We start from the raw sequence: 1085211 nt of genomic DNA, 5'->3' as shown, positions 1-1085211 counted from the left end.
GGAGGATGATCAATTTACTTCAAACTACACCACTCGGAAGGACGATGGATGAAAACTATAAAGGGTTGATGCTTCTCTCGGCAACTGATATTTCATGACCAACAACATAAACAAACAACAACTTCTCGAAACCAATACTCTGAGCCAGATATCTCCTACCGTCAACATGAAGTTCTACACCGAGATCACCCTCATCGCTGCAACTGCGGCCACCCTTGCCCAAGCTGCCACGGTCAACGTCTGCAAGGGCCAGGGCAAGACTGAGTGCATCCCTGTTGACGCCCCGGCCTTTATCTGCACCAACCTGGTCTCTGCAGGTAAGAAAAAGCTCGCTAAGATGCATGCAACCTATAAGTTCTGACATAGATCGATAGATGGACGTCCTTTCATCTCTGGCTACTCTGATGGTGCTGTCTGCGACATCTACAGTTCGCCTAACTGCAACGGCATTGGAAACACTGTTGATGGTGCTGGATGGTCCAAGTTCCCCTTCAATGTTTGGTCTATCGAGTGTTAAGTGATTGTCCTCGAGAGACTACAAGTTGTTCAGTCTTTGAAGAGACTAGTCGTGTTGGAGTCGCAAGCTGTACTACCGTCGTTACTTCGAGTCTAAATGAAATTAAGAATACTTGAATGCATTGTTGAGGTCATGGAACCGGCTATTAAATAGGCTTCAGTGAATGAGCAATCTAGATATTTCATTCTGCCCCCTGGCTAATCCTCAGCTTCAAGTACAACATGGCCATATTCACAGAGAAGGGCACTAGGGTTCATAGCGACAGGTTTGAGATTAGGTATAATGATCTTATAATATACGTTATTGAAAGCTAATAAGCTATCTTGAGTTATTTAAGAAGGCTGACACTTGTTAACTAGGTCTGAGCTGGTTCAAAGATTTGCGAATAGTCCTCTTTATCTTATATTGGTAATGGATTAAGCCGAGACAAATGCGCAAAGATGAGAGCAAGTTCTTTAGAGCATAGTTTTTCTAGAACTAGGGAGATCAACGGAGAGTATGAAGCTTGGCCCCGGGTAGTGTCTGAGTTGCTTGCCGGTTCACTGCTGAGGACTCAAAGCTGAGGCTTCCTTTTTATGCCCAGAACAGCCAGACACTAGTGAGAAAACCCATGGAGCCTCTTTGACACCGCTAGGTACCCCTCCAAGGCTTTGAGAGTGAATTTACCATCTTCCAATGAACCCTACTTGCGTTCTTTGCTTCTGTGGCCGATTCTTTCACAGGGGAAGCGAACTGAACAACAATGAACCTGAAGGCTCATATTAAATCACGCCGTAAGTAGGGACTTGAATAATTTTAAGCCCTTAACATGCGCACTTCCATTTACGTTGACTTCGAATACCGGATGTGACCATGAGCTACCTACACAAGTCGTGCTCCCACTTGCCCCAGCCCCCTTAATGAGCACAAGTATACAACGCAAGCCACAGCATTGCTTCTGGCAATTGGAACCGAAACCCTTTACAAGAGTGACCATGACTATTCAATAAGGAAGAACGGAAGGGTGACTCCCCGACTAGAGAGAGATAGCCTATCGAAAGTCAAACCACCCATCCAAGAACGGATTTCCCTTCCCGGAAACCCCCAAAGATGAGGCCATCTCATGCGGAGTGACCCGTCACAGATGAAAACGGTATAATAATCTCCTCAAAACGTGGGGAAACATTGATATGAAAACGGTCGATTGCAGTGAGACATGCCGCTCGTGTCACGTCGGCAACAAGGAATGTGGATATCAGTGGCGACGGATGTTGCACATGTGCGGAACGGGGTCAACGAGAGCATCGGCAGAAAGGAATGGGGCTTTGAGAGAGAGTTATTGGGCAGCTGAAAAAAACACGAGAAAACTCAAAGAGAGGGGGTTGCGCATACCTCAGTCGAATGATTCTTGGCAGAGGGGAGGAAGTAAGGTTTGGTCAAGTCCGGCTAGCTCTACTTAAAGAGGCTTCATGCCAGTGTCGAACGTTTGGCATCTCCATCCACATTAATCTCAGTCGTTCAAGACATCCCCATATTCATAAAAATGCCATCGTTTACTCAGAATCTGATGGGCGGCTCTCTTGGGACCAAAGGCTCTGACCTCCCATCCGCAGAAGTCAAAGCTGCCATCGACGCATGTGCTTCAGACCTGAGACTCATCAGCAAGACCATCCATGACAACCCTGAGCTTGGCTACAAAGAGTTCACGGCCCACAAGGTCATCACAGACTTTCTCGAGAAGCAAGGCTTCGCCGTGACTCGACATGCCTACGGCCTCGAAACCTCCTTCGAGGCCGAGTACGGATCTGGCGGCCGTCTTGTCGTCTTTTGCGCCGAAATAGATGCTCTGCCCGAGATTGGCCATGCGTGCGGCCACAATCTTATCGCGACCTCATCCATTGCGGGATTCGTCGGTTTGGTCGGCGCAATCAAGGCATCTCCCATCAAAGGACGCGTCCGCATCCTCGGCACTCCGGCAGAAGAGGGTGGCGCAGGAAAAGTCAAGCTTTTGGAGGCCGGCGCCTTCAACAATGTCGACAGCGCCATCATGATGCATCCGACAGCTGATCATGCCTTTCCCGAAGGCATCAGAGCGCTGGCGGGCGTCAAGTTCATCGCCAGCTTAAAGCTCAAGGTTGAGTTCCGGGGTCACACGGCACACGCTGGTGGAGAGCCGTGGAAGGGACTCAATGCTCTGGATGCGGCTGTCTCGTCGTACACCAACATCTCCATGTTGAGACAACAGGTGCGGCCAGATGAGCGCATCCACGGAGTGATTGAGGACGGAGGCACGGTGCCGAATGTGATTCCCGAGTACTCGAGGGTGAACTACTACATCCGCAGTCCAACCATCAAGGGAGGAAGGGAGCTGCTGGGCCGAGTCAAGAATTGCTTTGAAGCAGCGGCCAAAGCGACAGGATGCGACCTGAACTACATCGAGTAAGATCTCATGTCTACCCTTGAAGAGTATTCTACTAACTTTGACAGGGCGCCTGCTTACACAGAGCTCCGCATCAACGACACTCTGAGCTACGAGTTTGCCAAGATCATGGGCACTCTCGGCGAAAAAGTGATCCCCAGAAGTGACGAACCCTTCACCTTTTCCACAGACATGGGCAACGTCTCGTTCGCAGTGCCCTCATTCCACGGAGCCTTCGGAATCCCCGCACCCAAGAACGCGATGCCTCACCAGGCCAAGTTTGCCCAAGCGTCTGGAACAGAGGTCGCTGTTGATATAGCCCTGTCTTGCGCCCACGGCATGGCTTTGCTGGGATGGAGGGTGTTGACCGACGATGAGTTCGTGGCGGGGGCTTGGAAGGACTTTAACACTCCGGATTACCCTGACCAGGAGATAATCACCCGGGCGGAGATGAGCGCCATGAGGGTCACGTAATGGATCTGAAAGAGCGAGCGCATGTTGGACATTTGGTCCAGACAGTATTACTGGCTTGGTACAAGGCGGGTCTGTAATTCGGGCATGGGATACACACGGAAGAATGCTTTGCAGACCATGGCTACCATCGATAGCAAATTGCTTGTCAAGTCTTGAATAAAGTATACATGTCGGCATCAAGAAGTCTCTTGGGTCGCGTATGTAGTACAGACTTGAACTTGCGAGCCACCCTTCATGGCCACTTCATCATCAAAAAAGCAGGCTCGCATCACTACTCGAGCTACCAGGGCATTGATTCGGGTACCATGCAGTTGAGAAACGACCATAAACTAGCTGTTAATTGGCCGTTTATCTTGCTCAGCAGGCTTGTTTTGCCTGGCAGCTGCGAACACCTGGTCGCCAGTGTTCACTCATGGGCGAGACTCTTTGCTCCACGCTCTCCTCTGCCTCAATCCAAAACTCTTCACCTTCTCATTAACCGACCTGCAATCCGGAGGTGCAACTTCAACCACCGCATCATCAATACATCCCTCCAAAACCTCCCAACGACGGTCAATATCCACGATGGCTTCCTTTCACCGCGGAAACACCCTGGCCGCCGAGGGTGATCGCCCCGCCGAGCAGCCAGAAGGCTCCTCGAAGAATGCGATCCAGAGTCCTACCGTTGATGCGGCCCAGAGAATGGAGCTGGTGCTTTTTAAGAAACCTATACTCGACCTCAGCCCGGTCGTCACTCGCAACACCCTGGAGGATGTAAGTTTCCATCGTCATTGCTTCAATCGCGCCTTGAACTCTACTAACCATGGTACCTAGTTCGCTGAGCTCATCCCGGGACTCGACCAGGTCTTTGTCGGCCATTCGAATGAGAGCGAGTTCGTCTTTAGCCTCCCACACACTCTCTAGTCTTCACATTCTCTGACAAGTTTCCAGGAATGCCCAGCCGGACAACCACATCCGCGAGACCGATGATGAATACCCTCACATGACTTGGGCAGACCTCTTCACCGGACCCCGTTCACCCTGGTATGACCCCTTCGCCGGTCCCGAATCACCCTGGTATCAGTTCCGTGAAGCGGGCTGCTTTGGCTACCCTCCTTATTATGGGACCTACCGAGGCCCGAGTAGCCGCGTTCGCGAGTACGAGGTTGAGTTCCTGGGCATCAAGGATCTGGAGGCGGCTGCGATATCTGTTCTGGTTAGAGTGGCGCCCCTGCTTCAAAAGATGGAGGCAACCACTAAGCTTGAGGAGGTCGATTGATCACTCACGAGGAGAGATGTGGACAAGGGCAGGAAACTAGAGATGTGAATTCGTCATTGGGATTCACTCTGAGGCCGGAATACTCGGGCTAGTAGTTAAACCCGCATGGCCATTACAGATTCATACAGGATATGTTCGTGATTGTTGTTCTTGGTGGTCTGTGAAGGCGATGGGAATGATGGCGAGGAAGGAACACCGCTGCTCGCGCTTTCCTTTCGCGTGATGCTCATCGCTGGGATTACCTGCCTCATGGAGCAACGGCGCAAAGACGGGGACTCACAGATCACCCCGTGTGACGGACCCAGATTGTTTTCTCTCCTCCATCTCGCTGGTTTTCTTTGAATCTCCATTCACAGCTGCATTCCGTGTGCACTCATAAGCACTACGTCGAACTCTCCGTGGCATCGAACTCGCTACAGTGGTTGCTCAACAGCCATCATCTTCCGTAGTATAGTGGTCAGTATGCAAGCTTGTCACGCTTGAGACCCGGGTTCAATTCCCGGCGGGAGAGATCGCCAGCGTCTTCAAGACGCGATTCCTTTTTTTTTTTTTTTGTGATTTTTTGCTCTTTGTTGGAGTTTGAAATGCTGGCTGAAGATCATTCTGGTAGTGTTTTTGCATGGGAGGTGGTTGTCTGAGCATCGCGGGGTTAGTGGGCGCTCCCCCGTATTTTGGAAGGTGAAGCCCGGCCGCTCACCCTCCAACTCCGCTACTTGCACGTCCCAGTTCCCGTTCATTGAATGTCCGAGATATCGGATAAGATGAAATGGGATGTAGTATCCGAGTGATGAGATAATGACTTCAATGCCGACCATCGTATAGTGGGCGTAGAATGGGCAAGGCCTCACGCAGGTTGGTCGCCAAACAGGCCGCCGAAGGTGGCAGTGAATCACCAACAAGCGAGTGCACCAACACCAACAACCTTTATCGAGTCTGCCTCGCCGGTTAAAGCAGTCCGGTTGCTCAGATCTGTCTCTAATGGCGTAAACGGCCTGAAAGAATGGCCAACCTCATACACAAGGCATGCGGGAGGCCGTACCGTATAGCTTACTCCCAAATACATGAACCCTCGTTCCCCTCGGCCAAGGCAACTTTGCAATCTGCCTACTTCCACCTCCATTTCTACCGCGATTCATTCATTTGAAAAATCAAGCGACGAACGAAGAGAAATTTCGCTCCTTTTGATCAACATGCACGCGATCGACTCCATCTTTTGTTGCCTCGCTGGCCGAAGCGCCTCCACGACCATCGAACCCACCGAGGCGATCACCAACGAAAAGGCAGTCATCACTCAACAACCGGTTCCCTACTCGGACGATGCGGCAGATCAATTCGTCAACATCCTCCAAACCCACAAGGGTTCTCGCGATGAGCTCCACCGACGACTGAACGAGGTCGTGTCTGCCAACGGGTGGACTGAGAGCCTCGCCGAAGCGATCCTACAGAAGATGGAGAAGCTAATCAAGGAGGGAGCAAAGATGGCCCAGCCTATGGCAGATGCGATCAAGAAAGCGACCGATACCGCTCTGGAGTTTGCAAAGGAGCACCCCGTCTATACTGCTCTCATCGCGGCGGGCACTATCGTCGCTATTGGCGTACTGGTCATCTTCGACCTGGCTTGGGTATTGAATGCCCTCGGTTTCGCGGCGAAGGGGCCCCGTCTCGGTATGTTAATCCGAAGCTTATATTTTATTCCCTTCTAACATTGTACGCAGGCAGCTTTGCGGCCCGTTGGATGAGCCAGATTGGCAATGTGTCCAAGGGCTCCATCTATGCCTTCCTCCAGAGACTGGGAATGGTGTTGAAGTAGACAGAGGTCTTGCTTGATTGGTGCTCGGCGATGACTACAGAGCTCCGAGGACGGACTATTCGACTCGGGGGGATGTGGGAAATCTGCATCCTTGATCTTGGTTGCATTTGGCGACGGCATGGTCTGATTGGCGCTCGGCTGCTATGAGGGAGCTCCGAGGCGAATTCCGGGCACGCGACAGGCATCTGCCTTAATGGCATTGTTCTGCAGGATATTGCTTGTCCTTTTGAGTGTCAGGTTTAGGCAATAAACACTGCCAAACCACATCACTGATCTGTATCTCAGCTTGATTGACCATGGCCGCATGAGAGAAGACGCATAGCGAGTTGATTAGACCACTACGATACAATTGAACTTTGTGAAGGTGTGACAAAAAGTTGCCGATCACGCATGTTCCACGGCACAGCATTTGCAATCATGGGCTCCGGCGATCGGCAAGTCAAAGTTGCAATCATCACGACATTGCCAACTTTACCCCGCCATCTCCCCCACGGTCTCCATCTCCAACAAGCAACGAATGATTCATTTCTCGGCCTTAATCCGATTGTCCGAGGTCCAGATCAGTTCGATCATTTAAATCTCGCCTAACATCTTGATTCTGCGTCTTCTCCATCCTCTGTCAACTCTTATTTGGTCCACCAGATCCAGTGTCATGCCTCTCCCCACAGCAACCATTTACGAGCCGGCGACGGCTGGCTTCACTGGCTATCCTTCACGGAGGAGCGTCGTTCACAGTACACAGGGTATTGTAGCAGCGCCTCAACCGCTGGCAGCCAACTGTGGTCTTGAGGTTCTGCGAGCCGGAGGAAATGCCGCTGTAAGTCGCCCATGCCATGTCTAACCCCGCAATCATGATGCTGATAAAGCCAGGATGCTGCTGTCGCAGTTGGTACGTTGAGAGCAATCACTACTCGATAATTACTAACATCTACAGCCGCGGGTCTCAATGTCACCGAGCCCGTCTCTACTGGCATCGGTGGTGACATGTTTCTCCTCTACTATGATGCCGCCACAAAGCAGGTCAAGGCGCTGAACGGTTCCGGCCGATCAGGAGCCAAATACACGCTCGAGACCATCCGAAAGGACCTCAAGATTGCCGACGGCACCATCGGCCAAATCCCTCTTCATGATGTGCTTGCCGCGACTGTTCCTGGCGCTGCGGCTGGATGGTACGACACGGTTGAGAGATTCGGAAGTGGAAAGCTCAATTTGAGCCAGATCCTTGATCCTGCTATTAGACTGGCTGAAAATGGATTTCCTGTGTCGGAGATTGCTTCGCATTCGGTGAGTTTGCTACCTCAATCAAGAACCTACTAACAGAAACAGTGGCGCTCTCAAGAGCAGCTGTTGCGGGATTCCTCGCCCAACTATGCAGAGATGCTGAAGAAGGATCCCAAGGCTGAGAATGGCGTGCGAGCACCTGGGCCCGGCGAAGTCTTCAAGAACCCAGCCCTTGCAAAGACGTTCAGAACTCTAGCTACAGAGGGCAAGAAGGGCTTCTATACCGGTCGCATCGCTGAAGAAATCGTAAAGGTCGTTCAAGACCTCGGCGGCCACCTGGAACTCGACGACTTGAAGCACCACCTCGAAACAGGCACTCAAAACACAGAGCCCATATCAGTCAAGTTTCGCGGCCAGGGCCTTGCAAGCAAAGATCCCAACGGAGGTGTCGAGCTCTGGGAGCATCCGCCAAACGGCCAGGGTATCGTTGCCCTCATGGCTCTGGGCATAATCGAGCAACTGGAGATGCAGGGCAAGATCCCCGTTTTCAAGCCTGAGGACTTTAATACGACACCATACCTGCACGCCATCATTGAGGCTCTCAGGCTTGGCTTCACGGACGCGAGCTGGTATGTCACAGATCCCGACGTGACAAAGGTGCCAACAGAGGGCTTGATCTCTCCTGAGTACCTCGCCGAACGCGCCAAGATCTTTGATCCTTCAAAAGCCCACGACGGTGTCCAGCCCGGAAACCCGTCATTCATCTCCCCCGCTCTACAAAGTTGTGATACCGTCTACTTTACAGTCACGGACTCTGCCGGCAACGCCGCCTCCTTCATCAACTCCAACTACGCCGGCTTCGGCACTGCCATCATCCCCAAGGGATGTGGTTTCACCCTACAGAACCGCGGAGCCAACTTCTCTCTTGACCCCAAGCATCCGAACAAGCTTGAGCCCCGAAAGCGACCTTACCATACCATCATCCCCGGCATGGCCACCAACCTTAACGACGGCTCTCTTCACTCTGCTTTCGGAGTCATGGGTGGCTTCAATCAGCCACAAGGCCAGTTGCAAGTGCTTCTAGGTCAGACGGTCGCTCAGTTGAACCCTCAACAAGCCCTGGACGCTCCCCGAATCTGCATCGGAGCCGGTATGCCAGATGAGGGCAACGTGCTAGACTGGACTGTCCACATCGAGGAAGGAATACCCGAGGAGACTATCGAAGGATTGAAGAAGCTGGGACACAACGTGGTTGTTCTCAAGAACTGGAAGAGAGCCATGTTTGGTCGTGGGCAGATCATCCGGTACACCGTAGATCCGGATGGAACACCAGTGTGGTCCGCCGGGAGCGACCCAAGAGCCGATGGAGGAGCATACCCCCAGTAGAAGGGTATGTATAACGACGTTAAAATAATACAAATCCTAAAACAATCCTTTAACGGTGAAAGTCTCAGGCGTGCACTGCTCGACTGCGTTTGGCGAACACCAATAGCTGGCATGACCTCCGCGACAAGATGGCAAAATCCAGATGCTAGCATACCCTCCCAAACACCGTCCTCCAACTCCATGCTTGTACCAGCAATTCACTATGTGTAATTTCATACCACCTGTTTAGGAGCTAGTCCAGGGATCCATCTAAAAGATGGAGATTGCTCTTGACTCCCCTTCAGCAAGCGCCCGCGATCTCTCAGGCAGGTCAAGGTATAACAAATCATCGAAGGAAACGCCGACCCGTTGAATGATCCGATAACCGTACGACTCACACTTTAGGATAAAAAGTAATTGATCAAGATACCAGAACTCAAGATCATCAAGAATAATTTCATATCGCCAACCGGGCTGGATGTACGCTCTATCCCGCTTGGTGACCACTCTGACAAATATACCCATCGCCACCATGACAGTGGCTGCTTGGAGAGTTTTGGGGTATGTGGTTTCCCTAAAAGACACAATTGCCTGATCCCTGTGAGGGGGAGTGGACTTGATTGCGTTGAGATGCTGACCTATGTCGAGAAGCTCGGGGATCCCTTGACTAGTCCAGTCCACTACCCATGATGGTAGCCCTGGCCTCCCCCAGGCGCATCGGGAAGCGCCCAGTACCGATAAGACATTAAGGCGATTCTCGAAGAGTATGATATTTTTGGTTGTCTCGGTGAGAACATGGCACAAGGTGTTGCTAGCTGAGTAGTCGGGGGTTATGGCGTACCCGGGGTGAGCAAGGCCAAGAAAGGCGTAAATTCGGTCCCGATCATCAGACGCCTTGGAACCTTGAGAGCGAGCAAGAAGAAACGGGAGGCTATATGTATCGTCCCATTCGGCTTTGGTCTTGAGCATGAACCTGACTACTCCTGCTCCCTCCGCGGCATCTCTAGAATGCGGCGTGGACTCTCGGCGTTTCAATATCGCGTTGAGACATTGAACTATACTGTTATCGTCCTCAGGGCCGAGATATCGCTTGAGTGCGAACTGGAACATCATCCAAGGGAGATGATAACGCCCAGAAAGAAAGGTTGCATGAGCCGACACCATAAACTCCTGAAAAACCCAAGCTCTGGTCCACCAAGGACTTTCAATAACCTCTTCCCAGAAGGTGGTCAGGTTGCCCCCGGGATTTGCGGTTGGCTTGCCCCGAGATTGCCTTCGTGGTCGCTTGCCGTCTCCGTAAAAGTTTTCAATATACCATTTCATGCCTTTGCCCTGAGAATTGGACGTTGACAGGCAAATGAGAGTCTGCTGTGCACTCTGATATATGTCCCTCATAAATCCAACTTGATGAGATCTCTCGGAAAGGTCAGCTTGGTTGATGCAGATCTGATCCGCCCACAGCAGAAAGTCTTCATCGCCGGGGTGCGTCGTCCAAAAGTGCCGAGCGCATGCCAACGCGTGGCAGAGGTTGGCAAATACGTTGCACTTGACACCATTGACGAGTATGATCTCTGTATTACGTGGATCGCCGGCGCAATAAGAGAGGGCCAAGTATTTGCCTCGCACTTCGGCAATACGTGCGCTGGGCAGTAACTCACACTCCACAAATCCACTGCCGGAGTCTAGAAGCACTTTAAGAAGACGAATCTCTCGTTGAGTGGGATCAAGTGCGCTGTACGGAGCTTCCGATAGGAAGTTGCTGTTCTCTGGAGTGCAAAAAATGTCGTGTCCAGGTAGGCTCTTGTCCTTCTGGCGAGGCCCCGGGGACTCGCCGCCTTCACCGTCCATAGCCGTCAAAGGACGACACGTTTCGGCAGCGGCGCCGTTAGATGATCAAGTTATAATATCGAGATCCGTGTTTCTGGTGCAGCGTTGGTAAGTTGGAAGGAGGAAAGATGGTTAGAGAAAGAGGGAGAGCGTTGCCAAGAGAGGGAGCCTTTCTCGAGGCTGACTTCACGTGCTCGTCCCAGTTGGTGTTTCGTGGCGCAGAACATGCTGTTCAACAGCAGGACAGCCTGGTGCCCAGAGCTTGGTGCCCCGAGATCCCAGAGAGCCATTTCCCACACAACCAGGCGAATAGATAAATAAACGGCGTTCTAATGAAGACGTATTCGCTTTGCTTCAATTCTAAACAAATACAGAATTATTTCGATAGCAACTTGCGCTTCGTGGGTTCCGTCATTGGCTCGCTGCCCCAAACATCAGCAGCGTCTGCTTTCGCGACTGGAAAGAGAGCGTCCGGCGGGGCATGTGTGCCTAGATACGCAATCTCTGTCAAGGCATCTGAGTCAATATATCAGCCCTCATGCGCGACTGCGGCACTGAATCTCTGACGTCGTGATGATCGGGGCGAAATGTAGGAGAAGGGCCTCCCATTTTGGCTCAGAGCAATCAACAAATCTCGTATCGAGGGAGCTGCCTAGCTGTCTGCCTAACAGCTGAGTCTTCGACCCAATCAGAGGCATTTCTGCGACGCAGCTGGGTGGCATCGACTCGGTCTGCAAGGCAGATTTGGCCAACAACGCTCCACTTACGGGCACATCTGGTCAATAGCAGAAGCAACAAAACCTGAAGACTGCACAACTGCCTATATGTCGCAAAATACATATAATTGCCACAGTTACCGTGTGGCTTGTAGCTAGTCATAAATGTAGTATTCACAACCCACTTCTCCATTCCGCCACAATGACCTCGGACAACTGTACCTGCCCGCTGGCAGACTATCAGATTATGGTCGCCGATAATGGGAAGCCTACTGACACCATGACTAACATAGCTAAAGCGCTGGGATATAGTATCCGAGGCCGCAAGAACGAGCCTGGGCTTGCTAAAATTGCCAGGGCATATCCGTCACGTTTCACGTCGAGGGCCGGCATCTCAGGACATCAACTCCTCAAGTGGAGAAGCAATCTTCACCAGCACGGTCTAGTTGAGATGACACACAAGTTTCTCTGCACGGATGGAAATGGACCTCGTTTTTGGCCTGATGGACATGACGATGATCGGCTAAGATATTCGGAGCATCGCGATGAGTCGGTCACCCCTTTGGCATCACATCTCCTTGCTGACACTTCAACTTAGAATCTTTGAAGAAATGTTCCGGTTGTTCTTCACGATCAATCAGTACCAGAAACCCAAGAAAACCTGCCTCAAGCGCTCGCGTAGGGACTTGGAGGACCATGAACAACTCCTCAATCCGGACTCAGTTCTGGGGCGGCCTCCTATTAGACAGGTGCCAATAAGAGGAGAAATGCCACAGCGTCCAACAAAGAGCCCAGATCACTTTGATGTACCTTCACATGCCACCGCACACCTCACTCTCTCAAAGCGCTTTTGCTAACTATCGTGCAGGCGATTTTCCGAAATCAGAGCAGACCCCTAAACAATCCTCGTCGTAGAGTCAACCAACATCGAGGTCCTCATAGCAACGTCGTGTTCAATGCGTTCCCCGCCGGTGGTCAGAGTCGGGCCTCTGCAGGTCCGTCTCGTAGGGAACAAGACACCACTCATGAGCGCGCCGAGAGACCTAGAGACCCAGAGAATGCCACCATGGCTGATGCGCCGACTCAGTCAAACGTAGAAATGGATAACACGACTCACAATGGAGCAGGTAACGGACCCCAACAGCCGGTGAACATAGACAAAGCATCAGAGGTGCCAAGAGAACCAGAAGACCAAGAGGGCGCGGGCTATGACAATAGAGCCTTCTGGCCATCGTCAGGACAATCGCGAGAAGTACCGCAGAGTCGCCAAGGACTGATGCGAGGCTCCCCCGAGCCAGATGCTCAGCCTGTCGAGGAACCAGCACCACCTAGGCCAGAGCCTAAGACCAATCCTCTCCAGGCGCCTGCAACACCTGCAGTTATTCACGGTGTCCACCTCATTATCAGTGTTCAGACCTTCCCATGGCTGAATGAGATATGGCATCCCGACAGATACTTTTTCCGTTACACGCTCAAGACCTTGATCGAGGAACTGCCCTGGCAGGGAGAGTTCTACAGGGTGATTATGCTGCTGGAGTTCCCAGGCGGTGTGATCATTGAAGACGTGCAAAGAGATGACGAGATGGCATTTAGGATCGCCTTGGCAAGATTTGAACAAAAGATTGAAACGTTGAGAATGTGCTATGCCGCCCTGGATAGAGATGTTGTTCTAGAGGTTTGCCTGGAGCCGATGAGCCGTTACCAGGAACCCAGCGAACGAGTACGGGCTTTGCTCAGGAGGCACATGCGGTAGGAAGAGTTGCTTTATTAGACAGCATAGACGCGATAGATATTTTTTCATAGATTTTATAGATTTCTATTTATCAGTTAGTCAATTAGCCTACTACATAAAGACATTGCCTAAGATCTGGTTTTGGTGAAAAGCGAGGCTCCAGCTACCCTTGAGCGAGTCGTGAGAAAACCGAGGATGGATCAATTGACGAGCTGCCATGTGAAGGGATCCTCTATCGCAAAGCCTGGTGATGGGACATAACTTTCTGAAAATTTGAATGAAATGTAGTGCCTCAAGACTTGAGGTCTTTGTGGTGGTGAAGCCGTCAATCAACGATTTTACCCACGCTCTTGTCTAGGGTTTCCAAACATCCCTGGTGCATGACTGATAGAAACAGAAGCCGATATCTTACGTACATATCGTTGACGTATGTAGCGATTTTCTTTTTTCTTTTTTGGATCTGCGCTCCGGGTCCTTAGCTTCATCATAGCCCGAGGACTCGATATCGCAGGTAAGTAGGTCAGTAACTGGGAGAAGTGTGTTGAGGAGATCTTAAGCCAGCATTTGTCAGCCATTGAACTCAGGAACACCAAATACCAACATCCAATCCCTTAATTGATGCAGAGATGAACCAGAAATAATCTATTCTTTTCGCTGTACTTTATTCATCGCCGTACAGAGGTATCTCATGCCCATGTATCTTATCCATTACATCTCGTAGGTATTTGTACACTCGGACCCGGTCTAGCTCGGATGCCATCTTTCGTTTACTCCTTCTTGTCACCCTCGCCGAGCTCTCCCTCGAGGATCACCTTCTTCTCCTCAAAGAGCTTGGCCAGGTCGCCGTTCTGGTGCATCGAGACGAGAATATCGCAGCCTCCCACAAAGTCCTTCTCAACGTAGAGCTGAGGGATCGTGGGCCAGTCCGAGTACTCCTTGATTCCCTCTCGGAGCTCTGGGTCCTCGAGGACGTTGAAGGCGGCAAACTTTTCGGGGTTGACGCCCTGAAGGCCGAGGATCTGGATCGCGGCGCGGGAGAAGCCGCACTGGGGCATCTCGGGGGTTCCCTTCATGAACAGCACCACCGGCGCCGAAGCGACCGCCTTGTCGATGGCTGCCCGGGTCTGGTCCGAGAGCAGGCGCGCCTGGAAGGGAGTGAGGGGGGAGATGGGGGCGCGGAAGAGGGAGGCCGAGGAGCGGACGGCAGCGGGCCGGGCGGCTTGCCGGAGGAGGGACTTGAGTAAAAGGTTAGTGAACCGGAGCGAGAGCGGGGCGAAGCCGGAGGGCACATACCGAGGCGACCGTTCGCGAGAACATGTTGGCAGCTGTGACGGGAAAGTGGTGAGAGGAGGAGGATTGGCGGCGCAAAAGTTGATTAGAGGCCGGATGGCGGAGGATCTGGATTAGGTCATGCAAAGAGGATGTTTCGGTGCCGTCCCCGGAGAACGGTGGCGATTCGCCAATCAGAGGGCACGCAATTGGTGATGCCTGTGGCTGATGAGGTGCTCAAGTGTGGCTGGTGCTGTGGCGATCTCGTTACTCCACCCGGCCCCGGTATCAGCTGCACTCCGGCAGAGTATCCGGTCGAGGCACGAGGTTCATGACCAGACACCAAACAAAGCTGAATCGGCTCATGTTATTCATGCTTTTACAAGAACCGGAAATCTCGAGCTGAAATCAGTCACGTTGTCAGGCCATCGGGAAGGCGGTCCCGGAGGGCCAAGTGCGAGAATCGGCGCTGCCCCCGTGATGCTGTAGAGTTCGTCGGATGACGCGGGGTGATGGCGGGGTTAGATAAAGGATGGCATCCTCTCTCGAGAAGCCTGAAATCCGTTCATAGCCAAGCTTTGGATTCAATTGAATTCTATCATATCATATTCTTTCTATACAATATAACCGAATTGCATCAAAAGAGCCGACGCAAGCCCTCGAGTTGAATGCACTCCACCACACTGCGGCTTTAACCCGTCACATCTCACATCTATCCGGATAGCTTCATAATCACATCACCACCTTAGCTGAATAATCGTCCGCCAAGAAATCTCATCGACCTCGGAAAAAAAATCTTGGATTTCCCCACGATGCTTCACATCATCCAAAAGGGCCACGACGCCCACCACGAGCACCTCATGCGTAATTCAACCGAAACCCTCGAAAAGGCCCGGAATGATGGCAAGCGCCATATCCTCCTCGCCGCCTCTGGCTCTGTCGCGACGATAAAGCTCGTCCAGATCATCAAGGGCCTCAAACCACAGACGAATATCTCCATCCGCATCATCCTCACGCAATCTGCGACCCAGTTTCTCTCTGGCCTGTCAGTTGAACAGCCCACGGTGGACGAGCTCGCTCACCTGCCCAACGTCGACGCCCTTTACACTGACGCCTCCGAGTGGGCTCAGCCGTGGAAGCGCAACGCCCCAATCTTGCACATTGAGCTGCGACGATGGGCAGACGTTCTCGTGATTGCACCACTGAGCGCAAACACCCTAGCCAAGGTCGTCAACGGCATGTGCGACAACCTTCTGACGAGTGTGATTCGCGCCTGGGACACCACAGGAGCCGTCGACGGCAAGAAGAAGAAGATCTTGGTGGCTCCGGCCATGAACACGTGCATGTGGAACCATCCCATCACGGCGACGCAGATCCGCGTGCTCGAGAAGGACTGGGGCGGCGAGAACGGTTGGTTCGAGGTGTTGCGTCCAGTGTCGAAGAATCTGGCGTGCGGCGATACTGGCAACGGAGCCATGATTCCTTTTGAGAATGTTGTTGAAGCGATTTCAGAGAAGATCAAGGCATAAGGATAAAAGGAAATGAAAAGGGTTAAATGAGGATTTGTACGAGAATTGATTCGGTTCAGGGTTGATTCATGTCCGATAGTTACTGGAGGCTGATTATGGCGTTTGAGGGACATGAAAATGGATATATTGGGTATGCTCGGTGGAAAAGGCCTGGTAGCATGCTGAAGGATTTAATACATGACCATGATTGGACTCATTACCCACTCACTCACTGAATTGAATGAATGGATGAATGAAACTGGTTTTCTATCAACAGAGATCCGCCGTGAATATTTGTCTTGTCGGGTTCAATGTGTGCTCATGGGTGGCACACGCCGCCAGTGGCGGGCAGGAGCCGCTCCTTCCCAACGAAGTTGCAACAGCACCTGCATCAACTTCACACGAGACAGATCCAAATCCTTTCATCGACATTTCCTCTTCACCCACCACGCTGCCCTTGCTTCATCGCCAGAATTCCTACCGACTTATCTCTCGCTGTCGCCCATCCTCTCTCGCCATTTCAGAAGGGCGACCATGGACTCATCGTCTCGCCTTCTTCTCAACTCAACCTCCAGTCTTTGGGGAGATGAGAATGCGTGCTCCTCCACCCTGCGCGCACGCCTTCGTGATGACCACACCCCAGCGACGAGCTCCTCCACGAAGCCGGCGCCGTACCAGGACGTCTACCAACAAGTCCAAGCATGCCTAGGGAATCATTTGCTGGCCCCAAAGCCCGACAAGAAGATTGCACAGACGTCTGACACGAAAGACCCAGCAATCCAACTCCGAGGCTAGTTGCAACTCCATATGTGGAAGAATGCACAGGCTGACATCAAGCAGAGGCGTTTGCTCGGATGGGCATGAACCTTCACGCATCTGCAATTGAGCATCTCGTGCAAGCGCATTCTGAAGTTCAGTCTAAGATCACCCGCTTCTCCAACGAAACCAGTGCAACTTTGTCAGAGTGCAATGATCTCTACTCCAACATTGCCTATCCCCTATCGGCGACTTTGTGCCATTCCGATAACCATCCTCGCGCGACAATTGCTACTCACTTGGCCAACCTGAAGAAAGACATCGCCGCGGCGAAAGAGGAGATACTTCGACTCAGCGACGAATAGGATGCTTGCTGTCGAAGTGAAGCGGAAGCTTGGAGCGCATTGGAGAAAGAGCTTGAAGACCAAGGCCTAGGGCTTACCGAACTCGATAAAGAGACTGCCAAGATGGCGTACGTGTTCAAGGCGGAAGCAGAAGAGATTGTGAAGATCAAATGTCGACTGTTGGGCGAGATTGAAAAGGTATGACTGCACTCTTCCCAAGGCATTGCGCTTGCTGATTTGCCCAGGAGTTTAAAGCTGATATACAGGCCGAGACGTTGAGAATGATGCAGAACTTCTTTGTTGACGAGTAGCATGGTTGTCATGTAATCCGAGCTGTTTTGATCTGCGTGGAGAACTTGGAAGAGATGTCACAGGCTCACGTATGTATTGCCATCACTCAGACAGTCGGCTGTGCTTATTTTATTTTATTTTATTTCTCATTACGGTCTGCAGCTATGCCGCCTCCGCCTCTTCGTGTCGCTGCAATATGCACAGGACCACCCTTGGTCCCTTTTGTATCAATAATATCCGCTAAACGCCGTCCCATGAACTATTCAATGCATATATCCCTTGCTCTACGCGAGCACTCGTTTTCTTGAAGCACACTTATTGCTTCTCGGGGATGACAACACCCCAGGGGTGCTGGGTACGGCCGTACATGATGTCACCCAGCCAGCCCTTGATCTTGCTGGTGACCTCTCCAGGCGCACCCTCAGCACCCATGGGGATGTTGATGTCCTTGCCACGGTGGTGGATCTGGGAGACGGGGCAGATGAAGTACTGAAAAGGATGTTAGCAATTGACTGGTAAATCATTCAATTGGGTTCAACTTACGGCAGTACCAGCAGCGAAAGCCTCAATGATGCGGCCTTCGGCGTCGGCCTCGATAACCTCGGCGATGTTGTACTTTCGCTCGGTAATCTCGAACTCGTCGCCCAATCGCTCGCGGGCCAGCTCGAGGCAGCTTCGTCGAGTAACACCGTCAAGGATCAGCTTATCGTCGAGAGGAGCAGTGATGATCTCCTTCTTGCCGTCCTTGCGCTTCCAGATGACGAAGAAGTTGCTGGCACCGGCCTCGGTACACTCGCCCTGAGCACCGTACAGCCAGAGAATCTGATGGTAGCCGCGAGTTCTGGCATCGGCGGTGGCCAGCAGGGAAGGACCATAGTTAGCGCCGACCTTGGCGTAGCCGAAGCCACCGACCCAGGCGCGGACCATGTCGTCGGGAGAGGTGTGAAGTCGCATTCCACCGGCGGGAGCATCCAGGCGGGGCATGAAGGTGACAATGATGTAGAGGAGGGCGGCCTTGGGAGCAGCAACACCGAGCTGAGGAGCGGTGCCAATGACGGTAGGTCGGATGTACAGGAAGTTTCCAGGCTGGTCCTTGGGGAGCCACTTGGGACCATCAACGGAAAGAAGGGCGATCATGAGCTTCTCGATCTCGGAGGGCTCGAAGATGGGGAGGGAGATTCGGCCGGCAGACATTCGGAGACGAGCAGCGTTGCGGTCAGGACGGAAGATGCGGAGCTTGCCATCGTAACCGCGGTAGACCTTGAGACCCTCGAAGCACTCGGTAGCGTAGTGCAGGACCGAGGCGGTGGGCATGAGGCTCAGAGGACCGTAGGGCTTGAGCTCGGGAGCAGCCCAGCCGGTGGACTGGTGCCAGGAAGCGAGGACCATGTGGTCGGTGGCGATGGTCTCGTCGCCGGCGTGGGCAGAGGCCTCATCGGGGACGGCGCGGGGGTTCTGGGTGTAGGTGTAGGTGAGCTTGGAGGCGTCGAGGGGCGCCTGGTTGGACTGGCCGTTGGCGATGGCAGGCTGAGCGGCCTCCTTCTTGTGGATGGCGGCGGCCGTCAGGTTGACGTCCTGGGTCTCGACAGCGGAGGGAGCCATGGTGATGATGGTCAATTGGGTGCAATTGGGTCGAGTCGAGGTGTTGTTGGGGTGAAGAAGAGATGATGTCGATGTGACTCAGTTTGATGTGACTCAAGTTTACAGCAACAAAGAGGAGGTGGGAGCTACAACAAGCACGTCAAGCAACACGCACTATTAACAATCAAAGCAACAGATGAGTCTGAAGAAGCAAGAAAGAAGAAAAGAAGCAGAGTCAAAACGGAAGTCTGCAGAGGCAAACTTTATAGAGGGGGCGTTTGCTCCCCTGGACTCATGACTGTGACTCTATTGTCTTCGCTCTCCACCAAAAACCCTTGACTAACGTTAGAGGGAGCGCCGAGAAGGGGGCCAGGTGACCTGTTGCAAAAAAAAGTCCGTCCCCGCCAGCCCGGATAGCCCGTCTCTGCCCGCACCGCTCTCGGCTCCGGCGTAGTGTTTTTTTCTTCTCGATAACACGGGAGTGGCCATGATGAGGTGGTACCTATCGCCTGCATATCGCATTGCGCGGCTGCCCATGTACCACCCTCCGGGCCAACGTGGGTCCCCGAGTGGGAGGGTGTGGTGAGAGAGCCGCCTTGTTGGGATGGGGTTAGATTGTTCGTTCGGAGGGGCGAATGAATTATGTTTCCAGACTTTTTCTGAGAGTCATTGGCTTGGAGTTTGACAGAAGTTTCTACTCAAAGGGCGATCTACGTGCCACAGGAGATTGAAAGCCATGGCATGGAAAATTCTTTCCCATTGAAGACCTTCTCTCTGTCTCACCTTACCCAGCAATGGTTACAATGTCACCCACGTTCATCTCGATTTCTACAGGGATTCCATGACCGAGGTCGGTTCGGCTCTTGGTGAAAGGGTGCGGAAACAAAAAGCAAGAAAAAGGCAATTGTCAATTCTACCCTTCCATGGGCGCGTCCCCACCGACAGGGCGCTTGCTGCAAAAACTCCACAGGAACTGATAACGAACAACTGACAAGCATAGGGTGAAAATGATCCGGATTGCGTGTTTCTCGCGAGACGGTCACCTGCTTCTTAATCCTGGCTTATCATTTCTGATATGGGGGTCTTGGTCTGACCTTCCTAATCATGGAATCTGATTGTTTATTTCGCATATTGTTGTTGTTTAGTGTGTGTCACCCCCTCTCGGCATTAAAACATTCTTTGTTCAAAAGTCGTAGATATCACGGGGGCGGAATTGGCGGCGCCCACCGCGTCTAACCGCCAATTGCCATTTTTTCCCACTGCGGCCCCCGCGCGCCGGTTATGATGAGGTCATTGGTGAGCCGCCCAGCAAGGGGAAAACAATGGACGAGCCCGGGTCACATTACATGAACCTGCAGCGGGCTTATCGACGATCGGGGCTGCCGACTAGAGCCGTGCTACTGACGAGTACGTACTCGGCTTTCTTGAGAGGAGGGGTTGGGTTGCATGGCAGACATGATCCATGTTCTTATCGTGAGTTGTCATGATGAAGGTGTCGCCGGCTAAATTACCTATGCAAAAGGTGTTTGTATTTACTAACTTGTTTTCTAGGTATCATGGTTAACTGATTACTTTCCCGTCTCTTAGCCTTACCGGGGGCCTGTTGAAGACCGATTTTATTCCATCGTCACCACACCCTTGTCTTCCATCTCGAGACAAGCCATGCGCAGACCGCCAGACCGCCACGTTCCCGCCACTGCACACCATCACGCCCTCTCGGCCTCCTTCTGACGCTGCTCCTCCTCGAGAATCTCACGCTCGCGTGCCGCCGCCTCGACTTCGGCCTTCATGCCCTTGGCCCTCTGTCGCGCCTCGTACATGTCGCGGCTCTTCATGATGCGCTGGACAATCTCGCCGGCGTTGACGTGCGCGAATGTGTGGTCGCCGACTTCGCGGTAGATGCCCATGGCCTTGGGCGCCGTGTAGGGGTCGTAGGTGAGAGGGATGAAGGCCGTGGGACCGTGGTACACGGCGTCTGGGAGGCCGCGCGGTAATGAGCAAAGGTAGCTCTTCGTGGGCGTAAACGGGGCGCCAAAGACGACGGCGTTGATGTACTGCGGTTGCTGTCAGCATGTGTAATTCTGCGCGGTAAGAAACCTTCAACTGACCTTGCACTGGAGAACACAGAGACCACGCTCGAAAATGTTCATGATGGGATAGTTGACTCCCTTCCACTGGTTGATGACCTCGTCATCATGAACACCCACAACGACATAGGCAGGAGGATAGTCTTCGCCCTTGCCCTTGCGCTCATTGACGGCCTGCTCCGAGTACCAACCCTCCTCTCGCGCAAGCTCCTCCTCCTGGAGAAGCACCTTTCGGAGAAACTCGATGTGCCCGCTGGAGAAGAGGTCGTATCCGCCATCGACGTAAACGACGCGCTGGCCGGGCTTGGGGCCAGGTCCCTCGATCAACTGGCTGAAGACGCCCTTTTCCTCCTCACCGTCCTCAGCCTTGGCTTCCCTGGAAGCCTTCCATTGCCAGACGTCAACGCCGGGGGCCTTGCCAGACTCGTCAGTGGCGTAGAGCTTCATGCGCTCCAGCATAGCCTTTCCTTCAGCGATACGTTCCTCTTCGGTGCCGTTGCCCTCTTCACCAGTGAGCTTCTTCTCGAGGGACTTGATGAAATGCGTCCTGGTGCACAGAAGCATGCGACCGACGAGGTCGGTGGTAGAGATGCCAGGAGAGCGCTTAACAACCTTGAACCGACCCGCCTCCTTGACGAAACGGTAGCAGTCGTTGCCATCGCTATCAGAAGTGATGTCGTCGCCGTGGACGACATACTTGCAGCCGTAATGAGTGATGTAGGGGAGTGAGGTGACGTAAGGCGCATGGCCAACAGAGCGGGTTACCCATCGGCAGGCGTCTGTAGCCGCAAGACTATGATGAGTTAGTAGACGTTGAGTGATGAGTCTGCCGCTCGACAGACCGATAGAGCGTGTAAAATCACCGTTCTTCGAGGGTCATGACAGTGGGACCCTTGTTGGCGAGGATGGCCTCATCCGAGTGGACGCCAGCGTAGAGCTCAGTACCAAGCTGACGAGCCTGTACGATGGCACCAGCATGGCCTATTCATGTCAGCTAAAGCCCATAACGCGACTGTAGATAGGACTTACCGTGGTGGAAAAAGTCAAAGCAGCCATCGACCCAGATTCGACCCTCAAGCAGCTCAGGCGCGGGGTCACCCTCAAGGTGAAGCTCATCGTTGGTGGGGTCAGTGGAGGCCATGACGATCTTAAGACTGTAGAGAGCTGATAGGGATACTGTGTAGGTTTCACGTGGGGTGAGACTTGAGAAAGGAAGATGAAAAGGGGAGGCGGTGATGAGAAAGGGTCCGTCCCCTTTGGAGGTGTGATTCCAAGAAGGACAAGGTACGTAGCCGTTGGGGCGAGAGCTTGGGGAGCTTAGGCGGGACTAACAATTTCGGGATGTGGGGAGGTTGGTGTCTGATTGGTTGGTGCCTGGCTGGTGCGTCTGCCACTTGAAGAGCTTCCCCAAGCTATTTTGCTGTCTACTCATGCACATTCAACGGTGCTTGTTTGTTTAGTTTGGTGTTTTTGTTATTTATGGACTGATTTATATGCTGGATTCATTTGAGATCAGAAATGGATCATCTGGAAGCAAACAAACGCGTTGAATCGCTCAAATCCTTCTATCACATGCTTTCATGACAGCCCCACCATCAGCCAACACGAGCTTGAGACATACGTACGCCATATCCCAATTCGACAAATCCACCAACGACCTCTCAGTCCAAGTCTTGTCGGCGCCGGCCATGATGTCGATTTCTGTCGTAGCCTCCGAGTACCATCTCCGTCGTCTTCGCCGTCTTCTCTCACCGAAGCCCCAAAGTTAACCACTGTCCCGGAGCTCAAGACCCTGGACAATCCCCACTTTGCCCGGCCCTTGCCCGCCACGTTGCCGATCGATTGGCTCCGCTTCTTGCTTCGGACGGAACGTCTTCGGGCCAAGATCCCCCGGGAGTAAACATTAACGGCGCCGGCCACGAGGTGAAGGAACACGAGGGGCATGGATTAACACGCGATGACACCTTGGGAAGATGATCCCGATGGGGTTGGAAATACTTAAGTCCAACGTCAGCACCTCAACGACGATGTTGGTCTTCAGTCTCTGCTACTCAGGACCATATCTCGTTTCAACTGAGCCCTCAAAATGAAGCTGTCCATCATTTCCACCCTCCTGGCCCTGACGCCTGCTACTCTGGCCGACTGGCACTTTGCCAAGAACAAGGAGATCAAGTACACGGCCGTCCCGGAATTCTTCATGCAGGATGACCCGGCCACTGACCCCAAGACGTTTGACTACGTATGTAAACCCTTGTTCGTGGTCTGAGTGACATACTGACGACTTTCAGGCTCAATGGAACTTTGGCCTCTTGAACCGCACCTATCCCACTGACCCCAAGAACCCTCGCAAGGGTTACAAGACTCAGTGGGAGCGTTTCGCTCAGTATGTCAAGCACCTCAACCGCAATGCTAGCCGTGACAGGGTCCGTTACAAGGTTCTTGTTATGGGTCGTCATGGTGAGGGTTGGCACAACGCCGCTGAGAGCTTCTATGGTACCCCTGCCTGGAACGTAAGTCATCTTACTGCAATTCTCACTAGATACTCAAGCTGATTGGGTATAGTGCTACTGGGGCGAGCAGTCGGGTAATGGCACTGCCGTCTGGGAAGACCCCCTTCTCACTCCCGCGGGTCTTAGCGAAGCCTACAAGGCCAATGCCTACTTCAAGACCCGATTCGAGCACGAGGGTATGCCCTACTTCGAGTCGTACTACACCTCTCCTCTGGCCCGCTGCGTCGTTACTGCCCACGAGACCTTCAAGGGCCTGAAGCTCCCCAAGTCCAATCGCTTTGAGCCCATCGTCAAGGAGTGGCTTCGTGAGGGTGTTAGCATCCGCACCTGCGATCACCGCTCCAGCAAGTCCTACATCAAGACCTTGACCCCCAAGATCAAGTTCGAGAAGGGCTTTTCTGAGAAGGACAAGCTTTGGACTGGCAAGAAGGGTGAGACTGGTGAGCATCAGCTGGCTCGCAGTAAGGAGGTTCTCGATGATATTTTCACCAGCGACAATGCCGTTTGGATCAGCATTTCCAGCCACTCTGGCGAGATTACCAAGCTTCTCCAGGCTCTTAACCACCAGCCCTTCCGTCTGGCTACTGGCCAGATCATCCCCGTCCTTGTCAAGGCCGAGGTTGTCTACGAGGAGCCTACTTCGACCTACGTCTCTTGGACTACTGAGGCTACATGCAATGCGCCCCCAGTCACGAGCATCGGAGGACAGGGCTGTGTCTGCTCCAGCACTGCCACTCTGGCTTCTACGCCTGCAAAGGCCACCAGCTAGATGGGGGCAGTAATGTTGATGGAAAAAGGAAATAAATCTTGATTATATAGCGAGTGCTGACTTGGGTACATAAGAAACAGTACGGATCGCTTGACTTGAGTACATAAGAAAACTTGGCAGAAAATGCCGTATGTCCCCGCGGCTTCTGTGACAATCTTGCCGCTCCCAATGTTTCCTCCTTTCTCTTATGACGCTGCACCAATACACCTGGCACCGTCTCCCGTCAACGCCAGGAGAGTTCCACCCTTGGGCAGAGCAACTGGATTGGTGTTGGGGCTGCGGATGTTGAACCTCCAGGTGGTCCCAAGAACAGTCTCTTGAGCGTACAGCATGCCGTCAGAAGTTCCCCATACAATATCCCAGATGAGACCGCCGCCTAGAACGCTGAGTATACCCCATGTTTTGTGGAGCTCCCATTTCATCGTATCGAGATTGAACTTTATGACATTGGTGGAAAGAATGCCGGTGAAGAGGAGCGAGAACTGCACCGAGTAGAGGTAGTTTCCGCTTCCCGGTACAAACGCCCAGTCGCCCACGCCGGACAAGATGCCCATGTTTGATAGACCAGACGTGATGGTGCTGCCAAAAGTTGGAGATGCGGGATTGACGTCGATCTGGAAATACTTTCTACCTCCCTCCGAGACCCAGAAGCGTCCGACGTCGTCGATGTCACCTAGGGTGATGCTCGTGCTGTCGATGCGATATGGGAGAACATCCCAATTTCCGTTCTTTGCAACACGCATGAGCCAAGAGCCAGGCTGGCCGCCAAGTAGACTGCCCAGAAGGATATCGAGGAGCGGGTCGGTGATGACGGCGTAGATGTAGTTGTCAAGCTTGTTGAAGCCGATAGCATTGATAAATCCGCCGTCCGTACCGATGTAACCAATCGAGCTTCTTGCTCCATTGGCGAAATTGACCATGACGAGTTGGCGGCCGTCGAGGGCGTAACCCATCTTGTCGCAGTCAAAAGTGGGCATGAGCTTGATGGATGAAGTAGTGGACGTGGTGGATGTGGAACTCCTGCTTGTGGTTGTGGGTGGTGCAGTGGTTGAGATACTTGTGCTGCTGGTGCTTGATGAGCTAGAGCTCGTAGTCGAAGAGGGCCTGGTGGATGAGCTGGAGGAGCTGCTTGATGAACTACTGCTAACCGAAGTGCTTGTGGCGCTGCTCGAGGTTGAGGTTGAGCTGCTAGTGGTTGCAACGGAGCTGCTCGAGGTGGAAGCAGCGGCGCTGCTAGACGAGCTTGTCGCAGCACTAGAGGAGGTGCTCGCGATGGAACTGCTGGAAGTTGAGCCAGGAGCCGAACTGCTAGAGGTTGAAGCTGTCACTGAGCTAGTGCTGCTAGATGAGCTGGCGGACGATGTGCTCGCGTAAGAGCTTGTTGAGGCACTGCTCGCGCTGACACCCGTAGAGGAGCTGCTGGCATGCGAAGAGTCTGAAGCGTGGCTAGATGTTGACTGAGCAGCAGAGGAGCTGGTGGATGCTCCGGAGTTTTCACTAGAAGTAGTTGACGAGCCAGCGGAGGAAGATGCAGAACCTGAATGGCTCGAGGATCCGGGCCCTGAGTCGGCGCCGGATGATGAACTCCTGGAGATGTTCTCGACATCGACAAGGACACCAGATGTGCTCGAAGCATCCCCTGAGTGTGAAGTTCCATGTGACGAGGTTTGAGATGTATCAGAATCGTCGCCTGAAGTTCCAGTATGGGATGTGGCACTGCCTGAATGTCCATCGCTGGCGCCGGTCTCTGAAGACAGGCCTGCAGAAGAGGCACCAGCCTGAGGTGTGAGAGAGGTCTGATCCCCAGAGTGACTGGTAACAGATGCTCCAGTGTGATGATCCCCAGTCGGGGTTTCAATGATGACAGTGCCATGCTCACCATCCGCAGTTGGGGGCTCATAGATGGTGTGTGAGGTTGAGCGAGTACCAGCCCTGAAGACGGTGACGTTGTGGCCCGGAGTATCCACTAGCGTCGTCTCTCCAGCAGAGTTGGTAGCAAGCACGGCAGTGGGGGTTTCGATGATGACTGTTCCTGGCTGGCCTGAAGCTGGAGGGATGTAGATGGTGTGCGTAGTTGTGAGAGAACCATCCCTGATGATTGTGACATCGTCGTCAGAAGGCGTGTAAGTGGGCTCACTGGGAGCATCCGTGATGCCAACGACTGGCAACTCGATAATAACAGTGCCGGGCTCATTCGAGGCAGCAGGGGGAATATAGACGGTATGAGTAGTTGAGAGAGTGCCGCCTCGGACAACAGTCACATTGGCGATGCCAGAAGGAGAGTCGGTCGTGGTCTCAGCAGGTCCATCAGTGATGTGAACAGTGGGAGTCTCAATGATGACGGTTCCAGGCTCATTGGATGCTGTAGCTGGGATGAAGATTGTATGCGTCGTTGAGTGAGGACCACCACGGATGATGGTCGAGTTTGCAATCTCGGGAGAGATGGTCTCACTAGCTGAATTGGTGACAGGAACCGTAGGTGTCTCGATGATGACGGTTCCTGGTTCGTTGGATCCAGTAGCGGGCTCGTAAACGGTATGTGAAGTTGAGCGAGTTCCGGCTCTGTAGATGGTGACATTGCCGCTTCCATGATCTGGCGCAACTGTGGTGTGTCCGGCTGTGTGGCTGCCTGTGTGAGTAATGCTTCCAGATTCTGTTTCCTCGGGGCCCGCGGTCGGGGTCTCGATAATGACGGTGCCGGATTCATCAGAGGCTGTAGCAGGCATGAAGATGGTTCTTGTAGTTGATCTAGTACCGGCTCTGTAGATGGTAACATTGCCGCCGGCAGAAGAGGGTGCGATTGTGGTTCCGTGGTGTGCACTGCCCGAAGAAGAGTGAGGCTCTCCTTGTGGTGTGACAACGAAAACGGTTCCTGGATCGTTGGACTCGCCAGGGACGTAGGTGGTATAACCAGCTGTGCCTGAGCCACCACTGAAGACGGTCACGGTAGGTCTATCAGAGGTGATGCCATCATCGAGGTCAGAGGTATCAGACTCAGGACCCGAGGTTGGTGTCACGATGATGACAGTTCCAGGTTCGTCGTCTTCACCAGGGATATAAGTCGTGTGAGCTACTGATCCAGGACCACCTGAAAAGATGGTGACGTTCGGACTGCCAGTCGGCTCGTCATCGAGACCATCAGAAGTCTCAGCGTTAGGACCCAAAGTAGGAGTGACGATGTAGAGTGTTCCAGGTTCGCCCGAAGCCCCTGTGACATATGTAGAATGAGTGGTAGAGCCTGGCCCTCCACTGAAGACAGTGACAGTAGGGCTTTCGTCATCACCTCCAGTGGGAGTGACAATGAAAACGGTTCCGGGTTCCCCTGAGTCGCCTGGCACGTATGTAGTGTGTCCAACTGTGCCTGGCCCACCACTATATACGGTTATAGTAGGGCTGTCTGAATCACCTCCTGTAGGCGTGACGATGAATAGAGTGCCTGGCTCATCATCTTCACCTGGAACATAGGTCGTATGGCCCGCAGTACCGGGGCCGCCGCTGTGGACAGTAACGGTGTGGCGACCCGAAGAGCTTGCAGCGGTAGGTGTGACGATAAAGAGAGTACCTGGCTCGTCGTCCTCACCAGGAACATAAGTAGTATACGCAGCGGTTCCGGGTCCGCCACTATGGACTGTGACGGTATGCCGGCCCGAGGAGCTTGCAGTTGGCGTGACAATGAACAGAGTTCCTGGTTCATCGAACTCACCTGGAACGTAGGTTGTGTGCGCAACGGTGCCAGGTCCGCCACTGTGGACAGTAACAGTATGGCGTTCTGCCGAGGTTCCTGTTCCTGAATGGCTTCCAGTGGGGGTAACGATGTAAAGAGTTCCTGGTTCATCGTCTTCACCTGACACGTACGTAGTGTATGCCTCAGAACCAGGCCCGCCGCTATGAACAGTGACAGTTTGACGTCCTGAGGAGATTCCAGTAGGCGTAACGATATACAAAGTGCCTGGTTCATCGTCTTCGCCGGGGGTATAAGTGGTATAGGCCACCGAGCCAGAGCCACCGCTGTGAATAGTAACGGTTTGGCGTCCTGAAGAGCTTCCAGTGGGTGTGACGATGTACAGAGTGCCGGGCTCATCATCTTCACCTGGCACATATGTGGTATGTGGTGTAGAAGCAGGCCCACCACTGTGGGTAGTAACAGTATGACGTCCCAAAACGCTTGCCGTTGGCGTAACGATAAAGACGGTGCCGAACTCGCCGTCAACTCCAGGCACGTATGTGGTGTAGGCAGCTGTGCCAGGTCCACCACTGTAGACAGTAGCGGTTTGGCCGTCTGAATCGCCCCCGGTTGGAGTGACGATATAAAGCGTGCCGGGTTCGCCAGAAGCACCAGGGACATACGTGGTGTGCCCAACCGAGCCAGGTCCTCCACTAAAGACGGTGACAGTCGGACTGTCATCGCCAGTGGTCTCGGCTTCAGGACCTGAAGTAGGCGTAACGATGTAAAGTGTGCCGGGCTCGCCGTCTTCGCCAGCAACATACGTACTGTGGGCAGTAGAGGCAGGGCCACCACTGTAGACAGTAACGGTAGGCCCGCCCACGGTGGGAGTCACGATGAAAAGAGTACCAGGCTCACCAGAGGCCCCTGGGACATACGTGGTGTGTGCAGTTGAAGCAGGGCCTCCGCTGAAGACGGTGACGGTGTGGTGGGTAGAGCTTGTGTGGTGACCAGAAGTCTCAGTTTCTGGGCCTGAAGTTGGCGTGACGATATAGAGGGTTCCTGGCTCATCATCCTCTCCAGGGATGTAGGTAGTGTGCGCAGTTGAGCCTGGGCCTCCGCTGTAGATAGTAACTGTGGGACTGCCAGGAGCGCCGGTCGGAGTGACGATATACAAGGTTCCGGGCTCATCATCTTCTCCTGGAACATACGTGGTATGCGCCGTTGACCCTGAGCCACCACTGTACACGGTAGCAGCAGGGCTTCGTGAAGAACCGGTAGGTGTAACTATGTAGAGAGTTCCTGGCGCATCGTCTTCGCCAGGAATGTACGTCGTGTGTGCGGTTGAACCTGAACCACCGCTATACACGGTAGCGGCAGGAACTTGTGATGCGCCAGTGGGTGTGACGATATACAATGTTCCGGGCTCGTCGTCCTCTCCTGGTACATATGTGGTGTGTGCAGTTGATCCCGATCCGCCGCTGTAGACCGTAGCGGCGGGGCTTCGAGAAGCGCCGGTCGGTGTGACGATGTAGAGAGTGCCTGGCTCGTCGTCCTCTCCCGGTACATATGTGGTATGGGCGGTAGAGCCTGGCCCGCCGCTATAAACGGTAGCCGTTGCTCTGCCCGCGCCTGTGGTAGGTGTGACAATGAAAACTGTTCCAGGTTCGCCATCTTCTCCTGCGACGTAGGTAATATGGGCAGTTGAGCCCGGTCCGCCGGTGTAAACCGTGGCAGTAGCACGACCCGGGTCTGAAGTGGGAGTGACGATGTAGAGAGTTCCTGGTTCATCATCTTCGCCTGGGACGTAAGTCGTGTGTGCAACTGAGCCGGGACCACCGTTATAGATAGTAGCGGCAGGGCCTCTAGTAGGCGTGACGATGAAGACGGTTCCAGGCTCACCTGAGTCACCGGGGACGTAGGTTGTGTGGGCCACTAAGCCTGAGCCGCCAGTGTAGACTGTGACAGTTGGCTGACCGTCGTCGTCGGCATCAGAGCTCTCGGATTGAGGGTTGGATGCGGGCGTGACAATGACCACCTTGCCGGGCTCGCCCGATGTTGGTGGGATGTATGTCGTATGTGCGGTTAATCCAGGTCCTTCGGTGAAGATGGTGATATTGTGGGCCCCTGTGTGAGTCGCCGATACCGAGTCGTCGACATCCTTAGAAGCTTCGGGACCTGAGGTTGGAGTGACAATGTAAAGGGTTCCTGGCTCACCATCTTCACCTGGCACATAGGTAGTATGTGCTGAAGAGCCGGGACCGCCACTGTGAATAGTAACGGTGTATCTTCCAGTATGGCTACCTGTCTCTGTGCCATGATGGGAAGTGTGAGAGCCGGATGTGGGTGTCACAATGATGAGAGTTCCGGGATCGCCAGACTCTGCTGGAGGGATGTAGGTCGAGTGAGCAGATGAACCAGAGCCACCAGTATAAACCGTAACGGTCTGGCCTCCAGTGTCGTGTCCGGTGTAAGTTGCAGTGTGGGTTCCAGTCACTCCATCATCATCATCTTCAACACCAGCAGTGGCGCCGGAGGTAGGGGTAACGATGATGAGAGTGCCTGGCTCGCCTGAAGCTTCTGGAGTGAGGTAAGTCGAGTGCGAAGTTGACCCAGGACCTCCACTGTAGATAGTAACAGTCTCGCCAGCTCCATGATGTTCAGAAGTGTGACTATGAGAGCCGGTAGTGGGAGTGACGATATAAAGGGTTCCTGGTTCCCCGGAGACCCCCGAAATATATGTGCTATGAGCCGTCGAGCCTGGACCTCCACTGTAAACAGTGACGGTTGGGCTTCCGGAATCATCATCATCATCCGTTGCAGAGGGGCCAGATGTGGGTGTGACAATGAAAAGGGTTCCAGGCTCATTGTTTTCTCCAGGGACATACGTGGTATGCCCAACTGTACCCGGCCCACCACTGAAGACAGTGATGGTGGGACTTCCTGAGCCACCATCGTCGTCCGTCTCAGAGGCGCCAGACGTCGGAGTGACGATGAACAGAGTCCCGGGTTGACCTGAGATGCCTGGGACATAGGTAGTGTGTCCAGATGAGCCTGAACCCCCACTAACCACGGTGACGGTTTCGGAATCATCGTCATCCGTAGCAGAGGGACCGGATGTAGGAGTAACGATGAAGAGGGTTCCGGGTTGCCCTGAAACGCCAGCCACATATGTAGTGTGCCCGACTGAGCCTGGCCCGCCACTGAAGACGGTGACTGTAGGGCTTCCTGAGCCATCATCATCTGTCTCTAAGGCACCAGAAGTAGGCGTGACGATATATAGAGTCCCTGGCTGACCATCCTCGCCTGCGACATAGATTGTGTGCGCGGTTGAGCCTGGTCCTCCGCTATAGACGGTAACCGTGGGGGCCCCGTCATCATCGTCGCCAGTTGCGGATGCTCCTCCCATGGGAGTGACGATAACGAGGGTTCCAGGCTCGCCTGATGCTGCTGGAGGCAGATAGGTCGTGTGTCCAGTTGAGCCTGGACCGCCAGTGTAAATGGTGACTGTAGGGCTCCCAGAGTCCTCGTCGTCCGTGACAGAGGCTCCAGAAGTAGGTGTAACAACGTAGAGGGTTCCTGGCTGGCCAGAAACACCAGCAACATAAGTGGAATGTGCCGTTGAACCTGGGCCTCCGCTGTAAACAGTAACGGTTGGAGTCCCTGAGTCGTCGTCATCGGTAGCTGCCGGGCCCGAGGTAGGAGTGATGATATAGAGGGTGCCTGGTTCATCGTCTTCACCTGGAACGTAGGTGCTATGCGCTGTCGAACCGGGTCCACCGCTATAGACGGTAACTGTAGGAGTATCTGAGTCCTCATCATCTGTGGCGGATGCACCTGTTGGGGTGACAATGTAGAGGGTCCCGGGCTGGTTGGAAATGCCTGGAACATAGGTACTGTGGGCAGTTGCACCAGGTCCTCCGCTGAAGACCGTGACAGTTGGAGTATCGTCATCATCGTCCGTTGCAGCGGCCCCGGAAGTCGGTGTGATGATGTAGAGTGTGCCCGGCTCATCGTCCTCACCAGGAACATAGGTCGTATGCGCCGTAGATCCAGGTCCTCCACTATACACGGTGACTGTAGGAGTTCCTGAGTCTTCGTCATCGGTCGCAGATGCCCCTGTAGGCGTGATAATGATGAGAGTGCCTGCCTGACCGGACTCGGCTGGTGCGAGGTAAGTGCTATGTCTAGTAGAACCAGGACCTCCGCTGAAAATAGTGACAGTCGGGGTGGCATCCTCATCATCATCGGTTGGGGAAGCTCCAGAAGTGGGCGTGACGATGTATAAGGTTCCGGGCTCTCCTGACAGACCTGGCACGTATGTAGTATGTCCAGTAGACCCTGGGCCTCCACTGAAGATAGTGACGGTAGGAGTTCCGGAGCCATCATCGGTTTCGGCAGCACCAGCAGTCGGGGTGATGATATACAGGGTGCCTGGCTCACCATCTTCGCCTGGAACATAGGTCGAGTGTGCTGTTGAACCAGGGCCGCCGTTGTAAACGGTGACAGTTGGGCTTCCTGAATCATCATCGGTAGCAGACGCGCGAGCAGTGGGTGTGATTATGACCAGAGTTCCCGGTTCTCCAGGAGCAGTCGGGGGGATGTAGTTAGTGTATCTGGTTGAATCAGGTCCACCCGCGAAGATAGTAACATTACCAGCTCCCGTTGGGCTGACCTCGCCTGCATCGTCGGTCTCAGTGACACCAGAAGTAGGCGTGACGATATAGAGAGTGCCGGGTTGGCCTGAAGCTCCTGGGACGAAAGTTGAGTGCGCAGTTGCGCCAGGTCCACCACTGTAAACGGTGACAGTAGGGCCATCAGTCTCACTGGAGTCATCGATATCTGTTCCAGTGACGCCAGCGGTAGGTGTAACTATGTAAAGAGTGCCAGGCTCACCCGAAACGCCCGGCACGTAAGTAGAGTGTGCCGTAGAACCAGGGCCGCCGCTGTAGATAGTCACGGTAGGCCTGCCAGTCTGAGTTTCGGAATCTTCATCATCATCTGCAGTTGTGCTGGCAGTGGGAGTGACGATGTAAAGTGTGCCAGGTTGGCCTGAGACTCCTGCCACATAAGTGGTGTGTCCAGTCGACCCGGGGCCGCCGCTGAAGATAGTAACAGTGGGCTGGCCATCAGAATTAGTCCCAGAATCGCCAGTTGGGGTGACGATGTAGAGCGTCCCCGGCTCATCATCGACACCGGGAACATAGGTGGTGTAGCCGCTTGAGCCTGAGCCACCACTGTAGACAGTGACTGTAGGGGTGTCATCATCTCCATCATCAGTCTCAGCCTCAGATCCAGAGGTTGGAGTAACAATATAAAGAGTTCCTGGCTCGCCTGAAACGCCCGGCACATACATTGTATGGCCAGTTGCCCCAGGGCCACCACTGTGTACAGTGACGGTATGGGCTCCGGCATGGCTGCTACCAGAGTGAGCATGGGTGCCAGCAGTCGGCGTAACAATGTAGAGTGTTCCGGGCTCGCCAGATTCTGCGGCCGGGACGTAGGTAGTATAGCCACTTGAGCCTGCGCCGCCGCTGTAGATGGTGACAGTCGGGCTGTCGTCTCCATCCCCAGTCTCGGCTTCAGGGTCAGATGTTGGAGTAACGATGTAAAGAGTTCCTGGCTCGCCCGAGACTCCGGGCACATAAGTCGTATGACCTGTTGATCCGGGGCCGCCACTGCGTATGGTGACGGTTTCGCCTGAACCGGCAGTTGGCGTAACGATATAGAGCGTTCCGGCTTCCCCAGACTCGGCCGCAGGGACGTAGGTGGTATAACCGCTCGAGCCAGCACCTCCACTATACACAGTGACAGTAGGGTTATTGCCTCCATCATTGGTCTCAGCTTCAGGGCCAGAAGTCGGGGTGACGATGTAAAGAGTGCCCGGTTCGCCCGATACGCCGGGAACAAAGGTAGTGTGGCCACTGGAACCAGGGCCACCACTGTACACGGTGACGGTTGGTTCATCATCTGCATCGTCAGTCTCGGCTTCTGGGCCAGATGTGGGAGTGATGATGTAGAGAGTTCCGTCTTCATCTGTGCCGGTTGGGGCAACATAGGTCGTGCGAGTAGTTGAACCAGAACCGCCACTGTAAATAGTGAGAGTAGGTCGATCAGTGTGGCTATCAGTATGCCCAGATGTATGACTGTGAGAGCCACCAGTAGGAGTGACGATGTAGAGGGTTCCAGCTTCACCCGAAGCACCGCGGACATAGGTGCTGTGAGCCGTTGAGCCGGGGCCACCGCTGTAAATAGTCACAGTTGGGGTGTCATCTCCGTCACCAGTCTCAGCTTCAGGACCCGAAGTTGGCGTGATGATATAGAGAGTACCGGCCTCGCCTGAGGCTGCGGGAGGGACGTAGGTGGTATGGCCTGTCGCGCCTGGACCTCCACTGTAGATGGTCACAGTAGGACTACCGGTCCTATCGTCGGTCTCAGTGGCATCGCCAGCTGGACGCACAATGATAACTGTGCCTGCTTCGTTGGAGGCAGTAGCTGGCAGGTAAGTCGTGTGACCAACAGATCCAGTGCCAGTGCTGTAGACGGTAACATTGGGCCTGATGCTGAAGGAGTTGCTTCCAGTCTCGCCGTCCTCAGGAGAGCCGTCGGTTCCAGTGGCTTCTGAATTATCATCATCATCGGTAGCTGTAGCGCCATCATCATCGTCACCAGGGTCTGCAGTCGGGGTGACAATGACAACTGTGCCCTGCTCATCTGAATTGGCTGGCGGATAGTAGGTCGTGTAAGCGACAGAGCCTGGGCCGCCGCTGATGATGGTAACGTGGTGCCTTGTGCTAGCAGACCCGGTGATATCTCCATCAGTCTCACCGTCGGGGTCTGAAGTGGGTGTCACGATAATGACGGTACCAGCCCCATCAGTACCAGTGGCAGGGACAAAGGTAGTATAAGCAACCGACCCAGATCCACCACTGTAGATGGTAACGTTGGGCTTCGCACCGTCAGAGGTAGAAGCACCGCCGCTGGCCAGAGGACCCACGGTCGGTGTCTCAATGATGATAGTACCTGGCTCGGTAGAAGTGGGTGCGATGTAGATGGTGTGGAAAGCAAGACGAGTACCAGGCCTGTAAATGGTGACGTTTCCACCGTTTGTCGCTGGGATGGTTGTAGCGCCATGATGAGCTCCGGTAGCTGCGGCTCCAGAAGTGAAGCTTGTGATGCCTGAACTGGCATCATCGTCATCTTCATCTTCGTCATCAGAGCCAGCTCCAGAAGAACTTGCTGTTGACCCAGAGTCTTCGGTTTCGCTTGCAGATCCGTCATCATCCCCAGTGCTAGTTCCTCCAGCAACTCCGTCCTCGGTAGCGGACTCGTCAGAGCCTCCATCATCCCGAGTTGCGGAGTCATCATCACCACCACCACCACCACCACCACCACCACCACCACCACCACCATCAGCGCTCGTCAAGAATTCACTGGATACTGGAACTTGGGGCGTGATGAAAGCAGTCTCATCATCAGTCACGGACCCGGCACCAGAATTATCTGTCTCGGTTTGGGCAGCTCCTGAATCATCGTCATCGCCATCGTCCGAGGGAACGCTAGTAGGAACTGGGACCTCAGGCGTGAGGAAAGCAGTGTCGTCGCCGGTTGCAGTTGCAGAACCGTCGCCATCGCCATCGCCAGCACCAGCACCAGCTGCGCCTGTGCCAGAAGCATGAGCAGCACCTGAACTGCCCGAATGAGAGGCTGCATGAGATCCTCCCGAGCCGGCTGTGGCAGTTCCATGAGCTGAGTGGATAGAACCTGAGCCTGTATGAGAAGCTTGGCTTCCATCTCCACCGTCATCATCACCACCATCTTCGTCGCCATCACCTTCACCGCCAGCACCGGTCGCAGAAGCGCCAGCGCCTGATGCGTGTGTTCCAGAAGCGTTGTTGACGTGAGCCGAAACAGTGTGAGATGCGCTATGAGCAGAGCCATGGACACCAGTTCCTGAAACATGAGCAGAACCAGAGCCACCCGAGCCGGGATCATTGTTCTCTTCCTCATCCTCGTTATCTCCAGGCTCTTGACCTTGGCCGTTGGAGGGAGACGCCGAGTTGCTACCAGTGTGTGTACTATGGCTGGATCCAGTGTGACTTGATCCAGAAGAGTGGTGAGCCGAGCCCGAGTGTCCTGCTGCGCTGGTAGAAGCAGCGTTGGATACGTTTCCTCCCTGCTGGCTTCCGTCGTCATCGCCTGAATCATCATCAGGATCAGAGACGCCACCAGATGGGGACGCTTGGCTACCGCCCTGAGCCGTGTTTGAAGAGCCATGGGTAGAACTAGAGTGGTGAGCCGAGTTGGAACCGCCTGTAGCTGAAGCGCCACCTGCGGATCCCGAGCTCACGGCACCTCCAGCTACTCCACCAGAGACAGCGGAACTGTGGGAGCCATGTGAGCTGGAGTGAGAGCCAGACGCTTGGCCTGCAGTGGACCCGGCAGTGTTTGAGGCATTGGACCCGCCTCCTGAGCCGTTGTTCTGGTTAGGCGTGCCTGTACCAGAAGATCCAGCTCCGGATCTGGATACCTGAACTCCACCACTTCCTTGGCCTGAAGAAGTAGCTGTAGAACCACTTGCAAGTCTGGTGTTAGCCGGAAGGGAAGATGAGAAGCCAGATCCATTGGCAGCTCCTCCATTGCCGGTTGAGGCGGAATTGGAGCCACCAGCTCCGCTGTTGCCGTTAGATGCCGCCGTGTTGGGTAAAGATCCAGAGCTAGAAGCATCTCGGGAGCCAGAGTTGGATGCAGCACCATTGTTGGCCGAGTTTACAGCGGAGTTGGAGGCTTGGTTAGTTCCACCAGCGGATGACCGACTGGCACTGGATCCAGATCTCGAGTTGGCTGAAGGCGACCCGCTTGAAACGGTAGTCACGGTAGGGGGAATGATCTGCTCAACAGGTGTCAAGGTGGCCGAAGGAGCCTGTCCGTTGCCGGGAGTAGACTCTTCATCATCATCAGAGCCGTTACCAGAACCGGATCCGCCGTTAGAACCTTGCGAAGGTCCTGGGGTTCCAGCGACAGAGGCAGCTGTATGAGGTCTGGAGGAATGGCTAGAAGCTGAGCCGTGATGCGATGATGAGGTGCCTCCACGAACTGACGCAGAACGATGACTGGATGTACCAGCTCCGTCGTCCGAGTCGCTAATTGTCTCGACGATGACCGAAGTACGCGTGACAACTTGACCACCTGACGTGACGGTGTAGCGGGAAGTTGTGGTCTGAAGATGAGGCTGAGGTCGGGTAGTGCCACCATTAGGGGCACGAGTCGAGCTCCTAGATGCTGAAGCGCCGTTGCCAGAGCCGGCCCCAGAACCATTACCTCCAGAAGATCCGTCTCCGTCGCCCCCAGAGTTTCCTCCAGAGCTGCCGTTACCACCAGAATTGTTGTTATTGCCTCCAGATCCGTTGTTTGAGCCATTTCCGCCAGAAGATCCATCGTCGTCACCTCCGGAGTTGCCCCCAGAGTTACCGTTTCCACCGGAGTTGTTATTGCCCGAGTTGCCGTTGCCTCCGGATGAGTTGCCTCCGGATCCGTTGCTTCCAGAGTTGTTACCACCGGAGTTATTGTTGTTGCCTGAATTGTTGCCTGACCCGTTGTTTGAGGGGACTCGAGTTGTAGGGGCAGCACCTCCAGAGCTATTATCGTCATCGGGGTTGAACTTGCCACCAGGGCTTGGAGATGCAGATACCGAGCGCGATGCATTACCAGACCCGGATCCGGATCCGTCACCCCCGGAGGACCCAGAGCCAGAGCCACCATTGTTGTTAGTGCCTCCGGACTGGTTGCCGTTGCCTCCGGATGAACCACTGCCATTGGATCCCGACCCTGAGTTGTTGCCACCAGAGGAGCTATTACCGTTTCCTCCGTTACCAGAAGATCCGTTGTTGCCAGATCCCGAGCCGTTGCCGTTGTTGGATCCGGATCCGCTTCCTCCGGAATTATTGCCGTTCCCTCCAGATGAGCCGTTGTTTCCGGATCCCGATCCACTACCTCCCGATGAACCACCGTTGTCGCTGCCATTGTTTGATCCGGACCCGGTGCCACCTGAAGAACCATTGTTTCCCGACCCTGATCCACTTCCTCCAGAGTTGTTATTGCCCCCGGAGGATCCAGATCCCGATCCGCTTCCCCCGGAGTTGTTACCTCCAGAAGACCCACTGCCGGACCCTGATCCAGATCCATTGCCGTCACCTCCAGAGGATCCATTGCCGTTATTATTGGACCCAGAGCCACTCCCGCCAGAGGAACCGTTTCCGTTTTCACCAGATCCAGACCCTGATGAGCCCGATCCAGACCCACCTTGCGAGCCACTGCCGCTGTTGTTGGATCCAGACCCACTGCCTCCTGAAGAGCCTGGGCTGGAGTTGTCTCCGCCCTGAGGAGTTCCCGATTGGCCACCACCTGAGGAACCGTTCCCACCGGAGGAGCCATTGTTTCCAGAGCCAGAGCCAGAGCCAGAGCCATTGCCGTTGTCGTTGGATCCAGATCCGTTTTCACCTGAAGATCCATTTCCTCCAGAGCCAGAGCCAGATCCACTGCCGCCGGAAGAGCCGCCATTGTTTCCACCGGTGCCACTTCCGTTGTTATTGGACCCCGAACCATTGCCTCCGGAGTTGTTGTTACCTCCTCCAGATCCGCTATTGCCCGATCCAGAACCAGAGCCACTGCCATCTGAAGATCCGGATCCAGATCCTGAGCCACCAGAAGAGTTATTACCTCCTGATGACCCGGATCCAGACCCAGACCCGTTGTTTCCGGAGCCGCTGCCTCCATTGTTATTGCCAGACCCTCCAGATCCTGAACTAGAATTGGTTTCTTCAGGCCCATTGGGGTTGTGTTTGCCACCTGGCCCGTCGTGACCATGGGTCGAAGAGGGCCTGTTTCCACTTGATCCGGATCCGTTGCCTCCAGAGTTAGAGTTTCCTCCTTGTCCAGAGCCAGAGTTGTTGCCTGAGCCCGAACCGGAGTTGTTGTCTCCGCTGCCAGAGTTTCCTGTGCCGCTGGTGTTTCCATTGGTGCCATCTCCGGAATCATTGTCGTTGGACCCTGAGCCGGAGCCACCGTTGTTGGAACCAGATCCACCACCCCCAGAGTTGTTGTTGTTTCCTGAGGACTGGCCACCAGAATTGCCTTGTCCAGAGCCACCGTTGTTGTTGTTGCCCCCTGAACCAGACCCTCCGGAACTATTGCCATTGTTGGAGTTGGAGCCGGACCCAGACCCGGAACTAGAACCAGAGTCGTCGTCGCCTCCAGAGCTGCCCCTTGAAGAGCCATCTCCAGAGTCATTACTCTCGACTTCGCCGGTGGAGGAGGAACCAGAGCCGCCTGAGTTATTCGAGGAGCCTCCGTCATTGCCCGAACCGCCAGACTGGTTGCCGCTGCCTGACTGACCATTTCCAGAGTTGGAGCCACCAGAAGAATTTCCAGATCCAGAAGAACCGTTGTTCCCAGAGCCACTGTTAGACCCCGAATTTCCGTTTCCAGAGTTGTTTTGACCGCTGTCGCCCCCAGAACCTCCGTTTCCTCCGGATCCCTGGCTACCTCCATCACTGGAGCTACCATCTCCAGATCCGCTTCCTCCAGAGTTATTATTTGAAGAGCCACCCCTCTGGCCATCGGAGTCGTCATAGTTTCCATTGTGCTTGCCGTGGCCATCGCGGAAGTTGGGATCGTCGGGATCATTGCTTCCAGAGCCGCTGCCTCCTTGGGCATCTCCTCCTGAGTTATCATCGCCTCCAGTTGAATCATTGTCTCCTGAGTCATTGCCTTGGCCTTGTCGACCAGAGCCGTTGCCAGAGTTCGATCCGGAACCTGAACCAGAGCCAGAAGATCCATCGCCATTGCCTCCGTCTGATCCATCAGCGCCTGCATTGGCACCAGGAGAATTTGAATCGCCAGACTGATCATCTGAATCTTCCTCGCCGTCATATTCTATTCTCCCAGACTCTGAATCTTCGTCATCAGAATTTCCACTAGCGGTGTCAGACTGCTGGGCATCTCCAGACAAGCTTTCCACGGCGTTGTCTTGGCCGTCTTGCCCAGTGGCAGAATCGCCTGAGCGTCCTGGCCTGAGAATGAGAACGGTTCCTGGGTTGCCGTTTTCGGGAGGAATCGTGACCGTTTGTCGTGGTCCGTTATCGTCGTTACTGTCGCCTCCAGCTGCAGCATCGCCGTTTCCGTCGTTGCCAGAGTTGTCGTCCGATCCATCATTTGAACCGTTACCAGACCCATCGCCTGAACCGCCATCACCAAGATCGAGGTCCGCGACAACCCGGGTGATGGTTGTATAAGAAACCGATCCATCAGAATCTGAGCCACCTGGTGGAGCCGTGGCACCTGGCGGTAGAGTAGCCTTTGGTCCTCCCTGATCGGCGTTGTTAACTCCAGGGGGTGTTTGAATCAAAACAGTGCCGAGCTTGGTGCCAGTCGGAGGAATAGTAATTCGAATAGGAGCTGTGGGGGTGACGTCGCCCTCAGCTGGTTCGATAATAGTGACATAACCAGTTGTATCCTCAGGCTGAAGAGTGATCGTCTTGCCCTCGATGCGTCCCAGAGCTTGGAGAGAAGCCAAAGCTGGTGTTTGAATAAGAACCGTACCGGGATTGTTGCCGCTCGGTTCGATAGTTACGCGGATGACTGTCGAAACTGTTTCATGCGCCTCGATGACGGTGACATAACCGCCGATCTTAGCAGGCTCGAGTGTCAGAGGCTCGAGCTTGCCTCTAGTGAGTGTGTTGGAAGGGACGTGGATAATTACTGAACCACGTTGTCCTCCACTGGGTGAGAGAGTAATCCATTGAATGGATGAGAGTTGTGTATTAGCAAGTGGCTGGAGAACTGTGACATATCCAGATGTGCCGTGAGGTTCGAGAGTAAGTGGTTGAAGGGTTTCGTAAGTGCCATCGCCTGGGGTCTCGATAATAACCTCTCCAGGGTTACCATCCGTTGGTGGAATAACCCTTGTGATTGCCGATGTAATCGGAACTGATCCCTTATGTGGGCGTAGTGTGATCACATAAGAGCCCCCATCTGATGCTGAAATGACTGTGTTCTCCGGTGATGAAGTACCACCCGGCTCCTGAACGATGACAATACCTGGTTCATCGCCCTGCGGAGGAACGGTTTGTAGAGTCTTGACTGAGCCCTTGTATGATCGTGTGACGGTGATGTAGTCGGGAATATCGGCAAGGACTGGATAGACGGATACATACGTATAACAAACACCTGAATACTCATTGTTAATACCAAGAACTAACCTATCATCTTGAACACCAAGGAAAGCGCGGGATGTCCCCGCGAGAGTCGCGAAGAGTAGGTGCCGTAGCACCGTCGTCAAAGAGGACCGCATTGTTGATGCGGCGCATGCACAACGTGCACACAAAAAGGAGGGATAGAAGATTAGACGCGCAAAAATGTAGTGAAGGAGCGATATGAGGCTTCAGAAACGAAGGAGATACCACCAAAGAATTATAAAGCCTGTCGATCCTTTCTCGACCCGCCTCATATCCGGACTCGGGCACCTCAGGGCCCGCAGCGTCAAGACCTGGGGAGGAAAGCTGTTCTCGACGATTGAGCAGTATGTGGAAACTCGGTACAAAGCCATTGTGCACAAAAAAGCACCTGGATTTGGGTTGCTAAGGAGGAAGCCATCATGCCAAAGCGGACGTACCCGCTGTGGATCGATGCCGTTTCCTCTCTGTAAGTGTTGTTTCCACGTTCCTGCATGGAATGAGACAAGTTAAACCCCAAAGCGTTTGGCACAAGGTTGGGGAGAGGCGGCCCGGCTGGCCTAGACTCTGGCGCTGGAATGTGGGAGCGCGGGAGAGCTGTCCGTTGACGCGACGACTTGTGCCTTGTTATTATGAATGCACACACAGCAAATGAAAGAGTATAGAGTAATAGAATCTGGAACAGACAGCACGAGGCTATTTCACGGCATGTGTGTGTGACAGGGCAACTGGACGGTACGCACACTTCGGATAGGGGGCTGCAAGGTCCCGTGGGTGCTTCTGCGTAGACGTTAGCAGTGATGTAGTTATGCAGATGATGTGCATAATGTGGCGAGGGCTTGACGGACATGGCAATCATGAACAACTACTGCAAGCCAAGCTTCTGGGGAGCAGCAGATTCTCCAATGGCGGAAATACAGCTCTGGATGCGGAACCAACGAGACGTCAGGGGTCTGGACATGTTTCTCCAATTATTTCCCTGGATACCGGGAATATTAACAGCCATGAAAGCCCAGTCGAGTCCATCAGCTTGGCCTGTCACTCCGGGCTAGCGGACAGGTCTCACTTGTTGTCTCGACCTGGTCATGAGTCCCTGGAGTACATAAAAACACCAGATAGTCTAACGTTACACTAGCGGGGATAGCGCACTCCGGACACCAACTCCTTCGTCTCGGGCACAACTGTCTAGCAGAAGCTTATCCCAGCTGGCAGGCGTTGCACTACTGGGTTAATACTAGGTTAATACTAGGTTAATACTGGGTTAATGTAGATCACATATCCTCTCGGACTTGTGATTGGCGCGGACGAGCTCCGTTCGGAGAATTCTTGATACTTTGGCAAGACATTCCGGTGTGTGATATCACACGGTCAGGTCCACTTACTGCTTCGCTAGATCAGGACCCTGCTGGATGTGATCTGGGGTTACACATGGCACACCTTCAGCTCCACTATGGTCCCCGACGAAGATCTGTATGGTCGGGGGCTCCGAAGACTTTGTGGTTGACTGCATTCGTCCGCTGGTTACGGTTTTGGCTGATGGAGAGTAAGAGATGGAGACGCTGACGTTGGTGGAGCTGGAGATCCGGCTATCGTATGGAAATATAGGATGATCGATATAAGCGTGGCATGATGGGCTGTATACGTTTTAATGACATCTTTGTGAAACTATCAGCGGAGCAAGGTAGTCATACTTTATCTCGTGGCAACAGCGCATGATCTGACCCCCTGAACGAGACGATGATCTCTGTGGCGACCAAAAACGGTCAAGATCACTCATGAACACCGGGTAGTTGTCTCTCGGCTCCGACGCCGACTGTCGAAATGACGGCTCAAGAGTGACCATCTCACCTGAGACCTGAGCCGTCCTAGTCTAAAAGTCTACCTCCGACGACTTCGAAAAGCAAAAGTGACCAGACCTGAGCCGTCCTCCCAAGAACTCTCTAAAAAAAGACCTGAGACTTGAAAAGCAAAAAAGATCCATTTCCCCTACCATTTGTGAAAACTGGATCTTCTTTCATCTCCTCCGGCAGGCAACCAAAACACTGCCAACCAACTCAATCACTGACGACATTTTGAAAAAAATGCAAGACATCTCATCCTCAACACAAGCCATTCGCCACCACAGAGTCATATTGATAAACAAGCACGTATCCCCTGTTTCAAGAATGCTTCCGGCGCATCACCAGCAACCAGGAGCGTCAGGAAGCCACAGTCTCATTCATCTCTGTGCAACGAGAGGCTTTTCGGGTCTCTTCGTACCCGACTGCTTTACCTTGTTTCATGAATCACTGGCGGTAGCCAGGTCTTCGCTTAATACCAAGGTCGAGACCGCATCTGACACTGGGAGCCAAGACAACTCCGCCACGATCGCTTTTGAGTTCTGAGACTACCGGATCGGCGCCACTCTTGCCGTATTTACAGTCTTCTTTTCTCAAAAAGGGTCAGATACGAGGTCGCCTTGTCTCACCACGCAGCTGCTCAAGGTTCCGCAGCAATGGCCGTTGGTAGGGCCTCTGTCAAATAGTTGAAGCTATCCTTGAGTAGAATAGCGCACTGAGGGCTGTAGAGACGTGACTTCAAAGCTTGTCCAGGAATGCTCACGTGCTATTATTGGTTACACAAAGCGGTCATGCTGATGGTGCAAGCAGGCAGCGATGGGGAATTGTACGCAAGCACTGAGCTGAAGACCAATCTGATGATTCCTTGCAAAGTTTTACCTCCGGATTGGCCCTTATACGAAAAAGGAAGCCAGGTTAAAAATCAATGACCATGAGGCGATCCGGGTACTTGACCTCGTATTTGAACATCAATGGTGTTCCTTGCCCCTTGTACCTGCATATGTCAGGGCACTCCAGATCTGGGCTGTGGACTGTCTCAGCCGCAGCAACAAGACAAATCGTTTGCACGGCGAAAACGGAGTTGACTAGACCTCGGCAATAAGCCCACCTTCATGACCGATCCACGAGGCGACTCTCTCGGTTCACGGGACCAATGGATAGGCAGACGTCGAAAAGAAAAGTAGGCCAAGGCGCAGTGGAATCTCACGCCATCCGCGCCACGACGCGACGTAGATCAAAGCGGCCAACAGGGCCCGAGATAAAGTTCTGCCACGCGCTTGGCCTTATATCGGATGAAGCGGATCAGGGGCGGGAAAGAAAGTTTGGACTAGGGTCTTGTCCCTGAGAGAAGTCATTGATACGCATGTGCCTGAGTGGTCAAGCAAGGGGAGGGCTCAACTCAATCTTGGGGAGGTCAGACTCAGGCTCCCCGGCTGGTAGTGACGCCGTTTAGTAGAAGTGGCTCTGGTTCAGGGTTAGATATTGGTGTGTGATGTTAGGATCCGCATAGGTGGTGGCTTTCGTGTGGTGATCCCATGATCGAATTACAAATCATGTCAACGTTTCCAGGTGACCGAGCTCCCGAAAAGATGGCTTGGGGAAGAATCCTTGTCTGCCATTTTGGGAAAATTTAGCCTTTGGCAATCGAACACGAGAATCTGTGCTGGTAGGTGGGTCAAGAACGGCATTTGATCCGTGACGGTGCAGGGTAGCTGGATGCTCCGAACTGATCAACGTAGGTACGAGGAAACGGCTATTTGTCGCTGAAAGGTCAGTTCGATGGTAAGTTGGGTCTTAGAGTTTTACATGATATCTCATATGCAGGGGTGCATATCTCAGAATGACTACTCAGGAACGAGAATCTGTATCATTGAATATTGGTTGTCCTCCCGATTATTCTGAAAGCCTCTAGGACACTGCAAAACTGAGAGGTCCTTAAAATGGCGAATCTTGTGAGTATGATGACTTTGACTCAGCCATATATAGTAATGATGAGATAAGATTATTAATTACTCATACTTCAAGTCATGATATCACATTGATTATCGTGGTGAGATCGAGGCATCACCGTAGCCCAGGCACATGGTGTCCAACTGCGACGCTTTCACTCAACCAATCAGAGCCACGCCCGGTTAGCTCAATCGGTAGAGCGTGAGACTCTTAGATACCCTCTGGGTGATGAGTACGCGATCTCAAGGTTGCGGGTTCGACCCCCGCATCGGGCTGTTCCTATAAAAACAATTGATTACGAGCATTGCATGGCTTCTCTTTTTGCCTCTTGGTTCATAGAGGGAGGGCCTGGTTTATTTTTTAGCTCCGATTTATCTCGCAGTAATCCGTTTGGTCTTCACTTGAAGAGCAGCTGTCACCAAGGAATGAAACGCCTTTTCAGTTCTGTCTAGTCGAATTCCTCGTATCTTATTATCACGCTGCCCTGGAAACAATCGCTCAACTTCACAAAGGACTGACCACAAAAACACGCCCGGCCCAACTCCTCGTTGCGCCTCCATAATCCCAATAAAGTAGAACGATGATGCCCTGTGACCAACTTGCGCTGATCATCAGATTCACGCCCCCAGCCTAGCCGTTTCCCCCGAGACTTTAGGAACCAGCAAGGTCGGACCAAAATCTTGTTCCAGGCCGGTATCGATATTCACGCCAAGCCGCTTCTTATCCACTTCCTCGCCCGAAGCCAACTGATACGAACGATGCTCTTGTAAAACTGCTGTTAGTGAGCATTTCTTGATTGCTTGATGGACTCGTACCGCAAACACTAAACCTGGGACCTTGAACCAAAAAAGCGACGAGGCCACGATGAGTGACCAGAAAAATGTTCTTGTATTTGCCAGACGAAGCAAGGGCACTCAGGCGCCGCCGAATTCTCTCAGCTCGAGCTGTCGCTCTTTCAGGGCTGTGCGCCGAGTAGTCCCATTGCCTACGACATGCTGAAAAGTCGAGATGAGGAAACTTGGCGGCAAGTTCTGCTCGCGATATTCCTTTGTTGCAGATTGCGTCATGCGCTTCACGCAACTCGGGCCAGACTTGAACCTCGACTTTCTTACTCCCAGAAGAGTCGTTGAAGAGGTGCCCAAACACGATATTCATAGTCTGAATGGTTCTGGTCATAGGAGATACTAGGATAAGGTCGGGCCTCACGGCCAAGGTTCGTCGCACGGCTTTGGCTTGTTCGCACCCAACCTCTGTCAAAGGAGGATCTCTGTATGGGTAGCCTCTCTGGACACTACGCAGATTAGCTGCCACGCTTGTTCATGACCGAAAACTGCAACATACTTGTGGCGGCCCTGCCCATGGCGTAGGATGTGAATCGTCGTCATCGCCTTGGTCGTGATGGTGTTGGCAGAAATGAACGCGGCGGCGGCCGAAGGTGTGCTACCTTTGTCTGACGCTCTCCAAGCACTGACACGTGACGGCGCTGCTTTGTACTACAGATAAACCTTTCGAGTTAGTAAGAAATGGCGCCTTCCTGAGATGGATTCGTGATTGAATTCAGCATCCATTATCGGCATTAGTTTCTAGGCGAGTTTCCATCATTGATCGCCATTGAAAAGTCCCTTAAATGCATCGTTGGTTCATGAATGCTTAATACTGTCGACTTAATAGAAAAACCTTACAACTCTTCCTTTGCTTGAATTCGATCTTGAATCACGAGGGTTGATGATGTTTAAACTAATGCTGCGATGCCACTTTTAATCCGAAGGCTGGAAATTGAACAAGACTGAAATGAACAAGGCATGGAAAAGCGGACTGGGCTGCGTTGGAGTTGGCCAGCAAAGCGCAATCTGCTTGAGATACATGTACCACCCGGTGATAAGCTAGAAGGCTCACGCCTAGCTTGAGTTTGAGCTGTCCGCACATGACCAAGCGGCAGATCCTCCTTCGGCACGATACGAGTCAATGATGCCCTGGATCGCGCCTTATGTGCCTGCTACCATGAGGAAGGTGCCCGAGACGATAACAAACACACTCCAGCCCACCATCAGACACCACAGAGTAGTAGGGTTCTGCTTGCCCTTACTCCAATTATCATAGAGCCACATGCATCCCATGGGCTGGAAGGAAAGGAGGGTACCGAAGAGGGCACCAGCCAGTGACACAATGCCACCGAATACGGGAATAGCACTAGCAAGAACATAGGCGATGAGACTGATTCCTACGGTACAGCCAAGCCACGAGGCCCAATGGATGGCTGAGTTGGATGCAAGGTGCTTGGTCCCTCGAAGTGCGCGAACGAAAATGTATTTTTGATGAGACTTGGTACGATCTAATAGTTAGTCAACAGCTCGACAGTTGAGTTTCAATTCAGTCGACGCATGACTTACGTGTGTCAGGAGACCACCGCTCACAAGCAGACCGGGTAGAGCGATACCATAAGCGACCTTCTTAATCACTGGCCCTGCAGAGCCAAGAGCTGGCGAGGCGATGTAGGATCCGCAATAATAGTAAACAATGACGGCCACCACTACATATACAATGGTGACAAGAGTCTGACAGACCATCAAGGCACGTGTGTACTTCCGTGGATCCTTCATCTCGGCGATGATGGGGAAAAAGGCACCGGTGCCGGCGTAGGCGAAGACCATGGCTGCAATAGCCGACACGGCTTCCAAAAGGGTTGGATCGCCGATGAGCTTGTAATCCGACTTCCACACGATGTCGGTTGGGGCATCAGGGGGCTGGCCCTGGACACTGACGCTGATGGTAACGATCAAGACTGAGGGAACCATGAGAAAAGAACGCTAGATATAGTTCTCAAGCTAAAGACTTATCGCCGGTTATGATGCTGAAAACACCAGTGATGGCTACCCAGGTGATATTGCCAAGCGTACGGAGGCTGGCGCAAGCGAGGACGAGGACGAAGGCGACGGTGACAAAGACGGCTGTGCAGGCACCGTGATTCGACAAGGCGTTAAATCCAATAGAGAGACTGAGCATGGCTGAGCCGGCAGCCATTACATATTCTGCAGCATTCATCAGTAAAAGTTCCTAGAAACCCAGACAAGTAGGGGGCATACGGCCCATGAAGGCGGCAGCAAACAGCTCCTTGCCGATCCGACCAAACAACAGCTGTCCAACATCGTCGACACCATAGACATCCGGATGATTGCGCTTAAACACCCCAACCATGTAGTCGGACCAAGTGGTGATGCCGGCAATGACACAGAGGATGATCACACCAGGGATCAAACCCAGCGTGTTAAGAACTGAAGGTAGAGACAAGACACCTAGACCGATCTGTGTCTTCATCATCAAGCCTACTGTGCCTATCCAACTGACCTATGACTTGTCAGACGATCAACAGCATAACGTGTGTGTTTTAAGAATGTGGCACACATTTCGATAATTTGGACCTTCATCAGTGATTTCGCCAAACACCGCATCGTGTTGGACGTTGTTGCTCACGTTGCCAACTTCATGGTCAACGGGCATCGGGGGTTTCTCCTTGGTTGCAGTTATATCGTCTGGAACAAACGTCATGATGGCTGGTTTCTAAGTGTGGTGAGATAGAATGAAATGGACTGAAGGGAGAAGAAGGCAAGGCATCCTATACTTTTATACTAATCTCTTTGAATCATACGTACCATCGTAGGTCTATCTAGCACGGCGAAGCCTTCCCCGTTAGTTGATGGCGAGACATACCCCAGCTCTAGTCCCTGGCCTCCGCTTATCGCTTCTGCAAGATCATCGTGACTACTTCTCCGCAAGACAGCATTTAACCCGCTGACCCTCTCAAACAAACGATAAGAGGTCTAGTATCACCCGATGTTAAGCGTAATCGGTTGCTGATAGGGGATCGAGAAAGGGATATGACCAAAAGGAGGTGGCGAGTCATGTTCGGGGCGCGATAAGCAGGGACGGAATTGGCTGCTTATTTAGGTTGACAACGACAGTTGGGGATAGTTAATCTGTTAACGGCGGAACTACCTTGCGCATTCGCATGCCACGGTTGATCAACGCGGAATTCATAGCCTGAATGCCTCCATCTCAACCACTGCCTCGCACTTTGAGTATGCGGCTTCCGTTCATGGCCTTCCGTTGAACCGGGACACGGTTCCGATGCGTCTGATCAACCCCCAATAAACTTGCAGGCAATCTTCTTGGCTTGGAATGTGAGTAATGGCCAATTCAACATCAACTGGGGTAGAACATCCGAGACCATGTGTACCATTTTCGTGTAGAATAGTAATATTGGTCCCTTGGAATTGCCTATTTCAAATGCCCTAACTGCTGCTTTCTTCCTCACGCCTACCACTACAACACACAGACTTGCCACTTGTGCTTCCTTCGTTGCCCAGCCATCTACCAGTCATGCGATCAGAAGCCGTCCCTCTCCGCCGTTTACAAGCCTTCTTGGACGAAAGCACCGTTCGGCCAGCCGCCGGTCGCTTCCTCGTGCCCGGAACGGCTGACGCGGACATCGTCTTCTCCGACACGCCCATCAGCTTCATGATGGGCGTCAATGCCGAGACGGGCGTTGTAATGGATGAGCACCATCCCCTCCTCGGCGTTCCTCTGCAGGGAAAGGCGTTTGCGCTACGCAAGGGTCGCGGATCTTGTGCTTCGAGTGCCGTAATTCTGGAGCTGCTTTACCTGGGAAAGGCCCCGAGTGCCTTGATCTTTCGCGAGATGGACCCTATTCTTGTTCTGGGTGTTTTGCTGGCGGGTGCTCTCTACTCCAAGTCCATTCCCGTGGTTCTGATCGAGGATGACGCTGCGTGGGCAAAAGTATTCAAGGCTGAATCTTGCAGAATCACATCCAAGGACCTGATGATTGGCGACGAGCTGGTGTCACTCGATCGGCCATACTCTCAGAGTGTGGAGACGACTCCCGAGGATGAGCGCATGCTTCGGGGCGAGGGCTACGACCCAGCGACGCAGATGGCCATGGAGTTGATAGTCGAGTTTGCGTCAATCCAGGGCGCAAAAGATCTCACCACTGTTTCCCAGGTCCATATCGACGCCTGCTGTCTCGTGGGCCAGACAAGCCTCCTAGTTCCGCAGCGCCTTCTCGAGCTTGGAGGTCGTGTTCGCGTGCCAGCAACGTGCAACTCCCTCGACGTCGACCGACAAAGATGGCGGGCCCTGGGTACCGACCCTGACATCTCCCAGTTTGCTTCCAAAATTGGTGATGCGTACCTGGCCATGGGCGCCACCATGAGCTTCACCTGCGCCCCGTACCTACTCGACAGCAAGCCGCAGCAGAGCGACCAGATCGCCTGGGGGAGTCCAACGCCGTCGCCTTTGCCAATAGCGTCCTCGGTGCCCGCACACAGAAATATCCCGACTACCTTGACGTTTTGATCGCCCTCACAGGACGGGCTCCTGTGATGGGTTGCCATCTCGACGAGGGCCGTCGACCCACTATGTCATTTCACATCAACACGGATGAGCTCACTGGCTTTGATGACTCGCCATTTCCTCTCCTCGGCTACCACATAGGGTCGCTGGTTGGCGGCGACATCCCCACCATCTCTGGCCTCGAGAGCAGCAATCCCGGTGTCCCAGACTTGAAGGCATTCAGTGCTGGGTTTGCCACAACGTCATCAGCGGCCATGTTCCATATCCGAGGCGTGACACCAGAGGCAGACACAGTGGTTGTACCAAAGGAAATTCCTGAGATGACTATAGGGAGGAGAGAGCTGGCCGAGACATGGCTACAGCTCCAATCAGCCAAAAACGACACGGTCGACATCATCTCATTGGGAAATCCCCATTTCGCGCTCGAGGAGTTCCCTCGCCTGATCCATCTCATCAAGAACAAAACAAAATCGCCCAAAGTGGCAATGGTTATCACCACGAGCCGCTTCGTCTACAAAAAAGCCAAAGAATCCGGTGACCGAGACGTGGTAGTAAAGTTTGGCGCGCAATTCATTACCGACACATGCTGGTGTATGCTGAAAGAGCCCGTAATCCCTCACAAAGCGCAGAACATCATGACCATTTCGGCAAAGTACGCTCATTATGGGCCGGGAGTGTCGGGAAGGGGTGTCGCTTTTGGTAGCTTGGCTGATGCGGTAGAGGCTGCTTGCACAGGGACACGCCCACTTGCTCCTACGTGGCTATTTGGGCTGCAAGAAGTAGATGCTTAGATAGAAACAAATAGAAGAGAGTATCAACATAGGACTGGCCATCGCCTTCTGTATCGACACGTCCAGTCATGTCAGTGGGTCGCTTGCCGATGCGGCACGTCTCTCCCAGAAGTTCACCATGCTTTTCTTTGTGGTCACATAACTTCCAAACCCAGTGGTGTCGATCCCGGCGTCAATTCATGCCATGATCTGACTCTGGTGCAACGGTGAATCTGATTGTGACCCGCAACGAAGGCGGGCCCGGCCGTCCCAGAGAGATCGAGACCCAGCTCGGTAATGGCGCGATCCAGGGGAGTTTCTATTATTGATCGACACCGAACAGCCCCTCGAAGGCAGCCTTGGCCCCTGCTTCATAGATCCGATCAACCCACAGAACATTCTCCAAGAATTCCTTCGCCTGAGTCCAGTCTCCAACGTCAAGTATCGATGCGGTCTTTATAAGGGCTATGCGATGCCATTCTTGGTCGAACGACTCAAAGATGGACAAACCTGAGATAAACAAGGCCCAAAATACAAAATGTGCATGCTCTTGAGGTGGCGGATACTGCTGGGCCTGTAGTGAAAGACTCAACCTATCCGACAGGCATCGCATGTTTCTGCCGATACCAGGTATTTGAAAGAGAAGACCCTTGATGTACGCCAGCATTGACAGCCTCATAAGTTCAGCTAGCGACGCGCTATCATACTCGAGGTGAAGTAACCGATTCGGAACAGAAGTGCTTAGCGATAAGAAGAGGTCTGGCTTTACCTCGAGCCCAGATTGAGCGCGGTTCGCTATTTTGGAGTAGCAATTCAAATCAGCCCAGACGGCGAGCAGTCTTGGATCAAGTGATGGTTGGATCGCCTCGAGTTCCTTGCACCATGTGGCACACCCTGCAGGGGCGATTTGCGGTTCCCAAGAGATTTCCTGGGGGAAGAGTCGCGGCTTGCGGTTGGTTCCCATGGCGAGGGCAAGGTCTAGTCTGCTACAAGTTAGTTGGAAGAACCAAGGGGTGATCAGCCATGGCTTGCCGCTGGGCCTTGTGTTGTACAAGGCTTCCACATTGAAGAGATTCCACTCCTCCTCGCAGCTCAAATATCCGGTACAGCCCATCCATGTGCTTCTTGACAGTCTGTAAATCTCCAAATACAGCAGCGGCTGACGCCAGCATTGCCACAATCGCGATGGTGGCCATTGCTACTGCGCCATGTCTGTCATTGAGGCTTTGCTGGAGATGATGAAGAGTCTTGCCAAGGTGAAACTGCGCAGTGTTGCCACAAGGTTGCCCCAGAGAAAGGTCCTGAAATGCTTGGGCCGTGAAGAGTATGGAATGAATTGTGGCTCGGTGGGTGTGGATATCAGATAGGTCAAAGACCTGGGTTTCAGTCTCGTTGACAAGCTTCATGTCGACAGCATAGACACAGGGTTTGGTAGTAATGAAGGCTTTGAAGAGTCAGGCTTGTCTGATACAGGATTACGAAAATGTAGCTCTTTATACCTTGATGCATGAGACTCAACATGTATGGTTTCATCTCGAATCCGTATCGGTCTAATGCAAGCTCGGGTGCAAGCTTTCGGGGAATATGGATCCGCTCTCCGTCTGGAATCACCCGTTGTTGGCAGGCCGATTCGACAGAAGCTAGAGCGGGTTTAGGCTGAGACCGGGCATCTGCCCTCGCACGTCTATCGGCACGCGTATTTCTACCGCGCATCACATGGCTCCTAATGTGTCTGCGCGTACGTGGATCTGGCTTGTCGAGAGAAGTGCTGATGATCCATGGACCGGGGTTTGGAGCTGGAACAAGGATCAGGTTGACTGACATGCTGAGAGGGGTTTGATACTGACTTGCTTGTGCCTCAACATTGGTAATACCAAGCATTTTGCATGCAATGAATCTCCGGAGATGCCAGCTTTCCGTCTTACTGTTTTCCAAAACGAGTTTGATCCAACTTGATGACGCCCTCTGGTTTTATAACGACAGCACCAACGTCAGCTCAGATCCGCGCCAAGACCGTACTGATTACTTTGATAGGAAATGATCGCCATTTGCCACTTACGCCTAGGAAATCCTGGACACAAATAAACAACTGGTCTTTTGCAATAATTGGTGTACTACCTGATGGTCTATTTTGTCAACGCCTCCCCTAATTCATGCTTTCTTGTCCGTCTGCCTGTACTGCCGCTGATCCAAGACAAAAATGGCAAATTGTAAGAAGCCGAAATCGAGGCCATGGTGAAGTTGGGCCGTAAGACGAGTTTACGAGCTTGAAGGCTCAGAACGAAAGAGCACACAGGTAAGAGGGAGGATCATGGCGACCGTTTGGTTGTTATAAGAACGGATTGCTCCTCGCCTGGATTTTCTACCATCTTCTCATTGCATCTATCAAGTCAACTCTGGTTTCCTCAGCCCTGCCACAATGTGTTTCACCAGAAGCTCCATATCATTCAACCCAGAAAAGGATATTCCATCACTCCACGGAAAAGTCATCCTAGTTACAGGAGGCAACACTGGTCTTGGGAAGCAGGCCATCCTCGAATTTGCTCGTCACAAACCTCTTCAGATCTGGCTCGCTACTCGTAACCTCCAGAAAGCTGAAGCTGCGGTCGCCGAGATCAAGCAGCAAGTTCCAGATGCGGCAATCAAGCTCCTAGAGCTGGATCTTGCCAGTTTCGAATCTATCCACCAAGCGGCACGTTCATTTCTTGAGAAATCGGAGCGTCTTGATATACTCATGCTCAATGCTGGTATCATGGCAGTTCCGCCTGAACTCACCAAGGACGGCTATGAGATTCAGTTTGGCACTAACCACATGGGGCACGCATACCTCACGAAGCTCCTACTACCGGTCTTGGAAAATACCTCTCAAGAACAAACAGAGACAGAGCCCCGAGTTGTCTGTCTCGCCTCTCACGGCCATGTCTACCTACGCAAGGGTGGTTTTGACTTTAGCACGCTTCACACGACGGGCGAGTCTACAGGTCCACTTCAATGCTACTACCAGAGCAAACTGGCAAACATTCTCTGGGTTCGACAGCTCGCCGAGCGGTACCCTCATCTCACCGTCTCTGCCATCGACCCTGGCCTTGTACAGACTGAGCTGGCGGTAAAGGCAACAGGCATCAGCTGGATCCTCCGGGGGATCATCAAGATAATGCTCTTGACGCCTGTTGAAAAAGGAGTCAAAAACCAGCTCTGGGCTTCAGTATCAAAGGGTGTCAAAAGCGGGGAGTACTATGAGCCCATTGGAAGAGGAGGCCTAGCAACGGATGATGGGAAGGATGATGAGCTGGCTGCAAAGTTTTGGACTTGGACTGAGAATGAGCTGGACAAGGTGGTGATGTGATCTGGATTCCGTGTACCTGGCTTGATACGGCGACCATGTCTGTATTGCGAATACTTCCATTTCCAAAGACGGTTGTCCATTAAAGGAGGCGCATCCCTAAAATTATTGGGTACTTGGTGATGGTATGACATTCACCGTGTTGAACAAATAGTTTAAAATCTCTTATTCTTCGTATCTCATTAGGCATTACTCTAATCCTGTCGTGATCTTATTACGTGGCAGATTCTCAAAAAAGAAAAAGTAGATAATTCAACGCAAATGACGGCAAATACAATCGTACATCTCAACAATAACATACTCGTACAGAACCCATAACAGAAAAACATGCTAAATCTTACCCTTGTGCTTTGCAGCTCTCCCTAACCTCTATGTTTGTGCCCTGTATCATTCTCTCGTCTAGTTCGCGGCGGGTGTGACACCAGCTTCAGGATCATCATTCTTCTTGCCTCTCCTAGAAAAGACACCCTTCACCTTGCTCCACTGTTCAAGCAAGAACCTGTAGACAAACACAAATGGTGTGCCAACGAAGCCAGCAACGGCAGCAAACCATTCATCAGGGAAAATTCGGATGAGAATAGCCCAGGGAAGACAGAACATGGCAGTGATGACGGAAACACCCCACTGTGTGGCATCAAGTCCATCCGGGATAATCTGGAAAGCCCTCGAGCCCTTGAAGATGATGATGACCTGGAGACCAATCATGAGGAGGGTGATGAGGACAAAGAATTGGTTGCGCTGGACGCCCTGGAAGATGTTGAACTTGTTGTCGAGGCGGCGGTTGTTGAACATGTTGAAGATTTGCATCCAGACAAAGGTGTTGAAGATGACGGTGTCGAGTTCCGTCTTTTGCCTCTCGATAGAGGTGTCGTAGCCGAGGATCTTGTCGCCGGCAAAGTAGAGGACAAAGGTGATGGCGAGCTGATAGATGGCCTGGCCGATGATCATCTTCCACATCTAGGCATTGCATGTTAGCATACTGGTACGAGATATCTAGAGGTGTGAACTTACAGTGACGGTGATCAATGGCTTGTCCTTGCCCTGAGGGGGACGATCAAGAATCTCTTCAGTGGGAGGGTCGGTGGCAAGGGCCAAGGCGGCAAAGGTATCCATAATGAGATTGACCCAGAGGAGCTGAACGGCCTTGAGAACAGACTCCATGTCGGGGTCATAAACGGCGGTGATAAACGCCAAGAGAACAGCGGTGATGTTGACGGTGATTTGGAACTGCTGATGTTAGTACGTGTTACTTTGTAGAATGAGAGTGACCTACTTGGAGGAACTTCTGGACAGCGTCGTTGACAGCTCGTCCCCACTTGAGGGCAGTGATGATTGACGTAAAATTATCATCCATGAGAATAATCGACGAAGCCTCCTTTGCAACTTCAGTGCCAGAAATACCCATAGAGAAACCGATGTCAGCAGCCTTGAGAGCAGGAGCGTCATTGGTGCCATCTCCAGTGACAGCCACGGTCTCACCAAGGTGCTTGAGTCTCATGACGAGAATCCTCTTATCTTCAGGCGAGGAACGAGCAAGGACTTGAAGTTGGGGCAAGATTTTATCCATCTCTTCCTCAGAGAGTCTCCGGAAGTCAGGGCCTTCAATTACCAGCCCGTCAGTGTAAATACCACACTCCTTGGCAATGGCCTTGGCAGTCGTGGCGTTGTCACCGGTGACCATGCGGACGGTGACTTTAGCAAGTTGAGCCTTGCGCACTGCTTCAGGCACACCGGGACGGACGGGATCTTGAATGCCAACAACACCGAGGAAGACAAGCTCGCTGAGAACAGACGCGAAGTCGACGTGGTTGTTGTCAGTGACTTCGGCATATGAAGGGGGCCAGCTGGGATAGTCCTTGTACACGAGACCAATTGTCCGGAGAGACCTCCTCGCATAGACGTCGATGGTATCATTCAAGGTCTGACGATCTTCATCGGTGAGAGGCTCCTCCCCGAGGGTGTCAATGTCGGCCTTGGCGGTGCAGTAGGCAAGAAGAATCTCGGAAGCACCCTTGACGAGAAGCCGATAACCTCCAGATCGAAGCTTGATAACAGCACCCATGCACTTCTTGCTCGAGTCAAAAGGCATCATCTGAACAACCTCCTCATTGGCTCGAACTTGGGCCAGAGACTCAAGACCGAGATGTTCCTTTGCAAGATCGAGAAGGGCAGTCTCCGTCTTGGATCCGAGGAAAACAGTCTGGCCATTCTCCTGACCTTCAAAGGCAGTGGAGTTGATGGCGACACTTTGGATGATGATGTCTTTGGCATCAGACGTGAGCATCTTGGCCCAGGTTGCGATTGGGGTGTCATGCTTCTCAGTGTTGGAGAAGTTGGCGTCACCAAATGTACCAGCGACAACCGTCATTCTGTTAGTTGTCTATAATAATGGTCAGCATCAATCCGTATGTCTGTGATTCCTTGAGTGCGACTTACCAGAGTACCCGTCTTGTCCGAACAGATAGCAGTCGCATTACCCATAGTCTCACACGCCCGAAGAACTCTCACGAGGTTATTCTCCTTCAACATCTTTGTCGTAGCAAACGCAAGAGCAAGCGTAACAGCAAGAGGCAAACCCTCCGGCACAGCAACAACAATGATGGTGACAGCAACGATGAGGATATCCATAAACGACGAAGCCTTGTCCGTTGCGGGGCGGTTATCGCCGGGGAGATTGGCAACGAAACGGAACAAGAGGACAAAGAAGAGAAGACCGGCTGCAGTACTTCCGAGGTATGCGATGGAGCTGGCGAGTTTGGAGAGCTTCTTCTGGAGAGGGGTTTCTTCTGTTTCGGTGCGGACGGACATCATGATCTTGCCGTAGCTGCTGTTGACGCCGACCGAGGTGCAAAGGAATGTGCCGACACCTGTATTACTGTTAGCAATGTATTGTGTAAGCTACGAGATTGAAACATACCTTCGAGAACCTTGGAACCAGAGATGATGAAAGGGTCAAGACCCTTTGAAGAGCGTCCAGCTTCCAATGCCTGCATAACAGCCACACCTCCAGTCTTTTTGATAGCATCCGACTCGCCAGTAGCAGAAGACTCATCACACTTCAGATCATGCCCATCAATAAAGACACCATCAACCGGCACAAGGTCACCAGGTTCAAGGTGAAGAATATCACCAACGAGCACATCGTGAACGTTGATCATAACCACCTTGCCCGAACGAGTAACCTTGACCTCTCTATCCTCCTTCTTGGCATTCAACTTGACAAAGGCTCGCTCCTTTTGCCAGTCATTGCCAGCGCTGACGAAGGAAACAACGATAATGGCAATGCAGATGGCCACACCCTCGACCCAATCAACCGGAGTAGGAGCACCGGGTTCATGCTTGACGCCAAATGTTTCGTAAAGTCCCAGCGCAAGAGAGATGACAGCCGCTGCCGTGAGGAGGATGAGAACCTTATCGTTGTATGCGTTCCATAATAACCTCCAAAACGGCGTAGCTTTCTTTGCTGGGAGTACGTTGCGATTGTAAACTCGTATACGGTCTCCGAAAGGCTCTTTCGTGGGCTCTTTTGCGGGTGTCGACGGGGATTGCTTCGTAGGGGTGGTTTCTGTGGTTGTTTGCCACCCGGTGGCCTCCTCGAAGGTAACATTCTTCCCCACTGCCGTTTCCTCCGCACTTAATCCAGAAGCAACATCCGTCTGCAGGCCATTGACTATGCCCCTCAAACCTCCTAACGCGCGAAAGGCATCAAGAGACTTTGGGTTCAGCAGCTTGTTGAGTTGACCAGGGGAAAAGGCAAAGGGGCTGTTGTCGACCGTAAAGTCATTTTCGGTTCCTGGATCCGGCCGTAGGGAAACTTCAAAGTGTTCTAGTTCCGCTGTAGAACCACCGGAAGACGACGCTGTAACAAATGGGTCGGAAAGGCTCGACTGGTCCCCTGAGCCTAACCGTGAACGTTTTGCGGTAAGACCAGGGGTGCAAGGTTGGATTTTGTCTGTTTGATGAGTCATGGTGATTAAATTTTCGACATGTAAATCGAGCAGAAAGACAGGAATAAGCTTAAAGGAGACAGAGCCAAGAAGGGGAATCTTGCTCGATTTTAAGCTTGGCGAGGTCTTGTGAGGCTTAGCCAGAGGCCGCGTGAGTAGTACAAAACGATTGGAATATACGAAACTCCCGAAGAATGAGGCTATGCTGAGAGGAAGTGTATCAAGTCAAACCCCAGCCTGCCTCGTAGGCAGAGGGACGCCTGGGTGTACTCCGTATTTCAAGGCTAACTACACGGACGAGGCAGTAATAGGCTCGGCGAGGTGCATGGTCTGGGGGTGTGTGGCAACCAATCCGCATGCGCCTCTGACAGTCACCTAGACTAGGCGTTTTGCTTGTCGCCCTGACAGGTGTCGATCCATTGCGGGATATAATACTCTTGGTCAAACTCGACTAGCAATGCCAAGATTCCTCCTACTTTAGTCTTGATTTTCTTGACCTGGTTCTGGTTAACTGCCGCGTCTTCTACTGCCCAAGACGAGATGCCTTGATCCCTCACTACCAAGCACAGACCTAGGCCAAACACAGGTGCCGTACAGCCAAAACGTCTTAAACGACCTTGTTTCTCAGTTAAGCTTCAACTGATGAATCATGCGAATATCGCGGCACAGCTCCGCGTTCCCCTGAAGGAGCCAACGCGAGCTCGTGAAGAGAAATTTGATGAGGTATTTGATCAGGTCCAACAATCAAAAATCAACTCAAATGCGACGCGTGCGTCGCGCCAAAGGGGGCAGTGCAACGCCCCTCCGACCCCTTTGAGCAAGTCCATCACCATCAAGTACAAGTACTCTACGAACCTCAAACACGTGAAAGGTCTCAGAAACACAGCCATCCCGCTAAACACATCTTTTCTACAACAGGATATCATCTCCGTATCTGCGGAGGCATCTAGATCTTGAAATCGCCGAGACGCGCACTCTTGGGATGCCTCCCCGCTGGAAAATTGCCTCCTTGAAGGCGTCACCTTCCTAGATGACGAAAGCCTCGAGGGGGCTGTGTATTTTCAGTAGTCGTGTCATCGACTCGATGGCCCAGCGGATGGCTTCGGCTTGGTGGAACTTGGGCAGGGGATAGCCCTTTCTAACCTTCGGGGGAGGCCGCTCGCGCGAGGCAGTGCAAAAGCAAAATCAAATGCCGGAGGGTTTTTGAGCCCAAGGACTGGCTCGGTTCTTCTAGTCAAATGTCCCAAGGCGGTGAGGCATCGAGATGATGCGCCGAGTTGACAAAAGTGCTAAGAAAGACATGTCAAGGAACGGACTTGACCTTTGATCCATGGACAAAACATCAAAAGATCCGTCGGAGTTCTCCTTGGAATCCGCTCGATGGAGTTTTCATCTCGGTATGACACTCGAATGATCAGATTGGTTGATCCAAGGCCAAGAACCAGGGAAGCTCATGTCGGATCAGTCTTGGCGACCCACCATGTAATTAAGCTTGTTGGGAATAAGCTTCGCCTTGGCTTTGGTGACGTGAGGTCATCGACGGTGAGGGTACAACATTCCATGTTTTTGTACTCGAGACAATTATCTACAAGTTCCTTGAGAATTGTGGCAGTGTTCATTTTAGTCGATGCTTCATTTCACCAACATGGAAGGTCGTGTTGCTTGGTGGAGTTGGGATTTCCTGCACCACAGCTGCTGTGCCGCCTCCAGCCACCCCGGGATGTCACTGTCTTTGAATTCCGTGGTGATATGCATTGGAAGTACCAATATGGGGAGTACCTTGTCGGAGACTTTTCGGAGTGTAGGTCATGACTAACCCATCTGCGCCGATGCACGCGGTCACATTCTTGGATCACGGAAGGTAGATCTCGGGGATGTTGGGAACTCCTTGACAGTCTCGGGTAGGACAAGTAGCAGGATTAATCTGCGATACGTCGGTATTCTCTGCATTCAAATCACCGAAAAAAATCCCAGATTTATTTGTCAGCCGGCATTGTAAAAATTGATCTCCGGCTATTCTAATGCACCATGCTACTTATTGTGACTGAATGGTCGCGCGATCAGTTGATTGTGGAATGCATTGGTCAAAACACCCCAAAAGATTGAACCCTGACTTAGAATCGACCAAGAAACTGGACAAGACCAAGTCCAAACTTGACATTTGATTCATTGTGAGCGGGACTTGTTAGCGGTTTAGAATTACCACTTCAGGTAGAGCAAGGTCGAGGTAACCAACAGTACATCGGTAAAAGAACGATAGAGGTTCGTCATATTCGTAAGTATAGGTTTTATCATAGAATTGGGGCACGTCATCGTTTTGAAGCTCAAATACATACCCTTAATATTTGTTCTTAACCCTCCCTACCGCTAAGGCCTTTATCCATAAACAATACTACTCAAGTATCAGTGTCTTTTTTACCTACAGTTCGGTATATTAAATTTATTCTCTCCCTACCCTGAGTACCTAGAACTAGACTTAATCACAGCTTATTACTCTTTAGTGGAATATAAAACCAGTGTATCTTTCATGACAGAGTTTCAAGCTTTAGTTGCAGAGATCCTTGTCCAAGTCCGAACCTAACTCGTGCTTATTGAGTCTAAAGAGGGTTAATCACCAGCATGTTAATCGACACATGGTGACACGTCGCAAAAACATATTCTGTAAAACGCTAAAAATTCATTTTGTGCGTCGTTGAACAAGTGCAGTCACCATGGAGGTGAGGCCTCATATGAGATTTATAGGGTGGCTTGCTGACTGCATCTGTTGCCCGCGACTGAGGTCTTGGCTCTCCAATAACATTGGTTATATTTGGGCCAGGCATGCACGGAGTTGATTGCCTTGATATGCATTGAAATTTGTCGGGAGCCTGATCCTTTCTCTTGTTGGGTGTCATGCTACGCCCCAGCCGAGATAGACAAGGCGGAATAGCCAGCATCTGTTCGGCAGATTCTGGCCCACACAAACCGTAGGAGATTGGATGTGATATAAATATCTCGCAAGAGTTTTGTAGCCAGTCAGAGTTGCAGGCATGTTTCCCATTAAAGTAACTTATTAAATTTCCACCGATCGTAGTAGTTCTCTCGACGAGCTGGAGACAGCCGCCTTAACTTCAACTTTTGGTCTTGTTCGGCGCTTAATCAAGGCCAATCAAGGTCGTCTAGCAGTCGGGAACAAAGCAAATGTTGGTCCAGCCCCTTGTCGCGGCCAGCTCTGCTATTGGCCGCTACAGCCAAGGCAGATTCACCCCCAAGTGGGTGTCCACATCGAATCTCACCTGTTCTTCGTGCCATCTTCTTTTTTTTTCGAGCCTGTGTTTTAGCGTGTTCAGTCAACCTTGTCAATCCTCTGGATATTCCGTTGAGCTCCTATGGTCCCAATCCTTTTCTGCACTGTAGGGAAGTCTCGGTAGGCAGCACGATGCGGCGAATGCTATGCTGCGGCATTTCTCGCTCAGGTGACCATGGTAATGATCAGCCTGGGCGACCGGTCGAAGCCAAACCGGCTGCCTCTCAACAACAATCAAATGGCAAGCCCGCTTGAGCATAAATCTGACTTTATATGCGCTCACACTTATTAATAGTGCCCAAACAAGTTGACCCCGCGGTGTTGGAGTCGAAAGAGAAGCCATCACCTTCTTCTTTTGAGACAAGTCCCACTACTGGGCCCCCAGAGAAGAGCCAAGTCAAGTCCAACTTATGGGATGAAGCGATGGGAAGGCTCTCGGAAGACGACAAGACGTGGATCAACGGCAACTCCCAGCAGTTTCTAGATTCATCTGGCCCCGGAATACGTAGCATCATTGCTTTGGTTGATGAAAAACGACAAGAATGCGAAGCCAAGAGATGGACAACCGTCAATGTATTCAGCACTACCATTAATCTCTCCGATCTGGCCAGTAACGCCATAACATGGCTCAACAAGTTCAAAGAGGTCGGCGACACGATTGTCCAGTACGACCCTGGACATGCAGCCCTGCCTTGGGCCGCGATGAGGTTTATCCTTCAATCCGCCATTTCATACGAAGAGCACATGGCGTTCTCGCTAATCAGCGTTGAGAAAACAACAAGGATTGTTCACAGATGCCAGATCTATGAGCTTCTCTACAACTGCGACACAATCAATGTTCGAGTTGCTAGCGGCCTCGAGAAGGCCTTGGTTGACCTATATGCCTCACTTCTACATATCCTCGCACGGGTGGGCAAATTCCTCTGCAGAGGCACCGCAAGTCGCTCCCTCTACGCCGTCTTCAGGCCAACCGAGGGGACAGACCTTCTATCGGAACTTGAAAAATTCGAGAACGAAGTCATCAAGGAAGCTTCCGTCTGCGAGAGCACGCGGAGTGCCGAGTCTGATGCCAAGTCTCGAGAGCAAGTGCAGAAGCTTCAATCTCTCCTAAAGCTTGAGGAGCCCGTTCTTCGGATTGACGAAAACGTCCAGAAAGTCCTCGAGAAGATGGAGGTGGAGGAGCTGATACGCGTTCTGAATTGGATCTCTCCGCTCGAGTACAATCAACCTCATGAGCGGATAAAGGAGGCGAGGACCAAGGGCACCTGTAACTGGATTGTTGAACAGTCAAAGTTCTACGAGTGGCAGAGCGAAACCTCTTCCATCACTTTCTGGCTCCAAGGGTTTGGTAAGTACCAAGCGCCCGATAGCATACGTCTCAAGCAAGCTGTTCTAACCCCTTTGCAGCAGGTACTGGGAAAACCTTTATCACTTCGAGAGTCATTGATCTGGTTGCAGAGACCCTTGGAAGCAAACCAAATCATGAAGGTTTCGCCTACTTCTACTGCAATCAAACTGAGCCAACTCGCCGACAGGCACTCTCAGTTCTCCGGAGCTTCATCAGACAGCTCTCATCACCCAGGTCCATGTCGGGACATCTCGACCCCAAGTTAAAGCAGTTATACGTTGAGTCTCGGCTGAACGGAGCTGGATGGACTCTCAATCTCTGCAAGGAATATTTGGTTCACCTATTTAACCTCTACCCTCACACCACCATCATACTGGATGCTCTAGATGAATGCGAGATCGAAGAGAGAAGGCTACTACTCGACATCTTTGACTACGCATTGAAGTCTTCATCCCGACCTGTCAAGATCTTTATCTCCAGCCGCCCAGAAGGCGACATTCGACAACGACTAATCCACCTACCCAACCTCGAGATCTCTGCCAGAAACAATGCCCACGACATTGCAAAGTTCATCAATCAGAGCACTGCTAGCGAAAGCCTGTGGAGCATAGCCCTGGCAGGGAACCCCGTTTTGAAGGAAGAGATTGTCCAGACACTGATCAAAAAGAGTGACGGCAAGTTTCAGTGGGCCAGGCTACAGGTTGACCAGCTCAGGGTCATTGATCACGTAAAGGATCTCCGAGCCAGACTAGGAAAGCTCCCCAAAGATCTCAAGTCATCCTACGACGAGATCTATCAGAGGATTCAAGATCGTCCCGAATACTCCAGAGTTCGGACACTCAGGGCTCTCAAATGGGTCATGGCCTCGCCCTTCCCTCTCTCTACCGAAGATCTTCTGGGTGCGATACGTGTGGACCCGGACGCCGAGGAGATTGATGGGCCTGGCGAAGTCACAGAAGAGCAGCTCCTCGGCTGGTGCGCAAACCTGCTTTTCCTAGACAAAACCCCGGATCCCCTTGTCTATGTTCCCGCCGTCTGGAGGCCTTGCCACCTGTCAGTGGTTGAATATCTTGACGAGCGCTTCACGACGTCAAGTGCGCATTTGTTCGTTACAATGGCCAACTTGTTTATTCTGCTTGTGAAACCAGATAAAGCAGCGCCGCAGGAACGATTTGATCAGCCCTTCCCTCCTCTACAAGATTACGCTCTGAGGTTATGGATGGTATATGTCCAAAAATACGACGATTCCAGTATTGACTTTAGCCTCGCCCCATACGACAATCTCACCGCCATGTTGAAGAGGTTTCTCGGCTCACCAACAAATAGCTCCGATGCCTACGACCGATGGGTCCGCCTTGTCGATTCCGTTGGGCTTCAGCGTGGGGTACTTGCGAACAAAGAATTCCTCGGGCAGTCCAGTCCTCTATTTGGGGTTTGCGTCTATCCAGTCTTCTACCCCCTGAGAGATTGGTGGGAGTCAGCCGACGTTGAATTCGACCCTTTTGCATTGAATCAAGCCGGAGAGAGTCTTTTAACCATGGCGGTCATGTCAGGTTACATGCCAATCTGTGAGAGCCTCATTAGACGAGGCACGCCGGTGAACCCTGAAAAACACGGGAATTGTTTTGGCAGTCCCCTTACTGCGGCAGCAGCCCGCGGACACACCCACATCGTTGAGTTTCTCCTCAAACGAGGTGCTCACGTGGACCTGCTTCTCCAGGGCGGCCGATTTGGAAGCGCCCTCGCTGCAGCACGGAGTGCAAGCATATGCCGACTATTGGTCGACCGGGGGGCAGACGTGAATCTTCTACTACATGTTGGAGCGTATGGAAGCGCCCTGGCCTCTGCGGCATCCTACGGGTCTCCAGACAAGGCTACACTCCTCATCAATAACGGGGCAGATGTAAATTTACCACTGCCACATGGACATTTCGGGAATGCTTTGATCGCTGCCGTACACAGTCGGAGCCTAGACATGGCCCGGCTTCTTGTCGAGCATGGAGCAGATGTCAACCAGCTCCCGCCGACTGGCATCTACGGAAGTGCTCTCATAGCTGCTTGCTTCAAGTTCGACCCTTCCCCAGCCATAGTCGAGTTTCTGATCGAGAATGGAGCAGAAGTGAATGCGATCCCCAAAGTCGGCCGGTGGGGAAGTGCTCTTGCTGCTGCTGTTCGAACTGACATCCTCAACACCAGCCGCATCCTGGAGATAGACATGTTGATAAAGTACGGGGCAGATGTGAACCTTCCCCTCCCTACTGGGCTATATGGAAGTGCTCTTATATCAGCAGCCTCTACCGATTTCGCCTCATGTAGGTACCTAGTCGAGAAGGGAGCAGATGTCCACCTTCATATTCCGCATGGGTGCTACGGAAGCCCTCTCATAGCAGCAATGCAGTCTCACTCAATGAAATTGGTCAGATTCTTGCTCGACCGGGGAGTGGAAGTAGACCAGATCCCCGACGGAGAAGAGGTCGTCTTTGGAACTGCCCTAATAGCAGGAGCCTACTGGGGATTCGCATCGGGCGTCCAGATATTGCTCGATGCTGGAGCCCAAGTGAACCTACGGACTGAGGTTGGGAGGTTTGGAAGTGCCCTCGCAGCTGCTAGGGCAGACTTGACAGATGAGGGTGGGGTTTTTGAGCACACTCCGTGGTATGAGGAGGAAGAACGGGATGAGTGGAAGCCCGAGGTAGAAGAGTTGCTGCTGAAGTATGGGGCAACAGAATGAAGCCACGACCACCAGCGCCAGCCATGCCCCTTTCTCAGCTCGCCGTTCAATCGGCCAGCCACTTGCATCTGCCTATACTAAAGGTTTGAAATACCCAAAACTGAAACGGCGGTAGATATTTAGGCAAAGACTGGCACATGTGAAGACCCGCGGGAAATCCCATTGCAGAAGGGTGACGTCCTATCACGCCTGTATAGGTATCATCATAACAGAGTCAGTGTACATGTTTCTCTACACAATCAAGGGGATGAAAGATGTCATTTTCCCAAGAAATGAAGTCTCTTTCGCCCTAGGTCTCGAGCATAGCGAGTGGAAAGTACTCTATCATCTCTTCAGTCGTCTAGTCTCGCCTGGGGCCTTCGCGGCCTGGGTTTGCCAGCCCGAGTAAGAAAGGGCCCCACCCCTCGTGTCTTAATGCTTAGGTAAATAAACTCTATCATTGTAATCTCCTATGATACATCAATTGCAGCTTGATGTTATCCGTGGCGTTCTTTGCTGGATGAAACGGGGAATTGACGCCAATTGGAAACGGTCGTGCTGCGTACAATCGGTGTTTAGTTCCGGGTGGAAGCCCTCGTTGACAGAATGGGTTGATGTCTAGTCTTATGATCTAATGATCAAATTTTCCACACATAATTCTTTCAAAAGTCGCTATACAATAGCCACAGTTCATCACAATGATACAGCCATGCGTTGAGAATTGTAATCCTGCATCTGCTTTGTGGCACCTCCTAACCTGTAGCTTAGTGTCTGCTACTGGAGGTGGGTATATCCAGTGGGACAAACAAGACCGAATGGGGTTTTGTGACAAGAACGCCAACAGGTAACAGCTCATGTATGACCGACGGGATGAAATATCGACATCGAATAGGATCAAAACACGAGTAATGACAACCTGGAGTTCATGTAGAATGCACATGTCGTCGAATGGCTTGCAGTAGCGTGGCCAAGTCCCCTAACCCATCATCCCTGTCTGCCCCTCGCCTCCACTCTGGATCTTCTATTTTTCCCTTCTTACCCCTTGCCGAATGCAATCACCGCTTTGATGTCCACTTTTTTGTCCAAACAGGGGGCGGCGGGCCTGAAGAAACATCAACAACTACCACCTAAAGAATACACTCACTCATCAGCGTCATTCATCACGATCGTCCCTCGAACCCGCCACCGATACAACCTCCCAGCCAGGGGCTCAAGCTGGGAAAGTCGCCAAACAGGCGCAATCCTCAGCGCCACTTCACCTACTCTCCCCTCCATACCACCCCCTCCACCCACCCCCTTGCTTGGCTGCAACGCTACCACCGTCTGCGGCTCTGACTCTTGCTCGAAAGCAGCTGCGCTGTCTCATCCTTTTACCTGCCGATCCTACCGACAGAGTGTGCCATCCCTTACGCGCGGCTGCCGCACAGCCTCTCAAACGACTCGCACACTACCTACCACACACTCCATAGTCTCTAATTAATAACCAACAAGCCCACCGCCAAAATGCCGCCCAAGACACCCAATTCCACCGGCACGCCCATCTTCTCGACCTCCATCTTCTCCTCCTCCTCCAACGCCGCCGCCTCCCGCCCTACGACCCGCGACGGCCACGGCGTCGACCCCCTCAACACCAACCACCCGAACCTCCTGATCAAGGACCGCAAGCCATCCTTCTCGCGCAAGTCCTCGTTGTCCGGATCGCGCCGCCGCGGGAGCTCATTCGGAAACGGTCCAAATGCCTACGTGACGGACGCAGCAGCGCCCCCCGCCCTCCCTGAATACGCGCTGGCTGCCGCTGCCAAAATATCACCCCGACCCGACCTCGCCGAGGGTCATCATCTACCGCAGGCTCCCGACTTGGGCATTCAGATGTTGAATCGAACTGCGACTGGATCAACAATTCATTTGGGCGGCGGTATGACGTCTCATGGGACTTCAAACGGTGCGCCTGGCACGACTGGTGTGTGGCAGCAGAGCGAGGCCAGCATTATGCACCATCATGTCACCGAGCTCGCCAACAAGCGCATTTCGACGCTTGACTATTTGCGCAAAGCGTGCGTTGTCCAACAGCATATTCCTATGATCGCACACTGACAGCATGCAGCCATGAAGGCCGTGTCCACTGGTTCAAGACCTACCTCTTCGAAAAGCAAGATCTCCACCGCATGCCCTCGTTCGACGCACGGAAGCTCGGTCGCAAAGCAACAAATCATCTCCTCCTGGGCCTCTCCCTCCCCACCGTCGTCGACCTCTACTCCTCCACTCCGATCGAGTTTCTCCGAAGTCTCAACACCCTCCTCTCCGAATACGACTCTTTCCAGCAACTCCACGGCGACTCCTCCACAGCCGCCTCCTTGACCCGCGCCCGACTTCCCAGCATGTTCCGCCGACCGGGCGGCAAGTCGCGACGATCAACATCTGCAGCTGATATGCATCCCATGGTGGACGAGATGGCTCCAGTGCCAGCAGCCGGTGGACCCGCGCCCGCAGTTATGAACTTTGCGGCATCAGAAACGGATCTGCTTCCTGGCGAAGAGTATACGCATCTCTTGACACCATCACTACCGTTCGACCCCGACTACTTTGAGACGTTTGCGACATTGTGCGACGTCTTGATCGATTGTTATACCCGATTTTTGGCTCTTGTGCCTTCACCCCGCGAATGCTCCGCTCCCGTCGCCGAGCTCTTCACCAAAGCCGACTCGCGAGTGCGAAAGATTATCGTGCAGGGTATTGTACGAGAATTTGAGGATCAAAGCCGACATCATATCAAGACGGAAGTAGCCAGCATTGGCAAAGTCGTCCTGGGAGGTCTCATGTAAGACGTTATTCAGGATTTGGGTTAATGAGTTTGACGGGGTTCTTGAACGTTGCATGGAGTTGATGGCTGGGAGCGCAAGACATGGATATCCTGGTTGTGATCTTGCCAGGAGTTTGGTGTCTTGAAAATGGGTATAATCTGGTGTTTAATTCAGTTGCATTCCGAGATGAAGACTATGAAAGGGTATCATGAGAGGATATGTCGTCTTCTATTCATGCCGTCAGCAGAGACCATCTCATCCATCTTACAGCAGGTCCTGTATAATACATCCAATACTATTCTACACTTTTATGCACTGGTCTCTATTTCTTGCTCTTGCTTTCCTTCTCTTTTGCTTCCTCTTCTGTGACAAGGAGCTCGATATCTCTACCAACGAGCCAATCCCTCGCACCATCCATGATCCTATCCAGCTTCTCTCCTCCCTCCAACACATTGGGCAAATCATGCACATCTATCCCCGCGCGATGGTCGGTACATCGATCCTGGTTATAGTTGTACGTCCTGATCTTGTCACCACGCGTGATCTGCGTCTTGGACAGTACACTGTTCCTCAACTTTGCAGCCTCCTCCTCCCTCGCCTCTCGTCTCTGATCTGCAATTCTCGCACGCATCATCTTCCAAGCCTCTTCCCTGTTCCTCTGCTGCGATCTATGATCCTGCATGGATACCGTCGTCCCCGTGGGCAAATGCGTCATTCGAATCGCCGACTCTGTCTTGTTAACGTGCTGTCCACCTGCACCTCGAGCACGCATTGTTTCAATCTTGACTTCCTGCGGGTTGACGTAAAAGTCGCTCTCCGGATCTTCAAAGTCGACGCTGCCAGTGCCATTCTCAGGAAACGAGGGGAGAACCCATACTGCGACGGCGCTCGTGTGAACGCGGCCTTTGCTCTCGGTGCTGGGGATGCGCTGGACTCTGTGCATACCTGCCTCGCTGCGGAAGAGGTCAAAGGCGCCTTGGTCTTGGATTTCGAGGACGGCTTCTTGGAGGGGGTTCTCGCCGGCTGAGGAGGATGAGTCGCCTGCCGTGTCTGCGAATTCGTACTTCATCACGCTGTGACGATAACCCTTTCGCATGCAGAGCGCCTTGTACATCTTGAAAAGCGTATCGGTAAAGTATCGGCCTTCGAGACCACCGGGACCGGGTCGGAATTCGATCATGCAGGGAAAATCGGCAAAAGGATGGCGGGGGGTGAGACTGGCAGAGAGGTTCCTGGCGAGGGACTCAAGCTTTCCCGTCTCGCCTTCTAGCTCATCGCGAGCAATAGAAACAAGGTCGGCGTCTTGTTCAGGGTCGTTGAGCATGGCTGTCAGCTCAGCGACAGAAGCCTGCGACTTTTCCCATGCTTTCAGAGCCTCGGCAACCCGAGAAAGCTCGCCGACGCGCTTAGCCTTTGTAGAATCGAAAGAAGCATTGAGAGTCTTTTGAAGTTCGTCGTATTCGGAGGTCATGGACTGTGCGCGGTGAAGAAGGGCGGGAGCAAGAAGCGACGAGGCATCTAGAGAGCAATCGTTAGCTAGAGCTTGCCTCAACGGGTGGCTTTGTACGAACCATTGGAGGCGAAGCGCACGAATTGGCGCACGTGAGAGCGAGCCAGCGCTCGAGTGCAGCTCCTGCATATCCATGGCGCCGGGGACATGGCTTGTGAGAGGAGATTGGGGGGTTGGACGTCAAAATTGTTGATGTTGGAGGGGGATCTGAGGTTGAATTTTTAGAAGCCTCATGTACCGCGAAAATCCGGGGATACAGTTGGCGCGGGGCCGAGATGCTCAGTCGAGTCTCACAGCAGCCAATTGCAACGCGAAAAGATGCTGTGAAATGTCGTATGTATGTAAGTATTCTATACAGTCTATGTCTATTCAATATTATATCCAATTCATGGCTTTTGTCTCTCCTCAACCTTTTTCGCCGCAAACAACAACGCCGCCCCGAGCATCATACTCGACCCTCCCCACATCTGCGCAGCCAGATAATCACCGCCCGTCATCTGCATAAACTTGCCAGCAAGCGGCGACCCTGTAAGGGCAGCAAAACTAATAATTGTGAAAATCATGCCGATTCTTGTTCCTGCTTTGCTCAGGTCCTTTGTTAAACTCGCGCACGTCGAGGGAAAGAGGCTTTGGATGCCGGCGCCAAAGTAGCCAAACACGGAAACCCAGACGAAGCCGCCAGGGAGGGTGTGGACTTGGGACCACATGTAGATGCAGATGCCGGCCGAAAGGATGGTCGGGATGAAGACATTGACGGCGCCAAAGTATCGGTCTGCAAGCCAGGCTGCAACCATCCGTCCCGGTATACCCACGGCATTAATGACAATGAGGATGGTGAAAGAGTCCGAAGCCGTTCCGTGCAGTTTGTCAGTCGCGTATTGACGAGCCTATTAAACGTGAGTAACCAGCCAAACAAAGAGTCTCATTAAGCGACCTTACATAGTTGTACGAGATCCATGTCGGCCAAAGAGTAAAGAACATGGCTACGGCAAACAACACGTAGCTCAGCTCCTTGAACGCCGCAAGTTCCACAAGCGGTCCAGCCTTTCTCGGAGGTAATCTCGTCCTCGCCAGGATCATGATGAGGATGGACGCCACGAGAACGACTAGGCCCATTACTCGGACTGTCCAGCGGAATCCGATCTTGGGCATGAGTTGTTGGGCGATCAGGGGGAACACCATGCCTCCGGTTGCTGCACCGCAGGCCCCAGCGGAAATGGCGATGGTCTTTTTCTTTGTAAAGTATGTCGACATGTTGGCTATTGTCGGAGCAAAGACGATACCGTTGCCAAGTCCTTGAGCTATGCCTTGAGCTAGCAAGACTTGCCAGTACTCCGACGCGATGCTGGTCATGAAGACGCCGAGGGTCTGAAGAAACAGGCCGATGAGGAGTGCAGTACGGTAGTAACCCGCATCAAAAGCGCGACCGGAAAAGGTCCCCACAAGAAAAATGAGGCAAACCTCTAAACTCCCAATCCAAGATATGGTCGACGGCGGGAGCTGGAACTTGTCCTCGTAGTAGGGCTGAAAGATGCCAAAGCTGATGAGGTAGCCCCAAGAGTTGAAGGCGACGAGATGACCAGTGACGACTTGTAGCCAGGCTCGTAGACCGCCATCGGGAGGCTCTCCAGGGTCAATTGGACATGTTTGGTCCGAATCGTCGCCATTGAGGGTTGAAGAGATGTCGTCATCAGAGCCATGATGCTTCTTCTCCAGTGAAGACTCTGGGTCAGTGTCGATGGGCGTAGGGCAGACACTGTCGTCCACAGCCGTCATCTCGGAAGCTGCCATTTCGAGTTCAAGGGTAACGAAGAGATACGGGACCAAAAACGCATTGCTGGAGAGAGAGGTACCTGGGGTTTATGTAAAAGTAATACTCGTCCGCATGTCCGGCGCGCCCTTGACGGAGCCCACCTTGACTTTTCGCGGGGTTCCGCCTCCGACCCCGGCATCGGTCATCCGGCCGAGAATCACGAAATATGCATTAAAAAAAACCCAGCAATTACGACGATCAAACTGTTCAATTGGCCAGAGTCGCCCTGCGCCGTGACGCTGGAGAGACGAAAGGGTTGAGCAGCAGTGGGGATGACAACCTTGAAGCTGGTCATTAGCACATTTTTAGGCGGTAGGGACGGGAAAAACGGGAATAACGGGAGTGAAGCTAGTTTTTGGGAGGCTGAGATGCCATCGTCAATGGGCGATTGAGTTCCTCGCGTCGCAGCCATAAAACGTGGGTGGGCTTGGGTCTCACCGTAAACTCAGCATGTGGAATTCCAACGGTAGAAAAGGCCAAGCGCTCCCTTAAAGCTACAACCCATAATTCTCAGGATTTGGAAGAACAATTCTGGTGTTGTAATTGTCAAAGTTGAGCCTGTATAAAATGACCATCTCCAGAGCCAAGATTTCCCCAGATTGCAAACCCACCACAACCCATGCTGCGGCGACGGTGCGGCAAGTTAGCGGCCAAAATGTCGGCATTTGCGGCTCACGGCCGAAAGGCATGTGACGGACACAACCAACTGCCACTTTCAATACCATGACTTCTTTTATTCTTTTTATTGTGTTAAGCTCGCTCATATCTCTCCCCAGAAATCACATGAATCGTACCCCCTCCATTCATCGCTGAAGAGCAAAGATTTGCATGCGCCAGTCTCTTCTAAGTCTCAACTACTTCTAGGATGTGCTTTTGAATCGCCTTAGACATGCATCTTTCAATGCTTTGAACCGCCCGCTAACAATATGGTATTATTTCGTTGAGTATATGTAGTTCATTCTAGCCAAATCAGTTGATTATCCCGCTGGTACATATCACGTAGGTACGTAGCGATAAGAAGAGGTCGCAACATAGGTCGTGGTGATTGTCTCTATGTACCCAGTGGTAGATCTCCGAACTGCCTGGACATAAGCTTGGGAAATGGCGGGTTGACTAATGGGATTAAGCGTCGACTATATTGAACGTTTCTGGGTCTTCTTCCTCAAGGGTGTGTGACCGTTCGAGTTCAACGCCGTAGTGCAAGAGGAGGTCATCATCAGGGAAGAATGTATCGCTGCTGACATTGATCGAGAGGGTGCCATCTTTACCCTTAGGTCGCTTTGCTGCAACATTTCGGGGGCGCAACCGAACAAGTTTGAGGTCAGTCAAGTGGATGAGGTTGAACTTGGCGGTCCAGATCTCATCCCAGTGCCACAACACCCAGGGTCAGTCTTGCAGGTACTTAGGTATTAACCCCAAGACGGGCTGGTGTAAGTTTTCTTACCCGATCCTAGCACTATATATGCTTACTGATACCCTCATGTTCGTGCTTCCGTTCAAAATAGTGAAGCCGGTTATGCCGACAGACGTGAACACGATGAAGACTTGCTAAGCCCTAGTAACTCCCATACAACGACGGACACGGTGATTGTTCGCTTTGAGAGTTATGCATGGAAACTTTTTTCTCTTCCATGTGTTGATGGAGTGAGTATTGTCTTCAAGAAATCACTAAGTGAAAGCGAGGCTTGGTAGCTGAACTACTTGATTCGCTGTTAGAGATGCTTGTTGGTTGGAACATGTTGGTCGCCCTGAGACACGGCTGGGGGCTGAATTGAGTGCAGGGGTTCTAGGCAGCTTAGCACAGGCCGCTCATCCTGTGGCACCGTGAGTTCCCCCTTTCATCTAGCATTCACCCTGACAATGCCTTCTTCCAAGGACAATCAAATGCCGCCCCGGTGGCACAAAATACATGATGAAGATGAATCTCAGCCGAAAGACTTTTTAGGTCGCAAGCTGCCGAAGATGAGAACAGTCGTATGTCGAAGTCCCCCCTGTTCATAGGAGTGACCAGCTCACTCGCTTAGTACTTTCGCTTTCCGTGCCTCAGATCACTGCCATCCCAATGTTCTACGCCTCCGAATCCACAAAACACTCCTCGGGCTCGCCATCCAAGTCTTGATCTCGCTTCTCCCCCTTGTGCTGACTTCTCGTGTACAAACCAAGTTCCCAGAATGGTTGCCAGAGAAAATCGTGCTCAAAGTCGAAAAAGATCACTGGGAGGAGGAATTCGAGACGGAAAAGACAGCCCACGATAAACTTGTATGCCTGCAGGGGGACGTCATTCCACGATGCTACGGTCAGATTGAGTACGATGGAAAACGGGCTCTGATACTTTCAGACATCGGGGGGGCTTGTCTCGCGACGCCAGATGGCGCAGTTCTTGACGAGAATGATCTTCGTCTCCTACTAGACAAGGCCCTCACCTCTCTCACCGACCATCAGGTCTCGCACGACGACACTAAGTTGGACAACTTTCACCTGGTCACCGAAAACGGGAAGGATAGGATTATAGTGATTGACTTGGAGATGGTGGATATGGACCTAACTGAAGACGACTATGCCTTCGCTGCCAAATCGAGTGCGAGTTTCCTGATACAGCAGTATCGGCTGCACTTGCACACGATGGAGTATGACGAGGTACTTCTTCCCAAGCGGCCACTAAAGGCGTAGCTATCTTCTCTTATGCCATAGGAGAAACAAATCACATTGTAATTCCATTTCGTTAAGATTAGCAAAATATTGCAAAATTCCATAATCTAGTTGAGATTCAGTTCTTGAAAGCCATGTCTTATTCTTTCCTGATGTGGGAACTTGAAGCTTGGCTGAGATGGTTGGGCAATCACAACTAACCAACCCCATAGAACGATCAATTGAGATTGACCAACCAGAAGAAAGCCGACGCGGCTCGGAGCTAATAATGTGATTGGTGTTTTTCGGCCGTCATGTGAGGTTGGTCCGAGCATCTTGCGTTTCACTTGTCGTCATCTTGAAACAAGTAACTCTCTCATGTCACCATTTCCTGGGAAGACGCCTAGATTTAAACCTGACTATACATCACTACGCCCTAGATCCAATTTCAAGTAGTCATGTCAACATCGTTATTCACTCCTCCTCCACCTGGTATCTACGAGTTCACCGAGGTTCTTACGTTTCACTTTTCAGATATCGCAGTTCCCCCAGCGCTTTCCGACGAGAATACGACTGTGGGAAAAGTATGGGCATCTACACTAAAGGCATATCTTGAGCTAGAGCAAACCGGTATAGTCTACTGGACTCTTGTCCACGGATGTCCCCAACGAGCCAAGTTATTCATCGGTACTTGAACTCCACCTTTTCCTTGGGTATTGGGTATTCTAACTTGCTGTCAAAGACTGGAAAACAAGCCTTGGGAGAGAACAGTTCGAGTCTAGTACTGAGTTGGAAAACCTTCGAGCGGCCTGGAACTCTGTCATATCTGTGCCCGTTCATTCAATCATTTACCGTCTTCCATGGGGCGGCCACAGAGGGCATCCGGGGTTGCACAGCTCATATGACACCGTGTCCACCTTCTTCACCTTCAACTTCTCCATTACCCTCACAGAAGAGGACAAAGGAAAATTGGGAAACCTTCTTTCACAATTTGCCAGATCTGTGCTGCAGAGTCCCGGCGGTGTGGTGTCCTCATACTGCACCACCGGATGGGATGTGAACAACACTTCGTGTTGCGGAATATTTCGCTATATCGGCATTCAAAAAATGCAATCTTTTCTTCAACAGAGCCAATTGTTTGAGGAACTGCGGTCACTTGCTACGAACGAGGTAGAGTTCATGGAGGTGCGATGTTATGATCATGGGTGGCAGGGCTCAGTCGATAAAACTTATCCTGAGAATCCAGGAACAGGTGCATTCTTTGCGAGCATTAGAGAACTGGGTCAAGCAATTGGACAACGCGAGCCAGGGCATCCAATGTTTGGCTAGGTCAGTATACCACTGAGTCGACAGTCACTGAAGGGCGTTATCAATATAATGGCATGTCACAGAAGGCTGAGCTATTAGAAGTCTCACGTATCCAATGAAGAGATCTGTTATTGAGTTCGTGTTGCCAGAATGCCTTGCTGACTATCGGCCCTGAGAAAGGCTTTCATAATGCATGCTATGCTGTCATTCAAGATGTCATCCTCTATAGTCGGAACTCCGGCCCAGTGGCTGCCAATCTTGATGTATTAAGGAAATCTAGGTAAATGAGCGGAAATTGTCGAATCAAAATATCTTGTCCTAGTCTCATTGACAGTTGATCTATAAGGTACCCAGTCTATAATAAAAAGTTGATGTTTTCCCTAAATGCTTCACCAAAAAGAAAAAGAAAAAATCCCGTGAGGAATCAACCCGGCCACAGCCTCTATGACTGCTTCTGCTTCTTCCCCTTGGGCATGCGGACGAGCCAGTACAGGGCCAGCGATGCCGCGATGTTGAAGACGATGTACACCATGCCGATACCCCAGTCTCTCCATCGGTTGTCGTAGCTGGAGCTCAGGGCCTTGAGGAAGACGTTGGTGTCCCTCATGGGGCAGTACTGGCAGTCAGAGGTGGCGCTCTCGTTGAGAACGTAGCCGCCAGCCGCACTGATGTAGTCCGCGAGGTAAGTAGCGCAGTCCTGGCCCTTGGGAGCGTCAAAGATGACGTATTCGTTGGCTGCGCAAGTGACCTCGGTGTTGGCCAGACCAGTCGCCATAATGGCTGAGACCAAGTACGTGAAGGGGGAGACACGATACATAAAGATCCAGAAGCCGGGCATCTGTTCAGGTGAGGCCAACACACCGCAGAAGAACAGGCAAAGCATGAACAGGACGTTGGCAAGGTTACCACCAGCCTCGGCAGTGTCAGTGATGGCGATACAGGCGTGAGCAAAGGTGCAGGTAAAGATGAGGAACTGCCAGAACAGAAGCCACATGAGAGCACCGCGCTCAGCAGTCTGACCAGCCGCGGCAGCGTTCTTGTCGAAGCCAACAGGGTAGTAGACGCAGACAAACATCAGGACCGACATGAGAGTGTTCCAGGGGATCTCGACAATGACCTGGGACAACATAAAGACCTTCCAGCTGTAAGCCTTGGATGGGCGCTCGCGAACCTCGTACAGGGACCGTTGGGTGACGAAGTGAGGCATCTGTTGCTGAACGAGCTGGCCAAAGATGGTCAAGATGTTGAAGACGGCGAACATTTGGTTCTGCAGGCCCTGCATGGTGAGGGGAGCGTTGAGGAAGACCAAACCGATGAAGAGAGCAACCAATATACACAGAGCAGCCTTGGAGTAGATGTACGAAGGAGTTCGCCAGTACTGCTCAAAGGCTCGCTGGGTGGCAATTTTAAGCTGCTCCCAGAAGGGGGCGGCAAACTCATTGTAGGCACCGTGGTCGTTGTCATGGGCAGCAGAGTTGGCAGGGCCTTCAGCCTTCAGACGGTGAAGCTCGGTCTGAACGGCCTGGTACTCGGGGCTGTCCTTCCAGGTCTGGTGCCAATCGATGTCGCTGTGAGAACCAGGGGCGGCGCCAATGACCTCGAGCATCCACTCGGCAGGGTTCTCACCCTTGGGGCAGGCGCTGGATCCGTTCTTCTCGAAATAAGAAGTCAGAGTCTCAGAGTTCTCACCGATATCGCCAAAGTAGATGGTGCGTCCACCCTTGGCGAGGAACAGAAGACGATCGAAGCGTTGGAAGAGCATAGCAGAGGGCTGATGGATGGTGCACAGGATAGACTGTCCGGCCTTGGAGAGCTTCTCGAGGAGATCAAGGATAGCCCAAGAGGTCTGCGAGTCAAGTCCAGAAGTAGGTTCATCAACAAACAGCAGCAGAGGAGGCTTAGCAGCGAGCTCAACACCAATGGTAAGACGCTTGCGCTGCTCAACGTTGAGACCTTCACCGAGGATACCGACGACGGCGTCAGCATACTCTTCCATGTCCAACAGCTTGATGACCTCATCAACGTAGGCAATCTTCTCAGCACGGGGAGTAGTGGCAGGCTGTCGAAGAAGGGCGCTGAAAGTCAGGGCCTCGCGAACGGTGCTGGTTTCCAAGTGAAGATCCTGTTGCTGCACATAACCGGTTTTACGCTGGAACGAAGAATCGCGGATCTTTCCATCGACAAGCATTTCACCAGTGATGACGCCCATGGAGATACGATCAGCGAGACAGTCGAGAAGAGTGGTTTTACCGGCACCAGACACACCCATAAGGGCAGTCAGAGTACCGGGCTTGACCCAACCGTCGACATGGTCCAGAATGCGTCGTGGTTCTCCCTTGATCTTGATGTCGTAGCAAACGTTGTTCCAGTGGAAGACGCTGGTGGAACCCTGAATGTTGGCGTCGTCGTTCTCGTTTCGGAGGTTGTCGGCAGCCTTGATAGGACCAGAAGAAGCAGCTTCGGCATCACCCTTGCCCTGAGAGACAGCAGGCATGTTTCCACGTCGGAAGACAAGGACCTCGCCCTTGGACTTCTTGGCCGCGATGAGCTCAGTGGCAGCGATGTAAGTGAGATGGAAGAAGAGGACGAAAGCGATGATGATGCCAACGTTGCGCCACTTGTGGCTGTGGTAGTACTTATACTTGGAGTTCATGAAGGCATCACCGTTGACATAGTCCTGACCGGGCAGAGCGCCCACAGCGGAACAAGCACGCATGGTGCCTGTGATGTCGGCGTACGCGGGGATAGCCGCGCTGGGGACGAACTGGTTGCACGTAAAGTTGCGGTTGTGGAATTCGTTAATCATGAGAGCCTCATAAGCGTAAGCGACAGGGTCGAGATAGTTGATCCAGCGGCACCAGCCAAGCATGTAGTCGACGGGAATGACGAAGCCGGCAAAGATGACGAGGGCGAGAATCAGGATCGAAGCCGGAACCATGGCCTGCGAGAGCGTTCGAGAGACGGAGGCACTGAAAGAGTCAGAGATTGATCGGTGCAGGATGATGTGTGACTTACATAGTACGGAAGATACCAGACATGGCCAGGACCATGAGGAAAGAGACGAAGAGGAAGAAGAAGAAAGCGCCAGGAGTGCGGTTCAGGTTGGTCATGAAGTACAGCGTGAGATTGTAAAAGATACTGTTGAGGATCTTGTACGGCATGTCGACCAAGATAGATGAGAAGGCTTCCGCAGAGGCATGGTAAAAAGCGTAACGAGTGTGTTTCTCAACAATGGGACGTTGAGCGTATTGGGTCAAAATTTCCAGAGCACTAGCAAACGCGTTGGCGAGGACACCGATGAACAGGACGATTCCTCTATTCTGGAAGGATCCTGTCGTCTCGGGGAGATTGTACAGTAGCGAGGAGGCGATGAGAGCGGTAGACGTGTTGGCGATGAGAGAGAAGATTGTGACCTCGGGTGAACCCTTGAGACGCTTGAATCCTCGCCACAGGCAGAGCTGGATCTGCTGCACGTAGGAGAGGGTGAAGGGGGACTTGAGGCGCTGGCCCTTGGCCTGGGTCTGCTGCTTGTTCTCTCGGAAGGCGTCGGCGCTGGAACCGTTGAGGGGGTACAGGCTCTTGTAGGTGTCGATCTCGTTCTGCAGAAGCTGATACTCTCGACTCTCCTTCCACCGGGCGGCGAATTCGTCGGGCGTGCGAGGAGCTCGGTTCTCCCAGCCGGGACGGACGATGCGTTCAGAGGGCGCAGTCATGGAAGTCAAGAAATCAGGGGTCGTCTGTCGGTCGGGGCACTCGAAGCCGAGGTTGATAAAGTAGGCCTTAGCGTCCTCAGCGCGACCAAAGAAGATCTGTCGGCCTTCGTAGAGGACTAGGGCCTTGTCGAACAGATCGTACGCGCTCTGGGGAGCCTGGTAGATAGAGACGGCGCAGGTCTGACCGAACAGCTCGGACTGCAGTCTCAACGTCTTGCAGAATTCGATGGCGTTGGCCGAGTCGAGACCACGGGTCGAGTTATCCCAGCATTGGAAGGGGGCGTTGGAAAGAGTGGCCTCGGCGATGGTGACACGCTTCCTCTCTCCGCCAGAAACACCTCGGATGTAGTTGTCGCCGACTCGGGTGTTGATGGTGTGGCTGATACCGTACATAGCCATGACAACGTCCCTGAAGTGGTCGCTGTACTGGTTGTGAGCGACGCCGGGGGGCAGGTTCTGAGGGCATCTCGCGCGGGAGGCAAAGGTGAGAGTGTCGCCGACTGAGAGCATGGGGAAGTGGACGTCGACCTCAGCGGTGTAGATAGCTTCTCCCGAGTGATGGTTGTGCATCTCATCGGCGGGAACACCCTGGTAGTTGAAGTAGGTCTTGTCGTCAACATAGATACCATTGGTCTCTCCAGAAATCGTCTTCAAGAAAGTCGAGCAACCCGAACCAGGAGGACCGAGAACGACAACCATCTCACCAGCCTTGACAACACCGTCAAAGCCTCGAAGAATGTCGATCCGTCGCTTGCCGCGGTTCGGAGAGGTGAGGTTGGTGATAGCGCTGGGAATGCCGAGCCAGACGTTGCCAACATCCTTCTGATAATCGGTCTCTGCGCCGTAGCCAAACACGTTCATGTCCTGGAAGCAGAGGCCGCTCTGACGGAAACCGCTGCCGTGCTCCGACATGGTCTTGGCGACGGCCTTGGCCCAGGCTCTGGCGTTGAACTTTTCGCTCTGAGGGTTCAGAGGAGAGTCCTTGTCGTCGGCAGCGAAGAGTGCAGCACCATCACCCTGAAAGTTCTGCATAGAAGTCTGGGTGTACTGCCTCGCGAGGTCGCGAACGATGGAGTGGCGACGCTCCATCTCGTTCATGCCCTCCTCATCCTCATCGTCGTCGCTGGAGCTGGAGCTGGACTTTTCGTTGGGGGACGCATTCTTGGGCTTCTCGGAGAAGTGGGCGGTAGAGGCGATGCCCTCCATGTCGACGACGGTCTCGTGGCTGCCGTGGATAGAGCCGGGAGCGCCCATGGGTGCCTCGCCCGGGGCAGGGCTGGGGTTTGGGGAGGCAGGCATGTTTTTGAGCAAGACAGATGCTGTCCAGTCAAGCGCTTGGTCGTGCCGTACCGGTGTCTGTGAGCGTTCTATCTGGCAATTGAGTCAGATTTGAGTGAAGGAAAGGGGGTGGTGGTGACTTACAAGCAAGTTCTAAGGAATTAAGAAAGCAACAAATATTAAGTATGTATGTAGTAAAATAAAACAAAAGGATAGATCTGAATTGTCCAAATTGACGCTGACCACAACGAGGCACCTCCCCAGGTCTAATAATGGCCCTCCCGCAAACTTGATCGAGCCCGTATCTTCCGAGATGCTGGTGGGTACCGACGCGGGATCCGCAGACGAGACGCACACGGGGACGGTCGACTCCCCGTCCCCGACAAGACCTTCGGGGCCCGTCTAGTGTCCGTCACCGACAAAGCGTCAAAGTGTGGGTGGCAATTATTAATGTGCAAATACACAGCCCTGGTTAACATGTACGAAGAGCACCAACACCCCTTGCAAAAAGAGCTGCATCTCGTTATCTGCCCGCAGCAAGAAATATCCTAGTTCGCCCGCCGGCTTGACTCTCTTACCGAACTCCAAAGAACGAAAAAAAGAAGTTTCTGCTGCTTGCTTACGTTTTACCTGTTCCTTCCCATATTGCCACATTCGGTCATTATACGACACCATGGCAGCCCTGCCTACAGAACAACCGCAAAGGCCAACAGAGTCCAAGAGAATCTTGGCCTGCGTACTTTGCCAGCAACGCAAGAAGAAGTGTGATCGCAAGAGTCCATGTTCCTTTTGCGTCAAGGTATGTTTTTACACATCTTCAACATACCAAGCAAGATATTAACCCGTGCTTGATAGGCCAAAGTCACTTGCATACCCAGTACACCAGCTCCCAAGCGTAAGCGACGGAAGCCCACAAAGGAGCTCCTCGAACGCTTGGAAAGATGCGAGCAGCTCCTCAAGAGATGCACATGCGTGCAAAAGTCTCAGATGTATGACTTGCCAGGACATTATAGCGAGTCCAGCAGTCCCACGGATAGCCATTCGAGTCCACCTCCAGAGTACGAAAAGGTGACGCCTTCGAGCTATGAGCAACACCAAACCTTTTCACCACAATAATCATTGCTTTTTGAAAGTACACAACTCTTCTCAGTCACTTGACTTTTTTTTTTTTTTTTTTTTTTTTTTTTTGGTATGGCGTTGATTTGGGGACACAGCTCGTAAAAGGTGGGAAAGAAGGGGCGTATACTCTATCTTGATGCCCGCAAGCATTTGAACGCGTTTTGTATACCTGGCTGGGGGTGTCTGGCGTTCAGGTAACAGCACAGAATCTTTGATGGTTAGCGAGCATTAGAGAGATAGAGGGCGGTATACTTGGGCAACACGGCAATGGGGGGCGTTGATACAGATACCATAATAAACTCGAAATTGTAAAGAATCCTGTAGTATATATTTTGATCAAATCAAGTCACGCCATACAAGTAACATGACGCTCAAAAGTGCTGGTCTCGTGGTGTGCTCAGTCTTGGTGGTGAGAGTCGAGAGGAACGGGGAACCATCGAATGTCGTTGAAAAAAACCTGGGGGGTAAGAGGTCTCGGTAAATTCTGAACCCCTGCTCCAAATGCCCTGTGGATCCTCCCCTGCCAGGATCATCCACTAGTCTCCGCCGTGCCAAGAGTTGTCGGACCCGACGAGGACCCCGGGATCGCGCTTGTTAGAGTTTGAGCGTTTATTCAGCTGGTGTCAGACTTGATGCCTCGGAATCTGACAGCTTGGCTTCATGGTAATGATTGGATCGAAGCCCCTGTTTGAGAAATCAAGATCCAAATCGACAAGGGCACCGGTGACACGGTATGACTCCAACATTCGTCACTCCTGAATCAACGCATTGAGAACCATAATGACGTCCATTTCTCGACGTGGGTCTACACGGATAAGATTCTGACTCTCTTGAACTCTACCCCGGGCTCCGTTACGGGGCCGTCTCCGGACACCGCCCGGACGAAAGCTGATAATCTCCATGGAGTTGGGGGCAAAAACGTGGCAATGCGTTCTTTTTTGCTCTCTTGAAACTCTATTTTCCCCTCATCAGGGGCGTTATCATCTAATCATCCCGAGAGCGAAAATGTCCTCCATCCCTGCGTGCCAAGTTGGTAGTTGTCAATGTCGTCATGGTTGAAAATTGTCAATATTTTGATTCATGCCTGTCACACACGAGCCCCCGGTAATGAAACGGGAGGAATCACGCCACGTTTTTCAAGTCCGTGACACCTTTCCTTTCGTGTTCTTTTTCTTTTCCCTTTAGATGGCGCTTGGACGTACTTGACGTGGCCATGTCCCCCTCCATGTTGCCGGGTTGCGATTGGAATTTGCATCATTCTTGGCCAACATTACCGGAAGCGCAGTCATTCCTAAACCCGACACATTCTATTGGAGAATGCTAGAAGTTTCCTTTACTTGTGATAACATGTTCCCGGGCCAACATGTGTGTGTCTCTTGATAATGCCCTGCCCAGTGGACAGGACGGGAGTTACCATCTGTCCGTCGTACTCGTATTCTTGTTGCGCAGCAGTATCACAACACACAAAGATAACAGTCTTCTAATCCGTAGAAAACATTACGGGTGACCACAGCGTTGTCTAGAATAATAAAAGCGAGACCGAGAAAAAGAAAAGACAAATGATCGAATAGGGGAGTTCAGAGACTCAACGTCCGCGCGATGCGCGGGCTCTACTACGGTACTACGGCCCCGTCACCATCAAGAAGTTAGATTGGTTTTGAGTGAGATTATCGATCCAGCGTATCCGCTTTCAGGGAGGGTAACTCAGAGTTGCATCAGGAGCAGCCCAGCCAATCTTCACCCGAGTTCAGGCACTCCACCAAAGTGTGTGATACACCTCCGTGAAGCGAGTGTGACGATCATGTTGGTTCCCAAGGGATGAACCTGTTAGAAAGTGCTAGACGTCATCTTAAACAATAAGGTACAAGTTACACCCGGTAATATGCTTGAGGGAATTAAGTGTAACTCAGCTGTATCGATAGCAAAAGTAGTTTCTACATAGAAAAGTGCAAATGAGCGTGTTCTGTAAACTACCAAGAGGTTTGTCCTTCAATTTAGGGTAGGACCAAAATAGGAGCATCAGCACTCTTGGTCCTACCCCGATCTGCAGGGGCTCTACCCGTCCGGCCTCTATCTCGGCACCTTGCTGGAGGCCGAGTGGCCCTTCACGTTCGCTATCGCCCCCAGCGGGCCGGGGCTCCCCATTCGTTGAGATTTGCAGAAAGTAAACCATTATTAGTCTAATCTCAGGGGAAAGGGAATGAGGACAAACGGGACAAGTGTACAAAACAACCGAGAGAGCCCAGTGGGCCAACGGAAGGGTGGTGAGGAGAAGACTAGGCCACCCTCGAGCCTCAGTGCCCAGAGGTGCCATTGGACGGGCGGGAGAGTGTGGATCCGGAGCGGCAAGAGCTTACCGGTATTGGTAATGATGCTAATCGTGGTAATGAGTATCGTTATTATCGTTGGCAACGGTGGTTTGTGGAGCTGCTGCAGCCGCATGGCCTTCTCCATTGATTCAATAGGGGAAGGTGAGTATCAATCGAAATCACAGATTCATGCTAGAAGGGTGTGAACGGACATTGGACAATGGATAGGGACGAATAGCAGGTGGCTATGGACGGATGTAGATGGGTGTTGCATATGGTAGGCTCATAGTTTCATCACCATGATCGATGAATACAAAAGACGAGAGAGAAGAGAAGCACAACAGGTCCAGTGTGAAAGTGAATACCCAGGTTCCTAGTTAAAGAAAGCGCTTGTTATCGCATCAAATGAATGAAGGGATAGTTCAGATGGGAACCATTATAATCCTTTAACGTATGATGGACCACTGCATTTACCCCATCAGTTCTTGGGTTATAGCTGTAGAGCTTGACCAATGGTACTCTCCAAAACCTTGCATCCCAGGCTCACTTTCTGTTATAGCAAGGTTGCATCCAAGAGAGTCTTGCTCCACACTATGCATCCGAAGATGCAGCCTGCCAAGGACTTCTCCGTGATTGGAGGTAGATAAAACTTAGAGATTCCTCTCTGTACAGGGTAGGCACGTGGAGAACGGGTTCGAGATGACGGACGAGGACGGCACGAATAGTGCAGGGGATGACAACACCACCACCGTAATGAACAAAAACATTTTCACCAACTGAATAGAAGGTGGTGGTCGGCGAAGTTTAGAAGCTTCCTCTCTTGGTTGCATGTAAGAGCTTCTGACCCCAAAAGGATTTGAGAAGTGGCTGCGTAGTTCTGTTGCCGCCCCTGAACCGTATTCTTCCAGCCATCAGTAATGTTACTGAGGACAATTCGCTCCGGTGCTTAAATCGGCCTTATAATCTGAGAGAAAACACACGACAAACTCAATCTATTGAAAAACAACGGGGGGCGGGAGCAAGAATGGGCCAAGTTGATCAAATGCTTGAATTTACAGTTCCAGGGCCTTGGCGTAGTGACAGGGTGTTCTGAAGCGCGTTGTCCCCTTGAAATTGAAAGCAACACATAACATATTGTGCTCAAAAACTTCCATGGCCCGTTTGATAATATCCATAGAAACAAGCTCCGGTTCTGTTTTGTAGGACGTGGTGTCGAGCAGGAACCCTCATGTCCACTGCTGGAGCAGTCCCTGCATGATCAGAATGGAGGGTTCTCAGGAGTGGTAATACTGGATGGAATCACTGAGGGAATAAGAATGAGCTTTTTTATATCCTGGGGCACGATGTGTTGTAGATGAGTCGCACCTGTAACTCAGTATTACCTGCAATGATGACAAGAAGCCATCAGCCACAACAGCAGAAGACAGAGTTTACCCGTAACTCATAGCTAGAATTTGATGTCTTGGATTAATTAATACTATTGTACTTTCTTCAGCCCAGGAATATAAGCGTTTTATTATCGCCCTTGCCTCTTATTTGATCATTTGGTTTAATCTTGTCGAGCCATAGGCAGTTCATCAAGGGACACCATCAACACAATGGTAACTTCACTTCTTGTTTTTTCAAACCCTTCTAAAACATCGATAATGATATGTGAGAAAAGTGCCTGACCGCAGCCAACATGCCGCCAACACTAACAAGAACAACAACAACAGCATTCCACCGCCACCATAACCCCCACTGGAATCTTGTTTTTTCGAATCTACACTTCTCCATTCGATTCAAGACGCCTCGAGGCTCCAAGGTGGTCAAGTCCCCTCTTCGCCACACCTTCATCGACCCATTGGGCTCTCCAGGCATTCTGCACTTTCGGCCCTTGCTGATTCCTGTACCCAGACTAACAAGGTGGTCTTCCCTACAGAGCTCAACGGTGGTAGTCTGGCCGCTACGGCTAGGATTGAACATCTGACTTGTTCAGTTGGTCAACGGCTAGGAAGAAGAACAAGGAGGAGGAGGAAGAGAGGGGAAAAGATACTAACAAATTAAAAAAAAAAGCGATTGATGTTTCCCCCTGTTCTTTTCGCTAATATTTTATCTACCGAGATTGCCACCGTTTTCGCAACCATGTGCAGCTGTAACTGGTCATGGGAGGACAGCATATGTGAGGCATTGCCAGGAGAAATAACACCTGAGGCGCATCTCGGCCCGCTTGTCGGTTAGGAATGCATCTATTGCCGAGCCTGATTTCATAAGGTGTCATGGGTCGTCAACCGCCAGCCTGATATGCATGTTATCACAGACAACTCCAATCAGATGCTAGATAGAGTAACACGGCAGTTAGCGAATGGTGCGCCACGATGGCACCTGAACATGAGGCTCAAATTACCCCTCTTTGTTCCCATTGTTCTGCTCATCTCTTGTCCCCACGCTTTCTGAAATCACAGGTCTTGCTCTTTCAGCCCCGTGAAATGACCAGGCCGCTTGACTGGGTGCAAGTAGCCAACATCACAACCAACTACAGGGCTCAACATCAAGAGAGCACTGTGAATCATTTTCTCTTGTGGGAGGCATCGCCTCTTTAAGGCTTTCCCCGCCTGGCTATCTGGATTATTACACATCCTCGTCCCGTCCCTGTTCCCGGGCGACACAGCCTCCATAACAGAGCTGGGAGCTGCGCCTCAATCATCTCAGCCATGGACATGGTCATCGACACGTTTCCCCAGTACCGACTGTGGAAAAGGAGCCTCCTTGACTACCTGAAACAACAGTTCCCTTCGTACAGCAATGACATCTCGGTCGAGGTGAGTCTTAATGACAAAAACATTTGTCAGGCGCACTGACAACGCTGTAGGAGCACGGCACTGTTTATCGCCTCACGATCCCCCAGAAGTTGACCTCGGTATGGATGTCACCCCGAACCCCTTTCTTGTCCTTATTGACACTAGCGTTTCCTAGGCGCAACGTAACCATATCTTGAAGTACGTGTGCTATCGCCCGGAGAGTGACGACGACTAGTCCATACTCCTTCGCATCTGTTCTGCTTCAGTATGTTTAGCTGGGCTATGGGTACGCGCATGGGTTTGCTAGGTAGTTCAATTATGACATTGTTTACGCCTTCTGTAACGGTACGCCTGTAAAATCTGAACACGACAAATACGTTTTGTCCCAGGGCATATTTGTTCCGTGTTGTTGTCTCTGTTACCGCCACTGCCAGCCCCATGAGCCACCAGGCAGACTCAGCCACAGCACGCGCCCTGAATGATTGACTGGGTGGTCGGCCGACCGTGGCACATGTGGTGGCAGTAAAGCAAGCCCACAGTCCGTCTTAAATTTGCAGTGAACCCGCAGCAGTCTGCCCTGCGCTCATTCGCGTTCGTTCCCGAGACGCGCCTCGGGAGGGGAAATGCCTCGGGGTGTTCAAAAAGGATCATGAGCCTCTGCTCATGTTGTTTATCCATCCTTCCGCCCTCGTCCTGAGGCATCCGTCATCATCTGGCGTACCTAAGTAAAATGACTGACAACCGCCATCTTGACGAGTTTGAGGAGTCGCTATCCAAGTTTTGCGACTATCCGCTCAATCTAACTCGAACGGCTGACTTCTCGTATACCCTCGAGGCATACAAATCGAAGCTAGTGCAAGGCGAGGAAGTATACTTTGATGACAGCCAACCCCGTATAAGAATCTGGGATCTTGCAAAGCCCCAAGATGGTCCGTATTTGGCAATAGTTATATGTGGAAGCGATTTGCTAATTCTTCTTGCAGGAAAGCACGTCAGCAGGTCTTCTGTCGACTTGGTTCAACTCCAAAACGCCCTGAGCGAAACCCCGACAGATCCCTGTCGGAGGTTCATGTGCGTGCAAAAGACATAATCTTGATTTGAAACTGACATGATATCACAGTTTCATCAAATCTGGAAGCCACAAGTCTCCTCTCGACTGCACACGAGAAATGATGGCGTATCTATTCACCCACCATCAGATAATGGCCCGTTTCCTAGACTTCTGGTGCTCCTTCATATACCGGGAGACACCTCACAGCTTCACCCACTTCCGGAACGAAGACTACCTCGGCTCACAGCATCACCAGCCTGGAATGAGTGCAATGGGTCGATCCGGCATCAGAATTCAGCACTGCTTCAACCTTCTTGGGATTGAGAGAAGCAGAAATAAAAAAGGATGGGAGCTTCGACAAACAGCAGCATATCACTCCTATGACCTTATTGAGGGCCGTACCTTGTGGGTCGTCCTCAAGGGCGATAACACCATGAGAAAGCGCCTCGAATCTACAACAGAAGAGTCTATAAAGAAAATGGACGCGCCTCTACACAGCGTGCATGCCTCATTCGCCCAAACACTAACGGATCATCTTCTGATCATGCAGTGGTGCGTCGAAAACTGGGAGTCTTATGCCGATGGCCTTGAACACAAGTACACAAGCCTCTCGGGGGTGGCAGACCATGCCCCTGTGGATGATTTGGCCGAAGATATCGCCATCATCAAGCAACGCGAAAAGATGGAAATTCACCCAGGTTCACCTGTCAGGCAGCAAACCGGTGGCCTTGCAAAGTCTCCTGAGTCACCAGGCTTTGTCCGAAGGCTATCCATGAAAGTCACCACTGGTTTCAGCACAGTGACTCAATTAGAGCCTCCCCCTCGGAAGGTAGAGCATCTCAGAATCGAAGATCTGGTGCAGTTTGACAAGCTCCAGTCACTGAGCAGTCTTGCCAAGAGCCTTGGGGAAGCGATATCAGCAATCACTCAAAACCGGAGAGTCTTGGCTCAAGTCAAGGAGTATTACCGGGAACTGGTCAATTCAGAGGGATTCAAACGCCATGTCCCCAAGTCTACAATGAAGCTTTGCAAGCAGGCCGCTTCAGAATTTGTTATGAAAATAGGGCGGCTGGAGGATGACCTCGCCAACTACGAGGGTAACCTCACGACTATCCTTCACGGGGTTGAGAGAACAGAGACAATGGTGAGTTTATTTTGATCTGAGAGTATTGATTACGACTGACGCGAGATTAGTACAACGGTATCCTTCAATACCAGAGTATGCGAACGGCAAAGTACTTTGCCGAGTCGTCTGAAAAGTCAACCGAGATCATGAAGGGCTGGACGCAAGAGATGCACGAAAAGACCATGTCGATGCATGTCATTACAGTCTTCACGCTCATATTTCTCCCAGGAACATTTGTAGCTGTAAGTCTGCCCTTTCGGTGAGCTACAGCCAACACTGACAACTTGTTAGACAATCTTCAGCAGTGGCATCATCTCGTTTGGACAGGATGGTGGTGCCGGTTTCGGCTCTGCAATGGGCGCCTGGAAAGTCCGGCTGGCCGCCTTGAAGTTGTTCGCTACCGTCTGCTTTCCATTGCTAACATTGACATTACTGGCATGGTGTTGCGCGTATTGGTCTGCAAGGCGTAAAAGAAACTCGAAGAACCAAGCCTATCACATGGTGTGACATGATAGATTTCCTACTTTTCCCCTTTCATCTCGTATCTAGGTATTGTACAATTCTAAGGGCCTTGGTTCCATTAGGGATAGACATAGAGATACATAGATGGCGTTCAATACTGCTGTGTACGGCAGAAACGTCATTGAAAAATAAGAGCAAGAATGGCGTTCAATACCAAGTGATCAAGAAACGGGCTTCCAATCTTGTTTCTGCAAGGGTCTAATGTGACTCAAAAGTGCGATGAGTGGATTGCATGGGACCTGCCGCTTGCCAGGCAGACATGGCCTCCATAGATGGCAGTTCCTCCCAAACATCGGCGTGATGGGCTGCCTTGCAGATGAGTGATATTGCAGATCGCCAGTGATTGGCTGAGCTTCAAGAGCTTCCATCTGGCGAACCTGGGGAATGATCCGTCATCCAGCGCCCGGCGTTCTAGCAGGCTGACCCCTGCAGCCGTAGCGGATTACAGTTCGCCCAGGTGGCATCAGGTCCTGACATGCAGGTGACATCGGGAGCCTAGCAGGGCTGACATGATGCGCTAACAGCGCGATTGGCCGCTCGAGCCTAAATCAACATGTGCATGCCTCCGGCGTTCAGTACACGCTGCCATTATCTGAGAGGAAAGGGGCGACGAAGCAGGCCATCAGCATCATTGTTGCGTTGCATCTGCATGTCACATCAGACAGCCAGAGCTGAAAATGAAGGCAGGGATTACCAACACCTCTCGGCTAAGCGCTGAGCGCCGTGTGGCTGGATATCAGAGGAGCAATTGGGTGACCCAACCTGTAAGGATGCAGTTGTCTCAGCCGAGTTGAAAATGGGCGACCTATGCAACCCACCCCTAAAGAAGGCGTCCACTTTGTTCTCAGCCTCGATAAGGCATTTGTTTGCCTTGGCGAGGGTGCCTTGTAGCCTGAAAGTTCACTTTCTTTCGTAAAGTGCCGTGCCGTGCGGTGCCTTCCATCGCGACCGCTCTCGCGCCGACCCCTACGTCCCTCCTCATCCCATCCACCCCGCCCCGATGCTCTTCCATCTCACAAACGTTGAGACCTGCTACAACAACAACAACGCCTTGTTTGCTGCAGAATTATCAGGCGCATCTAGTATTGCATCTATTGCCGCATCTAGATTCTTGCCGCAAGCACTTCCTACACTACCATCTTGTTTTAAGCCTTGCGCGCACTCCATCCGCCTCTCTTATTGAACAATCCCCTTCAGCCCACCCCACGAGTTTGCTCGACATCGTCCTCCTACGAAGCCGTTACATACAACCTAGACCCTCCCCCTGGCTCGCGACCGACGTTACAAGCTCTTGTCCAACGAGTGCCGATCCGACTCAGCCACTCCCTGCCCCAATCTCCCTCCCAGCGCATCGCGCCGTTCGATCAATGCCGTCTAGCATTGTCGCGACACGTGGGGAGCAGCTTGGGCGTTTGAAGTTGCAATTCAATGGTCAAGACGGAACTGGATGCGGGAGATCGCATTATATTCCTCGGCACTGCCTCGAGGAATTTTGGGAGGCCCACAGCATCAGCGCGATATTGCGGGCGTGCTCTATCAACAAATCCCAGAATGTCATTTTCCAGAGCTTCTTGTGCACCTTCTCCCTTCTCGTGTACATCAACAAGGTCGACTTCCTCGGGTGGCTCGTCGAACGCAACCTAAAGGACGCTACATTTCCCCTAGAAAGCCGTCCCTCATTCTGGCCTGATACGCCATCGTATGACAAGCTCTTCGAGGCTATCACCGAATGGCAGTGGATCTTCTTCCCCGTCACCTTGGAGCAGCACGAGCTTTACAATCAAGTCTTCAGCCCTCAGTATATCTTTCCCATTTGCACGGAGGAGCTCATTAAAGCTGGCGACACGATCCAAGTCCACAAGATTGAAACGAATCCGTCTTGCGCAGGCTCCGACCCGGTACGAAGCAACCTTGCGGGCGGCATATCTTTAGTTCACTGCTTACCCATGCCATGACAGGCCACTCGCGTCCGGAAGACCTACTATGAATCCGGTAAAGCCCAGTACGAAAGAGAAGTAAAAACTTTCACCAGTCTGCAAAGCCGTTCCTCTCCCTACATCATCAGCTATCATGGCTGCTACCAACAACAGCGCCTAGACGGCACCATCACATACAATCTGATATTGGGGTTTGTCGACGGCGGAAACTTGGAAGAATTTTATACCGATATGAACCCGCCGCGCTCACTACCCGACACTAACAAGATCTGGAATGCCTTCTGTGGTGTCTTGGAGGGATTGCACCATCTCAACTTTGCTGCCATCGACACCAACTTCCAGACGTAAGACAGACTTGACGCCACCTGACAATATCAGAGCTAACGGAGCACTACAGCATTCACCAGGACATCAAACCCGACAACCTTCTCGTCTCCAAATCCGCATCAAGCCAGCCCTACGATATTGAGCTTGTCATCACAGATTTCGGATACAGCCACACCAAAACTCTGACGACTGGCCAAGACACGTGGGGTATCGACTCACACGGAGGCCAGGTCTACGGTTAGCACCTTTTCCGCACATAGGTTGCCCTAAATGCTAATCTGATAAGGTGCCCCGGAATCTAGCCACCATGCAGATTACACCCGTCACGGACGAACTCACATCACCCCCAAAGTCGACATCTGGTCCCTCGGATGCGTCATGAGCGAGGCTGCGATTTGGATCAAGTGTGGTCGACAGGGTTTGGAAAACTATCGAAACAGACGCATCGCCGAAACGAGGTCACTGCCCAGGTTTGATCAAGCCGGTCACGGTGGATGTTTCCATGACGGTGCCCAGGCCCTGAGCACCGTGCGGACGACCCATGACTGGATTCGCAGCTACTTTCCAGAGGACACTGTTACCCTCCAGGTGCTCGATATGATCGAGACATCCATGCTGGTCCCACAAGGAGATCGACAAGACGCCCAAATGCTCTGCGAACGACTCGCCAAGATCACACAGGCCGCCTCCTCGGGTCATGGCACCAACTCACCGCCATCCAGCTCACCACCAGCCAGATCATCAACAGTAAGATCCTCAACAGTCAGATCACCGATAGCCAGATCACCACCGACTAGTTCGCCACCAGCCAGCTCACCGCCTCGTCCCGTTTCTCTTAGTTTTCCCTGGACACCTTCGACGAGCCGTCGATCCCAGACTACAACCACATATACGACCCCAGCCACTCCGCAATCCCCCATTTCTACTTCAATAATGGAATCACTGTCGCCTCTTTCACCTAGGCCTGAATTGCCTGGAAGTCAGCCCAACGGAGCGCCTCATCCTCCGTTCTTCAACTCTCCCACTCCAGCTCCACGGCCTGACTCACGACGCCTCCTACCATTGTCCCCTATGTTAACCTTTAATCAAGCCCAAGATTGGTATAATAATGCCAAGAGCGGCTGTCCCGTTGACCCCAGGGTTAAAGATGTCGTGGGGCAGCTTGGGAACAACGTCAAAGGTCGCGACCACATCTTTCTGGTGGATGCGTCGGAATCAATGGGTCTACATTTTCATGAAATCACGGAAAAATTCAAGATTCTTGCCTATCTGGCTAAGAAGTTCGATCCTGACGGTGTCGAAGTTTGCTTCTCATCTGAAGTGCCATTGACACACAAGGGAGACACTTCAAAACTTCTACGCCTATTCAACGAACAAAGTTGGGACCAGCTCTCCTTTGAAGACAGAATCGGAACTTTCATCGATCAGACAGTCATCCCAAGGCTATCGTCCTTGCGCCAGAAGTTTGGGCTGAAGAAACCCAAAAACCTGACCATCTTCGTCCTGACCGACGGCCGATGGGGCGAAGGCAAAGAAGGCGCCGCGGGCGTCGAGAACCCAATTAAAAGACTGATCAATGTGATTCTCAAAAAGGAGTTAAGTCGTACCCAGGTGGCGATTCAATTCCTGCGGTTTGGAGATGATTCAGATGGCAAACGATACTTGGCGTATCTTGACCGCTATGGCAAGCAATACGACTGGTGAGAGAAACACCACTATTGATTTGGCGAAGCGCCTATAACTGACTTTTAAACTTAGTGACTGTGTTGATACAAAACCCATCGACGGAAACATTTTTGACATGTTTATCGGGCCCATTAATGCTAATATCGATATGGCGGATGAGGATGAACTTTGAGGTCTTTGGTAGCGAGGTTTTTCTCATTGCCCACATACCTGAATTGCCTAATTCTGTTATAGGGTCCCTTGAATGGTATTTATAAAAGCGAGTATTATATATAGAAGCATTTCTCACATTATAGACGGCCTTAGCAGATGAGGCAAAAACGGGCGCGAATGGAAACGGTGCAAGTCGAGATTCGCATTGTGTATTGTCATGGTCTAGTGCCCTAGAGAGGGAAGTCAGTCAAAAGATCTTCCTCTTTTGTTTATAAGTTTATTCCATAGTTTCAGATCGGCAATTCACCATCAGGAAGCCCAAGGAGGCTAAGACTGACCTCTCTCGCATGGGCAACGACAAGTCAAGTCACCTTCTGCCGCGTGGCCTTGCGAGACAACTTTTCTCTCTCATCTCCCTGTTCACAGCGAGTTTCTGATCTCTAGTGCTGATATGACCGACAGCTGATCATGGCTGCTTCAGGATGCAGTTGTGTTTATGGAAGGTGTAAGACGGGTTAGCTGACAGCCATCAATCCCTCTCTTGTTACCCCTCAAGGCACAGATGACACTTTGAAGTTTGAGCTTGCTACCTCTCAATGATCCTGAGACTGCGAAGCTTGTGCTGTTGTTTCTTCACATATTCTTCTTGGTATCTGAGACTGAAATCGCCGACTCATCAGAGAAATGGATTCTTGACCCCTTTTCTAGACTTTTCCTACCGGCTCCTGCATCCAATCTCCTTATCGATCAACCTCCGTGCAGCGTCCTTGTTCTCAAATAAAAAGGTTCTTTGGAGCCCTCGCCTTGGAAGCCCGTCCTTAAATCGCTTGAAATAGCCACATGGACGGAACCCTGCAAGGCGGATCAGTTGGATGTGAGGACCAACTCCGTTTTCTTGGATCCACTTGCTAGGCTCTATCAATGCTACTGAAGTCTTGCAAGTATCTTTGATACATCAGTTGAAGGTGTGAAGGCCCCCAATCCGCGACACACGCCGCCAATATGTCAGCGGAGTCTTGCCGGATCATGGCTAGTGACATTGGTTGACACCAAGCTACGGAGCTGGAGAGCACGCATGAAGCCACAATTTAAGCACATGGCCCATTCTCTGCGGTCTTGGAAGCAGCCTCTGAACTGTTTGCTTGGCGATGGATCAGCGCCCTAATCACTAATGCACACAGGCTGCAGGCAGCGACCATGCTTCCTAGTCAGCCAACTAACTTGAGCATTCAGTAACTAGACGAAAGCCGAGATTCAACGGGAGGCGCCAAAGCATGGTCCTAAATAGACACAGCCAGGCGAAATTGGGTTCAGCCTTTCCCTGCGTCGCCCGCGCCAAACTCCTTGCTTGAATACGAGCCTCTCACGGACCTTTCCATGATCGCCTGCGGAACTTTGCGACATCTCGAAATAGAAGAGGCTGCTTGAGCTGAGAGGACAAGCTTATAAACTGAGAAGCGTTATTTTTTAGCCACTTGAGGTGAACGTCGTGTGCATTGTATTTTGTTGCGAAAGACGGGTTTGGTGGATGCAGTGGTCTTTGCGTCAAGGTTGGCTCTCTTCGTCCAGCCTCACACACGGTCAACGGCAGAGTTGCGGACTAGCCAACCAACACCGTGGATAAACAATTGAAGCACAAAAAGATACCCCCGACTATCATATAGAAGTATTTCGCATGTTTGGTGTTGATGATGGCTGGCAAGGATCCTGTCGATTGCTTCAAGACTACCCTAGACCTGCATCGAATTTCCTTTCAATCTCCGCTGACGATTGGTGGGACTCGGCGCCGGTGAAACGTGCTCGCCCTGCTCGTATTCCGGGGGCTTGCATAAGCGTGGAAGCGCGTTTCGATGGCCTAGCTGAAATTGCGTTCAAGCCCTGAAGCCCGCTTATGAGGCTGATGTGAGTGTTGTCCACCTATGCAGGGCTTGGCGGCGACAAGATAGAGTCGAGATCCTCAGCCTCCAATTGCCTCGGGGACAACAAGATCCGGGGTAGCAACGTAAGAACCACTAACCAATAAACAGGGTTGAACCAAAGTCCCTTTCCTCGAGGGTGGTTGCCACCAGCGGCGACTATGATGAGTCTAACTCCTACCTCGGGACAGCCCGTCTCCAATAGTCTGGTTGATTCCTCATACTGTGGAGGATGGACCCGTTGTCAAAGTCAGCTCGACGTTGCATCGGGCCCGTCCAATTGACGACATGGGTTCAGTCAGCCACATCTGAGCGCCACGACGTTTAGCTCTGAGTAAACGAAGTCGCCTCTGCGCTTTTTGAAGATGTTTCTCATGCTTATGGCGTTGAAAGGCTGGAGCTGAGTGTCGGCGGTGATGAGAGTCAAGTTGCTCCTTCTCCGTCTTCTCTCGCGCTTACTACGCATCCACCAACCTCGTCCATCGCCAACTCTGCTTCTCCCACCCAAATTGCACACGTCAAATTGATCTCTGGCTGCGTCAGCGGCGACCGATGGCAGTGTCCCGGCAGTGCAACCCTACGCTTACCGGCACCGGTAGTCGCAGCCTCTAGTCAGCGCCTGGTCAGCACTAACGAGCCCAGAATTGCATCTAGCGCTGACCTTCATCAAGGCTATAAACAACACTGTCGATCCCCTTTCTTGTTTCTCTCATCACTTTCTTTCTCCATCGCAAAATGTTTCCCCGTCCTGCGCTGTACGTGGCCCTCGGGCTCTTGATGGTCGTGTCCATCATCGAGTTGTCGTTTATTTCGGCCATGGTTGGATGGCTGCACGGTACTGCGAGCGGAACTTTTACTTTCAGATACAACGGCGCGGATCACGAGCTCAAGGGCGAACCCAAGAATCTCATTGTCGACCAGGGCCATACCAGCAATGGCGCAGCAGGGACGGCATTTATCCTCATCGGCTGCGGAGGATTCCTGATTCTCTGGTTGCGATCTCGACCGAACCCCAACAAATTCAGCATCGCTCTGTACTACGGCTGGCTTGTCACAAATGTCCTCAGTCTTCTCCTCGTCCTCAGCGCGCTCATCTACGTCTTCGTCGTGACAAACGATCACAACGGCCAGAGAATCGACCCCCACGTCGCTGCGGGCCTCGACGCCGGAGAGAAATACCCCCTTCAATCCTGGACACCTCAGAATTGGTATTCGGCAATGCTCAAGCTCGACCTGCCCGACCCGAGCCAAAGAGACGACATCGAAAGCCACCTGCGTATCATGCGAGGATGGCAATACAACCTCATCCCCTTCTTCATTGTCCACCTTATCGAGACGACACTTGCACTCTGGGACGGTGCGCAGCGACGGAAAGAGCATGCTTACAGCCCTCCCACTCACAAAAGCTCTGTTTAAACCAGCACAAGATTCAACATTTCGCGGATATCATCATGAGGAGTTTGGCACATACATTAGTGGTTCCAGCAAAAAAGGGCAACCATTAGATTAATTCTGCACCTATACATCATGTAATAACTACGTAGGACTTTTAATTCAATAGCCTTTTGTCCTACTCCAAGGTTGTGGCACCACAAACCCTCTTGATTACCAACGGAACAGACCGCCTGTCGAATAAAGGGCGTGTCGTGACTCACCAGTTCAGCGGGGTCGTCCATCGACGCTATAAAAACCATCCTCATCTTTCACCTCTGCCAAGACTTTGTTTATTCTTACAAATCAACGACAAAATTACCATGACTTATACACTCTTCATCGGAAATAAACGCTACTCCTCCTGGTCCATGCGACCCTGGGTCCTCCTCAAGGTCCTCGACATCCCCTTTGAGGAGAAGCTCCATCTTTTCAAGCCCGGTCCTCGACAACCTCACTTCATCGCCTTTTCTCCCACGGGCAAAGTGCCCTGTCTGCAGGACGGAGACACGTCGATCCTTGTCTGGGATTCTCTCGCCATCTGCGAGTACATTGCCGAAAAGTACCCCGCCGCGTGGCCTGCTGATGCTGCGGCTCGCGCGTTTGCGAGATCCGCTGCGGCAGAGATGCATTCTGGATTCAACGCCATACGAGACGAGTGCAGCATGAATGTTGGCCTGAGGATTGAATTGGGAACGCCGAGCGAGGCTCTACAGAGGGATATCAACCGTTTCAACGCCCTATTCAAGGAAGGAATCGAAAAGTTTGGAGGCCCGTGGTTGGCCGGGGACAAGTTTACCATCGTGGATGCCATGTATGCACCCATTGCGTCGCGCTGCAAGACATATGGCGTCGAGCTCGAGGGCGCGGCTCAGGAATATGTGGATCGATTGTTTGAGCATCCTGTAGTGCAAGAGTGGGTTCAGGATGGTATCAAGGAGACGGAGAGGGAACCAGACCATGAGGATGATTGTGTAAAAGGACGCAAGATTCTACAGGACCTGTCCCAGTAAAGACAGGCGAGCTTGGAGAATAATATGACGCTCGATATCTCGATAGTAGACGGGTCGCATTGTGTACTTGGTGACGCTTCCAAAAGGCTATCAGCCATAATAATCAATAACACGGTTATTGACACATGCCGAAAAGTACAATCAACCTAGAAGTAGACGAGGATCGCGTTGTAAAATAACGAATTATAATCAGCCGTAAAGATTGGTGTTGTAACAAGCTACTGGTTGAAAATATGCCGTTCTAGTCTCCAAACTGGGTATAGTAAAAACAAATATGCAAATATACCTTCCATGCCATCGAACCAGTTGTGTTTTGACCAATGAAAACCCCATCCGTCGTCGAAACTGCCGCTTGCCATCTCATGTTGAATGTCTTAGGACCTACTAACTCCCTCCCCTCATCTCTCCTCTAACGTGCCGCGCCCTAGCCTTTCTTTTCCGCCATCAGCTTCTTTGCATGCTCGACCTGCCGGTCCTTCCTCTCATTTAACCTCCTCCTAACCACGTCCCAGCGCCGCTCCTCTTCCGGCGTCGTGAAAACAGGGGGCGAGCCCGGATTTACCCAGTCCAGCGGCACAGCCTGACTCTCTATCGGTTGATAGAGCGGCTCAAACTTGATCCGCCTGTCCTCCGGTGCCTTGCCCATCTCCTCTGGTGTCCAGGGCAGCGCCTCCCACACCGCGTCCGAGGCGATTTCACCGTGCGTCACCGTCCTGGCCTGGATCGGCTCTGGGGGGTGCCTCTTGAGGTACGAGACTTTTCTATCCCTATTAGTCCGCCACAAACGGTAATGGAGCTCTGCCTCGGCGGCCTGCTCGAGTGTCAGGGTGAGCTCATAGTTTCTTTGTATCAGGGGCGGGCTGTGAGAGGTGGCATAGCCGCGTGACAAGGGCGTGGGATTGGCGTTGAGAAGTTTCCAGTGGTTATTCAGAGATACGACACGACGTTGCAGGTCAGGCGGTTCATATGGAGGTGGCTTTCGGAATTGAGAAATACCAAACATGGTGTCGAGGATGGACGTCTCTCTCAGTACCAAAGACGTCAGGTCGCGTCGTGTCTCCAGGCTCCGCAGCATTTTCTTACACAGCTCTAAGTTGTCGTCGGGCAGTGTTGTGGGGAGTAGGTAGTGTCTGAGGGTGCGGTGTATGTAGTGGACCTCGCACAGCGTGTTCTCCAGGTCTGGATCGCTGGGGAGGTCGGCGAAATGACTGCATGTCTCGCGGAAGGCCTTCGTGGTTGGGAACCATGGTAGGGGAGTCCCGAGGGCGCCGGTGAGGCCTCGAGGGGCGCTCCTTGTTGTAAAGACATCTGCGATGCCTTTGAGGACGTTCATGATTCCAACATGAGATTGAGAAAAGAAAGAAAAGGGGTGAGTAATTTGAAGAATCTGAGTGAGTGATGCTGTCTCCAAGAGCCAATCACTGGTTATCTGTCTGGTGTATTCCTTGCACAAAGTGGGGCCTTTTCCGGATAAATGGGTGCTTCCACGTCCCAGCCTTGGCGAGATGCGCCAGCGAGATCTTGATCACAAGTGCTGTGTGTTTGAATTTCAATAGAGAACTACTGTCTGCTCAATAGTTTGTGACCGGGCGAACGAGACAGAAGAAGGTGGATGACCGGAACATAAACAAATGACCCCAATTGCCCCAGCCTTTGTTGGTAAGCGACATCATGTACAAGGAACTCTTAACAACATCAACCCAAACGCGAAACCAATCCCCTCCCTGGTATCACAAGATTTGTACCCAGTCTGTAGAGCCAGGTGCCTCCAGATCTTGTCCAACTCCGAAAAAAACCGACAAAACGTCAATAACAAACGCCTGTCGACCCCAAAACTCACCAGCGAGCCCGGTTCTCGCGTTCATACTCATCCTCAGAGTACCCATCGAACTCATCCTTCATGCTGCGCGCATCAATTCTGCTCCTCGTCGGCTGGTCCGGAAATCGACGGCCTTGGAAGGAAAGAGACTGCGCGTCTAGGAACCCCTCGATCCGACCATCGCCCAGGAACTTGATCCAGCCGTTGTTTCGGTCGCCGTACATGATGGGTCCCTGGTCTTCACGTCCGCGCCACTTAAACCATACCTTTTCGTGGGATGGTCTCATCGGGCGGTCCTCAATGAAGAAGACGCCTTCGTAGATTCCAAAGTTAAAGCGTCCCCACAGAGAGGAGCCGGAAAGCGTGAGGGTCAGCCCAAAGTCGTCTGGGTGATAGTAGTCCCACTGGCTAGTGACGTCTTCTGAATCAACTTCATAGTCGCCGTTGAGAAGGCCAAGAGGCGCGAGACTGGCTTCGTCATCGTAGCCGTCATCATAGCCGTCGTTATCGTAGTTATCGCTGTGAGATTGATATCCGCCACGAGAAGAGTAGTCATCCGAACGGTAGCCGCCATCTTCTGGGTACTCCGAGTAGGGAGGAGGAGCGGCAAAGTCGTAGCCAGAAGGCCGGGGTGGGGGAGCCTCGATGCGTCTCCGTGCCATGAAGGCATTGCTGCGTCGGGCCGTCTGCTTTTTCCGAGGGGGGCTTTCTGGTGAATCCTGTCTTGATGCGCGGGTTGGTCCTTGGGAGATGCCACCTCGACGGGACATTTGCTCATGGGGTGCTGACGACTGGGAGGTGGCGGCTGTGCTTCGACCAGGTGTCGAGGAGGCACCACCTCGGCGGGCAGTCTGCTTCTTTGCAGGCGTGGCAGAAGTAGCCTTGGCAGCAGACGCCTTAGAAGTGGAAGCCTTGGAAGTAGACGCTTTGGAAGTGGAAGCTTTGGTGGTGGTCGTCTTCGTAGTTGTGGTCGTCTTGGTTGTGGTCGTGACCTTGGTGGTCGTGGTCTTTGCCTTCTTCGAGGGACCAGCGTCGTCGCCAGCCTTTCTCTTGGCACCCGCAGCCTTTGCCGGTGTTGAAGAAGCAGCCTTGGATGCTTTCTTAGCCTCCCGGTCATTCTTTGTCCACTCCTTCTTCAGCTTGCTCTCAATCTTGGTAACATCTGCCGGCACCTTGAGATTCCCCGCATTCATAACATCCAGCAGACGCATGCGGGCGACCGACTTTGTCTTTGACGGCGGGAGACCATAGTGAATGAGCTGCGCCTCGAACCAATGCGCAGGATGATCTTTGTCGTTACCAGACGTGAAGTGCGTCTTGAGCTCCTGGAGCGTTGCACGACGATGCCTGTTCTGGCCTGAGGCTTCGGCAAAGAAGTCGCCGTGGGCAAAGGCAAAGGCGCCTTCGGAGACGGGAGGCGCGCCGACCCACACGTTGGCGGCAGATGCCTTGGGTATTATGTCGTCGATATTGAAGACCGAAGTGCCAGAAAGGTCAAGATTGACGAGGAGAATTGAGGGGAAATGAGATGCAGTGGTTGTGCTTTGTTTGATGCATCATCAAACAAGCCACCTCCAGGTGTGGTTAAGGTGTGGCAGTGCCAGGTCGGTTGGGCAGCACTGCATCAAAATTATGAAAGAAAGTAGCATATATTTATGCAATGGTAATGCAAGTAGAACTTGGTTTGAAGCCCTGTTTGTTCTTTAGATAATGGACACAACATTGTTTATAAACTATCGGGGAACTACATGTCAAATGCTGATTCGCCATCCTCCACACTCGTTCTAAGATGGTCCTGAAAGAGAAAACGGACAAGCGAAGGGCGATGACCGTCGATATCCTGCCTCATATCTGGACCTAAACAAGGGACCCTTTCACACTCTAGCAGTTTATTAAAGTTCTAGACCTTATCTTTAATACGCAGTTCCTCAACAGTAATGACCCGTTCAGGGTCTGGTGCCAACCTGGACACTCTTCATTCCACTCAAACACAAGCCAGAGCCTCTTACCCTAGACCTATTCCGTCCTCAACGGGCGGATTAACTTACCAAACCGACTCTCCATCACGCGATTGGCCTCTAACCGCGGTATTTAGCCATGACCCCTTACATGGGTGTTCCCCGCTCCGAGCTCGAACTCCTCTCGCGATCCGTCCATCCCTCATCCTTAGCTCCATCACCACCATCTTAGCCTCCCTCTAATTTTGGTACCGACTGTCTCACTCACCATGTGCGGGTCCAATTCGCCGGCCGGGGTACCGACTTCCGCTTCTCCACCGAGATCGACTCCGTCTCCGATCGATTTAGTTCCTGCTGATCAAGGCGAAGTAAGACCTGAAAAATGCCTCTGTTTGGCCGAAAATCCGTAGCTGATGTTTGATCCTTAGGACGCCGATTCATCTATCGGTTCAGACGCGTGAGTGAACGACTTGGTCATGTGGTGCGACACAAAGTGCTAAATCGGCGTCTTAGAGAAAGTTCCACCGCTTCTGTCTCTGCCAGCATTCTCGAATATCGTCGTGTCCAGGGTCGCACATACCATGCCGACAAGTTTGTCAATGACTATGCTTTTCCCAATGACGACCAGCAGTTAGAGTCTATAGACATCTCGTACGGCCGTGTTTCTAGAGACTGACTGCACCACGCTAACTTTACGCTTAGCCATCACTCTCTCACCCTTCTCTTGGACGGTCAGCTATTTCTCGCACCTATCAAAGATAATGTTCAGGTGCGAACTTGCTCCAAGCATTGAACGGCGAAATTCCTTACGCTAATAACCATAATTTTCTCAGAAAGTACTCGATGTTGGTACAGGAAGCGGTACGTGAAACCCTCCACACACGCGGACATCGCTAACCATATGCAAGGCATTTGGGCAATGTACCACCGCCCTGCTATTCAGATATGAGTGGCCAGCTTATGCTTACACATTCTAGTGACTTTGCCGATCAGTACACAGGTGCCGAAGTGATCGGTACCGACCTCTCACCCTGCCAGCCAGAATGGGTTCCTCCGAATGTACAATTCGAGGTAGACGATGCGACCGAGAGATGGACCTGGGGAGATAATCACTTTGATTTTATCCATATTCGTTACCTCTTCGGCGCTATCGCTGACTGGCATGCCCTCTTTAAGGAGGCCTACCGCTGTTGCGCCCCTGGCGGCTGGGTAGAGTCAGTCGAGGCTGACGTCCGTCTGCTCAGCGATGATGGGACTGACGAACTAGAGCCTGTCTTGAAAGTCTGCGATAAGATGTACGAAGAAGGCGGCAAGGCCCTGGGCCGTCCGTTTTTTGTAGGCGAGCTACAGGTGGAAGGGCTTAAAGAGGCTGGGTTTGTCGACATAAAGACGGTGGATTACAAGGTGAGATTTGCACGGCACGTACACCCTCGTCAACATGTATCTAACTTGTGAATTATAGATGCCTATTGGTAGCTGGCCGAAAGACCCTAAAATGGCCCAGGTGGGCCGCTTCGTCCAGCTGACGTTGGAGAACGATCTCGAGGGTGAGCAAGCTCATTACCTAACCCAACACTGATATCCCTGACATATCGCCATAGGATACTCCCTCCTGCTGTGGAACCAGGTCCTGAAGTGGCCGGAAGATGAGTTCCAGGTATTTCTCATGCAGACGCGCAAGGCAATCCGCAACCGCAAGGTCCACAGTTACTTCAAGGTGCGGTACGTCTACGGTCGTAAGCCTGAGTAGGTTGGAAAGGCGCATCAGAGGTCAAGCGCACGGGATTGGCACTAGTCTTGTTGCAGAGCTCCAAGTAGACCACTATGGTGGTAGCATGAGCTGGTGCACAACCCTTATCTAGACTAGATAAGATTCTCCTTCACACTCTCCAAGGCCTGCTTAAAGTTCCGAACCTTGCCCTGGACACCTAGTCCCTCAAGACTGATGACCCGTTCAGGCTCCAACTTATGCCAGTTAGGAAACTCTTCACTCCACCGCAGCTGAGAGGCGATCTCCAGACCTCCGACACCCCAAATCTTCTCAGTCGTCTTATCCGAGACCTCGATGTACACGCCACGCTTTCCCGTGACACTCTCCCAGACCCTCACGACTTCCGACAGCTTGAGATAGTCGGTAATGACAATGGCGATCCTGCCAAACGACCTTGGTCCGTCTTCTAGGATACCTTTTACGACCACCCCGACGTTGTGTTGGGCGTCTCCTGCGATGGGGAGAACTGCATCTTCTTTGCTGGGTTGAATCCAAGCATAAACATCGGGGCCGGGCTATGTCGAAGAAAAGCAATTAGCAACGCGCTGCCTACCACTCAGACCATGGTACAAGGGTAAAGAGTTCCTAACTTGGCCTGACGTCTGCGATCAACTTACCAGATGGACAAATTTCATCATGGAGTTGAAAGCCATGTTTGATGGATACCAACCAAGCCAGACCCGGGTTGTCTTGGCTGCCAGTTCCGGCGCATGCTCCTCGATCCACTGAAAGGCCGCGTGCTTGTAGTCAAAGTGCGGAACCGGCAGCTTGCCGTTTGATGAGAGACTGGCGGCGGGTAGCGAGCTCATTATATAGTGTTTGAGGCCTGGAGTTTGAGCTGCCGCCTTGGCAATGTTGATCTGCTGCTGCTTTTCCACCTCGCCGGCTGCCTCGCGGCCCTTCTTCATCACAAGTCCCCTGAAATGAGCAGTAAGTATTATAACGAGCTAAATGGATGATACACGTACCAATCAAAGTTTGTAAGCGCAAAAACAGCCGTTGTACCCTATGCAAACCTTGATTAGTCTAGGTTCGAGATGGTTGGCGGTTTCCTCATCTTGTACCCTGAATGCCTCATGGAGGGAGGCTTCGTCATTGGCATCAGCGGCGACGACCTCGATGCCCTAGATGAATATGTCGTCAGTAAAAAATCTTGGAATATTTCCCGTATTTGGACCGAGCCACCTTCTCGAGGAGCTTTTGGAAGCGTTGCTAGCGGGGTTTCTGGTGACGGCGCGAACTTTCCAGTGCGGATTGCCCTGGAGAGCTCTGCACACGGAGCCGCCTTGGGATCCAGTGGCACCGAGAACCGTTATAATCGACATGCTGGCAGTAAAGTCGGGCTGAAGAATGAGTGCGAATTGAGATGTTGGCTTGGGAGGAATGTGATAAGGATGCTATCTTTGGGGAAATCTCTCGCTGTTTTATGTATCATGGATGGTATATGCACTATTAAAGAACAATGATGAGTAATGTCGTCATGAAGTTTTATTCAGCCACCCATGCCCTGATACACCGACCGCAGATATGTCCACTGTCCGTCCTCGGGATTTCTTCTTTCACCGAGGCGCCCCGATGCTGCCCGAGATAGGTAGACAGGCAAAACTCGCTGCATCGGCCTCAAGGTAGAGCCGACATGCGACAGCATGGCTTGAATTGGAAAGATTAACCACTTTACTGGGTATTTGATGCAGAAATGATTTGATGAGCGACCAGACACGAGCCGAGCCAAGACTCCTTGGTCTTCGCGTCTCGATTCTGGTCGGTCACGATTATTGCCAAGACCGACTTCGTCAAGGGGCCACAATGCGAGACTGCAGATGCATTGATCGTGGATTGGCAGTCTGACCATAGATATCCGGCTCTGGCTTCCTGATGCCGGCTATCACCCTGAACAGTGATAAGACGCCAATTGGAGACGCTCAATTCCATGGAGCTTGAGATCGAGGTGTGCCTGCGCCAACAGTCCACAGGCACACGCCTGGCCGAAGTGACTAGACTCCACAAATTGACCGAGGTGAAGAGATAGTCGAAGCAGTGGACACTGCCCAGGTGATTGAGTAAGCAAGCTTTCTAATGATGGAATTAAGAAAGAGAAAAAAGTTGAAGGAGCTGCTTATTCCTATTTTTTCAATGACATCTTGGCCGTACACAAGATCAAAGAACACACTGATAAAACATAGCAGCATTCAAACCCAATGCTGTGAAACACTGGAGGAGCTGCTTATCAAAATAAGGCATGAGGAAAACAGGAACGACGCAGCTCTGAGTGAGCATATCAGATCTGCAGACCGCTACCACCGATGCAGACTCTAGACTGGCGGAATTGAGAGTCAATGAGAGCGCAAGATATTGCGCTAGTTTATTGCGAAAGTTTTTGGAAACTAGTAGCTATGTCACTATGGTTGATAAAGTGAACATTTCTTTTACAACCGGGTGTGAGTTGCCGTGGCTCCAAAACGTCGTGTTAGTTGCACAGCATATCGATCCTCACGACCACCAAGTATATGCACTACATTGAGTAAACCCCTTCATGTCTTCAGGAGCTGCACCCAAGCGAAGAAGGCCAACCATGGACTCTCCAAACACCAAAGGGCCTTGAAAGGCACCATCCTTACTTTTGTTTCCCAGGTAGGCTTGTCTGTGTTTTGGAGTTTGGCCCCCTGTTGAATTGCATCGATCAGTTACTATTATGAACGCGTCCACCTGCTGTCTAACTTACAAAATATCCACTAGTTTGGATATCTCTTTTTCCATATTCTTCAGCCTCTCTTTACAACCTTGCTTCGTCCCTTGTGAAATGGCAAGTCGCTCAGGCAGTGTTGGTTCATCATGGATGAAAGCCAACAGAACGGATGGAGGTTCGACGACTTCATGGTATAGGTTCAGCTTGATATCACCTTAATGTAAAAGAGGGCATACCGGGGACCTGAATGTTTTGAGACATCCTCTCTGTGCCACCAACGATGTTGTGCTTGTGTGGCAATCGTCACAGAGATCGGAGAGGGTCGGTGTAATGAGGATTTGAAGAACTGTTATGCTTGGACTGGAAGTTAAGTCTGGGTTCTGTTCTACAATAAACCACGAATTTGGCAGGCTTTATACAGATTGCTGGTCACGTTTGTGCTTTCAACGCTGTTATGGTCACAGAGGTGACCCGAGGGGGCATTGCCCTTCCCAGACCATAACCAATACTCCTTTGGGGAGCATAATGAGCACAATGGTGACCACGAAATCAATGAATGCCCCGAGCTTCTCAAGAGCTGAGGGATGCTGGTACTTGGCTGCTTATGAGGGTTATGATTGGCCTACGGAGCGCAACGACTTGATTGGCTGCCGAGTTTGTCACATCTGTGATGGTGGACTGACCGATGTATTTACAGGCCATCCATTTTTCATGGAGGTTCAAAGCCCTTCCAACTCATCAGCACCACTTGAGATGTAAAAAAGCCCAAATCCACACCTTACAACTCTCGTAACTCCTATCTCTTGTGCGCAATCCATTCGACCAACAAACCGCCCATTCCTCTAGACACTCGCTTTGCCCCACAAGAACGAATACTTGCATCAGAAATCTACCTTGCGAAACACAAAAGAAGATTGATCATGCACGAGCCCGTACGTTCACACGGAACTGATTCCATGTGGGAATGTGTAAGTACCCATCCCAAGGCGACATCACAACTTCGAGTCGCTGATTGAAAACAGTGCTATTGTGGTAGTATTTGGAGCTGGGCCCTTCACGTTAGATGCCTTAATTGCGATCACTATCGATGCAACGACACATGTGTGGTCCATATCTCACGTGCGAACGAATCCGAGTACCTATCTTCATCAGCGATCACTCATCACCAGCATCAGGAAGCGATGGCGACGTGGCAAGGAACCCCAGTCCAAGGAGATGCCCTTGATCAAATGTCGGTGGCCTCGCCTCCACTGGACCCGGGTCGAGATATAAACGACTCTCACGTCTCTGATCTGAGAAGCGACAAGGTGGATATTGACAACCCAAGCTCTTCTGTTGAGGAAGCAGTCGAGAAGGAACATCCCGAAATGAATGAGAGACCCAATTTAGTGCTTGACTCTGGATGTCCTGCTCGGGTGCAAGTTGTCGAAGCCCAACCGTCTTTCTTGAGAGGTGAATCACAGAACTCTATGATGCCTACGGAATCATGGCAAGATACCACCGACAACACCCCCGAGGATCTCGGATTGAGAAAAGAGAAAAAGGAGAAGGAGAAGGAGAAGTTTCAAGATGACGCTACACACTCTGAGGCCTACGCCTCAACGGACTCAGAGAGCTCTTCATCGACGTTGGGTGATGAAGACAGCGACGCGGTAACCCAAGAAATACCGGATGAATGGGAGATTCAGGACACCGACGAGAGAGCCGCAAGAGATAACTAGGCGTCGTTTGCGATGACGCCGGGCGAGGATTTGCGCTTGTTTCCTCGACTTCTCTGGTATCTTCTGTGTATCTGGCGGTGGCTCCAGCAAGACTGGCAGGATTTCTGGACAGCGACTCATCAGTCCGGGGAGCAGTCAGCGACATCGGCTCCGTCAGGTCTAATAACACGAAAGAAACAAGGCTTTAGAGGTGGAAAAAGACGAAGAGAGCGAACAGATTCGGCAGACGAAGCGGAGCGGGAGAAACCATCAGCAGGCAAGTCGAAACGTGCCAGGCGGCCCAAGGAGCCAGGGCCCTCTCAGCCCCTAGCCTGTCCTTTTTGCAAAAAGGATCTCCAACAGTACCAAGCATGTGTCAAACTCAACCTGACCAAGGTGCGGTATGTCAAGCAACATCTTCACCGGAAGCACAGGGACGATATCGAAGACTGGGTCATGTCCCGCCTCAGACTGAGATCAGCGCCTGGAACTGAAGAGGAACAATGGTATAGGATATTTGACCTCTTGTTCCCTGGCCACTCGCCCCGACCTGCCACGCCGTACAACGATTTTACAGTTTCTGAACGGCCACAGCCGTCCCCTGACACCTCTTCAACGGAGGAGGTGCTCTACGTTCCGGGCATGTTTTTGACGAGAGAATTCGTGCAGACTCTCCAGCAGTCTCTTGTTCAAGACCCTGCGTTGGCGAGTGTTGCGGCGGATGACATCCGCAGAGCTTTGGACCGGAGCCTGTCTCGAGCCTACACGGAGCAAACGTCACATCAAAACCCATCTGGTGATAGCTCGCAGGCCAGGGACCAACAAAGCTCTGAGACAGACATTGAAGATTCTGAACAAAGTTCCAATAGCCGTGGATTCGTTCTGAGGCGAGAGGTCCCCGACTTCCACTCCAGCGACGACTCTGCAGATACGAACGAAAATCCAAGTTCCGCAACCGTCCAGTCGGATCCAACACTAGATCCGCAAAGATCTCACCGTAGAGTTGGCGAGATTACTGGAAGGGAAGAGCTGCTGCATAATTCAAGCCTGGCTACTGGAGGAGTATCTCAAGGCCAACAACTAAGCCACAATGGCCAGCCAGGGTTGAGGGATGGGCCGACTGTTGATCTGCTAGGGACAGGATCAGAGTGGGGCAACCTCTTTGATGCCGACCACCAGGACTTGTGGTTGGATGGATGGTCAGCCATTGATTCCGACCAGTCGCTTGGGGGGAATTCAGGGGTGCAGGCATAGGCAAAGCCGAAGATACCTCTGGCTTACGGTGTTTTACAGTGAGGTTTTGATGGTTTCATGCGTTGATAACTGTGCCGATGTCCGATGACCTCTTTTTCTCTCACAACTTTTTTTACCTCTTCTTTAGAGATGGCATAATCTCCAACACCACCACGTTAGAAGAGACGTAGATGGAACTGAACAATGAAATATTCAGTTGGCATAGGTCCTCAGATAAAAGAGACGTGGCGGACTGATCGAGCCTGTGGTGTCAAGGCGGTCTCGCTACAGTTGCGTTGCTACTCGACTGTTCTGACCAAGACAGAAGATAACCCCATTTTCTCAGGACTCCGTGATCCTCAACCATCCATACAACTTCTTGTCGAATTATGACAGCAAACTAGTCTATCAAGGCAATGATTGGCTCAGAGGGTGTAACTACTTTGTTCGGCTGTCGAGTTTGTCACATCGGTGATGATGATCAGGCTCATGGGAGAGAGCACAAAGCGATAGGAACTAGCAAGGTTATTGCCTCAGAGAGCTTGGGAGGCGGTAATAGAGGTTCGACTACCTTGCTGTCAATCTCCATTAATAGGAGCGGAAGAACCCACTTGGGCCGCTCTCTTGGCCTCATCGATGTCCCCCCTGGCTAGCTTGTGGCATGCCAAGTCTGTCATGGTTTACACTCTCAGCCAGTCAGCCACAGGAACATCTGTGATTGTCTATATTTTTTTGATCTCGCAACGCCGGGCGACACGACTTTGACATCAGCCAGGCCCCGATCGTAGACCCCATGGGGTTAATCTCGCCCAGATGATCTAGTTCCTGACAGCATAGAGCACGTACCTACTCTGGAGGCCTATTATATGATACTCTGGTTGTTGGGTAAATAAGTTTGGCATCAGGTTTTCTCAATGAAGATAATGTTCTATGTCCGGGCATTCTTCATCTACGGCGTAGATAATATTCCTTGAATTAACTCGGCCTTTACAAATCCTCTCATCGTATAGTTGCCCATATGGTGAGGTAGGGGCTTTGTTTCTAGTTGGTCTGACTAGGATTGGACAGAGGAATACCATGCAGGTTCGACACACTAGGCATGGAGGAGATTTGAGAGATAGATGAAAGGGACGGAGCAGCCGCAAGGGGAGAGGACCTCGGGGAGACCTCGATGTCATTCAAATCAAACAGCAAACGCAAACCCGCGTTGTCTTGCGGATTGAGGACAACTCTATCCTTGTCTGGTGATCGTGACTGCTCATTGACAACAACTTCCTTCTCGTCGGAATAGGGGTACAGCTCTTTTTGGTTGTCGACGGAGAACTTTTCGTGAACCTCGACGATCGATATGGACTTCTTATGCCTTTGCGTATTTGTCGGTGCTGGAGAAGAAAGATTCTGTACGTTGCTTGGGTCGGAAGTGGGCGCAGTGTTGATGGAGGGCGAGGGAAGTTGGGGAGATGAGACAGGGTCACACGTAGTCACTATTGACGGATTAACCATCAGCAAACCATCCTTGCTACCAGAGGAAAGAGTTGGAGGGGCTATCTTACGCGAAATATTGTCAAACACATCTCCCAGGAGGGCAATGTTGGAAAAGGTTGAGGATATCACGGCGGGCTCTGGACTCGTCTCCTCCACCTTTTGGTCCTCGATTGTCGGGGCCGCAAGGACTACTTGACGTACAAAATTCAACTCGGCCAATACGGCAGCATGGTGACAGTGAAGAAGCGGCTGTTGGCTCTCAAAGTCGATAGAATCGGCCAGAATCCACCTCATCTTGCTGCGAAGGGGCGTCTTTCCTCCGTACGCCTCGGGTCGGCACTTCTCCACGAGACTGTCGACGCGGTCATGGCACTGCTGCGCGGCCTCAATGATACCATCGATGCGTTCAATCGCCGCCGGTAGCAGCAAGGTGGCGTGCTGGTTTCGAAGTTGAACGAGGTGTTGGAGGTCGTAATGACATGTGCGGACAAGCTCGATGCATGAGCGGACCTGAGTTGACAGTGGATCTTGATCAGTCGCCAGGGTGACTATCTGGCGAAAACGGGTATTCAGGCCAGGCATCTTGAAGACACTGATGGAGAAAGGTAGAACTGGTTATGTCAAGGAGAGCCAATTTTACGATGCCGAGGTGCACCAGCATCCCACAAATGAGAACGAGGGTCGATTGGAAACGCCATCGACCTTTTAATGAGCGGGTGGAGCGGGGAACCAACTTGCAGCTGCACCAGACCTTTCTTGGATGTCTCATGTCTCATGTCTCATGTCTTGGTGTTGTTGGTTGTTGGTCGCTCACACAGCAGGGACCAGCCTCCAAGCAACTCCTTCGGCCGGCCCGGCCCGGAAGTACCTCCGTGATCGAATTAAGAAGGAGATTAGAAAGTTAAATGAACTTGTTGGCTCTTAGGTGGTCCTTTGTCAAGCCACTTGTAACCACTTGTTGGTTGCTCCCCTGCCGTTACAACCAACAGCTACAAAAAACTACGACGATAGGCCCAGGACAGGGCATTCTACTCCACCGCCAAACCTAGTTATGCACCAATGACTCCGACCTCGGGTTCCACTACCCGTCTTCCCCCCCTTGTCCAACCCAGGGCACACGACCACCGAGTTGCCCTTTTCAAACACGAAACGCCAATCCTGGGGCTGCGACAGGATCACGTAGCCGAGTTTGGTGCACTCGACGATGACGGCCTGCAGGTGATCTGTCTGCGCGCTGTGGCTGGTCCCGACGAAGTGGTGGAGGAAGCCATTGAGGCGGGTCGTCAATGCCAAGGCTTGGGAACTGAGAGCAGCTTCGGAAATTGGCAGAGGTGTTCGCTCGTAAGGGCTTGGGTGGAGTAGGAAAGCTGAAAGACGGCGCCATTCGGACAAGGCAGCCGATTGAGCTGGAAAATTGGCGTCAGTTGCGGAAAAAGAGGAGACGGATCCATGGCCTTACCTGTTGCGTTGTGAGAGGGAATAGAATCGAGAAAAGCGCTGAGAGGCGCCGGAAGCATGGAAAAGGGACTGTGGGAGTAGATGTCAAGGCTCTTGAAGACGACTTGCGAGATGACGTGCCGAAGACCAGTTTGGCGAGACATCGACTTTGCGCATACTCCTGCGATGGCTTCTGTGCCATGAGGGAAGTCTCCGAGCGGAGTAAGGTGGTCTGACAAGGTCGACACGTCGGTGATCGGGTCAAGATGATAGAACTTTTCGACGTGTTGATCGATAAGATGCCCCAAAGCCTGTAGTTCGGCCTCAATCTCTCTGTCGGGAGTCGCGTCGAGGAGGAGATGGTTCAACGGGGTCGAATCGTCGCTCACGACGGGTGACGGTTTTTCGACGGCTGCGAATGCTCGGGGATCTTCGTGGGGAACAGTCTTTCTGTTGTCTTGTCCTTCACGTCGTCGGCGGAGGAGGAGCCAAGCGGCCACAAGCCCGATCAGGATGCCGCCTATGGCACATCCCACCGCTGCCCCAGCGAGTGCTCCTGTAGAGTGGCCCGACGATCCATTGTCGCTGGAAGGAGCTGAGACACCCGTTGAGGAATGATTGGGACTGCTAGAGCTGGAGCTGGCGCTGGTGCCGGCGCTGGTGTCTCTGCTGGTGCTCGGGACGGCGGTGGTCGAGAGACTTGTACTGGCCGAGGAGCTCGTGGCATCGGCACTGGAGGGGGCAGTAGAAGTGACGGACGACTCAATAGATGTGATAAGCTCGCCTGGGCCTAGAAGTTGGCTTTGCGTATTATCTGGAAAGTATAACATACGCCATGCCGTTGTCCACGGCACGAGAGTTTCTACCCCGTTTATCCATGATTGGGACTGTCCTGAAAGGACCGTCGTATCAGTTGATGTAGCCGCCATTGGAGAGCGAAAGGATGGGGAGTTGACTGCGAACAGTGCTTTCACAGACGGGGGATGAGCCACTTATCAGTGGGCTGCTGCGAGTGCATCATTCCGTGGACAGAGATGGTCAAGGGTACCTGCGAGGAGGAAAGCTCCATCTTCTGTCCGCAGGCCTGGCTGGACAATCCCTGGGGCCAACATGAGTCCATTGACAAGGGTCCATTGACAAGGGTCCATCACCCTGGACATGGGTAGCTGCAGGTCATGCAGATTGGAAACCCCACCTCTGTCCGCCGATCAGAGAGAAGAGAGGAGATGAATCCATCCAAACTCAAGTGTCCATGAGCCACCCTCTTCGCGAGACTCTGGCCTCTTCTCTCACCCATCCACAACAGAAAAAATGAATAAACAATCGGACTTGTTAGTGTCGGTCGACCTGGGCACCACTTATACCGGTACATTCACACCCTCTGCAGTGAAAACAAAGTGCTGACAGAACCCGCAGGGGTCGCATGGATGACCCCAAGGACGCCGATCCAGGTGGTCAACGATTGGCCCGGCAGCGGTGACCGAGGAGAGCGCAAGGTGCCCACCAAGCTCGTGTACAATGACGACGGCACCCTCAGTTCTTGGGGCTTCATATGCGAAGATGACGATGACGGGCCGGGATCTGGAAAGACGAGGCGTGAGTTTTTCAAGATCTTTATTGACCAAGATACATTAGAGGCAGCACGACAACAAGGTCTCTCCAGTGCGCCTCAGGACACTGCGGAGGCGCGCAAGTATTTGACCGATTATCTGCGGCAGATATACGCTCATGTGGAAGAGACGGTTGAAACGCAGCTGGGGAGGCGCCACACAGGTGGTTGGAGAGGCATGGCCGTGACCTTTCTCTTCAGCGTGCCGACAACCTGGACCAACATCGCCATGGTCAACACGTTCAAAGGCGTCGTACGGGATGCCGGCTTTGGCACCGGGGGGCCCTCGCATGTAGCGCTCGTGGATCTCACCGAGGCAGAGGCTGCATCTGTCGCGACGCTTAAGACAAGCGCTGTCAGTTTCCAAAAGGGCCAAGTTTTCCTAACGGTCGACGCCGGTGGCGGTACGACGGATCTGGCTCTCATGCGCATCACATCGACTGACGCCGTCTCTCCCCAGATGGCGCAAGTCTCAGGTGTACGAGGCATCGGCATTGGGTCTACACTCATCGACCGGGCTTTCATCCGCCTCGTTGCCCAGAGACTGGCGGCGAACCCCGACGCGATTGAGAGGCTCCCTGATGACTTGGCGACGTCCATGGCGAGGAGCCACCATTTCAGGACTGTCAAGCACAAGTTTGGAGAGAAGGTGTACATGCAGCAGACCTTTAAGATACCCATGGAGGGCGTGGCTTTCGACTTTAACCACCCGGGCTTGCGGGTCGAAAGGGGTCGAATGCTGTTTACAAAGTGCGTAGCCCATCATGGCTTGAACGATTGCTGACCTAGAGCAGGGAAGAGATCCAGGCACTTTTTGACGTTCAGATTGAAGGCGTCATGGGCCGGATAAAGGAGCAGCTCGAGTGGATGAGGGAAAAGGGCATGAAAGACCAAGTGGTAAGACATCTTTTGTCCAATTTCCGCACATACATCTTCTGACACAAACGACACAAAACAGGAGTACATGGTTCTAGCTGGAGGCCTGGGAAGTTCAGCGTACGTGCGCGATGCAATACAACAACAGCTTGTTGGGTACCCGCACCCAAACGCGCGACATGTCATTGTCGTCCCGTGCCAAGAGCCTCAGCTCTGCGTCGTCCGCGGCCTCCTCCTCGACCAGCAGCAGAGATTCCAGACAGGAAGCCTACCGGTCCTGGCAACACGGGTCGCGCGTTCAAGCTACGGTATGGTCGTTATGGAGCCGTATGACCCAGCCATCCACTTTGACGAGGATGTCAAGACGGACAAGTATGATCCAAAGATCAAATGGGCTAGAAGCCAGATAGAGTGGCTAATACGCAAGGTACGAGTGCAAAACTTATCTTGAGTTTTCTTCTGACGACCCAGGGCGATGTCATTGATCCAAACTCGTCTCTCATCAAATCATTCAAGATCAAGCTGGATCCCGGAAGCACCACAAGGTCCTGGGACGCCATCATCGTCATATCCAACAACGAACCGCACCTTCTCCCCAGAAGCATGAAGCATGGTGCGTGCCATGGCCCAATGCTAATCCCATACAGTCACTGACAACTACAGCAGCGGGCGCAAAGAAGCTATGCGTAGTCAAAAGCAACCTCACAGGAGTCCAGCAGGACCAGATGGTACTGAACAAAAAATAGGCGATCCTGGTATCGCAAAGGGGTGCCCTTTTACCACCTGCAGTTTGAAGTGCACGTTATTGTTGCCCCCGCGGACCTTCGCTTCGAACTCTGGTTCAACGGGTACAGGTTCTCGGGTAACCACGAGCCCATTGCTGTGACCTGGGACTAGGGTGGGGGGGGGGCGAGAATCCGTGTCATTTTAATTTCGTATTCGAGCTAGATAACATTTGTCGGAGTGGGCTTCTCTCGATAGATTTTCTACCAGGCACTTTAATTCCACATAAAGATAATCATGTAGCCGGAACATTCACTTGGCGTGAGTCGTCTGATACGAAAGAGGTGGTGGAGAACTTGTACTGCCGAGGAAGGCTCATCAAAGTGGCTACTCGGCTTAGGCATTCAGCTCAGAAGAGGATTTCTTTTATTGGGACTCCATAACCTTAGACTATGTAAATATCGACTCAACTTCCTGTCGAATCGCAGCAGCCGATTACTCCTTGACCTCGTCTTCCTTAGCCTGAACAGCAGCCTCGGCATCAGCCCTCATCTGCATCTCGACATTCCAAAGCCTAGCACTACTAAAGTCGATACTCTTGAGTGTCACAAACTTTGTCTTGTGCGTAATCTTCCAGCCCACAGCCAAGATGATGAACACGAGGAGGATGACATAGTTCATGAAGAAAGCCTCGACGTCCCATGGTGCAAAAGAAGTCCAACCCTGGAAGAAAGCAAAGAAGAGGTTACCGCCAACGCCGAGATAGGCACAGAAGCGCCAGGCGGGGGCTTGGAAGGGGAGGACGTCGATGGGGATGTTTTGGGCCTTGAGAGCCATGCGGAAGCGGATGTGGTTGAGAGAGATTAAGCCCCCTAATATCGTTAGCCTGTTGTTGTAAAGATGCAAGAGACGTGATGGTAAACTTACAGGTAATGAACGTGGCTACACCTGTCATGGAAATGATCCAAGTGTAGACAACACCGGCCCCACTGGAAAGGTTAAGCAGGGACAGGAAACCGATCAGGTTCATGAGAACGAGGGAGTAGGCTGGGGACGCCCCTTGAGTTTGTCCAAGCAAAGATCTTGGGAGCCAAACCCTCGACAGCCAGACCGTAAAGAGTTCGCGAGCCGACGTACAGAGCACTGTTGATGGCAGAAAACATGGTGATGAGGATGACGGCGTTGATGGCATGTGCACCAGCTGTAGCTCCGACTCGAGTAAAGGCAATGACGAAAGGAGACCGGGCAGTCTTGCTCTTTGCCGAAAGCAGATCAGGGTCGTTGTAAGGAACTGTGAGAGTCAAGAAGAAAATACCAAGCAAAAAGATGCCGACAATTCTCCAAAGAACACTCTTGACGGCCTTGGGGACATCCTTGGCAGGGTTCTTGGACTCTCCAGCAGTCAGACCAATCATCTCGGTACCGCTGTACATAAGCGCAGCAAAGGTAAAGATCTTGAAAACGCCCTTGACACCGTCTGCAAAAGGACCCGGATCGTGGTAGAACTTGAAGCCCATCTTTTCGCCACCGATGGCGCCTGAGGTGATGAGGATGGCGCAGAGGAAGAAGGCGAGGATAGCGATGACCTTGATCAAGGCGAGCCAGAATTCAGCTTCGCCAAAGGACTGAATACCAAGGAAGGTGAACGCGAGGAAGATTCCCCTATATAGCGATTAGCATCTCGTCAACTCGGAGAGAGACAATTGTGCGAACCAGAAGATCATGATCCAGCCCCATCGTGGGATAGGAGTCTCCCAGTATGTCAAAACCAAGCCCAAGTTATCTATCGTTCGTCAGCGGACGTCGAAGTGCGTCGTGCAAAGTGCGTACTGTATTCTGCGATGATGATACCGGCCCAGAGGAGCCAATAGTTCCACCCAAGAGCGAATCCAAGGGCGGGGTCGAGAAACATGGACGTGTAATGAGTGAAAGAACCTGTTTAACCCCTTGTTAGAAACGCCAAGTAAAGGAATTTTAGACATGAAACTTACCAGACATTGGGATAAACGCTCCAAGCTCTCCCAGAGACTGCATCACCGCCCACAGCAGAATGCCCACGATGGCAAAGCACAGCAGCAGACCTGCAGGCCCGGCAGTTGAAAGACCAGTGCCCATGCCGACAAAGTAGCCGGGGCCAATGACGCCTCCAATTGCCAACATCATCTATAGGGAGAGCTGCGTCAACAAAGAAAGATAAGACAACATGGCCGAGTCAACTTACAAGATGGCGGCCCGCCAATCCGCGCTGAAGGCCTGCATCTTCAGCGTTGGCGTTTTCGACCTCGCCGTTTCCGTTCGAGACAGTGCGCTGCAAGCCCTCGTCCTTTAGAGAATTAGTCTTCATAATGATGATGTTGCTATTGTTGTCGAGTTTGATGTTTCTGATCCGAAGCCGTCTATCGTCTTCTTAAACAGAGAGTCAACACTATTGGCGCAAGGACCACCAACTTGGCCGAGTCATTGTTGTGTGTTCATATCTCATGACCCATTCAAATGGGCTCAGTTCGCAGAGAGTTTTGGGCCGAGTCAGATTGCACTAACTGGGTTTTTCCTTGGTCACCCTTCGGATTAACTTGCGGGGGAGGGTCGTCCTTGGCTTAAAACAGCTAGGGGGGCAAATAATCGATGGCCTGGAGCTCCTTATCATTTGCCATGGTCCTCATTCGTCTTGATTAGCATCAACGTGGCGACCCTGGACCTTGATCGGGTTGCCACATCATTATCGCGTCTTCGGCTGGGCCGTGTAACATGGCACGCGCGTCGGTGAGACCTATCGACTTGAACACGGCTCAGTCGGGCGAGTCAGGACTGTGAGAACAGATTCTTGGAAGGTAAAACATGGTATCTCGTGAAATTGAAACTCCTATCCTGAATTTGGTTGTCTAGTGGTACTGTTTTGTGTGTGCGATTGCATTGCCTCGGCCTCTGATTGTCGCTCGAGCTGCCGCCACGAGTCTTCGCCCGAATGATGGTGATAATGATGAAAGTGATGATGTATGTGGTGATGATGGTGATGGTGAACTGTTTGTTGTGTCGTCGTTGGTAATTGAAATGATTCGGCATAAGATTGAAGCATTGCATCGTCCCCTGGAATCCCCCAATTTTTGGGTACTGATGAAGCACCCGTTGATCCGAGCCACAAGCTTTGATCAGCTGGCGGCGAGGTGCCCGTGGCAACCATTGAGCTCATGGAGGACCAACTTGAAGGCGAAGGCATGAATGCTCCTGTGGTGCTATCTGACGGTGTCTTGTGTGTAATGGCCTGGGCTGTGTCCATTGCTTTGCGGTCTGTGTCTGATCCGAGAAGCTTGATGGGAGATCCCCAAGAAGGACGGACTCGGACGAGACACCAGTCCCGTTGGCCTTCTCGGCATTCTCACCGTCAGCATCATTGAGTGATGGCGGCGAGGGACCAGAAAAGGTTTCGTAAAAGGCCGAGTCGAGGAAACTGGGCCCTGTCTGTTCACCAGCCTCGGCCTCCATGGCGGAGAATGGCATAATCTGCTCGGCTGCGTTCCCGCTTCCAGATTCCATGTCGATAGTGAGATTCTGGGGTGCAGGTGATACTCCGCTATCCATGGGGGACATTTGCGACGTCGATGACGACGGTGTGTTGCCTTGGGATTTGGCGATGCGGGAATGAGATTGACGAGAGAGGGTGCGCCAGCGGTTGCGGCAGGTGAGAGGTGGACGGCCAGGTATCCGCGATGATATAGCTGCCCAGCGATGACCTAATGTAGCAACACCTTGGCGGAGTAGGTTGTCCTCTTGAGCTGTCCAATCGCTCAGGCGGTTTTGGGCGGATGGATTGAGAATGTCGTTGTACCTCTTTGAACATTGGTCGTCTTTCTGCCAGGAATGAGAAGGGCTAGGAGGTTTATGTTAGATTATAAGGCTGGGTGTGCTCTAGAGATAGATATGTACCAATATCATGCCAGGCCGGCCCAAGACGTGCGTACGCTGAAGGAGAAGCTCGTCCTCTTGGGCTGTCCATCTACCCTTGCGCAGCGACGGGTCAAGGGAGTGAAACCAGCGTTTGCGACAGTCCTGCAGGGTAATGTCAGCCTCGGTGCTTGCGTGCTGCACGCCTCGGATGTCGACCCGGGCCGTATATCAATCAAGATGGCGGCGTGGGGTCTGCGGTGTGCGTGCAGAGAGTCCGACGTACCTTGGCTGTCCGACCTTGGAGACCGGCAGCAATGTCCTTCCACCTGCCTTCGGGTCCTCTGCTGTCTCCAAAGTGAGCTACCAGCGTCCTCAAGGCCGAGTCCTCGGTGGATGTCCAAGGCCTTCGATGCTTGCCGGTGTTGGCGGGGGGAGACTGCGGGGAAGTCTCCTGGCCGGACATGGGTAAGCAGGCAGTCGAACGAGGGTAGAGACGCAGTAATATGGCGGTAGATGAAGTGTTGAGGTCAAGGATGCGTCATTAATTGATGCGACGACAGAGCAGAGCTGGCTGGCTGGCTGTGAGACAGGGCGAGGCAGGTCAATTGTCGAGATGATCCGCAGGCCGAGATAGTCATTTTTCCGTGGTTGCCCTCCGGAACTCGGAAGGCTGCAGCCGTTTCCCCTATCACAGAGCGAGGCCCCCACTATCCTTATCTGGCTGACCCAGTCTCGCGACGCCACTCGTCCCCCGCATTCTCATCCTTGCTCTCTTGCACATTAGCTTGACTCGGCCCTGCAGAGATTACCCTGCACCTCAGCCAGTTCTCGTACGAAATCTCTGTCTTATCCGACGACGATGCATTCTATCTCGCGATGTGATCCTTGTGGGGTAGCGCAAGGGCCCTGCCAGATTTTGCGGGGAAGGGCGTTGTTGATTTGACTCAGCCTCTGTCAATCTGGGTCCTGATATCGACAATCTGCAGCTTCAACTGGACGCGGGTTTGACTCGGCTGCAGGGTCTTCAACGCAAATAAAAAGCCTGCAAAATGATCTTCTTTCATTCTCTTCATCCAGCAAGACACTTCAATCTTCTTTTACTCAGTCATCCTTAGCCTGTATTTGCAATGTCTGCTGAATACCTTCACCCTCTTGACCCGGCCACGGCCGACGAGATTCAGCGGGCCACTGACCTTATCAAGAAGCTGTTCTCGCCTGTCGAGCTGCACTTCAAGGCCGCTGGTCTGGACGAGCCCCCCAAGAAGGAGTTGGTCCGATACCTTGATGCGGAGCACAAGGGCCTTCCCCTGCCCCTGCTTCCCCGATGCATCTTTGCCATCTGGTACATCAAGCGTACTCCTCGTCTGTTCGAGGCTGTGGTTGATGTCACCAATGGCAAGATTGTCCAGCATCAGGAACTCCCTCGGGACTTCCATGGCCCCGTTGACCGCACCGAGCTCACCGAGGCGGCCAACGTGGTCATGGCCCACCCCGACGTTGACAAGGAGTTTGCCCGTCTCGGTCTTGACAAGTCTCAGGTTGTCCTTGACCCTTGGGACTATGGTGTGGATGGAACTGATACTCAAGCTCGCATGACCCAGGTAAGTACTCTCAACACTTCAAATCTTAGCATCCTCTAACACACATCAAGGTCTTCCTTTACAAGAAGAATCCCAAGAACAACGATGTTGACTCCTCCCACTACTCTTTCCCCTTGGACTTCATGGTCACTGTCGACCTCTGTGCCATGAAGGTCAAGGAGATCGTTCGCCTTCCTCTCGGTTCCGATGAGACCGTCACCCAAGGAAACGTCCCCCAGCCGGACTCTGATCCCGCTGAGCCTGAGTATGACCACCGTCTTCAGAAGAATCCCCCTCGAACCACCATGAAGCCCTACAATGTCATCCAGCCTGAGGGTGCCTCATTCACCATGAAGGGTCATCTGATTGAGTGGGAGAAGTGGCGATTCCGAGTTGGTTTCAACTGGCGTGAGGGTATCACCATCCATGATGTCCACTTCATGGACCGAAGCGCCTTTTACCGCCTGTCTCTCTCTGAAATGTTTGTTCCCTACGGCGACCCTCGCAGCCCCATCTACCGAAAGGGTGCCTTTGATTTGGGCAACGTCGGTGCTGGTGTCACCGCCAACAACCTTCAACGTGAGTTTGCCTCCTAGTGTGTGAAACATATTAGCGGCTAACATTTCTACAGTTGGATGCGACTGCCTTGGTGTCATCAAGTACGTCGACGGCTGCGTTGTCGCTGCTGACGGAAGCCCTGCTCCTCGTCCCAACGCCATCTGCATCCACGAGGTCGACCAGGGCATCCAATGGAAGCACACTAACCACCGAACCGGCAAGGCGGTCGTCGTCCGCAAGCGACAGCTTGTTCTTCAGCAGATCATCACTGTTGCCAACTACGAGTACATCTTTGCCTGGATCTTCGACCAGAATGGAGAGATTTCTTTCGAGACCCGAGCTACTGGTATCCTTTCCACTCAGCCCATTGACAAGGAGTCCAAGGTTCCTTGGGGAACGCGCGTTGCCGATGGTGTCATGGCTCCCTACCATCAGCACTTGTTCAACGTCCGTATTGACCCTGCCGTCGACGGCCACCAGAACTCTTTCGTCTACTCTGATTCTGTTCAGATGCCTTGGGACGAGAAGCTGAACCCTCTGGGCACAGGCTACGTCAGTAAGGAGACCACAGTCAACCGAGCTGGTGCTGTCGAGGACAGCCTTGCCGACGGCCGTGTCTTCAAGATCGTCAACCCCAACGTGGAGAACAGGGTGTCCTTGACTCCCACTGGCTACAAGCTCGTGCCCATCCGCTCTCAGATGCTCCTCGCCCAGCCTGGCTCCTGGCACTGGCGACGATCCGAGTTCTGCGAGTCCCCTATCTGGGTCACCAAGTACAAGGACCGCCAACTCTTCCCTGCTGGTGACTACACCAACCAGTCCATCGGTGGTCAAGGTATCAAGACCTGGATCAAGGACCGAGACTATGTCGTCAACGATGACATTGTCATCTGGCACACCTTCGGATTCACCCACAACCCCCGAGTTGAGGACTTCCCCGTCATGCCCGCCGAGATTGCCGCCTTCCACTTGAAGCCGTACAACTTCTGCGAGTACAACCCCACCAACGATGTGCCACCCTCGAACCAGGAGTTCAACAAGAGCACCAGCTACGAGGATGCGAACAAGACCTCCTGCTGCACCACTAAGGGCCGATTGTAAAAGACAGATACAAAGCAGGTAGAAGCATTAGAAAGATTGCATAGCATTCATGTTCTTGTTTAAAAGAAATTGCCTTTTATGTCGTTTTCGTTTATTATAGTTGATTGCTTAGAAGCTGGGACATGCTCATGCATACTCGATCTGCAACAAAACAGAATAGCCTACAATAAGAACAATTTTCTCGATCAATTCCTAGCCTGTTCAACTATCGTCATGTCAGTCTATTACAAGCGCCTCTGCTTCTACTGCCGGTCTGTGTCGGCCATTGCAAACTGTTCCACCAGCTTGGTCAAACTGCTGGCCTCGAGGTCATCCGACTTGCTCATAATGTGGACGGGCCATCGACTATGGGCGGCCTGCATCGGGGTTCTCCTCCCCATGTCATTCACATCCTCAATGCTGGATATGCCCCTCATCAGCTCCAGCTCCTCTTGCCGCATCCGACCCTTGACAACCTGGAAGAGACTCTCGGCCACGTAGTGACTTCGCCCCTGATCCCGGAGGCCCTTCGCGGCGAGGAAGAGTGTTGATCGAGTAGCCTCGAGGTCAATACCACTCCTCTGCTTGTCGATGGCGTCTAGACAGATGAATGCCGCCAGGCTGAGCGGTTGGCAGATAAAGACGTCTGTTCCGTTGAACCCGTGCCGGAGATAGTAAATCCGGATGAGCGTTAGGAGATGCTTTGTTGCTAAGGACATGATCTCTCGGGGACTTGGGCTCTGGGCTATGGGCTGCGAGACAAATGGCTCGTAGAGCGTCATGATGAGGTTTTGGTGGTAGAAGCTGGGATGAGTTAAGCGGTGGGCGGTTTAGAAGAGGCTTGAATACTTGCTGCAGGTTCAAGTGGCCTGGATGCACAATGAACCTGGGCTTGAGGCAGTCTGGCAGACCATATTGCCAGGCCCTGAACCGGGAGTGGAAGACGTTGGCCTGGTCCAAAGTGACAACTGCGCCGTCTCGAAAGTACAACTGGCAGGTTTCGTTCATAATCTGCCGAAATTGACACCTTGCCTTGAAGAAATGGCCAAGGTGGACTGGAAACAGGGTCGCCTCAACGGGGTACTTGAGCCACACCTCGCCGTACCATCGGGAGTTCCTCAGCGGATCTGGCAGAGCCGCTCTGGGGCGACGCGTAAGTAGTGGAGGATGCATAAAGTGGTATGCAATGAGTCTGCCACTCGCTGGTTAGCAGCGACGAATAGTTGTTCGACACGGGCAAACTTGCGTTTCAAAGTTATGCATCATCCACGCCGTGAAAGCTCTCCCGTCCCTTGTCCGCTGGTCCTGAACCTCTTCAACGTCGTCAAACAGCCGCAGCTTGTGCGCGAGATTCACAGCCTGGATGCTGTAGGCCCTGCCAAACTTGTCCAGGCCGCACATGTTGTGCACCATGTTGAGTGCGAGACCGGCCTGGACCGTCGTGACACAGGGCGTGTCCGCCTCGAGCTCCCACAGGCGCTTCGCCTCAGCCAGGAACCGATACAAGAGCGTCTGAGGGTTCCAGTACTCGGCCCGGTCCCGAAACCTAGAGTAGCAGCTCTGTCGTCACTGTTAGTTCCGCTGCACCCAGAGAAGAGACTGGGGATCTCATATACGCATGAGTAAGCCAGAAGGGCGTTGACTAGGAGTGACGAGCAGAACGTGTCCCTCCCAGAGGCCATGTCCTCAAGAAAGTAGTCCTTGTGGAAAAGCGTATAGAAAAAGTATTCACAGCGTAGGTAGACATTGAGAAGCTCTCTCATTAGAGTGTCGTTGGCGCAAACAGTGGACCACGCCGAGGGTTTCGCGGACGAGAGTAGAGGGTCTATGACTTCTGCCGAGTGAAGTGGTTTGAGATATGGCCATTGGTATCCCGAGAGGCTGAGATTGTGCGGTCCTGGGTGACTGTTGTGGCTGGCAGGGCTCGAGTAGAGAGACGCAGCCTCATAGATGAGCGAATCGAGATATGGATTGTTAGAGAGGAGACCCTCGGGCATATCGGAGATGTAAGGAAACTCGTATCGGAACCTCGTCTCAGGAGCAAGAGCCATCTGTAGCAGTAAATCACCAGCCCTGATCTGGTTGAGAATGGTATCAACGTCAGCTCCAGATCTGATCCTCCGCAAAACACCCGGCGCCTCGTCGTCGGACAGCGTGGCGAGGAGCCCGTATAATTCGACGTACTGCGACGTCCTGTGCTGGGCCTGGTGGTACTTTCTCTTGAGGGCTTGCGAGTGCGTTTCTGCTGAGGCTGTGTTGTACACGCACTCAAGGCCCTTCTCCTGGCAACGTCTACAAATCGGCCGATCACTAGAACACTGCAAGCTTTGTCAGGAACTGCCAGGCAGGCTTGAGCTGGGACATAGAAACCCTTGATTTCCTCTTTCGGCAGGCTTCGCAAGCCGCTAACACTTTTGGCCTCGCGGGGGTGCTGAATGAAGGCTGTCTCGGTGGGGTCGGCCCCGACGGCCACGGCTGCAGAGTTCGCAAGCTTGACATGACTAGGGCTTGAAGCTGTATACGATTGGCAGGAACAGCGATGGACTAGACTTGACCGGACCCGTGCGGAGATGAAGGCGCTTGTTGGAGGTGGGATCATTTGGAGAGCTCGCGTTCCTCTGTTTGTTGTGGCGGCGGAGCTTGGTCTGATACAGGAATGACCATTCAGTAGCTGCATCTGTCTCTCCCTTGCATTCGCTTGTCCATCTGCCGCATCCGACTCGTACAACCTCGGCCAGGAGCCTTGTTGCCAATTGTGCTTCGCTCTCACGGCTGAGCTCACACTCTTGGCGCAGAAATCTGGGTCATACCCCCTCAGGATGAAGAACCACGATAGGAAGAGACAGAGCCAAGGATATCTTAATTACCCAGGGAGTGCCGTATTTACAGCCTGCTCGGGTCTGACACCCCCTTTATCCTCATTCTTGCGCGTACGAGAATGCGATCGCTGCAGATATTATCGGCAGTTAAGGGGGCGCATAAGTAGATATCAGCTACAAGCTATTTCAGACAGCATAAAGATTAGAAAGAGCCCATAACTTCTCGCTGGTGTTTAGTCTTGGCATCTCAACTTATGTCATTGAAGACGTATGTAATTCTACTTCCATGTTCCATCTGATCTCGATTGACTACGAGATAACATTTTGGCTCTTGGCAAAGTTTCATCGATCCCACTCGAATGATTCTTCAAGCAGAAGAACAGTTCAGCGTTGCTTGGCAAACGAGGGTCTGAAACTGACGTTGAAACTAACTTTGAAAGCCTAGTATTGCACCAATGAACAAGTCCGTAGCAGGCCTGGAATCCCACATTTGGCATTTTCGAGTTGGATACGGTAATTGTTTCTCTCTGCATGGCCTCATAGACAGTCCCTGAAACTCGGATAGGTTCCTGATGAGCATGATCAGATGAAGCCCATTTATATCTTGCCCACGGCCACCCTCAAACTCCCGGAGCACTCGTCCAGCATCATTCGTTTCATTCTTTTCGCACTTTTTCTTTCAATTCGTTCATTATGCCTTCTTTTAACCAAATCTTTGCCGCTCTTTTGCTTTGTGCTGTCCGGAACAGCACTGCGGCTCCTGCTTGCAAGCCGCGTCCTAAGGATGTCACGTCAGAGTCTGCTGGCTTCGGACCTGGCGAGTTCTTTGAGTGGCCTGTTGCTACCGCCGACCCCATCACGTTCATTAGAGAGCCGGTAGCTACTGCCAGCTTTGCTCAGGAGCCCGTGGCTACTACTGATGCCAGCACTTTTGTTCCCATTCCTGTGGTCTCCCCCGATAAAAGCACCTTGGCCCCGGAGCCTGTAGCCTCTGAGGCGCCAACCACTCCGTCCTCAAAGCCCGAGGCGACCGCGAATCCGAGTGTTTCTAGCACCAAGCCAGCTGCTACTGAAGGTTCGGGGGATAGCAACAACAGTTCGGAGCCAGCCACCTTCGAGGCCAACCCCAGCGTCGGAAATGGAGGGAGTGACTTCACGGACTCTGCTCGCTTCCGTGTCTATGGAGCAAGCTCTGCTGAAGCTGAGGAGGCCCTAGCCATGCTCGAGGGTGCTTACGACTGCTTCATCAGCAAGCTCGGCTGGAGATCATCCGGTCTGACTTTTTACGACAACGACGACACTTACTACAAAACAAACTTTTACGCCGTCGACTCTCTAGACGGCGGCGCCGCGGGTCTCCAGCACTCTGACATGGAAGCTGGATTTGGCTACGTCGAGGTCCTCCAAGAATATCTCACGAACCCCCAGATTACGGTTCACGAATACGGCCACGTCGTGCACTTTCACCAGCGAACCTGGGTGAACCAGGCCAACACGGGAGCTTGGTGGGAGACCGTCGCAAACTGGTTCTCAGACACGTACAAGACGTCCGACATCTGCGCTGAGGCCCGAGAGAAGCATGACCAATCCACTTCACCTACAGAAATCGACTTGCAAAAGGTCATTGGGGATTCGTTCCAGGTTATCGTCGATGGGTCCACGGATAGTGGGAACTATTACCAGGCCTGGCCGTTTCTGACGTACTTGACTTCTAACCCCGATAACTTTGCTGGTCTCGGGCAAGATGTGATTCGGCAGCTCATGGTTCAGTATTCAGAGGACAGCAACGAAACGCCGCTTCACACCCTATCTCGCGTATCCGAGAATGCGACTGTTGCTGAGATCGTTGGTCGTTATTGGGCACACATGGCTTACCTCGATATCGGCCACCCATCCGCAAAGGAATCCTTCCTCAATCAACGTGACACACTCAAATTTGATAACCTCGAATCCCAAGGGAGTGGTTCTTACAAGGTGAAGGCGGACCGTCAGCCGCGCTACATGGGGTCCAACATCACCCCCCTCACGACATCCGGGGATGGAAAGGTGGAAGTCAAGGTTGAGTGCGACGGTGCCTTTACTGGAGCTCTGGCTATCCACGAGGCTGCCTCTGGAAAGGTCCGCTACGTTTCACTTGTTGAAGGTGCGGCTTCCGCGTCGGTTGCTTCTGTTGAAGAGGCCAGTCTCGTAGTCGCCAACACTCCCGCTGAACTTATCAACTACGATGGATTCAAACTTTCTGACGAAGTGCAGAAGGGGCTGGACTATACCGTGACAGTCAGCGGTGCTACTGCTGGGGGAGCCTAGGTAAAAGAGAGGGCAGCTCTTTTAGGTTTTACACGACTAGTACTCTCTTCAGGGTTGTGTGCGAGAGCTTACTCGCTTTGGGATTTTTCACACCCCAAGCCGCGTATTTTTTATATAAATTTAGCTTGACCTATTCTTTTTCTTTGGACCATCTTCTGGCTCAGTTAACCCATCAAGGGCCGGGCTTCAACTATAATAAAGAACACTTATTGTTGAAATTACTGTTGAAATTACTGTCATTTGCACATTCACACGAGCCAAGATGTACGCATCATGCATTTGACCGGATGGGTTTGATCAATTGAACCTATAGACCTCCATCTGCCGCCGAGTCCGGCGCCGATACTTTTTAGGTTCGCAGAACTCCGACGCCGACTCTAGGAACCGATCCCTCCGAGTAAACCTATGACGCCGATAACCTCTATTTCCCAATATTGCGCCTGCAGCTACGTGGCTAGATCCTGGCTGGCCATAGTAAGACTTTCGATCTTCTTATTTGGCGTTGCGAAAGGTATTGACGCTGATGACGAGGGTCATAAGCCATGCTTTATACTGGTTGTTGTCTTATAAGTCCTCGAGGAATGCGGTGTCTCCGCCGATGGGATCTTCCCCTTCCTCTAGCTTCCTTTTAAGAGCCTCTAATAAGAAAAGCTCTTCTTTAATGAAGTTGAACCTTCTATTGGTATTATAACTAGGTAGAAAAAGGCTAGGAAAAAGAAGAAGGATATTATAATCGAAGATCGCGAGTTTAACCTGTGCTAATTGGCTGAGCTCTATGCTTAACTCAATGCTCCGAAGGGCTCCGTTTAATACCATTTTTCGTAGCCTATTGTGGGTGCTTTTAGCGCCCTTGCGAAGCTTGCGGACCGCCTCGGCAAGGTTATCTTAGTTATACTAGAAGTTATGCCGATAGGCATTAGCCGCGCTGCTTTGATCGTTTGGTTAAAGGTCTCTGCGGAAAGCAGCTATCGCGATCTCGTTATTGATGTATTATTAATTAGTTGGCCGGTCGTAGATTAGTTGACTAGTTAGTTATTGTTGGTTATGGTTGAACCTCCTCTGACGAGGATAATGGAAGTGTGATCCTTTAAGATTTTGGCCTCTTCGAGTGGTCGAGAATTGCAAGGATAATCGGAAGGTTGACGTTGGAGGGGAGAGCTGCTACGTGAAGGGGATTTTAACCTCTTCAGCTGGTCAAGATGCAACCTGTTCATTATGAATAGAGCTGGTTTCAGCGCGTCATTGAAGCTATCGATGATTGTGTGGATAAACCTTATTGATTTGAGCCTATCGAGACCTTAGGCTTTGGGCATAGAGCCTTTATTGTTGAAATTATTGAGATATTGACTGAGATACTTTGATCCCCATTTTGGGTGGAATAAAGTCTAAGAATAATAATAAAGAACACATTGTCAACACATCATAGCATCATATCCCAATGCTAACAAAGTGTAGTCTTTGAACTTCAGGCGATGCGCTGGCCACAACACGTCCAGACTAGAGACTTGTAGGCATGTCGCTGTTATCTATCTATAGGAAGATGCTGACAACGTGGAAGATGTGAAATAACATCAGGTTCAAATATGTACACTATAGAAGCATATAGAGTTATTGTACGTGACTAAATGAGTATTCCTCCCACTAAACATTATGGTTTAAAAGGTCAACATGAAAGCAAGTGAGAAGACCCCAAGAGCGATCCTCCATCCATCGACGCCGAGACGAAGGCCTCTTCCTTCTACGACTACCATAGTCGGAGCGGACGTGGGTGGCTCTGTCGCTGCATCCGACAGCGTCGTGATGCTCCTTGTCACTACTGGCGCTTGGTTACCTGCTTGGCCACTGCCATGGGCGTCACTGGAACCGCTTTGCTCTTCGTTCTCAACCTCGCGGCCACCTTCTGAATCCGCAGTCGAGGTTGGCACTTCCCGAACCTGGGTGGAAACCACGGAGGTGTCGACGTTCGAGGCAGCTGTAGATCCAAGCTGACTCTTTTCGTTGCCTCCAGCAGCTGGCTGAGACTGCCTGGGACCAGGGATGGTGACGGAGGATCCCTGATACTGAATCTGAGAGGCAGAATGCAGCGCATCGCCCTGGGTAAGAGGAACATCCGAGGTTGGGTACTGTGTGACCTGGACAGGCTGTGTATACGTGATCGTAACCGGATGTTCCGCGCACTTCTTGCAGACTGATGTGACAGTCGTGACGCTTTCAACGTCGCTCGTCACGCATGGGACAGTGTATGTCACCGTTACCGGGGCTGACCAACTGGGATCGGAGCAGACAGATGTAATCACCGTCGCAGCATGCGTCTCAGTGACGACACCGGGCCTGGGTGAGGTTGTATCCGGGCGAAGAGAGGTGTATCCTGGGGCTTGATAGTGTGTCTTTGAACTAGGAGAAGAGTCTGGTGTACCCTCTGAGCTCTGGCTCGGCAAGGAGGGCGTCGGATAGGTGTGCGCTGACTCAGTGGAAATGCCGGCGTAGGAGCTCCCGGGACTTGACACAGAGCTACTAATATCGGGAACAGATGTAATAGTAGTGGTATAGACGTGCGTTGGTTTGGAAGTGGAAACGTCAGATGGGGAGGTCTCAAGAGTTGACACAGGGTCAGTAGGAGTACTGCCCGGATCTGACTCGGTAGTCGTGGGATAAGCGTGCGTTGACTCGGAGACAGAGGGGGAAATGTCGGTTTGAGAGCGCTCGAGACTTGACGTAGAACCAGTACTATCCGTGGCTGACGTGGTAATTGTCTCGTTGACAGGGCGAACAGTAGAAGAGCCACTGGTCAACGTCAAGGTGGTGTCCAAGGATGTAACAGAGGATGCATCAGTAGTAGTGGGCAACGCCAAACTAGATGTCTCGGAAGCTGTCTCAGACCATGTCGAAAAGGTAGTGTTTGCAGCTCGAGTGGGTGTCTCGGAGGTTGCAAAGCTAGTAGTCGTTGCCTCCGTCGACACATGCGTCGTGGTGTTTCGGATCGGAGTGATAGTCGTGAGTGAGACGCTCTCCGTGGTGCTCACAACAGGTTCCGGCCGGTCGACCTCGCCCGAGAAGAAGTTGTCCGGCCTGCTTCTTGCATACAGGGCATACTGAAGAGTGCGAATGTCAAAACCGACCGTGGTGCCATTGGTGAGTTCTATCGCCAGACTATAGGACATGTCGATTGTCCAAGAACTCTTGAAGCCGAGCATGTTGGCGATCCTGAAGGCCAAGACTTCATCCTCGGCAACCTTGCCGGTGTACTTGGACCGGAACGTCTTGACTTGACAGCGCTGGACGGCCTCTGCAGTTATGTCCCGAGACTTGATGATCTTGTTCTCGTGGTCAAACTCGGTGCCAATGACAACAGAAGTTCCATCGCAGAGGAATCCATCATCTGTCGAAGCCTGGCTGGCAACTAGGGTGACCGAGTTCCATGGACCCACCTGGCCGGGGACCTCGATGTCGAACTGATAGATAGGTCGGTCATCGATAGTCTTCTCCAACTGGTGCTCATAGACCTTTGTCCTATCGACGGCACTGTAATAAACAGGGGGGTAGAACTTCTTGCCCACAGTCGCAATCTCAACAAAGTACGTTCCCGCCTGGAGGTCTGCCTGAAGCTCTTCGCTGAACCGACAATAGAGATAAAAGTCGCCGACGATATCTTTATGCCACTCCGCCCAGTCGTTCAAGGTAATCGAGTAAACGGAAGTGTCCTCATCAAAGCTGGAAGTTCCAACCAGGTTCGACGCTTGGTCCGTCACATACTCCTCCTCAGCAACGTCGACAATCTCAGCTGGGAGGGCAAAGCTGACGACCGTATCAGCGGGGACACGGTTGGGTACCCTGATCTGGACATGAAGCTCCATCCAGTCACCGGGGGCATTCATCGTGCGGGACTGGGTGCCTTGACGGGCAAGGGAGAGGTCGACAAAGGCATTTGCCAACCCGGTCGGGGTGGACTTTGCCCTGAGAGTTGTAGTGATGCCGGGGACTGAAGCGGTAGTCTCTGCCGCAACGTCAGACGTCGTGGTGCTGGGGGTAGTTGTTCCCGACAAGCTGGCGACAGTAGAAGTGGAAAGACTCTCCGTCGTCGCGGCTGTGCTTGTCTGACCGGGAATTGGATCATCACCGTGTTGAATACTGAACGCATCCGAGAGGAAGAGCTGCCAGTCCTTCGCATTGTTCGGATCTCCAAACATGCGAAGAGCCCTGCTGAGAATCTTGTACTTCCCTGAAGGAATCGCCGTCCCGTTGGAGAAGCTCTGGAACTTCGTGAAGCCAACACTGCTGAACCGCACAGGGAAGGTGATGGGAAAGTTAACATAGTTTCCAAACACATCTGGCTGGCTCCTCAGAGATCCGGACCATGCCTTTGACGATGCGCCAGCGACAAAGGGATATTCAAAGTCGTTGGCGGTCCAGTCTTCGCCAACAAGGTCAAGAGAGAACTCGTACGTGCCGTAGCGCAGGGCGTAGTATATCTCGGGCGAATCGAATTCATCGGGCTTATACGGTAGGTTCTTCCAGTTGATGGGGTAGAGGTAGCCGTCGTTTGAGTCATAGCGGAAGGGCATGGGGGCACCCTCGAGGGGCGTCCAGTTGTATGTTGACACTTCGACGCCCATGTACGGCACGGTGATGAACTCGTCGTTGGTTCCTTGGAAGACGATCTTGCCGCTCCATAGAGCACCGCTGTTGGACTCAACATCCGGGGGGCTGATGGTAACTTGAACGTCACGGGTTGAGCCCGCTGCGATGGTGATGCTTTCAGGTGCCTCGATGGACCCTTGGCCTTTAAGCAGAGGAGGGTAATAGACCATCGGATACCAGTACTCATCCCTAGACTGCACCGTAGCAGCCGCCACGTGAGACACCTTGTACGTGACCGCTTCTGAGCCGGTATTCTGCAGGGTGATGGTGTGTGTCTTGACCCGATTATCCGTATCGTTCAGTGAGATGAGCGGCTCCGACACAAGAACAGTCTCATAGTCCATCAGCTTGACAGCGTCGACCAGTCCAGCACCCTGCTGCGCCAAAGACGCAATCTCACTGACAACTTCTCCCATCGCCGCATCATAAGATGGAAGAAGAGCAGCAGTGGATGCAATCCTGCGGAAGAACTCCTCTCCATCCTTCTTCCGGCTGCTAAAGAACAGCGCCGCGATACCAGCCATATAAGGCGTCGAAAAGGATGTTCCCGAAGCAATAGCGTAATCGTTCTCCGGAAACGCGCCGTAGACAGCTCCTCCGGGCGCCGCGATGCTGGGGGAAAAGTCATTCTCAAAGGTCAACCCCCAAGAAGAGAAAGCAGAGACCTGTCCTGCGCTAGGATAGTCCTGCTCTGAAACCTCAGCATCTGCATCAGCCTCAACTTCAAGAGTCAGGTTCCGACCCGAAGCAACCTGCTTCTTTACCCATTCCCCGACAGAAGCATCCGTCGTGGCATAGAGGTGGACCTCAGGGCTGACTGTGATGTCTGAGTCGTAGAACACGCCTTGGTTGTATGAGTCAAAGATGAGAAAGTAGCCGAAGCCCATGCTTGACAGGAAGTTGTACGACTTTCCTGAGAAGCAGATGCCTCTCTTTATCACAACGGCTTCATCTTCATTGCCGTAGAGAGTCGGATCGCAGGAATCGCCCTCGTCGAACTGAAGCGGCACGCTCGTCGACTCGTTGAGCTTCTGCCCGTCTGGAGTCACGTACCGCAGCTCGAGGGTCTCACCAGACGAGGAGGCAAGGGTAGCAGGCCATCCGAGCACCTTCTTTGAGTTGACAGATGCAACAGAGACGACGCCCCGGCCGGAAGCAGGGGAGCTGGCGTAAAAGACGCCTTGTTCTCCAGAGTTGCCAGCCGCAATGAGCACCAGCCTTCTCTCAGCAATCTCACTCGCAACGCGAGACATGACCGAGCCAGAGTATCCGTTGTCCAACCCGAGAGACAGCGACACAATATCGCAGTCATCGGCGTCGGCTGCGAGCAGGCCCTTGAGAACAATGTCGTTGGGCGTGCTCCCTTCACAGCCAAACACCTTGTACATGTACACCTCTGCCTCAGGTGCGACACCGACGAAGTCCTTGCTCTGGCCGACGATGACGGACGAGACAAAGGTGCCGTGGCCGTTGCAGTCCTGAATATCGGTGCTATCATCAAGCATATTCTTCCCGCCGGCGATCCTGCCAGATAGGACAGGATGGGACGCATCTGCACCGCTGTCGACGACACAAACACGCTGACCCTTGCCCTTGAGACCTCGTTTGTGAAGCTCATCAACTCGAGTGACAGCATGAGGGTTCCACTTCGGACTGGCATTGTTGGTGTCAAATTCGACGTCCAGAGTGATGGCGTAGACAGGCCAGGCATCCACAACACCTGGGACATCCTTCAGTTGGCCGAGGGTCATGTTCCCATCGTTGTTGATCTCGACAGAAACCGCCTGGAAACCACCAGACGCCGAGGTCAAGTCCTCTGCCACGCTTGCATCGTAGCCAAGTGACTCGATCTCGCCGATGAGAGCAGAACCCCTGCGGCCAATGTCTCGGCTTTGAAGGGAAGTGCCGGGTTCGAGCTCGACAATGTATTTTCCGGGGATGATTGCCGGGCCGGATGCTTCGATGGGCTTTCGTGAGGCTTTGATGCTATCAGCATCCCAGGCAAGGGTCCCAGGTAGGCTGATAAGAGTCGCCAAGGCGGCTCCCCTCAACCAGAGTGAAACCATCCTGTCGGCTCAAGAGAGTGATCGACTTGGCCACTAGTTCAAAAGAGTGAAAAAGGGTAGGAGAGCAAACGAACGGCTAGGATGCTATATCACCTAAACTAAGACTGTCAAATTGTCTCGGCATTGAGCCGCCTTTATGAATCCCGGAACCTCTGGAATCCTACAAGCCAAGAAAGTGCTCAACCTCGTATTATCAATGCCGACTTCGGAATCACATCACGTCTTGTCTCCGCTTCGTTTATGATAGCGGCTCAATTGGTCATCGCCAAGAAACCTTTTCTTTGAGCCACCTGCCCTTCGTGATTGCAGTCACGGACATTACTAGCCGTACCTGGCTGCAGCCGTTCCTTGTTCGATGGGGCACCTAAGATGTTGGTCCCAAGGCTATCCCGGATTGGTGGAATCATTGGGTTTTCGGGCTATTGAAGACCGGCTCGACAGGGGCTCAGGAACGATTGCGCGAGCCAAGTTGTACTAGAAATGGGCCAGGCTTTGGACCACCCTTGGTTGATAGGCCAGGATATCCAGACCGGTCACATCTAATCTTATCTGATCATCTGATAACAGGCCCTGGTCCGCGCCGGCGCCGATACGACCAAGCACCGAGAACGTGTCAATACGCAATCTACAGGCATAGCGTGAGTATCCAGTGTTGTTTCTAGCTGCCTTCTTTGAATGGCTCTGAGTTCCAGATGACATCCAGCTTGGGCCCTATTCATAAGCTCTCACGTTTCGGACTTTTCATTTTCAAATTTCTTAGCTATGTACAAGCCAAGTGCTTGGGGCAGCGTCTCGTGCTTCAGTGAGAACTTGCAACGCCGGATACAAGTCCGCTGCGACGGCGTCATCGTTTTCCCAATCTGACAGCAAGTCCATCAGTCTGCTTAGAGCACTTGAGCCGTGGTAATGGGAACCGATTCCACGTCTTAGGAACTGGGTAGTAATGGAAACTAGCTCGGAACACAGTTGGGCAGTTTCAGACTGATCTGCCTCACTAGCGCCAGGCCAATACCGACCCTGTAGCTCCCTTTCCAGTCTCACCAAGCATAGGTCGAAGGCGGTGGCCCCAAAGGGAGGCTCGCCGGCACTCCACCAACCGAGGAGCAAGGCTCCCTTGGAGCCCATGTCGCTGATGGGAAGCTCGGGATTCGCACCACTATCGAGCAGAGCGCTCACGGCTTCCGCTCGGCCCTGATATGCTGCGACCATGAGAGGTGTAACGTGACCGCCAGCCGCCGCTCCAGGATCAGCCCCTCGACGCAAGAGATCTTGTATTATGACTGCGTCCTGGGCGAAGTGCAACGGCTGAGCTCCGAGATGATTCCCAACTCTTGGGTCCGCCCCATGTTCAAGGAGGATTTTTGTCAACCGCTGCTTACTTGTGCTCACAGCCAATATCAGAGGGGTCTCGCCAGCTGAATTCCTCAAGCATATGTTTGCGCCGTGCTGGATCAGGGCCTTCAAGGCTGCCTCTGAAAACTGTGATTTGGAATTAAACCGGCCTCTGCAGAGACGATGGCAAGCGGTGTCGCGCTTGAAACCATACCTCCCGTCACATGAGAACCCGCCTCGACGTAGTAGAGTAAAAAATAGTCCCCAGTTTGATTCGTCGATGGCGAGAAACAGGAGCGGTGACTCGTCATCAAAATTGAAGGTGATATCTGCTCCTAATTCGATCAGGTGCTCCGCTAGGCGCATGAATTTCCGATCAGCACAAAGTTGAAGGGGACTTGATTGTCCTAATCTCCGCCCATCGTTAGGATCTGCACCCTTGGAAAGCAATATATGAGCCAGAGCTACACACCCACGATCAATAGCGAGATGTAGGATTGTTGACTGATCTTCCAGAACGAGATTAGGATCTTTCAAGTAGTTGGCAAGAAAGAGAATATATGCCTTCATTTCTAGATCCTCGGAATATGTTTTCAGAGCAGTGACTAGGTGCGCTGTAGCGCTTGCCGCCAGGGCAAGTCCGGTGATGTTACGGCTAGGGAACTCCGCCAGGGCAGAATTGCATGGTTGGCAACCCAGCTCGATGAAGGCTTGCAAAATCTTCGCTTGATACTCTGGAAACACGAGGTAGAGAGGGCCTAGCCATCCCAAGCCTTTCCCCCTGAGGCGTATGTGTGATACACCGGTTCCAACAGCGTATGTCGCGGCCGAGAGAGCCGCGTGTGAATTATCTTGGTCCTCAGAGTGAAGATAGTGTTGGAACAGAGTTGCATGGTTGTTTTTAAGAGCCCAGGTTGCCGCCTGGACCACAGAATCCCAGGGCAACGAATCCGAGACAATTGGGCTAGTTATCAAGTTCCTCCACAGCGGAAGTATCCCATGTCGATCGTCAGTCCAGATGTGCCGGGTTGGTAAGAGCCACTGGTCCTTTGCGTAGTCGAGGAAGAGATGGACGTCGTCACGCACTCTCCACCTTTGATTCTGCAGTTCGTACGACAACCTTTCCAAATCCACTTTTGGGTCACGCTGACGCCTGTGCTTCGCTAGCAGACTGATACCTTTGCGAAATACTTCTGACGGCATGACCGACCTGGCCGTTGCTTGAGGTACCTGTCCAAAAGAGGCTTTCTGCGCTGTGGATATCCGATTCTCAAAAACACTGTAACTTAGATACGTTACGCACACGGCACCCAGCATCATTTCCGCTTCTGAGAGGTCAAAGTGAAAGATGCGAGTCTTCTCATCTGACGAAGGGGTCGTGAGGTGCAGGAGCACACTGTAGTGGATAAACCTGACGCGAAGATCTTCCTCGTCAATATCCAGCAGACTCCCCCATAAGCCGAAATAAGCGCTTTCCCAGTGCTGACAAGTGTTGAGTTGTCCCAAGCGGGGTTTCCTGGCTCAACGTTTGACGCTACGCGTAATTCATCCATGTTCATAGGCGGTTCGGCCGACGCGACCAACTTGAGGAGCTTACTGCCCTGTTTGCCATCGTCCATCCGGGAAAGCGCCTTGTCGAACGCTCCGGGCAGGTCTTTGGGTAGGTTTCCTAGTATATCCAGGATTTCCGCGTCTGATCGCAGTTCTTGGGTGTATCTGGGGCAGATGTCCTCAATCTGAAGAGAGAGCCATAGGAACATGCCCTGGCATCCCGCAAGGAGTTGTTCCTCCATCAACCTCTCTAGCTCTGTTGGCAAGGGTCTAATGGCATTCCATCTGGAGATTTCCGCTGCAAGGTATGCACGGATCTCTTTGGACCTGTCTGCAGTCTCCATGGAGAGAGTCCACACCTCATCGATGCTGGACTTGACAGTAGAGTAGCATGCCGACGTGGGCCGTGATGAGCATAGAATGTTTACCCATCGATGTTCTCCGAGCCGATGCAATTGGCCGAAAATGTCGTCAACTGCTTCTTCAGGCATTTCATCTAGCCCATCAAGCACAAAGATTCCTCTCCAATTGGAGGGTGTGGCTTTGATCAGGATGTCAATGCACTCCTCGGGCGTTGCGTGAGGAAACAGCATTGTTTCTGGCTGCTCAAGTAATGACATGAGGGAAGGCTCCAAAGCAGGATTCTGCAGCACTTGTCCAACAATGCTACCCAGCAAATTGGTGGCAGATAGGGTCTTTGGATTGTTGCTCTGGCAGAAGAAGTATGACACAGTGACAGCACCTAGGATCTTGATTAGCATCTATAAAATGACAGAAAAGGGTTGAACGAACCCTGCGGGTCCATGGACGGGGCAGCCAAAGTCAGGTGAGCAACGGCAGATGCCATCGTTACCGTCTTTCCTGACCCAAGGTTACCCTTGAGCCAAAGGACGGATTCGACCTTGGAGGATAGCCAGCTTTTGTATGCGTCTTGATCGTACATCCAGCTTGACGTGCCTCTCTTCCTTTCCCTCCGCCAGATTAGGTTGAACTCGCCCTGGTCTGGACACAGAGCGGCTAGCAGCCGATGCTTGCGTGCCTCCGTTTGTCGGTTTGCGGTTTCTGTTGACATCGTGATCTGCAAGCGGTTGAATCGATCTAAGACTGACGACTGACTTTGAAGTTCGGCTTTGGCAAGGAGAACTGTCGCGCGCTTCTCGATTAACATGGCCCAGGTTGTGAGGTCCGACTCCAGGGGCTTAAAAGTCGCGTCAAATGTCGATGTAAGCGAAGCTGCAAGCTGGGATAGGGCAGACTTAGCGCAATTGTGCACAATCTTAGCGCAGATGTTAACCATGACGATGGTGTACTCGCACATGTAGGATTGGAGTGTCGAACACTTGGGGAATAACATGGCGAAATCTTTGTGCAGGGACAAGGACCGTCCTAGTCTCATCATCATGTTCGTGACATTCTCAAAGTAGGAAAGGAAAGAGAGCGATGCCTGGCCTTAGTTAGCGAATGCGACGTTCGATGATATACACACACCGACCTCCAGAGACAAGCGAACTACGGCCCAGACACCGCAAGCGATAAGGTTCTGTGAGCCTCCTACCAGAACATCTCCAATGGGAGCAAATTGGCGCATGCGTTCCAGGATGGCTACAAGTCGAGTGCCATATGGCCTCCATGACCGGTGAGCTCTAGCACCATCCCGGTTGATCTCCTCAGTGAGCCTAATGATGTCGTCTGGGCTAGGAGGGCTCTGTGACTGTAAGTTCTTGAATCTCGCGCGCTGGTTCTTGTTGTTGAGAGAAGCGTTGAACTCCGAAATGGCCTGGGCGAGCCGAATTTCTGGCTTCAACTTTGCCGTGAAGCCGACGGCCGAGGATACGTGTTTCATGGTCTGATAGTACAGAGCTCCGCTTCTCTGTCCGTCACGCTAGATTCATATTTGATGCTTGATGCACTTGTTCTTGTAGTCCCAAATGACCCCAAGCAGAAAGGGGCCAAAAAAAGAAGTGTTAACAGAAAGAAGATGGGAGGGGATGGTCAGATTGAAATATTGGCTCAGTTGTGTGGGGTCTCATTGTGACCAGCCCAGTGGCTGAACATCGCAGAGACGTCATTGGCTTTGATTGCAGGGGCCGTGTGGACGAGGCAGAGTGGCATTTTTTCAGCCGACGAGGAAGTGAAGGGTGCAAAATTGAGGCTGTGTGTGTGGACGATAGGGGAGTGAAACCATGTAACTTTAACTTTGAGCTCAGATACCTAACTAGTTGAAGAGATAACGGTCTGTGAAAAACTGACTTTCACTTGCTCCTTCCAGCTACGCAACATGAGAAAAGCGGACAGGACTTGTGCCTTCCCTCACGAGGCTCGGTCTCTCGGAAGTCAACTTGTATGTACTTTCTTCACAACCCAACTAAAGGCAGAGTAGCGCTGGATCTACTCTTTTCGGGAACTGATGGCCTGTGTTTCGAGTTCCCTACTTGTTTCGAGACTTGCCTGTCATCTATCGGTAGAACCTCAGGCCCCAAACCAAATACTCAATCCGAGCCAACTTCTATGCTGGCTCTCATCCAAGAGAAAATTACCATCTTTGAAAGAGCCCCGTACCTTCTGATAACTGGCGACATTTCCAGCGTGGGAATGATACCCCGCATCCCTGCTCAGCTTCACTCAGCCCTTTCAGCCAAGACAACGCTTGTCGCCTCCCTATTGGTCCATAAATGAATCAGGCTCGGCACAAGGCATTTCCAGGTCCGTCGTGATCATGTCATCCGCGCCCCGCGGAACTGCAAGGCCGCCCACCATGGCAAACATGTCCTCTCTTCAATCTGCCATCCAGGCGTCAGGCCGCCTGCAAGCTGTTGCCGAAGATTTGTGCATCGACACGTCTTGCGTCCAGTTCTGCGCCACCCTCCAGGTGGTGCTGGCAGATATCGTCAAGTGGCTCCGGACATTGCCCGATGACCAAGACTCGGAGAGAGAGGCGACCGCACTCCTCGATCAATTAGAGGGCCTCTGCCAGGTGATCAAGACGCGCCATCATGCTTCATGTCTAGGGTATGGCTAACTATAGAAAACATGTAGCCGCAAGATGCAGCACATACTACAACCTTACCAGAGGGTGCTTACTCGTGCCTTGACCTGCTTATGGCTGACGTTGATGCTGTGACACCAACTATTCGCAACCTGGCCAGTTCCAAGGCATGTCAACGGCAACGGAGGACTGTTTTGGCTTGCCTCGAGTCATTTCTGCCTCAAATTTCCGAACAGAAGGTCGCCATCTCACCCTCCGATGCCGACCTCCGCGCTGCAAGCGATGATCCGCCAGAGTATGGCAGAGAGATAGTGTCTCTTCACCGGGCTCTCTTCACGCACTGTTGCTGCGCAAAGTCCGAAAAAGTGGTTGCTCATATCAGACTGCACAACAGTGTTCAAGATGATTCCAAGGTCACATTCGGGGTCATATTCAAGGCTCACCCGCACCATGATGGCTATGATTTAGACCCACCCTTGTGGCAAGATACACACATATCTGTGCAGCGATCTGTGTGAGTTCTAAAAATGTCTTCTTGATAGGTTTGGTATGTGCTGACATCGCGACAGAACGTTCGAAGACCACTCAACATGTCAATTTGAGCAAGTTGGACTTGATTCAGATCGTTCTTTCTGTGCATACATCTCAACGCAAGAGGAGCAAGGTCTAATGTTATTGTACTTTTTGGTCCTGGGTCAGAGGCTCTACTTTGAAACTCACGACGAGCCTCCGCGACTCTGGGAGCTTGGCAGACCCAGTGTATCCCTTGGTCGGCTTCTGGGGGAGGTTTGTGAGTCGGGTACTGACCTGACCGAGAAGATGAAGGAGGTCCTCTCATGGCTCTTGGTCAAAGCCGTGTGGCAGTATTACAGCTCTCCATTGATGCGTGAGCCATGGAACAAGGAGAGCGTGCATTTCCTTTTCGAAAGACGGAGAACCGATGAAGGTGAAGAGCTCACGGGCATATTTGTCAATGAGCCTCTTCTTTCCGTCTCTATCATTTCCAACCCTGAAGCCAACAACCTGGGTCATCAGATTGTACCAGGGGCCAAAAAGCAAGGCCGACCGCTCCTTTTTGGGAGACCCCTTCACCCAATACCCAAGATCCTTGCTCTCGGCGTCATGCTGATTGAGATCCAACTTGGGCGGCCGATAGAAAGCCTTTACGGTGAGGCTGAATGGTCTCAATATTGTCCCAAAGGCAAGGCGAACCCAAACACCAACTTCAAGATCTGCAGGGACCTGATCGCAAAGCCACATTTCTTTGCAGACATCTCAGATCCTCTGGAAAATCTCATCAAGAACTGTATTCAACCGAATAACCTTTTCGTGCCACCACATGTCAAGGACGAAGAAGGTATCCGAGAAGCATTGTACGGGTTGGTTAATCGGCTGGAGGTTTATCTATCCAAGAGGAAGCCGAATAGCGTGAAACCATTGAGCCTGCCACGAATTTCTACCTCGGGCAAGGCGTCAATGCCAAAGTTGGCTTCTCCACCAATGTCTGCACCGGCCAGGCCTTCGGTGTCTCGAGTGCTTGCTAGCAGCCAATATCGAGTAGGCCCTCCGAAGACAGAAACGCACCCCTTCATTCAGGCCTGATTAGCCCAGCATCTGTCACATTTGAACGGGACCTAGTAGTTGGACAGATAAATAGACTATACAGCAAATGTTATCATTTTCGTTCGCGACCTGCGGTCGTCCACGGCACCTTGAGATTATTTTCGCTCCTTCTCTCTGTCAGGTCACACACACACACCCAGGTAGGGAAGGGGCACAGGATCCTGCCATTGGTAGCCCAATTTTCGGGATGAGGTTTACTCCGACGCAAGCGCATGCAACCCCGCTCACCACCAACACGACAGCCTCAATCCAAATATCGCAATGGGTGTTTTCACGTCCGAGCGAACGTTTTGTTCGCCATGTCAACCACTCAGCGTCTAGTGGCTGCAGGCCGGCCTTTCGATGCAGAGTCCCAAGATGATCGGCCTCGAGACCTCAACGAACCCCAAGCCAACAGGGAAAAGGCCGAAGCCCAGATCGACGCTTATCTATCTGGCTCTGACAGTCGAGCGACGGACACTGCAGGCATCCAGCGTCGGACCCTAGAGTGCCAAGCCCTTTTCGAGTCATGTCAGGAACATTCTCATCTTTCCGGAGATGACTGGATCGACAAGATGTCAGCAGAGTTCAACTGGTGGTCTCTGGGTATTGGGGCAGCGAAAGGAGGACATTCCTCGTTGGATTATCGCGTGCAGACCCGGGACGACGTGCGTAATGTTTTAGTCAATCTTCTCGACAGTTTGACCACATCATTAGCGAAGTACATTGATGCAGGTTTGTCCATCTTTGCGTTTCTTGCATGTTTATCTCAACTGACGCGACAAGCATCCGAATCCTGCTCCACCTCCACCCTGACAGTCACTCCGGCACCAGACAACGATTTGCAGGGGTCAACAACACATGGCCCAGAGTCACAACCCTCCGAGGATGGTTCAATGATTGATGAGCAGAGATACTATATCGAAACGACAATCCGATTCCTATTACAGATTTCTATGGCCATCCGCAAGTCGGGGACCAAATTTAGACACCAGCGGGTCGATAAACTTCTCGCCGCCCGGGAACCAGAACTGAAGGAATTCAGGGACTATATGCGATACTTCCTTTTGATGAGCCCTACAAAGGTTCACACCTTGCATGGAATCTTGCATCAATACTCTCTGACCAGTGACCCAACCTGGAAGCTCCTATGGATCACTCTCAAGACCTACTTCACGGATATTCGAAGGCTGACTCCAGTGCAGAGTCGGCTCATACAGGCAAACTTGGTTAGACGCAATCGATTTGACCTATACCTTGCGCGATACCATCGAAAGATGCCAGTCCAGAAAGGGCCACAGTTGCCGCGGGTCCAAGCCGCGACAGTAACCATAATTCCGCCGAAAGAATCACCTGCGCCAGCTCCAAGCCAGAGCCAAGTCTCACAGACCTCATCAAAGCGAGACGAAAGGATACCCATTCAGCCTCTGGGGATCGAGGGCTCTCAGCGATCTTCGCAGTCGGCCACCAAGATCGGCAGTTTCGTCATGCCTCAGCGCCCTCAAGAACCGAAAGCTAGATCTGTCAGCACAAAGTTGTCTCAAGGAGTCCTCAAACAGGACTACCCAAAGTGCCCAGGAACTGAGGGTGAAAGCTTCTGGTGCCCGTACTGCGCCCAACTGCTGGATTCTTCGTATTCTGATTCGAAGAAGAACAAACGTTGGCGGTAAGTGTACCCAAAAAATCATCAGAAGCATCTAACTCCTCTAGCGGTCATGTAGTCGAAGATTTGAGCCCCTATGTGTGCGTGTATAAGGACTGTGACAGCCCTGACGCCATGTATGTCACAACGCTCGAATGGAAGAAGCACATCCGAGAAAGACACTCTCGAGCGCAGTGGATTTGCGACCCTTGCTGGCTAGATTCCGAGTGTCCTGAAGAATTTCAGTTCGATACTGAAGAGGAATGGCACAAGCATACTCTGACAGAACACGAGGATGAGGTGGAAGAGGACGACTTGCCGGACCTTGCTGAACTCAGCCAGCGCACAGGAGTCCCCCCTATCGCGTGTCCATTGTGTTACGAGGACGCGTCTCTTCGAAACCCTGAGACTGACAAACATTTGGCTGAGCATCTTCACTCTTTCGCTCTCCAAGCTCTACCGTGGGAGGTGACGGGATGTGATAACGAAACACAAGTCTCTATGGGATCAGATATCAGGAAGTCCCATGACTCGGGAGACATCGAAGAGTCAACACTCGACAAACATCAAGAAGCTGACGACGAGATGGCAGATTGTCAAACCCTCTTGACGACCATCATCAGTCGTTCCCGAGCAGGCATTTATATGAGCAGGGATAGTCTTTTAGACTTGCTGACAGAGATGGGAGACTGCCTTGAGGACCTATCCGCACGTTTGAGCGACTCCAATCCCTCGCTTAGGTTTGAGATCTCATCTTGTGTAGCACGCCTGGGAAGTATTTTACAAAGGAGCCAAGACAAATCCTTCGATTTCCTAAAATCATCCTCCATTGACCCCTTTGAGCAAGACCTTGCCGAAGGCTTCAGATCTCTACAACACTTGGCGGGGCTTTCACTAGTCGACTCTCTGGAGGCATACAACATTCATGGGCCGAGAATGATGGGCTACCTGGAAACTTCCGAAGCAATTGAAACGGCCAGATCTGGCAAAGCCCGAGATCCTGAGAATTGGGATATAGACAGCAGCGATGGTGTCCACGTTGATGCTCCCTCTGTCAAGCGCATCATTCCATACGAGCGGAACAGGGGATTCATTGCTCGACCAGAACTCTCCGAGAAGATTTTTGGCATCATTCCTACTTCATATCAGTTCCAGAGCGGGGCACTATGGGGAGTGGGTGGGAGCGGGTTAGTCTGCATGTTTGTTGTGTCTCAGACGCCAACTAACTTGACCACAGTAAAACCCAACTTGCCCTAGAATACGCATATGCCCGTTGCAAGGACCCAAACTGCTATGTTTTTTGGGTGCGTGCTGACAATGCGGCAACATTCACGGCAGATTACCGTCTAATCGCCAAAGAGCTTGGGGTTGAACAACACCTCAAAGGTGATGACCTGCTTGCTGCAGTCTGCAGCAGTATCGAGGCCCACCAGCCATGGGTACTCATTCTTGATGGCGCAGATGATTTGCTGCTGTTCAACAGGAAAGAAGATTCGGAGTACTTTAACAGCCTGTTTGATTTCGTCCCCAAAGGGCCGAGGGGGGCTGTTCTCTGGACGACCCGCGATTCGAACGTTTGGTGGTTGATCCCCAAACCCCTCCGCTGCCTCGAGATCACTAGTATGAAACATGCTGAAGCCAGGAAGCTCTTCGCGTCAACAAGGGGCCAGATGGCAAGGCACCAAGAGACCGCGGACATGAGAGTTGAAACAGATCGTTTATTGGACCAGTTGCAGGGTCGTCCACTCGCCATTGTACAGGCCGGATCATACATGCGGCATACCGATACATCTATCCACGACTATATGACTCTGCTTGTAGAGAACAAGCAGCGATCAGGATTTGTTATGCCTGCATGGAGCGTTGGCGTCGTTCTTTTTACTTCAGCCATCTCGCTTGATTGGATCCGCCAGCAGAACAGAGATGCACATGAGATGGTTCATACCCTTGCCTACCTAGACAACCGCAACATAACACTCGCCTTGTTGACGGAACTCATCAGGGATACGGAGGACGCTACCAACAGGGAAGACTCCCAGAGACTATCAAGAGCCATGGAGGAACTGGCAACATTGCATCTCATCTCACCAGCAGGCAGCGGACGTCAGGGTTTTGAAATGCATCTAACTGTGCAGGACGCTGTGCGAGACTGTCATGATGATACCAGACCGGCTTTCTGGTCCATCTTTCTCGCAAGAGCCCTGAGCCTGGCAATAAGACTTTTCTCCGTGAACCACGCTGTGAGTGTGTGCAAACGGGCAGCAGCAGGCGCAAGAGAAAGTGAAGCTACTGCTCTCCTTCGTCAAGTGTCGAGGCTTCTTGATGACGAAGAGCGGTGGCTCGAGAAAGAGTCCGTGGATAAGCGAGTCCTGGAGCTGCAAGAGAGGGTGCTTGGTAAATCACACCCTGAAACCATCAGCAGCTCCATGTCACTTGCGGCAACATTCTTTCAACAGGGCCGTTCCGACAAGGCCATGGAGCTAGCCATCAGAGCCCTGGAGATGCGACACAACATATGGGGGGAAGGAACCCATACACCATGAAGAGCAAGGTGGCGATCGGGATGATATTCCACCAACAGGGTCTATATCATGAAGCCGAGGCCACCTACTGTGAGGTGTTGAATCTCCAGATCCAGGGATCCGGGCTGGAAATGGAGACCCGGCCTTATGTTATTGACTGCCTCGCCTGGACCTACTACGTCCAAGGCCGTTACGAAGAATCCGAGGCCCACTTGGATAGTGCATGGTCCTTGCATCGGGAATTTCACGGCGACCAACATCCGGATACGCTACAGGCCCTTCACCAGCTTGCCGTTATTGTCCATATGAATGGCCATCCTGACAGGGGGGTCGAGTTGATGCAGACCTGCGTGGAATCAAGACGCGAGGTCCTAGGGTATGCTCACCCATTGACGAATGTATCTACGTTGCTTCTTGAAGAGTGGAAGGCAGGGGAGAAAAGTTCACAAGCTGTTGAATAGCTGTTCCAGGACTGATGTGTTCAGGTTTATACAGAAAGAAGGGGGGCTCTTGGAATATCTGAAAAGTTTTCAGTTACTATGCTATGTACACCTATCAACTACCGGCACGTTCACCATGCGATCTTGGCGACAATCGACCCAGGGAACTTTCTCACAATGAGCTTCCTAATCTCATCCACAAACAAAATACCAAGTCCAAGAGGAATAGGAATCAGCCAAAACTCAATCGGCACCGAAGCAGTGTCAAACAGATTTTGAATCCCTGGCACTTCAGTGACAAAGATGGCAATGACCAAACTGATGAGCATGCTGAGGATCAGCCAGGGATTGCGGTGGGCCTTGGTGATGGGATCCGCCTGGAAGATGCTCAGACGACGGTTTCGCACGGCGAGGATGTTGCCCCATTGGAGGAAGACGAGCGTCACGAAGTAGACGCACTGGCCGGTGTTGTTGAACTTGATGAGCTCTTCCTGAGTGTATCCGCGGTAGCCGGCCGTGTAACCCTCAAAGAGGAAGAAGAGTTCTGAAACAGGCATCTTGGCGTGTCGGTACATGTAGAGGAAGAACATGGAGTGCGCAGTGATGGTCTCCATGAAACCAGTGAAGAGGTAAGCCTGGGTGTAAATCTTGGCGTTGATAAGGTGATCGTGCTTGTGGTTGCGAGGCGGCAGGGACAACAGGTCGAATTCTTCCTTTTCCATGATGAGAGAGAGACTTAGGAAGAGATCGGTGAACACGCAGATGATGATCATGAGGAATGCGCTCAGCGGGAGGGGAACACCGAAGAAGACGTTGAGGATGACGGGCCAGATCTCGGACCAACTTCCGGCGGGGAGGAGGTAGGAGATGACCTTTTGAAGGTTCTGGAAGACGAGACGGCCGAGACGCATGGCATCGATGATGGAGTCGAAGCGATCGAGGAGAACAAGATCAGCAGCTTCAATGGCGACATCGCTGCCACTGACAATGGCAACACCAACGTCAGCGGCTCGAAGCGCGGGGGCATCGTTGACACCATCACCAGTTACAGCGACAACGTTGTCACGAGCACGAAGCTCAGTAACAATACGAAGCTTCTGCTCAGGAGTAGTTCGCGCAAAGACGACCTCCTCGTAGGCACACACAACGTCCCAATCCTGTTCGTTCAACCGGCTGAGATTGGAACCCTCGAGGAGCAAGCTTCGGTTAAGAATAGGCGCGCGTTCCTTCTTCTTGGACTTGCTCTTCTCCGAGATGGGTTCTCCAGTGGAGTGAAGCGTGTCGATGGTGTCGGGGTCGCTGGTGCCAGTGAAGATGCCAGTGTTGCGGGCAATGGCTGCGGCAGTCAAGGCGTAGTCACCAGTAACCATGAAGAAGCGAGTTCCAGCGCGGCGGCATTGCTCCACGGTAGCAGGGATCTCAGGGCGATGGGGATCAATGATACCGAGCATTCCAACAACAGTGAGGTCGTGAATCGCAGAGTGGGTGATCTCATCACTGAAAGCGTTGGTTCCAGCAACGGCGCGAGGAGTAATAAGCTTCTCACACAGGACAATGACTCGCTCAGCCCGACGAGAAGCTTCATCTTGAATCTCCTGGAACTTCTGGCGCGCTTCGCGGTTGAGAGTCTCAACAGAGTTGGTTTCCGAAGACCAGTACTTGGTGCAGCCAGCGAGAAGAATATCAGGAGCACCCTTGATGATAGCACGGTATTTTCCACGCTTGTCATCAGATTGGAAGAGGGCAAGCATCCACTTGTTCTTGGAGTTGAAGGGAACCTCAAAGACTCGTTGAGTTGTCTTCTTCAAGCCGTCACCAGCAGCTCCAGATGCAGCAAACCGGAAGACGGCAGTATCAGTGGCATTGCCTTGTATTTTTCGCTCGTGGATCGGAAGATGGATCGTGGTCGGGTCGAACGATGCGTCGTTGCAGAGAAGGGCAGCACGATGCATGGCCACAGCAGCCTGGCTAGGCTCGGTCGCTTCATGGAGAAGATGGAAGTCGTCGGCAGAGTCAAGCTTCTGATCGACAAAAGCCACAGAGTTGACAAACATTTGGTTCTGAGTTAAAGTACCAGTCTTGTCTGAGCAAATGACATTGACACAACCAAGAGTCTCAACAGTCGATAGACCCTTTGGTAAGACATTGACGGCCTTCATACGACGAGCGACCATCATCAACGTCAAGGCGACGGCGACAGGCATACCCTCGGGGATAAAGGCGACGACGCACGCCATGACGTTGACCAACATAGCTGGGACGCTGAGGAAGTCCGGGTGGTCCACACGGAGCCAGCCAGCCCAGGTGAGGAGGATAAGAAGAGCCAAGAAGATGGTCATCGCGACGATGATCTTGACGAAGCGGGTAATCTCTCGTTGGATCAGGGCAGCAGAGTCCTTGACACCGGCGGTAGAACTTGCGATGCGACCCATGACGGTTCGGGGGCCAGTGAGGATGACAACACCGACACCGTTGCCGTTCATGACTGTGGTACCCATGAAGGCAATGTTGCGACTCTCGAGAAAGTTGCGATCAGTCTGATCAACAGCACCCTCAATCTCATCCGACTCTCCAGTGAGGACCGATCGATCAAAGCGAATGTCTCCAGAGTGGCTGATGAGACGAAGGTCTGCTGGGACCTTGTCGCCGACCTGAAGGTGAACAACATCGCCGGCCACAAGACCAATGGTAGGCAAGCTCTTGAGATCACCATCTCTCTTGACCAGTGCAAAAGAAGGCAGCAGGTCCAGGATGGCGTTCATGGTCTTGGCAGTAGACCAGTCCTGGAAGGCGGAGAAGCCAGCCTGGAGAAAGATGACGATGATGATGAGGACAGCGAGAGACAGGTTTTGGTTCGAAGGCGGGTTGCTCAGGGGTTGCCAACAGAGAAAGAAGATGATGGCACCAACCCAGAGAACCGAACAGAAGCCTCCAAAGATGTACTTCAAGGTTCTCTTGATGTAGTTGGTCTTTGGATGAGGCAGAGAGTTGTTGCCATCACGCTCCAGACGGACTCCGGCAGCATGCTCTGAGAGACCTACACCAGGGCTAACGTTGAGTTGCTGGCACAGCTGCTCAACCTGCACCTCATGGTACTGGAGGCTCGCAAAGTAATCCTCATCCTCCTTGTTCTTGAGGGCCTTGGGATCCTTAGCATCCTCGAGCTCAGGGTCTTGTTGCTTCGCTTCGGTGACCTGTATAGACAAGGTACGGTATTCGATCTGAACGCCCGAGTACGGAGAGGATGCGGGCATCTGGCTGCGGGTGCTAGATCGCGAGCGGGAACGACGACGAGAAAGGGTACGAGTCAGACCGAGAGGTGCATCCTGCTCATCAGGTGCACCGTCCCGACCACGACCGTGACGGCTACCATCCTGGAAGGTGATTCTCGGGTTCTGTGCGGCCTCGAGATCGACCTCCTTTGTGGTCTGGATGTCTGGATCTGGCATCTTGACGGGCGGTGTATCTGCAGGAGAAGCAGGGGAGAAGAAAGAGGAGGGTAGCAGAGACAACAAGGGGTAGAGACACGATCGGTAATGGTAGAGTGAGAAGGATTGCAGTATGGATTGACAGCGAGATATAGGTACACTCTTCAAAATTCCTCCCTTTCTCAAGGAGGCCTCCCTGCCTCAAATACGCATTACGATGCAGCGCATAGCGAAAATCCCTCATACATATTCTACAATGGGTGAGTGGAAACCGTTATGAAATGGTGAGCAGAGGTTGGTGATGCTATACACGAGCGGTACACGCACCAACAGCAAGATGATCGTGTGGGTGATGGTCCCAACCTGTCTCACAGGACTAGCCACTACAAGGGACCTAATAATGTACATCGTAAAGTCCCAGCCCTCGTCTAGACCCTGCTGACGGGCGCTGGGTGTGGGAAATGACGACTCGGCCATGTCTAACCAGATGTGGGCGTCCGCGTTTCTGATATCTCTTTGACCTGGCTGAGGGCTCGGTTTGCCGAATCTGGGCCATGTACTGTATACTCCACGCGCCCGTCGCGCTCGGTTAACATGTAATTATCTCATAATATCACCCTGAGAAATTTTTCTTATGGGGGGAAAGGGTTTGACGCCTCTTACGAGGTTTGGGTCAAGCTCATCCGTTGGTGCGACCTGAGCGGGGAGGGACTTTTGCAGCGGTGACATGTGAAGGCGATGCAGTAAACACCTCTTGACAGTGAGTACAGGCCGTTTGAGAATAAAGACCATGTATAAAAGAAATACCATCTTTGAGCACTGTCTTTTTCTTCAAGACCCTACCCCTGATCAAGGTGACATCCCCAAGACCGAAAGAATTAAGGTATTCACATTAACGTGGGTGCAGCCGTCTTGGCATCATCATAGCGTGTGTAACCGAAGCTGCCAAATTCGGCAGTGGCAGTGCTCGGCGTAATTGGGCTCCGTCATTGGCTGCTCCATCCTCTAGCTCGAAGGGACAACACCCTCCGGGGCGAGAGCCTCCAGATCTGAAATGCCTCATACAAACCTGAGAAGGCGGTCGAGAAATCAGGTTTTCGTAAAAGAGGGGGTGGCTATGGAGCGTTTGCTGTTCTGCTAGACAGCTGTGAGCACCAGCACGCACCAGCACGCACCAACACGCACAGCCGCATGAGAAAACAAACCGCACAGCTGCATGAGAAAACAAACTCGTCACATCGCAAGCGGGGTGAGACAAGAGTCACTGCACGGCGGGTTTCCCAATCTTGCGTCTCCGCAGATGTCCATCTCTTGGCGCTCCAAGGATCACCACGACCCTTGTCCTCACCTCCTTCATCTCCAAGCCGCGACAGCCCTCAAAATTCAACCCCCCAGGTGGGTGAAACAAAACAGTGCCAGTCCTCGCGTGTCCCCCCTTTCCTCACCGCCACCGTGTCTCTGTGACTTCCGGGTAGCTGACCACTCCCTCGGTCATCATCCACGCCCAAACTCAACCAGTTGTGCTCGTGATTCTTGGCCCGTCAAGAGCCGCTTACCCGGATGACGACACACAAGAAAGTTGCCGATTGCCACAAGCTTTTTCGAGGCTGTATCATGTAAGACGACCAATCAAAAGTTAAGACAGCCAGTCAGAACTACGAGCGCCGTGCGTTCACGGCAGTTCCAGACCGAAGGCGACGCGACGCGCGTACAGGGTAAGAATAGAGATGGCATATAAATAGGGGTAATCGTGAAAAATATGGCTTTCCCGTATCCGTGCCGAAATGGAGATTTATTTTTGCTACAGTGAGGCTTCAAGGCTATGCGTCAGTGTCGATTGACGACCTATTCTTTACCATCCCCGTGTAAGGTCTCCTGGTTGCCCCCCTCCACACATGAACGCGTCTCACGGTTTGGTCTCGCATTCTCTCAGAATTGATGTTTTCCAAACAGCACAACCAATCCTGGGGGGTTTTTTTCTTCTTTTTCTTCTATTGGCAAATTTATGCATTTTCAACATCTACTCGTGCTAGTAACATTGTGAGCAATGGTGCCAAAATGAGCACCGGTTCCATCAATACCAGGCAAAGGAAACGACTCATGACCACAATAAAACATGTTAGAAAAGAACGACAGAAAAAAAGAGACAGAGAAAGAGAGACCATCCCAGCCCCATATGGCCAGTAGCTAAGTGATTATATTCTCATTTTTTCCCCCAAGTGGCCCACGCGCAAGCCTTTTGGCTATATGGTGGTCGACTCATTTCCCTTTTCATTGTGGTCATTCGCAGCGGTGCTTTGTGCCACCATTGTGTTGAAAATTGAGCTCTTCACTCCAATGACTGTTGCTCTCTTTGAGGATGAGAAGAGAGCTGTCGCAATCATCAAAATCCCGTCTTTTGAAGTCACGAGGTGAGAGCTCAGTTCTCAAAGATGCCCACCGCCGTTTGGGTTACTGGCTCTGTGAGACGCACGAAGCAACTTGCCTAGTCCGATACCTCGTCATGCTACGGCGTTGAGGGTGAGACTCATAGCCTATTTTTCGTTCATTGATGCTACACGAAGCAAGTAAGTCTGCTCGATCTGCACAGCAAACTGACCGACTCTTTGATTCGACAGCGGCCCGTCTTAACAGCATCGCCACCTCCAGGCAGTCACCACGCTACAACGTCACTCAATATCATTTCCATGGTGTTTCTGCGCTTGTGAGATAGACAAGGCTGAAAGTCGAAGGCAAAAGACTTCAAGAGACTATTGGCTTGGCCTACATCATTCTCATGCAGGGTCCATTCAGCTGTGTTGGAATCAGCCAGTGATGTCTTGAATAGCCCGCCACAATTGGGAGAGCGACTCCTGCCAAGACGTTGAGGCATTCATTTCCCTTTGTTTCAACCTCGACCTTTGGGCCCTTCAAATACTTAACCCTTGATAATTCCCTCCCGAGCGAGTCGAGCGTCGTCGTACTAATTCCTCCCTCGATCTTGTCCGCCGCTACACGATGACCACGATGCACAGCCTCTCTTTCTTCGTCGCGCAGCTCCTGGCGCTTACTACCGCCGTCCGCGCAAACCCAGGTCCAGCACCGACTCTCCCACCCGCAAATCTGGTCGAACGGGACGCGAGTTCGACACGAGTCAGCACGTCATACTACGCTCTCGCTACAACTCAGGTTCCGAGAGATGAATACTACGTCGGGATGGGCAAGAACGGGACCAGGGGAAACTACTGTCAGTAGTCATGTTTCCTCATGCATTTCCAGCTACTAAGGCTTCCCAGACTGGGTATCGTGCATCGACGAACCCTTCACGACGATCAGCAGCTATGGCGGATGCGGACGCGACGACGTGTATACTCGATGCTCGGGAAGAACAGCGCTGGGGATTGACGGTGGTGAGGTTCTATGGTAGGACCTGTTCAGCTTCCGGTCACTCTGCCTGGGTGCTGATGATTGTTGTAGTGATGTGGAATGCGTTACGCACAGGATCTATCAGGACCTTGATGTAACAACGTGGACGCCATTCCTCGGTTGCGGCAGAGGAACTAGCACAATGAACCTCCTAAGGACATCAACTCATTCAGGGGATCAAGGTTAGTTATCGGCGATTTAACAATCCGTGTTGGCAGCAACGTACTCACGCAAGTGTGCAGATGCAACCACAACAACAGGATCCCTCACAACGACGACGACAACTGATGAGCCCAATCTTGGTACCGAGTTACAACCCTACTTTGGGATGACCCGTCTGATAGCCCTCGTTTGTGCGATTGCACTGGTTCAGCTGTAATAGACCCCGATGGCGTAAATCGTTCTTCTTGGTGAGGTGGAGCGGCCTTCCCAGCTCTTGATGCAGCTGCGCAGAATCTCGCCTGCAGCTCTTAGGCTTGGCTCTTCTCTGAAACTCGACCTTGCAGGTCCTTCTCTTTATAGACGGACTTGCACACCGCTCCGCAATCATGGATGCTACCCTTTGGGCGTGCGAGTTGTTGAAGCGGAAGGGGAACAGCCGGGAGATGAGGTTGCTGTGAACTAGTTGAAGCCCGGCCCTTGATGGGTTAACTGAGCCAGAAGATCGGGCATCTTCTTCTATAATAGCCCTAGATTGATCATTACAGCAAGGCCTGTTTTCAATAGAATATCCAAGAAACCCCCACGTCGACTATACACTTGAAATGCGAAGCTACTACGCGACAATTTCACCTTTAAGCCTGTCCAGGTTGGCTGTCCGGACGAAGACATGAAAACGCAACAGACGTGCGACTTTATCTTGTACAAATTTACGTTCTAAAAGCCTAGCGTGTTCAAGTCACTACCAACAAACAAGTCTCTCCCGATGCCAAGATCACTCATTGCATGATACCCCACGGGGAAAACTCACCTTCCCCATATCTCGCCAAGCCTCCCCCTCCTGGGCGCCATGAGCTTTTCCTCGTGCCTCCAGTGGAGAGCGGGGAGGCAGGTGATATTGGATAAATGCTGGGCTGTCCTTGCTGCTATAGTACGGCCCTGACTCGGGCCCTCCAATTAAAGGGTAAAGTTCAAACAGAGTTGGATGAGCCACCCCTGTTGGAGTCGTATCTCTGCCCCCGGGACTGAGACCAACAACTCCGGTGGGGGTGGGGATCACATCCTCCTCCGGTGGGCGCCCAAGACATGAATGATGGCAGCTCAGCCCCGGCGGCGGAGATAAGGGAACACCGAAACATCCTGGACAACCTCTCTCTGGCGAAAAGCTTGCGCTGCCATAAGTTGGCTGAGAGAAGCTGCTGCATTAACCAACACTTCTGCCATTACCTTCGGTCTTCTGGCTCAGTTATCCCATCGAGGGCCGGGCTTCAACTATAACAAAGAACACATTATCAACTACCGTTACCCTCAAAGTAACCTGTCAAAAAAACCATGCTTCTTCGTCAAGAAAACACCCTCGTCTTCAGATATGACGCCGAAGAGCTCTGGGTGCAGCCGTGGGGCCCCAACGCTTTCCGCGTGCGGTCTACAAAGTCTAGCATGATGCCGACAGAGAACTGGGCCCTCCTCCCAGCCCAACCGATCGAACCCGAGATTCACATCTCGGACGACGGCGCCGTCATCACCAACGGAAGGGCCAAGGCCCATATCTCAAGTCTGGGCAAGCTCGTCCTCGGCAACGCCCGCGGCACCGTGTCGATCGAGGAGTACGTCCGCAACAGGCGCGATCTGCTCGACCCGAAGTGTAGCGCCATCGAGGTTGAGGCCCGCGAGTTCAAGGGTATCCCCGGCACCGATAACTTCCGCCTCACCATGCGGTGGGAGAGCCCCGACCCGGATGAAAAGATCTTTGGCATGGGTCAGTATCAGCAGCCCTGGCTCGACCTCAAGGGCCAGGATCTTGAGCTGGCCCATCGCAACTCGCAGGCCAGCGTCCCGTTCGCCCTCTCGTCGCTCGGATACGGCATCCTGTGGAATAATCCTTCCATCGGGCGTGCCGTGTTTGGAAAGAACATTACTACATTTGAGGCCTACTCAACAAAGGCCCTAGACTACTGGATCGTGTTTGGGGACTCGCCAGCCGAGATAGTCGAGAGTTATGCTGGTGCGACAGGCAAGGTTCCAATGATGCCTGAGTACGGGTTGGGATTCTGGCAATGCAAACTTCGTTATCAATCCCAGCAAGAGCTACTCGAAGTTGCACGGCAGCATAAGGCGCGCAAGATACCCCTCGATCTCATCGTTGTCGATTTCTTCCACTGGCCCAAGCAAGGAGAGTGGAAATTTGACCCTACATACTGGCCTGATCCCGGTAAGTTGCATTCTTTGCCTGTGAGGGACCGCTTCAGAGCGTCGTGGAAGAGGAGAGGAAATAGGCTGATCTTCGATAGACGCCATGGTTAGAGAGCTCAAGGACATGGGCGTTGAGCTAATGGTCTCGATATGGCCAACGGTCGACAAGAAGTCAGAGAACTACCACCATCTGCTTGAGTACGGGTATCTCATCCGTACGGACCGCGGTGTGCGCACCGGCCTCGATTTCGAGGGCGAGACGATTCATATCGACGTGACAAATCCCAGGGCACGGGAGTGGCTGTGGTCGATCATCAGGAAGAACTACTTCTCAAAGGGCATCAAGACCTTTTGGCTAGACGAGGCCGAGCCTGAGTACACGGTCTACGACTTTGATAACTACCGGTACTTCCTTGGATCCAACTCGACCATCGGCAATGTCTATCCCGTAGAGTATGCCAAAGCCTTTTACGAGGGACAACAGAGCGAAGGCCAAGCCGACATCGTCAACCTGGTCCGTTGCGCCTGGGCCGGCAGCCAGAGATACGGTGCCCTGGTCTGGAGTGGCGACATCGCCTCGTCGTGGGCCAGCTTCAGAAATCAGCTAGCAGCCGGTCTCAGCATGGCCATTGCCGGCATACCCTGGTGGACGACCGACATTGGGGGCTTCCACGGGGGTGACCCGGACGACCCCAAGTTCCGCGAGCTCTTTGTGCGATGGTTCCAATGGGGCGCCTTCTGTCCCGTCATGAGGCTCCACGGCGATCGGGAACCGCGACAGCCTCAGCAAGGCACCACAGGCGGCGCCACCTGCTGCAGCGGCGCAGCCAATGAGGTGTGGTCATACGGACCCGAGGTCTATGATATTTGCCGCAAGTATATTCAAGTCCGCGAGAGCTTGCGGGACTATACAAGACGGCTGATGAGGGAGGCCCACGAGAAAGGAAGCCCCATCATGAGGCCACTGTTTTACGAGTTTCCGGGGGATAAGAGGTCGTGGGAGACGTCGGCTCAGTACATGTACGGGGACAGGTACCTCGTCTGCCCAGTGCTGGACGCTGGCGTCCGCACTCTCGAGGTTTACCTTCCGCCTTTGGAAGACGAATCTAAGTGGACTCGCTTGAACGGCGGTGAGACTTACTCTGGAGGCCAAGTTGCCAAGGTTGCTTGCCCACTAGATGAGATGCCAGTATTTATGAGGTAATGGCCATTTGGTGGGACAATGACAGGATAACACGAGATAGGGGAAACTCCAGCCCCTGAGTACACAGGTACGCTATCAAGGTAGCTTCAAAGACTTTCTCAGACTTTGGAGAAACAGGGGAGTTTTCTCATCCATAGATAGACTCATTCAAACCATGTCCCATATCCTTCCTTCTCTCTCCTGATGAGGCGCGTTCTACAGGTGTGGCCTGGATTAGAGATTCCAGAATCGCGCCGAACGAGTTGCTTATACCCCACCGGTTTGCTGGGCTTTGTGCTAGTCTTGTTCGTCTGCCTTCTCCAGACAGCAGCCGCACGCCCTCTTGTAGAATCTTTCGGGGAGCTCCAACACTGCAGATGTTTCCCACCCTAAGCAGGTTTGCTGACATCTTGTGCCCCAGCCGTACATATGTTTGTACCATTTCATCGTCGCAGGGCCGATCAAGGTAGATAAAGTATAGTTCCGGCTCCTCATCCGACTCATCACCGGCCGTTGACATACCGTCTTCTGTGTGTGCGCCGGCTACTCTTTCGCTCGAGTTCGGGCCTTCATTTAATGGCTGGGCACTGGGAGCTTGCTGGCGCACCGTGAACACGCTGTACGCCCAGATACACAGGGTGGCGGCATATACCGCGAAAGGTTCCAGTAAGTCGTTGACACTGTATCGACGGACATACCACAGAACGGCCCCAGCGTGAACGAGTGCGAGCCTCGCCTTGAACTGATCGGCAATGGCCCATTTGCGTAGATGGCCACATGCCTCCTTATACTTGACCCTGTCACAGCTTTCACTGGAGCTTCCCACATCGGGCAACGCAGCCACGTATTGCATGTGTTTGATTGGCGTCAGAAGCAGCAGCCGCGAGAGATGGAGGTGCAAAATAGTAGGATGTTCCAAACCACCTGCCCTTGCCACAGTTCCATTTGCGTCCCAGTGAAGGGTATCGAGGCAGTCACATGCGCTGTTTCTCCATTTTGACATGATTGGCAGCGCTGGTGGCCAGGTTTCGGCAACAGACTGAAGACTTGAGCGGGACTCAACCCTAGCATTGGGTATCCAGTTCGATAGTCGAGCCTGGTACTGGGTCATGGCCTCACCCGTCCTCCTCAGAATTGCATAGATGAGTAGCAGGTAACCGAACTCGCCGAGATGTGGCGGTAATCGCTTCTCCATGTACAGAATTTCGATTGATTCGGGCATTGGAGCTGAGGTGAATGGTGTCAGCATGCTTGGTGCCATAGTGACTTGGATGGCCCTGACCAGGTTTGTTCTTACTGTTAATCTCCTCCAAAGTCGGGGCTTCCCAGAGCTCTTCAGTGCATGGCAAAGGCGACGAGACATCCGCAAGGTGCACGAGGGGTTGGCAGTTGAATTCGAAGACGAAAATACAGTCTAGAAGCTACGCGTCCGTCAGCAGCGTTGAGAAATCATCACTGTCAGTCCAACTACTAACCCACGTCATCATTCCTGTGCGAATCTTAGCCTGGAAGTCTGACCATCGCTCTACCAGAAGTTCCGATGGAGAAGTGTCAATTTTGAAGTCGGGCTCTCGCATAGATAAAAGGTGCATTGCCTTGCACTGCTCCACGATGTGATTTCGATCAGCCATGGCGCGGTGTATCAGATTTTTCCTGCCGCTTTGAACCATCCAGATGAGATTGAGGATACTAGCTTGAAGAGTTGACAGGCCGAAGCGAACAGGGGTAAACGTCTGTCCTGATGGTTGCCAAAGAAGCTCATGGTCATCTTGAGGGGGGAGGAAATGCAGTATTCCATATGTGCATTTACCATTTGGAGCATTGCGTCCCGCCACCCAAGGCTTCGAGTTTCCGGGCAGTACCAGGCACCGACAGCTGAGACGGCGAGAAGCAGAACCCAGTCATCTGGCTGTGGTAGTGGGCATCTGGGATTTCGAGCAAACCTGCTCTTCTGAACAAATGGGTAGGTGGGGTGAAATTTCTCAAAGTAAAGCTTGACGAAACGCCGAATGTGAGGCAACGGAGGGATTGTCGTCGGCACAAGGTTGAGAGCTTGAATATGAGAGGTTGACTGCACTTGTAGTATCAAGTCGTCGTAGATAGATTCAAGAACCAGATCCTCCCCGATTGTTGGCATACGTTCAGCCTCGAAGCTTGCGGAGAGAGGAGTGGATGTATGGTTGGGGTCGCCTGTACTTCTATCAGAAGGAGATATGTCCGTTGTTGCGTGTGTCTCGGTCAGACAGCCCCTGAATGGAGCTCTCGCGGCCGCGCCATCGACATAAAATCTTCCCTCGGTCGCCCTTGAATTTCTCGAAGACGTCGGACTTTTAGCAGACACTGAGCGGGGGTTGCCCACGGCCACAGGTTCCCCGTCTTGTTGCTCGAGCAAAATCCAAGGACCGTGTTCGACAAGGGGCCTCTGTATTTGACTAGAGTGCCCCTGCGGTGAAGTGTCTGGAGAAAGAGCGGCTCGGGAGAAACCGAGGGCATATTCGAAGTCACCCAATGCCATGCCGTTACCAGATGTTGGGATAAGCTGGCTATCCCACTCTGGCACCTCTTGATACTGAGGTGATAGCCAGTTTAGTGCAGACATGCCTAGCACAGGTTCGGGCAATCCTTGGCTCAGGGAAAAGTTGTTGGCGTCGACTGAACGAAAGGCCGCGCCAGGTGGCTCCTGTGGAAAGCTCGCGTCCCTCGTCAGGTTGATAGTCGGTGTCCAGATGACTTGGTCAATCGGAGGCACACTCGGGTCCATGGTCGAGTTCTCAGCATCATGTTCTCCGCTGGGTCTGGGTACTCTCAGGCGCGGTGCCGAATTTCCGAGGTCAATCGCGTCGGGACTTGGGGCATCACGGTGGTCTGTGGAAGCCTTGCGTTTTCGTTGTACGGGATAGGTGCACTCGAGGTCCTTCGCGTGACATCGCCTACAGGGTGACCCTTTAGAGCACCGGACCCGGCTGATAGCACACTCACGACAGGCTCTAGCAGAGGCGCCAGCCAGGTCGGAAGCGGTCTGCTCGTGGGATGAGATGTGGCGTTGGAGAACATCCAGACGAGAGAAGGACTTGCTGCACTGAAGACATCGGTAGGGCTTCTCACGGGTGTGGCTGCGAGTATGGCGCGTCAAGTGTTCCTGGCGCGCAAAGGTGCAATTGCAGATGTCGCACTTGATCTTAGCCTCGGCCATTACGTTGCGCGGCCGAGATGGACGTCGACCTACGAGGTTGCATAGCAATCAGAAGACAGGAGACATAGGATCGCGATAATCGGAGGTGGAGAGGTACTAGGGCAGGCTTGCCACGAGAGAAACGTATGTTTATGTCAGTGAATGTGATGAGACTACGTTGGTGGTTGTCGAGATGAAGTCGGCGAGAATTGGGTGAGTGGTGCACCTGCACCTGCACCATGACCGCGGGGAAGCCAACCCGGCAATTATTGGTGGGGTCGCACTTTCCCCTGGGAACATCCAGCCAATCCGGGGAAACTCAAGACACAACGTCGCCGTTAGGGAATAGTGTTTTTTAACAAGTTAATAGTTTTGATAAAATATTTCCTTACGTAGGCATGAAGAAATCAGAGTTGCTATCAACCTAATACTCTTTTCTTTCTTCACACTAGGCAGTCATCACTGTACAGCAACAGTACCGTGCCTGCCGTGCTGTGCGGGGCCCCCGCCGGAGACCCTCCATCAACGTCCGGTGGAGAGAGGCCGCTCCGGCGGGGGACCATACGAGCGGCCTCGACATGGAGCTCAACTGAGCCGGGTAAACAGGCCAAATGAGGATGACATGGCATGCACCATTAACCCATTCCATTTGAATCTCATCCCCGCAATGTCCAATGCGCGGAGAACTGGGGTTGTGGGGTGATCCGAATGCATGGCCAGTGAGCCTTTCCCAGAGGAGAGTAAACGCTGAGAACTAATTGCACGAGATACTTCACCCCTGGCATTCATGCCCACCGTTTAAATACAATCCTTTCTCCCTTCATGTGAATTGTTTCTATCACCACCATCCCCATAGTTCGCAGACATTGACCACCAGCTACCACAGGCATCCCGCGTATACGCTCCATCATGGCTATCAACGATGACAAGGTGACCAGGGTCAGCCAGGATGACCACCCTCACGACTACCACGGCACCAAGGACCTGGCCATCGCCAAGCAGGCAGCCGAGGAAGAGCACAGACTCACCTTTGTCGAAGCTATCCGGCGATACCCTCTGGCTGTCATGTGGTCTGTCCTGCTATCGACCTCCATCATCATGGAAGGATACGACATCGTCCTGATCTCCTCCTTCTTCGCCCAGCCCTCCTTCAGAAAGCACTACGGAGAGTACATCCCCGAGTCCGGCACGTACCAGATCACCGCCTCCTGGCAAAACGGCCTCAGCAATGCCGTTAGCGTGGGAACCATCATCGGCGCCTTTGCCAACGGTTTCTTCACTCACAAATTTGGCTACCGCAAGGTCCTCCTCGCCTCGCTCGTCACCATCTGCGGCTGCGTCTTCATCTCCTTCTTCTCTCCCAGCCTCCCCGTTCTACTGGTCGGACAATTCCTCTGCGGCATTCCTTGGGGAGTTTTTGCCACCATGGCCCCGGCTTACGCATCCGAGGTCTGCCCCATGGTCCTACGTGGCTATCTCACTGTCTATGTGAACCTCTGCTGGGCCCTTGGCCAGCTCATCTCGGCCGGCGTGCAGGCTGGGTTCTCTGACAGGGAAGGCCAATGGTCTTACCGCGTTCCATTCGCCATCCAGTGGGCTTGGCCTGTTCCCCTTTTCATCGTGCTCTGGTTTGCCCCTGAATCTCCTTGGTACTTTGTCCGCACCGGAAACTATGATGAGGCCGAAAAGTCTGTCGTTCGCCTTGGCTCTACGTCCAAAGGCGTCAACGCCAAGCAAACCGTCGCCATGATGATCCACACCAACGAGATTGAGAAGTCTATCGACCAAGGCACCTCCTATATCGATTGCTTCCGCGGGGTTGATCTCCGCCGAACTGAGATCGCCTGCATGGCATTTGCTGCTCAGCCCTTCTGCGGCTCGGCCATGGGCGGCACTCCTACATATTTCTTCGTCCAAGCCGGCCTTCCCGAGTCAATCTCATTCCGCATGTCCGTGGGTGGACTTGGAATTGCTTCTGTCGGCACCATTGTCTCCTGGTGGTTGCTTCACCCCTTTGGCCGCCGGACCCTGTACCTCTGGGGCCTCGGTCTCCTAACTGCCATCTTGCTGGCCGTCGGCTTCATCAGCGTCGGGGCTAGTAACTCAGAAGGTGGCAACTATGCGCAGGCCAGCATGATGCTTCTGTGGCTCGGCGTTTACTATTTAACTGTCGGTCCTGTCTGCTACGCCATCATCTCTGAAGTTTCCTCGACCCGCCTCCGGAACAAGAGCATCTGCCTCAGCCGTATTGTCTACTATGTCGCTCAGATCATTTGCAATGTCATCAACCCATACATGCTGAACCCCACTGCCGGTGACTGGCGTGGCAAAACTGGCTTCTTCTGGGCTGGGTGCGCCTTTGTCTTCTTTGTATGGACTTTTTTCCGTCTTCCAGAGACTAAGGATAAGACGTTTGAAGAACTTGATATTCTGTTTGCTCACGGCGTCAAGGCTCGTGAATTCGCCGACTACCGTGTCGACGCCTACGCCGAAGGCGGTGATGTTTTGACAAAGGGGGGCTAAACACTCAGGGCGGTTGTACTCGACGATTAAGCAGTTATTCGCAGGCCAATGACTACTGGTCATTTGTCAATATCCCTTCTGTACTACATCTCTATAGCTTCACGTTTTTGAATTTTTTCTTCGCCTCTCTTTTATTGATTAAGGACCTCTCCTGTCTAACATGGATCATCGAGACTGTAATGAATGATGGAAATCATCCCAATCCTAGACGTACTCAGGATCTGATTTTTAATTCCGGGAGTAACGAGGAGGAATCCATATAGACGCCCGACAGCTTTTAGACAACCGCAAGGAAACCCCCACGTCAACAATGCTAGCATGTTCAAGACGGAGCACTTTATCCGGGGGATAAAAAAAAGAACCCCTGCATCTGATCCCGAGCAACGCGAGAGGACCGAAAAGACCGAGCAAGCTTTGACACTCCCACAAAACCTCGACAAATAAGATGGGGAACCGAGGCTAAACGATCAGCCCACACCACCCTTGACCCTCTTGGCGTTTCGTCTCGCCTTGACGATCCGAGATTTGAGGTGACGCGGATTGCGATGCTTGTTTTTCTTTTGAGGACACGTTTGGATTCTCTGAAGGGTTTTCTTGATCTGCCTGAAGTTGCTCAATATGGACAAGAGTAAGATTTCCTCCTCACATGTCTCCCGCTTCAACCTCGACCATACAAATACAACACATGCTTCTCTCGTCTAGAAAGCCAAGACATCATCCGTGGATCTGATTTGCGCTCGTATATCAATAATCCTTGGCTCACCATCATTAATCCCTACCTCGCCTTACTGCGCCTCATCTCGCTACCCACAACCTTACTTGACCCATGCCATCATTCCTCGTCACCCCACAAGTCGCTCTTGGCGAGGTTTTAAGCCCGCTATCTCCTGGGACACGTCTTTTTTAAAGCTGAGCCTCCCCCAGAGAATCCAACCTCGAGCTTACGTCGTCATCGTTCCAACCGTTGTCTTCTGCAGACTGGCTCGCCATGTCAACAAACACCACGCTGCCGCCCGGCTACGAGCCCCCAAGCTACGCGACATGCCACAAAGTGACCGATCGCTGCCCTGTAGAGGCCTCCCTCTACGGCGACTACTTTAGCCTCGGAGGCTGCGTCTTCTTCGTTGTCGCATATGGAATCGCCCTCGTCGCTCAGATCTGGCTCGGAATCAAGGGCCGTACCTGGTCGTACTCCATCTGGCTCGCTATCGGCACACTCTTTGAGCTCATAGGCTACGCCGGTCGCGCCGTCATGAGTCAAAACCCCTGGGTATACAACGCCTTCGTCATTCAACTGGTCTTGCTTATCCTCGGTCCCACCCTCGTGGCAGCCGCCATCTCGGTCACGTTCAAGCACCTCGTTCTCTGGTACGGACGGCAATACAGTTTCATCAAGCCGGTCTTGTACCCCTGGGTTTTCGTCGGTAGTGATCTCTTCTCAATCGTCATCCAGGCTGCCGGTGGGGGTGTCTCCTCGGTTGCTACTGGAGGAGAAGAGACAAACCAGAGCTTGCTTGATGCAGGCTCGTCCATGCTCATCGCAGGTGTTGTCTTTCAAATGGCCAACATGATCTTTTGCGGTGGCCTCATGCTCTTGTACATCTGGAGAAGGCGTCGCGCCATCAAGAATGGTTCTGCGAGACTGCAATCATCCGCTGGCGAACTTGGACCCAGCGAGGATCCCACTGGCGCCATCCATACGAGGGCAAGCGACAAGAAGACGAAGACTTTCGTTTATGTCATCACTGTGGCGTACATTGCCATCATTATCCGTTGTATCTATCGGTAGGCCTTCCCTCGTGTTCATAATATTCACAGTTGACTGACAGGGCTACAGTATCCCCGAAATGGAGATGGGCTGGGGAAGCGACCTCATGCAGAACGAAACAACCTTTATGATCCTCGACGGCGCCATGATTCTCGCCTCAGTATGGCTCCTCACCATATTCCACCCACACTTCTACTTCCCTTTCTTGAGCAAAAAGTCCAAGAAGGAGATGCCCGTAGACAAGCCTCAGGAGGGGGTGGGAACGCCAGAATCGCACGAGATGGGGGCCGTACTGAACCGAGAGGACGACACAAAGAAGTGAGCAGCCAAGGCCGCGGAAGAATTAGGGTTTGAAGATGGAGGTTGAGTTGCGAAATCTGGTCAACTTCGTGAAGAGAATCTAGTTTCAGATCAGGTCGTTTAATAGGTAGACAGCACATACGCATGGTCTATCATGCTGAGGCTTTCCAAATAAAGCTTATAGAATAAAGGCGCAACATGTTCAGTTTGAATTCAATTTAAATTCCCTTAAATTCCATAGTTTCCAACTTCTACTGAGATTAGGTCCACATTGGCGGCCAATTTGTTCTAAAATCATACTCATTAGGTTGGGATGCAACCTTGGTGTCCACACCGTGCATTTCCTGGGGAAACTGGCAGTCTGAGCGAATATAAACTGGATAACGGCATGAGTGTCCGGCAATGCAATACGGGTCGTCGCACCTCAACCCATTACGGCAAGGTAACCCGCGGACGATGGAGCGAAGAACATCCTTCTGGTCGCTTGTCAACACCTTGTTGTGGTCGTGCTGGCATGTGACTAGGGCGGCGCATTTCCCAAGGAGATAGAAGTGGTTGCAGAGTTTCCAGCCTTTGACTTCCTGATATTTTTCGGGCGGAAAGACCGGAAGGGGTGAATCCACTCGTTCACCGTTTTTGTTCCGTAGGATGATGGGTAAGACCGCGACAGGGGATGTCGAACGGCGTCGTTTCAGAGGCCTGATGCCACTATCAGGGATAGTTGGTACCGAGACACGAGGGAAGGACAGTTTGTGAAGCGTTTGGCTTGAAAACACGTTGACAAAGGAGCAGGTTTCAAATTGGTCGGCAATTTCCTTAAGTTCTCGGGCAAAGCTGGGCCCTTCGACGGGGGCGATCCTTTCTTGAGAGGCTTTATCCGTTGTCGGCTGATGCTCCTAGAACAATTCTCCTGCAGTGGACATTATCAAAGTGATGTTGGAAGACAGCTAGGGAAAGTTAGTACTTCGTCGACGCAGACAGGGCTATGGCACCTACTTTTAATTTTATAATCTGCGCATTCCTTGCCGCTGCCAGCATCCAGGTAGTCGAACATCGGGTCGACCATATTGAACCCGGAGACAAACGCGTACCAGTCTGAAAGATTTGATACCACGCTGATGCCCTCGTATGTGGTTCCTAGACCTCTCATATTGACATATATATGGGTGATGATTTCTCGGCGAGAGTAGCCAGGCCACTGGGCCTTGATATCGTCCTTTCTTGAGTGCTTCTAGACATCAAACTTACGATTCTTTTAGAATCCATGCTCATCAAGGTTGTTCCCTGTTCGTGGAAGATTATAGTTTAATGACGAAGATATTTACATTGAAAGTCATTCTTATACATGCACTAAGCAAGCTCAATAGTCCTTACATCGTTAACCGCAGACCAATACTCATCAAATGAAAGACAAACAATCCCAAGCCGTTTGTACTCCTCAATCATACCAACAGGACGCCCAGTAGGCTCAAGTATGTATGTGACCCCCATCTTCATTTTCCCCCAAGGGTTCCATGTATGTACGTGTATCGTTCCGATCAAAAGACAAAGGCGAGGGCGATTGCTGATTGGTTCAACAGGCTTTGCACCATCCATGAATGCGACCCGATCATGCTGCACAACAAATTTCTTGGCGTCGTCTTCAGTATCACTTTCTTCCTTGTCGGTTGAATCATCCTCGGAAATGTCTTGCGGATTGTGAGGATATGTCAGCTTCAAATCAGATAGATTCACCACTCTGAAGAAGCCACAAATCCTCAGCCGTGCCTCCAGAACCTGACCTGAAGTGTCTGTCCCTCTTGTTTTGACTGTGATGTCCTTTACCTGTATCGTTGGGTTCCAAGGGCTATGACAGAAAAGAAACCATACAAATCCACAAATCCTTTATTGGATGCCCAAGACCAGGACGGTAGGTTTATTCCTGGTTGTTGGCTCTCCGGTTTGGTGCATGAGGATGGGTTGACAGGGCTCTGGGTATTGGTGTCGGACGTGCTGACCGCCATCCAAGTCAGCCCTTCTGGGATAGTGGACTCCCAAATGCCTGCGATGTATTTTTGCTGGCAAGGGATACTCTTACAGGGGGAGCACGAAACATGGGGCTCCGTCCCAGATCTGGGCCGCACCTCAGCCCCTCGCTCAGCCCTCACTCAGCCCACCTCAGCTCAAGGTCGAGAACCCTCAGCCCTCGCTCAGCGGCAGCTCAGCCTAAAACAGCAAGAACTCAGCTCTGGAAACAGAAATGGAATTTGGTGTGCTTGAGTTTCGTCTCCGAGTTATCTGGCATCTATCTTGGACAATTGCAGCGATGCCTGATAAAGCTGGTAGTCTATCCAAATCGAAGGAGAATTTCTTCAATGAATATTTACTAACAAATCGATACCAAAACTGCATGACGTCCTCTAGCTTAGAGGCATGCAGTTCTTTGATCATGAGAAAGTCTGTGGGTTCATGAATGGAATCCAAGCGGTCAGGATCGGTTTCAGTTGCGTAACCCTGGGTGCATTCCCAAAATATGAAATTTGCACCAAAGTGAAGGATTCTCCTGGATAAAAGTCTTTCTTGAGTCGTCCAACCCCTGGAAAGTAAGGCAGATATAAATATATCTGCCTTCCACGAAGGGGTAAGTGGTTGGATAGTAGACTCATAGAACCCACCCCAGAATGATCTCTGTTGAACGGTAACTGATCGCGGATTAAATTCTAGGGCTGGTCGTTCCAAAAGCAATCCCTTATCGGAAGAATCAGATCCCGTTGCAGCAAGTGTTAAGACTGCGTTCTGGTAATAATTGCCGAATCTGGCTGCTTCACGGGACCAATCCTCTGTGTGACTTGCATCACAAGGACCCTCGCTCTGCAAGATACATAAAGCATCTACCCATAGGTACCTGAGGCCGAGCCTGCGCGTAAAGATGATTGCGTCTTGTATTGTCTTTGCAAGCCTTTCCCAAGGCAGACCTCTTGTCATCTCATCTAGGTTAGATGCTGTTGTCTTCGCAGAGTTTTGATTTGAGCCCCATGCGTAACTCAGGGCAGCGTATTCTATGCCGTAGGTGAGTTGATCAGGAATATATATCCTTGGGAGTTGTTCATCGTCTTCAGAGCCAACGTCGATTATTCTTGTCAGGATGGTTTTGCACTCAGAGTGCGGAGATTGGTTGCATTTGATATGGGAGTTGCGACACTCAAGGATCCATTTTTTGGCCAAACTAACAGCTTGTCCAAAACCATTGGGTGAACGAATATCCATGATGGGATTATTTTCATGTGAGCAAGGCATATTGGCCGACCTTGATGCGCTCTCGTTCGTCACTACTGGTAGAGGATAGAGATAGCCCACCACATTTTCACCGACGGTAATGCCTAGCTCCAGCGGCCTGGGATATTGACAACCGAAAGGCAAATCGTCTTCAACGTCGCCGAATCGATTGTAAAATTTGTTGGCGTCTTCGCCGTTCGGATCGAAGCAGAGGCGCGGCGAGGCCGTGATTCGGATGGGATAAGTTTGTTTCTTCCATAAAACCTCGGCGTTATAGAGGCAAAAGTGGTAGATAACCTGACATAACGGACAACCATTCTGCGCCAAGACTCGGAGTGAGTGAATATCAGGGGCGACATCGAGAACAGAACACCAGTCGTCTTGTTCCACCTCTCCAAAATCCTTTGCAAAGCGTGAGCATGCAGGGCATAGTAGTTCTGTCATGTTGGATATGGAACGAGAGACCAAAGAAAAGTAAGTTGTTGTTTCGGTAAAGAGTAAACAGAGTAAATATTAATAGCTATGTTATAAGCTGGCGGGCTATGTTGAGGCCTCCAACTAGCATGACGTGTATAAACGCAGTACCGAATATCTTACCCAAGGCAAAAAGGGAACGTAGCCGCAACCAACATACATGAAATGCAGCGCAAGAATCCTAATCATCGAATCAAAACATCTTTATTACTGCAGCCAGCGTAGTAATATATGCGGGAGCGGGGACATGGTTATTTCGGCTTTCCTATCATAATTGACAGGTGGCAACCCACGCCCGGCTGTGTGTGGCCATCCTCGGAACTGAGCCCGTTCTCTTGCTGCCGTGATTCTACACCACCATTCCGCGAGAACCTTCTAATAAAAGAACAGGTCATCGGACTTGCAAAGCTGAAAATTGGCCACATCATCAGCACCCACGCAGGCCCCACTCACATGCTTATATCTAGGCCGTCCGTCTGGATGACAATAATAACCCCCCTAAAACCTATGTCAAATCCTCGAGGTGTCTGCCACTTTTTCAATTTTTCCAGTGATGACGGTGTAGCTATGCCCCAGGGGTTAACGCTGTCTCGCCCTGCCAGGAATCAAAAGGGGAGAAGGATCGGCTGCTTCCAGGATCCAGACGGCAAAGTGCAGGACGGGCTACATGTCATAAGGCTCAGGCGGTAGTTGCCTGATGACTTGGATCTTGGCGTTGGGTGTGAACATGCAGTGATTTCCATTTTCGTCTTACCTAGGTGCACCCAGATGGCCAATGACTGGAGTTTGATAAGGAATGGTGTAATTGCTCGGCTGCGAGTCTCGCCACGGCAGAGCGGAAACTGCGTCGGGATACAAGATTGGCTCGTGACATGATCCGTCTAGGCTGATTATGATGCTTGAGAAACTTGTAGTATAAACTGGTGAGGAAAACCATTCAGACAGAAGAAGTTCTCTCTTTTATACTCGAGGACGTGACATCACCGGCGTTTCACGGGGAGTCGGGTCCCTACACGCAACCGATCATCTTACCAGAACCCGGTACACGTAGCCTCAATACCAATTGCCCTACCCGTAAAACACCTGAAACCGTCTTCATCGGGCATTTACGAGCGGCCCGAGCCTCAGGACCATATGGGTAATTTGCCGGCATCAGCTACAGCAACTATGACTGTTTACCCACTTGATCAAGCGAAAGCGAACGTCCCCTACTAGCATCTTCAAACAGAGGTCCATATCAACCCTGACCGTAAGTAGACAAGCGTCGATCCCTCCTATATTAGCCTAGTTCGTCCCGGCACCCTTCTATTGACTGATTGGCTTCGGGACCTCACAGAACGCCGAGGAGCACTGCGATTTAAGGATATAGTGGTGTATGTCTGTATATCCCGTTCTCTCAAGGCTCGCCTTTTTGCCGCGTGCATGATTCTTTGAGACGGGTTAGGTTCGGTGTCGCAAACTAACTATGGGAACAAAAACTCTCGTAACTTATTCCGTGAGTTGAAAACGTAGGCTTGGCTTATCCTCCATTTACATTTCATCTGCATGTGCTTTATAAGCGGAACATGACAAGCTGCGAGTCAATTTGGAGACAGTCCTATTGTCAATGTAACTAATTGTATTGGGCCACAGCGCTCAATGATGAACGGCGGCCGATGACGCCATGGGTCAGACACAGCGATGTAAGCTGAGCAGAATGGTATCGTATGGGACTCAGTTATATCCTAAAGCCAGTTGAGATGCAAAGTAGTTTTACGAGAACTACTTGGTTATTGTCCTGTTCCATGACAAAATCAGAATCAGGCTCATAAATGCAGATACTTTCACTGTGGATGAGTTGTAGCTCGCTCCTTCACGAGCAAGCTGCTTTCACGGCGATGCTTCACACGGTTCTGATTCAACTTCGAACAAGCCTCCAGTGATGCGTTTAACAAGCCAAATGAGCAGTTCTTATCGAACTACAGTTGTTCAGACAGAGTCCTTTAGCCGCAAACGATTATAAAAATACCCTCTTTCCGAGTTTTTACTTCTCTCATAAATACGCATCACTTGCGCATACTCACAAGGCCAGTATAAATATCTCCCCTTGAGAACACTACCAAAATGTGCCTTACTCTTTCCTACGTCTTAGAATGCACTGAATGTGGCCACCGTCAGAGTCTCGGCACGTCCCTCCGTCAGGTATGCAGGGTTGCCGTTGAGGGGAAGCCCTGCATCCACCACGACTTGGAGCACCCAGACCAACACGTTTGCGGTTCATGTCTACTAGAGAAGGAAGAGGAGGAATCAAAATGGAGGCAGCAAAGACAGAAGAAAAGAAGAATCAGGGTAATCAAAAGTAAGAGCCGAGGTAGGCTCTTGGGGGTGCCGTCATTTTACGGCAGTCAAGAGATTTAGTTGTCGATAATTTTAAATCGATCGTCCGGTTTTTCTAACCCAGCTCTTCACCGCATTTACCAGTCTTTCGTTACCTGGTTACTCCAGGCGGTTTGAACTAAAATGCTTCTGGGTTTGTTACTTTCACAGAGATATTCATGAGCTGTCTGCCACTGCCACATGACATAACAACTCAGCAGAACGCTTCATTTTGCCTACTTAATAGGGCAAGTTTCAGTTTTCCAAATTCTACGATGATATGTTCTTGCACATGACTCTGGTCACGCCCTGTCCCCTGCAGTGGTTGTCAAAGCCCTAAACATATCAGTGTTGTTGCTTGATCACAACAGTGTGTGATTGCAAGACTTAATATGCTAGGTCGCAGTGCTTGATCACGGATAGCCTTAGACGTCGCTACTAGATATAGCGGCATTAACGCAAGAGTTACTTGGAAATTCTTTGTGATTCAGAGGCTAATTTATGTGTGAACCAGCATTACGAGAACTCGCCTCGTGCCGTACTACGACCTGTGGCTCTATGACACAATCAGGTGCATAAATGCGCCGGCTTTGATCGTATCTGAATTGCGTAACTTGTTTTCGCAGTGATGATGGATACTTTTCTGAAGGCATTCCACAAGTCTGAGTTTGACAGGCCAGCTACGTATTCAGCAGCAAATTTGACACTTGCTCGGTCGCAACGCAAACATGTATAATAACAAACCCTTTCATGGGTGCCCGCTCCCATCTTAAATACTCAACACCCGCACGCATATTTTCCAGAATTCAAGTACATACTCCCTCAAGAAGAATCCTTCAAGATGTGCTACACCGTTCAATTCGTCGTGGACTGTACCGAGTGCGGATACCGTCAGGGTCTCAGCGGGCCCATCCGTGTACCCTGCCCCCTTGCTATGCAGCATAAGCACTGTGGTCTACACGCAAACTATGAAAACCGAGATCAGCACGTCTGTGGGTCGTGTCTGCAAGCGCAAAGGGAGAAGGAGGAGAAGGAAAAGAAGGAGGCGGGGAGGAAGAAAATGGAGGAGGAAGCGGCGGCAGCGAAGAAGAAGGAGGATGAAATCCAAGTACAGAACATCATGGCACAGCTCGCTCGCTTTCGGCAGTGAAGCCATAGTGCACAAGATGAGGCGGGGACAAGAGGACCTTTGAGAATGTTGGATAATGCCATTTATGTAAATGACTTGACTCCCTTAGAGATACCTATTCCCCTATTCTACCTTCTCGTTTCTTCCTTCATCTTATGCATAACCTGACCAAAATAGCGGCAGTCCCGGTGAAAGGGGATACAGGATTAGACCTAGTCGACGGTAACAATACGGGGACGGTGCTTCTCGATAGCAAAGAGGAGATGGATAGAGAAGAAGCAGAAAGGAAAGAATGAGAGAAGTGAGACGGATTAGTATGGCTATACCAAAGAAGGGCAAAGAGAAAAAGTCAAAATGAGCTTTGGGAGTAGGATTAATCACGGACAGCTAGCCCAAAGTTTTAGTTATTAAAAGATGGGGGTTAATTGAAGTCTTCTTAGATGATGAAAAAGAAATAACCATCCCATGGCCTGGCTAATAAGCGTCGAGGAATCTTGTTTCTACCCTTGTGCCCAAATATATATCGGCAGGATTTGATGTAGGTATGTGATAGCCCGTCTGTACTAATGAAGTAGGACTGACATCTCTAGCGATTTCAATCTCTCAACACACACCTGTTTCAGAGTCCCTTGAAAACCTTTTCAACACTTCCGGTACTGTGCAGGTACTTCTTAACCGCCAGCCTGATCTTCCTAGGTATTGGTCATCATCTCTCACTGGCACCCAGGCCCCTGGCTGGATTTCTCTGCTGCTGATTGGCGTTTTCCGGTGCCAAGATGTTTCCCCTTGTTGTTTCCTCTTGTCTCCTGTCCTTTTCGCGCGCCAATACAGCCATTCAGCGATGAATAAAACAGCCATCAAGCATCGTGGCTGGGGCTGTGCTGGAAGTTGGGCCAAGGCTCCGTTATTACTGGTGCCAGCTGTTGGATGTCTCAACCATTTTCAACCATCCGAGCCTCCTTCTCGGTTCTCTAATCAAGACGGCACTCGTTGTCATCTTACTCCATCTTTCATCCTGTTTCACAGTCGCTCTTCCTAACTATCAAAACTATCTCTCTGGCTGATGAAGCCCAACGCTTGCCATGTCTGAATCTGACCCGCGGAAGTACACGGTCGGCTGGATTTGCGCCATCAAGACTGAGCTTGTCGCTGCCAAAGCCTTCTTTGACGAAGAGCATGACCAACTTGACAAAACCGACGACAATGACAACAATATTTACGCCCTGGGAAGAGTCGGAAAGCACAACGTTGTGGTTGCTTCCCTACCAAAATGGGAATACGGCCTAGTCACTGCCGCCACTGTGGCCAGAGACATGTTGCGCAGCTTTCCGAACGTCCGCTTCGGTTTGATGGTGGGCATTGCCGGCGGCGCCCCCAGCAAAGATCATGACATACGACTCGGCGATGTCGTGGTCAGCGGTCGTGACGCCGGGACTGGTGGTGTTCTCCAATACGACTATGGCAAGACGATCCAAAACCAGGCCTTCGAGCAGACTGGGTTCCTGAACCAGCCTCCACAACTACTTCTTGCAGCAATGGCCAGCCTCGAGGCAGATTACGATATGAAAGGGCATCAACTCAACGAAGCTATCGAAGGCGCCTTGAAGCGATTCCCCAAGATGCGGAAGAAGTACTCCCGCCCATCGGTGGAGAGTGACAGACTCTACCAATCCCACTTTGTCCACCCAGCATCGTCGTCAGGCGAATGCAGCCAAGTATGCAGCAACGATCCGAACTACTTGGTGCAGCGAACCGAAAGAGACGAAAATGAGGACGACCCCGTGATTCACTACGGTGTGATTGCCAGCGCAAACCAACTGATGAAGAACGCAAAATCCGCGACAAGATGGCGGCCAAGAGGGGCGTCCTCTGCTTCGAAATGGAGGCGGCTGGCTTGATGAACCACTTTCCATGCCTTGTCATCCGTGGAATATGTGACTACTCCGACACACACAAGAACATGGAGTGGCAGGGCTTTGCGGCCATGATGGCGGCGGGTTATGCGAAGGACCTTCTGCGCCAGATTCCACCTGGACGGGTTGAGGCCGAGAGGCCTATTCAAGACTTGCTCAGTTCTGGTTCGTATCCCCAGCACTCTAGGTTGGCATTGTGTTACCAAGATACTACCACGGGCACGGATATCGACATGTCCTCTCATCCTCACCGTGAAGAAGGGTCGGGTTCTTTCACGTACCATTAGCATCTTTGAGATCCAATACCAACATAGTTCGCAATTTATTTATGGCACGTGTTCTCTCTAACTTTGAACAGTAAAGGAACGGATAGATCGTCTGTTCTTAACAACGGATGAAACAAAGGAGGCGGTAGTATCCGTCAAATCTGACCACGACCTCGCCAAAATCGAGCGCTGGCTATCCCCGCCAGACTATTCAACCAACGCCAATTCAGCGAGAGCACGTCGGCACGCTGGCACCGGAACCTGGTTCCTTGAAAGCGACCCTTTCAAGGAATGGAAGTCTGGGTCAAGACGTCACCTATGGCTTTCCGGCCTAGCAGGAAGTGGGAAGACGGTTCTGACTACGACGATTCTTGACAATCTCTGGCAAAGAGACACACACACCACGCTTACGTTCTTCTTCGACTTTAATGATTCCAGGAAGCAGACTCTGAATAGCCTTCTAAAAGGCCTAGCCTTTCAGCTCCATCGGTTGGGTGGCGAATCCGCGAGCCAACTTGACGCTCTTTTCGCTTCGCATGACAATGGTCAGACTCAACCCGAGACAGGGGCTCTATCTGACTGTGTTGAAGCAATGATGCAGTCTGCCAGTAGAGTGGTAGTTGTCCTGGACGCTTTAGACGAATGTACGACAAGGAAAGAGCTTCTGTCGTGGTTACTCGGGGCAGCGACAGCCCCTGGGGGCGCTCAGCTATTGGTGACCAGCCGACCAGAGCCAGAGTTTCAAAGCAACATCCCTGATATCTTTAATGAAGCTAACTGGATCGTGCTCAATAAGAACGCTGTCAATCTCGACATACGAAACTATGTCACGATGAGGCTCCAACACGATAAAGCATTCGTGGAAAAGAACCTGTCTAATGATCTTCAACAGAGCATTCGAGACAAGGTCGGAAATGGAGCTGATGGAATGTGAGTCTTGGCTAAAGTCGTTTATATATAAGTTGAAACACCTGACATACTCCGTAGGTTCCGATGGGCAGCCTGCCAGCTGGATAGTCTTACCAGGCACCTGAAGCATAGCGCCATCAAGAGAGCGCTCGAGTCTTTACCCCGAGACCTGAATGAGACTTACGAACGCATGTTTCGAAGTATACCACCAGAGTCCGAGAAGGATGCGATTCGTCTGTTGCAGTTTCTCGTCTATACACAGCAACCCCTGTCTCTAGAGGAAGCCATCGAGGTGGTAGCAACCGAGATCGACCAAGGCCCTCGAAGCTTCGACACCGGGAACAGGATCAACCCACCAACCGAAATTCTACGAATCTGCCCCAGCTTCATAGTCCTTGTTGAAGTTGAACCAGGGATAACAGAAGTCCACCTTGCCCACTTCTCAGTCAAAGAGTATCTTCTTGGGAAAGAGCAATTCTCCTTGGAGAGTGCTAGCATTGCCATCACCGAGACCTGCTTGAGCTATCTAACAGACATTGAGGGCAGTGATGTCGAGCAAATTAAACGAAACTTTCCAATGGCGCTCTATGCCGCAAAGGCCTGGGGGTTCCACGCTTATTGGGCAAGAACCTCAAAAGACCTTATCCGAGCGATACTGTGCTTCTTTCAAGCAGAGAGAACATACGAGAGGTGGGATCAGATATATCGGACCCCAATGCCGGATGTTTTTATTCCTGTCCCAATGCGAATCCGCCCTAAGCGCTCCAAGCTATATTACGCTTGTGAATTTGGACTCCTGGGGGTTGCCCAAGGTCTTTTCGAGATGGGGGCTGATGCCAACGCTCCGGGCTTTGACGGCTATCCTCTCGAGACCGCTGTGGAGAACTGCCATTGGGACTGTGTCGATCTGCTGGTGGATAAGGAGCCGACGTGAGCAGGCTGCACATGGCTGAACGGCTTTTCCTGGCTTTTGTGATGGAAGTGTACTTGAACAAGGCTCAATTTCTGCAAGGAGGCGCCCGTACAGCCGACGGAAACGGCCCGGCTGGACGAGCGCCAACAACGGCGCGAAGTTGGTTTGACTTTTATCTGTATACCCGAACAGCCGTCAACATTTCATTACTCATTTGCGCAAAGAATAAGCCTGAGCCCAGTCATATCCAGCATTGCCATTCACACTCGTGGGGGGTTGCCAATATATCTATGAAAGCTCCCCTCAAGGCCTACAGCTAGGGCAGTGATTGAAACCCACGCACCCCATCAACCGCATTCAACTGAGATCAGACAAAAGTACAGCCGTCGACCGTATCGGGGGCATCGGTTAATTGACTTTCGGCGGATGGGAAGAGCTCCGTCTTGGCTGCTCAGTTTCCCTGAATCCGTGAAAGCTAGTTTCAGAGCGTTCCGCCTTCTCCACTTCCTTGACGGTAACAGAACGGCCAGAGATTTGGCTTTGCCGCCGCTGAGAACGGCGTGAATGGTAGACCTCCCCGAAAAGAGCTAACGGCCCGATTCCGCGCCATAGCAACCTGGAAGCGGATCACGAACGATTGAATTCCTTCCCGTGCGGGCCCAGCTGAAGTAAAACCTTACATCCCTTATTCGGTTATCTTCAAAGTATTCAGACCCTCCTTCATAGGAATAAAGGCCGTCTCCCCGGGGCCAAGAACTCAAGCATTTAAACTTCAAAGTCATCACCATCCTCTCTGCTCCTCATGATACCACTTTAAAGATTCGTCGTCTAGTGCCTTCAATAACGCTACTTTTAATGACTTGCCGCGTTGCATTCTAAACCACAAATATCCAAGCTCGACTTACAGCCAAGCTCCCCTGGGTCCCATAGCCATGACTGCGGTACACTGACCCTCTTGGATTCCCAGCCCCGGCGCAGCACTAACGGGACCTGCAGTTAAAACGATCCCGTGACGACTACCGAGAACGAGCATATATAGCCGCCTCCCGTCGCACCGACCGAAGCGCCAAGGCCCGCATGGAATCCGCTCTAATGGCAAGCGAGATTCATAAGAAGCGCACCGGGAAACGCTTACAAGTCACCGAGGATATTGTCATGAGCGATGCGCCATATGAGGAGGAGCAAGATTCGCCGCGCCTACAAACCTATCCAGTGGTTCCCAAACTGAGCATGAGCATGGGTGTGGAAGTGACATCGAAGGAATCACTCGCTTCTGCCGTACTTGCCAAAACCGAAGAGGAGTGGCGAGAGAACGAGATCAACAGACTATTTGCAGAGGCGTTCCCGAATTTCGGCAAGCAATCCCAACTGCTCGTTCCTACAATACCGAAAGAAGACAAACCATCCCAGGAACCTACGTCCCGGAACACGAAAGGGCCAGATCAGGAGCACCCGCACGAGCACCTACAGAATGTCAGTTCGCCGTCTAAACCCGGTGAGCCGGCTGGAGACACACCGTTAAGACCCAGGGAAGACTCGCTCCTGGGGGAAACTCCGTCGTTACTCGGCAGCGATGCAACGACCTTGACCTCTTGTTCACCGTCTTTCATGCCTGATCTCTCAAATGCGCCTGGGATGTTCTCCGAGTTCTTCGATCCAAACCTCACTGGAGGTCTGTGCACCAATGACTACAGCGCTATCGAGGAGGGATTCGGCTTCAAGACGGATGATTTCACCCATGACGGCGATGTCAATGAATGGTTGCAGCATGTTTGCGATAGTGGCGACATGCTGGAAATGGCAGGTTGGGATTCTCAGCCCTTTGACGGGACGATGGATGACTGGTGGCCGACGCTCATTGATGACAGCGCCCAGTTGGCAACATCTACCCTTTAGAGAGTTGGATTGAGCCGACATGATCGGTGAAGGCGTTTCTGGGGGTGGGTATTGAAAAGCGATAGGGTCTAGGCTTAGTATAGTTAATCATAATCACATTATTTTCCTTTTGCAAGTCTCTGAGAGGCTGCATTCTTTGGGGACCAATGGAGGATCATCAAAACATGTCAAGTAGTTGACTAGCTGCGACTATCATGAGTGGCCAGGGAGAGTTGAAGTTGAGAGGACCTCGGACTATGGACCAATGGCGACTCACAAACTAATCACACTAAAACTAGCAAATCAACGATCCTCAACCTCGATGCAACATCAATCTGTAAGTGCAGGGGGCATCGTGGGTCCCAGCGATCAATTGCCGGTTTCACAAATCCGTTCCCCGTGTCCGTGTCCGTGTCCGTCCCTCTACGCTCTCAAGCCCATCACCCGAAAACACGACATTTTCGTTTCTTCCACATACCTCTCATGTGCCTCTTCTGCCTCGCTTAGAGATAACAAATCATGGGGACTCCTGCAGTTTACTCGTCTCTCGAAAAAGAGGACCGGCCCGTGAATGCTGCTCGCCAAGACGCCAACCACCGTCCTCCTGCACCCACGGTCGAGAACGACGCCACAAAGGGCTTGTACAAGCTCGACAACTACTTGAAAGCCTACATCATCATCTTGGGTGTGTACCTCTCGGCGGCTCTGTTTTCTGTGGCGTGGTCCTACACCGGTGCCCTACTCGACAATGACGCCTCCAAAAGACGCGTGTTCCGCACGAGTGAGAAGCTCCCCGTCGACCAGCTATACTCCGGTTTGGCTCTCTCGGCACTCTTGGCCCCTGCTGGTGTGGTTGTCCAATGGGTTGTGCACGACTTTCGTCGTCTTCATCTTTTCGCGTTGACCACGCAGATGCCTGTTAGGATCAGAGACTTGGATGAGATTGGTGACAACTTTAGTGTCTGGACGTTGAGGACCGTGGCGAGATACTCTTGGTGGTATGGCTTGATGCAGACCGTCTTGATCTTGACGCGAACCCTCCTTGTACCCGTTGGTACCCTCAGCCTTACAGTTGGGCCGTACACCCATTACGAAGAGGGCACTGGTGTTATCGGTCTTCCCCTGGCACCAGCTGACGCGGCCATGAACAACATCACATCCCTTTCAACCGCCATGGGTACAAGCAACGAAACCGAGTTTCGACCTTCGCTTGCCAAGAATGACACCTTCCTTACTCAGGCAGTGTACACCTTCGTCGGTAACCTCGTTAGCCAAAGCGCTCTCGTCAATGTCGACTCGGGATACTCGGCCCAGTACCCACACACAACCTGACCTTCCAAGCCAACACTACATATGATGGACTTGTGTACTTTCACTGGGACGCTCACTGTGAGGCTGCTGATGAGGTGACGTATAAATCCCACCAGAGCGGCAGCAACACCACCTACAACTTTACTCTTCCAGATGGAAGCGTCGAGAGCATCGAGCTTCGGGGAAAGTCCCACGGTTCTCAGAGGCTGAGACTATGGAACAACGCCTCGACCGAGAGCACCAACAAGATCCCAACTGGCGGCTCTACATACTTCCTCTCGGCCACTCGAACAATCCCAACCATCAACGCCACCGCGCTACGAGCCAAGGGCTCTGACAACAGTCTTGTTCAGACCGACGATGGAGACTGGATATCTCGAACTAAATGCACACCTTCTCTCAAGTGGGCGATAGGATCCTGCCATTTCAACGGAACCATCATGACAGACTGCATGCCTTCCCCAAGATCCAACACCTCTGCTCTCGACACTGAAGCACTGGATGCCCTCGTTGTGTACATGACGGCTATCCCGTGGTACATCTTCGAGAACCAAATCGCCATCGTCGACGACACACTAGACGCCCTCTACTCGATCCCAACCTCGGAAGACCTTGGCCACTTCTTTGGCAACATGGCACACGCAATCGTCTCCATCAGTACCGCCGGCTACTTTGGTACTTCAGAAGTTCCCACCCTCTCCCGCGTTATCGAACAAGTCTACATCGTCCGATGCAGCGTCCTTATAGCTGTGACAGTCATGCTCGGCCTTTGCGTCACAGTCTCCGTCCTCGACATCATCCGCAACCAGACGCGAGGCCTCCCCTACCTACCCGCCGACTTCTTGGCGATCGCACACGCCGTCCGTGGACCGTGGTGGGACTACGAGCTGGGAGGATACAAGCCATGGGGCATCACAAAGTCACGGGATCCTAATTCCACTGTTATGTTTGGCATTGATAACTCCGATCCGAGGTACATCAGACTGGCACCATCCGTCGTGCCTATTCATCGATAAAATCCCTGATCCATTAGATCCACCATTTTCACTTCATCCCTTCCTTGCAAATTGTACCTCGATCAATGCCAAATCACCTTTTGTCCGCGGGTCGGACACATGTTCAGAACCAAATCGCTTTAGTCCTTGTTGGGGATCCACTGCTCGGTGCAGATGACCTTGTCGTTCTCGTCCTTCATGTAAGGGAGATCCTTGCCGGCGTGCTTGATGACGCGGTAGGTGTTGGGCTTCCAGATGGCGCGGCAGACGGGCGAGACCTTGACGACGACGGAAAGGAAACCCCACTCGTCGCGGACCATGTCGGAGGCGAAGTTCTGGTCGATCATGGTGTCGAAACCGCGGCCGCTGACAGCCTGGCGACCGATGTACTCGACGTTCTCGACCTCCTGGCGGGTGTAGTGCCAACCAACCATGCCGGCGAGGTTGAGGCGGATCATCCACTGGGTACTGATGAGATTGTGAGGTTGTGTTTCAGCAAATGGTGGCGGAGGGAAACTTACACAGCATCGCGGCAACCAAGGAGGCGTCCCTTGTGAAGGCGGAAGGTGAACTGAGTCAGAGTCTTGCGGTGGATGGCAGGGAATTCGCCAATGAGTCCCTGAAGAACGTTGATGACATCGATGGTGGTAACGTGCTCAGAAACAGGCCTGGTGGCGTTGACAAGAGGAAACTGGAAGCGAGCAAGAGGCTCGACAAAGTGACGGCCCTCAATGACGTAGCGAACGTGAAGCTCACCGTCGAAGTTGTCGCCAACATGCTTCATCCAGATGGCAAGACCCTTGATGTCAGCAACGTTGCCCTCAGAGTCACGGAAGCGGATCTTCTCATCGAGCTCGACCAGGACGTGGGAGCGGCTGCGGCGCTCGCCGGGGAGCAGGAAAAACTCGAGGCTGAAGCGGTTAATGGTGCCTCGAACAGTAATGTTCATGATGGGGTTACGAGCGCGACGAATCTGCTCCATGCTGAAGGTCTCAGCCTTGGCGAGCTCCGAATCGACGGGAGGAGCAGGGGCGGGAGGCGACTCCATCGTGGCGGTAGGGGTGGTCTCGTCCTTGGTAGGGGTCTCCATCTTGTCGGGGGTCGAGAAGAGTCGGAGCTTGGAGGGTTTCTTCGGGGTAGAGGGTCGAGGTTTCTTCGGGGACGAAGATCGAGGAGACTTGCGAAACATCGTGAAGGTTTCTTGGCGGTCGAAAATGCTCTTGTAGTCGCTGTCGTTGGCGTTGTCGTTTGCTTCGTTCGGTTTGTTTCGAAGGTGTCGAGGAGACAAACTGTTCGTTGATGGGATTTCATCTTCGCGTTTGGGTTCTTATGTATAAGTACGCTGTACAGAAAAGGAAAATAGATTTGAATGATCATCTTGTATTGTTGACAATTCTCTTTTTGCAGAGGCAGAATGAATGTGAGGCACAATGGTAAACATCCCGTTCTGGCACTGCCCGCAACTGTCAAGCCGGATCGATCCGTCAGGGCGAATTTGCGCAAATGACATTGAACGATATTACCGAATTGGATCTTTTTCCTATCTTAAATAATCTAATCGCCCTGTTTAGACGAAACCCCTCTGCTCTGTGAAGGAAGAGCGCGCATTATTGAGATGAATTTTCCCGACGCAGCAAAAGGCGACCCTTTCAGTCAATAGCATCCACAAGAAACCTCTCCTTTCATAAATTGATAGAGAGACGATCTTATTGCTATTCACCCTGTCCCGTTCGGGTGAGATACGGTTGAATCCCCCTCTCGAGATGGCCAGAGGCCGAAGACTCAAGCGAAGTATGGGTGTGAGCAGGCCCAGTACGTCACATTGACAACGACCTTTAGAGAGGCACTTCAAGTCCAATCCAACTCAGGGCACCCCAAAATCTGTTTCCGTTCCTGGAACCAAGCTCCTGTCTCTTTGATCCGAGTTGGTGCCAGGATTGAGCCGATGTGCCCGTGCAGGCATCCTCAATTATGAGCATTCCGTCAACGGTCAAGTCCAATGTGCCACCCTCGCCTCTGAGTCTCCAATATGCTGTCCAACGCAATCGCCAAAGGTCGTGGATGTTGCATCATGGGCCCAATCACCGCCTTCTTGACCTCATCCAGGCTCTAGAGTTCTCTCCTGGCTACACTATCTAGGTAACTAGATGTCTTATGGCTCAGGTCCCATCATGTTCTTTCTCTACCGTGAAAAGATGGTCATGAGGTGTCTCCTGCTGTTTGGTCTCGTCGTGTGTCGTCGTCTCTTCATGTTGTGGCTTGGTGGCCTTTGATTGGCTCGCTGAGGTTGGCACCGCCACGGCGATTCGCCACAAGCCGACGCCGCAAGTATACCCTAACAGGTCGTTTAGCGCATCAATCCCCTAAAGGTCTCACGAGCCACTGGGATTTAGTGGACAAGAGCTAACTCTTGGTGAATTATCCCACTATAATCTAGCGCCTCTTGGCTAAGGAAGCGGCGTCCTGTTAAGTGCCGGAGGTGCAGATACCTGGTCACCTTCAATCGAAGACTAAGACCAAACCGCCCTGCGCCCACTAAAACGAGGGGAGGACATCAAAACGGCAGTCCAGCCAAGGGGTTGTGAGTGGGTTATCTGTGCCCCTGCTTGTGACAAGATGCTCTGAGACGAATCAACCTAAGCGAATTTCAATACCTTCATAGTTGGCTGATCTGTGATACCACCTTTTCTCGGCAACATGTCATATCATTGGAGTTAGGAGGCCACAAAGGGCACAGTAATCAACATAAGTTGACATGGAAATCTAATGACGTACCTGCTAGGCTATAGTTTTACTATATGGTGATATATAAGATCATTAGTCAAGGGTAACATTGCCGGATTACATCAACCAACCTCCCTATGTGTCATCTCACACGATCCCCTTTGCAGCTGTCACTAATTGGGACGGCCGCTTTAAGGCCCGGCCTCAGGAGGCACAAAAGATATTGTCAAATTTGCTTCCAGTTACCAAAATATTTGACACTCACTTGGCAGGCTGGTTTGGCTTGGTCTCAGTTGGAGGACTCCTCATACGCCAGAATCACCACCTCCCCTCCTACATCTAGCTTGACAGCCTACCCGTCCATTACTGTTGCTGAACAGCAATCTCCCAGGAACCTGAATCTCCTAGGTTGGCTTGTGGTTTGGCCATCGATGACCTGTCTCATCACGAAAGGAGTCTTTGACCCAAACAAGAGCCAGACTTCATCCCCAACTCGCACCTTGGGATTACACAGGATTATCTTCCCACTCTCAGTCAGGCAACGACAGCGGCCGACGGTAGCCATGGCTACTGATGCAGTATATCTTGGACTTGGAGCCTTGCTGTCACCCCCAATAAACCATTGCCATACCTCCTCCTTTGGTAAGTCGGAATTGTCTGGTTGCAAGCGTCCCCATGCCTGTGGTTTTGATTGCAGAGGGCTCGGTACTTACTGGACCACATAGAGCCAAGGATAGTTTGTCGTACAAAGTCCTTGGATCGGCTGGGCTTCTATGAGCTACGTGGCATAATAGAAATGGGTGCAAAGGAGGGGTAAATGCAGTCTGCTAGCTGAGGTACTTCGTAACATCATCAGCACGGGCACTGGTATGGGTGGGAGGGAGGCCACCATCATTTTCATCACATAAATCTCACTTAATAACATATCCCTGACAAAGCCACTCAGTCTAAGCAAATCTGCCTTGTTTCCATAGTCAATAATTCTGCATAATACTATCTATCCTGAACTCGGATCTGCCGGATTATCTGGACCGTCTGGATCTTCCGGGTCTTCCGGGCCATCCGGGTTTTCAGGATCCCTAGGACCTTTCTGCCCTGGAAGGTCGTCAAGGTCGAATCTCAGATCATTACTATCGCCCAACAAACTAAGCAGAGTCTGGAAGAACTCGGCAACCAGCTGATTGGTCACATAAGGTCGATACTGCTCCAGCCCGGCACCAGACCAGTCTTGGACAAACCTTTGCGCATACCGGAGGGTTAGCTGCAACTCGTCCCGTATAAACTCGTCCCAGGCGTCGACGACGTGGTCACGGATGCCACTGTTCTGGTAATGTGCCGTCTCCAAGATGTAGAACTCACGCCTCAGGTTTTGGTTGATTCCCAGAAGCCTGCGCCAGACCTCGGGGTCTCTAATGTAGTTCATGGCTTGGTTCATCTGTGGGAGGGAATTACACATTAGCTTGATTGTCCTGATTGTCGATATCAGTCAGAAATGGGCTGGACTTACCTCGCGGAGGATTAGCAAAAAGTCCTGGTTGACGGGGAATTTTCCAGGTGGGTTAAGCTTGTCATTGAAAAATTGCATCATCATGTTTTTCATGTTGGCTGGGTATAAGTGACTGGCGTAACGAGTGACGCGTTGTGTCCAAGCCTGTTACGACGCGCACCACTGTTAGCAGGTACTGACAGCTCTCCTCTCATGATAACGCAGCAGCAGGCACAAGATAAAAGTACGAAAGGGGCAAGCTGATATGACTCACGACTGATTTGACTTGGTTCAACCCCGAGTTGAGCAAAACAAAGGGCGACGCATTGTTGACGCTACCAAGGGAAGTGAAAAGCCGCCTGAGTGGCTCGTTTGTGTTCCAGCCATTGTCAAATGCCTGCAACACCACGTTCTCGTGATACGGCGAGAGGAGGGTCTCACGCACTAGACTTGTGCTGATTGGACCGTTTCGATACCGGCGCCCTGAGGGCAATGTGCCGGCCATGGCAGACGTGAAGAACCTTGCGATGGTGTTCAACTCGATGATGTGTTCAACTATGGGGCGGTGTTAGAGACACATGGCAAAGATGAAGGCAACAAGAAGTAACTTGCTGTTTAGTCCGGTTACTCGGGCATCCGCGCTGACTCTGTCTGGCATCGCGGCGTTGCAGCCAGCATCGTTGTTTGGTATCCATGCCAATCTCCAGATGGGATGGTCGCGCGGCCAGGCATTCCCCTTCGGGTGATACTGTAGCCCCCGATATCAGTATCAAGATAGTTCACAGAATCTAAATCTGGGAAATAATCACTCACCTCCTCAGAATAAACCGTTATCCATGTCCCGTCTGGGAATGTGATGTTGTAAGGCCTGGATCCTCCGGGGGTAGGCCTATCGGCGCGCTCGTCCAAGTCGCTCAGATCAGCTTCGCCGTCCTCATCAATATAAAAGTCTTCCCAGGGCGTGAAGCTTCTCCGATCGAGGAAGAACTCAACCTCCTCACTTGCACATTCTTCGCCGCCACCTGGACAGCAGTACGCAGTGTCACAGGGGCATTGCTCCTCCTTGTCGTTCCCAACCCACCTGTTCCACTGCGAGAGATTGCAGACAATGAGGTCAGAGAGCTGGTTTACTCCCCATGTGGTCAACTTTTTTGTCTTTGTTATGTAGGCTCCCAGTTTGCTCCATACGAGGTTCGGATACTTCTTGCCGATGGTGTCGTCCCAGATGGCCTTTTGATTGCTGGTAGCTGTGGACTTGAGCAAGTCGCGCACGAGCTCTTTGATCATGTCGGTATCATACTGGAGATCTCTTCGTTGCAGTGTTCGCTTAGCGTGAGGGTGGTGGGCATGGCCGTGTTGATGCTCATGGTGGGAGCCGCTGTCGGAACGCTTCGATGCTCCGGTTCCAGCGGCACCGGCAGCGCCAGTGTCCATAAATCCACCGACAACATAGCAGAAGGGCGACTCGACGAAAGAATCGAGGACGTCCCGTAGCTCAGAATCCTCGGGGCGACTCTCGTTTGGTGAAGGTGGACGACTTGGGGATGCAGCACTGCGCCTTTGCTCCTCGCATGCAGGCAAGCCTCTTGTCCGGCCTGTTGGGGAGAGAATCCAGGGCAACTCGTACCCGATCACTCGGGCATCCACTGCGGCAGAAAGTCTCGTCGTCCGACGGGCCGGGGCCAAGGTTGTTGTATATCTGGCAGTCATCCCACTTGTGGTTTTCCTCCTGCTTACAGCAGTACTTGCGTTCCTGCCAGTCGAATTCCCCGTTCTGAACGCTAAGATGGCGAGCGGAGCACGCAGCGCCTCCACTGCCCATTGACGACAGGACCACTTTGTCCAGGCCAGAGGCACAATTGTAATCGTCACACTCGGGGCCGTCGGTCCAAGAGCATGGCTCATAGAGCTTGGTGTTGCTGCTGCCTTTGGTACAGCAAGCTGACTGGTAGTTACTCCTGCAGTACTTGTTGATAGATCCGATCTCAAAGGTTCCGTCGGGGCATGTATGATCGCATTTGCCGTTGTTGTGGGTGTACCAGCCGCAGGTGGGTAGGTCTCCCTCTGGGGGACAACAGAGCTCATGGACGCCGCCCTCGCAGCGACTCCCGTCAATCATTTGCTCATTCTTTCGAGCTCCACTATCTTTTCGCATCACGCGGATCCAGTTGGCCGGGCATGCTGTACTCGCTGTCAGTATCTGGTGAATCTGGGGAGGAAGGGTGCTTACATTGCCCACAGTCGGTCCATTTACATTGCGCGTGCTTCGTCTCGGTCTGATTCGAAGTCGAGCTGTCGATCTCGATCATAGTCATACCGCCTCGGATCGGAATAGATGTGAATTTGCGACCTGCTGCCTCTCCAATGGCCTTGGAGAACCGTCCATCCTCAACATCGTGAGACACAGCCCACACCATGAGGCCGCTCAGACACTGCTCCCTGGCAAAATCTGCCTTCATCTTGAGCGTCTCCTCATCGTCATATGCAACCCAGTTGTTGTTGTCAAACGTCAGGATCTTGACAGCAGCCTCCTTATCAAGCTTTGGAGAGGCGTTGGTTCGGTTGATGACTTCCATAATCTCCGAGTTCATCATGACGCTGATCTCGTTGCTGCACTTTTGTCTGGGTGCACCAGACTCGTAGGTGCACCCAGGCTTAAGACAATCTGGGCTTGTGGCCGTGAAGGCACGCCCGTAAAATCCAGTGCCCAGCACGACCTTGTCAGGGCTGACCTTGTTGCGCCAGAGCAGGTTCATGGCCTCCTTGATCTCGGTAAGATTGGTGTGTGCATTGAGATATGGCCCAACCCATTCGTTAGGCTTATCCCATGTTCCGTGGAGATCATAGCTCATGCTACAAGTATCGAGTTAGCACCGTACTGCCTCGTTTGGGAAATACATACATGTTGAAGAAGTCGACGTGCGGTTCTATTTTGCCGAGGTCAAAGTTCTGCAAGTACCCTGGATAATGTGGTTAGGCTGATGGGTCTACAGTAACAAGACAAACAACTCACAGTAAGATGCCGGTAAAGTAATTGAGAGCTCATCGCGACCCGTGGACTTGAGGGCTGACTTGATATTTGCGAGGAACTTGGGGAATGTTTCAAAGTCCTCGTCACGGCCACTTCGGTCCTTGGCCTTTGGGTATTCCCAGTCGAGATCAATGCCATCAAAGTTGTAGGTAGACAAGAAGCTGACCAAAGACTTGATGAAGGCCTTCTGGTTCGCCTCAGACCTTGCGATATCCGAAAACGTCGTTTCAGTCGGACCGGGATCGTTAAAGGTCCAGCCTCCAATGGCAATGAGAACCTTGAGATCCGGGTCCCGCTCTTTCAACATGGTAAGTCGTTCGTAAATGTCCTTTTCTGTTGAAGACGCCAAGCGAACTTGAAAGGTTTCCGGATCAATGGTGGCAAACGCATAGTTGAGATGGGTGTAGACTCCGAGTGGGATCTGCTCGGGCATAAACTTGTTGCAGATACGGTCCTTGGACCAGCCCTCGTAGTAGCCCACGACCCTCTGCAGACTGTGAGAGCTGCACTTGGGGGGGTCAATCTTGTTCTGACCACAAAACTCTTCCGTGTAGCCACAGAAGCCAGACTTGGAGCAGCAGACGTTCAGCGGGCATTTGTCTATCTGAACAAACTCGCGTCCGAAGCCGCCAGGATCACATTCTGCCTTTTGATCACAGTTGTTGACGCATACGTCCTTGGCACAGGCTTTGATAGAAACGTGTTAGAAACTATTTCGAGGAACAATGAGAAGATGTAGCTTACAGTCTTTGCCGTAACCACAGAACCCCCACTTGCTGCAGCAGCCTTTTGCACAAGGCTTGGTCGCGCTGCATTGAGGCTCATCCTGGGCTAGGGTGAAAACGAATTGAAGAAGAAAAAAGAGAAAGAATGCACCATTTCTGGCACTGAGGCGCGGGAAGCCCGCCATGATGGAGTGTCCAATACGAATACAATGAGTGGATGTGAAAGAAGTTCTTGAGTTTCTGAGAGTTTCGAGGGGAGACACAGAGCATTAATGAAAGCTGATCCCAATGTGATTCGAGGCCTGTTACTTCCCTGACTCTACCCGACATGGCAAGATTCCGTTCCGAACCGGCTTCGCTGCATGTGAGGGTATTTTCCTCCACACCCAAGTTGCCGATTACGTGAGGCCTTTCGTTCCTTTGCAATTATCCTCATACTGTGATCATGCAGTGATTTCATTCATCTGACCACTCACATCGTTGATGAACCTATGGCTAGTTTACGGCGTGGTTCTTCAGCCCATTAGCCCCATCATCTCCTGCTCGGTCTGGAAATACCATGCGCTTGTCATCACGGAAGATGAATTACAAAGTAGTCAAATGATACAGATGCAGGTGCTTGCATATGCAGGTCAGCATCGGGGCCATGAACATCAAACGGTCTTGTGCAGGGGTTTGCAGCAGCCCGATGCACGGGGGTTCTGCGGCTGAGATGGGGCCCAAAACTCCTGCATACAATAAGTCCTTTCTAGGAACGGGCCGACCCGCATCTGGACTATGTTCCGTAATCATGTTTTAGTTAGATATATAGCCGCCTGGGCCCTGTCCTGTCGGGTGGTATTGGCTGATCAGCTGGTAGCGTTGCAATTTTACTGCTTACTGGAGCGCAAAATCAGGCTGAATCGGGATATATATTGCAGACGATGATAATCGACCCCTGCTCGGTCCTCGCTTGTCGTTGAGAGCCTTTTGATATGAAGAGGTTGATTCTTTGAGACTTCCCTCTGAGCATCACAGACTACTCGTTTCAACTTCCCCTTCTTTCTGTCTTTCTAAACATCGTGCTACCCTGTCATCATGTATCGCCATACGGCGCCACCAAGAATACTTGGACTTGTCCTTCTTTTTCTCTTTTCCTATCTCTTTACCTACGCCGCCTCAGCCTCCACCGACAATACAGCCACTAGAAGTAACAGCAGTGAGCCTGTAGTTGACGGAGATGCCCAATCCATGGTAGATCAAGCCCTCAAGGTTCTTGCTGTTGTCAACAAGGACAGAGTCCAACATCCCGTCTTCAACAAGCAAGAGTTCCGACATGATGATGATGCTGGACAACCGGCGCCTTTCCTCCGTTACAAGGCTGATCCCAACACACTTTCTCGTCGAAAGGACTCAGACTCTGAGGGCAGTTCGAACGACGAGGCTGGTTACCGAATCCCAAAGGAGCTCTCTCAAGCAGCTCGAATGGTTGCCGAGTCCACTCCGCAGAAGCCCAAGGGAAATCATAGCCAGGTTGCGGAAGCCACTCGCAAGAAGTACTCTCGCAAGAGCCCTGCCGACACCAACACTCCAAAAGAGCAGCAGACTCCAGAAGGTTTACTTTCCAAGTTCTCTGATAGCTACCAGGGTACCAAGGACAAGCGTGCTTCTGGTTACTGGATGATTGACGACCAGGAACACCCTGGCCGTAGCCCCTTTGCACCATCTGACTACAAGGTCTGGCGAAACGTCAAGGAGTTTGGCGCAAAGGGAGACGGCAAGACGGATGACACAGCTGCCATCAACAAGGCCATTTCCGATGGGGCGCGTTGCGGAGAGACTTGCCACTCAAGCACTATCTCCCCAGCTGTCGTGTATTTCCCCCTGGAACCTATCTGGTCAGCGGCTCCATCATCCAGTACTACAACACCCAGTTTCTAGGTGATGTAAGTTGATCGCCCCGATTCGTGATTGTATGTGTCACTGACTAAATGGAATCAAGCCCACCAATGTCCCGACCATCCTGGCCGCCTCGAGTTTCGTGGGCCTAGGTGTCTTTACTTCCAACAAGTACGTTGAAGACAACGTAGGCTGGTGAGTATATACATGTTCTAAACTTCATTCTTGAGCTCATATAATAACCAATCAACAGGTACCTTAACACGGCCAACTTTCTGCGAAGCATTAAAAACTTCAAGATTGATATCCGCCTGACTGACCCTGGTGCCTATGTCTGTGCTATCCACTGGCAAGTCGCACAGGCATCGTCGCTTGAGAATATCGAGTTCTACATGCAGTACAACTCTGACATACCAGGCAACACCCAGCAGGGTATCTACATGGAGAACGGATCTGGTGGATTCCTTGCCGACCTCACCTTTGTTGGAGGCAACTTTGGAGCCTACTTTGGTAACCAACAGTTCACCACCAGCCATCTGGTATTCGTCAACTGCAAGACGGCTGTTCAAATTCACTGGGACTGGGCTTGGACCATGCAAGACTTCATTATCGAAGGGTGCGGATCGGGCCTTGTGGTGACTGGAGGTGCCGGTGGTGCGCACAGCACTGGACAGAGCGTAGGGTCTATTATCCTCATGGACTCCCTCATTGCCAACACCCAAAACGGCATCGTCACTTCACTGCACGCCGAAAACTCGACGTCCCTCCTTGTCCAGAACGTCGGATTCTTCAACGTCAAGACTGCCATCACCGATTCCTTCAAGGACCGGGTCCTCTTGGACGGTGGCAACGAAGTTCACGTGGACAGCTGGGGCTTTGGCAGAATCACCAATGCTGACGGTGTTGGCAAGTTTGTTAATGGCGACAGTATCCCAGTCATGAACCGAACTGCGGATCTTCTGGGATCGGCCTACGATAAGATGAAGCCAAATCTCTTTACTCGCAGACGGCCTAAGTACTACGATGTTCCCTCGAACAAGGTTATGAACGTCAGGGCTCTGGGTGCAAAGGGAGACGGCAAGACAGATGACACTGCTGTTCTCAACTCGATTCTAACCGGGGCCGCCAATACGTCCTCGATTGTCTATTTTCCTTTTGGTGTATATGTCATCAAAGATACTCTACGCATCCCTATGGGGTCCAGGGTCATAGGCCAGGCGTGGTCACAGATCATGGCCACTGGGTCTGCGTTCGAGGATGAGCAGAAGCCTCGGGTGGCTGTCCAGGTTGGACGACCAGGAGATTCTCCCGGCATCATCGAGATCCAAGACATGATGTTTACCGTCTCGGGGCCAACCTCCGGGGCTATCCTGGTTGAGTGGAACGCTCAAGAAGCCACCAAAGGATCAGTGGGAATGTGGGGTAAGTAGAACGCTCAACAACGAGGAGGAAGATGGGACTAACGACGTACAGATTCGCATTTCCGGGTGGGAGGCACCGTTGGGTCCAAGTTGCAAAAGTCCGACTGCCCCAAGAGCACTGGATCTGTCAATCCCAAGTGCAAGGCGGCATCCATGATGCTTCACCTGACGCGGGAATCAACAGCATACCTCGAGAATGTCTGGGCTTGGGTCGCTGACCATGACCTCGATGATCCAAAGGAGACCCAGATTGACATTTACGCGGCGAGAGGCATATTGATCGAGAGTCAGCGGGCATGGCTCTGGGGAACCGCTTCTGAACATAGCGTCTTTTATCAGTACCAGCTATCCGGAGCCAAGAATATCGTCATGGGCATGATTCAAACTGAATCTCCTTACTACCAGCCCGTGCCAAAAGCACCGACACCTTTCTCTCCCGGACTCTTCCGCGACGATCCGACGTTCCGGGATTGCAAGGCCGATGATGCTGGCTGCTACACTTCATGGGCTCTGCGTATCATTGATTCGTCCGCCGTCTATGTACTGGGTGCAGGGCTCTACTCGTGGTTCTTTGACTATAGCCAGAAGTGCCTTGAGACGGAGGACTGCCAGAGACGTGCGGTTGAAGTGCAGCAGAGCTTTGACCTGTGGGTTTACAACCTCTGTACCAAGGCCATGGTTGAGATGGTGACGCCGTACAAGGGCCTAGCCACGTTGGCCAAAGACAATGTCAATGGCTTCTTGTCGTCGATCCTCGCTTGGCTGCAAGGTTCCAAGGAAGTCTCGGGGCCTCGTCCATTCCCAGGTTTCCAGGTGTACACAGAAAATTCCCTGCGCAACGTTCGTGTCCCAGACTTGTGCAAGAAGGCCTTGAGCTCAAACATCTTCTGCAATGGGTATGTCGAATCGTTTCAGCAGCCGTCGTACCGAGGGTCAATTGGCAATGGCACTCTTGCCGCGTCCATCTGCGACGAGGGATGCGCTGACTCCCTGGCAACTTGGTTCACAAGTGTTGAGACACTGTGTCAGGGATACAACGTCTCGCAGCAGCTGCCCACTACGCCTGGAGGGCGCATTTGGGCTGGTGTCAACGAGACATGCGTCAAGGATTCCAAGACTGGAGATTACTGCAATGGTGAGCACTAAACACTTTTCCCGAAGCATTTACTAAACTGATCATGAAGATGTCATCGACAAGTTTAGCACGGTCTCCACGATCCAAGATATGCCTCTGTCAGAGATGTGCTCTGAGTGCTACATCAAGAGGCTTGCCATGATGCAGAGCACATCGTACTCGGTCTATGACGACTGGTACAAGGAAGACCTGGAGTTGGTGTACGAGCGATGCGGAAAAGAGGGACCGACAGAAATCCCGCCTTCTCTCGACCCTGTTTCGGAGAAAAATCCCATCTTCTGCGTGTCTGACAACACTATCGAGACCAGCAAAGGCAACAACACCTGCGAGGAGATTGCCCTCCACAACAACGTCTCTCCCGCCGCCTTGTACAGCCTTAACCCGGACATCCAGGACTGCAGTGGCATTCCAGACGGGACAAAACTCTGCCTCCCACTCGCATGTGCTAGTCTTGTGAAATACGCAAAGAACGACACTTGCGCCGGGCTGGAGAGGGAGGGGAAGCTGGGTTTTGGCGACCTGCGGCGGTTCAATCCCTGGATCAACTTCGAATGCAGCAACCTGGGCACTGGAGGCAAGGCATTTGGATGGCTTCTCTGTACAGAGCCTCAAAACGGCAGGTTTGACAACTGGGGCGCGGGAGGGAGTGGTGACACCGTCACTCCTCATCCTGGCAGCGACTACACTGCCTTCCCAGTTGACCCTCCCAACAACTCAACGGCAGCTGAAGACTCGACGGCCAAGTGTGGAAGATGGTACGTTGCCGAGAAGGGTGATAGCTGTTCCACCATCTGCATGGGTGCGGGCATCCACATCTCTCTGCTTCTAGCAGCCAACCCATCTCTTGGTAAGGACTTGGCAAAGTGCAGTGAGAATTTGGTGCCCGAGCGAGCCTACTGTACGGGGCCGACATACGAGTGGGCGGAATGAAAGTAGGTATATAGGAATATCTGTCTAACAGTCAAATGGATACATGCCATAGAGGTTGTGAATCCCATCCGTGGGATCAGGGTTGCCGAGTTCGCTAATGTCCATGTCTTCAGGCCACCCAAAGGCCAGACCGAACAAGTGACCCTTGATCCCGACCCTCAGCCAGAACCTCTCCCCTCCTTCTTCGTTCCAGTTGTCGGCCTCAGTGACGACCTTGACATAAGGGTTGAGCTGATCGCGATATGAACCCCGCGAGATCTCTCCGGTGCTCAGATCCAGCAGATGGTCGATTCCTTGCTGATCGAGCATGATGCAGAAGCAAAACCTTCCTATCTTCCGGCGGTTTTGCCCTTCTGGCTGTAGATGCTCCTGAACCCAGATATCGAAGCGTTTGGCCACGTCGTCGGGGCTTGCTCCATCGAGATTATTTGCATCTTCCACAATGTCGCAGTAGAATCGTCGAGCCAGCTCTTCGTTGGGAGCAGGATCAAGGGGGTCCTCGTTCAGAAATGGTTTGACCGAGAGTTCTTCCGTGGCGTAATCGTTGGCGAAATGATGCAGCGCCTCAACAGCCTTGGGAAAGGCCTCATCTGACTCAGGCGTATAAACCGTGCGGAAAATAGTGAAGCCCCATGAGTACTGGCGGTCGTGGAAGCTTGACCGCTCGTTGATGTCCTTCAGGGAATGCCTGACCCATCGATTGCCCTCCTCGGGAGGATAGCGGCTGCTCGGGAAGCGGAGCGGTTGGTTCAGCAGGTGCGGTGCGACGGGGCCGAAGGAAGTCATGGCAGCGCCGTGAGTGACCAAGGGTTGTAAGAGCAGGAATGATGTTAAGTCTGTGTTGGCCACTTCTGGGTGGGTGGGCACGGATGCTTATATACCTGCCCAGGCACAACCAGGCGCCCAGTTACAGCAGTTATGTAAGCATTCATCAGTAAGTAAGCAAGTAAGTAAGTGCATTTCCCGTCTGGGCAGGTCCGCTGTTCTCCCCGATGGTCCTAAGTATCAACCGATAGATATGAGGCAGATTACCAGGGAGGAATGAATTGGCCTCAAGTCAACGGTTCTAGACGTAAACGAGTTATAGTAGCACCTGTAATTATTATGTTTATTTCCACTGGGTTAACAAGGGGCTCAGGAGAAAGTTGTAATACCTGCTTTGAGGTTGCTTTTCTTCAATGACGTCTCCAGAGGAAGCCGTCGGCCACAATAACAAAGAACACATTTATCAACACATGACGGCATCAGAACCAAATGCCGCTTGAGGTTGCTTGATCTGACGTAGATAGAGTCAGCATTGGCAACGACATAACTCTGGCTTCTAAGACAGCTGGGACCACGTCTCCCTTTCTTACAGCAATGTTCAGCAGACTCTCTCCTGATCTATTTGTTGAGACTTCGTCGACGAGATTATTGGAAAAGAGATGTGTGATCAACGTGAGATGGCCCCCATGTTCTATCAAGTTACCCACGGTCAAGAATGGTGCTGTATATCCACCAACTTCCAACATGTAAGTCGACGTCAAGTCATGTCTCCCCTGAACTGCCCACTTAAAAGTCCAATGGGACAAGCGGGGTATGTCATCTAGGTAGTCGACCAACTCGGAAATAGATGGATCCGGAAGCGTAATGACCGATGATGGGAGAACTTTGCCGAAGAGTAGGAAACAGAGAGTATCGCGGCACACTCCATGTAGGGTCTTCTGGCAATCGGGACGAAACACTTCGGGGCTGGAGGATCTGATGAGATGCCCAGAAGAGCAAGAACCTTGTCTCGAGCTTCAGTACCTTGGCACGCGGCAAACTTCTTCAGCAGGAAGTGAAGGCCACGTCTGTCGGACCACCAAGACTGACTTCGCTGTCTCGTACTAACATACTTGAAGCAGCGGCACATCAATCTAGGCTCTCCTCTGGGGAACAACTGACTCCGGATTGCGAGCCGACTACTCCAGCAAGGTTTGCGCACTCCACTACACCAGGTTTGGCGCCGGCGGGATCTGACGCGGGTCAGGACCACTTATGCAGTGGCCTCAGGGGCGGCGTCGGTGGTAGCTAGAGGGTCCTGCCAGACGGAAGCGTTGATATCGAATTCGATGCAGGTTCCATCGTCCTGGACCACCAGAAGCTGACTACCGTACTTCTGGTCCGTAGTCTCCTGGTCGGAGTTATCCATAGCACTCTCGAACCCATCCGACGCAAGACGATACCCCGGGCCATGAAGCGGACCTTTTATCGCATCCTTTTCTTCTGCTGTATTAGCGTACTGTTAGTAGTTCCATATAACTCGAATAAGTTTACCTTTACAAGAAAGGAGAAGACTGACGTGTCTACCTCACCGTTTGTTATAGCGGCTAGGCTTGCACAAGTTAAGGTCATCCTTCATATAATCAACGCTTGTATTCTGATTTTTTTCTTTTCTGCTTCCAACTCTGATCTCTACATCGCTAGCCGGACACTCTACGGCCTATCCTCGGAGAGACTAGCCTCTACTATCTTCAAACGGACAAATGCACGAGGTGTTCCCGTCTATGTCTTGGGGTTCTGAAGGATACTTACTATAGTAATTACACAGAATGCACACTGTACAGCCACTAGCGAGAAAAAGAAATGAACGTACAAATAAGAATCATTCGATCGCATAAAAAAACGCACTAGTGAATCGCACGAAGAAGAAGTGTGGAAGAAGTTATTGTCAAAAGCTATCTGTAGAAAGCGGCTGCCGCTTTCATGTTGGATTCTACGGCAGCGATCCGAAGGGGCGCGTTGAAGCTGCCCTCGACCGAGCTATCAAACATGACTTTCCTGCCCACCGCTGGAATGTGTTCCCCAACACCTTAGCATAGAAGTGAGGTCGCACCCAGAAGACTACCTCCTGTTAGAGTACCAAGACCTGCACTAACCAAGGCTGTAACAATGTCGCATGAACTCTTCGTTTCCTTTTGCGTGAACGTGACCTTGTAGTTCGCAACAAAGGTATCCTCGTCTTTAGCCGTAGAGGAGCCGAGGAACGACGGGATCTGAACCTTGACTCTCTTGTTGGTGCTGCAAACGCCGTTAGGGGTGCAGTAATAGTCTTCGTACGCTTCTGTCTTGCATGATCCGGCAATGACACCCCTTAGTTGGTCGAGGTAACCCTTGAATTTGTCGTCCACACCCTGGTTCGTAGTGCCATCAATGGTCACACAAGTCTGGTCGTCACACGCCTTCTTGTTGACGTCGCACCCAATCGACAGGCAGGCTTCCTTGGCTGAGTCGAAGAGCTTCATATAGTCATCACAGGAGTACAGACCCTCCCCGACGTCAACCTCGTTGAGCTCGGCATGGAACTCGATGTCGGTTTTCAAGGCCTCGACTTCAAGGGGTTCAGCGTGCATCGAAAATTTCAGGCAAGTTCCATCTGGCCCAGTCCAAAGAGAATTGCCGCCCGAAATCTTGGATCCAACGGAACAAGCGTCGATAGATTTTTTGAACGAGTCTTTACACTCATTCTCTGGCATAGAGGCTGGTGCAGCGCAACCGTCGGCCGACGAAGAAATTGTCACCCAGAAATTGCCGGTGGACCAAGTCTCCTCCTCCCCAGGTTTATGAAGCCGGCAGTAGTTGGAGGTAAAGCCCGTGAACATATCTCTAACCGTGTCGGTAAATTCAACCTCGCCTGCAGAGCATAGGTCATCGGCTCGTGGAGCAAGCTCAAGGGGCTGCGAAGCCACCGTGCTTGTCTGGCCAACGGCCGCAACAAGTAAAGAGAGAAGGAAGAAGCCCATTTTTTTTTTTTTTGACTGGAAGTTGAGTCTGGTAGAGTTGGTCTGGTCTTTTGATCAAAGGAAAAGAGAGTGTGTTGATCTGAATCACGATAACTCAAGCGAACTTCTCTGCCTTAAAACTATACTTTATATTCTTATGAAATGATTATTTTAGGGGTATTTACTTAGGTCAAAATAGACAACGGCGAAGTAACTATCTGAAACAAGCTGAACATTCGATTTGAGCTACAAAAAGCCCCCATTATTCTATTAAAGCGGCTCATACAGCCCTTTAGCTACAGTCTCAGCCTCATTTAAAATGAAGCCGTTAGCCTAATAACCTTCAGAGCGCATCGTGTATCTTCTTCAGGTGACATGGGCTTATTCTCGGCATTTTCTTCAAGGCGTGTCGTGTCATCAGGTAGCGTAGGCTTGTTCTTGGCGTTTTGTTCAGAGCGCAGTAGATATCTTCTTTAAGCAATGTAATTTTATTCTTAGCGTTCTTTAAATGTAAGCCATAATCACTAAGCCGTCGTACACGTTCCAGAGGGTCACACTATCAACCAAATTGGCAGCATCTGCCGCTCGTGACCAAAGTACCCCCAGTACGTAATTGTATCACCATGTGCCCTGTGGCTCAGCCGCACGGCTTCCTATGAAATGTAGGCAGCTAGCAAACGCCTTGCCCACACAGCCCTGTGGGGAAGCGAGATGTAAGCAGCCCCCTGCGCGGCGTGCTACTGAAGGCGGACAAGCCATAGAGTTGAACATAGTAATAATACTTCGATTGGGTATTTTAATAGTTAAGATAGTAACTGCAATTAGTCGCTAGGATCTGCTATTTAGCTAGAGGAACAGAACACACCTAACCCAAGCCAGACGAGAACACTTTTCTATTCTTTCTGCAAGTTTTATAAAGGAAATTTAATATATTTCTTATGCAGTGAGTGCTTCTAATACTTCGCGCCAGCCAGACCTTCTAGACTTTAAGCTTCTTATCTACTATAATTACTAACTTCTCCTCTACTCCCAGTCTAGTATAAAGATTATACCACCTCCCTACCCTTTTAAATATATCTAGCCTAAATCTCCTTGCTATAGTACTATGCCCCTCACTAAGATAGGCCGGAGGTTCGTAATAGTCGATAGGCTCGCCATATTGATCGTGATGGGAATATCTTCCTTGTCGATAAACTCTCTGATAATTGGTGAGCCTACAGTAAGTGGAGATTTGTTTGCTCTATCCTGAAGGCATATGCAAGACCGAGTTGTCAGCCGAAACGCTCATGCACCTCCTTAAGCATCTCGATCTCGTCAACATAGAACCCATAGCCCGAGGATATTTGACGGGAGTATTCTCACGATGATCGTTGTCGACCAGGACCTATACTACCGCTCATTTCTCGAGCGTCCCCCAAATACTAGGGAAAAGGCCTACATAGAATTCGTCTCCTTGGCCAAGCCAGACAAGGACTTGCTCGGCGTTTCGTAGATATATCTCATCTGCCCAATCTGATCCCCCTTTTCGACGCCGTCGAGCTGGTTGATGCAGATCGCATCAGCCCAAAGAATCCTATCTTGATTCTCTCTTCTCAAGTACCGCAGAGCTGAATGTAGATTCGGCTTAATCTTCATTGTGGTTGGCCCACTTCGATTCTGGATGGTAATCTCTTCAAGCGTGATATCTCCTGCAGGTTTGGAATCTTTCGAGAGGGTGTCCTTTGACATGGAGTGTCGAAGTGCATCATCTTCAGGTGTACTAGTAGCGGGTGGTGTGCCCCAAGTGTAGGACAGTGCTTCATATGTGATGTCGTCCGGTTTCCAGGCCGCAACCTCGAAGAGTTCACAATGAACCCTTTCACATGGGAAACCTTGCAAAAGCCGGAGAAGTCGGATAACCCCCTTGTCATGGGGGATGGGGCTATACTGATACTCAGTCATTTGAACCCTCAGCAAAGATCAAGCGGGCGGGGTAGCTTGCAGAAGAATTGGGACAGCCTAGAAGGCACAACGTGTCAATTGAGGGTGGGGGATTTGAGTGGTGAGAAGTTTGATTTCTTCTATCTAGACGAGTGAGAAAATGATTTCTTATACCACTATAGATAGGGCTATGGAGGCCGTGAATGAGGCCGTCCTCGAGGCTTTCACGAAGGCGTTCGATAAGGCTTCGTAGAGGGCTGTGTGAGAGGCTGAGCCAGGGGCTATGTATCCCATTCCGTTCAGGCTTTTAATCAGGCTGCCTCCAAGGTGCAAGCCAACAGCTACAATATGGATGTCATAAATGTGTAGTTGGTGTGAAGGGGATGGACGACAGACATGGACTCCAGGCCGCCACAAGTGGGGGCCATAAGTATACTCTAGCAGGGGAGTTGACGCATCACTCCACTAAAAATCCCAGACGTCACTATAAGTTAGCGGCTAGGCCCTATATACCAGTGTGAATGTCCGCTATATCTTAGCGCTTCTCAACCCTCCTGTTAGGCCCTTTTAGTGTGGATACCTGACATTTTCAGGATTGTGGTGAGAAATGGACAGCCCTCAGGATGGTCCTGTGAACTCCGGAATAGTGCCCATGCTTAGTGACGACTTGCTCTGAGACAAATCAACCTACCTACACAAGCGACGTTCAATCTCGCCAATGTTGGCTGAAATGAATGTGATCCCACCTTTCCTTGGCAACCTAACCTCAATGCGTGACATGACTCCCCTAGACTGCCCGTAGAGAGACCAACTCAGGCTCATCGATTATCGAAGCGTATAGCAGGCAATGGAGTTGAGTCCAGATGAACTTGAACGATCTGGCACAAAAGCAAATAAAATCCCGAGATCCTCTCGTCTGCATGTTCGGCTGTTCATTGGAACGGGCCGTTGCCGTTGTTCGTGAGCCCACCCAACCTAGTGGCGCCACGTTGGCTTGACATGAAGCTAATTTAGACCCCGCGGAGAGCATCCGGTTCGCAACAAGAGCCGGATTCATCAACGTTTACGACTTAGCGGATCTTCATCCCGCAGCGGAAGCGAATATTATTGCAACCAAATAATCTTGCAGGTTATTAAATATTATTACACGCACACAATCAACAGAAGAAACGGGCCTGATGAATTTATACCATTTCTTGCATGACTTGCCTCGCAAGGGGTTTCCCTGTGGCCGCGTGGTGTTGAAAAAATAGCCAATGACCTACGTTACCAACCACGGCACGTCACATATCAGAAAACACTAGACTTCTGCTCAATCAATTAAAAAGGACAGGAAATGAGGGATTTTTGGGCTACTCGCTTGTGCGAGACACCTGACTTATAGGCCCTGTCCCCTACCCTGTCGCTATTCTGAGCTTTGTAAGGGCTGGGCTCGCCTCCATCGGTACCCCTCTTTCAATATTCTGATTTCCCTATTTTCACTTCACCAACCACCCACCCACCGTATCACCATCGTAACAACAACCGCCATCACTAGTCCAACATGGCAGGCAGCAGTCCCCCGAAGAGCAGCAGCCCAAAGAGCCGATCTCCCGCATCGCCGAGGTCGCCTCAATCGCCAGAGGCTGCCCAATCACCTGAGCAGGCCCAAGTGGGCGTGATCGAGGCAGATGAGGATGCTGGCGAGGAGGATCCAACCCTGGGATCCGACGCTGAGAGCTCTACCGCTTCCCTTTCGTCGAGTATTCTTGATTACCGCACCATCAACGGCAGGACATACCACAGCGAGAGGGGAAACGCCGCATACTGGTAATTCTCATCGCGCCTTGAGGTTGAGACGGTTATCTGATCTTCCGCCAGGGGCGCCAACGATGAACGTCAAAGCGAAGCTATGGATATTGGGTAAGGGCTTTTGCCTTGTAGTTTGAATATCAAATCGTGCCCAGCCCTGACGATTTCCCAGCCACCACATGTGGACCCTGTCCCAGGATGGAGCACTTCACTTGGCTCCTTTGAAGGATGATATCCAAGTACGTTCACGTGTCTTCAGCTACCCCTAGGTTTGTTTCTGACCCTGCCGTCATCTACTAGAAAGCTCTCGATATTGGAACAGGAACCGGTAAGTGCAGATATCTCATGGCGTGCCGGGTCGCTGTGATGTGATTCTAACCACTTTGCAGGTATATGGGCCATGTGAGTTTGGTTGCTGCTCAACGACTGATTTCGTCCTAACGATTTTGCGAATTAGCGACTTTGCCGACGAGTACCCCCAGTGTGAAGTCATCGGCACCGACGTCTCCCCTATCCAGCCTGGCTGGGTCCCGCCCAACTGCAAATTGTAAGATACCATACCCCTATTAAAATCCTTCATTTCTCATCTTGTCATTAGCGAGATCGAAGATTGCAACCAAGAGTGGACATTCGATTCAGACTCTTTTGACTACGTCCACTTCCGCTACCTGATCGGATGCATCCCTGACTGGCCAGCACTGTTCAAGCAGGCATATCGGGTCCTCAAGCCGGGTGGTTGGATCGAGAGTTTCGAAGTCTCGCCAACCGTCACAAGCGACGACAACACGGTTGCGCCGGATTCTGCCCTGGCCCAGTGGGATAAAATGTTTATCGAGGCTTCAAAGAAGATTGGAAATAGCTTCACCGTGGTTGCTGATCAAATCCAAAAGCCGGCTATGGAAGAGGCCGGATTTGTCAACATCAAGGAGTGGAACGGCAAAGTAAGCCAGTCATCCTATGACCCTGCGGTATTTAGCTAACAGTATCCCAAGTGTCCCCTGAGTCCTTGGCCCAAGGACCCCAAGCTGAAAGAGATAGGCCGCTTCGGCCAAGTCTTTGGCACCCAAGACCCTGAAGGCTTCGTAAACTTTGTCGCCACCTTTTTGGGCTGGTCGTCCGACGAGGTACACGTCTACCTCGCTCGTTTCAGAAGCGAGCTGCGAAACCTAAAGCATCACCCGTACGTCTTTCTTAAGACGGTTTGGGCGCAGAAGCCTCTGGACGCTGAGCCGCATACGACCGAGCAGCCCGCCTAGACGGGGAGACTGAGGAATTCACTGGCGAGCGGGCGTGTTTCTGTTTTTCTGAACAAGTGCCTCAATCTGGCATCCTGGAGAGGCAAAGTTTGCTTTTATGTCTTGCTATTCTCCGAGAGATCGATCCTGTAGCGAGACTTTTGAGAGTTTACTGCGTTTTGACTATTTTATACTTGTCTGCCTGTTTTCTGTCCCGCTTAGGTTGCTTCTCTTTATTGCTTGGTTTACACTCTTCCAGATCGTTTTACATTTCATCATCTCTTAGACAGCAGATTGTCACCTATACCCGTAGCAATCCGAACCACATCTATCTCATTTTTCAGTTTAGATTCGTCTTTGTTTCCTTCTTGGTCCATTATCTCGGCCCTGGGTCAGGGAGCGAGGCGGGCCTAGGTATAGTCCAGGCAGATGCAAAGGTCTCTCATGAAATAGGTTCATGCAAGCCAGATCTCCCCGTGTATGAAGGTCCAATCGGGACCAAAGACAGGGATCCAGTCCTAGGAAGGGCGGCGTGCTCGGGTACCTCAGCCCGACTCCACGTAGCCTTCGGGTCCCTCAACCCGATGTTAGCACTAACTCAGCTTGGAGCGGGAGGGGCTCAGCTACTGAAACGGCAATAGGTCTTTGTGTACTTGATTCTCGTCTCTTGACTGGTTGGTCATCAGATGATACCCTGGCCGTTCCATCCCGTACAGAGGCAAACTCTTTCAATCCCCAGGCCGCAAATCATCACTAGAAGTGGCGAGTAGTACTCCGTAATAACTAACAAATCTCACTAGATGCGTTGCAATATCGATACCTCATTTCTCACTACAGATAACCACCCCTGGCTCCTGTCCTCGGTTGCACCAAGTCTTGGCCTTCCAGAGCCTCGGACATCAGCCGGCCTGTTTAATCAAGACCCATTTGTTCATTACCCCAGATTCTTATCCGTAAACGAGCCATCACATTACACCGCGAAGCGATCCGATTCGACACGTTCCGCCGTTATCGGCCCACCATGTCCTCCTCACCTCGACGTCACAACCCAGTACCGTGACAAACACCCTGCACGCGAGCCGGTGCATTCGACGTGTGCAATCTATTGTAAATTTCGGGTTAGTGTCAGGCAGCGCTACCCCGCATCCGCTATCCGGGAATGTGCGCTATCCGGGGATGTGCGCCGCCCAGCAGCAACTGGGATGCCCCTAGACAAGGATGGGGTGATGGTTATCTCGACGCTGATACGACTAGACCAAGATTGACAAGAGTAGCCGCGGGTAAGTGATAAACAAAGAGGGTGTGGTTGGTGTTGCATTTAAACCCTCCGTCTTCCAACGACGATGCTCATGACCACGGGCGTTTCTTGACAAGTCTCTCTCTGATCTCAGACACTGCTCAGTTCAACCTGCATCATGTCCAACACATTGCATGGCAACGTGCTGCCTCCGGGCACGCAGCGCATCAATGACTCGCAGGCAACGCACATCCTGCTTGCGCCTCAGCCGAGTTCCGATCCGAATCAGCCCCTGGTTCGTATACTCCAAGACGTTTCGATCGCCATCTAACAATCATAGAATTGGAGTTCAAGACGCAAGATCATTCACATGACACTACTCTCCCTCTACGCCATGATGGTGTTCGCCATGTAAGCCCCTCACCTCATCTCCAAACTGCACACAATTAACCCTGTATCCAGTCTCTGCATCAGCGTCCCAATGTGGCAAGACTTTAACGAACAGCTCGGCATGAGCTACGACGCCCTCAACAATGGATACGCAACCAACATGGCAGGCTTGTCCGTCGGCTGCATCATCTTCATCCCCCTCGCTCTCCGTATTGGTCGCCGACCTGTGTATATCGTTACAGCTCTTGTCATGTTTGCGGCTGCCGTGTGGCAGGCTGAGATGCAGACCGTGGGGGATATGATTGGAGCTAACCTTGTCGCTGGAGTCGCTGGAGCTGTTAATGAGGCGCTGTTCCAGGTCACAGTAAGCCATCACTCAACGGCGACACATCAGTGATCAGTTGGTTGACCAGGTTTTCTAGGTGTCCGATCTCTTTTTCGTCCACCAGCGAGGTACCATGAACGGTATTTATCTCATCATGGTCATGATTGGAGTCAGTTCCTTCGAGTCAATCCCACGCCTCAGCTCGACTAACACAAGTCTAGAACTATCTCGGACCCGTTGTGGGTGGCCACATCGCCATCTCCATGGGCTGGCGCTGGGGTTTCTGGCTCTGCGCCATCTTTATGGGAGCCCTCTCCATCATCATGTTCTTCTTCCTCGAAGAGTCCAAGTACACCCCTCCTCCGTTGACCGGCCACGACATCACCCCAAACACACCCGACGAGCAACTCAACAAAGTCAGCAGCATTGCTAAGCCTCCGGTTCCTGCCTCGCTTGATAAAGACCAAGAGGCTATCTTGAGTCAACGAAAGAGACTCGTCGAGATTGATACCAACATCCCAATGAAGACATACTGGGAGCGACATGCGCTTTGGTCCCTAAACAAGGAAGCCGCTGCTGGTAAATCATTCTGGCAGCAGTTTTATGAGCCCTTCCACATCCTCGCCGTCTTCCCTGCTGTCATGTTTGCCGCTCTCCAATACGGCTGGAGCATCGCCATGCTCGCCATTCTGGCAGTCACCCAGAGCGCTTTGTATGCGGCTCCTCCCTACAATCTCTCGCCTGCTGGTATTGGAAACATGAACCTGCCTCCTTTCATTGGTGCCATCCTTGGATCGTTGTTTGGCGGACCGCTAGTAGACTACATGATCGTGCAGATTGCGAAGCGCAGGGGAGGCATCTACGAGCCTGAGACTCGACTCTGGCTGTTCCTGGTGCCGGGCATGTCCATGGTCATTGGCTGTCTGATGTACGGCTTGACGATTGCAAAGGTATATCCTTTCCCCCTTACACTTGATAGAGTCTAACATGCTATGAAGGGAATGCCCTGGATCATTAACGCTGTGGGTGCCGCATTCATCGGCTTTTCCATCGGAGGCTGTGGTGACATCGCCCTCACCTACGTCCAAGACTCGTACCAACTTGTAAGAGGCTTTGCTCCCGGCCACACAACTCTGCATCTAAACTGACACCTTTTCCTTTCCAGATTCTCGGCCCGGCTCTGACAGCTGTTGTATTCGTCCGCAACATCATCGCCACAGGTCTCGTCTTTGCCGTCTCGCCATGGATGGCTGGCATGGGTGTATATGATATGTTTGTGCTCCTGGGTTGCATCGCGGCTGCAATCGCTCTGACATGCGTGCCCTTGATGATCTGGGGCCGCACGTTCCGAGCTCGGTTGGCGCCCAAGTATGACTACTTTATCGACCAGCAATTCTAAGTTCAGCACTCTGAGGATAGGGGAAGGACTGGGTAGAAATTTTATTAGGAACAGTAGCGATTTTACCTCGCATCATCATCAACTTTCCCACATATATCTGTGCATGTATTACTCCTAGCAACCACAATTGAGAGCTCGATGCGGTATCCCTTTACTGCTGAGCTCCTGCAAGGAGTAGTCAGTCGTCAGCTTCATATTTTTGTAATTAGAAATCGATTCCAGGAGAAATTCTCCACTCTAAACAATCAACTAGTGCCATTTAAAGGGGCATTTAGAGATTACTTCGATATCCCCGGACCCTAGCCCACAGTATAACATCCCTCCCTGAGTCTTCCTCTAGTAATGCTCCCTCAGCTCCGGAAGTTGCCCTCACTTGGCATACCTCTCTAAAAACTTGGTATATCTTTCATAAAAATCAGCAACTTGAGGAATCTGGGTAAGGATAACAGGGAAGCAGTGAGGCACGCCAGCGTAGGCGTGCAGCTCTACTTCGACCCCATCAGCCTTCAGGGCTTCTGTGTAGGCAAAAGCGTCATCGCGGAGAATATCACCCCCTGCGCATTGAATCACTGGAACTGGTCAGTCAAGATTCTAAAATTGTGTACTCATCCAATACTCACGTGCTGGGGGAAGGCCCGCATGTGACTTGGCGAGAAGAGGGGAATGCCTCCAGTCATGCTCAGCATTAGGAGCGTGCGCGTCGAGGGTCAGCTCGTAAATAACGGAGCTAAGAACAGGATTTTCAGAATTTTGGATATAACTTCCAAACTCGTACTTGTCCCTGGGGAAGAACTTGGGATGGCAGGTCAAAGGAAAGTGCAAGACCTGAGCAACGATGCCAGTCAGTCCATCATCTCTAGCCTGAACGGCCACAGTTGCGGCCTAGGATAGGATCCATGTTAATATATGTTCCAGGGAACCTTTGATGCGTACTCACAAGACTGCCTCCTGCGCTGCTTCCGCTCAGGATAATCTTTTCAGGGTTGACACCGAGGGTCTTTGCATTCTCCTTGCACTAAAGGACCATTAGTAACGTGTGCCGCCTTCAGCTTGTTTTATATGAGCCACTCACCCAGAGAAGGCCATCATAACTATCTTGGAATGGAATTGGAAATGGGTGTTCCGGAGCCCTGGCGATGTCAACTAAGAACCCTTGGTTCTGATGCTGGATGAACTCACAATCGGTAATCAACACTGACAACAACAATGTTGGGGTTGGTAGCAGCATAGACATTCTCGGCGCCATCAACTTCGTGGCTTCCAACAACCATGCCTAAGTCGCAGAGATTAGCAAATCACATGTGGCGGTCGGAATCAGAACATACCACCGCCGTGCATGCGATACATCAAAGTAGCATCATCCACAACATTCGGTGACTTGTAAACCTTGAGCTCAATCAAAGTCCCATCACGAACAGGAAACTGAATCAACTCTGTCACCACATCGCGGTAGCGATCCGGTCCGCCAGGCGGCATGGGAGCATCGGCATTGCCTGCAACTGCGCGCATGGAAGGCAAGTCGGGGGCACCCCAAATGGGCGTATAACCAGCCCTGATCTGATCCTCGGCGGCTGCATACTCTGGCATCTTTTTTGAGAGGTGGCCGTGTTTTGGGAGGGGCTTGAAGTCGGCCGTGACTTCGGCGTACTCAGGGGTGGATTTCGTTCTCATAATTACTTGACACTGGTTCGTAGTGGTGTTTCCAGTGTCACCTTGATTGGTATTGTTGAATTGGATACTAAATAATCTCTTCCTCCTCAAGTTACCGACATTCTCTTATGTATTCTTTCCTCTCCACCATCAACTTCAAATGATACTCATCCGAAATAGTGTGTTCATTATGAATCATTCTCTACTAGACCCTATGCAGTAATCTGCACTAAACCTTGTAACTCATCACACTATCGTGATTGGGGAGAGGTGCATGTGCAGGTGGGCCTCGTTCTACTTTAGGTCAATGAATCATACCTTGTCACGCTTGTCTATTTACTATCCACCGCCTGCGTACTATCTACGCTTGACGTATATTACACGGTACAGGCCATGCTAACGTTGTCTTTTTTACGCTTGCTACCTCGAGGAGTCTTGGAACAGGTATATCATACTGACCACACATCACCATGCAATACAGCAACGACCATAAATTATGACACGGCAAATCAAGACGGCGAGATTCGATTACCCACCACCTCGCTGGAACTCCTTCCGAGACCCGACTCTTGGTCCAATTGAGAACATGCTTGTCATGGACTCAGAGAAGTGGTCCACCATCAAGCAGCATATCGATCATCAATGGGTAGTCGATACAAGTCGCGGCGGCGTATGGCAGAATGTTGTCAGGTCGGCGAGCCCAGAGCCTCTTTGAAGTTTCTGTACCTTTGCTTCAATGAGAGGGGATCACGATGAGAAGGGCAATCGAAAGACACGAGCAGCCAAGGAGTTCCATCAAGCACCACGTTTTATATACTATCTGTCTAAACATGTGCACACAAGAACCATCACTGCTATACTCTTTTACCATCTCTAGCACCCGATCCAGCTAGATTCCATAGAAGTGACAACTTTAAGATAACACACACAATCATCAAGCAGTGGCCAGTCTCCCCCCACGGAGAAGCTCCCCCTGAAGGCGAGATTCATCACCGCTCGGCAAAGCTGGGTGAAGCCATCTAGCAGTTGGTGCGGAGGCTCTTGACGAGGCAAGATTTGCCGTTGTCGCCAGCATCGCCGAACTTCGGGGGCTCCTTCTTCTGGTCGTTACCGGTGTAGGCCTGGCAGCTCTTGCCCTTGTTCTGGCAAGAGTTGGTGATGGTGCAGACGTCGCCGTAGTTGTGGTTGACGCCGCAGAGCTCGCCTCCGTTCTTGGCGACGACGCCGTTGATGTTGATGATGCGGGGGCCGCCGTTGCCGGGGCAGTTGCCGCAGCTGCGGACCACCTTGCCGTAATCCTGGGCGTAAAAGTCGTTGACGTTCAGCGTGCCGCGGCCGTTGAACTGGAGAATCTTGTCCGAGGCACTGAAGGCACCACCACCGTTGACGGTGGAGGTACCGGACGTATGCTTGAAGGTGGCGGCGTCCTCGCAGACGTCCGCCCACCAGACATTGTTCAGGGTGCTAGTAGCTGTGTTAGTTGTGATGCAGGTGTGGATGAGATGAGGACTTACCAAGTGCCCTTGCAGTGAACACCCTCACCGGAGGAAGCACCAATGATGACGTTGGAGAGAGTGGCACCGTCCTCAAGAACGAAGGAAGCGGCCTTCTCACCAGTCTCCTTCTGGCCCTGACAAGTGTCGGCTGGAGGCGGAAATCATGTCAGTAAATCGTGTCGTGTTGTTGTCTGCTTGGGTCGACTTACGGTTGCGCTCGAAGCGCTTCATGCCGCCATCGTACTTGCCTCCCTTGGGAACGGGGATAGCGGTGGGAACGCTGCTGACACCAGCGGAAGCGGGAAGGGTGGTGGTGACGGCAGCAGAGGCGCCAGTGACAGCGGCGATGATGAGAGCGGAGGCCTTCATTGTGATGGTGTTGAGCTTGAGAGTTGAGCTGAGTGATGTCTGATTGAGTGCGTGATGGTGATGGAGTGAAGGAGTTGTCTAGGAGAGGACTTGGCTACCCTTTTATACCTGGCGTTCCTCGAGGTTGGGATGATAGATTGCATCGCTTCGCGGTGTTTCACTACTCGACAAACACCGAGGAGCCGTAGGCTTCCAGGCCCTTGGCGGTGTAGTGCCGGAGTGACATGCAAACCCCGGAGGATCACTACTTCGCCGAACCGTCAAGGTGTGTATTCGGGGCGATTCTGACACCCTGCCACCCAAAAGACTGTTACATGGTCCTATTCTAGAAGTCCACCTCCCCAATGGAGGAATCGTTCCGCCGTTGCAAGGATGTCCTGGAGCGAAGCCGAGTCGGTCAAGCCGTGAGGCATGTAAAACAACTGTCACTGCTGCAGCAGGGTAGTTCATGTGCCTGGGGCTCAATTGGTCGGCAGTGGCTGACAAGGACAAGCGAGCTGGAGCCGGGTGATGGGTTCAGCCTTATGAATGTTTGCCGAGTTTTTAGAGCCAACAGCAGTATGAATCGCGGAGACGGGGAGTAAAATCCGAATGGCATCCTGATCGACGTGTTACTCTATCTGCCGGCGTTACTTGGCATACTGTCGTTCAACAATAGCAGCCTCCAACATCTTCTGCTGATTGCTTGCCCCCTTTCGCTTTCATAGCTCATTCTAGGATAGTCCTAGTAGTCCTAGAAGAGTATACGGGGCTTACAACCTCGTATTCCATCTTAACCTTAAGTCAGATGCTTCAAAATACGGTTAACAAGCGGACACGCCCATGGGAATGGCTCAGGGCCCTTGCTTTCGGTAGTTCACCCAGTCCAGCGTAGCATCATCACGGAACCAACCCCTGGATTTCTTCCGAGCGCTGTACCTTGCCGTTCATGGATCATGTCCCGAGATCCACGCCTTACGCCCCTTTGTTATGGGGTCGGCCCGTCCGAGATGGTCCCATGTCCGGGCGACAACCCACCCCGGGTCGCCGGATCATGGTTACCGTTATGGTTATTCCTCGTTAAGGTGCTAGAGAGTAAGCTAAAAAATCATGGTTGTTTGGGCCGGAGATGATTGTATAACAGGGCTGTCTCGAGTACTATGAGGGAGAGGCTAGTGTTACAGATAAAGTCCATGAAAATGATGAGTACCACAGGATCTCGTAAAGCAGAATACGTGAGCAAGTTGTTATCTAATGTCTTTACGGATCATGAGTCTAGACGGGGCCCGATACCTCCAGGGATCGCACCACGTGCTGGGGGATGTGCGAGCACGGATACGGGTGAGTCCAAGCTATTGGAGGAAAAATGATTCAACGTGTTTGAGATATTTTGGAGATAGAAAGCTTATTCACCCACGCCTGCCGATGGCAGCTCAGGGATTGGTATGATAGGTTAACTAGGCTTCCTGTCCACTCTGATTTGCGGACTCCGTAACCTCCGACTTTTGTTGAGATGTCAGTAGAGAAGTGCGAAATGCCAAGGCACCATAGGAAATTATAGGATTCAGGCTAAGCAGCTAAACCATTCTGCTAGATATACGCAATCACTCAATGTTCATCCACGCTCGATTCTTCTTATTCTGCTCCATGGGTAGTGTCTCTAATCTGAGTTGTTCGTCAGTCCCGTAAACTCCGGTATGCATACATACACGTAATCGTCAACTGAAAACCCACTCTTACCCTGTAACCTTGCCACCCTATACGTCTACCGTACACTTTTCGCGAGTCTGCAAGACAACGTTACGAGGATCTGCCGCTAACACGGGAGGATCGTGTTCCCGAGACTGGGAAGTGGATTCCTCGAACCGCCGTGCTCACCGCTATGGCGAGCTATTTCCGAGTTAGCCCAAAGTTAAAAATCCCCATTTGTTAACTACCCGGGTTACCCTGGGTTTATCAAAGTTTGAACTGTGCCGCTTTACGAAGAGAGGACTTTTGCTCGGTGAGGCCGAGACAGAGAAGGGAAGGAGGATAGATCATCGTATCATTCAACACATGCTTCCCGATGTTCCGAAGTATTGTTGCTGACGACTACCGCTTTGTAATAGAGGGCGTGTTGTTAACATGGTCTGAATCTAGAAGTGGCTGAGTATTTCCCAAAAACTCTGGGTAGAACTAGTAGCAAGTTCTTGTCGTCATATCTCTCGTTCATTCCAACTAAGTTCAGGTAAGGGCGGTTAGGGACTCGGACATGACCGACGTCCATTTGGCTTATGAATTTCGAACACCACTGTCCGAGGCATCATTACTGCCAGAGTTCTGAAAAGGCGGGCCGCGGTTATGAGACAACAGGGAAGAGGCTTCATGTCGGTATGAAGGCTCCGGTGCATGTTGTGCTTGTGCTGGAGGAGGTGTTATTGGCTTGATAGTGGGACTCGGCGCTTGGAAACCACCCGTCAAGGTTTACCTGTTAACTAATGAAAACCCGCGGGTTACCAAAATAGGCCGCCTTGACGAAAATAGTCTCGGTATAAAAGAGAATACTTCTCTCAGGCCTGATGTCCCGATGTGCCCATCCAAGGTCATGCTTTCTTGCCTTTGCCTCAACACTGAATATCAACGCAACTCACCAAGAAGTCAAGCCCGGAAAGCACCCAGGAGATGACACTACGTGAGTCACCCCTGCCCAAACAATGCTTTTAGACGATCAAGTTGAAGATATCTCCTTCTAGGGCATGTCTCAGAAACATGAAGGTCTTGCATTCTGCGTATTCAGCAAATAAATCAATAAGACGCAAGACATTTGTCCGAGGCTGCCGTTGAATTTCTCGCAGTGTCCGAGCCTCACTACGTATAGCATTCAGTTTGCAGGTAGACTTGGTTCATTCTTCAGCGGTACAGGTCTTCGCGGCGGATGACGTGCCCGTTGCTTTGTTAATGCAACTGAAAAACTATGCGAAATGCCTCATAGCAGTCTCCTCATTCAGGTCATAACGTCTTGAAAACCCCATGCTGTGCTCCAAGTCCTCCACCACCTCGGAAAACTCGCCCAGGTCCGTTTCAGATGGCTGAGTCTCTGATATGGCCTTGGCCGTAACCTCGTCTTCAGCCGGCTCGTTGGATTCTTGAACTTTGGCTAATGTACACTCCATCTTGAGACTTTATCGTGGCAGAAGCCTTCTGGCAACGGCTTCATAGTCAACTGTGAGCCGCCTAACAAGTTGTCTAAACGCCCTGCTTGAGCCCTCGTGATCAGCCAGCAGCGGCAAGAACGCGAGCAGGGGTACCTCTTGGGAACTCTCAGCTCCAGTTGAAAGAGTGGAAGCCGTCAAAACGGAAACCCTGACTTGTCATCTCCACCGCCGTAGCATTGGAAGGCAACTTGTCCAGCCACCGGATGAAATCAGCTCCTTTGAGCTTGTTGATTTCAGAGCCCAAATCTTCGCGGCGTGTTCAAAGAAAGAATATTGCTCGATCCGCTATACTATGTCCTTTCTAGTCTACAGATACCACCAGAAAGGTTTGGCAAAGTCAGATACTTCAACTAATCCTTGTGATACTCATCGTGCCTTGCATGAGCTTTTGACCATGAGACCCCCCAAGGTATTGCTAAGCCTTATAATAAAACCGTCAAACAGGCTAAAATCTCCATTGACGATGTTGAGATTTTCAAAAGGCAACAGTTCGGATGCTGCCGTCCGGAAGATCGTCATCTTCGAGGACCACGTTCTGGGCGGCATGCATTTTCTGCAACTGCAAAGCCGTAGGGGGCGCTTCGCACACAACACTCAAGAACAGCACAGCCTCAGCTAGATGTACAGCGTCTGGAGTTTGGCTGTAGATTAGTTCGAGCGTATCCGGGTACGTGGCATCCAAGCTACCGGGGAAAATCAAGGAGGTGAAGCAAGTTGGGTAACTGACGATGAAACCCACCAAGATCAAGAGCCCGCTGACGAAAGATTCGTCTTGACAGCCCTAGCTAAATCATCACAATTACAACAACTCGGAACACAGATACCTGAGCAAGACAGGGTGTCGATGTCCCCTTTGGCCCAGCTTCAGAACGTCTCATGCTCAAGTAGCCAAGTGCTGACCCGGGACTGGACACTCTCCAGGAAGTCGGCATGCTTGGCACGAAAAGATATCGGGCTTATCAATGGGACGGTCTTTCGCGCTTCCCAGTCTCGATCTTGAGCCTCGGATCTGCCATAGTTGTCAATCAGATCGTCAACGTAAGCTTGGCCAGCTCGCTATGGAGCATTTCGTAAGCCAACAAGACTCATCTTGATCCTGAACCCTTGATAGCTCATACGAAATATCATTTTGCATGATCAGTTCAAACTATGTCTTGGGTCGTTCCAAGAAAGCAAGCATTTCAGAAACGTCATTCTTACCAAATGGCCAGGCGAAAGGTTTGACCAGCCGACGCAAGCTGTATGGAAGCGCAAGCTTGGCAACGAAATCTTGGGGGGTCTTCTTAAAGAGGCTGATAAGGCTGCCGGGACTGGCTAGCTCTTTTATTAAAGAAGGCTTCAGAGCCTCGGCAGCCTCAATCGCGTCTTCTGAGTCCTCGATACGGTCCCCCAGCATCTCGAGCAGACAGGCCTTGCTCCTCAGCTCATCGCGCAATCGTAGCCGTCCGTCGAGCCTCCATTGCTTGGCATCTTTGAGACACTGAGTGACCGTGGCAGCAGGTTGAAGTACTGGCACTATACTTGCAGTAATACTCAATGGATTGCTCATAGTGTGTATCTCAACAGCCTTTCCCGAAAGCGTAGAGTCAAGTTGGTAATATCTTTATTTTCCCGGCGCCTAATTAAAGGCGGGGTTGAGTAGCAGCCACCTGAGTTCCACGGTCAAAGGCGGTTGTATGTGATGCCTTGGCCCAGGATACTATGACCCTAGTACCTAGCTTTCCCTAATGAGAAGCTTAGAGTTTGACTAAATAGATCACATAAAACGTAGGTCTCGTTTCTTCCACCTAAACAAAGTTCAGTACATTCCTCCGCATTCAGATTGCATTGAACCATGGCGTAACTCTTTGTCCATGGCTGACCCTAGAGCCTATCTCGGAATGACGCAGGGGGGATGCAAGCCACTGCGGCACGTGGACCCACCCCCATGACCACCCGCCGAAGCTCATGGGAGCTGCTGCTGGACGAACCTCCAACTCTCAACACCACTTCACCGCGATAGCTACTCTACAGCCTCCTTACCAATTCACGGCAAAATGGCAGGCGGCGCCATCAGGCTCCGCGATATCAGCGGCTATCTGATCCTGCTCATCGCAATCACGACGCTGGGATCATTACAGTTCGGCTTCCATTTGGTACCTCCCCCTCCAGCATCAGCATGCCCTGACAATGACCTCTTGCTGACAATCACTCACAGGCCGAGCTCAACGCGCCCCAAGATGTCATCACCTGCCGTAAAAAGTCCATCTCGACCTTCGAGCGTCTCAAGGGATTCGTCACCTCTTCGAAACCGAATGAGCCCACCGGCGGCCTCTTCTCCAATTGTATCCCGATGAACGAAGCTGCTTTCGCAACCATATCGTCGATATTCACACTGGGAGGCTTGCTGGGAGCTCTGGTGTCTGGTCCCTTCTCGTCTAGACGCGGCCGTCTTCCTGCGATGCGCTTCACCGCCCTGCTCTACCTGTTTGGAGCGGCCATCGAGACAATCGCCGGAAGTGTCTTTGTTATGGCGCTCGGCCGCCTCATTTCCGGAATCGGTGCTGGTGCCTCAACTGTTGTGGTACCTCTGTACATCAGCGAGATTGCGCCACCCAAGGAGCGCGGCCTCTTTGGCTTCATGACCCAGATCTCCATCAACGTGGGCATTCTGGGCGTTCAAACCCTCGGATACTTCCTGAGCTATGGAAACGCTTGGAGATGGATCCTTGGCTCCGGTTTCTTTATTGCTGCAGCCCAGACTCTCGGTCTGGTGGTTGTGCCAGAGAGTCCATCATGGCTGGCTGCACAGGGTGACTCGACGAAGGCCAAGAGGACTTTGCAGAGGATCCGTGGCATGGGCTATGACATCCATGAAGAAACCGAGACATGGAGCTCCGATGAACGGGAAGCGACTGAGGAGGAGGGACTTCTCCAGGCTGACGGAGCGGCTGAAGCAGCCCCTGCCGCTGCAAAAGGCCCCGTCGAGCACCTCGGCTTCCTTCAGGTGCTCAAAGACCCCCTCTACAGGCCCGCCATTGTTGCTGTTGTTGGCATCATGTTTGTGCAGCAACTATGTGGTATCAACTCGATCATCATGTACTCCGTCTCCCTCCTTGCGGACCTCCTCCCCATTTCCTCCGCTCTCCTTACCATCCTCATCTCTGTGGTCAACCTGATTACTACGGTTGCCTGCGCTCCTCTGCCTGACCGACTCGGTCGCAAGACTTGTCTGCTTGCGTCGATTATCGGGCAAGGATCCAGTGCATTTGTTCTTGCTATTTCGATTGTCTTTGGCGTCAAGATTCTGTCAGCCTTTGCTGTCGTCATTTTCGTGGGCTTCTACGCTGTTGGACTCGGCCCCGTGCCCTTCATCCTGGCCTCTGAGTTGGTCGGACAGGAAGCTGTTGGAGCTACGCAGAGCTGGTGCCTTGCGGCCAACTACGTGGCTACATTCATCGTGGCCCAGTTCTTCCCCATCGTCAACACAGCTCTCAACAACCTTCTTGGCGGTCATGGATGGGTCTACTTCATCTTCGCTGGCCTGGCCAGTGGATCAGCCATCTTTGTCTCTTGGAATGTGCCAGAGACTAAGGGGAAGAAGGATGTCGACGAGGTCTGGGGCAGAACGCGACGGGTTGATTAGGGGCAACACGGCGTCAAGGCCAACGCACCACGCATACTTGGTTCAGACCTGGGTCAGTGACAATTGCACATCCACAAAGCGAGTTGCAGCTTCAGTCGTTTTATGAGTGCTTCATGATTTTGGCAGATTCCTCAAGGGTCTGAGCGAGTGTTATTAGCTAGTTCCTCTTCACAATGCTTGATGGATATGAGCGGTTTAGGCGTTTGCAGGTATGATTTGACAGAAATAATGAGATATCACTGACATGACTTTTCACCGAAAGGCCCTTTTGCTGTGGACCATCTGCTCCAACTGCATGACACCAGCCTTGACACCGTCGATGATGTAGACGAGATTGCCGTCGGCCTTGCCGTACATCTCGATGGCTGTTGAGCGAATTATGTCCTCCAGACCCGCCATTCCTGCGCAACCCATCACCACACATGACACCTGCCCTGAAGAGAGTAGCTCCCGAGTTGCTCCCTTGAGCTTTTCCTTGACCTGGTCTGGTGATACCGTGTGAAAGTCGCCTGCAGTGAGGCCAGACGAGAAGACGCCGGCGAACTTGTTGTTGACGCCATCCCGTTCCTGGCCAAGGAATTTCTTGACGCCGTTCGATAGGTGGTCCTCCCACCATTTCCCTGTTGTGACAATGCCCCATTTGCTAGCATCATCTGGCGCAGGGATGAGAGAAAGAGCCGTGAGAATGCTGGCTTCAAAGATGCCCGTGACGGCGAGGTGACGGTATCTCGTCAACTTGGAGACGAGACAGTGCACGCTGAAGCAGGCTACAAGCACGGCGTCGTACTTGTCGGAGTCAAGCTCCTCCTGAATGCTGGGGTCATCAAGGACAGCCTTTGCACTGGCGTCGATACCCTCCTGGTCATTGATGCTGCCGGGAGCAGCACCTGGAGGGGCCGTGTAGGTGTAAATCTCCACCGACTTTGACAAGATCAGCGTGTGTAGAAATTCAATCTCTGTTTGTCTTGAGATATCATACTTCTGGGAGAGACATTTGCCGAATGGCATGGGCCGCCCCTGCCGTCATGGTGGTAGACGAGTTGGGATTGAGGACGAGGATGCGGAGACTCCGCCGAAGGAAGCGAATTTCGGACATGATGTAAAGAAATCTATAAAGACTTGATCCTGGAATATGCGATTGAAACGCGGCGTGAGCCTGGAGAGCTATCTTGTTGTGAACCAGAAATAATCTATGAGTCTTCTCTGAGCGGGGCCCCCAGAATTATATGACGGCACCGACATTGTTGAAGCCATCAAGTTTATCGCGGGGCGCCACGTGATCCGCCTCAGCCACCTCTGACGACAACCCCACCACTGACGAACACCTCAACCTCCCCAAGCTCCTGGCGACAGCAACACCGCACCTTCAACCTCAGCCTCACCACGTTCAAATAATTATATCCCGCCTCGGGCTGTCGCAACGATGGCCAACCCCCCACCCATTGGTAAGCTTGAATCACATTTCCAGAGCTCCCGAGCTCGATCCTGTACACCCCTGAGCTGGGGAAAGCTGACCTCACTCCTACCGCCTAGTCCTCGACGGCGGTACCGGTTTCCTCAAGGTCGGATATGCCGCGCAGAACTTTCCCGAGCACCAGTACCCATCCATCGTCGGTCGGCCAATCCTCCGGTCCGAGGAGCAGACGGACAGCGACTTGGTGATCAAGGACATCATGTGCGGTGACGAGGCCGCCGCGGCCCGAACGATGCTTCAGATCAGCTATCCCATGGAGAACGGTATCGTCAAGAAGTGGGATGACATGGAGCACCTCTGGGATTATACCTTCTTTGAGAAGCTCAAGGTGGATCCTCAAGGCCAGAAGATCCTCTTGACAGAGCCGCCGATGAACCCGCTCAAGAACCGGGAGAAGATGTGCGAGGTCATGTTTGATCGATATGGATTCGGAGGTGTTTACGTTGCCATCCAGGCCGTCCTGGCCCTGTACGCGCAAGGTGAGTTGCGCCCGAAGCTTGATGGAAGCTGTGGACGCGACTGAAGCTAATGCGGTGTAGGTCTGAGCTCCGGTGTTGTCGTCGACTCGGGTGATGGTGTCACACACATTGTCCCCGTTTACGAATCCGTGGTCCTCAACCACCTTACAAAGCGATTAGATGTTGCCGGCCGAGACGTGACGCGCAACCTGATCAAGCTGCTCCTGCGCCGCGGCTACGCCCTCAACCGAACCGCCGATTTCGAGACTGTCCGCCAGATTAAGGAGAAGCTATGCTACGTGTCATACGACCTGGAGCTGGACAAGCGCCTGAGCGAGGATACCACGGTGCTTGTGGAGGATTACACCCTGCCGGACGGACGTGTGATCCGCGTGGGTAGCGAGCGATTCGAGGCGCCCGAGTGTCTGTTCCAGCCTCACCTTGTCGATAGCGAGTCGCCCGGCCTGGGCGAGTTCCTGTTCAACACCATCCAGTCTGCCGACGTGGACATTCGCTCGTCCCTGTTCAAGGCGATTGTCCTGTCTGGCGGCAGCAGCATGTACCCTGGACTCCCGTCGCGACTGGAGAAGGAGCTGAAGCAGCTGTGGCTCACGCGGGCGCTGCAGGGCAACCCGGAGCGTCTGAGCAAGTTCAAGGTGCGGATAGAGGATCCCCCACGACGGCGACACATGGTGTTCCTGGGCGGTGCGGTGCTGGCCAACATCATGGCGGACAAGGAGAGCATGTGGGTTACCAAGGCGGAGTGGGAGGAGCAGGGACCGCGGGTGCTGGAGAAGCTAGGACCGCGATAGATGTGCTGGTGAGCGTATGTTGATTAGAGGAGAGAATGGATTGGTATTTGTTGTGAAAGTTAGCTAGACAGCAAGAAAATATGTTATAAGAATGAAGCCTGGTATAAAGGGGGGACTGGTGAATTGAAGGGGACTCAAGATCGTTTGTGTGTAGATCGATGGTGAATCATCCTCTTGACCCAGGCAGGGAGTGCGTACATGCTCTTGGTTACCACTCAAGCTCTGTGAACCTTGAAGGCATCACCAACTGGAATTCTAAGCAACGAATGCTGGCTTAGTCATCACCCGTCTTTCATGAGTCGTCGCAGACTCGACACAACCTCGATGGCCATGTCAACCGACCGGTCAGGAATGATTCTACATCACGCATTCTTTGGCCAATTTCATCGTTTTTCCCTCTCCCATCCTTCCATACGGTCAGCAGACTAGTATCAGCATCTGTCTAGTTCTACAAGCTCGGATAGGATTATCCCCCAGCAAGTAAAAAACTCCACATCGCCCCCCGACTCCGCACGCCCCATATCGCTCATTGCACCTCACCTTGTCTTGTCTCGTCTCGGCAGAGGGTAGAGATCCACGCTGCGCTGCGCTGTGCCCACGGCAGCTGATTACAGCTTCTTGCTCACCAGTATCCGTACAGGAAAAGGGTTGCTTCAAAGATCAAGCAAGAATTGCGGCGTCTACTGCGGCTTCTCTTCTATTTCCTGTTACGGCGCGTGCGTGACAACACGTTTTCCGCGATTTTCGGTTCGCCGGGCCCGTTGATCCTGAAGCTGTCTATGGTTCGCTATCCCGTCCTGCATTAGATCGTTCGGTTTTACCTCTTACGTGCGGGGAAAAGAAGACAGAGAGTGTGAGCAAGAGAAACCCAAAGGAGAAGACGCACGCACGCACACACACACATCATCACGGTCCGCATCCCACACGCGTTTCGCCGTCGCCGGGGGCGGGAAAGACGACCCTTCCTGTGGAGAGAGGAGAGGGCCACACACAGCCGAAGCTCCCTTGCCTGCTTGCTTGCCACGTACAAGTTCGAACTACGGGCTGACAAGACATACGCGGAGGGGCCGGGTTTTTCGCTAAATGAGCATAACGAATCCGCCCTCGGGGGCGTCGGGCCCGGGATCCGTGGGCTTGGGCGGCGCCAGGGGGACGTTGAAGCGGAGTGTCCAGGCGACATTTGAAGGTGTGTTTCTTTCTCGTCATTCTGCTGCTCGGTTCCCATTACACGCTTGAAATACTTTGTAACCTATCAGTGGCTGGCTGTGTTTCTTATCCTGCATCTGAGCCTGCGTCCGTTGTCTCGCGTATCTTGCTTCTCCTCCCCTATTCCGGTCAAGGATCAGGCTATATCTGTTCCCCAGACCGCGTTTTTTTCCCACTCTACCTTTTGATCCTTTTCCATTTGGCTTGCTCTCCGTGTTTTATTGCTCCATACCGTCTCTTTGCCCGGCTGAGGGGTTCTGCTTATTCGCCTCCTCACTCTCGGGGTCGCCTCGCGTACTTGCCTTTCTCGGAAAAAGAGCAACCTGAGGTGTCAAGATTGTTGGCTAGTGTGGCGTGGCCTTGGCCTCTGGCGTGGTCTCTAACGACTTGCCTGACTCGGCCTTCATCGACAACCTTTGGATTCAAACATTCATCCTCTTTTTGTTGAGCATCTTGTCATCATCATTTGCTCATCGTTTTTTTGCTATTGCTTTTTTTTCTCTTGTCCTTTCCCCGCGAGCCTTGGCATTGCAAATATCTCTCTGTCTTTCTTCGCCCTTTTTGCCTCGCATCTGTCCTCTACTGTCCATACGCTCTCATCTTTTGAACCCCTCAGCTGTGCCAATGCCAAGTGGTTAAAAGCACCTCATCCATCTCAAGCAAGATACCGAGGCAGAGAGAGGCACTTGACACCTCGGCCATGCCTCTCCGCCCTCATCACCTTGGCGTCGGTTTCCCAGCTCACGCTTACCAAAAACGCCGTGTAGAACCTCACGACCGCTCCACTGGATATCAGCCCAAGGTCCGCATCACAGACCGCTACCGTATCGTCGGCTTCATCAGCTCTGGTACCTATGGACGCGTCTACAAGGCCGTCGGCCGCAACGGCAAGCCCGTTGGCGAGTTCGCCATCAAAAAGTTCAAGCCCGACAAGGAGGGAGAGCAGATCAGCTACACGGGCATCTCGCAGAGTGCTATTCGTGAGATGAGCCTTTGCAGTGAGCTCAACCACGGAAATGTCATTCGGCTCTGTGAGATTATGCTCGAGGACAAGTGCATCTTTATGGTCTTTGAGTATGCCGAACATGATCTGCTACAGATTATCCATCATCACACTCAGCAGCCCCGACACCCGATACCTCCGGCTACAGTCAAGAGCATCATGTTTCAGCTCCTCAACGGCTGTCAGTACCTCCACACCAACTGGGTACTTCACCGCGATCTCAAGCCGGCCAACATCATGGTCACCTCGTCCGGTGAGGTCAAGATTGGAGATCTCGGACTCGCCCGCCGCTTCGACAAGCCTCTGCACTCCCTCTTCAGCGGCGATAAGGTGGTCGTGACAATCTGGTATCGAGCCCCCGAGCTCATCCTCGGTTCCTATCATTACACCCCCGCCATCGACATGTGGGCTGTTGGCTGCATCTTTGCCGAGCTGTTGTCCCTACGTCCCATCTTCAAGGGTGAGGAGGCCAAGATGGATAGTAAGAAGACGGTTCCCTTCCAGCGAAACCAGATGCAGAAGATTATCGAGATCATGGGCGTGCCGACAAAGGATCGCTGGCCACTTCTCCCGACTATGCCTGAGTACAATCAACTCAACACGCTCGCCAACTCGATGACGTCGTCTCACCATGGTCATCACGGTCATCATCACCACCCTCATCACCACGGTCACTACGGCTCTCGTAATCCGCCTCCACCTCCCGCTGGCGGTTCAAACCTTGAGAAGTGGTACTACAGCACCATCTCCCATGCAGGCCCTCCCGGGTCTAACGCCAACCCCCCGCTCGCCTCCCTAGGTGCCGAGGGCTACAAGTTGCTCGCCGGTCTTCTCGAGTACGACCCCGCCAAGCGTCTCACAGCCGCGCAGGCCTTGCAGTCGCCATTCTTCAGCACAGGCGACCGTGTCAGCGCAAACTGTTTTGAGGGGTTAAAGAACGAGTATCCACATCGACGTGTCAGCCAGGACGACAACGACATCCGAACCAGCAGTCTGCCGGGTACGAAGCGAAGTGGACTGCCAGATGACTCACTCGTCCGACCGGCCAAGAGGTTAAAGGAGTGATGTTGTTAATCGGGTAGATAGGTATTGGGATAGGGGTGAGCATGGCGTTTGGGAATTGCTTTGAGGATATATATCGTTACGATGATTGTTAAACACCACGGTTCGGTGCTTTATGGGTGAATTGATGGATTAGATGTGAGTCAAGGACAGATACCCGACATCTAGGCAGAAGCAAATCCAGATGTCAAACAGAGTTTCACCTCTGCACTCTCCCATCACCTGCCCGCCAGTGCCGCTCCCCCTAAACCCTTATTTACCAGTAAATCGCTACCCTCATCGTCGAAAGACATTCGGAACACGCCCAACGGTCAAACGGTCAAGACGAATCATCACGAAACGTTAAACACCATTTCTCCCGACGACGCCAGTGACGACCTGTTCGAATTCCGCCACGGCGAGGCCCGACGGCTTAAGCATCTAAATGTCCTCCGCAAGGAGGGGATTCTCGGAGGAGTGAGGATCTAATATTATAGGTACTTGTACCTTATAGATACAATTGTATCACACAAGACATTAAATGTCAAACCACTTTTTTTATTGTGCACCTCTTTTTGTAATTATCGCCATCTGCATCTCCCGCCTCTGCACCCCGCATCATGGTGTTTGTCCACAACATCAATCGGAACTCCACCAACGCCCCAATCGTCTTTTAATTGCAACACACCAACTCCGCCGGCATGCAATTCTAAGAAAATGAGAGACAGAGAGAGTCGTCAAGAGAAATGAAAAGGAGTACGACGTTAATTAAGACAAGTAATACATAAAAAAAAGGGGAGAGAGGGCATCATAAAATGACAAAAATTATCTTTTACCAACAACAGCAACGATTGCAAATGCGAAAAACAGACTGACAACAACAAAATGACAAAGAGTAAATAAAAAATAAAAAGAGGACACTCTGCCTCTCATTCGCTGCCTGCTTTCTGTCTTGTTCCCTTTGTCCAGCCTTTCGATTCATCTAATCACCATCCACCCCTTTCATCCCTGCTCAGCAACCTCCCATCTCCAATCCTTCCAAGTCTCCCTCTCTGAACGGATCTCTAGCGGGTAAAAAACAGGCAGTTAGAAAAAAAAACAAGACAAAAAAGCAAGATAAAACGTCGGGTATTTCGGCAAATTTCGGCGGCGGGCGGCGGTTTGAGTTGTTGAGTTAAGGTTTGGGTTGAGGCGCGTTGGGGAGGATTTGTATTTCTCTCTTGAGGCGGGAAGTTGCGGATGTCCATTGAGCGTAGGGGATGAAGATAAGACGAATGGTCCATCTTCCCTTTCCGAATGTCCATGTTCCAAGCGCGCAGAGTAAATCGGGTGCAGCTAGTGGACGAATCGGTTCCCCATACGCTCGAGGGGAGAAGGTAGAGAGAGAGATAATCGCGTGTCGGAAATATAGAAGAAGCCTCGGAGGTTTCGCGCCGGAAAAGGGGGAAAGTCGTCGAGATATAGAGTAACCGCCATAGGGGAAAAAAACCAAGGAGATCGAGTATCGGTCGTCCTCTACTTCTTGGCAGGGGCAGGAGGAGCCTTGACATTGTTGGAAAGCCAAGCCAGACCCTCGAGGAGACCCTCTCCCGTGGTGGCGCAACTGGGCACCACGTACCAGACCTTGTCCTTGAGCTTGGTGAGCTGGAGGGCGTCGGTGACTTCTTGAGGTTTCATGGCTGCTAGAGTTAGAACAACATTGAAGAATAGGGACAAGAGGGGTCTTACCTTCTGCCAGATCTTGCTTGTTGGCAAAGACGAGTAGTAGACTGTCCTTCATCTCGCGATCGTTGATGATGCGATGCAGTTCTTGTCTCGCCTCGTCCATACGGTTCCGATCAGAAGAGTCAATAACAAAGATCAAACCCTGAGTGCCTAAATCACAACATCAGCATCCCATCATACTTCCCAGTATCTCTCCCAACTCACCGCTAAAGTAGTGCCTCCACAGAGGTCGAATCTTGTCCTGACCACCGACGTCCCAGACGTTGAACTTGACATTCTTGTACGTCACAGTCTCGACGTTGAAGCCAACAGTAGGAATAGTCGTAACATCCTGTCCGAGCTTGAGCTTGTACAGGATGGTTGTCTTTCCGGCGGCGTCGAGGCCCAGCATCAGGAGTCGCATCTCCTTGGATCCGAAGATCTTGCCCATCATCTTGGAGAGTTGGCCGCCCATGGTTGCGGCTGTAAGAATCGACGGTCGAAGTGTATATTCGGTCGGGTAGATGTTAGAGGAAGAACAAGGTCGGTGCGCCTTTTCTTTTCGGTACTCGTCGCGGTTTAGTTGTGGTGTGATGATCCGATACTCGGGGGTGGGAAGAAGGGGGTGGGCTCTTGGTGTTTCGTTTCAAGTCCAACGGAGCTGCGGCGCAAAGCAAGATCAGTCAGTAAACAAACAGCCATACAATACAACAATGCGCCGTAAGAATAGAGCGAGAACTCACCAGTTTGATAGTCAAATGCGAATAGAGTAAACGTCCAGGGTCTGGGAAACGTGGCTGTTGACTTTTTGGTGTTTTTCTTTTCCCCCTCCTTGTTTGAACTTGGAGAATTCCCACTTCTGTTGCTGCCTTGTCTCTCCACTCGATTCGCTGATAGGGAAAAGAAGAATCCTTCGAAAGTATTGCACTTTGTTTCGTTCAGTAGTTCGCAAAAAAAGGGCGATTCAACTTTTGTTCGTTCGTCCCCCGTCAGGGGAAAAAGAAAAGGGAAAATCAGATCCATCCTATGCCCCCATGAGCCAAGCGAAGCACTGGGCTTCCTCTCTCTCCTCCTCCTCTCCCCCTGGTCTGAGCCTCTCTCGGACTAGCGCCGCACGGGGCAACGGCCGCCTGCAGGGCCATCACTGATGGGGCATCTCCAGCGAGTGTCCACGACCTTTAGGGGATTGGATCCCCCGCCCCTGAGGCCCCTAAGGCCCCCCCAGTCGTGGTCCCTGAAATGAGCTGCCCCGTGTGCCTGTAAGGTACCCGCGCATCCGTCTCTCTCTACCTCTAACCCCCGGCTGAAATTCAAGTCCAGTCCCATCATGAGCGGCGGCTGTCCCACTGGTACCTAACGCTCCACCGTCTCTAAGCGCGAGGAGCAGGTCACTCTACGACGGACACTCGTCATAACCGACGCCGGGGGACACTTCTCCTCCTGGCCCTCCGTCGTCATAGTATAAGAGACCGACATTTGAGAGCGGACATTGCATTGCACGCCAATGGGTATACCATTCATGCGCCTAACTTATTATATCAGATCTGCTATGGATGCCATGTCGCTTCCGCTGGCTATCCTTATTATTGCCTACTGCCTCGCCTTGCCTTCCGAGACTCGTCATGGGATGCTTTAAGCGAATCCATCCAATTCTTTGCCCATGGAGAGTAAAACAACTGCTTCTCTCACTTTCCCTCGCCGGCTATGCAAAAGTCCAACCTCAAGCTCTATACTCAATCACAAATCTCCGCTCAACCTGCTGCAGCGTCGTCGAATCATTCTCCCCCTCGAACTTGAGGTTCACCTTGCCGCCGTTGTCCATGCTGTGCACCTCGGCCTTGTAAAACGTAGTAGTGTTGGGGTACAGCGCAAGAACCACCTTGCCTGACTCCCAGTCCTTCAGCGAGCCCGCTTGGCTCTCGGGCGTGATCGGGATCATGCTGCTGGCGCTCGACCGGTACTCCTTCTGCTTACTCTGGTCGTCCGGTTCGATATCGAGCACCTTGTACCGTCGGCTCTTACCTTCACCCATCACCTGGGCCACCTCGCCCAGGATCCAGTCCGTCGTCTGGTCGCCGTTGACCGCCTTGGGCTTGAAGGCGACCGCATCGCCCTTGGAAAAGACAACCTTGAACTTGCTGTTGGATCCCGATCCGACCCCGCTCCCAACTGACCCCTGAGGCTCGACACTATCGGCCTTGGGCGGCATGCTGTCGCGGTCCCGGTCCCGGTCCCGGTCTCGGTCTCTCGCCCGGTCACCGTACTTGCGCGAGGACCCTCCGATGGGGCTCGGCACCGGCGAGTCGCCGGCGCCGTCAAAGTCGTAGAGCGAGGCCGTGTTGTCCCTGGCCTGTCTCTTGCCGGGTCCTGCGGTCGCGGCCTCGGACTGCTCTTTAGCTTGCACTACGGCCCGGAGCACTTTGAGCTGCTCGATGGTATTCTTGATGTTGGCCATGTTCGCCTCGGAGTGCTTCACCCCCTGTCCGGCAGTGCTGCTCCATCTGTTGCAGCAGGTCACCCGGAACCTTGTCAGTTTCCATGGTGCCCGCCTGCTTATCCAGGTTGACAAGCTCTCCGAGACTATCGTTCTCTGCATTTATCCCGGACACAATATCTCCAATCTGACTCTTGCAAAGCTCCCAGATCTGCACCTCTTCACCATGGTTATTACCATTGTTCCTGTTGGTCGCCCGCCCACTGCGGTTTCGTTGCGACATCTCGCGACTGTGACGCTCCGGCTTGGCGGAGTCGGCCCTCGGTATGCTATGCGCGGGGGGTTCGCTCCTGGGCGACCTCTTGGGGGTGGATGCGTCCGAGGTAATGTCCCGACTATGGTTCTTGGTCCTCGACTTGGTCGGGCGGCTCGGGGTCGAATCTCTGCTAGACGGGTCCTGCCGCTTCGTGCCAGATCGTCTCGGCTCCGGGGTGCCCGAGGACTGTCGCAGCGACTCCTGGAAGCTGTTCTCCCTCGAGTGGGTGCCGCTGCGTCGCGGTTTGAGCGGGATCTGGTAGTAGGGGCCCAGGTCCTCCTGGAGATTCTTCAATTCGTCCCGCGCAGGCTTCTTCCCGTTAGCCATCCTGCCCCGATACCAACCCGCCTAAACAAAATGTCGCAATAAGAATCAGGCCAAGAAAGGAGGGGCACAGACGGTATGGTAAAGATGCCGGATAGAGAAGAGTATCCATGTTGACACAGAAGACCGCAGAGGAAAGGAAAATGCTTCAAGTCGACTAACCTTGTGACAGTAGGCCCAGTTATTGAGCGGCCGAGGCGGGATGGTATGGGGAAGGAAAGGCGGCTAAAACAGAAAGCGCGTCGCAGACAAGAAAGAAGTGATCGGCAGAGAAGGAAGGAAGGAAACGAATTTGAAGAAGCTTGCTTTCATAAACAACGTGGCCAGGCCAGGTGGGTATCAACTCATTGTATGCGCCAAAGCAAACCTCGAAATTTTTCCCAGAGTTTGCTCACTGAGAGGGTATCATGTCGTCGTCGTCTGTCTTGGCTGTCGTGATATGCTCTCCGCCCGACAAATGAGGCCGATGATGCGGTGGGAAAGTAAAAGCCGGCAGAAATCAAGGCGGTGAGGGGTACAGGCTTGCCTGATTTGGCAAGTGCGGCGGCTTATCGGATGATGGATAAGCCACGTGCGAATTGGGATCGCGAGGGTATCCGCACTGTCTGAGCATCGCCGTATTCCGTATACCGATTGGTCTGTGCTCATCCGCAGTCGAAGAAGCAATAGACAGGTCAGTCTCTTGCAATGACAAGCTTATGGGGAGCAGAGAATGGTATATAAGCAATGTCCTCTCATTCATACAGCTAAATTCATCATGAGGCATCCGCTACCTGACCTGTTTCTGGTGCTCACCAACGACCTCAAGTCGGCATCAACCGTGTTAGCCTATGACATCTTCACTTACACGCCAGGACTGGTCACTTCTTGATACTTCAATTCAAAACACTCTCTTATTACCAATTGACTCTTCCTGCAATGTCCTCCCCAAGAACAATCGCCATCATCGGTTCCGCAATAGCCGGCCCAACCCTCGCCCTCCAAATCCTCTCCCACCCCATCCTCCGCCGCACCTTCACCCCCATCCTCTTCGACTCATCCCCCTCCCCCTCAGATTCTGGCTCCCGCGCCGGCGCAACAGTCGGCCTATTCGCCAACGGCCTCTACCCGTTACACCGTCTTGGCCTCGAGTCTTCAATCAAGACACAAGGCTTTGAGTGTGGTTCACTGTCGACGTGGAGCTGTGACTATGAGGGTGGAGTTGAGAGGTTGAATACGCAGGGTGATCTTATGTGGAGTGGTGATCTTCAGACGGGCGTTGTCTACTTTGAGAGATGGGCTTTACAGAAGCTGCTGGTCGAAAAGGTGAAAGAACTCGGCGGAGAAGTGAACTGGGAGAAAAAGGCCGTTGCCTTTACATCCCTCGACGATGGAACCATGAGGGTCGCCTTTGAAGACGGAACAAAAATCACGACAGACCTTCTCATCGGCGCTGACGGAGGATACTCCGGTGTCAGAAAGTTCATCCTCAACCAGAGAAATAAGGCCACCGCAGAGGAGAGATGGCTGCCCGACTTTATGGGTTTAACTGGCATCTACGGCGTATCTACCTGCGAGCAAGCACCATCTTCGACAGCCAAGTTCAGCGAATCCCACCTCATGTTACTCAATGACGGTTTTCTCGCCACGGGCCCTTGTCCCCAGGGCAGAACACGTTGGGATCTCATCCTCCCTGAAGCTTCACCTCCTTCAGCATCCTCGCCCATAGAATCCGACCCCAAACCTGATGCAGAGCCATGGCAATCTTCAATACTCCCAAGCCAATACCCCCTGAGCTCCACAGTCGACATCCTCCGTCAGCACCGCAACGTCTTCCATCCCTATGCAGGCAGCCTCGAAGCCCTCTTCTCATCCGCAGACCGCATAATCCGCACACCCCTCCGTCAACGTATATGGAAACAGGATGAAATCCAATGGGGAAACGTAGCTCTCATCGGAGACGCAGCACGTCTAATGCTGCCGACAAGTGGTCAGGGAACAGGCTTCGCCATTGAGGATGCCACATTATTGGCCAGGTCACTACTCAAGCACGCAACTTCGGATACAAAGACCGGTATTAGAGTTGCGTTGGAAGAGTATGCACGAGTTAGGGAGCCGAGATCCAAGAAGATGGGCAGTCTTGCGGCGGTGGCGGCAACGTGGAGTACCAGCAAGTCGTGGTTCTGGAGGGGGTTGAGGTACTACGGGTCAAAGTGGCAGCGCGATAGACCAGAACCAAGGTAAGAAAAGTCGGTTATCTGTAACGTGTGATGCTAACTTTTACCAGTAGGGGAACGAACAAAGACGGCTGGCCGTTCAACGAGAGGATTGATGTCGACGGCTCACCCAAGTGATAACATCTATCGACCATGAAGCGAAGTCAGCCCCTGAGGAATCTGACAACGTGCACTCTGAAATCAATCACGTATTTCCTATCAAAAGCATATGCAGGGCATGCTGTGTAAAGGACCAAGTACAACCCCAGTTGGCGCAAGGCCTGTCGGTCAAGGTTAGCTTATCAGAGGGAAGACAGGGTATGAGACCAATCTCCCATCATGAATAAACCCCCTACTCCAACTACTTTGGGAGAAAGACACCAATATGGCATGTAAATGAACGTGATATTAAAAAGTATATGCAGCCATGTCATTCAATGGCCAAAAGCTAAAAGCATCGTTTTTCACGCTCTTATTCACACGCCAAACCCCCGAGTAGAAACTCATAGCTTCTCCTTGGAGTCATCAATCTCGCAAAACGCCTTATAAGTCGTAAACTCATCATCCTCACCCCCTCGGACTCGAGCACGCACTCGGCCGTAGCGCCGACAAAGTACACCCACCCCTCGCGAATCTCGGCGCTCGTGGGGCCGACAGAGATCTTGCCCTTGCCGCTGGTGCAAATGACGATGCTGGGCCCATCGAGGGGCTCAAAGGTGGCCTTTGCGCCGTCACCCCGGAGGAGGGTGCGCACCACGCTGAACTCGTCGATCGGGGGGTCGTAGAGGACCACGGCTGAGCCTGAGCTGTAGCCGCTGCGGTTGAGCGTCGCGTAAGGGTAGTCTTTGGGTGACATCTTTTGCTCCTCGATGGGGGCGTAGTTGTAGGTCAACATGTCGACAAGGGTGGAGACATCCTTGAACTTGGGGGTGAAGCCTGCTCGGACAACATTGTCCGAGGCAGCCATGCACTCCATGATATCTCCAGAGATGTAGGCGTGAATATCATCAGCAACCAGGAACAAGGCCTCACCAGGCTCAAGAGTGACAAAATTGAGGAAGAAGAGCACAAACAGGCCAATGTCGTCGCCAAACTCGCCGTGACATCGCTGAACGAGCTCAGAAAGCTTCTCACCGGATGTAGCAGCCACGCCGCCAGCAGCGAAACCAGCACCCTCGCTGCTCGCTTGCTCAACCAGCTTAGCAGTCTGCTCAGCAATCGCCTCAGCAGACGAGTTCATGAGCGCGCCAAAAACCTTCTTCAGCAGCACCTTCTTGTCCTCACTAACACCCTCCTCCTCATCCTTGGCAACCTTTGCAAACTCGGCAGCAGCCTCGTCTCCCACTAAAGCCCTCAGCGCAGGGACAGACTCAAGAAAGTGCGCAATCTCAGCCAGAGGGCGGAACCCGCAGAGACCCTCGAAGGGGGTGATGGCGATGGCCATCTCGGGCTTGTGGTTGTCATCGGGGTAGTTCTTGGGGTCGCGGGCGTGGAGCTGCTCGGCGAGCTTCTTATTGGGGTGGGCCTGAATCGAGAGGGCCTTGTTTATCGAGAGCACCTTGAAAAGGAAGGGGAGCTTCTCGCCGTAGCGGGAGATGATGGTGGACGAGAGGAAGGCTTTGTTGTCCTGGACGAGCTCGAGGAGGGATCGGCCGGTCTTGACGTCTCGGGAGGGATTTGAGGGATGTGTGCCCATCCAGAGCTGCAGACATGTCAGTCATTGACAAAAATCATGAAGTTTTCGAGTATACCTCAGCGTAAGGAGTGTCGGACTCGATCTTGAGGTCATCGGATGGCGTAGCAGCAGCGAAGCGAGCAGCGGCAGACTCGTTGCCCTTCTTGCCCCAGGCGTACGAGTTGACGCCGCATTGCAGTCTTAGTAGAGGAACCTGCATCTTGGAAGGTTGTCGGTGGTAGTGCGACTCTGAATGCGATTGCGACGCTGGGATAGCTTCAGATGGCGGGGAAGTAGATGCCAGGTGTGCGGTGCGTGCTGAAGGCGGTCGTTTAAAGAACAGCGCGCAAAAAGAGCAAGTGAGCAACTTTGCAAGAGCTGTAGAAAATCAGAGAGAAAAACAGGTGACGCCCAAAGACTTTCTCCGCTCCAGAAGAAATATCTGGTCAAACGTGGGATGACGAGGTGGAGGCAGGAGGGGGAGCTCGAAATAGATCAGCAAGATGCAGATTGGTGAAGATCAGACACGGAAGGAAGCCCTCCGTCTGCAAACCACTGTAAGCTATAGCGCCTGCAGGACTCTACGGGCAGGTGCCCGGTCATTGTCCCGCAGCGGAGCTTCCCCCTGAAGCCATACCGGAGTAGCGCCGCCGACCTACCCCGCTGTGGGCCTGGGGTTTACCTGTTTGGGGCCATGTCTCGATGCCATGTGATGACGGGCTTTCATTAAATTCATCTCGTTCAATGTGATTGTCCAGGGGTTATTGATCTTGACTTGATTGTTGGTTTATTGAAACGTGGCTGAGCTGGGGTGGACCATTGGATAAACTATTAAACAATGGCTCCAACAGATATTAGAACAGCTTCATATTAATCACCACCGTGCCCAACTCATAGACCACACCGCCAACACTCCTGTCAGACTCAGACTATTAACTCGAGATGGATCATTAGCTATCTACTATTCAAGTAGTTAATTTCATGTACAGCTGTCTCCCATCAGGAGTGCAGAGTCTCATCTCGTCAAGATCCCATAAAAAAAGACTACCAACCAAACCCAACCAAACCAAGCCCATTAACACGCCCATTTCCATCCTCCATCCCAATGTCATTTTCCCTTTCCCAATTCACTCCAATTTTCGCCTGATCAAAATGTACATACCCAACACACCCAATATCCATTTTCGCCTTCCTAATATCCGTATGCGTTTGGCTGTGGCTGATGGAAGCTCGTGCAAGCCCAACATGCAACGAGTCAATAACTCAACCCAGTCTCGACAAAGACGTTGGGGAGTAAACAATTCAAGATGCAATGCACCATGATGACCAACCATGTGATTAAAACAAGAGTAAGAACAAAAGAGACTGAAAGAAAAAGGACCAGGCAAAACGACCCGATTCGGTGTCGTTCAAAGACGAGAAAAAAGAGTTCGACGACAAAACGCCAAGGGTGACACAACACCAACGCTCTCGTCTTGCCTCCCCGTCAGACGCTGTACCTCACAACCTCAACCCATCAAACCCCTCACTCATGCGAGAAAAAGGGTCCCCCAGCAAGTCTATGAGCAGTTCATCCGTCCTGCTCCGCGCGGGGAAGGGTCAGAGAGGTTCTCACCCCTGCGTTCGCGAGTCTCTCGACAACGACGACGACCATTATCGCCATCCACCGCGAACAGAGAACCATGGCAGTTGGCTCATTCACATCTCGATGCTCAGGTCCAAAAACATAAACACACTGCAACTCCTCTGCTGAGAGCAGGCCAGAAAAAAACACACTTTCAAACACCGAGAGCCAGTAGGGAGGGAGTCCATGGTCCCAATAAGAGAAACAACTTCATCAACCGACGGCTCAGACGTCTCCCCTCATCCTCGAAGTGTCCCCGCAGTCTTGCGGTAGCTATCCGCCGCGGCTTCTGCCCCCGTGCCTCCGACGTCTCCAGGAGGAAGCATGTACGACGCGGGCTGCGCCATGTACGTCGTGGCCCCGTGTGCCATCGAGAACGACGACCCAACGCTGCCGCTGCCGCCGTTCATCATGGGCAGCTCACGGCGCGCCGACGTCGTAGCGGCCGCCGTAGTCGCCGCCGTCGTAGTGTCCGTGTAGCGGTACGTGAGGTCGGGTCCTGGACCTCCTCCTCCTCCGACGCGCATCGAGTCGGCCGGAGTATAGAGGGAAGCCTCCGATGAGCTCGCATGCGTGTAGAGATCATTGCTCGTGCGGGTGAGCTGCGAGGCTAGCGTCATGGGAGGATACGAGGACAGGCCCGTGGCCGAAGCAACGCTCGAGGGCTCGTAACTCGTGTAACTCGAAGGCGTCTCGGAATCTGGGCTCGCAGGCGACGTGCCCGCCGTGGTCGACATCTGCGCCGAGGAGCCCCTGCTGCCGCTCCCGAAGATGGAGCTGCTGCCCGAATCGTTCCGGTACGACGAGGAGGAGGGCCCTATTGAACTAGGCACTGATGACCGTCCCACGGGCATGGGCAGCACCCTGTCGCCCATGTTGACGCCCGCCGCCATGTTCTGGAACGTCATATTCGTCGAGTCGGCCGCCACCGGAGCCGGTCGGTGTACCAGGCTCGTGGTCGGAGCCCCGCTGCTGTAGGCATAGTTGGGCTCCGTGTCGACGCAGATGCCCTCAGATTTGCCCACCGTGCCGGAGCCGATGCGATAGTTGATGCCATAGTCCGAGTCATGCATCGAAGGGTACGCCGGCGGATACATGGTGTAGTTGATGCCTTGATCTTCAGTGTATCCATGGCTCCAGCTGGAGAGTGGGTAGAGGGACTTTGCGGTATACGCAAAGGTCGTGGGAGCTCGATAGATGAAGGGGTCGCTAGCATTCATCGGCAGGCCGTCGGGGTAGTGAGAGGTGGTCGACGGGAGAGGCGGGACGACGGAGCTTCCTCGCGCCTGATACTGTCGAGAAGCCTCTAGGCTATAGTTAAACGGCTCCTGCTTCATGGGTGTCTCTTGCGAAGCAACCTAGACGGCAGTGTAAGTCTCGGAGCATCATAAAACACCTCCCCCCTGAAAGACATACTCTGAGAAACTGGCAGGGCTCGTAGCCTGCGTTCTTGCAGTTTGTGCATGGTCCCCCATTTCCAGAATCGCCGCTGCACCGGATCTTCCTCTTTCGACACCGCCCACACTGGATCTGTTGTTAGCCCGCTACACAACTATGTAAGTCTCGCGCACGCCACACACACCAGGGGGAGAAGACGTAAAGGGAAAGGAAGGCAGGGTATATACTCACAGCGACTGCGATGCGCTTCCTCTGGGGCGTCACATCATCAATCATGTCTCTCTCAGTCATGATGGTTGTTCGCGTATCCGGGTGGATGGGGTAAGCCAAGCTCCTACGCTCCGGGTATGAGGAGTAGCCATTCATCCTACTATACCGTCGGACGTCGGCCGGCGAGTAGCAGGTCGGGGTCACCATGGTATAACTACCAAGTATGTCGAGGTTCAAAGGGTAAAGGGTGAGTGGGGAGGTGCTCAACGGGTGACTGGCAGAGGTTGCAGCTCAGGCTTCCTCATCAGTACCAGCAACCGTCTTGTCGAGTCAACCTGGATCGATTCAACGACAAACTCTGATGAGTCTTGATCCTAGGGACAAGGTGTGTGATGTACGAGCCGTTACCGGTTTGCCAGCACTCGTCCGTCGGGGCTCTCGGGAAGTGTAAGTGGTTTGTCCGGTCAAGGATGAAGAGTGTATATCGCCAGCTGTATCAAGCAGTTGAGTCGAGATTTGAAGTAAAAGACAAATCTCACCACCTCTTAACTTGACAGCTCAGACAAGACGTGTTCGACAAGATCAAGAGATTGAAAGAAGGAGAGAATCAGAGGCAGCAAGATCTGCAGCCGTGGCATGCTGTTATACTCTGCCCGTACCACTATCCCACTAGTCCTGGTACAGGACGTTATATCTTTGTTTGCCTCACCCAGCCTGCTCACTACTATCTCACCGTCCAATAAACGGCCCCCTCGCCCCGGGAAGACCACCGTGCCCACTCAGAGAGGCGACCAAGGGGAAATGGTCGAGGCATCCTCCGGTAGCTTCGCAAGCACACACACCTACCACAGCAGACGTCAACGTCTCTCTCTCACCTTGCAAGGATGTGGAGCAAGCCGTGGACGCTGTGTGGCTGCCGGGACCCTCAGTTACGCGAGGGCCGCCGGCCTTCGGATGCCCACAGGTAGCTGCAGAATGATGGGGATGCCATGCGGCACTAGCTTGCATGGCTATCTGAGTGAGGCGACTGCAAACATGCCAGGGATGGATCCCAGCAGGAGAAGAGGGGCGCCTAGATCTGGATCCCCGATCAGATTGAGGTCTTCCCCGGATCGTACAGCGAGCCCTGCTGGTCTGAGACCTTTGACAGAACCATGAGCCCTCAGGACGCCGCTGGGACCAAAGCACGCCTCTGAGACATGTTCATCTCTGTCTCCAACTCAGCCGCATGTCTAGAGTCTGGAGAGTTGGCGTAATTCATGGCTCTGGCACAGCATGTGAGGCGATACTGACGCTCTTCTTCTCCACGTTGCGCCGCCTATTCAACCCTTTATCGGATCTCCGTGCAGCAGCAATCTCGAAGCAGCCCACCGTCATGTCCAGGGACTTGTTTGCCAAACGGTGTCCATTCCTTTCTCGGCCCCGTGTCTATATGGAGAAAGGGGGTCATAAAGAAACGGGCAGCGACGAGATGACTGCGGGGGCAAACAGACATGTCTTTTGCCAAAACCTCGCCCATGTCTTGGCCCCGGCTGAGTGAGCAAACTCGCAACCAGTAAGACAATGTCACAAGACATGATGGTTCCAAGATGATGAGAAGGCCGTCCCCATGGCAAGTCCAGGAGAGCAGAGCTTGGGGGGTGGGCAGAGTCCCCTCTCGGCTGTGACGCAGCGCATGGTCACTCGTCAATAGATGCTGTAAACACTTTCTTGTCGTCGTGTAACGCCAGTGCGCTGCGACCAGAGAAGCCAACACAGTGAGGGCCAGAACCTGGGGGGCCAAGTTTGCCTTGGCTCTCCTGATTCAACGAAGCCCCCTAAGACCCATGTCAACAGCTCCATGCGGCTCAGATCAAGCGGTGGCATTCTTCGGGGAGAGTTCCTCAAACCCGGTACGTGGGATGAGACCCTGGGCACCTAGCTGACCCTTGCTAGGATAAACGGCACATATCGAAGCGAAAGCGATGATCTTGATGCACAAGACCCGTGATTCGATATCAGAACAAACGCAGCGTCTAACTCGATTGAGCAAACACCCATACTGTGGTCGTCTGCAACATGGCCAGGACGCCTTGGCACCCCAAGCCTCCGTCAAGCAAGACAAGCAGATGAGACGTCGAGAGCAAGCCATGGCCGAGAGCAAGCCATGGCCGAGAGCCTAATCCGCTGTCCCCTTCGGGCCTTTTTCATCTTCTTCCTCGTCTCTCTCGAGTTTCTATTCTCAGTCCCCAAACCTGCCAATGTGCAATGTTTCCCCGCGACGTCCCACTTCAATATGCAGGCTGTGGGCCCCTCCGTTGGTTGTTTTAGACGAACAAGATCCGTTGTAGATTGATCCGAGCACTTCTTTAGCACGGCAAAAACCAATGGGGATAGTCGTCGACTGAAGAGGGATACCGCCGTGTCGGCCGTTGCACAAAAGTACAGTGTTGGGTTGAGGGGTTCACCCTCCTTGATCCCGTTGCTGGGTCGAAGCTGTGCCCTCATCTTTGGGCGCCAATGCTCAAAGGCGAGACGCAGGACACGAGTTTCTCCGCCATGGATACAGACAGCCAAACGGTCGCGTTGGTGTGGGTGTAAATATAGAATCAAGGTCAAAGCCCGTATTGGAAACGGCCGCGCAGAGGCAGAACAAGAAACATGTCGCCCAGGGGCCAAACTGATAGGAGCAAGACTCCGATGGAAGCTGCAGATTGACGGACAGGAATTAGACCCCTGGTTGTTCGAGTAAAACGAGCTTTGGAGCGCCACATGCCAGGCTCAAGGGGCTCATGCATGAAATCGCTGACGAGGCTGTCTGATTTGCTTGCTCCCCGTGTGGCGCCTCCATCAGGTTCGGGGGGGCTGTCTTTCTTAGGGCTGGTATCTCCAACTCAACTTCAGCGCCACTTCCGTTGCGCAGTGTGTCCCTCGAGTAAAAACGGCTTCTCACAACATCTCGAGAGTAAGGACAGATGCTGCAAACAACATGACAGAGACCAAAAGAGAGGTTAGGGGTATCTCTCAGCCCCCAATTTGTCAAAGTGTAGGGGGCATGGGGTATCAGTTGTCAGACCCTACAACCAAGGACGGACACCATCTCGAGTTCAACTTGTCTGTCTCAACATCTCTGAGAGACTGAGCACGGTGAACAAACGAACAGCATCATAGGAGTGTCGTCCCTTTGAGCCCGGCTTGTCTCAATTGGTTCCAGAGTGGAACCCGCTCGCATCGATGAGCAACCAGATTCTCGTATCGAGCCTCCGTCTCTGCCCTGGCAGGGCGACGACATACACGTCGCCAACGGGCTTTCCCAGTAAGGCATAGGCTCGCTTCTGCCCTTCTTCTTTTCTCTTTCCATACCCTGTTGTTGCCGCAGCCCCGCAGGTCCTCTGGACGAAACCTCAACCTCCGCCGCCGCGTCAAGGACAGCAAAACGTCCGCAACTGCACATGACACAGCGAGCGCGAGACCCAGGGCGGAAAATTTTGGCCCAGCAGCGTCCCGATGGGAGATGTAGCCTACCGCGCTGTCATTAAAGGGTGTGACACGTGAGGATGCACCTTTCCGTCTTGCGTATCCTATGGCACTGGCGATTGGCCCATCGTGTCCAGGGGTTGACTCTTGAACCTCTCTGTGACGCCCATCAAGCAAGGTGAGGGGGGGGACTGAACGGTGGCTGACGGCGAGATCATCCACGCCATGGTTGTTATGCCCTTGATGTCAGAAGCATCTGTAGCGATCCGAAAAGCACGCGGGGGGATCTCCATCTCTCGAATCCAGAGCCAAGGACACTTGCAGAGAAGAATCTGAAACTCACCCTTCTCAAGAGATAATATCACAAGGCCTCGTGGAAGTCTCTTGGCGCATGTTGCTTCCCGTCAGGGACTCAAATCGCAGTCCAGGCCACGCCCCAGCCCTCGAGCACCCTGCGACAGGCTCTTTGACCTCCCCAAGGTTGCACATCTCGACAAAGTCTCGCCTGAAAGGTCTCATGCCCGAGATACCTATGTGTCGGTGTTACAGTATGCACCAAGGTGCCCACGCAGACCGAGCAGGTTCCCAAGGTCTTGCTTGGTCGTAGACACGGACGATATGGGACCCCAGAGCCAGGTATCACCGCAAGGTATGATGATGCAATTCTTCAGAAACAACGCTATTCCCAGGCTCGGACGTCGGTCCTCGAAGCCCGGAGCTCGTGTTGAGATGGTCGGGATGTGGCACCGCCAATCGTCACCATCCATCAACGTCAATGCCGACCGAACCCAATGATCGATCTGAAACGGTGTCTTTGATCTCTCTTTGCGCACACAGCCAGCCACTCTTGCCTCGGCCCAAGATTCAGCTCTGGAACCCACGATCCCTGCCAGGCGAGATAGCTTGGGCGGCTCGGCGGCAGATGCTTCCAGAGTGAACCAAGGCTGGACGCCATGCACTTGGCCGCACAGTAACCTCTCAACGTGGTGAGAAGATGTCGTCTCACCCCCGGGTGTCTTGCATTTTTCGATCGAGCGCCGTGCCCAGTCTTGTCGACGGCGAAGCAGGCACAGCAAGCATGGCCGAGAGAGGTGGCTTATTGATCGATCCAGAGGGTTCAGCTACAGGTCATGGTTCAGTCAGATTCTTGTCTACATGTCCGCTCGCACAGAATACAGTACCCGTACGTGAAGCCAAACATGCCGTGGCGTGCTGCTCTGCCATGCCAGGTCGCCCGTTGGCGAGACTGGGTTAATAATGCTGGCGCTGTGATCTGCTGAACGTCCACAGAGACTTGTCATGTGCCACAGGCCTCCAGATGCTGAGAAATGCGTGGAGGGTGCTGCTGGCAAGCGACGCTTTGGCAGAAAGAAGATGGAGTGGCCCGGGGATCTTGTCCAGAATGACAGCTGGGGTCGCTCAGCAGCGGGAGGGAGATCCCCGGTTCACCAACGCCCGCCAGTATGTGCTCACGTTGACGACCAACGTTGCTCGTGCGTAGACGGTACGAATTCGATCCATTTGGCCTACTCAGACTGTTGCGCCATGCTCGTGGGAGCTCCGAAGGACCGCATGTATGCCGGGGAGCTCACTTGTACATGATGAACGGAGGCAGCAGAATCGGGCAACCACCCGTTCACAACAAGATAAACAGACTGCCAAAATCGTAGGCCAGGACGAGTTGGTGCCCCATGCTCGTGTAATGCCACATGTATGCACATGTCGGTTGGTGTTAGTTGAGGGATCCACATCAAGGAGTCGAAACGCTTGCTTTCGATTGAATTAGAGACCATCAACGGTTGCAGGGTTTTGCGCCGTTTGTATTCCGTGTCGCCGATTCGCCACTCTTTACCTCCTCGACCTGCGGTCAAAATCGTCCCGCCCATATCGATCCCTATCTCTATCTCGGTCTCTGCGATCGCGGTCTCGGTCTCGGTTTCTATCTCGATCTCGCCGGTCCCAGTCTCGTCTGTCTCCTCGGCGGTCATCCCTTGGTTTGCGATACCGGTCTCGACTTCGATCTCGCGGTCGAGGGCTCCGGCTTCGACTCCGTCGTCGCCCTGAAGCTTCGGCTTCGCGAGGTTTCGGTGGAGGGCCATCATCCCTCTGTCGACCAGGTCCATTCCGTTCCAGCTTTCCCTTCATCTCCTCCTCTCCATAGACCATTCCATAGTCGCCTTCAGTGCTCCTCTCCCTCTCTTCACGGTATTGTCGGCGCTTCTCCAGCTCCTTGACACCTCCCCAGCCGCCGCGACCAGCATTGGCTCGACGCTTCTTGTTTGTGTCGTTTCTCCACACGTCGCTGAGCTTGCTGACGCTCTGGGAAAAGTCGACGTGAATTCGTCGGTCGTCAATCAAAACATCCTGCATCTTGAAGTATGCTGCCTCGCAAGATGCCTTATCCTCGTATTCGATGAATGCATACTGGAGACTGTCGCCTGTCTTTTGATCCCTGATGACTTCACAGCTCAAGATTTTACCGAACCGGCCAAAAATGAGTTCCAAGTCCTCATCCCCAGTGACCGGGTTCAGCTTGCAGACGAACAAGACGTTCTCGGGAGGTTTCACTTCGGCAAACGGCAAATCACCCATCATCTCCAAAGTCAGGGCCTGTGCCTGCGCCTCCCGGTTGCGTCGTCGTTTTTCCAGCTCCTCCTCATCAACATTGTCATCAGCGTGAAGTGCCGCCTCATCGGCAATCCGAACGGTTTTAAGTTGCTGGTCGGTAGGAGGAGGACTCGAGCTCGGTTCCCGTAGTCCAGGCGGGTCAGGGTAGGGGTCATCCAAAATGACTGTGTGCTTTATCCTGATATCGATGAGGGGATAGCCCTTGTCGTCGACGATCGCCTCGTTGACCTTTTCCAAAGCATCAAATCCTTCCACAACCTTGCCAAATATAGCAGCTTTTCCGTCCAAGAAATCCGTATCCTCGCCCAGTGTGATGATGAATTGGGAAGCCGCCACGCGCGTGTCTGGGTCGGATTGCAGTGGTGCTGTCGCCATGCTGACCGTCCCTCGCTCAAGGTGTTTCAACTTCGGGTGAAAGAAGGCGGGAAACGTTCGCTTGGAAGAGTCGCCGGATAAATGGCCCCATATTGACGAGCCGCCATCAGAGTCTTTGGAGAGAGGGCCGAGAGGGTCGCCGGTCTGGAAGGAGAAGTTCTTTTGGACGGAGTGAACGGGTGAGAAGTTGTAGTACTTGACTTTGCAAAGCTTGAGGAAGCTAGATGATTGTTAGCTCGATCCATTATGTAGTGAAGCCAAATGCCAAACACTTACTTTTCGCAGAGCTTCGGCGCATGGTCGACCAAGAGGTCGATGACGATATCGCCCACGCTGGTCTCGAGGAGGACAGACATGGCGTGTCGTCGATAAAGTCTGTACAGGGAAGTCCTCTTAGTAATGCGACAACGAGAAATGAAAAAGAGGGCAACAGGGGATTGTTGATGGACAAAGTCGCGTCGTCCCAAGTTTTGGAAGGTTGTTTGAGTTCACCCGCACCAGCCACTGTCGCGAAGCTCAACTTGGAAAGAATCTCCATGCAGGTGGCGCTAGCAGCCCGCGCCACAGCATGTGTGGCTGGCACAGCAAGCTCGCCGCGTCACATGATACCCCTCTCATCCATCCAACGTTCTTGAGGGTCATATTCTAGAAGCCAGGGGATCTTTACAAAAAGGGGTCTTCCAAGCCTTGGCTTTTATCGTGGTTCATTTTACCATCTTTACTGATCACGAAGCACGACATGAGAATACTGACGTCCATATAGGCTCGGCTGTCTTGCTAGAAGACCCTTTTAGAGCGTGACAGGTTTCTACGCCGCATTCAAAGAAAAGCCTCAGAGAATGCTTCAAAGGGTGTCTTTCACCGGAAAAATCGCCAATGCCCTAATTGTAGGGTAAGATCAAAGGCAAGGACTTTAGTCCCCGATCTTAGATCAACAAACACAACCCAGTCACCTTAATCGCTTGTTAACGAGGTACAGTAGCACAGCCCGAGACTCAGAACCTCAGACCGAAGCCCATACTGTATCCATCCGAGTGGATGCGATAGACCAGGGTTCATCTTGGCAACTCAGACAAGGAAGTCCTTGTCTCCCTGCAGTTATCCTACCTCAGATCCATCCAAAAGCCGTTGAAGTCATGGCAGTTATGACGTTACCAACCCCTCTACAACAAAGAAAGTTCCCCGTTGTAGCAAAACCAGCAATCAAGCTGCTATCATATCATGGGCTCCACAACCTATCTCGAGGAGGAGGAAAACATCCGGACTTGTGTCCACCTCGCCTCTCACCGACATGTGCGAAACAAGTCAAGTGGACAAAGACCGAATCCGAACAAGCTCATTACTCAAAAGGGAAAAGCCACTGAAGCCATCGACGAAATAAGACGAGAGATCTCGATCAAAGAAAAACTACGTCATATCAGATCAAGACACCGAGATGTCATCATGATGTTTTATACTTGGCCAGGATCCAGATTACTGGGGCTTTTTCTCCAGACGAGATCGACGACCGTTGAAGTCATACCGGATAGAAAAAGAAAAAAACGATGGGCACCCCAAGGTTGGTTGCGCATGACCCCAAGTGTGTGTGCCTCTGAGCTGTTCATCTCGGTGAGACAGTCATGAGCTCATCCCGCGGGAGCGCTAGGGTAGTAGACTTCCCGTTGCCGGGGAATCTTGAGGCTCAAACTGGGTAGCATTCTACTCCCCGTAGTCAGGGCTGGATATCGAAAAACAGGGCCCTGATGTAAGAGGGCGTGCTACATTGTCAGGTGAAGAAATGTTTGTCAATGATGTAACCTTTACTCAACGATGTATCCAAATTTCCACACATTTACACCAAACATGACAACAGCAAGTCGTAATCCCCAAGAAACCAGATTTTCATCGTCACAACTCCAAAGATTCAGACTGTCAGCCTCATCGCAAGGTGAATCCCACCGTTGCTCGGTGTGCAGAAAGCCCGCCATCCTAGACTATGTGTATGCGGCGCCGATCCCCGGGCTGGGAGCACCGTTATGGAAGTTCAGCGGTGTGGAAGGGTGTGCTTGGACCGCTCAGGTGGCAATCAAACGATCACGATCGATAGAAGCCAATACTTTGACTAGCACGTATCAAAGCCCATGCCTAGCTATCAAACAACTCCAACCGTCAAGAAAAAACACCTCCCTGTTCCATCCCCCGTCGTCGCGTTACGGTTGTTGGTGGAGCTCCGTCCGGCGGCGCCAGGGGACGACGACTTGCTGCGAAATGATCTTCATTTCCCCCAACCGCCGAAGGGCGAGCAAGGGGGGTCGGGGCCGATCAAACTGCAAGATTGTGGGTTCGACGCGTGTTGTCTCGCTATCTTTCTGGTACGTGGGGCACCAGCGGCTTTCAACCTCGGGTCTGATAGTCGTTTGCTATGTTTCACATCATATCATCCATTCTTCAGCGGTTAGGTAGTCCAGGTGATGAATCCCGAAGTTTCTCACGATGGCTTCAACAAGGGATGAACGAGTAAAGTAGTTTGTGCGCCGCAATAGCAGGTGCATTGATAGTGAATCCATTCATCGCTATCACTAAAAAAAAAAAAGGATGTTGAAAAAAGTCTCCTCTCGGGAGATCTTCATGATAAACGTAGACTCTGTCCATCTCCCGCGTGATTTTCCATCGACCAGCGCAGCTCAAGAATGTAAACGAAAAGGTAAAAGTAGCCACGCGATGCCACCACAGAGTCCAGAAGTTCTTTTTGGCAAGAAACAGAGAATATTTGCCCCCCAATGCCCCAGGTTTGCCGCTCGCTATGCAGGCTTGTGTTCCCATCCTTTCCACTCCGGCTGAACCCAAAAAAAAATTGAAGAAGATAGAGATCAAGGTTTGTAGCGTTTTGGGGTATTTCTCTTCCCAGAACCAACGCTTTTCCTTGTTTGATCAGAGTAAAGACCCTGGCTTTCGTCCCAAAAAAGCCCAATTTCCAGAATGTAGTGGTTTGTTTCCCTTTCTCTTTCCAGAGGCCATATGCCGTTCAAGGCCTTGTCGATCCAACCATAAACGCCAGCCAATGCAAGACAAATAAAAAATGCAAGGACAAAGAAGAATTAGAGATTATGCCAAGTGGTTGGTTTTTTGGTGTCGTCGTAAACCATTGTGCGTGGAGGCAAAATATGTCGGTTGTTTTGCCACCACCGACAACGGTAAATGTCGTTGTGTGGTGATATGACGATGGCGGAGGCGACGCCGGGGAGTTGCCGGCTTACGCCTACTTCGCCTACTCGTTGCCCGAGCTTCGTCGCCTTCGTCCAATCCGGAGTTCCTTTTCCGTCTCCATGAGCCTTGTCTGAACCCAGGTCCTGAATGCCCGGTCGGCACGCACGCTGCTGCAGTTGAGAAGCTCTGTCAGGGTGCGCTTGATGCTCTCGTTGACCTCGGATAGGCGATGCTCCTCGGCCGAGATCTCAAAGAGAGTCTCTTCGTCGACAATGGTGGTGAGTTCGTTGCGGTCCTCCCAGCCACTGCACCGGGCGTGAGTACGCGAGTGATGTCGCCCGCTGCTTCGGGAATGGCGTTTCGGTGACGAGGGGACCGAGAGTGATGATGAGGAAGATCGTGTAGGTGATGTAGATGGCGACGAGTTGAGGGAACGGGTGGTAATGGTGAGCTCGGGGCGGATCTGGTCGAGACGATCGCAGAGCTCTTGGTGCTGCTCCTGGAGGAGCATGTACTTTTGCAGAGCAAAGCTGTAGTTGTGTGCTCCGGAAGCCATTTTTGGCAGCGAGAATGTGGTGGAATTGATGGGTGTGGAAATTGCGTTGAGAGAGCTACTCGTGCTTGATACTGATGTCGATGATACTGGTCGGCTCTGCCCGGCGAAGAAATGGGGTCTCACGTCTAATGACGAGACCATCGAGGCGACTGATGTGGTATTTGGGGAAGAGTGAGGAAGGTGAAAGATAAACCCTCAATCAAGAGGATATCGCGAGCGTGTGTCGTTGAAGAAGTCGGGTTTGTCCGCAATGCTCTTGTAACGTGGGAATTGACGGTGTAGCCCAATGGTGGTGTCGCAATGCGAGATGCAGGCACTGGAGCGCCGATCGCCGGATAATATGTGCGTGGGTTGATGTTACGGTTGTTCAGGTCGAGGTATCGCAAGAAAGAGGACCGGTTATGTACGGCAGTTGTTTGTCAAGCTCGATGGGGGCCAATCTGCGACCGTGTACGGAGAACGTGTGTGGGTGGAAAGCTGTAAGATGCGGTCCGCGATAAGACGGGAGGCGGGCGGTAAGTGAACAATTAAGTGACGGTGAGAATGATTATGGAGAAGAAGAACTCGACAAGAGTTGACCGCGTAGATAATTCAAGACACACAAGAGAGGTGAAGTCGAGACGGGAGTGAGGTAGTATGATGCTTCGTATTCTGGGGGGGATGGGAGAGAGCAGGGTGGTTCATTAATAAAGATATCCATCTCAGGATGAGCCAGGCCAGACGGGAGGGAGTGAAAGATGAGGGGAGGGGTCAGCAATTGATTAAACTACCTAGTAAGGGCATGTACCAAGTACGAGATCCAGGTACGAAGAGGACGGAGCCAGGAATTGGGAAATGAAGGGGAGTGTCGAGGTCTCAAGCAGCGAGTCAGAACCAAGGAGAGCACCATGTCTTGCCGTAACCAGAAGTACACGGGTACATTTTCCCTCACTCAATGCCATCCCATCATCGACCCCCCTTATCCTGGCACGCCCGTGCCTTGGCTTCTCAAGAAGAAGAGCTGGGCTTGGAGCTAGCCCAACCCATGGGGAGGGGATCCCACCTCTTCGATTGGGGCACCGCAGGGCCACCATGACCACTTCCGACGGCATGGGATGGCCAAGGACAAGGGGGAGGAAGACGCCTGGGCTCTGTCGCCATGGCACAAGCTTTTGGTGGATCATTCGTTGTGGGTGTGGATGTGTCCGCCGCCCTTTTTTTAGGCCAGAGAGCGTCAGCTAAGCTCGATACGGGCTTCATTGCACAGTGTTGCAATCGAGGTTCGCAAAGGTTCTCACAGGGTCGTTGGGTTGGGTTACTTTGCTTGCTGCGCTGCGCGGCGCTGCTTGGTTTGCTGGCGATGGTAACAAAATGGCGCCGTGTGGCTCGTTCCGCACGCCATCCTCCACATCGATGAGCATGATTTTGTTTCTTCTTTTCCAAGACAGGTGTGACTCTGGACAGTGTCTGACCAAGAACGATTCTCTGCTTCTACCAGGATATGAGGTCTCGTTCCTTGTGATGATCCAACGTTCCAGAACAATTGTTGTCAAACACGAGCATGAGTCTGACAAAGAAAACCGTCGCTGCAGCACAGAAATAACTTGCAACAACGCATCTCTCGTCAAGCTCCCCCGATCTGGGAATGGACTCGATCCCAAGCCCTTCCTTCTTCCTTGGTGGCGGGCGGTCCCATAGTGGATAAAGCGGGCATTCTGGAGAACCGAACCCATCCGTGCCTTGGCTTTTTCTCTGCATATTTTTTCACGATGCCTTCCCGGAGTAGCCCGGTCGGTGTTGAGCGATAAAGAAAGCCTGCCAAGCTCCATTTTCTTCCTTGGCATTAAAGAGTCCAGTGGGGATAACAGAATCTAATCAGTCAGTTTTTCTCTTACCAACAAAACACCATTCAGCAGTTCGAGTCCGTGGCGCCGCCCGTCCAGGGGGGGCTCGTGCTGTGGCGATTGGTGTTGAACTGACATTTAGATGGGTCCCCCTTCTCTGCCGCGCTCCAGCTGCTACTGCAATGGTTTACGCGAGCGAAATGCACCTGCAAGAGATCTCACGCATAAACTGGATCAAGAGGGGAAAGAAGTGTAATGCCTGGGGACGCCTGACCACGTGCAGATATGCAGCCGGTTCAAAAAAGAATTGCCTGATGGCAGTTGGAAGAACGTTGCAGTAGCAGCCAAAGAGATATGCAAGAGGTCACATTGTTATCCAGACAGACAGAAGGCCAATATCCGTACGCGCTTCCTCTCTCAAATTGGCACCCCGACCATGCACTGTGCCTCCTGGGCCTGGGGGGGTGATAAGGTAATGGCAGCCCGCAATCACGAACCAACTCTTTTAGCTCTGGGCGGTTGGTGACCACCCTTGGCCGGGGCGGCTACAGGCGGGAGCCTTTTAATTAGTATTCTGACTGGGTGGTTTGTTGGACAGCCTACTGATAAGAACAAAACAGACACTCACACGAGATTCGTGGGGTGATGGGGGATGGATGGTCGTCAGAACTGGCCTGTGAGATGACGATAACAGGTTTTTTTATGAGAGGAAGCAATCAAGCAGCAAATCCCCCTGAAAAATGATGATAGCCATTCTCAAACACCCCGGGCCAAATTGGAGATGCCGGGATATCCCCTGTCAGCTCTCACAACGTTCCCGAAATAAAGAATGGACCTTTGTTCCCAGAAGCCTGGGGACAAGACAAGACACAATATGGCAAACTCGCCGAGATGTCCCATTCCCATCGAAACCCAGTTTTGGAAGCTGTGGAAAGAATGCTTGTCCCTTGCCTTGTCTTTGTTGCCAGGGGTTTCCAATCGTGAGGCCCTCCATCGTTCACCTCAAACTTGCATAGCCGATTGCCGAACCGCATGACGTTGTCTGAGGCATCATCACCTCATACCGCCTAACACAGAAAGCTGAAGAAAAAAGAAGCCTCCGCGGAGGAGAGACACAGGTTTCACACAAGCTTCTTTCTAGCACCAGACCGTCTCTTTTCCCCTCTTTCTCAAACATTTTACCCCAAATTCTCACCATCACCCCCTAAAGTCCCTCTAGCACTAACCGGTCCTCCGGGTAGCAAGGGTCAAGCTCCGGTCAAGGGCTTTCGATGCTAATCTCCCCGGGCTTTGATAGACGTCGGATGCTTTGATCTGCCTTGCATGCATTGGACAAAAGGTTGTTCGATTGCCTTCTCTTCACTGATTCGTCCAGATGATGTAGGTGTAAAACCGGGAAAAGATACTCAAAATGTCTAGGGTAGTCGTCAGAGCGAGGTCATCTGGGGAAAGCTTCCTCATGGCAGGTCATTACGCAAGGGGCTCAACACTTTGAAGCAGATCAAGCAGACCATGACGTTTCATACTGTCAAGGACACAGGGCAAGAGTTTCGACCTTGTGTAATGACATACGTCAAATGGGTCGTTTACTTACCTGTCAATTGTTCGAGACAACTCACAAGCCCTCCATCTACACCACTTTACTTGTTATCATCCTGAGACAGACACAGGCACAGTGCGAAGCCTCACAACGTCCCAAACTTCTTGTTCACCAGTGACTAGACCGTCCACGTACATGCCTCCTCATTAGCACCATCATGGCGTCGATCCGGAGTTCTGTCGCCGTACCTGACAGGCCCAAGCTCGCATTCCATCCCCCAACATCATACAGAAACCTCCCCGGTCTGCCATGGCCCGGATCTCCGCCTCCTCTTTCTCGTCCACGGCCACTGACCCCGTGGCTCACCTTGCTTCTGCAAGCCCAGCCCATCACCCTCTGGCGTTAGACCATGGGTGCCACGTTCCTGGCTTTCGACGGATGGATGACTTCATGTCTCGTAGCACGCCCCCTCAACCCCACCTGACCGAACTGATGGATCCGGATGGGAATGTTTCAATGTGCCAAAACGCTGCGCACCTTGACACCACCCGCCGCCATGAAAGGTGGGGTGGAACCAATCGCGGTGCTCAGATCGACCCAAGCTCTCGAGCCTCTGGATCGAAGCCTCGAACTGCCAAACCCACCTTCGCTTCTCCCCGACGCAAACCCAATCGCCCTCAGGGGTCTTGGGAGGCTTGGTTCTGGCCGTCGTGTTGAGCCCTGATGACGAGTCTGGCCCAAGCTCTTTGTTACGCTTTGGATCTGGCACGTAGGTCTAGATGTCGATGCTCGGGAGTCTCGATATTTTGGTACACGAACGGGGTCCAGCTGAATTGCATAGCCAATTGACCCCTCAAACCCCTATCAAATGCCCACTGTATGAATAAAGTCAGCCAATGATGGGCCCATGTCAGGAGCCAAATCCCGAGACATGATCGTGTGAACCGGCAGAGTGGTGTGACGATGTCCGTATATCCACCGGCACATCTACATATCGTGACGACCACGCAATTGCCCTATTAGCTGCACCCGAAACCTTGGGGTTCCTTGATCATATGGGGACTGAGGAAAATCTCCTAGCGGGATGCAAGAGTGTTGGTGAACTGCGGGTCCCCGACGCCCGTCATGGTCTGATTGATGATCTAGTGGCATGACCCTTTGACGGCCAAGTCCCGGGTAGCCGAGTTTGCTGCGAATAGCTCTGCTAGAGCTCTCCAACAAGCTCTCTTCCGGGTATCCCGACGATAATCTGCGCCGCATTCTGCATTCTGTAAAGTCGGCGGTTGGCGCCAAGGCCGAGACCCTCCGTTGTGTCGACGGTCAACGCCTCGGTTGACTGCTGGAATGTATGGGGAGTATCGTAGTGCCGCGATTGGTCCTCGTCCGATTCTCTGGATGGAACCGGGTATGGCGTCGAGTTTCAATGCTCCAGGTTTCCGGTTACTCTTTCGAGACTTTGCAGATCCGGATAGCGACCTTGTCATTGTAGAAAGGACCCTCTTGCCTCTCGCGCGTTGGAACCTCAAACTCTAGATCCTCGACGGCGAGCCCGTTGGCTTGGCACTTGTCCAGAAACACCTGAAAGGTCTTTTCGTTGCGCTGGGTTGCCGAGATGAAGACCTCCACACGTGGGTAGAGGTCGAAAACCTCCTGAATAGTCCCAACCAGAGCCGGTATCACGCTCTTGTCGTAGGTAATGTCTGCTCCGAGCACTACGTCGACGGCACGTCCACCATTCCACTTCTCCTCCTCTGTGCCCATGAGTGCGTGTCCCCACTTGACCTCCATTGGCACCACGCGGGTCGAATCCTGAAGGTTGTTGAGGAAGAAGTTCTCGGGGAGGTTATTGATCACATCATCCGAGCCATCGGATGCGAGTACATGCGTCGAGCCGAGAAAGTTTGCGCAGAGAATGGACAGATAACCTGTACCTGAGCCGAGTTCCAAGATACGCTTGTCCTGAACAAGACCTTTGTTCTGGCAGAGGTATGTTCCCAGGTGAAGAGCAGCCTCCCATGTGCGAAGGCCAGTGGTCCCCGATGCCGAGATGAGAGAACGATTCTCAAGAATCGTAATGTGAGGTGCCTGAGAGGCTGACTCAAGCGAAGCCTCTTGACAGAGGTCGGAAAGATGGTATGTGACATAGCACTTTTTCTGAACAGATGAAACCTCAGCAGGGAGTGGTGTTGCAAGTAGCACCGAGAGTGCAGACATCAAGTCATCAGATACACCCTATAACCTGTTAGAAAGACATGAAATATACATAATGACACATCAGAAGCGATTTCGAATACGACTTACATACTCATCCCAGTCATCGATGCTGGCCTCAACTCGAGACATGAGCTCCTTGAGGACTCGAAGCTGGTAACGTGGTGGAGGCCCATATCGAACGGCATCATCTGCGAATAGTCTCGTATAGAGAGCATCCTGGACTTGAGAAGTCTTGAGGAGAGCCGGCTCCGGAAAGTCCAACTCGGGCTCAAGCTGGAGATATTGGTGGCAGAACCGGTTAACTTGGCGTGTGGTTGAAGACATGTTAACGAACGTGTTGAGTGCTGATGCCTGTGACAGCTCCCCTCAGCATGAGTTTGAAGTGTCTTGACAACAGACCATCATGAAGCCATTCGAGAAGTCTCCAGAAGCGACTCCATTGGATGCTGTTTGAGGAGTATCTCCACTCAAACTGGCGTTGCAGCTCATCCATCGCCAACGCAGAGTCTCACTAACAATTTCGGCGACAATTCATCCGAAGCTCTTCCGGAGACCCTTCACATTCACGTGACACACACGAAAAAAAAGCCCTGGTGGGTGGTCACCGCCTTAAATCCAAGGCACAAGCCAACGCACAAGCATTTTTCCCTGCACCTGTTTAGGGTTGGACCCAATTAAGCGACACGGGAAATCGGAATTTTCGCTCTCCCTCTGCCTAGACTGTGTGTCCCGCCCGCGACAACTTCAATCCACGACAACACCGCCGCCCCCAGTCTCTCCCCCGTCAACTCTCACCCCCAGAGACCATCACGACAATCGGCAAAAATGGCGGACAACGACTCCCCCGTCACCCTCCGAACTCGCAAGTTCATCCGCAACCCTCTGCTGGGCCGCAAGCAGATGGTCGTGTGAGTGACCCTTGAAAATCTGATACCCCTCGCGCGGTCCTCGTCCATCAAGATCATCGCTCTGCCCGTCTTGCATTTCTCGGACGGTCTGGTTTGTGCCCGCTGCGCACCAGACATCACGATACACGAAATATATCTGTCCAGAAATTGGGAAGAAAAAGGCGGGCAAGCCTTGATGAGCAGGATGGACTGAGGACCACCAGGCATGGCAGGAAACTTGGGCTGACTCGACGCGATTTCAGTGACATCCTCCACCCCAACCGCGCCAACATCTCCAAGGATGAGCTCCGCGAGAAGCTCGGCGGCCTCTACAAGGCCCAGAAGGACCAGATCTCCGTCTTCGGTCTCCGAACCCAGTACGGTGGCGGCAAGACCACCGGCTTCGCCCTCGTCTACGACTCCCCCGAGGCCATGAAGAAGTTCGAGCCCCAGTACCGATTGGTGCGGGTTGGCCTCGCCACCAAGGCCGAGCGTGCCTCGCGACAGCAGCGTGCGTCTACACACTCAACACCGAGGCATCAGATGCTAACACACACCAGGCAAGCAGCGCAAGAACCGACAAAAGACCCTCCGCGGAACGGCAAAGACCAAGGGTGCCAAGGCGAAGAAGGACAAATAAGCGACCAGCAATGTCTATGTATATCCTCGGGCTGGTTGTTGGGGAGCTGTGGTATTGTGCATTCGGCGGCCTCGCGTCCGTCATCCTCGATCCGTCGGCGTGAGGTACAGGGACCTGTCGCCGGCGGACGTTGGGGAGCTCTGGACTCGGCTAGGGGGGTGAGGGCCTGGCTTTCACGGTCTCTCCTCAATACACTAGCATGAAATCAATGGTGTTTCGGGTTTCGGACCAAAAAAATATTACATCTCTGGTTATCTTACGGGGTCTCTGTTTTTGTGATGCTGATGGATGACTCACTTGATGAATAGGCGACGGATATCACGGAACGAACATATGAATGTCGAATCAATTCAATTCAATGCTTCCCAGCAGTTGGGTATCAAAATCAGAATCTATAAACTCCCCAACTCCCGCCACGCAATGCAACTGGACAGATCAAACACACCCTTTACATGACAGCACCAAGTGCAACCGCCAAACCAGCAACCAACAACCCCAGATTGCTCCCCCGTCCTGCAGCATCAGCCTTGTAAACAGGAATATGCCATCCACAGTGCTCCTGCCCATCCCTCGTCCGACATTCATAGTAGGTAGATTGCTTCCACCCCAGACTAGCCAGCGCATCCTCTTGAGTGGGCGCCGCAGTAACGGGCGGGTTGAAAGGCGGGGGGTTTTGTTCGTTGTAGTTTGTATTCTGCCTCGCCGTTACGGCGCAAGCCCGAGCCGCCACCGTCTGTGTAGGAGAGGAAATCGTCTGCGCAGGCTGTTCAGCCGTTGGGATGGCAAAAGTTGTGGTTGTGAGGCACAGGACGGCCAAGAGGGTAAAGATGATGCGTGTATATCGTGACGCCATAGTTGCGACCCTTTCAACAAAAAGGTTCCTTTCGTAGATGTATTGTTCGTAATAGTCCAACGTATTGCGTCAAGGTTTGTCAATGAGTTGTCTTCTTCAATTCGTGAAGCCGGCGTCGTCGTTATATAGTCGTCAAGTTTCGTCGGAACACCAGCCAGCGAACTTGTGTAATTGAACCAGAACACGGAACAAAGCGCAACAAGGCGTATAGAGAAGAGAAGAAAAAGGTAACAAGAAAAGTTCAACAAGGGAACAAGAGAAGGAAAAAAAGAGAACATTGTTCTGGAGGTTCCCGACAGACTACACACAATATAACCTTTGAACCCTCCTACCCCCTTTGAGTCCCCATGACGCAAATGAACAACGAATAGCCAACAGCTCAAATCCCCCATGAGCTCATGAGACAAGACAAGAGATCCCTAAAGAAAAGCTACGGAGCGTGTGGTAACGTGAACTTGACAAGTTGGGTGGGTTGCCTCGCTGCATCATCCGCCAAGTCTGACAACTCGATTGGCTGACACGGTCTGGCTCGTGATGCAGCTCTTGGTTCCAAAACCCCTCTGAACCCGCACTGAGACAGCCCTAGAGCTAAAAATCGGTTCGTGATGTGCCTCACATGAGACGCCTAGTCTTGGATGGATGAATTGAATGGGTTTTCCTGATTCTTGCTGCCTTATGCCTTCTTGTTCATAATGCGCTGCAGCACGTTAACCCTGTCCCTGACCAAGGACTTGTTCGACACGTCGGGCTTTGCTGACGCCAGGTCCCGTTCTGTCTCGTCATCGTATAGATTTCTTGATATACAGGTTATCTACACTTCCTTGTCCCTTCCATTATCCCTGGCCTTTGTCTTCCTTGCATACCCGAACCCAAGGCTGTTCCCAAAACCCTTGACCGATTCCCCAGAACCTCCATACTTCCTTGTTAGAATTTGCGGGTCGTCCTTCTCCGTCCTTTGATCTGGCTATAGGCGCTCGCCGTCACATCCCGAGCCGGTGGCAACTATGTCCGTCCCCGAGCAGGCCGAGTTTGCGAACCCGTGCTGTTGCTTGCCGATGCAGCTGCTGCAGGGACACTCTTCCCTCGACTTCGCGTCATAAAGTTCTTTTGAACCCAGCCCGAGCCTTGTGGCACTGAATTATCTTGATAAGTCCCATCCACGCTATCATCGGCGTAGTGTTCAACAAACTGCACCGAGGGCGGGCTGGAGCTCAGCTCAACAACCTGGCTGCCTTCCGGAATCACAAATGGTGGCTCCCGCTTGACTCTCTGTGATGTTGGTGGTGTTGCAGAGCGCTCAGTCTTGACCGGCGCCTCAACTTTGACCGGCTGAAGCGATGACGGAGTCTTTGAGGGTTCCGGTTGTGTTGCATTCGGGAACAAGCTGCGGAGGGACTTGTTGCGATCTGGCGACCGATCAGAGTCGTCCTCGCCCTCATCGAGCTTCCGCATCGCCTCTTCATACTCCAAGTCCCCCTTGCCAGGCCTCAACGACTGTAGCACTGACTGTTGTGTCCATCTCGCTGGGCTTTGTGTCTGTCTTGACGTGGCAGCTGTATGGAAGATCTCTTCCAATGAAGGAAACGGACTACTGCTTCTCAGAGATGGGCGTGGGCTGGGTGACTTTTTGTGAGGCCGCTGTATCGTTTCGGCAACCACCGAGTCTTCAACACACTCCTCTGGGAGATCTTCGAGCCCGCTGATCGAAGGCGGCTGTCGTCCACTGCGGATGCTACCAACGGACAAAGGTACCGCCAAAGTTCGGTGATCAATGGATCCCATGTTCTTTGAAGGAAGTGGTGGAAGTTCTGGAGATGCTATGCTATCCGGAATGATAGCATCCAACTCAGTCCCTTCAACTCCAGCGCTCGACTCCATGTCGACATCTGCAACATCTTCTGCATCCCCTATCTCATCCACCTCCTTCCCCACTTCCCCTGCTGTAGCACCCTCTGCATCGTGGGACAGAGTGTGCTCCTCGCGTGCTATGGCAGCGTGTAACGTTTCCTGCAACTGCCGTGAAGGGCTGTTAACCATGTCGCTCGGCGTGTCTGCATTTCGGACCAGGCTGCTGATTGGTGTGTCGTCTCCGGACGTCGTTAGCTCGAGCCGCGGAAGCGCCTGGCCAGAAGGGATCGAGGTTGAATTGTCGCCCTCAGCGGCTTTGGCTGCTGCCCGTTCCCTTAGATCGGCCCCCACCTCGGCTCTCACTTCCTGTGTACCTAATTCCTCAGTTTTAGTTCCATTGTGATCTTTTCTCTCGCTAACCTTGTTGTCCTCCACCGAATCCTCGTTTTGTGCAGGTTGCTGCTTTTCGGTTGCGAATTCTGGGCCGTTGGCCGATGCCTCCAGCGTGCTGGGTGATGGCGCCTGCTGGACCATTCTTGGGTCACTCATTTCTGCCCAGGAAATCTCCCTCCGTCCATCATCCTCTTCGTCTTCGTCTTCATCCAAGTCTGGTGCTTCAAACTTGGCATACACCCGCTTGCCTGTGTGCTGGTCATATTCTTTGTCATTCTGTTCACGGTCCCTTTTCGCCAGCAGGACGTGAAGGGCGTTGTCCGAGTCAACCGAAAGAACCATTCCTGTCACGGGCAAGATTTCGGGCTGCCAGTTCGTTGCCTTGGATAGAAGCAACTGCTTCCACGTAATGACCATACCGGGCTTGACCTCTGAAAAGTCGAGACTGGGAAGAGTAGTGATATCTGACGGCAATGAGGGGAGATCATCCATGTCCGTAAACTGGCTGCTTTCCAGGTTGCCTTTAGCTGGTGCGTCATCATAGTTCAGCACCACGTCCGCATCGGCACTCTCCTGTCCAGCGTCGAAGTGACTGTCGAGATATTCATCCTCGTCGTAGCTACTTTCCTTCGACTTTCCCTTCTTGGACTTCTTCTTCTTCTTCTTTTTCTTCTGCTGGCTGTCATCATTCCACTCTGCTTCGTCGCCGTACGCCTGGTCATTCTCGTCGTAGTAGCTCTCGTCGTAAAAGTTCTGCGATGTTCTCTTCCTCTTCCTCATAGATCCGTACTGCTGCTGAGGATCCCATCGCTGTACGAACGGAAACGGCGGTTCGCTCAACACCATGCCCTCATGGCAGCATTCAACAGCGCGATACGAGATCTTCTCTCGCCACGCGTCGGGGTCTTCATCTGGCTGCTCCGGTTCAGCAATAGCGTCGTTCTTTGTTGCCTCCTTGCCCTGAACCCGAGGGTTTTCCAAAGGCTTCACATCCTTCATGAGGTTCTTTCGAAGCTTGTCTTCCTCAGTCTTCGACTTGGGGTTCTTCAGTCCAAGGGCACCAAGCAGGAGTCTCCGTCCGGCTCCCATGTCGACCTTAAGGCGACGCGATGAGGCCTTGGGTTCTGCGCTTGAGACCACCTCTTCAGTGACCGCCACTGCTGGTGTCTCCTCCATCGGTGCTGCAGGGTCCGTAACCTTGGCCTCGTTGGTGGGCTTGTCTGTGGAGGATGCCGGGGCCTGATCTTCATGGTCATCACTAACAACGCTGAGAAGCGCTCGCTTTCGTGCCATAAGCTCGGCTTCTTCATTGACGTCTCCATTGACAGAAGATTGAGACGGTGTATCTGCTAGGGCCTGAAGTGCCTTGAGACGCTTGGTCTCGCGCCTTCTCGCATTCCTCTTCTTTGTCCTTGACAGGCCAGCGCCGGGGGCGGCAGGCTCCTCAGTGGATTGTGATAGAGTGTCTGCAGCCTTGACTTCGACGATTAGTTGAGGCGCAGAAGGCTGGAGTGGCTTGGGTAGTGATCTCTGGGCCTTTGCTTTTGAAGATATCTCTTCAGGTTCAGAATCTGAATCCGAGTCTTCGCTCGAACTAGAATCACTGCTGCTGGAGCTATCACTGCTGGCGTCGGAGCCGTCTGAGTTTGATTTGTCCGCAGCAACAGCGACCTTGCCATCGTCACTATCAGAGTCAGAGTCGGAATCGCTGTCACTCGAGTCGCTATCGTCTGAACTCGATGTGTCCATCGCATTGTCATAAAGCGAGGGGAACAAGGATTTGCGCTCTTCCAGGTGCGGGAACCTTGGAGAGTCATCGGAATCATCAGAGTCGCTGTCAGAATCGCTGTCAGAATCACTGTCAGAGCTCGAGTCTGCCTTTGAGCTATTGTGGGAGTCATCAGAGTCAGAGTCGTCTTTGGAACCATCATCTGAGTCTGATTCCGAATCTGAGTCCGAGTCCGAGCTGGAACTGGAGCTGCTGGTGTCGCTCGAGGCCCTCTCTTCCACCACAGTGATCAGCGGCGCTGTTCGTGGCTCACTCTCTACCTGACTGACCAGGTTCGGAACAGGGTCCTCTGCAAACTCCACCTCCTCAATCAATGGGCGTGTTGGGTTCACGGGCTCCGGGCGTCCTGGAAATTGGAGTTCCGCGGTGCCAAAGTCTCCCAGTCTTGGGCTTTCCTGTCCCAGAATCCCTGACTGATCATCTCCGTCATTGATACCGAGCAGAGCGCGGTCCATAACTTCATCGAAACTCAGTGTTGGCTCATTCGATTTGGCGAGGGCCTGGAATGTTGTCCGCAGATCCTTCTCATGTCGAAGCAGTTCAGATTGTATCGCGGATATCGATGTCAAGGGGAACGCTGCTCGCAGTGCCGTAATCTTGTCGAGAAGCGAGAGATCAAAGGTATAGGCTGGCAGGAGGGCTTGTGGATCTTGATTGTTGTTGTTGCTGGACAGTAGAGTGTGCTGTTCTACCGGCGGCGTTTGCTCGACCAAGGCATTGTCCTCTTGCAGCAGTCTCAGTTCCTCAGTGAGATCCACGTCTGGCTCCTCTTCATCGCTCATCTCGTCAACTTCGTCGTCCATGGCAGGTTCCGCCTCGACATCCCGAGCCGGTATGAAGTCTCTATCGTCATTATCGATCTCGTCCTCTTCAAAGTCGACAGTCGGGTCAATGTCTATGAACCTCGCGCGGACAGTGACACTGCCTGGTTCATCTACGGCATGCGACTCGGAATCCTCAAGTAAAAGCTGTTCTGACTGGTGTTCCTCGTCCGAGTATGAATCGTCTTGTTCGTCGAGTTCTTCTTCGTGTGTGATTCGGGCTCGTTTTCGTGGGGGTAGGTCGAGGGATGGTCGATCTCGCGGTTGCCTCAGCCACGGCCTACCAAAAGCAAGGCCGTCAATAAGGTGCTTGCCATCCTCAGAAATCTGGTGTCGTCCGCTAAGTCTCCGTCGTCGCAAGTCGTCTGTGAGAAGCGATCGAATCCTATTAAACGTAAGCCTTGAATATTGTGCGAGGGTTAGAGGGAAAGCCCTTACAAAACTTGGTCGTCTGCCTTCAAAACCTTGCCAACCTGTTGGAAATGCAGCAGCTCGAAGCTATCTCCCTTGTCGTCGGCAAGCTCTACAGCATAGTCCTCGAGTCCCCAATCCCCGCTCTCGAGCGGAATCACCTCGTTGACCTGCGCGAGGAGCTTGGAAACAGTGAGGTCATCAGATGCGACGCAGGGCCACACGAGCTTGACCTCAGGGACGGCGTGTCGACGAACGACGAGGCGCAAGCGAATCGCCTGGGAGGGCATTGTAGCAGCTTTTGATGACTAGTGCTACGATCGCATTATTATTGAAAGAATGAAAAGAAGCGCTATTAAAAACGGTGGGGTGTTGGAAAAGTAGGAGCCGAGTTGCGATTTTGCGAGCTTCAAGTTGACGCGCCTGCCTCGAAGTCCCCGTGAAATCTAGAAGGTACGTACCTTCGTGCCTTCCGCATCACGCCCCACTGCCCTCGAGTGCTGCGAAGAAGACCATTGTTAACAGCACCCTTGACGATTGAAATGAGAAGCGTATTTTGACTACCACCTACCTAACAAGCATTTCCCTTAACATCAGAACCTTGCAGTGACAAAGAGGCAAAGCTCGAGTTATGCAAAGATGCAAGCAAAGATTGAGGAAAGACCATGCGCAACGCTACCATCAGAGCAAGGCAATTCAAGTATCATGAAGCACTTGGCCTGTCAGTATCCGCGTGTGCCAATTTGCAACTCGAGCCCAGATTCTTCCTGCAGTTCTTGGGCTTTAAGTCGAGTTCTTTTGACAGAGATTGCCAAGGTCCTGGGCCCAACAGAAGAAGAGCTATACCACTCTCAAATCAGAGACTTGGGAGACGGTCATGTCACTTACACGCCAAGCCACAGGGAACAGACTCTGCCGTCCCACGAGAAGATACCAGATGAGGAATAATGCAGGTCGCCGAGACGGCGTATTGTCTACAGTTACATCACCAAAAGTTACCACCCAGAAACGCCAGCAAGAGCAACCCCATCCAGCGACAGCAAACTCCAATATCATAATCAGCAAGCCTCCCACACGTCCTCTTGTTCTTTCGAGTCTTGACTTGTGTCGTGCACAAAAAATAAGCCGCCTTTTACTGTGGGAGTCCTCCCATATCTAGCATGTGACCCATCTTCTCAATCTGCAGTTGTCAGTTAGTGATTGTTGACCCATCATAGAAGTTGTAGTCGACTCACCTTCGTCTTGAGGTATCCCTCCACCTCTTGGCTCCGGAAACCTCCCCTTCCCCTCCAAGACAGAGGCACCATGGCCACACGCTCCTTGACCACAACCTCCCGGTTAGGACCCTCGACCGCGCGGATCTTGTCGGGGTTGTTGGTCAGCAGTCGGATATCCTTTTGGCCAAGATCCAACAGCATGGCTGTGGCCAAACCATAGCTTCGAGCATCGGCGGGGTGTCGCAGAAGCAAATTCGCCTCAACAGTGTCCGAGCCAAGGTCCTGGAGGTTGTACGCCTTGAGCTTCTCGCCAAGACCGATTCCGCGTCCTTCTTGTCGCAGGTAGATGATAATACCGCCGGCCTTGTTCTGGCTCATAAGGCGCGCAGCTTCGTCGAGTTGCTCGCCACAGTCGCATCGCGCTGACCATGCTGTCTCGCCTGTGTAACACTCGGAATGGATTCTGACAAGAGGGACCTGTCGCGATGACGCTTCTCCCGTTGGTGTATTTGCTCCACTCATACCACTGGTTTCCCGACCAGGAAACAGTTTGCCTGTGTATGCGCCACGCACCATGCGATCCATCTCGGTCTCACCCTCTTGGGGAGCATCCAGACTCTTACTTCTGATGTCATTTCCAAACACAATGGCAAGGTGCTCCTTGTTATCGACATTGTTGGTGTAGAGATGCAAAAACATCTCGGTACCATTGACTGTGGGAATGCGGGCGCGGACAACACACTCGACATGTGGCAGAGTCTCAAGCAGCTTGGGCCGCTTGGAGCCGCATCCTCCCGAGGCAATTGAACTATCAACAGGAACACCACGAGGTCCAGGAGTCGCAGGAGTCGATGTTCCGGGCGTGCTTGGCGGCGTAAAGGCGGGCGACAGCAGGGACGGCGGGGGCGGTTGGCCGATGGGGGTCTCGGGGCCCTCGGCGTGAGCGGAGACGGAGGCGGAGGTGGAAGTGGAGGGAGCGGGGGAGAGGGACAAGTCTTCTATAGACTGCTCAAGGGTTCGACCACCGACTTCATTGTACGACGGGGCCTTTTCGTCGGCATTCTGTGTCTTAGGGGAATAGAAGGAGGGGAGAGCAGTGCTAGAGCCCGCCGGTGAGCCTGACATGGCATCAGACGGCATGTTTTGGCTTGAGGCGGGCAGGTCGGCGCCGCGATCGGATTTTGGAGGGGTTCGAAGGGTCGTCGAGTCGCAAGTTTTGTCGGGTCGAGGGCGGCGGTCGCTAGATGGGCATTGGCCGGCGTGAGGTGTCGCAAGGCTGCCGAGGGTTGGGACTCGGTAGGCAGAGGTACAGAGAAGTTGTGCGTCGTAGGTTGTAGGGAAACAATAGTCAATTGAGCGGCCCAAGTTCAACGATGGCGATAGTTTGCGGAACCATGACTTGATGGCCGGGTGAGTGGGGTTCAAGGGTGCAAGTGCGGTGGTATCATATTAGTCATCCGCGATATCCATCCCGCGCGGTTACTTCCAGGTTTAACAATGCTCGTGTGCCGGGCTCCGTAGAGAACCTTGAATTAAGCCGTTGAATCCGACATTTTGGTAGATTGTCCGTCTGCCTCCTACGTAATTATTTGACACAGTCAGATTTCTCTCGGCTGACGGCAGTCACCGCTACAACAGCCACTGCGCAACTGTCACGATATACAGTGTCTCCGGCGTGGGGAACGAACCCCGACCTAGAGAGAACCTCGGCGAAGGCGGCCGATGGGGACCGAAGCCGGCACGTGGGGCGCCGTTAAGTCTCTGTAAGCATTTCCAATCGACCAATCGTCTGACTCGATGAGAGGCGGATTTTTTTCGGTGTTGGATATTGATTATCAATGATGGGGATGTCTAGGGTAATTCTTGAGAGTATAAGCATTTTTAAGAGTTTTATTACACAGCGCAACATGATGAACACTTGTTCTTTGTCATGGTAGTAAAGCGAGGAGATGCTAACAATGAGAGACCACATGGGGTTAACATACGACCAGAGTTGTCCCTGTCCAGTTTGACGGTCCGTGTTGCGTGGGAGACTTTGAAGACAGACGATATATTCGACTTCCCTCTTTGGGCCATTTCACGGATACAATAATTGGCAGCTTACACCGTAAGCTGTCCATACACAAGCCACAACACCACATCTCATATCTGTCCAAAAGGCTTGCGATAATCCAATAAAGAGACGAAAGCAAGGAAACATGGCGCAGTGATGGATCGTTAGACATGACGAAGCTGGACGGCGTCATATATACTCAATGAAAGAGCATACAACTCGGACGTGAGCCTCGACAGCGCAAGAACCTCAGAGTCATCACATCGCTCCTTGCCAAGCCGAGAATTTCCTTTCTCACAGGAAAAAAAGTATCGAGTATGGCCCGTCAGGAACACAGCTGTTAACACAGCTTTGACATGAAACCAACCACTGCACAACATCGCACCACATCGCCCTCGTCCGTTCAAAAGCCCATCTCCGTTTCACGAACCATCAAGACGGTCACAGTCACCGTTTAAACCTTCTCCCCATCACCTCACCTCGAAACCGACACCGAACCACCTGACCGCTACGTTACACCTCCCAACCCCAGCGGCGTCCCGTCCCAAGAGAAGGGATGAGACACCCCAGCCCTGTTTGACGCAGGTACAGCACATCTAACCCCTGGGCGACACTTAGACGCCGTGTCGAAGCGCTTGCGGCGTTTTTTCTCTCCCCCGTCTCATCTTAATTGTCCCGTCATCCTTCCCAGCCCGGCTGCCAGATCGCACGGGAAAAAAACATGGGTTCAGGTTCCTCCCGGGGTGCTACCCCAACCTTGCCGAACCGACAAGTCTGTTTCACATCTTGGTAGGACAAACTCTGAGCGAAAACCCTAGATCTCGAAAAACTGCGTGGTCTGTTCTCGTTGGTTACCCGTGCGATCTTTGACCGTCAGGCTCTCTTTGTGTGTTTGAAGTTGGGCCAAGTCTAGCCAGCACATCCCATCACAAGATCAGTTTTCCACAAGGCCAAGCGCTGATCATGCATGGACAACAAAGCAACTCGCAAAAAAAGGTTCGGCCAAGGCAGAAAACAAACATCTTTTAATTAAACGTTTCGTTTCAAATTCCCTCGTGGCCGATTCTCAACTGCACATGAATCCTTGGTCCTGCACGTCCTCATTGGCCAGCCACCCCCCTAAGCGCAAACGTTGGACCAGGTACCTGAAAAAAAAGAGTTTGGCAAGGACCAAGCTCCTGGGAGAACCACAGGAGGTGAAACTTCCTGGCTGACCGCTCTCGTGTGATTCGTGAAAAAAGTCGAAAGGGCCTCAAGAGGGGGAAGCGTCAAAAAGCAAAGGGCTGAGGAGAATAGCGGGGGTGTAAGGGGGAGGGCTGAGAATAGGGGTAAACTTGAGAGCCTGCTTACACCAAGCCGCTAAGAAAAAACGACAGACGACTTATCACGCATGAGTGACGTTTCAAGCAGAGAGTGAAAGTGCATGTGAAGTAATGTGAAATGGTATTGACCTTGTTTCCATCAAAGTATGTACATGAAGCGAATGAAATGACAAAAACAAAGTCTTCTTTTTTCCTGTATCCTGTGTATCCTTCCCAAGTTTTCATATCGGTCGTAGCGAGTGGCACACATCCTGGCTTTCACCAGGACGGCGGGTTTCTTCTATTGTGATCATCATTCAATGAGACCAAAATGTTCCAACAATCCTGTCTTGTCCCTTTACAGAGCAGCGACCTTCTTGCCAGTGCCGTAGAGGATGTTCTCGACCTTGAGGTTGGTCTCCTTGACGGAGCCGAGACCGCTGGGGCACTGGGGCTGGTTGCTGACGGCGAGGTTGAGGTGGCACTTCTCATCGACACCGTGCTTGCAAACGGGGTCGTTGATGTTGTAGAGGGCGTAGTTCTGGGCGACCCAGCTCTTGGGCTCGCTGAGGCAGGAGGCGACATAGTTCATGCTGTTGGCAGCGGCGAGGGGCAGCTTTCCGTCGTCCATGAGGTCCTTGCAGTTGGAAGCATCGACATACTCGTAGTTCATGGCAATGCCACCACCCATGTGAGGGTCCTTGGTGGCAGAGCTGCCGAAGCCGAGGTAGTTCCAGGCATCGTAGGAGATGTCGTGGGCACCACCGGAGGAGTCGATCTTGAGGAGGTAGACGGAGCGTCCCTCGTTGGAGACCTTGACGCAGATGTTGTTGCAGTCGACGCTACCGGGCCAGTAGGCAACGCGGTTGGTGTTGATCTTGCATCCCAGGACACCAATGCTGCTGGAGTACTGGTCGTGGGGAGTGACGCTGGCAGAGCCAGAGGAGCCACGGGGAGCAATGGGGCTGGCAGCGATCAGGGTAGCCGAGGCGGCGGCGAGGACGGCGGTGAACTTGGCAAACATTTTGGCTGTTTGGTTTTGGTGTTTTTGTAAAAAGTCTTGTGAAAAAGCTTTTGTACTGGTTGAATGGTATAGTTGGAGACTGGCTCGACTTGCTTTTCTCAACGCACGGCGGAGAGAATAAAAGAATGGACAAGTGAGTTGTGTAAAAGGACTGATCTCAGATCAAGGTCTGTTTTTGGCGACGGCCAGCCGAGGGAGTGACGAAGAAGATTGGAAAGGAAGGAATATCACGAGAGAATGTCTTGAGGTGATGATCTAGAAGAAAGGGAATGCATCTGGGGTGGAGGTGATGGACCTTATATACATGAGATCGACTCTGGGGGTGTGGGTGAGCAGCCCACGGTCCATGGAGGAGGTTTGCGAGGGCGGAGACAAAGAACCTACGCACAGCTCACACGCATCGAGGCGAAACAGATCCAATGCCGACTTGGACGACGCCGAGAGAGTGACCGCTCCGCGGGCAAGGGTGGAACTGCCAAGTCGAGCAGGGCAGATTCTCGGACCCCAGAGTCAGGCTCAAGAGTCAGGGAGGGCGGCTCCATGATTCGAGATGCCGACCCCCGGTAGCATGTCGCTAGTCAAAGGGGCAGTGACGGTTTGTTCGATTGGCCGTGGAAGCCATGGAAACAGAAGGGCAGACTCGTGGGAAGAGGAGGCGACGTGGACCCGCTCGGCACGTTGCCGATAGGGATGGGACGGTGCAGCTGCTTCGGATGAAAATCCTCATAGCCTGATGGAGTCATGAAAGGCTTCTGATGGTGTGCAAGGCCCAAGGGCAGCCAGTGGCAGGCGACTCTGCCTGTCTCTGGCATCCTCCGTCTTGCTGGCTGCCGGGAGGGCTTCCCACCCACGCGCCGACCGTCCCCTGGCAGAGGAAAATGGCTCACTCGCTAGGCCTGGATCTGACTAGGCCACTCCGGGCTGCCATCCCTCTTTGCCAGGCACGGTGCGTTAGTCAGGGCCCGACACGGCGGCAGACGCACGCACTCAAAGGGCCTGGAGCGCCACGGGCCAGGGTTGGGGTGATGGGGAGGTGCTGTGAGCAGGCCTCTGACTGGGCGGTTGGGCCACCTTGTGCCTGGCGATGCCACGCTGTACCTGATTCCCGTCAACCTCCCTGTCTGTGCCTGGCAATCCCGGCCCTTCTGTGTGGCCTCCATGTTTCTGAAGCACCTGGGAGCCGCCAGGGGAAACACAGCAAACAGATTTTACCCCTGCAAGAGCCGCTGCTTAATCGCCGGGCGGTTGAATCGATCGGTCGATTCGAGTTGCAGAGTGTGGTGGATTGACGTTGTATTCGTGGACTCCGTTTTCCCAAGGGCAAACGCCAGTAGTCAACGAACGAGGAAACGGACGAGAAAACTCTTCAGTCTGCGGACCCGCGACAGTCGGCGCGACTAACAACCGCGTGTCCTGGGATCGTGGAGTCGTCTTTCTTACTGCCTGGCATTGGCATGGATGGTTGCCTGACAGCCTGCTTTGGAGGAATCTGACACTGTATGCGAGCGACAGCGTCAGCACGGAGGTCGCACTGATGGCTGGTGGTGATGCCTCAGGCATAAGAAGAGAATGCAGTGGAACGGTGGATCGGTGGAAACGGCCTAGACGGAGATGGGCGAAAAACAGCGAGGAATCAGAGACGGTCGGGTGCGCAACAAGACTTGGCTTGTTTGTCAACAAGAAACAAGAAACAGCGCTGGCGCTGCCAAGCACGCCGGACACCGAACGAGGCGGGCTTTGTTGAGCTGGCTGAATCTCACGATGCCCATGCCTTGAGCCGCCCAGCCACGAAGTTGCGGGCGTGGACACGGGAAGCCGATAAGCTTGTTTCGATTTGCGGAGGCTGGATCTGTCTCATCTCACAATCAAGCCATGGCAAAGGACTGGGCATCTATTGACGGGAACCTACTGAAAGTGCAGTCAATAGACAATAGAGAGGTGCGATGGTGGGATTCACACAAACACGCCTCGCAACCCGCCACGTAGCCAGCAGCAGGCTGTCTCATCTTCCCGCCCAGCTGACGCCTCTACCTGTATGTCAGTGTCGGCATCTCACCTCGCAAAAAAAAGAAGTGAAGGCGGCTTCATCAAACCGCCGTCTCTGGCCATGTTAGTTGCTGCAACCCTGCCTTGCCCAATTGGTCCACACGGTCAGCCAAGGCGTTATCCCGTCTTCCGCGCTGCTGCTGAGTCGGTGAGATATTTCTTTCTTTCCTCTTTTCCCTCTTCCGTCTCATACTGTGCGCAATTTTTTGCTTCTTGGCCCTTGAGGCAGTGCCCTGTGGGTTTTGGTTGAAGGGCAATGGCCTCGGATCAAGGTTTGTAGAACAATTTAGTGGGTTTTGGACGTCCTCGGGGCCTTTCTCGCTGCTGCTATCCTACAATGCCCACTCAGAGGTCTTGTTCTCTTCTCAACCAAACCCACTCACACTTCTTTTCAACTTGACGTGCCCACACACATGGAGATCGAGTAGAGCTCCCAGCCTCCAGGTCCATCCACTGTGTCCGTGCCTTGTCAGAAGACGGAAGGAAGGGAGAAAACTCTTCCCGTCGATTCTCATTGGATCTCGGGGTCGGGGTCGGGAGTTTTTAGCGGTGGCTGAACCTTGGCGAGCGGATCCCCTGAGGTCCTTTCAAGCCTTGAAGGCGGAAGAGGCACCGCCATTGACAGCCAACACCACATGGCGGCGTTCTGGCAGTTTTTTTCTTTGAAGCTTCTTTCGTGGATCAGGAGAAAGCCTCTGATTCAAAGCCTGTAAAAGTCGGCTTTATTGACTAGAATAGACATGAAACCGCCCCAAACTGACGCATCACCACATGGCTGGCAACCCTCCATCAGACGTTGACAATGACGTTGCCTCAGAAACAAACGGTTTTGCCTCCCTTCCTGGTGTCTTCCAGAAGAACTCTGAGTCTCTGTCGAAATAGAGTTTCAAACGCTCTCCATTCTCCTGTTTCCCGGGAATTCGCCAGTGTGCGCGCCTGTTCACATTCATTCCGTTGCCTACACCTCGACCGACCGTCACAGACGCCGTCACACGCGCCGTCTAATACGCCATTGAGAACAACGCCATGCTTTGGTTCTTCGTTACGGTTCTGCAGGAAACTTGACTATGCAGGCTCGATAGTTTAGGCTCCACATGGCCTTGCCTTCGTTCGGTCTTGATGGCTTCGAGTCAGTTGCCTTTTCGCCTACGATATTCGCGCGGAACTGACTACTACACTCGGTTGATAAGACCCTCGCCATGTGGATTGCGTGTCCACAGCCCCGATGAGCGGAGTTGAATTTCGTTCACCTTCCATGTTGGGCTTCTGGCAGTAGTTGATGGTCTTTGGAACTCTGTCTCGGATCCACGAACATTCCTCCTTCATGCAAGTGGGACGATTCATGTCAGTATGGCTTCTCCGAAGGCTCGGGCGGTTCATTTTCCGTTCCACGCGTGCGACGGAATTCTCTCGCAGTTCTCCGAGTTTTCGTTCATGTCCGCTGCCCCTCGTCGTTTACCCGATGTTGAGTTCCCCAACACAATGTCATCTGTCAAACTCGCCCGCCAGTATGCCCTACAGATCATCACCAAGATCTGCAGTCACCCTAAGCCTTCATTTCTGGGGTAAAGAGGCATCCGGTTCACGATCGTCTCGATTGATCAGTGATCCGGTGTTTGAAGGGACGGTCCGAAGCTCCAAGGGAACTCATGGATATCGACTCCACTGGTAACGATCCGGGGAAGCAAGATCGCCTGTGCTCGATGGACGAAGAGATCGTCTCTGTTTCGATGTGGGCCTCGTGTTTTGGGTCGTAGACTGGGACAAGACTCTGGTCGACATCGTCAGTCTCTGTAGTCTGGGGGCTAGAACGAGGAGACTCCGTGATCGACTCGCATGTGTTGACCACGGTTCTAAGCCCATCCTCGTAGACGCTCTCGATGTCTTTAGACGACTGCCATTCGTACAGTTTCCTACCCCAAATTCATCGTTGAGTCAGGTCATTGGAGAGAAGACCCCCAACGCTGAGCTGTTGCTCCGTGATCATGCCATTGTGTCCTGGGCTGGGTTGGGTGGTTTTCCCCTTGTAGGCAGGTATGAAGTTTTATGGTGTCCTGTCAAGTTTGTTCTTTATGTCTAATGTAAATAGGTTCGGAAATTCTGTATGTGATGTATTGGTGTGAAGACTTGTAAGAGAGTTTTGGTGGAAGACAGGTGAGGAAGTTGGCAGCAGGTCGTTATAATGACGCAGAATGAACTCATGGAGGGAAGCAAGAGGGATTAATGGGCCGACTGTAGACTATGAGAGGCATTCATTCGTCGAGAAGCTTCAAACACATTGCCCATTGGTGTCATTTGCTCTGCATACTCTCATGCACTGGATTTACAAGTCATGGGTATAGGGTAGGCCATTTCAACTTCACCTCGGTGAGGCCCCACTACCGGCGTCGGTGGTCTCGGTGAACCCTTGCCCGGCGATAATCGATAAGGAAACGGGACTAAAAAATTTCCCACTGGAACTGTCTGCAACACCTGACGACTCCCAGCACCACGACAACCACCGACGCAATGGCGCCAATCGACCACGCAGCCGCCAAGGCTGAGAAGAAGTCCAAGAAGGAAAAGAAACGCGCGCGAGAGGAAGACGCACCAGTCGACACTGAACGAAAGCACAAAAAGTCCAAGAGCGTCGCACCAGCAGATCTTCCTGCGCCGGAGGTTGTCAATGGTGACCTGAAGGCGGAGAGGAAGAAGAAGAAGAGCAAGAAGGATAAGCACACCGAGGAGGCTGTTGCGCCAGCTGAGAGCGAGTCTGCTGCCGTGGAAGAGCCCAAGTCGGAAAAGAAGCACAAGAAGAAGAAGAAGCATCATGACGATGAGGTCGCGGCCCCTGTCGAGGAGGCCGACACCTCTGTCGTAGCTGACGGAGAGAAGAAGAAGAAGCACAAGAAGAAGCACAAGAAGGACCACCAGCCCGAACCCGAACCCGAGGCAGCTGAGCCCGAAGAGGATGCCTCGCCCGATCCTGATGCTATGGACGTCGACTTCGCGATCCCCGCCAGACCCAAATCCAAGTCCAACATCCACCAGCCTCCCGACATCCCCGCGAACCCTCAATTCCCCTTCTTCACCCAGACCGTGTCACTCTACGAGCCTCTCTACCCCATTGGCTGGGCACAACCCGTGACGAACTGCCAGTACCAGCACCTACGGCACCTCCAGAACAAGTACGTGCCCTCGCTGCGCGGTGTGCTCCTAGACTACAAGAATGTCGCCTTTGGTGAGAAGCCTGGCAGGAATGGTGCGGCCATGGATGACGAGACCCCGACGACCGTCATGTCCAAGGATGAGGCCGCTGTTGGTTTCGGTTGGATTACTGCCGATGTCGATCTCTTTGTGCCCAGTCGCGGTGCTTGGATGGAGGGTAGTGTCAACCTTCAGACCGAGGGACACATTGGCGTCGTTTGCTTCGGCAAGTTCAACGCATCGATCGAGGCGCGTCGGCTTCCACCTGACTGGAAGTGGGTTCCTAACGAGTCCCCCGAGGCCCAGGGCTTCGAAGAGACGGCCTCAGTCATCACCGCTGATGACCACGGTGTTGTTCGCCAGATCCACAGCACCGGCTTCTGGGCCGACGGCAGCGGCGAGAAGATCAAGGGCAAGATCCGTTTCCGGATACGCAACTTTGACGTCGGCACTAGCGGCGAGACCAGCTACCTCAGTCTGGAGGGCACCATGCTGGACAAGCAGGGTGAGAAGGCCGTCGTGGCCGAGGAGGCTGAGACGGCCAAGATGCGCAAGGGCAAGAAGGGCGGTCAGAGGCGACAGAGGAGACGCGCGCCCGAGTTCAGTATGACGCGCTTCGCTGTGGACGAGGAGGAGCAGACGCAGGACAACGAGGAGGAGAAGAGAGAGGTGCTGGCGGTGAGCGAGGATTAAAAGCATGGGATGGGACTAAGAAGGAGCCAGGAGTTGTGATACCTTGCTTTAATGATGAACTCTGTTACCACCAGCCTTGAGAGGCGTTTCCTATCGCTGAAAGATTTGTTACAAACATGACCCAAAGACAAAGAAAACTATTCGTATAGACAAGATGATATCCCGAAACGCCAAAAAATGTCCCTCAAAGGGTATATCAAGCCGCCGCCTTCACCATGGGCTCCCACGGCCGTGCCAGATTCCAAAGGTATACCTCCCCAACGGGCTCCTCGCCCAACGCCTTGACAAAGATATGTTGAAACAGCGGCACCGTCGAGAACAGCGGCGCAACCGGTGAGACCGATCCCCTATTCCATCCTGCTGAGAGTCCATCGGTCCATGCGGGCTGCTGCAGGAACTCGTCCACCTTTTCGTGGTACCCGTCCCAGTCGTCTGAGTGGTCGTTGACGACGATCTGGAACCTCACGCCTTGGATGTCCACTGTGATGCGCTGCACTGTACTCGGGAATCCGTGTTGAGAGCCTGAGCTCAGGATCCATGTGTAGTCTGTTTGATCGCCGTTGCTCTCCCAGTCATACCAGACCTGCGTTCCTCTCTCAGAAAAGTCATTGAGCACAAGTCTTCCCTCAGCGTCAAAGCTCAGCTCGCAGTGTCGCGCGTCAATGCCTTCCATCGGCGGGAGGACCACATCGCAGGATGCTGGGTCTGTACCGAGGACGAAAGAGCCAGGACGCTTGGGGGCCGCGTCGAATGTGAGTTGGATGGCGCGTGGAGGACGGCTGGCGAGTAGGTTTGGGAGACGCGAGGTGAGGGTTTGAGATGAGGTTGTGAGGACGGTGCGGGAGATGTTGGAGGGGAGGTGGGTTGCCTTGTCGGCTGTGGAGTTGCGCGCCGTCGGGACCAGCCAGGCGATGATGTTGGACATGATGGATGAGTTGAGTAAAGAGTGTTGGTGTTGGTGTTGTGTTGAGTGAGTGTAGTATGAGTGAGAGGCGCGAGTTGACGATTTGTTCAAACGAAAGAACCAAAGTGAATGCAAGCTGATGATATAGTAAATAAATAGTTGAAAAAACACACGCTGGAGAAGATTGTCTGATTCTGATCAAGTGTCGTTGTGTGTCTTTATATCTTAGGTCAACAACTTCAACAGCCTGCGTTGCGCCGACAACCACTGGCCCTCAGCCCCCCGCGTCGAGCGCGTCGCGAAAGCACATGACGACCAACGAGAAAAACCCCAGAAGCAAGAAACACCCGTTTCACCGCATCAGTCCCAATTGCGGCTGTGGTTACAGTCTTGGGTGCGGTGGTGTTTGACCTTGGGAGCACGAGAGCCAATCATTTCTGGTCGTATTCGAAACGACAGGGGAAGCCACCAACGAGAGGAAAGGAAGAGATCCAAGGCTATACAAAAGAGGAATTGAAGTGATTCATGTTGCAGTTTTTGTTCATTGTGTGTGGGAGGATTTGATGTGGCTTGTCGGGAGAGGCGGTCTTGGGGGTTCATGCTGTGTGGCAAACGTACAGAAGACGTTTTGGACCCTGGATTTGAACAGACTGAGTCATAACCTTGTTTGAGAGGTGAGATATGCTTAACCTGTAGAGTTGCAGTGATGCTTATTCTGATAGTGCGTATTGGTACCCGTGGGTGATTGACATATGGAGGATGTTTCAACGCTGGGTCACCTTTTCTTCATCGACAACCACCTGCAGACAACAACATCGATATCGTTTCAAGAAGTAGGGTGAAACATGTTGGAAGGGGTATTGCAATTGTCATGGCCACAAAAAGTATTGAATACAGACAGGTCTACTTCACTCATAGGCATCCGAACACTCTTGAGACTGTGATCAGCGGCTATCACTGTCTGAGGGAGATCGGATCTCCAGATGGAGCCACTGAGCTCCAGATTCAGCTTGAGGCCCCCGTACTTAAGAGCCAATGGAATCTTGACGTGACTGACGGACACGTTGGTTCCTGCGTTAGGCCCCGAGACTTGACTTCTGATTGATCTACCTGGGTAGAATAGTCATTGCTGTGGAGGATGCAAACACCATACTCTCCGGAGAGAAGCTGCCAGTCTTTGGGAATTAATTATGGCACGAGTGAGATGAGTCTTGGATCGACCGCCTTCTTGTCTTGCCAATTTATCATCTCCTGTCAATGTTGAGCACGGCCGAGTACTCTCTGAGTGCGCAGAGCAGTGTTTAGTTCTGAATAACCACGCCCTCACTTTCAAGGCAGAGGTCGAATTACCTGTTTCTGTATTAGAGGTTTAGGTTCATTCCTCTGGGTACTTTCTTTAATTACCGACTTCAAATTGCCTAGACGACTGTGATCAAGTCAAGCACATCATCATGGCACGGAAGCACCTACCTCGCTTGCCGAAGCAATTCACATCATTGAACACGGAGTCGCACAGAACATGTGTCATGTTAGTACACATTCGTATTTAGTGACACAATTCTCTCGATAATATCATCTAAAAACGAAACTATGCATCTCCCGCCTTTCGGGATTGTGGGGGTATTTGCGAGACTCCGCCTGACCCATGCAACGGCACTGTTAGTAATTCGGTGACACCTCACGCAGAGACGCTAACATTGACGCAATCGGGAGCCCTGGATTGCGCGACATCAAAAGCCTCATGGGAATTTTGCGATGAGCCGAGACGTCTTTAAATAAATTCAATCGTTGAGAATCTATAGAGAGGGAAGATTTACTGTGTTGAGTTCATTCTTGAGTGGTTGAAAGGGTTTAGCAACGGCTGAGGTGATTGAGTTGCTGCAGAGAAGCAACTGAGCTGAAGGTATTTGGTTCAACAACAACAAAAGCAACAACACCAATAGGAACACCGACAAACAACCGCAACACCACCCAACATGCGGTACTCAACCTGGCTAAAGCCAATCTGCCTAGCCAGCTCACTCCTCCTCTCGGAAACAGCACTTGCCCAGCAAGACCAGATAGTCCTCGACAACGCGCCCAAAAAGAACATTGTCTTCATCCTCACCGACGACCAAGATGCGGTCCTCGACTCGGTGGCTTACATGCCGCGTCTGAACAAGCACGTCATAGACAAGGGAACCTCGTTTGTCAATCACTTTACGACTACGGCTATTTGTTGTCCTTCGCGTGTTTCGCTGTGGACGGGGAAGCAGCCGCATAACACCAATGTCACAGACGTGAGCCCACCCTATGGTAAGTCGCCACTGAACTCGTGCAGATTGGAAGTATAGGGTTATTGACTTTGTAGGCGGGTTCCCCAAGTTTGTCTCTCAAGGCCTCAATGAAAACTACCTCCCCATCTGGCTACAGGAAGCCGGATACAACACATACTACACAGGAAAGCTATTCAACGCACACACAATCAACAACTACAACTCACCTTTCCCCGCTGGATGGACGGGAACAAACTTTCTGCTCGATCCGGGCACGTACTCGTACCTGAACCCCATCTACCAGCGTAACAATGAGCCCCCGGTTCAGCATCATGGAACTCACACTTTGGACCTGATTTCCGAGTATGCACACGACCTGCTTGAAGAGGCGATTAATTCAGACAAGCCCTTCTTTGTCGCCATTGCCCCTGTCGCACCGCATTCGAATATTGATGTCAACCGGGGCAGTGGTCCTCCAACCATGACCATCCCGATCCCGGCCGAGAGACACTCCCACCTCTTTGAAGGAGTTCAGATCCCTCGAACGGCCAACTTTAACCCAGACTCGGTATGTGATCTCTCAACTTTAGTGTAAGAAAACCTGCTCATATTTCCCTAAGCCCAGCGGTGTGAGCTGGATCCGCCAGTTGTCCCAGCTCAACGAGACGGCCGTCTCGTACCTGGACGACTACTACCGCGCTCGCCTCCAGGCTCTGCAGGGAGTCGACGAGATCGTGGAGCAGGTCATCCACCAGCTGGACTCAGCCGGGCTCCTCGACGACACGTACGTCGTGTACAGCTCCGACAACGGGTTCCACCTTGGCCAGCACAGGCTGCCTCCCGGCAAGGAGTGTGGCTTCGACGAGGACATTCGCGTGCCCCTTTTCGTCCGGGGCCCAGGCGTTGCCGCTGGCGCCGTGGAGACGGCCGTGACGACTCACATCGACCTCGCCCCGACGCTGCTCAAGCTCGCTGGTGCGCGTCTCCGCAGTGACTTTGACGGGACGCCCATCCCGGTGCTGCCCGGCCCGGGGACCAGGCGCCACGAGCACGTCGCCGTCGAGTATTGGGGGATAGCTCTCGCCGAGGGAGAGATCGGCGGTTTTGGTATGCTTGGCTCCTCTCCCCCTCAGCCCCCCTTTCCCCGTCGTTTCCGGCCACTGACGAGATCATCACAGATGGAAAGGGGCAGATTCTCATGCCCAATAACACGTACAAGGGGGTTAGGATAGCACATGAGGACTATGATCTATACTACTCGGCGTGGTGCAGCAATGAGCACGAGCTCTACGATCTCAAGGTATGTCTGGCAGGAAAGTCTCGTTGAGGTCTGGAGTTGAGGCTGATAAACTCCACAGGCGGATCCAGGACAGCTGCACAACCTCTTCCCTGAGGGCGGTGACGTGACTGCAGGCGTGTCACTTCTAGGAAAGAGTACACGTCAGGTCATAGACCGACTTGACGCTCTGATGCTGGTTCTCAAGTCGTGCAAAGGAGAGTCGTGTATCGAGCCCTGGAAGGTCCTCCATCCAGATGGCGACGTAGCGAGCTTGAAGGACGCCCTGGAGGACAAGTTTGATGGGTTTTACGAGCAGCAGGTCAAGGTTAGCTTCGACCGTTGCGAGGACGGGTATCTGATCGATGCCGAGGGACCACAGGTAGGTTACCAGTATCGACACGGCCTCGAGTGGCATCACTGGACCTGATGCCGTCTCGTGTTCTAGAGAAGGGTGTTACTTTTCTATAAATCATCAGCTATACAACAGTTGGCGATGTGATCGTGATGTATGCTGCTGAATGAATCAGGCAAAACGGGGTCATGAATAATCTTGCCCCTTGAGTCGCCAAAATCCCACGAGTATCCTCACAGATCGTGGCCCGGCCCTTTGTCAGCCCAAGTATACACGAGCTGGGTCCATAAGAGAGTTTGTCGCCCAACAGTGGAGTCCCTCCCTAGGATCATGGGTTTGCTGACGAGAGTAACATGTTGAGAAAAACCACGCCAGGTCCGCCCACGACTTTGTAACATGTCGGGTCATGTGAAATTTCCCACGTGGGTGTCAAGTCCCGTCTATTCGACAATATGAGGTCTCTCATTCCAAACCTGCAAGGAAGCTGGGAGCACGTCATGAAGGTCAGCGGTGACACGGGTGAGAGAAGAGAGTGCCGACAAGGTACCGCGTGGGAGAGAGCTTCTGGAATGGGTCGAGGGCTTGACTGCTTTGAGATTCTTAAGCATATACGATGGGTCTTGAACCTCGTCCAAGCGTCTCAAGATCGGTTCCTGCGATTTGAGTGTGCCTGCCGGTGCCGGTGACCTCTGTTTTTTTCTTCAGAGCACATGAGCAGGTAGTTTTGTTGCCAAGAAGGTCCAAGAAACTCCAAGAGGCTCACAGACAGGAGACACTGACAGTAGTTTTCAAGGCCTTGATGCCCCCCTGAGTGATCCTCTTGCCTCTCATCTCCTTCAACCCATGCCAGGTCCCGGTTGTCTCTTATTCTCTTAGTGTAAACCAAAGTCTTGGCCGGAGTCGGCGCCCGGTCCGGACCCACCGCCGTGTGCCGGTATCGACTTGAGATCCAAGTTGAGATCTCTAGAGGACACGCAACAGAGGAGGAGAGGAACTGAGTTGATCGTAATTGCAGGAAGAAATACGGAAGAGCTTTGAGATAATTATTATCGTGAATAGAAGTGATAGAGAGTGTGGTGGTGTTGTAGAGTCGGAGTGGTAATTCGCGGGCTCCTATTGGATAGAAACGCGTTGCTGCCGGAATTCCAAGGCACAAACTCGGCAGCTGCCGACCTTGAACCGAGAGAGCATCTCACGACCTCAGCCAATTCAAGACAACCTCACCCATCTCGAAGCGCCCAATTGAACCCGCAACGATGGCTTCCGACGCGATTACTGAGCCGCGGCGTACGTACCGATCCCAATTGATTCCCTGGGTTAATTTTCGACGACGAAGACGACCGCTGACCCGATGAGCAGAGGCGACCCGCGAGGAGATGCGCGATGCTAAACTCCCCATTGCCTACCGAGACAGCTGCGCACACCTCTTGATCCCTCTCAACAAGTGCAGGAGGGATACTTGGTATGCCCCCTGGAAGTGCACGGTAAGCTTTTTCCCTCTTCCATGACATCCCGCCGAGCCCAAGTCCGCCCACGGCCACACCGAAACGAGCCCAACGCAACGGTCGATTTCATTTGCCGGGATATATATCAAAAGAACATGATGCTCACACCGAGACCTTTCCCCTTTACCAGGATGAGCGACACAGCTACGAAAAGTGCCAGTACGTCGAGTTCAAGAAGCGAGTCGCCAAGATGGACGAGTTGAGGGAAGCCAAGGGCGGTGCTCGAAGCAACTAGACAACGCACACTTGTGTGACTTGGGATGTGTAGGATGTGATGTGTGATAAAAACCGGTACGACGGAGGTGACACACCGGCACACACAGAACGCACGAGGTCAGTCACCGGGACGTGGGTGGTGGTGGTGCCGGCCGGGATTGTACATATACAATGAGCCATTGCTTGGTTTCTGAGAGGAGGACCGGAATAGAAAAACGGCTTTCCACACACAACGAGACGGCAACGAGAAAGGATGCGGATCCTCCATGGCGTGAACGACCGGGTGTAGAATGGTATCGATGTGCTAATGGGAACTGTTGTTTGGGCCGCAGAGCCTCATGAGGCTCATCCGGCGATGCTCGATCTGAGCCGCACGGCACGTAAAGAGAGAGTCTCAATGGGCCGACTGTGCAAATGGGCCGGATAATAGTGGACTCGGCAAGGGAGGAAGTGGGACAGGTAAAGGTAAAAAAAGGTGTGAGTATGGCAAGAATGTATTGTACAATGTCGCAAGGCCGGAGGACCACGCTGCAAATGGGTTTTGACTTGTCATGGTGGCCGACAGCAACCCTGTCCCGTCGAGACGCCAAACACGCCGGGGCGGAGACGACATGATATTGCGGCGCCAGAGGAGACGAGTAAGAAAAAAGTATATAACGTGGCCCATCTGCTGTCGTCTTGAGAGGAAAGGGGAAAATGGTGGGCAGTCTCAAGTCGAGCGACACTTGAACCCGACGATTCTTCCATCAACAGTCCGACTTCTTTTTGAAAAAGGGGTATTGATCATCGGTAGTTGGCTGCCGCAGAGCCTCAACGCCAGACAGATTGCCTCACTCGCAGCTTCGGCACTTCTCAGCGCCCGACCCGACCGACGATAAGAAGCCTTGCACACCGATAATCAGACACAAGCCTCATCTGAGGCTGAGCGCGGCTGGAAACAAGCGGCACGGCGCCTCGAAAGTTCTACCAGGGTTTGACGGATGCCCTGTGCTTCACACCGTCGTCGTCATTCCCACCCCTTGTTCCTCTCGGGTTCTCCTTCTTGTTTTTATTTCTCGCGCCAAGATCTCACTAAAATGGGAGCCGCGGTTCAATTTTCTTGAAACGCCGTGATCGACACTGCGGAATGTGTCGGCTCAGAACAGACTGCTGTCCTCTACGTTTTCCCTTACTCTTTTGCCTTTTCGTCACTCACGCACTTGATCAACAGTCCGAATCATGAGCACGGCCAAGACATTGCGTTTATTCACAATGACATGACTCCGGCCTACCCGAGTTTCTCTGCCTGCCTGGAAAGACGCCTTGGGAGGATCACTCTCGTCGGCTACTGGTCCGCATCCCGCCCCAGCCTTACGTACCATGTTTACAACCTCTGCGGCTCCCGGCCCCTGCTCGCAAGGACAAAGAGCCGCATTCAGGTCGTTCCAGCAAACTTCTATGCATGTCCCGCAGCCGAGCGGGTGGCTTGGCGCCGTCGCGCGCGTGGGCCCTGGTTGAAAAACCATGACTAGCGAGTCGAGCCACACAACGTGATATTATCAGATGAGATCCACCCCGCCAGGTCCCCTTCACCCTGGGAAGTCCCCGATCCATCAAGATTGCATGATGCCAACAGCCGGCATTAGCAAACTTTTATCCAACGACGGTTCCACATCTGCCGGTTCAAGAGCCTCGTTCGGCATGCCTTGACCACCCGACCAAGGGGGATGACGCCCGGCCCGACCATGACCTTCGGCCGGTTTGTGGATATGCTGCCTTGGTCCGTGGCCAACCTCTTCAGACGAGTGCCAAGAATCTGCCAAGAGACTGCCAAGAGCTCCTCTCATGCTTTACGGGATCCCCGGTGACCAGTAGTCCTGCTCATGAGGATCTTGAGGAACCACCATGTGGATTCTATAACACAAGCATCACTTCACGGTTGGATCACAGCAGAGTATGTGGAACCACTATTTGAATTCTCTTATATAATACTTTCTAACCGGCATCCCGGTAGAAATGAGACATGTACATGATGATCAAGGTAGGTAGAACGGCTCGCAGTCACTTTTTTGTGGTGCTGAGGGGCGCGTAGTATCTTTCACAAGACGGTGAGGCTTTAAACAAAATAATGCTCTAATATTGGCGAGAAAAGGGAAAATATTGTAGGGGGTGTAACAGGGGGGAGAGACCTGCTCAGAAGAGGGCATTGTTGCCACAGTCAAACACACCAGAGATGGAACTTGAGTCGCTGGCCATGATGTCTGTGAGCTCAGTGATGGACGACCAGAGACCAGCAGCGTTCATGAAGAACGAGATGCCAATCAGGAAGGCGTTCACGGCAAAGAGGCAGATCTGCTTGGGGCTGCTGAACATGCAGTCCCAGTTCATGTGGAACCAGAAGACGGCGCTAAAGCCAAAGGTGAACCATGAGATGGTGGTGGCCGAGGCAATGGACAGGATCGAGTCGAATACGGGGATGGCGTTGGACAGGATGAAGCAGAGAACCCAGAAGATGGTCACGAGGGACATCCAGATGGACCACGAGCGCACATTGTTGGTGGTCATCTCGTGGGTGATCTTGAAGTACTTCATGACCTCGACGTAGCAGTACTTGATGCCAGTGTGACCGAAAGCCAGACCAGTAGAGAAGACGGCGGGGAGCACGATGCCGTAGGCGACCTTGGCAGTGGTGGCAGCAGCCGAGCCCAGAGCGGGTGAGACGGTGTATTCACCAGCAAGGCAGTAGATGGCAATGGCAACGATGGTGTAGAAGCCAATGGAGCTAACCTCGAGCCAGCACAGAGCAAAGCCAAAGTCGTTGACGGGGTCAATCATCTCAGCCATGTAGCCGACAAAGTTGATGTTGCCAGAGTAAGCGTAGCAGATCTTGAGGCAAGCGTTGAGACCCTCTCGGAAGGTAGGGTTGCCAACCACCTTGAGGTCCTTGTGCCAGGGGATAGGGGCATCCTCGGGGTTCTTGACGCCCAGAGAGATCATGACGATGAGAGCAGCAGCGATGATAGAAACACAGCATGGGTAACCAGACCAGGCGACGAACTTGGCGGTTCGGGGAGCACAGAGGACCCAGCAGCAGAGGCAGCCAATGCCAATGTAGCCGACAGTGCAGATGGAGTGGCTGGAGATGGTGTTGAAAGCAATGGAGAGAGTGACACTGGCAGAGGCGGCAGTCATGATGACCTGGATAAGCAGACCGATGCCCGCAGTGATCTCGAGGCTCTTGCCGCCGACAACCCGGGTCATATCAACAACGTTGACGACATGTTGGTGACGAGCATAGAATTGCTTGAGGACATAGGCGGTATACCAGGACAGAAGACCAATGCCAATGATGGCGATGATACCAGGAACAATGCCCATCACCTTGAGGACACCGGGAAGAGACAGGACACCGAGACCGACCTGGTTGGTCAGGAGGGCAAAGGTCGTGTCCCATTTGGTCATGTTGCGGAAGTTCTTGCCGCCTTCGCCACCGCCGAAGCCATTGTCGACGGGGACGTTTCTCTCTGACTTGAGGTCGAGCTCGTGGCCGCTCTCATGGCCAACCTTTTCCTTGCTGTTGGTCTTGCTCGAGTCGTTGCCCTGATCAGAAGGGTAGATGGCGTTGGTGGCGTCTTGCGTGTAAGCAGTCATGATGGGCTAATGGTGGTGCCGTGAGGCGTCGTGTATAAAGATGCTCTCTATGTATGATGGATGTGCGAGGTCTATATGTTTCGATTGGGTGTGATGAGTATGTACGGCGCTTGAGAGAGTGTATAGAGTTGATGGAGGAGAGGGAGTGATTCCAGTTGAGGGATGAGAAGGAAGAAGCTGAGAGGAGTGAAGCAGCAATATGAGGGCAGAGACGAGAGAGAATATATACAAGTCTAGCAAGAGTGAGGGCAACAGGGAAGAAGGGACTAAGAGTCGGACAAGATGCTGAGGAGCTCGGCGTTCCCTCGTCAAGCTACCATGATCCTTGGTCCACCGTCCTCTTGCAGCGGCGGCAAACCCGTTGGAGCTACGGGCCCTTCCTCTCTATTGCCCTAATCGGCTGACTAGGTCATTGCTAATGGGGCGGAGGCATTTGCGAAGGCCAATCTCCCCATGGTGGAGCGAGCACAACGGGGAGCGGAGACTGCGGTGCCAGAGAGGATATCGGGGCTCCGGGCGGAGGTGTATCGAGGCGAAGGGACGCGTGCTGGGGAGGGTTAGAACGCGGAAAACCCTGGGGCTCCATGAGTTGGAGATGGGGGAGGCAAGCTTCCGAGGGACAGGGATGGGAGGAGAGGGGAGGAGAGGAGATGGAGAAGAATCACGTCAGGATCCAATGGGGGAGCCCATTGGGCCAGCGGCGGAAAGGTGAAGGGATCATGACGCCCTTCTCCATGGGGGGCCAAGCAGGACAAGCATCAATGGCCCGTGGGGGATGGAACACGCTATTCGGTTCCAGAAGCCGTCATGTTACGTATTGTGAAGCCGTCTTGGACATCTGCTTGGTCCGGTCCGGCCGTCATCCTTGGGCTGCTCGCCCGGGCCGGTTTGGATGAGCGGATCCGAGGGTTTTTGTGAGTGATTTGCGTTGTCTGAGTTGTCCATGATGAGGGGATCACCAACACGGTCGAGAGTTTCGAGATATAGGCTGAAATGTCAAGACAGAAACCCCCAATTGCTTCTCATGTATAATGACGATGAGAGATGGTGACTAGAGTAGATGGACCAACAATCAGTGAGGCAAAAAGCAAAAGGGAACCACAAAATGCGACATGAACCTCAATGCTTGGCTGTTGACTGGAGCAGGGTTCCATTCCAAGCGCCGCCGCGGCTCTGTCGTTGGAACAAACGCTAGCTCGCTCTGATTCGAGGCTGACGGCGAACCCAGACAGGGACTAGACCGAGGACGGAGAACCGAGGTGTCGGGTGGAGATCTCTTGTTCAAACACGCCCTAGAGTGGAGGCGGTCATGGAGGTTGGTTTGCTCTTGTTCGTCTTCTCTGTTCAACAGCAGACCACTGCGCTACTCCCATACCGCGGCGCCGGGTAGAAGCGAACATGTGCGTCGACTCGGTCTGCATGGATGAAGGGTTGATGAAGGAGAAGAGGCGTGATTCATCAATAAGACGCATGATGGATAATCCCAATCCCAGATCTGTGCGAGTCGTTGCCGCTGTGAGATCCATCCGTGGTGGGTGGGTGTGGGTAGCAGGGGCGCCTTCCGGTTTGGAGAATTGGAGAAGACAGCCAAGCCTGCCGCGTTCAAGTCGGGATCAAGGTTCATGTCACGTGTATCTTGAAGAGCCATGTGCACATGGGCTGATGAAAGTCCGAATATTTCCCTTCGTACGTCTTTGTTTTGCCCGTGACATCTTGAAGAAATCACCATTCCCTTTTGCATGGACAATGGCATGTTGCCACGCTTAATTGCACGCCAACGCACTTTGTTTTAGTTTGATGCGTCTTTAGAGTCACTGACAGAGCCACATCCGTCATGAAGCGCCCCTGCAACACCCCTGCTCCCTGCGCGTTTCCACATTCTCCTGTTTTCCAGCTCGCAGTGCCCCAGTCACACGCCTTCTAGTCGTCTTCTAGAAGAAAGAGACTGCCTCCTGAGGCAATTAACGGGCCCGAAAAAGGTGAGACGGAGCCGGGCACTGTCCGACTCGCTCCCTCTTAAAAGAGAGCCCCAGAATGCCAAGATAACTTGACTCTGCTCCTCACCTTTTATTCCTCGTTTTGGTTTTGCCGCGGTGGGTTCTACGAGCTTTTTGATGGGGATCACCAAGGTTACCCAAGCTTGAGTTGCTTGGCACAGCATCATCCTCGAGCATCAGCACCTCACCGGGTCTCGCGCTCTCCCTCCTCGCGACCACACACGGCGATGCCATTTTACGAGAAGCGACAGACATCCTCTTGGAGCCCTCTTGTTACGTACAACGACCCGTAGTCCCCATGGGACACGCTTGCTCTCCCCCGGCGATCGCTCTCAACAATCAGGGGACTCCAGACTTCCCCGTGAGACTCATTCTCTTGGCTTTTACGCCCGACCAAGAATCCCCAGATATTACGTTTCTAGACATTCCTCTGGAAGCCCGAGAGGAAGAGACGTGGCCGATGGGTACCGGCCCGGAAATGTCCCGTGCGGCCACGGTGATGCCGCTCATCATCATACTACCGTTGACCTGGAGCATCGGCCAGATGGCCGTGGTGCCACCCGACGGCAGTCTCCCGCGCCCTGCTGGACCCGCGCCCTTCCGCCCTGTCGACCAGTTGTTACCTATTCTAGCCGCCTTTGACTATGAGCCTTGACCTGGCAGTAGAGCCGCACGAGGGCCACCTAATATCTGGAGCCAAGCGCTGCACCTCCCGTTCAGGCAAGCTTCTCCTACCGCCTCACCTGGATCAGCAGCGTCACCCGTCAATCTCTACTAGTACCGCTTGACTGCCACGACAGGGACATTGCCGGCATCCCATTCGGGCCTGTCCGAGAAATCCCGTCTGCTGCTCCCCCTCCCCCCTGGATCTTGATGCCTGGTTTCGAAAGAAGAAGCTGCCGGATCCCAATCTTCACGGCATGTAAGTGATTGGCGATGTTGGTAATGTGAAAGAACAACCTCCTGCAGAGACGGAGCCCGAGCATCACGGCACCCGGGCCTGAAGGGAACCCCTTGCGAACGATGGGCACAGGCATGACCTTGTTCAAACAATACCAAGCTGCGGTATTTTGTGCATGAACGTGTCTACGCTTGGCTTGCGACTCCGCTCTCGAGGATTCGTGTCATGGATCGTTGGTCACGATCTCCTCATTTCTTACATCTCAACGCCAATAAGGTTTGCACAATAACCACCGCGTCAACAATATCGTTCGGCTGTCCGTCCCTTTCGATCGGCCAGGGGGCCGTGTCAATATTCTGGAGTCACTTTCATGGGTTCATCACCTTTGTTTCTGCATGGCACGGGCGACTTCCGGTTGCAATTCTCATCAGCCGCCGTTATCCTCGATGCCCTCATCATTCCCCTCAAACTCCGCCTCCAAGAGTCTCCGCTACAACGACTTTCATTACGTACAATTCATCCCTTTCCCCGACTCGAGGTCTCCTTATGCACCGGGGAAGCCTTGTACATCTGCATAGATTTGTAACATTGTGAGGGTCTCAAGGGTCCAAAGGGGCCCCGGGTATACACCGTGATGGGCCATGGAGGAGAGGCTCGTTCCGGCTGATTACCCACTTGCCCTTGACTCGTCTCGATGGGGATCTTGGCTATTCCTGGCTCCATATAGATAACATTTCAGTGTGGGAATTCGCTGACTGTTGGCTGCTTGTCAAACCGTCACATCCAGATGTCATTCTCTTATACTCTCCTGGCGCTTCGGCGTACCATCCGGGAACCACTTCTGACTGCCGCCGGGACGGTGGGCGCCGGTAAGGCCTGGGTGCATCGAGGAACGACCTTCCATACGAGGAATAGACTCTTGAGGCTCTGTCTTGGGCATCGAGATGCGCTACTATCGGAAATCCGAACCTTGGGGTTTCAGGCTCCAAGCCGGCAGCGACCGGCTGTGAAACTCGTCGAACTATCGTAACGTTCTTTGATCAGTTCATGGCATGTTGGGGCAGCATCGTGGGGATCTGTACGGCTGAAAGAACGTGAGTAAGAGTTTGCCCTGGGGGCAGGAATTTTGCCGCGAGGGTTGAGTCAACCCACGAAGTATGAGGCCTCCACAGGTCAATTTTCTCGTGGTCCGCCCAAGCATCTGTGGGCATACACCTCTTGTATGGGGCAGGACTTCTCTTCTCCTACTCATTGTTCACCCCGTTCAGCCCCCTCTCCTTTTCCCAACGTTGTTGCCTACATCTTTGACCAGGCACAAGATCTCACAGCAGTTTCAAGACACGGTGAAGTTTGATATCTCGTTCTGAGGATCAATGCTATGCAAACTTCGCCTTTGAGGAGACTGACATTTGATGCCAACGACAGGAGCAACTCCCGCCATACACAACGGGAGAGCATATCGATCGACGACCCGCGGCCGCCGAATGATTCCCTTTCTACATTGTTCTTCTGTGCACAATATTGCCATGGCATGAAGCTCTGTTCTTCGGCTGATATGGTGTTAATGCGAGTCTAAGTGGTCCACCACTTGCAGCCGGGAGCTGCCAGTATGCCGTCCACGCTACCAAAGTGTATGGAGAGAACTCCTGAACGTCCCGAGCCGGAAGCTCGTCCTCGTGGCTAAAAACCATCACCTAGCTGTTTCTTGTTGGAGTTTCAGTGCCTCTGACGATTTCGGCTGTTCCAGGACCAAGCCTCAGTGTGCTTCGTGGATAGCGGTCGGGTGGCCAGACCATCGAAAGTTGCGAGAATGGTGGTCCAAAGCCATTAACGACGGCACCTCCTATCTCACTAGCGATGCCAGCATTCCCGGATGTTGGAGATGCACGACTGGCATATTTCCCACGCACAAATGTGCTGAAGCCCAAGCGGCTTTGTTTGCTCTAGCCCAACAAACCCAAGTCAAACCCGGCAGTCTCGACAGCCAAAGCTGCAGTCTCCTCTTCCACGATCTTTGTTTCAGGCCTTCATTGATGCTTCGCTCTTGTCAAAGATGGCTGGCTATACATTCTCGCCCAAGGTGTTCCTTATATTCTCCATCATTTACCTTGACAAGTCCAGTGAACTAACTTGTAAAATTGACGTGCAACGTGTCGATGATGATGTGCCGCTTTAGAGTCAGGTTCCATTCTCCAGAGGGCAACATTTCCAGCTTCCGCCCCAACACACGGAGCATTCTTTATCCCAAGTAGAGGGTAGAGGCACTTCAGGAGTCTTCCTTCAACCATCATTCACTGGAATGTGTGGAGTTGGACTCTCGTTCCAGCATCAAGCCTCTGATCACCCCCCAACCCTCGCTGTGCGAAGGGAAGAGGCAGGTGACTACTTAAAGGTGCTTCTCGAGCCGGATAGAATATGACTTTGGACTGTGACCTGATAGACTGGTCGATAGGGGTGTCCTAAAATACCTAGTTTCTTCCGTTCCATCCAAGGGTGTCGAATCCATCGATGACCAGGACATTGAAGACATTTCTCTTTAACATCGACATGAATCACGCATGATCTATATATGTGTAACTAGCAAGCGTTTGCGCAACCCTTGTTGAGGCAGCTTCTCTCCTAAACTCTTGAACGTCTGCCCAGACTCTTCGTCGAGATGTTACCATGGGGCGCCATGTATGAAGGTCGGAGTCATCTGGGCCATCCAGATTTACCTATGCTGGGCACAAATAGCCGTCAGCTGAGGCCATTCCCAGTGACATGCCTGACCATGGGGGCGCTCAAAGTGGTATTTGCATCGCTCAACTATAGGATGCGCAGGATTTGCTTCCCGCCATCACAATCCATCGACGGTCCAAGGGCTGGGAATACGGTGATTTAAAAAAAGGCCTTTTCTTGAGAGAAATTGTCTAGTTGTTCCTTTTGTAGCAATATGGATAGAGGGTCGGCCTTGATGTGGTCCTATTGGCCGCGTGTCAGGGTGCCAGAGAAGCTTGACGGCACTATACCATCGCCTTTAACTTGTGGAGTAGATAGATTGTACGTTAGGATACATCGACCCTCAAACCTATAGTGTATGACTCGCTGTTTAGAAATGACGAGGAGCGTTTTTGTACACATCAAGCATCGATCCAACCCCCAACCATTACAGTCTTGATATCCTCATCAGAGGTTATCCACCCAACGACCAACAAGTCATACCGGGCCAAACTCCCAACACCTCGTTAATTTTGAGAGAGCTCAAGAAAGCCGCCGACGAACGTACCTTGATGTTGAACTTCTCGACTCACCAGGCCTGCATGCCAGCACTTCTGAACGAACTGCTCGCCATGTCCTCGACTGATGGGGGAGTTGTTGTTGAGTCTTCTGCCAGGCTTCCTAGAACATAACCTCAGCTCAATCGGGCTGCCTTGAGTAATTTTGGCCCAACTCTTCAGGGGCCAACGTAGTGCCAATACCCTCTCTCCGAGTACAGCCCCTCCCTTGTGATCACTAGGAATTTCCCGACAGGAAAGCTCTCATGCGTCGCTGGCATATTGTGCTTTAGTATAAGGATTTTATGGCTAAAAGACATTCATGACCGCCAGTTTACCAAAATTCAGCTTGGACATCGACTCTGAGTCGGCCATGGGGACAACCGTGTGGATGCATGCCAACTGGAGGGATAGATGCCAACCATACACTCTAGAATACCACGGAACTCAAGGGATCTGAGTAGGTATTCGAGGAGTTAAATCGCTAGATTACTCTGACTCGTTCGTGCGTGTTCTGCGGTAGATAGTCTCAAAAACTTTGTGGCTACCACTCGACCTACATATGGTGAGCGGATGTTAGACACCCCAACTTGGCTATTTTGCATGCCAGAGAGCATGCATAGCTATGGTGATCAATTCTTTATCATTTGCATCTCTTTATATTTTGATGTCATAACAATCTTTGAGGTAGGAAGGGGACTTGGGGGCCCGATAACGTGCGTCAAGGGAGCCAAGCTGGGGTTTCTAACACCTGCTTTCAACCACCAGGTCTCTGGGACAGGCGCATTCTTGCTGACTGCTGCTCTTACCTTTATTAATAGGTAGATACTCACAGGGTACCGGCAAGTATCAGTCCTTAGCTGCTAGCATTCGCCTTGTTCTCTGCAAAAGTCTGCCCTTGCAAAGTGTTCTTCAATGCCAGTACACTAAAGTTGCATTTTTTCTGCAGTAAAGACTTAATCAACACATTGGGCCTAGTAGAGTTTTCTCAAGGTTTCTGAGAAAACCAATACATGGGAATGATATATATAAGGAGGGATGACTTGCTGAGAGGATTCCCTCTCAGGGTCGCGTAGAGGTTTAGGGTAGTCAGCAAGCATCATCTGCAGGTCTTTCGTTCCTGCATCCGAGCAATCCCGACACGCACAATGATCATCCATACACGTTGTCAATATTCATCAGCAGATCTCAATCGATATCAAAGACCTCCCGATATTAGAAACGACAGGAGAAGGGCATTGAAACGCGGGAGTGAGCGGATTGGCCAACCAAGGACACACCGACAACCCATCTCAAAAAGGCAACGTCACAACATCCCACCACCATGGGTTCATCAGACATCCCCCCTCCCTCAGCACCAGCCTGGATCGTCCCGGCATCAACGATATGTCTATCAACCGGCGTAACCTTCTGGCTCCTCGCCTACATCCTCATGGTCCGCCGCTCCCTCGCCACAGGCCACACCCCAGCGCCCCTCGTCGCCCTCGGCCTCAACCTCGCCTGGGAGGTCGTCTACGCGTTCGGCGTCTGCGAAGCCCCCATCGAGTTCTTTGGCTTCACGCTCTGGCTCCTGTTTGACATCCCCGTCGTCTATGCTACCCTTAAAACGGCACCTAGGTCCTTTGCGAGCAGTCCGCTTGTCGCGCGCAATGTTCCGCTGCTGCTGGCTGGTGTGTTTGCCGCCGGGTTGGTCGGCAATGGGCTGTTTGTTTGGTGGTGGCTCAAGGAGCCTCACCGGGGGTACGGCATTAAATGGGGAAAGAACTGGAAGGGCCTTGAGGCGCGCGACACGACTGAGCTGGCGTTTTGGTCTGCCGGCGTGGCGCAGATGATGTTCAGCGTTGGTGCCCTCGCCATGCTCCTCCAGCGAGGACACTCTGGTGGACAGAGCTATGCAATCTGGTGAGTTCAAACATGCATATATCCATATTTACGCAGAGGGGGCGTGTCTTGATCTGCTGTCCTATCTGTTCTCTCAACACTTCTGCTTGCTTGTGTTTGTTTCCTTGTCTCGCCCTCTCCAGACCCGACAGTACGGTACTCTACTGCAAATTACGTGTCAGGTGGGAGTTGAGCCAAGGTAAAAAGAGACAAGCAAGGACTGTTCGCCTCGTCATGAGGAAAGCAAGAAGAAAACGCCTCAGTAATCTTGGTCCTGTAATAGCGCTAATCAAGAGTCACATCCAGGTTTTGTCGATTCATCGGCACAGTCGTTGGCCTCCCCATCAGCTGCATCCTACTCTGGTGGCACTGGCCAGAGGCGCATGGCTTCGTCTTTCATCCCCTGGGTCTGTTCTTTGTTGGCACTGCGGTAGTCTGTGATCTATTGTATCCGTTCCTGCTGGCCTATGTTCGATCGACCGAAAGGATCTTGCCTGATGGAACTGTGGTGGCCGCAGAGACGTTTGCCGAGGTAGAGAAGAAGCAGCAGTAAGGAAACGGCACAACAGACGCGCTAGCTGGCCATTGTGACTCTCTACCTGCGGTGTGTTGGTTGCATTTCCCTCAAACAGGGGAAGCAACCCGGAGATGGATAGATAAAAAGCAAGAAATGACACATCTGATTACATTCATACATGAGCCCGATATCACAGGACCAGATAACGCCCTACTTGCTGGAATCAGACCTGTTTGTCAAGCCCTCCTCAGGTCTAGTGATGAGTTTTTTCGACCTTCGCCTCGCGCGGCCAAGACCAGAACACATGGTGATGTGCCGTGCATGCGTGAATCACTGTGACTGAACAGACGATGCAACCTCAGATCCGAAATCTCGGAATCATGGTTGGTGACTGACAATGCAAGAGGTAGGGGGGATGACCTGGTTGAGCATCCAATAAGAGGCTGATGGTGGTTGCCCGTGAAGATCGAGATTGTGTCAACTCAGCCAGCCCTCTTTTCTCTCAATCGAAGCTTGTGGCAGCTGGGTGCTCATCATGCGTCACTCTTGCAGCGATCACTCCTCTAGCGCCGCCGCGGAGAATGTCAGTCCATATCCGCAGTGAGAGCCGGATCGTGGCTTTTCGAGATGTGATAGCCCCGGCAGATAAAGTCGCAACCAACACTCTCGGCAAAATGCGTGGTGTAGGGGAGTGTGAGAGGAAGCAGATATGACGATCCCGATAAGTAGTCACCCCGAGGAGATCCCAACATCTTTCATTTCATCTGCTCTCACCGTTGCCACACCAAATTACTCCCGTAATTCGCAGGCCATATTTACCCGGTCAGAGGGAAGGAAACTTGAACGAGCATGGGCAAATGCAAGCTTGACTGGGATTGGACGATGGAACCAACAACGGTCAAGCCAACAAACCAATCGTGTCTAGGCATGCAAGCAAACCGTACATAGGAACTTGGCTTGCCTGGATGACCAACAGAAAAAAAAAAAGGAAAAAAAGTCCGCCGAGATTCGCCAATGAAAGCTTGATCCAGCCAGTCGGTAACAAAAGAGAAGCAAACAACACACATTGCGGCAAGGGCACGGGATCTCGATCCTTGGAGTGAATGTGTGCACACGCATGCACTTGCACTTGTCGCACCTTCCGTGTTGGCCAAGATGTTGGTTCGAGGTCTTGCATACTCGTTCCATTTCCTTCGTTGGGGAGGAGACTGTTGGCTCTGACTTTATCCTGAACTGGGGTTCCGTATATCTTTGACCGTGAGGTTCATCATCCGAGACATTTGCACAAGCTGTTGGTCCCGTCACGCGTTAGCCTTGTTTGCAGAGGCCCTGATCCAAAATGAGAGGAGCCAATAAACGTAAAACGCAGGGCGCCTGTTAGAGAGACGCCATCCAGAGCAAAAGTCACATGCTCGCGGGCTTGTGCGGGTGCAAGGCATGGCAACGTCAGGGGAGAGACTTCTGGAACCTGTCAGGGGTGGGACAAATCGTGGAGAAGGGGAACTGCTAGAGCATGCATTGCAGTCCTGGCATAAGAACCGTCGGATAGCGTCAGGCTCGTCATGTTTCATCCCGGTCTGGTCCTTGTCATGGAACCTGTCCCCCAAGTCGAGCGAGATTTGTCCGGAGGTCATGACCGATGTGTGAGAGGAATCAGGCGCAGGCGGATAAACATCAGGGTCTTTTTCGGCAGGACGCTTTCCAGGGGCGTGAAGATAATACACAGGAACTCTCCCATGATCATGACACCGTGCTTGGCGAGAGTGTGGTATCAGGCATCAGGCATCTTGTGTTTGACAAGCAAAAAAAATACTCCGTGGGTCGAAAGGAACAGGGCAAAAGCAACGTAACGTCCTCGTTTGGGAAAACGGGCATCGGGCCTTTCTTCTTTTTGAAATCGAAACTGGCCCGATGTGGGCAGATGAGCACAAAAAAAAAGTTCGGCCCTGGGGGTAGCAGTTCCATGGATGAAGGGTGTGAGGAAGTTCTGCAAGAGGACGATTTAGGAAATAGGATGGCCTCGGCGGAGATTTCAAACCTGACCGTTTGAGTGTATCCGGCTAACGGGTCTATGCATCTGCGAGGGTTGCTATGCGAATGCGCTAATGCAACTAAGCAGGATCGACTTCTTGCTTCCCCTCCCCCTGAACCTGGAGGGGGCAGCTCTGGCGTCAGCGTGGAGAGCTGTCAAACCTGTCAAATGCCAACACCCACCAGAGGCAAAACATCCGGGTTAATACATGATGAGAGAAAGGCCCGGATATTGTTCGTGATGCGACTCTATGATTCATCAAACAACGAGGGGGAAGGGGGGTCCTTGAAAGGGTCTACCTTGCTTGCATTGCCAGCTTTGGCATTGGTCTTGACTCTCGCAATGCCCCGACGAGACACTCATGATTCGGAATCCTAGGGCGCTTGGGTCTTGGGTCGGCACGAACTCGTTCGCTACTCGCCATGAAGTGCACTTGATCATGCACCCCCTCCCCTCACCCCGAGAACCCTTCTGGATCCTGACCGAGACTGTCAAAAGGACGGTCCCTCGTTTCTTGACCCAGTATACGCCATAATACTGGGGGCCATGTTTTCCCCTCATACGGCCAGGAATACCCGGGCTTACACGCTTGGAAGCGAGAGAGAAGTGTGTGTGTGTGTGAGAACCCAATGGCAAACCATATCCCCAACCACACGACTCTTCCTCCAACTGCGCCACGGCCCGTCGGGTGCGCCTCTACCCTTCGTCACAGGGCATGCGACATCATCTCTGAATCGAGCAGGTGTGTTGGGAGCGACCCTGTTTTTTTTCTCTTTGCCGCGGATGCTGGGTCGCGCCTCGGTGAACAGCGCTGCAATTGGACTCCCCAGTATGCAGGGTTTCCATACCGGTGAGCGGTCTCCTGTGGGGTAGGCCCGGCCAGCACGCGACGGCGGCGTCACGTACGTACGGGTTGCTTCTGGATTTGGGAATGTAGTATCGGCCGTGACATTTCATCTCCGTAGGGCAAGCCTGTCGGGGTAGAATCCTGGCGGGCAGTCTTGCCGTTGTGCCTGGTGGTTGGTGAACGACCAACCGTTGTGCTGAATCGACGCTTCGCTTATTTGCCCGTACGTCGACCTAACGTATGACATTTTTTGTGAGCGTCGCAGTCGACTGCAAGCCATCTTGGATAGCGTTTTCCCTCCATCTCATGTGCCCAGGCACCCGAGATTCCGCCAATTCGGAACGTAATGGGAGGACTCGCTATCACCAGCATCCCACGCCGGGGGACAAGGTTGCCATCACCAGACCCGCGTGGGGTCCCAGGCTCCGGCAACGCACAACACGTGGGAGGCTACTGGGCGATAATTGCTGGTCCCGCCCGCGTCTATCAGGTCGTCTGATGAACCGTGTTCGCATGATGATAGGGGACTGGGAGATGACGAAATAGAGTTCCGGGTGTTGGTTTCGGAAGAAGTCCATTGAACGCCGTTTCTTGATGCTGTCGTTGTTGTCATCGTCTGGTGTTGCCCCTCTAAACTCCCGTTCCTGAACAGCCATGATCCTTGCATGGATGAGGGTTCGACGTGATACTACCCACCAGAAGGTGAAGTGGTCGTCGCATTGCGGCATCTGGGTTTAATACCATCACAGCCCTTTCGGCGGCTGGCAAATGCAACCGCCAAGCTTGAGGCCATCCTGGGCGAATCTCTGCAAGGTAAACTCCTCCGATGTGATGGGGGAGGGGGAACTGCGCGAACTTGTGATGAAACTGACCGGACCTGGCCCGAGCACACCGGCCGAGAAGGAATTACCCTTCAGGTGTGTCTGGATCCTTGGAGATTTGCCAAATCGGCCAGGTTAGAGGGTGAGAGATGATAATCAAAGGGTCCTTTGGTAGTAAATGGGGAAGAGTCCTGATAAGGAAGTGGAATCGGCCGTGGTAGGGCTGGCGTGTGACGAGGACCCAAGAGTGGGCTTCTACTTTCAGGGAACAATCAGACGATCCCATGAGACGGGGGGAAGGAAAGGAAGGGAAAAAAAGATTTGCGTGATGATTTACAGTGCCGGGTTCGTTGTTACATGGGTGCCGTCCCAGCTGGTCGGTATGGGTACACTTTTTGATAAGCAACACAACCACCGGAGATGCAATGGCGCGAACGAACGATGCATCTCCGTCTTCTTCACCCCCTTCGTTCACAGTCAATGTCCGCCCCCCATCCTCAGCTTCAGCCTCATCAGGGTTCCCTTTGAATGAAGCCATCTCATGAGCCTATCACCCAGTACCGAGACGCCCACAATCCCGAGACCGCCATCATGTCTCTCCCACGTCAAGACATTTACATGCACCCCACGTCGCCATCTCTGCGAGATCTTAACCCATTATTAAACCTTTTTTGAGCTCCCGTGACCTTGGAAACTCGTACGTGATAAGTTTTTTTTTTTACTCTGTACGGTCTAAATTACGTTACCCGCCTACTCGACGTGGCAAGCAACCCGACGCCGTTGAGCGCAGCGCCGAGAAAACCGGCGGGGACAATACATGCCCCATCCTCATCCCGTCTGGGCGTTTTTACGACCAACGCGAACCAGGGCGGCGATTTTGGCGCCGCCGGCAGCGCACGTGCGGTCGTGTGAGGCTGTCTCAAGCGCCAGCAGATACCTACTGCCCGAAGGATGCAAGGGCTGGCTGAGTGAAGCGTCGGTGAACAAGTCAGCTCGGTCTCGTTCTTATCACCGGTTCGCCGACCTCCGATGTTGTTGGCACCCCAGTCTGTTGGGTGATTAGAGATGCGTTTACGAGCGGTGAAAAAAATATTGGTTTTTGTTTGGATTTGGTAGCCGCGCTTTGCGAAGGGGGGCAAAAAAAGACATGGGCAAACAACAAGAAAGGGTGGTTTCGCAGACGCAGGGCCTTGATGGGGGATTGCTGCCAGCCAAGCGTTGTTGTCTCACTTGTCACCTTTTGTCACTTGCTTCATCATTCTCCCAAGGAAGAATGCCTTGCAGAGAAATGTTCAGCTAATAATCATGACGGCATGCGCCGACGATCTCTTCATTGCTCATCATTATCAGATTGATAAACCCGAAGAATGCCGGTCAAGAGGCTGTTCCACCAGAGACACCGGCCGGAACAGCTAACATGACATGTCCGGGATCCGGCAGAGGGCAAGGCTTGTTGTGAAAAGAGACAACTACCGTAGAGCACATTGTGGCTTGCATGCATTCTGCACGAATCACCCAGCACGCAGTAGTAAAAAAAGCAATGACAAAAGCCACAGAAGGAAAGGAAACGAGGAAACCTTGGCAAACGCGCTGCCCTTTTCCTTGTTCCTCTCTTCTGTCTCAAGGCCTTGCAGGGGGACCTTGCTGGCGGCGCGGTGCAGTAGCGTCGGCTCAAAAGATGGTGGGAGGGTTTTGTCAACAGTCAAAGAGGAAGAAAAACGTGGGGAATGAGCATTTGGTCGTATAAGTTGAGGAGAAGGGGAGAAGAGGGAGGAGGATTTGAGGTGAGATTGGATGGTTGATCATGGCATGATAATGGATGAGATACGCCTCTGTGTCTTACTTGACTCAATATCTACCTACCTCTTTGGATATAACTTGTCAATCAAGCACAAATGATGAAAATCCCACGCTTCCAGAAACGGGATAGAAGGATGAGACAAGTCTCCAAAAGTGGAAGACCAAAACCCACAACGCTCGAGCACACTCTTGAGCCCATCATGTCTCTCTCTCCATCCCACGTCTTTCCGGTCACGGATACCGAGGATCTCAACACCAGAAAACCCCCAATCTCGGTGAGCGGATGGATACTCCATCTATGATTACTTTTTGCCACACAACGTGGGATTTCGGAAAGTTCAGAAATTCGCTAGAACCAACAAACTCCCCGGCACTCGAAAAAGAACGAGAGCGGGATGACCACCTAGCCTTGAACGGGCCGGAGCGGGCTCTAAACCAACCTAGTCAGTCAGCCCCCCTCTCTCAAAACGGTGTTCCCGTGTGAACGCCTTCTCGCCTTTTTCTTCGCGTCTTCGGTATCTCGCTCGGGATGTGGGAAAGGAAATGGCGTGCACCCGGAGGGTTTTTTGTTTAGTTTCGTGGGGGAAAACCGCATGTGAGCGGCCAACGACGTTTCTTGCAGCTTTGGCGCGGAATTTGAAGGAGTTGGAGTGTGTGTCTATGACGGTGTAGTGAGTGAGTGCCTGTGCAGTATCATGGCTTTTCCCTGACATTGCGGCGCGCTGGGCGTCATGACCACTTCAACGCATAGTAGCTCAAACATAGAGACTCATAAAAGATGGAGAAGATTCAAGCCATATATTCTAATAATTTCATCATGCGCCAAACAGTATGCAAGCTAGTCAGCTGTGGTCAGTAAGGTAATTGGCAAAGTAATGATCCATCCATCCAAGCCCTCCCCCCATCCATCCCATCCACCCCGATGTCGGGTTTCCCTCCAATTTCCAAAAAAAGTTCCTATTCCGTCCCGCCCATTGAAGCGCGGCAAAAACGATGATAACGCCATGCCACGGAGTGCAGAGTAAGTATATGTGAGGTTTCCAAGCCCAATGATATCTTTCCATCCCGTAAAATGCTCATTTCCAGCCATGCAGTTAGTAAGACAAAATAAAAAACGCGTCGAAAAAAAGCTCCCTCTCTTGCCGGTGTGATTTGATCCCCCTCTTCTCTCCTTCGTCTCTCGTCTCCTCAAGGAACAGGGTTGATGAAGCTTCGTGTATCATGCCTGTCCCACGCAAGATGGGCTCGGTCGTGGTCATCCCACCTCGAGCAGGCATCTTGACAGGACTGCCAAAGCGCCTGGGGCTGGGGTGGCGTCCAATGCCGACGTGGAGATGCTGAATGCGGCGCTCATCATGAGGGTGTCGGGGGGGCCTTTGTGCCCATCGAGATGTGCCATCCATGGATGGCCTTCCATCCTGGTCTGTGGCAAAACGCGCTGCTCTGCATCCCCCATCAGCCGCCCCCAGCTCCCAGCTCCAGCTCCAGAAGCTCCCCCAGTCCCCAGCTTCTGCTGATCGACGCTCAACCTCCCAAAAAGGTACCACAGCATCAACACCCTCCTCTGTAAGCGAGGAAAAGAGGAGTAAACCACCGGCCGAGGTAGGTTTGCACCCAAAGAGCCAATTCTTATCCACCTTGGGACGAACAATAAAAAAACGACAAATTTCCTCCAGCGCCCTAACAATTCCAGATTTTGCGTCAAAGATTTTTCTCCTGTTTTTTGCGGTTTTCGGTACTGTAGTCGTTGTTCCACGTTGAGTACCGTCGTGTAGCCTCTCATCCGTCCCTCTCGCGCATCCGCATCCGCATGGGCCGAAGGTGGGGTTGGCCAGTCAAGAATTGGATGCAGTGCACTTGGCGTAAACGCCTGCAGATGCACCGTCTGCTGTGCAGGTCGGCGCTGCCGAAAGAGGGAGATGAGGGTTGTCTTCATGTTTCAAGTCACCCGAGAAGCCGGATTATCGATATCGGATCGGATGTGGGGAGTAGAGTATAGAGTGGTGCCGCCTCGATGAGGAACGCGGGCCGGCTGGCGGCATCGTGAGGGCGTCGTGATATGCCTCGATGGTTACCGGCCCGTGACGTGAAGCGCACTCATTGCGCTGGGACTTGTTGGGCAGAGTAGGACATGCGTGACTCGGGACGCTGGATGAGTTTTGCCCACGGGTGGTTGCTTGGCTGTTGGCGCTCGCGGCAGGCGGCTGGGTAACTAGTTAGTATGATGCATCACCCTAACAATGGTCCCGTCGGTGGAGAGAATGGTTCCGCTCGGCCTTGGAAAAGATTGAGACATACCGCAAATGTCGTCACCCCTTTTGGTAGACCGTTAGCAACGACTCATGTAGGCTAATGTGCGGGTTCCGCGTTGACTCACCAGTACTGCTTGCTCACGATAGTGGGCGGGCATCGACGCTCCGTCTCGATGTACTTGGGGCACCATGACTCTACCAAGTGGTAGTGGTGCTGGCAGCTCAGCTCCTTCTGAATAGAGGATGGTTGTTAGTCACGATCCCTTGCCTGACTCTTTTGCCTATGATCCTTGTCATGACCATGACCAAGGATTTCCATTGCCAGTCGCCCAACTTACGTAGATGTAGTTGCACATGGTGAAGACGGTACGTAAAGATCGATCAAGAATGAATGAATGATTTTGTCGAGTATCAAGACGCTGCTGAAGCAGTCGGGCGGTGTTGAGATATATAGACCCAGGTCAGACGGTCGTGGGGTAGAGTAGTGGCGAGGTAAGAGTTGATGCCGGGCAGTGTCAATGGCGGTGATAAGGTTGAACTTGGAAGGACAATGACAACACGCTGCAACGTCGACGTCAACAGTGTCGAAGGGAGGTTGAAGAGTATTTAAAGACGAGATGGACCCAAAACAACGGAACCGAAGCTAGTCATTGAATCCCTAGAGACGGGGTGAGAAAGGCCGCTATTGTTGCTGGACGGGCTCAAGGTTGTTTATTATAAGTCGAGAGGCACCAAAAAACGAGTCCCAGACCCTCCATGACCCCTGTTGACAGCCCACTACCAGAATGGAGTCTGGACAAGGACCTGGTCTGAAAAGCGAAAGCGATGCCAGAAGAGCCAGAGCACCAAAGCACAAGACGCACACCACAGCCAGCAGTGCGGTCGGTACGTCTGGGCGGCCTGCGAAAGCGTGTGTGCCAGAGGTCCCGTCCGCAAGGAGACCCAAAAGAGGACCTGACCCCCCTGCCAGCGGAGGCGTAGGTAGATGGGCAAGGGGGGGGGGTGTGTGCGGTGTGTGCCTCGAGGTGCGTGGGTCAAGTCTTTTCTTCTTCTTTGCAGGCAAGAAAAAAATTAAGAAGAAACAGGGGTCTGGGGTTGAGGAGCTGAAGAGCGGAGGGAGTGAGATGTGGGCTTTGGTGGAGGGTGAGAGGGTGTCTGGCCTTGTTACAGAGATATGCAGGTATTGATTGTGTGGGTATGCAACCAGCCGGGGTGCAACCGCTCTGCTCCAGCTCCTCTAGTTGCAATCTACTGGGAGCGAGACCCGTCGACCAAAAAAGTTCCAGTCCCCTTCTCATGGACTACGGACCCTCGAAGGGGTGACACAGACCAACCTACGAGCCTCGCAGCTTCGGCGTCGGCGAAGTGAGGATGGATTGGATTGATTTGGAATGGAAGCCTGTGGCCAGGAGCTGACCTGAACCGTTATCCATTACCAAGACCCTGAAGGGCATTCATTTCCATGACTCGCCCAGGCCTAAACGGCCGAGAACGAATACTGCCTGTGCCTGTCCGATAGATGAACCAACAGCCCTGCCGTTTTGCAAGGTCGAGATTTTTCTCTCTTGCCCTTGCATCCATGCAGAAACAATGGATTGATCCGGAAGCCAAGGGCCAACTTGTCACCGCCGGCAGAGCAACAGAAAAAAAAAAGAGTTGAAAGGATCGTGTGCTGCGTTACCCGCTCCAGCGACGCCCTCTCACGGGCCGTCATCCACCACGAGGCAGAAAAAAATAGAAGCCTTAGAGCCCGTCTTGAACTCCACCACTGATCAAGTAAAGTACCCATTCAAAGTCGATACCATTACCGCCGGCACTCAATCCACTCATCAGTGTGTAACCCGTGTGTCAGGTTACAGCACATCCTCACAGCACAGAACGGCACCTTATTACTCACCGCAATGCGTTGCGCAGCAATATTCTGTCCCAGGGCGGAGCCGTCAATGGAGTCATTCACTGGTGCTGCTCCACACAATGAATGTGCTGTGCTGTGCTTGCTGCCCGCCCGCCATTACCAGTCCACGCCCTCAGGCAGCCAGCCTCAAGACTTCAAGAAACACCCCGGTGAGATTGAGTTCCCTCACCCTTGAGAACCCCTAAGGGCCATTCGATCCCTTGACGCCCTGGCTTTCTCGTCTTGTCAGGTCCCCACCACCAAGGGAAGCACCCGACGACAGAACAACACCACCTCGGAGAGCCACCATCACCTCCCATCTAAATCACCCTCCGTTGATTGGGAGTGAATGGCATCACCCGACAGACGGGCCGTCGGGCACGTGGGATCCTTCACCGAGCCCCTCCTCTCGCGATCGACATGGCCGACTTCCCAGAACGGGTTGACGGACCACCAATTTGAGTAGTCGAGACTTTGGACATGCAACTCTACAGTTCGGATCACCATGGCCAGTAGTATTCACTGTCTTGTCTTGTGCAAGTCAACCTCGGCCTGCTGTGCTTCCTGGGGCGATCAAGGGACGCGTATTGTCTTCACACCTCCCATCGCCGACTGCTGGCTGCCATGGCTCGATTGACTGGGCCCGAGGTCAATCAGGGTGCTCCGTACAGATACATTACATGTTCTCTCATGCCGCGGCGTGCAAGGGTCCTATTTCTGTTACCATTCATACCGGCATTGCCGCTTCTCCCAAAAGTCAGAGCGGTGATGGATCCAAAGAACAACCCACGTCAATGCAGGAAACAAATTTTTTTTTCTCTCGCAAATGGCTCGCATCTGCAGCTCGATATTACACGCGCCAACAGAAGAGTTACCGTATTGTCCTTCACCAATCGCAGCATGTCGCCCTGACATCTGTGAGCAGATATCTCCAGGTTGGCCCTGGGAGAATGGGCGACATGTCTGACCCACCGTCTGCCAGGATCAGCCGAGCGTCTTCCACCGTTCCAGACGTCGCCGGCAAGTTGGGATTCGTATCCATGGTCACAGACGCCTGCGCTGGTGACGCCATCCTCGTATGCCCTGGCCGTGGAGCCCCAAGTACCGTACCGTTCCGTTGGCAAAAGAGACCACTGCCGTCTGTCTCACAAAGTCGGAGAATCACTCTGTTCGAAATCGGGCCTGTAAACCTGCTGCAGAAGCGTCGGTCAGATGAACCCTCAAAGATGAAGAAATCACCCCATCTCCGCCAGATAAACATGGACTGCTTTGGCGTCAGCTCCACCTCGCACGTGGGTCGAATGCCGGCAGCTTCTTCTCGCGTCTTAGGTCGTCAGTCTGCCGAGTGCCCTGTCTGCCCGCCACTCCTGTTATGGTAGAGTCAGAGTTTTGACAGAGACCGCCCACATCTGCCATCTCTGATCCCCCCAACCAGCCCCGTCGGTTTGTCACGATGTCGTCGGCAGCTGGGACAGCATCTGAGATTAGACATCTACAAGGAGATGCACCCAGAGGACATGGCACAGGAGATGCGACACTCCAAACGCACGCAAGGGCACTCACACTGGCACGCGCATCACGCTGCTCCTACTCCTCCTTCTCACCACCACCAGCACCTCTAACTGGTTCGGCGCTGGACGTCGAGTCGCAGGAAGCCATTCAGCCGTTACAGCCACGTTGCTTTCCCAATGCAGGAACCGGTGAACAAGTTTCGACATGGCTACGAGTTTGAGCCGGGTCTTTCTGCGGACCTTGCTGTCAGGCATTCCATTCCCACCAATCAAGTCAGACCAACTCCCCGACGTCCATCCATTTGCATTTGGCATCTGCTTGTGCTTGGGGACTTGGCCAGGGCGCCCGGTTATTCCCACATCCCGAGCTCCCTCGATGTTGCGATATTCATCCAGCCGACTGACTGACTAAGAATTACCGTACCGTGGCCAGGGCTGTCCAGGACTCCAGGGAGAGAAACATGGTGCTCACGGCGTCATGACCAAGGTCCGCTAGCAACACGAAGCATCCAACCAGGTCGCCTTCTGGAATAATTTCCACTTCACCCCATCTCCACATTGAGCCGACGCCGTCTGTAGACGGTTACTACACCGCTATCCAATCAGCCCTGCAAGCCCCGGTGCTGCTGTGACTTGGGGGCAAATGAGTGCCAGGGGATGAGCTCTTGGTCCCGTCTACGAGCCTTCTAGCTCTTACCGACTGGTTGGCTTTAGAACGAGATTGGAAGCAATCCTTTCTACGCCCCGGCGCGCCGTCTCAGTCCGCCGGGCCCTAGCAGCATCCCCCGGTGTCGACATGCTGTCGATTCAGTCTTTTATTCGACGTGCAGTTTCGGCGCCTTGTCCACAGAGGATATCAACGACCCTCACTCATCAAACAAGGCTCAGCACGGCCTTGACGACGTTATTTTCATTTTTCATCGGTTCCAGCTCCCTGGTCGTGACGCCTCCGTCCAGAACCCAGCTTCTTTAGCCCAAAGAACCTGGCTCGGGGTTGAGCAGGCCGCAGTCGTCAAAGCCAGGCCAAGCCATTAAGCCCGTTCTTGGCGAGATTCTGACCAATCACAGGCGTCCCAGCTGCGTGTCTCTGGTTCCCAGGACGCGGGCTCGGGCCTCGGGATGTTCTGCTTCAAGCATGATAGCCCCGGCCGGTTGTCTGGTTCCCTCCCGCTCGTCAAACGCCAACATGGTCATGAACGGTTGCAAGGGTATCAAGCATCAGTTATCAGATTTTGCAAGTTTATGCGTACGGCATTGTCACAAGAGGCTTGGTGTTTCGAGGTCTCACATCCATTCAGGCAGGTATCAACAACACACACTCTGCCGACGCGGCAGCTGGACATGGACGTGCAGGACGCGATCTTGAAGATCGAGCTCACTGCGCCGTTGTGGGGAGTGCAGAGGCACGCCTCGAAGCCACCATGTCTGGGGTTACGCCTTGAACGTTGCAACGATTCCGCCTTCTGCAGCCTTGCTGCATATCCAGCCGAGGCGGCGTTGCCTCGGACGAATCCTCTTGATCAGGCCGACCGTCGGCCTCGCCAGACACCTCCTGTGTGTTAATCCAGCTGCTCTGCGGAACCGAGCCGTGCCGAACCCTTCTCCTGGAGTCGACGCCCTGGTAGACAGCTGGGCCAAACCCACGGACTCCACGTCGAGGCGACCAGGGTGATAGCAGCTCATTTGACATGTTGCTTTTTCTCGATGTTGGCAACGACGGGGAAGGCATTCGAATCCTGCTTCAACTCCGCCAAGCAGGTCAAGGTTCGCGTTAGTCTCACTGTGAATCCGCCACAGCCCGGGGAACAGGATGGAAACCGTGTGCGGGTCGGCCCTAGACCAGCCATGAATTAGTTTCCGAGGCGTTGGGTTGAGTTGGAGAGAAGAAGAAGAGACAACAAAAGAGAAAACAAGGACGATCCGGTAAACCGAAGCTTGTTGGAGATGGATGCGTGCGGGAAATTGGCTCGGCCTTTTCACTGCCGAGCGTCACATCGACAACAGATGACTGATACTGCAGCCACACTGACGCAGTATGCACCAAGGACGCAGACACGGGATACTGAGGAATATTGCTTCACAAAGGCGTCTCTGGGGCATCTCTAGACACGCCGTCTGGCGGATGGATTTCTTCAGTATACGGCACTAGGCTAGTTGATGCAGACCGCTCTTTGACAGCAAGCCTACGACGCGGTATCGACAAGACGTGCAGCTGGCAGATGGAGCAACGATGCAATTCTCGCAGGGCCTCGAACTGGGAGGCCTTCGGTTATTCCACTGGTGTGACCCAGGCTACAGGAATTTTCTGAGTCGATGTCGAGACAGGAAAACTCTGCCGCTGGAAGCGCGATGGAGAGCCCATGATACACACAGACACACACTCGCTCTCCCGCTCAGGCAACCCATGGGATTTTCACCTGTCGACCCCAGACTTGGCAATTAGCAAGACCGCCACGGCTTCAGGGCGCCCGTCAAACAGGTTGACAACCCCCCGCCGGCCGGCATCTCTGGCTGCATATGCTATCGGGTCATGGGCGGACTAATCAGTCTGCCGGCGTCGACCACTACTGCGTGATGCCTGCGGGAGGAGCTTCACGTGAGGGTCGGATGGGACATGGTCATGAATGACGGGAGTCAAAAGGTTCTGGACCTCCCCAGGATATAATATCTCGAACGTCACAGTCAGGCGATTGTCTGTTCGCAGCGACACCGTGGTGGCTTTACAATCAATGTCTAGGCCAAGCAACACGCACCGCGAAGTCGCGCCTCAAATGGTAGGTCCAGCCGTGAGAGATATCAACTAATACCCTGGAGCGCAGGAAACCGTTCACAAGGATCAAGACTTAGTGGCCCGGGGTTAAGGAAGCGGCTGATGGCTTGGGCGAATGAACAAGGAACAAACGCAGATTATGACTCTATTTGGGAGACTGGACTGCCCTTAGGCCGCCAGACAGAGGCTGTGCGATACACAGGCACACCAGAGAGCGACAACGATCGAGAAGGGAAAGTTGATAACCCTCATCTGCGCGGTATAGGTTAGCAGCAGTTGGATGGCAACAGTACGGTAGCAGTTTGCGGGCAATGGAAGCGACATTGGATTGCAACGTCGGCTGTTGACTCCGGCTCCGCATGTCGGAGCGACACTGAAGAACGTTTCAACAAAGGAACCCCAAGTCGTTGTTTCAGGCAGTCGAGAAGACGCCCTGGTCACTCACACACTATGACCCTTGGTGTCTGCCTGCACGCCCTCGGGCCATCGCCATGATGGATGCTTCTTGACAGACGACCCGACCTTGTTCAGGGGCGATTCGATGCGGAGCTCTCGGCCGACGGAGAAAATGCCCATCGACAAGCCCCCAGCTGTTGTGCGCCATCATTTACCGTTGATCGGTGGGCATTGATTACCAACTCGGTCGCGAACCCCTGGTCATTGCGAGGTCCTTGTCTCGCACCAAAGACGGCGGTACCAATCAGTTGGGATTGGCGAGATGACGCAGCCTGGCTACCAGGCAAGGAATTTCGTAAACAGCCCAGCTTGTTATGGTCTTTGCTTTCTCTCCTTGTCTCGTCATGGAGGGTGAGCGTTGCATTCCTGGGTACAAAAACGTGCCTCGGGGGGCTGGACAGGGGTGTGCACGCCATCACTTCTGCGTTCTTTTTTTCTTTTCTCTGTCTTACTCGAAAAAAGGGGATGGGAATTTCAGATGGCGGTTTGATGGTCTGGACCAAAAAGCCATGTCAGATGGAGTTTTGCCCTTGATCGTCTAGATCAAACCTCGATGCCCCCTTGACTCCCTGACCTTGGCTCTCCTTGGTGTTGGGTTGGGCATCAAGATCTTCCCAAGAAAATGTCCCGAGACAACGGCTTCAGTGGGAACAGGAGGCTCCACCGACGTGAAGCTCTGGGCCAAACAACATCATGGCCACGCCGTCGGTGAAAGCTTAATCGTTGCGCGCGCGCATGTTTCATGGCCTGGGACTGGAGCGGACTGGATTGGTAACACTGCCTGCGCCCCCCGGCATTTCGGTCCCTTGGATATTCCCGGATCAACGCCCCCCTTGAAGCCCGTGGGCCATTTCATCGACTGGATGGACCTTGGGACTTGGGTCTTGCTTGACCTTGACTTTGGACCCTTTGTCAGCTAACCTGCCCCATACATACCATGCCATGCCGTGCCCATTCCATTCCATATGGGCGATGGACATGGACATTGACAAGGCCTTTGGACCATGGCCCCGGCGTCGTCTTGAGCTGCCGCAGATTGCGGCATGCCCGTGATGAAGATCACTGGGGTTGGTTGGCCTAGCGAGGCGAGAATAAGGTTTCCCAGGTGCCATGCGAGCTATTCGCAATCACACCACTACCGTCACTTGTCAGATTTTCGCAACTGCCTTCCCTTCCCTTCCCTTCTTTGAGGGGAGGGGAGGGGTTCGATTCGACAGGAGCGGGTTGCATGAATTGGGAACTTGAGGTGGCAATGCCATTGGCGATGGAGTTGTCTCCGTATTCGCTTGGATGGGAAATGCCGCCCTCAAAGGGTCCCCTTTGACGATCGCTGTCTTTTTGAGGTGAATTTGTCTCAAACCGCAAAGACAAGAGAGAATACTTGCTTTGCAAATAACGAGATAATTCCACCGTTGGTTGTCCGTGAGAGGAGTGGATAATCGTCAAAGCGTCTCGCTGTGGGATTGAGTTTCGGCCGTTGAAGCACGGCTCGGGGTGCGCACTTTCGGGACATGCTTTTTTACCGACATGAATCTGAATGGTCATGATGTTGTGAGTGAGCGAGTGAATTCACGCCTCGTCATCGGTCATCGTCATACCGAGCTTGAATCATCTACCGTGCTCATCCGGCACATCGACTCCCGAAGTTGATGGATGCGACTCTACTCAAGACGCTGTTGAAACTCAAAACCCCCTCCTCTCAATCAAGTCTCATCGCGTGGGAGGAGAAATACAAAAGCTGCACCCCCTCTCGGTGAGGCGAGGCGTGTGACCGACGGGACTTGTATGCCCGTTTTGCTCGGTAGCACACAACGGCTGTCTCCGAGGGGGACCTAGGCTTCTAACGGGGTGCTGAGGTCCAGTTAAACACCACAGAGAACCCCTTTGGCCCTCCCCCCGGATGCCGGATGGTCGTCCCCTAGCGGGCTTCGGTCTTGTTGTTTGTTGTTGGTCGTGGCGCCCGGGGCTATCCTAGGGAAACGGGAGCCGAGATGCATGTCTGCCAGAGTTGGCTTGGCGTAGAATATGCGAGAGCTGAAGAAGGTTTGCAATGGTTGTTACGGGTGTTGCAGCTATTCAGAGATGCACCGACCAGGCATCAAGGTTTAGACCGCTAAGTTTATGCTTGCGGCAGGAAGCTATGGCCTTTGAGATCGAAAACTTGCTGCAGCCCTACGAAGCACTGCGAAGGTTTAGATCTACGCCTGGGAACTGGAAGATCATGTCGCACTATCCGGGAATATACATTTTGCTCTTGCATGGTGTTGATTGAAGATCATCCATCGGGTTGGGTTGGGCATGAATGCACTGCACGTTGCGAATTTGCCACAACTCCTTAAAAGCCAAGGACTTTGCTACTAATAATATTACTTTGAGCGGTGCCAATGTTTCGTTGACGACGCCACCTCAGTTTCTGGATTACACCGCCGAGTTCCCACTTTGATGTGTTGTTGCTGACCGCTTCACATGGGCATTTGACCTTGATAACACGCCCCAATGACGAGATGGTGAAACTAACCATAGGAATGTATTAGATTACACTATTCCGTGCCTTCCAGGAGGCCTCAAAGGCGGAACCGGGAAGAAAGTCTATGCCAACAGTGTCCATACGCGAGAAGCTCTCCTAAGTACCACCGAACCGAACCCATCGATTTCAATACTGTCCCCCTACGAGTCCAATAGTGGCTCAATCTCGCTGCGGAGTTCAACGAGATGCTTGGCCAAAGCCTCCTCTCGATCTCTAAACGCCTGGAAAGATACATCCACGACACCGGCAAACATTGACGCCGCGTTCCCAGCCCCGGACCAGCGCGCCGTTGATCCTCTCAGGCGGCAAAGGAACTCCTCTGCCAGCTGGATCGTCAGGGACATTTGGAGAAAGGGCGATGACTCGACTGCAAAGGAACCCACGGTTACGGCGGGGAGTTTCCAGAAGCTAAAGGTCGCGCCCGAGTCTGCACGGGACAGCTCCACGTGGACGAGGCTGAAGACTCTCTGATACATGTCTAGAAGACGAACGTATGTTGAGAGGATGAACATGGCGTTGCCTGGGTCTGTCCCGTCGATGGTTGAGTGATGACCCCTGGTGCCGTCCCTATCCGGCGTATCGGTAGGGGGCTTCTCAAGGATGTCGGTGACTCTCCGGGTCAGCTTAAACATGTCCTCGATGGGGAACCCTTGGCTCCTGAACCTCTCGTCGGCAGGACGACCCAGCGACGGACCGTTCTGAGCCACCTCCTGCGGAGAGGGCAGGGCGGACGCGAGGTCCAGGAGGCGGGCGTTGATGTCGGACAGCTGCGCCATCCAGTGAATCGGGGGTGCTTCGGGGTGCAGCGGAGACAGATGGTCAGCGTCGTGCCTCAGGGTGATCTGCCTGGGCCGTTGCTTGGTCCGGGGCCGCGAGCGCTTGTCAGAGCTGCCGTGCTCAGGTACACAGCTTCTGCTCCTCAGGGGTTGTAGCTGTAGCTGTGGTGGAGGCACAGCAGAGGGGACAGAGTCGACAACGCGGCGGGCGGCGTCACCTTGAAGCTGAGGAGGAAGAGGCTCTTGAGGAGGTTGGTAAGCCTCGACGGCGAGCCTCGGATCCCAAGAGTCGGCAAAGACGGCCGGAGGATGGACCAGATGAGGATCGTTGACTGCTCCTCCCGGGAGCTCAGGATGAGATAAATGCTGGGGGAAAAAGGCCAGCTGGTCAAAGGCGAAGCCAAAGTCGCCGGCGTCGAGGACGGGATCGGGTGTGACGGGGACATGACTCTTGGACGCCGCCGCCAGGACGCCCGTATGGGGTACTATTGGCACTGCTTTTTTGGAAGAAACGAAAGGTGAGTCGGTTGATTCAGATGCCAGACAGGTGAGCTCATAGGAAGAAGGGGATGGCACGTACCCGTGTCGGGTGGGACAAGACTCGCATCTCCTTGGCTGTCGGTCCTCCGGCGTTTCGGAGAGCGGCGTCCGGTCGGAGCTGGAGTTGAGGAGGTGGGAGGAAGTTGTCCCTGAAGATGATTCGAGTTGTTGTCGACGAGTTGCTGCTGCTGTTGTTGCTGTTGTTTCCTGTACCTCAGGGAAGGACTCGACTTGCACTCGGTCTTGAGTCGGACGCAGCGCTCGCACGGCTCGTCGTTGTATCGCTTGCAGCTGAGCTTCTGCGCGTGACATCGATCGCAGGCCTTGCGGATCACCGTCTCGGCCATGGTCATGGCCCCCGTCCGGCGGTTCGAGGGGAGAGACGAGTGGGGAAGACATGGGAGAAGGTGTTTAAGAAGAGTAGAACGCCGAATGACCCCCCCATGGCTTGAAGAACGATGCTATCTCATGGTCCTCTGAGACAGGGAATGTCATTTCTTTCCCCCTTCTAATTCGGTGGGACAGCATCTCTTTCTCCTCTCTTCTCTCAGGGGAAGAGGAAGCCTCATGCATGGACTCGCCTAACCATGCTGCGCGCTTGCGAGTGAGGCGGTTCCGATGCTGTCGCTATCCTTTCTGTGGGACATGAGGGATCCGGTTTAATGGATCGACGTCTAGGGACAGGCGTCGAGTTGTATCTGCTGAAAGCTGAGTCAAGTGACTCCCTACAACATGAACCCTCAATGGCTCAAGACGAACCCTGCTCTGAAGGAATCTTTTCTTTACTTCATCTCCTTGAGTCAACCTCATATCCATCTCCTCACTCAGAGGTAGCGCCTCATCATCTTGCTGCCGTGACACAGCCCGCACGCCTTGTACAACACTCAAAGGACTCGAGAAAGCCGTTGTGCAACCCCATCTCCAGGCACGATCCAGTCCCCTGGCACTTGTTCTCTTTCACCGCCGGGGACGCGGAGAGAGCAAGATATATTAACCATGGCCGAGTGCATCATCGTTTTTTCATTGGAAGCCTGTTGGCGACTTGCATGTTTTATATACATGTACATTCGGAGGGGGCGGGATCTCGTTGTAAATCGTTCAAGGTCGACGATAGTGACACAGAGACACGAGATTTTAAAAAAGCAATATTATAACACGTGCTCCCGTTTACACAAAAAGCAATCTCTTGAAAGACAAATAATATGACTTTTCTTTTCTCCACACAACGTGACTGTTATCGATCGGTTACATCCGATCTCGTCCACCACACACCCCCTGGTTCTTCGCAAGGAACCACCTTGCATTCCCCCACACTGGGTCAGCATTTTGCTTTTCTTCCCCGTACATTGGGCCCCCTTTTCTAAGTGGTTGCATACATAGTATGTAAAGTGAGGTACTGGGTCTTGTTCATATCCTTTTGTTACGGGCCGGGGAGATTGCCTTGGGGTTTATACGTATCCTCGAGTTAATGATACACAGGAACAGATATTTAAATGTCAATATCATGAGCTCGGAAACATCACCTCCTTTTCAACCGAGGCACCAAGCAGTGGGTTGCCGTTTTTGTCGCCTTTTGCGGGAAGAGGCAGATGTCATGACGCTCGGTGGCGACAATGGCCGTGAACTTGGGCCTGTTTCTCTCGCAAGAAGTTCTTGATTTATACGAGAACAGGTAAAGGCTGCAAGACCAACATCTCATTCCCTCATCTGAAACCCGAGATGTCTGTCTCACAAGAAAAAGGGTCTTCATCTGATATGATACCGTTCACTTGTGACTCTAGACACATTTCTAAAAATAATAACTTTCATTTTTTTTCGTTCGAGATGGGTGGCATCTAGGATATACGCTTTCTACTCTTTAGAAAACAAAATTCGTTATAGTGAAGAAAACCACCCGCTACAGAAAAAGCTAGGATTCCAACGCCTTCGAAATGCCAGATAACAAAACAATAAAACGACAAGACAGAAAAGGAGAAACCCTGACGTCGTCATCCCGAATCCTAGCGTGTATCCCATTCTCTTTTTTAATATCCCAGTTTCTCGTTGTATCGTTCTAGGAAATTAGATATCTCCAGTCTTGAACAGCTCGAGGTGCTGGCGCTCGCGGGGAACACCCTTCTCCTCGAGCCAGGTCCTCACGCCAACCATCCAGTCCTCGGGACCGCAGATGTAGTACTCTGCGTCTTGGTTCTCGAGGTGGAGGAGGTTCTCCTTCTCGAGGCGGGCGAGGTCGATCTGGCCCTCAAAGTCAAAGGCGTCGCCGTCCTTGGCGTCCTCGAGGAAGATCTTGGCCGTCACGTTTTCGTGCTGCTTGGCAGTCTCGAGGATGTGAGGCACGAAGCACGTAGAGCCGGAGTAACGGGCGCCGTGGATCCAGGTGATGGGTCGTGAGGCAGTCTCGGAGGCGAGGACGGAGTCGTAGATGGAGACGAGAGGAGTAGCACCGACACCAGCAGAGACGAGAACCAGGGGCTTCTTGGCGGCAGAGGTATCGGCAGGGTTGACAAAGAACTCTCCGCAAGGAGGGCTCAGCTCGACCTCGTCGCCGACATTATAGCGCTTGTGCAGGCGGTTAGAGACAAGACCAGCGATCTTGCCAGCGGCCAGGTCCTGGATGGAGGGCTCCTCGGTGGGACCCTCGAGCTTGACGCTCACGCGGAGATGGTTGCTGCCAGGGGCCTCGCTGAGACTGAACTGTCGGCTCTGGAGGAGACCGTCGAGCTCAGGGATGGGAATCTGCAGGCTGACGTACTGACCAGGGAGGAACTTGGGCAGGGACTTGTCATCGAGGGGCTCAAGATAGAAGCTGGTGACGGCATCGTTCTCGGCCTCCTTCTTGACAATCTTGAACTTGCGCCACGAGTTCCACTCACCAGCAGCCTCATAAAGATCACCTTCTCGCTTGATAAAGATGTCTGCCAGCTGGCCGTAGGCGGCGATCCAAGCCTCCTTGATCTCGGTGGTCAGGGCAGAGCCGAGGACCTCACCAATAGCACCGATCAGGTGCGTGCCGACAATTTGGTACTGCTCGGGCTTGATGAAGAGCGAGACGTGCTTCTGAGCGATACGCTCAACAGCATGAGACAGCTTGCCGAGGTCGTCGATGTGGGTGGCGTAGGCGAGGACAGAGTTGGCGAGGGCGGCCTGCTGAGCACCCGTCTGCTGGTTGCGCAACGAGAAGTAGTTCTTGAGCTCGGGGTGGGCGCCGAGCATGTTGCGGTAGAAGGTGGTGGTGATGGTCTTGCCGTGCTCCTTGAGGATGGGAGCCGTCGACTTAACGATGGCGACCTGAGCTTGTGTGAGAGCCATTGTGATGGTTGTATATGGTAGATGGGAGGTAGGTATCTAAAGGAGGAGAGGAAGGAAACTGTATGTTATAAAAGACGAATTGCGTCTTGTTGATGTACTGAATGTATCCCAGAAGCAACGACGTCAAAGTGGCCAGCTCTCGGGGTCTTTATATCTGGGTCCGGAGAACCAGTCAAGGCGCGGAGAAAGGCCATTACAATTCTCGTTCTCGGCCATCGTGAAACATCATGCCATGAGAAAAAAAAAACAATAGGAATTTCTCACGGCCCCGAACACCGCGCGCGCCCGGAGGTCCCCTTGGTTCCTGGATCACCGCCCGATCTTCAGTGGTCTGATGCTTGTTGGACGGCGCATCTCCGCGGACGACACGGCCGTGGCTGCCGTGCGCCTCCCGAGTTTTGAGCCGGAGGTTTTTTTTTTTACTGCGCTCTTTTGCGGCTTGCGTGGGACCTGTTCATGTCAATGCGGCCGAATTGATTTAGTCTATGCTGTTTCAGTTAATGTCGCTTTACCCAAACTCCTGGGAATCGAAGGAACCAGGTTGCAATTCCATCCCGCCGCCCCGCCTACTTACAGCACGTATGCCTCTGCTGTAAGCGTTGACAAAACGCCCTATGCCATTAGTTTAGACGCAAGGCCACGGTGCTGCTTCAGGGCCCCCTGTACGCTTGCGTCAATCGTGGCCAAGATGCTTAATTGACAGCTTCAGCTCCAGGCGTCTACTTGCCAAACGGGAAATAGTCTACAGCAATTTCTTGCGGAGAAGCGGAAATGTCAACGGCTGGCCCTATTTTTGAACGCCACGAGCCTGGGAAAGAACAATTTCGTGACACACAGTGGCCTGACACGAGAGCAACAAGCTTCGGATCAACCCGGGGGACTCGAAGATTCATCGGAACGGGTATAACGGGGGAGAGAATCAAGATCTCGCTGAGCCTCCAAGGTCCCCTGACTTGCAAGCCCATGTGACGACTCGGTTTCCTTGCCCATTGCTTCAATGGGTTTGGTCGCCGCTGTTTCGGTCCCACGCGCGAATGGTTTTTGCAGCATTCATAAGCAGGCTTCCCCGGAGATGTCGATTCTGCATGCTTGAGAACGGGGTCCAGGTGGGTCGTCATGAATTGTGATTCCTCACTTCGACACCTGTTTTAGCATCACGGCCGAGTTGCTCAGCGTTGCGCAGCTTGGCCAGTCATAATGTAATCCTTGGGCAACTGGACGCGGTTCCAGCATGGATGAGCCGAGTTGAGAAGCCCTGAATGTGGAATGGTTCCGCACTTGCATGAGAATTGGTCGTCTCCCGTTGGTCAATGCCTGCTTTGCTGTTGGCCAAGGGTCAATCGAATTCCACAAATTCCCATGCCGATTTTTGCAATGGATCAAAAAGACATTGGACGAACCCAACTCCACACTGACAACACAGAGGTTATAGAATTCTTTTTCGTCGCGGTTTCCAACAACAAGAACCGGCCGCGTGGCCTAATGGCTAAGGCGCTAGATTTCGGTCTCTGAGCCCCGAATTCTCTAGAGATTCCAGGTTAGTTCCAGCAACAGCTCGCATCACCAGCATGAGTACTAACATCATCATAAGGTTCGACTCCTGGCGTGGTCGATTGATCAGCTCTTCTTTTTTTGCTTTTTGCCAGCATGTGTGCTAACCATTGATGCAACCATGGGAATGGTGGTGATTGTCAAATTGCTGCGATATTGACTTGCCGTTGATATCAGCTTCAACCCACCACGACCAGCACCTACCAACTGCCGTGATCGTATGATCAAGCTCTTTTTCGTCGCTCTTCCTCGTACACGAGTTAGCGTCTTGTCTTGGCCATCATTACTCGTTCTGAGCTGGTTGCTGTTACAATAATTCATGACATCACAGTGTTGCCTGCTCTGACCTGTCAACTCCAAAGACAAGGGAGAGTATTGATCTCTCGTATATTCAAGTACTATAATAAATCGCTCTTCATTCGCTCTTCATCGCTGCCCAAATCGCAAACCACAACAACCGCGTAAAATCTCCTCCATCCTTGTTATCGCGTTGATCTGAATCAAGCCTCCTCGCTCGGCTTGGGCTTGGGTGGGCGACCCCATCCTCTCCAATATGAGGTGGTGGGATGCTGGACTTGATCAATTGTTCGACACCCAGGGTTCCAGTGGTCATCCTCCTCTCCAAACGGCCACATGGCAACGAAGAGGACCTCGTCTGGTGGACATGGTTGCAACTGCTTGAAGGTTGACCACCCCAAAGTGTCGACCAGTTGTTGCAACATGGCTCGACCAGTCTTGACTGCATACTCCAACTTGTCCTCGTTCCCGGCCTCCCTATTTATCTTGTAACCGTTCGAGGTCGAACCGGACGCCTCTAGCAATAGGCTTCGAACCGAAAAGAGATTGCGACAAACATGCCCCATAACGGTATCGATGGATGTGTGGATCAAGTCATCTTCGAGACTCCATCGTTCTGCAGTGACCAACGCTGGTCTGAGATAATGCTTCCTGCAACGCTCAATGGCGTCTGCGGTCCGGTTCCTTTCGCGCTCTGCTACGCTCACATCGTCGGGCAACGGCAGTGCGTCGAACCAAGTCAGTGTAGCAGCCTCGATCTCGTTGACAAAGTGTTTCGACGGTAGTGGTTCGTATAACATCGTGGCTAGCCTCTTGCTGTATCGACTCACAATGAGGTCGACCAACCCTTGCCAGTTGACCGTGAACCTTCGGGGTGAAGTGGCGACGTCTTTCAAGTATGCCTTGAGGTCTTTCAACTCGTCCAAGGTTGCCGCTCCGAGTCGCATGAGATCTGGTCGCTTGGCATCGGTGCTGGAAATGTTGATGGGCAAGAAGAGCCCTGATACCATCGACGAGAAGTCGATCCGTACTCGATCACCTCCAATGTCATTGTATCGCTCCCCGGCAGCTCTTGCCCATTGGAAAGACGACAGTTGACGCATCCCGATAGTGTTTTCTATCATCTCTGTTCGGGTCATGCTGACCAGGTTCAAGCCGGTGGTAAAGTTGCACTGAATGACCTCGAATCCTATTTCCACCCGCATCAAGCCATCATAACCCCATTCAGTGGCTATATCGCACAGATCGAGTGCTCGTGCCCATTCGTCCCACACGCCGTCGTTGTGCTTGGTGTTATTTTCGCGAAGGACAAGATCCTGAGAGTCCATAGTTCCCATCGAGGTCTTGCCAGCGCTCATGCCGTCGATCAGAAGCAGCTTCAGATCGCGTTTCGCCTGATACGTATGGAGGTATCCGCGGTAGTTCTTGGGCTGGTCGTCATCGTCTCCATCGCCAGGGCCATGTCTTCTTCCGTCGTCATCACCGTTCAGATCATGTTCTCTACGGCGTCGCAGCTCTTGGCGAGGTTCTTCTGGCTCTGGCTGAGGTTTCCACCCATGAGGTTGTTTACCTGGCGGAGGAGGCCGGGGGCGCCCGTCGCCAGGCGTAGCTCTGAACGAGGGCGCAAAGTTCTCGGCGTGCTCAATCTCGAAGGCTAGCCACTCAGGTCCTGTCGGTGTGACATTCTGCCGAGCACCATGATAGAAAAGGGTGCCCTGGGGAACAATGGCTGGGAAAAAGCCGAAGCCGTTGTGATACAGAGATGAGCCCCATTGTCGACCTGCAGAATGTATGGCGTTGAAGACCATATGCGCCCGCTCTCTGGCCGACGCCTGGTCCGGTTGAGTGCGCTCGATATCGTCGCTTTCGCCGCTCACGGCCCTGAGAACCAGGGACAAAGCGCCCAGAAAACCAAGCGAGGGTTTTGGAACCATTGCTGCTCAATCCTGTGAAAAGCCAGTTTTCGTTAGCAGGGCTTCTCTCGTCCGCGGGAACTCGAGGTCAAGATGTCCCCGTCAGTAAGAGCGCATTTTACTGATGGTGGTGTTTTGAGCCGCGCGTCCGTCAGGTCAGACCCGACCCCGGTGAGACGCCCACTTTCCGCGATCGGTCGTCGGAAACCGATCTTATCGGCGTGGTGGAGATGGCAGCGCTGATCAACAGATTGATAAGAAAACGTCGTCGACAACATCTCAAGAAGCTCGTAACGTGCTGCGAAAAGTCAACGGGATGGCTTCGCTGCATCCAGAATGTCTGGCGCCCTCAACCTGAAATTTGCGACATGTGAAAACGCATACTTGCGCCGTTCAAAAGCAATGCGCAAGTCGCCTTTCTGCGATTGAACGCTGCGCGACCCAACACAAAGCAGTGCGATGCAATGCGACTCGAGTCTGCAACCTTGGTGTTGCACAGTCGAGCAGAGTTTCCCATCTCATGAGGGCGTCGCGAGACAAGGAGGCCGCGCCAGGTTGAGGGTTGGCATGGGATAGAGCACGGCCACGTGTGCTCATGCCATTGACACCTAATTGAATCAGGGATTTCAACAGCGACACCATGACCACCCATGAGAGCCGTGAAGCATGAGGGATGGAGCTCTCTGCAAGCATCCACCGAGCAAGGATATTCAGCAAGGGCCCGCGTTGGTACCGGTACGTCGATCGTGAATTCATGGGTTCCACCGCTCTATGTAGCTCCCACGGTGCAAGCTCGAACTCGAGCTGGCGTTATCGACAGAGGCGCGCGCGGCACCCGGGATGCACTTCCGTGCGCGCCTTGATCCCATCGAATGGCCTCGTCCCACGGCTTCTGAGTCGCGGCAGATCCAATGGGCATGCCGCAGAGGCACATGCGCGATGCTGGTGGTGGGATGATTGGCGCAGCATCACCAACCCAGCACGGTTCACCGCCGGTCAGCGGTCAAGGGTTCGCAAACACTCGGTAGTAAGAGATGAAGGTCATCAAGGCTCATGCGGTGACTGATGGCAGTTCGGTGAGATGGGTTGCCCATGAGCCGCCCTTGATGCTTGGGATTGACCTTGAAAGCCATCATACGATGGAACGACCAGCTGACCGGAAAGCCGAGACGGTGAATAGCTTGACAAGCCACTCTTCGTACTCAGGTCGTACGAAATGCTGTACGTACTCGGGGAGGCTGCTTCTCCTGAACGCCGTTGCCCGGTGAAGCGGGCGCTCGGGGCCTTGTTCTGCGTCGTGATCATGTCGAAACGGGGATTCGGAGGCTGAATCATGAGTTGAAGCCCCTTGAGGCGAAAACGGTGCCTCCTCAAACTAATTGAAAGTCCCTTACTCGATGCTCTGTTGTAAGGCAGTCCTGAAGACAGATAGCGGTATCGCATTGAACCTTGTCGAGTCTTGTTAACCCCCACAGAGTCGGCAACTGACGTACATTACATGATCATTCAGGCTGAGGTCAGATAGCCATTGAGCAAGGGAACAACAGGCCCCTTGCATATTCGCCCGGGGGCTCAAGACGGTAAAAGAGGCGAGTTGTAGGGTAGAAGCCGCGGCCCATCATCTTCCCCAGAGACTTCCGACTCGTGCGAAGCAAACAGTGGGCGCCCGTGGGCAGCAAGGAAGACGGCGGGGGTTAGCGGCCATCTTCCGGGGACGGACGGCCCCTCTCGCATCGCTCCTTCCTTTCTGTGGACCCTGCCCGCCTACCTGTGCTGTGTCTGCAACTCCACATCCCTCCTTCCTCGTGGAACGGTCCCCGGGCGGCTCGGCGCAGCGCGGGGTCGGCAGCACTACTGGCCTAGGTACATTAGGTACTTGAAGCTACCTGCTGTAGGTCTAGGGCCCGTTGGGCGGCACAGTAGCGCCCTGTAGCAAAGGGTGACAGCTCCTGGAATAGAAGGATTAAATGCAGCTCAGCTACAAATCCCAAACAAAGGCCGACCCAGGCACGGCCAGCCCTGGCGTTGCAATGGTGCATCTTGCAACGGTCAACGTGCCCAGCCAGAGCAGTTCCAGGGCCATGGAACACAGAATGTTCCATAAGGGCTCAAGAAACAAAAACCAAGCCATAGGGTCAACCTTAATTGTCCTCACCAAGCTGCCTGTGGTCTAGGTTAGTGAAACATTGACAAGTCCGCAACCGGAGAGCTGTCATTGCACGACAGCAACAGGAAGGAGGGAATCTGATGATGCAGTGGCTGCAACTGTTACTGGCCCGCAAGAGACAAGAGCAAAACCCAAACTGCCTATTGTCCATGCCTCCTTCCATCCTTAGGTCTGAGCGACACGAGGAATGTCACTTGTCGCTCCTCATCTTTCCGCTTCCCCTCTCTTCTCATCAACTCTTTTCGTTCTTTCATCTAAACTTTCTCGAGGTGATAGATGCAACACCAGCGGATGTGACCTCGTACCTGCATCAAGCACGTTGGCGGCGCTTATTGATTTTGCTTCCCAAAAAATCCTGGATTGCAGCGACTTTTCGCCATCCGATTTCCCATCACCGCCGCCTAGAATCGCAGGCCCACGATCGGATTCAACAACCCCCGATGATCTCATCACGCATATCAGACCACGTCCTCATTACCTCACCTCGCCTCGTCTTTCCTCCTGCCCAGCCCTTTCTGGCCCCCCTTTCATGTACCCCCGGACCCTTCGGCTTTGGTGATTTGATTCCGTGTCAGAGTCAGTAACAGAAGGCAGCGTCCTCAGTTGGCAAGTCAAAGACATCGACAAATTCTTTCTATCATCTGACACACAGACGCACCATAGCAGCCTCAGCAAGTGCCACTTTCTACACCTGCTCCCGCTCTCAATCTCTACTCCCCAGAGACCCAATCTCTTTCTCTCTCCCCCTCGATTCACATCCCTGTGTTAATTTACCTGAGCATCCGGCTCAGGCAATCGTCGCCTCTCGATACGGCCTGTCGTCCAAACGCTGGCCAACGTGACCGTCTACCGCAAGCAGCCCAAGCTTCGCCCTGTCTCCGGCACGCCACCCGTCTCCTCACCTTGGAGCATCATCGCCTGCTCACCTCGTCACCTCAGTCTCAACTGGTTGTTGACCCCACGCCTGCCCGCTCTCTCACCCCCCTGTCAAGTTGACTTGTCGATTCCCCTTGTCTCCTCCCGATACCTCGAGTACCTCCTGTCGCCCTACAGGAGTACCGTACGAGTACTGTACTCAACTCCAAGTGCGTGCCTCGTACCTCTTCTTCCCTGCTGCATAGACCCGCGCTGACGGGGCCAGCCAGGGTTTCAATCTTGGGTCAACTACCAGCCTGGCCTTCCCATCTCTGCAGATTGTTGCCGAGGACCCTGCTCAACTGTTACCAACGCATAATCGTTCTCTCTCATCGGTGGTCCCCGTTTCCCGGCCTCTCATAACCCCCAATCTCTTGGTGTAGCCATCTTCAGCAGGGGTGCCTGTGTGTTAGACGCTGCTCCAGCTCCACAACTCTTTCGATCCCGACCTCCTACTCACCACCGCCTTTTGCCTGTCTGACCTGACCAGGGAGGCGCTCCAAGAGTATATCTTGAGGCTCGGCCGCAGTCTTGTCCATTCTTCTGAAGTCCTGAGCATCTCCATTGGCTTCTCGCTGAGTTCTCTCGTCTCTCTTCCTGTCCCCAAGAGAGCCCCCCTCCACGAGCCATCACCAGTTCACTACCCCTCCCTCATACCTGTTACCCCGCCATTCGCTGCAGTCCGCCGCCATCATGACTTCCAAGCCTACACGCAAGTTTTCCACGGGCGCCACGTCGCACCGCAAGAGGCAGATGAGCCTTCTCGTCGAGAAGGAAGGCCCCGTCAGCGCTCCTCTTCAGGTGCGTTTTCTTTCTTATACTGTCTTTTTGCTCCATCCTGACTTGAGATGCCGTTTTGGGCCCTCATGACATCTTGCGTCATCTCAATCGAGACATCTGGAGCTTCCGCCATGAAACCCAATGCCGATCACTGTGTTCTGGCCAAAACTGACGAGTTCAATTACAGACCTTCTACCTCGGTATCTCTGCCGTCTTCGCCGATGACCACACTGCTGTCATTGCCCTCGCTATCCATGACACCGTCTACCTCAACGACTTCTCCATCAAGCACATCTCGCTCGATGAGGACATGCGTGAGGGCCAGGACCTCATCGCCGACCACATCATTTCCGAGGTCGAGACTTATGAGCATGAGAACTTTGTCAAGTTCATTGGAGCTGGTCTCCCCGTCACGCTCAAGTACATGAGCCCTTCTCTGTGCTCCCGTCTCTGGCTCGAGCTCGATATTGTCCCCGTCGTCCTTAGACCCGACCACGAGGCCAAGGAGAAGAACTTCTGGGATGTCAAGCGTGTCGATGAGCAGGCCGACTCTATGGCCCGCAAGTGTATCCTGTAAGTCTACTCGTGATGGATTTGCGAAGCTGGTCATTAACCAAAACCCCACAGCAACTTCGGCCCTTCGCTGGTTCCTCACCTGCAGGTTGGCTACCGAGGCATTGTTCAGACTGACGCTGGCTTCCGTGTCCACCTTACCACTCTCCAGAACCACAAGGACACTTGCTCTGCTGCCACCTGGGGTGCCATGCAGTTCTACGCCAACCAGCTCCGTGAGAAGAAGACCAAGATTGCCTTCTTCAGCGCCACTCCCCAGGGCGGCGGTGTCGCTCTCATGCGCCATGCCCTCGTCCGTCTCAGCCGTCTCCTAGGTGTCGACGTGACTTGGTACGGTAAGCAGTAATGTCCCATCAGACAGAATTCAGCAGCATCCTAACAGCCAAACAGTTCCCAAGCCCCGACCTGGTGTTTTCCGAATCACCAAGAACCAGCACAACATCCTTCAGGGTGTCAGCCACCCCGACCAGCGAATCTCGGACCCTGAGAAGGCCGCCATCACCGACTGGATTGAGGACAATGCCAACCGATACTGGCTCTCCGAGGGTGGCCCTCTCCGCCCCCCTGAGGAGGGTGGTGCCGACATCATCTTTGTAAGAACAACTTTGAAGACAGAGGAAAGTGATGGTTACTGACAAAACGGAACAGGTCGATGACCCTCAGATGCCCGGTCTCATCCCCCTGATCAAGAAGATCACCCCCGACCGCCCCGTCCTCTACCGATCTCACATCCAGATGCGAAGTGACCTCATTGCCATCGAGGGCTCTCCCCAGAACGACATCTGGAACTACCTTTGGAGCAACATCCGGGAGTCAGACATGTTCATCAGCCACCCCATCCCCAAGTTTGTTCCCCACAACGTCCCCAAGGAGAAGGTCGTCTACCTCCCCGCTACCACCGACTGGATCGACGGTCTCAACAAGCCCATGAACAAGTGGGACACTGGCTACTACGCCCACATCTACAACCAGCAGTGCCTGACCCAGCGAATGTAAGAGTTGCCACTTCTTGATTCAACACTCAGGGACTAACAAGACTTCAGGACCCCTCTTGCCTGGCCCGCTCGCAAGTACATCGCCCAGGTTGCTCGATTCGACCCTGCCAAGGGTATCCCCACCGTCATCGACTCTTACGCCGAATTCCGCCGCCGCTGCGACGAGGCTGGCATCACCGACATTCCTCAGCTCGTTGTGTAAGTTATCCGACTCATCTCTCTGGCTCTTTACTGACCCTCACAGCTGCGGCAACGGCTCCATTGATGACCCCGATGGTGCCATCATCTTTGACCAGACCATGACCCAGCTGGAGGACCACTACCCCCACCTGATCGAGGACGTCAGCGTCATACGCCTGGATGCCAACGATCAGCTCCTCAACATGGTTATTGCCAACGCCCACGTCATTCTCCAGCTCTCCACCCGCGAGGGCTTCGAGATCAAGGTCTCTGAGGCTCTCCACGCCGGTGTCCCCGTCATTGTCTCCAACGAGGGTGGTATTCCTCTCCAGGTCAAGGACAAGGTCAACGGTTACCTCGTCACCCCCGGCGACTACAAGACTGTTGCCGGCCACCTCATCGACCTCTTCACCGACAAGGACCTTCACGCCAAGATGTCCCACGAGGCCAAGACTGGTGTCAGCGACGAAGTCGGCACTGTTGGCAACGCCCTCGGCTGGTTCTACCTCGCTGCCAAGTGGTCTGAGCTGGGCACCAAGCCCGGTCTGCGTGGCGATGAGAAGTGGGTTAACGATATGGCCCGTGAGGAAGCCGGCTTCCCTTACGCCGAGGGCGAGAACCGCCTTCCTCGCCACTACACTCAGCGCAAGCCTGAGGATGAAGCCGAGGAGGAGGCTGAAGAATAAGTCGACCCGGAGTTTCTTCTCTCTCTCTCTGTTAGACGTCGTTTCACCTAAATTCATCTGGGGACGGAAGAAAACCAAGAGGATAGATGGATACGTGTTTGCGGTTACAATGGTTTATTGTTAGAATCGGTACGGGTTGTTTATGACTATGATGGGGTACGACATGTCTGCCCGCATAGTCGGGAACGAATTCCACTCACCTGCTGTATCGGATTACACAGTTTATGCTTATGAAGAAAATACCATACAATTATTGTTTATTCAAGTATCTCCTCTCCTCTTCTGACATGCGAGGTGGTTGACATGAGCTTGTAGAGGAAAGTGAAAGGTGTACTCTACCGCACCGCATGTCCAATACGATGAGATGCAGTGGAGTTTAGGCGAGGCAACCTGCAACTTCCCGATGGCATCAAAGGCCATACACTCGTCCATTGTTTTATTTGCCAGGTTTTTTTTTTTTTTTTCAAAGACCAATGAAATGGGGGCGTATGTTGGTAGGTACTACTAATGGACAAATGTTAGCACCACCTGCATTGCAGTGGCAGGCAGGTGCAAAGCTCAAGTCTGCCGAGACCGCACTCAACCACCTGCAGCTAATTTCTGTCAGGGCAGGTACGCTCTACCTGACTTGAACTCGGCAATCGAAAGGAAGGAACGAGGAAATACCAGCAGGGAGTATCCGGCAGCTGCTCCTCTCACTAGGACGAATTCCTCCGCAGGTTATCTCAGTGTCTCCTCCAGCTTCATTGCCCCTCATTCTCCCGGCAGTCTCAAGCTTCTGTCAACTCGCGGCGTCCACCTCACTCGTTTGTTTGTTTGCCTGTTTGTTCGTTTGATCTTCCTATAAGAGCTCCGCTTTGGTCGGTCTATGGAATCTGATCGTCTAACCTGTTCACAGAGAGCTCCTCCGCCCTCCTTTCGCCTCACGATCCTCAAGACTGGCCCGGCAACATTGGCCCCATGTCTCTACCTATGGTGGAGGGTGCGGCCTCTCCGCCTACGACATGCGTGGAGATGATGAACTCTGCGCGCGCTCAGATGCTCGCCGAGGTGGCTCGGGTAGAGGCAGCGATGCCCCCGAGAGTCATCAAGATCGAAGACAGTCCACCCCCGCCAGTCACGGGGGCCAACTGCGCTCCCGTTGGCGATGCATCTCTGCGCGCCTTACGGGGCTCAAGCCAGGGCCACGGACTTGGAGGGCCCCAGCGTGCCGGCTCATCTGCCAACATCGGGCCCCGTGCCTTGACTGCTCCCGTCTCTGCTTCGTTGAAGCGACCACACAGAGATGCTGATGGAGGAGCCAAGAACGACAAGGGAATCAAGCGGCACAAATCTGGATACTACACCAAAGTCCTTTCCGTTGGCCAGGGTGAGTTGGGCCAAGTTTGGGTCTGTCGTGCTTGGGTCTAATCAGCTTCCAGCTCCTTCCCCAAACCCGGACACCAAGTACCTCATGTCTCTCCTCCAGAACCGGACCATAACTCTTTGTTTGCAACCCCCTCTGAAGAAGGGGGAGTTGATTGGGACTCCCCGGACGCACGAGTTTCGCATCTCGCAGGCTGGTTTGATCCAGCACGAAGCCCTGTCGGCCCTTGGCTACACTCGAGCGCTGCCCTTGTCTCTCCATGACCAAGACATCTGTGGGGGTGATGGTCCTATTATGCGCACCGTCCGAGGTCAGTTGCTCGAGGATGTGTGGTCTGGTCTGAGCAAGCAGATGAAGTTTGGATTTGCTCGACAGCTTCACCACTTGTTGAGCAAGATGCGAACTCAGGACAAGGGCAACACGGTGGGATCTGTTCATTCCGGACAATACACTCTTTTGCTAGACAAGCACGCCGAGCACACATACTATGCAATCCGCACGAAGCCGACTCAGAAACAGTTCATGGCGCTTCTCATGTCAACCTTGTATAACACTGTGCCCAACCAGGTAGCCCAGGCTCTGATTTCGCAGTTCCGGACCAGCTACGACACGGTGCTCACGCATGGTGCGCTGTGCCCCCGGAACATTGTTGTCTGCAACGACACAATCGTATGGATTGTGGGCTGGGACTGTGCCGGGCATTATCCCGCTTGGTGGGAGTATGTTCGATTCTTCGAGGCGAGAACTGCCGAGGAGAACAGCGACTGGTACAGCTATGCGCGGGACATTTTTGACGATGAGTTTACGGCTGAGCTTGCAGCTTACCAGGGGTTGGGGAGATGCCAGCAGCCCTGAGCGGATGCTGCAACAGCTTGTTTGACGGACTAATGCAAGTGCTGGTTTGTAATACATGCGTCGAGTTTACAGCATTGCGGCCAGGATTTCCGTTGAATGACGGCCACGCGGGATTGGGACACTAATTTGTATTGACTCGATGGCGATTCGATTCAGAAGCTCGATGTACTATACACTCGATATCTTGACAAACAAAACATGTCTACGCAGGGCTCGGCTCATGACACCTCGGCGCGTGCGCCTGAACTGTGGTTCTTTTGACTCTTTGACTTGGCTACAACCCTTAGTTGCCGAATCGCTTGGCAACAGTCTCCCAGTTGATGACGTCCCAGATGGCGCTGAAGTACTCGGCCTTGCGGTTCTGGTACTGGAGGTAGTAGGCGTGCTCCCAGGCATCGATACCGAGGAGGGGCTCGAGGTTGCCAGTGACGGGGTCCTGGTTGGGGCGAGTGACAACGGAGAGAGTGCCCGAGGTCTTGTCCTTGACGAGCCAGGCCCAGCCGGAGCCCTGGATGCCGGCGAGGGCGGCGTTTGTCTGCTTCTTGAGGGTGTCGAAGGAGCCGAAATCCTCGTTGATGGCGGTCAGGAGCTTGCCCTCGGGCTCACCACCGCCGCCCTTGCCGTTGGGGGCAAGGTTCTCCCAGAAGAGGGTGTGGTTGACGTGGCCGCCGCCGTGGAAGTTGAGGAGGGGAGCCTGGGCAGCGGCGGCCTTTGCGTCGCCCTTGGCCTGGGCCTCGGCGAGGGCCTCTGTGGCGGCGTTGAAGCCGTTGACGTAGGTCTGGTGGTGCTTGGAGTGGTGGAGCTCCATGATCTGGCCCGAGATGTAGGGCTCGAGGGCGCCATAGTCGTCTGCAGTGTGTCAGTTGAGGTTGTGATGAGTGCTTGGAGAGATGGGCGCACAGGAGAGGTCGGGGAGAGTGGCCTTGGTGCGGACAAAGGCCATGGAGGCGAGGGGAGCGGCGCGGGCCCGGAGGCCGGCGCGGAGGGCGGGAGTGGTGCGGAGGAGGGCAGACGACATGGTGAAGCTATTCGGCAATTGTCAGCTCGGTTGAGATCGAGTCAATGGGTTAAGGTCAATGGGAGTCGAGATTGATTTAAAATGAGGGTTCAATTGCTTGACTGGGCTAGGATAATTAATAGATGGAGGTTCAGACGTACCAGACGAGGAAGAGTGGATGAATTGATGATGTAGGAGGGAGAGGGAGGGGAGGGAAAAAAGGTATGGGCGGAAATGTCGGATTGCCGAACTGCGGGATAGCTCCCAGCACCTGTTGGCGGGGACTTGGATGAACTCAGCTTGTCGTCATTTCTAGGGAGCTTGGGCCGCTGACTCTTGTGGCTAGAGGTGGGATGTGGCTGCTGTGGCTTTGTAAGAGTATCAAGGTGATTCAAGTGAAGTGATTGCAGTCATTGTGTCTATGATCTTGTGTCATTTCTTTGTCTTTCCTGTTGATTTGCTTTGACAGCCTAACGCCTTTCAAGCATTTGTCGAGATTCAACTCATCTACCGCGGAATTGAACATCTGTGTTGGATGTTGACTTGCACCATCATCATGAGATTGACGACAACCAGCCTTGGAATCCCCAAATACCGATCCACAAAAACACGTTTTCCTGCTTCTTCCCCATGTAAACAGGCTAATTCCGTAAACCCAGTCCAATCGCTTCAGCTCGGGGGGAGCCTTGCTTCGGACTCAAAGCATCTCGGTCTTTTACTCCAAAAGCCGAATCGCGAAACGAAACGAAACGTGCCAAGACCCATGTGAAATCTCGATCGCTTGGAAATAGGAATCTCTCTTTTTACTGATACCCCATGTAGCTCGACCCGTTCCTCCGAGATAATCGCATATGCCGATCTCGGAGACCCGAGGTTGTTCTGCGAGGTGACGTCTAGAGTTGAAACAGCGAGCAAGTATGATCTCTCAGCAGTGCCCGTTGAGCACATGGCTTTGTCACTATTCCGACTTTAATTTTTGGATTTGCAGTTTCAATCATCTAACGACAGCTAAAGTGTTTGTATAAAAACAGAGCAAGATCCACTAATGGCTTCAAGTTGCAGCTCAAGTGCCGATGGGCCAATAAGCTCAGCATGATTCCCAATGCCCACGATTATCAATCGGTTGACTCTAGGGTAGGCCAGCGGATCTTCCCGTCCATTAAACGGCACGGGATTATGTCATTGTCCGGCGCGTCTTCCCCTCCACTCAACGCGTCTCCAAAAACCCCATCTCCAAAAAGACGACAGCATCAAAGAGACACTTGAGAAGTCACCGCAAGAATGTCGTACTACGACATAGACGCCATCCTAACGGATGCAGAGGTATACCTCCCAATCACCAATCTCAAACGCTCAAAGCTCACAAATGTCTAGAAAGTCCCATGCCAATTCGAGATCGATGTCCCCTACCTCGGCCACCTCGACAACTCCCCCCACGGCCTAAAACCAAACACGCCCCTAAACCTCCCCCTCTGGCTCGCAGAGATGCTCGCCCTCGCATCAACACCAACATCCCGCGCCCCCCTGACCCTCAACCTTCCTCCGTGTCTATCCGCCATCGTGCTCGCTGCCCTGAGGGCGGACCCACGTGCTGTGCCGCTGAGGGATCAGAGCGCGCACTTTTACGGTGTGGGCGTTAGGATGCTGGATCTGTTTGACGAGAGGGATATTGCAGAGGTTTTGAGAAAGACTTTTGTTGTTAGGGCGGGCGAGGTTGGACTTCATGCTAGAAAGGCGGATGAAGGCGTTGGGGGTAATGGAGGTGAGTTTCTGAGGGGACTTGAGGAGTGGGAGAGGGCTCTGTTTAGGAGAGGCCACGATGGAGTCAAGGGTGCCAAGGAGTGGATGGAAAAGGTCAAGAAGACGTGATGAGCATAGGACAGACACAGAGGCTCAAGGACAAGCACACGCCTGAGGACAAAGATACCCATGAGAGATGCCTGGATAGGCACTACGCGTCCATGAAATGATAAACTTGCAAATGGATTAATTAATCGACTCGAACATCACAAAAACAACCGAAAAAAACACTTGAGGGATAAATCGCGTGCATCTTTCAGCACGTTCTATTGCCGACTCCGACTCCTACGCCTTGAAGCCAGCCGAGGTTCCCATCCGTATAGAGGCAAAAAGGTACTCATCCATCCGCTCAGTAATGTTCCAACCGAACGACAAGCCCGGCATTTCCCCAGCATGCCCCCAGATCTAAACCCCATGTTTATATCCCCAACACCATATACACTTCACCTCTCTTGATATCCAACTGCTCTAATAAGAAAACCCACCTCGTCTCGAGGTGCAAAACAAACGCTGTTTCCCCATCATTTGATCCTTCCCAAGGATCCCCAAAACAAAAACGCCATGCTCAAAAGTCGAGTTGGATTCCACATGTACAGCAAGAAATGCAACCGACTCCTGTTTTTCCTCTCCCGAGAAACCCCAATACCGACCGGCCCCAATGTATCATGGTCGCGCGATGAAGCACTTTCAATCGCGCTGTGAATAAACGTATAGGTCCCGCGCCATACAACGGCCGGGACCTGGTGGCTGTCCCTTCAGGGATCGAGCCGGGTTGAGCGTAACCACCAGTTGCCAAGGGATTCGCTGAGTAGTAAATCAGAGAGTAATCATCGACGCCGTGACGGTAAGAAATAAGAAAGATTCGGAGGCGAAGAAGAGAAACAGCAATCATAAAACAGGCTCCTTGAAAGTCATTAAATGTGAAGGGGAAATCGGAAAGGCCAGACCAAAGGATGGCACCCTTGGTCTGGGGAAAGACTGCTGTCCAGAGGAAAACAGATTACCGAGTTCAAGATGCCAGAGTGGGCATTGTCGTATCGACCCATCGTTGACTTGAACTCGGTTAAGGGCTTTTTTTTGTGTTTTGTTCTTTTCGCCCATCCTTATCCCTTGGTACGTTTGGTGCTCGACAATAACTCGACGTTGAGATCTAGTTCGGCGAAGCACGCCAACTGGTGGAGGTTGGAAAATATCCGTAAGGAAATAAACGAGAACGGTCACCGATACTCCAGGGAACCCCAACCCCTGTCGCCATCATGCCTCAAGCCCACTGGACAAGGTGAGACATGTCCTGGTAGGTCGATGGGGTGATGGTGTTTGTGGATGAGAGGTTCGACCCATAGGCCGAGGAGCCCTGGTCCGAGAAGGCATAGTTGTCGCTCAGAGCGACCAGGGGAGACCCATCCGAGAAAGGCGAGTACCCGAAGCTGCCGGCAGACGAGATGGGGGCCTGGATGCTAAGCTCACCGCTGGCTCCAGCCAACATGGCGGGATCAGCACCCTCAAGGGCGATATCGTAGGTCTCGCCATAAGGGCTCATGCTGCTGCCAGTGCCATACATCTCCATCTGGTTTGGTAGGCTAGAGCCCTCCATCTCGGCATCAACCATGTCCGAGTCGCCCTCCTCCTGATCCATGATGGGGGATTCGTTCTGGCCAACCTCGACCGTCTTCTCGACAAACCAGGCCTTGAGCTCAGACATGGGAGGCCAGTCGCCGCCGCCCTTGCCTCCGCGCTTCTCATCACCGTTGGCACCCTTCTTGCCCCGGGGGGTCTTGGGCTTGAAGTGTGTGCGGCGAAGATGAGCGGCTGCGTTGTAATAGGCGCCATACTCCTTTCCAGAGGTGCACGCCTTGCACTTGGACAAGGGGTTTACGGCCTTGACATTGGACTTGATACCAACTGTCGCTGGGTCACGGCAGACAAACTTCTTGACAATACCCTCGTGCTTGGCGTTGATGTGCCGGCGAAGCTCATGGTCGCCACGGAAGCCATCTGGATGCTCATTGCACTGGGTGCAGTGAACCTTGGGGTGCTTGGGTCGCTGGTAGCTGCTCTTGTTCACAGGCACCTTGGCCTCCTTCTTGGTAGCAGTCGAGTTGGCTTCGGCCTTGGTCGTCTGCTCCTTGGGCTTGGGGGCAAGCTGAAGGGTCTTGGCGGACTGCAAAACACGCACTCGGGCTTCTGCGGCTCTGCGCTCAAGGTTGGAGGCATTCGATCGCACACTTGAGATACTTGTGTTGGAAGCAGATCGCTCCATGTCGGCGGACTCTGGTGACGACAAGAGTGAGTTCTTGTTGGCGGTTGCCCACTGCTGAGTAGCAGCAGTGGAGGAAAGATTTGCGCCGAGGCCGATGAGATCATGCTCAGGCGTGTACTGCTTGCTGGTGGGGTAGAGGTTGGTAGAGCTGGGAGAAAGATCCGGAGCAACGAGCCCGTCGATGTGGGACTGTGATGATTCCATGGCGGCCATGGGAGCCCCAAAGTTATCCAAGGCGCTATTTTGGCGTGTCAAAGGACTCGGGGCCTCGGTGACAGAGGGGCCGGAGATCATTGAAGGACACGCCGATGAGAGAGGGTAACTGCAGGGCACATTGGAGGAGAGGCTTGAGGAAAGGCTCGAGAAGGCGTTTGTGGAGGCCATGTTGTATGAGAAGTTTGAGAAGGACGGGTCAAACTGCGGCGAGCTTTGAGGAATCTCGGTGTACATCTCCAGGAAGTCGCCAGGATCCATGCCAATGTTGAGAGGTTGATTCTCCTGGACGCTGGGCAGTCGTTCGGATGCGCCCTGGAGGGACTGGTTGGCGGGCTCATCTTGAGAAGCGCAGAAGCGACCGATGGACGGGTTGAGAGGAGCGATGCGGTTCCCAGTTTGTGAAAAGGGCATGTGAGACTCGGACTGAGCTGACATGCTTCGGCTCATGGGGACTGTAGCGCTCGACTGCTGGGAGTATGCTCTCCTCTCGCGCTTGTGAGCCTGGAGGTTCGCATTGCGTTCCTATGGTGTGTCAGAGGGTGGGCATGAGGCGATACGTCAGGGTGTGTTCCATACCGTGATGGCACTCTTTATTTGTTGTGTGGGATAGCTAATGGTAGACTTGCTACGAGAGAGACCACTACTTCGTGCACTTGAGCCGTAGCCGGGAAGCTGATAGCCCTGGGCCAGCGAGTACCCGTAGTTCTGGGCGAAGTGATTTAGGGTTGAAGGATCTCCTCTGAACTGATCCTGCACCAACTGCTCGAGGTTGCTATTCCGCTCGGTGAGGAGCTGCACCCGACGTTGTAGCTCCTCGATATTGGTGTTGTCTAAATTCATCTTTGTATTGATGTCAAGTTGCACGCGGGATGATAGACGATGCAAGCGAACAAGATGTGTGAGGCGGGAAGCGCGCAAGATAGGATAACCTTGACAGGCTCACGATGCGATAGACGCTGGTGTAAGCCGGACGTTGGACGATGGGGTAGCTGCGTCAAAAGTGGGCAGCCTTGCTAACCTGTGGATGGATGGCGAACAAGTAAAAAGCTGAGGCGAGGCGGACGAGAGGATCAAGAACTGAGGACAGATCTGAGGCTCACGTTGGTCGCGGTTGGAAAAGTGGGATATGTGAGTCGAGAAAGACGACGGAGAAGGGAAGGACAAGAACAAGAGCGTGAACGAAGATGCGGACGGGATGGAGGATTAATACGTGAGCCGGGATGGAGAGAACAGGCGGCCCAGTCGTTCTGACGAGGCTTCCAATACCCACCCTCGAGCAGGGGTGAGCAGGGATGGTGGAACTGGGCGGTAGCTGCGGTGTGTGGACTCGTACTGTAGAAAGGATCTTGGTGGGTGGGCTAATTAAGGTGTAGTATGCTGTACAGTACAGCAGAGACTGACCGACCGCGGGTCCCGGGCGTGCGTGGGCGTGTGACGATGATGTAGCGTGCGTCTTGGGTGGTGTGTTTCGAGGGAATGAGAAGGAGATTCGCTCTGGCAGAGTGTTGGTGATTGCTGGCGAGCTGAATTATGGATGCCAGTGTAGTGGCCTGACGGGAGGAAGAGACGTTGATAATAAATCAACTGCACGCGACGAGTGACAGACTGAAGGCAGATTCTTGACGAATGCACGTTGAAGACGCTGATGCAGGGCTAGAAGCTGCCGCTAGCTAGGTACTGTATCCGTAGATGGCCTGCTTTTGGTGTTTGAGATGCAGATTGAAATAAAGATGAAAATGACCTTGAAGACGTGGGATGAGACAGGAATGGGACCCATCCCATGGGACCTGGGCGAAAGATGGAAAGAGCCCCCCAAATCCAAGCCCGGCCAAGGTGGACGCGTGACGACACCTCAGCAAAGAGTCCGCCCGTTGACAGCACGCATGGCTTCACCTCCAGGGGGTCCACCCGCTAACAAACGTCCTCTCCAAAGCCAAAATGGTCGCTGGAGGTCGGCATGTTCGGTGCCCGTTGAGTGCTGTAAGCTCCGTGCCTCCAGCTGGCAGAGAGGTCTCCTTACCGGTGAGGTCCTGTCGACCCACTAATAAAACACCCCGGGTAAAGTTGTCTCAATCCAAAAAAAGAGCCCCCGACAAAAAAGAAAAAAAGGGCCAACTCCAACAGAAAAACATCCCTGTCGGCTGACGCCCGGCTACAGAGTGGAGTCCTGATGACGCTCATTGGATGTTTCAAGCCGTCCCTCGAAAGCGGGTTGGCTCCTTGCCCTGGTCTGGCCTGCTGCGACCACTACAACCTTTTTACTCGTCTCGCTCTCGGTTTACGCGTACGTACAGCCCAACTCTATTCGAAGACGACGAAACGGGTTGAAACGAGGCAGCTGTTTAGGGGCGTAAGAGGCTGAGTCGGGCTGTGTACTGTAGGTACTCGTTTGCCTGCTTGCTATGACTCTTATGTTTGTGTGTGATTACAAGTGCAAAACGCAACATGTTGTGCATATCGATGGGAAAACAAGAACCTGTCCAAGAGTCTAGGACTCGCTCTGAGTGAGACATAACGGCAAGCCGCAGATTTCTGACACCTCACGATCCATCCCCAACTCCCGACCGCCATCTCTCATTCCTGGTAGCTGGCTACGTAATTAGCGGCGGCATCAGTCGTCATTCTCGATACGGGCGGTGGCTTGTACAGTAGAGAGAAAAGAACCCCAGCCTCAGCCCAAGGACAACACAAAGAAGCAACGTTGAGAACAGTTACAACCCACCCTTGGGAAACCCCCAAGACTGAGTGGACTTGCATGACGTCCGTCCAATACAGCATGCAGCCCGCCAACAGCAGAAATCGGCAGCAAAAAGCAACGACAACTCAAGGAGCGGTGCGTGGCTTGGGGCATTTCTTGGTTCTTGGGGGAATGGGATGGGATCCATGATCCAATGCGAGATGGATGTCATGGATCGCCCACTCACACAGTGGCATGGCAGAGGCCAACGAAGAGCGGGCACTGGGCGGGCGCCAGGGGGGCACCAACGCCAGAAGCGCCTCCGAACACCAAACCGAGCAATTCAACGTGTCCATCATGGGATGGGGGAGACTGGCTACTTCTCTTGCGCCTGCATAACACGCAGCAGCGCAGCAACACACGGGAGTGAGCGAGACTGCTGCTGCGACAGACAGCTACGAGAGCGGTTACGAGACGGCGTCATATCATGCGCGAGCCCGCTAAAATCTTGACCGGCTGCACCCTCTCTGCCAGGTGCTGTTGTCAGTCCCGTCTTGGTATTGTCAGTAGGAATGGAAGCTAGGTCTTGAAGATACAAGGGATATTGCTTGGTAGTCCGTATAATCACCGATGAGGTCTCTTGGTTCGATTGCGCCGTATTGTGGTGCAGCTATTTTCAGCCCTGTAGGAAGCACTGAGCAGACAATCTCGTAGGCGAGACCAGGAGCCTACCAACACTAGGGAACCGGCGATGCTGATCACCATTTTCCCTGGCATCTATTTGCTGGGCATTCCAGATCCGGTGCCAAGTGCCGCCTCTCTCACTGTTCGCTTACTGAAATGACCCAAGCCCCCGGGTTCAACAGCATTCGACTCCCACCGGGCGTTATCCCTCGAGCAAATGTGCAGATGGACTTGACCCCTTTGATTCGTCTTTACCGCAGCTGAACAGCAGATGTGCAGTCGCAACAGAGATGCCATCACCAAGAGTCTGAAAACGTGCTTTGCCTCCACCTCCAACTCCAACGGGTTATATCCCTGCCCGGGCTAGCACCACGCTCCATCTCATTTGCACCCACCTCCCTAGCAAAAACGAGGCAATCAACGAGACGGGGCACCCAGCGATTGGCTCTCGAGCGCGGTCAGGTTGGCCCACCGCATCTCGATTGGCTCCCGCTGTCGCATAGAGTGAGGCGGACGGCGCCATGCTAGCAAGTGTGACTCCCCCCTTCTCCAGACCGAGCCAACCTAATCAGATCCTCTGTCGTTTTCTGCTTCACACCATCTTCTTTTTTGACTGCTTCTTTGTGTTGGCCTCGAAAGAAATAACCTCATGCTCTCGGGGAACTCGGGCCCCTTGCTCAAACGATGCCGATCTCATCGTGTCCTGGACTAGGTCCGACTAGTCTAGACTCTGCGATCATCACGACGGGACAGGCATGACCCAAGCTTCTCAATCCCTCGACCGAGTCCAATGTCGCGAGGGTTTCGCCCGGGCCCTGTGTCATGCAGTCGAGGACACATGCAGCTACTGTACGAGTTTCTTCTGACTCGAACATGGAAAAAGCTTGGCTTGGCTGTAATTACCTCGTCCTGCGCGTGTTTTAGTCCCTAACCCAGGAACAGCAGTTGTCGGTCTGCTGCGTTGTCGACTTATGTTAGCTTTTGCAACCATCACGGCCGCTGTCTTGATGCCGGGCACCCGGGCGTCTGCAACCTTGAGAGTTGCTTGCAACCCTCTCCGCGGAAGCTCATCCGGATCAACAGCCCCGATTCATCCCCTTCTCGGAATCCGTAGATATCCTCAATCCTCCGAAGACGTTGATGTTTAGCTGCGGCAGATAACATCTCCCGAGCCACCTGAGCTTGTTGGTTGGGCTCTCAGAGACATAAGTTCCACTTTCCACTGCCCCGTTGCCTCGTTCCCTTGTGGTGATCATGCGGGCTCAACCTCTGCCATGCCCGTTTCAACTCGAATATTTCGCAGATCATTTACGGAACCGGTCCACCAGCTCCTGGGTTTTGATCCCGTGCCCGTGCGGTGTCGCTTCAGCCGCCCGCGCGCACGTGTGTGAAGGGGAACGCAATGCAGACCTTGGCCACCCACCGCGCTTGATTGTGTGTTTGCTTACGACGTCTTGATACCTTGTGTGTCGATCCGCGGCTTGGGCAGAACACGTGCGACACCTTTGACAGACGCATGTCTCGATAGCGCTAAGCTGGGCGGCACCCCTTTGATAGGCATGCATAGATGCCTCTGCCTTTACCTCCGAGTCTGGAAATGACAACTATTAGCGAGCAATGCGGGAAAACACTAGTCTGCTTTCTCGTCACCTGACTGCAAGTTGTCAGTTGTCTAATTCACAGTTGTGATTATCTCGCAGCTCCAGTCAGCCACCCTACACGCCCACATTTGTCTTGTGAATCCCACAGTTGATTACCTTTTACAATGCCACAATAAGTTGCCTAAAGCACTTGGAAATATGCAGGACACTGTAGGGAAACCCTGGCTCGAGGTGATTGAGCCAAGCCGAACAGCTTGTATCTGTTACATGGCTGCATGAAGGAGTTCGTAATGCATTTGGCGAGCCCGAAGCAAGCTTCAACTAGGGCTGATGTCTACATAACGAACCATGACTCGACAAACCACTGTCGGCAGTCTATGCTTCTTGGTTTCGGCAGCCAAACGGGACGTGTCCGTCAACGCTGGGATCCCCTTGGGATGATTCTCCAACATCATGCCATGATAAGCGCCTAGCGTACTGCTAGAGCCATATCATAGGAGTCACGCAGACTGAGCAATGGCCAACACCCACAGACGCCAGTTCCAACTCGGTAGGCACCTCGCCGCAATCGTCGTCCGAGCTCGGGTCTAGCGGCCCGGCGATGAGATCGAAGCAGCATATCGTGGATCTCCTCAACCACCGGGACCAGGACCCTTTTGTCTGCGGACTCGGGGGTGCCCACCTGGCCCCGGAGGTGGCAAACTGCCCACCGAGACACGTGTAGTGCTCCGAAGAGCTCTCCTGGCGGCTGGCTCCCCTCCCGGAACGGGGATGTTCCTGGCAACGGCATGTGCCGGTGACAGGCCCTGTTGAGCGCCATCGAGCCATGTTGAGCTCTTGGTTACAGATTTAAAGTTGTTGACTTGAGACCAACCTTGCACACTGAGGAGCTAATATCTTGTCTCCTCAATAGGGCATCCAGGAGAGGAGACAACTAGGCATCTGGGCAAGGAGATGAGGTATGAGGTAATAGTCAGCTGCTTGGTTGTATCCTCCAATTTAGACAGTAATTATTATTAGGTACTCATCTCGCATCGGCGGCAATGCCGAATCGGCCCCTCTTAATCTCCTAGGCTCCGTAGTGTCAGTCCGTTAACAGTGGAAATGGCCGGCGTCGTGCTCGGGGGCCCTGGAGAACCATGCGCCGCCCAGAGCCGGAGAAATCGCCGGATGGTGGCTTCCCTTACCTGACACCGGCGAAACTTCGGAAAACTGGTGCTTCGCAAGATGACGCCTGGCTTCAACCAATCGAAACCCCACAGCTCGGCCCATCATGACACCTCTCCCACTAACGCTTGGCAGGCTGACTAAGCGGGTGGTTGACGTGACCTTTCTCATCTCCTTGAGCTCTATGTGAGCTATTCACAGCACATTACGGCACAATGCGCCGGTTCAACTTGGCACTCCTGGCTGTGATCCAGCTTGCCCGAGCTCGCTCTCCGAGCTTTAGCATCCACGAGGATCTGTTGACGTATCCTCAGGTAAGCCATCCCGGGATGCCGAGGGGTTGACTGATGCTCATTGTTGGCAGTTTGAGGTCATCTTCGCCGACGACTACATCTCCGAGAAGGACGCCAATTCCCTATTGGAACAGAGTGTTCAGCATTCCACCTACTCGGCCGACTTTGCGCAATCTACCCTCCAGCAGGTCCGAGAGGCCAACGAGCGCGACAATGACCAGACCAACGAAGGCGAAACAGGCCTGTCGCATACATACGAGCTGATGAAGCTTCCTCCCCACCAGTACCTATGCTCCATTCCCGTCATACAACCCCCGGCGCCCGAGAACAAGACCGCCAACGAGCTCGCCAAGGCCGAGGAGGCACGCGAGCTTAGTCGTGCGACTGCGAGTGGATGGGAGCTTCTGGGACAATTAGAGAATTCATGCCTCTACTTTATGTCAGGATGGTGGAGCTACAGCTTCTGCAATAACCGAGAGATTGTTCAGTTCCACGCACTTCCTTCCATACCCAACGGACAGCCTCCTAAGCGCGACCCGAACACAGCGCAGTTTGTCCTGGGACGGACACCTGCGATCCCTCACAATGCTGCGTACCAGGCTAAGAAGAATGGTCAGGAGGAGCCAGCTCCAGCAGAACTGCAGGTCAAGGGCGACCAGCGATATCTGATCCAGCGACTGGAGGGAGGAACCATCTGCGACTTGACAGGACGGGAGCGTACCATCGAAGTCCAGTATCACTGTGTACCGGGCATGAAGAGCGATCGAATCGGCTGGATCAAGGAGGTGACAATTTGCGCGTACCTCATGGTGGTGAATACGCCGCGCCTTTGCAACGATGTCGCTTTCCTACCCCCCGAGGAGACGAGAGCGAACCCCATTACTTGTAAACTCATCGTTGGAGAGAACGACACTCCTCCTTTGCTGGACCAAACCGCCCCCGCTGAGGCACCCATCGCTCAGGAAGCGAAGCAGCAAGAAGGCTCAACTGCCCAAGATGAGCCTCCCGCGAAGGAGCAGGTCAACATCGGTGGCGTTATTGTCGGCGCACGGAATGTCCTGTCTTTTGCCGACGAAGCTGGGAAGCCGCCTGCGAAGCTCGCTCCTCCTCAGAGTTACTTTGCCAACACGGATACGGATGCCGAGCGCTTTATCGAAGTGGTGGCCTCTGGAAAGTCTGCGGAGGAAGGCGGCGAGTCTAAGGTTCTCGGCAACCCGGAGCTTGAGAGGCTGGACCTTCAGCCCAGTGTGGTGAAGGACATGGCGGAGAGGATGAAGAAGATGGCAGGGAAGCACGGTTGGAAGCTGGAGCTCGTTGAGTTGCCGGGCGGTGACAAAGAGTTGAGAGGCTATATCGACGCGGATGAGGATGAGTTGGCCAAGGACAAGGCTCAAAGGAAGCAGGAAGCGGCTGCAGGTAAACAGGAGGAAAAGAAGGTAGCCGAAGGTCAGGGTGAGGTGAAGAGTGAGAAGAGCGAAGAGAAGGATGAGAAGCAGCAGGAAAAGAGTGAGAAGGTTGCGGAGAAGAAGGGGGCAGAGGGAAGTCAGGAGGAATTCTTCCAGAAGGAAGAGCTGTGATTGAGTAGACCTTGTTCGGCGTTATGGTATGGGTTATTGATAGCATGAATATACATTTCACGGGCATATGTGTGTTGTACGCATATTTATTTGACTTTCATTTACTTGATGCCTATCTGTTGTCATTGTCGAAGAGCTATAAACTCGCTTGATCTTACGTGCGATGGGTTCTTGGTCAGGCGTATGCATTCACCTCCCGGCCACCTGCACGGTTTGCTAGATGAGTTTGCTGGTTCTGGACACTGGCCCTGGTCTCTGATGCGATGAGATCTACGGTTTGGCGGCGATACCCTTGATGGTTAATGGTAGAGGTTTATGACGAGGGCGACTTGCTGTAGGCTGATTCGGGAGTCACGGTGGGAGGCGAAACTCTTTTGTATCGTATTTGATGGGGAAATGAAGCGATTCCCATGCAACCCAAGGCTCGCCCGACGCCCTTGTTGGCCTACTCCTGTCACAGATAGAGTTATGGGCACAGCACCTAGTATTGAACGTGGTTTCTCATGAACTGTACTGACACCATGCCCAATGCAGCGCGACGACGTACCCGAGATGTCTGGGGCAATACGTATCCAAGATATCCCCCTTTTGATCGGTAGAAGTTTAAGGCTTACGAATTCCTACTACAAGGAGACGCAGTTAGAATGATTAGAATGGCCTTGTAGTTCTCGCTCGATTGGGGCAAGCCTTCTGTATGTGATGGACGCTTGAATTCTTTGATGAACATTAGATGGATGTCGCCCTATATCACAACTCTCCTCTTTCTATTCCTTGCTGAATCCAACCAGTGAGGAATCCCCGCTATCTTAGAGCACCAGGGCTCAAGGCAAACTTACTAGGTATGTGCACCTATATACGCTCCCAATGGCATGAAGCTGGTGCGATCAGTAAGAGGCAGACCAGTGTTGCACAGAGAGTCAACTCCTGCACGCAGCTTGGCCCAGTCACGCAGAATTATAAAACAGTACGCTGTTTGTGGCGAATTCTTTCAGATATTCTCCATGAGCACTGCTTGGAGTATACTGGAATGAAGAGCGGAACTCACAATCTTGAATGGTGAGAAAGGATGCATCATTTGGATGTTGGCGGTGAAGGCATTTAAGCAGCCTCTGGCAACTACTCGAGAGCAACACCATGGCGACTCAATTCTGACGCACAATAGAATGGCTCAATTCCCTGATCATGTTCACTTTGAGAAGAGCTCAAGCGGTATATAGCTTACCACATTCTCTGGTCCCTGGTCTGTACTACAACTTCACCTAGATCTGGCTGTCCTTTTACTCATCTACTCCCGACTCGTCATCTTGCTTGACCCCCAAATGACGAAGCAATGATGTTTTAAGTGCTTCTTGATACTGCCTTGTCATTCCAGCTGGAGTTCCAAACCGCAGTGCGAAATACAAACTCCTGATATGTGGGTAGTTGGACTTGACATAGGGTACGGCATGCTCACAGCGGCTCTGGGGGTGACGAGGAACCAAGGGAGTTTGCTCTGTCTGATATCTATCGCTATTTTCTCAAAGTTGATGCCACCAGGGACTGTTCCTCTCCTGAAGACTCTTTCCTTGACGAGTTCATGCAACCTATCGTCGAGTGACAAGCTGCCACGGTATGGACGGTCGCTTAGTATTTTGCAAAGTCCAAACTGGGAGGCAAATTCACTGAGAAGACAAGGCCATGGAATGAATGAGTGACAATCGGGCACCGTGCATAGCCGGTGATCAGATCTTGACACACCAGTCAGGTTTCTTGGTGCGACAGGATTGCGTAGAAAGTCACACCACAATCATGATATCAAGAATGAAGGTAAAATTCTGCCACGCTTATTGGTTGAATAGCATCGGCGATGTTTTGCAGACGGGCCTAGAAGCACGGCGATAGATCTGGAAACAGGTATTACTGCGATTTTAACTTGATAGCAACATTACTGACCAACGACGGGGCTCTTTGCACACCGATATTGGACAGTGGTTGGAACCATAGGCCGGACGGCATTGTGCCCAGACGGCGGTGGCAAGACGTAGAGATACAGCAAGCTTGATGTCCCTTTCGGCGTGTTGCTAGTTTAGCTATCCGTACCTTGGCCAAAGAAGCTTGTCAAGTCGTGGAGCAAAATGCGTTTGCCACTGGGAGGCAAGCAGATTGCTGTCGTAATAAAGATGCTTGCGGAAGGGCGGCTTCGGATATCCGCAGACAAGAAGCCGCATGATCGCGTGGCATAGCTTGTGGAATGTCAATTTGGCCCACGATCAATAGCGCCGTGGTCCTGCCATCTGCCCGTTGGACAAGGAGGCGTCTAGACTTGGCTGGGAGGCTTTGTTTGTCATGGTCGGGCTGATGTTTGACGAGAATGATAAACGCCAAGGCTTGATAGATCCGCGATGCTTAACGTTACCTTGTTCCAAGCCTTGCGAGAATCTCTGCGTTTCCTGTCGAGATTTTCGGCAAGGGGAATTCTGCGATACCCATCCCTGTGATACTTTCCACTGCATTTCAGCTTTTCACTTGACGGCGAAATGGTCCGAACACGGGCATCTTCGGAAGTCAGGATTTTCAGCTCTTTAGCCTGTGAGCAGGTGTATCCCCTATCCCTGGCGATTTGGTGAACCGCAGATGCAATGCAATAGCCAGACCGCGCCGTCGGAATTGACCGCCTCCTCCAAGTGTTTGCTGCGATGCGGTGCAGTGCGGCACAATGGATTTCAGGCTGCATGGCAGATATGCCGCCAAAGAGGCGGTATGCAAACCCCAGCCGTAGGCCAGATGCGCGTTTAGACCTGGGCAGTTCCCACTTGGTCGCATCTTGCAGAGCGCATCGTTGATCTGGATCTATTGGACCGTCTGTTGGTGCATGTCTGTCTGCGTTCGTAGTAAGTTTGCGAGCTGGAAAAGGTTCCTGATGGTGGCTGAGAGCTTGGGAAGCATTTGAGGCGTAAAGGTTTCACGTGAGAGGGTGGCCAGCTGCCAGGGCGGCCAAGTCCCGACGGGAAAGGCTTGGGAGGAGGTGAGACTTTGCGGGAAAGGAAGACCAAGGCCGCAAGGGACCCGAGGGGCGTTTTTTGCCTTGACCTCTTCCGTCAAAAGGCGAGGCAAGGGTTTGAAGGTTCTGGGCTGGGTCTATTGAAGCCTGAAGCTACTAAGGCGGACCGAAAGTGACAAGGGCCGGACTCGTTTCACCCGTCGCGTCGCAGCTGGAGGGAGAGAGTCAAAGAAAGTCAAGCGGTTGCCAGATCTTCAAGGACGTATACGAGCACATGGTCTGGCAACTCGACTCAATGGCTTGATGCGAGTGATGATGCGTGGATTGCAAGGCCCTTGAGGGGTTTCAGTTGCGTTGCTGGTGACAACGACGAGAAACAAGGTGATGAATGGAATGGATGACCGGGAGGAGTTGAAACATCCATGACCGACAGTCAGGTCGAGCCAACGACTTTCCAACGGCCAGCGAGGGAACCGCCGTGTCCGATAAACGGACGAGTGCTGATCCTACAAGGGCCCTCGACTCTTGCTTTTTTTTCGTCTGCTGTCTCTCCTCCCCAAGCCACGCTGAGAGACCGTCGTCAGAGAACAGGACGCCAAAAGCAACGGCAGAAGCAAAAAAGCGAGCTCGAGAGAGAGAGAAAGGTGACGACATGGGTATGTTTCCCCTGCCATGTCCCTGTCCGAAAGGGCGCCCCGCTCGCCGGGAGCCAGGGGGCCATGCTCCCCAGGATGACGGGAGAGCGCGTGATTGGTGGACGGGAGGGCTGTTTGCGCAGGAGGAAGTGATGAGAGGTGACGGGAGGGGAAGTAGAGCTTGTTAGTGGAGGGGAGGGGACAAGAGGAGAGTTCTAATTTTGATGTGACAGGCACGCGTTGGATGTGAGAGGACGCGATGCAATATGGACTGAGGGGTCATATTACATGGAGAATGCATATCAGTCCCTCTATTCGATAACAATGAGCTGCAGATGCCAGGGGATCTCTTCTTCTCCGTGGAAACAGCCGTCAACAAACAACCAAGCACAGGCCAGACTTGGGCCTGATGACCTACCGCAAGCACCTAAATCTCACTTCCCTTGAAAGGAGAAGGACGACTCGCTCGTGGACTATCGGTATCAAAATGATGACCCTCCCTAGCAAGTCCAATTCAACTCCCGAGAGTACACAGCCCACTTCCTGAAACCCTCCCCCACTTCTCAGCCAGAGCGCGTCGCGTCAATCCATGTCGATCCTTTCAATCAATCCACGGAACACGGCCGCCCGCGACCGCGGGCACTAACAGCAGCTACCGCGTCCCGCCCAAAATTCTGCTAGTGGGTGCCTGACGGAGCTGCAGCGCTAATGCGGAGGCCCCTACCGTAGCACGACTCTCAGGTTCCAGTTCTTCCACAAGCCCCCTTGAGCCTGGGGCGGGTTTTATGCCAGGGATCGGTGGCATTGGAATGGATTGGCTCGCGTTCTTGGTTTGGGTTTGGCTTTGATTTTTGGCAGACGGGAGGGAAGGGACGTACTATACGTATACTGCACAGTCCATATGTACGTATCACAGACTGTCGCATCCTTTCTTTTTGCTTGCTCCGTCTTCTCCCTCCCTACTCCCCTTTCTCTGTGATAATCCATCCACCTTCTGCTTCTGCCCCAAGACAGTCACGTCCTAATTAATTTCCTGACTTTCAGATTGGCCCATTTCCTTTCCTTCTTGGCTTGTCCTGTGCTGCGCTGCTTGTCTCGCTTGAGCGTCCTCCTCCACGTCACGTACCTTCTTCTCTACTCCTTGCGCCGCGACCTCTTCTCTCCCTCCCCACCAAACACGAGAAGACTAAACCCACCAGTCTCTCCCTCGCATCGTCATCCCCCGACCGACTTTCCCGAGTCATTAGACCCTCCACCTTCTTCGACATCGCCTCTCCTTTTCTTCAAGAGATTCCTCGAGGTGCACTTGAAACACCATCATTGCCTGATAGCTTCGCTTCGCTTCGTGACCGAGACAGGAGACGTCACCTCTTCCAAGGAAACCACTGCCGACATTTGCGACACGTTTGCGTCTGTTTCGGCAACACTCAAGGAATCCAATTCCTGTCTACTCCCGACATTGCCTTCATCAACCGGTCAACAGCCTTGAGACACGGACTAGCAACATCAATTACACAATATCCTACCCATTTCGCCTCCCGAGACGATACAGGCCATCCAGCACATTCCGCGATGAAGTGAGCCAAGCTACTCCATCGCGATCTGGACCTTGGAGAAACGCGATCAACCTCGATATGCTGCATAGACACGTATAATTGTGTGTCTGATCGCCCACCGTCTCGAACCAACATTAATATCACATACAAAGACAACCCGTTCTGCTTGTCCGAGAAATCCAACGGCAGGCCTGTTCTCGTACTCTTATACTCTTAATCACATAGTCAGCCCTTCGGCATTTCCTAATCATGGAGCGACCTCCTTCGCGGTCTTCTTATGGGCGAACCGCTTCTCGATCTTCCACTAGCACCACCAACACGAGAGTCACTATGCATAGTACGAATAGCTCGACTTCTCACGCACCTCAATCTCCTCAACTATCCCACTCGCAACACTCACAGCACTCCCACCGATTCTACCATGCTGCTTGTCAACGACCTGCCAGCGCCACTCCGCGAACATCGGCTCGATTGACGCCGCGCCTAACGAGAGAATCTAGCAGCGAATCCACGCGCCAACCAGTTGTCTCATCTTTCCTTCAGGAGAGGCTTCAGAAGGAGCGTCAGGCCGAGAGCGAAAAGGCATCGTCATGGTCACGAGCCAACACTGAAGCTAACTCTTCAGGCGAATTCGGCCAGGTCAGCCATGGCTCCCCTACTAAGCGTAGGGAGTCCGATCTGCACCGACCTCAGTCAGCCGCTGGTAGTGAGGCGTCTAAGAAGAAGGGGTTGGGGGTCAAGGACATGGAGCAGGTAAGATTGCCGTTGCTTCCTGGAGGATCCTAGCTGACTGGTTTCGAGGTCATCTCTTCACTTCACAAGCAGAACTTTGATCTCAAGTTGGAGCTTTACCATCGTCGGGAACGACAGACGGCATTGGAAGACCAGGTCGAGATCCTGGAATCGGAAAAGAGAAGAGTCGATGAGATCAACGATAACCTTGCTCAAGAGATGGAGAAGCGTGACAAGGCAATTGAGGAGGCGGTTGCCATGATTGTGACGCTCGAGGCCAGGCTTGAGCAGTTTGCCCAAGAGCGCGCCATGGTTGAACAGATCGAGGCTGAAGGACAGTACATGGTGCCCGCGTACAACCCTTGCTACGAAGATCCAGTACCCAAGTCTAAGTCGCCGGAACCCGTGAGACAAGGGGACGGTGCTAAGGCCATCACCCGGATGCCGAGTTTCTTGTCTGAGCGGAGCGAGAACACCGAGAACTTGCGAAATGTCTATCTTGGAGCTAGAGGCAGTGTTCTCAGCCTCCCACAAGTACCCGAGGGCGAGGGCAACTTTGAGAATGGCCCTGTGGGCAGCCCAAGTCTCAGCGTCTTGAGCGAGAGCTCTTTCGTGAGTGTGTACGGAAAGAAGGGACACGACACGAGCGTTCCCCGAGATGTGGAGGAGCCGCTGTCCCTTGATGGCGCTGATGGTCTTTCGGCCAAGGTCGTTGCTAAGAGCATTCACCGGCCAAAGACATCTCTAGCCAAATCCCCCATGCCGCCAACTAACAGATCAGGTCGGTCGAACTCGCTCACCAACAGCAAGCGTGGGCAGTTTGACTCTATCAACAACGTCATCATCGATCGGGGATCTCCCCTCCAGCAGATTGAGCGAGACTACTCTCAGAAGAAGGGAGAAGAACGACCTCAGAGCCGGGACAAGGATGGCGCCAGTCTCTTCAATGGACGTGCTGCTATGTCGCCTAACCATCGACGTACCAAGGAGGAGAAGCGAGAATCGCTTCGAAAGGTTCTGACTGATGCGCCTGGTGGTGTTCGACTGCATGATCATGCTCTCCCACCAACGCCCGATACTATTTCAACCTCGACACTGCGACGGTTCCAGAACTCCAATGACACCTTGTCGAAGCATCCTACGATGAGACGAAGCCGTAGTGGCCTGTCAGATGCATCCGACGATGAAAAGGCGGACGCGCACTCCGGTGCTCGTCTTGAGCAGCCTTCGCATGTTGTCAAGGCTTCAGCTAAGATCATTGAACTGAACAACAGCGCATATCTGGAGAACCGCGGCAGATCGATTCAGCGTCCTCGTTCTGCTGATGAGACGACTGTATCTAACCGAAGAGGAAACGACTGGGACTCGGACTCTGATGACACGGACGTCGAGTCTCTCGAGTCGAGCCTTGATATTTGGATGCGCGAGAGCGCCAAACCGAATAGAAACAGAAACGGCGGACGCATCTCGCCCGATCTCTTTAGCTTCCCGTCTGGCGGAGCCAAGGGCGGCTGGGCGATGGATGCCATGTTTGGACCTGGCAACGGGTACTCTGGAGGCGTTAGCACTGGCGCTGATCCACAGAGAGTCATGGACTTGTTCGCTGTTCAGCAGGAATTGTTCTCATCATCGATTCCTCCGCCGCCGCCTAACAGGCGGTCCAGCCTCAATGCCCAGACTGCAGCCAACTCCAAGGCTGCTTTCCTGTCGAAGCCATTGGTCAACGCCAAGGTCTCCAAGCCAGGTCGCCGAAGCCGTCACCAGAGGAGAAACAGCGATGATATCCAGATCAGAGCAGAGATGCAGACTCCGGTGCAGCCACTCCAGCCAGCGCCACCGGTCGGCGAACAGAAGAAGAACCATTACCCGCCAATCACAGGACAGCAAGCTGTCCGCAACGGACTTACAAAGCTTTTCCGGCGATCGATTGGAGCAGGATCTTCCAACTCCGCACCGGCACCGGCGCCGGCAGCGGCCCCAACTTCGGACGCGGCTCCTGTTGAGCAGACCAGCGTCGAACACCCCAACATTAATGGTGCGACGGGGGTTCCACCGTGGATGACTCGGACTGGAGTAGTGGATGATGACCGCGACAGCGCAACGCCTCCACCGATTATGCGGAACCCCCGCCACGGCCGACATGTCTCTGTTGAACTGAGCATGGCGGACGACTCAATCTTGAGTCAGGATTCGGCAGCACCGGGTACGCCGTTGACAGCGGCTCCGGTGCATGACAAGGGGACTCCCGAGTACATTGCGGGCAGCCCCAGAGTGGCCTCGGCAGGGCCAAGGAGAAAGTGGTTGCCAGGATTCGGAAGGGCAGCGGGAAAGAACAAGAGTTAGGAGATCTGGTGTCAGCACAGGATCACTTTTGCGTTGAGGATGATGTTTGCAGAGCGTCAAATTGTAAGTTAACAAAATAACCACGGATTGGTCCGGGGGGTTGCAGTCGGAATGCACCCAGGCGTTGGATTGTATCATACCCAAGGGGGAAAACTCAATTTGCTTACGGGAGGGGACACAATGGGAGGCTAGGTCAGGGGAGACACTGGTTTAAGGTTGGGGACAGGTTTGAGGTTGGGACATATCGGACATCAATGAGGTCAATCTGACCTGGAAGCGAGCTCAGCATAAATTGGTAGCATCAATTCAACTGCTGCCAAGGCAGCGCGATTACTTGAAAGGTCATGGCTTGCAGGAGAGACATGTCACAGCACGAGAAGAGGAAGAGAGGAGAAATGAGTCGAGGTGAAGTTTTATTGAGTTCCCTTTTGCGAGTTCCCATTCACATCGCTGACCAGACCATGCACCAGGCAACCCGTGCCATTGTCAACGAAAACCATGCGCGTCCCGTATGTTCGTGCCGATCGAAAACTGTGTCCCAGAAGAAGAGTCCTCGTTCAAGAGGCCAAAAAGAGTGTCGAGGGGAGAGACCATTTAGGCCCAGTCCCAGGTGGTGGTGGTGCGGCCGATGCCGAGATCACCGATGGCCTGCTGGAAGGCAGTGGGCGAGAGATCGATGTCGTTGTAGGCGCAGCCCTCGCAGCGGTCAACGACCTTAACGGTGACCTCGCCGGCGGCGCCCTTGACCTTGATGCTGCGGCCGCAGGGCTTCTGGGCGTCGAAGAGGGCAGCCGACATGGCGACGATCAGGTCACCGTCGCCGTTGGTCTTGCCACAGGCGCCGAGGCCGGGGTGGTAGTAAGTAGCTTGACCCTCAGCGCGAGGAGCGACGGCCGGGGCGGCGCTGGCGAGAAGGGGGAGAGCGAGGAGAAGAGCGGAAGTGAACTTGGCGAACATGTTGACGGTTTGTTTGCGTTGGTGGGGTATCTTGAAAGTTGTCGTTTGAAGAAGAGAGTGGAAAGCTTTCCTGCTCGAGAGTTGTCGAGGTTGCTTTGTGAAGAAGAGAAGGCTTTGGCTGTGAAGGAAAGGAAGAAGCTTGAAGGCTAGCTTGCAAAGCTTGGTTGTTGGTTGTTGAAGGAAAGTGGTGAGAGTTGCTGGTGTGTGATGATGAAGAAGGGAAGAAGAAGAGGAGGGCCTCGAAGAGGAGAAGCGGTCTTCTTATACCTGAGATGGGCCGGAGTGACAGTGAATCATGGTCGTGGCCCGGCGCCTCGGGGCGAAACCGCCATGGCACTGGCATAGCGAGGCCACACATCCACACACGGAGAGAGGGAAACAATAGCCTGCATGAATAAGTGGTGCTCTCTCTTGACTGCCCGTCTCCGCCTCGGTATACCGACCAACTGGCTAGCGTGCAGTCCTGCAGGGGGAACAACAGCGACTTGCAGAACTTGGGGGTGGGCCAGATCGGACCGTCTGAGTCGAGATTGGCCCTGAGAATCGTGTGAGAGAGATGGGATGAGTTTACGGGATGGAGCCATTTGATCCTACGGGTACGGGGAACAGGGGGCATGTTGAGGCTCAAAGAGGATTCACGGGAGGTCCTTGTTTCACATGGGGATTTCGTTTCAAGCAGCTTTCATGGGACCACCATTGTTTGGAACTGTTTCGACACTAGAAGAGAAAAGAAAAAACGCAAGCGTTTGGGTGCGTGGCAAAGGTACGTCAGCAGTTGACGGGATGTGGGTTTTTTCCCTTGTGTGACCTTTTGTGTGGGCTTGACAGCAAAGGGCGGGGGAGAGAAGAGAGAGCACAGCATGGAGGAAAGAGCGACTTCCGAGAGGTTCATCTCCTTGAGCTCGGGATGGACCTTGTGCATGGATGGGCAGGGATGAGGTGGTTTTGTCGATCTAGGGCTGTGAAGGAGGGACGCAACGTTGCGGGTGCTTTACATGAGGCATTGCTTCGAAAGAGGAAGTTGGCTATGAGAAGGGAACCTTTCATTGAGATCCTTCAGTGTTCATGATTCGATCAGGCTTACGTTTTTGAGCAGATTCAGGTACCAGGCACGGGCGGGTAATAGCTTTTGCAAAAGGTGGTGAGCCATTTCTCTCATGATGACTGCAGCGTCTTACTGGCGTCAGGGGAAAAAGGCAAAATGTGCAAGTCTTGGCTGGTGAATACCACCTTGGCACGTGTACCTTTACACCGCTGTCCAATGCGAGGACAGCATGGCGTGAGCAGTACGTCTCGTCTGGGACTTTGGTTGAGTAAGAACATGCAGAGACCAAGAGTTTGAAGTATGAATCGTAAGCTCGAATCTAGACTTTTCAACAGAAGCGGTCGCTTTTCTTTTCTCCGCTCGCAAAACCGTAGCCCAGTCGGGTCGTAGACCGACCCCCCTCCCGCCTGTCACCACCCAAACGTGTTCCAATGAGAGTGAAGATTCCCCTCGCGGGCTTTTCGGAAAGAGCCTGCGTCGGTAGCGCCGCCGGTTCCTGGCATGACGGGCAGGGGGTTTCTGATCAATAGGCGCGCGCGAGAGACACGGTGGGTTGCGCGTACATACAGGAAACTTGAAACGCGGGCGAGTGGGCGGCTGACTGCGGAGGCGGACCAAGAGAATGCACGTTTCGGATACTGCGTTGATGGGAGCGTTGGTTGGTTGTTTTTGTTGGACGGGAGGGTGAGTGTCGTGGTTTTTGTGTTACGTTGGCGTTCTTTGAGGGAGGTGAGGTTCGGGATCTTGGAGGGAGAGGAGGGCGTTGCTTCTTGACGTCTGCAACTTGGGTTGAGTTGATGCGCCATCGGAGAGATCAGCTAGATAGATACTGTGTGAAGAAGGGATCATCTAGTTATCGTGACAAAGGAGTTGATCTTAGCTGGCGATCCCGATCAGCCTCCAATACATATAAAGGAGCTCATCCCCAAGCCATCTCAAGCCATCACTGGCGAAACACTGTCCCCGCGACCCTCGCACCGACTCACAAACCCGTGCCGATTCCGAGATCAACATGGGTTCATTACCCGTGTGCGAGGCTTCTCGGAATAGCAACGAGGGCCTCGAAATAACAACCCCCTTTTGTCTGCATTCTCGTGAACCCTTTGGGATCTCGTAAAACGCCATGATCACTCAATCTGGGACTCTCGCGCTGTGATTTCTCGTCGTCACTATGCGACTGGACGGGTATAAATTGCTGCGTTGGATCGCCCTGTGTTTGAGTATGAGGGCCAAGCATCGTCAACCATCCCTCGTTGAGTGCGAGAGGTGATTCGCAATCGACCGAAGGCTCAAATCTCAATCACCGACGTCATGGCTCTTCTAGCTATCCTTCTTCTCGTCATTGGCCTCTACTCGCGTCTTTGTCTGGGCAGCCCCTTCTACGGTCCTCCAGATGCCCTCACGTCTTGCCTCGCTGCGGTGTCAGTCCCCTACGCAGCGAAGAACTCGACCCAGTGGATACAAGGCACCAAACCATACAACCTTCGCCTAGCATACATCCCCGAAGCGGTCGCGATCCCGACAACCATCAAGCACATCCAGGATGCAGTCAAGTGCGGTAGACAACATGGAGTCAGGGTCAGCGCCAAGAGCGGAGGACACAGCTATGGATCATTCGGATTCGGTGGTGAAGATGGTCATTTGGTCGTTGTCATGGACGCCATGGACAAGGTCACTCTGAACAAGGACATGAGTTGTACCATTCAGGCCGGAGCACGGCTGGGCCACGTCGCCACAGAACTGTTCAACACGCTTCGCAGAGCTCTATCCCACGGGACGTGCCCTGGGTAAGGGCGACACTTGTCCCTTGGTTACGCGGGCTGACAAAACGCAGCGTCGGCATCACCGGTCACGCCCTGCACGGCGGTTATGGCATGTCCTCTCGTACCTACGGCCTCACTCTCGACCGCCTCGTCGGAGCGACAGTGGTGATGGCGGACGGATCGATCAAGTATAGTACAGAGTGGGATACACCCAACTTTCACTGGGCCCTCAAGGGAGCTGGGTCTTCGTTTGGGATCGTTGCTGAACTCGACTTTATGACATTTGCGGCACCTGAAGTGCTCACGTCTTTTAGCATAGACCTTGAATGGAGCGAAAAAGAAGCGGTTGAGGGGATATTGGCATTTCAGGAGTTTGGTGTCAACGCCCCGAGGGAGTTGAACATGCAGATCTTTATGGGACCGAGGGGCCAGGCGATCCAGGGCCTTTACCACGGCAGCATGGAGGGTCTGAATGCGGCTCTGCGACCGCTTTTGGGAGAGATTAACACGCAGGTCTCAAAGACAAAGACTATGAATTGGATTAAGAGCGTGGAGCATTTCGCTGATGGACAGCCGCTCGTCCAGAGGCGTCCGTATGACAGGGTGAGACTTGACCTAACACTTTGCGATCGGGACTGACAGTATGACAGCACAGCACGTTCTACACGACCAGTCTTTTGACATATGCTCTCACGAGAGACCAGGTCGAGTCCCTTGTCAACGCTCTCTTCACGAACGCCAAAGACCCCTCGGCGCGAAAATCATGGTACCTCCTCCTCGACCTCTTCGGCGGCCCCAACTCCGCCATCTCCGAAAAGTCCCCCTCCTCCACGGCATTCCCCAACCGCGACAAACTCCTCCTCTACCAATTCTCCGACGGTGGCTCCAACGGCTCGTACCCGCCCGAAGGGTTCGACCTCCTCCGAAGGTTTAGGGAGAGCGTCACATCGAGCATGGCAGACGGGGAGTGGGGCATGTACGCCAATTATCTGGACACGCAGTTGGATGGCGACACGGCGGCGAGGCTGTATTATGGGGGAAATCTGGAGAGGCTGAGGGGGTTGAAGAGGGAGTTTGATCCTGATGATGTGTTTTGGAATCCGCAGGGTATCAGGCCGGCTTAGGGGTCTCTTTCGGTGTATATAGTTTGCAATTGCCGTGATATGTTTATGGCAGAAACTCATTGTTGAATTGACTCGGATTGTTTCTTGCATGCTAACCACCATGACATATGTTGTTGAGCAGCCGCATTCCCTAGTTGATGTGAGATCTCAGGCCTCAAGTCCTCACAGTGTGACTCTAGGTAACCCGCCGTCCAGCTAAATGACCCTACATGCGCCACAAACGAACCCAACAGGTCCCGTGATCTCTATGCCACTGCGAATGCTGGCTGGACTTTTGCAATTGTCCGTTGCTGGAGATTACGGAGATTGGCGGGATCGTGGCTGCGCTTCCGTTTTAGGAAGTAGATCTCTGGTTGGTCGAGACACCCTGGCGCATCTACCAAACCATGAGTCTAGTTTGCGTGATGAATGTTGATATCAATCAAAAGCTTCAAGTTATCGGGGTTAGGCAAAGTCCGTAGAAATCGTGCGGCTCAGAGTCTAAGACATGTAGAACTGAGAGAGGGGTATATAACCGCCATCGTCTGCGGTTGAGTTGGGGGGAACCCATTAAGTAACAAGCGACCCTTATCAACCTCCTGTCAGTTTCCGCTTAATACGTTTTCTGGGCAGCTCAAAGTCCACCTCAACATGTCCTTTTGGAGCTTTGTCCGCGCGCAGTGGACGTACCTCCCCCTCATCCCCACCGAGGCCAGCGTCACCGGCGGAACCTACGTCGTCACAGGCGCAAACACCGGCCTTGGTTTCGAGTGCGCCAAGACGCTGGTTAAGCTTGGAGCGAAGACAGTCGTCCTTGGTGTTCGATCGATCGAAAAAGGCGACGTCGCGGCTGCAGCTATTGCTAAAGAAACTGGCCGAGAAGGCGTTTGTCAGGTCTGGCATCTTGATCTCGCCTCTTTGGACTCGGTGGAGGAGTTTGCGAAGAAGCTTCAGGCTTTGGATAGGATTGATGCGCTGATCCAGAATGCGTCTGTTGCGCTCGCTGACTTCACGCTCTCCGAAGGTGTTGAAACAACCATCACCGTCAATGTCCTCAGCACAATGTTGCTCGCCATCAGGGCCATGCCAAAACTTCAAGAGTCGGCCAGGTCGTTTTCGATTAACCCACACTTGGTTATTGTCTCTAGCATGACTGGCTTTCAATGTGAAGGGGTTTTGGAGAAGCACAATGGTGATCTGTTTGAGGCGTTGAGCACAAAGGAAGCTGACATGGTTGGTCGGTAAGAGTTACAAAATCCAACTCGCGAGACAGCTTGGCTAATGGTAATCAGATACCCCCTGAGCAAGTTGTTGCAAATATATGCCACCCGCCATCTAGCATCGCTCCTCCCACTGTCGGAGACGGGTGTCGTCATCAACGTGCTGAACCCGGGCCTCTGCAAGACAGAGCTCAACCGCAACGCACGTGGGTTTTTGAAGTATCAGATCCTCATGTTGAGGCTGTTCCTTGGGCGGACTCCTGAACAGGGTAGCCGGACTCTTTTGCACGCCGCGGTTGCCGGGACGGAGAGCAACGGGAAGTATGTATCTGACTGCGAGATCAAAGAGTGAGTGACCCATCGGTTAGATGAAAGCAAAATGCTAACTTGATGATAGATATCAGGTTCCTGGATGGGTGTCTGGTGAGGGTGGGTTGCACATGCAGCGAAGGGTTTGGACGGATTTGATCAAGAACTTGAATGCGAGGGGGCATCATGTAGAGTCTCTCTAGGGTGGGAAAGTGTGTTATTATTTTTCTCCTGCAACGGTCCTCTATAGTTAGGTACGTCGTAATACATTCATCAATTAATAGTTTCAGTCACGGTCAACTCCAACTACAACACCATCACACGGGCTTTAAGGGCTGTGAGGATAATCTTTGAATTCTGTATGCCGTACTGGAAAGGCTAGGGACCCTGAGAACTCTTGAATTTTGCTGCATTATCGAGTCAACGCAGCCAGGCACCTGTGTGGGTGTCCCTTTCCCGATGGGCTGAAGCATGGATGTTAAGGGCGAGGTTGGTAACCTGCGAGCCCCTATGTTTGACATCCCGATGCAAGCTAATAAACACATTTTTCTCCTGGCTGGGTAACTATATGGGGCCTACCGATTATTATTCAAGCTCTTTCCCCGAACACGTTCGGACAGTGACGCACAAGATCAGCAACTATTTCCCCCAAGTTATGGAGAGTCATCTCCCGGGCCGCGGACCTACCGCCAACCAAGAAACCGGGCTTCGATCTCCTAGATGTCGATCAACTCTAGTTCATGCCAAGCGCCACCACGAGAGGACCACGTGGGGCCGTCGTTGTTGACTCAAAGACAAGCCACGATCGAAGAAAAGCCACATAGAGATGAGGCGTGTTCTAATGGGTATGGAAAAAGGATGAAAGGCTGGGCTGGCAAATGTTGGGAGGAGGATTGTGTATCATGATACCCAACCTTCTAGAGTAGTATCGTGGTGTTGCATGTTGACCTGCAATCACAAAGGGGGATCAGCAGTGCTCTTCTTTACCCGCTCGACCGACTTGTTTCGGCTTTGGAAAATAAAAGAACGGCTGTTTGTTAGTCGCGATGATCAAAGAATAGGGTGACTGCCGAGCAAACAAGCGGAAAAGATCGACAGGGCAGCTAGTGCGTTGGACAAGGGTATCTCGAGGCGGTCTCTTCCCCAGCCACTGTTGCATAACATGCCGGACATGGGTTCATTTCACTGCCAGGGGGGAATGACCTCTTGGGGACTGGGGATGGTCGCACCCAATGGGATTGACAGGAGGTTGTGTTGCAACGTTGAAGCTTTTCGAAGGAAGGGGGATATGATGATGTGCAGTCAGCGGAAAGTTCCGTTGCTGTCTGACAGAAACCGACGAGTCCAAGTTGGGAACCGTTGAAGAAACATAGATGGGATCACAGACAATACCTCAGGAACTTCAAGGCTGGGAGAAAACTCTTGCTCGGAATTCACGATCAGTAAACCATTTTACCCAACCGGATTCCTCTCCAGACAAAGACCTCATCTCATGTAGATCGAAGCGACTCGGGGGCAACACTAGTGAAGCTCGGAACTCTGCGCTAGAGCCTAGGTCTTCGTTGGTGAGAGAGCGATCGGCAAAACCACCAAAGCGGAGCATCTCGAACTGACAATTTGAGGTCACTGCTACCCTTCGTCATGGCCCAGTGATACTCTGAAAGTGTATATAAGCATCTCTTGATTCCGCCATTTCTACCACTCTCTCATCATCCTCATCCAGCTTCAACTCTTACAGCTTCGGCCCAATCACACTCTTTTATCACCCACACTCATTTTATACCAACCACACTCCTTTAACAACTCTTTTTTAATTTTCCAAAATGAAGGCTACTTTCTTCTCCATCTTTGCTCTGGCCATCTCGGCCATTGCCAGCCCTGTTCCCCAGGTCAACGGCGCTGTTGGACAGGTCAACGGTGTTGTCAAGTCCACCACCGACGTTGTCACCAAGAAGGTTGGCGTCAAGCAGATTGTCGATGAGGCTACTTCTGCCAAGCGTGCCATCGCCGACACTCAGGTCTTGATCACCACTCTCAAGACTACTGTTCACAAGGTCAACGGCCAGACCACCGGCATCAGTACGCAATATCCACCTTCCATATGAATAGTTCCAGACTAACACATTTCAGACGAGATCCTTGAGAAGGTCAAGTCTGGTGCCCTCACCAAGGATGCCGCTGCCACCCAGGCCGTTCCCAAGTTCGAGGCTGTCCACTTCGAGCTCACCGAGGTCGTCACCAAGCTCACCGGTGCCGCCGGCCTCAACGTTGCCGACGTCGATGTCGACACCGTCCTCAGCCTCGTCGTTGTCCTCGTCTCCGAGGTCCTCACCACCGTCAAGACTGTTGTCACTGTCATCGGCCTCCGACCCCAGCTCATCTCTATCCTCCACTCCGTCTTCACCATCCTCGCCAAGGTTCTTACTCTTGTCATCGGCATCGTTGGCGCCATCGTCCCTGGCCTCATTGCTGCCCTTACTCCTCTCCTCGCTGGCCTCGGCAACGCTGTCCTTGCCCCCGTCCTCGCCCCCATCACTGCTTTCCTTGCCGGCATTGCTGCCGCCTAAAAAGTTCATGTCATGAGAGTATCTTGCATGGGAGGGTGTCTGAGTTCCTGTACATTTTAGCCCACGGGCTGCTTCTGAGGAAATATTCTCTATTATTTGTCAATAAAATGATATGAAACTTTAACTTGGTGCTTGCACTATTCCATGTCATGATTGACTGCTAGATATAACCATCATTCGACCAGTAAGCTACAATGGTTTGTGAGGCGGTGCTCTATACTTGGTGCCCGTTATCTAGCGAAGGTAATCCTTCTCAACCGAACGCATGTAGTCATCTCCCTGGAGTGCAAAGATGTCAGACACTGGAGTTATCTCCTCTTCCACTCGACCAATGCCTCCATCTTCCAGGATGTGCTGAAATGTGCGCCTCATCGACGCCACGGCTGCTCTGATAGCATGATTACCACAGATGACCAGTCCAACCTTGCCAAGCGCTGCTACCTCAGCGAATGAGAGTTGCGGGTAGCTGGTTGGCACTATCACCGGGGCACGGTCCCTGGCCAGGCTTTGCAAAAGGATAGGATCTCATCTGGAGTCTTTTGCTTGCTGTGAACTAGGACCGCATCAGCCCCGGCTTCAGCGTAGGCCATAGCACGCTTTATGGCTTCTTCCTCTCCCAACCCAGCGATCAAAGCCTCTGTTCGAGCAATGACAAGCACCGGGCTGACCTTCGCGGCGGCGATCTTACCCTGGAACTCTGGGATAGAAACCAGGGCGTGACGTCCTCCAGCCCGTAGGCTGCTGTCTTTGGGGAAGGCCTTGTCTTCAATGACGACAGCCGTTGCGCCCGCCGCAGCAAAGCGAGGAACCGCATAAGCAACGTTGACCGCGTTGCCAAAACCTGTATCAAGGTCGACAATGAGAGGGAGGTTTTGGACCTCGCCCATTGCACGCGTCATCTCAAGAATGGTGCTCATGGGTAAGATGCTGGCGTCGGGAACTGCGTATGAAGCTGAGAGTTCAAACCCACTGACCCAGACTGCCCCGAAGCCAGCTTCTTCTACCAACTTGGCACCGAGAGGGTTATGGGCGGCCATGGCAATTGCTGGCTTGGCTGCGTTTAGTCTCTCGCGGAGAATGTCGACCTTGGATTGGGTTGATGATGCCATGGCGATGTTGATCAAAGAAGATTGTGATGGTGTTGGTAGAGGTGCTGTAAGTGTACGGACATGGGTATTTATGAAGGACGAAATGAATGTGAATTATCGAATTAAAGAGTTGTTCATATACCGGGCATGGATGAATCAGCTGACGAGCCTTGAATGTAGCTCGGATTATCAAGTCCGAGTAAAGCCAAGAAGGATCGCCGAGATCGGGGAGAGACGACTGATTCACACCAAGACTTGAGATGCTTCACAATATATCTGGTCATCATACGTCCTGTCTTTGTATTATCAATACTGTTCTGTCGTGCCCTTTGTTCTATACCACAACTGCCGTGCATACTTGTCCAGACGTTGCGGGAGCCACAATGTGTTGTGCAGACTCTCGACGTAGTCTTCAACCGAGCGAATTTTTGGTTTATGGGTCTCTAGTGTGTCGAGGTGTTTTCTGAAGAAATATTCTCTGTAGGCAGCCTGATGACTTGAAGAAAGGACAAGCAGAAACGCAAGCCACAGATCCAGTCCGGCTGCCCTCATGGTGGGCCAAACTGTTGAATCGGACACTAGATCCTGAATATTTGACAAAGGCATGGGGATGTGGTCTAGGAGCTGCCCGTTATTGCTGATAAAGAAGATGAGCACTGCTGTAAGCAAGGCCACTAGTTGATCCGCATTTGTTGTCCCGGAAGATGCTTCGTACTGCCATCGTGGCAGCATTTCAATGGCCAAGCCGTATAAACTTTGGACCCCCAGTAAGTCCCATTTATAACTGTCTGGTTGGCGAAGCCAGGAGGATGTGTCCTTTAAGAGGCAGTTGGTAGTTATGAGGAACTCGCGAAGCCCGTGATGGATACCAGATTTGCACCAGCCAGAAACCTTGAGCGTCGATTCGATAAAGAAGAAAGAAGACTCTGGGTAGCTGTAGATCTGTTTCATCAACCCCCTGGGCAGTGCTAGTTTCATCTGTAGCCCGATGCTACCTGACGTGAGACCACTGTACGGCCCAAGAATTAGCTATGCTATTAGGGCTTGACAAAGGAGATATGAACTTGCTCTGTGAAAGTTGGCTCTGCCCTCTGACACTGATCATCGACGGAGACTTGAGAATCACCCCGTAGAGCAACCATTTGCCTGAGGCCACTGATATGAGCCTTGAGTTGCGCATAATCAGGCTGTAGTGTCTTGTTCCGAGAGTAGGAAAGAGAGGGAAGGAACAAGGTTTCCTCAAAACTAATGAGATTGTACACAGCCGTGATATTCTCATTACATGTTGCTTCATCAGCGTGCTCCAAACTTCGCCGCATCGCCATTATGGCGAGGAGTCTTTGGCGTTCAGCAAATCTGACGTAGTAAGGTACATCTGGACGCGCCATGGATAATCGAAGCGCCGTGAATGCCAAGATGGCATGCGTAGACGCGGCATGATTTAAAGACGGTCTAATCCAGTCGTTCTTGAGTTGCTCGTGCGTAATTTTGGAGATGTTGGCTGCGGCTACAGGACAAAGGATCGAGTCAACTGCGATAACAAGCCTCAGCATTGGACTGGGTGTGGTTGCACCTAGGTGTCTGTCACGAACAGTATGTTAACAAGGTATGGATGTCTTTATCGTTTGCACCGGAGATAGAGACCCCATGTGGTCTCGGGGATATACTGCGTAGAGACTTCGTAGTCCAGAAGTCTAGCAGCACCTCTGATGCTTGTCTCTTCCCTATCTTGACACTCTGAGGTGGGTCGTCTTGCTCTGTCTGTGAGCGAAGGACTCGGTCTTTCAGCGGAACTACCGTTCTGGTCCTCGCTGTCTTCTTGGCCCTCCTCTTGTCTTGCGGCTTTGCACTTTTGGTGGACCAGGAAGAGCCAGCTCGGACATTGCCAGTTACAAAAGACCGGCCTTGCCGAGAGATGTTGGAGGTGGATGGATTGCTGACGCTGACAAAATGAAAAGATCGAGACTCGGAAGTCATCGTGAAGAGATCGTTTCCTAACTGGGGAAATGCTAATGGCGTTCACGCAAAGGGACGTGTTTAGGCAGGCAAGTGAGATTTAGGAGAGATTAGATGAAGCCTGGCTGGGGGCTGGAAACCCGGTCGGACGGTTGATAACTCCCTGCCCTTCAACAAACTCTGGGGCTTTGGATCGCTTGTTCGCGAAAGCCATGGCCTCTCTGTGGTTGGTTTGAAACCCTCCGAGGCACCAGACCGGAGGCTTTTGAGTCCAGGGATCCTCAAGCCATTGTCCAATTTGTAAGCTGGAATTCGATACTAGGCCGTATTAGGAGAATGCTAATTACGTTCAATCGTAGATATACTATTCCCTCTTGGGAAAATGCTAATATGATTGCTTTTATGAGAGAGTATCAGACAAGGAGGGGATTATGTGTCAGGGCGATGATGTGAAGGTGTAGTAAATAAGTATGACGGCGTTAAGAACCCACTAATTCCATTACTTATTTATTACTACTTAATAGACTCTTTGATCATTTCTCTTCCTCCCGTCAGGCCCGCCCCATCTCCCACATTGTGTTTACTCTGGTGGTTCTGTTATACACACGGAGCTCTTCCTTCCCAACAGTGCCACATTAATGCTAGCCTATGCCAACTAGTAAGTGAACCCTTGATGCTGAAAAGTAGCCGATGGAGACTGCTACCTCTTTAGATTGACAACATGGCATCCATCATTGGCCGACTTGTGGGAGCCTTCTACCCAACTGTGGTGGCTAAACGCGACGACGCTATCAAACTTGGAATTCTGGGCGCTGCAAACGTTGCGTAAGGGTGACCTGCCTCGGATCAAACCTGAGAAAAAAGGCTAACAGAAACCAGCCACATGTCCCTCTTGACTCCCGCCAAGTCACACCCTGAGATTGTTATCCAGGCTGTAGCGGCCCGTGACCGCAAGAAGGCCGAAGAGTACGCCAAAGCAAACGGTATCCCGGAGGTCAAAGGTTCATATCAAGGTGTGTTTTGAAACAATTCCTCCCCGTGACCCGGTCTGATGCTTTGACTAGAGATGCTCGACGACAAGAACATTGACGCCATCTACATCCCTCTCCCCACTTCGTTCCACTACGAGTGGGCTGTTCGCTGCATCAAGGCTGGCAAGCACGTACTCATCGAGAAGCCATGCGTATCCAACGCCCATGAAGCTGAGAAACTCTTCAATCTACCTGATCTTTCTCAACCTAATGCTCCCGTCATCCTCGAAGCTTTTCACACCCTGTTCTACCCCTCATGGCAGTACTTTCTATCCTTTGTCAATCCCGATGACATTGAACACATCTACTCTCAGTCGATGCTTCCGTGGTACTTTACAAGCAAGGAAGGCATCATCTTTGACTACAATCTCTCCGGCGGTGCAATGATTTGCATGGGCACTTACAACTTTGCTGCCATCCGCCAACTTTTTAGAGCCGAGCCAACCGAGTGCTTGAGCTGTGAGACGCAGACATTCCCAGGAGAAGGACGCGAGAAGTGCGACATTGCCTTCAAAGCAAAGTTTCGCTTCCCCAGTGGAGCCATTGCTGAAACTGAGAGTACGGTCCGTGGTAGCAGCATTTGGACTCCTTCAAGTGTGACCGTCACGAACAAGGAAGTCATTGTCCCTGACAAGTCTCTCCCAAGCGGACAGGAAAAGGTCCTGAAGCGGGAGTTGACGCTCTACGGGTTCCTCAACGGCATTGTCTGGCACCGCATCGACATCAAAGACAGATACACCATCCGATCTAACGGAAAGGTGATCAAGACATGGGAAGAGAAGGAATCCCACAAGGCGTATACCTTCGAGGAGGCGGGTGGAAGGTTTGCAGATCTTCCTGGGGAGGACACTTGGATCTCATACCGACACATGCTTGAGCAGTTTGTCAACAAGGTCAAGGGTCGTGAGACTCAGACTTGGGTGTCTGGAGAGGATTCGATCGGGCATATGAGGATGATTGACATGGCATACGAGAAGAGTGGACTCGGCATCCGGCCTACTCGGAAATACGAGTAGTAGAGTTGTATCAGTTTGGACATATCACTTTCAGTTTCTCTAATTTAATTGATTTGATTCCATGACTTGCCTCCACTTCACATGAGAATTCTTCCTCGCCCGCTGAGTGGTCTTAAGAATGTACCCCTTCCCACAGGCTTGCGGAGCGGGTAAATGCACCCTTGGTAGTTGACGCGTGTATTCTTCTGACTGTCTTTGCTTGACACCAAAATCGCTTCATTAAGACATTCAATACGAATCTAGTATGTAGCAGGAGTAACGCTCAGACGACCACCATCTGTGATAACACAGTTGCCGCTGCAGTAAGCTCCCGCGCGCGAGGCCAAGTACAGCAACGGTCCCATAATGTCTTCTGGTCTTCCGGCTCTCTCAGCCGGGATCTGTTCCAAGGGAAAGGTTCCTTCGGCAGTGGGGTCATCACCCTTAATTAAGCCCTCTGTGAGATCTGTCGGAAACACTGTAACTGTTAGACATGCCTCTTGAGATGTGAAAGAATGCTCACAGCCTGGGCAGAGAACGTTGGCTCGAATTCGGTAAGGCACTAGATACGTGGCTAGAATCTTCATCATCAGAGTTGTGGCGCCCTTGCTGGTACCGTACGCAAAACCTGCTGTAATCTTTCTGTTGAAGCTTCCGATGCTGCTAGTGGCGATGACTTGACTCCTGCCACCCTGGTAGTTGGACTTCTTGTTGCCTTCGTTGAGGAGCCCGAGGAAAGCAATAGTCGTGTAGAACACCGCTGTGCAGTTGACATGGTAGGTGTTCGTGAAGTCCTCCATTGGGATGTTGAACAGAGTCTCTTGGAGTTGAGCGATACTTGCCCCTGGAGGCACGTTGCCAGAAGGACCAGAGATGCCAGAGTTGGCGACAAGCAGATTGATATATCCAACATCTTTCTCGATGAATGCTACAGTAGCTTTGAGGTTGTCTCGGCTCGTCACGTCGCACTGGACTGGAATGACATTGTCAAGACCCTGACACGTATTAGCAGGTTTGTACTCCTCGGCGAACAAGGAGTAGACTTGCAATCTCTTTTGCTGCATTTTCCAATACTTCCTTTCTCCTCCCGATGATGTAGACCTTCTTTGCACCGTTCTCAGCCAATGCACGAGTCATGAAGAGTCCAAGTCCTGGGGAAGTTTAGTCTTGAAACACTTGAAGAAATCGAGACTGTCATGACCACATTGCAAGAATGACTGAATCATGTTCTAGAGAGGAAATTTGACGTACCACTGCCTCCACCTGTCACTACAGCCACGATACCGCTGACATCGAAGAGGTTGGTTGATGAAGTGGATGGACTCATTGTTGAAGGCAGAGCGGCTTGGAGATAGAGGGGCAGCAGTTTTCGAGATCGACACAAGTGATGATGGAGATAAGGATACCTGATAGTCTTCAAAATAGTATGTCTATATATCTGCACAGCGGGATCGCGGTAAACTACCTTATCAGATGGTTCCGCAGTGGAGGAGTGGGGCATGATTGTCCGGATGGTGGATTAGGAAGGCCAAGACTGGACATGCTAAACTCGGGATGAATGGAATCTATCGGCATAATTATCCGGTTCAGATACGGGTTGCCCGACGAGGGAGCGGCGACGGGTCATGGTATTGTCTATGTTGTGGCCAAGTCCAAGCTGAACAGTCGCTGTGAGCGCAGAAGATCACCTTGCATGCCTCATGTGGAATGTGGCTGAACCGCCTAAAAAACATGTGTTATCCTATTCTCCGCTCCACTGAAGCAAGGTATATCTGGCGCCATGGAGTTTGGCTGCAACCTAGAAACTTGGTTGCAGCTACTGCCTGTGCCCAATAGCCCGGTTCAACTCGTACACATCCCAGTAGAATGGCTGGATGGAAGTAATGACCCCAGCCTCCAGATCAACCTTGATAACCTGGCACAGCGGAAAATGCAACTCCTCGCCCGTCTTCCTGACCCTCAAGTGCAAGTTTCCAAGCGAAATAATCCGTTCTGACCCCTCCCTCTCAAAGATCTCGGGGTTCTGCACGTCGACGACGTCAAAGTAGTCGGCCATGCTCTTGGCCCAGTCCAGGAAACCTTGGGGTCCCTTGAAGGTCCCCGCGTAGGGAAGTCCGGATGACTGCTCGAGGTGGACGTCTGGTGATAGTGTGGCAGCCATGCCGGCAAAGTCTCGCTCTTCGGGTGGGGCAGACATGTAGATGCGTTCTGCTGCGTAGAAGGATTCGAGGATTGATCTTGCCGTGTGTTGAGTAGACATTTTGGATTGTGCTTTGCTTATTCGTGGATGATGGATGTCAATAATGAAATGAGAAGTCTAAAAACGATGGAAGTTTAAACTATGACTGAGGACTTTAAGTAGTTTGACGGGTGTTTATAACGTTGAATATGATACAAAGAATTTGTCATCATCATTCCACTATAATTTCAAATCATTCTCTGAATAGCTCCAAGGGATCATCGGAGCGACATATTTGTGCTCCGGCGGAGTTTCCGTCATGAGTTCCTAATGCGGTAATTTGACACCGGAGTCCTCGGAGTTGACCTACAACGACAATCATCTTTGATCAATCATGGTAGTAGAAATTGAGAAACGAAGAAACACATAGGCTGTATCTGAGCAGTCATTACTTTTATAATCTTTAGTATTACTACTCAAATAGCGACAGATGGGAAAGAAAAGCTTGTTGAAGTACACCAACGGGCCCGTCCTAATACTTCAAGCCTCGAAAGCCAAGATGCCATAACGCGCTAGCAGGTCCCTGAAATTCTTTCATATACAGTTAAAATGAATTGTAGAGAAGGACGCAGGACTCAATGCAAGGCAGACAGTGAAACTAGACGAGGCGTTCCTTAACGCTGTTCATTGGCTAACTGTTATGCAGTCATCCAGCTCAGCCTGGGCCAAGGCGGACGATCTGCAGGAGCTGAAAATTCCGGCAAAAACACTCAGCTCTGATACTTCCCCTCTCATCTCGAGTCGTGAAATATCTCGTGCTTCAGACAGACCGGGCACGGAAGAAATGGCTCAAGACACAGACGACAGACCCAAGAACCCTCTTCTCTGCGAAAAGTGCCAGATATGGGACAGTATCGACTCCTACGCCCAATGGTGGCCTTATCCGGAGGGGTTTGGTTTCCCTCAAAACGTTGCAGAAAGCGTCCAGTGCATGATTTGCAAAGCGGCCATTACAGCAATCGCCGCTCGAGTCTCGCAGATGAGCATTCCTCAAACCTCACAGGTTCTCTTTCGCAACAATGGGCCGTACTTTCTGGATCACGATACTGGGGATCCATCGGATTCCATCTCGCATCGTATCGACACATCGGATCCATCTGAGAGCATCGTTCGCCTTCTCATGGGTTTGGTAGTCAAGATAGAACCGGCGGCCTCAATAGTGCCCACCACAGCTCAAGATGGGCCGGCAGAGTTCGAAATGACGCCTCAGTTCTGTCTGCGGTATGGACGCAACGGCCTACAGTCCTATCTGAAGAGCGTGGAGCCATGGGAAGTCCCCTTATTTGATGTTTCATTGTTGAAACAGTGGCTTCAAGGCTGTGCAAAGATTCATGGAGCAGAGTGCAGAAGGAACATCCAAACCCAGCTGGGTCAGTAGCTTTCTCGTGGCGTGGAAAAACAAAGTCTGTTGAGCTCTCAACTGACATTATGATAGATGAGTTGCCTCGAGGGTTCAGAGTGATCAACTTGAACACAATGAGTGTGGAAGTAGCAACATCTGCATTGACCTATGTGGCACTGAGCTATCGGTGGCCGCCAGAAAAGGACTCTGAACGTGGGCAGCTTGAAAAAGGCAATCGTGAGACGCTAGAAAAACCGGGTGGTCTCGCTAAGATTGCTTTGCCGCCTATCATTACGGACACGATGCTGCTCTGCAAGCAGCTTGGCGAGGACTATCTCTGGATCGACCGGTTCTGCATCATCCAGGACGACCCGGATTCGAAGCACGGCCAGATACGCGGCATGGACAGCATATATCGATGTGCAAACTTTACCATCATGGCAGCCCTCAGTGGACAGGAAGCATGGGGACTTCCGGGCCTCGTCGGCCGATCGAGGGTTTCATCAGTCTACAAGCCAGCTCACGAACTCGAAGTAGAGTTGAGAGAAATCAAGCCACGCGGGCTATCTGCTGCTGAAACTTCCATTTGGAACACCAGAGGTTGGACCTTTCAAGAAAGAGTCTTGTCCACCCGTCGTCTCTATATCACTGAGCATCAGGTTCTATTCGAGTGTTGCTTGGGATGTGCAAGTGAGGACCTTGCACATTATCCTCCACACCAAAGGGCCAACATGGGCCTGTCAGTCAGCAAGGACAAGGCCCCGGAGGATGAGTTTAGGGAACTGCCTGGGTTCTACAGATGGCCTGACATCGGCAGCGGCGTCAACTACCACATCACAGACAACACGTCTCTACAAGACTACCTTGACTGGGTGGCAAACTACACTTCGCGACAGCTCTCTTTCGGCTCCGATGTCTTGAACGCTTTTTCCGGCATTGGGAACATTCTTGGTCAAGTGTTAGGATCTCGTCTTATCTTTTGTCTCCCAGAAAAATTTCTCGTGCAGGCTCTGATGTGGACTGCCTCTGACAACATCGAGATGAGAACTGACATCCCTGCGAATCTTCCAAGCTGGAGCTGGGCAAGCTCACCCAGTAAGGTGGACTACGGATGGATCACAGAAGACGAAGAAGATTGCCTTCGTGTCATCAGTCTTGTTTACTTTTACCTTCAAGATGCCAAGGAAGGTCTTCGGAAGGTCGAGACACAGGAGTGGTGGGTGGAGGCAGAAATGGCTATCGAGGACTTCAGAGGTAGAGACGATGTACCGCCTGTCGAAAACATCAGCAAAAAGTACCTCTCGGGCCATCAGAGAACAAGCTTGACGTGGCGAGAGTGCCCTCACAATCAGTGGCAGACACTACTTCACACCACATTGGACCCAGAGGCTTGCAAAATCGCTTCTGGTATCCCTGGCTCTTTGGTTTTCAACACCACCGTGGCTAGAGTGATGCTTGGCCAACGCTCCTACACTACTTCTCGAGGGGAATTGGTAGAACAGATGCTGATTCTGGATTCCAACGGGGAGCGAATAGGCATGATCCAGGGCGCGTTGCCTCAGAGTCAGAAGCTCACAGAGGAGAAGCAAGACGTGATTGTCATATGCGGTGCTTTGGCGGGCTCGTCCGCACGTAAAATGTCTGCTAAATACCTCCGCGACTTTGACCAGTGGCGGTTGCATGTCATGTTGGTGGAGAGAAACGGACCAAGTCTGTGTGTTGTTCGCCGGGTGGGAGTTGGCTATGTGGGTGCGCATAAATGGAAGGGTTGCGCTCCGGTGTGGGAGACGGTTGTGCTTTGCTGAAGAGCCACGCCATGGGATTTGGGATGAGCAAATGCGTGTGCCAAAATGGGGGGCGGATTATGGGTTGTGGATTGATGAACGAGTCAACTTGCTGCGATGGGCATCTCAGAATGATACTGTCTGGAAACTGGTGATTTAAAGTGATTATAAGTAGTTGATCTGGTTACCGCTATGAGGGTTGCTTGAGAAACCCACTGCCAAAGCCACGAGTTACAGTTGGAATCCCATCTACATTAATGTCATCAACCTGCAGCTTCAAACCTATCAACCGATTCGCCACTTTTTCTCCCACGTAGGAAAGAAGGGACTTTCATCCAAAGTCCTCGGTTCCCAGTCACGAGGGATCAACCCCTTCTCGATCTGAAGACGCTCATACATCTCCAACGTGGGTTTAGTAACATGCTCCACATGCCGCGTCGCCTTGTGTTCCATCAGGTTCTCTTTCCCATCGTTTAGGATCTTGAGCATCAGGGACGGTATGTACGGTTCATCCTCGAATTCTGTGATTGGCGTGAATAGAACTTTGAAGTTGAAGACGACGGCGCCGGAGAGGGGAAGACGACGTAGTGTCTGCCAGTCGGTTCGCAAAAAGATGTCATCGGGCTTTAGTGAGGGGTTGGGTGCGTCGCGGTACTTGAGGCTGGCCTTGCTTGGGTCGCCTGGTAGATAGAGCGGTTGGCCTTGAGAGAGCCCCCATGAACCTCTTTGTATGGGGCTGGATGTTGGCATCTTGCTGAAGAACCTGAGTGCCTTTTTTAATACCAAGCGTCAAGCCGAAATGTCGGGCTACTTACCGGTTCATGCTGAATCCCATCTTTTCCTTGTATTCGGGAACCGGTCTGTGGATAACATCAAGGTCTTGATTCATCTTCCTCCTCAGGTTCCAGCCAATTGAGGAGCAAATGATGCCAGCTCTAAAGATATAATGACCCGTCTTTTCATCCCTTAGCATGATTGCAAAGTCCTCAGGCACATTGTCACGAAGAATGTGGAGAGGTTCGTGCTCCTTGAGGTCGTGCTTTGTCCCAAGAATGTGGTTGACCAAGGTGGTGCCGATGAGTTGGAACTGGTTCGGGTAACGCGTGCATATGAATTGGATCACCATCTCCATCAGCTCTTTGCAGGCGAGCTCGGAGCCAGGTAAAGCCTGTATGACTTCCTTGCCATATTTTGCGCAGACCTTTTGGCGTTGTCGCATTCGCTCTCGGTATGTGCTTTCTAGTTCGATCCAGAAGTCGGGGTCCATCTTCTTGAAGGCTGTATAAAGCTTCTGTCAGTTGAAGGCCACTTCACTTGATACTATACATACCCATAGTTTGGTGGTACACCCATCTCAAAGGTCGGTAAGGCCGTGGAAGAGCTTTATCCACGTTGAAGTTTGGAAGAGGGGACGGCAGGGGAACGCCAGATAGCTTCGCATAGTCTGGGAAATCTCCCAAAGAAAGGACTTCTCTGACTGAGAAGCTGCTAAAGATGTAGCTTGAAGGGCCGGCAAGTCTGTAGTCCTTGCCTATCTCTAGGATGTGCTTGCTGCCGGATGTTAAATCTGCAGCCGCGTCATTGGGAAAGGCTGCAGCTCGCTGTGAAGGAGGGAAAACGTATGTGTAGCCCGAGTCCGAGGCACTCTTTTTCGTTGTTCCTGCTGTGAAGCCATGGCGTTGTAGTTGAGAATAGTCAACATGACGCAGTTTGTCACGTCGCAGTCGAGCTTGAACGACACCAAAAAGAACCAGGGCAACAGCTCCGAAGGCCAACAGGGCCAGGCATGTATCAAGATGGAGGATGTCGACCTGAAAGCGCATGTTGAATATTGGCCAGATCGAAATAGGCTATACTTGGAGAAAACCTAGATGAACAACCCTCTGATTTAAGTAGGTAGATCCTTATCTACCTCGGATAATGAAGCATGATCCGATGATGAGTTGGGCTGCGGGGTGCATGTGTAGATAACGCTTTGGAGTAAGCCGTTGGGTTTACCATGGGCTCGGAAGCTGAAGCCGATGCAGACTGTCGGAGCGATCTTAGCCACATTTGGTTAATTTTGGAGAGCAGAAAAATGCATTGCGATGTCGCTGGGAACATCCGAGATCTCTGAACCAAGTTGGGACGGCTCTTAAAAGAGAAAGCTTGATAGGCTCGCATCGCTTGTCGCAGCACTTTTTGTCCCTTTATTGTAGTAGCGTCTCGCTCTTGCCAAATATATTCTGTTGGAGGGATATCGATCTAAATACTGCCATACATTTCGAAGCCTTTGTCTCAGTATGAAACCCCCTTGTCGGGTTTAGCTGTAGCACTCGCAATGCTCAAATGTCCCCTCACAACATCGTCCAGAGAGGTGTGGTCAGTTGCGACGCTGATCATGTCGAACCCTTGATCAGCAAAGACTTTGGCCTGCTGACCTCCCGACGTATAGATGCCACACTTTTTGCCGTGCTTGTGACTGGCTGCGAGGACCTTTGCAATTGCGTCCTTCAGCTGAGGGGCCATCTCGCTGCTAACAATGGGATGACCAATGTTGTTTCCTACGCATGTTAGTTTCAATGAATGGCTCTGGGGGATTCGGGAGGCTTACCGAGGTCGAATGGGCCAATGAACAGGGCGTCAACACCATCCACGGCCGCAATCTCGTCGACAGCCTCCAGTGCCTCCTTGGTCTCGATCTGGACAATAACTAACGTGGCATCGTTGGCCTGATGGAGATATTCGATAAAGTTTGGAGATGGGTTGAATCGCTGCTGAGCGTAGGGAGATCCGAAGCCTCGTCGACCCTGGGGTGGGAACTTGGCGGCCTTTACGACTCTCTTGACCTCTTCCACGGTTTCTATGAGAGGGATGAGGACCTGGATGTGTTAGGAGGTGCAATGATGCCGAATTACTTGTCTGCTTACCCCGTGGGCTCCACTATCCAAGGCTCCTGGAGGCGGTCAGCTTTCTTGCTTATCATCAGAAGAGGAGTACTGACTCTTAATCATCCATCCTTCCATGCCTGGTGGTCTGACAATAGGAGAAACTCCCGCGTCGGCGATGGCTGGAACTGCCTCGTGCATTGCCCCATCTGCAACGTTCGTCAGCAACCCCGGAACCAAGAAAGAAAAACAACTTTGTACCGTCAATGTCTCCATGCTCGCAATCAACAAGAACCCAATCAACTCCAGTCCTCGCCAATACTCGAGAAACATTAGCTCCTCGTATCATTTGCCATGCTCCAAAGGACTGTTGCCCCTTGCTCAGGGCAGTCCAAAGTCGGTTTGCAGCCTGCATTTTTGACATGTTGGAATCAAAACGACGATCACAAAGGAACTGAGATGAATTTAATCTTTGGTGTCCCATGCTGGACGTGACTCATGGGAATTTAAGTAAGCACAAGCGGCCGGAGTTAGCATGACTCTCTCCGAGATGCGGAGCTTGGCAACTTGGAGATCAAGCTACTTAGGTTGTTTTTCGCGCCCTCTGCAGGTGGTAGCGTCACGGCCGGCCATCAGATCGGAAGCCTATTCCGCTCGGTAGACAATTCATTGCCGGCTATCCAGGAACTTGACCTATCGGATGAAATACGCTTCAGTTGCAGAAGGGGTAGTCAAAGTCCTGAAGTGCCTTTCACCGTCAACATCCTCTTTAGGCTGATTGCCTTGAGGTCAGCAAATCCCCATTGGCTGCGTATCATTTTCCGGATTCTAACGTTAGTCTACTCCGAATTCCAGCTTACGCCGAACCCCAGCTTACTCCGAAATACGCGTACAGTTGCATGTCAATCAAAGCAGTGATAAGGCTCCCATTGCAGACGTGCTTACAGAGCATGAGACCTGTAGCATACTATCATGGAATTCTGACAAGACCTGCACTCCGCGTAGCGACGGTTCTCAAAATCAACCCACACAAGACATCAGATAGCTCCAACGATAAATTCCCCTGCTGAAGGCCGCAAGTCATAAACGGAAGGCTCGTATACGAAACTAGGAGCCTCCCCAAGGTAATGACTCAGCTCGGACAGCCCTGTACCGTTGAAGACTCTGCTAAAGAAGACATTCATTAGTGGCACGAACGATGTAACGAGACGAGGCTGATCTGGGCCGCAGAGGAAGGGAGGCTTGAAGACATGATGCGATGCATGCGAGGCGGGAGAAAATCTCTGCATCGTATCTTTGGTAAGGTAACATTGCATTACGCAGCTAAGAATAGGCGACTAAATGTCGTTGAGGCTCTGCTCAAGGAGGGCGCAGACCATACGTGAAGGATTCGGCTGACAGGGCTCGCCAAAGGCTCTTGAGGTGGGTTAAAATTGCAGTGAAGTAAATGTAGACATGATTGTCCGCGTGCGAGCGCCCTACCCTATCAATTCAGAAGATACAACGAATCAAGAGATCTGAAATCAAGGCTTGCAAGTATGTATCCCCACCGGTTTGGGTCAATTCGCTGGGCCGACATGGTATGGTATTCGTAGGCTGAGGCTGCCACATGTCTCCATTGCACTCCTTTGATGTGCTATCCATAATGGAAACCAGACCATCTTGGGGAGGCGGTCAGATTGATCTGCAGAGTAATCGTCTAGGTTCTAGTTGACTGATACCTGTTGAATCTGGAATGGGAGCCCCTACTCGGATCCATGTCAACGCATCAACCAAAGCCATGGCGCTGCGTTTACTGAATCCAAGAAGTGTGACATTGATCGCTTGTATTTAACGCGTTTTTCTAAATAAAGGATCAGTTCTTTGATTCGGTGATGCTTGGCGGGATGCACACATCAAACTTGAAGCATTGCTCGATGTTGAATCTCGATTGCACCTGACCCATTCATCTAGGATGAGCTATCGAGGCCCTTTGGCGGGCAATCATGGAAGAAACAGTTGAACCTAAGAACGAAGACCATTCTTCTTTCAAGGAGTTTTTAGTCTACAAGATCGGGACATACAACAAAGGTAGTCCGAGCAAGGCATGCCGCAAACGAGTCCAAGAAAGAGGTGCTCAGATAATGTAGCTAATTTGAAAGCTACGGAGATCCGATGACAGATACAAAGTGTTGCCTTCCGAAGAGCAGATAGAAGGACCCGGGACGTACACCCGGGCTGTTTCGACGCTATGCTCATAAATTGCTACTCCTCCCAATGCTTGAGGCAGATGACGGGTACTTGGTGCCATGCTTACAAGCTTCCAATATCGATGATGGGATACAGATATTGGCGGAGGCCAAAAAACCGTTTATTTGTCATTTAAAGTAGAAGAATGGATGATATAAATTGGTTGGCGAGGCTTTGTCAGCGGGAGACTGTATGGATCGGGTAAAGGTGTGGAATTTGCTCCGGTTGAGGGTGTTTAGCCGTTATTTCCAGGCGAAGTCTGACGGAAGAATTGCTTACGCCAAACTCTCTTTCTAGTAACAGTTAGTCGGACTTTGAACTCAGAGTTTGGATGGTGGCTTAGCGTCTTCATCATCACGTCTGACTGCCTGTATGTTGTCATACCTGTCTACTCCAGATACTCGTTCTCAAGATCATTATCTCCAGTATTCGCCCTCGTATGGGAGTATTGGAGGTTTTCATGTACATTCAGTTGACAGATCTCAAACCCGGATGGATCCGAGCCGGGCACACCCGGCCGAGAGATCCAGGGACTTGGTGCCCAACCCCAGGATCGCCTGTGTTCTGGACCATGGATAAGACTATTCTGGAAACGTTTTAGACGCAAAGACGCTCTTACGACGGTGTCGGACGGTGTAATTTTAAACCAAGTGCCGAGACAGGGGGTGACGCAATTTGGCTCAATTTCACGGGCGCCCGCGGAAAACAGCGATGACACTACTTTTCTACCCACGGCTTTGCCTAACACTTCTTCAACACCACAAGGATATGCACCGGCAGACACAATGTCGAGCTCCTCAGAGCTGCAGCGCGACAGAGAGGTTCAGGGCTATCTCCAGAGCTGGCAGGTAGCTCAGGGCTCGTCACTAAAGATTGCTCGCAACCTCGACAACATCGTGGCCTCGCACCCTGAAGCGGCGGGGGAATTGCCGGGCCACACGCCTCAAGCCTCGTCCGACAAGGCCCTCAGCGCGTTCGCTCAGCTGGCGGTCCTGCGACTGAATGCGCAGAACGTTCTGATATCGCTTATCGATGCCTCTACGCAGACTGTCCTCGCCGAGGCGACGCGCAACCTCAGCCTGGGGGATCTGGATGGCGGTGCCAAGAATGACTTGTTTCGTACGTAGAATCTCCCCAGGACAGCCTGGCAGTCGCCATTTGAGCGCTGCGAGTAATCCCGGCCCTTCCGCCTCATAGCAAGACCCTACAGTCACTAGGACCTAGATCAATATGCTGACCGGACTCCAATCAGTCGGAACCTCTGTCTTCTCGCGCAGCATAGGACCCTGTGAGCACGTCCTGACCGAGACTTGCACCGCCCGCAACCCCGATGGCGAGATGTACACGACGGCCGGTATGATCGTCCCCGACTGTCGACTCGATCCCCGCTTCCAGACGCGACCGTTTGTACAGGCCGACGATGGTCTAAGATTTTACGCCGGAGTGCCAATATTTTCGAGAAAAGGACACAAGATTGGCACCTACGCCGTGTGCAGTGACGAACCTCGCGATGGACTATCGATCGATGATCTGCAATTTATACAGAATGTTGCCCAGGCTGTCATGGAGCATTTGGAATGGGCGCGCGATCGTGTCGATCGGTTCAAGGGAGAGCGAATTGTGCGTGGATTGGCCTGTTTTATCGAGGGCTGCTCTGGCGATGATCCAACCTGCGCCAAGGACGATCAAGCTACGGGCTCTTCTGTAGTGCGACCGCCAGCGATATCTATCACGTCACCGAGACGGCCGCTTCTGAGGAGGATTTCTTCCACCAAGATTGATGCTGGCTGTCCCTCACCTGGAGGCCAGCAGAAACGAGACCGGCTTACAAGAATGTTTTTCAGGGCTGCAGACACGCTAAGGAGCTCAACGCTAGCTGATGGCGTTGTTATCTTTGGCGCGACAGCTTCCAACGCCAGACAGAGGTGTCGTGGTGGCAAAACAAACGGCCTCTTGTCCGACGAAGATGATCAATCTCCGCATATCACCTCTGGCTCTGACGGTTTTGGCATCGATAGTTCTGATTCCGATGCATCGCCAGCTGCTAGACCGTGCAAGATACTCTCGTACTCGCTTGCCGACGAGAAGGTACACGCTGAGATTGAGAAGGGCCCGGCCCTCTCGCTTGGCACTCTAGAAAAGTACTTTTCCCTGTTCCCCAAGGGAAAGACCTTTTCTTTTACGGACGAGGGCCTTGGAATTTCTTCAGATGATGATAGCGCAAGTGATCGAGAGCCGACGGCTGGCTCTGAAAACCCAGGCGAAAGAGGAAAACGACGAAGGGGAGCAAAGATGGATCACAAAGAGCTCCTCAAGAAGATCCCTGGCGCGAAATCAGTCGTCTTCTTGCCTCTTTTCGACCACGTGGAGGACAAACTCGCTGGAGGCTGTTTTCTATGGACTTCAGTCACTGGTCAGATGATGAATCTCGACCAGGATCTCTCGTACCTTCGTGCTTTTGGCAACAGCGTCATGAGCGAGGTTGGAAGAATCAACACCCAGAAGAACGAAGCCGCAAAGACGACATTTATTGCAAGCATGAGTCACGAGCTGCGAAGTCCACTCCACGGAATTCTCGGTGCTGCCGAGTTTCTCAAAGACACCATCACGGATTCTTACCAAGCTGGTCTGGTCAACTCTGTCTTGACGTGCGGAAAGACTTTGCTTGACACATTGAATCATGTTTTGGATTACAGCAAGATCAACACCCTTGGTCGTTCACAGATGAGAAGAGGTGGCAAGCACAGCAGACTCATAAGTCTCTCCTCTGGCTCACTAGAGAGTTTGAACATGTCCGCCGCCGTTGACCTCTCGGTCCTGGTCGAGGAGGTGGTAAATGCCATTGCGACTGGTCACACTTTCAAGAGGCTTCCGGGGATTTATTCACCGAGTGCAGAGGAAACCTCGCTAGCTGATTCACAGACTCTCAAGCATCTCCAGCCTTCAGATGACAATGGCAGCCCGGTTTCTGTCTTGTTGGATATTTGCCCGCGGACGTCTTGGATGGTTAGTACTCAACCGGGTGCTCTCCGCCGAGTCATCATGAATCTGTTTGGCAATGCCCTGAAGTACACGTCTTCCGGATTCATTCTCGTTTCACTTCGGGGTCAAGAGACGGCGGAAAAATCCAAAATCGACGTCGTGATAAAAGTGATGGATACCGGCAAAGGCATGTCGGAAGAGTTTCAGCAAAACCGCCTCTTCGTCCCGTTCAGTCAAGAAGACTCGTTCCAACCTGGTACTGGATTGGGATTGAGCATCGTCAAGCAAATCGTCGACTCACTCAAGGGAACCCTCGAAGTCAAATCCCAGCAACACAAGGGCACTGAAGTCGACGTTCGTCTGCGGCTCATTCCGGCTCCTCCGAATTCATCACGGAATCAGGATGAGACGGTGCGTGGTATCGTTGAAAAAACGAGAGGACGACGCCTAGTTCTCCTGGGTAGTGGCGAACGTAACTTGTCCCCCTCCATGGCGCTACAAATCCGGATGCGAAACGAGACTCTCATCGAGACCTGCACCAACTGGTTCGAAATGGAGGTTGTGAAAGAAGAGGATGCCAATGTCGACGCCTCGAAAGCCGATATTTATCTTTACTGCGAACCACCTTCCATCCAAACCTTGAAGGATCGCTTCCAAAGTCCAAATTCTATCCCGTCTCGGAATAGAAAGATTCCCATCGCCATTATCTGTGCAGGGGAAGAGGAAGCAGCTCAAATAGCGAGGACACAAACCAAGACTTTGGCTGAACTATCCAAAATCATTGAAGTTGTCCCACAACCGTAAGTGGCCTGTAACAATGACTGAAGTAGTAACTTACATGTGTTAGATGCGGTCCACGCAAGCTGGCTCAAGTCTTCAAGCGTTGCTTGCAGAGAATTGAAGAGATTGCTGAGAGCGAGAGTGCACAAGACAGTCTACCTTCACCACCTGAACAACCACCAATAAATGACGTCAAAGTAGAAACAGTGGAAGCAGTGCCAGCCGAATCAACTCCAGACGACGAAGGAGACCTTACTCCAGTACCATCAGAAACCGCCCTGCCATTGCCCTCTCCAACGCCTCTGGATCCAGAAACACCTTTGTTGGCAGAAGACGGCGGCCAACTAGAGGAAAGTGACCAGAAACAAGACACAGAGTCAACTACGACACATGTCTTGCTCGTCGACGACAACAAGATCAACCTTCAACTCCTCGTAATGTTTATGAAGAAATGCAAATTCACCTACGAAGAAGCCGAAAACGGCCAAGAAGCACTCGACAAATTCACCTCGCGAAACCTAAACTCCAAAAGACGCTTCGACTACATCCTCATGGACATCAGCATGCCCGTGATGAACGGCATAGAGGCCACAAAGAGGATACGGCAGGTGGAGCGCGAGAATCAGATACAGCCTACCACGGTTCTTGCGTTGACGGGGTTGGCTAGTGCTGATGCGAGGAGGGATGTTTTGTCTGCTGGTGTGGATGTTTTTCTGCCGAAGCCGGTGCGGTTTGCGGAGTTGAAGAAGTTGCTTACGGAAGGGTAGGAAAAGTCAGAGGTTTGGGAGGTTGGCGGGTTGGTTTTTGGTGTATAGATATTGGAGTTGGGTATTGGTATAGAATCTGGTTGGCGTAGTTGGGCTTGAATATCTCAGTCTTTTTCTCTCTTTTTCTCTTGTGCTTAGGTTTCTTGTCTGGAATAGATGCTCTCCAACTCGCAGTAGTTCTCTCTAGGCCCAAAGAGTGGCTGGATTTCCCACTTTGGTAATTCATACTCCATTGGTGGCCGAACTGGCATAAGCGCGTTCACATAGGTTCGAAAAGGGCGGTTAGCATGGCTTTCTTTAATTCCTGTTGACAGTCCAGCCCCCTGTAGACCTAAAGCTGTAGACTTTTCTACAGTATAACCCACGTTCTATCTTGTATGGTCTATCCACTCTAAAGAAACAGGCTAGCGCAGTGAACATGTAGATGACAACACCAGAGGAAATGGTGCTCAAGCAAGGCTCTCAAAAAGGTTCAAAACATATCTCCTGCCCTACAGTTTGGTATCCGCAGACGGGAGTGCCGGATACAGAATTCCGTCCTGGTATGCTGTTGCAACATGCTTCCCTTCAGGGCTCCAGATGAGTGTTGACATAGCTGCCCTCCCTGCTTCGTACCGTGGCCAGGAAATCTCCAATATCCACCATCCATCTCCACGAAACATGGCATCTGCAGCGTTCACATGGACGTAAAACGAGTAGCTCAAGGTCGCTGCTCGCCCAAGGCTGGATCCATAGCCAAGGTGATTGCCAAACATGATAAGTCCGTTTCGATCAGCTGCAAAAGCATGGCAGACAACATGAGCATTAATGTCATCTTCCGGTAAAGGAGAAAGGGGCCGATATAGGATTAGTTGTTTCTGCTCGCCACTTCCCCTGGTGGAGTTGTACTGCGTCATATCCACCTTGTGCATATCCAAGATTGGAAATGTCCCATGCCCAACTTCGGAGAATGCTCGACTGAAGACGTCTATGTCAAGTTGTGGGCACGGCTCCCATTCTGTAGGAAGTTTTGAGGTGAGGATGTCATGGTAGCGTTTGCTTGGCGGGATACCCTGGGCTACTTCTGTTGTTGACGAGGGTCGACGAAAAGTGACAATGCTGGTTAAGCATGGGGCAGAAAGGGGCCTTTGACTGTCCTCAACGGAGAATGGGCCAGCCGGCGAAGCGGAGGGCTCAGTGGGCTGTCGGACATTAACAAGAAGAGTCGCGAATGACCGTCCATATTGGGTTTCAGACACCTCAAAGACGAAGGGGCGGTCGATAAGTCCGGGGCTTGTGAAGACGGCATGGATGGACTATAGCAAGGCGAGTAAGCATGTAATCTCTCGGGAAGGTATCTAGGGCCCTTCCTCACATGTATCCCAAATGCACGATCTTTGTCTGAATTGTAATCGGCTCTTGAGGCAATTGCACGAGCTGCTGCAAGAGGAGCCTGTGCATAAACCACTCCCCCAAAGGCAACTTTGGTGAGAGGTGGCCTCGGGATGGCACTGGCCTCCCATGGCAGCGCATTACCTGTCGCCCAGGGTGGCTGACGATTCATGAAGCGCAGCATGACGCTCCCAGTACCAGACTCCCGGTCTGGGAGTCTTGTAAGCTCCATGGCTTGCTGAAACGACAGCCGAGCAAATTTTTCTAGGGAGGCCATAGTGGACGATGGAATGATGGTCAAGGGTGAGAGTGGACAGAAGTATTTGATCTGGTGCTTGTGACAATAAATCACATTTCTATTTGGGCTTGCCTTGGGTGTGGAGAGGCAACTTGACAAGCCTCGGCAACTCTTGTTAGTGCCGAACCCGCCGAGACCCCCTCCCAATACATTTGCACCGCGCTAGAAAAGTATTGAGCAGCAGCATATAAGGCCCAAGATGCCTCTGCATTAGCAGAAGGTATCTTCTACTTTTGCCATTGGCATGGTGGTCTATTGTGTTCCATAAAAAGAAAACATGGCAGTTGTGTGGGTTACAATTACCAACCGAGCCCCTTTCTTTGCAACATGGCTGCAAACGAGGTAAGGACAATTCCATGTGATTTGACAATCTCCAAGTCGACATTATATCCCACATCCCGTTGCCAAATCTGCGCATCCATCACGACGCGAACCTCAGCTTTCAACCACCGGGCATCGGCTTCGGTCAAGGACACGACCTCTACCTGATAGATGACTTGCAATTTCTGCGAGAGTCAACGCCTCGGAAGCAAAGGGGGTAGCCTTCCCAGCATATTCAGACGGTTCATGAAATGAAGCAGCCGCGAAACGCGCAATGTCAGCGACCTCGACACGACAAGATGGAGTCGAGTTTCTGACCGGAAAGAAGCTCTGATCTCGTGTCCCTCTGCCAGCTCAGGGAACATGAACGAACAGTCGGGCTGGCAGAAGTTTGACATGAAGAAGGCCGGGAGCAAGATCGCCCAACTGGCGAATCCCGCCTCTCGGACTCGTCGCTCACTCTCTGCCTTGTTGAGCCAGTACCAAACCAAGGGATAGTCCTTGTTCCAGCAGGGAAAGTCCTCGTGACTGCCCGTGTGAGCAACACTGGAATTCACCACATGCTTGACGACATTTTCGCGTGCTAAGGATGTTTGCGGCAAACGAGGGAACTACCCTGTCTAGCTATATAACCACGGGGTATCGACGTCTGGAGGGTTCGTTTACATAGGAGAAGCGCAACTGGGTCATTGTACGATGCGTGTTACTAAAGACCATGACTCAAACAGGCATTCTTATGCTGTTCTTGGCTTCGTGATTGTGAGTGGTGACACCAAAATATAGATAATTTTGGTGAAATAACAGTTCGCGTAGTATTTCTGCATTTGATGAGGCTAGTTGGCTGATGGTGACTCAGACGGGATGAGCCGTTAGGCGATGATTCCGATATTTCCGACCCGGAACGACTTCAACACTTTGACCTCCTTTGAAATCAAGGACCCCGCCCAAAACGACCCCTCTTCTCTTGAGCCTCGGAGATAAGCACTCTATCATTGCTTTTGCCATCATGCGTATGTGATAAGACGCTGCTTGTGGGGGTGATCATGGTATGAGCTGTTCCTGAGCCTCCTTTAACATGGATATCATTGTGGGTTGAGGTAGCTAGTTCCTCTGTGAGCGTTGACGGTAAGCTGACATTGGGAACGTGTCTGCTTTTTGCGCATTGATATGGATAAGGCTAACGTCATAATACTACCAAGGGATTGAACTAAGATGGTGGAGGAGCCGGATTCCGACTCATGTTCGAATCTTTCCGGCCAACTTCCGAGTTGAAATGTATAAACTCACAACGGACCCTCCATCTGATACTCAAATCTGATACCCATCTTATCTAGTCCACTTTCATTTACTCCCAATATGGCTGAAACTACCATTGTCGGCGCCGGTGGCCGGAAGATCACCCGTACGCTCACACCAACACTTGACGTGTGCATGAAAGCTGACCTTTAATAGTCCCCACTGGCCTCTTCATTGACAACAAGTTTTCCCCTGCTGCCGATAACAAGACAGTCGCCATTGAAAACCCATCCACCGGCGACACCATCGCCAACCTCTCAGCAGCCCAGGCCGCTGATGTTGACCGCGCCGTGGCCTCTTCCAAGGCCGCCTTCAGGAACACATGGCGCTTGACTGGCCCCGCAAAGCGCAGAGCCCTCCTCAACAAGCTAGGTGACCTCATTGAGCAGAATGCCGAGGAGTTTGCGTCAATTGAGGCCGTCGATGCCGGTATGCTGTACACCATGTCCATGGGACTGAGTGTTACACAGGCTGTCGAGTGTTGCCGGTACTATGCTGGCTGGGCGGATAAGCTTGATGGTCAATCGATTGAGAACGATCAGACACTCTCTTATACGCGTCGTGAGCCTATTGGAGTCTGTGCCGCTATTGTGCCATGGAACTCTCCTCTGTGAGCTACCTCAGTTGGCATATCGTGGCTGAAAGCTAATTGGACCAGGATGATTACCTTTTGGAAGCTTGGCCCGGCCATCGCAGCCGGAAACACTCTCGTCATCAAGACTCCAGAACTTGCTCCTCTCTACGGACAGAAGCTGGCACAACTCATCGCCGAGGCTGGCTTCCCTCCCGGTGTCATCAACATCCTCTGCGGTGTTGGAAGTGTTGCCGGTCAGGCACTGGCTGATCACGCCGATGTGAGAAAGATCTCGTTCACAGGCAGCGAAGGCGTGGGACGAGGGATTCTTGCCAGCGCGGCGCGTTCGAACCTCAAGAGAGTCAGCCTTGAGTTGGGTGGAAAGGGTCCTGCGATCATTTTCAAGGACGCTGACTTTGAGAATGCTCTCTTATGGGCTGGAGCTGGAATCACTGTTCATAATGGACAGATCTGCGTCGCCGGGAGTCGAATTTACGTGCAAGAGGAGATTTACGACAAGTTCATTGCCGAGTTTTCAAAGAGGACCAAGGATGCGGTGGCTGGAGATCCTCTCCTCGCGGAGACGGTCAAGGGTCCCGTCATCAGCGAGGCGCAGAAGAACCGCATCTTGGGATTCATCACCAAGGCTAAGGAGGAGGGAACAAAGCTTCTCCACGGCAGTGATGAGAAATTGTCGGCCAAGGGACACTATGTGCCCAACACAGCGTTTGTGGATGTCTCACCCGATGCCACCATCATCAAGCAAGAGGTATTTGGCCCAGTTGCAAGCATCGCCAAGTTCAAGACGGAGGAGGAAGTTATTGCCCTCGCCAACGGCACAGATTATGGACTCGCGGCGTCCATCTTTACAAACGATATTGCCAGGGCCGTTCGCGTATCAGAGCAGGTCGAGGTCGGCATCGTCACCATCAACACGTGGGGAAGCATCCATGCGAATACTCCATTTGGAGGTATCAAGCAGAGCGGGTTTGGTAGGGAGATGGGACAGGATGCGTTGAATGATTGGACGCAGGTGAAATGTGTCAAGCTCAGTGTACCAAAACTTTAGATGCAGAGTATTACAGAGTTCATTCATTCCTTGTTATCTTGAAGATTAGAGTGTAGTGGTGTTGTACCTGCGGATTCGGAATCATTCCGAGGTGTTTTTGGTGGGCTCGGCCCCCACAACCCTGAACCATCCAACACCACCACAACGCGTCACCATGGCTCGCGGCAGAGCTATCGCCAGCCCAACGGACTCTCATTTGCGATTTAAAACAAGTAGGCAACACCTACAAACAAATACACAATCTTTTACCCCAAATTCCCCTCTCCACGATAAAAGCAACGTGTTTACGCGCAGCTAAGCGTGGCTTTAACAACACGAGTCTACCACGGGCGGGCGCGCCGCGGAAGCTCACCGAGGAGCAACGCGATCGCATCTACGATGTCGTCACGAATGAGAATCCGAGTATCAAGATGAAAGACCTGCTTGAAGAGGTTGGTCATACTATGAGAAGCGCTCTATGCAGAATCTTTTGCGCGAGATGGATTTGAAGCGTTGTGTTGCCAAATGAGATTGTGGAGCGCACCGATTGGAACGTGATATCTGTGGAATATGGGCATTACGGATTATTTAATGTTATTGACTTCTTCTTCTTCTTCTTTCTGGTAAGGAAGATTCTGCTTCTTTATGGAGTGAAGAGCTACGCTGATGCCTTCACTCAGGCATTCTATCATACCAAGGTGGTACTCAAGATCAACCTGGGCTTATTAGTAGATGAGATACTGAGAGGTTGGCTTCGACTCAATTAAGAACGTAACCCTCCGCAGAGGTTTTAATGAATTTTTTCCGAGGCCGAATGAATTCTTGTCCTCCAACCAGTGGATATGTCTACTGTCGAGGCGGCAAAGCCTCCAGAATCTGTCCCGTACAATCTCCAAATCCAACGAGTTCATCATCATTCGTACCAGACCACCCTCGAATAATGACAGTATCTTCATCCTCGAGGAACTTGCGTTCTTCGCCATCTGTGCCAATTCGTAGAGGTGACTTGCCTCCACGGGTCTGCTCAAGAAAACTGCCTTGTGTGCCGTCCTCAGTGCCAGATATGGTGCCGGACGCGAGGAAGTCGCCAGGTCGGAGGTTGCACCCTGTGATGGTGTGGTGTGCGATCATCTGAGGCCAGGACCAAAGGAGGTTTGTGGATGATGTTCGGGTGATGACTGCTTCAGTGCCTTTGGGTGCTGTTTGTTCGATTAGACTAGCAACCTTTCATATGTGGATGCATGACTTACTCTTGAGAGTCACTTCTAGGTGAATATCAACAACATTATCCTCTCGCTTCTCGCGGAGATATTCCACAACTTCGACGTCGTTGGGAAGACCCTTTGACTTGAATGGATCCAATGCGTCTGCAAGGACGACCCAGGGGCTTATGGTGGTTCCTAGGTTCTTCGAGTTGAAAGGTCCAAGAGGAACGTACTCCCAAGCTTGCACATCGCGGGCACTCCAGTCGTTGACGAGGACATATCCAAAGATATAGTTTTCTGCCTCATTCACCGGGATAGGCTCACCAAGGGCATTTCCTTGACAGATAAACATGCCGAGCTCCAGCTCAATGTCTAGCCGGGAAGAAGGTCGGAACACTGGCGTCTTGTCTCCAGGAGCTGCGAGGACTTGGCCCCAGGGTCGACGAAGTGGCGTTCCCGAGACTACCACAGAGCTGGCTCTGCCATGATATCCGACTGGGAGATGATTATAGTTCGGGTTCAAGGCATTGGCAGCACCTCTAAAGAGGACGCCAACGTTGAAGGCATGGTTCCGGCCAGCATAAAAATCGGTATAATCGCCGATTGCCATGGGGAGATGCATCTGAACTTCAGAAAGCGCAACTATGGCATTCTGCTTTAGAGACTCATTGTCCTTCAGGACCTCGGGGAACGGCGTGTTAGCCTCAAAGACCTGTCTCAGATACTGCCTGACAGATCGATGCACAGGCCTGCCGAGTGCCGCGAACGAGTTGAGAGTGGGCTCGCTAAAGACAGAGATTTTATCCTTGGGAAAGTCCTGAAGCTTGTTGAAACCTTCCTTTTGGGCGAAAAGTGAGAGGTCGAGGGCATTATCACCGATGGCGACGGCTGGACGAGGGGATGGGTTGGTCTTGGTGGAGATGATGCCAAACGGGAGATTGGCGAGGGAAAAGTGCGAGCCTCGCGGGATTGTGAGCCACGACATTTTGGAAGCTTTCCTAAACATGGGCTTTCAATAAAATAAGAATTATAGGGGCGAGTCTTGTATAGAAATCTATCTCGACTGCCGATCACGAAATCGAGAGTTCTCGCCGGCAGTTGGAGGTCGGAATCGGCTTTGGCCGGGGCTGCAAATGTTTCCGCCATTTCCGCCCGAGAATATGCGCCTTCTACCGAACTTTGGAGTTCCGCGCCAACAATAGAACGTGAATCCTCTTTTTGTATTTGTAATGCTCGCCATTGTCCAAAAGGGATCTTTGGCTCAGTTTACATGTATCAAGGTCAAAGTAAAATGTCTCATTTCGCTTCATCGAGCCCTCTCGACTTCAGATCGAGTGCTTGGCTCACAGTCTAGGCTCTCTGCAGCATCCATCCGCTGATTGAGAACCCAGGTCCTTATCCGAAGGCACGTCAATAGCAGGGTTCTGCGTGAAAAAGTCCGAAGGCGTGAGAGAAACCTGAAGAATCTCGACGGGCCTACGTGAATATTTGTCAGTATCAAATGTCACAATAATCTCAGTTGGATACTCACATTACGGGCCAATCCTCAACGCGCGGGTTGTGCGTGAGACCGAAGCAGCTCCAGAGCACAACATCCTCGTTGAGGACATCGTCGTTTCGTGCTGCGGCGTCAGTGACGCCTCCTGTCTCATTCTTTCCCAAGTGGGTATACCGTCCGGCGGCGTATAGCTCTTCATCCTTGTACTTGGTGACCCAGAGGTGATGTTTTGTAAAGAGGGCTCGCTTCGCCTGCACGCTGCGGGGGTCTGCGAGGAGCTTCTGCGTGGCAGGGGTAACCAGCTTATAACCTACAGGTCTGCCGGATACCGGGTTGATCTTTTCCGTGTTCTGGACCTTGAAAACGCGATTGTTGAGAGGTTCAACGTCGAAGCCGCCGGATTTGACGATGGGCGTTTTTCGAACTTCGTATAGGTTGCCGTAGGGGTTTGTCTTCGGATCCATCGCCACAGGCAAACTCTCCTCTTGCACCACCGTGTTGTTGCTCCCATCAATGGCCGGATCAATACGCACACAAAAGACATGCTGGTGATTCTGAGCCAAAACACCAGGGTTGACCACGTTTCCCCAGGGTGCCGTCTTCCCGAGGTCCAGGTTGACCACCGAGACGATTCCTGTCGCTCGAGCCTCGACGACGATGCCGGCTGCTTGGTCGAGCTTGAAGTTGAAGACGTATTCGTAGTTGGCGAGCGTGATGATGAACTGAACGACGAGCTCACGACGACGCGTGACTACGGCTCGGCCGGTGCGCCAGTTGGTGTGCTTCCAGTTGATACCGTTGTCTTGTTCGTGAAGGCAGATGACGTTCTTGGTTGCTGCTGCGTTGCCTTCGTTGTCGACGAGCACGCCGTCGAAATACTACACAAGTTAGCTTGCATAATAATTAGCGACATATGAACTGACCTTGATAACGCCAAGACAGTCACAGCCAAGGGTCAGGTTGTTGACTGCATTACCCAGACCTCCATCGCCAAAATCGAAAGCCTGCTTGCGATGATACGGAGTCCTAGGGTCGGCGTATGGGACGGTCTATCAAGTTAGTCACATCAAGGCATGATCCTAGCCCCTCACTGCGTCGAGACGTACCATTTCACTGACGGCCAGACGATACAGCACACTTCGGCCCTCATACCGAAGATCGTGAAGCACGGCACCCTCTCGAGGGTTGAACGTGACTCGGAACTGCCACTTTTGCCATCGCACGAGGTTGTCGTCGACTCTGAAGCTGGGCCCATACGGCTGCACGATGGTAAGAGGTTTGAGATCTTGTCTCGTACCGTCGGGAAGAAGCTCTGGGACGTATTCTGCCGTGTCGCAGTGATCAATAATCCCTCCAAAGTTAGTCCGACCAGTGAGAGGGTCGTCTCCTCCACCGGTGGCGGGCATGTCGATACGGATGATTTCCCCGGTGTTGTAATTCATGATTGGGATGATGGGTAGCGGGTAAGCGTAGAAGTTGGAATCTGGGTTACCGCTCCTCTTGTCCTGGGCGAAGAGGAGGGCTTGGAAGACACGCTCATCGTCATCGCCTGGATCTGGGGCGCCGTATGGCCAGGGCTCGACGACGACTTCAAAGCCTTCGGGGAGACGCAGCTCGTCGATCTTTTCTTTGACGGCTGATGAGGTCTCGACGCACTTGATTACCTTGTCAAACTCCCACCTACAATCGCCATTAACGGTCTGGTTTCTTCCTTGCGTGGGGAAGGCTTACATGGAAAGACTGGGCTTGCTCTTTGGGTCAATGACTTTTTGGTCGACAATCTCGGCCTTGGTCAAATCGACAATTGTTTCATGATACTGCGGGATGCGTGTGTTGCCAATGACATCGTACCAAGCCTGTGCCAATCTTGGTGGACGTGGCGACTCAGCGGTAAGTTTGCCAGAGTGCTCAAGGTCCAGAAAAGCCTCGACATCGGCTTTCGGGGGCTCGAGAAGAAAGATAACTCGAAAGTTCAGGACGGTGCCTGGATGAGAGCGACGAACCACATCGCGGGCTATTGTGGTTTCGCTGATGCTCAGCTGAGAGAGGGGATGCGGGGTGGACATGGTGGATCACGAAGTTAGTGATAAGGATCAGAGACGATGGGTGGGGTGAATGGTTCGTTAAATAACTACGCAGAAGTTCAGAAGAGAAGTTGTGGGATGGGAAAAAGAAAGGCCTGTCGTAAAAGCGTCAGTTGAAGGATGGAGGCTTGCATCAATAAGAATGAATAGGAGACTAGTCACACTCATCACAGGATGTGATATGCACACACGGAACTCCGCAGACGGGACAGCTCGGCGCTAACCTCGGCAACTAGAATGTGCCGATCCGATCACCGGTGGTGTTTGGCGAATGCAACCTTGGACAGGTTATCGAGAGTAGTTTACCTCGACTTCAACCACAGTGTAGCGTGCTACAGGTCTTGCTCAAGTCTGTAACTGTGGCTTTTTCAGTGATATTGTGTGCTGTTCTACTTGTCATACGTTCTTCATGTCGCTGAATCGGTGCGAGGGAGGTGGATCAGGCCAAGATGAAATGTCTTGATGATGACCGCCTGAAGCCATATCAGGCTCTGATTGTCTCTTGAAGGCGTTGGCAGCACCTATTTTTTGGAGCCGTTGAAGAAGTGGCTGGCGTTGTCAAAGGTTAAGGTACATCTTGAGGTACAGCATGAGGTGGCCCGTGCTGAAGCTGACGTCAAATTCCCCACGAGGGACAACGCACAACAGCTCAGCTCAGCTCATTGATTCTGGCTGCCTCACAAACACCAACAACGGGAGCTATCTACCCTTGCCCTGTTAAGGTTTACCCTACCTAAACTACATCCTTTTACAGCTCTATTCCCTCTACAACCGCAGCCATGTCTTCTCACGGCGTCCCAGAAGTCCTCATGAAAAAGGTGGACGAGTATGTCGACTCCCTTGGCCCTCAGATCCAGCCCCGCATCACCCAAGAACTTGAGATATTTCAGCAAAAGACCATCGACAGCCTCGAGGATCAGGTCGTCGACGCCTTCCGCTCGCTCTTCAACAAGGACGGCAAGCGCTCCGAGGGCAACTCGAGGGACCTGCGCGAAGATGCGCCCGACTCATACGGCGGACAGTCGCTCCCTTTTGCTGACGAGATTGCCAAGCTGACCCGCAGCTTCACCAAGATCACTGACGAGGCTGGTGATGATTTGCGGGATATTTTTGACATCACTGAGGGCGCCTCGCGTGGTGGTCAGGGTGAGACGCGTTCTCGTGGAGGAGGTGACAACGACTTCTCATCGGCTAGAGGTTTCCTCTCGGCCGCCATCAATGTGGTTCAAGACCGCCTTGACGACAACGGCAGAGGATCAGGAGGTCCCAAGTTTGAGCTGGATGGCCTTCTTGGCATCCTCAGCGATACTGTGAAGGACGCTGCCCGCAACCCAGAGGAGAAGGCGCGCATGATCAGCCCCGAAATCAAGGAGCATGTCGGCGAGAAGCTTCGAGAGCAGCACGCTCCCATCGCCGAGCAGTTCACCCGTATCGCTCTGGAGCACATCAAGCGCTGGCTGCGCGGCAACACGAGCACGCGGGATCTCGGTGATGGTGTCAAGGGCGAGATTGAGGACCAGGTCAAGGATCTTGTCAAGGGGTTGGGAGGTCTGTTTGGAAGCAAGAAGCATTCCGATGAGGGAACTTCGAGAGGCTTTGGTGATCGCGACCGTGATCGCGACGGCGATGACAAAGAGAGCGGCAGTGGCTTCTCCAAGGTCATCAGCGACAAGCTGAGCACTGGTCTCGCCAGAGTCCACAGAGAAGTCCGAATCGAGTTCCGCAAGATCCTCGGAGGCATCGAGAAGCAGCTCTTTGAACTTCTCCCCGACCAGTTCCAGCGCCCGCTTGAGAAGATCCTCGGTGGCAACCCCTTCGACTCACAGCTCGACCGCGACGCCCAGCCCAACGCGGACCGAGGCTTCGGGGACGATATCAAGTCTAAGCTGGTCAACAAGATCCGAGGCTTGGTTCGCAAGGTGCAGGAGACTCTGCGGGAGAGCATCCTGGGTGTCGTCAACGGAGGACACCGCAAGTTTGAGCGCGAGAGCTGGGTTTTCGTGCAGAAGATGGTGGAGCAAAAGGTGCAGAAGTACCTGCCCAACGTCAAGATATCGGTGCCAGATGACATCGGTAACGCGGGTGTCAGCGTGGGAGCGCCGACGTCGGGCGCGCACCTTGGTGGTGCCAACAACCCTGTGCCCCCTTCACAGGGAGGTCGTCCTCCTTCTCATGAGCAGCATGGAAACCAGGGACATGGATACAATGCCCCGCAGCATCAACAGCAGCAGGACTACCGGCCTGACTACCATCAGCAGTCCCAGGAGTACCGACCTCCGCAGCATCAGCAGTCCCAGGAGTACCAACCCCCGCAGCATCAGGGATACCAGCAGCAAGAGTATCGGCCAGACCAGTACCAGCAACATCAGCAGTACAACCCTCAGGAGTACCAGCAGGGTCAGAACCAGGGCTATCAAAACCAGGATTACCAGAACCAAGGTTACCAGCAGAACCAGGGTTACCATCAGGGTGGGGGATATGGGCAGAACCCGCAGTACTGAAGGGGCTGAACAATGATGGCCATGTCCAGCACTGGCTATGGGACTGGACCAATGGTATCAAGCTACTTGCTGAAGTTTCAAGTTCAGAGCCGCTACATAAAAGAGACTGATAGGTAGATATAAAAATGATTATGATGATGATTGATGATGCGCGACGTAACTGCTGCAATGTTTAGCATGCTAGACATCAAAGGTATTAGACTACGCCATGGTCTTCAAGGATAACGACACATTTTAGTTCCTTCTTCGGTCTAGAACTATTCTACAAATCATTCTCCTCGGGCCAGTGCCAAGCAAAAGCTTGACGCACGGCTTAAATCGGGTAAATGTAAAAGGGGTTCTCCAAGTCAGTCAAATCCAGCAGCGCAATCTCGACCTTTTTGCGGATCACATTCCCACTCTCATCAAGCTGCTCAACCTCTCCAAACTCGTGAGCCAACCTCTCCTCCTCTGTGAGGCTGGCCGCCCACGCCTTGCGCTGAGCATTCCTCTTCTTCAAGATGAACTGGATGATGTACAAGATCACGGGCGTGCCGACCCAGCTGACGACGATCTGGGTGACCCAGGCGCCATAGTAACGTGGGGCATCCTTGGGAACCCAGATCTGAGGTGAGATGAGGTTTGCTACGCTGTAGCCGAGCATGAACATGACGTTACGGGTGAGTTTCTTTGTGTAGCCTGCTGCGGAGGAGGTGGCCCAACCGAGAGCGATGATATAGGTGTTTCCATAGGTGTGGCCAGCGAGAAGAAGACAGGCCAGCATGCCCAGCTTCTCGTCCCAGTCAATGGCTACCATGCCAATACCACCGGCAATGGCTGGGATGCACCAGACAAGTCCATGGAGAGCGAGGTTTGACGGCCACCACTTGAGAGCCCACGTACCAGCAAGACACACGAGAATACCAAAGCCACCACCTGCTGCAGCGACAAGTGTTGAGCCCAAGCTTGTCACACCGAGAGCCTTTGTGATGAGGTTCTGCTGTCCGTAGGTCAAGTTGTTGGACATCATGAGCGTAAAGGCCTGCAGACAGAAAAGCCATGAGACTGGATCCCGAAGGGTCTCTCGGAATTGTGCCTTTTTGAATTGCTTTTGCTCGATGGAGCTCTGACTTGACTCATGCACTCGCTTGATGGTGTGGACCTTTTCTTCCAGGTTGAGGAACCTTGCATCAGCTGGGTTGTTTGGGTACCAGAACCAGACCACGACGGAGAGGAGGATTGAAACGCTGCCTGTGATGATCATGAATAGCTTCCAGGGGAGCACGCTGCTGTGGGTCCAGAGGAGGCCGTACGAGATAAAAGCGGCGCAGACTGGTGCGGCAGCTGCAGTCGCCCAGAGGAAGGGTTGCAGGAATGACTGCTCGTGACGGTTGAAGAACATGCCGATGGTCATCTCCATGGCGGGGACGACAACGGATTCACTGGCTCCTAGTGCCAAGCGGAGGACGACGAGGCCAGCGTACTTTGTAGCTACGCAGTGCAGCAGGATGGTAGCTCCCCACATGAAGATGAGGCCGGCGACGAACTTTCCCAGGGGAAGACGCTGCATGGCGTAGTGGCCGGGCCACTGCGCAGCAAGATAACCTGAGAGTGATGAGTTGAGGTTGGATTAGGGTATTTGAGAGTATGCATACCAACATAGAAAAAGGTACCAAGGTTGTTGTACTGAGCCTTGTTGATACCAGTCTCCTCAAACAATCCCAAAATAGCAGCATAGCCAAGAGTCGATTTGTCGATCTATCTCGCATTAGCCAAGACCCGATAGTCAAACTCAAATTCCGACTTACAAAGAGCAACAAGTTAATAGCTGACAATAACCCCATGACATACCAATAAAGCTTGCGTCTCAGCTTCTTCTCCTTTTCAGGAGTCAAGGGCCCGAACTCGTCTCCATGTTCTTCGACGATGCGGAGGGTCGCATCGGCAAACTTTTCAGAGACGACGGCTGTTTCGCCGGATTGCTCCTGGCTGCTGACCTTGGATAGGTCCTTGGACTCGTCCACACCCATTTTGAGATGTATTCAAGGGAGACTGGGGGATGAAGTGTGTTGGATGAAGAACCTCATCGCTGCGAAACGTCTTGGCTTTATTACACAAGTTCAAAAAGACCGTGAGCCCACAATCACACCAGAGTAGCTCCATAGTTTCGCACGCAACAAACGGTTCTACTCGCCTCCCGCGAGTTATTTCCACTCTCGAACTGCTCTATGTGAGATGGCTCCTCATCGCGACAGCGAGTGGACCTCTTGCGTGATCGGGCCCATGCCACGGAGCACCCGCTTATCTCTCAAGGGTTTGGTCTTTAGAGTTCGCAGGGTTGGCTGCCGTACAAGCCGCGGGTTCTGGCCGGTCTCGAACTTTTAGGTCAATCTTATTGGGCTACGCGAAATCTCTCGTATGCAAGCCCTTCCCGTCGCGTGTTTGAGGCTCCCAACCGGCCGGTTTTACCGGGTTGTGGACCCTGGTGGTTCGGACTTCGGCCGACTGTCTTCTCGAACGGGGTGTGTCCACTATACAGACATACCACTGAAGCTTATGAATAAACTGACCAATAGGTTTCTGTACCATCTTAGCGATGGACTCGGTGCTACGTAAGATAAGACCATGGGAATATTGCTCAAGGGCTGATGCCGGGCCGGGGACTGCAAGAGTGGATTTGATCAGCGACGTTTTGGTTCGGTTACATCCCGTAGGATCACGCTTAGCAGATTCGTTCTCTCGCCGCTGGATGACGCTATGAATTAGAGAAGTTTGGGCGGTCATCGGCACGATCGCCAAGCGTTCGATGTCGAGGTGAAAGGCGTTGTCTTGAACGCTTGGCGAACACCTATCTTAAAGAGGCCAAGACCTGTCAACAGTTTCTTGAGATGCGCATATTTTATCTTGGGTGCCTAAAATTCCGTCTCAGTAAGATGTCTGGTACAAGCCACAGCTCCCCAGACAGCCGTGCAAGGACTCGTATGACCTCTCACGTCTCCCTGGCCTCGGTCGCCGGACATCAATAAGCGGCTGGCCCCAGAGTAGTTCTTCGGCTTTGCATACCCCCACGGAATGCTTCTAGACCTGGCCTTTCTCCATTTTTCAAGCCTTCTCACCCAGTCACTACCCTATGCAACTCGTCATCAGCGTCGGTCACGACCATCAAAGCTTTGACCTTGTTCCAGGCAGATGACATCTCACGACGGCGCCGTCCACCTTTCTTGCTGTTTTGGTAGTAGATTGTGAAGACATATGAAGGTTTTTTCCATTTTCGCAAATTTGGAAAACATTATGCTTCTGGCTTCCGCTTTTCGCCTTCATCTTCGGCAGTATCATCACCTTGATGGCCGTTTTCAATCCCTCGCACAAGGCGCACCTTGTCCCTCAGTTTAAGACCGGCATTGGTCCCCTAACATGCATATCACCTAGTTCTATGGCATGTGACAGGCTGCTGCTTCCCAGGACCAGCTATAGGTATCGGCTGACGGCCACGACAGCTTCTCATCGGCTCCTGAAACTTCGGTCTGTCAATGAAGCGGGGAATATGGCTTCAAGTTACACATGTGGCCAACGAGGCAGCGTAGTGACTTGGTTCCATGTATTGATGCCTTGTCGCCTTGTTTCCTAATGAATATCTCGTCGGACAATGCGATCCCGCCTCTTTAAGCAGTGGCATTTGCCGAACTTGGAGCCCTTGCGTTGGCAGAACTTGGCCTATCTCAAACACCGCCGTCAATTCATTCCCCCTTTTGACATGGCCGAAGCCTTTGCTGTGGTTGGAGGAGTAGCCAGTCTGGTGCAACTGGCAGACGCCTCGATCCGAATTTGCCTCTGTCTGTTCACCTTCTTCTCGACTCTAAACAGCTTGCAGCCCGAATTCCACCATCATGTCATCGGTTAGCCGCCATTGGAGTATCTCAGAAAGGACTGCAGCTAAGCACCTAACAGTTATCAAAGATGTTCACGACTCCATCCAAATAATGCGCAAGACGATCAACGGTCAAAGGCTGACCGAAGACGAGGGGAAAACCCTTGGGAGACAGCTCGACAGCATCACGCAAGAGCTCTCCAGCCTGGAAAAGGTAACAGCGGGGAAAGATCTCACAAAGTTGTGGGCCAAGGTAGCTTGGGCCTTGAAGTCAACTGAGACAGACCGCTCATTGCAGAGACTCGAGAACCACAAAACATCGCTTATGCTATTACTCCAGGCATTGAACTTGTATTTCTCCTTCTTTTTCCATCGATTTGTGGACACATGATCTGACCAATAGGGCAGGGGTCAGGCAGAGAGAATCCTTTCTTCTCAGGCTTCGGTACAAACCCACATACAGTCTCTCGCACAGCAGCAGAAGAAAGATGCAGCCGCCAGACGATCTGATTTTAAAAGCATTATAGAAGAGCTTGGCAACGTAATTAGAGCCTTGGACACCATTCTCGACCTCTACGATCAAAGTCTCAAGGACGGTTTCTCCAGCATGTCTCGCGAGATACGAGTTTCGCAGGAACATGTAGGAAATGCAGTCCGCAATGAGCTGCTGCGTCAACTTCGACCGCTCATCGAAGAGCTTCTAACCAAGTCAGAGATTCAGAATATGGCTCTTCTTGAGCAGCTTCGGGTGGTTGTGGACGATGCAGCAACCAAATTCTGGAAACACAGAACTACAGAAGGAGATCAAGAGCAACCATTTATCGCTCGAAACAAAAGCCCAACCCAAAATCTGCTCGATTCAGCCGATGGTGAGAAGCATTATCGACCTTCGGTGATGGCCCGCCCTGTGATGCAAGAAGAGCATACTGATGGCTTGAATCCGGCTTCCACTAGCCTCACTCCTACTTCTCACACGTGGCGCTCAACCGTTGCCTCCAAGTCTTCTCACTGGGGCAAGATTCCTCACATTGGGTCATTCAGGATTGAATACAGAACACACACGGAACGAAATCGCCGATTCTGCACGTTCCAGATTGATTTCTGGCCATCAAGTATTTTCCTCCGAAAACGGGGCCTCTCCCTGAAGTATAGCAGTCGACCTGACAGCCAAGGGTACATAGCCCTTTGTCCTTCAATCGCGGTCCGCCCAATAATCTCCCAAAAGGACCCTATCTGGGGTATTATAGAAAATGACGACGTTGACTATGTCATCGAACTCTTCCAGGACGGCGAGAATGGGCCCTTCGATCAAAATGACCACGGAGTGTCTTTATTAATGGTGGATTCGGGTGCAAAAAACACAGCATAACATAGCTGACCAAGATGACTATATCTAGCATGCTGCGAAGTCCGGGAGTTACAGCACGACTCAGTTCCTTCTTCACCAAGGCGCCGATCCCACACAAACTACCGCGTAAGTTCTCAAGTCTTGTTCGTTATGCTCAACCATCTCACTGGATACCCTTCAGATGTGGCTCCTGGGCCACACGAGTAGGAAAGGATCGGGTCATGAGTCCAACGGCTTACGCTAGAGCTGCTGGCATTGTTAAACCATGGAAACAGGCCCTATGCCAAGCTGGCTACGATCCCAGAGAGGTATTCATGGAGGATAGGAGGCGACGCCGGGAGTTTCGACGACTCAAAGGGGTAAAATCCTCCTCGGTTGAGATAGCTCCGGACACTGCAGAGCTCTCAGTGAGGAGGCGAAGGGTCTAAGTGTATTTTAGTGGCTTCAAGCTGAAACTTGTTATTATCAGTCTTCAAGGCTCCATGTCTTGATGGATCTCGCTTTTCTCTCCAAACGGCATTTCCTCAACAATGCAACTATGACGTTTTCACCTCTGGGATAGAGATGCGGGATGGATACATAGGCAAATACCTGATGGCAGAGAAGCAACCCCGCAATCACGCATTTGCGTATGTTCTGGCTCAACCATGGATATTTACAGGGGAGAACCCTGGCGGAGGATCCATAGCTGCACCTACGATGCTCATCGGCATAAAACCAGGAGGATGAGAGCCAAGAACGGAAGGATCAGTCTCGGTTATCTCGATGCTACAGAGAGGCCTTGGCGAGTTCTCATAATGCACTTGCATGATATCGTTTACAACTATGGATATCGTGGGGACAATTTCATATTGAATATCGAAAAGTTGAGCTTCAACACTCTGACACAACCTTCACCCTCAACACCTTTCACCCTCATGCACCCTCTCGACCACGACTCGCGTCTTCCTCTAAACCCACAATTTCAAAACCACTCTCGTATCAATCTTGTTCATCATTCATCTCTTCGTTACATCTTAGTCGACATCAATAAGCACCTTTAGGGCACCATGCTTGGCAGCTTCGCCGAAGGTCTCATAGGCCTTTTCCATCTCGCTGAGCTTGAACCCTAGAGGATATGTTAGTCAAGGACTTTTGTAAGTAGTACAGGGATTCTTACGGTGGGTGATGAGCTGCGAGGGTTGAAGCTTGCCGGACTGGACGAGCTTCAGCAGCATCGGCGTGGTGACGGTGTCGACTAGTCGAGTAGTGATGGCTAATTCAAACCACGTTAACGCTCACTGCACACATTCACACAGTCTAACGAGTTTAACTCACAAATGTTCTTATCCCAAAGGTTCTGGAGTTGAAGATCGACCTTGGTACCGTGAACACCCACATTGGCCAAGACACCGCCAGCGGCAAGGAGTTCCTGGCAGAGATTGAACGTCGCCGGAATACCGACAGCCTCAATGACGGAGTCACATCCCTTTCCGTCTGTCAGAGCCTTGACCTGAGCCACGGCGTCTCCCTTGGAGTTGTTGATGGTTTCAGTAGCGCCAAACTTTTTGGCCACCTCGAGTCTTCCAGCGTCTGTGTCAATGGCGATGATCTTGGATGGAGAATACATCTGAGCCGTGATGATGGCTGCCAGACCGATAGGTCCAGATCCAACCACAGCAACTGTGCTGCCTGGTTGGACCTTGCTGTTGAGAACACCACATTCGAGACCGGTGGGGAAAATGTCGCTGAGCATCACCAGCGAGGACTCATCTGCGCCCTCGGGGACTGGGTGGAGACTCGAGTCGGCGTGAGGAACGCGGACATACTCGGCTTGAGTACCGTCAATGGTGTTGCCAAGGATCCAACCGCCAGAGACGCAGTGGCTGTACATGCCCTTGCGGCAGTATTCGCAGGTCGCACAGCTAGAAATGCACGAGATAAGGACCTTGTCACCCTTCTTGAAGCGTCCCACGGCAGATCCGGTCGACTCAACGATGCCAACTCCTTCATGGCCTAGAACACGGCCGGGTGTACAGGTAGCAACATCGCCCTTGCGGATGTGAAGGTCTGTGCCGCAGATGGTCGTCTTGAGGACTTTGATGACGGCATCAGTGGAAGACTTGATCTCAGGCTTGGGCTTGTCCTGCAGAGACACGGCATTGCTTCCATTGTAGATGAGGGCCTTCATGGTGGACAGATATCTCAAGGTGAATGGGCTGGGCTGTAGTCGCCGTAGTGGAGTGATTCTGGTGGCACCGGATAGCGCGGGAAGTGATGATCTGATCAGGATAGACCTGGAAACTCTTGCAGCAGTCGCCATGGTTGGGAGAGCAAACAATGACTTTATAGCAACGCAATGCGGGGAGAGGGAGGGGGGCGGTAATAACTGTGAACCGAGGAGCAGAGTCGGTAATTGCAGCGCATTCCTGCATGCGGGAAGATGCTTTCCCAGCAGAAAGTCAAAATTCTTTCTCGTTGTTGGGTGGGCTCCGGCACATGTCGGATCATGACATGATTACGATCAGGAGCAGCGTAACATGACACGCCTCACCGCCAATGAGGCGCCTGAACGGTTTGCGGGGTGCAACCGATGGTGAGACTTTTTCACCTTCGGGTTTACTCCTCCGGGGCGGGGGAGGATATCAAATGACAAGGGTGGTTCGATTTGAGGCTGCGAATTCAGGTTTGTCTGTCTTGATGAGGTTTGGGATTGTTGGTTTCTTTGCGGGGAGCGTTGGATCGTTCATGAACTAGAGGCTTATGGCGTAGTAGTTTTCCAACCTCTGCTAGGATCTTGAATCGTTGCAATGCTCTGCCGGCCGCAAGATGCAGCTCTGCTCGATGCAAGCGAGCAGTTTGAGCAAGGCTGCGGAGCAAATCCCGTACCTGCATGTAGCTATTTGCGGAGCTTGTGCCGCAATAAATTGCCCGTGAAAATCAGCGGAGCTTTACCCGTTGACTGCCGGTAGCATTGCGGAGGCCGGATCGACTTCCCCGCGTTGCACTATGCCTCGTCCCCTGGCCTTGTTCTCGGACTAGCTTGGAGCTAAGTATACATAAAAGAGACGTCTTAACCAGATAGGCATGTTTAAGCCCTTTATTGTTGATATAGTGACTTCTCCTCTTGGAGAGGCGGTGTCTTGGACTACCTCATGTTGCTTCGAGCCTGCACGTGGCTCTCCGTTAATCAAACGCATTCCAGTCCAAACTCAAACCACTGTACCTTGGGTTGAAGGACAGGATTAAGAGTTGAAATAAGAGGGCTCTTGTACAATCGTTGACCAGGGGTATATTCATGTGTTTGTAGTATATAGGTACACATGCGTATGCAAAAGGTCCATCGAAGGCCGCCGAGATATGGACGCTCCTACCTGGCCAGGGCCTCCGAGTTGCAGCCAAGATAGATCCAGTGCCTCAGCCATGCAAACCTGTTCTGGTCAATTCTTTTTCAGGTTACGATCTTCTCGACATTTACTAATATCACACCCTCTGTTGGCATCCCTTTATTGTCCAATAGATGCACAAACCGATACCCATTCCCAAGCCGATCCAGCCGTATACACGCCCACCCTGCCAACTCATCCCACTTGAAACCCTCATCCATGACCTGAAAGCGCACCCATGACAGCTCTTCCAAGACCCCGTTTATGTGCGGGAAGCTAAGGTGGTCTTGTTTGAAGTCGATGTCGCAGCCCTTGTGTGAGGTTGTGAAATCAGTATACTTTTCCTCGCGCTCGTATGTCTCGCTTTCGACGCCGTGGTCGTCGCCAGGTCCTTCGACGTGAAGTTCCACGTTGACGTACGGGCTAAATTTCCGTGGGGACGTGTAACCTTCCGGAAGAGGGATGTTTTGACCAGAGTAAAAGGTGATAGAGAGCTTGATATCTTTGGTGTTGATTGTGTTTGAACCTGGGTTGCCCTGGAGATGCGGGCGATATCCTAAGAACTGATGAGTTAGAGACCCATCAAATTTTGCTGTGATACGTACCTGGAGGTTTCAAAATCCAGCCTTGTGTGTCTGTAAACATGCCATGGTTTATCATCATTCCCGTATCCCACGTCTGCCAGTTCAGAGCCACCATCTGGATACCCTTTCTCCAGAGGCTCGATGGATCCATGTTGGAGGAATCGATACGGGCACCGCTTGGGTATGCCCTCATAAAGTAGTATCTGTTGTGGTTGAAAAGCTCGTAGGCGTGTGTATCCAGCACGTCCTGCACCTTGGTTTCTGAGAATGAGAAAACATGTACCGGATTCGATGCCTCTGGGGCATTGAGAGCTTTGAAAGTCATGCCACGAGTGTAGATGCCCATGCTGCTCAGCTCTTGGGTCATCTTGTTTGGAGTTGCTGACTTGTTTCCCTCTTCATCGTCACTGCTTGTAGCAGAAACAGGCTCTTCAGGCGGCGCGTACTTGACTTTTATAAGCAACTTGTTGCGCAAGGAATCTGGGCTTGGTAGCTCCACGGGTTCAACTTCAGGTTCCTCTAGAAGTAGGCCATCCCAAATCTCCCGCATGATATGAACCACGGCAAGTTGTTGCTCAGCGCAGCAGTGAACTTCCAGAGATACAATGACGGGGAGGTCGTTGGTGGCGAAGGCGTTGTCCCGTATCGCGACGCAAACGTCACGGAAGGAGACTTCCCTAGTGAGAGTGTAACCATGCAGAACTCGGGGCTCAACAGCCAAGACTTTGTCTTTCTCAGATAATGAACCGTGGCTGCTAGAAGTTCTTGGAGAAGCTGATGTCGTGTTACGTAGCTCGAGCCCCCGTCCTTCGGTCTCATCTTCGTGCCTGTCTTGAAACGAGGCCTTCATCTTGTCGAAAAGGTGCCCAAACCTAGTCTTTAACCTTTGAGTTCCGTCGACGCTCCTGTCCGAGTTACTTCTTGCAACGGATGCTCTACCGTCCCAAACATCAATCTCAGCGCAACGACATCCACGACGCAATGCGTGTATGTATGGTTGCGTGGAAGAATCGCTTGACAGTTGGTTGCCGGTCAAGTAAGTGTTGTGGCTGGAGTTGATGAAGTAGCTTGCCAAAGGCCATGTCAAGTCCTCTGCCTTGGGTGGGTTGGTGATGTTGCAGTCGGGCGATGCCATCCATGCCAGGAAGCTTTCTTCATCGAGATGATCTCTTGCCGCTAGCTCGACAGAACCAGGCGCCACGGTTTGTCGTTGAGAATATTGCAGAAACTCCCGAATCATCTTGTTGCTCCAAGTGTGTTGTCCTTGCTCAAGACCTTGACGGAACACATGGGACAGGTAGTTTAGAGTGGTGGCGTTGAAATGAGGTACAGAAGAACTGGCATAACTGCCGTCAACCTTCGATTCTTTGGTAAAGAGGGCCATATTGGGCAAGTCAATCCGGAAAATAGTCTGGAAACAAGGTTGATAAAACAATGAAGTCTAAATGAACTTATACTAACTGAAACCTACTGTAAATATGGAATATGAGAACCGGCCGGCATGCCCCTTCTGCAGACTGCCTCTTGGCCCCGGTCAGCGCCGAGCCAAAGCCTCCACTGCACGATGATGCCAAGGCAAGGAGGCCTCAAATGGCATTTAGATTGCATGTTTTCTCGAAAGTAATGCCTCGATATCGATAGACTACTTCAGCCAAGACCCCGGTGCTATGACAGCTTGGCTGCCGGAGTTCCGAAGTTTGTAATTGGGGCGTGGATTAGCCCAGCCTGTGGGATCGGCCACTCCGTGAACGAACAGACTCAAGTCACACTTTCTATGCCACCAATTTCTGTCTCTTTTCAAAGGATGGCTAAATACTATTAGAATTAAGGGAGAAGTAAGTCGGTTCACAACATTCATTCACCTCTGCCAACGGTCAGAACAAATGCTATCTACCTTAGCAGGACTACCAGCCCGGACAACACTAGAAGAGAGAAAAAAGGGTTCTTGGCATTTCGGACCAAGACCAAGATTCTGATTGGTCCATCCGTATAAACAAGGACCTCGCCGTCCACATTTCCTTAGATTGGTGACCCACCCATTGGCTGACTCCAATATACGGATGGACTACTTAGAAGCCTCGAGGCCCTGCATTTCCAACTTCATTCACATGCACGAAGAGAAAGGCTCCGGAAACCATGACCGTGACCACTTCCGTCAAGCCCAAGTTCAAGCGGGCTTTCAGTCACAAGGTCCGCACCGGCTGCATCACCTGGCATGTTCCCTCACCGTCTCACCGTCTTGAGCTGAACTAACGTCATGTAGCAAGTGAGTCCTGTCAGGACATTAGACCCCAGCTCATAGACTCACATGGTACCTAGGATTCGACGTGTGAAATGTGACGAAGAAAAACCCGTCTGCCGCCGCTGCATCAACGAAAAGTTCAAATGTGACGGCTACGCAATGCCACCAAAACGAAAGAACGCGAAGTCCAAGGCCAAGGCAGAACCGGTACTGGCTCAACAGACCAACCTTCCCCCGACCATCAGCGAAGCCATGTTCTCGACGGACTGTGAGAGATTCTACTTCCATCACTTCCTGCACTGGACGGCGAAGCAACTCTTGAGCTCCCCGGATTCGTCCAACTTTTGGCTTCGTTATGCTCTCCCACTGGCTCACCACTTCAAGCCCATCAGATACAGCATGGTGACCGTCGGTGCGTCCCATCGACTGTTCGTGGCTCGGTCTGCCGCACACCTAAAACCTTGGGAGCTCGAACGGATCGCGATTCATCAGTATAACAAGGCAATTGCGGTAATCATGCCGTCCATGTCTGCCGACTCGGTCTACAATAGGCATTGTATCCTAATCTGCTGTCTCCTCTTCGTTTCTGTTGAGGGCCTCCTGGGCCGATCCGATGATCTAGTTCGGCACCTTCGATCCGGCAACCAGTTGCTATCCTCGTCTCTCAACGACCTTGCACCCGATGATTATGCGGTGAACGAGAAACTCGTCGCGATGTTTTCACGCCTTAGTACCGAAGCATCTAACTTTTACGCAAAGAACGTTGCCTTGGGGGTATCACAATGGTACCAAGCCAACGCCAGCCCGAACATGATATCTGCTCGTCCCTTCCGAGACTTAGACGAGGCCTCATACGAGCTACAGAGGCTCAGTGTTCGCCGAACCGACAATGCTTGGTATAGTCGAGTTGAATGTGAAGACGATGATACAGACGACGTCGAAAGCGAGAAGAGACTAGCTATGATACACGAGAATTTTGCTGCATGGAATTCTCGGTTTGAAGCCATGCCGTGCGTCAACCAAGCCAATCTCCCGGCCGAAAGCAGTTCGCAGCTGCGCAATCTCCGTCTAGCACAGCAGTTCTGGAAGTTGACCATTGCCGTCCTGGCCCCAGACGAGCCCATCTCAGGGCCCATCTCAGATCCCACCTTCTTCCACGACTTCATGACCGCAGCAACATGTGCAGCCGAGCCGCTCATTGCAATGAACCAGCCTACCTTTTCTTTAGATGGAGACCTAATCTCAGGCTTGAACTTTGTCGCTGCGTTGGCGATCCACCCTTCGGTCGCTGATGTCAAGATTCAGGCGCTGGACTTGTTGCGCAGATTGGATCGCAGGGAAGGAGTCTGGGATAGCAGAGATGTAGTGAGGCTGTATGAGTTGATGGCAGCTGCTGATGAGGAGAGCTGAGCCCCGGGCCTCGCTCAGACGACCGCAACAGGCAGGCTAGGGGTCTCATTTCGGTGTTTTAGCAGAACTATTGGTTACCTGATGTTGGCATTAGTGGACAGGTTTCATAACCCCGAGACCAGATGACAACAGCCCGAGAAGAGGTTCAAACGATCTGGCAGACTTTGAAGGTTGTTCTATGTAATTTCTTTTGTTTCTTTCCCTTGGTTCTCTCATCATAAAGGAAACCAATCATAGATTTAACATTCCTTCGACATAATATAATAGACAAATCCAAATCGGCCAATTAGGGGCGTGGAAATAGGGGTCGATGCTGCGAACCTCGGCTTGCGGCAATAAGTGGAGCCCACTCCTCACCTCAGAAACCCATCTCCTTGTCTTGCATGTGAACAACAAACCCAGCTACTATATTACATGAATTTGAGAGACTATGAGTAGAATTGTATCCCAGCAAGGTCAACGTAGCCGCCGTAGGCAGTTCGTAGAGTAAACTCGTTTGCACTCATCCCGCCTAATCCAGCTGTTCTTCGGGAGTTTACTCCAAGATCCAGATGTTTTCTGTCTCCGTGTATAATAATATAACAGATCATCAGGATAGTAGCGAGTGCCTTCTGGCTTCGGGGCCGGGGGTTTGTCATCAAGTCCTCCAGTTGGTTTACAACCCCTCCTGTATCAGGTCTCCGAGGCACACTGAGTGTCTACCAAAGTAGCCGAGGCACGGACAACTAAGTTATACGAGCCTCGGCAAGATTTGGGAAGAGTATATAGTTGAGACCTTATCTCTCCAGAGATATATGCTTCTTTATATCCTATCTTTTCCTTTTCCTGCCACTGTACTCTGTGCTTTCTCTGTAGCATTGAATAATCTGCGATAAAGTCTTACAAACACGCAATATTCCAGAGCCACTCTTATTTATATACCAACAGATATAATCAAAATGCGCCTCAAGTACACACCAGATCCGCCAACCTTCTCCGACCCCACAGACCAAGCATTCCTACAGAAATTACAAGCACAAGTCGGCAAGCGCGGTCTTGGACCTCTCTTCCGCACCTTGCTCATTTCCCCAACCTTCGCCCGTGGTTTCTTGAGTTTCTTTACTGCTCTCCGATCCCAGTCGACGCTGCCTGCAGATGTGGTCGAGTTGGCAATGTCTCGCGTCGGAGTCTTGACTGGCGCCGCTGTCGAGTGGAACGCCCATGCGCCCATGCTCAAGAAGGCAGGGGTTAGCGAAGAAGGGATCGAGACGGTCAGGACAGCGGCTCCAGGACAAAAGGGCTCTGATGGGGAGGGCGGGTTGAGTACCCGACTATGGGATCTCATGCGCTATGTCGATGCAGTAACGAAGGACATCAATGTCAGCGATGAAATCTTTGAGGCCATGAGAAAGCATCTGGAAGATGACAGGCAGGTCTTCGAGTTCAGTAAGTCTTCCTTGTTTATTTGTTCTCCCTGGCTGTTGGAGCAGACTCAAGTCTTTGCATCTGGATCATGCAATATTACATGCAGAAGGGCTCGTGGCAGGATATGCACGCACACGCATGATGTGTTCGCTAACGAAATCACTTGCAGCCATGATCATCAGCGGCTACAACGCCTCCTCGCGCTTTTTTGTTGCCTTGGATGTGGCAGAAATGAAGGACGCGAAAATAACCAAAGCCAAGCTGTAAAATGCCATGATTTTGTTTCCTTTATGGTTGTTTAAATCCATGGAGCCAGAGTAGGTACACATGGTTCGAGACAGTAGATTCCAGATCTACTTTGAGAGAGTTCTGCTCATATAGAAAGAGAACCAACACCGGGAATCGAAATCATAGTGTTATCCAATAATACGAGCAGTAAATTCGACATTATCTACTCGCTCTATCGAAAAACGCTATTTGACGGGTTTAGCCTTGTTTCCCAGTGAGAGACGATCGTCGGTAGGCGTCGAGGTAGCGACAGTCTCAACTCACACCAAGAGATTATATCAAGCAGTCTTACATTTTCATTCGCAATAAAGCTTTGAGGAAATTTTCCTGCACCATATCAAGCATAATTTAACCTTACTGGCACAACGGGCGTAGCTCTGCCCTCTTCTTGCTATTGACGAATCACCATGGGAACCTTGGTAACATCACGCAACTTTTTAATATGATATATTGCAGGGCTTTATTGGTTCCTTGCTTACTTGCTCTCATCTACTAATTCCTCCCCCAAGCTAGCAAGTTCTCATATTGCCCTCCGGTAAAGAAGATTCAGCCAAAGACATAGGCTCCTTGGCCAGGGGTATCAAGTTAATCGAGGCCGTTACAATTATACACATTTCCCCTTCATTCACCCTCCACATGATATATCTGGCGTTGGTTCCAGATGATTGGGTCCTGTGACCCCCCATTCGCAGCCTAGCACATACGTCCTGTTATCCGTACGGCTTATCAAGGCCTGCAGAGTGCTGCCCAGTAAAGGATCCGTCATTCCCACAGGATTTCCAGATCCTTCATATCGAGATGCCGGTTCTTCAAAGGTTTGGCATGCCCAATACTGGGTGCAGCATAGCGTCTCAGGAATTTCGACGCGTCGTATTCGACTGTTCAGAGTGACGGTGGCAGATAGTCGTGCGGATTCGGAAATCGACCTTAGCCCTTGTCCAATCTGCTTCCGGCTTCCACTGCCTCAGCCGTGATGACTCTTTAGTCATGGTGGTGTGATATGTTCTTGGCATCGTCTGCCACTTCACGTGTCTTTCCTTCTAAACGGAGACGCCACCGGCCAGTAGCTTTGGCGAGCCATGCTCGGTTGGGATGTCGCGGCAGTGACGTCGGTAGATTGGTCATGGACATGAGAGACATGCTCAGTCTGATCAAGAGGATACACCGAAGACGAGGAGCCAGAAGGTACGAGTCCTCGGGAAGAAATAGTGCTGTCTACACGAGACAGAGGTTCCTTCGCATCTGTCAGGGTCTCAACATCAGCAAGAAAAAGCATGGGCTCGCAAACATACAATAAGGGTCCGTCATGTGAAACAAGTTGAATGGGGACGTCCTGGGTTGGCCACGATTGTTTGTCCTTGACGACGCATTATTGGCGGCCTCTGGAACTGGATGCAACTGGATGCCGTCATCGTGAATAGCACCGATACCTCCAGAATCAGCATTGATGTGCATGCAATTGCAGTCTTTGTGCTGCACGAGCAGCAGCAGCTTGTTTAGCACGACAAACTCCATCTTCAACTTGATGCTGTAGACCACGGGCTTGTACGTCGTCTGGATCTGGAAGTGGCTGAGGTACTGAGTGATGAGCAGGCTTATGTCGAGGAGGATGACGAGAATATTGACGATTATGAGATTTCTGATGATTTTCCGCTCCAGGGCCTTTTTGATGGCAAAGATGGGCTTGAGACCTCGTGCAGTTTCCCAGATGTAGAGGCCTGAAATGATGGATTCCTGGAGGAAGAAGCCTGCGAGTTGGATGCGCTCGTAGATATTGAAGGCGGCCAGATAGCGGTCAGAATCCCTAGTGTTGCTACCGAGGAACAGAATGGTGACGGGTACGTGAAGAATGAAAAAATTGGTAATAATCATGCCGAGAACCCAGCGTATCTTTGTCTTGTCGTCGACGATGAGGTGAAGGCGCGAGTAGAGAACGACAGATTGACCCGTGACCATGCCATACCATCCGATACACGTCAAAACGCAGAGCGGGAAATTGGGTCCGAGGCTGTAGTAGCGCAGCAGAACTACTATGGAGTGCAGGACGATGCCCAGGGTGGCGGTGAGCATGCTCCAGAAGTAGAGGCCCTCGTGGCGCTTGAAGCGGTTCAGCAGGGAGATGAGGATCTCGACGCAGTTGTAGCAGGCCACGGCGAAGAAGCCCGCGATGACCATGTTGATGGCAAGCGGCGCCGAGATGGGACCCGTCTCTCCTGTGGCAGCCATGGCGAGGAGGTCGCTGCCGCGGCGACGAGGCCGATCATGATACTGTCAACGCGAAGGGGAATGGAAAGAGGACGAGAGGACGTGAACAAAAGCTTGTTTCTGGTGGAGAACAAGAAATTGGGACAGGTTTATTTACGAGAGGCCAAGAATCCCTGTGATCGCCGCCCTTGCTGCTTTGCGGCTGCTGCGTCAATGATCGGTAGCTTGGCCCTCCTGGGGTCATTCTCAGCTGGAGCCATTGGCCAGAGCTGCAACCCCCTGCATGCAGAGCAGGCCTCTAGGGGAAAGCTAAAGGTCGGTAATGCCGGGGAGGGGACATGATTCGGGTTAGACGTTTGGGCAAGCCACACGGGCAACAAAGGGCGCATTCTCTGTCGAGTTTCCTACATCGGGTTCAGCGAAGGAGAAAAGTGACAGATGGAACAGGTGAATACGGTGGGCATGGCACATGAGAGCATCGAGATTGGCTGCGTCATCTCGGCATCGCCTGGGCTTGACGGGCCCGCGGATCCCGGGGAGACGAACCCGGGCGGGACTACAGGGAGTCTTGGTGTTTAGTTAGGGGTCTTCTTCCCTGGCACTCATGTCTCTTTTGGCCAATGACGTTAGCACGTCTCTTCCAGGGCCAATGGCCACCCCAGGAATTTGCCGTTTCTAAAAGCACGCTCTTTATCTGCCCTTGCTGCGCTCGAACCCCTTTGCGATGCACGCGTTGACGCCTGAACCCAAGAGGCAGGTTCACAACCCTGAATTTGTCATGAGAAAAACCTTATCCCATTAAACGGCCGGATCCATCGTCGATTCGAAATCCCGTTTGTGTAAACGTCCTTCCAACTCGGTCTCGGTGTGCTTATCGGTGCTACGAGTCATGCCCGCATAAGCCGTGGCTTATGAAGCCATACGCGGATGAAACTCTGTCGCAATACCACACCGCGAGCATAATCACATCATCAAAAACGGGCATGGGCTTGGCCCCTTTGAGCGTTACGTTGATGAGACACTAGTACAGGGCGTGGTCTGACTTTGACGATCAACGGCAGGTTTTGGGCGGTGCTCGTAGGGCGACTCTCTTCCTGATGCGATCGTCGGCCGTTCGCCCGAAGAAAAACGTGGCTCGAAATGCCACATGTCTTGCTACTGTTGATACTGACCTTGACAGTGTCGATCGCAAGCATCGTCGACGACGGACTCTCAGATCAGGCCGCTGGTCCACACGGATCTCTTCTCGTAAGCCAACCACACAACAAAGCTCCGGCCTTCCAAATCAACGGTAGTCTGCTCCAGTCTTCAAGCTTGCGACCAATTCATGCCACACACACTTTTTGCGGCTCCGCCACGCGCAAACAAGCCCGTCTCAAGCCGTCGATTGGCGTCCCAAGTTCCGCAGTCCACACATCGATCGCACCGCCGTCGAAGCGGCCAAAATAGTCTAAAAAAACCTTATGAACGGGGGGAAAGCTACGAGAGTGGAGGCTGGTGAGATTGGGTTAGATGCCGCTGCCAGCTCGATCTTGGGGACGGAAGGGCTACTGCCGAACCGAGCGGGAGCAGGGGGGGGGAAAGGAGGAGGATGGATGGCGGCTTGCTGTAGTTTTGTGAAATGGTGGGAAAGAAAAGGGGATTTATGATATGACATCATCTTGGTCGGACGCCAGCTCTTGTGCATTCGGAGACTCGTTCCGAATGGCAACCCCTGGTTACCGCTGTTGTGGCGACCCTTTGCGGGTGACTTCTGAGCTACTAGCACCAGCCCCTGCATCTCTTGGCAGCATAAACGCGTATTTATCGTCTCCTGCGCTATAACGTTCTTCCTTTCCATTGCTGAACGATCAAAGGCTTGGTTGGGTCTTGGGTTGACTGTATGCACGTGTCCACTCAGTTGCCATGACAAGCAAGGCGGTGATATTAAATACTCCATCAGACACAGCTCTCGTACCAAACATCTTGTGATTAAGAGTTGAACTTAACGTCTTCAAGAGTCATGTTTGGACAAGAGACACCACGAACCCCCTGTACATAACTGCAGACCCAAAGCTGACTCTGCCATTCGGAGAATTGCTTGTCGGCCCGAAGCTTCTGCAAGACTCGACATCAATTGACCCGTCCCATGGTTGCGAAAAACTGTATTTACTCTCTTATGAACACACCTCGACTTGAACACCGCCTCGAAGCATCTGCAATCCCTCAGTGAAGTGGCGCAGCACCCTTAGCCACCAGGCAGAGATGATTATTAAATCAGAATGAGGCTGCGCATCGTCTCATGACGCCCCAGAAGGCATGAAAGAGGCACAAAAAGGGAATCACGTAGCTTCGTCGTTCTCGTTTACAACAAGCCAACCTCCGCAATCTCCACTTTCCTTCGCATTCGCATGACAGGTCTTGGCATTGCATTCCCAATTGGGTAATAATATTGCGAGTCTCACAACTTGATCCTATTTACAACCCATACAACCTCTTTGCATTCAATTAAAGGTCGTGGGGGAGAGGGATTTTGCTATCTGGGAATTGAGAAAGTCCGTAGGAGATGGGAAATGACCTGAGGGAAAGGATGAGCAGAATCATTGACAGAGCCACGATTTTCGTCGTAGACATGAGGCGAGTTTGTAAATATTAAGAGGGCAGAATGTGTATATATATGCTTCCTGATATTTACTTCTTTTCTTCATCATCATCTCCCATCCCCACATCAACTCCAACACCCTTTCCTCCTCTCTCCATCATGAAGCTCTCTCATTCTCTTCTGCTCACAGCCCTGAGCGCTTCATCCTGCGCCGCGGCCGAGGACCTTCAGGATGAACACCCAGTTCTCCTGCTCAGTGAAGACGAGTCCTTCCACTTCGAGCTCCTCGTACCTCTCGGCGAAGCCATCGGCGGAGGCTCCGACATCAACCCCATGCTCCTGGCCGCAAAGAACATCACCCCCGGAGACCTTGACAGCTTCAGTGAAGTCTTTTACCAGCTTGCCAACGAGACAAAGGCCCAGGCCGAAGACCCTGAGTTTGCGTATGATCCCGTCAATGTGAAGGATGCTTGGTTTTCCGCTGCGACGTATTTCCGTCGGGCAGACTTTTACCTTCATTCTGACTGGGAGGATCCCCTCATCAATTCTCTCTGGGAAGAGCAGACTGCTGCATTTAACAAGGGGTTGGCTGCTCTCCCGCACCCCGGCAAACGTGTCCGTGTCAAGGCCGATAACTTTACCGTCGAGGCCATTTGGTACACTGAGTCCGAGCACTCCCTGCGACCGACCATAATCATGGGTAATGGCTATGATGGTGCTCAAGAAGATTTGTACCACATTGTCGTCACTGGAGCCCTCGCCCGTGGATGGAATGTTCTTACCTACGAAGGCCCTGGACACCCTTCTGTTCGCCGAAACCAGAACCTCGGATTCATCCCCGACTGGGAGCGTGTCGTTACTCCTCTTGTAGACTACCTCCTCAACGAAAAGGCCGCCGCCGTTGACTCCGAGAAACTCGCTCTGTTCGGCTACTCATTCGGAGGCTACCACGCCGCCCGCGCCGCCGCCTTCGAGCCCCGAATCAAGGCCGTCCTCTGCAACGGCGGAGTCTGGGACACATACGAGTCCTTCAGCTCGGGCCTCACCCCCGAGATGAAGGAGCTCTTCGAGTCCGGCAACAAGGAAGAATTCGACAAGATCTCGGAGAAGCTGCGAAAGGACCCCAAGACCCCCACGACGTTCCGCTGGGGCATGAACCAGGGTCTTTGGTCCTTCAACGCCAGGTCACCCTATGACTTTATGCAGCTTACCAAGCAGCACACCCTCAAGGATGTTGTTCACCGCATCAAGGCCCCTGTGTGGATTGCTGACGCCGAGTTTGAGGGTTTCTTCAAGGGACAGTCTGCCAAGGTTAAGAAGGCCCTGGGTGATCAGGCCGACTTGCATGTTTTCCGGGGAGCTGCGGGATATCACTGCCAGACTGGTGCAGGACAGGAGATGATGAGGGTCATGTTTGCTTGGCTGCATAAGACGCTCGGTGTGTAAGAACATGAAGGATTTGGGAATTGTGGATGATACTTTACTTTCTTCTAGCGCCTCACTGATCATGAGGCTAGTTCGCCTTCACTGGATGGTTTAATCTAGTTTTATATCTGAAATGTTGTATTAGAGAATATGTAGTTAAATTGGTCCTGTTCTTAAGACACATATTCCCTTGCCCTTTACAATACCTATGACGAATACCGGAAATACCCCCACAGTGAAGATGCGCCCGTGGTAAATGAGCAAGAAGGAAGAACCCAGTGGTAAGTTTCTGGACTGCCTATCCATAAGCTTGGGAGATGGCGGGTTGCTAAATGGGATCAATCACCGGCCAGATCGTGGGTATCCGGGATCTCTTCAGGTGTCTCCGTCGCGGGAGATGTGTGAGATCAATGCCCGTTTCCTTGCTCATACTTTACTGGCCCCATATCAGGATCTAAAAAAATGCCGATAAACTGTCTATCTTTCGTCCAGAGTCTGGGTTCTGCCCTCCGAGAAGGTTGTGATGTGATGAGTGATGTCAAAGTCGAGAGGACTAGTCGTTGATGGGCGGTTGCTTTGTGATGCCACATTACGGAATAGTGGTCATCCAAAGTAATGCGTTAATTGCACTTTTAGAGCCCCGACTTCATTTCCATGATTCTCTTGTCCACTTGTCTCAAAACCTTTGCGCACTCCTTGGTGTTGACTTTCTGCCCCGGGGGCTCCCATTGAGACCGAAACCGCGGATAAAAATCCATTGAATAATCGAGTTGACGGGGAAATACTTGAAAATAACTCTTTATTTTCTCTTCCTAGGCTTCTTTCTCGCGTGAATGTAAGAAGTTTAGCTGTGATATAACTTATGCTAGGATAAGAATGGTTAATGACCTTCTTGGGCGAGCTTGTATTGGATTTGCTTGGGCTCTTTGGCTTGGCCTTTTCTATGCCCCAAATCTCTTCCAACAAGTCGGCAAGGTCATTAGGTTTTATCTCGATAGGCTTCTTAGGCCAACCGTCTTTAGTGCTGGTTGAGTCTGGCGAGTCCATTTCTTGTGTCTTGGGGCGATTGTCGCTGCTGGACACCGTGGTGGATGAGGCAGCTGAAAGAGCGCAGACACCCCCTTGATATAAGTTAATGCGGGAGATCCAATTCTCCTCATTTTAACAAGTTGAGGATGGCTGGAATCCTGCAGAACATTTTTGTTGAGGTTCTGTGTGGATGCATTGAGCTGACACTCATCCGGTCTGTGAGGCTGAATAGACTTTCCCACATCGACGGTGGTGTCGCGTCAAAGGCGCAGACCCCTGTTGTATAGAAAGGTTGAAGATGCACACAAATCCTACTGGACTTAAGGGTTGTCGTGAATGCAGTACAAAAGACATGCACCAGGTGAAGACGCCACATGAATGCGAGATGGGGAGCAGGAAGTAAATATGGCACCATGACGCGTTGGGTGAACTGAGGTACTGAGGACATTACCAATCAGTTACCGACAGGTAAATTTAGATATCTTGACGGTCAATACCCTTACTCGTTCGTCTTTGCAAGGCAATACGATGAAGGGAGATCCCACATAGTTGTACCTATTTATTTGAACTACGTCGTGATGGATATGGCTTCTTGTGTTACTTCTAGCCTTACAGATGACGGGCTCTTGATTTTTCGGTTCATCACTACTTTCCTCCCACCTCCTGCAAGCAAAGTTACTTTGCCCTGTCCTAGGTCTGGGACCATGAGACCAACAAGAAACATATTCAGATTGACAACTGGGACATTACGCCACGAGAAATAATTACTCAGCTCCAACACACCTGGGATCTGAGCTGGGGTAACTCTCCATATTGACGTGTATTCGGCAGTGGCCAAGGGCCAACCAAGAAAAGGACCGACAGTTGGACCATGTGCGTGACGTGTACCCCTACGAAACCCAAATTGTCGTACATCTCGGAGAGATGGATCGGGAGACTGACAGTGTGATCGGTCACTTGCAGCGCGATGTCGAGGAGACGTACAACTTGGGGGCCATCATCTTTCAAGACAATGACCTGGCCTTTTGGCCTGAATTTAAAGGATGTGATAATCGACAGTTCAAAATCGCTATTTATAGGAGCCTTCATCGGAGGACAGACGCAGTTGAGGGTAATTTTTTCTCTGGTCCCGCGATCTCTGCAAGCGAAATGCTCGAGTTCGTCCACAGACTTGGTTCTTTCGCGGTTGGATCATCCAGGAGCTCATCCTGGCACGTGATGAACCCGACACATCGGTTTCGCATGCAGCAAGAAGAATCTCTGGGGTGCATTATTCTCCCTCTCGCCTTGGATCAACACGGAGGTTCGTGGCGTTGAGAGACTTAACGAGAGCTCTGAAGGCACCTGCGAGATGTCTCCGGCCTTCTCTAGGCTTTGCATATTCCCTCGAAGCCATCTCCTTGATCTCCCGCCTCATTCTCTCATGAAGCTTGTGTAACGTGTGAGCCTCGTGTAATCTTGCAGAGATTCCTAGCAGCCATGATCGTCTGTGGGGGGAACTCGCGACGCGAGGCTCAGGCGATGAGTTTGTACCCCAAAGGCCCGACACATTGATGGCAGGGGGTGTACTCGTTTATATGAGACGGATTCCAAAATCCCCGCGGGCCCGAAGGACATAAATACTGAGATCAGGCCTGGGAGAGGTGGGCTGCAATATGCCAGATAAATCTGTCAACGGAGCGAACGGAGAGTGCGATGGGGAGCGGTTCGTTATTGTCGCCCGCACGATAGTCACTATCCTTGCTATTAGCAAGGGTATCACATAGACCGCCAATTACACCCGCTTTGAGAGCCAGGGTTGACATGAATCATGACCTGAGATGTCCATGTTTAGCCGTGCTGATCAGTGATAACCGTGGGTATAAGACAAAGCCAGCCTGGTTCGTCATCCGACATTTCCTCGTCTTATCCAAAACCAGCATCGAATTCCAAACTCTTCAGGCCATGTTCTCTGTCGTGCTGACTGCCGTCGCTCTGGCGGCTGTTGCACTGTCAAAATCTCTTCCCTCTACAACTCTTGCTCAGCTTGAGGTCAGCACATTCCTAGAAAACATAGCAGTGCGCTCGAATGGGGATCTACTCGTGACCAAGTTGTGGCCCTCAGCCGCTATATACACGATCCGAGCCCCATGGCAACGTCGTAATACACTTGAACAAGTCATCTCAATCCCTTCTATCCAAAGCATTTATGGCCTTACCCAGGTCGCACCCAGCCGCCAGGGTGTCGAGAGCTTCATTTTTGTCGGCGGCAACTCTACATCCCCAGGAGAGACCGTCACTGGTTCTTTTGGTGCGTGGGCCATCGACTTTGAGTCACCCGGAAACGAAGTCAAGGTCAGAAAAGTCAGCGACATGAGCCCCCAGAGCGAATTCCTCAATGGCGTCACAGCCGTTCCGGGCATATCCGATGTGGTTCTTGTGGCCGATTCTGCCAACGGCTTCGTCGGCCGTCTTGAACTGACCACGGGAACCTTTGATACCTCGACGTTCCGCTTCCCCCTTGAGATGGACCCTGCTGAAGGTGCAAGGCTGCCCATTGGCGTCAACGGCATTCAGATCCGGAACGGACATCTCTACTGGACCAATTCATTCCAAGCTTGCATCTACCGTATTGCAATCACTCCTACTGGGTTCCCTGCTAGGTATTCAAGACCGGAGCTTATTGCCAACTTATCCAAAGGCGTCAACTTTCTGGACGATTTCAGCTTTGACGTCGACGGCAACATCTATGCATCTACAAACCTTGATAACTCGATTGTCTTTATCGACACCCGATCCAAAGAGTGGAAGACGGTTGTAGGGGGAATTGGAGAGATGACTGTAGCCGGCTCTACATCTGTTACGTTTGGTCGAGGGTCCAAAGATAAAGGAGTCCTCTACGTGAGCACGTCTGGAGCAATTGCGACTCCTGTCAATGGGACCGAGATTGAAGGCTCCAAGGTTGTTGCTGTTGATACTAGGCTTAGAGAAATGTGACAGGGTTCGTCCTGTTGACTTGGCTCTTGAAAAGCACAACCCGCGAGCTTGATAATAGGATGAGGCCAGCGAGCGGCTGATTTGCTTGTTGTGCCTAGTCGACTGAGAAAGAGCGGTTGGGTATAGTCTCTTCGTATCCCTCCCCCGAGGACCCAACGTCCCTAAATGCGAATCAAAATAGATTGCCGGATTAAATAGAGAAAGGCCACATGGTTTCAGGTGAAACCTAGGCTTCCCGTACACAGGGCCCACCCTCAACTCCATAAAATTTGTCTTTCTCTCTTCCTCCTGTCATCATCGTCTCCTTACTTATCATCCTCGCACCTTAACCTAGCGTCGTAGTCATATAGCTGCGACCAAGCCCACTATCCAACCCCCCAGCAAGCCAAAGCTTCATTTCTTGAGAGACGTATAGCCGGGTATCAAATCGGACTCGAATATTATGGAGATATTTATACAGCCACCCAAACTCTATTCTTACAATAAGCAGCGCAAGATCATAGGCAGAATAAAGCACAGGCAGAGCCCCTGGCGTTGGGACAGTGCTCTTGCATCGCCCCCACATTATTCCTCCCAACGAGATGTCAGAAATCCCTCTCTGATCGCCCAAGTCAGCCTTGGGAATGGATGTAATACGAGGTTTCGAGTGGCTATGCTTTCTTACCTACTTATTACGCGTGCTGACGCGTCAGATTCTCTGGAGGTTTTCTCCTCTTTTTTATCAATGCCCTCGCTCTTTCTCAACAACGGCATCACGACCACGGTCATTTAAGAGGATTATCTTATCATCTCTCTTGACCTAGGTATTAAGTAAAGATACCCGATTTAGACCCGAAATACCGCTTCTGCCCGCCGACCAAGCTCATTTACAAGACCCAGTCATTCACCAAGCTAAGCTCCAGCGACCACAATGTCCAACAGCCAAAACTTTCTAGACGGCTACTGGGGGCGCCCTGAGGCCCCTGTCACAGAGAAACAAGGCCATCGCTGCGACAACTGCTCGACCATCCAATTCTCCAACTTCCGCGCCAGAACCTTCTTGGACGAGACTTTCAGACCTGTCACGCTCGTCATGGGGAGCTTTGAAACAGTCCAGAAATCCGCCTTCGCAGGTTGTTGGACCTGCCGGCTTGTGCTCTGCACCTTGCTCAACACTTTAACCACGTTGCGCGATGAGGTGTGGCTCTACCAGATTGCCAAGGTTGGACTTCGACTCAACTTGGATGATGACCTGACCGTTCATTGCTGGGCGTCTGACGGCAGCAAGGTTCCCCTGCTAGGCCGTGATGCCCTGTTGATTCCACTGAGAGATAGTGACAACGTGAGGGATGAAAACGATGAACGGGACTATGAATGGGTAGAGTTGAATATTGAGCCGTTGAAGATGAGGATGCTGAAACCCAGTGGTACGTTTTCTCCAGCTCAGATTGCTCTCGCAAGCCAGCCTTTTAATGCTGATACATAGACAACAATACATACATTCCAAACCCGCCTATAGACGAGCCCGATCTAGTTCGCAGCTGGCTATGGACCTGCAGCGCCTGCCACGACACCTGCCCCGACACATCCATATACTCGGAAGACGGCCCTATACTACCCACTCGCGTCCTGGACCTCGTTCACCCAGATGGCCCTCGTGTGATTGATACAAATGGTAAAAAAGGAGAATACGTCACCCTCAGCCACTGCTGGGGCCAAAGCCAGCACAATTACAAGCTCAACAAGGATAACATGGCCTCGATGATGGCTCACATCGATCTCGAGGACCTCCCCAAGACATTTTCCCAGGCCGCATTGATCACCAAGAGTATGAGAATCAGATATATCTGGATAGATTCCATGTGCATCATCCAGCCTACCGCAGGAGACACGGAGGACTGGACGAGGGAGGGTCCTCGCATGGCGGATTACTATCGGAACGCGGCATTCACCATCGCCGCCAGCGTGGGGACCGACAGCAACTTTGGATGTTTCTTTGCCAGGCCAGGAAGTCAACTCAAGGCACGACCTTGGCCTCTGTTCAAGGATCCTGTACAGAGAAAATGGGACGAATTCTCCGTCGCTACGGGCCGCAACCCGGAGTGGCTCCCCGTTATGCAGCCCTCGCCCTCCTCCTGGCTGTGGCAGGTGCAGAACTGCCCGCTCAACTCAAGGGCATGGGTCCTGCAGGAAAGACTCATGTCAAAGCGCATCTTGCATTGCACTATGCAGGGCTTGATGTGGGAGTGCGCCGAGCTGCGTGCTTCGGAGCAGGAGCCCCTCGGTTGTCAATTCGACTACCGAGTTCGGGATGAGGGCCTACTTCAGCTGCACAATGCCTTGGGTCAAGGTGCGTCCTTTGTCACGGATAGATACTGGCGTCAGGTAGTGGAGCGGTTTTCCGGACTTGGCATCACTTACAATACCGATCGACTGCCTGCACTGGCTGGTCTTGCCAAAGCCATCCAGGAAGAAACGAACGACGTATACATTGCAGGACATTGGAAGGGAACTCTCCTACCTAGCCTTCTCTGGTTCCGTCTCCAAACAACTACCTCGGATCCAGTTAGGCTGGCTGATGCTCCGAGCTGGGCCTGGTCATCTACATCGTCTCCCATCAAGTTCACGTGTCTAGATGAGTCTGACTTTCCAGCGCGGGCTGCAGAAAGCTACAACATTACGGCCAAACTTGTCCATGTATCGGTTCAGCCAAAGACTTCGAACCCATTCGCCTGGGTGCGTTGCAGTTCACTACGGCTCCGTGGTCGGTTGATGAAATACAGCCCGGAAACATGCCCAACGCTGCAGTCTGCATCTAAGTCAGCGGAAGAGTGCTGGCACGGTTACCGCCCGATTCAGTCGGCAGTTCAGCAGAGAGTCATTACGATCCCTTCCATGGATGAGAACTGGGATCCCGTGCCGGATGATGCTGCTGAACAGATGGCCAACATGGTAGCTGACGATAGTCTACTACAGTCTAATATGAAGGAGGAAGTGGCGCGTGCTATGGAATCCCGTTCCACGGATGAGATTCGTCAAGGGGAGGAGCGGGACCAAGACACGCTTGTCTGCATCTTTGACATTCCGGATGAGGATAAACACGAGGAACTGTATCTTTTTGAGGTTCTGCGGGAAGTAGGCGAACACAAGAGATTGGAGATATCTGAAGGACTTGCATTGGTTGCGTCAGATGGTGGCACCTACAAGAGGGTTGGATTTTTCACGTTAAAGACAAAGTCATCGCTATTTTCCGAGTTGGAGGAGATGGAAGTTGAATTGGCTTAGGTCTGCTCCGGCTCTTAAATAGGGGCTACAGAGCATATATAGCTCTTTCGGGTCGAGGTTAAATAAGAGTTTGGCTTTTGGTTTTCAGAATAGAACTCTTTCAAGGGACTTGGCTCCTTTCCTTGTGTCGGTAGGCGTTTCCTCTAAAATATTGTTTCTTGTCTACTTACGTATGCAATAGTACCCAGAAAATTTAATTGTGAGAACAGGGGGCAGCAACTTGTTCATGATGGTCGATGTTTCATTACACCTCGAATCATTTAAGCCTGAATCTCTAGGGTTGTGGAACACAACTGGCCACTATGCCAACGGCAAAATTAGAAGATACCTTCTAACATGCACCCAGGCAATAGGTCATATATGCTACGCAACAGGGGTGAGTACGATGACATCTTAAACGCAAGTCGCAAAACGTGCAGGTGAACGATGCATAAGCAGTCAGGCTCCGACAGCTGCATTTCCCCTCAATCTTGGGCCTCAATGAGACACAAACTCCCCTCTCAGCCTTTCCTTGTACTACAAGTTCCCATTCTCATTGGAATTTCTCATTAATTTCTACTCCTTGGGGTATTTTAGCAATGGACGAGTCTAATCATATCTGCGATACATGCAGGGCAGTCGACATTGCCAAGTATCTCTCCAACAACGACCCCATCAGCACGCCCTTGGGATACTTCCAGGACATCCTGAAGAACGAGGATTGTACGCTATGCAAGCTCATTTTCAAGGCACTGAGTGTCTACACCCAGAGCTATTGGCAGCCGGGAAAGTACCCCGTCGAGATGTGCTATCTCGGTAGATTCAGCGGCAATTCGACCCCAGGAAGAATCGAGGTATGGTTCCACGCAACGTCCAAGACTCTTCCAGACGGTATTTGGGGACACTACACCGTTCTCGGCCGGATAAAGTGCCTTGACAGTGTTGAGCCACGGGTCCTTCAACGACTCAACTACTCGCTAATCAGGAGCTGGATGGATGACTGTACAACTCGCCATGGGCCAAAATGCAACCCGCCCGGCCCTAACAGAGACTATCTACCTCTGATACTCCTCGATGTCAAGCGAATGCGGCTCTGTAAAAGCGACCGGCACTATCGGTACTTGTCTCTCAGCTACGTCTAGGGCAAAGCGAAGCAATTCACAACGGTCAAGAGCAACTTTCAGGAGCTTCAACAAGACGGTGCCTTTTTAAGAGTCCGTGATCAGTTGCCTCAACTGATAAATGACGCCATTGCCTTTGTGGCAGGTCTTGGAGAGACCTATCTGTGGGTTGATGCATTATGCATTGTGCAAGACGATCCCGAAGTCAAGGAGCTCTACATTCCATGCATGGATAGGATCTACGGCCAGGCCCTGTTAACCATCGTCGCCCTAACTGGAGTCGACGCCAACTGTGCACTCCCTGGCGTCGTCGCCGGATCTCGCACACCGTCGCAGTCACCTGTGCAGCTGGGATCCCTGATATTGGTCTCTGAACTGCGAAGCCTTGCGGCTACGGTTGAATCGTCTACATGGCGAAGCCGAGGTTGCACATTTCAGGAAGGAATACTTTCTAAGAAACGCCTATATTTCTCCGACTCTCAAGCTTACTGGCACTGCTCCGTGTCGCATCGTTCAGAAGATGGAGAAGAAAATCCGGCAGGACAGCCTTCATCTTGGAGCATGAGCCCGTTAGAGCGTCAGGTCAGCAACGACCCCAGAATGAGATTCAACATCTACGAATCACTGGTCAAACAGTACACTCGACGGACACTGACATATCCGTCTGATTCTCTGAATGCATTCGTCGGCATCCTCTCCGCAATCGAGAACTCTTTTGGATGGCGGTTTGCGAGCGCCCTACCGGAAACCCTTTTCGATTTTGCTCTCCTCTGGTCGCCCATGTGGCAAGGCCGACTGCGGCCAAGGGAGCCACTGGGTTCGGCTTGCAGGTCACCCCCCTGGTGCTGGACGGCCTGGGAAGATGGCATTTATTGGGATCCTTGGCGGCTTGACTCTTACGTCGGAAAGCGTGTGACACTCAAGACAGAAGTGAGGGATTTCATCATCGTGGACAAGGTTGGAGTGCGCAGGATTGTCCGAAAGGACCCCAGTCTCAGGGAAGCTCTTCTCGACTCTGGGCCAGCCCTCTCTGAAGCATCGGAGCTTGCCGCCTTGAAAGTGAGCTCTATTGATTGCGCACTGGTCTTTGAAGCTCTTAGTCTAGGGGCCGATATGTACACAATCGCGTCGCCCCGTCCAGAATTGTCCAAGACATTGTCGCGCCCCTTCTCAGACTCCTTCACCAACACGTTACGCGGCCAACTTTGGATCTATGATTCAGCAGGGCATCATTGCGGAACACTTCGGGGATTTACTCCATGGGAACCTTGCTCAGATTCCGTTTATGAGTTTGTCCTTCTCTCACGCAGTGACCAAGACAAGGTTGTTCAGACAGATGTTGACAGCTATCGCGACCGCCTACCCCTAGAGTACCCCTCGGCTGATGAATACTACGAAGAGGTCTTTGACACAAGCGTTTACCAGTACAAGAGTTGGTGGGCTCTGAATATCTTGCTAGTGGAGCGAAAGGGAGATTTGTCGCAGCGGCTGGCTGTTGGGCAATTGCATGCCGATGCTTGGGACGCGGCCAGGCAGAAAGAAGATGAAGAGTTTCGTTCTTGTCTAGATGTTGACTTTGAGATTTCTGAAATGGCTCAACAACTTATAATGGTATAGTACAGCACCCAATTACGAGGGGTCATTGGACAAGTGTTTACTCTCAAGCTATGAACCACACCTTGTGATAGAGGCCATCACAAACAAACGCTCCAAATGGGAAATCACCTTGCATCAGACTCCTTCAGCTCATGAACAAACACCTCTGGCCCCTTCGGAATAATCAGCGGGCCCGTAATACCCAGAACCCGCTGCCTTGAGTCTCCATATCCCTGCTTGTACTTCTCAATCCAAGGAAACGTCATCTTCTCAAAGGCACCATGCGTTCTTTCACTCTTGTCCCAGTACAGCCTCCTTAGCCATAGATGCAGGTTCGGATAGTGATCTCTGATGGTGCCTAGGTTGCACATGAAGATGGGGTTGTACGCAACGTCGAACCGGACAATTGTTGGGAAGAGTCGGATATCGGCCTCGGTGATGTTGTCTCCTAGGAGGAATGGCCTATCGCTGAGGATCTTCTCTAGGCGATCCAGTGACTGGAATACTTTGACCACATTCTCCTCATAAGCGCTTTGAGAAAAGGCGAACCCACATTTGTAAACGCCGTTGTTAACAGTGTGATAGATCCAGTCATTGATCTCGTCGATTTCCTTTCGAAGGTTCTCGGGATAGAAGCCGCCCCCAGGTCGATTAACCTCTCGGTCCTCCTCTGGAAGGAGATGGTCGAATTCCGTGTAGAGCATGCGGATAATTTCGCTCGATTCGTTGCTGACCATTGTGTGCGTCTTCTTGTCCCAGAGAACTGGTACCGTGTATCGCCCCTTATAGTTTGGGTTGGCCTTTAGGTACAGTTCTTTGATGGTGCTAAAACCATAAAGGGGATCCTTGGGAAGAACGCCATATTTGACAGACTCGGGATCATCGGTAAAGAACCAGCCGTCTTTGCCCATGGAGAGTGAGTTGATGTAGAGATCAACAATATCTTCCAGTCGCTTGAGGCTTCGCACAATCATGGTACGATGGGACTGCTCAACCGTGAGCTAGTGACACGGAGTCAAAGACAGACACTTACCCATGGGCATCCTGGACTGAGATAGAGGGCATATCGGCCCTTTTCCGCAGGGAATCTCGATCCCGGCTCGTTCGAAATAAAATTCCGAAAGGCGCTTTCAGTTCGTTCAAATCCTCCGCCCGCGCCAGGCTTATACTTAATGTGATCTTCCTGTTTGTCATCATTAGCTTGGCCAGTGACCCAGTTTCAGCACCACATACTGAGTCGCTCATGGCGTATAATGGTATTACAGGACCGATTATAGATGTACAATATGGGTACACGTTCTGTGGAGAGCTATCGTTCAAGGATATGATCCAGTCGCAAAGAAAGAGGGCCTCCGCAACCTTTTTGATATACTAGGATAACCGCGCGGCTGTCCTGCGGGGAGAAGAATCACGTCATTGTCATCTTTGGACAATTGTCAGCAATCTGACAAATGTTGGCCTCGAGATCGATCGGATTAAATCATCATTACTTCAGCAAAGGGCCAGGGTGGGTTAACCGCGCGGCAACTCGGAGGGTTCGGAAGCATCCAAACAGTCGCGCGGGTTTGAGATATCCGTCTTCACTTATCTGTTCAATGGTTAGTTTTCCTCAGGACGGCTCGAGTGCAACGTAGTCGCGGTTACTATTCAGTTAAGTCCCAAGACTCAGAAACTCGGGCATTTACCACTATGCATCCACCGGAAAGCTTTGCTTCACAAGGGATTTTCCCAGAGTCAAACAGTCTGTCTTAAACGGAGGGAACACTACAGAGCTAATCATGACTTGTAGGCTGACCAGTTTGAGGTGCAGGTTACGAGACTATTAAAGATGCCAGCCAACACGCATTAGAGATAAGTTGCTGCACCTTCCCAACAGCATGGGCCATCTTTACCCACGAAAAACTTTGCGAGGAGCCGAAATTTGCCCATGTGGCTGAGTTATCCCAGTATGGTGAGTTGTCCGATGGGTCCAGCATTCACGAATCACTAGCCTGGTTCTATCGCAGTGGTTTCCCGATGCAGTATGAGATGAGACCTTGAAGCCATGGATCGTCTGAAAATAGACCAGACAGGCCACAGGCAAGGATGTCATCTTACATACAGAAAGACCTGTGAGTTTCACGTGACGTGTATGAGGCAGCAACTGCAATCATGTCATGGACAGTAATGAATCCGTCATCCCCAATCATCTTCCAATATCTCTACGCTTGCCCCTAATCATGGCGTCTAATACATTTCACCTCTTCCCCAATCTCCCCAAAGAGATACAGGACCTGATTTGGAATGCCGCTGTGCGCCCTGTTCCAGGCACGAGGCATGTGCACCGGTTCATGGTCTTGGGGTCCCAGGAGCCAGAGCACAGTTTCTCGGGTCATCTTCTGGATTTTACTAGTTTTGGCGTTACTTCCACAGAATATCACAACTTGGACGAGCATACAGAGGATGAGAACTCAGCTGGTGAAGAGAGCGGCTCGTCTGAAGGAGAGAAAGAAGATGGTGCCTTCCATGAACCGGCTTCGCCCAGGTTTCTCGTTCCAGGCAGCTGTACCCTGGCCATACCATATGACGCCTTAGATGGCGGTCCTAACGACTCTGTCTACGCTTTAGATAGCGGCCTGTGGATGGCCTGCAAGGCCTCGCGGGCCGCCATGGAAAGACGCTTCACGAAGAACGAGTGGTGGTCAGAGGTTGAATGCAAAAATGCTCCAGAGCGTCTCGCAACCTGCGGCGACTACAGCCAAGAGAGGGATGCTACTCACACGGCGTCGTACAAGAACTGCGACGGTGAGTACACGCACATCACGATAAATCACGACAGGGACCTCTTCTGTTTGGACTCCCGGCACCTAGGCTCTCTGGACTGGCTCCGATACTCCGCTCCCGATTTCCCAGCTTATATGGAGATGTCCGAGGATGGTGGTTGGGTAGCAAACCCGAGCTTCCTGGGACCCAATATTGCCATCGACTATGACCCCTACATGTTCGATCAATGGCTCCCAGCCAGCACGCACCTTCGGCGACCAGATGTGGAGTGGAACGCCATGCGTTTGAGCCACATGATGGAGCTATTCCACCACCGGGCAAAGAGAACGCTGTGGTTTATTGACTATAGACTTCGACCCATGGATCCACATTACGCAAGGCGTGAGATCCTGTCTGGGGAGTCTGTTCTGCGTTCATCTGACGGTCAGGAGCGAGCAATCTTTCGCTCCAACGAAGTGGTGCTCATCGAGACGAAGCCGGAGGACAGGGACAAATGGTACATTGACACATCGGCCTACGAGTCCCGAGGCGCCAGGTACACAGCATTTGACTTCTTTAGGCTGTTGGCCGGGTCTGGGTATGGAAGCTTGGAGATAGATGGGTATCGTCGACTGCGAGTTCTGGCGTGCCAGGCTGCGCCAGGTAAGACCCTTCGACCAAGGCTGTCGGACGCGGTTGTATGCCCTAGAGATTCGTCGTGCAAGTTTTGCGGTCGGACAGATGATGTTGGTTAGTCGTGAATAAGTCGGCAGAGGCAGAGGCAAAGGCAGCTGAATAGCAGAAGGAGCAAGTATCGCTATGTGGTTTGTTAGAGGAGGATTAGTCAGTCGGAACACCTTCATACAAGGATCCTTGATCAAAAGAATGTGGCATAAATCTCAATCTCAATCCTTCTTGACCAAAATTCACCGCCTCAATTGCCGGCCCAGCCGATGAATGACAGGCAGGATTAAATGACACGACTCCCAAGCCGTTGGGTCAGGTACCAACAAGAACAAGAAGGATGCGCCATCTCGTCCCTGCAATTAACCTCGTCCAGCCCTATAGCGAGGCCCCGTCCCTTCGCTGTCGCGGTTCGCGAGGTCGCTCGCCCCTCGCTCCGCCCCGCGACTCGTCGGCCGAGCGTCGATCGACCCCACAGGGCTCTGCAGGCCAGTGTCGCATCAGATACACCAAGGAAGCGGGCAGGGAAGAGGCTGACGTTGCTTTCGTAGATGAGCGAGTGAATTGTAAGTCATGGCTTGAATCAATTGTGCATATAAACCTCGACACTCTCCAGCTTGGCAGTAGGTCAATCAGCTCATCCCATCGTCATCAACTCTCATTCACACTTCCACTCCAACACATTCACCATGGTCCAATTCACCTTCAAGTCTTCTTGGGCTCTCCTCCCACTTCTCGCTTCCCAAACCCTGGGATGCGGCCCCATCGAAAGAGCCGACAATGACACCTCAGAATACCCCAAGAACCACCTCGGCAGCGACGCCGCCTCTGATCCCGCCACCATTGGCTACAACATCAACCACCTGTGCCTCAACGTCAGAAACCTGACTGCAAGCATGGACTTTTACTCTCGCGTCTTTGGCCTCCGAGAGCTCTTCCACCTCGAGGTCACAGAGAGCTACACCATCGCCTACATGGGCTATAGCCACGGCGGCAAGAACGGAACAGGCTACCAGACCGCATTGGAGCTCAACCGAGAGAAGAACAACGCCCAAGGCCTCCTTGAACTCATCCACATCGACGTGCCAGACAACTACCTCCCCTCATCCGGCGAGCATCCCAACACCTTTGGCCACGTCGGCATGATCGTCCCCGACATCGAAGCCGCCCAGGCACGCCTCGACACATTCCCCGATGTCAGAGTCCTCAAGCGTACAGGAGAGCCACTGTCCTTTGGCACCGAGATTGGCAACGCGACCAGCCTTTCCCCAGCTGTCGTGGCACAGCTCAAACCTGTGGAGCAGGCTGCTCTGATCAAGACCCTGAGCCAGTTGAACTCGCCTCTCATCTACGTGACCGACCCCGATGGAAACCTGGTTGAGCTGCAGCCCCAGAACTAGTGGCTTAGCACTGGAAGCTCTTGGGATGATGTTGACTGTTTACATGCTGTACATGTTCAAAATTTTGAGGGACACAAGATTGTTTGTGTCCAATGTATTTCACTTCTTTAGACGGACATATTTGGTAGACTTTTGATGAATTGTTATGCTTCGGGTTTTAACGAGTTATTTCGAAGATCCACGTGTAGTTTGTGAAAATATCATCTACTCAAACAGGTCAAAGTCATGTCCCTAATACTCTTCTCTTCTTCTAAAAACACTCAAGTGACAATGGATATGAAGCAGCAAGAGACTGGGAAACAGGACCCATCTTACTCCGTAGACATCCATTTCCACCTTCCTCCATTGGCCAGAGCCTCGAACAATGATTTGTGGCTTGACTTTTACCCTGTAGCCAAGATTTTGTAAGCCAGTCTTCCAGAGAGGGTCACGGATGAGGGATGAGATTGACACTTTTGAAGCACGCCTAGTCTCTGAAGGCAAGAAAAGCGGATGCTGGCGTACCGCCAAAAGTGCCGCGCGCGTCCAAATGAAAGGATTCACAAGTGAGGATGAAGGATTTGTGTTTCGGCTAAGCTAGCCGGATCCTCGGGGATCCCTTCATATTTGCTAGCGGTCCATACATATTCCTTCTGCATGAAAGAACTGCGTCCGCGCCTAGGATTTTAGGATAAAATATGCCAAGCTCATGGTTCCTACAGCGCAGTAAGTAGTCGTCTTTCGGCATTGCATTCTTATCTGGAATTGTAAGCCAGGGTTCGGTCAAGCGATCCTCTTCGACACTCTCGACGTCGTTGTCAAAGCTCGTCTTCTGCAACCAATGGCCCCCAGTTTGTGCATTGTGAACTTGGCAAAGCTTTTAAAGCAAGCCATTAGCTACAATACCAAAGAACGCAGTTATTGACACATGCCGGCATTAAAACCCAATGCCGAAAAACACCATAACATATCCGCCCAATTTGTACATGGCGTCGTTTTGGAGGCTTTTGGAAGAATCGAGACACCCCTTATAGACACAACCGAAAAGCCCACGGACTGTCTCGCGGTCACAGATTGCCATGCCTTGACCCCCATGCTCCCCTTCCCCGGCACGCCAGATGACGACGAAGAGAATCAATTCGCCATCCGGTTCGTGTTGAATCTTGAGGCAGTGACAGTATTAACACAATGCAACACAAGGCGCCTAATGTGCACCTTCCAGGTCCAGCGCCGAGCCAGATGGCATTCTCTTGAGTCCCCCGAGACTCCGGTTGGATATGTATAGCAGGCTGGAGATGGTTATGTTACGAATAAGTTCATGTGTCGCTCCCAGTGGTGAGAAGGTCGCCTCCAGTGGCGCAACTCCTTTGGCTCAGCCTTCAGGTTCACGGCCCTCCACTCGCCGGCTCGATTTCGGGAGGCAGCTGAAGAATTTAATGCCCTGACTCTCAACGGAAGGGGCACCGGTGGTGTAGGAAAGTGATCTTGAAGGGACCTACTACTCCCATCTTCCAGACTTGGGTTCTTTCTCACTCGCTATCATGAACCACGACAAGTCCACGCTTCTTACTCGAGTGCGTCCATGTCTTTACATAGCGAGCTCCTGGCTCCCGCTGACTCTCGCTCCTCAACGAACACTGAAGCCTCGTGGCTCAGCCCAGCCAGACAGCATACCCGCCATCCCAAGCAGCGCATACTATGAAGAGAAGCTTAAGAACTCTCCTCATGTCGAGCCTTTGCATGTCGAGTCTTCTGGGCCTATCCAATTCGGCCCAGCCCAGAAGACCAGGATATTAACCTTCCCAACATGTGCTACAAGCAAAGAAGCCGGACATCAGAGAACAACTTGGCGAGCAAAATCAAGTCAGATTTTCCAGTGTCCAGACCAATGCGAGGGATTGTAACACGCCTCTCTTCCATGGCAAGTTCCCACCCTTTCCAAAGGGACCTTGAGGTAACCAGTTCATGCAGACGGACGAGGTACGATCTCGGCAACGCAAGCCTGGGGTTGTAAGGGATGAAGTGCCTCTCCGAAGAACGGGTACGGTAGCTAGCGGAATCTTGTACTCCAGCGTAACTCTTCAAGTCACCAAACTTTGCTGCGTTCCATATCAGGCTTTGATCAACTCCCAGAGCTTCTTCCCAGGTGCGTCATGGAGAATTCCAATCCATGGAAACGGTCGAAAGGCCACCTTGGCTTCCTCCCATGTCCTAATATTCAACTCCTCTGCCATGTCTCGTATTTGCTGGACAGGAAGCTGTTCATAGGTGTCTTCCGGCAACAACATGGCATAGACAAAGACGATCCAAAACCACAGAGCGCGGTAATCATCGCCTCTCTCCAGCAAGACCTTCCTGTCAATACGCTCTCGAAGCAGTTTTTGCAAGAGCCCACAGTTGAGGCATCGTAGGAAACTTGTTGGCCATGTTATAGTAGCCAAGAAAGTCAAGAGGCCCAGATGCCACATATCATCGAGCGGATCGAGCGGTCTCTTTTCACTCAGCGGTGCAAAGTCTATCAGACGTTGCCACAGCCAGATCAGGATGTCCTGGTACTGCAGAGCTACCATCTTGGCTTTTCCAGGCTGACGGCACAACGCTAGCATCTCTCGCGTCATGTGCCGTAGTGGCTCGCACATCTGGTTCAGGGGATACCTGAGGATCCTCGCAGCTGTAGGTCCGGGTGTTGCCGCAGTGAGTCCTCCAACTCCATACCGGGTGCGAGCACCAAGGGAGATGGCGAGCTCGATATCAGTGCGAAGTATCTTGTGCAAAAGTGCACGATTGGACTCGCTGATTTCTGACAGTCCACCTCGGAGATCCACGAGACGTTGCAGACCGTCCAGGTGCATAGAGCACTTGGGTGGATCTCGGATGAGTTTGGAATGGATGGCAAGAGAAACGATGATGGCGATGGTTGAATCTTGTGGAGGCGTAGGTTGCATGAGCTTGGGGTTGATGAGACGAAGGGTTTGTGAGAAATGCCGTGTGGCTTCGAGAGGTTCGCAGTCTGGTTTGCGGAAGAGGTTGAGGTAGGTTGCCACCATAGCGAGCAAGCAGTGAAGGACTATGAAAGTTCTGCCATTAGCAAGCGAATTTGGGTGACGAGAATGGGAATAACGCACAAGCTTGATCAGATACCATGTATTTAAACCATGGTGACCCGACTTGTTCTGTTCGAGAACAGAAGAATGAGGGATAGATAGCATCGCAGACTGCTGTGTGGACTACTCTATAGATCAGTTGTTGCTCAGTCAAAGAGCGAGGTGCTTGATGCTTACACTGATACACCATGTATCTCATCGACTGTGTAAACTGGATAGGAAAGGCAAAGTATGTATACTCTTCCCCAGCGAACGGGCTTGACGGCGAGCCCAAGACATCATGGGGCACAATCTCTGGAAAGATCAACGTGCTGCCATCACTATCGACGCGTACATCTCGCTCCCGTCTAGCAACGACAAGTTCTTCAAGCTTCTCTTTCTTCTGTACACCCTCAAAGATCTTTGGCTCTTGCGCCGTAGCATGCTTACGTCCGCGACCTTGGATAGTCCGCCCCAGGTTCTTGCCCTTCATGACATGACGGCGGATGGCCTTGCGGGAGCCGGTATCGCTTGCTGCATGGCTATCGACAAAGTGGAACTTCATGACCACGTGAGTTCGGTTACAGAGAAGAGAGAGATGAGGGACGTGGTGTGATGTTGGCGTTCATGGAGGAGGATGACGAGGCGCGGCGGTGAGATTGTGGCGAAACGCGTTAAAGTCCGTAAACGCCGATACTGTGGAACGGACTGAGTGAGAGCCATCATGATGATCAACCATCGCCAACGTGATGGTAAACTTGAAAATAATCATATTAAGATGAAGAGGGACATGGACAGCGATGATAGAACAACCGAGTTTGATGATGATAGTATGTGAGGTCGATCGATAGACGAGTTCAGCATCGGCAGCGACGACAAGGACACGAAAGGCTGGAGTTGAAATCCAGTCTCGATCGGTTTCCTGGACAGTTTCGGTGAATGAAAGACTGTTTTTCTTGCATTTGTCAGTCAACTTTCTTACATAGAATAAAGCCTCAAGTTATTAGGGACTTTGTGGCATATTGATTCTTGGTCGTCATGGCTGACATGGACAACCCGACAACACAACAATGCCAACAACAACAATCAAAACCTCCAAAACGCGACAGAAAACAAGAATCCCTTGACCATATCGACATGATGAAAGAGGAGGAAAGCTCTCAAACCTGGAGCAGTCTGAGAATTCCCTCAGCCGGCCCCTGAGACATATCCTCGGCCCAGATAGACGCTATTCCGAGGACTACCACGGTAATCACCCAACCTTAGCCGCCAACTTGGCCCCCGGTAAAATCTCACAGAGGCCTCTCCAGCCGGATATCCATGCCCCCCTCGCGATGCTCGATTCTCCTAGGTTATCAAAATGACACACCGACACTGGTCGATAAGATCATCACTTAGAAATCAGACAAGATTTTCCAACAAAGGCAAAAGCCGCTTCTCCACAGGGTCGCCACCGGCGTTCATGAAGCCGGTGTGTGTGGACGGCCTCAGCGCAACGCGATGGAGGCAAATGTAACCGCTATTGGGTTTTTGGCGTTCTTGCGTCGGCATCGCCAAGTACCCGGAGCCTGACGAGACCAAAGGGCCAGACCTGCATCCCCCATGTCGCAGCAGATGGTGTGGAGGCGTCTCGTCGAGATGATTGACTATTGGGGAGGGGGGCTTGCTGCGTCTCGACGAGGTTCCTTGGTTTGTTGGCTGCCTCTAGGAGGGATCGTCCCATTGTGGCCCTCCTGTAGCAGAGGCGCAACCCCCTCTCGCTTGTGCCGCTATCCGCTTGATGCCGCTCAGTCCGGGGAAGAGTTTGGGGCAGCAGATAGTCTGCATCTCGACACTTGTCGAGCTAGATCCAGACTGTTCCCCGGACTCGCCCTCGACGCTTCCCCGACCTCTAGTCGGTGCACCCCAACATCCAAACAAGCCGTCGCATGGGGCGCATATCGATGATGCAGCAAGCCCTGTGAATGGCTGAGACGGTCCGGAAGTTGAATTTCTCGTGGGGATGATCTGTATCGGAGCTTCACCGAGGAGGGGATCGTCATAGGCGGCGTAGTCTAGAGTCAGGAGTATCAAGACAAAGGATGAACCGAAACTGGACCGAAAATGCCTGTGGGAATGCTCCGTGTCTCCGTCTATATCAACCATGATTGGGGAGCTACAACCGAACATAGCCAAGGTCCGACAGAGCATGTCTACGAGACAGGGCTGGCAAAGCAGCTGCGGGACATGACTTAAGATTTAGACATCTGCCACTAAAAATGCCAGCGAGATAATAACTCAGGGAGAGCACAGAGCACAGGACACCAGCCTAGGAACGGGTGGCAGCCCTCCCAGCTTGTGAGAGGCTGACGGCCATGTGCGAGCTGAAAACCATGCCTTGTCTTGGGGGTATGGGTTGAGGAAGCCAACTAGCGAGAGGAGGAGGAGAAAGACTAACGGGGTCTCCCTAAGGGTTTGGGGGTGGCTTTGAGCTAACGAGTGAGGAGAGAAAAGGAGGGGAGATGAGAAAAAGGCGGAGAGGGAGTTGGTGTGCAGGGGAGGGAATCTTTGGTTGACCGCAGTTTGCGCCCAGAGGAGAAAAGAAAGAGGGGGAAGTTCGAGACGCAATCCAATCTCTCAACAACCCAGGGCCCAAACTAACCGACTTGGGGGAAATTTCCCGGAGGCAAACGAGGTCCTCCGCAAAATCTAGATTTCACTTTTCTTTGATCACCCGCCTTGTCGAGTTGTCTCAGGCCATAGGCGCACCGGCTCCTTCGGATCAGGGCCAAGACCAAGCTGCTGGGAACGACTCCAATTCCAGTAATACACTGGCAGGGTTGGATATCATCAAGGTTGAACAATCGTTCGATTCAAGACATCGCTTCGGCACCGAGAGAGAAGGAAAAAGAAACGAGAGCGGCGAACGACAGCATCCACACACACACGGACATTCGTGTTCGTTCGCCCATCCATCCATATGCAAAGGACACATGCCAGAAACGTGGACATGGACTTGCGCGCACGCGAGGAATGATGCATCCTTGTAAGAAGTTGATGGTGTGTAGGCTTATCTCGACAACAACACAACAATTTTTGACCAAGCGCCCTGAGCTAAGCAGGCAGATCGTAGGCGCATCGCGGGCCATGCCTTGGCCACGTTGCTTATGTGCAAAGAGCAACTTGCAATGCATCCACGCGCATTGGGGCACACAACTCCAAAAGGTGGCGGCGCCATCCCTCTGTCCGAGGCTGCCTAGCTGCATGCAAAAGAGAAGGAATAAAGAAGGATGGAAGCCCACAAGCGTCTAATCATGGAGGGTTGAGTGAGAGTCGAGTGCCCGAAACATGACGGGATATTGCCAAGACGGCATGCGGATGAGACGTTGAGTCTGTGCGTGTGGCATGGGCGGAATTTACCATGAACGGACAGACGACGGAACCTGAGCTTTGAGGCCGATATCTACAATGTAGGGTAGCAGTGCATCTCGAGTCAACAAGAGGTTTTGCAGGTCGGCAGTAATGGAGGGGGGCTGTGAAACGTGGTTATGCGGGCACATCTTTTTCAGGGCATCTGGGGTTCTCATAGGTTGGGTTGAAGATGATCTGAGCATACAGTAGCGCACTATCAGCCCTGATGATGCCATATTGTGAGGATCACTTCTCAGAGGCAAAAAATCGTCAAGAGTCAGAAACACCCCGACGGTCGGCCACTCAAGAGTCAGGCAGGACAGTTTACGCACTCGTTATCCAAACCATCGAGGTAATGCCAAGACACAAACGACCCAAAAGAGGCGCCTCGACCGGGCTCAGTCCAGGCTCGCGGCCGCGCGCGTGAACCGGGATTACATGTGCGCGCCCTCGTACCCACAAAAGGGCTGCATAAAGAGGAGACCCGGGAATGGGATGCCGGTAGGCTGGGGTAAAATAAGAGTGCGGAGTAGTGGAGAGGGGCCACAGAGAGATACCGAAGGGGTGAGATTCCAGATGTAGATGCAGATTGCACATGGCCAGATGCTGCGCGCCAGATGGGCAGAGATTTCGGGGCCCGGTACTTGACTCATCGTCAGACCATTGTACCCACCGACACGGCCCGCATGATATGGAGGCGTGACCTGGTGTCCCTGTGTCGACATGGTAGTGGTGGTTTCCCCCCATCTAGAGCTGGGGGCGAGACAAGACACGGTTGGCACGGGCGCAAGAGAAACCAGGGCAGTCTGGAGCATGTGCGCGACGAGATCTTGGGACAGAGAGTGAAGATGCATGGCATCCAATGTCTCGTATCTCGACGGTCGTATCTTTTATCACTACTTGACTCGATAAACATGCCCCCTATCTCTCCTCTTCACCTCTTGGTGAGATACAAAGAGCGGTGGAGAGACAGAGAGCCAGTGGGGACATTTAACCTTATCTTCCACCTTATTGAACCACCTTAATACGACGGCAAATGAGGAGAAGACGCAATGTGATGACACAAGATTGGGTCTCTTTGGAGTTTTTGTCTCCGCTTTTCACTCAACAAAAAAAGCAAAGACCGGCCCGCTCAGACACAAGGTACCTTGTCGGGCGCTGCGTCAACGGGCGGGGGCCCTTGTACCCTCCATCTTTTTCGCTCTCTGTTGCCCTGTTTTGTCTTCCCCCCTTTTCAGAGTTTTTTGGCCTTGGATTTTGGGGGAGAATTCTTTGTACGTAAAGCTTGTTCTTACTTTCCCCCGCTTGCAGCTTTGGGGGGAAAAGATGGAGGGCGAGTAAAAGAGCCAGCGCTGAGGAGAAAGGAGGTCCTTTGGAGAAAAATGATACTCTGACCTGGTCATTACCGAGGAAGAAGCTGCGGACGTGCGGAGCTCTACAGGGTGGCTTGCCTCTGTTCAGTGTATGTGAAGCCATCGTCATATGCAAAATAGCAGAAGCATCAAAAAGTACAGCAAAAGCAGGTTCCAGGCCAAGCCGGCACATCCAGACCCAGGCTTCCCCGGAATCTTTTTTTGCCCCCTTTCCCCGGAATCTCTCAATAAATCTCTCTTGACCCCGGATTTTCCTTTCACGGACCCGGGATTCTACGGGGTCTGGGGCAAGTGGGAGCATGATTGCATTCTATCTCAGCCTGCTGACCTTGGTTTTTGAGTGGCAGACAGTGTAAGGGCCCCAGTGGTGGTCCGGTCCACTGACGCAGCAGGCCTCCACGCGCTGAACCACTGGGAGCCTAGGCATCGTGCGGGGCTTCTGGGGGCGCTGGGCTCAGCCCCGAACTGGGGTCCTCCTTGAGCGGCACAGACTGCACGACCAGGCCAGGACTTTGCATTTAATCCTTCATCATTGATTGGATTGGACTTGGGATGCTTGCATCTTCAGGTTTCAGTGGGTTTCCCCCGCAAAATTGGTCCCCGGCCAATCTCATCTCGCACGCCAAGCCTGGGGTAGGAGATTGGGCTTACCAAGATCCCCCAAAGCACCAACCAACCTCTGCCACTCTCTCTCATCTTCCTCTCCTCCATTTCTCCTCGTTTCCTCTCACCCTCTCCGACATCCTCTAGTCTCTGTCTTTATGCTTATTCACTCACACCTCCCTCCAACTTTCACATTCCCCTCATGCTCCCTCCTTCACAAGACACTAAGGCCCTTCGTCGCGTGTTTCCCATGTGGTGGCGCCCACTTCCCTCGGCGATCGCGCCGCCCGCTGCGAGCGAACAGACTTTTCCCTTGGAACAATCTGTTTGACGCCAAGCGAGGGGTACCTGGCGCCCTAGGTCGAAAAGAGAGAGCTTCCATCCGACCGATGTGAGCTACGGCTGTCAAGATAGCCGAAGCCGTTGAGGCATGCCCCCGACCATGGTGTAGCTTTGCGGTTGAGGCTCTTTTTCGCGTTCCCGCTGTGTTGTAGTGAGGCTACTACGTAGAAGCGCAGTAAAAAGCTTGGCCAGAGCGCGGCAGAGCAAGGAGCGCGGCGATTTTCCAAGATCTCGAATCTAGACTTGTGTCTGGGCATCTGCTGGGCATCTGCTGGGCATCTGCTGGGCATCTACTGGGCACATTCTGGGCATTGCTTGACAACTTGAACTCCCACCTTGGCAGAAGCTGTCAAGGGAGATCAACATGCCACCTACACGGGCCTCGTACCATTCTTCCAGACGCCTGGGCCCAGCGTCACAAGCAGCCGTATCTACGGATTGCTGCCCTCCTTCCCGCCCGCCGAGCGCTGCACGACACAAGGATACCAAGAGTTCTACACGTGGGAATACGCTCAATTGTGCCTATATGCAGCATCTTTTACGTCGTAGAGGATGCGCTGCCATGTGTCCCCATGCAACTGTGAGCATGTAAATCCGCCCCTTCGCGGCAAGCAGCCACGAGACCCGTCGGGACGGACGGGGGGACCAAACGCCTCATCTGGCCATGTACAGACACACAGTCTCGGTCAAAGGTGACGTCTAGGAGGTGACGTCTCTGGGGAAAGGGCAAAAAAGCTTGGTCGCGGAGGGGTGGCACGGCTACAGGGGCGGAAAATACTGCGAGATGGGAGATGGGCGGCTAGATGGGCAGGGCTCGTACCAGATGATGGGTGCGCTGGCATCGACATGAGGCCATCACCTCAGCTTCAGCTGGCGGCCATGATACGAGTCGCTCACCGTGAGGGCGCGCCCACGAGGGACTGTGACTATCTCATCGGTGACGACAATGGCCCTATCGCTCAACCACCCTTGAGGAACTCTTGCCTAATAATGGGACCGTGTTTCGACATGCATACTAATGACTGCAGAAGGGGGATTGTGAAGCTGACACTGATACTGATGCAAAAGGGAAAGCCACACCGCAGCGCATGTGTGGCAAAAAGAGTAGACATATCGCTTGGCCGATATGCTTGGTCTGTGATGCACGGGGATTTTCCCTGTTGCGGTCGAGAGCAAAGTGAAGGACCGGAAACGTGCCGCTCTCCATGTCCATGGTCCTTTCTCAAATGTCGAACCATACGTGGGAGTCAGTACCGACTTGGCGAACAAGGGGCGAACTCGTCAAGCTTTTCTTGCCTTGTCGCAATCTTTCCGCAAGTGATTGACATGGCCAGACATGTTTTGAACCCGCATAGCATGCAACCACTCATGGACTCGAGAAAGAAAAAATTCTTTTCATTTGTCTCGCATAGTGATATCCTTGGCATCCCACGAATGAAACCCTCAAAACAAGCGCAGAATCAACAGCTTCAACTACGCAACCACACCCTGCAACCAGACGCAGACCGAAAGTTGCGGCGAGGCTTTAGGCACGGGCCCGACCCCATCTCGCACAGAATCTGGCTCTGGCTCTTCTTACCAAGATGTGTGCATGTGTGTGTGTTGGAGGACAAGGGTGGGCGACAAGGGCCTGGTCCTCAGCAGGCGTTGCTTGGCAGTGCCTCCTCTCGTCGCGTTCCCCCGTCCACGGCACACACATTGCAGTTTGGGGACCGGCCATTGGTCTCCGGCCAGAGGCGGGGAAGCGAGAGAGAGAGAGGCCCTCAGTCTGTGGGTTCAACTAAGGCATGGGGTAAGATATGGAGACATGGGGAAGCGGTAAGGGTGTGTGGACCTTGGGGGTGGGACATGGCAACACCCTTGTTGACTCTTGAGTGTCTGCTCCAACTCCTCCTCTCTCTTACCCACACACACCACACCTACACACACGCTATTCGCCTCAACCCATGCTAGCTGCCGTTCGTGCGTCGAGTCGAGGCGTCCAAAGGGGGGCCGGGGAGGCGCTTGCGAAAGTGGGCAATGTCAACCGTGTAGACTAGAGAGCTGGGGTTTTAGTTGTTGGCCCCGGCGTAGACCGGGCCCCAAGATGATCTGGGGAAGGAGAGACAGTCAGGTCTCGAGTAATCCATATCGTCAAAGTCTTTCATCTTCCATCATCCATCATCCATAAAAGGTGGACTCTTCCCCAGGTTTTTTCTCCAGATCTCCAGACCAGAGCATCCGCTTCATCCTCTTCTCTCAACTTCCTCGAGGACAATTCCCATTCATCAATCCTTCTTCTCCATTGTCTGTCACTCACTCCAAGTGAGCATCTTCACAATGCTTCACCACGACAAGAACACTGCGGCTACTGCCCAGGACAACTCGTCCACTGAAAAGGTCGACTATGAGAAGGCCGTCTCTCTCCACGAGAACACCTCCGATGAGGTCTTTGACGTCAAGTCCACCAAGCGTCTTCTCCGCAAGATGGACACCCACCTTCTCCCCTTCCTCGCCCTCCTCTACCTTCTTTCCTTCCTCGATCGTGCCAACATTGGCAACGCCAAGCTGGCCGGTCTCGAGGAGTCCCTGGGCTTGACTGGCAAGTGGGACTACAATGTGAGTACAGCATCAACTTTCCCATCCTCTCGGGTCCTTTACCCATGTCATCGCGGAGAATTAACAATGTGTTTCCCCACAGATCGCCGTGTCCGTCTTCTTCCCCTTCTATGTCGCGGCTGAGATCCCATCCAACCTGGCCATGAAGCGATTCCGCCCCTCCATCTGGATCCCCTTCATCATGGTCATCTGGTCTGCCATGACCTGTGTCATGGGTGTTGTCCACAACTTTGGCGGTCTCCTGGCTACCCGCATGGCCCTCGGTCTCGCTGAGGGTGGCCTCTTCCCCGGTATCACCTACTACATCACCATGTGGTACAAGCGCCACGAGTGCGGTCTCCGCATGGCCATCTTCTTCTCCGCTGCCACTGCTGCTGGTGCCTTTGGTGGTCTCCTGGCCCGTGGCATCATGGAGATGGACGGTGTTGGTGGTCTTGACGGCTGGGCCTGGATCTTCATCCTCGAGGGTCTCGTCACTTTCTGCTTCGCTATCATGGCCTTCTTCGTCATGTACGACTACCCCGACACTGCCAAGTTCCTCGACGACACTGAGCGCAAGGAGGTTGTCCGCCGCCTCGAAGAGGACCGATCCGTTCTCTCTGATGAGTTCAAGTGGCAGTTCTTCCGTGATGCCCTCAAGGACTGGAAGATCTGGGTCCACATGGTCATCACCATCGGCATCTACACCCCTCTCTACTCCATCTCCATCTTCCTGCCCACCATTGTCAAGGGTCTCGGCTACACCAACGAGATGGCTCAGCTCATGACTGTCCCTCCCTATGTCGTCGCCTGCCTGTTCACCATCGCCGGTGGTTACGCCGCTGATAAGCACGGTCAGCGTGGTATCTACATGATCTTCTTCTGCTGCGTCGCGTAAGTCTTACCCTTCTCCAATTCTCTCCAAATCGCCAAGGGCCCAGACCCGGAAGCCGACTCCGGCTTGGCGCGACCATCTTAAGCCTCAATTAGCTAACATTCCTGTCTACAGCATCGTCGGCTTTGTCATTCTTGCTGCTGTCGAGTCCAACGGTGCCAAGTACTTCGGTGCCTTCATGATCACTTGCGGTATCTACCCCAACGTTCCTCAGGGTGTCGCCTGGAACGGCAACAACATCGGTGGCTCCCTCAAGCGAGGTGTCGGTATTGCCATGCACGTCGGCTTCGTAAGTTGATCCTCATCTGCACTACAGAAGCCACAGTCTCACTAACACGAATCAACAGGGTAACCTCGGTGGTGCCGTCTCTGGCTTTGTCTACCGCAAGGACGATGCTCCTCACTACAAGTCCGGCCACGCTACCCTCATTGGCACTACCACCATGAGCTGCATCCTCTCCATCTGCATGACCATCTACCTCCGCCGCGAGAACGCCCGCCGCGACAACACCCACAAGGCTCCCCATGAGTACACCCGCGCCGAGAAGGAGTTGGAGCAGGACTCTGGCGACAACGCCACCTTCTTCCGATACACCGTCTAAGCGACAAAGCTGGCGGCGCGACATCTTGCAGAACATCTTACAGGATATCGCATGCAATTGTACATATGACTCACTGCCTTGGGTAATGCGGAAAAGCATCAAGAGGCGGTTGGGATTGGGCCATAGAGGATTGGTTCCTGAGATGACGAGACGGACGGAAATGCATGCGAATTGGGATACAGGGCTTACAAATTTTGAGGCTTTTGATAATTGAAATTGAACCTCGGTCATGATTTAGAGGCATTCAACAAGTTTCTTCTTCTCTGCTCTTGTGATTGTCTAGTGTTGCTCATCTTGACTCCGATCTGCCAAACTCTCTCTCAGACTTACAACACAGACGTTGCACCGGGCCGCAGCCCTGGCTTGTCGCGCAGGCTTCCAATACATTACTACTGCAGCGGTTCAACTCCCGAAAAACCGACGGGCTAGCGCATAAGAGGCGCAGCTGAGACGCAGATTGCTTATCATGGGTAAGCCCGACAGTGAGCACGGCATACCACATAAACAGAGCACGCTCCGGGGAACCTTTGGTCACTCCTGACAAGGGTTCTCAATATCGTCTCCTCTGCCGTGCTAGCCGCATACTGGGGAATTTCACCGAAAAATACGAAGACGGCATGCTTGACTTTACTGTGCCTCCGGAGCGCGGGTTTGGGGTACGTAGCGCTTAATGATCGACAACACTAGCTGAGCTTGGCTTGAGCTTATCTTGTGCTTGTGAGTTTCTTGTTTTTCCCTTCCGCGTGACCAAAAGGGTGCTAGGCTCGGATATCTTGCTCTCCTCGTCTCAAACACTGACTCCGTCATTTGCTAGAGGGAGAGATACAGCCTAAATTGCCTGGTATACAGCAGATTCGGGCGCCCGCCAATCTCATATGTGGTTTCGCCACAGAGTCGCATCGCACACTGCTTCTGCGTTTCACCATGTTACCAGAATATCGGATATTCGTGCCGATTTCGCTCAACTCGAGGCGTTATATTGTGCTTTGAACCCAGGATAAACCATCCTTGACCAGGCAGGGGTAAGAGTCAATCTCACAATGTTCCAGAAAACTCTGTGAGCTTGGTTCCAGAGACTAGTGCCTCAACACCAAAGTCTACCATCTTGGCAGATGCAATCCATTATACCAGCACCAATGAGCGAGCAATTCGTCAGTCTTGGCAGAGATTAGAGGAGAGCCTCTCTCCTCTCCGGACAATAACTTCCAGGCCATCTTTCCCCTCCTCAATCTGCGTGCCTACTTCCAAAAGCAGAAAATCAGCCCGTGACGGTAGGCACCGACACTTGCATGGCCTGATGGGCTCTGTGGGATGCACCAAGAAAACGTGGCCGAGATGTGCCTTTACCCCCCTTTGCATTAGCCGACCCTGGATGCCGATTGCAAGGGGTGTTTGGTAGACCGGCCCAGCTGATTCCGCCGGCGAAGCTAAACCGTGTGGGTTAGGTGGTTCGCGGGCACTTTGTCGAGCATGTAAGAGTTGGAGTCGTGGCCCATCAGTGGCTATACTCCAGCAACAGTCACATCTCTCACATATCTCTCGCATAAATTTCCTGTGAATGATGCTATTTCACCACGTGTCAAGTAACAAGAACCACAATTAAAATGTAAAGCGAAAATCCTTCTGTTGCTCATTACGTACAAGGTATCATCTCCAACTTGGACCCGGCCCTGTCTACTCCAACTCCCCGCAATGTTTAAAACCCTCCGGGTTCTCCAACTTGAAAGGAAATTACCCAGCTAGCGTAGACGGCGTGTTGCCCCCCTGTCTGACGTGGGGGGAAAGGTTGATCATCAAGTAATTGTAAATGATGGATGAATCAGGCAGGAAACCTCTTTTTGTGTCTTGAGCACATGTCGTCGGACCGGTCTCGGGCCGTGACCGGTTCTTCGGCGCGGCCCCGCTGTTTTCTACCGGAGGTTGCACCGAACTCTACCGGCTCAGAACCTCGGCGCCCAGTCTGTCGCGGCCGGCTCGACCAGGTCCACCGAGAGCTGCCACTCCGGTGGACACGGGACCAGGAGCGAAGCTTCGCTGTTCTCCGAGTCAAAGCTGCTCATTCCCTGCAGGCTCTGGCATAGAGGTAGAGAGATCAAGCTCCTCATTGTCCATCGTGGAGGTGCTCCCGTGCATCTCGGTCGTGATACTGGCCGTCGAAGCTCTGAGGCTCTTTTCCTCTTGCTCAGTCGTTTCCTCAGTCCTGTCCTCTTTTCTCCCGCCCACGCCAGCAACGCCCGTATCGCCTGACCCAACATATCCTCGCTCTCCTGTATAAGCGCCGTCCTTGCATCCACCACCGGTCCAATCGCCGCTTCCATCAGCTCCGGGAAGCCTTCGCCCGTCCGTGAGGAGCATGTGACAAAGCGACCTCCCAGACGCTTAGCCAACCGCTCCCCATCATGAACATGCTCCTGATTCGGCAAGTCCGCCTTTGTGCCAACAACCAGACACGGCAGACTAGACCCAGGCGCCACCCCAACGCCCTCGAGCTCGCAGCGGGCGCAAAACTCGCATAGCTCCCGGAAGCTGCTGGGGTCTGTAAGGTCGTAGACTAGTATGAGGGCGTCGCAGTCGCGCATGCCGCGGGTAAGCCAGTAGAAGAGCTCCTGCTTGGAGAGGGCGAAACCGCCGCCGTGGGATGTGAGGGAGGTGGGTGTCTCGAACCAGACGTTACAGGTGAGGCCGCGGAGGTTGGTTTGCTTGCAGGCGCTGTCGCGTTCTGTGAAGGGGTCGTCGTTGGGGATGAACTCGTCGAGACATATCTGGGAAACTGTTAGAGCCGACTTCATGCTGAAAGTTGTTACTCACCCTATCCAGAAGACTATGCCGTCCGCTTCCCTCCGCGCCGAGTATTTGAACCTGAATACTCCAAGGCCATGGCTTCACATTGCCGTCTTGAAGGTAACGACTATTTCGGATCCTGAGTCTGCTTGCTTGCCAATCTTGAACGTCCATCTTGACATACCTATCTGACGAACCAAATAGATGGGTGACATGCTTCTTCTTAATTGATGGAGACGCCCTTGTCGAGTATCATCATCCGAGACATATCGAGCCAAAGGGTTGTGATGGATCCCTTGATGTTCCAAACGAATCGGCACATCTCCCTTGGGACACCAACCCTCGCGATATCGACCAAGGGGGAATCACCATTAAATTCCCCCCTCACCTATTCGGCCGAATAAAACAGAGACAATTGAGTGCAGGGTCAACCTGGCATTAGCATTGAGCAGTCCACTATTTAACAGTAATATGTACATGGGCTCAAACGGCCTAAATAAGTGTCCAGAATAATGTCATCTTTCGATGAACGTCCCTTGATCAATCCTTGACCGGGCGGGAACTGCCCTTTTCTTGATTCCCTCGTCTCATCATCTAAGCGACGACTCCAGTACCGGCCTTGGCCTTGACGAGCTCGCAAATGCAGCTGGCAGGGTCGGTGCTATCACTACAGTCAGCGTCATGTCTCAACTTCACGGGGATACTCTTGACTCACGTGTAGCTGTAGGGAGGAGTAAACTCCTTCTCCTGAGTGATCTGGGTGTCGCTGTTGGTGAAGATGTTGTTCTTGTTGGAGGCGAAACCCTCCTCCTTGCTGTCGAGGTTGGTGACGATGGCGCGCTGGACGTTGTTGAACGAGTTCTGCTCGACGAGCACCTGGGCACCCATGCGGGAGTTGACACCGGAGGTGGGGACGTCCTCGTAGCAGCTGCTGTAGATGTGGGCAGTACCGAAGCGCACAGAGGGAGCGCGCGAGTTGATGTTGGACCAGTAGTTGTGGTGGTAGGTGACGTGGAGCTTGCCAGTGTCATCAGCGCCGGCGTTGTCGCTGTGGCCGATCAGGCTGGCCTTCCAGTGGTCGGAGAACTTGGTCCAGCTGATGGTGATGAAGTCGGAGCCACGCTTGGCGTCGCAGAGACCGTCGTAGTGGTCCTTGTCGCCGGTGATGCCCTCGGCCGAGAGGTCGCAGTGGTCGACCCAGACGTAGGTGGAGCTCTCAATGTCGATCAGATCCTTGCCCTCGGGAGGGTTGCTCATCTTGAGGTTGCGGAGGATGACGTTGGACACGTCCTTCATGCGGAAACCGCCACCGACGAGACCTGGTGAGATGTGTTAGCGATGTATGACATGTTGGACTTGGGGTCTGCTTACCGGAGCCAGAGCCAACACCAAGGATGGTGGTGTCGCCCTCAAGGCGAATGATGTCGCAGCCAGACAGCTGGCCATCGATCTTGATGACACCGCCGTTGGCAACAGCCGAGGTGAGGTCTGCGCAAGAAGTGACAGTGACACCCTCTCCGCTGCCACCACCAGTAGTTCCATCACCGTAGCCAACGAGCTCATCAACAGCAGCAGCACCACAGCCACCGCCCTCAGTAGCCTCACCACCGGCAGGCGAGGAAGGCTGCGAAGCAGCAGCAGAAGTAGCAGGAGAGTTTCCAGCAGCGGAAGAGGCGGGAACCTCAACAGGCTCTTCCTCAACAGGAGCGCTAGAAGCAACAGCCGAGGGAGCAACAACAGTAGCAAGCGTTGTAGCAGCAGGGACCTGAGTCTGGGCAGGCTCCTCAGCAGCCTCGGAGGCGGGAGCAGGAGCAGAGTCGCCGCCGGCGGCAAACTGGCACTCGCACTCCTTGGCCAGGTTCTTCTTGCTGCAGGCAGAAGCCCACGAGGGGAGCTCGGCGGTCTCGCTCACGGAAGAGCAGAACGACGAGCCGTTGGCGGCGACGGCCTTGGCGCACTCGTTGGTCTTGGGGTTGGCGCAGGCCAGGACGGCCGGGAGGAGAGAAAGAAGGGCGTAAGACTTCATTGTTGTTTAACTGGAGACGGCACGGCCGTTTAGACGAGCAAAAGAAAGAATGAATGAAAAAAGAGTAACGAAAGGAAGGGATTACTGAACGAAAGTGAATTACTGAAACTTCAAAAGATGTCACTCCCAGCGAGGAACCGACGTTGTTTTAAAGCCCATCCCACGACTCCCGCGTCGTCATCCGATAACCTTCGATTTAATTAACCAGGGCCACCAAGACGTGTCAACCTCGAAAGTTCCGTTTGGCGGACGACAGAATCTCCGCCTGGGCACTCGGCTCCGAGTCTTTGTAGAGGCCCGTCGTCAAGGCTGAGGATCCATTCTGACGTTTCAAACCCATGCCCGTGGAAACATGCCACGAGACTTCAGACAGCTTGGCGCTTGGACGGGCGGTAAGCGAGTTCGCCAGTGTTTCATGACCAAACAGGCGAGTTTTTTGAGGTGGAAACTTTCTTGTTAAGCTTAATGGATAGGAGTTTGGCGAAGCCAATAAGTCAGGTTGAAGGAGTCACCGTCGTCCGAGGCGCGCGGTCGTGTCCGGCTTCGTGGCGTTCAACCCATCAGTCATAACAGTCTTGTCAAAACGTTTAGAATTGTAGTCTCATGAGTCTAGCAGATTTAGACCATTGAAACAAAATCTTGGGGTTTCTTAAACTATAGCGTCGTCGATCTCGGTCCATCGGGGTATCGGAGTGTCGGGATTCTCACTCAGGCCCGGCCCGCCAGGGGGGCAATTTAACTGTTTGGCTCACCCTGCAACGGTTTTCCACTTTCGGTACAAGTATCAGATGGCATTTCCCCCTTAAACCCGTCTTTAATTGTTTGGAAAAGGCGAGTTATATCGGGCGAGGTTAAAATGGACTCGCGCTGGGTGCGAGTGTCGTGGTATGCATAAGTCGCCCGCCCCTGGCCCGTAGTTACAATTCAGGAGTAAGTTCCAGGAACTCGCTTCAATGGATTCGAACGCTTAATACCCTTCTAAAAGGCAATCGCCCTGCCTAAATCGCAGTGCGATTGAATGTCCTGTGTGATTGAGGCTTGACGTCCAAGAGTCTACCCCAAAGATGTGAAGCGATGGCAAACTGCGAAACACCATAGTGTGTAGAAGCAGGAGACGTGATTGGAATCAATAAACTTATTGCAATACCCGAGCGTTTCGAAAAGTTTCTGGTCCTTCAACAAAGCCCGGCTGCGTTCTGCAACGCCCAACCTACTGGCTCATCTGCAATCGCCCACCTCTGCTTCGCTAACCAGGGACTTTGGTAGCCCAAGCATGAGAAGAAAAAACACGAATTGCCAGCTGAATCGGTTGTTCAGCTCTTTGATCTATCCTATCATATCACAGAGCCCAGCTGCATGGCGTCGCAGCCTGCTTGCGACTTTTGGCCATACATGGCAACTTAACCGCCAGCCTGATCGCGTATGGGTGAGACAAACCTCATGAATTTATCCTGTTTCTCCCCTCCTCTTTTTCTTTTCTATCCTTCTCTTCTTCTCTAACTCATTCTGCAAGTATCCTGTCGCTTAATTCTTGGTCTTTGTATGATTCGAAATGTCAGATACCTGTAAATACAACTGCTCCGCGCATCCGACGGAGATCAATGCGTATGGCGACATTTCAGGCATCGGGGTACGATAAAATCTCCCATTTTGACGCTCTGGTATTCAATTAACTTTCTTCTCTTAGGTCACCACAGCTTTCTTCGCTACGGCGTGGATAGTTGTCCTGCTGCTCATCAGCTACTACTTAGTAGCCTACGACCCCGAACTCGACCCCTTCCGGAAACCGGGCAAGAAAACACTTTGCCAGTATCCAAATGCCATCGATTACGTCTTTTTGTATGCCGTTCGCAAGTTGCCCGGCCTCCGGAGTCTGCAGAAGATAGACTGGCCTCAGTACAGTCAATTAGAGTCCGCACTGAATAAGGTAGCAACTCCAAATCTCCTTTGTGTACATCCATGCTCACAAGGTATAGTGTGTCATGATGTTTGCAGATATCCAGATCTCCACTGGCTTGGCAGTTATGATCAGTGGATACATCGCTCTAAGCTGCGGGCTGCAGAGTTACCACTGGCAGTTAACCGTCTACCTTGTATGGTTGGGTTCTTTGACGCACCTGGCTGCGCTATCATTCCTTCGAAACCACCTAGCCAACAGCCCTCGCCAGCTCATATGGCGTGTTACTGCTATGTTCATGATTATGGTGCTTTTGGAGGTGGCCGTTGGTCTAGCCGGCCACTTCAACTGGAGTGAGGGCCCCAGTAAGGCTTCAGACTTTGCTGTCTGTTACTTTCGTGAGAGGATGGATATATCGTCAGTGGCATTTGAAACCATGCTTAAGACGCTCATTCTTCTTATATATGGGTTCTTCATTCGCATCGCAAAAATGTCAAAGCGTTTCGAGGGGTGGCTTCGGGGGGTTGCGGCTCAACTGAGCACCTCGGCGATGAGAATCCAGCACAGGGATGGCGAAGGTTCCCCTCCGCGGGACCCTCAAGGCTCTTTAAATGAAAGGCCAACGCTAATGTCCCAAACAATCCACCCCTTGCTCATCGCAGGCTATAGTTTGTTGAACATCCATATTAATCTACTCACATCCTTCCTTGCAGAGGTATGTCCCCTCCCCAACCATTACAACCCGCCTAACCATGTTATACAGGTCTACTGGCTGACCCTTTCAGCCATATGGGCTACAAGGCGGTTTTTTAAAACAAGGCAATTGGGACCCAAAGAGGAAGACGAGTGGACGTTTGGCCAGATTCTGCCTTTGCTGCTGGTGGTGGCTCCCCTGGCAGCAATTCTCGAGCATTTCTTACCCTGTCAAACATTGAATAGCACCCGAGGTCAGAGCCCGGATCAAATAGCCTTATTAACTCGGAACCAGTCAGAAGCGGACGTACGCCAAGACGAAGCCCAGGACCAGCCCGAGACGGACGAAGCCCAAGTCGAGGCCCAGGACGACGTACGGGTTGGCCTGGATCATCAACATATCCACTCGATCGCGTACCGTGGAGCCTTCCTCCTGGCTGTGGTAGCGTATATTGAAGTCGGAATCTTCTTCGTTGCCGATCTGTCACCCGGCATCAAGGGGCCACTGATACGACTTGGGGTTGCGTTTTTCGTCTTGAATCCACTGCTCCAACTGTTATGGATACACTGCAGTCTCTGGATCTCTCAGATAAGCTGGAGCAGCGTCGTCAGAAATACGATCCGCGGGGCGGCATTCGGCGCGTCCATGTCCATTTCAGTCAATGAGTTTCTCCGGGTCTCGATGAAAAGTAAAAGCGACAACCGTGAGCCAGTATACAGCTCTGTCACCTCTTATCTCGCACTTGGAGGTGGCGTTATGCTCTCAGTGACCACCCTGGGGCACAATCGCAATTTAGAAGGGGAAAGGGGGCTGCTCTTTGTCTTGGTTTGCATTATTTATCCTATTGCTCTAGTTGGCATCTGTGCTCTTATGACTACTGTGCCAGGTATCATGGTATCTGGTAATGGAATATTGGAGCTATTATGCAATATTGGCTTTTGCCTTTGTTTAGGGTTATTCTATTATGGTTACGAGTGGCTCTTGGAGAGTAGGGGCGTAACCCCGAAATACGCATTCTACCTCAGGTGCGGGCTCCTGTTCTGGTTCCCGGGCAGTCTGGTGGTGTTACAATTGCTGGCGCCTATTGCACCTAGAACCACGGTTCTTACAGCTTCTATCATATCATCGGCTGCCATTTGGAGTCTTTGGGGGACAATTGTTTCATTTTTCAGAAGTAGGCGGACTGTGACACAAGACGAGAGTGCATCATCAATTAGCTGAGATGGACACGAACACGACATTCAATGTCGGTTAGGTAGATAGGGAGGCAGACCACTTGACTAGGCAGATTGTAACTTATATCTAATCTATTAATATGAGCCTTGATCATATATCCATAGCAACATTGAATTACCAAGCAAGTGCATTTTCCTCAGTGGATTCGACGCCTTTCGGCTTGTCAACCCCATCTTCGGCCCCGCGTGCCTCCGCCTCCAGATCCACTCCCCATCCGTGCATAAGAATCCGGCTGCAACTCTATTCACACATCTACAGTTCCTCAATCGTGACCTTCGAATTGAGTCAAGATGGGCAGCATCTCCGTACGCAAATGGATCCGCTGGGTCCCTGAGGAGGCCAGCGAGCCAACCTCCACTCTCGTCCTCACCTCTCCCGGGCGGCACTTTGTTGACCTGCGTATCTACCTACCGGAAGGCCACCAAGAATCCTGGGCCGGTCAACATGGTAAGCACCTCTCTCTCCATCTGATATCACACAATTAACAAGCCCTAGACCCTCTGCCCTTCTCCCGCCTGGAATGGGGAATCGCCGGCATCTCAATCTCGACCAAGCGCCCCGACTCAACCGGCAAGCTGACATCCTACTCAGCCTTCCACCAGTGGATCTCATCCCGCACCTTGACTCCAGAGCTCTTCCCCGACGCGGGATTCATGTATCCCCAGCCCAACGACCTCACCCTCGAAAAGGGCTCAATGCTCAACCCCGACACGGGCGTCGAGGGCGAGTACGAGGAGCTCTGGCACGACGTCGACCCCACCGCCGTCCCCAGTGAGGGCGGTGTGAGGGTTCTGGTACTTCAGCTGCACGACGACGAGCACCGCACGAGGGGCTCGGTCGTGAGGCTAGGGAGGCATATGCAGGGTTTTGTGAGGGTTGGGGATGACGTTGCGCTGGAGAGGTGGGAGTGGGATGAGGGGTGGAAGAGGACAGTGAAGATTGGAGAGATTGGGCTGCCTTGTGAGAAGATCTTGAATGGGGAGAACCTGAGCGAGGGCGATGTTGTCGATGTAGGAGGAAAGCCGTGGATGGTTGTTGAAGAGAGCGGGAGACGCGATACCCCCTCGAAGCTGTAACTTGATGGATGAGATATGCTGTTATGCCGGGCTCACGAATCGACTTCACGCTTCATGTGAAGAGGCCGTTGAAAGGGCTGATGACATGGGTGGGCAAAGTGATCCTGATGGCCAGCCCCATGGGCTTTAAGCACCGCCCTCCATGAAGATAACGAATCAACTTCACAGCTACATACTCGAGACTTGAGATCGGTTCGTGGGCAGTCGGTGGGCCTTGAGATAGAGGCTATCAAGGGAGCAAAGTGATAAAGACTTGGCAGTAACTGCGTGGACAACGGGCTGAATGAGTTTCAACGCGCTCTCATACCAGATAAACTTCAGTCACATTCACAATCACACAAACACATGTCATGAAAAAAAGTGTCTTCTCAGTCCGGCCCGGACCGGATGTCATGTGTTCCACTCCCACAGGAGCAAAAAGCCCACCAAGAGCTTGATCATCATCTCTCACACTCAACCATTCATTCATGTACATTTATGTGCGAACACCACTCGCACACCTTCATCCCTCCCTTCCTCCCCTGATTCCTTTCATCATCTTTTGATGTTTCATCTACGAAAAACAAGTATTTCGCTTGTGGTCTAATCATCTACCCGCCTTGTAGCAGCAACTCAAACAGTACCAAAGCTTTATCTTCCCTCTCTCTCGTTCTTTTTCGCCTTCCTCCCCCTCGGTCATAAAAACACACAACTCTAACACACAAAACGTGCTCTTGGGGGCTTTCCATATGTACCCTCCATGGATGCTTCTTCTTGCTCAAAAATAACAGTTGCAGGTGCTGCGTTTATAGCAGACTCTTGCAGAGTAAAAACGCCCGCCGATGGTTGATAGAAACTCAGGCCCAATATAGTAAAAAGTAAACACTCCAATCAACTCTTCTGAGAAAGACCTCGTGCTTCGGAAATAAAACGTGGCGTATGCGAACAGAGTATAACCGCATAAAAGTAAAAAGTTCTGGAAGAAACGTGCAGCTCAGACAGCCCAGCTGCCCCGTCGTTCTCGGACTCCCCACCCCACAGGATCCATGCTGTCGAGGTTGGGGTGCTGTCTGGCCCACTCCTTGATATAAGATCGAAGAGCCCGCCATCGAGGGCATCTCTTCTCTCGGGGCGTGCCGTCGTCGGCCTCGACCAGGTGGCCCTTGGCAAGCTGTTGGTCGTCGTCCCTCTCAAGATCATCAATGCTCATAAGACTGATGCGGGACAGCTCCTCATCAAAGGCCCGTGCCATGGCGGGGTATCCTAGTGACAGATAGTTGTATACTTGAGTGACGAAGCCATCGTCAAACTCCTGGGCAATCTTCTCCTCACGCTCGGCGTGGGCCTTTTCCTGCTGAAGCCGCTCGTCGATGCCATGGAGCATGTGGAGGCCCTTGGGGTTGCCGGCCCGGGTGCGGTGCTCCTTGGTGCCGTTGGTCTGGCCGTTGAATAGACCGTTAGCACCGTTGATAGCGGCGGGCTCGTCCGTAAAGCTTGGAGAGCTGATATGCGAGGCGGTGCCGGGAGTAGCCGGCGGCTTGGGGGTTGTGAGCATGGGTGGGGCATGCAGGTCTGCTGGCACCAAGTAGGCATCATTCGATTCGGATCTGAAGCAGTATCCTCGCCAGAGACCCTTCTCTCCCGAAAGATCCCGGTACTTCTCCTCGGCATGGCGCTCTGCGAATGGGTGGTCTGGCTCCAGCTTGGTCTGCTTGGGCGACGGACACCTCCGAAAGACGAGATCCTTGCCCAGCATGGGTGGAGATACCGCCTGGCGCCTCTTCTGGAACGGGGGAGCTGGCGATCTGTGACCGAAGCCTCCGAATGGGCGACCAAAGCCTCGACCCGAGTTGCGAAAGCCGCCGGTGTCTGGGGGGATCTGAGAAGCTTTGGCGTATGGCACATCAGATCTGCCGGACGGCGCCGAGGGGATGTATGGCATCGGAGATTCACCAATGTGCCGGGATGGCGCAGGTGCCGGGGAGGCGGCCTTATTAGTCTGCTCGGCCGTCAGATAAGAATCTGTCTGGAGCAGTGGCATGTACGTCTCCCCAATGGGGCTTGGAGCGCCGGGCGATGACCTCTTCCTGCCGGCGGGGGGCGCGTGCTGGCTGTTTGACGTGGTCCACATCGGATCCGGAGGGGCGGTCAGGTCCATCTTGTCGAGGTCGGCCGTGTCTGTCCGCATCACCGTGTCCTCACCTTGCTTGCGCGCCGTGCGGTCCTCGTGGGGCTCCTCGGCGAGCGTCGCCATCTCGCCCGGCTTGTGCTCGGGCTCGTCCAGCACCATGGGGTCGTCATGCTTCTGCTCTTGGAGAACCTGCTCGGCGTGCTCTTGCATGTGCTTATGCCACCAGGACAGGTTCGCATCGGACGACTGTCGCCGCACATTGTGGTGAGCTCCAATGGGTTGGCCATGGTGGCCATGGTGGACGGGCGATGTGCTTTCTGGGGAGTTGTCGCTACCAGAACTCTCACGGAAGTAGAAGTGGTCAACGTTGCCTTCACGTTGGTGGCTGTTGGGAAAGGCAGCGAGGGCAGCCTCCTGCATCTGGCGCTCAGCCTCCTTGGCGGCAAGCTCTAGCAAATACGACATGACATTCTCATCCTCCGACTCGCGGCGCCGGGCGCCGTTGACGACGGGAGACTCCTCATCGTCACGGCCGTCACCTCGCCGCCTCCCACGGTGCTTTGTAGCGGTGTAGATGTTCCTGGTGTAAGGGGTGATGTCGGTCTTGTCGGTGGGTTTCGTGGCAGGACCGGTGTCTCCGACCCGGCGACTCCTGCGCGAGGTCTCGATCAACTGAGGAGCGAAGCGTCGCTTCGGGCGCAACTCCTGGGGAACGGGTGAGGGCGAACGAGGTGAAGCCTCGGGGGTGGGCTCTGGGTTGGGGCCCATGGTGCAGGGCGGTGTCTTGGGCTGGTACTGATCGTTGTGGTTGTTCTTTTGGCTGCTCAAAACCTGCTTCTGCTTTCCCGTCTTGCTCCGGAACGTCTCAAAGGTGGTCTCAATGGGCTCGGGAGCAAACCGTCGCCTTGGTTTATCTGGCGCTGCCATGATGGAAGGAGGAAACGAAACGAGCGAAGGGGTCGGCGAGGGCGGGATGACTCGTGACTGGCTTCTCGAGGTTGGCCTGTGTGTGCGCTTCTGCGCGAACCTTGCCTTGGCTTGTGCTGTGCGTGCGGTGCGTGCTGTTTGTGGGAGGGGTAGACAAAAATAGAGAGACGATGAGCGCAAGGAGCGGCACGCAGGGGGAAATAACAACAGATAAGATGCAACTGGGCAATGAAGAGTGTAAAAGTATGTGTGTCTAGTAGATGTAGAACCGACGATGCGATGAATGGTTCAGAATTGGCAAGTGACGACAATGACACAAGAAACGTTGGAAAAACGACCAGAGCGGAGTGCGCGAACTTGGATTTTGGGCTTATTTAGTAGACGAGATATGGGATGGGGATAACAAGGCGGGCGGGGCGGACGCAACGCAACGCAACGCAACCAAGAGAGAGACAGGCGTGGACGGGATGGACGGACTGGGATGGACTGGACTGGGGCAATAGGTACCAGAATAGTTCGTTTGCGGTAGTCCAGGTACTTGATGAGCAAAACATCCATCGCCCGGCGCCGGCGGTCACAAGTTCACATTTCAATCAAATCCACGGACAACGATTCGCACAGGACGACACCCCCACCGACAATCCGGACTCCCTCCAGCGCTGTGTGTGCTGTGCTCTGCGGTGCCCGCGGTGCTATGCCAGGCCACAGTAGCGTCAGGCTCTTCATACGAACTGAATTGGAGGCGGCCCAAAAAAGGTACCGCCACAGTCATCGCCTGCCTCCAAGCCATCCCAAGCCCGTTTTCTCAACTGTCCTTGTCCAGCTGCCCAGTTCTCTGATGTCGGATACGGCCGAGTCGCGGCCATATCGCCCAGAGACAAGAGAGGCCAGCCAACTAGCCGGACACCTGTTCCCGACAGAGCAAAGCCCCTGGAACGCAAGGGTCCTTGTCATACATATCCTGGGAGGGGAGCTTAGCAGCCCAGCTCGGGGATCTAGGGGACCGGGTGGCGACCATGATGATGCCCATGGCCCCATTGCCAGGGGACGGTTCAAGAATTTGGGGACACGGCATCGTCACTCATCTACGTATGGCATTGGATCGTCATCTGGCGGAAACTTGACGATGTGCGGGTTGCCGTGCTGCCCATGGGGTTTGGTGTTTTTTCCTGCACCACAGACCGCAGAACGCCCACGCCGAAACCGGTGACCTATCCATTCTGTCCAGGTCGTCACCGTCAGAGACATGAGGAATTGGTGGGGGTGTCTCTGGGCCCTGCCACCATGATGGTGGGGTTTCATTAACATGGGGAGATTGAGCCGAGGGGTATAGGGACAGTGCGATCAAGTATATCCAGACATCGCACTGTCCTGAGATCATTCCATCTTGGCGAATATGGGCGGATGACTCAGGCCTCACAGTCGCAGAGCCTCATACTCGCACATGCCAGCTACCTCTTCACCAGAAAGCCACCTCGAATGAACAATTCCGTAAATCTCTGAGACTGAGCAACGTCAGCGACACAACCAAGCACGAGTCCTCGGCAGCCCATGTCCAACAATTCCAGTCGTCAGAGACGTTTAATGAAGCTTTCACGAGGTACCAGCCGTTCGCCATTGACCCTGTATGATACCGACATTCGAGCTGATGACAGGGCCGATGGTGTTGTTTTTTGCCTAAACACACACACGCGCACACACACCTACTACGCCCGGCGCCGCGGCGAAACCAAGAGCCATCCATTACTCGGCCGGCTGCCATGTGATACCCTCTTCCCACCGGTGGGCGATGTCCGCGCTTTGATCTCTCCTGTTTGTGGCCCTGTAGGGGAGGCCTGGGAGGCCCTGAAGACGCCGCAAGGCCTCACTCCAGGAACACAGGACACTATCGGTCTTGGACCTTCCCCTAAGAGCACACACGAGCACACATACTCGAAACGAGCAACAGCGGACTCCTCTGAGCTGCAGCAGGAAGCTCGCCACCCGCTTCCGCGTCCGCCCCCGGCCCCCGAAGCCGTGTCGCCCGGTGCGGCTACGAGCCTGTAAGGACCCGCTGCTAGGGTGTTTCCGCCGTGATGTTCCTGCAGTTGCGCCCTCACCGACACTTTTCTTTAGCCTGCGTAAGAAGTCATGAAACTTTGAAGAACTAAAAAGAAAAAAAGGGGAGACTTTGAGCGGGAGACTGCCCGATGCGCTACCAAGCTACGGGTAGGCCGTGGAAGGGCCTAATGCGGCTGCGGCTCTCCAGAATGTGACCCTGTAGTAGGGCCGGCACATCGTCACCATTGTGGCGAAACGTGAGGCTATCCAAGAATAATCACGGCAGCAGATGCGAGTTTTTGAGGCTGCACGGCATGTGCTGTGCTGCTACCCTCCCACGCGGGTCATGAAATAATAAACCAGACATCAGAATGGTAGAGCACTTATAATACTTGTTGATTGCAGAGACTTTCATGAACGAGGTGTTTGTGGAGTAGATGCCAATAATAGTCAAGTGTCATCAGAAGAGGTAGTGTTCCAAAAGTCTTCTATGCTACCATAGCATTTATTATACTTTTACAGCTATTCTCGGGGCAGCATACTCTGATGCCTTTGTATCCAGTACCGCCCTCTTATTTTTTCCTCCAACCCACGTCCTACCCATGGCTATCTCTGCGGCGTCAGGTTCCATCCAATGCTTCACACCCTCTCGGGAAGCACGTAATCAAGAGCCTCAAGGGTCCCTTTATCTCTTTTTTTTTCTCGCTGCGATCTGCTGTTGCTGATAGAGATGCGCATCCTGTACGACCACCGTTGGATTGTCGTGGGTTACACAAGGCGCATCTGCGTCAATCCCTTGGGAGGATGGAACTTTACATGAGATACAACGAGGAGACGACATGTCTATCAACGACTCTTGCGAGTTGCCTTTTGAGCACACCGACTCACGTAACGACATAACTCGCTCGTTTTACAACATGCTGTCCCCGACAATTTGTATTCCTACAAGCAGTCAACTTCCAAACCATGGACAAATCCTCCAGTCATCAATATCTCCAAGGTCAATCAACCATTATGCATTACCCCCCACGCAATGCATCCCATCTTTACATATCCCATCCACACATCTCCCATGTCGTCACACCCACATCCAGCCAGCCAGCATCTACCGGCGGGCGGCTCCCCGAGAGGAGGGAGAGAGCGACAACGAGAAAACATCTGAGCACAAACCTGTGAGGAGAGCGAGCCAATGGCAGTGACTCTCCCGCAACCACAGTCGAACCGTTGCATTCAGCCACTTTTACCTTCCCCTCTCAAGGAGGTGAGACCTGCTTCTCTCCCAGCAAGCAAACAAAACAAGTCGTTATCGTCGTTCCCAACCACCTGCCGCCTACAACGGGACCTTGTTTCTCGCGGAGTTTCATGTCCACGACATCCATCCCTTGCCTTGCTCTAAACCCCCCACACTCACCGTCTGCCATGTCCCAGTCCCAGATGCATCCTCCCCTTGTCTCATTCACCATCCCATCCAGAGCTGCCGTTTGCCGTCTCCGCTGAGAACACGACCAAAGCCTGCATGCGAAGCGTCTAGCTGCCGAGTAAATCCCCCGGAATGATACCCTACTTTTCTTTCGAGGCCATCAAGCACACGAGACCCCCTCCCCTTGCAGACCCCCCCTCACTACCAATATCTGACTACATCCGCCTTTTTCTCACCCATCACGATATAGCCAAGATCCGCTTAGCTGTCAAACCCCGGTGCACGGCTCTATATCTGAGCCCATCGCCATCCTCGACTCTCCTGACATTTTCTAAGCCCCGTCCCGTCCTCCTTGTCAGCATCTCCCGTCGCTTGTCGAATCGGTGAAGCGCTCCCAAACCCGTGCCCGCCGTCGGCCCTCTCAGGTGATGGCCGCGTCGTCCACCCCTTGACTTCTTCCTATGTACTCTCACCTTCTTTTTCCTGCCTCACGTTATTGAAAGCTTAGTCCGATATCCCTGCGCTTCAAAGAGGATACACGTGGGCCATTCTCCATGCGAGCCTGCTTTCCCAGCACCGGAAGAAATCAACCCCCCTGGCCGGGATATAAGCGCGATGCTCAAGCGAAAACATACATGTCCAGATGGTGGTGCTACTTTTCACACACCGCTCCCTTCGACTGGTAACCTCGCTGAAACCTTATTGTGCCCATTGCTCTGATTTTCTGGGGTTGCAATCTCCCCCTCCTGCCGGCATGTCTTGAATCGAGCTGGCTCTAGAACACTAACCCGTCAGCTTTCTTTGTGCAGCAAAGAACGAGATCTAGCCCAGATGGTCTCGCCGTGACATTCTACCACAGCGACGGCCATAGGCCAACAACCTTTGTGTAACCCAGATGCCATCTTAATGTCTCACATGTCGAATCTCTCTCTCTCTCCCAGCTGAGAACAATCTCAACATCTTCCCCTCCCCCATCCCGCTCGTCCTCAATGATCGCCGTGCACGGCACTCCACAAGCCATGTGTTTCCCGGTGTGGCGCCCGCGGCAGCCGGACTGAACTCTAACCCCCCCTTCAAGCCCATGGACAAGGACAATACCAACGCCCATCGTCTTGGCTGAAGGGCGGGTTCGGTGCCCCTCCTCATCCCGACGGCCGATCGGAGCAGGAAAATTCCCCTCCATCAGACCTTCTGGAATGCATGTCTCTCCTCCCCAGCCAACCGTCTTCTCCCAAGCTGCAGATCGCGGGCGCGGAGAGCCAAGGGTCCGTCTCACGGGGAAAACACACACAACGTCAGTCCGTCCCCTCTCAACGAGTCGAGATCTACACTGTCGAAAAGGCACGAGTCGAGAACTGGCCCCGTGAACCTTCTCAGCGTAGTCGTACTGCAGGGTCCTGACACGGCGTCGGGCTTGTAACTCTATCGCGAGCGTGTTACTGTACTTTTCTACGGCGTCACCATGAGTAGCTCCCCCGCTTGACTCTGAAGCATCGTCGGATGCGGGTGGCCGATGGCGGAAGAACGGCGACATCGTGAGGATCTCGTAGACATCCCTTCCACATGCTTCGCTTGACCCGAGTGCAGTATTTTGGATCTTCATCTCCTCTGGCGTCAAGATTAGCGTCGAGATTGAGAGTCAACGGCTGATGACTGCCGTGACCAAGATTTTGGATCGAGATGACGATATCTGACCGAGCAAACATACGATGTCCCAGATCAAGTGACGGGACTAGAATATATGCCTGCAAAGCTCATTTCTTGGCAAACGTCTTTTGCATGTCAAGAAGAGGCACAGCTCCAAGTCATTTAGCCACAGTTGAGTCTCTCTAGACGTAGTGGCTATGTCAGTACATCAGCATGTGGACTTGAAGAACATACCAAGGCATTGCCATAGACTGGCCATAGATAAACATTCAGTATGACTGAGTAATATCGTCCAGTCAGCGCCGCTATCGGAGCTTTATCTAAAGGCAGCCCGTTACAGAGTGCAACCTTATTCTATGGCTTGCTTCAGAACACGAGGCGTGCTACACAGGACGTCCTCGAGTTTTCGAGTGCGACGATGGCTCAAGGTTACCTCACCTACGCCTCACGCGCCATTTACTCAAGCTTTACATGTAGATAGGAGAGTTTACAAAAAGATATGTGTTGGCTTGTCAATGTTCCAACATCGTGTGTTGCTGCGGTCACCCCGACGAACAATCTGACACTCGTCGTCAACCCCATCGCAGCACGAAAAGACCATCTCCAAATCTCGTAGGTCATGGCCAGTCAACCACGCTTATAATCAACGAGGCCCAAATACGGCGTCGTGTTCCCCAGCGTTTAGGCCTGACCGAAGCCTCTTAAGGGCCCAGGATCCTTATGCTCCAGCCACCCTACACCCTCGGCGGCAACTGAGGGTGACTACAGCAACTTCAACTTCTCCGAATATCGGCAAGACCTTATTACCTTAGCAACGGACATCCAGCTGCAGCAAGACTTCCGGTCAAGTGATCCAAGTGTTGGATAAAGGTCCTAAAAGCAACTGGTAGCTTGGCGAGATGCTCAACCAGCGCGGAGTCGGTTGGGTTACAAAGCCAATTTCGAGTTGCCCCGAAGCAAGATCAACACTACCCATGACGACCAAAGAGAGCTGAGTAACTCTTCTTCTTTGTCTGTACAACTCTCCAACAGAAGCTCAATGCTGATCAATCCAAGTTTCTCCTCAAAAGCAATTGGTAATCACCCCTCTCAAATCATCCCTTTCGGTCGTCATAACTATCCCGCAACCCCCCCTCGGTCATCATAACCATGCAGTGATTCCAACCCGGTCGTCATAATCGTATCTCCCTCGCTGCCCGGTCGTCATTTTAATCTCTCTCCTTCCCACTTCAACCAACAACCTTACTAAGCCCTCAGCCCAACGGTCGTCATAATCGAGTCGAGAGGCGCTTCGTTAACTATTGTGTTTGTCAGCCCCGTCTCCTCGCTAACCCAAAGGAGGCAATTCCATCCACACCTCGCGGGGGGAAGCCAGGAATCATTGCTGGGAGGCTTTGTTTCCGAGGACCTGGCTTGGGTATTGACCAAGATGCAGCTGAGGCGGGGGAGTTGTGGGATGGGTACAAAGGATGGACGAGTCTCTCTTTCGGGGCCTTGGACTGCTACGAGCTTCGTTCTCAGACAGGCATAGCCTTGAATAGACAATCTCAACACCATACTCTATCCTCTGTTCTGTGAGAGACCATGGCCTCAGACGAAGAGAGCATCAACCGTCAACATGAATCTGCCGTCGATGTCGAGAAACTCGGCCGTCAACGACCAGAGGTGTTCAAGTCGATCTGGGCTGAGCTAGGCTTTGGCATCTCCGTCTTCTGTTCCATGCTATTAGCTGCAAGTCCAACCTCACCCCTCAGAGCTTCCATCAGACTCTAACCAGATACCAGGAATTCTTCGTCAGTGGCTTCCATGTCATCCTCCCTCCCCTGGCCAAAGAGCTCGACATCCCCCAGGCCTCCCAGACATGGCCTTCGAGCGTCTTCTCCCTCGTCACAGGAGCTATGCTCCTCCCAATGGGCCGGCTCGGCGATATGTACGGCGGATACCTCGTCTTTAACGGCGGATTGCTTTGGTTCTTTATCTGGGCTCTCGTTGCGGGTTTCAGCAAGAACTACATCATGCTCATCTTCTGCCGTGCCTTGCAGGGCCTCGGTCCAGCTGCATACCTGCCAGGAGGCGTCATGCTAATGGGCAAGATCTATCGTCCCGGCCCACGCAAGAACCTCATATTCGCCCTCTATGGAGCCTTTGCGCCGCTTGGCTTCTTCCTCGGTATCCTAATCGGAGGGCTTTCCGCGGAGTACCTGACCTGGCGGTGGTATTTTTGGATCGGCACCATCATCTTTGCAGCCGTCATTGTAATCTCGCTGCTCGCCGTGCCCTTTGACTACAGCCGCAAGCGGGCCGACATGTCGATGGATTGGTGGGGAGTCACCACAATTGTGCCAGGGCTGCTTCTAATTGTTTATGCCCTCACGGGTAGCTCGCACGCCCGGAATGGCTGGGCTACTCCGCACATCATCGTGACCTTGGTTCTCGGCATTATCCTCTTGGTTGTGGCATGGTATGCTGAGACGCACAAGGCCAGGCATCCTCTCCTGCCAGCCGATCTCTTCGCACCGAAGTGCATGAAGCGCCTGACTGCAGCGTTGTTCATGAGTTTCGGCACCTTCGGAATCTTCCTGTTCTACTCCAGCTTTTACATAGAGCTGGTGCTCCACAAGTCGCCGCTTACGACAGCCATCTGGTACATCCCTTTGTTCGCCGGTGGGTTACTCATCGGCACCGTGGGCGGATTCACTCTGCATTTCCTTCCTGGCAGACTTCTGCTGTTCATCTCGTGTCTGGCCAATGCAACGAGTATGCTGCTATTCGCTCTTATGCCCGAGAACCCAAACTATTGGGCGTGGGTGTTTCCGTCTATGGTGTGCTGTACCATGGGCATCGATATAACCTTTACAGTCAGCAATATCTTCCTGACAACAAATATGCCAAGTCACAGACAAGGATTGGCTGGGGCATTGATCAACAGTATCCTCTTCTTAGGCATCAGCTTTTTCCTCGGCATCGCGGACATTGCGGTGGGACAGACGGCTCACCTTGGGCTCAGGCAGAGTTACAAGGTGGCCTTCTGGATGGCATTCGGCGTGGCATCAGTTCCCCTACTGTTCCTCCCATTCCTCAAGATTGGATCCGCAAAGAGCGACCTCACGTTGGAGGAGCGACAGAAGCTCGAACAGCCGAGGGGAGGTGAACGCCTGGCGGAAGAGTCGGCGACTGAGGTGGAGCCGGAGTGGGAGCATGAGCTCAAGATGTTTGAAGCAACAGAATTTCGGCAGTTCAAGAATGGGTCGGTAGATGGGCCGGGCAGGGGTTTTAATTACGGGGACGGTAATAAGGACGATGCTAAGGCTGGGAACAGATACCCTGAATGGATCTGACACTTGGGTGTAACGGGGCCCTGTCAATAGTTGCCAGGCAAAATCGATATGTAGTCTGAGGCTGAATAACAAGAGAATCTCGGAAGAAGGGTCCAGTCAAGGATGTGCGGCAAATAGACAAGACCCCGATATCGATGAGGCTGGTCAATAATACCGAGAGAAGCACCATGTTCCTTGCCATGGAAGCTTCAAGTGTTTCTACAGGGATGGCGGTAGAAACAAATCCGGCGTCCCGGATGTTGGAGAGGTAAAAGCCGGATGCAGCGTAGGGACGGCCCTGCCACGGCGACACCAAAAGGCCATCCGCCGAGGCCAAGGCAAAGCAAAAGGCAAAAGGGGCGGTTTTGGTTTCGAGGTCTGGCACATTAAAGTTGCGACGAAAGGGACCGCAATGCCCCTGCATGAAATTATGTACAGCCCCCTTGTCTCGAGCAAGGGTGGTTGCGGGAATGGCCCACGATGGCATGGGAAACGTGGTCTTGAGGCTGCCGCCACTTGAGATTTGTGCAACAGTGGCTGGCAAATGAGGCGAGGAGGAGTCAAGAGTTGATTCAAGCTGTTGCGTTGCCCAGAGGTGGCGGCGAACCAGGGCTTGACCGTTGGGTGTTTATGGAGACTTGATCATGGTGCCCTTGTCAACGGTTAATGTCAGACAGGACGCTTGGATCCAGCGTTTTCAACTCCAGCAAGTCATGGTCCATCGCAGTCGTTGCCAAGTTGGATTGCAGGCTGTGGCTCGGCTGACAGAACCCGCTCAAGCTCACTCTGTGTCGAACCAAGACGGCTGTGCCTTGTCTTACATCACCAAGGACCAATCCCAGCTGTCGCACAGAGCGCAAAACCTTGCCGGATGCAGATCTCGAGCGTCATCGCTCTGTGCTGGAGCGGAAGACGGAGTAGCTCCGGCTTTTGTCGTGGAGAAAGCGGAGCGGGTAGAGACCGTCGGGAACAGCACTAAAGCATCAACCAAGCCTATGGGAATTCGCGCACGAGGCAGATGGCCAGGGTCTCTGGGCGATGCACGAGTGGGCTTCCTTTCCGTTGGGTCTGGCGTCGGCGATGGCGTCGAGCTGCTGCCAGGGAAAAAGCAGGGCAGACGCTGAGATGACGAGATGGTGGGTATCCAGTTCAGGGCGAGGGGACCGCGACGGTGACTATGGCTCAGAAGAGGCGGCTTGTTGATTATCGGGTTGCTATCCATTGGAGCAAGAAATCGACGGGTTGACTGGTGAGCAGCAGCCATGTGGCGGGCCAAGAAATCCGGGGGAGCAGCGATCAGACCCAATGACGATAATGACGACCAAGATAACGGATAGAGGGAACGTAGCGTAGCGTCGCAGCGCAGATAACAGATGCAGTGCTCATCCTACGGAAGAGAAGGTGAGGGAATATCCGACCAGAGAGATAACTTACTGAGAGTCTCATTCCGATCCGAAACAAAAGACCGCAGAGAAAATTTTGCTTTCCCTTCATTTTCCTTTCTTTTTTGCGCCATTGGTCACTGGGGAAGAGGATCGAAGGTGTGGAGAAGGGGACGTTTCTAGTGCCTCTGATGAGTCGCACTGATCGAAGTGCAAGTGGAGGAGCCAGACCCCGGCTTCATGAAGTCTTCAAGGTGTCAATGACTTGACTTTCTGGGCGTGCAGGCCTCTCAACACCTTCCAGTTGATGATTTTTGATGAGACGATAGAGTTGGGCAATTCGGCCAGTAGAAGGCATCAGCAGAGATTTGGCTTGGATAAGTTGCATCCTCAGGTGCAGGCGCATCAACTTAGTCGTAGAGTTTGCGATGGATGGATACCTCACATCCACACTCTTCAACAAAGAGAGTGTGACATCCATCCGGGGACCCAAGCTTTGAGTGCGCATCGCCCCGAATTGAATTATCCTTAAAGCCTTTTTTCGTTTTGTTTACTTTTCCAATGTCAACAGTGTCCTTCCCAACAACCAAAAAGGCCATTGAAGCAGCAGAGACAGACTGTCGTTCTTGTCCCACTATAACCAGCGCTGCCATCCTGGACTCCCGACCTGGACCAACTTGGAAGCTCCAACTTTTTACGCGACTCGCAAGACCCTCCAACTTTTGGATCAACGATCCCGGACAATCCATCGCCTTTTCTCCTCTCGGGATTTTTTCCTTCTCTCGGGATTCATCTCTCGGGAACTCATCTTCTCATGCTCGCCCCCGTCCCCGCTTCGTCGTTTGCCTCTTGTCCTCCCAGGACCTTGCATCTAGTCCGACCCGAGGGTCGCATTGCCCGTGCGACATCCGTCCATCTCGACCGCTCAAGAGCCCGCAGCGCCGCGCGAATCGCTCTCTCGTCTCGTCTGTCCATCCGTCAGTCGTCGCACTGCGCCTGCGAATGCGCGCCGTCAGGTACGGGCCGACCTCTCTGTTTGATTCTTATTTTCCTGCCGGCCACGTTGTGCGTGCATCTTGTGCGAGCACTCGTCGCTAGGACCCTCCTTGCCAATTCCCTCTTCCCTTCCCCTCGACGGATCCATTTGAGTCTGTCTCATCTCATCTCTGCGGGCCTTTCCGCACGTACCTGCTTGTGTACCTGGATCATCCTGCCCTTTGAGCGAAACACACGCCGGGATACCTTGCTCTGTGCGCGGCAGCCACTCGATATCATCTCACGAGCAGGGTCTTTGTCAGTCCAGTCTGCGCTGGCAGAGCGTCGTTTTCATTTCTCCTTCTCTGACCTGACCTGTCGTCTTTCTAGTCTTCAGCCATTCAAATCCTCTATCTGCGTCCCCGGTTGATTTGCAACAAGATCCTTCCCGCCTTGTTCCCGTCGACTGTTGCGCAACGACCCAAGCTTCATCTGCACACTTGGACCATCGTGCCTCTGCTGTCCTCAACCGGCCATCTCTTCTCTACTTCTTTTTCTTCTACTTCTTTTCCCTATCGCGCAGTCTTGACTTCAAGGTTCTCGACTTCATTATCTCGACCCAGGCGCACCACGGGACCTCGCTACAACCTTCATCAGCCACTGCGAGACACCGGCTTCCCGCTATCAATCAACTAACTACCAAAGCTGCTACGCCCGCAGCGCCCTACACCTCAAAGTACACACCGACTTCAGCCCGTCATATCATGGGGTGTTGACCCGTGACCTCGAGATACCACACCTCTCAGCGCGATATCGATTCCTTCTTGAGCTCACCCGCCAATTGTGAATGGGCAACCCAGGTCGCGCTCTTGGTCTGGGGAGCCTACCCTTTTGCCTTGCACCCACTTCCTTGTCTGGATCATCCACCAAGCTGAATCCAGAACAGCTCCAGCAGAGCCTGCGTTGAGCGCAAGACATTTAAACTGACCCCGAGGCGGCCATCCCCTGTCTTGCCTTGACCACTCGGCGCAGGATCGCCTCGGCTTTGCCCATCAGGTCGACAAGCAGCCATCATGGCTGCTCCCTCACAGTCACAGCCCGCCAACCGCGGTCACGAGAAGGATGACGGCCAGGTCGACCCTGTGCTCCTCTCTTCTCCCCTCTCAACCCCTCTCACCACGAGTCCCGAGCCGGTCTCGTTCCAGTCGCTGGCCGACCAGAATTCAACACCACTCAGTATGCTGGACGACTCATGCTTTCTGGACACGGAAAAGTCCAACATGAGCAGCTTTGGCACCATGGTCGCTGATGCTGGAGCTGCTAGTGCAGGTGGCGACAAGCCCACAGCGTCCTCTGACCAATTACCAGCAGGGCCATCCGCTAGAGACCTGGACCCCAGCAGTCAGAGCCAGCGCACTGCAGATCTTGGGACTGCTGTCTCTGCTGCGGGTGACGGAAACGCCGAAACGACACGTGCCGTTGATGATACCGTCAATGCTTCCCGTCGAGTTGATTCAAATCCATCGACTGACCAATGTGCTCGCGATGGAGGCTCAAATCAGGGTCCTCTAGAGCATGATCGACAGGATACCGACAGTCCAGTAGTGCAGGATCAGCATGGACGACAATCACAGCAAAAACTCATTTCGCCAGCAACAATTAATACGACCAGCTTGCCGGCCCAAAATAGCAGCGCCCCATCCAGCGGCATCTCGCCTCTCAGGGGCCCGCAGCAGAATCGAATGGACCTCTGGAACAGAAATCAGCAGCGATACGAGACTGCTCCAGCGCCCACAGGGTCAGTGCCAGCTCAGGCGCCAGCGCTCCCTGCATCAGGGATAGCAACTGCACCAGCGAGCGCCCACTGTACGGATAGTGCTGCTTCTATTGCTGCTGCTCGGGGCGCCACGCAGGACATGTCAGCATCCACTTCACCCACTGGCACCAAATCCGCTTCCCCTGGGCATCGGCCGGGCTACCAAGACGGCCACCTCAACGGTCATTCCTCACACGACACCCACGACCACGCTTCCTCTCCCTCCTACACATCCTCCCCTTCTCCTCTTCGAGTTGGAAGCGTCCAACCCACCACGAAGTTCGTCCAGCCGCGCCCCAGGACAATCGTTCGCACAACCTCCGACTCGGGCTCCCTCGATCTCAAACATCCCACTCCCGACATCACCTCCCAGGCCCGATCTGGGGCCTACGTCGGGAACATCGCCCAGCTCGAGGCCACTGCTGTGCGACTGTCTATGACAAGTTCCATCGACGATGCAATCCGTGATTTGCACACCGAACTGAAGCGATCCGATTCCAGACGTTCGTCCATCCTCGCCGCTAGCGTCAAGGCTTCGGGTTCTGTCGACGATTACACCCCCGGCTCGGCAGTCGAACAGCTCAGACGACACCCCTCAATCGCATCCTCCATCGTTTCGACGAATAACGCTGCTCGCTACGGCGGCTACTCTCCCGCCGGATACGTCCTCTCTCCGAACCACTCGCTTACTGGCCGTCTGCGCTCGGGATCCAAGAACTCGGCCGGTCGACCAGATTTTGACCTCGACTCTGTCCTATCACGCCACGGCCCAGGAAAGGCTTCTGTCAGAAGCGTTCGATCCACAAAGATCTCCCTTGCAGAGATTTCAGAGTCCGAACCCATTTCACTAACCCAGGACGTTCTCGACATGGCGGACAAATCGCCCCCCATTAAGAATTCGGAGAGCGACTCTCTCCTGCCCGACGAGCTTCGCGATGCCAATATGCCCGCCACCGATGTCTTCAATAAGATGATGGGAGACGATGACTTCTTGGATGATAAGAACGAAAAGAAGCCTGCTGATGCTACTACGGGACTTCTCTCCGATCAAGAAGAATCTCGAGAACCTCAGCGGCCTGGAAGTGCGCACTCTGACACAACTTTCCAGCAATGTCAAGATGCGTTCGGTGACTTTGATGGTGTGCACTGGGTTCCGGAGCAAGAGGACCCCTATGCCCCTCCTGAAGGACCAGAGTCTCCTCCCAAGAGACAAATGCCATCTGCTGGCATGGCTCGGCCGCAGTCTTACATGGACCCTGAGACTGGTCAGCAGATGCTCTACTACCCGGCCCGAGTGCCCGCCATGCTCAACCTACCCCCGAAGCTGTCCAACAAGCCCAAGGCAACCGAGAAGAACAAGCGACGTTCCCAAGTGATGAGTGCCATGTTTGAGGGCAACAGACAATCCCGTGTGCTAGATGACAACCGACGCTCCCAAGTCTTGGATAACCATGACACTACTCGGGACTCTTGGCTACCTGACCCCCTTGCAGGCCACCGAGAGTCGTTTGCTGCTCTGTCTACAGAGCAGCTGCAGCATGTAGATCAGGAACCCCAGACCATCCGCTCTGTGCATTCGGACCGAGATGAAGCGCCTGCAGTCCAGCCTGAGACAGCGCCCGAAGCTGAGGCCGAGCCACTGAGACGGCCCAGGCGATTGTCTAAGATGGATCCTGACAAGCGCAAGTCCAGAATGTCCAATCTGCCACCGCAGTTGAGGGCCAGTGTCTACTTTGACTCGCCCCCGACGGCACAGCCAGATATCGAGGTCAAGGACGGATCCGCCATGGCCACTCTCGACAGCATCCTGGATGCATCTGCCAACGCACCAGTCAACGCTTTCACCGACCACGAACGAGCTGGCAAGCTTGGCCAGGAGGTGTACGGAAAGGAACGAAAGCGAGCGTCGGTCGCTGCATCGGCGGTTCTTCGCCCTGAATCGGGCGAAAAACAGCACGAGAAGCACGCCAGGAAGCGATCCTCCTTCATGTGGCTCAAGCGGCACAGCCATGAGAGCGACGACGATGACCACCGAGCTAGCAAGTCGGATTCTGGACTTGGTCCTGTCAACGCTGATACGCATGCGACTGAGAATGAGGCACTGGCCCGCAGTGTGGACGATCGCAGCGAAGGCCACTCCGATGACGAACAAGCGGCGGCCAAGGAAGGGGAGGAGTCTGAAGAGGAGGCCTACTATGGACCTCCCACAACACTTCTGGCTGAACTTCAGTTGCGTAAGCAGCAGCAGAAGCAGCGTACCCAACGAACGTTCCCCGGCGGCATGCACGCAACATTGCTGGAGATGGACGCCGTTGCCGAGACTCAGCGAAAGGCCAGAAAGGATAAACGTGTGAACTTGGCTTGGGAGGACGCCGATGGAAACCCCGTCGACGAAGAATCGGATGATGAGGATGTGCCCCTGGCCATCATTGCGGCCAGGAACCAAGGCGCCCAGAACGTCATGGACCTCAACCGACCACTAGGCTTGATGGAGCGTCGCGAGATGGAGGACAACGAACCTCTAAGCCAGCGTCGAGCTCGTCTTCATGGACAGGATCCCAGATCTGTCATGATCCGCAAACCTAGCATGAACGACCTCGGTGCCAACAACCTGAGCGCGAACTATCTCCCCAGACTCCACAGTCGGCACAGCATCCGGCAACCGAACCCGATGATGAGTTGGAGGGAGAGACTCTTGCTGATCGGAAACGCCGGCTTGCTGCCAAGGATGAAGCTGAGAATCCTCTGCCCAAGGCTCGACCCGTCAGCGGTGCCTTTTCCGTGGAGCTGCTAAGCCAGTTCGAGGATCCTGAAGAGAAGAAGAAGCAGGAAGAGGAGAAGGCAAAGCCACCTGAAGAAGAGACACTCGGCCAGCGTCGTCGTCGCCTGCAGGCTGAGCGTGAGGCTCGTGAGCGTGAAATGAGCTTCAACCAACTGAACGCAGGACCCGGAGCCGGAGGTACTGGAGGAGGTCCAGTGCCGGGCATCAACGGCAGAATGCATCAGCTATCAGATATTCTTGCCACGCACCCCAAGAGGGAGGCTGAGATTCTCGCGCAACAAGAGCGAGCTCGCGTGGAACGTGAGAACCGACTCGCACGAGAACGCGAGGCCAAGCTGGCCGCCTATCGGAGTCAAATGCCACAGACCTTGACTCGGCAGATGCCACAGAGTCTCGGTGGTGGTGCAACCAATGCTCACAATGGTGCTTTCCGAGGCGGTGCCTTTAATGATGGCACAGGTGGTCAAGGCCCTCAAGCGGCCATGTCCTCGCCAGCTCTCAACACACAACTTCTCAGCCAGCCGGCTCTCAACCATCGAGCAAGCGCTGTGTTTAGCTCTTACGGCGCACCGATGCAGCAAGGCCCATATGGTGGTTCTGCTACCAACCTGGGTATGATGAACAACAACCCCAACATGGGCAGCTATGCTGGTATGAACAATCTGAGCCCATATGGCGGTGGCGGCGCCGTGTACGGCGGAGGCTTGATGCAACCGGGTATGCAGCCTATGAATGGCGGTTCAATGAACAGAATCGAGCAATGGCGGCAGAGTGTACTCCCTTGAGTTCACCACTAAGCCAACTCTCGACGCCAATATCTATCACAACGTATCAACACGTTTAGAGTGGTAGTGCCAAGGAAGGCACTTACTCACCACATCACTGTACTATTGACGAAGAAGAAACAAGGAGGGGACATTGCAGCGAAAGTGCTTGCTACTGAATTGGGTTGGGTGTTGGGTGTCCCGGATAGAGAGCTGCACCAGAGGGAAGCAAAGATTTCGGGGGGTTCGTCTTTTTAATCTTTTTAATCATGGCACCTAGCATAGCATGGCGCTGGGAACTACAAGGGCAGGATGGATAAAGCAATCTTGGCAACGAATAGTTGTGGTCCTTTTTGTAATTTGGGTCTTGTATTCTATCATGAGGAGGTGTGTGGTGTCTTGTCTAGATCAACATGAACACGATGACATGAACCCAAGTCTTGCTTGTCTGGCGTGATTAATCCACAACGTGGCAAGACTTCTCAATGACATTCGATGCAAGATCTAACATTGCACCCGGGTCAAGAAATAAACGAGACACCAGAACGTCATGAGGGATAGGTACCTAGCTCCCCTCAAGCATAAGAATTGACTAAAGATATATCATAGTAAGGGTAAAGCTTTAGACCTTCTTTGCCTATGTTTATTATACTCTATTTATTATCTGAACACAATGGCAACAAAGCTCACGACCACCATGAGAGAGGTTTAATCGCCTGGGGAATGAAAGAGGATCCCCGAATGAACGCAAGAGCTGAAAATGATCTCTGGTCAACTGGCAGATCATTAACATTATGTCACGTACAGAGGTTAAACGTGCCTTGACGGACCTAGACGAAGAGACGATAGACCTCTGGCGCCTCGTGGCCGCAGCCATCCGCAACGAGGCGAGAAGCCTAGCAGCATGCAAAACCTTCCAAGCTTCACCAATAATACGGTGGCAGGGTTCAAGTCGAACCAACTGCTCCATCATCAAAACGGAGTATTGTCTCCCAGCTCCCACCAGGCTCAAGTGTAAAATAGACTACCATCTCACCAATACATCTACATTTTCTTGACCAAAATACGTTGGCAGAAAAGCTCATATTTACGGTTGCAAGAGAACAGAGACTGGGAGTGTCCCTGTTTCCATGAGCTAACATAAGGCTTTGCTCCCTAGTATTGAAGTGGTCATGAACAGAGATGAATAACAGCGACGTAATGCCATTATCTGTTAAAGTCGTATAAACCAAGTACCTCGTCTATGAGCGTAGCTTGAGATGCGGGAATACATCCCTACAATACATACGAGCTTATGCCCCTGTCGTGACTCTTCAGGGGCTCATGATAGCTCGTAGGATACACAACAGTCTCCCCATCTCTTCACGCCCATTCGATCACACACACAACAGTCAATCACTGATAGATATCATGAAACATGCAGATGGTAGCCTATTACACGTCGAGGCAGATTACAACAAACCCCCCTTTGCTACCCGCCTCTATCTCTCAAGGCTATATAAATTCCTCCCCAATGCCGAAAAATCTAGAAAAGACCAACGCCAAGATAAAAAGAAAGACCCTTTCATTTTGCTGTACATGCTTTTTTGTCTTTTCACCTTCGCTTGCCAAAACCTCCCGCCGTCTTCTGAACCTTGGACGGCGGTGCGGCTGCGGCTTCGGCGTCGCTCTCCTCATCCTCACCCATTGACTCGTCCACATCATCATGGTTGACTTCGTCCTCATCGAGGGACTCCTCAGCATCACTATCACCCTCCTCGCCGGCAGATTCCTCCTCTTCATCATCAGAGTCACCGATGAAACCATTAGTCACGGGAACATCGAGGTCATCATCCGAGTCGTCAAACTCCCCATCAAGACCACGCCGCCGGCTGGGAGTGCGAGCAGCATCATCCTCACCCTCAACCCAGATAACGTCCTCATCGTCAGAGTCAGAGTCCGAGTCACCACCAGTGTGAAGGCCGGCGGATCGAGACATCTTGCGGCGCAGATCCATCTGTCCCTCAAGCATGTCAAGCTTGCCCTTGAGGGCGAGAAGGCTGGAGAGACCCTTTGCGCGCTCAGCCAGCACCTTTTGCAGACCGGCCAGGCTGTGAATGGCCTTGGGTTGCGAGGCCAGGGCACCACCGTGTGCGACGAGGGTCCACTGAACCCACGTCATCAGGTTGCCGGCGCGGCCAGGACGGCGGTGCAGGCGGGAGGCCAGCTTGCCGAGGAGAATGCCAGCGAGGGAGCTGTCGAGTCGCTCGATGGTGTTGCGGATGGTGCTGAGGTCGGTGGTGTGCAGGCAGGACTCGAGGAGGTCGGTGTCGTCGGTGCGGAGAGCCTGCGAAAGGACAGTGGTGAGGGACTGGTGAGAAGGTACGGGAAGAGCGCTGCGCGTGGGCTGCTGGGTGACAGCACCACCCGAGGGGTGCAGCAGCGAGTGAACATCGATGATCTCGTTTTCGGCACGGAGAAGCTCGCCAAATGAAGGCGATGTAGGCTCGGCATCAGAATCTGCGATTTCCTCTTCGCCATTGGGCTTCTGCTTGGCAGCTTTTAGGCGCGCGGTCAAGTCCTTGGTGGTCTGCTGCTGCTTCTCTTCCTCCTCCTCCTGCTGCTGGGGAACCTCGGCATCCGAGAGGTCTTCGTCGCTGTCGGCGTCGGAGGAGATCTCAATCGTCTCGACTTGGGAGCTCTGGAGGGCTTCGGGGCCGGCGATGGAGGCCTTTGACTCATCGATGGTGGCCTTGTTGGGGACTCGAGCGCCGGATCGCACGACGGGAGCGGCCACCTTGGCCGAAGCTTTGCGCTTTGTAGACATGGCGATGCGAGAGGTTGTTGAAGCGTCGCAGAAGTGTATCAAGTCGCGTGCAGGGATTGTCGATGTTCAATGACGACTAGCCAGTCAAAGAATCTCTTTTCTTCAAGTATATGGATACTCGGCGACTGCTCCTTCTCGCAAGGTATCAATCTGTCGCAAACAAATTGTCGTGATATCTTCAGCGTTATCAGCGCCGAGTGGTTGCAAAATTTCACGAGGCCCGTCGCTCGATCCAAGCGTGTGAACTTTTTTTTTGGTCTCGAGCCTTGGCGACTTGATGGATGCCCCACACCGCACAAATTCTGGATGACATAAGCGATAGATAAGAGTGTCCTCAAAGGTCACCTGATGATAAGAAACCAAGTGTCTCGCGCACACCGTGACTCATCCAACAGTCGCACAGAGGGCGACATTCGGCCGGGAAAGGCTGCTGGCAGCCTTCGGCAACCGGGCGACCATGGTTGTGCGCTCACCGCATCTGATTGGCAGGAGAGCCCAATGTGGCCTCGCCTTGCAGCTGGAAGAGGCCATTTAATAACAGTGATTGGCTTTGCAGCAAGCTCTAAATGAGATGGGCCGCCATTGGAGGACTTGGAACCCAAGTGGACACCTGTCCTCATCGTGATTGGTCGCATCGACCACATTTTACATTGCTGGTGCCGTCGAAGAGGGACCACGACGCAATCTGTGGACTGGCTACCCTCAGGGGGGGCAGGAAAGGAAAGCCACCTCTTCTTCTCAAACAAACAACGTTCCCGAGAAGCTGGACAGTTGGGTGGTATCACGAGCAGACGAGAAACCTGAAAGTGTGTGTGCATGTGTGTGTGTGTGTGCGCTTGCAAAGCCCTCCCCTCCTTCGTTTGCCGGAGTTGGGTGTGCACAGTCACCTGACCTCTCCCCTGCCTTGCCCACTCGAGATGAGGTGGATCCGTTGTCGGGCTCGGGCCCCGGTCCATGATGCGTCGGCTCGACCTCGTTAGATGGTTAGACACCGTCATGAGGGTATACGCGTTAGTTAACATGCCAGCCTTTTTCATGGCATCGCACGCGTCGCGACGCGCTGCGTGACTTGAGTGCGACGCCAAAGTTAAATGGGTTGCCTGCGCGGGTTCATCAACCAAGCCAAGTTCATGGCTTTTCCTCCTTTCTGAATTTCTCTTTTTATCATGCAAGAGAGTATCCTTGCTCTCGTTTGTCCACTTTGCAACTCATACACACTCTTTCCCTGAGCTGATGCGTCTCGTGTTGGCTGGACGGAAGACGGATAAGTCTTGTAAGACGACGACGGACTCGGGAAACGGAGGGCGTTTGAGGGCCGTGAAATGCGACTCCCGTGGTTGACCTTCCGAGGCCCAATCACACGAGGGGACTTCCACCAGCCACATGGCGCTGTAAGCCGCCGTGAGGCAACAATCAAACGGTTCGACAGCAGAGGGGAGAGCATCTTATCTAGCAAAAAAAGAGAAGTTGATGTGCATTTTCAAACTCATACAGACACAAATCCATTTGCATCGCCATCTCCCATCCTCGCGTTGCCGTGCACCCTTGTCACCCCTTGCCGGTTCAAGCCACTATTCACCCCAGCCACCAGTCCCAACCCGGTACAACAAGAGCAAGCGCAACAGCAGAAGAGTGAAAGGGCCCAGCCTGGTCCGTGCGTCCACTTTTTTTCTCTTCCCATTCCCCTTTCAACTACAAAAAGCTCGGCCAACTAAATTTTTCCCTCTCTTCCTCTCCTCCTACCCCCCTGGTCACCTCTGCGCCCCGGTAGAAACAAGTCAAACGGCTCAGCGGAGTTTGCCTTCTTCTCTCATAAATACCACCGCGCCTCCGACCGGGCAAAATTCACTGACGTGCACGCGCTTTTCCCTCCAGGCCCTATATTCAACCCCCCCTCCCCCCTCCCCTCCACCCTCCGGGCCTGCTAGGAAGCAGCAAAAAAAAAAAACGAGGTTCAAGAGGAGGTACCTTCCCGGCAAGCAAGACCGTCGCCGCATCCTGCGCCTAAAAGTCTAGCCACTCACAGAAGCTCTCTGGTGTTCCATCTTGGCAACCCAGCGCCGCAACCACTTACCACCTTCTTCTTTGCGGCGAAGCACAAAAAGCACCTTCCGCGCCCGATCACGATAAGAGCTCCCCTCACGTTCTTATTGTTCTCGAAGCCCTCGTCTCGACGTCCACGTCTACGTCCAGCAGCACCTTCCCAACTGCACTCCAGATAATCAATAATAAGTTTACGATCACGGGGCACGGCTTGTTTTGTTTTGTTCCTTGCATCGCTTAAACTGTTTTTTTTTCTTTGATTATTTTTTTATCACTTCTTCCTTTTCTTCTCTTCTTGTTCATACTCTTTCCCGCTTGCGCCAACACTCCCCTCCCCGCCATTACAAGCTTGCCTTTGGTCGTCGGCGTCATTTGCCCCAACTCTCTCCTCTTTTCTTCCTGACCTACCTCAATCGCGTTGTCACCTGCGCGTATCCGGAGTTACCATCTCGGCCCTGGAACCTGATTCCGTCGCCATCTACGTTGCGCTACCTCTCGCCTCTGCGCCACACAATTCGAGACCGCGCATATAAAACAGCGCCCCCCCCCCCGCCTTCACACATTCTCGGTCGCGCGACGCGCCTCCATTCCCAAGGCTCCACACCTACCACCTCCATCGCGCGCATCGCATCGCATCGCATTTGTCGCATCGCACATCGATCGCTTCACCAACTGCATCCGCCGCAAGCGCATCGGTCTTTGACCTCTTCATGTCGCGACGATTTGACTGAGCATCCCCTATTTTGACGCGCTCACCGCGAACGGCCAGTATGGCTTCGCCGACGCCCGACGCTCCTGCGCCGGACACCAAATCGCACGATTCGACGTCGGAAAAGGAGCAGAAGTCTGAAGTCAATGGGTAAGTCACCCCTACTCCTGTGCGCGCTGCTACGATGGCCTTGCTCTCCGTTTTGCGACGCGATCCATCATGCGCGCGCACCCCTATGCATCTTTCAGCGGTAGCTGACCTTTGTTTGATCAGTCATGCGACACCCGATGAGTCCAAGGGCACATCTGAGCCCCCGACAGTTAATGGAAATGGAAAGACGGACGATCACCCTACGTCAAACGGCGTCACTAAGGATGTTGAGATGGGAGATGCCGAGAATCAAAGCAAGCCATCCACAGACTCACCGTCGGGCAAGGATGGCGAGGGCGCAAACCGGGACAAGCCTGCAGGTGAGAGTCAGTCGGAGCAATCAAACGACAAACCCAAGCCATCAGCTTCTGCCTCAGAAGATGTGGATATGACGGATGCCGCACCCGCGCAGGACAAGTCTCAGGACGATAAGCCTGCCACCGAGAAGGAATCCAAGGACGTCGAAATGTCGGAGAAGCCTTCTGGCTCTGCTGAAAAGGTCAACGGAACCGACAAGACACCACCCTCCTCTAACGACACCACACTCCCCACATCCGAAGTTGACTTGCAGCCCGCCAGCCTCTCTCAGCTTGCCATCGAATCCGAACCCGCTGCCCCCAAGCCCTCCATCGAGGTCGCCATGGAGGATGCGCCTGGTGCTGTCAAGGTTGCCCGTGAACGTGAGGACGACGTCACTGATGAGCCTGCGCCCAAGCGAGCCAAGACAGAGCCCAACTCAGAGGAACCCGCACCATCCACCAGCGCCCCCAAGGCTGAGACAGCGCCTGCCGAGTCTGCCTCCCAGCAGACAGAGTCTCCGTTCGCCTCGCTCAACCGATGGAATGACAAAGAGTTGATACGCCAAACCCTCACCCCGTTCCAGCGTCGTGAGTTCCGCAAGGTGCTTGGACGTGTGAAGAAGACCAAATCAGGCGGTCACTTCAGGGATTCGGTCCCAAAACTCTGGCCTTCACTGGCGCAAAGCTATCTCGCTAAGATCGAGAAGCCCACCGACTTGTCCGAGATTGACCGAACACTGCGGGATGTCAACGGTGTATATACCACGGTTGGGGATTTCCAGGCCGACCTACTCCTCATGTACAACAACACTCGAGACTTCAATGGCGAATTACATGAAGTCACCAGTGCTGCCTTTAATGCCATTCGAGGTGTCTGGGAAGACATTGTCCACATCCCCCAGGAGGAGCCAGCCAAACCCAAGCCGGCACCAAAGCAGAAGATTCCTCGCGGGCCACGCACCGTCACCCACGGGGATCCAGCCATTCGTAAGCAGTCTGCTGGGCCTAGCGCGAGTCCTACCGTGGGGAGCCCTGCCCCGAGACCGGCTCCCGCGGCTCCAGACAATGCTGCTCAAGTGCGTCGTGCCTCCAACGCCACCGATGGAGACCGGCCCAAGCGGACTGTACGTGCCCCGAAGCCGAAGGATATTGACTACTCCACCAAGCCTTCTCGTAAGAAGCTCAAGCCCGAGCTTCAGTTCTCTGAGGAGGTTCTGAGCGACCTGATGCACCCCAAGAACAAGAACCTCAACTCGTGGTTCATGGACGCTGTCGATGCGGAAGGTCTCAACATCCCTCACTACTACTCCATCATCAAGAAGCCCATGGATCTTGGCAAAGTGTCGCGCATGCTGGCAAATGGTGAAATCACCAGCCTAAAAGAATTCGACAAGAATATCATGTTGATATTCAACAACTGCTATGCCTTCAACGGACACGTGGATCAGGGCAACCCGGTGTCGTATCTGGCGTCGCAGCTTGAAGCCCACTACAAATCCCTCATGAAGACAAAGGACTCGTGGCTGGCCAAGCATGCCAAGGCCAACGCTCCTCCTGCAGCCTCCCATGCGAGCGACGAGGAGGAGGAAGAGTTCGACGCCGAGGGCGAGGAGGCTACTGCCAACCCAGGCGTTGATCCGTCCAAGGAAGTGCGCGAGTTGGAAGCCAAGCTGCGTGAAGAGAGCGAAAAGCTCACGGATCTGTTTGCTGGTGATTCGCCCAATCAGAGCCTCATCACCGTGCAGCAAGGTATCCTGAGCATGATCCAGGAGGCTCTCCTCAAGGCGAAGCAGAACCTCAGCGACTACCGGCAGAAGCATGACAAGCCGGCCAAGAAGGCAAGCAAGCCGAGCAAGCCCAAGCCCGCCAGCTCTGCCTCGCGTAAACCCACTAGTCACCCAGCGCATCCCAAGAAGTCTGGAGGCACCAAGAAGGCGGCCCCCAAGAAGAGTCTGACAGCGGCGGATAAGGACACCATTGCCAACGCCATCAACGATCTCGAGTACCCATACCTCGATCGCGCCATCGACATTATCAAGCGCGACACGGGTCAGAACGTAAGTGACTTCCGTTTCCAGAGTAACTCGTTGGTGACTGACATGTGCTCCAGGAGAACAATGATGGTGAGCTAGAGCTTGACATAGACCAGCTTAGCAATGATGCCCTACTTAAGCTGTGGGAGCTCTGCAAGAAGGTGTTGCCTGGGTTCGGAAAGGACTCGAGCGCGGCCGCAGTATCCTCGCCAGAGACTACGCGAGCGCCTGCGCCCAAGCCGTCCAAGTCATCGTCGACATCGGCCAAGCCCAAGAAGAACAAGCCCATGAGTGCCCGTGAACAAGAGGAGCGCATCGCGCAGCTTCGGGGACTCCGAGACCTATATAGGCCAGGTCAAGAGCCGTCTGAGTCCCAACCCGTGCTGCAGGCACCCACTCCCACCGCCGAGTCCAGCGATGAGTCGGATTCGGAGGAGGAGTAAAGGCGACGTTGGGCTCATGGATGGATTGTATGATGAAACTTGTATGACTGTTGAGAAGCCGGTTGCTGAGCCGAACGAGGAGGTGGTTCGCCAATTATACCCAGCCGCATGGCTATCCGACGTGCCCTTGGTTGCTCACAGTCAACAGACTGAGTGTGTGCTCGGCACATACTAAAGCATGCCGCCTCAGCAGGAGGCAGCCCAGTTGAAGACATGCGCTTCGAGACCAAGAGGGACCTGGAATCGTGCTGGCCTTAATAGTTTTGGGCAACTATTACTCTTGGAAGATTCGGACAACAGCAGCACAGATAGAACCAGCCTGAGCGCAGCTCCGGGTGGGAGGGAGACAGCGAGTCCTGTCGTCGAGAAAGACTTTTTGGCGCAGTCGGGCAACGAACGATTGGCAAGGATGAAGGGCTCTGATAAGCAGTCGATACGATACCAAGGGAGTCGGAGGAGGACGATAGCGTTTGCTTGCTTGCTCAGCGAAAGTCGTGGGGGAAGATGAAGCGACTTGGGAAATCTCGAGGACTACTCGGAGATGGTGTACGGATTGAGATGTATAGTAACATGGAACTTTGATTCCCATGCTGAGTCTTTTGCCGTGCAATGTGATGTGATGTCGATGTTGGCTGAAGAAACGAGTATGTGGCGGGCTTGGCCGGCGGAGGTAATAGGCCAAACAGGACGCGATTCTGTCGCTTGTCCTGGAATCGTTTGAGCCATGTGATCAAGACGATGTGTCCAAATAGGCAAGTCCGCTGTGGCTATCGGCTTAACGGGCTGAGTTGCATGTTTGTGTTGAAATCCGAACTCCAGGCGGCTGTCGGTGGTGATCTGAGCAGGCCTTAGAGTCCCTCGTCCCTCGTCTCACGTCGTCCTTTGGAGTTGATGGTGTTAAGATGGTGGGAAAATGTGGGATTCGAGCGATTGATGACAGTTGACAAGAGAAGGGGAAAGAGAGCAAATCCTGGGAGGGCGTTGTGTTTGTTGTTGTGGTGGAAAGTAAAGTGTCCGGTCGGCAAAGTCGACAGTTGAGCTGGCGGCCTCATCGCAAATATGCAAAGGCTGTGTGAGCAGGACGGGAGTGTCTTTGGGGCGACAGTTGAAGGAAGGAGTCAAACAAGAGAGAGATAATAGAGTCATTGAGAGCGAGGCGAAGGGGGCTGTTAGTGAGTGATTCAGCAGCGATATGTCGCCGTGAGGGGAGATGATGTGGTCGGAGTGAAGGGATCCCTGGAGGTGGTGGTGAGTTTGTGGCCAACTGAGGAGGTTGAATAGGTGTTCTGAAGCGTTTTCCGGCGCGAAAAGGGCGTAAACTAGCCGATATGACAGTGAAATGGAGTCAGGGTATCATATCAGGTTTGCGATAGTCACTTCTGGTTCCTTGCGAGCCCATGAAGCGTCCAGTTGAGCGTTGTTGTCCCTGGCCAGCTTGAACGGAAGATGGCCCCGAGAACAGGGCGGGGTCACTGTGGGAAGGAAGGTAGGCAAAGTCAGCAGACACGAAGAGCACGTACATACCCAGAGAAGATCGAGGTGATTCAGAGACGATACAGTCGAAGTAGAGAATATTGAACGACATCTCGCAGCAATATCGCAAGAATAGTGGCCGTCCTGAGCTGGAATTTTCCACCGTGTGCGGGAACTGAATGGAAATTTGGGGGATGGGTGGGAGTTGTTTCGCAGTCGACTTTTTTGGTGGGCTGACTGGGGGGAGAGAGAACTTTGGGAAGGAACCTCGCCTCGCTGAAGGGACTGGTCAACCAACGCTGGATGGCTTGCCCCGGGTTTCTAAAGAGCTGACGACCTACCCTAGACACTATTAATCCTTTACTTTGGGTTTTGTGGTACTTGATGTTCATGATCGTACGGATAGTATTTGAATGATGCAAGGACAAGGTATATTTTAGATCTTTTGAGGCGTTGTTACAGTCGACAAGAAATACTCAAGCCTTATACTCCTCTTGCTGAATGAATTCCTCCATACATCCTCATTCTCTTGCCCGTGAGAAGCCATCACCACAACACACCGTCTATGCCTCAATAACAATGACAGACTCTTTCTGCACTTACACGCTTTCTTATTATGCATTTATGAATTACCCAAAATGGCAGCTATGACGTGCCCTTTTCTGGCTTTTCAGGCACTGCAAATCGACGGCTCAACTCTGGTCTATCACGAACAAGTCTGCACCTCATCCGACTCCATCGGCACAGGAATCTTCCTCCTCAACCGAGCTTGAATCTCTGCAAAGTCCTCTTCACTCTCAGCCGTGATCTCGCCATGCCTCACCAGGAAGTCAATCAACACCGGGCACACATTCGGCTTGAACTCGCCGGCTAGCATCCGCTTCACGACCTCACCACACTCCATCAGCACAAACTCCTCAACTTCGTCGTCTCCTGGCTTCGGGACCACATCGTCCGGAATCTCGAGGTCGTAGACGTAGAGAATGTCGGAGTGGTGCAGTCCTGAGCGTTCGTCGATGTTGGCTAGCGTCACGGCGCTGGCGGCTTGGACCTTGGATGAGACGATGTCCACGGGGAGACAAGCTTCCTCTACCGACTCGGCGAGGATACACTCGAGGGGTGTGTTGCTGGCCTTGATACCGCCAGCGACGGTGCTATCGAGAAGGCCTGGGTAACTAAAGAGATGACGGCTTCGACGGGCGACCCAGATCTTGATCTTACCATCCGTACCACGGGCATAGCCCGTCATATGTGCCCCACGAGTAGCGATACCAAACAACGGCGCCGCAAACCGCTCAATCTGAACAAAACTCCTAGCACCGACAACAAGAAAAGGCTCGCTATGCTCCTGATGCAGAATGGGAAACAGGCCGCCATCAATGGCACCGTCCACGGCCTTTTGAAACGCGGCGTTGGCATGCGCTGTGAGTGTTTCTCCAGGAGGCGGCGCCGACAGCGTCACAGAGCGGTCGTCGTGGCTGATGGTAAAGTCTGCAGGCCACGGCATGCGCGAGACGGTGTCGGGGAGTATGTAGCCATGAGGACGAGGGTCCGGGGCGAGATAGAGGCGGTAATAAGGATGGTGATCTACCTCAAAGTTCAACGGGGCACTGCATGTGTGTCAGTCGCGGGGTTTGAAGGGGATTGTGAGAACTTACTTGTCGATTTGGGTGACGAGGTCGAGAAGCTTGGTCATGATGGTGGGGGAGGGGTTAAAGATCAACAATGGTAAGACGGGCTGGAAATGTCCGATTGTTGACTCAAAAAGAGGGAGAAAGCGAAATACGAGCAGCAGATCAGATCCAGTGAGTCACCCACTATATCACAGAGTGTGGAGTTGTCAGACACTGATTGATAGCCTTGCAAGGAAGAAACACCGGCGAACCAAGGCCGCAGGTGCTGAAAGTTGTCATGATAGCTCAGCGGTGAGTACAGGCCTTGAAATAAGCCAGTCAAATACTACTACAAGAATTGAATTTCGATTATTTTACAGTTGACATCTAGCAACCGCCTGTCGGTGCCAAGCCCAGGAGCCGAGCTTCACAAAGAATCGTGGCTTGCCATGATATTGGTTGGCTTTTCTGTTGTACACCTACAGAACGTCGTCGATCACCCTTCTCCACTTTCGCCTTGATCATGGCCTCTATCATATAAGAGCGGCTTGCCATCCTCGAAATACCTTCACCAATTCTTTCACACCTAGAACTATACTAAGCTATCCACTCTCTTGAAGCTTCATCCCGTCCTTCAACCAAACTGCGAGTTCTCTTCCTCCTCCATCGCATCAACTTCACCCACACACCAACATGGAGAAGCTCAACTCCATCCTACAAGAGCACGTCGCTCAAGGGCAAGACACCACCAACAAACTCCTCGGGGCCGCTTTTGTTGTTGTAAATGCAAAAGGTTCATCACCAAGCCGTTGCTTCACGCCCAATGCTAACAGGATATCCCAGGTGTCCTCTTCTCTGGCTCTTCAGGGCGCATCGACTTTGATCTCGACTCAAGACCGTTCAGCGCCGATACTTTCACCTGGATGGCCTCCATGACCAAGATCATCACCACCACTTGTTTCATGCAGCTCGTAGAGCGCGGAGAGATAGGCCTGGACGATGATGTTCGGCCTCGTATTCCAGAGCTCGCCAAGATGCAAATCCTCCGTGGCTTCGACGAGAACGACAAACCAATCCTCGAGGACAACACGAAATCCATCACACTTCGGTATGTGTCCATACGCAACATATAACAAAGTTCTTCAATGCTGATCTAATAGCCACCTCCTCACCCACACCCTCGGCCTCGGCTCTGACCTCGCAGATCCAGATCTCACCAAGTGGTCCAAAGCAGTTGGCCGCACAGACAACATCCTCTCCTGGAACCGTGAAGGCATCAACACTCCCCTCAAGTTTGCACCCGGCGAGGGCTGGTATTACGGCGCCGCGACGGACTGGGCCGGTGTCCTCCTCGAGGAGATCACAGGCGAGACACTAGGCACCTACGCACAGAAGAACATCCTCGAGCCACTAGGCATCAAGGACACGGGATTCTGGCCCGAGAAGCTTCCCCAAACGGCTGGCCGCACTACCGTGTGCACATACCGTGAGGGCGAGATACTTAAGCCCGGTCCTCTACCTCCACCGAAGGAACACATCCTCGAAAGCGCCGGCGCAGGCCTGTACTCGACAGCAAATGACTACGCCGCCTTCTTTCAGGGTCTTCTCCAGGGAAAGCTCGTCAAGGAGGAGACTCTGCAGGAGATGTTTTCGCCGCAGCTCAACGAGGCACAGGCCGGTATCCTGGAGATGATCGCCTACAACATTGGCGGCCAAGACGCTTTTGCTCCTGAATACCCCAAGGGAGCGAAGTTAAACCATGGGATTGGGGGTGTCATAAACGTGGAGGATGTGCATGGGAAGAGACGCAAAGGCAGCCTGATGTGGAGTGGCATGTGCAACAGCAGATGGGTGAGTTATCCCCTTCACAGGATGCTATCGAGATTTACTGACCTGTGTTACTGCAGTGGATTGACAGAGAAGCCGGTATTGCAGCTGCTTTGATCGTCAATGTACAGCCACATGGCGATCCAGTGGTTAAGAGCCTGTATAACGAGCTCGAGTTAGAAGTTTATCGATGTTTGGGCATACAGTAGAGGCTCGCTAGTGAAGAGAACTTGTTGGTTTCTATTCATCAATGGCAATACCATCTACTCGCCTTCATCTCCAAAAAGCTCATCCGCATTCATAGCCTCCAACGTATTCTCCAACACCCGTCTACACCTCGCCCGATAATCCAACACCAACTGCTGATTCCTCGTGAGATCCCCTCCACCCACAACCTCCACATCCGTCTCGAGCAACCTCTCCAGCTCCTGCATAACCTTATGCTGGATGATAGCTGCCGTCTGCTGAAGAAACATTTTGCCCTCCTCGATGATGTCGCCGCTGAAGAAGCGTTCTCGCTGGGCTTGTTCGGCTGCTTCGCCTTGAAGAGTGACGTCGACTGGGACGAGGACTGCGCGTTGTTCGGGGGTTGCTATCGTGCAAAAGATGTCCCAAACCATGTCATGCTGCACATGCTGAAACGCTCCAATCACCGTAGTAGACTCGCTCAACTGGATAGCCTGCTTCGACCGCGCGAGGAGGGAACTAGGATGTCGAATCGGTCGTAGAGAGATGTAATACTCCTCAGTAGCCGCAGCCTCAGCAGCCTGTCTCTTCCGCACGTGAACATAGTCATTATGCAACTCTTCCGACTCGGGGAGCATGAAACCGTAGCCGAGAAGAAGCTCTGCGTTGGTCTTCATGCTGTAGTTGTTGAATACTTGCTCGCCGGCTTCGTACGCCCTGGCAACCTTGAGGCTGCAGTGCTTCTTCTCTTGGTCGAGTTCCCATCGTACTTCGGTTCTCATGTCGTGATTTCCCACGTCGAAGAGGGGCATCAGGACGGAAAAGTCGTCAATCTTGACACCCTCGGGGAGACGCTTCTGATCTTCTGGACCAAGAACGAGACTGGGACGGAAACTCCTGCTGGAAAAGATGCTGTATGCCCACTGGTAAAGGCCCAAAGTAAATCCCTTTCTCAACTCTGGCTCCCAGTCTTCAGCTGTGAGAGCATCCAGAGCAGCCTTGAAGTCACGCTTCACATCAGCCTTGATGCGTGCAACACCAACCTCAATGTTGGTCCCCTCAAACAACTCCGCATCGTCATCGGGCCAAAAAGGCGGCAGCGACCAAGAATCCTGATCCTCCGGCTGTGGAAGAGCACGGATATAAGGACCCCAGAACGACTCATCGCCAAGGAGATAATGCTTCACAAGGACCAACCGGCCGATGACGTGCGGAGGCGTCTGCGCCAGGAAGCCAGCAGGAAAAGGTCGAGGGTCGTCACTTCCAGGAAGAGCGTTAAGATAGGACAGCGTGAGGCTGGAGGGGATGCTGACGATTGTGTCGAGAGGGTTCGTCTTGGAGGTTGCACGGAATGAGAGGCCGGTTTCGGGGAGGTTGTCGACCTTGACCGAGGGGTTCAGATGGGCGCCGTGAGAGGTCGCCCAAGAGACGAGGTCCGAGATGCGCTGGGAAGAGGCCATTTTATGCGCAGCGTAATGGACAGAGAATGAGTGGTGGGTTTGAAATGGTTGAGTTGGTTGTGAGGCTCCAAGAAAAATGAGGCACCCACAATGAGGTCAAGATGCTAATCATCCTCATCAGGACATTAACAATAGTTTCAACATACTCAACCATGACCAGGAATAACGGTTAACCTCAGCGTAAAAAACCCATACGCTCAAAAAAAGAAGAAAAAAAAAACTATGAATATTTCCTTCACATTTCCCAATAATTTCTACTGATTTGTGGCTTCTCTTGATGCTGTCAGTGATGTAGCACCTAGGCCAAGGAAAAAAGAGACACCAATACTACAAACCCTTTAGCTTATCCTCTCCTAAAGATAGGCAAAAGAGGTCTAAAATGTTACCTTAATGATAACATATTCTTAATTATCTTATATAATTTTATCAGTATACCTAGGAGGAGTTAGGTAACCCTTTTACAAGTTCTGGTATTTGGTTAATTTCTCAACCGTGTGCGGTATGCCGCCCCACATGTGGACTTGGAAGATCGTCGTCACTGGCAACTTCATGGATATAAATCGCAAAACTATTCCTTTGTTCTATATTGCTACTTGGCTCTGGCCGAATTCCTACCCTCGTCTGCGAATATCCTCCCCCAAATCACAACCCAACTAAAAGTCGGAATCATCCGACTCAGCGTAGTGCATGCGGCGCTGGCGAGCGACCTCGGGCTCGACGTTCTTCGCCTTGGTCGAGACCAGCACTGGCTGCTTCTTGATCTCAGACTGGGGAATTCGGAGCTGCATTTGATCAGTCAGTTACCTAGGCGATCAATACTTGTTCGGACAGGTAGGTATCTTACCTCGCTGGACTTGGGCCATTTGCTGTTCCCTCCTCGAGTGGCCGGCTCCGCCTCGAGGGCGTTGGGCACATCGCTCCAATCGCCGATGAGGTTGGGGTTGCTGTACTCGCTCTTGTCGGCCGAAGACAAGGCAGATGCGCCGCTGCTGGACATGACTGTCGGGTTCTTGATGGCTTGGTGCTTCTTTCCGGTAGGATCCCAGGCATTGTATTGCACCTGACGTGCTTTGGTCATTTCCTCTCGGTCCTTCCGAACAGTACTCGCGGTTGAAATGCTCCCAGGGCCTCGGAGGTGAGGTGGCAGCTCGTTGTGCTGCTTCAGGTTGGATGTCGCAACGGAGCTCACAACAGAGTTCGCTTTGGTCGAGACCTTGCCTGCCAGGTGAGGAGGCAGTCGGGTGATGGTCGACATTGCCTCGTCGGCGACGCTAGCTGTGTCCCCGCCGGCACCGACAACAGAGTGCGAGGAAATCGAGCCATCGCGAGTGAGCACCTCGGAGAGGATCTGGTTAGCCCGGGTACCATCCGCGGTGCTCTCCAATTCAGTCAGGCCGAGGCCTCCGAGGCCGGTAACGGGGGCTCGTGGAAGCCCATCAGCATCGCCAAAGAAGTCGGCGTTGGCAAAGTCGCGAGCCCAGACACCTTCGTTTTCTTCCTCGACGGAAACGTGGCCCGTCTCCAGGGGCGAAGGCGTAACACTGGGCTCCTGGGTCTCGGTCCAGGCGGTGCATCTCTCACAAATCTAAGACGTCAGTAGGCGAACGGTGATAGCCAAGGACCAAGAGACTCACGATTTCCTCGCGGCGAAGAGCGGCCTTGCTGAAGTGCTCGCGGGGCTTGATGAGGTCGCACACCTCGCAGCGGTATTCCAACTTGGTGCCGGCAGAATGCTCCTTACAGATCATTCCGCAGTGCGCGGGATCGACGTTCTCACGGTTCTCGAGCTGCCACTTGATATTCTTCTGCTGGTTGTTGGAGAAGTCGGCGAGTGGCTTCCACTCTCCTCCGACCTTGCATCGGAATCTGGTGGGAGTCGCTCCCTGGGCCCGGCTATACCATGAACTAATCAGTAGATACTCTTTTCATGGTCAGACGGGGATCAAACTCACGGTTTATAGCCCCCTTTGTTCTTGTTGGGCATGGTGGTCCTTTGCTGGAGATGAGGGGTGGATGAAGATATTGGCCTGGAGATGCGAGAATGGTTAGAGAAGAGTCCGAAAAGAAAGGCGCGAGATGCTGGCTCCTGAGAGGAAACTGTGAAAGAAATATGCGAGAAGAAGGGAAGTGTTTGTGGCGGAGGAGTTGAGTTGCGAGAGGAGAGGAGGGGGCGAGAAGGTGCAGTGCAGCAGTGTTCTTGCTCAGGTACAAACACAGGCAGATCTGCTGCTGCCACTGCCGCCGCCGTGATCAAGCACAGTAATGATATTTTTGCACCTCTTTGAAGGCTGTGTGTGAGATAAAAATGGCCGACGAGGGTTGGTGTGGTGAGGTTGAAGACGGAAGAAACACTCGAGGAGAAGTCGGCACACGTAGCAGGTTTTTGTAAGGCCTCTTTCCGATAGTGATTCAGTGTCACGGAAGCTCCTTTTTTGCTACACCTTTTGTTTGTTTGCCGGGGGCTTTTGCTGCGTTGTTCTCTCCCGCTTGTGCCACCACGGGGAGGTGCATACACTCTGACCACGAAAAGGATTTGGCCTTGACTGCTGAACTGTGATGGGCGGCTGCTTGCAGATTGCGTGTGCTGTGATGATTTAAATTGCCATTTTTGGTACAGTATTATCTCCATATGGGGATGGCGGCGGTTGGTTGCTCTATATGCCGTTGTAGGCCGCTGAAGTTGCGATGACCTCAGGTGAGTAATTTCACTGACATATTTTCCCCATCCAGACATGAACATGGATATAATCTAATCTTGAGATACTCGGACCTATCCAAAATTCGAGTCTTGGAATAGATATTTGACTCTCTCGTCGTTATTATCATTGATCCCGGATGGTGGATGGTATCTATGGGGCACCATATGTTGCCTGTGTAATCATATCCAAGGCCATGGATAAACGGTACTATATCTGGGATGGAATAAGGTCTCTGGCAATGAATTGTATTGGACAGCTACTGTCAATGCTGGACAGAGGTCGCTTTGCATCTGAATAGTATCCATCCTTATCAGTGAGGCTCAACACGGCCGCAGATCCACAACCTGCATCATCCACGTGAGGCATCTCCCCAACCGTCACGCCCGAACTACTCAAGCCATCTGACGAACTCCTCAAACTGACCATCATTTTCCAGTTACCGAGGCATCAGACTCTATCGACACGAGACTCCATCCTCCTCCACCCTCACCGCTACCTACCCTATAGCATCCCGAGAAAACGAGGCGTTCACCGCCCAAAGACCGACCCTTGGTTAGCTCGCTGCACAAACCCCAGACGGCCACCTGGCATGCTTCTCGGCGACTCACGGATACCCTCGTCTATGGCACGGCGCCGCTCCGCCGGTGGATTCCATGGCCTCTCGGTGGCTTGGCTCGACCAACTACGCGAGAGCACCGGGCTTCTGGCTGGGACGATGGATCCCCTTCGGAGGGGTCCTTGGGAGGAACGAACGAAACTTGAACTTTGATGCAGGGCTGTGAGACAGGAGAGCAGTCTGTTTGAGTCGGTCTGGCAGATGGGTGCTGCGTCTACCCGGCCCCTCCGGGCTAGGCCATTGGTGTTTATGTTCAGGCTGGACGGGTTGGAGGCTGCAAGTGACCGACTCAGCAGGGAGAGCATGTGTGTGAACAAACGCAGTTATTCTTCATGCTGCAGTCACGCCATGTTGATGCAGTCATGTTGATACAGTCCTGCGAGGCCGGCACCGGGTACACTGACTATTCGCTGCCAGACCATTTGTCTACAAGAGAACGGGCCTCTCCATCACCGACTTGAGCTTGGCGAACGGCCCATGTGCGGTGGATGGGGAGGGATAGCTTCACCCACCGTACCCACTAGAGACATGCAGACGCAAGCTGAAGAGGGAATAGGGAGGGCAGGGTCCAGACCGCAAGAACCTCTTTTGATCAGAGATGGGTTGCGGGTTTTCCACTTCAGGATCAACCCATGGCTCGAGTCGACAAGAGTCATGCCCATCCTGGTTGATGGATCTGGGGTAACCGACTTTTAGACATGCACACGACTGCAAGCCCGCCGAATCGTGCCAAAGCTAAATTCTTGACGACGGCGTGATGGACTCCTCTACGAGACTCGGCATCATGAAGTTGGACGTTTGGCTCTGTAGAGCTGAGACAGAAGCCTGCCGAGAAACCGGTGCTCCGAGACAGTCCAGCTGGAGATGTCCCCCTCTTCCGAACCGGCTTCCTGGTTTGCTCAGCCTGCGATGCTCCGTGACAGCTCACTCCCTCTCCACCAGCTACATACAGCATCGGCTGAGATGGGGGTCAACTGGGGCCTTTGCCTTGTTTCTTCCGCTTTTGACCATATCAAAACAGATCGACATCCCTCCGCAGTCGTGTCAAGCTGTCCTGTCGCGTCTGCAGCGGGTATTGAATCAGTGACTTCACCACCACAACGATGCCGCAGTGACAGGTGTTGCCACATTCGCACAATCCCACGCACAGCGCGGGTCTTAGCAGCGTCTGCCCCGGCCAATATCGAAATGCCAACTCAAAAGTACTTGACGACGTACCGGTTGAGCGGATCTTCAGCAGGTGAGGCTCTCAGTCAATGGTCTCTCATCAGCGATGGAGGCGAATAGGACGCGTCAAGGCCTTGACGAACATGGGGCCAGATCTGGCCTTGAACCAGGCAAGGATTTCAGTCTCCAACCGGGACGAGGTGCCAGAAACCCGAACTCCAGAAGTGAGACTTTTTTACCCCTGAAGTGCTGATCAAGGACTTGGCGGGGAGGAAAAAGCATGAACGGTTCGATTCTTTCTGCAGAGAGGCATGTACATAGAGACGAGGTCGAGGTCCGAGGACGAGACTCTTGACGGTGCGGTTCGGGCGCTGCGCTAGAGTCAAGCGACTGGCTCGAAAGCTCAAGGCTCGGTCGACGGCGCGAGTGGAGAACTACAGCACACGGGGCGTCCCATCGGGAAGAACCCTTTGACGGCTGCACTCCACAAGTGTCAAGTCAATTGAAGAAGTTTTCCTGTAGCGTTGACCCAAGGCTGGGCCTCGCGAAGGAGAGGCTGGCTCTTTGGTGGCAGGAAGACAACCGAGGAAGAGAGGGCTGGGCGTTGCTCGTGTGGCGCACATTTGGCCACGATTTGAGGCGTGAGTTTTCGTGTTGAGATGGATGTCCATGCGTCGCTGCAAGGGCAGACTGGCAAAAGAAAGCATGGGAGAGAAAAATCTCGGATTGGCGAGTTGCTTAATTGCGAGTGCGACTGTGACAATTGGTGACGAGAGATGGAGGCACGATGTAATGGCACGGCGTTGGAGCTACTGCAACTGAGCCATCACAATTAACGTCGAGGCACATATTTCAGGCACATCAAAGCACAATTTGATCACAGATAGCAAGAGACGCAAAGAAGCAAATACAGACCCACAAACGACAAGAGGATGAGAGAAGCTGAGAAATCAACGGCGGCAATCCCATCTCACCAGCAAACCACAGCCTCTGCCCCAGCCTCGGTGCTTCTCCCATCAGATACGATACGACATCGCTTGCCGGGCCTCAACTGTAATCCCACGCAGGGTTCTCTTATTAGACAATACTGATCCCTTCAGCCACCATCGCCAACCCCTCAAGCGGCCGGCTGGCAAATGCGCGAACGGGCCTGCCAGAGATCCTACGCGCCCAGTTGCTCGCATCATCTGTGCATGCGGCCGGCCGCTCAGAGGCATGCTGCGATGTCGCGCAGGGAGTTTCCTGGGTATGTCCCGGGACCGTGATGACGCTGCCTCCTCTTGCCACAGGCCGCAAGGTGACGTGAGAGCTTTCGATGGGAACTTGAACTGGGGCTATAGGGTCATCGCATAACATTCAGACCCCGCCTGCTCTCCCTCAGGTTCGACTCTGGGCCACTTGTCAATGGGCTGCATGTTGCTGCGAGGCTGGGTGATAGGCGCGCAATTGGCAAGCATGCGGGCGGTTCCTGAGGAGCTGCCGCGTTTCATGACGGGGCATGGTTGGGCAGTCTGCCGTGTTGGGAGCAACCACTGACTTGAAGGGAGGGAGGCATCCAATGCGCGCCAGAATGAAATCAAAGAGCAACAAGAGGGGAATGGAGGGGAGGACAGACACCTAGCAGAACAGAAGGGGGGACAGCAAACGGCTCGCTGCGAGAAGGATCGACGCCTAGGGCATCCGCTGCGTTGGGGATCTGTGTTGGGCCAGGATAGCTCTGCTTCTCGAAGCTCTTGCCCAGCCCTTCCTGACACCGGGCAACCCGGGGGATGCTACGGTAGGTGTCATCGTGGAGAACTCGTCTTGCGTTTTCTTGCGTCCCTGGGATGGCAATCTCCGTTCCCCGGGCCCCTGTGCTTGTTGTGTGTCCCTTTGCGTTGGAACCGATTCCGCGGGCATCGTGACGGGACAAGAAAAGTCCAGGGTCGGAGTAACTGCCTTGAAGGGCACGCACGGCACGCACATTATTCGTTATTCACGTCACGTCACGTCTTGACAAGACGGGCGGGCTGAGGTGCGGGATGGATTGGATGAGACGGGACCCAAAGGGGGGGTTTCAGGATGTCTGGTACCTGCAGCAGCCTCTGGAAGGTACCGAAGCCCACACGCACACAGGCGCACAGCATCAAGTACCTACCAGTGAAGCCCGCCATCCGTCCCATGGGATGGGATGGCCCAGCGGTTGGTCCCTGGCAGCGGCCCCACACTCCGGCCGTTGGCTCGAGGCCCGACCGACGGATTGGCGTCTTTTTGGGAAGAAGCAAAACACACCCAAAGATTTGCCGTGAAGGAAGCACAAGATTGACATGGGGGAGTGAAAATTCAAACTTGAGCCGGTTTCCCCTGGGAATAGCTAGCCCGTTTCTTTTCGGGCCAGGAGTCGGGATCTGTACCTGGTTGTTGGTAATGGATTTGCCGCATTTGTGGCTCGGATGGACAACCCGTCCTCTTCTCTGACAGCTCCGTACAGTACCGCATCGTGATATCAACTGTACCCATCGCTTCTTCTGGCAGCTTTGTCACTGCTATATCTGATCCGAGTTAATGGGCACCTGGACCCTACGATGTCCTGCGTACCCCTGCAGAGGAAGGGCAGGAGATTGTCCAAGCACTCTCTGTGTGACCGAGTGAGAGCCGGGAAAACCTTCTCTCATGATCGACATGAAAGTCAAAAGGGCTCCCATGAGGCGGGGGCTTCACAATTGAGCAGAAATAATACAGCCGCAACACAATTGAAGTTTCTATACAGGCTTCAACAACAAAACAACAGGTCAATAGAGTTTGTAAAAGTTGTAGATGACGCCTTCATAGCCACAAAAGAGGGGAAATAAAGCCGTGATGGCCTCAACGGGAGGCCGCTGAAGCATCAATAAAGCATCGAGCACCATCGCCGTCACACACAATTACCACTCCTGCTGAAGTCATCATTCTCAAATTTCCCCTCGCTGGAGGATAGCACTATTACACCATGGCTCCCACTCCCACAGAAGCAACGAGTCCTCCCATAATAATTGACCTGCTTCCCAGTATCTATGTCGGGCTTCATTGTGCTCAGGGCAGAACAACGAAATGATAAGATGATATAGGACTAGGATCTAGAATCAGGCTCTATGGGTGATGAAAAAGAGGCTTTCTTGAGCATCTAAGTAGTTAATTCTAATCGGCGGTTCTCAAGTGTTGAAAGATGCCTGCTCCCAAGCGCGTGGTGCATGGAAGCTCCCATGCATGAGACGCCAGAACATTAAGTGGTGACCTAACTGCCCTTGCGCATTATGAGTAATTGATAGAAAATATTACAAAAGTAATCTCATAACTTGGAGAATTCTTATTTATTCTTATTATACTGTATCGATCATCTTTAGGGGAGAACAAGCTCATGGCTTTGTCCTGGTATCTCTTTTTGCCCTTGACCTAAGTGGCTCCAGAACTGAAGCCGACGGTGCATGGCGACGTCAATTGCATAACTCGCACTAACGGACCTTGTACACGTGTGTGGCAGGGGTTCGCGTGTTTCGAAAAAAGGCTATGCACCAAACCCATCGCCATCTTTATGTACTGTGCGCCTCCAACAAACCAGACCAAGCCGTCGCATGGAAATGTTCCCGCTCGGTCGCCGGCGTTGGCTGCTATCCTAGCCGGGCTCTCTCCGTTACTCGTTACTGACTCTCCAGTGTGTTTCGTCATTCCAACGGCGGCGACGGAACCCCCCTCCCCGAGGCGAGTTTCCTCCCCCTCTCGTGTTCCCCGTCCCCTCCCCCTTTTTTCTTATTTCCAGGTCCCTGAACCACTGGACGGGATCGCAGGGCACGTCCCGATCAAGGGAAAGTGAAAACGAGAAGAAGTGTCGAGACTAGACAGGCAGTTTGATTACCTTGCCCCCGGCTGCCCCGGCCGCTGGAAGACGGCCTCCGCACGCACCAAGCAGCCAGCCCACGAGGGCTCTAAAAAGAGAAAAGAAAGAAGAAAAGAGTGGAGGGGAGGGGCGGCCCCGGGAAGCCATTTCATGCGACCCAAGGCGCCGAGGCAGAGGGACCCCGTCTTCAAGGCCCGGCCACCAAGAAAAGGCTGGCTGCTTCGCTTGGACGAGGCGCCGCGACCCGCGAAGCGCCAGAGGCTGGTAGCGAAAGGATGAGAAGAGCTCACGGCGTCTAGATGGCGCTCTCGACGGCCGCGTCGATTCCCACCAGGCTGTGCTGGGTATTGGTTCGTCAACAGGACGCTTCACGACGACGGGGCGAGAAACGGGGCGAGAAATGCAGGGGAGCAGAGAAGGTCTTGATAAGCTGTGTCTGCCGCGAGGCCACGAGGATGGCCGAGGCTGAGGGTGTGGCAGGGCAGCGCGTGTGGGCAGCCTGAGAACGCGCCTGTTAGAGTGCGCGCGTCTTGCATTTCTCCATCGTCAACCCTCGTCCATTCGCCTTCTCGCTGACCTCCCACAAACAACTCTTGTCCTCGATGTTTATCAGCCATAGGCCGCGGGGTCTTTGTATGATGAGTCGGATATTATCCACTTCGTATTTCTATTATCGTCTTCGGCTTTGAGAAGCAAAGCATAAAATCAACTGGTCCCGGGACCCAAGATAGATTTGCTCATCTCTCGAGGCCTGGCGCCCCCAGACAATGGTCCCCCTGTAGATTATGCAGAAGACGCGGCTGGCGGCATTTCAAGGGACCAAGCCCGGGCGAGGTCTTCTTCAACGGAGGAATAATAAAACCAAACTAACCCGGGGGTGTCATTGTTCTTTTTTGCCCCCAAATTAACAATAATAAATTGCGATACCTCACGGAGCCAGCCCAAAAAAGAAGAAACGAAAAAAAAAACATACAAGACAGAGGCAAGGCGCCCCGCGAAGCCGGACCCGCTGGCGAGATTGGGCATGGATGCCAGTCTCTTCTTCTCTTCACTTCCCGTTGGCGATTTCCCAGAGGTCGGCAATGATTGACCACCTTCTGCGACACCATCACACCTGGCGCCCTTGTTGGGATGGATGATATCCTAGCAACCTGAACCTGACCTGGGCGGGCCTGGCAAGGCTTGGGGGGCTAGGGTATCTTGTCCCCCGGTGCTCCTAGCTAGCCTAGGCCATCTCTTGACTACCTGTCGCTCTCCCAATCGTTCTGTCATTCAATTCATGCTAGTCGAGTAGCGAAGTTGCGAGAGTCGTCCATTTGGATCACGGAGACCATCAACATCACCAGAAGCCTAAACAGTACCCCCGTGATCGGTCCCATCCCATGCCATTCGACGTCTGCCATTCCAGCCCATACCAACGAACCAGCCAGTCCCGTCCAAGCCCATCGGCCACACGACACGGTAGAGTGCGTACCGTCCGCCATCCCTCTAGCGGCCCTCTGACCCAGTGTGTGTGCTCTTCTGACCCTCCCTTGGGGGGCACGCACGCTGTCAGGTCTTGATTCCCAGAACCTTGCACACCCTTCTGTCTCTTGTCCGTCACTGTCCCATCCCGGTCTTCATTCTTTTCTTCTGCGACAGTTGAGAGCACGCACTCACATATCGCACAGCAATCCTTGGGGAATTCCCCACGTACCGTAGCCTTTGCGCCTCTGACTCCGATCTGGTCATCTCCTTCCCGTGTGCCCTTCTCCCTGTGCACATCTTTGCATTGTAGATTTGCCTGCATGCTTATGCTCACCACGAATACGTGCTAGAGCATATCACGAATGCCCCTTCGGGGTGAGGTAGAGAGTCCCCGAAACCCCCCATTGTAAGTCGTTGCGCGACTCGGGACCAAGGTTTGTCAAGGGCCTTGGCTCTTTCGTCCGCACCGCAACGCACCGTACCCGTACCGTACTCCAGGGCCTTGCCAGCCTTTCAAGAGGAGCTCTCTTTTCTGCCCGGACTGGCCTTCAGTGACTGGGGGTGGGCGAGTTGCACCAACCGGATGGCGGGTACGTACCCTGCCTGCCCGGCGGGTCCCTGTTTTTTTCGTTGCTGGGTTTTCCATTTTCTGACCAGGGCAACTGAAAGTGGACAGCCCCCCCGGCCTCCCAGGGCATGTCCCAATCGTCAGGCCGCTGGCCACGTACAGTGACAAAGTGTTCAAGAGTCTGTACACTGGGCCAATAGAGAGGGTACATGCCCTACCAGCCTCTTTTATCACAGAGCCCCAAGTCCCGGCAAGGTCCCCGCTGGCAGCTCGCATGTACCTCTGACCTCGAAACCTCCTATCCCATTATCCCCCATCATCCCAGACGGGGGCTCCATTGCTTCTTTTCCATCCTTTCCTTTCCTTGCTGCACTCCACTATCCACCGATGCCATTGATCCATTGCCCACGCCCCCCCGTCTCACATCTCCACGCCTCTGGCCTTCTGGCTCTGGCTTCTGGCCCTTTTTGGGCTTCTCTGGGGGGACTTTCTTGCTCTGCCTCTGCTTCGCTGCTCGCTGCGCTCTCTCCCTCGCTCGCTCTTTCTCACCTCACCCCATTCATTCGTCTGCTCTGCTCACCTGCGTCGCTTTTCCCTCTCCTCTTCCTCATCCTCCTCCTCACCTCTCTCCACCACAAAAAAACACCAGCCTCTCCTCGTGTCGCTGCTATTGTCATCGTCGGCAGTTGCTCGTTGAATGCTCCCACTTCCTCTTGAATCATCCACCCCCATCAATACACAGCGGGAGCTTCGCTGGGGCCCATTGAAGCAACTCACTAGTGGCCTGAGGATCCTGCCCCGATCGGCAGGTTCAAGCCACTCCCCCCTGGACCTGGGCAAGAGCTTTCCCTCTCCTTTTCGTTAATATCGACTCTATCCACTCTGCAATCACCCTCACTTCAGTCACTCCTTTTGCCCTTCCTGGACCCTCTGGCGAGATCAACTCTCTTTGACGCTCACTCTCCATCATCTTGAGCTACTCTTAACACTTGCATCCCTTTTCCTCGATCAACCGGTATCCATCTTCACCGTTCTACCGCCGCCACTACCCGTTCACCTCACTGTAACGATTTACCACCACCACCACCACGAATTCCGCTATTACGACTGCATTCGCTTGCACGCACGCCCTCAGCTCGCACGCTCGTCGTCATTCTAATCACACTTGGTCAACCTGAATGCTCCGGTAAATCGGTCTTTTGCTCTTTGATAGAGCCTGTCTATCGCTTCAGGCCTGGATTAGGTATTGTCTATCGCTGCTGGTCAATGTCGGGAGTCCTTGGAGCCAATCCCTAACGCCGTTCCTCAGGATCTCAGCTCTCACTCGCGTGTCACACAACATCTCGAGGTAGACTGTATCTTGATCACAGCCGACAAAATGACTGTCACAAACGACCTGACTCATCGGAGTCCTTCGGGCCACCAGCTCGCCCTCGAGGACCGATTTGAAGTTCTGAAGGAGATTGGTGATGGTAGCTTTGGTAGCGTCGTTCTTGGAAGGGTCCGGACAGCGGGTGCCAACGTTGCCCGCCGAGGGACTGTGGTAAGTTTCACTCGATGCGCGCCCTGCGTTGTGTGACAGCACCCGTAACAGTCGTTTAGGTTGCCATCAAGACTATGAAGAAGACCTTCGAGTCAATAACGCCCTGTCTGGAGCTCCGCGAGGTCGTCTTTCTCCGCACCCTCCCTCAACATCCTCACCTCGTCCCCGCCCTCGACATCTTCCTGGACCCCTACAGCAAGAAGCTGCACATCTGCATGGAGTACATGGAGGGTAACCTCTACCAGCTGATGAAGGCCCGCGACCACAAGTGCCTCGACAACGCCAGCGTCAAGAGCATCCTCTTCCAGATTATGCAGGGCCTTGAGCATATCCACTCTCACCACTTTTTCCACCGCGACATCAAGCCGGAAAACATCCTCGTCTCCACTTCCTCCCACAGTGAATCCAGCAACTCCTTCCGACGATATTCAGCTCTCGTGACGCCTCCTTCCACGCCTCCCACCTACACCGTCAAGATCGCCGACTTTGGTCTTGCTAGAGAGACACACTCTAAGCTTCCATACACCACTTACGTTTCCACACGATGGTACCGAGCCCCCGAGGTTCTCCTGCGAGCGGGAGAGTACTCTGCTCCCGTGGACATTTGGGCCGTTGGCGCCATGGCTGTTGAGATTGCCACTCTGAAGCCGCTGTTCCCCGGTGGAAACGAGGTCGACCAGGTATGGAGGGTATGCGAGATCATGGGTAGCCCTGGCAACTGGTACAACAAGTCGGGCGCTCGTGTTGGTGGAGGCGATTGGCGTGAGGGTACCAGACTCGCCGGCAAGCTGGGTTTCTCGTTCCCTAAGATGGCCCCTCATGCCATGGATACCATCCTCCAAACACCGCAGTGGCCCACCGCTCTGAGCCAGTTCGTCACCTGGTGTCTGATGTGGGATCCCAAGAACCGCCCGACCTCCTCTCAAGCTCTCGCTCACGAATACTTCCTCGACGCCGTCGATCCCATGCGCCCCAAGTCCTCCGCCTCTAGAATCCTCGGACGCAAGCAGTCTGACCTTGGCCGTAGCAGCAAGGACTCATCTACTACTCCCACCTCCACAAAGCAATCTTGGTTCCGCAAGTCGCTCATCGGTCGCTCCGAGAGCTCCGACCTGGCCACCGTGCAAGCCCAGGTCAAGGATGCGTCTGCTCCTCGACCTGCTCCAGTACATACCTCATCGACTACCGAAGTGCCTTCAAACGCTAAGCCACGCCCAGCGGCCGGAAAGAGAACTACTTGGACCAACGGCCCCTCGAACGTCGCTCCCATGCCCATCCTACCCACGATCAGGCCCATCTCGCCGGTCCCCGATGCTGTAACTGCCCGAGCCAACAACGGTTACAACGACTCGTACGCTAATGGACATGGCCAGGGGAAGACCAAGAAACTTGGCCGGCAGCTCTCTGTCGCTTCGAGCACGAACAACTACACCGAGATGCACCGACAGCAAGCAGAGCGCGCCCTCAATGGAAATTCGGGCCTTGCGTCGCCACCCAGTGGTCAAAAAGAAAGCTTCTTTTCACACCTTAGAAAGCGTGCCAGACGCTTCTCAGGTCGACACCAGACACCCGTTTCCCCTTCATACGATGATCTGGAAGCTCAAGCTGGATGCGGCCCTTGGGCTAGCAACCGGTCGTCCATGGTTATTGACCAAACACAGCAGCAGGCTCCCATTCCCAAGTCAGAGGTCTATGAGTCCCTGGATAAAGCCCTGCGGGATGTCCAGAACAATCTCGACTCGCGTCCACCTGTACCGCCCGCCCATCAGCTATCGCCTACGAGCAACCTCAAGCGGCATCACTCGCTACCTCACCACCAAGCTAGGTCAGTCGACAACCTGATTGGTGCCGCCCGAGGTGGTCCCATCTCGAGCCGAACACGACGAGCACAGGCGACGCATGGTGTGCATCAGTATGAAGCCCCTGACGAGGAGGAGGAACTGTTGGACGAGGCCCTTACCTCTACCCAACGTGCGATGAAGCGCATGGAGCAGAACTCGAGCAAGCCTCTCCGCCAGTCGGCTAGCAACCTGGGTCTCATGAACCCATATCCAACCCCTTCGCCCTCGGCCAGTGGCAACCAAGTCCTCTTCGGTGATGGCAACGAGGCCGTCACTCCGAGGCCACTTGATCTACACAAGAAGTCCGAGGGCCAGTACAAGTGGCCAACGCCCCCCTATGAGGAGAGCGAGTGGGCGGCTTCAGCGGCGGCTAGCATCTGGGCAGCTGGCAACCGTTTCTAAGTTATAAGACGCGGGACACAACGCGGTACGATTACGTCCAGTGGTGTGGCAAAAGTTCTTTGGTATCGATCGACTCGCATGGTCACGGTGTTTGGTGTTGGGCAAGATACGCAACTCTCTCGTTTTGATCTTTTTCGTCGTTACGTGGACGGTCCTTTTTGATTTTTGGGCATCTGGCTTGACTATACACACTTTATTCCCCCTTTCGATTCAGCAGGCTCGACGTTTCACCAAATACCCGGCCGGATTTTGCGCCGCCTTCTGCATATTACTTATTACTTCTTCTCTATCCCTCCCTTTTCCTGAAACATTTTGCTCTTGTTCGTTTCATCCACCTTTGAGTATCAAATACCCCTTATAGACCGACACAGGCGAGCTCCGCCGCAATCTGCTTGAAGCAATACCGCATATCATTGGACCAATTTCTTTCCTTTGTCAACTACCTACCTATTATATAAGAGGGGGGGGATCGGAGTACGAGGTGCTTGGGCTGCATATGAACGGCCATTTTCTTTGTCACATGTTGGGATATCTCATCTCTTGAGCGCACAAAAAGGGTCAAACAGGACGCCTCCAGGGAGACAGGAAGGGAGTGAAGGAGGGGAGGATCAGTCCAACGTTTGCTTATTGAAGAATGTTGTAAAAAAAAAAAGTCAGCGATCATTTCATTACGCATCTTTTCTGTTTCTCCAGCGCATTCGGGAGACTGCCAACCGAACCGAGTACCTAGATGGGAGTTTTGATACCTTGGCCATGAAGCCGGCCTCAGACCAGTTTGCACTTTTACGACGCGTATATAATTAGGTAGTTGATGCCCCAAGAGGGGAGGCTGGTGCCTCGATGGACGGATGGAGTGGTGACGGGATTAATCAATGGAGATGAACTATGACTTTTGTTGCTACTGTGACGTGCAATGGCTGCCTTATTTGGTGTTGTCTTTGCTAATGAATACGTGACTGTGCAAGGTTTAGTGGCGGCGACGTCGTGGAAAGGATGTTTAACCGAGTATCTCGAGGTGGAGAGAGCGGTTGAATGTTGAAGAATGCATTGGCGCCGTCTCGAGGCCTCTTCTCCCTTGTCGAGTGGGGATGAGGTGACGAAAATAAAGTCACATTTGTGCTGAGCGGGGGAGGCAAAGAAGAGAAATGAGGGTTGGTGGGAGATGAAGTGGCTTGATGATGGATATGAGATGAGGGCGTATGTCTTGGGAGAGGAGTGAGGGTAGATTTGGTGGTTGTGCGGCCTTGTGCAAGGTTGAACATTTTTATGAAGATGGAGATTATTCGGATGAGTGAGACACAATAGTTCTACTTTTGGAATCTACAAGAACAATGAGGGTCTAGGCTGCCATTATCGAGACGTTTACGAGAGCTGGGATCTATAAACGGAGTCGCAGACGTGCGTCACTAGCTTGACGGGATTCAGGTTCAGCCTAGAGTTGGGACCTCGATGCGACGTCAAATGGCGAGGTTGAGGTCGAGGTTGGGGTTAGGGGCGTCACGTGTTGACCAAGGGAATAAGATGGATCGCGACGCTTACCTTAGGCAGCACCATTCGCATCCTGGTAAGCGGAGCTGAAACGACGACGAGAGCCAAGTTTTGACCGACAAGGACGACGACGACGACTCACGGTCTTGGGGGTGTATCTTAAAAACGTGTCATCTTTGTTGATGGGCTTCTCTTTCTTGCGGGCTTTTTCTACCTCTCTTTTCTCTGAAGCAGCCGTGACGATTGGGGTTTCAAGTTTGAGCGGAAAGTGTCAACTGACAAGTGGATGAACGGACCGTCGACTTGAGTGAGACGACGTGGTCCTCTCGACTAAACCTCGCCTCGCTTCATCTTTTCAACAACTCGTTCGACGATAAACCTTTTACTACCTGGGGGCAAGTTTCGCCACCGCCAGTTCGTTTTCGCTACTTCACATCCCCGCCACTTGACGTCCAACGGTCAAGTCGCCCGCATCGCATCGCGGGGGAGGGGTTAAAACGTTTGGGCGACAGGAGAAGGATGGTAACGGCGCATGTGAGACCGAGGGCGTGAAAGCAAAACGAAAACGACAGGCCAGCAGTGTACCATTCATCTGTCGATACCATGGCCAACATGATGAACCTCAACATGCCGCTGCGCACCACCGCCAGCAGCCGGCGCAACCAGGAGAGCCGAAACTACTTTACCAGCTATACGCCCCCCAGCTCGACAGAGGCCATCAATGGTCCTGTGAGGGAGCCTGTGAGGGAGCAGCCGCCTCTGAGTGACCGGTTGATTGTGGGTGTCGACTTTGGCACCACATTTTCTGGGTGAGTATGGATATACAGTTGGCAACTGAGTTGTGTCGTATTGACTTTTCCTAGTGTTGCGGCTGTCTACACATCTACCCCCGATGATATAGAAATCATCAAGACGTGGCCAGGAGGCAACGGCATCACCTCGGACAAGGTCCCTACGGAGATTGCCTACGACTATCCGCCCAACGCGCCCCAAGGCACCGACCCCTCGGTGAAATGGGGTTTCCAGTTCAAGCCCGAGGAGTCGCGGCTGCGCTGCATCAAGCTCTTTCTCGACCGCTCCCAGAAGCTGCCCTTTTATGTGAGCCCGCTCGACACGGCGGCCCAGCTCAAGAGATTCAACAAGAATGTCGTTGATGCTGTGAGCGACTACCTGACCCAGATTTACAAGCATACTATGGATACGCTTACGCGCCGGTATGGCGAGTCGTTTATGGCGTCGACAAAGGTCGAGTTTGTACTGACGTGTCCGGCTGTCTGGAGTGATGCAGCCAAGAACACGACGCTTCAGGCTGCGGAGCGGGCTGGTATGGGTAGTAGGTCTGAGATCCAGATGATTAGCGAACCTGAGGCTGCGGCTGTTTACACGCTTAAGGCGATTCAGCCTAATCATCTGAACGTGGGAGACAACTTTATTGTCTGCGATGCAGGAGGTGGTACCGTCGAGTGAGTCTAACTCATACCCGTCAACCTTCACCCCTAACCTCTTTTAGTCTTATCGCCTACAAGATCATGTCTCTCAAGCCGCTCCGGGTTGAAGAGTCTGCTGTGGGAACAGGAGGCTTGTGTGGAAGTGCCTTCCTAAACTACCGTTTCGAGGAGCACGTCAGGGGCCGACTTGGACAGACCCGGTTCGACGAGATGAAGACCAAGAAGGGCAAGACTTGGCAGATGGGACTCCGCTACTTTGAGGAATTTGTGAAGCGAAACTTTAACGAGGATGAGCATCAGGAAGTCAACGTCCCGTATGTTTATCTCAACCCCCTGTTTGCAATTTTGCTGACTCTTTAGCTTCCCTGGTCTTCCTGATGATGAAGAGGCTGGCCTAGACTCTGGATTCTTGGTCATGACGGGAGAGCAGATCAAGGATATCTTTGAGCCAGTGGTAAAGGAGGTATGTGACCTCGTGCAGGGCCAGGTCAGCAACCTCCGATCAAAAGGTGGCATTGTCTCGGGTATCGTGCTGGTAGGAGGCTTTGGCCAGAGCGACTACCTATACCGTCGTCTCAAGTCTCACTTTACAAGTGCCGCACCGCCTCCGTACAGTGAGCGACCGACACACGCAAACGCCAATGCCACGGAAGAGATGGGATCTATCGAGGTTATGCAGCCTGTGTATGCTTGGACGGCAGTGGTGCGAGGTGCTGTGTTGCGAGGGTTGGAGGGTAACATGGTCATCTCGCGCAAGTCGAGAATGCACTACGGAACATCGTACGCGACCGTGTACGATCCGACAAAGCACTCGGTTAGTGAGCGGTACTGGTCGCCGCTGTGGGAGAGGTGGATGGTATCTGACCGGATGCAATGGCATATTGCCAAGGTAAGTTCACCGTATAATGTTGAACAATCATCACTTACTAACACGACCCAGGGCGAGGCCTTGTCACCACTTGCCCCCATCGCCTTCCACTATACACGCAACTTCCGTCCAGGCCAGTCCCTCATCGTGACGGACGACCTCATCGCGTGCGACGCAGACGAACCCCCAGCAGCGTACACGCGCGACCTGATCCACGTTTGCACACTCACGACAGACCTCAACGCTGTGCCGAGGAGCATGTTTACGCGCCTGACAACGACGAGAGGCGTCGAGTTTGACAACCTCGACTTTACGCTTGAGATGAAGGTCGAGAGTGCCGGGTTGGGCTTTGAACTCAAGGCTGACGGGGTGCGGTACGGCAGAGTCGAGGCTGAGTTTCATTGAGCTGGCGTGTGGGGTTTGTGTATAGGTATATAGATGGAGTGTTGAGTTGTGATATGTATGAAATGGGATCAGTTAGAAGAGGATATAAGAGGTGTTTGTCGTTGGGAGTCGAGGCTATTCAAGCATCGGGTTTGCACATGGCCCAATAGCTGTGGATTATCTTCTGACCCAGGCTGCTTTATCTCGTGAATAGACATATCAAACAGCTCCCCGGCAAGCTCTTGAGTTTGAAACTGTCTTTGCGAATCGGTTCTCGTCGAGGAACTGGCTCATCAAGGAATCAGGCTTCTGGTTCAAGAGTAGGCAGAGGGTCATTTCTTAGGAGGGAGGGAGGGTCAAGTGCTTGGGGCGCCTGCTGGTGAGGCAACAGGAAACTTGCGAACTAGACCAGTGTCTAAGCCGTTCCCTTGGGTTGGGTTAAAATTGCAGTGCATGGGCCGACCAAGTGCATAACGAGGCGACCGCATCAGGAGTAGAAGGCCTCAAAGTGATCTGCAAAAAGTTGCCTTGGCGTAGGCCAACCTGCTGGCTGACTGGGTCGTATCTACCGCATAAGGTTCTTTAGAGAGGGTCAAGATTGCAGTGAAGATGGGTTAAAACCATGTCTCGACGAGGTTTACGTGCTTTGAGGTTTTCCGAGGGGTTACTTAGCTGAGAGCAAAAGAAGAAACTGCTGAAGTACTTCTACAGCAGTGATATCTTGTCCTCAATGCAAGTACCTCTCAACTGTAGCAGCTAGGAAATGTCTATATGGAGATGATGGTGATCCTCCATAGTTTTCGGCAGAGCTTAACATAGGGAATTGCCAACTGGACGATATGATGGTTCTTTTTTTGTTGATCTGGAATACTATCTACCACGGCGTGGAAGAGGACCATAACGCCTCGGTTCCCTGTGTTGAACTTGGCAGCTGTTCGCCTTGTTTACAGGAATGAAGTGGTATAGGTGAGGACTCATAAATATGTCTACAGCAGATTGACGTTCTCTCCACCTAGGTTCCTTGCTTCTAGGTGTTATCTGTAATTTGCTCTTCGAAGTGTTTAGATAAGAACCCTCCTGGCCGTGGAGCTGGGAGTCCACAGGCCTAGTACAATGTGTGAGCGTTTCCTCAGGCCAGGTTAAAATTGCAGTGAAATCGGAGTAGGCTTGCGATCAACTAACATGTGATTGGTCAAAAGGCTGCACGAGGCCAGGGGGCGGGGGCCTCAGAGCAACTCAATAGAAATAATACAACCGTAACACAACCAAGACTCATACCCAAGCCTCAATAATACAGTAACAATAACTAACATGTGCAGTTCGGTTTTTGCCCTAGCTTCCGGTTCAAAAACACACTGGACTATGATTTCTATCTTGTCATCTCACGTTTTGTTCAACACTGCCTCATGCAATATCGCCTTGGCCGCGTTGACCAGGGCTGTGCTGCTCTGAGCGCTGAAGGCTCTTGGGGCGGGTTAAAATTGCAGTGAAAAAAGAAAGAACGGTTTCCCGTCAAAGGAGGCGGTAAAATCACCAGACTGCCTCATGCAAGGTTGCCTTGGGCACGCTGGCCAAGACTGAGGCGGCTCTGAGCACTGGGGGCTCTTGGGGAGAATGTGAAAGGATGATGCAAAATATACCAAGCCTCAAATCGTGATCCGGAATGGATTGTCTGCCACGGCTTAGAGAAGAGTGGTAAAACCGTCGTTCTAGGGAAAGACGATTAGATGGCAGCTGAAGAGCCCAGCCGACAAGATGATCGGGAACCTGCCGGCAGGCATCCATGCCAGTGTTCTCTTCCGAGGGGTTAAAAATGCAGTGAAGACCTGGCTGGCTGCAGCGGCCTGCATCTAGTTCTGGAGACCTTTATGGAGACCTTCTGGAGGGCTCCTTTGAAAGTCGAATGAGCTTGCGGGGCGTCAGAAAAGTACCGGAGGACCCATTGGTTGGGCTACTACCTCGGTTTGCCTTGCGCTGGTGTGACATCCATCCGGGAGGGCTGCCAAGGGTGAGCAACAACGTCTTTCGGGGCGGGTTAAAATTGCAGTGAAGACGGTCGAAGTTGCATGACAGGCCACCTGTCTTAGACAGCTGCCCGCATATGCGAGTGATGGTCACAATAGTGAGCCTACCATGGGATTGTGCTAACTAGATAACTTGACAGGCTGACGTAGGGTTGGTTGCGGAGAGAAGAGTGGCAGAGTCGCTGTTACGTGGGCTCAATCCGCCACCTACTCACCTTGGCTCTCTGCCTAGGTGTCCAGCTTGTAGTTCTATTTTCAGTAAGTCATTCTGGTAGACAGTTGGAAACGGGACCCTCTTGGAAAACGATGTAATTGTGAACCCGTCGGCTAATGTAGGAGTATCCCCTTGGGCTGGGTTAAGAATGTTGTGAAGGAAGCCGATCAACATATGTTCAGACACACCAACCCGCATTTCCAATCATCGGTGTCTTATGCAAGTTTTGAGCAGGCTGACCAATAGTCAAGATGACGTCTTTGGAGGTATGGAAGGCCCCTCTGAGCCCCGAAAGCTTTTGGGGTGGGTTAAAATTGCAATGAAATAGAGGCTCTGCGAGAGAAAGGGGCTTCTGCAAGCCGAGCTACAGTAGGTGCTAAGTGATAATGACGAGAGTGAGCCCATCATGGGACTCTACCTACCAGGTACGTCCGCTGGCTGATGCAGATTGGCTATCCATCATATCAAAGAGAAGTACAACTGCCGTTTCCTGGGCTGAACCCAGCACCAATCTGCTCTGCTTGTATCGGAAGGGATGGCCAAGGTAGAGGCCAAAATGTCTGCAACTACTCTGTGGGTTGACTCTCAATTTTCGGCTTATTTGTATCTATTACCAGTGACTTTCTCCCGGCGACTGTCTATTCCATTTGAAGAGTCCTACTGCCGGTTTAATTGGGAGTCCTTTGCTGGCCGTGAGCCCCTTGGATAGGGTTAACCATGCATTGAAAGGACGAACCACTATTTTGCGGGCTCTTTTTCATGTACTTAAGGCTGCCTTGGGAACTTTGGTTAACAGCCAGGCGGACAACGTAGCCACCATCTTGGCAAAGGCTCTCGGGGCGGGTTAAAATTGCAGTGAAGTTGACCATTTGGGAATGCATATGCAAGTGACGGCCCCTAATGCGAGCCTGGAATAAGATTCTGCCAACCAGATGCCTCCAAGCCATTTCCTTGCTACAGCACGCATAGAGAAAGATGGCAAAGCTATTGTTCCCCGGGTTGAGACCACTGCCTATTCATTTACCTTGCTGATGTGGGAACAGAGGCTGAGGGACCACATGAACACGTCTGCACCCCAAGGCAACTCTCCATCTTAAGCTTCTTTGTTTCTATTATCAAGAGATCGTTCTAGACGACGGCTCAACTACATTTGTAGAACTAGGCCTACCACAGATATAACGGCAAACGCTCAAGTGTGTGCGGGAGCGTAGTTCTGGGCGTGGTTAGGATTGTAGTGAAGATGATCTTGGAGAACAATGAACATATGCCAAGGCTGAAGCGAATTGGGTCCCTGTCTACCAAGGTGCACATGTAGGTGAGGAAGTCAGCAGCAAGCCCATAATGAGATGCCGTGAGTCGGTTAGCACAACGCGTTCTTTGAAGTTTGATCCATAGCTAGTTCATACCATGCCAGATGAACAAAGCTGTTGTTCTCTAGATTAAACCCCCTTTACGCTTTGTTCACATGATAACGATGTGTGCGGAGGATGACCACTGTTGCTCATGAACAAGTCCACCACTCGACTCTTTCTCCAAGGGAACTCTTTGTTCCCATTGTGAACCACTTGCACTGATCGAGGGTTGGATCGAAGTATTAAAAATAGTCTCATCCCCTCGCTCGTCATTCAGAATCATTCCAACCAACATCAATTCACAAACTCACCTGTTCCAATTGTTCCAATTAAACTGATTCACTCATTACCAGGGTTATATGAGCAACCCCCCAGTTTCAAGAGAAAAGGCGACAGGTGAGTAAGTAATACACTACACCAAAGGACACTCATCATGGCACAGTACCTCTGCTATCAATGGATACACCCCGACCACGATGCCTGGACCTGCGCGGATAGGAAGTTTGACAGTCTCAATGAGAACGCCAAGGTCAAGCTGCAGATCCCGTGGATCAGGTGGCCCGAGGAAGAAGACGAGGAAGGAAGAGAACACACGATCCACTGGAAGGACATCTACAACAGGGCCGTTGAAGCCGTGGACCAGTGGGCCTACGTTCTAAGGCAGAAGGTGAGCGGCGAGAACTTTCCCCGGCACGAGATTCTATCGTGCATGATCCAGATGCATGAGCAGCTCCTCCACACGATATTCACGCTTCGAGAGAAAGACCGGCATCTGAGGTTGTTTTATGGCTTCGCCGCCGATCGTGTAGCCGTGCTTGAGGAGATCCAGCAGTTGGCTCTGAAACAGGTTGTCTTTGTCGTCGGCGGCAGGGCCAGGATCCGGGAATATGGAGGGTATGAAGTGCTGCTAAAGTGAGCGTGCCAAGCTTTTGATAGGATCATGCATCTCTGATAACTCCCTGGCCCCTGGAGGACTGAGGCTGGTTTTGTGAACCGTGTCACTTGGATGGTGACACAGAGCTACGAGTTAGCTCGATTATATATATATTTATATATATACACTAATCAACTTGGTGAGCTCCATGCGAGCCCGTCTCTGCGAGATGCTCTAGTTTGTACAAATATATTCTGCCCCTGGCGCTGAAAGCTGATTCCTTGAGGTGACAAGAAATACCACATTGTATACGCAAGCACATGCAAAAAAGACTTGCCCTTTCAAATAGATACCATACACATGGAGCCAGATGTTGAAATGTCTTTGCCGGGAGCGAAAACAGACACTGGGCACACGCCCTTCTGTATTGTTTCTCTGAAGCCTCGCGACTCTGTTCTTCCACTATACGAGTGAGCCTCACTTTGCTCACTTCAGACCAGACTCTCCGTCGAGTAACCAAAAGACAAGTGCAATGATATTCCTACCCATGACCAAGACTCCCGTAGAAGTGTTTTTTGTTCCATGTACATGCATGCATGCTGCTTTGCCAACAATAGAGCCACCCGCAATCAATACCCCCTTCCAATCCATTCATGCCTCTTCCATTCCCTTCATTTGCTCTGCATCATACAATGAGCTTCCGCCACCTCATGAAAATTCCGTCATCGTCCCCCGATATAATGTCATGTAGTTATTTCAATGTTACAGCTCGGGCTCCTTCACTTCCCAAACATGCGCATAACAATGCGCTTGGCCAGGCTGTACAGGGCGTCGAGGCTCGCTGACAGACCGGCTTGTACACGGATCGGTTCTTCAGGCTGGGTGAACCAAAAGGGCCGTCCGTGATCCTGGTTGTATGTATCGTCGTCGCCCGGCTGGAGTTGTCGCTTTCCTCCCCTTTCGAATATCCAGGTGACCTGCGCATTCCGGTTTAGATGGTATTGCCGCGGGCATATCGACGTCGGCGGCTGGGGGTGCCTGGGCCGCCTCGTCTTCTTTATAGTAGTAGTTGATAATGTTGATGTTGTTGATATAGCATGTCTTTTTGCTCTCGTCTGTGTTTTGCTCCGGCGCACGGTTCTGCCGCGGGTGACGATGATTCCCTTTTCCAAGAAAAAATCCATTAGACTTCCTGTGGACTCGTATAGTTGCTTCGCGGGGGCGCGTTGACCACCGCCTCGGCGTCGCCCACCTGTTTCCGTTCCGAGACCTCCCGGTTCCGGCTTTGCAGTCGTTTGCGGAGAACCCAAGGGGGAACCTGAAGGTTCTGTGCGCCGGGGGCGTCTAATTGCTATTGGAGGGGCTCGGACGACGAGGACAGGCGGTTCAGGTGGAGGTAGACATCGGTGCCGTAACTGGAGAGCGTGTTAATCATGAACTTGGGTCGTCATATGCGGGGAAGAGTGGAGGTCATGATGGGGCCTCAGGGTTGCAAACTTACCCTTCCATGCTGATGAGCTTCAGATCTCCGCCAAAGTAGCGCGCGTATAGACGTGAGATGGGCAATCCGTATCCGAATCCAGCCATTGGGGCCTTGAAGTCGCTCTTGTCGAAATCAGGGTCCAGGCTCGGCGTGCGGTCGACAGTGGTGTACATGTAGGTCCAGACGAGAGGAATGGCGCTGCGAGGGATACCGCCACCCTCATCGGAGATCTTGATGGTGATATCCTCCTTGCCCTCGGCCACAATAACTTTTGTCACAGGGAAGGCCTGCTTGTCCATTCCGTGGGTCTCGACGACGGCGCGTAGCGAGTTCTTGAGGGTCTCGAAGAGCATGTGTGACAGGTGACCGGGAACGTACATAAAGTTGAGGCTGGGGTTGCAGACGAGCTGGACCTTGGGGGCTTCAAAGAGGCCGTAGTGATCTTCGCAGACGAATCGGGCGTTCTCAATGGCTTCTTGGGCGAGGTCCTGGACGTTGGTCTTTGTGCAAATGATTCCGACGTAGGTAGGGTCGCGGTGGTGGCTCTGGTCCGTTAGGGCGATGTGTTGGCCGATGAGCATACGAATACCGATACGGGACATGTAGAAACGGTCGAGGAAGGACTGAATGGTGCTGTCGATCTGCATTCGCTGGCGACGTCGCTTGTACTCGAGAATACCCTGGGCCATGGTAGTGACGACGCCATCATGACGGCGCTTGATGTCGTGGAGAGTCTGGGCGAAACGTTGGTTATAGAGGTGGAGGTCGGCGGGCCAGTCACCAGTGTCGTCGACGACGGCAAAGTAACGCCGCGTCACGGCCTTCTTTCCGTTGCCGTTTCCATTGTTCTGGAGACCTCCCCAGCCCGAGGACTCACCCTCGTCAATTGAGGGATTGGGGGTCGCGGGAGGGAGGCGGAAGGCCTGTCGGCCGAGGGTCTTGCTGGGTTTCATGAGGCGGGTGCGTACATCTTGGGGGAGCTCTGGCCGGGGGAGTTGGGTGATTTCCTGCGGCCAAGTCAGTTTGGCGCCTTCAAGGAATTGGCTCATGAGCGCATACCTCAAAAGACTGGGCGTACCAGTCCTTGACCTTGATCACCGAGGGCATCTCATTGAGACCATCTGGGAGCTCGTCAAGCTCTTGCACACGGTGGGCCAGGCGAATGGGTAGCTCCTCGGCGAGGAATTGGGAAGCTCGGAACAGGGTTCCTGAGAAAATCAAGAGTCAGCGCGCCTGTGAAAGGTCCGGGAGTCCTCAATGGGCTCAAGGCGAGCAGAAACGTACCGACCGAGGGCTTCTCGCCAAACTGCACCATCTGGCGCAAGCTGACACCAGTGGCGGGAAACCTGGCATAGTGACGGATGGTGTCCATCAGACGTTCTGAAGCCTTCCACGACATGATGGGCAGCGGGTTTCTATGTAGGAGAGGCGGGAGAGGCGATAGAGCACGAGGAAGAGAGAGGATTCGGACTCGGAGGCAGGCTCGGACGGACGGAGGGAGAGACCGGGATCCCGCTGCGGAGGGCGTCCGAGAGAGTTGGAGACGAAGGACGAACTCACGGCGTCGTCATTGAAGAAGAGCCCGAGATGTTGAAGCAGAGCAGACGGCGGGCGCGTGTCGTGAGGGAAAGGAATTGGCCTCGGCTGCGGGGGAGAATGGGAGAGTGAGTGAGTCAAGGATTTGGAGGAGGAAGGGTAGGTAGGTAGGTATCAATTGAAGGCGGCCCCGCGGTGACTAGACTGAAGGGGTGCGAATAGCGGGAGAAGCCGAGGCAGTCCGGAGGTACGTATTTCTTCGGTCAGCGGCGTGTTCCCTGCTTGTGCCTCTCTACGATGGAGAATGAAAAAGAAAATATGGTAGAAATTGGTGTCGCGTGAGACTAGAGGAACAATAGACGCGCACAATGGAAGATCCCGGAAAAAATAGAGTCGAGATGAGAAGGGGAGCAAGAGCAAGTGGAAGAAGACGGGACTAGTAAAGCCCAAGGTCAGGTGCGGGAGTGCTCGGTTGATGAGCACCTAATGATGCTTTCGGGGTTTGGGGGGGCCAGCAGCAGGAAACACACATTGCCGGGGATAGCTAAGGGATATGCATTGCTATGACAAGGGGAAAAACGTCATTGAGACCTCCCATCTTAGAGAGGTACCCAGGACCGGCTGCTCCAAAGTGGGATCGAGTATGGGGAAGCCCATCCATTTTCTCTCTGAGGGGGGCACATGATGGGGACGCTTTTACGGGGACGCGGAGCTGTGCCTTTGCTTCCCGGGGTGAAGGATACGGGCCTACGGGACTGTAGAAGAAACTAGATAATTGCTCAAGAGAAGGTTTCTGCAAGCGGTCAATCTCTTACAAAAGTGTCTTTGTTGAAGGGGCGTGTAGACTTTTTTTCCTTTTTACGGGGTTGACAATCTGAACCTTTTCCCCGCCGGTCTCCGAGCTCAGATGTCGGGGTACGGTCGACTCACCTCGGGGAAATCTCCGGGGGCCCGGGTCAGGCCATGGAGGCATGAACGGCGCACCACAAATCGACGAGATCTGGCTACAGGCCGTCATTTGAAGGGAGAGTTAGGGCCTGGGCCTTGCTCGCGGGGGAAGAACCGCGACTCGCAGCGGCAAGCTCGGGGTGAGTGGAAGATGTTCTGCGTCGGAGACAAGGGTTGGCGAGAGGTCGAGAACGGAGGCGAGGCGCTGTTGCGAACATGGCGTCCAAGAGACGTGTTGCGTCTGAAGGTTGCTCGTTATGAGAACGGACTGCCTCATCGGGATATTGAGAATCAATACTTTACTGGACCTGTTTCCATCCTCCTTTTTCCTAGAAAGGAAATCCCGCTACTCAGATGCGTAAATCATGAGATACACTCAACTATAAACTGCCCATCTATGCTCCGGCAATCAAGTTCCCCAGACTCCATCGAGCATCCATCGTTGGAGGCGCCGCCAGGCCCTTTCACAAGCCGTCTCGGTACCCCACACCCCACCTCCAATCAGGCTCAGCTCGGTCACATGCCGACCAACCGCTGTCAGTTTTTTAAGAACAATGCAAAGGACATGTTGCCGGGGCAAAGACCAGCTGTTGTCAGAAGCGGAGGCGCCGCTGTTGATCCTTTGTCTCTGGTGTTGCTTTCGTCTTTGGCTTTCGAATCAGGTGACTTGTCACGCGGGGAAGAATCTCGCCTAGGGGTCTGAGGACAAAAATGAACAGATTGGAAATGAGTGCCCCTCGAATGTCCATCTGTGCTGCAGTAAGGGGGTAATTACGATAGTGCTTTTTCCCTCGATCGCGAGAGTGCATTCATCGGAGTATTTATGTCTCACCACTTTTATTGTCACCATTGTTACCGATGAAATCCCTATTCACCTCTTCAGAGTCGAGTTTTAGCCACAACCTTACAAGGCCAGGCGCTTGGTGGCCGATACCTGTGTCGCAGCCAAAAATAGGCGAGGCATGACGTATCTCAATTTGATGTTACATGATTGGTCCGGATTAAATATGGGGCTGGCCCCGACCTGCTTAAGCGCAGCCAAACAGATTCTCCTCCTCCACTGACTGCATCAACCCAACCCAAATGACTCGACCCAAAGCCAAAGGGAGAGACTGAGGCCGCACGCGCGACAGAGACGCAGATTTCCCAGGCTTGCCTTGTGGCCTTGAGCTGATCTATCGATTCATCGTCTTACTTTTGACGTCCTTGCTTCGCTTCTCTCTTTGCGCCCCCTTTCTGGGGCCTCCTGTGGCCCACTGGGCCCTTCATTTGGCAGCCCCCCCGGCCGACCAAGTTTGAGGACCACGCCCAAAGCTACGCCTTTGGTTGGTGGATGTGCTCCAGCCTCCCGCTTCTCCAGGGGAGTCGGTGAGGCTTAGTGCTCTTTTTTTCTCTCGTTTGTGCGATCCACCCACGGCCACGTCGTTCGTCTCCTTTAGGCGGGTGTCTTGGAAAGGTTCTGGTTCTCAAAAAGGGCTTGTGAGGCTCTGGTGAGCTGTACTGTCAAGCCAGGTCAGGTCTTGCTGCACATACCGACCGAGTCCCTCTATTTTGTCCACTCGCAACCATGGATCTCGCTGCCATCGACGAGGATCCTGCCGCTGCCATCGCTGCAGCTGAGGCCGCCGCAGCTGCATCAGTCACCGATGAGCAGCTCATCTTCTCGACGCCTGATCGCAAGATGCCCATCTCAAAATCTTCGTCTACCGCGACGGCCCCAGCCACCGGGTATTTTTCTTACGGCAACGACTATCGCAGCGACTACCGCCATCGCTATCACGACGACCATGACTCTGTCCCGGATCAGGACCTTCCCGGCATGAGGACGCCCTCATTACTGTCTAGTCCGAGTGTCGTTTCTAGTCTCGGCTTCTCCACTGGACGGTTGAGCCCGCTGCGGAGGGAGCTCTCTGGTTCGAGGCATTCTTCTCATCATGACCAAGAGCCTAATGACGCCTCACCAACTGCCCGACGGGGTGTCCGTCTCAGCCGGAGCAACCGCGACACCCTCGCCCGGCGTCTGAGTCAACTCGCTCATGAGCTCACATCCGGCAATGATGATGTTGATGATGTTGACGTCGACCTCCTCACCGCTCAGCTGGACCACCTGGAAGCATCCACCAGAATGAAGAAGACAGTCTCATTCTCATCTAACCCATCCACCCCCTCACCTCGTCCCACTCCCCGACGGCCCCTGAGCGTCGACATGCGCAGTCCCGGCGACTCCTTGTTCAGCTCTCCGGGTTCATCCATCTTCCGGACCCGCTTCTCCGACTTATCAGCGTCTATCCGGAGGGACCCCGAGCCGGAGCCGGAGCCGGAACCTGACCCTCCACCCAACATGGGTATGACGGTGGCTCAGGCCAAGAAGGTTATCAAGGAAGTGACGCAGCTCAACGAGGAGATGTCTCAGCTCGTCGCCAATCTCAAGGCTCGCCAGGAGGAGTCGGAAGTAAGCTGCAGTTCTTATCTCTTGTCCCAGTCGCCCTAACACGTCCTTTAGCATATCCAAGGTCTCCTCATTGAGCGTGCCGAACGTGCCGCCCAACGCATCATCTTTCTTCAGAACCGGGTATCTCATCTGTAAGTATCCCGGCAAGCCTTCTGCACGTTCTTCTCTAACACACAACGCAGAGAGCAAGAGCTTCGCGAAAATGACGACGAGCTCCAGCATCTACGGATCTGTCTCAAGGCGGTTGAGATCCAACTGCCTCCTCATCCGGACAAGGAACTCCAACGATGCCTCTCTTCTTTCAAGCAGGACTACCAAGCTATGAAGCGCAAACGTGTCAACCGCACTAGTATCGCCAGCCTTTCCAGTCTTGGTTCTCCGTACCCTGGTTCGCCAGCATGATGAAGTCCACGCTTTAAAGGGCAGTGGCACGCGCAACGCTATCACGACTTTAACGACACGCATTATTCTACTATATCTCACGCGCCCAGCGACTGTTTACGCTTGCCATGGTTCACTCATGTCCCACGACACCGGCCTCAAGGCCACCCATCTCATTATCCACATGTCATATCACTGTCATGTTTACGCGCTCTGTCTGCGTCCCGCTCCCGAGCACCGCTACTAGCACAAATCACAGATACCCCCTTTCTCAATGCAAGCATTCACATTCACATATTTTTCACTCTTTGCATAGCACCGGTGTAGACGGCATTCAGCAATGTTTTTCCCAACTCGTGGCACAAAAGTCCAGTACTAATCGAGTGGAGCCTGGCCATAGAAAGTCCTGTTTTTCCATTGTTTTTACTATAATCTTGGTGTCAGGCATGAAGCAGTAGGGATTGCTTCATTGGTTCATCATAGTAGTGTCCTGTGAAAGGATAAATTAACTGTTTATTCCATCGAGTACCAATGTGAGACCGCTGCTAATCAACTGCGCGATGAGCGAATCGGGCATTGCCGAAAGTCAAAGCAGAGCCTCACGGATGACGATTCATGGCATCGAGGAAGAGTCAGAGTCAGAGTCAGCGTCGAGGTTGGACGCCCAGTGCATTCTCTACTCACACACTGTGCGGCCCCACCCGTATCTAATCTGTGCCTCTATGGAGCCTGGCAAGCGTCGAAATTTTTCAACTTTCACGAATGCTTCATCCGTCACCACCAACAAATCACCTTATCCCCGACCGACAAGATGAAGTACGTTCTAGTTTCTGGAGGTATGTACTAAAGTATTGATTTCTCCTCTGAAACCTCCATATTAACGTCGTCGTTAGGTGTCATCTCCGGCATTGGCAAGGGCATCATTGGTACGAAGTCAAAGCAACACCGTGCCCCTCCTTCACCGTAACTAACTCTTGTTATCTCGCATGCAGCCTCCTCGTCAGGCCTTCTTCTCAAGACCCTGGGCCTCAAGGTCACGGCCGTGAAGATAGATCCTTATTTGAATATTGATGCCGGCGAGTCCCCAACAAATGTAGTTCCCCAGGCAGAGCTATCGGGCTGACTGGGAGTCAAGGCACCATGAGTCCCAAGGAGCATGGTGAATGCTTCGTCCTCAACGTAATGCGCCCCGCTCCAAACTCGGACGCGCAACCTCTTGCTGACTGGGTTAGGACGGTGGTGAGAGTGATCTTGACTTGGGCAACTATGAAAGGTAAAATCGCTATATCCGTGACTGAGAATGCCGTCTGACTTGACCGTATCAAGATACCTGGGCCTTAATCTCACAAAGGAGGTAAGCTCAGTTTGCGCCCACGTACTCTTGCATTCTCCTCTAACCCGGATCCGTAGAGCAACATTACCACTGGAAAGATTTACAAGTATGTCTGCGAAAGAATCCCTGGCCTTGAAAGCGCCAAGACTAAACCCTGTCAGCTTCGTGCTATCAGAGGAGCGAAAAGGTATACCGACCCAGAAGGACTTGCAGCCATCGCGAAAGCTGACAAGTTTTGTAAAGGCACCTATCTCGGAAAGACCGTCCAGGTCGTGCCCCATGTCGTAAACGCTATCCAAGACTCTATCGAGCGTGTTGCCAGAATTCCCGTTGACGACTCGGGAGATGAGCCTGATGTGTGTATCGGTATGTTTTGCACCACAGGCTATAGATGAAGCGCCCTTTGCTGACCATGTCCAAGTTGAGCTGGTATGTAACCACGAGCCCAGGCGGAGTCCTATGCTCTAGGACGCTTCGCCATCTTGTGCTACCTGAAACTTACCGTCCATCAGGGAGGTACCGTCGGTGATATCGAGAGCATGCCCTTCGTTGAGGCGTTGACCCAGTTCCGTCAACGAGCTGGCAAGGGCAACTTTGTCAACATCCACGTTTCCTACGTTCCCGTCATCCACGGAGAGGAGAAGACAAAGCCTACGCAGCACTCTATTCGTGGAGCCCGTCAAGCGTGAGTTTGCATCCCTGTGATTGTATTGAGTGTTTCTGGGTCTGAGTTTGCAAACTCGCCCTAGCAACGCAATACATGTTTGAACCAATTTGCTAACTAGTGCTCCAGGGGTCTTTTGCCAGACTTGGTTCGTACTTGGGACTTAAGTACTTCAGGGACAGCAGCTAACCTAGGTAGATTGCCTGCCGGTGTGAACGACCTCCTCATGAGGCTACAGTTGCCAAGATTGCTAGCAGCTGCCACGTCGATATCGAGCAGGTTATTGCCGTGCGGGATATGGAGACCGTCTATCAAGTTCCTCATCTCCTCATGACTGAGGGCCTGCTCCAGCAGCTCAAGACGGGCCTGCAGCTGGACAAGCTGACCATCCCCCCTGCCCTCGTCGAGAAGGGTGCCCAGCTGTGGGAGGTGTGGCAGAAGACAGTCAACCCCCGACAGCACGTCGACCGGGTTGAGATTGCTCTGGTTGGCAAGTACGTCGAGACGCACGACACTTACCTCTCGGTTACCAAGGCGCTGGAGCACTCTGCCATGCGATGCCAGAAGGCTCTTCACATCAAGTGGGTGGACTCTGAGCACCTGGAGGAGTCGACGCAGGACGCCGACCCCACAAAGTACCACAAGGCCTGGCACGAGGTCTGCACCGCCGACGGCATCCTGATCCCCGGAGGTTTCGGTTCCCGCGCCACCGAGGGCATGATCAAGGCGGCGAGCTGGGCTCGCACGAGAAAGATCCCCATGCTGGGTATCTGCCTGGGTATGCAGGTGGCTGTCATCGAGGCGGCGCGCAAGCTCTGCAACCTCAAGGATGCTGCTTCGGAGGAGTTTACCGCCAATGCTGAGCACCCCGTCATCATCTTCATGCCCGAGGGTAGCAAGACTGAGAAGGGTGGTACCATGAGACTTGTAAGGATGTTTCTTGTTTATAACTAACACCTGCTGACTTGATATATAGGGATCTCGAGCCACTCACTTCCAGCCCGGCAGCGAATGGAGCAAGCTCCGAGCTCTGTACGGCAACGCAGACGTTGTCCACGAGCGCCACCGACACCGCTACGAAGTCAACCCCGACTACGTCGAGCAGCTCGAGGGCGCAGGCCTGCACTTCATCGGCAAGGACGACACGGGCAACCGTATGGAAGTCGTCGAGCTCAAGGACCACCCCTGGTTCGTGGGCGTCCAGTACCACCCGGAGTACCAGAGCAAGGTCCTCAAGGCTTCTCCCCCTGTCCTCGGTTTCGTCGCTGCCAGCTCCGGATGCCTCGAGCAGATCACCAAGGAGATTCTCCTGGAGTACCAGAACGGCGTCGGTGAGGGAGTGCAGTTTTAAAACTAGACTTTTTTGATTCCCGGAGGATTGACTTTTTCGGCGTTTAAAGATTGTCACAGGATGAAAGGGGGCTAGATGAGTATACAAGGGGGGAAGAAAAATGTATTAGAAATGACCCTTTTTGTTTTAATAGGCCGAGGTTTTCGTGCTCTTGAGGTGAAAGGTGGTGATCAATCCCACCTAGTTAGACAACGCTATAGATGGCTGGGCACTGAACCTCTCGCGAATTTTTCGCGATGATGAATATATCATGTATCAATTGAATCGCATCGACTTGCTGGGGCGTATGCTTAACTTAACTGGGGTTCTAACAAGCTCCCATTTTACCTATTGCTACCTTGGGCCCGGTTAAAATTGCAGTGAAGTGACACCCGTCTGCTGGATCAGGTCGTAGTCTTTCAGGCGCGATTCTTCGGCCGGATGTAAGGTCATACTAACATGGGGGTTGCTAATCAAAGGATAAGGAGTCATCGATTCAGGTGTATTCTCGTGCCAGTGAAGCTGCTGTTATGAATGTCATCCAACACCCAATCAATCACTGAGGCTTCCCGTAGCGAATCCTCATCAGTTTTTCTTCATGTCTTCATCTAACAGCAATTCAAGAGTAGGAGGAAACAGGCTCACATTTTGCCTTGTACTATCTACTGCTGCCTCGGGCGGGGTTAAAATTGCAGTGAAGGCCTATCACACTTCTGTGTATTGCGACCCTCTGGCTACTTTGACGTACAAGCTACTGTACCACAAAAGTAGTCCTGCGTTTGCGTTGGGCGGGGTTAAAATTGCAATGAAGAGTGACCGGATCAACACGGCCGTATTTGTATGTGAAGCTCCGTCTCCGGCTGGATGTCAGGCAGATCATGCTGACACGGCGGCACAAACACACAGGCGTCATTTACTAAAACAATAAGGAAGCGCCGCAGTTCATATTCTCTATCGTGTAAGCGAAGCAGCTGTTGTAAGGTCCCATAAAGGTCCTCGACATCCAACCTCTAGGGTTGTCTTTGGCGAGCCCGTCAATCGTTCTTCACTCATATTGTAGCAGCTCCAGAGTAAGAGAAAAGTAGTCGGGGTAGATTGGAACTCCTACAGAATTCTTCCTGATCATTTATGTGATACTTCTACTCCCTGGGGAATGGACCGTCAACGTTCAACAACTGGTGTGTCAATTCTACCCCCAGGCCTTTCCTACATTCCCCTGAACAGTCCCCCTCGTCAAGGCCACTTTGATCTACCAAAGCTCATTGATCTTCGATGAGGCGACTTTAGGCTCTGGTTTTTTCTCGCGGCTCAGGACTCATGAATCCAGCCTTGCTCTGCCGTGTTCTGCGTGGATACCCTTGACCATGCCCGAGAGCAACCCTATCCTTCCACCCTCACGCTCGGCAGTGTCGCAAGGTGGGCGAAGTCTCAATAGAAAAGGCAACCCGGTCCCATGATACGAAGCAGATCCCTTGTAGAAGCCCAATTCTTGGGATCGGCCATTGATGTTGGTGGGATACACTCGCCACCCGAGAAAGTGGTGTTGTGTCGTGTTCATCCGCTTCAACTTACACGTCGTCAACTCTTGATCGTCTTGACCTTTTTCATCTACAAAAACAGTAGAGCCCACATCAATTACATCACCCACGATACATGACTGGTTCAAATACCATGCTATCGATTAGAGTCTGGTCCCTGTCATGCAGCGGCTACATCCGCGCGATGCCAACGACGTGGTCGGCTTCACCTCGACCCTAAAACGCCATGCAGATGTCCATCATGGGTGCACCAGGCAGGTGATGAGGGCCAAGGATGAGAGTATGGTCATGAAGGGTTACGATCTTCGGCTTGAGTGGCAGGGTTTCAAGAGTGTTGCAGAGGAGGGTGACGGAAAACCTGATTTGACAAGGTGGCGATAAATTGGATGCCTGTTGACAGCACCAGCCTGTAATTGATGGTGTACGCAATGTATTGATTGCCGAATACCTTAATTTAGTAAACTGGTGATGGCCTCAGTAGAAATTTTGATGAAAATGCGACTGTAAAAATGATGATGCCTGTTTGTGAGATGCTGTTGCTGTATCAACACAAGTCAACATTGACATGACTCAACACGATGCATCGACCCATGAATATCTACCCCCTGACACAACATCGGGCGCATCACAGTTTGACTCACCATAAGACCACGTGTTTGTAAAACGTTTCCAAAGGAACATGTGTATGTGTATGTGTGCGTGTCAAACGTACAACGAAACTTGTATTTCATGACTATGAGCCTCCCCCAAAAACCCCGTAATGTGCAATCTCATGATTGATCTAGAATATTGTCCCAGTAAACAAAAGAAAATCGTTGAATGTCGTCAATCTCGTAATGTAGAAAAGTAACAACCCAAAGGTCAAACTAAAAAAGTGATAAGAGTAAAAATATTAGGAAAGAAATAGAGATCCTTTGATGAGGATCTTGAAAACCCCCTTTTAAAACGTGGTGAAATTACATCCCAAACTTCAAGATCTTGATGGATCTTTTTTAGTAAAAAAACATATTAGCGAGACCTCTCATCAGTCCCGTTGGTGTGAGGAGTCCGATAGTGGCCTCCATCGTCCACAACCACGTTTCTCATGGCTCGTGGGTTAAGACGCATGTATTCATCGTACGTGAGACCGTTAGGGTCTCGTTCGCTGCCCTCGACTATCGGGCTTCGTCGCTCACTTTCTCGGCGGGGAATTGAGCGCGGCGTTGCCTCTGTGGTGGTCTTTGGCTCCCGGCCTTGGTAGTAGCGGTACTCTTTTTCTCGGTTTCGTCGACTGCTGGGGTAGCCGTTTCGGTGGCTTGATGAGACGAGGTCGTAGGAGTCTGGGGGGCTGGAGCTGCTTTCGATAGCAGAGGTTGAGTGGCGGTAGCGGTTGGACACGGGACTGCGAGATCTGTGGTTTGATGTCGTCGTCGGGGGTGGAGAGTGTTCCTTCGACGGCTTCATGGTATTGTCTGAGTTGGCACGAGGAATGAAACGACTTGAAGTATCGGTGCGGGATGATGATGACTTGTAGTTGTCTTTTGAGCCGCGACGATACTTGGATGAGTCGTGGTTCCGGTAGTCGTCGGGTCTGTACCGCCCTGTGCCTTCATCTCTTGAAGAGCTAGACTTGTGGGATTCGTCAAAGGAAGCTCTTCGATACTCGATATCGTTCTCGTTGGCCATCTTGATCCAGTCAGAAATGGCATTGACAACAAGATCATGCGTCTCCCTCTGTCGATCCGCAGGGAGTAGATGCCTCGAAAGCTGTTTCGGTAGGCGTTCTGGCTTTCCATCGACTAGAGGCCCATCCGAGGTGATGGGTAGGTCGGCGATAACGCGGTTCAGTCGCTTGGCCTCTTGGTCGGGAAAAGTCTGGATCTGACAGACCATCCAGCGCTCAAAGCCGGCGGGGGTGAGGGAAGGGATATGAGGCATTCCGGTTGGGCGTCTTTGGATGAGGTGGTTCTCGCAGCGGAGGTGTTGGTACAGAGTCTCGAGGTTGTCGAGAGCTCCGTGAGGATTGCAGTCGAATATTTCTAACCTGTGTTAGAGGGGATGTTGTTAGGTGTAAGTGAGAACTTACGTTGGAAGGGAAATGCCTCGGATTCGAGTTTGTAGGTGGCGTAGAATTGGTTGAGTTTCTCTGGTGTGACGACGAGAGAGTTGTGAGGCGTGTATTCAGCAATCTGCACAAGTTAGCTCCCACTCAATCTCAACGAGCAGTGAGAGAACTCACCAAGTAGTTGGCAATTCCCCTAAGAACCTGACCGAGCCTGGCGGTCGGTTCACCCCTATCATCAAAAAGCTTCCCCCATTTCTGGTCCACCGCCGACAGAGCATTCCCCTGCTCATCAACCACCGGAGGCTCCGGACGGGGCGCCTCGGTACGGGTCGCCGGCCGACCGTTTAGAATAACGGGCCCCCGATCGGAGAAGCGCACGGACTGCCGGGTCTTGGGACTATGCTGCGGTGACTCGCTCGGGGAGTGGTTGTTATGGTTGACGAGGGCGGGCTTTGTCGGTTTGGTCTCGGAGATGAAGGATGACGTAGGGCTGCACGTTGATGCGGCTGAGCTGCGGTTTGAGCTTCTTCTGCTGGACTCGAAGGACTGCGCCATTGGGTCTTCGGGGTCGTCTTCGACTGTAGCTTGGAAGGCGGATTTGTGGTCGATGGGATTGGACTTGGGGCTTGAGGGTTCTGATGAAGATGGAGTATCTGGTGAAGGATGCTCGACGACTGAAAAACGTCAGCAGTAAGTAAAGACCAATCTGAAAGGCAACTCACGCTCAGACTTGACCTTGGCAAAGATCTCGTCAAACCACTTGGTCTTCATCTCATCAATAGTGAGCTTCCTCACCAGCTCCTCCACCTGCTCCTTGGACATGTCTGCACTGAGTCTCTTCTTCATCTGTGCGTCGCTTGACCCCGAGTCAACCGAAGAGCTATCATCGGGTATTTGAATCCGCTCGCGGAAGGCCGGCTTGTGCACCCCTCCTCGGTCCACGGCCAAGCCGCCGCCTCCGCTCCGGACGGGGTAAGACGACGGATCGGAGAGCATGGTACGGGATACACGGGAGAAGAGAATAATGGTATACAAGAAAAAGGGTCCCTGCACGGTGCTGGGAAACACAAAAGGGCAGAAATGACGGGCAGCACAAATGTGTCGAGAAAGGCTGCACGACAGTTTGAAAAAAGTTGAGGATTAAGTGAGGCGAATGGAGGGGAGGGACAGAAGAAGACAGCCTTTTACATATTATGGCTTCAAAACGAGTCCTACTAGTCTCCCGGGCACACATGCACACACACGCACCGATTAACAAAAGGGTCGACCGATTGGGGTTGCTCAGCAGCCCCGATTGAGGCCCCCGCCTGGCAGTGAGGACTTTGGGATGGATGGCCGAGTTGCATGAGCCGGGCGCAGGAGGATGGATCCCCCCTCCTTGTCGATGCTTCTCTTGTGCGTCAGGTCAGGCTTCAAAAGTTGACGGTACCTATATTACAAGGCGTCTTACCTTGTTGCCCAGACAGTAAGAAGAAGACGTGTGTGCATGTGTAAGTGCCAAGTAGTCGTCTCACACCAACCTCTCATCAACTCACAAATAAACATTGTAAAAGCCAAACTAATCTGTCTCGGATACTCCCTTCTCACTAGAAAATCACAAAGGGTTCTATCCTCCTACTCCCCCAACCCATCAAGGAAAACACACTCCCCCTCCTCCATTGGGCCGCAACGTCCACGAGGGGCCGCCAACACTGGAAAGACGACCCTGGTTCGCGCCCCGCGATCGCCAACGTCTTGTCCGCCTTATTCTAAACCCCTTCTCCAATTGACCAGCGTGCCCCTCCCCCGTTTCGGTCGTGCAGCACTGGAGCCGGGCGTTGGCTGTTTGTGTATGGGTGGGCGTATATGATCAACGGGAGGCAAAACATGAAACTGGGACCTACGAAACAGGGTGTGGATGATATGACTGCTTGCCAACTGAGACAGTGAGGCTCCCTCTTGTTCGTGAGAGGAAGCACTTTGGGTTGCACGATGGGGACGGGAACCACGACGCGTAAGATAAAAATATTTCATAGGCAGCCGATGATTGATGGCTTGCATGGACGCTATCGGGACAACTGCTCAAGAACCGAAACGGAAGTCTATTTTTGCTTCTTGCCAGGTTTCCAATGACTTGTCCTTTCCATGTCTTTCGATATGATGGCTTCTCGAGACGCATGTTTCGATCGATCTGGAAGAAACACATACGAGTCTGTTGAATCGAGATTTGACAAGTGTACAAGTTGAGTTGAACAAGGACTTCCCGTCTCTACATATCCATATACGCATAGATACCTTGCTCGGGTTGTCCGAAGGGGAGCGTATCTAACATCAACAACTTCAAATTTTCACAACGCAAGGAGTCTAGACATGCATCTGCCGAAACACGACAACAGCCGAGTTGTGCAGGCAAGCACAAGGAACATTGTATAAAAACAATGCGCTAACAACTGCTTTTCGATTCGATATCATTGATCGTTGCCGACAGGAGAGAAGAGAGGATACGGTTTCCCACCCACAGTGATAGGAAGTGAAAGAAACAAAAGTGAGGCTAACAATGTGTGTATGACGGTCCATCCACAGTACCATATACCGTGTACCTGGCCCACTGTGCCCGTCGTGATATCCCTTCTATCCCCCGTATCCAAGGGATAGAACAACGCTCTCAAACATTACATTCAACACCAAACAAACGCCAACGCCAGTAACCATAGTAAAGATAAGATATACCACCAGCACTGCGCTCCTATTTCGCCAACTTCCCAGCAACTTACGCCTTGTACAGCAAATCCAAAAAGCCAGTCGCTAGGTCCACCACCACGCTCTTGTTTGGCAACGATCCCGCAACGCCGTACAGTGCCGATGTATCACCCATAGCCTTGCCGTGGGCTGTCTTGCCCTCGACGATTCGCACACGTTCCTTCTCGCGCTCCTCCTCGACGACCGCCTCCAGGTCAGCAACCAGCTTCTCCCAAACCTTGGTGATGGGCAGAGTGACAGCGACGTGAATAGCAGGAGGGTTCTGCAGAGCATTGAGATGCCATCCCTTGGCATTCATGCCGTCGGCAATATCGTAGATGTTGAGGTTACGGGCCGTAAAGGCAACCACCGAAACAAGGGGCTTGCCAAGAATCTCGAGTTCGCCACCAAGCGGCGTGCTCTGGATGGCATTGGCAATCTTCTTGGCGGTGCCGACAATTTTGGTGCAGGCTTCGATATAACCAGTCTCACCAATCGTCATCAGACTCGCCCAGCAGCCGGCAATGAGCGCGCCAGGTCGAGATCCGGCGATGCCAGGAGAAGCGTAGACACCGCCAGACCAGTCGGGGGACACAAAGTACTGGTAGGTTCGGAGCTCAGCGGAGCGGTAGAGAACAGTCGAGTTACCCTTGGGCGCGAATCCGTACTTGTGGGTATCGCAGCTGATGCTGGTGACACCCTTCAGACGGAAATCAAAGAGCTGAGACTCGAAGCCTGCCCTCTCAAGGAAGGGAACAAGGAAGGAACCCAGACAGCAGTCGACGTGAAGCCAAATGTCCTTCTTAAGAGCGAGCTTGGACAGGGCAACGATATCGTCAATGATACCGTGAGGGAAGTTGGGTGCGGAGCCGACCAACAGGATGGTGTTGGGGTTAATGAGACGGGAGACGGCGCGAACGTCGACCTGGTAGTCAGGACCAGGGCAAGAGACGAGGTGAATCTTGATCTTAAAGTACTGAGCAGCCTTGTGGAAGGCTGTGTGAGCCGTCTCGGGGAGAATCCTATCACGATAGGTCAATATCAAAGCGCAATGGCTTGCCAAGAAAACAACTTACATCTCGGGCTCCGTGACTCCCCGCTCGTGGTAAGCCCGCTGGCGCGCCGCCAGACAAGCCATAAGAATACTGTCGGTTCCTCCGCTGGTGGAAGTACCAGCAGCACCAGGAGGCGCGTGGAACATGCTAAGGACCATGCTCACAACCTCGGCCTCCATCTTGCGAACACCAGGGAAGACATCGGGGTGGATGGGATTGGCGACGGTGAACTTGCCGAATGCCTCTGTCTGCAGCTTCAGCAGCTCATCCTCACCGTGATACACGGCGCCAGACACGTAGCCATCCTCCCAGCGCGTATGGTCCATGTTTGCGAGGTTCTCGAGCTCGGAGCGGACGGCGTCGAGGGGGAGACCGTCCTTAGGTAGGGTGAGGTAGCGGATCTGGTCCTTAGGAACCATCTTGTCTGACATTTTGCGCAGGGTGTCCTTGACCTGCTTCTGAACCTTTCCGCGTACGCCGGGAGCGCGGAGGAAGTAGCCGTAGAGGATGCGACGGATGTTGGTGTAGAGCTCGACGATGGAGCCGATGAGGCCGCGGCCCTTGAGCTGCCAGAAGGCGCGACGAGTCCATCGAAGGACAAAGAGGAAGAAGAGGATATTGCGCAGTCTGTATGGACCAATGGTTAGCATTTTATAACAATCGCAAACTAGGCGCGCATCCGTAGAATGCGATTCGACTCACAGGTCGAGGTTCAACAGCGACCAAGAGACGTCATGTCTCCTGCGCTTGACAGACTCGAAGCTGCCACGCAGATTCGCAGGTAGACGAGCGAGGCCCGACATGGAGGGATTTGAAGCCATGATTAAACAAACGCAAGAGAAGCCAGGGAAAGAGAAACAATGAATTAAAAAATGAGTGACAGAGTGAGGAAGTATCACGAGAATTAGTACGGGGAGGAGCTCTCTAAAGATTTCGAGAAAGGGAGCTTGACGTCGATGATGGGGATGATGGCGGGGGGGCATGGGCGCTACTTGGATATTTTTTTAGCGGGGGCCCACCTGCCGGGGACCATCACATGCTGAGGTCCCCGGGGAGGGTGTGGGCCTCCATTCAGCGCTCAAGCCCGCTACAGATTAGGGGGGCACAGGGCGTTGGAGGCGGCCGGTCCTTCCACTGAGCGTGGTCAAGAGCCGAGGAACGCCTGCAGCTAAACCTGCGGAGGCCGTGCCATTGTACATGATGGTTACTTCTTGTGGCAACCCAGAGACCAATTCGACAAAGATTCCCTCTTGCTAGCTTTCCTATTCAGGGCCTTGTCCCGGCGCAAGCAGCGTTTCGTCTCGTGTTGCTGGCGAATTGGTTCGTCACTGCGTAGTCTGGATTTACGGAGGGTCCTCCGGCCCGTCAGAGCGAGGAAGCGATGGGTCAGGGTTAGGACGGTGGAGGGTTCCAGGTTGATTTGGTGGGCGTGACAGGGGTATTGTGAACTGGTGGACGATGATATCACGGTCGTCGAGTTTGCTCAAGATATGTACAACGTTATCAATGAGAGGCTCTGCTGTTGACATGAGTAACTATTTGACGAGCGTCTTGTGTATATAAAAACATTCTCATCAATAAGGAACCATCTTGAAGCATCATCACGGCTCTGGACCCGGACCCTACAACAAAACCCCGGTCCCCTGGCATCATCACGGCTCCGGACCCGGACCCTACAACAAAACCCCGTTCCCGTCCTCCTCTCGTCGGTGTTTAATCTACCAATGAGCTTCAACCTTTTATGTCCGGCAGCAAGCGAGCATCCCAGATTAGTGACGCATCTACTGCAGGACGCCCCGGCCAGCTTCCAGAATAGAATCCTTGACCTGCACGAGGGTCGGGGGGACTCCCTAGGCCACGGCTAAAGTGCCTGGCCACATTGGTATCCCAGTCGCGCGATGCGAGGGTTACCGAGATGATGGGCTAGACCACAGACGAAAGATTGGTGATATCGTTAACCCATACACAGGTCGTCTATCTGCCCATCATAGGGTAATGGAGACATGTCCCAGAGAAAGGAATGGTCGAGGCGCTTGGAAGATTAATGCAGCTTCATGTCCACCTATGAAACAGAACTTGAACACCTCGACAGTCGCATCCAAACTAGTGTATACCCTTGGATGTGACTACATGGATTCAAAAAGACCATCAACGCCATGATACTACACAGATACCTCGTAATTTTCCACCTCCAGATCCCCCAAGAAAATCCACCGAGTCTATCGAAAAAGATCAAACGCCTGAATCACCGCGCTTCAGAAATGCTCATCTCCTCGCCGCCGCAGCGTCGCCGTACTTTGTCGTCAGCTGCTGCTGGTAGTAATGCGACAGCTTCTCGCAGGACATGGCACCCGAGATGGTGCAGTCCACCATGAGCGTGACAAAGTCGCCGTCCCGGTACGCGTTGCCCTCCTTGTTGCGTCCGTACGAGGCAAACGTCCGCTGCGGCACGAGCGCGAGCTTGGAGAGGATCGTGGGATGCCATTGCACAATGTGCTCCTGTAGAAGGTGGTGAGAACGTGGTTTCGGGTTGGCAAGATGCTACTTACAAGAGCGTGTCGCTCGGCCTTTTGAAAGTTGTAGCTCTGGTACAGAGGATCCATCCAAGTCTCGATAAAGAACTTGGCCCAGTCGCCGTTCCGGAGGACGTAGCTGTTAGTCACGAGCCCTGTATCGTCCTGGCTGATAATGAGAGCCGCATCCCCGCCCTTGAGATGGCTAAAAGTCTTAATAATGCTATCCGGGGGCACGACTGGCCAGTCCTTGATCATCAAGCTCTCCAGCTTGGCTGGTGCCATGACCTGCGCCTCCAGAGTCCGATCGAGGTCCATAATGTAGGCATTCTGATCCAGGAACCAAACGAAGGTGGCATCGGGGTACTGCGACAGTGCATGGCGCATCGCGATGATCTTGGCCCACGAGCGGGGAGATTTGCCAGTGTTGTAGTCTGTCGCCTTTACGACCATGGCCTCGTATCCTATCCGCCACCTGTCAGCACACGCGATGCGCAGATCCGAGGTGAGAATTCGCCTTACCGTGCTTCGCCGCATACTGCTCGCGGTTGTTTTGGATCGACTTGAGGTAGGCTGAGCTGTATTGCCTATTATCGAGGACCGTCAAGATCACCACTGGAGGGTTTCCTGATGGCACATGCTCGCGGTATGGTGTCTCTCCCCGCGATCCAAAAAGAAGCCATAGACATCCAATAGCTCCTAGAAGAAGTAGCACCAGCGTCCTCGGGCGAGCCCGTCGTAGAAATGGTGGTAGTTGTGTGGCTCTCGGTCGGAAAGGTGGAGGGTCCGAGTTCTTGCGAGGGGGGTATGCGAAGTGCATCTTGAGCGAGCGAACCGATGCGATAAGGTCGGCAGTGGGTTAAATGTCTTTGTTCAGGAGTCGCGATCGGTAAGAGGTCCAATTTCGAATCGCCAAGTCACTGATATGGCCAGCGCGACTGGATTAGGGGATCGGCGGTTGCTGACCCTCAGGAAGGGAGACCAAGGGACCTGTGTAACGTGCAAGAGGGCGGGCAGTCGAATATTTCGCGTCGAAAGGAGGTATTATCCGTCGCAAATAGCAGCACATAAACGAGCGACGTCGCAGGAGTCGATCCGCAGCGATTCCAGAGGCAATCAGCAAGCCATTGGTGTTGCGGTTTTGGTGATAGATGGCCTTTTGATTCAACTGAGTGCATGAGGCGCCGGCCCACATGCCAGGCGATTTAGCTGCAGGGATGTGAGAACACCACCTAAGTTCCAACGTCATCTCGGCGGCGGATTCACAAATATCCGACCGAGACATTGGCTTAAGAGTCTAGAACCAAGAGAAGGTGCACTTGAACACGTCTGTATGAATGGTTGTGGAAATACATTGGCAATGACTGCATTGTATATTACTCCTGGGGATGCTCCTAGGTGATCTTTGGGTCTCACGGGAATAACCAACAGTTGAGATGGTAGACGGCAAAGAGTTCTTCATGAGAACACTCAGGATCATTGTAAATAGCGTCCACGGTTCAGGTTGCTGATATTCTACCTACCTACCAAAGGTAAGCGCATAGCCAATGGCCATGTACCCCTGAGGATGAAATATCCTAATCATCCTCATGTCATCGTCATGTATTAGGTACAGATAGTAAGAGATGGACGATGGCCTGTGTTCCAGCCGAAATGGTTTCCGTTGCGGGTGAGAGTTACGCCCTCTTCAATACGATCATAGTTCTCCTCCAGTGGTTATTAACCACATATATGAACAGGAGTGCTTCGTCCATGCAAGTCAGAATAGAGAATCCATTGAGGTCCCTCTTCACGGTCGCCATCCCTTGTGGTCTTGCAAAGCAACTGGCTTGGGAGAGGCTGGACTAATGAAAGTGGAATCACTCACCAGCAGACCAAGTCTCATATAACCCCGTCCAGACAGCATCCCTCATATTCAATAATGCTTGAAGAACCGATTGGCCTAGGAAAATAGCAAAGTGGATGATAGAATAACACGGAGAGTTCATGAAGGGACAACAAGTCTTCTGGACTATGGTTCTATAGCATTTCCATCTATCAACCAGAACAAACTCTGTGTCTCGGTACCTGGGTAATAGGAGCCAGAGAAGGCTGATGTGCCCAGACAAGGACGGAAAACCGGCAGTGAACCAAGCCGTGGCTTGTCTCAGGATATGAAGCTTCTAAATCACTACCGCACAAGGGCTGAGACAATAGCCGCACATGCAAGGCGGGGATTTGTTCCGTATAGTACAAAGGAATGCCGACTTAACAGTCACGGACTAGCATGTATCAACCATCATTCGGCCTTCTGCTCACTGCGCTGCACTAGGAGTGTACCCAGCAGATGCCTCACATCGTCTTGGACGCCCAAGGGCGACCTGATGTGTAAAGGATGGCTGATAATCTCAACCTGGCCGACGAGCGAGGAGCCAAAACGGTCCTTGCTCAAGGCACAGAAAGAGCGTAGATCTTTGCACACAGACTAGTTGACTTGACAAGGAAGCGCAAGATCGAGGCAACTTAAGAGTGTGCAGAACAAGCATACATCAAATAACACGCTTTCACTCTAATCGTGAGTAATGCTCCAAAAACCAAGACCCAAAATACCGTTCATTGATCTTTCTTACTCTCTTGGCTCGGCCCGTCGTTGGCATTGTCCCCTTCATCATCATCGCCGTCGTCTTCTCCAACATCGAGAACTCTGTCGCTCACATTCTTGAGCACGCGAGCACTCAGCTTCTGAACACCTTTCCAGATACCCATCAGGAAAGTGGCTGCGCCAATGAGTACAAATATCAGGTTAATATTTTCGACGCGGTTCCGGCCAGTCCCCTGTCTTCTGCCGCCGCCTGCCATGCCGCTGTTTCGCAGTTGCCACCAGTGGAACGGGTTGACGGAAATCATGGTCTTGAACAACCCGACAATCCCCAGAGAGAAGAAGCCCTTTGTGAAGTGCTCGATCCATGACGTGGGCTCTGACGGTGGAGGTGGCTTCAGGGCTTCGATATCTGTTACCACGCTTGTGACAGTCTCGCCAATGGTTCCAATTGGGTCGGACCAGAGGTCAAAGAGGGGATCCGCAATGAATCCAAGGATGAAGATGCTCATGATGCAGAAGAAGACAGTCAAGCCGACCTGGGCCCACTTGCTGCTCAAGGCTGAACCCCAGTGTAGTCGAGAGATGCGATACGTGAACTTGCAGGTCGGACATTGCCAGTAGTTCCTCGCCTCCATTGGATTTGCGAGTCTCCAAGCGTTGAGGCACCCTTCGTGAACGTATTTCTGCGAACCCTTACACTTGCATGGTGATAGCAATCGACCCAATTCCGGATCATCGGACACGTAGGTCGGTCGCGAGGACGACGTAGCAATGCCAAACGTAGTGGTCGGCTCGGGAGGAAACTTGGGCTCTTCGGTGTCGAGACAGATACGACACGTACGCGTGCCATAATGCCTGTTTCTAGGCGCGGCTCGTGGCTCGGGGCGTGGTGTCGTGTCCGGCTGCCGTGCTTCAGGTTCTGCCGGGTGAGGTTCAGCCGGATGTTGCTGAGCAGAGGTGTCCCCTACAGAGGACCAGTTCCATGTCGGACGTGCATCCATGTTGATTGATGTAGACCTGCGGAGGTAAAGATGAAGACAGGAAAGGAGTTAAGTAGTGACCGTGGAGAACAAAGGAATTTGCTGAGTGATCATCGGCCGTACCTAAGGCGTACGAGGCGCAACCTACATGTTTCTGCAAAAGCTTAGACTAATATCGTACAAAGCCAGCAAGAGAGCGGGGGAAGCACCAGGCCAAGATCATCACGGAAGATGTGAAAAGGCCAGCTCAGCTTTCCGCAGCAGAAGGTCCAAGAAAGCAACCGAACCTGCCGAGAGAGCAAGCATTGAAAGCTGGCTGTGCAAAAACGACGGGACCAATTTGACGAGGGTGTTTGTGTGAGTGGAGTCGGAAGGAGCTTCCTTGTCCGGCTTACGGATAATCTCTTTCTCCGACCACAGCTCCGGGCGGGTGAGCTCGACGCGCAGCTGGGCCGTGCCTAGAGGCGACAGCTGCTTGGCCAAACACCAAAGCTCCAGTTGCAGCCTTGCTTGCTTGATATCTCCCTGCCATTCCCACGAATTCCTACTCAACCGACGGCGGAACCAGAACATCACACCCGATTCTAGAAGAGCAGCATCTTGAGCGATGGCGGACCGATACTCCTTCTCCCTTACAACCTTCTCCCCCAGGTATGTCTTGTGGTGACGACACTGCTGTTGCTATTGGGAGCATCATCACTGACAGAGTCGCAGCGGAAAGCTGGTGCAGATCGGTATGGATTACTTGGCATTTGGCATCCAGATGCTAAAGCTGTAGCCCCTGCAACGACCGTAACTGACATCCCACTTCAGAGTATGCCCTCAACGCCGTAAACCAGGGTATCACTGCCCTTGGTATCAAAGGTTCGCATCTCTCTTGACTTTGATGAATTGCTATTGACCTTGACAAGCCACCAACGGTATCGTCCTCGCCACCGAGAAGAAGTCCTCCTCCCCCTCGCCGACCAGAGCTCCCTCGCCAAGATCAGCAACATCACCCCCAACATCGGCATGGTATACTCTGGCATGGGCCCCGACTATCGAGTATTGGTGGACCGCGCACGCAAGGTCTCGCACACCGGTTACAAGCGCATCTACAACGAGTACCCTCCCACCCGGATATTGGTGCAGGATGTTGCGCGAGTTATGCAGGAGGCCACCCAGTCCGCCGGTGTTCGACCTTACGGTGTGAGCCTGTTGGTCGCTGGTTGGGATGAGGGCATCGAGCCTGAGGAGGAGGAGGCTGCTGAGGCCGAGAGTGGTGAGAAGAAGGTCAACAAGAAGACTGGCGGCATCCACAAGGGCGGCCCCATGCTTTACCAGGTCGACCCCTCGGGCAGTTACTATCCCTGGAAGGCCACGGCCATCGGCAAGAGCGCGACCAAGGCAAAGACATTCCTGGAGAAGCGATACTCGGAGGAGCTTGAGCTTGAGGATGCCATCCACATTGCGCTCCTGACCCTGAAGGACAACATTGAGGGAGAGATGAACGGAGACACCATTGAGATTGGTAAGGCGCCTTTGTTCCCGACTTGAGATCTCGTTCTAACATGACGCAGGTATCGTTGGTGCCCCCGCGGAGCATCTTCTGGGCCTTGAGGGCGTCGAGGGGGCTGTCGGACCCCGTTTCAGAAAGCTGACTCCTCAAGAGATTGAGGATTACCTGACGAGTCTATGATTACTTCTACACGGACGATTACTAGGAGAAGCCTTGTACAATAGAGAGGGTTATTGGGCTCAATAGAGCTGGTTCCGGTAGAAAGGCGGCTCCTATGAGCTTTGACATCTATTTTGGCTTTGCCTTGGCTGTGACTATGAATGATGATCTAGGGCCTACTTCGACACCGACAATGTCCCAGCCTGGGGGGGTGATGAAGGGCACCTTTACCCACGATTCGACTGGGCTTTTGAAGCTGCTTCCCAGACCAAGTTGGCCGTTTGTGTTGTCACCCACAACATAGACGCAACCGTCGGTGGTTAGGGCGATGGCGTGAGACTCTCCAAGTGCAATATCCTGCACGTCTTTCTCTCCATCGACTTCTACATAGTTCGGCATTCCACTGAGATCAGTAAAAGCCTGGTGCCGGCTTTGTGACCCAGGCGATTGCATACCCCAGAGGTACAGCCCACCACCCTCCGTCAACGCAGCCAGGGTGTATCCTCCAGCAGCAACCTTCTTGATAGGCTCACCAATGTCACTAAGATCTGAGACGAGGCTGGGTACATCTGCGGGACTATGAAGGTCAGCCATGAGCCGCGTAGGGTGTCTGTGTAAGTACCTGGACTCATCTACTTCACGACCTAGACAGTCCCCAAAGCGTGGATCTCCCATCGTTGAGACAGAGGTATCCTCATGTAAAATGACGAATCCCCCATCATAGGCAGCTATTTGACGGACGCCAGACTCACTGGGCCAAGAGTGAGTGTTTCTGTTGGCTCTCCACGCAGCCAATGCCGGATATTCCACGATAGCCTGGGACGGCCTTCCGAGGCCCTCCACCGTAAGAACCCTTCCATCTGCAGAGACTGCACTCGGATGATCGAACAGGTACCTTTGGTCGGCCTTTCCAGAGACCAGTGTGCCTGGGGATAAGCCAGCTAATGACCAGGTGCCCTCGCGTTGCACTCGGCTGCGTTAACCAAGAGCTGACAGTGATCATACGGTGGGGGATATACCTGCTGTGTAGCACATCTGAGATACTACTCTGTCCAATCTTTGTGTCCCTAGGATCTTTGTGAAGGAGAAGATGTCGTCCGGCTCATCTTTGGCAGCGGATGGGTCGAAGGTGAGCTGGTTCCAGGCGTTGAAGCCGGTTGCGTACAGCTCCATGGCATCGTCTGCCGGAGCGATACGCACCGGTAGCTCCATAGATGGTTGGATTTGGTTCCTTAGAATCTTTTGTGTGCGCCTTGGAGCTTTGTGGAAACTGGGATTGTTGAAACCTTTCCGTGGTATTGTTGTGTCTAGGGTGTGAGGGGTGTCGAATGATGCCTACCCTATTTATGGAGTGGTTTCTCGGTGTACTTCTTACTACTCCCAATTAAATAAAATGAGACTTTTCGTCTTGGGATAGGGTTTTTTTTTTTTTTTTTTTTACATAAAACAGAGAGTGTGTATATTGGAGGAGAACAATGTGTTACCACAGGTGCTCTGAATTGTGGTGGTGAGAGTCGTGATGAGCAGTAGATCCAACACCTTCAGTACGGCAAGAGCACCAGTGCTCAGTCCAGTGTGGATTCAAGATCAATTCTTCATCAATGTACGAGCACCATTGACTCTTTTAATGTGCTCAGACGCTTGACGAGAAATGTTATTTCAATACTAACTTGTGATTTAAAAGAACCATGTGAATTATCAGGGAAAAACAATTGATGAACTATCCTCGTAGGGTCCTCAATTGTGCAGTATTGGTCTACAGTGCAGGGTCGGGAGGAGACTGTGAACTCAACCTCACTACCTGCCTCATATCCACTTCAATACCACTGCATCTCACATTGACAGTGAATCATGGCCTCCCCTAAGAGTTGGTCGGCCTCCCACAGGCCTATTTCGCAACCAACACCATAAAGCGGCCTCCCGTGTTCTCCTCCGTGCGTATATGCCTCGCCGGCCCAGCCCTTTCTTTGTCCAATGACTGGTGGGCCTCCTCGGATTCGACCTGCAGCGATATTCGCCCATGAATAGGCGCTCACAACATCGCTCCCTCGCATGCTTGAATCTTGGACCGCCGGCTCCTTGGTTGAGAACCCTTGCACCGCTTCCTTTGCCCCTTCCCGTCTTGCACCGTCCGACGCTTTCATCCTATCGCCGCGCGGGTGCCCAATCCCGTCGAGGTATCTTGACCTCGCGTACGAGAGCCACAAGGGGCACCCAACTACGACTCTCTGTCATTTCTCAGAGGAAATCAATCATGGCGACTCCGAGGTCACTGTCCCCGGAGGATGGGAGCTCTGACTCTTCATCAGTTGAGAAGCTACTTGTTGACGAAGCCGCCACGTCTGCCCCAGAGATTGTAGAGAAGGTTTCTGTCATCCCGGCGGACGACATTACAAAAGCCAGCGGAGATGAGATCCTTGAAGACAAGGAAGAGTCGCCCGCACCAGAGATCATCAACCCGAGAGCTTACCAGAGAGATGCTGGAACAAAGTTTGGAGCGGAATGTCATTGTCGCTGTCAGTTCTTTGTCTCCTATGTTTTGCACTATTTGGCTGACACTGCGCAGATGGACACGGGTAGTGGGAAAACCCAAGTGTAAGGCTTCCTCTAGATGTTCTCAGGATTTGGTTATTGACTATTCTCAGAGCCGTTCTTCGCATTCAAGCTGAACTAGAGAAATGCCCCCCAGACAAGGTGCGTATCCTACAAAGCTCCTAGTGAACACTCCATGAACAAGACCTAGATCATCTGGTTCCTCGGAAAAACCGTCAGCCTCTGCGAGCAACAATTCAAAGTCATCCAGAAACAGAATCCGTCGGTGTCCATGAAGATATTGACTGGGCAGCTCAACATCGACGCCTGGTCACCAGAAGTTTGGCCCAAGATTCTCGGCGGCACTCGGATCATTGTGTCTACCTTTGAGATTCTTCACGATGCACTTACTCACGGCTTCGTGAAGATGGGGATGCTTGCGCTTATCGTGTTTGATGAAGGCAAGCAACTTATAATCCCGTCTCCCATGTCTCTGCTAACGAAGGTGATTAGTTCACAACTGCGTCAAGAGAAGCGCCGGACGAAAGATCATGCTGAACTTCTATCACGAAGACAAGAGCGCCGGGTTACCCGTGCCTGCTATCCTGGGGCTGACTGCCAGTCCTGTCATATCATCAGATCTTGCCAGCATCGAGGCACTCGAGAACACAATGGATGCCGTCTGCACGACGCCGACAGTACACCGGGAAGAGCTGCTCCAATGTGTAAACAAGCCGCATCTGATTCGCTCGGTATACGAATTTAAGAGACGTTCCGAATTGACGAACCTGATGCGGGCACTGCAGACGGCGTACCAGAAGATGGACATCACAACGGACCCTGACGTCCTCAAGTTTAGCCGCCGCAGAAATGAGGAGAACCTGAAGAGACTCCAAGATGCTATTATGCGGAACGACACGTTCTCACAGAACCAGATGAAAGGCCTTTGGAATAGGAGTAGGGATATTCTCGAAGAGCTTGGCAGCTGGGCAGCTGATCGATACATCTCGAGATTGATCGCCGACTTTCTCTCTCGAGTCGACGCACCTGACGATACCTGGTCCAATGAGAACAGGACGTACCTTGCGGGATACTTGCGTGAGGTTCCGATTAGTTCTCTTGGCAACGACCCGCCGGCGGCGGCAGATCTCTCCCACAAGGCCGCGAAACTGATTCATGAACTCCTAGCAGCCGGAGATGACGTTGTGGGCATCATCTTTGTCAAGGAGAGAACAACAGCCAATGTGCTGTGCGATCTCCTGAACAGCTCCCCATCCGTCCGGGCCCGATACCGCGTGGGTGCAATGGTCGGTACTTCGAGTTCTAGGAGCCGAACACAGAACATGTACGAGTTTAACAATGGCGCCAGTACTCAGATCCTCGAAGACTTCCGATCCGGTGTGGTCAATCTCCTTGTGGCCACCAACGTTCTGGAGGAGGGTATCGATGTTCCCGCCTGCAACCTGGTGGTGTGCTTCGACGAGACGACAACACTCAAGTCCTTCATCCAGCGTCGTGGCAGGGCTCGCATGCAAGAGTCAAAGATGATTGCCATGGAAAGCTCTCTAACGAGCTCCCGCACTTGGGAAGAACTGGAAGAGAGCATGAAGAGACGGTATCAAGATGACCAAAGAGAACTTGAGCGACTGGACGAACTGGCAAGGTCTGAACAGACAGACTCGATTTACTACATCATCAAGTCTTCTGGTGCACGGCTGGATCTTGACAACGCCAGACAGCATTTGGAACACTTCTGTCAGGTTGTGTTCAAGGCAGACTACGTCGACCGGCGACCAGAGTACATCTTCCAGAAAGAGCAGAACGAGATTGGTGATGTCATGCTACGTGCAGTACTCACGTTGCCATCTGGTTTGCCAGCCAATCTGCGCAAGTTCAGGAGTTCCTCCTCATGGAAATCGGAGAAGAACGCCATGAAAGATGCCGCGTTCAGAGCCTATGTGGCCTTGATTGAGGAAGGACTGGTCAGCGAGAACTTGCTACCCCTCAACGTGGTACCTGGGGATAAGGAAGAAGACTCGGATCTGCAGCCAGAGCCCCTATTCAACCCCTGGATCCAAGTGGCACAGAACTGGAAGAAGACCGAAGACAAGTGGCTTTACGGATTTGAGTTCTGGGACGAGGAGCTTGACTATCCCGTCCGTTTCGACATTGCCCTCCCCGCTGAGCTACCACAGCTTCGGGATATTGGACTGTATCTTGATGCTGACTATCGATGGACCGTCAAACATGTCTCGACCAAGAGAATTTCTCACGACGAGAACTCCGGCCTCCCTGACCACACCTCAGCGCTGCTCGCGCTTCATTTTGGACATCGATGGCTGGTGGAAGACCGCGAGCATGTAGTGAAGGTCATCTATGAGGATAGAGGCATCTCCAGGGAGCACATTGGAGGTATGCCTTTCCTGGGGAACGAGGACAAGGCGACCAACGGGCTGGCTCTCGTTCGAGATAACTCAAAGTGTCCCTTCCATTACGTCAAGACAATCCCATCGAAACCTTCCCCGGAGGAAGTGCAACATCCATTCTACGAGTATGAGCTAGCGCCGCAGGATGAACCCTACCTCGTCATTGAGAAGTGGACGCGACGAGCGGACTTGCTTCATCCTCCCAACAGCCCTAACCAGGAGCAGAAAGTCAACACCAAGCCATACGGCCGTGTGCTTCCCATCTCATGGACCACTGTTGATATGGTTCCGAAGAGAGTTGTCAAGGTTGGAATGCTGATACCCTCGATCATCCACGAGATTGGGGTCCAGCTCATTGCTTCAGAGCTATCAACTACCTTGCTGCAGCCCGTGGGCGTCAATGACTTACAGTTGGTACTTGAGGCGATTAGCTCCCGAAGTGCGCATGAGCCTGTGGATTACGAGCGGCTCGAGTTTCTAGGAGACTCGATTCTCAAGTACTGCACGGTCGTCCAGGCCTATGCAGAGCGTAAGTTCGTCTCAAGTACTACCTATTACCCCTACTGACTTGGCCATAGACCCTCTCTGGCCCGAAGGCCTGCTCGTGCACTTCAAGGATAGACTGGTATCCAACAAACGGCTTCACCGCGCATGTCTGGAGAGCGGCCTTTCCAAATTCATCCTCTCCAAGGCGTTCACTGGAAGATCATACAGCGGTAAAAAGTGGAAGCCTCTTTATCTCGACGACTTTCTTCCAGAAGAGAGCGTCGAGCCTCTTGATCGCATCACAGGACACAAGAATCTTGCCGACGTGGTAGAGGCACTTATTGGAGCCTCGTTCCAGGATGGAGGCATGGAAAAGGTTCTAAAGTGTATTTCAGTCTTTTTGGGTGACAAGTGTCACTGGCATGAAGCCGGGAGAGGCTGCGATATTCTCTTCAGCTCGGCTCTAGATGGTGTACCTCTTCCGTCTACCCTTGAACCTCTTGAGGAGTTGATTGGATACTCTTTCCGCAAGAAGTCGCTGCTGATTGAGGCGGTAACTCATGGATCGTATGCGGGAGATACTCACCAGCGATCCTATGAGCAACTCGAGTTCCTGGGCGACGCGGTACTCGACTATATCATCGTCACCAAGGTGTTCAACGTCAAACCGCCGCTCCCTCATTCAGACCTCCACCTCATCAAGACAGCAATGGTCAACGGAGAGTTTCTCGCCTTTGTCAATTTGGAGCATCGACTGCGTCGGGTAGAGACCCACGTCAGTGCCGATGGAGTCACGGAAGACGCCTTCAAGACCTTGGCTCTGTGGCAGTTCATGCGCTACACTTCACCAGCAATCAGTAACGAGCAGGTTAGAACCGTGGAACGTTTCGAGATGCTGCGAAGGGAAATCATCGATGCCATTGAGAACGGCACGCACTATCCGTGGACGTTGCTAGCTCGCTTCCAGCCCAAGAAGTTTTACTCGGATCTTTTTGAAGCACTCATCGGTGCGGTTTGGGTTGATTCGGGTTCTACCGAGGTTTGCGAGGGTGTCCTCCGTCGATTCGGCATCATGCCTTACCTGGAACGTATCATCCGTGACAAGGTGCATATCAAGCATCCCAAGGAAGAGCTCAGCGCTTTGGCTATGGAAAAGAAGGTCGAATACTACTACACGGTGCTCGATGGAGTGGAACCCGAGTATGTGTGCCGGCTCAAGGTCGGGGGCCGGCTGATGGCGGACGTGAGAGGGGGGTTGAACAAGGACGAGATCATGACCAGGGCTGCTGAAAAGGCCGTGAAGCTTCTGAATGAGGAGAAGAGGGCTGCGGAACCTGGGGCGGGACCAATGGATCTGGAGTAGATGACTTGGTTGATGAAGTTGGGGATGCACAGGGTAGTAGGTGAGCGCTTGTATTGGATGCAGTGCACTCCCGCCTTTAGTAGAACTGGTTTATCCAAAACTTTGAGGCATCGATTAGATCTGCCTTTTTAGCTCATCCAAGATAGTATCAACAGTCCACTCAAACGTCTTTTCAATATCGCCATCAACACCAACCTTGTCCTGCACCTTGATCCCCTCCTTCTCCAAAACATCCATCTTGAACTCACCCTCTACATCACCACCCTGAAACATCCAAGCATGCTCCTCCACATAATTGGGCCAAACAATCTTGTCCACATAACCAGGTGGATCAGCCCAGAAGCCCTCCAGCGTGACGTATCCATCTCTCGCCTCTCTCCTCGCCTTGGCCTTTGCGTAAGTGGTCCTTAGGAACAACTTGATATCTAGATTTGGCTTTATCGCAGCCATTGAGGGCGAGAAGAGTAAAAATCCGTCTAGGAGACATAGTCGGAGGTTTGAATGGAGGGGATGGTTTGGGCCGAGTGCTGCTTCGACTTTGGCTCGCTGGGCGGCGATTGTGGACTCTGAGACGGGGCACTTGCCCACAGAATTCTGATCCTCTTTGGATTCGAGGGTTGGCTTTGAGAGAAAGTTGGTTCCGGGCCTTCATAGTTAAAGAAGAGGAGACTTACAGGGAACGAAGCGTGCTGGCGGATGTAAGCCAAGGAATCAGCCATGCCAGGGATGTCGATGGCCTCAGGACAATCCCAGTCCAGTAGGCCATTTTTCATAGGCAGTCTACAATTCAAGGTAAGCTACATGTTAGTTCCCCGACGAATAGGATTGTCGTACTCAGTCTCAGGCCTGTAAAAGTCATCCTCATGCAGGATAAACGTGTTGGGAAAGATGTCGCGCAGCAGCCGGGCAAGGGTTGTCTTGCCGCTAGAAGAGCACCCGGAGATGGCGACGATGAGAGCACTGTCCCCTGTCATGATGATCTATGTGTGTGGGTGATTGGGTTGTGTATCCTGTGATGGAGTTGTTTGGTTCGTGAGTGACTTTTGAGATCTCACTTGGTGGTGTATGGGATCTGTGAGACACCCCCACACTGGATGCACGCATGCACGCCACAGATGGTGTGCGCTAGATCCGGTAGCTTGGCCACTGAAACCGGGAACTCGACGCGTGTCGCCTTTCTTGACATTTTCATGGTGTTATAACACAGGTTGGAGGGAGAAATATTGCTTAACTTGAGATACTACAAAACCATCAACCTATTGCAACAAAAGAGCCAACCCAGGAGAAACGGCCTGCTCTTAAGCTTAACGTTGACACCGTCAAAGTTCGATGGATCTCGGCGTTGAAACACCCCTGCACCAATCCCGCCCAAGTCCACGGAGAATATGCCTGATAGTGGGAACAAAACAGGGGAGGACAACGTCATCGAAGTTTGAGGAATTGATTAGGGATTGTTTGATCCACGTATACCTTCTCTACTAACAGTTTTGAATACAGCAATAATTGTACGTTACTTGATAAGAAAACACCTCACCTCCCACCATGTTGGTAGAGTTAAATCCTTCCCGGTCTACGGAGTAAGCCAACTGAAAAAGCAAGACGAACTAACTGCGACAGGATTACCTCGCATATCCATCTGCTAGGCAGGGCTCGGCGAGAGCCAAGAAACTGACAACGTGTATCCACGCCACATTGCATCACCCCCCTGATGATCTTCCCATGGGTCCCCAGTCTGAAAAGAAGCAACGAGAAGGTGGTCTGGGGATGATGAAGCAGCGGACGCGTTTTCAGGGGTTGCAGGGGGAGGTCATGATTGTCGGGCATATATCAGTTATATATGAAATCCTTGTTATGCTATCTTGTATCCTGCCTGCTAGCAGTCCCCGGCATCAATTCTTGCGTCTTCCACATCTTCTTTTGGCTCGCTCTTAGATACATCAAATCGGAGCAAGCACCGAGAACGTACCTGCCGATTCTAGTCAAGTGGCTGGAGTTTATTCAACGGGCATCCCACGCGGGGGAGTTTGGAAGGTGCATACCTTATTTGTGGTCCCCTAACCTCCTTCTTCCAGGCTTCAACTCCGAGCATGTTGAAGCCGCAAGAAACCAACATGGAGCCCGTAAAGCCGTTCAGATACAGGGTCGAAGAGTCCTGGAGGAATTTCGCCTCCAAGGTGGAGCTGAACTCGAGACCTTTGAGGACAGAGATCGATAAGAGGACACAATGGCTTAGGACGAATGTCCCGCTGCTCATCAAGTCTCGTGCTTTTCAACGGGCGGCCACACTCACGACGACCTTTATTCTTACTGTCGCCTTCATCATCGTCACCATTCGCCTTACAAATGCGACGGCGCTCATTCCTCAAGTTATCAGCAAGATGACCAAGTTTCCCACCTGCTCGAGTATAAACTACACGGGCACACGAGAGATTTGGGAAAAGTCACGGAAGAAGTATGAGCATCTGCCAGATGACAAATTCACGTACGTTGCCCGCGCATCACTACAATAATTTTCCAACGTTGACCCGATTTTAGCATTGCCATGCAGACTTATCGTCGACCCAAGGAGCTTGAAAACACACTGAAAGCCCTCTTGACCGACAAAATCCCCTCTCTTCACGAAATAGTCGTCGTCTGGAATGACCTCGAGGCTGAACCACCAGAGGACTACATATCCAAGCACGGCGTGCCAGTGCGGTACCGAAAGTCAACGAAGAACAGCCTCAACGAGAAGCTCTGGCCTGATCCCGACTATAAGACGCAGGCGATCCTCCTCTCAGATGACGACGTCTACTACCGGCCTAGCGATCTCGAGTTCGTCTTTCAGACGTGGCGCAAGTTTGGTCGGAACCGACTTACCGGAGCCCTTGCACGATGTTCTCCCGTTGATTTGTACGGCAACAGCGAGTACACATTCTGCAACACCCGGAAGGGCGAGGACGGGTACTCAATGGTTCTCTCCGGGCTAGCCTTTTCGCACATGTCGTTCCTCGATTACTACGCCTCCAACGACACGGCCATGAACCAGATCAGAGACTATGTGGATGAAGGCTTCAACTGCGAAGACATTGCCCTCAACTACGTCCACTCTATGCTGACTGGCGAAGGGCCCCTGCTTGTCAGTGGTAATGAGAAGTACGTCAACTATGTGCCGAGGGAGGGTATCAGCAGGAAGACGGGGCACATGGACGCTCGCAGTGCGTGTCTGAATGAGTTTTCCAAGATGCTTGGCTGCTTCCCGCTGGTCGAGGAGACGGCATACATTCAGCGAGGTGTTATCGTCGTGTAAATGGATGCTAGGGAGTCCATGATACTCTCAAAATACAGTTTGTCGGCGTTGAGGAGAACCCCTGGGAAAGATTTCTCGTTATCAATTCATAATAGGTTTTGTATTTGAATATAGAAACAGTCTCGTTCAAGGCATACGGATCATGGCTGATTGGGTTACCGAGTGTTGATGTATGTGTTCAGCGAATGGAGACGAAGATAAGGCCAGTGGAAGCACCAGCCATGGGCGACACTTTAGACCGGAACGCCCGGAGATTCTATGCCATCTTATCTCAAGAAAACGCTTGGACGTTCCTTGTGTTCTCAAGACTCTTTTCTCTGTGCTCAGGACTGCTCATGAGCCATGGGTACATACACACTCCCGTTTCGAGAAGCCATTGGGCAACGACAACGCGAGCCATAGAAAAGTAATGACTGCTAGCAGTTTGAGTAGTAGAAGTAAAAGCGGATCAGACAAGCTCATGATTCCGAATAACAAATTTTATTCAATATATTTATCCAACGAAGCACCCATGATGGCATGTTGCACCTTGAAACACATCGCCGCCCCACGTGATATGACCAACACCAACCTAGCTCCATCACCAACCTTCCAAAACCACACCCTGCAAATTCCAACACCACAACCTCAAATCGACGCACCATGGCAGACACAGGCGGTCAGCAGACGGGAATCATCCTCTCCACGGCGTTTACCGCCCTCCTAACCGGCTACGCCTTTGGCGTCTGGACTATCCGCGGATACCTCATCTCCCCTGACCTCGTCGAGGAGCGCCGACGAGCCCTCCACGATCCTGAGGAGAGCGAGGAGAGCGATGTCGACGAGGATGATTCGTTGTTGGATCATGCGCCGAACTGGGCTAATGGCCCCGACGCCGACCGCAGACAGGGATTGAAGGTCGCGGAGGAGAAGAAGGCTGAGAAGAAGGAGGAGCCGGTTGTGCAGGATAACGGCGAGGAGTGCAAGCTGGTTCTTGTGGTCCGAACCGACCTGGGCATGACCAAGGGTATGTGCTACCTCTCAAATTGTTGAAAACTTTGTGCTGACTTTTCTAGGCAAAATCGCCGCGCAGTGCTCCCACGCCACCCTCGCATGCTACAAGACCCTCCTCCGCGCCCCCGCCAACTCCCCCCAGCGTAAGATCCTCGCCCGCTGGGAGCGCCTCGGCCAGGCCAAGATTGCCGTGCAGGTCAAGAGCCAGGAAGAGATGCTCGAGCTCCGGCGCAAGGCGCGCTCCCTCGGGCTCACGGCCGAGGTGATCCAGGATGCCGGACGAACACAGATCGAAGCTGGGAGCATGACGGTGCTGGGTGTTGGACCTGCCCCGAGAAGCGTCGTCGACCAGGTCACTGGAGGACTCAAGCTGCTGTGATTGAAGCACGGGAAAAGTCTACGATGGGGGGTTGTATCATATGAGATCACGGATGAAAAGTATAGAGCACGGGAACTGGACTGGGTTCATATAAACGTTTTCATGAACATATAGACCTTCAAAACGGAGTTTTTGGCACACCAAATTACATCCTCGCATCGCCAGACGGCCGTGACTTGAGCTCGGGGTATTATTCGCATTTTTAGTATAAGCAAGCCCGCTGCTACTCCTTTCTTGCAAACCTCGACAACGCCGGGCCCAGATCCGCCTCGACCTCCTTTCGCTTCTTGTCCTTCTGCGCCTGCTGCTCCTTCCAGATCTCGTCGACGTGCAGCCTCTTCTCGTCGATGATGTTCTTCTTGCGCTGCTTGCGCAGATATTTCTTGAGGGCGCCGTTCTTGCCTCTCGCCCTCTTGCGGATCTCCTCGGCCACGTCCACAGCGGGAGCGTCGAGGTCCCTCTCGGCGCGTCGCTGCTTCTCGGACCGCAAGTCCAAGTTGCCGATAAAGTTGGGGTCCAGGGCGATCATGTCGGGTGAGAGCTTGTTGAGCAGGCCCTTGACTTCGGACTCCTGTCGTTGCTTGGCCGTCTCGAAGGGGTTCACCTCGAAGGCGTCGAAGTTGGCTTCACCAGCACCAGGGACGATGATGGATGAGAAGCCAGAGTCGTGGCCGATGCCGAGGACATCTTCAAAGGGGCACCAGCGCACGCGCTCGATGCGCTTGCCCTCGCCGCCCCAGGCCATGTAAGGGCTCTGGACCTTTTCTTGCACAGGCTTGTTCTTGTCGAAAAGGCCCTTCCAGATGGTGGTTTGAGTGCCCCAGCCAACGGCTGTCAGACCAGTATCCGAGATAGACACTGATGTTGCAGGTTGTCGGGTAAAGTAGCTGTTGACCTCGCGGAACATCCTGACATCCCAGACCGCCATCTTCTGATCCTGACCGGTTGACACCATATACCGGCCTTCACGGTCCATCGCTAGATCTCGCACGGGACCTCGGTGGGCCAAGAGCTTGACGAGGGGGTCTTGAGAGTTGGGCGACCATAATGTGACGGTTCCGTTCTGGTGACCGACGTGTAGGATAGCGTTCCAGGGGTTCTGTCCAAGAGAGGTCGGTTGTCCTAGCTTGGTCGGGATTTCGGCGACTAATTGACCTGTCGAGGTGTCTTGGTATTTAAGAACGCCTGTAGATCCCTGATATTTGTTAGTGACACATGCGACAGATTGAATCATCCAACACTTACAATTGTTGCTAGGAGGAAGTGGTACGGCAGAAACTCCATGTGGCTCACTTCCTGGTGTTTCCTCAAGCTGTGCAGCTCCACGCCATTGCGGTCGTAGATGTAGACGTTCTTCTTCTGCGCCACGGCAAAGTATTGGTTGTTGTGCAGCCACTTGACGTCGCGCACCGTCTCGCCCAGCTGGATCTCGCAGCCCAGCTTGCCCTCGCGCCAGTCCATAGTCGCGATGTGACCCTTGCGGCCTCCAAGCAGCAGGTCCCGACCGTTCCTCGAATAGTCGAAGCAGTAGGGTCCCAGGTCATCGAGCTTGAGCTCGAACCGCTTCTGCGCCGTCTCCACCGCCACCTCCTTGGTGATGTCGTCCTGGCGCACCTTGTACGTCCGTTCGAGCTCGTCTTCAGCCTCGAGGAAGCCGGCCGTGTTCTCGAGCAGGATCTCGGCGTCCTTGGCCCTGATCGCGGCATCTTGGTACTTGTTCTCAAGGCGCTTCATGTTGTTGCGGAGCTTCTTGTCCTTGATACCCCTTGTGTTGATCTTCTTTCCTCGACCGTAGGCTTTCTGGGCTTCGCGGTGTCGACGAGCCTTCTCCCGCTCATGGCGGGGGACGAGCTCTGTTCGAGCGCTCTTGACGACGAGCGCTCCATTCTCCTGCACCTTTGTCCGGGGCTCGTCAATCGTGTCGACCTCCATCGTTTCGTCTCGTCGATTCGCTGGCTGGGTTGAAAGGCTGCTTCAAGAGGCGGGAAGGATTGGCATAAAACAAAATTTCCAGGACGCCAAGAGTCGATTGTTATCGCTATACTTCCATTGGCCAAGAGTTGACCCGCTTTCGTTATCGATAGCGCACAAAAATTTCCAGATAACCACAACCCCGCCATGACCGCCTGCGATAATCGAGATATTGCCATCGAGATTTGCCAACGACCTTGACGGGCACTTTTTTCCACTTCCAACTTCTTGTCTGTCCAATCTGGCCTCTCTACCGTTCAGATTCAAAGCCGGTAGTGACAGCAAGATGCCTGTCGCTGTGGCTCACTCGCATCGGCCAACGACAAAGGTCACGCACAAGCCGTTCAAGTCGAGGGCTGCTTCCAAGCATGAGTTGAGAGACCGTGCCAAGGGTATGAATTTTTGCCAAAAAATTCGGGTGATCGCGAAATCTGACATGCATGCACAGGTCGAGTCCCCAACGAAAAAGGCCAGCGAAAAACTATCCATCAACAAGTCATGTCCAAGTTCGACCGACGCAACCAGGCCAAGCAGGCCCGCTTGAACAAGCACAAGGAGCACGTCAAGGAGACCTCGGTTTTTGCTGGACGAGATGGAGCCCCCAGAAACGTTGCGGTTATTCCTCTGTGCGCTGACGGAGACGCCAAGGTCGCTATCCAGCAGTTGAATGGCAGCATCGATATCGAGGACAGCGCTGTGGATGGAAACTTCCGAGTCACAGTCGACCGATTCAAGCAAAAACTCCAGTACATTCCTCTTGAGCGAGATCTGACTGCCTGTCTGGATGCTGCGCGGGTGGCCGATTTTGTGGTTGTGGTTTTGTCGGCGAATACCGAGGTTGACGAGCTTGGTGAATTGATCCTGCGCAGTGTCGAAAGCCAGGGCATGTCAACCCTCTTCACCCTCGTTCAAGGACTCGAAACAATTGAGCCCGCCAAGCAGCGACAAGGAGTTCTTGGCTCCCTCAAGTCCTTCATCACACACTTCCACCCCGAGCAAGAGAAGCTCTATAGCCTCGAGAACCGACAGGAATGCGCCAATCTCATGCGATCACTATGCAGCACAACACCAAAGGGCGTTCGGTGGAGAGAGGAGAGAAGCTGGATGCTGGCCGAGGATATCAAGTTTGCTTACTCCGACTCCGACCCCACTATTATCACTGGTGTTGTTCGTGGTAAGGGCCTCAAGGCCGACCGCCTTGTTCAGGTTGGCGACTGGGGAACTTTCCAGATCGAAAAGATTGTGGCTGCTCCCCTACCAAAGCACATCAAGAAGAAGGGAGAGGAGATCACAATTGAGCCTACAGAGGGTGAAAAGGTTCTCGACGAACCCTCTGAGGACCGAGATGATTTGGTTGATCTGGCTCCCGAGGAGGTCATGATGGATGCTGATGACGATGCTGCTATGGAGACTGAGCCCGCACAGAAGAAAGGTGTTTTGCTGGATGACCACCACTACTTCTCTGATGAGGAGGCTGAGGCAAAGAAGATTAAGAAGAAGGTGCCTAAGGGTACATCCAACTACCAGTCAGCCTGGTACCTTGAGGATGTTTCCGACGACGAGTCCGATATGGAGGATTTCGAGATGAAGGACGAGGCCGGAGAGGAGGAAGCCCGTCCTGAGGACGGTCTTGAGGGTCGTGCTCCCGCCCCCCCTACTGAGGGTGCCCCTTCAGAATATCCTCAATCGGAGATGATGATTGAGCCTGATGAGGAGGAGGATGCCAAGCAACTCGAGCAATTCCGAGCACGAAAGCGAGATGAGGTCGAGGACGACAAGGAGTTCCCCGATGAAATCGAGTTGCACCCTCACGTGCTGGCACGAGAGCGTCTGGCCCGATACCGTGGTCTCAAGAGTCTGCGAACCAGTGTGTGGCAGGAGGATGAGGACCGCGCTCACGAGCCTGAGGAGTGGAGGCGTCTTCTTCAGGTCCCCAACTACCAGTCTTCGCGGTCTCAGGCAACTCGGGAGGCTCTTGTTGGCGGAGTTGAGCCCGGAACCCGTGTCCAAGTCTATATCAAGGGCATTTCTCCTATTGTTGAGAAGACTTATAACCCCAAGTCACCCCTGACCCTGTTCTCCCTGCTTCGACATGAGAACAAGAAGACGGCCGTCAACTACCTCTTCAACCTCAGCTCTGACTTTACCAAGTCCATCAAGGCCAAGGAGGAGCTCATCGTCCAGTGCGGACCCCGCCGAATGGTCGTCAAGCCCCTATTCTCTCAGCCCGGGCAGACACCCAACGATGTTCACAAGTACTGCCGGTACCTGCACCCCGGCCAGTCAGCTATTGCGACCTTTATGGGTCCTCTGACATGGGGAGCTGTTCCTGTGCTGTTCTTCAAGAGGACTACAGCTGAGGAGGTTGAGTCCGAGAATGGTCAACATATCGGCATGTCGCTGGTTGGCACCGGAACTGCCCTGCCGCCATCTACCTCTCGCGTCATCGCCAAGCGAATCATCCTCGCTGGCCACCCTTACCACATCCACAAGAAGATCGTCACCATCCGATACATGTTCTTCAACCGCGAGGACGTCGAGTGGTTCAAGGCGATGCCCCTGTGGACCAAGCGCGGCCGCAGCGGCTTCATCAAGGAGCCGCTCGGCACCCACGGCTACTTCAAGGCGACGTTTGACGGTCGCATCAACCCGCAGGATTCGATCGGTGTCAGCCTGTACAAGCGCGTGTGGCCGCGCAACGCTGCGCCCGTCGAGGGCCCGTTGTTGGAGATTGACCCGAGCACGCTCAACGCTGATGGCGATATGATGATGGATGAATAGGCTTAGACATGACCACCCCAGTATACCTCTCTAGATGAAAATACAGGCGTTTTTGGTTTCTTTTGTTTGACGAATTTTGAGTATTTACTTACGTGTTGTGACGGAGCCCAAGGTTGAATGGATCGAAGGTGTTGCCATTAGTGTCGCCATCGCCATCGTTGTGATTGTTTGGATGACTCAACCACCACCAAAAGGAGTGACAGTTTACAAAGTTGAACAAGAAGAAGCAAGCCCACGTCTTCAAGGTGGTTAGCTCAGGAAATATCAGTTTTTGATTTGCGCTTTTATGCGTTGGTCAACGCCTCCAGGCCCTCAGTTGCCCTAGGCCCTCCCTTGCTTCTCCTCTCCTCCTCTGCGCCGCTGGCCTTCCATGCGCTCTTGATCAAGTTGATGATGTGATCCACGCCAACGTCCTTCTTGACCTGTGCAAACACCGTAGGACCTCCCTCTCTCATTTTCCTCGCGTCCCGCTCCATGACGCCCAAGTCGGCACCCACAATCTCTGCCAGATCTGTCTTGTTCACAACCAACAAATCACTCTGCGTGATTCCAGGTCCTCCCTTCCTAGGAATCTTGTCGCCACCGCTCACGTCAATAACGTAGATGATGAAATCCGCCAATTCACGACTATAGTTCGCAGCGAGGTTATCGCCACCAGACTCGATGAGTAGCAGATCCGTCTCGAACTCGCGGTGCAGATCCTCAAGAGCAGCGAGGTTCTGGGAGATGTCCTCGCGGACGGCGGCGTGCGGACAACCGCCCGTCTCGATGGCTCGGATGCGGGAGGGAGGAAGGGCCTGGTGGCGGGTGAGGAACTCGGCGTCCTCGCGGGTGAAGATGTCGTTTGTGACGGCGGCGAGGGAGTATTCCTTTCGGAGGGCGAGGCAGAGGGCGAGCATCAGGGCAGTCTTGCCGGATCCGACGGGGCTTTGACAGTCAGCTCTGCTCCTCGAATTGATGAATAGCTGCTCTCACCCTCCAATGCCAATGGTGAAAGCTCGATCCGACCAGTCGCGGCCTTCGGTGATGGGCATCTCGCGACCGAGGTAGCTACCGGGTCCATCGAGGATCTCGTGAGAGTGGCCGTGCTCAGCGGCCGAGAAGCCCTCGTGCGAGTGCGAGTGCGGGGCAGATCCGTCGTGAGTGTGCGACATGGTTGCTGGTGATGTCGAAGAGTCGAGTATCGTGAAGAGGGGAAGAATCACAATGTCAGCTCCTTAAAGAGGGGGAGAAGCTTTTATTTGAGACAGTTCCAGTTGGTGGCCGGCGGCGGGCGGCGACATGAGCAGCGGCCCTTATCAGTGGATAGCTTCTAAGTTGGCTGGAGGGGAAGCTCCAAGCTTGCGTCAATGTGGGGGAGGGGTAAAGTGCGCCGGCCGCCGCCGGGGCCGCACCGGGGCCGGGGTCAGTATGACGAATTGCCGCTCCTTCTGACAGTCCGAGGCATGTTAACTTAAAGGATTGGCTTGTAGCCATGTCCTCGGACGTGTTTCACAAAGCACTGGGCGTGGTTTCCCAGGACAGTGTCACCGAACCCTCATCAGGGATGGCTTCACTTTCCGAGTTCAACATCCTCTGGGCTGGTGAAGAGAGCACTTTGACTAGGCCATCGAGCTCGCGCACAACTTCAACTGGATGAACCTCAAGGGCCTTGAATAAAATACCCCGTACCTCGAGGATCATGCTGGGTTCCAGCTCCGACAGCCCTTGGTAGAAACGCTCCCTACCTTCGTCATGTTCAATGATTGGCACAAAGTCTGAATCGAGCCATCAGCCTCACTAACACGATGAGCCTTGGGGAAGCTTACCAGGCGCGGCGATGCCTTGGCTGGTGGGGAAGATGGTGCGCCACAGGCCTTCCCATTCCAGCACCTTGTTTTTACTGCGGCGATCCCGCAGTTTTCTCTCCATTTCCTCTGTGATGCCCTTGTCGTAGTCATCAACGACGAGATGCGGCAGGCTAGAGCAGGTCTGGTGGCTGGAGTGGTTATCCAAGGCCTTTTGCGTAGGAAACCAAGCCCTGCATGTCTTGCACTGGAAAATAAAGTCCCTGGCCTGGTGTGCCGACATCACATGGCGTCTAAGCAGTAGTCAGGTACCGACCTCGCAGAAAATCCATGGAAATGCAGCATTTACTTGACCAGAGTGATGCTAGAAAAGGAGTGGTGGGCACATGTAGGAAAGTCGCGGACGTTAAACACTCGAGGGTTTCGCCGGCGGTAGGGGCAGCTGAAAAAAACGTCGACTCTCGAGCTCTTCCTTCCGCCCACCAGATGTACCGAAGACTCTCCCTCTTCAGGGTCATCGCGTCTTCTCTTGGTACCTTGCGAGCTTGGTGATGTTGAGCCGTACAGAAGGTCTGGGGCAGGCTGCAGCAGGCCATCTGGGAACAGTGAGCCCCAGTCAAAGCCGCTGTCAAACATGGTGCAAGGCTCAGGCAGGGACATGTCTTTGAGTAGAGAAAATGAGAAACAAAAAGGGCTGCTTAATGGGGATAGTGGTGAGCCATCGAGAATAACAGGAGGGTTGGGGGTTTGATTCCTTTATACTCCGTGCTTGAGTCGCAAATGGATGGGATGTGCTTGGGAGCGTGTTCTCAACCCGAGCTTGAAGCAGCACATGTACCTAGTACACGGCCCAATGAGGCACCTCAGCGCCGCCGTATCGAGACATCTCAGGCCAAAGCGCTCTCGAGCGGGCTAGCGGTCGAGCCTGGTCCCAGCAAAAAATGGCACTAGAAAATGAGGCAACCTCGGCGGTCTATGGTTGGAGATATCAAGATAGAAAAAATAATAATAAAGAAGATCATAATAAGCTTCTGAGATTTCATTTATTCATTTAATTTTGTTATAATATTTCGCTTTTCTGGTGATTTTGCGTGTTGAAAAGGGAGAACATCCATCAGCCCCTGCACAGCGTTTCTTGGTGAGTGAAACACTAATTGGTAACCTGGAAATATAGCAGCTTGAAGGCTGCAGCCACACACCTGTCTGTGAGGGGTTGGCACCAGCCAGAGCGACTAATCAGGTAAAGATAGCAGCCACCCACACGTTTGACAAACAACCCAGACAAGACCCAGTCCCTGACGGGCGCCTGGATCTCGGTGGTTTGGTGTGCCACATTTTTTTAGACTGGGAACCACTAGCCACACCAGGGCGGATCAGGCCCTGGTCGACTTGGAGAGACTAATGACATGGGGCCCTAGGGTTGGCTACTGTAGATTTAAGTCATGTAGAAGCAAGAGGTCGCGCACAGCCCCAAGGCGCTGTACCTCTCGGCATATCCCATTCTGCCAAGAACGGGGTACATGTCTCCCAAGACTTAATGTTTGCCCCGACGGACCTCAGTCATTCTTAGTCATTTAGTGAAAATGCACTCTCGGGCCTAGTAGAAGGACGGACACGCCTTTTCCCACCCAAGTCCTCCCTTTGGACACTTCTATCGAAGGGCGTAGACTTACGGCGTGGATGCCTGCATAGCTGGATGGTTTGGTAATGGATGTCGAGTCCCTGAAGATGTACAGCCGTACATTTCTGATTCTTTGCATCTTTCAGGTTGCTGCCAGAAGTTAATTGTTGTCGCACCTCATCTCCCACCAATTCGAAGCTCCCTGTGCTTTATTGAGCGTCCATATATCTACCTAGGCAAGAAACCGAGATCATCCCAAACAACTTTCTCTCCTCAAATACATGATAGTCTGATACCGAGACTTGGTTAAAGACCCAATAGAATGCCAACACGCGGTCAAGTACTGGCTCACATCCAGCTGCTCAAGGTCGCCCAGCAGATAAGCAAAGGCGGTAGCCCAAATAATGTATTTGTTGATTGTTCAAATCAGATTGTCCGTCATCCGCTTGGGGGGTCCAACTGAAAGAGTGCGGTGTGCAGTGTTCCACAAGCTCATGATTGGTTGATACGCTACTGAACCAAGCCTGTGACAGGACATATGACGTACATCTCAAGAGAGAAGAGAGTCTCAGGTGCGAGAAGCGGGGTGGGAGCCTCCTGCAAACTGTGACGAGGCCGCCTCACAGAGAAACCATGCCAGCGGGTTGCCTCGATGTCTGTCATCTTCTGAGAACTTTGTGGAAAGCCTTGTCAGACGGTCTGACCTCTTGAGTTTCCAGTCCCTCATAAACATTTCTGTTGCTGCGACCAATGGTATTTGCGAGTCTCTTACTTTGACTAGCGTGTGCCCACGCATTGCATTCTTGTGAGTTGGCCCCAAGATGCGGCGACGTGACGACCTTCATATAATCACTCACAAATGGTTTCGCCCGCGGCGATGAACTGTCGCTCATACCTGGCTCTTAGATAACATTAAGATGTCTGTTTCGTGTAGATGTTGGCGGACAGCCACGATCTTCTAAAATAAGAAGAACTAATAATCAGAATTTACTCACGATGACTTGCCTTGGAGGGAGACAATATTGCCGAGTCGATGTGCTAGATATCCAGCGCCTTGGTAGTCTAATAGATGGATAACTGGGTATCTGAGCTATTGGCCTATAATGCTTGAGCTGGTAGATCGTTGTCAACATCCAAACTGCCAAATTGGGCAATGTGGAACGTTCGAGCAACGGGCCGGAGTAGTACACCGTGAAAGTGGAGACGCACCCGGAGGGCCGGTTGTGTGTGAAAGAAAAAGACGCCATGTCACTTCGCTACCTGCTATTACTGAGTGATGTGCAACAGATCTCCAGGTTCCGCAGGGCCCCTGCAGCACCCACCAAGCCAACAGTCAATTCCCTGTGTTCATGCTGAATCGCAGGGCCTCATCCAACCAGTGCGGCCTCCCCATCCTCGACCTCTGTGTCACGTTCGAGATAAAGCAACCAATCCAACGTATAGTGCTCCCAAGAGCGGCAAGAAAGCTTTGTCCTTGGCTGATGAGCATCTGCAGATGCACACGGGCATCTTGCATCATGAGCTCTGCGGACATGGAACAACTGTGTTCCCGGAGTCGCTGGAAGAAGTGGCACCAAGTCTCGTGGGCTTCGACAACCGGGACGAACTCTGACGGTCGGCCGTATTAGTGAAAGACCGGTGTGGTATCGCATGGGTTGCGTTAAGCTAGGGCAATCAATCGCTCGGGCGGCTTACCGGGACTGGGAATATGATCGCTTTCTGGGAAAATGGTCATCCAAAGCGTGCTCCAGTCAGAAACACCATTTCTAGCCCCGCGGTCGCGGAGCCTCCGAAGCATGTCCTCAGTGATGCCATTGTCATGCTCATCGGAGTAACACGTGCGGTGCCTGAAGCAAAGCCCCGATTCCTGGTGCAGCTGCCGATCAAGATCCGCCCGAAAAGGAATGCCGCAGTTGTTGCAGGAATAGGTAAAATCCTTTGATTGGTGCTTTGACACGATGTGACGCCTAGACCTCGTGTAAGTGAGAAGAGCGAATGAGGTGTTATACAAGAAGTGGACTTGCTTCAAGAGGGCGATGGTGGGGAACGAATGAGTGGCACAGATATGATGATCGCGGACGTTGAACATCCAAGGATTGCGCTTCCTGTAGGGGCAGCTGAAGGATTGGTTGGTCGTCTGCACCTCTGGTTCCTGGGAATGAAACGCAACACCCTCTGCATCTAGCGCGGTGATTGTCGGGTCGAGGGAGTACTGCCTCTTCTCCTGGAAATAGGATGGTCCAGGCCCTGGTGTTCCAGAAAAGTCTAGCCCGTCCCCTGCGAAGGTAGGAAAGTAGATGTTGTCACTCATGATTGACAGGTTGCAGCACTAGGGGCTGCGAAGAAAGAGAGAGAGAGTGGGGTGAGTTGTGAAGTAAACATGTCTAGGTGAGAGCAGTCAAGTCAAATAATAAATTGCTTAACCAGGAGGGAAACCAGAAAGCCTCAACCAAGCCATGCAAGGGCCGCGTGGCAAAGCGCCGCCGCCCGTTTATACAACGCTGTCTGAACCTGGGGTAATTTGCCTCGGGTGGCGAATCTTAATATCAGCCTTGTTACGAAAGCCAACCAGCCTGTCTAGGCTCCAGCTGATTAATGAACCGTTCCCGTTCAGCTGTGGAGGCAGACATCCTGAAATAGAACCGTTTCCCGAAAGAATCACCTTTTTCTCAACCGCAGCCTGTCACTCGTTGAATGCCCTTCGTTCGACACAGGTGTGGTTTAGCCGCCTGTGGCGAGAGACGAGGCGTGGTGGTCCTCAACTGGGCGGACCCAAAGTCCCAATCACGCTGGGCTGCTATGCATAACTCCGAAGGGCCTCGTACTGTAATTACCAGGCAGACACAGCACAGCCGGAAAGGCTGAATTGCTTGTTTAATGCATGACCAGCCAATCGAGTCTGTCGCGCGAGGGCCAGCAGCTCATGTTGGCTCTCGCAGAAACCTCATTTTCTTTGACTCGTACATCATTTACTGGCCTCACAGGATTGAATGCGCTCTCCGTCGTGAGGCCTTCAGTTTGTTTACACGTCATCACCTCTCAGGCCTCCGCACTTTCCAGTCCCTCAGTTCATGATGGTTTCAACCCCATCAATAGGCTCAGCCACGGCAATTCTTTCCAAAAATTCCGACCCCGCGGACTTCGGCGATTAGGATAATGATTTTTTGGTGTGCGGATATCATATCTGGGTGAAGCCATCGCCAGCGCATCGGTTTTAGGCATCATGTTACAGATGATGCCTATCTACCGTATTTACCGTATGACCCGGTGACAAAGCCTCATGGTAATTCAATGAACAGTCAGCGCTGCTGACGTGAAGAGATTGATGACCGGGGAAATAGACTTGAGATCCGGTGCCCGAGGATGCAACCACAAGAGTCAGGAAATAAACGACACAATAAAACAGTAAATAAGACTAAATCCATCTCGACTCTTGTAAGTAAGCTTATATAAAACTGATAAAAATGCTTAATAAAGACATCCCAGTAGAATGATTATCTTAGATCTCTGCCTTGTATCTTATTGTTCTTCTTGAATCTTTTTTTAACACTTTTCGGGGATAAGATGAGAATACATTGTGTGTGGCGCCTCGCATGCTGGGCACGGAGCGGCGGAGGGCTGGTACGGAATTGGGCAACTCGGCTGGCTAATGAGAATTGACAAAGATTCATCTGCTGGTATCGTGTGGCAACAGGTGTGTCATGCAGCGAGCATGCGCAAAAGACAGACACGCTTTACGTCGAGTACACGTGTAACAGCACGTTGGCGGTGTACACAACTGGGGTGGTTGAGACACTGCAATCGGTGTGGGGATAGGCGATTGCCACGGAAATGGAGGTCAAACAGGGAGATCACCACCATCGTCGAATGCGCAGCGATGAAGAGTTGGTGCTTCGGCGTAAAAAGAGTAAAGATGCGGATTATTCCATGTACACGACCATTGCGCATACTTCAAATCTTCCAAGATCGAAACACCACTCGTGCACACCACGAAACCCCTTCAAAGACGGCTGAGTGACCAGGCTGAAGGCTTCATCAATTGCCACACAGAGCACGTTCAAAACACGCCGGCCTCAACACGCGTGTGATCCAACGACGCAACGCCTACAATAAGCCTAGGGGGCAAGCAGGTTGGGATGCGTCTCTTGCCGGCCCCTCCGCACCACCTTCAATTTAATGCAGGAGTGTATGAAGTCAAAGGGTGTAGAGCCTCCTTTGCAGCCGAACTCCCCCAGGCTCCCTATTTAATAAGTGATCCCTTTCCCAACAATGTTCGTTTCTTTCTCATTTCTATCCAAGCATGGAGGTAATTCAGACTGCTATTCCTGTCCCCTAATTTTCAATATCATATTATCACGTTATTACTCTCAAACAGTCTCCTCCCCTCTCACCTCGATACTCAATTGTCTCTGTCCCGACTCGACAGTGACTCTATCGCGTTTAAGAAGACGCCGATCATTCATCTCCACCTTGGCACTTCAAACCCCAATTGCCTCCAACGAGGTCGCGTTTTTTCATCCTCTTGTCAACCACTGTCAACGACACCGAGTAAGCCGGCCTCACATGGCGATGTCGCTCAACACCGACACTGACACTCCGTTGTAGAACAATGGAGACCAGCAAAATGATCGAGCCCTTCATTTACGACGTCTCCCCCGTTCAGGAGCGTCTGATTTGGGGCGGCGCAACCGTACCCGGCCCCTCTGCTGCGGCCACCACAGCCGTCGACAATGTGTCCAAGCTCTTTGCAAATGATAAGCCGACGCCGGCCCCCAACTCCGACAACGCGAAACAGCAGGGCACCAAGAACAGTTCTGGAAAGAGCAGGCTGTGACTAATGGAAATGTTTATTTTTGGCTTGGGTAATTGAGGGAGCGGCGATGCAAATGAGATGGCCTTCTGCGAGGCCCAGGGCTGATGTTCTGGAAATGTTTAATGTTTGATGTTGTTGGCCTGGAGCCAACCTAATGACGAGACGGCGGTGGGACTGAGTGAGGCTCTCAGCATCGCGATTGTGAGCGCCGGACGATGAACGAAAATGGGATAGACGGGTCAGCCTAATGAAACTCGATTACGCAAACACGTCGTCTCTTCTGCTTTGTGAAACTGCCGATGCCCAATAGCCGTGGGGGAGGAACAATGAGACGGGGCTGTCGAGCAGGCTCGGCAAGTCCGGCTCTGCCGGACAACCATCTCAAAGGGAAAGATGGTGTCCGAAGGCAACGAAACATGAAACGAAACATTTGAAACAATTCGAAAACGAGGCAGCCTGCTGAAGGAGTAAAAAAGGAGAGGCGCCTAAGACACAAGTAAACAAACGATTGCGAGGCTCCGAATGGCTCCGGCGCTTGGGCGACGCGCAAGTGGTCCGCCGAGGACTTGCACATCGCCACATCTAAACATGTTGGTGGCCACCCTCTTGAAGATTTAACAGACGTCGTCGAGTCAGACGCCGTCCTCGTACAAGAAGGGCGCCAGTTTGAGAATGGCGCGCGTCAGTTTGACGCATTGGTCAAGGATGCCATAAATACTGTGAAACGGACCCTCTCACGTCAGCGGGTTCGCAGTGTGGTGCGGTGGGCCAATGGCCACGTCGAGCTGCAGTAGTACGGGGGACCGCCCAAGAGGCCTCCTTTTCGAGCTGAACTTGAAACCCAGCCGAAACATGAGATGATAGAGATGGGAATGGAAGTCAAGAAAGTCTTTTTTCGTTTCCTTTGACTAATTCAAGGTTTTCGGCCCGGGTGGGGCCGTGCCGTTCCCGGGTGGGACGGTGGATCGCCGGCAATCGTCTCCAATAACCTTAAATTGCATTCCCTTGTTTGTTTAGACTCGGGAGCTAGCCCATCCTTGAGGGGGAGGGGTGTTGCTCGAGCCAGGAGGAGGACCATGTTCTTCCAGTGTATAACCTCTTGTCCGTATGCCCATGAAAACAAGACAGCATAATTCCCGAAAACTCCCAACGCCACCAGACTGATGCAAGACTAGAGATCTAAAGACACCGCCGATACCCAACCTTTGATCCAACTTGTGAACGTCGTATGCTTGACCTAGAACCCGCCTCGGCCGCCAATGTAAGTTGTAGACGTCTCAACACCAAAATCAGGGAACCCGCCCGATCTCCTCTGCACATCGACCACGAACCCGTACACTCTTCGCAACGCTTCTCCAAAGTCATCGCAGTCGCAACTCGAATGAATCATGGCCTGTGCGCGGTGTCTTCCTGGTCCATCAAGGCCTGAAAGACCCCGAAAGAAAAACTCGAGGGCTTCAGGGCCCTCGACAACAGGTCTGAAGGCTACACAAAGGTTAGCGACAACCAGTCGGCCGGGATAGAGGGCTCATACCTGGACTCGGCACTTCGCCACACCCTGGGAAGATGGTCATCCAGAGATCGCGCCAAGTGAGTACTTGGCAGATGGCCCGGCGATCTCGGAGCTTGGCTTCCATCTCTTGGTCGATGCCCATGTCGCATTTCCGGGTCGATGGGCTAAAATGGTGAGGGCACATTCCGCTTCCAGAGTGCATCATCAGCGCATTCTTATTTCTAAACCACGAGTGGCAGTTTTCACACTGCTCGGCGCACTGCGACAAGAGATGCGTAGACATGATGTGCCGTCTGCTGGACAATCAGCGACAAGGGTCTCGTAGGGTTGGGAGGAGAGACTTACTTGACCATCGTAATGCTAGGAAACGATCGAGTCGCGCATGTCGGGTGATCGCGCACGTTAAAAACCTCAGGATTGCGCTTCCGGTATGGGCAGCTGTAATTTACATCGTCGGCCACAGCCGTTTTCTTTAGTGGAGGAGACCGAGAGGCCTCTGAAGATTGATAAGATGGCGACTCCAATAAAAAGCGTTGTGGTTCCTCTTGGCGGGGTGAAACGGAGAGGGCGCCATGCAGGGCCCTGAAATGATAACTGGAGAGAGACACTGAGAAGTCGGAGCAGCAAATAAGGGCTGGCCCATGAACTCGTCAAAATCCTCAAAAGACCAATCAGGGGTCAAGGGAAAGGCGAAGGAGGGAGCAGACGAGGCCATGTCGGAGGTTCATCGGTAAGCTGGTTGGGTGAACGAGCATGGTAGGCCCGAATCATCGAGGTTCATGGCTCAAGATGCTTTATACAGAAGACTCATAGGGTGGCGCGTCAGCTCTCAATCACCGTCATGGTTTGCGATTCAGCCCAACGCAGCTGAGGCAGCCCTGAGCCGCAGGAGGGTTCGTCCGAGAGTGGTTCATTCAGGCTTGAATCAAATGCTCCGGGGATACGAATCTAGTGCCGGAAACAAAGAGAAACAAAAAGAATACGCTGGAAGATTCGACGGGAAGCGGATGACGGACTGCGCCTCCCAGAGAAAGGCGCGAACGTTCCATGGGGTACGTACCTCCGTCACTGGCGGGTTGCTTTGATGGCATCCATCGCACATGGGCCAAAAATAAATGACAGTCAAAGGAGGACTAGAACATCACTTTAACTCCCCTCGAGCGGGGGCACCTATACTCGAACTATGTTGGCTGCCATTGCTGGCTGACATTGCTGGCTGCCATTGCTGGCTGACATTGCTGGCTGACATTGCTGGCTGCCATTGCTGGCTGACATTGCTAGCTGATAATGCTCCGCCAATTAGCGCGCTCACCTCGTCAATTTGACTACCAGAAGAGTCGGGATGTAACCCCAAGTTTGTGCAAGTGTTTCTCCTGCCCGGACAAATAACACCTAATTTCGTAACGATGGGGGCTCGGATATCGGGCGGTCAGCTGTTGAGACTCAGCGCCAATGTCAACTCTCTTGACACCGATACCACGGGCGATGAAAGACGCATGGCAGGGACCAAGGGGTTTGTGATCGGGGTCGGTGCGTGCTTTTTCCGGTATGGACACCCGTCAACGCTCGGCAGGTGTACATACGAGGCTGGTCGTGCGACGTAACGGTTGGGTGTGTGTCATCAGCCCTGGGAACGGATGGGCCCGACCTCCCTGATCGCAATCGAGTACGGATACGGGCGGGCTGAAGGGGAGGGAATCGATCTCGGTCCGAGACGGTACCAGACGATCATAGATCCGTCGCCGTCTTCAAGTTTGAGCCCAAGAAACGTTGAACACTCCAGTGGGCCCGAAAGTGGTCATCCCTTGTCCAGTCAAGCCCTTAACTAAACCTCTTATGGAAAGGTTGCCAAGTCATGTTTCCAGACCGACAGGGAAGATTAATCAAAGCTGGGTTCTGACGCAGGCTCCGAGTCCAGCTTTTGCTCCTGAGAACCTGTGTCTCAGAGCTTGATCAGAGACCCTCGCTCAACTGTCGGTTTGCTTACCTGACCATTGGCCGTGGTTCCGATGAGCAAGGGATCAATGAAGATGACAGGTGATCCATAGAGACATAGAGAACGCAATATACAGCTGGAGTCACTCACAAGGCCCTGCAGAATCTGTTTTATCGGAAAAGAAGGAGAGCTACATCAGGCGCAGCGGGTTTTTGGCTCGATGACGAACCTTCGCAACGCAACACATGGCCCTGACGGCTACGGATCCAAACCCGCTGGAGACTTATCAATTCCAAAATTGCCGCGGTGTCGCTCAAAGACAGGGGCCAAGAAGGTACGAGACAAGAGTGAGATCCAAGCTCAGACACTCCGGCCAGGAAGGACCAACCACCCCAGATTCGATAGGGCGGTACGGGGTGGATGGGACCGAGGGCGTGTAGAAACGTGGTGGTGTGGTTGCTCGGAAGACATCACACAAAACCGAGTCCAGAGGTGACAATTTGGGTCGGGGTTGACTAAAGTTGACGAAAATTGGTGGTGGATGCACGAAAGTTGACAGAAGTTGGCGCTGGTTGTCGGACCCGCAGCAACCCTGCCTGATCGCAAGGACAACGATCTGCCGGTAATCAGGGGCCAAAAGTCTCCCGCAGGCAAATGAAGCGGGGCGAGGCGGCCAGCTAATCTGGGCCTTTGGCTTGCAGAGATGAGATTTGCGGTCCTGGTTGTGTGTTCTCTGGGCTGCTGCCAAGGAATGGCACCGCTATCAATTTGCCTCGGAGATCATGCCGCATTGGGTAGGCTCCTCCGAATCGACGCAATCCGCCGCAGGGCAAATCGAAGTTGAGCCGACGTTGGAGAATACTTTGTGCAGGCTCTGCCAAACGGTCAGGGCCGGCTCCAAAACAGCCTCTTCGCGGAGCCGAGACGGATCAGGATGATGATCGTGCGCATTGACGCTCGGCCACGCTCACCTTGTCCCCCGGCCCTCCCACCTACTTTCTTGGGTCACCTGCGTGAGCCTTCAACTCACATTCGGAGAGAGGTTGCTACGGATCAGGATCCCATGTCACAAACCGCGGGAGCGTGGGGCGCTCCAAACTTCTGTCCGGGGTACTTCGGTTCCCTGTAGCTCAGCCGCGGTCTCTTTTAGCGCGTCCAGACGAGGTTCTGGAGATTTACCGGGGGAGGATTTGGCGACGGGATGCTCCAGACGAGAATTGGCTCTTCTTGCAATCGCCCACACACCCAGGGTGAAACGATCCATGTGCTGCACACGCAGGGCTGTTTTTTTGCGGGAAGTCGTTCCCTTCGCGACGGCGTCGCCTAGCTCACAAACTTCTCCGTCGCTCCCTCCCTAGGCTCAGCTGCCAAACCCACAGAGGTCGGACTGACGTTGATGGAGCAGAAGCCAGGCCTCGCGGTTGGACGCCGGGTTTCGCTGCCACTTCGCCCGGTCGCGTCTCGAGTCCAAGTCACCAATTCGGAGTCGAGTGTCCGTCCAGCGCGGACTCTGCCAGACCAACCCATCAAGTTGACCACTCTCTAGACTATCGTGATCATGCAAAAAGAAAGATGCCCCTTATAAAATGTGCCCAGGTAAGAGTGTTGGTTCAGCCGTTGACCTGCCTCTCGTCAGCAAGCTGCTGTTGCGTTGGCCTCGTCCACCGGCGATTGATGTGTCCATCACTCTCGTGGGCCTGGCGACTAATTCGGCAACTATACGTCCACCGACCTGGAATCGAGGATTATTGGGGAAGCCGTGCGGGATGGCTTGTCTCGCCCGAAGCTGCCGGGGCCACACCCAGCACAATGGATTCGGATGCGGTCAGATCTGGTCCGCCCGGAGCACCGTCTATTCCCTGGTCCTGTCTCCGTCGTCATCTTCCCGTCGTCTGATCCGCAGAGTCGATCGCTGCGCGATACTAGCGAGGCGCCCCTGAAGGGCCCATGCCGGATCAATATCCCATTCAGGGAGGGCGTGCGGGGATTAGTTCGCAACTCGGGGTAAGGAGTCCTTGGGGAGCCTCTCTCCAGAGAGTCTTCATGGATCCCGGCCTGGCCTCTTGATGCCCTCTGCCTTATTGCCTTATTGCCAACAATCGACTCCACCTCCACCACTTCTTCATCCTATTATTACTCTTGACACGCCTCTCTCTATGGCATCCCCGGCCCCGAATCCCACACCCCTCCCCCTGTCAATGCTTTCGCTCTCAACAGCTTTGTTTCCTGACATTATCCATATAGCCCGGGCCTCTTGCCAAGACACCATATCTGGGCTCCCGAAACTTGAGGCCCGGGGGTGGGGATAAAGGCGAATTCTGGGAACGGTGGGCAAAAAGCAAATTCTGGACTGGCAAAACAAAGCATCTCGAGTTGTAACACATGCTGGACGAGATGCGACTTTTGGCCGTGGCATGGAGCAGGGGTATCATCGTGGATGCGAATTTTGGTCGATCCGTACGGATTGGCCTACAAACGACCAGAGAGCTCCCCACGACAGCACCTCAGTGACCGTCGTCCCCTTGTCAAGCGCATGGCTTGGAGGTTGCCTCTTCTCGAAGTTCACCTTGACTTTGACGGAGACGAGGCGCACCACATAGACAACAATGGCGGTCATCGTGATATAAAACCCGTCCCATCCCACTCGCTTCCTCCAGGTCTTTCCCAAGGACCACAGTCGAACAGAATTAAACTCTTGCCATCGTTAAAGCTTTGTTCAGTTACTCTCTCTTCATCCACACAAATTCCTATCCTCCCGCCCTCGCTCCCAAGCCTCGCCCGTTTCCAGACCTGGCATTGCCATCTTGGATTTTCCCCTTTGACTCTCCAAACCACTGCGACCTACAGGCACTCATTATTCTGCCAAAGATAATATTGACTGCCCCTCATGACTTTCAACTCAGCTTCCACTGACACTGGCCATGTGAATGGCGGAGTGCCGTCAGTACACAACCCTAGACAAGATCAAGTCTTGTCTCATACTAACCCATATATAGCTCCACCGACCACTCCTCGATGCTCTTGCCTTTTCTCTACGACACATCTTCCTTTTCCGATCGACAAGTCCAAATTGCCAACGGTGGTGCTACCAGCTCATCGACTTACGAACCTGCCCCTAGCCATCCCAACGCCGATGCGAGCGATCATAATAAGAATAAGAAGGAGAATGATAAGCCAGTGGACAAGTGATTGTATCTCTAGGCCAGCCGTGGGACATGGAGAGGCGTTTCAGTGTCGGGGGGACAGGTCAGAGCGACGGGGGACACTTGAGCTTATATCACGACCTACTCTTCACACCCATTTACAATTTACTTCTTGGGATATGTGATAACCGTTTGTTACTGTCGCGGCTTGGAAGGCAAGGTGCCCATAAGTGTTGAGTACCTGAGCAAGAAGCACACGGCGAGTGTTCTAAAGCCTCTCCGCTTCACATCCCACTCGAGCTGGACAGACAATCACTACCTCTTTTCCCACTCTCTGATCACCAATGCCTTATCTCTGCATTTATTCTGGAAGACACTTCTCGTCTTATTCGCTCTGGCATCCGAGCGGTGATTCTTCTCCAACCCTTAGCCTTACCATTGTAATCATGTTACCTCATCCTACCCTAAACCTCGCGAATATTCCCAAATAATTGATGTTCCCCCAAACGTCTAGGAACCATAATGCTCCACTCACCGATTGCTCGCATGTCTCATCTTCTCTAGCCACGAACCATTTGATTCTGTCCTCGGTGGTAATATGGAAGGTTGGGATATAGGCACCTTCCTACTTGTATGCACCTGAATGTTTTTTTTGTCATTTGGCCGGCCGTCGCAAGGAACTACCCGAGCACTTACACCGACACCACGTGGTACTTGCGGAGAAGAAACAGTTTCAACAATAGCATTGTTTCTTTCCCACTCTCCCTCTTTTCCGCCTTACATGTTGAGATCGACAGACTTCGTGTAGGTCGCTATCAACTTCTCAACACCAACGACATGCAACAACAAGCATCATTGGGTATAGCGATTGGAGGCGACTGGCCCAAAGTGCACCTTGATTACAGTTGCCTCGACTCAGTGACGTGGTCAACGCACGTTGATGGCCCATGTTCAGCCCAGCGCAAGCTCAAGCTCGGCAACCTACATCCAACGCGAAACCCTGGATGTCTTCGGGCTTGTACAATTGCTGATCGGTTTCTAAATGCAGGCATGCGGTGTTTGCTGCCTGCAGCTCGGCATCTGCAAGTGGTCTTGGCGTGCCCCTGTCAAAAGAGGGTCAGGATCGATGCTCGTCCGAGTCCAGACCCAAACGTTGAAGATATAATGTCCCATCCCAAACGGGAGATGGGAAGGCGCTAGTGTGCGTGCTAGACCCACTGAAAACCGCTCGGTAAACACTCACCGGCCGTCCGTGTAAGCCACGGCGCACACGCGGAAAGATGGCTGCAACGGCGGCCGACTCCTTCAATCAGCCTCTTGCGCCGCTGCCACGCGAGAAAGCTAAGTGCGCCAGGCAGTACCAAGGCGAAAGAGTCGATCAATTGAAAGCTGCACCCCCCTTGGTCCGTGGTCTCCCCCATACGCATCGCACACTCCCCCGTCACCCGCTTGGTGGAACCATCCGCATTCCTTCTGCCAGCTAGCTCCCTGGAAGTGGTGGGCGACTGACCCTCCCGTCCTTCTTGTCCCCTTTGACTTGTGCGATCCACATACCTCATTGGACGCTGCCTTGGCTCATACGGGGTATCTGAGCCCTGACTTTGGTGGCTCCGATCGCGTGTGGCAGAGCGAGCCGTCCAGAGGAAGCTCTAAAAGAAATGCCCCATTGGCATGGGGGTGTTGAACCATCGTGGAAGAGCCGTGGATAGCTGTGAACAAGCGCATCTTTACTTTTTGAAGGCGGATAGTGGAAGTCTTATCATGACACTCCTGTGCTTGTTTTCTTTGTCCCCCTGGCCACTGGGCAGCGTTTCTCCCCCGTCTATGTCTTCCAGTACAAGTATGGGTTCTTGTCCCATAGATTGTTGGAGCGCGAATGTGATAGAGAATGCCAACGACGATAATCTTTCCCCCTCTTTGCCTTTGACTGTCCAACACCTTTGAGCGGAGATTATGCGAGTATGACAGCCATTGGGATATCTCTTATCACTCGCCTGATCGACCAGCTGGCCTCGTCGACCTGAGATGGAGCACAAAGGCACACTGATGTGCGGCGAGGGTCAAATATTTGGGGGCCAATCGAGCGGTGAAGATCGGAGATCCTCTCCAAGGCGGGTTTGCAGAGCCTGGTATGTGCCTCTCCGGCTAGGATCCGGGATGCAAGTGAAAGGTGATCCAGGTTTCGTCATAATGCTGGCCTGGGTCGTCGACTGTAAGCTCCAAAATCCAAAAACCCCCGCTGGTGGACAACACCTACCTAGCAGCGGGCGTGGGCCAGGGGTGGGTTAGGAGGTCGGCCTAGTCAAGACAGCAAAGCCGGGGTCGACATGGAGTTTCTGGGTCGCTGCAAGTTGATCAAAAGGAGGGCGTGGCTCTTGGGAGGACAGGCCTGGTTTCTCGTCACGACGCGCTAGCAGGGGCCCTGGAAGCCTTTCAACGAGGCCCGGGGACGAGCAATTGCTGTTTTTTTCTCACTTTGGAATGCAACATTCCCAACCTGGGCTCAGAACTCCTCATGGCGAACAGAGGAAAGGAAAACGTCAATAACATGATTCGTTCAGCCGCATGCTGGTTGGCCCTTCGTCAGCCCCGCCCAAGACATTCGGGGAGTAGACGCTATCTCCTTTTCGCACAAACACTACATGCGCCTGGTGATGGCCGCGAACAAGAACGAGCATGAGAACAATATAAAAACCACCGTTTCTCGCACTTTCTTTTCCTATTTTTGAATATTTTCCAAGAAATTGGGATTATATCATCTCATCATTGAAGCATTGCAGGATTTCTCTTCGTCGTCTCGTCCGAGCCCGGTCGTGCAGAACTCCCAGACCTTTTTCCCCATCTTGATCTCATCAGGCCTTTTGGGATATCCTCTAATTTCCCTCGCCGCTCAACTTCTGTCTTTTACGACTCACTCTTCCCTAACATAGCATCGTTTGCCCACCATGCCCTCTAACACAACTCCTACCAATAGGGGCTATGCAGGTGGACAAGATGACTTGTCAGTCCTTGGCCCTTCCCATGATCAACTGCATTCCATATTGATCTCCTAGGCCTGTTTCCGACCCCCCGATGATGATTCGGTTCATCTATGATACTTCTTCCTTCTCGGACATCCTGGCCCAGCTTACTTTTGTCAGCTCCACCACAGAGCCCGTCCCTGAAGAGGACCATGAACATATTACCGAACGCACCGATGCCGATTCGACCAAGAAGGGGAAACACGACAAGTCCGCAGGAAAATGAGCATATACCGGGCATTTCCTAGTTGGATTGTCGCTGATGGAGTCGTGTTTCAAGGTCGTTTTCAGTTCTCGGATATGAAATATGTCCTTGATACAAATTCTTGCTTGAGTGGGCAATAAGAATGCCCTTGCGCCGCACATCTCCTGCAGGAACAAGCCGAGTGGCTCCGCACTTCAATGTCCGACGGCGGGATCGAGACCAGGCTCGTCGGGTCTCGGATCAGATTCTCACGAGCCGGGACGCCGGGAAGGGCAGGCGTTCGGCTCAAGCCTGGACCAGCAAACTCCGAACCCATGGCAAACTGTGTTCCAATGATTCCTTCATCGCAGAGTGTTCCCTTGCTTAATAACACAAGAGCCTGAAGGAATCCATCCCCAGAAGAGACAGACATGCGAACCACGGTGGCCGAGGCCAGCATATAAAGCTATGATGAATCGCACGACTTGCCTATATGCTTTAAAAGCACCACGAGTAAGTTGAACGAGAACATCTCATCGTTAGAGCATTGAGAGACCTCTCCATACAGTCAGAGCCCCATAATCCTAAGCCCCTGCACCTCTCCCTTTTTCTAGACAATCAAGTCTTCCTGAATATGCCTCTTCCCACTCGGCTCCTACCTTCGAGGACTTGCTGTTCTGCGAAACAAGACCCGTTGGTCCTCATAGAGGCCTCCCCAGATGCGAACAATACGAGGCAGAAGGACGTAATGTTAATTCATAGCCCCTAGCACAAGCAACGCTTCTGTTCCACTAACCTCCCAAAAGATCTAGTAACAACTACACGATACTTATGCGGTTCATGTACGACACGTCTTCCTTTTCGGATGTTCTGGCGCAACTTACAGCCATCACTACAACCACCAAGACGACGCCTGTAGAGGATAATGAGCCCACTCCTCACCAGGCCAATGTCGATGCGGCCGAGAAGGAAGACGGCAAGCCCGTGTGCAAGTGATTCTATGCTCCATGTACTCTGGCTGGGTTCTGGCAAGAGGATGGCGTTTCAGGGTCTGGGTAGCAAAAGCGGCCGGTGACTAAGCGATGAGGTGCGAGTTGCTGAGGATACTTGAGTTTGTTCACGAGCAGGCATTCCCTTGCTTTATTTTTATTTGAGTCGGATGGAAACGGTGACGACTGGCGCTTGTTATCATAGAGGTAGACAATCCACATCCTCGACGAAGCGACCTTTAGGCGGGCGCCCGGAGAGAGGCTTTTTCACTTCTGCGTGCCGTTAGATAACTTGACCGATCTTTGTTAGGGCTTGGTTAGGTAAGGTATCTCGCTGCCTTCTTTTCTTCCAGGGTAAGGTACGAGATTCGTTGACTGGTTGCTTCACTCATCACTCACAACAGCAAATGATGGCACGTCTCGGGGATCAAGAACAAATGGAGCATTGTTGGAACTCCGCTGAAATATTGCTACTTTAGGATTACTGCATTTATGATTACAACTCCATGAGGATAAGCTCATTCTTTCTATATGTTTTGTTCTCCTTCTCTCATTTCATTCTTGTTTCCTGGCCCGCGTGCCTGGCTAAATCGGCGCCTCAAATCACGAACCCCATGTCCATCTGCAGCGATGCACCATCTGTCTCCTGTGGCTTGACGGGTGTAGATACAACTCAGCGACGGAGAGTTGGCTATGGGGCATGTCAAGATTCGCGCTGACACCAAATGTGGCTTGTCTGTCCAGATAGGAAACGCTTCATCCAGTTGTGGAGGGGCTCGGGTACTGGAAGATCAGCGGTTGAGACTTGCTGCAGATGCGAAGGTTCTTGGCACAAGCACAATACACAATTAAAGATGCATGGCTCAGGTCAAGGGTTTGTGAACCAAGCCGGTTCCTACCTGTGGCGTGGCCAACATCCGTCGATGCTCCGCCTGTCAGCGGTCCGAGTTCAGTGACAGATCAGTGCCATCAGCTCCGAGAATGGGTACAGGGATTAATTCTGGGTCTCCATAGGTCCGCAACTCGTAAGGATGTGCTGAAGAGAGATTCGATCTAGCTCTGTCCCAGACACCACAACAAGTTCCTGGGCGTGAGAGAGGCGCACGGGGGTGTCAGGGGGGTGAACGGATCTGGTCGCCTTCTTCCCTCCGAACTCTCGGTCAGAGGGCTCAAAGAGGCCGGGTTGGAGGGACGGTCTGAGCAACCCAACGGAAATAACACAGCCTTAACACACGAACTCGTAAGTCTTCAGCTTTGGGGCAGAAACGCTTGGAGATTTCAAGTGGGTCTGAAAAGGGGGCCATCCCCTATTTGTACTTGGCCTTTAAACCTTATGGAAGCGTTGCCAAGAATTCCGCGTTTCTGACCCATCACATTTTGGTAACAACATGTTCGCTCAGCTTTGTCAGAAGTGATCGCCAATGATTGCTCTAAACGGGCAATCCATCCACAAGGTGATATATGACGAAGGTCATGGAGAAAACAATACCAAACTTAAGGTACACGCGAGACCCCACAGTTTCTGCCGTGCCGGAAAATATTGGAGGCTTTATCTCGTCCCTTGTGGTGTGGTTCGGGACGAGGCTCTGGCTCGATGCTGAAGCTTTGCAACCAGATCATCACAATGTGTCCCAAAGACACGCGAGGCGAGGCATGGCGTGGCCAGCCATCCTCCCTAACCATCCTTGGTTCAAAGGGCCAGTAGGGAGTACATCCAATAAATAGGATGAAAGGTATGTGTACCAAGGCCGTGTAAACCTGTACAGTCCTCAGTGCGCGTCAAACTTGATCGCTGCAACCGTAGCCAGGAACCGATCAACGGTGCTAGTCCTTCCATCCGTCTTGAGACGACGCATTTGCGTTGTGACATGCTTGTCTATTCTGAAGGTTGTGGGTCTAACGCTCGTCGTGGGTGGCTTTCTTGGTCTGGAAACCTGGGCCCCGTAGAGCAAGGTGGGTGGCTTTCAGGGATCCACCCTACCTCTCGAAACGCGTTCCATCAGGGACCGTCAATGTCGACTCTTAGCGTACTTTCCAGGGCAGCGCCTTACCCGCGTTTTCAGAACGCGTTGATCTAAGCGTAGGACGCTAACCTAAGCGTACCGAAACGCTAACCTTAGCGTACCGACGCGAGGCTTGAGGGACGGGCAGTGGGGAAGATTCTTTGGGGGCTCTTAGCGCACCGCTGAACGCGTTCGCGGACATTTGTCCAGCTGCATTATGTGAGCAGGTTTCCTGGGTGCCGGCTTCGATACAGTTTGTTGTAGCAACAACCGTTAACGCGGTCAAATTCAGGTTGACAAACCGACACTGGAAATAGAGTTAGAATTACGGGGGGAGCACTGAATGGCCATGATCTGCTCTGAGAGAGCGTCTCCTCGCGGAATAGGGATGAACAAGAATATTTGCGCGTGCTGACCCTCGACAGCGCTCACGTTACGCCCCTCCTTACTTCCCTAGATTGCCTGCACGAGGCTTCAATTTGCATTGCCGTACATACCAAGGTATGGAGCGCTTCGCAGACGTGCCGGATGTCGACGCTGACACCAACACAGACAAAGCAATACCCCACGTCCATGGTCGCGGATGCTTGGCGAGCGGGCCGAACGGTGTGGGATCCAGGCCACGATAACGGCTCGGTCCCTGTACTCCGTACCATGGCTGCTTTCTTTTTTCATTGCCCCAAGTTCCCTCGACAAAGTTCACATTTCGCCCACTTCGTCGATCCACGCGGTGCAGGGTTGCTTTGCCCTGTGGGGGCTCCTCGGCGATGCCTTGCCCCTCTCTGTCCCTCTTTATCCCTCTCTGTCCCTCTTTATCCCTCTCTGTCCCTCTTTATCCCTCTCTGTCCCTCTTTATCCCTCTCTGTCCCTCTGTCCCTCTGTCCCTCTGTTCCCAACAGCCCCTGTCGTCCCTCTCTCTGGGGGAAAGCGGCGTAGGGACCATCCCATGGAGGTCGCATTGGCGTCGATGAGGGCCGGAGCTAGTTAATTTAGAGTTCAGTGGGATGTAGGATGGACCAGGTGCTTATAGTAGGACCCCAAATGCTGGGCAAAGATCCATCGCTTTGCCATACTCCCGACTCAACACAGCTTGTCAAAACAGGACATTTTCTTGCCTGTGTCAAAGTCTTCCTCGACCATCTGCCATTGCAAACGAGTCGCTTATGAATGTGCTCGAGTACACTCTATTTGGGCCGTTGATAAGGGTCCCGCTCGGGCGCTGACCTTGTTCACGGGCGAGTGACGTACCCGTCAACTCTCCAGCTGGCGATGACCTCAACGGTAGCTCGCCGATCTGTGCCTGAAGGTTATCAGGGATGCATTCTGCTGACCGCCAGGTCACCGAACAACGATGGGGTAGAGGCAACGGGAGCCTCTCAATTTTACCGGGGGTTTGAGACTCGGTCGTCTTTTTTTCGTGTGCCTCGTGGCTATGTCCCTGTTGACAATTGTTGATGCTTGGGGAAGCTCAGCGGCCCCGCATGTTTCACCCCCAGGTAGCTATGCCATAACCAACACAATGGATTAGGATGGACGGATACCCGGAACAAGTCTTCGTCGGCGTCGGCGCGAGCCATCGATACAATTAGCGGCGCCTCCCTAAGCGAGGGTGTGCCACGCAGGGATGATCGACGCCGTCGCCGGTGACGTTGGGAGATCTACCGTCTCGTGCCGGGATGAATTTCCTGGCGTAGGGGTGGTCAGAAGCAAAAAGTGAAATTCGTACTCGTACATAGTAACAAGACGCGAATTTTGGAATGGATCCAGACAGGGGAGATGGAGGGCAAGAGTTGTGACCGGGTAGGGGGTGTGAGATTGTCATCGAGTCGCTGACCGTGGGGTGTGTGCGAATTTTGGCCTGCAGGCGCCGAAAGGCGGAAGGTTGTCATTGGGATGCAGTTTGATAACTAGTCATGGATTGGGACCTTTTTTCCTGGGCAAGTCAGACTGACCCGGTTGTCTGTCACTACCGGCCGAAAAGCATCGACCAAAATTCGCATTCGAGATCATGGCCCTGCCAGGGCTTGGTTGCCTTTTCTCGAAGCTCACCTTGGCCCGGCCCAAGTTTGAGAGAAGGCGAGGCGTATCACACAGACAACAGCAGCGGTTGTCGTGATATAAAAACTGCCACATCCCACTCGCTTTTTACTCCATCTCTCAGATCCCAAGAACAACAGACAAGCGGAATTGAAGCATTCTATCCTTCGAGCATTGCCCAGTTCCTATCTCTTCACCCAGTCAGACCCCTATCATCCCACCCTTCCAAGCCTTGCCCATCCCAAGCCTTACCAAACTTTCTTGGATACTCCATTTAGTCTTTCAAATCGACTACGACTCACTGGGGCTCTCTGTTCTGAAAGACAATATTTATTGCCCCTCATGGTTGTCGACTCAGCTTCCACTGATGCCGGTGGTGTAAATGGCAACTTGCCGTCAGTCTATTCCTCTCGATAAGACCAAATTTTGTCTCATATTAACTCATATTAACTCATATATAGGCATGACAGAAACTTCTCGATGCTCCTGCTGTTCCTCCACGACACGTCTTCCTTTTCTGATCGTCAAGTCCAAATCGCCAATGCTGGCGCCACCAACGCGCCGACCCCTCCAGAGGGCCACGAACCAACACCCAGCCGCCCCAACGCTGATACGACCGATCATACCGAGGCAAAGAAGGGCGACAAGCCCGTTGACAAGTGATTGTACCTAGATTATACTCCAGGAGAGCCATAGTTGAAAGACCCGGGTGTCAGGGTCGGGGAGTGGGGGACGAATCTGGCAAGCCAGAACGACAGGAGACACTTGAGTTTATACCAATAGCTACATCTTTGCATTCATCCAATGTTGACCCTATGAGATCTATGACGCCCGGTTCTGACAGTCACGGCCAGGGATGCGACTGAGAGACGGTGTTGCGGACATCGGTTGGGGGCATAGCTGGTTCAGGCACGTAGACATGAGGTGATTTCTTGCTGCTAAGGGGGGTGAAGAAAAGAGGTAGAGGATGAGTAGGAGCAACGAAGACAACGAGGGGAATAGACTTGAGAAAGGAGAGGTAAAAGAGGAGAGAACATGATATGCTAAAAAAAAGAGTGGATGTAAGTGCTGAATGGTGTCGGGTCGCACGCTCAAGAAACAAAAGCCGGTGGTGGACCACATACTTTTTTCGGTCTTTCTGCTCACTTGGAAGTCACCGTTTGAATGGTACTGTCCTCAGGAGTTCTGTTAGTCATCATCCGCAGACCAGCAGCGATATATACTAGCATAAGGTGGTCGGCAAAAGGATGCGCCTGCTTGGCATCCCCTCGCTTATACACGGCAGCCATCTTGTCCTCTCTCATGGCGGAGTCGGACTCTATCGCGTCTCTGAGGGCGCTGTCGAAGCTCGCGATATAGGGAAGAGGCTCCGTCTTGCTCTTAAACATGAAGTACATATCTCAGAGGTTATGCACCCTAGAAGACATTTCTTCGAAAAATATCGGTGGGGTCCCATGTGTTGGGAAGTTTGGAGATCGAGAGGGGGCAAAGGACCCATGCACAGGGAATGCTGAACGGGCCATGCTCTCTCCGTAGTCTGCCGCTGTATGAGAGGAACTCAGAGCTTTTCAACCACCGAGAAGTCGAGGTATACAGGGAAACCCAATACCTGTCTCGGAGCGGATCTGACGTCGGGGGAGGCTGATCTTGGTGCCAGATCCCACAAGGGGGACCCACCTCAGGTGGGCTCCGTAATTAGCTCCCGCGCGCCGTTCAGGGGACGGACTCGGTCCCCACGCTCGCTTACATCCGCCCAGCTTGTGGGGTTGGACCCAAAGACATGGGTCAGCAGTTGAAACAGCTCAGCGGAGCTACAGGTTGAGGAGATGGGAAAAGGCCATCATGATCCATCATGATGGATGACCTTTACCGACCCTTCATGCCATTTGTGAAGCGCAAGACAAGTCCAACCTCCATAGAGAACCGGCAGTTTGGCTATAAGATTGCCGACACGTGGATCATGCCCCATGTTACTTTGACAGTCAGCTCCCTTGTCAGCAAGTTGAGGCTTGAGCATCTGCCACTGCCCCAAGCCCCCCATTACGTAGCTATTCTCACCGTTTTGAAGATGGAGTGAAGAGAGGAGACAAGCCCTTTCTGCCGGACATGTGACGATGTCAAGAAAGGGCGGATGCAAAAGCAGCTCCACCGTCTCAACCGGCCTCATGGGGAAACCGGCATGCGAGAGGGTCGGGCTCCGGTGCAATCAGAGACCACGCAATGGATCATTCAATCAAGGTTGCAGGCCCCCTGACTTGTCGAGCAAGGCGTGGGACTGAAAGGTACTGTAGGTTCCCCCCACGCTGAGGCAGGGCCTGTGAGCCGCCTGCTCGGTAGATTTGGTTGCGCTGCGGCCAATAACTTTGGATGGGGGGATGATCTGAGCAATACCTGACTACATCTCACGATCTCTTTTCCCGGGAATGCTGCACGACCGGTACTAAACGAGCGCGTTCCGCAGAGTAGAGAAGAGACGGACGGCCACTTGCGCCCGCCTTGCCCCGACCAATCTCAATACAGTCAGTTGTGCTGGCGCGGATGCAATCACAAGCAACCTCATTGAGTAATAATTAAATGCATGGATGCGTTGGTAATTGCTTTTTTCCATGTTTTTCGTACCCAAATTTGTGGTCCTGCACCACACATTTGTGATTTCGCCGAACAGACTGGGACCAGACATGCAACTGCATGACCGTCGATCTTGGGTCACACCTGACAGGAGAGACGTTTCACACTCGAAAGCTGGACACGCGACATTGGATTATTACTTCCGGCCACCCGATGCTTTTTAACCGAGGCATTTGCGACTTGCCGTCATTCGTCAAACCATTTTCTTTCTTCAGTCGATTGCGCGACCACCCGGAATCATCAAGCTGAGCTAGAGCCTCAATTGCCAAGCTCAGCATGATCCTACATGATAAGCTCCACTCAATGCCAAACCACTGGGACGAACACTGGTTCAACGCATTAACTTAGCCCATGATCCTTGCTAAGGTTTGAATTGTGCTTGGTATGAACTGTCATTTGGGCAAGAATATGGTTGTGCCAGGCATCTCCCAGGGAAAAACCAAGACTGAGTGCGAAGAACACATCTGCACTTCTGTCTCTCGCCTCTGACAGTCGCCCTCTGACCAAGACCTTCAGACCCCCAGTGCTCTCGCCCAAGGCTCGATTCACTGATGGTCAGACTAACATTGATACCCACTTGTGGCTTCCATGCCCCTGGCCCTACTCGAAGGCGCTGGACGCGTGGGCACTTGCCGACAGACAGAAGACAGCTTCCCCGCCAGGAATGCAACGCTAGCTAGGACCCCCGCGCGCGGAGGAGCTCGGTCTGTCCATGGACCTCCTTCGATCCATCGGTACCACAGCTTGGCCAGGCGGCGCCACTACCTGCCCTTTGCTGCCATCCATATGTGCCTTCCAATCCGTGGCATGGGTTGGAAACCCACGATGCTGACGGGTGCGGTGTTCGACCTAGGCACAAGATTCCCCAAAGGCTCATGCAGCTGCGGGTTGGGTACTTGTGCTTCCTCGCTGAGCCTAGGACATCAAAGGTTGCCTTGTCTCTTTTTGAGTGACCTCACCGCGGATCCAACACTCGTGCGGACAACCTACGACGAGTGGTAATATAAAAGTCTTTGCCTGTCGCGCGTCTTTTCGATATATTTCGTCAGAGCAGGACGCAAGTGAAAACCGAACCATTTCATCACCCAAGCCTTGCGAGATCCAGGGTCTTGCCATCCTGCACTCTCATACTCCCTGCACATTTCATCGGCATTCACAAACTACCCTCACCTTTCAAATTTTACCTGTATCTTTGGACTTGCTGTCTCGCGAGACAACCCTGACTGCCTCTCATGGACCCCAAGCCAGCTTCCACTGAGGTGGACTCTAAGGGTAGAGAGGACATGCTGTTAGTCCATGTCACAAGATCACAGTTTATCTCCTTTTAACCCTTCACAGGCGTCTCAACGACTTCTCGGTGCTGACACGGTTCATCTACGACACCTCTTCTTTCTCTGATCGTCTGGTCCAACTCGCTGCTATCGATGCAACCACCGCGCCGGCCCGTGCAGGGGACCGTGAGCCCTCCTCTGGCCTCGCTGGAGCCGGCACTGCCGATGAAAAGAAGGATATTGAGTCTGCGGGGAATCCATTCTATCCTGAACATCTTTTAGTCGATTAGCGGCGAATAGGGTGGCGTTTCAAGGTGCGGAGAGAAAAGGGGGAAAAGTGCAAGTTGCTGGGCGCACGTGAGTTTGTAAACCTAGACAATTCCTTGCTTTCTTTCAAAAATAATTCCATCTTCTGGAAGTTACCAAAATGGGAAGGGCACATTTTCTCTGTTGCTGTATGCAGTTTAGCTGTGGCAGAACGAAACGGTTGCAGTGTGTCATCTTCCACCTGATTCGACCAGCCTCAGCAGCGTGATACATGCATTCAGCCAAATCCGTATCCTCAGTTTCCCAAAGCATTTGGGTCTGTGCCCGTCACTCGCAAATATAATTCACTCCCGAGAGCGAGGTTCGCCCTCCGCGCCAACGGCCTCGTCCAAACATCTCGTCCAGATGCAGCCATCCCAAGCCCACCCACTTACACCTCATGCCACGTGCACCAAAGCGAGGAGACCAAGAAATATTTTCCCTTCATCTAGCTGGGGAATTGTTTCACATTCGTGTTATTGAGTGAACCGGGGTACTGGTGTGGTGATTCTGGAATGCCTGGCGGTCGACTCGTGCTGCTTGGCAGCCTGCCATGCGTGTCAAGAGATGAATGAGACCAAACAGCAACAAGGTTCACGCTTGTCCTGGCGCATGTCATTCTGGCAGCGCGCGTGGGGGCCCGGGGCTCTCCCCTCCATCCCAAAGTTGATGTCATGAAACAGGGAACAGGGGTACAAACGCCAAGCTTGGACGACCGTTTTTAACGTCGAGACTGGCAGAACCGCCACGTTTGAGGCCCTCTATCACGCAGCGTGGTCCACGAACATGGCGTCAGCCACGTTGATGCTTGGCGTCCGAGAAGCGCCACTGAGAACAGCTGAACCGCGTTCAGCGTTCAGACAGGTCAGTATTGCCTCTTCCTCCCACCTTGTCGCAGCCAAAGGGACCCCGATTGAGTAGTTGATAATCAACTGCCCGCGCCATGCAGAGACAGGGGTGAGCGAGATCTCGAGTCAAATAGTGACAGGTCATAAATCCACATCTTGACCGTTTGTGGCAGCTGAGGTATCCACCACGCCCTGCACGCCCACATTCTCCGATGGCAGTTTGCTTCGAATTTTCCCGCATCTCACCGGTCATTTTGCGTGTCTGATGATCTGAGATGCTAGGTCATAATGAGCACACAGATATGACATCTGCAAAGACACATGGACAACTCCCGCGGGAAACTTGACGACGCCCCTTGGATGAGCCATTGTCGATTCCCTTCTCCCTCATCTCACCCAGGCTTCATCCGAAGTGCTCATGACGTTCGGCTCCCAACTGCTTGGTACTGCCTGTTTTCTCAAGCCTTGAAGTCTCATGGGACGAATATACGCATGTACGCACACGTGCACAGCGTCAATGCAAGATGCCACTATGCAGACATCTCACCCCAGGGCGTGGCGCAAGATCTGATTCCGTCCCAGGATTTGGCTTCCATGTCTAGGACCCGCCCGTTCCCTTAGACATCTCACATCGAAGAACAAGAACTTGATACATCATTTCTGACGCTGCGTGCCAGGAGCTCAACTGCCCCAGTCCGCCTTCCCGGTGAATCAGGCCCCACCATTCCCGAGTTGCCTTGAACTGCGTTGGTGATGCATCGTGTGTAAGCCGCCTTGTAGCACGTCCACAAGCGTGGAGTGAGAAGACTTGTCCCTCCCCTCGCTAGGAGCCTGTGTGATCTGTCACCTCCCGTATCTACACTGGGCATTCTTAAGGAAATGGTTCAGTCTTTTTGCTTCCGAGATGCACAGCCTAACCGATCCCTCCCTTGTCCTCAGTCCTTGCCTTATTATTTCTGGTTGCCTTTATCTTTTCGAGCAACTAATTAAAGGTACGGTGTTGATGTATCGCTATAAAGAGCCGCATCTTCTCCGTTTAGTAGACTCAACTCCTCTCATTCCCACATAACATCGGAAGAAAGAACCTCATTATCCCAACGATTGTCCATGGGAACTTATACCCATAATCGCACGACTCGACTCGACGCACAGTCATCCGTCCACCTCCAGCTTGATCTCTAATCTCGCGAGCACTTGATCGCACCAAAATTGTCCTTTCAAAACCCAATCGTCCTTTACTTTCACAACTTGGTTCCCAGAACATCCAAGATGGACTCCGCTGGTCCCTCCCCCGCCGTGTAAGTCATTCAGCCTGGCCTTGTGGCTTGATATTAACAGTATTCAGTCCCGTCCAGGATGACTCTATGCTTGCCTCCTTCATCTACGACACTTCATCACTCCAAGATCGCCTGATTCAGGGCACCATCATGGCTGGTACAGCGATAGGTGTACAAAAGGTCCCCCGGACTATGTCTCGGGAGAAAACGGGGAAGACTTCAGAGGTGGCCAAACCCTAAATTGAGGTTATGGCTCTGTGAAGAGAGCCTGAAAATAATGCAAGCATTGATTTTATGAGTTTAGTGGAGGTTGCATCTTGTCTGAGATTATTCCTTCTTCTTCTGAGAATAACATCACATGATGAGGTGAAGGGATATTGATAAGGGTTCCCTAAGGTGGGTAGCTATCCTCACCATGAGTGAAGTATATGGTCTCTTGTTTGTTTGCATGTGAGTCAGTGTCGTTGTTGTGTCCATGACCAGGCAGTATCCTATCACACGTTCTGCTATTGGAGGTCGCCACGTCACTGTCCGTAGCGGCTCTCGCATTTATTCTGCAGCATCCCGAAGATGTAGGCTTTGCACTGCGCTTGAAGCAACTCTCCGGCTTACCGTAGTGCAGGGTGCACCGCCGTACTGAGATGTATGTTTCCCCCACCAGTTCCAGCAACGCATGCCGCTACCCGAGGGAAGGCATTGTCTGTCCAATGCCACGGTAGGTATCCTGGAACAGATCTTTCAGGTGTGCCACAAAGCTTTGTCTTACAAATTATCCGACGTTGTACGTCCCATTTTCTGGTTCATAAGGCTATTCACACCAGTTACATGCAACCATCTCAGCACCCGTTGGACGGGGAGCTCATGCAGAGACACCGGATATCTCCGAGTCTGACAACCGAGCCGGTACGCGAGAAGCTGCATATGCGTAGGCATGCGCGTTTATACATTGGCCTACCTAATCGAGATGATACCTGCGAGGCTGCTCCTTGGTTGCGTAGCCTTGGCACACAAGAGCTGGGTCAGGGTACACCATGGAACAGCCACGACTAACACGCGAGGATCGGAACGGCTCCGCGGCAGAGCCTCACATTTCATGCCAATCAGGAATTTTGTACCTGCTTGGCTCCGCTTGAGTGGTTCGGTTGAGAACCCGACACGGGCTGCAGAACACAAATCGGCTACGCGCTTCCGGGGCGTTTTGTTGAGCCGAGGTCACACGAGAGTAACAGTCCTACCAAACGGTCACAAAATTGTAAAATGCACTGTCCCCAATCAAGCTTCGAAATGGCTTCTGAGGAGGAAAGGTCATTTATGTGTTGGATCTGATTGGATGAGGGCAGATCATCATTCAAAAGTGAGTGGCTCAACTTATTTCTCTAACCCTGGCGCTAACCTGCCACATAACGCATAGATGTATTGAATAGTCAAGTTAGTGTGTTGAGTATATACGCCCCAGATGATGTGTATTTTGTTGTTTTAGATGTTTATGGTTCTTGGACCCATCGCAGCCATGCATGCGGATTGCATGATGCAGGCTTCAACTCTAAACATGTCCAAGGTTTATACATCCCCAACAGGGCATATAAATACCAGTTATCCCAAGATTCCTACTTGCCTTGGATCTTCCAACACCAACATCTCTGTCAATCCCTCAAGCCATAGCAACCATGGTCGATCTCCCACCCCCAGCTTACAAACAGGTAGCCACCAGTCGAGCCAACCAGCATTACCAGACTTGCACACGACCAGGAAATGAAGAGGCCCTCAAAAAGGACATAGCGGATCGAGTTGGCACCTTTGCTGTGAGGGGCTGGATCGCCAGCAATGGCGGCACCACTGTCGCGGTAGGCCCCTGGTGGATGGATGGAGGAAACGACACAACTTGGGAGGTGTCTGAGCCAACCCAAGATCGAACTACAAAGCAAACCCAAGGTCAGAGTACGGATGAAAGGCTGCTCGGCATACTCCGTAGGGCACTCAGGCTACGTGCCAGGCGACAGGAAGAAGACATTCTCGCAGTGAACGGAACACCCCTGCACCCAGGAGAGATTGAGTATACTATCCTTCCTCCCATCGGCACGAACAAATCAGGCTCACACGATTGGACTGAGAACTGGGGGTGGAAGGTGAAGCTCACAGCGTGTACCTATGTCCAGCATGTGGAATGCTCCCGGTGGACTATGACATGCAGCCTATATTGTAACAACCTACCGTCCCTGTTACAAGCTGGTCGCATCTCCTGGAAAGACGCTATAGTGCATCACAGGAAGGGTCACTTCGATAAGGACTCCCACCGGTGGAAGTGGGAGCGCTCATCCCGCTGCTGGCCAGTAGCATCATCTGGGCAGAAGTGGAAAGTCAAGGTACGCACGAGACATCGGGAGAAGTCGTCACTTGAACGGGATTTTCGGTGTGACCTCTCGGTAGAGACGGTGAATAGGTGAGTATTTGTGCATTGACTCTCCACGTCAAGATCCAACTAACTTGCGAGCAAAGGGCGAAGATATATCAGAGGACGAGTGGTGAGAGGTACAAGATAGTCATGGTATATGATCTTAATACGGTCTACGGGAACGACATTTCAGGGCAGCGAGTAGACGTTTGGCATGATGGCCTTGTCGGAAAGTTTGCCCAGTTTATACGTCCACTGATGCCTTTTGATCCGCATCCAGCGGCCGGATACGATGCGTAGGATGAAATGGCCGAGAAGAGAGGAGAGCCTTGAATGGAAGACCTTGCCTTACCCTTGACAAGCAATCGGGGCATGTCTGAGAATCACGCAAAGACAGCATAATGGGATTGAGGCCCCAAGTTCTGATTGATTTACCGTTTGAAATGCACCTTCTTCTTTCTCTCTCTAAAGTAGAAATTTCGGGCTTTGAAGCCAGCTGGTTCTCAAATGCAAGTCATGCCAATCCATCAATCAGGGCAAACGCCTGTCTCTGGTTGCAAGTTCATGACGCGGCTACCTACACTCTATTCAGCCCTATATTGACTAATATTGCGCATATTCACTTCCATTTCGCTGAACTGGTCTCTTTTCAAATGCCGAAGAGCAGCCCGCGATAAATGTGACCTTAGATCATCATCCACATTCAAGGAATGAACTCCTGGTATCCTGTAGCACGCTTGGCAACAAGCTTTACTTGTACGGCTCATCACCTAAGGTTCTGTCATCGGCTGACATCTCCATGATTACTTCAGTGACTGGGTTCTTGATGTTCTGCTTGTTGAGTGTTGAGTCAATCGTTGCAGACGAGGTGAGCCCTTGTCACACTCACATGCCAGCGAAGCTGCCCGCGGCGATCTTGTGGGCCGGCATCTTCGCCTGGTGTGCCAGAAGGGCGATGTACTTGTTGTTTGCAAGAGCTTGTTTCTGGGCCCTCTAGAACCAGCCAACGTAGTTGGCTTCACAGTTGGGAGTGAGGCCTGGGAATGCGGATGCGCTGGTCGGAAGCTTCGGTCGGTCTTGGACAGTTACACATGGGGATTTATGTATCAATATCATCCCTATTATCATTATTGTGTCTGATTAGGAGTTGCTGTACGTATTGACGGGCAGGTGACCTTTCATCTTCGTGTCCCGTCGAAGGGTTGACTCTTAATACAAACCAGCCCAGTCGTACAACCATAAATCTGTGAAGTAAAACAGTTGCTAACACTATATGCGCTTTTGATTCAGTGTTTTTCTACAAGTATAAGACTTGAGCTGTCTTCCCCAAAGATACTTACCTCTCCCTACGCCATTCTCTCCCACACACGACCAAGCCCAGAGACTTCTTGCCTCTCAGGTCGCTTCCTACTCCCATCCCAACACTCAACGACCAAGACCCAGCCGGTCCACCATCCTTGTGATTACTTCTTGTCCACTAGTACCAGACACGCTTGTGCACGATCAACGAAATCAGGGGCCGAATAGGGGCGACAACAGACCATTGACCACTTGATAATCATGGCCGCCGACGAGGCCACCCGCGACCCGGATCCCACAAGCGGCGAGATCCCGTCCGCTGTTGAAGAAGAAGAAGAGAAGGAAAGCCCAAATGAGGACCGCAAAGGTTCCATGCTGCCTCGATTCATCTACGACACCTCTTCAGTTGCGGACCGCCTGATGCAACGGGCTGAGGACGCCGCCGCCTCCTCCTCAACTAAAGATGGAGAAACCAGCGAAGGGATTCATCCTAACAACACCAAAGCCAAGGACAGCGACCACAAAGAGTCCAACCCGAAGTGACTTGATCTGTCCTGACTCTTGTTGCTATGACAGAAGGCCATTCTCAAACACTGCCTTGGCCGGCCCTCCTCTCTTCATTTGGTTGTCATTTCAGCTTCCTGCGCCAGCTCTCATCCCAATATCGATATGCTTCTTGCTCCTCCTTTTATATTTGCTTCTTGGGCTACCTCCATCGACCCATTTTCTCAGTCTGCATCATCCCATTCAAGTCTTCCATTGTCGAGTTCATGCCCACCATGAGCTCCCAACCTGTTTCTTCCAACACAACCTCCGGCAGCCCGTGCAAGTAAGTCCGATTAAGGCCTGGCCCAGATTTCATCTCATATTCTTTTTTTGTTTCCAGGGGCGATACCACCTCCGTGCTCGGCCCATTCGTCTACGACACATCCCTTCTTGGGGATAGTTTGATCCAGCGCACCATTACAGCGTCGACAGGAACAACTACAACTAAGCCAGCAACAAAAGACAAGCCTTCGAATGGCATTGATGTCGAGGTCTTTGAAGAGTCTGGAGAAGCTACGGTTGAGCTATAAGCCATTAACACACACTTAGTGGAAGATGTACAGCCCTCGCTAGATGCTCAATACCCTACATTTCACCATGTGGACTCTCAAGTCGATGGCTTCTACTGCCTGCACAATCAGATTAGTTGCTTAAATAGTAAGGGGGAGAAAACCATTAAAGCCAAACCGCAACATTCCAACTATCTTTGGTCCAACTCCGTCCCTAATGACAGATACCGTATGCCATGTAGAGATATGTTATGACAAGATTTCCGATAGCAGGTTACCCAATTAAAATAATCACCAGCATATAATAGCTACCTTGCTTCTAAGAGTAACTCCTAATACGCCTGTCCTTAGGAACATGTCTTGTCTAAGACATGGTTCTCAATCACTGTCTTGGTGTCCTATGCTTGCAGTCTTGCCATGAAGAACTGGGAGTAAGACTTCCATATTTCCTTCCGAGACCCTAAGCTTCCAGGCAAAGCCATTCTTAGCACCGCAGTCATTGGATTGTGGATGACACGCTGGGATGCTATGGTCGAGGATTCACTGTAAAGTGAGGGCTATGCTTGGGCTGTTGGCAAGTGTCACCAGATGATCAAGCCCTTCGTTGTCGAAAATAAAAAGGCGAAGCCACTATCAAGTTCAATAAATTTTCGTGATTACTGTTGGACACATTATTGACCTAAGTGCATCGCAAGATTAGCAGGAGTGTGCCAAGGATGTGCAGATTGACTGATGTCGAGATGATGTTTGGGTGCCCGAGTGCCCAGGTGCTCAAGTGCTCAGGTGCTCAGGTGCTTAGGTGCTTAGGTGCTTAGGTGCTTGGGTGCTTGGGTGCTGTTGATAGCCGGAGATAGTTTCTCCATCAATATTCAGTCATACCACCAGACTCTGGAGGGCTGTTAGAGTTGACTGGTCCTGGGTTCGGATGGCGCCTAGCAATCATTGCGCAAACGCCTCACTGCGAGGCTTCTAACCCTCGCGTATCCTAGGAGGATATCTGATCTCACTGTCAGACACGGGTGTATGCAATAGAGGTACTTTTCATGTCTCATTTATGGCAATTACTGTGAAGGCGGTGGTTTTAACCAATTTTTGTATCCGGCGAAGTTTTCATTGTATTTCATTAACAGTCAACCAACTAGACTTCCGCTTGTTAACACATGAAGTACCACTTACACCAGAGATATATGGTTTAATTGAATAATTTACTTTTCTGGGCTTGGATTCTAGTAACGCGCTTGGTGCAGGTACCTCGCAGCCTCGTAGCCTGGGGTGTGGGCATACAGATTCCACCCCTGGCGGGTGAAGGCGACAAAAGGCAACCACCGCAGACTTGACAGGGATTGTAAGGCAATCTGCAAGAGGCGGCATGTGGCATACTCGGTCAGGGACCAACCGAGTTGGTCGTTTTGTTTCTTTCTTTCTTGTTCCCTTTTCGAAACGAAAGCGTGTAAGTCATCGCAATCGCGACCGTAGGCTGTTCTAACTTCTCGTTATGCAGTCAACGTCGACATTCGTCACATCATCAGACCTCATCTCTTGATCGGTGGAGGGAGGGATTATGAGCCCCATATCAAATAGTAGATAAAGTATGTGCAAACACCCACGACCGAAGGACGGCATCGAAAGCCCCTCGGCATTGAAAGCTCTCGGGAACTGGTTCACACCTTAGATCGCAAGGCAACTCTGTTGGGAAGCGAACTGGTCCGCCAAATCTGAAATAGCCTCAGATCAAGGACATGGCTGCCGGCGGAGGCTCCCCCGAGCCGTAAACAAGCCACAAATTGCAATGCGAACTGGTTCGCCAGCCCTCAGGAGGCCCAAACAAGCAATTTAACATGAGGCTCTGCGAAAAAAGGCAACCAAGTGAAGCTACATCCTTATGCACTCGGGAGCAATGCCTGTGGGCTTAGGCGCAGAACCCATCATCCCATGTCATATCACTTAGCTCAATCGAAGCTCACGGGTCCTCCCCCAGTCTCTGGCCCCTCAATTGGTTATGGAGTTTAGGCTCTCTGTGTCCTTGTGCTCTCGACTCTCTTCTCGTCATGTCCTCGAGATGCGGGAATCCCGCCCTCTTCCCGGGGTATAAGAGGCCCGGGACCTCTCGGTCAAGTTGGATTTCTTTCTTGATGGAAGAACAGGCTCAGACCTGATATTTGCACGCAGTTCTCATCTCTTCACTTTGGTACCACCTCAGTCTCTTCCTCTAGCTCCTGACCTAAGACCAATCTCTCTTTCTTACTGCCATTCGATATCCACTCCTCAAGACGCCTCCTCGTGTCCTCTTCTTGAGGCAGCCTCCATCTTGACTCATACGACGCCCATTCGAGCTTTTCACCATTCAGTCGGTACCCGTCATGAGTTCGCCTACTCCTTCTCCCAACACTATTCCCTCTAAGAGCCAACGAAAGTAAGTTCCAGCGAATTCTTATTCAAGTTCCATCTCACAATGTTTTCTTAGGGGAGACGATAAGCCTTCAATGCTCAGCCCATTCGTCTACGACACCTCCCCTCTCCCGGATCGGTTGGTCATTAGGGCCATGTCAGTAACAACATCTACAGCATCTACAGCATCTACAGCATCTACGACAGCTACGGCAGCTACGAAGACGGCAACAAAGGGCAAGCTCTCGGATGACAATTTAGCGAAGGACTTAGAAGAGACTCAGGAAATGGCGGCTAAGCTATGAGCTATGGCCGGGCACCGAGGGTGAGGTGGACAGTTGTCACTGGATGTTCAATACCCTAGACATCACCATATGGACATTCGGATAACAGCCTCCGCTTCTTGTATTACTATCAGACTTGTTTATGAGGAAGGAAAAAAGACGAAAAAAAAGTTGGAATCAAATTGCGATGGTCAATTCGGCTCCATTGCCGCCTGGCTTCAACAGCACCTAAAGTGAATTGTCACACGACATGTCCTTGGAGTACATGCGCCACGTCACAGCCCAACTGACATGGAACTGTTTGTGACACTGGCCTGACTGAGGAAAAGCCTGTAGCCACGTAGGGCAATACCTTTGACCCCATAACCTTTGTATACTGTGATCTGCTCATCAATATTAACACCGACGAAAACTGCCCCTCCGTTGGAGATGTCGCAAATGCGATCACTTGTCGCATTTGCGATCACTACGCGCATGTGCGCCCACCTCTCCTGGTCTCTTCTCCGGGCCATGTTCATCGTGTTATAGCCTAATTTAGCCTTGTTTCAGCCACAAACTTTTCCAGAGTTTGACTTAGGTACACAAACTTACTTGCTTCTTCTTGACCAGAGTGTTGGGTCTTGTGACACCTCTGCAAATGATGCAGAAACCGCCCCTCTCAGGAGACAACATTGTCACCTCATCTCCGTGACCACACTGCAAGCAGATCCAAGGCATTACCTCAGCAGCAAAATGAGCACAGTATTCATCTAATGGCCTTGAGACGGCCCATTGATGACTGTATCTCCAAATAGTGCCATGATCACCCAAAACATCTCACATAGGAGCCGTCTATGGATGAGAATTGCCCCACAAGAGAATATACTACCCTTAGTTTACGAATAAACTCCAATACTGAATGTTAATCGGATACTCTAGCTCATGGCATAGAATAGTGTTATGACTTGGCCAAGTTTTTAACAACCCTATATAACACTACCCTAAATCATGGGTTACCGGATACCTTCAGAGCCAGGTGTATCCTAAAATGCCAATAATGAATTGAATCCAAGCGAGAAATTGTTTCCCACAAAACTATTGTCAATCAGGAAGACAACATCGACGCCTCGAAACACCCAGTATCCATCATGTGGCAATCAGACATGAGAAACCACAAATTAAAGTTGTTGACTATTGAATTAAGATCTGTGTAGCACAGCCTGATAGGCCTAAATAGACTTCCTTTTCTTCGGAGCACAGGCATACGACGGTGGAGTGGTATCGCGGTAAGATCTTCTCTCCTTCGCCTTGGGAAGGTTGCTGGACTTCCAACACCCTGGTCTATCCATAATAGACTATGCTCTAATTTCCGATTGGCCATACAACTAGTTATTGGAGGTCTTGCGGTGGCTTTCCTGTAGCCAACAAAAGGCTAGATGGAGGATTAGAAACTCACGGCCTTCTACTCCATTCGCTGGACAAGGCACTCGCCACAACAAAAAGAGGCACAAGGGGCAAAAAACATACAACAGCGGGGATTCGCTGGTCGTCACCGACCCAACTACTAATCCGCCCCTCACTGGCTTATCTATGGGAGAGCGGACGGGATCCCGAGTTCTCCAGTGGGTATGGTCGTATGTGAAAGTCTGTCGTTCACAAACGGCCTATAGCCCCCGGCCGGCCCCCTCTCCCCTAAGACAAGAGGCCCAGTTGCAATGTCGTCACAATCTCTTAGCGATCTGCCATTTCGGACCGTCAGAGCAAGCAGACGATGGTTCGGATCAGTTCAAAAAAGATACCCCTGGACTATCTGTGGAACCCTTGACTAAGCGCAACTATTCCAGGTTGTGACCACAAAGGACAGGAACTGAGGCCCCTGAGCACATAGGTAACCAACACTCTCGTGTAGAACTTCCGAGCTACCTTCATCTGTCATTACGCACTCGCAGTCATTGCCCCAGAACATGCTCTACAATGGTTCAACAAGGCAAATCGCCTTGGCCATTATCTTGGCGGCTCTCTCGTCACTTTCTGGAGCGAGTGCTAGTGCATGCAGGCCCAACTCCTCAACCACGGCGTGATTCTCACAGCGATAGCTAAGCTGACTGACTACTACAATTAAAACTGCCCTCATTATCTTTGGGTCTAGTAGGACTGCAGCGTTAACTATAGTGACTACCGGTTCGAGTGCCCCTGAGCCCACCACCAATGCCAGCATTGCAGACATCGAGACCCTCAACACCGCAACGAGCGCCTCAGATTTGAATACGGATCGATCATCCGCAGCTGCTACCAGTTCAATCACTTCATTCAACTACTGCTGCTGGCAAAATAGCCAGCGAGACGCTCGTCACGACGAGATCTGCACCTGGGCTAGTTCGAACAGCCCCTGTCTCCGACCAGTTCTACGCCAGCTACCAGAAAGAAGATGCCAGTGATTTGAGAAGACTTGAAGGATATCTTGTCGGCATTGGTTACACCGCAATGGCAAGGAATGGAGGGCAACACGCTCACCTTGACCCTGGAGTTCCCTTGGCCACCAACTCATCCTCGCCCAGAAGTCCAGCGACAGGAAAAACTGAGCCCCGTACATCCAGGACACACCTTCCACAATGAGCATAACTATCTACACCCCATGAGACGTCAAAGGCGTCAACAATAGCACTACGGCGCTGGGCTATGCTGGATCGGCCTTACTTACACTTAGCCGCGGCTGTGTAACCCATCGGCAAGTCTCGAGGCGACCCGTCTGCGGACCTTGGCAACAGCTCCCGAGAGGGATAACGGTAAGCACAGTTCATGTTTCAGAAACTCATTCTTAAAGGGCAGTCATGGGGTGCGGAAGGGGAAGCCTGGGTGTCCCTATAACTCCCTGCGTAACTGGACGGGAGCACCCGCCCTGCACACGGGTCAAGAAAGGGACGACGAATAGACAGATTGTGACCTTTTTCTCCACTAAGGATAGCTATTCTAGTAAACCAAGAATAGCAAAGGCATAAGGAAGCGACTTGCATAATTTACAATGATATAATAGAGAAGTCGTCAAAAGGAGTTGCCCGGCACTTTAGTGTCTCATTTGTTTCTCAACCCGCGTGCCTACTTACTCTCTTTGCTCGATCCAAGCATTGTCGGCCTTGAATAACCGACAGCCGGCATGTATGGCCTCTTGCGCTTATCACCGGACTGCACTTTGAGTCTCAGAAGCTCCCAACTTGACGGATATTCACCCCCGGTTCGTCCATACTCCATGTGGCTGTCTCGATCCTGCAGGCCTTTGAAACATCCAAGGCACAGAAAAAGAACTACGACGAGTTGGGGCAGCCGCACTCCCACCCTCGCTCAGCCTGGTCTCGCCGCCAGACACCAACGTAGCCATGACGCTTTGAGAGTCTGGGAAGTGCATCTTCTCGGGCGAATGGGCTATTCTTCATTCGACCTGCGCAAGCCAACACACTAGACTTGGAAGGATGAGGTGGTGACTTACACAAAATTTGCCCAAAGTGCCAGCAGGGGATCGACTTGTGTGGTTGCTCAACCTAAGAGCTGGATATCATGAATCCAGTCGTTTCAACAACCTTCCCAGACCGCTATTTCCACGATTGCAAATTAGATCGAAAGCAGTGAGATTTAAATCCTCTGCAGCATGCCAGAGCCAACACACTCGTGAGGCCTTCCAGCCTTTTCAGCCATCACCGCTACTTGATGAGGCTTCCCGGTGAGAGAAGTTCTCTCAGAGCCTCGTCAAGCTGAAGCACAGCCTGACAGCAGGCACACCAACCGGACATCTCGGGTCCAATTGTATAGAATTCTGCCCTCCGTGCATTGTTCACCGCTTCTCTCGACCTGCCAGACATTCGCGAGGCCTAAATGGGAGGGTGGCTTGCCCAGTTGGCTTATAGGGCCGCAAGACACAACCTCCAACGTGGGGGTTGGCACAAGTTACCAAGCAATCGTAGAGGGGGTTACCGTTTCTGGATTGTCAGTCGGACACCCACATCCCCAAATACTACGCTACGAATCATCGTCAACCGACTTGTTACCGCTGTTTTCTTTGGGAACAATTTGCATCTCCATTCCCTTGCGGCAGCCCTACCACACCTCGTCGCCATCTTCTAGAACGGGCTGCCGCTTCGCAATGATTGGTCTGCCTGGTATGGGAGTCCTCCGTCGTGGGATTCGTTTCGTGTAGTTGGGTCAAAGTCGCCCGGACAGTCAGGAACGAGGCTGTTCAGGCACTCACCGAACACTTTGGCTTGTGATTATGCGGCCTGCTCAGGAAGGCCTCAAAGTAGAATTGTTTTGCCCATAAAGATGTCAAGTTCCCCCAGATGATGATGCCTTGTTTCCATCTCAAGCATGGCGCTCCTTGAGCTCAAAGCCCAGACACCTGCCTCGTCCAACAGACTTCATACTTCATGACACTCTCTTCCCTAATCTTATTTACCATAAGCGGTCCTTTTCGCGCTCTCTTTATCATTTGAAAATTCAAGCCCACGATTGTCTCTCCTTCAGCTCGACGTTCTACCATGTCGTCCAACACAACTTTCACTTACACCGCGGAGGCGGGTAAGCCTCAGTGAGATAACAGCCTTCCGCACAAAGAATTCCTCCAACAACTAAGCTTTTTAGGTCCGATGTCGACGCTTCGATGCTCCTACGTTTCATCCACGATACCTCTTCGGTCCAAGATCGCCTCTTTCAGGGGGCCGCCGCTCAGGACGCCCAACCGAACGATGGTCAAATCTCCGACATCAACCCCAAGGAGCCAAGAGCAAAGCTCTAAAGACCTTGAGAAAAACCAAACGAGGCTTTTATGCCATCCCGTGGTATTCTATATATACTAGGTAGAAAGAGAGGTTCGAGTTCCTCTGCCTAATCGGGTGAGGTTTCGAGAACCACTCCACACGGAGGACATATGTAGCATAGTGTTGTACTCTACCGCAAGAGGGTGGTAGCTTGGTCAATATCCTACTATCTGTAACTTAAACCACATTCTTTTGTATCTACTTCGCTCCCATGTCTTGCCGCTTGCCCTGGCCTTGCCGACCTCATTCATCGCATCGCGCCCAGCTATTCCTACCATAGCCCTTGCTGATCAATTCAGCTTTAATCCAATGGAGCCGGTAAACATATTTCCCATAATATCATTATTTCTTGATCAACTATTCCGTGAGTTGTTCCACTCGCATCCAGCGGAAGCCATGTCAGGAGACGACACAAAGGGTTAACCCCATCAACTAATTATGATCAAACTAAGAGTTTAATATGGGAAATACTCAAAGCATAATTCTAGCATCTTATTAAAATTCTTCCTCAAACTTTGTGATAATTTCAAATGAAAAACTTGGGTCCTCTTCGCACTGGTCACTAAAGGGGGTTGATTTGGTGTCTTCTAAGAGCATGAACGCAAAACATGGCAAGTTTACGACCTAAACTCCAAATAACAAGAGACACTTGGGTTATAAGATAGTGAAATGGTCCTTTCATATTAAGAGCCGCCTTGTCACACCGCGCCACTGGTTACACGTTGCCAAGGAATCCTCATTGGAACAGCCAAAGTGATGGGCCAATTTCGTCAACTCCCGTAACCCACTCAACTGCGAGAGAGAAGACCGACACTAATTCAAAACGGGGGCAAGAAATGACCAAGAAATGGAACGAGCCTTAAAGACTGCGAGTTGCAATCCTTATGCCATAGAGAGTGTTCATCAAGCATGTGCCCAGGAGGTGAAGTCGTCGAGCATAATCAATTCGTTAGGAAAGCCATGATAGTGGACAGGAAATGCGTCTATCTTGCGCTTCGTGATGTACATTGTTACACACATATCATATAAGTACACGTGGTACCATCCCTGGTACATCTTCCCCGTCATCTTCGCCTCGAATCCCATATCCAAAACATTTATTGAGCTGGAGGTGTTGTCTTTGTAGGAGGTATCGAAGAATCCGCCACCACTTCGGACACACCAGCCTTCTCGAGAGCAGCCTCCTTCCTTTCGGCAAGGATGGCACCCAGCTTCTCCAGCATCTCGTCGCTGAGCTCGGGCTCGCCCTGGGCGGCACGCAGCTCGCGCTGTTGGGCGTGGTACTCCTGGAGGGGAGTCTGCATGGACAGAATGGAATCCTCTCGTGCCTTTTCGGCATTTGCCTCGTACTCCTTCTGCTGGACGTACCACTCCTCGTGGCGTGTTCGGAACTTGGAGAACTTGTTTCGTAGCTCGTCGATGACGGTTTCGGGCATGGGGGCGGAGAGAAGGTTGTAGTAGAAAGATCGGTTCTCAGCAGCCTCACGAGGAGTGTCGCTGGCGTGTGTCTCATACTCTGGCGCCTCCACTGCAGGCCAGGGAATAACAACGTTGATTCCAGGAACGAGTCGGTCCCATTTCTTTCCATGCTCCCATCGGTCAAGTGTCATGTTGGGTGACTTCATGTTCGGAGGAACTGCCTTGAGCTGGTTGATAACAACGTCCCTGGTGATTCCAGTCTCGGAGTTGGTGATGGGGTAAACGAGGCGGATCGAACCGATCGAGATAGGCATAGGTTGAGACCGGCTATCGTTGCCAAACATGCCAGCACTGATTGCCTGTTGACCCAATTAGTCCCAGCAACCTTGACAATGGACCGTCATTTCTTACCCGGTGGTGAGTCTCAAGGGTAACAGATCCCGACTGAAAGTTGATCGCCTTAATACGATCAATCTTGCCCTTGTCCGGTCCATCCATAATGACCACTCGATCAGACACAGCCAGGTTGAGCTGCTTCAGTCCTCCAGCCCAAGCACATCGCTTCTCCAGAACTTCGGGCCGTGGTGTGTAGAAGCCGTAGTTGGACCAATCCGTTCGTACACTCTCGGAGAACATGCCATACTGATTGAATCCCAGATCACGCTTCGGGGCAAGAGGGCCCAGCTCCCAATCCTCCTTTCGGGCCCGGCGGGCATCTTTAAGATTCTGTCGGACCTCAGAAACGGCACCTCGGAAGGCCTGCTGGTTTCGAAGCTTGTAGTTGGTCTGTTCGGTTTTGGCAGCTTTTTGCGCACGGCGGCCGGCCTGGCGCTGGGCCTGGGCGACTCGCTTGGCGAGCTTCTGCATGGCGGAGAAGTCGGGGGAACGAGCTGTGAGGGTCGATTGAGGGGATTCACAAGCTCTAGCAACCCATTGGGCGGGAATGAGCTGCGGGCGCCGAGTTGTCGCTTGGGCGTGACGATGAATTCGTTGTGGAGTGGACGATCGAGGTGGAAATTCTCAATCGTGAGAACGGAATTAGCCGCGGTAGCGCGAGTGCGGGGTATCTGTTTGCACTGTATTGGACACTGTACTTCGTATTGAGGTCGTGATACCCTCATGTCGTTGAAGTTAGAAGTTGCCCTCATTTCGGCGATATGAGACCACCCATACAGACGGGGCAACTTGACTTATTCATGACTGGTGGTTCTCGGTCCTCCAGGACTAGTTGAAGCAAGGCTCACTTCCATTGTCCTAACATGGCATGCATCAATACGCACCAAGTTTCAAGTCTGCACTCTAAACTTGACTCTTTTGCAGGACACAGGGGGGCTTCCATGGTTCAATGAAACACTATGCAGTAGATACCGTGGTTTCGAATGAAGCATCACCGCGTCGTCGTCAGAAGGGGTAAACATTGTCCTCCGGGATACGCGTAAAGAGCATCCACTTCCGAATTTCCGATATCAGATAGGTAGGTCGTCAGACAACTCCGATGGCTGCAAGTTGAGAAGGGATGAAGGATTCACATGACACAATCAGAGCCGCTGTTCTTTCGGCACAGTCCTCCGTTCCAGGGAGGACTTGGGTCACGATGTTGAGACAGGGGCCGCACGCGTGCTCAGCTATCACGCTTCAGTTGAAGCGCCAACCCAGGACAATGAGATACGTAGATCAAACCTCCGCCAGAGGAGGCTCGCGTGTGAGGCCCAGACCGTATCTTTCACCCATGGCCAGCTCACGGTACCGATAGGTCAACAAGGACCCTGACGCCTTCAAAGATGAGGCGGGGGACGAGTCCTAGACTCTTGGGTACCGTAGGACTTTTCTCCCCGTCGCGAGCTCTCTGGCTGGTCCTCCCGTAGAATCTGGTTGGCCCCAGGCCTTGGGGAGCGGGGACGGGATGGCACAGGCGACTCCGCCGTGCATTGCATGACGGACCAGGGCTGAGAAGCTTGTGCCAGCGTCACTTCGCCCAAAGCCTTTTGTCGAGATGGCGCTACGTAAGCTTCTGCAGTCTTGTCAGTGGTTGCTCGGTACGGAGGAGCTGGATATGGACAGTCAATCAGCAAAGGAGGATACCGGTCAGCAGCAGGGAGGTAAAGACATGCAAGCGAACATGCCTCTCGATTCATTCTCCAAGCATGATGAAAGGCAAGGAGGCCAGCGCAGGGTCATCAACATCAAACGCCGGCCATTTCCCCTTGGGGGCATGACGACAACAAGAGCCGTTGGCATAGCCGCCGGATCCCAGTTGGAAATCTCCCCAAGGCCAGATCCCATCCAGGGAGGTCGGGATCCCGTTTCCGATGCCATGGCCTACAGGCCAGTGGAAGCAAATGTGATGATGCAGCCCGAGGCTGATTCTCTTAGTGTCGTGCTGCCCGAATGACACAGGCTGAGCCACGGTTTCAGCCCCGGGGCTATGGATGGAGCCTCCCTCTCAAGGTGGCATCGGCGGTAGAAGGACGCAGCAAGCGGCGGCGGCGACAGGACTCTGTTTGGTGGGCCAAGGACTGGCTCGCGCACGTCAGGCCGCGTCTGACGGGAGAACGTGTGCAGACGGAGAAGAGCGTGAAGGCTCATGCGAATGGCGTGCCATGATGTTGATGTCCTCGACGCCTTTGCCGAGAGCTGCCTGTTCCAACCTGCTGTAGGTCGTGAAGGGCTCCTGCAGAGTCATCCAGAATGCACCAAGGACCTTTGTTCCCGTAATATAAGAGCGTGAAAGATGGCGACAGATTGGGCGTGGAAACAGAGGCCATCAAAGCAAAGCTGCCGTGTAATCAACAATCCCTCAATCAAACCGATCAAACAGCCAACCCCATCAACCATCACCCTTCATATCCTTTGTGGTTCATTCATTCAGCCGGATCTGCCATCTCATCTCGTCATTATCCGGTAATAATCACCGGCATTGTCCGCTCGAGAAAGACGTGCATGCCCGCCCTGCAGAGCACAGCACAGCATAGCACAGCACAGCACAACAACAGGCCGCGTCAAGGCGCCAAACAACAGCTCCATCCCACTGAAAGTTTCGCGGAGGGCTCCCGTGTCGGTCAGAAATAAACTGGGCCAGTTCCATTGTGAGTTTCCCCCTCCTGGCTGGGAAATAGAGGCTTGTGACGATACCCTCGCACTGTCGACGCACTGGGGAGCGACTCCACTAACCGGTCGCTGAATAGGGGACGGTCTTAGCGGTTGTTGCCACCCACCAGCCGACGCCAGGGCCACGCCGTTGGCTGCCTCAGGATCTACCAACCTGACCGGATCAAAGGTACCGATTGTGTGTTGACGCCCGCAAAAGAGTACCTCTTCTAGCCTTGCTTTTTCCGTCTGCCCAGCCCGGCCTGTCCAGGGGAAACACCACCCATCCATCATCAAAGAGTGCCCAGTCCAGGCCCCAGCAACTGCTGCAGCCCCAGCAACAGAGGACCAAACAACAAAGCGTTGACGCAGCTCATCTGCCGCCGCCCCATTTCGCTACTGCGAGAGAGCTCTGAGTGCAGCGGAAGCTCCATTGGTGAAGGACACCGGCCGACCACCTCCCTGGGTGCATCCATTCCATTATCAGCAGTAACAAACACCATCAGCACTGCGCTGCACTGCACCGCACGGCATCAGCATCAGCCTCCTTCGTCGCGCGGCGCTACCTAAGAGTAAACAGGATTGGATTCCAAGTCCAAGCCCAACAGGCCATTCTCGAAACAGGCGTCCTAAGCTAGTTCCTCCCGTGTTTAAAGGACCAAAACTCCCCGGACCGTCATTTCGTCACGCCCAGCTGCCATTGCACATCACCGACCGTCGATTGCACATTGCCCTCTCACTGCCAATCGCCTGAGCCACTTGGACGGCCCATCCCAGCCTGAAAACACAGTGCGAATCATAGACGCCCTCGTCCCAACAACCTTGTACCGTCCACTCGCCAACCCCAGCACGACGCCCGGCCCAGCTCAGCTACCCTGACCTCCCTCCCTCTAGACAGCAGGTACCTGGCCGCTAGAGCTTCCCACCCGTGCGCCAGAGGTACCTCTCGTCCCCGTCCCGTCCACTCTTGGCTGTCCTTAGGTGTCCTATCTGTCCTCCTTGCCTGCCTGCCTGGCGCTGCCTTAACATTTCCCTTCCCTCTCTGCTCTTTTTCTTCCCTCGCTCTCGCTCTCCCACCCGCCGCTACCTTACCTACCAACCAAAAAAAAACCCAGGCCAAAACCCAAACCCCCTTCTGACGTCCTCTTTCCGCGTCCAACTCTCCTCCTTCTCCATCCCCATCGACCCGCAGCCGCCGCTCTCCGCGAAACTCACCTTCTACAACATCGCCCGAAGCTCAAGCTCGCATCCACGCCAGCACCACCGTTTTCTTCTCATATTTTATTAAACTTCATCACAACCTAACAGCAAACGTCATGGCTGAGATTCGCCGAAAGCTCGTCATCGTCGGCGATGGTGCCTGCGGTAAAACCTGTTTGTTGATGTGAGTTTGCCAACCTCCTTCCGTTGCCCTATCATCCATCCATCGTGCTGTCGATGGTCGCCGATGCTGCAGCCAGGCCAAGCGCCCACGGCAGGAGATCCCAGCTGCTGCTGGCTATCTTGTGCCTGAATGCTTGGGGATGGCCTCATGCTGTTGGCGCCATCAGCATCGTGATGACCATCGGTGGTCTCCGTGTCCCCTGTCGCCATATCCATCAACATCACCATCACCATCGCCTTCACAGACCACCAGACTGATGCTAACCCCTTTTGCAGTGTCTTCTCCAAGGGCACTTTCCCCGAGGTAAGCATTGGCTCAACGGCAACGATGCCTTCACCATGCTCCGTCCTATCGCTCGGCTCCACAACGACGACCCATTCGCGGCCGAGCCTCGTTTCGATCATCAATACAAGTCATCAACATCATCAATGCTCATGCTAACGATGCATCCTTCAGGTCTACGTCCCCACCGTCTTCGAGAACTACGTGGCCGATGTTGAGGTCGACGGAAAGCACGTCGAGCTCGCCCTATGGGATACTGCTGGCCAGGAGGATTACGACCGTCTTCGACCCCTGTCCTACCCCGACTCTCATGTTATCCTGATCTGCTTCGCCGTCGACTCCCCCGATTCCCTCGACAACGTTCAGGAGAAGGTTGGTTGATGCTCAGCCTCGCCCAGAGCTGATAGCCCGCTCGATCGGCACAGCCTTGCTGACACGTGCTCTTTAACAGTGGATCTCCGAGGTTCTGCACTTCTGCCAGGGTCTCCCCATCATCCTCGTCGGCTGCAAGAAGGATCTCCGATACGATCAGAAGACGATCGAGGAGCTTCGCAAGACCAGCCAGAAGCCCGTTTCTCCCGAAGAGGTACGACCCCAACCCAAGGAATGCCGCTGTCCGGCTTCACCCGACCAAGACAGGCATTCCTCCTTGCATCACCAAGTACCATGCTAACAACTTGATAGGGTGAGGAGATCCGTAAGAAGATCTCTGCTTACAAGTACCTCGAGTGCTCGGCCAAGACCAACGAGGGTGTCCGTGAGGTGTTTGAGCACGCCACCCGGGCTGCCCTGCTGTCCCGCAGCAAGGGCGGCAAGAGCCACAAGAAGTGTCTTGTTCTGTAGAGGACGGCGCGAAGCCCCTCTGAGCGGAGCGCAGGCACACGTGCTGCGGCTCGACCCTGCGTTGTAATCCATCGTCGTTCCAGTTCACCCTCAACTTGGCCCCGGCAGTTCGGATGATACGGGTTCGCGACAGCCAAGAAGGCGACGGCTGTCGACATGCATCGGTTTTCTCGGAATCTGGAGTTTGATATCGTCTCGCTCTTGTCTGGTCCATCGGCCTACGCGCCGACCTTTCTCGCTGGATTGATGGTTTTCTTGTCGGCGGAGCCCATGATTTCTTGGACCTCCTGAAGTTGCAGCAGCTGCGGGAGGTTGCTATACCGACAGATACCTCGTCTTTTTTCTTATCACCATGGCAGGCGAGCGGGACCTTTGTTTTATGTATCTGCGTATTGCGTATGGGGGAGGTGGGCCAGATGTCTTTTTCTTGCTGGGGCTGCCGAGGAGAAGGATGAGGAGTGACTCCCGCCCCCGACTCTGGGGTCCTTGACCTGTCGGCGGAAGCTGATGGGTGATGGATGGTCAAGATGGTTGGGGAGGCCATGGGAGGCTCCGTGGGCCGGTGACGGCGAGAGCGTTTGTGTGTATGGAATTGGGGTCCGGCTGGGGGAACCTTGTCGGGCCAGGTCATAAATTTTTCATTTTTTCTCTTGAAGCCTCGAGACCGTTATTTAGATCATGGAGATGGGACATCTATTGCGTAGGGCCTGCCTGTTTAATCATTGTTTTTGTCGCAACTTGTTTCATGTGACGTACCTCATTGAGTCTGTCTGTTTTATTTGATGGCCGTGTCGTCTTTGGCCCCGTATTGCTTGACTGCTGTTCTTCCTATGACTTGAGCTTTACATGATGCTAAGGAGTCGTCCACTGCTTTTGTTTCTTTCTGTTACTCTTCATATCACCTCTTGTGCTTTATCTCGTGCGTTTGACTGGCTCTACTCATATGCTCTTGGCCATGTCCCACTGCAGATAGATAGCTCGATCTACAGACAAGGCTTATCTCTTGGACTATCCACGTGCCAGCGGCCGGTCATGTGGTCCATCCCACTCACACCTCCCCCGTGCTCCCCTCTGATGACGCCGTGCCTGTTTCGGCACTGGTGATACAGGTGATGTAATCCCATCAATCACCACGCAGAGGTTGGTCACCCACAGGTGCGGGCGTTAGTCAGGAGCTGCCTAGCTCCAGGTCCGGCAGTGAGTCAAGCGCGGGAACCGAGGGGCATTCATTCACGGAAGTGGAAGTGTGTTTGATTCATTCTTGATCAACCTTGAAATCTCTCATCTAAGGACTGAGTCGAGTCTGAAAACGAAGGGAGCGTTTCATAATGAAGATTTCCCGCCCAGAATAAGTTTAAAAAGGAGTGGTGCTGTAAAGTAAAGAAAAGCGACCCCCTCCGTTCACATTCATTGCCTCCCCATGTATTTGGATATTTATTTCTAGGGGTTTTGTATAGACCCCGTGTTTGAATCAACTCCTGCTCCCATCATGGTTCTCGTCAAAAAAGGGTTGTAATTTGTGTTGCGTGCTTAGACGGGGCAGTGCTAGAGAGAGTGTCAGCATGAGTGTGAGATGGGAAGAGAGGGGAGAGGAGAGACGTACAGCGCCGCAGCTGGAGCAGGTCTTGCCGGAGCCCTCGATGGCAGCGCTGCAAGAGGGGCAAGAGCTGTGGCTGTAGTTGACGGGCTGCATCTTGTCTGAGATGGATGAGAAAGTGTACAAAGTTACTTTGAGGGAGGCAGATAAAGAAGGAGTTGAGAGTGTACTGAGAAGAAGTCTAGAGAAGAGGAGTCACAGAGGAGGAGGAGGAGGTGGTAATATATGTACAAGTTCACACTCTGGATCATCATACAAAAAAGGCACACGAGATTTACGTTACGTGAGCGGGGTCACAAAAAGTCCCGTCCTCCTCCTCCTCTAGCGGGCTCTCGTTTTGTTTTACCCCCGCGTGCGATTCGTTGTCGCCGTCGGGTGACCCCCCTCCTTCGATATGGGGTGTGTGATGAGCGGGCTCAGCTCACTTTCCGACAAGGCAGCTTGGTTATTCGTCCTAGATTGTGGGCCTGGTATGCAAGGCTTTCAAACTTCTCGGATAGCCTCAACAAGAAGGGGAGGAGAAACCAGTGCCCGCGGAACTGTCACAGAGCCTCTGATGGATGTACTTGGAGCGGGGTGGGGGGTTCCCAAGTATATCGTGTGAGCAACATGTCATGATGGTCTGGGCGGTGAAACTTGATCTTGAAGCGAGAGACGAGCATCCCGTTATTGAAGAAATAAGATGCAAAAAAGTCATTAAAAAAGGATTCATGAGGTTGTGATGAATAGTGGCAAGCGGGGGCTAGGGCAGAGACAGAAACAGATCATGTTCTAGAACTATCTGGTCCATCTTCCATGTTTAGCGCTGAATAGGTGGTCATGGAGAGATCAATGCTTCACGATCTTCCCAAAACGAGCAAACGCTTGTTGAACAAACACGCCACACGCCCTCTCTTTTTTCTTGCTGCAGTCCCTTATAGTAATAGTAATACTTGCGTATACAAACCCGTCCATGTGGATCTCTTAAAACACGCGCGGGTGTACCTGGTTCTCTCCCGTCGTCGATCAGACAAAAAAGACTTGCCCCCCGTCCATCTACTTACATACACATGTTTCCCAATACCCAATTCCGCCTTTTGTACATGACAGCAAGCCCCTCTCTCCACAGTCCAATGATGTCCCCAGTCAAGGTTCCCCTTGCGCGTCTCGAAATCGTGCTCGGGCTTAGCAGCCCCCCCTTGTTCTGTATATTAATCGTACACCTCTCTCCCCGGCGAATGGGGGAGTCTATATGCTCTGTTTTCGTTATGTTTATGCCCATACATGTGAGGCCAAGTAATGCTTCCCTGGCCTTGAAGCCAATAACCTTTCCATCCGACATTCCGAGTCGCGTCGGCCGTTATGCGCACACCGCCGGTCCGTCCTTGTCTGGCAGGCAAAAAAGTCAGTTCATCATTCAAGGAACACATGCTTAGAGGTCCGACAGGTCCCGAGGGATCTCGGATATCAGTTGAGTAGGGAGACTTACTGCTTATCATCTTCTGCACCGCCTGGAGCACGCTGATGACCATGACGACGACGCCGAATACCACGACTGCATATGCCATGTATGTCCGCCAGCTCCGCGTCGTCAGCTTGATGTAGCACATGGGTGGTAGGATATATGCCATGGCTACTGCGCTCGTTGCGCCCACCAGCTCAAACACGGCACCCAAATCACATGTCACCAAGCTCAGCACCAGCGCCGCTACCACGAGACTCGTGCTGAACAGCAGATGCCGGTTCATGTTGAAGGGCTCGTCCGGGAAAAAGTAGGTCAGCATCACCTCACGGCACACAAACGCCTCGAGGGGTAGCGTGGTGAGCATGTTGAGGCCGAAGCAGAGACGCGCCACGTTGACCATGGTGCTGTCTGCAGGGAAGTTGTTGAGAACATTGCCCAGCGTCTTATCGCCAAATGTGAGGAAGCCGCCCAGTGCAAGGACAAGGCAGAAAGCATCGACACTCCAGTAGAGTAGTGAGTAACTCGGGAAAAGTTGTCGATGGTAGGGGTCTTGAGAGACCCGTAAATGAGTAATGAGTTGTGGTGACAGACAAATGCTACATCCATCAATATGCGTCCCTGTATCCCCAGATCTAAGTTCAGGGGTAGAAACGACACGACTTACCAAATGAAATAACACCAATTGCTTGAAAGAAGCCACCGTTGAAGAGGAGAAGCGAAGGGCTGAATGACCCTCGCTCCGACGCGGGCGTCAATACACCCTGAATGAGCACAGTGACGACAATGACCAACATGCCGACGAGTGCAAACGTGCTCGCCTTTGCCAGCTATTCAGAAGCCATTAGTCCGTTCCTTATAAAAGCATCGCACGGGAGAGAAGCAGCACGTCCGACACCCTCCTGGGAAACCCTCCCCCTTTTTTTGTTCTCACCTTGGAAATATCCCGATACAACGTCAACGGGTATCCAATGCCCAGCACAAACACCGTTATAGCGACCTGCCGGTTCGCCAGCAGGCCCAGCACGGGGACGCTCGGCAGATCTGGCCAGATGGCCTTGAGCACGTGGGGGATCGTGTCTCCCACAATGACACCGTACGCCACCATGCCGCCAAAGGCGAAAACCCACTGCGCAACGCTGATGGCGATCAGCCCCGGCTGCCCGAAGCAGTGCTCGACCGTCCCCTGGAAGTGGCTCGTCCCGCTGAGCTTGCTGTTGATGACGATGAGGCAGATGGTCCAGTCGACCACCACCGTCAAGCCGACCAGTAGCAGGATGCCGCCCACCAGACCGGCCTGGCGCACTGCATATGGCTGGCCGATGATACCGGCGCCGATGATGGAGTTGGCCATGTTCATGAAAGCCGACTTGAGACCCGACTTTGGTCGGTTCATCTCATGTTCTGCAAGCTCCCCGGGGTCGCCCATCGAGTTGGCGACGGTTACGCTCGGCGCCTCAATGCCCGTCAGGAGTGGCATGCGATGCGCCCGCGCAGGGCTCGCCGCCTCCTCCATATCAAAGTATGCATCATCCTCCGAGCCCCGCGGCCCATGTCCGCCGAATGCATCGCCGTTGCTGACGGGGACAATCTCGGGTGTCAAGTCGAAGCGCACGCGGCCCGGCGTCCGGGGTGTTTGTCCTCCGTTGGCGTCCTCGGCCTTGCCGGAGCCGCCCTTGGCCAGGTCCGCGCTCCCGCTGCCGCTGCTCAAGGCATCGTCGTCGCCCACGCCAAAGTATTCGTCGTCGTCAAAGTCGTGGCCGGCTGCCAGTAGACCGCGGTCCTCGCCGTGAGGGTTCGGGGAGCCATTGTCCCTGGCGTGCGTCATTGTCGGGGAAGGGGGGCAGCAGCGAGGTATCGCGTGCGCATCTTCTCCCCGCGGAATTGAGTATGTGTTTCGTTCGTTCGCTCGTCAAGGTGTAGCTGCCGCAATAAATGTACACAAAAAAGAGACGTGACAACAGAAAAAAAGATCGACAATCAAGAAGCAAAGAGTTGGAGGTTGTAGGTTTCGCGCTTTGCCTCCCGTCTTTGCTGTCTGTCCTTCCCCCAGATAAGCAAGGGTACCGTCACTGGGCGAGGGCCGTGGGATGATGGACGCTGGGATTGGCTGCGCCCCCTGCTGTGGAAGGCCCGGAAACTTCCCTAGGGCCTCTGTGGAATCGGGCTCTCGGTGCTGGAACCGCCCGTAGCTCTAGCGTATGCAGGGGCACGGATCCAGAGGCTCGTTTTAGACAAAGAGGTTGAAGGAGGAGTTGGTCTCTATGCCACGAGGAGTGTCCCTTGCTTCTTGTGAGTTGGTTGTGAATAGCTTGATTCAGCTGAAGGATGATAGTTCTCTAAAAATGGGATACAATAGACATGTTTACTCAGCATTGCCGCAACGCAAACCGCAGCCCAATACGAAGTTGTCGGAATAGGGGTCTAATTTACACACCCGTCTCCTTTTTTCAAGGGTCCAACGGTCCAGTGGGTTGGGAGACACAAACTACCTCCGTTCCGTACTAGGGCCAGGCGACAGAAATAGTAGTATCGATTTGGTGAGGAGATCCTCATATTATGACCACTTTATTATGGCATGGCCTCTCTCAGTGTACACTGGCTGCACCTCGAACGACGCTCACCAGATGTGCGCAGCCTCGGGGCTATGTAGTCTCCGACAAAATCTCACGTACATATTGAGTCTGCCTTATTAGTTGATGACCATCAATTCACGGGCAAAAACTGATCCAAAGACGTTTGTCTATTGAGGCTGCAGGCTCTTCTCTATTAAGAATACCATTCAAGCGTGGCTTCAGCCGTCTGTTTCCTCCTCCTACCTATGTATTTCCTATCCCTGGGGCGGGTATCTTTGCCATCATGCTCATCTGCCCGTCACACCACGCATCCCGTCATCCCACGCGTCTATGGGGAGGCGACTTGCAACAACATGTCTATTCTGTCTCATCTCCACAGCTGCCATGTCCCTACACGAACGCCGTCGTGTCGTGTCGTGCATGATCTAAGTGGTGTCCCCCGTGTATATGTATATCCGTATCTGCGCGTCTCTGGTGCGAAATTGTGTGTATCGTAGGTGGTATTAAAGAATGTACTGCCGCTCGTCTGGTCCCTTTAGACCAGGAGGGCGAAAAATGGTACTATACAGAAAATGAATGTGAAGCGGGCTTGTGAGAGCAGCCCAGTGGGTGCGGACGAGTCCTTGGTCTCGCTGGACTGGCTTGCGTCTGAGGTGGAAGTGCCAGTGGTGATGGATTCCTTGCCGAGGCCGACGTCTGGTCCTGAGGTTGCTGTCGAGTCGGGGAGGGCGCTGACGCCAGTTTCCTCCGAGTCATCAGCAGTCTTTGTTGCCTTGGCCGAAGAAGTTGAGGTCTTGGTCTTGGAGCTTTCCTTGTCAGAGCCACCAGTGATGACGTTGCTAGCGAATCCTGTTTTCTGTCAGTGAGCAGATCAAGTAAAAGATACGTATTCCAACTTACCAATTCGTCGCTCGTCGGCGTCAAAGATGGCGTAGACGTTCTTGATGAAAGTATCTCCAAGCAGCCAAGCTCCCTGAACAACCTCGTAACCGTAAATGTTGCTGGTGCACTCGCCATCCTTGTTAGGGGGCGAGACCCAATCCTTTGGTGAGATGACATAGTCGACACCAGAAAAGGTCACGGTCAGGTTGCCTTTGCTGTCGCAGGGGACCTTGTATGTCGTGTCGTCACTGCTCTCAGCTCCGGGGATGAGGGCGTGCAGCTTCTTGACGTTTTCCGATGAACCAAACATGAATGAAGTTCCCGTGTCGATAAAGGTGCGGATTCCACCAATGTTGGCATTCTTGCCGTTGTAGCCCATATCGTCCATCTTGATGGCCCAATCGTTGTCCTTGCCGTCAGGAAGAGAGGTGTATGTGATCTTGCCGCTGTACTTGTCAGGGTTGGGAGAGCCAAAGCTGATCTCGCCTTCGTTGGTACCATCAGACGCGCGGTTCAGGGCGATGCAAAAGATGTTCTTGTCAATGTTGCCAGATGCTTCCAGGGTGGACAGGAAGTTCTCGTTTGCGCCCTTGTTCATGGCAAGGCCCAAGATGCCGTCGAATGCGAACTGAACAAACTGATCCGACGTGTTGGTCGCCAATCCAAACTGATACTCCAGGTCCATGCCCGCCACGTGAATGTTGTCCGTTGCCAGGACACCGCTGACCTTGCCGGAGCCGTACGCAATGTTGAAGGGCTTGTTGAGCAACTCCAGGGAATCCGAATCGTCAGGACCAAACGTGTTGTGCATCGCGCATGCCTTGCTCGTACAGTCGGCGCCCATAACCCAACTCGAACCAGCGCCCGTGTCGATGAGCATGTACATTGGCTTCTTCTTGGATCCGATGTCGACCTCGATAAAGTAAGAGTAGTCGGTTCCATCCTGGTTGACGCCCTCGGTAAACTTTCCCTTGGTCTCAACCGCCTCCATGACATCGTACTCGTTGGCTCGCTTGGCCAGTTCGCTGTCGCTCGGGATGTCTTGGCCGCTGTACTTGGCCACCAGCCGTGCTGCCTCACGGGCAGCTCTTTCGGATATGGGCTGTTTGTTCTGCAGCAGTGATTGGGTTAATGCAAAGGTGACAGCAATGGCATTCCTGCAGTGAAACAAACCTGAGCGGCCCTCTGTTTGATCCCCATTCGCACACTTCGACCTTCCTGACCTCGAATACTCCTTTGGCTTCTTGTGGCACGCTTCTGCTCTACATCTCGACGCCAATCCGGGCTATAGGGAAAAAAGGCATTGGCGGATGAGGCGCATAGTGCCAGCTGTGCCAGCAAAACTGATGGACGCATCTTGTAGGCGGGTAATAGGAACCTCGGGAAAGCTTGAAACGCAGGCTCCCCGATGATGTATCCGCGGATGAACCGGAAGATGCAACAGTGAGAGGACGATCCGAGTGGTGTAGTAAACCGGGCTGGACCAACTCGTCACGGATTGTCTCAGACGCGACCGGCTTTGGAGAGCGAACCGGAGCAGCAGTTGACAATCGAGGGGGCGAAGCCTCTAGGGAGAACCAGGCAAGCGGCTGGCGCGATGTATTAAAGGATTAGAATTATGAGGCCGGCATTGGAAACTGGAACGGCACAATGGTATGCCGGATGCCACCAGACACAGGCAAGTGGAGGGACAAGCGAGATGCTGGAAACACACACAAAAGCCCGCACGCAGAGGAAATGCTTGGCTTCTTGGGGCGGAGGTTACAAGTGAGACTGACGAGCCTTCTTTGGAACAAGGCTTCTCTTGTCGTCGAGGCGGCCTTTTCGGATGCTACCGTCAAGGATTGGGACGGTGACGGAAGTCGGAGTAGGTACTTGACCGAGGATGCCGAGGGAACGAGAAGAAGAACTTGAAGGAAGGAAAGGCGGCAAGATGCAAAAAAAGAAAAAGAGGAAACAAGAGAGGCAAAGGAGAGGGGAGGAGGTAGAGAGGGATTATTACGGGTTAAAGGTAAGTAAGTAAGTGAGGGTGAGAGAGTGACGAAGAAGAAGGTGGGTAAAGTATGGGGAGAGGGTGGAGGTTGGAGGTGGTTCAAGTCAAGACAAGGAGGACGAGACGGGACGGGAGTGACCTGGGTGGGTTGTAGCTATCATCCCAGTCAGGCAGTCGGCCTTCAAGGTGCTGATGTCCTATCTCGAGGCGCTCGGGCTACTACAGATGGAGGCTAGGGCCACTTCTTTAGAACCCTCCCCTGGTGAACGATCATCGCCAATGGTACCTGAAGATCAAGTACCTGCCGTCTATCTTTGCGTGTCTGAATCAGCGACGAGCCTCCTTTTTCGCCTCGTTGACCAACAAGCATCAGACAAAGACAACGGAAAGACAACAACAAAAACAAACCCGCCCCACGGGCTCCAGAGTGGCTTGTCTCCCGCATCGTCCGTCCATGCCAGTCAAACGACGCCATCGCAGCTGGAGGGCGACGACCCACGGTGAGCAAGCAAGCCGGGGGCCCTTGGCACAAGGACGCATCTGGAGCATTGCAGCTCTGCCCATCATCACTGGCTTTCCTACCCCCGGGCCACCGCCGCATGTTCATCTCTCGCGGGGCCAGGGGGTGTCATTCACTGAGTGGTCCAATTGCTGCTAGCCGCCTGGGGAGCGACGGTGCGAGAGAGGGCCCGGGGGCATCAGATTGTGGATATTGCGGTGCTATCGGCCGAAGATGCCTGTCCTCTTTGGTCAGGTGCTTTTGGTATTGATCTCGTATTTTCTGAGGATACATACGAGCGCTGCAGTAAAAAGAATTGGAAACAATTGCATACCTACTCATTATCCGTTTGCAATGTCTCGCCTCTTTCTTACCAAGAAACATCCCGAGACGAGAGGCTTGCCGCCCCGAGTCTCACTGCTTCTGCTGCCCCTGACCCGACACGACCGAGTGCATGCAGCTTGCGTATGTTGGATGCATTCTCCGTCTGTCAGTCACCCCCTCCAAAGATCTACAGTGACACAGGTGCTGCAACGTGGAGCCCAGCGGCAAAAAAGACAACAAGCTTTGAGCGAACTTGAATCAGTTTGAAAAGAAAGTTTCTTGGGGAGACACGCGTCCCCGAGATGTCAAACGATGAGACATTGAGAGACTCGAGCGGTCAATTAATTGATAATTGACAGCCAGATATTGTGGCCCTGACCCGTTTAAGCCCGTTTCAACGTCGAGCAGAAAGCTTGATGCCTCTGGCGTTTGACACGTGAAGCACCGTTTGAACGCACATTCACCAATTCAAGCTGCAATGGACCACAGCTGCCAATGGAAGATAAGGGCCGCGGTCGTCAGAAGCCAGGCCCTCCCCTGTCTCAGCATCGCATCGAACTCAGCCGCCATTGGGCAGTGCGTCTGCTGCTTCCTTCAAGTCCATCTCGATGCATGCACCATCGCTTTTTTCCCTTACGCGTAGGTTCCACAGCAAAAGCTACTAGATCCCCTGACTATTTAGCCGCCAGCCAGCCTCAGTTTCCCTCAGCTCTGTCTTGAGGCTCCAATTTTTCAGAACATTTTTTACTGCATGTCGTTACGCGTCGTGGAGACGGAGAGAAACTTCCAGGATACTGCATGCTGCCCGCTTACTGTAGTAGCTGACATGCAACATCCAGGAGTCCGTGGTCTGATGGATGCAACGGACCTCGTGGGCGTCAAACCTGGCTTGCCTTTTTCCCCACACGCTTGAGCAAGACAGGCAAGATGTCAGATATCATCAGCCAACGACCTCGGCGACTGAGCAGGGTTGTCAGCGGTCAAAACGGTAAAAACTGGCATATCCCTGCGCATAAGACAAAGTCCAAGTCAAAGCTCTTGGTGTACGGCATAAGATCCATTCTTAAGGCATTCTAAATAGAAGTGATTGATCAGAATCCTATGTATAGCGAGACGCTTACAACATCGAGTCTTGGCTCCCAAACAGGCATCGCCGTCTTGATAACTTCTTCCGACGTAGCATCAAGTCTCACGCCGCATTTCCATTTCATTAGATGCCCCTATACACCTCACCGTCCTACCGCCGACAAGATGACTTCATTCACTCTCAAAACAAGTTTCATCCCACGCTTCGCCTTCCAAAGCAAATAAACCCACAGCTCCATCTCTTACCCGCGACCCAGGTCGCTCTTGAAACGACGGCACCCACAAGGCCCGGCCTGCCTCCGTAGATCTCCAGCCCTCACCCCGGCAAGATAGAGGCTTGGCCCTCCCCTTCGGTGCAACACCATCACCTCGGGTCCAATTTCAATGCAAATCGGCCTTCTGCTCATCTCAATGCGTTGAGCACAGATGAGCATGGTCGATAGATTAATTGCGGGCACGTGGAAAGGAATCTACACTTGGAGGGACGGCAGATCTTCATTTTAATATACAGCCATGCTACGTAGGTTATCGGGGACTTGAAACACTACTCAACATGTTACGCGCCATGACAGCATAGTCCAGCCCTGATAGATTTGTTTCTACTTCAGCTTTGTGCATCCTTCCTGTCTCACCGAGAGGCATCCAACAGACTTGACCTCACGGCATCTCCTCCAGCCCAGCGTCAATGATGGTCAACCCCTGACTGGCCGAGAGCCACTTCTCGGCTCTCTGCAGCGTCAGCTGCTCAAACCCATCCTCCAGGGCACTCTCCCACAGGGTCCTCCTCACAAGCTCAAACTCGTCCAGGTCGGCGTTTGTGGAGCCCCAGGCGGCCATGTGCCGGAGAAAGTACCAAACCGACTCGTTGCGCCACTTGAACGACGCTGCGAGCTTGAGCGTCTCGCGAAAGATGGGCGATGTCTCGGTTGGTGGTCGCTTGTCGAGGAGGAAGAGGAGGAACTGCCACCCGGAAATGTCGTCGTGGTGGGCGAAGCACCACTTTTGCGTTGCTGAGACGAGGCGCGGTAGGACCTCGTTCATATCTGGGGATGGTGTGACAAATGTGTTGATTAAATATCTGGCATGGCACCAGGCGTAGTAGTTTCGCGGATGTCGCTCTCCGGATACCATAATGATCTTTGTGACGTCGTCCTCGGCAGGGACGTCAAGCTCATGGAAGCGGAACTGGTCCATCAGCCATCGACGGTGATTCCAAAGCGTTGGTGACTTGGTATGCCGGTGAAGACGGCTGGTCAGTAAGCTATCCATCAAGTGTTTCTCCGTTTGTAGAATCTCTTTGACATTTTCGTTTTCTCCTTCGAGTCGTTTCCCAAGGACTCTCTTTCTTGTGTTGGCAGCGGTCAAGTGCTCCGGGTCCATTAGCAAGATAACTGCTGTGGACCTTAAGATCTCTTCAGTCGATACTGTGCTGCCATCTTTTATATAGCTCATGAATATCTTGTGTGCTACCAGGAAGGCCTGAACGAGCCGTATTTTTGTGATTGCAATAGCATCATCATCCCGTAGGATTATCTCGTTGGGATCAAGCACGTGGCTTTTGCCTAGCAGCTCAATCTCAAGGAGCTCGTTAGAGGGTTCTGTGAGGACGGTAGAAATCTCATCAAACACGGCACGATGATCACCATGCTTGAGAGACTCCTTGACACTTGCATCAAGTGCTCTCGACATCTGAACAAAGAGAATATGTTGAACAAAGTGGTGGCAAACTGTGAAATGAAGCTTTCCAGGCGACAAGTATAGGGTAAGTTGAAGGGAGGGTTTTTGGTGGTGTGGAGGGGTTTGAAATGGAGCCCTCCATGCAATGTGTCGGGGCTATGACATGGCTCCGACACCACGCTGACAAAAGAACCTCCAACACCGCCAACAGCATCGACAACGAGCTTCACCCGGCGCTCGAGGAACCACGCAATGCGCACATAGCCCACGATTACTACACCGAATCCGTCAACATGGCTCACCCTCTTATGCTCTCCATCTTCCTCATTGAGGTCGTCGTCCACCTCGTCAACGCCATCGGAGCCAAGACGATCAACAACCTGGTATGTGTCTCCGGAGTACCTTGAAAGCTTCTGCTGACCTTGCTTCAAGCTCTGGACGCTCATCAACTTCCTCCCCGTCCCGACGGCCAAGGCGGCGGCCGAACAGCGCAAGATGCAGGCAGAGTACCTTAAGCTCCAGCGGGAGCTCAAGGCCACGAGCAGCCAGGACGAGTTTGCCAAGTGGGCGAAGCTACGCCGGCAGCACGACAAGCTGCTCGAGCAGCTTGAGAAGAAGAGTACGTCTACAGACAAGAATAGAGACTCGGTCACAGCTGACACGTGTGCCTACAGAGAACAGCATGGCTGCCACACGATCCAAGTTCGACACTTCCCTCACCGGAGCCCGCATCGTCCTCACCCGCGCGCCGCAATACTTCCTGCCATTCTGGTACGCCACCGAGCCCATGTTCTGGCTGCCGTACGGCTGGTTCCCCTACTACGCCGAATGGATCCTGTCGTTCCCCCGCGGACCCATGGGAAGTGTCAGCATCGCCTCGTGGCAGCTGGCCTGCACAGGAGTCATCCTCCTCTTCAGCGACCTGATCATGGGCATCGCGGGCCTGGTGATGAACGCCAAGCAGAGCAAGACCAAGGAGGCGCCCGTCAAGGCCCAGAGCGAGAAGGTCGAGACGGAGAAGAAGGAATTATAAAGCGGACAAATATGTAGATATCTGTGCATTCGCTACGGCGCAAAGAATGGGAGCATTTTACAATATTACGCAAATGTTGACTACGAATGGGATGTATCTCTTTGATAATTTGACGCAAAGTTCTTCATTGCCGGAGCTGAGACTTTGTAACACGACAGAGAATAACCCTTGGCAGGGTATTTTGGGGTTCATCTAGGCAACATATTGACTCTAGCGACCACGGAGAAGTAGGATCGCAAAAGCTTCGAAAGTGCCAATTGGAATGGAGTAAATGTCTGAGACGTGTCACGAGACGCGAGTCGGGACGGGGAGACGTGAATAACGGGCGCGTAAGCCATGTGATTGCGCTATAGAGCTATGATTAGGAGTAGACAGACAACGAAACGAGTGAATGAAGAACAAAGAGCGAGAAAGAAGTGTTTGTGGTTGGAAAAGTTTGTGTTGAAGAAGAAGAAAAAGTTGATCAAGAAGAAATTCTCGAGCTTTTTGCTCTCTCAGCAACGCTCGGCCCCACATTCAATCTTCCTGGCCCCCCACATTTCTCTCGGCTTAGCGACACCTTTGCCTTAATGAAGTTGTAGGGTACTTGAGTAATCGCCCTCGACGTCACTGGTTCTGCCTTTCGCCCTTTGAATACCTCAACCGTGTCAACTTTTTACCAAAAGCACCAACGGATAACTAGAGACTCTCTTACCGAGAGTGTCATATCCGCCATCATGGCGATTCCGTGGGATTCGTAAGTTCTCCTGTACCCAAGCTTGTGTATGCTGGCTGTTCTCTTCTTGGACAACGGCCACTTACACATACACGCACTCGCATGTGCAAGCCCAGCTAACTCTAACGGCCCAGCATCCGCTCCCTCGTCATCTTCTTCGGCCCCATGCTCCTCCCCAAGGCCATCTCGTACTACCGATCCTTCCGCAACGGCTCGAGCTCCCACCGAGTCCCCATCGTCCCCGTCCCGCCCCGCGTCCGCGTCGCACTCGGCCTCCTCGCCTTCCTCTCCTTCACCTACATCCTCAAGTCGCTGCCCTTCCTCGCGCCCGAGAACCTCTTCCAGGCGACGCAGAGTCGTCTGCAGATCCCCGTCGATGTCTTGTTCAACCGTGTTGCTGCTGGGAGGCCTGGGAACGCCTTGACGAAGCAGGATGAGGCGCTGCGCATGAGATTCGTCAACCTCGAGAGCAGACTGTTATATATCCAGTTCGGACCCAAGGTGCTGGCCGACTGCCCCTTCTGCCACTCCGACGACCCGAGAACATTCTTCTACTACGCCATTCCCCAGCTCGTATGGCCTCACCTCGCCAACCTCGTCGCCGTGGCCATCGCAACGAGCCCCTCCTTCACAGGCAAGGCAGGTAATCAATGGCGGGCTAAAGCTACAATGTTAGCCGCTGCCATTGCTGCTCTTGACATTTACTTTGTCAACTCTTACAACTATCAAGCCAACGCTCGCGCGCTCCGTCTGCCAGAGGTGGACTTTTTCTTCTGGACTTCCCGTGTTGCGCGTCTTGTTGCCCTTGCGGCATTCAACGCCGCCCTTGCATGGCTGCTTTACCTGTCCTCAACTAATAGGGCCTTCTCTGAGCCCCCCTCGGCCGTTGAGCGTATCGAGTCAACGTCCCGCGCTCTGCTATCTGTAAAGAGCAAGCTCAGTGCGCTGGGAATAGTAAAGAACACGGCGCTGCGCGACGAAGAACTTCGTTCGCGTAGCCACGCCTACTGGTCCCACGAGGTGCGCCTCATGGGTGAAGTTATGGAGGAGAGGGACGTGGTGGAGGGAGTCAACGATGCGCTGAGCAACCGTATCGACATTGGCACCATCACGAGGGACGCAGATGCATATGCGCAGAATGTGTTGCAGCCATTGCAGCAAGAGCCGGCGGATGATGATAGTGATAGCTAGTATCTAGCCCGCCGACCGCTTCTTATCCCAACCAATCCACTGAGAAAGAACCTATTCATACAGAGAGGTCTATACCCTTCAAGGGCCTTCTTTGAGCCCACAATAAACACAGCTCGTACCCTTTTTTTGCTTCTTCAAAAACCGTCCAGAAATCTTGTGCCCATCCCATTATCCGCCCGTTTGGCTAGCTCCCCTCTCCCCTTGAAACATGCACCGTGTCCACTTCCCATGCCTTGTGATAGCGTAACACCATGTCAACCTCCCCCAGTGTATTAATTTTTGGAATCTGGCCGCGCCGATTCCGGCCTTACAGGCCCCGTGGCGGCGCTGCTCGAGCTGCCCTTTCTGCTCGGCGTGTCTCCCGAGCCTTCTTGGGCGCTGCGTTCTAGGAAGTTAGCCCATAGCTCTGACAGCGACTCCTTGTCCCTAGAGGATGATGGCTCCGAGAAGACGTCGGCGCTGAGAGAGGGCGAGCTGGGTGTTCGTGTGAAAGGAGACATGGGTAGGCGGAGGCTGTTAGAGGCACCGGGGCGGGCGAGGCCGGCTTGCTCGCGCTGCTCGTCGGTCCAGTTGAGGTAGCCGGCCATGACTTGGAGGACCTGGAAGCGCTTGGCGTCGCCGCGGTCGAGAGTGAGGAAGTGGAGGAGGTGGTTGGTGACGATTTGTCTGCTCATGGTTAGCACGAATCGTGACACATCCGCATGCGACATACCTATCGACATTGTCCTCTGGCTTGGTCTTTTTCAGGTATCGTAGCGCCTTGGTCAGGTGGTCATTCAGCACAATGGCCTCGTGCCTCAACTTTCCGATCAAGAGGTTCTTCTCCTTGACCTCCTTCTCGAACGGCGCTGTCCTCTCGAGCTCCTGGGTTAGGGACTGCTTGGCCGCCTCGGCCTCGGTGGCGCGGGCGTCGGCCTCCTGGACCAACTTCTTCAGGCCCTGCACCTGCTCCTCGGTCGTCTCGACCATCTCGCGCAGCTCCCTCTTTCGGGCCTCTTGTATCTCGCGGAGGGCGTTCTGGAGGTTGTCGATGAGGGTCGCCTGGCTATCCCGCTCCGAGTTGGCACCCTCGTAACCCTCCCTTAGGGCGACGACTTGCTCCTCCAGCTCCGAGACCTTGTCGACGAGACTCTCCTTGATGGAGCGCTCCTCCATAGCGATGACCTCCCACTCGCCCATAGCGTTCGCGGTCGTCTCCATCTCTTCCTTGAGGTGCTGGACCTGTCGGACAAGCTCTTCCTTCTCCTTGTTCCAGTTCTGCGCTGACAGGTTGTTGCGACTCCGGAGTGTGTTGAGCTCTCTTGTCGCATCCTGCAGGTCCTCCTTCAGCTTGCTTACGTCCTCGCCGGACGACACGGCCGTGTTCCTGAGCTCGTCATTCTGCGCCTCAAGCTCCTCTATCCTCTCTTTAGCCTCCTCTAGCTCTGCCTTGTCGCGCCGTAACCTGTCGCTTAGCGTCTGCTTGATCTTCTCAACGCGGCCGAGGAGGTTCTGATACTGCTCCTCGGCCGACTCCTTTGCGGCGTTGCTCTCCTCGAGGTCCGCCTTCAGCTGTGTGACCTCGCTGGCGTGTGATTCCTGGATGCTCTCGAGCTGCCTCCTCAGCTGCTCGACCTCAGCCCGCAGGGCCTCTCGTTCTTGGCTCATGGCCTCTAGCTTGGCGGAGGTGTCTGAATCGTCGGGCTTTTCGCCATCAACCGTCGGGGGTGCGAGCCCGTTGCTCTTGGGCTCTACGGCATGCCCGTTGCTATCGGCGGGTGCGTCTGCATCGACCGGAGTCTCCTGCAAGGGGATATAGGGTCAGCGCGCGAGGGTGCATTGGTGGAGGTGGACGAGGAGGGGGGTCATGAACTAAGGGCACCAATACGCACAGGCTGGGTGGGTGTATCTGGCTCCTCCGGGGTTCCGTCGGACGCTTGGTGTGGCTCAGAGTTGTTGGCGGGCTGCTCTTGGGCCTTGTTCTTGTTGGCGTTCTTCTTCTTGTTGTTCTTCTTCTTCTTGGACGAGGCTGCACGTGGAAGAGGCGAGGCCCCCCATCATTAGGACACGTTCATTCTCCATCTGCGAGCGAGCGATTGGATTGATTGCAGGGGGCAGGGGCCGCACGCACCTGAATTTGACGCCTGGGTAGGGTCTGTAGTGGGCGTGGACGACATGGTGAGGTTGCGATGCGCCAGTCAGAGGCATCGAGAGGGATCAATGTCGTGCAGAGATGCCCTCTTTTTTCCAGCGCGTAGGTAGGGTATGGATGGATATGTATGCAGAGGGACGTGTACGTGTTAGGTACGGCACGGGCTGGCCTGTCCTCCCTGCGGTTGGTGGTGTAGGTCAGGTAGATTGGGTGGGTGGATGGATTACAACACGTCAGCTCACCTACAACGGGCGGCCAGTGGCATTTAGTGGGCGTCAGCACCTGGAGCTGCCCTGGAGTTAGCGGGAGCGGGAGTCCAACGGCCGCCGCCGATGTTCAGATACGGGCTGGTAATATCGGCTCGGAAATGTCAATTGCTTGGCATTGGCCTTATTTAACTGATGCACGACTGAGATGAGGCATGGTTCTTGTGATGTGATCACATACGAGGGGTTTCCTGGTCTGCATTTGAGCCAATGATGACCCATGGCATTGACTTCATGACACGAGATTTCTCGATGATGGATGTATTCTCTTAATGCTCGTACTCTAAGTATATAATAAGAATCATCTTGTTCATGTGGTCTATATAATCCATGGTAATAGCCAGATTCAGCAGTTGGATGAGCTATATTCTGTACATTTTCGTATCCATCCTCATCTTCAATGTGGGCCTTCAAACATCGTATCTCACCCAGGTCATTTACGGTGCTACATTACCTCTCCCCCCGCTGTCGATCTTGATGGATGCAGTCTTGGCTCCAATGTTTGATGCAAGATCTCGCGAGAGACATTTTGTCATTACACCAATCGACAGACGAGACGGAATTGTATTGCTGGTCTTGATTCCTCATCATGCTGGATGTGCAGTGTCACCTCGTATAACATCATCACGTGTGGTTTTGAAACTCGTGTTCAACAATGTCAGATGTGCTTTACAAATAATTGGTAAACCTCCTTGGTTACAATCTGACAACGCTTCTAATTCAACACCTCCGGCTTCGCTTGGTAAACGACCTTGCCCTGGCTCCAAGTCTGATACACCCTAGCCTCTAGTAGAGACTCTGGCGTCCACTGCGTATCCAGCGTCAAGAAATCTGCCCTCAGTCCCGCCTTCAAGCTTCCAGTCCACTCCTCCGCGAAACGAGAGTATGCCGCGCCAGAAGTCGCCGCAGTCACAGCTTGGGACAGCGTGAGCACGGCATCGGCGTTGCACTTGGCGCTTGATGTCGGCTGGAGCGCAGACTTTCTTGTTGTGGCATTGTACAGGTTTGGGAACGGCAGGTGTCGGGCTGTTGGCGCGTCTGTACCGATCGCTATGCAGGCGTGTCCATCGAGAAACTCGCGGTAAGGGAAAGCCCTCTCCCATGTCGCAGGTCTGATGAGCTTGGCGTAGGCAGAGTTGAGCGAGGGGTCGCTGTGGACGGGCTGGATAGATGCTGTGATTCCCAGCTTACCGAGACGTTTGGCATCTTCAGCACTGGCAAGTTCCAGATGCTCGATGCGATGTCTTCCCCGGGGACTGTTGGCGCTGGCAATGCCATCAATTGCTTGTGTGATTGCAGCGTCTCCAATGGCGTGTACCGCACACTGCATCCCAGCTTCAACCACCCGCTTGATGACTCTCTGTAGAGCGTCCCCTGGCCACAGCGGCGGAACAATCTCCTTGCTCTTGCCGTATGGGTAACTCATCGCCGCAGTACACCCATCCACGACGCCGTCGCTTATGATCTTCACTCCGACGACGCAAAAGTCGGGCGACCGTGAAGGATGCCACTTCTGGTTCATGGCAATAGCCTCCTCAATGTGTTTAAGCTGCGCCTCTTCGTCTGACTCGTAAGGGATGAGCCAGTGAGCGGCAAAGTGAACGGGAAGACCTTTGGTTTTGCGATACTCTTCGAGAGCTTCCCAGTAGTTCATGTCCATGGCCATGTCAATGACTCCGGCGTATCCAGCCTCGATGTACGCTTCAAAGGCGCTCTGAAGCGCAGCTTGCTTCTCCTCAGTTGTGCAAGCACCAACTAGATGAGGCCAGACAAACGCAGACTGGGCTGTTTCAGCAAGTAGACCAGTTGGATTTCCAGCCTCGTCGCAGGTGACGTGTTCTCCGCAAGTAGCCTTCATCTCTTCCACCGGAAGCTCTTTCAAGGCTGCGGTGCTTAACCATGAAGAGTGCAGATCGAAAGCTTCGATGTAGATGGGACGGGGGTCCAAGCCATCCAACCATTTGGCCAGACCCTCGCCGTCTGTGACGGATTGCATCCAGCCCTTGCATAGGATCCGAGGCACCTCCGGATGTTCCTTGGCGTACTTGGAGATGGTGTTCTGTATATCCTCGAGTGACGCGCATTGTGATACGTCCAGCTTCTTTAAGGAGAGACCAAAGAAGAGTAGGTGGACATGGCTGTCGATAAAACTGGGAACCACGACTCGGTTCTCTAGGTTGATGACACTGGCGCCTGCTTGCTTCGCTTTTTGTACTGGCTCATCGGTTTCCTTCCCAACGTGGAGGATCTTGGATCCATTGATGATCATGGAATCATGATAGACGGCATCTTCTGTTGCATCTTTTGCGTCGCCAAACAACCTTCCGTTGATAAAGATTGTAGACTGTGTCATTGCTTTGGTGTAAGTGACTGATGAGAGCTGTCGTATTGGAGATTGTTGCGAGACTGTAGATGAAACACAGATCAAGAAGACAGTTCAAAAACCCCGGGCAGCAGAACTTATAAGTACAAGATCCTCATACACATCGAAGCTTCCCATGAGGCATCATCCGTAAACGGAACCCCGCATGGAAACTTACCGGCTCCCAGGAACGGATAACCAATTGTCTAGCCATGTTTGGGAGTTGTCTTGCATTCTGCTTCAGACATGTATACGCGTGCCTTTTGCATATGCATTCCCGTCCAATAGAGATAACTTCAGATGAGAGTCCTAGCCGTATCTAGTCAATATATGTCGCCTTTCCAAGGTTTCCCCAGGATCGCGAGTATTGGCCTGCTAGGGCAATGATAACCGCGGGTATCTTAGTCATCAATCTATGTGGGACCTCGCCATGATCCTCATTTCAACACTTTCTCGCGCTTCGCTTCCAAATTTTCTCTTCTTCTTCATCTTACATCCATCTTCGCCGTCAAACTAATGAAAAAGACCATTGTATGCCGTGGCTTCTTCACATTCTCGCGCGAAGTAGAAAATCGCTCGCCTTTCATAATCCCGTTGCTTGCTCTTTTATTTCCTATGAGTGCTATGGGTTCGCTTATGTGCGTACATATCAACATCAAAACGTAGAAAAAAAAGATGTTCTCTCAGACGAACATTGTGACAACTGGTCCAGACATGCAATTCATTATGGACTTTTAACCCTATATCTATGTCGCTGAACTCCTAAATCATTGAACGATTCACTCAAGCCTTTGCCTTGCGGCCCTTTGCTTTTGTCACCCTGGCCTTCTTTGCCTTGGTGGCTGGCTTCGCCTTGGTCTTCTTGACCTCGGGCTCCTCAACAACGGGCTCAGGCTCAGGCTCTGCAACCTCGGCAGGCTCCTCAGCCTTGGGCTCCTCGACCTTGGGCTCTTCCTCCTTCTCAGCGGGAGCAGCCTCAATCGCCTTGACCTCCTCCTCTCCGTTCTCAATGGCCTTGGGCGCAGGAGGGGGACGTCCTTGATCTCAGGCGCCTCAAACTCGTAGCCAATCTCCTTGAGCTTGGCAGCCTTCTTTGCTCGCCTGGATTGCTCCTTGGACACCTTCTTTGTCCAGCCAGCCTCGGTCAGGGGCTTCTGGAGTTGATAGCCAGCCATCTTGTTCCAGGGAACCGCCTTGAACCGCCGGTTGGCGCCCTTGAAGAGGTCATCGTGCACCTGCTCCTTGGGGATGACTCGGCACTTGAGGATGTGTCCGAACAGAAGGTAGTTGTCCATGGTCTTGGCGACAATCTCGGCCGTGGTCGCCTCGGCGAACTTGACAAAGGCGTAGTGCTTGCTGGCACCCGTCTTCTTGTTGCGCGAAAGTCGGAGAGCCAGGATGGTGCCAAACTGCTCAAAGTACTGTCTCATCTCGTGCTCGTAGAAACCGTGGGGGATTCGGCCAATGTAGATGACGCCAGCGTCCTCGTCGGCACCCTCAGCGGCCTTCTGAACCTCCTTGGAGACCTTGGGGATCTTGCCGACATCCTGTCCGGGCTTGAAGACGGCGTCGCCCTCGGTGATGTCCTCGTCACCAGAGTCCAGCTCCTCCACGATGGCCTTGACCTCGTTGCTCTCCTCGGCTTCGGACTCGGACTCGTCGGGGATGTCGAGCGTGGTGGTTTCCTCCTCCTCAACGACCTTGACCTCCTCGACGGCCTTGGTCTTCTTGGACTTTTGCGCCGGCTTCTCGACGGACTTGGAGGTGACGGCAACCTTCTTGACCGACTTTTGCTTCTTCAGCGACACTGGCGATCCATCTTCGGCGGCTATCGAGATGTATTAGAGACGAGAGGTGACTGCAATGGAGTTGGACTGGATTTACCCTTTCGCTTGCCCTTGGCGGCCTTGACAGGCTTAGCAGCGCCGGTGGGCTTCTGCACGTCAGAGACGGCTACAGACGATCAGCGCATGAAGATTGAAAGACGTTCGATATACTCACACTTTCTTTTCCTGAGTTCTGGAGCCATTGTGTCGTGTTGTGCTTGCTGGAGGTACCTACGCAAAAGCTGGACGGCAGCCGCAGAAAAAAAGATGGAGGCGTGGAAAAATTTGGGATTCTGCCGCGTCTGGTGTGGGCGGTGAGAGACGGCCGCCCACTATCAGCGCGGGGGTTGGGGTCCTTTAGTGGCTTGGACCGCTAAAGGGCCGCCTGAGACTTCTGGAGCTTCCAATAGGCAGTCGACGCGACGACCAGACTTACACTTGGAACTGGCAACAACTCGAGTCGCAAACCAGTTCATCGTTTCTGTGAATCCTGGAGATGAAGATAATCTGCATCAGATAAATCTCGTCTATCCTTGCTGGTTCTATCAACCCTTGTGGAGAACGCCTCCAGGACGCTCCTAATCACTTCACAACGGCACATTCGAGGCTCTGACAGTTGGGGCTCTTGGATACTAAAATGTCCGCCAAGCAGGAGAACTTGACCCATGAGGAGCTGTGGGACGACTCGGCCCTCATCGACTCATGGAACGAGGCCTTAGAGGAGTACAAGGTGGGTGAGTCTGAGAAGATTGGCGAGCGTTCGCTAACGGCCGATAGAAATACCACAGTATTCACGCGAGAGGTGGCAGTGTTCGAGATCTGGAGTCTAAGAGCCAGTACGTCGTCTTCAGATAGCAGCCCAAGTTGCTACTGACATCTTTTGCTAGGGCTGCGACTAAGCACGAGTCTTCTCCTGATCGTCTTCAAGATGTTGAAATTATTGAGCCTGAGCAGCCATCCACTTCTGCGCAAGAAGCTGTGAATGAGGAAGTAAGCTCTCTTGTACCCCCTTCTCACACTTTTTGACGGGAGGAACATCCTGCAATTATTCAGTAGCTAACTAAATAGGCACACTCGTCACGCAACGAGCCTCAGGCTACACCTCAAGGACTCCCTGCATTTCCTGTGCAGGCTGTTCTAGGCTCTGGTAAGTCAACCATCTCCGTGAACACCTCTGAACAACGGCTAACCGAAGGTTACCAGTGCAAGATGAAAACCTCAAAAAGCTTCTTATGTCGTGGTACTATGCTGGCTACTACACTGGCCTGTTTGAGGGTCAGCAACAGGCTCAACGGAACCGGGGGTCTTGAGTCAACACAATTGTTTTGTTTCCAAGGCATCCGAGTTCCGATACACTGACAGCTTGTGTATTGGTGAACTGAAGTCGGCCAATGAAGCCGCGACTTCGAGAAACTGGAGACTCATGCAAACTCGGCTTTGGGCTCCGGGTTGAGACGCTACAACTTTGCTCACCCCATGGCGAAGATGGGGTGTCAATATCAACAGCCAGCGATCCGAACAGTGGTCCGACTGTTGTTTAGTCTCCAGGAGAAAGTACGCGAGGAAAGGGGTTTTGAGGGTACACAGGCCATGATGGCGATATGGATGGCGAGGATGAGGCTTTGTGAGTTTTCTCCCAGCAATGATAGGCGACAAATATTGAGTACATTCTGTGAAGCGCACTGTAAGTTGAACTAGTAACCCTGAGGACAATAAGATCGAAAACATGGGAGAAGCAACACTAAATTGCGGATAGGGATTCCTTTGTACTTTGGTTGTGTCCGTTCTAGTCAACGTTCGGCTTTGCGTGGGATCTGGCGGTGACAGCTCTCAGGACGATGACTGAGAACAAATCGGCACAAGAACCTACCTACCTATTTCTCGGCTGTGGCATACTACCGAGGCCAATCTGCTTTTACGACTCTACCACAACATCTACCCTTCTGGATAAAGAATTACTCGTTTGCATGCAGTATACGGGGACAGCATCGATCGTTGTGCTCGTTTGACCCCAAAAGGCACCGTCTTCTACGAAGAATACTAGTTTGTGCTACGCGAGATCCAGCGCCACAAGATGTTTTACGCGCTGGTAGAGCGATGAACTTTACCGGAGGATAGACGATGACCGATTCCGCAAAGTGCCGCTGGGAGCAAGAACTCTGGCCCGAGGATCGAGATGACCATTATCGCTCGTCGTATCATGATCAACAACCTGTCGTGGATCCAGGATGGCCGAGACTACCGCTTGCCAGACCTCATATTGTGATTGCTCAAGCCAAAGGCCTTAACTCTGATGACGCTCGTGGAATACTGCCCGTTTATAAGGGGATCGGTGGGGGTTGCTTGTGTATATGGCGACCATCGTGGAGGGTATACTACATCAACCCGGAGTATTCTTTCCCTTTTATGTATGCTGCGAAGCAGTCGCTCAACCAATTCTTCCATCAAGACATGGAGAAGTGGGCAGCCGAGCAGGACATCGACATCGAGCACTTTAGCAACTGGTACGGCGAGCTGGACATTATGCAGGAGGATCTTGAGCCAACGAGTGAATGCATGACGACCTTTATCAGCGAGTGTCAGATGATGGAGCTAGGAGGGACGACATTACTGAGGTCACTCGGCGCTTGTTGGCCGGTAAGTGTGGACGGCGCCTGAGGTTTTACCTAAGTCAGAATTGATAGATGGATGGTGAGACGGAGACACGTGGAAATTGAAGATATGCAGATGACAGTCGAAGCCGTTCAGGAGTTGACTCCTGGATGGGATGAAATGAGGAAGGGGTTGTTAATGTTGATGGCTGGACAAGTTGACTAAACTCGATCATTAATGGCGCACAACTATAGCAACGCGATAACACCCAAGAACGAATTTCTCATCAACTTTTGCAGTTTTGGGCGATATTTCCAATTGAACTATAGCAGACTTCGCTTAAACGGCCATTGTTGGCGACTCGCGTTGAAACACAATCTGTTCCACCCTAGCAGATCTAGACTTGGCCCCCCCTCCCCCAGGCAAAACCTGGCCACTGCCGTGAAAAGTAGCCTATCGGTTCGTTAGCTTGGAAACAACGGGTGAAGAGACTGCCGCCCTTGGCTTGTCGGAGGTGGTGTCTCACCAAAGGGGACCTTGCCAACCTGGGGCGGGCTGATGCAACTCACACGGTGCTATTAGCCGGCCAAGAATGCTACTCTGTAGTTGAGGCTACCCAAGAGTGCACGTTACTACGCACCTACGCTACATGAGGACTCGCCTTTGGTGTGGCGGCCAAAGGGGTCACAACTCAAAACACCAAGTCCAATTTCGAGACGCTTCTGTCACAGCGGCCTCCCCCGCATCGCGAGCCCGTCTCGAAAAATTCAATGGCGGCGCTACGTGATCGGAGGCACCAGCAGCCGAAGCGAGGCGAGGCGAAGCAACCGGTTACTGCAGTCGCCGTGTTTCGACCTGGGAAGGGGTTGGATTGAGGTCGTCTCCAAACGCTCGCTGATGGATATAAGTCTCGGTTGTTCCGCAACCTCAGACGAAATGTTTCTTCATCCTCTTCATCCTTTCTTGCAAGTTTCTTCACTTCCGCGTGCTTCATTCTTTTTACCGCACTCGAGATAATTTCCTTCTTTACGAGCAGGCACTCGCCTTTATTTGATCTCCTACCAATCGCTAGGTATCGATACCTATCTACTCTCCTTTGACAGGAACTGTTCTCTCTCCTTGCGCAACTTTAATACCCCCAAAAAAGACATCATGAAGTATTCCGCTGCTCTCGCCATGGCCGTCGCGCCTCTCTCCATGGCTCGCTTCCTCGACATGTTGCCCGGTGGTCAGCTCGACCGACGGACTCACCCCGAGCCGGAGAAGCAGGCCTGGTACCCCTCTGGAGAAGAGTGGCAGGGCATGAAGGGCCACGGCATCACAAAGGACTCCAAGACCGAGATCATCATCATCTGGGCCAACCCCGGTAATGGTGCTGCTACCACCACCATCAACGAGAAGGTCACCGTCACCCAGACCGTCACCGCCGGCGCCGGCGGTGCCACCGAGGCCCCTGCAGGAGAGCCTGCTGCTACCGCGCCTGCTGAGGGTGGAAAGCACACCGTCACTGTTGGTGGCCCTGGCGGCTTGGTCTTTCAGCCTGAGGAGCTTGACAACGTGCCCATCGGTGACACCGTCATCTTTGAGTTCCTCGCCCAGAACCACACTGTCTCTCAGTCTGCCTTTGATACCCCTTGCGATCTCCTCGAGGGCGGTATGGACTCTGGCTTCATGCCCAACCCCAACAACACCGTTTCTCCTCCTCCCCAAGTAGCCATGCAAGTTATGGTCGACACCCCTCTCTGTAAGTCACTCCCTATAAACACATCCAAACTATAAGCTAACCATTGCAGGGTTCTACTGCAAGCAGGGCAACCACTGCGGCCAGGGCATGGTCTTCTCCATCAACCCCACCGCCGAGAAGACTCAGGCCAAGTTCAAGGAGCTCGCCATCCAGCAGAAGGGTAAGGGTGCCCAGACCCCCATCACTGGCGGCAAGCCCTCGGAGCAGCCCGCCGCCGAGCAGCCTGCTGCCGAGAAGCCCGCCGCCACCGAGACTGCCAGCGCCCCCGAGAACACCGGCTACGTGCCCGGCAAGGGCCAGCTCGGCAGCGATGGCAGCTGCACCTGCGTCGTGTCCTGCTCCGCCGGCTCGTTCCCCGCCGCCAACGCCCAGGGCATCGGTGCCTTTGGCGGCATGGCTGGTGGTCTCCCTATGAAGATGGCCGGTCTCAGCTAAGTTTGGTGGTTGTGGAATATGATACCAGGAAGCTAGGGGTTTCTAAGGTGGACCAGTTTATGATTTAGTGTACCACTTATGGGATTTAGACGGTTCGGAAACTGTACGGGCGAGCCTAGATGGCTCTGGTTCAAATCTTCACGGGTATGAAGATGGGTATAACCGGCGAGTTTAGTGGGTAATACGATAAGTGTTTATGAATAGTCTTGACTCTTTTGCGTGAAGGTGGGACAAGTTCTAATATGGTATCTTTATTCAATTATCTAAACGTGTGAAGCTCTGTCCTTGATTGTGAGCATTGTGAAGCAGAACGCAGCAGTAACACTTCAACCCCTGATCACTCTGAACAAACATCATGATCCATACCAAGCAATCCGTTAAACTCCAATCTTGAACCATAATAGCAATGCAAAAATCCCGGAGCTTCGTGTATGCTATGAAGGTCATGTCCTCCCCTTTAGCGGACTTGAAGGAGTATTATGCCAAATGATTACTGAGGTTATCTGGCAACACACGCCAGATCCATTGTATCCTGAAGATCGCAAAAGTAGCGTTGACAACCTCATAGACACCGGGTGTATATATGATCACCTAGTTCCACCACCAGCTTCCCAGAACAGCATTGAGTTCGTCGTCATCATGGGTGACACTCTTGTGGTACAGATTTGGGAGGCTCTGAGTCATGGGTTTTATGGCCCTTGAGAGTCTGTCTGTACCTCGACTTTCGTGGCACGACGAGTTTTCTCACCACCTTGACCTGGGCGAGCCCCGGTCCAAAGTTATCTCGAGCGTCGCGTCCTTTGGATAGTTGAAATCGCGTTGCCAGCGGCTGAGGATTCGGGAGAGGTACATGAGCGTGCCCGAGACCCTTGAGTTCTCATGGGTAAGAAACGCCACGTCGAATCTCGTGCATGCCAAGCGGTCAAAGGTTTTCATGTCGATGCTGAGCCTGATGTACTTGACGAAGCACCTTTGCCGACAGACAATGTGCTCAAAGTCCCAGAGAGATGCCCGGTCGAGGGTAAGGTGGCGGTAGAGGAGTCGCTCGAAAAAGATCTGCCAGTCTCTGCAGACGAGAGAGTACTGGGTCAGGGGGTATTTTGAGAGCTTGCTTTCGTTCTTGGGTGCTGGATCATAGGCTAGCATTTCGAGGATTATTAACCGGAGCTCCTCTGGGAGCAATTGCCAGGATTCCATGGTGTATAGGTGTGGTGAAATAGAGAGCCAAGAGTTTGATAGGTGATTGAGAATGCGTGAAGGAAGTGTGCGCGCGATGAGTTGGTCAGACAGCTATGGTAGAATCTACCATTTATATATTTAGCATATTCCATTAAAATTCGACACTGCATGTCAACAATCTGCAACTGTAAAATCTGAGGTTATTCTCTGAGTTCATTAGAGTAGCCCTGGAGGCTTGATTGTGCACATGATTAGCATGCTTTTAACGGCCCGCAACGTTAACACAAAGCCCCTCGACGCTGACAAGTAAGAGATAACGGTTCTATCACTTGCTGCGAATTAGACTTGCCATGAACGGGAGGCCACGTCATTCACAACATCGAAAAGGAATCCAGTAATGCCAGAACAAGTCACATCGTGGAAAAAGATGCATTCAAGAGGCTAGTGTAGCTTTATATTCCCAAAAGGTATCCCATACATTTGCACCACTTCGCCTATGCTGTCCAAAATTGATTCGTCTCGTCGTTGTACAAAAGGAGAGGCTGGTTGTCAAACATTTAATCGTGTCCGCGTCTCGTCTCGGAGGTTATGGGAGAGGAGGATCGGTCGTCTGGTCAGACAGGGTAAAGTGTTCGTACAGCATAGTAGAGGCGTCTATTTCTTGCCCTCGGCAGCCTTGCGGGCCTCAGCTAAGCATGAGATATTAGTTTATCGTCCCGAGAGGATTAAAACAAGTATCGATGGGATTGTGAAAGAGGAAAGGCAGCGTACCAGCAGCCTGCTTCTGTCGCATAATATCGGCGTTCGCCTCCTTGGCGTGCTGCATCTGGGAGCCGCTCATGGCGTTTCCCTTTCTCTATAATTGTATAAGTATATTAGTATGTGTTTCCTCTACCGAGAGAGAGAGGAGGCAGTGTGTTTTGGACGAACCTTAGCCTCCTCAGCCTGCTTCTTAAGGTTGGCCTGACGGGACTTTTCGCGCTGGTTGCCACGGGCCATGATGAAGGAGGTTCAAACAGGTAGTTATAACAGAACTTTTACAAAAATAAGTTGATGAAAATGGAGCGTTAGATAGTCAGTCGGTTGATCAACTGTTGAGAATTGAGGAAGAAAAGGGCCGCGAATCCAAGCAGCGCGGGAGCGTCAGATAATAAACCAAACCGGGACGGGGGAGGCTGCGCCCAGTTCGGCGGTAAAACACCACAACGGTCCAATCGGAAGCCCTGCCCTGGGAGGCCTGAGAAGGCCGTGGATTGGGCTGCGTCGGCGACCCGGGGTACTTTGCTTTGCGTGGTTACTCGCATATAAATCTATGTACCCCACGTCCACCTCGTGAACCCACCAGCCCCCCCCCCCTCGCTTACCGACCTGACCTCACCCCATCCCACTCGAAATACACGTTAAGAGTATCATGACTTGAGCCAAACTGGCAACTGCTCCTTTGTCGGCTTGGTTTCATCCCACTTGGAGACTTGCGACGGAAACAGGAGAATCAGAAGCGGAGAAATTCCTTGATCACCACTTGGACGAAAACCCCTTAAGGTTTGACTGTCTCAGAACACCACAATACCTCAGCGTAACTAATAGCGGTCTGTTAGAGAGCTGGAATGTGCCTGCAGGTTTACCTCTTATACACTTGTGGGTGTGCTCAGAAAGGAGAGTTTCGGCAGTGTGACGCAAAGTTTGACGCGGGTAGTATGCTTCAATGCGACAAGGCAGACCGAGAGGATAAACACTTACGTGGATATTGCTCCAAACATCTTATTAAGGAGAGCAAAGCGTCCGAGTCTGTTAAAAATATGCGCCGAGAGAGTAATTAAATAAGTGCCAAGCAAAAAAAAACTTATAGTACCTAAGTAATTATTAAAGGTTATTTATATAGTCTCAGGGGGCAAGCAATCGAGTGCTTGGGAAACAAGTCTGTGACTTGTAAGACTAAGTGAAAAATGAGAAGACGAGGTAAGATAAGAGAAAATAATAATTCTAAAAGCTTTTCTTCTATGTAATCGGCGAAAGCAAAGAGACGCCGTAGTTCTGCTCTGCCAATGATAGGCTCAAGGAGACAGGGGCAACAGAAGAGCCAGCAACCGAGCTATCAAGAGCAAAAGAAAAAAAAACATACAACAGCGGGGATTCGCTGGTCGTCACCGACCCAACTACTAATCCGCCCCTCACTGGCTTATCTATGGGAGAGCGGACGGGATCCCGAGTTCTCCAGTGGGTATGGTCGTATGTGGTAGTGGGCGGCGGGTTTCTGGTTCAAGGCCTGGAGTTGGGAGCAGCGCGGAAGCAGGGAACTGCTGTGAAAGATACGAAGAATATGGGAAGAAAAGAAAGGAATGTGCTCTAATTGGTGTGCGATACTCCCTCATCTTCGCTCTCTGCTCCATCTCGCTTCTGAGTTCCCTCCCAGCAAGCCGAGGCGAGTGCTGAAGTCCAGCGTCAGGTTTCCTGAGATACATGCACATGACAATAGCATATTTGTGGCCCGGAAATTCTTCAGACTCTCTGAGGCATATTAAGCTTGCGTACCGCTCACATGTGAAAGTTGCAGGGTATTGTGACACTCACTGGGGAGCTCCCTTTTCCACACAGCTCGGCATGAGCCCCTGTGAGACCACGCGTATATAGTAAAGATTGCCAGATAACCTTCACTGTAACAAAACTTAATGTGTGTAAACATATGCCTTTGTCTTGTTTTGCGGCCGATCAGCAACATATTTCGAGCCTCGGGTGTCAGGGGTCATCCACCACACATGGACGAGCTGATATGTACATCAGCTGCGTAAGCTGTCGAGCATTTCAAAAACACAGTAGGCCACCCCAAAATATCTGTGAAGCTATGAGATTGAGACTCACGTCTTGCCTCGCCTCTCCGTCGACTATGTCTCTGCCATGTTGCTATTGTCCTGGGCCCTGAGTACCGAACTCGTGAACACACGCAAGTTGGGGACACACAACAACTGCAGAATTGCATTGTCAGTTTTAATTTATATGCAACACTATTTCAGGGAGAAGATATAGTTTGAAAAAGAGAATGATTGCTGGGCTTGAAGGTATAACGACGACTCTCTGAACCAACGCTCTCCATACAAACCCCTGTGTCACGGATCTTGATCAGTGCTGGGGAGTCAAACACCCGCTTTCCGGTCTTTCCCAAGGCACATTTGTTGTAAGGGTAAGATTGCGTGTTTCGTCGATGGAATTGACATTGACTGGATCAGCCACACCCAGCTCCTCGAATTGATGAGTTCCGTGGGCCATTTCTTTTCTTCACAGAATTATCAGGCAGGAATCACAAGACTGGTTCTACCCAAAGCAAGTAATAGTGTTTAATATTCGTTCAATTCGTTAAAGTCATTCTTAGAGGGAAAAAATTGAGGCGAGAGAGGAGGTATTGAAGAGAAATGCAGTCCTAAATGGCGGCATGCTACTCAATCGCCTCTCGCTGTCATCGTCTCGTCACCATACAAATGTCCAAAACACACGTTCAATTCAAATGTCTCGCAAGGCCGTTTCATCATAAGTCAGTGAAATCAACGCTGGCTGTGAAGAAATGGCTCCGGCACGACGTACATCCCCATGCTCGATTTGTGCCTATTCAGGCTTCCTGGCGTAGACGACATGGCTGTCAAGAAAGTCAGTAAATTCTTGTTGAAGGACCCAACGTTCACTTACAGTGTCCAATACCCATGCATCCTACGGTTACGGATATCCTTGCGGACCTCGGCGCAGGACGCCAGAACCTCCTCCTTGGACCAACCCGCAACACGAGTTAACAGCGCGAGCGAGAAAGCTTCCAGGCCCATGTCGAGGTTGACGCATTGCCAGCGGCCAATCTCCTTGAGCTTAGGGTCGAGTGCCCAGCTGTTGAAAGGCCACTTGAACTCGCGGTGCACGATGTCGACAAAGCCGGCCTTCTCCAGGACCGTGGTGTCGTGGGCAACACTCTGGATGGTACGGCCGATCTTCTTAGATGCTTCGTAGAGCGCATCGTGCCACTTCCAGATGGCCGAGTCTTTGGTCACGGTGCCATCATCGCAGCCCATTGGGAGGGACAGATCGCCAACTTCGAAGTATCCTCCAGGAGTCAAGTTGCTAATACCGAATTAGGGAACATTGCATTGCCGATATCAGGAGACAATTCTTACTCATAAGCCTTTTGAATGAGAGCTGGGACATCGGCAAAACAACCCGACATGCCTCTGCACAGAATAAAGTCGAAGGGCTGCGACCAAGTCCAGTCCTTTTCCAAGTCATCGATCTCAAAGCGACAGTTTGGGGGAACCCAATGAGGCTGAACAGGACTGAGATCAACGCCGATTACCTATGCAGGTAGTTAGTGGTTAGATCCCTATGGGAAAATATGTCACTGTTTATGATCCCTACCTCGGCAGCGGGATGGGCGTCGGCTGTGCCTCATGTTAGCCTCTTGAAGAAATGCTCCGAATAAATGAGGCTCACCAAAGTCAAGTGCCCACATTCCCGTACCGGTACCGATATCGAGGACTCTCTTTGCATTTTCGGCACCGGGGTTTAGTGCTGGCTTTCCATCGAACTGGATTTTCCAAATGTGATGTTGCAGATCTGAGATAATTAGCTCGCCGTCGATGACTGTCCAGGATTACGTACCGAGGCGCTCATTCTCTTGCTAGATGGGCAAGGTCAGCAATCGAGATTGACATAATCACTAACACTTTTTCTGGTTTGTCCGGCCAAAGACTTACATCGTCGTTGGGAAAATTGTACTCTGTGGCGTGTCAGTTCATCCATCATGTGCGACAGGTGGCTGAGATACATACTCCCCTCACTCATGGAATGGTAGGTCCGACCGTTCTCCTCCTTATTTTCCAGGATGCTTGTTCTCAGAGACGCCAATGACGACTCTTCTTCAAGGTTCTAGAGGCGCATCATAACCGTCAGCGGATGCAGTGCGACGAGAGTTCATGCGGCGCCCAGCACCTACCACACCGAGAGCCGAGTCATCGTCGGCGGTCTATTGGAGCGACGGCGGTTAGCAAGTCATCGGTTCATTGTGTGTCAATAGGCAAATCCTCACGATATGCTCATGTTCGTCAACCATCTTGAACGATATCACAGACTGTCTTGTCGATCCTACAGGTGATTCGGTAAGTGGGAGGGATGAATCGTCACATGTTGAGGTGAGGCGGGGGAATCAAAATGGGTCCGTGGGTTGTCGGTTTCTCATTCATCCCATCCCAGGTAGGCAGGTAGGCCATGTGGCAGGGGCATTATGCGGCTACGAGGTTTATATCGTCTTAGATGATAGGCTTTGGAGATTATGCGTTTTAAGCGGAATCAACTCGTCTAGCGTGGTTTGGGCTTGAGCTGAGAAATATTAGAGTTTGAATGCAAGAAATTGGGGGTCAAGAAATAGATGAGAGGCCAAAGGTGTAGCTGAGGTCTGACTTCTCTGAATGTCTTTTACTTTATGATAATAGTGCATGGAAACTACTAAAACAATAAGACACAATCTAATAGGGGAAAGTACCTTGGATCTCTCCTTTTTAATTTATTCCTTATTCATGTCTTTGTAGTGGCCCTGGGAGGAGAATGGGTTTATCTGTTTACAACCTCAGCAAGGGTCGAGGTCTTTTGCACAGGATCACACCTACACAGCAGCGCTTGCATTATGCTATAGGCAAGTTAAGAAAATTGACAAGCATAAGGACATAAATGAGAAAGTCATTATTCTCAGACAAATACCGGCGCTACGGGTCAAACTTTTGTCATGGCCCATTTCTGCAGGGTAGCCCATGACACAGGTAGCCGAGGGAGCACAGGCGATAGCAAACCTTGGAAGGCTTAAGATGATGGGTAAGCAGGCACCAGGCACAAGGCACAGGCACCGGAATGACTGGAAAACCCTTCTCTTGAACCGGAAGTAACGGATGGTTGGCATATTTGAGTTCCAAAAGAGGAAATAAGGAACGTCAACCGTTGACGTTGGTTAGTGGGTATCCATTGTTCATTCAAAGAGAGACGCGTCGTTGAGTTTGGGAGCAGGTCACTTGGATTCCACAAACAAGTATTGTTTTGTTTTAATCTCTTACAACCAGCCGTGTTATCAATCAATCAATCAATCACTGACGAAAGTGCCAGTGCCGGCACCGTCACCAGTTCCTCCCAATCCATCGTGCCGTCCGTATCGTGTCGTGTCCTCAACCCGGGCCTTCGCAATCGTGGGTGTCGTTCGACAGACAGGCCGGGACCCTCTCAGAGCCCCGTCTCATATCTCCCCACAGGGTCCTCCTTCGACCACCTCGAATTTCGAGTCATCTCATTCATCTGGCCAGCTTTCAACTCGTTCATCACGAGAGCCGCACGCGAGTACCTAGGTAAGCATTCGTTCTCAGGGGCAGATCCAACACGCAGGAACCAAATGCTGAGAATCCACGAGGTCAACTTAACTAAGCTGCTGGAGCGTCAAGCGCCATCGCCCTCACCCACACACACCATCGCGCCAAGACCACCTGTCTCTGGGCTCAACAAGGCTATCGGCGCCCTGATTCAAGCGAGACGACCGATTTGAAACCTACAGACGGTACAGGTGTACGCACTAGTCGACAGGACGCTACCACGCCAGCGGGGGCACCTCCCGGCCGCCATCGCTCCCCGGCGCTGCGCCAGGATTTGGGGGCGTCTTAGTGGCCTGGCAGTTCCAAGACCAGAGGCTTGGGCGTCATCTTCTGGCTTCCTCGGAGCCTGCGGGAGGTGGGACGACACCGAGCCGCCGAGCTTTGCTTTGTAAGGCAAAGGTCCATCGACCCCCGGCAGGGTGCCCAAGGATCCCTGAAGAGGCCGAGCCACGAGGTGTGAGGCGGCCAAGGTGAAAGGCGAAGAGGAGTGAGACCCTGCTAACCGGGGACCGCTAGCCTAGCCGGAGGATACGGTACAGCACTGTACCTCCCTAGCGCGCGGTGCGTGGAAGCTCCTCCAGAACTGAAGCCGACGCTCCACGGCGGGAGGGACCTGCAGGATGATGGCTCCGTCCGTGCCTCAGGCATCAACATCTTCCGAGGGCGCCCCCATTCCCGTGGCCCATTCCCAATCCCATTCCCAGCTGGAGACCAACGAGACCCATAACGTTAGCCAGCCCCAGTCCCAAGGCCAGCGTCATTCCCAGACTGAAGCCTCGCCTTCTTCCTCCCTTTTCTTCAACAGCGACACTGGCCAAGATCTCGCTGCTGATACTACTGACCACGCGGCCTCATCACATTCTCAATCCCCTCGTCCTTCTACCGTCGCCCCTCAAACTCGACTCTCTCGGACAAGTCAAAGTCAGAGTCCCCCTTCTCCTTCGTCGGCGCCTTCATCCGCGCCCTCGCCGCGGCGCAACCGCTCCCCGCTCCACTCGCAGCATCGAGCTCGTATCCGGCCTCAACGTCATCGAAAGAATCCATTATTTGTCTCCCGCCGTTTCTTCCGTCGAATATGGAAGCGACTCTCTGATCGATTAAAGCCTGCCTCCAAACCTGCCGCCGTTAAAAGCCGGCTTAACACCGCCGAAATGCCCTCCTCCAAGAACTCCAATGGCACCGGCGGCCAGGTCAGCCATCGCCTGCGCAACTTCTTCCGAATGAACACCGGAGGTAGTACCGGCAGTGGTTCTAGCGATAAAGAAAAGGACAAGACTTCGGCTGCCACCACCCCCGATGCCGCCTCTGGCTCAAAGTCCCGCCACACCAAGTTCTTTAGTAATACAGTCGGTCGCTTGCGAGCACACACCGTCGCCAGCGAGGGCAATCAGCTCGACGAGGCTATGAGCCCTACGGCCCATGCGAACCCATACTTTGCTCATCAGGGCCAGCCTGGCCTGCGTCACCACAATGCCGACTCTGTCCCCCCGAGCCCTCCCGATACCCCTACTCTCAAGGTAGAGGGTCCCGATGGTACCAATGTCGACCAAGCAACTAGCGAAACAAAAGAAGAGCTTGCCCGAAGACTCAGGAGAGTTGCTAGTGCCCCCAATGCTCAAGGTCTCTTCTCAAAGGGCGCCTCTAACGGCGAGCGTCCTGCGACTGCCGAGCTGGGCAAGGATCCTCTCCTGGCCAACGCTAGCTCGGGCTCCCTCGGCCTCATGGAGACAACAAAGGCACAGGAAGCTGAGGCCAAGGCCAAGGCTGCTGAGGAAGACATCCTTGCTGCTCTCCCTGCCCCTAACACGGCCATGGCTTTCCGTAGGACGTACAGCTCCAATTCTATCAAGGTTCGGAATGTGGAAGTCAGCCCGTCCAGCTTTGACAAGATCAAGCTTATTGGAAAGGGAGATGTTGGAAAGGTATATCTCGTGAGAGAGAAGAAGAGCAGTAGGCTCTACGCTATGAAGAGTATGTCCCAAATGTTCTACAAGCCGCAATCGTCACTGACCCGTCAAAGTACTGAGCAAGAAGGAGATGATCAAGCGCAACAAGATCAAGCGAGCCCTTGCCGAGCAGGAGATTCTGGCAACAAGTAACCATCCGTTCATTGTCACATTATACCACTCGTTCCAGTCGGAAGATTACCTCTACCTCTGCATGGAATACTGCAGTGGTGGCGAATTCTTCCGCGCTCTCCAAACACGCCCAGGAAAATGCATCCCTGAAGAAGACGCTCGCTTTTATGCCGCAGAAGTAACAGCAGCTTTGGAGTATCTGCATCTCATGGGATTCATTTACCGTGACTTGAAGCCAGAGAGTATGTACACTCCAACACCATGCTGACAAATACGAGACTGACTGTTGGAACAGATATCCTGCTTCACCAATCGGGTCACATTATGCTCTCGGACTTTGACTTGTCCAAGCAGTCAGACCCTGGTGGCAAGCCGACCATGATTGTCGGTAAGAATGGTGCTCGAACGGACGCTTTGCCAACCATCGATACGCGATCATGTATTGCCAACTTCCGAACCAACTCGTTTGTCGGCACCGAAGAATATATCGCACCCGAGGTGATCAAGGGAAGCGGACACACAAGTGCCGTTGATTGGTGGACACTGGGTATTCTCATATATGAGATGCTCTACGGAACTACGCCGTTCAAGGGAAAGAACCGCAATGCCACCTTTGCCAACATTTTGCGAGAGGATATCCCCTTCCCAGACCACACAGGCTCGGCCCAGGTCTCCAAGTAAGTTCCCCCGTCAGCATGATGCGGATAACGACTAACCAAAGACTGTAGCCTTTGCAAATCACTAATACGCAAGCTACTTATCAAAGACGAGAACCGGCGACTGGGAGCCCGAGCTGGCGCTTCGGATATCAAGGCGCATCCATTCTTCCGGACGACGCAGTGGGCGCTGATCCGTCACATGAAGCCACCCATCGTTCCCCACGCTGGCCGAGGAATCGATACCGTCAACTTCCGTAACGTGAAAGAGAGCGAGAGTGTCGACCTGTCTGGATCCAAGGCGATGAAGGGGGTGCCACTGGATAGTGGACTGGCGACACCTGGCGGTGACATTGCCGACCCCTTCCTCGAGTTCAACAGCGTCACCTTGCACCACGATGGTGACGACGACCATCGTTAGATCGACCAGCGAACAAACTCACCGAACAAGTTGATATGAAGAGCCGGAGGGGTTGATGGCGAGTTACCTTGAGCTACTGGCTGGCTATTTCACCACATGTATACGCACGGGACCACGGATTGAAATTCTTGCACTGGGACGCCTATTACGCATTTGCACCATGATTCGACTCGATGCCACTCCTTTAGACGAAAGTTTGCCAGCGGGCAGAAGAAAGGCCAAGAGAAGACAGACAGCGGAGGAGAAGGAGGAGGATGAGACCAGTTGAGCGGTTGATATATGTTGGTTGACAGCGATTCAAGAAAGAAAGAAAGCAAGAAAGAAAGTAGGAAAGGAGATGCTCGGCATTCCACATTTATTTGTCGTCAAAATTGGCGTCTTCTGGTCTGGCGTTTGGGGAAGAGCGGGAAAGAAAGCAATGATATGTATGGTCTTGACCGTTTGAACCAAGACGGAGAGCGAGTGCATGAAGCTATCAATCAATAGAGCAAAAAGGATCTTTGTCTTTTGACGCAGCCGTCGCCTTGGGCTTATATATGTCAGCCTTGTGAAGCTTTGGTGTGTGGAAGCGTGTACAAGTCGCGTGGTGAAGCTCCTATCGTATAGGGGTCATCTGCACGGTGGGAGTCACACATGACCACACCCAGACACTATCGGGTGTCTTGCTGATGGAGGCGCAGGGGTTCATCTGCCTAGCTGAGACCCCTTAGAAGCACAAAGTCTCAGTTGAGCGCGCGTTTGCCTGAAGGAAATATGGAGAAGACGCGTCCTGAGAGCTTTTCGCATGATGGGTATGGCGCTCATGGGATCTAAGCTGACGTCTCGGCGGGATAGTACGGAAAGACACAAAAGCGGCGAAACTCCCCGAGTTTCACAGAGTCGGTTTCACTCTCGTTTCTATTCATCTGTGTATTTTATCAATAAGTTGCATATTAGTCACTCTCTAAGGGAGGAATTAAGAAGTTTTGAACATGTCGCGGCACCGTCCGGCTTCGGAGCCCCGACACCGGTCCCGCCGGCGGTCCTCGGAGCGGGGCATCCCCGGCGCCGAGAAATTCCAATCACGGCCTTACCTTCTTGAGTGGAACGGGCAAAACTGTCGACAAAAAGGCATTCTCGATGCAGAGGATCTGAGGGAAGAGATGGCGACGGCGGAGCGGCCGGGATGGCGGAGGATGGTGGTCATGAGGGGCGAGTGTGATTTGGGTGTTGTGTTGGAGATGGAGATGGAGAAGACTGGGAGGGGATGGACGTGGGAGTTTGCCGAGACGGAGAGGAGAAGACGGAAGGGTGGAAGGGAAGAGGATGGAGATGATGATGGAGGGATGGATGGTGAAGGTATTCGCATCTGTCGCGCCTCACTCACGATCAAGAATCGACTGCCTATACTCTTACTCGACGGCCTTCCCCTACGAATATCCCCACGCCCTTCCAGACCTTCGCAGTATACTAGACCACCAAGCACCACACGTCCAGAATCCATCTCTCAGGGTAAACGTCCACCGCAGAGATCCGAACTCGAAGATGCTCTCTGGCAAGCCCTCGTCGACACACGGAGTCTGGAAGATCTCGTTGCAGAGATTGTGTACGAGTCTTGGCTTGAGAAACTCGACACTTTGCCTCCTTTGGGATCTGACACTGTGGATGTTCAGTGGACGATTGCTAGAGCTCTTGAGACCAATGCAGATGCTACTAGGGCTATGGAGCGTCGGGGAGAGTTTAGCACTGTCACATCTGCGGATTGGACATATCTCTCCGAGCGTCTTCAAAGACGGATTCAACTCTCTGCCACTATTGCGTTGAGCATCCAATCCCAGGAAGCACATGACGAGCCCAAGGACATAAACTCGCGGAGTCTCGATCGCATAGCCTATCTGGGAGGTCTTCTCCTTCCCCTGACTGTTGTTTCAGGAATTCTCTCTATCGAAGGGACGTATGGTCCTGAAGGATCTGCATTCTGGGTATTTTGGCTTGCATCTGGCTTATCTTCGATTGTTGCCCTCCTTGTCATCTATGCAGACCATCTTCGAACACTCGACGTATGGATGGAAGTCGCAGCAGGAGAAGTCCTCGAAGGCCTAGATCTAGACCACCACCACAGCGAAAACCGCTTCCAAGCGAACCGATACACAAGTTATAGTCGTCAACCGCGTCGACGACAGTACCGCACCAGCGGTGGAGATCCAGAGCGCGGGGAGGCGAGGTTGACGACTGCTTCTGATGGAGGTGTGTATGTCGTACAGCATCGCGGGGATGGAACGAGGAGCAAGGCGTGGAGGAAGGGAGAGCTGGGATGGCTTGGTGCTGTGAAGAAGATGAGTGGATGGTATCGTTGGAGGGGAGCTCAGGGGATCGAGTTTCGGATGCCGGGGTGGGAGGAGAAAGTGAAGGATTTGATTTGGTGATGGTTCTAGCTGCTATATACCCGGAACGAGAACATGTGGATTTATGTAAGAGGTGCTCGTAGTGCATCACAATTAGATGGATATATCATATAGTCATCCTTCGCGAGAAGAGTGCCTATATTTGTCATGGCTAGATTATTACGCCCCCCTTGCAACTATTACTCAAGACATCAAAGTTTTCTTTTTCGTCAATACAGCAGTTCATGCCACCGTCCCATATAACTCAACTCGTACAAGAAGCCAGCCAGGCCCATCAAAAACAAGCTTACACGCGATCCACGCTCGACCTCCGACCTCCAAGGCCAATCTTTTCCTTTCCGTCCATCCACGGCCGCAGACACTCTGGCACAGCGACCGTCTTGGCCTCCTCGTCCCATCCGTTCTCGAGTATGGCCGCCAGCACACGCGGCACGGCGAGGGCGGTGCCGTTGGTGGTCCAGGGGAAGGAGAGCCTGCCGTCGACGCGGGTTCGTGTGCCGAGACGGCGGGTCTGGTAATCGGTGCACAGGCTCGCCGACGTCACCTCGCCCCAGTTGCCCTTGCGGCTGGGGAAGAAGGCTTCCATGTCGATCTTGCGGGTGGCTGACGCCCCCAGGTCGTGAGCCGGCATGGAGAGGATGCGGCAGTAGAGACCCAACGATGAGAGGATCTCGGTCTGCATATCGAGCATCTCGTCAAAGAGGTCCTGGGCGACGTCCTCATCTGCAGCTGTCCATGCAAACATCTCAACCTTGGTGAATTCGTGAACGCGGTACAAGCCCTTGGTGTCAGCGCCACGGGCACCGGCCTCGGCCCGATAGCATCGAGAGACGGCGACGCGCTTGAGGGGTAGATCCTCCGGGTCGATAGTGGTGTTGGCCTTCATTCCAGCAAGGGCAATCTCAGAGGTTCCGGTGAGGCTCATCTCAGGGACACCGCGCTCGATATCGTCGGCTGACTGGGAGATGGTATAGACTTGCTGCTCGCCGTTCTGGTCACGAGGTTGGAAACCGCAGGCGGCGCCAATGTGGCTGTAAACCATGCTTGGAGGCGATACTTGCGTCCAGCCGTGACGGGTTGCGACGGCGAGAGCATACTGAACCAAGGCCTGCTCTAATTGAGCGGCCTCACCAAGGAGGTAGTACCATCCCCATCCAGAAGCAGTAGCAGCTCCAGCAAAGTCAAAGATGCCGAGTTCAGAGCCAATGTGAACGTGAGATCGCCAGATCTTATCCTCAGGGGATTCCTGGAAAATGGGAGGATTATTGATGTAGCTGAGCACCTCGGGTTGATCACCCTTGGGGGTATCTGGGTGAGTGAGGTTGGGTAGTTCCAGCGCCAGCTCCTCCATCTTGGCGACCGCCTGCGACTCGCCCTTTTCAATCATGGAAAGTTGCTGCTTGAGGGTCCGGGCCTCCTCCTGGATCTGCTCGCGGGTCAATTGCTTCACCTCCTTGAGATCCTCATCATCGCTGCTAGTGGCCGGATTCGCGAGCTGGCGCCTCAGCAAATTAGATCGCTCACGAAGGGCACGACCCTGCCGCTGGAGATCCTGCCATTTGGCATGCAGCTCAAGAATCTGAGCCGGGTTCTGGGCCTGACGGCGATAGTTCCTCTCGACGCATGTCTGCTGATACAGGTCCGGGTTCTGGCGGATGTCCTTGATGTCGACGATGGGCTTCGGAGCCGAGGGTGGCCTCTTGACGTCGGCGAAGCGGCGGACCAGGGCCGGATGAGTCCTCGCCTGAAGGTTGCGACACGTCAAGCGTGTCAATGTCCTGTTCATGTTGGGCTTGGCCTCAATGCTCAATGAGATTCGAAGCTTGACGTAGTCTAGAGGTAGTTGCGGCTCCCCCCGAAGCTTTGGCGGGTGACATGCGACGATGGGGCTCGGGTTATTGCATAAGCCGAGCCCGGCGCCGATCCGACCCCGACTATCGTCAAGGCCAAGCCTCGGAGATCATGAAGTTTTGGCATTTGGTGAGCCAATCTTGTCGGGCTAAAGAGATGAGATGAGGTAAATTAAATTCAATCTTGTTTGCTAATGGGGTATATTGGTCCGTCCTCAATGGTTGATGCGTCTAGTAAATCTCTCATTTTCTCAACTCATGACCTTGCACACAACGCTTCATCCAAGTTCATTGATAATAGTGCTTGCTCATTTCATGTCATGACATCTCAGCTTCCACATCTAAAGTTCTAAACACCAATGCTTTCTCACAAGAATCCCCATGTCCCCAATGTCCAATTTCCGTGGTGTCCTCCAGCACCTCGAGAGTAACCGCCAGCCTGTATGCTTTGTCGTTGTTGTGCCTTGAGGTCCACCTCCGTCGGGCGAGAGGCTCCTTGTACGCCTTGTTGCAGCCATATCTCACGATCGATGATGGCTATTGATGGCACTTTGAGTTGGCAGAGAAGACTGCCTCCGATCCAAGGTCCGAGAGAATGAAGCACCCGGATCTGGCCTTTCATTTGCGGTGCTGTCTCTCGCTGCCGTGCGACCTTGGCTCCAATCGGATCCCACTCAGGCTTGGTATCAGCAGCGGTCTTGACAGGCTTTTCCACTTCTTCCCCGGACTGTGATGGTGATGAGGATCCATCACTGGGAGATGAACTGCTGGACTGTCGGTTGAGCCTGACAGTGCTTCGACGCTGATCCACAACCTTGCCAAAGACAGGCTCCCAGCCTCTCTTATCGACGATGGCTGAAAGGTCATCAATAATTCGTTGTTTGAGGCCCAAGATGTTTGAGCAGCCTCCCGTAAACATGATCCGCGACATGCAGATTGCCCTCACATCCATAGGAAGTTGCAGGAGATGGCGGTATATCAACAAGTGTACCGGCAGGTCGTGATCATCGAAGGTTGCTCGGTTCGCCGAAGGATCGAAAAAGGCGTCGTCACAAATTTCGGCCAGCTTTTCGAAAGGAACCTCTATCGTTGTCGGTCGGACGCCAGTAGTGATGGGTATTTGGGCAACTCCAGTGGGAACACCAGGCTGTGCCGACTCAGCCTCGAGTTCTTCTTGCTCATCCACCGTCTCCAATTGGGTCGATTGTCTCTGAGATGACCTAAATTCGGAGGACTTGCACCATATCAAGCGGCACATAATATCCTCGCACTCCTCAAACGTGATGGATCTTTGCTTCTTGTCGTCGTGTTCCCCGGGGAGTAATGGCCGGATAGCTTCGTAGAGTGAATCGAGGAGCGTCCTCCCTCCTCGAATAGTTCGTGTGCTCTTTACTTCTCGATATTCGTAAATGCTGGTGACAACCGTCTCGGACCATCCCAGATTGATGACCAAGGCAGATCGGACGCCAGCGGCGACTGTGGACATAACTGGGCTTGACATGAGAGAAATAGTAGGAGCCTGGAAACGGTTGAACATGGTGTCCAACACAGCCGTTAATAAGGGTACTGGGACAGCGGAATCCAAGACTAGGCCCAGCCTTCTAGGCCGAGAGTCAATAAGCAGGTATCTAGACTTTGAGTGAGTGAGGATCGACTAATGTTTGATGGTGAAATACCTGGTGAATGCATCTCGCACTACACGCTCCAGTTTGTCCTGAAAAAGGCCAACATCAATTTCTCGCAGATCAAACCGCCAAAACTCATGCTCCTTGGACCATTCCAGCCCAGGTGGCCGTCTCGGTTGCTCCCAACCTCGATAGTCGCCAGCACGGCGTTGATCTTCAGGACTGCATTGGAGAGTGGCCTTGGGAGAGGCGTCGCCGGCGAAGCCCACCCGAATGTGGCGTGACCCCAGCTCAATCACGATGACATCGTCATCAGCTCGTATGGTGGACGGTGAGCCGTAGGTGGAAGTGATGGAGCGGTTTGGGGTGTGTGGAGTGGAGGGGCCTGACCCCTGAGGAGGTCCTCCTCGGATGCTGGCCACGCTGCGATGAGCAAGCGTAGGACCTGCCCCCGAGGCCATGGTAGTAAGAGTATATTACCAGGCTGTCCTCTTTGACTCTGGGTGTGTTTTTCTCGAGGTTGATGGTGATGCGATGCTCTTTGTTGGGTACAGCTTTGTGAAAGATGCTGGTTGGTGGGTGCCTGTAGCTGGAGAGCCTGTTGAAGTCGGTGTCGGCGTTTGAGACGCCGATACGCCGATAAGAAAGAAAACACGCCGTTTTGGTAACCGCAGTGACGTGGGGCTGCGCTGAACCGTGAATCTTCACCTACATCATCGACCTCGAATGCCGTGAGCAGATCGCTTCGGGGGCTTTCTGTGAGCCAGATGGGAATCAAGGGGTAATAGCTGTCTTGTCTCAAATCGGATATATCTTGCTGACTCTTGTAGCATCTACCAGGAGATCGGCGAGGGCAGACGAGTCGCCCTTGCAAAGCTTGCAGCCGATTCTCTGGTCAACGAGGGCCGGCCCTTTCGAATCGCCATTGACATTGCTATTTGGCAGTTCCAGAGCCAGGTAGCCCAGGGTATTTCACTCTCACAACAGTATTACAATATGCTTCTCTAACAGCGCTATAGGCGGCACCAACCCTGCAATTCGAACCCTCTTCTACCGTCTCGTTCGACTTCTGGCAGCGCCCATAAAGCCCGTATTTGTGTTCGACGGCCCATACAAGCCGAAAATAAAGCGAAACAAGCGATCCGGTCGAGGCGATGCTTTATCGAATGCGCAAGCGAAGCGATTGATCCATCTGCTGGGGTTCCCTACTCACGATGCGCCGGGAGAAGCAGAGGCAGAGTGCGCTCTGCTGCAACAGCACGGCATCGTCGACGCCGTCATGAGCGAGGATGTCGACACGCTCATGTTTGGATGCACAAAGATGCTACGGCAATGGTCTCCGCAGTCGAAGCGCCAAACGTGCCCCACACATGTGTCGCTCATCGACAAAGAAGAGATGCGCCTGGTTGATCAAGGCCTTGACCGAGAGGGCATGGTCCTTGTCGCCCTGATGAGCGGAGGCGACTATGATCCTGTTGGGATCGCAGGATGCGGACCCAAAGTTGCTGTCGAGGCTGCCAAGGGAGGGTTCGGCAAGTCTCTTTGTCGCTTGAAAGCTTCAGACGAGGAAGGGATCCAGGCTTGGAAGAAATCGCTGGTACACGAGCTCCGTACCAACGAAAGCCACTTCTTCAAAAGACGAAATAAGGCCTTGGTTATCCCAGACACCTTTCCCGACTTCAAGATTCTGCGTTACTATACACACCCTGTTGTTTCGCCAGAGTCGAGCTTAGACGAAATCCGCGACAAGATCTACCAAGAGCGAGAGATTCAAATCGAGGACCTGCGGGAGTTCACGCGCGAGATATTTGGCTGGGACTATCGAATAGGCGCGATCAAGTTTATTCGAGTCCTCTCCCATGCCGTGCTCATCAACAAGCTGCTCGACACAGGCTACGATGATGCTGGCTACATCAAGGGGATCACAGGATTTAGATCACACGTTATGAGTGACCTTGTTCCTGAAGTTCGCATGCAGCACATCCCTCTGGAGATCATACCGATCGACTTGTCCAAGGAAGTAGACGAATCGATTACTCAAGGCCGGACCGGGTTGGCACTTAACAGTGATGACGACATCGACGAGGCCGAGAATATCGAGGAAGCTTCTGGCTCCAAGTCCAAGTCAAAACCGTTTGATCCTTCAGAGCGTTACGGCATTTGGGCCTTGGAGGTGCTGGCCAGGAGAAGCGTGCCAGAGATTGTTGCTGAAGCTGAGCTAAAGCACAATGCTCGAGAAAGGGCCCTCCAGAAAAGGAAGAATACCACAACAAAGTCCAAGTCTGGGACGAAGACATCCGGAACCAAAGCCAAGACTGGAATGCCCGCCGGTGCCCTTAACAAATACGTACAAATCTTGAAATCTCAGCCTGCTCCAGTGACGACCGCCAAGGAGGACGCCGGACTCGCTATGCCCAAGAGGCCGTCGCCGACCCGGCCGCAGCGACGTCTCCGAATACCCTCCCCCTGGAGCCAAGTAAGCACCAACCCACGTCTTCGACCTCGGGCAGCCCCGCCAGGCAGACGAACCCTTGGACACTTGGCAGCTCACAAGTGATGCCTAGGCCGCGAAATCCTCCTCCAGCAGATGAGCAAGAAGCGATTGTCATCACATCTAGCCCCGTCCGCCCGGTGGATTCACCTCCCCGGTCCCCGTCCCCAAAACTTCGGGCTCATGCTCAGGAGCTCCCTGATACAGTACGCTCAATCCTTGCTTCGGATGGCTCCCCGAAGAAGGTGAGGAATACGGCGCGGAGTTCGAGACTTCCGAAGCTATCGAGCTCATCTCAGGGGTCTCAACCTACGAAGCTGAAGCAAACATCTATGGACTTGTTTACCAAAAGGTCCAACACTAACACTTCAAACTCTCAACCATCTCCCCCAAAGCTCCCACCTCCACGCTCCAAACCTTCAGTTCGGTCAAAAGATGTGGACCCCTTCGATGACGATCCCTTCGAGAGCGATTCTGATGGCCTCGTGCCCCTCTCTGAGCTCATCTCGCGTTCTCCTAACTCTCCCACCAAGCGCCACCAGCCATCTATCCCGCGGGAGCGAGACGCAAGCCCCAGTCCAGCCCCAGCGCGGAAGAAGAAGTTACTCATCCCGCGGGCCAGTGATGTGGGCTTCTTCAAAGAGGTCGAGGTGGATGCTGACGAGCGCGATGAGCGGCTGGCTAGGGAAACGGCAGCTCTGGATCGTAGGGGCATCAAGGCGAGCGTGGTGCGGGTGAGTGATATTGGATTTATAGACTTGACGCAAGAGGATTGAACAACGGAATGGAACGGATACATGATACAAGCGGCATTGATTGCATTATGATGATGGCGTTGGAGGTCTGGTTTATTCATCATGGCGTTGCGAAGGATATCACGATACTAGCATTTTGAAAGGCAGCATATTCCTCACGACATGCATACGAAAAGGGAGTTACAAATAGACTTGCTATATCTGTACATTTTATGACTTTTGATGCCTTGCCTTCATCCTGAAGGGCTTATACTATAATTACAAAAACCCATCTAGGGATATCCAAACCCAGCCTTACTCCAGTGCAATGCAATTATCCTACGCTTGTCCTACTCCGTTTTACACGAGTACGGCATCATGTGCCTCCCATCTCCAAGTCGGGATCAATTTCTGTTCCTAAATCTCGTTCCTCGAGGAATCGTCGTCCAATAAGTTCGTCTGGCAGATATGTCTGCTTCACCTGCCCGTCGCGATAGTTCGGGGGATACTTATACTCCGCGCCATACCCGAGATCTCGCATGAGCCGTGTTGGCGCATTGCGCAGGTGTAAGGGTACAGGCAGACCAGCGACGCCAGGTTCACGTAGAGCGGCGTAGGCGTTGTTGAGAGCGCGGTAGGCACGGGTGCTCTTAGGCGCATTGCACAACGCAACGGCACAGTGGGCAAGAGGAATGCGAGCTTCGGGCATACCAATCTGCTGGGTTGCCGTGTATGTAGCAGTCGCCAGCGGGAGAAGAGTGTTGTCCGCAAGACCGACATCTTCAGAGGCGATCACAACCATGCGCCGGGCAATAAAGAGCGGATCTTCGCCAGACTGAAGCATACGCGCGAGGTAGTAGAGAGCTGCATCGGCGTCGTTTCCACGTACAGACTTGTGGAAAGCAGAGATGGTATCGTAGTGTTGATCGCCCGCGCGGTCGTACACGAGGGTCTTTGTGAGGGCGGCTTTAATGTCGGCTTGGGTGATACCCTCGCGGGTTGTAAGGGAGAGCGCAAGTTCAAGGAGGTTGAGAGCGGTTCGGGCGTCGCCATCTGCAAAGCGAGCGAGATACGAGATCATAGCTTCATCGAGGAGCGGTGTGGCAGGATAGACGGATTCCTCCTCGCGAATGGCGCGCTCAAGGATACGGACAACGTCTTCGGTGGTGAGAGTCTGAAGGGTGAATGTTCGGCATCGAGATAATAACGCGGCAGCGACCTTGAAAGACGGGTTCTCTGTCGTCGCGCCAATGAGCGTCACGGTGCCAGCCTCGACAGGCTTGAGAAAGACATCCTGCTGGGCCTTGTTGAAGCGGTGAATCTCGTCGCAAAAGATGATGGTCTTGCGACCGGTAAGGGCGAGGTCGTTGGCCGCTTCCTGGAAGAGCTTCTTGACCTCGGCGACTCCTGTGCTGGTGGCGTTGAGCTCGATGAAGCGGCTGCCGACCATATGGGCGATACATCGTGCTATCGTCGTCTTGCCTGTTCCTGAAGCGCCCCAGAGGATCATGGACGGGACTTGGCTCGACTCGATGAGGGAACGGAGAACGCCGTTTGGTCCGACGAGGTCTTGGCCGAAAACATCGTCGAGGGTTTTTGGCCTCATCCGTTCTGCCAAGGGAGCTGCCCTTTGTGTTTTTGTCTTCTTCGCAGCTCTTCCATCTTGCTCTGCCCTCCCGTTTGTCACGTTCTCGTCGCCATTCGTCGCATTCTCCGTCTTCAGACTCGCTCCAGCCCCAGGACCTTCCTCAAAAGTCCTCTTCCTCCCCGTTATCGGCTGCAGAGCTCCTTTCACAGGCGTCGACACCCTATTCTCAGAGGCGGCCTGGCGCTTCGGGGCGGGCGTCGAGAAGAAATTCGAAGCATTGCGCTTCTGCGATGCCGGCTGAGGCGTCTGCGACTGCGGCGGAGTGGGGACCTTGTCCTTGTCGACGATGAAGCTCTCGCAGCCCGAGTCGATGTGGCCGTTGATGTCGGACGACCTTACGGACTGGTTGCAGATGGGACAGTCGACGGGCATGGTCAGCTCGGGTCGGGGAGAAGATGATTTGCCGATCGCCGGGTGACGAAAGGCGAGGGTGTAGATGCTGTGCGACTTTGCGGCTGCCGTCTTGTGTGGTCGTTGTTTTGTTGCTCGTGGAGGTGTTGAAGCTGTGAGAGCTTGAGTGACGCGATGCGTAGGAATTTTGGCTGCAGCTGTAAAATGTCAGGGACAAGACGCGCCAGAAGATGGAATGATACGTACCGAATCGCGGGGACCAATCCATGAGAGGCGGGCCGCTTTCGGCTCCACAGATTCGGTATTGTTAGTGCAAGGAGAAGACTCGAATGCGACGTGAAGGAGGCAGATGGAGAGGAAATATTATGGCAGAGTATTCATTCAATGGAGGCCTGAATTCACATCACAGACCTTTATTTACATGATTCTGTATAATTCTTCGCCCTTCCCACCCCCTATGACTGCATACAAAATATGCAGGTTCATGTCATGCTCGTCCATCCGCATCGACCCAAGACAGCCTCTCAAACCTCAGCAACAGGGTTCAAGCAGGTAAAAGAATGGGCGAAGGCTCTCTCTGGCTGGCTGAGCACCAAGCCTCCTTAACAACCTCAGCTGGATCACCTTGCCCCCAAGGCAACCACTATGAAAAAAGCTCATTGGTCCATTCAGTAGTTTCATGCCAACCTTTGTTTATTCTGTCTTTTGAACGAGTTGCGAGATGCCTCGCCTCCTATAACTCCGCCCTCTTCAATCCACCACGTAAATCATTCCATCCGATTATTTCGCATCAACCCCCCTTCCCCATGAATAAAATCAATTTCCAATGCTAGAAACCTCTGATGTGCAGCTGGCCGTCCGCCGTCCGTTTCATGCTTGTTGGTAATGCATCCCATAACGCCTTTTCGTGCTGCCTCGCTGCTGCTGCAATGTCGCAAGTCTTGTCATATCGCCATGGCCAAAAACATCCCATCCCAGTCTTGGTCGTAATAGGGATATATGATAACCCCTCCTCAAGCTGAAGTCTTCAGAGACCGCACCTTGGGTGATGCGATACTCGTTTCCGCCTTGCGCTTTCCAAGCACCGGCTCTGGTGTTCGTCCCAGACCAGGTGTGCTCTCACGGTCTCTTGTTGCTTCTGCATGACATGAGGCGTGATATGCCCGGTTGCCTACCAAGACCGTGTCCAGCCACACCCACTCCTGCGCAGTGTCCAGCCACTTGTTCTCAAACCGATCCTGACAAATCGGGCACACGGTGTTGATCCCACGCGAAGGGTCTGGCACAGCAATGTACTTGGGCTTGGCGGCCTCTGACGCCTTTGAAGCCTGCGCTGCCACCTCGTCTGGCCCAGGGATATGGTCCACATCGACAGCTTCCCTCGACTTCAGCCAGTCCTGCTTCTTATTAGTGATGGGTTACGGCAAGTAGAGATGGTTCGAAACTTACACGTTGGTCGACATACCAACTCCGGTGCATGCCTCGCTTCTCGGCCTCGTTGGCTCGTTGATGCACACGGAAATGCCAGTCCATGTGGGCAGTCTTCTTCTTCTTGCCCTCCTCATCAGTTCGGAATCGTCTACCACACTGCGTGCAAGGAGGTCCAAGATCGTCATGGAGGCGTGAGACCAAAGAAGGATGGAATCTGGCAAGGGACGAGGGTTAGCTACTAAAATGAATACATTGACACTGAAGACTCACGGTTGCTTCAAAGCGGCCACGTTGATGCCGCCAGCGGGAGGAGCGTTGAAGTTTGCCAACATCCCAGCTGCCTTGGTCGAGGCCAGTAGGCTCGCGATGTTTGGGGGGACAATCGGTGCTGGCGGCGGCGCAACAGGAGCAGCCGGCGCAGATGATGGTGGAAGCAAACCTGCTTGTCGAAGTTGCTCCAGGAGGGACATCGCACCCCCGGCTGCCGGTGCCGGTGCCGGCTTTGGAAGCTCAGCATGAATTGCAGGTGGTGATCGGATGGCCACATTGGCATACGCTGGAGGCTGTGGTGTTGGTGTCGAGTTCTGAGGCGTTGCCGACTGCCTGGCCATCAAGGCTGCCAACGCACCCTTGCCCAACAGAGAGTCGAGCGTCACACCTCCCGGTGCCGCAGCCGCGGGGGCTGATGAAGGGGCTACGGACACCGGAGGCATTGGACGTGCCTGGACGGGTACGGGAGGAGTTGGTGTAGGTGTAGGTTTCTGGGCCAATGGCGCCATCATGTTTACGGCAGCAAGTTCAGTTACTTTGTTCTTAATGAGCTCGAGCTGGTCCGGAGGCAAGCTAGTGCTCTTCACAATGCCCTGGAGGTCCAGCAGTGCTCTTAGTCTGGTCTGAACACTAGCATCTTGAGGATTCCGCGAGGCTTCAGCCTGCATCGCCACAATCAGGTTCTGAATGTCATTGCTCAATGTTTCTATGCTTATCCCAGCGGGGGTGGGCGTCCCACCGACCCCGTACGCCCCGGGATAGGGAGATTGGAAAGGTGCAGGTGCAGAGTTGTTAGGTTGAGGTGTTGAGTGAGGGGGTAGTAAGGAGGCTGCCAAGAGTTAGTCTGAGTCTGGTCCGCTTGGGAGACACAACTTACCTGTTGGCCTGGGAAGGGCTGCCCTCCGTTCGAAGGATATTGCTGGGCTGGATAACCGGGCTGCCCTCGCAATCCAGGGGGTGTAGGGGTATCACGATGGGGAATTGCCGATCGTGGACGACCGGGCATCATTCCTGGCTGAGGCATACTTGCGGCTCGTGCCTTCATGAGGGCATTCTCAATCGGGCGCACCAGCTCGTGTGTGAAGACAGGCCTGCTGTCCATTGATCCACGAACCGGCTCCTTCCACGTCCGAAGCATCTCCTCCATCTTGCGGCGAACAGGCTGGTCGACTACCGCATATGATTCCATGAATGTTTTGAAGAGGTTGCGACCGAAGTAGAGGGTATAGGGCGTGCCGACATTTTTGACGATCGAATCGAGTACGTATAAAGCTGGCAACTTCTTGTTCGGGGGCGCCTACCATTGCAAGTTAGCCTTGTATCACCAAGAGAATGAAAAATATCGCATAAATCTAAACGAGTCGTTCGCATGAGAGATCTGCCTACCTTGAGGATGTGCTGCTGCAAGACCTCGGCAATCGCCAGCGCATGTTCGGTATTCTCGCGAGCAATAGTAGTCAAGTTGCTGATTTCGAATCGCATGTTGGAGGAGAGGTCCTCCAGCGCGAGGCGGTAATCCTCCGCGACCTCTGCAGAATCCGAAGTCATGATGATGGATGAATCTGGTGTGAATCAAGTTGCAAGACAGAATATGAGGGAAAAGAGATTGGTACGGATGTGAAGAGGATGTCTGGAGGAAGGGGGAAAAGGCCAAGTGGTGGCAACAATGAAAGTGGTCAAAGGCGAAAACAAAGATATCTCCAGAAGCAGACGCCAAACGATCTTGCAGCAGAGGGCAGAAGCTTCCGGTGCAAGGCACAACAGTGCGTTCTAATCTGCAGAAGTTTATTCCCAAACAAGATCTCCCTCCTGGCACGGCACGCGCACAGCTCGTCTAGCCCTAGTACCAGTATTCCCAGAGCAACCCTTGCGAACGAACGAACGCTGCAATCAAGAACCAGCAGACATAGCCCGACGTCACCAGTATAAACGCGCGCGCACGCCTGTTTCGGGCTCTCGAGTGCGCAGCGCTGCGATCAGGACAAAGAGAAGCTCTGACGGGATCCGAACAGGCGCTTATCGGGTATGCTGACCTTGGGAGTCAAAGGTGTCGCGTGTCGAAGGGATTGTTTGCAAATCGCACGCCAAGTCTATCTGAGGTGATGAGTCGAGGGGAAGCCTTGTCACGCGTTTGCTGTATTGGCCGAGGTGTCGAATTAAGGCCCGTGACAAGACAAGGTGATCGGTCGGTGATGATGTGAGGGAGGGAAGAGAAACGAGTTTGGGTTCTTGACGAAGCGTCCCGTCGTTGCCCGCAAGTTGGAAGACGCCCACCCACGTGACTCCCGGGTTGAAATTGCCGGTACGTACCTGTTCCAGATCGGCATCCTCACCTCACATTCCACGGCCACACCACCATTGGGCACCATTCACGATATCACGACAGTCAAAGCGAACAAAAAATGTTAGAAAGATCGATTTTCAGTAAAGGTGACTAGTAAAGAACTGTTGGCAAGGACAAAGCAAGCCGTAACTAAATCCGATGGTCCTCCCCAAACGAGCCGCTGGGTATTTCATTAAAACATTAAGCCAGACTCCCTGCTTCCAAACGCCTTTCTTTGTTCTCATTGTCTCCATGCAACGAGCGTTGCCTCCGTGCTCGCCTCGCTTTCTCCCCATACTGAACCTTCCTGCATGCCTGGTCTTCCTTCTTCGCCAAGCTCGTTCTTTTTGTCCTCCTAGAACCGCGACATGTGTGCCTCAGAGTAATAGCTGCTGCGGCGACCATTGTTCATAGGGTGGAGAGCCGTGTCGGGACGTCGAACAGTGGGCACGATGGGACTGCGGCGCTCTTCCTCGTAGTCGTTATCTCCATTGATGTGGCTGTGGTCGAAGTGAGGACCTGCGTTGCGCTCGACATCGACGTCGCGAGGGATGGGCTGGCTGATGTTGGGTCTGGTGGAGGCGTTCTTATTGCCACGGTTCTTCCAAAAGACCGACATGAACTTAGCACCAGGCTTCTCATTAAGGGAGCTGCTGCGGCTGGACATAGGCTTGTGGAAGGACTCGTCATCGCGGCTCGTCGCGAGCTCGCCCTCGATTCGGACGATGCGAGCGTTGATGCCGTTGGCCGAATCGCGGAAGATGAGGGAGGCAATGATGTTCACGACACCAAAGGTGAGGCTGAGGATGCCAGCAGCCAAAACAAGTCGCCAAAATGGGAGTCCGATGTTGTCGGCAGAGTTGGCAGACTGGTTCAGCTTCCCCAGGACGTTGCAACCGATGAGGATCATGGCGACACCGAGCCAGGTAAGGCCATGATGCTCAGAAAGGACGGGCCAGGTCTGACGGAAGTACGACTTGGCAATAGGAAGCTCGGAGACGATGAGGAAGACGGCGGCCGTGCTGGTGAAAAAGAGAGAGGTGGCGTCAAAGAAGAACCATCCGTTGGAGGTGTCGATCTTGATGATAAGAGTCCAGCACGCCACGACAGCGGCGAGAAGACCGATGATGGTAAAGCCACGGAGGATCTGGAGGAAGATCATCCCCGGACCACGGAGACCTGAAAACATGATGGATGTAGTAGATTGGTAAAGAAAAAGTGGTGTAGTGTTTTGGTCGATTGGCGTTGATCGACGAGATGTGGATGATTTTGATAGATGCTCTTCGTGAACGAATCTCGTTGGGCTAAAGAGAGGGAGCGAACGTGCGGTTCTAAGAAGGAGTCAGTGACAAGCACAGAAAGAAGGAGGTGCTCGCAGATGGGCTCTTACCAAATGACCTTGATGGTGAGAATGAATCAGGAAGCCTTTGCGCGAGCAGTGATGTTCTCTTGGTGAAGCTGATGTTTGTATAAGAGAGAGTGATCAGGAGAGAGGAAGAGATCGGAAGAAAGAAAGGGGTTTGGAGAGCGAGAGGGAAAAAGTGCCTGAAAGAGAGCAATAAGTATTGATGACGGATCCAGTCCAAAGGTCAATATTCCAACAATGACAATAGAAGCGAAAGGGGAAGTTTTGAATGATTGAAAAAGTGGCGTCAATGGTGGTTCCTGAACACCATTGTCGAGGCTTTGAATAGAACTGAACAATAGGAAGTGAGGGAGGGCTGACTGTCACTGAACAGAACGGGCAGGCTCATGCAGCCTTTAAGAACAGCTGCGTATTGTGCATCAGTGTCGACGCGCCCTTGTTGGGTAAATCGGGCATGCAGAAGAGGCGTCCCCATCCCTGCTCGCCAGTGTCAACCAAGCAGCAGCTGAAGCAGAGTCCTGGAGGTGTCGCGTGGAGGGGGATGCGAAGGGGCGCATCGCGATTCGCCGTTTCGTCCAGATCGACTCGTTCTGAGGTGCATTCTTGGTGTCAGGCTCCACTCGGGCCCGTATTGTTGTCAGAGGATGAAAGAAACTTCCAGCTCTGCTGTCTCATGGCCGCGATATCTGGCCCAGGACACGCTCCCCAACAGAGGTCCGTCTCACTTCACAAGAAGGGCGGAGATGCCTTGGGTGGACAGCAACAGGTCGCAGCACCTCGGACCAGTCGACCCAGGCCAGCGCCTAACTCTGGGACTTGGGCGATTTCATCAGCGAGCGGTTCGACTCTTGATGTTTGGGCGGGCGTCACTGGATGGTTTGCTACTCTACGCATCTCAAGACCGGGGTTGAGGGAGGGAATGATTGGACGAGCAGTTTCAAAACGTCGTTTCAGAAGCCTTCTAGCCCAGAGGTGGGCCGCGTGGGCAGCGCTAAGTGGCCTGGCAGTGAGCCGCATACAGGGGTGGCACGCCACTGAAGAACATGAGATTCCGGGGAGCTGCGACTCACACGCGGGGGACGTTTGGGTGCCACGAAGCTCGACATGATGCACAAATAAAGACCTGGGGCTCCAAGTTGGCCGTTGAGTTTTTCTCATGCCTGTTAAGAGTCATCCGTTTTGTGACCGGAACATGAGGGCTCGGTTTCAAAGAACCGGTTGGTGTCGGAGGTCAGCCTAACCCTCATTGGATCCATCACCCAATCAATGTTAGGCGCCCGTCGTAGTAAATTGTCCTTCGCAATCTCAAAATCACTAAAGGCGAGACCCGGAGCTTCAACGTTCTCGATCTGTTTTTAGAGTTGATTTTAGCCTACCAAGAAGATAAATTTGACTCTCGTTTTCGGGTCCTGTTGGTCGCTTATCTCTCGGCCGCGGGTCGACTCCAGGCGCTTGTCCATCCGGCTGGTAACCGCGAATCGATGCTATTTTGGATGAACCGGACCCATCGGCGATTCTATAAGCGCCCGCTCAACAACCGCAGGTTCTAGGCCACCGAACGGGTCGCCAATGATCTCACCATTATTAAATCATTCCATGTTTGCGAGTCCTTTTAATAGAGGAAATAGACGAGCCGAGTCGCTTCAGACTCGTTTGGCCCTGAGCGAACAACATAAAAGAGAACTACTGCTCACCATCATGGTGTTTCCCAAACTACTGGAGGTGACACAAAGGGGAATGACGCGCCGCAATCATCTTGTGGGCAATTGCAGGTGGGCCTTCATGAGAACTTCATTCATGGTAGAAATGCAGTTTTCGGCAAATAAATGTCAGGTGGCTATAGCCCTCGTAAAGCAAGACTTGTTGGCCCTTGTTGACACATCCCCCCAGTGTCCTCTATTGCGATGAAAAGTGTAATTATGAGAGATCCTCGGGCTTGCATTGCATTTTCCATTGTCCTGGTAATTTGACCTACCTATCTTGGCAATTTTCATTATTGGCGAAAAAGGCACACTTCCACCTCCCAACAGACGTGCCAAAGAAATCCGAACAATAGATAGACTTAGCAGGAGAAGATGAATGGAAAAGCCACAAGAATTTGAAGGATTTGACCGGAGAATACATTAAAACTATTAAGTAAAAACAACGAAAAAAAAGTCACGCTCTACAACGATGGCACAACACTCATCCTTCATCCCGAAATGCTCTAGGGTGTCACCCGGGTCAAGGAAAAAGCGAGACACTGGGACGAACAACTTAGCTTTTCCTCCCCTAAATATAATCAATTGAGTATCATAATAATACATAATAGTGCTCTATATTCCTTAACAAGGTTTTTTACAATCCTTAAGAGGAGTTAGGCAACTCCCTTGATCTTCTGGCGTCCCGTTCACATGTCTCAACCTTCGGTCTTGCCTGGAGGTTCAGCAAACCGAACTTCCACCTGGCTATTCTGCTGAGTTGCCTCGGCATTCAATGCGTCCCGGCACTCCTCTAGGCATTCGCACGACTCCTGCGTGTCCGGGTGATCCTCGCCGAGCACCTGTCGCCGAAGGCGAACGCATTCCTCCAGGAGGGCCAGGGCATCGCCGAGCATATCCACGTCAGGATAAAGATGCCTCGTATCTGCAGAGAGCTTGCCGAGCAACGTCCAAGTCCGTCCGAGGTTTGTCATGGCGATGAGAGTATCGGGGTGTTCTTCTCCGAGCACTCGCTTGCTCACCTCCATCACTTGCACCTGCAGCTCCTCTGCTTCCCAGGTCTCGCCATTTTCGTAGAGCGTCATCGCTAGGTTTCCCATGCTGATGAGGGTATCCGGGTGCTCTTCTCCGAGTAAGCGCTTTCTTGCCTCGATAACGCGCCTCTGGAGCTCCTTTTCCTCCTCGCCTCCAAGTGTTGTGGCGAGGTTGTTCATAGCAAGGATCGTATCCAAGTGATCTTCTCCAAGCACACGCTTCCTGATCTCCAACACGCGACCCCAAAACTCTCCTGCTTCCTCCAGCCGGCCTTGCTCAAAGATCGTAAAAGCGAGGTTGTTCATGGCATCTAGCGTTTGCTCGTGCTCCTCTCCGTGCAGCAGTTTCCTTATCTCCATGATGTGCACCTCCAATTCCTCGGCCTCTTCCCATTGACCCTGATTGCAGAGAGCAGCGGCAAGATCGGACATGACTGTCAGTGTTTCAGGATGCTCGGCTCCTAACAGTTCGGTCCTTGTGTTGATCGCCTGTCGCTGTAGGCTTTCGGCATCTGAGTATTGTCCTTGGAACAAGAAAAACCCGCCGACTCTATGGCGAAGAGATGCCTTGACCAATTTATCCTCCGTCTCTGAATCACTGTCTTTCGTCCTTGTCTCTGAATCAGTGCGCTTCGGCTCTGTCTGTGAATCAATGTCATCCGAATCCAAGACGGCGTAGGCATGCGCAAGGTATGCGCTGCATGTTGAAATGTCCTCAAAGTGGCCATAAGGATAAGAATCCGAGACTGCCAGGAGCGCCCATCTTGTGAACTCGTTCTTGGTGCCGTTGCGATTCAACCAAGCACGGGTCACCAACTGTACCAGACGGTGCATGTTGTGATCGCCGCGTTTCTCGGCAATGATGAAGCTGAAAGCTTTGAGGACGCCAAGAGCCTTGACAAGCTGTATAGCGATGTTGGGCTCCTTTTTCTTTTCTTCACTGTAAAATTCGAGGAAATCCATTGGGATTGATTGTCGGTCAAAAAGGCTCATGAGGGAGAGAAGCTCGGCTGCGAAGGGATATTGTCGCTCGATCTGCCGAAAAGAAAGGATCCAGGTTTCTGTGACAGCACGAGGTGTTGCCGAGTCTCTTCCAACTGCCTCAAAATCCTCACTCAATAGATCCACCAAGCCCTTTTCGCTCCCATTCAAGAGCTCTAGGTACTTGTCGACAGTGATGGTGTTCTCCTGAATGAAGGCAGAAGCTTGTACGAGTGCAAGAGGCAGGAACTCGAGTCGAGATGAGAGTCGTAGCAGATCTTTGGGATCCTCATCGATGCCTTGAAGTCCACGGATAAGAAGCTGGACTGACTCGTCCTCATTCATCTTGTTGACCTCGATGGGGCGCTTCCCTCTCGTGAGCCTTGAGCCCACTTGCAGATTCCTCGTCGTGATGAGAGCGGTTCCGTGAGCGCACTCGGGGATGTAATCGGAAAACTTTCCCCCATCCCCTGAAGGAAAGAAGAGCTGCATGTCATCGGCATTATCGATGATCATCAGCCATTTACCACTATCCTTGCTTTCAAGCCAGCTCTTCACGACCGACAGGCTGTCGAGACCGCTCGACTCATCATAGCCAGGGATGTGGCACTCCTCAGCGATGCTAGCATAGGAGTGGGAAAAGCGTTCCGCACTATTGGCATGGACCCAGAAGATCGAAATTTCTGGATGGGCTTCTTGTAACCAGTAGGCGTACGCAAGTGCAACCTGCGTCTTCCCAACGCCGCCGAGACCGCATAGCGAAGCCCGTAGGTGTGCCTTGTTCCGTGGCATAGACTCTGAGTGGCCAAGCTGATCTTTCAATGATTCGAGAATATCGGATCTTCCAACAAAGTCCGGATTGCTTGTATAAGGGATGAGATAATGCGGGATGGCCTCAGTAACCTGCTCAGGGTGGTGGCTCTTTGACCCGGCCTGACCCTGTTGCTCAATCTTCTTGACCCAACGCTTGAGCTCACCACACACTGCCACGAATCCTGGCTCAGTGCGGCTGCCAAACTTTGTCATCTGGGCATGGTCGCTGTGGATTCCGATCGAGATGTATCCGGGAAGGGTGGCCGAGTGTTTTGGAACAACCACGCCGATCCTTTTCATGGGGAGCTCTTCGTAAAAGCAGGTGATTTCGATGTTGTTCGTTTCCCCCTTATTCCGGGCCATGATCATTGTGTGAAAGCAGTCCTGGATACGGGCGAGAACTTCGGAGTCGCGCGTAAGTAGCCGGACGATCTCGGTATTGGTCTGCTTCATCATGCCAACGGAGCGAGATAACATCTCTCCCCATTTGGCGAGGCTTGACCCATGATGCGGTGTCCCCAGAAAGACGATGCCTCGGGTCAGGTGAAAGATGCTTTGGAGGTGTGCTTCGGGACGCTGTTTGGCTGTCACCAAGGCATCTTGACAGACCAATCCGCCGAGACTATGGCAGATAAAGATGATGGGCCTCTCCGCCTAAAGTTGTGAGTGGGAGATCAGAAAATAGTTAGTTGGTCGGTGTGCTTACTGTCTCATCAGACTGTCTTTGTGAGGCAAGAGATGTTAACAAAGTGTGCGCATGATCCGAAACTCGATTTTTGGACGAGTCGACCAAGCCCGCATCGTACCCATACGTAAGGATACGACAGTTCGGGACCTGTGACGGAAGAAAAACCTTTGGCCAAGGCTGTACCTCCGTTTTGGCGGTCCATGTCTTTTCACAGTCGCCGTTCAGACCATGGATGAAGACGATGCTAATAATGCCCTTGTTAGAAGGTAATTTAAATCTTAGGATATTCTTAGAGAGTCTTTACTCAATTTTATCATCCTGCGAGCTATGTAGGACCTTTATTCCAGAGTAGAAGTAGGTCTTGGCCCGTCGAACCGGCGGCGGTTCTGATGGGGATGGGGTTTCGGGAGCCTTGGTCCCGCCAATGGTCCGGTCATTGTCCGGCTTGCTGCGGAAGATCCGGCGGCGTATTGAAGACAGCATTCGTGATGAGATATGGTCGATAGCTTAGGATTAAGCCTGGATTAATTCATTTAGATTGAAGAGATGGACCTTCCCTGCTCGAATCGCAGTGGCCAAGGGCCAGTATGTATTGTCTTCCGTTAAGCGCCCGATCGCCCAGCATGGATGGGATTCCCGCCCCGTTAAGCGCCAGCATTAAGCGAGCTTGATATCGATCAGTCATGTTTGAGTATTCTTGGCATCCATCTCGATCCTCGAATTAAAAGCTGATGATTGAACAGGGACCGAAATGTGAAACAGGCAGTGTTGAGGCTGCAGCAAGCACCAACATGAGCCAGGCGTTGAAAGAATGCTGCGCCCACAATCCCTGTACCATTCAAGAGCCCTGGATGATGTCTTCATTGAGTGTCGCTAACTCCTTGGGACCTGACTGCTCGGTCAAGAATGTTGATTACTCCCAGGAGCAAGGTGATGAGAAACGTTTATACTGTGTCAATTTTTGTGTTTCGATCACTTTTATGTTTTCTCCAACTTTTCGGAGTGAAAAGCGCAGAGTCCTTTCAGCCATGAAGAAGGAATATGTTCCGGCTTGTAGAGTCTGTTCTATTTGACCGCCTGCGAGCTTAAAACACTACCCGAGGAGGAGGATACTTTGTAATCCTGCTCTTCGTAGTCCCTTGTTCTGGCAGTGGGGTGCTCGTCCCAGTGGCTTATGTCACTCATTGATTCTGACGCTACAGCTTGTCGTTGATGGTTTTCATGAAAGGTCCAAATGATTTTCATGAAGCCTTGGAAGTCTAACCGGACGAGGGCACGGCAGAGGCGGTAGATAATGAGACGTTGGGAGAGTCCGTGGAATGCCTTGTGCGGCCCTTCATGGTGTTGCGGGCTGCGCCAACCACCGTTCGGCCATCAAAGATCAACACGATATCTTTGGGTGTTATTAACCCTGTAAGCCGAGTTTGGTACATTATTAATCATAAAATGTTCCAAATACATCGTGTCAGAGTTAGAGTCGCTATGGCAACTGTACATCTGGTTTCGTCCCGGCCCTGGACGGGCATGCCGATGCTACTGTGGAGGCTGAAGATATTGAGGCTTATCCATAGCAGTCAGGAACACTGTCACCAAGGTCACTGGCGTAAACCTTGTCATCAGTCTGGGGAAGCGTGCCTTGATGGTCAGATGGTGAACAGCGAGTGAGAGGTTGTGGAATGGCCTTGGAACAACCCGTGTCTAATTTCGGATAGAACAATCTTCTCTAGAGTCCGAGGTAAGAAAAACGAAGCTTACTACATACGACGTTGCGTTGAAATCTACCGTTGCGTTGTATGAGGCTTCGGTCCGAAGGGACAAACGATTGAGACGCATCCGATCACAGATGTCGTAGGAGAGGAAGCCCGTATTTGAACTGATCGACCATTTAAGCTTGTTAATACAAGATAAAGACGCATGATGCATGGGAGAATGCGAAGATCCAATTAATAGCTTTCAATAGTTTCGTCTGGAGGTGAATCCTGTCCTGGGGAGCGTGTGTAAGTCGACATCATGACATCACGTAGTTGCACGGCATCACACTTGGGTATCGTTTCCAGATGAGATATGAGCCCAAAGACAGAGAAAACACAACAATCTTACTGAAACCCTTTGGAAGATCCTCCGAGTGTAAACGGATGTCCCACTCGATATTTTCTTTGCAACGTCTTGCTTACCCGTGAGAACCGGTCCCTGACGGACGGCCCTCCGCCAAGACTCATCCTCAGCCCTATTTCCAGATTCGGGAAACAGATCTGCCGGGAGGATAAACATCCCCTGGCGCTAGGATTCTTTGCCCCATGGACGCACGATAAGCGCGCCTTGGCAAGCCTGCTCTTGCACTGCCATGCACCTGGATCAAACCATGAAGTTTGTAGCAAAAAACCTCGCAGTGTTGCATTGAACAGCACGCCATTGGATGCTTATTTCATGTGGGAGGCGTTGGTCTTGCAATTGGCTTTTTTCGGCACATGCGGCAGAACCCTCCTCCCTCCTCTAATTTGTTTCTATATCGATGACGGCTCTTGAAATACCGAACAGGGATGGAGGCCAGTCCCGTCAGCTTGGGGAAGCCGTGTTAACCGTCTTCCCGCCCGAACCGGGGAAAAAGCCAGGTCTAGACTGGGGGGATTAGTCTGAGGCTGATGCTTTCTTCGGATCTTGCTGGGACCGAAGGATGCATTGGACCTTTGTGTTGTATGGCGTCATGATACTCCCAAAGTAAGCACAGCAGTGCCTCACTCTCACAGCGAACTCAAAATTGCTTTGATGCACCGGTCTCCTCCGTTTTGGCCACTGGAGGGGAACTCAATCTTGACTACATAACCAGGCTGAACCCTCTGCCCTCTCATCTCTGTTCCAAACCATCATCACTCGTTCTCTTTTCATCATCATATAATAAAAAACAATATGCGTTTCTCAACACTCTTTGCCGCCGCTGGCATCGTTGGCTCTGCCGTCGCAGGTGCACTCCCGAGAGGCTTCAGCATCCCCAGCGGCAATGGCTTTCCCAACCCGAACCCTCAGCAGGAGCAAAAGATCTCTCTGCAGGCTGGAGGAAAGCTTCCTGGTGGTCCTCTGCCTACTCAGTTAGGTCCTGGATCTACCATTGCTTTCCAGCTCATCGCCTTTAACGAGCTCTTTGAGACGGCCTTCTTTAGCTCTTTGCTGTATAACATCACCAACAGTGTCAAGGGCTTTGAGGTTCCCAAGGATAAGCGTTATGAGGCCGAGAACGTCATCAAGGCTGTCCTTGCTGTAAGTTATCCACCCACTTACATCGTCTTCACTCACCAACACCATTACAGCAAGAGGAGCAGCACGCCATCGGAGCTCTCGCGACTCTCAAGTCAGCCAACAAGTTTGCGCCCTCGCCCTGCAAGTACAAGTTCCCCACCTCCAACCTCAAGGACGCCATCTCCCTTGCCGAGACTTTCACCGCCGTCGTCCTCGGCGTCTTGCAGGACGCCAACGTCATCTTCAGCAAGGAGGGTCTTCCCGAGGTGGTCCGTCTCATCTCGGCCGTCATCGGTCAGGAGGGTGAGCAGAATGGCTTCTACCGCCTCTACCTCGACCAGATTCCCTCTGAGTCGCCTTTCTTGACCACGGTTCCTGCTGCTTTTGCTTGGTCTGCTCTTCAGGGCTTTGTTGTTCCTGGCTCGTGCCCCGAGGATATCAAGCAAATCAAGCTCCCCATCTTCCCTCCTCTGCTGGTCAACGGCGGTGCTATCGCCAAGATCAAGGCCAAGGACCAGACTCTCTCCTTCGAGGCGACCCTCAAGGTCTCCAAGGCTGCCGAGAAGGTCATCGCCTACAAGGCCAAGACTGGTGGTCTGTACATCACCTACCAGACGGGCCTGCAGGTGCCCAAGAGCGTCAAGGCCGAGAACGTGCGCTGGGTCGGCAACACCATCAAGCTCCAGGCCAAGTTCCCCTTCAACGAGCTCGTCGCTGGCGGCTTCACCCATGCCGCGCTGACCACCGCCAACAACTTCCAGAGCGTGGATGATATTCCTGCTCACACTCTGGCCGCCCCTGGTCTCATCCAGGTGCAGGAGCCCATCTCTGGCAAGGGTTACTACTAGACGGCCCGACCGGCCAATCTGACGATCTATTGGGAAAATTACATCTTGTTTGGTGCTATTCTAATAATATTGTAATTGATTGATTGCTACCCTCAAGTACCGGAGAGTGACTGTTCCGATGTAGCGTGTAAGCTCCCGCCCCTCCATCTCGGGTAATCGGAGTTGAAGACGCCTCTAAACCAGTGATATGCCGGGGTTGAGATGGACTAGCCAGGGAAGGATTGAACTAGGCGCGGCTGGGTGAAATCATGTTTCTGTAATTCATCCATGGCTTGACTTTTTGGCTTCTGCAGGGCTGAGCCTGGAACACAGCCCCCGGGGAGTCCCTGGACCGTTTCAAAACCAAACAAGGCTTCATGAGGATATCAATCTTGGGACTGATGGGTATCCTATCAAGCTAAGCCTCTTCAGCTTCATACAAACCGGGGGAACAGCCACCGGATCAAAGGCTCTGTATTCATTGTCTCGTGTGAATGATCGATCTTGATGGTCAAGCACAACTTCGAAGACCAGGGTCGTATCCGCAAGGTCCCGTAACTTTGAGCAAGAAAGAGAGATGAGCGGTTTCAAAAGTAACCTTGATCGATAAATTTCCACGTGCACCAAAAACGCTTGTGCGCGACGATATTACCCAGAAAACCATCATCGTGTAGCATCGTCGTCGATAATCTCCGCATCGGGCTCATCTGGGAGGTTCTCGTTCATGCGGATCAGCAGCTCCTTTAGCTTGCGCCGATTCTTCCTCCAGGTCATGATGTCCTCTTCTTGCTGATCTCGTATTGAGGGCGTCACCTGGTTCCCGTTCTCATCCTTTAGATAGTCTGGTATCTCGTTCTCGGCGGCTTTCCGGCAGCCTTTGTTGTTTGGTCCATCGCCAACGTGCCATGAGAGCGGTACCATGTGCGCCTCTTCGACATGCTTGTTGAAGCTCTCGTCATCATCAAACTCATAAGGTTCCTCTCGACGTCCACACGACCCCCACAGACACCGGATCGAGTCACCGTGAACGATGTAGACGTGCCGCCGTAATGTTTCAAGGTTATGCAGCTCCGCCCTGCAGTCATCCCACTCACACAGGAAGACGACAAACGGCACGTCAACCCGACGGTAAATATCCCTCGGTGGCGGCGACGGGTTCTTTGGTGGCCGTCCTCTTCGTTTTGGGAAACCGTTGAGATGGGGCCGGGTCTTGATTTGCCGCGCCTGACGGGAGGCTGCGGCTGTGAGCTGTCCGTCGCGCTTCTTGACCGAGCCCTTTGGTCTGCCCCGGCCCCGAGCGGGAGTAGTTGAGGCTGTGTCGCTGGAAACTGCCGTTGATGGTCCACTCGGACTCGGCACAGCGAGGGTGCTGACTGGTTTGAACAATGTTCTGGGCTCTCCCCGTGGCGTCAAGTCCGAAATGACGGGACCGTCGAGGTCCTCATCCGTAACGTTGACCTCATTAAATGAGTCCCAGTGTCCCGGTGATCTGGTTAATACGACGGCGATCTTTGTTTGACGGCCTGGTGTCAACGAGTTTTGTGGTGGGTTGGCGACCTGCTTGACCGGGCTCTGAGTGTGACTTCTCGTTGGCGCATCCCTGGCCAGGGGGTCTTCTGATTCGATGCTTCCAATATCCGAATCTGCTCGTGAAAGGTGCCCTGGTATGTTGAAAGGCTTTCTTTGGCTTCCGGCGCTCTGGTCGAAGCTATTAATGTCCATGTTGCGAGCTTGACACGCCCAAGCAGCGCGTCGTGTTTCAGTGAGACGCGTCGTATGCTGAGGAGATATATACTAGTAGATGAATTCCTGATGGCGAGAATGATCGACAAGGTATTCGCGTGAAATAATTACTGGTGCGAGTTGGCTATTAAGGATGTTGAATGGTGAATGTTCTTGTTCTTGAAAGTTGAGTGAGAGAAGGCGATGATTGGTGGTGCGACTCAGCTCACGTGCTCTGAAGCATCCCTCCTGATGGGAGGTATCAAACGAAGTCAACTTCAAACGACAAACACCTTCTCCAACATTTGAAGCCTCACATCACGATCGAAACGCCAAGTGAAAGTCATGCATGCAAAGACATGAGCCGTTTTGCTTTTGTCTCCAATCTGATCTCCAACAGTTGGATCACGTGCGCACTCAGAATACCTTCAAAGGTTGTGAATCATTCTGCAAGAAGCCTACCGAGCAGTATTGTTACAGGAATATCATAATCATCAATCTCATCCAATCCGTTTGCCTCCCCATGTACCCAAACCAATTACACCCTTGTACAAAAGAAAAGTCATTAGACCTCGGTCTCAACATCAGGCTTTCGCCCATCTAGCGCACCCAGCTTCACCACCTTTCGCACGGCAAACTTGGCCTCGTCCTTGGCAAACTGCATGTTTCGCATCGGTCGCCATTGCATGAGACCCCTGTGTCGACGGTGCATGTCGCGGCTCTCGGAGCGGTAGGACTTGATCTTCTTGATGGGGTTCAGGCTGTTGCTGCTGGCCTGAGAACCGCTCGTCGCGCTCGTGTTAGCTGTCGCGTTGGTGTCCACTGAAGGGCGGCCATTCTCTGAAGGCTCTGAAGGTTCCGTCTCGGCGTCTTGGATGCCCAGATCGGGATCAGAATCGTCATCGACGTCATCCTGGTCAAAGTCGTCGTACTCCTCGCTATCTTGAGAGGGACTATCGCGCTTGGCCATGAGAGCAGAGGGATCCTCGCCAAAGGCTCCGCTCCAGTCAGTACCATCCTTGGCAAGCCACTTCGCCTTCTGCTTCTCGTCGGCTTGGGCGAGAATGTCTCGGCCATGTGTCAAGGACTCGTCGTGAAGCTTCTGGATCACAGGAGGAACCTCGGCGTGCACCTGTTGCTGGCGCACACCCTCAGCGTAGCAGGCTTCCCAGGTCTCGATCGTCTCGCGGGTATCGTTGGAGCTGACAAACTTGATGTGGTCCGAGTCTGTTCCAGCTGAGAAGCGGCCTCGGAAACGAACACGGCCAACCTGCTCCATCTCGATATCCGGGATGGTGCGGTAGTTCTCCTCAGTGATGTAGTTCTGGGAGAGTCGCATGCTGTTGTTGCACTTCCAGATGGGAATATCAAAGTCGGTCTCCTCACCGTCAACGAGCTCCAGGAGCCACAGTACCGCATATGCGTCGGGACTTCGCTTTCCACTAGGATAGAACTCGGCGAAGATGGGTGAGCTGTAGCGATGGCGAACAGGCAGGCGAACATTTTGGGTACCATCTTCACCACTAATGTCGAACTTGAGACCGTCGCCCTCGCGAGAAGAGACTTGCTTCTTGACGTTGGCCGATGAGCCGCCAGTCCTGAATCGGATTCTGGCCTGGTTGGCAGGAGCATAGTTGGAGGTGGTGATTGTGTCAGAGAGGAATTCAAATGTGCCAATATCCCAGCCAAGCTGGGGAGGGGGAAGACGAAGCTCAACCGATCGGAAGAGGAGCGAGATACGGATACGACCAAAGCCGATGCCTCCGTCCAGAGGATACCATCGAGTGGATTCGCTGCTCGTCAGGAGAATATCGGTCAGCTTAAGAGGTACAACACCAATGATGGGGTCGTGCTGTCGGTTGCGCGAGTCGCGGACAGCCACAGTAACGATGCAGGAGCGCCAGTCACGAACGAACTTCTCAGTTCCGGCGTTGAAGATGGGCTGGGAAGAGACAACCTTGGTTCGGGTCTTGTAGACAAGATCGTCGTTGACCAAGATGGTGCAGTACGAGCTGGGCAGAGACTTGGCTTGTTCCTCCTTGACCTCGCCAGCCTCGGGCCGTGCAGGCTCGTACTCCTTGCCCTTCCTCTTGCCCTCGGAGCCCTTGATATTGGCGAGCTCCAGACCAACGATCTGGTGGACAACAACACTGAGAACACCAGAAGGCCAGAGGGGGTCGGGAGGGGTGTGAATGACGGCATCTTCCTCCTGAGTATCGATCGAGCCCTTGTTCTCCTGAAGCTCGGGCTTGTCAGCGAGTTCCTTGGGGAGGTTGAGATCTCTGCCGTCGGTTCGAAGCGCCTTGCGGAACTGAGTCTTTCCGAAGAAGCCGACTTCCCAGTGAAGCTCACCGGGCATCTCGCTCTCGGCCTTGACGCCTCGGAGCTTGGAAACCTGGGGAAACATCTTGCCGGGGTGCTGGATCAGCTTCTGGATGCTGAGCTCGACCTTGCCAACAACATCGTCGGCAGATGATCGATCGCTATCCCAAAGTTCGACCGACAGCTGCTCATCAGCCTTGAGAAGGTCACTGGTGACGAGAAGGCCACAGCTCTCCTCAAAGACGGGGTTGAGGTCATCCTGGATGACACGCGTGCAGAACTGGGGCTTGGAGAACTTGCTCCAGCTGATGGTGATGTAAGGATCAGAGCCACCGCCCTTGCTGCCACGCTGGTCCTGCTTGCTGAGGCCAACGGCCTTATGGATGCGAATGAACATGACACCAAGTGCAAGGGTCTCCTTCTTGATATCATCGCCCTGGAGCATCTTGCTGAGATCGAGGGTCAAGCTCTTGGGCGCCACATACATGGATGCCGCTGCGCCAATAGCCCAGTTGACAAAGTTGGAGATGAGAGGCAGGTTAAGAATGTTAACACCCTTCTCAATCATGGGAGTACATCCGGCCTGCACCTTGGGGATGCCCATGAGAGTGAAAGTGAGCGCCTTGAGGAAAGGAGGGTCGGGGGTCAGCTGGACGCGGATCCGGGCAGTCGCAACAAGACCGATAAGCTCGACCCAGATGGGCAAGGGGACACCGAAAAGACCCTTGATACCAAGGTAGAAGACCAGCTGCATACCCATGTTGCGAGCCTTGGAAGCAATATCTTGGCCAGAAGGCTTGGCGTGATAGGCAATGGCAACTTCGAGGTTGTAGAAGGAACCAGCCTGCTCATTGGCAGCCAACTCCTCGGGGTCAGTGGTCTTCTCGTTTTGTCGGTGCTGCTCGTCCTTGATGTCTTGAACGTGGGAGTCGGGCAGAGCTCGCATGTTGAGGATACGAATGGGATTGTTGCCCTGCGAGATGTCGGCGACGCGAACGTTTTCGATAACACCGGGAACGGAGGCAGCCATGACATCCTCAAGACTGCTTCTGATTAGCATTGCGTATCGCAAGTAAAGGCATTCACTTACGTGTCGGCGACGGCGGAAAACATCTCGGGATTGATGAGCCCCCACATGATGCCCAGCATGGTGTTCATCCATTCCACAGACTCAGGGATCAGGTTCGCGGTAGCAGTCTCGCCACGCTCTTGCTCGCTTGACCATTCGAGATCTCGACCCTGTCGAATCAAGTCCTTGGTCCAGAGAAAGACACCAGAAGAGACGCAGAAGCCCAGCGGAATCAGGCCTAGGAGGCGACCGCCAAACATCTTTCCAATAAAGACAATACCAACAAAGATACCGATACAGAGGATGTTGGAGCGCTGCTCGAGAATCTCGAACATGGGCTCGTAGCTGATAGAGGGAGTCTTGTAGAAGAGGACTGAAGTCTTTTCGCTGCGAATTGGGACATCAGAGGTGGCGCCCTCCTGGACGGGGTCTGGGGGCGCGGTGACATCCTGGGCGTAGCGATATTCTTCTCCAGACTGCTTTGACGAGGTCGCGATGGTCGCAGGCTTTCCTAGATTCTCATTGGGGACGGACAGCTAACAAGCCAAGTCAGATTGACCATTGCATTTCTCGCAGTTACCGAACATACCTGTGGGTTCTCGACCGCTTCGGTAAAGTCAAGATCGGCATCCCGGATATCGACATCCTTTCCCGTGACTGGATCTCGCACCTTGCGAGTATCCTTATTTCGGCGGATGGCCTCGGCTCTATCGTTCTTGTGATCCTTGGTCTCACCATGGACCTTGTTCTGCTTGAGTTCCTCATCGATAGCGGCATCGCGGGCCTTCTTGTCCTGGTCCAACTGCTCCATGAACTCGCGAACGTTGGGCACACGGTTCTGGCCGCTGTAATGCTGCCGGCCCGAAGGCACGACCTGCTCCTGGAAGTTCGACATTTGGGCGAACTTGCGAGGTAGAGGGAGAATTAGGTGTAGGTGAGCTCCCCAACTCGGGTATAATGATGATGAATAGAAAGAAAGGAAAGAGGAACGCGAGAGGAGATCAGGAAGAGGAGAGCAGAAATATTGACACGGACACCAACTCAGCTAGCGTCACACAGCAGCCTCCTCCTTCGAGCTTGATTCATCATGAGAAACGCAAACAACCAAGGAAACTCGCATCCATAGCAGGCCATGATGTAAATGTCGATGACGTCGCTGCCGCGGGTACGTACCGGAGATAGCTCCTTGCAGTGGGGGAGCTTTGAGCAGCTTGCGGCCGTGATGGCGCTACACGTCGATCCGTTTTTGGTGCGCGAGGAGCCGCGTGGAGGGGGCCATAGCGGGAGAGCTCCCTGTAGGACCTCTAATGTCTGGCAGGGTTTCAGCGCCACGAGAAAGCCTGTGACGTTACTGGAATTATCACCAATGGTTAATCTCAAGCATCAGTTCTTGATACAATGCCTCCCTCACAGAATAATACAGACTTAATAGCTTCAATAAACATCAGACAACTTGATTCCTGCAGGCCAAGGCTGAATCTGTCCATCAAGTGGATTCAAGGTCCCGGATTCTGGCCCAGCCGGACAAGGAACATGTCAGTTCAAGCTAAAACCAATGATGGCGCGGATCGTCATCCCTCCACCTCCAAGAACTTGCGTAAATGGCTTGCACACCTGTGACGATCGGTGAAACGACGTTGATCTCGATGCATTCCTCTATTCGTCTATTGGCGTACCCGTCCAACCACCCTCCAGCCCCCTTTGCACGACACCACCGGATATCTCCAAACAACGCCAGGTGTTTCTCAAAAATCACTGACAGCTTCTATTTCTGGGATCCAGAAGATGTGGGCTCGCCCGTTTCTGCATTGATCTCAACGCCTGACAAATCACCTGCCGGCACCATTTTGTGAATGCCGTCAAACTTCTTGTACTTGAGTGAATCAAGGTCCACATCGTTGAACTGTCTCACCTGGAAGGATGTTAGTTCTTGACACAATCCAAGCGGCTCGTGGGTGAAGGTACTTACACTGATGCCGTAGTATGGCTTATCGGGCTTGAATCTCTTGAAATCAATGCCGATGCTTGCACCGCACTTGGGACAAAACATGTGGTCGCGCGTCTTGGTGTTGAACTCGTAGCGCGACACACGTGCTTCCGAGTCGTGGTGCCATGTTACCTTTGGGTGAAACGGGTCTTGGCAAGTAAGCGGCTCATCCTGCAGGAGAATCTGGAATTGAAGACTTACAAACGAGGAGGTACCCTCCGCGACGACAGATGGAGCAATTGCAGTGGAGGACTTCGTGCTCGGGCAGGGGTGGTGAGAGCGTCACTGAGAGGCTGATGTAGCCGCAGTGGCAGCCTGCCTCGTACGTCGCTTCGGTCTTGGATTCTTCGGTTGCCATGATGATAATTGTTGCAAAAGGAAGTAAGAATGAGAATACTGGCTGTTGGAAATTGCCAAAATCGGGGGGCGGATGGTTAATAACTTCCGCCTTTGGCTCTGTATAAATAGATCTCCAGCTTCCTATTTTGGACTCCGACACTCCGAAACTCATGGGGAATTTCACCGACTGGGTCTCGCTAGATAAGAGGGGGTCAAAAGGATGGAGATCCTGGACCGAAATATAAATCCTATTCTCCCGCCCCGGTTGAGAAGGCGTTGGTATTTTCCTTGAAATAGCACTCATCGGATGCTATATCCGAGTCTGGAACGGATCACCAAACCGAGGCGGCGAGCCGTGTTCCGAGACGACCTCTGTATGCAGCAATCACAAGTAGCTTATTAATTCGCTCCTTTAGAAGAGCCCTTGGGTTTATTTTTAAGGAGACTCGTCATGTCTTGAACACGAAATTGGGAACCAGCGTTATTTGTCAGACGGATTGTAGGAGGCAATCTGCTCACCCTAGACAATGTCGCCATTTCACAAGTTGAGGATAACAACAATAGGGGTGCAAATGAAAAGGAGAACCGAATATGTCCGTGATTTTACCAGTCACTTTTGCTGTTGAGATTCTCACATCCCGTTCGTTGCCATCTTCTTTCACTCCGCCTGTCTTTCTCAGCATCATAGATTGCCAGCGCCTCGCTAGCGAGTCGAGCTTTATCCAGCCTAACAACCCAGAGCTTAACATCGGCTGGCATAAATATGTGCTAGCGGCTTGAGTTCTCTCAAACACTCGGATCTCAAATTCTTCTGTCACAGTATTCTTGATTGACTTAGGAGCTGCAATATGGGCCAGACAACAGCGGCGCGGATTGCCAGCCGCGATCTCACCACAGAAACATCCTCAGAGCAACTGGAGAGGATTGGGATGGGCTTCTGCGGCAGCGTCTGGGCCGATGTGAATTCTTTAGCGAACGAGGCCGCTTCATGCATGAAACGAGAGGATGGTGGACCTGGCAGGTCGATAACCAACGAGTACCATATCCACCGGCTCGTCAACGATGCTGTCAATTCAAATACCCGACACGCTGCCAGCTTTCGCATACCCCTATGCCGTGGCTTTCTCAAAAAGAGCGACGCGGACTGGTCGAAGATCCTGTTGCGACTGCCGCCAGGTTCCACGGCCTGCAATGCCCTACTCAGCGAGAAAGTTCAACCTGTGTCAGAGACTGCCCGAAGATTGTTGGCGGTCAATTACGCAAAGGACCATGATAGTGAGGTGATTGTGGGCGACAAGAAGAACGAGCACTGCCTCATCCGACCGTACCTTGGTCGCAGGAGACACGGCTGGGCCAGAAGACCGGGAAAGCCTGCGTTCTTCAGTTTGCGGAATTTTCCTCTTCATATCGATCAAATGGAAGAACTCGGTATGCCGATTGAACCATACGCAAAGACAATGGCAGAAGGCCTCGCCTTTCTTCTCTGGGTTGCGAGGGTCGATGCCAACGACGTCGAGTTTGTCCTTGCCTGCCCTCGCCCGTCAACCTCGGAATCCAGCAAGTTTGAAGCAGATATTTTGGGACCCCATTCCATGTGGATTATAGACTTTGACTGCTGCAACCCGTTGCCCATGGATGAGGAAGGGGTAGAGATTGCTGCTCGGTGTTTCTGGAGGAATGACCCCTTCTACCCACGGCCTGGGAGTTCCAATGCCGCCGATGAGAGGCTTTGGGGGATTTTTCGGGAGCAGTTCCTAGCAGTTAGTGAGCGGATGCTTGAGGATGAGTTGTCATGTGTGAGGGAGCTCCCGGTGCGGTTGATGGACAAGATTATGGAAACTAGAGGCAAGCTCGACTGAAGGGCACAGGGCAACGATCATTGCCGCTGTCAATATATACAGCTTCAACGTCAATGTTGGATTGTGGTAGAAACTAATCTGCCTCTGAATGGATTGCTAGAGCAAGGGAGGGACGCCGACATGTAGCACCAATGCATTCAAAATAAAGAGATGTGATTCCAATCCAAGTACCCTATCTCATCCTTGTTGACAAAAATGCAATAAAAGTGTACCTTGAAACTGTAAGAAATACCCCATATGTATGTGATGAGCCTCGGTTGCATCGAACTGGCTCAAGGCCGACGATTTTGATCTTCCTCGTCGCCCTCGCCATTGAAACTGACCTCACCGGCTCAACTGTCATATTCTTCCCCATTACTGCCATCTTCAGAATCCACGTCCTCCTTGGAAATCTGATCCTCTATCTCAAGCTCTCGGTCCTCTTCAGGTTCTGGTCGAGGCGTAAATCTAGACGGAAGGTCCCAGGCCGAGCTATGTATCAGTTCCCGCAACTCCTCGATGTAATCCTCGATGCTCCCGACGACAGCATCCAGATCTCCTTCCTGTACCTGTCCGGCAAGAATCCGATACCACTTATGAAGACCACTTGCCCATTTTCGTTTCTCTTCGACCAGAGTTTGAAGTAGGAACCGTGCAGTAGTTGTTTCCCCTTGTGAAAGTGCGTGCGAAACTTGCTTGAGGCGTGTGATGTCTTGCTCGGCCGTCCTGTTTCGAATTCCCTCATAGAGATTGGTGAATGCTCGCTGTTCTTCAATAGATGGGCGCCGCCCATGGCCGAGGTACCCTAGAGGTGCATAGATGACGACCTGAAAGATATCCCAGGCAGTAGATCCATTGATATTGAAGTGATTGAGGTCCATCCCCGATAAACTCAAACTATCAAGGTACTGCAAGGTTTGCAGGCTGCAGGAAGCAGCAGCAATGTGAAGCAGAGTATTGCCTGAATCATTGATAACATGTAAAGAAGCCCCTTCGTCCACGAAAAAACGGGCAACGTGGATTCTATTAGTCGCTACCGCGTCGAGTGTCGGGGTGTTCCCTTTGCAGGTTTTCGCTTCAATATCAACGCCTCGGTGTGTGAGAAGGAGTCGTGAAATCTCTCTTGCGGCCTGTTCATCTTGCCTCTTGGATAAGCCGACCGAATTGGATGGATCGACCGAATTGAATAAATCGACCGAATGTAGTGCTGTCTCTCCATGACAATTGCCAACCGATGCCCGAGAGCCTGTAGTAAGGAGCAGCTGGACTGTCTCGAGTTGGTTGAGGGCGGCAGCAAGATGTAGTGCTGTATTTCCCCAGGGATCCGTCGCCTCTACAGTCCCTTTGATTCGAGATAGGATCCGAATGCACTCCAATTTGCCGAATCCTATAGCAACCATGAGAGGTGTTGCACCCGAGGAGTCCGGGAAATTAGCATCGGCGCCTCGGGCAAGTAGGAGCTCAACAACTTCCAGCCCATCCCTTCGTAGGATGATGGCAAGTTCTAGTGGTGTGAAACCGTTGTCTGTGAATTCGTTGACAGTCCAGGGCTCGTCGTCAAGTGCTTGACGGATGAGGGATATGTCGAGGTGTTTCCAGATGGCTTGACAAAGGCGCGTATCGTAAACTTTGCTGCTTTCATCCGCCGATGATATAACTTGATTTAGGAGAGACCTAAGCTGGTCTGTCAAGTCTGGAAATAATATAATGTGCTTGGCTAGTAACACTAGGCTTCTGTGAAGGAATTAGCGCCCGAGCAGGGTGTAGCCTCCAGCTGGAATCAATCAACAGGGAAAGGATTGGTACCGTGGAAAGTTGAGTAATGGCAAGAATTCCCTCCATAGATGTAGAATCACCTCTACATGGGCGAGCTTATTACAACGTAGAAGAAGCTGTCCAACTTTTATGTTACTTGACAACTACTTTTCATGCGTTTTGGTCTGCAACTCACCTCGATAACGTTGTGCTGGACCAATTCATCATCTGGGTAAACACGTAAAAATCCAGTCCTGATCGCATCGCAAAAATTCTCAAATGGGCCAATAATTGACAGAAAAAATGGGTTTATGGGTGGTAGCACTCTTTTTGGGCGGAGAGCGACTTGTAGTCCTATCGCTTTGTGATATGAGGCACCAAACGACACCATACCTTCCCATAGCCATGCAGGTGGGTAGTACTTGAACTCGAAAGCAGTATCGGTGGTTGCACTGCAATGTTTATGGCTGCAAGCTGCCTGCTGAGTCCTAGGGGCCGATCTGTATTCAACCAGCAATGACCCAATGAAAGGGATTGCCCAGTTTGCTTTTCGACTTCTGTTCTGGCTGGAGTGACATCGGCAGCGACAGAGATGAGAACATCTGCTTATCCTCATGGCGGTGATGTACGCCGGCGATGTGTTCTCATCACGACGAGAAAGCTGGGGTTGAGTTGAACTGTCAGGAGGCGAGGCTGGCTCTGCAGCCTCAGATTCAGGGCGTTTGCTTTTCTCATCCTCCGAAGAATCACTGAAATCGATGAGCAAGGAGGCTTCTGGCGGTCTGCGATTTGACATATGTATCGTGAACATCTCGAATTGATGTTGAAGTGCGCTGACTCTGCTCCGGGTTAGCCAGCACCCACACCCTGACCCAACACTTACTGTTCACAGACAAGGCCCCTACTTTGAGAAGTAAGAGCGAAATGAAGGTTCATCTTGGCGTCCATGGCCTTTTCGCGTAGCTTCTGCAACTTGTCGCTTTGCATTATCCACTTCCGCTTCTTTGCCCTGGTGGTGTTGTCTGGCGACCCTCTCCCACAATGTTCGACGAAGCCTTGAAGCTCATTGTTGATTTCTTCGAGTCGCCGAGCAGTGCGCTCCAGTAGCATACTTCCTGTTGCGCCAGATACTAAACTAGATCCTGATGCGCTCTGGACGTCATTGAGCATCGCTGTGATGAGACTGATCTATCCAGGTGTAAGCATTCTTGCGTGAGTTGACCGGAACGAGTGACTTGCGTCCTGCTTGAGCTCGTTGAACTCATGCTGGATTTCGGGAATCTCGTGAACAAGCCTGACGATATGCCGACCCGCGCCAATGGCTTGGCCAAGAGCCACTGAGCTCGCAACGCCCCCCAAGATTTCCATGGCAATGGGAGGGGCCACGTAGTTTGTGTAGCTGTGAAAAAGGCACACAGAGCAGAGATGAGGGGAAGAAAGCAGGCTCTGAAGGAAGGTCTTAAGAGGTTAAGTGAATCAGGCTGGCGGCATGGTGAGGCGAGCAGGGCTGATTCAACCTACAACCGCTGCACTACGCATTCTGTATCCTGCATGCTGCGCCCCCTCAACTATGTGGCGTGACATGGCTTTTGTGTGGGGGCTTTTTTGAGGCCTTTGAGGATGGTCTTGGTGTTGTACAGCAGAACTGACGTGGCGATGCCTTCAAAGCTGCAAATGGGGGCCCTCTACCAATGCTATGAGGGCTGCAGCCGTAAGCAAATTGTTATTTGAAATACCGAAATTACAACAAACGCACTTCCCAGATTGATACAGAGCCTTGGGCAGCTATTCTGCTGATGGAACGAGTATGGGCATGGAAGATATGAGACAGCTCCGGAGCCGAGTCTCGCTCTTATTCTTTCACTCCATAGGTCGCTGCGGCATAGCTAGACAACTATTATTCATCCCAAGCACCATTCTATTGTCACCATGGTCAACGTCATCGGCATCCCCGGAGTCGTCGCCAGCGTCTTCACCATCCTCGACAGCGTCTTCAACAATGTGCCTAAAGGCCGCAACTCCCTGGTCTCCGTCCGCGCAGCCCTTGACAAAAAAGATGGAAGCGGCACGATGGGAGGCAAGATCGGTTTGATCCGGACCTGGAACAACAACCGCGACAAGCTGGGGGAGGAGTCTAACCGGAAGATCGGAACTGGGGACCTGATAGAGGTGCAGGTCTCCCAGAAGAGTGGCTAGCAGGCTACGTACGTCTCGCTTCACGCCAGCAACGATGCCGTCTGTATTGCGTATGTTGCTATTACCTGGGTTGGGGGCGAGAGGTACGCCTGGCTGGGTGATTTTGGTCGGGTGTGCGGATTACCTTGGTATCCAAGCAACGTCTATGTGAGTGAAGCTGAACTACCGAAACAAGCCAAGATCGAACTAACACTTCTACTTGAAGGTCGATAATGGAAAGCAGCAAGTTTTTAATATGTGATTCCTTATAGCAGATATTCATCACAAGCTAACAATCGCTCCCAGCCAACCTACCTGCACATGGATCGACGGCGACGGCACCAATGGACTCTTTGCCAATTCCATCAGCATTCACTTCCCAACCTTTGCCCACGAGCCCAACAAGCCATACTCGAAAAACCCCAAGAGCTACTGTGGCATTCAAGGCTTCTTGGGATACCAAGACCTCCAAATGCGACGACCTGTGCCCGTGCCGAACAACCGCAAGAGAGCCATCGGTCCTCAACGTCGAAACACATCAGGCACGCGTGTAGTCGTAACTAAGGAAGCTGGGTATAACACGACGGAGCTGTGCACGTCTGAAATTTCCTGGGGTCCTGACTTTGTCTCCCTTGATGAAGGCCTCTACTGTGACATGGACAGCCGCGAGCTGTTGCCAGTTTGCAACGAGGACAAGGACGTTGTTCCATGTTTCGATGCTAAGGCTATGAAGATTGAGTACGGGGACAAGGTTTTTAGAGATGAGATTCCCCAGCAGAAGGAGTTTACCGAGATCATTCAGTGGTAGTGCCACAGAGTCAATTGCTACTGGGCGAGCTTGACTGTCATGAGGCCACATTGGTCACTACGCTCATTTCTTGTGAATTAGGCGCTTAAAATTGATATTGGTATATCTAAGACATTGGATCAGGGGATCTATTGGGTGGAAGTGCTTGTAACAAGCATTTATGTAGAAATTAAAGAACTCGCTCTGACTTATTGCCCCTCACGAACCCAGTCGGAGGTGAACCCAACGCCTAGAGACTCCGTAGCCTTGTATAGGGCCTCAATTTCGGATGAATACTCGTCCACCGTCAGCTTGCGCTGGACAGTTCCTTTGCCTGCTCTTAGCATAGGCTTGTCAGCGGATGTAAAGATGATCATGTCGTGGTGGATCCTGCGGCTCAGAGAAATCGGCTTGTTTGCAGCTTCAACTGACGGCCAGATTGTATCGACCAACTTGTTCTTTTCTTCTTCGTTTGCCGGGGGATTGACAGCCTCGATCAACAGACCTGATCGAGGGTACCCGGTGCCAATGACCAGTGCCGCGTTGACGGCAGGGTTGGAATCAATGATGCTCTCCATCTCAACCGGGTTCAAGTTGGCTCCACTAGAGAACACAATGACATCGTCAGTGCGTCCCCGATACAGCCAAAGGTTCTCCTTGGTCGGGTGCTTTGCGTAGAGGTCCTTCATAGGCCACTCGTCCAAATCGGGGAATGTCTGAAAGAAGGCCTGGTACATGTCGAGCTTTGGGTCCCGAACGATGAAGTGCTCGTACAGGTCTTCCGAGATTTGACGAAACTCTGAACCGACGACGTGGCTGTAGCTCATGTATTGCCAATCTTCTTTGTCGAGGATATGAGAGGGGAGAGCACCGCTTTCGGTGGTCCCAAGACAGTTAAGGAGTTTTGTTTTGGCGGCAATGGCGTCCCCTACTGCCTTGGGGAGGGATCCTCCTCCAAAAGTAACTTGGTCCAAGCGACTGAGGTTCTCTAGGTACGTTGGGTTCTTGGCGAGATCGCTCAGAATGAAGGGGGCATGGGCGCTTTGCTGCACGTTTCCGTGGACATGGATTGCATTGGCAGTCTCAGCTGAAAGCGGAAATGGCCCCAGGACTACCGTGAAGCCAGCATAGATGCACCCAGGAAGAAGCATCCCGATACCGGCGCAGTGACAGAGGGGAAAGGCCAGGTAGACGCGAGACCCAGCGCACATGGAGGGATATGTGTCTGGAAAGCCTAGGGACGGCAGTTGTGTGCATGCATCTAGTGTAGCGAGCGTTCCGTGTGTTTGAACGAGAGGCTTGGGCATGCCTGTTGAGCCAGAAGTGTGCAAGACTACAAACGGCTCTGATCTCGCCTCATCAAAGGTCTTGGTGTAAGGGTATAGATCCACGGGCTCGTCTTCCAGCCAATGCTGCAACGCAGGCATTTCCAGGACATCCATACGACGTGTCTTAATGAGTTGTCCCACGATGGGCAAAGGGAACTTCGGAGGGACCAAGAAAGTCTTGCAATCGGTCTCCTCTAGGAGGAACAGACTTGCTTCGAGAGGGTTTTGCGGCGAAAGCATATGAAGCTTGTACCCTGTCTTGACACAAGCAAGCGTGAGGATGGCATAGACGACATCTTGAGGACCGATGAATGCCAGGGTTGGAAAGTCTTGGCCACGGCCGAGGTGTTTCTCGATATACCAGGCACATCTGTTAACAGCCCGGGCAAAGGTTTTGGCGTTGATGTCTTGGAATCCATCGGCGGGATTGTTGGTCCTGCACACAGAGTAAAAAACCCGGTCTGGATCAGATATGGCGATTTCGTCGACTAGGGAAGGCAGAAGACGCCTTCCATGTTTTATTTGTGTCATTGTCAAAAGTTGGTGATGAAACTTGGAGAATGAGGATGCAAGAGCTCTTGCTTCGCCACTCTTGTCGATGAGGAGTTACAGGAGAGATACAAGTTCCTTGAACGGAGTTGAAAGAAGCCGAGACTTCAAATTTATATCTCTATGAACTCACCTAGCTAAGTCCAGTGACGCGTTTCAAGCCGTTGTTCCGGCTCCCGATCTGACATGCAGCTCGATAGACCAAGGCGGTTATAAGCCGCGGCTACAATTATGGACTCCCTGCTCTATAAGGCGGTGGGCTGATTGAGCGGCCCGAGAATCTAGAAGCGATTGACGCCCAAATAAGCGAGGTCGTCAGCTTACCTAGGAACTGGGCGGCGCGTGGGACTTGTTTTGGGGAAGTGCTGATGATCCTTTCTGAGATGGAGTAAGTAATTCACTGCCTCAATTAGAGAAGGATTCACTGCTAACTAAGGTCAGGAATATCTTGTGACAATGCTGCTCTTGAATTTAAATTCCTTTATATAGCAATTGATTGCTAGATATGGCGTCTAGAGTGGCATTGCAGGTATAGGGATGGTCTATCTGAACAGCCTCAACGCTGCGTCGTCACCAGACAAGGTATCTTGACCGCAACCCCCCGAGCCACGTCGTTCATTCATAATGCCAGCTCAACTACTCCTCCGGGGCCAATCCAGGCAGTGTCGAAGGAATAGCCTTGACTGGCCACTGATAGTTCCTCTCGTAGCGAGTGCTAAACGACCACTTTCCAGATCCGACAACCTCGGTCTTTGGACCCTCGGGCGCCGGGAGGATAACCTCCATCGTGGTTGTTGGTGGAACAACGACATCGACTTGAAGAGTGAACGCGCCCTTTTCGCCCTCAATCTCCTTCAGGTTCCAGGAGCTTGAGACGATGCCGTATGGTGTCAGGTGCTGCGCTGATGCCCACTTGAACTCGCCTCCAATCTCAGGTTGCACTCTCGTCGTCTTCCAGCCTGACTCCAACTGCTGGAGACCGGCTAGGCGCTCGACCATAAACTTGGCCACGGCACCATAAGCGTAGTGGTTGAAGCTCGTCATCTCGCCTGGGTTGATGGTGCCATCGGGCAACATACTGTCCCAGCGCTCCCACATGGTCGTCGCGCCCATGGAGATGGTGTATAGCCAGGACGGGCATGTCTCGTTTAGGAGCATCGAGTAGGCGACGTTACTGTGGCCGGTTCGTGTGAGAGCTTCACAGATAAATGGCGTACCGGCGAATCCAGTGCCGACACAGAAACCGTTGCGTCGGACAATGTCGACCAGACGCTCACCAGCACGAGCGAGCTGATGAGACTCAAGCAGGTCGAAGCAGATAGAAAGACAGTAAGAAGTCTGGCACTCTGACAGGATACGGCCACTCGGCGTCACGTATTCGCCCCTGAACTCAGCACGGGCGCTGGCAGCTTCAGACTTGTAGCGCGAAGCATCCTCATTTTGGCCCAGGATCTCTGCCACGCGGGCTACCAAGTCGAGACTGTGGATGAGGAAGGCATCGGCGACTAGATGGGGGTTCGCCTGGGCCTTGTGTGGTGCGTCTGGGGGTGCAGTGGGATCAAGCCAATCCTATCAACAGTTAGTTCTGATATGTCAACTTGGGGAAGCGATTATTACAGCGAGCTGGGCTGAGTTGGAGTCCCAAAGATGAGTAGCACCCGTCTTGTTTCTGGGGATACACTTCAACCACTCCTCCATGGACTCATACTGATCCGCCAAGACGGTCGGGTCTGCCGTCTCCTCCCACAAAGCCCAAGGAGCGAGAACAGTCACATCATGCCAGATGGCACACGGCCATGGGTTTCCCCAGAACTTGTTGTAGCTGAGGATGTTGGGTGTCACCATGGGAGGAATGCCTTTCTGCTTCCTCTGGTCTGACCACACGTCTTGCAGCCAATCTCGAAGGATGGAGACACAACCGTAGACAAAGGTTGCGGTGGGAGCGAAGAGAGCGAGATCGCCGGTCCAGCCGAGGCGTTCATCGCGCTGGGGGCAGTCTGTTGGGATGGAAACAAAGTTGCCCCTCATACCCCAGCGGACGTTGCTGAAGAGGCGATTGAGCTTGTCGTCTGAGCATGCAAATGTGCCCTGTTCCTCCATGTCTGTGTTGCAGACGACGGCTTCTAGAATATCTAGCAAGTTATCCTCTGCGGATGGCCAGTTATCGATCTGCGCATATCGGAAGCCGTGGAAAGTGAAGCGAGGCTCATATGACTCGCCCTTTTCATCTCCCTTGAGAGTGTATGCATCCTGAGCTGAGGCAAAACGAAGGGGCCTAATTCCTAGCTCCTCCTTTTCCATGACTTCAGCGTGGGAGATGGTGACGGAATGACCACGGGGTCCCTTGATGGACTTGATGCGAATGTATCCGACCAAGTTTTGTCCAAAGTCGAGCACAGTCTTTCCAGAAGGTGTTGTTATGATTTTGGTGGGCTTGACAGTCTCAATCCTGCGTACAGGCTCAGAGAAGCCAGCACTGAGAGTGACAGACTCGGAAATCGGGGGAGAATGTCGACAGCCTTCCAGTCTCCGGAAGCAACGCCAGGGCTCGACCAGCCAGGGATCTCTGCCGTCGCATCGTACTTTTCTCCATCGTATATCTCTGCCAGCTTGATAGGTCCTTGTGTGGCTGTCCAAGTGTCGTCTGTAACAACAGTATAGGTGCTGCCGTCCTTGAGTTGGACTTCAAGCTGCGCTTGAAGAGCGGTGCGAGAGCCCCAGATGTTGCGCTGGCCGCCTTCAAATCCGAGTCGGCCCTTATACCAGCCTTCAGTGACATGCACGCCGAGACAGTTCTCTCCCGAAGAGAGAAGTCCAGTGACATCGTAGGTCTGGTAGTTCAACTGCGAATCGTAGCAGTTCCAGCCAGGAGCCAAGAAGTAATCGCCGACTCGCTTTCCATTGAGCTCGGCTTCGTAGATTCCTTGGGCTGTGATGTAGAGTCTTGCTGATTGAACATCAGAGTCAACCTTGAACTCTTTGCGGAATAGGTCTGCGGGTTGGGGCTTGTCGTTGTTGTCGTCCGACCAGGGTGCTGAGATGAGCTTGCTGCTCCATTCTTTTCTGTCAAAGAGGCCAGCCTCCAGAGTCGCAGGTTCGCTCCATGCCGTGGGTTCTGACTGTCCCTTTCCTCGGGCTCTGACACGAATGGAGTATATCTCACGAGATTGGATAGACTCCTCGTGTGGCCAAGTAACCAGCTGTGAGTCGGGAGACGTCCTCTTGACGGAGCAGACCTCTGCAGCGTCTCCTCGGGTGACCTTGCTCAGCTGGAGCTCATACTCTTCCTGCGTAAAATTCTCGGGCGCATTTTCGAATCGCCACGAGATGCGAGGCTTGGTCTCATGCACGCCCAGAGTGTTTTCCGGGCGATAATGCTCAAAACGAACGTCGACGACCTTGAGGGAGGACATGATGAAGCGGGGTTACATTGACTGGCACTTGAAGTCCAGGAGGGGGATAGTTTGGACGACTTCGGAATATATTTGCTAACTCTTGGTTTTAGCCTGAAGTTCCTTCTCTGCGGTATGCGGGAGTTGTACCTTGTTGTATCGGCTGAATCAAGACCGAATTATCGTGTTAAGAACGATTCATGTAGTGTCATCGTCGGAGCATCAAGGTAACCCCTCATGCCAGGTCGGCCTATGATGGCCCGAAACGGCGACCTTCTGAGACAGCAGCCAATCGCCCATTATTCGGAACTAGTAGTGGATCTCAAGGTTACAAATGTCTCCATCCCTGTCCCCAGTTGTTGGGCTGTATCCTTCTCCGTGAACGCTTCACCTTGCCTGATACGGCAATATATGGTCAGATGAGGATGTCTTTGGTGGATCATGGTTAAACCATGGAGCGGCTTGGAACCTGATAAACCCGCAGGATCACGCACACAGCGAACAGTATGCTCAAACCGGATAGTAGAGGATGGCTTGTTCGGTCAAGATGGGCGCGAACGTGGGTTCTTGTATCTGCCGTTCCGCTCTGTCCCCACCGAACTAGCCATCATGAATCGCGCTGTTTCGGTGGATTGTCATGCCGACCAAACGTTAACACGGTGATCTTCATTTCTTCTACCACTCCGAGAGTCATTGCCGATGCCATACCCATGCACCGTAGCCACCTCGGCCCCGCGCTCCTCCCCGCCTTGCTTCTCAAGTCTGGGGAACATGACTCGCGAAAGCATGCCCAACTCGCTGGAAACCTGGGGTTAGACCTGGGGTATCGTCCAGAAACAGCATATAGCCGAGCTCTTTTCCAAGCATCGCCAAGGTTTTGGGCCGTGGTTTAGGCGTAGAAGCGGCGTGAAGCTGGCTAGTACTGCGAATGATGAGATTGTATAAATGGAGGATGCTATACCCATCTGTTGAAATGTGGAGGCATTGGTGAGCCGGACTTGCTGAATCATCCGTGATAATATCCACAATGGCTCGTGAGAGTATCGAGGCCAAGCCCGACATCAGTCAGCACGACAACCCGGCTGACAACGAACATGGCATCACTCGCAAGGACCTCGCCTTAGACGCTGCCTCCAAAGGTCAGGGTGTCTCTGGCTATGAGACATTGTCCTTGTGGGAGACCGTCAAGGCCTTCAAGGTCAACGCCGCCATCTGCTTTGCGGTCACCTTTAGTGCTGCTACCGATGGCTACCAGATTGGGTATTTACAAGCCTTCCACACCTGCTACCAACCCTGTTAACATGTACAGCATCAACGGCAACATCATTGCCAACCCAGGCTTTGTCCGCCAATTCGCTACAAAGCTCAATGATGCCGGCGAGCCCTTCCTTGCCTCGGACATCCTCGCCGGCTGGAGCTCCATCATGTCGGTCGGCCAGATCATCGGCATGACCCATTTGACCTTTGTGTCCGACCGTTTCGGCCGCAAGGTTGCCATGTATTGGTACTGGTTAATCCTTGCATGCAGCGTTCTGTGCGAAAGTTTGGCCCGGAGATGGGAGGTTTGGCTTATTGCTAAGCTGCTCGCGGGTATTGGTGTGGGATGTTTGCAGTCTACTATTCCGACTTACATCTCCGAGGTCGCGCCTATTAGAATCCGTGGTGGTTTACTCATGAGCTATAGTCTTTGGTTCACCGTGGGTCAGTTCATGGCGCCTGTCGCCTTGCAGGTCCTCTCTCAGACCGACCGCCACGACTGGCTCACGCCCATCTATACCCAATGGGCTCAGATCGGTCTCATGATTCTGATCTACCTTCTCGTCCCTGAATCGCCTGCCTGGTGCGTCAGTCGAGGCAAGCATGAACAGGCCAAGAGGTCCCTGCGAATCCTCAACCACGGCGTCAAGGACTACGATGTTGATCAGCAGTTTCAACTCCTCTCCATGGCGATTGATCACGAGCGTACCGTCGCTGCCGATCAGCGTCGTGAAAAGTGGTATGCCATCTTCCAGGGCATAGACGGACTACGCACTCTCATTGCGCTGTGGACTCTTCTTACCCAGCAATTCATCGGCCTCACCCTCTTTGGAACATTTGGAAGCTACTTTTTCCAACAAGCTGGCATCTCTGACCCATTCAAGTACACTTGCATTACTTCCGGCATCAATGTCGCCGCCGGTATCGCCTTGGTCTTTGCCGCGGATTGGGTCGGTCGTCGCAGACTTTCTTGCAGTGGCACAACTCTCTCTTGGGTTTGCACTACTGCTATTGGCATCCTCGGGGTTGTGCCACAGGTTTCTGCCACTAACTATCTCATGGTGGTCTTTGCCGTTCTTTGGAGTAAGTGATGACCTACCCAAGGTTGACTTGCGCTCACCAACTGTTAGATCTCGGAATGGTCTCCAACGGTGCCACCGGTTGGGGCTTTATCGGTGAAATCTCATCTCAGCGCTTGAGACCCTATACAGCTGGTTTCGGCGCCGCGTCGACATGTGTTGCCGGCGTGGTTATGAACGTCCTCACCCCTTACATGGTCAACACCAACCAGTGGAACTGGGGTCTCAAGACGGGCTGGTTCTACGCTGGACTTGGCCTGCCCTTCACCGTCGCAATGTGGTTCTTGATTCCCGAAACTGCCAGGTTTGTTCGGTCCGTCGTCACATTGATCTCGCTCTGACGTTTTACAGTCGCTCACCTGCCGAGTTGGACGAGTTATTTGAGAGAAAGGTTCGCCCTTGGCGATTCCACAAGACAGAGACAGCCACCCAGCGCATTGTCAAGGTTGATGAAGGTGATGAATAAGGCAATGATCATGCAGCAACGAGATTTCTCATACCTGGTAATACCTGATATGCCAACTGGGAGGTGGGGTTGGGGCTGGGAAAAGAAAGAACCTGAGATCATATTACTCGTCTTCCAGGTCCATCTGCCAAGACTCTGCTCTATATATCTCAATCATACCCCTGAATCGAACCTGTCCTTGATCTGTTCCGTTTCTGCTTCACGGCCAACTCCCAACACCCGCTTCCCCTTTCTTGTCAGATGCATCATTCCATACCGGAGTCGCTCTTCTCTCATCATCTCTGTGATATCTATTGCCGTCATACTTCCAACTTCGGGTAGTAACTCGAGGGACTTGGAGTCCCGCACGGCGGTTGAAGCATAGCCGAGAATCTCGGGGCCGTCGGCAACGTGGGTAAAGACCACGCTGAGCACGCCACAGCACAGCAGCACAATGCATGAAACGAAGCATAGGGCGATCCAGAGCTTAGATATGGTGTATGTTTGGACCAAGTGGCTCACTTGGGCTGGCTCTGTTACGTTGTCCGAGAATGATGGCATACCGTCGACAATGTTTTGCGTCTCCATGTCAATCTGCGAGAGGACAAGATATGTATTGAACAGCTGCGATAATCGGCTGCTAAACAATGCATCACTCACCCCCTCGAACGCGTCGAGGTAGATGGCCTCAACGGTGTGTCCTGACTTGGAGTCGGCCAGATACTTCATCGACAGATCTGCCTTTCCAGAAGAGCTTCTCCCTGCTGCTAATGGCAGTCCTACGGAGGCCCAGCGCGAAACAGCGGGAAAAGACAGGTGCGAGATATCATCGGGCGCATGCCGCCGGCGGGAAGGGCGCTGTGCCACGACGGTGCAGTTGTGCCGAGATGCTGGGGAGCAGGACACTCGGGACTCAACACATCTTTGCTTCACGTCACATTTAGCTGCAGCGGTATAGTCTTTTTCAAGGCTGCCTCCAGGCATGATCCTGGCGTCGAAAAAGAGGTTTGCCGGCTTGGACTCGATCCCCGTCTCATTCTCAAAAATGAAGGGCCGTGTGAACTCGGATGTAAAGTGGCTACCCCAGCCAAGCCTGTCAAACAAAATTGAAGTATTTAGCCAAAAGGGGTCGACGAATCGATCAAGGCCAAAGTTCCATGTCGTCACCGGCGTGCCGGAGGAGACGTTGTCGTTATTTTCGCGGCAAACGCCATAGATGGTCCCGTTCTGGTAGGCGACTTCAACCGAGACCCAGCTATCCAACATGGTGATGTTGTATCTAAAGGTCCACGTGCTGCGTTGCTGCTTAGAGCAGTTGAGTTGAAGGTAACTGGTGTGCATAGAAAAGGTGGAGTTGCCCATAGGCACATTGGCAACGGGATATCCTGCGAGTGAGGAAAAGCATTCAAGATCCAGACTCCAAGACACTCGGCTCCAGGCATGATAATCCACTCCTTCAGACAGGAAGGGGATCTTGATGTTTCCCCAAAGATCCATGCCGTCTGTTTTCGTCGTTGGAGGAGCTAGCAGCAACGCACTGTACCAGTTCGCTAGGTAGCTGATCTTATCGTCAATAGCAGAGGCTTATACTCCACTTGGCGGTTTAGGCCAGGCAAGGACGGAGACGGCGTCCGAGTCAAAGTGAACGATGGTTGAAGGCTGTACGACGGGCTCAAGATTTGAGCCGAGGATACGCAACAGGGACTGGCCACCGAGAGGTGAAAAGATCCATATGAAGAGCAGCCCGCCCCCCCAGGGGGTTCATGACGCAGAGTTTGGCATGGGTCAGCACTGTTGAACCAACTGTCTGGCTTCCCAGGAGCTGCTCCAGGGTGCCAAGGGTGACTCCCTGCTCGAGTTTCCATCGCGCAACCTCGTATACGAAACGACCGACCGTGGAAGCAAAGATTAGGGGGAACAGTGTGCCGAGTTAATGGGAGTAGCCACTTTTGTTATCCACACGTTGGAAGGGCCACATACCACGGTGGTCGCGTTGTTCCATTTTGCATACGAAGTCTCGCTGGCCTCTGAGCCATCAAGACACAGGACCATGATGGCGAAGACGAGGAAGGCAATTGGTGATGTAACGGCAGCCACGTCTCCGAGGATTGTGCCCAAGTCGAGGCTATGGCGCCGTACTCGTGGCATTTCGCCGTCGTGGGGATGGGCATTTTCTCCCTCAGAAGTGTCAGGCTCGCTTGTTATCGAATCTCCAAGACCAGTCTGCTGACTCTCTTCTTCCACATGGCCTTGTGTCTCTTGGTGTGGGACAGGTTGGTAGTTGGTAGTGGCATGTGCCGAGGAGGAGTGGCTGGGCGTATGATCCATTCTGAAAAGCTTAATGAACAAGCTTATAAGTTGGTCGAAGGCTCCCAAGGGTGGCCGATCGAGTAGGGATGGGTTTAAGTCTTTTTCCAAGCAAGTTTCGGGCTAACTTGTACCCCTTTCGCCTCCAAAGAGCCCAGTATCACAAGGCAGGGCATACATCTCGCCAAGGCCCGCGGATCATAGCCTGCACATAATTACATTCAGCACGGTAGGCTTGGGGGGACAATATTACCCAATGGGGGAAATCATAGCGAGAAAGCGTACAAGAATCTCACAGTGATTACAACACCTCCAGTTGAAAACAATTATTAGCCACAGACGAATTTCACAAGCCTTGCCCAATGGCGGCAGGATGCAATTAAAGTGATACAATCTGTTAAAAAAAAAACCACGATGCGTCCCACGCCCACTTTTCTACCGAAACATCGGCTTTAGACACATCCGTTGAGCTACTGCTCCCTCTGCTGCTCCCTCTGGACAGCCGCGCACCCAGTGTCCATACCTCTACATGATCCGGGGCAAAAAGCGAGTAATCTAGGATGCCATTCTCTTGGGATGGGCACCTTGAAGCGCGGAATGAAAGGTCTCGGAGGGAGTCGAACCCTCGCTGGCGGAATCAGAATCCGCAGTCATGACCGTTAGACCACGAAACCTGAAGGGTTGTAAATACAGGTTCTGAACTGCGCTCATCCCATCACCATGTTGACCCGGGACAGCTATGGCTGGATAGTCAAATACCAGACTTGGTATCAGGACCTTCGAAGCCAAAGTGTCTGCAGGCGAATATAAGTAGATAGCCCTTATGGGGGACATCAGAGTTGCGACAGCTAACATTTCGAAAGCTCAGGAGAAGAGGTTGAAAGGAGTGAGAGCTGTTTCAAAAAACACTACTTCTCACTGAGCTTATAGGTTTCATGTTATCCTTTGCAAGATACTGCTCAACTCAAGGTTGTCTTGGCAGTAAGCCGGTCTCTGCCAGATCACCACTTGAGCACAAGGAACGCGCAGTCTTGATAGCACTCTTTATCTGTCTGCTATTTACGTTCTACCATGAGGCTGTCCAGGCCCTAATCTTTAAGGTCGACAGATCCTAATAACGTTCGGCTAATCAAGTTGGACAAAACTGCCTTGGGGCTGAGGACTAGCTCTGAAACTGGGAGAGCACAAGAATGACAAACCCCGGGGGGCTGAAAGCGCTACAGATATGAAAGGTATTGCGTCAGGGGGTCTATTCGATCAAGATACGCAGAAGCATGGGCCATGACGTTATTTCCACAAGTCTCGCCTCCCTTAGAGGACGCCTCGCGCCGGGTCTCTCGCCGCGAAGAGAGGCTATCTTCGAGACTATTACTGAAACTAACGATTTCAAAATGGGCCTCGTAAAGACAAAACCCCTTTCAGTCCTCATATAAGTCTCCCTTTCTAATGGGGGATTCATCATCTTGTTGCTCTTACAGAATTGCTGTGAAATCACTCAATCCAAAGACACCATGCAGTCGCGCGTGATCTACGGCTTCATCACAGCCGCGTCGCTGTTCACTGGCAGCATAGCCGGGCCTTGCCTGCCATCCGTATCTTCCCTCTCCAGCACCGAGAATGTCCCATCCAGCACAACCGATAGCGCGTCGTCCTTTACGAGCACTGTCTCCTCGCTGAGTTCCACCGACGATGCTACATCAACCACCGATATCACATCAACCGCCTCTCAGGAATCATCCGCATCAACCACCGAGACTACCACCAGCGGCGTCTCCAGCTCCACCAGCAGCGTGGAGCCCATCCCCACGTTCTACATTTACGTTGCCAACACCGACGCTGACAGCATCAGGGGCGCCAACCCCCTCTATCGGGACGACATTCCCGACTCCGAGATTCGCCTAAACCTTTATTCCATAACGCCAGGCGATGACCTTTACCGGTTTGGCGAGTTTCACGTTCAAGAGTCTACAAACCGCCTCATGATGGGCGATTTCTACGTCTCGGCCAATTCCCAGGTAGGTGTCTCACTCAGGGCCAGACCGCTCTCTGATGTCACGGGAGACGAACAGTTCGTCCTGTGTGAGCCTCCTTTGGAGTTTGGGCAGAAGCTTCTGTGCTCGGTCGACGCGACTCCAAGGACGGCGTGGCATGTTCTCACCGCGCAGACATATGATACTGCAATCTATCTTTTAGATCCGGACAACGTTCCTGACGAGTACTCTTCCTTTGAGTTTATTGTGGATCGAATTTAAGACGGCCTCTAGTAGAATCTAATCATAGGGTGAGGTTGGGTTTTTCGCACACGAGCAGGAAAATCATTGGGTTAATATATACGCCGCCGTAAAGGAAGCTATGTTGTTCTTTATAAGCAGACCAAATATTTAATATATCACATAAGTAGATTAGTCTTCTTCACTAGTACCTATTATTCTTTTCACTTTCCTTGCACTATGAATCTTGTCTCCATATGGCGTCGTATTGATATTTAAATTCAGTTTCGAGACTAGGATTATGTTGAAAACCACCTTTACTACTGTCTGACTTTCTTTCTGTCTGTGGGAAGCAAATAATCTGTGTATTCTTCTAGATTAGGTCTTATCCGGGACTAGGTATTCCAATAGACTGCCTTGATGATTGCGAAATCTCAAAATATGATGGCCTCAGAAGCCAAAGTTCACTAGATGTTCCTTTCCGCCTTTTCTAGGATACGTAGATGCAACTAGATTCTCTCGTTGATAGATCCACTAGGGTCATATGACAACCAAGACCAGCGGTGAGACATAACTGGCTATTTCCTTCAAGTTCTCTATATGTATTTACTCCTGAGGTTTCGTTTGTGTCCTTCTGACCTCAGGCCCCGCCATACCACCAATCCAGGTTAGCCCTGCGTACCTAGGACCTTGGAACCTCTCCTTCGAATATTGAGCACAATGTCTAGATGGCGCACACCAAGGGGTGCACCTTCATTAGCTGCCATGATCCGTGCAGTCTTGATAGCGCTTTTTATCTGCCTCCCGTTGATATCCCACCGCGAGAGGTTGTCCAAGTCCGCGTCATCAAGATCAACAGAGTCTGGAGGTAGCCGGCTAATGAAGTTGGACCAAATCTGCCTTCGGGAATCTTGGCTTAGGTGATCGTAAGTCAGTATAATATCGATACGAGACTCGAAAGCTGGGTCGATTTCTTCAGTCCTGTTGGTGGTGAGGATGAGGACTCCTTGGTAATATTCCAACGACGTCAAGAATACTAGAGTCGGTGGTTAGCAAAGTCCTCTCTGGAAAACCGGTTTTAGCATGTTGACCTGATACCAGCTCATTTTGAGCAAGCCTATCGCTAGATCGCTTCTCCAGGAAGACGTCGGCCTCATCAATGAGTAGCACCGCATTCCAGTGCGAACATCGACGGAAAGCCTCTTTCAGAGAAGATTCGACATCGTCGGCTGAAAGGCCCAGGTCGCCAGCCCCGACCCTGTATAGGGGCCTCTTGAGCTCTTCGGCTACTAAACTAGAGTCAGTCTTGTACTGACAAAACTCTTCCTAGATAGAAGTACTTGATTCGGCGGTCAAAGTTTTGCCCACTCCTGGTGGTCCGGCAAGAAGTAAGATCAACCCCTTTCCTAAATTCCCAAGTGGTTAGTACCAAGTTGCACAAGCCCCAGCATAGCTAGGTGAGCATAAAATGGAAATGTTGGTTGGTTTTCAATACCTTTTCCTTCTATAAAGTCATCAAACCCTCCATCCTCCTCTTTCGCAGTATGTGCAACTAGGGCTAGAAGCAGTTGTTTCTCTTCATCTGGGATGACGAGATTGCCCAGGAGCTTCTCATTCCAGGTGACAGGGGTGATGTCACTCACGGTGAATTCGAACCATTTCTTCATACTGAGGGCGAACCCCTTGACGCGTGGTACCGCCAACATGCACTGCTTTTCGGTCAAGGCGGTTTGCCGTTGACTCCTTGTGTGACTGCCACTAGGGGCATCAGGAGAATCTGTCTCCTGTTTCCCCTCCTCACTTTCAAGCTCTGTTAGGTCCGGAACTGAATGGTGCTGGAACCTGTAAAAGGCATTGGCGTCGACGATTATGCGCTCCGATATCTGGAGCCAGTAAGTACTGAGCGCAATGGTAAGAAAAAGAAGCCACATACAAAGATTGTGTTTCGTTCCCATCCGGACTCTAAATGCACCAAGCCATTATAGTTTTTGACGTGCTGGCCACATAAACCTTCAAAGACCCTTCCTCTGTCAGTCAAACGCTTCTTGATTTTCTCTTGATCTGGATGAGCCCCGAGAGGGAAAGCATCAAGATCAGTCGCCTTGCGAAATCCCTGGAAGCTCTCAATCTTCCAAGTCTTTTCTCTGTATCCAAAGCTCTTCCCATTCCAATCCAACACCTGGACTCGGAGTATGCATACAAGACCTCCCATAAACTCTTTCTCGATGGACGCATCCTGGAGTATGCTGGCCGAAAGCACACCATCCTTGGATCTAAGTACGATCTCGCCAGGAACGAATGCCATCAGAATGTTGGGAAAGGTGGTGTAGCCAGTCTTGCGGAACTCCTGAAAGGCTTGAAAAGAACTATTCAAGTCCGCCTCTAGGGTTTCCCGTAGAAGCTGAAGGAGCCCCTTTGACTTTTCGTTGTCTGTGGTCTTTTCTGCCAGGAGCAAACGATCCCAACGTTGCACCAGACCCATGAAAGGAGGCCGAAGCTCAACTGTCGGGGCTGCAGCATCAATATCGACGCAGCCAGACAGTATATCTGCGAGACAGTTCTTCAGCTCGGGACTCTGAACAACGATAAAGTCTGTCTGGAGAGTGGCATTGTGATAGTGGAGGATAGCAAAGTCCCTGGCCTCGTCCCTTCCACCGAGGGCCCTGTCAAGCTTCTGCTGAACACCGCTGGCAATTGGAACTTTAGTGGAGTAGATCGTTTCTCCAACGACGTTTTTCTCCCTCGTGTCATAAAGGTGCTTTATTTCAGCTTTCCCGCCGGGTTCGTATTCGTCCTCATTCTCCACCTCGTCTCTGTCAGAGCTAGAAAGGGTTGATGAATAGTCCTTCATAGAGGAACCGCCGCTAAACTCTCTCTCGTTTTCTCCAATCCTAGTTCCGAAAGACGTAGATGTTTGCTTCGACCGAGTTGATTCTTTATTGACAGGGGCCTGGGAATGATGGGAATCCTCATCCTCTTGTCGAACACTGTCTTCAATTGGCGCAAAGTCGTCATTGTGGCCTATTTCTGATTGGAGCGCCTTGGCTGTGAATTTTTCGTCATCAAACACGTCTTGAATGGCAGTGAACCGGTCCTCAAGCCTGGCCGATTTAGTGCCCTGCATTCTGTGTGATATCTTGTTTGCCAAGGGTCTTCGGACTAGGTTCCGGGGTTGAAAGGTTCTCCAGGCAAGCGAGCCGGGAAAGAAAAAGGAAGGGGGTGGGTGATATACATAGGTTTGTAAGAAAAGTCTTGATCTTTAGGCTTTCTGTTCCCTTAAAGGGGTATTTCTGCTTTTTTTGGGGCCTCAGGCCAGATATCTCAGTTCCAGATTGCGATACCGAGGCAGCTGAAGGCCTACCCATTGGGCCTCCTGCATGCAGCCTGAACACACCTGAGCAGCCTTTTCCCGGGAGATTTCCCAGACCCTTGTTCGATGTTTATTAAAAATCTCGCCCTATTGGCCACTTTCAGACCGGGCGACTCGAGTTGAGGCCTCCTGGGATAGACATGCCAGCTCACTTGGCGTATCTCAGCTCAAACCCGTCCCCAGATCTCACTGGCCTACAATTTCATGTAATGATATCATATGGCTTGCCGTAATTGAGCCGTTTTGCTTTTTATGACCTGTCAAATTGGTGGGAAGCTCGGAGTTGCATGGATCGTGGATAGCTGAGAATAACCCTGACCAGCTGATGACGCCCTTTTTCAGCTCTACTCTGTACGCCATCTTGGATCGCGCTGCCCTCTTTTCTTCATCGGCTTTCGATTATCCCCAGAAGTTTTCATGTGAAACATTATAGCAACAATGGTTCACATTTCATACCTCTTCAAAGTGAAAGTGGACATTATCAAAGCCTTGCCCCAGGCAGGTCCTTCGGCTTCTGTCAATGAGACATTTACCTATGGCAAAATCCAGCTTAGCCCCGATCAAGTCCGAATATTGCTTCTTCTGTCCGAATAGCATGGGAAAGACGGGAACCTTCATATGGTAGAGCAGATGTGAAAAACTGGGTATTGTTCAAGACTATCTTGACAAACTATAGAAGAAAGTCGCCTCCACTTTCTTTTAGTGTATACTGATACTCGGGTTCAAACTGCAGATACATGACCTCTGGAGTCCCAGTTCCGTCCTTGGTGTACTGTGCCTCTTCATCGCTCACCAAGGTCTTGGTGAGCTGCGATCCATCAGGTGCCACGGCCGCTTCGACGAGCAGCTGGGCCTGACATGCCCTCTCCAAGGCGATGAAGAACGCTGCAGCCTCACCGATGGTTCCTCCTGAAGTCAGGAGACCGTGGTTCTGCAAAATGATATTCTTCTTGGTAGCACCGAGCGCATCAGCAAGACGAGCGCCCTCCTCCTTAGCAAACACGACACCACCAAAGTTGGCGTACACGGCAAGATCCTTGTAGAACATGCAGCTGTCCTGATTAATCATCTCAATTGGCTTGCCAAAGGTTGACCATGCGCGGCCGTAGGGGCTGTGAAGGTGGCAGGCGGCGTTGATGTCGGGGCGACGCTTGTGGATGGCGGCGTGGATGATGAAGCCGGCTTTATTGACGAGCTTGTCTGCGCCGCCAATCCGGTTACCTTCTTCGTCGATATGGATGAGGTCGGACACTTTGATGAGACCAAAGTGAACGCCGTAGGGGTTGATCCAGAAGGTGGTTGGCTGAACAGGGTCTTTGTATGGCCGTCAGTATCAAGGGTCTGAGTATCAGATGCCCAAGGAGCGGCATTCTACAGGATGCGTTTACTCACCTCTCAAGCTAATGTGACCACTGCTTCCATCCGCATAGCCAAGTCTCGCAAAAACTCGGAAGGCCCCGGCCATTTGCTCTAGTTGCCATCGTCTTGTTGCCTCCTTTGTTGGAAACTGTGGAATCTTTTGCAGACGCTTCACCTTGCCATCCTTGTCTGTCGAGACATTCAAGCTGGACTGGCTTGGCGGAGTGGCTGTGGTTGTGATAGTGGTAGTTGAAGACATGATTGATGTTCTTACGATCAAAGGGATTATACACCCGAGCTGGTTCTGTCGTCTGATAGGCACTTGAATGATACAAGAGGAGATGTTTACGGCGGGGGAGTTCATATATAACCGGCGTCTTCTGAGTGGTGAGTCGTGTTTAGTCACCCGGATGTGTGCCGTAGGTTTTCGGGTATCATCCGCATGTTACCATCTTGAGGCGCATGACGGCATTGACGCCGTGTCCTTATCCGCCAAAGGTACAGAGTCAACTGTGGACATATCCGCCCCTTATCCGTGGCTGTATTTAGGGAGCGTGCGTGCCATCACCTAACTGTTCACGACCTTTTTCTAGTTCTTAAAAAACCAATTACCAGTATGGCTTCTTCTCATAAGGATGGGTATATCAGTTAATGGCACGGTTTTGGTATCAGGTCCCAGAAGACATAGCACCACAAACGCAAGCCATACTAATTCAGCATAGAGTAAAGAGAACCCAGCATAAGCACAGAAGATCTTTTCCTGTTACGATATCGTTTTCTGTCCGGCTACTATTTGGTCACAAACTTGTCCAAGGTTCGCCTGAGGCGCCATCATCGTGGCTAGAATTGATTCTCAATACCATTTTAAATACATTAACCCAGGATGCACGTCAATATAGGGTACAGTGCCCAAGTAAGTCTGAGAGAGAGATAGGTTAAACCTATTAATAGACACCCCGATGAACTACGTCAACCTTAAAATTAAGCTAATCCGGGTCTTGGCCATAACCGGCGCAGCATCCTGTGTGGTCACTGTGCTAAATGCACGTGAAAGATCGTCTCCAATAGCAGATCAAACAATGCTCACCAGGAAGATCAAAATTCTTCAAGCTTCTGTGCGTGACGCAAGACTGATTATTTGATTTATAATCCTCCGCGCTTGACCACCCATGAGTGGCCCCATCCTTACCGCTTACCACCCTTGAGGACCCGCCACTTGACGGTCAAGTTCAGCTCGAAGGATCGTTAATAACATAATTCTTGGCTTGTATTCGGTCTTTCGGTCTTTCGGGCCCTGTGTACCTGTCCTTATATGGGAAATGATTTATCTTGTATGAGATTTTCGGACTTTCGGACTCATGTATCTTAGATTGACTTGGTTGACGCCATAAAGGCAACTTATATGAGGGGTATATAAGGATGAACACCCTATCATTCAAAATTCCATTGATCAACCATCCTCGTACTTTTTAAATCACACTGCAATAAAATCACCATTCTCCGTTCTTTCAACATGGCTCCTCACATCACTGTTGTCCCCGCATCCACAAAGGCCGGCAGGGAAACAATCCGTGTCCTTCTCAACTCCGAGAGCAAGCCCCACGTCCGCGGAATCTATCGAGATGCATCCAAGGCTCCCTCCGAGTTTGTGCAAAACTCCAACTTTGAGGCCGTCCAGGGCGATGTTGGAGCCGGCACCGGCCTTGATTTTGGTAGCTCAGACGCCGTCTTTTACATCCCACCGCCTATCTATGATGGAACAGACTCGGGAGAGTTTGCTACTCGTGCTGGGAACAACGTCAAGAGTGCCCTGAAGGCATCCCCCAGCGTTAAGCGACTTCTTCTATTTTCCGCGATTGGTGCTCAAAATGACCATGGCATCGTACGTCCCTCTTCCAAATCTGTGTTCTACTACTAACTAGATGGGAATTAGGGCATCCTGCGCCTCAACCACATCGCTGAAAACATTCTCAAGGATGCGGTGCCAGAGGTTATAATCATCAGACCCTCCTACTTCCAGGAAGACCTCGCTTCTGTGCTTGAGGAAGCACGGGCAGACCCGCCGGTTATCACCTCGATTTTCACCCCCGCAGATCACAAGATCCCCATGGTACGAGATATAGCTCTATCAAGCGCTGAATTGCATGCTAACATCCCAAACTAGGTGAGCCTCAAGGACATCAGCGAAATCTGTGCAAACTCTCTCCTCGCAGAGACAGCCAAGCCCAGCCCTCACTACTTCAAGCTATTTGGGCCCAGATCCTACAGCGCTCTTGACCTGAAGAAGGCAGTCGAGGAGGTTACTGGCAAGGTAGTTGAGCTTAAACTCATCGAGAAGGATCAACTTTCCGGGTTCTTTGCGAAACATCTTCCGGAACCCTATGTGCAGGAACTTGTGGACATGACCACGGCCGGTTTGCCTGGTGGAGTTATTGATAAGGACTTTGTGTATGATGAAGACACGGTCAAGGGGCGGGTTGAGTTGGTTGACACCCTACGCGAGCTATACACCAAGTAAATGTTAAAACGAGTAGGATTAGTGCAGACTATATCTGTGAGATCGAGTCTCTGACCAAATAATCAGACCAAATTCAAAATACACAATAGCACCTCCGTCGCTAAATAGAATTCAACAATCTTCGCCCGTCTTGTTTTTCAATTTCAAGGCAATTCATCTCCCCACAAGTATTACTTCACATGATTAGTGCTTGATCTGGTCCTCCAAGAAGTCGAGTCCACCTGGTAGTCCCTTGAACAGCCCAGAATCCCCGAATTTGCTCTATGGCTCTGAGAACGTTGCCACACCCCGTCATACAGTGAAGTGTCTGCAGTCGCTCGAGAAAGAACTCTCGATGACTGTCTGTAGAACTCTCAGCTGCAACGACAAAGTATGCCCATGCTAGAAGATGCCGGCCAATGATATTGTCGTATGTGTTGACCTTGTTTGCAATCTGCTTGAATCTCTCGACCGATTGGACTGTCTGATGCATCGGGGGATTGTTTGTGGCTCTTTGGACGTAAATGTCACAGGCCATGGTGATGAGATCAAAGATGTATGACATTAGCTCCTCATGCTCGGGGTGTAGCCTCAGACAGAATCGCAGAAACTCGAGGCATGCCTCGCCGTGAGTCAAGAGGAATTCCGAGCCGTTTGCTTCGTCAAAGAGCGATTCTCCAAATAGAGAGACCCTGCCAAATGATCAGACACCTCAAATTCAGTCTCGGCTAATGTTAACCTACCGTAGAATTTGGATCTTGACAAAGCGTCCGAGTACTAAGTTCTCGCTTTCCAAGTTCTGCTCGAGGACCATGTTCTTTATAAGTATGCGCAATGAACCATATATTAACTTGAAGTTGTCACTCCCGCTGATCATTTCTCTGATGTGCAGCAAGAGTAGTGCCGTTTGAGCTAGCTCATCTTGAACTGGAGGGCATTGATTCGACCGCTCAACGAGATCACGAAGCAGGCTGCCGTAAGTAGGAGAGTAAGGAGCACAGCTGTCGGTTTTCAAGGCAAGATGTTGCTCTGCGACGACTACAATGGCTTTTCTGATCATGGAGTCGAGCTCGGCGTAGGGGAGTACCAAGTCTCGGTAGCCATTGAAGCCAAGGTTGATGACGGCTGTGATCTGGGCGATATGATCTGAGACTGAGACATATTAGGGCCCCGGATCCTATAGTAGCAATTCCACTTACAATACTGAAGAAAGAAACGGGTCCTTCCGTCAATGTGATCAAGCCCCCAGTCCAAGTCCCAAAGCTTACTGTCGGTGGTTGCGATATCTTCATCCTCGGCTAGATTATCCGCATCAGGAGAATTTGGCTTCGGCGGTGGCGCTGTCTCGATAACCTTGTCACCAGACGAACAAGGTTCTTGGTCCTTTTTGGTCGTTGAATTTGGATCTTTCTTGTATGAAAGCGTATCGGGAACAAGCTTGTAAGCAAGTTTCCCTCGAGAAGCTACACCCTCGTTGAAGCGGTATCTGATTCCAAGACCACTGCACTTGACGCCTTTTGCTCGGCACTTATAGCACTCGGGCTCATTCCGATCACAATCAATCCGACGCCGAGCACATTCGTGGCATCCTGTCAGCCATTATTAGTCTCATCCACGAAAGCAGCGGCGGTGTCCCTCGCACCCTTGACCTTAGGCCTCTTCTTCCCTTTCTTGGCAACACTCGAGTTTGGCATCTGCGTCAGAACTTTGTCTCTCGCTTATTCTTCAGCGCGAAACGGTTTGGCATGGTTTGTTAAAAGAAGCAAGCTGGGAAGAGGGATGCCGATGAGGAGAAGGCCGACCAACCAATTGCAGCAATCGAACACGAAGAGGGGACGCGTTTCCTAAAGTGGAAGCTTGACGGAGAAGGTCGGCGACGTTCAACTTCTGAACAATCATCGTCGAGTTTCTTATCATACGAGCTGAGCATTTAAGGCAGGAATTGCCAAGCTAACGATTTTTGAAGATCGGCATTCAATTTTGAGCTTCACCATGTCCACTCAGGACTACATCTTTGATCTCGGGTCGTACCATCGTCGCATCACCACGCGCAATGACGAAGCCCAAACTTGGTTCGACCGCGGCTTGATCTGGGCCTACGCATTCAACCATGAAGAATCAGCATCTTGCTTTGAAAGAGCCATCAAGGCGGATTCCAGCTGTGCCATGGCTTACTGGGGTCTGGCGTATTGCGTCGGTCCCAACTACAACAAGCCATGGAGCTACTTTGACGAGAAAGATCTCGCAGCGGTTGTCCAGCGCGGCCATGAAGCAGCCAAACTTGCCGAGGCAAACACCGATGGAATCACGCCGGCCGAAAAGGCTCTCATCAAGGCAGTTCAGTATCGATATCCTGCAGAGAAGCCTGAAGGAGCCGAGGCTTGCGTTCATTGGAATCAAGGCTTCGCCGACGCAATGGAGGAAGTATACAAGGAATTCCCTGAAGATCTCGATGTCATTACCCTCTACGTCGACGCCGTCATGAATCTCCATCCTTGGAACATGTGGGATCTGAAAACATGCGAACCGACCGAAGGGGCACGAACAATCGAGATGAAGAACCTTCTCGACCACGCCTTGACTCTTGACGGGGCGTTGAAGCATCCGGGGCTATTGCACATGTACATCCACCTCATGGAAATGTCACCTTCTCCCGAATCTGCTCTACCCATCGCAGACCATCTCCGAGGTCTCGTTCCTGATGGTGGCCACTTGCACCACATGCCAACTCATCTCGACGTGCTCTGTGGCCAGTACGAACAGGCTATCACCTCCAACTCGGATGCAATCGTCGCCGATGAAAGGTTTCTCTCCCAGGCTGGACCGATCAATTTCTACACCCTGTACCGAGCGCATGACTACCATTTCCGCGTCTACGCTGCCATGTTTGCTGGGAAGTATCAAGTCGCCATTGACACTGTTGAGCGATTGGAATCTTCCATGCCCAAGAGCCTTTTACAGGTGGAATCACCCCCGATGGCAGACTGGCTGGAGGCGTTCCTCACATTGCGTGCCCATGTCCTGATCAGATTTGGACGCTGGGAGGACCTGATCAAGCTCGAACTACCAGAAGATCAGCAGCTCTACTGCATGACCACGGCAATCACACACTACGCAAAGGGGGTTGCCTTTGCCGCCTCGGGGCGAGTCAGGGAAGCTGAGGATCAACGGCGTCTTTTCCAGGATGCTGTCGAGAAGGTAGCACCATCACGGACTCTCTTCAACAATACGTGTTCGGATATCCTTCAGGTTGCCGAAGCCATGCTGGATGGAGAGCTGGAATACAGGCTGGGGCATTTCGACGCTGCGTACGAGTATCTACGCAAAGCCATCGATCGAGAGGATAACCTCCCTTACGACGAACCCTGGGGCTGGATGCAACCTACACGACACGCATATGGAGCCCTCTTGCTTGAGCAGGACCACGTTGAGAAAGCTCTCGAGGTATACATGGCGGATCTGGGCATGACAGACACTCTACCCCGTGCGCTGCGGCATGAGAATAACGTCTGGGCTCTGCACGGGGTTCATGAGTGTTTGTTGAAGCTGGGCCGAGAGTCTGAAGCCAAAGAGCTAGAAGGGAAGCTTTCGGCTGCAGTTGCCGCAGCAGATGTGCCTGTTCACGCGTCTTGTTTCTGTAGATTAGAGACGGAGTCGAAGTGCGAGAGCTCTGGAACATGCAAGGCTTGAGAGATGTAAGATCAGTGGTGTTTTTATGGAGATACTGGGGAAAGGATTGCTACGAAGAACAATGGATGCCGCACAGCAGAAACTCTCACCGACTGTCCCATTCAGAGTGCCAATGGAGTCTCTTCTGCCAGGGTCCTCAGGGATAAATGGACATCAAGGTTGACCGCCGCTCGGAAAATTTGTCCTTCTCCGGAATACTTCTGCGCCCCTCAGCAAAACAACGATTGATCATTCATGAATAAATAGTCAAAAGAATACGAGCAAACCAATAGAATCAGAGAGAATAGTCAAGCGCCCTGAGCTTCGAACTCCGGTCTCTCAGTGAACATGTTCCTAGCCTGCAGGGACAGGTTACATAGCATATTCAGGGTTTGTAAAAGGCGAACCTGCCAAACATTGGTGGAAACCAGGACTAACGGCAGCTGTATAGACTTCGGGCCCTCGGGGTCATATAGCCCGTATACGGTGACCCAGGGGCAGGGGATGCCATGATTGAGAACCAAAATCGTTCTACAAACGATCATCTCAACTGGAGACGAGACGGCTCCTAGTTTCAAACATCCCTACCAAGGGCTTGAAACACGTGGGATCAGCGGCAAATGTTCCCAGAGTCCTGGATAAGTCGGCCTCATCCTAGTTTCTAGCTTGCCAAGTCATTCGTGGCATTCAGTCCACCGAGCCTCGTATTATAAACGGCTGCAACGTCGTTTGAAACATGATACCTCCCGGAATAGGAACGACGATCAACGGAGGTGAACCTGCGACAGGACCAGTCTGAGACGCTGGTGGTTGGGCCCTCTCGGAGAATAACTCCACCACTCGCTTCGCGTGCCGGAATTAACGGGACTCGGACGTGGAGAGTTGAGATGGTCCGCCAATCACGGCTGGTGTTTGTTCATTGATGAAACTACCTTTGACTGATATATATAAGACGTTTGATTCTTGCCAGTTGGAATCGATAATCATCACCAAGCTTTACGACCAAATCACTTCAAGATGCCTTCCTCCAGCCAGATCCTCTCCGCCCTCGCCGCCATGGCCGTCGCCTCCGTGCAGGCCGCCATGGGCCCTGCCTTCAGCACCGGCCCTGTGGGCGCCAACTCGTGGATCCGAGAGGCTACTTCGACTCTTGTCCTCCCTGATGTCCCCAGCGGATCATCTGGTGTTGCCTCTCTCTGGGTCGGCATGGGCACCGACAAGGGCGATCTGATCCAGTCCATTGCCGACAACTGGCAGTCTGACAAGTGGAGCATCTTTGCCTACACTCTGGTCAAGACTGGAGAGAACTCTCAGATGCCTGTTCAGGATGAGAACCCTACACCTGCCGGCAAGGGTGACCGCATCACCATGCACTGTAAGAGTCATCAGCCTATAGGATTAATAACAGACTAACAAGAATAAACAGACAAGTACGACGACGCCACCCAGGAGTACGTCCAGTACGTCTCCATCAACGGCCAGCAGGTCTCGACCCTGAGCACATCCAAGGGCCACCACGCCATGGGCTGGGGCAGTGCCGTCGAGTGCGGCGCCGAGGACTGCGGTTCTATCGGAGCTCACCGTAAGTCTTGACCACCTTTCAACCTATACAAAAGCTAACACCTTCCTCAGAGTGGGTTGACACCAAGATCATCCTCGATACCCCCGACCCCAACTACGTCCAGACCCTCGGCAAGGGCCAGGGTGTCACCGGTGACCTTACCACCGAGGACGGCGGCAAGACCTGGGTTGCCAGCGAGATCAACATTCCCGCCCACACCTTCTAAGCGGGTATCTGGGTCTCTTCTAGTATATAGTTTGCGTGTTGATTCTGCATAAAAGCCAGTGTATATGATTCGCGTCGATCGCGACAAGTCAACGACCAATATAGAACTTCAGTGAATAAGCTGATTGAAATGAGAAAGACGTCTCCGTCGTGCATAATATCAAAGACCACATGAATAGACACATGACAGCATCAAACCCGATGCTAGTTGCGTTTTTATGATGCCATGCGTTTATTCATGTGTTCTTTGACATTGTGCACGACGGAGACGTCATTGAAAATAAGAAAAAGTCTTTAATGGCACATCCTCCCCAGTGAAATATTATTATCGTTTGAGTACCAAGCACGAGTTCCGTTTACCTGTGCATCTACTACCCTCCACCACTGCCCATGAATAGACGCAGTAGTCAATCTAATGTTTTATCCATCCCTCCAATACTTTAACCAAAATACCCATAGCCCCTGTTTTATCCCTCCAAACCCAAAACAAGAGTGAGTCCTTTTCTTCCTTCAACTCACCACAATTCTGGCCAGAGGAAAGCACTGGCCTTCCATAAAACGATAGCCAACCCTCAACTCACTCATCTCAGCCATGTGCCATGTCTCTTGCGCTTACCTCTTCCAGTCTTTTTGAAAGTTCCTTCACCATCTCCTCTTCAGTCATATTCGGCTCACTCTCAGGGGTACTCGCCCTTTCAGCCTCCTTGTCCCGGTCCTCCTCCTCTTCCTGTTCCTTCTCGGCATTCTTGACATCCTCTTGCACCACCGCCTCGGCTTCGTACCAGCTCACATCATCAAAGCTATACCAGCTCTCGTTCCCACTAGCTGGTGTGGTGGCCCAGCTTCCAGGATCAAAATCCTTGTTCACGATACTCTGTATGAGCCTGTCCCAAGCTCGGTGGAAGCCTTGAGGGACTTCATCGCGTAGTTCCACCTTTTCGGCCGGTGTGTGACCATCACAGTTTCGAGCGTCCAGGTCAAGCTTCACCCGTGCCTGGAACAACAACGGGCCAAGCTGGCGATCAAAGCTCTCAGCCGTATCTTGGCGACGCGTCAGGTCCTGCACCGAATCGAGCACGAATTTGAGGTTGCAGGTCTCGTTTGAAAGGGCTAGAAGTTGATTCGGAACTTCTTTGAGATCGGTGATGATGCCGTGGAGGACGTGTGCTATCTTGAGAGCGGAGAGGGCGACGGCTGTGACGCCAAAGGGATCAGCCATGTTTATTACTCAAACTCGGCGGCAATCCGGCCATAAATCATCCGACGGAATGTTGCAGTCGCAGGACCAACACACGAGCGGGGTACAGGAGTATCTGCATGGAACCGAGCGAAAGATATACCTGATGAGGCTCTGGGCGGGAGAGTCTTGGGGGCATTGTGGGAGGCAGTGTAACAGTGACCAGACTCGGCTATAGCATTTTCATCCGATTGATTGGAAAAGTATTGTACTTAAATCACAATTTAGATAAGACTGCCTGTTCTCCATATCTGCACGAGTGTTGCGAGCCCTGCAGGCTGTGGCTGGCTCCGAGCCTTATTGGTTCTGCCAGAGCACTTGGCCGGGTAAAGTGCGATTCCAGTCAGATTCGTGGCTTGCTTTCTGATCAGCTGGCCATGGATATTTCCTGATCGAGAGGGCGAATTCGGTGAGAAAACGTAATGTGTACAAAGGATGCCCCTCAAGTGTAACAAACAGGCGGTCCACTCAGTGCTTGATAGATATATCGCATACTAGGTGTCTTTATAAGATAATACTTAGTAGTCTATGCAGATGAACCCAGATAAGCCTTAGTGTAAGCTTCAAGTAAATTGAGAAAAGACTAGCAGCGTACAAAATAAGGCCCAGGAACTTAAAAGTTGCCTATCGCCGAGTATGCTAACCAGGACTACTCGCCCACTCAGCATCTAGGCCTGTCTCCTTGTAGCAACCTTTGCCCATCTACAAAAGTCCACTACCTCCAACTCTTCCAATGCCTCGTTAGAGTCCTGATAGACAAACACCAACCTCCCAAAAATATCAACAAACCACCGATGAGTCCTCTCTCCCTTCCGCAGGATCTTTGTGCCAAGCTCCTCGCCATCTTTGGCGTAAATCTTCAGTTCCGCAGGCCAGAAGACCGTTTCCGGTTCCTCATAGTCAATCCTTCTGATAACAGTAAAGAAGAACCGATCGAGTAGGATACCGGCGTCGAGCTCATAGGGTTCTTCCAGATTGGAGCTGTAATAAATGGCAAACAGTTCTGCGCCTTCTGGGTCGCAGAGGGTCATGTCCCAAGGATATGTTACCATAGTGCCGTCTGAGAACTTGCACCATGACGAATTAGCACGCGTCACCAATTCCGCCCTGGCTCTCGTGACGGGGCTTCCGTCTGTCGTCCAAAAGTCCGTGAACCACAAGCCTATGTGGGGGGTATAGATGACAATGTTCTGGTGCAGGTCTAGTATGGCGCTCGGGCTGTCTTCAGGGGCAGAGTACTCGTAGACGCACTTCAAGGTGTCTAGATCCCAGACCCTGACATGTCTTTCGCTCCCTGTCGCCATGAGGTTCTCCCCCGGTTTCTCCACATCATGAAACGTGCATCCATCTTCTGGGTGTACCAACTCTCCACGCTTCACACCGTGAGCGTCCCAAACCTCGAATACCGTCTTAGATGTTTCACCTTCTTTCGTTACGTGAAAGGTCAAGACATGTCGATCTTGTGTCCACCACTGCTGCAGTGGCCTATAGGGTCCAAATGAGCCAGACAATGACCAATCTTTAATGTTGCGGGCCACTATTTGGTCGTCCTCGTTTCCCAAAAGACGGGAAGAGTTGTCGAAGCAGCTCATAAGGCGCATAGTTTTTCCCTTGTGCAGCAGTTTCAAACCCCTATGGTCCAGGGTGTAAATGTCGATTTCATCCTCCACAAGTTGACGGGACAGGTAATGAACATCATGCTTGCCCATACACACCAAACTATCGTCTGGATCGTCGTCGCGCAAATCTATCCGCTTGCATTTGGGGTTTGTCCCGCGGTTGATGGCATCAGCCGAGCGGCAGATGCGAAGATAGATATCTCGTAGATGGTATCTGTCGGTGTACTGATCGATCAAGCTGTCCGCGTAACCGAACCGCCTGATGTACTCTCGCCATGCAGAGACAGGTTCCTTACTTTCCCACAAGGCTTTGGTGATGCCCAGAGCAATAAAAAGGTCCTTTTCTTCCAGATGGTGCACGATGTGCTGCGCCAGCTCCAAGGTGTGAAAGACTCTGTCGGCAGGGTGAGTCATTCTGTTGACGCGGTGTAACAATTCGAACGACCAGAGGTGTAGTACAGGGCTAAAAGGGATTCCAAGAGTGAAAGACTATTCAAAATGGAGTCTTGGGACTGAAGTGGACGAGAGTTTAACAATGAGAAGCAGCAGTTCAAATTAGGCAGCCAGAGAAGAGGTCAACTTGCATAATATCACCTTTTGTGGAGGTCAGCTCTGTGGCAGTACATCTGCTTACCGACCAGGATACCTCTCAGCCGCGCCAAGACCACAGTAGTGAAGCCATATCTATGTCCCTGTGCTTAAGGAAAAATTACAATATGCTAATAGACTCGGTTTTTGGGTTTTAAGAAGTGGCTTCAATAGGACAGCCACACTTACAACCTGAGTTACCTAGCCGAGTGTCAAAGCAGTCTCTTGCATGTCATGACAATATAGAGACCAACACCAGACATTCATGGGCAAAATTGTAATGCAGAAAAATATTCAGAGATTAAAATTAGTTCTGCTTGAGAGAAGCAGAGTAAATATGATACAGAACGAGACAGTTAGTGTGGTATGCTCTAGCGACACAAGGTCTTGGACACCAAGCTACTTCGCCCGCCGTAACAAGGCAACAATTGAAACCATACTCAAATGGATGAATACTAGGATTAAGTAGGTGAATAAGTTTCCAACTGAGTGATAAACAAACATGTGTCTATCATGACATATTATAACGAGATATTAGTTATAAAGAGACATACGTCTACAGCGCAGATACCCTAAACTATCACAATAGCCGGCTGAACCATCACACAGAAATTGACTTGTCAAACATAACCAGATGCTTGATTTTTTTTTATAAAATTTTGATATTTTTATATAGGCTATTACATTACGTGCCAGTCAGTATATCACCATCTCGCATCATGTTCCCAGACATGACCAAGCGAGATACCATTTTTAAGATCCGCTGCCTCCCCATATTGCCGGCCCCCATGAACATGACATCATAAACGCCATGCCTCCCGGCAGATGCCCGACAACTCCGAATGAAACAACATGCTATACAATGTGAAGCAAAAAAAAAAAAAAAAAAAAAAAAACACAGAAACGATCATTTAGACAGTCTCCTTGTTGGCGTTGCTGGCCACGCTATCCCGTCGAGCCACACACGACGCGAGAGCCTCGTTGTTCCGGTCCTCCTTCTCCTCTTCCTCGGACGAAGCAGCACCCATAGGGGGGCCGGTAGGGGCGTAGTTGCTCCTCTGTCGGATCTTGGCGCCATACTTGTAGAAGATGAAGGGAATAGGAGCGAGAACGGCAGCAACACAGCCGAGGAGAGTGGCGGCGTATTGGATACCCATACCGTCAAACATCTGACGAGCAAACAGAGGGAATCCAGCACCGCAGAGAGATCGCAGGAAGGTGTTACCAGCGATGGCGGAGGCGGCGAACATGAGATAGGCGTCGACGAGATAGTTGAGAGACTGAAGGAAGATGGACATGAGACCGAAACCAGTGAAGAGACCGCTCAGAGCGGGGACGATCCAGTGGACGCTGCGAGTGTATCCAGTCCTGACAATTGTTAGACATTGAGATTCAGTGGGAGGAAAAAAGAGTAGCTTACCATCCAAACCAGAAAATACCGATAGTAAAAGAGATACCACCAGCCATGACGTTGGGAAGACGCCACTCAGGGATGGGAATGCCATTGTTGGCCGCAAGCTTGCGGAGGTACCAGGGCTGCTGAGCAATGACGGAAGCACCAGCAATGAGCTGACCACAGATCATGCCAAAGAAGGCCAGACCAGACTCGCCCATGTTGAAGCCGTGAACACCGACAAAGACGAGAGGGTAAGCAGTGAGGAAGAGGTAGAGCAGGCCGTAGATGAAGCTCATGTAGATGGAGAGAAGCAGAATGATGGGCTCGGTAAAGAGCAGACGCAGAGGTCGGGAAAAGTTCTTCTGGACGAGCTCCTTGAAGTCAACCTCGATTTCCTCCTGCTTGGCGTGGATACCCCAGTTCTTAGTGCGTCGTCGCAGATCGGCGGCCTTCTCAATGAGGATCACAGGGGGTAGGTCTCCTCGAGGAAGATGCAGTCGAGAATCAGAGCAGTGAAACCCATGATGGTGGGAAGATACTCAGTCCAGCGCCAGCCGAGGTGAGACTCGACGATGAAGCCACCAATGAAGGGGGCGAGCAGGGGACCAGTAAAGACAGCCATTGAGAAGAGTGTAATAGCTGTTCCTCGAGTTCGGTTGTCAAACATGTCGGAGAAGACAGCTGCGACGACAGCAAGAGGACAAGCACCAAAGAAACCGCTGAAGAATCGGCAGAGAAGAATAGTCTGGATATCCTTGCCAGTAGCACAGCCAATGGAGAAGACGGAGAAACCAAACATGGAGATGAGCAGAGGAAGACGTCGACCACGCAACTCGGAAAGAGGAGCCCAGAGTGAAGGTCCAAAAGCGAAACCAAGAACGTAAAAGGTTGTTCCCAAAAGACCAACCTCGGTACCCACGTGGTACTCCTTGGCGACAATCTGAGTAGCGGCGGAGAAGATGGAGGATGTAAAGGCGGAAGTCATGGTGGTGAAGCCAAGCACAGCAGCAGTGATGAGCTTCTTCTTCAACGGCCAATTCTGCGAATGCATTGGGTCATCGGGACCATCAAACTCGACGACGTACTCCTCCTGCTCAGGCAGTGGAGGGGGTACGGCTTTCCGGCGCCAAAGGCAGGAAGGGGATGTCGGGAGGCACGAGAGCTCGTGCGGGAGCGCATACCACCGCCGACGGTGGCATTGTGCTGGCTGCGGGCTGTCGCGATACGGCTCAGCGCGGTGGGGTGACGCTCGAGGTCGCGCTGGGTCGAGATGCGGCTGATGGTGTTGTATGGCTGGGCGAGAGAGTTGCTCCGTCGGCGGTTCGAGGTGGAGGATGAGGATGATGAGACGGTGGAAGCAGAGAGGACGCGCTCAATCTCGCCGCTGGCGCGCTGCTGGTATTGCTGAGGAGATGCATCGCGCTCGGCGTCGATGATCCCCTGGTCTACGGGATCGATAGGCATGATGAATGTGGTTCTGCGCAAGTCTGTGTGTATAGAGTGCTCGCTCTCAGAGATGAAGCAGGTTGGAGAGGAATTGGTATGTAGAATCGATTATGTAGTAAACCGGTTCGAGTCGAAAAAGGTGGTGTGAAGGCGATAGAAAGTATAACCAACGTCGAACGGGCGCAGAGTAGAATAGACGGGAGCTGTCCCCCTCTTGTTCGTTCGGGTGCGGGCTATGACGCTATAGCTGAAGCCGGTTTGCGCTTTCCGGGTTTAAGGGTTCGCTCAAGGTTGAGAAAGTCGGCCGACGCTACTGTAGAAGGGCGAGTCAAGGACGGATGAAGGATGCCGGTTGCGGTCGAGTAAGTAATCGGAGTGATGAGTGGGATGAACAAGTGTGACGGGTATAGGTAGTCAAAGACGGACTGGGCACGCTCAAGCACTTTTAATCAAGCAAGAAAAAGATACTGTCATGAGATCTAAAAGTAATGGGGATAGCTTGTTTGAGTAAAGTAGGCAACATGATCATGGGGTGATGGCATCTATATAATAAACAAGATCCAAGATTTCTCCAAGCTCCCTCCCCACGTGTCAGAGGCAATCTCGTTTTTTCCCATCCAAAGCGCGAGGACCCGAAGCTAAAGAACAATTACTAAACCCATGACTGACAAGAGTACGAAACCCTGTCAGTCAATTGGCAAGAAATCTCTGTTGTGGCGGCCCTTTTGCAAGCAAGCAAGCATCAGAAAAGAGATGCATGGATGGTCCACACCGGAGCAAGGGACTCCACTTTTTTCTCGGCAGCCGCTCTCGGCACCGGCACCGTCTCCCTCGTGTTTTTACCAGGGGGACTCCGTAAGTGACCCAGCAGATGCAGGACACGCAGGGCCAAGCACTCGATATCCAGAGCAGAGACTGGTATATCCGCTTAGATGATCCCATGACGACGCTTCGCAGGGAGAACAATTTGTCAATTACTCAGCCTCTCCATGGATGAGTTGCTCGCTCAGCAACAAATGCACCTCGCTCTCTCGCTCTCGGCCGCGGCGCTCACCACGGAGCCGAGATCCGTGATAGACTCACTCTCTGACCCAACAACTCGAGAAATCTTGATAAGCCGGTCCCCATTATTGGGCTCCAAGGGAGTCAAAGGGCCGCCTGATTTCGAGCCCCACCGTTCCCCTGGGAATATCTTAAAGAAAGTGTAAGGAATGAATTCCTCGACAACAAGCAGGGGCCACAGCTTTATCATCAAATCCAGTCAGTTCCCCCGAGCTTCATGACCCCCTGACGGGAAGTATCCTTGCCGTTCAACTGCCTAGATCCAAACCTTCATTCATGCCTGCCCGGCTTTTCGTTGAGCAAGCATGGCTTAAACCCGATGTTGGTTCTCCCTTTAAACATACCACGAAGCCGTCACGCAAAGATCGAATGGCTTTAACGGAAGCCGCCGAGCGCGGTGCCGAACAAAAGTCCCCACTCTTGTAGGTGTCTCACCTTGCAGATTCTTTTTGCTCGGCCCTCGCGCGCTCTCGCACGACGGCGATGCACGGTGATGTAATTTCTTGAGCCGTGATCCGCTAACTGCATCCGCCATCCGACGTCTTGGCTATCGTGGGACTGTCCCGTTTTCGTTCTTAGAGCCACGGGAGCTCCCTCTCCCTTCTTTCTTGAAACGCCGGGGATTGCCGCTTCTAAGCCGCAACACTTGATGAATTTCTTATCTTGTCTTGATCATCGAGACGTCGAGACGCTTCTAGACGAGAAAAAGAAGCAACCTCGTCATGCCATCAGTTCCCACAGTTGAAGAAATTTATTGATGTGTCATTCCTCAAGTCTAATTGCAACACGAGTAATATCTAGACCCTAGACAGGTATCATCGCACTCCCCACCCATCATCCAATAACGCCGTCGCTTCTTCTAGAGTCAACCCTGCCGTCTCAGGATAGATCCTCCAAACCATAAAGTAACCGATGCAGCATACTACTGCGTACAGGACGAACGTCCACGACGGACTCATCAGGTCCATTAGCGGCAGAAATGTCAGGCCGACTATAAAGTTGGCTCCCCAACATGTGGCCGTCGCTATTCCACTTCCCAATGATCGAACAGCCAGGGGGAACAGCTCACTCTGCATCCACGGCACGTTGCCCATGCCCAGCGCGTACGCTCCGACATAGACCATGATGGCCACGAGAATCGTGATGGCCGCAGCCTCGTGTCCAGCGGTAGCAGGAGGATCCTTCTTGGCCTCTGATGGCTGGGCAAGTGTCATGAATGAGAAGCCATGTGCCGACAGCAACAGACCGATGATCATGAAGGGGATCGAATAGAGGAGCACCCTTCGGCGTCCAATGCGATCAACGAGTCCCAGGGCAGCGACAGTGCCAAGGAAGTTGGTGACTGCTACCACCAATGAGGTGAGAGTTGGGCTCTCAAAACCAACAGCCGTAAAGATGGTTGCAGAAAAGTACATCAGTGAGTTCTATCACATTCACGTTAGCAACCATTCGTAGCATAACTCGTAGTTTAACCGGGGCTCACTCACAAAACCACAGAGCTGCTGGAAGCCCTGGAGGAGACAAGCGATAGCCAGCGCTCGCCGGTTCCTCCCCTCGCTGAACAGAGCTTCCCACGCACCCAACCGCTTCCATCGGCCAGACGTTTGGTGATCCCGTAGCCGTTGCGCCTCGTACTCTTCCCGCGCCTCCAGCTCAATCTCCCTGACCACCACATCAGCGTCATGCTGCGACGCCCCGCCGTTCACCCGCTGGATCACGTTCTTGGCCTCCACGGATCTGCCGACCTTGACAAGCCAGCGTGGCGTCTCGGGCATAAAGGCAATCATGCCGCCCTGGACTAAAGCCGGCAGAGCACCCAGACCAACCATCCACCGCCATCCTGTCGCTTCAGAGCCGTAGGTTGAGAACAGCCATCCAATAATGTATGCTATCACCTGGCCGCCCGTGACAAATATGATGTTGGTTGTAATCAGCCGTCCGCGATGTGCTGCGGGTGCCACCTCAGCAATGTACAGCGGTACGACAAAGCTCGCAGCTCCAACTGCTGCACCGATGATACATCGCCCAATAACCATGGTAAAGACCGTAGAGCACCATGCTTGGAGGATGGCTCCCACAACAAACAGAACATCGGCGTAAAGGATGACGCGTTTTCGGCCGAAACGATCTGCGAGAACGGAGGAAAAGGGCGAGATAATGAGGGCAAAGAGGGATGTCGAAGATGTAATAATGGACTTGTCCATCGAGGTCAGTTCGCGGTTCGAGAGGGAGGTTCCGATGGAAACGAGGGTAGCCGACACGACACCGGTATCATCTGGAATTGTCTGTCAGCGAAACCTTCCACGGCGCAGAAAAGGAACATCAGAAGCCTACATCCAAACAACAAACCGCTAATACAAGCAGCAAAAGTCAAAGCCAACACAAACACCGTAGGCCTCTCGCTCCCCGACTTGCCGGGCTCGGCGGGAGTCCCCTCGGCGACATCATACTCAAGCTCCTCATCGTCGCGGTTGCCCGCAATAAGCGGCGCCTGAGAGCTGTCCATTCTGTCGCTGTCTAGAGATTCCGCGCAAGCCGATTCAACTTCCTCAGAGCGAGCCCATGAAGCTGCGCTGCGGGATCATGGAGAGGAATCTGGGTGTCGTGGATTTGAGGTCCTTATGATGGATGGAGATCAGCACCCCTGGTCACATGGGGCTGGGGATGTCTCGGTGTTGTCCCCGACTAGTCATTTTGATAGCGAGAAACGTGGAACTGAGTCAGCCTGCCGCGAAAAGACATGTATCGCGCTATCGTCAACCCCAGCATTCCATGATGTGCAACATCAACCATCCCAATCCATCATTCAGTTCGGGTTAGGCCCGCGACGCCAAGCAATACGGGGTTGTGGATAAGGCATTTATAGCTTTCTATGCTTGAAAAACAACGCCTTTATTGTTCATTAGACATGTATAACCCAGTTCTCTTTATTCCATGAACTCCTCTCCCTTGCTTATCCATTGCCCTCTTCTCAACAATCCCTTGAATTGTCTCAGAAAGTCGGGCATCTATCCGTGATGCTTCGCTTCAAGCCCCTATCTCACCCATCCCCTATTCTTCAAAAAGTAATAGCTGTGCACAGCTGCAACACCCAGCGGCTGAAGCACCCACGGTAGTTGATGTCTGACATGGCGACTCATCGACACGGCCATGACACTTTGCGGCGCGCCAGGCGTCATCATCCAGTCTTGCATCAACTCGGCCGTCAGCTTTTGGACGGGGCCAACCCGAGCAAACATTGTCTCTTCAAACTCCTGGATTGCCTTGTCGAGCGCCTCGTCGTCTTTATCGGCTGCTCCGATGATTGCCTTTGCAAGTAGTGATGCATCGTCGAGGGCCTGGTTCACGCCCTCGCCAGCATAGGGTGTCATGAGATGCGCAGCATCGCCAATGAGTGTGAGACCAGGCTTGTGTGTCCATTTCTTGCCGACGGGGAGCATGAACAGTGATCGTGGTGTGCATCTTCCATCTGCCATCTCTATCGCTCGCTTAAGACGAGGATCCCAGTCTTTATAGAGGCCGTTAAGCAGGGCTGGAGCGGCTTCTTTGATGTTGCCGGCATCATATTCGCATTTCTCAGGCTTCATCCAGTCGGCTTCTTTGATGACGTGGGAGCAATAGATACTGAGACTCCCGTCACCCATCTGCTGGATGGACATGCGCTTGCCCTCCCAGCCAGCAAAGACGCTCCCACGGTTGACGAGCTTGTAAAGGTCGGGGGCTCTGTTCTCAACGTCGGTGACTTCCAGCTCCTGCAAGCCTATGCCTGAATACTCGGGCACTAGGTTGGGGTCGATCTCTTTTCGGACCTTGCTCCAAGCTCCATCTGCTCCAACAATTATATCGAAGCCGTCGATTGTAGTGTGCTCAAAGACAAGTGTTCGTCCTTCAATCTTTTTCAAGCGATGGCCCCATTTGATGACACCATCCGGAAGCGACTGTGATAAAAGCTCGCGGAGTTTGCTGCGATCAATCTCAGGCCGCTCCTGGATCTTGTTGTATGGTCCATCGGCATTTTTCACCAGGAGATACTCAAGGTTCTTGTCAACAATGGCAAGGTATTGTCCATCGTATCGAGCATGCTTGAGAAACTCGTCAAAGAGGTTTGCTTCTTTGAGGGCTGCGAGACCTGTTGCCGTGTGGAGGTCTAGGGTACCACCTTGAGATCGGAAATTCGGGTGCTCTTCTCCCTCAAAGACGGTGACATCTATGCCGCCGAGATGAAGAAGCCTTGCCAGCATGCAGCCTACTGATGTTAGAAACTGACTTAATGTTGAATTAGGGCAACTTACCAGCTGGGCCAGCACCGATAATAGCAACCTTGCGGTTACCCATCACTACCTGCTGCTGAGGGGATATGGAGGGTTGAGGGGAAGTTGAGACAGCAGCGAAATTGACTCAAAGTGTATTCAAGCTTAAGATGCAGGTTGATGAATTATGACTGAATGCTACGACAGGGGACGCCTTTGTCTTTAAGTAGTTTTGACATTTCCACCAGAACAGCCTCCTCGGAGTTGAAGCTTACGTTGTTGCAACACCCACGATTAGCTGACAACCAAACTCTAGAGTCGAGACAAGTCCAGTCGGGTATGCCGGCACCTTGGTTCAGCCAGAGCGCCTCTTGCTGACGACAAAGCATCCAGTGAATGGGACGAGTTCTCTTTGCGAATGCCTCGTCTAGTCGAGGAATGCCAATGGCACGTTTCAAGGCGCCGTTGCATCACCCACCCAGTGCTGACGACTAGACTCGGCTCAACGAGCTTAAACGACGCCTGCTGGAGATGCTCAGCGCCACGGCTTCATCTCTGGATGGCACACGATGACGGGCGCGTGAGGCTATGCATGAGGGCGTCTGCTGGACCATTCAGCTCGAATTAATTACCATTCGCGGACATAGGAAGCGGAGGGCGGCGTAACCATTCATCCCTGTGGTCAGGTTCCATGCATCGCCAGGAAGGCTGGGAGAGAGAATGATTATGCGCGTGTTTCGAGATGCATTATTTACATCCCATCTGCCGGTTTCTAAACAATATGGGGTATAAGAGCGATGGGTTTTCTTTCTGCGACAAGCCCTGGCTGCGGTTGTCATGCCAGCTTCTAGTCTCTTCAAGCCGTTTCCTCGCCGACAGGGTATGCAGCGATATCCATGTATGTTGACTTGGAGGCGGGATCTAAGGCCATCAGTTTGAGCAGGCTGGATGAGAGCGACTGAGTTTGGCTACGGCGCAGGCTCATTCCAGAGGATACCCAGCGTTCAACGGTCATCTAGCACCGAGATAATGCATACAAAAGTCCAATAATCATGATCATGTCGTCAAAAAAGACTCTTTGCCCCCAGAAACTCGCATTCACAGACCCAAGATGCCAAGATACACGCCATGGTGGCACGTGCTGATGCAGGGGTTCACGGGCTGGCGGGTGCCCGTCCACTACAGGTAACAGGCCCTCTATTCTCAGCTCTAGCGGGCCTCTGCCGCTGCCGCTGCCGCTGCTGCCCACTCGCTGGCTGCCACTCAGGTCTACAGCACAGCACAGCACACCCGACGGCATCCCATCACCATCCATCATATCAACATCCTCCCACCATCATCCTCCCTCCTTCACCGTCAGCCTCGCCCGGCCTCTCGCTGCCTCCAGCTGCTCCCACAGTCTCTTGCGCCCGCCGTATCGCTCCGCCTCCGACGCCAACCTTGCGCACCATCTCGGCCTCTTTTTGTCGCTCGTTCTGATGATGCTACTTGCCCCTCGACAGTCGCACTCAAAATCCCATCGTTAAGCGTAATCCTCCGACCGAGCTCCGTCCACGTCCACCCTCTGGGAACAGAATAGAGCCTGCTATTTGGCCATCGCATCTATCGCCGTCGCAAACATCTTCAACGCCCAGCAGGACCGCCCAAGCCCGATATAACCCGCCATGCAGGCCCCGTCGTCCGGCTCCCAGCGAGCCTTTGCCCACCGTCGCTCGCCCGGCGCCGAGCCAGGGCCGCCACCAAATGTCCCAGTCCGCTCCATCTCCCCAGCCCTTCAAGCTCGAACCTCGACCGCCTCCACCAGATCTGCTCAGTCCACCAGCTCGCGAAGGATGAATCGTGAAGTGAGTAGTCGCCTCGTCTCGTCTCACCCAGAGCCAGAGCCCTCGCAGTCGGCGCAGTGAGCGTCACCAAGAGCTTGCCTGTGCCCCTGCCGAGCCCTGCCCCACGTCCACGCCCAATGGCAGCATGCTAACCGCGCTCTGCTCTCTCCAGGGTTCCGGCAGCGGCGCCAATATGCCTCTGTCGCAAATCGAAAAGAGCGTCACCCATCTCCTCGTCGCCACCAAGCAGCTCCTCGAGACTCTGACGCAATGGTCGCGCGGCCAGGCTACCGACAGCCAGGTGTCGGACGTCTATGTGCGCCTGGGCTACGAGTTCAATATGGCCTGCCGCGCATTCACGGCCATCAACGTTGATACATCCGATCTAGGAAATGTCCCCGACTTACTCAGACACATACTCGAGGCTACGCTCAGCCAGGAGGCTAGCTCTGAGAGTCTAGAGAAATACCTACCCAGGATCCGTGATATCATCATCAACCTGCTCCATGGCCTTAAGCGAAAACAACAGAAACTCCGTCAGAAACAGGCCCGGGAGCGCGAAGGACATGCACCTCCCGATAGGACAACCAGCGTCAGCACTGTCGGCAGCGGCCACAGCGGGCTTACAAACATGTTGGAGGAGGGGTTGGAGAATGGATTTCAAGCCGAACCTCAGCGGACCGAGTCCTTGCCTCCCGCCGGTTCGTCTCCGCGCCGGTTTGGCGCTCAGCGGGAGCAGTCTCGCGGATCCGTTGCCTCAGAACAGTCATCTCTGTCGAGCAACACGATGCAGAACATGCCTGTTGTACCACCCTACCCAGAGGCCGACAATACGATCCCAACAGGGCCAGGGCCCTCGACGAATGGAGAGCTGAATATTGATTCGTTCCCTCCACCACCGCCGCCTCCTCCCGACAACACTTCTAGCGCTCTCGCCGCTTTGCAGAAGGGTGGAGATCTCGAGCGACGAGCCTCTCGAAGATACTCGCAGTATCAAATATCCAAACATCTCGGAGGCGCCAATGGAGTTCCGATCCTCCCTCCACAGAACACGCCAGTACCGAACCGTGGTAGGAAAGAAGTAAGGGAATCGTTGCGCGCAGTGCAGGGTCGCCAGTCTATACGCCATAACCGCAATACCTCGAGCCAGTCGCTGCGCAGCGCTGCCGTTGAAGCATCCCCTGTCAGGATACCGAGCAGCGTCTCTGAGGAGCCCTCAGCAGTACAGCCCCCTGCAAAGACAGAGAGCCCTGCTCCTCAGAGCCCAGAGGACAAGTTCAGGGCCAGCGCAACGCTTAGCGGGCCGCCCGTTGACCCTATGTTCTATCAGGAGGATGAGACTAGTGAAGAAACCCCCAAGACTGAGCCCAAGGTTGAACCGGAACGTCCGCCTACGCCGCCTCCGAAGCCGGCAGCCGAGCCATCTTACTTCCAGGAGTCTCCTCCTCCGACACCTACGAAGGATCTCACTTTGTTCCTCCAGTACAAGTCCAAGGTGAAGAAGTTTGTTCTGCCAGAGGGTCGGGCTGAGCTCACAATTGGACGGCTTCAACTCGCATTTATCGAGAAGTTTTCGTGGAACACACAACAGAATGGCGCGGATCTCCCAGAGATTTACATTCAAGATCCCATATCTGGTGTGCGACATGAATTGGAGGACCTGGCTGATGTGAAGGACCGGACCGTTCTGGTCTTGAACGTGGAGGCTCTGGATGAGGTCAAGAAGCATATCGATGATGGCATTGCCTCTTTGACTGCCATCGTGCGTGATGTTAAGCAGACAGTCACGGATCAAGGGGCAGCTATCCAGCGAGTCTCGGATCGACAGCAGGAGGCGGCAAATGAAATGGCTCGAATGGCGCTGGCACCACCGCCAGCTGCTCCCGTGCCTGATGGGGCCAAGCATTCAGTTGCCCCTGGAAGGAAGCTGGATAGTGGCCATCTCACGGAGTTGCAGAATCTCCGTCGCGATTTGGCCGTTATGCGTCAAACTTACTCCAAGTTCCAGGCCGAAATTCAAGATTCGATGTCGACTATTCGCAGCAAGGCTGCCAACGTCAAGGTTGCTGCGGCTAAAGCCTCGATTCCTGACGTTGAGGGCGATGCTGGCTACTCATACGTCACCAACGGACGGAAGCAGCTCAATAATGACTCTGATCGGCTGGTTGGAAAGGTGGACGACCTCCAGGACCTTATTGAGGACCTGCGCAAGGATGTGGTGCACCGAGGCGTCCGACCTCTACCACGCCAGCTGGATTCTGTGGGCAAGGATATTGCTCTCTTGACCAAGGAGCTCAAGAGGATGGAAGATTACATGGATCAGGAGAAGCCCATCTGGACCAAGATCTGGGAGAAGGAGCTCGAAGACGTGTGCCAGGGTCGTGACGAGCTTCGCCTTATGGAGGACCTGTTGGTGGATCTGCGGGACGACCTGGAGAAGGCCTCTGAGACTTTTACGCTTGTGGAGCAGGCGACCAAGGAGCAAATGAAGGACAATGGCACTGGCGCAAGCGCAGGATCCGCGCGTCAGTTCTCCAGGGGCCTCAACAGCCTTGGCAACAGTCTCGATCCGAGTGCAGCAAAGGAGGGCGTCCTAGGCGAGGTCAGGGCTCTCCAGCCCAACCACGAAGATCGTCTTGAAGCCATCGAGCGAGCCGAGAAGCTTCGCCAGAAGGAACTCGAGAATCGCCGCGTCAACCCTCTGCACCGTGAGATGGTCAACTTTGTGGCAGATGGTAAACTCAAGAAGTCTGGTGGCTTCGAGGAGGTGGAACGAGCACGCAAGGCAAAGGACGACCGCATCCGGAGAGAAGTATGGGAGCGACAAAACGGAATCATTCCCGAGAATCCTATCGGCGAAGAGGAAGATGTCCAATTCGAACCGGATGAAGTGCCAGGAAGTCCTCCACCAGCTTCAGCAGATCAAGAGGAGGATGGCAATGCGGACCTGCCCAACGGCGCCTAGTCAACTTCCATTTTTATACATGAAGACTTTTTCCTTGTTGATTCGGGAATCAATCACTTTGTTTCATGGAGATAATGCCTGGGAAAAGGATGAGAAGACGTCCTCTTTGTTTTTACGCGAAAATTGTTTGATATGGATCATGGCAAACAAACTATGGATGTGTTTCACGGCTGTGGGACATGGGAAAGGGGATGGATGGGATGGGATATAAGCGGCCTTGGCCGGCAAATTTGGCCTCTTCTTTTTCTTTTCACTCCTTTTTTTTTCCATAGCTTTTTTTTACTTGGTAGTTTTTAGTTGGGTTCTTTTTTACTTGCTTCATAGCGGAGGCGAATGGGAAATGTGTTTTTTCGTCGGTCTTTTTTTTGCGTGTGAATAGCCTCACTTACACTGACTAGACTGAACTGGGAGTTGGACCTCTTCTGATCTTGGTTGATGACTCCGCGTTGCACTCAGGCTCGAAAGCTGTATGGACTCTTTGAGTGAAGTTTCATGAACTGTAAGCATTGAATGTGATACGTTGACTTGTGCATGAACGCCTCGTCCTAGCATCTTATGCGTCACTTGTATGGTTCATGCAGAGAGAATCCTACTGCTAATGCAGATGTAGAGTGACATTTCATTCAGTGTCACGGCAAAGAGCTTTTCCGTTCCTTAGATACCTTCCCTACCAACCAACCCATCTATCATCATCAGTCATTGAACCTTTCATAACAACTCTTACGATCCCAGCAGTGTAAGCTTGTTCAAGCCCGTTACTACAGGCGGCTCCAGCTTCTTACCCCGTCCTAGCACGAAATCCTGTAGTACTGCTTCACCTCCTGTAGCTTGCCATGCAGGTTCCTCTTGCTCCGGCTTCTTGTCCTCGCCCTCAGGTGGGTTAAACACCTCTGCAACGGCGGCAGTGCAAGCCTCCGAGACCTCAGCCATGAGAGCCTCGGCGGCACGGGCACGCTCAGGCATGTTTCTGCGTACAAGCGCAAACACAAGGCGCTCGACATCAGGGGCTGTAGCGCTTACACGCTCGATAAGGCGACGGATACTGTTGACGAGGTACTCCTCCTCGTAGACGGTACCCTTGCGGCCTCTGGCACGCTTCTTCTCCTCGCGCCGACGGTTCTTGCTCGTTGCACGACTCACACCAGTACCGGCGGTGCCCACACTGCCGGCCTTGCCCGTGTACCGCGTGAAGAGGGAGGCGCTGGTGCTGACGCGAGACGAGGCGGCGATGGAGATGTCATCGGGGATGTCGCCTCCACCAGCACGCTCACCCTCGTAGAAGGCCAGGGGGTCCTCAGCGGCCTTACGGCGGAGTTCAGCGACACGGGGTACCTGGGCTTTAAGCTGGGCCTTGCAGTCAGCTAGGAACTCGGTAGTTGTGCCCAGAGCATCAGCAAGGCCAGTGTCAACGGCCGTAGTGAGAAGATCGGGACGGTTGCGTTGAATGACGATACGGATCGCGTCCGCAAAGTGGTACCCTTTGCAGAGACAGCGGACAGCCATGTCGATAGCTCCTAGGGATTCGAGGTGGATAGTGGCAGCGGCCGCATAGTCCTTGGCCTCCCAGAGCGCATCGGCGAGGGCGTTGGCGAGCTCAGCCATTGCATCAGCTGACATGGGAGGTTGTTGCTGTGCTGCGGTGTAGAGACATTCCTGCCAGCATGTAGCACCGGCAGTTCGGTAGCAGCTGGTGGCCTTTGCGTAGTTCTCGAGAGACTCATAGGCGAGACCAGCTTCGCGGTATTTCGAGGTAGACTCGAGGTACGCGGCGTAGGCGTCTGTAAGGGCACGTAGTCGAGGGGGGTCGTAGCGGTAGAGGCGGAGGGCGTCATGATAGAGAGCATGCTTGGTCGTGTAGGCCAGGAGCTCGTCAAAGACATCCAGGGCCTGGAGGTGGTTGAGAGCTTTGATACGACGTTCAAGGTGATCGTCGATCTCGAACTTGCGGCGTAGCTCGGGTTGAGCGTGAAGGTGCTGAACAAAGGGGAGGTATTCACGAGGATCGCGCTGAGACTGCTGAGCGACCAAGAGGGCGAGTTCCAGGTTGTACAGACCAAGGGCGTTTTCGTATAGGCGGTTGACATCGACCAAGAAGCAGATGTGCTCAACAGCCTTTTCAGCCACCTTTTCATCCTCCTTCATCAGCTCCGAAACAAGGAGAAGGCCATCGTCAAGAGCTGGTGGCGACTTGCACACGTGTGCGGTGATGATATTTTGGAGGTTGGTGTCCTTGCGGCTTTGAAGGGCCTTGATAAGTGCATCACACACAGTGTTGACCTTTTCCGGGGAACCTCTAGGCGCAGGAGAAGAATCAGATGTGGGGAGGGCATCTACGTCGAGAGCCTTGGGTCGCTTTGTGTCCTGGTACATGGTCTGGGTGACATCCTCGGCCCTGCTTTGATTAGCCCCTTTTCGGGAGTTTGGAAGCAAGGCGACTTACCGGAGAGAAGAGAGGAACAAATCAATGAAAGTAACATCCGGGATCTGATCAAGGAACAGCCCGACATTGGCCAAGAACTGCTCCGGCTGATGATCATAGAGAATGTTCATATCAACTCGTTGCGTCCGGCAGTACGAAAAGGCCCGCGCATAGTTCTTCTCATCGATGAGGCTGCGGATACCTGCCACAACCATGGCTCTGGGGAAGACGGTCTCGAGGTTTCCTCGGGGCATCTGGAGGATGATGCTCATGTTGGCAGGAATGGCAGTGACAAGACGAGATCCACGTTCCACGCTTCGGCATCGCTCATCTTTTTCAGGGTCGTCTGCAGGGACTTCGAGCTCTTGACAGTGTTAGCAGTTGCTCCTAAACCATGACGGCTTACTTACCCTCGACATTGGCAGATAGATGCACAAACTTGACAAAGTGATTGTTGGTAGTAAATATGAGATGGCTAGGCGTGAGGACGAAAGAGGTACAGTTCTTGGCAAGGAGCCGTGAGTTGGCATAGATGTGCCCGTTCCTTGAAAGACCAAATGCAACAATCTCACCGTCAACCTTGCTAATATCGAACCAGGGCATCTGCGTATGGAATCGTATCGGAAGAGGCTGAAGACCACCGTCGGTAGTGATCTGGAGCAGCTCTCCTGAGCTGTTCTGCCCATAGGCTTCGAGGGAAGAGCCATCTTGGTAAGTGGTCGTAGCTAGCACAACGTCCTCCGGTTCCTGCAGGTGGGGAGGGCTATCATCTCCGGCCCGTCTGGCAATGTGGACGAAGCCCATCTCTTCCTGGGCAAAGATGTGAAACTCGTCGCCGACAGCAGTGATGCGCAGAGGCACACCATACGTTGGTGCCTCGAGTTCGGGAAAAGCATGCTTGTGCTGAAGCTGCGGCTTGATAGACCTCCCATTCTTCATGGGCCACTCGTAAAAATCGATACCCTTGTGGTGCAGGACCGCAAATGTGGTGTTGTTAGGTCCAAATGCGACATCAACAGCCGCCGAGGCAACTGAAATCTCAAACATGGACATGGGCGGAGGGATGTTGGCTGCTCGAAAGGGAGTCAACTTGACTGTCTCGCCGTCAATGACAGCCACGGCACCGTTGTCGTTTGGTGGTTGACAAGATCCCCTCGCTGTGTAAAATATGTACTCGCCAACTAGCACGTTGGTCGTCGACGCAGCGGCGAAACGAAGGGCCTTTTCAGGGTGCCAGGCCAAGCATGTAGAGTCTGGCTGGATAGGGATCTCTTGCTTGAGATACCAGTGATAGTTTCCCATGGTCCACAGCTGGATCAGGTCCTTGTAGATAACCGCCAGGACAGTCGAGTCTGAGTTCCATTCCAGACGTATCCTTTCGTGAGCCGTCACTGGTCCTGAAGGTGAGCGAAGAGTAAACTGTCCATGCCGCAAGCCGTTCCTCTCAAAGAAGGCAACATCAATCCGGTCTGGCAATCGCTGAATGCCAGCCATGAGGTTGCCAGAGGGCCTCCAGCTTAGACTACCCTCAAGGCCATCAACAGGCTCACTTGCGCTGTCAAGCTCGCCCTCTCGAGAGTACACCCGGATAACACGACGCTCACCCTCCTGGACAGAGTTGATGGCCACATATGCGCCGTCTCCTCTCCAGCTGATAGTAGTCGAGCCATCCTCATGGGCACTCGGCAGGCCCTGGTCAACCTTCTCAGGGATGGTGGGATCACGCATAGCCTTGGCACCACGGCCCTGGAACTGCGTCTCCTTCTTCCCCATCCCACAGAGACATGCTTTGACGCTTTAAGGTCCTCGGCCGTCATGGTAACCTCAGCCACGGGGTCAAAGGTTGCGCCCATCAAGATGACCGTGTTTGCCTTGGTAACAACGACAAGCAACTCCTCGTCCGGGGACCATCGCGCAGCAGAAATGCCGGCATCGATGGAGCCGACAATCTCTATGTGAGGATCCCCACCAGAGAACTTGTCCTCTTGAACGGTGTAGATGTCGCCGCCTTCAAGGACGATACATGTGGTTGCTGAACCACTCAGATACTGCAAGCTCACGACCTTGTCGACAAGCAAGTCCGGGGTCGGGCTGGGCGCATCCCAACTCGCCACCACCTCGACAGAACTGTATGAGCATCAGTAACCATTAAGACTCAAAGCACATCAAGGGTCAACACGTGATAGAAGCCCTTGCCTGACTTTAACTTACATGTCCTGATCACCCTTGATCCTCAGCAACTCGATACTGCTGCTCTCCTCGGTAGGCCCCGCGGTGCAGAGCACCTCGTCGCTCTCAGGATCCCAGCAGGCAGCTGTGACATGTTGGCGATCGCATCGTCCAAATCGAATGTTGCGAAGGTTGCGCATCTTGGGCACAACTGGCCCGATAGAGTATTTTCTGTGTCTCTGTTCCCTTTTGTGATGCCTCACAACGCTAGCGGACAAAATGGCGAGACGCTGGACGCATGCGTCGTTCGACTTTGTTTTCCTTCCTGATTCTCGGTGACGCCGCCGCCCGGGGACTTTTCTTGGGTAGCAGTTTTTCGCTCTGGGTCGGGTGAGGGTGTGTATCGGATCGGCACCTGGCGGGCGAGTCGATGCCCGGATTTGAGATTTTCGCCGACGCCTGGTCCGGGGGGTACCTGGCGAGGCTGGTGGGGGAGGTATCTAGCGGGGTACTTGCACAGCAAGGGTGCAAGCGGGATCAGCCGAAGTACCTCTTGTGGCTGAAAACACAAGTACCGTTCTTGGTAAAAGATCTGATCAACGGCCTGGCCATTTTGTGAGTAATAGCAGCATTTTGCTTGGAAACCGGCGCCTGCACCAGTCTCGATTCTGAACTGTGCCGTTTTTTCTTCGTATGGGATCGGCTCTTTTCACAAGCAGTGGCACTCTACTGTATGTACTCTTTGACACTCACTAAACTAGAAATTGAAAAACCAACCTCGTCCCTCGGTTCATCACTTCATCCTCTTGCTCTCTCTCAGCCACATTCTGCCCTTCATAAGCGACTCGACTCCTCCCTCGTCCGTGAGATTAGGTTGCTTTCCCTGCTCCATTCCCCTGTTCACATCCATCGCATCACATGCTCTGCATTCATTAGTCGTCCTTGCCGCTATCGGTGCAATTGAACCCATTGACTCTCTGCCTTTGCTCTCAACGCCCTCCTCTAGACTTGCATCGTTATATATCAATCATCATTATTCACGCTATAAAGAAACGTCTTCTCCATCGTCATGGATGTCGCCTATAACCAACACGCCGACCGCGCTCGCCGCAAGAACCGCTCCTCGTCCAGCCTCAACCATCTTTCCCTCGCCCCGTTGACGGCAAAGCTCCCACTCAACGACGACGAGCTCATCGCCGACGCCATCGCGTCCCATCCCCAATCGCCTGTCCATCCAATTCCTTCGTATATCCAGGGCAAGTCCGCGCCTACGACCCCGCGTCTCCTCGCCCGCTCGCCCACCACCTCACGCTCGCGATCCCATAACCGAACACCCTCGGCACCCCTTGCCAAGAGCAAATCGACTACACATCTCGCTGCCCCTGCGGCTCGAAAGTCTCTCTGGACGCGTAACCCCTAGTAGGCGTAACAGAGATGACCCGACGATTCTAGGCTTTGGCATGCGACATCGCAATGATAGTGACTGGCTGCTCAGAACAGGTGCGCTCATGAGCTCCGAGGCTCGCGAGTCCAAGGGCCAGGCATGGCTCATTTCGCGTCAGAGCTCCACCAGCCTTGCGGGAATGGATCCTGACGAGGAAGCCTTCGAGTTTGAGCTAGCTCGCGAGCGTGACATATCTGCTGCTGCGAGCCGCCGCGCCAGTCGCCGTGGCAGCACCGCTCACCTTGACGAAGACGCGTCTCCTTACGCCAGCCGCTTCTCCAGCCGTAACCATAGTCGCTCACACAGTTTGGCACGTCCCCGAAGCCAGTTATCCCCGCTCGATCGCCCTGGCACCGGTGACGAATCCTACTTCCCCAACCAGGACGATCAGAACGAGCTGCCCGGTCCTGACTTTATCAACCTTGACGAGCGGCTTGAGGAGCTTGAGCGTGATACAGAGCAGGACGATGAAGCTACTGTCCGGCGTTTGGTCCGGCGCGGCCAGGCTGGTACAGCAACTTGGTTTGGTAGTGTCTGGTCACTCTTCTCCGTGGAGGAGGACGAGGAAGATTCGGAAGACGATAGCGAGGATTCCCCTATAGATGGAAATTCTCAGCTGAACCGCTCTCGAAGCTCGTCATCGCGGTATCTGGCGGGCATTTCGACAGTCCCGGAAGAACGTATCCCCCCTCCTGGGGATAATGACGGTGGCTGGCGGGATGCGGCGTGGCTGCTAAGCGTGGCGTCCAAGGTGATGTTTTAGATCATGTTTTCTGCAATTGGGACCCGGCGTAATATCATAAGAACATACAGGCCGGAGGGGGACAAATGGGATTCAAGGGTGAAGTACAGGATATGCTCCAACACGGAGCGTTATTGGGTAATCATATCTTGTCATGGTGCAATATGGATAGGTAGGATGGACTCGGGGTAAAATGGACTTTCGGCGTGCTTGACCTACTCGTACTTGGGATATCCGCGTCTTGCAAAATCTGTGCCTCACCGGGACCAACGGGATCATTCCGTTGTTCCCCTACCCAAGCCAAGCCTCATCCTCGGCCGACCGCCAGGCCATCCGGCCGTGTTGTCTGGGTGGTTGTGGATATCCAAAGCTTGGGCACAGGCATCCGCTTCTGGACCTGTTCTATCCAGGGTCTATTCCGCAGCAACGGTCCCCTAGCTGCATCGTAATAGCTCCCGTCGCCGTTGAATAGAGCTCGAGGTCGGCGCATGATCACCGGCCGGGCAGACCCTGGTGAGCTCCGGGCCCCCACACCCGCTCCGCGGCCGGGGGCATTCCTTGTCAACCCCCGGCCCGCCGGGAAGGACGGGGGTACGGCTCAGGACCGTCTTGAATGCGACTGGCCGCCACGTAAGCTTTGTTTTCTCCTCTCTCAACTGGACTAGAAATGTAGCGCCGTCTAGCGCACTCTCGAACAGCTGCTAGTCGGAAGTAGACAAAATCCACCGGAACGACCTGGCGCAACGCGGTGGTGATGGGAACAGGGGCCTCGCGACCATGCTGTGGCGGGCTGAGCATGGAGTGAGCAAAAACCGGTTTGTCGGGCTGGGCTGTCACCTCGCAGAAGGATCATTGCGGGCCTCGAACAGGGCCCTTCTCTCCTTTGCAACCTCTTCCTTTCCGCATCTATCGGATGGATAAAGCGTCCCGGTCGCCGAGAAATCTCCCATCCCATCCCATCCCATCCCAACTTTTCGAAATCCAGGGCATCAGGGTGACAAATTGCACGGGATGCTACGTTGTAGACGCAGTATCCGTCCGTACATACTCGCGGGATACTGGATCCTACCTGGTATTAGATGTGGTCCGTGGTTCCTTTGCATTTCTCCGCTTCTCTTTGATCTCTTTGTGATCCATTACCCGAGGCGAGGGCGCTTAACCCGTGCAAGGCAAGTCTTGCATTGCATGCCCGTGCTACATGCTTCCCGGGAAATGGGTCATTGGTGGTTCGACAGTGATGTCGATGCTGGTGATGCTGACGACCCTGTCCTCCTGTTCGACCCTACTTTATCAAGATACAGCCGAACATTGCCGTTTTGTCGCTGATGCCCTGTGATGTGACACAGCAGTCATCTTACATCGACGCATGTCTGCTCGAGTCTGCGGCTGCGAAACTTGTGCGTCATAGGCTGCACAAGTTTGCGGTGAGGACTAGACAAACTGCGAGTGGAGTCGACGTGCGGCTTGCATTGTTAGGACAATGCCTAACTGACGGTCAATATCAAAAGTGCTGTTTGCAACAGCATGTGTGCAGGCGACGCTCAAGAATAAAACCCTTTGCAGATCCCACGTTGTTGGGACATCTCATAAAACAGAGACCCGACTTCAAGGGTGATATGTAAACTCAGACGGACCCAATATCTGGGCCTGGGAGCACCAGTCAATGTGAGACCACAACTATCCCGGCACCGGTACGGCAAACGTGAAGTGGCTGTGTGCGAGTTCAAACCTCGATTCTGTCTCCAAGCTTACCGAGCGGGATGATGCCAAGAGCGTCGCCCCTCCACACTATTGTGTCGGTACAGCACGTGCCGCTTCAGCTGTCACCCGGCCAAGGAGATTACCAAGTTGGTACTCTGTATTTCGAGCCAGATCACCCAGAGACAATCTGATGAAGCAGTCATGGTGCCGAGGAAATGGTAGGTAGTATTCTAGCATCCCAAAGGTTCCTCAAGCGCCTGGGTGTAGCCCCTGCCAACAAGCCGTCGAGGAAGTTAGGGACCCCGCCATCAGGCCGTGCACGAGGGGTGAGTGAGGGGTGCGGAACGGGGCCCGTCAAGCTGTGAGATTTGATCAACGGACCCTGCATCAGGACATGGGAAGGGAAACGGCCAGGACTTAACGGAAGCCAGCGCCAACAACAAGTAGAGTGTGATGGAGAAAATGCCGCACAATGCTTGCCCGTCCCGTCAGTTTTGGCAAGCCTCGTGATGGTTGGTGCAGAGGTGGTGCTTGGCTTCGACAGGTGCCAAAAAGGATGCGACAGCTTGGAGCTCGAGGGGTCTGGTCAAGTGGGAGATGTTGTGTGGGGTGCTCTGGTGGCGTCTTCGGGTTTACTTTTCTCGAATTCAACCGGGCGGTGGGTTGTGGACCAACGGGAACGAGACGCGGCGTTGAGCTGTGGTGTCCTGGGACTTGACCGCGAAGTCCAAGGCCTGCAGGCAGATAGAACCTTCCGCTCCGTTGGCACGGACAGCCGGAGCTATAACAGAGACCAGGGGAAGGCTCTGGAGTCTCGCGGTCGAAACAATCTCGAAATCTTGCGGCCGAGACCGTCGATCATATCCAGGCTAGGCCATGCCAACACTCCAGCATGTGGACCGGTGACTCGGTGAGCTCTGTCATGGATTGGGATTCGGCGGAGGGAAGAACATGGTGGGAATGATGACATGTTGGGCCTTCAGCATTCGGCAAGGGCCTGCTCGCTGTGCTCGAATAACCACCGAGCATCATGTCTTGACCAGTGGTGGGAGCACTATCGAAGTTGCAGGGTCGTAAAAGAAATGAGGAAGCAGGGCTGAGTGGAACCTCGAATAGAGACGACATGTGGGCACGGCGAGATATTGCCGGCTCTCGGGCGACGGATGATTATGTGGATGACCCGGAACGACGTTGGAGTTGTGAGGCTGGGGATAGGGGATGTCTTTGGAGTTTGAGCTGCACGTGATAGAAAGCAAAGCTAGAGGTTGAAGGTGTATGTGGAAAGTACAAGCCGGTTAACTCCTTCCACGTTATTGGGAGGTACCTTGGAGGAGATTGGGCTGTCGTGCAATGGAGTTTGGGGATCAGCCCAAATCCCGGGAATAGACCGCCTCGAAAAACGAGATAGTAGTGGAGGTAAGGCAAGATGCTAACTTCCGATAGCTCGCTCCGTTTTCAAGGTCGTTCTAGGTATGGAGACGAGCCGAGAGGGTCAATCATGGAGTCTCGCTTGACAATAGTCAGGTCTCTTGGCTCTCTCTCAGCCGTCCAAACAGGAGATACCCAACATCAAATCGGAGGCAAACCGAGGGACAAGTCATAAAGTTGCCTGACTCTTGCTTCTGGCAGTACTGTACCTAGCATTGTTTTCGCGCAGTGGTCAGTGACCGTGTCTTGCTGGTGTACATAGTTCGAGACTAGTGGGAGAATGCTTCTGCGCTAGGCGGACGCGGTATTGAGCCCCGGAGAACCAGAACAAAAAGTCGTTCGTTCAAGGGGCCCGTGGTCAGGGTAGTGCTGTTGGGATAATTAAGCGGTGACATTTTGGATATGAGCCTTGCGGGAAGAGCTCAGGGGAGGAATGCTGGATTGCTTGTCTGCTCCCACGGGACAGACTCTCGTGGTCGACCAAGGCTAAGCTGTCGCGTGGCACAGGCATGGCACTGACGGGATAGAAGACTGGCGCGAGGCTTGAAGCAGGGGACACCCTGGAACGCGTCACGCTCTGTATATGGAGATGGGGATGGGGATGGGGATGGAGGACAACGGCCGACGAGGATGGCCTCAACCTCAGCCTGGGCTGGACTGGACTGGGCTGGCAGCGTCATCCGGCAAAGATTGTAGAACGGCAAATCACAATCTATGCTCTCGTTGTCTCTCCCTCCCGATGATAGCTCAAAGAAGCCCCAGTTGCATAACCGAAGATCCTTTTCTGTTTGGGAATGGCGTCCCCCGTTCGAAGCCGTGGAATCTAGGCGCGTCCTGTCCTGTCCTGTGCGTGCTGTCTGTCGGATCCAATGATGCAACCGCTGCCCCTCCCCATTTTTTTCTCTCTTCTTCTCTTCTTTTGTCAATGTGGGTTCTCCCACAAAACAACGACGTAATCGGCAGGGCCCCCTCCACGACTGGGGACCTGCCTGGGGCTCACGTACAGGAGGCAGGTAGAGGTAGGTACTTCTCGCCAGAATAGGTCCACGTCGTTGTCGGCAATAGCCCCCGTTCACCGAGTGCGAGCGAGCTTGATTCCAGTGATCTACCTACTTCCACTGTCTGCCTCCCCTTCCTCTCCCTCCCTCTCTTCTCCGTAGCCTCACACCCATCCTGAGCATCCCCTACGGCCTCTTCTCCTTCCACCGCTGTACTGGACGTTTTGTCGCGCACCGCATTCCTGGTGTCCCTGTACCTCCGGCGCTATATTCAGCCACTGTCGTCAGTCGTACCAGAACAGCCCGCTTCGGGATCTCCCGCAGAGCACACAACCTGAACTCAAGACGACACAACTTTTCAGTGACCACGCGCTCGGTCGATAGCTGCACTGCGCTACACACGCAACCAAGGGCTCGCAGTCGCAGAGCACACAAAGGCAAAGGGGCACGGACTGAGTCAAGGGACGGGCGAGAAAAGGCATCTCCAGCCTTCCCACTCAGTTGCTGCACTCACTGCACCTCTCACCCGCGCTCAACGTTCGTTGGGAATCCAATCCTACCACCCCAGGTCCATCCATAAACCCACTCGAGGTAAGGAACATGTCTCTCCTCCGCATTCAGGGCAGATATTCCCGTCCTTTATGCCATTCTGCTTGTCATTGCTCGTCTCTGTTTTGTTCCGGCACGGCAACTGCTTGACTTGAATTTTCACACTTCCATGGATCCCGCCAACACTAAAACACCATCCACCCATGGCATCCCCCTCGCGTGGTCCCCAACCGACATTGGATCCTGCCGCCGCCGCTGCTGCTGCCGTTGCCGCCAGTCAACAAGCACCGTCGCCCTGCGTCAGCTAAGGCACTTCAACCCCACTCGACATGGCTCGCTGGCCTGCTCCGAGCCTTGAGGGCTCTTGGATGGATTCGGATGGACCCCCCATGGCTAGCCCCTCATCCATGAGTTGACTGCCCACATACCAGCAGCCGACATCACAATATCACACACATCTCAACCGCCGCCTTCACCACTACCACCGAACTACACGGTCAGAAACACCCTCAAGCCATATCTCAGCCTCCCTGGGCCAAGGGTTCAGCTTGTCGTACTCACTCAACCGTTACCCGAACCGAGGGCTGTCATCACTTCTCTCCGCAGACTCCATACACCTTGCTCATCACGCAGCTCTTCCACCCGAGCTCAAGGTCCACGATCTGCACCAGGTACACACAACTCTCTGAATAGTCTTAAACGACTCGTCCGTGATGGCTTGCTGCCGCCCTGACAGCAAGCGTCACTTCCGCGCCATTTGAAACCCCCCCGCCAGCCACTCAAATGTTGTTCAGCGCAGCCAAGCCGTCCCAACTCGGTCTTGAGCGCCGTCGACTCTCACCATCTTCTTCCTTTCAACTGGCTCCAACCCGGACCCCGGCTGTCTCATTTGCACCACTCTTTTGTTCTTGTCGTCGGCTCCTCTGACCTTCATCCCAGGTCTCTCCCTCTCCACCCGTGGATCGTTATCCTCCGCCGGCCCCACGCTGTTGTTCCGGAGCTTCTAGCACGGTTCCTCTCCATCCCCGTCAATATACCCCTCCGTCATAGGAAAACATAGAGATACCCGCCAACAAAATGTCACCAGCTGAGGATAATAAGGTATGTGGACTCTGTTCCAAGATTGAGTCCCAGCGTAGTCCCTGACAAGCCGATACAGCTCAACGAGGGCTCTGACCTCGGCGATGGTGTTGACATGGTTACCTTTAGCCAGATTCTTGAGATGGACGATCCCGATGACCATGATTTCAGTTCATCTATTGTCTTCGGCTTCTTTGAGCAGGCCGAAGAGACGTTCACTCAGATCGACGAAGCTTTGTGAGTTTCAAATCACCATTTGCTAGGCTTTTGGCTTGCACATGGTTGACATACATGCTTGTACGCGCGGGGTCATGGCTAACCACTTGTCTTCCGGTGTTGCCAACAGGGAGAAGAGAGACCTTGACAACCTGTCTTCCCTGGGTCACTTCCTGAAGGGCTCATCGGCGACGCTAGGGCTCGTCAAGGTTAGAGACGGCTGTGAAAAGATTCAACGATACGGAAAGCATGAGAATGTTGACGGAACCCCCGAACCCGACGAACAGATTTGCCTCGCGGGCATCCAGGCGGCCTTCGATGCAGTCAAGAAGGATTACGCCGAGGTCGAGAAAGCTTTAAGAAAATATTACGAGGGGCTCGAGAAGAATGACTAAAGCAGCAACATTTTCACATGGAGATGCTGGAAAGAGACGAGTGGCATTCGCGAGATTAGTATCGGGGCAGTAACTGGTTCAGGACGCAACGTTCCACCCAAGAACCTCTGCCCATGTCTTTGGAGCGGACGATTTCGATTCGACAAACGGCTCGTTGTGTTGAAGAGCAAGGGGAAGAAAAGGTTGAGGGTGATTTGAGGCAGATACCCCTGCCATTGAAAAGGCTGGAGACTCGGCGTGGCAGACCAAGTCAAGGAAGGATAAGGAGAGGCATTGCACAGACGGCGCAGAAAAGGGTCAGGGTGCCCCGCGATGAATTGAACAACTATTTCAGAAGATATACCTGTGACAGATGGCAATGGTCTTGTACGTAGCAGAGTATTCAACCAGCCCCGGCCGTCATGACATGATTGATGTTGGATAACTACTTGGTAGTATCACGAGGGTGGCATTTTTCCAGTGTTCCTGCTCGGGGTCATAAGAACGTGGCTGGCAGTCTTGTATGAGTTGGGCTCAGGATTATGATATCGACTGTTCACAGTTAGGAACAGACATCAAGATGGCAGCCCATGAATCCAGAAGTCTCTGGATAGGGACCCTGTTGCTGAACGGCGTCAAAGCCCGCCCAAGCTCAAGCAATTGTGGGGTAAGGCTCCCTGACAGCTTACCAACGGTGGACAAATTGGGTCAGCCTTTCACAGCACCAAGACCTGACATCATCCCAACGGTCAGCGTGACAATAACCGACACCGGGTACGGCGTGTGCAACTATTGAGCTCCGTTTTACAGCATCAAATACGTGAAAGGTACGTCAATATCTATTTCTAGTGTCTCCTATGACGATTGCCCCGTGAAAGGTTTTGGCTTGTGGGATCACATGTCGGTTACATCAAACGATACTCTAGATCTACTATCGAGGGGGTAGATACTTTCAGTTTTCTATCGTTGGATGCGGGTTTTTTCTATTCTTTCTTGTTTGCTTAACGTAGTTCTAAGCTAAACAGAAGCCTTGGATATTTGAGGCTAACATATGTAGGCAGACAAACCTGGACTAGACTCTCACAACTAGAGGCTCGATCTGTCCCTTTCATCTTACCCTCACTTTCATCCAGAGTGCCGGGTATACAAACTTGGCTCAATGCCAACAAGTCCGTTCCCTGAGCCCTCAAAAAGCCTTTCGCTGAAGGAACAAAACACCACTCTCTTGATCGAGCCGTTTAGCAATGCCGCCTAAGCCAGTCAGGGCAGCCCCAACACACTTTGTGTGTATACCACTGGCAAGTCCGCAGCTGTCCAGGAGCTTGGCTGCTTTCAAAGCAGATGTCACCAGCCCCATGAGTTTCGGGGTGCCGCCGGATGCAGTCCGCCCTCTAGGCACGATGCATTTGACCTTGGGTGTCATGAGCTTGAAGGATGAAAGCATCGAACAAGCTACAGAGGTCTTGAAAAACCTGCGACTACGAGAAATTCTTTCCAATGTCAGGAACGCCTTTCTTCAAAGTAAAGCTGTCCAGATGGGTCTTGCTTCTGCAGAGAACAGCTCTACTGCTGGAGAGGGACCGCTTTCTATAACACTGCAGGGCTTACACGCCATGCAAACACCGGCCAAGACATCAGTCCTATACGCACCGCCGGTCGACACGGACGGAATACTCTACAGGTTCTGTGAGCAGATAAAGAACACGTTTCAGGAGGCCGGACTCATGGCTGAGGAGAACCGTCCGCTACTACTCCACGCAACTGTCATCAACACCATCTACGTCAAGAATGGGCGGGGACGGCGACGGGAGAAGTTGACGATTGACGCGCAGGACATGGTCAGCCGGTACGACGACTACGTCTGGATGGAGAATATGCCTCTCGAGAAGGTGACGCTGTGTCGGATGGGCGCAAAGAAGATTGAGGGGACGGATGACGAGGCGTACGAGGTTGAGGCCGAGGTCGAGTTTTAAGCTGTAGCCTGGCGGCTTTAGAGGCACATCCGAGATTGGATTTATCAGCATCTAGCCACGGTGGTGTTGAAGACACATGAGCCTTCTGATTTTTCATCTCCTTACTATTCTCATATCACGGGAGCCTAGTTGTGGTTGCGCGTAAGATTGGCCGCAGCAAGGCAGCAAGAAATTGATCTGATATCGATTGGTCGATATTTTGATCGAAAGTGAGCTCAATTAAATGCTAATCCTTTGGAAACAATAGCCTCTCGACTTGAATAATGCGCATAATTCTTTTCAACGTTGCAATGGATCACAAATTCGTCCATGATAGCGGGAGATAGGCCGGCGGGAACGCTTACATGCCCCGCCACGGCCGCTAAAATCCCCGGGCTTCCGGGGGCCTTCAGTGGGCAGCGGCCTTGAGCTTGTCGTCAGACGGAGGTTACGTGATGATTTGACTACGCTCCAGCTCCTCCAGGCACCGACTCAACAGCGGACGTCATCAACGGCGCATCCCCGTCAACGTCTCAGAACCCCTGGATTGTTTTATCCTTCATACAATCGTTTCCACTACGTGTACTTGACAACTGCAACCATGCGGAACCAGCTTCGCCTGGCCTCCGACTCAGCCACCAGAACGACTTGACGATCCTCCAGCCGCCCGTCATAAGCCTAGTCATCCCCTCCGCAGCTCCGCCTCCTCACGACCATGAACACCTCTGAGAAACGCCGTCCTGGGCCCGGCAACTCTTCCGCCCACACCCTGCGCACCGGCGTATCGAATCCCAACCGAAACAGCATGCCCGCCCTGCCCCCACGAGCCGCCATGGCAGCAAACACCGTCTCGAGCCCCGAAGAGACCATCGAGGGCGGTGCGCCGCTGACGGAACGCAAAGAGAAGGATGCTACTGCCACAAGGAGCGGTAGTATCAAGGACAAAGACCGCGAGAAAGAGCGCAAGGAGCGAAGGGAGAAACGGGAGAAGAAAGAAAGAGAGCGCGAGCTCGAGACCGCCCTCAAGGAAAAGGACGAAAAGATTGCATACTTGGAAAAGGAAATGGGCATAATGGAGCGCGAGTTCCACCGCGAGCTGGATAAGCTCAGCCAGAACGAGAGCGAGACGGCCACCTTCTGGCAGGCCAAGCACAGTGCGCTCAACCAACAGTTCCTGCGGACCGACACGGAGCTGCGGCTGCTGCGCGCCGAGGTCGAGGTGAGGGAGGGCGAGCGGGAAGAGCTCCGTGAGGGGTGGGAGGTTCTGCGCCGGGAGCTCAAGGAGCGGGATAATGAGATTCGGGGGCTGAGGGGACAGGTGAGAGGGTTGAAGGAGTGGGTGAGCAATAGCACAAGGACAGATGGACAAACGTGCGATGAGGTTTTTGGGGATGGGATGGCAAGGTTGGGCAATGGCCTGCAGAATTGGGTCATTGTCAACTTTCGCAAGGCCAAGATAAGTGAGTGACGTTGACTGTTGCTGATATGGGTAGTTTGCTAATTCCTGGCAGAGCTGGATGAGCTGGACGAGGCGACACTGGCCGAGATAAATGACCTCGTGCCCATGTACGAAGACCTGGCATCAACAGCCAAGGTGCACCTCCTGCAGTCCATTGTGTCGAGGATCTTGGTCGAGATGGTGTTTGACGCATACTTTGTTGGTCTCTCGAGTGAACAGACTCAACAGTTTCGACAGATGGAAAAGATGTTATACTCATACGGTTCGTCCCCCCGTAGATCTCGGAGCTCAATACTTACTTATCTATGTAGCATCTTCTGATGAAGCTATTAACCAATGGCGCTCATCAACCCTCGCCTTGCTTCGTCGAGACTCGACAGCTCTTGACGAGTCGATTTCATCACTTACTGAAGCTGTACTCGCTCGAATCACACGCCTTCTAGATGCCCTGTGTGGCACATCACCATCTGAGGCGCGTGACAGTGGACTGCGCGTCCTTGTAAACAACTCTATTGAGCTGGCACGCCTACTCGTGGTCCAAAAGGCAGTACTTCGAGTGCATATGCCAGCAGTGTTGCCTCACCAACGGGTCATGTTTGAGCCCGAGACGATGGAGGACCTAGGCGGCGAGGATGAGGAGGCATTGACAGAGAGAGAGATTTGCTGCGTCGCATTCCCCGGCGTGATCAAACATGGCGACGAGAATGGCGGACATTTGCAGTTCCGGAATATCATTGTCAAGGCGAGGGTGCTGTGTAGCCCTGAGTAGGACATCATGTTGGATCACATGAGCTCCTCGTCGGCTGCTTTACCTTAAAGGTTGATATCTCCTGTTATGGAGAAACTGGATACAGCTTCCAACAGGACGGATGAGTTCCTGAGATGGATTTACTTATACCCCAGATGTTGTGATTTCGAGTCACAACTGATATACAGATTATCAAGAGTTGGATACAGATGATATCTACGAATTACAAAGCTTGGCCTGAGACATGGCTCAAATTGGTCATTTGCATCATCACATAGCTATAGAGCAAGATTACGACACCATATCATGACCGTATGAGATTCAATTGGCCTAACCCTGAATATCCCCCATCAAAAGAGCTCCCATTGTACCACCGCACCGTTCGGCATGTCCGTCTACCGTTGCACAGGCACCTTCTCTGTCGGGCAATGGATTGGCATTGCATTTGCATCCGTCAGAGCCCATGTCCCGTCGCCACCATAGGGCTGAGGACGGCGCCCTGTTCCCCACAATATCCCATGCAACAACGGCCAGCGCAGCATTCCCTCTTTTGCATTCACGGTCGGGGGAGATGGCTCTTGTTGGAAGAGATGTAATCTGCTGTAGCCTGCTTGGCGAGTGGAGGACTCGGAGCCGAGGGTGCAGTGGAAGTGGGATGGGTATCGCGGTGCGAGTATTCGTCTGTACCTCGGAGGACAAAGAAACCCTTGATTCAAGGCCGGCTTTGATATCGTGTCGATTCTCTCTGGTCATGAACGAGTCTAGCTCTATTCGTCGATTAGCATCCTTCACAACCAACTCATCCAACTCCAATGTCCAAACCTCGTCAAAAAAGGGAGCCATCTGACAACCACCCCACGTCAACAGAGCAGGGTCATTCCACACCAAACCCCGATATTGGCAGAAGCATCTGATCCTTGACCACCACGTCTGTGACCCCATTTTGAGCCTCAACCCTCTCACTTTTCGGGGTCTCTTCGACTCCCCGCTCGGTATCCTTGCCCCCCTTAGATCCCAAAAGAAGCTTCGTGTAGTGTCTTGTGACGCATCCCTCCATACTGTCCGGGCGAGCGACGTTTCGTTAGCCACATTGACACCACCGAGTTGGGGATGGTGACACACGCCGCATATTCTTTCTCAGTAGAGGTATCATCCTCCGTAATCGTTCACCCGAACCATCTTCATGCACGTCGTTGACCCTTGTCTTTCACTGCATTCGCTGTCGTTTTTGGTGTGTCGCCGTTCACCATTTTTGGGGGCCGGCGGCCGGCGGTTCGTCAAGAAGAGAGCTGTCAAATGTTTTCGTCGAAGGAGGTCTTTTTTCGTAATAGGCCTTGTTGGTGCTGACGCTCGGCGTTGTTAGCAGCAGAGGGGGGATAAGTAGATTGACTTTCCCATTCTCATCCCGCTTGCTTCTTTTCCCCAACCCCTCGTGGTCTGGAGAGCCAAAACATCGTCGTTGTCTTGTTGGTATCGCAGCTGGTCTGCTCACTCGGGTACCGCTTCCGTGTGCCTGCACTTGCTGTCATTCATCATCGTGAGACGAACGACATACCTCGAATTCTTGTTGTTGCCCCTTTTCTTCTCTCCAACATGGTTGCTTCTGACCTCTGCGCCGATGTGAATGACTTCCTCGGTGAATTCAACGCCCACAAGGGTATGCAACTCACACGAGATGCCTTCCCTGCCGTCCCCGCAAGCCATTATCCTCCCAGTCTGATGCTCTCGGATCAAGCCACTGCCATATCCTCTCCCCGCAGCTTCAACAGGTCCGTCAGGAGCAACTCGACATACATGTCGTCTTGCTTCCAAACCAACACCTCCATCTCCACTGCCCCTCCCCCACACGGTCCTCCTCCACCACATCGTCAACGTCCATCCCTACCCACGGCATCCCTCCTCGTCTGCGAGTTCGTTGGCTTCCAAGCATGTGGCGCCCTCTTTGACCCTGACGATGAGGAGAGCTGGATCTCACACATTGTCGACCACCACCTGAACAACATCCTTCCCCGGGTCAGCATGTGCTGGTTCTGCAACGACGTACCGCGCTTCAAGGCCGTTTCGAAGAGTCGTGAGGATCGCGAGGTGTGCTTCCGGGAGCGCATGAGCCATATCGCTTGGCATTTTCGTAACGGCTGTTCGAGGGAGCAGATGCGGCCTGACTTTTTCTTTCTCGATCATGTTCATCAACACGGGTTGATCTCTGAGGATGTGTTCCAATGGGCAAAGAGGTTTCATGAGGTTCCGCAGATTCCAAATATCTATCCTGCTGGTTGGCGGCCAGGTCAACAGGAAGAGGTTGTGGTGGAAGCCGAGGTCGGTCGTTCGCGTCGCCATCGTCGGTCCGGTCGAGATCGTGGTCCGCAAGGATATTACCGGTAGCCTTCTCGGTGGCTCTTATACGTTTCACGTTAATGGTCCGTCGTCGATCCGGGGCCGATGCCCACTTATTCTCCGTCCGGTGGAGTTCCGTCTCGGCCGGGTTTCGGTCTCAGAACCGGGGGTCGGTGCCCGGTAACTCATCACGTTATGGCTTTCAATCAAGGCATCATTCTCGTTTACGTTTCATCATTTCATCGATTCGTCGCGTTCATCCTGGGATTCCCGTGGCATGGCTGGCATTTCATTCGGTCGAGGGGATCTACCAAGGTTAGTGCCCGGTCATCCGGGATACATGGAGAAGGCATGGGAAGGGCAGAATGATTTATGGTATCATCCAAAGATTATGCCAAACGGTGGAAGTTTCGGTTCAAGCATATCAGCGATATTTCATAACGAGTCTGGCTATTGGGTATGGACGGGGAGGCTCTCGGGGGACGCAGGACGCAGGCCTTGTTACGTTCGGTGGGGAAAAGGGAAGGAGAAGAAAGGACAAGAGAAAAGGAGAAGGACTAGGCAGCAGTAAGAGAGGGCTGATGATTTCTTCCTTGGCCGATCTTTGCTTATTTATTCGGCCGAGACGGAGGAACTGACACGGGGCTTGGGAATCATGCTGACTTGGAAAGAGAAATGAAACACGGCCAAAGAATGAAGACAGAGCTTGATTTTCTGAAACAGAAGAACAACTATCTCATTTTATTATTTATATAAGAAATTTTCCCTCTCCCAAGCGATCATGTGTCGTCACCGTGGTTCATAGGGCTACCCTCGCCTCATTCACGGGCTTACATGGACCGCTGCCCAAAGAGAGCTTCGCCTCACTACCTAGCCCAACCACACAGACGGTTTTCTTGCCTTGGACCAATACCATCCAAGGATCAAGGGTATTGGTTTCAGACGTCAAGCAGAAGCTCGACTCTTGATGTTGTCACGAGATGACTCAAAGCGGAGCATGGACGGCAAGCCGATTGGAGCCAACGAATTAAACGAGTCATTGGGAGAGGTGAGTCACGCACTATGAGTGTTGATGCTATTTTTTCATGCGATACTTGGTATTTTTAAATGGTATTTCTTGTGGTGTTTTGTGAGATGATGGGAGATTTGATCCAATCATTCGGTGAGGGTTGACAGCCCTGCGAAAGAGCAGTCGTGATGGGACTTTGATTGGCTTGGGTTGGTAGATTGGCATTACAGCAGGCCTGGTCTATCACAGATGAGTTATCCTTGGGCGAAGAAACAAAACACCTTCTTCTTGTCTCAGTCACAAGTCCCTCTGTCAGCCCTGTCAAGTGACGTCTTTTGTCCACCCCAACTGACTCTCTGACACATCCCACATGCACCTCACCAGTCACTGCTTGGTCTCAAATCCATGCATAATTTACAAACCGAGGGTATCCTAGTTTCCATATGGTACACAATCATACATGTTGTACATACTCATCGCCGAGGCCCATGCTTGCCCATCAGCCTCAATCTCTGTCTCCGCGCTGGCCCAAACAGTGGCCGGTAATACACATGAGACGTTCTCTCTCCCCTCGGGTGATGTCCCAGAAGGGTCTTGTCGACATTTCTGTACCGAACTTCATACTTGACCCACCGCTCCAGGCCGGGTATATGGATGCCCAGCGACGGTAGCGCCAGTAGCGTCAACGTAGTTGTCACATGCTGCGAGTAGTGATCCCTCTCGCGTTCCACGCCGTACAGAGCCGGCAAGGAATATCGGATCTTGCCCGGTGCGTAGTGCTTAAGCAGCTTTTCAAGCCGAGCCCTCCGCATGGGGGGTAGCGCCTTACGGAAAGCCTTGGCATACTCTGCTCGATAAGGCTGCACCAGGAATACAGGGCGATTGTTGTATCCAATCCGAACCCAGTAGCGGCCATCAAACATCTTGGATCTCTTCCAGCCCATGATGCGGGACCCAGGGTTGGCCTCGGCGATCTCCTTGGCCTCCTCCTTGTCGAAGCGAACACGATGGTCCAGAACTCCGAACAGCTTCGCCATAGGTAGAGGTTGATTGGATGTGTAAGGAGCTCGAGAGAGGAACCACTTGACTGAGTTTCCTTGTACTATCGGATCAAACAAGACACCGGACATGGCAAAGGCTTTTGGGGGAGATGGGCCCGGGTTGGGAGCCAGGTCTGGAAGGAGTCGATTCACGACATTGTCGAGGTTGGCCAAAGGCGGCAAATGATACTCGGGCGTGACAAAGTCTATCAGCTTCCGAACTGCAATAGCCATGATGAGTCTCCGATGCTCCTTGCGAAGCTCATTGTCTGGGTCCAATGAACGCCTCTTGCGCCGCCCTTTGAAAGGGCGCGAGTTGGGAAACTGAATCAACAAAGTTCCCGCATTGGGGTCAAAATCCTTGATGATAGCTTCTCGCACGAGATAGCGATGCGCTTCAGCTTCTTCAAACTTTGTCCTTCGCTTTGCCCGTTCGGCCAAGGCCAAGATGGCGGGCTTCTGCAGAGCTTTCGGGAGCTCATGATTCCGGACCAGGTATCTGATGGCATTCCGTGTCGTCAGAGTAGGGTCCTTGTTGGTCCGGTCCTCGACCCAGGGGATCTTGTTTGCCTCGCAGGTGGCGATGAGCCTATCCTTGTCAAACTCAAGCAGCGGCCTGTAGATCGTGACCCCGCCATCTTCGATCTCCAGCGGCTTGAGATAGGGCTCGCTAGGTTCCTTTTCCATGGGATTGTGCCCAGGATATCGGTCAACAAGTTCTGTTCCACCAAAGCGTTTGAGGCCGTTCCGTGGCTCGGCCATCTTCTCATCTCGAAAAATGGATCGCAGGCGCTTCATTTCCCGTATAGGCGGCTTAAAACTGAGAAAAGGGTAGTCTTGGCGCTGGTCATCGATCAAACCGCTCTTGTATACGCCGTGCATGTCGTAACACTCAGGGATCGAGTTTGCCTCCCGTATCCCCTGCAGCCCTCGATATCCATGTCCTCCAAGCAATCGCATTAGAACCGTCTCGTATTGGTCGTCTCGATGATGCGCAAAGAAGAGACTCGTAGCGCCCAAATAGTTGCAGTGGCTCCCAAGAGCGCGGTACCGATACGTTCGAGCGAGTCCCTCGAGGTTCGGGAGCTTGCGAGGATCGAGGCCATTGCGTTTCTCCTCCTTCCAGGCGAGTGCCGTTACGGTAGTCTTGAGGTCGAGCTTCCTCAACTCCTTTGCGACCTGTATAGCCTCTTCGGTGCTCTCATCGCGTAGTCTGTGATCGATAACGACTGCAAGGGCGCCGTGGGCGGGATTGTCGGCGATCTTTGCGTGGCGGAAGGTCTGGAGCATACGGGAAGTGAGAAAGGCCAGGGCCATGGAATCAACCCCTCCGCTGATGGCCAGCACTAACCCATAAATTAGTACAGTCACTCAATTAGACATCGTGGAGCAACATACCTACGCGCTGAGGCCTGGCAGACCGGGCCGCGGGAATCGCGGCCGGCATACAGCTTCGACAGCATCCCTAAACTCGGCGATGGAGATGGGCCGAGGGGCATGGTGAAAGACGCGAGCTGCCGTAGTCATTCCATCATATTCCTCGAGGGAGCTCTGGGCCGTGATTGGCCATTCGAGGAAGCAATTGGTTCGGGCAGAGAGTGCGAAGCTGAAGATGGTGGTTTAAAAAAGTGGTGATCTCGGAATTGGAGGTTGGTCCGGTTAGGTTTGCGAATCCCGGCGGGAGCTGCATGGTGGGGCCGCTGTAATGTTAGTGCTCATCCGCTATCACCACAGGCTATCATAACTTCTCTCTCTACACGTGGGCTTTCTCAGATCTATCTATTCACCAATGTCCTATATAACTACAGTTCTCATATGCCTTTCCACTCCAAAGAGGAAGCTACGTGAAAAAGACTTGACAGCGGTGTAAATGCGCTGCTATTCCCAACCAACACCTCAAAGCTCCCGCTTTCCATCAGCCAAGCACCCGACGTCTCGTCCCAGATACTCGTGGCATATTTGAGCGGGATAGTGATGTACGCCAACTTTGTCTCTCCAGCTTGGACAGATACCTTGGTGAATCCTTTCAGTTCTTTGATGGGCTGTGAAACCTTGGACTCGCTAATCCGCTTCACATAGGCCTGGCAGGTCTCGCTACCATCTACAGTAGAAGTGTTGGTTACTGCGACCGAGATGTGTAACTGACTATCAAGACCGGATCCATCCATGGTCAATTTCAAATGATTCAACTCGAAGGAAGCATACGAGAGACCGTGCCCAAACGGCCATTGAACGGGTCGCTTGATCTTTTCGTAGAAACGGTAGCCAACGTGGATATCCTCGCTGTAGTAGCATCTTCCAGCCTCGGATCTGTAGCTGAGGAAAGCAGGCGTATCCTCGATATGCATTGGCCACGAAAGGGGTAGCTTCCCGGATGGACTCGTTTTGCCTAGGAGAACATCGGCGATGCTGTGGCCGCTCTCGTTGCCGCCGTACCACGTCTGCAACACAGCAGGAACTTCGTCCCATGGTCCCGAGACAGGAGTGCCGGATTGGATAACGACGACAACGTTTTTGTTGACGGCACATACTCTTGATATCAGCTCTGCCTGTCGTCCAGGGAGTCCAAGTTCAGTACGATCTGAACCTTCCGACTCCCACTCGGGGCCCAAGCCAACGGATAACACGACTTGATCCACCATCTTTGCCAGCTCCACGGCCTTGTCGAGATCCGATCCTTGATCGACGCAAGGGGCGCAACCAATGCGCACACCGCCAGCTCCGAAGACGGGTGCTCCGGCTTTGTTGAGGTTGGAGGTTGCAGCGCTACCGAAATCGACTCTAAGACGGTACACTTTGCCAGCCTCAAGTTTGGTGTAGCCGATCTCTTCCACGCTACCTGACCCAAAGAAGCTCTCTCCTCTGGTTTGCTTCTCTGCGTTGTCGACGATGAGTCTATCATCAAGGTATAACTTCGCAGTACCGGCAACTGTGAGGCCAAATGCATACGTCTCGGTTTGCTCAACCACAAAGTCGGCTTCTATGGTAGCAAAGAGGACGTTGTCAGGGGTAACAGTATTACTATAGTCGTAGAGAACAATGTTTGTGTCATCAAGCTCGAATGTTTCCAGCGGAGTATGCTTGTGCTCCCAAGGTGGTGAGCTGTAGATGCTCATCAAGAAATGGCCGAGTTTCCCGCTCTTTGGACTCCGGACTAGATCCCCCAGGACTGGCAGCATGTTGTAGATTCGACAGGCTTCAGCATATTGAACTGGCTTCTCTAATTGGGCGTTTAGTCCCTCGAGGATGGATACTGAGCGATAGGGACGGAGTGACGCTGATCCTCCACCACAGAAGAAGGGTTTCTTCAGGTTGGGCCCAATGACTGCAATCTAGGTATTTATTAGCATCGAGCAAAGAACGATTAATAATTGGCAAGCTTACACTCTTAGAACCATTCAAAGGTAGAAGGTTTCTCTCATCTTTGAGAAGAACGATGCTTTCAGACCCTAACCTCCTCAAGACATCCCGGTCACCCGCAGAGTCAAGACAAATCTCAGGGCCCGACTCTGGGATCCCCGACTTTGAGCACCTCTCGATAAGCTTCAAGACAGAAGATACCCTCTGGTTGACCGTCTCATTGCTTATCTTGCCCACACTCATGGCAGTCGACACCTTCTTGCCTCTCCACTCAGTTGGGCCTGGCATCTCGAGGTCTAAGCCAGCATTGATGGCCTCGACAGTCGAGTACGTTCCGAACCAGTCACTTAGGATGCACCCATCATAGTTCCACTCTTTTCGGACGATATCTTGGAGTATCTCGGAGTTCTCGCACATGTGGAGGCCGTTGACCCTGTTGTATGCCGTCATGAGAGCCCAGGGGTTGGCATCCCGGATAGCTAACTGAAAAGGGAGGAGATAGATTTCACGTAGCGCTCGTTGACTGATGCGGCAGTCGACGAGAGTGCGCTCGTGTTCCATGTCATTCGCCACAAAGTGCTTCAGAGATGATGCGATGCCACCCTTTTGGACGCTTGAGATTATGGCACCGGCCATGATGCCGCTAAGAAGGGGATCTTCAGAGAAGGACTCGAATCCTCGTCCACCCAGGGGACTTCTACAGAATCAATTGTTTAGTAACTCTCAACGGTGATTTGGTAACCGTCATTGACATACCTCTGGATGTTGACCGTTGGTCCCAGCCATACATGAGCGCTCTTGGCGTGACACTCGCGAGCTATCAAGTCTCCCGCCTCCTTCATCAGTTCCCTGTTCCACGTCGCTCCCAAAGCTGTCCCACAAGGTAGACAGGCAGCAGGAACACTGTCAAAGAACTTGGTGCCCCGAACGCCATTTGGGCCATCCGACATGCGAAGCTTGGGGATGTTGAGGCGTGGGATGCTAGCCGTGTGCCAAAAGTCAACACCTGTTAGTCTGTTAGCGAGGACAAGAGTACGAATGCAGTAGGGATATTACCCGATAGCAAGGCTATCTTCTCGCTAGTAGTCATGTCTTGGAGAAGTTTCTCCCGGGACGGCGTTGTAAAATGCAGGCTGCCCATGGTGTGATGTGGCTAAGGGTACGAATAGGGACGTGTGTGTTAAGTTGTCAACGAGCCCTTATCACAAGCTACCATAAAATACTCCCATTCACTAAGAAGTGCTCTTATTTGCGTAGACTATGCAGCTTGAAGGCTCAAAGAAGGTGTAGTTGGTTCGGGCTAGTTCTGTCCGAAGCGGTGGGAGATGGAAGGGGTCACATTTTATCGAAAGGATTTCCAGACCTTGTGACTTGAAAGCCAGGTAATCATGCCAAGGGGCTCCCCACACAAATTTTAATCATTTGCCTCAAATCTCGAGCCCTTATTCGCAACATTGGTAGTGTAACTCCTGGCATGGTGTTGCTTGCCGACGCTCCCCGAACAGAGATCCACCACAGTGCTAGGATCACGAAAGGCGATCTAGAGCTCCTATTGGGCTGTCAGGGGTCAGAAGACGCTTGCCGAGTCTCCCCGAGAAGTATGTTAGTTCAATTCACTGCTTGCCGACTCTCCTCGAACCAACTGAGTCAGGTTCTAGACCAACACTCGAGCTTACAAGACGGTATGATGCGAAAATCCAACCCGGGGGACCTGGGGTAGCGGCAGCGGGGCCCCACATGTATATTGGAGATATAATAGACATTCTGCTGCCCTCCAGACGAACATTCAACACTCGAATCTTCAGTCAACATCTTTACACAATGGGCTTCAAGAAGAACAATAAGCCTTTGGGCCATGCTCTGGCAGAGGTGCTTCCTCGGGACTCCAAGCCTTGGTACCGCGTGCCACATCTTCTAAAGCTCAATCTGTTACTCCTGATCCCGCTCATGTCCTCCTCTGTGGCTGGCTTTGACGGTAACTCTCATATACCAACACTCATTCTGCTCTAACATTAATATCTCCAGGTTCGTTGATGAACGGACTACAAGCACTTCCATCATGGAAAAACGACTTCAACAACCCCAAGGGTCACACTCTCGGCTTCGTCAACGCCGCCCAGTCCTTCGGTTCCATCCTCGCTCTGCCTCTCTGTGGTCTCCTCTCCGACAAGATCGGCCGAAAGAAAACGTTGCTTCTCGGCGGCATCATCATCACGCTCGCTTCGGTCATCCAAGCTGCCGCGGTCAACTATGGCATGTTTGTGGCTTCACGGGTCCTGGTGGGCGTTGGTGCGATTACCATCATCCAGCCGAGTCCGATGCTTATATCTGAGCTGTGTTACCCTACTCATCGTGGAATTTACACGGCGCTCTTTTGGACTTTTTACTATTTTGGTTCTATTATTGCTGCCTGGAGCACGTATGGCTTGCAAAAGCACATGCCGGCCAGTGTTTGGGCGTGGAGGGGCCCTTCCATCTTGCAAGGTGGTCTTCCTATCCTCCAGCTCCTGTTTGTAAGTTCCACAACTTGACTCCGACTAAGACAAGAGACTAATCTCTCTCTAGTGGTGGAAGCTCCCTGAGTCTCCTCGATGGCTTATTGCCAACGACAGAAGCCAAGAGGCCAGAGCTACTCTCGCGACATTCCACACTGGCGGTGACGAGGACCACCCCCTTGTCACATTTGAGATGAACGAGATCACCAGAGCTCTCGAGATTGACAAGGCGGCCGAGGGTGTCAAGTGGACCGCCCTTGTGGCAACACCTGGCAATAGGAAGCGAACCTTGATCACTTGTTTACTGGGCTTCTTCTCTCAGTGGGTTGTAAGTAACCAGATGATCTCCTAAAGAAATGCAGGCTTACGTGTGCAACAGGGTAACAGCGTCGTCTCGTTCTACCTCACTCTGGTTCTCGACACCGTCGGAGTCAAGGACCCCGATACCCAGACTCTGATCAACGGTCTACTCCAACTCTTCAACTTTGTCGCCGCCATCATCGCAGCATTCTTGGTTGACCGTCTCGGCAGACGAACCCTCTGGAACTGGTCCGGTATTGGAATGCTCATTTCATTCGTCATCTGGACTATCTGCTCCGCCAGGTTCACTATTGAGAACTCGAGCGGGCTGGGAGTCGCAGTTATTGTCTTCATCTTTGTCTACTTTTTCCACTACGACTTAGCATACACACCTCTTGTCTTTGCTTATCCGACCGAGATTCTACAGTACTCTATCCGGTCCAAGGGACTGAGTCTTGAGCTTGGTATTGTGTACGGCTCACTTGTGGTCCTGTCGTTTGTCAACCCTATCGCACTTGATGCTATTGGCTGGCGCTACTACATTCTCTTCTGTTGTATCACGGCTGTTTCTGTTGTCGCGAACTGGTTTCTTCTCCCTGAGACAAAGGGACGTTCTTTGGAGGAGATTAGCGAGTTGTTTGATGGACAGGATGTTGCTGGGGCTGCGAGGGAGGCTACGAAACTGGAGTGTGGAGATGTCAGTCACATTGATGAGAGGGATTTCTCCAAGGCGGATGAGTAGAGTGTGGTTTAATGGGGCTACGATAGGACGACAACATGACTTTGTTGGTATCAATGACGTCTCTAAGAGGCATCAGGCACAGTATCAAAAAGAACAGTGACAACATAGCTTCATACTCAACCCAGTGTATTAATATATATCTGTAGCTCCATACTCAAGAGATAGATTCGCCTCCCCTAACTATTCGCTTACCGCATCCCATTCCGCCCGAAGAATCTCAAGGCTAACCTGCAAATTCCTCGACTCTGCGCTCCAACGGCTTAAAACATGCATCGCCTGCTGAACAGAAGCCTTCCACCCGGGTGGCATGGCTATTGAGTTAACCCTCGCCGCAGCAAGGAGACACAAGGCAGCTCCAAAGGCGATGCGAGCCGTGTACCAAGTGCCGTGGTGTCGATGGTGGTGAGTCGCGTCGTTGATCATCCCCATTGAGGCTTCCAGACAAGTAAACGCCAGGGGTTCAATATCCTTTCTGTGCTTGATAAGCTCGGTCTGGGGCGCGTGGATCATGAAGTAGAGGAATGGTTGAAAGATCCAGGCTTGACTTGTGAGGTATCGACTCCTCACGTGTAGGCCGAGCTCGTTTGTGGACTCGAATATTGGTTCTTCAACCTGAAGGGCTTTGGGTAGGTTGTTGACCCTAAGATCTCAAAATCAGTGGCTGCTTCTGAAAACGTCATTGTGTGCCTACCAAGCTGTCACTTTCTGGTCAAGCTGTTCCGCTTGTCTCTGCGTGGTGACAATGTCCCTCATCCAGGCAGTGGGCGATTGGCCATATAGAGTCCAGATAATCTCATTGCCGATTCGTCGTAATGATGTTTCCGAGAGGTAATACATCCAGCTATTTAGCTGTGAGCGATTCCCGGGTGTCTTGTCGTCCAGCTCGGCAGGGGAAGTGGAAGACTCTGGAGGATGCGGAAAAGCATAAGGGAATGGGAGGTCTTCAAGGCCAGAACTCGTCACGCGGAGTTCGTTTGCTAGTTCGCTTTGAAGGTTTAGATATTATAAACTGTTGATGTGTTAAGGAACATACCATTCTGACTGCATACAAGACCAGTATAGCCTTTGAAGCAACCGTCCCTCGTCCGTTTGAAACTCGTTGGGCGAGAAAGACCTGGACTGGATATGCAGTTTTAATTGAAGACTTGCCTGGCTAAACTGCAGCCAAGCAGCGACCGGACGGATCGAGTACATCTCGTACACACCACAGAAGAAGTGGCATTGCGTCGATAACAGAGATAACGGTTGATTACTGAGTATTGTTCGACATCTGGCAAAGCAACTTTCTCCCAGCTGTCTTGAGGTGCCAGCTTTGTCAGGACTTGTCGGGGAATACTTATCAAAGGTGGAGGGTATGTAGGGTGCCGAGATGATTCCAAGCGCACACGCAATGAGCTTTGAGCTGTAAGTCGCAGGGAAACGAGTCGAGGCTGAGAAGGGTACCTACAACGAGTGCAGCCTGGACGGAATCTCCAATACCGTTTTTAATACAGTCCTCAGCAGCCTCGGCGAGAGCTGTCGGGTCCAGAATTGGATTCTTGGTGTGGACATTGGCAAGAAAATCCTTGATGGCTGATTCGATGACTAAAGAGCTTGGAAGGGCATCTTTGAAAATATCCACGCCGGCTGAACCTTGCACTTGGCCCTGACTTCTTGAATCGATGGGTGAAGCCCCTGGGTTGCAAGGAAAGTGGTGGTTGTCTTGGTGTATCAAGGCCAGAGATCGACCGTGGAGTTGTAGTCCAAGTCCCTCAAAGACGGGCCATTCGAGGATTCCTTCTGCAGCTGGATACTGTGCTGTAGGAAAGACGGAGGGCTTTACAAATGTGTCTTCAGGCATGTCGTTTCTAGGAGGCCATTTAGCTACCCTGGGTAGCCACGGATGGTGGATGTGTGATTAACCCACCTTTGGTTTGCAAGCCCATCGAAACGCTCCTCCATGCGCCTCTCTAGATAGTCAAGTCGATTAATAATGTGCAAACTTGCCGAATCATAGCTATTTACAGCATTTAGTTACAAGTCCACGGCTTTTCTCCAGATTTCGTACTTGGAAAAATCCGAGCGCAGCTCCTCGTAGACGCAGGTGGCGCCTACGCTGAGGCAGAAACTACATGATGGCCTCTTGTTGTCGCATTTGCTCTTCCGGCCGCGACAGACAGTGCAGGCCGTGACTGAGCGTCTTCTTGGGTATGAACTCTCTGTTCTCTGGCGTTTTCTGATTTGCTGGACGGGGTTGGGCGTTGATGATTGGGATGGGGTGGAGTCAGTCATTGCGATGGGGCTGAAGAGTTGGGCTGAGAATTTAAAGAGCTGGATTTACGATCATCTTTGACTAGAATGAGAATGGAATATGCAAAGCAGATGTATAGATTTAGACGAGAGAATGGGGCAGCAGACGATCAGTGGAGATGGTTCGTGCAGTGCAATTCAATTGACATGAGGTTGTATTAGAGCCGTTCATTTGGCTAAGGCGGTGAAGCTGAGCAGAATTACTAGAGTCAAAGAGTAAGTGACCCATGCTCCCGGCTCCTGAGGGTTTTTGAGTTTCCTGGTGGTTTGGGATGGAGTAATCTTGGCGTGGGTGAGTGAGTGACCGAGGTGCAGCGTGAGAGGTACGGTACGTCAGTGGCGGGTCTAGAGGGAAAGCATGCAGGGGAATTTGCAGGGCGTATTATTTATGGAAGGCTCACAGTAAAAGAAAAAGAACGCGGTGTGTGTGGTTTATCCATTCCAACCGTGGCCAAGTTGTCGGTAACACATGGGGGCACTTAACATCCCGGTCTGCCAGGGGGCGTGATTTGTCTCCGAGGCACAAGGCACAAGGCACAATCAGAGGCAGCCAGTGGTGAAGCGGTGGATAACCAAGTCTTCGAACACTAGGGCGTGACAGAATAAACGGCACGTAAATGCACTCTCCGCTCTGCCTCTGCATCCATGGCTTTAGTTAGGCACGCATGGATGGGAATGGCTATGACTATGACTATGCATGGGATGGGTAATGGATGTCAATATGGATTGGCCATCAAAGACTCTCTTATCCCCTTTGTCCCTCTTTTGCCGTGTCCTCGTGCCACATGAGACTCTCTACCTCCACCCATCCATTAGGTATTCACGCCCCCATCCATGTCACTCCTCCTCTCTGCAACCCTCCCTCTGCATCTCCGTGCAGCACCTCTTTCCAGTCCATCCGTGTCGTCTCGTCTCGTCGTGTCTGTCTTTCTAGTGCCAGACATTCTGTTTATTTGTTTTGCCCATCCTCCCCTTCCTCTTTTTTCTAAACTCTCGTCATTGTCTTGTCTCGTCTCGGTCACTCCCGCAAAACATTGTCTCTCTCTCTTCACAGTCAAGCTGCCTGAATGAAGTCTGCGCATCAATCAATCACTCTCGACAATAACAAACCTCCAGCGGATGGATCCCATGTGATACATCCAGCCTGACTAACTTGAACCCACCACCGACTTCGCCTCCCGCCATAATCACTCTATCTATTCTTTCACCTCTCTCCCGTTCTCCGCAATCCTTTTATCCCTCGAGTCTAGTCCGGCAGCCAAACAAACAAACATTACATCACAACCAACCAACTACACTTTGCGCATCCGACAAGTCCCGTCCGTACTCATGGTCTCCACACTCGAGCCGCCGGCTTCGTCGTCGCTCTCCCGCCGCGGTCCGTCGTCGGTCGTCTCTCGTCAATCCATCTCGCGAACGAAGCGCTACAATCGCTCCCACGCCGGCGGAACCTCGTACGCGCCCCAGAATGACTTTCCCGTCTTTGCGAGCAGCGGCGACGTCGAGATCATAATCACCGCCCGAGAAGCAGCCCCCGGCGCCGCACCCGTCCAGAATCGCTACCTGCTTCATCGCCATACCTTGACGCGCTCCAGCGGTTTCTTTGAGGCCAGCACCTCGAACGAGTGGTCCCGCGCCCGAGCTCTACCCGCCGGCAACGAGCTGTCCCGCATCGGCGAGGACGGCAGTAGCCTCAATGGTAGCGACGATGGCACCTCGTCGTCCCTGATGGGAGGTGCGACGCCGCCCAGGAAGAGATGGAGATATGAGCTGGACCGAGGCTCAGGTCCCAATGACATACCCATGCTGGTTCAGAGAGACGAACGAGAAGATTCCAATCAGTCCATCTTTGGCCCTGCCTCGGCACCACCCACAGTCAACTCTCGAGAGTCTCGATCTTCGCTCGCCCGCACAAAGCTCTCGCACTCGCACTCTCGATCGCTTTCCAACTCGTCAACCGCGAATGGCTTCTTCCGCTCCGTCGCCAACCTCAGCCTATCTTCGAACCAGCCTCCAGCCCCCACGCTCTCCCAGGCCGATGAGGACCTCCTCCGCGACTACGACAACCTCTTCCGGATCTTCTACAACTACCCGCCCAACCTAGACGGGGTCAACGTCGCGGATGCATATGTGCAATGCAAGAGCCTCCTCAACCTTGCGGACCAGTACGACGCCCTGGCAGTGGTGGGACCGCGGGTCGACCACCACATGCTCCAGTTCCAGTCCCGTCTGTGGAAGCAAATCGCCAAATACCCCATCTCCTACCTGCGGCTGGGGTTCCTAGCGCGAAGCAGGGTCATCTTCCAGGAGGCGCTGATCCACGTCGTCGGGCAGTGGCCCATGGGAGAGCGCAGCCTGCGGGCAGCCCTGCCCGACATGGTGCTGGACATAATCGAGGACAAGGTGGAGGAGCTCGAGGAGACGGTAGGCCGGGTCGAGGGGCGTCTCTTCCGGATCGGGCTCACCAACAGCCGCGGCGAACGTGTCGGCCCAAGCAACAATTATCTAGACTGGCTCGCCGTGAGCCTGTTCCGCCAATGGGTGGCTGACAACACCTCTCCGCAGCCGCAGCAGCAGCAGCAGCCGCAGCCCGATCAGCGCCGGCGGACAGCAGCAGCACCTCCAACGTCTCGCGATGGAGGCCGCAGCGTCGCCACTCTTCCCCCTGCCGCCCCGCCTCTGACTTCTGTCGGTCGCGCATACCGCACCCTGGGCTCGAATAATCCCGCGGCCTTTCTCGGGCATGATGAGTGCAAGAGGTTTCTCAAGTTGACACCGGAGCTTTACAGCCGGGAGAACCTCCGCCGCTTCGAGAAGAGGCTCGACGAGCTCAAGGCCATGGCTCGAGAAGTCGTCCGACCTCTGATGGGGAGCAACCTCGAGCTGGACATGGGCGGAACGTCCAGGACCCCCGACAGCATCACCTATCTGACCTGCACTAACGTCGGGACGAGAGACTTGCCCTGGCTGATGATGGATGATCCGACCGTTGGCCTGCAGATCTCCAATTAATGTCACCGTCCGGAGTGATTCCGGGGTCCTCTGGCGATGTCACCTCGGACTGCATGTCATGAAAAAGAAGGCGAGAGAAAACAACGCTTCATTTTATTTTATCTCGCCTCGACAGACGGACGGACGACATGCTTCGACAATATGCAACGACTTTCTTCTCTCTATTGCAACGCGCCACGACGTTATGTTCTGATTTTTTTGTTCTTCACCTCTTTTTCTCTTTTTTCTGCGGATACCCCCCATGCTTGGACATATTTGATGATGCCCTCTGTGTCGGTTTATTTCTTGTTACCCCCAAGGTTGGCTCTTGTGCTTTTATGTTGGCTGTGTATTTATTTATCTTGAGTTTATGGTTCAAGGAAATCAGGTGGTTATATATACATAGGGATAGAGATGTGTTTGTCTGGATCACCGCATGAACTGGTTGGACTCTCAATGACTTGACTTTACTCAATCTTGATCTTGAATCTACCTGTGCAATGCATTCACATCTTGTTGAACCAGTTGTGCTTGTGTCTTTGTGCATGCCGTGACAAGTAGGGCCATTGGCAGTGTCATATCACCAGGCCGTGCTTGGGCTGCGAGGTAATTAGACTCTTCCACGTAGTCGCTGCATGCTGTAGGCATGCTGTAGGTGTATGTATGTACCTGGGTATGGATGTAAGGTATATGTATATGTACGGTAGGTCGACCCAATGCTATAAGACGATGCTTGCAGAACTCGTGACTCGTGTCATCCATGGGTGCCATGATGCATCCATCCTTACCCTACCTCCACTGGGCTGGCCTAGACAGCAGCAGCCATGCAGGAGGCAGAGGAGCTAGTACCAACAATCCCTGGGCAGGCAAGCATTTTCTCTCCTCTCATTCATTAATCCATTAATCATCAACGAGCGATATTGCTTTCTCGATCCTTCTAACGAGCGGGTTCATCTGGCCCCTCTTGGAGGACCTTGCACACAAATCATTAACTTTGCCGCCCCAACGCCTAATGCTCAATCCATCACATTATCACTCTACTCTTCACCCACCAAGACATACTCGTCCCCAGACACGCTACTCACATCCATCTGCGAGTTCCCATCTCCCTTGCGTCCCCGGGTGCGTCGAGCAAACGGCCCGCCCTCGTGCGTCACCTCCAACCCTCGCCCGCGGATGTCTTGAGACCCCGAGACCGTCTGCGCAGAGACGTGGCCCTCCCACGACGATGGGTACTGGAGCTTGATGGTTCCGCTGATGGAGTTGTGCTTGGACTTTAGGGCTGACAAGGCCGGTGTGCCATCGCCAATGGCGGTTATCCAGAGGGGCTCTAGTATTGTTACTTGAGAGGTTCCGCTCTTGGTGTCTGTTTCTAACGCTGGGCTTGTTGACCGTTCTAGGACGGGTAGGATGCGGAGTTTGAAGTCTCCCGATTGGGACTCGAATCTTGCGTGGGAACTGGCTGCTACGTCGGCTGTGATGTCTCCAGATGCCGTGCCGACGTTGACGGTGTAGTCCCGAGGTGGGAGTGAATCTTTAGGCTGACTCAAAGGCTCGTGAACCTCAATTTGTCCAGAAGCAGAGTGCACGCGGAGTGAAGCTGGCTTTTCACCCTCTGCTGGCTTGGGTCCGACGTTTACAGTGATGTCGCCCGAGACGGTGTCAATGTCGAGGAGGTCGTATAGCGGGTACCATCCCTTGACCTTTCCGCTGGCTGTGTGGATGTTGATCTCGCGGGATGACAGCGTATAAGGCACAGCTGCCTTCTTGGGAGCCACGGCTGGCGTGTTGATGTGTCCAATGGCGCTGCGGATAACAGTGCTCTTCAGGACCTGCAAGTCAAAGCCCGACTCGACGTCAACGTTGAGATGAATAGTGTTGATCTTGAGGGCATTGATGATAGACTTCTGCGGCACCCAGATGGTTGCGCGGATCTGGATGCAGGGCGCTTCACTCGAGTCCCAGTCTATCGTCTCCGGTGTAATCATCTTGAACAGCTGCGTCTTCTCATCAAAGTGGACATGAACTCCAAGATTCTTATCATTGGAGATGACTTGCAGCTCAATGGCCGCAGACGAGCTATCCTTTGCAGGTTGCAGGATGACTTCTCCAGAGACGTGAGGTCTTGCGCCTCTATGACCACGATCCCTTTGAACCGTCTGTACAATCTCGAGGTTGCTCGTACGGTCAAATTTCACGGACGTCGTGGTCTTTGGAAAGTTGTGTGGAGTGTCGAGGCATATCCGTGAGGGATTCCATGTGAACTCGCCGTGACTCCCAATAGGGCCATCGTTGATGTAGTCGGGAGGTTCCCACTGCGAGAGTCAGCACACCTACATATGCACGAGGCGTAGAAGACCAACATCAGAAGAGTCATCAAAGAAAATGCCGAGAAGTATGATGACGACGGATACAATGACAAAAGTACCAAGAATGGTTTTAAACTTTCTCCGCAGGTTGGTCTTTGCGACAGATGTCTTCAGTCGTCTCCATCGTGATGGTTCCTCATGGGGAGGACTACTCATGGACTCGGGCCCATGAGACAAAAGAGGCTGTTGCTCCTCTACCCGAGGATACTGCTCCTGCGCTTGACCCATTGGTGAAAACGTCGAGTAATTTGTCGAAGAAGGCGAGTAAGCAGGAGGAGCTTCGTGCTGAATCGAAGGTGAAGCCATAGGTCTGCTGTCACTAGAAGATGCGCCGGCGGCATCGCTGTTTAATAACCGTCTCTCCCTCTCGGCCTCCCACGCTTTGGACTCGCGGCTCGCAAGGGTAGGATCCTCTACGAGGATATTCGGCACCAGGGGCCGCGGACGTGATGACGTCGACGACGCGTGGAAGTAACCATCAGTAGGCGACAGGGCCTCGGACTCGTCGTCGGCCGAGTAGAGGTTGTCAGAGTACGGGGCGGGCATTGTAGGGCTGAAGAAGAAGGGGTGGGTAGGGCTGATTTGGAACACGGGCCTGGCGTGATGCTATTCGCGAGGGCTGCAGCCGTGGGACGAGAGCATACGTGGCCCAAGAGAAAGAAAAGGAAATCCTGGGGTTGAAATAGAGAGGGGAAAGGCAGAAAAATGGTGTTGCTGGGATATGGATGTTATCTGATCATGGAAGGATTGTAGCCGATCACGCTATTGCTGTTTGCGGGAGGTGGTAAGCATGAGGCTTCAGAGGGATTGACCAACAACTGTTTAATGAACCACGGACGACAGCATTTTTAATACTGTTGTATCTCATTTACATAGTTTCAAGACTACCATGATACAAATTACAACTATTCCATTCTTCAAAATCATCAGGCTCATCTTGACTCTTCAAATCTCTCAAAAAAGTTGTTATCTCCAAGGATATCTCCCCGACAAAAGTTCCCCCGCCGCCTGAATGCATCAACTCACACACACCACCCACACCCCCGCAGCTGCATCCCTCCCAAGCGACGGACAGATGCGTAAGCCGTGCATCAAGGCCGCGAATGGCTGACGAGGACACCGCGGGCTTGATTTTGATGGCCTGTTTTTGCAGTTTCCAGGTTTTGAGTTGATCATATCTCTACACCAACTTCAGTGTCCTGACAACAACTGCATCTTTAACATTGTTTCTAAACTTCTGGTTTTCTTGCATAGATCGAGTACCTATTACAATTAGCAGAGAACACCAAGCACACCAAACAGACTTACACTGGCCAATACGCGTGAATCCCCGTATCATTCAGCTCCCTCCTAACATCCACCAAAAACAGCGTCACCCTCTCTCTATCCCACCCATGCGCCCTCGTGAGCGGTGCCATAGTAAACGCCTCAAGTCCGCCCTCTAGATTTGCTCTACTCCAAGCTCCGAGCTCTTTGAGTCTCTTGTCCTTTGGCCATGTGTTGATCGGCCATCTACGTCGTGTCTCGACGACGTCTATGAAGCCTGTTGCTGCGAGGACGTCTTTGAGAGGTGGGATCTCTTGGTAGGGTCGGCCGAGCTTGACTGAGGCTTCGTACATGAGCTGGAGGCAGCGGGGGAGTGCTTGCGTTGGTTGAAGGGTGCCGTCATCTGAGGAGAGGAAGAGGTCGGCTTCTTGGAGTTCGACGTAGCCACCGGGGTTAAGGTTGCTACATTACGTTAGAACCGGCAAGATGAAATGACTCAGATGCTTACTCGTAGATCTTCTTGAGGTAGTCGGGCCAGTTTCCGATACTCGATGTCATCATTCGACTATGGATGTAGTCAAACGGTGCAGAATGATTCCACTCCTCGTCGATGTCATCGATAAAGAACTCCACGTTGGGAGGCACACTGGAATATCAGTCTAGCTTCTTGATGACAGCAATTAGCACATACAAAGTGGGCTGGATAGGCGACAAGTCGACCCCAACAACCTAACAACACCTCAATATTTAACCCACAACATTTGGCATGCATTACTTACATGAGCTTCCGGGTGCTCGTCTCCAAAGTCCATGGCCCAGATTCCCGTCCCTGTGCCAAGGTCGAGAACCCTCTTGACCTCAGACTTGGCTTTATTCGGCGGCGCGAGGCCGAGACTGTCGTCAAAAGTAAGGAGAAAGAGGTGATGCTGGAGATCTAGAGCCGGTTCAGTCAATGTCTCGTGGTTGCTACGTGTTCCGCGTACCTAGTCGTTCGGCTTCGAGTTCGTCGTTAGGAAGGTTATACTCTAAACTCGTAAGTATTCACTTGATTCTTCAGTGATGCAGAGGAAGTTATCATTGACTCACTCCCGTCCTTGTATCGATGATATGTCCTTCCGTTCTCGCGTCTGTAGTCCACGATGGAGCTGCTGAGACTCTGAGTCGAAGAGACCGTCTCCTGCATTCTATGAGCACAACCCTAAATTGCATGAGCAAAGATGTACCTCTCCAAGAGAAGATTCCCCATCTTCAGTCAACTGTCAGTTCCCAGAGTTAGCAGTGATTTGTGGTATTGTGTCCGGACAAGCCACCCACCGCCTCGTCGGGCACAATCTCTGCCTCAGGGTGCTGGGTCGCCATTTTAAATAGAGTAATTAAAGCGACGCTTCTGATCTCTAAGAACTAGTTGAAGAGAAAACTCGGAAAGAAATACAAATTTTAAAATACCAGTCCCCATCAAAACCATGCTCGCCCAGACATCCCCCTCTTCCCTCTCCCCACAAGTCGTGTCACATTCAGACAACCTCGCATATGTACACAGCATGTCTCCATGTCCACCAGAAAAACCCGCTCTGCACAAAATGCACACATGTCGTGTTGTCTTTGCAGGTTCGGGTCCTCATTCGCCGGCCCCGGTGCCCCGGGCATCCGCTCGGTACCGAAGTGCCGGGACGGAGGGGAGTGGGACCCACACTTTGCACGGCGCGGCGCGGGCCGGTGAGGGAATTGAGAGCAGAACGCATCGCATCGCATCATGCCGTGAGAGACCGTCTGCAGGATGAATTGGCGAGGGGGTTGGCAAATTGCAACGGACTCGAGCCTCCGAGGCAAAGACTTGCATTTGCTAGCTACGACATTCATCACAGTCGTGACACCATACTAAACGTCACAATCCATCATCAAGCAATATGGAATCAAGAAAAGCTCAGCTTTGATTGCGAGATCTCCCTAGCCTCGCCTTGGCCCTGCCTCTATCTCGAGCAACAAAAAAAAAAAAAAAAGAGGTATGTCATCCAATTCTAAAAACCGCCGACTCCAGCTCCGCCAAAGAAAAATCCGAGAAACGTTTGGCGGTGTTCCCATCACCTCGTGGCGTGGTTGCTTAGTTTTTCATCCACTGATATATCAATCCCTTTCCCAACGCCTTGATATTTCCCCCCGTCGTAACGCAATGCCCGTCCTCCCGCTAAGATTCCTCGCTTGCCTAAATGTCAATGTGAAAGTTGCGTGCGCGTGTGAGTGTTGGAGTGTCGGTTCGTGAGAGTGTTGGGGAGAGACCCCCTGAGTTTTGTGTGTAGTTGTCGTCTTCTAATCGGGTTCATCCTCAACTCAAGCCGAGCATTCTCTTCGAATTCTCGTACACCACCCAGGTGATGCTCAGAGCGGGTGCAACCTTGAGTAGGTTGGGTGTTAGACCCTTGTAGAGACCTCGGTAACCCTCCCGTTGGATCGTCTTCTTGGTTACATCCCAGATTCCCGTGTATGTCGCAGGGTGCATGGCAGTTCCTTGGGTCTGAAGTCGTGTTCGCACCACGTTCAATGGATAAACAACGCTGGCTCCGAAGGCTCCGGATGTTGCACCAATGATTCCGGTAGCGATATTCCCGGGTTTCACGTCGTCTTCGTGCACACCGTCGCGCTTCGCATAGTAGTTCTTGTAAGACTTCTTGAGCAGCTCGAATGTGCCCATGTCGATGGCACTATAAGGGAACATTCCCACCAGTCCCATAGTCAAGCCTCGGTAGCATGCGCGAACACCACCATCTGCGTACATCTTGATGGCCGTCTGTCGGACCAGGGCCACACCCTGAAGACCGTCCTTGACAGTCTCGCACTGTAGTCGAAATTTGAGGGTATCAAGTGGATATACAGAAGCCCTGCACACCTGTCAGCTCGTTTCAATCCAAGACGCAAACCACAACATACTGCGCAATCATGCCAGCAAGACCACCCGAGGTGAATTTGGACCACGAGCTGAGCTTCTTGGGATCTCCATGGCCCTCAAAGTTGGCGAGGGCCCGCTTGGCCGCTTCGTATGAGCCAAACTTGATGGCCGTCTCTGGCATAATCTTGACCACATTCAGGCCATTTCCTTGGCTTGTCAGCGTCTGAGACTCAATCGTCGACGCTGTTACCGCGACCTACCTGCAAAGAGACTCCGGACACCCCCTGACCTGACAAGATCCCGGATAGCATCGCTGAATGGTTTCGCGGCATTCTTCAGTGCGGCAACGGGACGCCCTTGCTTGAGCGCCGCGGCCGCCGTCTCGGCGCGACTAGTCGTATTAACTAGCAAATAAACCTTTAATCGATCGAGAGGTGCAGTAGCCGTCCGCGACACCCCGCCGGCGATGGCACCCGCAACAAAGTAGCCTGGATCAGGTACAAAGTCTGTTAGTCTATACTTCTTGTGCACTGTTGAGACTCCAGTGGTGTGTCCATGGGTGCCATCGCCGACGTGCTGTGATAGGGATTCGGCCACCTCGGGCGGCGTCTCGGTAGCCGGGTCGTCATAGTCGGGGTACGGGACTGCGGCAACGGTGGCCATGTTCTCGGTCGCGTCTTGGGGTTCGTCATCCAGTATCGAGGGGACCGCTGCTTGGGAAGATATCGTCCGGTCGGCAGGGGGCCTTGAGCCGTCGAAGGGGAATGCGACTCGGAGAAGAGAACCGAAAAGGGTTGAGAAAAGGGAGCGGAAGCCGTCCGTACCTAGACCTTCTAATGTTTCCTCGCTCACAAGTGTGTCTCCTTCTGGGGTCACGCTGACCACTGAGTAGTAAAAGTCGAGGACGGCATGGAGCTGGGAATCGTGGTCGTGGGGGGGCATAAAGAGGAGGAAGTTTCTGAGGCAGCATGATTAGTGAGTGGCTGCAATGACTGATCTGGGCTTTGCAAATAAATAAAAAGGCGAGATCAGGAAGAAACAAAATCTTGAATAGCGCCGAAGGGCTGCAGTCGAGAACAGAGCATATCGCGATCCGGTGCGAGCTCGGGCTTGGCACATGACGTTATGAGGTTTATCCCCGCCAAAATGACTGAGGGTCAGTAGCCATGAGCATCATCTGACGGGAATGGGTGAATGAGACGCGCAGATGATGCAGTGGAGACGACCAGGGCAGAGTTTTTGTCAACGAGAAAGAAAAGAAAAAGAAACGGAAAATATGGAAAATGGTGTGACTAACCGCCATTCATCGAAGCTGACGTAGCCATCGTTGTTGAGATCCATGTCGTTGAAAAACTCGGCGAGGCGGCGGTTCGACAATGTGAGACCGGCGTTCTTAAAGGCCGTCTGGAGCTCCAGCTTGTCGAGCTTTCCGTTTCCATCCTTGTCAATTGCCCTAAAGAGGGCAAACAGCTGCCTCTCTGCCTTTTCGACAAACTTTCGAAACTCTACAGTAAAGAAAAAAAGGGTAAGCTTGCTTGTTTGTCTGCGGGTTGAGCTGCCGAGCGAGCTCCGGAGGATCGGGAACTTCGGGCGTAGAGATGGAGATGGAGGCATGCGTACCTTCGTATTGGATCTTTCCATCGCGGTTCTTGTCCACCTCGTCCATGATGCGCTTGAGCATGTCGTCGGCGTTCTTCATGGCTGCGATGGCCCATCAGCATGTCGTGGTCCGTCTCTTTCAAGCTCCCGCTCGCTTACGATGATCAATCCTCCGGAGCCCCTTCTGCAGACCTTTGAGGTCCAGCTCGCCCGTCTTGTCGGGCTCGAGGCTCGTCCACAGCTCCTCGACGCGGGCATCGCGAGAGTTCTGCGACTCCCTCAAGCCATCTCCGACTTCGCTAACCAGCTTGGACACGCTCATGACGAAGGAGGCGCCGGCGGCATATCTCGCCGGGAGGTAGATGTCCGGCGATTCGATGTCCGGGGTGGTGATCGAGGGGCGGTCGCAAGAAGAGGAGGAGTAGTCGTCGTCGTCGACAGAGCGGAAGAGGTCAAGGTGCGGCGACGGCGATTGTTATCGGGGTTACGGAGAGGACATGGCTGAGCTGGAGGACGGGAGATAGCTGGAGATCCAATGGGGATGCCAATCGACGAGGGTTCGGGAGAGGGTGACCAGGTTGTGACGTTTTGAGGTCCACGGGGTAAAAGAGCCTGAAATCCAATCCAATGCAGTGGAGAGCCTGCCCGGGCAGCACATGCCGCAGAGGCCCCATAGGTGAGGTGCCGTAACAGGCGCCAGGGCCCCTAAAGGCCCTCCCGCTGCCAACGCCGGGGGATTCAGGGAAGCTCGGCGATCAATCAGAGCCCTTGCATTATGTCTAGCGCCCCGGAAGGACCCGCCGACCTGGCTGAGAAGTCGCTCTGTCTCGGCTCAAGGGCTTTGAACGAATTTCTCTTCCAGGCAAAATATTCGCTTAGCAAGCACTTGGACATGCTGTTAGCCCGTCTTGTTCTTCAATTGATGCCCTGCGGTCGGATCCGGAGGCGTTTTCCCATCCCTGCCTGACCTGCAGTTATTCCCTGTCTCCTTGATTGGTTGCGTAGATCCGAGGCACCAAGACCTTGAAGTTGGAGTCCGGTGACATTTCGTGGCTGGTGGTGGCGTCGATTGATTCGATTCAACCATGGATTCGGATTCGGATCTTATCAAACACCATCCAAGCCATCAGCCTTATAGCGCAAAGTATGCCAATGTCGCATTCTTGATCTATATGCCACAGTACCAACTGGCCCGAGACACCCAAACGCCGCATCGATGCTATGTATGTATGATTCCCAAACCGTCCAAACGCTTCATGTCTCGTTCCTCATGTCATCCATGCTGAATACTGCTTACTTATCCAACCCCCGAGCCTTCACAAACCGGTTGATTTGCTCCCGTGTGAGCTTGTCGTTATATTGCTCGTAGCATTCGTAAAAGGAAATGATCTCCTGCGTGGCGTCCACCATGGACGCGATCTCTACGTTGCTCTCGACCAGCCAGGCCGCGAACCTCTGCACACGCGAGACTCTAGCCTGCTGCTGCTTCTCTTTGGGCTCTGCAGGGCTAGCATCCGAGAATCCAGTCTGTGAGGACTGTCCCTGGGCTCGCAACAGCGCTTGCTGAGCGGCCGCGAGACCCGCGGCAGCCGCAGAGCCAGAGCTTTGTCCAGGTGCCGAATTATTAGGTCGAAGCACCAGAGCCAGCAGGATAGCCACCAGTGCAATAATATGCGGAGCGTATAAAAGGGGTAGGTCGGTCATGTAGTGGTCGTTGATGACCGACCGGGCCAGCTGAACCTCGTCCTCCACCAGCGACAGCTCAGATCGCAGAGCGCTGATGCTCCGGTACGGCTGGTGCACAATGAGCTGCGACCGCATCTCGCTGATCATAAAGAACTCGCACTCGCCCAGCTTGGACGTGTCGATGGCGACGAGGTCTCCCCACATCTGCCGAGCCTCGGTCACGATCAGCCTGATGTGTTGAGGCGATTCCTCCATCTTGCATGCCAGATAGATAGCGGTCGCGATGACAAGGTATGGGTTCGTTCGGCGGATCTCGACTTTCGAATAGAATCGCTTCATGTAGACTTGGGCCGTGGCCATGGACTGCTGTCGGATCGTGAGGCGCTTTGCTAACCGTATCAACTCTGCAGAGAAGTCAGCGACGCTGTCCACGCAGCCCGAGGTGAATAACGCACGTTGATTAAAGTAGATATTTAGATGGCGCTGCTGCGGGAGCGGGAACATGCGGACGAGTTCGGCGTTGTCGTCTTCGAGTTTCTGTCGCATCGTTACCAGCTGATCCTTGGTGAACTGCCAGAAGCGACGTTGCGTCGACTCCCAGTAGTTGGCCGACATGGCTTCTCGAGACGCGCCCGTCAAGGCGTCTTTCCGGCGAAGCTGCAGCTCTCGTGGATGGGAGAATGAGACCAGCTGGGAGGCTGATCCGAGGTGAACAAGGCACGTTGAAGAGGGGAGAGTCCGGTCTCGTTGAGGCGAGGCTGGCGACCGCCACCGCCGATCGGAACGTCCGGTGGCTGGAGCGGCGCGCCAACAAGGCTGAATCCTGTTGTGGCTGGTGCATGCACTGCATAGGGGCATTCACTTTGACACACATGCAAGCCAAACTTGAATGCTTGAAATTTTTCAAAGTAGAATGGAGCTCAATGAGGGGCAGACTGCCTTGAAGGAAGATTTGCTGAGGCAGCGATGGTGCACATCGTGATGCGAATGATAACCATTAACACGGATGACCCTTGCACACTTGAATGAATCGATAGCATGTTATCTTGATTTTAGTTCCCCGATGACTATTTTGGCCTTTCTTAGCATTTTAATTCTTTCGTTATGTCCTTCGCGGTCACTAAGTCGGCGGGTACTAGGTTTCGCCAATGAACAAGACCGCGATGTCAGGCGACAAGGCGAATAACCTACCTATTCAGCCGAGACAGGCTCGGAAACCATTCATAAGTCAAACGGATATGTGAAGTATAGTTGATTAAATACTTTCTATTACCCGGGCTTCGTTGATACTATTCATGTACATCGATCTATTCCTCACCCTAATACTCAGATTTAAGCACGTCGAGATTGGAGGGTTCAATACCTGTTTTCCGAGCCCCTGAATACCTGTATACTGGGATTCATAACTAATTCCAGGTTTATTCCTTTCCGTACCTGAGTTCCTGTCGTTCTTCCACAAGATCTGCCACCTGTCCTGCCCTTTCCGTCCCAAGACCCCGGAAGCCCTTGATAACACCGGCGCGGTCTCCAGCTGGCTCCTCCTGGCTCATCTTGAACTTTCCTTCCATGCGCTCAACCTTGATCTCGACTCCAATGATAGCCTTCTTCAGAAGCTCGGTATACTTCGCGGGAGCATCGGTCACTTCCCAGGCCTCGGGTCTGCCATCCTCGCCGGTGTGTTTCATGATGTTGACCTCCATGTGCCTGGTAAGGGCGTCGATCTGCGAGTTGAGATAGGCAGAGGTCTCCTCCGACTTGGAGTCGACGTAGACGGTCGCCTTTCCATATACCTGCACAGCGGCGTAGTTCCAGGTAGGAACCACCTTTTGAGACTTGGGCTTGGTCTCGGAGAGAAACTCGGGAGGGATGTAGGCGTGAACTGGAGACTGAAAGAGGACTAAAACGTCATGTTCCAGCACGCGAGTGGACTTTGTGGTAGTTTCCTCGATGATGGCTTTGCTCTGGGGGTTTGCCCTGGCCAAATGACCTCTCAGAGTTCCAAGCTCCGTCTCGCTTGATTCATCTTCAATGTCCAGAACAAAGGGTATGTGACTGGCTTGGAGGTATGGGAAAGCCCCTGAAGGCGATGAGATGACTGTGGTGAAGAGGCCCAGGGGGTTTTCTCTGATAAGACGTCGGAGAGCCCGGAGATCCTTCTCTGCGTGAATGTCGCGAATGTACATGATGGCGAGGGTTGGTTGTGTGAAGCGAATATTGGCAGAGCCTGGAACGTGAACCTAGGCCGAGAAAGAGATTGTTTTGAGAGCCACGGGAATTCAATATCAACAGAATCAAAAGTGCAAGAGAGGAATATGGGATGGTTTATATGTCTTGATCAACGACCCTCTTCAGTGTTCTCCAAGCTAACCTCCCCAGGTAAACCTGACCTTTGGAAGTCCCTTGATTGGTCACCTCTACCTGTCAGTGAGTCCTTGAAGGACAATCACCCCTGAATTCCCACAGAGGGTGAAAGAAAAAGCGGAACGTGCCAATATGCAATGTGAGTGAGGCGGCCCGCTGCCTTTTCTGTCGGGCTGTTGGCTGTTGACCGCTGAGTGGGACATGTCCCTGGTGACATAATGATATGCTTATATAAGGGGCCCGCGTACGCCAACAATGGACGAGTGTCGTGGGAGGACAAGAATCTGACTGCAGAGCAGAAGCGGATCGAGGAGCCGCCAGGGCTAATAGCGGGCCGCAAGTTCCGCCAAGCTTGAATCATTGAGGAGGTATCATAAACTGACTTCATGGTATATATACAACACGTATTACAAAAGCTCTGAATCAGAAATCATAACCCGTCCCACAGAAGAGATATTTCAAACCAGTTCACCTGAACGAAGAGATTATACGGGGCAAGATGGTCCTGCCGCTTGGCATCTCCGTTCATGATAAGGTGCTCGACACTAACTCATCGACCAACGCTGCATGAGAAGGGTCTGCTGATGGAGCCCGAATCAAACTTTTTGATCTACCAGACCAGTTAGTTTACAGTATCAAAGTGACGAGAAGTGAACTCACGATTTCCACCACACTGGCATAAGTACCGATGCAAAAGACGGTGACGCCCAGAACGAATACGGTAAGGTTTGCCATCGCCGTCCACAAGTTGTGCTTTTCGTGCCACTTTCCTTCCCTCAGAAGGCAATACCACATAATTGGAGGGATATAGAACGAGGTCCCCGCGACGAAAAGACAGCCAGTCAGCGATAGGAGTTCCGAGAAGAAAGGGATCGCCTCAGAAATAATCCAAGCGACAAGGCTAATGGTAGTCACAACCACTATCCAGCTAATCCATCCCTTGGCCGTATTGATATAACGTGTGATGGAGTTTTTATAGATTCTCCCATGAATGAACCGGGCAGCGACAGTTGTGTTGATAGAGCCCGAGATGTAGATGACTGGGATCGCGAGGCCAAACGCGATCTTTGAAATTAGGGGGCCAGCCGAGAGCAACGCGGGTGACTTGACGTCCTGTCCAACAAAGACGTAGATGAGGGACCCGGTAAGCGTGTAAATGGTGGTCTGGATCACGCCAAAGGTCGAGATGGACTTGGTGAAATCCTCTGGCGTATGCATCTCATCCATATAGGATATTTGTCCAACTGGGCATTCCAAGTCAGCATAGTAAGTGACCAAGGCTTCAAAAACTTACTAGCAAACGCATAGGCAAAAACAATGTTTGAAATTGCAACAAAAGCTTCAGCAAGGCTGATGTTTTCCTTGGGCCAGGCAGACCAAGGATTCTCCGGCTCAGACGACTGCACCCCTGTAGCGATGACTGTGATTCCGATAGCAATCAGAATAGAGGCAAAGTCGATATAACCCAAGATGGCAACTTCTGAGAACGAGGGTGGGATGGCGAGAATCAATAGGATAATGGCCGACATGACCCCAAAAACCAGAGAACACACGTCGCTTTCTGTCATGGTGACAAAGGCAATAGTGCCAGTTAAGCAATGTGATCCAACAACTAGAGTAAGTAAAGACACAAAGATGATACTGAACAACACATCACCCCACTTCCCCATCAAAAGGGTTCCCACATCGACATAACTCTTGGCCTCGGGGTACTTGAGTTTGACGAGGCCGATGATATAGCTGGCGTAGATGGCGACGAACCCGAAGAAGATTGTGACAATGACTCCTGGTATCATTCCCAGCGTTGCGTATGCTCCGGGGAGACTCAGACTACCAAGGGCGATGGCAGTGACGATGAGGATGACGGTGAGGCGCTTCCAGCCCAGACGATGAAAGTAGGCATCGCCCTGGGCTGTCTTTTCTTTCTCAAGGTCTAGACCCATGACTTGGCCGAGAGCTTCGTCAGAGGTTCGACGAATAGCTTCGATCTTGTCCATGTCTGAGATGTTCTTGTCGTCTGAGGAGCTCTCAGGGGCAGGAGGGGTGATGTAGTGATCCATGACGACGATATTAGTTGACTGATAAAGAACTACAGTCCTTATCGACATGCAGCGCAAGAGATGGCTTTTTATAAGCTTTTTAAGAAAAGCCGTAAAACTGCAAGACAAGCAATAAGGCGTGCAGGTCATGACAAGGCGTCCAATGCGAGTCTCGTTATTCCGTGATCCTTGATGAAACCCCAGACGGCGGGTCTCCTTCTTCCCCATGGGGGATTAGAATCTCCCCACAGTCCCCGCAAAAGTCTCGTGTTGTAATAAGGAGAGCGTTTTTCGAGGTGTGAGTTTGGGGCAGATTTTTGTCGTTTTTGTGCCTCGTTGGCTGGGAGGAGCTGGACGTGGTCGAGCTGTAGCACCACGAACTTCCTGGCGATATACAACTTTGTAGAGTGTCTTGTTATCTATCGTAGTATGTGAACAAAGTGCTTGATATTACTATCAGGGGAGAATCTAGCCAAGTCGGATGACCGGGCCCCAGAAGAAACATCCGCTATGACCCCGTATCCGCCGGCAGGGACGAGGAAACTTCCCATATAGGAAACAGACTAGTAATGATCAACAGACTATAACGTAAAATATCTGTCAAGAAAACCCGCTCTCGTCTGTTTAGGCAGGTGAATGTGTCTTGAGGCTGTGGATGCCTCTGAAATGACTTGTTTCTGCCTGGTCATTGTGTCGTTGAGGTTTTTGTTTCCTGCTCAAGTGGAGGAGGAGATTTCAATGGGTTTCAATTTTTGGAAGAAAAAAATCAATATTGATGGTGATCAAAGCTTTTCTGAATAAATGAAAACGGACAGATGCAAACAGGGTGGGATCAATGTTCTCTCTCTTTCCACTGAGTTGAAAGGAATGCATCAAACCGTGGGAGTCAACTCTTGTCACTTGTGGGAGATCCATCCCATTGCGTATAATATTATCCCTCTTTGTTAAGTGCTTCACTTTCGTTCCCGCAAAGGCAAAGAGTGTATCAGGCATAGTAGCAAAGAACACGGTCTTGATATCCTCTTCCAGACAGCTAGCCACAGGAGGGAACAAAGTTTCTAACACATGGCCAACTCAATGCTGCATTAACGCCGGGATATGGCATATCCGCCTGCCAGTGCCTGGTGAACTTTATCCCCGAGGAGTTTATCTTAGATCACTTGATTCAAAATAAGTGCCATAAAGTTCAAACCCTGCCTATCGATAAAGTGAATGTATCCATTAAACTCATTCACAGGAAGTCGTCGGTTGCACAACTGGTTCTGCCGCTAATCAGGCACTGTAAACACCGACAAAGCTATGCACTGCAAGACAAAACTTTATACAACAAACTCTATAAGCAATAATAATAAACAAAGCGTCTCCTATTAATATTCCATTTCCTCCCTTTTCCTTCAACAAACAAAGAAAGCCAATTTTTTCCCTAATTGTTACTTCATTTTACAAAACATGTTCAACAATCAACCCAATCACTTCTCGCATCCATTATTCAACATCACAAACAGGCATCAGACTCTGTTCGCCCACTTGCTCATATTATTTGATCAACCACACACAAGCTCCAGACTCTGATGTAAAGCACATCATCTCAGTCCCAAATGTCTTCCGCATAACCATCACTCGACAGCATCATGGAGGGACCCAGGGGTGAGGTCAGAGACCACACCCTTCACGCCACAAACTTCAACGAGGTGTATCCCCTATGCCCCTGGGCTCGCAGAGAGAAACGTCTGGCAATCTTTTCAACTTATCCACCAAGACATACCCATCGTTGTCCCGCTGGTGGTCAACCGGTTCTGCTTTACCAATCCGACAGATCTTTCAGCTGGGACAGCATCCAGGTCGTCGGCTTTCACGTGGACACCGCCTTTGGATATCACCAAGGAATTCGAGAGCTGTATAAATGCGCCCGAGAGGTTTTCCAGAGCCAACCTACTCGTTTATTTGTCCATGGATACTTTGTCTATGGTTCTTCTCTCGAGCGGTGGGTGTTTGACCGATCTGGCATGTACTGCTCTGGATCAACACCTTTTGACCCAAACTCGATATGGCCCGGCACCATTATGAACCAGTTGATTGTCGACGTCCTTAAGAACTACCAATGGATGAGTGACATCGAGTTGGGCGTGAATCCAAGCGTTCGCTATGATGGTATAGGGAGTTATATCCCGGCTCATGGCTACTATCCTCAGCCCAGGCTTTACCTGGAACGAACGCCGCTCGTACATCCCCGCAAGATCGTGAGCCGATGCACCATTTGCTACCGAGCAAGGACGTTTGGTTCCGAGTACGAATACGTCGTCAAGTTCTCATGGCGGTCGCGATCCCGAAGCCCGGAGGAAGAGATGCTACGGCTTGCCAGGCAGCGAAACGTCCAGGGAGTGGTGCGACTGGTCAGCTATCATGTAGTTGATAAACCATCCAACCTTTGTCAACGCTTGCAGCTTATAAGGCACAGGGACTTCCCACGTGCTGATCCAGCGGCTACGCCGTCAAGGGACTTGGACATGTCCTGCCTGGTTGTCACCCCGTCCGGACGCCCCATATCAAAGTTCGACGACATCCCAGAGCTACTCGAGGCCTTCCGCGATGCCCTCAAGGCACATCGTTCTCTATACTTCGACGGTGGGATCCTCCATCGGGATATCTCCACTGGAAACATTATCATCCCCGATGTTGAGAAAGAAGGGGAGCCGCGGGGAATGTTAATCGACCTTGACCTGAGCAAAGAAGTAGCAGACCTCTCAACTACAGCGGACCAGATCGTTGGAACCAGACCCTTCATGTCAATCGACTTGATGAAACACGGACAGCGCTCGTGTCTTCATGATCTGGACTCTTTCTTCTTCGTCTTTCTCTGGGTTGTCATCTGCCGAGACGACGAACCCTCACCTGAGAGCGTGCTCGACGGTTGGAGCGACGGAAGCTTTGATCACCTAGCGAGACTAAAAGCCAAGGACATCTCGTTAGACAACTTTCACGTCCTTGTATCAGAGTTCCCGCCCTTGTTCAAGTGTCTCAGCAGGCTAGCGTACGAGCTGCGTGGCATGGTCGATACCCCGTGGAAGTATATTTCCCATCCTGGGCAGAAACGTCAGATTGAGCGTCGGTATGTTGAGATGATCGGCGCTTTCGAGGCTACCTTGGACGACTATATGTCTAGAAAGCTCGAAGGGGGTTTTGAAGAGGACTGAGCTGGCTCTTGCGATGAGCCACTACTAATAAGCAGGAAATTACAAGGCAAACGGCACGATAGGCATAACAACAAGATCAGCGGGTAGTATAGGGTTATCGGGTTCCACGGGGTCAAGCTACCAACATTTGGTGGCAGAAGAGTGGCATTGTATATGTTGTCTCCGCGGGCAGATGTTCGTCATACTATTATATTAGATTGTCGAACGCAATCCGTTCAAGTCTAGAACATTGATCCAGAGTGCCGTGCATGTGCTTACCCCCTCCTGCAGATGGTGACAGCCCTTGACAATAGGGCGCAGCGCCATGGCATGCCACGTGGTGGGTCACTCCCCACGAACCATCCATCACGATCCGGAGTATCATGTACAAGAATGCGAGCAAGAGCTGCTATTATTACAGTCTTATCCAGTAAATACTATAGCTAATCCTTATGGCAACCAAGTATTCACTAGTCTCTTGCTGGGGGGCCATAGTTGCCAGCAAGCTCGTGAGTGTTTCCAACTAACAGCCAGGATGATGGCCGTGGCCGAGTCATTTCATCTGAGGCTGCCCATCTTGTACAACTCCGGCCGGCGGCCTACCTGGTCCCGGCCCGGTATGGCATAACACCAATGAAAACCGGGCCAGCTATCAAGTATAAAAGCCAGGGTGCGACCAGACATGTACAGTCATGGATTTATCTCGTCATCGTACCGTCTTGCAGATTACACTCTTTGTCTCACTTACACCATGGCTTCCACGAGGGCATCTACTGATGAACAGCATGAGCACACATCATCCGACCTGGACAAGAACCAAAAGAGGTTTGTTTCTATCACATCCGGCTTTATAGTTACTCGCTTATTCTTTCGTGTCAAGGAAACTCCGTAACCGTCTCTCCCAGCGCGCCTTTCGTCGAAGACAAGCCGAGTATCTCAGGGATCTAAGAAACCGAGCCGAAGCCTCGCAGAAGCCAGACAATGAGAGAGTCGCCGAGCTCGAAGAGGAGAATGGCCGTCTACGCGCTCACATCACCGAGCTACAGTCGCGGTTGGAAGGTGTACAAGTCACGCTTCAGATGATAGCTTCATCATCTTCCAAGATCCTTGGTCGATCTGAGAGTTCTCTGCCTCGTCAACCAAGGATTGAAGAGAGAGATTCGGAGCAGGAAGAGAACGAGCCATCAAGGGACTACTCCATTGCTGCTGATAAAGCACAGTCTGAGGCCAGTTCCTGGCCATCTTTTTCCTCTGCTGCCCTCGAAGCTATCCAAATCCCTGACCTATCCTTCCCAACCGACGTCGACTCTACCATTGAAATACCAACCAGTGGCGCCGTTCAAGCGAGATCCAGCCTACTCCGCGACGTCATAGACAGCGTAGGCCCAATCGACCCGAACCTATCCAAGTCCCCCCTACAGCTACAGAGGATACCAAATATCTGGAACTTCAACTATCAGATGGGCAGCCAGTCATATATCGATGCCATCGAGTCTTGTGCGTCCTCCAGACCCACGAGCGGTTTGAGATGGGTCGATTCCAACTCGCCAATCTCGGACCACATCCAGATCTTGAAGAGATTGTTATTGACCAAGCTGAAGCCGACGATTCTCGATAACCGGTCTTGCCAAACGTGAGTCTATTAACCCCAAAAGCTAACAGGTTACGCTTACATGCCATATAGACTCTATCAGTCTGTCTCTACCGTGCTAGCCATGTTCAACAGCGTCACTCGCCCCGACGTTATGAACTGGTACGCAAAGACGAGGTTCTTCCACATCATCGAGCTCACTGCTTGGCAAATATTGCCCTGCTCCCTCACCTACGCAAGAGTGCACGAACGATATCGACCGACAGAGCTTCAACTTGGTCTGCAAGGGCAGTACCCTTGCGTTGTCGACTGGATCCCTTTTGCGTCGATACGAGATCGGATTATACAACTCCATGCCGCCAACCCCTGTGTTGACCAGATATTCTGCGATACCGTCAGTGCATACGTTGTCGAGTCAACCCTCTCTGAGTTGGTAGTAGGGGGTTCCTTGATGAAGGTTTACATCCGCGTAACAGATCTCATCGCAAGCATGGCTCTCCAACAAGGCGAAGACGAAGTCATAGACAACATGGCATCCCTCCCAGCGCCTGACATCAAGACGCTCTTCTCATCCCCGGAGTACGCGTACCTCGCCTTCAAGCATCTCAAGATGGACTGCGGAGCCTCGTACTACAAGATCGACCCCGTCTTTTTCAGCAAGTACCCCGAGCTATGTGATCCATCCGACGATATTGTAGCCTCAGGTGTGCCCCTCAAGCCGGGGACGCAGACAACACTTACAAGCCCCAACTACGTCGACGCCATGACAGTTGCGACTTATTGTAGTTTTATCAACTTTTCCTTTGACGCGGCTACGGCACTGTCACGGTTAGAGTATGTCTAACCAATGTCCGGTCTTTCAATTTTAGCGGTTTAGAATTAGCTATATTGGCGTTCATGATGATCACTCGTTCTGGTGTGCAAGGATATCAGGTTAAATACGTTCAAAATACCACTTAATTCCACAAATCTGATACTAAAGTACTGAAAAGTACAAGATGCTTACACGCCTGCTCAGCTAGAATGCAGCGGACCGAAATTGCAGATACCTACACAATAACTTAGCCCACCTAGTTTCCATGATGAACTTCCCCAGCTCATGACTGACGTAAATGCGCCGCCGGCGGGAACTTCGATACCGGACCGGCCGCATGCAGCATTCAACTGATACCTCTCCACCTTGCGTCAAGTTGTGCAAACTGCACGCCATGGAATCATCCCCTCTGCTCAGACCTTACACACCAAATCATGACTAGGAAACAATCCACAAAGCAGAAACTGCCAATCAGGAACGCCGCTGTCAACGATCCGCTGATAACGGAGGGCGTCCATGGCACAGGGCGCTCGACGTTGACAGTGAGGCGCCTATATCGACACTAGGGCGCGCTTCATGTCGATCCAAGGGCGTTTCTTCTCCACAACTTGACGAGTCACGCGTTGTACGTCTCAGATATCTCCGGTGTGAACAGAAGCAATACCATGTGATTTGGTTTCCCTCATGCATGCTTTTGATGCAAGTGAGCCGAGCGTTGACCCTTGCGTCTTCGGTCGTCAATATATATTTGACTGTATGTTTAAAGTCTTGTAGTTTCTAACCAGTATATCCTCAAACCATCAAGAGGCTCTATTAGAGTATCAAGGCTTGGTATCAGTTTATTCAAAACCTACCGCTGCTTACATTAGTCTAGTTTAGAGAACGAGCCATGGCAGCTCAGAGATGGAACTTGGATATAGTACATAGCATTGTCTGAAGACAAGAAGAATCAAAGGGGATAGATAGAAACTTCGAAGCTACATCCTCGCCCCAGGGTCGTTCTAATAGAATATCCAGCTACATGCTCGTCACGATGTTTGTTGAGGAGATCTCAGCCAAAGTGAGTCTCCCGTTTACTCGTTTAACGTCTTAGGTCAGCTAACCCATCAGACTCAGAATACCTCTCAACAAGCCTGTTCGGGTTCAAGTACATCACTGTGCCACTCTCACAGGGGCATTGTCGGCTCCGTATCTGTCGTTGCCATCAGTATCATTAGCTTCTACATCTATCAAATAACTAGAAGCCAGTACCAGGTGTGACAAGTATATATCTCAACCCATATAGTACAGTATCTGAACCGTATACTTTAGAAGTTGAGACCGGAAATGTTGCAAATTTTCTTCTTCTTGATACACGTAAGATGTTTGAGAGAGTAGGTGCAACAGAGAAGCATATCCGACATTTCAAGGTTTATTTCCCAAATTGGTAGCTAATAAGAACACCTTTTCAGCATTCAGTCCTCTACAATTACAAACTGAGGTTCTTTTTCTGATATTGAGGCAACGATCCGGCTTCTCATACCTGACATATTCATTTCATAGGACTGAGAAAGAAGTGGTCGTTGGTCATGGCCGTAGCCCGAAACTTCATCCCAACCTCGATCGTCCCCTCGGTCCTCGGTGCGCAGAGCATTCCGAAGCTCGGCTTGAACTTGAGCCCCGGGTCGATTCTTCGATACTTCATCAGCTGGTTCCAGGGCTGTCGTGGGTGCTTCTCAGCTGTGTCTGGGTCGACGTTGGGCACATGACATCGTAGGCAGCGGCATACGACGTCCATATCAAGAGGCTTTTGGTCCTCGTTGATCCGTAGTGATTTCCAGCCGTCTTCGTTCCATGGGATGCTGCCACGAATGATGATGTTGGGACGGAACCGTTCAATGTCAATCTTGTCCTCTCCCGCTTGTGTCAGTCGCTCGTTGAGCTCAGTGATGCTCGCCATTGAGCCAACCTGTGTATATCAATGAGCAATGTTACGTTGCCACAACGCCAAATCAACTCACCAGCACAGGCATCATGTCAGCAAATTTGATGGCCTCAGTGCGTCCCAAACGATGAGGCGCTCCACAACCGCGCAGCACACGAGGTGTCGGTCCCTTATACACTAGACGAACGTCCATCTTGAGGAATTCCGATATCTGCTGGGTAAGACTTGCGGGATATTCCCAAGCGTCTGTCTTCTCGCCCCAAATCTCGGCCTTACTCAGCTCAGCGTTGCTTTCCAGCCATTCAGTAGTCGGATGCGCCGGTATCTCAATCTTGTAATCACGAAGAGTAATAGTAAGCACGTCTGTATCAGAGTTCCATGCCGTGCGGATGAGGGTCATGTCTGAGTTCTGCCGAATGGTAATGAATTCATGGTTCACAGCTGACATGAACATCCAGTTGCGATCCAGGTCCAGACCGGTGCGCAAGAGCTTGGCAGACTTTACTTCGAAGCCGCGGCATGATTTAACCGGATACACACGAAGGCTGATAATCTCATCAGGGTCGGGCAGCGGCAACGAGTTTGATGCAGATTGGCGGCGGAAGACAATGAGGATGAGGAGAGGCAGAGTGACTGAAGTCACAATGAATAGAATGAACGCCAACGAAGGGCTCTCTGTAAGATTCAGGAGTTCCATGGCAATCTCACCAAATGTGATGACAAATTGTACCGGTTGTTGTAAGAAGAGAGAGTTGACGTTGAACGGGATGGCGAAGCGGCGAGTTTAAAGCTCCGCAAGCGCCGAGCTACGGTGGAGACTTGACCGTCATTCTCAGGGCGCAGAGTGACATTGGCCATTCACTTTGAACATAAGGCATATCATGCATGAAGTATACAAGCCAGCTCTGCAAATATGTGAAGGGGCCAAGTAAGCCCAATTGCAGACATCAGACTAACTTGACAACCAGCAACTTCACCACCCGCATCATCACTCCGTTCAGGGCCCTTCAGATCAACTCGAGCACAACAACTTACATGTCACCATCTTATTCATCCCGAGACCATCTTAGGCAAATCAGGCATCCCTACGATAATTATTAGTCCACAATTACCTGTAGGCTCTTGCTTGATCCTCCATAACTAACGGGTACACCCGAACAGGGCCAGCCAGTCGACCGATTGCCAAGACCTAACGTTCTAACCGAGGGATCCGACGCCGGTGCTCTATCTCTGAGGAGTTACATAAGTAAAACCTCACGTAAGAGTGCAATGATGGCCGCGTCCAGTGGGGCCATCCAAGATACTGAGCCAGCGTCGTTTACATATCGAACCACCTCAGATGCTAAAGGGGGAAACTTAAGTCCCGTATAAGATTCCGAGATGAAATAAGAGCCGCAGTGCGGAGGTCAATTCATATACTGCCTTCGTGGACTTCAGACTTGATACAACCTCATAGAACTTCAACAGACTAAAAGTCTCGGATTATTAAACATAGTAGCTTATACATTAACTTCTCGTCTGATAGAGGTAGAGTCGACGTATCTAGGGTCCACGGAACGATAACAGAGAACTTTGCTTTTAATGAATTATCAACCATCCATACGAACCAATTTGGCATGGCATTATAGTAAAATACCATGGATTAAATTAAAGTGACAGGTCGGGATCCATACCTTCTAATAGAGAACACCAAAGACATCACTCGAAGAGCAAATAGTTGAATGTCACTGGAGGCCTCAGATCCATACCGACCAGATGCCTAGATACGAGGTACTCAAACTCAAACGATAAATCCAAAGTGATCGCAATTTATTAGGATTCACCAAATACTCCAGTCGGTCGGGTGTCGTACCAGGCAACACGGTCCGAGACATATTGGTGCAGGCTGAAACATCTTCAGCATTCTTAGCGACGTCGTCAGCCAAGGGAGAACTGACTTACCGGCAGAAGCCATGACGTGGCACGCCAGTTCCCCTTGCATTAAGACCATAGATCGTCTATCTCGATCGCAATGCAGTATTGCTCCCTCGGGTCATCCCAAGAACTTGGAATCGCTGACGCCATGGGGCTTGTCTCGCCTCACTTTTGTTCCCTCCGTTCTTACACATGATGAGATATGCGGGAAGCTCTGGCCTAGTTAATAAATTACATTAGGTCTATTATTAGTCCCGTGGTCTATGTAAATGCGCCGAGATAGTACATTTCAAGGATTTCTAGACACCGTGCAGGTGGTCTAATAGTTACTTGATAGATCAACTTGAACATTGATATGAGTGTTTGGAAAACTTGGTGGTTAAATCTAGAATAAAGGATAGGAATGAAACTGTTGATAGAATTAGAATAATTCATTCCTGGTCTTTTCTTAAGACGCTTTGCTATCATTGATCTGATATTTCCTCTTCGTCGAGGACCGAGTGATCTCAACTCGCCAATGACAAGCAAGCACACTCTCACTCGCCAACAGATTTTTTTGAGACTCTCAAGGCCTATATAGAAGCAATACTCTCAGCTAGTTGAAGTAATAAAGCAGATATCTTCACTCATTCCGAAGGCGTTTCATGTTGCAAACCATTGACACACTTGTGACCTCAAAATTGATCAGTCATCATGACCACCAGGACTTCGATTCCATTGTCAATGTGCTAAGCGTTAGGGCCGTTGCCATCTGCTACGGGCCTGTGTAACAGGCCGAGGAGACTAAGGCCGCATTCGGGGTCGCCGCTCACCGACCTCATGGTTGGACAAAGGGCCAACTGTCTCCAAGGCAACAAGACCGTTGGCAACGTCGCACAAGTTGTCCAGGCACGCGGGGCAGAGACACCAGAATAGCAACATGACTTAAATGAATTATATAGAATTTACAGAAATACGACAAGAGGTATTCTGCAATTACACAGTTTTAGATCTATTTTATCTGCCATTATACCCATTATTAGACTTCATTAACTACCTTCATGGGAAGATATGCCAATGCCTTGATGTTGGTGTCTCGTTTTCCTTGACCCGGGTGCCGGGCTGTTGACGGTTTCGCTCGTCGGTGAGTTGCAACGGGATTGAGTTGGTTGTCTTTAACCTCAAATTTGAGTGCGGATTGGCTGGAGGTGAAAGCCCGAGCGATAAGATAGAGATAAGCAACGGCGGGGCACAACTCGACAAGCCATGGAGCCTTGTGTGCTGCCTCGTCATGCAAAAGAACAGGTTGCGAAAGTTGTCAAGCTAACGGGACACGGCCGTTGTCGGAAGGTCGAGTCATATCGGCATGACGCATGTTTGTCTCCCAAACGTCAAAAGCTGAACCTGGATCCATCCAAAGGGAGGCTCATCATGAGACTAATCTCCAAGGACAAAGCAAACAAGCAACTGACATCATCTCTCCCTCCCGCTCCCGGATTGTGGCGCGCGGGGTGGCTCGCCTTCTGTGACGGAGTTCCGAGACCACCCCAGCCTCAGCCCAAGGGTGGCTCCGCGTGGGCTGAGCTCGGACTTGCGAACGAGAAGCGCGTTTTTCTTTTTTCTCCGCCAGGTGAGACAGGCCAGTCGAATCGGCGTGAGGAGCGCCGTAGCCGACGAGACACGCCATAGGCCGTCCGTCGGAAATGGCGGTGTGGCGATGAAGAAAGATGGCACGCGGTGTGTATCAAATCATGGCTCGTCTCATGTCTGGGGGGAGGGAGGGCACAACTCAACTCGACTCGTGAGTGATGAGGTTTTTCTCTTTCAACACTGTGACTGGACTGGTTGATGTGTGCGTGCGCTCTTGTGCATGGTCTGTTCAATGCAGAGATCACGGATGAAGGATGAGGTCTTGATGCTGTGACTGGTTGCGCCATGATGCAGCTGGTGATGGTGGTGAGGAGGCTTGGAGGCTTTTCCCCCTCATCGAGTGTTCTCTCATGGAGTGATCTCTCTCGCACAGTCTCTCCATCTTGCTCAACATCTTTCGTGGGGTCGAGCCGGCCGTTCACTCAATCCAGTGGGAGCACCTGTCAGTCACCTTGAGTTGTTCAATGCCGAGACCATGTTCGACAACGTCCGAGCAATGCCTGAGACTATGCAGGGATCGTTCTGCAGGGCGCCCAAACGGGACACAATCTTTGTCTCTCTGTGTCTTCAGGGTAGACAGGATTGCTTCGTCGGTCAGCGCCCGTGTCCGGGCTGTCGCAGACTTTGAGCCTGGCAGGTTTGACTTTTGTGGACAATCCAGTGCAGAGTTGCACCATCCGAGCTCTAGATTCTCCCAGGCTTTGCGCTAGGTGAACTGAAGCACAAAGCATGACCATTTCGGGTGGTAGTCCCGAGATCTGGAGAGTTGAGGGACGAACAGTTCTCGTAGGGACCACACATTTGACGGATCGGCGTGGGCGAAGCCCTCCCCTTCCAGCCCTCCAACCCTCCCTTCCCTTCTCTCCCCAACCCCTTGGCCCGGACGACGAGGAACAAAGCACTAGGTTTAAACCTCCGCTAGCAGGCTCACAGCCTACCCAAAATAGATAGTGCCATCGGCCAACCCCTCCCCGCATGATGCTCTGGCAAATGACACACAGCGTCCGGGCATGCTCGTGGCGTGGTGGACGGGACAAGGAGGGAAGCCTGACGAGGCGCTTGGACGGGGAGGCCACGATCAAATCATCAAAGACCAGTCCAGTGGCAGGGCATGATGGATCAGTGGTGATCTAACCGAGATCGATTGGATGTGTGCGCCAGAGGAGGCGGTGGTTGGTGGCCAGCGAGCAGCACCAGAACTGCCAGAGAACAACCCGACGGCATTCGAGAGGGTGTGGTGCGTGCAGCTGCGGCGGCGGGCATGAGAACCCGTTTGGCAAGGCGGCAAGGCGGCAAGGCGACCTCTCTGGCGTTCTCTGGCCCTTTGTTTACTTTGCCGCCGTCGTCACTCCTTATCGCAAACGCCTGGCTTTGATCTGATCGTCGACAGCGAGCGATAATCGTTGGCGACGGGACATGTCCCAGCGCACGCACAATCTTACCTGTCCTGCATTGGCGATGCACCCGCTGCACCCTCTAGGGTTGATCTTGACACAGTGAGTGCCCATACGCGGCATACAACACTGTACCTAGACGCCCGCGCTGCGGCCGCTGTGGCCGAAGGAGTTCCTGCGTGAAGGTTGCGTGGAGCGTGGGCCCTCCAGGGCGCCAATCCAGGGCACACAAGAGAGAGCGTCCCATCAGAATCCCCTGCTCGGGCAGGGCGAGTTTACAGGGTGCGGGTGCGGGTTGCACGCAGAACCTGCAGGCGTGGGTTGGGTATGGGATGAGACGATCCGTTTCTGGCGGACAGCAGGCCAGCTCAGGTACCGCAGGCGATGGCTAGATCCCATCCCTGGCCTTGCCTGGGTTACCCGTGATGGTTGTCAACTCTGAGAGGCTGGTGGTTGCTGTTGTTAAAGAAAGAAAGAAAGGTCTGGGCTTTGCTTTGTCCTGCCACTCAATCTGGCATCATAGCGCTACCCTACACTACAGTACACGGACAGTTCGGCAAACAACATCACACGGCACTTCCAGAAGCCCCAGAGATCAGAAAGCGACAGTTCATCTCGCTCTCTCTCGATTTGCCTCTCGTGGCGATGGCTTGCGACGTCCCAGAATGGTCCGACTTTTTGGGGGGCACAATCAACGGCATCCCATTCGGTGGCTGTCCAGGGCACAGGGTCGCGATCTGCAGAGCGTCTCCCGACATGTCCACAATGACAGAATGGCACAGTGCGAGAGTGTCCAGGACCTTCATCTCTTCCCTGTCAGCCCGCCACGTTTCCAATGGACCCATGTCCAGACGCCGATTGACACAACTTTGGGCCTCGTTCGCCCGCCGCTCATTCACTTGGACAAGAACCTGGAAGGGTCTCGAGGCCGCCAGTCACGGCCGGTGCCAGCCCTCCATCAGGTGGCCCAGAAGCCGGGAATTGCTCCACGGGCTGCCCACAGTGTAGGTCATGCACCGTGCTGTCCATGGCTAGTGCTCACTGCCTCAGTTGGAGCGAGCACACACAGACACACCAAGCATCCCACCGCAGCCCACTCACCATCCATCACACATGGGCTGCATCACCCCAAACCTGGCAGCCCAGCAGGGTTCACCATGTCCGTCGCTGGAGCTCAGACCGCGATCGAACGCGAATGGATGTTTCCTTGCTTGCTCGGGGCTGGGCTGTGGGCGTCGGCACTGCAGCTCGCCTTACCTCGCTCACGGCCTCACCTCGCGCTCTGCACGATGCCGCTGGATTGGCAGCGGCAACGATAGCGGGATGATACACTCGACCTCCATCTAGATCGCATTGGATATGTGTGCCGTGGTAATCAAAGATTGCGGGGCACCAGAGGTCAGAAGTCGCAGACGAGAAACGCAGTCCCGTTCCTCTGCCTCACGCGCACTCGCAGTGGATAATAACAATTTCAGAAAATCAACAAACAAACCGTCGAGCAATCCAATCAAGGCCCGCGACGGGAGCGCTGCACCAGGGGAAAGCGCCTAATTACACGGCTTCGAGGGCCCTGAAAGCGCTCTCAGAAAGGGGCTTGCTGCACTAGCACAGGGGAATTAGAGGGGAGCCGGGAGAGCACGCGGCCAAGACGGTGCCTGAGGATGGAATTCTCTAGACGGCTTGCCATCTCTCACCTGACGAACGATGCGAACCCCTGGAAGCCTGCCTGGCAGCCCTGTTGTCGGATGGGATGTTCCAACCATGGCAATTTTGGGGACGGGAGGATTGCGGATGGGCTCCAGGTCGTCAACAGAGGCGCACGCTTGCACGGTCTAACAACTTGGGGGAACAAAGCTGAGAACCAGCGCCCATTCAGAGCCCATTCAGAGAGGCACCCAGCCCAGGAGAGAACCCACTGGAGTGTGCTGGGGGCACGCTTCGGCCAAGCTGGGTGCGGTCAAGTGACAAAAGACTGGAATGGGGAACCCCGAGACGGCCGCGTCGACCTGGCACTGGGCGTGCCGGAGTTGGAGGGCATGGCCTGGCACCAGGTCGGGTAGCCGCTGGGTTTCGGATACCGCACGTTGTGCATGCCAGCCCCGCGAAGACCAGGTATCGTCAACAATGGCTGCTAGCAGAGGATGGAGCTGACTAGCCCTTGGACGCACCAGCGACACCGTTCAGAGGTTTCGACTCGTCACTGTGCCGCCTTCAGCAACCCTCCCGGCAGGGACAAGGGTGGCCTGTTAGCATGCCACCAAGATTACACTGTGGCACATGCTAGTCCCAGAGAGAGTTAGCTCCCTGTACGTCAACCCAATCATAACAAGGTGGCAAAGCAGGCGGGGCGGGCGTTTGCGGGCAGTGATTCGCTAAATTTGGGGCCCACCCTCATCTCCCTGCCCGGCAAGCGGTTCGGGTGGGTCCTAAGTGTGGGTTTTAGTGGGATACTCTGTGGATCCCCTTGTCTAAACGTCCCCAACCAACAAAACCCGCCGCCCGCCGTCCCCGGTGCGTCCTGCGTCCTCCTACACTCAGCACCTTCTTATCAAAGCCAGCCATCACCTCGCACCCTCACCCCTCGTACCTTCCTCGCCTCGCTTCGCTTCGCTCTACTTCCCACAATTCTCCCCCATCCTCCAAAAACATACTTCACCCAACAATCTTGCTTCTCTTTGCATCTTGATCCAAAAAGACGATATTCCCATTCCCCTTTGTGACGCCTCGCACTTTATCTGTCCATCACCAACGACGATAACGACGACTTGCTCAAGCACATACTTGTTGTCTGTGTTTATACCTCGACTCAATTAATCCCGCACCAACTCCGAATTCCCCTCCACGTCTCCAACTTGGCGCAGTCACATCTCACCCGGACGTCTTGACTTGGATTTCAACAACAATCACGCGACAACAGAATCATAATGTCTGCATACTACCACTACAACGCTCACCCCGCGCACCCTGCTCCCGTGTCGCACAACCACCATGGCGGCCGAAATCGCAGAGCTCCCCGCCTGTCCGTCTCCCAGAATGCGCAGCGCCAGTTCCGAGGTGTCCGCAGCATGAAGGAGCTCAACGAGTCGGCATCACTGTCTGCCTTCCGCAACAAGTTTGAGACAAGTCGATCCTTTGACCTCGAAGACGACATGGAGTTCTGCCCCGGTCTGTTGACCGAGAGCGACGTGAGTTACCCTGGCGCGGCGCAATTCGCACGCGCATTCGCATTCGCATTCTTACTCACGCTTGGCAGTTGGTCTCCATCTCCAGCTCATCTGAGCGATCCTCACTAGCCAGCAACTCTCCCGACTCTTCTCCCACGCAACACGTCAACACTGTTGCTCCCGGCTTCTCACTCAACTCAACCTCCCCCGCCTTCATCCCTCCTAGCTTCCACACCCAACAGTCCAGCCTCAAGCTCCACCAACCCTCGGCCACCCGTGGCCGCAATGCCATCCCCATCATCAACCCAGCTACCGGCATCACCATGTCGAGCCCTCCCCAATCCGTGTCACCCGGCCGGATGCAACAGCCGCTCCGCGGATGGTAAATGGTTCCGGACCACCCTGCATCACTGCAGGGTTGGCCCGTGTGTCGCCTCTCCGGAGGTGCATCTTGAACTGTAAACTATGTCCATTCGTTCTTGGCAACTGTTCATCTTGGCGGGCACACCGAACGGCCGGGGCTTGATTTTTGGCATCATCTTCTCTTACGGGCTGGGTTCCTCGAGGCTCTGGATCTCCGCTTGACGCGGTGGTCCTCGCTGTTGGCTCCAACACTACGACAACCACGACTACCACATCCATCACTCACATTTCTACCTCACCTGTACAAACATCCTTAATCAACATACCCCCCTTGTTTCAACCGACAAGTTTCAATGAGGATACAACTGGCGCGGCATGAGAAAGATCGATACCATTTTCGGCTTGGGTCACTTCTGTTTTTTGCAACAAATCAAATACCTAGGGTTTGGGTGTCCGCCTCGCAAGCTGAGGCTGTCTGACACGAACGGGGCGTTTTTTTAATCCGCGGAGTTTGCATTTCAAGACGACATTGCATCGGTGTTTGACGGCACGCGGACGGGATTCTGATTTCGGCATGGGCAACTGTTTTGCTTTTACACAAAAGGGACGCAGGGTTGGCGTCCCTATACTAACCAAAATGTCTTCTCCTCATCGCGGTCATGGGTTCATGAAGTCATCAAGAAGAAAAAGAACAACATAGAAGGAGTGCTTTTCACGAGCGGGGTCTTTACGGGTGTTTTGATCGGTCGCATCTGGGAAATATCTTTTGGGCGGGGTGGTCAGGATCGGATTGAGACGAACGGTGTCGGTGCTTTGCAACAACTACTACTACAACAACAACGCCATCCCTTTGAAGGGGGATGGAAAATCTGGGAAACCATCGGGGAGTTGGTCGAATTTTCGGTTTGATCCCGCTGCTGCAAATGAACGGGAAAAAGGTCCATTTCTGCCCATTTTCATCCTTCTTTGTACCATTCTGGGACAGCCTATATATTTGTCCTCTTTTTCTGTTTCTGTTTTCTTACTTGATATTGGTCGGGCTTCTTGAGCGGAATGGACGTGGGCTCATCTTGCTTTGGGGGACGGAGTGCTTGGGAGCGTTGCTTGGCTTGCTTGCTTGGTCTGTCTCGTCTCATCCAGGGAAGACGGCTTTTTCTTTACTTGTTACATGTTTGTCTCGCCTTCGCAAGCATCTGGAGTGTTGGGTGGTGGGAAATGACATGATCAGAATCAGTTAAGTTTAGTTGCTGGGATGGTTTTTGGGATTACGGAGGCCCTCGTGCCTGGTTTTGCACTGCAGCGGTAGACTGCAATGTGTGGCTATTGTTAACTGGGTATTGGCGCTGTCTGGTTGCGACGACGCGGCTTCAGAGCTGCGAGACGAGAATACACGATTGTTCAAACATTTAATGTCTTGGTATTTGCTGTGAATTTGACTATGACTGAACTGTGACTTGGCCACCGTCACTGTCACTGACTTGTATATGCGTCTTGGTGTTGCATGTGTTGGGGGTTGTGAAAATGAAAGACATGTGAAGGTGAAGAGTATTATCAGATCTTCTCTAAAGGAAACCACAAAGGTATGTACAATAATACAACAATAATAATACAACAATGAATAAAATAAGTACATTTTACTTTTATTAGAATATCTCTTCATTGTTTTATCACCATCTTCATGAGCTCTAAGAGGAGCATGAGCTAAAACTTGCCCCCTTTGGTGTCTCGTGGAGCACGAGGTTTGACATCAGCAGTCAAGCAATTGATCAGGCCATTACGGAGTGATGGATTAACAATTGATCTGGTCAATGGCTTTCACAATTCAACAAGGAATTGGACTCTGGAAAGATACTCCTTGCCTGGCTTTGGAACAATTGCTTGCTCAAACATGTTCATCCCCCACATGTCAAAAACCAAGCTTTCCATCATCGCGATCATCGTAGAAAACACCCTCAATTAGCGCCGGCGCTCAACAAAAAAAAAGAACTCACTGAATCGAAGCTTCCATTATCCTCGGCAACAATTACGATCGATCTGTCCCCGATTGGCCCGAGCTAACTCCATGGGAATGAGGGAAACATGAAGAGTGACGATGGTGGTGACGTCACGGACGTGTCAAGTCCCCTCTCTCCACCGAAGACGTAAAGAATGCGCCCGGAGAAAGAGGTATTAAGCTTGGATGGCTGCCGCCTCGTTGCTGCAGATGATGATTCCTTCTCTTCTTCTTCATATTCATTGTTAATTGCACCTTAATTCGCCCTTTCGGAGATAATCCCGACGTACAACACACGCGACGTACATACAATCAACTTGGACAAGATGATGTCAGCGAGATCCATCATGACATTGCGCTCGGCGCACGCCAGCAGGGTCGTCCTAGGACGAGGCTTCTTCATCTCTACCTCTTCACGATTCGGACTCAAGGAGTCATCGACGCGTACGTTTTCCTATACCTGACAAAAAATGCGCCGCTGACAATTCGACCCCAAAGCAGACACAGACTTTGACAAGCACAAGCAAGACTCCCTCGCAAAGCAAAAGAAGGGAACAGGCCACTGGAAGCCCGAGCTCGCGTCCGACAGCGAAGAGGCCATCAAGGCAGACCGGTCGGCTAACGAGCCTGCCAAGGATTTGCAGGAGAGGACCAAGAGGGCTGCTGAGGAGACGTCCAAGGCTGGTACGAGCATGAGGGATAACATGTGAAGTATGGAGTTTATTAGGAAGGCTACCAAGGTTGTTCATAGATTGGAGTTGGAGGTTGTAATAGCATCAGTCTGAAAATCGCGATCCATCTTTGATCGAGTTACTGTCATCACGCGTGTCTTGTCGTTTTGGTCGTTGAGGGACTGTTGATGCATACATTTATTGAGCATTGGAGGGAACAGCCATGTTGGTTTGCCTTTAATAACGCCAGATTGCCATTCTTTGTGGCGTGACATGGTATTTCATTTGCATGGCAAGCTCAATTGCGCCGTGTTTCTCACATCCTCACTAACTTTGGGTGCTTGCTTGTATACACGATGCCAACCACCACCGTTATTCGCCGGGTCAAATAATGACAGACTACAGCATCGCTCTCGATTAATATAACACAGATAAAGAGAGCGGATATTGGCAAGAGAAACTGGCCATTTAACGCGCCATTGAGGCTGCCTTTTTGTAAATTCTCCTCGGGATCGGTTGGTGCCTATACCTAAGAACTCTCTTGGGACAGAGTGGATGGTGTATCGCAGAGTCGAATCCTTCACAACCCCATCGTCCCGATGTCAAGATATAGTCTCTCAAACTCATAAATTAGTTAAACTGGCATCAAAAGTATCCCCTAACTATGTATGATTAATTAATCTCCTCGCAAACAAGACATTTCACCCAAAAATCTCGTCATGACCTTCTCCTCCAGGGTAAGACAACGCCAATGCAACCCTCCCGCTTTTATCGATAAGCAACCCCTCACTAGCTCGAACCTCGATCTCAATTTATCTCCTCGCCGGTCTCGGTGGTAGCCTCCGAGGAATCCGTCCCAACCTCCGCCTCTGCGCTTCTTCTCCTCCTCTCGGGGCTTCTCCAGCCCTCTCCTCCTCCTTAGGACAACAACTCCTCGGTCGTAGTCGCCATGTCGACTCCTCACCCGTCCTTCCAGTCCGCCCTCCTCGCCGGCGCGCTCGCCGGCACCACTGTCGACTTGTCCCTCTTCCCTCTCGATACCCTCAAGACTCGTCTACAGTCTTCGGCCGGCTTCTTCCCCTCGGGCGGTTTCCATGGTATCTACCGCGGTATCGGATCTGCCATTGTCGGATCTGCCCCTGGGGCTGCTTTCTTCTTCTGCACCTATGAGGGTGTCAAGGGTCTGCTCGCGAGGAAGGGTGATGATACTCCCGTGTCGAGGTGGAGGGATCCCCTCATCCATATGGCCGCTGCTAGCGCTGGAGAGATAGCTGCTTGTGCCGTGCGAGTTCCGACAGAGGTCGTCAAGCAACGTGCCCAGGCCGGTCATCACGGCGGTTCCTCAGGCGCAGCTATCCGCGCTATTCTCTCCAAATACTCGACCCACGGCTTCGTCTCCATGTGGCGCGAGCTATACCGTGGCTGGGGAATCACCGTATTCCGCGAGGTGCCATTCACCGTGATTCAGTTCCCCCTGTGGGAGGCCATGAAGGCCTGGGGTCGCCGCCGTCGTGGTGGCCGTGAGGTTACTGGAGCTGAGAGTGCCCTCTACGGTAGTATGGCGGGCGGATTTTCCGCAGCACTTACGACACCACTCGATGTGCTCAAGACAAGAGTTATGTTGTCCAAGGAGAGAGTTTCAGTCGCAGAGGTCTTTGGCCGCATGGCGCGAGAGGAGGGTATCCGGCCATTCTTTGCCGGTATTGCTCCTCGCGTGACATGGATCTCAATTGGAGGCGCCATCTTCCTGGGGAGCTACCAATGGGCCATCAACACCATGTCTGGTCTGGCATGAAACTAGGTCATGTTCAAATCTCGTTTAGACCTATACCTGTATGATATGACGCATCAAGCAAGGAGTCAAGAGAAGGGCTGCATGGTATAAAATGGGGAATAGATGCTTGTTTTCGCGCTAATGCTATCTACTACGCCGCTGGGGCATCTGACCTCTGTATATAAATGTATATACGATAAATCAACTCGCTGGGGATATATCAAAACGGGCTCGAGGGCCGACCACTCCTCTGTTCAACACACGGCAACCAATGAGTTGTGCTGATCAGGTAGCTGGAGTCTGCGGCTGAGCTGGTGCCTGTGCCTGGGCATTGTTCTCTGTCTCTTCCGTAGTCGAGCTTTCCTGAGTTTCCTCAGGCTCAGCCGGTTTCGGTTCTGGAGGGGGAGGGAAAGGTCGAATCTCCTTCTTGCCATTGGACTTGTAGTAGAGGACGATGTCGTTACCTCCTTTCCAGAGATGCGTTCTGAGGGTGGCCAGAGTCGTAACGGGAGATAGAAGCTGAACAATGTTAGCATCAACTCCGTCACTAAGAGTCAAAACAAGCTTGACTTACCTGATCGTTGCAGTACAGCTCCAAGTACTCCTCTGGCTTGAGCGTCTCCTCCTCACCCTCCTCCAGTGGAGGCTCAACCCTCTCGGCAATGTATGCGAGAATCTTCCTGACCCGGAGCATGCGATTTGCGTTTAGTCTGTTGTTACCGTCCGTGGCAGTAATGGCAACCAGACTGTCGTCCATCGGATGCAGAACGAACGATACCTTGACCGGTTCCTTGATGGGCACCTGGTTGTGTAGGAGCACCTCACCGAGCCACATGGGTGCCTTCTGCTCAATAAGGTCTGCGTCCTTGCCAATATCTTCCACTGTGCCCTGGTAGAGGTTCGCGCTACCGCCCGACGTCTCCTCCTGAATCACCACCTTGGTTCCCGGAGGAAGCTTCAACACGGGTGTATCGTTAGGCAGGCTAGGTGTCACGCTCGTCTCGACTACCTTTTCAGGAGTTTCGGCCAGTTGCCGGTCGTACCCTTGCCGGATTTTCTGAATTACGCCGAGGAAGCTGTCGTCAACCTCCTTTTCCTTCTCATGAACCGAAGAGGACTCGGATTCCTCTGCTTTCTCCTCCACAATCGCCGGCTTCTCCTGTGTCGCCTGCGACGCCGAACGCGCGAGCTTCTTGGTGCCAAACGACATCCTAAACTTTTTCTTACCGAAAGGCGTGCTTGGGGATTTTGTACTGTCGGCCCTCTCTTTGTCACCGTCCATAGACTTCTTCGAATCCGCATTGTCCTTATCCTTGTCCTGCCCCGGGACCGACACCAGACTTGCCGCCTTAACAGCCGATTCGAGCATTTGCAAAGGGCTTGTGAAATAGTCTTCCTTCTCTGTTGATGGTCGACTGACGTGTGATGCTCTCTTCTCTATAGGACTCATGGGGCTTGAAGCAGCGTCCTCAGGGACACCGGGCAAGCTGTTAGGGCCCGACATGATGCTGGGGCCCGGTGTTGCCAGACCAATACCGAAGCCGGGAGTGTTTGGGTACAGGTTCGGCTTGGGCGTCACTTGATCGGCATTGTCCCAGTCTGGTACTGCTGGCTTCGGCAAGGATATTGATAGCGGTGCAGCATCAGGGGCAGAAGCAGCCGCTGCCTGTCTCGCCTCGACACCTTCGTTGATGGTTTGACGGTATGCCTCGTCTCGCCTGATTTCTTCGTCGATGAGGTCGGCAAAGAGATATCGAAGGATCCATTTTCCGAGGCTTACTGCGCGAGGGTCAGTCTTGTCTAGTTGCCAAATTTGTGCAATAATACTTACTTCTCTGGTCCTCTCGAAACTCGCTCGTGTCTGGTAGCTCGAGCTCGTCGGCATATACTTCAGCATCGAAGCAGTTGAATGGCTCTAGCACTACAGTCAGATTGCCTGAACTGAGATCGATTGAGCACCACGGTGCTACAGCCTCCACAGTGTTGACGACGTGTTCTACATCTTCCAAATGCTGTTTTCCAAAACTTTGAATAGGTTTGCACTACAGCAGTTAGCAAAAATCACTAGTAAAGAGTTGTATAGCAAACCTTGATAAGATCCCACAGAAGAACGTCTCCGGCAGTATCCAATGTCAGAACTCGTCTCCTATCGTTGAGCAATCTATGCTTAAGCAGACCAAACTGACCCTCGATGGTCTCTTCGGGCTGGTCATGTATAGGCTTGACTTCAGGCTCTGGTTGGTCTAGAACAACCTCTGACCCCTTGCGTGCAGTGTTCTCCGTGATAGTGTTGGAATCGGGGTCTGGAGCGCTACGCGAAGGCATTGTGGCCGCTGCTGAGATGCGCAGGATGGAATCGGCAGGGATCTCCTTCTTTGACGTCCCATTAACAGTTGGAGGAGAGGCTTCACGTGGCCTGCTCGAGGCATTGGACGTGGCCCTATGATGTCGGAATGACTCTGGAAGCTGGATGTTGACACTGGTATCAATATCCTCCCATCTGTTGATCGAGGACCTGTTTGTCGCAGTCCAGATATGACCTCCGGCGGCAACAACTTTGCCCACGCCAATATGATCCTGTGCCACAGCAAGACTGAGACCGTCGTCCATATCCTCGAGACTACCCCGGACATCGGTCTTGGCCACAAGGCCTGAACGATCGGAACTGTAGAAAACGCCTAGTCTAGGATCGTCTGAGAAAAGCGACCAAACACTTTCGTCGTGCATGGTAAAGGTGTACATGCATCGACCATTCTTGACACTCCACAACTTGATCGTCTTGTCGGCACTAGCACTTAGAATCGTATCGCCAGCGTCGTCAATAAGAATGGCGCGGATGTTGTCGACATGGCCAACGAGTTTGGAGACCTTTGAACCTGTTCGGGGATCGTACAGACGTATAGTCTTCTCGGGACCGCCACTAGCCATAATGTTCCGGCCAACTCGAAGAGCATATACCGAGCCCTTCTCGGCAATTTCCTCACCTTTGACGTCGATCTCGAGCGTCTTGCCTGCGCCATTGAGATCCCATAGACAAATCTTGCGATCAAGGCCACCGGAAGCGATCCAGTTCAAGCCCATATCCTGGGGCGGGGTTGTCACACATTTGACGTAGTCGGCATGCTCGCCTATCGTGACAGCGCGCGTATTATCCTCCTCCGAGTAGGGTCGCCAGATCTTGACAGTAAGGTCGGAAGAGCCAGAGACGAGCGCGGTATTATTATGGGCGAGGGCAATATCGTTGACCCAGTGCATATGGGCGTGTGTTTGGGCGCGGAACTTGGTCGTGTGCTTGGGCTTTTTGTCGTCCTTCTTTTCGTCCGAGGCGGGGGTCGAGTCGACGACATCGCTGCGGCCTTTGAGGTCGAGGTTCAGATCCCAAGCGCATACAATGCCGTCTCGGCCACCCGAGTAACTGAGCGGAACATGATATTAGTTCCAGGTCTAGAGGTGGCTGGGGGGATTGCGAGGAGAGAGCTCACAGAATGGCGTTGTCAGTGTCGACCGCGAGGCCATTGACACCAAGTCGATGGCCGCCAGCGGAGGCTTTGGCGTTCTCGAGCACTGCAGCGCATGTTAGGACTCAGAACCAGCTCATCTAGCGCATCCGTCGGTTTGAAGCCGATTCCAGAACCTTGTCTCGGCGAGCGGGGTCACTGGAAGCTGAGAGACGCTGGGAGGAGCTCTCACCATAGCTGATTCTCTGGCGAGCCTTCTTAGCCATGGCGTCACTGGAGAGACCAGACGGTCAAGCATGCGCCGGGGGGCGGAAGAAGGTAACACAAGCGGCGGGAGGGCGCAGTAAGAGGCGAACACGGGACGGGGTGGTAATCGTATTATGAATTTTCGAGCGCGCGGTGGGAAGATGGTGATGATTGCGGGATGTGGAAGCTCGAAAGTGGAGGAACCGAAGACATGGCTGGGCTGGGCGCAATCCAATGTGGATGGTGGATGGCTAGCTCCAAGTGCCTGCCCAGGTGGCACCTGCCTCCGCGGGCCTGCAGGCGGTGGGCAGGAACATCCCAGGATGTTTTAGTACCTCTACCTGGGCTACTGGCCTGGAGGGAAGCAGAAAGTGGGCAAAATCTGCCTATATTCAGGCCCTTGACAGGGCTGTTGGGCCGTCGAACCGCCTGCCCTCACCTCCAGTTGGCAGCCGACCCTCCATGGTTGCTAATTAGGGCAGGTAAGACCTCGTGAGTCTGGGGGAAGGAATCCATTGATCCAGGATGGGGACCTGGAACCTGGACAGCTCTGGATGCAACGCAACATTGGATGGATGGCCAGCCTTGGACCCCTTGAACCCCTGTCGCTCACTCGCTAGAATCAAACTCCGAGGTCCAGGTCCGGGTCCAGTCAGCTCCAGGGCGGGGATGGATCATGCCGGAGTTTGCTTCTGCCCCCCCGCCAGCTCGCCAACGGCCGGCGGGGCCTAGCGCGGCCTTAAGGTGCGTCCTTCGTCCATCACCTGTCTCTCATTTGGCGGGCTGGATTTTTCATCCCAAGTCCACTCCCGTTCTAGAAGAAGTGGACGAACCCGACGACATGGGGCACGAGGGCTTGATTGCTTGCAGCGTCATCTCACGGGATGTTTCACAGACAAGTTCCCTGTTGCTGCAGATTGCCGGCACTAGCAGGAGGAGAGTCTGTGTAGAGCTTGTACTTGCTGCGGGTTACCGGCGGAGGTTGATATCGAGGTGGGCATCAACTATATCAATTCGGCTGAGTGAGAGTGGTCAACTCAATTCTATACACAAAGTGCCAAATATGTGCTCTAGGAACTGCCATTATGCTGTCCTGGTATCGTCCTGTCTCGAGACTCTCGAGGCTTCCTGTTCTACCCATTACCTAATCGACCGGATCCCTCTCAACTATCCGAAAGTCCGTCTGCCTTTTGTTCTCCGTCTTGATCTCCGTTTACCGGCGGACACTCATCTCCCGTATCGCGTGCTCACTGGCAGACGCAGCATCCAACGCCGCACCACCTGGTCGACTTCCAGCGCCCGGTCTTACCCTCGCACTGAGCGCAATCGTCCTCGACCTTGGTGATGTCTTCACGTCTGCCGGGGCAGTCGTCTTTGTAGCATCGCGTGTTGCCACGCAGGACGCGGTGGCCACAGCGGTGCTCGATTATAACCTTGGTGCACATTGAGGTGGTAACTCTTTGCACCTGAAGTTTGTCTATGGTTGTGTGAGTCAGATCGACAGCCAAGATAGGGAGAGACATACAAATTATTTCAGCTCAATGCTGAAGATGAATAGATTACGTATGTGCCAAGCGGTGATGTGAATCGCTTCAAAGTCTTGATGCAGATGATGAGTAGGTTGTATGCCAAGTCCAACAATTCATGATCGGCTGCTGCGCTTTTGTGTAGGGTCCAGGCGCGAGAGAAAGACAACTGGTACAAGTCCAATATGATGACTTGAATGTGAGGTGATGGATGGAAAGATGGTGGTTCAGATGGCTTCCGTCAGCTCAGCCTGATTCTTTCCAAGGCACGCATAATCAATATGTAAAATCGAACGGGGAAAACGGGGGGAACGGCCGGCAGTTATGTGTGCTGCAAGCCATGCGACACCTCGTAACAGCCTCCCCTCACCAGAGCTATTGAGCCTCAGCTATTGACCCCCCCGGGAAGGGACAAAAAAAAGTGACGTGGACTCGGGCTCAAGGAGCGAGCTTGAAGCCCGTGACGCGGCCCGGACCAATAAGTGAATCTCGCTGTGGTGGTGGCCTCGTGCCCGATGACTTTGGCGTTTGCCGAGCCCTCCGGTTGGATACGAGCAGCCCGTTGTTCGCCTTCTTTGACTTTTCCGTCTTGGCCAAGGGAAGTTTACGAGATTGTTGACCTTGTTAATGGGTTGATCTGGTGCTACGTTTGAAAAGTCACGCCAATGGCAAATGAAAGCTCGTTGTTTTCCATTAAACATATGCTATTTAAGTTGCTGCAAGATTGAGTTCTTCATGAGGTACGGAGTACCTACTCTGCATAAACCACTGCCCATCCCCAATGCCATGTCTTGGCGCTACTCACCATCTGCAAAACGCCATTATCCTGAACTTGGCCATCAAGTATATCCTCTTTGCTGAACGGAACCAAGAGCGGGGTTGCGTCTGCACTGCATCACACCACCGGCAATCTATATCGAGTCGCGTCTTAATCTCTTGACTGCCATTGCACTTCAATTGCTGGCAGCACCGTATGACACGCCTGACCTTGGAATGGCCACAGATGTAGGTATCGACGAGTCGGATGCACATGGTGATGCTACCGGCTTTGGCACGATTACAAAGTGAATAAGCTTTGGACAAGAGGCATAATATATAATTCTTTCACAAGAGGGGTATGAGATCTGAACTGGGTCAATGTTCTGAGAAAGTACGTGATATTGAATCAGGTTAAAACAAAAGGCTTGACAATCTCATGAAAGAACAGGACAAAGAGATCCCAGGTCATGGAATAAGGGTATTATTTCGCGTGGCCATCTAAACAAAGCGCCGCCTTGCTAACCTTGTTAGATGTTTTGCCTCTGGTCTGGCTGCCTTGCATCAGTTGGGTTGGCTTCAAGGAAAATAATGAATTTGGAACTAAGCTTCTATGTAACTAGAAAATGACTGCTTTAAAGAATGCGAGTCTTAGACGTGGTCTACTTGCTGACGCCATGATGGTCTGCAGAAGTTGCCTACACAACCATGACTCTACCCTCTCTTGTATCTCAATCCTCTAGGCATTGAGTGTATTTGGATGCGAGCATGTCCCACCAATCATGAAACTAGCTGCTGTAGTCAATTGCGCAAAGCACGTCCTGATCATCCCTGAACAAATGCAGACAAGGCCTGGGGTCTGAAAGTGGGCAAAGCACAGCATAGACACAAGACATGATCAAGAGCAACGAAACATCATCGCTATGATGCGGCCGAATCTAGGTAGGTACAATCATTACATTTTGCATACCCTAACGCCGTGCTAAGAGTCTTCCAACCGGCCTACTCTAACATCTTCCGACTTTTATAGCTGTACCCGCATTCTACCTGGTAAACTTGCCGCCTCGGCCCTGTCGAGGCTGGCTGCCGTACGCCCTGCGACCCTGGTTCTTCTTGTCCCTGCTCATGCTGGCACCAAGTGTGATCTCCACTCGGGGAGGCACCGAGAAGCCAAAGCTCTTGGCCACCTTGGTCAAGTCCAGCTTGTTGATGTCAAAGACGCTGCGCAGCGAGTGCGAGGCGTATGCGTGCAGGTAGCTGCGGTAACCGTCCTTGGCGCTCTTGTTCAGGTAGTAGTTCTGGCTGATGAGCTTCTCAAGCTGAGACTGCACGTTTTGGATCTTCTTGGGGAAGTCAAACTCGACGACGGGGACGCGAGCCGCCTTGAGGTGGGAGAGGAAGCCGACTTCGCTGGGCTGGAGGAACATGAGGGATCGGCCCTTGGAGTTGCTGCCTCGAGCGGTACGACCGACACGGTGGATGTAGTCGCGAGGGTCATCCGGAGGGTCGAACTGGACGATCCAGTCAACGGCGGGAATCTGTCGCGGGTTAGTAAACTGTCGAGAATATTTATCCAGCAATACTTACATCGAGGCCACGGGCGGCAACATCGGTGCAGATCAAAGTACCCTGCTTCGCGTTGCAGAACTCGAAGAAGGTGTTGGTTCGCTTCTGCTGCTTCTGCTTGCCGTGGAGGTCGAGGACGGGAAGATCGATGTAGTTGAGCAACTCAGCGTGGTACTTGACACACGCGCAACTGCTGAAGAAGACAATGACCTTCTTCTTAATGTTGCGCTTCAAGAACGAAAACAGAAGAAGGAATCGCCTGTCGGCTTCGCAGATAACGTAGCCCTGCTCGAGACCCTCGACTGTGCTGAACTGCTTCTCCTCGTCCACGTTGATGTACAGAGGGCCGGGGCGCAGCGAGATGCGCGCCAAGTCCTCGACCTTGGTAGTCTGAGTGGCAGAGAAGAGCATGGTCTGTCGGTCCTCCTTGGGAAGGATCTTGATGATCTGTCGCATTTCATCCTCGAAACCGATCTCGAGAATTCGATCCGCCTCATCAATGACAAGAGACTTGAGGTTCTTGAAGACGAAGGGGGTATTTTGCAAGTGATCGAGTAGTCGTCCAGGAGTAGCGATGATGAGGTTGACACCCTTGGAAAGCTTCTCAGCCTCGGCGCGACGGTTTGCGCCTCCAATAACGATGCCGTATGTTTGCGAGTGGTGGGCCATGAGCTCGCGGGCAACACCAAAGATCTGGAGCGCCAGCTCACGAGTGGGAGAGACGACAATGACACCGGTTCCGTTGCGGGGCTTGAATCGGAGAGCGCTCAGCATCTCAACGACAGGGATCAAGAAAGCCAGAGTCTTTCCAGAACCAGTCTTGGCGGCTCCGAGGACGTCGCGACCAGCCAACGAAGGAGGAATACCTCTCCTCTGAATCTCCGTCATCTTGGTGAAGCCCATCTCCTTGATCGCCTTCATGGTCTTGTCGGAAAGTTTCAGCTCCTCGAACGATTGAGCTTCGGCACCGGCGACGGGAGGTAATGTGAGCTGTCCACCGTCGGGGAGATCTGTGTTGTCCTCCTTGCCATCATCCTCCTCTTCCTCGTCCTCATCTCCCGACTTGGAGTCATCCTCCTCCTCGTCGGCCTCATCGCTCTCTTCGTTGTCCTCTACCTCGTCCTCATCTTCCTCATCGTTGGAAGACTCGATCTCGGGTTCTTGGCGGGGCTCAGGTTCGGCGCGCTTGACTTTCTTTGACTTTTGAGGAACACTGGGGGCAGACTTCTTTCCATTGGTCGCCTTGACACCATTGGCGTCCTTGAACTTGCGCTTCTTGCTTCCAGTGAAATCCATCTTGGTTGCGCGTGCGGTGGTGATTTGCAGCTACTCTCCTCTCGCGGCTCTGTTGGAAATATTTTCTTATCGCAAAAAAAGTCCTGGATAACGCATACAAGTTTTTCCGTTCCTCTGCCATTAGGGCGGAAGGAGCGAATAAGGTTACAACAATTCCCCTTCTGCTGAGTGACCCTCCCCGCAGTGGACCAGCGGCAAATGTTGCGTTGCGCTTGCCTATTCTGTGCTAGCGCTGGGTCCCTTCAGACGCAGAAACCAAAACCAATGCCTGCGGGCTGGGTCAGGTGATTTGCCAAAATGTGCAAGTGAGAATCGTAGAGAAGCCAGACATTGAAGATACAAAAGTACTATGCGAAAATCAATAGTGAGAGTAACTATGCAGTCTCTTTGACGTAATCATGAGTCAAGTGATCAAGTGCCCAGGTCAAAGCTCAAAGGAGGTCGGAGCAGTTGACAATATCAACCGGTGAGGCCCTCCAAAGGGAGCAGGGCGACCAGGGCTATCACCAGGCGCTATTTCCAATTATAGTTTAGTGCGCAGTCACGCCGCCTCAGCAAAATGGAAGGCTGCACTGCAAGGTACCTACCTCAGAGCGCTGGCTGGGTCGTCTCGACTATTCCTTCCCACTCAGATTTCCTTCCTCCGTCACCTGCCCGCGCTCAACCTCCCCAAGACATCAACCGCGAGCGCAAACCGCACACTCCTTTAGCATCGCGGCAGTGTGAACCTTCAATAGGCGACCGTACCATCTTGTCCGCGACACGTTGCCGTCTGTGCACGCCTTCTTCTCGGTCCGCGCAAAGTCTTTGACCTCATTGTCACCTACGAAAATTGTGACCCCGGCAGATCCGTCGACTGTTTGCGATCATCTATACTGAGCGTCTTTGTTTCGCTGTCGCCTTTGTCTGCTCTTCCAGCTCGAGGCTTTGCTATTAATTCTTCTCACCTCGCCGAGTCGCCTGCCGTTTACTCGCGTGCTCCATCAGCCACACAATACTCTCAGCTTCACTCTTCTGCTTTACCGATCGCACAAATGGCGGAACCACGCCCTGACATCCAGAGTATTCTGGCCGCGCTTGGTACGTTCCTCAGACTCGCCTGTATGAAGTTTTCTGACTAACTTGTTCTCAGCGTCGCAGCGCCCACCAGCAACGACCCCTACTCAGACTCCTCCTGGCGCACCCAGCCAGGCCTACCCCCCACCCGCGTCCACTCAACCCGCGTCCGCATACCAACCGCCCCCTCCTGGCGCCAGCAACTATGGCGCTCCTGGATACAGTGGCCTACCCGCCCCAGCATCGAGCGGAAACGTCGACCTAAGCTCGATCCGACCGGTCAACTCTGGCACTATGAGCATTGCCGATGCTATTGCCCAAGCCAAGGCGTTCGCGGCCGAGAAGGGTGTGGCGTCCTATGATCGCCCGCTCGTTTACGCCTCTGACTCGCGAGGCCCCGATCGAGGCTACAAACGGTCGAGATCGCGATCTCCCGCTCGGGATGAGTTTCGCGATGGCGTGAACCCATATCGCGATGAACGACGTGGCGACCGTGGGGGTCATGGTCGGAACTACGATCGGGATCGCTCTTATTCCCCCGGCCCCCGTGGTCGAAATTTCTCTCCTCGAGGAGGAAACGGACGGGAGAGGTCTCCTCTTCGAGGGGGCGATGACAATTCTGAAACTATTCAAATCGAATCAAGCCTTGTCGGTCTCATCATCGGTCGACAGGGAGAAAACCTCCGACGTATCGAAGCCGAGTCGAACTGCCGAGTGCAATTCTTGACCTCTACCGATGGCGGTCCATTCCGACAATGCAAGATTTCTGGCCCGCGACATCGTCGGGCCGAGGTGAAGGAAGCTATCAACCGGATTATCGACGACAGTGGAATGGGTGCCCTTAACCGCCCTGACAAGCCTCGTGATCCCAACAAGGGAGGCGCAGCGGCTCTTCGAGAGGGAGAAGATCATATGCAGATCATGGTCCCTGATCGCACTGTTGGATTGATTATCGGACGTGGCGGCGAAACCATTCGAGACCTCCAGGAACGATCAGGCTGCCACATCAACATTGTAGGCGAGTCGAAGAGCGTGAACGGACTACGACCTGTCAACCTCATCGGCACCCGCGAGGCGGCTGCTCGAGCGAAGGACTTTATCATGGAGATTGTTGACAGCGACAGCCGGGGAGATGCGCCCGCTGCTAAGAGGATGGGAGGAGGAGGAGGTGGTGGTGGTGGTGGCCGACATGATGGTCCTCCACGAGACATGGGCGGCGCCGGTGGCCCCGACAAGATCAACGACTCGATCTACGTGCCTTCTGATGCAGTAGGTATGATTATAGGCAAGGGTGGTGAAACTATCCGTGAGATGCAAAACAGCACCGGGTGCAAGATCAACGTTGCACAGTCGACAAATCCTGGCGAAACCCAGAGGGAGATCGCCTTGATTGGCACGCGCGATAGCATTGCTCGAGCCAAGCAAGCCATTGACGAAAAGGTGGACGCTGTGGTAAGTGATGGATACATGCCTAATGTTTGCAACGTAACTGACAACTTGACAGCGCCAGAAGGGAAGTGGAGGCCGTAGCGGCGGCCGTGGACACCAGGACCTCGACCGGCCGAACTACTCTCAACAGGGATCCGGTGCTGCTACTAACCAGCCTGCTCCAGCAGCTTCAGGTGATGAGCAAGATCCTTATGCCCAATGTAAGTTACTCCTCGCTCCATTTACTTGTAGGCTCAGCAACTAACAAGACGACAGACGGTGGCTACCAGAACTACGTGGCGCTCTGGTATCAGTCCCTGATGTACCAGCAGCAACAGGGCGGACAAGGCGCCCCCCCTGCCGGGGCTCCTGCACCTGGGGCATAGTGATGTCCTGTTGGCAACTGCACGCTCTCATGCTTGGGTGACCTTGATCGAGCTCTCGTCCGCAATGCCGCGGACCGAGTGCACCATCTGAGATGCCTGGTTTGATTGACCTCGATGCATCCTTCTGACGCCCCTTGACTCTTCTCTGGACTGCTCCTCAGAGTCTGTTGACGAGACCCACGACTGTACAGCACCCCTATTCGTTTCTTGAGGATCCCTTCGACTCAAGGTCCAGACTCTTTGATGACGTATACCATTTGACCCGGCCCTTGACGACATTAATACTGAGGTTCATGAGCAGGGACGACGTCCATGGTTGTCCTGCTTTGGCCTCGCTCGTTCTTACATTGCCGAAAACTCAAGCAGATGCTGAATGCCTCCACGGATGAGGACCCCGGCCTCGCTACAGTTGACGGTTCTACTTCCAAACCACAGACAAACAAGCATGATGGATGCGGGAATGCCGACCTTGGCAGCTCACAACTAACGCGTTGGTGATAACTCGCGACCTCTGATGCACCTCGGACATGAGCATGACGTACATCCTGAAAGCTGCGACCCCAGTCGTGTTCTTTCTTGCCTTGAGGCAGTGAGCCAAGTTTTTGATTGGATTCATTTCATGACATGACGTTTGAGCTTGTGCCTCGTGAGCTTGCAAGCCATCGCCGCAAAGCTCGGAACCTGGAACGGTTCAGTTGTGTCTAACTGCTGGCCCCTTTTCGAAGCGACCGACTCGACTCGTCTCGTGCGTCTTGGATGATACAAACGTGTCTTCTCTTGCAAGTGGATTCATCGTTTCTATACCTATGTACCTATGCGTCTTGCCTCGTCGTCGTCATTTGCATCTGCATCTGCCCTCTCGCTATCGTCTGCGTTTTTTCCTGGGTTTTGACTTTAGCTCCACGACCCGTATCTGACATTGCATGCATGCCATGAGGAAGGGAATGTATACATGTACTTTTGGTGGCGGTGGGGGAACGGAGTTGGGGATTTGATTGCCTTGTACATCAGTTGACTTGCTTGCTTAGCATAGGCTTTATATACAACCGGATTTATCCAGCTCACATTGTCCTTGCCGTGAAGTTTGTGTTTTCAGGGTGATGTCTAACTACACGACTTGATTGATATGGATCTTGGATATACCATCTATCGACTTGTGTCTGCCACTCGGAGTAGGTACTTGGAGAAGCGCCTTCCCAGCTCGGCAACACTTACTTGCCTGCCTCTCTGGTCAAGTAGGCACATTGGGACGAACTGTTAATGATTGCTCTTCCTTTCTACCTGCAAGACATTGACCCGCATGAGCAAGCTCAGACAAGCAAACCTCCAGTCTTTATTTACGGTGTCAACTTGAACAACTTTGTTATCACAGCACTTGTCGCCGCTCGTTACGCCTATCCTTATACTACGGCATTCTTTTACTCGCACTCGTTATCTGCTATCCGCCATGTCTGAGCCCAACCCCGAGAATGAACCAAACAACGAGGATGCCCATGACTGGTCGCAAATGGATTAGGAAACCGCCGATGAAGCACAAATAGAAGAATATGTGCAAGATCTCATGCGCGACCTGGACGAGGATGCTTTTGAGATTGAGCATACGCCTGACGAAGATGACTCGGAGAACGCTCACACGCCCGACGACGATGTCTCAGTTGATGAGCACACACCTGACGAAGACGCCCCAGAGAATGTTGACGCACCCGACGAGGTTGTCCCGCCTGCACCTACGACGCCTGATCGACCTATCCAGCAACACCCTTTGCTTCCGCCGGTGGATGCCATGGGCTTGGACAATGAATCTGTTGCAAACCGCTGGGGTCCTGTGGCAGCAAGGCGGATGGCTGAAGCGGAACGATTGATGGATGATGAGTTCAGGGATTTCCTTCACCGGCGACCAGGGCCACACATGCACCGGCCTCGAGATGTTGCGGCCAGGCGCAACAGGGCCAGCTTTACGGCTGAGCTTATCAACTTCGCTGTCAACCATGACAACGCCCCTAACGCGAATTTTGAGCCCATCTCAAACCGAGCTCGGCTCAGAGCGGTCAGTAGATACCGGTGCCAGACCTGCCATCGTTGGACGGGCAGAACGAGGGCCACCCCAACTGAATGCACTATATGGGTATCCAGCGCATCTTGCTACTACTGTACCTAGACGGTATCGTGGTCACTTGCCATCGACGAAACATCCGATTTGAGGCTGACTCTGGCCAACGTTGAAGATCATGTGCGATCGGGGCGAGACGAGTTTCAAAGAGAACTGGATGAAGCCCAGGAGAGAGCAGAAATCTTGCGCTACAGAAGGGTGGCAAACGAAACCAACACTGAGAGACGTGTGAGGGAGCTCCAATACTACAGGCGGGCTGGACCCGAAATTTATCTTTCCTTTTTCGAAGGCGTTGAGGGATAGCTTTGGGGATGAGGAAGTGTTGGAGAGCGACGCGTATGGGAGTCGAGGTATCCATGTTGAAGCGTGGGGTTTGGGAATGTGATAGGATGGTTTGAGTAGAATGGAATAGAACAGCGCAATGTGATATCATTTTGATAATATGCGGTTCAACGGAACTTGAGATGGGAAGTATAGGAGTTGAGGCATCCCTCCTTAACCCTCAGCACTAAGTCGAGTAGCCCTGACTTCTAGCCTTGCTTGGGAGAAGCTTAACCCATATACTTATATAGGAGGTTGTGATAGGGACGATGCTACTGGAGGCAGAGTCATAGCTCCCAGTCTTCATCTCATCTAGTCTTGTCTCATCTCGGTGTGTCTGGTGCACGGCCAGCATAGTAATCAGCACTGATGTTTTGGAGTCCGCAGCGGCGCCTCACCTGGTGTTGAACCACGACCTGTACAGTACCACTGAGTACCGTGCACCTCATCTACTGCAAAGACGATCGCCAAAGATAGCACTGACGTGACGAAATGGTCCAAGAGCTAGCGGCGCCTGGGACATCCGTATTGGAGCTGGTCTGGTGTAACCGAACACCAGGCACGCACCGCAGGGCGGAAGCTGGCTGCCGGGGGAGGAGGCTAGGGGGGTCCGGGTACCAGTAAAAAGGATGGGTGGACAAAACGGGATCCCGCTCTAGGGAGGCAGGCGTTGCCTTGTTGGCTTGGGAGGGACGGTTGGCGCTGATCATTGAGATGCCGATGCCTCGGCCGGGTAGTCTCTTGGGGTAGCAGGGGGTGGCGAGTGTTGTGTTACACGAGGGCGGATATTTTGAGCATGGATATATGAGATGTCATGTTGGATAGGTACAGCATTGGAGTTGCTAGACGAGTACAGTACTGTAACGGTGATGAGCAATCATGCCAGGGCCATCATGATGAAGCCCGGTAGAGAGACGGCATGTTCCGGAAACACCGGTACGACCAGAGGCTTCTCGACCAGGAGACTCCTCAAGAGGCTAGCGCTCCGGTCTAGAACCCGAGACGAAGGCGTTCGGTTCGAGTAAGAGTGAGGGGTGAGAGAGGGGACGAACGGCCGTCAGTTCAAACAGCGATGGGCAAAAAGCTTGACATGACTTGGCGGGAAAGCTTGTCGCCAGGAGCCGACGAGACGAGATGAGGATGCGAGAGGGCGAGCGTGTGCAAGTGGTGTTGACGTGATGCGACTGGCTGCGGTACGTACAGTAGCCTAGCTCTCTAATGCCGCCTGAGAAGAGGCGCTAGATCAATTCCTCCTTCTTACACATTCATTGGGGAAACTAACGTCGACGAGGCATCCCTACAAGTGATGAGCACGAACGATGCATGCTTTTTAATTTCAATCTCTGCTTCTTTTCTCTCTTTACTCTTTCATCTCCGTCTTCAATCAATCAATCGAATAATCAACTGTCACTACCGGGCTCTCTCTCTCCACTGTTCGTCTCCCTGTGGGCCATCACCACCACCACCACCAGACCACAAGACCCAGACCCAGCAGACCCAGACCCGACCCACGAATCGATACCGCGCGCGTTCTTGGCCCCAAAAAATATGACAAGTGCCTTTTCGCGTCTGGCCTTGATCACCGTTGATCCTTGAGCTGCCTGCCTCGCCTGTCCGTCTTGTTTCGCCGTCCCGTCCGGACAACTCGTGGCCTCTTTTTTTCGTTCGCATCATCACTCCCTGAGACAAATCTCTCTCACGCCTTCTCTCTCCTGCGCAATCAAAAAAAGCTGATTGCCTCAACGAGGGGCTAAAACGTCTGATCATCAGGTTAGCTGTCTTGGGTCTAATTCAACCATTTCCCTGCCCACTGACCCTCGAAACCCAGGCTAGACCAAGGTAGGCCATCCTGCTGGCCACCAGAAAACCATGTGTCGCATGGTCGTCTTTGAAGGCCTCTGCACGCGCTGCGGCACGGCCCAGACCTGGACAGACTTGACCCAGGAGCTCTCCTGTCTCGAGGCCAAGAACAAGGGCTGCTTTGGCGAGTGCTCGCGCGGCATCCACGTCGAGGAGCACGACTTTGACCAGGAATGCAACACGTGCGCCGACGAGGACGAGGGCATCGGCGACCTCGACGAGGCGCTGGCTCCGGCGGGGAACTCTTTTCAGCACTCGATGAGCTCTCACCAGAGCAACCCCGGCAAAAGCAACCCCAGCAAGAGGGGCGCTGCCGAGGAAGCCGGCGAAGCGAGCAAGAAGCAGCGCACCTAATCAACTCAACTGATGATGTACGATCACGAAACTGGCGGTTTTTCTCTATGGGATTGGATCTTTTACTTGCTGGGCAAGTTTTCTAATGGCGTTCATCATTGGTCTGGGAGTGCGTTCTAGCGCAAGACGGTTGGCTTTTTTTTACTCCAGCGTTTCTGGAATGTAATATTAAACCTTGCCACGACTACGGCACAAGGAAGACTCGAAAGGAGTATGGGAAAGAAAGGAGAATGAGCCCTTTGAGGCAAAGATACCCAAATATATCAGCATATACAACTCCACAAGAAGATGGAGAAAGAAACTTAAACGTAAGGCTCATCACCCTGTCTTCCCTTCCCACGTCTCCTTGACTACTCTCCAGTATCGCTCCCCGTCGACCCTCGCGTGGGTAACATGCGTTCCCCCTGGAAACATCTCCATCTTGACACTCGCTCCCATCTTCTCGGCCTGCTTTCCATGCTTCTCAACATCCTGCCACATCACTGACTTATCCCCATCTCCGTATAGATACACCCTCCTCACCTCGCGGGCAATCCTCCCCGCTGTGTTGAGAGCCAAGGCGTTGGCTTCCTGCGGTTCCACTCGTCCCCACGGTATATAGCACGCCCACGCAGCAGCCAGGAATGCCCAGACAAGAGGTGACGCCCAGAAGGGGAGACCCAGCGAGAGGACGTGGTGATTGGTCTTCCAGTGGAAGACGCCCGGGCACGAGTCCATCACCACGACGTGCCGAGGAATATCTTTTCCGCCGAGGGCTTCCTCCCAGAGCTCCCAGAGTGTCACGGCAGAGCTGACGCCACCGTTTGAAAAGATGTGTAGCAAGAAGCTTGGCTCGTCTCCCGAGGTCTTGGCGAGGTCTTGGAGGATGGGTACCACGGGGGCGAAGAGACGATGGCGTAGGGAGGGCTGCATGTATAGCTTGAGGTTGGAGCGAAAGACGAGGATCGCGGAGCTTGGGTAGAGGACTCGGTGCTGGGCGATGTACTTTTCGATGTGCGAGTCTCGGGCGTCCATCCATGCCAGTAGGATGATGAGCCGTGGATCCGCCTCGTTAGGGGTCGATAAGGGGGACGACGAGTAGGCCACGGCCGAGCTGAGGACATCCATGGATGGTATCGTCATGATGTCGGTTTTACTATTTGATGCTGCATTTCTCTTCAACTTTTTGCTGGAAAAGGGGAGTTTGGTAGAAGAAATAGAGCCTCAAATGCCAAGACGGGCCCCTTCCGGAGGCGCTCCGTTGCCGTCGGCGTCCAAGAGGGGCCGTGCTCCGCTGGGACCGGAGCCGGCGCGGAGGAAATGTTGGTGGGAGACGGAGGAGCGGACAGATTTTAATGCATGCATATGCACAATAATTGATGACACGGTATTGGATAAATCTGAAAATGAATTGCTCGTATAATTTGCTAGTATAATGCTCGGTATCTAATCATGAAAAATACGCCTAATAAACCCCTTTAAGCATCCACCTCTCCAACCGTCAAGATCTGCCTCTCTACAACATCAAACATATTCATAGCCTCATTCTCAGTCTTAATCTCCTCGACCCTCTTCTTGAAGCTATCGTCCCCGAGAATTGTCTCCACACCGGCCCTCACCTGTTCGGGGCTTGGCCGTCCGGTGCGCAGGTTGACGGCCACACCGCTCCACTGGCCGCGCATGGCGATCTCGGGTTTGTCCTCTGTCTCGCCCGCGAGCACTAGGGGTACGCCGTTTGTCACGCCGTGGAGGAAGCCTCCATACCCGGCGTTCATGACGAACACGGACGCGTGAGGGAGGAGCACGTCGTAGGGGAGGTAGTCGATGACTCTTGTGTTGGCGGGGACGACCACGTCGGCGGGTAGGCTGGCCTCCTTCATGCCGAGGATGGCCACCACGAGGAGATCGTCACGGTCGGCGAGGGCTTGGATCGTGGGGATGAGAAGGTCGGTGTAGTCTCGGGCGATGGTGCCCTGCGTCACGGCGACGATGCGGCGGTCCCCTCGCTTGACGTCGTCCCACCAGGTGGGATAGACAAAGTTGGCGGGAATAGGCTTGGGGGTCAGGCAACCAGCGAACTTGACGTTCGAGGGCATGTCAGATCGGGGGTACTCGAGACTCGGGGGGCACATCTGGAGCGTCACGTCGTGGATGAGCATCCAGTGGTGGAAGGGCACCTGGGGTTCGAGGAGTTCTGTGGTGCCAAGTTCTTTGAGGATCTCGTCCTGGTAGGCGATGGATTCGGCAAAGGGACCTGCAACCATCATCTGGTTGAGCATCTGGTTTCGTGCTCGGCCAGACTCGGACGAGTCAGGAGGAAGACCAGGACCACCAGGGCCTGTGTCGATGCTGGTGGCCACGTAGGGCACGACGTGGAGGTTCACCACCTTGGGCCTGGTGGTGTAGCCCTTGGGGAGAGGAGCACCAAGAGAGAGGGGGTTGACACCCATGTAGAAGGTCTCGGGAACGATGACGACCTCCCGCTCAGGGTCCTTGGCCCTCAACCCCTCAAGAACCTCCTTGAGGATCCTCCAACGCTCAGGAGTCTGACCGATAAAGATGTACTTCATGTCGTAGAGCAACCTCGGGATACCGGCAGGTATAGCGTTACGCTCCGCCTCCATCTTGGGGTTGAACATGGGAGCAAGAGGCACAAACTCTGCGCCAGTGCCCTTGATGAGGCCCTCGAACTGGGCACCGCCGATAAAGGTTACCTCGAACCCACGACGGACGAGCTCTGCTGCGATCCTGGCCAGGGGGTTTGTGTGGCCATCCGCAGGAGCGGCGGCGAAGACGAGGTGAGGCTTTCTAGAAGTAGAAATGGCCGTCTTCTCGATACCGGAGGCCAGTTCGGCCACGGTAGAGGTGTTGGAGGGCATGGTTTTGTGTGAAACGTGCAAGTAAAGGTGAATGTAGAAACAACCGCTGTGACTCGCTCCGAATGAGAGGAATAGATGGAAGAAGCTGAAGAGAAGGGATCTGCAGTCTAAACAAAACGACAGATCAAACATGTCCACTATATATGATGTCCATCTCAATCTCCAGCCCCGTATACGAAAACCCTCCAGAGCCACTATCAACCTCCAAGGCTGACTTGACCAAAAAAGTCCACCTAAATCAAAAATCTGACATGAGATTTTGGCATGGATCAGGAAGTCCCCAACAACAGTGTAGCATCCATTTCACAAGCAGACCCAATAAAAGGAGGACTCTTGCCCACAGCGCGACGCTATCATGGTCCGGGCATCGTGATCTCCGCCCGTACCATCAGCCCTATCAAAGGACGACGGACGAGGATAACCAACCGCATTGCCGCTAAGCTCGGCAGTGTTTGACTCCGTGCTTATGACGACTTGGTTCTAGATGCCGGGTGAGGTTTTGGAGGTTGTTCCTTCGCCGCGTGGCTGTGTTTCCTTTGCTGACCTCGATGAAGCACTAGCTAAGGGGGCAAGATTTGTGCAACTTGGCGATGCGTTGGCATTCTTTGTTTGCCTCTTGTTTAGCGGCCGGGCCGTGGGTAAACGTTTCTGTGCCATCTCGGGCATTTGCTCTCTTGTGTATTAGTTGACAGTGATACCATAGGCATGGCCAGCCAAGCAAGCAGACGGGTTCGATGCCGGGCTCGCCCACCATCTCAAACTACAAAGTGAGCCTACCTGTATTCTCATCCAGTCAAACATGCTTGCGGTTATCTACCTGCCTGTAGATGAAACGCGTGGGTGGAAGAGATGCTTAGTTCGCTGAGGTTGCCAAGTTGGTCGTCAGCAACGACATGCGAAAAACCAGTCTTGGCTTACGCGAGCCAAAACAACGCTCCCAGCGATTAGTGCTTTGCTGACACTTTGAGGCTGAGGTGAACAGCCTGCCGAAACAAATAGACAAGGGCTTACCGGTGACATTCCATCCCATCTCTCTCGCCTATTGTCAGATGTCAAGCGCTTATCGAAGGGTGGCACACGATCCGGGGGTTTGCTCTTGGTGGCATCTATCAGTTTGGTGACAGTTCCGAAAGCGTTGCCGAAAAGTCTTGGGGACGGGAGTTGGTGCAACGGCGTGTTGCATCGAGAGACAGGTCTTGATCATCCTTTGGGAGAAATAACTCTATAGAGTCTGTTTAATATCAGTTCATATCTACAGTCCAAGTATTGATATATCCGCATACCGTTTCCATGTCAAACCACCACGTCATTCTTGTACGAGATGAAGAGAGATTCCATCGCACTCGGACTAAAGCCCACGAGTTCAACGTTTCCGCCTCTCACAGAGCCATCAACGGCACACGATCAAGTAACGATTGGCTCGGCTTCGTACATGTTTGGACAAGATGCCGTGCCTTCCTCCTCGGCATATCCATGCTGTAACACTTGCCATTTGGGGTGTTCCATGACGGCAGGAGCATCATCGAGGTGTCAAAAGGAGATCGTGCCTTCCTCAAATTTCGATATCGTCCTGGGCCTATTCTGACAGTCGCTGCACGTTTTCCTTCTACCAACCCAATCTCTTCCATCGCTCGTTGTCGCTCAAGATGGCGTGGATTTACCACTTCCTTCTCTCCATCTCGACTCTCGCTTGCCATGTATTAGCGGCTGCCGTAGAGGTCGAAACAGGCAGGGCAGGCTTGGATCTCACAACACCATGGAACGGATTTCACCTGAAGCGAGCCGTACCCATCGTTTCTCGATCCCCCGATCGTGTTAGCCCTCGCGTGTCGAAACTCAAGAAGCTCAACAGAAAACATCAACTCCATCCAAGATCTGCCGCATCCCTACTGGCGAAACGTAACCAGGGACCCTTTTCTCTCAAGAATGGCATCCAGAACATCTCGGCTGTGGGCGACTTCTCAACTTCCTATGCGATCCAATGCTTGTGGGATTCAACCCCCGTCTGGCTCACCTTCGACACTGCGAGCTCTGACACATGGGCTGTCAGATCCGGCTTCCGATGTGAGAATAACCTGGGAGATAAGCAAGACCAGGACTGGTGCGGCTTTGGCCAGCCGCACATCCAAGACTTTGGCTTAGGGAGGCTGACAGAGATACACCTCCATCGGAGCTATGCATCTGGGGAGGACGTCTCGGGCCCAATGGGTGCTTCCGATATCTCCTGCGGCGATGTCACCGTCCATAATCAGCAGGTCGGACTAGCTAACAGGACATACTGGCACGGTGACAACGTGACGGTTGGTGTTCTGGGTTTGGCGTATCCGTCTCTCACCAGCGGCTTCTTGGGCGGCCCCAAGGACGAGACGGAGTGGAACAATTACCCCTACACGCCCTGGCTGGCCAAAGCCATCGCACAAGGCGCAACGAGCCCCATGTTTAGCGTCTGGCTTGACCGAAACTCGAGCGATGGGATGCTCACTTGGGGCGGACTTCCGCGGCCCGCTGCCATCAAGCTTGGGCAGCTTGCAACCACCGGTCTCATCATTGTAAGTTTCAAGTATCGCCGACGATTCTGCCGAATCGGGTCACTAATGATATATCCTCTTAGGCAAAACTCGACGACAGGGAAAAGACAGCCTGGAAGCCGTCGTTCTATACTATCATCCCGGACGGGCTAACATGGGGAACAAGAACCGACACGGGAAAGTACCCGTACATTGTCGACACTGCCACAACCATGATTCACGTGCCTCCGCGTAGGTCAAAGTCCTTTATGAGCTATCATGTCCGCTAACCCCCTCCCGTAGCCCTTGCCGAAGCCATCGCGGCGGCGTTTGAGCCGCAAGCCGTGTACCTATATCAGTGGGGGTCATACTTTGTCCCATGCGACTCAATCGCGCCAAGCTTTGCCGTCATCGTCTCGGGGGCCAACCTTTGGGTCAACCCGGCTGATATGATATTCAAGGACCTCGTGGATCCTGGGACGGGGTACTGCGCCACGGCCATCACCAGCGGCGGATCAGGGCCGTACATCCTCGGTGACGTCTTCCTCCAGAATGTCCTGGCCGTTTTTGACGTAGGAAACGCCGAGATGCGCTTCTATGCGAGGAGGTGAGCGGGCGTAGGTTGCGGCGATCCTGCAGTTGCGTGGCGTGATGATGGCTCGGTAAATCAAGGCATGTGGTCGGTTTATGGGTTGATTAGGAGTTGGAGTTGATGGACAATGTCATGATGATGGAGAGACGATGGAGTAATTGGTCAGGTAGGAATAATCTCGGTAGTTGAAGAGTTCTTTGATGTGTGATAATTCATCATCTCAGTTATCGTCACCGGCAGATCAATCCATGCATCCGTGACGGGGATCTTTCACGGCGATTTTGGCCAAGATGCTTCTTCGGAGCAAATGATGATTAGAGTTTCCTACATTGAATGGAAAAGGAAGCTATTTTACCACAGTCGATAGAAGGAGGACTTCCTCTTTAATGCAGAGCTGAGTTGGTCGTGTCACCACACAAGAGCCAATTCAAAAGTAGGCAAGGGACTTGAGGAGAGACAGGGCTCACTTCGAGCACGTACATGTTGTATTAGTTATTTATCACTGTCCGTGGCCAATTGGTCTTATTATAGCAACTTCTAGAGTCATGGGTCTCTTTGATCAATGGATGCTCAAGCAATACGTCGTACTCACACGTTCCTATCCACTCAGACAGACATAGAGAGTAGGCTATCTAATGTGCCATTTTAGATGATTGCTATAGCGCCCATATTATGAGAAATATCACAGTCTAGCAAGCCTTTAGTCCAAGTGTTAGTGTTAGTGGTGTACACCATTCACCCTATGCTGAACCAGCCTTTTGAGGACGGGTAGATAGACATTTTAGTCCTTTGAGAAAGTCGAGAGCAACCTAGTTTCACAGCATGTTAATGAGCATTGACATGTTGCCTACGTTCGAGCCAAAATGAGGACTCAGACAAAGAAGCGGGTGGGCGTCTACTATTTGTCAACGACCACCACTTCTTAGCTACCGTTGTTCAACAAAGACGGCACATGAATAGCTACTCACAGGCTATCTGGGGAACAACAGACGAAGCTGCTTTTAAACCAGGCACTCGATCTGAGCCGTCCTTTCAACTCGTTCTCCCGAAATAGAAGAACACTCGGCAGCGACCAGCGTCTTTGTCCCAGCACATGTTGAGAGGGACGTGAACAAGCCTCGAATGTATACAAGTCTCGCCTTGTCACTGTGTTTAAATATATCGGGTTCTCTTCCAGAGTATTTGAAGCCTTCATAACCAGGCAAGAAGGCATATTTTCAACACTTGATCACAACTCGACAGATCACCCCTAGGTTACCCGCCATACCTCTAAAATGAATCACCAACAGGAGCAACTGGGGCGAGCGGTAGAGGCCTTCACCCCGCAACTGAGGCAAGTGGTAGAGGCTTTCCTCCCATCGCATAGTATGATGGTCAAGGCGATCCTAGCCTTCCAGATAGGCAAGCAACCCCCCTCCCCTCATCAGAGAGTAACTCTTTGCTAACTTTTTATTCGTCTCAGTCATCTTGATGAGATTCTTCCTGGGATACACACTGTTCGCCTGGGTCGTCATTATCATTGTCGCCGGCGACCCGAAAGCAGAGCAGCTCCCGTTTCCGTATCTGGTCGTGAGCTTCCTCGTGCTTCTCGGCCTGCTTGAGGTGGTGTCTCTCATTCTCAGAGTGAGTAGTAGATGCGCCCATCACCTGTTCGTCGGGTTTGCCACTGCAATGTTTCTTGCATACTTCTACCGGTTTATCCTCCAATAGTTGGGTGTTTTGAAGATGAATCTGAGAACAACATCCTTGGCGGTATAGATTGCTTAGCAAGAACAATACAACTTGCATACTCACCAAGAAATTCATAAATTGAACCAAATAAATCATGTTCTGACCCTTACAAACCTGTTCTGTGCCTCTTGCAACTTCTGTGCCTCTTACCGCAACAGACGACACAGCTTCAATTCCCTTATCGGCAACGAGTCATGGTGGGATGCTGATCGCGATAGACTCAAGGAAAAGCTCGTGATGTCAGTTAATTACTCCCCATTTCGCTGACCTTGTCGGCTCGGTCACGGGCTCCACAGCTCCATCCTCACCGAAACAACAGGAGCCGAAAAAGGAAAGCAGCTAGCATCACCGAGGGCGCCAGGACGGTCCGTCTCACGATCCAAGGCACTGCTCACCGACGGATTGAGCATCACGAGAGAGTCGAAAAGAAGCAAGGATTCGGCGGGCAACAGGTTCAAGTCAAGTTTCGAAAGCGGGATTCTTATCCGGCTTCATCTCGCTCAGGGCGGGCGAAGCCGGTTATTGACGAGGCCCAGGCCTGTCATGGATGCATCGTGTTGTCGTTATCGTGAAGCGCCCCGGCATAGGGCAAGGCGGTGTGAGAAGGGAGGAAACCCCACAGTCACGATGCAAGCAAGAGAGATAGATCCATGGGTACTGTATTTGCCGTACCCAGGAGCCCTGTCCAGGTGAGGTAGGTTTCCCCTGGACAGTCAGAAACCCCCCTGGACCTAGGGAAAATCTGGACAGGTCAGAAGATAGATGACCCAGTCGCGATGCAGGCATCGGTCGAGAGCGGCGCCCGGGGAGCCGTGGTTGACCTTGAAGGACGGGCTCGCTGACTGGACTGGACCGGATGGACAGGCGGAAACGAGACATGACACGACAGCGGCGCGAGTGGTGCCAACTCGGACAGACCCGGGAGAGGGGAAGGGGGGTCTCGTGGACGGCGTTTTTGCTCTTGGGTGGCGGTTCCTGCAGCTTCACCCCAGACTTCTGACCTTTTGCTTTTTTGTCCGGGACGAGATTTCGGATCTGTCAACGGGTGACAAGTTAACCCAAGCTTCGGCCGGTCGTCGGTGTCCGGCGGTACAAGTCCGAAGGTCCATCCATCCCCAAGGTGTGTGAATGCCTGACCAATGTCGCCTTCTCCGGCCCAGACCGGGAGGATCCGGAGGCACGTCACGGCTGAGCTAAGGTCAAGGGAGCTTCTCTTTTGGCAGCTCCTGTGGCTTGCTGTCTTGCTGTCTTGCTTGCTTGCTGCTGCTGCTGCTGCTGCTGCTGCTGCTTGATGTTCCCCCACCCTCGGCAAAAGACACAAATAAAACAAAATAGTGGAGGTTTCTGGGGTCAACCATTCATGCCCCGGGGGGATTTTTTCGTTTGAGGGCATCCCCGTGAGAAGCACCGACCGGATCCTGAACCGTAACACGGCTCCAGGGGGCAGAAAATAACCACGAGGTTCGCCAGGTGGAAACGAAATGAATAAAAAAGCCAAAGGCGACGACGTGATGAGGCACGAGGACCCTTATTGACAAATGCCCACGTCAAGAACAGCCCTGTAACGGGGACACCTTGCAGGGCATCCGCCTCTACACCTACCGGGCTACCTACGCACGGCGCCCCGAGCGGGGGTTTGGCCCGCTGGTGGATCGCAAACGCGGGCGTTGGCGGGGCAGGGACGTCCTAGGATTGGTTCCCTGATGGTCATCCATCCATTTTCATCGTCATTGGATTCATGATGGAGCCGCGACCACGAGAAAGACGATGCAAGCCGCCGCTAAACAATTTTTCCTCTTTTTTTCCTCTGCTCGTGTCTTCGAAGGGAAGAAGAAAGAACCGTAATTAACTGCTGCTTACAGCTCTAGTGGCCTGCTGCTTTTTGCTCAGCTGGCCTCGCTGCTCGCCGCTTCTTTACACCGAGAATAGCTCCCTCCCTCAGCCCGGGGAATCACGTCCTTGACCTCGCTCACCCTTTTTTTCTTTTCCCCGTCCCTTTTCTTTTTCCTTTCTTGCATTGACCTGATATCTATTCATACTGTACAGGGGGGGACCATAGCTGTTCACCATCGTATCATCCATCCATCCCATCCCATCCCATCCCGATTTCTTATACATACGGTACACGCGCTCCATCACTCGCTCACATACAACAACCCCTCATCCCCCCGCCTCCGCCTCCGCCCTCCTCCAAACAGCTTCTTTCCGAGTCCGGTTCCCTTCCCCCGGAGTCTCTGAGTGTGTGTGCGTGTGTGCGTGTGTGTGCAGATCACATATCGTTTGATCGTTCTCGTCTTCGACTCAGGCTGCTATTACAGTTTTATAGCTGCAGTGCTGGGGCGTTGCATCGACCGTCAATCCCCACATCGAGAAGAAAGGCGCTGCTGCTCTTATTCTCTGCAGTCGCACCTGCAGATAACAGACTGTACCTTCCCTAGGTTCAACTACCAAACGTAGTTGGATCCATTGGGCCTGTCATCGATTTGGGAAAGAGCCATCTTTGCCGCTTCCGCCTCATCTGATCTCAGCTGAGCTTCTCCCGCGCCTTCCAATTATCTATCGTTGCTTGCTGCACCTCGCCCAGCTTGCTCTTTCCTCCTCATACACACCGGCAGCTACCTCGCCTCTACATACCCGAGGCTCACGCGATCCCATCTCGTCGCCCATAGAATTCAACCCTCACATTCTATTCTATTCATTCTCGCCCTTCTCGACTTTTACTCCTTTCGCTTCATGTCTCTGCAGTATTGGAGCTTTCGTACACTCGATCAATCTCCGGCTCGTCTTGCTCTCGGTCCTTGAGCGCTCCCGCTCAGTCGCATTCCTCGCTGTCGCCCAACTCCGATAATACCCATTCCACTTACATCACCACCCCCACAAACCAACGCCCACCATGCCTTCTCGAACCAACGGCGTCGGAGTCCAGGTCGAGGACACCAAGATCTGTGTGGTCATGGTTGGCCTGCCTGCCCGAGGCAAGAGCTACATCGCCCAGCGAGGTCAGTATTCCCACCACCCCCATCATACAGCGTCGACTAACCACCAGCAGCCCAGCGATATCTGCAATGGCTCTCCATCCCAGCCCAGACTTTCAACGTTGGCAACTACCGCCGCAATGACGCCCCTCAGCCCAAGGCCGACTTCTTCGACACCAACAATCCCGAGGGAGAGCGCAAGCGCCGTGCCGCCGCCGAGGCTGCCGTTGCCGACATGCTCGCCTGGTTCCGCTCTGGAGGTATCGTCGGCATTCTCGACGCCACCAACTCGACCCTGGAGCGCCGCAAGTGGGTGCTAGAGGTCTGCAATGCTAACGGCATCGAGGTCCTCTTTGTCGAGAGCAAGTGTGACGATGAGGAGCTCATCATGGCCAACATCCGCGACGTCAAGACTGGTAGCCCCGATTATCGCGGCCAGGATCCCGAGACTGCTGCCCTCGACTTCCGCAACCGCATCCGCAACTACGAAAAGGTCTACTGCACTATTGATGCCAACGGGGAGGAGGCCCACCTGACCTACCTCAAGATCATGAACGTCGGCAAGCAGGTCATCATCAGCCGTATCCGGGACTACCTCCAGAGTCGAATTGTCTACTATCTCATGAACCTTCACATCCGCCCCCGCTCTGTCTGGCTATCAAGAGTAAGACATCTCTCGCCTCATAACTCAAGGACGAATGCTGATCCCCCGTAGCACGGTGAATCTCTGTACAACCTTGATGGAAGAATCGGCGGTGACACGCTTCTTTCTCCTCGTGGCGAGCAATATGCTAGGAAACTCCCTGAGCTCGTCCGAAAGTCGGTCGGAGTACGTCCACCCTAACCTCCTAACAGGTGTAAAAGCTAACATGATTCTCAGGATGATCGTCCTCTTACCGTGTGGACCTCGACTCTTCGACGAACCATCGCCACGTCTCGCTTCCTTCCTCAGCACTACAACCAGCTCCAGTGGAAGGCCCTTGATGAGCTTGACTCTGGCGTGTGCGACGGTCTGACTTACCAAGAGATCAAGGACCGATACCCCGAGGATTTTGCCGCTCGTGATGAAGACAAGTACAACTACCGCTACCGTGGCGGAGAGTCGTATCGCGATGTCGTCATCCGTCTTGAGCCTATTATTATGGAACTGGAGCGAAGTGAAGACATTCTTATTGTCACCCACCAAGCTGTTCTGCGCTGCATCTACGCCTACTTCATGAAGAAGGACCAGGCTAAGAGCCCCTGGATGAACGTTCCTCTCCACACCCTCATCAAGCTGACCCCGGGTGCCTATGGCACCGAAGAAGTTCGCTATGAGGCCAACATCCCCGCTGTCAGCACCTGGCGAGGCAAGGGAAGCACCGCCAAGCACGAGAACCCAGCCCCCGAGGTCTTGTAAGCCAAGAAATGGGCATAACCGAGGTAACCGGATAAGGGCTCCCGACTCGAGCCATCAGTACATATAGCGCCCAGGGGGATGGCCGCAACGAGATGATCACCCCTGGTGCCAGTGGATGACACTTTTTTTACGAACTGAAATGAGCAAGCATGTGGAATCGGTTGAGCTGAACGAAGAAACGACAACAAAAAATTCGAGGAGCAAAGCATTCTATGACTACCAGTGAAGGGGAAGGGAACTTCAGAGGTGAATGCTATCCTCTAGGGCTATGCCATGGGCTTCAGGACGTCAAAGCATTGATCCAATTTGGCCGTCACCAAACGATACCTGGACGGTCCTGTACTGTACAAGAACGGAGGCGTTTTTGCCATTTTGTCAATTTGGGGCGAGGCTGGATAATGACTCTTGGGTCTTGAAAATGATATCAATTGACGAATAAATTTAAACATCTTGACAATGTTCCAGCTCAAGTTGATGGGAGTGAAATGTTGCTGTTAAGTAGCCTGGTGATCTTGAAGGTGGCTGATGTGGTCTGGCCTCGTTGGGAAAGGCTACAACGATGGATTCCGTATCATGGTCCTCGGCGAGGATCCTCGAGGGAGAACGTGGTTTTCGTGCCGTATAACAGCCTCTTCAGGCGGCCTGATCTTTCGGCTCGGTCATCCTAACAGTACCATCAAAGCCGTGATGATAGCTGAGAGTAGGGGCGAATCGCTGTCTTCGATCCGATTTGGACATTACACTCACCCCCTTAGCCGATATAAAGCACCTAGGTCGTTCATCAACAAATAGTCCTTGGCACGCTCAACAGAACAGATACCAACAGCATGGATCAACAGGGCCCCCGTGAGGCAACATGGCCTCGGATCCCTAAGCGCCCTCAGCGCTGGTCTTCAGCCGGGATCGACTGTGCCTCATCAAGTCCGCTCAAGGTCACGCCGGCTGTGGGGATTGCGGGGGAGACAATGCCGGGGTGAGCCGAGCCGGTAGATGGACTGGCCTGTGGGGCCGCCGGTCTGCCGAGCTGAGGCTGAGTGCGAAATCTTGACCCTCGTTGAGGCCAAGACCCGGTCTTGGCTCTCATGCTCCCAATGTTGGATCCCAGCTAACAGTTGAAAACCTTTGTTCTCCTCTGGAATAAATGCGTCCAGAGGCAAAGGGCACCGACGCATTGACAACCAATTCGTTTGGAATCGAAACGCAGGTCAGTAGGATGAGTATCCTTCATGACGTAGGTATCTTGGCTTCTCCCGTCGAGACAGGTGGAAGTTTCCATGAATCAGACATCTCAGTCGTTGTGGTCGTGTGTACTTCTGCTCGACTGCCCCATGGAACTCTGTAAGCTGGACAATCCCCAATCTGAAGCTTTATGAGCTTCAGGAGTCCAGGTCACGTTTCGCGGCTCGTTGTCGGCGGTTCTGGGTCGTTTCCGGGGAGGTGCCTCTTGCTCTAACGGAGTCTGAACTCGGCCTGTGCGAATTCGGTCATCTCTCGGCCAGACCGGCCAGGAGCGGCGGAATCTTCCGGTAGTTGGTGCTATCGTGCCCGGCCGAGAGGGAGCGGTATGCCTGGGGTGAAGATCGTTGAGGAAGATGCGATTCGCATGGCTATGACAGGTGCAGTGGCAGGATAGGTCAGGGCCTGAGGCCTTGACAATCTTGGCGATGAGTTCAGCCATGGAGAGTTCGATATGAAGTTTAACCAAATATGCGAGAGGATGGAATTCAACGTATCTATAGGCACCGGTTAGTGAGAGAGCGGACGAAGACCTGTTGGACTCGGGGCGCACAGGAAGGTATTGTCAAACGACATGCTCGCAATGATGAGGATCTACAGCTGTTAGTCAAGCATCGCGAAGTCTGATGAATAGCAAGACCCACATCCATTGAGATAGAAACAACAACCATAACCAGGTTGAAGCGATACAGCGCCACGTACTTGGTGAGTCCGTAAGAGATAAGGGAGGAGCGCACAAGATAGACAAAGTAAAGGTTCAATGCCAGATCGATAACCGCGAATATACCCTTCTCAACTCGGTCCCAGATGTCGTTGATGTGGATATAAGTCTTGTTGATCTGCAGGCGAGCGGGGATCCAGATACAGAAGACCGAGATGTTTATGACGAGGAGTATAGCAAATGTTCCCCATTTTATTCGACGGACAGTGGTCTGCGAGACGGCAAGGAGGGCGATCCGGTTGATAATGATTTGCATAATACAGTGAATCTGAAAGACCCAGAGAAAGACTGGATGAATGTCAGTTGGGGTACAAAGTCGGTCGACAAGAGCTTCGTCATACGAAATGCAAAGTAGATTTCAAAACTGTTCAGTGGATGTTAGCCAGTTCAGAGGACAAGGAGTAGATTTCATCATACCCAGGAGGAATATTCCCATGAACATAACCCCAGGCAAGTCCTCCGATGATGGCACTCGCAATCAGCTCCAACCAAATGAGGACCATGTACGTAGTAACTCTTCGAGCGCGCTTCCATTGGCGATATGTTTGAGTAACGACTCGAATAAGACCAAAGGCAGTCAGGGCGAGAGTCATGCCCCATACGACGCTGACAATGGCCAGGTCTTCGCAGCTTGGCTGATCGTATTGGTACCATGGTGGGATTAGGGAGCCTTTTTCCGGCATTGTATCATGATCGTTAATCAGGTTGAAGGCAAGAAGTTGGCGAGAAAAAGTGCAGTGGCGGAAAGTGTTGCAGTAGCAAGAGTATCGAGGTGGAGGGCGAGTATATCGAGAAGCAAACTGGACCAGACAGGATGGATTTCAACATGGGCAAAGTTGCAAGAGGTAAAAATATGATCTCAACAGGCACGGGATCTCTCATCTCAATTAATGCAGCGGCAGCAGCCCTTGGGGTATTTCCCGAGCCCCGGCCCTTGTCGAGGAGGCGGGTTAAGCGGTTCAACAGTGCAGGCGAGTGCAGCAGTGGCGTCGAGCGAAGCTTGTTGTGAAACTAGCGCTGAATGGCGACTCTGGGTTGAGGGCGTGGCGTCTGCTTGGGACTGCCCGATGAGCCGGCCGTGGAGGGTGACTAGGTGAGCAGCAAAGCCCAGTAATATGTGCGATCATAGCTTGTGTGTGTGGACGGCGAGGGCTTGAAGAAGGCTTAAGAGGCTTCGGGTTGGCGTCTTCCCGTCACCGCTCAATCGTTGACAACTCGCCCGGCGGTAACGCGTGGCTCGCCTCGAACGAGATGGATCAAGCCCTGGGTCATCAGATCAATTGCCAGCAGAGAGAAGTGCTGCAGATTTGTTGGTGGCACGCAGGCAGGCTTGAGTAACCCTGGTCGACCGAACCTATCGTCAATTGTCTCACTCGCAGAGGTCGTAACCATCAGCAGCAAGTAACGCCATATCGAGATGCGCCTTGATGCACGTCGATATCCGAGAGGGTTTTTTCTATCCCGCTGCAGCGCCGTTTCCCACCACACCGTCATTGTGCTCGTCAACGAGGACCAAAGGCGCCAATGAGCTCATGCGGTCTGTCAGCTGGGTCAAACCCCGGCTTGATCCCGCAGCAAATCCTCAGTAGCAGCAGCAGCCCTAGTCGACGATCGTGGGGATCCTGCAAGACCAATGATGGATATGGTGGCCAGCCGCTGGGTCCGGCACTTGGAGGGTGAGCAAGGGAGGCTTAGCGGGAAACGATACGTCAGATAAGTTCCGCTGAGTGCGCGCTTGTTCAGGGCGATGTGTAGGTGACGTCTAGATTTGACTTTAATAGAGTGCGGGAAGGATTCTAGATTTCCGGATGATAGATCATGGGTGAATTAGAAAAATGGATCAAAGATTAGATTGAAGCTCTTTGCAATTGTGGCATAACACGTGAAAGTGAGAACGTGACCTGGTGTTTGATGATCAAGTGGATGTGAATAAAAATGGAAGGGCCTACCTAGACTTGCGCACCATGATCACGGCGCCTTCCAGTTCTAGAGAAACCAGACTTTCCCGACCTTTACATGCCATTCTAAGCGAAGAACCTGGAATCACCTGAGAAGATGAGATCTTTGCTGTTGCTGGGTAGGAGGTCTGTGGTCGCCTATGTTGGTGATGAGGACTGCCTCAGGGTAGGTGCCAAGATGAGCAGAACGCCAGCCTACACCAAGCAACAGAGCAAACAACTTGTCAATGTGATCACAAATACTATGCCTAACGCGAAAACTTAGGCGCAAAAATCCATTATTGGCGAAGTGATTGACTCTAATAAAGTTACACTGTAACATTTTCTTATAGTCACTGAATTGCATTGCTTCGACCTTATTAGACCGGCTTCACGAACCCAAACTTCAAGAAACCGCCACCAAGTTCAAATTGAGGAACTTGATGACCGCGATTAATCGTCCAGTTGGACTGGGGCACACAAGATCTCCAGGATCATCGACCAAGTGCCCCCAGCCCCTGTGTCATCTCCATCATATTCATTGTGTTTCGTAGATACTCATCTCAACACCAACGCACAACGGCGAGGACATCCATTCAGACAGACCGTTTTTGTTCTGCCATGTTTGCAATTAATAAGAATCTAAGCTTAGGAAAATCCCACTACTCATCCCATAGATACCATAAAACATATTCTATTCACCCATACCCTATGAATTGCATCACAGCCTACTCTACTATAGTTATTCTATGACTAGACTCTGTGTTACCTTGAACCGACTGAATATATAAACTGGTATGCTTAACTCTACTTAGACCTTACTTCTTCTTTTCTAAACCTCAAGACTTTTACAAACACCATGTCGTATTCTTTCCAGCCTCCCCTCGTTGGCCTCCCCGTATACTTCTACCCGGCCTCTCCCCTTTACTATCAACTCGCGCCTGTCCTTTTACCCCTATCCCGTACCACCATCGTTCCTTGCATCAGAATCAAGGCAATCTTCCACAGAGCCGGAACTGTCCTTGGGTCAAACGACGCTGTTTACCATACTCCTCCATCTCGAGAGGCACTGCTAGGAAACCTTGCCTGGTGGTCCAAGAACCATGGTCTAGGAGATAGAGTATACTCAGGACAGGCAACTCTTTATCTAACAAGTAGTTTACTGTCTACTCTATCGATCCTGCCTGAGACTGGAGTTGTTAGGCCTTCAAATACTATGAGGATAGTTTCACTTGCAGAACAACATTCGGTCTGGCAATTCGAGAACATGATGTCTGAGATAGGGACAAGAAACCTCGGGGCATTTATTGTTGTGGATGTGGGAGCTTTTGATCAGATTCACGGGGCTACAAGCCAGAACAACATCGAGCAGCAACAGAACCCCCCGGTGGCAAACCAGGAAGACGACCGAGGTACTCCACCAGATAATGCGCCCACTGATGATCAACCCCCAGATGGTGCAGGCACAGGAGACGGTCAACCACCGCAAGATCAAAACGATGGGCAGACACAACAGGGCAATGATGAGCCGGAGCCAAGTCAAGGGGGAACTGCAAACGGTTGAATGGAAATCAATTCGGTTGACATCTGTCGGGGATATTTCCAACAATAGCGAGCAAATTGGTTTGATCTTGATGAAGAAGACCAAGTAAACGTTTGCAAATGTTAATACGTTGAACCGTCTCTTGCCTCATCGAAGTAATATCTTCTGCCATTACTACTTTGACTGCAGCCCAATCGAAGCTACACCCTGTTGAATCGCAAACCAAGTTTCGAATAATAGTTAGACCCAAACGAGACGAGTTTCCAGACAAGATTGATCCTGAGCTGCCAGAGGTTCTCTGTCCCCCTCCTTTCATAGCTGCAACCCATCCCCATCAACACAACCTCACAACTCACAAACCTCCACCAAAGCAGAAACAACAACAAAAAAACAATGGACGTCTGCATCACCGCCCAGGAGCCCTTCTCCTGTGAGCCCATCGGCTCAAAGCCCTTTGAACCAGTGCAGACCTCCCAAAAGGCTGCCAACGACGCCTCGGCCTCCGCCTCGGCCCCTCTCCTCCTGGGAGCAAAGTCCTCCTCCTCCGCCTCCAAGCCCAAGGAGCTCGAGTTCGAGCTCATCACCTACGATCCCTCCAACGACAGTTCCCTCACTCACCCCTGGGACGTCGCCTAGGAGCCCGTCCGCCTCCCCGTCGGCTCGACAAAGAGCCAGCTCCTCAACCTGCTTTGCACTCAACTCCCAGTTCCCTCCGCCTCGGCCAAGAAGACGGGCACGTTTCGCCTCAGCCGCACTATCCGCCGCCAGAAGCTCGCTGCCGCCACTTTGTTCCTGACATTTGGCGGCGTGGTCATTCCCCTGGGTCCTAAGGAGGAGGACTGGCACTACCGCAACGCCATCACCAAGACGGACCTCCTCCAGCGCGCCGAGGGGGAGTGGTACCTGATCAAAGAGATGATTGCTTCGTCGAGTGGCTCATTCAAGTGCTACATCGTCATCCGCGGCGAGGTGCCCTCGAACAGGAAGTCGTCTGGCTGGTGGCTCAGCAACCACTCCTGAGCGCCCCCAACACCTTCAAGCCTATCGATGCAGAGATTCTCACCTCAGAACAAAGGTCAAAACTTCAGAAAAAGGGATAATGGCACCTGTTCGGGAATGGCTGACTATTTGACGATGGGGTTACTTGCATGTAAAGAATGGGATCTTGTGGTGGAACTCGTGGTTTGGTCAAGAATTAGGGAATACGTGGAAGGGAACTCAACTAGTACTAAATGACATATGTTGTCTGGTCTCTTAAATGTGAATACTACTCTGTTGTCCCTTGCGTCGCTGGTGAATGTATAGCTACTACTTGCCTACCACGCATCCATAGCGTTTCATTGCTCCAAGTTGACAGCCCTCATTATCATACACATACATCACAACCTGCAAGAGAACAAATAGCTTTGGGCGAGCAAAAAGATATTAAACTTCTGCTATGCAAATGCCTCTCTGTTAAATAGCATCAGCAATATGTAAGTGCTTCAACTATCCCCCAGATCGGATGCAACGACACAATAAGACCAAACGCCATAGTTAGCCTAGGTATAATCTGAACAAACCCTTGATATCCACGCGCCCCTAGACTGCTCATGAGCCAACCTCTTCATCTCCATGGATCTCTCTCTTGTCTTTGATACTTGGTATAGCACACCCTTTCATAACAGCAGCATGCCCGATCCAATCCTCTGTCTCTGTAAACTCCCCCCATCCCAATACACCGGATTGCTTGCTGGGTGTCTTTTTCAAAACAAGGAAAAGAAAAATACTGGTCAAACACAAAAGTAGTCAGGGCTTCCGACGCCAACCCGTGCCGTGAGCCTCTGTAGTCGTACACGAGTAACTGCAACTCCGTTACCCAAATTAAAGCCCGGGATCCCCCTTTCGCCTCTATCCATCCACCCTGCCCGCTCGAGAATCCGAATATGGTGGCATCGTCAACCATCGTGATGCCCATCTCCAGCAAACATCTGCCCCCATAGTGTGCCTCGTGCAGGCTTCTCAAGAGCATCCACCATGTAATAACCACAAACACGGCCAGGGGTAGGGGATCGTGACAGCGGCGAGCAATTGCGCCGAACCATATGCTTTCCAATCTCCCACATCCACAGGATTTTCCAAGAGCCAAGTCCAGAGCAAAACCAACCTCGCAAAGACGCCGCCATGCAACATGATGCATAATGAAAAAAAACAAGGAGCCGCAACACGCCTGCTCTGACGCCTGCAGCTTATAAACAAGTTCATCTCGTCCGGCATGTCTACGCCGGCGGGTTGCCCTTGAGGCGCTTCGTCATACGCGGTGTGGGAGGCTTCGCGTTGCGTGGCATTCCGTTCGTGGCCGGTGTGGGAGCCCCAGATCCGTCCTCTTCCTTGACTGCCGAGGGTCTTCTTCGCTTATTCGATGCTGGCGATGTGTTTGCGCTGGGCCCGCTTGAACCAGTGCCCTGTTGGCTGTGCTGCATCTGCATTCCAGGAGCCTGCATGTGACCAGGCGCCGGGCTTCCAATGTGAGGCGATCCAGGGAGGTTCATGTGTACCGTGGCTGGGCTGGCACCCATGGGGAATTGTCCGAAGCTAGGTGTACGGGCCCCCGGGGGCATCGGCTGTCCGTTCATGGTGGGAGGGACTCCGTTGATTTGTGTCGCGACGTACTGTTCGAGAGCCTGATAAGGTCCGAGGCCGGGATTCGAGTGGAAGAATCCGAATAATGGGTTCATCTGTCCCATCACTTCAACAATCTGGACGTAGTTTATTAGCCTCACTCTTTACTTACGCTGAGTGAGTCACCCCTACCTCAAGAAACTGGAAAACCGCTTGTGTTACACCCTTGCTGTTGACCGCAGCCTCGGGGAGATCCACGAGAACCTCGGGAGGCTGGGTCTGAGGGGACTTGAGTTGTCGGCCCTTGCCCTTCTTGGATAGTTCTGGCGACTTGCCGTCCTGTGAGTTAGCCTTGTGCCATTCCTTCATCCACATGTGGGCGGGCTTCGCGGCATCGATGACCTGCTTTCGCGAAATGTATTCCTCGTGGCTGGTGGTTAGGAACTCGAAGAGTTCAATCTTCTGCTCAGCGTCAAACTGCGCCCGGAGTGTTCCGCTCGCAACCAGCTATCGACCCAGTCAGTCTTGGTTCGCACCCAACACATTAATGCAACTTACGTGGGATCCTGTCTCAAACCAATATACCAGACTAGCCTTGGAGTTTTCTATGCAGTGGCAGTCTCCAGGCAGAGGTCGATCTGTTACGCCCTTGTCCATAATCAATTGCATGTTCTTGACGCCGCTGCCAAAGTGAGTATGGAAGTATCGTGCGATGGCGGGATAGGCAATCTCATATTGCTTGTCGGTTGTATCTTCGGCGTCCGTGATGTGCAGCGAGTGTCGGAAGACTCCGTTCTGAGAGAAGAATCGAGCGACGAATGCGTTCCAGTAAGAGAGATCATCTCGACCCTTGGAGCCCTGTTGATGACTTATTAGCCTGGAAGAATCTGCGATCGCGCGAAATAAGGACTTACCGGATATCCGCTCAGATGCTCGCTGAACTGCATAAGCTTCAACAAGCACTGGCCCTTCATGTTATCTCTTCGCTGCTGCTGCTGCAGCATCGAGTTCTGGATCGCCAGCTGCTGCGCCGCCGCATTCATTTGGTGCTGCTGCTGCTGTGTCGGAGCCTGCGGCTGAGGTTGCGGCTGAGCCTGTGGTTGAGGCTGGGGCTGCGCCTGGGATTGGGCGGGTGTCTGGGGGACTTGCGGCTGGCTATGACCGGGCGGCATCTGGTTTGGCTGGGCCGGAGTCGAGTTGGGTGTTTGGGCTGGAGTTTGGGGACCAGTGGGAGCTGGGGTGCCGGCCTGGGATGATTGCTGAGGGGTTTGCTGGGGCTGCTGACCAGGTTGTTGTGGTTGCGATTGAGGTTGTGGCTGAGGCTGCCCTTGAGGCTGCTGGCCCTGTTGGTTCGCCATCTGGTTCTGGAGGGAAGCGGCAGCGAGCTGATTCTGCTGCATATTCTGCATGCTCTGAGCATTCATCTGCATCGGCTGGCCTGGGTTAGGGCCACCCTGCATCTGTTGCTGAGCATGAGCCGCTTGCTGCTGTTGCTGATGTTGCTGTTGCTGCAGAGCAAGCTGTTGAGCCATGATAGCCTGAGCTTGAGGGTGTTGCTGTCCCTAGAAGTGTTAGCCTACAATGAGCTGCGCGTTCGCGAATCACTCCCACTCACCGGACCCATCCTGGCAGCCCTCAGTTGGTGAAGTTGCTGGGGGTTGAGATTCATCTGTGCCATGTTCATGGGCATGCCTCCCTGCATGTTGGCCTGGAAAGCTTGCTGAGCCATGAGGTGTCGGGCCTGTTGTTGGTGTTGGAGGAGTTGCTGCTGGCGCATCGCAGCGATCGCTTGCGGGTTACCGACTGTGGAAGAGGACGGTTAGCGGGTGCAAAAACATAATGGCAAAGGCGCCGAGAGAACACGTACAGTGCTGTAATTGCTGCTGCTGGAACATTTGTTGTTGCGCGGGATTGAGGTGCTGCAAAGCATGAGCATTTGGGTTCGCACCCGGCGGCATACCGCCCATCAAGGCAGGGTTTACTTGTGCTCCGGGAGCAGAGACCATGGGTCCGCCAAACTGATGAGGTATCCCGGCGTTGGGAGCGCCTTGCTGGCCTGGGTTGTGAGGCATGCCGGGGCCCATAGGGTGGCCGGCGACACCTGGATGCCCCATACCGGCGGGATGCCCAGAGAAATTTGGGCCCATACTGGTTGCCATCATGACTGACTGGTCGGGTCGACTATCCACGGCGTGGATATCGACAAGCGCGTTGTAATACTATCGCATGCGCTGGCGTTGAGCAATGGCGATGACCGGGCTGTGGCCTCGGACGCGGATGCGAAAGCCGATGGTTGGGTATTGGGTGGCGGAGGTGATCTATCCTGTTTCGCGTGTCGCGACGGGACAGGGTCGGGGGCCCAATGCGATAGCGGTCGAATCCGAATGGGTGAGGTCGGCGACGGCAAAACAAAGAAAGAAGAAGCAGGAATTCTCTATCAAGACGTGGATCGGCAAGGCGAAGAGAATCGACGAGGCATCGGCGATGGTGGAAAAAATGAGGTTTGGGTTGAATTGGTGGTGTGGTTTCGCGATGCGGATAGACAAGAGAAGTGGCCGACGGGGGGAAGACCGGACGGCAGGCGAATGAGGTGACGATGGGGCGAGTGGCACGTCACGGGATTCCAGAGGTCGAGACCGGCGGACGGATTAGAGGAGCAAGACGGACGTGGCCGCCGTGGTGGTGAAGAGCGATGCCGAAGAGCAACGCGGATTGACGAGAAAGAGGTTGATGATTGTCGGGAAGGGGTCCAGGGGAATGAATGGATGCGAAAGACGCGGGAGTGCGATATGCCACAATCAGACAGCCAGACGAGACGGGAGGGCGATCCGCTTTCAGTGCTTGCTTGATGGGCTGGGCTGGGCTGGGGGGGACGGGGCACGGGGGGAAGAGGGAGAGACGGGAGTCGCAGGGACTTGGGCTGGAGAGTGGGCGAGTGGGTGGGCTCTGGGTTGAATTTCCCGCGCGGGCGCGCTTGTCCTTGCTCTTCTGGACTGGACTGGCACTGAGACGAAGTGCGACGTGCGACGGCGGGCCCGGCACTGAGGTACGCTGGACTGGGCTGGCTTGCCTCGACCCAACAGCGAGGGAACCAAGAGTGAGAGACGTCCGGGGGAGCCTGACGTGACGGGGGGTCGGGGCTGACCTCTTGTCGAGTTGGCTGTCTTGGTTGGAGGAGGAGGAGAAGGAAGAAGAAAAGAAGGAGGAGGAAGAGTGAGGAGCTGCGAGAGCGAGACAGGCAGGATGTGGAAGAGAAGGGCGCTGGTGTCGTTGCGCGGTTGGTGCCTTTTTGGTCAAGAGTGGATGGACCAAGGATAGAGGTCGGAAGAGGGACGAGTCAAGGAGGACGTCGCCAGGCAAGGCAAGGCAAGGCACGGCGGCCAAGATACTGTCTAGCTCCCGAAGGCTATCTCGCCCGTTCCGCAGCAATAGCTGCTTGGTGCGATCGGATCGGCCTGTCACAGCAAAGAGACGCAGTTGACAACAACAACGGGCTGCTGCGCAGTGCAGTTCGACAGAAGATCGACCGTTCTTACAGACCGGGGGGTGATAAAGTGATGGCCCTCTTTGTCTGTCACAATCGTCTGGATCGATGCGCGCGGGCTTTCGGGGGGAGCCCTCACAGACCTTGAGGCGTGGGTGGGATGGAGTGGGTGAATGAATGAGTAGGTGAGCGAGTGAGTGGGCTCAAGTGGCAGCACGGCGAGTCCTGATACGTGAAGGCAGACAAAGAGGTGGGAATTTTTCGGCCAACACGGACCAGGGACCCGAGACTGAAGTGGGCACATGCAGTTAAGCCGTAAGAAGCCCCCATGTCGCATCCGGCCATGGACACAAACAGTGCTTCAGTGTCTGTGAGAAGCTGTGTGAGATGGTGATCCTGTAATTTCATTCCTATCAAGTCGGTGGCTGGGAAGTGCCCCTTTACCCATCAATGCGAGGCCATAACCCGCTACAGTCATATACGCTCCCAAGATGAGATCCCTGACGACACGCGACGATTCCCAGAACCGGGGTCCGCGTTTCCCAATCCTTGGAATCGCATTCCACAAGCGCGTCTTTGAACCTGAGGTTATCCGGGCCAAATTTCCTTCGCTGCAAGTTGCCGACGGGAGCAGTCGGTAGACAAAGGGGAGAGAGTCAATTAGCCGCGGAAAGTCAAAATCTAGGTCAAACTCTCCTGTCGGAGTCCTACCCGTGAAGGAATAATTGTCCAAAACTCTCCCGTCGTCACGTGGCCGCAATTAACTGCCTCTCCTTTGTTTGCCAGAAGACCTTAGGTAAGTGCCCCGTAGATAAGGTCCGGCGACAAATTTGTTCCATGCATCTATCGCGGCTCCGGCATTAGAGACCAGCTTGGCTTCCGCCGCTAGAGCATTTAGGGCTAGATCACCGGTCACGTGTGGGTACACAGTGCCGAGAAACGAAAATTTTCGCCGCACTGTTAGGCAATATCTTCACTCGTCGCGAACCTCGAATTCATTCTTTCCAACAACAATCCTTTCACACTCGACAAAGCCGCCTTCTCTCTGATCATCCGTGAGCACCACGCGCGAAACCGCACAGCAACGATTTTCCCGGAGCAGCTGTTTTGATTTGGACAGCTTCGTTGACGAGCGATCTTTCTGCGCGTTCTGGTTGCAGTATCGGTGGTCAATCTGAGGGATGGCTTGATTTTTTCATGCAGCCTTGATGGTAAGACCACACTTCCCCCTTTCTCCTGCGTCGCCGCCCTTCCTCTACCCCCTCTATCTGAATGATGACACTTGTAAACAAGTCTTCTTTTCCCAACCGAATCGACCATGAAGAAATTCAGTTCTGTTCGGGCCCTAGGCCTGTTACTTGCCAGTATCTTTGTCTGACTACACACCACACTTTTCTCATGATGGCAGAAACGTGCTTTTGCAGCTTTGCTAACAAGACTGCGCAGATTTTTCACTTGCTACCACAACTTTTCGCGACTAACCACGACAGCTCAACGAGCTTCCTCTCAACGGACAACGTAAGTTTTTTACTTTTTCTTTTCAACAGCACAAAACAGCACGACAATTTGCATGATGAAATTTCCATACACATTCGCAGTTTCCACTTGAGTCCCGATCGAGCCTTTTTTGGGACAAATGAAGGTTTATTCTTCCTTGGATGTCTGATCAAAGTCGATGTTTTTTGCTGTTGCTCTTGACGACCTTTCCAGAGTCGAAGCTAACAAAACAAAAGAATAGGTCCACTTCGAGTTGCACTGTCTAGTATACAATGAAATTTTATATCAATCTTAAAACTTGCCTCCACTCGTGAAAACTCTGCATGTGACTGGTTCTCCTCATCTTAAATCCTTGTCTCTCACTGGATGCTCGACGGCCCGCTTCATGTCCCGTTGGTGATCTCGATGTAAGGTAGCCCAATGATTTCTAGATATGGATTGATGTGTGTATCATCTCAGTTTTGCTTGTTCATTTCAACATGTCGTATCCCAACGCCGTAGCAACTATATCCATATCCACCTTTGACGGGCACGCTTCAACTGCTCTTCAGAGGCCGTCATCACTTTCTAAGCAACGCGCACCTCATCTCTCAAGTCCTCCCTTCTAACCCTGCCACCAACAATTCCTCTCCTGTTCCTTCCCGTCCGTCCCCTTCCAAGCCAGTTCAGCTTGAGCATCTTACATAGCTCCACTACCTTCTCGTTACCGTCGTCGTCCGCGTCTCCGGCCGACACCCCGGACAGTACGCTCATGCACTGCAGCATCCGGCCGACCATGTCGGTCACGTGCTTAGAGTCCTCAACATTCTGCTCCCGCTCGCGCAGGCTGCCCAGCGACGGAGGGGGAGGCATCCCGCCCGAGGGTGTAAATGGCCGGAGGACGCCATCGCTGGCGTGGCTACCGAAGCTGACGTTGCTGATGGCGCGGCTGCGCCCCCTGCCGAGCCCTCACCAAGGAGCGTCGTGCTGGTGGAATTGTACGAGGCGACCGAGGGGTCAAGGGACATGGCGGTACCGGGGCGGGCCATGGAGTTGAGGGACTCGGAGGGAGACGTGGAGAGAGCGGCCTCGGGAGGGGGTGACGACAGGGCCATGTTGGCCAGTGACGAGGGGAGAAACTCTAGAGAGAGCCGCGAGAAGATGGTCTTGAGCGTCTCATAGCGTGGTAGAATGACGATATCTCTGTAAGCGATGAGGACCAGCCTCCTCACGTCGAGAACCGCCGAGGCCGGAGCCACGCGGGCAGGCTTGTCCGACGAGGCCGATGACGCCAGGGCACCGCCCCAGAAGTCTCGGGCCTGCTCTCCGGTCATGAGCGTACCGCACCCTGAGACTTCAAGGTCCAGCGGGAGGAATACGGCCTGCATGTACGGCAGGATGGACGTAAAGGTAAACATCCAGAGCTCCACCAGTGTCGGGATGAAACGGTCTTCGGGCGTATTTCGTAGTGTCCGGTCAAGGGACGAAAACCCCGTAGCTAGCAGATCACGCAGGTCCTCTAGCATGGTATTGGGTGAGCGTCTATGCATACACCACTGGATATGCACCTGCACCACCCTGTTGAAGTCCTCCACGGGGAGACGCAGGTCCTCGCCCTCAAAGATGACCAGCAGCTTGGCCTTGAGATACGGCCACGCGTCGTCGGCGGACATGTGGTGGTGAAGCCCGAGCTTGCCGGGATCCACGGGGTCGTAGATGCTCGACTGCGACGGCAGACTGCTCGGCCCGGGCCATTCGCTCTGCAGGTTGAAGCTCGACTCGCTCTCCAGGCGGCTCTCGGATCGCTCGGCGAGCTTCTTGTCCTTTTTGGTCTTGACGAACCCGGACGAGTTGGGTCCGGGGCTCGGGGGGATGTTGAAGTTGTACAGGGGGTTGGGCGCATTTGGATCTGTGGGTAGAGAGTTGCTGGCTGCCGAGGAGAGCGGTAGATGATACTCATCCTTGAGCTTGTGTTTCTGCCGAGAGAGGAAGTGGTGCTTCTTCTCCTTTTCCTTTCCCTTCTCTTCAGTAGGAGTCTCAATTGGCCGAATAGTAGCTGAGGAAGAGTTGTTGAGGTTGTAGATAGACTGATTGCTTGGGTCGACCAGACTGCTCGTGCTAAAGTTCCCACGCTGGAGAGCAGACAGAGCAGAGCCAATCTTTCCGGGACTCGGCAGCGGCTTGTCCTTCGTCTCACCCTTGGTGCTAATCTTTCCTGGGCGCGAAAACAGCTTGACCTTTGACTTCTCCGTCTTGAGCGGCTTCTCGGACGCAGGCGGCGGAGGTGGAGGCTGCGAGTACGGCTGAGGCGACACCGAGTGCGGTCCTCGCGGGGAGCTATGTCCCGACCGCGGGAACACGACGTTGGCCGCGGCCGTGGCAGCGGCAGACGAGTGAGCGCCTCCGACGTGACCCCCGTGGTTTCCAAAGCCGCTGTCTCGTGGGGCGCTGGCCTCGGTCAGGCTCAGCATCGGCGGGCTCGTCGGGCCTTTGCCCCCGCTGCCCCTTCGGACCCCGTCGTTCGGGTCGCCGGGGAATGGGACCGTCTGCGAGCGCTGCCGCGAGTGGTTCTGATGCGACATGACTGCGGCCTGCGCCGCTATCTGGCTCGCCGACATGCCGGCATTGGACGCAGAGGCAGCCGCAGCTGCAGCGGCCGCCGCGGAGGCGGAAATAGAGGACGGGCCACCGTGGTGTGTCATGCCGATATGTGACGAAAGATTCGACGTGCTCATGGACGGTAGCGTTGGCTCAAAGGAGCCCTGCGTAGCCGAGTGCTTTCGCGAGTGTCCCTTGACAAGCGTCGCCGGAGACCCCTGGGTAACGGCCCGCGTCCCCGCCGGTCGGGAAAAGTTGTGATGTCCGAGGCTCGCGCTGCTCGAGCTCGCGGCGAACTGTTGGTATATGGGCGTTGCTGGGGAGCCGGGCTGTCCCTGAGGCTGCCTGGATTTTGGTATCGTGATGGAAGGGCGAGGGGTGGTGGCCTCCTCGTCGTCCGAGGCGTCGACGCGGCGCAGGCCAGCAGCGGGTCGTGAGGATGTCGAGGGCTGGGCGGAAGAGTTGGATAGGGGGAGAAGCTTCCTGGCCCGCGGGGCTGAGAGCGTGAGGGTTGCATTGTTGTTTATGCGACGACGGGGTCCGTTGTTACATCTTCATCATGGACAGACAGGGCTGTAGGGGGATTCGGCCGTTTCGAAGGGGGGGCCTGCGAGAGATATGGACTTTGTAGATGGCCTGTGAGGCTGTAGATGTTTGTGCGACGCTGATGGTCGATGTTTATCGATTGCAAGGGAGAAAAGGGAGAGAGCTGAGGTTGAAGTGTCGTTAACGGTGAGAGCTGAGCCCCATGTTTGGTCCGTATCTTACCTTATCCTGGGGTGCATGGATGTCAAAATGTGGCGTCCCTCGATAAACCCCGCGCCAACAGCTCTAAAATCTTGAACACCACTTTAACATCCATCACCAGAAATTGACCACGCAAGTTTGGATTGCGCCTTATCAATTAAGCAGCCAACATGTCGCAGCCAGCTCTCACCGCAGACTACTCCTCCCCTCTCAGCGAGCCCTTCACCGTCTCCCACACCCTCCCCGCCATCTCCTCCTCCCCCTCCACAGCCGACAAGACATCCTACCTCGAAGCCCTCCGCGCCTCGATCGCAGACACACAGGCCACGATAAACAAGGAGCTCACAGCTCGAATGGAGCAAGACAAGGCACGAGACGCCGCCGCCGAGGCGAAAGAGGAAGAGAATTACGGCGAGGAGGTGCAAGAGGAGGAGGACTGAGACCTAAAGACGAAGACACACACGCCAATGTCAACGACAACATGTGTTTATTTACGAGGGGTATTGCAAAGAAATATCATACTGGCTGCCACCGATCCAACCCATGCAAATGCTCATCAACACCACTCGACCGTGGAGTCGAGCTGCACATCCCCTAAACGACCCAAGTCGAAAGCAAAGAAAACTCCCAGACACAAAAAAAACGACCTTCTAGAATCCCCTTCCCCAGCTTGGCGCCCGCGATCTATCAACCTTGTTCCCCGTTGCCTGGTTCAGGCATCCATAGTGTACCACGGTGTTGTCCGGCAATACCGCCACCACGCTTCCGCCGATGCGCATGCCGCCCCCGAGCTTCTTGTGGCAGACGAAGCAGTGCCGCTCATCTGTTATTGATACGTGCCTGTTGCGTCCACCCTGGCCGCCCTGAACGTCGTCACCCAGGTGCAGTCGCGCTGCGATGGAGATGCCCTCAGCTTGGCGCAGTCCCGCCACGATCCTAGCTTCGTTCACGAGGCTGTTGGCTGAACGGATGCGGCCTCGGAAGTAGGATTCAAGTGACCGCACAGGGAGGTCATCAGGGATGAGTCCCAGTGTTGACTTTGCTGGGAGTCGAGATCCATGCTTGGAAAGGAGGTCCAGTGCTGGCTCAAGGTTGGGCTTGTTTGGTGGTGATGGCTGCAGGTAGAGCGACAACAACGTGTGGTAAATGGACGGTGTTGTGTTTTCTGGATCCTCTCCTGCATCATCCCTTGCATTCGGCTGGGATGATGGAGTAGTATCCTGAGTCAAGTTGACTCGATTACAGTAGCTATAAATGTTAGCTGGTGAAAGAATACAAGGCATCTTGCAAGACATACTCTTCGGCTTTCTGGTAATCCTTCATCTTGAACACATAAATCTCGAGCGCCTGCTTGTGCTGGCCCATGTTGCTCAGCACTACAGCCTGCGCCTCGTAGAATGCCGGGTCTGTCATTGTTAGTACAGCCACCACTCAAGCAGTAATAGGGGCATATCTTACCATCTCTTGGAATCAGCCCAAAAGCTTTGCTCAGGCTGTAAACCTGTTTCGATTCCCTCAAGAAGGTAATGAACCGGTCGAGCAAGGCATCCCATTCGTCACCCCGCTGCATCTGCTTCAAGTTCTTGACATAAAGCTCTACCAGGCGGTTGTGAAGATCTGGTGTCATATCCTCCAACTCGTTGATGATGTGCTCCAGATATCGACCTTCCAGCTGCATATCCACATCATGTAGGAACGCCACGACCTTCTCCCGTGGCAGTGTCTCTGCATTCTCTGTGTCGCCGATGAAGATCTCCAGAGCCTCATCGGGGCTGGCCTTGAGCGTCCACTCGGCATGTTCCAAGATCAGGTCGATTTCAGACGGAGGTAGGTTCTTGAGATACTGAATGGTACGCTCTGGTCCATGGAGAGTTGGTGCGGCCTCATCCGGCTCTTCAGCAGAGCCAAATCTGCGCAGCAACTCCAATGCCTCCTTATGTAGCTTTTTGCCGTAGAAGAAATCCACCAGCTCGGTGTAGCGGTTGTGTTCCAAGAGTTTCTCATTGACCACGTTAGGATCGCAGAAGTTGGGAATTCGGAACAGTGAGCCTGCCAGAGTTGGCCGAGAGAACATGTAGGCACGGAATAGAGTCGTGTCAACCAGTCGAAAAGTATTCCGCAACTCCTCTTCCATCTTCTTTTCGGACTCATCCAGCCCCATCCTCAGGAATTTCTCTGCTACATCTTCTGACGAATCATTGCGTTCGCTTCGGGGCTTCAAGTTTCCAGTAACGGGGTCAATGACTCTCTGAAGTCGAGCACGAGTCCCTGCAAGATAGCTATTCAGCTCCAGGACAGCATTCATCAAATCCTTGTCCTTCAGCGGCTTATCCTCGTTTGACTCCGTCTCTTTGACGCTCGCGGTGTCATCGGCATCGGGCGTTTCCCTCTTTGAGATAATGGACGCCGTGTCGGATTGAGGTTTCCTGTAACTGCCGGTAAGATACCGAGCGAAGCCCCCTTTGGCTACAGGCGACGGTGATTCGTGAGGTGGCTCAGCAGACTCTGGAGTGCTTGGCCGTGTCCCATTGGTCTTCTTCGGAGATCCAGGGGCTTCTTCCTCCCTTTCTTCCTCCTCACGGCCTGCCCATGCTGATAGTTCTCCTGCAATTTGAGGAGGGTACATCTTGAGTACTCGCTCGGGAGGCGCGTGCACAGTGTCCTCATTGAAGAGATCCATAGACTGTCGATATCTCTTCTTCTTGAACAGCATCTCGGCCTTGAGCATCTTGACTTCCCGAAGCGTCTGGGTCTTGTCCTTCAACAGAGCATCCTCCAGCATCTCTAGGATGCTAATAGCTTCGTCAAACTTGCCACCATCCACCAGCTCCTGAATTTGGGAATCATAGTCTGTTGCGTCCATCTTCCACACGCACCGCTCGCTCGAGATGTGGAAGCCCTTGCCGGCATGGGCCAAGCTCACTGTGGGCGGAGGGAAGTGAAGCTGTGCTGCTCCCGGAAGAGCCAGATTTTGCAGAAGTGAAAGGGTAGACGGATTCCGGACTTCGAGGGAGCCCTTTGACGGAGCTTGTAATGCGAGGATATAGGGGTACGAGTACCCTATCGACTCTGGAGCTGACTGCCAAGGAATCTGCCGCCTCTCCAAAGGCTTCCCATCATCGTCGATAAACAATGTGTTGATATCCTTGGCAAGGAGCATCTCCCCTTCTGCCAGCTTGGCCGCCAACGGCTTGGGCATGTATCCTCCCAAGCCCATATATCCCATTCCAGCACTGCTCATAGCACCGAAGCGGCTCGTCTGTCCAGCTGCAGGGCCTGCCCCGGGGCTCACAATCTCCTCTATTTCACGGGTCACGACGTTGACCATGACATATCCACCGTTCATGCCGCACACCAGTTTCGTTGCGCTCGCCCATGTCACGGACCGGATCGATTCAGCCAAGATGACCTCCCCAACATCCTCCGACAGTTCGCTCTCGTGCCAGCTCCATAGCAATAGCTTTCTCTTGACCGCAACCGCCAATCTGCTGATAATCTCGGGAATGCCCGTGTCCGGATCCTTAACGATATTCGATGTTACAGCAAAGCACGACGCGTTCTTGGTCCGGCTCAGCGTCTCAACAAGCTCGTAAGTCTGCAGATCGTACAACGAAACGTGATAGTTTGAGAGAGACACGATCGTGTTTGCCTCCTTGATTATGGCTAGCTGCTCAATGGAGCGCGTCGAGAAGCGTTCTACCTCACGCAGCAGATCGGTGGGTTTCACGGGCACCTTCAGAGGGGCAACATCCCCGTTCGTGGGAGAAGCCGGGGCAGCATTTTTATCGGTGGAACCGTTGGTAGGTTGGTCGGGGAGCTCGTTGAGGCGGTAGACACGGAGGGCGCCGCTGTTAAGGCCGACGAGAACACGGTCACCTAGGATCAGGTCAATCACAGCTCATGCAGCAACAGCCATTGTCTGCCAAGAGACAAGACTGGGAGCCCGGAACAGTCTCATACCGTACGCGAGGATCGTCTCGATCTTGGACCTGTCCCGCTGGCGCAGCTCGATGATGGGACGGGCTGTGAAGGCGGAGAGCATGGCGCCGGCCAGCTCGAAGCTGTGATGGCTATCCGGAGAGGAGGCGCATCAGATGAAGGACAAGTAGCAAAGGCGCAGAGTTCCCTAGAGCCGAACAAGGACACAGAGATGCTTGGTATCAGTTGTGTTGTCGCCTGGACAATCGCGAATTTGTTGGGTGCCGGAATCTGGGGCAGGGTCATGCCGCCCTCGGCGGGAACATCGACGTCAACGGATGGCCAGAGCTTCTTGCATTACACAGTGGTACAGTGTAAGTTCGCACTCATACCAGGCAGCTTTATCCGTAAAATGACTTGAATTCCAACAAATAAATTCCTCCTCGTCTACATTTCAAAATGCAACTCGTCTATCGCGCACTTTGTCTATACTTGCTTGATAATATTGTAATTCTTCCAGATGCCAATAGAAACGACCATGGCCAGAGCCATAAAGAAACACCATCAACTCGAACCGGAACTTCATGTTCATCCTCTCATCCACAACCAAAACTCCCTCCAAATGTCTCTCTCCCTTTAATCAAGTCCAGCAACTTGCATGATTCCATATCCCAGGGTCACGACTACAATAAGAGTCATGATACTGCTTGGCACACCACGGCTGATGAAATGTTTGACCTGCAGATACCGCTGGCCAAAGGGATCTTCCTTCATGATGGCAGCTACAACATGTTAGATCGAGTTCAACTTTCAAAACACACAAAGAAAACTTACTCATGTTGGGGAAACCACTCGTGGGCAAGCCCATGGCAGCACTGCACATGAGAACGCCTCCCATGACAAGCAGGTTGGGGTGTGGCTGGTCCATGGCGACACCAACGTCAAACACAAGCGGCAGGAAAATCAAGGCAGCCACCGTGTGACTAATGAAGGTGGCGATGACCAGGATCAGTCCCGAGAAGACAACCAGCACGCCGTACAGGCTCATGCCCTCCACCTTCTGGGAAACCAGCTCGGCAAGCGTATGCAGGAGACCAGACGACCGGACAGCCTTGCCCAGAGACAGACCTCCAGCAGCAAGGATGATAATGGTCCAAGGGAAGTTGTTAAAGTCCTCCTTTGTCAGGATACCAATTCCGAAGAAGAGCACAATGGGAATGATGGCAATGACTCCCATATCTCCAAACTCGGCCTCAAGCTGATGGCTGGCACACCACAAAGCAATAGTAGCAACGGTGACAATGGTCACAAACCACTGGAGACCCGTAAACTTCTCCTTGACCGGTCGAATCGGGGCAATTGTCGTGCCCTTGCCGGGCTGGAACGACACAAGTAGGAGAAGCCAAATCAGGACAATTGAAACAGCGCCAACGGGAATGACGATGAAGAACCATTGGAGCCAGGTCGGAGCAGGCTGCATGATACCCATAGCAACCACGTTTTGAGGTGACGCAATGGGAGAAAGCATGCCACCAATGTTGGAGGCGAGCGCAATACCAATGATAACCGCCTTGGACATGTTGGAATCAGACGGCAGAGTTCGAAGCATAGGCTGGTCCACTGTCAGTCTTGTTATTCATAGTATGCTCTAAGTTAACTCACCTCAATGATTGAATAGCACAGGACTGGCGCAGCCACATTACTGATCAGCATAGACGCAAAAGCAGCCACAAACATGTTGGCGATCAGGACCGTCCTGGGCTGAGTACCAGCCTTGCTAAGAACCAACGTAGCCAATCGCTTGTCGATGGTGCACTTTGACAGAGCCGCAGCCAGAGTGAAGCCACCAAGGAGAAGCATAATAACGGGCGTCCACATGGCAGCAAAGATGGCTGATGTGGCTTGCTTGGAATCAAGACGCCTCTGAGGCTTGCCGGGCGTCTCGTCGCGGACAACACGTAGGACGACAGAGAGGAAGGGAATCAGTAATGAAGTGACAAAGAGAGGAATAGTCTATAAAGCTGTTAGCGTCCTGCCGGTTGAGACGAGAACTGTCATGCAAGCTTACCTCGGTAGCCCATAGCAAACTGACAAACACCAACATGGCCAGGCAGTTTTGCTGCTCAGCCTTTTCCATGATGGGGAGCAAAAGAAGAAGGAAGAAGATGGTCACACAAATGATGAGAGTCCACAAAGACGAGCTGGCCAGCCACGGCGGCACCGTGATCTTGCCAAAAGGCGTGGAGATCTGAGACTTGATAGGCGCTTTCGCTTCATCACCTTGCAATCTCCTAGTGATGTTGCCTCTCTCCTGGCCAAGGAGCGCCTGGCCCAGTCCTGCAGCTTCAGCTCTACGCTCGATGCCGATAAGATCTCTCCACACAGTGTTGCGCTCCCAGACAACATGCTCTCTGAGATGAGAGCGCAGGTCCTTACGAGCCAGCTGCTCATCTCCACCAGTGACGATCTCAGCGTACGCCTTCTCCATCTTGGCAATGTTGTCCTCAATGACACGCTTAGTCTCATCCTTGAAGGGATAGGCAGAATCGACATAGGCCTGGAGGTACGACGTCTTGAGCTCCTTGTCGAGGATCTTGTCAAACTTCTTGAGGACCTTGCTGAAACCGGTGCGGTTGAGCTGGATATACGACTTGAGTTCACACAGCGACACGTAGAGGCTGACGATGCGCTTCTTGAGCATGATACCAGACGAGAACAGCCCAGAAGCGAACATGAGCGACTGATCACCGTAGTCGTCGGCCGTGGTGCTGTGCCTCCGCGCTCCAGCGCGACCAAAGTCGCTTGAAGCATTGAGGTCGTTGGAAGGTGGCTTTATGTTAGGAAGCGTCCTCCTGCGGGCTCCACTGCTTCTTCGCCTCGTCAGACCGGTCGTCTCGTCTTCATCGCTACCGCTATCCTCGTTATCGGAGCTGCGGCTCTGGGGACTCCTGGATCGGAAGCCGTTACGACCATCGCGGCGGCTCGACGAGGAAAGGCGTCGCATGTAGCGATTATCGGCAATGGCGGATTCGGCTTCGTCACCTACATCGCGTAGGAGCTGGGCGGCCTCCTCAAGAAGCTCGCCTTCCTTGGATACGTAGAAGGAGCAGATCTTTTCGAGCTCGACGTCGAGAGCCCTGGAGAAGACCTCCTCTGGGTTCTCGTGGTTTATGAGGGGTCTCGACTCGGCATCGCCAGCACGGGCTTGGTGGACAGTCTTTTCGAGCTGGTAGATTCTGCGGGTGGCAATCGTGTTAGTCTGGAGATGACATGACGGCAAGCAACAAAGGGAGGGCTGACGTACAGCTTCTTGAGATTGCTGTAAGCGATGTAGTGGCTGCTCCAGTCGGGAACAGCATTGAATTGGATGCTGTGAGAGAACTTCATCTCGTCCTGCTCTTCAAGCCAGCGGCGCTTGTCGTCTCGTTTGACCCGTCTCCGGGATTCGCGATCAGCGGCGTCGTGTCGAGCCTGGATGGGCGGGTAGTCGACGAGCTCAAACTGCTCTCCGTCGTAGTCGCGTGGCAGCACGGGGGCTGTCTCGTCGTCGTGGTCTAGCAGGGAGACGGCTCTCCCTCCTCGTGTCGGTCGGTTGTCGTTGTCGTTGAAGCCGGGTCGCGGGCTCTGAAGGGCGGAAGGGACAGCGCCGGGTACGGAGGAGGGATTGTCGGGGGAGGATGGGGTCGGAATGGTTGCGACTCCAGAGGCAGAACAAGGGAGAAGAGAAGAGGAAGAAGGGTTCAAGGTTAGGGCTTTTCCAACGGATCAAGAACAAGAGGCGGAGGATGTGTGCCTGTGACGAGCGGCATGTGGTCCAGTTCGGTGCAATTGTGCGTCCAGTCCAGCCCAGTGTCCTGTCTGTCCAACAAGCAGGCGCGGCGCCAAAAACCCAAGCCCGCCAAACCAAGGATGATATCCACCTTCTACCGTTGGAGATGGAGATGGGGGCAACCTTGACTTGAGGTGGGCGATGGTAGCCTGTACTGTACCCAGAAAAAAAAGTGTGTACAGCACTAACACCCACCCTTGGGTCCGTAGCGTCGCAACCCGTTGGCGGATGTTAGATCGTGACCCGATCCTTTTGCTGCACCGTGATGATCTTGCGACAACGGTGTCAAGTCAAGTTTTGCAGGCAAAAAGAAGTGAGGCTTGGCTGCAGCGCAGGCAAAGCAGTGACGACACGTCTCGTGAAGGATTGAAAGAGCAGAGCAGAACAAACTGGAAGAGTGACAGATAGACAGCAAGGGGTACGCAGTACTTGCTTGAAAGGTACTTGCGCTTGGCTCATAATAGGCTGGGCCTGATTCGCACCCATGTACACTGACGTCGATGCTTGTTCTGGACACCGAGTCTTGCATGGCGTACCCACAGCGAGACCCTGGAATGCAATTGACCCTGTGCGAATGCTTGAAGTGCCCGTGTCTATTCAAAGTGCATGACTTGTTCCTGAGGTTGTTTATTGCTTCTTCGTATTGATATCGGTTCAGGGGACGGCCGGCAGCAAGAGCTAAAAAAGGCGGTAACAACGTGTAGGGTGTCCGAGATTCATCATATGATAGCCCCCGTGGGCAAATCCCCTGAATTGACAGGACAGCTTTGCCATGTCGTGCAGCCTCTACGGCTCACGGCTGAGACACTGAGACATGCTTCCCAAAGGGGATCAAGGTCAGGTGCAGAGTTGGAGGCGTGGGGGCGGCCAGGATCGATCCATGGGAATAGCACGGTACCTTGTGCACAGTACCGTCGACTCCAAAGCTTACTCCAACATGAACATGCCACAAACACCAGACATGAATGAAACTATCAACACATCAGGCTTGTCTCGTATAGTTCTTCTTTCTCTTGTACAATGTCCAATCTCGACTAGGTAGGTAAATTACATATGCTGGTATCTCAAATTGTCTCCTCGACACATCAACTCTATGAAACTGAAGTGCAAATCCTCTAACTGCCCAGCATTTGCTGCAGAGCATTCGTGCGATACGTCTCGCTCCTCTCCACAAGCTCCTCGTGCCGTCCCTTCTCAACGACCTTGCCAGCCTCCACCATGAAGATGACATCTGCCTTGCGTACCGTATGCAGTCTGTGAGTGATGGCAATAACAGTGATACCACGTGCCACACGCTCCAACCCTTCCTGCAGAGCACGCTCGCTCTCGGCATCGAGCGCACTTGTGCTCTCATCGAGGAGGAGCAGCTTTGGCTTACGCACGAGAGCACGCGCGATTGCTAGGCGCTGACGTTGTCCTCCCGAGAGCCGAGAGCCGTTTGGCCCGCACTCGGTTTCATAGCCGTCGGGCAGCTCCATGATCATGTCGTGAATGTTAGCCAGCTTACATGCTTCATGGATCTCCTCGTCTGTCGGGCGGTGGTCTGGTGTAGCACCTAGTGCCACGTTGAATCGAATCGTTCCATCAAAGAGAGCGCAGTCCTGGGGCACCACAGCAATGTCGTGGCGAAACTCGGTGCCTTCACGGGCGCAGATATCGTCCCCGTTGATCTCAACAGTTCCGCTCGAGGGTCGATACATGCGCTGCACCAGGGACATGATGGTTGACTTGCCAGCACCCGAAGGGCCAACGAGGCCAACAAACTGTCCTGCTTGGATAGTGAACGACATGCCCGTGAGAATCTGGATATGAGGTCGAGCAGGGTACGCAAACTTGACGTCCTTGAAGACAATAGTAGCGCCCGTGGTGCTACCGCTCTTGACAGGAGCTTCTGCCCGTGCTTCGATATCCTTCTCCGTCTCTTCAACAGCTAGGGTCAGCTTGCGCTTCTTGGCCTGATCCTTTGAAGACCCGATGTCGATCAAACTCAGGATTCGCGATGCCGCAGCTCTGGCTCGAGACACCTCAGGGGCAAGACTGAACATTTGACCCCAGAGCTGTGCACTGACCAGCATGCAGATAAGAATGATGAAGAACTCTCGCTGCGTGGCCTCGCCCTTTGTGATTCGGTTCGATCCCCACCAGTACGCGAAGGCGTAGATCAGGTTTCCGGTGCTGTTTGCGATGGCCAGCCACAGATTGGCATACATAGAAGCAAATGTCATTTCCTTCCGAGGCCCCTTGAGCGCACGTCGGTAGGATTCCATGATCTCGTGCTCGATAGAGAGCGACGATATAGTCTTGAACGAGTTGACGGCTTCCACCGAGATGCCCACAGCACTAGAAAAGGCGCCAGCATGGCGACGCTCGAACTGGGAGAGGGATCGAAGTTGCATGATGCCAGAGCCAAGAAGGAGAGGAACTACAACCAGGCAAACAATGGCAATCTTCCAAGCAACGATGTGCGAGAGAATGATGGCGACGAGGAAGTTGACCACGATGGAAAAGATGGTACCGATGATAGAGCCGCTGAAGCCACCCACGGCAGCAGCATCAGTCGTGATGACGGACATGAGCGCAGTGGGGGTGCGTCCTTCGGACTGATGCCAGTCAAGATCTTGCTCATACAGAGACCGGAAGCAGAGAACTCGGATCTTGTACAGCAACTTCTCGGCAACCATGCCGAAGCCAGTCCAGCTCGTAGTGTTGGCCAACAGCTCCACGCAGGCGACCAGGAACCACATGCCTCCAAAGAACTTGCCGGCCCACAAGATGTCATCGACAGTGTTGCAGGGGCTGACGTTGTCGATAGTGTAGCCAAAGATGAGACCGGCAGACGAAAAGGTCAGTCCGACGATACTGGCAGCCAGGAGGCATATCAAGATATGGAGGGTGTATGGTCGTGCCATACCACTGATGCTCTTAATGACGACCCAGGCTGACTTGTTAGAATCCAAGGCGGGATCTCCATCAGGGCTAGCCTCTTTGTCTTTGTCCTTGACCGTTTCTTGTTCTTTGACTTCCTCTTTCTTTGTTTCGATAACCTCCTCCTTCTCCACATCCTTGACCTTGATGTCGCCAATGGTCTCCTTTTCCGAGTAGATTCCATCGCTAGACTCTCGAACAGTGCTAGTGATGGAACCTGCATCCTCTGAGTCGACCGTCTGTAGGCGAACCATGCTAGCATATGAGCCGTTCAGCGTCATAAGCTCCAGGTGATTTCCTTGCTCGATGATATCGCCATTGTTCATGACAATGATGTTGTCGGCGTTCTTGATGGTTGACAGGCGGTGGGCGATGGCAATGACGGTTCTGTTCTTGGCGATAGATTCGATGGCTGTCTGGATTCGACGTTCACTAGCAGAGTCCAAAGAAGCAGTGGCCTCATCGAGAATGAGAATCTTGGGGTCACGAATCAAAGCGCGGGCAAGGGCAAGTCGCTGTCGCTGACCACCGCTCACGAGTTTTCCGCCAGTGCCGACTTGTGTTCCGTATCCATTCTCAAGCCTCTCAACAAAGCCGGCTGCATCTGCCAGCTTAGTAGCCTCCTGCACTCGGTCAACGAGATCGATCATATCCTGGCCGAAGCCCTGGGCAGCAGTCTTGAGGTCCTCGCCGTTCCGCAGCTTAACAGCCAACTCAGCAAGACCAGTACCCAGGATAGTAGCCCTAAACCGTTCATGGTCAGGCTGAGGAGAGTTCATGATACCAAGTGCGATGTTCTCGATGATCGAACGGTCCAGAAGAGAGGGCTCTTGCTGCACCAGACTCATGTGGCTTCTTAAGCTCTTGACATTGATATCCTTGATGTCGCGCCCGTCCAGGTAGACTGTTCCCTCTGTGGGATCGTAGATGCGAGAAGTGAGACCAGCGACAGTCGACTTGCCGCTTCCAGACAATCCAACAAGTGCTGTATGCTTCCCGGCAGGGCATTCAAACGAAACGCTCTTCAGAACCTTGTGGTGAGGTCGAGAAATGTAGGCGAACGAGACATCCTTGAATGTCACGGTTCCTTCGATCAAAGCGAGCTTCTCGCCATTCTCGGAACCAGCATCAATTGCTGCCGGAGTGTCCATGTCCTGTCGAAGCTTTTCGAAAGCTCCAACTGCGCCAGCGATAATTGGTAGCAGCGGTGCGATACCTCCAAGAATGACACAAGCTAAGAGACATGTCAGTAAACGGGACTCACAACGGGTAGAGAGAACACGTACCATCAACCAACAGCAGGATAACGGTATAGATATCACCAACCGAGATGTCGCTCTTCCCCTCGACTGTTCTAGCAACCTGCTTACTACCCTGCCAGAAAGAGAGAGCATTGGCAGAGTAGGCAATGAAGTAGAGCATTCCAGCCTGAACAGCAGCAACAAAGGCCTTATTGGTGCCTTGCTTACGAGCACCCTTCATCCTCTCAGCAAAGATGGCTTCAAGACGAGGACCGGCGCCAAACGCCTGGACAACAGGAATATTGGACAGAACCTCGGAGGCTATTGAGGAAGCCGATGCAATCCTCTCAGACATGGCGCTCGTGAACTTGGCTGTAAAGAAGCTACCGACACCTCCAAGGAGCAAAAAGGCCGGTACCAGTGAAACAAGAATGCCAGCCAAGGTAGAATTCTTGACGAAGGCAACAACGTAGGAGGAAATGAAGAAGGATATGCAAGCCATGCAGATGCCAACCTTTTCAGAGGTACCCGACTGAATAGCTTGAATGTCGGAGTTGAGGCGGGATGAGATCTCGCCGGCTTGTCTCTCGTCGAAGAAGGTAGCATCCTGCAAGAGAATGCTCATGAAATAGCGATCGCGAAGACGGGCCTCAAGGCGGCGACTGAAGAGGGACCAGCTGACAATGTAGATGTAGATGAGGGCGAAGCTCACGATGCCGATGTAGGTAATCTGCAGGACCTTCTTGTTTATGCTATCCTGAAGCTCGTCTGGTGTCTGCTGGCCCACAATGTCACTGCTGCTGCAAGAAGCTTTGTTGAGGTCGTTGACGACCTGACCGAAGATGATACCCATAAGAGGGAATGGCGCACCGGCGGCGATGGCGGCAATGGTGCCAACAATGAGGAGAATTATATCGATCCATGATGGCTTGGCGTAGAAGAGAAGCTGAAAGTAGGTAAAGAATGACTGGAAGGCCTACGAGAAGAGGTCTTAGCAGATGACCAGGTGCTTTCCCCATATTCAAACTGACCTTGCGCTTTTCCACTGGAGGGGTCTGAGAGGTCGCCGACACAGATGATGATCTTGTAGACGGTCGTGGCGAGTGAGTAGGTTGGTGCTCGATGGCGGCAGTGTTAACTACCTCGGTTGCGTTCTCGGTAGGGGCCGGCGCGTCCTTCGTAGTCACGTCTTTGGCTGGCGCATCATCCACAGTAACAATCTCGACAGTGTCCTTGGGACCATCTACAGGCGCGACGGTAGGAGTCTCGTTGGAGGGTTCGTTCTTGTCGGCAGCATTGCTCTGCTGCTCAGGTGAAGCTGAAGCCATCTTGGCCAGGCGTTGCTTGTGATCGTAAGATGAAGCTCCGAGGCTCAGATGGACAACTCCCAAACCATGATCCCTTTCGTACAGTAAAAGAGGCACAAAGAAGTGAAAACTCAAGAGACTAGAAGGTAGAAAATTATTCTGCGCCGCTGGCAGTAGTGATGGTGATGAGCCAAGGAGATCCTACTCGGTTACGACGCGCAGATCGGTTCTTTACTGTATCTTGGCGCGACCTGATGAACCATGCTTTAACAACAGGCCCTGCATGATCCTAGGAAGGAAGAGGTAAAGTAGACGGAGACGGAGACGGAGGCGGAGACTGCAGAGCCTCTGATGCGCCGAGTCAAACAAGCATAACGAACTGACGGGTCCTTGGTTGTCCCTTTGGCTCATAGCTTGGCATCTCTAACGGGTATCAAGCCGACGGAACTAGACGAGGAGGGGAGGAGGCCCCCCACCAGATTTACAGCATCGACACGACATGTGCTGGTGTGTGGTCCGTTGAGGCTTTACTCGGTTCGGGTTTCTGTGAATCAAGACCATGGCCGGCTCAGCTCTTGGTGGACGAGTAGCCAAATTGGGGTTGACAGGGGGTGAACATTGAATGCGAGTGAGTGCTCCTGGCTGAGAAGAAGGGAAGGCGAGCATGGGGGGGCCACGGATATGAGCATGGATGGTCTGCTTTAGATGGTCCGTGGAGAGGGTGAAGGTGGTGGTGGAGTTGTGCTTGAGGGTAAAGGTTGGATGTTCAGATGTCGAGGAAAGTACCTCGCATGTTCCTTCCGCACCGACCGAGCCCGGCTCCGCTACGGACACACCCCCTACTCCGGGCACCCACTTTCCAATCCCTAACAACTCATCGGGAGCCGTGTTACAGGTATGCTATACCGGTTTCCCCTCTGGACCTGGACGGACGGACAGACGGCATGGACCCTTTGTCGCCTCCTTCTTGGTTGCCAATGATGACGGAAAACACTGAGCGGCGCAAATTTCCCAGCGTGGAGCCATTCCAAGGGCTTCAAGCCCGGTCTCATCCTCGTCCTGGCCAGGATTGGCTTTCTCCAGGGGCACAGGCAGGCTAGCCAAGGATTTTCGGATCAGATAAAAAATTTCGTCTCCTCGTGGGATGGCAATCAATCAGCGAGTTTGCCAAGTTTGTGCCACCCCCCTTGAGTTATCTGATCTTCGCCCGACCATCGGTCACCGAATCAATCTCGGCATCCCCAACGCCTCTTTTCATGGTTCGCCGGCATTACACTGTGGGAGAAGGACCCAGGACAGCGACTTCGGGACTCAATGCCGGCATCGCAATGAAGAGAAGAGCATGGGAAGTTGTCAATGACCACTAATGATGTAGGAAGGATCCCTTTTTCTACCAAAGAGGACCAAGGGGGCTTCATGCTAAGTGCAATGTAATGTGACACTGCAAAAATGGCTCAGGACCACCTACGGCACTGGGGCTTTCCGGTCGACCCATTTGGCGTCAACGCTTGGCAAGTGGTTGAAGGAATGGCTACAGAACCTTTTGATTCCTTCCTTCCCATCCACGTGAATAAAGCAGGATGATGGCATCCACGCTAGAAGGTAGTATTGCACATACGTGGTCTAGTCTGTAGATCGGTCCTCTTGGTCGGTCCGGCCTTCGATCAGATAACGGTATGGCACACTGTCCTCCCGTCGCAGCCAAGCATTCCTTCGCAAGGATGAAAAAATCAGATCAGGTGGAACAAAACAATCCCGGGTGGAATTGTTTGCTTTTTCGGTCACATCCTAGTCCTTTCAGTCAGCGTCTCGTCATTCTGCCTCAATTCTGCTGCGTATTCGTTCTGTCTTCCAGTCATGGCGAGCTGGCACGGACGCACGTGCTCGGGTACGTACCGGCCCTCCGAGGTCGTCCCCAGGGGCTTGCGGCGCCTGGGACGGATCTGATAACTTTAACTCCACAATTGGGAGCATCACCAAATCCCAACGCCCGCGCCGTCCAAGGAGCCATGGAGCCCGCCCCACGGCGATGCCTCTGTCCGACTGGCTCCGGCCCGCATCGGCTCCTCAATTCTCGCTGTCCCGGGCACTCTGAGTAGGCCGCTTGTCATGGAATCCTGATGGGGAACAGGGCTGTGCAGACGGGAAGCTGTGAAGCTCGTCGTTTGTTAGCCAATTCCGAGGCCAGGTCACCCTTGATCCGACATTGACGCTTCTTCCTCTCGGTCCAAGGTCGCTAGCCGTCCGCTGTTTCGGAGAGCCTGTTGGCCTGCCTGTCAATATTGTACTGTGCGAGCGAGCCAGCGGTAGCAGAGACCGCCCTGCCGCACTGCGTCACCAATCCCGCCGCTGTCGCCTTTTTACTCTTGGGGAAACTTGTTGAGGGGGGGCCTTGCTTTTATTTCCGCTCGTCTATATTCCCGTCTTTCCTCTCCCTCTCGACTATTTCTTCTTCCTTCCTCAACCTCCTCCATCTTCCCCATCTTTCAGCTCATGTTCATCTCCCGAGTCTCTACCAGATTCTCGGAACAACTGCTGACGGCCCCCCACGTTTCTGCTTGCACTCACACCACGCGAGCCTTTTCGTCCCGTGCCTGGACCTCGTCCCGTCCAACTGCCATCGTACAATCGACGCTTCAGCTCCGTGCAAGAGCCATTCCCGTAGCGTCCAGTCCCCCGCTTGCATACCAGAATCGTCCCATATTCCACCATCCCAAGTCCTTTGCCAGCGCCACCACAATGGGCTCACTCCCCGAAGCATCCCACGCTGTGCGTGTCCTCGTTCTCGGCGGCTGCTATGCAGGCCTGTCTGCTGCTGTCAATCTGCTCGATCTGAGCCAGGGATACTCGCCCCGCATGAGCTCCGAGCCTTACGTCCACCACCCCAACCTGCCTCACTTTGACATTGAGATTACCATTGTCGATGAGCGGGACGGCTACTGTGAGTGAACGTTCGTCCGTGTCTCCGCTTTTCAGCTAGGCCTCGGCATCGTATAAGAGACCAGACCGCTGACCGTGATGCTGCAGACCACTTGATCGGCTCACCTCTGGCCCTGGCCGATTCGGAGTACGCCAAGAAGAACTGGGTCAAGTTCTCGGACATTCCTGGCCTCGACTCCCCGAGCATCAAGATCATCCAGGGCTCCGTCACCGACGTTGACCTTACCGCCAAGACTGCCACCGTCTCGGCCTACCTCACCCAGGAGAAGAGCACCCATCAGTATGACTACCTTGTCTCTGCCACCGGCCTTCGACGTGTCTGGCCTGTCGTTCCTCAGTCCTTGACCCGCAAGCAGTACCTGCTCGAGGCTGAGAACCACATCCAGGCTGTCAACCACGCTAAGGATGGCGTTGTTGTCGTTGGTGGAGGTGCTGTCGGTATTGAGATGGCTGCTGAGCTCAAGATGGTCAAGCCTCACGTCAAGGTGACCCTTGTCCACTCTCGAGACAAGCTCCTCTCCTCTGAGGGTCTTCCCGATGAGACCAAGGACGTTGCTCTTGAGCTGCTTCTCGAGTCTGGCGTCGAGGTTCTCATGAACCACCGCCTGGCTTCCACCAAGAAGGTCGAGACCCTCGACGGCAGCAACAAGCACGAGATTGAGTTCACCAACGGTCACAAGATGTTTGCCAGTGAGGTCATCATGGCCATCTCCAAGAGTGTCCCCACCTCTAAGTACCTGCCCGCCGCGGCTCTTGATGAGGAGGGATACGTCAAGATCAAGCCCAAGTAAGTAGAGACCGTCAAAGTATATCATGAACAGCTAATAACCTCTCCCTACAGCCTGCAGTTTGAGGATGGAACTCCCAACAACGAGTTCCACTTTGCAGCTGGCGACATCGCCAAGTGGTCCGGCATCAAGCGCTGCGGCGGTGCCATGCACCACGGCCACTACACTGCGCAGAACATCCACCAGCACATCGTCAGCCACCGAACTGGCGAGGCTCCCAAGTACCATGAGCTTAACCACTTCCCTCCTGTGATCGGTCTTGCCGTCGGCAAGAAGGCCGTCGCCTCCAGCCCTGACTCTGGCACCATCTCGGGTGAGGATGTTGCTCAGGCCTACTTCAGGGATGATCTTGGCTGGACAAGTAAGTTGAATACCTGATTTAATATTTAAATGGCCGGTGACTAACACATCCGCAGTTTGCTGGAATTATATGCAGCTCGGTGGACGCAAGACTGATGAGGCCAAGGTCTAGGGTTGGAAATACAGGGTTTTCAGGGGTTCGGCGTTATGGAATACAATAGGGTAGAACTTTGTTATGCCACGATGAGCGTATGTCGTGTATGCAATGAATAAGTTATGACATTCCATCAATTGATAATTGCCCAGAGGATGGTGGTGCCTTCTTTGAATGGTTGCGGATGTACTCGCATGGGGACGAGCTTGATCCTAAACCTCTCATGTAATCATACCCGGTAAGCTTTGAATGCAAGTATCGCCATGATTTTGATGCCATGTGTTAGAAGACAACACCAGTACGATAGATATTCTCTAACACAAACACATGTACAGCGTCTTCATGCTAAAGGTATTTTATTCGCCGAACTACCCTATGTCAGAACCTAAAAGGAGTTATTCATTGATTCATGAGTTTGATTTCATATCTAAAAAAGTTTCGGTCCAGGGTAGTAATGCTCTCTGATATCTGTAGAAGTATTTGGGTGTAAACATCCATGTAGATGAGGCTAGTCAATCCATTTGGCTCATGTTATAGTATTCATTCAATTAACCTGTGGGTAATCGTGGTGATGGGGGATGAAAGACTACCTACTCGTGAGACCATGCAAACGATAGTAAGTATCATTATGGCTATGTACTTACAATTGACGACTTGAACCTTATTATTTAGTTTGTCTTTTCAACACCATGCTCACAATACGGATACACCGATTACCATATTGATCCCTTCTCTGTTTAGATAACAAGGGTGCCACCAGCGAAGGCGATGAAGATCTGGCACATGACAAGGTAACCGACGTCGGTGTTGACGGTTCGGAACTTGAGCATCAGACCAACACCGAGAATAGTGAAGCCCACACCAAAGAAGAGGGCAAGCCACTTGAAACGACCATAACGGCGGATAAAGAGACCGACGGGGATACTCCAAAGACACGAGCCGGTGTTGTAGATGCTGCTCATCCACGTTTGCTCCACGACTGTCAAGCCATTAACGACCTGGATAAAACCGGAGAAGTAGGCGTCCCAGCAGTAAAAGCTGACAAAGACAGCCCCGGCCAGGGCGGAAGAGCCGACGACAGTGCGGTCAGTGAGTAGATGGTAAGGAAGAAACTTGGCCGGGGCGAAGAACTTTTCTCACAGGGCAAAGGCGATGATGAGAAGGCCGCCAAATATGAAGAAGCAGATGATGATGGGGGCCTTCCACTGCTCCTTCTGGTACGAATAGATGTTGAACGGGAGAAGGAAGAGAGCTATGCCAGCTGTGGTGAGCAATAGACCGACAGCGTCGAATTCGCGAGCGTAGTGGTAGGTGGACTCCCGCCACTTTCGGTTGCTCTCACGTTTGGGCACCAATCCCATGTGTTTGGCCTTATAGTAGTAGTACATGAAGAGACCAAAGAGAGGCAGCGTGACAGCAGGCGTAACGATGCAAAAGACGCCATAGCCCCATCGGAAGCCAGGCCCTTTGAGGAAGGCCGTGGTCATGTAACCCGTGATCCAAGTGGTGATGATATAAGGAGAAGACGCATAGGCGATCATTAAGCCTCGATTCTTGAGAGCAGATGTATCTGCGATGAAGATATGGAGACTAAAATCGACGCCATTGTATCTAACCAATTGTCAGCCAAAGGACAGAGTCAAAGTGATAGATTGATAAAGACATCAGCCCAAGTCCCGATCGGGTTACGCCCTGGAGGCTTGGAAAGGGGGCGCAGCCACATCCCCCAGAAAATCCGGGGATGCCAAGCACAGCTCGTGTAGGGCTGAACTATCGACGACCGAGTGTGAGTGTAAGCAAAAGAGACAAAAACTTACCCGACCCAGTAAAAGACCTGCGCTGCAGCATACGTCTTGATGCCGTTACACCCAGCCATCATGACTAAGCCCATTGTGAGAAAGATGATGAACAAGAGATAACCCTGAGGGCGGCCAAAGACACCGAGGACCTTTGCCAGCGTGAGCTTGAAGACGCCACCGATGATGGAGCTGAAAATGTCGACAGTTGGCGTGAGAGAGTGAGACTGGAATGCCGAGGTAACGTAAGGTTTAAGGGCGCCCGAGTTAGACTGCTGCATAGAATCGATAAAGTAGATGACCCAAATGGAGATGTACGCTGTGATGATAGCCGGTCAAGTCCACACGCTGGCCATAGCCTGTATGTTCTGCACACCGGCGTGCCCCTTGGAATCGACGGTTTCGTCGGTATCGAAGCCGCTGTGGTCGAGGTTGGCTTCTTTGTTGTGGCCATCATCTTGGCCGCTGCCAGACGGCGTGGCCGGCGACTTTACAGCCACTTCGGCCATGATTGAGAATCTGTCTCTTGAGACAACAATGAAGGGGGGCAAGAGACTGGAGGGAAGCAAGAGAGAATGTAGCTAGTCACGAGCCAGCGTCGTAATGGGCTACAGGCACATTGAATGTGAGACACAGGAAGAGAGGTTGAGATTGGGTAGGATTATCAATTATATATGCCAATAGATTAACAGAGAAAAATTATGATCACTGCTTAATAGAGAGCTTGCCAGGCAGCCGGTACCTGAAGTTCATGGAACCCATACTCGCGTCGAGATGGTGTGCCGTCTCCCGTATAGCCATGGTGCAACTGTTGCAATGACTGGGCAGAAAAAGCGGGATCACCAAATGGATCAGAAACCCTGAACCAACAGACATGGTGAGTTTGATCAGCTGCATGAAACCCTTTTTCGTCCATCGCGTGAGGGTCGGGAATAAGACGGCGGGAATATCAGCCCTCCATGAACCCAATTGATCGGCTATGACGGCTCATAGGTTGTCATGATGAAAGATTGATGGATGGTAGGGAAAAGCATCAGATGGAGCATCTCCTTCAAGGATTGGCATATAGCCGCACTCGAACTCTGGACTCCACCAGTCCCGGATCCGCGGGCAAGTTAAGATCCCACAGTCCTAGAAGAGTGTCAGCGACGATATTATCAGATAATCAGTAACGTGCCGTTGGCCACTGGTGGTGAGGCTCTTCGGGATCAGCGAAGAACGATGGGGGCCATGATGAAAACCCACTGTTGATCGGCAAGGAGAATTCTGCGAGAGCCAACTTGGCGCATGGGGGTACTAGGAAAGGACGGCAAGCACATGTCGCTGACAGTTGGGGAACGCCGTGAAGGCACCGAAGCTTGGCCTCTTTCCAACAGCATGTCCCACGAACTACCGGCGTCGAGCATCGGCTCAGGCGAACGCGTGGATAGTATGTACTAGGTAGGAGGACCCTCCTATTCTCTCCCACGTCCCCCACGAAGCCGTCGTGCTGTCCAAGTGTCTAGTGGCGCTCAACGAACCATGGGCCCCTAGAGAGTGGACTAGTGCGATGTGAGGTCTCTGGCCATTGTCAACGTTGCAAGCGATGAGGTGATGTAAATCAGATCAATTGCCCGAAGCGGAATAAGTCGCTGGGCCCTGGAAAAGCGGGTAGCTGATCCAAGATGGATTAGCGTGACGCTGGTCGATTCTTCAGCCAAGGTCTGGTGGGCAGCTGCCACGAATAGCATCCCTCGACGGCGTGGATGAGCGTTTTATCAGATCCCTCTAGTTTGGGTAGGCGGTGAGAGCATCTCCAGAGAGATTAGATAATCAATCCCATCTCCGACAACCGGCTTGCGGCCTGGCATGCATCGGGGGTGTGTCGATATTGGCTCGTCTTGGCCAGGGGATGCCGGCCCCTTTAAGTTATCAGATCCGCTTTTGCCCACGCTGGTGACCCAAGCAATCGCCCTGGTGCAGAGCATGCAAGCCACCATGCACCGGCCGGTACCGAAGGGTACAATCTCATGTCTTTGCGCCCTTGGTGGTCCTTTTCCCCGTACGAATCGCCAGAGTCGGCTTCGCCTGGAGCTTTTGCAGCGCTGAAAGTGCTTGGCTGCTGGGTGTGCCCCATGTGGCCCGGCAATGTTTCCGTCCCGAGGTTGTCCGTCCGTCTGGTGTGGCCGTGCTTGAGGTCTGGCCGATGTTGATATATCCTCAACTCAAGGACGAATGCCTTCATGAGGTACTTGGCCCTCGGCATGGTAGGGGTCTCGGTGATGGAGAACTGATCGGAGCTGTTGGTTTGCACATCTTGCGGGAGGGGATCTTTCGGCACTCGATAGCCAGAGACACGGCTCGACTAGCCGGTGCTTGGAGCGGCGACCGTGGACCGTTGTTGCATCGTTGACGCCCTTTACCGTTTCGCAACTGCACCTAGGCGTATTGTTGCAGCATGTGCCCTGTCTAGGCCAGGCCTAGTCCAACCGGCCGGCTAGCCTAGCAACGGCCTGAGAGCTGGGGATCCGATTGATAATGGTTACTGCACCCACACGCCGTGCAGGAAACAAGCGGAGTTGACAGCCCCAAGAACTGAGCTCATCCCGAAGTGGCGTCTGGCGACAGACGAGGTGCGGAAATTCTCCCACGGCCGGTTTTTCTTTTGCGAATAGCTTCTCGGCGCTCGGGATCCTTTTATTTCACTTCTCCCGACCTTGCTTCTTTGTCTCGATAATCCATATGTTCTAATTCCTGCCAAAATGTCAGCGCCAGCGGGTACTTTTTCTGCCGTCAAGGCCGGCGAGGCCATCATCAAGCTGCCTCATCCATACCAGACTGAGTATGCCATCGAAAAGGCCTCAGCTCCCTCCGGTGTCGAAACGCCTGTTTACAAGCTCGTTCATAAAGCTTCTGCGACAGCCAAACCTCTCCCTTTTGAGCTCCACAACTCTTCGCTCGTCTTCTCAGATCCAGTTGACCTCAAGTCGAGCGAGCTTCCTTCTCAATCCAACAACAGCCCTTGGGCTCGTGCTCGTCGCTCGCCCGGCGTCACCTTTTATTGGGATGGCGCTGAGGCCCCAACTTTGGGCCAGGCTTGGCTGCTCGTTTACACAATCCTCACGCTGAGGCCATCCGTGGAGTCTTTCCGCCTGGAGCTCCGAGGAGCCAACGCCGCGGTCTTGGGACGGCAGCTTGTCGCGGTCCTGCTTGCCATTGACCATCCTCTCAAGGCTCGGGAGAAGCGCCAGCCTTCCAACAAGACCGATGAGAGCCTTGTGCTTGTCCTGCGAAGCACCTTCTGGCAGGGCGCTGGTTCGCCATTTGGCCCCCGACCGGTTTGGTGCCCTGCTGAGTCGCCGTCGTCTCTGCCCGCGTCGAACCCTCTGGGATCATATCCTCTGACACCTTTCTACAACACCACAACCATTGCCTCGGCCGGCGACCCTGAGGATCCTGAACGATATCAGCAGTCATGGCACCCAATTCGGCCAGCCAAGCCCGCGCCGGGCGCGGTCATCTACAGCCGATGGATCCCCCATCTTAACGAGACCTTTTCCATGGTTTCGCTGGACTACGAGGATGCCGAGCATCTGCGCCTTTTCCATGAATGGCAGAACGACCCCCGTGTTTCGCAGGGCTGGAACGAGACGGGCACTCTCGAGCAGCACCGCGAGTACCTGCGTAATATCCATGAGGACCCCCACCAAGTTGCCATCCTGGCTAAGTGGGAAGACACCTACTTTGCTTACTTCGAGGTCTACTGGGCCAAGGTATGTCCCACCCTCCTTTTCCAAACCTTCCACGTTTCTGACCAAATGTTCTGCAGGAGGATCGCCTGGGTGGCTACTTCAACGCTGGCGACTTTGACCGCGGCCGCCACTCTCTCGTTGGCGATGTGCGCTTCCGTGGCCCGCATCGCGTGTCAGCGTGGTGGAGCAGCTTGATGCATTACCTGTACCTTGATGATCCGCGCACCATGTACGTCGTGGGTGAACCCAAGGAGACAAACACGACTGTTGTCATGTACGACTTTATTCACGGGTTCGGGTTGGACAAGTTTGTCGACCTTCCACACAAGCGCAGCGCTTTTGTTCGATGCTCTCGCGAGCGCTTCTTCCAGCTGTGCCCGTTGGGAGAGAACGAGAAGGTCGTTGGCGGCATGAGGTTGGGTCTGGTGCCCAAGCTGTAATTATTCAGGATACCCATGATAGCTGAGGATAGTGTTTCTGTGTGGATGGATGAATGATTTAGAAGAGGACAGTTAGTTGTTGGCTGAAACGGATGGATGTTTTGCCAGGATAAAAAGTTCAATTCTTAGCGGTCACCGCACTGTGTCACTGTGACTTCCGACGGGAAGGTGCATGTTGTGGATGGTGGTTGGTCGTGCATTTGGCAAGTGCGAACTGGAATTTTCATGTTTCCTTCCTTCTGACCCAACCAACAACCGCTACCTGTTTTTATTTGACCTTTTCATTCTCTGCAGACTCCATTTTAGACCTTGCAAACCCATTCATTCTGTATACCTATAGTTTTCCATAATTTCATCTACTCCTTTTGAACAGAAATCTATCAAACATCTACAACTTGGAGGTATTCGCTTGCTTTCGCAGAAGCTCGTCACCGAGCTTCGCCATCTCGAACTTGCGCACCTTGCCGCTGCCAGTCAAAGGCACCGTCGCTGGAACGTCGTCGTGGCCCAGCCAAAAGACGTGGGCCGGCGACTTGTGGCCACCAAGTCTCTTGCGGCACCAGTCACGGAGCTCCTCAAACGTGGGCTTTTGGTGACCCTCAGCCAGTTCGACGAAAGCGCCCACAACCTCGCCATAGTGCTTGTTCTTGAGGCCAACCACGATAGCCCGCGAGATGTTGGGATGGGCCATGAGGCGCTCCTCGATCTCAAGTGGGTAGATGTTCTCTCCACCTGGACGCTGGTGTTAGATGGACATCTTTCATCAGGTACGTGAGAGAGAATTGGAGCTTACCTCGAATGATAATATCCTTGAAGCGGCCGGTGATGGAACAATATCCTGCCTCATCAAATACTGCCTCGTCACCAGTGTGCAGCCACAACACGCCTGAAGCATCCCGCATCATAGTCTCGTTGGTCTTCTCCGAGTTGTTCCAGTATCCAGCCTGAAGCTGGTAACCACCAATGCACAATTCGCCTCGGCTGCCGAGGGGCACAATGTTGCCGTCACGGTCAACAATCTTGGCCTTAGCATGAGGCATCAATGTTCCGACAGTGGTCAGTCGCTTGTCGATGGAATCATCAGTGAAGGCATTGAAGCAAGTTGGAGAAGCCTCGGTCAGGCCATAACTGCTGGTGAACTCGGTCATGCCAAAACGGTTGACAAGAAGTTCCATGAGGTAACGCGGCACAGGAGCACCAGCGATGATGCCAGTGCGCAGGTTATCGCAATTGAAGTTCTCTGGCCACTTGGCCTGGAACAGCGAGTCGAACATGGCAGGGACACCATGAACAGCGGTGCATTTTTCGTCAGAGATCGCCTGAAGAGTCGCTTGAATATCAAAGACCTCAGCAGGATAGACAATCTTGCCACCATGCGTGACAACGGCCAGGAGACCGAGCACCAGGCCAAAGCAATGGAAGAGGGGAGGTGGGCAGCACAGGACATCGACCGAGCTCAGTCGCATACGGTCGCCGATGAAGCGCGAATTGTTCACCAAGTTACTATCAACGTATTAGCCGGGATCCCGCATATGCCTGTCTATGTGCGAGTGACAAGGTTATTCGGGTTGAGGTTGTTTTCCACTTACTGGTGAGTGAGCATGGCAGCTTTGGGTAGTCCCGTTGTTCCGCTTGTGAACTGAAGGTTGACCACTTGATGGGGCAGCACCTTGCTCATGGCGCGATAGAGCCTTTGGTGGTTTTGTCGGCGACCAGCACTTACGAGCTCGTCGTAGGTCTGGTACTTGCCCGACTCATCCCCTCTCAGCATTACGACCTTGGGGGATGTTTTCTTATTTTCGAGCTGCTGGAGCAGCTGTGTCTGATCGAGGCGACCGATGCGTGGTGTTGTGAAAAGGATCTTGCTGTCGGAGAACTTAAGGCCATACATCGCTTCGGTCGGGGTATAGGTGTTGTTGAGAATGACGAGGATTGCGCCGATCTTGGCTACGGCAAAGAAGACAGCTGCGTATTGCTCGCAGTTGCCAGCCATGATGGCGACTCGGTCGCCAACTCCAATGCCCATGTCTAGCAAGGCCTGCGACAAAGATGAGCTTTGCTGGTTGAGCTCATTGTATGTCCAACGGGCGCCCGTCCACGGGATGACCAGACATTCCTGGTTGCCATGCTGATAGGTTTGCAGTTCGAGAAGCTCGCCAAGTGTCAGGTCGACGAGAGGAGGGTCGACAGGGCCTTCAAGCACAGAAAGTTTCTGCGTTGGCTGCGTGGGCTCGGGATGGATATCTGCGGTAACAGTTGTCATGATGGCGGCGGTACAAGAAAAATCGACAATGGCTTCAAAACACAGATTCAAGACTTGGGATGTTTTGCGCAAGTCAGATCGTTCATGGGACTTGTTCGCAAAATAACATTCGCCAGCAGGCTACAGAAGAACCGAAACTCCAGAAAAACGCCAGCGAACGCCGACAAAGGGCTCTCCCACGCAATTATGCATGCCCCAAATTGAACAGCCGCTATCCAACGCTTGCGCATCCGTCTTATCCCGTCCTACCAGCCATCGCCAGCCGGCCCCACTGCGAATGCCGCTCTCCGTCCAGCTCCATGCTTCTGGGACGAGGTGGACGCCAATTACGGAGTCGAAAGCGCACATATTTAAGAGCGAGCCGAACGATGTGGGATTCCTGCACCGCGCCGGTGCGGCAATTACCTCAAGGATCTGCTGGTGCAGCAGGGACGGAGGCCGGTCAGACGCCATCACCAGTAGCATCATCCCGCACCATGGTCCGTTGCAACTCGACCCTGGCTCTCTTGGGGCTGAGAATGCTTGCCCGCCTGCTCAACCTGGTCTTGAGTTCATCTGAGTTCTCATCTCCATCTGCCTACTCCGAGGATACGGTGCAGCGTGGCTTGTGGTAACTACCGGTAGCTCCATCTCCGACGGAGTAGATATCCACACATCCATCCCACGCTTGTTTTGTCCCTGGTTCTCATCTTGCATTGTCCTGGCCCATCCCGTCATCGATACCATACCCCATCCGTACTCGTTATGACCATTCCTCCTTGCCCCCATCGGCCCCGGCTTCCTCTCGAGGTTTGAGCCGTCTCAAGGCCAACTTTTTTAGCGGCTTTTTCTGGCGGCAAGTATCTAATCTGATGATCAGATAAGATGAGTCTCTGCACGTTTAACCGAGGCGTTGTTTACTACGCCCACGCCCCGGGCCGACGTCGGCAGGAAAATTTTATCTGATCAACACTAGGCCGTGAATTGGAGGTACATCCGCCAGACATCCCACTCTCCTTTCCACCTTGACCTCCACGGACTCCCACTCTCTCGTTAGGTACACGTCGGAGTCTGCAGACCATCCCTCCTGATGGAAGAGGAAGGCCATTCTTCAAACTCAGCAAGGCAGAGACGCTCTGGCCTCTTTCGGTGGCAAGCCGCCGGCGTGCTGCAGGTGAGTGAAGCAGGGATGATGGCTTCCTCGGCCAGCCCTTGAGGTCGCATCATGACCTCCATCCAAGACTTCGACAAATTTCCGCTTCGGACTTGGGTTCCAGCGATGCCGCTCGTGTCCAAACCTCGGCCGGAAATACCGTATCCCACACGTGTGAGCAGACCCGTTCGTCTCGCTTTCACTTGGCCAAATTGGAATAGAGGACAAGACCTATCAGGTTACATCGCCTTGGGCCGGTTCAATGGAGAACAGCTTGACCGTGGGCGAGTGTGGGTTCAGCGTGGGTAGGGTACAAACCGACTACTCCGTAGCCACTCACAAGTGGATGGGATCGCTCAGTGTTGATTGCTGAAAGCTCAGCAAAGACCGGTCAGTGGACAGTGTCAGATATACGATGATCCGATTTCAGCCTTGGGTATGCTGTCTATTCCCGAGAGTTTGGGCCATCATCAGCTGTTATGCTTCAATATCTTGAGTATTGGGCAAACAGCAACCACCACAACGACAAGGTCTCGGGCTACAACACTGCATAGATCGGGCGGTACTGGCGGCCTCAGGAACTAAAGTGCTGAAGGACTGTCAACGGTCAGGCGTCACAAGGGGAGCGCCCACCATGGAAGTACATGATGGCTTGTCAGCCCCAAAGCTTGTTCATCCATGGAAGGTGGATGAATATGGCCACAACTATACAGGCCGGCCTCGCCTCTTACCCTTCGAATGCAGAAAAAGGTGCATTGCCAGGGGTTATCCCCGGGTTAGCGCTGGCCTCATGGCGAGACCCCGGTGAAGAGAGGGTGGGGGGTGGTGCACCAAAAGAGTAGTTCACGGTCCGTCATGACGAGACTGGCGACAGCATAGGACAGGTCCAGACAGTGATAAGCACATCGAGCTTTGATGGAAGATTCGGGGCCCCGCAAGCAGAGTTGCTTCTGATGTCTATCACTACCTACCACATGGCATGGCCTCTATTTGACACTTTGAGAGGCTTCTCCATCCATGCGCATCGCGTGTTCCTGAGCTATCCGGCTCCATGTGGGCTCACGCGCTTAAAGTTAAGTGCGACCAACCCAACACCTGAGACTGAGCCTTATGAGCCTCAGCTCGAGAATCGGTTGGTCCCTCCGCTTGTCATGACCCTGGCAAAGCTTCAGATCTGTTCCGTGCTTCTTCCCCATTCAGCTGTTCGTGTAGAGAGCCAAGCATGACCCCACTCCAGCTGGACAAAGTGGCCTTGGGTCCGCTAGCGAATCTGATGATCCTATTGACAACCTCCATCTGATGCGAGCCCAGTCCGCATCGATTCAGTCACTGCTCCGTGGCTCCTCGGATTCCGCAGCAGGGGCAATGGAAGTGTTGGTGTTGCCGAGGAGTGGATGGAACCATTGTCTGGGCCAAAGTCGCCAAGATGCGGTCTATGCGGTGGTAGTATGGCTCCCATCGAGCCCGAAAGAGGCAAACTCGTCCAAGGGTGTTCATGAAGGCCGTTTTCACAAGCCAAGCTGGCCGGGGTTTCTTTCCGCGGCGGTCACGCCCTCGGGCAGCCGACCCGGCGAGGAAGTGTTGAACGGCGCATTCTTAATCATAGACAGGTCTTGATGGAGGTTGTTGATTTGCCGAGACTCTTGAGTTGGCAGTCTTCTGTTGTTCTTGTTCTATAACCGCTCACTCTCTCCTTTATATCACTCTCCTACTATCCTTCGAATACCCCTATAATTGATATTACCCCTTACGAGACAATCATAATGCATATTATCGACGGCGGCGGCGGTGGCGGATCAGCCATTTCGATCGATTCCCGCGAGAAATCTCGCATCTTTCCAGGCGTCCCTGTTATCAAGACCCTTCCCCTTGGGTCAACACGGGATCCTGCGACATTTCAAGACGAGCTCCTGCTTGCATGGACACTGGCATGTTCCCCCAAGCTAGAAGAGCTCCCTGGGAGCTATGATTGGGGATACATCCTCCCTGATGGCAGCGTCCAACGGCAGTCGTTCCGCATCGACAACTCGACCTTTGAGGCCGAGAGGACAACTTCACAAGCTCTTGAGGGCATCAAGAAGCACGAAGCTTTGTCAGAAGCGCCATGCTCACCCTCATCAGGAGCAAAGCTATTCTTTGGACAACTTCCCTACTCTCTCAAGACGGACAGGGATTCGAAGGGAGACGAGGATGTAAGTGCCGATATTAAACTGACACATGATGGCTTGTGTGTCACCCCGCTGACATGATATTCAGTCTCTATATCTTGAGGTCTCCGTCACCGACCAGTCGTTGGAGATCTCCGGACGACACTCTACCTGGAGCGGATCGAGCGATGTCGACCAAGAGGTCAGCAACTTCATCTACGTTCTCAAGAACGTCCTTGAACACCCGGACCGGCGGCTGGGAGACCTACTCGGAGCTACAGCCAAGGACCTTGACCAACTGTGGCAATGGAACCAAGAGGTGCCGCCCCTGATTGAGCGATGCGTCCATGACATGATTTCCGATGTCGCCCGCGACCAGCCAGACGCCATTGCTGTACAGTCTTGGGACGGAAGCCTTACATACAGGGAGCTTGATGACTTGGCAACGCGCCTTGCACGCCACCTCCGATCCCGGGGAGTCGAGATCGGGACTCGGATACCACTTTGCTTCGAGAAGTCCAGGTGGGCCATCGTCGGACTGCTAGGGGTGATGAAGGCTGGCGGCACCTTTTCCCTCACCGACCCCAGCCAGCCTGAGGCTCGGTTAAGGACCATCGTCGAGCAAACTGGCGCCGAACTGGTCATCACCTCGGTGGCCCAGAGCCAACTTGGCCAGAGGATCGTCAATGGCGGCCAAGTCATTGCTGTCTCCGCCGACTTCTTTGATGCCATCCCCGAGGCTTCTGACGAGCCCCTGCCCCAAGTGCCTGCCTCGTCGCCCATGTATGTAATCTTCACTTCAGGCAGCACAGGAAAGCCAAAGGGAGTTGTCATCTCCCATGAGAACTACACCAGCGGTGCCATCGAACGAGCCCGGCAGGTGGGCTACAACTCTACTTCTCGATGTTTCGACTTTCCGTCGTACGCTTTCGACGTTAGCATCGACTGTATGCTCTGCACCCTGTTCAGTGGTGGACGTGTCTGCGTTCCGTCTGATGAGGCCAGGATGAATGATCTCAGCGGTGCTATCCGAGAGAGCAAGGCCAACATGGTCCATATGACACCGTCAGTGGCTCGTGTGCTAGACCCCGACATTATCCCTGCGCTTGATGTCCTGGGACTTGGCGGAGAAGCTGTCGGAGCCAGTGATGCGGCTGAATGGAGCAAGCACGTCCAGCTCGTCATCGCCTATGGTCCATCTGAATGTACTGTCGGCTGCACGATCAACAATACCCTTCATATCTCGACCGGCATCGGAAAGGCTGTTGGTGGAGTGTCGTGGATCGTTGATCCCGATGACCACAACCGCCTTACCCCAGTTGGGAGTGTGGGCGAGTTGATTATGGAGGGCCCTGTCGTTGGCATTGGATATCTCGGCGAGCCCGAGAAGACGGCAGAGGTGTTCATCGAGGATCCTACATGGCTTTTGGCAGGTCACGGCGATGTACCCGGCCGCCACGGACGACTGTACAAGACCGGTGACTTGGTCCGATATGATCCCAAGAACCCTGGAGCCATCGAGTTCGTCGGCCGAAAGGACCAACAGGTTAAACTCCGTGGTCAGCGTGTCGAGCTCGCCGAAGTTGAGCATCACATCCGGGAGTGTCTGCCTCCCCGAGTCAAGATCGCTGCTGAGGTTATCAAGCCCGAGAACGGCGCACCAACATTGGTGGCCTTCCTTGTTGAACCCAACCAGGCCCAGTCTGATGCTTCAGGCAGTCTTTTCACAGAACCTTCAGAGGAGCTCAGCGCCGCCCTTTCTCACATAGACTCAGCTTTGGGTGCCAAGGTTCCTCGATACATGGTTCCTGCTGCCTTTATCACTCTGCAGTATATGCCATCGCTGGTGTCTGGCAAGACAGACCGCAAGAAGCTCAGGGAGGTTGGAAACTCGATTCCCCTAGAAAAGTTTGGCAGCCTACAGTCTGGTGATGGACAGGAGGACGAGCCTGAGACCGAGGCAGAGAAGAACCTGCAGAGGGCCTGGAACAAGGTGCTTGGCGCCGAAGTCAAGGTTTACAAGCAGAGCAACTTCTTTGGCGTGGGCGGAGACTCGCTCCGTGCCATGAGGCTTGTTGCTGCGGCTCGTGAAGAGGGACTCGGTCTGACGGTTGCTGAGATCTTCTCCAACACGACCTTTAGTGACATGGCTGAGAAGGCTGTCGAGATTGCCGAGACCTCTGAGGAGGAGAGGGAAATTGCCCCGTTCTCGCTCCTTGACCAAGATTGGGATATCAATGAGGCCCGAGCCGAGGCAGCTACTCTTTGCGGTATCGAGGAGGACCTTGTAGAGGACGTTTACCCCTGTACGCCCCTTCAAGAGGCGCTTATGGCTCTCTCAGCTAAGGTCAAGGAGGCCTACGTCGCTCAGAGAGTGGTTGAGCTCCCTGATATGGAGACTGCCGAGCGACTTGTCAACGCATTCGACGTTGCTCAGCAGGACTGCTCTATTCTACGGACCAGAATCGTCCAGGCTTCTGGTCGTGGCCTCGTTCAGGTTGTGGTGAAGGGCCATCTTGAGTGGTATTCCGGAACCGATCTGAAGGAGTATCTCATCCGTGATCGAGACGAAGCAATGGATCTGGGTAAGCCTCTTGTTCGATACGCCGTCATTACCAACGCCGAGACTGGTACTGTCGACTTTGTCTTGAGCATGCACCACGCTCTCTACGATGGTTGGGCCATGCCCCTGATCGTTGAACGTATCAACAAGGCCTACGCTGGTGGCTCGATCAGCCGACCTGCCGAGTTCAAACACTTTATCAAGTATCTCAACGGCATGGATAGATCAAGCTCCGAGGTTTTCTGGAGGGAGCGACTGGATGGCGCCAATGGCCCTCAGTTCCCTGCCCTTCCTTGGCCTGGCTACCAGACCGCTGCCGACTCTCTCCTTGAGGTCTATGTGCCTCTTGAGCACCCACCAACCAACTCTACCACAGCCACCGTCATCAGGGCTGCCTGGGCTCTCGTCGTTTCTCAATACATCAACAGCGGCGACGTGGTATTTGGCGAGACACTCACTGGCCGAAATGCCCCTATTGTGGGAGCCGAGGAGATTGAGGGACCCATGATTACTACTGTTCCTGTCCGCGTACAAGTCGACTACGAGGCTCCTGTATCAGAATACCTGCAGGATGTCCAGGAGGGAACAGTCTCTCAGATCCCCCACGAGCACTATGGTCTTCAGCATATCCGCCGTCTTAGCCCTGACGCTCTCGAGGCTTGTGAACTCCGTACTGGCCTTGTCCTTCACCCGAGCACAGCAGGCGATGAGGTTTCTGGCGAAGATCTGCCTGCGGATCGTCTGGTCCCTGCCGGTGACGAGGAGGCTGCTCAAGAAGCGCTCAAGTTCAACACGTATGCTCTCATGCTTGTGTGCTCCATCGACCCCAAGGGCTTCCTCATCATGGCGAGCTTTGACTCCAAGTGTGTGGCGAAGCCTCTAATGGAGCGGATTCTGGATCAGGTCAAGCAAACTGCTCAGATGCTTGCTGAAAAGAGTCAGGCCCGCCTTGGGGAACTGGCCTACCTTACTGAGGACAACTGGAGTGACATCCGTGAGATGGCGAGCGCCTCTGTTGACGATGAAACCCTGAAGGAGTACCCTGACCTTGTGTCTGCTTACATCGTCGACACACATGATGCTAGGCGTATCCTTCCTAAGGGTGCTATGGGCGAGCTTATCATCCGAAGCACTGCTGAACTCGAGTATCCTGCGATCGAGTGGCCTGCTTGGCTAAACACCTTGTATGGCGATGAGACTGCGAACCTCGAAGGCACTCTATACAAGACTGGGAAGCTTGCCAAGTTCAACGCTGCTGGCCATATCGAGTTTATTGATCAAACGGCTAAGACAAATGCTGCCTCCCTCACTCAACGACGACCAGCGAAGCGAGTGTCAGCCACTTCACGCAAGCAGCGCAAGCTCCGGGGCCTCTGGAGCCGTGTCCTTGGACTCCCCGAGGAGGACATTGGCCTGAACGACAACTTCTTCCTTCGTGGAGGCGATTCAATCGCTGCCATGAAGCTCGTATCAGAGGCTCGCCTTGCGGGTGTCAAGTTGACAGTGGTCCAGATCTTCCAGAAGAGGACCCTGTACGATATGGCCAATGCGATGGAAGAGGCCGAGGCTGTCGATCATGAAGTCGTCGAGATTCCTGCCTTTTCACTTCTCGAGACTGAGGACAGGGATGAGTTTGTTGACAAGATTGTTCGTCCTCAACTGGCAAACCCTGACTGGAAGATCGCAAACGTCCTCCCCGCGAGACCCCTTCAGGAAGTTGCTGTCAAGGGCACTATTCAGATCCCTCGATTCTCAACACGTTACGAGCTCATGTACTTTGACTCGGCGGTTGATCGGGCCAAGCTCATGGCCAGCTGTCGAGAGCTCGTCTCGCGCAACGAGATGCTGCGAACTGTGTTTGTCGAGCATGAGGACCAAGGCTACGGTGTCGTCATTGAAAATCTCGAGGCAGAGTTTGTTCACTATGAGATTGACAGCGAAGTCGAGGCTTTTGCCAAGCAGCTCTGTCAGCTTGATGTGTTGACCAAGATGCCTCTCGGATCCGTCTTTGTCAAGTGGTTCCTCGTTGAGGGTGAAGATGACAACGCCTGTCTCATCTTCCGTATCTCACACGCTCAGTACGACGAGATCTGTCTGCCCCTGATCCTCAAGCAGCTTTCGGCACTCTACGAGGACAAGCCTGTCCAAGATACGGTCCCCTTCTCGTCCTACGTCGGACACGTGGTGCGTGAGAACATCCCCAAGGCGGTTGACTACTGGAAAGAGCTACTCGAAGGATCTTCCATTTCGATACTCCGACCAGATGCGCCCGTCGAGAAGAAGAACCACTTTGCCATCCAGAAGACGGTAGACATCTCATCAAGGTCCAAGGACGTGACCGTGGCCACACTACCTACGGCTGCTTGGGCACTATGCCTCGCCCGCCGTCTCTCAACACGAGACGTCACGTTTGGCGAGGTCGTCAGCGGTCGAAACATCGACTTCCCTAACGCTGATCTTGTCATGGGGCCCTGCTGGCAGTATGCCCCCGTGCGCGTCAAGTTCGCCCCCGGCTGGACCGTCTCGGACCTCCTTATCCACGTTCAAGACCAGCACATCGCCTCCTCAGCGCATGAGGGTATTGGTCTCAAGGAGCTTGTCCGTCTCTGTACCGACTGGCCTAAGACGACAGACTGGTTCGACACGGTGGTGCATCAGGATGTCGAGCACGTCGAGACACTCGACTTCCAGGCCACCAGCAGCAGAATGGAGACGGTCTACGTCCACGAAGAACCCCTGCGCGAGTGGAAGATTCAGGCCTTCCCCTCTGGCGATACCCTCACACTCGAGATCGTCACGGTGCAGTCATGGAGCGGCTACGCAGAGGAGCTGCTCGAGGACCTGGCAGGCGTCCTATCATTCCTGGCCAAGGACCCCGAGGCAAGGTTGTTTGAGGACGAGACAGTCCAAGAGGTCGAGTAAACGTGGCAGTTTCTGGCTCTTTTCGTGTTTCAGAAAATGTTTTATGCTTTTATGCCCTGATGCTTCACGTTGCTGGTTTTGATAACTGTCTGTTCCTCGCGTTGCACGCTTTGTTTTTCCCTTTTCCTTTTTTATAATTCTCAAGATTCGTCACGGCCCAGGCCTATTTATTATTACAGTTCCTTCAACTTAAAACGACATAGGAACTTTTTTATTTTTCAATCACATCTTGATAGATCTTGCAGTGGCTCTTGTTAGTCTAGTTCTTCAGCTCAACATGACAACTGTGTTTTCTTATGCAAAAGCCTTCGTTGACGTGTGATTGTGATCGAGACTGGATAAGCTTTTGACGGAAGGACCCGTTACATCTCACATCATGGTGGACGGTCCTTGACACGTCGACCTGCGTCTGTCTTGTCTCATCTGTTGGTCAGCTCTTTAGATCATGCAAGCCACTCAACAGCTTCACATCTTCTATGCATGAATGCATACCTTCAGCTCTGCTGGCGTTGGTCCATATCTGTCATGGAAGCTGGATGGAACAATATCGTTGAGGCATGTGATACCCACGGCATGTTCCGAGTTGAGCATCGATCGGCCCATGACAGACGCCATCGCGAGTCAATTGCATCATCTTCAGGAACGTAAAAAGTCACTGCACCCTCCTCGCGGCATCTACTCTCCGGTGGCACGTGAAAGATAAGACAGAATAGAAAATCAGTGGTATTTGTGTAGACGTAGACATATACTAACAAGACTAAAAAAACAATTCGTCAGCGTTATCGTAATGCTGGCACCACATATCCGTCCATACTCAAATGCTAGGTAAGTTATGTACCGCCTCCGCCTTCTAGGCCCGCCACGTAAGAAGCCAGCTATCGATATCGTGGGTGATTGGGTAGAGACCTCGCGCAGAAACTCCAGGCTCGAAACAATGACCCTGCCGTGGAGAGAAAGTCCCATATGACGACGTAGATAAGGGAAAACACCAGAGAAGCCATCTTCTCTCCAGTATGCCAGAGCCAGAGGCCAAAACAAGAAAAAGTGAAAGAAGGTCCAGATCCAAGCGCCATGCATCAGTCATCAACGATAGTCCTCTTCATGCGATCGTAATCATCAAAAAATCGTGGTGTAGAGTCCAAGCCATCATGTCTCCCTAGGCCTCTCTGCTGGAGCATTATCCGGAGCGCCGATGCCCAGGGCCCGAACCAAACTACGGCGGATGCCCTTTCCAGCCCCGCTCCCCGAGACATCGTCCTTGTCGCGCCCAAGCAGGCCAAAGCTCATGCGACGAGCCATGTTGCTGGAACCATCCTTCTCCTGAGGTGGAGTCGAGGGCTTCTTGGGCTTCTTCTTCTTAACAATTGGGGCCGGGGGAGCCATGGTCGGTCTCGGAGGCCATTCACCGTCGCGCTTCCAGCCTGAGACGCAGGCGCGGAGCATGTCGGAGAGGTTGATAGGGCATGATGGTTGAAGGCTGTGGATGATGACCTTGTCGTAGAGGCTGAGGTAAACGGAGGGAGTAATCGAGGCTCGGAGCGGGTTGTTAGGGGAGAAGAGGCGGCGCAAGTGGCAGCAACACCTCTACTGGATAATTTCGGCTCGACGGAGTCGTCGAAGGGGTGGTATCCTTGGACTGCTGCTTGCGGAGGTCGTCGCTCCTAGCGAGAGAAGAACCATCGGAACCGTCGCTGGTCTGAGGTGGCTGAGTGGAAGCTGTAGAAGAGCTGGGAGGAGATCCCGACATGGAGCGACGGAAAAAGAAGCGGCGGGGAGATCGCGGTGACACAGCGGGAGGTGAGACAGGCTTGGTGCGGATACGGACAGTTCGTGCGCCGGTCCATGCAGTTCGCCGTGCCTCGAAGCAAGCTAGTCCTTCGTTCCATTCCATCTCCTTGCGAACCGCCCTCCGTCGCTTGGCGCGCTTGGCGAGGACTGCAGCCTGAACAGTTGAGCCTACTGTGTTGGGGCTGTCGAAGCGGAACGGGGAGCGCGAAGGCATGGGCTCATCGTCATCGGAAAGATCTGATGTCCACTCCATGCGCGGACGGTAGTGGACGGGGTCTTCCGAAACAGTGCTGTAAGTCGACTCAGCGTCGCTGTTGTCGTCGTCATCATCTGACGACTCAACATCGTCTACTTGGTACCCATCGTCGTCGCGCATCTCATCCTGAATTGGTTTTGTAGGCTCGACTGCATCCAGACTTGTCGGCGGCTGGTGAACTTCTCCAGATGGTTCGGATGTCGTATCTGCGACAGAGATGGAGCCGTTTGCGGGAGGTGGGTCAACCACACGAGAGGGCCACGAGAATTCCCAGTCATTCTTGACCTTGACCTCAAGATATCGCCTGACCGCCTCCTTTTGCTTCACCTTGTCCTTGCTGAGAAGGTCGGCGTGGTCATCGTCACACCAATCTGGGGTAGAGGTGGACAGTGGAGCCGGCATCTGAACCGAGTGGTGCCTGAGCTTAGCGATGGGGGATCGCGGGCTCTTGTAAATGTCGGAGAATATCATGGTGGAAGATGAGTGTGAGTGTGAGTGTGAGTGTGCCTGGGCGTTACAGGCCCTCGAGGCAACCGTAGCCGAGCTTGTTGATGCTTGTCGTGAGGAACGCGACACAGAAGGTGACTCAGAAACCGCTGTTAGACGTGGGATGGTGGTCGGCGTAGCGGCTGCGATAGCGGTAGCGGTAGCGGCAGTTGTCGACGGGGAATGCGGGGGAAGGGAGGCGACTTGGAGGAGAGGATGCACGGTTGTTGGCGTGGGTGGTATGATGCCGGTTTTTGATAATGGTTGTTGCTGATCTTGTTCTTGTTCTTTGTTAGCGACTTAAGCGCCGTGTATTAGAGGGCGTCTTGTTCCCGAGAGTTGTATGTAGAGTTTGAAAGAGACAATGTCCGTGTATAAAAGGCAGACAGAACGGACAGGACAAGAGGGCAGGCAAGGGAATGATCAATGAGTCAACAGGACCAACAGCAGAGGGGAATGGGGTGGTGACTTGTCGTACTGGGGGTGCCCAAAGCTATATATGGGAGGCGGTGGTGGTATCCTTGAGCGGAGGTGGCGTTGCGAGGTCAGGTTAAGGAAAAGCGCGAGAAGGATGCGACAGGGAGTGGGTTAGACTGTTGGCAGCTAGAGCAGAAGCTGAGTGGCTTTTGACTTGGCCATAAACAAGTGGTTCTTCGCCTAGTCTGTTGACCTTGTCTCCTCATATGACAAGTGACGTCGACTTGTAACGCGGGGAAGAGGAAGGGGAGGCAGGGAGACAGAGCAGGGTCAGGGAATAAGAGGACGGGCCAGGACAGAAGCTGTCATGAGCCAAAGCCAAGACTACTGGCAATTGGGAACCAAGGGTAGGTACGAGACGGCAGCCGGGTGCAGCAGAGAGCGTTGAAAAAGAGGCAAAAGGTTGGGCTCACTTAAGAAAGGATCAACAGCGGATCCTCATGGACAGCAGCCGATGTGATATGATGTGAGTCTGAGTCTGCTGAGCTGAGACACGCTGGGGAAGCCGAGGAATTCGAGAAGATGGGGGATCAAGACAAGACACAAAAAGACGAGCTAGAACACGGCGAAAGGCGAGACAAGACTTTCAAGAAGGGGAGGAGAGGCTCGTGTGTGCCGTCTTTAATGTAAGGTTTGTACAGAATGCACCTCGGCCGTGATTCAAGGGGGGCCAACAGAAGCTTGGATGCTCATGAGGTCCCTGTCCCTGCGCGCTTCTCCAGTCTCCGGTTTTTGAATCTAGCGGTGATCGACCTTGGGCCGCCTTGACCCTGTCTCTCTGTGCAGGACACGACGAGGAGAAGATGGAGAGGTGGGAAAGGTGAGCTTGTCGACGACGGTGGTGGCCGGGTGGACAGATTATGGAGACGCGTGAGGGTAAAAAACGGGTGGCACCATGGGAGATTTGGGATATGGCCATAATCCAAAGGGGGAACACCAAGAAAAGAAAAGAGAGATCAACAACTCACGGACGGCGACAGTCGCAGTCGCAGCATCGATGGGCGCCTGGTCACGGACGGAGCCGACGACGGCTGAGGCGACAGACGGATTTGGCGTCCGAGGCGGCATGATTGATCGGGAGAGGGCGCCCGAGCTCAAGGTCGAGGATCGCGGGCAGGGGTCCAGAACTTGAACAGAGTCAGAGTGTCGCACGCTGCTGCTGCCGCTGCCGCTGCTGCTTGGTCTGGAACCTGCTGAGCGACTCATTGGAGGTCTGGACGGTGGACGGACCCGTTCGTTCGTTGGCGCCTTGTTGCGTCGGGCGACAGCCGCTGCCTCTGCTTTCTCTTGGCGGCTTGTGACCCAGGTTCACGCCGCAAACCAAGCATTCAACGTCTGTTCCATGAACCGGTTGGGTTTGGCGAAGGGCGGAATTGACTCTTGACGGACAAGACCTAGCAAAACGTCCATCGACGGGCGACGCATGTGCGACTGCGGGCCACAAAATTTTAGCAGCCACTAACGGACCCCGGGCAAGCAAGATGGAACCCACCCTGGAACCTACTTGCGCGACGCCGCCCCAGCCTTGCCTTTGCCTCTGGCGTGTCAGCGAGCGAAGCGTCTGTGTGGTGGTGCGTGGTATTTTTCGGAGCGAGGGCGCGCGGCCGACGAAGCGATGGAGGGAGATGGCGATGATGGATGGATGGTGGTGGTGATTGAGGACAGCGGAGGGGCTAGGTTCAAGGTCCAGGTTTACAGCCCCCAGCTACAGTAGACAAAGCCCTGTAATTGCCCCCCCTGGAGCCGGACCGGAAGTCGATAAACAGCAGCTGCTTCGTGAGGATGACTGTTTCGCCCTCCCCCGACACAATCACCATCTTTGGTAATTCTGTAGATACCTACATCCATTCTATTACAGCAGGTTTTCTTTTAGGTCAGAAGCTACGAGTGGATCTCTTGTCGTGTGACTCTTTTTTTACTCAACTCTCCTCTCGACGTGCCTCAGCGCGAGTGCGGCGCGAATGCAAAGACAGGGGTGGACGAGACTTTTACAGTGGGAACCGCCCAGCCCAGCCCCCCCAGGGATGGAACACACACACGCAAGACACTTCAAAGCCGGGGCGTTCAATTGAGGGCTCTGATTGGCGGGCCACGAGTCAGCCGCTGGTTTACGCCCTGTAGACGCACGGTCAGAGGCGCTGGCTGCATCAGTTTAGCAGCCAATGTCCCAAGTCACATGATGTGTGAATTCCCGTCAAAACTTTTCGTGAATGCCCTCACTGCGGACGTTCCAGTTACACAGAGTGAAACAGAACAGATGGCACGTAACGAATGCGCAGCCAAAACACTCATTTCCCCAGTCTCCACATCTTGTCCAAGACACACTGTCGACAATGACATGGTTGTGCCAAGACATTCATGGGTTCAGGTCCAGAGTGCAAGGCCCCCCTCCCCCTCCTCCACCTCCCTTCAAGTCCACCTTATCCCCGGCAGAGCAAGGCTGCTTGTCGCAAGTGATGGGCCCTGGTTCATTCATGCGTTGTCTTCTCCTTATTTTTCCCTTTCGCTCTTGCCTGTGCTCTTCCTCGCCTCCGCAAGCACAGCCTTGTCTGCCAAGCAAGTAACAACTCTTGATCAGATGGACTTATCATTGACAAAGCCCGCGGAAATCTGCCTCCGTTCGATAAAATGTGACTCTTGTTGTTCGGTAATCAGCTCCATGTGACGACTGACGTAAGGGATACGACGGATACATAGTGTACCATATGTGCGAGGGTCGCCTATCGCGGCTGTCGTCCAGCCTGATTTGATCGTCTCTTGACCGATACATTACTCCATGCCTCGACAAAGCAGGTCAATTCACCGCCGTCTGTGAGCAATCTATGCTGGTGGAGACTATCAGCTGTCAACTATTATCCCGGCCAAGGTCCAGGGTCTTTTCTCTGGCCGTCATCGCTCTATGCCATCATCCTCATTCGAGTTGGTGTTGAGACTTGGTAGTTGGTAGTTGTTTAGCTGTCCAAGGTCTGCCAACACCATAAACTTGATCCGACACTCTATAACCTCACATCACGAGTCGATACATTCTCACATGTAGTCAAGGTCAAGTCACAGGAAGGTAAGGTAGAGTGTCTAGTCATTGCCATTTTGATTCATGTTCGTTATCCTCTGTCCTCATAACCATCACCGTTTTTTATCCATCCTATCCTTGCAACCATCATCACCATTTTTGATCCATCCTATCCTCATCACTATCATCACCATTTTTGTTTCCATCATGTCCTAGTAACCATCACCACTTTGTTTCCATCAATCATCATCCTGGGCCCTCCTTCACCACTGGGGCCAGTTGGCAGCGTTCCAAGGGTCGGCGGGCACGGGCCGGTCGAACATGTCGAGCTGCTCCTCCTGGTCGATGCGCTCACTGAGGAGATTGAACCGCTCCTCTTCCTCCTGCATGCGCTCGCCGTAGACGTCGAACTGCTCCTCATCCTGTTGAGGGACAATAGGCTCGCCCCAGAGGTTGCGAAATTCCTCGTCCTGTTGAGGGTTGGCCTGCTCCTCTTCCTGGTTCATCGTCTGCTGAAGGAACAAGAGTCCTTCCTCGACTGTCTGGTGCGACTGACGATTCTCGTCGAGGGCGGCTTGAATGTGGGCGTGGAGTGATCCGTCAGCGCCGCGCATGAACATGTTGGGGGGAGAGCGAGGTTGTCCCTAGGATCGGACTCAGGCCAGAGAACGGTCTCGGGCTGGGCAATGATCTCAGGCTGAACAATCTCCTGGGCAGACTCAGGCTCAGTAGTAGTCTCGAGCTCAGCAACAGTCTCGGGCTCAGCAACAGTCGTGGGCTCAGCAGTAGGCTTGGGCTCATCGATGCCAGTCTCAAAGTCGAAAGAGATGCCAAGACCGAAGCGGTAGTCAACGTTGCGCAAAGACTCAGCAGGGGCATCAACCATCTCAGTGTCAGAAACCTCAGCAACAAGCTTGGCGATAGCATCGGTAGCAGACTGAGTGACTTGAGTAGACTTAGTGACCTCGGTAGACTGAGGCTTGGTGGTGATGAGAGGGGCGTTGGGCAGGATCAACTGAATGCTGGGCTGAACAGTGGGAACATCAGACTTGTCGGTACGAGCCTTCTTTGCCTTGGTGCGGTCTTCGGCATCGGACTTGCGTTTGTTGTTGGTAATGGTCTTGGTGGGAGTGACCTTGTTGGAAGAGGTCTTGTCAGTGATCTGTGTCTGTTCAATGATCTGAGGCTGTTCAATAGTCTGAGGCTGAGTCTCCTTGGAGACGGTGACGGTGTCATTCTCGTTGTCGGCAATCATGTCGCTCGCGGGAGAAGAAGCAGGGGGGGTGATGGCATCAGTGCCAGATGGGACAATGTGCTGTTGAAAATGCTTGTTCCCAATGAGAACTCCAGCAGCGGCAACGCCGCTCTGCTTTTCCATCTCTGGGAGCACATCCATGGTAAATCGGCATGTATCAACAGCGTTTTCGAGGCTGACACCCTCAGGAAGCTGGAACTGGAAGCCGCAGAACGTACCGAACTCCTGGAGGTTCTTGGTGGTCTTGTGGAAGATGCTGTTCTGGGCATGCTTGGCACCGAGCAGGTATGCCTGATGAGCGATGGTGCGGATGAGTTCCTGAGTGGTCTTGGAACCTTCATCGTGGGAAGAAGCAGCCTTGAGTTGAGGACCGATGTTGTCTCCAGAGACAGGTTGCTAGCCAGTCTCAGAGGTACCCTCAGGCTTGTTGGAAGTGTTAGGCTTGCCTTCAGCGGAAGAGACTCGAACCTCGTGGTCGCTCGACTTGCGGTTGAGGTCGCCGTTCTGAGAAGACTGGCGCTGGGGCTGAGAAGAAGAACCCTCACACTCGACGGTGACAGCAGACTGCTTACCACGCTTCTTCTTGGACACGACAACCTCGGAGGGGATCTTGGTGATGACCCGAGCGGCAGTGGGAACAACCTCAGAGACAGAAGTCTCCTCGAAATCAGAAGCGTCGGCAACGGCAGAAGCATCACCAGAGAGAGAACCATCGTCAGTTGTAGAAGCATCGTCGGTGGCAGAAGCATCATGAACAGCAGAAGCATCCTCGAGGGGAGGGAGGGGAGCGAGACCAGCAGCCTTTCTTCTAGCCTCTTCCTTTTTTCTGGCCTCTTCCATTCGCTTGACAAGGTCAATTCCCTTCTGGGTCAGGAACTCTCCACCGAGTTTTTGAAGCTCGGCGAGATTGTAACCACAGCTGGGCTCACGAACCTCTGTGTCGCGGGCAGGAGGATCCTGGGGCTTGTTGAAGTCAGCCGGATGAGGGACCTTGGGGGCGACGGTCTGCTTAGTAGGAGCAGGAGCAGGAGCAGGAGCCTTAGGAGCGGCGGGCTTCTTGGAAGAAGCACGAGACTTGGGAACAGTAGGCTGCTTGGGGGCCGCGGGTGCATTGCGGGCCGTGGGTGTCTTGGTACGAGTATGTCCAACCTCTTCGATGAACTTCAGGGAAGGAGTCTGCTGGGCAGAGAGTTGCGCAATAGAGAGAAACATGCTCTCGTCCTCCGTGTCGTCTGGCAGACGCGGGCGACCTCGTGGGGCAGGCACAGCTCGCGAGGCTACATCTTTGTGGACAGTAATGAAGCTCTTCTTCCCAATCCGAGGAGGAGTCTGCGGGACAGTCTCCTTCGTAGCCTTCTTGGAAGTCCTCTTGGTAGGAGATGCGGACACCTGGGGGAAGCGAAGAGTTTGCTGCTGGGCCTGGTGAGGAGCAGGCTGGTTCTGGACGAGAGCAGGTTGCTGAGGGGCGATGTGCTGCTGGACAGCAACAAGCTGCTGGGCAGAGACAGGCTGCTGAATAGCGACAGGATGCTGAACCTGCACAGGCGTACGCTGAGCGACAGGCTGGGCCTGCTGGCGGTTGACCTGGGCGACAGGCTGGAGAGCCTGTTGGTTCTGCTGAAGAACCTGCTGCTGCTTGTTCAGGTGAACAGCTTGCTCAGTGTTGACAACGTTCTGCTGAGGGATAGTGAAGTGCTGGCCGACGCGACGAACAGGCTGAACAGAAAGCTGGAGAGGGTGGATAGCCGCCTGAGGAGCAAAGCTCTTCTGGGGCTGGTTGGCCTGCTTCTGCTTGCGCTGTTCGAGCTGAGCGGCAGTGAAGGCAACAATGGGACGGCCACTCTCGTCGTACATCTGCTCAGGCTGAGCGCGCTGAGCGGAATGAGCAACAAGGAAAGGGTCGATGTTGGAAACAGGAGTCTTGGCAACGTTGTGGGTAGCGGGAAGAGGCTGCTGGAACTGGGTTCCATTGCCGTGACCCTTGGGGGTAGAAGCAACGACGTTGACGAAGCCGTTCTTCGCGGGAGTGGGAGTGGGAAGACCGCTGGCAAGGTTGCCAAGGTTGAAAGAAGAAGTGTTACCTGCGACAGCGCTACCAAGAGCAAGAGCCGGGTCGACGACGCCAGAAGTGGCAGAAGTCTTCTCGGCGTTGTTCTTGGAGCCATCGGACTCGAAGTCGTCAAGGTTGAGCATCTTGTTGACCTCATCGTCGTCGAGGTTTGCAAACTGAGACAATGTTAGTGAGATACAAATGTCAGTTCGGGCGTGCGATTTACCTCCTGAGCCGACATGACACCCTTGTGAGAAGCATGGTCGTTGCCGACGGCGGCGAAGTTGATACCAGCAAACTCCTTGTTGAGAACGAAACCGTTGGTAATGTCGAAGTTGTTGGTGGCGGCGAAGCCGTTCATAGGCATGGTGTAGCCGTTCTGGGCCATAAAGTTGTTCATAGGCATGACACGGTTGGTGGTGGGGAATTGGTTGGAGGCAGGGAAACCGTTCGCGAAGTCGTTGTTCGGCTTAGCCTGTTCCTGAAGCTTGTCGGCAGGCTTATCATGGTTGATAGGCTGCTGGATCCAGCGACCCAAGGCATCATTGTAAGCCTGATCGACCTGCGAAAAGCGTTTGTCAGTCGCTGCTTTCATCTCATGTTGTGCTGCTCGGGGAAGGGGGATGAAGGTGATACTCACGCTCTGGCCAGGAAGCTGGGGAATGCCCATGCCAGCGAGGCCGAGATCGTTGTTGGGATCGAACAGGTAGTCCTGGAGAGACATTCCGTTCACGTTGAAGGGAGCCTGCTCGAGACCGCCGAGGAGAGTGTTGGGGTTGAAATCAACGCCGTTGACCAGCTGGTCGACGTCCTCACGAGAAACGCGCTCGGACATGGTGAAAAAGATCTGGTTCGCGTCTGTGTCTAGAAGGAGATATTGGTAGGAAACAAGCGATGTCGCGAGTCTCAAAAGAATGGGTGGATATCGGGTCCGAAGACTGAAGTCGTAGAGAAAGGGAGGTATGCGAAGAGAATGAATTGAGACTGCGCGGCAGCAAGATTCAGAAGCGAAGAGAGGATGAAAAGAAGCTCAACTATCGATGATAGAAAGCGAATAAGGTAAAGCGAAGCAAAGAGCTCGTGTGTGTGATGTGTGCAGAAATGCGGTTGATGCAAAGATCTTGACTCCTGTGTTCTCGCGCTTTTCGCTTCAAAGTAGGATCAGAGTAAACCTCGAGAAGAAGAAAACAAAGGATCCAGCCGTAAAGACGAAGAATATTTGATAGACAGAAGAGAAGTGAATGATCGCAAGGTGTCAGATTGGTTGAATGTGCGCTGCGAAGCTTGGTGTTCAGGAATCTGACGATGGTGGTGAGAGCAGAGAGGAGAGCAGAGGGAAAAAAGTCTTAAGGCAGAAAACCCGGCTGGCCTCGAGGGGTCCGTGTGACTTTCATGCACCTCACTGTGTGTGTCGTTTTCAGATTTTCCTCAGATTTGGTGGAGCGTCCTGGCAGTGTCAAGGAGCCGTCAACACCTGGCGAGGTCGCGAGAACCCGTGCGGCCACGGCGTTTACAGCCAATGGCTCTGCAATCGGTCTCTTGGTGTTTCTCCATGTCTGAAAACGAGTGTTCGGTATGTTTGGACGTTTTCCTTGGTGGTTTGGCATCGTGGTGTTGATTAGGGGGCAAGTTCGTGATGTTGAAGTCTTGGTGTTGAGATTTTTAGATAGGGGCTATATATACTACAGATTTCTACGCATTGAGACTTTCAACAGCACAATGATCAAAAAGATCTCCATTGATTAATTCAATGACTCTGTGTCACTGTCTTCTCGCCTCAATACGATTTCAATTTATGGTGTTGAAAAAAAAATCTGCAACCCATTGTGTGCCTGCTGCACTGTCAGCCAGCCGTCAGAAAATTTTGATATTGACACCCGCCCACGACAAAAGCGGTAGATTAAAATGCACGCACTCAAGTCCATGATGTCATTCCTAATCCATCTGAGGTGCATCTGGGTTTCCTCTGGCCCTGGTTGCGCCGATTGAGCCAACGCCTGGGAGGCGGACAATGGCATGCAAAGGGGTCACCTCAGATTGCGCATGGGTCGATGAGCTTGAATTCTACGACTTCAGGAATTGCCAGAACGGGGGATTAAATGCTTCTGAAGATTATGGTATTATTTTTATCCCGTTTAAGCCTCTGGTTGTTGTTCACAATGTCTCTTTCAATGTGGTCGTTGCCCTCCTTTGGAGCCCAAACGGGCAAGTGAGGTTGTTCGCACATCTGAGCATTAGGTACGTATCCTCAACAGCATTTCAAGGAGCTTGCGCGCGCGACCGTTGATACATCCACTTTAGGTCTTTTAATAGCCATGACGTATGTAATAACCATTCGGGTGATTTACGCCTGAGGTGGTCACTTGTCGCTCGAGGAACTGCCGTGTCCTGACCTTGAGCACGTGATGGTCAATTTTGTCTATGAACCCACGATGCATCCATTGTAAACGAGTAAATACAAAGAAACCATGTGAACACCTATTGATCCCTTCTGTCCGACTGTTTCCCATTGTGAAATCCCTGTAATGAGAGAACAAGCAAACGCTCGTTAAATGTCCGCTTGTGCATGCGATCAAGCATGTCTGATTTTGAGCCTCAGACTTCCTCCACCAGCTTTCTAGATACTGGCTTCGAAGCCGGCCCAAAGATTGTCCCGGCCGGGCTCTCGAGCATCTCCTCTGTCACCGCAACCCGCACGCCACTCTTGTTGCTGACCCATCGGATAAAGGCTGGGTTGGGCTTCTGGCTGTCATCGCCCGCGTCTCCGCTCCCGGCTGCCTTGCGGTTGATCTTGGGCGCCTGCTTCTTGAGGAGCTTGTTGATGGTTTCCATCTGAAATTCATGTCAGTTCATGCTACTTCAAGACTCGAATTTTAGTCGCGTTGCCGTACCTTGACTTCCTCGTTTCGTTTCTCGCTGAGGTTGCGGCGTCGTCGGGCCATTTCTTGGCGTCGCATAGACAGCTCTTCTGCCGTAAACACTTTCTTGGCTTGGACCTCTGCCCAAATTGTTAGCCCTGCTAGATTCATCATGTCGCCGTAAACCTACCATCGGAGAGTTTCATGTACTGTTGCGGCTCATCCTCGAAGCGGGCTCGCTGGCGCTTGGTCATCTTGGTGAGGTCGGGAGACTCGTCTTGGCTGCCCTCGTCGTCGCTGTCTGCCTCCTCTTCTTCTTCCTCCTCCTCGTCGCCCTCTTGGCCAGCAACTTCTATCTCCTCTCCCTCAGCGTCCTCGTCGGCCATGGTTTCATCTCCGAAGCCCATAGTCTCGTCGCCAGCATCGCTATCGGCTGGGTCGCTGAGATCATCATCGTCGTCGTCATCATCTGGCACCACCTTAGAAGCCGATGCTCTGGGCGCCGGCTTGGACCGGGATGGCTTGGAAACGGTAATGGTGGGAGGAGGAGGAGCGAGGTCCATATCGATGTCGCCTTCGGCATCCTCTCCCTCGGCGTCGACGTCCATATCATCCTCGCCTTCAGCATCCTCCTCCATTTCGTCGTCATCCTCCTCCTCTACCTCAATCTCTGCCTCTTCCTCTTCCTCCTCATCTTCATCAGGGCTGGAGTCGACTACGTAGCTCTTCTTTGCGCCCCGGTTTCGCTTGCCTGAAACAATTTCACCACCCTCAAAGCCACGCCCGCCACGTGTCGCCTGTCGTAGCTTGTTGGATGGCATCTTGACAGTCAAGCTGAGATGGGGGTCACCGCCTGGCGAGGAGGGGGCATCTCGGGAGACAGACACGCCCGAGGCGCGACCAGACCGTCTCGACGACATGCTTCGTTCGCTTCGCTCGTTTCTTTCGGGGGAGTCAGCCATCCTGGCGTGAACGGAAATAACCTCATTCGCCCTAGTGGCCGCCGAGCGGCGCGGACGAGAACTCATGTTGGCAATATCCGCACTGGCGGGGTATTGAGTTTTGGACACCTATCTAAAGCTGGAGGGAAGAGTGCAGGTGCGATAATAATGTAGATATCAGGAATGAGTAGGATGTGATGGGGTTTATATCTAGTCTCGTAAAGCTGCAAGTGTCTCCAGATCAAAGATCAGATGCGCGCATGTGCCCGATGAGTCGAGGTTTAGATAAAAGTCGGACGATGCAAGAAAAGGGCGATCGGGAGGCAAGTTTGGAGTTTTGGTTGCGACGAGGCTGAAATAAGCTCAATTGTTGGGGGCGTCAGACCAAAGGGCAAGAGCCAACCAAGGAAGGATCCAGGGGACAAGCCAAGACCAAAGGTTGAGGCAAGGCAAGGAAGGAAGGAGCCCAAGGGCAGGCAACGGTGAGATAGACTGGGAAGGCGCAGCTCCGTGGGATGTCGGTGGCGACTGCCGAAGGGGAAAGTGCAACAAGTAGGCACTGTGATGATATCTGGTGTCTGGTGATAAAGGGGACGGGACAAATGCCGCTTCACTGGTGATTGGTGAAGATCCGCTTGAACCCAAGATGGAGGAGGATGCAAGGCTGATGTCTGGACAATCGAACTAACCATTGCCAGTTCCCGCTCCCGCGCCCGCCGCAAGCCAAGAAGAGGAGCAGGACGTTAACGCGAGACGTCCAGGCTGTGTCGCTTGACTGACTGGCTCTGAATCAAGGATTCGTACAGGCGGGCTGCTGCACGTGGCTAATGATCATCCAGCATAGAGGGCCCCAGAAACAAGCATCCAGCATCGAAGCATCCAATGGTTGGATACGCGGGTGAGTCTGCCGGTGAGAATGGATGTTCCTTTTCCCACTTGTCGCCCAAGTAGGTGCTTCCTCCGTGCGGCTGCTATCAGACAAGCCCGGCACTTGTCCCTATCATTTGGCAATGGAAGGAATGGGCAATGTTGCAATGACGGCAGCCACCAAAAAATGACGAACGATGGTATTGGTGTTGATGCGCCCCAGGAAAGGAGACGAGACAAAAAACAAATGACCACAACTCACCTGTCACAAAATTCGGTTCTCCTGTCGCACAAGAGAGCTCGGTTTCTCCCGCAATTCGCTGATTCTACCAGTGGGCGTTCTCTGCAAGCAGGTCTGCAGCTTGGCTTTAGGTGGTTCAATGGCCTTGAACAGGGTCAGAGGCCAAGCCTACGGAGCGAGCGGCAATCCAATGGCCCCCGCGCGCAAGAGAGTTCCCCTACTGCTCCTCAACTGCTAAGCTGCCGCAGGTCCTCTGAGGCGTGAGACGGATCGCCGTTACACGCTGGCGATGTGTCGGCTGGTTGGTGGTTGACTGGTGCAGTGAGATTGGCTGATGTGGGTGGACGATGGCTGCTGATTCCTGCTGTCGCGTAGCTTTGCAGGTAGTTTCGGTGTTTGAGGTGAGTGCGGATGGCAATACGCATACGAATCGCTCACTCGGCAAGGTTTCAAGCCCCCAGCAAAGTCCTTGAAAGCGTGGCAAGTCGTTCACTTTGATGTTGATCTAGATTTGATGAGCTCTGAAGCGAATGCGCGTTTGAACCAGGTCACCGTTTCCGGGCGACCGTTCCGTTTTGATTCCGCTTGGGACACCGTAATAGACGGCGCGTGCTGTACCGTCTTCGGGATAGCTTCCCACGAATCAGTACGCGTCGCAAGTATTCATGACCTCCAAGAGATCGCAGATAGCCAGAGTAGCATCCATACAAAGCATCACAAGCATGTGTATAAATAAATATTGAGTTCCCTAAACCTTTACCAGGTAAATCAGCCTTGGTAGAGAACGGCAGTTGCGACCTTCACTCCCCCCACAAGAACCCCAGATTGTACCAACATGCGCTAGCTCCACCGTTTCCCGGCAAGAGACGCCGAGGCATGTGCGTGTCTACCTCGCCGAACCTTACCCGCGTCGGCATCGGAGAGCTTCAACTCGCCTCCTCCTTGTGTGATTCTTGTTTATCGATCATCTCAGTATTCTTGTGTCAATCGCGAAAGGCATAGCAAGATGGGCGACTCCGACTCGAACCCCGGCCAGCCCGCCATCCCAGACTGGCAAAAGACACAGACCGAGGACAATGAGAGCCAGAGCACCGAGCCGGCACCTACACCGAGCAGTTCGGCATCAGAAGTCGATGCGCCCGCGGCAGAGACACCAGCTGAGGAGACACAAGAAGCTGCGCCTGAACCCTCCTCCGAAGACAGCCTCACGGTTGCGCGGCGCTTCCTCGACAACGATGCTGTGCGCCATGCGCCACATGATAAGAAGGTCGCGTTCTTGAAGTCCAAGGGCATCGACGACGCCGACATCGAGACTCTCCTTGCCGATGATGAGTCCTCCTCTGCGCCAGAGGTCCGTCTCCTTGGTCAAACTCACAGAACAGGTCGCTGACTTCTCCTAGGCCGACACCAGGTCAGATACCTCCGACTCGCGATCCTCCTTCGTCCCGACGCCGACCGAAACCCTCTCCCCATCACCATCCTCCCAACCACCCGTCGACCGCCCTCCCATCGTAACATACCCCGAATTCCTAGCAAAGTCACCCCGTCCTCCTCCCCTCGTGACAACGGACCGCCTCTTCAACGCCCTCTATGCCATCACTGGCCTCTCTACCCTCGTCTACGGCGCAAGCCGCTACATCGTCCGCCCCATGGTGGACCACCAGGCCGAGGCTCGCACAGAGTTTCATGATCTGACGTCCCGCAAGATGGATGCCCTCGTCGCAAAGCTCGAAAAGACAGTGTCAGAGGTGCCCCCCAAGAAGCCCGTTGCCGACGCCGCAAACGCCGAGGACAGCGATGCGGAGGACCCGACCGAGATGTTCCATCGGGACATGGGCACTCAGACAACCTTCCCCATCAGCTCTGTGACGGCCTTGTCGGAGAATGGCGGTGCAAAGGGGTCCTCTGCCAAACACAACGCCACCCAGCTTGCCAGTTTGAACAAGACGCTCTCTGGCTTGAAGGATGAGTATCGCTCACAGAGCGAGGGAATTGACAAGATCAAGACGGCCATCGACGTGCTTCGAGATGACCTCGATAACCTTACCTTTACGGGCCAGTCGACTATGGGCAGCTACGACTTGTATGGTCGGACGCGCAAGAGTGAGCCTGATGACGAGATTCGCAAGGTGAGGGACAACATCCGCCGTGTCAAGGGTGTCCTTCTCAGCACCAGGAACTTTGCCACGGCAAGATGATGGAGTGAAGCCTTTCGAGAACATAGATATTAATTTGCGTCTTCTCCCGCCTCACGGGAACGCTGATGCTGTATTCATAGCCAGTTACAATGCCTCCGTACATACATGAGTTCGTCCAATATACCCTCCATCCATTCGTTCATCCACCCATCATGATACAAGAACCATCATCTTGGTGCGACTTGACCGAGTGTGTCATCTCGTATCTCATCTCAGACCTTCTTCGGGTCATCGATCTTGTACTTGTTAAAAACTGCCTCCCACGGTGTAACCTGAAGTTGTTCAAAGCCGCGCCCCTCCTCCACCTGCTGGTGGTACCACTCCATTGTTGGACGAAACTTGAACTCTATCCTCTCTTGCTTGGTGCTGCGCTCACCCTCTCTGATGGTGTGCTGGTAGAGGCGATTCTTGCAATTCGTAGGCCTATTCATTGGCTTCCCACGAGGAGGGTGGAAGACTGTAAGTAGCCCATCCTCAGGGTCCTCCTCAACTGATTCTTCTCGCTCATCAATATCCATTGGTTCTGGAGAAAGGGTTCGAGCGCCGACAGGCGCGTCCCCGGCCTTAATAAGCCTCCACCCCCTATGTGGCATCGTATGGTGTGGAGCCGGGATGTGCACCTTGAGGTTGTCCACGAATGTCTTGAATTGGTCAAGCGCAATGTCGAGTGGTTCGGTCAAGCCTGGAGGCTTGCTGTTGAGACCCGCGACCCAAACCTTTTCCAACGGTAGTACCGGAGTGAGATCCGTTTGCACGGCATTTATCAGCTCACGCTGTGCTTGAATAAGATCTCCCTCATAGATATCCCCGTGGTCAGAATCAGCAAGGCTTCCCTTCCTCGCGGGATCCCAGATGAGTAACTCGGCAGTTTTCCATGGCTTTCTGTGCGGTTCGACAGGCCGGTACACCATGATCCAGGGCCGACGAGTCTTCCCAATGGCCCTAGGGTCTCTCTTGGGATCCCAGGTTCCATCCATAGTGTAGAATAAAGCCATAGCAGTGTTATGGTACCTGTGTGCAGACTCCAAAATATGGTCGCGGATGAATCTCATGCACTTCCCATAGGGGTCAAAGGCGTTGTGATAATCAGCAAAATCAAAGGCCATGGCCGAGTCCCAGTATGAAACTGGAAACCTGTAGATGATGTGTGGGCTCCAACCAGACTCCTTAGTCTTGTCATCAAGTTTCGACAGAAACGTCTTGAAAGAGTGGGCATCGTCGCCGGGAATGAGCTGCAAATGCGTGCGAGACTGGTCGGTAGTGGGCTGAGTAGATGCTGCGGTTATCACTGAATCCTTCCTGTCGAGAAGGGAATAGACGTCATCTGGGTTGGCAAATGTCGATGCCAGGTACTTTCGCCTTGTGATATAACGAGACATCCTTTGACCGTCCGGCTCGCTGGAACCCAAGACGCTGAACTTTCGGAACCGATCCATGTTCATGATGGACCACCACCCAAACCAATTGACCAAGCTCTGTTCATCGTTGCCGTCGATGCATTCAGGGGCAAAGATAAACGGGGGGTGCTCATCGCTCGCCCCGTCGATGAGGGCCAAAACCATGGACCAGGTCTTGTTTAGCGCATCAACCCCTTCTTTACTGTTGACGGGAATTTGTTTCAAGTTGCGTGACAGCTTGGTCAGCTTGGCGGCCTTTTCCGAGGCCAAATCACGGATCCAAGAGTCAAACCCAGCGCAGACAACAAGTCGGACTGCGTCGTTGTCACGATTCCAGGCCTTCCAGAACCATTTGAAGAAGTTCCACACTTGCTGGGGCTGCGACACCATGAAGCTTGGCGTAACCATGATGGCTTTCCGGTTAGGGCATATAGGTTGAAGGCTGATGTCCCCGATCTCGGTTGCATTGCCGCCAGAAGGGAACATGGCCGAGGGGTGTGTAGACTTGGAGAAGAGCCAGAACTGGAAGTTTGTGGGCGAGGAATGAAGAAGAAAGTGTAGGTTGGGGAAGAGCCGGACAGACCATATCGCTTCCTCGGGAATGATGACCACTCCATGCTCCATCTTCAAAAAGGTGAGCCAGTGTCCAGGAAAGACACTTGTAAGGATTCTGCAGTCAGGGTTACAGCTCCGGAGCCAACGACCCAAGAACATCGCTTCCAAGTCGGCTTGTGGCGGAAAGGCGAGGAAGAAGTGATGCTTGGTTGGTTTGTTGAGGGCATTCTCTGGCAACAACCGCTCGTAATGGAAGTTGAAGAGTCGGTGCATCACCGTCGCTCCAATGCGCGGCAGGACATCACTGGAGGTGATTTCGCCCGGGATCGAGATTGGGGCAAGTGATGTTAACCATTGGGGAGCTGACCGGAATAAGATGTACTTTAACTCGGGCGCCGTATGGTTAGAGGGAAGTGTCTGGCCATCCTCTGGTGCGTGTAGCAAGATACACAAGTCTGGATGTTGGAAGAGAATAGCCATAGATCTGACCCGTAGCCAACTACATATTGATGCAAGGCTGGACGGGTCGTCATTCGCACTCACGACGCCACTGACTGGCTCCACGGTAGAAATGGAGGTTATACAGTCCTGGAAATCTTTCAACATGCAGGAATGTGTGAAAGCCAGCTTTGACTGGTTCTCCAGGACAGAGGGCCAAGTCTGTCCCGGCTTGGGCTGAGGCCCCTTGAACGTGACAGAAATTGACTCTGAGGCTCTAGGACCGAATTGGACGTCTTTGCTAATGGTGTAAAGGGCCTGGTGTGCGTTGTTGCTGGTGACAGGCGACTCCTCGGCCCAGCGAACACGTCTCGCTGGAGGGCTTGGCGGTAACGCAACACTCGACATCTCAGGCTCCTCGATCTTTGTCACTCTTGAAGTTGAGGGGGGTTCTGGGAAGAAAAGATTCCCGTCCTCTTCGGCAATGTCCATCAAGTCCTCCACCGGGGTAATGGTTGTTTCTTCCACTTGACCCCAGCTGATTGACTTCTTCTTTTTCTTGGATTTCGTAGGCTCCTGCTCGCTCGCAGGCGAGTCTCCCTCTCGTCGAACACTGCCGTCATTGTGAGCCACTGAGTTTGCCTCCACTGCCTCAGCAGCATCCGAGTTTGAATCGTTAACGGGAGGTTTCTGAGCGGACCGCCTTTTCTCTCTCGGATTGAGGGAAAAAAGAACAGCTGGCTTTGGCGGTGCCACTACGCCGTCTTTGTCGCGACTTCTTTTTTCGAGTATTCGTGTAAAGCGATGCTTGAGCATCTTTGGTTGTTTTGTTGGGTCTTCAACAGCATCGGCCAGAGTGGACCGCTGCTTTCTCACTTTCCCGCCTGAAAATACATTGCCAGTGAAGGCATCGGGTGCCTGGGCCTTGCGGACGACTACTTCCTTGCCGTTTGTCTCAGAACTGGTGCGCCGAGGCGGGTTTGGGCGGCCAAATTTGCTGGTCAGGCCGCTTGATGGACGGGCGACTTGTCGACGTGGTCCATCAGGTCTCCTCAAACCATCTCCTGAAGCTCGTCGAGGCGTATCCTTTTTTGTTGCCGGGGGTGAAACAGGCTCAATTTGTTCAGGTGACTTCTCTCGAGCAGGAGCTGTGCGTTTTCGGCGACCTCTTTTTGGAGAATCATCTGCGTCATCTTTGTCTGGTTGTGCTGTCGTGACCGTTTGGTCCAGCTCGGGAGGCGAAGGAGGGGGTTGATCGTCAGTCTTGATATCGACCTTTTGCTCTGGTGAGCTCGGTGTTGATGTATCATCAGGATCCTCGCCTATTGGCCAAAGATTGAGTGCTTCGATGTGCTCCTCAAAGGTGGTCGGATACACCGTAGGCTCGAGACCTCTCTCCAGACGTTTACGATTCCGTTCTTCGTGCCGAGCCAGCTTGGACCTGAACCTCTCTATTGAAGCCTTTCTCCACGCACCGATGTTGCGGTCTGACTTTCGTTCATGGTCGTCTTGCTGCTTGGTCTCTTGCCAATGAGTGAGAAGGCTCGCGCTGAGGTTTTCCTCTGGTTCCCAGGATGCGTCAAATAGCTCATATCCTTCCCATCTGATGAGGTAATATACCTTGCCACCATCTTCATGTTCCGCGAGAACAGATGAAACAGTCCATTCTTCCTCCGAGTCAATCTCAGTCTCGATGGTGGAGGTGATCGAGGCTGTCTCGATCTCATCAACGCCAGCGTTGCCGGGGGATAGCTCTTCCATGGCTTTCTGAGTTGACAAGGGCCATCAAACCATTGGATGCGTGTGGTGAGTGTCCGTAAGGATGGAGAAGGCGTTTGTGATGGACGTGGTCACAGAGAGTGCAACTCAGTTGCTAGCTCGCTCGCGGCAGTAACGATAAAGAACTTGCAGAACGAGTGAAGTAGGCAAAGCCTTGGTAAAAGGAAAGGAGGGCGAAGCGATACTAGGTCTATTGAGGTATGTGACTCTCGCCCCGTGCAAACAGCCAACTCCCTACAATCACTTCAATCTGCTCGCGGCTCGGGTACTGCGGCGATGGCGCTGAACTTGCCCTGTGAGCTGTTAGATACGTTAAATCTGAGAGCGTTTGGTTTCACACGTTGGATACCCTCAGATGCCGAGAAATTCAGATTGTTTGGCTGGTTTATTTGAGCAATTCAACAACCCTGAGTCCTGGGGGCGGATGTTCTTCTCAGATCGCGTGTGTTGGCGCGGCAGCAACTAGCCGCGATAGCACGTGACTCCTCCGTCCATTAATGAAAGTGGCTGCAGTGGAAGGTGGCAGCCACCAAATGAAGGCAGTTGCCCCGATGGACGATTTGCATAGCTTGGAATTGATCATCTCGCGCTCAAGGTTACGTAGTGGATAGTAGAGAGGCGGGAGACAAGCCATAGACTGGAGATAGGCTCCTTGTTAACCTTGGTATAGGCTCTCGGCTCTTGGTTTAGGTTTGGCTCTCGCGAATTTCGTGTCCTACCTGACGCAACCGGCGAGTTTGCGACTGGGTCTAAGCTATTTGCTACATCCAGAAACGGGCAATCAAGGAGTGGTGATGGGCCCTCCAAGTCGTCGCATCATATGCGCCGTCGTTTGCCAGTCCAAATCTTCATCGTTGTGGTGTTACTTGGCTGCTATCGCTTCGCTTAGCGAGACCACAATGCAACCATGGAGCTTCAAAGGCAGCCTGAATATGGGGGATGTTGACCAGCAAGTCTTGATGAAGTTGTAGCGTTCTCGTAATAAGTCTCTGTCAAGCCCGTGTGGCTGGAAATGACGAACAAGATCCCCCTGGCGTCCCCGACAACACCACAGCTTGACTGATATCCACGTGCCTACAAGGCATCATTGATTGTCAGTTGTTAGTGAGGGTCTACTCCTGCAGCCTCCGGATTAGGTAGCCAATTAATGCGCCCATGACTTCAGCACTCGGTCCCCTTTATCGTTGCCTGCTCCCTACAGAGAGCTAGCTACGGGCAGGAAACCACTCGGGCGCTGCCTTCTAGGGGCCAGGTTGCATTTTCACTGCATTCCCTGGATAATGGATCCATCCACCCATTGTTGCTAAACTGGAAGCGAACTGGACTGGACTGCTGCCAGGTTGGCAGCATCTGTTGCTGCCCTGTACTGGCAACCTGGTGGTACTTGTGCTACCTGGCCTTACTGGGTGCCACCGCCTGGCATTTACTGGTACCTGGTACTGGTACGGAGCACTCCCCTACAGCCTTTACGCTTTTTACCCCTCGGCACGGGTTAAGGTACAACAACCGCCTATCGCCAGAGCCGCGCATTCTCTCCCTCTCCACATCCCACACCTCAACGACGTCGACTCTCTCTCCTCTCGCAGCGCCAGCGCACTCGCCTTCATCCTCATCCTCCATCCTTGAATCCTTCCTCGACGCCTTCGCCCGAGCTACAACATCGCAACCATGGCCAACGACGAGTATGATGTGCGTCCTCTTCCCCTCCCTAGCCTTTTCTGTCCCGCCAGTTGCTGACCAGTGGGCCCCCTTTGCAGTTCCTCTTCAAAGGTGCCGTCATCTACCATCTCCAAGGCCACGCCTGGCCCGACGACCTGCCGCCGCCCGTTGCTGACATTGTGAACCTGCAGTCGTGTTGATCGGAGACTCTGGAGTCGGAAAGTCCAACCTTCTCAGTCGATTCACCCGAAACGAGTTCAACCTAGACTCCAAGTCGACTATCGGTGTCGAGTTCGCCACTAGGTCCATCCAGGTCGACTCCAAGACGATCAAGGCCCAGATCTGGGATACCGCTGGCCAGGAGCGATACCGCGCCATTACCTCCGCCTACTACCGAGGTGCTGTGGGCGCCCTACTCGTCTACGATATCAGCAAGCACCAGACCTACGAGAACGTCACGCGATGGCTCAAGGAGCTGCGAGATCACGCCGACGCCAATATCGTCATCATGCTGGTTGGAAACAAGAGTGATTTGCGACACCTCAGGGCTGTTCCCACCGAGGAGGCCAAGTCCTTTGCCAGTACGCTTCCCCCGCGAGCGCCGATTTGTCTCGGGGAAGGAATCTTTGCTGATAGTTGCATTCGCAGGCGAAAACCACCTGTCCTTTATTGAGACTTCTGCTCTCGACGCCAGCAATGTCGAGCTTGCCTTCCAGAACATTTTGACCGGTACGTGACCCCTGCCCTCTGCTACCCCTCTACGATCTGGCCAGGGCCGCGACTAACTGACCACACAGAGATCTACCGCATCGTCTCCAGCAAGGCCCTCGACAGCGGCGACAGCGCTCAGGCCACCATAGGTGCGGGCACCAACATCTCGCTCAGCAAGCCGGCCGACGACGATGCTGCAAAGGGCGGAAAGTGCTGTTAAGTTCTCTGAGGGGACCGTTTCCCAATGGTCATAGGGCTTTGGGGGTTTGGGATACCTGGCGTCTCGTTTGTCCCCGGAAACGCTCGTCGCCGAAGGAGAGACTGGAGGAGACGAGGAATCGTGATACGTCTTTTTTGATATCAGAAGGCGCGGTTACTTCGGCTTTCCTTTGTTCTTATTTTTGTCATGATGGTTGTCTGGGGTTGATGCGTCCAACGATCGCTGCGACATGGTCATCTTAACGTAGCTGAATGAATTCTTTATAATGTTTCCCCTGATCATGTCTGAACTGGACACACGTCATCACTCCTCAGTTGTTCCAGAGGCGCAAGAGGCTCAGATGTGCTTTAAATGGGTGCCTGCTCGGCAGATGGCGGGGTTGAAGGCATCAGATCATGCAATCTCGTAGACGACGTCAGCATTGACCTCTCTGTTAGCAGTTCTCACGATATCCAGGCCTTCAATATCTGCCTGTACCACAAAAAGAATTCCTCGGCCAAGGCCTGCAACTCCTGAGTGGCCCTGGCCAAGGGCATACCTACTGCATGCCTACCTTACCTCCTGTACCCGCTCGGCTTGTCTGAGTTCTGAAGCGGTGTCGCGGCTCCACCAAGCCCCCACTTGCGATAAGGCCAGCTCCAAGCTTATCGCAGCGGAGAAAATCCGCTACCGACCAAAATTTTTGGAAAACCGCCAGCCCGCCGCGTCGCAAAGATTGGTCCTGCTATTGTTTGCGACAACTGCCTTGACAGGAGATTGAAAACCCCCCACAACTCTTGTTTATTCACCATGGCAGCCGTCTACAAGTCCATCTCCAAGACCAGTGGCTCAAAGGCCGAGGCGCCTAGCAATGGCGTCAAGAAGAACAAGCAGAGAGTCTTGATCCTCTCCTCGAGAGGCGTCACCTTCCGGTGAGTTGCACGACTTGGCCCAGGGGGGCGCATTTAACTGACTTGGCAATTCTCACATAGACACCGCCATCTCTTGAACGATATTGCGTCGATGCTCCCTCACAGCCGAAAAGATGCCAAGTTCGACTCCAAGACGAAGCTCTACGAACTGAACGAGCTGGCCGAGATGTACAACTGCAACAACGTCATGTTCTTCGAAGCGAGAAAGGGAAAGGATCTCTATGTGTGGCTCAGCAAGGTCCCTAACGGACCTACAATCAAGTTCCACCTCCAGAACTGTAAGGGACAAACATGGCGGGACCTGATCGGAGTGCTAACGTGAAATAGTGCATACAATGGAGGAACTTCACTTCACCGGTAACTGCCTGAAGGGCTCGAGACCCGTCCTCTCCTTCGATGGCGCCTTCGACAAGCAACCCCACCTGCGAGTTATCAAGGAGCTCTTCCTCCACACCTTTGGCGTTCCCCAGGGCGCTCGGAAATCCAAGCCTTTCATCGACCACGTCATGGGCTTCAGCTTCGTCGACGGCAAGATCTGGGTCCGAAACTACCAGATCAACGAGGTTGAGGCTTCGCAGACCAAGGAGGGAGAGGAGGAGGATGAGGAGGCTGCCAAGTCAAAGTCCCGATCCGGAAACAAGGACACCGACATCAACCTGGTCGAGATTGGCCCCCGATTCGTCCTGACACCCATCGTGATCCAGGAGGGATCCTTTGGCGGACCCATCATCTACGAGAACAAGGAGTTTGTGTCGCCGAACCAGGTGCGAGCCGATCTTCGGCGGACAAAGGCCTCCCGACACAACTCTCGTGCGGAGAAGCACGTCGAGAGGTTAAACAAGAAGGGCGATCTCGGACTTCGGTCGGTCGGCGGACAGCGACCGGTCAAAGACGACCTGGACACCAAGATGCTGTTTGCCTAGACTTTTTGATACCTACCTGTCGATCGATACACTACCTACTGGCTTTCTGGGTCTGTAAACACCGGGACGGGGTGTGGGAGTTTGGGTCATTCTGCGCTGATATTAACCAAAAAGAAGAAGCAAATCAATTCAATATTGCCCGTCATTTATAGTCTCACTCGCCATGGATGTTGTACTAACCCGTCTGTCTGTTTATCTTGTTCTGACGCCATAGGTCGCATCATCATTTAACCCGCTCGGAAAATGTTCGGTGATTTGATATCAGAGCGCGACCTGGGTGTGTGTCATGGCCTCCCGTCTATATCAGTCATCCCCCTTTCCCTTCTTCCACCTTCAAGCTCTATTGCGCCTTCTACTCGAGCATCTGCGGAAGAAGCGCTGCTCGTGAAAACAGCCATGGGAATCTTGTCTGTTTTGAAATTGATGCCTGAGTGCATCCCCGCTACCGTGTCAAGCCCCAACGCTGGGGTGGCCGGACAGTAAACCACCATTACAAACGCTTCACGGTGTAGGTATTTACGCCTTGAAGCGACGCGGAGCGCATTGCTCTTTCCCATCATATCAGTTCCTTGCGGTCTCTACTTTGGCCCAAAGAAACGACCCAGACCTTGGTTGTCACGCTTATCATCCGTGTTGACAAACCGCACTCAGTTTGAGATCCAACAACATCAACAAAGACGTGGGCTTGACGCGACGCCAACCCTTCAATTGATTGCTTCACTAATCATATCAACTAAAAATGCAAATTCCGTCAGGTCAGTCGCGCATAGCTCTTTGTTATCGGCATACTCACTCAGCTAACAGATTCCGTATTAGTGGTCATCTTGCAGCTCTAGCAGGATTGGAAGCAGATTGTTGTACAAAAGAGAGCCTTCTGGCGATAATCTTTTGTCCCTGGATACTCAACTACATTTAAATACTTTTCGATATCACTTGCGACTATCGATCCCCCGTCTCTCACCCGTCATCCAACTCACCCTATTCTCAACCCCCCAATTCTCAACGAAATCGCCATCATGGCTACCAACATGGCCAGCACACCTAATGCGCCTTACCTGACTGGGCTTCCCAACGAGATCGTCCTCGAAATCTACCATCAACTAAACCTAGATGGAGTTTTTAATCTCGCCGCTACTCACAGGACTTTCTACGAGCTCTTCAATAAGAGAAAGGCCTCCATTCTACTTCCTGTCTTGGTCCGGGACTTTAGTCCGTTTGATGAACTCTTGCAAGTTTATACCGCTTCAGCCGATGATCTTGATTCTCTTGGAGGCTTATATGCTTCTCGAAGAGTCGTGTTCAAGCGCTTCATTGGAGACACGGGGACCATCCTTGCTCCGCGAACAGAGTATCGACCTACTCCATCAGTGGCTTCTAGCAATGGGTTCACCGCGGTCAGCAAGACTGGAAAGCCCACCCTTCCCCATTCTCACGCCATGAAGACGATTGTCTTGACCGAGCAAGACTTAAAGCCTCTTCTTGGCTACTGCCAGCTGGTGTCCAAGTGGCAAACCCGGTTTCCTCAGATGAGGTGGTATCACGAGCCCGAAAACTGCCGATACCTCCGCCAACACGAGGCTGAGCGGTTCCGTAGAGCCATGTATCGGTGGTGGCTTTACGGATTCTATTTTCACGGCGACTTCCCACGCCCGCGTGTTGGTCTCCCTGAGCCTGGTGTCGACGACCCGCGGCTGAGCCAGCTCCGGCGATACTCAATGAGTGAGCTGGTGGAGTTGATGGACCTGGTTGAGACCATGAAGGATGTGGTTCTTCATTATCTCTGCCCCCGCCTGGACCCTAATCAGGAATATGTGAGTGTTGGTTCAAGACTGATACCGTATTGACTTCTAATGCCCGCTCAGGAAACCTGCGATTCTTATTTGCATGACGTTGCTGATCGACCCGAGTCCCTTTCGAGAGGGTGGCGGGACCAGAGTCGATGGGGTCGCATCGTCAAGACATACTGCAAGCTCGGTCCCAAAGAGCTGATGCATTTATTTGACAACATCTACAGTTTTCCTCGCAAGCGTCTGATCGTCGAGGCCCGCCTTCTTCAGCCCAACCTCACTTTCGACCAGGAATCCATCTCAGTCGCCATCCAATGCGTCCTGGATGAGCGTCAGTGGTCACTGAACATGCCGAGTCTGCCCCAGGATGGCTCAGGAGGTGTCATTGACTGGGATGATGAGCGTGATGCTGAGCGGGTCAAGTTTGGAGGTGATGCCAGTCCTGATGGATCACTACAAGGGGGCGCTCGGCTGCTTCGGTCTTCCTCGCATTACTCGCCTCGAGGAGATGACGGATCTTGTTTGGAGGATATACCGCGACAGTCTTGGATCGAAGGGCGATACATGATGTCGTTTGCATGAGTTTTGGCTCGTGTGGCGGATAGATAGTGGTTGGTGTTGCGCTTAGATGTGTGGTGTAAGGAGGCATGGACTATTAGACTAGATGATGGCATATCCCGTATGGCGCGTCAATATTATCAGGGAAGCATGTTCTGGTCGATCATTTCTGTCACTACTCGTACGCATTTCCAGCTTGTGATAGTACTCGATTGGGAATTCTACCCGGATGGGGGTTGCTCAGGAGAAACGCGTCTAACGCTTGGGAACTGGCCGGCCCTGCCAGCTTCCATTCAACCAAAGCCTAACGTATGAATGGATAATCGCGATATTCTCAACAAGCCAGTACTAAACTTGATTAAACCATCAGGATACTCTACATATACAAAATACAATCTTTGCTGTTCTGCTTGGACGCAACCAGCCTAGGTATCAGAGATAGCACACCCCCCGCCCACTGGCAGGTCTGGCCATTCAGTGGCCCGTAGCGCCTGAGCCCAGCGCGCGCGCCAAAATTCACCTCCACCGCCCGAGCCTCACCTTCCGTCCCTTCATTTCAGAGCTAATGATCCATACCTATCAACCAAACCATCACCACGACGCGCACTCAAAGACATTCACCATACGGCCCTCGCTGTGCCCATCCAGCGTTGGCTTCTTCTTATTTTTGTTAATCTGATATATATTCTGCTGCCTTTCTGAGCGCTCCCAGATAGCCGCGACACCCTTGAGATCGCGCCATCTCGTCGCATCGTGGAATCTCTTGCAGGGGTAGGTGATATGGCTCTCTTTCTATGCCTCTATTCCATAGCTCGTCTTCTTGGCCTTGTTGGGGGCCTTGCTCATAGGGCGCCCATTTATTGTTCTTGCATGCGCTGCTGCAAGTGGCTTGCGCGCCCTGGCACAAAGGAAAGCTGGTGTGTGAGAGTCGACTGCTCATGGAAAGGGAGACGTCTTGTTGGCATTCTCATTACCATCCCTTATAACCACGATTATTGAATTCAATGGGTGGTGTGAAAACGTGCTTATTGTTCACCTCTCTAACCGCAACATAGTCAAGTCTGCCAACTGGTGTGTGCTGCTGAGACCAGTCCCGGATTTGCTCAAGCACTGTCTCAACCTCCTTTACAGCTCCTGGGGTCGCCAGGCCCTCAGTGAGGGAACCATTTGCTGTTAGAAATGGATTCAAGGGCCATGGATGCTGTCGACCTACCCATGAAGGACGCCGATGCGCCCAACGGGCTCAAGACGGACACCAGCATCGACGACGACGACACTGCGTCCGAGGATGCCAACTCCAGCGAGGAGGACCCCGAGCCTCAGGATCTTGCACTTGATCAGGTGCGGCGACGAGGTCTACTTCCTACGGGCTGCTGTTATGACGACAGGATGAAACTTCACATGAACGCAGACTTCAGTCCAAATACCCATCATCCAGAAGACCCCCGCAGAATCCACGAGATCTTCAAGGCGTTCAAGAAAGCGGGCCTCGTCTATACCGGCTCCGAGGCAGACCTTCCAAGGATCATAAGAGAATGTCCTACACGATACATGTGGCGGATAGCTGCCCGTTCGGCAACAAAAGATGAGATCTGTCTCGCCCACTCAGCCGACCATTTCAGCTGGGTTGAGAATCTAGACAAGATCAGCACCGCGGAACTTCGAGAGTTGACTAGGAGATACGATCAAGGACGCGAATCCCTCTATGTCGGCAGCATGTCGTATCCCGCAGCCCTCCTCTCCGCTGGAGGTGCTATCGAGACCTGCAAGAATGTTGTCACAGGACAGGTGAAGAATGCGTTCGCCGTGATTCGACCGCCGGGGCACCACGCCGAGTTTGATGCGCCCATGGGCTTCTGTTTCTTCAACAATGTTCCAGTGGCCGTCAGGGTATGCCAGCAAGATTACCCCGATCTATGTCGCAAGGTCCTCATCCTGGACTGGGATGTCCATCACGGCAACGGAGTGCAAAACATCTTTTATCAGGATGCCAACGTTCTCTACATTTCGCTTCACGTGTACGCCAATGGAACATTTTACCCTGGAAAGCCGCCGAATCCCATAACCCCCGATGGAGGCATCGAGAACTGTGGTAGTGGTCCCGGACTCGGCAAGAACATCAACATTGGTTGGCACGACCAAGGCATGGGAGATGGTGAATACATGGCGGCCTTCCAGAAGATCATCATGCCTATCGCCAAGGAGTTCAATCCCGACTTAGTGGTCATCTCTGCCGGCTTCGATGCTGCGGATGGCGATGAGCTAGGAGGTTGCTTCGTTTCACCAGGCTGCTATGCTCACATGACACATATGCTCATGTCTCTGGCCGGCGGAAAGGTCTCTGTGTGTCTTGAAGGCGGCTACAATCTGAAAGCTATTTCCAAGTCAGCTGTCGCCGTCGCTCAGACACTCATGGGCGAGCCGCCACCCAAGATGGAGCTCCCCAAGATCAACAAGGAGGCTGCACGTATCTTGGCCAAGGTCCAGGCACACCAAGCCCCGTACTGGGAGTGCATGCGGCCTGGCATTGTCGATGTGCCAGAGGTTCAGTCGCTCAATGCTAACCGCCTCCACGACGTTATTAGGAACGCCCAAAGACAAGTCCTGCAGACCAAGCACAACATGGTACCTCTCTACATCCAACGCGAACAGCTGTACAAGTCGTATGAGAACCAAGTGCTGGTGACTCCAAGTCTGCATGAAGCGAACAAGATCCTGATTATTATTCATGATCCGTGAGTTGTAACATATCATTCACGAGCGCGGTTCAAGACTATTGACGCTCTTCAGACCTCAGCTCCTAGCCCAGCCGGATGTCATCGATACATCACTCGATCCGCATAATGCTTGGGTTGTGAGTAGATTGAGAGCCACGGCTTCAGAAATCAAGCTGACTGCTACAGGTTGACGGTGTAACCGAATACATTGATTGGGCTATTAGCCAGAAGTTTGGTGTCATGGATATCAACGTTCCTGCGTATATCACCCATGAAGAGGTGCGTACTTCCTTTTTATTCCCTCACGCTGCTCTAACTGGAAGATCAGGACTCGGATGCATATATCCCAGGCTTCAAAGAAAAGGCCCTCCAGGAACAGATTCAGTCTCTGGTCTGCTATCTATGGGACAATTATCTGCAACTATACGACGCAGAAAATATCTTCATCATGGGCGTCGGGAACGCCTATCTAGGAGTCAAGGTTCTTCTCGTAAACAGAGGTGAGCAGTTCGATGTGTTCGCTATTCTGGATGGCGCTAATGTATTAGTGATAGACTGCAAGGCAAGGATTTCCGGAGTGGTGAACTTTGTCAATGGAACACTCCGGCCAGTCAAGTCAGATATCGATACGGATCTCTCGTCCTGGTACAAGGATAACTCGCGCGTCTACATCGCAGGCGACCATGCGTGCTGGTCCGATCCTGACCTGACTAGGAAGGTTCACAAGCGCCGCTTCGGAACGGTTGTGCGAAGCCCCAAGTTTGGTCTCAACAAGATGATGCAGGCCCACGCTGACGAGGCACGCGCGTGGATCCTGGAGAGAGTTGTTGAGGCATCAGACGCGGATGTGACAGATGATGAGAAGCAATGATGACGGCTGAGGACGTATGTGGAGGAGCGTTGTCTCGTCTTGGGAGGATTACCTATTGCTCAGAAGGACAACATACTTACTTGCTGTCTGCGTTTGAGTTGGGAGGATCTTTTGCATGGTATACAAACCCTGGCTGCGCAACTGTACCAACAGATTCCCTGGACTTTTTAATTACAAAACCCGTTCGAATTCTTCTTGCAAAGCATAACTCTCGTAGGTGAGCAGTTGAGGGGGTAGCTCGGTGTAAGTTGGGCGTATAGTGCGGTTTAGTGTGATTTCACTATCCGCACTGTCCTTATCGCTTATCCGGGAAATCTCCGAACCATCATTTGGATAGCACCTACCATCTTGCGAAAGACAAGCACGCGTGCTTGCGCTCTCCTGAACGCATCACACAACCTCTACTTCTCTTGTTCACGAGAAAAGCACCTGCCGCAAGTTTCGCGGCGCCGAGACAGAAGCTATGGACCGCGATCGAGGTCGAAGGTAAGCGATTCAACTCTGTTTCACTTCTTTTCATCCCCCCCCCAAGCATCATTCGCGCCACCATCATCCAGCATCCATCATCTACAACATAACATCCCCGCTCGGACTCGACGCTCGCTGTTCTCTCTTCCGGATCGATCGCGCTAGCCTCAGGACCCTCGAAGATTCATATTAGCCGTTGGATATCCGGACTGGGCTTGGAACCGACTCGACCTTGTCTGCGACCGAACCTTTCACGATGCCTACAACCGACCAGTCACCTGGCTTGACCAGGTCTCTATTCAACGATATATTCGGCAGATTTTCGCTTGATGATATCATTCGAATCGATGGTCCACGTCCGCCTCGTCAAGCTTGCCGTCAAGTCGTCAGACTAGAGGGAATGAGGATGTACTACGTTGGTCGAATGGCTCGGTTCCTGCGCATCCCCAATCAACCTGAGGGGTCAAACATGCGCCTGTGTCTCTGTGTCACCATTTACTTCGTAATGCGCTCGAGGTAGCTCTTTGAGGTGCTTTTGTTCAGCGAAGTGATTGTCGACAGGAGATACCATCCCCAGACAAGGGCCACAGGACTCCTCCCTCCATGGGAACAACTACGTGTTGAAGACCTAGTTAGGCAGCTCCTTGTACCCATGGACGGTGCAAATGTAGCAACAGGGCAACACAGGCGCCGTGTGCCGTTGAGGCCCTAGCTATGTCCTCGGGATCGGCTACTGTTGCAGTCTCACCACTAAATCGATTTCTTCAACATCTCAACTACACCACAGCGAACAGTTCTGCTTCTTTGTCGACATTCCTTTTTCTGGCCCGCCTTCACTTTACATCAGCGCGTTTTCTCATTCATAACATCTTCAGCGTCATGGCACAGTTGCTAACTATATCAAGGTACGATGATGGGGAAGTCGTTAGGTATGGCGCTGGAGAGTCGTGGAGGCCTACTCCTCGGGACCGGTCGCCTCGGCGGGCCAGGAGCCCAATTAGGGAACGGGCAAGGAGTCCACGACCTAGAAGTCCGCGTCCCCGAAGTCCAATTCCTTCAGGATCCGATAGCTACGTTCCGGGGAGATATCCACCACGTCGTAGGTCAAGAAGTGGAGGGGATCGGTACCGGCGAGAGCGGTCAAGAGAACGCGAGAGTCCGCGCAGAAGAGAGCGCAGCAGATCTCCAATGAGACGGCCATCATCTCGACGTAGTATGTCGCGAAGAGGGTCGCCTTTGCGGGGTGACAGGTATGAACGCCCAAGATCGCCAGTCAGAGACTGGGAGCGAGATCGTGAACGAGACCGGGACCGTGATAGGATCCGAGATAGGGACTGGGATCGTGATCGGATGCGCGATAGGGAACGCGATTTCGAGCGTCGTGACGAGAGGTGAGCATTATCGAGTCTTCATGATAAAGTAGAACTAACTGACAACAGACGGCGGTCTAGGTCCCCCTTTGGTGTTCGTCGAGACAGAACTCCTCCTGCAAGGTCGCCTCCACCAGGTCCTCGCGGCGGCTCCTACAGACCCCGTTCTCGGTCTCTCAGCCGACGTGGAGGTGACCGATATCAATCATATAGGCGTGTCAGTCCGCCTAGAGAATCTGGAATCTCGTCAGCAATCACTTCCCAGTCAGCATCTGGACGATCATCCCCTCGCCCAAGCCCAGTGAGAGCGAGGTCGCCACTTCAATCTCGAGAAGAGTCTCCTCATCATGCTATTGCACCCGGGGCTCCTCCCTTGAGAGACCCTCCCAGACCTGCGCCGTATGAGCCAGTTGCATCTGCCCCCTCCAGATCACCACCACGAGGTCCCGCTGCGTTGAGAGCACCTCCAACTGGTCCTGCAGCGAACAGGAATTTCACAGCACCACTGTCCTCGCCAGCACAGCCTCCTCCTGTACGGACACAGACACCAACAGCTCCTCCCCTTCGCTCCGGCACAACAAGCCCTACTATCCCGCCAGCAGGTCCACGGGGTTATGTACCTCCGGCCAGAGGCGGCTTTCCTCCGCGCGGTGGACGAGGTGGGTGGAATCAGACACCAGCGCGACACATGCCTGGACCCTCTCCCACACCTTCAACACCAAACGGCCCATCCACGATTCCTACTGGCCCACGGGCTACCCCTTCAAATGCACCATCAACCTCTACTCCAGTTCAACCGCGACCATTCAATCCCCCGACTGGACCATCAGCCCAACATGCCGGTGGTGCTCGGCAAACCCTGGCGCAATCTATGCTGGCAACGTTGCCCCCAATCATCCCAGGCGGCAAGCTAGATCCTTCCATGACTCCCCTCGTGTTGGGCGTGACTCGGGAACTCGAGCCACACTACCGCAAACTCAAAGACGAGGAGGAGAAGCTGCGAGACGAGCTACAGGCGAAACAGGAGCGACTGCGTAAGAGCTTGTACACCTGGAACCGGCTTGAGCGTGACTCGAGAGCGTGGGAGATGCGCAGTGATTTGAGTGAGAAGAGCATGAAGAACATGGCTGGCGAGGGCATGGGCGGCGCGGCATTCTAGAACAGGGAGCCGGCAGTATTTCTGTTTCGCAAGCTTTGGCGCAGGAGGTTTGGCAGTGTTCAGTTTCGCACCTTGTACGAGTTCAATTCTTGAAAAGGGGGTTAGGCAGCATCTGGTTCAGGACTGCAGAGCGGCGTTTTATCTGTACTTTTAATCCCAGCCAGCCCCTGGAGTGTGAGCAGCAGAAGGCGGGTGGATGTTGGTGGCTCGGCAAGACTTGTATGAGGAAACTGTAGATAGATGTAATGACGGCGTGTCTTGTCAAGAGAGTCGCACTACTTGGCTTCGTACATGCGAGAAATGCCGTGCTCTGAGTGTCCATGCACAGTATGCAGGTATCCATTCCTTGGAAGTGACCCAGATGTGCCAGGTCTTGTACAACAGGTGCGCACGTCAGCATCCATGATACCTCCCTCTCCTAGGGCTTTTTTATACATCAGGCAGCAGGATTTTTAATCAGCAATCGATATTTAAAAGCTCATTGCACCCATTCATATTCACTTCTGGCATCCATTGTGAAAAGGTAGGCAAAGCAGCTGCTTAATCGCGGGGCGTTGTCCAAAGTCGACGTCATCCCCACACAGTTCAGATATCGAAGCGCTACGAGCAAACACACACAAGCAAGACCAACAAGTTTGAATTTTCCCGGCTTCCCACGGGAGATTTAATTCTCGCGCTTTCGGCTAGCGGTCGAGTAGCTTGTGAGAATATACACTATTAGACATGAGGACAGCAAGCTCGTCAAGTAGGGCAGGCAAATGTCCCCTGCTTCAGTTCATCCGCCCCCATCAAAAGCGACTTTCTTGGTTGAAGTCTGAGCAGCAAGTTGATACTGCTAAAGTCATGTTCTAGACGGAGACTGGACCAAAAAAACATCTTGTTTCTTTCTCGGGCAAATGCCCGTTTTCGAAACGCCAGATTGTGTATTAGTGACATATTGGGTTGCGTCGAGGTAAGACTCGAAGCGTCGGGCGGCTAACGCCAGACAAAGACAGGGTCGTCGTCATCTTCTTGATCACCATCCCACTCATCGTCTGACTCTGCACGGTCTTCGTCCATGAAATCTTCCATACCGTACTGCATTTCAGTGGGCTTCTGGTTGTCAAAGACAATGGAGACGCTGGTACAGAGTCCCTGAATAACTAAGGTCTTGGTGGGTCGAGGCTCTTTAGAGTCTGCGCGCTCGGCTTCATTCTCAGACTGACTTGACGCCGGACTGCCGTCGGCGCCTCGTTCTCCTTCTGAGTCTGAATCGAACTCATTCTCATCAGTTTCGGGCTCAGCGTACCTTGGTCTGCCGTGAAGACTGCGTAGACCCTTCGAGTTATTACTATGCCTCGAGTCGGAATCCGAGGCTTGTGCGGCAAGTCGGGTACTCCGACGAGACGGTCCATCAGACAGACGTTTCGGCTTTGTCTTCTTCTCAACTACTTCTTCCTTCTCCTCTTCTGTCTGGCGTAGCGAGTAGTGCTTCTTTGGTGGCTCGAAGGGACGGAGGAAGACCCTATCCAGTTTCCGCCGCCACTCGTGGCGCATGGTAGCACGGGCCTTCCAGGGTATGTTGAGCATTGTCTTGACGGCAAGATGTCTGAGATTCGGCAACGAACCCGCGCTGTCGATGAGAGACTGGAGAAACATTTCTGCAGTTTCAACACTCCAGTGCCGAATGTGCTCAAAGTCAATCACGCGGAGACTCGATGGCCATTGTGGTATTTGGTGTGGCAGTAGGGCCTGATCATACAGGGGATCGGCGTCATTGTTGACGAGGGACAGGGAGTCATGGTGGCGGAAGTACGACAGGTTCATGTAGAGCTCTTCCAGGTGAGGACACGCATCGGCCAAGGTGGTCAAAAATACCAAGTCCAAGGACTGGTTGTGCGACAGGTTCAGACTGCGAAGATGTCTGCCGTGGCTGTGGAGAAATGACGCAAACTCCTCAGACTTGATCTCCCAGCAATTGATCAGTCCGAGATGAACCAGATCTTTCGGTAGGAGTGGGAGCAGGCGGTCATTCATGACAGTCGACGATTCAAACACCAAGTGGCTGAGTGATTTCAATTGCGAAATGGCCTCTGCAATCGAGTCAATCATAGCTCCATCTTCGTTGTACAGTTCGAGCTCTCGTTCCTCGTCCCCTGGCTTAGGCCGTGGTTTATAAAGCGATGGAACTTGAAAGTTAGTGAAGCTTAGCTTGGTGAGATGGGCGAATGACGGTTCCTGGTGGACAAGACTGATGTCTTTGGCTGTCGTGACAGGTCCTCCCAGGAGGCTTCCGCTCCACTCCCAGCTCTTCAAAACGGTATAGAATAACTTTTCCTCAGCATGAACTGGGTCGACTTGGCTGGAACTTGGTCTGAAAGAGTGCAAGATCTCAGGTGAGTATTGCCATCTCACAGTCCGATCGAGCTCTCTGTATGGCGGCTGATCAGACTGAGTGAAAAGGATGACTTCTGCTAGGCGCGGCAACACATGAATCATCTGAGGAAGTAGTACTTGAGGCACAACCTGAACATCTACATAAAGGGACTCGACTTTGGCGCGATAGTTGAACCGAGTGGCAGAAGGCGGAAGCTCAAGCAAGGCAGCAAACCGGCGGGCTTTTCCGCTGGTGAGAGGGGGCGGACAACGGTAGATAGCGGTTAAGGCAGCTTCCGAGAAGGCCTTGCAAGTCGTGGCAGTACTTATCAGCCAGTTGACATCAAGGGTGTCATGGCCGCCTGACACAGCGGCGTAGTAGAATATGTCGACCCAGGCGCCGTAGGGTATTTGGGGATCCCTCCAGTTGGGTATGACGCCCTGAGGAATTTGTTCTGGCTCAAATGATGTGCGTCGCTTCTTTGAGGACCTTCCCTTCCTATGGAGTGGCTTCGGTCGTTTCTTTGTTTGTCGGCGTGCATTCGACCTTGTGTCAGAGCGTGCGGGGACAGGCTCAACCCGAGCCTTGCCCATTGCTGCCTGCCGGGCGCTGCGACGACTGCTAGTCCTCGCAGATGTCCCTGTAGGACGACTCTTGTTTCGACGTGATCGTGTCTGAAAGTGTGGTTCGTCACCCGAGTCCTCCTCGCTTTCCACGTCTGGCTCGGAGGGCTGATCGAGACTGTTGTTTGAAGAGTCCGAGTCGCCATCATCAGAGGAAGTATCTCTGGGGTATACTACTGCCTTTCGTGGTCGTGTTGAACGAGTGGGTGGCGCAGAAACATGAGCGCGGGATGTTCGGGAAGGGTTGCGACGGGTGGAGGGCTCGGTGACATCCTGACGATCGGCGGCTCGGGTGCGGACCATGCTGGCGGTGTCTGTAAAAGAAAAGGTATTAGTTAAATGGAAGAGACGCCGGTTGTCTGTATTGGTAGGACTGCATAGCTAAAGCTGTCGTGGATGACATGGCATGGGTTGGCGCAAGATGGGATTGTTCACACCTGCAACGTCTTGCGATCTTTGGCGCCCCTCAGGTGATTACCGACGACCAAGCGGTGAGCAATGGCGGGCCGAAAGCTGGCAAGAAAGATCAAGAACGAGTGTCTGCCATCTGTCTATGAATGGCAAAATGGCTTCTGTTGTGGACTGGAAGAGTAGTTGGCAATAAACAAGTCCGAGTGAGGTCAACGATGTAGTTGTAAGAGAGATGGAGGGGCAAGATGGGACTTGGTGCCTGGAAAGACAGTCAGCCTTGCCTTAGTGCGCTGGGGCGTGGGGCTCCGGTGAGGGGTGGGGCATATATTGGCCAATCATAGAACGCGCATATTTGAGGGCAAGCTCGGCCGACGAGGCTGTGAGTAAGAAGCATGGCCAACATGTGGTTACAAAGGAGATTTGTGGAAATGGACGAGATTGTGTTAATTAAAGTAGATAGTTCTCTGTGTGGTTTTCTAATTTCCAAAATTGAATGTTTGCATCTTTCATGTCACTGCTTTGAGCAAATACTCGGTCATGCATGCTGGAGATTGCCGTGATATGATTGCCAGCGCTGAAATTAGAATTTCTTCGCCTGGATACCAAAGACACCACGTAGCAAACCGCCTTTGATTTTCTCTCGCCACGTAGAAATCAGTCCAGCAAATCTCCAGCTCATCATTGGTAGCGTCTACCTGCAGGAGCCGGACAAAGAGAAGACTCCCAAGTTTGATCCATGATGACACCAACCATCCCATGATGGATCGAGACCGCGCAAAGTGCATAGAATGGGCAGCTAAGCCGATGAATCTGTCTAAAGGGGCACCCCGTTGGCATGCATTGGAGGATTTTTGACCACTTTTTCCCATGGAGACGACGTATTGATTCGCTGAGAGCGGCGTGTGGAGCAGCTCGGGTTCTGCTCCCGCTGGAACAGGTAAGGAAAGTGGCCCCGGCGGTCGCCTGCGTGAGCCGTGAATGGTTCATTTGCCCGCGGCTTCCCAGGATTAAGTGGCTCAGGCACTAGGCCTCATTGGGAGTCGCGATAGAATCTCCCTGTCCCTTCACCTGCCACTGGCACGCGTCTTTCGCCTGTTGCCGCCGCCGCGCTCCCCCAGCCAAGCATCAACGCCGACTTATATGACGGCGTCTTGGAGTCCTCGTTGTCGCCTCTGCCTTCTTGCATTCGATGCGACACGTCTGCCAGCCTGTAGATGAGCCTTGTTTCCTCTCATACTCGGGCGCAGTGAGGACAGCGACGCAGCGACTGTGGCGGCAGCGGCAGTGACGGGGGGTCCTTCTCTTCTCACCACACGCGACCGGGCTCGCATCTCCTCCTTATTATTTACATCCACAGAGTCACGACCACGCTCAACAACATCGCCATATCTCATCGGCAAACGCTGCACCTCATTCAGACAGCTCGCATCCTTTATTTCTCTTTTAGGCTTTCTCACGCGCTTCGTTCTCGTGGTTTGTGGCGTCGCCTGTTTGCCCTCTATCCGCTGTCTCTTTTCCTTCCATTGACCTTCCTTTCTCGCACTCTTTCTCTACCGTCATTTTTCTGGCCCAGCCAACACAACTTATCCGGCTTGCATGACGACAACAGGCCATAAAAACAATGAGAGCCAACGCATTGTGCCTTTGAGAAATCCTCTGCAACCGCGACAACAGCAATCACATCAGCTGCAATCATCACCGCCGCATCGCTCGCACTCAGGCGCCCAGCAGCAGCAGCACAGGCCCGCGCTCCTCACATTCATCTCGTCATTTTTCTCCTCCTCCCATGATCTCTCTCCCTCCGCCATGAACCTGAAAAGGCGCAATCAAAGGACGGGGCCCTTTCTTCAACAGAACTGGATCAACGGAGTCGCACCCTTGCGAAATTCAGTCATGGGTGTGAATCTTTCCACCCCAAAGCACTTGTCGGGTCAAGATGATGGCGCCCCTCCGCAGAAGCGCCTTCGCCTGTCTTCTCCGGACCCTCTCGAAAATGACCGGTACCCTACTTCGCATGACACGCCAGAGTCCCTCTCCGCTTTACGCGTCGAGGTTCTTAAGGTTCTTCACAAGGACTCTAAAAAAGTCCGACCCCTCCAGACCACTGTTGTTGAGCCCCGCGATATTGTCACCATCAAGGGCAGATGTCGCATCACCGTCTCCGACGTGAGCGAGGGCTTCCCCAATATCTTGTACCGCTGCTGCAAGAACTGCGACATCATCACCTACAAAAATCCCGTTGGTCCTCACCGCGTCGCCCGGGTTAGCCTGCCCCAGCCGTTCCTCGTACCTGAAGAGAGCATCAAAGTCAACAGACATGATGATGTGTCCAATGACTTTGCTCAATCGTACAGGTTGGACGTTGAACTGGAATCTATCAATGATGGCACATGGCCTCCCCTCGACTCTCATGACTTCGGCATCCCTCTGGGCGAGCAGGGTTCCTTCTCCGACTCTGCCAAGAACCGCTGGATTTTCCACAGCGAGGTTGGGGGAGTTTTTGGCAGAAGCAAGACCCCCGTGCGCCTCACAACTAGCCATCGTCCCGATCGCGTTTTGCGTCCGACAGACTATGTCATGGACGTGGATCTGCGATGGACGGCAGGTTTCCGGCCGATAGCCAAGGGTTCCAAGCCCTGCATCACCGCAATTGACCCAGATACTGAGCCATACACCACTGGTCAACTTGAGCCTATCCCCGATGACCAACTCAATGGCGCCGGCGTGTTGAATGGCGTCAATGGAAGCACCAATGGCACCGCTACTACCAACGGCGTGAATGGCCTCAATGGTTTAAATGGTGTGAATGGCATCAACGGCGAAAATGGTGTGAACGGCGTTCACGCTCACGAAGATGTCAACGGCACTAATGGCATCAACGGCCATGCTCATGAGGACTCATCGCATGAGCCGGACGATGACGTGGATGGTGAACACACCCCCAACCGCGCCCTGAGAACACGAGGAGTCAAGCAGCAGTACAACCTCAAAATTCTCAGCGACAAAGCGCAAGGGAAAGAGCGAAAGCCGCGGGCAAGAGCTGCCCAAGCGACGCCGGCGGAAGGTCGCGTCACCTACTTCTTGCCGATTGATCAGCCTGTGTGCTTGGATTACTGGCGATGCGTTACCTGTGGCACATTCCACGACTCGCTGCCTCTGCTGCAACTTCACCTGCAGACTTATCATTTGGAATACGACTATGTACTCGACATGACGAGCCAAGGACCGCATTTCCGAGTCACTCACCGTAACGAGTCTGTCGCTTCGCCCACGAGGACATACCAGCTAGGAAAGCCGGTAAAGCCCTGGCATCTGGAGACGTATGTGTCGGGCGACCAATCTTGGGTGACTTCGCGTCTTGGCCCAGACAACAACGAAGAGCCAGCGCGGTCTCCGTCGAAGCAGGCGACTGCAAGGCAGCTTTTTGACTCGAAACCTTCACTACCGCCACAGCCAACGCTGCCACCAGTGCCTCGACCCAAGAAGAGAAAGATCACCATCCCCGAGACTAATTATCCCCTCTTTGATCCCGTGAGCAAGGCGCGCCTTGTAGCGGGCGAGGACCTGCCGAGGCCTGCGATTGACAACTCATGGCTGATTCAGAAGCATCGAGAAGACATTGGGGAATTTTCGGATGTTACATCCGAAGAGAAAGAATACATTCGAAACTGGGACTCATTCATTCTCCAGGAAAATGTCACTTCTGGAACTTACTTCCCACGCGCCTGGCTTAAATTTGTCAAGGAGCACGCCTCATGGCTCGTGGCAGCCAACCCTCGGATGGTGGAATTTGGCAAGCACATGGGTGTTTTGGTAGCGCGTGATGTCCTCGATGACAAGACAATCGACCAAGCCATGGAGCTCTTTGATGAGGCGAGGGCCCAGTTGAAGGCCAAGGCGAAGGAGCAAGCGAATGGCACTGAGGACGCGCAGCCTGCAGATGCAACGCTGAAACAGTCACCTCGGGCTTCTCAGATCATGAAAGGTGCAAATGGCTGTACAGTGTGTCAGCTGCCAGTTCTCGGGCCCAGCCTGCTTGTCTGCTCGAACAAGGTAATGCGAATGAGTGTTGATCTAAAGCCGGATTGTGCTAACATACTCGTGCAGAACTGCTCAAGCCGCCTCTACCACGCTGGGTGCATTCAACAGACTGCCACCATCAGCCCAGCGGCTCGTGCCAAATGGCTTTGTAATGAATGTAGCAAGTCGGGAGGATCCTCGTAGGGTGAGGCGTCCTCGGTATTGCTGAGTGCACCGGAACCTTCTGCCACCACTGAAAGCACTACTAAGGATACCATGATTGTATCGCGAGGTGCGGAAGCCGCGGGATCCTACATGGAGTGTCGTGCGTCGAGGAAGAGGTCCAAGAAAGCGGCTGCTGCCAGCCCAACTGATGAAAGGCCTGGCCCAGATCAACAGCCAGAAACAAGGCGTAGAGGGAGGCCACAGAAGATCAAGCGTGAGCTGAGGGGTTGAGTCAGGCAGGGCAGGGACTCTTGCGAGCGAATAGAGGAGCACCAAAGTCTGGCGCAGGGGCGAGACGAGATATATGGAAACATGGGGGAAAATACAAGCGGAGAGGAACGACATGCAAGTTTTATACGTGTTTGGGGCGCTTATTGGGAATGCAATGGACATTACATTGGCCAAGGGCTGCTAGGAGTTGGCTGATGGAGAGAGCTGGATCGTCTGATGTGGGGTTCCTCATGAATGCCACCTAACTCGCGAGGAGGCCTTGAGAGCGGATCGTGCGTTCTACACTAAATAGTTTATAGTTATTTCTGTTGTTTGCCTGTGTCCCTATGCGTGACTGTAACTGTAAAAGCCAATTCTTTCGGCTACAAAGATGTGGAGAAAAGGAACTTGATGCCTGTCTGACCAAGCCAGGGAGAGCCTGCATGAGCGGAACTCGGGACAGGTGTTGTGTTGTAGACTTGTAAGAGCAGGAAGACGAGCAGGAAGACGAGCCGGAAGACGAGTCTGAACAAGTAATATACCTTTCGAAGAACCTATTGGCCGAGATATGGCACATTCTAGACCCCCCATCAAACTGCTCTCTCACACCAAGCCCGAGGCACCCCAACCCAAGTTTGACCTCAGCTTCTCCCAACCAAGACGCGAAGAGACGACCTCTTGCGCATGTCTTTGCTTTTACTGAGTAGTAACAGTACATGGTAAAGCAGTCCAGCTCCTGAAGCTAGGATGACGACAGCATATTTTCAAACTAGCTCCTGAAGAAGGGGTACAACCCGTCAACTGTCGACTCGCAAGTCGGGATAGCGAATATGATCTGAGAACCAGGGCCAGACTAAGTGGACTGAATATGTGAATACGGCCTCCTTTCAATACCTAATGGCTATTCTCTCGAGGATAAATTCAGCCAGGGTGACTGTTCTTTATAGGTGTGGTGCCTTTTGATGCTCCAGCCGTCCTTTTCAGTAGCTCAATCAGGGGTCTTGCTTTTATTAAATTAGGAAAAAGAACAGCAGAAATTACGAGGAATAAATAAATCTAGAGCGGCACTCTGCCCTACGTATCTAAGGGGTAGTTTGGCATTGAATGTTACCAGAACAGTTCGGCGGGCTTTAGTTTCGTCAGTAATTCATCACCCCCTCGTCTTCCGTTTCTACACCGATGCCTTTTAGACCCAGTCGGATCTCAAAATCATTTCATAGGTCCCGGAATACTGGCTCTCAACCGGAATATGAGCATGTATCCCCGGGAAAGCATCTCGATCAAGAGTTTTAGGTGCCTCGTAATCCAGTGATGGCTGATCTAGGCGGGAGAATCGGCGGTGGACGAGAAACTTGAGACAGGGAAGGGCTAAGCAAAATGAAATGACCAGAAAAAATTTATTGGGTGAAATAACAGGTTTATAATGTCATCTCTCTCGCCCACAGTCGGTAATTACGATATTTGCTCAGGGTTAAGGATGTGCCCAGGGTGGCTTGTTCGAGGCTGTATTGATCTTGAAGTCACCATGCTTCCATAGCCCCGTAGGGCACTTTGGGGGAACCACACTCTTTATGGGAAGAACGAAGAGCCCTTTGAGATACCAAGGGGACGCTGTGGTGAACTTGTCACAATCTTGGGCTCAAGAACGCTTTCTCCATTGGTGCGACATACCTTATCCAGGTAGCCAAGCAGCCTGTTTACTGATCCGTTCAACTTCTACACCTCTTTGTTAGACTGTGGGCTATCTGGAGCTCACTAAACCCCACGACTAACAGTGTTTGACCCTCGCTGATGTTAGTGATAGGTTGCATTCTGAGAGGGCTGTGGCATAAAACATGGGACCAGCAATGCAGGGCTTCTGTGGCCCTGTACGCTCGAAAAAGCCGTGTCTTTGCTCCCATATCGAATTTACCTCAGCCCAGATACTCATGAACGGAAATAGCCGTGGGAGTCGCCGAATTAAGGACGACGACACTAGCGACCTAGAACGGCTTGCCTGGTGAAGCTTTTCCATGTGAGAAGGGAGACGAAATGACACCGTTTTCTCTCCTTGAAGGACATGATGAAAGTACAAATGGTGTTGCAAGGGCTCACAGCCTCACCAGTATCCAAGTCTGGGTACAAGATGTTCAGGTTGCAACGTGGTCGACCTCAGGCCAGATCGCCATTGTAGGTCGAGGTAGAGCGAGCTTGTGAGAGCGACAGGCGAGTTTGCAGGTTGTTCCGAGTGTTTTTAATCGGTATTCATGGTCACTCTTCACGAAGTTGGTCCCGTGATTAATGGGCATGCCGGACTTTGCTTGTTCGGCTATGGGCGGATCTTGTGGCTGTTGTCACGATACGCTATCGATGTTGTCTTGAGAAACCGGCGATGAATATCGGGGACCCCGAACCAGAGTCTAGCATGGAATGAAGTAGATTGACGAGCTTCGATGTGCCCGGTGGCTTCTTTCGAAGGCGTCACCAAGTTCAGGGTTGATACCAATAAAATCGACGAGCTTCGGTCTACGTACCTAGCCTGCTCGGTTCCTGGCTCCTCGATGTCGGCGATGCAGCTGTTGAAGAGAGAGGGGTGGCCAAGTGATTTGACATTTAGCCAGCGGTATTAGGGAGCAAATTCTGGATACTAAAGAGGAGATGATCCATCGGGCATATGTGAAGTACAAGGCTTTGTCTAAGGTGCCCTCATATCGAGTGGAATGACGGCGTTCAAGTTAAAGAGGCATTCGGCAACGAGACTCAAGTTATCGAGAACTGTCTTGAGACCTCTTCAGAGTCTTGTAGGCATATTGCTGCTGCTTTCAGAAGAATAGCCGCCGTCATGGTCTCAGCGAAGCTCAATCGATGCTTTCCAAGTCACAGGAACGAATCTCAAAAGCCCAATAAATACTCATGGAAATATGAAGATAAATCGGGATCACGCCGCGCGTGTGGAAATCCATGACCCCAATCAGCAGTCGGGCCTTTATGCCCGAATATTTACGATAGTCCAGCGATTTGTTGTGATCAAGCGTGGCGTAGGTGACACCGTCCTTTGGGGTGCTCTCATGCCTTGAGACGCGCGATGCCAGAATAACAATAATGGCCGAGACGCATTCAGTACAAAGAGCTGAGCGCGCCATGTTCATCGAGTCATGGCTTCGTGAAGCGCCGTTCCTGGTCCATTCCTCAGAACCCGTAATCGTTTCTCAGAGCCAATGCTAGAAATACGCTGGATGCATTTGAGAGTGGCTTGGATCATGATTGCAAGTACCTCATTCATGACAATGCTGGAGGGCGAAATGGCCATATCATGTTTTGCTAATAGAAGTCGGTCTTGCGACCACCTCGGCGATAGATGGGTAAACTGTATGGGCTACCAGAAAGTCGCGGCGGAATGTTATTCTCTCTCGTTTCCATGATCGCTTCGACCCAAGATCTCGTGCTCCTCATAGTCATTTTGGGCATCGTAGGAGGGCCGCGTCTCTCGTAATAATCGCATTTAAAATGACTCGCCGTCTGTGTTTAAGGCCAAAATCCTTGAAATACTATTCGGAAGAGATGGAATTGATGAAGTACCGTTTCTGTTGGGAGCAAAAACGACCGTGGAGGGGATACAAGACTACCGACGTTGCGTCTCATGGTCGACAAACAGCAGCCAGAGTGATCGCGCGAGCTGACGATGCGCAGACCGCCAGGACTGGCCAAGATCAATTGCTGAGAGTTGCGAAAAGCGCCCGATACCAGCTAAAAACTAATCGGCCTAGTGAAATCCAGTGTTAGATTGTTAGCTGGTGTGCTGAGATGGGCATCATCAGCGTGGAGTGATGGATAAGTGTGCTGGTTCTAGTGTTGTGATGGAGATGGCTCCTGCCTCGCTCGTTGCCAAACTCCATCTCGATCAAGTTCTCTCATCGGTGACTATCGATTGGCATTCGCACCTTCCGTTGTTCCCCCCCAAGCTCACGTGCTCCACATGAGGAACGACCTCCAGCGACACTATCCCTCAATTGAGGGTGATCAAAGCCATCTTCTGCAAAGCCAACACCGAGGACGGCGTACTAGACATGTCCGATCAATCATCCGAGGCTCTTGTTGAGCAGTCCCAGCAACACCAAATCGTCTAAAAATGCTCTCAAAGCGGGGTGAATGGTTGCCGTCTGTAACCTACAGTGCGCCTCCGAGGGCCTCCATCATGACCTCCACCAAGTTGGGCCCTGCAACAGTGAAAATCATGCTAGTCGAAGTTTCAAGCTAATTTTGAGTATCTAGAAACACATCAAGAAAGAAAACCCACTCAAGGGCGGGGTTTGGCAGCAGATCACTATCGTGTTGAGCGAGGTTCTTGCCATGACAACTATCGCTCACTTTCGCGTCTCTCCTCTATGAATGGATCGACGAGCACTGATGCCCTCGCCACCTGGGTCACTTGAAATCCATCAAAATGAATTGGAAGCCGCTGAAATTGAATTCGCTTCCGGGAGATATGGTCCAAGTTCTGCCACCTACCTCCCGCGTCTCCTGAAGCTGCGATCAAGGCCGACTCGAGTGCCAATACCATGAGTTAAGCATCGTCCAACTTCAGAGCTTCCAGAGCTTCCGTCTATAAGGCCTTTGAATATATTAAGTAAGTACCTTCTTTAACATTTCGGATTTCTTGGTGTCAACATGGACGAGCATTTGCGTTCCCACTTTCCCCCGTTCCCAGTTGTCATGACTATAACCAGAGGCACATCCACCATCAATATCATCCTGAGCAAGACGGTCGCGGGCGCCTTTATTATCACCTATCTCAAAATTATACGCCCCAAAGACGTTCTGGTCTTGACGCATCCCTCAACGTCCTGGTCCCACGAGTGTTGGAGCCCTATGCATGCTGCTTCTCTTCCATGTCAGGGATCATGGCATTGCTTCTACCCTTGGACGCTTACAGGGTTGAGTTAGGCTACCAGTCCGTCTTCATTAAAGACCCTCGAATGAATCTATGCTCCATACTTCGGTACTCAGACTGTATATGAAGGTGAGCCGCTCACTTTTGGTTCCCGAAATGTCCCCCATGCAATATGGAGGAGTTGCTGCTAGGGATTGGCAAGCCGAGCGATTTCAACCCTAACGATAAGCTACAGGTACGTAAGAATGCTGTGGGTTTATTTTCTGCTGGGTAACCGGTATCACGACATTACAGGTTGATGCCTTAGCTGTGCTTTGGCCTAGAAACTCCTTAACACAACCGAGGTCGCACGAGGCCGGTTGCGGATAAGGAAGACGCTCCGGCTCATTGAAGCAGGCTTTGGACCCGGCAACAACAATGCAGCATGATGTTTGTCAAGATGAGCTACTAACACACGCATAACTTTCCCATCCCCGGCATCGAACCCGCCGAATCCGAGAGAGGGTCCATCTCGGGCTTTCATAAGAGGCAACCAACGTCTCGTAACCTCACTCGATATGGGCAGCTGAGTGGTGCCCATACAGGTACGTAATCTGCTTTACCCTGATGACTATACCAAACGCAAATGACTGACTCGGAAGGTGAAAGAGGGGATTTCAATGGGATGTTCCAGACCACTAATGGTTCACTTAGTCTTGAACTTCACAAGGAATGAAGTTAGCAGCTTGACCAACTGGAGCCAAGGCGCTCCCTTGATGCCCAGATTCAACTCGATACAGGGAGTCTGCCCCAAGACGGCTCGATATCTTGAGTATTTTGCCTCCTCGGCTGAGGTTGCTCAAACTCTAAGTGTGGCTGACGAATAAGTACCGCTGATTTGACAGCCTCTACAAAGGGTGTCTTACATGGCAGCCTTGTTTGCTCCCGGTCTCTCGATACTTGATGCAACGTTGAATATCGAGTTCAGGTCACCGTCTAATTAGTCAATCATAGCCCTCGATGCTCCTGGCTGAAGATAAAAAGCGAATCGGGGTGATACGAGGACCTGGCCTGAAACCTACCACTCAACTCTCAATGGAAAGGCATCTTCAACATGTTTGATATTTACACTACTTCCATATTTCGAGTGCACTTTTCAAACCTCAACAAGCATGGTATTTGTCCTATTCTTGCCATTAAACGGCATCGCAAAAGAAATAAACGCCAGCCAAGACCCGGCTCCGGCCCCAGCACCCATGATACAGATTCACCACCAGCCAACCCGCTTCAAGCTCGACTATCAGTACATTAATATCTCCTGCCTTCCTTTCTCTTCTCGTTCCGCTCCGCCTCCGTCTTCTGCCTCTTTCGACTCTCCTGGGCGATCATCTCGCTCAGGTCATCGTCGTACGCCCACTTGGCACCGAGGCCCTCCTCCTTCTTGCCCTCATCGAACTTGCGCCGCAGGTCATCCTTGCTGATGCCGTCATTCTGGTGTAGTGAGTCCACGTCGAGGGCCACGTCGATGTCGCCAGGCTTCTTGCGTTTGCGGGAGTCGTCATCGGCGCCCAGAACCGGCATGCCTGATCGTTGCGCTTGCTTGAGGTCATAGACACGGTCGCTACCAAAGAAGCCTTCAGCGCGGACTTGGCGCTCGGGCAGGATGGTGTAGGCGGACCGGGGCGCGCTCGACTCCTCCGTGTCGTAGCCGCGGCGCTCCTTGCGGAGATCCATCTCTCCGGCAATAGATGTCTCGACTCCTTGACCGTAGTCAGGCTGTACTGTGCTGGCATAACCACCAGGAGTCTCAAGGCCACTCGGTGTCTCCAAGCCACCAGCTGTGTCCTCCTCTTCCTCTTCCTCCTCTTCTTCGTCTGACTCCTCCTCCTCCTCAGACTCTTCTTCACGGGGTTGTAGCTCACCCCAGAGGGTGCGCTCAACAGGTTCACCGGACGCAGCAGCTGCTTGAGCCCCTGACTGGCCCTGTCCGCCGCTCTGACCAGTGAGGCCAAACACGTCACCGCCGAACAGGGGGCGGTTGAACTCGTCAACTGGTGGTTTGCCCCAGCCGCCGGGGTGGAAGCCCCATGAACCTCCTGAGGGTGGTGGCGCATTCAGACCGGGGATTTTTAGCGTAGGATAGGAAGGAGGAGGGCCAAATCTTTGTTGGTTGATAAGCCAGGGTGGCGGTGCGCCAGGAGGCATTCCCAGGGCTTCCTTGGTATTCTCACTCAGCTCGCCGGGGCGGAAATGTTGATAATCGACCTCGGTCTCCTTACCCTCGTAGTACACCTCACCAAATCGCGTCAACTCAGGTTTGGTCTGGAAGCGGAAGAAGGCGTCGTAGAGCTTCTGGTAGTCAATGTCGAGCTTCCCCATCTTGGGGGCGACACGTTCGCGCTGCTTCTGCTTCAACGACTGCTCGGCTTGCTTCTCGAGGACGGCGTCGCGCATCTCGGTGATGCCGGTGTCGGCGATGAAGGTGGGGAGACGGAAGGGCGGCTTCTCAATACCCCTCTTGGAGGAGAGGTATTCTCGCTTCAGGGACCAGTGGGTTGGGACCGGTACCACGTTTCGCTGAGCCTTGATCTGGACGAGCAGGCGGGGATCCGATGAGGAAACATCCTGCCACTCCACCACCTCGGGGATCTTGACCAAGGCCTTGAGCTCGGCGATGGAGAGCTTGTTGAGCTGCTTCCTCTTCTTCTTGGACATCTTGGGCTGAGCGGACTCCTCGTCTTCGTCGGGGATATCGTCGTCGTCGTCGAAAAACACGGTCCCTTGGTTTCCAGCATTGGCCTCCTTGGCAACCTCATCTTCGTCCATAGACGCGCCGAACTTGCTGAAGATGTCCTTGTACATCGCAAAGACCGGGTCCTCCTCCAGACTATCGTCAAGAATCAAAGCATCGACAGGGGCGGCTTCCGACTCGGGCTTGCCCTTGACTTGGATATCTGACGCGGATTCGGTGGCGGATTCATCCTCTTTCGGCTTGGAGTCATCGGTGGGCTCTTCGGTCTTGGTAGCGGCAGCCTGCGTCGCGTCAGTATACGATTGAGAGGGAGAGAGATTGGATGATCGCACCTCTGCTTGTGCCTTCTTCTGCTCCTTCTTCTTTGCCCTCCGCATCTGGTTCTTGGTCATCTTTGGGGCCGCCATGGCGAATGTGGATTGGCGACAAGGTCGTCGCGACGAGGAACTGATTTCGGCCCGCGGCGGGATTGGAGACCTGGGTGGTGAGCTGGAACAGGGCGTAGAAGGCAGCGAGGGTGATGATGAACTGCTTCGGGTCCCTTCCCATTCCCGAATATGAGACGAAGTGCCCGGTCGTGTGTCAAAGAGGCGATGGAAGGATTTCGAGGTCGATGCGCCAGAGGCTGATGCTCGAGGTCTGGTGCTGGTGCTTTGAGGTGGAGTCTCGTTTTGCGCGACTCGTCGATGGGCAACTTCCCCCAAGAAAAAAATGTCGACGCGCTGCCCGCGCGGCTGTAGCTCGCTATCAGCTTATCGTGATTAGCGCGGCACCGCGGCTATCGGATCAACCGCGGCTAGAGCTGACGCGCCACGTAACCCAACCCCTCCCCCCTTGTCTAACTTGCCCCCCTGTAGATAACCCCCGTGGCCCCCGAAGTTGCAGTTTATCTGTCTTCGATTCGTATGGAGCTTGGCGCCCCTTTGGTTTAATTATAGCCTTGGTATGCCCGCCCGCTTTGACGTGTGAAAGGTCATCCATCCCATAATTAATCGCAGTTGGTTGTGGTTGCATCGTCGCAGCAAAAGCAGCTTCCTTCTCTCTCTTCGTATCCGATCTTGGATCCGATCACCAGTCAAAGGTCACGAGCAATTGCAACGTTCCCAGACGTTTTCGGAAACCATCCCGCTTTTTTTACTTCTATTTGTCTTGGATCTCGTCTCCAAGGTCTCGGACGGACCCGGCCTCGTCATCTAACAACCAACATCTCACCTGCTTCGTTTTGTTCGATAAGCAATGAGTAAACGGATTCCTTGACGACATTACGTTTCTCCTGCTATCTTCCCTCGTCGCTCGTTATCGAATCACGCTCTCGCCGTTGGCTGTGTGGCCTCTCTGTGGTTCACAGCTCCAACTCCTCTATCCTCGACCATCTCTCTCGTTGCGCCTCGTTAGACGACGTCTCCTGGTCATCATCTCACGAACCATCCAATCTCGTCACTCTCCCCGAGACCCCCCGCGGTCCATCCTGTGATGGAAAAGTTCCCCGACTTCATCGACACGCCCGTGGGCAACTCGCGATCGCCGAGCCCTCGAAACCCTCCCGGCTGGTCCAACGGCGCGCCGCCTCGCCCCTCGGATCGATGGCTCCCCGTCTCGACGGGCTCCCACAGGCACAACCGCCAGAAGAGCCTCACTGATGCTATCCGCACAATACGCGCCCGCAATGGCAGCGTCAGCCAGAACGCCCAGGAGATCGCCGATGCCCTGCGCGCCCCCGTCTCCCCAAAGCTCGTCGTACGCCCATCTCCCCCCGTCCTACCTTGATCCCGTCTCGAGTCTCCAAGATCTCGAGGCCAAGACCTCTCCTCAAGTGCTAACCTGCATGTTGCACTACGCAGATCCTGTGCCTGCTGTGGTACACCTCGTCTGCCCTCACAAACACCTCGTCAAAGTCGATCCTCATCGCCTTTAACAAGCCTGCGACACTGACCCTCGTCCAATTCGCCTTTGTCTCGTCGCTATGTGTCTTCATGGCATGGCTTGCCGTCCTCTTCCCCGTTTTGCGAACCAAGATCACAGCTCTCAAACACCCGATTCGAAAACCGACGCGCGAGGTCATCACGACTACTCTTCCCCTGTCCGCCTTCATGATTGGGGGTCACCTTCTCAGTTCCACGGCCACCTCCAAGATTCCCGTATCGCTCGTCCACACCATCAAGGGTCTCTCGCCCCTCTTTACCGTCCTCGCTTATAGAATCGTGTACGACATCCGCTACCCCAAGGCGACATATCTGTCTCTCATCCCTCTGACGGTTGGTGTAATGTTGGCATGCTCTGGCAAGGCGAAGTATGGCGGAGAGCTCAGCGGTGTCATTCACGCCCTCCTCGCTACGATGATCTTCGTCACTCAAAATATCTTCTCCAAGTACCTGTTCAATGAGGCCGCCAAGGCTGAGGCTGAGGCTCCAAACAGCCGGTCAAAGAAACTGGACAAACTCAACCTGCTCTGCTACTCATCTGGTCTGGCTTTCATCATCACCTTGCCCATTTGGTTTTGGTCCGAGGGATTCGCTCTTCTCAAGAACTTTTACCACGAAGGCTCGATCGACTTGTCTGAGCAACCCAACTCCATGGATCACGGTAGACTGACGCTCGAGTTTGTCTTCAACGGCGTGTTTCACTTTGGCCAGAACATCCTTGCCTTCATCCTTCTCTCGATGGTCTCTCCCGTCACGTATTCAGTCGCCAGTCTGATTAAGCGTGTCTTTGTCATCGTCATGGCCATCCTCTGGTTCCGAAGCCCCACGACGCCCATCCAGGCTGTTGGTATCGCCCTCACCTTCCTTGGACTGTATCTGTACGACCGAACGAAGGGGGCAACAAGGCGGACCACAAGGCTCAAACGATGACAGATTCCAACAAGACTTCAATATTGCCCATCTCTAACAAGGGGATACGCCCGATTGTGGCCTCGCCTCTGAGCACTGAGATCAACCCCCACCCTTACCACGAGGGCTACTATGGCCGAGATGCCTCCTCCGACGACTCCAAGAAGACAGACGACAGCGGCAGCCGTAACCGCGGTCGTGTCAACAGCAACGGAGGCTGGCTTCCTCCAGGCACCAAGCAGGAAGACACATGGCGGACTGGAGACAAGATCGCCGGTGTCTCATGATGGAGACAGAGAAACCTCCCCCTAGGTTTTGAAGTTTTGGGTTCCTCTTCTCCGCCGGTTTTTCGGCGTTTCTAATTGATTAACCTCTTTTATTTTCAACAACAAAAAGAATGGAGCTGGGATCTTTGTTTGAAAGAAGGGATGTTGTGCTTTTTTTTCTCGTCCGGATATCTAGACTACCTATGGACGTGGACCGCTTTTTGTATGACATATCATGGATTGGCGTTTTTCTTGAGACGCAGGAATGGATTGATGGACGGACGGATGGATGGGATATGCTCTTTCAGCTCCTCTCAGGAGGCGCTTGATGATGCGCTGTATCATTACGTGGATATGGAATGTGGACGTTTTTTGATAGACGGGATACGGTTCGCAGCTCATGCAATACATGAATGATATGGAATAACCTCAGGGGTAGATGTGACAAGATGATGCTCAGGTATTAGAGATGCTGATGTCGTCTTCACATCAGGCATTAGTAATTAATCTATCAGCCACTCCTCCACCTCGACCCCTATGCTCCTCCCTATGCCTCGTATTACCTCCCATGCGACGTTGATCCTCCACTTGCCACCACGATCCATGACATCTCCAGCGCCACCCACACGGGTCAGTAATCGTAGGCTCGCGAGTGTTGAGATGGCCATGCCCACGTCACAATCCAGGCCAGCAGCGCCCACCACTGTGCCGTCTGCCCACTCAGTTCTCACAGCTGTAAAGATGGCCATCATGCGTTCCAAGACAAAGGCGTGGGCGCCGAGTAGTTTTCGTGCAATCTTGCGGTGCTTGGTACGAGAGGGCCCTCTCGCGACGATGCCGCCACGCCGTCGCTTTCGCCCATGATTATATGTAGAGAAGAGTGTGAGATCGTGACGAGTAGCGTTGTGGGAGGCGAGGTAGGCGGCGAGCAGAAGAAGGCGTGCCGTAGTAGGGAGGAGATTTGTGATTTCTGTAGCCGAAGCTGAGGGTCTCGTAGTCGCAATAGCGTCGGCAGGCTTGTCCTTTGGCCTAACCGAGACGATGCTCGGGTTCAGGAGAGACTCGTCCTGGAAGTGAATTCTACCTGCGATGAGCAGCTTCGAAAACTCCTTGGGCGTGTGCGTTCCAGCCAGGATCGGCGCTATGAACCGTGGCCAGAGAGCATGGCAGCTGTGGCGGAAGGAAGGAAGTGTTCGGGAGGCCGATTTTGTTAAGGAGTCGTGAACGGCAGCGCAGAAGCGTGTCCAGAGATCCGATGTCTCTTGCTGTGAGTGCCCGAGAATGGGACTTGGTGGTGTGAGGGAGAGGATTGGAACGAATTCGGCTTTGGCGTAGGGAGGGAAGTTGAGATGTGCCGATGTAGGTGATCGTAGGAAGCCGGCGGGAGGAGATGTGACGATGAAGACGCAAGTAAGGCGAGGGATCTAGATCGGTTAGTTTCCATTCCAAATATCCAGCATCTTCCAGTAGGTGTAGCAACTCACAATCTCGGACAACCGTGCCAGAGCCGGCAGCAGCGTAGGCGGCGCATCCCTCTGCCCATCAATAGCATCCAACACCAACACAAACCTCCACCTAGGATCCCTCTGAGGATACCCAACCATCTTGACCATCTCAACCGTCAACTGCGCCAGCGTCTCGCACCGCCGCGGTACATCCTCCCACTCGAGCGCCCTCGCCACCTCCCCAACGATGCGCTCAAACAGGTGTCGCCCTGTGATGCACTGCACAGAATTGACCACGGCGGCCTGGAGACCGCCCGACTCGGGGTCGGCGTTGACGCTGGTGACGAGCTGGGAGACGAGTTGGGTCACGATGGCGGATTTTCCTGTTGCTGTTGCACCGTGGACGACGAGGTTTCGACAGGGAGCTGCATCGGGCTGTAGAGACGGTCAGCTTTGGTAACATCGTCAAGAGGTAGCTTGGTCAACATACATGGAGGAGCGTTGCTAGGGATCGGATCTGGTGTTCGCGACAGGGAAAGGATTGGAATAACGGGGTCAAGATGACCTCGTCAGGAAGACGAAAAAGGGAAGACATGGTTGTCTCCCTGTTCTGGAGAGGAATGACTCTTTTGGATGGAATTGGTTGGTGTTGAAGTTGTCAAGGTCGTCCCCAAGCGCCTCGAGGATCAAGGGGAGACGCGTTTGGCGCGTCTGTGGCCAGGTACGTCACTCGGGAAATTCTCGGCCGAGTCATGGACTTGGAGACTCACCCACCTCTCTCTCACTTCAGCAAAGTTGTTCTATTCATAGATAATATTAGAAAATGAATTTAATTAAATTCATTGTTCAAGTTTTTGGTTAATTCTTAGATTCTTTTGGGTAAAACTATATGCCGTCAAACGCCCCAATCCAGTGGTATACTTTATACAAACCACATGCATGCCTATCGTCTAAAAGCGTCATTCCCCAACGCCTAACTATGCCATGCTCTTCAAAACAATAAAACACATGTATACGGCCTCATACTCGTCGACTCTTCCCCAAACACTTCATCCCACCAGTGGTTCCATGTTCTCACCCGCTCGTACAAGTCCTTCACCAGCACCCAGTCCTGCCAAACTGGTGCAGCTGTCCCCTGCCCGGACTGTGTCGAAGGGAACCCTCGTCCTTTTCCGGGGGCCTGAATAGTGATCTTGGTTCCCGTTGTAACCCAGTTCCTTCGCACGTCATTAACAATGTTGTCGGCGAAACTCTTGACATGTTCATTAACTTGGGGCGCCCTGGTTGCCGGTCTTCGGAAACCTGAAAGAAGGAGCCCTGCGTCGAGCGAGTAGTCCTCAAGTTCCATCGTCTCCAATATGTATGACTCGGCTCTAGCGAATCCAGACCTTGCCTCCTTGAGCAACAGAGTGATGTCCTCCCACGACTCGCAAGTTGCCTGCGATAAAGCCAGGCCTCGAACGGACGGCCAGATGTAGTTCGACATTGATAGCAACTGTGCAATCAAGTGTACCCTCTGGGCTTCCAGCGGCCCGCCGTTCTGCCCAAGTTGATTCAGACAACCGACAAAAGCCTGCAACGTAATGAGCAGATGAGGCGTGTCAGCTTCAGCCAGTACGTGGGGAAGAGCATTCTGAGTCAACAGTACTCGGAGGGCCTCCACATAAACGTCAATCATTGGATAAGCTGAACTCTCAGCAACCGCTGCATGTATCATGGCTGGCACCATCTTACCCAGGATGAACGACATGATACCCGGGTTCTCCATGCCCTTGCGCAGCAGCACAACCTCGTCTCGCAGCTTGTCATTGATCAGAGACATCTTGAAGTTGTTGAAGAGGAAGAAGAAGAGCTGGTGAACGACCCTTGTGTCACCCTCGCCCAGTCGAAGCCCATAAGACATCATGCCAGCCACCTGAAGCTGGGGATCTTGAACCGAGGGTGAATACTCCTTGCTGATCTGGTAGAAGAAGTCGTCAACTGTGCAAATCTCGGATCCGTGAGCCCTGATGAGGGAGATGATGTCTCGGATGAAAACCACATAATCGTGATGTTCAGATGCATCCTGCCCCACCGTTCGCAAGTCTCCCTTGATTCGCTGCATCACTGACTTGAGCGTCTTGGAGTGTTCCGAAAGGATGATCTTCCTGAGCGCTGGTCCAGCATCTCGCAGAGACCTGCGCATCCAGGATATCATGAACTCGAACAGGTCCCGGTTGGTGTTGTAGTCGGGGTTGATGGCAAGTCCGGTAACCGCTTCTGGAACAAAGTCTTTTTGCTGTCGCCGGAGCTCTTCTGCAAACTGGTTCTCGTATGCTAGGTACCGCCGCGGTTTGACAATCGACAATGCCCAGACATCTGACAACGTGAAGCCAGCTTCGCTGAAATCATCAAAGCCATGTTTGAGGAGCGTTGTCATGAACAAGACGAGTGATCGCCGTTGCTCGAGACTGATACTGGTCGGTGCATCTTCAAATAGACCATACTTTCCATACTTGAACATGTCTGAAAGCCGTAGGAGGCCGCCGTTGATGAACCGCACTGCAAGTCTTGCTGATAGAGTAATGACCTGCTCGGTACACTGCGATTTTTCAATGGCCGCGTTGTAGGACAATTGGCCCTCTTCGCGAGCAGAGAGGATGCATCTCGCCATTGAAAAGTAGCTGCTTGATAGGTCATGGTCGAGTACCAGGATGGCATCGTCCGCCTGTGCCGAGTTCAGGATCTGACTCTCACTCTGTTGGCTTTCCTCATCATCCTTGAACTCGTCGACACGAGACAAGAAAATCTCCAGAGTGGCCAGCGAGGCTTGAAGAATGGACCAGTTCAGTTGAGGAGGGCATGTGCCAAAGTGTTTGAATACTTGCTGCAGTTGGAGCGTGTTCAGGGCAAAGGTGCCAGCCTCCAGATTTGGAGCATGTCTCATGACATCCAAAGAGGCCGTCACAGAGAGATGGAGCACATCCATCACGGCTGCCCTATTCATCGCCACCATGGCATCAAGCATATCACGGCTAACTGCTTTGCTCGAATCCTTAGACAAGGCCAAGAATTGCTGCTGCATATCCGACTGCACTGAATCAAACTGCGCCATCATGGCCTGGAAGAAGGTATTTCGCCACTGAATAAACGGTTTGAATGAGGTGGTTGCTTCACCGGATGAGATGATGAACCTCGCCAGCTGATTCCAGGCCCGTAGGTTGATCAAGCACGCCTCTTTGTGAGAGGTTGCGGGGGCCACAAGCCGCTCAATCAAGTGAGCGCCTGGGCGAAGGTCAGGTGGGGAGGCCCAAAACAGGGTGCAGAGGAGGTCGTGATGATTTCGCAGAGCAGCCAGGTCGCGTTCGTGGATTGTCTGTTCCTTGAGGAGTTGGCGGTTGTGGTTCGGCATCGTGCGAGCGATCAAGTTGCGGATGTCGTTGAGTGACCGGATTTCACTCAACTTCTTGATACTAAGAGCAACGAGCTTCAAGAAGATATGGAAGCACTTGTCGGCCTTTTCAACCGCCAACGAAGGTCTGCCGCCCAACTCTTCCAAGAATTTGGGAGACTGATATACCTCTTCATTGCGAAGATGGGCGAGATTCTGCGACCCAAAGAAGTCAAAGATAACGCCTATCACCGCTACGCACTTGCGCCAACCCCATTGCTGAACAAGATAGTGGCAGCGTCCAACCAAAGCACGGCAGTAGTTATTGAAGCTGGGGGATTGGCGAGGATTGTCCTTGTAGACCTGGAAAACCTTCTTCAGCAGCTTCTGGGGGAGTGCCCAGCCGTCAACAGCGGTATCATGCCTACTGCCAGCAATGAGGAGGCCCTTGTCATTGAACTCTGTGAGTGGGAGGAGAGCAAACATGTTCTTCCAGAGACGCTCATGATCGCTTGCGTCGATACTTGTGACAGCCTCAGGGGTGGCCATGACAGAATATATGACGTCCCAGAAGGACGACCGAGGAATCCGAGCTTGCTCAAGCGCCTTCATGACGGTGACCCAGGAATGAACAACTGGCATGTCGTCCCTCAAGCCTCGATCTCGTACCCGGGAATTTCCAAGATCATTGTATGCTTGCCTGAGTTGGTCCGTACCATTTATGATGAGCGACGAGATGGCGGTTTTGGACAAGTCCTTGAGCAGATCCTCCATTTGAAATTGCTCGCCCACCAAAGATGCGTCGTTCTGACAAAGTTTCAGAGCCAGGAGGACATACAAGATCAATTGATCGTAGACGCTTGCAATCAGAGAATACCGAGGTTGTGTGGTGCCATCATGACGCCCCAGGAGGGCTTTAATGCGGCTGTTGAATCCACCAAACACCTCGAGCGTTCGGCAGCCAAATGATTTGGCACTTGACTGTTCAGTGAGGCTAAGCGACTCCATCATGAATTTCAAGATGAATCTGGCCGCTCCTAGAACGAACGTAGAGTCTGGGGGTCTCCTTCTATCGTGATACGCTCCAGCTGATCAGCGATCGAGTCGAGAAGAACACCGAGCTCCGAGGACACTTGGGCATCCCAAGGCCCCCATCGGAGGACCTGGTCGCCAAAGGTGAATGATATCCGTGATCGGAGCTCACCCAGATGTTCGTGATGGGTCAACACTGACTCAAAAACACCGCTTCCAATCAACGTTGACTCGTGGAAGTAGACGCGAGAATCCAAGGGAAAGGTCTCAAAGTGATGAGTGTACTGGGTGCCATATGGTCCCAGACCCCGAAACTTCTCTCCATCTACCTCGACTGACTGGATAGGCTCGGGGATTGGGATGGTCTCAGCCGGAATAGGATCATTCGCACGACTGAATTGGGGTGCTTCAACATCAATGCGTTGGGGTTTCGTCCTCTTCCGGAAGCGTGACTTGCTCTGATCTGGAGGCGGTTCCTCAACAACACGAAGTGGCAGTGGGTTGTCTTCAGGTGGTGGGCTCGCAGGATAGTAGGTATCAGGGGCATTGTCGAATGTCAAGATGCTGGAAGCCGAAAGGTCGCCACGCTGTTTTCGATACAGTTGGTCAAGACGTCTCTTGGTTGTTCTAAAGGCGAAGCTGCTTGACTGGTCTGTTTCGTCCATTTCCAGTTGAGCTGGCCGTGCGACACCAGAACCGCTTCGAGCAAGGCTGGTATTGGTGCGTGGCTGCTGCTTCGTTCGAGGTTGCGGCGCAGTGTTATCAGACTGGTATCTCACCGAGCCGGCCTGGCTGACCTGTTTTACAAGGCGGCGGGCTGGTCCTGCCGAGAGCATAGGCAATCGCCTTGAAGTTGACGAGCCATTTCCAGAAGTTTCACGTAAGGGTTGTTTCGATGCCCTCGGTTTTGTCTTCTTGGCTTTTCGGGCCGCAGTGACTGATGGGCGCTGAGCGATAGAGCCTGCCCTCCAATTGTTCAAGACAGACACAGCGTCGACATGATCCTCTCTAGTGGCGAGTTGGATAACTTTCCTGCCTGGACTAGACCTGCCCATGTCCTGACGTCGAGTTGCAGACCGAGCGGCAATCTTGAGGAAACGAGGAGCGTCGGGCTCAACCACATCAAGGATGCTGAGTCGGGGGGCAGGCGGTCTGCCTCCATGTTTCCCTGTCAGTTTCTTTCCATGCTTCGACGTTTTGCGTGAGGTGGGCTGGCGATACTTCTTCTTCACAAGCTCAGTTGCAGACAGAGAACTGTCCTGTGATCCAGGAAACATGCTAGTAATTCGGGGTTGATGGGGGCCTCTTGGTGGAACACGCTTTCGTTGTGTTGGTGTTGTCTTTGGTCGTTTTTGCGATCCACGAAAGGATTCCGAGAGCTTCAACTGTCGTTTTCTTCCGGTAAACATGGGGTCAATGTGGTCATCCTCTACCACCGACGCCCCATCGTCAGAGGGTTCCTCTGGGACAAGAACCATCGGCTCCTCTTCAAGGATAAGCCGTGTCTGGTTGTGAAATACATCATCGGTGGTTTCCGGTGGTGGAGCAGGGGCTTCATCGTCAGAGTCTTCGAAGAAGATTTGGGGGGCTGTAGAAGAATGCGGTGATGCGATTCGTCTCTGAGCCACACCGCGCCGAATCTCTCGCTCCGGAGAATGGTGGACTGGGCGATTTTGGGTTGGCTTCTGAATTCTGACACGGCCAGCTTGCTGATCCAGTCGAAGCCATGATGCGGGAAGGACGCCCCTGATTCGGCGTCCCACGGTGTTCACGAGTTCTGAGCCGCTCTCGGAGCCGCTCTTAGATTCCGTCTCGGATACAGAATCTTCGTCGTCTGGTTGAACACTGGTGTCTGGTTGGGCAAGTTCATCTTCAGAGTCGCTTGGAATGAGCAAGGCAGGCCGTCTGAAGAGGCGTGTGGAAGGTTGTTGGGAGGGCCGGTCTGCAGGCAACGATGTAGGAGGTTGAACATCGTGTTGAGGCTCCTCGCCACTTCGTCTCGAGCTGCGCTGTGCAGCAGGAGAGTCTGTAGTCCCCGGTACCAACCTGAGAGCTGATGCAGGCTCAAGGGGGTCGCTGTCAACAACATCGTATCTCTTACGCTTTCGCGTTGATGATCGGAGAGGAGAGGACTTTCTCTTCGCCCGCTGCTTTGTGGTTGAGATCGGGGGGCGCCTCAGTAGGTCTTTCAGGCTGGGAAGGTCGTCACCAGCCAAGCTTGTGTTCTCGGTATCTCCTGCTGAGCTCGCCTGGCTACTAGGCCCAGCGCGATCGTTCAGGGGTGATGTCTTGGGAGGTGAGGGTGAGGGTATGTTGAGACTACCCAATCCATCCAGAAAGTCTTCCAGCCCTTTCAGCTGACTCTCGTCAGATACATCTGGGAGCTGTGACTCCTGACTGTCGTCCTCGAAATCCTTGTCTTGCGAAGCCTCCTCAGCTTGCTGACGGCGTCGCTTCTCTCCTTCGATAGCAAGTCTAAGGGGACGGACACCATGTTTCTTGAGAATGTTGGAGTAGTATGACATCTCAATGGCGTAGGGTCGCTCTTGAATCGGTTTCCGGGGCCGAAGAGAACGCTCGTAGCGAACAGCTGTTTGGCGGGCCGTCTCACGTTCATCGTCAAGGCCCAGTTCCTGGCTTTGCATAGGGGGAGGGTTGTCATCCACTTGGGGCAACGAGGACAAGGGTTGGGCAGGCTCCTGGCTGACGACAAGTCGAGGGGGTGGTGATGAACGTTCGACATAGCTTCTCGATATTTGGACGTCATTCGCGGGGTGGGAATCGGCATCTATCGCTGGGTGCTCAAGGCTGAGAGGGCCGATATCAAGCAGGTCGACATCGGAGTGTATGGACGATAGAGGCGAAGACAGTGGGGATACTGGATCAGAGATCAAGTCGACTGCATCGTCTGGTCTTGGCGTCGTATAGGGGATCCGTGAAGGAGTCTTTGTTGCGGGAGCAAGGTGATTCTGCCCTTGGGAGGAGTCGGGAACATCCCAGATGTCCTGTTCCTGCTCTTTCTGCGTGTTGCCTTCTATAGGTTCTTCCTTTTCGTCCTCATTTTCTCTTTCGCTGGTCGTATTCGCAGGGGTAGGCTCAGGCAGTGACGGCAATTCCGGGCTCTCGAATCCATCCTCTTCCTCAGAATCTGGGACTTCCCCCAGTTCCTTCCAGTTTGTCATGGTCCGCGTATGGCATTATCCTGTCGAAGGCATATTCGGGGTCTGAATTCGGCTCGGTCGTTGAATTTTATGCGTACATGGGAAATGTTCATGTAGGAAGAATCATGATTTCACCGTGATCGAGGGTGGTTCAAGCTGGCGTAAAGTGGTTTCCCTGTTTGGCGTGGCGGGAACGCGGTTGGGAAACCGGGGAGACGCGTTCGGAGAGGAAGGCGCGCCAAGCCATGGAAGTCGATGTGGGGCTCAGTTCCGGGGAGCTTCAGCGCCGCATCCATCCCGTCCCATTGAGCCGGGCCATTCCGCTCTGAGAGACGAGATTCGCCCCAATTATTCCGGGTTCAAGTCAAGCTCCAACTCGTTTTTTATACTCAATTTGTCACTCCACGCTCGTCGAATAAAGCTCTTTGAAATGGCACTGCATGTCTTTGAGAGGGCCTTGCCATTGGCATTGACCGTCTTTTGCGGCGTCATTGGAGGTTAGTTTTGGCCATGAACCCCCTCAAGCAGACGCTCACGATGACCAGGATACTACACCTTCCAGCCAGTCTTTGCACCCGATGCTCTTAAGCAGGTCGATCCCCCGCAGATGTAAGCATTCGATACACATGGGTGTGGGCATGCGAGAAACCAAGTGCTGACCATTTGCCAAGTACCGAGGCCAAGTCAGAAGCCTCGAAAACTCTGCCACCAGCTTCAAAATAACTACACCACCTTAGAGCTCGGAAGACGTCCAAACAAATCCCATGTAAAAATAGAGCTATTTCATGATAATGATAACCGTAACTTGTCTTGGGACTATATTAGAGTCATTTCGTTTGGGTGTGTATTGACGTTTTATACGAATGCTCAGCTATTTATGACGATGTCAACCAACCACAATGACACCAAGACCAAAGAAATAGGATAGTGAAGATAGTTCATTATCTTTATCTAAAACCACACTAAATGCTTAATGACCGTCCCGAGCCACCTTTATTGTACAATGTCTTAAGTTTGTCTTATGCTAAGGATCAGGCCCTCCTATCCTAGGTACCCTACACCAGATCTCTAAATCAGAGGGGCATCCAGGCCCCAAAGCAGATTTTCCCAGTCCATTCCATCAAGATCAATCATTGATCCCAGCTCATCCCAGGCTTGGGAGGAAGGGTCAGCATCATTGGGCGTCGCCCCGGTCGAGATCGGCGCAGCTGAGCTGGGGGTGAGAGGAAGACTCGTCTCCTGCACAGCCGATCTCACTGGAAGCTGGTTTCGTTCTTCATCCGCACATATCGACACTTTGTGCTTCTTCATAACCTGCTTCAACAGGTCCTGTATCCGGGCTGTCGGCTTGGAGTGCTCCTTTGCAGTGTCTAGGATCTTCCATGCCTCCACCAGCTGTTGCCGCCTCGCCTCCTTTTCTTGTGCGGTTGTTCCAAGACAGAAATCCAGGATAAGTATAATGGTAGCCAGAAAGACGCTGTGTAATACTAGTGTCGTTCTGAGTCGCGTGGAAGTGAATGCAACATTCTCTTTGTCAAGGAGATGCTCTGCGTGAAGAATTGTTTGAGCTGCGTCCAAGCAAACGTTTCGCGAGTGCGCATAACGGGGCTCGATCGAACCACGGGCCAGATATGGAAGATGGAGTCTGCACCGCTGCCCCTGAACGAACAACTTCATGATGTGCCGCTGTATAATAATCGCCGGTGACCGTCGAATATCGTTAGGGGGTAGCTTTGCTAGTTCTTCGCCTTCCATGACTAAGAAAGGAGGGATTTCCCTGATGAATTGATCGATTGCAGCATCCAGCTCAAGAACAAGGTCGTATGTCATGGTTTCTGGGGCGGCTGAAGAGAGCGGCATTCGGTCTGTGAACTTGCGAGTTAATTCGGCCAGCCGAATCCGCTGCAGGAAATAGGACATGCTAGTCGACTCGGTCAAGGGCTTCCCCGGCTCGTTGCCGTCGACAAGGTCCTCATCATTAAGATTACGAGGTTTCCTCACAGCCATGTGCTTTGGATTTATTAGATAGGTGCCCTCTTGGGGCCCTGGGAATCGAGCCAACATGCTACTTATACGTTAGACTTGTGATCAACAAAGGAGACAGACGATGTAGTAAACATACCAATCCAATCCGACGAGGTACCACCAGACTCGCCGAGCAGCTTCAGCTCTTATCCCAGTAAAGGCCTTTGGGTGACCCGTCGATGATGTAAGGGGATGATCTAGGCGATGAAGGCCCAGTTCCCGAGAAATTGCGATGGCTTGAAACAGATAGGTTCGAGCCCGAGTGGAGATGCCCTCGATGTTCAGCAAGACAAAGCTCACAATGATAAGACCTTGAGCGCTCTCCAGTTCGATCTGCACATTCCTCTGCGCCACATCAAAGACATCCATGGTTCCTTTGAGCCAGATGATTGCCTGAGAATTTGCTTCTGCAGCATCGGTGAATAGCTTTGCCGTCTCATTGTCTGCCTGCGTCCACGAATATGTGACGTTGGCGCAAACCGCGAGGAGTAGAACCACAGAGCACAAAGGCACCTGTGTTCCCTGGTCCAGAGCGTCGTACACCTCATCCACAAGGTTGCATAGAGAAGGGTTATGCACAATGTGGTGCATGTAAGTGATACCTGTCGTGTACTTTTCCACCAGCGTTCTGGTTTCTTCTCTAGTGGGTAGCCATACACACTTGGTCGGTTCCACAGAAAGAAAACCAGATGGGATACTGGAATTTTGAAAGATGTAGCATGATGATTGAGTGATCATGCGTATAGGACAAGTGCGAAAGACGATTTTGTCACCCAACACGGTTTCCTGTTATCGTGTTAGCATTTAGGAGACATGACAAAGGCTTTTTGTAGACCAACAGATGTCTTTTGACCAAGACATGTCCTATCCAGCCAGAGAGCATCGTCCGTCAAATTCTGGACGTTGAGAGGCAATGCCAGTTGCGAGTCCTGTTGTGGCCGGGGTGGCGCATCTGCTTCTGGAATAGATGGCAACGCTGAAGACGATTGGCTCTCAGATGCAGGCTGTTTATTCTGCTGTGCAAGCAGCGCCTCCAACCTCTCTAGGCGGCTCAGAATATCTGTCTCCTTCTCCTTCTCACCGGCACCAACCGCCGTCTTCTTGGCGATCGGTCTCTGGGCCGGGGCCGAAGCGCGGGGTGGATCCTGGGGTTCCCGGCAGGGAACTCCGCGGCTGGTGCAATTTGAGCAGGGAAAGTCGCGGCTGCACCGCAGCTTGCGCACGCGGCAAAAGTGGCACGAAACAGGCCGCTGGCGAGGCTGCCTGCCCATGTCTGCGGTGGTCTCTCGGAGGGTACCTTACTGATAGCTGTAACTGGTTGGGTGAGAGAGGAAGGAATTGTGTTAATGAACGGAACGGAAGTTGAACATCCGCGGACTTTCCGCCCGGAGTTTCCGCGGGGCCGGCTCCGGATCGGGGATATCAAGATGCAGAGGACCAACACGTCCGCGCTTTTCTCGCTGATTTGAGCCCTGTCTGATCAGAAGGATTGGATTCAGATGGGTCTTGTGGAGCAATGCTTATAGATCTATTCATCGGGCGACAGGAATCCTCGCTCTTTTGCAGTCAGCATGGTCACGAACTGCTCATCTGCCCCCTTTGATGACTCTGAATCCTGGCAACCAGCATCACATCGGGCTCAGTTTGGCGTTAGCGGACTTAAGAGAATTTCCCGTTGGGTAGGCGAGTGACAAGGGTGTCGGGAGCTGCATTGATGTGCTTTTGAGACTCACTAGTTTCTGAGCGGATACATTTAATAAAGCTTACCCCGTCTCTCCAACTCCCGTCTCGGTATGCAGTCTCTTGCTCAGCTACGACAACTCCTCCGGTAATCGGCCGTGAGCATACACGGCTTTTATTTACCCTCGTTGGTGCAACTCAGAGAAATCACCAATTTGGTCAACCCCCAACTCTTCAACAACATGGGTCACATCGATATCGAAGAGCAACTGGCCGGTGCAGCTACCCCAGCACCGGTACTCAATGATGATGAGAAGTATGAGAAGGATCTTGAAGATGGATCAACCTCAGTCGACCTTGAGGAACTTGCTCCTCGTGACCCCAACATTGTTGACTGGGACGGCCCCGATGACCCAGCCAATCCCCAAAACTGGTCGGCGAAGAAGAAGACAATAACCGTCGTGCTTGTCTCATCCATCACATTTGTCACGTAGGTATCCTGCCGTGACAGACAACTAAGGGCCACCCCTCTAACTATCCGTAGACCGTTGGCGTCGTCTATTTTCGCGCCAAGTATTGATCAAGTGATGGGAGAGTTCCACTCAACAAATCAGCAACTGGCGTCGTTTATCGTCTCCGTTTACCTTCTTGGGTACTGCTTCGGCCCATTGGTTGTTGCGCCCCTGTCTGAAATGTACGGTCGTCTTCCGCTTTACAACATCTGCAACGTTCTCTTTGTCGTCTTCAACATTGCTTGCGCCAAGGCTCCCAACTTGGCGGGCCTGATTATTTTCCGACTCCTCGCAGGTCTTGCTGGTTGCTGCCCGCTCACACTTGGAGCTGGAACACTGGCCGATATGATCTCCAAGGAGAAGCGTGGAGCTGCTATGTCTTCATGGGTTTTGGGACCTCTCTTAGGACCTGTCGTTGGACCGATTGGTGAGTATATATTGAACGCATATTGTGGTGACTGTGAACGCTAATAAGAATAGCCGGCGGATATCTCTCCCAGGCTAAAGGCTGGCGTTGGTCGTTCTGGGTGGTGGCTATGGTGGTGAGTTGACTGCGGGCTCGACCAAACCAAAGCTAACATGCCCAATAGGGCGGCGCGATTGCACTGGCAGGCTTTATCTTCATGCGAGAGACATACGCCTATGCCCTGCTGGAGAAAAAGACCAAGAAGCTTCGCAAGGAGACTGGCAACCCTAAGCTCAAGTCTGCCCTGGACAAGGGAACCACAACCAAGGAGTTGTTCAGCTTGGCAATGGTTCGCCCAACCAAGATGCTGCTCTTCTCGCCCATCGTCTTTCTCCTCTCACTGTACATGGCCATCATTTACGGATACCTGTATCTCATCTTCACTGCCATGCCCATGATCTTTGAGGGGCAATACGGCTTCTCGAGCGGATCCGTTGGCCTCACCTACTGCGGTATTGGCGTGGGTTCATTGATAGGCCTTGCTATTGCAGGAGCCACATCTGATCCTCTCGTGAGATATCTCACTAAGAAGAATGGCGGAGAGTCCAAGCCAGAGTACCGACTCCCGGTCATGACTGGAGCATGTGTCCTAATCCCGGCTGGCCTGTTCCTTTTTGGATGGTCTGCTGAGAACAACAACCATTGGATTCTTCCCATCATCGGAACTGGTCTCTTGGGCACCGGCATGGTTGCCGTATTTGTAGGTCTCCTCCAACTAGTTGCGCTTGCAACCGTAACTAAACCCTTCGATAGATGTGCATTTCAGTCTACCTGGTCGATGCCTACCTGGAGTATGCCGCATCCGCCATAGCTGCCAGCACCGTGTTCCGCTCGCTGGTAGGAGCACTCCTGCCCTTGGCTGGTCGGAAGATGTACGACACGCTGGGTCTCGGTTGGGGTACATCGCTGCTGGCGTTCATCGCAGTGGCGGCGATCCCAGTGCCGCTGGTGTTTATCAAGTATGGTGAGAAGATTCGAAGTAGGAATCTGTTTGATGTCCAGTTTTGAGTGAGGATAAAAGTCAAGTGATTTTAAGGATGGAACCGGATCTTATCGCATGGATATTGCAAGGTACGGGATGTATGTAGGACCCGGGTACAAGGATCAAATAGAGGGTTGCGGCAGGAGGATAGAATAATCTCCAATCTGGCATATATATAAAGACATAATAAATGGGTATAGGAACCAAATAGAGGACCCTCCTCAACTCCCATCACCCACAGACCGTTATCAATGATGGACTTGTCAATGTCGATGCTGATTGTCTTGTCTGCTCAGATCAGAAGCTCCAGCCAATAACCAAGGCCGAGATTCTTCTTAGCGAGGTTTTCCGGAATGTCGGATCCACATAACGTAAGGCGAGCCAATCAGGCTACCACCCGTCCAGCCGAACCTCTCCCGGACAGCGGGCACGGTCGTACGATTGCAGGATGCTCGAATTCTTTCCTCAATAAACCCATCCTTCTTCGCGAACCTCTCGAACTACCTCTCCTCTCCGACCCGCTCACGACGTCAATTGAGCTTCCTCCGCCTCGTCTCTCCGTCTGTCCTCCGTCCCTCGATCGAATTCGCCCACCATGCTGCGCACCCCGGCCTCCAACCTGCTGCGCAAGAGCCTGGTGCGCAGCTCGCCCGCCCTGGCCTCCCGAGCTGCGTCGACTCACGCCATCTCCAACCCGACCCTCGCCAACATCGAGAAGCGATGGGAGGGCTTGCCTCTCCAGGAGCAGGCCGACCTCTGGATGGCTCTGCGTGACCGCATGCAGGTCAACTGGAAGGAGCTGACTCTCCAGGAGAAGAAGGCTGGTGCGTACAATTGTCTTGTCTCCTCCACCACGAAAATACCTCCCGCGTGGCCGAGTCTGTGATCATCATCACCACCAACCACAACCACAACCACCAGCCAAACCACCATAGCCCATCAATCAGCCTCGTCATTCATCAATTCACTCCACAACTCCGTCCATTTCACACTTCAGCCTTGCATCTGAGTCTCCGAGAGCCTCAATTGCATCATGTAGACCCAATTTCCTCAATTCGTCGCCCTGATTGGTGGGCCTCGGCTCTGAGCCATGGCTGACAAGCCATCAAACGGCCCATCCCCTGCCTTGATGCTGCGTCACGTTCAGAAAACTAACTCAAACTGTCTCAATAGCCTACTGGATTGCCTTCGGCCCTCATGGTCCCCGCGCCGTTGACCCCCCCGGTACCAACGCCCGTGTCGCTTGGGGTGTCGTCGTCGGTCTCGCCGTCAGCTTCGGCCTCTTCGGCCTCATCCGCCTTGCTGCCAAGCCGGTCCCCTACACCATGTCCCAGGAGTACCAGGAGGAGAGCAACGAGTTCCTCAAGGTGAGCTTGGTTACCATCTCTCCCTCGCAGAGCACCACTGACAGCTGTCCCCTCGCAGAACCAAAAATCCGACCCCTTCACTGGTATTACCTCTCCTGGCTATGCCGGCAAGGGCATGGTCCAGTCTCCTCCCAAGGGCAGCTCCTAAATTCAATACACACCGTCTTTTCTTTTGTGCTAGAAGTTGGGGTGACTCCATGGAGACGTCATAGTGTGTAAAGCGGCCTCGGGGCAGGGCGTGACTGGGGGTTTCGAGGTCGCTCCAGAGCTGATATCAAATCATCTTGGTGTAAATACTGTACTACAACAACGGAACCCGAGTCGAGTCATTTGTTTGAACATGTTTGCTTGTCTCTCGATCCGCGTGGAGAGCATACACCAGCGTTTCCAAGTCAGTTACCCAAATAATTCCCACCCAAACAATCATGCAGTTGCTCCAATACTCCCTGTGCATTATACATTTGATCAACAGGGATCTTATCCCCCACTCTGCCCAGCTTCCCGGTATCTCTCAAAGGTATCACTTGGCTGCGTCCTGCTGGGGTTCAACTCCTCCTCTTCCATCTTCCTGTCCACTTCGAATCTGCCGTCCTTGCCCCAGTATGCTGGCTTCTCCGTTCCCTTGACGCTCGCCTCGGTGATAAGTACGTAGGGCATGGGGGCGTCAAACATGGGCTCTGCCAAAACCCGTTCCATCTCCATCTTGAGTCCTCGAGCACCCGTTTCTGAAGCAGCAGCCCTCTCAGCAATTGCATACAGGGCCTTCTCCGTAAAGAATAGCCGAGAAGGGTATGTCTCAAAGAGAGCTGTGTACTGGGCAACGAGGCTGTTCTTGGGCTCAGTCAGAATGCGGAAGAGGTCACCCTTGGATAGGGGGCTAAGAGCGCAGATGTTATGCAGTCGTCCAATCAGCTCCGGAATGAAGCCAAAGCTTTGGAGGTCGGCTGGAGTGGTGAGATCGAGTGGGGTAAAGGAAGAAGCCGATTGCGGGTTGTGATGAGGGAGGTGTGTGTATGTCTCAGCCGGAAGAACCTGCTTGCTCCCAGACATGGTTGAGCGGCCGCGGAGCTCTCCTCCGAAACCCATGGATGGCCTTGCGACTCTCCTGAGAACAGCTTTATCCAATCCAACAAAGGCACCGCAGAAGACAAAGAGGATGTTTGTTGTATCAATGGTATACTGGTCGACTTTGCCACCAGGCGGGGCTGCCTGAGGGGAAGACGAAGACGGCCCGGATGCATTATAGTTGGTCGTGATGGGTGGTGTTGACCGAGACGAGCGGTTGTCTTTAACATTGATGGTGACCTTTGTTCCTTCGACAAGCTTCAAAAGCGCCTGCTGGACTCCTTCGCCCCCAACATCTCGACCAGTTGTAGTCTCGCGTCTCGCTATCTTGTCGAATTCGTCCAGAACAACAATGCCGTGCTCTGTCGCCTTGATATCGTAATTGGCTTCGATGAGGAGTCGCTCGATGCAGGTCTCGACGTCTTGCCCGATATATCCAGCTTGTGTAAAGGAGTTACAGTCGCAGATGGAGAAGGGAACATTGATCTTTTTGCTAAGTGTTCTGCGAATGGTTAGTATGGGCAACGGGACAAGGGAACTATGACAACGTACTCTAAGATATAAGTCTTACCAACGCCAGTTGGACCTATCAAGAGAAGATTGCTCTTGTCGATTTTGACATGCTCGGGGATGGTGAGGTCCTCGGCAACATAGAGATGATCCATGGGATCTTCGTCATACTCGTGATTGTCATGAAGACCACGAACCGACTCATTGTGGCCCGGGAACTCATCTTGTAGAGCATCAGTGTCTTTGCGCTGAGGCATAGGACCATGCACACGCTGACCTTCGACGGGGTGCATCTCGCGGCGTTTCTGATGCAGCTCCCTGTCTCTAGCAAACCTCTGGCGCATCATCTTGTCACGCCGATTCCGATCCTCATGTTCATGTTGATGTCGCCTCCGTAGGTTCTGGTAATGATTGAATATGGTCGCGCAGATTGTCTTCTTCGCTCGGTCCTGGCCAACGACATAGTCGTCCACGCGCTTCTTCAGGTCCCGTGGGTAGAACTGCGGGACACCGAAGCTGGCCTTGTTGAACATGGGGCCACGCCCCGGATCGACTGACGGGTCATAGCTGCTGTTGAAACCCGAGTTGAAGTCGGCAGTTCGCCTCGACACGGCGAGGGGAATCGATACAGATAGACGTCGACAGCGCGGGGACGGATTGTAGGATGGCGGTCGGGACACGGCGATGGGCAGCGGTCGCAGGAGAGGAACGGAGACGGAGCGGAGACCACGACGGGTCGCAGGAAGTGCCCTTACGAAGGGCGCCATTGTTGTATATGCCCGAATCACATAATAAGGGTGATTCCAAGCGGAGAGTCAGGAGACAGTCGACCGAGATGACCGTGTGTCTGGGCCGACGATGACGGGATGCGGGGGGTCGGAGACGGCTTGACACGGTCAAGCGGTAGAGCCGAACGCTGGAAGCTTATCGCATCATCAATTGGCAACAGAGATGAGGCTTTGTACGAGGGCAATCCCGGCAGTATACAATACAGAGTTGACTTGGAGATGACAGTGATTGATGAATTACGCGATGTCTTCTTTTGATGATCCGGAACTGTCCAGCCGGACATCTCGTCAGCCGCAAGCAGCATCTTCCGCTATCGGTGCGACAGTGTAGAGGCCGAGGACGCAGGCATCTGCAGCGACTCACAGCCACTAAAAGCTCCGAGTTGCAGCTCGTCCCACTAGAGAAGCCGACTGGGGGATCAGATAAGGACGCCCGCCTCAGCACCCCCCGACTGGACCATCAATCCTTCCCGTGTTGCGCTGCTGCACAATGATTCCGAGAAAACCTCATCATGGCACGGCAAACCCGAGTGGCGGGATGGCGAGAACCTCACCGGGCCCGCTCTCCCACTCCCTCAACCACAACGCGAGCGTCTCAAGGTGCACAGCGGCCACACGCCTTCCACTTATGGCACAGCGTACAGGATACGTACCCTGGCCGTTGGGAAACCCACCCCATCCGCGACGTCATCCCAACTTATCGATAAAGCTGCCTGAGGGTCAAGTCAAGCGAAGTGTGCAGCGCCAGGTTAGGGGAAGCTAGTAGACGAGGTTGACAAGGTCTGAGATATCGCCATTGTTTTTTTTCTCGCCACAACCTCGACCTGTTCAGTTCATCTGGACTCGGCGGAATTAAAATCCTCATTCCTGAAGTGCAATTGCTCTGTCTCCCTCCGTCGCAGCTGCCCTCTCGAGTCTGGATTGCGACACGTCGACTTTGTCTCACCTGAAGCTCAACAATTGCCTGAAGCTCAGCTCGCAACACCACATCTACCTACCTACCCCGCCCACGACTCCCTCCAACACCTTCATCCTCCCACACGCGCCGTATCCTTCACTGAGCGTTACAATGGCTGCAATCGTCGAGAAGTCGTCCAATTCCCTGGACCCCAACAATACCAATGGTGCTGCGGATGGCATTCCCAATGATGGTACAGGTTAGTAGTTGGTTCTGACATGTGATGATCTGATGGTCAAAGGGGGCCCATGTTGATGATTGCTTTAGGTGTCGTCAAGCTCGACCCCTGGCTGTCCCCTTTCAGCGACGCCCTGAAGAGACGATTTTCAAAGACCCAAGAATGGATCAAGACCATTAACGACAATGAGGGTGGTCTCGAGAAGTTCAGCAGGGTAAGCTTTGCCTTCCACCACCCCGGCCCTGGTACTGATGCAAAAGAATCTAGGGCACCGAAAAGTTTGGATTGAACGTCGATGCCAACAACAACATCGTCTACCGCGAATGGGCACCCAATGCCACCGAGGCATACCTGATTGGAGACTTCAGTAAGTCTACTGCTTGCCAGCCTCCCCCTTCAAGCTCTTACACTGGTGTTAGACAACTGGGATCGCACCACCCATCCCATGAAGAAGGGACCCTTTGGTGTCTTCGAGATCACTATTCCAGCCAAGGATGGCCAGGCTGCTATTCCTCACAACTCCAAGATCAAGGTATGCTGCATTTCTAATTAATTGTCAATTGGCCTGTCCCATATACTGACACGGCCTCAAGATCTCCCTCACTCTGCCCAATGGCGAGCGTGTCGATCGACTCCCCGCATGGATCAAGTACGTGACACAGGACCTGTCCGTGTCGCCCGCCTATGACGCCCGCTTCTGGAACCCTCCCGCCTCCGAGACGTACAAGTTCAAGCATGCGCGACCCAAGAAGCCCGAAAGCGCTCGTGTGTACGAGGCCCATGTTGGTATCTCCAGCCCCGAGCAGCGGGTTGCAACCTACAAGGAGTTCACCAAGAATATGCTTCCCAGGATCAAGGATCTTGGCTACAACGTGATCCAATTGATGGCTGTCATGGAGCATGCCTACTACGCCAGTTTTGGTTATCAGGTCAACAACTTCTTTGCGGCGAGCAGTCGATATGGTCCCCCCGAGGACCTCAAGGAGCTCATTGACACTGCGCACAGCATGGGCATTGTTGTACTCCTTGACGTCGTCCACAGCCATGCGTCCAAGAACGTGCTCGATGGTCTCAACGAGTTTGATGGCACTGACCACCAATACTTCCACGGCGGCGGCAAGGGTCGCCATGATCAGTGGGACAGCCGACTCTTCAACTATGGCCACCATGAGGTGATGAGGTTCCTGCTGAGCAACTTGCGCTTCTGGATGGATGAGTACCAGTTTGATGGGTTCCGATTTGACGGAGTCACTAGCATGCTTTACATCCACCATGGCATGGGAACGTACGTTGCTTCTACTAAAGAGCCTATTCTATGATTGAATGCTGACCGAATTAGGGGTTTCTCCGGAGGCTACCACGAGTACTTTGGTGCTGATGTCGATGAGGAGGCTGTCGTCTATCTCATGCTGGCGAATGAGATGCTTCACCTACTTTACCCAGATGTCATCACCATTGCTGAGGATGTTTCGGGCATGCCTGCTCTGTGTCTGCCACTATCACTCGGAGGCGTTGGCTTTGACTACCGTCTCGCCATGGCGATTCCTGACATGTGGATCAAGATCCTGAAGGAGCTCAAGGATGATGACTGGGACATTGGCAACATCTGCCACACCTTGACAAACCGACGTCATGGCGAGAAGACGATCGCATATGCTGAGAGCCACGATCAAGCGTAAGCTCACATCATGACTTTTCTTTGTGCTGATTGCTAACGGCTGCAGGCTTGTTGGTGACAAGACACTCATGATGCACCTCTGTGATGCAGAGATGTACACCAACATGTCGACATTGTCGCCTCTTACCCCAGTCATTGATCGGGGCATGGCACTCCACAAGATGATCCGCCTTCTCACACATAGCTTAGGAGGTGAGGGTTACCTCAACTTCGAAGGTAATGAGTTTGGCCACCCTGAGTGGCTTGACTTCCCCCGAGAGGGCAACAACAACTCCTTCTGGTATGCTCGACGACAGCTCAACCTCACGGAAGACCATTTGTTGCGATACCAGTTCCTCAACAACTTTGACCGGCAGATGAACAACTGCGAGGCCAAGTACGGATGGCTCCACGCACCGCAGGCGTACATCTCACTGAAGAACGAGAACGACAAGGTGATCGTGTTTGAGCGTGCCGGCCTGGTATTCGTCTTCAACTTCCACCCGACCAACAGCTTCAGCGACTACCGGATTGGCATCGATGTTGCTGGAACATACCGAGTAGTCCTCAACACGGACAGCAAGGATGTTGGCGGATTCAACCGCATCGACGAGGGCACACGGTTCTTTACGACCGCTATGGAATGGAACAACAGGAAGAACTGGACACACGTGTACATTCCTTGCCGAACTGCTCTGGTAAGAAACCCCGTCCCACATGAGATATTGAAATCACTAACACGGACATAGGTTCTGGCGCTTGAGTCGACGGTTTCTCAGAACCCCTAGGGCTCGCCTTGAAGGACAAGAGACGGGAGTGAAGTTGAGGATACCTAGAAATAGTACTGAAGCTACTAGAAACTCTATGGTTTGGTGATTCTCTTCCTTGGCGGAGACATGATGGGCCTTGACAAGGTGAACAATTAATTGCGGTGGGGCACTCACTATTATGATGTCTATTTTCGTTCCTTTCTGCCTTGCAGAGATACAATATTTGAATAATAAAAGATGGCAATTGATACATATGAGCCAGTGCCGTATTCAAGTGAGCATTGAAGTGATTCGGATGAGAGCCTCATACCTGGTTGTCGCGATGCCATTAGATATTGCGGCGGTAGGCTTTTGTTGGAGGTTGATGGCGGTGGCGCATCGGGATCTGGCCCATGGCTTCTGCGGGCCTGGCTCTGGGCATCGCTCGGACTTTTCGGCTCGGGCGTTCGGGATAGCAAGGGGAGGGACAAAGACTGGCAATTGAGAGCAACCACAGAAGGAAACAGTTGAATGCGACTTAATTGAATCAGTCACACATATTGCCGGTTTGAGATACTATACTTCCAAGTCAAATGAAAGTTAATTGAAGATTCGCCGCTGTAAAAAGGTTTAACTGAAGCTCGACGATAACGATATATCGGTCTGAGTGCTCATGAGCCGGGGCAGATTTTTGGCACGGGCATGGGGAAGGGAGAGGGGCCGACGAGGGAAAAAAAGTTGGAACAGAGCCTGGCCGAACAATTGGCAAATCTCATCAGCGTCAAAAAAAATAACTGGATCCCAACATCTCCTTGGTGCCCCAGCTTTACTCAATTGCCCCCTGTGATTGGGCGTGATGAGGGGTCTTTCGGCGTGGGCAGCGAGCTGAGACCAATAGGGGCAAGGGAACGGGATGCATGGGAGATGGAGATCCCTGATCTGTCTTTGTTGCCCGGGGGCAAGCTGGAGAAACTGGACAGCAGCAGAAACAGCTTGCTTGTTGAAAGAGCGCACGCATGCATCTTGGGCAATTGGATGTCAGGGTACTCCGTGTACTCGGAAACTGTGATACACTGTGTATCGATAGCCGCAACTCGCTACAGTATAACGAGGTTCCGGCTGTAGCCAGGACTGGATGCTGCTTGTGCTTGGGCTTGGCTCAGACACTCTCTCACACCCATCTTCTTCCTTCCCTCCATCTCGGCAGCACCCAGCCACGCGGGTAAAGAAATAAACGACACGACAGAGGATCAAGAGGGTTACCCAACTCCCCATAAGTATAATATATTAATTCATAAAAATATCATAAAATAGTATAGAATTTAGAATATTTTTACCCATTTTTATTATATTTTAATAGCCGTATTTAGGAGAGAATAAGCTAATTTGTCTATCCTCGTGTCTCGGTTTTTCCTTGGCCCAGATGCCAGCCCAGGTCAATGCTACTTTCCCCGCTCTATTCCTGTGCTCTCCCATCCTTGAGAGATGCATAGCATCACCTGGGGGCATTGCTGGCTTCGCTGCGAGATCCATGATGCGGTTGATCTCAGCTTTATTAGCCGTTGTAAGGAGGGGTACTTTTGCTTGCCGCAATTCATCCCCAGCTTTTTGTCGTCTGTCCCCTGCAATTCGGTCCCGTCGACCGAAACCTGACCCTATGTAATATACCGCCTGCTGGCTTGGGCCTCAGCAATTGATCCCCCAAGCATTGATTGCTCCGCTGTCGCTCCCGCAGTCTCTCATTGCCGGCTGTTGGCTTGCTCTGGGCTGGTCCGGAGCTGGGTGGCTCTGAGTGGCTCCCTGACGAGGCAACCACTGGGTCGCGAATAATCCCGCCGCGTCGTCCCGGTAAATTGCCGGCATCGCAGCTTCTCAGGTGGGGCAGAGAGTAATTTCGGGACTAGTGCCACACGTGACCTACCGCAAAGCTCTAACCGACGAGAAGTCGTCCCCGAGCAAAACTGCTCACCTCCGTAAAAGTTCTCCCTCAGCTTCAACCAACCTCTCTCCACTCCCATCTCTGATCGCTCTTTGTCATCTGGCAAGATGTTCAAGAGGTGAGTATCGAATCCGAGAACGACTGTCGACATGTTTTCGACGACGTTCCCGCTCCAATTGAGGCCCAATTGAGCTGACCAACGTGTTTTTCCCTCGGCAGCGGCATTTCCTCCTTCGCCCGCGCGGCTCGCCCGGCCGTCCTCCCTCGACGTGCCCTCCGACCTGCCTCTTTCCGACTCCCCATCAGCAGCCGATGGGCGAGCACTGCCAGCGTCGGCACCGGCAAGATTCACCAGGTGAGTTCGAGCTCGTCCCCGATTCCGGTCGCCCGGCTATACTCAATTCCATCAAACTCCCGTGCTAACCCGACTGTCCGCAGGTCATCGGTGCCGTCGTCGACGGTTAGTCAATCATCCGCGACAGGCTCTCTATCAGCCTGCCTCGATCCGACAAACACCTTACTGACTAGTTTGCAGTCAAGTTCGATGGCGCTAAGCTCCCCGCCATTCTCAACTCTCTTGAGACTCAGAACAATGGCCAGAAGCTCGTGCTCGAGGTTTCCGTATGTATCAACTCAATTGCCTCGTCTGGCCCATCAATTCTAACAGCCAGCAGCAACATCTGGGTGAGAACGTCGTCCGATGCATTGCCATGGACGGTACCGAGGGTCTCGTCCGAGGTGCTCCCGCTGTCGACACCGGTGCTCCCATCACCATCCCCGTCGGTCCCCAGACCCTCGGCCGTATCATGAACGTCACTGGTGACCCCATTGACGAGCGTGGTCCCATCAAGTCTGACAAGCGCCTGCCCATTCACCAAGAAGCCCCCGAGTTCGTCGAGCAGTCCACCTCCGCTGAGATTCTCGTCACTGGTATCAAGGTCGTCGATCTTCTTGCCCCCTACGCCCGTGGTGGAAAGATTGGTCTCTTCGGTGGTGCCGGTGTCGGCAAGACTGTGTTCATTCAGGAGCTCATCAACAACATCGCCAAGGCTCACGGTGGTTACTCCGTCTTCACTGGTGTCGGTGAGCGAACCCGTGAGGGTAACGATCTGTACCACGAAATGCAGGAGACCTCCGTCATTCAGCTCGACGGTGACTCCAAGGTCGCCCTGGTCTTCGGTCAGATGAACGAGCCCCCAGGTGCCCGTGCCCGTGTCGCCCTTACTGGTTTGACCATCGCCGAGTACTTCCGTGACGAGGAGGGTCAGGATGGTGAGTTATTTCGAGAGCCGAGCAGCCAGACTTGATACTGACCAATTCCAGTGCTGCTCTTCATTGACAACATTTTCCGATTCACCCAGGCCGGTTCCGAGGTGTCTGCCCTTCTGGGTCGTATCCCCTCTGCCGTCGGTTACCAGCCCACTCTTGCCGTCGACATGGGTGGTATGCAGGAGCGTATCACCACCACCAAGAAGGGTTCCATTACTTCCGTCCAGGCCGTCTACGTCCCTGCTGACGATTTGACTGATCCTGCCCCCGCCACCACCTTCGCTCACTTGGACGCCACCACTGTCTTGTCCCGTGGTATCTCCGAGTTGGGTATCTACCCCGCTGTCGACCCTCTCGACTCCAAGTCCCGTATGCTCGACCCCCGAGTTGTCGGTCAGGACCACTACGACACCGCTACCCGCGTCCAGCAGATCCTCCAGGAGTACAAGTCTCTCCAGGATATCATTGCCATTCTTGGTATGGACGAGTTGTCGGAGGCTGACAAGCTTACCGTCGAGCGTGCCCGTAAGATCCAGCGTTTCCTGAGCCAGCCCTTCACTGTCGCCCAGGTTTTCACTGGTATTGAGGGTGCTCTGGTCGACCTCAAGGAGACCATCAACTCCTTCAAGGCCATCCTTAACGGTGAGGGCGACAGCCTTCCCGAGGGTGCCTTCTACATGGTCGGTGACTTCGCCTCGGCCAAGGCCAAGGGTGAGAAGATTCTGGCTGAGCTGGAGAACAACTAAGGGGCTTGAGTATTGAGAGTTAATGCCGCGGGAGACGGGAGGAGAGAGAAATCGGGCCTATGTATAGAGAAGAGGAACAAGGCCCGGGAGGTTTCTCATAAGCTCCATCAAGTCTCTTTTGTGAGCTGTGTACCAAGAAATCAACAAAATTCCTCTTGTAGCCATATCAAGCTTTCTTTTTTGACGTGATGGTCCCAATGTCTTGTGAAGTGTTGTGCCATTGTCCTATGTGCCTCGTCACTATTATATCGTCCTAACTCCTAGTCATATTGTCTTGCTTCGGTTTCCGCTGGTCTATCAAGTCTGACAGGTTGGTTGAATCGAGAAATGAATTGTTGCTCTTACCCTCAGTGAGAGTTTGTTATGGACGGGGCCATTTGTCCGCCTCTGTATTTAACGGATACCCCTTTGATATATATCTTCTCTTTTAGGCGTTTCTCCGTGTAAGGCCTGCAATTGTATATCTAAATAATCCCATCATATTTGTAAACCAAGGTTTAAGTAAATTATAGTTAGTCTTGCGACATAGGGATCGTTGCTAAGTAGAGTTTGACAACTCCAGAACCCGTCATTTCACCCGAGGAGTTGCATTACTATATTGTCCGCGTAGGGCAGTACATTTCCCACACTCTTGTAGTCAACGTTGATAGAAGTGATTCATGCAGGTTGATGAGTAGGGACGGTACGTGGCCTTCTCTTCCATTTGTAACAACATCAACTATCTAGAAGGGTAGAGAGACCTCCTGAGTCTCTTGGGTATTCAAAAACCATTTATAAAGTATTCCACATGTCCGCACCACTGATTCACCACCCATGTGACCTGCGGTGTATCACGGACGCCCTTTTACCATATCTCACCAACCCAAAACGCCTAATAGCCTGAACACGACGTAGCACCATCCCATCACCCCTTTGCTCCAATACGGGCATCCCTCAGAGGTCAACAACTCTGGGCAGACCCTTTCAATCTGCTGGCTTCCACAGCTCGGGGTCATTTTTCCACTCATCCATTGTGTTGTCTTTCCTAGGATCTAGGAGAACAAGTTTCTTCTCAGAAGGCGTCCATTCAACTCGCCGCCCCTCGTCATCCAGGAGCATAATGGCTGCCGTAGGATCTATGCGGAGGTTGCTGGGCGTGCTGGGCACCCAGTTAGGATTCTCAAACAATACTCTTGCAATCCCTATGTCTGTGTCGACTAGGCGGGCCATCTGCGGCACTATCAGGAGATGCTGCCACTCTGGGCCGAGGTACTGGCAAAGGTCGTTTAAGGAGCGCTCGCCAACGTTCTTGAGCCACCAGACGACTTTGGTGAGCTTTAGAAAGGCGGAGTAGTAGGCGAGGATGACGAGGGCTCGGGGACGGCGCTCACGGGCGAGTTGGATGAAATGGCGAGGGACGAAGGTGAACCAGGTGATGATGCGCAATACCATGACGGGACTGATACCGTCGTTCATATTGTGATAGAGAGAACCCAGGTACTTGAGCGTCTCGTAGTAAGTGTCGATGTCAGTAAAATCTGGGTCGTCGGCCTTGATTGAGGTAACCATGAAGAGAAGGTTGTTGGGGATTGCACCGGTGGCCTTTTCGAGGTCTATGGGCGGGCGAGAGAAGAGGGCATAGAGACCAGAGTCAAAGAGTCTCTCGACCCCCATGAGGTCAATGACAAGGCCGATGCCGCGCCAGACAATCATCCAGTCGATAATATACAGCTCTTTCGAGTCATCATCCCGGAAGTTTTGAGAGGAGAGGGCAGTTAGGAGGAGGGAGTTGGCGATGAGGGCGGGATATGTCTCTGGACGAGCTTGCTCGACAGCACGACGATAACCTTCGAAAGAACGAGCGCGATACGCGAGGGCGCGGGAAGGATCGCACTCCTGGTTGAGGCTCTGCATGTGAAGGCTGGCGAGGGCGAAGAGGGAGTCCATGAGGAAGGGATTCTCGAAGGCGACCTGGACCATGCGAGTCTTGAGGATCTCGTTGACGGGGTTGAAACGGCCATCGTCGATGGAGAATGAGGCACTAGTTGCGCTGGTATAGAACCATAGCAGTTTCATGTCGGCATTGTCCATTTGGCCAGAACGGAAGAGTGGTTGTGATACGAGAGGCCCAGTCTCCTCGACCATGTCATCACCGGATGATACAGAGACGGCATCCGGCGACACAGCACGCTGAGTGACAGATGAGACACTGGAGGCTGAAGGAGAGGTTGGAAGTTCATTGTTTGAGATTGAAGATGAGGCTGGAGGGTTGGGATAGACGCAGTCAGCCTTGCGTAGCCGGCACGAGCGACAAACCGGCCTGGCTTCGTCGCATTTCACTTTTCGCTTTTTACAGTTTTTGCACCCTGTCCGGGACTTTTTGTGAGGGCGTTTGGAGTGATAGGGTTTATCCCCGGACCCCGGTTGTGTTGCTGACTCCTGCGGAGGTTGTGACTGAGGTTGTTCGGATGTCTGAGCTTCTTGAGAAGCCGGGACTGAGGTTGAAGTATCCATGGTTGATGGGACTATAACATGACCGAGAAAGAGCCTGAGGAGAAAATGAGGCAGCAATATGCGAAGAGCGAAGCGATACGGCAACGACACTCGGTCTGTCCCAATTACATGAAATAATATGAGGCAGATGCGAGAGAGAGAAAGGGAAAGAGTCCCGGTTGATACAAGGGGTGCCCCGGCTGATGACAAGGCGCAGGGGAAACGACAACGGCCCCCGCGTGCCTTAGTCGAGCAACGCTTAGACGATGAACTGGGGCAGTGAGTGGGCGGTAGGTAGCGGCTGATGGGAGTCTATGATGACGATAACGAAGCCAAAGAAAGGCCCGCATCCGACGGTGGTCGGGGATCGGCAGGCTTAAGCGGGCGGCTCGGACCCCGGAGGAACGTTGAAGGCCGGGGGGTGAAGCGGCCAATGGGCGTGGGGCAGAAAAACATTCAGGGACGGGAAACCTTGAAGAATATAGAGTAATGAAGCAAAGGAAGTTTGAGTAAGAAGCTCAGATTTGAGAACATGAGGAAAACCATAACGCAGGGTCTAGCCAATCACATAGAGACCGATCCCCCTCTCCCTTGAAAACGTCAGCCTGAGTGAGAGGAGGGGTGGTGGCCGCGCCGTTGCATTACGCAACAGACGGATCAAACGACAAATACAAAAATCACGAAAAGAGCGAAAAAGGGCTTCGGTTAGAATAAGCCAAGCTTTAGAGTCAGGGTCAAGCTCCTGAGCCTTACGACTGCCCTGCTTGAACGTTACGCAACCCTCAGCCCAGTTTGTGGGGATTCCCTCGTGTTCCTGATGACAGGGGACGGGGGCGGAATGGCTTCGAGGGGAGGCGCAGCAACGGGTTTTAAATAACCTTGTGTGAGATGCATAACCAAGAGACCCTATTGTGAGGCTGGCGCCTGTTTGGTGTCATGGATTAGATGAGGGCCACGTACCCTGGGTTTGAAGAGCCACCGTCGTTGTACTTTACTCTGCCTTTGAGATAGAGGTAGGGCAATCAAGTCTCTCGAGTCTGTGAAGGAACCAACCATTTCCGCCTCATATCTTCCTCAAGGGGCCCCGTTATGTTTCCCGATTGGCCGCCATATGTAACTGAGTATGTTGGAGTTGCTTTTGTCTTTCAGTAAGTCTGATGAAACTGTTTAAGAGAGCAGATACGGTCTCGAGGTTAACCAATGACAATCGACAGGGTATCCAATGGCATGTGAAAAGAGCCTTGCGCAACACGGTGCTGTCCTTTAAACAAAAAATTGAGCAAGAATTGGTAAAAGATCAAGTGAAGACCACGTAAAGTCTCAGCCATGACGTTGCATTCTGACCGTTACAACGGTCATTCAATGTTGCCTGGAACTGGCCTCCGAACTCGCACCATCATGAAACCAAGTTTGGTAGCGGTGTAAAGGACAAGACTTCCCAACTAGGTTCACCGCAACTATGGGCATTACGAATCAATGAGTGTAACAAGGACATTGAAATTAGGTTCTTGCATGGTTCTTCACCATGTTACAAGACACGTTCAGAGACAATTAACTGTAGTTGTTGTAGTTCCACGATTACATAATCTCCGAAACCCGCTGAACGCCAAGTTTCCGACCATCAACCGCGAGCGAGAATCATATGCTCGAGAATTTGTTAGAAGGTCTTTTGCTGCGACTTGAGCTTCCTACTCGCTAGGACTTTGTCATCCTCTTCTCCCTGGTCGCCTACGACTATAATCCGCTCGGATGCACTCGCCAGGGCTTCGCGCCCTTGTCCATCCCGCTGCTGCCGTCGCCGCCAGAGCCCCGCGGTCCCGAATCCTCGGCGTCGCCTATCGATCCTTTCAGACGTCGTCTACTTGGCTGAGCGGTAGCGGGAGTGGCAGCGGCGCAAACAATGGAGACAAGCCTGCGGGTGAATCATCGACGGTAGAAGGAGAGGATGTACAACCGCAGAATGGCACCGAATCATCATCAGGTCGTTCACGACTTCGAACCTCAAGCTCTCTAAAGAATCGTATCGCTCGCAAGAACGCCGCTCCAGCTCTACCCCCCGTCAAGCTTCCCCAGACGTTCCTCGACGAAAATGTGACGCTCCACAATGCCTGGCGCAGGCCTCGCCTCCCAATTGCTCTCGCCGAAGACGCAAAACACCCCAAGACGTCGTTCATCTTTGTCGATCCTCGACCGAGCGAGAACACTCCCAGAGTACAAGAGTCCAACAAGGCGCTCGAAGAGTACTTTGACAAGACTCTCGATGCCTTGATAGAAAAGGCTGGAGACCGGGCCGGCGAGCTTGTCAACCCCGAAATCGACTTGGGCAACACTGAAGAGCTTGTCCACAAACTTACAAGCATCACCCGCGTCTACGACATGCTCCTCGACTCGGCGTGGCACCTTACCGATTCACTATATCCCGCTCGACATGCGCACTATACATATACCTCTCGGCCGTTTTGGTGGTGGAATTACTACAAGGACTTTGACCGCCATAGTCAAGAGTTCCGCGACCAGTTCCTCTCTGTCCAGACTGCCATTGACAGCATCCTCGACTACGACTGGAGACTGGACCATTCCTTGTCTCAGGCTATCGCCGACTTACCCGTCCTCACCTTCTCTTCCATCCGATCCGCCCTCCGGCGCGAATTGACAACACCGGCACCTGCTGACTCGGAGTCAAGAAACCTCAAGCGCCAAATTACCATCCTTTCCATGTCTGGCTATAGCGGTCAAGCTATATCAGAAGCAGTTGCGGAACATGCGGCCTACTTTAATGACGCCGACTTGATCCGCTTAGACGCTCAAGACCTGTCAGTACTGGTGGGAGAATATCTCGGACAAGACTGGGCTTATTCGAGGGGGTCTCTGTCGACTATAGGGTTCCGCGCTGCCGAGATGAACGGAAAACTATACAAAGACCCAGAACCCCCATCACGCGCAGCTGAAGAAGATGAAAATGACCAAGACACTGTGAGCATCCGTACAGGTGCAGGCCAGCACGAGGATGAACATCACAAGATAAAGTCGGGTATCTATGACCCCTTTGACAAGTGGGAGAACCTCAAGATCGACAAGATTTTGGATCAACTCACACAAGCTGCCGAGTTGAAGCATGGCTCGGCTCGTGATAAGCCTCTTCTCATTCATATTCACGACTTTGTGGAGCTCAATATGACCCTCGAGGGATCGATGCTGATTTCACGGCTGAGGAGCTTGGTGGATGCAGCCTGGCAACAGGGCGCCAAGGTCGCCATCTTTGGAACATCTTCGAGTGAGCAGCCCTCGGATGAGTATCAAAGCGTTCTTCGAGAACTCTCCTTCGGAGACTTTGTCATCTCTCGACACGTCGAGCCGCATCGCACTCTAAGACAGCCCAAGCCGTCTGGCGGCTCCCAAGTCTCTGATAACCCCTTCCCTCTCCAAGACACGGATCTGTTTGTGGAGAATGTGCGGAACGTGAATCGGATGCTCAAATCACTTGGTGGTCATCGACTACTCGACTTTTCAAACGACCACATGAAGATCTTTATGCGTGCCACTGACACGCGGGCTCAGATGCTCAAGAAGTCCATCCTCCCTCTGCCTGAAGTGTACAACATCGCCTGTGCTGCGAAGCGGCACGAGGAGGAAGCAGAGGGCGCCGCAGCAGGAGGGGTGTATGAAAGACTTCTCATGGGACCTCTGAGACAACGGCCTGGACAACAGTTCTTGGATGATCCAGAGCCGGAAGGCAAGGCAACCGCTGAAGAGACACAGAAGAAGGCCGAGGACTCACAAACCGCCGGCCGGGCATCCATGAAGCTCAATGAGTATGAGAAGCGTATATCTTCGGGCCACATCAACCGCCAGAACCTACGAACCACATTTGACGATGTCCATGTCCCCAAGGACACCATCTCTGCCCTCAAACTTCTTACATCATTGGCTCTGGTGCGGCCGGATGCCTTCTCATACGGTGTTCTGGCCCAAGACAAGATCCCTGGATGTCTTTTGTACGGTCCCCCTGGTACAGGCAAGACTCTCCTGGCAAAGGCTGTTGCTAAGGAGAGCGGTGCAAACATGCTGGAGATCAGCGGTGCTACCATCAACGACAAATGGGTAGGTGAGAGCGAGAAGCTCATCCACGCCGTCTTCACTCTGGCAAAGAAGATCTCGCCCTGCGTCGTCTTCATTGATGAAGCCGATTCGCTCCTGGCCAACCGAAGCATGCTTGGTGCTCGCGCATCTCACCGTTCACACATCAACCAGTTCCTCAAGGAGTGGGACGGCCTAGAGGAGACCGAAGCCTTCATCATGGTTGCTACAAACCGGCCCTTTGATCTTGATGATGCTGTCCTTCGACGTCTACCACGCCGTCTCCTTGTCGACCTCCCCCTCCAGCCCGACCGCACTGCCATTCTCAAGATCCTCCTCAAGGGTGAGGAGATCGACCCATCTGTCTCTCTTGAGGAACTCGCCAAGCGCACGCCCTACTACTCGGGTTCAGACCTCAAGAACGCCTGCGTGGCAGCCGCCATGGCCGCCGTCGAAGAAGAGAACGAGGCTGCTGCCCGGCACACGGGGCCAGAGCCCTACGAGTACCCTAAGAAGCGCACCCTTCGCCAGGAGCACTTTGACAAGGCTCTGCGGCAGATCCCCGCCAGCATCAGCGAGGACATGGAATCTCTCAAGCAGATCCGCAAGTTTGACGAGGAGTACGGCGCTAAGAAGAAGGGTGCCAAGAAGACCATGGGTTTTGGTGTTGGTGCTGAAAAGAAGTTTGCTGATGCTGAGGAGGTGCGCATCCGTCGAGGAAGTCCTTGACCAAGTGTAACATAAGCTTGGTTTTCTCTTTTCCTTTTTGTTTCAATGGGTTTTCATTTGCAGGGGACGGCGTGGGGAGCTTTCGTTTACACTATCATAGACTCGGGTAGCTTTGGGAGACACGGAGGATGAGCTGACCAGATGGGAATAAGCATTCAAGGTGTCTTTTGTTTCTCGTCATCTTTTTGGGCATGATGAGTTGAATATAGCATGGGCTCAAAAAAGGAACTTGTACTGTAAGAAAAGTGTACTATACCATATCAGAGACAACGTCTAAAGATGCAAAAGACTTGTGGTGGGGGTTGGCCGGAGCTGGTCTCTTTATTGAACTACCTATTATTATACAACTACCTGCTCTGTCCAAGTTTGGTGCCATATTTGTTCTCTTATTACCAAAATAACTGTAGATGACATGCTGCTATCCAGCTAGCCTCATGCTTCTGTCGACACCTTGATCCCCTCTGCAGCGAGGGCTCTCTGGTAATCCGCCTGAGCCTTCTCCAACGCATCAATAGTCGGCTGCATCAGCGCCATGACGGCTGGACGGCCACCACCCACCCTGTCCGCCTTCCAGCGGATCTTCTTTCCCGTACGCTCAAAGTGATCACGGATCTCCTTCTTGCGGGTGCGGATGATTTCCTCTCGCTCCTTGTCGGCCTCATCTGCGACAGCGTTGATGCGTGCGATGGAGCGGCTCAGTGACTCGGCGAGGTACTGCAGTTCGGCAGCACGATCCGGGTCTCCCGAGAGGAAAGCGTTCCAGAACTGATGTAGGAACTCGATGGTGGTGGCATGAGTAAGGCTGCACTTCCGAGCTAGTTCAGCAGGAAGGCCCATGGGTGTAAGGGCATCAGAGTCATGTCCATACTTTTGGGCACGTTGCTGACGAACGCCCTTCATGACGTCCTTGTCCGCAGCTTTCAGAGCGGACCGTGAACCAACGTGAGCACGCTTGGGAGCATCATCATCGCTATCACTCTGTTCATCAAAGCCAATGGCTGCTTGGAGATTGATGCCTCCTGCACCGTCGCCCTCGAGGGTTTCGAGATCGCCCTGGATCTCGAAGAGCACATCGCTGGGGGCCTGCTTTTCAAACAGGCGGGCATTGGACGAGGGCGCTGTTTCATGTTTGGAGAAGAATTTGTTCTGCTCCTTGACATTGAGCTTGATGCGATGCTCCTTAGCATCCCCCTTGAGATCGCGGAGTGCAAGCTGGTTATAAGTGTCGTAAGCTCCACTGATATCCTCGGCATTGGCGTCAGATGGGGCAACGTTGGCCATGATCTTCTCGCTGAGGCTGTTGAGGGTCTTTACAATGGGAACGTTAGTTCTAGGACGCATCTCAATATCCTTGGCATTCCCGCTCTTGAATCCGCCCTGGTTCTCCTCGTTGGCCTCGATGTCGATGATGTGAGGAACCTGTTGTGCCATGATCTTGCTCTGCACAGCTACCGTATTCTCGCTAGGGTCGTACTTGTCGAAGAGGGGGTCATTGGGATCATTCTCAGTGACTCGCTCACCCCGTAACTTCTTGGAGAGTCTGCTGAGAAAGAACCGAGACCAGAACTCGGCCTCGGAAAGCCGAGGGACGTTTTCGTTGTAAACACGCTTGAGTAAAGGATGTTGGGCGAAGATCATCTGAACCTGTTCAACGCTAATATTGAGCTTGAGCTCTCCATCGACAGTCTTGGGCTTCACTGTCGAGAGAACGTTGTAGGCTCCCTTCTTCTGGTTGGTCTCGATAGCATGAGCTCGGAGAAGGTTTGTCCGCGTTGACCAGAACTGTGCGTTGAAGGCAGCTCCTGAGATAGAATCAGGTTTGGTTTGCATGGCTTCCATATAGGTCTGGTTAAGGCTTGTGTCCTTTGACATGAGGGACCGTTGTAGTTCGATGTCGTTCTTCAAGTGAGCATCATCAAACCAGCGAAGAGAAGTAGGCTGCGAGTTCACGGCACTGGCGAAGGCCATGGATGCTGAGCCGCTGCCCGCGTTTCCATTTGCTGTTGGAGTTGAAGAGCCGCCTGTACCAGGGGCAGATGGCTTTGGTACGCCGGCATCATTGGTGCGAGAAGCAGCCAACAGGCTTGACAAGAGGTCCTTTACAGCTTTGGCCTCTGCTTTGGCCTCCGGGGTGTTGAAGTGGAAGAGATATGTAGCAGGGTCGGCACTCTCAGAAGTCTTTTCAAAGACCTTGAGCATCACCTTTGCCGAGGTGTCTGGTGTCTGTTGAAGGTCTGGGACCGACGTTAGTGAGAGAAAGCGCGTTCGCGCAGGCTATCCCGACTCACTGGTGATGTTGGAAACGGAGAGAGAGACGGTGGGAGGGCCGCCGGAGTTTGGAGTCCAGGTGACAAACTGATGGTCACTGGTGAGCGTCAGGATGCCATCCTTCTTCTTGAAGAGGGTGCGGCCAGCGGGGATGGCCATGATGGAGGCGATGATGACGCGACGAGCTCGACGCGGCTACGAGTAAATGCACGAGAACTCGACCCCCTGAGGGGACTCGCGTCGTGGAGTTCTACGCTGAGATTCCGTCTCAGAAGCTCTTGGGATGGATGGATTCGCAGATGTCGTTGAAAGGATCTCCAGGCAGAAGGCTGGGACAGCAGCTGATGAGGAGCAGGCGGCCTTTGTTGGCGAGAATAGCGACTTGGTTCACGTGAGTGTCTGATACGGCTTGTCTCTGATGAGGCTGTCTGAGTCCTGGATTCTCTCTTGCTTGCTTGCTTGCTCTTGGCAGCTTGAGATGAATTGGATGTCGTCGTCAAGGCTTCAGCTTCCGCTTCCCCCAAAGCTTCGAGAATATTATCCCTAAAGTACGTAGCCTTGCGTTGCTGCACCAGAGTGGGGCCTGAAAAAGTTGGCGCCCGTGGAAGTGGTAAGTGGAGCCGCCGCCTGACGTTGGCACCTGCTGCAAAGCCGACTCCAACCTGCAGGGCCTGCCTGACCTGAAGAGATGAAAGAATACACCGCAGGTCAGCAAGGTGGGAAATGAGGGATAAGTGGCGAGGGCTATTGGGAAATGCGTGGTTGGATAGTTGTCAGGAACTTGAGCCATTTATTCTGTGGCGCCTCATCTTTTCGCAGATGAATGCCTCGACGGCTATTCACAGCCTCTTCACCTCACCCTCACCGAGGAACCACCAGGCACAGCTACTCCAACTGTGGCTGGTGGATTGTCAATTGCTCGCTCACCCGTGGCTGACCCTTCCCCTGACCTGCAAACCCTCCCACTAAAAAACCTGGAATGCACGTCCCACCCGACACCGAGTCGCTGACCTTGTGGCGTCGGCTATTGACCCTGTTTAATCCACGTAAAACTTCACGATGGTTACTCCGCAATCTTGGTCGTTTCCCGTGCGCCCCGATGCGCCTGACACCTCCCATATCTGTACCCTACCTAAGGAGACCGTGCGAGCATGGTGCTCTCCTTTCCAGATTACCGCAATGACAGGCCACTCTTCGGCTACTCGCAGCCTACGAGGACACGATCCTTCAGCCATGATCCGTTTGATCCTGCAAAGAAACCCCCAGCTGCACCCTCAAATCGCGGGGAAATACACACACACAGCCTTGGCGACGAGCCGGGTAGACGGACGTCATGACGGTACAGTGTGTCCGGAGATCGGTACGGTCACGGCCAAGCAACGTCCAGGGCGAGGTGATCCTCGGTAAACACACCTCAACCCCCGAGCCAGACCCCCAAATGCCCCGAAAATGCGAGTGGGCTCCCCCAATGATAGCGGTCACCGCTGCCCACGGTCACCTCCAAAACACTGTGCGACATCTCGCCCCGGAGGTCAAAGACCGAGTGACTTGCCGCGCTGTAAACCCCTGCAAACCCTGCTGCAAGAGGCTGGGCCGCGCCGTGCGCCTCCCTCCAGATCCGCACTGCTTTTCTCGGTCACGGCTGCCTCTGGCCAATCAGCGCCTGGCTCCCTCACGGCCAGAACCGGGTTTGCCGGGGGCGTCATCGTATTTTTCCAAGCAGCAGGACATCAAAGGCCAGCAGTGAGCTCCAGTCGGTCTCGTCTCGGTGGTCACAATTTCTTCTCCCGCTGGGTCCCTCCAGTTTCATTCCTGTTCCTGTTTCTCTGTTCGTTCCTGATATACTCCTCCTCCCGCACTATCCTACCTACTCCCCCTCCAATTCCTCTCTCCCGTCCTCGCTGGGAACTAACCGTCCGCAACGACTTACTCCGCCGTTCCTTTGTGTCGCCATCTAGAGCTGCCGGGGGATGCTTCCCATCGATACCCTCTAGTTCTTCAGCCCGCCCCCCTTGACCTGTCCTCGTTCCTCTACCACACTACTCGCCCATCATGTTGAGGAATTCGCTCTGCAGAGCTAGCTCCCAGCTCCTACGCGGTGCTAGATGCTCCGCTGCCTCATCTTCGGCTTCCATCTCGACCGTCTCGGCTCGCACTTCATCATGGAAGCTTGCTGCCTCCCGCCGGCCTCTGGCCCTCGCTGCTTGTCGCGGCTATGCGACCAGCGCCACCTCGTCGCCTCCCGACCCCAACGATAACTTCCTCTCCGGGAGCACCGCCAGCTACATCGACGAGATGTACATGCAGTGGAGACAGGACCCTGAGAGCGTCCACGTCTCGTGGCAGATCTACTTCAAGAACATGGAGAGCGGCGAGATGCCCATTTCCCAGGCCTTCCAGCCTCCTCCTAACCTGGTCCCTAACATGACCGGTGGTGTTCCTCGTCTCTCTGGCGGCCTCGAGGCTGGCTCCGATGTCACCAACCATCTCAAGGTCCAGCTTCTCGTCCGCGCCTACCAGGCCCGTGGTCACCACACCGCAAAGATCGATCCCCTCGGCATTCGAGGTACCAATGACGCCAAGGGCTTTGCCAACATCAAGCCCAAGGAGCTGACCCTCGAGCACTACCAATTCACCGAGAAGGATCTTGACACCGAGTACACCCTTGGCCCCGGTATCCTGCCTCGCTTCAAGCGCGACGGTCGCGAGAAGATGACCCTTCGCGAGATCGTTGATGCTTGCGAGAGAATCTACTGCGGCTCCTTCGGTGTCGAGTTCATCCACATTCCTGACCGTGAGAAGTGCGACTGGCTTCGCGAGCGTCTCGAGGTCCCTACCCCTTTCAAGTACTCGGTTGACGAGAAGCGCCGTGTTCTGGACCGTCTCATCTGGAGTTCCAGCTTCGAGTCTTTCCTGGCCACCAAGTACCCCAACGACAAGCGATTCGGTCTCGAGGGTTGCGAAACCCTTGTTCCCGGTATGAAGGCTCTCATTGACCGCAGCGTCGACTATGGTGTGAAGGATATTGTCATTGGTATGCCCCACCGTGGTCGTCTCAACGTTCTCTCCAACGTCGTCCGAAAACCCAACGAGTCCATCTTCAGCGAGTTCGCTGGTACGACAGGTGCCGAGGATGAGGGCTCCGGTGATGTCAAGTACCATCTCGGTATGAACTTCGAGCGACCTACTCCCTCTGGCAAGCGTGTCCAGCTCTCTCTGGTCGCCAACCCTTCGCATCTGGAGGCCGAGGACCCCGTCGTCCTGGGCAAGACCCGCGCCATCCAGCACTACAACAACGACGAGTCGACTCACCGCACCGCCATGAGCGTTCTGCTCCACGGTGATGCTGCTTTTGCTGCTCAGGGTATCGTCTACGAGTGTCTCGGCTTCCACTCTCTCCCCGCCTTCTCTACCGGCGGTACCATCCACCTCGTCGTCAACAACCAGATTGGTTTCACCACCGACCCTCGATTCGCCCGCTCTACCGCCTACTGCACGGATATCGCCAAGGCCATCGATGCCCCCGTCTTCCACGTCAACGCCGATGATGTCGAGGCTGTCAACTTCGTCTGCCAGCTTGCCGCCGATTGGCGCGCCGAGTTCCAGCACGATGTCGTCATCGACCTCAACTGCTACCGAAAGCACGGTCACAACGAGACCGATCAGCCTTCCTTCACCCAGCCTCTCATGTACAAGCGCATCACTGGCAAAGAGCCCCAAATCGACATCTATGTCAACAAGCTGATCGAGGAGGGTTCCTTCACCAAGGAGGACATTGATGAGCACAAGCAGTGGGTTTGGGGCATGCTCGAGGAGAGCTTCACCAAGTCCAAGGACTACACTCCCACCTCCAAGGAGTGGACCACCTCTGCATGGAACGGCTTCAAGTCTCCCAAGGAGCTTGCCACCGAGGTCCTCGCCACCAACGAGACTGCTGTCAAGCCCCAGACTCTGGAGCACATTGGTGAGGTTATTGGAAGCGTTCCCGAGGGCTTCCAGGTTCACCGCAACCTGAAGCGAATTCTCACCAACCGAACCAAGTCTGTTGTTGAGGGTAAGAACATCGACATGTCCACTGCTGAGGCTCTGGCCTTTGGTTCTCTCGTCACTGAGGGTTACCATGTCCGTGTCTCCGGTCAGGATGTCGAGCGTGGTACCTTTTCTCAGCGCCACGCTGTCTTCCACGACCAGGAGACCGAGGATACCTACACTCCCCTCCAGCACCTGAGCCAGGACCAGGGCAAGTTTGTCATCTCCAACTCGTCCCTGAGTGAGTTCGGTGCTCTTGGCTTCGAGTACGGTTACTCTCTGTCGTCTCCCCATGCCCTGGTCATGTGGGAGGCCCAGTTCGGTGACTTTGCCAACAACGCTCAGTGCATCATTGACCAGTTCATCGCCTCTGGTGAGGTCAAGTGGATGCAGCGAACTGGTCTCGTCATGTCTCTTCCCCACGGTTATGATGGTCAGGGCCCTGAGCACTCTTCCGGTCGTCTCGAGCGATACCTCCAGCTCAGCAACGAGGATCCCCGAGAGTTCCCTACCGGCGAGAAGCTTGTGCGCCAGCACCAGGACTGCAACATGCAGATTGCCTACATGACCTCTCCCGCCAACCTGTTCCACATTCTTCGCCGACAGATGCACCGACAGTACCGAAAGCGTGAGTTGACCCATTCCTTCTATGTCTACGACTTATACTGACCTTGATTAGCTCTCGTCATCTTCTTCTCCAAGTCTCTGCTGCGACACCCTCTGGCCCGCAGCGACATCGAGGAGTTCACTGGGGAGAACGCTGGCTTCCAGTGGATCATCCCCGACCCTGAGCACGAGACTGGCGTTCTCAAGCCTCGTGAGGAGATTGACCGAGTCATTCTCTGCAGTGGTCAGGTCTGGGCTGCTCTCCACAAGTACCGTGCCGAGAACAACATCGACAACGTCGCCTTCACCCGCATTGAGCAGCTGAACCCCTTCCCCTGGCAACAGCTCAAGGAGAACCTTGACCAGTACCCCAACGCCAAGACCATCGTCTGGGCTCAGGAGGAGCCTCTCAACGCTGGTGCCTGGAGCTTCACTCAGCCTCGTATTGAGACCCTGCTCAACAACACTGACCACCACAACCGTAAGCACGTCATGTACGCCGGCCGCAACCCCAGCGCGTCGGTGGCTACCGGTCTCAAGCAGGTGCACAACAAGGAGGAACAGGAGTTCCTCAAGATGGCTTTCACTGTGAAGCAGGACAAGCTCAAGGGCGAGTAAAGAAAGAAATGGATCTTAGCAGGACAGGTTATGGGGAGGTAAACTGAATGGCATTGGTACTGGATGGATGAATGGGCTATTATACATGGACACTAATCGTTTGGGAGGGAAGAAGCAACTACAACAACTACAACAAAAGCCGTTGGATCTGGGGAGCAAGCAAGCCAAGCTAAGCTCTTCATGTAAACCACTTGTATCATACCCTCCTAGATGAAGGACACAGACATTTGCGCCCTGGGTTTCCATTAGCATTATGGGCCTTTGGAACGAACGACAAGGCATGACATCTTTTTTTGTGCGATTGAGCTACACTACATTACTGTTTTGGGATATACTGGCGATTCATGATATAAACAAGGATATGCCTCTTGACGACGGAACCTCGGGAGTTGATTGATATGCATATTCATTTATTGTGCGTGTGAATTTTCTTTTAACTGTCTTGGATTGATAGATGCACTGCTACCTTGGCGCATCGACCTCAACCTGCCACGGCCGCACTATCCCGTCATCGCCCGTAGTAACCAGCATCTCCTCCTCGCCGCGACGCTCGGATCCGGCATCGTATCTCCGACACCAGGTAATGTGGTTGATCTCGTAGGGGCCGTGAGCGCCGGGGTGGGTCGCGAGCAATCTCCATGGTGTAGTAGATGCAGGCGCAGATGTAGATGCCGAAGATTGTTGGGCTTCCTCGGCGTTGGTTGAGTTGCCTGTCACCGGGGTATCTCCGCCCGAGTTATCCTCCGTGTACAGCGCCACGACGCCGTCGCTTCCGGTGCTCGCCACGAGTCCCGTCTGCGCGCTCCAGGTTACCGAGTAGATGTCGCGGGTATGCGCCTTTGGAAGCACTGCTGTGCATGTCCACTCTTCCCGCAGGGACCGACGCATCGTGTTGGGGATGCCTCCTAGGGCGCTCCTCGAACCTGTACCTGTGCCGTCTTCAGTGTCCTCCTCTTGCTGCAGCGTCCACACGCGAATCGTCCCGTCGGCAGAGAAGGTGAGTAGTCGTGGGAAGAGATCTCCTGGTCGTGGGTGAGACTCCCACTGGATTCCCCAGACTGTGCCCTCGTGGCCCTCGAGGACGGCGACGCACACCCACTCCGCATCTCCGTCCTCGCGCCAGATGCGCACCGTGTTGTCGTAGCTGGCACTGGCGAGCACGTCGGATGAGTAGCTGCGCCTGGCGTTGCGGCCGGGCAGGTCCGGGCACCATGCCACAGCCTTGACGTCTCCCTCGTGCTCGTTGAGGACGGCGATCGTCTCCCACTCGTCATCAGCCTCGGAGGCGCCAATGTCTTCCCAGATCCAGACCGACTTGTCGCGCGAGCAGGTCGCCAGGTACGTGCCCGAAGGGCTGAAAGCGCACGACTTGATCTCCGAGTCGTGACCCTCCAGCACCAGCGTAAACTCCCAGTCCTTGTCGCCGGGTGAGTCGTCGTCGCTGTCGTCGTCGTTTTTCCGGCGCACGTCGCGCTGTGTCACCTCAACCTCCAGCTCACCACCCTGCTGCGCCGCCTCATCACCGTCCCATCGCCAGATACCGGCCGTCGAGTCGAAGCTGCCTGTGACGAGGCACAGACGGTGCGGGGGGAGGTGAGGCTTCCATGCCGCCGAGCGGACGGAGCGGGTGTGGCCGCCAGTGAGGGTGCTGTGAGCCGAGGCTGTAGACAGGGAGAAAACGGTGACGGCCTTGGAGTGGGCGGTCGCGAGAAGGGGCAGCGTCGGGTGAGGAATCGAGGCCCAGGCGCGTTCGTGGAGGTCGGGCTTGAAGGGTGGGAGGGCGATGATGCGGGCCGAGGTCGGCGACGTCATGATGGGCAGCCTGAAGCCTTGAGGCTTAGACGATTGAAGCAGTAACAGCAGGTGAGCGGGTACTCTAAGGTGCTTTTCGAATTGGCGTCTCGTATATGCAGGAAAGAGAGCGTTGTGATGCGCTGGTGGTCGAGTTCTAGTGGTGGTTTAGGTCCTGCTTTTCCCCTCCCTCTACCAAAAGTTAGCGATGGGGTTGATTGATAAGATAGCGATCGCGCTACTGACAACCCCTCGTCCGGTTCCGGGGGAAACATCACAACACACGATATCTCACTGGATGGACAAACTATTAGACTCGGTTTTTCAATGCCGAATTACTAGCTTGGCTTGGTATCCATTGCTGCTGCTACCTTTATATGAGTCTATCCGTTAATCCGTGCCCCCGCATCCATTGTTGCCCAGTGTCCGTTGATCCCTATCCGTGTTGATCCCGCCGTCTATAATCCTTGTCTAAGTCATTCATTCGTATCTTGAAAACTGATCATGGCATCATGGCAAAGCTCGTGGTCGTCCAGCTCTCGCGGCTTTCATTCTGATCCATGACCAGATCTCCCTCACGTCTCCTCCAGGCTTGAGCTTCTGCTCCCGAGCCATCTCAAGCCCGCCCTTTCTGAATCCTCCCGGAAGAAGCGTCCATACTGCGATGATGAAGGCTAGTATTCCGAGGACAATTGGTTGCAGGACTTGAACACCTGTTTGTTGAGCGATGGCTCCGACCGCAAAGGGGCCGATGGCAGCGCCGCCTCCTCCGACAGCAGATGCGAACCCAAGTGCACTAATGTGGTAGTCGGTTGGAAGCAGCTTTGTCGCAGCAACGATGGCAGCTGGGAACAGAGGTCCTAGGAAGAAACCAAGGAGCATCACAAAGATTACCGAAGCTACAAAGTCTGGTACCAGCCAGTACAGTAGCTCGAGGAGAATGGAGAGGGCCAGGTACATGGTGATGGCCAGCTTCTCACCGATGCGCTCCGTCACGAACCCGAGCACGACACGGCCCAGCGTGAGGCCCAGCCAGAAAAGAGTCACGGTGAGGCCCGCGAGGAAGGGCTTGGCGTGCCGGACCCGCAACATGAAGGTGACGATCCAACCGCCGAGACTGACCTCTGCCGCCACGTAACCCAGCAGGAAGATGGCGACTATCCAGGTGACGGGCTCCTTGACGGCCATGAGCGTCGTCACGCGGCTCTTGCCCTGCTGAGAGTGCATGCGTCGCTTGTACTCGTCGCCTGTCGCGCCCCAGAATGCGGTTGTGCCGATGATGAACTCGACGAACGTCAAACCGATCATGATGTAGAAGAAGGTGTACCATTCCAGGTTAGCTTCCGTTATCATGGCGGACGCGATCAGGGGGCTGATGGTGGCCCCGACGCCGTAGGATCCGTGGAGGAAGCCGAGCAGTTCGTTGGCGTGGTGCATGTTTCCGATCCAGGCATTATAGGCGCTGTCCTGCACGCCGTTTCCGAATCCAGTAAACATCATGACGCAGGGCAGCACGGGAAACGACGGGTGGAGGGCCATCGGGAGGTAGGCGAGGAGGCGGGTGATGGGTCCGATGAAGGCGGCGCCGCGCTGGCCAACCGTGTAGTGAATCCAGTTGTTGACGAGGGCGGCGACGATGTAGCCCGCAAAGGGCACGACGAAGAGGGTTGACACAGTGGTGTAGTCGATGGAGTAGTAGGTCTCGATCTAAAGGGGTGGCTTGTTGGTGAGAGTGTTGGTGGTGGTCAGGGGTTATATCAACTCACGTATGGCAGAAGAGCCTATAACACAGTCAGTTAAAGAAACGGCGATACAGGTTCATCCAGGGACTTACACCAAGACATCCATCATTCATGCCCATTATTAGAAAGGATATGTTGGTCACGTAATAGCGGTAGGCATTAATCCGTGTGCTGTTCCAGCGCTCTGGTTCCGCGACCGAGTCTGCGCTGTCATCGCCTGAAAGGCACCCGGTTGGAGAGACGGGGGGCTTCTCTGGGTCATAGTCAAGGTGTTGGTTCGCCATCCGTCCCGCTGGAAACGTTTCGTATGCTGGACTCGACATGGCCATTTTTGTCTAAGAGCAAAGACGATGATGAGAAGCTCCAGCGGCAATTCCCCTTCACGAGCGAGCAAAAGATATATACTCGCTCGCACTCCAGTCCTGTGGGCAGCCAAGGGCCTAGCCGGGGAAGGGTCATGGGCCATCCATAGCTCTGTGAGGCCCGGTCAAGCTCGTCTCGCTAAACAGTCACCCTCTCCGTACGTATTACAGATTTTTTTCCTCGTCTCAACCTCCCCACATCACATATTGCAAGACGTCGTCAGGTAGAGATTGTGCCACGTCTTGGATAGCGGTGAATGTGAGGATCAACTGATGCAGTATATTGAAGCCTTACGGGACACGTCGAAGCGCCGGGGCTGGCGGACGCATGACCCGACGTGGGATATCGCAGTCCTGTGGCCCTGTGCTCCGGCATTAGCATCGGAGAGTAGGGCGGGTAAAAAGCAAACAAGGGGTGATGGAGACGCGAAAGCAACTGATCTAGCCGCCCGGGACAGGGGACGGGACAAAAGCAATGAGAATATAGTGATCCTACCACTGGGACAGGGGACGATGAAGAGTTTTTGCGACGTGAGCGGTGAGATCGGTGAAAGGATATGAGCGAAGGGCTGGGCAGAGAATTGAGTCGAGCAGATAAATACCCATGGGAGAGAATATCGGATTGTTTGGGGCGTGAAACCACATAGCAAGCAAGTCTCCATATGTGAGGCAATCGTGAAATGAAACATGTTTGCCATATAACCCGGTACTACAGTATGATTAGAGTAAAATGTTGAAACCAACAGCGTCTCATCCGAACTGAACGGTTCGGACGAGACACGTCCCAGGCCCACCGTGAATGCTCCTTGGATATGCCTGGGAGTATTACCTGTCCAACGGGACGGGAACAACGACGGAGCAGTAAAACCAGCAACATGCCAGTCCCCGTCTCAGTATCCGCATCCGCGCCCGTGGATCGATGGCCTCTCCATTGCGGGTCTTCCACTCCCCCCAATTAGCTCCCGACACGGGTGAGCCTCATTCTCTTGCCCCGGATTGTTTTGTACGTGTAAGACAAGGTTGGGCATTCAGACGTCGGCAGAGGCTGCAAAAGCAGGTACCACTAAACGAGAGACTAAGGCAGCAAGGATGCCGTGTCGGTGTCGGGAGGCGTCGCTCTCGTAACCGGGAAAAGCAACCAAAAAGTGACGAGATGTCGGAGAATTGCTTCTTCCGCAGCTTTCATCTTTTCTCTTTTCGAAGAGACAAGATGAGGCTGTGCACACCGTTAGCTTCGCCACACGCGGGGCAGAGTAGCAAAAACGAAGCGTGGCATGCCTACGTCATCCGCCTCTCCGATACAGCGTCTCCATCTTCTGAGCCTTCCACCAGAGCGCCCAATGATGCGCCTCGTGCCCAACGAGAGCCTTTCTCTTGGACAGCTTGCCAAGCTACGAAAAGAACCATCACCACGTGCTCAGTCGTTCCGTGGCTGTGCGAAACCTTGTCGTGACCGTTGTAGAAATCTATAACTCTAGACATTGTCTCTCGGCATTGTCTCAACTTTGTTAAAACGACACTCTAGCTTCTAAACAGCCTCACTCGCAAGAATTACTTGAAAAGAATATTTGTCTCCATCGTCAGATTCAACTTCCAAGCTCAACCCTGCAGGCGGCCCTTGATTTCTTTGTCTGGGCTCCAGCTGACGTCGGCCCTCCATATTAAGCGCTGACTGAACTTTGACTCCTCCTTTGTCCAGCCACCCACGACATCTCCCTTCATTTTCAACCACTACAAACGAAACATTCTGACCTGTTTTTTCCCATCTCATCCAACCATCGAGTTTTACCCGCAGCAACAAAGCAAAAAGGGCTAAAAATCAGAAATGTCAAATTATTACGAGTACGAAGAGTACTCTTCTCGTCGTCGCCGCGACTTTTCCCCCGACAACTATTCTGGTGGCGCCCCGGCACCCAACCCCAATAACCCCGGCGCTCAAGGTCAGGGCCCTCCTCCTCCAGGAGCTCCCCCTTACGCCTCGACTTCGCGCCTCGATGAGCAGTACGGCGCTGGTCCTCCCCGTGATCGCATGACCCTTGAGCCTCCCCCGTCTCAGGCCCGTACCCGCTCCGTCCCTCCTCCCAATACCACAATGGTCCGGCGATCCCGTTCCCGCTCCCGCCCTGCCTCCGTGACATCCTCCCAAGAAGACTATGACGACGACCGCCGTCGCGACAGCCGTTCTCGCGGGCGCGACCGCTCGCAGAGTCCCCTCTCCCGCGCTCGTGGCGCTGTCGAGGATAACTTCTCCAACTCGGCCACTGGCATCGGCGCTGGTCTCCTCGGCGCCGTTGTAGGTGGCCTCGTCGCCCGCGAGGCTTCTGATGCAGCGACCCGTCACAAGCACAAGACACGAGGATACGATGACGAGAATGAGAATCGTACTCGCCTCGTCTCCACCATCCTCGGTGCCGTAGCCGGCGGTCTCGGCGCCAATGCCATCGCCAACCGTGTTGAGGACTCGAGGGACCGGGACCGTCGCCGCCAGCTCGATTGGGAGCGTGAGCGCAGCTACGTGCGCGAGGAGGAGATGCCGCGGTACGATCGCCGGAGGTCTGGCGACAGGGATCGTGACTCCCGCAGCCGTGACCGGTATGATCGCGGCAGAGCGCTGCCTGCGAACGATGACGAAGAGTATGACTTTGTCTATGACGACCCCCGCTACGACGACCGGCAGCCCCAGCGGCGCAGGAGTGAGGATGCTCCGCGATACCGGCAATAGTTGCTCTCTCTTGTATCCTCTCCTTTTGCCGCCTTGACGGGCTCTTTCTTTTAACGACTGCTTACGACTCTACGGCTGATTGTTAACCATCTCATGTTTAAAACTATTCCAAGTCTCTTGGTTGGGCAACTAGAACAGTTCCCTGCAAGGACACACAAAGAATACGTTTACTTGAAGAACATCTAACGAGGAATGATTTGATGCTATCTACATACCTGTACTTTATCTTTTAAATCGATACGTTATTAAGCGATCCGTCTTGGTGCCATCTGTGGCTCACATGTATCAGAATGCGACTTCTTTCTGATTGTACACTTAATATTAAAGAACTCCTACAACAATCATACAAGTCCCCCAACTCTATCTCTACCGTCCCAGCATCCATCCATGTGCTGACTTTCCCAGTTTCCCCTAATCCTCGCCCAATTTGTGTCCATGAGCAAACATTATGATCCCCATTCTCAAGACCTCTTGAAGCTGAGTTGATATCTCCAATTGATACCATGAACAGAGCTCAGCCATTGACTCGTCTCTCTGCGTTCATTGTCCACTGGTAATCACCACGAACATGTGACGCCCTACCTCATCCCCCCTGAAGCTCACGATGGTCACGACAGTCCATCTCCCGTTCGACAATCACTTTGAAGAACTGCGCAATCTCGGCCAGTGCCATCTGCTGCGCATCCGAAATGCCGAGCATCTTGAACAGTGATTGCGCATCCACCAGCTGCTTCGCAATCACCGAGTCGGGCTGGCAAAAGGTCCGGATGCTCATGGCTCGCGCGTTGACCTTCATAGTATGCAAAAGCCCGCTGATCTCGACCGGGTCGGCCTGTCGGCGGCCATAGAAGCGAAAGTCGTCGACGTGCAAATTGATCAGCTCGAGCTGCGTCTCCAGGTCGTACCGAAACCCAACAATCTTGGGACGACCCTTGCTCTGCCAGGCATCAGCTACCTTTTTGAGCTTGTCTGGAATCAAACGACCCTTGTCCAGCTGCACCGTGATGTAGTCGTTCAACGCAGTGCTCAAGTGAAACTCAAGCTCGCAGTAAAGAAGGCTTTGCTCCCTCGAGTCCAGGGAGACAGCCATCCGCGACGTTGGACGGGCTCGAACAACAGGCTGTGTGCGACGATTGTTGTGATGCAACTCTGTCTACATACAAGTCAGCGGCAGAATCTTTCCATGAAGTCTCAGACTCACCATGTCCTTTGCAATCTTCTTGATACTGTCAAGTATTCCCACCTTCTTCTGCGGTGCCTTTTTGGCTGCGTCAACGCCCTTGTCGGTACGCTCAAGCCATCCATTGTCTCCAATCATTGTCTTTTCACCCTTCTTCACACTGGGAAAGTCGGGTCCCCTGAAGTACAACTGCAGTGGGGAGAAGAGGGGAGTGCTTGGAGCATTCTCGGCTCGGAGGTTGGCTACCTGTGGCATCGGTGGGTGCTGGACCTCGATAGGTCGAGACAGTCGCATGCTGTCCCCTGAGCTTTTGGATCGTCGGGGTCTGTTGACGAGGGGCTCTGGATGGCTTGCCGACTCTTTGATCATTGGGTGTTGATGCATGTGAGCCCAATCTTGGTATGCGTTGACGACGGCGTCGTTGACATTAGATCGTGACCGAGCATGATGACTGCCTCCAAGATCCAGAGGGGATGGATGAGCAGTATCTGGGATGTTCGGCGAGTAGAAAGAAGAGGAGTCATCTTCGGTAACATGAAATTGCTCATACCTCCCTTGGCCCAGAGGAGAAACGGGATCGGGAATGTCCTCCATCTCGGCTGGACGGGGAGCGCTTGCATTCTGCCGCCCAACTCCAAGGTGCAGTGGAGGAGGAGGAACCTTATGCCTACGCTCAGCGATACTACCAGCGAATACATCCCGAGGGGAACCTTGGTGAAGACCTGGCATTAGGTCGGAAAAGGTTGTAGAATTTACCCCGGAGCCGTCATCCTCGCTCAGCGCCCAGCTTGGAGGGGCTTCGGAGCGGGAGGTTGATGGCTTGTGCTTTCGCGGGGTTGACCTCGGTGTCATTGTAGACTTCTTCTTGGATCTATCAGACTTGGATGGGCTGCTGCTGGCTTTACTACTGAATCTGCAGGGTGTCAGTCTCTTCCAAGCTGTGGTATGGAGCGGTGGCATACGCGTCGGTGATCTTGTCCATTTGGCTCTCCGTCAGGTTCATGCGAATATGAAGTGGTTGCTGAACGAGGCGCTTGCGTGGGGATAAGGAACGAGCCCTTTCTCCTGGTGATAAAGACTGAAAGCCGCCCCGGAGAGGAGTCGCGCAAAAGGTCGATGGATCAGAACACCGGCCCCTGTCTTGGGTCGGGCTGTTGTGTTGCATTGAGTCCGGCGCGCAGCCTCCAGAGGGGGCCTGATGAGACCAGTTTGATTCAAATCAAGTACTCGGAGTGAATCATGCAAGCCACTTGAAGCAATCATGCAAAGAGCTTGGAGTCCGGAGCAGTTGGTGCGGTTGGAAAGCCCAAGGTGCAGATCACTAGCACCGGTGATGGGGTGAGATGAAGGTAAACAAATCACGCTTTGCGACAGTGATTCAGAATCTGTCCTCGTGAGGAAAACAAACATTGATTTGGTCTAAAATCCCCTGCTGCTCCCGCCAGCTGGCAGCAACTGGCAAAAACAGCAAATAGGTGGGTAGCGAATTCTGCCACTGGCAAGATCTGGGCACATAAAATCGGCAGTGGTCATAGCCCTCCTACTCTTCGTCAGTGATCGTTTCTTTTTTCTTTTAGAGAGATGGTTGCAGAGGTCTCACCGTAGGGATGGGTCGCATGCCTTATATAGATCTCAGCCTGACCATCATGGACGCTTAGCAGGATGCACGTTTCCATCGATAATCCAGGCCGCTATCAAACCACAGCTGGGGTGTAAAGGGCCCTTGAAACCGCCGTGAGCACACCAGTTCTCTCATCGCTGGGCCAGTTGCCAGGTCCATTGCTTTATCTTCAGCAACTGGTAGCTCCCTGATGAAAGGGGGCAGCGGCCCACTGTCTGTGTACAGGCCGAACTTTCTCGCAAAATTGGCGTTTGGTATATCCCATTCACTGACTCTGTGATTTGATCGCTGCTCGAGCATATCGTAGAAAGAGGCCGTGGCATCACAATCTGGGCGATTCAGGGGCCACTCCGGCTTCGATAGGCGTATGGGAGATTTTTTGGCAACACGAAGCTTGTTCGTGATCTGCCCCATCTTACTCCGTCCCCTGGATAGTCTCGAACTGAGGGAAAACCGGGAGGTAGTCGCACATTCCTCGTCTGCCGGCTCATCAATGTCTCCTTTCCGTAAGAACTCTCCCAAATCAATCGACTTCTCCCCAACGAGTCGTCCTGGGCTATTGGTATTCGGATTCCACTGCATTTCGTGAAATTCCCTGGCAGTTATCTGACGAAACGGCCGTGTGCCCCCGTTACGGGACGAGACGTACATGGTATACTCGATCACCCAGCTCTTCCGTGTCCGTATGCCGCTTGAGAAGAGCGATGACCTTTCAAGGTTAGGCGAGTAGTCAGAGAGCCGCGTTTGGTACCGCTGGGGGTGTTCTTTCCTCCACCTGGTCAGCTTGGCAGTTGGGATGATGGTGGAGGTGACAGTCGTGAGGTGCGGTACGTGAGGAAGCTCGAGATCTGCCTGCATCTCTTGTCAGGGCGAGTTTTGGCCAGGGTGTTACACATGTCCGCACGTGTCTGTTCATGTGGTCGTGTCTCCAGCGTTGAAACGCGGCACCTGGATCATCTGAATGTTGGCAATCAACCTCGATCATCTCATAAAGCACGCCTGCCGCGAGCCCAAGATGCTCATCACCCATGTGATCTCTCAACACCAGAAATACCTGGACCATGTTAAATACTGCTGATCGGACAGGCATCTGGCTTCCTCACGAGTCGGACACCGTCGCTATATCGGTAATTGCGAGGGATGTGGGCACAGTATCTAACAAGAACGTTGCGGCATTCTAGGAGCTGGTTAGCCGGAATACTCTAACGGCCTCCTCGTTCGAGATGCTAACTGTTTTCATCAAACACTTGGGTAGGATCGACCGGCTGGTTCCCAGGACTTGACGAAGACGGCTGTGAGGTATTGGCCATTCCCTAGCGACAGGGCCAGAAGTTTCCTTCGAGCAAATGCCACTTTCTCGGAACAGAAACTAGAGGATAAAGGGGCAGGGTGAATTACAACCCAGAAGTAAGGATTAGGAGGGCGCCATATGAATTTCGGTGTGAGCAGGTGCTGTTTGGTTGGAGGTTTTCCTGCGTCGGGATCACCCAAGAAGCGGGATACACTTAGTGTGATGTATGTATGTATGGTTGAGGAAGTAGCGTATCACGAGGTGGAAGGTGTGCCCTATCTCAACACGTTGAGGCTGTACTTGCGATCTGGGTGACGCCTGCCAAACACAACTCTGGGATCTCATCTCCGCCTACCGACTTGATGCGGGTGCCTTGAGCCTGTAAATATGGACCACTTCCCAGAAAACAAATATGATATTTTCATGACGATAACATTGAGCGCACGTAGGATAGATGAGCAGGGGTGCGAATCTCAATCTCCAGTGGAACTCCAGGGTAGGCTAGGAGGCGATGAAGAATTGAAGATTGAAACACAACTCCACACGAAATCAATACAATTGAACTCTACCAGAGTTGCTATTTTGCTTACGATGTGCAATTCCTCTGGAGCCGTCTTATGGGTTGGGAAAAGAGACAGTTGGGCTTGATAGGCCATGTCTCGTTGATGCTTAAGCGATGAGATGAGATCTCTTACCCCATCTTCGAAGTCTTAGTTAATGTGGCACAGCAGATCGTGCAGATAATCCGCTTATCCGACCGCAGTAACCGTCCTTTTACGAGATCAGAGCCACGAAATTGACAGGGCCAGGTTGTCAGCGTAAAGCACGGCGTATCATTGGAAGAAGTCTTCTTGTTGCATGCATGGGGTTCTTTGGCGTCTATCCGGCCCCTCATCTCCGCCACTTGTGCAGTAGCGCATGTTTCTCCAAGATAGAATTCACTAATTGAGAGAGTGCATGCACTAACAAAAACCATCCATGCCCCAATTATCCGCTCCCGAGACAACAGCCGTCCCTGTGGTTCAGTCCCGAAGTCAACTCCCGGATCCCAAAACGGCATCTGCGGCGGTCTCTCCCCCAGATACCCCACTGGAAACCGCGGAGGAGAGTGGAAGCCTATGACGCCTGTCTGGCTGGCAACGGCTACGGCAAGTGCGCTGGGATTTTGCCCATGGTCATTGGCCTTGATGCTCAGGTGATGACAAGACAAGCAATGGCGGCGGTAGCGATTGCCTTCCCGAGGCCTAGGCCGAGACTTCTTCCATCTGGCCCAGCCGTGAGGAGTGGTCCCTGGAGCCAGCAACCTCGTACCTAAACACTCTCCACATCCCGAGCTCGATGCCGTGATCAATCTCGTTGTCTCTGCGACCCGGTAAACCCAGCCTGTTCGGTTGCCTGCTCGGGAGCAATTCTCGGTTCGCTTCGTGCTGCTTCACACCGTTGCTGACTGCCAGTCCACTACTACTATCTTGAGGCGATCTGTTGCATTTGCATATATTACCCCCTCCCGTCCCTCCGACTCTCCCAGATCCAACACACCTGGCTACTCACGTCTAGCTACTCAAGCCTGATATCTCTATACCTCTCTCACCATGGCACCAGAAGCAGACCGATCGCCCTACTATGATATTGGTAAATGAACTCACCCCCACCGATCACAGTGCTCATATCTGACATCAATCCGTCCAGTCATTGTCGGAGCTGGGCCAGTTGGCCTCATGCTCTCAACATGTCTTGCCCGCTGGGGTTACAAGATAAAGCACATCGACAACAGAGCCGAGCCAACACCGACAGGTCGAGCTGACGGTATCCAACCACGTTCGCTGGATCTTCTCCGCAACATGGGCCTCAAGTCTGACATCATGGCTCACCACCCTGCCCGCGTGTACGAGGTTGCTTTCTGGGACCCTCCTTCGTCAGGGCGCGGCATTGTCCGGACAGGGACATGGGCGAGTTGCCCCGACTTTATCGACGCTCGCTACCCCTTCACAACCTTGCTTCACCAAGGTCTGATTGAACGGGTCTTTATCGCAGACTTGGAGAAGAATGGGGTGCAAATTCAGCGTCCATGGACCATCAAGGGTTTCACATCGGATGAGCAGAAAAACCCCGAGTACCCTGTTACCGTCGAGCTGGAACATGTGGACGGAACAGCCCAGGAGACTCTGCATGCCAAGTACCTCTTTGGCGGTGAGGGTGCGAGGTCGTTCATCAGAAACCAGCTTGGCATTGCAGTTCAGCACAAGGACCCCATTGCGCATGTCTGGGGAGTCATGGACGGTGTTGTGATAACCGACTTTCCCGACATCAAGGTGAATTTACTTCCCTGGATGTCCTATACGTCTTGCATTACTGACCAACTACCAAGATGAAATGCACAATCCACAGCGAGCACGGTTCTATCATGGTAATCCCCCGGGAGAACAACATGGTTCGCCTCTACATTCAGATCGCCTCCTCGACAGACCCAGACTGGAACCCCAGGCGAACAGCTACCGAGGAACAAGTGCAAGAATCAGCCAAGAAGATCATGCAGCCATACTCCATTGAGTGGGAACGCGTGGAATGGTACTCGGTCTATCCTATCGGCCAAGGCATCTCGGATCGATACACACTAGACCAGCGCGTTTTTCTTGGAGGCGATGCTTGCCATACCCATAGCGTGAGTTTCGTCCTCAGTCAATAATGATGATGCTAACATTAGAGTAGCCCAAGGCTGGCCAAGGCATGAACACTGCCTTCCTCGATGCCCAGAACCTCGCCTGGAAGATCCATGCTGTCGAATCTGGCTTCGCAGATAGGGAGATCTTGAAGACCTATGAGACGGAGCGCAAGCATGTCGCCGAGTCCTTGCTCGATTTCGATAATCGATATGCCAAGCTGTTCTCGCAACGGCCCCCGGCAGCCGATGAAGTGCACGCAGCCTCGGCCAACCATGGCAGCAACCAAGAGGGCCAAGATAACGACTTTATCAAGACGTTCAAAGAGTCGTGCGAGTTTACGAGCGGTTACGGAGTGTACTACAAGCCCAATGCCCTGAACTGGTCGCCCGAGCACGCAGTGCAATCGCCATTGGTTCACCCGAAGGGCACAAAGCTACGGACGGGACGTCTCTTCATCAACTCGAACGTGACAAGAGTGGTTGATGCCAACGTTGTGCATCTGGAACAGGAAGTCCCGCTGAACGGCGCATTTCGAATCTTTGTTTTTGCAGGTGTTCCCGAGAAGACGCGCCAGGCACTCCAGGACTTTGCCAACAACCTCGGAAGCCAGCGATCCTTCTACGCAACGTACCAGCGACCGGACCTGGACAAGGTCTCCTATCACGAGAAGCATCTCCCTCATAGCCGCTTTTTTACGCTGTGCACGATTTTCGCTTCCAAGCGGTCCGGCATCGAGATCTCACACGACGTGCCTGGAGTTCTTGCTCGATACCGAGACCACATTTACGCCGACGACCGATCGGACTCCCGGCTACCAAATGCGAAGGCTGAGGCACATGCCAAGATGGGTTTGGATGAGGAGCGCGGCGGAGTGGTAGTGGTTAGGCCGGATGGCTATGTTGGCATCGTGGTTGGCCTCGTCGAGGGCAGCGGGACCGTGGACGCACTGAACGAGTATTTCTCGTCTTTCTGCACGAAGAAGCTGGGACAGACGATGGCGCAACTGTAAGCTGAGTTGGTTATGATAGTAGAGCAGGATAGGTATGGCGGGTTTTGGATGTTGGCTGGTGAATGTTTACACGCATCTATGGAGATAAAGAAATAAGAACAGAATAAATACCAAATTCATACATTGGAATCTATTCGTTGCTAAGAACGGAACATTTAACCCGAAGGGTGACGGTTGGACATGCGTGATGCATCGTCATACCTAGCAAGGCTTGCATCTAACCTACAGACGAATATGTACAATGGATGCATGGTGAAGTCTAATTGGAAGCCAAAAGAAGAGCCTCCTGTCGTTTCAGCCTTACGAAGTGTCGATCCCCAGTTTGATGGACTTGGGACACAGTACGTAGTTTCATCTCTGCTCCGAGTGCGCGGAATGGATGTTTGGATGAGACGGATACGACCGCCTGCCTCCCTTGGAGACCCCGACAGAGCGAGGGTCCGAAGATCAGTAGATCAGGTACGTACTGTCCGTTCTGGGGTTGAATGATTGACCAATGGAAAAATAGGGACTTCAGGCTGGCGCGACTCTGCAAACCCAACCAATGATAATTGTCCATGAGCGCCACATTGGCCCCGCCCGAGCTGCCAGCGAGTGCTGCGTAACTACCAAACGCAAACTTCACTGAAGCTTCGCTATTCTTTCACCTTACAAGCGACCTCTCCAGCGACTGCAGCGCCCCGACGACACACGCCATGGCCACTTCCATGACCTCAACGTCCCCGAATCGAGTAATACCAGAGCATTAAATGCTCAGCGAATCAAACACGTCATTATTGTTGACTGATCCCGTCGGCGCGTCCTCGCGCGGGCGAGGTTAAACTGGTCGACGCGCCTCGACCTCCCCTCCTGCTTCTCCTCTCTCCTCCATCATCAGCAACCGCAGCTTCGATTCACCATCATTGCGCTTTCGCATCCAAATCAACTTCGATTCTCGTAAGATAACCCGCTCTGGCTTATTCGCTGCTTCTCGTTCGAGTCACTACACTTTTTGCTCTCGTCACTGCATTGCACTGTCAACCACTGTCAAGCACCTGCAGCTTTGTTTGCTCTTGCCTTTGTTGCCGTCTGCGACTGCATCCCAACAATCTTCTCTTCTCTTCAGACTCGCTCTGTCTACGATTCGGAAGCCGTCCTCTGTCATCTTCACTGATTTGGGGATTCGCTCCTGCTTTCGTCAAACCAGCTTCCACTTCTCTTCACTTCACTTCTTGATTCACTCTTCACTTCACACTTTCCATTTTTGCGCCTGTCTTCGTCGCACCTTCACGATGTCTTTTTCACCATACGCTCGCGTTGTCGTCCACAACTCCGCTGACATTAACGGCTGCCCAAGACCTGCGTGGCTTCGGAATCATCCCATCCTTCCAAAGCAACGTCGCTCTCGGGCTGCTTCTAAGCAGGCGCCCTCGGCTCCTCAGGAACCAACACCACCACCCATCACACCTCCCAGACGTATCAGACGGCCCAATAGTCGTCCCCAGATCAACAGCCCCATACCTCGCGCCGATACACTCGCCGATCCCACAGTTCGCGCCCGATTTGGTGTCACCGACTCTCCGATCCCATTCAATCTTCCGCCTCGCCCATCCCGAAAAGCGCCCAACACTCCCGCGCCTTCCGCGAATCCTGCTGTTTCTGATCCAAACTTGGTTGTTGTAAATGGCATCCAAACCCGCAAGCGCCACGCCGAGGACAACGAAATCGAACTTGTTGCCGCAGTCAACGGCATCACAGACACTTCCCACCCGGTTGTTACTATTCGAGAAGGCGAGACCGTTCCCAACGTGGAACCTGGCCAACAGGCCTATGTAACTCCTTCCTTTCTATTATGTTTGACTCGTTACTGACAAGCTTGACAGAACTCATACCGTATGCTCGGGTTTCTACCAGGCCCCCGATCCCTTACCAGGATGATATCCAGCATTTATTCGGCCGTTTCCGGCCTGGGAGACAAGATTGGCAGGATAAGTATGGCATCACCTCTGACTCGACTCTCAGGCATGTGCTGACCCGTGTTGTAGTCAATCCTCAGTCGTATCGAGTCGCCGAGTTCCGCTCCTATTTGAACGACAAACAAGTTACCAACAAGCGTATCAAGATCAGCAGCGACCAAGATGACGGCAAACCTGAGAGAGCCACTCGCGGCGATGTTGCCCCTGACGTTGATGAATTGCGATGGGTTGATCGCGATGGTCTGGGCGCCTTGATGGACGAATACAAACTCTTTGTCAGAGCTATCGCCAAAGTCTGGGACTGTCTTTCTAAGGGAAGTCGGGCAGGCGCGAACAAAGAACTGGAACCCCTGCGCATCTTTCTGGCTGACAATGCGAGCGACCGTGCCATGTTGAGTAATGGCGACGGCCACGACCTTTGCGAACTCTTCGCCCTGCAATTCAAGCGGGCTTTCGAATTTCTGGACAGCATCTACGAAATTGGCATCATCGTCAAAATCCGAGACGGCAACGAGACTGTTCCTACCGTTCTCAACTACAAACTCTCCCCGACCGCTATCGAGAATATGACCTCGATCAAGAACTTCTTGTCTGCCCCAGCACTTCCTGTCATTTGCAAGGATATCCTGCAGAAACACAACGAGCTCGAAGCCATGGTATCTCAGGCTTTCCTGAACAACATCATACTTGATCTCGAGGCCATCATTCGCAACATTCCGGCCCCAAGCTACGTTCTCTCCAAGGATTATCGTGACAGGCTTCAGGCTACGTTCCCCCCGCCCCCACGAACTGATTTGGACACACATCTTCTACTCCCGGGGTCTTTCCCTGATTTTGATGAGCTTAAGGAGCCTGTCGAAGCGCCAACTACGCCCTCTGTTGAAGAAACCCCCAGAGAGCCGACCAAGGTTGAGCCACCTCAGCCCGAGTTTACCCCACCCGTTATTCCTCGTCCCAACTTCTCAAAGACCGACTTCATTCGCACAGACATTGTCAAGAAGACCATTGACCGGATAACATCCGAGGACTACAGATCGACCTTCTACGAAGACAGTGAGGAGCATCGTGCAATCAAGGACTCCTACATCACCGACTTTGAACCCAAGGTTCCCCTCACTGCAAAGGAGGTGGGATCTCTCAAGTCGATTTTGCGAAACCGAAGGAAGCACCCTTCCAAAGTCACACCCAAGCGGCTGGGAATAACGCGCCCACCCAAGTCTGTGCGCTTCACCGATTCTACTCTCAGTCCCCGACAACGGACACACATGGGACTTGATGTTCCTAAGCGTATTAGACACGGCCAAAAAGGAGAGCCAGTTGCGCCCTCTGAAGAATTCCAAGAAAACCGACCCGCCTGGGCGCGTAGATGGCTCAACCTCCCATCTGTTCCAAGCAAGGAGCCATCCCAAGACCGCATCCTCCCTACATTTCGTCGTCTTGAAGAGAAAGACGGACTTGACCCTACTCCTCGTATCAATGAGCTATTTGCCCTCCCCTCGCTCAAGCTGCTTGAAATTAGTGATGATTCAAGGGCGGGAATAGAATTCCAGAAAGAGCAGGCTGCGTTGAAGGCTGCCGAAGAGGCACGCCAGGCAGCCGAGGCGGCGAGGCGAGAGGCTGAGGAAAAGGCTCGAAAGGAGCTTGAGGAACGTCTTGCTCGATCTGGTGGACTACGGATGCCCATCCAACCATTCGTTACACCTGTATCTGCATCATGGCAGACAAGGGCACAGGACACGCTCCGTGCCGCCGCTACAACTACCCTCGCAAAGACGATTGAGGGAGTTGATTTGCGTCGTCATGACTTTGCCAAGGTGGTTTCTTCCACAGAGTGGCTCAACGACGAGATCGTCAACGGATCTCTCATGTGGCTCGACCAAGCCATCAACTCGGCTGCTGGCATTAAGGATGTCAAGAGAGTCACCCGCAAGTGTTTGACCATGTCGTCATTCTTCTTCAAGAGACTACAGGACCAGGGAGTAGCACGAACACAGCGAACCCTTCGGAGATACGGAGTTGAGAAGAGGAACTTCCTTGATGTCGACACCATCCTACTGCCCATATGCGAGCGCGCTCACTGGACGCTGCTTGTTGTCCGCCCATCAAAGCGGACTGTGGCTCATATGGACTCGTTGAATTCGCGAGGCAACCCAGCCTACACCAACCTAGCTGTGGCATGGCTCAAGGACGTTTTGGAGGAGAAGTTCATTAAGGATGAATGGAAAGTGATCTTCCACGAGGCTCCACTGCAGAATAACGGCCATGACTGCGGAGTTCACACCATCACAAACGCCATGTGCGTCGCTCTGGGCCTCAGCCCCGTCGACTCCTACACGGCAAGCGACATGCCTGCGCAGCGGATCCGCATCGCATGTATGCTACTCAACGGCGGCTTCAAGGGAGAATTCGATTTACGAGTATATTAGTATCGATCATTGGTTTACAGTCCATCATGGCTTATCACTGTATGATTTATGCAGGCGTTTCGAGGCACAGAGTGCGGTGGTCTCTGTTGGATGGTACTTGGTGTTTTGGGACGATACCACGAGCAGACAGTTGCATAGCTTTGGCGTTTATCTTTTTTTTTTTTTTTTTTTTTTTTTTTTTTTTTTTTTTGGATGAGATGGATTGCATGAGAGAGGAAAAGCTCGCCATGATGGCTTGAGCATGTTGTTTGAATGAGTTGACAGGGGGTCGGCATGGGGGGACAACAGTACAGTTTTGAGATTCTGTCTGTATCAGATGAGAGAGAGGCAGAGGCCAAGAGAGTGGTTGGATCTGGTCCCCCAGTAGCAGAGAGAGACAGAGAGAGAGAGAGCTTGAATACAGAATTCAGCTGTTGACGAATTTCTTGGCTGCATATCTCGTGTGATGTCTCCCCGTGCCCTTTCTTTGTTGTCATTGGCGCTATGAATTACGATTCGTCATAGCTGAAGCGTGCTGAAGCCGTCACCAACAGCCTGTCGTGATATGGCGTCTTGAGGCACATGGACAACAAGGTACGCGATAGCCTACCTCGGGGCAAGGCATACCACACGCCAAAGCACCGACTCTGGATACCTAGACGGTGGTAAGTTATCTACACCCTCCAACAACATCCATTCATCCTTGACGCAGGCAGGCATAGCAACGTCTTGACACAAAGGAGCCGCACGCCCACGAGCCAACACCCATGACCATGGTTGGCGGGGAATTACTCATTCCGTTACGTACACAGAGAGACAGCCCCAGGGACCTGTCATGCTCCGCGTAAGCGAGGTATGAGGCAGTGAAGAGCCTCAAAGGGCCAGCGGGCTTTGTTCCTGGGATGAGCGTCTTCCCATAGGTGGATAGCAGCGGTGGCACGTGGGTCCCTGACCGTGAACAGGATGCGCCAAGGATGGGATTGTTGAGGTCGGAGGTTTCTTCTTGTCTCTTCTCCCATTTCGATGCATGTGCTGGGGTTAGTCTGCTGGAATTAACTCGCGTGTATGTAATAAGGCGTGCTCGTCTGATGTTGGTGGATAGCTGGCCCGCCCCCCCCCCCCCTTCTGAAAGGAACAAAGAAGATAGTTTCTTGGCTTCGTCTTGGGACGGAGCTGCTAACCGGCACCGTTGCCGAGACACAAAGGTAAAGACGAGAGACACGGCCACCATCAAGGTGGGCCATTGACTACGAAGCCGGCACGGTTCAAGAGTTTGCAAGGCATTCGGACATTAGAAGGCCAGGAATGCCTTTGGCGAACGGGGCTTGATACGGGGGAGGTCCAGTGAGGTTGGTGGAGAGGTGGAGAATAAAAGCCATTTTCGAGAAAGTTCGACAGTTGCTTCCAGAAGGGAAGACAATGAGGGGAGGGGACTGGGCCAAGGGCCAGACTGTTGAAGGCTTCACGGCGTTAAAGAGCCAAAAGTTTGTATGGTGCCAGTGCCAGGGGAACGGGTTCTTGTGAAGCCAAGACCCCTGAGGAGCTGAGAGGCTGTACTAGAGCAACTGGTTGGGTCTTCCCTCTCAAGCCGTCAAATGTTGGATGAAAAGTTTGTGTCTAGTGTTCCGATAACTCATCTCGTGGATTGCGCCAATGCTTGTTTGCTTGCCAAGTTACATGTTAGTTCACCCGTGTTAGTTGTCGAATGTGGCTCCGCAAACAAGGCGCTGTGGCACCAAATGTCCATCCGAAAACGTTCATAGTTGCGAACTGCTTTTCGGCATGAACTGCGAGTTTGCCACCAGGGACAGGGACACAAGGAGCGAGGCGACAAAGCCATCTGTATCTCGGTACCGCCCTCCAATCACACACCATCTTGAAGAGGGCAGAGCGCTTCTAGACGACTACTATGTGAGCGGGATCGTTCCGTGGTGGGTGCTCAATGGGGGCACAGGTGAAAGATGGCTCATCATGTCGGAGATTGGAAGTTTGCCCAAGTCTGTTGCGATGGGGTGGGTGTGGACGACTCAAGCAGGCCCTTGCCGGCCTGGCCGACTCGTGGGTATACCCTCAAGAGCTGAGTCTCAAGATGCTGAGCCATTGTCAGGACCCAAGCTCCTGGGCAACCGTCGACCGCTATCGCCGATCCCTGAATCCATCTGCCGATGCGCCGAGATCGTAACGGTGACCCAAGGGATGGGAACCAAATGTTGCGCGGACCTGGCGTAAACCGCGCCATGGGGTCGCCTAGCTTCCATGCCAGCAGTGCTAGATGCCTTCTCGACAGGCACCTGTCAGAAACCCCCCTCCGTTGGCGTCTGTATCCGGTTCTGACTGCATCCCTGGCTTGCCGCCTGCCTGTCCCAGTCCCGTCCGTCGGGTCGCGGACCGTCACGGCAGTGGGTTAATAGCTGGACACGAAGTCGGTTGTGTCGCAGAATGGAGACAAGCGGCGTCCGTATGGATATGCCGAGGAAGAGGGAGAAAAAAAAAAAAAAACCAATAGTTCCAAAAAAGCCCCGGGCGTTAAAAAAAAAGTCTTCTAGAACACGCGGAGAAGATCACATCGGAATTGGCTGAATCTGGGTCCGTGGAGGGTCTCTGACAGAACTACCGTGAGAACAACCGGGTCTTGTCGGCGCCGCGTAGGATGATTGTGGCAGGATTTTTTTTCTCAGTCGTCTCCGTGGTTTGGTGGTGAGGCGATGGAGACACGGCGAGGCCGGTTGGATGAGCGAACGGAACGGTTGTCGAGTGGTGTCACCAGCACCACCCGACAAGGGGTTAAAACACAAGGGCATGAAGTAGGGTAGGGGTGGTGTGGTCCGTGTCAACGGCCAACTGGCTCCTTTTGCCAGATCGGGAAAGCTTCTAGAACAGAACGCCACTCGGGTGATTGCTTCTAGAATGATTCTGACAAGGCTTCTATTAGGCTTCCATCAGGCTTCCAGAACAAGCAAATCTGGCCAAGAACGGTGAGACGGGTCCAGGGGCAGCCATTAACTTGTCGTGGCACTCCCAACAAGGCGCCGTGGTCCTATTGTTGTGGCCTGTGCTTTGTTGTGTGATGTTGATGCTGCTCGGGTTTGATACGTCGTACAAGACCCGAGGTTGCGAGAGAGCCAACCAACAACCCACGGCCCGTTGCAAGAGCTGGCAAGCAAGCACGGCTTGCATGCCTAGACCCCTGGCACCTTCAACCCGTTGTTGCACACAGGGCCTCGATCTTTCTAGACCTGCCAGCTATACGGGAGTGCTGCTCCCGTCCGGTACACCATGCCAAGGCATCCCGAGAGATCGACCGCGGTTGAGGAATGAAGTCCTGTACTGTGGCTGGGATGCTCGGATGCTGACTGGTACAGTCTGGCTGCTGTATGTATCACCTCACCAAACAACCCTTCACCTCTCCTGCCGTCCTTGGCAGCCCGGGCGGCTTGGCCAGGTTGGCGCATGCTGCGTCAAGGCAGCTTTTGATATCCAATCCGACTTGTCGTCCTCCAGACGAGTGGCTGGCTGTCCGCTCAAGCATGCAACTGGAGCTTAATCCAAAGAGGAGCCGGTCTCCGGTATGTAAGGCAGCCTTTCATATGGCAAACGAGACCATGATCCACCAAAGTTAGAACGAAATCCTGGACCAGTCAAATCACAGGACCGAGAGCTGTCATCCGGAAATGAAACTTGGGCACATGACAGGTGTGTGTTGGTGTGTGTTGGTGTGTGTGGGTTTCTTTCCAGAGTCACCATCTTGCCCGTTTGCGAATCGACGATTGGCAAGACTATCCTGGATGAGAAGGCCTGGTCTCAGCCCTGTGTCACTTTGTGATGGCCTTGTCACGCCGGAAACCGTTTGCCTTGATCCAAGTTGAAGGATGGGATGACGGCATGGTCCATTCCAGCACACATTCTTTGCCCTGTGCCTCCAAGATGTGGAACAAGGAATTGCAGGAGCAATTGGCAGTTTATGAGGTTGCAATTGTCGATTATATTGTCTTGCCAGTGGATCGACACTGATCAAACCGTCAAGGTTGAGGCTATCTTACGTCAGTCGTGTAACTGGGTTCTCGTCCTGGGCCAACTACTCACCTTGCCGGGAATAGTGTATCATCATAGCCTTATCCATATTGTAGCCCCCTGCGGCCAAGAGCATCCTCTGGACTATATCGCGCCACAATTGGATCAGGTGTGGTGGTGAGCTCGGGAAGAGCCTCACCGACAAGTGCCGATCCTGGTGGAAACCATCGACAGGAGAAAGCTTAGGTGGTGTCAAGAAAAGCTTCATTGCGTGCTTCGACACTGCGGCACACTGCGGCTTCTTGAAACATGGATTCCAGTAACCGGCCCAGTCAGTGTTGTGGGTTGATGGGGCAGCCATGGATGCACGGCTTCACGCTCATCATGAGATCAGACATGTAACGGCGACGGACTTGGGCCACCGGACTGCGACCATTGGGTGGACAGTCGCCGCGATCCCGACAGCACCCAGCGACCCCGTCTTCTCCAGTCCAAGCCTTTCAAGTTGTTTGTTGGAGTTGAGGTGGTGAATGGGAAGGTGGAGAGAGACGACCCAGTCGCTTGCCGCTATGACACATATCTGGGCCATGGAAAGATTGCCATGGCAGGGATGGGGGAGATTCTGTTGCTAAGAATTGTTCGATTCGAGACCCATCTGATGCCGCAATCGCTCGCCTAAGCGCGGTTATTCATGGTGTTTGCTGTGTCGTCCCTGGGCGCATCTCCAACCTGTTCGCACACCTGGTTGTCGCTGTCGCAATTGGTTGTTTCAATGGAGAGATTTGAGACTAGCAAGAGGTCTGCAGTTGCACGGGTTCTGAACGGCTCGGCAACTCACAGAGACATGCAGTGATGGTCGTGATACGCGATTCGGTGTATGGGCCTGTTGCGGTTCGGAGCGAAGTCGGCCACGGGGTGACGGGACGCGCCGAGTTGTTCACCGTCCTTCACCGTCATTTCCAGGGGCTGACGAATTATGGAGTATAGGATATTGTGGGTTGCCATCCTGGTGCGCAATGTATCATCGCCAAGGCGACAGATGATGTAGCTGACTGTTTTCCCCTTCCGTGTGAGTGGTGTACTCGCTGACTTGCGACGCCGCAAACCCAAACGGCTGGAAAGGATGGGATGGGATGACGAGCTGTAAGCAGTCGCATCCACTCCCCAATGTCCCGGGACCAGATTGATGGTTAACGAAGCGCTGAGTGCCGAGAGGAGGCGCCCACATTGGAGAAGTGCCCTTTAGCCCGCTTCTCCAAGCGGGCGTTGCCCATCTTCTCCTCACGAGAGATCAGAGACGACGCAGCCAGTCAGGTTCAGCGAGAGGTGGGAATGGTACGACAGGGGAGGGTCAGGAAACATCCCTAGTGCTCATCGCGATCGGCCGAGCTACCGTCCTCTAGCGGCAAAGCCAAGATGGTTTGGGGGCCGGGGGCCTAGTCACGGCGCGTCACTATTCGTGCTGTCTCGGCCTCGCGCTGCACGGCAAGGGGCCCATGACTGCGAGGCCCACCCCTGAGAGGTTCCTGGAGGGTGCCACTTGGCGCCATGATGGCCCTGAGCAGCGCAGGTCCACGGGATGCTTGGTTAGGACGCAGAAAAACAGGCGTGGTGCTGTGATCGGGCGGAGATGGCAGGAAAACAGCGCCAAGCCGAGACAGGAGAAGGAGGGCGGCGGCGGCGGCTAACAATGACAAGCTGAGATTGTGCCGAGCAAAACGAGCAACCTTTCCCCAGGGTTCAACGGCCTCATCGTCCTGTGGTTTTGGCCGGTGCGAGCGTCTATGGCTGGCGGCTGTAGAGGTTATTGGGTCGGAGGCTCCCATGTCTTTGACGTGGTGACGGCAATGATGAAAGGGCGCTGGCTGTGCTATGGCCGTGGCAGCATGTAGGTCTGGTAGATGGTGTTTGATTTGTCGCAGCGTACCATTAGGTTGAGACACAGGAGATGATGTTATTGAAAGGGGAACATGATCGTCCCTTTGCACGTGAGGATAGCGCTGCGGTGCAGGCGTGACGCAGTGATCCTGCCCGAAAAGACACCTAGCGGTCGATGACGATCTTGGGACTTGAAGATCACAGGCTAACTAAGTGAAAATCTCCTATTTCCGAGTTGGGACCACTTGGAGATGGAGAGTCTTTTGGACGTGCAACTCTCTGACGTGTGTGTATGTGCGTATCGTGAACGCCATCAACTCTTTTCAGATGGAAGTTGAGTTGAGAATGACCCGACTCCCTGATTACATATGTCGACATTGCTAAGCAGAGGGCGACTGCGCGGTTGACTGTGCCAATTGATACACGGCCCACGTACGCACGCTACCTTTGGGGCGTCAACTAAGGCGGCGTTTATCTGCAAATGTTGCTGAATCCCTGGTTAACCCAGATTACAAAAGGGCAATTGGGGTGAGAGCGTGCGGGGAACGCGCCCTTCCTTGGACTTCTTCGAATTGGATTGGTTCTGGTTACCACTAGCCCCACACCATCGCCCGTGCAGCTCGATCTCCCGTCCATGTTACTCAGGCCTCTTGGGTGGCTTTCGGGCTTCCATGACGACGAAAAGGGAGGATTGAGAGAATGCGCTGGGCGATAGCGAGACAAACAGTCTAGGACAAGGACTGCAACAAGAGCGGGATGAGCAAACTGCATTCAGCCCAGGAACTGGGACTCGCAGCCTGCTCCAGTCGGCCTCCACCATTGGCCCCCTTCGCGCCCTTCTAGTGTCCTTCTAGTTGACCATCTCCACTGCCAGTCCCTGTCGTTTTCCTTGTCATGGCCTTGTTCTGAATCTCACCTTTTCTGTGTCATGCTCTCTTCAGGCCCACCAAGTAAGTGGCTTCGCCGGGCTGGCTTGACGAACGAACCCTTGTGGGATCAACGTGGTGCCCGATCGTATTCCCGTAGGACGAGACAGACGAGCTCGCTCCAAGGAAGGCATGCATGTTTGCATATCGTGTGGAGCATCAATGATCGCCTCTGTCTCCATGGCATCGTCGTGGTTTTATGTTGTTCCTCTTGCCGTTGACTGCTTACACGTCTGTTTTTTCTCGTGCTGCTTGTTTCGTCCTTGGCTGCGTCAGGGTCTGATTCGCCACACTCGCCTCGGACCTGCCAGCGCTCGAGCCTTACCTGTTGTTGTATAGGCGCCTTACATAATCGCACGAGCGCCAACATAGCTCTCGGCGTTGTCCGTGACTTGCCTGACTGAAGATATTCGTCCGGGATTGACAGAACTTTTTTCCCCTTCACGAGCCATCATGGCCCAAGTCAATTCAGCCACGTGCCTGAATCAGAAGCGATGCCCTCCGTTCTCCTCCGCGTCGTCAGGTTGTTAGGCTTTTCCGTCAACGTTGGATGATGTGATGAATTGGGGAATTCTGCGAGCCTGCTATCCATCGCCCACTTAGATCTCACACCAGTGGCCGAATTCCCCGCTGAGACGGGAGCAAGAGAGAACGGGACACGTACCCGTGCACTGCCGTTGGCTGTCTGGAGAGGCATTGAATAGACTGCCCCTTTACCAATCGAGGAAGCCTTACACCGTAGTAGTGGCACACTCTTTGGTGTCTTCCTGGTCAAAGAAAAGGGCACAAAAAGGACCACTGGATGCCTTCCTCACCCTCCCCCCTCAAGCACCAGGCTGCGAACCGAACCCCTGTTCAAGTACCCATAATGGAGCAAGCTGTTGTGTGACCCCTGCTGGTCCTGACAGTCACCAGCCCTCGCGAGCCAAGCAATCAGCCTGGGCAGCCAACCTGTGCCGACGGGATGCTCGACAGGGGTACGTACCTTACGTATGGAGATCCATCCCGTGCAATGCAATGAATTTGATCTGTGTGGAGTCATGCCGACCATCGTGGCTTGGATGGTTCGTGGGTTCTATTGGCTGTGTCGGGGTTGGCTTGGCTGGCCCTTCCCTTCCTTGCACCTTCCATCGTCGTCGTTGTCGCCGCCACCGTTCGCCGCCGCCGCCTCCGCCTCCACCTCCACCTGGCAGGCTGTCTCTGTCTGGTCCCTCTGTTTCCGGTCGCGTCTGGGTTTAATCGACTTTTTTTTCTCCCCTTCCCTTCTTTGCAGGTTGTTCTTACGTAGGCTTGGCACATGCCCGCACCCCGTGCACGCCGTGGTCGTCCCTTACGGTAACCCAGTCGTCTCCCGATCGTCTGGTTTCCTCGCTCCCTCCGCTGCAATCGCACCCTCCACTCGCACCTGCCGTCCCTCCCTCCCCTCTTGCCTGTTGTTGACGTCGTTTTGGTTAAACACACACCTACCTATCCACTGACTCCTACTCCTACCTATCCTGGGCCTGTCCTGTGTATCCCGTCCTCTTCATCTCCACATCCACCTCCACCCTTGGCTTCTTTCTGTCCCGTCTGGCTTCTCCTCATTCACCAATGGTGAGGAAAAAAAGGCGAAGAAAAAAAAATCCCATCGGGTGTCTTCTGTTTAAAACAAGCTCGGCCCCAACCCCCGTCACCCATTCTGGTCGCCTTCCTTTTTCTGGGTCTGTTCCCGCAAATCACGAGTGACGACACACACAGCCTCTACAGCTTCGCTCTCGACCATCAATCAGGCACATTCATCAACATTGCCTGTCTCATTCTCATCGCAATTGTCCCCCAGGCGATAAACGCATCATCAACATACCTGATCGCATCGCTCCACGCTTCAACTGTAAACTACTTTCCCCTCCCTCTCCTCCGAAGATCCCAAAACCTAAATCAGGACAAAGCAGCCAACCAGCCAGCAGATCTGCCGCCCTCGACTGAACCTTAGCGCTCCTCCGACGCCGTGCATACGCCCGCCGCGCCCACGCTCTTTTGTCCTTCACGTCCGCCTTCACCTTGGGTCTGGACCGTTATTACACTTTGGATTCCCCAGGTCCGCATTCCTGACATCAACTGTGTCTCTTTTTCCCAGCCAGGTCTCTCGCTCCAGACATTCGCCTGTCCACTCGATAGACGCACGACCGACTCCGCGCCACTAAACTCTCGTCGTCTTCGTCCAACCTTGACATTCTCGCTCCTCTCGATCCTCTCTGGTTCATGCCAAGCCCTCTGGCATAACCCACCATCCGCGATCCGTCTGCGACCTGTCCCGCCGCCCACCGACTCCATTCACTGGCTCGCGGCTTCCACGACCATCGCATTCCAGTCACTTGGGACCTCCTAGCAACCTCGGCACCTCAAGTTCGACGGCCTCGACCCGACCTTGCGCCATCACCGCTTCGGGACTGATAGCCCTCCAAACGTCACGCCGGCCAACCCCTAGACAGCTGCTTTGCCATCTCGTCCCATCACCAATTCCGCTCCCCGTCCTGTCCGTAAGGATATTTCGCTCCTTTGTTCCGCGATTCGTCCCTGGACCCTCGTTGTTGGAACCCTCTAAACCTAATTTTGGTTCCTTGTGGTGCGGATTGACGCCTTAACAAAGCCACCTTCCTCCACATATCTGTCGTCACCATTGCGGCCGCCTCTGAGCATATTCCTCCTGGATCTACATCGACAGGCGCTCCCCTGGCCTTATCGTCCCTGCGGCAGCCCTACTTCTAGACTGGGCGCCTCTTTCTGCCTCCAGCATATCAACATCTACGCCAGTCTAACTGCGTCAGACATCGATTACCCGCTTCGGCCGACACCTCCTTCGCCACTCCGTCCGCATCCATATTACTTGGACCGGCCCCCTCCCTCATAAACGCTTCAGAACTTGGATTCGTTCTTCTACCTGATCTTTTCACCATTCTGCTACACGGCTTGGGACGCACCAGAGCGCCCCAACCCTAGAAAGATGGGCTTGTCGCGTTCGCGGAGGCAATCTCCCGAGTGCCTGAGTCCCACTCTACCGCCGCCATCACCCCAGCCCTCCTCCGCCTTTGAGGACTTCTTCGATGTCGATTCCGCTCCCTCGAGGCCTATGAGCGAGGCCTTCATGTCCGGTACCTCAACACCCAACGGTGCCTTGGGCTCCCGACCGCCATCCTTGGCCGAAATCCTCCTCGATGTCGCCTCGCCACCATGGACCCTTACTGCCTTTATGGCTTACCTCTCCAACAACCACTGCATGGAGAGCCTTGAATTCACCCTCGACTCTCAACGCTATACAGCCATTTACAACGAGATGATTACCGATAACCCGAACCCAACTCAAGAGAACCACGATCGTGTTTGTGCTTTGTGGGAGAAGCTTATGCAAGTCTACATCATCCCATGCGCCCCGAGGGAGGTCAACATCCCCGCTCGCATCCGTGACGAGCTGCTCAACCTTCCTTGCGGCCCTGCTCCCCCGCATCCATCACAGTTGGCTGAAACAGGTCGGATTCTCTATGAACTTATGAACGACTCATTACTGGTCCCCTTCCTCCAGTCTGTAGCTCCCATGCAGCTTGATGGACCTTCAGATGAACATGCCCGTGGATCCCGACGATCTTCCAACAGCAACAGCCGTATGGGCGCGCCAGTCCGATCGATGAATTCGATGCACCATATTGAGTCCGACTCCATGACCGACGATAGCGACTGCAACTCTCCTCCTGGCATGGAGCCAATGACTCCCCCGACAACCCCGCCCATCTCAGAATGGGGCTTCACCACCTCTCCTGGAGGTCTTCAGCGTGCTGTGGCTGCACACAATAAAGGCTGGAAGAAGATGGGTGCCAAGTTGGGCTTCAACAGAAAAAGCTCAAGGACTCGCTCTACCCCAACATCATCTCACCCTACTCCGGAAGGCCTCCACCTGCATCACGACTCCTTATGAGGGTCACAGGTCGTGTCGTTACCTGAATCGCCCAACCAAGCTGACTGGACCGATGAGGACTCGCAAGAGGACCAAAGGCCAGAAAGCTCGCACCCTGGTCACCTACTGCCTGGCTCCATCCAGACAGACCTCGGTTGGAACCGCAACCCTGACCTCAGACAAGATGGTGGTTCTAGGGACGGCACGGCCGCAAGACCGGAATCTGCCCGAAGCTGTGGGAAAATAACTCTTGTCCAGAAGAATATCAGGATGAGAAGACGAACTCCCAAGACTTCGGAGCCGATGGCTTCCTTGCAGCCAACAAGCACACCTTCATGTAAGGGTCAAGAATACAAGGCACCAGCCTCTTACTACCATTCTGGCCCCCTTGTGGCATCACTTTCAGCCTCTTCGCTCGCAGCGGACAGCGATCAAGAAAGCATGATGTTTTGTTCGACACCCTTGAGCGACGTGTCTAACTACCTACCAAGTCCCGTCCATAGCAGTGAGGACATGTCGTGTCCTCCAACGACTTTAGACAGCGAATCATTCCGCTATGCCTCCCCTATCCAGGACATGTACGGATGGGACGCTGAACTAGACCGACGGAACTTTTGCCCCAGTCGTTCCTCTGTGGGTTCCAGCGAAGGATGTGACGCTATCGCTCTCAGCTACCGACGGGCCAACGGCAGCAAAGCCAGCTTGCTTCAGCGAGTTTTCCGCGTTGGCTCGTCCTCTTCGATGAGCAAGTACGAGACGGCGATCTGAGGCGCTCTCTGACCTGACCTCACCGTCCTCGTCTTGTTCTTGTCTTTGCTTTGTTTTCCCCAACTTTTTCTTGCCTTATCCAGTGTTGGGTCTTTGTTGCGTGCACGAACATTATACAGGATACTCATAGAAGGTCATGGCGACGTATAGCAGGCGAGGCGTTGTGGATACATTTGTTTTCTTGTTTTCATGGAGCAGCATTATCGGTTTGGGTTGGCCAGGTTCTTCTCTTCTTTGGCGAGATTATTTGGCACTGGGTGTACGCACCAGGCCTCTTTGGGGGTTTTCAGGGAACGATGAGACTGCATTTACACGGGGCGATAAACGACCAGGCGGGCGCAAAGGGATGCCCTGGATTGCCGGTCTGACGATGATACGGCCTTTTTTTTTTTTTTTACGCATGTTGGATGAGGTTAAGGAAAAGAAAGAGATGGACAGACAGGCAGTCTTGTCCGCCTAGGTAGCCATGGCACATCTTGATACCTCCCCTTCTGGTTAGGAGGGAATTGACTAGACGTAATGTCTAAAATATACAAAAGAAGCTGCCTCGCCACTTTTCCTATCCCGGCTGTCACATTCGTGAAGATTATGGACTACGCTCAAGATGTTTATCAAGTGTAGCGTGACCTATAGTTGAACCTTGGCAAGGGAGGTATGAGTGGCGCCAGCAACATGTCAGTTGAGCATCCTGTGGAATGTCTCGAGTTGATGGTGAGCGATATGGGCACCTCAGATCCAGTCTGTATTTCCTTTTCTTAGTCTTTCCAGTGGGGGCAGATACTGCCTATCCAAGTTGAATAACAATTAGATACTTTTACGTCCTCAATGGTGTCTTTCACCCCTTCGCCTCCGGGACTGATGCTCCGGTGTGATGCCCTCCAACCCCTTCTCACTGAGGTCTGCTGATGCTAAACTCGGCCTGACTCAAGAGAGCTAGCCTCGTGGCTATTGGAGACGAGCATGGCGTCTTCCGTATGATGCATCAAGTCGATCGACCTCCCAGTCGCCTGTTGGTTGTTCATATGACTGTCCTCGCAACTGTAGGCAACCCCTCAATCGTCCTCCGATGGCTTGTCGTGACGCGAATACATCTTCCACTCAAGAGAATTGGCAAAGTCGAGCTTTCCTTGCTCGACCTGCTTACGCGTCGTTGTGAGCATGGGCTTTGGTAGACCCATCGACTCCAGGTAGGCAACAGCTAGAGGAGTGAGATTAGCAGACGTCCCACAATAGGCAGAAACAGATGGGAACAACGAAACGGCACGTACCTTCTTTCCACTCGTGATCTTGTCTCTGGCGATCCCACTTGAGCTCCTCAGTCATAACGTCCACGACCTTGGGCAGGGCTTCGAGAGCAGCCTGAGCGTTGAGGAACGCCAACCGTGTGCGCCGGGCAAGGACGTCAACAGCAGTCTGGGCATACTCGTGTCGAACAGCGTAGCGAATTTCGCCATCAACAAAGGGGTACAGCTGGGAGATACGCTCGCCACGAGCAGGGAATCGCTTGTCTGTGAGCTTGCAGAGAGAGGCAACAGTCCAGGCACGATCGCCATAGGACTCAGTCAGATGCTTTGCCACCTCAGTCTCAACGCCGAAGTGTTGAATGAGAGGGATGAAAAGAGTGTTGCTGAAGCCGTGAGCACCAACAAGACGGACCTTGTGCGTTTGGCATGTGCCGTCGAGGATCGCGCCGTCGTCAATCATCTCAGTTCCGCTGACTCGAGGAGCATCCCGGACCGGCTTTGGCTTGAGTCCGAACTCATCGATAGCAGCATCTACACACTCCTCGGCCATCTGACGGTAGGTTGTCCACTTACCACCAGCGCAGGTGAGCAAGCCTGACGGGGCCACATCAATCAGGTGGTTGCGAACCAGAGATTCCGTGTTTTTAGCCTTGGGATCCTTGACCAGGGGGCGAATACCAGACCAGGCAGCGAGGACATCGCCTCGACGCACATTGATTTCAGGAGACAGATAGTGGCTAACCTCGCTCAAGATCCACTCGATCGACTTCTCATCAGGGAGGGGGTTAGGTGAAATGGTGGATGGGGAGTCGGTGGTACCAGCGATGGTGTTGCCTTGCCAGGGGAGGAAGAAGATAACTCGGCCATCTGACGTTGAGGGGTCGATCAAGCCCATCTTTCCAGGGCTGAAGTAACCAGGTAGAATGACGTGGACTCCAGAGGCCGGGGCGACAATTTCCTTGCACTTTTGGTCGTCCATCTTGCGAATCGAGTCGGTAAAGGGTCCAGTGCAGTTGATGACACTCTTGGCGCGGACGGTGATATCCTCCGTAGGCCGACCATCTTTGGCTGCGACGAGATCCTTGACCTTGGCGCCGCAGAGCTTGCCTTGATCGTCCTTCAAGAGGCCCGTGACCTCGGCGTGGTTGACAACAGTTGCACCATAGAGAGCGGCAGTCATGGCGATGGAAACATTCATGCGCGAGTCGTTGTGGGCACCGTCATAGTAGACGAGAGCGCCAACCAGGTCTGTTTGCTTCAGCATAGGAAAAGCTTCAAGAGCTTTGCTGCGGGTGAGGAAGTAGGAGCTTTCGATGCCTTCGCTGCCAGCCAGAAAATCGTAGAACTTGGTACCGGCCCAGTAGTAGGGTGCTTTCCACCACTTGTCGAGGGGTAGCATGATGGGCAGCCAGGAGCTCAGATGAGGGGCCGTCTGGAGGAAATACTTGCGCTCCTTGAGAGCCTCCTTGACCAGCATGTATTGACTGTAATCGAGGTTCCAAACTGCCTTTTCGAGGTAGCGCACTCCGCCGTGCACAAGCTTGGTGCTCTTACTGCTGGTGCCGCTACTGAAGTCATCGCGCTCGACCACAGCAACTTTGAGACCACGAGTAGCAGCGTCGAGGGCGACGCCAGCGCCAGTGGCGCCGCCTCCAATAATGAGCATATCATACTCCTGAACGTCTGGGCGGGAGCTTTCGCGAAGGTGGTTTAATTGTTCGTTGCGCGACTTGACGCGGGGGAACCGAGGAAGCTTGAAGGTGCCATCTGCGCCGAAAGTAGGGGGCGGAACAGCGGGAGACGAATGTCCAGTGAAATCGCGCGGCCGGTAGCTGTAGAGTCAGGACAGCACCGGATGTAGCAACTGCACCGGGGAGTAGGAAGCGGCGAAAGATGCCGGATCTTGCCCCGCCGGCGGGCGACATAGCGAGCTTGAAGCCGCGCTGAAGCTGAAGCCGAAGCTCAAGACGATGCTGGAGAGTGTAGGATTCGAGAAGAGCAGGTGCTCCTAGGGCGCAGATAAAGCAATTGGTAACTGTAGGTATTCAAAATATCGCGAGAGTGATTAGGGAGAGCTCGCGGGTTTCTCGGCGAGGGAGGATGATAGGGTGGGTGAATCCCCAAGGTTTGGGAGAGGAAGAATGATGAAGATCGTCACCAACGAAGCATTGCGAAGCAGGAGAAGGAGATGAAAGAAGAAGAGTAATCGAGGTGGAAACTAAAGAGCTAATGAGAGAAAATGAAAAGGAGAGTGGGGGAAACTGAAAAGTGAGAAGCTGATGGATGCGCGCGAGTCGAGTCAAATGCTTCGCTTTGACACATGCAAGACCGGGAGCGCAACTTCTCAGTCTGGCTTGTGCCTGCCCTGCGGTAGGTGGTGGACTCGGGGGTACGTCACTGGATCAATTGTTGTGGGGGAAGGTGGGAACTTCGTGGGAACGGCGCTTCCCTCTGTTCTTCCCCTCAAGGTTTTATCCCGCGTTCGGCCCGGGCAGCAAGGCATGTGGCCAATTGAATTGCGCATACGAGAGGTGATCCCTAGCAAGATGTACTTTTTCTCGCTCTACAATGGGGTCGTTGACGCTCTTTGTTCATCACGAGGTCCAACGCCGGCTCATGGATGGATACAAGTGCCGTTTGAGGGGAATTGGAGATTCGATCCGCTAGGACAGGGGTAGTTTGGCTGCTTCTTTTCCGTCCCATCACTTGGCTTGCTTGCTTGTGTGGACCCTTGTTGGCTGGCGGCTGAGTGCTCTCAACTTTGGGGGCATTGTTGTCTGTCAATGGGGGAAACTGTGCCGTTGTGCCTTGCATCTTCATTCCCTCAAGCTCCGGATTATCCCTCTCATGCATCCGATGCTCACCCGCCTCTTCCCGCATCCCCTTTCATTACCTACCTTTCAACGCCTCGTGGCTGGTGGATAAGGCAGTGGTTACATACATACATCCAACAGGTACCCTAGGTAGGCTGCACTTGCCTGCTGATGCAACGCAGATTGGGGGCATCTGCTCTCGCGGTTGAGGCAGCGTTTTTCCCACCAATCAGCTGTCCCACTCAGCCCTTCCTTCGTCCATCCAAACCCCCATTCTCCTCCCCCATCTCCTCCTCGCTTCTCCCCCAAAATCGCAAAAGCAACTCCCCGCAACATCAACCCTCCGAGCCTTACGGATACTCGCATCGACATTGTCCCGTCAGCTGATGTTCTCCGGAGTTCCGGTCTTCAACAAAATCATCAATTGCCTGATCCATTATTCCGGTTCGAACCGTGACCAATGTTATGTACAAGGTATCTTCTATCCTGGTCCCGTCTATTGCCGTTCATTTCATCCGCCCCAACCAACCAACGCCATCGAATCAACGGCCCAACACATCTCTAGATCCTCCATTGAGGAATCCAGGAAGATCCGAAAGGGGCATATAATATACAGATATTCACGTCAACGCGTGCGAGTGCACAAATTACTCCCGGTTGGAACCCCGCGTTCCACATCTCAGCGGCTCTCCACTGTCTCTGCAAATAGGACATCCACAAACGAAGCGAAATGGGCCGGTCCATTGCGTGCCCTACATCGGCTTGCACATTGGTTCCGATGTGGCCCATTGACTGCAGCTCGATACCTGCTGCCGGAGACGTCGTGGAGTTCGTCTTCTCGATTGTGATGGTATCCGAACTTTGGGAGCCCTTGCTCTGGATCCTTCCTGCTTCTTTTCCTTCTTCAACATCAATGGTGATCTCCTGGAACACCATAATGCCACCATAGGACGGTGCCGTCTGAGACGACTCATCTCGAGCTTGATACGTTCCAGAGCCATCTGTTGAATCGATCGAACGAGTTCGGTTGACGTCGGTAGGTGGGCAGAGGTTGATAGTCGAGCTTGATCTTGTAGAATCGGGTGATGAAATTCGCCTCCCGGCAATGTTTGGCATCGATTTTCCTTTCCGTCGAGGTCCCTTTGGAGGGTCTGATCGACCAAAAGGCCACAGGTTAGACGACAATCCTGCTCCGCTGTCTGGGGATCCTTCACGGCGATCTGCTGCTTTGACGACATGGCCGAATTCCCGATGGACACCTCGTGCAAACTCCTGATAGAACTGCTCCGACACCTGGCGCATCTTGAAGAAACCGAGGGGTACAAACTCGCAGTTGGGACTGGCCAGAACCGAATGGATGGGGATCACAAGTCGCATCGCTATCATGGTCGCTTCCGTCCTTCCTTCTTCTCCGCGACAAGGGATGCGAACTGTCGTCGATGTCAGGACTGCATCATCGAAAAGGGGCTCCTGGATCCATTCTCGCAGAGACTCGATGGTCTCTGTGAGCTGTCCCGCGAATTCTGCCTCCCGAGTGCTTCGTTGGGAATCTTCTTTGCATCTCTGAGCAATTTTTGATAATGGCATGTTATCAAACTTTGCGAGGTAATGCATGTGCCAGTCTTCAAGAGACTTGAGCGGGAGGGGTATAGTCGGGAGAAGGTTTCGCGCACCCTTCCTAACGAGAACCTCGAATCCAGAGCTCACCCGAGCTCGGATTGCGAAGAAGCCGAGATGAACGCCTGGGAGGTTCTGGTTCTGCTCGCCCGTGTAAGTCGACATGTCTCGGAGTTTCGTTTCGAATTCGTGACTTTGAATCTGCATGCTTGATCTGATAATGTCGCTGACCTGATGCAACTCAGCAAAGCGATAGCCAGCCGATACGAATCGCTCAGAATCACGGTCTGACTCGGTACGGTGGACCAGAAACATCAAAGAACCACGTCCATAAGCTTGTTGCCAGGCACCCACGCCCTTCTCAGCCAGGTCGAGGCTGCCATGGCTGTCCTCGTTGGCATCGCTACCATCCGAAGTGATGACACCTGCACTAGATGGCTTCCGCAGTTGAGGTCGTGCCCGTCTGCCATTCGCACCTGTGGGCAGAATCTCGTCCCACAAGACTCCGATCGAAGCGAGGTCTTCTCGAAGTCGGTCAGCCAGAGCGGCAGCGGCGAGGCAGAAGAGCTCTCGAAAGATCATATCATAACCCTCGATCATCTCACCATGCTCGCTCACAAGTTGGATGCCGTGACGCCCGTCCTTGTGGGTACGAGTATGTGGGAGCTGTGAAATATGCTGCTTCATGCCGCCAACAAGGCTTGAGATCATGCCCCAGTTTCTTGACGCTTGGAACATCCAATGGAACAAGGGGTGGCCGATGCTGAATCCCTCCTTGGTATTCTGTGCTGGTCAGCGGTCGAACTACGTGTATAATGAAGCTTCGCTCTTACCCTTTCCAAAAAGGAGTCAGTAACGACCGTGCTGGGAATGTATCCATCCGGGTCGACGAGGATCCTCCCTGCTTTGTCGAAAACGGCGGCAGCAAGTGTGATCTGCTGGGCGCGGAGGGCTGACCTCCTCATGTTTCTCGCTCTGAGGACGGCCAACACTGCGATGATGAAACAGGCTCCTAGCGACTGTTCGAGGTTAGCGACATCCGCCCGAGGTCGAGCCAAGCCATAGACTTACCAAGCAGATGACCACAACCACTGTGGCGGTCCTCGACGGCTCATTGCCCTCGGGCTTGATCTTGACCAGACGGTAACGGGTTCCTACGGCGGCACACCAATGCATTCCCGATACCGCACCGGCGAGCACCACAGCCGAGATGACTCTCTTCCACCATGAGTTGGCCCACATGGCTCTGAAGACGAAGAACATGGCCAAGGCAACGTTGCTCGCCACGACGGCGATGATGGCAGATCCTACGACATAGGCAGGTCGATAAACGCATGTATAGTTATCGATGGAAGCGTTGCCGAGGTAGTGCATTCCACAGACGGCAGTGCCACAGAGGACACCACCACTGATAAGCCTCCACCATGAAACGGTATTGTTGGTGCCGACGGCGATGAAGGCAGTCAGGAGAACTAGGATGGGAACGAAGAATGAGACGGCGGTGAACCCACTCGAGTACGCAACTTGCATCTCCGGCTCCCCGTTGGCGAGATCGATAGCTCGGTTGCCGATGAAATGCTGCGAGACGGAAGGTTTGGTAAGTCATGGTAGGTGATTAAACATAGGCAGCACGGTTACCCACCATACACCAGATGGACACTCCCCCCATAGTAACGGCCGAGCTCATAAGTAGGAGACTGTTATGGTCAATGTCTTGTCTAATGGGGTTCTAGACTCGACAATGTCGAGGGAGAGGCGTACTGATTGAAAAGACCCCGAAGGCCCGTTCGTCGGTTGATGAGCTCGAGCGTCGAGCCAGCACCGACAAGACTGACGACGTAGCTAAGGGCTACAAAACCGGCATTGTAGCTCTGGGGCACGATGTGGCCCTGATACTCACGAAGCAAGCCCTGGGCAGACATGGTGGAAAAGAGTGGCCCGAGGGGGAGCAGCTGCGAGTTGCTGCCGCCGTGCTGAGAGAAGAAGACGATCCTTACTTGACCCGAGGAGACGTGATGGGACACGGGAGGTTCTTAACCGGCACATACATGCCAGGGACCAGGCATTTGCGCATTGCTTCTGGTGGAGTTTTGCCATATCGGTCTAGCCACTGCTCATTCGCATTGACCTAAGGTGGGTTGCCCATCCAGCAGTCAGTTGGGGCCTCTGAGTTTGCCCCAAGGGAGCCAGATGCACATCGAGTGCTCACTCTGTGACTGGCACTAACAGAACAAGACGTGGACATGGGGGATGCTAGTGTGGTGGGCTTGGCGCTCAATCGGGGGCCGTCGGAGCTGGACTGCGGATGCGATCTCTCCTTGGACTTGGCCAATAGAGACAAGGTTGCAGCACAGCCGTGGCTTGAGGGCTGCGGTGCTGGATCAAGGCGAGGGCACTAAATCAAGCCATGAATTCGTACAACGGGCGCGGGATACCTTGACTAGTGTCGGCAAAGCTGTCAACATGCCTCGTCAAGTCACTAAGGTGACGGGGTGGCTCCGCTGGGGAGTGACAAAAGCTCCGATGGGAGCTGGGAGATGCTGCATCTGGCCAGCGCAATTGGATGGGTGCTTTCTTGTGAGATGAAAGGAGCACCCCCCAGGTCCACGCCGTGGACTAACAATGATGCAAGCGCTCTCTAGGCCAGGTCCACGTACCTGGGCTGGGGTTGGTACTCAAGGCCCTGGGCCGGAGGTTTTGTCAAGTCTTTTCTTTTTCCCTCTGCCTTCCTGTCGAGGCTAAGTGAACTAGGGAGTTGAGAGCTGAGAGCGGGGAGGCCAACATGGACTGGGACAATGCTGCAGGGAGAGCGGGGAAGACGGGAGAGGCCAATGTCTGAGAAACAAGCTGGCCCTTGGATTCCTGTCGCTGCTATTCGTCGACTTCGGGCACCTCGGGAGTTGAAAAGGCAAGCTTGGCATTGCACAAGAGGTCCAAACAGCACTAGCCATGACGAAGGTCAAGCGGCTGCTCTCCTCTGAGGGTGGGCATGAGCGATCAGGCTAGCACCACCTTGTCAAGGGAGTCATTGAATGATGAGATGGCAAACACAAGAGAGGAAAAAGAAAAACACAATGACATAGAAGGCACATTGAAGGGGTGGGCTGAAAGCGAGAAAAAAACAAGGACAATATGCCCCGGCATTATGGGTGTTTACGTGGCTCCCGTGCCTTTCACGACACTTCCGCTTGTGTCCCCGAATAGAAGCCAGGATATCTCTGCACGGGCTCTCCGATCCAGGTACACAGAAAAGGAAACGATGTCACGATGAAGTGATGTTTGGGACCTGCTGGAGACAGCTGCGGGCCCGCCCAACCATGCCGTCGGGAGATTGCAAAGACGATATCCGTAGAGCTTGGCCTGTGAAATCCGGAGGACAGGGATCGTTTTGGGCTGAGATTTTGGCAGCTCGACGTCGATCAGTGAGTGGCCCTGACTGCTGGGAACTCTGGGTGGATGATCTGACCTGTATCAGCATAAGCATCTGACACTCGGTACCGGCCAGAATTGCAGAAAACGATGGGGCTCGCCGCAGCAGGCAGGGGGTTGGTTCTGCGCTTGTTCATGATCTGCACGCCGTGGCTTGCTGAACGACGCCAAGGCCTGTGATGGTGAGGGTTGCTGGTGATGTTATTGAGATTGGGCATTGTTTACACGAGAAGAGCTGACAATAGGACAGAGGCCCTCGAATTTGGGGGGATCACAAAGCCCGCATATTGTGGTAATTAAATGGCGCCTGGCGTCAAGCCTCTCTGTGCCTCTTGTGCGGGAGCGGCGGAACCTAGTCGAGGCCGGCCGCTTTGAAATCGAGATGCAAAAAGTATGATACCGCGCGTCCGGTCGGATAGATAACAAGGCTATTCTAGAGTCTTGCTCTACCCACTCTCTCGTGCCGTCTGCACCACTTGTTTCGGAAGCTCGTGGTTGATGCATCTTGAGAGCGCGAGCGGGACACGCCAAGAGTTAGAACAGCGTGTCGATCCGAACGATTGCTCGGTACTCGGAATCTTGTCTAAGAGCTCAGACCTCTCCTGGAATGGGGCATCAGAAACGGCCAGCCCAAAGCTTAGTTGAGGGGAGGGGAGGGTCAGCAACTGTCCCTTTTCGCAGTTCCTCGATCTATTCGTTCGCCTCTCCCTGATCTCCGGCCTCTTTCCCCCTTTCGCATCTCCCTCCATGCACTTGTTGAAAAGACGCTAGCATCAGAGTTTTGGTTCCTGGCGCTGGTCACGTAAGTATTGCTGCTGTTGTTGGTCCAAGCCTCAGCCCCGTCCACAAGGCTCATTCAGGTCCATCCTGAAGCGCCACCAGCCAGGCCTCGGCCATTAAGTTCTCATTGAGCGGGTATAATGCCTGCTCAGCGGGCAATCTTAGCTTGTCGGTGAAAGGACGTGCTGAGGATCTAGCCAGCAAACCGCGGACATGGATGAGGCGGACATTGTCGGCGACTGACTTGCAAACTTTCTGGTTCCGCACCAAACTTTTCTTCTTTGTTTCATTTCTTTCCATGGCTGCGCCAAGTCCATGTCGTGGCAACGACATCCCGCATGAACTTGTTTCCCGTGTCTTGAGACCCTCTGTCACTTGGCCATGGTCCGATATGGCCCGCCCAAGGCAAGGTGTTTGCTTCTTCTGGGCCTGAGCGCTGCGTGGATGGATCTCTCTCAGCGTTGGCCCCGTGCTACACGCTTGACCATCTCTGCTCCATAAGAACTCGGTCTCGACCTCGCTCCGCCCTATGGATTGGCAGGTTGAGTTTTGCTTTGCTTTCGTGATCTGGGCGCGACGGGGGAGGCGATACTACCCCGTGTGTCCAAGGAGAGGATGGATCTGATCTCGATGGTTGATTCGATAGAGGCGGGTCTGCCCGGGTTTTTTACCCGTCACTTTTTGGCGTATCACATCTTGAGAAAAAAATGAGATCGAGGGGAGCATTCGGGGTGGATCTTCGGACGCGCAGGCAACTCTCGATTGATGTCGTGCAAGAGAAGTGCACGGCCAGGCTCTGGCTCACTAACAGCCGAGGCATCCAACTTCTGCAAGGGGAGCCAAGCTCGTCTTGGTCGCCAAACCGCTTAAGGGTGGCCTCCTCGACCTCCATCGCAAAGCCAAATCGCGCTCTGACCTCACCGCAGGCGAAAAACTTTCCGCATTCACAAAGTCTGACCGTTCCAAACGGGCACTCATCAGGAACCCGTGCGCGGCGTAATTCATCCACAAGGTTTCGGCAAGCTTAAGCAACCTGGCTATTCCCACTCGAGATTGGCGTCGATTCCGATCAAATTTCGGCGCCGCCCTTGCCTGCGTAGATACGTACTTGGGCAGCTCTATCTCCGATACCTGGTCACACGCACACTCACACACATCCTTGGGACTTGTCATCTCTCCGTCAGCATCAGGCCTGCTCGTGCAACAGCTCGTCTGCAAGTCGAGCAAGGTAGAAGTGACGAAGTTCAGGGGGCAGCCGCTCAAAGCTCTTGGCTATGCGTGCGACGTCCTGTCTTCCCTTCTCGTACGCCGCCAGATCCCTGTTCCCATACACATCCCGGCCTGTTGAATACCCGCTCTCCAGATCGCGGAAGAAGACGTTGACTGCCACGCTCAAATCCGCCGTTGGGGTCGCCGTGTGAAACCACATGGCAGGGAGGAACAGGACATCGCCCGGATTCAGCATCGCCTCGTACGGGTGAGTCAACGCTAGCTGGTGCTGGTCAAGGGCAGAAAAGACATCCAGGCTCGAACTTGAGGCACCAGGCGCGAATGCCAGATGCCTGACATCAGTTGGTGGGAAGAGTATCATGCGTTTCGAACCACGAATCTGCGTGTAGACGTTGGCCATGACCTGCGGGGAAACTGTTAGCCAGTTCATCTCAACCTCCCCAGGGGTAGGTAACTTGCATCGTAGTGCAACCACATGTTGGCACGTCCAGATATTCTCAATACGGAGCTAAACAGTCGCTCAGTGATGTAGTCGAGCTCTGTCGGAAGCCGAAAATCTTCTGCGAGGGAGGGAAAGTCCTCTGCAAGATTCGCTGGCGACTCGGAAGGCTTTTCTTCTGAGAGAGCACGGAGGTATAGCCCCTCTCCCCTTGCTGCCTTGTCCATGAACTCCTTGAACGTTTCAGTGACGTAGCGAAAGTTCTTGGAGTTGAAGTCCAGCTTGCCCGTGGTGGTTTGGCACTCGTGGACGATGACCTGATAATAGATACCCTTAGTACGGCCACCTTACACATGATTCTCCGAGCCCACACATGGATTTGACATACCTCTTTTGCCTCGCCCAAACGCTGAACCATATACTCTGGCGTCCATTTCTCCACGCATCCGCCTAGGTCCAGCCCCTCAATGATGACCGGCTTTCTTTCTTGGATCAGCTTCTCCATGCTAGTTCCCGACTTCAACTGAACGCGCAGTATCGTCGTGATCATAGCTTTGCCTTGCAGCACGGGTCGGTCTGGTCCATCGGTACTAGGATGCGTGAGCTTGGGCGAATCCGCGTAACCAATACTCAGTGGCTTGCAGATGGTTGACTGTGGACCAGAAGCGTCGGGCACGACATTCGTAAAGTCAGCCGTGTAAACACCTGTGTCCCAGAATGTTCCCATCGAGAAGCATGTAGCCCCTCCGCCAACAATTACGAGGCTAGAATTCAAGGAAATAACCGAAGATCCAACCATAAAGGGCAGTTCCTCAAGTTTGTCGCTCAACATTGCCGCAAACGTAGTAAGTCGTCCTCTAGAAAGGGAGACACAGGCGACAGATTGCCCTTGCGAAGATGGGTCTTGTCCGACACCACCGCACAAGACAGTTAGGGGACCTATATCAACCGACTGGGCACCGAACACTGATAGTGCCCACGCATGTTTGTCGAAGTCTGCCACACTCTCGAAGTGAATAGATGGCTGGGAAAGGGTGTCAGTAAAGTTGGGCCAATACTTCGTAAACAAACCCACCTCGGTACCAGTAACATCAACAGTCCAGATATAAGCGTTGTTACTGATTTTCCCATCTTCCTTGATGCCTCCACATAGCAAACCTTGGAACGTTCCCGGCTTGCTCGCCACGTCGACTGAAGTGATGGCAGAGGAACCAAAGACAGGGTCGGGAACAACGCCTGAGACCGTACATTTAAGCCACCCTTTAACAGGATGGAAGACAAAGTAGTCGGGTGATATCTTGGATGGTCCTGTCTTGCCACCGAAAACCAAAGCAAGAGACGAGTTCGGTAGGCGGACAGTAGAGTGCCTGAAAAGTGAGACGGGAAGGTCAAATGTTTTCTCCCAACTGTTGGAGACTTGGCTGAAGAGCCAGCAGTCTGTGAAAGCTCGAGACGGCGAGGCACGGCCTCCAACCAGCAGGACCCCGGAAGATCCAAGATTTGTGAGGGTATGACACAATCTCGCGGACGGCCCGACCGGGGCCATCTGGAAAGGAAGGCTGTCCGCTTGAACTGAATACACATCGCAGGAATCAAGCCTTGCACTTATCCCCATTCCCAAGGTGTTGAGCAAGTATTGGCCTCCTTCCGCACTGGTAGCCATCATTGGAGCGCCAAACCGACGTTTTGGTGCTCCCAGGGAACCGAGCGCGTTCATGTCCACCTTGACAACCCGTTCAGGGGTAGGCAATGAGCTGTACTGCCCGGCAGCTTGGTCGCTTCTGGGGTAGGCCGTGGCATGCATGACAAAATAGTGCCGCGAAAACAGGACAAACTCTTCCCACTCATCAAACGGCTCGATATCGTCAAGTGCAGCCCTTTCGGCCGAACTGAGGAATACCTCGCTGTTCCAAGCTTCCCAGAGGTCCCAAATATCAACATGGCCCCAGCCTCGGGTTTCGAACCGCTGCCGCTGGCTTTCAAGAGTCTGGTACTGGTGGACTGACTTGAGCGAAGTGTTGAGCTTGTTGAAATGGCTCAACATGGTTCTTGCAAAGGGATGCTCAGGGCCATGAGGGAGAATTTGTTCAAGGAGGCAAAACTCGGCTATAAATCGTCAGTGTTAATGCAATGAAGTCTTGAACAAAGGGGGATAATAGACATGCCTTGACCAATGGAGCTGGCCCACTGGATGAGAGCGTCGGCCGACGCCGTGTCCATGTAAGTGATCGAGACCTCAGCAACAAAGAGTACTGAACAGTCAGATAGGGGCAGAAATGTTTCGAGGCACTGGCGCAGAGCATCGAGCTCTCGCAGGTCGCATCCAATCTGGCAGTACTTGTCACTGCGGAGAAGCACATGATCTGTATCTTTCTCGCTGATGCAGGGTTCTGGCCCAAGCAGCTCCCTGAGTTCTGGTGTTCCAAGAACAATTGCTCGCTTCTTTCGCATCAAATCAGGATAGTCAACGTCAAGGAATATAGTGTCTTCGCAGTTGTCTCCATAACGATGGTAACACTGCCAGGGAAGAACATCGCTTTCAGGGAACAGTAAGTGTCTGTGTTTAGGTTGAGCTGGGCTTGGTTACTCACCTTCCGCAGCCTAGGTTGATAACAACCTTCTTACGGCCAAGTTTGGAAGATGTGATGAAGTCACGCACAATCACATCAATAGCCCGTAACCTCAACCAGTATCCCCGGTTAATGAGGGGAGCTCTCCGTTGGAACTTGGGAACGAAGTAGCGGAAAAAATGCAACTCGTGAGGGTAGTAGAGTCGTTCAACGCTCCGCTTAGAGACGATGCTACTACTGTTTGTCTAGGGGCACCATCAGAAACCTCTGTCAAAGGACTGCTCAGATATATATGTGTGTATCTTACTCCCATGATCAGGTCATCGAGCGCCTGAGTCTTGGTCGCCCGTAAGGCGACGAGCTTTTCTTTCACCATATCCGTTAACCTGAGATTTTTCTCCAGGGATGTGTCTGACAGGTGACCTCCTTTTGAAAAATTGGTTGACGGCCTGTTGACTCACACCAGACAGCAAACATTTACTGGAGGTTGTGAAGACTCAGAAAATGCTAGGCAATTGTGTATCGGCGTGCGCGATGGGTCCACCGACAGGGTGCTAACTTGCATCCGGGGCTCTCGTTAGCGCATGTACGTGATATGTACCGCCTGCCTCCGGAATCGCCTTTCAAACGATGATCTCGGGATAGTATCATTCGAAATCGTACAGAATTTTTTGTGGTGTTGAAGGATTCACCAATCGTCTAAGCTGATCGCAGTTGCCGGTTGTGTAAGGCATTCAGTCACCCAAACAGAGCAGGTGGTAACTGAGGAAGGTTGGTAGCGTGCCTTCCCCCTCCTCAGTCCTCAGCCTCCACCCCACTAGCTTTCCAGGTTCCCTGAGCTCCGACTCCGTCCTCCGCCATCACTTTCATCATCATCGCCAGTTCATACTTGGACGTCTATTTTCGCAGTCTCCTCCCTGTCTCCGTATTTTCTTGACACTTCTTTTACGCCTACCGCCGATTTTCGTAAAGCTCTGCGATCGCCACGGCCTTGGGTCCGCCAACAGCCGCCAACAGCCGCCGAGAGTTGCACCGGCGCAGTCCTCATCGCCTGCTCTTCCTCCCAGCCTCTCGATAGCAGCCTAGGCTAGTTCAACCAACACTTGGCTTCACCAACCTCGAGACCGTTTCCCCGGGGCCATGATCAGCGCGCTGGCCTAAGGTTTCTTGCGCGATTGTTCTGCTTACGGGCTCTCTCGTCGCATCGACCCAAGGCGGTTCTCATCTCGCGACCTCGATTCCACCCAGAATCTCCTCCGAATCGCGACTTCGTGTCCGGCCAACCGAACGCATACATACGACCGAACTTTCCTCGTGCCGACTCCTGCTAGCTTCTCATCCCATCATGGCGAACCCAGTACTCAATTTCATCACCTTCAACCAAGACCACAGCTGTCTTGCTGTCGGTAGGTCTTGCGCCTGACTGGTCTGCGCTTTATGGTCCAACTAACTTGGGATTTCTCTCGTCGACAGGCACCTCCAAAGGGTTTCGCATATATCATACAGATCCTTTCTCGCGCATTTTTAGCAGCGATGAGAACAATATCTCCATTATCGAGATGCTCTTCTCAACCTCTCTTGTTGCGCTCGTCCTCTCTCCTCGGCATCTAATTATACAGAACACCAAGGTATGTGCCTTGGATGCCCATCTTAGACAACATAGCTGATATGTCCCTCAGAGGGCCTCTGTTATTTGCGAGCTCACTTTCCCTTCTGCTGTTCTGGCTGTCCGATTAAACCGAAAACGCCTTGCCGTCGTCCTCGAGGAAGAGATCTATCTGTACGATATTAGCAACATGAGCCTTCTGCATACCATCGCCACGTCGCCCAACCCAACCGCCATATGCGCCTTGTCGCCTTCTTCCGAGAACTGTTTCATCGCTTATCCGCTACCGAAACCTCGGGAGGATCCCGATGCGCGCCGACCTGCTCACGCTCCTCCACAGTCGACCTACGTCTCCCCTACGTCGGGCGAAGTCCTCGTCTTTGATACCGTTGCGCTGAAGGCTGTTAATGTCATCGAGGCTCACCGTTCGCCGCTGTGCTCTATTTGTCTCAATAATGAGGGAACCCTGCTTGCCACGGCTAGTGAGACGGGGACTATTATTCGTGTGTTCTCAGTGCCCAAGGGCCAGAAGCTCTACCAGTTCCGACGCGGCACCTATCCTTCCACCATATACAGCATGTCCTTCAACCTCAGCTCTACTCTCCTCTGTGTATCCTCAACCTCAGATACAATTCACATTTTCCGCCTCGGGGCACCCCCTGGAAACACGACACCAGCAGGTGCGCCCATCGAACCTCTTGGATCTCAACGACAGGACCGCTGGTCACGGGCACGGAGTTATGATGACCCCGAGTCTCCAGGTAATAGTACGGCAGACTCGTCTAAGAACGAGTCGGTCGATCTGATAGGGCCTGGAAATAACGGATCAGGCAGCAGCAATTCTGGGCATCGAAGGCAGAGTGGCTCGTTTAGCAGCATGCTTCGCCGTTCTTCACAGATTATGGGCCGCGGTGTTGCCGGCGTCATGGGATCCTACTTGCCGCAATCCGTCACAGAAATGTGGGAGCCCCTGAGAGACTTTGCTTATATCAAGATCCCCAAGTCTACAGTTGCGCAGGGTCCTACGCGGGTGATGCCTGCCGGACCCTTGCGCAGTGTTGTGGCGATGAGCAGCAGCAGCCCCCAAGTCATGGTTGTCACTAGTGATGGCGGTTTCTACGTCTACAATATTGATATGGAGCATGGTGGAGAGGGCTATTTGGTAAAGCAATTCTCGTAAGTGCCCTCGTGACTTTGACTCCAGTTGTTGGCATGATCTGACTGACATTTCCCCAGCGTCCTGGACGATGAGAACCGCGATGAACGATAGGAGATGGTTTCGCTGCACACCCCTCATTACTGAATGGCAGAATTACCTTTTTTGGCGTTTTTCCCTCTGTGGGGGTGGACTTGGTTGTTTTCAGTCCCCAAGCTCTTCTTTTGGGACAAGGTATCGTCTTCTTAAATACCCTTTACCTGCTATTCCTATTTCTCCTGTTGACCGGTTGGCGAGGAGAGGTGTTTGTGTCTTTTGAGTAGGCGTCACTTCGCATATCAGGCTGGGGAGTTTATACATGTCACAGATAATCAACCAGTAATAGCTCGTCTCGTCCTTCGAAATCAATAATTCAACCATGACAACGGTGTAGTTGTAAAAGCAGGTACATAAACATCGGTCCGTGGCTCTCATAGCCGTCGTGATTCATCAACATTCAAACCCAAATCCCTGAAGACGGCAAAAAAGCACATGAGAAAACAGTCTTCTGTCCTGAACGCCACATACACAAACCTACAGGGGCTTTTTCAGACTCGTTAAACAAAGCGCCCGCGTGTTTCCCAATTTCTGGTTCCTGTTGATCTTTTCCCGTCATTCGTATGCTGATAACGGTGCGTTCATGACACCACAGTGTGTGTAGCCAAGTTCCCCTGGGCGGTAAGCAGCACTCTAAGCAAGCACGCCAGGTGCTTAAACGAGTCCGCGCCCGCTATGATGAGGATAGATATGAAATCGAATATACTGGATGGGTGGCTCAGTCTTCTTGATGCTGGGTCATCCACCGGATCTCCCACTGGATCTAGAGACTCTTTCATAGAAAGCGAAAACAACAAGGCGCCAATGATGCTCCTTTTCACCTGGAGTAGGGGCGATTCATGAGGGCGATTTCTCGCGCAATCTCCCCCCACTCCAATGTTCTCTTGACCTCAGCGTCAGGGTCACCGTCCTGCTGAAGTGCCTCTTCCCACTTCAAGAGCTCGTAGGCGAATCGCAGGTGTGGTTGAATAATTACATTCAGTCGGCGGGCTCGGACAAAGCAATATGCGTGAGGGAACGACATGTTTTTCGCACGCATCACCTCGGCGATGCAGATGGTGGCACTACGGGATACTCCCACCCGACAGTGCACCAAAGTCGCAGTGCCATTTCGTCTTCCTCGGTCTATCGAAATATGGTCAGTATGCCTTTACCCCTGTAGCCGCCCTCAGAACTTACCAATAAACTCGAGGCATCGAGCAAATTCATCCGTCAAGGGATCAATGCCATTGTCCTGAACTCCCTGAACCACGCAGACATTTTCTTCTCCCCATTCTTCCAGGTCACCTTCTCGCCACATAGCCGTTTCACCGACACTCAGAATCTGAGTGATCCCGAGGGCTTTAAGAAGGTCTGGATTGTTTGCGTGGCCCAGATTGCCCAGGTACATGTAGTCAAGAACGCGGCTTGGGAATGACCCATCGAGAGCACCAAACCAGCTCGGCTCATCCCTCGTCAGGTGAGTGATTTCAGTCAAGCTCAACCCGCTACATACAGGGGATTCTCGGAGCAATCTTGGCGTGATGGATGTCAATAGGGCCACATCAGTTGGATAGGCAAAGAAATTGCGTTTCTTGGTCGTGTGAAGTTGTAGCCACGCCTCCGGGACAGGTAGACCAGTGCTATAACTAAAGTATGCAATGCCTAGCATGGTCGACTCGGTATAGCCATCGGCGCAGTGGAGGAGAATCTTTCGAGGTCGAACTTCAAAGGTTGGATAATCATCGGATGGCATAGGGGAGTCTCCTTCCGCGTCGGTCTCGTTAGTATCCCGTTCTGGTTCAGGATAAGTACCATGAGAAAGATGGTATATCCATTTACAGGTCTCAAGAATTCCATCTGTCTCGGAATGAGACCATGTCGGTGGCAATATGCTGCCTGACGAGGGGAAGTCGAGAAAACGATGTTTGCCATCGTCGTCGGGGCTCTCTGCAATGAGCTGAAGTGCCAGGGGGTTCAGACGTCCCAGGTCGCTACACTCGATCAGGATATCAAATGCCTGCTCCTCGGGGCTCCCTTGTTCGGGGGTAGGGCCCATAAATACGTTCTTCGAGATTTCCGAAGCCTCAGTCATGGCCCACATCTCCCGCCTCTCCTGGTTGAAAAAGTCGATGACATTGCCAGTCAAGTGCCCCGATGCGTCGATGGCCACGATCTCAGGGTGGTTTTCCTGGAATTTCGAAAATGGGCTTGTACAGACGAAGGTGTTGTACTCGGGCAAGCAGGCCCCCAGAGCTTCATGCTTCTCCCGCCATCGCTTCTGCGCAGCCGCAATATCCCACGCTATCTTGCGTGTCTTTGCCAAATCTCGACCATAGACAATTATGTCTGACATGACAGCGCTTTTCACCGTCTGAATCTGAAAGTTTCGGACAGAAAAGCCCTCTCGTGGATCCGCCTCGATGAAATCGGGATTGCTACCCATCTGAAGAATCTCATTAGGGGCAATCGCTCCCTTGAGTCGTGCACAGCTGAGGTCGCCATCAGCCTTGACCAGAGTGACGGTTCTGAGGCAGGAAGGCGTCCTTCTCAGAGCACGTCGTCGAGCAGCGAAGAATGACTGCTGAACATGGTTCTGGGGATGGAGACCATGAAACCACGGAAAGACGAGGGAAGGATCGGGCAATGGCTGGCGGGAGGCAATGTCGAGCGCCTCGGCTACCTTGGGTGCATCAAGTTCGAAGACGGAGAGTTCGCCAGACTCAAGTCGGCTCAAGTCATCGAGTGGATATAGGGCCGAGATCTGTCGAAGTCGATCATGAGACGGCGGAGACGGTGGCGGAGTATCTGGCTCATCGGGGCGAGCGGGGCCAGTGGGACAGATGGGGATATGCTTATTCGGAACAGGAACAGAACATGGCGAGGACGAACTGGTGCTGGTTTCGAGGGAGAGGGGCGGGGTGATGGTTGACGAGGGACGATGAGGCGGGATAGGCCGGGCGAGGGCGACGGTAGTCATGTCAGCGACAAAAGAAGAATTATGTTGAATAGGACCCTGATGTGAAGCTGTGTCGGACGGCGTATTTCGTAAAATGTATGGGTAAGATGCAGTGTGATATACAAGAACAGGGCAGTCGGCCAGACACCTTGTCGAGCAGTTGGGTCAGACGATCAAACAGCAGTTGAGGTCGTATTCAAGTCAAGGGTGCAGGAGATTCTCGGCCTCAGCCACAGGATGCTGGATGAGCGAGAGTCAGGGACTTGGATGCAGATCGAGAGATTGCAAGATGGGACGCACACAGCTTATTTCTTGCTGGAGGCGGGCTCTTGTCGCACATGCCTGAACCCAGGAGAACAGAGAAGGCACGAGAAAACCAGCCACAGAGTCCCCGAATGGAATGGGAGCGACAGCAAGGGAGGCAAACGGGAGAGTGTTCCAGAGAGCAGAGCAGGGGAACGGTGCGAGACTGGGCAAATGTATGCTTGTGATGGGTGGTACAAGGAGGTCTTTCCAGGTGCACAATGTCGTGGGCGCCGCAGGAGCAAGGCGAAGAGAGCGAAACTATATCGACCGATGGATGAATCGAGGTTGTCGTGATGCAACAAAGACGACAGGAGCAATGGATGCTTTGATGGCAACAACGGACGAGATCACGAAGCTCTGACGATCGCTGAGGCTTGGCAAAGCGAATCGATCGATTGCCCGACTTGGGAGGAAAGAAATGGGAATTGAGATGGCAACCGACAACGACGAGACGGGAAGCACAAGGATATTGATAGTGGTGACCCAAAAGACGCAGATGATGGCATGGATGAGAAGAGAGAAGATAAGGACGACGGAGGAGGAGGGAGAGGGGAACGGGTCACGGCCGGGAGTCGGGGAGACGAGGTAGCGGCGGAGGGTGTCTGTCGTTCGTGGTGGTGGTGATTTGGTTTTGGCTCTGGTTTCGGCCTCGTTTGGCCTGCCCAGTTTGCGCGTTGGTTGGGCGATTTGGAGATGGCGGACGCAGATGACGGGTGGTGGATGGCAGATGGCGAATGCTGATAAGGGAGGTGGTCCCTTGGTTAGCCAGCGATATACAGTGTCAGCGCCCTCTAGTCGACGGCAGACGCACGTACACGCAAGTACATGCCTCCCAAGGGACGCCCAGCCATTAACGAGCGACGCTCAACCAGAGGACACCAGATACGGCGGCGTTTGGATGGATCATCGACCATGGATCACTCAAGAGAACATGCAATGCGGTGATAGTGGCCGACCAGTGACCTGTGAGCCAACCCCAGTGGTGGCTGATGACCCCGTGCACGGGCCAGTTGGGCGAGACCGGCGCCGGAGGGAAAGCGGGGAAGCGGCGCCGAGTCGATATGCCCATTGGCGGGAGCTTGCATTCAAGAGCGGGGGACCCGCTACAGCGCGCGCCATGCTTAGACGATACTGTGCGCCATCGGACCATTGGGCACTGTACACCGCGCGATGAGATTCTGCCCAGGCGCCTGAGTTTTGGTGCAGCTCATCTCCCTCGGACGGGACCTTGAGCACGTGAGCAATTGCAGTTTCACAACACGGCAGAGCCGTTGGAGCGGCTTACCAGGGTCCTGATCAGTGCACCCGTGGACCAGAAGAAGTGAGGTGATGTTGTATTAATGTGAGGCCAGCTGTGAGGCGAGGTAATGTGAGGTGACGCCTCAGGGAGATGGAGACAGCTCCTACGGGACAAAGTCAAGACAAAGCCGGTGCATTAGCGCGATGCGCTACGGGGGCTCCCATGCCTGCCTTCCCCACTCGACGAATAAACACCAACCGTCTCTTACCAACTGGGGGTTTGATACATGACTCCCAGCGCTTGAGTTGCTCCGTCGTCGCCGAATGCTGATCTTTGTGCGGTTCTGTGCGATGTCTGAGTCTTGTGTCAAATCCCTGTTAACTCAAACTTGCTCATTAGGTAGGAATCACTGTGCTCTAGTGTTGAACTCTGACGGGGATATTCATCCATGGTCGAGTATGTAAGACAGAAGGAGGCTATGTCGAAGCAGACCCCGCAGCAACAGCTACACTATTGTCCCCCGCGCACGCACAGATCATGACAAAGAGTCGGCAAATACTCTTGGGTTAGGTGTGCTAACGTCAGGAGCCGCATCCCAAGATCAAAAACGTCCTGACAATCAGCTGGCTGGACAAGCGCCCTTCTCCAGACTCCCCACCTGAACCCACGGCCCCGGCATCCCACAAGCGTCCCCTTAGTTTAGTAGCGTAACATCACGAACTACCGGCATGTCGTTGCCAGATCGACCTGTCTTGCCAGAGCCAAGTGCGAGTTGCTTGAGACCGATGTCGACCAATCTAGTTAGGCCTACTGTATTTTCTAGTTGAAGGGAGACAATGAGCACCATACCACAGACATGTTCAAAAGGCATGGCCATCTAAAACCAATACATCAACGCCAAGTGCCTCCTTGGTGATGTTGCATCAGCCCCTCACTCCCTTGCAACCAGGTTCAGAAGATCTTGATATCGCTATCTCGTCCAGATCTCACTTGTCAACCTCCACATGTCTTATCAGGGGCTAGCGACCGTAAACAACGACATGTTCTTTCAAAACGAGCTCAACCTCCACTAGAGTAGCCGCGCTAATGGCCGAACCAGTGGGCACAAGACTAAAACGCTTACCCATTCATCCGATACGGAGTAGTTTCATAAAACCTGGCACACCTACGAAGGACGTTGTTTAGCCAATCTCGCAGTCTCAAGATAGGCGAAACAAGGAACAACGAAGAATATGTCTGCTAGTGAATCATTTCTACCAAGTTCTTTATCTTCCAAGTTCTTGTGTGCTGTGTCTATGAGATAGCCCGAGTTTTCTATCAGTTGCTCAGAGCATTCATCCTTGCACGCTTTGTCCCACACCGAGTGTTTCCACACCGAGAAACGCTCGGTGAGCTCTCTGCCACGTGACTTCGCGACAGCTCGCTTCCATCACAAAGCCTTCCGTCACGCCTCACGTCTTCTGCCTAGCCCCAAAATCGTCCATCACCATCACCCACGATACGATCGCTCACCGAGGGCATGCCCCGGTGATCATATCTTGAGCCATCATGAAGTTCAACATCGAGTACGGTCGCTCCGATTTTCCCGTGCTTCCTCTCTTTGCTCACACTTTTTAGTGACTTGCCCGTGCTATTCCCCTACCCCAGGATATATCCAGGTATGACCCAGCTTGTTCGCCCAACTGCATTAGATACTAACTGCCGCAAATCTAGAGCAATATGCGTGAGTTCTTGATGCTTTATAATTCAATTCATCAATGAAGCTAATGATGCCATGCCCCCAGCTACATGTGCGATCTCAAAAGTACTTCATCCTTTCTTTTCATCTCCAAGCCATCAGTCACTAACCTTGTCACTTTCTGATCAGAAACTCTGGATGCTGGGGGTCACTGTGTCCTAGAGATGCCTTCGGGTACTGGCAAAACTGTGTCTCTGTTGTCGCTCATCGTGGCGTATCAGCAGTACATGCCAGAAAAGCGAAAGCTCATCTACTGCTCTCGTATGTCACCTTTCCTCCTCTGCCCTCCTTCTGCTGACATGCGGCTCGATAAGGTACCATGTCTGAGATCGAAAAGGCATTGGTTGAACTCAAGTCTCTCATGAAGTACAGGGCTGAGGAGCTCGGTTACGAGGAAGAGTTTCGTGGCCTTGGTTTGACGAGTCGAAAGAACTTGTGTCTCCACCCATCAGTCAAACGAGAGAAGAGTGGCTCTGTTGTTGATGCTCGCTGCAGAAGCCTTACAGCCGGCTTCGTCAAAGAGAAGAAAGACCGGGGTGAGAATGTGGATGTCTGCGTCTACCACGATGTGCGTTTGCGTCATCTTTCGCCTTCTCTTCCGTTGTACTAATATGACACAGAACCTCGACCTTCTTGAGCCTCACAACCTCATTCCCAACGGTGTCTGGTCCTTTGACGATATCATTCGGTATGGCGAGGAACATAAGCAGTGCCCTTACTTCACTGCGCGGCGCATGGTCAGTACCAGTTAAGACTCGCAAACTTGTGGGCTTGTGCTAAAGATGTCCCAGATGCAATATTGCAACGTTGTCATCTTCTCTTATCACTACCTCCTTGATCCAAAGATCGCCGAAAGAGTGTCGAAGGACTTCTCCAAGGACTGCATTGTGGTTTTCGATGAAGCTCACAACATCGACAACGTCTGCATCGAGTCCCTAAGCACAGACATTACGGAAGATTCGTTGCGCAAAGCGACTCGTGGTGCCCAAAATCTGGAGAATCGGATAGCGCAGATGCGCGACACAGATCAGGAGCAGCTACAGAACGAATATCAGAAGCTCGTGCAGGGGCTTCGTGATGCGGACGAAGCCCGTCAAGAAGACGCCTTCATGGCAAACCCTGGTAAGCTTCACCTTGCGTGCAAATTCTCCGGCCAACGCATGTTTATCATATCGTAGCCCTTCCTGCAGATCTGCTCCAAGAAGCTGTGCCAGGAAATATCAGGAGAGCTGAGCACTTCGTCGCCTTCCTCAAGAGATTCATCGAATACTTGAAGGTAGTTTCCCACCTCATTCCACTGCAAAATGGGAGTTAACCCTGTAATAGACACGGATGAAGGTTCGCCAGGTTATTTCGGAAACACCACCGTCCTTCCTAGCTCATCTAAAGGAGCATACCTTCATCGAGAAGAAGCCTCTCCGGTTCTGTGCAGAGCGACTTACATCGCTGGTAAGGACCCTCGAGCTTACCAATATCGAGGATTACCAGCCACTTCAAGAGGTCGCAACGTTTGCGACTTTGGTGTCTACCTATGAGAAAGGTTTCCTTCTCATTCTCGAGCCCTACGAATCGGACACAGCCGAAGTCCCGAACCCCATTCTTCATTTCACCTGCCTTGATGCTGCTATCGCTATTCGGCCTGTGTTTGAGAGATTCTACTCGGTCATTATAACATCTGGTACTATCTCGCCGCTTGAGATCTACCCCAAGATGCTTGACTTTTCCACAGTCATCCAAGAGTCATACAGCATGACCCTTGCACGGAGGTCTTTCTTGCCTATGATTGTCACCAGAGGTAGTGATCAGGCATCCGTATCGACAAGTTTCCAGGTCCGAAACGAGCCCAGCGTGGTGAGAAACTACGGTAACTTGTTGACCGAGTTCGCCAAGATCACACCTGATGGCATGGTTGTCTTCTTCCCCTCGTATCTCTACATGGAATCCATCATCAGCATGTGGCAAGGAATGGGTATCCTTGACGAGGTGTGGAAGTACAAACTCATTCTAGTTGAGACACCCGACGCCCAGGAGACTTCGCTCGCTTTGGAGACGTATCGGACCGCGTGTTGCAACGGCAGAGGAGCCGTTTTGCTTTGCGTCGCGCGTGGCAAGGTCTCAGAAGGTATCGATTTCGACCATCAATATGGTCGTACCGTGTTGTGTATTGGAGTTCCCTTCCAGTACACCGAGTCACGAATCCTCAAGGCCAGACTGCAATTCCTACGAGAAACATATCGCATCAAGGAGAATGACTTCCTGTCCTTCGACGCCATGCGACACGCAGCACAGTGCCTGGGCAGAGTCTTGCGTGGCAAGGATGACTACGGTATCATGGTTCTCGCCGATCGCCGATTCCAGAAGAAACGAAGTCAACTCCCCAAGTGGATCAACCAAGGCCTTCAAGAGGCGGACGTCAACCTGAGCACCGACATGGCCGTCAGCAGTGCGAGACGATTCTTGAGAACCATGGCACAGCCTTTCCGGGCTAAGGACCAGGAAGGCATCAGCACCTGGGGATATAAGGACCTGATGGAGCACAAGGAGAAGATGGATCTGGAGAGGATCAAGGAACTTGAGGAAGCTGCACAAAAGCCCCAGCCGGCTGCACCTATCAACCAATACGAGTATGACGACGAGGAGCTCGATCAAGACATGATGGAGATGGATGGTTTCTAGATTTTTCATTCGTTTGGGTCGAAAATATCAGGATAGAATTAGGGGGACCAAAATTGTGCAAAATTGTAACATAGTATTAGAATAATCGAGCGCTCCATTGCTGCCATCTATGGGTGTCCTCTATGCTGTATCTCTGCCCAAACTCAGAAGTCTAACTAAATCCATTAAGTTGCTTTGTTTTAAAAGAGAACCAGAACGCCAATTGCCCGATCCTCCCACGCCTTGCTAGATAAAAAGAAAGTCAACAGTCTCACCAGCCTCACGAATACGCCATCTTATTTCACCAACAGTCTCTTCGCAGCCTTGACGGCCCTCAGAGCAGGGAGAGTGTGAGCCCGGCCCGGCTCCCTCCCAATTTCGATACAAAGCATGCGGATAAAGTCATGGTTCGTCCAGTAACTTGTGTGTGCACTGAGCATGTTTAGGTACTGGATCTCGAGGGGGCCTCCCCCAGAGCGGAGGTACCAGTCTATTTGCCCATTATCGTTGAGCAGGAAGGCTTTCTTCTCGGCAATCTCTTCTCGCGTAAAGTCGTGAACCTCGAGCTCAAGCTGGGAGGGGAGACGAATGGTTGACGGCCGCTCTGGCTCTGGGGCGAGCGGGTTTGGGGCAGGGGCCATGCCTGGCACGACGTTCCGCATAGCTGCGCCGACTGACTTCCACAGGGAGCCCGCTATGCTCGGAACGTAGGCTGGCTTGAGGCTCGCCGCGTAGATGGGATCAACGGCACCATTGAGGAAGTACGCGATGGGGTCCTCCTTGGCGAGGATATTGTAGATATTGTCGACAGCCAGGCAGCCAAAGGTGCCAGCTTCGCCGACAACATCTTTGGCCACGACGTCGCTCGAGTCAGCCCCGGGCTTCATTCGTCCATGCCGAGGCATGAGCGTGCCACGCTCAAGAAGCAGGAAGAACCCAGCCGGGCTGCCTGCCAGGAAGAGGTTCCTGGTGTCGAATTCGAAGAAACGTGTCTCGGGTTCCTTGCAGGATAAGTCAAGTCTGGGTACAGAGGTCGGCTGATTTGACAGAATCTCGAGAGCCATGGCGCTTCCCAGCGAGTGTCCGATGAGATGGACGCGCCCGTTCTCGGCAAAGCCTGGGTTGTTGCGACACCAGAGTCGATAGACACGGTTTGCCTCAGACACGAGAGCCTTAATCATCTTTCCCTTATGATGGGACATGTAGAAGGGGATATCGAACATGACATCCGATATCATGCTGCGAACAGCAGGAATGGTATCAGGCTCGATGTCCTTGAGCCCAAAGCCCTCGGGGGTATAGTCTGCCTTGTCTTCCTCCCTCATTGGCCCTCCATCCTCCAACGAGAGACCCATCCTCCAGTTCAGGGGAAGAATCATGAGGCCATTTTGGTCCGCACGGAGTACCTGCTTGACGACAGGGCTCTGTAGTTCAATGTTAACAGCACGACGGAAGCCATTGATAGCATGAGTGAAGTGGAAGCTCTCCACCCTCTCCGCGAATTTCTGGCCGATGCCATGGGCAACAAGAATCAAGTCAGTAACTTGCCCTTTCTCTTTGTCTGCCTTGCATGCGGAGCACACGTCCTGGCCACTGCTCTCATGTGATTCATCGGCTGCCGATACGCCCGGTCTGTTCGGGGTCTGCTTCTTGTGATGAAGTCGCTCCCAGGCTGCTCTGTTGAAGCCTCGGACAACAGGGACACCAACAGTCACGCCCTTCATAATCTTCAACACGGGTCGTCTTCCATAATATGCCGATGGCTTCAGGCTTGGCTTCATGAGGAACGCTTCGGTGGCATTCTTGTATATGACGTGATAGTTGGAGAAAGGCCGTGCTGGGGGCTGAAACTCTCCTGAGGCTCTTCTATCGACAGCAGCTGGGCCAATGGATCCTTCGGCTGCCGCTTCGCCACGAAAACAGCGAGCAGCGCAGAACGGATCAGTTGGGATGGCTGGCTCAGGGAAACCAACTTCATCAGCAGAGCCTATTTCAGACTCTTTGGGCCAGAGCCTGTGGGACACCTTTTCCTCGCCCAATGGGCCAACATCGATGGCACATCGTAGTTCATCGCTCCAAGTTTCCGTCCATGGTCGAAGTTCATGGTAGCCGGCCTCCAATTGGTTCGCCACAATCGGTGGGATCGGAAGCATTGTGTCCCTATGTCAAGTCAGCGAGAGTCTTCTTGAATGTTATAAATCCATACCTATAAAACCATGTTGCCCGAGCTACAACAGCGACGTCGTTGACAGGAGACCAATAAATCGGCTTCATCTGGAGAGAGGGCAACGAAACCATGTGTAGTCTTGATACCCCGACCGCAACTTCAGCAACGCTGGGTCGATAGTTTTCCGCCGCTGGCTTGTCAGCGGTTTTTGCTGCTTGAGAAACATCATCCACTTCATTTGTCGTCTCAGTCTGATCTCGGGGCTGGCCAACGTCCCGCAATACACCAGCGGCTTGAGCAAACGGGACAGAACCAGGCTCGGATTGTGTTTCTGGGCTGCCTACTCGTACAAAGGGCTTCCCTGATATTCCATCATCCAAGCCTGGCGGTCGAGCAACAGTTGGACTGCCGACGGGCGTCTGGGAGCGAGGGGTCCGGTTCTTGGCTTGTGACAATGAGAGGGATCTGGCTCTGAGATTGGTTTCGCCAACGGTAGATCGACGTTTCGTGCTACGAGACTCTGTCGGAGTCTTCGAGATCCTAGCAATAGGATGGCTCGCATTGGTTGTAGAAGAAGATCCTGGACGACTGGAGGGTATATCCGCTGAGGATGGCCGAGGCTCGATCGCACTGCTTGCCTGCTCTTTCAGGCGACCAAGCCCAAGAACAATCTGCTGGGTCACTTCATCAACACTCAAGGCAGGGTTATTCCTTCTAGCCAAAGAGCAAAAGGTTGCTTCAAGCTCTTCCGATACATCAAGCACCAGCTCGGAACAACAGGCAGGCACCGGAGTGTTGGGTATGACATTGCCAGCTGGCACAGTGACATCCTGGGGTTGGTAGCCTCCATGATGTCTTTCCCAGTGTTTTGTCGTCAATGCTTGAACAAGCGAGGCCAGTTTATTCGCACCGAATTGAAACGGCCGACCCTGGTCCTTCCACGCATCCTGGTGAGCTCGCCGGTCGTTCTCAGACATGAGACTCAGCCAAGCTTTCTCGAGGGCATTATTGTCACCCCTCGAAAAGGGCCGCACCTGACCCTTGCTCGTCTTCGCATCGGTACTAATGGTCGAGGATGTTGAGAGGGGGTCGTCGATGGGAATAAGGGACGAGTAAAAGAATTGTGCCTCGACGAGTGGTACATCGTCTTCTCGTCGGATGCGGGCAACGGGAGCCAGTCGGCACTTGGCGCCGTATGTATGGTTGTCGCATGCCATGATGGCGGTCGCTGGGAGTATAGCTCAGACGGGTAAGCCAGGAGCTGCACGACAGCAAAAACTGGCTGCAGGGTCTCGATCGCAGCGTCGGGGTCAGGTTGGGCCTCTCGGGGCTGGCGTATGCGGCGTAGAATTCGACTGGGCCATAGAGGGAAGGCAGCACAAAGACTCGTGGCTTGCCGTCCACGCAGTCAGATGGTGAGCAAGGGGAGGGGAGGGAAAAGAATGCCAACGGAAGAAGGGCACGGAAAGTGGACGGCGGTAGACGGAAGCCTGAGGCTTGGTGGTTCACCGACCTCCGGTCAAGCCTGGGCTCGATGACGTGGGGATGTGCTGGACAGTCTATCTGCCTTAATATTGTGGGTCCCTGCCAGGTACTTTAGCTAAGACGACATGTATCTTCTCGCCTATCTTGACAGCAGCCTCTACCTGAAACGAGCCTCCAAGAACATCCCCGATACCTTCATCAATGGATCCTATCAAAGCTCCTCCTAACTAACGCGCTGCCTAGTAACATCACATGCATGATGCCCTGCTGCCACGTAGGTCAGGCATGGATGTCACTAACTTAGCTTCAGAGATTGCCCGCAAATAGGGACTCAAGATACTTGGTCGAGACGGGACACTTCACGCTCCAAGACAATGATGCCCAACAACAACTCGAGGTCGCGGTAATTCTAAAATCGTATTTCGTTCAAGAACAGCCGGAAAAACTCTACCAAGGAATGGCCCGGCCGTGCAGCTGAAAGGTGACATGACCATAGTTGTAGCTTCACAACAATGGGCACATTTTCATTACCATCTAATTTCCCGGGCCTGTGATTCCAGGCGGACAATTCTCGCTTCCCTTGTGATTCGCAGATCTTTTCCCGAGGCATGAATCTTGTAGTCTGTTGTTGGACACTCACATATCTGCATTGACGTTTCATTCCCTACCCAGCCCTCCCCTCAATGTCCCTTTGTAAGACATATGGTAAGGAAGCATTAGCAATGCCATCCCCAGATGCCGATTCAACCCGTGCCTGAAATAACAGCCCCACGATTCGCGCGCGGTTACTTCGAGGGAGGTGCATATCTTGATGGCTGAGCTGAAACCGGAAAACCAGGATGTCGCGATTCGCCAAACAGCGGGAAGCTGCACAGATCCGCATCTTGAATGCTCGTCCCCATATTTAAGCGTAGAACCTTGTCATTATCTTGCTTCTAGATGTATCGTATCTCGTCGCACGATCCAACCGGAGAGGCCCTCTCAGCGGGTAGGCAATCGGCATGTTGTAGTATCGTTGGCGTCAGCAAGGGCTGCACTTTGTGAATTACAAAGTATGCTATCCATTGCTCAGACGCAGAGCAGTGTGGGCATCTGGATGGTGTGCCACGGTTGCCGCTCCTGAAGCCGACCCCGATGTCCTTGAAGGAGCTTTCGTATCCTGCCAACAGGAGGCTACTGGAACTGGCATCACTTCACTCAGTACCCCAGACGTACTCCAGCTGGAATCGGCATATAAACTCCCGACTATTCCAACCTTCCAATCGTCTGGATGCATTCCTATATCATCCTCAGTCAGCGAACCTAGACGCCCAACAAAACAAGCCAGAACTCGACGGGTTAGTCTGGGTACCTTGAAGTCTCTCTGGAAAATGCTGGCGGTTTCTCTCCATATAACGTAAAGCATTCAACAGATGCCGAGAGAAAGTGTCATGTCCGTCGCGGTGATTGGATATCCTGCCGCCCAAGGCAATGGAACACACAATGCGGTCGCAAATATTCCAGATACAGATGGCCACGGTTCGAAAAGATCGCCACGATAATCAAGATGAGAAACCCTATAGGGGCTGAAAATGTTGGTCGAAGTGTCCAGCCAAACTCGATAACGGCCACGACCAAAAGACCGTCAAGAACTCCTGATGGTGACTCTCCGAGTGTGAGGCGGGACACTGGCTAGTCTCTCTGCCTACACGACACGCCGATTACTCGAATCAGATGGTCCTGGTTGGTTTACTAGACCCAGTCCTGTAAAACCTGGGTTTTGGAGGTTTAGGGTACCGATGTCGAATCGTTTTGAGCAACCATCTTCCATATGCCTGGCCAGTCCGTCAGTACCCATACAAGAGATTGTCGCAAAACGAGGGTGAACTTACCGCCTAAGTGTATCCTTGCGAGCAAAAAGACGCCCGCAGTAGTCGCACTTGTGGTTACGCTCCTTCATGTGAACACTCTGGTGGTGTCGTTGTAGATCGGTTTTCCGCACAAACTTCTTCGTACATCCATCAACGGTGCATGGAAACGGGTACTCCCGTTTCTCGTCGTGAGTTTCCAGATGTGACTTGTAGTTGTAGCTGCGACTGAAGAACTTTCCACAACCCTTGACCTCGCACTGAAAGTTTGCTTCCTCCTTTGAGGTATGTTTCCGTGTAGGTCTCTTCACCTTGTTGGTTTTCAACATGCGCCTGTCCTGGCCAAGATCGGGTATTTGGGCTTGTGCGCTCTGGTAAAACTGAGACACGTCGTAGTCCTGCTTTGGCCAGCTTGTTGCAGCCCCCGCACTCAAGTCCGACTGGAGGTTCGGGGCGAAAGGTGTTCCGTCTGTATGATAGGCCGCACTAGCTGGTCCGGGGGCTGAGTAGGACGGTGATTCAAAGCCTTGGCAATAGCTGCTAACGGAGCCTTCCATCCTGAATCTGGGGTTAGATGGATCCTGCAAGTATCCGAATGGAGGCCTAGAAGCTATCGCTGGTCCTCGGTCAGAGTGGCTACTCGAGGGTGGGAGAGGGTGGTGAACTGCGGGATTTCGTGTTGTCGGCATGTAGGCTTCGTGGGTTTGATACGGAGTGGGAAGGCAGGTTTCGTAGGCCGCAAAGGTGTTAAACTCGGAACCCAGAGCATCAGATTCCACCGAACTAGAAGGCGTCGACGAGGTTGCCGTCACAAGGCCGTCCGGGGTGACCCAAGCGGTACTACTGTGATCCATGGGAGGCGGTGATAGAAGCTGAGTGTTTGGGCCTGAGAGCCAACGAGGGTTGAAGCAAGGTGAAGCTGAATCGGGAGATGATTCCAACTCGTTTGTTGAAACGACTGGTTGGAGTGGGGAGTGATAGCCAGGCGCCGGTCCCTCTGAGAGTCGTGAAGTGTCAGAACTCGAGGAACCAAGCTCAAGGAACTGGCGATGATGCGATGCTGGGGAGTTTGATGTCGAGGGAGGTGTAAGGTACATGTTGATGTTGTTGGATGACGCGGGGCTGTGTTAGAAGCCGTGGGCTGGCCAGGGTCTTGAGAGCCATACACCTTCTGCAAGCAAGCAACGGAACGGAGCCCTGGAAAGCAACAAGGCCGCGGATGGCAGTGGGCTATTGCGAAGAGGGGAGTTTCATCGACCAAGCTGGGAACCCCATGATGGGGTAGCAGTTGGATAAATATTTCGATTCACGGTCAAGACGGGGGAGTCAAGAACAAGAGACGGCCAACACAACAGAGGGTGGCAACAGAAGAAGAGATCAGCCAGAGAGAGAGACCGAGCGAGCGAGCGAGTAAGGTAGGTAGATAGGTAGTCTGTGTACTGTCTGTCCAGTACTGTACAGGGAATGTCGATTACGGAGCCTCCCGTTTAACGACGCAAGCCGCCTTCGATGAATTAAACACAGCACAGGTACAGGCGAGCATGGTCGAAGGAAGGATCAGGCTCCGCCTGCATGGGGGTTGAGGAAACAGGCAAGTCGGTGGTGGGGAGAGGAGGGTTTGGCGTTCGCGGGCACTAGAGCCACTCACTGGGAAGGTGTCGAGAAGCGGGTGACGGGGCCGGAAAAGAGAGCGAAATGAGACCTAGGCAAGGGTTCCGTTCGCCAACCATGGGGCTGGGCCATCTTGGACTTGATAGATCTCTCGGATGGGTTAAGGGAGATAACGGTGTTGCCAGGGCCGTTTGCTGTCACTCGCCCATCGATTCTGGACGGACTGGGGTGTGCCTGGCCTTGGCTTGACACGATTACGGCCGTTGGATGCCCAGAATAGACTCTGTGTACACCAACCGCCCTGGGTGTGAATGAGCCAAGGTATAAAGGGCCGCATTCCGTCGAGGCAAGGGTTTTCCCTAGAAGGGAAGCACGCACTGCACTGCGCTGCACTGGGGAAAGGGGACGGGGGGGCAGGGATGGGGTCGTATATCGGCAGTATCAAAACATGAGGAATCCAAGGGAAGACGGGGCGGAGCTTGTGCTTAGACTGGGCTTGGATGGTGACGGCGGTTGTGCGTCGAAAGAATCTTCATGGTTCCTGTCGGTCCTGTGAGAGTGATGCCATCGTCCCATAGTGAAGCCGGACCGTTCTCCACCCCCAAGAACCAACACCCTCAAAACCGTCCGAGAGCACGCACTCCCATTGCTTGCGCGCACGCACAGCCCCCCCTTAGGTTTGCATTTGCATGGCCCATGCTCTCTCAGAGTTACCACCACCGTAAGTGTGTGCTGAGAAAGGATGCGTGCCTGACTGTCGGGACCTGTGAGAGGTGGTGACTGCGTCTAAAGCGCGCGTATCGCAAGGATTTCCCTGCCGACAAATCGGCCGACGCTGTGATGGGACGAGAACCAGTTCAAGTCAAGGCCTGCCTCCAAAGGCCCTGGCGTCATGGATTACATCCAGATCCGTCTTGGACCCCCCAGCAAAACGGCTACCATGGCCCGGCCAACCTTGTCCTCCTCAAGAGCGCCCTTCCTTGCGCTGCGCTGCGCAGCACCACGCAGCGAACAAGACTCTTGCGCCATGCCATGTCTGCCAGGAACCACTTGGACCTTGCGCTGGCGGGGTTTTTGGTCCAACAGGCATGCATCGATCAACCCACGGATCGCGGACGAGCTGTCATCGCGGGCAAAATGGCCAGGGGCTTTAAGAGCAGGGAGAACAACGGATCATGTGGTGCAGCTCGTGCGACTCGTGCGAGTCCGGGCCAGTGCAAGCCAGGGCGTGGAAAAAGCCAAGACCAAGGCCGGGCTAGATCCGAAGAGCCGATACGATATTGTACGACGGACATGTTCGAGGCCAAGAAGAAGGCAGAGGAAAAGGGGAGAAGGGGGCCCTGGTCCTACCGGTGAGAGCAGCTTGCGGTTTAGTTCGACAGGGCCGCTACTCCGGTCTGGAGATGTGTGGAGGTCCAGCAAGCAATCCCATCCCTACCAACGGAGTAATTAAGAGTGGAAGCGGGCGAAGCGGGCCAGGAACTTTAGGAGGGGGAGATGTAACACAGAGACAGTGTCGACAAGGTCGCGCGAGTACGGACTTGGGATGCCCTCCAACAAACCGGGACCGAGGGTTGACGAGCTGGGCACGCTGGGTGAGCGGGGAGACGCGTCTGCCCACAGTGCGCGTGCTTCTGCCAGACGTCAAATCAAAGACTTCACCCGTGCCCAGCCTCAATGTTGTCCTGGACAATTGCAAAGATCCATCATAGGCGCTCCTGGATGCAACCCGGAGGGCTTAACTTAGGGAACGGGACGGCTTCAAGCCTCCCGATGCTTACACGCGAATAGCCTCATAGCGTCGGCCCGGTCCTTTCAATCCTTCCTTCGTTTCGCATTGCATTGGATGCCTTGCATGTGTCGGTTGCCGTCTTAGCATCGACGTCTGCAATCTGTCATCGGCGGCGTCCAACACGCAGGGGCTGAGTAACAAACTTGTCATTGACGACACATTGTCTTGATCATGCCACGAGAGATGAGAAACGCGCTTAAACAGACTCAGAGGCGCATCTGGGGCACGGCCGCGTGTTCTGGTCAACTACCTGGCCATCCAGGCGGCTTGCGTCCAGGATATCCACGGAAAAATCGCCCTTCACTAACACACAACTTGGCTGGTCCTTCTTCTTTCTCACTCTCCCGCTTCCACGGCCTCCACTGGTCTACGACCTACGAGGTAAAGTCGCGACCAGTTTGCCCGAGTAGGCAAAGGCCAAGCAAGAAAGGCCCGTCCGAGCGTTCAAGGGTCCCCTTGATGACAGCTTATTAGGCGCACCAGTTTTTGCCGCCGGGGCGCCAGAGTTCCGACAAGAGGCTCACGAAACAGGGTAAATACATTTCTTTCATTCATGGATTGACCCGATGCCCGTCTTCCAGGTTGCTTCGCTAGCTACGCGCCCGCCCCCATTGGCCACGAACCAGGGCAGGGTGGTTGAGCTTAATGCCCCTGGACGGCTCGCGGCTTGTACTCTTCTTCGAGATACTTGACTTCTTCATCTGTGAACCGGACACGGAGCGCCTCAACCGCCTCTTCGATCCGCGCGGGCTTGTTCATGCCCAGGATCGGCCAGCATCCCTTGTGCAGCACCCACGCTGTCGAGAGCACGGCCATGCTGATGCCCTTTTTCTTCGCCAACTGCTCAACGCGTCCCACGACCTCCCCACTGGCCGTTGCGTTCCACGTCGCGGCATGCTTGTCGTTCAAGGCACGGCTGCTCTCGCCTGTACCCCAGGGCCGAGTGAGGAGGCCACGAGCCATGGGAGACCAGGGGATGACGCCCACACCTGTGGCCTTGCAGAAGGGGATCATCTCCCTCTCTTCCTCTCGGTAGACCAGATTGTAAAAGTTCTGCATCGAAATGAACTTGGTCCATCCCTTGAGCTCGGCGATATGCTGCAGTCGGGCGAATTCCCATGCATACATGGAGCTGGCTCCAATGTACCGCACCTTGCCCGACATGACCACGTCGTGCAGAGCTCGCATAATCTCCTCTGGGGGCGTTTCTCGGTCCAGACGATGGATCTGGAGGACGTCTAATGGGTAACATTAGCTAATGTCGTCAGGATAGGGTCTCGTTTGGACTGTGAATAGGGTAATCGTCATGTGCGCAATGATTCCTCGCAGAAGCCGAGGTGCAACCAGACCCAAAATCGCAATTCCCGAGCCCAGAGGACACGAGGTCCCAACACAGAGGCGGCTCTTGACAGTTCAGGTGGGAAAGTCGAGACTCTGACAAGTGGAGCGGGACGAGGGGGGAAAGGTGCACTGGCACAATCACCTCTAGGATTCTTCTATCCCCCCTGTTGCTATCACCTGCAGAGAATTCTGCTTTAGGAATGCCATGGGCCGTGGTGAGAGTGGCAGCCTTTTACGGTTCCACTCGGACCGTCAATGTTGGATCCTGGCCGCTTGCCAGGATTCAATTGCCCACCACATTGGTAGGCTGCTAACAACTCCTGGCGGGATGGTTGACAGCCGTCAAATGGATGGTTCGTCGACGGCCGGAGAGGGGCACATCCGGCTTCACTCACCGATATAGTCTAATCCAAGACGTCTCAAGCTTCCGTCAACAGCATCAAAGATGTGCTTCCTGGAAAGGCCCATCTGGTTCACTGTCGGTCCATCGTTTACAACTGGAACTCTTGTTCCCTCGCCTTCCGCGATGGGGAAGTAGACCTTGCTGAGGATAACCACCTTGCTCCGAGGGATATTGAACTTTTTGAGGGCCTTGCCGATAATCTCCTCGGAAGCGCCGTTGGAGTAGAAATCAGCTGTATCCCAAGTGTTGATCCCCAGGTCATATGCCTTTTTAAGCAGCTCGAGACCTTCTTCCTCGTCAAGGGTCCACGGTGATCCCTCCCACTTGGAACTACCAAAGACCATGCAACCCATGATGATCTTGGAGATCTTGAGACCACTCTCGCCGAGTCTGGCAACAGTCCGTCAGCATTCAGATCCAGTCACCGAAATAGGAAGGTTACCCGCTTTGTGTATTCCATCTTGGTCTGTTGTGATTGCGCCCCTGTCAGTTTGTTGGTTGTCTCGTGGCTTATCCGTAGACGGGCGACATGTGAATGGGAAAGAAAGGTCGCCTCAACTGCGATGCTCTTGGTTTCTATACTTGACTTGCTTCGAAGATGATTAACTAACCAGTTGACTCACAAGGCGCAAGCGCCCCTCATTCCGGTTCCGAGGCCGAAACAAACCCCACAGTGGAATCTATCTCAACCGACTCCGTGATCCGAGATCGTAGGCGGCAATTGATATCGGCTCCCAAGCCTAAATTGTCAAGGGTGAAGCAAAGTATGAGGTCTAGCCATTTAGATTCAATCAGTAGTCAGCCAACTGAGTGGTTCCAACGCTCCTCCACGAGCTCCCTATTGACCAGGGGCTGCCCGGGTCGCGCATCTATATTAATTCTGAGGTATCCGTCCGTGTTTTCATCGCCCATTCAAGTCTTGCATCGGAAAACATGTTGGCCAGTAAATAGGAAGTATGGAGCATCGAGGCACAGCACCTCGAACGCTGTTTCGAGCCTCCCAATCCGAGAAGCAGGCAACTAATAGCAGCAGGCTCACTTGGAGCCTGCTCCATTCCCCAATGTCGTGATTCTTGTGGCTTCATCAAGTCTCAACTGCCTAAACAAATCCCTTGGCGAGAGACCAGAAGTTGTCCATCTTGGTACGAGAAAGAGCCTCCCTCGCCTCTGCGTCTGTCTCGCACACTTTACTCCCCCACTTTCTAAAAGCCCGTGCCTTTTGCTCACCCTCAAAAACCAGTTTGCATTCGTTCATTGACATGTCTTTGAGCTCCCCGTTATCCTTTTCAGCAAGGAGCCAGTCGCGTACAGTCCCCTGCTTTCCATCTTTGTCTCTTGATGGCGCGTTCTCAGTCCAGTCGATACGGTTGAGCATGAGCTTCTTGTACTTTTTGATGCTCCATTCGCCTCCCTCAACAATGACCAGATTGAATTTTGGATGCATGATGCATGTTCCGGTGAGCGCCAGTTGCTCGGCATTGACGCCAATCTTGTATCGGTGCTGCCCATTGGCAAGACTTCCAATCTTGAAGACCAAAATATGGATTCCTTTATCAGCATCCTTCTGCTGGTTTGTAGCCAACTTTTCGTGCTTTTGTTCTTTGGTGAGTTTCCTCTCTTCGTTGGTTTCGACATGCTGTTGGTGGCGCTCTGCAATCTCGCGGTTCACTCGTGCTTCGACGGCCGTTGGATCTTTGACAGCAACTATAAACATGTAAGTATGAGAACAGTGGCCAGAGGGTGGCGATATAGGGATTCAACTTACCATCACCGAGAACTCGCATCAAGTTGCCCTTCTTCACCTTGGGCGGAGGTGCGGGCACTAATCCCAGGCGGATCTTGGCTTGCATTTCCTTCAACTCTGCCATTCGGCGCTGCCGGCGGAGCTTGGCCTGTTCTCTAGATGTCAAGAACATGGGCTTTGCGGCAGGGACATGGCGATCTTGTGGGGGCTCCAGGGCGACTGGATGCTGGATATATTCGGTAATGATGCTATCAGGCGTGTTGAGTTTGAGCTGAGAGGGATCGTCCACTAGGTCGTAATTCGTGCCGGCAACAAGGCCTTCATCCCACCATTCAGCCCCCGAAGGAGCCTCCGTCACAAAATTGCGCTCCACGTCGAGGTCTTCGTCGATACCGGCCTTTCGGGTTTGCTCTGCGATTCTCTTCTTCATCGCCTCGAGGGCAGCCTGCCGACGCAGAGCATTGGCTTGCGCAATATATTTGCCTTTCTGGTTAAAGACTAGCGATCGAGACTGGCGTGCCTTTCCACCACCTGATTGCGACGCAAGGCCAGGGTCGTAATACGGATTCTCGCCGCCTTCTTTGCTCAGAGAGCCGGCCTTGAAGCCATCTTGGCCTCGCGCTTTATCTGATCGCGCGCTCGAGGATGAAGGTGTTGAGTCTTTCGATTTACTGGCAGGCTTCCATGATCCGAGATCCTCCAAGGCTGGGTGGAGGCCAACATTCAGTCCACCTTTCGCTTTGCTTGTTCCGATCGCTGCAGCGACACGAGCCTTGAGTGCAGCCATTCTATCGGCAGCTGACTCCGTCTTTTGCACCCTTGATGAGGCATCGTGGCGCGGCCCAAGGCCGGGGGATTGGCTCTGACGGTCCATGGCTAGGATGTGGTGGTGGTTGACAGACGCTTTGACGCCTCCCCAGCCGTGCGAGGCTTGATCCAGGAAATTCCGTTTGTTCGATCAGTGATTTCTTCAGCAGAAGTCAGATGCAAGCCCAGAAAGCGGCTGATTTGAAGAAAGATGGCGTTGCGTGGAATGTGAGGTTCAGTAGATGATGTAAATGATAGATGGAGTAAGGCGAGACTGGGTCGCGGCGCGATTCACTGCGCATGGATCAGCCTAAAATTCTGCCACTCCGCACCGCCAAAAATTTGTCTTCACGTTCCAAGCTTCAATCCCCCACCACCTTTCCCTTCACTTCGCACGTTGCACCGGGCAATGGACTTTCACAGTTAACTCGGAGACGTCGCCTAACTGCCAATTCTTTGCGCTCGACAGAGCGGCAGCAGCGTCATAATGAATATCGCACAACCTGTCGCCTCCGGGGTGGAGAGTGTCGAGTTTACCTTCCTGTCGCCAAAGGAGATCCGATCCATTTCGGTGAAGCGAATCGAGAACGACAGTACCTTCGACAACCTCCTCAATCCAGTACCAGGCGGTCTGTACGATCCTGCGCTCGGTTCTTGGGGTGATGCGCCGTAAGTTCCAGCCCAATGCATCGAGTTTCGAGGGGGCTGACAGGCGGATCGCAGATGCACAACTTGTAACTTGAACCAGTCTACATGCCCCGGCCATGCCGGACACATCCAACTCCCCGTCCCTGTCTATCACCCAGTGTTTATGGACCAGGCCTATCGACTCCTCAAAGCCGCCTGCGTCTACTGCAAGGGCTTTCGACTCCCCCAAAAAGAATTGCACAAGTATGTGTGCAAGCTGAAGCTCCTCCAGCATGGCTTGATTCAGGAAGCGCACATTGTTGGCGCCATCGGCGAGAATGACCTAGCCATCGAGCTGGGTGACTTTTCAGGACTGGAAAGTGAGGCTGAGGAGGAGGGTGACAGCAATTCCATCGACAACGTCACTCGCGCAAGAGACAGATATGTCGACAAGTGTCTTCGCGGCATCAAGGTCAAGCGAGGCGAAACGAAGCGAGGAAAACACGAGGGCGCAAGCGAAATGCGACGAGAGATCATCAAGGAATTTCTTGCCGAGATCACCAAGAGGAGAATATGCGCCAGCTGTGGTGGTATCTCCCCATCCTATCGCAAGGATCGCTTTGTCAAGGTTTTCGAGAGATCCTTGTCAGACAAGGAGAAGGCCAAGATGGCTCAGAAGAACTTCAAGCAAGCCGACGCCATGGCGAGAGTTCACCAAGCTACGACAAAGCAGAGGCCGGACGGATATTCATCCGATGAGGGTGTTGCGGATGTGGGCTCACCAACTCGCGAAAAGGCACAGGCTGATGAGGATGGTGCTGATCAAGATATCGACATGCCCGACGCCGACACCGCTGCTGCTGCCGTCCCGCAGAGGTACATCAGTGCGATGGAAGTCCAAGCACGCCTGAACGAGCTTTTCACCAAGGAACAGGAACTGGTGACTCTTCTTTACAACGCCAAGCCCGCAACACGAAGCTCCTCCAAGGTTACTCCGGACATGTTCTTCCTGACGATCCTCATGGTACCGCCCAACCGATACCGTCCAGAGGCTCGTACGGGCGACTCCCAAATCTCGGAGGCTCAACAGAACTCGCTGTACAAGAACATTCTTAGAGGTTGCGGAAGAATTGCCCAGCTTCATGCGCATCTCCAGGAAGAGCGAGCAGATGTCAACCAGCTTCACCAGGCCTGGACCGAGTTGCAAGAGTCGGTGAACGCCCTCATTGACAAGGATAAGAACCCAGTCCAGGGCGCCGCGGCAAAGCGCAATGAAGACGGTATCAAGCAGAAGCTTGAGAAGAAGGAGGGTCTGTTCAGAAAGAACATGATGGGCAAGCGAGTCAACTACGCCGCTCGAAGTGTCATCTCGCCCGATCCCAACATCGAGACCAACGAAATCGGTGTTCCGCCTGTATTCGCCAAGAAGCTCACATATCCCGAACCGGTGACCAGCCATAACTTCCGCGACATGCAGCAGGCCGTCATCAACGGTGTGGACAAGTGGCCCGGCGCTTTCGCGATCGAGAATGAGAACGGTCAAATCGTCAACCTTCGAAACAAGTCCGTTGACGACCGCGTGTCACTGGCAAACCAGCTTCTCGCTCCTACAAGCAGCAACGCCGCTCGAACCAGGAACAAGAAGGTCTATCGCCACCTCACCAACGGTGATGTTGTCTTGATGAACCGTCAGCCGACCCTGCACAAGCCGTCCATCATGGGACATCGAGTACGAGTTCTGCCGAACGAGAAGACGATTCGAATGCACTACGCCAACTGTAACACCTACAACGCCGATTTCGATGGTGACGAAATGAACATGCATTTCCCCCAGAACGAAGTTGCCCGAGCGGAAGCCCTTCAGATTGCCGACACCGACCATCAGTACCTGTCCTACACCGCAGGCAAGCCCCTCCGAGGTCTCATTCAGGATCACATTTCCGTGTCCGTCGCCCTCTGCAACCGCGACACGTTTTTCAGCCGCGGCGACTATCAACAGCTGGTGTACAACGCCTTGCGCCCTGAAAGCGGACACATCGTCGGCGAGAGAATTGAGCTTGTCGCCCCAGCCGTGATCCGACCAGTTCCCAGGTGGACTGGCAAGCAAGTCATCACCACTATCCTCAAGAACATGCAGCCACCCAACTGTGGCGGTCTTTGCATGAGGGCAGAGACTCAGATCAAGGCCAGTCAGTGGGGCAAAGACTCGGAAGAGGGTGTCGTTCTATTCCAGGATGGCGAATTCATTACTGGAATCTTGGACAAGTCGCAGATTGGTCCCAGTTCGGGTGGTGTTGTCCACGCTGTTCATGAGATCTACGGCCCTGCTATTGCAGGTAAGCTGCTCAGCAGTCTCGGCAGATTGCTGACCAGGTACCTCAACGTGCGAGCCTTTTCCTGTGGTATGGACGATCTGCGACTCACTCCCGAAGGAGAGAAGGCCCGACGAGAAGCGCTTGTACCTGCCAACACAGTCGGTCTCAACGTCGCTTCGTCGTATGTCTCTCTGGAGCAGAACCCTGGTCCCCGTGATCCCCTGCTTCTTGAGCGTCTGGAGGAGGTTATGCGCGACGACAGCAAGCAGGAGGGTCTCGATCTTCTGATGAAGGAAGGTCTCAGTGGTATCACGGACAAGGTTCAGACAGCATGTGTTCCCAACGGTCTGGAAAAGCCATTCCCCAAGAACCAGATGCAGGCCATGACAACATCTGGTGCAAAGGGATCCCGAGTCAACGCATCCCTGATTTCTTGTAACCTTGGTCAGCAGGTTTTGGAAGGCAGACGTGTGCCTATCATGGTCAGTGGCAAGTCGCTGCCATGTTTCAACCCATTCGAGACTCATGCTCGAGCTGGCGGTTACATCGTGCAGCGCTTCTTGACTGGCATTCGTCCTCAGGAATATTACTTCCATCACATGGCTGGCCGAGAAGGTCTGATCGATACAGCTGTCAAGACGTCCAGATCCGGATATCTGCAGAGATGTGTCATCAAGGGCATGGAGGGCCTGACCGTCGCCTACGATACTACCGTGCGAGATGCCGATGGCTCTATGATCCAGTTCCTATATGGAGAGGATGGTCTTGATGTGACCAAGCAAAAATATCTGAACGACTTCAGCTTCATTCTGGAGAACGTCACCTCCCAGGCTGCTCAGCTTAAGTACGACCCTAGCGTCGGAGATCGACTCGGACAGCACCGAGAAGTCATCGCCAAGTACATGAAGAAGGCCCTCAAGCATGTCAAGGCCCATGACCCCAAGGCTCAGGACCCACTCTCCAGCATGTTCAACCCGGCGACCACTGCCTTTGCTACCTCGGAGAACTTCTATCAAGCCATGACCTCCTATCTCAAGGAAAACAAGGATGGTCTGGTGCGGGACAAGTCGGACAAGAAGAAGCTCGGTCTTTCTCGCGTTAGTCTCAACAGGAAGAATGCCGAGATGTTGTTTGCGATGAAGTACCTACGATCTCTTGTCGAGCCTGGCGAGGCTGTCGGTATCGTGGCAGGCCAGTCTGTTGGTGAGCCCTCAACACAGATGACACTGAACACGTTCCATTTGGCTGGTCACTCGGCTAAGAACGTCACTCTGGGTATTCCGCGATTGCGAGAAATTCTCATGACTGCTAGTGACAAGATTTCTACGCCAGCCATGTCCCTTTACCCGATTGATGAGATGTCCACGGCGGACACGGAGACGTTTGCCAAGTCCATCTCGGTCCTGCCTCTGGGCTACATTCTGGATAGCATCTCAGTCGAGGAGAAGGTTGGACGTGGCAAGATGTACGGTTCCGCCAAGGTTTACCGGGTTGACCTCAGGTTTTTCGCCTCCGAGGAGTACACGAAGACGTACGCCATCAGTGTCTCGGATGTCATGGACGCCGTTGAGCGAAAGCTGCTCCATCGTCTTCTTTCTCTTGTGAAGAAGGACATTAAGAAGCGACAGAGTCAGTCTACCATGGCCACGCCTGAGATCGGTGTCAAGGCCGGCGTGGTGGAAACGGCGGCACCTAATGCCGAAGCCATCCGGGATGAGGACGACGACGATGACGAAGGCGATGACGATGCCACAAATGCCAAGCAGCGGGCTAACCGGACCGAGGCCGTATCCTACGGCCCCAACGACGACGACGACGATGCTGTTCAGCAGGAGATGGCACGTGACGCTGCTGATGATATGGACGAGGACGAAGGCATCGGAGGTAGCCCGCGTATGGCCCCTGTCGATGATGATGATGATGAAGATGGCATCGACTGGTCAGCAAAGGCACGAACCGAGCGCGTGCTGGATTCATACGCTGAAGTGACGGACTTTACATTCGACGCAAAGAGTGGAAACGACTGCAGCTTCACCCTCGAGTTTGACTCGACTATCCCCAAGGTCCTCATGCTCAATCTTGTGCAGGAGGCTGTCAAGAAGACGGTGGTTCAGGAGATCTCCGGCGTGGGAGCCTGCACCTTTGTGGAAGAGAAGGGCGTCCGCGTCATTCACACGGCGGGAGTGAACCTACAGGCGATGCAAAGGTACAGCGATTTCATCGACCCCCATCGAATCCAGACCAACGACATTGCGGCCGTGCTGGCCGTGTACGGTGTTGAGGCGGCTCGCAGCAACATCGTCCAGGAGCTGGCTGGTGTCTTCGGATCCCACGGCATCAAGGTCGATAACCGCCACCTGAACCTGATTGGCGACCACATGACGAGGAACGGTGGATTCACGCCGTTCAACCGAATGGGTCTGAAGGGCAACGTCAGCCCCTTCACCAAGATGAGTTTCGAGACGACACTGTCGTTCCTCAAGGATGCCGTGCTCGACGGCGATTGGGATGACCTCGCCACGCCCAGCGGTCGGTCGGTGATGGGCAAGCTTGGAAAGGTTGGCACAGGAGGGTTCGATGTTTTGGCGCAGCTTCCTACATACCATGTTGATTCTCTGGCGTAATTAGGGTTGTAAAAGTGTAGATACAGTCTATTGATTTATTTGGTAGTCGGAGAAGTAAATAGTATTCATTGCATTGTTCTGATCGTCTAATTTGACTTGATAACCTGCCTTTCAAAACCAAGGTGCACCATACCCGTACCATGTCTACGCCATCATCCAGTGACCCGCATTCTACATTCTAGGCATCGTCCCTTTGTTTGACTCATCCATGACCTTCAAGGCAACTCGCAAACAAGCGGCGCAGCACTCCATCGAGGTGGTGTTGATAATACAGTCTTGACCAAGCCTGTCAGCTGACACGTGTGGGCACATGACCTGAAGAAATCAGCCAGCACTAAGGTGACAGTCCGCACGCGGGTTTCAGGGCCCGTTCATCTCGGGATGACGCGTAAAGTAATTCACGGTGTGTACAGTCGCGTAAAGTGATGATGCTCATGATGCGGACGCGTTGTGCTTTGTGGTTTGCAACTATCTAGGTGTTGGGACTGCGACCCGTCATGTAATTACAGGCATGTCACGATGGAGACTGATGTTGATCATAGACCGGTGGTCAATTGCATGCAGTCGCTACCAATGGTGCTGACTGTGTAGTGTACATCCCAACTGTAGAAAAAGCATATGTTCCTCGCGAACGCCTTTGATTATCCCCTAAACCATGATATTCCCTCGTGTCAAAGCAAAGTCGTGATCCTCCCAGTTACCCCAGCATCTCCAGCTTAGTTGCGCTCACCACGGAGGCGGCGGGCGAGCTGGATGTCCTTGGACTGGATGGTGACACGCTTGGCGTGGATGGCGCACAGGTTGGTGTCCTCGAAGAGAGAGACGAGGTAGGACTCGACGGACTCCTGAAGAGCACCGATGGCGGAGGACTGGAATCGGAGATCGGACTTGAAGTCCTGGGCAATCTCACGGACCTGTTTGTCGAGTGTCAGTCGCGGTCGCTCGAGTGAAGATGCAAAGTGAACTTACCAGACGCTGGAAGGGGAGCTTTCGGATGAGAAGCTCAGTCGACTTCTGGTAGCGTCGGATCTCACGGAGAGCGACGGTACCGGGCTTGTAGCGGTGAGGCTTCTTGACACCACCGGTAGAGGGGGCGGACTTGCGGGCTGGAGATGGTCAGTATGTGTTCGTGATGATCAAGACGCGTGTCGCGTCGAGACGGCGATGGAGAAATGACTCACCAGCCTTGGAAGCGAGCTGCTTGCGGGGGGCCTTGCCACCAGTGGACTTGCGGGCGGTCTGCTTAGTGCGAGCCATTTTTGAAGGCTGAGGTGATGAAGTTGATGATGGAAGAAGTGATGATGTTGTTGATGGTTGTTGTGGTGGGGGTGAAGGCTGAAGTGGGTGTGTGATGCAGGAGGAAAAGTCGGAAGAGAAGGCAGGCGGGGGGATTGCTTTAATACCTGTAGCGTGCACCTTTCGTGCGCGGCTGATCTGAGGCAGCGTTGGACCGTGCGCTACTGATTGGGTTGTTTTTTTGCAATCACCCACCGAAAATGGGAAAATGGGTCCCCAGCCATTCGTGCCTGCCACTCTGGAAAATGCGCGCGACTGATTAAAAAAAAAAGCTGCACGCGCGCCGATTTTCGATTGGTCAGAAAATCACTCCCCGCGAAGATGGTTGGGAGGCTCCACATCACGTCGTCGCCCTTTGTTCTGGGCTCACGAACAGCCAATGAGAAAAATGGCTGGGTAAGGTCAGGCAGGCAGCCAGGCACGGCATTTCTGGCGCGAGAGGCAAAGGGGATCGGAGGATCTGGTGGTTTGACTTGGAGTCTGGGGAACGGGTAGCTTGCAGGCGGTACCTCTGTGTGTGTGCAAGTACACCCGTTGAGTGAGTGTGGCATTTACCTGCCTTTGCAAGGCTTGACTCATAGTGTCATTGCCACTTGCCCGTGTGACTCTGAGCTTCTTGTCGCGTCTTCTCAGTGTGTTTAGGTCGATTGCTGTAGTAGTAACCATGTTGAACGTAGTAAACGGTAGCCAAGGTTGTTTTCGAGTCATCCGTCTTAATGAACTCGAATATAATAATTCCGAATACTTGTGACATGTTCAATAAATGATGCATGATGACTTCTATCTATCTAGTTGCCATTTTGGTTGACACAAGTGTTCGTCGTTGAACAAACTCTCCTGTCTCTTGCAATAATGTGCACACTCTATCAAGTGGTTTGTTCACGACAAAGACCAAGAAGATGACTGAAACAGCAGAACAACAACACGGAGTGAATAACAATAAGAAACACATATCTAAAAATATCATCAGACGTCACAACTACGAAAATATCTACGAGGAATCATAAACCATAGCACATCTCTCATCACAAGCAGCTTCTCGATAAACATGGTGTTTTCAACACATCTACCCTAAATGTCAGGAATCTCGATGTTAGACTTGGCAGGTGGGTGGCATCCGAAAACAGACACTCCAGACAGCCCCGCTTTCAAAAAAAAAAAAAAATTGACACACGCTGATTTTTTTAATTCGTTGCACGGCGCGTCCTTTTTTTCTCTTTCGCGCTTGGTTACCAGATCGCGTCGGACAGGGATCCGGATCAGAAAGTGGGTCCAGCAACTGATCTGGAATCTGGCCCACTCGTACTTAAGCTCGCCAACTCCCACCTTCACTTACCGCATCTCATACTCCGACACTTCATCCATCACCACTCTTCTACCATCAACGCATACACCTTGCGTGTTCTTCCACTCTCCCACCAACACATCTTCATTACACATCCATCACAATGACTGGACGTAAGTCACACCGCACCCAAACCATCCACTTGCATCGACTCTTCAGTCACCCCCTCAAGACGCGACGCGTCTTGAGGTCAGCACACACCTCCAGCAACACACGATGCTAACATCACACAGGCGGCAAGGGCGGCAAGGGTCTCGGCAAGGGCGGTGCCAAGCGCCACCGCAAGATTCTTCGTGACAACATCCAGGGTATCACCAAGCCCGCTATCCGACGTCTCGCTCGTCGAGGTGGTGTCAAGCGTATCTCTGCCAGTAGGTATCAACCGCAACCCACTTCATACCCACGCGACTAACAATACGAACAGTGATCTACGAGGAGACCCGTGGTGTCCTGAAGACCTTCCTCGAGGGTGTCATCCGTGACGCCGTCACCTACACCGAGCACGCCAAGCGAAAGACCGTCACCTCGCTCGACGTTGTCTACGCCCTCAAGCGACAAGGCCGCACCCTTTACGGTTTCGGTGGCTAAGCGCGTTCTGTTTTACATGTCTGTTACGAATCTTTGCGATCCGCTGTGCTCGGCGCGCAGCGCCATGTGGGTGTTCATGATGACAACTGGGTCCGGTTCTGTTTTTGGGTGTTCTGTATCATAAGGGAAACGGGGATTACATTGGAGATAATCAATCATGCCCGTGTGGCGATCTTGACCATCCTGTTGATATGGCATGTACTGAAGTGACGCGTGACTTGAATATCGACGTGCCTTGTGCGCGCATCCACTCCCTACCACGTCATGCTACGCGTAGACTTGACAGGCATCTGTGAAGGTTAGATTGTGGCTCCCGGCCGGGGAGCAGTCGTATGGACATTTGCTCTTTGTTGCCCAGTGCATCGGCGCAGTGTACTCGTGGCGTACCAGTGGGTAGGGCATGTCGGCAACGAACAAGCGGCTACCTACCCGGGAGTTGCCTTCCTTATATCGTAGCATCACTATATGAAGGGCATGATTGATCATGCTAGCAGGTAGACCTTTCGATGCATAGCAGCACTCACGAAGTCTTGTCCATGTCTGATGATCTTGTTTTATTTGGTGGTTGCGCACGGCATAGCAATCGTGAATACTCTTGTCGTCGATGCCTTCACTGGGGACCAGAGAATGTTCCCGCCAACGCCATCTTGTCTCGAAAAAGGATACTGCACCGAGCACCTGGTGAGGCTGAATAGCTGACGAGTACGAGTGCGTTTACCATGATCCATCAGCCACCTTTCCCTGGACTGTAACGCGTCCTCGCCTAAATCACCTACCCTATATTGAGCCACTGTCGCTTGCTAGGTTGATGTTTTAGTGATGTTTTAGTAATCATGGGACATCTAGATAGTTGCGAATATTCGAGTGCTTTAGACCCATGGTTGGTGTGAAGTAATAAGTGACAAATGTGTCAACTTGGCCTCCTCGTCCGCGGAGACTTGATGGTTGGTGTAAGAGACGTTGACACAGCCGACATTGCCACAGCAATTGAGTCATCGCACCCTACGTTGAACCTACTGTGGATTCCAAATACTAACTTGAGGCCAAGTCAACAATACAATTAGAAATCGCATAGGTGTCATGATTACTGATTACGGGCCGTTTGTCAGGTATGATGGATGGTGAGCAATACGAAAGCGACGCATTACGGTACGGTACGGTACGGTGTGGTGCATTGCAGCGCATGAACGGCAGCGGTTCTAGAACGATCCCGTAAGGTCCTGTGACCATCATCCTGGCAGTGAGAGAGTACAGCCACGGAGGAGGGATCTGGGAGCTGAATCTACACTGCATTGGCGGGAAAATAGAGGGCTAGTAAAATGAAGATCTGCATGTCTGGACCTGGGAGAGATCCAATGTTGGGGTTCTTGTTCTTGTGACGGGGCTAGATAATCGGCCGAATTCTTCGGGCGACGGAGCGAACGGGTGGCGAGACCGAGGGATCGCTGGGCCTGGACCACGTGGAAAGGGGACTAAAATTAGAGGCCGCCGCGCCAGCAATCCGGGGGGTGGGCCTGGACCGCCGAAGGAACACGAAATGGATTTGTGAGCAGGAACAACTGTGCCGAGGCACCTAAAATCCGTAGACTCCGCATCGGATTTTGGATCCCTCTTTCTTCTCGGCCGGCTTGCGCGGCAGATGAAGGACGGAGGAAACGGACATGAATGGAGTAAAAGATGATACTAGCTGACGTTGATTTTCTCACGCAAATGAAATCAAAGACATTAGCTGCCTTGAAAGACCCCTGCGCTGCTGGGGTTCATGCTACCAAGATACACTCGCACGTTTTTTCTCGATCCTGGGTGGCACCCAGCTGAAGGAAAAACGGCACACCATTACAAACGCATCCGAGTACCCCCCTTAAAGGTAATCACGAAAGCACAATGAATAGATACAAGAGCTCTGGATTATTTTCTAATATTATGATATGTATTTTACATACTTTGTCATATTTTCTGTTAATTTATTTATCATTTTTAACAGGATTTAGTCAACCTTCTCTGGTGTCCTGGTGTATCATTTATTACTTTACCCGCCTGGGTGGACGAAACAATAGCCTCCACTTGAAAAGGCTGCCCCACGCGGAGACACCGAACCGTGCTAGCTGGAAGGAAATGGTCACCCAGCACCGAGGAATCGCACAAGATGCGGAATGGAAATGCACGACCCAGCTTTCGATGATGCATGGAAGCGTTATGGAACATGGCATTTCTGGAGATACGCCTCCCCCGCTGGAGCCGGTGCGCTGGCCTTACCACGAATGTTGAAGCCTCTGCGGCCCGACCGCCCGTAACGTAGCATGGACCCCACGCTTTGGGAGCCGTTTGCTCCAGCATTTGCCATCAAGTCAGCAGCACAGCTTGCTACTACAGATCGGCGGCTCGGGGAGCTCAAGGAGCTGGATCGCTCGAGACTCGGAGATCCACAAACTTGCATCGTTGTACAGAGCTCAGGAGCTGGGCTTGCCTCATCTGCTTCCCTGGCTGAGATGCTGTAACGTGCTCAATACCTCATGCCCCGACAAGCCACCGGCAGAACTCAGCTGCCTACGCAACTGCCAGGCAGATAGATTATTCAGTGGAACGCAGCAGATTTGTTCAGATTGTGCTGCCCCGAGGCCAGCCGGCGGATCGCCCGGCTCCAGCCGCCGCCGTTGCGGGTCTCTCGGCCGCCAGCCCTACGCGCGCCCCGCGGGCGGTTAATGGATACACTCTAGGCTGCCCCCGGGTGTTATGGCTCACATGTTCAGTTTTGGCTGACGGATAATGTCTTGGTAATTGCACTTCAGAGTTTTCCAACTGCGGACTCGGACGGAGCAGGATCGAGATGGACGTCGAGCCTAGTCCGCTTTGGTGTCATGCAACTACGTCCATCTGGATAGTCATGAGCTTCTGCTAAGGTGACTCTTGGAATGAACTCTCGCGACCCGAGCTTGGCACTGACCAGTAAAAAATACCAGTTCAGACGGGGTCATGTCTCGTGTGAACGGGCCGGAGAAGGGTCACTCGCAACACCCCGGCTCCAGACTATCGGGTTTTCACCTCTCGCGTGCCTGGCTGGTGATTCACCGCTTGCCTGCGAATACGACGGTAGCGATAAAGATTTCAGGCCCACATCCGTATTGACCTTCCTGGATATCGTTTCCCAGACTTCAGCCCTTCGTCGTTTATTGTCCTAGTCTGGAAGTCTTGTCCGACACCCAGGAAGCTAGAATTTGCATGGAAAGCTTGGAACGATGTTTAGCCGCATGCCGGAAGTCCCGTTGTCTTGGGTAAGGTAGCTGGAACTGCTGCTAGGTCCCGCGGAGGAACGAAAAAGGCTGCAGGTGGATGGTCCGGATTTTCGGAGATGGGTGGGACGGATGTTGGACGAGATCGATCTGGGCGGCCTGGGCATGGACTCTGAGCTTGTCTCGTCCTTCAAATTGGCAGGGTTGTGGCTTAGCCAAGGTCAAGCCACACCCCTGATTGGCTGGGAACATAAACCCGACCAAGTCCGAGGGCCGGAGCGGGTCGGTCAGGCCGAAGACCTTGTCACGCATCGGCGGACCTCCTCTACGATCTGTCTACCTATCACCATAGCACCTCTGGGTATTTTCTTGCACATTCGAGCTAGGGGGGAAGGGAGTGTGACTGGGTTTTTGTTCCTGCGTTGCGCTCGCACCAGTCTGTCTATCCTCCCCCCTAGAAGGGATGGATGAAAATTTTTTCTTCCCATCGACCTTCACCCTGTCTAGTATTTGCTCCGTTCCGTTGGGAATCGACATGCCGGGTGTTGAGCAAGGTAGAAGGGACGCATGGCCAGTCACACCATCGAATGTGTCATGCGACGGGTACCATAGCGGAAGAAGATTTTTTAGCTGACAACACCCTCCTATTCCCGACCTTAGCTCAGCAGACTTGTCGAGTGTGGTTGGCTTATCTAAGGTGACTCCAAACAGCCGACATGGATAGGACCACTCTGAACCAACATACGACAGCAGAGCTCATGTGACCTCTACGCAACACCGTCATGTGACTCCAACTCGGTGGAACGACGTGGAAATGGAGTGTGGCGGATGCCGACGGATTGGCGCTGGAGAGAAAACGACAACGTATTACCAACGACGGAAATGTGGCTGTGCGTGGCATGCCGCGCTGGACAGGGATCGTCTGAGAAAGCGAATAAAGATGGAAGATCGGCGGGGCCAGACTACGTCAGTGGACACGGCCAACACGCACGAGGAGAAAAACTTGAGTCGCAGAGCAGGGCTGGCAAGGGCTTTCCAAGGAGAGCGGCAGAGGGATTGGAGGTGGTCATTGGGTGCTTGGCTTGGATGGGCCGTGTTGGCGTCGGAACCCTGGAGCGTTGGGTGCGAGCTGGCCTTGGCCCTTGGAGCCAAAACCTAAAGATACGTACCCTTGTTCTCTGCATCCCCGGAGTGGGCTTCGCGCGCTGCGGGCGTGAGGCTTGGTTTCTTGGGAGGGCTCCGTCTAGCTGTCGGACTTCGTCCTTCAGGGGCTCGTCTCGCGAATGGAGGGCGGCTGATACAGCCAAGTATATCTGGCGCGACATCCTCGGCCTGGCTTTAAGCGATGGAAATATTTGAAATCAGAAAACAATCATCCATCCTCTGGAGCAACCGCCGGAAGCGACTCGAACCATCGAGACAATCAGCAGTTACATCAGCGCCCATCGCAGCATCACCGGCATCATAAATCACCAAAGCATCAATCAGCAACCGCACTAGCTGCCCGCCGCTGACCTAGCGAAACGAAAATAACGGCTTTTACCTGACGATTGTACAAACCACCACCACCACACAACGTACACTCCATCACTTTCACACCACACACACCACTGCCACACGCCCCTCCATTCGAGTCCACACCACCCTTGCATCCCGGGTTACATACCGCACCGACACTCACGTCTTTTGCTTTTTTCTCAGTCGGTACCCGGGCACAATCCAGCCAGTCATCCTGTCCAGATCCCGGATTTGGGGCCTGTCCTGTGCATCATCAAGTGGGACCTTCAGGGTCTTCTCTCGGTCTGTGGGGCTCGCTCTGCAGATACATCGGCGCCAGTCCATCATCTGTCTACTCGTTTCCATCTTGGTATTCCAGTTCACTCCCGGCTCACACGGGGCCTTCTTTCTTAAAAGGAGAGCCATCCCGTCTTTTTTGCCACTTCCTTCCCCAACTTTAAACACAATTATTCTTTCCTCAACCAACATGTTATCGATCCCTCGCCTTCCTCAGCAACAACTTCAGCTTCAACAACAACACCAGAACAACTCTTCCAACACTCAGCAGTATCCATATATCCAAGACTGCCAGTCCGAATACAACCCTACCGCCTACTCAGACTTTTCACGATCGAACTACGACGACGAGCTCGCCGCCTTGAGCCAGCAGCTTCCCTCGGACCTCATGCAGCCCGACGCTTGGGGAGCCATCGCCCATCAGACTCCCAGATTCTCCCGCGCTGCCCATCAACGCGAGTCATCATTGTCGTCTCTGGGCTCTTCAACTGCCGGTCCTTCTTCTCCATTTACCCACAACACCTCGAATCCTCAGATCGCCATCACCGACGTCCACGACCAGAACGGTGTCAACCCTTCCTACTATCAGCTGGCGACCAAGTCAATGGGTCCCTACTCCGGCTACCAGTCCTGCGGTGGCATGGAGCATGCCATGCCCGAGCTAGCATATCCCATCACACTCGCAGGTCCCAGCAGCAAGCCGCGGATGGATCGGGGATTGATGCACGCCCCCGACTTCTCCGGCTCAACGCGATCACATCCTGCCTCGGTGGCGAGTTCCATCGCAGGTGACTCACCTGCAACTCCCACAGTTGGCGAAACCGAGCACTCGGAGAGGAGGCGAAAAGGTACAGATTTCCTTCTGGACGGAGGCCTCAGCGACCAGCGCTCACAATTCCTCTCAATAGGTTATCCCAACGCCCCCAAGCTTGACAGGACCATGACGGATGTCTATGGCGATGAGCTTTACAGCCCCAACTTTGCCATCACATCTACTCCTCCCTCGCAAGCGCAGATGGCTGTCTCCCCCACAAACGATGTCTTCAGCCAGCGACTCCACGCAGCCAACAGCCAGCACCTGAGCGCTGCTCACTCACCGGCCTCTAGCACTTCCCGAGACAGATCGCCTTTCCGCGCTGGCTCTCCCCTGGCACCTTCGCCGGCTCATGACTTTAGCAATGCCGCGTTCGCGCAAAATATGCCATTTAACTCAGCCCAGCGCATGCGCGAGCAGAACAAGGCGCAGCACGACGCGCAGTTCATGCAGCAGCAAATGAGTCAGCGACATGAGCCTGAGACCCCAAAGACAATTTCGCCCAAGGACGCTATTCTGGAGTTCAACGAGCCTGAGGGCGAGTCCAATTTCCCCTTGTTTCCCCAGGGTGCTTCTGGTTTTGAGATGGACCACTTCGCGAAGGGCATGGTCAACCATGGATCTCAGGATCCTTCGATGCACGATGCTAGCGCCAATGGCCACTTCAACTTCCTCCCCACACAGGCGCCATCTGGCATTGTTGTGCCTCAGCAGTATCCCTTCATCGCGCATCCCCGCTCCAGCAACGAGACCCCTCCCCGCCTGAGCTCCGCTGGATCCAGCTCCAACGAGTCACGAAACACTACCCCTGCAACCCGTCCCAGCAGTACTACCGCAGACGGAGGCACCTACACATGCACATATCACGGATGCACTCTGCGATTCGAGACTCCTGCGCTTCTCCAGAAGCACAAGAGAGAGGGTCACCGCCAAACACAGGCCCTGGGAAGTGCTCGTCCTCGCGACATGGGCATGACCTCGAGTCTGCTGAACAGTCAGGCTGGGCCCCATCGCTGTGATCGGATCAACCCGAGCACGGGCAAACCCTGCAACACAGTTTTCTCCCGGCCCTATGATCTCACTCGTCACGAAGACACGATCCATAATGCCCGCAAGCAAAAGGTGCGCTGCGATCTCTGCACCGAGGAAAAGACCTTCAGCCGGGCGGATGCTCTGACGAGACATTACCGGGTGTGTCACCCGGATGTGGAGCTCCCGGGCAAGCACCGGCGACGCGGCGGCGCCTGAAGTGGGCGTTGAGCGGCTCACAAGGCTGGCATATCCCCGTCCCCGGACAATTGACTCCTACCACCGGCCACCCCTGCCTCGCTTGACAACATCCAGATGCCAGCAGAGCTGGGACCGACGGGTCTTCTCACGCAACAGATGATGCTGCATGACGTGGACCACGGTCGAATTAGGCTTGGCATTGGTGGACCGGTCGATGCGAGGCTTCAACCTGCTTGAATTGGGTTGGCTGAGGGCAGAAAAAGCGACAGGGCGGCCGGGCTCCAACGCGGGCAAGTGGGTCTCAGGGTCCTCATGCAGGAAGGGTCCTCCCGACTGACGTCATGGGCTGCCCATCGACTCAGGCTGTGACATCACTCGCCCCCGCCCGACCTGTCACTCAGCCATCAGCATCACTCCCCAGCACTCCTGATGATGACATGGCGTCCGTCATGGATACGGCATGTTCATTCTGGAGCACCCTGATCCCGAATTTTCTTTGTCTGGCATCTAATCGAAGGGCATGGAAGCAACGCTGGGTGTACTTCCATCGGCCCTGATGTAACTTGTACATTACTTACAAATCCAACAAAACAATTACACGGAATGGCCACGGCACAGCCCCAGGCTCGACTTGGCCGGCCGGGAACGCCTGGGTTGTGCTTTGCGATATTGGAAATCATTTGGGAATCGGAAATCGGAAACCGGTCTAGACAAAAAAACAAACGAGCGAGAGGGTCTTTTTACAGCGTCTTTTGTCATTCAATTTTGCAATTGGGTATCCTCTATGGATTGGTCTGCATTTGGTGCTTTGGTCTGTTTGTCACACGGGTCGTTTTGGCCTGTCTATTTTTGTTGGCAGCGGATGCTTGATCCGCATGCAAGAGCGTGTAACGGTGTGATTTTGGGTCATGACTGCAGGTTGGAAACATTATGGGGTCATACGATGTCATGACACTGGAGAAACGACCAAGAGCGGGTCGATCAGCTTGAACTTGGTTTTCGATTTCCTTGGCCTGTTGGAATTTCGCATGGGTTCTAACCCAAAAACTATATCCATAGATGATGATGATGTATGATATAATTAAAAGAAGGATTGACAACATACAATCGAAGCCTGTCTCAAATGTGCGTTGTGTGCTTGGCTGTCCAGTAGAAGCTCTAAGTGTTTATCGAAGCGAAGGGGCATGAATGTTAGAACCGTCCACCCCTCAGATCTCCAGAGGCTGATAAACGGTTGAAGCTAGCCCTGTAGATCCAAGCCCCGTCACAATCGATGGTTGATATGCGTTTGATGATGGAATAGAGCTGGGGCTAGAGCTCCAAGCTTCCCCGGTTAGCGATCTGCACCGAGCTCATGTTCCTCGATGTTGTCACCGTTCCTTGGGGACCGAGACACATTACACAATGAACGAGCCACACCCCTTGTGACGTCGCCAAGATTTGCGCTTGGATGAGCGCATCGAGTTTGAGGTTACTTGATCGGTGTTTTGGGGCAGAATGACGATGTCTTGCATTTGCGCACGCTCTAGGGGAGCAGATCCAGAGACAGCTGCAGCACGTAGGTTATTTTAGAAGGGAAAGGCTTCCATCGAGGCTGGCATGGCAGGGGAGCAAAGTCTCCGCCTTGACGCAATCCCGGCGTTGGAGGTGGGATGCTCTGGCGGGGGGTTAACTGTATTACGAATAACGTCACAACTTGAGATTTGCTGATCTGGTTTCACTTACAGTAGAATGGCATGTTGGACCATGCGACACATTACGGAGCGAAGAAAAGCCTGCCTCATACTACCGGACAAATTGTCTATTCTGAATATTTCTCTCTATCCACCTTATTTTGTGTTTTTGCAATCTACATAGCAACCATCTGTTGCCATTCTCCATTCACTATGAGAAGTGCGCCCCATTGTCGTCACCATAGTTACCTACACGCACCCAGTATCGTTGGCATTGAACGTTGTAGACCCTCTATAAACCGAGGACGGCCGAACGAGCGTCACGGTACAAGGGCGTGATACCAGTCCACAGTTCAAACTAAGAGAGCATGTTAGCTACTTGATTATACACTTGTGATTGCAAAGGTGAACTCACTTGATACCAACCCTGAGACGCCAGAATCTCCAGACCGGGGATAGTGGCCCAGTTGCCTGCCTCGTCCGCCAGTTGCATAATCGGAGTGTGGCTTGGCTTGTAGGCCATCTCGAGAAGAACACGACGCTCTGTGCCCACAGCCGGTCGGCTGAGCAAAGCACCGACGAGCTCTTGGAGACTTGGGTCAATGGGTCGATCAGCTGGAATAGTGCTGATGACGACATTGAGGTTTGAAGACACCTTGTCAGCGTCTGAAGCCTGGCTCAGACCTTGCAACTGGTACTCAGCTGGGAAGTCAGCTGCGAGCGCATCTGCCTTAGCCTGGTTTCGTGCCGCAATGTAGATTGGACCAAAGCCAAGGGAATGGAGGGCAAAGATGGCGGCTCGAGTAGTGCCACCTGAGCCAACCACCATGGCCGCTCCCTTGGTCTCGGAGTCGGCCTGCTCCTCCACTCCTCCGCTACGAAGAGCGTGAACCATGCCCCTCCAGTCCGTGTTGTCTCCTAGGAGACGTCGACGGCCACTGGCATCAGCCTTACCTATCGGCACAACAGTGTTGACGGCACCAATCGTACGCGCTGCTTCCGAGAGCTCGTCGACTTGACCCATGATGTCCAGCTTCAGAGGGATGGTCACAGAAGCACCTCCAAAATCAGGTGCCTGCAGAACCTCACGAACATCTTGGATGTTGTCCGTCTCTAAACGGTGGTACTGGTGAGGCAAGCCTGTCTGGCTGAACAGGGTGTTGTGAAGCGCAGGCGACCGAGAAGCTGAAATCGGCTTTCCAAACAAGTAGAAGTTGCATGGATCTAGGTCACCCAACAACGCCAGACCGCGACGGATCTCGGCCGCCGACATCTGCCCAGGTGCAGCCTTGAAGGGCAAGGCAGGGTGGGAGACGGGCGTCAGGAACTTGTTGAGCACGCGACTGAGCTTGCCCGCCTTGCCCATGTTCATGGCGATCATCGGCGTCTTCTGTGCCTCCTGCATCCTGCTCTTGAACTTGGCGAGGTCAAAGTTGTCTTCGGAGCTGCGCGCAACGCCAACGAGCTTGATAATGTCACCAAACTGGAGGGCGCGGTTGTAGAATGGAATCCAAGAAGCATTCTTCCACGACATGGTGCCCTGGGGGTCGTGGTGTGAAGCAATGATGCGTGAGTGACCGCGAGACTCCGTGACGGTCTGGATGATGTTTTCGGGCAAGGTCATCTCGACATCGACATACTCCATGCCCATTCGGAGAGCCAAGCGGTAAAGCTCAAGACCTTCCTCGTAGGCCTCGTCCGGGAACTTTCCTCCCTGAGACACGGTCCGTAGAGTGAAGACAATGGGCTTCTTGGCCAAGGCCCGAAGGATGGACACTTGTCGTGTGACTGAGTCGACAGACCGATCCTGAAGGAGATCAACTCTCAACTCAACCGCGTCGGAGCCGACAACAACTTCCGGGATCAAGCTAGCCGCCTCGCTCAGATCGGGAACGGTCAGAGACACAAAGAAACTGTGGTCCTTCTCCATCACATCCTTGAGATGCGTGCTTCTGCCAGAAATGGAGGACACAAACTGTCGGAAATCATGCGGAATCTCGCTCTTCGAGCCAGAGGACTCCGAGTGCGGGCTGTAGTAGAGAAGGTTGCTGCACTCTTGATAAAAGTCTTTCCGGCGGAGATAGACTTCTCGGATCTCGCTGGTGTAGGCCGGGCGAGTCTTGTCTCGCATCAGGTACTCCACCACCTGTTCTGTGTCACGGTGGATGAGCAGGACATTGCCACCATTTCTGCCATAGTCCTTGAGGAGCTGCCTGGCCTCGGGCGTTTCGACTAGGCCACCGCCACAAGAGAAGATATGGCCGTGTGAGGTCTTCGCCATCACGTCCTTCAGAAGAGACAACTCGTCTGCTCGGAAGCCTTCCCACCCACGGCTGCCTCTGATCATCTCGGGAATCGTGCATCCAGCCCGTCTCTCCAGCTCTTGATCCAGGTCGATGAATTTCCAACCCAACATCTTGGCCATCCAGTTGCCAGCCGTGGTCTTTCCGGCGCCCCGCATCCCAATGATGAACACTGAGCGCTCCATAACCGAGCTCTTGCTATCCTCCTCGTCAGCATTGGCGTCTGGCTCATGACCAACCATGTCAACCTTGAAGGCCTGCGACAGGATGTCCCACCAGCCAGGCCATGTCTTGCCCACGCACTCTCGTTCGGTGACGATGACGGGGCTGGGTGATGCGACTGCAAGCACACTGAAGCTCATGGCAACACGGTGATCGTCATAGCAATGGATGCCAACCGTTGGTGCTGAGATGACACCGTCCTGTCCTTTCCCGAGAACCTCAATACCATCATCAAGCTCGTTGCACCGAACACCAAACTTGGCCAGCTGGTCCTTCATAGCCGCAATTCGGTTACATTCCTTGACTCGCTGGTTGGCAATACCGGTGATCTGTGTTTTCCCGGACGCCACAGCAGCCAACACTGATGCTGTAAGGAATGCGTCCGTCATGGGTTCCATGTCAACATGAGGCAATGCCTTTAGCTGACCAGGTGCAGGACCAGTGACTGTGGTGGAGTAGTCCGACTGGTTGACGGTGCAGCCCATGGGCTGCAGCACATCGACAGCAAAGCGAGCGTCGCCCTGGAGCGACTTTGACCCAATGTTGGGAATAGTACATGTTGTACCAGTGATGGCAGCAACCGCCAAAGGATAGGTGGCAGAGCTGGCGTCACTCTCAATGATGTACTCACTTGGGTTCTGGTACTGGCCCTGAGGGATGTGGTAGGTGTTCGGTTCATCGGGGGAAGCAGTCACATGAACGCCAAAGGATGCCATCATAGAAATGGTCATGTCGATGTAAGGCTGGGAGATGGGTTTACCACCCACCAGGCGTAGGGTCACCGGGTTCTTGGCATAAGGAGCTGCCATGAGGATTGATGAAACGTATTGAGACGAAACGGTGGCCGCGAGCTCGATGACACCTCCCTTGAGTCCCCCGGCGGCATCAACGCGCAAGGGAAGGCTGTTTTCCTTGCCCTGGTATTCGATCTCAACACCGTTCGAACGTAGAGCATCGACTAGCGGGCCGATCGGACGGACCTTCATCCTCGCATTGCCAGTGAGGATGATAGAGCTGGCACTTTCACTGGGAGAGCACAGAGCGACCACAGTGGTCAAGAAGCGGGATGCTGTTCCGGCGTTGCCTAGGTAGAGAGCCTCCTTGCTAGCCTTGAGGCTCCCTCCCTTGCCATCGACGACCAAAATCTCTCCGGCATCCTGCCAAGAGTAGGAAGCTCCCCCAAGCTGATGAATAGCTGACAGCATATACTCAGTGTCGTCCGAGTGAAGGAGATTCTTGATACGGCAAGATCCCGAACCAAGAGCTGCCAGGACCAAGGCTCGATTGGAGATACTCTTGGAGCCTGGTGGAGTGACGGTGACATCCAAGTTGCTTGGTACACCAGGCGTCACTTGGATTGAAGGCGACAGAATAGTTCGGATCGTCTTGTCGTCGACAACGCTGGCACGAGGCTCGTAGCACTTGCCGATGGCAGACAGGAGCACAATCTTCTTCTTTTGGCCATCGTTCTTCTTGTCGACTCCCATCTTCTGAAGCAAGACGTCGACAGGACACTTCTTGCCAGCAGTCAATTTGACAACGCGCTTGTCATGAATTGAAGTTGGGAGATCATAGCTGGCTATGCACTTGACAAGCCTGGCGACAGCACCCGGGCGCAGAACACCTAGATAGCGAGCCAGCTCGGCTTCCTTGACCATACCGATTGCCACAGCTTCTCCGTGAAGCAGCTGGGGCGTAAGAATGGCCTCAATTGCATGTCCAATGGAATGGCCAAAGTTGAGGAGGTTGCGAAGACCACCCTCACGCTCATCGCTGGAAACAACCTCTGCCTTGACACCTGCCGATCCAATGACAATGCGCTTCAGCACGTCCTTGATGGGTATCAATCGACCTTCGCCCTTGGATCGGACGCACTCGAGGATGTGAGCTGCCGACTCCTCCAGAACGGTGAATTCGGTTTCGTTCCAAATAGCCGCAGTCTTGACCACTTCCGCCATGCCGTTGATGAACTCACGGACAGGAAGGGTCTCGAGGAAGGTCAAGTCAATGTAGATGCGCTTGGGCTGCCAGAAGGCGCCGACCAGATTCTTGCCCATTGGGGTGTCAATGGCAGTCTTTCCGCCAATGGATGAGTCAACCATGGCCAGCAATGTGGTCGGGACTTGAACAAAGCGAACACCGCGCATAAAGGTTGCTGCGACATAGCCGATCATGTCACCCATAACACCGCCACCAAGGGCGATGATGACGGTGTCACGAGTGCATTGCTGCGAGAGCATCCAGTCTTCAATCTCGGCCTTTGTCTCCCTGCTCTTGGAAGCCTCACCCGGAGGAATTGTGTAGGTGAGCAGGCGGGTCGCCTTGCCCTCGGCAGCAGCCTCGAATCGAGCTTGGAAGGCGGGCACATACGTGTCGAAGAGGTTCGTATCGGTGATCAGGACGTATGTCGAGGTTGGGGTGTTTTGGAGCAGGTCGTCGGCGACAAAGTTGAGCCAAAGGCCATGATCAACAATGATATTGGCCTCGCCCAGAATCGAGATCCGCTCGGGACCTGGTTTCTTGGCTTCCGCCATCGCGAATGGTAACAAGTCTCAGGATGGTCAAGACTTGCCTCTTCGTCAAAACGGCGCTGCAGATTGAGGTTTGCGGAAGGTCGTTTGGTTGAGGTGGGCTGTCGTCGACCACGCAGGGATCCAATTATGGTCGGTGAGTAAAAAATGGAGGGGTCTCCCCGATCACGGCGCTAGGTGTGACTCCATGACGAGGAGAGGCGAGCCAGTCAAGTACCGATTGTTCAGGTACCCCGCCTGATTGATCTGCAAGGGGCCTTCTTACAGGTACCGAAGCGAGGTACAAGGTATTGTTAGTACCTTGGCTGGCTGCCCTCTCAGAGCAACTTTAATAGTGATGCGGGCCGAACAGTGGAATGACTCAGCGAAGCACGACCAGCAGGGAGTCATACCTGCACCAGGGCCAGTGCAAATAAGTCACGTGCTAACCACACCAGCCCCGGTGTAAATAAGAGTAGTATATAAGAGGGTTATGAATATAATTAAGATACCTTTTCCTTTATTTAGTAAAATAGCCTTAATATATATAATTAAGTATTATTAATAAAATAAATAAAAATAATAATAAGTAATCTTAGATTATTTAATATAATAAAATTAAATATTAATATAATTTATTAAATAATTAATATTTATTTCTTATAAAAATTATAAGATATTATTATAATATAAATCTAAATACTTAATTAAATTTATTAATATAATTAAGATTAATAATTAAATTAAGGCTATTAAAGCTAATAATTAATTAAGGCCTAATATTATAATTAAATAATAAATTAAATAATTTATAATTAAGATTAATTATATATATTAAATTAAATAAAAAATATATATTATTAAGTTATTAATAAACTTTTTTTTTAAGAAGAATACCTTATATTTATATAAAAATAATATATTAATTTAAAATTATAAGAATAATAAATAAGAAAATAATTTATAATTATTATATAAAAAAAATACTTTTTTTAATATTTTATATAATAATGTACCCTTTATAATATATTATAAATAAAATAAATTAAAGTAAAAATATAATTTATTATTATTTTTATTATTTTATACTTAGAATTAAAAAAGAGCTTAAATAAATTAAATAATCTCTAGAAAGGACTAAGGATATTATTAATATAATAAAATATATTTAAAATTAGTCTTAAGTTAATAATAATATTAAGAAAAGAATATAAATTAGATATTTTTAAATCTTAATAAGAAAAATATTATTTCTCTTATTAAGGAAAATATAAAAAAATTTATAAAAAAGCTTTTTTTTAAGGCTACCCTTAAAAATAAGCTTAAAATATTTTTAAAGAACGTAGAGCTATTTAAGTATACTTATAATAGTAATATATTATATATATATTAATAAGAGATTAATAATACTTAGATATTATAGCTATAATTAATTAAGCTATAAAGCCTTAGATTATTTATTAAAAAATAAAATAATATAAATTAAATCCCTCTTAAGAAAAATAATCTCTTAGTAAAAATTAATTATATTTAAGCTAAAGAATTAAATAACTTAAAAAATTAAAATAAAATAAAAAACTTTTAACCTTTTATTTATAATTCTTATTAAATAAATATTTATAAAGAAAATAACCTAGGTAAGAAAATTAATTCTCTAAGGGCTTATTAAGAAAAACCATAATATATTTCTTACTATAAGATCTAAGATTAATTTAATTAATATAAATCTTATTAAAAAGCTTAGACCTAAGCTTATAATAAATTATATTACCTTAGGGTTAAAATCTTTTAAATAAAATAAAATAAACCTAAGGAATATTTATTAATTTATATTTTTTATTTTTATATATAGCTATAGAAAATATAATAAGTATTTATAAGTTTTAATATTAGCTTAAAGAAAAATAATATAATTTTTTTTTATTATTTTATAAGCTAAAAAGGTATTATTATTAATAATATTATTAATATATAATATAATAAAAAAATATTTATATAAACTTAAAATCTTTTTTTTAAGATATTATTAAAAATTAAAAGGCTATTTATATATTATATATTATAGCTATTTTTATGTCTTAAGAGAAATATATAATTATACTTAGTAAATTATTAAATATAAAAATAAAAAATATTAAGGGGCTTTTATTTAAACTTAAAGGTTTAAAAGGGTTTTTTAATAAAGAAATAATTAAGAAAAGATTATTTTTATTAAAAATAATTTATAAAATTAATCTTATTAAAAGAAATAAATTACTTTATAGGCTATTATACCTTATAAATAAGATATAATATATTACCCTTTAAGAATATATTATAGAAAATCTAATAAATAAGTATATTAAGTACTTAATAAGTAAAATAAATACCTTAATATTTTTTATACCTAAGAAGAATAAAAAAATACACTTATATATAAATTATTATAAATTAAATAAAATAATAATTAAAAATAAATATTTTTTCTTTTTTATTAAAAACCTCTTAAATTAATTTATTAAAATAAAATAAATCTCTAAGATTAATATTTATAATTTATATTATTAAATAAAGGGTATAAAAAAATTAACCTTTTATATAAAATATAAGTATTTTTAATATATAATTATATTATTTAAGCTTATTAATATCTTTATTATATTTTAAGTATTATTCTTAGACTTTATTTTACCTAAAATAAGGATTAAAATATCTTAGTTAATATCTTAATAATTTTAATAATAAAAACTCTATACCTAAAGCCTAAGGTCTTAATAAGCTTAAATTAATAAGGTTTATCTATATAATTATTAATAGCTTTAATAATACGCTAAAATTAGCTCTATTTATAATAAATAAGTTATATCTTAACTAATTAAAAAAGTTAAAATCCCCTTTATATAATAGCTTTCCCCTTTAATATTAACTTTTTAATTATTCTTATAATTCTTAATTACTTAAAGAGGCTAAAATCTTAAAGAATTATACTTTTATTATTTTTATTAAAGAAGGTTTAATTATAACTAGTAATAACTAATTAATTAACTAATTTATAACTAGCTAATTAATTAATAATATATTAATAATAAAATTATAATAGCTTTTTATAGAGACTTTTAATTAAATAATTAAAGTAATATAGCTAATACCTATTAATATAACTTTTAATATAACTAAAATAACCTTACTAAGGTAATTTATAAGCTTTATAAGGGCGCTAAAAATACTTATAATAAGCTATAAAAAATAATATTAAATAAAGCCCTTTAAAGTATTAAATTAAGTATAAAGCTTAATTAATTAATATAAGTTAAACTTATAATCTTTAATTATAATATCTTTTTTTTTTCTTAGTCTTTTTTTACTTAGTTATAATATTAATAAAAGGTTTAATTTTATTAAAAAAGAGCTTTTTTTATTAAAGGCTTTTAAAAAAAAGCTAAAAAAAAAGAAAGATCTTATTAATAAAGATATTATATTCCTCGAGGATTTATAAGATAATAACTAATATAAAGCATAACTTATAAGCCTTATTATTAATATTAATACCTTTTATAATACTAAATAAGAAAATTAAAAAAGTCTTATAACTAGCTAAGATTTAGCTATATAGCTATAAGTATAATTATATTAAGAAATAAAAGTTATTAATATTATAGGTTTATTTAGAAGGAGTAGTTTTTGAAGTTAATATTAGAGTTTTATAAACCTAAAAAGTATTAGCGCTAGACTTAATAGTAAATAGAGGTCTATAAGTTTAATTAATTAAACTTATCTAATTAAATATATAATATATATATCTTAGCTTATATAAATATATAAATAATAATAATTTTAATTATAATTTTAATAATAAGAGAGAATTATTATAAATCTCTTAAATTAAATAAGATATAACTTATTTATTATAAAGAGAGTTAATTTTAATATATTATTAAAGTTATTAATAATTATATAAATAACTCTTATTAATTTAAGCTTAATAAGACTTTAGGCTTTAAGTATAAAGCTTTTATTATTAAAGTTATTAAGATATTAATTAAGATATTTTAATTCTTATTTTAAATAAAATAAAGTCTAAAAATAATAAATATTAAATCCCTTAAAGAGGCCTTATAATAGCTTATTAAAGTATAATTATATAATAAATTCTTTAAATATAATTTTTATTAATAAAATACTAAGTTTCTTAAGTATATTATTACTTAAAAGAAAATAATAAATCTTATTTAAGTTAAGTTAATATTTAAATAATAAGTCTTAATTAGCTTAAAAAATATATAAGTTTTTAGGCTTTTATAATTTTTATTAAAAATTTATTATATATTACTTAGTAATAATAAGCCTAATTATTATTTTATTACTTTATGCCACCTAAAATAGGGATCAAAGTATCTTAATTAATATCTTAGTAATTTTAATAATAAAGGCTCTATACCTAAAGCCTAAGGTCTTAATAGGCTTAAATTAATAAGGTTTATCTATATAATCATTAATAGCTTTAATGACGCGCTAAAACTAGCTTTATTTATAATAAATAGCTTACATCTTAACTAGCTAAAGTGGTTAAAATCCCCTTCGCGTAGTAGCTCCCCTCTGATATTAACCTTCTAATTATCCTTGTAATTCTTAACTACTTAAAGAGGTTAAAATCTTAAAGGATTATGCTTTTATTATCCTCGTGAGAGGAGGTTTAACCATAACTAATAACAACCATAACTAACTAGTCAACTAATCTGCGACCGGCCAACTGATTAATAACACACTAACGAGATCGCGATGGCTTTCCGCAAAGACCTTTAACCAGCGGATCAAAGCAGCGCGGCCAATGCCTATCGGTATGCCTTCCTATATGACTAGGATGACCTTGCCGAAGAGGTCTGTAAGCTTCGCAGGGGCGCGAAAAGCACCCATAATAGGCTACGAGAGATGATATCGTATGGAGCTATTCGGAGCGTTGCGGTAGGCACGCGGCCTACCAAACGAAAGGTTTAGGTTAAACTCGCGATCTTCGGCTACAACCTTCTTCTTCTTCTGCCTAGCCTTTTTCTACCTGGTTATGATATAGATGGTTAATTTAACTTCGTTAGAGAAGAGCTTTCTTTATTAAAGGCCCTTAAAAGGAAGCTGAAGAAATATAGGCATCTCGCCTAGAAGGAAATCGGTTTCCTTAATGGCTTAAGAGATAATAATAACACGCACCTATACGAGGCGTAGCTCATAACTCTCGTCATCAGCGTTAATACCTTCCGCAATGCTAAATAAGAAGATCAAAGAAGTCTTATAGCTAGCTAGGATCTGGCCACGTAGCTATAGGCGCAATGTTAGGAAATGGAGGTTATCGGCGTCATAGGTTTTAGAGGGATTGGTTCCTAGAGTCAGCGTCGGAGTTCTATAAACCTAAAAAGTATCGGCGCTAGGGCTCGGCGCCGGACTAAAACTCGGCGGTAGATAGAAGTCTATAGGTTTAATTAATTAAACCTATCCGGTTAAATGCATAATATATATATCTTAGCTCGTATGAATATGCGAATAATAGTAATTTCAATAGTAATTTTAATAATAAATAAGCTTAATTATATATTTATTAAAAAGACTTATAATAAAAAATATATAATAATAAGTTTATTTAAATACTTAATATAAAATAAGCCTTTTAATAACTTAGATAAGTTTTTTATTTTATAATAAGTTTTTATTACTAAGATTTATAAATTTTATTTAAAATAAAAATAAAAATCTTAATATAAGCTATTTTAAGTATTTAAATTTAATTAATTAATACTTAATAAAATTAATAAATTACTTATTAATTATAAAAATTATAAAATTAAAAGCAATAATAAGCTATAGGATAATAAGAGGTATTAATTATTATTAAGAGCCTTAGTTATTAATGTTATTATTTTTATAGATTTTTAAAAAATTCTTTTAATTTTAATAAATTAATTTATATTTATAAATATTATTAAGGTATTAATTAAAGATATATAAAATAAACTTATTTATTAAGTTTATTTATTATTTACCTTTAATTTTAATATTAAATATAAGCTAAGAATAAAAAACTTTATAAATAGTTTTTTAAGGAATCTTAATTATATATAAAAAAAGATCTCTTATAAAAATATTATATTTATATAAGCTAAGAAATTAAAGCTTATATATAAATTATTAAGATATATTTAATAATATATTACTATACTTAAAAGTAAAATTAGTATTTTAGCTATATATTAGTCTTAGACTTTATTTTACTTAATATAAAAATTAAAATATATTAATAAATATATTAATAATTTTAATAATAAAAGCTTTATACTTAAAGCCTAAGGTCTTAATAAGCTTAAATTAATATAATTTATTTATATAATTATTAATAGCATTAATAATATATTAAAATTAGCTCTATTTATAATAAATATACTATTATTTTATTACTTTATATTACCTAAAATAAGAATTAAAGTATCTTAATTAATATCTTAGTAATTTTAATACTAATAACTTTATACCTAAAGCCTAAGGTCTTAATAGACTTAAATTAATAAGGTTTATCTATATAATTATTAATAGCTTTAATAATACGCTAAGACTAGCTCTATTTATAATAAATAACTTATATCTTAATTAGCTAAAATAATTAATATCCCCTTCGCATAATAGCTCCCCTCTAATATTAACCTTTTAATTATCTTTATAATTCTTAATTACTTAAAAAGATTAAAATCTTAAAAGATTATACTTTTATTATTCTTATAAGAGGAGGTTTAATTATAATTAATAATAATTATAATAAATTAGTTAATTAATCTATAATTAGCTAACTAATTAATAATATATTAATAAGATTTTAATAGCTTTTTATAAAGACCTTTAATTAATAAATTAAAATAATATAGCTAATATTTATTAATATGCCTTTTTATATAATTAAGATAATTTTATTAAAGAGATTTATAAGCTTTATAAGAGCATAAAAAGCACTTATAATAAGCTATAAGAGATAATATTTTATAGAGCTATTTAAAGTATTATAATAAGTATATAACCTATTAAATAAAAGGTTTAAGTTAAACTTATGATTTTTAGCTATAACCTTTTTTTTTTATTTAATCTATTTTTACTTAATTATACTATAAATAATTAATTTAATTTTATTAAAAAAAAGCTTTTTTTTTAAAGGCCCTTAAAAAAAAGCTAAAGAAATATAAGTATTTTACCTAAATAGAAATTAATTTCCTTAATAGCTTAAAAAATAATAATAATATATACTTATATAAGGCATAGCTTATAACTCTTATTATTAATATTAATACTTTTTATAATATTAAATAAGAAAATTAAAAATATCTTATAGCTAGCTAAGATCTAACTATATAGCTATAAGTATAATTATATTAAGAAATAAAGGTTATTAATATTATAGGTTTACTTAGAGGGATTAGTTCTTAGAGTTAATATTAGAGTTCTATAAACTTAAAAAGTATTAATATTAGACTTAGCGGTAAATAAAAGTCTATAGGTTTAATTAATTAAACCTATTTAATTAAATATATAATATATATATCTTAGCTTATATAAATATATAAATAATAGTAATTTTAATAGTAATTTTAATAATAAAAATAATTAAATATATATATTAAATTTATTATTAAAATTAGTATTAAAGTTATTATTATTTATATATTTATATAAGCTAAGATATATATATTATATATTTAATTAAATAAGTTTAATTAATTAAATATATAGACTTTTATTTATTATTAAGTTTAGCGCTAAGTCTTAATATTAATACTTTTTAATTTTAATAAAACTTTAATACTAACTCTAAGAACTAATCTCTTTAAAACTTATAATATTAATAACTTTTATTTCTTAATAATAAGAGATTTATTATTATTTTACCTCCTTATATAAATACCTTAACTTAAGCTTATTATAATACTTATATTTATAGCTATATAGCTAGATCCTAGCTAATTATAATAAGACTTCTTTAATCTTTTTATTTAATATTATAAAAGGTATTAATATTAATAATAATAGTTATAAGCTATACCTTATATAAGTCTATATTATTAGTATTTCTTAAGCTATTAAGAAAATTAATTTCTTTTTAAGTAAGATACTTATATTTTTTTAGTTTTTTTTTAAGGGCTTTTAATAAAAAAATTTTTTTCTAATAGAATTAAATTAATTATTTATATTATAATTAAATAAAAAGAGATTAAAAAAAAATTATAATTAAAAAGTATAAATTTAATTTAAATCTTTTATTTAATAAGCTATATATCTCTTATAATACTTTAAATAGCTTTATATAATATTATATATTATAGCCTATTTTAAGTATTTTTTATGCTTTTATAAAGCTTATAAATCTCTTTAATAAAATTATCTTAATTATATAAAAAGATATATAAATAAGTATTAGTTATATTAATTTAATTTATTAATTAAAAGTCTTTATAAAAAATAGCTATTATAATTTTATTAATATATTATTAATTAATTAGCTAATTATAGATTAATTAATTATAAGTAAACGTTCTCTTATAATAATAATAAAGATATAATCCTTTATGAATTTAATCTCTTTATATAATTAAAAATTATAAGAATAATTAAATAGTTAATATTAGAGGGGAATTATTATATAAAGGGGACTTTAATTACTTTAGCTAATTAAGATATAAGTTATTTATTATAAATAGAGCTAGTCTTAGCGTATTATTAAAGCTATTAATAATTATATAAATAAACCTTATTAATTTAAGCCTATTAAGACCTTAGGCTTTAAGTATAAAGCCTTTATTATTAAAATTACTAAGATATTAATTAAGATACTTTAATGCTTATTTTAGGTAAACTAGAATCTAAGAATATTATAAGTCTTATAGGTTTTCTTTATATAAATAAATATATTATTTATATATATTATAATAAATTAATCTAAGTATTCCTAGAGGGTTTTATTAATATATTATTAATATATATTAGAAATATTTATAACTTTAAATAAAGTTATTAGCTATTTATATAACTTATATTATATTTAAAAAGCTATTTTAGTCTTAAATTTTCTTTTAATCTTAATCTTATAAAAGGTAGGTATTATATTAAGCTTTATAAATTTCCTAGCTTAAACTAAGATTCTTAAGGTCCTTATAATTAAGAGAAATAAATTATAATCTTATTTTATAATTATATTAAAGGTATAATAATTATAATAAAAATACATTCCTCCCCTAGGTTTCTTAACTAAGTATATAAAAGCTATTATAAATACGCTATTAAGTTATATACACTCTATATTTAATAACTTATTTAGTATTTTTCCTTAAAATTATTACTTTTCTATATACTATTCAATAAAGAGGATATTATAACAGAGTTACTTTATTATTATCTTAGTCTTATATTAGATAAATTTTATAGTTATAATATAATTACCACGGAGGTAATTAAGAGTCCTTAATAAGTAAAAAGAGATATAAATAAGTCTATAGGGTTTCCAAGGAGATTATCTCAGATAAGTTAATAAGCTTAATTTATTAATAAGTTTTATTAATACCTTAATTATATTAATTAAGCTAATTAATATAACACAAGTAATTATATTTTCTTTATTACCTTTTTATTTCTTTATTTAGTAATAAATATTAATATATATAATAGCTAATATTAATTAAGTGCTTTTAATATATTATATTATCTTATATCTTTTCTTTAGAAGAAGATACATTAAGATCCTTATAGCATTATATTATACTTATTATTCAGCTATATAATACATATTATTTTTAGCTTTTACCTATAACTTATTAAGGTATATATTATAATTAAGGCTAATGAATTTACTTTAACATTTTAACTTATAAAAACTAATGTAATTAATTTAAAGTGCCTATTTAATTAAGGCCTTAACTAAAAGGAATTAAAAAGTTATAATTTAAATTACCTAATTATATAATATATAAATAACCTTTATTTCTATTTAAGTAAAAGGGTCATATAATACCTCTATTTAATCTATATTAGAATAAAACTTATTTTATTTTTTTACTTATTTTTTTTAGGTAACTATAATAATTTTCAGAATAAGTATTTTTAAGAAGGTTATTTATAGCTCTTCTATAAGAATAAAGTAATTTAATTAATTTGAACTTATATAATTTACTTAAAACTAATATAAAATATATAATAATTAAAAGGTATCTTAGAGATATTTATAGTTATATTTATATTATATATCATTCTATTAATAGCTTTATATAGCTATTTTTACTAATTTTCCTTAGTATATAAGTAACTAAACGCTTAACCTTTTTATTTAATTAAAAAGGCTTAGTCTTACTTAGGCTTAATCTAATTAAGACTAAAATAACTTAATTAAATTTATGGGTCTAATTAAGACTTTAAGAATTAATTATTAGCCTAATTAAACTAAAGTAAATGAATTATAGCCTTAATTAAGACTAAAGTAACTAAATTATAACATTATTAATACTTATTATAATATTATCATTTTCATTATCTTATACTTAACTAAGATCTTATAATTAATAATAGCTATAGTTTAAGCTATTTCTTTCTTTATAATAAAGGCTATAATATTATTAGGTCTTAGAAATTACTTTTTTCTCTAGACTTAACTTTTTAAGCTTTTATATTACTTCTTAAACTCTTTTTATTTATATATTTTAAGGTACTCAGAGCTTAGTTATAATAAAGGTATAATATAGATATTTATTTAAGAGTCTTTTTAAAGAAATGATTTAAATATACTATTCTCTTAGGTTATTTTTCGTATTTTTATTATATACTCTAATATTAACTCTATGAATTAATCCATATAAGTAAACCTATAATCTTAATAACCTTTATTTCTTAGTATAATTATACTTATAGCTATATAGCTAGATCTTAGTTAATTATAAGATTTCTTTAATATTTTTATTTAATATTATAAAAAGTATTAAATTAATAATAAAAATTATAAGTTATATTTTATATTAATTATTATCTTATAAGTCCTCGAGGAATATAATATCTCTATTAATAAGAATTTCTTTTTTTTAATAAAATTAAATATTTTATTAATATAATAATTAAATATAAATACTAAAAAAAGATAAAATATTTTAAAATTATAAGTTTAATTTATATTAATTAATTAAGCCTTATATTTAATTTAATACTTTAAAAGGCTTTATTTAATATTATTTTTTATAATTTATTATAAACATTTTTAATACCTTTATATAATATATAAACTATCTTAATATAGTTATTTTAATTATATAATAAGTTATATTAATAGGTATTAATTATATTATTTTAATTATTTTATTAAATTTCTTTATAAAAACCTATTATAAATTTATTATTAATATATTATTAATTAATTAAGTATTTATTATAATTCAATCTCTTTTAATAATAATAAGAAAAATATTATCTTTTAATATTTTAACTTTTTTAAATAATTAAGAAATATATAAATAATTAAAAGATTAATATTAAAAGAGAGAATTATTTTATAAAGGGATTAAATTTTAATCTCTTTAACTAATTAAGATATAACCTATTTATTATAAATAAAGCTAATTTTAATATATTATTAAAGCTATTAATAATTATATAGATATACCTAATTTATTTAAGCCTATTAAGACCTTATGCTTTAGGCATAGAGCTTTTATTATTAAAATTACTAAGATATTAACTAAGATACTTTAATCCCTATTTTAGGTAATATAAAGTCTAAGAATAATATTAATTAAAGTATTTAAGCTATTTAATACTTATTTTATTTATAATTTAGCTATTATAAGTTATAAGAATAACTTAATTACCTAGGAAGTTATTTTTTTAATATTAATTAGCGAGGTAATATTAGCTTATAATTATAATAAATAATTAAAAGATTTATTTTTTTATATTAATCACTTAAATACTTATATATTTCTTTTAATTTTTAGCCTAAATTAATTTTAATTTCTTTCTTATACCTCTTTATACTTATAATAACTATTTTACGTATAATTATACTTATTATAAAGCTAATCTTATTAAAGTATTAAATATTAATAAAAGTAATATTATACTTTATAATTATATTTATAAAAGAACTAAGTCTTAAGATTTAGATATTACTTTATAAAATTAATAACTTATTATTAACTAATACATAATTAATTATAGTAAATATATAAGTAATTTATTATTTCTTTAATATTATATAATTCTAGGGGAAACCCTTATATATCTAAGTTAAGAATTTATTTATTAATTTAAAAAAGGGGGTATTTAGAGATATTTAGCCTACTTGCTTATATAGCTTACTTACTTATTATATATATTATATATAAGAGGTAAAGATATAGCTTTTTATCTTATAAAAGAGTAAAAGAATTATAATTTAGAGCTAATAAAGCTATTAAAAAGGCGCTTTTAAGCACTTAAGAAAAATAATAAAATAAAAGAAATACTTATAGAAAGGATATATAAGAGAGGAGTATATACTTTAATAAAATAATTCCTTATAAGTATATATATACCTAGAGAATTAAAGGTATTTATAAATACTTAAAATAATTTAACCCTCTCTTAAATTAAATTCCCAAAAATATAAATAATTAATAACATAATAAGAATATTATACTTAAGATATATATAATATAATAGTAAATTATATATATATATATTAATCTCCCTAGAGAGCTTTTTATATATAAACTTAATTATAAAGGTAAAATAAGTATAAATAAATTATATAATTATAATATTATAATTATATAATTATAATATTATAATTATATAATATAATATAATACTATAAAAGCTTTTATTAAAAGGATTTTTTTAGATTTTATATATAATTAAGTACTTTAGCTAATATTAGCATAAATTAAAAATAAGCTTATTAAAAGTATATTATAAGATAGTAGGCCTCAATAGCTAGATTAGGGTAAAATCATAGATAGAAGGTAGGTCTCTATTATATATAAGACTTTAACTTACTAAGTCCTCTAAGAGCCCTTAGCTATAAGATACTATACTAAGGTAAAATTATATAACCCTATACCTAAGGTTTAGCTAATTAGCTGGCCTTAACCTATTTAAGAACTATACTCTTATAATTACCTCCCCTTTAAAGATCTTAGTCCCTAAGATCCCTTTAACTAAATTTAAATTCTAAATAACTTCTTTTATTACCTTTATGCCTAGCTAAGTTATATATATTATATTAATAATATATTATTTATTATTATTTATTTTCTTTTATAATATCTTTATATTATATTATAAATAATTAGGTTTCTTTTATTAATTATTAATAATAATAAATAATTTTAGCTAATAATAGCACTAATAACTCTCTTTTATTTTAGCCTATTAATACTTATAGAAAGATAAATATTATAATTATACCTATTATTTTTATTTATTTTCTCTTTATTTTTATAATATTCTCTTTTCTTATAATTAATAGTCTTTATTTATATTATTATTAATTATTCTCTAGTAAATTAATTATATTTACCTTACCCTCTTATATATATATCTTCGCGTAATATAACTTTAATCCTAATATTAATTTTAAAGACCTAGAACCTAACTATAAGCCTTACCTCTAATATATTACTAAGCTCTATTAAAATACTTATACCTTATATATATATTTTAAGGATTAAGCCTATAACCGCCTAAAATATATAATATATAAGTTTACTTATTATAAGTATAATAATATAAATATTCTTACTTATATTATTAATAAGCGCCCTATTAATAATTATTTAAATTCCTAATAAACTCCTTAGGGCTACTTAGTAATACTAAAATATCGCTATAGCCTTCTATGCCCGCGATCCTTTTATTAACCTAGCTCTAGCAAATACTCTTACTCTTATTAGCATCTAATATATTATTAAGGCCCTTAATATTTATAATTTAGTATAAAAGGGTATTATTAATTACTTAAGAGCTCCCTATAAGGCTATTAATTCCTCGAAAATTACTAAGTATATATTATAAAAATTAGCTATAACTTAAGAGCTTATTACTCTTAATATTTTTATATAAGTTTATCTTTACTTATTTTTTATTATCTTATTCTTATTAACTTATAATAAGGTAGCTAATAATTTAACCCTCTTAACTTATAATATTATATTATTATTACTTAGCCTTTATACTCCTGGGATAATACTTAACTTAATGCGCTTACTTATATATTAATTTATTTTATCTCTACTAAGAATACTATTATAAATAATAAAAAGACTTTAATTTATTTTTATATTAATTTTACTTCCCCTCTTATTATAAAGCTTTTTAATAATAAATATAAGTAATTTCCTTTATATATTATATATTATATTAGTACTCCCTTAATTCCTTATAGAGCCTAAAATAAAAATAAGGGCTTAAATCTTAATAATAATAATAATATTAACCCGCTAATTATTATTACTCTTACTTACCCCTATAAGAAATATTATATAGCTATAAATAATACTTAGCTAAGGGCTTAGCCTATTACCGCTATTAATACTTCCTAAAATCTTCTTAACCCTTAAGTTTATATCTTAGTTATTCTCTATCTATTATTCTCTATATTTATCTCTTAATTAGTTTATTTATTTCTACTTAGCGAGAGGTCTCTCTCTTTACTTATAGCTTTATTATTTATTATTTATTATATTTTTATTATTTATTATTTTTATATAAATAGCTTAATCTAAATCTTTTACCTTATTCTTACCTTTACTTTCTCTATATATTCTCCTAGGTATTATTTTACTTTTTATAATATCTCCTTATTATTTTATAATATTTCTTAATTATTACTTATATATTTATAAGATAATAATTTAATTCTTAGGTATTATATTTTATAGGCTATCCTTTCTATTTTATAAAATAATATATTTTTTTATTAATAGCTTTATATAATATTACTTTTTTTACCTCTTATTTATTAAGCTTATCCTTAAGCTCTAATAAGTCTTAAGACTTATAGGCTTTTTTTTATTAATTATTTTATAATTCTAATAATAATATATAAAAGATATTATATATATATTAATAAGCTTTAAGAAGTTTAATATTATAGGCTTATTTATTATATCTCTTAATAATCTTAATTTTAATAAATCTAAGTATTAGCTTTAAGTATTTAAATCTCTAATTCCTTATTAATATACTAATAACTTATCCCTCTTAGTATTCTTAAGGAGTATACCTTATATTATAATACTTAACTTATAACTTTAAAACCCTTTATTAATATTCTTATACCTTTTACTTAACTTATCTTAAGATCTCTAAGTACTCCGCGATGCCTTAGATATTAGTCTTAACCTTAATAGGTATATACTTAATACTTCTTAAGTAATAGCTAAAAAGTACTTATATAAGTAATACTCTAATAGTTAAGTATTTACTATTATTATAGGTAAATACTATATCTAATAATTAATTTACCTAGTACTTAGGCTTATTTCCTAAGTATACCTTAAGATACTTTTCTAGAATTTAATATATTCTCTCTATTTAGCTATTAGTCTAAGGATAATATATAATAAATAATTAATAATAAATTTATTTTTTTTTTATAAGGTCTACCTAAAACTTACTTATAATAAGTTTATTATAATTACTAATAATACCTTCTAATATATTAAAGTAAGTTTTTATATATTTATATAATAAAGCTATAAGCTTTATAGCTCTAAGTTACTTTATAGTTAATATAAATATTATATATTTAGTTATCTTATATATAATTACTAAGATTATATTATAGCGCTTATTATTATTTCTTATATTATCTAGTAATCTTATAATAAAGTCTAAGCTAATCTCTTAGAATAAATATAATAATAGTAATAATAATTATAATTAATTATATAGCTTATATCTTAGTACTTAAATACCTTAATAAATTAGGTAGCTTTTTATATACTTATAGAGATTATCCGCGATACCTAGCTAATAAAACTTCCTCTTAACTAAGTCTAAGATCTTCTAAGACCTTATATATCTTACTCTTAGATTATTATAATATCTCTATAAGATCTCTTTATATAAGGCGCCTTATTTAGGGATTATTAATTATCCTTTAAATTATAATAATTATAAGTTATTAATTTAATAACCTTTATAATTTTTAGCTACTTTATATACCTTCTCTATTAGCTCTTAATATTATTAATCTTAGCTTTATAGTTCCTTAATTAATATCTTAAGCCTTTATAAGGATAAAAAAAGAAATATTATTTTATTCTTTATAAGAAGTCTTATAACTAGATATAAGATATATTACTCTAGAATAATAACCCTAGCTATAAATAAGTCCCTAGGGGCTTTATAAGAGCCCTCTCCCTTTTAAGCTATCTATAGAGTATCTACTTTAATCTCCTTTACTCTTTAGCGCTAGGTTATAATTATAAATATTAAGTAATAAGTAATATTCTTAGGCGTATACCTACTAAAGAAAAGAGGTTCTCTTATTATAGCTTATATAGCATAGATATATATCTTAGCTATTAGTATCTTACTTTTAAGTTTAATAATCTTTTTTTAAATACTTAATATAAACTTATATATAAGAGTAAGCTTCTTAATTAAGATTAAAAATATATCCTTATAAGAGACTTCCCCTTTTATATAATTAAGTCTTCTTAAAAGGCTATTTATTAAATTTTTTATACCTAGCTAATATTAAATATTAAAGTTAAAAGTAAATAGCTTATATACCTATCTAGCTAGTCTTCCCCTAAGCTCTTTTAGCGAGGCATCTATAATACCTATAAGAGCCTAATAGTCTATAAAGATAAAAAACTTCTCTAATAGCCCCTAAAAATAATAACTTTAATATTCTAAATTATTAATAATAATAAAGAGCTCTTATTAACTTATTGCCTAATATTACTTAATATCTTAGAGTTTCCTTAATCAATAGGCAATAAGTCTCTATTATAAGTCTATAAGCTAGGTTAGGATACTAGATATAGCCTTAATTAATATATTTATTTCTACTCTTATTAGTCTAAATAAGTCTTAGTGCTAGAGAATAGTTATAAAGTAAAATATAAGCTTTAAGTCCTAAAAAGCCTTATTAGCCTCCTTTTTTTACCTAAAGTTACTTATCTTTTTTCTATTTTAACTACTCTTAAGCATTCTTATTAATAGCCTTATAATCGCTAAGTAATAAGCTATAAATTTTCTATAGAAATTATAAAACCCTAAGAAGACTTATATATCTCTAAAGGAGATAAGTATAAGCTATTTTTTAATAGACTTAACCCTTAAGGGCTCTATCTATATACCTTTTTATATAATAATATATCCTAGGAATTCTATACTTTATTAATAAAAGTTATACTTAAATAGCTTCCTATAGAGCTATGCCTCGGCGAGCCTATAAAGTACTTTCTATAAATACTTTATATATTTCTCTTAAGTCTAAGAATAAACTAAGATATTATTTATATATAAGATATAATATATATCTAAGAGGTTAGTAAGAGACTTATATATATATACTTAGAATATAATTAATATATTAATTAGCCTAAAAGGCATAACTATATATTTAAAGTAGCTATATCTAGTGCGAAAAGCTATTTTCTAGTAATTAACCTTAATAATTTTAATCTAATAATATATATCCTAGATATTAATCTTTAAGATCTATTTAGCATTACTTAGCCTATTTAATAAGTCACTAATTAAAGAAAGTAAGTAATAGTTCTTAATAATAACCTTATTTAGGCCCTTATAATCTATATAAAGTCTTAAGCCTTTATTTTTCTTTAAAATAAAAAGAATTAATACCTTAGCTTAGCTTATAAAGTATTATATCTTATTATTAGCTATATTCTTAGTAATATATTCTTATAAAGCTTAGTATTATATCTTATTTATAAAATATAATAAATTATATAATAATTCTTTACTTTTTACTAAGTTAATCTTATAGATTACCTCTAGGAAGACTAATATTATTTTTATTACTTATTTATTAAAAAATCCTTTAAGTCCTTAAAATTTAATAAAAAGCTCCCTTAAAGTTTTTTATATCTTATCTTCTTCTAAGCTTATATCTTATTAAACTATTTCTTATAGGGTTAAGAAAGCTATAATATATAATATATATATTTTCTTTTTATTCTTAATAAGCTCTTAGGTAAAGGAATTAAGGTTTATTATAGCTATTATAATATAATACTACTTATTAGCTTTATAATCTATAATAATACCTTTTTATCCTATTAAGTAATTAATTATAATAATATTATAATTCTTATATCTTAATTTTAATCCTATAAGTACTTATTAGACCTTTTAAGGCCTTCTATAAGAGTTAATAAAAAAAAAATAAGCCAATAAGTATTTCCCTTATAGCTTTAATTACCTCTAAAGGACTTAAGACTAAGGGTAATATAGTCTATAGTAGGCTTAAGCCCTAGCTTTCTTATAAGCTTTATATTAATTATATTAATCTCTATGCCTATATCTATAAAGACTAAGATTTTTTCTTTAATAAGCCCTCTAAGGACTAATATAAATATTAAGGCTACTTCGCCTATTAATACCTATTAATATTACTATAAGGTTAAAAGTTTAGGTTTAACTTTTACCTTAACTAGTTTTTTAAGTTATTTAGCTCTTTAGCCTTAATCTAATTAATCTTTACTAATTACTTTCCCCTTAGGCCTAATAGCATCTAATTTATAAGGTTTATTTTATTAATATAGGTTTTAGTATAATATACCTAAGATTTATGCCCTTATTTTCTATACCTCTAATATTTTACTATAAGTTTCTATTATTATTATAGCTAATAAGATATTAATATAAAAGAGTTTAATTTACCTATGCTTAAGTATCTCTATTTTCTAGGGTTTTAAGAGGGATACCTTAAAGAAGAATTACTCTTATTACTCCCTTTAAAGCTTCCTCTATAAAGTAAGTAATACCTCTTATATAATAGCTTAAAGCCCTCTTAGAGATACTTTTATTTAGAGCTAGTATTTTAAGTTATAAAGAATAACTAAAGCCTCTTTACCTCTTAGGCGATATCTCTCGCCTTATTTAAAGGAAATCTTTACCTTTTAAGTTCTTTCTTAACTTAATTTTATAAGTAATAAAAGAAATAATAAGTAATTACTTTATTCTCTTCTTATTTTTTATTTAATATATTATAAAGTACTCTCTAATATATAAAGTATTATATTAAGGTCTCCTTTATAGCTTATTTAATAATTATAAGTTAATCTCTAGCTTATCTCTCTTAGAGTTCTAAATTAATATATTATTTAAATATAAATACTTTAAATTCTTTTTAAAATAATTCCTCGCTTAGTAAGCTAATAATATAATCTCTCTAATAAATTTATAATAAATAATATAACTTTATTAAAGACTATTTAATTTATTATATTAATATTATACCTATATATAGCTAATTACTAGACTTAATAACTTATAGCTAATTATAAATCTCTATTATAAAGGCAGCCTTATTAAGGGTCTTATAATTATATTATAATAACTATTTATAATCCCTCTTAAGACTTCTAGCTAATTAAGCTATAAGCTAAATAAAGATATATATATTATTAATAAATACTTTTAAAGTAATTACTTATACTTCTTACTCTTTTTATCTCTTATATCTTTATTCTTACTTATAACTTTATTTAAACTATTTTAATAAGCTAGAGCTAATAAATAACTCTAAAGAGCTCCTTTATTTATAACGCATTAAGCTACCTCTCTTATAATATATAATTAATAAGACTAGCCCTCTAGATTAGGGTTACTATTCCTTATTAAGGAGATAAGTAATCCCTTCTAATAATATTAATAAGCTCTTAGCTTTAACCTAGGGATTAATATAATATAATTTTTATTATCCCTTATTCTCTTAAATTAACTTATTAATACTTCCCGCCGTAGTTTAATACTATAGTATCTTAGGGTTAAGAATAATATTCCCCCTTATATTAAGGGAGCTATTAGGGAATACCCTTAGAGTATATAGCCTAGGGCTATAATATGGTTCTCTTAATAACCTATCTATCTCGATTCTATACTAATTATTTATTAGGTAGAAAGAAATTAAAGAATTATAAAATAATAGGCCTTAATAGCTAGATTAAGGTAAAATTATAAATAAAAGGTAAGTCTCTATTATATATAAGACTTTAATTTACTAAGTCCTCTAAGAGCCCTCGGCTATAAGATATTATACTAGGGTAAAGTTATATAACCCTATACCTAAGGTTTAGCCAATTAGCCGGCCTTAACCCGTTCGGGAACCATGCTCTTATATATATAAATTTTTATAAGTATTTATTATATAGTATTTTAATTACTTTATTTAAAGTCTTATTAAAATAATATTATAATATAACTAAGTAGTTAGCTTTTATAATAAATAATAGTTATACTTATTAAACTATGCTTAGTAATATTAATAAAATATATTACTTAGAGATTTTAGCTTTTTAATTAATTAAGAATTATAAATATACTTAAAAGATTATTTAAGTTATTTACTCTAAATAAATCTAGTTTTAATATATTATTAAAGCTATTAATAATTATATAAATAAACTATATTAACTTAAGCTTATTTAAACTTTAAAACTACTAAGATATTAATTATAATACTAAGTTTAATTACTATTTAAAGGAACAAAAAATAATAAAAGAATTATTAAGAGATTAATATTAAAAAGAAAAGCTATTATATAAAGGGGATTTAAATCCCTTTAGTTAATTAATTAATACGTTATTTATTATAAATAAGACTATTTTTTATATTATTTAACATATTAATCATAAGGTATTAAACCGTATTAATTTTATATATTAAGCCTTTTAGTTTTAGGCATAAAGCTATTATTAAAATAATTAAGATATTAATAATAATGATTTAATTCTTATTTTAGATAATATAAACTTAATATATAGTAATTAAGACTTAATAATAATAAAATTATTTATAAAAATTAGCTTTTTAAAGATAAATAAGATTTAATATTAATTATATCTTAAGTAATTTATTTTTATATATATAATCTAATTTATAAGATAATATTTATAACATAAATCAAGTATTATATTAAATACAAAATATACTTTTTAATAATTAAATTAAAGCCTTAAGATATAATTAATTAAGTTTAGCCTCTTCTTTATATTTTTTAATTCCTTATTAATAATATTTTCTTATTTCTAAGGTAATACCTTAGATATAAAGAAATATAATATACAAATATATATAAGAAAAGAAAATACTTTTAATAAAATATATTTAAATATCCTCTTTAATAATATATTTTAAGGGCCTTTTAGTCCCTAAAATACCAGGGTGGTAATTTAAAATAAGTTTTTATATATTTATATAATAATGCTATACGCTTTATAGCTCTAAGTTACTTTATACTTAATATAGCTACTTCATATTTAATTATTTTATATATACTTACTAAGATTATATTATAGCACTTATTATTATTCTATATATTATTTAATAATCTTATTATAAAATTTAAGTTAATCTTATAAAATAAATATAATAATAATAATAATAGTTATAATTAATTCTATAGCATATATTTTAATACTTAGGCCCCTTAATAAATTAAGTAACTTTTTATATATTTATAAAGCTTATTTATAATATTTAGCTAATTATATTTTCTCTTAAGTAAGTCTAAGGTTTTTAAAGACCTTATATATCTTACTCTTAGGTTATTATAATATCTTTATAATATTTCTTTATATAGGGCGCCTTATTTAAGAATTATTAATCTTCCTTTAAAGTATAATAATTATAAGTTATAAATTTTATAACCCTTATAGTTTCTAATTATTTTATATATTTTCTTTATTAGCTCTAAATATTATTAATCTTAGCCTTATAATTCTTTAATTAATATTTTAAGCCTTTATAAAAATAAAAATAAAAATATTATTTTATCTTTTATAAGAAGTCTTATAATTATATATAAGATATATTATCTTAAAATAATAACCCTAGCTCTAAATAAGTCACTAGGGGCTTTATAAAAGCCCTCTCTATTTTAAGTTATTTATCATATATTTACTTTAATCTACCTTCTTCTCTAACGCTAAGTTATAATTATAAATATTAAGTAATATCTAATATTACTAAGTATATACTTATTAAAGGAAAAGGGTCTTTATATTATAGCTTATATACTATAAATATATATCTTAGCTATTAATATTTTATATTTTAGTATAATAATTCTTTTTTTAAATATTTAATATAAGCTTATATATAAAAATAAGCTTCTTAGGTAAGATTAAAAAAATATTTTATAAAATATTTACTTTTTATATAAGTAAGTCTTAAGATATTACTTATTATATTTTTTATATTTAGTTAATATTAGATCTTAAAATTAAAAATATATAGCTTATATATTTATTTCATTAATTTTCTCTTTAGCTTTTTTAATAAGGTATTTATAATATCTATAAAAGTCTAATAATATATAATAAGAAAAAACTTCCTTAATAGCACCTAAAAGTAATAACTCTAATATTTTAGATTATTAATACTAATAAAAAGCTATTTATTAATATATTACTTAATATTCCTTTATATCTTAGAGTTCTCTTAAATAATAAGTAATAAGTCTTTATTATAAGTTTAGAAGCGAAGTTAAGATACTTAATATTACCTTAATATATATATATATTTATATTTTTATTAATTTAAATAAGTCTTAATATAAAAAAATATTAATAAACTGAAATATAAGCTTTAAGTCCTAAAAAGCCTTATTAGCTTTTTATATATATTTAAAAATGATTTTCTTATTTTAAATGCCTTTAAGTATTTCTATTAATAACTTAACAATTACTAAATAATACGGTATATATTTCTTATAGTAATTATAAAACCTTAAGAAAACCTATATACCTTTAAAAGAGATAAACATAAGCTATTCTTTAATAAATTTAATTAATAAGAGTTTTATTTATATACCTATATATAAAATTCTATATCTATGGAATTTTATATTTTATTAATAAAAATTATACTTAGATAGCTTCTTATAAAGCTATACCTTCATAAGCGTAGAATATATTTTCTATAAGTACTTTATATATTTCTCTTAAGTCTAAAAATAAATTAAAATATTATATATATATAAGATAAAATATATATCTTAGATATTAATCTTTAAGATTTCTTTTATACTCTTTAGCCTATTTAATAAATTATTAATATAAAAGAATATATAATAATTCTTAATAATAATCTTACTTAGGACCTTATAATTTATATAAAGTCTCTAGCCTTTATTTTTCTTTAAAGTAAAAAAAGTTAATATCTTAGCTTAGCTTATAAAGTATTATATCGTATTATTAATTATATTTTTAATAATATTATCGTATAAACCTTAATATTATATTTTATTTATAAGATATAATAAATTATATAATAATTATTTATTATTTATTAAGTTAATTTTATAAATTACTTATAAGAAAATTAATATTATATTTATTCCTTATATATTAAAAAATCCTTTAATTCCTTAAAGTTTAATAAAAAGCTGCCTTAAAGTTTTTTATATCTTATTTTCTTTTAAGCTTATATATTATTAAGCTACCTCTCGTAAGGATAATAAAATTATAATATATAATATATATATTTCATTTTATTCTTAGTAAGCTCTTAAGTAAAAAATTAAGATTTATTATAGCTATTATAATATAATATTATTTATTAACTTTATTATACTGTATAATAATACCTTTATATTTTATTAAGTAATTAATTATAATAATAATATAATTCTTATAGTTTAATTTTAATCTTATAAGTTTTTATTAAATCTTTTAAGGCCTTTTATAGAAATTAATAAAAAAATAAGCTAATAAGTATTTCCCTTATAGCTTTAATTACTTCTAAAAGATTTAAGACTAAGGGTAATATAATTTATAATATACTTAAGTCTTAGTATTTTTATATGCCTTATATTAATTATATTAATCTCTATACTTATATCTATAAGAATTAAGATCTCTTTATTAATAAGCCCTTCAAGAAGTAATATAAATATTAATGCTATTTTACTTATTAATATATATTAATATTACTAAAGGGTTAAAAGTTTATATATATTTTTTACCTTAATTTATTTTCTAAATTATTTAGTTTTTTAGCCTTAATTTAATTAATTTCTATAAATAACTCTCTTCTTAGGCCTAATAATATTTAATTTATAAGGTATAGTTTCTTAATATAAATTTTAATATAATATATATAATATTTATATCTTTACTTTTTATATATTTAATATTTTATTATAAGGTTATATTATAATATATTTTAGTTACTAAGATATTAATATAAAGAAATTTAATTTACTTATATTTAAATATATTTATTTCCTAGGGTTTTAAGAAAGATACTCTAAAAAGAAATAACTTTTATTACTCTCTTTAAAGCTTCTCTTATAAGCTAAGTTATTTCTCTTATATAATAGCTTAGAGCCCTCTTTAAGGTACTTCTACTTAGAGCTAATATTTTACATTATAAAAAGTAATTGGAGCCTTTTTATCTCTTTAATATTCTTTCTTATTTTATTTAAATAAGATCTTTATCTCTTAAATTTTCTATAAATTTAATTTTATATATAATAAAAGAAATAATAAATAGGTATATTGTTTTTTTTATTTAATATATTTTAAAGTATTTTATAATATATAAAGTATTATATTAAGGTTTCTTTTATATCTTATTTAGTAATTATAAATTAATTCTTAACTTACTTTTTAGAATTTAAAATTAATATTAATATCATTTAAATATAAATACTTAAAACTATTCCTAAGATAATTTTATACTTAATAAGCTAATATTATAATATCTTATATAAATTCATAGCAAATAATCTAACTTTATTATAAGTTATTAAAATTATTATATTAATATTATATCTATATATAGTTAATTATTAGATTTAATAACTTATAGCTAATTATAGATTTGTATTATATATATATTCTTATTAAAGGTCTTATAAGTATATTATAATACTTATTTATAATCCCTCTTAAGGCCTTTAATTAATTAAGTTATAAGCTTAGTAACAGTATATATATTATTACTTAATATTTTTAAAATACTTATTTATATTTTTTAATTTTTTTTTAATTTTTTTAATTTCCTTTATTTGTATTTCTATTTATAAGCATATTTAAATAATTTTAATAAATTATAATTAATAAAGACCTCAAAGAGCTTTTTTACTTAGAATATATTAAAGTATTTTTATTAGAATATATAATTAATAAGGCTAATTCTTTAGGCTAAGGTTATTATATCTTATTAAAGATATAAATAGTTCCTCTTAATAATATTAATAAGCTACTATCTTTAACTTAGATATTAATATAGTATAGCTTAAAGTATGTCTTTTTTTCTTAGAATAGCTTATTAATATTCCTTACTATAATTTAATATACTAATATCCTAAGGTTAAAGCTAATATTTTCTATTATATTAAGACAATTATTAAATAATACGCTTAGAGTATATAACCTAGGGCTATAATATAATTCTCTTAATAACTTATTTCTTTTAATTATATATAAATTATTTATTGAGAAAAAATTAAAAAATTATAAAATAATAGGCTTTATTAATTATCTTAAGATAAAATTATAAATAAAAGGTAAGTCTTAAGAATATAGAAGACTTTAATTTACTAAGTCCTTAAAGAAGGCTAAGCTAGAAGATTTTAAATTACATTAAGGTTAAATAGCCCTAGGCCTAGGGTGTAGCTAATTAGCTAGCCTTAACTTATATAAGAAGTATACTCTTATAGATATTTTATATAGTACTTTATTTATATAATATATCTTAGCCTCTTAATATTAAATGCTTTAAGTAACTTAAAAAAATATAATTAAGAGACTATATTATTAAAAGTATTATTAAAGTGATTATTATTTCTATATTTATCTAAATTAAGATATATATATTATATATTAAATTAAAAAAATCTAATTAATTTAACTTATAAACTTTTAATTATTATTAAGTCTAATACTAATATCTTTTAAGTTTATAAAACTATAATATAAACTTTAAGAATTAATCTCTTAAAGTTAATTTATAATATTAATGAGTTTTATATCTTAATATAAGTATATTGATAGCTATATAAGTAAATCTTAATTAATTATAATAAGACATTTGTATTTAATATTATAAATGATATTATATTAATTATTATTTACTAAATCCTTAAAGAATATAATATATATATTAATATATGTTTTTTTCAATATTTATTTTAAAAGCTTTTAATAAAAAAAGCAATTTGTTAATATAATTAAATATTCTATTAAAAATATAATTAAATATAAATAAATTAAAGATAAAAAAATATTTTATAATTATAATTAAAAATTTAATTTATATATATTAATTAAATTGAATATTATATTTAATATTTAAAAGGACTTTATTTAATATTATTCTTATAGCTTATTATAAGTATTCTTAATAATTTTGTAAAGCTTATAAATTACTTTAATAAAATTATTTTAAGTATATTAAAAGTTATATTAATTATTCTTAGATTATATTTTACTTAAAATAAGGATTAAAATATTTAAATTAATATCTTAATAATTCTAATAATAAAACCTTTATACTTAAGGCCTAAGGTCTTAATAACCTTAAATTAATAAGATATATTAATATAATGATTAATAGCTTAAATAATAAATTAAAATTAAAATTATATATATTAAATAAGTTATATTATAATTAGCTAAAATAATTAAGATTTAACCCTTTTATATAATAGCTCCCTTTTAATATTAATTATTTAACTATTTTTATAATTTTTAACTATATAATAAAATTAAAATTACTTTTATTATTCTTATATAAAGAGATTTAATTATAATTAAGTATAATTATTATTAAAATTATTAAAATTATTATTAAAATTATTAATATTTATATTTATATCAGCTAAGATATATATTATATATTTAATTAAATATGTTTAATTAATTAAACCTATAGACTTTTATTTGCTATTAAATTTTAATCTAATACTAAGCCCTAGCGCTAATACTTCTTAAGTTTAAATTATAATACTAACTCTAAGAATTAATCCCTCTAAAACCTATAATATTAATAACCTTTATTTCCTAATAATAAAAGATTTATTACTTTCTATCCCTATATATAAATACCTTAACCTAAGCTTACTATAATAATTATGCCTATAGCTATATAGCTATATCTTAGCTAGCTATAATAAGACTTCTTTAATTTTCTTATTTACTACTATAAAAGGTATTAATATTAATAATAAGAGTTATAAGCTATGCCTTATAGAAGTATATATTATTATTATCTCTTAAGCTGTTAAGGAAATTAATTTCTTTCTAAATAAAATACTTATATTTCTTTAGCTTTTTTTTAAGGGCCTTTAATAAAAAAGCTTTTATTTAATAAAATTAAATTAATTATATATATTATAATTAAAATAAAGAGGCTAAATAAAAAAAAATAAAGTTATAGCTAAAAGTTATTATGCTTAGATATTATTTTACTTAAAACAGGGATTAAAATATCTTAATTAATATCTTAATAAGTTTAATAATAAAGGCTTTATACCTAAAGCCTAAGGTCTTAATAGGCTTAAATTTATATAATTTATCTATATAATTATTAATAACTTAAATAATATACTAAAATTAGCTTTATTTATATTAAATAAGTTATATCTTAATTAGCTAAAAAGGTTAAAATCCCCTTTAAATAATAGCTTTTCTCTTTAATATTAATCTTTTAAGTATTGTTTTAATTCTTAATTACTTAAAAAGGCTAAAATCTTAAAGAATTATATTTGAATTATTTATATTAAAGGATATTTAATTATAATTAATAATAACTAATTAATTAATTAACTTATAATTAGCTAATTAATTAGTAAAATATTAATAAGAAAATTATAATAACTTTTTATAAAGACTTTTAATTAAATAATTAAAGTAATATAGCTAATACCTATTAATATAACTTTTAATATAATTAAGATATTTTTATTAAGTTAATTTATAAGTTTTATAAAGATATTAAAATTTCTTATAATAAATTTAAAAGAATATTATTAAATAAATACCTTTAAAGTATTAAATTAAATATAAAACTTAGCTAACTAATATTAATTAAACTTATAATTTTTTTTTCTTAGTCTTTTTTTATTTACTTATTATATTAATAAAAGGTTTAATTTTATTAAAAAAATAGCTTTTTTTATTAAAAATTCTTAAAAAAAAGCTAAAAAAAATAAAGATTTTATTAATAATAATATAATATTTCTTAAATACTTATAAGATAATAATTAATTAATTAATATAACTTATAACCCTTATTATTTATAATAATACCTTTTATATTATTAAATAAAAAAATTAAAGAAGTTTTATAGCCAGCGAAGATTTAATTATATAGCTATAGGTATAATATTTAAAAATAGAGGTTATTAATATTATAGGTTTACTGAGAGGGATTAATTCTTTAAGTTAATATTAGAGTTCTATAAATATAAAAAGTATTAGCGCTAGACTTAGTAGTATATAAAAGTCTATAGGTTTAATTAATTAAACTTACCTAATAAAATATATAATATATATATTTTAGTTTATATAAATATATAAATACTAATAATTTTAATAGTAATTTTAATAATAATAGCTAAATACTATAAGTTTAATATAAACCCTTTATTTAATAAGTTATATATTTATTCTAATATTTTAAATAGCTTTATATAATATTATTTCTTATAGCTTATTACATATATTTTTTATACTCTTATAAAGCTTATAGACCTTTTTACTAAGCTTATTTTTATTATATAAAAAGGTATATTAATAGGTATTACGTATATTATTTTAATTTATTAATTAAAGGTTTTTATAAAAAACTATTATAATCATATTAATATTCTATTAATTAATTACTTAATTATAATTATTATTAATTATAACTAAATCTTTTTTTATAATAATAATTAAAATAATTTTAATTTCTTTAAGTAATTAAGAATTATACAAATAATTATAAGACTAATATTAAAAAGGAGCTATTATATAAAGGGGATTTTAATTAATTTAATTAATTAAGATATAAGTTATTTAATATAAATAAAGCTAGTTTTAAGATAGTATTAAAGCTATAAATAATTATATAAATAAACCTTATTAATTTAAGCCTATTAAGACCTTACTTAGGCTTTAGGTATAGAGCCTTTATTATTAAAATTATTAAGATATTACTTAAGATACTTTAATCCATATTTTAGGTAATATAAAGTAATAAAATAATATATACTTATATATAAGGTATAACTTATAGTTCTTATTAATAATATTATTCTTAGATTTTACTTTACTTAAAATAAGGATTTAAGTATTTTAAGTAATATCTTAATACTTTTAGCCTAAGATCTTAATAAGCTTAACTTAATAAGGTTTATTTATATAATTATTAATAGGTCTAATAATGTATTAAAATTGGCTTTATTTATAATAAATACCTTATGTTTTAAATTACTAAAGTAATTAAAATCTATTTTATAAAATAGCTTTTTTTTTAATATTACCTTTTTATTTATTTTTATAGTTTTTAATTACTTAAAGAGGCTAAAATCTTAAAAGATTATATTTATATTATTTTTATTATAAGAGATTTAATTATAATTAATAATAATTAATTAATTACTTAATTTATAATTAATTAATATATAATAAGATATTAATAATTAGATTATAAAAAATATATTTATAAAGACTTTTACTTAAATAATTAAAATAACTTTATTAAAGTAATTTATAAGCTTTATAAAAGTATTAAAAGTATTTATAATAAGCTATAAAAAATATTAATAAATACTTTATTTTGATAAAAAAAACGCTTTTTTTATTAAAAACTTCTAAAAAGAAATAAAACAAAAATAAAAAATCTTATTAATAGAGATATTAGATTACTTAAAGACTTATAAGATAATAATTAATATAAAGCATAGCTTATAGCCTTTATTATTAATATTAATATCTTTTATAATATTAAATAAGAAGATTAAAAAAGTCTTATTATAGCTAGCTAAGATCTAGCTATATAGCTATAGGTATAATTATATTAGGAAATAGAGCTTATTAATATTATAGGTTTTAGAGAGATTAGTTCTTAGAGTTAGTATTATAGTTTTATAAACCTAAAAAGTATTAGCGCTAGGGCTTAGTATTAAATTAAAACTTAGTAATAAATAAAAGTCTATAAGTTTAATTAATTAAACTTATTTAATCAAAGATAAAGTATATATATCTTAGCTTATATATATATATATAAGTAATAATAATTTTAATAATAATTTTAATAATAATTTTAATAATAAAAAAATTAAATATTAAAAATATAAAATAAAATATTTAATTTTAATTTTTTTTTTAAATTATATATTAAGTTAAAATAAATTTATTTTTAAAGTATTTTTTAAAAGTATTTATGATTTTCTTTAGTAATAATAAGAGAAGTATTATGAATTATTAATTAATAAAAGCTTAAGAAATTAAAGTAAAAAGAAAAATTACATAAAATACTTATTAAAATAATACAATAGCTCTTAGAATAATATATTCTTTATAACTTTAAAAAATATAATAATTTTAATAATAAAGTAAAATACCTCTTCTAGGTAGGTCTATTAAGAAAATATTAGTTTTTATTATATTTCTTTATGAATAAAATTAAAAAACTCTTACCTTAAAATAAAGTTATTTTTTAAATAATTTTTTAATATAAAATGAATTAATATATTTGAAGCTATAAGTTAAGTTATATAACTTAGTTCTTTTTTATATCTTTTTATTTTTAGTACTATACGTAATAATAAGATACTTTACTTATAATAATATAAAAAACTAAATACGTAAAAGCCTATTATTTTTTTTATTTTTTCTTAATATACTTAGAATTAAGTTATAATTAATCTTAATATACAAAAAATAATCCTCATATAATATAATAAAGAATTATTTTAGTTAGTTTATTTTTATTAATAAGTATAAATAACTAAGTAAAAAGTCTATATTTAATACTATAGGTTTTGCCTTATTTAATGGGAGGAAGCTAAAAATATGGATTATCTTTTATATTTTATTAATATAGAAAAAAAAAAAGAAAAAACTTATATAAGTAGTATTAGAATTAGATAATTAAGACTCATTTTAGTTTCTATACTTCATATAGCTTAATAATATAAATATAAAAATAAAGAAATAAGGTTATATATAATATACGATAAGATATTATAGTAATAATAGTAAAGGTTACTTATAAATAGGCTTTTCTCGTAGTATTATAAGTAAAAATATATTAGAAATTAAAAGAAATATACTAAGAATATAAAATAGATTAAAAATTAGAAAAATAAGATTAGAAATTAATAAGAACCTTTTCAATTAATAATAGCTATAATTACTATAGAAGTTAATCTAGTAATACTCTATATTTATATAATAACTAATTTAAAATTAATGTATAATTTATTATAAAAAAAAGCTATAGCAACATAGGGTAGGTATATAATTATCTTAGAAAGGAGCCTAACTTTTAGTTTTTAAGTATATATCTTAGTTATAATCAGGTTATCTAATATATAGCTAGCCTTTTCCTTATTAAAAGGCCTAGAAGCTAAAAAGAGAGGAAAAAAGCGATAAGAAATATTAGGTTAAAAATCATATCTTTTCTTAAAAAAATAATTAGACTTATTTATTTCTATATTACTAATTAATATATATTATTTAATAAAAATACTATTATATAGTTTTTTTTTACCTTAAATTAGGTTTTTTTTAACTAAGATAAAGCACTTTAATAGTATCTATGCCTTAAAGGGCATAATTAGAGTACTCTAAGATTATTAGTTTTATTTATATCCTCTATAGTTAGGGTTAGTTATTAAAATTTCATAAAAATATAGGATAAGTAAAGTAATTATTTTAAGTTATATTAATAATTTTTTAAGTATATAATTAATATTATTAAAGGAGTTAAAAAAGAATTAAGCAATTTCTGTAATAAGTTATTTTAAAGGTTAATTATATAGTAACTAAAAGTCTAACTTTTGAAATACATTTAGTTAGATAAAAAAGTCTTAGTTAAAAAGACTATATAAATTAATTAAACTAATTTTCTTTAGTTAAAAATTTAAGTAACTTAATTAAACTAAGATAAAGAAATGAATAACTTTTTAATTATAACTAAGCTTACATATTTAGTTAGTAAGCTAATTAATAACTAAATTATAAAGCTAGCCTTTATATTCTTAAAATACTATTTAATTTAATATACTTACATATATATTAATTTACCTTACTTTTACTAAGAATATTATTATAAATAATAAGAAAATCTTATTTTTATATTATTTTTATTTCTTTTCTTTCTATAAAGATTTTTAATAATAAATATAAGTAGTCTCCCTTATATATTATTTATTATATTTATATTCTCTTAATTTCTTATAGAGCATAAATTAAAAATAAAGGCTGTAATTATAATAATAATAATCTTATTAATTTATTACTGATTATCATTCTTACTTACCTTTATAAGTAATAGTATATAGCTATAAATAATACTTAGCTAAGGGCTTAGCTTATTATTATTATTAGCACTTTATATAATCTTTTTAACCCTGAAGTTTATATCTTAGCTATTTTTTATTTATTATTTTTATATTTATTTCTTAGTTAACTTATTTATATTTACTTAATACAAAATCTTTTTTTTTACTTATAGCTTTTTTATATATTATTTATGATTTTTATATAAGTACTTTAATTTATATCTAATATTTATATTTGTATTTTTTTTATATACTGTCCTAGGTATTATTTTTCTTTTTTTAATACCTCTTCATTATTTTATATTATTTCTTAATTATTATTTATATATTTATAAGATAATAATGTAATTCTTAGCTATTATATTTTATAGATTTCTTTCTTAATTATAAGGTAATATATCTCCTTATTAATAGCTTTATATAGTATTATTTATTTTATCCCTTACTTATTATACTTATCTTTAACTGCTAATAAGTCTTAAGACTTATAGGCTTTTTCTTTTTATGTATTTTATAATTGTAATAAGAATATATAAAAGATATTATATATATAGGAATAAGCTTAAAGAAATTTAATATTATAAGCTTATTTATTATATCTTATACGAATTTTAAATTTTAATAAATATAAGTATTAGCTTTAACTAATTAAACATTTAATTCCTTATTAATATAGTAATAATATATCCCTTTTAATATTCGCAAGGGATATATGTTATTTTATAATACTTAGCTTATAACTCTAAGCCCTTTTATTAATATCTTTATTTCTTTTACTTAATTTAACGTAAGATCTCTATATATTTTTAAATACTATAAATTTAGAGACTTTAAATTATGTTATTTTTAAAAATTACTTTTTTTACTTATATCTTCCTTACCTTATAATAGTATATAATATAAAAAGATATAATATAAGGCTTATAAGCTATAATATATAATATATTTTTTTTAAAGTTTTTATAGATGTATTATAAGTAGTATAAGTTAATAAAAAATAATAATCCCTAAAAACTTTATTTAGGCCTTTTATAATCTAAATATTAAAAAAAGGCTTTATCTTAATTAAAAGAAATCCTATTTTTAACTAAAAAAAAAAAAAGAAATTTAATAATATAATATAATATTAATAAGTATTAATTAATACTATATTTTTTTATGTTATTACTTTATGCTACTTTAAATAGAGATTAAAATATCTTAATTAAATATCTTAGTAATTTTAATAATATAGGCTCTATATTTAAAGCCTAAGGTCTTAATAGGCTTAAATTAATAAGGCTTATCTATATAATTATTAATAGTATTAAGAATATACTAAAATTAACTATATTTTTAATAAATAGCTTATATTTAAATTAGCTAAAATAATTAAAATCCCCTTTATATAATAACTCCCCTTTAATATTAATCTTCTTATTATATTTATAATTATTAATTACTTAAAGAAATTAAAATTACTTTTATTATCCTTATACAAAGAGATTTTATTATAATTAATAATAATTATAAGTAATTAATAAATAAATCTATAATTAATAAATAAATTAATAATATAATAATAAAAGTATAATAAATACTTTTTATAAACACTTTTAATTAATATATTAAAATAATATAATTAATACTTATTAATATATCTTTTTATATAATTAAGATAACTATATTAAAGAAATATATAAGCTTTATAAAAAAAATAAAATATATTTATTATAAATTATAAAAAATAATATTATATAAAGCTATTTAAAGTATTATAATAAATATATAATTTATTAAATAAAAGATATAAATTAAATATATATTTTTTAATTTTAAGCTTTTTTTTTTTTTAATTTCTTTATATTTAATTATAATATAAATAATTAATTTAATTTTATTAAAAAAAAGCTTTTTTTATTAAAAGCCCTTAAAGAAAAATAAAGAAATATAAATATTTTACTTAAAAAAAAATTAATTTCTTTAATAACTTAAGAGGTAATATGAATATATACTTATATAAGGTATAACTTATTACTTTTATTATTAAAATTACTATTAAAATTCTTATTATTTATATATTTATATAAGCTAAGATATATATATTATATATTTAATTAGATAAGTTTAATTAATTAAACCTATAGACTTTTATTTACCGCTAAGTCTAGCGCTAAGGCTTAGCGCTAATACTTTTTAGATTTAAACTCTAATGCTAACTCTAAGAATTAATCCCTTTAAAACCTATAACGCTAATAACTTTTATTTCCTAATATTGCGCTTATAGCTATATAGCTAGATCTTAGCTAGCTATAAGACTTTTTTAATTTTCTTATTTAATATTATAAAAGGTATTAATATTAATAATAAGAGTTATAAGCTATGCCTTATATAGGTATATATTATTATTATCTCTTAAGCTATTAAAGAAATTAATTTCTTTCTAAGTAAAATATTTATATTTTTTTTAGCTTTTTTTTAAGGGCTTTTAATAAAAAAAGCTTTTTTTTAATAATATTAAATTATTTATTTATATTATAAGTAAGTATAAAGAGATTAAATAAAAAAAGAAAAAGGTTATAGCTAAAGATTATAAATTTAACTTAAATCTTTTATTTAATAAGTTATATACTTACCGTAATACTTTAAATAACTCTATATAATATTATCTCTTATAGCTTATTATAAATACTTTTCGCGCCTTTATAAAGCTTATAAACCTCTTTAATAAGGTTATCTTAGTTATATAAGATAGTATACTAATAGGTATTAGCTATATTATTTTAATTTATTAATTAAAAGTCTTTATAAAAAATAATTATTATAATCTTATTAGTATATTATTAATTAATTAGCTAGTTATAAATTAATTAATTAATTAATTATAGTTACTATTAGATATAATTAAATATCTTCTTATAAGAATAATAAAAATATAATCTTTTAAGATTTTAACCTCTTTAAGTAATTAAGAATTATAAGAATAATTAAAAGGTTAATATTAGAAGGGAGTTATTATATAAAGGGGATTTTAATTACTTTAGCTAATTAAGATATAAGCTATTTATTATAAATAGAGTTAATTTTAGTATATTATTAAAGCTATTAATAATTATATAGATAAACCTTATTAATTTAAGTATATTAAGACCTTAGGCTTTAGGTATAAAGCCTTTATTATTAAAATTATTAAGATATTAATTAAAATACTTTAATCCCTATTTTAATTAATATAAAGTAATAAAATAATAACTTATTACTTATATTATAAATATTAATACCTCTTATAATATTAAATAAAAAGATTAAAAAAGTCTTATAATTAACTAGGATCTAGCTATATAGCTATAAGTATAATATTATGAAATAAAAGTTATTAATATTATAGGTTTTAAAGGGATTAATTCTTAGAGTCAATATTAAAGTTTTATAAACTTAAAAAAATATAAATATTAAGGCTTAGTGCTAGACTTAGTAATAAATAAAAGTCTATAAGTTAAATTAATTAAATTTATCTAGTTAAATATATAATATATATATCTTAGTTTATATAAATATATTAATAATAATACTTTTAATAATAATTTTAATAATAAATATTATATAATTTTATATACGTATATATAATTTTTATAAATATAATAAGAATTTTAATATAAATATTTTATTTGTTTTTATTTTATTTTTATTATCCTTTATTAAAGTTTTTTTTTAATAATAAATAAAAAATTAATAGTATATATAAAAGTACTATATAAATAATTAATATATATAAGTATTTAGCATTTACAATAATATATCTTTATATAAACCTTATAAGATATTATATTATTTAATTTATAATTATTACTTAGTCTTAAAGTTTTTTAATTTATTTTTATTTTTTAAGTTTTTTTTTAATTATAATATTAAGGAATTTTATAATATATTTTTATTAAATAAAGACTTTTATAAGTTATATTAATAATATTAAGATCATTTATATATTTATTAGATATACTTATTTTATTTTCTTTATATTATATAATATATTATTATATTCCTTAGCTTATTTAATAAAATGTAGCTTAATATCTTTTATATACTTTTATTACTTTTTTAATATATTATTTATTATTAAAGTATTTATATTACTTATATAACTTATAATTATAATTCTTATATAATATATATATATAATAAGTATATTAAATATATAAAGATATTAAAAATCCCTTAACTTTTATCTTTTATATTTAATTAATTAATTTATAATTATTTAATTTATTTATTTAAATTATTATTAAAATTACTATTATTTATATATTTATATAAACTAAGATATATATATTATATATTTAATTAGATAAGTTTAATTAATTAAACCTATAAACCCCTATCTACCGCTAAGTCTAGGGCTAATACTTTTTAGGTTTAGTAATAAAACTCTAATGCTAACTCTAGGAACTAATCCCTCTAAGTAAACCTATAACACTAATAACCTTTATTTCCTAATATTATGCTTATAGCTATATAGCTAGATCCTAGCTAGCTATAAGACTTCTTTAATCTTCCTATTTAGTATTATAAAAGATATTAATATTAATAAAAAGGGTTATAAGCTATGCTTTATATTAGTTATTATCTTATAAGTCCTTAAGGAATATAATATCTCTATTAATAAGATTTTTCTCTTTTTTTAGCTTTTTTTTAAAAGCCTTAAATAAAAAAAGCTTTTTTTTAATAAAATTAAATCTTTTATTTATATTATAATTAAGTAAAAAAAATTTAAAGAAAAAAAAAGATATTATAATTAAAGATTATAAATTTAATGTATATTAATTAGTTAAGCTCTATATTTAACTTAATATTTTTAAGGGCTTTATTTAATATTATTTTTTATAGCTTATTATAAGTATTTTTAATACCTTTATAAAGCTTATAAATTACTTTAATAAGGTTATCTTAATTATATTAGAAGTTATATTAATAAGTATTAGCTATATTACTTTAATTATTTAATTAAAGGTCTTTATAGAAACTAATTATTATAATTTTATTATTAATATATTATTAATTAATTAGCTAAATATAAATTAATTAATTAATTAATTAACTATTATTAGTTATAATTAAACCTCTTTAAATAAAAATAATAAAAATATAATTTTTTAAGATTTTAACTTCTTTAAGTAATTAAGAATTATAAAAATAATTAAAAGGTTAATATTAAAGGGGAGAGTTATTATATAAAGGGGATTTTAACCTCTTTAGTTAATTAAGATATAACTTATTTATTATAAATAGAGCTAGTTTTAGTATATTATTAAAGCTATTAATAATTATAGAAATAAACCTTATTAATTTAAGCCTATTAAGACCTTAGGCTTTAGGTATAGAGTTTTTATTATTAAAATTATTAAGATATTAATTAAGATACTTTAATCCCTATTTTAAGTAAAATAAAGTCTAAGAATAATAATTTTACTTAGAATTTAATCCTTAAGTACCTAATTAAGTTAATTTTAAGTATTTCTATTAAGGCTATCTTAAAAAATAAAATAATACTTTAAGAGCTAATTTCTTCTTAATAATTATTAATTTCTTTTTTTTTATACTTAATATATATTTTCTTTTTTCCCTTAAATCTCTATAATTAATTTATATATCTTATAAATAAGTACTACTCTTTTTCTCTTTAAGATTTAATCTTATATAATAAATATTATACCCTTATATATTATTAATAATTCTCTTATTTATATTCTTAAAGAAATTATCTTATAGCTTAATAATTATAAAAATACCTTTTATCTTAAGGAGGTTAATATTAATAAGCTAGCTCTAAGTATTATTATTAATTTCTCATAGCTTTTATTTTCTTATTAAGATAACTTAGCCCTTAATTATATTATTTTATATATTAAGAAACCTTTAGTTTATAATACTTATAAATAAATTACTTTAGGGCTAGCTCTTAGGGGCTATTTCTCTTAATAGTAATATATTACTAATAATAATAATAATTCCTTAAGTAATAATTCATTTAATAATAACTAGGCTACTTATATTTACTTTTTTAATTTCTTTTTTATATTTATTATTTTCTTTTTTTAGGCCTAAGGTCCTCTAATATTATAAGCCTTTAGCTTTATTAAAAGGAGTTTATTTTAGTATTACCTTTAATTATTATTAATATAAATAAGTCTTATATTCTTTTTATAATAAACTTATAATATATTTTTTATTTATTATTTACTTATTTAATATCTTTTTCCTTAATAACTTAATTTTAATAGCCCTTTTTATGCTTTAATTTACTTATTTTTATTAAAGATATATAATTATATAATTTTTTTTATTAAGGCCTTTAAGGCTAATAATTAAATAATTTAGCTTTTTATTTTTTTACTTAGGCTTTAATTTAAGGGCTTTAATAAAGGTATTATATAATTATATATCTTGTTTTTTATTAATTAGATAGCTCTTAGTTCTTTTTTTATTATAGCCTTATTAAGATATCTTTTAGGCTAAGTTAAATATAAGATTATTTAAACTTATTTAATAAAAGAATTTTTAGTAAATTATTAATAATAAGCTTATTTAAGAAAATATATTATATTTTAATTTTTTTTTTAATCTCTTACCTTAGTTATTAAGTATATATATTTATATAATAAAGCTTCATATATAATTACATAAGCTTTATTTTAATAAGGTAAATTATTTATTAATTATTATATTAAATTATAATTTTAGCTAATATTATTAAACCTTATTAAGCTATTAGCTTTATAAAATTAACTCTTAGGGTAAATAATAATTAATTTATAAAGATACCTTTTTTAATAACTTATAAGAGAGCTAAGAGCTTTACTTTTATAATAGATATAATAATTATATTTTATTTATTTACCCTCTAAATAATTAGTTCTTTAAATAGCCTTATAATAAATACTTAAGAGCTCTTTTAATCTCTTATATTATTAGTAAAGCTTATATTAATAGCTATAAGGAGTATATCCTCTTTAGATCCTTAATTTATATTAAAGCTAAAAGTATAATCCTTAGTCTAAAATACATATTATAAGACTTAATTCATAGCTTAATAATATTAAGGGCCTAGGTTTTAATTAAACCTTATACTCTTATTTATAATAAAAGTAATATTTAGCTAAGATATTATTATAATATATATAATTATATTTATTTATTATTAAAATTACTATTAAAATTACTATTATTTATATATTTATATAAGCTAAGATATATATATTATATATTTAATTAGATAAATTTAATTAATTAAACCTATAGACTTTTATTTATTATTAAGTCTAGTATTAAGCCCTAATACTAATATTTTTTAGGTTTAATAAAACTCTAATACTAACTCTAAGAATTAATCCCTCTAAAACCTATAATACTAATAACCTCTATTTCCTAATATTATATTTATAGCTATATAGCTAGATCTTAGCTAACTATAATAAGACTTCTTTAATCTTTTTATTTAGTATTATAAAAGGTATTAATATTAATAATATAAGTTATAAGCTATGCCTTATATAAGTATATATTATTATTATCTCTTAAGCTATTAAGGAAATTAATTTCTTTTTAGGAGAGATACTTATATTTCTATAGCTTTTTTTTAAGGGCTTTAAATAAAAAAAGCTTTTTTTTAATATAATTAAATTAATTATTTATATTATAACTAAGTAAAAAAAGGCTAAATAAAAAAAATAAAAATTATAGCTAAAAATTATAAGTTTAATTTAAACCTTTTATTTAATAGGCTATATACTTATTATAATACTTTAAATAGCTCTATATAATATTATTTCTTATAGCTTATTATAAATACTTTTTATATTTTTATAAAGCTTATAAATCTCTTTAGTAAAATTATCTTAGTTATATAAGAAGGTATATTAATAAGTATTAGTTATATTACTTTAATTTATTAATTAAAAGTCTTTATAAAAAATAGCTATTATAATCTTATTAATATATTATTAATTAATTAGCTAGTTATAAATTAATTAATTAATTAGTTATAGTTATTATTAGTTATAATTAAATCTCCTCTTATAAGGATAATAAAAGTAATTTTAACCTCTTTAAGTAATTAAGAATTATAAGGATAATTAAAAGGTTAATATTAGAGGGGAGCTATTATATAAAGGGGATTTTAATTATTTTAGCTAATTAAGATATAAGCTATTTATTATAAATAAAGCTAGTTTTAGTATATTATTAAAGCTATTAATAATTATATAAATAAACCTTATTAATTTAAGCCTATTAAGACCTTAGGCTTTAGGTATAGAGCTTTTATTATTAAAATTATTAAGATATTAATTAAGATACTTTAATCTCTATTTTAAGTAGCATAAAGTAATAAAATAATAATTATATTTATTTTTCTTAAATATAAATTAATATTCCTTAGGGATATTAATTTATTATAAAAAAAGAGTTTTTTTTATATTATTAAAATAATTATCTTAAAGTAAGGTAAAGTATTAAAAAGAAAATAATATATCTTATTAATATAAATAGCTTAAGAAAGCTATAGCTAGTAATTCTCTTAGTCTTATATAATTTTTATCTCTAGGAATTAATAAAAGGGTTTTTTTCCCTTAAGGTAATATAATTCTTATAGATTCTTTATTAGTAGTATTATATTCTCTTATATATATTTTAAAAAATAAAAGATATAATTATTTATATAAAAAAATAAAATAATATTATTAATTATTTAATAATAATCTTTATTTAATATATTCCTTATATTATTACTTAAAAGCTTTTTTTTAAAGTAATATTATTATTTTAAAAAAGACCTTTTTAATTTATATAAGGCTTTTTAAAGCTTTAATAGTTTACTTAGCTTTTAATATCCTCTTAGTATTTTTATAAAAATATTCTTATTAAGTAAGATATATATAAAAGTATTAATTATATTATATTATAATATCTTATAATTAAAGTAATTAATAATAACTATTAGGGTTTTAAATAATATACCTATAAGTATAGCTATATATATATCTTAGTTATTTCTTATTTATTCGTTTTTATAAATTATAAGATATATCTTAACCTTAAAAAACTTATTATATTTATTTAATTTATAAGTATATACTTAATAATACTCTAAGACCTTATAGCCTCTTATTATTAGCCTTAAGACTTTTATTTATAAATTTAATCACTTATAGCTTTAAAAGTATATCTTTTTAATCTTATAAATTATATTTTAATATAAATAACTCTTTATATTTATATATAAGCTAAGAAATTATTTTAATAATCTTTAATATATATTAATATTAGGTAATTTTTTATTAATAAATATAAGGCTTTTTATATTACTCTTAGGGGCTTTTTATATATTTATATTTAAAAAGTAAATTATATTTTTTCTTAGTAGTAATAAATTAAGGCTAGCTAAGCCTCTAAGTATTTTTTAATTAATACTTTTATAATACTTTAAGGACTATAAGGTCTTTAAGAGAAATATAATATTAAAGAAAAAGTTTATATATATTTTATTAAAAATATTTTTATTTTTCTTATATATATTTTTTTTATTATATCTTTTTATATTTAATCTAATAACTTATATATAAATAAATATTATTAATAAGGAGTTAAGTAATATAAAAAAGACTTTAAACTTAGCTAATATATATTCTCTTAGTTTAAGAGGTCTTTTTTTATATAACTTTTTTATTAATTTTAAAAAAAAGTTTTAAGGTATTTTTCTTTTTTTATTATATTTTAATTTATTAATTTTATTTAGTTTTTTATTTAAAGCTTATATAGCTTATTAGCTTAATACCTTTTACTTTATTATAAGCTCTTAGATTTACTTTTAAATTATATTAAGGTTTTCTTTAAGGAAATTATTTCTTAAAGACTTAACTTAATTATTAAAGAATTACTTTTTATTAAATATAATATCTTAGGTTATAATTACTTTTTTATAAAATAGATTTTATATATAAAATAAATTACTTAAGGTATAATTAATAAAAAATCTTATTTATCCCTAGGGAGCTTATTTTTATAAGTAATTTTATTATAACTAAGTATTAATTATAAGAATATATACCTTATAGCTAAATAATTATAAATATAAGAGGTTTAATTTAATATATTTTTAAAGTATTATTAAAAATAAAAGATTCTATAAAATATTTTTTTTTTATATTAAAGATATATAATTATATAAATATATTATTACTTTTATTATTTTTAATTAGAAATACTTTAAAAACCTAGCTTTTATTTTGTTTTATTTTTTTAAATAATAATTATTTTAATTTTCTTAGCTTTATTATTTTATACTTAGGTATTTAATATAAAAAGCTTATAATATATCTCTTTCTCTTAGAGATAAGTAATTACTTAAGGATAAATTTTTATAATGTTATTATTATACTTAAAGACCTTTATTATTAAGAAATATTAAACCTTTAAGAGCTTTAAGAATTCTCTTATTATTAAGAGGATAATATTTATATAATAATTAATAATATAATAATCTTATAAGTAATTTAAGCCTTTATTTATAAAGATTTAAATAAAGGTATAATTATTATAGCCTTAAGTTATTAAGTAAAAGTCTATAATAATATATTTCTTTAGTTTTATTTTTTTTATTAATTCTCTAAGGGCTTTTTAAATTATTTATTAAGCCTTAATTATATTATATATATTATAATTAATTCTAATAATTCTCTTAAGGCCTTAAGGGTTATTTAGCCTTAATTTAATATCTATTAAAGTAATTATAAGGTATTAAAAAATATTTAATTTTAGATACCTTAGGCGCTAATATTATATAAAAAAGTCTCTTTTAAGTAGTTTTTATATAATATAAACTATTTATATATATTTTACTTTAAGAAAAAAAATTATTAGTTTATTAATTATAAATATAATTTAATTAAGTTAGCTTTATTAAATTATTTCTTAATACTTTAAGACTTATTATTTATAAATTCTTTTTATTTTTTTAAAAGGGTTATTATTTATTTTTCTTAGGTAATTTTTAGTTAGCCTTATATCTTATTAAAAGTCTTATTTCTTAACTTAATAAATAAAATAAAATTTATAATAAGGTTAATATATAAGGTAATATTTTAAAGCTTTAGTTTCTTTATTAAGTTATTAGCCTCTCTTAAGGTAATAATAATATCTTTATAGTTATTTATTAATATTTAATTTATTTTTAATTAAATAAAATCCCTTATTAAGGTAACTTATAGGTTTCTAAGCCTTAAGATATCTCTAAAGATATATAATATAGCCTTAGAGTTAAATAATATATTATTTCTTAGAAAGTAATACTTAGTAATTAATAAAATTATTTTTTAATTATAAAAGCTAATAAGTTATAATTAAGTTAATCTTTTTAATTTAATTTTTTATATTTAATTAATTAAGTAATTAATAATAAAAAGAATTTATTTTTTATTATTTTCTCTTAAAGTATATTTAATTTATATTTTTTATATTACTTCTTAAGGAATATATTATAATAATTAACTAAGAGGTATAAGTAATTATATAGTAAGTATATTAATTATATACTTTTATTTTTAGTTTTTTAAGCTTTTTTTTTATTTTTTTAAAGTTTCTTTAAGATAGCCCTTTTATTATTTAAGTTTAAAAGCTTTTTTTAAGTTATTTTTATTAGCTATTATAAAAGTATTATATATTATTTTTTCTCTTTTTAGGGATTCTCTAATGTTATTAAGGGCTTATTTTATATTTATAACTATAAAGGCTATTATAAATTTATTTTTTTTTATATTATTTCTTTTTATTATATTATAAATAAGGATTTATAATTTACGAAATAATAAATAAAATATTTTAAAAAGGTCTAAAAATTATTAATTTATTTTCTTAATTTCTTAAAAATTTATATTTCTTATCTTATTAATTATATTATATTACCTTATAATTTATTTATTAAGAACTTAATAAAAAATTAAATAACTTTAATAAGATTTTATTAAGTAATTCTTATATATCTTCTAGGCTTTTTATTTTTTATTTATTATAACTAAGAAAAATTTCTTATATAAAGATTTTACTTCGTCTATAAGTATATTATTAGCTAACTAATAATAATAAATAAGAGGCTTATTAATTATCTTAAGGACTTAATTTTAAATTTTTATAATTTTTTTTAAGGTTTTTATATTTAAATAAGAAATACTTATAAAAGGTCTATAAAGAGTTATAAGTCTAAAGATTAATTACTAAGAGGTTTAAGATTTTATTAGCCCTTTAGCTATTATTTATATTAGCCTTAAAAAAAAGATTTTTTTCTTAAAGAATAATACTTAAGCTTTATATTAAAAGGGTTTTCTTAGTAATTATTACCT

General features: G+C 51.4%; 335 protein-coding genes across 335 annotated transcripts; 169 read left to right on the top strand and 166 right to left on the bottom strand.

Annotated features, from left to right (window-relative positions):
* Nucleotides 1–166: 166 nt before the first annotated feature.
* Nucleotides 167–517, top strand: MRS44_010742 (uncharacterized protein; the record flags this gene model as incomplete). Its single annotated transcript, XM_046284248.2, has 2 exons — nt 167–317; nt 375–517. 2 exons carry the CDS (start codon nt 167–169, stop codon nt 515–517), a joined length of 294 nt encoding a protein of 97 aa, XP_046128223.1.
* Nucleotides 518–2039: 1522 nt separating this feature from the next.
* Nucleotides 2040–3389, top strand: MRS44_010741 (uncharacterized protein; the record flags this gene model as incomplete). Its single annotated transcript, XM_046272962.2, has 2 exons — nt 2040–2935; nt 2984–3389. The coding sequence occupies 2 exons, from the start codon at nt 2040–2042 to the stop codon at nt 3387–3389; spliced, it is 1302 nt and encodes a 433-aa protein (XP_046128224.2).
* A 564-nt stretch (nt 3390–3953) lies between these two features.
* On the top strand, nt 3954–4647 carry MRS44_010740 (uncharacterized protein; the record flags this gene model as incomplete). Its single annotated transcript, XM_046282324.2, has 3 exons — nt 3954–4142; nt 4203–4261; nt 4320–4647. The coding sequence occupies 3 exons, from the start codon at nt 3954–3956 to the stop codon at nt 4645–4647; spliced, it is 576 nt and encodes a 191-aa protein (XP_046128225.1).
* Nucleotides 4648–5837: 1190 nt separating this feature from the next.
* On the top strand, nt 5838–9064 carry MRS44_010739 (uncharacterized protein; the record flags this gene model as incomplete). The annotated part of the gene is made up of 6 exons (XM_065620229.1): nt 5838–6312; nt 6363–6453; nt 7100–7274; nt 7328–7346; nt 7392–7741; nt 7784–9064. 6 exons carry the CDS (start codon nt 5838–5840, stop codon nt 9062–9064), a joined length of 2391 nt encoding a protein of 796 aa, XP_065476418.1.
* Nucleotides 9065–9313: 249 nt separating this feature from the next.
* MRS44_010738 (uncharacterized protein) lies at nt 9314–10891 on the bottom strand (the record flags this gene model as incomplete). Its single annotated transcript, XM_046277128.2, has 1 exon — nt 9314–10891. The coding sequence occupies one exon, from the start codon at nt 10889–10891 to the stop codon at nt 9314–9316; it is 1578 nt and encodes a 525-aa protein (XP_046128227.2).
* Nucleotides 10892–11788: 897 nt separating this feature from the next.
* Nucleotides 11789–13339, top strand: MRS44_010737 (uncharacterized protein; the record flags this gene model as incomplete). Its single annotated transcript, XM_046277129.2, has 3 exons — nt 11789–12135; nt 12185–12392; nt 12455–13339. The coding sequence occupies 3 exons, from the start codon at nt 11789–11791 to the stop codon at nt 13337–13339; spliced, it is 1440 nt and encodes a 479-aa protein (XP_046128228.2).
* Nucleotides 13340–14085: 746 nt separating this feature from the next.
* MRS44_010736 (uncharacterized protein) lies at nt 14086–14635 on the bottom strand (the record flags this gene model as incomplete). The annotated part of the gene is made up of 2 exons (XM_046284504.2): nt 14086–14553; nt 14612–14635. 2 exons carry the CDS (start codon nt 14633–14635, stop codon nt 14086–14088), a joined length of 492 nt encoding a protein of 163 aa, XP_046128229.1.
* A 764-nt stretch (nt 14636–15399) lies between these two features.
* MRS44_010735 (uncharacterized protein) lies at nt 15400–16116 on the top strand (the record flags this gene model as incomplete). Its single annotated transcript, XM_046277130.2, has 1 exon — nt 15400–16116. One exon carries the CDS (start codon nt 15400–15402, stop codon nt 16114–16116), a length of 717 nt encoding a protein of 238 aa, XP_046128231.1.
* A 513-nt stretch (nt 16117–16629) lies between these two features.
* MRS44_010734 (uncharacterized protein) lies at nt 16630–17216 on the top strand (the record flags this gene model as incomplete). Its single annotated transcript, XM_065620228.1, has 2 exons — nt 16630–16850; nt 17045–17216. The coding sequence occupies 2 exons, from the start codon at nt 16630–16632 to the stop codon at nt 17214–17216; spliced, it is 393 nt and encodes a 130-aa protein (XP_065476417.1).
* A 585-nt stretch (nt 17217–17801) lies between these two features.
* Nucleotides 17802–19088, bottom strand: MRS44_010733 (uncharacterized protein; the record flags this gene model as incomplete). Its single annotated transcript, XM_046284505.2, has 2 exons — nt 17802–17975; nt 18030–19088. The coding sequence occupies 2 exons, from the start codon at nt 19086–19088 to the stop codon at nt 17802–17804; spliced, it is 1233 nt and encodes a 410-aa protein (XP_046128233.1).
* A 1685-nt stretch (nt 19089–20773) lies between these two features.
* MRS44_010732 (uncharacterized protein) lies at nt 20774–22844 on the bottom strand (the record flags this gene model as incomplete). The annotated part of the gene is made up of 6 exons (XM_065620227.1): nt 20774–21121; nt 21176–21947; nt 22018–22135; nt 22184–22330; nt 22487–22566; nt 22780–22844. 6 exons carry the CDS (start codon nt 22842–22844, stop codon nt 20774–20776), a joined length of 1530 nt encoding a protein of 509 aa, XP_065476416.1.
* A 396-nt stretch (nt 22845–23240) lies between these two features.
* Nucleotides 23241–24433, top strand: MRS44_010731 (uncharacterized protein; the record flags this gene model as incomplete). Its single annotated transcript, XM_046277133.2, has 3 exons — nt 23241–23393; nt 23443–23664; nt 23717–24433. 3 exons carry the CDS (start codon nt 23241–23243, stop codon nt 24431–24433), a joined length of 1092 nt encoding a protein of 363 aa, XP_046128235.2.
* A 185-nt stretch (nt 24434–24618) lies between these two features.
* On the bottom strand, nt 24619–41363 carry MRS44_010730 (uncharacterized protein; the record flags this gene model as incomplete). Its single annotated transcript, XM_065620226.1, has 3 exons — nt 24619–37138; nt 37199–41291; nt 41357–41363. The coding sequence occupies 3 exons, from the start codon at nt 41361–41363 to the stop codon at nt 24619–24621; spliced, it is 16620 nt and encodes a 5539-aa protein (XP_065476415.1).
* Nucleotides 41364–45734: 4371 nt separating this feature from the next.
* On the bottom strand, nt 45735–48663 carry MRS44_010729 (uncharacterized protein; the record flags this gene model as incomplete). The annotated part of the gene is made up of 8 exons (XM_065620225.1): nt 45735–45889; nt 45933–46408; nt 46459–46610; nt 47118–47449; nt 47504–47899; nt 48015–48146; nt 48201–48462; nt 48520–48663. The coding sequence occupies 8 exons, from the start codon at nt 48661–48663 to the stop codon at nt 45735–45737; spliced, it is 2049 nt and encodes a 682-aa protein (XP_065476414.1).
* An 831-nt stretch (nt 48664–49494) lies between these two features.
* Nucleotides 49495–51275, top strand: MRS44_010728 (uncharacterized protein; the record flags this gene model as incomplete). Its single annotated transcript, XM_065620224.1, has 2 exons — nt 49495–50360; nt 50438–51275. 2 exons carry the CDS (start codon nt 49495–49497, stop codon nt 51273–51275), a joined length of 1704 nt encoding a protein of 567 aa, XP_065476413.1.
* A 301-nt stretch (nt 51276–51576) lies between these two features.
* MRS44_010727 (uncharacterized protein) lies at nt 51577–53135 on the bottom strand (the record flags this gene model as incomplete). The annotated part of the gene is made up of 4 exons (XM_065620223.1): nt 51577–52237; nt 52362–52698; nt 52754–52894; nt 52997–53135. 4 exons carry the CDS (start codon nt 53133–53135, stop codon nt 51577–51579), a joined length of 1278 nt encoding a protein of 425 aa, XP_065476412.1.
* Nucleotides 53136–53673: 538 nt separating this feature from the next.
* Nucleotides 53674–54600, top strand: MRS44_010726 (uncharacterized protein; the record flags this gene model as incomplete). The annotated part of the gene is made up of 1 exon (XM_046282326.2): nt 53674–54600. The coding sequence occupies one exon, from the start codon at nt 53674–53676 to the stop codon at nt 54598–54600; it is 927 nt and encodes a 308-aa protein (XP_046128241.2).
* Nucleotides 54601–54996: 396 nt separating this feature from the next.
* MRS44_010725 (uncharacterized protein) lies at nt 54997–58565 on the bottom strand (the record flags this gene model as incomplete). The annotated part of the gene is made up of 5 exons (XM_046272243.2): nt 54997–55554; nt 55609–55824; nt 55871–56977; nt 57034–57464; nt 57515–58565. 5 exons carry the CDS (start codon nt 58563–58565, stop codon nt 54997–54999), a joined length of 3363 nt encoding a protein of 1120 aa, XP_046128242.2.
* Nucleotides 58566–61962: 3397 nt separating this feature from the next.
* MRS44_010724 (uncharacterized protein) lies at nt 61963–65909 on the top strand (the record flags this gene model as incomplete). Its single annotated transcript, XM_065620222.1, has 3 exons — nt 61963–62008; nt 62126–63178; nt 63238–65909. The coding sequence occupies 3 exons, from the start codon at nt 61963–61965 to the stop codon at nt 65907–65909; spliced, it is 3771 nt and encodes a 1256-aa protein (XP_065476411.1).
* Nucleotides 65910–67391: 1482 nt separating this feature from the next.
* MRS44_010723 (uncharacterized protein) lies at nt 67392–68710 on the top strand (the record flags this gene model as incomplete). The annotated part of the gene is made up of 2 exons (XM_046284506.2): nt 67392–67942; nt 67993–68710. The coding sequence occupies 2 exons, from the start codon at nt 67392–67394 to the stop codon at nt 68708–68710; spliced, it is 1269 nt and encodes a 422-aa protein (XP_046128244.2).
* A 301-nt stretch (nt 68711–69011) lies between these two features.
* Nucleotides 69012–70334, bottom strand: MRS44_010722 (uncharacterized protein; the record flags this gene model as incomplete). Its single annotated transcript, XM_065620221.1, has 1 exon — nt 69012–70334. One exon carries the CDS (start codon nt 70332–70334, stop codon nt 69012–69014), a length of 1323 nt encoding a protein of 440 aa, XP_065476410.1.
* A 251-nt stretch (nt 70335–70585) lies between these two features.
* On the bottom strand, nt 70586–71990 carry MRS44_010721 (uncharacterized protein; the record flags this gene model as incomplete). The annotated part of the gene is made up of 2 exons (XM_046274111.2): nt 70586–71086; nt 71139–71990. 2 exons carry the CDS (start codon nt 71988–71990, stop codon nt 70586–70588), a joined length of 1353 nt encoding a protein of 450 aa, XP_046128245.2.
* A 1882-nt stretch (nt 71991–73872) lies between these two features.
* On the top strand, nt 73873–74682 carry MRS44_010720 (uncharacterized protein; the record flags this gene model as incomplete). Its single annotated transcript, XM_065620220.1, has 3 exons — nt 73873–73907; nt 73958–73986; nt 74060–74682. 3 exons carry the CDS (start codon nt 73873–73875, stop codon nt 74680–74682), a joined length of 687 nt encoding a protein of 228 aa, XP_065476409.1.
* A 416-nt stretch (nt 74683–75098) lies between these two features.
* Nucleotides 75099–75969, top strand: MRS44_010719 (uncharacterized protein; the record flags this gene model as incomplete). The annotated part of the gene is made up of 2 exons (XM_046279634.2): nt 75099–75327; nt 75383–75969. 2 exons carry the CDS (start codon nt 75099–75101, stop codon nt 75967–75969), a joined length of 816 nt encoding a protein of 271 aa, XP_046128247.2.
* Nucleotides 75970–76390: 421 nt separating this feature from the next.
* On the bottom strand, nt 76391–80960 carry MRS44_010718 (uncharacterized protein; the record flags this gene model as incomplete). The annotated part of the gene is made up of 2 exons (XM_046280195.2): nt 76391–78917; nt 78964–80960. The coding sequence occupies 2 exons, from the start codon at nt 80958–80960 to the stop codon at nt 76391–76393; spliced, it is 4524 nt and encodes a 1507-aa protein (XP_046128248.2).
* Nucleotides 80961–81612: 652 nt separating this feature from the next.
* MRS44_010717 (uncharacterized protein) lies at nt 81613–82055 on the top strand (the record flags this gene model as incomplete). Its single annotated transcript, XM_046277136.2, has 2 exons — nt 81613–81738; nt 81795–82055. The coding sequence occupies 2 exons, from the start codon at nt 81613–81615 to the stop codon at nt 82053–82055; spliced, it is 387 nt and encodes a 128-aa protein (XP_046128249.1).
* Nucleotides 82056–87060: 5005 nt separating this feature from the next.
* On the top strand, nt 87061–87382 carry MRS44_010716 (uncharacterized protein; the record flags this gene model as incomplete). Its single annotated transcript, XM_065620219.1, has 3 exons — nt 87061–87168; nt 87219–87266; nt 87323–87382. The coding sequence occupies 3 exons, from the start codon at nt 87061–87063 to the stop codon at nt 87380–87382; spliced, it is 216 nt and encodes a 71-aa protein (XP_065476408.1).
* Nucleotides 87383–87877: 495 nt separating this feature from the next.
* On the top strand, nt 87878–93968 carry MRS44_010715 (uncharacterized protein; the record flags this gene model as incomplete). The annotated part of the gene is made up of 11 exons (XM_065620218.1): nt 87878–88076; nt 88131–88218; nt 88268–89342; nt 89393–89566; nt 89616–89716; nt 90765–90928; nt 91044–91744; nt 91805–92127; nt 92181–92347; nt 92424–93810; nt 93869–93968. The coding sequence occupies 11 exons, from the start codon at nt 87878–87880 to the stop codon at nt 93966–93968; spliced, it is 4479 nt and encodes a 1492-aa protein (XP_065476407.1).
* A 2632-nt stretch (nt 93969–96600) lies between these two features.
* MRS44_010714 (uncharacterized protein) lies at nt 96601–97281 on the top strand (the record flags this gene model as incomplete). Its single annotated transcript, XM_046277139.2, has 1 exon — nt 96601–97281. The coding sequence occupies one exon, from the start codon at nt 96601–96603 to the stop codon at nt 97279–97281; it is 681 nt and encodes a 226-aa protein (XP_046128252.2).
* A 338-nt stretch (nt 97282–97619) lies between these two features.
* Nucleotides 97620–98309, top strand: MRS44_010713 (uncharacterized protein; the record flags this gene model as incomplete). The annotated part of the gene is made up of 1 exon (XM_046277140.2): nt 97620–98309. One exon carries the CDS (start codon nt 97620–97622, stop codon nt 98307–98309), a length of 690 nt encoding a protein of 229 aa, XP_046128253.2.
* A 424-nt stretch (nt 98310–98733) lies between these two features.
* MRS44_010712 (uncharacterized protein) lies at nt 98734–99642 on the bottom strand (the record flags this gene model as incomplete). The annotated part of the gene is made up of 1 exon (XM_046277141.2): nt 98734–99642. One exon carries the CDS (start codon nt 99640–99642, stop codon nt 98734–98736), a length of 909 nt encoding a protein of 302 aa, XP_046128254.2.
* A 503-nt stretch (nt 99643–100145) lies between these two features.
* On the bottom strand, nt 100146–101977 carry MRS44_010711 (uncharacterized protein; the record flags this gene model as incomplete). Its single annotated transcript, XM_046277142.2, has 2 exons — nt 100146–101670; nt 101877–101977. The coding sequence occupies 2 exons, from the start codon at nt 101975–101977 to the stop codon at nt 100146–100148; spliced, it is 1626 nt and encodes a 541-aa protein (XP_046128255.2).
* Nucleotides 101978–102355: 378 nt separating this feature from the next.
* Nucleotides 102356–103836, top strand: MRS44_010710 (uncharacterized protein; the record flags this gene model as incomplete). Its single annotated transcript, XM_046284508.2, has 9 exons — nt 102356–102454; nt 102515–102543; nt 102600–102737; nt 102789–102855; nt 102920–102947; nt 102995–103007; nt 103064–103490; nt 103549–103633; nt 103688–103836. The coding sequence occupies 9 exons, from the start codon at nt 102356–102358 to the stop codon at nt 103834–103836; spliced, it is 1035 nt and encodes a 344-aa protein (XP_046128256.2).
* Nucleotides 103837–103949: 113 nt separating this feature from the next.
* On the bottom strand, nt 103950–105182 carry MRS44_010709 (uncharacterized protein; the record flags this gene model as incomplete). The annotated part of the gene is made up of 5 exons (XM_065620217.1): nt 103950–104372; nt 104475–104775; nt 104826–104863; nt 104922–104981; nt 105099–105182. The coding sequence occupies 5 exons, from the start codon at nt 105180–105182 to the stop codon at nt 103950–103952; spliced, it is 906 nt and encodes a 301-aa protein (XP_065476406.1).
* A 2542-nt stretch (nt 105183–107724) lies between these two features.
* MRS44_010708 (uncharacterized protein) lies at nt 107725–108264 on the top strand (the record flags this gene model as incomplete). The annotated part of the gene is made up of 1 exon (XM_065620216.1): nt 107725–108264. The coding sequence occupies one exon, from the start codon at nt 107725–107727 to the stop codon at nt 108262–108264; it is 540 nt and encodes a 179-aa protein (XP_065476405.1).
* Nucleotides 108265–108276: 12 nt separating this feature from the next.
* MRS44_010707 (uncharacterized protein) lies at nt 108277–109497 on the top strand (the record flags this gene model as incomplete). The annotated part of the gene is made up of 1 exon (XM_065620215.1): nt 108277–109497. The coding sequence occupies one exon, from the start codon at nt 108277–108279 to the stop codon at nt 109495–109497; it is 1221 nt and encodes a 406-aa protein (XP_065476404.1).
* Nucleotides 109498–110517: 1020 nt separating this feature from the next.
* MRS44_010706 (uncharacterized protein) lies at nt 110518–113277 on the bottom strand (the record flags this gene model as incomplete). Its single annotated transcript, XM_065620214.1, has 4 exons — nt 110518–111572; nt 112047–112367; nt 112421–113130; nt 113231–113277. 4 exons carry the CDS (start codon nt 113275–113277, stop codon nt 110518–110520), a joined length of 2133 nt encoding a protein of 710 aa, XP_065476403.1.
* A 432-nt stretch (nt 113278–113709) lies between these two features.
* MRS44_010705 (uncharacterized protein) lies at nt 113710–115780 on the top strand (the record flags this gene model as incomplete). Its single annotated transcript, XM_065620213.1, has 7 exons — nt 113710–113764; nt 113815–114757; nt 114802–114904; nt 114966–115310; nt 115355–115496; nt 115547–115611; nt 115673–115780. The coding sequence occupies 7 exons, from the start codon at nt 113710–113712 to the stop codon at nt 115778–115780; spliced, it is 1761 nt and encodes a 586-aa protein (XP_065476402.1).
* A 321-nt stretch (nt 115781–116101) lies between these two features.
* On the bottom strand, nt 116102–117950 carry MRS44_010704 (uncharacterized protein; the record flags this gene model as incomplete). The annotated part of the gene is made up of 7 exons (XM_065620212.1): nt 116102–116478; nt 116534–116595; nt 116744–117268; nt 117320–117389; nt 117437–117541; nt 117598–117769; nt 117828–117950. The coding sequence occupies 7 exons, from the start codon at nt 117948–117950 to the stop codon at nt 116102–116104; spliced, it is 1434 nt and encodes a 477-aa protein (XP_065476401.1).
* Nucleotides 117951–118792: 842 nt separating this feature from the next.
* MRS44_010703 (uncharacterized protein) lies at nt 118793–119954 on the bottom strand (the record flags this gene model as incomplete). The annotated part of the gene is made up of 3 exons (XM_065620211.1): nt 118793–119434; nt 119531–119653; nt 119775–119954. 3 exons carry the CDS (start codon nt 119952–119954, stop codon nt 118793–118795), a joined length of 945 nt encoding a protein of 314 aa, XP_065476400.1.
* Nucleotides 119955–120618: 664 nt separating this feature from the next.
* MRS44_010702 (uncharacterized protein) lies at nt 120619–122730 on the top strand (the record flags this gene model as incomplete). The annotated part of the gene is made up of 3 exons (XM_046284511.2): nt 120619–121092; nt 121143–121650; nt 121703–122730. The coding sequence occupies 3 exons, from the start codon at nt 120619–120621 to the stop codon at nt 122728–122730; spliced, it is 2010 nt and encodes a 669-aa protein (XP_046128264.2).
* Nucleotides 122731–122972: 242 nt separating this feature from the next.
* On the bottom strand, nt 122973–125308 carry MRS44_010701 (uncharacterized protein; the record flags this gene model as incomplete). The annotated part of the gene is made up of 5 exons (XM_065620210.1): nt 122973–123513; nt 123596–123850; nt 123944–124269; nt 124326–124936; nt 124978–125308. The coding sequence occupies 5 exons, from the start codon at nt 125306–125308 to the stop codon at nt 122973–122975; spliced, it is 2064 nt and encodes a 687-aa protein (XP_065476399.1).
* Nucleotides 125309–126221: 913 nt separating this feature from the next.
* On the top strand, nt 126222–127835 carry MRS44_010700 (uncharacterized protein; the record flags this gene model as incomplete). The annotated part of the gene is made up of 1 exon (XM_046272963.2): nt 126222–127835. The coding sequence occupies one exon, from the start codon at nt 126222–126224 to the stop codon at nt 127833–127835; it is 1614 nt and encodes a 537-aa protein (XP_046128266.2).
* A 1655-nt stretch (nt 127836–129490) lies between these two features.
* Nucleotides 129491–134539, bottom strand: MRS44_010699 (uncharacterized protein; the record flags this gene model as incomplete). Its single annotated transcript, XM_046271367.2, has 1 exon — nt 129491–134539. The coding sequence occupies one exon, from the start codon at nt 134537–134539 to the stop codon at nt 129491–129493; it is 5049 nt and encodes a 1682-aa protein (XP_046128267.2).
* A 756-nt stretch (nt 134540–135295) lies between these two features.
* On the bottom strand, nt 135296–139265 carry MRS44_010698 (uncharacterized protein; the record flags this gene model as incomplete). The annotated part of the gene is made up of 5 exons (XM_065620209.1): nt 135296–136964; nt 137175–137235; nt 137283–138164; nt 138215–138866; nt 138915–139265. The coding sequence occupies 5 exons, from the start codon at nt 139263–139265 to the stop codon at nt 135296–135298; spliced, it is 3615 nt and encodes a 1204-aa protein (XP_065476398.1).
* A 912-nt stretch (nt 139266–140177) lies between these two features.
* Nucleotides 140178–142010, top strand: MRS44_010697 (uncharacterized protein; the record flags this gene model as incomplete). Its single annotated transcript, XM_065620208.1, has 3 exons — nt 140178–140396; nt 140459–140922; nt 140978–142010. 3 exons carry the CDS (start codon nt 140178–140180, stop codon nt 142008–142010), a joined length of 1716 nt encoding a protein of 571 aa, XP_065476397.1.
* A 320-nt stretch (nt 142011–142330) lies between these two features.
* Nucleotides 142331–146195, top strand: MRS44_010696 (uncharacterized protein; the record flags this gene model as incomplete). The annotated part of the gene is made up of 4 exons (XM_065620207.1): nt 142331–142745; nt 142797–143676; nt 143721–144839; nt 144890–146195. The coding sequence occupies 4 exons, from the start codon at nt 142331–142333 to the stop codon at nt 146193–146195; spliced, it is 3720 nt and encodes a 1239-aa protein (XP_065476396.1).
* A 550-nt stretch (nt 146196–146745) lies between these two features.
* MRS44_010695 (uncharacterized protein) lies at nt 146746–150063 on the bottom strand (the record flags this gene model as incomplete). Its single annotated transcript, XM_046282327.2, has 1 exon — nt 146746–150063. The coding sequence occupies one exon, from the start codon at nt 150061–150063 to the stop codon at nt 146746–146748; it is 3318 nt and encodes a 1105-aa protein (XP_046128271.2).
* Nucleotides 150064–153048: 2985 nt separating this feature from the next.
* On the top strand, nt 153049–153448 carry MRS44_010694 (uncharacterized protein; the record flags this gene model as incomplete). Its single annotated transcript, XM_046279637.2, has 2 exons — nt 153049–153268; nt 153318–153448. The coding sequence occupies 2 exons, from the start codon at nt 153049–153051 to the stop codon at nt 153446–153448; spliced, it is 351 nt and encodes a 116-aa protein (XP_046128272.2).
* A 1490-nt stretch (nt 153449–154938) lies between these two features.
* MRS44_010693 (uncharacterized protein) lies at nt 154939–157003 on the top strand (the record flags this gene model as incomplete). The annotated part of the gene is made up of 2 exons (XM_046282328.2): nt 154939–155818; nt 155898–157003. 2 exons carry the CDS (start codon nt 154939–154941, stop codon nt 157001–157003), a joined length of 1986 nt encoding a protein of 661 aa, XP_046128273.2.
* A 127-nt stretch (nt 157004–157130) lies between these two features.
* MRS44_010692 (uncharacterized protein) lies at nt 157131–160175 on the bottom strand (the record flags this gene model as incomplete). Its single annotated transcript, XM_065620206.1, has 4 exons — nt 157131–158209; nt 158280–158403; nt 158458–158715; nt 158793–160175. 4 exons carry the CDS (start codon nt 160173–160175, stop codon nt 157131–157133), a joined length of 2844 nt encoding a protein of 947 aa, XP_065476395.1.
* An 888-nt stretch (nt 160176–161063) lies between these two features.
* On the top strand, nt 161064–162677 carry MRS44_010691 (uncharacterized protein; the record flags this gene model as incomplete). The annotated part of the gene is made up of 1 exon (XM_046282329.2): nt 161064–162677. One exon carries the CDS (start codon nt 161064–161066, stop codon nt 162675–162677), a length of 1614 nt encoding a protein of 537 aa, XP_046128275.2.
* A 988-nt stretch (nt 162678–163665) lies between these two features.
* On the top strand, nt 163666–164767 carry MRS44_010690 (uncharacterized protein; the record flags this gene model as incomplete). The annotated part of the gene is made up of 2 exons (XM_046277144.2): nt 163666–164462; nt 164515–164767. 2 exons carry the CDS (start codon nt 163666–163668, stop codon nt 164765–164767), a joined length of 1050 nt encoding a protein of 349 aa, XP_046128276.2.
* Nucleotides 164768–165618: 851 nt separating this feature from the next.
* Nucleotides 165619–168444, bottom strand: MRS44_010689 (uncharacterized protein; the record flags this gene model as incomplete). Its single annotated transcript, XM_046281505.2, has 4 exons — nt 165619–165692; nt 165742–165976; nt 166120–166569; nt 167116–168444. The coding sequence occupies 4 exons, from the start codon at nt 168442–168444 to the stop codon at nt 165619–165621; spliced, it is 2088 nt and encodes a 695-aa protein (XP_046128277.2).
* Nucleotides 168445–171670: 3226 nt separating this feature from the next.
* On the top strand, nt 171671–171979 carry MRS44_010688 (uncharacterized protein; the record flags this gene model as incomplete). The annotated part of the gene is made up of 1 exon (XM_065620205.1): nt 171671–171979. One exon carries the CDS (start codon nt 171671–171673, stop codon nt 171977–171979), a length of 309 nt encoding a protein of 102 aa, XP_065476394.1.
* Nucleotides 171980–173040: 1061 nt separating this feature from the next.
* Nucleotides 173041–175980, top strand: MRS44_010687 (uncharacterized protein; the record flags this gene model as incomplete). Its single annotated transcript, XM_065620204.1, has 4 exons — nt 173041–173673; nt 173766–174036; nt 174230–175067; nt 175125–175980. 4 exons carry the CDS (start codon nt 173041–173043, stop codon nt 175978–175980), a joined length of 2598 nt encoding a protein of 865 aa, XP_065476393.1.
* Nucleotides 175981–176891: 911 nt separating this feature from the next.
* Nucleotides 176892–177855, top strand: MRS44_010686 (uncharacterized protein; the record flags this gene model as incomplete). Its single annotated transcript, XM_046282331.1, has 2 exons — nt 176892–176900; nt 176956–177855. 2 exons carry the CDS (start codon nt 176892–176894, stop codon nt 177853–177855), a joined length of 909 nt encoding a protein of 302 aa, XP_046128280.1.
* Nucleotides 177856–178353: 498 nt separating this feature from the next.
* MRS44_010685 (uncharacterized protein) lies at nt 178354–180161 on the top strand (the record flags this gene model as incomplete). Its single annotated transcript, XM_065620203.1, has 2 exons — nt 178354–179092; nt 179149–180161. The coding sequence occupies 2 exons, from the start codon at nt 178354–178356 to the stop codon at nt 180159–180161; spliced, it is 1752 nt and encodes a 583-aa protein (XP_065476392.1).
* A 119-nt stretch (nt 180162–180280) lies between these two features.
* On the bottom strand, nt 180281–181329 carry MRS44_010684 (uncharacterized protein; the record flags this gene model as incomplete). The annotated part of the gene is made up of 2 exons (XM_046282333.2): nt 180281–180608; nt 180662–181329. 2 exons carry the CDS (start codon nt 181327–181329, stop codon nt 180281–180283), a joined length of 996 nt encoding a protein of 331 aa, XP_046128282.1.
* A 2532-nt stretch (nt 181330–183861) lies between these two features.
* Nucleotides 183862–188291, bottom strand: MRS44_010683 (uncharacterized protein; the record flags this gene model as incomplete). Its single annotated transcript, XM_065620202.1, has 10 exons — nt 183862–184299; nt 184372–184515; nt 184625–184871; nt 184929–185098; nt 185164–185945; nt 185986–186531; nt 186581–187203; nt 187253–187310; nt 187364–188068; nt 188126–188291. The coding sequence occupies 10 exons, from the start codon at nt 188289–188291 to the stop codon at nt 183862–183864; spliced, it is 3879 nt and encodes a 1292-aa protein (XP_065476391.1).
* Nucleotides 188292–189183: 892 nt separating this feature from the next.
* On the top strand, nt 189184–193470 carry MRS44_010682 (uncharacterized protein; the record flags this gene model as incomplete). Its single annotated transcript, XM_065620201.1, has 6 exons — nt 189184–189957; nt 190005–190031; nt 190088–190179; nt 190238–191406; nt 191458–192540; nt 192590–193470. 6 exons carry the CDS (start codon nt 189184–189186, stop codon nt 193468–193470), a joined length of 4026 nt encoding a protein of 1341 aa, XP_065476390.1.
* Nucleotides 193471–193494: 24 nt separating this feature from the next.
* Nucleotides 193495–194256, bottom strand: MRS44_010681 (uncharacterized protein; the record flags this gene model as incomplete). The annotated part of the gene is made up of 1 exon (XM_046282336.2): nt 193495–194256. The coding sequence occupies one exon, from the start codon at nt 194254–194256 to the stop codon at nt 193495–193497; it is 762 nt and encodes a 253-aa protein (XP_046128285.1).
* Nucleotides 194257–195487: 1231 nt separating this feature from the next.
* Nucleotides 195488–197234, bottom strand: MRS44_010680 (uncharacterized protein; the record flags this gene model as incomplete). Its single annotated transcript, XM_065620200.1, has 2 exons — nt 195488–195733; nt 196371–197234. 2 exons carry the CDS (start codon nt 197232–197234, stop codon nt 195488–195490), a joined length of 1110 nt encoding a protein of 369 aa, XP_065476389.1.
* Nucleotides 197235–198647: 1413 nt separating this feature from the next.
* Nucleotides 198648–199154, bottom strand: MRS44_010679 (uncharacterized protein; the record flags this gene model as incomplete). Its single annotated transcript, XM_046277145.2, has 1 exon — nt 198648–199154. One exon carries the CDS (start codon nt 199152–199154, stop codon nt 198648–198650), a length of 507 nt encoding a protein of 168 aa, XP_046128288.1.
* Nucleotides 199155–200676: 1522 nt separating this feature from the next.
* On the top strand, nt 200677–202180 carry MRS44_010678 (uncharacterized protein; the record flags this gene model as incomplete). Its single annotated transcript, XM_046277146.2, has 8 exons — nt 200677–200942; nt 200994–201035; nt 201097–201163; nt 201225–201252; nt 201314–201326; nt 201382–201471; nt 201523–201865; nt 201917–202180. 8 exons carry the CDS (start codon nt 200677–200679, stop codon nt 202178–202180), a joined length of 1113 nt encoding a protein of 370 aa, XP_046128289.1.
* Nucleotides 202181–203574: 1394 nt separating this feature from the next.
* On the top strand, nt 203575–205510 carry MRS44_010677 (uncharacterized protein; the record flags this gene model as incomplete). The annotated part of the gene is made up of 7 exons (XM_046272964.2): nt 203575–203691; nt 203737–203807; nt 203859–204150; nt 204209–204280; nt 204333–205061; nt 205110–205214; nt 205277–205510. 7 exons carry the CDS (start codon nt 203575–203577, stop codon nt 205508–205510), a joined length of 1620 nt encoding a protein of 539 aa, XP_046128290.2.
* Nucleotides 205511–205879: 369 nt separating this feature from the next.
* Nucleotides 205880–207181, bottom strand: MRS44_010676 (uncharacterized protein; the record flags this gene model as incomplete). Its single annotated transcript, XM_046281506.2, has 6 exons — nt 205880–206079; nt 206131–206392; nt 206448–206525; nt 206583–206640; nt 206690–206783; nt 206836–207181. 6 exons carry the CDS (start codon nt 207179–207181, stop codon nt 205880–205882), a joined length of 1038 nt encoding a protein of 345 aa, XP_046128291.2.
* Nucleotides 207182–208179: 998 nt separating this feature from the next.
* On the bottom strand, nt 208180–209025 carry MRS44_010675 (uncharacterized protein; the record flags this gene model as incomplete). Its single annotated transcript, XM_046282338.1, has 3 exons — nt 208180–208624; nt 208675–208804; nt 208866–209025. 3 exons carry the CDS (start codon nt 209023–209025, stop codon nt 208180–208182), a joined length of 735 nt encoding a protein of 244 aa, XP_046128292.1.
* Nucleotides 209026–212673: 3648 nt separating this feature from the next.
* On the bottom strand, nt 212674–213747 carry MRS44_010674 (uncharacterized protein; the record flags this gene model as incomplete). Its single annotated transcript, XM_065620199.1, has 3 exons — nt 212674–212979; nt 213099–213241; nt 213399–213747. 3 exons carry the CDS (start codon nt 213745–213747, stop codon nt 212674–212676), a joined length of 798 nt encoding a protein of 265 aa, XP_065476388.1.
* Nucleotides 213748–214234: 487 nt separating this feature from the next.
* On the top strand, nt 214235–215823 carry MRS44_010673 (uncharacterized protein; the record flags this gene model as incomplete). The annotated part of the gene is made up of 2 exons (XM_046284515.2): nt 214235–214333; nt 214396–215823. 2 exons carry the CDS (start codon nt 214235–214237, stop codon nt 215821–215823), a joined length of 1527 nt encoding a protein of 508 aa, XP_046128294.2.
* A 252-nt stretch (nt 215824–216075) lies between these two features.
* Nucleotides 216076–216919, bottom strand: MRS44_010672 (uncharacterized protein; the record flags this gene model as incomplete). The annotated part of the gene is made up of 2 exons (XM_046281508.2): nt 216076–216744; nt 216803–216919. The coding sequence occupies 2 exons, from the start codon at nt 216917–216919 to the stop codon at nt 216076–216078; spliced, it is 786 nt and encodes a 261-aa protein (XP_046128295.2).
* A 327-nt stretch (nt 216920–217246) lies between these two features.
* Nucleotides 217247–218567, top strand: MRS44_010671 (uncharacterized protein; the record flags this gene model as incomplete). Its single annotated transcript, XM_046277147.2, has 3 exons — nt 217247–217268; nt 217357–217776; nt 217837–218567. The coding sequence occupies 3 exons, from the start codon at nt 217247–217249 to the stop codon at nt 218565–218567; spliced, it is 1173 nt and encodes a 390-aa protein (XP_046128296.1).
* Nucleotides 218568–220473: 1906 nt separating this feature from the next.
* MRS44_010670 (uncharacterized protein) lies at nt 220474–221841 on the top strand (the record flags this gene model as incomplete). Its single annotated transcript, XM_046278826.2, has 1 exon — nt 220474–221841. The coding sequence occupies one exon, from the start codon at nt 220474–220476 to the stop codon at nt 221839–221841; it is 1368 nt and encodes a 455-aa protein (XP_046128297.1).
* Nucleotides 221842–223332: 1491 nt separating this feature from the next.
* MRS44_010669 (uncharacterized protein) lies at nt 223333–223996 on the bottom strand (the record flags this gene model as incomplete). Its single annotated transcript, XM_046271359.2, has 3 exons — nt 223333–223496; nt 223546–223692; nt 223747–223996. The coding sequence occupies 3 exons, from the start codon at nt 223994–223996 to the stop codon at nt 223333–223335; spliced, it is 561 nt and encodes a 186-aa protein (XP_046128298.1).
* A 1245-nt stretch (nt 223997–225241) lies between these two features.
* On the bottom strand, nt 225242–226598 carry MRS44_010668 (uncharacterized protein; the record flags this gene model as incomplete). Its single annotated transcript, XM_065620198.1, has 2 exons — nt 225242–226000; nt 226047–226598. 2 exons carry the CDS (start codon nt 226596–226598, stop codon nt 225242–225244), a joined length of 1311 nt encoding a protein of 436 aa, XP_065476387.1.
* Nucleotides 226599–227513: 915 nt separating this feature from the next.
* On the top strand, nt 227514–228928 carry MRS44_010667 (uncharacterized protein; the record flags this gene model as incomplete). Its single annotated transcript, XM_065620197.1, has 2 exons — nt 227514–228814; nt 228865–228928. 2 exons carry the CDS (start codon nt 227514–227516, stop codon nt 228926–228928), a joined length of 1365 nt encoding a protein of 454 aa, XP_065476386.1.
* A 292-nt stretch (nt 228929–229220) lies between these two features.
* Nucleotides 229221–230685, bottom strand: MRS44_010666 (uncharacterized protein; the record flags this gene model as incomplete). Its single annotated transcript, XM_046278827.2, has 3 exons — nt 229221–229238; nt 229362–230492; nt 230542–230685. The coding sequence occupies 3 exons, from the start codon at nt 230683–230685 to the stop codon at nt 229221–229223; spliced, it is 1293 nt and encodes a 430-aa protein (XP_046128301.2).
* Nucleotides 230686–232328: 1643 nt separating this feature from the next.
* Nucleotides 232329–233778, bottom strand: MRS44_010665 (uncharacterized protein; the record flags this gene model as incomplete). The annotated part of the gene is made up of 3 exons (XM_046278828.2): nt 232329–233447; nt 233506–233613; nt 233719–233778. 3 exons carry the CDS (start codon nt 233776–233778, stop codon nt 232329–232331), a joined length of 1287 nt encoding a protein of 428 aa, XP_046128302.2.
* Nucleotides 233779–239001: 5223 nt separating this feature from the next.
* MRS44_010664 (uncharacterized protein) lies at nt 239002–240512 on the bottom strand (the record flags this gene model as incomplete). Its single annotated transcript, XM_046284518.2, has 2 exons — nt 239002–240376; nt 240433–240512. 2 exons carry the CDS (start codon nt 240510–240512, stop codon nt 239002–239004), a joined length of 1455 nt encoding a protein of 484 aa, XP_046128304.1.
* A 2891-nt stretch (nt 240513–243403) lies between these two features.
* Nucleotides 243404–243898, bottom strand: MRS44_010663 (uncharacterized protein; the record flags this gene model as incomplete). Its single annotated transcript, XM_046281509.2, has 1 exon — nt 243404–243898. One exon carries the CDS (start codon nt 243896–243898, stop codon nt 243404–243406), a length of 495 nt encoding a protein of 164 aa, XP_046128306.2.
* A 3672-nt stretch (nt 243899–247570) lies between these two features.
* On the top strand, nt 247571–247978 carry MRS44_010662 (uncharacterized protein; the record flags this gene model as incomplete). The annotated part of the gene is made up of 1 exon (XM_065620196.1): nt 247571–247978. One exon carries the CDS (start codon nt 247571–247573, stop codon nt 247976–247978), a length of 408 nt encoding a protein of 135 aa, XP_065476385.1.
* A 487-nt stretch (nt 247979–248465) lies between these two features.
* MRS44_010661 (uncharacterized protein) lies at nt 248466–249799 on the bottom strand (the record flags this gene model as incomplete). Its single annotated transcript, XM_065620195.1, has 3 exons — nt 248466–248652; nt 248706–249493; nt 249563–249799. The coding sequence occupies 3 exons, from the start codon at nt 249797–249799 to the stop codon at nt 248466–248468; spliced, it is 1212 nt and encodes a 403-aa protein (XP_065476384.1).
* A 501-nt stretch (nt 249800–250300) lies between these two features.
* On the top strand, nt 250301–251002 carry MRS44_010660 (uncharacterized protein; the record flags this gene model as incomplete). The annotated part of the gene is made up of 3 exons (XM_065620194.1): nt 250301–250383; nt 250587–250873; nt 250923–251002. 3 exons carry the CDS (start codon nt 250301–250303, stop codon nt 251000–251002), a joined length of 450 nt encoding a protein of 149 aa, XP_065476383.1.
* A 448-nt stretch (nt 251003–251450) lies between these two features.
* MRS44_010659 (uncharacterized protein) lies at nt 251451–251855 on the bottom strand (the record flags this gene model as incomplete). The annotated part of the gene is made up of 1 exon (XM_046277149.2): nt 251451–251855. The coding sequence occupies one exon, from the start codon at nt 251853–251855 to the stop codon at nt 251451–251453; it is 405 nt and encodes a 134-aa protein (XP_046128309.2).
* A 1002-nt stretch (nt 251856–252857) lies between these two features.
* Nucleotides 252858–257407, bottom strand: MRS44_010658 (uncharacterized protein; the record flags this gene model as incomplete). The annotated part of the gene is made up of 2 exons (XM_065620193.1): nt 252858–257091; nt 257145–257407. The coding sequence occupies 2 exons, from the start codon at nt 257405–257407 to the stop codon at nt 252858–252860; spliced, it is 4497 nt and encodes a 1498-aa protein (XP_065476382.1).
* An 842-nt stretch (nt 257408–258249) lies between these two features.
* On the bottom strand, nt 258250–259459 carry MRS44_010657 (uncharacterized protein; the record flags this gene model as incomplete). The annotated part of the gene is made up of 2 exons (XM_046284521.2): nt 258250–258297; nt 258353–259459. The coding sequence occupies 2 exons, from the start codon at nt 259457–259459 to the stop codon at nt 258250–258252; spliced, it is 1155 nt and encodes a 384-aa protein (XP_046128311.2).
* A 2587-nt stretch (nt 259460–262046) lies between these two features.
* Nucleotides 262047–262712, bottom strand: MRS44_010656 (uncharacterized protein; the record flags this gene model as incomplete). Its single annotated transcript, XM_046271370.2, has 1 exon — nt 262047–262712. One exon carries the CDS (start codon nt 262710–262712, stop codon nt 262047–262049), a length of 666 nt encoding a protein of 221 aa, XP_046128312.2.
* Nucleotides 262713–267266: 4554 nt separating this feature from the next.
* MRS44_010655 (uncharacterized protein) lies at nt 267267–268637 on the top strand (the record flags this gene model as incomplete). Its single annotated transcript, XM_046284523.2, has 1 exon — nt 267267–268637. One exon carries the CDS (start codon nt 267267–267269, stop codon nt 268635–268637), a length of 1371 nt encoding a protein of 456 aa, XP_046128314.2.
* A 196-nt stretch (nt 268638–268833) lies between these two features.
* MRS44_010654 (uncharacterized protein) lies at nt 268834–269562 on the bottom strand (the record flags this gene model as incomplete). Its single annotated transcript, XM_046284524.2, has 1 exon — nt 268834–269562. One exon carries the CDS (start codon nt 269560–269562, stop codon nt 268834–268836), a length of 729 nt encoding a protein of 242 aa, XP_046128315.1.
* Nucleotides 269563–271517: 1955 nt separating this feature from the next.
* MRS44_010653 (uncharacterized protein) lies at nt 271518–273502 on the top strand (the record flags this gene model as incomplete). The annotated part of the gene is made up of 5 exons (XM_046281510.2): nt 271518–271836; nt 271892–272364; nt 272417–272903; nt 272975–273096; nt 273155–273502. The coding sequence occupies 5 exons, from the start codon at nt 271518–271520 to the stop codon at nt 273500–273502; spliced, it is 1749 nt and encodes a 582-aa protein (XP_046128316.2).
* Nucleotides 273503–274683: 1181 nt separating this feature from the next.
* Nucleotides 274684–275167, top strand: MRS44_010652 (uncharacterized protein; the record flags this gene model as incomplete). Its single annotated transcript, XM_046281511.1, has 3 exons — nt 274684–274714; nt 274787–274911; nt 275063–275167. The coding sequence occupies 3 exons, from the start codon at nt 274684–274686 to the stop codon at nt 275165–275167; spliced, it is 261 nt and encodes an 86-aa protein (XP_046128317.1).
* A 2153-nt stretch (nt 275168–277320) lies between these two features.
* MRS44_010651 (uncharacterized protein) lies at nt 277321–278778 on the bottom strand (the record flags this gene model as incomplete). The annotated part of the gene is made up of 1 exon (XM_046284527.2): nt 277321–278778. The coding sequence occupies one exon, from the start codon at nt 278776–278778 to the stop codon at nt 277321–277323; it is 1458 nt and encodes a 485-aa protein (XP_046128320.2).
* A 2295-nt stretch (nt 278779–281073) lies between these two features.
* Nucleotides 281074–281430, top strand: MRS44_010650 (uncharacterized protein; the record flags this gene model as incomplete). Its single annotated transcript, XM_065620192.1, has 1 exon — nt 281074–281430. One exon carries the CDS (start codon nt 281074–281076, stop codon nt 281428–281430), a length of 357 nt encoding a protein of 118 aa, XP_065476381.1.
* A 4824-nt stretch (nt 281431–286254) lies between these two features.
* MRS44_010649 (uncharacterized protein) lies at nt 286255–287364 on the top strand (the record flags this gene model as incomplete). The annotated part of the gene is made up of 2 exons (XM_046284255.2): nt 286255–286832; nt 287118–287364. 2 exons carry the CDS (start codon nt 286255–286257, stop codon nt 287362–287364), a joined length of 825 nt encoding a protein of 274 aa, XP_046128322.2.
* A 6558-nt stretch (nt 287365–293922) lies between these two features.
* MRS44_010648 (uncharacterized protein) lies at nt 293923–294764 on the bottom strand (the record flags this gene model as incomplete). The annotated part of the gene is made up of 2 exons (XM_065620191.1): nt 293923–294508; nt 294568–294764. The coding sequence occupies 2 exons, from the start codon at nt 294762–294764 to the stop codon at nt 293923–293925; spliced, it is 783 nt and encodes a 260-aa protein (XP_065476380.1).
* Nucleotides 294765–297933: 3169 nt separating this feature from the next.
* MRS44_010647 (uncharacterized protein) lies at nt 297934–298596 on the top strand (the record flags this gene model as incomplete). The annotated part of the gene is made up of 2 exons (XM_065620190.1): nt 297934–298266; nt 298354–298596. The coding sequence occupies 2 exons, from the start codon at nt 297934–297936 to the stop codon at nt 298594–298596; spliced, it is 576 nt and encodes a 191-aa protein (XP_065476379.1).
* A 5782-nt stretch (nt 298597–304378) lies between these two features.
* On the bottom strand, nt 304379–305953 carry MRS44_010646 (uncharacterized protein; the record flags this gene model as incomplete). Its single annotated transcript, XM_065620189.1, has 1 exon — nt 304379–305953. The coding sequence occupies one exon, from the start codon at nt 305951–305953 to the stop codon at nt 304379–304381; it is 1575 nt and encodes a 524-aa protein (XP_065476378.1).
* A 1662-nt stretch (nt 305954–307615) lies between these two features.
* MRS44_010645 (uncharacterized protein) lies at nt 307616–308863 on the bottom strand (the record flags this gene model as incomplete). The annotated part of the gene is made up of 1 exon (XM_046284531.2): nt 307616–308863. The coding sequence occupies one exon, from the start codon at nt 308861–308863 to the stop codon at nt 307616–307618; it is 1248 nt and encodes a 415-aa protein (XP_046128327.2).
* A 2051-nt stretch (nt 308864–310914) lies between these two features.
* On the bottom strand, nt 310915–312645 carry MRS44_010644 (uncharacterized protein; the record flags this gene model as incomplete). Its single annotated transcript, XM_046284532.2, has 1 exon — nt 310915–312645. One exon carries the CDS (start codon nt 312643–312645, stop codon nt 310915–310917), a length of 1731 nt encoding a protein of 576 aa, XP_046128328.1.
* Nucleotides 312646–316399: 3754 nt separating this feature from the next.
* MRS44_010643 (uncharacterized protein) lies at nt 316400–318920 on the top strand (the record flags this gene model as incomplete). The annotated part of the gene is made up of 7 exons (XM_046271349.2): nt 316400–316507; nt 316674–317059; nt 317114–317394; nt 317450–317652; nt 317708–318051; nt 318103–318252; nt 318299–318920. The coding sequence occupies 7 exons, from the start codon at nt 316400–316402 to the stop codon at nt 318918–318920; spliced, it is 2094 nt and encodes a 697-aa protein (XP_046128329.1).
* A 515-nt stretch (nt 318921–319435) lies between these two features.
* MRS44_010642 (uncharacterized protein) lies at nt 319436–321141 on the top strand (the record flags this gene model as incomplete). The annotated part of the gene is made up of 3 exons (XM_046271361.2): nt 319436–319532; nt 319819–320289; nt 320342–321141. The coding sequence occupies 3 exons, from the start codon at nt 319436–319438 to the stop codon at nt 321139–321141; spliced, it is 1368 nt and encodes a 455-aa protein (XP_046128330.2).
* Nucleotides 321142–321424: 283 nt separating this feature from the next.
* On the bottom strand, nt 321425–322159 carry MRS44_010641 (uncharacterized protein; the record flags this gene model as incomplete). The annotated part of the gene is made up of 2 exons (XM_046274115.1): nt 321425–321990; nt 322042–322159. 2 exons carry the CDS (start codon nt 322157–322159, stop codon nt 321425–321427), a joined length of 684 nt encoding a protein of 227 aa, XP_046128331.1.
* Nucleotides 322160–323419: 1260 nt separating this feature from the next.
* On the top strand, nt 323420–324007 carry MRS44_010640 (uncharacterized protein; the record flags this gene model as incomplete). Its single annotated transcript, XM_065620188.1, has 2 exons — nt 323420–323461; nt 323513–324007. The coding sequence occupies 2 exons, from the start codon at nt 323420–323422 to the stop codon at nt 324005–324007; spliced, it is 537 nt and encodes a 178-aa protein (XP_065476377.1).
* Nucleotides 324008–325199: 1192 nt separating this feature from the next.
* Nucleotides 325200–327254, bottom strand: MRS44_010639 (uncharacterized protein; the record flags this gene model as incomplete). Its single annotated transcript, XM_046284533.2, has 2 exons — nt 325200–326936; nt 326991–327254. The coding sequence occupies 2 exons, from the start codon at nt 327252–327254 to the stop codon at nt 325200–325202; spliced, it is 2001 nt and encodes a 666-aa protein (XP_046128333.1).
* Nucleotides 327255–332758: 5504 nt separating this feature from the next.
* Nucleotides 332759–334413, top strand: MRS44_010638 (uncharacterized protein; the record flags this gene model as incomplete). Its single annotated transcript, XM_046271363.2, has 2 exons — nt 332759–332857; nt 332908–334413. 2 exons carry the CDS (start codon nt 332759–332761, stop codon nt 334411–334413), a joined length of 1605 nt encoding a protein of 534 aa, XP_046128334.1.
* A 5420-nt stretch (nt 334414–339833) lies between these two features.
* On the top strand, nt 339834–342659 carry MRS44_010637 (uncharacterized protein; the record flags this gene model as incomplete). The annotated part of the gene is made up of 2 exons (XM_046284534.2): nt 339834–340337; nt 340386–342659. The coding sequence occupies 2 exons, from the start codon at nt 339834–339836 to the stop codon at nt 342657–342659; spliced, it is 2778 nt and encodes a 925-aa protein (XP_046128335.1).
* Nucleotides 342660–343253: 594 nt separating this feature from the next.
* On the bottom strand, nt 343254–343616 carry MRS44_010636 (uncharacterized protein; the record flags this gene model as incomplete). Its single annotated transcript, XM_046277151.2, has 1 exon — nt 343254–343616. One exon carries the CDS (start codon nt 343614–343616, stop codon nt 343254–343256), a length of 363 nt encoding a protein of 120 aa, XP_046128336.1.
* Nucleotides 343617–345972: 2356 nt separating this feature from the next.
* MRS44_010635 (uncharacterized protein) lies at nt 345973–347548 on the top strand (the record flags this gene model as incomplete). Its single annotated transcript, XM_046272245.2, has 3 exons — nt 345973–346448; nt 346496–347027; nt 347075–347548. The coding sequence occupies 3 exons, from the start codon at nt 345973–345975 to the stop codon at nt 347546–347548; spliced, it is 1482 nt and encodes a 493-aa protein (XP_046128337.2).
* A 630-nt stretch (nt 347549–348178) lies between these two features.
* Nucleotides 348179–349259, top strand: MRS44_010634 (uncharacterized protein; the record flags this gene model as incomplete). The annotated part of the gene is made up of 3 exons (XM_046272965.2): nt 348179–348768; nt 348820–349095; nt 349145–349259. 3 exons carry the CDS (start codon nt 348179–348181, stop codon nt 349257–349259), a joined length of 981 nt encoding a protein of 326 aa, XP_046128338.2.
* A 1620-nt stretch (nt 349260–350879) lies between these two features.
* Nucleotides 350880–351623, top strand: MRS44_010633 (uncharacterized protein; the record flags this gene model as incomplete). Its single annotated transcript, XM_046284256.2, has 2 exons — nt 350880–351135; nt 351187–351623. 2 exons carry the CDS (start codon nt 350880–350882, stop codon nt 351621–351623), a joined length of 693 nt encoding a protein of 230 aa, XP_046128339.2.
* A 479-nt stretch (nt 351624–352102) lies between these two features.
* Nucleotides 352103–352732, bottom strand: MRS44_010632 (uncharacterized protein; the record flags this gene model as incomplete). Its single annotated transcript, XM_065620187.1, has 1 exon — nt 352103–352732. The coding sequence occupies one exon, from the start codon at nt 352730–352732 to the stop codon at nt 352103–352105; it is 630 nt and encodes a 209-aa protein (XP_065476376.1).
* A 1016-nt stretch (nt 352733–353748) lies between these two features.
* On the bottom strand, nt 353749–354688 carry MRS44_010631 (uncharacterized protein; the record flags this gene model as incomplete). Its single annotated transcript, XM_065620186.1, has 3 exons — nt 353749–354292; nt 354343–354560; nt 354605–354688. The coding sequence occupies 3 exons, from the start codon at nt 354686–354688 to the stop codon at nt 353749–353751; spliced, it is 846 nt and encodes a 281-aa protein (XP_065476375.1).
* A 700-nt stretch (nt 354689–355388) lies between these two features.
* Nucleotides 355389–356714, top strand: MRS44_010630 (uncharacterized protein; the record flags this gene model as incomplete). Its single annotated transcript, XM_046271377.2, has 3 exons — nt 355389–355492; nt 355547–355680; nt 355732–356714. 3 exons carry the CDS (start codon nt 355389–355391, stop codon nt 356712–356714), a joined length of 1221 nt encoding a protein of 406 aa, XP_046128341.2.
* A 239-nt stretch (nt 356715–356953) lies between these two features.
* On the bottom strand, nt 356954–358020 carry MRS44_010629 (uncharacterized protein; the record flags this gene model as incomplete). The annotated part of the gene is made up of 3 exons (XM_065620185.1): nt 356954–357688; nt 357768–357844; nt 357945–358020. 3 exons carry the CDS (start codon nt 358018–358020, stop codon nt 356954–356956), a joined length of 888 nt encoding a protein of 295 aa, XP_065476374.1.
* A 489-nt stretch (nt 358021–358509) lies between these two features.
* Nucleotides 358510–358953, bottom strand: MRS44_010628 (uncharacterized protein; the record flags this gene model as incomplete). The annotated part of the gene is made up of 1 exon (XM_046281512.2): nt 358510–358953. The coding sequence occupies one exon, from the start codon at nt 358951–358953 to the stop codon at nt 358510–358512; it is 444 nt and encodes a 147-aa protein (XP_046128343.1).
* A 619-nt stretch (nt 358954–359572) lies between these two features.
* Nucleotides 359573–362079, top strand: MRS44_010627 (uncharacterized protein; the record flags this gene model as incomplete). Its single annotated transcript, XM_046279638.2, has 2 exons — nt 359573–360302; nt 360368–362079. 2 exons carry the CDS (start codon nt 359573–359575, stop codon nt 362077–362079), a joined length of 2442 nt encoding a protein of 813 aa, XP_046128344.2.
* Nucleotides 362080–362343: 264 nt separating this feature from the next.
* On the bottom strand, nt 362344–363881 carry MRS44_010626 (uncharacterized protein; the record flags this gene model as incomplete). The annotated part of the gene is made up of 3 exons (XM_046272966.2): nt 362344–362821; nt 362874–363336; nt 363389–363881. The coding sequence occupies 3 exons, from the start codon at nt 363879–363881 to the stop codon at nt 362344–362346; spliced, it is 1434 nt and encodes a 477-aa protein (XP_046128345.2).
* A 454-nt stretch (nt 363882–364335) lies between these two features.
* Nucleotides 364336–365340, bottom strand: MRS44_010625 (uncharacterized protein; the record flags this gene model as incomplete). Its single annotated transcript, XM_046279639.2, has 5 exons — nt 364336–364601; nt 364652–364919; nt 364968–364993; nt 365042–365134; nt 365187–365340. The coding sequence occupies 5 exons, from the start codon at nt 365338–365340 to the stop codon at nt 364336–364338; spliced, it is 807 nt and encodes a 268-aa protein (XP_046128346.2).
* Nucleotides 365341–367939: 2599 nt separating this feature from the next.
* MRS44_010624 (uncharacterized protein) lies at nt 367940–371683 on the top strand (the record flags this gene model as incomplete). Its single annotated transcript, XM_046284535.2, has 3 exons — nt 367940–368273; nt 368407–370936; nt 370984–371683. The coding sequence occupies 3 exons, from the start codon at nt 367940–367942 to the stop codon at nt 371681–371683; spliced, it is 3564 nt and encodes a 1187-aa protein (XP_046128347.2).
* Nucleotides 371684–372174: 491 nt separating this feature from the next.
* Nucleotides 372175–373331, bottom strand: MRS44_010623 (uncharacterized protein; the record flags this gene model as incomplete). The annotated part of the gene is made up of 2 exons (XM_046279640.2): nt 372175–372978; nt 373038–373331. 2 exons carry the CDS (start codon nt 373329–373331, stop codon nt 372175–372177), a joined length of 1098 nt encoding a protein of 365 aa, XP_046128348.1.
* A 1698-nt stretch (nt 373332–375029) lies between these two features.
* On the top strand, nt 375030–376612 carry MRS44_010622 (uncharacterized protein; the record flags this gene model as incomplete). Its single annotated transcript, XM_046284537.2, has 3 exons — nt 375030–375075; nt 375126–375579; nt 375628–376612. The coding sequence occupies 3 exons, from the start codon at nt 375030–375032 to the stop codon at nt 376610–376612; spliced, it is 1485 nt and encodes a 494-aa protein (XP_046128349.1).
* Nucleotides 376613–377437: 825 nt separating this feature from the next.
* On the bottom strand, nt 377438–378781 carry MRS44_010621 (uncharacterized protein; the record flags this gene model as incomplete). The annotated part of the gene is made up of 2 exons (XM_046271353.2): nt 377438–377790; nt 377842–378781. 2 exons carry the CDS (start codon nt 378779–378781, stop codon nt 377438–377440), a joined length of 1293 nt encoding a protein of 430 aa, XP_046128350.1.
* A 358-nt stretch (nt 378782–379139) lies between these two features.
* MRS44_010620 (uncharacterized protein) lies at nt 379140–381360 on the bottom strand (the record flags this gene model as incomplete). The annotated part of the gene is made up of 5 exons (XM_046284536.2): nt 379140–379272; nt 379328–380172; nt 380218–380343; nt 380401–380974; nt 381026–381360. The coding sequence occupies 5 exons, from the start codon at nt 381358–381360 to the stop codon at nt 379140–379142; spliced, it is 2013 nt and encodes a 670-aa protein (XP_046128351.2).
* A 797-nt stretch (nt 381361–382157) lies between these two features.
* On the top strand, nt 382158–383879 carry MRS44_010619 (uncharacterized protein; the record flags this gene model as incomplete). Its single annotated transcript, XM_046274116.2, has 1 exon — nt 382158–383879. One exon carries the CDS (start codon nt 382158–382160, stop codon nt 383877–383879), a length of 1722 nt encoding a protein of 573 aa, XP_046128352.2.
* A 313-nt stretch (nt 383880–384192) lies between these two features.
* MRS44_010618 (uncharacterized protein) lies at nt 384193–385888 on the bottom strand (the record flags this gene model as incomplete). Its single annotated transcript, XM_046282339.2, has 3 exons — nt 384193–385463; nt 385514–385616; nt 385667–385888. The coding sequence occupies 3 exons, from the start codon at nt 385886–385888 to the stop codon at nt 384193–384195; spliced, it is 1596 nt and encodes a 531-aa protein (XP_046128353.1).
* A 1616-nt stretch (nt 385889–387504) lies between these two features.
* Nucleotides 387505–389502, top strand: MRS44_010617 (uncharacterized protein; the record flags this gene model as incomplete). Its single annotated transcript, XM_046282340.2, has 5 exons — nt 387505–387754; nt 387807–388077; nt 388135–389050; nt 389124–389200; nt 389256–389502. 5 exons carry the CDS (start codon nt 387505–387507, stop codon nt 389500–389502), a joined length of 1761 nt encoding a protein of 586 aa, XP_046128354.2.
* Nucleotides 389503–390090: 588 nt separating this feature from the next.
* On the bottom strand, nt 390091–391376 carry MRS44_010616 (uncharacterized protein; the record flags this gene model as incomplete). Its single annotated transcript, XM_046277153.2, has 3 exons — nt 390091–390182; nt 390234–390329; nt 390392–391376. The coding sequence occupies 3 exons, from the start codon at nt 391374–391376 to the stop codon at nt 390091–390093; spliced, it is 1173 nt and encodes a 390-aa protein (XP_046128355.2).
* A 1128-nt stretch (nt 391377–392504) lies between these two features.
* MRS44_010615 (uncharacterized protein) lies at nt 392505–394407 on the bottom strand (the record flags this gene model as incomplete). The annotated part of the gene is made up of 2 exons (XM_046282341.2): nt 392505–392995; nt 393045–394407. 2 exons carry the CDS (start codon nt 394405–394407, stop codon nt 392505–392507), a joined length of 1854 nt encoding a protein of 617 aa, XP_046128356.2.
* Nucleotides 394408–395424: 1017 nt separating this feature from the next.
* MRS44_010614 (uncharacterized protein) lies at nt 395425–396675 on the top strand (the record flags this gene model as incomplete). The annotated part of the gene is made up of 1 exon (XM_065620184.1): nt 395425–396675. One exon carries the CDS (start codon nt 395425–395427, stop codon nt 396673–396675), a length of 1251 nt encoding a protein of 416 aa, XP_065476373.1.
* A 938-nt stretch (nt 396676–397613) lies between these two features.
* Nucleotides 397614–398346, top strand: MRS44_010613 (uncharacterized protein; the record flags this gene model as incomplete). Its single annotated transcript, XM_046277155.2, has 2 exons — nt 397614–398100; nt 398249–398346. The coding sequence occupies 2 exons, from the start codon at nt 397614–397616 to the stop codon at nt 398344–398346; spliced, it is 585 nt and encodes a 194-aa protein (XP_046128358.1).
* A 1002-nt stretch (nt 398347–399348) lies between these two features.
* On the bottom strand, nt 399349–400593 carry MRS44_010612 (uncharacterized protein; the record flags this gene model as incomplete). Its single annotated transcript, XM_065620183.1, has 2 exons — nt 399349–399578; nt 399660–400593. The coding sequence occupies 2 exons, from the start codon at nt 400591–400593 to the stop codon at nt 399349–399351; spliced, it is 1164 nt and encodes a 387-aa protein (XP_065476372.1).
* Nucleotides 400594–403312: 2719 nt separating this feature from the next.
* On the top strand, nt 403313–404599 carry MRS44_010611 (uncharacterized protein; the record flags this gene model as incomplete). Its single annotated transcript, XM_046282342.2, has 1 exon — nt 403313–404599. The coding sequence occupies one exon, from the start codon at nt 403313–403315 to the stop codon at nt 404597–404599; it is 1287 nt and encodes a 428-aa protein (XP_046128361.1).
* Nucleotides 404600–407262: 2663 nt separating this feature from the next.
* MRS44_010610 (uncharacterized protein) lies at nt 407263–408583 on the top strand (the record flags this gene model as incomplete). Its single annotated transcript, XM_046281513.2, has 2 exons — nt 407263–407362; nt 407442–408583. 2 exons carry the CDS (start codon nt 407263–407265, stop codon nt 408581–408583), a joined length of 1242 nt encoding a protein of 413 aa, XP_046128362.2.
* A 910-nt stretch (nt 408584–409493) lies between these two features.
* MRS44_010609 (uncharacterized protein) lies at nt 409494–411847 on the top strand (the record flags this gene model as incomplete). The annotated part of the gene is made up of 2 exons (XM_046284257.2): nt 409494–409989; nt 410049–411847. 2 exons carry the CDS (start codon nt 409494–409496, stop codon nt 411845–411847), a joined length of 2295 nt encoding a protein of 764 aa, XP_046128363.2.
* Nucleotides 411848–412425: 578 nt separating this feature from the next.
* On the top strand, nt 412426–414564 carry MRS44_010608 (uncharacterized protein; the record flags this gene model as incomplete). Its single annotated transcript, XM_065620182.1, has 2 exons — nt 412426–412921; nt 412976–414564. The coding sequence occupies 2 exons, from the start codon at nt 412426–412428 to the stop codon at nt 414562–414564; spliced, it is 2085 nt and encodes a 694-aa protein (XP_065476371.1).
* A 104-nt stretch (nt 414565–414668) lies between these two features.
* On the bottom strand, nt 414669–415788 carry MRS44_010607 (uncharacterized protein; the record flags this gene model as incomplete). The annotated part of the gene is made up of 3 exons (XM_046284258.2): nt 414669–415529; nt 415577–415726; nt 415777–415788. 3 exons carry the CDS (start codon nt 415786–415788, stop codon nt 414669–414671), a joined length of 1023 nt encoding a protein of 340 aa, XP_046128365.2.
* A 974-nt stretch (nt 415789–416762) lies between these two features.
* MRS44_010606 (uncharacterized protein) lies at nt 416763–418040 on the top strand (the record flags this gene model as incomplete). The annotated part of the gene is made up of 1 exon (XM_046277157.2): nt 416763–418040. The coding sequence occupies one exon, from the start codon at nt 416763–416765 to the stop codon at nt 418038–418040; it is 1278 nt and encodes a 425-aa protein (XP_046128366.2).
* Nucleotides 418041–418309: 269 nt separating this feature from the next.
* On the top strand, nt 418310–419369 carry MRS44_010605 (uncharacterized protein; the record flags this gene model as incomplete). Its single annotated transcript, XM_046284540.2, has 2 exons — nt 418310–418535; nt 418594–419369. 2 exons carry the CDS (start codon nt 418310–418312, stop codon nt 419367–419369), a joined length of 1002 nt encoding a protein of 333 aa, XP_046128367.2.
* Nucleotides 419370–420046: 677 nt separating this feature from the next.
* Nucleotides 420047–421252, top strand: MRS44_010604 (uncharacterized protein; the record flags this gene model as incomplete). Its single annotated transcript, XM_065620181.1, has 5 exons — nt 420047–420074; nt 420125–420199; nt 420383–420497; nt 420571–420731; nt 420864–421252. 5 exons carry the CDS (start codon nt 420047–420049, stop codon nt 421250–421252), a joined length of 768 nt encoding a protein of 255 aa, XP_065476370.1.
* A 207-nt stretch (nt 421253–421459) lies between these two features.
* On the bottom strand, nt 421460–422996 carry MRS44_010603 (uncharacterized protein; the record flags this gene model as incomplete). The annotated part of the gene is made up of 3 exons (XM_046284539.2): nt 421460–422415; nt 422474–422575; nt 422630–422996. The coding sequence occupies 3 exons, from the start codon at nt 422994–422996 to the stop codon at nt 421460–421462; spliced, it is 1425 nt and encodes a 474-aa protein (XP_046128368.2).
* A 7462-nt stretch (nt 422997–430458) lies between these two features.
* Nucleotides 430459–432213, top strand: MRS44_010602 (uncharacterized protein; the record flags this gene model as incomplete). The annotated part of the gene is made up of 4 exons (XM_065620180.1): nt 430459–430737; nt 430820–431610; nt 431651–431900; nt 431959–432213. 4 exons carry the CDS (start codon nt 430459–430461, stop codon nt 432211–432213), a joined length of 1575 nt encoding a protein of 524 aa, XP_065476369.1.
* Nucleotides 432214–434153: 1940 nt separating this feature from the next.
* On the bottom strand, nt 434154–435168 carry MRS44_010601 (uncharacterized protein; the record flags this gene model as incomplete). Its single annotated transcript, XM_046282343.2, has 2 exons — nt 434154–434975; nt 435022–435168. The coding sequence occupies 2 exons, from the start codon at nt 435166–435168 to the stop codon at nt 434154–434156; spliced, it is 969 nt and encodes a 322-aa protein (XP_046128370.2).
* Nucleotides 435169–435588: 420 nt separating this feature from the next.
* Nucleotides 435589–437020, bottom strand: MRS44_010600 (uncharacterized protein; the record flags this gene model as incomplete). The annotated part of the gene is made up of 3 exons (XM_046284541.2): nt 435589–435655; nt 435710–436313; nt 436366–437020. The coding sequence occupies 3 exons, from the start codon at nt 437018–437020 to the stop codon at nt 435589–435591; spliced, it is 1326 nt and encodes a 441-aa protein (XP_046128371.2).
* A 1552-nt stretch (nt 437021–438572) lies between these two features.
* On the top strand, nt 438573–440276 carry MRS44_010599 (uncharacterized protein; the record flags this gene model as incomplete). The annotated part of the gene is made up of 5 exons (XM_065620179.1): nt 438573–438650; nt 438708–438947; nt 438997–439632; nt 439681–440052; nt 440184–440276. The coding sequence occupies 5 exons, from the start codon at nt 438573–438575 to the stop codon at nt 440274–440276; spliced, it is 1419 nt and encodes a 472-aa protein (XP_065476368.1).
* An 861-nt stretch (nt 440277–441137) lies between these two features.
* MRS44_010598 (uncharacterized protein) lies at nt 441138–441923 on the top strand (the record flags this gene model as incomplete). Its single annotated transcript, XM_046274117.2, has 2 exons — nt 441138–441294; nt 441343–441923. The coding sequence occupies 2 exons, from the start codon at nt 441138–441140 to the stop codon at nt 441921–441923; spliced, it is 738 nt and encodes a 245-aa protein (XP_046128373.1).
* Nucleotides 441924–442896: 973 nt separating this feature from the next.
* Nucleotides 442897–444960, bottom strand: MRS44_010597 (uncharacterized protein; the record flags this gene model as incomplete). The annotated part of the gene is made up of 1 exon (XM_046284542.2): nt 442897–444960. The coding sequence occupies one exon, from the start codon at nt 444958–444960 to the stop codon at nt 442897–442899; it is 2064 nt and encodes a 687-aa protein (XP_046128374.2).
* A 1551-nt stretch (nt 444961–446511) lies between these two features.
* On the top strand, nt 446512–447006 carry MRS44_010596 (uncharacterized protein; the record flags this gene model as incomplete). Its single annotated transcript, XM_065620178.1, has 1 exon — nt 446512–447006. One exon carries the CDS (start codon nt 446512–446514, stop codon nt 447004–447006), a length of 495 nt encoding a protein of 164 aa, XP_065476367.1.
* Nucleotides 447007–449270: 2264 nt separating this feature from the next.
* Nucleotides 449271–449954, bottom strand: MRS44_010595 (uncharacterized protein; the record flags this gene model as incomplete). Its single annotated transcript, XM_046274119.2, has 1 exon — nt 449271–449954. The coding sequence occupies one exon, from the start codon at nt 449952–449954 to the stop codon at nt 449271–449273; it is 684 nt and encodes a 227-aa protein (XP_046128376.2).
* Nucleotides 449955–451651: 1697 nt separating this feature from the next.
* MRS44_010594 (uncharacterized protein) lies at nt 451652–453405 on the top strand (the record flags this gene model as incomplete). Its single annotated transcript, XM_065620177.1, has 2 exons — nt 451652–451774; nt 451852–453405. The coding sequence occupies 2 exons, from the start codon at nt 451652–451654 to the stop codon at nt 453403–453405; spliced, it is 1677 nt and encodes a 558-aa protein (XP_065476366.1).
* A 796-nt stretch (nt 453406–454201) lies between these two features.
* On the bottom strand, nt 454202–454878 carry MRS44_010593 (uncharacterized protein; the record flags this gene model as incomplete). Its single annotated transcript, XM_046282344.2, has 2 exons — nt 454202–454771; nt 454819–454878. The coding sequence occupies 2 exons, from the start codon at nt 454876–454878 to the stop codon at nt 454202–454204; spliced, it is 630 nt and encodes a 209-aa protein (XP_046128378.1).
* Nucleotides 454879–455580: 702 nt separating this feature from the next.
* On the top strand, nt 455581–456517 carry MRS44_010592 (uncharacterized protein; the record flags this gene model as incomplete). The annotated part of the gene is made up of 2 exons (XM_065620176.1): nt 455581–455782; nt 456132–456517. 2 exons carry the CDS (start codon nt 455581–455583, stop codon nt 456515–456517), a joined length of 588 nt encoding a protein of 195 aa, XP_065476365.1.
* A 297-nt stretch (nt 456518–456814) lies between these two features.
* MRS44_010591 (uncharacterized protein) lies at nt 456815–461124 on the top strand (the record flags this gene model as incomplete). Its single annotated transcript, XM_065620175.1, has 2 exons — nt 456815–460123; nt 460192–461124. The coding sequence occupies 2 exons, from the start codon at nt 456815–456817 to the stop codon at nt 461122–461124; spliced, it is 4242 nt and encodes a 1413-aa protein (XP_065476364.1).
* Nucleotides 461125–462697: 1573 nt separating this feature from the next.
* Nucleotides 462698–463909, bottom strand: MRS44_010590 (uncharacterized protein; the record flags this gene model as incomplete). The annotated part of the gene is made up of 1 exon (XM_046284544.2): nt 462698–463909. One exon carries the CDS (start codon nt 463907–463909, stop codon nt 462698–462700), a length of 1212 nt encoding a protein of 403 aa, XP_046128380.2.
* Nucleotides 463910–466722: 2813 nt separating this feature from the next.
* On the top strand, nt 466723–469586 carry MRS44_010589 (uncharacterized protein; the record flags this gene model as incomplete). The annotated part of the gene is made up of 3 exons (XM_046284545.2): nt 466723–466811; nt 466935–469167; nt 469221–469586. 3 exons carry the CDS (start codon nt 466723–466725, stop codon nt 469584–469586), a joined length of 2688 nt encoding a protein of 895 aa, XP_046128381.2.
* Nucleotides 469587–471765: 2179 nt separating this feature from the next.
* On the bottom strand, nt 471766–472755 carry MRS44_010588 (uncharacterized protein; the record flags this gene model as incomplete). The annotated part of the gene is made up of 2 exons (XM_046284548.2): nt 471766–472669; nt 472718–472755. The coding sequence occupies 2 exons, from the start codon at nt 472753–472755 to the stop codon at nt 471766–471768; spliced, it is 942 nt and encodes a 313-aa protein (XP_046128382.2).
* A 610-nt stretch (nt 472756–473365) lies between these two features.
* MRS44_010587 (uncharacterized protein) lies at nt 473366–474708 on the top strand (the record flags this gene model as incomplete). The annotated part of the gene is made up of 4 exons (XM_065620174.1): nt 473366–473452; nt 473506–473780; nt 473833–474523; nt 474580–474708. The coding sequence occupies 4 exons, from the start codon at nt 473366–473368 to the stop codon at nt 474706–474708; spliced, it is 1182 nt and encodes a 393-aa protein (XP_065476363.1).
* Nucleotides 474709–474762: 54 nt separating this feature from the next.
* On the bottom strand, nt 474763–476145 carry MRS44_010586 (uncharacterized protein; the record flags this gene model as incomplete). Its single annotated transcript, XM_046284547.2, has 1 exon — nt 474763–476145. One exon carries the CDS (start codon nt 476143–476145, stop codon nt 474763–474765), a length of 1383 nt encoding a protein of 460 aa, XP_046128384.2.
* Nucleotides 476146–476798: 653 nt separating this feature from the next.
* Nucleotides 476799–478129, bottom strand: MRS44_010585 (uncharacterized protein; the record flags this gene model as incomplete). Its single annotated transcript, XM_046284550.2, has 4 exons — nt 476799–476927; nt 476990–477730; nt 477780–478038; nt 478098–478129. 4 exons carry the CDS (start codon nt 478127–478129, stop codon nt 476799–476801), a joined length of 1161 nt encoding a protein of 386 aa, XP_046128385.1.
* Nucleotides 478130–487893: 9764 nt separating this feature from the next.
* Nucleotides 487894–490301, top strand: MRS44_010584 (uncharacterized protein; the record flags this gene model as incomplete). The annotated part of the gene is made up of 2 exons (XM_046284551.2): nt 487894–488058; nt 488118–490301. The coding sequence occupies 2 exons, from the start codon at nt 487894–487896 to the stop codon at nt 490299–490301; spliced, it is 2349 nt and encodes a 782-aa protein (XP_046128386.1).
* Nucleotides 490302–492392: 2091 nt separating this feature from the next.
* MRS44_010583 (uncharacterized protein) lies at nt 492393–494510 on the top strand (the record flags this gene model as incomplete). Its single annotated transcript, XM_065620173.1, has 5 exons — nt 492393–492598; nt 492653–493252; nt 493300–493551; nt 493598–494126; nt 494178–494510. The coding sequence occupies 5 exons, from the start codon at nt 492393–492395 to the stop codon at nt 494508–494510; spliced, it is 1920 nt and encodes a 639-aa protein (XP_065476362.1).
* A 4002-nt stretch (nt 494511–498512) lies between these two features.
* On the top strand, nt 498513–498995 carry MRS44_010582 (uncharacterized protein; the record flags this gene model as incomplete). The annotated part of the gene is made up of 1 exon (XM_046284552.2): nt 498513–498995. One exon carries the CDS (start codon nt 498513–498515, stop codon nt 498993–498995), a length of 483 nt encoding a protein of 160 aa, XP_046128388.2.
* A 737-nt stretch (nt 498996–499732) lies between these two features.
* On the bottom strand, nt 499733–501835 carry MRS44_010581 (uncharacterized protein; the record flags this gene model as incomplete). The annotated part of the gene is made up of 5 exons (XM_065620172.1): nt 499733–499930; nt 499974–500145; nt 500455–501443; nt 501496–501644; nt 501721–501835. The coding sequence occupies 5 exons, from the start codon at nt 501833–501835 to the stop codon at nt 499733–499735; spliced, it is 1623 nt and encodes a 540-aa protein (XP_065476361.1).
* A 2652-nt stretch (nt 501836–504487) lies between these two features.
* Nucleotides 504488–505774, top strand: MRS44_010580 (uncharacterized protein; the record flags this gene model as incomplete). Its single annotated transcript, XM_046281514.2, has 3 exons — nt 504488–505372; nt 505424–505503; nt 505555–505774. 3 exons carry the CDS (start codon nt 504488–504490, stop codon nt 505772–505774), a joined length of 1185 nt encoding a protein of 394 aa, XP_046128391.1.
* A 790-nt stretch (nt 505775–506564) lies between these two features.
* MRS44_010579 (uncharacterized protein) lies at nt 506565–509101 on the top strand (the record flags this gene model as incomplete). The annotated part of the gene is made up of 11 exons (XM_065620171.1): nt 506565–506589; nt 506647–506679; nt 506889–506932; nt 506986–507026; nt 507080–507107; nt 507164–507452; nt 507508–507515; nt 507599–507771; nt 507880–507898; nt 507949–508677; nt 508727–509101. 11 exons carry the CDS (start codon nt 506565–506567, stop codon nt 509099–509101), a joined length of 1764 nt encoding a protein of 587 aa, XP_065476360.1.
* A 2525-nt stretch (nt 509102–511626) lies between these two features.
* MRS44_010578 (uncharacterized protein) lies at nt 511627–513658 on the bottom strand (the record flags this gene model as incomplete). Its single annotated transcript, XM_046277159.2, has 4 exons — nt 511627–512636; nt 512684–512786; nt 512837–513336; nt 513385–513658. The coding sequence occupies 4 exons, from the start codon at nt 513656–513658 to the stop codon at nt 511627–511629; spliced, it is 1887 nt and encodes a 628-aa protein (XP_046128393.1).
* Nucleotides 513659–515411: 1753 nt separating this feature from the next.
* Nucleotides 515412–517256, bottom strand: MRS44_010577 (uncharacterized protein; the record flags this gene model as incomplete). The annotated part of the gene is made up of 3 exons (XM_046272967.2): nt 515412–516402; nt 516457–517062; nt 517138–517256. The coding sequence occupies 3 exons, from the start codon at nt 517254–517256 to the stop codon at nt 515412–515414; spliced, it is 1716 nt and encodes a 571-aa protein (XP_046128394.1).
* Nucleotides 517257–518700: 1444 nt separating this feature from the next.
* MRS44_010576 (uncharacterized protein) lies at nt 518701–519768 on the bottom strand (the record flags this gene model as incomplete). Its single annotated transcript, XM_046281515.2, has 3 exons — nt 518701–518934; nt 518985–519412; nt 519471–519768. 3 exons carry the CDS (start codon nt 519766–519768, stop codon nt 518701–518703), a joined length of 960 nt encoding a protein of 319 aa, XP_046128395.2.
* Nucleotides 519769–521540: 1772 nt separating this feature from the next.
* On the bottom strand, nt 521541–522530 carry MRS44_010575 (uncharacterized protein; the record flags this gene model as incomplete). Its single annotated transcript, XM_046284555.2, has 1 exon — nt 521541–522530. One exon carries the CDS (start codon nt 522528–522530, stop codon nt 521541–521543), a length of 990 nt encoding a protein of 329 aa, XP_046128396.2.
* Nucleotides 522531–523116: 586 nt separating this feature from the next.
* On the top strand, nt 523117–524187 carry MRS44_010574 (uncharacterized protein; the record flags this gene model as incomplete). The annotated part of the gene is made up of 3 exons (XM_065620170.1): nt 523117–523160; nt 523421–524019; nt 524069–524187. The coding sequence occupies 3 exons, from the start codon at nt 523117–523119 to the stop codon at nt 524185–524187; spliced, it is 762 nt and encodes a 253-aa protein (XP_065476359.1).
* A 108-nt stretch (nt 524188–524295) lies between these two features.
* On the bottom strand, nt 524296–525378 carry MRS44_010573 (uncharacterized protein; the record flags this gene model as incomplete). Its single annotated transcript, XM_065620169.1, has 3 exons — nt 524296–524743; nt 524789–525092; nt 525186–525378. 3 exons carry the CDS (start codon nt 525376–525378, stop codon nt 524296–524298), a joined length of 945 nt encoding a protein of 314 aa, XP_065476358.1.
* Nucleotides 525379–526420: 1042 nt separating this feature from the next.
* MRS44_010572 (uncharacterized protein) lies at nt 526421–530973 on the top strand (the record flags this gene model as incomplete). Its single annotated transcript, XM_065620168.1, has 5 exons — nt 526421–526761; nt 526812–526860; nt 526910–527187; nt 527231–529653; nt 529703–530973. 5 exons carry the CDS (start codon nt 526421–526423, stop codon nt 530971–530973), a joined length of 4362 nt encoding a protein of 1453 aa, XP_065476357.1.
* Nucleotides 530974–531087: 114 nt separating this feature from the next.
* Nucleotides 531088–531947, bottom strand: MRS44_010571 (uncharacterized protein; the record flags this gene model as incomplete). The annotated part of the gene is made up of 3 exons (XM_046284556.2): nt 531088–531594; nt 531648–531753; nt 531808–531947. 3 exons carry the CDS (start codon nt 531945–531947, stop codon nt 531088–531090), a joined length of 753 nt encoding a protein of 250 aa, XP_046128400.1.
* Nucleotides 531948–533084: 1137 nt separating this feature from the next.
* MRS44_010570 (uncharacterized protein) lies at nt 533085–534262 on the top strand (the record flags this gene model as incomplete). Its single annotated transcript, XM_046271372.2, has 2 exons — nt 533085–533455; nt 533509–534262. The coding sequence occupies 2 exons, from the start codon at nt 533085–533087 to the stop codon at nt 534260–534262; spliced, it is 1125 nt and encodes a 374-aa protein (XP_046128401.2).
* Nucleotides 534263–534904: 642 nt separating this feature from the next.
* Nucleotides 534905–535634, top strand: MRS44_010569 (uncharacterized protein; the record flags this gene model as incomplete). Its single annotated transcript, XM_046284557.2, has 2 exons — nt 534905–535268; nt 535318–535634. 2 exons carry the CDS (start codon nt 534905–534907, stop codon nt 535632–535634), a joined length of 681 nt encoding a protein of 226 aa, XP_046128402.1.
* Nucleotides 535635–535857: 223 nt separating this feature from the next.
* On the bottom strand, nt 535858–537566 carry MRS44_010568 (uncharacterized protein; the record flags this gene model as incomplete). Its single annotated transcript, XM_046272969.2, has 2 exons — nt 535858–536829; nt 536880–537566. The coding sequence occupies 2 exons, from the start codon at nt 537564–537566 to the stop codon at nt 535858–535860; spliced, it is 1659 nt and encodes a 552-aa protein (XP_046128403.1).
* A 325-nt stretch (nt 537567–537891) lies between these two features.
* MRS44_010567 (uncharacterized protein) lies at nt 537892–540386 on the top strand (the record flags this gene model as incomplete). The annotated part of the gene is made up of 2 exons (XM_046277161.2): nt 537892–537997; nt 538054–540386. 2 exons carry the CDS (start codon nt 537892–537894, stop codon nt 540384–540386), a joined length of 2439 nt encoding a protein of 812 aa, XP_046128404.1.
* A 284-nt stretch (nt 540387–540670) lies between these two features.
* On the bottom strand, nt 540671–541540 carry MRS44_010566 (uncharacterized protein; the record flags this gene model as incomplete). Its single annotated transcript, XM_046284558.2, has 2 exons — nt 540671–541313; nt 541362–541540. 2 exons carry the CDS (start codon nt 541538–541540, stop codon nt 540671–540673), a joined length of 822 nt encoding a protein of 273 aa, XP_046128405.2.
* Nucleotides 541541–541877: 337 nt separating this feature from the next.
* On the bottom strand, nt 541878–542809 carry MRS44_010565 (uncharacterized protein; the record flags this gene model as incomplete). The annotated part of the gene is made up of 3 exons (XM_065620167.1): nt 541878–542113; nt 542171–542466; nt 542523–542809. 3 exons carry the CDS (start codon nt 542807–542809, stop codon nt 541878–541880), a joined length of 819 nt encoding a protein of 272 aa, XP_065476356.1.
* Nucleotides 542810–545454: 2645 nt separating this feature from the next.
* Nucleotides 545455–546105, bottom strand: MRS44_010564 (uncharacterized protein; the record flags this gene model as incomplete). Its single annotated transcript, XM_065620166.1, has 1 exon — nt 545455–546105. The coding sequence occupies one exon, from the start codon at nt 546103–546105 to the stop codon at nt 545455–545457; it is 651 nt and encodes a 216-aa protein (XP_065476355.1).
* A 2313-nt stretch (nt 546106–548418) lies between these two features.
* Nucleotides 548419–548628, top strand: MRS44_010563 (uncharacterized protein; the record flags this gene model as incomplete). The annotated part of the gene is made up of 1 exon (XM_065620165.1): nt 548419–548628. The coding sequence occupies one exon, from the start codon at nt 548419–548421 to the stop codon at nt 548626–548628; it is 210 nt and encodes a 69-aa protein (XP_065476354.1).
* Nucleotides 548629–549844: 1216 nt separating this feature from the next.
* Nucleotides 549845–550403, bottom strand: MRS44_010562 (uncharacterized protein; the record flags this gene model as incomplete). Its single annotated transcript, XM_065620164.1, has 2 exons — nt 549845–550092; nt 550142–550403. 2 exons carry the CDS (start codon nt 550401–550403, stop codon nt 549845–549847), a joined length of 510 nt encoding a protein of 169 aa, XP_065476353.1.
* A 4540-nt stretch (nt 550404–554943) lies between these two features.
* MRS44_010561 (uncharacterized protein) lies at nt 554944–555245 on the top strand (the record flags this gene model as incomplete). Its single annotated transcript, XM_046281516.1, has 2 exons — nt 554944–554996; nt 555053–555245. 2 exons carry the CDS (start codon nt 554944–554946, stop codon nt 555243–555245), a joined length of 246 nt encoding a protein of 81 aa, XP_046128409.1.
* Nucleotides 555246–558144: 2899 nt separating this feature from the next.
* Nucleotides 558145–558445, top strand: MRS44_010560 (uncharacterized protein; the record flags this gene model as incomplete). Its single annotated transcript, XM_065620163.1, has 2 exons — nt 558145–558200; nt 558253–558445. 2 exons carry the CDS (start codon nt 558145–558147, stop codon nt 558443–558445), a joined length of 249 nt encoding a protein of 82 aa, XP_065476352.1.
* A 5329-nt stretch (nt 558446–563774) lies between these two features.
* On the top strand, nt 563775–564095 carry MRS44_010559 (uncharacterized protein; the record flags this gene model as incomplete). Its single annotated transcript, XM_046284561.2, has 2 exons — nt 563775–563827; nt 563894–564095. 2 exons carry the CDS (start codon nt 563775–563777, stop codon nt 564093–564095), a joined length of 255 nt encoding a protein of 84 aa, XP_046128411.1.
* A 181-nt stretch (nt 564096–564276) lies between these two features.
* Nucleotides 564277–564829, bottom strand: MRS44_010558 (uncharacterized protein; the record flags this gene model as incomplete). Its single annotated transcript, XM_065620162.1, has 2 exons — nt 564277–564475; nt 564579–564829. 2 exons carry the CDS (start codon nt 564827–564829, stop codon nt 564277–564279), a joined length of 450 nt encoding a protein of 149 aa, XP_065476351.1.
* A 2463-nt stretch (nt 564830–567292) lies between these two features.
* Nucleotides 567293–567621, top strand: MRS44_010557 (uncharacterized protein; the record flags this gene model as incomplete). Its single annotated transcript, XM_065620161.1, has 2 exons — nt 567293–567348; nt 567399–567621. The coding sequence occupies 2 exons, from the start codon at nt 567293–567295 to the stop codon at nt 567619–567621; spliced, it is 279 nt and encodes a 92-aa protein (XP_065476350.1).
* Nucleotides 567622–569754: 2133 nt separating this feature from the next.
* MRS44_010556 (uncharacterized protein) lies at nt 569755–570002 on the top strand (the record flags this gene model as incomplete). The annotated part of the gene is made up of 2 exons (XM_065620160.1): nt 569755–569783; nt 569831–570002. 2 exons carry the CDS (start codon nt 569755–569757, stop codon nt 570000–570002), a joined length of 201 nt encoding a protein of 66 aa, XP_065476349.1.
* Nucleotides 570003–571429: 1427 nt separating this feature from the next.
* Nucleotides 571430–572454, top strand: MRS44_010555 (uncharacterized protein; the record flags this gene model as incomplete). Its single annotated transcript, XM_046282345.1, has 2 exons — nt 571430–572202; nt 572259–572454. The coding sequence occupies 2 exons, from the start codon at nt 571430–571432 to the stop codon at nt 572452–572454; spliced, it is 969 nt and encodes a 322-aa protein (XP_046128412.1).
* Nucleotides 572455–573714: 1260 nt separating this feature from the next.
* On the top strand, nt 573715–573996 carry MRS44_010554 (uncharacterized protein; the record flags this gene model as incomplete). Its single annotated transcript, XM_046281517.2, has 1 exon — nt 573715–573996. The coding sequence occupies one exon, from the start codon at nt 573715–573717 to the stop codon at nt 573994–573996; it is 282 nt and encodes a 93-aa protein (XP_046128413.2).
* Nucleotides 573997–574232: 236 nt separating this feature from the next.
* MRS44_010553 (uncharacterized protein) lies at nt 574233–574529 on the top strand (the record flags this gene model as incomplete). Its single annotated transcript, XM_065620159.1, has 2 exons — nt 574233–574282; nt 574340–574529. 2 exons carry the CDS (start codon nt 574233–574235, stop codon nt 574527–574529), a joined length of 240 nt encoding a protein of 79 aa, XP_065476348.1.
* Nucleotides 574530–576868: 2339 nt separating this feature from the next.
* Nucleotides 576869–577201, top strand: MRS44_010552 (uncharacterized protein; the record flags this gene model as incomplete). The annotated part of the gene is made up of 2 exons (XM_065620158.1): nt 576869–576921; nt 576973–577201. The coding sequence occupies 2 exons, from the start codon at nt 576869–576871 to the stop codon at nt 577199–577201; spliced, it is 282 nt and encodes a 93-aa protein (XP_065476347.1).
* A 4484-nt stretch (nt 577202–581685) lies between these two features.
* Nucleotides 581686–581942, top strand: MRS44_010551 (uncharacterized protein; the record flags this gene model as incomplete). Its single annotated transcript, XM_065620157.1, has 2 exons — nt 581686–581735; nt 581789–581942. 2 exons carry the CDS (start codon nt 581686–581688, stop codon nt 581940–581942), a joined length of 204 nt encoding a protein of 67 aa, XP_065476346.1.
* A 1119-nt stretch (nt 581943–583061) lies between these two features.
* On the bottom strand, nt 583062–584250 carry MRS44_010550 (uncharacterized protein; the record flags this gene model as incomplete). The annotated part of the gene is made up of 2 exons (XM_046277164.2): nt 583062–583742; nt 583795–584250. The coding sequence occupies 2 exons, from the start codon at nt 584248–584250 to the stop codon at nt 583062–583064; spliced, it is 1137 nt and encodes a 378-aa protein (XP_046128414.1).
* Nucleotides 584251–585376: 1126 nt separating this feature from the next.
* MRS44_010549 (uncharacterized protein) lies at nt 585377–585775 on the top strand (the record flags this gene model as incomplete). Its single annotated transcript, XM_065620156.1, has 1 exon — nt 585377–585775. One exon carries the CDS (start codon nt 585377–585379, stop codon nt 585773–585775), a length of 399 nt encoding a protein of 132 aa, XP_065476345.1.
* A 2011-nt stretch (nt 585776–587786) lies between these two features.
* On the top strand, nt 587787–588979 carry MRS44_010548 (uncharacterized protein; the record flags this gene model as incomplete). Its single annotated transcript, XM_046278831.1, has 5 exons — nt 587787–587854; nt 588130–588157; nt 588311–588508; nt 588588–588722; nt 588821–588979. The coding sequence occupies 5 exons, from the start codon at nt 587787–587789 to the stop codon at nt 588977–588979; spliced, it is 588 nt and encodes a 195-aa protein (XP_046128415.1).
* Nucleotides 588980–591915: 2936 nt separating this feature from the next.
* MRS44_010547 (uncharacterized protein) lies at nt 591916–593845 on the bottom strand (the record flags this gene model as incomplete). The annotated part of the gene is made up of 4 exons (XM_065620155.1): nt 591916–591944; nt 592045–592569; nt 592685–592847; nt 592952–593845. 4 exons carry the CDS (start codon nt 593843–593845, stop codon nt 591916–591918), a joined length of 1611 nt encoding a protein of 536 aa, XP_065476344.1.
* Nucleotides 593846–595128: 1283 nt separating this feature from the next.
* Nucleotides 595129–596831, bottom strand: MRS44_010546 (uncharacterized protein; the record flags this gene model as incomplete). Its single annotated transcript, XM_065620154.1, has 3 exons — nt 595129–595442; nt 595494–596577; nt 596649–596831. The coding sequence occupies 3 exons, from the start codon at nt 596829–596831 to the stop codon at nt 595129–595131; spliced, it is 1581 nt and encodes a 526-aa protein (XP_065476343.1).
* Nucleotides 596832–600034: 3203 nt separating this feature from the next.
* MRS44_010545 (uncharacterized protein) lies at nt 600035–601066 on the bottom strand (the record flags this gene model as incomplete). Its single annotated transcript, XM_046277165.2, has 1 exon — nt 600035–601066. The coding sequence occupies one exon, from the start codon at nt 601064–601066 to the stop codon at nt 600035–600037; it is 1032 nt and encodes a 343-aa protein (XP_046128418.2).
* A 116-nt stretch (nt 601067–601182) lies between these two features.
* On the top strand, nt 601183–602087 carry MRS44_010544 (uncharacterized protein; the record flags this gene model as incomplete). Its single annotated transcript, XM_046282346.2, has 3 exons — nt 601183–601437; nt 601487–601673; nt 601729–602087. The coding sequence occupies 3 exons, from the start codon at nt 601183–601185 to the stop codon at nt 602085–602087; spliced, it is 801 nt and encodes a 266-aa protein (XP_046128419.2).
* A 716-nt stretch (nt 602088–602803) lies between these two features.
* Nucleotides 602804–603993, top strand: MRS44_010543 (uncharacterized protein; the record flags this gene model as incomplete). The annotated part of the gene is made up of 2 exons (XM_046274121.2): nt 602804–602823; nt 602937–603993. 2 exons carry the CDS (start codon nt 602804–602806, stop codon nt 603991–603993), a joined length of 1077 nt encoding a protein of 358 aa, XP_046128420.1.
* A 272-nt stretch (nt 603994–604265) lies between these two features.
* Nucleotides 604266–606149, bottom strand: MRS44_010542 (uncharacterized protein; the record flags this gene model as incomplete). The annotated part of the gene is made up of 4 exons (XM_046284563.2): nt 604266–604659; nt 604706–605775; nt 605865–606001; nt 606104–606149. 4 exons carry the CDS (start codon nt 606147–606149, stop codon nt 604266–604268), a joined length of 1647 nt encoding a protein of 548 aa, XP_046128421.1.
* A 956-nt stretch (nt 606150–607105) lies between these two features.
* Nucleotides 607106–608743, bottom strand: MRS44_010541 (uncharacterized protein; the record flags this gene model as incomplete). The annotated part of the gene is made up of 1 exon (XM_046272971.2): nt 607106–608743. One exon carries the CDS (start codon nt 608741–608743, stop codon nt 607106–607108), a length of 1638 nt encoding a protein of 545 aa, XP_046128422.2.
* A 792-nt stretch (nt 608744–609535) lies between these two features.
* On the bottom strand, nt 609536–610781 carry MRS44_010540 (uncharacterized protein; the record flags this gene model as incomplete). The annotated part of the gene is made up of 4 exons (XM_065620153.1): nt 609536–609736; nt 609787–610580; nt 610637–610705; nt 610754–610781. The coding sequence occupies 4 exons, from the start codon at nt 610779–610781 to the stop codon at nt 609536–609538; spliced, it is 1092 nt and encodes a 363-aa protein (XP_065476342.1).
* A 434-nt stretch (nt 610782–611215) lies between these two features.
* On the top strand, nt 611216–611888 carry MRS44_010539 (uncharacterized protein; the record flags this gene model as incomplete). Its single annotated transcript, XM_046284564.2, has 5 exons — nt 611216–611308; nt 611356–611414; nt 611466–611568; nt 611647–611725; nt 611782–611888. 5 exons carry the CDS (start codon nt 611216–611218, stop codon nt 611886–611888), a joined length of 441 nt encoding a protein of 146 aa, XP_046128424.2.
* Nucleotides 611889–612699: 811 nt separating this feature from the next.
* MRS44_010538 (uncharacterized protein) lies at nt 612700–613236 on the top strand (the record flags this gene model as incomplete). The annotated part of the gene is made up of 1 exon (XM_065620152.1): nt 612700–613236. The coding sequence occupies one exon, from the start codon at nt 612700–612702 to the stop codon at nt 613234–613236; it is 537 nt and encodes a 178-aa protein (XP_065476341.1).
* A 1086-nt stretch (nt 613237–614322) lies between these two features.
* Nucleotides 614323–615349, top strand: MRS44_010537 (uncharacterized protein; the record flags this gene model as incomplete). The annotated part of the gene is made up of 2 exons (XM_046284565.2): nt 614323–614914; nt 614964–615349. The coding sequence occupies 2 exons, from the start codon at nt 614323–614325 to the stop codon at nt 615347–615349; spliced, it is 978 nt and encodes a 325-aa protein (XP_046128425.1).
* Nucleotides 615350–615940: 591 nt separating this feature from the next.
* MRS44_010536 (uncharacterized protein) lies at nt 615941–616546 on the bottom strand (the record flags this gene model as incomplete). Its single annotated transcript, XM_046284259.2, has 2 exons — nt 615941–616046; nt 616098–616546. 2 exons carry the CDS (start codon nt 616544–616546, stop codon nt 615941–615943), a joined length of 555 nt encoding a protein of 184 aa, XP_046128426.1.
* Nucleotides 616547–620125: 3579 nt separating this feature from the next.
* On the bottom strand, nt 620126–621611 carry MRS44_010535 (uncharacterized protein; the record flags this gene model as incomplete). The annotated part of the gene is made up of 10 exons (XM_065620151.1): nt 620126–620156; nt 620207–620626; nt 620680–620855; nt 620918–620940; nt 620993–621115; nt 621161–621179; nt 621256–621278; nt 621331–621427; nt 621495–621524; nt 621588–621611. The coding sequence occupies 10 exons, from the start codon at nt 621609–621611 to the stop codon at nt 620126–620128; spliced, it is 966 nt and encodes a 321-aa protein (XP_065476340.1).
* A 1917-nt stretch (nt 621612–623528) lies between these two features.
* On the top strand, nt 623529–626063 carry MRS44_010534 (uncharacterized protein; the record flags this gene model as incomplete). Its single annotated transcript, XM_046277172.2, has 4 exons — nt 623529–624879; nt 624929–625228; nt 625282–625663; nt 625715–626063. The coding sequence occupies 4 exons, from the start codon at nt 623529–623531 to the stop codon at nt 626061–626063; spliced, it is 2382 nt and encodes a 793-aa protein (XP_046128430.2).
* Nucleotides 626064–627034: 971 nt separating this feature from the next.
* On the top strand, nt 627035–628468 carry MRS44_010533 (uncharacterized protein; the record flags this gene model as incomplete). Its single annotated transcript, XM_065620150.1, has 1 exon — nt 627035–628468. The coding sequence occupies one exon, from the start codon at nt 627035–627037 to the stop codon at nt 628466–628468; it is 1434 nt and encodes a 477-aa protein (XP_065476339.1).
* Nucleotides 628469–628733: 265 nt separating this feature from the next.
* On the bottom strand, nt 628734–632383 carry MRS44_010532 (uncharacterized protein; the record flags this gene model as incomplete). Its single annotated transcript, XM_046277173.2, has 3 exons — nt 628734–630381; nt 630669–631925; nt 631974–632383. 3 exons carry the CDS (start codon nt 632381–632383, stop codon nt 628734–628736), a joined length of 3315 nt encoding a protein of 1104 aa, XP_046128433.2.
* A 306-nt stretch (nt 632384–632689) lies between these two features.
* MRS44_010531 (uncharacterized protein) lies at nt 632690–635189 on the top strand (the record flags this gene model as incomplete). Its single annotated transcript, XM_065620149.1, has 4 exons — nt 632690–632703; nt 632753–632889; nt 632942–634398; nt 634446–635189. 4 exons carry the CDS (start codon nt 632690–632692, stop codon nt 635187–635189), a joined length of 2352 nt encoding a protein of 783 aa, XP_065476338.1.
* Nucleotides 635190–635523: 334 nt separating this feature from the next.
* On the bottom strand, nt 635524–637414 carry MRS44_010530 (uncharacterized protein; the record flags this gene model as incomplete). Its single annotated transcript, XM_046272972.2, has 2 exons — nt 635524–637343; nt 637393–637414. The coding sequence occupies 2 exons, from the start codon at nt 637412–637414 to the stop codon at nt 635524–635526; spliced, it is 1842 nt and encodes a 613-aa protein (XP_046128435.2).
* Nucleotides 637415–638159: 745 nt separating this feature from the next.
* Nucleotides 638160–640395, bottom strand: MRS44_010529 (uncharacterized protein; the record flags this gene model as incomplete). Its single annotated transcript, XM_065620148.1, has 6 exons — nt 638160–638543; nt 638596–638791; nt 638848–639553; nt 639598–639676; nt 639725–640144; nt 640234–640395. 6 exons carry the CDS (start codon nt 640393–640395, stop codon nt 638160–638162), a joined length of 1947 nt encoding a protein of 648 aa, XP_065476337.1.
* Nucleotides 640396–641525: 1130 nt separating this feature from the next.
* MRS44_010528 (uncharacterized protein) lies at nt 641526–642359 on the bottom strand (the record flags this gene model as incomplete). Its single annotated transcript, XM_046284567.2, has 1 exon — nt 641526–642359. The coding sequence occupies one exon, from the start codon at nt 642357–642359 to the stop codon at nt 641526–641528; it is 834 nt and encodes a 277-aa protein (XP_046128437.1).
* Nucleotides 642360–644934: 2575 nt separating this feature from the next.
* On the bottom strand, nt 644935–648235 carry MRS44_010527 (uncharacterized protein; the record flags this gene model as incomplete). The annotated part of the gene is made up of 3 exons (XM_046272246.2): nt 644935–647718; nt 647771–647996; nt 648057–648235. The coding sequence occupies 3 exons, from the start codon at nt 648233–648235 to the stop codon at nt 644935–644937; spliced, it is 3189 nt and encodes a 1062-aa protein (XP_046128439.2).
* Nucleotides 648236–650659: 2424 nt separating this feature from the next.
* On the top strand, nt 650660–651834 carry MRS44_010526 (uncharacterized protein; the record flags this gene model as incomplete). Its single annotated transcript, XM_046282347.2, has 2 exons — nt 650660–651007; nt 651058–651834. 2 exons carry the CDS (start codon nt 650660–650662, stop codon nt 651832–651834), a joined length of 1125 nt encoding a protein of 374 aa, XP_046128440.1.
* A 642-nt stretch (nt 651835–652476) lies between these two features.
* Nucleotides 652477–653535, bottom strand: MRS44_010525 (uncharacterized protein; the record flags this gene model as incomplete). The annotated part of the gene is made up of 1 exon (XM_065620147.1): nt 652477–653535. The coding sequence occupies one exon, from the start codon at nt 653533–653535 to the stop codon at nt 652477–652479; it is 1059 nt and encodes a 352-aa protein (XP_065476336.1).
* A 565-nt stretch (nt 653536–654100) lies between these two features.
* MRS44_010524 (uncharacterized protein) lies at nt 654101–657821 on the bottom strand (the record flags this gene model as incomplete). Its single annotated transcript, XM_046284569.2, has 3 exons — nt 654101–656900; nt 656948–657462; nt 657516–657821. 3 exons carry the CDS (start codon nt 657819–657821, stop codon nt 654101–654103), a joined length of 3621 nt encoding a protein of 1206 aa, XP_046128442.2.
* Nucleotides 657822–658691: 870 nt separating this feature from the next.
* On the bottom strand, nt 658692–659271 carry MRS44_010523 (uncharacterized protein; the record flags this gene model as incomplete). The annotated part of the gene is made up of 3 exons (XM_046274122.1): nt 658692–658838; nt 658896–659062; nt 659115–659271. The coding sequence occupies 3 exons, from the start codon at nt 659269–659271 to the stop codon at nt 658692–658694; spliced, it is 471 nt and encodes a 156-aa protein (XP_046128443.1).
* Nucleotides 659272–660100: 829 nt separating this feature from the next.
* Nucleotides 660101–661111, top strand: MRS44_010522 (uncharacterized protein; the record flags this gene model as incomplete). Its single annotated transcript, XM_046280202.2, has 1 exon — nt 660101–661111. The coding sequence occupies one exon, from the start codon at nt 660101–660103 to the stop codon at nt 661109–661111; it is 1011 nt and encodes a 336-aa protein (XP_046128444.2).
* A 332-nt stretch (nt 661112–661443) lies between these two features.
* On the bottom strand, nt 661444–664213 carry MRS44_010521 (uncharacterized protein; the record flags this gene model as incomplete). The annotated part of the gene is made up of 5 exons (XM_065620146.1): nt 661444–662769; nt 663042–663073; nt 663239–663627; nt 663729–664028; nt 664068–664213. 5 exons carry the CDS (start codon nt 664211–664213, stop codon nt 661444–661446), a joined length of 2193 nt encoding a protein of 730 aa, XP_065476335.1.
* A 561-nt stretch (nt 664214–664774) lies between these two features.
* On the top strand, nt 664775–665828 carry MRS44_010520 (uncharacterized protein; the record flags this gene model as incomplete). Its single annotated transcript, XM_065620145.1, has 3 exons — nt 664775–665020; nt 665247–665278; nt 665327–665828. 3 exons carry the CDS (start codon nt 664775–664777, stop codon nt 665826–665828), a joined length of 780 nt encoding a protein of 259 aa, XP_065476334.1.
* Nucleotides 665829–666016: 188 nt separating this feature from the next.
* MRS44_010519 (uncharacterized protein) lies at nt 666017–667666 on the bottom strand (the record flags this gene model as incomplete). Its single annotated transcript, XM_046284261.2, has 1 exon — nt 666017–667666. One exon carries the CDS (start codon nt 667664–667666, stop codon nt 666017–666019), a length of 1650 nt encoding a protein of 549 aa, XP_046128447.2.
* A 654-nt stretch (nt 667667–668320) lies between these two features.
* Nucleotides 668321–671097, bottom strand: MRS44_010518 (uncharacterized protein; the record flags this gene model as incomplete). The annotated part of the gene is made up of 3 exons (XM_065620144.1): nt 668321–669253; nt 669302–670133; nt 670172–671097. The coding sequence occupies 3 exons, from the start codon at nt 671095–671097 to the stop codon at nt 668321–668323; spliced, it is 2691 nt and encodes an 896-aa protein (XP_065476333.1).
* Nucleotides 671098–672103: 1006 nt separating this feature from the next.
* On the top strand, nt 672104–673878 carry MRS44_010517 (uncharacterized protein; the record flags this gene model as incomplete). The annotated part of the gene is made up of 4 exons (XM_046272247.2): nt 672104–672336; nt 672386–673416; nt 673464–673716; nt 673764–673878. The coding sequence occupies 4 exons, from the start codon at nt 672104–672106 to the stop codon at nt 673876–673878; spliced, it is 1632 nt and encodes a 543-aa protein (XP_046128449.2).
* A 153-nt stretch (nt 673879–674031) lies between these two features.
* MRS44_010516 (uncharacterized protein) lies at nt 674032–676185 on the bottom strand (the record flags this gene model as incomplete). The annotated part of the gene is made up of 3 exons (XM_065620143.1): nt 674032–674451; nt 674518–675420; nt 675838–676185. 3 exons carry the CDS (start codon nt 676183–676185, stop codon nt 674032–674034), a joined length of 1671 nt encoding a protein of 556 aa, XP_065476332.1.
* A 1490-nt stretch (nt 676186–677675) lies between these two features.
* On the top strand, nt 677676–678416 carry MRS44_010515 (uncharacterized protein; the record flags this gene model as incomplete). Its single annotated transcript, XM_046281521.2, has 1 exon — nt 677676–678416. The coding sequence occupies one exon, from the start codon at nt 677676–677678 to the stop codon at nt 678414–678416; it is 741 nt and encodes a 246-aa protein (XP_046128452.2).
* A 626-nt stretch (nt 678417–679042) lies between these two features.
* Nucleotides 679043–681498, bottom strand: MRS44_010514 (uncharacterized protein; the record flags this gene model as incomplete). The annotated part of the gene is made up of 4 exons (XM_065620142.1): nt 679043–679410; nt 679466–679663; nt 679870–680257; nt 680308–681498. The coding sequence occupies 4 exons, from the start codon at nt 681496–681498 to the stop codon at nt 679043–679045; spliced, it is 2145 nt and encodes a 714-aa protein (XP_065476331.1).
* Nucleotides 681499–682414: 916 nt separating this feature from the next.
* MRS44_010513 (uncharacterized protein) lies at nt 682415–683362 on the bottom strand (the record flags this gene model as incomplete). Its single annotated transcript, XM_046280203.2, has 2 exons — nt 682415–683058; nt 683137–683362. 2 exons carry the CDS (start codon nt 683360–683362, stop codon nt 682415–682417), a joined length of 870 nt encoding a protein of 289 aa, XP_046128454.2.
* A 1254-nt stretch (nt 683363–684616) lies between these two features.
* On the top strand, nt 684617–685621 carry MRS44_010512 (uncharacterized protein; the record flags this gene model as incomplete). Its single annotated transcript, XM_046272974.2, has 3 exons — nt 684617–684985; nt 685037–685213; nt 685268–685621. The coding sequence occupies 3 exons, from the start codon at nt 684617–684619 to the stop codon at nt 685619–685621; spliced, it is 900 nt and encodes a 299-aa protein (XP_046128455.1).
* A 175-nt stretch (nt 685622–685796) lies between these two features.
* Nucleotides 685797–687294, bottom strand: MRS44_010511 (uncharacterized protein; the record flags this gene model as incomplete). The annotated part of the gene is made up of 4 exons (XM_046281522.2): nt 685797–686292; nt 686344–686752; nt 686800–687189; nt 687243–687294. 4 exons carry the CDS (start codon nt 687292–687294, stop codon nt 685797–685799), a joined length of 1347 nt encoding a protein of 448 aa, XP_046128456.2.
* Nucleotides 687295–687592: 298 nt separating this feature from the next.
* On the top strand, nt 687593–689290 carry MRS44_010510 (uncharacterized protein; the record flags this gene model as incomplete). Its single annotated transcript, XM_046284572.2, has 1 exon — nt 687593–689290. One exon carries the CDS (start codon nt 687593–687595, stop codon nt 689288–689290), a length of 1698 nt encoding a protein of 565 aa, XP_046128457.2.
* Nucleotides 689291–690286: 996 nt separating this feature from the next.
* Nucleotides 690287–691056, top strand: MRS44_010509 (uncharacterized protein; the record flags this gene model as incomplete). Its single annotated transcript, XM_046284573.2, has 3 exons — nt 690287–690644; nt 690696–690851; nt 690902–691056. 3 exons carry the CDS (start codon nt 690287–690289, stop codon nt 691054–691056), a joined length of 669 nt encoding a protein of 222 aa, XP_046128458.1.
* A 585-nt stretch (nt 691057–691641) lies between these two features.
* On the bottom strand, nt 691642–692274 carry MRS44_010508 (uncharacterized protein; the record flags this gene model as incomplete). The annotated part of the gene is made up of 1 exon (XM_046277175.2): nt 691642–692274. The coding sequence occupies one exon, from the start codon at nt 692272–692274 to the stop codon at nt 691642–691644; it is 633 nt and encodes a 210-aa protein (XP_046128459.2).
* Nucleotides 692275–692960: 686 nt separating this feature from the next.
* On the bottom strand, nt 692961–694325 carry MRS44_010507 (uncharacterized protein; the record flags this gene model as incomplete). The annotated part of the gene is made up of 1 exon (XM_046277176.2): nt 692961–694325. One exon carries the CDS (start codon nt 694323–694325, stop codon nt 692961–692963), a length of 1365 nt encoding a protein of 454 aa, XP_046128460.2.
* A 1085-nt stretch (nt 694326–695410) lies between these two features.
* MRS44_010506 (uncharacterized protein) lies at nt 695411–697359 on the bottom strand (the record flags this gene model as incomplete). Its single annotated transcript, XM_065620141.1, has 4 exons — nt 695411–695867; nt 695920–696376; nt 696415–697011; nt 697077–697359. The coding sequence occupies 4 exons, from the start codon at nt 697357–697359 to the stop codon at nt 695411–695413; spliced, it is 1794 nt and encodes a 597-aa protein (XP_065476330.1).
* A 1859-nt stretch (nt 697360–699218) lies between these two features.
* MRS44_010505 (uncharacterized protein) lies at nt 699219–700909 on the bottom strand (the record flags this gene model as incomplete). Its single annotated transcript, XM_065620140.1, has 3 exons — nt 699219–699827; nt 699891–700678; nt 700738–700909. The coding sequence occupies 3 exons, from the start codon at nt 700907–700909 to the stop codon at nt 699219–699221; spliced, it is 1569 nt and encodes a 522-aa protein (XP_065476329.1).
* Nucleotides 700910–701438: 529 nt separating this feature from the next.
* On the bottom strand, nt 701439–702738 carry MRS44_010504 (uncharacterized protein; the record flags this gene model as incomplete). The annotated part of the gene is made up of 2 exons (XM_046284574.2): nt 701439–702649; nt 702696–702738. The coding sequence occupies 2 exons, from the start codon at nt 702736–702738 to the stop codon at nt 701439–701441; spliced, it is 1254 nt and encodes a 417-aa protein (XP_046128463.2).
* A 1579-nt stretch (nt 702739–704317) lies between these two features.
* On the top strand, nt 704318–707441 carry MRS44_010503 (uncharacterized protein; the record flags this gene model as incomplete). The annotated part of the gene is made up of 2 exons (XM_046284576.2): nt 704318–704497; nt 704649–707441. The coding sequence occupies 2 exons, from the start codon at nt 704318–704320 to the stop codon at nt 707439–707441; spliced, it is 2973 nt and encodes a 990-aa protein (XP_046128464.2).
* A 720-nt stretch (nt 707442–708161) lies between these two features.
* On the bottom strand, nt 708162–712229 carry MRS44_010502 (uncharacterized protein; the record flags this gene model as incomplete). Its single annotated transcript, XM_065620139.1, has 5 exons — nt 708162–709833; nt 709882–710224; nt 710271–711606; nt 711645–711987; nt 712072–712229. 5 exons carry the CDS (start codon nt 712227–712229, stop codon nt 708162–708164), a joined length of 3852 nt encoding a protein of 1283 aa, XP_065476328.1.
* An 869-nt stretch (nt 712230–713098) lies between these two features.
* Nucleotides 713099–714236, top strand: MRS44_010501 (uncharacterized protein; the record flags this gene model as incomplete). The annotated part of the gene is made up of 2 exons (XM_065620138.1): nt 713099–713438; nt 713482–714236. The coding sequence occupies 2 exons, from the start codon at nt 713099–713101 to the stop codon at nt 714234–714236; spliced, it is 1095 nt and encodes a 364-aa protein (XP_065476327.1).
* A 5732-nt stretch (nt 714237–719968) lies between these two features.
* On the top strand, nt 719969–720582 carry MRS44_010500 (uncharacterized protein; the record flags this gene model as incomplete). Its single annotated transcript, XM_046274123.1, has 3 exons — nt 719969–719992; nt 720051–720208; nt 720318–720582. 3 exons carry the CDS (start codon nt 719969–719971, stop codon nt 720580–720582), a joined length of 447 nt encoding a protein of 148 aa, XP_046128467.1.
* A 1223-nt stretch (nt 720583–721805) lies between these two features.
* On the top strand, nt 721806–722534 carry MRS44_010499 (uncharacterized protein; the record flags this gene model as incomplete). Its single annotated transcript, XM_046284577.2, has 1 exon — nt 721806–722534. The coding sequence occupies one exon, from the start codon at nt 721806–721808 to the stop codon at nt 722532–722534; it is 729 nt and encodes a 242-aa protein (XP_046128468.2).
* Nucleotides 722535–723228: 694 nt separating this feature from the next.
* On the top strand, nt 723229–724741 carry MRS44_010498 (uncharacterized protein; the record flags this gene model as incomplete). Its single annotated transcript, XM_046272976.2, has 3 exons — nt 723229–723973; nt 724025–724234; nt 724284–724741. The coding sequence occupies 3 exons, from the start codon at nt 723229–723231 to the stop codon at nt 724739–724741; spliced, it is 1413 nt and encodes a 470-aa protein (XP_046128469.2).
* A 1572-nt stretch (nt 724742–726313) lies between these two features.
* Nucleotides 726314–727102, top strand: MRS44_010497 (uncharacterized protein; the record flags this gene model as incomplete). The annotated part of the gene is made up of 1 exon (XM_046284578.2): nt 726314–727102. The coding sequence occupies one exon, from the start codon at nt 726314–726316 to the stop codon at nt 727100–727102; it is 789 nt and encodes a 262-aa protein (XP_046128470.2).
* Nucleotides 727103–728536: 1434 nt separating this feature from the next.
* MRS44_010496 (uncharacterized protein) lies at nt 728537–733604 on the bottom strand (the record flags this gene model as incomplete). Its single annotated transcript, XM_046272977.2, has 6 exons — nt 728537–730436; nt 730506–730709; nt 730997–732435; nt 732488–733160; nt 733220–733469; nt 733520–733604. 6 exons carry the CDS (start codon nt 733602–733604, stop codon nt 728537–728539), a joined length of 4551 nt encoding a protein of 1516 aa, XP_046128472.2.
* Nucleotides 733605–734284: 680 nt separating this feature from the next.
* MRS44_010495 (uncharacterized protein) lies at nt 734285–736000 on the top strand (the record flags this gene model as incomplete). The annotated part of the gene is made up of 4 exons (XM_046272978.2): nt 734285–734438; nt 734489–734976; nt 735029–735286; nt 735338–736000. 4 exons carry the CDS (start codon nt 734285–734287, stop codon nt 735998–736000), a joined length of 1563 nt encoding a protein of 520 aa, XP_046128473.2.
* A 180-nt stretch (nt 736001–736180) lies between these two features.
* Nucleotides 736181–738271, bottom strand: MRS44_010494 (uncharacterized protein; the record flags this gene model as incomplete). Its single annotated transcript, XM_065620137.1, has 6 exons — nt 736181–736640; nt 736692–736985; nt 737034–737119; nt 737448–737847; nt 737907–737996; nt 738048–738271. 6 exons carry the CDS (start codon nt 738269–738271, stop codon nt 736181–736183), a joined length of 1554 nt encoding a protein of 517 aa, XP_065476326.1.
* A 1347-nt stretch (nt 738272–739618) lies between these two features.
* On the top strand, nt 739619–741301 carry MRS44_010493 (uncharacterized protein; the record flags this gene model as incomplete). Its single annotated transcript, XM_046284579.2, has 1 exon — nt 739619–741301. The coding sequence occupies one exon, from the start codon at nt 739619–739621 to the stop codon at nt 741299–741301; it is 1683 nt and encodes a 560-aa protein (XP_046128475.1).
* Nucleotides 741302–742317: 1016 nt separating this feature from the next.
* Nucleotides 742318–744195, bottom strand: MRS44_010492 (uncharacterized protein; the record flags this gene model as incomplete). Its single annotated transcript, XM_046277178.2, has 2 exons — nt 742318–743595; nt 743644–744195. 2 exons carry the CDS (start codon nt 744193–744195, stop codon nt 742318–742320), a joined length of 1830 nt encoding a protein of 609 aa, XP_046128476.2.
* Nucleotides 744196–744878: 683 nt separating this feature from the next.
* Nucleotides 744879–746274, bottom strand: MRS44_010491 (uncharacterized protein; the record flags this gene model as incomplete). Its single annotated transcript, XM_065620136.1, has 9 exons — nt 744879–744912; nt 744958–745377; nt 745424–745561; nt 745607–745644; nt 745695–745849; nt 745899–745940; nt 746002–746092; nt 746139–746171; nt 746230–746274. 9 exons carry the CDS (start codon nt 746272–746274, stop codon nt 744879–744881), a joined length of 996 nt encoding a protein of 331 aa, XP_065476325.1.
* A 964-nt stretch (nt 746275–747238) lies between these two features.
* On the bottom strand, nt 747239–749720 carry MRS44_010490 (uncharacterized protein; the record flags this gene model as incomplete). Its single annotated transcript, XM_046278834.2, has 6 exons — nt 747239–747791; nt 747841–748006; nt 748060–748757; nt 749097–749304; nt 749420–749500; nt 749558–749720. The coding sequence occupies 6 exons, from the start codon at nt 749718–749720 to the stop codon at nt 747239–747241; spliced, it is 1869 nt and encodes a 622-aa protein (XP_046128478.2).
* A 971-nt stretch (nt 749721–750691) lies between these two features.
* On the bottom strand, nt 750692–753267 carry MRS44_010489 (uncharacterized protein; the record flags this gene model as incomplete). Its single annotated transcript, XM_046281524.2, has 2 exons — nt 750692–751907; nt 752519–753267. 2 exons carry the CDS (start codon nt 753265–753267, stop codon nt 750692–750694), a joined length of 1965 nt encoding a protein of 654 aa, XP_046128480.2.
* A 728-nt stretch (nt 753268–753995) lies between these two features.
* MRS44_010488 (uncharacterized protein) lies at nt 753996–755505 on the bottom strand (the record flags this gene model as incomplete). The annotated part of the gene is made up of 3 exons (XM_046280204.2): nt 753996–754055; nt 754106–754689; nt 754740–755505. The coding sequence occupies 3 exons, from the start codon at nt 755503–755505 to the stop codon at nt 753996–753998; spliced, it is 1410 nt and encodes a 469-aa protein (XP_046128481.2).
* A 1610-nt stretch (nt 755506–757115) lies between these two features.
* MRS44_010487 (uncharacterized protein) lies at nt 757116–758678 on the top strand (the record flags this gene model as incomplete). Its single annotated transcript, XM_046278835.2, has 1 exon — nt 757116–758678. The coding sequence occupies one exon, from the start codon at nt 757116–757118 to the stop codon at nt 758676–758678; it is 1563 nt and encodes a 520-aa protein (XP_046128482.2).
* Nucleotides 758679–759408: 730 nt separating this feature from the next.
* On the top strand, nt 759409–761092 carry MRS44_010486 (uncharacterized protein; the record flags this gene model as incomplete). Its single annotated transcript, XM_046274124.2, has 3 exons — nt 759409–759482; nt 759538–760290; nt 760342–761092. 3 exons carry the CDS (start codon nt 759409–759411, stop codon nt 761090–761092), a joined length of 1578 nt encoding a protein of 525 aa, XP_046128483.2.
* A 1501-nt stretch (nt 761093–762593) lies between these two features.
* On the bottom strand, nt 762594–763683 carry MRS44_010485 (uncharacterized protein; the record flags this gene model as incomplete). The annotated part of the gene is made up of 2 exons (XM_046284580.2): nt 762594–763010; nt 763063–763683. 2 exons carry the CDS (start codon nt 763681–763683, stop codon nt 762594–762596), a joined length of 1038 nt encoding a protein of 345 aa, XP_046128485.2.
* Nucleotides 763684–770847: 7164 nt separating this feature from the next.
* MRS44_010484 (uncharacterized protein) lies at nt 770848–771473 on the top strand (the record flags this gene model as incomplete). Its single annotated transcript, XM_046274125.2, has 2 exons — nt 770848–771108; nt 771177–771473. 2 exons carry the CDS (start codon nt 770848–770850, stop codon nt 771471–771473), a joined length of 558 nt encoding a protein of 185 aa, XP_046128486.1.
* A 2317-nt stretch (nt 771474–773790) lies between these two features.
* Nucleotides 773791–774153, top strand: MRS44_010483 (uncharacterized protein; the record flags this gene model as incomplete). The annotated part of the gene is made up of 2 exons (XM_065620135.1): nt 773791–773887; nt 773945–774153. 2 exons carry the CDS (start codon nt 773791–773793, stop codon nt 774151–774153), a joined length of 306 nt encoding a protein of 101 aa, XP_065476324.1.
* A 910-nt stretch (nt 774154–775063) lies between these two features.
* On the top strand, nt 775064–775909 carry MRS44_010482 (uncharacterized protein; the record flags this gene model as incomplete). Its single annotated transcript, XM_046284582.2, has 1 exon — nt 775064–775909. One exon carries the CDS (start codon nt 775064–775066, stop codon nt 775907–775909), a length of 846 nt encoding a protein of 281 aa, XP_046128488.1.
* Nucleotides 775910–776173: 264 nt separating this feature from the next.
* Nucleotides 776174–779612, bottom strand: MRS44_010481 (uncharacterized protein; the record flags this gene model as incomplete). Its single annotated transcript, XM_046278836.2, has 6 exons — nt 776174–776407; nt 776463–777667; nt 777720–777930; nt 777977–779303; nt 779371–779452; nt 779579–779612. 6 exons carry the CDS (start codon nt 779610–779612, stop codon nt 776174–776176), a joined length of 3093 nt encoding a protein of 1030 aa, XP_046128489.2.
* A 3305-nt stretch (nt 779613–782917) lies between these two features.
* MRS44_010480 (uncharacterized protein) lies at nt 782918–784736 on the bottom strand (the record flags this gene model as incomplete). The annotated part of the gene is made up of 2 exons (XM_046284583.2): nt 782918–783412; nt 783462–784736. 2 exons carry the CDS (start codon nt 784734–784736, stop codon nt 782918–782920), a joined length of 1770 nt encoding a protein of 589 aa, XP_046128491.2.
* Nucleotides 784737–785295: 559 nt separating this feature from the next.
* MRS44_010479 (uncharacterized protein) lies at nt 785296–787606 on the top strand (the record flags this gene model as incomplete). The annotated part of the gene is made up of 5 exons (XM_046284584.2): nt 785296–785528; nt 785584–785816; nt 785869–787244; nt 787297–787441; nt 787497–787606. The coding sequence occupies 5 exons, from the start codon at nt 785296–785298 to the stop codon at nt 787604–787606; spliced, it is 2097 nt and encodes a 698-aa protein (XP_046128492.2).
* Nucleotides 787607–789167: 1561 nt separating this feature from the next.
* Nucleotides 789168–790019, top strand: MRS44_010478 (uncharacterized protein; the record flags this gene model as incomplete). The annotated part of the gene is made up of 2 exons (XM_046284262.2): nt 789168–789653; nt 789765–790019. The coding sequence occupies 2 exons, from the start codon at nt 789168–789170 to the stop codon at nt 790017–790019; spliced, it is 741 nt and encodes a 246-aa protein (XP_046128493.1).
* Nucleotides 790020–791906: 1887 nt separating this feature from the next.
* MRS44_010477 (uncharacterized protein) lies at nt 791907–792251 on the top strand (the record flags this gene model as incomplete). Its single annotated transcript, XM_046277180.2, has 1 exon — nt 791907–792251. One exon carries the CDS (start codon nt 791907–791909, stop codon nt 792249–792251), a length of 345 nt encoding a protein of 114 aa, XP_046128494.1.
* A 318-nt stretch (nt 792252–792569) lies between these two features.
* Nucleotides 792570–793373, bottom strand: MRS44_010476 (uncharacterized protein; the record flags this gene model as incomplete). The annotated part of the gene is made up of 1 exon (XM_046284585.2): nt 792570–793373. One exon carries the CDS (start codon nt 793371–793373, stop codon nt 792570–792572), a length of 804 nt encoding a protein of 267 aa, XP_046128495.2.
* A 335-nt stretch (nt 793374–793708) lies between these two features.
* On the bottom strand, nt 793709–795109 carry MRS44_010475 (uncharacterized protein; the record flags this gene model as incomplete). The annotated part of the gene is made up of 1 exon (XM_046271354.2): nt 793709–795109. One exon carries the CDS (start codon nt 795107–795109, stop codon nt 793709–793711), a length of 1401 nt encoding a protein of 466 aa, XP_046128496.1.
* A 1646-nt stretch (nt 795110–796755) lies between these two features.
* Nucleotides 796756–798227, top strand: MRS44_010474 (uncharacterized protein; the record flags this gene model as incomplete). Its single annotated transcript, XM_046281526.2, has 3 exons — nt 796756–797658; nt 797721–797868; nt 797920–798227. The coding sequence occupies 3 exons, from the start codon at nt 796756–796758 to the stop codon at nt 798225–798227; spliced, it is 1359 nt and encodes a 452-aa protein (XP_046128497.2).
* A 4605-nt stretch (nt 798228–802832) lies between these two features.
* Nucleotides 802833–804313, top strand: MRS44_010473 (uncharacterized protein; the record flags this gene model as incomplete). Its single annotated transcript, XM_046284588.2, has 4 exons — nt 802833–802938; nt 802989–803578; nt 803630–803743; nt 803795–804313. The coding sequence occupies 4 exons, from the start codon at nt 802833–802835 to the stop codon at nt 804311–804313; spliced, it is 1329 nt and encodes a 442-aa protein (XP_046128499.1).
* A 1288-nt stretch (nt 804314–805601) lies between these two features.
* Nucleotides 805602–806953, bottom strand: MRS44_010472 (uncharacterized protein; the record flags this gene model as incomplete). The annotated part of the gene is made up of 5 exons (XM_046284586.2): nt 805602–806046; nt 806103–806143; nt 806194–806558; nt 806612–806634; nt 806688–806953. The coding sequence occupies 5 exons, from the start codon at nt 806951–806953 to the stop codon at nt 805602–805604; spliced, it is 1140 nt and encodes a 379-aa protein (XP_046128500.1).
* A 2113-nt stretch (nt 806954–809066) lies between these two features.
* Nucleotides 809067–809771, top strand: MRS44_010471 (uncharacterized protein; the record flags this gene model as incomplete). The annotated part of the gene is made up of 1 exon (XM_046282349.2): nt 809067–809771. The coding sequence occupies one exon, from the start codon at nt 809067–809069 to the stop codon at nt 809769–809771; it is 705 nt and encodes a 234-aa protein (XP_046128501.1).
* A 372-nt stretch (nt 809772–810143) lies between these two features.
* Nucleotides 810144–810770, top strand: MRS44_010470 (uncharacterized protein; the record flags this gene model as incomplete). Its single annotated transcript, XM_065620134.1, has 2 exons — nt 810144–810354; nt 810457–810770. The coding sequence occupies 2 exons, from the start codon at nt 810144–810146 to the stop codon at nt 810768–810770; spliced, it is 525 nt and encodes a 174-aa protein (XP_065476323.1).
* A 1238-nt stretch (nt 810771–812008) lies between these two features.
* On the bottom strand, nt 812009–814498 carry MRS44_010469 (uncharacterized protein; the record flags this gene model as incomplete). The annotated part of the gene is made up of 6 exons (XM_065620133.1): nt 812009–812488; nt 812544–812858; nt 812910–813209; nt 813266–813913; nt 813967–814154; nt 814219–814498. The coding sequence occupies 6 exons, from the start codon at nt 814496–814498 to the stop codon at nt 812009–812011; spliced, it is 2211 nt and encodes a 736-aa protein (XP_065476322.1).
* A 3616-nt stretch (nt 814499–818114) lies between these two features.
* Nucleotides 818115–820694, bottom strand: MRS44_010468 (uncharacterized protein; the record flags this gene model as incomplete). Its single annotated transcript, XM_065620132.1, has 2 exons — nt 818115–820461; nt 820678–820694. 2 exons carry the CDS (start codon nt 820692–820694, stop codon nt 818115–818117), a joined length of 2364 nt encoding a protein of 787 aa, XP_065476321.1.
* Nucleotides 820695–820826: 132 nt separating this feature from the next.
* Nucleotides 820827–821096, top strand: MRS44_010467 (uncharacterized protein; the record flags this gene model as incomplete). Its single annotated transcript, XM_046281527.2, has 1 exon — nt 820827–821096. The coding sequence occupies one exon, from the start codon at nt 820827–820829 to the stop codon at nt 821094–821096; it is 270 nt and encodes an 89-aa protein (XP_046128506.2).
* A 210-nt stretch (nt 821097–821306) lies between these two features.
* Nucleotides 821307–824698, bottom strand: MRS44_010466 (uncharacterized protein; the record flags this gene model as incomplete). Its single annotated transcript, XM_065620131.1, has 4 exons — nt 821307–821904; nt 821954–822062; nt 822115–824532; nt 824617–824698. 4 exons carry the CDS (start codon nt 824696–824698, stop codon nt 821307–821309), a joined length of 3207 nt encoding a protein of 1068 aa, XP_065476320.1.
* Nucleotides 824699–825210: 512 nt separating this feature from the next.
* Nucleotides 825211–828932, bottom strand: MRS44_010465 (uncharacterized protein; the record flags this gene model as incomplete). Its single annotated transcript, XM_065620130.1, has 6 exons — nt 825211–825356; nt 825409–826186; nt 826237–826587; nt 826643–827810; nt 827879–828326; nt 828593–828932. 6 exons carry the CDS (start codon nt 828930–828932, stop codon nt 825211–825213), a joined length of 3231 nt encoding a protein of 1076 aa, XP_065476319.1.
* Nucleotides 828933–829518: 586 nt separating this feature from the next.
* MRS44_010464 (uncharacterized protein) lies at nt 829519–833897 on the bottom strand (the record flags this gene model as incomplete). Its single annotated transcript, XM_046271374.2, has 3 exons — nt 829519–832562; nt 832615–833545; nt 833601–833897. The coding sequence occupies 3 exons, from the start codon at nt 833895–833897 to the stop codon at nt 829519–829521; spliced, it is 4272 nt and encodes a 1423-aa protein (XP_046128508.2).
* Nucleotides 833898–836615: 2718 nt separating this feature from the next.
* Nucleotides 836616–838076, top strand: MRS44_010463 (uncharacterized protein; the record flags this gene model as incomplete). The annotated part of the gene is made up of 4 exons (XM_065620129.1): nt 836616–836817; nt 836904–837603; nt 837658–837965; nt 838021–838076. 4 exons carry the CDS (start codon nt 836616–836618, stop codon nt 838074–838076), a joined length of 1266 nt encoding a protein of 421 aa, XP_065476318.1.
* Nucleotides 838077–838795: 719 nt separating this feature from the next.
* On the bottom strand, nt 838796–840363 carry MRS44_010462 (uncharacterized protein; the record flags this gene model as incomplete). Its single annotated transcript, XM_065620128.1, has 4 exons — nt 838796–839096; nt 839199–839669; nt 839876–840173; nt 840231–840363. 4 exons carry the CDS (start codon nt 840361–840363, stop codon nt 838796–838798), a joined length of 1203 nt encoding a protein of 400 aa, XP_065476317.1.
* Nucleotides 840364–842595: 2232 nt separating this feature from the next.
* On the top strand, nt 842596–844025 carry MRS44_010461 (uncharacterized protein; the record flags this gene model as incomplete). The annotated part of the gene is made up of 2 exons (XM_046284592.2): nt 842596–843606; nt 843663–844025. 2 exons carry the CDS (start codon nt 842596–842598, stop codon nt 844023–844025), a joined length of 1374 nt encoding a protein of 457 aa, XP_046128511.1.
* Nucleotides 844026–844413: 388 nt separating this feature from the next.
* MRS44_010460 (uncharacterized protein) lies at nt 844414–846288 on the bottom strand (the record flags this gene model as incomplete). The annotated part of the gene is made up of 3 exons (XM_046284591.2): nt 844414–844757; nt 844819–845528; nt 845615–846288. 3 exons carry the CDS (start codon nt 846286–846288, stop codon nt 844414–844416), a joined length of 1728 nt encoding a protein of 575 aa, XP_046128512.2.
* Nucleotides 846289–849183: 2895 nt separating this feature from the next.
* MRS44_010459 (uncharacterized protein) lies at nt 849184–855052 on the top strand (the record flags this gene model as incomplete). The annotated part of the gene is made up of 2 exons (XM_046284593.2): nt 849184–849612; nt 849677–855052. 2 exons carry the CDS (start codon nt 849184–849186, stop codon nt 855050–855052), a joined length of 5805 nt encoding a protein of 1934 aa, XP_046128513.2.
* Nucleotides 855053–856198: 1146 nt separating this feature from the next.
* Nucleotides 856199–856495, bottom strand: MRS44_010458 (uncharacterized protein; the record flags this gene model as incomplete). Its single annotated transcript, XM_065620127.1, has 1 exon — nt 856199–856495. The coding sequence occupies one exon, from the start codon at nt 856493–856495 to the stop codon at nt 856199–856201; it is 297 nt and encodes a 98-aa protein (XP_065476316.1).
* A 103-nt stretch (nt 856496–856598) lies between these two features.
* Nucleotides 856599–857567, bottom strand: MRS44_010457 (uncharacterized protein; the record flags this gene model as incomplete). Its single annotated transcript, XM_046277182.2, has 1 exon — nt 856599–857567. One exon carries the CDS (start codon nt 857565–857567, stop codon nt 856599–856601), a length of 969 nt encoding a protein of 322 aa, XP_046128514.2.
* A 3765-nt stretch (nt 857568–861332) lies between these two features.
* On the bottom strand, nt 861333–865209 carry MRS44_010456 (uncharacterized protein; the record flags this gene model as incomplete). The annotated part of the gene is made up of 4 exons (XM_065620126.1): nt 861333–861578; nt 861626–862720; nt 862793–864550; nt 864601–865209. The coding sequence occupies 4 exons, from the start codon at nt 865207–865209 to the stop codon at nt 861333–861335; spliced, it is 3708 nt and encodes a 1235-aa protein (XP_065476315.1).
* A 1760-nt stretch (nt 865210–866969) lies between these two features.
* MRS44_010455 (uncharacterized protein) lies at nt 866970–868260 on the bottom strand (the record flags this gene model as incomplete). The annotated part of the gene is made up of 3 exons (XM_046284594.2): nt 866970–867206; nt 867266–867372; nt 867423–868260. The coding sequence occupies 3 exons, from the start codon at nt 868258–868260 to the stop codon at nt 866970–866972; spliced, it is 1182 nt and encodes a 393-aa protein (XP_046128516.1).
* Nucleotides 868261–870287: 2027 nt separating this feature from the next.
* Nucleotides 870288–871479, top strand: MRS44_010454 (uncharacterized protein; the record flags this gene model as incomplete). The annotated part of the gene is made up of 2 exons (XM_046277183.2): nt 870288–870632; nt 870682–871479. The coding sequence occupies 2 exons, from the start codon at nt 870288–870290 to the stop codon at nt 871477–871479; spliced, it is 1143 nt and encodes a 380-aa protein (XP_046128517.1).
* Nucleotides 871480–871691: 212 nt separating this feature from the next.
* MRS44_010453 (uncharacterized protein) lies at nt 871692–875630 on the bottom strand (the record flags this gene model as incomplete). Its single annotated transcript, XM_046277184.2, has 1 exon — nt 871692–875630. The coding sequence occupies one exon, from the start codon at nt 875628–875630 to the stop codon at nt 871692–871694; it is 3939 nt and encodes a 1312-aa protein (XP_046128518.1).
* A 917-nt stretch (nt 875631–876547) lies between these two features.
* Nucleotides 876548–878238, top strand: MRS44_010452 (uncharacterized protein; the record flags this gene model as incomplete). The annotated part of the gene is made up of 6 exons (XM_065620125.1): nt 876548–876615; nt 876988–877077; nt 877146–877330; nt 877499–877888; nt 877956–878036; nt 878105–878238. 6 exons carry the CDS (start codon nt 876548–876550, stop codon nt 878236–878238), a joined length of 948 nt encoding a protein of 315 aa, XP_065476314.1.
* Nucleotides 878239–879027: 789 nt separating this feature from the next.
* MRS44_010451 (uncharacterized protein) lies at nt 879028–880072 on the top strand (the record flags this gene model as incomplete). Its single annotated transcript, XM_046284595.2, has 3 exons — nt 879028–879149; nt 879210–879427; nt 879477–880072. The coding sequence occupies 3 exons, from the start codon at nt 879028–879030 to the stop codon at nt 880070–880072; spliced, it is 936 nt and encodes a 311-aa protein (XP_046128520.2).
* Nucleotides 880073–881088: 1016 nt separating this feature from the next.
* MRS44_010450 (uncharacterized protein) lies at nt 881089–882441 on the top strand (the record flags this gene model as incomplete). The annotated part of the gene is made up of 2 exons (XM_046284596.2): nt 881089–881883; nt 881935–882441. The coding sequence occupies 2 exons, from the start codon at nt 881089–881091 to the stop codon at nt 882439–882441; spliced, it is 1302 nt and encodes a 433-aa protein (XP_046128521.1).
* A 1155-nt stretch (nt 882442–883596) lies between these two features.
* On the top strand, nt 883597–886005 carry MRS44_010449 (uncharacterized protein; the record flags this gene model as incomplete). Its single annotated transcript, XM_046284597.2, has 5 exons — nt 883597–885152; nt 885208–885271; nt 885321–885413; nt 885463–885634; nt 885689–886005. The coding sequence occupies 5 exons, from the start codon at nt 883597–883599 to the stop codon at nt 886003–886005; spliced, it is 2202 nt and encodes a 733-aa protein (XP_046128522.1).
* A 1683-nt stretch (nt 886006–887688) lies between these two features.
* Nucleotides 887689–889002, top strand: MRS44_010448 (uncharacterized protein; the record flags this gene model as incomplete). The annotated part of the gene is made up of 2 exons (XM_046277185.2): nt 887689–887864; nt 887913–889002. 2 exons carry the CDS (start codon nt 887689–887691, stop codon nt 889000–889002), a joined length of 1266 nt encoding a protein of 421 aa, XP_046128523.2.
* A 975-nt stretch (nt 889003–889977) lies between these two features.
* Nucleotides 889978–892284, bottom strand: MRS44_010447 (uncharacterized protein; the record flags this gene model as incomplete). The annotated part of the gene is made up of 1 exon (XM_046277186.2): nt 889978–892284. The coding sequence occupies one exon, from the start codon at nt 892282–892284 to the stop codon at nt 889978–889980; it is 2307 nt and encodes a 768-aa protein (XP_046128524.1).
* A 1914-nt stretch (nt 892285–894198) lies between these two features.
* On the top strand, nt 894199–896616 carry MRS44_010446 (uncharacterized protein; the record flags this gene model as incomplete). The annotated part of the gene is made up of 1 exon (XM_065620124.1): nt 894199–896616. One exon carries the CDS (start codon nt 894199–894201, stop codon nt 896614–896616), a length of 2418 nt encoding a protein of 805 aa, XP_065476313.1.
* A 6388-nt stretch (nt 896617–903004) lies between these two features.
* MRS44_010445 (uncharacterized protein) lies at nt 903005–904855 on the bottom strand (the record flags this gene model as incomplete). Its single annotated transcript, XM_065620123.1, has 1 exon — nt 903005–904855. The coding sequence occupies one exon, from the start codon at nt 904853–904855 to the stop codon at nt 903005–903007; it is 1851 nt and encodes a 616-aa protein (XP_065476312.1).
* A 1066-nt stretch (nt 904856–905921) lies between these two features.
* On the top strand, nt 905922–907566 carry MRS44_010444 (uncharacterized protein; the record flags this gene model as incomplete). Its single annotated transcript, XM_065620122.1, has 3 exons — nt 905922–906185; nt 906290–907217; nt 907265–907566. 3 exons carry the CDS (start codon nt 905922–905924, stop codon nt 907564–907566), a joined length of 1494 nt encoding a protein of 497 aa, XP_065476311.1.
* Nucleotides 907567–908048: 482 nt separating this feature from the next.
* MRS44_010443 (uncharacterized protein) lies at nt 908049–913368 on the bottom strand (the record flags this gene model as incomplete). The annotated part of the gene is made up of 3 exons (XM_065620121.1): nt 908049–908969; nt 909030–909425; nt 910069–913368. 3 exons carry the CDS (start codon nt 913366–913368, stop codon nt 908049–908051), a joined length of 4617 nt encoding a protein of 1538 aa, XP_065476310.1.
* Nucleotides 913369–913397: 29 nt separating this feature from the next.
* On the bottom strand, nt 913398–916574 carry MRS44_010442 (uncharacterized protein; the record flags this gene model as incomplete). Its single annotated transcript, XM_065620120.1, has 1 exon — nt 913398–916574. The coding sequence occupies one exon, from the start codon at nt 916572–916574 to the stop codon at nt 913398–913400; it is 3177 nt and encodes a 1058-aa protein (XP_065476309.1).
* Nucleotides 916575–917621: 1047 nt separating this feature from the next.
* Nucleotides 917622–919849, bottom strand: MRS44_010441 (uncharacterized protein; the record flags this gene model as incomplete). The annotated part of the gene is made up of 3 exons (XM_046272250.2): nt 917622–918618; nt 918676–919364; nt 919418–919849. 3 exons carry the CDS (start codon nt 919847–919849, stop codon nt 917622–917624), a joined length of 2118 nt encoding a protein of 705 aa, XP_046128530.2.
* Nucleotides 919850–920500: 651 nt separating this feature from the next.
* MRS44_010440 (uncharacterized protein) lies at nt 920501–922244 on the top strand (the record flags this gene model as incomplete). The annotated part of the gene is made up of 5 exons (XM_046284599.2): nt 920501–920748; nt 920803–921197; nt 921251–921312; nt 921361–921936; nt 921990–922244. 5 exons carry the CDS (start codon nt 920501–920503, stop codon nt 922242–922244), a joined length of 1536 nt encoding a protein of 511 aa, XP_046128531.1.
* Nucleotides 922245–922813: 569 nt separating this feature from the next.
* On the top strand, nt 922814–923733 carry MRS44_010439 (uncharacterized protein; the record flags this gene model as incomplete). Its single annotated transcript, XM_046274127.1, has 3 exons — nt 922814–923042; nt 923392–923585; nt 923644–923733. The coding sequence occupies 3 exons, from the start codon at nt 922814–922816 to the stop codon at nt 923731–923733; spliced, it is 513 nt and encodes a 170-aa protein (XP_046128532.1).
* A 329-nt stretch (nt 923734–924062) lies between these two features.
* MRS44_010438 (uncharacterized protein) lies at nt 924063–925927 on the bottom strand (the record flags this gene model as incomplete). The annotated part of the gene is made up of 2 exons (XM_046271366.2): nt 924063–925152; nt 925203–925927. The coding sequence occupies 2 exons, from the start codon at nt 925925–925927 to the stop codon at nt 924063–924065; spliced, it is 1815 nt and encodes a 604-aa protein (XP_046128533.1).
* A 1090-nt stretch (nt 925928–927017) lies between these two features.
* Nucleotides 927018–929529, top strand: MRS44_010437 (uncharacterized protein; the record flags this gene model as incomplete). The annotated part of the gene is made up of 8 exons (XM_046284600.2): nt 927018–927105; nt 927174–927298; nt 927352–927451; nt 927504–927616; nt 927678–928369; nt 928424–928759; nt 928809–929439; nt 929491–929529. The coding sequence occupies 8 exons, from the start codon at nt 927018–927020 to the stop codon at nt 929527–929529; spliced, it is 2124 nt and encodes a 707-aa protein (XP_046128534.1).
* A 2007-nt stretch (nt 929530–931536) lies between these two features.
* On the top strand, nt 931537–933444 carry MRS44_010436 (uncharacterized protein; the record flags this gene model as incomplete). Its single annotated transcript, XM_046277187.2, has 6 exons — nt 931537–931547; nt 931649–931784; nt 931868–931889; nt 931965–932050; nt 932104–932701; nt 932753–933444. The coding sequence occupies 6 exons, from the start codon at nt 931537–931539 to the stop codon at nt 933442–933444; spliced, it is 1545 nt and encodes a 514-aa protein (XP_046128535.1).
* Nucleotides 933445–934407: 963 nt separating this feature from the next.
* MRS44_010435 (uncharacterized protein) lies at nt 934408–935937 on the bottom strand (the record flags this gene model as incomplete). Its single annotated transcript, XM_046274128.2, has 1 exon — nt 934408–935937. The coding sequence occupies one exon, from the start codon at nt 935935–935937 to the stop codon at nt 934408–934410; it is 1530 nt and encodes a 509-aa protein (XP_046128536.1).
* A 1728-nt stretch (nt 935938–937665) lies between these two features.
* On the top strand, nt 937666–940722 carry MRS44_010434 (uncharacterized protein; the record flags this gene model as incomplete). Its single annotated transcript, XM_046277188.2, has 1 exon — nt 937666–940722. One exon carries the CDS (start codon nt 937666–937668, stop codon nt 940720–940722), a length of 3057 nt encoding a protein of 1018 aa, XP_046128537.1.
* Nucleotides 940723–941154: 432 nt separating this feature from the next.
* On the bottom strand, nt 941155–943149 carry MRS44_010433 (uncharacterized protein; the record flags this gene model as incomplete). Its single annotated transcript, XM_046284603.2, has 2 exons — nt 941155–942956; nt 943011–943149. 2 exons carry the CDS (start codon nt 943147–943149, stop codon nt 941155–941157), a joined length of 1941 nt encoding a protein of 646 aa, XP_046128538.1.
* A 1893-nt stretch (nt 943150–945042) lies between these two features.
* On the top strand, nt 945043–948243 carry MRS44_010432 (uncharacterized protein; the record flags this gene model as incomplete). Its single annotated transcript, XM_046284601.2, has 2 exons — nt 945043–947647; nt 947699–948243. 2 exons carry the CDS (start codon nt 945043–945045, stop codon nt 948241–948243), a joined length of 3150 nt encoding a protein of 1049 aa, XP_046128539.1.
* Nucleotides 948244–948705: 462 nt separating this feature from the next.
* MRS44_010431 (uncharacterized protein) lies at nt 948706–950055 on the bottom strand (the record flags this gene model as incomplete). Its single annotated transcript, XM_046277189.2, has 1 exon — nt 948706–950055. The coding sequence occupies one exon, from the start codon at nt 950053–950055 to the stop codon at nt 948706–948708; it is 1350 nt and encodes a 449-aa protein (XP_046128540.2).
* Nucleotides 950056–950544: 489 nt separating this feature from the next.
* MRS44_010430 (uncharacterized protein) lies at nt 950545–952105 on the bottom strand (the record flags this gene model as incomplete). The annotated part of the gene is made up of 3 exons (XM_065620119.1): nt 950545–951741; nt 951801–951815; nt 951869–952105. 3 exons carry the CDS (start codon nt 952103–952105, stop codon nt 950545–950547), a joined length of 1449 nt encoding a protein of 482 aa, XP_065476308.1.
* A 1858-nt stretch (nt 952106–953963) lies between these two features.
* MRS44_010429 (uncharacterized protein) lies at nt 953964–954860 on the top strand (the record flags this gene model as incomplete). The annotated part of the gene is made up of 1 exon (XM_046277191.2): nt 953964–954860. One exon carries the CDS (start codon nt 953964–953966, stop codon nt 954858–954860), a length of 897 nt encoding a protein of 298 aa, XP_046128543.1.
* Nucleotides 954861–955443: 583 nt separating this feature from the next.
* MRS44_010428 (uncharacterized protein) lies at nt 955444–957022 on the bottom strand (the record flags this gene model as incomplete). Its single annotated transcript, XM_046280205.2, has 3 exons — nt 955444–956013; nt 956062–956953; nt 957003–957022. 3 exons carry the CDS (start codon nt 957020–957022, stop codon nt 955444–955446), a joined length of 1482 nt encoding a protein of 493 aa, XP_046128544.2.
* A 3522-nt stretch (nt 957023–960544) lies between these two features.
* On the top strand, nt 960545–962624 carry MRS44_010427 (uncharacterized protein; the record flags this gene model as incomplete). The annotated part of the gene is made up of 4 exons (XM_046284604.2): nt 960545–960584; nt 960642–961264; nt 961321–961614; nt 961662–962624. The coding sequence occupies 4 exons, from the start codon at nt 960545–960547 to the stop codon at nt 962622–962624; spliced, it is 1920 nt and encodes a 639-aa protein (XP_046128546.2).
* A 1271-nt stretch (nt 962625–963895) lies between these two features.
* On the top strand, nt 963896–967005 carry MRS44_010426 (uncharacterized protein; the record flags this gene model as incomplete). Its single annotated transcript, XM_046271360.2, has 3 exons — nt 963896–964435; nt 964487–964595; nt 964649–967005. 3 exons carry the CDS (start codon nt 963896–963898, stop codon nt 967003–967005), a joined length of 3006 nt encoding a protein of 1001 aa, XP_046128547.2.
* Nucleotides 967006–972431: 5426 nt separating this feature from the next.
* On the bottom strand, nt 972432–972821 carry MRS44_010425 (uncharacterized protein; the record flags this gene model as incomplete). The annotated part of the gene is made up of 1 exon (XM_065620118.1): nt 972432–972821. One exon carries the CDS (start codon nt 972819–972821, stop codon nt 972432–972434), a length of 390 nt encoding a protein of 129 aa, XP_065476307.1.
* A 3961-nt stretch (nt 972822–976782) lies between these two features.
* MRS44_010424 (uncharacterized protein) lies at nt 976783–978495 on the top strand (the record flags this gene model as incomplete). Its single annotated transcript, XM_065620117.1, has 2 exons — nt 976783–977610; nt 977758–978495. The coding sequence occupies 2 exons, from the start codon at nt 976783–976785 to the stop codon at nt 978493–978495; spliced, it is 1566 nt and encodes a 521-aa protein (XP_065476306.1).
* A 1052-nt stretch (nt 978496–979547) lies between these two features.
* Nucleotides 979548–986091, bottom strand: MRS44_010423 (uncharacterized protein; the record flags this gene model as incomplete). Its single annotated transcript, XM_065620116.1, has 8 exons — nt 979548–979693; nt 979764–981571; nt 982637–982653; nt 983204–984952; nt 985003–985188; nt 985241–985747; nt 985812–985866; nt 985931–986091. The coding sequence occupies 8 exons, from the start codon at nt 986089–986091 to the stop codon at nt 979548–979550; spliced, it is 4629 nt and encodes a 1542-aa protein (XP_065476305.1).
* A 3473-nt stretch (nt 986092–989564) lies between these two features.
* Nucleotides 989565–992993, bottom strand: MRS44_010422 (uncharacterized protein; the record flags this gene model as incomplete). The annotated part of the gene is made up of 7 exons (XM_065620115.1): nt 989565–990022; nt 990064–990364; nt 990436–991071; nt 991123–992153; nt 992219–992583; nt 992639–992862; nt 992925–992993. 7 exons carry the CDS (start codon nt 992991–992993, stop codon nt 989565–989567), a joined length of 3084 nt encoding a protein of 1027 aa, XP_065476304.1.
* Nucleotides 992994–993962: 969 nt separating this feature from the next.
* Nucleotides 993963–995493, top strand: MRS44_010421 (uncharacterized protein; the record flags this gene model as incomplete). Its single annotated transcript, XM_065620114.1, has 4 exons — nt 993963–994023; nt 994124–994245; nt 994297–995399; nt 995460–995493. The coding sequence occupies 4 exons, from the start codon at nt 993963–993965 to the stop codon at nt 995491–995493; spliced, it is 1320 nt and encodes a 439-aa protein (XP_065476303.1).
* Nucleotides 995494–996292: 799 nt separating this feature from the next.
* Nucleotides 996293–998434, bottom strand: MRS44_010420 (uncharacterized protein; the record flags this gene model as incomplete). Its single annotated transcript, XM_046284607.2, has 2 exons — nt 996293–996600; nt 996655–998434. 2 exons carry the CDS (start codon nt 998432–998434, stop codon nt 996293–996295), a joined length of 2088 nt encoding a protein of 695 aa, XP_046128553.1.
* A 543-nt stretch (nt 998435–998977) lies between these two features.
* MRS44_010419 (uncharacterized protein) lies at nt 998978–999633 on the bottom strand (the record flags this gene model as incomplete). Its single annotated transcript, XM_065620113.1, has 2 exons — nt 998978–999475; nt 999535–999633. 2 exons carry the CDS (start codon nt 999631–999633, stop codon nt 998978–998980), a joined length of 597 nt encoding a protein of 198 aa, XP_065476302.1.
* A 1874-nt stretch (nt 999634–1001507) lies between these two features.
* Nucleotides 1001508–1004373, top strand: MRS44_010418 (uncharacterized protein; the record flags this gene model as incomplete). Its single annotated transcript, XM_046277192.2, has 10 exons — nt 1001508–1001524; nt 1001577–1001617; nt 1001673–1001682; nt 1001744–1001763; nt 1001827–1001958; nt 1002012–1002265; nt 1002318–1002434; nt 1002489–1002819; nt 1002876–1002973; nt 1003024–1004373. 10 exons carry the CDS (start codon nt 1001508–1001510, stop codon nt 1004371–1004373), a joined length of 2370 nt encoding a protein of 789 aa, XP_046128555.1.
* Nucleotides 1004374–1004648: 275 nt separating this feature from the next.
* MRS44_010417 (uncharacterized protein) lies at nt 1004649–1007736 on the bottom strand (the record flags this gene model as incomplete). The annotated part of the gene is made up of 2 exons (XM_046271369.2): nt 1004649–1006512; nt 1006559–1007736. The coding sequence occupies 2 exons, from the start codon at nt 1007734–1007736 to the stop codon at nt 1004649–1004651; spliced, it is 3042 nt and encodes a 1013-aa protein (XP_046128556.2).
* A 1952-nt stretch (nt 1007737–1009688) lies between these two features.
* Nucleotides 1009689–1010948, bottom strand: MRS44_010416 (uncharacterized protein; the record flags this gene model as incomplete). Its single annotated transcript, XM_046284608.2, has 2 exons — nt 1009689–1009818; nt 1009876–1010948. 2 exons carry the CDS (start codon nt 1010946–1010948, stop codon nt 1009689–1009691), a joined length of 1203 nt encoding a protein of 400 aa, XP_046128557.1.
* Nucleotides 1010949–1012302: 1354 nt separating this feature from the next.
* On the top strand, nt 1012303–1012818 carry MRS44_010415 (uncharacterized protein; the record flags this gene model as incomplete). The annotated part of the gene is made up of 1 exon (XM_046274130.2): nt 1012303–1012818. One exon carries the CDS (start codon nt 1012303–1012305, stop codon nt 1012816–1012818), a length of 516 nt encoding a protein of 171 aa, XP_046128558.2.
* A 1078-nt stretch (nt 1012819–1013896) lies between these two features.
* On the bottom strand, nt 1013897–1015641 carry MRS44_010414 (uncharacterized protein; the record flags this gene model as incomplete). The annotated part of the gene is made up of 3 exons (XM_065620112.1): nt 1013897–1014492; nt 1014991–1015388; nt 1015622–1015641. 3 exons carry the CDS (start codon nt 1015639–1015641, stop codon nt 1013897–1013899), a joined length of 1014 nt encoding a protein of 337 aa, XP_065476301.1.
* A 456-nt stretch (nt 1015642–1016097) lies between these two features.
* On the bottom strand, nt 1016098–1017616 carry MRS44_010413 (uncharacterized protein; the record flags this gene model as incomplete). Its single annotated transcript, XM_046271365.2, has 2 exons — nt 1016098–1016702; nt 1016764–1017616. 2 exons carry the CDS (start codon nt 1017614–1017616, stop codon nt 1016098–1016100), a joined length of 1458 nt encoding a protein of 485 aa, XP_046128560.2.
* A 420-nt stretch (nt 1017617–1018036) lies between these two features.
* MRS44_010412 (uncharacterized protein) lies at nt 1018037–1023115 on the top strand (the record flags this gene model as incomplete). The annotated part of the gene is made up of 2 exons (XM_046271351.2): nt 1018037–1018218; nt 1018273–1023115. 2 exons carry the CDS (start codon nt 1018037–1018039, stop codon nt 1023113–1023115), a joined length of 5025 nt encoding a protein of 1674 aa, XP_046128561.2.
* Nucleotides 1023116–1023831: 716 nt separating this feature from the next.
* MRS44_010411 (uncharacterized protein) lies at nt 1023832–1024372 on the bottom strand (the record flags this gene model as incomplete). Its single annotated transcript, XM_046271355.1, has 3 exons — nt 1023832–1024029; nt 1024085–1024221; nt 1024297–1024372. The coding sequence occupies 3 exons, from the start codon at nt 1024370–1024372 to the stop codon at nt 1023832–1023834; spliced, it is 411 nt and encodes a 136-aa protein (XP_046128562.1).
* A 1487-nt stretch (nt 1024373–1025859) lies between these two features.
* Nucleotides 1025860–1026344, top strand: MRS44_010410 (uncharacterized protein; the record flags this gene model as incomplete). The annotated part of the gene is made up of 3 exons (XM_046284609.2): nt 1025860–1025869; nt 1025990–1026127; nt 1026181–1026344. 3 exons carry the CDS (start codon nt 1025860–1025862, stop codon nt 1026342–1026344), a joined length of 312 nt encoding a protein of 103 aa, XP_046128563.1.
* A 5214-nt stretch (nt 1026345–1031558) lies between these two features.
* On the top strand, nt 1031559–1033430 carry MRS44_010409 (uncharacterized protein; the record flags this gene model as incomplete). Its single annotated transcript, XM_065620111.1, has 1 exon — nt 1031559–1033430. The coding sequence occupies one exon, from the start codon at nt 1031559–1031561 to the stop codon at nt 1033428–1033430; it is 1872 nt and encodes a 623-aa protein (XP_065476300.1).
* A 1947-nt stretch (nt 1033431–1035377) lies between these two features.
* MRS44_010408 (uncharacterized protein) lies at nt 1035378–1040144 on the bottom strand (the record flags this gene model as incomplete). The annotated part of the gene is made up of 2 exons (XM_046272253.2): nt 1035378–1035443; nt 1035501–1040144. 2 exons carry the CDS (start codon nt 1040142–1040144, stop codon nt 1035378–1035380), a joined length of 4710 nt encoding a protein of 1569 aa, XP_046128565.2.
* Between the last annotated feature and the right edge of the window lie 45067 nt (nt 1040145–1085211).

This window comes from Fusarium solani (genome assembly GCF_023522795.1).
Source record: "Fusarium solani strain SB1 chromosome Unknown bctg00000006, whole genome shotgun sequence".
In the NCBI taxonomy this organism is placed as follows: Eukaryota; Fungi; Ascomycota; class Sordariomycetes; order Hypocreales; family Nectriaceae; genus Fusarium; species Fusarium solani.
The sequence above is the reverse complement of the archived record's forward strand: the minus strand, read 5'-3'. Positions and strand labels throughout refer to the sequence as shown.